This window comes from Bos mutus, chromosome 15 (genome assembly GCF_027580195.1).
Source record: "Bos mutus isolate GX-2022 chromosome 15, NWIPB_WYAK_1.1, whole genome shotgun sequence".
Lineage (NCBI taxonomy): Eukaryota > Metazoa > Chordata > Mammalia > Artiodactyla > Bovidae > Bos > Bos mutus.
This window is the reverse complement of record NC_091631.1, coordinates 47,952,374-49,105,806: the sequence shown is the minus strand read 5'-3', so window position 1 is coordinate 49,105,806 and position 1,153,433 is coordinate 47,952,374. Positions and strand designations below refer to the sequence as shown.

Sequence of the window (1,153,433 nt, the reverse complement as noted above, 5' to 3'; positions counted from 1 at the left end):
TATCTATGGGATTTTCCAGGCAAGAATACTAGAGTGGGTTGCCATTTCCTACTCCAGGGGATCTTCTCGACCCAGGGATCCAACTGGCATCTCTTGTGTCTCCTGCATTGGTAGGTGGATTCTTTACAACTATACTGCCTGGGAAGCAGAAGATTAAAAAAAGTAAATACATCCAAGAATAGAAAAGTTCTGAATGGTACCCAAAAGGCTGTTGCTAGTCGTTTAAGAGGCAGGTAGTCTTCATAAAAGGGGACTTGCTTTTCAGTAGATTCCTATTTTAGCATTTATATATACGCTAATTTTTTCAGATAAATGAAGAGGAGAAAAAGAACTCTTGGTCTCAGTCCCATTTCTCAACTCCATTCGCCTTCCGACTTCCAAAGCCTTGCCCTGCTTCCCTCCCAGCCAGCTCTCATCCACTCCAGCCTCCAAGCCTGTCTGCACCACAACCACTGCCCCTCGGGTGGCTACTCTTCACTGTGTGCGGACCAAGGCCTCCCTTTCATGCTCAGCTGCAAGAAACACAAGGGCCTCAAATGCTTGAAGGAGGGAAATTGCCCCAGGTGGGAGCCCTGTGAGCAAGCCAAGGGGCTTGGTTTCCTATTAAGTGCAGGGAAGGAGTGGCAGTTAAACACCGAGCTTCAAAGAGTCTAGCATTTTCAAAACTTGCTTTTGGGGAATATGCAGCTTTTATTGGAGGTGTCAGACATTAATGAGAGTTCTGGATGTTCCCAGCCTGAAGAGCCCTCTCCCTCTCTTCTCTTCCCCCACCCCTTCTAACAACTAGATAGCCCCTCCTTGATGAATCAAGAGAGGCTCAGCCTTTAAGGGGTATTCCTGTCCCATGGCTCAGCCCACTTCCCCCCCCCATCACCTCTGTAATAAGGGGTGGAAGCTGAGAGGATGCAAGGGGTGGGGAGTGGGAACCCAAGGGCAGGGCAGGGAGCAAGTTCAGACAGAGGCAAAGCGAGCCCGGCTTGTTCACCTGCTCCTTTGGACAAGGTGTCGTGGCTGATGATTAGGAATTCTGGGGCCTGACCTTTGCCAGTTGGGATGAACCTTCCGCAAACAATTGCTCCTATGGGAAGTGACCACGCTCTTAGATATTTTGAGCTCCTTAAACAAACGGAAGTGTGAGAGCTCTGTTTTGTCCAAATATGTAGTTACAAATGAGCCTTGCATGCATGCTCACTCACCCAATCGTGTCTGACTCTTTGTGACCCCAGGAACTGTAGCCTGCCAGGCTCCTCTGTCTATGGGATTTTCCAGGCAAGAATACTGGAGTAGGTTGCCATTTCCTCCTCCAAGGGATCTTCCCAACCCAGGGATTGAACCCGGGTCCTACATTGGGAGGCAGATACTTTACCATTTAGCCACCTGGGAAGCCCCCACAAATTAGCCTTATTTGACCACATTTGTAATGCCTTCAAAGGTAGATTGAAATGAGCTTGAAAGGTTAAGGAACGTGTCCAAAATACAAGGACATCTTCCAATATGTCTAGAACAGAGGACACACTCAAAAATATTTGTGGAATAAATGTATGCATTCGTGTATGCATGAGTGAATGAGTGAGTGAATGATCCTGTTTTATCTTTATCTTTACTTACAACACTTAAACATTAGATGATATTAGACATTTAGATTAGATGTTAGAAATTACTTCTGTTGGTTAGGCATTGGAATCCCTGAAAAGACAATACCCTGAGATACTAAAGGAAAGCCTCCCTGTCTTACTTATATTTCAATGAATAGTGGATGGATGGATGGACAGATAAATGAGTAAATGAATGGAACGATATATGGTATCATCATCCCTACAAATACAATATGAGGGCTTCCCTCAAAAATATAAGAGGGCTTCCTCATAGCTTAGTTGGTAAAGAATCCACCTGCAATGCAGGAGACCCTGGTTCAATTCCTGGGTTGGGAAGATTCCCTGGAGAAGGGATAGGCTACTCACTCCAGTACTCTTGGGCTTCCCCGGTGGCTCAGCTGGTAAAGAATCTGCCTGCAATGTGGCAGACCCGGGTTCAACCCCGGGGTTGAGAAGATCCCCTGGAGAATGGAAAGGCTACCCACTCCAGTATTCTGGCCTGGAGAATGCCATGGACTGTATAGTCCATGGGGTCGCAAAGAGTCAGACACCACTGAATGACTTTCACTTTCAGAAATATAAGGGCATATTAAGACAACCATATTTCAACAGTTGGTCAGTTCTGCCTAAGGCAGTAAGGAGAAATGATGACCTATTTGGGTCTGTTTTCCAACGTAACTATCTACAGCCAGAGTGAGTGTTCAAAAATATTTCATCTAGAGCATATGACATTACTTGAGGATGTGACATTACTCAGATTTCTCAAAAGTCATTCCTTGCTAACCTGTGAACTCACTGGAAAAGACCCTGATGCTGGGAAAGATTGAAGGCAGGAGGAGAAGGGGACGACAGAGGATGAGATGGTTGGATGGCATCACTGACTTGATGGACATGAGTTTGAGCAAGCTCCAGGTGTTGGTGAACAGGGAAGCCTGGTGTGCTGCAGTCCATGGGATCACAAAGAGTCGGACATGACTGAGCGACTGAACTGAACTGAACTGAACCTGTGAACAGCCATTAGGGAATTCAGTCTCTCCACTGAACAGGCAGAGTGTGGTGATCATTTCCACCACTTCTGCCACCAGTAACCATGGTGACCCCACTTAGTAGGCCATCAGGAATCTATACTCCTTCAGTCTCATCTCAGCAGAATTCCCTGAAAGAAAATGGGAAAAGACATATGTCTTTTTCTAAATGCATGCCTGCATGCTCAGTCACCCAATCGTGTCTGACTCTCTGTGACCCTATGGACTGTAGCCCGCCAGGTTCCTCTGTCCATGGGATTCTCCAGGCAAGAATACTGGAGTGGGTTGCCATTCCCTTCTCCAGGGGATCTTCCTGACCCAGGGGTTGAACACTGACCTTCTGCACTGGCAGCCAGATTCTTTACAATTTGAGCCATTAGGGAAGCCCTCTTGACAGCAGAGGTTAGTCTAGGAGAGCAACAGTGGGCTCCCTGACTCTACTCAGCCTCCCACCAGAGAACTATGGCCAGGGTCCTTACTGACCAAGAAGTAAGCATGCCTCCATTCACGGGGACCTCTCGTTTTTTCCTCAGAGCCAACACAGCCTGGTCTCGTCCTGGAAGGGCTATTTCTCCTCTTCACCTGATTTTAACCTGCCCCTATAAAACAAGGACCCAGCGTTAATTCATCTAAGAAAGCATCACTTGTTCCCAAGCTTGGCTGGCACAGAAGCGTCACCACGTCAGTCGTTAAGTGTTCTCAGCAACTGGAATGACTAATTGGATTTCTCCTAATTCCTAATATCCTCTTGATGAAGAGAGAAGAGGTCACTGGGTAGTTCATTCCACCATAATAAGAATTATCATCAAGAAAGATCCATCCAACTAGATCCTGTCTCTGTTGGGAGTGTGGAAAGGATGCTGTTCTTCTGATGTCACTGTCAGAATAACTTGCGGGGAGCAAAAGCCAAACATCCCTTATTCCCCGGGTTGACATTTAGATACTTGACTTTTTACAGTTTACCAACCATGTTAATGCACAGTATGTCATCTAACCCAACTCCCGGGAGGCTGATGGTATTGTTATCCCCATCATAATTAAGGAAACTGAAGTTCAGAGGGTCGCCCAAGGTCATACAATCTGTAAGAGGCTGAGTCAAACCAGGCACACAGGTCCCCTGACCTTCCTGCTTCTCCACTTTACTTTTTCAAAAAATTGTTTCTTTCCACCTAGAGGCCAATACTGGTGCCAAGGCTGCTGCAATACCAGGGAAGAGTTACAAAGCCACCGCCCTCTCCCCAAGACAGGGCTAGATATCGGGTGTCCTGAAACTGTGGAAAGACCAGGGCCAGCAGTTCTGTTCCTCACAGGCCTGGAAAGAAAACTTGTCAAGCACAAAGACAGCGCATTACATCATCCAGAAGGGAGAGAGACAAGAGGAAGGGGAGGGGAAGAAAGGAGGGAGGGAGGGACAGAGGGAAGGGACAGAGGCCAGTAAACAGTCCCCCAAGGGCTTCGGGGAAATCATACACAAACAGACGGCATATGTGCATGAAGGTGAAATGAAGGGAGCGTGGCTTTGGAGCCAGGTGGACTTGGTCAGTTTCCCAGCTCTAACATTGTTGGCTGTGTGTCTGTTAAGTAAATCACCAAATCTAGATGTCTATTTTTTCATCTGCAAAATGCAAGAATTTATACCCATCCAAAGACTGCAAAAAAAAAAAATAATAATAATACTGCAGAAAAATGTTGAGCCCAAGACTAGAAGAGAAGACGATGGGGACTCAGAGCAGAGGAACTCAGGGAGGCTGAAATGGGAAGGCATTTAAGAACTTCAGATAAGAATCAAAGAGGTCATATTGAAGAAACCATTCTCTAGAATTCACAAACCCCAGAAGAAAGTTCAAATTCTTTTCCCCTTACGATTTTGATCCCAAGCCCAGCTCCCCTCCTTCCTCAGAACCCTTTCCATCCATCCCACCCTAATGAGTCTTCCAGACCAGGCTGAGATGCTCCCAGCTGCCTGTCTTTGGCCATGCTTCCTCCTCCCTCACTCCCGCTCCTGTGCCCACCCCCAGGATGTGCAGACCCAAGGTAGAGCTGGGCCTCCTGGCCCCAGCTGGCCTCTCTATGGCCCACTGCCCCAACACCCAAGAGGAAGAAGGTTCACAGGTAGGGAAACTAATGGCAGGACTCAGAAGGGTCAACTCAGAATGAAGATTTGAAAAAGGTCCATGTGGGGAAAGGGCCAGATTTGCTGCACTCACTTGCCTGCCTATACAAAGGGCAATAAAGTAATAAATCATTATAAATAAATAAATAATAAAGATGGGGACAATAAAAGACAAAAATGGTATGGACCTAATAGGAGCAGAAGATATTAGAAGAGGTGGCAGGAATACACATAAGAACTATATAGAAAAGATCTTCATGACCCAGATAATCACAATGGTGTGATCACTCACCTAGAGCCAGACATCCTGGAATGCAAAGTCAAATGGGCCTTTGGAAGCATCACTAGGAACAAAGCTAGTGGAGGTGATGGAATTCCAGTTGAGCTATTTCAAATCCTAAAAGATAATATGTGAAAGTGCTGCACTCAATATGCCAGCACATTTGGAAAACTCAGCAGTAGCTGAGTTTTGGAAAAACAGCACTGGAAAAGGTCAGTTTTCATTCCAATCTCAAAGAATGTTCAAACTACTGCACAATTGCACTCATCTCACATGCTAGCAAAGTAATGCTCAAAATCCTCCAAGCCAGGCTTCAACAGTACGTGAACCAGTAAATTCCAGATGTTCAAGCTGGATTTAGAAAAGGCAGAGGAACCAGAGATCAAATTGCCAACATCTGTTGGATCACCGAATAAACAAGAGAGTTTCAGAAAAACATCTACTTCTGCTTTATTGACTACAGCAAAGCCTTTGGCTGTGTGGATCACAACAAACTGTGGAAAATTCTTAAAGAGATGGGAATACCAGACCACCTTACCTGCCTCCTGAGAAATCTGTATGCAGGTCAAGAAGCAACAGTTAGAACTGGACATGGAACAACAGACTGGTTTCAAATTGGGAAAGGAGTGCATCAAGGCTGGATCTTGTCACCCTGCTTATTTAACTTATATGCAGAGTACATCATGCAAAATCCCAGGCTGGATGAAGCACAAGCTGGAATCAAGACTGCCAGGAGAAATATCAATAACCTCAGATATGCAGATGACACCACCCTTATGTCAGAAAGCAAAGAACTAAAGAGCCTCTTAGTTGAAAGTGAAAGAGGAGAGTGAAAAAGTTGGCTTAAAACTCAACATTCAGAAAACTAAAATCATGGCATCTGGTCCCATCACTTCATGGCAAATAGATGGGGAAACAATGGAAACAATGAGAGACTTTATTTTGGGGGCTTCAAAATCACTGCAGATGGTGACTGCAGCCATGAAATTTAAAGACACTTGCTCCTTGGAAGAAAAGCTATGACCAACCTAGACAGCATATTAAAAAGTAGACACATTACTTTGCCAACAAAGGTCCGTCTAGTTAAAGCTATGGTTTTTCCAGTAGTCATGTATGGATGTGAGAGTTGGACTATAAAGAAAGCTGAGTGACAAAGTATTGATGCTTTTGAATTGTGGTGTTGGAGAAGACTCTTGAGAGTTCTTTGGACTGCAGGAAGATCAAACCAGTCAATCCTAAAGGAGATCAGTTATGAATATTCATTGGAAGGACTGGATGCTTTAGCTGAAGCTCCAATACTTTGGTGACCTGATGCAAAGAGCTGACTCATCAGAAAAGACCCTGATGCTGGGAAAGATTGAAAGCGGGAGGAGAAGGGGATGACAGAGGATGAGATGGTTGGATGGCATCACCAACTCAATAGACATGAGTTTGAGTAAACTCCAGGAGTTGGTGATGGACAGGGAAGCCTGGCATGCTGCAGTCCATGGGGTTACAAAGAGTCGGATATGACTGAGCGACTGGACTGAACTGAACTGAGCAGAACCAAGGACAAGGGCAGGACTGAGTCAGATACCAAGATTATTGAGCAAATACACCTGGCTGCGGCCAGAGCCATGTTCAACGACACTAAGAGGTGGAGGTGGTGGCTGAGGCTGGGGAGGCAACAAGGACCAGAGAGGGCAACTTGGCGTCGATGAGACAGATGGTCTGCAGCCACAGGCATCCGTGGACATCAACCCAGTTGCCTGAGTCAGCAACCCAAGCTGGAGGCATAGAAAGGACAACTGGGCTGGAATAGGCTGCTTCAGAAACCAGTGGGGGCTGTGAGCTGGGTATAGCTGCATCAGGCAGGCCCCGTGGGAAGCTCAGGGGTAGTGGGCCCAGCACTGTTACACGGTTCCCAGGGAATGATGCCCAGGGCAGCTTTGATCCCGGAGCGTGGAGCATCATCATGGGGGCGGGCAGCCTTCTGTCCAGGGAGTCAGCCCCTCGCCTCTGCTGATGCCTTATTAAAATGGAACCTCCCCACCACCCCACCCCTTCTCTTTGTGCAACATCCGGATTTTCCTCTGCCCCCGTCTTCCCCACGACACCCCACCCTCCCACTCCCTCTCTGTTCCCACCTGCTGAGGTCAACAGCTCCATCTTTCTTCACCCTGAGTCAGCAAGCAGGCAAGCTGCATCATCCAAGCCTAGAAAGGCAGGAATGGATGCCCTTTGAAGGCTTCTTCACGGCCTGGGTTCTATTCTTGGCTGTGTGAACTAGAGCGCTCCACATCGCCTCTCTGTGCTTCATTCCTGGACAGAAGGGAAGAAGGTTCTGGCCAGCCACCCACCCCACCCCGCGCCCCCCGCCCCGTGCTCTGCAGTTCTTCTCCCCTTTGCAATATTAGTAGGGCTGGGATCCAGACACTGAGCCAAGGAGCCATTTGCCAAGGAAGGCATTGAAGTTCAGAGCAGTTACACTGATTACCCAAGATTACACAGCTGGATTTAGAACTTCCATCTGTTTGTCTTGAGGTGAGTACAAACAGCCTCAACAATTGTCGGTCAATCTGTTACTGTGAATATTCTGATGGTAGACAAACTCAGCGTTACCAGTTGCTAAAACCACTTGGGATGCCCAAGGCCTGGGGCCATAATACTGTTTCCCCCAAAATAGAATGTATGGTCGTGTACAGATGTGAGAGTTGGGCCATAAAGAAGGCTGAGCACCAAAGAATTGATGCTTTGGAATTGTGGTGCTGGAGAAGACTCTTGAGAATCCCTTGGACAGCAAGGAGATCAAACCAGTCCATCCTAAAGGAAATAAACCCTGAATATTCATTGGAAAGACTGATCCTGAAACTGAAGCTTCAATACTTCGGCCATCTGATGCGAAAAGCTGACTCATTGGAAAAGATCCTGATGCTGGGAAAGATTGAGGGCAAGAGGAGAAGGAGGCAACAGAGGATGAGACGTTTGGATGACATCACTGACTCGATGGACATGAGTTTGAGCAAACTTTGGGAGATAGTGAAGGACAAGGAAGACTGGCATGCTGCAGTTCATGGAGTTGCAAAGAGCTGGACACGACCTAGCAGCTGAACAACAACAGGATAGAAGATCCCCAAAGCCGGCTGAACCTTCACCCAAAGCCTCTGCTGTGCACTCTCCCCTTTCCTGACCCCCTCAGCCCCCACCACCACTTGAAAAACCAAAGCTGTACAGGTTCCCCTTTAGCAACACTGATGGGATGGGCACCCACCACACGGCCCTCTGGGAAATTCCAGCCCTGCAAACACAAGCCTCCAAGGACTTGCGCAGAGCCTTGGATCCCCTCATCACGGAGGTTCAGGCCAGGACAAACGAGCCCAGCTCTGCAACGGGTGCCTGCATCTAGAGCCTGGAGCAGAAGCCTGTGGTTAGGAGATAATGGGCTCCCTGGGTACCAGAGTCAAGGCTTCATTCAGGGGAAAGTTGCCTCCTCTGGGCTTGGGCCCCAGCTTTCTCCTGTTAATTGAGATCATGACCCAACTCCCAGGACTGCTGCAGCTTGAAAGGGGCTTTGAGATGCTGGGATGAAAGGCGCTGGGCTGAGTACAAAGCACAGTGCGGATTGTCCTGGGAGTGGGAGGCCTGGCCCTGGGCCTTCCCCAGCCCCCGTGCTGAGTCACTTCCTCCATCCTGGCTGATTTTGCCTCTGTAATCCAGAGACACCAAACTCCCCTTTCAGGAGAGCTTGGGGTGGGGGCTGGAGGTGGTGTTCCCAGAGAGTGTGTGCAGGACACAGGCCAGGCCTGAAGCTCAACTCCCTGGGAGGGGAGGGGGTCCACCGGTATTGATGCTGATGGTGCTGCTGTCCTGCATTTACAGCTTCCTGACTCCCTCTCCACATGGTTCATGGACGAGCATCTTTTTGTTACGCTTGAAGAAACTGAGGAACAAAGAGCTGAAGAGGTTTCCCAAGGTCTCGAGGCACATCTGAAGAAATCTGAAGCCTTTTGACTCCTGGCGTCCTTCTCCCAGAGGGCAGCCAGAGCGCGGTTACTCATTTCTTTAAGTATGAGGCTCTCCTGGGAGCTTCCAGCCCTGTGCTTTGGATTGCTGGGGCTGAGACAGACGCACCGCATAGGCATGACCTGAAGGAATTTCTTCTCCTGCTCAACTAGTACCTCTTCAGTGCCTGGAAAGATCACTAGATATTTCAGGGTGAAGAAAAAGAACCAGAGATTGAGCAAGAGAGAGAGGTCTTCTGGAAGATCGGAGGGGAGAGGTGACGGCTGCCCAAGGGAAGGGTTCCCATGTTGGCCTCTGCCAGTGGACTGGAACCACCAAGTCCTCCCAGAAAGGCTTCTCCTGCTGGTCTTCAACTGGCCTCCAGGAGATGGAGCTCCCCAAACCTCCTTCATCTGGTGACCCTCAGAGCATCCCCCTCCCAAGGGACTAGGGTCCCCATTCAGTGTTCCAGTGGGTAGACCATGGTTATCCTGGCCACTCATGGGCCCCGGACAACAAGATATGGTTCCTGCCCTCAGAGTCAAGAAGAAACAGTTGTGGCAACCCAGACTGAAAGGGGAGACACATTAAACCTTCCCAGGTGACCCTAGTGGTAAAGAATCTGCCTACCAATGCAGGTGACGTGGAATTCAATTCCTGGGTCAGGAAGACTCCCTGGAGAAGGAGATGGCAACCCACACCAATATTCTTGCCTGGAGGAATCCCAATGACAGAGGAGACGGGTGGACTACAGCCCATGGGGTTGCAAAGAGTCGGACACAACTGAGCGACTGAGCATGCACACAGACTGAAAGGGATGTGAGCTGAGATCGAGGGAGGTCCGGGCAGTGTGCTGTGGGGGCCAGTGGGGAGGAAGGGGAGGTCTGGTCAACTCAAAATACAGAGGCTGCTCACCTGTATTTGAGAATCAAGTCTTATCCCTGTCCATTGGTAAGGCATGTCCCTCCAGTTCAGGGGCCATCTTTTGAACTAGCCAGACCTTGTTGTTTTCATTCAGTCACTAAGTCGTATCTGGCTCTTTGTGACCCCATGGACTACAACACACCAGGCTTCCCTGTCCTTCGCTATCTCCTGGAGTTTGTTCAAACTCCTGTCCATTGAGTCTGTGATGCCGTACAACTATCTCATCTCGACCAGGCTGAGCTCAAATCAAGCAGGTGCTTCCCCTGGGAGCTTTCTCATGGCAGGAAACCCCAAAAGGGACACTAACAGCAGCAGCCAGCGGGTTTTCAGGTCACAGACACCAAGTCTTAGAACAGCCCAGCCCAGAGCAGGCACTTCAGGGGTCCGGGCTGCTTTACTGCTGATGCTTTCAAATCCACGCTTATTAGAAGGTGATGGAAAGCATCGTGTGAAGGGTAGAGGAAATTCCCCAGAAGTAGTAAATGTGTTTAAAACCACGGGACGGAAGGGTGAAGGTGACCGGGTAAGTCCTTCAAGGGAAGACGTCAGCGTGCTGGGTTGTTTGAGGTGGTTTGGGTGGAGTCTGGCCGGAGGCAGGGGACCCCCTGCAATGACTTCTCAGGTTTCTTCTCAGCTGGGGCCGATCTGAAGGCCCAGGGAGAGCACAGAACGGAGCAGAGCTGGGGTGCGAGGAGCCAGTGACGGGTTTGTTTTCCCTATTTCACTGGGAGCAGGGCTCGCGCCTCCTGGCACCGGTCCTTCCTGGGGCCCCAGCTCCAGCTTGTTAGTTTTAACTGGAACAATTTCCTTTGAACTCAGCTTGAATTAGCATCACCATGGCGATGGATCAGAGTTTTCACAAGTCGACCTGGTCTTCACCCCTTAAGCAATTAGTTCGGAGGAGAAAAGCAGGAGGAGGAGGAGGAGAAAGAGGAGGTGACAGTGAAGGGAGAACACAGGCAGGAAGGGAAGGGGAGAGGAGGGAGATGGGAGGAGACGGAGGAAGAGGAAGAAGGTGCAAAGGTGTGTGGGGGGGGGGGGCCTGGCCTACCAGCTCAGCCCCGCCCCAGGGAACAGAGTACCCACCCTGCCCTTGTAAGCCTTTACCTCCCGAGCCCTTCCCACATCGAACACCAGACCTTCCACAGGTAGCCCAAGAGGAAGGGGTACTGTTCCAGTTTCTCAGGGGAGACCCACAGCCCAGACCCTGGAGCAGTCACCCCCAGGCAGCCAGCCCACCTCTAGCCACTTCCTCCTGCATGGACCAGGTTGGTGAGAGCTGAGAACAGGGTTCTGGAGCCTGAGAACTGAGGAGGCGTCTCAGATCTCCTACTTACCTGCCCCATGACCCTGGGCAAGCCACCAGCCCATGTAAAATGGCAGAGGGAGGGAGGGTCAAGTGAAAGGGCTGCGTTGGTGCAGACCCTGCAGCAGTCTCGGTGGGGGTCATCGCTTGCCTGTTCCTCGGCCCTCACTTCTCTGGGAGCTTCTGATGGGGGCGGTGACTAGCTCTTAGTCATTGCTGAGTTCTCAACACTAACTCAGGGCCTGACCCATACAGGGCAGCCAGTAAGTATTTTCCAAATGTATTAACAAACAAATGAATTATCGCTATTTTTTTTAATGGTGGTAAGAGTGGGGAAAGTGTGTGTATGAAAGTTGCTCAGTTGTGTCCAGCTCTTTGCGACCCCATGGACTGTATAGTCCATGGAATTCTCCAGGCCAGAATATTGGACTGGGTAGCCATTCCCTTCTCCAGGGGATCTTCCCAACTCAGAGATCGAACCCAGGTCTCCCGCATTGCAGGTGGATTCTTTACCAGCTGAGGCACCAGGGAAGCCCAAGAGTGGGGAAAGGGGAATAGTAAATCCGAATCCTCCAGAATTTGATGGAGTCTTTCTTCAAGACTCTTGTCCACGCCTCCTCCAGGAAGCCCTCGAGGACTTGCCACGCCTCCTTCCCCCTCACCCTACCCCAGGTTCACACCCACTGGGGCTTCTGCATCTCCATTACCAGGCTATTAGGTCATTCATATTCACTCACTCATCTCTCTCCCCAGCTCTGTCTGGTGTCCCTCGAACAAGGACCGTGTCTCATTCGCCAGCTCCTTGCATGGTCCAAGCACGGAGTGGGTCCTCTAGAACTGGACGTGAATGTAGGAACCTGAGTATTTGTGGAATGCTGGCACCGTCATTCAGCTGTGTCCGGCGCAGGGCCAGGTGTCTGACTTTCAGTAAAGGTAGTCCCTGGGGAAAGCAATGTATGAAAAGAGGACTTGCAATGAGGCGCGTCGAGTGGAAAACAGGGGCATAAGAGGATGGGGTCACGAAGCAGGAGACCTCATGACGTCTGCTCTACAAAGAGCTGAGGAGGAAAGGTGTTTCCTAGGTCCGCCAAGGCACGGAGCATTTGCAGAACAGTCTTTTCACAAAGGGAGTCAGATGGTGGAGTACGGGCTCGTAGATTTCTGAACTGACCCTGAGGAAGGACCAAGTGTGGTGTCTACAGCTGGAAAAATATGTCTTCTCTCTGGCTAGGAGGCACCTCCAGGCAGGCTCACGGCTCCAGCTGTCTCCGCAGGTTGCACCAAGCCCCACCCGGCAGCAGGAGGTGCCCATGAGCTCTGAGCTCAGCTGCAAGCCACCGCTGCGGCTCAGCTGACTGCTGTCACGTTGCTGCTGCTGCTGCTGCTGCTGCTGCTGCTGCTGCTGCCAAGTCGCTTCAGTCATGTCCGACTCTGTGAGACCCCATAGACAGCAGCCCACCAGGCTCCCCCGTCCCTGGGATTCTCCAGGCAAGAACACTGGAGTGGGTTGCCATTTCTTTCTCCAATGCATGAAAGTGAAAAGTGAAAGTGAAGTCGCTCAGTCGTGTCTGACTTAGCGATCCCATGGGCTGCAGCCCACCAGGCTCCTCCACCCATGGGATTTTCCAGGCAAGAGTACTGGAGTGGGGTGCCATTGCTGTCACATTAGGTGTTAGTAAGGTGCCAGACTTCTCAAAGTTCCTCGCCTGCAAAGTGGTGCTGAGTGGGATGATGACACATCCCGGGCCTCGTGTGGTTGTCGTGAGGATTAAATGAGGTGCTGCTTGCAAAGCCTTTCAACACAATACCTGGTGCCTGGTGTGGGGAGAAGTCTCCACCAGCTGCTGCATTCCCCCAACTTAAAAAAAAAAAGGTTTACTTATTTGGCTGTGCTGGGTCTTAGTTGCAGCGTGTGGGATCTAGCTCTCTGACCAGGTGTCAATCCAGGGCCCCCTGCATGGGGAGCTTAGCCACTGGACCACCAGGAAAGTCCATCCTGCATCCCCTTGAAGCCTGTGTTTCCCACATGTAAACTGGAGGTCAAATTCTTTCTCGCACCTTCATTTCACCCACTCCTCCACCTCCAAACATGAGCACCCTTTCTCTTTAGAAGCTGTCCATTCAGGCATGGACATGGCGACTCCCCTCTGTCCTAAGAATTGCCCTGCTGGGCCCTGTCTCTCTCTGTTTCTCTACCTACTTTTATATTTTTCCACGTTCTTTAAAACCTCCCTCTCCAGCCCTTACCCCTCCTCCTCTCTCTTCTTTTCCCAAGTCCTGCCTTTGGCCTCTCTGTCTCTCCCTCCCTCCCTCCCCTTCCCCCTTCTGCTGCTCATTAAAAAAAAAAAAAAAAAATCATTCTAAAAACGCCAAAAATGCACTCATCCCCCAAGGACCCCAGTCCAGCACAAAGGGCTGGTTCTTCAGGCTTCTCTGGTGGCCTCCCTCTTGCCCACCGCCTTTGACTGGTTGTGGCCTCATTCTCATGACTGGGAGGGCTAACTGGGGAATTTCCCATGTGGTCGGGCAGGGAGGAGGCTGGGAGGGCAGGAGTTGGATGCAGGAGGTTGAGGACGAGCTGTTTCAAATCTTCCCTAACTTTGGTTTATCCTCGGGGAGAAAAACAAACTGCTTACTTGATATCACGAAACCTAAAGAATTTTATCAGATTGGCAGGAAAGATGTAGGTTGGCAATCGGGGTGACTGCAGACCAGGATGTCCACCATGTGGAATGTTCCATCTGGAGAGCAGAGTTGGAGAGCAGAGCAGGGGTGGGTGGGGAGCCCTTTGGGCCTGGACGCAGGGGAGGGGCCCCCTATCCCTGAGAGGCCCTCTAATGGGAGCACACTGGGGTTCTTCCGGACGCCACCCACAGCCCTACCTTCCCACTCAATGCCCTCTGGCCAAGTCCCTGACCCACAGGGCACTGACCTGCAGGGTGCATAGCTCCTCCCCTCCAAAGCCACTGTGACCTCACCCCAGTCAAGTCCAGAAAGAAACATAATCTGATGCACCCAGGTTTGGGGCAGGGAACCTGGGGCAGAGGACAGGAACATAGGACAGCATAGGAGCCCTCTCAATCCCACAGGAACCCCCCTTCTCACAGGGGCTCTGGGCTGCCCCTGGACTGTGGCCTTCCCAAGGCTGCCCAGGAGATGCGGCAGAGGGCTTGGCTGTAGCCTTTCTGGCCCTCACGTCCTCCGGGATCTCAGAATTTCCCAATCGCCTCCCGCCTCCCGCCTCCCGGCACTTTTACTCAATACCCTCCCCTCCCTCCCCATCCACCCCTTAGCGGCTGGGCTGCTGGAAGCCAGTGGTGTTCCCGAGTTAATCAAAAACTCCTGGACTTTGCCCTTGAATGGAGGCCGTCATCCCTTTGTCCCAGGGCGACAGAGTCAGCTTGCTCCTCTTGGACTTAAATAGGTGTAGAAGACTAAACGGTGGATGAACGTGAGAGCTGAATTAAAGTTGATGAAGGCAATGGCACCCCACTCCAGTACTCTTGCCTGGAAAATCCCACAGACAGAGGGGCCTGGTAGGCTGCAGTCCATGCTAAGGGTCAGACATGACTGAGCGACTTCACTTTCACTTTTCACTTTCATGCATTGGAGAAGGAAATGGCAACCCACTCCAGCGTTCTTGCCTGGAGAATCCCAGGGACGGAGGAGCCTGGTGGGCTGCCGTCTGTGGGGTCGCACAGAGTCGGACACGACTGAAAGGACTTAGCAGCAGCAGCAGCAGCAGCAAGGGCCTCCTGCTACTACCAGGCACTGGGCTGGGTGCTCAAGAGAAAACTGACCTCCCAGCTGTCCTACTGGGGATGCATGTGTGTATGCTAAGTTACTTCAGTCGTCTGACTCTTTGAGACCCCGTGGACTGTGCCCCACCAGTCTGCTCCGTCCATGGGATTCTCTAGGCAAGAATACTGGAGTGGGTTGCTCTGCCCTTCTCCAGGGGATCTTCCCCACCCAGAGATCAAACCCACGTCTCTTACGTCTCTTACAGAGGCAGGCGGATTCTTTACCACTAGCACCACCTCCCATGTTTTGCCTTTAAGAAACTGAGGTGCAAAACCATGAAAAAACTTGCCCCAGACCTTGAAAAAATGAAATGAAGGGTGGAGAATGCTTTGAAGCTTCCAATGGAGTTATTTTTTTTTTGTGGGGGGCGGGGGATTGGTTAACTCATGATTGGGTTAGAACATTCTAGAATTATCCATAGCTTCTGGACAGATAGCTGAAAATAGGTGTGATGTTCCAGCTCAAAGAGATGAGTGAATTTATGCACAGCCTGGGCTCATATGCAGAGGAGGGGGGCCCAGGAGAACCAGGAAAGCCCACGAGGTTTTGATATTCTTTTAGACACGGAGGCCATCAAGATGGCCCTGTGCATGGATGAAAAGAGTTAAAGAGCACCCCAAACCCAGAACACCCCTCCAAGGGTCCTGGAGAATCCTGATCTCGCCTGAGAAGATCAGGCCTTTGGGATACATTGCTGGAGAGGCCAAGGACATAATTCAGCCCCATCTGGAGCAGGCAGGGCCTGAAAATTGATGCCCAGCAAAGTAAGGGAACTTAGCTCAAGTTCTCTGGCTCCCCTCCACACGCACTGCCTGGCCACCCACTTGCCGGGCATCCTGGAGCTGCACTAAACTCACCCCTCCTGGACTACCCTGGTGGTCCTGTGGTAAAGAGTCTGACTGCCAATGCAGGGGACACGGGTTCGATTCCTGCTCCGGGAAGATTCCACATGCTACAGGGCGACTGAACTTGCGTGCCCTAGAGCCGGCGCTCCGCAACAACAGAAGCCCCCACAATGGGAAGTCTGCGCACACCACAACTCGAGAAAGCCTGTGAGCCGCAACGAAGACGCAGCGCAGCCAAAAATAAAGAGATAAATAAATTAATAAACAAGTGAAACTTAAAAAATAAACTTGCTCCTCTTTCCTTCCAAGGCCCAAGCAAACGTCACTTCGTTTTGCCTCCTTCCACTTTATTTTTCCCATCTGTCCTCTCCCCCTTCCCCCTTCCTTGGCCCGCTCCCCTATCCCACTCCCCATCTGCCCTAAAGAGCAAATTCCTATCCTGACCGGGAAGCTCTGCTGGAATCTGGGAGGCCTGGTTTCTGGCTAAGGGAAAAGAGACAGAATCAGGGGCAGGCCTGAAGAAACTGGAAGGGCAGAAGGAGGGGCTGGCCAAGAGGGGAGAAGAGTTCCTGGCCCTGGGGGGAGGGAGCTGGTGCGACAGTGGCCTCAGAGCCTATGAGGCTTCTGGAGAGATGTGGGGTGCAGGACAGGGGTTTCTCAGGCTCCCTGCCCTTCAGAGGGGGCCACGGTGGTGAAGGGGCAGCTGCAGGGGGGCGGTCACTCCCACCTACACCAGCCCACAGTCCCAGCTCAGCACCCCCAGGTGGTCTGGTTCAGGCTGCCATGGGAAGCAAAAGTTCAGAAGAGGGGCCCAGCCAGGGGGAGACCCAAAAGTCAGAGGCAAACAGGCAGCCCTGGGCCTCCCCGGCACAGTGGCCTCGCCGACTCGGGGCGCTCACTTGGGGCCCTCACGCTCCCCAGGCCTGTGTCTGAGAACACTGGAAGTCCCAGCAGCAGGGCTGGCTGGCTGCCTCCTTCTGCCAGGCCCAGGTTAACCCTTGCACAGCTGGGCAGCTTCCTCCTGTCTCATCCCCTCGCTTGCATCCAGCATGAGCTCTCAGCATCCCAGCACAGGGCAGCTTTCCTCTGCCTCCCCGCCAGCTCCTCGAGGCTGACACCTTCCTTGTCCCTGGTTTCCTCCACACAGGCAGTCCCCTGCCTCCAGTCCTCCCAGAGAGCCTGGCAGTCCCATCTCTACAGATGACTGAGCCCTTGGCCTCTTCCCAGCCCAGTCGGCCTTTGAGAAATAGGCGTGGTGTCCAGAATTGGAATGGATGGGCCTTAGCAGCCCTCCCATCCAGAGCCTCCTTTACAAGGAGGAAACTGAGGCTCAGGGTCACACAAGTGCTGAGAGCAGCTCTCGATCACCTGGTGAGGAGGCGATCCGGGGTGCCCAGGGCCCAAGAGGAGATGCAGGCAGCCTGAGTCAGGGAATGGGCAGCAGATGGGGAAGGACAGAGACACGGCCTGGCTCTCTCCCTGGGGAGGGCAGGCCTGGCCTGTTACCTGGAAGGGCAGGTGTTGCCTGAGATTGTTTGTGGGGGCTTTCCAGGTGGCTGGAACTGAATCACAACCTGCATGTGTCACACATCCTCGTGTGGGCTCGGTGAATAAGCGTGCGTTGTCCTGCGGGTGTGGGATGGTCGGCACTGTACACATGGGACGGGCCCCAGAGCATTGGGTGTCTGTGTCTTCAGGGACCGCTCACCCGTACTGGCTCACCAGTGTGCTCATATGTGCCCCTGCCCGGCCTCTGCAGGTCTTACGGAAATTAGGTGTATGCAAGAGCGTGCCTGCGTGTGTGCACACACCAGTGGAGGACTAGCTACTTGGCCGTGTGCTTCGGGGCAGAGACAGGGAAGCACTGTTGTGCTCCGAGCTCCAGCCTATTCCAGTGCCTGAGTTTCCAGCTGCCCCAGCTGAATTGCGTACAGATGTGGGCTGCTTTGCTGCAGTCCTAAGCAGACCTCCCGGGATTTTTCCAGAGGAAACGCAGAAATATTGTGGTGTCTGCTCTGAGTAGTAGGATAGAGAATGGGGATGGGACTTGACGATAGGGCTCCAAAAAGGAGGGACCACAGGTCACCAGGAAACTGAAGAAGCAAGAGCCTCCCCCAAAGGACGGGCTGGGACCCAGGGGCAGGGGTGTCTGATGGTTTTCGGCTGTAGGGCCCCGGGTACCACTTGGGAGAGTGATGCTTTTGGTTGTCTCCAGTGGCCAGGGTGCTGGCCCCCAGCGCCCAGCCCGCCGCAGCCCCTCCTCTCCTGGCCCCTCCCTCACGGGGCCCTGGGCAAGTGCTCCATTGCTCTCTGGGTGAACACACACCAGCACCTCCATCCCCTCCACACTGTGAGCTGGGAGGCACCAGGCATACATAGGCACCCCAGCCACCATGACACCGCCACCCACACACCCGACCACACACACACACACACACACACACACGTCGTCACCACATTCACACACACACACACATCCTCCTATCACACGCCAGTATTTCAAAACCGCAATCAAAGCCACCATACAAACACCCCCACTGCACACAGACTGTAAACCATACACACCCTCTCCCACAAACAATGACCCTGCATGCCCACCCCACCCCCACTCTTCATCAAAGTTTGCCCCCATAAACAGTTCCAGACCTTTCCAAGCCAAGGAACAGTCCTGATACTGTTCTTAGGCTCCTCATCAGAGCAAACTATTTAAAGCTTTAAAAGAATTTGACTGGTTCTGTCCCACAATTGCCTGGACTGGTTTAAATGCATATCCCCTACCCCCACCCCGCCAGGGATGAATTCTCCCATTCAACCCATCCCTCTCCAGGGCACAGCAGTGTCTCTCTTCTGGACAGTGACCCTGGGCTGGACCCTGTCTGCCCTCTGCCCTCAGAGGTGGGAGGCATCCTTACGCATCTTACCCCCAGTAAGCCTTCCTTGAGCACTTACTCTGTGCCTGGCATGGGCAGAGCAAGTGGGAGGCACAGGGCTGGAAGAGAAGCTTTCTCTACCCTTGGGGAGCTCACCACTCAACAGCAAATGGGGCGTGGGCTGTACTGAAGCCACCAGACACCCTGCCAGGAAGGGAGATAAAGTCCAGAGGTAGGAGAGAAGGCTGCCAGCTCCCCAAGACAGGCAGGCTTCCTGAGGGAGTGGTTTGTGGGCAGGCCTCCACCTCTGGGCTGCATTTACCTCTGTCCGTGTAGGAGTAGGTCAAGAAATCTGGCCTCAATCCCAACCCACATCTCTAGCACATCATCCTGTTTACTGAATGCATAGCACTTATCTAAATTCACTGTGTGTATCTGAATATCTGTTTTTATCTGTGTCCATCCTGTAATATAAGCTAAGAGAAGGCAAATCCATTGCACTTAGGAAGGGGTCTGTGTGTGTGCATGCTAAGTCGCTTCAGTCATGTCTAACTCTTTGTGACCCCGTCGACTGTAACCTGCCAGCCTCCTCTGTCCATGGGATTCTTCAGGCAAGAATACTGGAGTGGGTTGCCATTTCCTTCTCCAGGGGATCTTCCCGACCCAGGGATTGAACCTATGTCTCTTATAGCTCCTGCATTACAGATGGATTCTTTACCACTAGCACCACCTAGGAAGCCCAGGAATGGATCTGGTGCTCTTTAAGTGAAGGAAAGTGAAAGTGAAGTTGCTCAGTTCTGTCCAACTCTTTGCGACCCCATAGACGGTAGCCTACCAGGCTCCTCAGTCCATGGAATTTTCCAGGCAAGAGTACTGGAGTGGGTTGCCATTTCCTTCTCCAGGGGATCTTCCCGACCCAGGGATCGATCCCAGGTCTCCCGAATTGCAGGCAGACACTTTACCATCTGAACCACCAGGGAAGCTAAGTGAAGGAAGGGAGATAGAAAGGGAGGGAGAGAGCTTGGTGTCCCAGTGCCAGGGGACATGGAACGCACAGTGTTGCAGGAGGAGACGGTTCTGGGCCTTGAAGGCCAAGCTGAGGAAGCTGTTAGGTTTGGAGCAGGGCATTGATAAGAACAGACCAGTGAGCCCCTGAATTACCGAAAATGGAATCCAGCTGCTCGCCACTCCAAAGCCAATAAAGAGGCAAGTTTGGAGGAAAGGAAAGTTTGCTTTATTTCAGAGGCAGGCAACCTGAGGGGGAGAGCAGACTCTTATCCAAAGACTAACTCTCCCCCACTGACAGTCAGTGGGCAAGAGCTTTTATAGGCGGAGAGAGGGAGCTACATACAGAAGCAGCACAGTCAGCTCTGACAGTCATCTTGAAATTCATCATAGGATGACTTGACCAGCATCTTCTCGATTGTCTTAAGCACAGTTAGTCCTCAGTTCCAGGGCTGGTTTTTTCCTATTTCTTTGAGACCAGTTATTAGAACTGTGGCAGCTTATTAGAATTGTGGCATGCTAATAAGTGCCCCCTGGCACTGGGACACCAATCTGCGGTCTGGTCATCATACAGTTAACTTCTTCCACCTGGTGGGGGTTTCAGTATTTACAAGACAGCCCACAGGATGTGGCTCAGAACATTATCTATAGCCCTGAACGAGGAATCAAAGGTCCTTGACTTTACTTAATGACTAAACTATTATTATTTAGTCTTGTTGGACTGTTTCCTTTGTTTCTGCATTTTCTCACTTCTCTGATTAAACTGGTTCTTTAGCTAAAGTTTTTCCATAGACATAAGGCAGGCTGAGGGCATGGCGGGGGTGGGGGGACTGCAGGGAAGGAGCATAGGGTCCTGCTCCGTTTCACCTGGGCCAGCTATTTGAGAGTGCAAAATGCTTTTGACTGGGGGGCATCAGGGTCTCAGAGGCAGCAGATTGATAGATAAACTCCACGTAGTAGCAGGATTCAAGTAGAATGGCCTTTCGCTTTATAGGGTTCTATATAAACCTATTATAGTGTTAGATTTACATTATAGGAGTGGAACAGACAAAAATAGAGCTTCAAACTAACAAGATAAAGTCAGATAAACCTTCTCTCCTTAGCTTCTCCCTCAGACCAGCCAACAGGAATCAGTCCTAGGTGGAGACGGGTTATGATGCAAAAGTTCTGTCTCTGAGAAAACACATTTCTATGGAGCAACCCTATCACTGCCTTCATCTAGAACACTGAAGGAATTTGGGCACAGTAGACCTGAGAGGTGGAGAAGGCAATGGCAAGCCACTCCAGTACTCTTGCCGAGAAAATCCCATGGATGGAGGAGCCTGGTGGGCTTCAGTCCATGGGGTCGCTACCAGTCGGACACAACTGAGCGACTTCACTTTCACTTTTCACTTTCACGCAATGGAGAAGGAAATGGCAACCCACTCCAGTGTTCTTGCCTGGAGAATCCCAGGGATGGCAGAGCCTGATGGGCTGCTGTCTATGGGGTCACACAGAGTCGGACACTGAAGCGACTTAGCAGCAGCAGCAGCAGCAGCAGACCTGAGAGGAGAGTGGCTTGGTCACTCATCCTGTCTTAGGGGCCCCCTTCCACCCTTAGAGTGTGGACCAAGCTAGTACTCAGGGTCTCACTCTCCCTGGGGAACAGTTCACTTGATTATTTTATTATTTTTTAAAAAATAGTATTTATTTGGCTCTGCTGGGTCTCAGTTGCAGCTCTCAGGATCTTTAGTTGTGGCATGTAAACTCTTCATTGCAGCATGTGGGATCTAGTTCCCTGACCAAAGATCATACCCAGGCCCCCTGCATTAGGAGCATGGAGTCTTAGCCACTGGATCATCAGAGAAGTCTCAATTTTAAGAACCAAAAAGATCAGTGGGAGCTGAAAGCAAATCCTTTTGTGAGCAACCTGCCCACTTTCCCAAGCAGGGCAGGACAAATGCTATAGGGAGGTTTCATCCTAAACATTCTCCCTTTGGAGGGAGGTTTTATCTCAGCAAACATCAGCCAGGAGGGCCTGGAGGTGCAGGAGGGGCACCCCGTGGTATCAGCATGCTGTCCTGTGTACTGAAGACTCCCCAGGCCTCCAGCTCCGCATCCTACAGCTGAGAGCTCCAGGACTGTGTGCAGAGCCGGGGCTGGGAGGGATCCTGGGTTCTGGTCTTGACTCCCAGGACAACCCTCTGAAGTGGGGCATCTCGCATCTCTGTTGGAGCCAGGTCAAGTCAGAGAAGCCAGGGTCCTGGAGGGAAGGGACAGAGCAGCAGGACAGACCTGACCAGGAGAGACAGAGTGGGTGGGGGGCACAGGCACTGGACTTGTCAGAGAAATAGAACCCCAACCCTGACTCTGCACACTGATCTGCTCCGCTCTCTTGGTCAGGTCAGTTCCACTTTCTGCACACAGTTTCCTCATCTGTAACATGGAGACAACCGTCACCACCCAGTTTGCTGAAGAGAGATGCTTGCGGATCAAAGGGACAGGAGAAGAAAGGTACTTGTGATCCTCACAGGGGGCAGATGAGGCTGCTCCCTGCTCCCTTCAGCACCAGAGGTGGTAGCAGGACAGACTAGAAGGCCCCCCACCCAGAAAGGGCAAAAGCAGAAGGGAGCCACCGAGGATGAGACGGTTAGATATCACCACTGACTCAATGGACATGAGCTTGAGCAAACTCCAGGAGATGGTGAAGGACAGGGAGGCCTGGTATGCTACAGTCAATGGGGTCCCAAAGAGCCGGATATTACTGAACACCACCACCACCCAGAATTAATTAAGAGGCTCTTGTTTCTCAACACCTGCCTGGAGACTGAGTCCCAGCACCACCACTCACTGGCTGGGGAAACTTGGACCAGACAGCTCAGCTCTCCGGACATTATCTTTGACCTGGGAGAGGGGGTGCTGCTGCTGGATGACTGCTAAGCTCTGCCTTTGTCCTCTGGTCCCTCCATCCCAGGCTCCCAGTGAAGGTGCCAGCTGGCTGGCAGCTGAGAATGGCTGCAGGTGGGACAGAGGATGGGGGGCTGAGCTAGGGGCCAAAGGGGAGCCCCATTTGTTCCCCTGGCACCTTGGCTGAGCATCCTTTCTTTTTATTTTATGTATTTATTTACTTATTGGCTGTGCTGGCCTTCATGGCTGCATGAGGGCTTTCTGTAGTTGTGGCAAGCGGGGGCGGCCCTTCATTGTGGTGCTCAAGGGCTACTCTTCTCATTGCGGTGGCTTCTATCATCGCAGAGCACGGGCTCTAGGCGTGTGGGCTCAGTAGCTGTGGCACAGGCATAGATGCCCCACGGCATGTGGAATCTTCCCAGACCAGGGATCGAAACCCGTGTCCCCTGTGTTGGCAGGTGGATTCCTAATCACTGGATTACAGGGAAGTCCCCATTCTTCCTATTTTCAGCCTTCCATGTTCGTTCATTCACCTGCTTCTGCAGCAAACATTTATACAACGTGCCAGGCACCATCCTGGGTGTGGGGAAACAGAAGTGAGTTTGTTCACAGCCTGGTGGAAGACCACACGAGATGTAAACAGATGGTTCCCAGCCAGCCTGGAGCATGGGGAGGGCCCCCATCCGGGAGGGCCCCTATCCACGAGGGACAGCTCTCTCTCAGACACTCAGTCAGCTTGCTGCAATGATGGGAAAACACAGAAATTCCTCGGCACCGAACAGCTTAGGAGTGGTAAAAAAGAAAAAACAAAACAAAAAACATGCCAGAAAGGTTACTGGGTGGGATAATTAATGTTTTGCTGAGAAGAAAAATATTAGTGTGTGTTTCTCGGCATGCAAACACCTCAGCCAACAAGACGACTCAAAGAAAACAAGTGGAACCATGGGGTTTTTCTCACAAAGGCTTAAAAAATAAAAGGGAAAAGAAACAGACAGTAGCCACAGACACACCTCCTCTGGTGGCTGAAAGAACACTCCCTACCAGGTGAGAAAACCAAGAGCCAGCGCTGGGCAGGGCAGGGCCCAGCTGCTGCTCCTTCCTGGGTGAAGCCTGACCAGCACCCACACCCCACCCTACAGCTCCTGATCCAGGCTGCCTTCTCATTTCAAGGCACTCATTTCCATTGCCGGGGCAAGGGCAGTGTCTGCCCACACTAGTCAAGCATCTTAAGGAACCAGAGATTTCTAACTCCCGAGGGGGCATTCAGGGTTTCCCAGGTGGCTCAGTGGTAAAGAATCCACTTTGCCAGTGCAGGAGACACAGGAGACATGGGTTCGATCCCTGGGCTGGGAAGATCCCCTGGAGGAGGAAATGGCAACCCACTCCAGTGTTCTTGCCTGGGGAATCCCATGGACAGAGGAGTCTAGAAGGCTACAGTCCATGGGGTCACAAAGAGCTGGACATGACTGAGCACAGCACAGCACAGAGGGGAAATTCAGCAGGGGTCACTTTCATTCACCGGGAGTCCCACCTTCGAACAAAGGATTGCCTTGTCTGCAGCTCATGTTCACAGTGGAAAGACTTGGTTAATAGGAGGGGATAAACTATTTTTATTTCTACTCACATGAACTATAAAAAAAAAGAAATGTTCAGAATCCCCAGGCAAAAGGATGGGCCCAAATGAGCCTCTCTCTAGTTTGATGCCAAAGCTGACAAGGGCTGCCAATAAGTGCCAAGAAAATCCTCCAGAACCAAGGTGCCTGTTCTCTTCCCCAAGTGCAATTCCAGAGCTGTGGACCCTCAGGAGGATGGCTGTAGAGGGACCCCTTTAGGGGATCCTCTAGATCTAGCTTTAGGCCTCCCTCTAGAATCCAGAAACTTCCCTGGTGGTCCAGCGGCTAAGACTCCATGCTCCCAATGCAGGCGACCAGGTTCAGTCCCTGGTTGGGAAGCTAGATCCCACATGCCGCAACTATGACCCAGCACAGCCAAATCAATAAATCAATCAATAAAATACTACTACTACTACTAATAAACAAGTAGAATCAAGTCCAGGCCTCAAGAAACACGAGTTCAGGAAGGGTCCTCTTCCCACTGTGTCTCCAAGATGCCCAGGGACTACGGCTCGAAGGGAAATTTGTAAGACAGGGTTGTTGCTGCAACTCCCTCTTCTGCCCCTGCCTACAACCAGATTGGCCCCAGAGTCCAGGCAAGAGTGAGCTCTCGGCCATGTGTGGGCCAGGGAGAGCAATGAACAGCCAGAGAAGCCCAGGGCACCCCCGCCTTCCACTGGGACAGGATCAGGCCTGGGTCTTGCCATCCAGTTTGGGCATCAGTGACCCCTTTCTGTAAGCCCAGGGCAGATGCAGAGCCGGTGGCCCCTACCACACCCAGCCACTGGCAGGGGCTTGCTGAAGTCTGTGGCTCGGCTCTGGGACCAATGGTCAGCCTGAGGTCGTCCTCCACCGGGGTGCCTGCTGCCCCCTTGGCCATCAGAGACTCTCACATACGGTCACTGTTCTCCCTCCCTTACTTCCCCCCAACCACTACGTTTAAAATGGATAATGGACAAGGACTTGCTGTATAACACACAGCTGCTGCTAAGCTACTTCAGTTATGTCTGACTCTTTGAGACGCTTTGGACTGTAGCCCACCAGAATCCTCTGTCCATGGGATTCTCCAGGCAAGAATACTGGAGTGGGTTGCCATGTCCTCCTCCAGGGGATCTTCCACACCCAGGGATCGAACCCACGTCTCTTATGTCTCCTGCGTTGGCAGGAAGGTTCTTTACCACTAGCACCACATGGGCAGCCCATAACACATAGACCGCTGCTCAGTATTATGTAATGACCTAAATGGGGACAGAGTTTGAAAAAACAACAGATATTTTGAATCACTTTGCTGTATATCTGAAACTATCACAACATTGTTAATCAATTCTACTCCAATATAAAATGAAAAGTTTAAAAAGAAAAAAAAGAAGACTGGTTGTAATGCTTTTCCTTTCCAGTGATTGTACTTGTACTGGACTCCTCCATCTAAACCATTTTACTGAATTTAGTTCCTACATTTTTTCTCTCTTCATCCCCTTTTTCTTTAACTCTTTTTGGTGGGGAGAAGTGATGAGGACCCTGCAAGGACACCGAATTTCCAATGCCAGTGCCCTCTGTGGCTGCGGGGCTTGTTAAAGGTACAGAATGGCTGTCCCACTAAGCACTCCACACCTGCTCTTTGCATCTGTGAAGACTGGCCTCAGAGGGGCCCAGGTGACTCTGAAAGCCTGCACACTGGCATCCAGAGTCTGCCTAAGTTGCCAGTTTGCTTCAGCTGCAGGTCTGCAAGAAGAGAGGAAAGGGGAACTTCCCCGGTGGTCCGGTGGCTGAGAGGGCTTCCCAGGTGGTACTAGCAGCAAAGAACCTGCCTGCCAATGCAGGAGACATAAGAGACATGGGTTCGATCTCTGGGTCCGGAAGATCCCCTGGAGAAGGAAATGGCAACCCACTCCAGTATTCTTGCCTGGAGAATCCCATGGACCGAGAAGCCTGGTGGGCTACAGTCCACAGGGTCACAGAGTCAGACATGACTGAAGCGACTTAGCATGCACACGCACAATTGGTTGGGAATCAGTCTGCCAATGCAGAGGGCATGGGTTCGATCCCTGGTCTAGGATGATCCCACGTGCCCTGGGGCAACCAAGCCTGTGCATCACGACTCCTGAAGCCCGCACACCTAGAGCTCATGCTCAGCAAGAAGAGAAGCCTGCATGCTGCAAAGAAGAGTAGCCCCTGCTCACCGCGACTGGAGAGAGTCCATGCGCAGCGTCAGAAACCCAGCACAGCCTTAAATAAATAAATAAGTTTTTAAAAAGAGAGAGAGAGAGGAAAGGTATTCTGAATTCTGGCACGACCACTCTAATTAGCAACAGCAGCAGCTCACCTGAGAACTTGTTAAAATTCTCAGGCCCCACCTGAAACCTGCTGAAACAAAACCTGGGTAGGGGGACCCCACCACCTGTCACTGACGTGGCGGCCCTCCAGGTGACTCTGACGGCGTCAGCCTCCAGAGAGCCTGGCTGGCCTTGATCCTTCCTGAGAATAGGCCTGCCACCAGCACTGGAGAGCAAAGGTGGATGCGGCTTCCTAGAAGACAGCCTGAGGTTCCTGATGCAGGTGGTGAGGCGGGAGCCTAGGGGAAGGTTCTGGAAAGCAGCCCGACATTCATAAGGACCTGGAGACCTGGGCCATTCCACAGATCCCCAAGGTAGCATCATCCACCGAAGAGTCAGTCTCCTAAATCCCTTTCACTTCCCAGGAAAAAAACCCAAACCTTAGAAAGTTAGGTCATTTGCTCAAAGTCTTTCAGAAAACCAGTGGCTGAACCCATACTCAAGCAAGAAGGAAACTGACCTGAAAGCCAAACCCAGCATCTGAGGCTACAAGGATTTGCTGGTTCATTGAGACATTTGATAAACAGCACAGACTGCCTGACACAGTACAAGCTTATTTACATCCAAGCCTGTGTGGTAGGGGTGACCACTTTCATTTTTCTGATGGAGGGAAATTGAGGCTTCCAAGGGCAAAGCCACTCTTGGAAGCAAGGAGCTGAGTCAAACTAGAACCCAGATGGCCAGCTACAAGCCCAGAGCTTGACTCTGGACTGATTTCTCCCTTAAAAAAACCCTAATGGCCAATGCCAGCAGCTCGTCTTGTCCCTGAGAAAGCCCATGAACAGTGATGGGTCCCCAGCAGTTCTGCCAGGAACACACGCCAACTCTGCTCCCAGCACCAGCCTGGTGTCTCCGAAGATAGAGAATCCGCCTGCAACACCAGCGACTTGGGTTCAATCCCTCTGTCGGGAAGATCCCCTGGAGAAGGGAATGGTTGCATATTTCAGTATTCTTATCTGGAGAATCCCATAGACAGGGGAGCCTGGCGGGCTACAGTCCACAGGGTCCCAAAGAGTCGGACACGACTGAGCGACTAAGCACACACATATCACACTTCGCAAGGCTGAGCACCCACCTCATGACCCCCACCCCTTCCTTGGGCCCCAAAGTCTCTCCCCATCCCCAGGTGTGCACAGCCTTGGGCAGGGAGGGCCCCACCATTAGGTCCAGACATCACGTCTCCTCTATTTCTTTGCTCCTGCGGTTCTCCCTGGATGAATGCCCCCTTTCCCTGGATTTACAGCATCCTCCTGCGGTGGGGTTGATGTCACTTTAATGAGAGTTACAGCTGCCTTCAACTGTGACTGCTGCATTCCAATTTATGGCCAGGCCTCCGGGAGCCCAGCAGGACTTCTCCCTGGCAGGGAGGGGCGGTGTCCTGGACTGGGGTGGAGAGTGGAGGACTGCAGTCTCCTGCTTGAGCCTGGGGACAGCCAGCCCAGCTCTGAACTAGGGCCCCAGGCTCGAACTGGGGCAGCAGGGAACACTAAGAATGGGGGGGCGAAGGAAGAGGAGTCATGTGCCTCAGCTTTTCTGGCCTCTCTCCTGCCATGCCTGTGAGAAGCACAGCTCTGAACTGGAGGACCCAGGGCAGAGGAAGGTAGAGGCATTCACAGAAAGCCTGTTGTTCTCTAGTTGAATCCAGATGTGGAGGGAGGGAGGGGGAGAGAGGGAGGGACCCTGGAGCAACCCTGGAGGGAGGAGGGGAGGGGAGAAGGGGAACTGGGAAAGCAGACCGCCTGGCAGGAGTGCCAGAGATGTCCTGGGATTATTTCCGGATCTCAGTGTCCTCTGACGAGGGTCTAAGAGTGTTGCCCCAAATCGGTCTCCGTTGTCTCCAGAAAATGGATAAGAGGCGACATTGCCAGTGGGCTCGAGCACCTGTTGAAAACCCGCTGCCATGTATGGAGAACATGTGGACTTGCCCTCTGCCCAGCATCTCTCTGCTACGGGCCCAAGGGTGGAGGTGAATGCCTAGGCATTGAACACAGTGCTTCATTTAATTATCACAACAACTGATGAGATGGTAATTATCACTTCCTTTTTTATTATTGCCTTATTTTTGGCTGCCTTGGGTCTTTCGTTGCTGTGCGCAGGCCTTCTCTAGTTGAGGTGAGTGGGGGCTGCTCTCTAGTTGCTGCTGGAGTGCTTAGGCCGCAGCTCAGGCTCGGGGCTGTCTGATTCCACTGCTCACGCTCTACCACCCATTTTGGAACCACTGCATTTGCCCAAGACCCACCTGTTTCTAGAAATCTGAAGTTGGCTCAAAGTTGTCCTAAAGCCATGCTGGAGACAGGCTCCTGGGGGCAAGACCTTGGCCATGCGTTTATAATACTGCAGCCAGCTATGCCTGCCTCTGCGCCCTCCTGGGAGGAGGAGTCTGCTCTTCAGCGGCCTTAGAGAGGGAGGCTGCGGTGCCTGAGAAGGCCCAGGGTGCAGAGTCCCCTAGAGGCCACTGATCCCTGGGAGAGGAAGGGCCTGTCCCCCACCCCACCACACCTGCCGGTGGCCTCATCCTCCCCAGGAACAGGAAATCCGTGATCAGGTCCAAAGGCTCAGCTGGGAGTGGGAGCCAAGAGCAGCATCAGCGAGGACATCACCCCTGCCCGCCCCATGTGGGACCAAGCACAGAGGCAACATCTGAGCCCTGAGTGAGAGGCCGTGGCTTGGACGGGACCCAGGACTGTGCGGCACAGAAGGCCCTGGGGAACAGGCATGGGAGCCCAGACTTTGGAGTCAGGTGGTCTGCGTGTGGCCCTGGTCCTGCTGCACTGGCTGCATGACTTTGACAGAGCACTGTGTCTCATTGTACCCTCCTGTAAAGTGGCGGGCATCATAGCTCCTATCTCCTAGGGTGCAAGTGGGTATTAAGTGAGAAGTGAGTAAAGTGAGTCACTCAGTCATATCCAACTCTTTGTGACACCATGGACTATACAGTCCGTGGAATTCTCCAGGCCAGAATGCTGGAGTGGGTAGCCTTTCCCTTCTCCAGGGGATCTTCCCAACCCAGGGATCGAATCCAGGTCTCCCGCATTGCAGGTGGTTTCTTTACCAGCTGAGTCACAAGGGAAGCCCAAGAATACTGGAGTGGATAGCCTATCCCTTCTCCAGGGGATCTTCCCAACCCAGGAATCGAACCAGGGTCTCCTGCATGGCAGGCAGATTCTTTACTAACAGGGGAAGCCCTGTTAAGTGGGAAGCTGACTTTTATTTCACTTTGTGTATTTATTTATTTAGTTAATTAGTTAGTTAGTTAGTTATTTTTTGGCCACATGGTATGGCTTGCAGGATCTCAGTTCCCCGACCAGGGATTGAACCCAGAGCACGACAGTGAAAGCCCGGAATCCTAACAGGAGGCCATTGGGGAGCTCCCTGTGCACTTTTAGCATTTATAGTGAGTGCTCCCGAAATGTTCGCTGGTACATTTCTAGATTCCATTTCTTATACCACTGCTGACTCCCGTCTCAGTCTCCTTATGCTTATTATAGGTAGGACGATCCTTTTGGATGAAACCATTTAGTTTCCCCAGTATCCCCAAACGTCTCATCCCAGGGACCCAAGGGCCTATCAAGGTACTAATTAGCAAAGCCTCAGGACAGGCCCAGGCGGGGAGGGAGCCTTATTGACGTTAACTGGTACTATCAGATCTTTGCCCAGTCAGGATGGAGCAGCGCAGGCTGTGACAGTGTCTCTGCCCTTGGGGTTCACAATCTGTCCAAGACTGCACCGCCCCCGGTGGCTGTGGTGGGTGGCTGGGTAGGCAGCTCCTCCCCTCTCTCCCCTTCACAGGGCCCAGCATGTGAGAAGGGCAGGGGTGAAGCAGGGATAGAACTACCGTCTACCATACCGTCTCCTACGAAAGGGTAGGGACCAGGGTCTCAGACCAGCCAACACTCCAAGTGCAACCATGATGTCTACCCTGTGAGAGACGCCAGCCTCTGCCAATGGCTCCCAGCTAATTTAATGAACCCAGGGAGCTTGTTTGAAGTCCAGAGTCCCAGGCCATGCCCGCTATGGTTGAGGTCCCGGCACCTGTATTTTTAATTTTCTTTCTTTTTTTTTATTGGCTGCACCTTGAGGCCAGAACTTCCCAGACCAGGGATGGAACCTGTGCCCCTTGCTGTGGAAGCACAGAGTTTTAACCCCTGAACCACCAGGGAAGTCCCGGGGACCTATATTTTCAACAAGCATCCAGGGGATTCTAATAAGGCTGGTCTGCAGGACCTCATTTTAGAGAAGACTGGTCTGATGTTCGTGTGTCCAATATTACTTAGTGCAAAGTCAGGTGCACAGTACTCAACAACAATAAATGCTGATTGATGAAAAAAATGAATGAGTGAGCAAGTGGGCAGAATAGAGACTGAATAACTGTAGGGTCTAAATCAAAGATCCACCTTCCTTTAGGAATTCCCTTCCTTGGGGAAACTTAAGCCCTTCCTCCCTGGCTCACTCTTTTGTGGTTGGGACCAGATTTCTTCTGCTGAAATTGCAAGTGGCTGTCTAAGTGCTAAGGAAAGTTCTAGGCCACGCAGAAGAAACCCCACAGAGTCCCTTTCTCCACTTCATATCTAACCAGAGAGGTCAGGGATCCCTGAGGTTTCTATTTCCAGAAAAACTGCAAGTGCACACAAAGGTTTGCCTTTCGTTTCCAGAGTTCTGGGCCCTGAAGCTATTTGTGATTAAGGATCCTTGATGAAGTGTCCTTTGATCTGTGAGTCATCTTAACTGCGGGAAGCTGGGCAAAGGTGAAGGGAGGACCCAGAGGAGTGTCTGGGCAGAGGGAGAGGCAGCCAGGGCTCCATGGGCACCCCCCAACCTAGGAGAAGAGGGGCCTGGAAGCCGAGGTTAGGCCTGGATTTCTTTGCTCCTTCTCCGTCTCTCTAGAAGAGTGAGGGGAACAGGGGACAGGGCTGGGGGTCTGACAGACATGGGGCAAGAAGCACTGATCTGACCAAGGAGTACCACCGGGAAGGCAGTGAGGGAAGGAGAAGAAAAGAAGTTTTTCCTTCTTTTTTTTTTTAAATCTTTTTCCCTTCCCAATTTTTTCTTTTCTCTTTTCTGTCACCACCATGCATTTGGAGCTGATGCGATGAGTCTGTGAATACACTCACTATACCATTTTCCTTTTTTGACCATACTACAAGGCATGCAGGATGCTCTTTCCTCAACCAGGGATTGAACCTGTGCCCCCTGCATTGGAGCCTGGGAAGTCCCAAGAAGCTTTCCTAAACTCCATTTGCTGCAGGCATCAAGCTAATTGTGCATCTCATCACATTTAGTCCTCGGTATAACCCGCCTGCAGGAATTCACATCTGCTTTTCACACAGGGCACGGAGCCTCACTGGGCGGGGGAGGGGTGTCACCCACTCAGCTTCTCACAGCCAGTAAAAGGCAGGGCCAAGATTTCAAAACCGGGATCCTCCCTAAACTATGAGACTGGGACGGGTTCAAACTGCAAACTCAAGGGACAGTTTTTACTCTATCCTCCTCGGGCACCACGACAGCTCTTTCTCCGCTTCCCTTCTGTTATTTGCAGGGAATGAGAGGGAGGTTCCAAGTGAACGGTGAGAATCGGATGCCTTTCCCTCTGCCTTCACCCTGAGGGCCCTGACCCCCACCCCCACCCAGGCAAGGTCTAGCATTTGAAAGCTGGCTTGGTCTGATTTGTTCAAGGGCATCAGGGCAACCACACACACGGGGGCGGGGTGGGGGGCGACTTTCAGATCCCTGATTTCCAGGAGGAAGCAAAAAGTTACAAACAAAATGGAGAGCTAGTCCCTGTGTAGATGAGACAGACGCTGGGGCATTTAGGTAGAACTTGAAGCCCAAGGCCTTGGAGCTGGACTTGGCTTCCAGGTGGAGCCCCACTCCTTTCTGGTGTGACCTTGGGCAAGTACTTTGACTTCTCTGAGCATCCATTTCCTCACCTATTAAATTAGTAATAACACCTGCCTCCCAGAAATACCCTAAGAATTAAGTAAGAAAATGAACCCAAAGTTCCCAGGCTCACAGTAAGCACTCCATGGATAGTCACAGGACTTTTCACTTCATTTTTTAATAAGTGGGGTATTTGGGGGAAGTAATTTGAAATTCCAAAGAGGAGGCATTTAAAATGAGAAATTATTTGTAAAAGCTAGGAGATGATTAAATCATCTCCTTTTCTCATCTGTAAAATGGAAATCATAATAGTACTTACCTCAAAGGGTTGTTCAGGATTTAATGAAAATTCATGAAAAGTCTTTGACATTCTCCGGCAGAATATTAGCATGTATCAATGATTCCTATTACTGATCAGACTCTCCTGATTTGCACAGGGGTGCTATACGCAGGTCAGAGAAGTTGTCCACACTGAGGAAAAGGTAGAACGCTTAAATTCAAGTCAAGGAGATTTGTGTTATAAATTCGAAAGAAGTTTCTAGTTGAAAGCTGGCTAAGATCCCCTTAAGACAATATGGGATCCTCTCCCCTCACAGACATTTATAGAGAGATGGAACACTGTTTCAGAGGCTGCTAGACATGGCCCTGGCTGGAAGTGTGAATTAAAGTTTATGTCCAGGGAGTCAATCTTTGCAAAAAGCTCTGTTATTATTCATATTATATTGATGCATCTTAGAATCATATTCATGTCTTCTTGTAAATCTTTTCTATAAGATCATATAGGAGAAAATGATAACAAATGAATAATGAGAGTGAGCTATCAACTATTTAGACACAGTATGCTCCATAACTACTAAGAATGACATGAACGGCATTAATATATGGAAATATATGTATGAAATAATGTTGAGAAAAGCAGAACAGGAAACACAGAGCTTGGTCTGAGAACTTAATTGAAGACCTAAAACTCAGAAGATAACTTGAAATAAATATTGATCAAATTTTATTTTCTCTCAAATGGCCTAAAACGACGATATGTATATATGTGTATATGCTCATTCACTCAGTTGACTCTTTGCAACCCCATGGACTGTAGCCTGTCAGGCTCCTCTGTCCATGGAATTTTCCAGGCTAGAATACTGTTTGTTTCGATGCTGTTAAGCATCATGAGCTGCTTGTAAATTTTGGAGACTAATCCCTTTTAGGTCACATCATTTGCAAATATTTTCTCCCAACCTGTGGGTTGTCTTTTTGATTTGTTTATTGTTGCCTTTGCTATGCAAAAACTTTTGAGTTTAAGTAGGTCCCATTAGGGGCTTCCCTGGTGGCTCAGCTGGTAAATAATCCTCCTGCAATGAGGGAGACCTGGGTTCAGTCCCTGGGTTGGGAAGATCCCCTGGAGGAGGGCATGGCAACCTACTCCAGTATTCTTGCCTGGAGAATCCCCATGGGACAGAGGAGCCTGATGGACTACAGTCTATGGGGTTGCAAAGAGTCAGACAAGACTGAGTAACCAAGCACAGCACAGCACAGGTCCCCTTAAATGGGGAAAAAGTGAAAATAGTGGCATATTTTATTTTCTTGGGCTCCAAAATCCCTGCAGACAGTGACTGCTGCCATGAAATTAAAAGGCACTTGCTCTTTGGAAGAAAAGCTAAGATAAACTTAGCGTATGAAAAAGCAGACATCACTTTGCCTACAAAAGTCCATCAGTTCCGTACAGTCAAAGCTATGGTTTCTCCAGTAGTTATGCACAGGTCGGAGAGTTGAACCATAAAGAAGACTGAGCACTGAAGAATTGATGCTTTTGAACTGTGATGCTGGAGAAGACTCGAGAGTCCCTTGGGTAGCAAAGAGATCAAACCCATCAATTGTAAAGGAAATCAGTCCTGAATATTCATCGGAAGGGCTGATGATGAAGCTGAAGCTCAAATACGTTGGCCCCCTGATGGGAAGAGCGACTTATTAGAAAAGATCCTGATGTTGGGAAAGATTGAGGGCAGGAGGAGAAGGGGGCGACAGAGGAAGAGATGGTTGGATGGCATCACTGATTCAATGGACATGAGTTTAAGCAAAACTTTGGGAGATAGTTTAGGACAAGGAAGCCTGGCATGCCGCAGTCCATGGGGTTGCAAAGAGTCGGACAGGACTCAGAGAGGAAAGAGCAACAACAATTTGCAAATATTTTCTCCCAATCTGTGGATTGTCTTTTTGCATTGCTTATTGTTTCCTTTGTTGTGCAAAAACTTTTGAGTTTAAGTAGGTCCCATTTGTTAATTTTTGGATTTATGTCCATTACTCTGGGAAATGACTCGAAAAAGATATCGCTGTGATTTATGTCAGAGTGTTCTTTGCCTGTGTTTTCTCTAGGAGTTTTATAGTGTCCAGTCTCACATTTAGGTCTTTTAATCCATTTCAAGTTTATTTCTGTGTATGTTGTTAAAGAATGGTCTAATTTCTTTTTTTTTTAACATGTATCTCTCCAGTTTTCCCAACACCATTTGTTGAAGAGACTGTCTTTCCAACGTTGTATAGTCTTGCCTCCTTCATCACAGATTGATGGACCACAGGTGCATGGGTTTATTTCTGAGTTTTCTATCCTGTTCCATTGGTCTATATTTCTATTTTTGTGCCCTTGAAAAAATGAAATAATGCCATTTGCAGCAACACGGATGGACCTAGAGATTGTCATACTGAAGTCAGTAAGTCAGAGAAGAAGAAATATCGGATGACATCCCTTATACGTGAGATCTAAAAAGAAAGGATACAAATGAACAGACTTAGGGAACTTACAGTTGCCAAGGGGAAGGGGATAATAAGGGAGTTTGGGATGGACATGTGCACACTGCTAAATTTAAAACGGATAACCAACAAGGGCATACTGTCTGGCACAGGGAACTCTGCTCAATGTTATGTGGCAGCCTGGATGGGAGGGGTATTGAGGAGAGAATGGATACATGTACATGTATGGCTGAGTCTCTTCATTCTTTACCTGAAAACTATCACAACACTGTTAATTGGCTATACCCAAATGGACACGGCTGAAGTGACTTAGCAGCAGTAGCAGCAGCAAATACAAACTTAAAAGTTTAAAAAAAAATCGTGACAGTGATGGTGGTTCTGAGATCCCCAGTCTGGGGGAGGAGGAGGTTCTTCTTCTATTAGATAAGGAAGAGATGTGACTCCCTCCCTCCACATTCTGCCCCCAACTAGGACCTGACTCTCCCTTTCTCTGATCTAATAGAAGCCAGATACTATTTTTCTATTTGAAAAACAGATGCTAATGGCCCTGAGCAGTACCTGTGATGGGAAAGCTGACGGCTGTGTTCAGTTATGGCCCCTGTCCACGCCCAATATGCTCATATTCACTCAGCTCCCTGACGAGAAAGAAGCAGGTCTTCTCATCCGAAGCCTTAATAGGTACGTTCATTCTGTGAGAGCAGTAAAAAGCCTGGCTAAAATATCTGTTTTTTTTTTTCTTTTTAGTAATAAATTTCCTCAGGGTTTTGCATAAAGAAAAGGATATTTACTCCTGAAAAATGTAGTAAACATGAAGCATACCGCGTTGCTGGGGCCCCTGACTTTCCTGCAGGCTTTTTGCCTAAGGTCTCTGCTGGAACTGAGCAGGTGGCTCTGCAGGGCAGGGGCAAGACCCCTCTTCTCCAAGGTCTCCAAGCCTGCCCCACGGTGATGGGATTACTGAGGCTTGAAGGGACCAGATGCTCTCCAGGACACACATCTATTTCTTTCTCCGTCTGTGCTATATTCATCTTTTGTGGTTTTCCAGCCCTAGGGAGCCACACTAGCCTCTGCAAATGACCTGTGGGCTTCCATTTTGATGAGGTGGCCCAGCCTGTTTCCCCTGGAGACCCTGTTTTCTGTGGACCAAACAGCCAGTGAGATTCTTAAGGGCAGACTATGCCTAAGATGCTCACCCGCAAAGCACAGTGCCAGGTACACAGGGCTACAGAAAACCTCATTATTGAAACCCTCTGTGTACCAGGTGCTATGCTGGTGAATACAAAGATGAGCCCCCTACCCCCAGCCATGAAAGGAAAGCCCTATGTAGTGTCACAGAGGAGGCTAAAGACGGCTTCTAACCTGAGCAAAGCCACTAATAGCGGGGCCGGCTTCCCAGGTGGCTCAGTGGTAAAGAATCTGCCTGCCAATGCAGGAGACACAAGAGACTTGGGTTTGATCCATGGGTGAGGAAGATCCCCTAGACTAGGAAATGGCAACCCACTTTAGTATTCTTACCTGGAAAATGCCATGGACAGAGGAGCCTGGCATTCTATAGATCATGGGGTCGAACAGAGTTAGACACAACTGAACACTCATGCCTTAGCCCTTATTTATTTATTTTTTGGGGGCATGGGGAGCCTTGCCTCATGGCATATGTGATCTAGTTCCCTGACTAGGAACTGAACCCATGTCCCCTGTAGTAGCAGCATGGAGCCCTAACCACCAGACTTCACTTCCATTCTTTTATACCTTCTGGTTCAAGCACAAAGGCTATGGAATCATTAAAACAAAAGGCAGAAGGTGAAAAGTACCTGTAGAGCTACCAAAAAGTAACCTAAGGGCCTCTTCCCCAGGCTTCCCAATCTGAACCCATGGTGACGCCCAATGGCCCGAGCCAAATGTCCTTGACCCCTCCCTCTCCCTCACCCCCAAGTCCAAAGAAACGTCAAATCCTATACCCAAATTCTACTTCCAACATGCAGCTGAAGTCCAACACCTCTCACCTGCTGCTGCCACCGTGCTCCAAGCCATCATGATCTGTCCTCTGGACCTCTTCCACAGTGATCTCTTCAAAATAGAAGTCTGATCATGCCATTCCCTTATAAGATAGCTTTCAGTGACTGCCCCCTTGTACTTAGGAAGAGAAAACAAAACAATACTCACATCCTACCATTGCCTGCAAGGGCCCGCATTATTTCCAGCAGCTCTCCTCCCCTCAGCTCACCTCAGGCACTTGGCAAAATTTCTGGGAAGTCCACCAGGCTCAGGCTGGTTCATATGTTATTTCCTTTGCCTAGAACATTATCTTTTCATATCAAGCCTGATTCATCTTTTTAAATCAACCTAGACATTGCGGGTCTAGGCTAGAGTTTCCTCCAATTCTTCACACTACCAGTTACAATGATAATCTTTAAAATATTTTTTTTTTATTTATTTTTGGCTATGCTGGGTCTTCTTTGCTGTGTGGGCTTTTCTCTAGTTGTGGCAAGTGGGAGGCTACTCTCCAGTTGCAGTATGCGGGCTTCTCATGGCTGTGGCTCCTCTGGTTGCAGAGCATGGGCTCTAGGGTGCATGAGCTTCGGTGGTTGTGGCTCCTGGCCTCTAGAGCACAAGTTCAATAGTTGCGGCACATGGGCTTAGTCGCTTTGTGGCATGTGGGATCCTCCTGGATCAGGGATCGAACCCAAGTCTCCTGCATTGGCAGACGGGTTCTTTACCACTGAGCCATCAGGGAAGCACTACAATTATCATTTAAGTATTTGTTTCTTGGAATTCCCTGGCTGTCCAGTGATTAGGACTCGGTACTCTTACTGATGAAGGCCCCAGCTCAATCCCTGGTTGGGGAACTAAGATCCTACAAGCTGCTCACAGTGCAGCATATATCTACACACATACATGCTGCTGCTGCTGCTAAGTCGTTTCAGTCGTGTCCGACTCTGTGCGACCCCATAGACGGCAGCCCACCAGGCTCCCCCCCTGGGATTCTCTAGGCAAGAACACTGGAGTGGGTTGCCATTTCCTTCTCCAATGCATGAAAGTGAAATTGAAAGTGAAGTCGCTCAGTCATGTCCGACCCTCAGCGACCCCATGGACTGCAGCCTTCCATGCTCCTCCATCCATGGGATTTTCCAGGCAAGAGTACTGGAGTGGGGTGCCATTGCTTCTGCACTTCTTTTTTTTAATGCTCACTTCTCTTGCAGCTGTAGGTTCCATCTCAGGATAAGGAAATGCTGCATCTACATCACTGCTTTGACTGCAGCATCTAGCAGAGTCTCTGACTAGATGACTAACTGGTGAATGAATGGATAGATGGATGATGAACGGGTGGACAGATGGACAGATGTGTGTTGGATGTATGGATGCATGAACATCCAGTTAGGAGAGCAGGAACAGCCTCCTGAAAGAACTATCATGGAGAAGAAGAGGATTATGTTTGGGAACTTCAAGAGTCTGAGTCTGAAATCAATGAGCTGAGATGTACCTTCTCTTGCAATTCTGATCATGGAGGCTTCCTTTTCCTTCCTAAAAGTCATCAATTCAGTCCAATTCCATCTAAACTTCCCCTCAGCCCAGTTTTCTGCCGGGGAAGAATGGCTTCTCACCCAGCGGTCCCAGTCTCTCTCTCCTTTCTGCTCTCTACCCTGGCCCGCTGCTTCTCCAATTCACTTTCCCACCACGCCCTTGGATTTATGTAACTGAGTAACTGTAATTTGCACTTGTGCTTGGGCAGGGAAGTGACGAGAGCTTTGCGGTGGCCTTGAGGGGCAGAAATCTCCCTCGCCCCATCTCTACACACCCTTCTCAGGCTCAAAGCGCCAGTGGCCAACTCCATCCACACAGGCCCAGCACCAAGCCAGTCACAGAAAGAAATTAAAAGAAAAATCCTTCCATTACTGCAAAGTCAAGCTCCCAATGGCATTCTCCCCATCTCCAGGCAGAGATCACTGGTTCAGTCTTTCCGCCTTCTACAGGGCTCTGTGAGCACCTGTTCCCTTGGTCACAGACTGGGAGCTGATGTGGCGTGTCTCTTCCTGCCAAATCGAGGCACACTAAGACCAAACAGCAAAGGGGAGGTGCTTGCTCGGGTTGGGCTGCCCTCTTCCCAGTTTCAGCGGTCTTCATAGCTGAAACTGGAAGACCTAAAGAGAATAAACAGAAAAGGTATTCTGGAAGGAGTTGTATGTACGTATGTGTAGAGGGTGGGCCAGGGGAAGGGGGAAGCCTGTGCAGGTCAATCAGAGACTTAATAGTTGATATAAGAGGAGTGAATAAACAGTTTAAAATATTGGGTCAGCTGAAAAGTTGGTTGGGTTTTCTGTAAAATCTTATGGAAAACCTAATGGCCAACCTAATGATAACAGCCCCCATTTCTTGGGCCTCTGAAAGTGAGTGTTGGTCATTCAGTCACATCGGACTCTTTGCCACCCCATGGACTGTAGCCCACCGGGCTCCTCTGTCTGTGGAATTCTCCAGGCAAGAATACTGGAGTGGATAGCCATTCTCTTCTCCAGGGAATCTTCCCAACCCTGGAATCAAACCCAGGTCTCCCACGTTGCAGGTGGATTCTTTACCATCTGAGCCAGCAGGGAAGCCATCTTGGGCCTCTACTACCTGTCAAACATGATGTGAAGTGTTTTGTACATAATGTTCCATTTAATTTTCAAAATGACCTAGCGATGGAAGCACTTAGGCACCCATTTTATAAGTGAAGAAAAAAGCTCACTGAGTCACAATGCTCCTGAGTGGTTAAGCTCTAGGGCTGAGATGCTGATGTCTTGCTTTGAACTACAACTTATAACTGCTTTCCTAGGGCTAGAGATTATGAAGGAAACTGGTTTATAGTGTGGCAGAGGACTCAAGATTAGACGTAAAGAACATTCTGACAATGAGAGCTCTCGGTTATAGTCAGAGTAATTGGGCTCATTAGAGCTCTTCCTCCAAGGGCCTTTACATTTAGATGAATGGAGGCTTCTATGCCTGGCTGGTTTAAGGGAAGCAGTCTCCGTTCCCAGCATGGGACTGGCTTGTTTGAACTGACAGCCTCACTGGGGTACAAGATTGCCACACACAGAACCGTTAGATGAGAGGAGAAGATAGCACAGGATGTGTGCCTGAATGCGGCTGGAAGAAAGCAAGGGCTACAGGCAGGCAGATGCTATTGTGGTTAAAAGCAAGGACTTTGTGGTCAGGCGGCCTCATGTTTGAGTCCCTTCTGGTTCCCCTACTTGTGTGACCCTGGGCATGTTACTTAACCTCTGGACGCCTCGGTTTCCTAGTCAGTAAAAAGAGGCTAAGAATAGAACACACTTTGGAGTGTTGCCATGAAAATTAAATAAGATGATACATGTAAAGTGCTTGGCACAGAACTTGGACACAATAAGAACATAATGAATGGTAGCTGCTATAATCATTGTTATTGTTGGAGTTCAGAGTAGGGAGAGAATAGAGCAGAGCTATAGGTCAGTAGCCTGGGAAACTTCCTGGCAAACTTCAGCTTTTTGTCCTAGTCTTGAAGAGTTGGTCAGATAAAATCCAAAGAAAGGCGATGGACAGAAGTAGGGCTTGCAAAATGGAGTGAGACTTCAAATTCTCTATTTTAAAAGAAAAATCTAGTGTGATCTGTGGTTGAATTCAAGGACACTGATTATGCAGAAGAGGTGGCAGAAAGAGATGAGGTTTCTATAATTCAAATAGTGACATAGATTCTTTCGAATTGTGGTGCTGGAAAAGACTCTTGAGAGCCCCTTGGACAGCAAGGAGATCAAACCAGTCAACCCTAAAGGAAATCAACCCTAAATATTCATTGGAAGGACTAACGCTGAAGCTGAAGCTCCAATAATTTGGCCACCTGATTCAAAGAGCCAATTCATTGGAAGAGACCCTGATGCTGGGAAAGATTGAGGGCAAAAGGAGAAGGGGGTGGCAGAGGTTAGGTAGCACCACCGACTCAATGGATATGAGTTTGAGCAAATTCCAGGAGATAGTGAAGGACAGAGGAGCCTGGCGTGCTGCAGTTCATGGGGTCGCAAAGAGTTGGACACAACTTAGTGACTGAACAAAAACAGCAAAAGACAGTCTTAAAAACCTAGAAAAGAAACCAGACACACAGGGCTTCTTTGCTTACTTCTTCCGGGATCTCACTGGGGTGAAGAGGAAGGGGCCTGGGAATATGGCTGGGGGCAGAGCCTGATGATGGATGGGGGACAGGACCTGAAACAGGAAGTTAGGAAATGTGGGTGAGGCCCTAATGACTCATGTGAGAAGACCTAATTCTAAGGCTGGATTGAGATGAGTGTCCTGTCAGGCAGGAGGCCAGTTTTGAGACCCTGGGCATCCCTCCAGCCCTGCCAGCTCAGGGTGGGAGGCCCTCGGGGGGCATTCTGTGCTACTCCACTGTTCTCTTGACAGCCCGCCTTATCTCTCTAATGGGAAGATAAACTCCTTAGGGACCAGGATGTTTCCTCAGGAAAGATGCTGTTTGTTTTAGATCCACTAAGCTTAACCCTCTGTCAGGTTGTCAGCTATCAACCCCTGAGATCAAGCATCACTGGGCGTTTGTTAAAAATGCAGATTTTCAGTTCTTTTTCTTAAGAAGTCAGGTTGACTAGATTTAGGGATCTAGGTATCTGTGTTTTTAATAGGCACCTAGGTGATTCTTTTGATAAAACAAATTTGGAAAACATCGAATTAGATAATCCTCTGAATCCCTTTCAGTCTTAAATTTATGCCGCAGAGTGTAGTAAGAAGTCCAGTTCAGATGCTCAGTCGTGTCTGACTCTTTGCGACCCCACGAACTGCAGCATGCCAGGTTTCCCTGTCCATCACCAACTCCCAGAGCTTGCTCAAACTCGTGTCCATCAAGTAGGTGATGCCATCCAACCAACTCAACCTCTATCGTCCCCTTCTCCTCCTGCCTTCAATCCTTCCCAGCATCAGGGTCTTTTTCAATGAGTCAGTTCTTCGCATCAGGTGGCCAAAGTAAACTGGAGTTTCGGCTTCAGCATCAGTCCTTCCAATGAATATTCAGGACTGATTTCCTTTAGGATGGACTGGTTGGATCTCCTTGCAGTCCAAGGGACTCTCAAGAGTCTCCTCCAGCATCACAGTTCAAAAGCATCAATTCTTCAGTGCTCAGCTTTCTTTATGGTCCAACTCTCACATTCATACATGAGTACTGGAAAAACGTAACTTTGACTAGATGGACCTTTGTCAGCAAAGTAATGCCTCTACTTTCTAATATGCTGTCTAGGTTGGTTATAGCTTTTCTTCCAAGGAGCAAGCTTCTTTTAATTTCATGACTTCAGTAGTAAGAAGAGCTCTGGGCTAGTAGTAAGGAAGTGGTTCTGGGCACCCCCTGCAGTTCAAGACACCTAACTCTGCTGGCACCCTCACGGTCCCTGGGTGCTTGGGTACCTGTTGTCATCGTTACTAACCTGTGCTGGGGAAAACCTAGATGGGAAGAAGGCTGAAGAGAAGGGTATTCAACATCTGTGATTAAGATCTGGGAAAAAATAGGGGAACACAGAATAAAGAGAAGTGAAATGAATATCAAGGAACAATAGGTTCTGAACATCCCTCTGGCATTTTCTCTTCTGGAACTGGCAGGACTTTGTAGGTGTCAGCAAATAGGTGTCACCCACTATACCCAGGGGACACTTAGGCCCAAAGAACTTTTCAAATGTTTCCAAAGCACACAGCTAATCAGAGGAAGCAGGAATCCACATCCCTCCTGCCTTCACCAATTCACTGTTGGAGTGCATGGCAAGGCACCCATTTCTGTGGGTTTGTGGGACAGCCTCTGATGGTCAAGCGCATCTTGAGTCCCTGGACATCCTCCAGAATGGTCTGCAATCTACTGTTTTCCTGAATTTGCTCAGACTATCTGTGGGATAGTGAACAGGGGTCTGGGGAGGTGGGCAAGACTGGGGAGAAGTCGTGAACGGGGAAAGTAAGGGCGACCAGACCGAAAAGAACCTGCGCAGGGGCTCAGAAAATGTGGGCACTTCAAGGGCCATGTCCAGAGAGGCGGCCTGACTGATCAAGATTTCACACCTGACGGATGTCAATGCCAGCAGAACCTCAGCCCCTGTCTCCTGATCTATGGCAGTCAAAAGGCTGAACGCGAGGTGAGGTCCGATTTTGCAGAAGCAGCGCAGAAATTCGCCGTCTCAGAGAAACTGAAAAGACCAAACAAAACCCCTAAAACACCAAGCCCGATTCTTTCATCCACGTGGCACAAGACCGGGCCAAAAAAGAAGGACGGGGCGGGGGGAAGGGGGCGGGGGAAGAGTCAGCCGTCCCGCCCCTGCTGGGAGGAAGGGATCTGCCAGAAGAGTCAACTCCCGGGCCAGCCCGGTCGCTGCCGGGGCGCGACGGGGAGGGAGCGCGGTTGAGAAACTCAGTTCCCACCAGGCTGCCGCGCGCGGATACGCCCCGCCCGCCGCCGAGCGCTGGAAGAGCCGCGGCGGGCCCTTTAAGGGCCGAGAGGTGCGCGGTCTCTTTAAGGCAGGTCCTGGTGGTTTCTGTTTTCTGAAGGAAGTGACGGGGGGTGGGATTGAATGAAAAGTGCAAAACAGAGTCTCGGAGCTCCGGAGTCGGGGGCCGCGGGAGGCGCCGCGCTCGGACTGGGAGGTGGACGGGCCCCGGGAGCGCGGCGTCCGCCTCGGAGCCGCCGGGGGGCGCGCGGCGGAGCGCAGCCCACGTGCCTCGGCGCCACGTCGCTGGCGCCCCGCGGCTGAGCCCCCCGCCCCAGGGGGAGCCGCGCCCCCGTGCCGTGAACTAGCCTCCAAGTTCGGGCGAAGTTTGGCCCCGCAGCTCCCTGCCTGCTCGCGGCGCACCGGGACCGCGAGGGCGGCGGCGGCTCCCGGGGATGCGCCCGCCCGGCCGCTGCGGGGTCCCCCGGGCGTCCCCCGCGCTGCTGCTCCTGACGCTGCTCGTGCCACTGCTGTGGGCGCCGCGCGGCGTGGGCGCGGGGGCCGGGGCTGGCGCGCCGTCGGAGCTGCGGGTGCGGGTGCGGCTGCCTGACGGCCAGGTGACCGAGGAGAGCCTGCAAGCGGACAGCGACGCCGACAGCATCAGCCTGGAGCTGCGCAAGCCCGACGGCACTCTCATTTCCTTCACCGCAGACTTTAAGAAGGTGAGGCACCGTCCGTTGCCTGGCGGTGGGACGGAGGGGGGAAATCTGCGTGCCTGAGAGGGTCCCGTCTGCTGGCCGGAGGACTGGGCCAGGAGAGGGACAGGGACGCGACTTAGACAAGTCACGCGGGCTCTTCTCCACACCTCTTTGCCCTGCTCCCCAGCGCCCATCATTCTCCCCCACGAACTGCTCTGCTGCCCTTCAGACTCTCCCTTGCGGCCTTTCACCTTTTTACTCTGGGCGCCCAGGCGCCCTGACCAGCTAGTTCCGCACTTTCATCTTCCAGGTCTTCCAACGCCCTCCAGGCGCTGACCCTACTAGAGTCAATGTTAATAACCCCGTCTCCCTTTCTGGAGTAATTCCCTCAGGCTCTATCAGGAAAAAGTCCTGGGCCACGCATCACAGGTCCTGGGTTCTCACTGTGACCTAGGGCAAGTCCCTTTCCTTCTCTAGGCCGCCTTTCACACCTCTGTACCGGAACAAGAGGGTGACCCCAGGTCTCCCAGCCCTGACTTCTTGGAGTCTATGTACCACCTCTCCTTGTTCACTTCCTTGGGCTGGGGAAGGGGGTTCCTGGGCGGAGCTACGTGTCCCCCAGGCCAAGGAGAAGCCACCTCTTCTCTTTGGAATGTAAGTCTGGGAACTTGTAGTGAAGGACCTGGGGAGAGGCCCCGGGTGAGGTCCCCAGGCTCTGGGAGAGGTGCCACCTCTTACCCTGCTTGGCAGAAGGGCTGACCAACCCTCAGTTTTGGCTCAGATTCTGGGGAAGCGGGTAAAGACCAGCCTCTCATGTGTGTGTGTGTGTGTGTAAGTAGGTGGGAAGGGGGTAAAGACCAGCCTCTCGTGTGTGTGTGTGTGTGTGTGTGTGTGTGTGTGTGTGTGTACGTACAAGTAGGTGGGAAGGGGGTAAAGACCAGCCTCTCGTGTGTGTGTGTGTGTGTGTGTGTGTGTGTGTGTGTGTGTACAAGTGGGTGGGAAGGGGGTAAAGACCAGCCTCTCCTCTGTGTGTGTGTGTGTGTGTGTTTGGTGAAGAGAACAAGTAGGTGGGCCTGGCCCCCTGGATTGCGAGGTGGAGTAGAGAATGGAGGTGCTTGGGGTTATCAGGAAGCAGGCCTGGAAGGGCAGTGAGTAACGGTGACCCAGGGGCGGGAACCCTGGCGGGAAAGAAGGTGGGTGAGGTGTGGTACTCAAGGGAGTCTGCTGGTCAACTGAAGCATCCTCCCCACCTCCCTCTCCTGTAGAAAGAGGCCCTGGGAGGCTCTGGGGAAGGGGAGAGGGGAGGCCGATGAGTCAGCCAGCAGTGGGGAAAGCCCAGGGCTCTGGGGCAGCTATCTGAGCCTCCTCTCTCTCCTTCCTCTTGGAGACCAGAACTTGAGAGGACTCAGGGCAGAGTTTGCAGAGTCACCTAGGGACCCAGCCACATTGCCATAGATGGTATATCCAGGTTGGGGGCCAGTGATCCCATGGACAGTGGAGGTGGGGCTTGACGGCTGATCTGTCCCTGGACTATTGGGCTGTCACTGACCAGGGATGCAGAGAGACCAGTTGAGGGGGTGGGGTGGGGGTAGGGGTGCTTGAGTGTTGCAATCGGGAGGACTGTGCGATCCCTTCCTTACTCAGCAGGCCTAAGCTAGGTTCTCAATTCAGGCAGGGGCAGGTGAGTGTGTGTGTGGAGAGAGGGAAGCTGACAGGGCAGGAACATCTCCTGCCTCCCCACTTAAACTCCAGGGGAATTTTGTCAAGTCTGTTCTTTTCCTGGAAAACCCCCAAATAGGGGAAGCAGGAGGCTAAGCGTCCCCTCCAACCTTCCATTGAAACCCTTTGTCCTTGAGAGTGAGCCTCAGGCCAGCCCAGGAGTCTCCCACCTTCCTGCCCCACTGCCCATTGTTCTGTGGCCTTTCTGGAACCCTCGAGAGACTTCCCCATCCCTGGGACCACTCCAGCAGCCAAGACTGTGGGTAGGACACCGGTCAGAGAGTCAACGAGTAGGGCTCAGCTTTTATAGCCTCTCGCTGCAGCTTGGAAGGTTTTATTGCTCTATCCTGAGGGCAAGGGTAGGGGAGAGGCCAGTGGCAGTGGGGTGCAGGCCAGGGACTTGGGGCTGAGGGTAGAGTGAGGGGCCAACTGCCCAGTTAGAGAATCCATTTGGAACTGATTGTAAGAGCCTCATTTTAATCCCCGCAGCAGTTCACACCTCCCTGCAGCAGTTAAAACCTCCACCCAGGCTTCCAAAGACTGCTTTTCAGAGTAACCTCTGACCCAGAAGCTGGCATTTCACACCTGCCCTCTGGCATCTCCAGTTTCATTAGCAAGGGAGGGAATTGCGAGTGAAAATTACCAAAGGAAACCAGCTTTCCAAGGTCCCTTCCTACTCTGGATTTCTCAGCTGGCCTGGGGTGGGGTGGAGTTGGGGAAGGCTGGGAGTGGAGTGGAATAGCCTTTAACTCCACCCTAGTCCATGGTCTGCATTGGCCAGAGCAGCTTTTATAATGGATCTTTCTGGGGTGGGTCACCTCTCTTGTTGCTCGCCCAGTCCTCAAGGTCTCCGGCAGATTTCCAAGAGAAGCTTCTATCTAGAAGTAATGACTTTTCTTGTAGGAAAAAATCCTGGACCTGGTGTTTCTTTTATACCATGTACCAAATCCGTTTGGGGGTGGTTTGGGAACAGTCCCTAGTCCATTTGAGGATAGTAACATTGGCTGTTTTGTCACCTTTGGGAAGTAGTCCAAACTGAAAGGAGACAGACGTAGTTTAACCCTGGGCAAGCTACTTGATCTCTCTAAGGCTTCATTTTTCCATCTGTAAAATGGGGATGATAATGCTACTGTTCCCATGGCCATTGTGAGAACTAAACTGAGTGACATATATGAAATACTCACTGTGTATCATCTGCCGTACCCAATGTTCCAGAAATAGAAGCCACTGACTTTCATAATTATCACTGGCTCACGTCACATCTCAGCAGGGACCCTCTGTGCTAAGCTCGGGTGCAACGATGTTGAACAACAGAGCCAAAGTCACACGGAAAGACAGCACTGAGCCTGGAAGAGCCTTAGTCCCTCATCAGAACCTTCTCTCTGAAGCTCCATGTATTAGAGTTCCCCTGCAGAACAGAAATAATAAAAGAGAAATGCACCCAGGCCCGCAGAACAGAAATAATAGGAGGGAAATACACCCAGGTGGCTCAGTGGTAAAGAACCCGCCTGCTGAGCAGGAGACACGGGTTAAATCCCTGGGCGGGGAAGATCTCCCTATGAGAAGGAAATGGCAACCCACTCTGGTTTATTCTTGCCTGGGAAATCCCTTGGACAGAGGAGCCTGGTGGGCTACAGTCCATTGGAGTTGCAAAAGAGTCGAACACGACTTAGTGACTAAACCACCACCACAGAGCTGTAGAAGAGATTTTATTTGAGGGGTGGTTGGCTCACACGATTATGAAGGCAGAGAAGTCTGTGGTCTGTCAGCTGGAGGTCCAGAAAGGCCTGTGTCGTTCCAGTGTGAGTGCAGAGGCCTGAGAACCAAGAGCATTGACGTCTAAGGGCAGGAGAAGATGGATGTCCGGCTCACGCAGAGAGAGCAAATTTGCCCTTCTCCACCCTTTTTGTTCTTATCGTGCCCTCAATGGATTGGATGATGCCCACCCACTCTGGCGAGGGCCACCTTCCACTCAGGCTCCTGTTTCACATGCTAGTATCTTCCCGAGACACCCTCACGGACACACCCAGAAAAGATGTTTTATCAGCTCTGTGGGCATCTCTTATCCCAGTGATAGGTACATGGGAAGTTACTCAAGAGTTGCTGGCCAGCCCCTCCGCAGGGAGCAGTCATTCCTGCTGTGTCCTGCTCCCCAGGGCAGCAGCAAGGCCCCCTGTGCTGGATGTAATATAGACCTCCTCCAGCCGGTCGCACCCCTGCCCCAGCGCCCTCTCCACACCCCTCCAACCCTCTGCCTCTGCCAGGAGACAGGGCTCCAGCACTGCCTGGCCCTCCCCACACTGCCACGCTGGACCTGAAGCCAGTAAAGCTGTCACAGTGATCAGCCCACTGTAGGACATGGAGCCCGGGCAAGGATCACACACTCCACAAGGCCCTCAAAGCTACCAAATCACCATCGTGCATGACTGTAAGCCCTACCCACAGGCTGCTGACCATCAGTTCAGGGCGCAGCTTTCAAAAACCATGCTGCAGCTCGGTGGCTCCCAAACTTCGCTGCACATTTGAATCGCCTGGGGAGCTTTAGAAAACCCAATGCCTCGCCTGCACTCCAGACCAATTAAGTCCAAATGTCTGAGGGTGGGAACCAGACAGCAGGGTTTTTAAAGAGCCGCTGGTGATTCCAATGAGCAGCAAAGCTTGGGAAGCCCTGGCAGACTGGCAGAGTTGCTTCAGGGATGGAGGGACTTGGAGGAGGCACAGGGTTAGACTGTGAAATGAAGGTCAAGCCCCAACTCAGTCATTTAGTTGAAACCTGTTGTTCTATCCACAATAACCCTAATGTGTTTAAACAGCATGTAGACCCGAGGCTGCGTACTTGGTGCCCTCAGCACAAGAACGCTGATTCATCATACGGTCTCAGTAGGCAGTGCCCTTCTTTATAATTCAAAGCCTATGCATGTAATCATACCCAGATGTACAGACTCACTGGGCATGTCACCGTCCTGACTCTCCAGCCTGGCTTTTGATCTGACAGTCGTCTTGGTCCCCTTCCCCCAGGTTGCTGTCCCCATCCAAGTTCTCTTTCCCTCTGAGTATCTCTTATCCTCTGAGCGTCCAGAATCTGAGGGAGGGGGATGAGTCATGTTCAAGCGGTGTGGTTTGGTGCTGACGGGGCAGGGAGGGTGGGACTGAAAGATAAGAGAAAGTCATGTGCAGCTACAAAGGGCAGGTGGGGGTGGTGGTGGGCCATGGCTGCAACAGGAGCAGGGAGAAAGGAGCCAGACTCCAAATGTGGGGAGGATGGTGGCCAAGAGGGGCCACGGGCTGGACCCAGGATGTGTGTGTGTGTGTGTGTGTTAGTTGCTCAGTCATGTTGGACTCTTTGCGACCCCATGAACTGTAGCCCACCAGGCTCCTCTGTCTGTGGAATTCCCCAGGCAAGAAACTGGAGTGGGTTGCCATGCCCTTTTCCAGGGGATCTTCCCGACCCAAGGACTGCACCTGGGTCTCCCGAATTGCAGACAGATTCTTTCCTGTTTGAGCCACCAAGGAAGCCCAGAGCCAAGATAAAGGGGTCCATATAACAGGGCGGATCAGCTCGAGGTCACTCCAAGGGACCCATGCCCTGGGCACCCATGCCCTGGGGGTGGGGGTCAGAGGAAGAAGCAGTCCAGAGAGCACAGTCATCCATGCCTTGGGGGCTCCCCGTCGGGGTAGGGGAAGCAGCTCCAGGCTGTGAGAGAGTCAGCAAAGATAGGGAATGTGCAAATGGCCAGACTGATGCCTGCGGCTGTTTGTTCTAACAGGATATCACATCATGGGGATGTCAGACATGACGGGCCTGAGGGTGCAGTGTCCGCCTCCCCAGCTTATGTTGGGTCCCTGCAGTTTGTTGGTCTGTAGTGGAGGCACGTGATGGAGAGGGTGACTTTCGGGGAACAGATTACGGTAGAGGTGCTTTCAGCAGAGGCCCAGAGCTTTGTGGTGCCCAGCACATTTCCCCACGGGAGTTCATGAGACGTCATCAGAGAGAACCACCCGGCTTGTGCCTGTGGGGCCCCGGGTTCTAACGCAGTCCCTCTGCCGTGTCTGAGGAAGCCCTCCCTGTGTTAGGGATCAGCAGCCCTGCCCCAAGGTGCAGCCTGGCCTGTACCTCCCACTCCCTGAATACCCACATCCAGGTGGAGTCCTGGGAAAGGATCCCGGGTTGTGCAGTGAGGACTGCCACCTCGGACAAGTCAGTGACCTGTTGTTGACCGGGGAGAAACGGAAGTGAGGGTCTTCCTGTGAGGCTTCCCACGGGTCACAGGGGTGGTGCCGGTGAGACCGAGGCCAGCTTTGAGGTAAGAATCACAGCTGTCTGGGTCTCACACACTGAGTGGTCACTCAGATCACACACTGACAGTGGCGTTCACACACCTGGCCTCATTTGACCCTCACCACTACATCGAATGGCGGGTATTGCATCCATTTCACAGATGTGCAAACTGAGACTCAAGCCTGTGTAGTGACTTGGACAAGATCAGTAGCTAACGATCCAGGATGGGGACCCAGGGATTCTCCCACTGTGTTCTGACTGCCTGTGCTTGCTGTGACATATAAATGGGCTCCTTCCTGGAGGCTGAAGAAACCCGAACAGGGGAGGGGAGAGGAAGAAGGAGGCTGAAAAAAGCCTTGGTGCCGAGGGACACATCTACGGAGAAACTTTCCTGCTTACAGACTTGGGCTGGACCCCTCCCCCCAAGCTCACCACATGCCCCACCATGAATTTTGAGTTTCAACCTCTTCACTGAGCCTGGGATATTCCTCTTTGCCCTTCCCCCGTGGCTCCTGGAGAGACCATGGGAGTGAGGGGACCATTTTTTAAATAGCTCATAGATACTTCTGAGCACTCACTGTACATTTTTCTGCGCTTGACCAGCCGTGTGGCTTGACAAGTCACTTAACCTCTCTGAGCCCGAGGCTCAGACACAACACAAATACCATATGACGGCTTGGAGACATGTTGTGAGGAGTGAGTGAGAGGCCTCAGCAAAGCAGAGACCAGCGGAGGCAGGTGGGAAGAGAACTAGAAGTTCCAGCCGGGGCCCCAGCCCTCCTTCCTGACCCAGCCAAACAGATTGTTCCTGTTCTGGGGACCCAGGCATCATTAGGACTCCCATCCTTTCAGTTGGCAAGTGTTGAAGTGGCTGCCCCCTCTGGGGGGCAGGGGGAGATTCTGATGAAGGGCTGGGGGTGAGGGAGGGAGGCGCTGGGGCTGGGAATGGGAGTGAGCGGGAAGTGAGCTCCCATCTCAGGAGCCCTGAGTCAGCGGGACATTGGGGTGCATTTGATCCACATAAAGCCGCACATTGTTCCTGGAGCAGTTGGGACAGTGGTGACCTTTGGGATTTGGCTGACAGAACGCTGGGGGCCTGGGGGAGGGCAGGGGGCACTGCCCTCAGCACGTGGTTGCACAGATGACCTGTAACAAGAAGTCTCTGTGTAGGCGTAGCCCCTGGGGTCTGCAGGCATCTCATAAAGGGGCAGCCTGCCTCCCCAGGCACCAGCCGGGGAGTGTGCTTGGCTTGGCTTTGGGTTGATTCTGTTTGCCTCTGTGCCTCTCCAGGGGTCCGGCCAGAGCAGCCCAGGTGCTCCTGTGCCTGTCCTGGGGCGGCCAGTGCAGGGTGAGGAGGGCCCTGCTCCCTGGCTGCCCCCTAGGCTGACCTCTCACCTCCAGCACAGGGAAGCCAGCCCCTCTCTATCTATAAAGCGGCTCCAGCCAGGAGCCGAGCAGTAAATATTTGGGTTGGCTCAGGACGGTCCTCAAAACCTCATACTCTGGTGTGCCAGGAAGGAGAGCGAGATGGCAGAGGAAGCTCCCGGGAGACGGTGTGCGCCGTCCGAGGGCCAGGGGGAGAGAGGAGCAGGCACTTTGCGGGGACCTGGAGCATGGCCTCCAGCCTGGGCTGTGTAACCACGGTGGCCCAGAGGTGGGCTGGGAGAGGGCTTTTGAGGGAAGATCAGTTCCACCATGGGCTTTCCTGGTAGATTGGCTGGTAAAGAATCTACCTGCAATGCAGGAGTCCCCAGTTTGATTCCTGGGTGGAGAAGTTTCCCTGGAGAAGGGATTGGCTACCTACTCTAGTATTCTTGGATTTCCTTGGTGGCTCAGATGATAAAGAATCCGCCTGCAATGCGGGAGACCTGGATTCGATCCCTGGGTTGGGAAGATTCCCCTGGAGGAGGGCATAGCAACCCACTCCAGTATTCTTGCCTGGAAAATCCCCATGGACAGAGGAGCCTGGTGGGCTACAGTCCATGGGGTAGGTAGCAAAGAGCTGGACATGACTGAGCAGCCCAGCACAGCACAGCAGCTCCACCATCTGACCCTCTTCGTTTTCAGTTCCCCCGTGGTCCAGGGCTGGGTGGGCAGCGAGGTCTGAGATGAGAGAGCCTCCCCGCACTTCCCCATGGTGGGCTTTCTGGAAAAGGGGGCTGAGGAAGGGCGCTTGGAGTCAGGGGCAGGGGGGCAGTTGGAGCTGGGAGCTGGTGGTGGGAAGGAGGGCAGAGGAGGAGGTGGGGTTGGCCAGGCTAGGCTGGGGAGGTGAACTGGGAGAGGCGGGTGTAAGTGCCTGGATGTAGGTGAGTGTAACAGCCTGTGTGCGGTGGGTGCAGAGACTGGTGTGTGAGAAGGCATGGAAGACACTGTGTGTGTGTGTGTGTGTGTATGTGTGAGAGAGACTTTGGGGGAAGAAGGGAGGGCGGGAGAAGAGTGTGGAGAGACTGTCGGGAGAAGATGGGTGTGTGTGACTACACGCGAGGGGTGCTGCGGTGATCAAGAGAAAGCGGGTGACGTGGAGACTCCTGGGAGAGGCCACGAGGGCAGAAACGTGCTCCTAGGAGCAGGGGTGCGAGAAAGGAGGGGCCCACGGCCGAGCGGAAGTGTGGGCCTCAGCACAAGGGGCATGGGGGGCCTGGGTGCCACTGGGTGAAGGGTGGGAGATCGTTCAAGAATCAGCACCTCTGGATGAAAGCTTGGCCACGTGGCCCCTGAATGGGGGCAAGCAGGTGTCTGTCTGTGTGTACAGTTACGATTCGACTTGGCTGTAATATAAAACCCCACAGCAGTTAAAACAAGAGAGGTTTGTTTCCCCCTTTCATTCTGGAAGCTGGCAGTTGGGCTTGTGTGACAGCGCTAGGGTCATGGGTGCTCCTGTGGCCTGTCTCCGGGGTCTCCTCCTGTCCCCAACACCGAGCTTTCCCTGGAGCCTCTCCCCCGGAAGGCAGCCATAGGGGCCTGGCACAGGCTGTCTGCTCTTGTAAGTGCGGAGGGCTACCCCCTGCTTTTCCCAGAACAGCCTTCTATGAGATACAGAGGGTCTAGGGCAGGGAGTGAACGCAGAGAAGAATAGAATATCTGGGAGAGGGCTCAGCGGGGAGCTGGGAAGAGCAGAAAGATCTCGGGAGTTGAGTTAGAAAATATGGGCGCCTGGGGCTGGCCCTGCAGCTGGATGACCTTGAAGGTCACGTCCCCTGCTGGAACCTCACTGGAGCATGAAAAAGCTCCCCTGAACCTCTAGAAGCCAAAAGCGCAGCTGTAGGACTGCCAGTGGGCAGGAGCCTGGGTACAAGGAAGCCCAAGAAGAACCGTCTTCTTGTTGGGGGCAAGAGGTTTCGATGGAGGCCCCAGAGCATGGGTGCCTTCACTCAGCTTTGTGTCAGGCTGAGGACACTGCATAGATAAGGTGGAGCCGCTGTCCTGAGCCAGGGGCACAGCGTGGAGGGCCTGGGAGACTTGTTGCCCAGGCAGAAGACGCTACACGAGGACTGGGGCCCTTCCGAGGTGTTTAGATAAAATGCACGCTGGCCTAGCACAACTCAAGTTTCTGATTCAGCTCTGAGCCAGAGATTCGTGCATGTCACCTCCAGGCTGAAAATCCAGTGATGACTTCCAGTGGTCTGCTAGATGAAGCTCAGACTCTTTGACTGGGCTCTCAGACCCTGTCCCTGCCCTCCCACCAGCCTCTTCCTTCCACTCTCACTGCCGTCCCCTCCCTCCCTCCCCTCCCTGGTACTCCCATCACTTTGCTTAGGACCCTGGCCTGCTCTTGTTTGTCCAGTCCATCCTTCATTTATTCATTTCTAGATATGTACTGAACACAACACCTGTTGTGTTCTAGTAGGTGGGGATACACTGCAAATAATATACTATCCTGGCCTCAAGGAGTTGAATCTGGAAGGAAAGACAAGGAAAGAGGTCATTCCAGACACAGTGGGAGGAAGGTAGGGATTGGACCTGGCCAACTCTGCTGGAGGGTTGGTGGGGTGGATGGATGCATGTGAACTGAGTCCTGAAGGATGCTGGGCAGGATGGGACTGGATATCCCCGCCAGGCATCAACTCATAGACAGGCACCTGGCCTCGCTTACTCTGGAAACCGCCACCTCTTTGGTTCAGTGCTTAGAACTGTCAGCAAAGATGTGGATGCCAGCCTCTGGGGGGTACACTTTATGGTGAGGACAAAATAAGCCTTGGAAGGGCATTAGGCAGATCATAAGACGGTAGCGTGAAGAGATGGATGGGTGGGGGCATTAAGATGCCTTTGTACCTCCCTGGCTTCTGTAATGGGGCTTCCCAGGTGGCGCTCGTGGTAAAGAACCTGCCTGCCGATGCAGGAGGTGCAAGAGATGCGAGTTCGATCCCTGGGTCGAGATGAGCCCATGGAGGAGGAAATGGCAACCCACTGCAGTATTATTGCCTGGGAAATCCCACGGACAGAGGAGCCTGGTGGGCTGCAGTCCACGGAACGACTGAGCACACAGCACACACACACACGTTTTCTGTAATTGCCTCTCTCTTGGCTAGAAAGCCCCCTATCCTCTCATTGTCCAGAACCAGTGAAGTACCCTTCAGTCTAGTACAGGGGTTCCCAGCCTCCAGGATCTAGTGCCTGATGATCTGAGGCGAAGCTGATATAACAATAGAAATAAAGCACACAGCAAATGAAACGCGCTTGAATCATCCCCCAACCGTCCGTCCATGCCTGCTCCCACCCCCCAGCCTGATTCGTGGGGACATTGTCTTCTACGAAACCTGTCTCTGGTGCCAAAAAGGTTGAGGACCTCTGCTCCAGTAAGTCTTCCCTCCCTCCCAGCCCCATGCTTAAAGGGACCGGAGCACTAGAGTCGGACACGACTTTCACTTTCATCTTTACCCTATAGCACTCTGCATAAGCCTCAACCCTAGGCCTCATCATGGGCGCTGACTTCAGTTGTAGGTCAGCTTCCCCTATGAGCCCCTTGAAGACTGGGGCCCTGACCTTGGTGTTGCCCACTGCCCTGCCCCGCCGCCTGTGAAGGACCTGCCCCAGGTGATGCTAGTCAGCACTCTCCCACCGATTTGCTGATTACCTGCAAGCTCCAGCAGAGTCAGCTGACTTCTCTGGGGCTCTGGTGTGTCTCTGGAAGAAAGCTCTGTTTTCTTGCCTCTGCAGGTCTGGAGTTGATCACAGTTGGAGCTAGGCCAGGGATTGCAACAATTCTAGAGAAAAGCTGAAGGAGTCCAGCCCGTGCTGTTCTGAGACCTTTCACTCATTTTTCCTCTCAGGAATTCCTTGAGGTGTAGGTATTGTTGCCTGTACTCATTTTACACATGTGGAAACTAAGATACAGACAGGTCAAGTGAATCCCCCAGGATGACATGGCGCATATCAGCAAAGCCAGGATCTGAATGCAGGCAGCACTGGCTCCAGAGCCTTTGCTCTTAACTATCCTGCTCTCTGAGAACCTTTAAACCACCCACAAAGGACTTCAGCAAATCCTCACTACAGTAAGTTCCCTATATACAAATGAGTTCCCTTCTGGGAGTACGTTCATATGTCCAGTTTGTTCGTTAAGTCCATCAAGGTTAGCCCAGGTACCCAACTAACACAGTTGCCTATATAGTACTGTACTGTCATGGGTTTATACTTTTCACACAAAGAATACATTTAAAAAAACACAAAATAAAACATTTTTAATCTTACAATACAGTACTTTGAAAAGTACAGTAGTACTGTACAACAGCTGGCATACAGGGGCTGGCATCGAGTGAACAAGCAAGAAGAGTTACCAACTGGAGGAGGGAGAGGAGGTGGGAGATGGTAGAGCTGAAGGATCATCAGCAATAGGAGACGGAGGGCAAGCTGCAATTTCATTCACGCTTGACGTTGATGGCTCAGGTTCTGGTTCCTTGCTGGAACCAGATGCACGTTGGCATCTTTGAACGTTCGCAACTTGAAAGTTCGTATAGGGGACTTGGTGTATCTCTGTGACCATCCCCTCTGTATGGCCCAGTTTCAGCCCTGGTACCGTCCCCTCCTCTTCTTCCTGGTGGCCTGCTCCTGGGGGGGCTGCAGGTTCCTAGGAACCCGTGGGAGAAGGAGCCTTATAGAAACTGCCCATCTTAGACATCCTAGCCTGAGACCTGGGCCTGAAAAGCCTGCCATATGCTCTTCCCAGCTGTGTCGTCTGCCTTGGGCGTTAGGCCACATCTGGGTGGATCATCCCAGGGGATTCTTGGGCAAGGAGAAAAGCTGGGAGCTTAGCACCTGGTCAGATGTTCCCTGAAGCAGGGGGCCCTCTCCCCCTGCCCTGTCCTCTGTGTTGAAGGGAAAGGGGGCCCTGGTAGTGAGTCTGAGGTGTGGGGAGTAGAAGGTAGGAGAGACACTGGTCATGATGATGGAGCCACAAAGATCCAGCTGCTTGGACTGCTGTCTCCCTCCTGGGCTCAGCACAGGGAACTTGGTTTCCTGGAGATACAGATTAAGAAGGTTGGAAAATTCAGGGTTTACAGAGGCCCTGGGCAGAGCAGGCAGAGGGATTAGAAAGGTGATCCTGCGTCATCTTACCCTGATGTTTGCATCAGATGCTGTTGACTGTTAGTCACACACAGCCTTGAATGGGAGCCACTGTAGTCCTGGGCAGGTCTGCAGAGGACACGCAGACCACATGGCGGGAAGAGGGCCCTGCATTCTCTTCTGTCTCTCACTGGCTGTGTGGCTGCAGGCAGACCGCGCTCTATCTCTGGGCCTGAGCTTTAGTTTCTTTAGAAAGTGAAAGTGGTGGTTGCTCAGTCATGTCCGACTGTTTGCACCCCCAGGGACTATAGCCCACCAGGCTGCTCTGTCCATGAAACTCTCCAGCCAAGAACACTGAAGTGGGTTGCTGTCTCCTTCTCTAGGAAATCCTCTTGACCCAGGGATCGAACCTGAATCTCCTGCACCATCTGGTCTGTAACTGGGCATCAGAGACATTGGATTAGTTGACCTAGAAGCAGTTGTTCATTATGGTTGCGAGAGTTTGGATTTTGGAGGCAGGCTGCCTGGGTTAAAAATTTTGGCTGCATTTCCTCTTGGTCTCATGACCTTGAGCAAGTTATCCATTCCAAACACAGTAATAATCATAGTTCCTACCTCCTGTTGTTGTGCAGATTTGAATGGGGCAGTATATCCTTTTTGACTCATGGTAACAGTGACTTGTCCCTTCCAGTTATAAACTTCAATAAATCGTTGTCCTACAAAAATAAATGAGAGACATAGAGGAAATCTATCTCAACAAAAAATTCTCATCCCCTCGCTTCACCCGCAGTCACATTCCCATTTTGGTAGCATTTTGCTGTTGTCATTGACTTTGTTATTTAATCTAGAAGCAGGGAAAATATTCTGACAGATTTCGTTCACCCCCTGGTCTGGTCTAGAATTTTAAATACTTTCTCTGGCTAGTGGTAGATGGGTAGTGTCCAAGCCAGGAGGCCAGCTCGGGGCAGCCCATAGACCACAGGCTATGGCACGTGCCTGTGGTATCGGAGAAGATGCTGTGAATATCCCAGATGGCATTCCCTTCAAGGGTCACGGCTGAAAATATGCGGACTTTGGATCCTGCCTGGGGGTCCTGCCAGGGACATCCGCCTAACACAGCCCCAGGAGGGGAAATCTGGTATCAAGTCTCACCTGGCAAAAACTGAGCGGAAAATGCACCCATGTACCAACTCCAGTCTCCCCTCAGCCGACCTGAGGGTGTGGAAGATTGGATGACCGAGGCTTGGCGGGGCAAGGACAGCCTAGCCTCGTGACCCAAGAGCGGATTTCCTGCTGAGAGGAAGCTGAGGTTACCCGAGCTGTGATTCACCTTCCCTCCAAGTCTGGGACCAGGAGGAACCTAACATAACCTTTCTCACCAGCTGGGCCTCAGTCTCCCTTTCTACGGTCTTGGTGGAAAATCTCCCTGGACACTCCCACCCCTCAATGTTCCAGAGACCATTTATAGTGAAGGGAAGTAGGGAAAGTCCTTGGAGAGTCAGAGAAATTCCAAAGGGCATGGGGTGGTGGGGTGGGGAGATACTTCCCTGGTGGTCCAGTGGTTAAGATTTTGCTTGCTAATGTAGAGGGTACCAGTTTGATCCCTGGTCAGGAAACTAAGATAAGATCCCACATGCCTTGGGACCCAAAAACCAAAAGATAAGACTGAAGCAATGTTGTAACAAATTCAATAAAGACTTTAAAAAGGGTCCACATCAAAAGACTCTAAAACAAACAAACAAAACGACAGAAAGATCATGGGGATTTGTGGGATGATAGCACTGGAAAATCCCTGGACGGAAGAGCCTGGTAGGCTGCAGTCCATGGGGTCGCGAAGAGTCGAACACAACTGAGCGACCTCACTTTCACTTTTCACTTTTCATGCACTGGAGAAGGAAATGGCAACCCACTCCAGTGTTCTTGCCTGGAGAAACCCAGGGACAGGGGAGCCTGGTGGGCTGCTGTCTCAGGGGTCGCACAGAGTCGGACACGACTGAAGCGACTTAGCAGCAGCAGCACTGGCCAGTCACTTGCAGTGGGCCAGTGGCCCCAGCCAGCACCGCTGAGCACTTAACTCAGGGCAGGCATTCTCTGTGTTTCCCTTCACACCAGCCTGTTCTGTCCTCACCACAACCTCCAGGTAAAAGTGGCATCATCCCTTTATAAACAAGGCTTAGAGAAACTGGGAGATGAGCTGAACGCCACTAATACACTGCAGACTTGGAGGGGAACCCTGGGCCCCTCAGTGCCTACACTGGAATCCAGGGGGGCCCCTCAGACCCTGTTCTCAGAGCATTTCACTTGGCAGGAAGCACTCAGTGAACCGGGATGTTTGGTGAATGAGCCCAGGGCACGGTCATTGAAGGATTCATATCTATATAGGCTCTATACCCTCTGTGTTGGTACAGGACCACTAGGGTTCCTGGAGGAACCATCAGTGTGACCAGGGTCCCTCCCAGGCAGGGGGGATCTTCCCACACTTAGACCACTGCTGACTGGGACCTGCTGATGTCTCATCGGGAGCCATTAGCCAAGGCACAGAGCTGGGTGAGAGCAAGGGATACCTCAGGTGCCCAGGGTTTCAGCAGCCAGTTTGGAAAGGGAACCCCATCCCACAGCCCCTTCCCCTTCTTCCTCTGCCCCTCTCTGGCCTCCCTGATTCACACAGTCAGTCAGTGACAGGAAGGAGCCCTTGGCCTGCTGGCCAGGCCATTAGTAACCCCATGGGGAAAGGGGAAGTGGGGAGGGAAGGGGAAAGGTGAGCCATCGCAGCGCCCTTGGCAACAGCTGCTGCTGTGTCTGCCCTTAACCCCATCCTGACCCCGCCACCTTCATCTGAGATGCTGGTGTCTAGAAGCCTGGATGACCAGAAGCACTGGGGGCCTTCTCCCCAAACCTACTGAATGGGAAAGTCAGCAAGAGGAACTCTGAAATCTGTGCTTGTAAAAAGTGCAGCCTCTGCCTTGTGACACCCTGGTCAGGCGGTCGTAGGGGCCCCGACTCACCCTGATGAGGGAACACAGGGGTGCCCCAGAAGGGAAGTATCGGCTATGAGTGGACCAGGTGCCAAAAGCGGTGGTTTCCTTTAAGGTGAAGTTCTGTACTTTTAAACAGCCTTGTTTTTGGAAAGCTTTCTAGCAGTTCACTATGTGAATTTTCCAGAAGGCTTTGGAACATCTGGGGTGTGTTCTTTTAAGTCACGGGTTTAAATGGGAAAGAAAAAAATTCCCAGGACAGCAGGAGGGAGGTGTCCATTGCAGGACAGTGTCCAGGCCTGTGTTCTCTGAGGGGGGGTGGTCTGAGCTGAGCATTGTGTGTTGAGGGGGGGACTGGTGAGGAGATCTCACCCCCTCCAACCAGCCCCCATCCTTCTGCCCTTCCCCATCAGGATGTGAAGATCTTCCGGGCCTTGATTCTGGGGGAGCTGGAGAAGGGGCAGAGTCAGTTCCAGGCTCTCTGCTTTGTCACCCGGCTGCACCACAATGAGATCATTCCCAGCGAGGCCATGGCCAAGCTCCGGCAGGTGAGTGCCCACCCCAGGCTTGCCCCAGAGCCTGCACGCACCCCTGCAGCTGAGCCCTGGCCTGGACCCCACCCACCCCAGCCTCAGTGTCCCACCCCGCCCCGATCCACCTAATCCCTGGCCCCACACTCAGCCTGTAATCCTGAGCCCCCTGATTATGCCCCAGGCCACACCTGATCCCATAACCCCAGATCCCTAATCTGCACCGAACCCCCATCTCTCAAATTCTTCCTGCCCCCAACCTCAGCCCCTCCCCGTTTATGATGGAGGCAAGTCAGATCTGCCTTCAGCTGTGGCAACGCCACTCATCATCTGGGTGACTCTAGACGTGTCACCTCCCTTCCAAGTCCCTATTTTCTTTGTTTTTTGGCCACGCCACAGGGCATGTGGAATTTTAGTTTTCCCAACCCGGGATGGAATCCGCCGCAGCCCCTGCATTTGAAGCCCAGTCTTAACCACTAGCCCTCCAGGAAAGTCCCTCAAAGCCCCTATTTTCTTACTGAGAGACGGGTTACAGTGAGAATTAAGTGGGACAGAGCATGTAAAGCATTCAACGCAGCTTTGGAACCCCTCAGCTTTTTGCCCACTCCCAGTCCCTTCCCCTACCCCAGGCCTCTCCCTGGCCTCATGTAAGCTCCCTAAACTCTTCAGCAGGACCTGTCCTAGGTCCCACCCTTCTGTCTGCTTTTCCCAGAGAGACTCAGTTACCTGGATGTTGGCAAGTACAGGACCCCAGCGGTCACTGACCCTGGGACAACTGGCCTGGCTTGCCCACCTCCAACACCACCCCCACCCCCACCCCCCCAGCAACATGTCAGAATTTTCCCTAAGGTCTCAGAGGTCAGCCCAGTGGCCAGCTGAAAAGAATTGACGGTGCCCTGGGTATCAGTTTTTCCACCAGTTGGAGGGGGGCTGGTTCCCCCTGACTGTCACCCTGCAGGTGGCCCCAAGGATCTGAAGGCAGCCAGCCTGGGTTTGTCTGACAATCAGCGATCAGGGAAAGAGTGGGCAGGGGGCTGACTGAGGCCGGGTAGGAACAACTCTTCTCTTCCACTCAGAAAAACCCACGGGCAGTGCGGCAAGCTGAGGAGGTGCGGGGCCCAGAGCAGATGCACATGGACATCGCCGTCAACTTCAGCCAGGGGGCGCTGCTGAGCCCCCATCTCCGCAACGTGTGCCGAGGCCGTGGATGCCATCTACACCCGCCAGGAAGACGTCCGGTTCTGGCTGGAGCAAGGTCAGCTGGGTGCGGCCCACTGCTATATCACCTCAAATATGATGGGGAGCAATGATGAGATATGGGAGTTCTCCACCCAGCTAGGACTGGTCAGGGAGGGCTTCCTGGAGGAAGTGATGCCTGCGTGGCACTGGCAGGGGCAAGTGGAGGACTTGAAGTCAGACAGTCCTGAATCCCTACTTACTGTGTGACGTCAGCCAGGCCGATAACCTCTCTGGGCCAGTTTTCTCATCTGTAAAACAAGGATGGTAACACTTAGCTCATGGGAGCACTAGGATGCCTGAAGGGGCCATGTGGGGAGGCCCCCGCCCCCGCCCTGACCCCCGCCTTCTCTCCCAGGTGTGGATGGCTCCGTGTTCGAGGCTCTCCCCAAGGCTTCAGAGCAGGTGTTGCTGCCTCGCTGCGGGCAGGTGGGGGACCGCGGGAAGCCCTGCATCTGCCGCTATGGTCTGAGCCTGGCCTGGTACCCCTGCATGCTCAAGTACTGCCACGGCCGCGACCGCCCAGCGCCCTACAAGTGCGGCATCCGCAGCTGCCAGAAGAACTACAGCTTCGACTTCTACGTGCCCCAGAAGCAGCTGTGCCTCTGGGATGAGGACCCCTAGCCAGGCTGGGACGAGGGGTGGTCCCCGAGGCAGCTGCCCGGGACCCACTGCCCCTCCCCCAGCCGCCAGAGGGGGTGCCCCCCACCCCCGACAACGGAGGCCTTAGCGCTCTTCCTTCCCATCACCTAATCCCGGAGCCTCTGGCTCCCTCACCCGTGACTGTGAAAGGGGTGTGGTGTGGCAAGGTTTAACTCATGAAGGCAGCCCCCACTCCTGCCCTGTGCGTCTTCCTTGGGGACCCAGGGAGAAGGGGGGGTTCTCCAAGCTTGCCTCCCCTCCTTCATCTCCCCAAAGTGTTCACTTTCAAGCACCCAAAATGTGACGGCCTGTGACTCTCCTATTTAACTCTTCAAAGGTTTAGACCCTGAAGGGTGTCTGTGCCTGTCGTACCCACCTCCCCCACACAACTCCTGCCCCACCGTTGGGAAGGACCTGGCCCCTGTGCACCGTCCCACTGCGCAGCAAGGAGGGGAAGAATCATTGCACCAGAGGGGGCGCAGCCCCTAGCACGGATCTCAGCGCCTTCCTCTCGTTCTGGCCTCGGAGGCCACCGTCCCCACCCTGACACAGAATACGTGCCTTTCTGCAAACCTGGACTTTGCCGAGGGAGCAGGTGCTGGCTTGCTCCCTCTAAACAGAAATATTTTTGTAAGGTTCTGGGACAGGGAGGGAGCATGAAGTATGAGGAAAACTTGAATTCCAGATTTTTAATGCAAAATATTTATCATTTGTACCAGAAATAAAAGTTTAAATTTTTACTTGACTGACAGCTCTAGACGCAGAGTTCTGAGAGAATTTTTGGCCAATGCTGCCACCTGGTGTCAGGAGACGTGTCCCTGTCTAGGGAACACGTCTTGGGGACAGCCAGCCTAGGGACAACTCCTGAAGCACCTACTGTGTGCTCAATCTTGGGGTGGGGGGAGGATGTAGCTGGGGTGGGCATTACTAGGAAAAGCTATGACAAAACTTCTGCACTTAAGATGAGACAGACACAGGTGGGTAAGCAGTAAAAGACACCGTGAGACAGATGAAAATTCTGAGCCAGACTTCTCCAGGGATCAAATCCTGGAAATAGGTTTGTTGTTGTTTTTTCCTATTTTAGGGCTTCCCAGGTGGTGTTAATGGTAAAGAATAATGCAGGAGACATAAGAGACCTGGGTTCGATCCCTGGTTTGGGAAGATCCCCTGGAGGAGGGCATGGCAACCCACTCCAGTATTCTTGCCTGGAGAATTCCATGGACAGAGGAGCCTGGCAGGCTACAGTCTGTGCTGTCACAAAGAGGCAGACATGAATGCAGCACACTATAATTGATTTACAATGTTGAGTTTCTGTTGAACAGCAAAGTGATTCAGTTGCGCACAGGCACACACATATATATATTGGTTTGCATTTGTTAATCTCAAACTCCCAATCTATTCTTCCCCACCATCCCTGCTCCCGTGGCAACCACAAGTCTGTTCTGTATGTCTGTGAGTCTGTTTCTATTTTGTAGATAATTTCATTTGTGTTATATTTTAGATTCTACATGTAAGTGATATTATATGGTATTTGTCTTTCTGATTTACTTAGTGTGATCATCTCTAGGTTCATTCATGTTGCTGCAAATGGCATTTTAATTCTTTTTTCTGACTGAGTAGTAGTGCACTGATACATGTACCACTTTTTTTTTTTTTATCCATTCACCTGTCAGTGGACATTTAGGCTGTTTCCATATCTTGGCTATTGTAAATAGTGCTTCTATGAACATAGGGGTACATGTATCTTTTTAAATTAGAGTTTTGTCTGGATACATGGCCAGGAATGGGATTTCTGGATCATATGGCAATTATATTTTTTAGATTTTTGAGGAAACTCCATCTTGTTTTCCATAATGGCTGTACCGATTTATATTCCCACCAGCAGTGTAGGAGGATTCCCTTTTCTCCACACCTTCTCCAGCATGTTATTTGTAGACTTTTAAATGATGGCTATTCTGACTGGTATCTCCAATTTTCTTGAAGAGATCTCTAGACTTTCCCATTCTCTTGATGAAAGTGAAAGAGGAGAGTGAAAAAGTTGGCTTAAAGCTCAACATTCAGAAAACTTAAGATCATGGCATCTGGTCCCATCACTTCATGGCAAATAGATGGGGAAACAGTGGAAACAATGACAGACTTTATTTTTGGGGGCTCCAAAATCACTGCAGATGGTGATTGCAGCCATGAAATTAAAAGATGCTTGCTCCTTGGAAGAAAAGTTATGACCAACCTAGACAGCATATTAAAAACCAGAGACATTATTTTGCCAACAACGGTCTGTCTAGTCAAATCTATGGTTTTTTCCAGTGGTCATGTATGGATGTGAGAGTTGGACTATAAAGTGAAAGTGCAAGTGAAGTGCTCAGTCGTGTCCGACTCTTTGCGACCCCGTGGACTGTAACCTACCAGGCTCCTCCATCCATGGGATTCTCCAGGCAAGAGTACTGGAGTGGGGTGCCATTTCCTTCTCCAGGGGATCTTCCTGACCCAGGGATTGAACCCGGGTCTCCCGCCTTGCAGGCAGATGCTTTAACCTCTGAGCCACCAGGGAGATCTGGACTATAAAGCTGAGCACTAAAGAATTGATGTTTTTGAACTGTGGTGTTGGAGAAGAGACTCTTGAGAGTCCCTTGGACTGCAAGGAGATCCAACCAATCTATCCTAAAGGAAATCAGTCCTGAATATTCATTGGAAGGACTAATGCTGAAGCTGAAAGTCCCATAGTTTGGCCACCTGATTAGAAGAACTGACTCATTGGAAAAGACCCTGATGCTGGGAAAGATTGAAGGCAGGAGGAGAAGGGGACGACAGAGGAAGAGATGGCTGGATGGCATCACCGACTCAGTGGACATGAGTTTGAGTGAACTCCGGGAGTTGGTGATGGACAGGAAGGCTTGGCATGCTGCAGTCCATGGGGTCGCAAAGAGTCGGATACGACTGAGCGACTGAACTGAACTGATTCTGACTGAAGTGAGGTGGTACCTCATGGTAGTTTTGATTTGCAGTTCTCAAACAATTAGCGAGGTTGAACATCTTTTCATGGGCCTACTGCTGGCCATGATTCTTATTTGCTGTGCAGTCTTGATTTGTTACTTTACCTCTCTGTACCTCAGCTCTCTCAGCTACAAAATGGGCTTAATTGTGAGACTCCAGTGGATTTATATGTGTTAAGTGCCCTTCACAGAGAGAATGCTCACTGTGCTAGCTGCCATTAATATTATTACTGTTCATGAGAAGAGCAGCTATTTCCTCATTTATAAACCCAAGACAACTAAGCCAGGCATCTTTTTAAAAGTCATTTACTTTTAAAAAAATATTTATTACATATTTTGGCTGTGCTGGGTCTTAGTTGTGGTATGCAGGATTTTTTTGTTTTTTTAAGTTGCAGCATGTGAATTCTTAGTTGCAGCACATGGGATCTAGTTCCCTGATGAGGGATCAAACCTGGGTCTCTTGCATTGGGAGCGTGAAGTCATAGCCACTGGACCACCAGGCAAGTCCCAGCCAAGGATCTTGAAGGACGTCTTCACTTCCAGAGTATCTCCTAGTATAAAGAGGCTGTAATATGAAGTGCTGGGCCAGATACTGAGGACTTCCAAGGAGGAGGGATGTGCGTGGCTGAGTTGATTAGGGAAGGTTTCCTGGGATGGGATGGGATAGGAAGAGGTTGAGACCGCAGGCTGATCAGGATTTGGCAAGGTAGAGGGGACCATGTGAGCACAGGGAAGAGACTGGAGTGTTTCAGGGTTGGGCAAGTTCCAGGCGTCACCACTCCTTAGAGGGAGGCACCTTCCCCACAGACTTTGCAGAGGGAAAGGGGCTTGCTGGGTTGCCCCATTATTCTCCCCAGCACCCCCAGAACAGTCTGCTGCTGCTCCTTGAATTGTGCTGGTCAGAGAGTTGTGCAGGGAGCCAGGTGTGCTTGGCCATGGTCAAGTTAGGGGCTGAGGGGTGGGGAGATATCCTTTTCAAGTGGACATGCCTCTTTCTGTACCTGTTTTCAAGGACCAGCTTCAGTCCTGCCGGGGGACAAGCAGGGGAGGTGTTCTTCCCAAAGCCTTTTCCTCTGCCCAGGGTCTTCAAGGCACCTGGATAGGGTGGGTGGAGCCACAGAGGAATCTGGCCAAAAGTGGGGCTGGGAATGCTCACCAGAAGCAAAGCTTGAGGCTAACAATGCATATGAGGAATGTGGGTACCGGCCCAGTCCCATCTCTGGATGACTTCACCACCTTCCAAGACCCCAGTTCCATTGCTCACTAACAGAGAGGGCCTCTCTAGGGCATCTTCCCAAACACTGGCATTCACCATGTAGTGGCTGCTGGGCATCCTACTGTAAATTGTTGGCCCTTTGACTTGTTACTGAGTTGCTAAGTTGTGTCCCACTCTTCTGAGACCCCATGAACTGTAGCCCACCAGGCTCTCCTGTCCACGGAATTTCCAGGCAAGGATACTGGAGTGGGTTGCTATGCCCTTCTCCAGGGGACTTTCTCGACCCAGGGATCGAACCCCTGTCTCCTGCATTTCAAGGAGATTCTTTTTCCTTCTGAGCCACCAGAGAAGCTGGGCAATTGAATTGCTTCCTGTGACTGGTTCCTATGGCCAGTATTCGGTAGATACTGTACAATCACCTCCAGATGGCGCTGTTCCAGTTTATTCTACATTACCACTAGCAGTGTGTGAAAGGCCCCGTTTCCCCACATTGCTGCTCTATCAGGATTCTTCAGAGAAAGAGAACAGATTATATATGTGTATACATGCAAACATATATACATATATAGGTAAATATATAAACATATATACACACACACATAAATATATACATACAGTTGATATATATATGTATGTGATACAGTTGATATATGTGTATATATATATATATATATACATATACACACACATACAGTTGATATATACACATATATATACAGTTGATACACACACACACACAACTGAACTCATTTCATATGCTAGCAAGGTAATGCTTAAAATCCTTCAAGCTAGGCTTCAACAGTGGAGAAGGCAATGGCAACCCACTCCAGTACCCTCACCTGGAAAATCCCATGGATGTGGGAGCCTGGTAGGCTGCAGTCCATGGGGTTGCTAAGAGTCAGGTACAACTGAGCGACTTCATTTTCACTTTTCACTTTCATGCATTGGAGAAGGAAATGGCAACCCACTCCAGTATTCTTGCCTGGAGAATCCCAGGGACGGCGGAGCCTGGTGGGCTGCCGTGTATGGGGTCACACAGAGTCAGACACGACTGAAGCAACTAGCAGCAGCAGCAGCAGCAGCAGCAGGCTTCAACAGTATGTCAACCAAGAACTTCCAGATGTACAAGCTGTATTGAGAAAAGGCAGAGGAACCAGAGATCGAATTGCCAACATCCATTGGATCATAGAAAAAGCAAGAGAATTCCAGAAAAACATCTATTTCTGTTTCATTGACTGCACTAAAGCCTTTGACTATGTGGATCATAACAAACTGTGGAAAATTCTTAAAGAGATGGGAATACCAGTCCACCTGACCTGGCTCCTGAGAAACCTGTAGGCGGGTCAAGAAGCAACAGTTATGGATAGGGAACAATGGACTGGTTCCAAATTGGGAAAGGAGTATGTCAAGGCTGTATATTGTCAACTCTCTTATTTAACTTATATTCAGAGTACATCATGCGAAATCCTGGGCTGGATGAAGCACAACCTGGAATCAAGATTGCTGGGAGAAATATCAATAACCTCAGATATGCAGATGACACCATCCTAATGGCAAAAAGTGTAGAGGAACTAAAGAGCCGCTTGATGAAGGTGAAGGAGGAGAATGAAAAAGTTGGCTTAAAATTCAACATTCAAAAAACTAAGATCATAGCATCTGGTCCCCATCATTTCATGGCAAATATATGGAGAAATAATGGAAACAGGGACAGATTTTATTTTCTTGGGCTCCAAAATCACTGTGGATGGTGACTGCACCCATGGAATTAAAAGACACTTATTCCTTGGAAGAAAAGCTATGACACAGCTAGACAGCCTATTAAAAAGCAGAGACATCACTTTGCCAACAAAGGTCCATATAGTCAAAGCTATGGTTTTTCCAGTAGTCGTGTATGGATGTGACAGCTGGACATTAAAAAAGGCTGAGTGAAGAATTGATGCCTTTGAACTGTGGTTTTGGAGAGGACTCTTGAGAGTGCCTTGGACAGCAAGAAAATCAAATCATTCAATCCTAAAGGAAATCAGTCCTGAATATTCATTGGAAGGACTGATGCTGAAGCTGAAGCACCAGTACTTTGGCCACCTGATATGAAGAACTGACTCATTGGAAAAGACCCTGTTGCTGGGAAAGATTGAAGGCGGAAGGAGAAGGGGATGAAAGAGGGACGAGATGATTGGTTGGCATCACTGACTCAATGGACACAAGTTTGAGCAAACTCCTGGAGATGGTGGTGGACAGGGAAGCCTGGCATGCTGCAGTCCGTGGGGTTGCAAAGAGTCGGACATGACTGAGCACCTGAACAACAACAAATATACAGCTAAGCCTTGAACAAGGCAAGGGCTAGGAGAGTGACCTTTTACAGAATCAAAAATCTAAGTATGGGGGACTTTCCTGGTGGTCCAGTAGTTACAAATCCACCTTGCAATGCAGGGAACACAGGTTCAATCCTTGGTCGGGGAGTAAGATCCCACATGCCGCCACCAAAGACCCCTCATGCTGAAACTAATACCCGATGCAGTCAAATAAATAGATAAATAAACATTTTTTAAAAAATCTGAGTATGATTTATAGTTGGCCCTCCATACCCATGGTTCCTTAGTATCCGCAGCTCTGCATCCTCACATTCAACTGTGGATCGTGTGGCACTACAGTATTTACTATTGAAAAAATCCCCAGACAACTGTACTCAGGCTCTTTAAATCCATCTTGTTCAAGGGTAAACACACACACACTAATTGGTTTTAGCTCATGAGACTGGGGATCTGGCCAGTCAAGTCCTGGCAGCTGGCAGATTAGGCAAAAGTTGATGTGGCAGCCTTGAGTCTGAAATCTGGAGGGCAGGTCAGCCGCTGGAAACTCAACTCAATTTCCATGTTGAGTCTTGAGGCAGAATTCCTTCTCCAGGAAACCTGTCTTTGCTCTTAAGGCTTTCAACTGATTGGATGAGGCCCACCCACATTATCAAGGATCATCTCCTTTACTGAAAGGCAACTGACTGTACAATAGACATTAATCATTTCTACAAAATACCTTCACAGCAACACCTACTCTAATATTAGACCAAACAACTAGCAAGGTAGCCTAGCCAAGCTGACACAGAAAATTCACCACCACATCTGCTATCACTTTGTATTATCACCAAGTGTTGGTGTTTTGACTATGAGAAGCATCAGAGTATTCTACAAGTTTATTCTCCTATATGAACAAGTGACCATAGAGAGGTGACTGGCCATGCTGGCTCCCTGTTTGTTCCTGGGCCCGGGCATTCTCTACCTCCCGCTGCCCTGCTTTGTGTCCCAGGACTCCAACCTCTGGATCAGCCTGACCTAGGTTCCCTCACCTGTGGCTCAGCCAGGAGAAGCAGCAGAGGTCATAGGGCAGGATGAGAGCTTTGAGACCTGGATTCCCTGCCCCTGGCTTCCTTGGTACCATAGCTCTGGCCCCTGGCTTTCTCCCTCCAAGGCTCCAGACCTCCTTGGGCTCCTAGATCACCATTCCTCCTTGGTCCTCTTCAGCCCTAGCTTCTCAGTGTCCCTTAACCCCACGGTTGTTGTTCAATCACCAAATCGTGTCCAACTCTTTGCAATCCCATAGACTGCAGCACGCCAGGCCTCCCTGTCCCTCATTATCCCACGGGGTTTGCCCAAGTTCATGTCCATTGAATCGATGATGCCATCCAACCATCTCATCCTCTGTCACCCTCTTCTCCTCTGCCCTCAATCTTTCTCAGCATTAGGGTTTTTTTCAATGAGTCAGCTGTTCACATCAGGTGGCCAAAGTTTTGGAGCTTCAGCTTCAGCATCAGTCCTTCCAATGAATATTCAGGATTGAATTCCTTTAGGACTGACTGGTTTGATCTCCTTGCTGTCCAAGGGACTCTCAAGAGTCTTCTCCAGCACCACAGTTTGAAAGCAGCAATTCTTCGGCGCTCAGCCTTCTTTATGGTCCAACTCTCACGACCGTAAATGACTACTGGAAAGACCATAGGCCACTGGCACCTCTGTAAATAAGCACTCCTTCATCAAAGGACCTCTGAGTCAGGCTGACTGTTTTCCTGTAGAGATCCTGACGACAATAGCTGTCCCAGATGGGGACCCAGAAAAAATGGACAGTGGATGGGAAGAGGGCCAAAGTAACATGGATGGCACAGGCCTATTTGATCCTTGGGAGAAAGCCCAGACCTCAGGGGGGCTTCCAGTGAAGCTAGGGAGAGAAGGCAGATCACCAGCTACCTTAGGGCCCAGAGCTTTTCTGGGGTGGCATCTGCATGCCTGGAGACGGTGGTCTCACTGTCTGGGTCCTGGCTCCTGCCTTGTGTCTCCTGCTGGGAGAATGTGTGGACTCCCAGGGGTAGCGGGTGGGGTGAAGGGACCCTGCACTCACAGCCCCCTCTTCTCCTGCACTCCAGAAGCAGAAGCCTCTCTAGCCGCTGCCTCTACATTGGCCTCTCAGGATTCCCGCCTGTCCTGATGGTGGGGACATGTCCCTTCTCCCCCGACTCCATGGCTCTGAATCCCAGGCTCCCCCTGCCTGTCTGGAGAACTCCCCTCTCTTCCCCTTGCATCTCCCTCTTTCCCGCCTCCTGCCCGTCTGCCCTGAGAAGGTTTTTAACTCTTCCCCATTTAAAAAAGAAATCAAAACCACCCCAAGCCCCAGTCCCGCTCCACCTCTGCCCTATTTCTCCTTGTGCCCTCATAGTCAACCTTCTTGCCAGACTCCTCCTCCGCTCCCGCCCCGTGCCGTGGCATTCAAGCCTAGGCTGTGTTGCAATCAGCAGAAGTCACCTGCTCCTGAAACCAGTGGATTATTTCCACCTAAGTTAGGCCCGATTCAAAGTTCTCCCTGTGCAAATATCATCGCCATCCCTTGCCTGTGGTTTTCCACCTCTTGTCCTCTGTGATCCAGCCGGCTTGTACTGTGTGGGCTCCTCCAGGGTGCCACGCACCCTCCTGGCATATGCTGTTCCTTTTGCTTGTACTGCTTATACTCCATTCCTCCTCCTTCCTCTTTGCCGGGGGTGTCTGCTTAGATGTCCCTGCCTCAGAGAAGGCTTTCCTGATGCCTACCGGCAGATTCAGGTAAGGTGTGCCCCTCTGTGGGCCCCATGTGCGTGCTAAGTCGCTTCAGGCATGTCCAACTCTTTGCAACCCTATGAACCATAGCGTGCCAGGCTCCTCTGTCCATGGGATTCTCCAGGCAAAAACACTGGAGTGGGTTGCCACGCCCACCTTCAGGGGATCTTCCTGATCCAAGGATCTAACCCATGTCTCTTACATCTCCTGTCTTGGCTGCGGGTGGTTCTTTACCTCTAGCACCACCTGGGAAGCCCTGTGGGCCCTATAGTCCCCTCTGTTTCCCTGAGACACAGGTCCCAGGATGAGGGACTTGCCCCAGGATGGTCCGCAAGCATCACCAGGCCATGAACTTCCTGAGGTCAGGGACACTGCCTGGTCTCTATTGCATTCCCAGCCCCTAGCCTAATGCATAGCTCCAGGGGGTACTCAATTCTCAGCTCTAGATGGACGGGTACACAAAGGGCTCTGACCTCCTATGTGCGTGGGTGGCATGGAGCTCAGATGCTCCAGAGGGCAGTGTGGGAGGTGGGACGTTTTAACCTGCAGAGCTGTCCAGCAAAAGGACTGACAGCCCAAGGCAGTGACTGGATGATTCCAGCTGGGCTTTCCATGGTGAAGTCTGGCCTTTGATGGGAAGCATGGACTAGAAGACCCTACAGCGGCCCGAAACTAACACTCAATATCTCCAACTGGTGTGGAACTGGGGCCCTTGCCTGTGGTTCCCCCAGACATGGACAGGCACCACAGGAGACACTGGGGAGACCTCTCCAGAATCCTGGAAGAGCAGGTGGGGTGAGGGCTCGAGTCAGGATCACACTCCCATCACCACAAGAGGGCGCCTTGGGCTTAGACTTGCCCTGAGTCTGCAGGGGGACTGGGAAACTTACTGGTGGGTTCACTGAGGCATGGCTCTGCAGAAGATGTGATTAGAGTGGCCAGACCTTGGACCAATGCTGGCCCCAAGGTCAAAAGAGTTCATTGGACATCAGAGTTGTTAGGCTGTTTTAAAATTAAATACATATATTATGATCTATTATTTAAGAACTTCGAGAGCAAAGCGGGCAAGTTTGTGTGTACTCCCCCTAGTCGGGGGTGGGGGTAGGGGGTGAGGGGGTGGGGCTCAGCACTGGGGTTGGGGGTCAGCACTGCGGATATCAGGGGCAGGGAACAGCTATGTCCTGACCACCACGGCCTCTCCTGTCCACTTCCCGAGAAAGCTGCTTTACTCTGGTTCCCAGAGCACCTCTCACTCTGTCATCCCGACACTAACCCCCTCCAGTCCCATTCTGCCAATACGCCTCCTGGCAATGGTGCCATCAGATGGACTCTAGGTCTGATTTTAAAAGAGGCCCAGGATTTCTTCCTGGCCTCTGTCTTCCTTCCATCTGCTCCTGTGGGAAGCCTGAGCTGAATCTCATTCCCTGTGGTCACCCCAAGGCAGGGGGCTGACCCCCCACCCCACACCCCTACACTCTGGGCCCTACAGCCCATCTGGCAGACAGAAAGAACAAGATGAGACTTGTTACTTGGTGGCCTTCCAGGCTGCCTGGCTTCTCCACCCTTCTCCCAGTCCTGACAACTCAATCCAGCTGACATGACAGGAAATGAGAGTGAGCCCGAGGGCCTGCAGCCAAGGAGTCCACTTTGCTGAGGTGGGGAACAGGGCTGTGGCCCCACCTCCCTGCCCGAACATCTTCTCCAGGGGTAAAGCTTGTTTCCAGAAATGTGTCTGGAAGGGTAGACTTAACTCCCAGAGCCTTCTGTCCTTGAAGCAAAAGAAGTTGACAGCTTGCTCAAGTAGAAATGGGGCTGGGGGGCTAGTGACTTCCTAGAGGTGCGGCCGAGGGGATCAGATGTCACTACAGGAGGACCAGAAGGACCCCAGGAGGGATCCAAGTTGATCACAATCTGGGGACAACAGGATCTTGGAGCAAAGATTTGGCTGCTTTCTGAAAAAGCCCTCCAGCTGTTGAGGGGGTGGGGGTAGAGGAGGAAGGGGTCATTTGCATAAAATTTACATGTGATTTGCATGTGGTGCTTTTGATGTCCAAAGGCACTGAAATTTCCTGTCCTTGCTTCTTTTCTCTTTTCTTCTCTCTGTTCCTTTCCAACCTCCAGGCAATTCCCTATCTCTCTCCTCTCCCCACAGCTTTTTCTCTTCCACACTAAACAGAGGAATGGAGTGAGTATTAAGCCCCAGGGGTTGGGGCCTACCACCTGCCATCTGCCCAGAACTCAGAGAGCTGATTTCAGGGAGACTCTTGAGTGTTCCATAGAAGCACTCACAGTCTCCATGAAGGAGGGAGGGACAAAGGGTCTTTTGCACACCTGTTCCAGTTCATCTAGTGGAAATGATCATCAAGCAAGTCAGAAAGAAGGAACAAAAAGTGTCCAACATTGCCCCTCACCCCACCCAACTTTCAAAGACCCAGGAAGAACATATGACGAAGGAGCAGAGAGAATAGGGTCTCCTCCTACACTTGCTGTGTGACCTTGGCAAGTCCTGTGTGTGTGCGTGCCCAGTTGCACAGCTAAGTCCACCTCTTTGCGACCCTATGGAATGTAGCCTGCCAGGCTCCTCTGTCCATGGGATTTCCCAGGCAAGAGAATAGAGGGTAGCCATTTCCTTCTCCAAGGGACCTTCCCAACCCAGGGATTGAATTTGGGTCTCCTGCGTCTCCTGCATGGGCAGGTGGATTCTTTATCACTGAGCCACCTGGAAAGCTGGGGCAAGTCTTCCCTGCTTGTGGACCTCGGTGAGGTCCCTCAAAGTCCCTCGTATGATTGTTTCTAGATTCCTTCTACTTCAAGTGATAAGATCATAGAAAGGAAAAGAAGAGAAGAGGAGACAGGCTCAGACGTTGGACAGCAGGATTAAAAGCACCAGCTTTGGAGTCAGGCAGACCTAGTCTAAATTTCAACTCTCCCATCTCCTAGCTATATTAATCCCCCTGAACTTCAGTTTCCTCATCCATAAAAGAAATCTAAAAATTGTATGCTTCTCCTAAAGGTGTGCGGATGAAGTAAGAAGGCATATGCCCAGCATGGAGAACTTCCTTGATATATAGGAAGTGCTCAGTCAATATTTATTGAATGAATGGGTAAATGAATGAAGGTGAAGTCCTGTCTACCACCTCTCCCCCAACCTCCCATCCTCCATCCAATCTCCCTTCCTGCACACAATCTCCCCTCCTGTGGTCTGGAACCCACAGCTGTCCTTCCAACTATGAACCTATAAGGCCCCATAAGGCCCCATCTCTTCCCCAGTGGCCCCATCCCCAGGAGTTCCACCCCCTCCCAACCCCAGGACCCGAGAATCCTAGGCTACTAGAGCTGGAAGTCCCTTAGAAGTCATTAGGTACATGCTCCTCTGGCTTCTGGAAAAGTAAAGCCCCAGAAAGAAATGTAATTTTGCACATAGAAAAGAGACAGAGGTTCCAGATAATGGTGGTCAGAGAATCAGACCCCTGGTGCACATGGCTATGCAAATAGTATGCAAATAGAGATATGGAAATTGCAAGCACACAGGGGTATATAAACTATGTGCAGGCATTTTTCTAGGATGATGGTAGGTGAAGTGCAGTTGTAGATAAGCAATGGCCTCAGATTTGGGGCAAACCTGAAGTGGAGGAGGGAAAGAAAAGGAGAGGAAAGAGAAGGGAAGGAAGGGACAGCCTGGCAGTGTCCTGAGGCAGATGGGGGAGGGGACATCCCTGGGTTCACTAGGCCTCCAAAAAGCTACTGGTCTCTTTCCTCTGCCAGAAGAAATAGGAAGAAAGTCTCCTGCCTTCTTGCCAAGGGTGGGGAGAGGAGCGGAAGGTGAGACAGGGGGTGAGTGGTTGTATGGACCCGAAGAGGTGCTTATTAAACACTTTTTATCCTTGCAGGGCTACTGTGGCCCCCACTGAGCCCTTTCTGACACCTGACATGTACCCTACATGGTATTTGGTGCAGTGGGGAAGACAATCAGTTAACAGCCAGGAGGAAGAATAAGAAAAGTCCTACAGAACAGGCCACAAGGGCTATTAGGAACATTGAAGTGTTACAGTAATTTAATAACAGATCATGTAACTTCTAACTTCAGAAAGGAGGTGGCATCTTAATTATGTACAGAGGGAACAGAGTGTAGAGCTTTCAAATAGGAGCCCTGTTACTTACTGCTGGGTAACTTTGGCAAGCTAAACCCTCTAAACCTCATTTTCCCCATCTGTAAAACGGAAATATAACAGTCCAATGTGTAGTTGTTATGAGGACTAAACAAGATCAAGTGACTTTAAAGTGCTGGTTAGCACACTGCCTGACACACACTGAAAGCTCAATAAATTCTGGATGTTATGACGGGGATTATGGGAGTGGATGGTGAGTGGATATACCACCTGGAAAAAAATACTGCAAACAATGCACAGAGGCAGAAAAGTCCAAGATCTGTTCTGTAAGCAGCTTGATAGGGAGACCTGCCTGGAAAGCAAGGCGAGAGCTGCTTCTGCTGGGGGCACCCAGCTTCCTAGGCTTATAGGCAGGTCGTCTCTTGACCTTGGCACCTCTTACTGGGACCTGAAGAGTGGAGCAGAAGAGTAGGGGAGCTCAGAGGATGAGTCTATGATGGGTGCTGGAGAGAGCATGGAGTGGGAGTCCAGAGACCTACCCCTGGCCAGGATCCTACCCCCAGCCAGGCTCCTTCCATCACTAGGGTACTGTGTTGCCTTTGGACAAGTCACTTCCCAGCTCTGTACATGAGGGAGGTGGCTGCTCCCACAGCCCCTGTCACTCAATAAATAACTTTCACATCATTCTCTCAAAGAGCCTCACAGCAATCTGGAACCTGATAGAGCAGGCAAGAGACAGAATCTTCACCTAGAAAACGTGATAATTAGCTGGGACCCATCCAGGTCCCAGGAGGAGATGAGGATGCATGGGGACTTAGGTGAGCTTGGCCACCTGCTAGGTTCCTATCATTAGATGCAGTTAAGATTAGCACCTGTCCCATTTTATGGATGAGTAAACTGAGTTCAGGGAGGTGATGAGCTTCCTCTCGTGTTACACAGCCGGCAAGCGGCTGAGAGGTAGAATTCCAACTCTAGATTCTTGCCAGCACACTCTCGTGGCTTCTCCAGACACACCAGAACTCCTCCAAGAGCTGGGGCATCTGTCCAGAGGAAAGCTCAGGCCCCCGCTGGTTAATCCTCCAGGGGTTCCTCAATAGGACGAGCCAGACCAGGAGCCTGGGTGCGGTGGGAAGAGGCCGCCGGCCGGTCTGGGGCGGACAGGTGTTCCGCAGGGTCGGGACCCGCCCCGGCAGCACGGACTGCCCCCTCCGCCAGCCCCCGGCTCCCCAAATGCAAATCGCTGCTTTGCCTGGGCCTGGGGCCAGGCGCGGGGGCCCTGCCAGGGGGCGTGGCCCGCGGCCCCCGCCCGCCGCGCGGCGTGCTCACCTGGGGAGTGTGGCAATCCCGCCGCGCCGAGTGCTGCCCGGGCGGCCGCGAGCGAGCAGCGGAGCGCGCGACGGCGGCGGCGACGGCTCCGGCGGCGGCTCCCGCGGCGGTGGCGGCCGGGGACAGAAGGCAGGAGACCCTGGCTTCCCCTGGGGCCCGGCTGGGGCAGACGCGAGGGGCCTGGGGGGAAGCTGGCTTTGGCCCCGCCTGGGGCAGGATGGTGAATCTGGAACCCATGCACCCAGGTGAGGGGCGGAGGGCGCGAGCTCTGACAGGTGTCCCTGCGTGCGGGAGGGGACGAAGGACAGGGGCCCCGCTCTCAGGGGTGTTGTTCCCCTGCGGCCAGGTGAGGGCGGTGTGGACAGCGGGTCACCCGGGGCGGGCGGGCGCCTGGAACGTCTGGGGGATTGGGGGGAAGAATGCGGGTAGAAGCTACAGCCTAGGGGTGTCAGGGCTTCTGAAGGCTCGCAGCACCCCAAGAGCCACAGCTATGTGGGACCTGAGCGTGCTGGGCTGTCCTAGGCTCGGGGAAGTTGCCTTACTGTTCACTTACTGCAGAAGGGTGGCTCACTGGCTTAACCACGGGTGTGGACCTGGGAGTGCAAAAGTGAGGGAAGTACTTGTATCCACATGTTGGTGTTTGGTGTCCCCGGCATTTATATGAAGTAGAGGCCAAATGGACACTTGTGCCGTCTAGGGGTGCCTAGGAGAAGCGAACAGAGCTGGGCATTTACACAGGCACAACCCGGGCAGCTGGTACAACGCACCTATATTGATTAGGGCTTACGGAAGTACGTCTGGTGAATATCAGAGGGGAGTCTACCTGTCCTCAGGTATGTTGGGAGAGGAGGTGGAGCAGACCCCATGAAGGTGTGCCTGCTCCCCAGCTCTGTGGATCTAGGTGGTGTTACAGGCTGGTGCACGGCGGGGTTGGGGAGTCCATGTGCAGGGGCTGGGCCGGAGCTCTGTGGGACCCCACCGGAGAAGTAGCCTGCTCAGGGGCCTGTGGGAAGTCCTTCCATCTCTCTGTCTGAGAGGGGACGTGAGAGATACATCAGCAGTGGGTGCATGGCAGCGGAGACCCAGGGGTACCCAGTTCCTGTGTTCTTTGTTCCATGTCCCATAGATTTAGATTCCAAGCTCTCCTCTCCCCAGGGGTGGGAACCTAGGCCATAGAAATACTCTTCTGGGAGTCAGTTTCCCCTGCATGAAAGGTCTGTGAGCACGGAGTGAACCAGGGCCCTCTCCATTCACCCTGCTGATCCCTCCTTCCCCATCCGGGGGAGGACAGGGGCTCCTAATACCAGAGGCTGGACTTGGTGTTGGAGTGGGGCTTCTGGAGGTCTGAGGGCCTGAGCAGAGAAGGACTCCAGGTGAAGAAAGCTGAGCCTGGTTTGGCCATTTCAAACCAGCGACTTGCCTCTTAAAGGGGGCAGCACCCAATGCATGGCCTTTATTAAGGACTTCAGGGCTGTTGGTGGAATTTTGTTACCTGCTCTTCTTTCTGGAGGAAGCAATTTTCAAGACCCAACCCAAGGAGCACGGCAGGCTAGAGTCTGGCCTTTTCCTGGAGCGGCCAGTCCTGAAATCAAGCAGCAGTGGATGCACAGGGGAGACCCAGGGACCCCAGTTTCCCCAGACGTAGTCCTGATGTGGCTGAGAGAAAGCCAGCTGACAGGGAGGTGTTAACTCTGAGTGGATCCCTGGGCACCAGGACGTGCCAGGAAGGGCTCAGTGAGGCGGAAGGAGCCATCCAACTGGGTATCATCCAATGTTTGGGGAAAGTCCATTTCCAGATCCTGAAGCACCAGTACGGAGCTGGACGTGGCCAGGAGCCTATCCTGGGCTCTCGTTCCTCCACTTCCCACCAAGAAGGCCTCAGCACACATGGGGAGCAAGACCTCAGGAAGATCAGAGACTTCCTGGGGGTTTTCCACCTCGTTGTCTTCTAGAGGCTCCTTCTCTGGGGGAAGTGGGAGGAGGGGGGACCCTGCAACCCAGCAGGGAGGCCGTCTGAGGGTGAAGAGGATCTTGCCGAGAGCCCTAGAGGGTGAGGCTGAGGTGAGGAGGCCGAGCCCTCCTTGCCTGGCCTGGGAGAGAGCTCCAGGCTGATGCTTATCAGAAGCCCGGCACCTCCCCCAGCCCTGTCCCCTGCAGGCAGACACCGAGGGGTGATTAAGCTAAACCTGAGGGGCACTGCCTCCTCAGGTGGGGTCTGCGTCTACTCGGTGTGGGCAACCTGAGTCATCTCTCTACAGCTGCTTGCTGCCACTCCCCAGCCCACTTCTTCAGCCTGTCTCCCCTTGGGGCTGTCCAGCCTCCCTGTGAGGTTTCTTGGCCCCTTTGTGGTGTCCGGTTCCCCTTCGACAGCACCTCAAAGGGATCGCTCAGTTTGGGACTTTCTGTGAAGCCTCTCTGAGTGGGTCTCCATTTGAGGGTTCCCTTTGCTGGGTCTTCTCAGTGGGCTTCTTCCTCCAAGGTCATCTTTTTAGGGTCCTTCAATGAGGGCCCTGCTGTGGGGTCTCTGAGGGAGGGTCCGTCTATGGAGTGTCTCCTTGTGGGACCCTCTCTCGGGTCTCTCAGTTCAGGATCCTCTTTGCGGAGACTTGGTCTCTCTCTCTCTTTTTTAAAATTATTTATATATTTATTTGGCTGCATTGGGTCTTAGTTGTGGCACTCAGGGCCTTTCATTGCAGAACATGGACTCTCTAGTCATGTGCAGGCTTAGTTGCTCCACCGCATGTGGGATCTTAGTTCCCTGGCCAGGGATCGAACTCGTGCTCCTGCATTGCAAGGTGGATTCTTTTATTTATATATATATATATATATATATATATATATATACACATATATATATATACATACACACACACATGCATACACACACAATAAATTTATATGTAATGAATAAATATATAATAAATTATATATATAAATATATAATATAATGTTTAATATAAATATATTATATATATATATAGTTCCACCTAAAACTATCACAACATTTTTAATTGTCTATACTCCTATATATATATCTAGGAGTATAGACAATTAAAAATGTGATAGTTTCAGGTGGACAGCAGAGGTTCAGCATGCATACACATGTATCCATTGCTCCCCTCCCATCCAGGCTGGCAAGACGGATTCTTAACCACTGGACCACCAGGAAAATCCTGAAATCTGGTCTCTTTTGAACCCTATTTTTCCCCTCCCAGTGGTCCTGTGTCCTGTGGGTACTTTATAAACAGCACTTGCCCTTCGAATCCCCAGTCTGAGCCCTTGTGGATTCCTCCTCCATTGATTTACTACAAGAGTTTGGGGTGGGGTGTGGGCTACCCTGAAGCTCCCCACCTAGCAGCTCCGTTGGCATGTCAGCCCCTGTGCCAGCCCATCTTTTCACTCAGATAACCTGGGTGCCAGCTGTGATCCAGGTCTGCCTGGGGCCTCAGCACTTTGTGTTTTGTAGAGCGCCTCTCCTTCGACTCAAACACTCGAGCATGAATGAGGTCACCAGACAGGGGGGCACCCCAGCCAAAGAGGGGCTCCTCCCTCCCAGGCCCCAAACAGGTGGAGGGGTAGACAAGAGTCAGACAGAAGGCTTCCCTGGGGGTGCAGCTAAGAACCTGCCTGCCAGTGCAGGGGACAGGGATTTGATACCTGGTCCACGAAGATCCGGTAACTAAACTCGTGTACCCCACCCACTGAAGTCCACTCGCCTTAGAGCCTGTGCTCCTCAACAAGAGAAGCCACCACAACGAGAAGCCTGCATAGCCGGCAACTAGAGAGCAGTACCCACTTTCCGAAAGTAGAGAAATTTGATGCGCAGCAACAAAGACCAGTGTAGCCAGAAAAAAAAAAAAAGGAATCAAAAACCTCAGGCAGAAGAGACAGAAGAGACAGTGGAATTCAGCCTAAGGGGGACACTCAGTTAGTCCCAGGGCACCTCTTGTTTTGCCCCTTTTCTCACTGTGAGCTGTTCCCCATCAGGGTTGGGAAAGAAGATTCAAGTCTCACAGACTGATACCAGTTACGGCTCGGGACCCCAGGGTCCTTCCAAGGTCTCATGAGAGGATGTGCATTTCTCCTGAAGTAGAGGTGAGGGTTGACTCCTCCACAGCAGAGTTGGAAACATGGCTAGCTTAGAAGTAGGACGGTGGGCCCCTTGAATTGCCTCTGGGAGAAGTGCCCCCAGCAGTGGGTGTGGGAGGGAGAAGTCAGGAGGAGCTCCAGTCCCTTCTGAAGAGTTGAAAATGAACCGTAGGAGAGAGGGGAGTGGACCTTTTGCTTTCCCAGCATCGCCTGGGCCCGGGATGTCCAGGACACTGTGGGCACTGAGCCTGCAGCCTAGGGAAGTGCTGCCCCTCAGACTCTGCTCCTACAGGTTCACACACACATCCTGGTTCACCAATGTGTCAGGAGGGGCTGCTGCTGGGTCATGCCAGGGCATCAGGAGGGCAAGGCCGGCAGCCAACACCTTGCCCCAGCTTCAGAGAATGACGGCGCCAGTGAGGCAGATGAGGGGCTGTCTGGTATCTGGGTTCTTACACAGAGCAGCTGAGCCTCCCCAGGGAAGGGAGTGATGGCAAGGAGCCTACTCAGTGCCAACTGAGATAAGAACAGCACAGAAGCCCGGCCCCACCCCACACCTCCCCCACTCACCTCCGGCAAGTGTTGTCCGACAGGCAAAGGGTTACGGCGTCTCAGGGAGTTTCGGTGTTGGCCCATTTTTAGGCTGAGACCCAAGAGCTCATTCCGCCCATCAGCCTCAACCTCCTACCCAACAGGAACAGGCTCTCAGTATCTTAGCATCCTATGGCACTCAAGAGCTTTTACAGATCATCTCAGCCTGCCCCTCCATGCAGACCCACATCTCTGTCCGATCCCGAAGTATCACAATGTCGCTCCCATGATGGATACGTTGAACAAGTAGATGTCCTGGTAGAGTGTGGAGCCTTTGACTCCTTCAAAAGTTTTTTTTCGATATGATTAGGACTTCCTTTTATGCTAATTTAAAAGTGCAGAGAGATGGCTTTTGGATAGATTTAAAGATGGTGCAGGGAATGGGTTTTGGAGGAGAGTCTGCGTTATAGGCATAAAATTACGGTTGAGCTAAAAAGTTACCCTTCTTAAATGTCAGAAGTTTGGAATAAGTTGATTCAGAATACTTGGTTATCATCCCAGGCTTACTACTACTTAAACTCTTCCTGTGCCCATGAGCGTTTTTCTAATGAAGTCAGAATTTGGAGAATGCAGATGCCTTCCCAGGTAAAGGACAAATTACGATAATGCTGAGACAGAAAACCAAAGCTGTTTATTGTAATGGGAGAAGGGGACCCCCATTGAAGCTTAAGTATCCAGTTAGTTCACTCATTTATCACAGCTTTCTGTGTGCCAAGTGCTGTGCCAGGCTGTTTTCATTCAAAATCTTACTTGCTCATCACAATAATTCTGGGGAGTATCATTCTTTTCTTTTCTTTTTTAGCTCAGAAAACAGGTTCACATGTGTGGCCAGGGTTCCCCCTGCTAGTTAGGATGGCACTGGGATTAAATCCAGGGCTGTCTGTCTGCTGTCAAAATCTGTGCTCTGAATTCCCAGGACTGCTGAAGCAGGTTTAAAAGCCCAATGAGGGTGAGAACTCACCCCCCTCCCACCCGCTTCCTCGTCAGTCTCTGGTTTGTTCTCAGCACTGTTGAGAATCCCTATGGGGGAGTGTGACTGAGCCTGTCTGTGGTAGGCAATGCCCAGCTCAAGGGTGGGACTTCATTGGTGGGACAAAGCAAAGCCTGTTTCCCACTGGAGCAGAAAATGAGGACTAGCAGAAGTCCTTTGCAGGTGTGTCCAGGTGGCCCACCCTAGTTATGCTGATGCATGGCAGACTATACAGAAAGTTTCAAACTGCAGCAGGAAGAACTTTGATTAAGCTCGCGAAATGCTTTCTCAAGTGTCATGCGCTGAGAAGGGTGGCCAGTGTGGTTGCAGGGTTTCCCCTAGAGGTCTGTAACCACACAGGACAGCATGGACGTCTGAGGCAGGCTGTACGGAGCTCCACTTATTCATCTGGGAGTGGTCACTTAGGCTGATCTCAAAAATACTCCTCAAACTACAGCAGCTCCTAAGGTTGCTTACCCCCACCCCTGCTGCTGGGGTGTTCCAAGGTCTGGAAAGCCTTGGGACTCCCCATCTCTGTCTTGCTTGGCGTGACAGTCACCCCTTCTACATTGCAGTCACTGCTACCCCTGGGACCACAATTTAAATCTCTGCCAGAGCCACACACGTCATTGCCCTAAACTAAATAAATAAATGAGTTTCTTCCCGCTTTTCCCCCTGGGGGAGGTCCACCCTTCTCCCTCATCCTGATCCTCTCCAGACCTCAGGCATCCAGACTGCCAACTGCTTGATTACCTGATGCAAATGAAGATGGCCTGCTTACCCGACATTGGCTGGGGAGCTGGGTATGCAAATTGGCTCACCCAGACTTTATCAGATTTGAAAGAGTTAAAATGCTGCCCCAGAGAAGAGGGTGGGGGTAAGGTGGGTGGGTGGGTGGGTGGGGAGTCAACCCAATTTGAATAAAATATTCTTCTGTCTTTAAGGGCTTCAGTATTTGAGTGGTTTAATAAGGAGAGGAGTCTAGAGAACGAGAGTTAGTTCAAAGTTACATCTTTCCTTCTCTCTGTGCACCCTGGAGGGGACTTAGGGGCCTCTTAGGTAGTGGCAGCTGTCTGTTGTGGGTAAATGTTTAATTTATTGAAATGAAGCAGGGCAGACAGGCGAGACCAGAAGCACTTGGGGACTGAGACAGGGGCTTGTGTAGGTCTTCTCTCGCTGTGGGGCACTGACCCAGTCACCACCCCTCTCTTACTAAGAACTGAAAATGCTGAATGAGTAGGAGAGAAGGTAAGGATTCCCAGAGAGGGCCACACAGATACTAGGGTTTGATCCCTAGACAGTGGGCTGGCCTCTGAGAATCAAACAGAGAACAGAGGCAGAAGGGCAGGCCTTGGTTCAAGCGTACTCTTACCTCCCAGGTTAGATTTATTATAGTGGGGGTTGGGGGCAGGATGCGAGATGGATTTCTTATGCTGCTTTAAAAATTACTTACATTCTCCAGATGCCAAATGAAGTGAGGATGAAGAATGGGAGACATTCTCCCCCATGCTCCACCCACCCTCTGTTGTACCCTTCCCCTTGTTTAAATTTTTACCAGCTGAGCCAGGCGATGGAAAGTAGTGGCAACGAATGATACAAAGTGGGAGAGACCCTACAGTAGCTGGAAGAGGGGGGAAAGGAGGCTAGCCTGAGAGAAGAGTATATGTGTCCCCAAGCTTATGAATATTCTAATAGTTGTACGTTCAGGAATCAGGAATTTGAAAGTCTGATGGTTGTTGTAATTACACATTCATCTTCACTGTTTAGTTACAGCCACATATGTCAGAGCGAGAAAAATTGTGACCTGTTATTAAAATCGGTTGTGTTTTCCCTGCAGATATAAAGATGAGTGGGGACGTAGCAGATTCTACAGATGCTCGAAGTGCTCTCAGCCAGGTGGAGACAGGTAAGGGTCTTCTCTTCTGGGGACAGAGACAGAAAAGCAAGGGTGGGAGAGGGTTATTGGAATTCATCGAATAATGAATCTCTTATTCATTTCTTGTATCCTTTCTGGCTTGGTCTTTCAGCCAATCAGACCCAAAGGCTGAGTCAGGAAGCGAAGAGGTTCCCTAGAGATGTGGGTATGACCCTCTGAACAGTAGACATTGGTCTACAGTAGAACAAAGTCTCTGGAATGAGGCCTTAGATCCTTAGAGACAAACAAGTTAGGGAGGAGATTCACTTCTTCTCCCCCCGCCTTTTTTTTGTGCCTGCACCGTGTAGCATATGGGATCATTAGTCCCCGTACCAGGGATCAAACCCACTCTCTGCTGTGGAAGCTTGGCATCAAACCACTGGACTCCCAGGAAAGTTCCGAGATTCACTTCTTCATTTGCCATTCCAAGACCCCTAGAAACAGCAGGCTGTGTTCCCAGCTGCTACTGGCTGACGGAAGGCAGAACCTGTCTTTGGTAAATGGGAACTAAGGCCTTTTAACCCCAGATTTCTCAATAATCCTACTCAAGGATCTAACCAAAGAGGCCCATGTACAAGTGTTCGTCTTCCAAATTACATGCATGTGGGTGGTAAATAGACCCAGAAAGGAAGGCTTAGTGCCTGGAGATGATTTTGCTTTGTGAATAAGAGAAAGAGAACAGAAAAGAATTGAGAAGAAAGTTTCATAGCTCCCTGCTTTTAACTCTGTCATCCTTACTTTGAAAGCTCCGTATAATTAAAAAGAACTTAAAGAAAGATGAGTATAAATTGTAACACCACCAAATAACTTTAATAGCATCCCAACAAGACCTCAATTAGTCTTTCATCTAGATCATTAGAGGGCGTAAAAATTAGAAGTGGGAGAGAATCGATGTCCCCCAGAGCTAAAATCTTTTCCCAAGTCTTCAGGTGCAGTCTCATTCCATTCTTTTTTTATTTTTTTAGTATTTATTTATTTGGCTGCACTGGATCTTAGTTGTGGTACATGGATCCCACGGGTTCTGTAGGCTAGGCGGGCTGGCTTAGTGGCCTTGTGGCGTATGAGATCTTAGCTCCCAGACCAGAGATGGAACCCATGTCCCCTGCATTAGAAGGCAGATTCCTAACTACTAGACCACCAGGGAAGTCCCAGTCTAGTTCCATTCTTAAAGCTAAAAGGCTCCGGATCAGGGACAAGAAAACTGAGAGTCTTGTGGAGGCATCTGTAGGATATATTTCCCATAAACTTTCCTGCCCGCCCCGCTCCCCAGTTTAGTATTGATACTGTCTGTCTGCACAGGTGGTGGCACAGGTTTTCTATTTTGCTTTGTGTCTGGGGACAGTTAAGTTAGGAGAGGGTGGGCCAATTGCAACCATTTGCCAATTGATTTATTAGCTGAGAATGTGTTACTATAGGGTCTATGGAATGGGGCATCTTTTCTTCCCAGTTGTGAAGAAAATTGCCTTTTATCTCCAGAACTCAAGCAAGGCTTTCAAATGAGTTCTCCTGAAGAGTATCAGGCCTGTCTCTGTTCTGAACACTTCCCTAGAAAAAGGAGAGTCCAGAAGCCTTGTTTCAGGGAAGCTGGGCCACCCTCCCCCTGTAGCAGGCTGGCTGGAGCCAACTCTGCTCATCTGGGCCGAGTATATTGTCCCAGGTATGTGAGGACACAGTTAAGAGAATGTCCATATGGATGGAAGAGTGCACTTAGCAGGCTAGCTCTGGGGCCCTGTTATTAGTTATGGGACCAAGTCAAGGTGCCTGTGTCGGGAGTGAGAAGGACCTATAACAAAACCCTGAAAAGTGAGCCAGGAGGTGGAGGGAGTTCAGATCCTGAGTAGGGATTGGTTGTTTAGTTGTTCAGTTGTGTCTGACTCTTCGCAACCCAGTGGACTGTAGCCCTCCAGGCTTCTCTGTCCACGTGATTTCCCAGGCAAGAATACTGGAGTGGGTTGCCATTTCCTTTTCCAGGGGATCTTCCCAACCCAGAGATCGAACCCAAGGCAAATTCTTTACTGCTGAGCTACCAGGGAAGTAAAGAATCCGCCTGCCAATGCAGGAGCTACAGGAGACGCAGGTTCGATTCCTGGTCAGGAAGATCCCCTGGAGAAGGGAATGGCAACCCACTCCGGTATTCTTGCCAGGATAATTCCGTGGACAGAAGAGCCTGGCAGGCTACAGCCCATAGTGTCCCAAAGAGTCAGACATGACTGAGTGGGGTTAGGAAGGTTTATTTTCTATAGGCCATCTCCATGGTTCTGGCCTCCTGTCTGGGAGTGTAGGAGCTCGCACAGACTAGGTTGTAGGTCCAAGAATCTGAACATAAACTGGATCTTTCAAATACAACTGTCATCCCAGTGACTGTCAGTTCAAAATGTGACCTTAGACCACTTTGCTTCCCCAAGAGGCAGGAACAGATGACCTTCGATGAGTATGGATTTAGAATCAAACAGATGTAGAGTAAAGAAAACAGCTTTCCTGCTTACTGGTTGTGTGATCTGATAAGTTAATTTAATTTCATCTTTTTCTCTTTTTTATTAAATTTATTTTTGTCCATTGATTTGGCTGCACTTAGTTGATTAGTTGATTATTGATTAGTTGTAGCATGTGGGATCTAGTTCCCAGGGACTGAACTCAGGCCCCCTGGGTTGGGAACATGGAGTTATAACCACTGGACCACCAGGGAAGTCCCAGTTCATCTCTTTTAAAGGGGACAATTAATGTCCATCCTTAGAGAGTAGGTTGAGAGCTGGGATGTTTAAAGCCATTAGCACAGTTATGACAGCTGTGGCCATCATTTCCTCGAATGGTATCATCAAGGTCTTGTGATTCTGGGGTCTTCCCTGGTAGTTAGCAGTTGGGGCTCTGAGTTTTCACTGCAAGAGGCATGGGTTCAATCTTTGGTGGGGGAACTAAGATCCCACACGCCATGAGCCTGACCAAAAAAAAAAAAAAGATGCAACGTATATAACGAACCTTTCTGCTAAGTGTTTTGGGGCTGCAGGTAGCTCGAGTGCCCTCACCCCTTCACTCAGGCCTCGAGGGTCAACCCTAGATATTGATTTTGCTCCTTTCTTCCACCACTCAGGGAAGAATTCTGTATGGGTCCTACACTCCAAGGAGACCCGTTAGTCCATGTTGTCTGGAACACCTCTAACCCCAGACCCTTCACTTTTAGGGGCTCAGCTTGGTAGCTGGTAGCATCCATACTTGAGTGATTGTCAAATTACTGCATGTCTTTAAGGGCAAGAAAAAAAGAGGTAGCTAATTAAAGTAACCAAACTTCCTGGAAAGTCGTTCTGACTCATTTTTTATGAAGGAAAGCTCATGGTGAGTCACAGTGGTTACCAACCTGGTTTAATGGCTTCCTTTGGATTTTTGAAAGGCGGATTACCCTTCCAGGCAGTGCATGAATTAAGGGGTAGTTTGTCTCTGGGTTTTAAAGGAACTATAAACAAGGGTGACCTAGAAAGCCCCAGCTCCCAGAGAACACCCTTGGTGTTGTGTGAAATCCCCAAGGGGCACATGGTGGGAGCTGAGAAAGGGAAGTGAATTTCCCTTTCACCCTGGCCAGACCGACATAGGAGAGCGTTCTCGGGTCCAGACACAGACCTCCCCGGCTGGTAGAGATCTGGCAAGGCTGCTCATCCTTCTCTTCCCTGCCGTCTGGGCAGACAGGTAAATGCAGAGTGTCTTTGTGACAGCATGAAGGACCAGAGAAAGCTCCCGATCCCTGTCCAGCGCTGTTTCCACACTGCCCAGAAGACCGGAACTGAGCTGTTTCTATGGTAGCTGTTTTGTCCCTCTGTCGTGTCTTGACTCTTTGTGACCCTGTGAACTATAGCCCACTAGTCTCCTTCTGTTCATGGGATCTTCCCAGGCAAGAAATACTGGAGTGGGCTGCTGTTGCCTTCTCCAAAGCTGGTTCTAGACTTCTAAACTTTTCTGAATCCCTCCTTTGAATCCCTGTTTTTACTTTTCCTTCGTTCTTAAGCTGACATCATATACATTTTTTTTTTCTGTTCTCACTTGAGTGGTTGATAAGAAAATAAGATTACCCACACTTCAAAAGCCCCTGGCTCTGTACTGACCAACCCCAAGCACCCACGCAGCTGACCCTATGACTTTTGACCACACTGATCATGATGTAGCTTCCAACACAGGAGAGGACAGATGGGGTGGTCTTGGGAAGAGGAAGATAAAGGCCAGTCACATCCACGGAGCTTCCTTCCCGTGCCCAGGCCCATGGAGCCAGCTGTAACTACATCACCTCATCTCATTCTTACAATCCACGTTTTTATCAGTGAGGAAATCGTGACTCAGAATGAGAAACTAACTAGCCCAGGATCGCACAGTTTCTAACCAGGAATCAAGTCGGGCCTGCCTGACTCAGGCTATTAACTCCCTGCAGATTACTGGGCAAGTGTTCCCTACCTGGATGTTGATTTTCCTCCCCATTAAGGAGGATTTGGGGGCTTCTCGGTGTAAAGAATCAGACAGGTGAGGAGGGTTGTGGATCCCTGGGATGGGAAGACCCCCTGGAGTAGGAAAAGACACCCCACTGCAGTATTCTTGCCTGGGAAAAATCCCATGGACAGCGGAGCCTAGCAGGGCATAGTCCACAGGGTTGCAAAGAGTCGGACATGACTGAGCGACTAAATAACAGCAACAAAGGAGGGTTCGGGGCTGGATAATCTTTAAGGGCTGGATTTTTAAAGATGTGTACGCAGCTCTGCTTTTCAAAAATCTCATTCATCGGTTCGCACACCCACGTGCTGCGTTTGTGTGTGGGCCTCCTCAGGCCCGAGCTGCCTGTGCACCCCATCACCTGCCTCAGCCCCTACATCCCCTCTCGGCCCACTCTCCTCTGACTCCTCCAGCTGCCTTGCTGAGTTCAGGCTCCCATCTCTCCTCTGACCTCGCTGGCAGGTCCCCTTGTGTCAGAACCTGGGTTCAGAAAGATAAAGAAACAGTCCCTGTCTTCAAGGAGCTTTTCTCCGGGACTTCAAGGCGGAGTGGGTAACAGGGCCAACCTGTGTCTGCCAGGAGCGCTTTTGAACAAAACATTTGGCCTTTACAACAGTTCTGTGCAGCTAGATGGCACCATCCCACTTTGCCGATGGGGAAATTGAGGCTGGTTAGCAAATTTCCCCAAGATTCTGAATCTAGCAATTGACATAATTAAACCTGGGTCTTTCTAGTGACTTTTTAAAAAAAAATAATTTTATTTACTTACTTACTTTTGGCTGTGCTGGGTCTTCGTTGCTGCACAGGCTTTTCCCTGGTTGTGGAGAGCGAGGGCCACCCTCTAGTTGTGATGTGTGGGCTTCTCATCGTGGTGGCTTCTCTTGCTGCAGAGCACAGGCTCTAGGGCGTGCGGACTTCAGTAGTAGCGGCTCGTGGGCTCAGTAGTTGCAGCTCTCTTTCTACTGACTTTTCACCTAAAGAAGGTGGTGGGAAGACCGGAGACCTTCACGGGGAACAAGGGACAGATGACGCAAGAGAGTGACGGCATCAGAGAGATGCTAAAACGATGGCGGGTGGCTCCAGCCAAAGGGGCCAGAAGGGAGCCAAGCCCCTGCCGGGGGCTGGGGGGGCAGTCTCTTCCAAGAGGTGGAAGCCTTGTCTGCTGCCAAAAGGTGCTTGCTGGGAAAGAGAGAGAAAGAGCTGGGGTCCACTCACTCCCTTTGGTGAAGTGTGGAGGGTGAGGATCTGGCCTCAGAGAGAAGTGTCTCCTCTCTTCTCTCATCCAGCCTTACCAACGTACCGGCCCCAGCTCCTCACAGTCTGCAGGCTCAGCTGTCATCAGTGGGGTGAGGAGATTGCAGACCCAGATGTCACTGGAGCAGATGCCTTGGCACTCTGTCCTGCTCAGAGATCTGGAAAGGAAGGACTCCGTGAGGGCAGCCCATGGGGAGGAGAAGGGGGACAGGAAGAAAAGAGGGCAGGGACTGGACTTCATCAGTCATGGCTTCCTTTCGCCCTTCTCCGCTTCAGTCACTTATCTGTGAGATGAAACTGCTCACTGTGTCGCATTCTCCAGAAGGACCAGCCAGGCAAGTTAGCTGTGTGGGGTCCCTTTGCAGAAAATCTCTCCTCACTTAAATCTGGGAACTTTTTTTTTTTTAATAATTAATTTGTATCGGAGTATCATTGCTTTACAATGTTGTGTTCATTTCTGCTGTTCAGCAAAGTGAGTCAGCTATACACATACATATATCCCCTCTTTTTTGGATTTCTCTCCCATTCAGGTCACCACAGAGCACTGAGTAAAGTTCCCTGTGCTGTACAGTAGGTTCGCATTCAGTTCAGTTCAGTCGCTTGGTCGTGTCCAATTCTTTGAGACCCCATGGACTGCAGCAGGCCAGGCTTCCCTGTCCAGCACCAACTCCCGGAGCTTACTCAAACTCATGTCTATCGAGTCAGTGATGCCATCCAACCAGCTCATCCTCTGTCGACCCCTTCTCCTCCCGCCTTCAATCTTTCCCAGCATCAGGGTCTTTATAGTGAGTCAGTTCTTCACATCAGGTAGCCAAATTATTGGCGTTTCAGCTTCAGCATCAGTCCTTCCAATGAATATTCAGGATTGATTTCCTTTAGGATAGACTGGCTGGATGTCCTTGCTGTCTAAGAGACTCTCAAGAGTCTTCTCCAACACCACAGTTCAAAAGCATCAATTCTTTTGCGCTGAGCTTTCTTTATAGTCCAGCTCTCACATCCATATGTAACTACTCGAAAAACCATAGCTTTGACTAGATGGACATTTGTCAGCAAAGTAATGTCTCTGCTTTTTAATATGCTGTCTAGATTAATCATAGCTTTCCTTCGAAGGAGCAAGCGTCTTTTAATTTCATGGCTGCAGTCACCATCTGCAGTGATTTTGGAGCCCCCCCAAATAAAGTCTGTCACTGTTTCCACTGTTTCCCCATCTATTTGCCATGAAGTGATGGGACCAGATGCCATGATCTTAGTTTTCTGAATGTTGAGTTTTAAGCCAACTTTTTCACTCTCCTCTTTCACTTTCATCAAGAGGCTCTTTAGTTCTTCTTAGCTTTCTGCCATAAGGGTGGTGTCATCTGCATATCTGAGGTTATTGATATTTCTCCTGGCAATCTTGATTCCAGCTTGTGCTTCATCCAGCCCGGCATTTCACATGATGTACTCTGCATAGAAGTTAAATAAGCAGGGTGACAATACACAGCCCTAACATACTCCTTTCCCAATTTTGAACCAGTCTGTTGTTCCATGTCCTGTTCTAACTGTTGCTTCCTGACCTGCATACAGATTTCTCATGAGGCAGGTCAGGTGGTCTGGTATTCCCATCTCTTTAAGAATTTTCCACAGTTTGTTGTGATCCACACAGTAAAAGGCTTTGACATAGTCAACAAAGCAGAAGCAGATATTTTTCTGGAACTCTCTTACTTTTTCGATGATCCAAGAGATGTTGGCAATTTGATCTCTGGTTCCTCTGCCTTTTCTAAATCCAGCTTGAACATCTGAAATTTCCTGGTTCATGTACTGTTGAAGCCTGGCTTGGAGAATTTTGAGCATTACTTTGCTAGCGTGTGAGATGAGTGCAATTGTGCGATAGTTTGAACATTCTTTGGGATTGGAATGAAAACGGAACTTTTCTAGTCCTGTGGCCACTGCTGGTTCTCATGAGTTATGTTAAATCTGACAGCTTTCTGCATGGTTTTAAGAAGCAATGGACACAATTATATAGGAGAGCCTGGAGAGGTTAGTGATTCTCAAAAAAGCCCAAAGAAAGAATGAGGAACTGATTCAGGACGAGAAATCCCATCTCAATTTGTTTATTCCTGGGATCTCACTGTCTCCACCCTACTGCGTTCCCAAGAAAAAGTCCGAGGATAAAGAAACTACAGCTTATTGCAACCAAGAGATGCACTTCCAGGCAGAAGACTCTGGAGATGTGTATGGTTTTTAACCCAAATGTTTATGCAATAAAACTGTTCTTTCAATGACACAGAGGACAGCCGGGGTCTAGGAAGTACCTGGGGTGAGGTGAGACTTGGGGAAAGGTGCGCAAGAGTCTCCTCTTGATAGCTCTTCCTAATGAGGCATGGGGGTAAATACACACTCACATGCACGCCTTTTATGATTAAATGACAGAGTAGGTGTGAAAGCACTTTGCAAAGTGTCTGTCACCATACAAATATAATCCATCATTAGGTTGATAATTATTGGAAACATTCAGGAGACAAGATAAAGAAAGCTCTGTCACTTAGCAGTGTGGGACCAGTCTGCTGGTGCCCTAGGCCTGAGTTTCCTTGTCACAATATGGGGAGGAGAGGGCTGGCTGCAGGAATAAAGTGAAGGGAATGGGCCAGGTGGGCTCTACGACTCAAGCCCAGGGACTCTGGTCCCGTGCCTTAGTCTGAACCTACTCTGTCCCTTACCTCTCTGGAGGAGAAAAAGGAAGTCACGGCCCCTGCAGATGTCCAGGGGGAACTGACAAATTCCTGGGGAGGCCAGGATTCTGAGAGGGAATCTCATTCATGCCTCACTCTTCCTTTGCAGATGTTTCAAATCTGTCCCTGGAAAATGAAAGAATCTGTTGTTCTTAGAGCTGTTTTCCCATTTATCATCCATCCTTAAGAAAAGCTAACCCCACCATTTCTCTTGGCCACCTATCCTTACTGGATGCAATTCTCAGGGTCTGAAAGTCCTTATCTCTTGCCTACGACCCTCTTGCTGCAGTAAAAGCCCCATGCCTCTTGTTCTGGCCTTCCACAAGTGGCTTCCGTTTCACCGTGTTGCCAGTTTCTGTGGCCGGGAGATTAGGAGGTACTCAGTCACCATCCAGGCTTCCTACTGTGGCCATGTGTGCTGGAGACCTCAGGAGAGCAGCCTGTGGTGTCGGGAGGTATCTGCCTCCAGCACACGAGAACCTCAGCAAATAAAACAGCTACTCCAGCAGCTCACACCTGTGCTGCACAGCTCACAGACACTTTCTCACCGTCTAGTCCCAAATCCAACCCTACAGGGCAGAACCATGCTGCTCAGATGATAGGTGGCTGGGCCAGTCCTGCCGGGGACCTGTCCCTCTTCCTTTCTGGGGTCCCTTGAAGGATGTACCCCTCTCCCTGCCCAAGCAGCCCTGAAGCGCTTGGACCTCCTTTTCTCTTCGATCTAAGAGGGAGTAAAGTGAGGTGGCCACGTTGGGGGCCGTCAGTGTGTAGTCTTTTGTTATCCTGGTTTCATCAGTGGTCATTCCTTAGGGCACCGTTTCTTAAATAATGTGGGTTGCAGGACCAGTCATTTTATTTCTGGTCAGTCACAGACCAGTCTGCAGTCCCACCATCCATGACTGGTAATGCAGCTTATACCCACCGTACACATTCAATAGGACCCAAGCTGGTCTACACCACATCCACAGAGAGTGCTCACTAATCATGTGCTCCGGGTGCTGCGAGCATTTCTAAATTCTGACTCTCTGTGTTTGGATGCATCTGGTCTCAGACTTCAGTGAACAAGTCAGACCAGCCTGGTTGTGGGACCACATTTGGAGGTGCCTTAGAGGATAAGGATGTGTCCAAGAATGCCCGTTTCCTTTGGCCTCCCATGAGCAATGGATATATCTTATGGGCTTCTGAGCATCCCTCCTGCTTCCACTGTGGCTATTGTGGGGGCAGTGATAGGGAGATCCAGCAGGGGAGGTAGGCCCAGGCAGTCCTGTGCTGTCAGGGGTGGAATGACACCACAGACACACACACACTCCTGAGCAGTGTCCAGAGGCTCAACTCAACACTGTAGCTTCTGGGTTGGATCCCTGCATTAAGGCGCCTAAACTGCAGCCTCACTTCTCAAGCTGTGAGTAGATTCTTTTGGTCTCTTGGCGCTACTTTGCTCCTCAAGAAACAATTAGGGCAGTGAACACCTGGTGTGCAAAAGTGCTCAGCAAGTGGAAAAGGAATTTGCAGAGAAATGAGCAGCCAAATTAGAGTAAAGTCTGAGGGCTTGAGGCCTTCCCTAGTGGCTCAGACGGTAAAGAATCTGCCTGCCAATGCAGGAGACCCAGGTTCCAGCCCTGCTTCGGGAAGATCCCCTGGAGGAGGGCATGGCAACCCGCTCCAGTATTCTTGCCTGGAGAATCCCATGGGCAGAGGAGCCTGGCGGGCTACAGTCCATGGGGTCACACAGAGTCGGACACAACTGAAGCGACTTAGCATGCACGACTGGGGTAACAGCAGGGCCCTGGGAGTCTCAGGGAGGGCAGGCCTTTGTGCCAAGCCAGGAACGTGAGAAACAGAGCGGCGGGCATCTCCCAAAAAAGCAGTAGTGCAGTTGACTCAAAAAATAATAGGTGTTAATTTGCATGGCATTTTACATACGCCCTGCTTTCCATTCCTACCGCTGGAGAGGCATGGCCGAAACCCCCCAGGTCTGTCCTCTCCTGTCACCCCCTCTAGGGGCATCGCTGTGTCCTCCAGGCTCCAGAACTTTCACCACCCAGCCCATCCTTAAATTAGGCCAACCTGGGGAAAAAAACAGCAGTGGGCCTCGCTTGGGTGTGCAGGGTCCAGATTTGCACTAGAGAAGCAGGCAGGTGGCCTGGTAGGTCTGGGACCCTTTGGGCACCTCGGTGAGGGGCGCCCCACTTGCCTGCGGTGGCTACAGTGAGGCCTACTTGGTAGGCAGGGGGCTTGCCCACCCCACCTACTTGGACTGGGGAGAGGAACAAAAAAATCTAAGCCGGGGAGCCCAGAGAGGTGTCACCCAAAGGAGAGGAAACCCAATGGTTGCCATGACGATGGGGACTGGTGCCTGATTTGCATAGGGCAATGATTTCCATACTGCAGGGTGGATTTCCATATCCCTGCCTCAAAGCCTGTTGGGGCCAGAAGCGGGAGAGGGGAGAGGTTATTTGAAATTCAAATGAGGGTGATTAAGGTTTTCTTGAGGAGGGAAGCGTGGACAAAAGGGGTTAAGCCAGCTGGGAAACGTCTGCTCAGGGCTCCAAGATATCAAAGGGAGGTGGCTGCTCTGGGCTGGCCTCTCCCACCCCTGTCTCTGTCCCCTCACCCCCTCACCACAGGCCCCTGGAGGCTGAGGGTGGTTGTCTGGGCCGGGTATTTGTGGCCTCGGCCTCCCAGGAGAAACAGCTAGGTCTTTATTCCCCTCCTGTCCCAGACTCAGTTTACCTCCCAGGGTCCTAAAAGATGCTTGGATTCTTAAAAACCATTGAGTGAGTTAATGAGTTCTAGTTCTGGGCTTAGGCCTGCCACCCTCTGCTGACAACAGATTGGTCATCTCAGTTTTTGTATCAGTGAAACTGGAGAAGCAGTCTGCACCTCCTTGTCCGACTGAGGAGATGTGAGGAGACAGGCATTCTGGAGTCATCTCTGCCATGAACCTGTGCCAAAAAATCACCTCTGTCTTCAGGCCCTGAGTCTGTGCATTGGACGAAGGATCTGAACTTGAGGGTCTCTGATATCACTTCCGGTTCTAAGATGCTGAAGTCTGTGAGTACATGATTGATCCTATGTGCTCACCGGTTGTTATTTGTAAGATGTGGGTTGCTGCACCCCTGGTTCCTCTAATGTGTTAGGAACGGCAGCCCTGTCCCCCAGCTCACCAAGGTGCAGGCCATAAATGCAGTGACTTTGGAGCCAGAGTCTGTATTTGAATCCCAGCTTCTCTACTTACTAGTTATAGGACCTTGAGGTGGTTACTTAATGTCTCAGCTCAGTTTCCTAGACTGTAAAACGGGGGTAATAGTAGACATGGGTCTCATAGGGTTCCAGTGAAAACTGAATAAGCCAACATCTGTAAAGCACTTAGAGTAGAGCTTGAGTGAGTGAAAGTTGCTCAGGCGTGTCTGACTCTTTGCAACCCCGTGGACTATACAGTCCATGGCATTCTCTAGGCCAGAATACTGGAGTGGGTAGCCTTTCCCTTCTCCAGGGGATCTTCCCAACCCAGGGATCGAACCCAGGTCTTCCACATTGCAAACAGTTCTTTGCCAGCTGAGCCACAGGGGAAACCCAAGAATGCTAGAGTGGGTAGCCTACCCTTCTCCAGCAGCTCTTCCTGACCCAGGCATTGAACTGGGGTCTCCTGCATTGCAGATGGATTCTTCACCAACTGAGCTAACAGGGAAGCCCCTAGAGCGGAGCCTGCCATACGTAATGCAATACAGGAATGCTATTTGCCAGTGTTAGTATCAGAAAGACAAATTGTCCACACGATGGAGCAGTGACCCAATCGAGGGACCCTCTGTTAGGAATATGGGCTGTCTCCTGAATGGACCTACCTGTGAATTCATTCACTTGTGGCCCACACACTGTCACAGCCACCTGTGCTTGGGAATGGGAAGCATACGTCAACGAAGGGCCCTCAAACAAACTGACATAAGGCAATCCAGAAATGGCTGGAAGGAGGGGAAAGAACTAGTGCCAAGACCCCTCCTCCCCACACCCAGTGCTTAGAGATGTGACAGATTCAAGGAGGCTGCTGCTGCTGCTGCTGCTGCTAAGTCCCTTCAGTCGTGTCCAACTCTGTGAGACCCCATAGACGGCAGCCCACCAGGCTACCCCGTCCCTGGGATTCTCAAGGCAAGAACACTGGAGTGGGTTGCCATTTCCTTCTCCAGTGCTTGAAAGTGAAAAGACTAGAAGACGTTTATAGTTCTGGAACTCTAAAGGTCTTTTTTCCTTCTCAGGTTTCTGCAACAATTCCATTTTTTGTTTTCATTTGGAGATAGATAGTACAAAAACTGTGGTGTAGTCAGTCTTGGCTGGTGGACAGATGTGGGCTTGAGTTTCTACTTGACAAGTTACTAATCAGTAACCTTGGGCCAGGTTGATTAGCCTCTCTGAGCCTCAGTTTTCCTCATCTGTGAAATGGGATAATAAGAGCACCAACTCATGGGGTGATGATGAGGATTAAATGCTGTCCTGTATATAAAATGTTTAATACAAAGCTTGGTGCATAGTAAATGCTCAATAAATGCCAACTATTAATTAATCCCTGTTATTTGAAAACAGTGTTCTCTTGCCAAAATGTTTGAAAATTCTCTGGTCTAGTCCTATTCTCGTATTTTATGGGGAAAGAGACTGGGGTCAGAAAAAGGGGAATGATTTTTCCAAGGTCACAGCAGAGAACTGAGATCCCTGTTTCTTTAGAAGTCTTTCCCTACCCTAGAGGTAGTCCTCTGTCCTTCGTTTTTTTTTATTGTTTCTTTGGACAAAGCCTCATCTCTCCCCATCACCTGTCCCTCAGAAGTGGCCGCTCCGACGCTTGGAACAGGGGCCCCAGAAGGGGAGGAAGAGGCATGACACAGGGTGAGCACAGGGCATGGTGTCTGGTTCCAGAGGACATTGGCAGGCCTCACTGTCTCTGAGCCTCAAGTTTCTTCACTGGTGAAGTAGGCGTTCTGGAATCTCTGGCCCTGTAGACCTCACAGGTAGGCGAGGCTCTTAAGGATGTGAAACGAAAGTGTACTGCCCAGAAAGGAACAAACCCAGTTCAAGTCCCCAAGACCCATGCTTGTTGGCCAGCCCATGGGCCCTGCCTCCAGAGCTGAGAGATCAGATTTCCATCCCTCCAGGTTGGGCTCCGTGACCCAGCCTCAGTTTCCTTATCTGTAAAACGAGTTGTAAGGCGGGAGCATATCTGTGGCAGCTGAAGGAAGTGTGAGTTGTTCTACAAATGTGAGATAGCATCTTCCGTCTAAGCTTTCCCACCGCACACGTGCCCCTTGGAGCCACACAAAGGACATCTGTGTGCCTGTGTGAAGCCCAGAGCCCCGCTGCGTCTATGCAGCGTCTCTTACCAGTCTTAAACCTCTTCCCCTCTCAGAACTCAGGGTGGAGTGGGCTGGGGGCTGGTCTGGAGGAGACCTTTAGGGAACCCCTTGACTGTGGTCAGAAGGCAAGTTCGAGTGTCAGAGCTGGGGTTCTGTTCCTGCTTTGCCTGCATTACCTGTGTGGCTTTCGCTCATCACTCATCCTGTCTGGGACTCAGTCTCCTCACCTGTCAGTGGTGAGTGCAGCACCGGGCGTCTGTGTGATCCCGTTCAGCACAAGAAGTGCTGATAGAAAAACAGCAGCCAAGGCACTTCTCTGATCTGTGCCCAGAACCCTGGGTTTCCTTAACAGAGTTTTTCCTTTCAAGTTGGATTTTTATTGTTTTCCAGGGTCAAGGGATGATGAGTGGAGACTGGGCTGGGGATCCTGGCCCTTTGACCCCATTCCAGGCCAGGGCCCGAGTCCCTAGTCTCTTTTTACGGGAACCTGACACATCTGCCCGCATGCTCCTTCAGCTCCTCTGATCACACTGCCCACTTTGGGCCTCAGTGTGTGGCCAGCAGAAAGTGGGGGTCCCAGGAGTCCCCTCTATAGCTCAGACTGAGAGGAAATGAGGATTCTATTTCCTAAAAAATTAGAAGACCTTGGGGAGGAGCCTTTCATGTATCAAAGAATGACAACAAATTATAAAGGGAAGCCAGAGGAGGCTGGGCCTCCGTTTTAGCAAAGGTGGAGGAGTGGGCACCCTCTGTCCATGGTCACCCGGACCCATGCCCCTGACATCTGTGAGAAGGGCCTGGAGAGCAAGGCTTTGTACAATGGCACAGGTGGAGAAAGTCACTGGGACCTCACAGGCCATGTCACAAGGAAGCCCTTGGCAACACCAGTTGGGTTTACTCTGCCATTCTAGAGAAGAAGCTTTAAATCATGAAAATCTACAGGGAGTCAGAGCTGGAGGGACCCTGGAAGATCTTCCTGTCCTGGGGTAGCAAGTGGGTTTCTTCAGGAGAGCCACTTCTGATCATCGCTGGTGGTCGCTATGCACTGAGTTTAGGAGAAGGAAGTGAATACAGCGGGTCATCAGTGATGTCTGCCCAGGGCATGTCTCCCTCGCTGCACCTTTGCACCTGCTATCCACAGCTGAGACCATTCAGCCGGTGGAGAACTGCAGCTCTGATCTCCCATCCCGTAAGCCAGCATTCTTCCCCCAGCCCATCAAGGTCCTCCCGTGTCCTGTTCTTCAGGTGCCTTCAGGGGCCAGCCTCAGTTTCCTTTGAAACGGAGAAATGCCAAGGCGTTTCTTTGCTCCCACGAAGAAAGTGGCATGAATACAGACAGAATTTTTGGTTATAGTATGTAATGGAAATTGAAAGCTATGGAGATCAAGCAACTTGCCCAAAGTCCAGCAGAAAATAGCCTTTGAAGTAACCCTCGGGCTCAGTTTACCGTGTGTTCTCTGTACAGAACTCTAGCCATTAGGCCACAGTGCCCAGTTCCTTGGAGGAATCTCAAATAACAAAAAAGGTAGGCTTGGTGTCTGTGGGGTCCTGGGAAAAACTGTTTTGACTGGTTAGAATGACTTCACTGGGAAGTCTCTTGGTTTGCTCTGGTGGCTACTGCCCAGGAGGGTCTCCAAAGGTGCTGGTTATTTTAATCATTGCTATCCCAGGAAGTGCCAATACATTGCCACGTAGTCATAAAGTGACAGGGGAAGTCTTACTGGGTTTACCTGGGAGTGGAGCTGGTGAGAAGAGAAGCAGCCCAGAAATGGGAGCGTTTCAGCCTCCTTGCAGAACGCTCCCTGTGTGTTTATCAGGCAAGAGTGAAAAATCCTGCTGGAACAGTTCTCCACTCCTGTGCTTCCACCTCCCTTACCCAGAGAATTGCTCCCCAGGCAAGCTCACACCCCAGTGCTGCCAAAGCATGCAAATCAGTGGGCCTGCAGCACTGTGGCTCAGAGGTGGGAATGCGGAGGGCTGGCCAGCTCCTCCTGTCTCCGTCTCGACAGGGGTCTTTGCAGGTGTCTGGGACTGCTGATCTGGTGTTCACCAGATGCCAGGGAGGAGAGACAGAGATGGAAGTTGCCTTGCCCGCTGTGTTCCTCCTATAGACAGATCCTTGACCTTTCTCACTGGGACTCTGTTGAGTATTACTCCATCCTGGTCTAAGGAGATTCTATCCAGAACCCTGGTGTTCCCCACCGATTCAAGATGCCTTTTACCCTCTTTTCATCACTGACTATACGTGTGTACTCAGTTGTGTCCAACTCTTTGTGACCCCATGGATTGTAGCCCACCAGGCTCCTCTGTCCATGGAATTCTCCAGCCAAGAATACTGGAGTGGATAGCCATTCCCTTCTCCAGGGGATCTTCCCGGCCCAGGGATTGAATCTGGTTCTCCCGCACAGCAGACAGGTTCTTTACCATCTGAGCCCCTCAATTCAAAAACCACTTCTATAACATCTCTGAAATAAGCAGCCTCTGCTTGAGCTCTGTTGACATGAAACCATGGGTTTCACTGCTGGACAATTCCACATTTGACACAATTCTTCCTTATCCTGAGGTAAGCCTGCTTCCTGGCAGCCTCCACCACTGACCCTTGTGGAGCTGGGTTTTAGGAGCTGCAGGTTAAGCCTGCTTCATATCCAAACCAATATTTGGGGAAGAAAGAAAAGTACTCTGACATTTACCTAAGAACATACTATGTACCAGGCATTGGGCCAGGTAGAGCTTTCAAATGTTCCCTCATTGAATTACTTTAAAAAGTTTTATTTTGAAAAACTTCAAATATATAGAAAAGAGAAGAAACAGGTTAACGAACAACCATATACCTACCACCTGGATTTAATAACTTAGCATCTTGCCATATCTGTTTCATCCGTTTGGGGAGGGAAATATTTTCTTTTTAACTTTTTATTTCAAACACACCTGAAGGTAGATGCTAAAATGATGAGCCCCCTTATACTTATTGCCTACTGTCAACAACCATCAAGTTTCTGCCATTCATGTCACTGAAGTATTTTCTTACAAACTATAGACATTATAAACATTTCGATCCTAAATATGGCAGTATGTGTCTCTAAGCCATAAAAGACATTTTCCTTCTTGACCACAGTACTGTTATCACACTTAACAAAATGAATCTCTCACATAATTCTTGTGGCCATCCTAGGAAGAAGGGTTGATCTAAGGGCAAGGGTTGATCTTTATTTGTTTGGGCTCCAAAATCACTGCAGATGGTGACTGCAGCCATGAAATTAAAAGATGCTTACTCCTTGGAAGGAAAGTTATGACCAACCTAGATAGCATATTCAAAAGCAGAGACATTACTTTGCCAACAAAGGTCCGTCTAGTCAAGGCTATGGTTTTTCCTGTGGTCATGTATGGATGTGAGAGTTGGACTGTGAAGAAGGCTGAGCGCCGAAGAATTGATGCTTTTGAACTGTGGTGTTGGAGAAGACTCTTGAGAGTCCCTTGGACTGCAAGGAGATCCAACCAGTCCATTCTAAAGGAGATCAGCCCTGGGATTTCTTTGGAAGGAATGATGCTAAAGCTGAAACTCCAGTACTTTGGCCACCTCATGCAAAAAGTTGACTCATTGGAAAAGTCTCTGATGCTGGGAGGGATTGGGGGAAGGAGGAGAAGGGGACGGCAGAGGATGAGATGGCTGGATGGCATTACCGACTCGATGGACATGAGTTTGAGTGAACTCCAGGAGTTGGTGATGGAGAGGGAGGCCTGGAGTGCTGTGATTCATGGGATTGCAATATTCGGACACGACTGAGCGACTGAATTGAACTGAACTGAAGGGCAAGTGTCCTCTTCTCTAGGCTAGATATCCTTTCCTCATTAGATGTGACTTGGAGGCCCCAGTCTTGGTCCTCATGCTCTACAGCCAGTTCATCAGGGTCGCTTTTAGAAAATGGTACCCTGAACTGGGCCTGATGCTCTCAGCAGAGATCTGCATATCTACATGTCTGCTAACATGCAGGTTACCACGCACGTGTAGCACACTCCAGCCAATGTGGGCTTCATGCGTGCATGCACGTGTGCTCAGTCATGCCTGACTCTTTGTGGCCCCGTGTGCTGTAGCCCACCAGGCTTCTCTGTCCGTGGAATTTTCCAGGCGAGAATACTGGAGTGGGTTGTCTTTTCCTCCTCCAGGGGATCTTCCCCACCCAGGGATTGAACCCACATCTCCAGCATTGGCTTTAGTCAACTGAAATGCTCCTTTTTTCCAGTTTCTTTTCCACAGGAAGAACACCAGCCTCCTCTCTCTTCCCCTCCCCACAAGGAACTCCAGTTTGTTTATTTCCAAACATGTCTGCCAATAAACAGAAATGGGAATCTTTTTTTTTTTTTCCGTTGGGATGGGAGAGATATATTGAAGTGAAGTGAAGTGAAAGTCGCTCAGTCGTGTCCGACTCCTTTTGGGTTGGCCAAAAAAGTTCATTTGGGTTTTTCCTTGTAATGAACTTTTTGGCCAATCCAGTATTATATTTCTTTAGGAGGCTGAGTCTCCTTGAGAATGTGAAATATGGAGTATAGATATTTTGATGGTCAGTTATCTTTAATTATGCACCCATGAATTTTTAATCACTGTAGTTACTCGCTGTGATTATTTCTATAGTTTTAGTTTGAGATTGGTTATTGGTTTTGTTGAAAAAACTCTTTGAGGTTTCACATCGTAACCCAGAGTCTTCTGTTTAAGCTTTATTGAAGTGTTACTGGTAAATAAAATTGTAAGATGTCTACAGTGTATATCATGTGATTTGGTATGTGTATATATAGTGAAAGGATTCCCACAGTCTAGTTAATTAACACATCCATCACCTCTATATTTACCTTTTTATCTATGAGACAGAACATTTAAATTCTACCCTCTTAGCAAATTGTAATTGTTCAGTACAGTGTTATTAACTATAGCTACCATGTTATAGACTTCCCTGGTGGCTCAGCAGTAAAAAACCTGCCTGCAAATGCAAGAGACACGGGTTCGACCCGTGGGTCAGGAAGATCCCCTGGAGGAGGAAATGGCAACCCTCTCCAGTTTTCTTCCATGGGAAATTTCATGGGCAGAGGAGCCTGGTGGGCTACAGTCCATGAGGTCACAAAGAGTCAAGACACGACTGAGCAACTAAATAACACCACCACCACCATGGTATACATTAGATCTTCAGACTTGACTCCTCCAATAGCTGAAAGTTTTTATCCTTTTAGCAACTTTTCCCAATTCCCCCCACCCCTCCAGTGTCTGGTAACCCGCTTTCCACTCTCTGACTTTTTTTTTGAGTTTGAGTTTGACTTTTTTTCTTTTGATTCCACATATAAGTGATCTGTGCAGTATTTGCTTGACTTTCTCAGTCTGACTGATTTCACTTAGCATAATGCTCTCAAGGTCAATCCATGTAGCTGCAAATGGCAGAATTTCCTTCTTTCTTGGGGTTGAATAATATTCCACCATACCACATATATATATATATATATATATATATATATATATATATACATATATGGCATTTTCTTTACCCATTCATCCACTGATGGGCTATAACTGAAACTGTTTCCTTAACTTGGCTATAGTGAATAATCCTGCGGTGAACAGGGGAATGAAGCTATCTCTTTGATATCCTTTTTTCATTTCCTGTGGATATATACCCAGAGTTAGATTACTGGATCATATGTAGATAGGTTTAAAGGCGGAAAAACATATAATATTAAATTTAAACATAACACTTACCACCTTAATCATTTCTTAATTCAGCCTCCTTTATCTTTTATGTATACAGTTGACTTTTTTAAACCTAAATATAAGGCTTAGATTTATTCCCGTTACATATTATCTTGTTGGTTTTTGCCTTCTATTCAGTTCAGTTCAGTTCAGTCGCTCAGTCATGTCCGACTCTTTGCGACCCCATGAATTGCAGCGCGCCAGGCCTCCCTGTCCATCACCAACTCCCGGAGTTCACTCAGACTCACGTCCAACGAGTCAGTGATGCCATCCAGCCATCTCATCCTCTGTCATCCCCTTCTCCTCCTGCTCCCAATCCCTCCCAGCATCAGAGTCTTTTCCAATGAGTCAACTCTTCGCATCAGGTGACCAAGGTATTGGAGTTTCAGCTTTAGCATCAGTCCTTCCAATGAATACCCAGGACTGATTTCCTTCAGAATGGGCTGGTTGGATCTCCTTGCAGTCCAACGGACTCTCAAGAGTCTTCTCTCCCATTCAGGTCACCACAGAGCACTGAGTAAAGTTCCCTGTGCTGTACAGTAGGTTCGCATTCAGTTCAGTTCAGTCGCTTGGTCGTGTCCAACTCTTTGAGACCCCATGGACTGCAGCAGGCCAGGCTTCCCTGTCCAGCACCAACTCCCGGAGCTTACTCAAACTCATGTCTATCGAGTCAGTGATGCCATCCAACCAGCTCATCCTCTGTCGACCCCTTCTCCTCCCGCCTTCAATCTTTCCCAGCATCAGGGTCTTTATAGTGAGTCAGTTCTTCACATCAGGTAGCCAAATTATTGGCGTTTCAGCTTCAGCATCAGTCCTTCCAATGAATATTCAGGATTGATTTCCTTTAGGATAGACTGGCTGGATGTCCTTGCTGTCTAAGAGACTCTCAAGAGTCTTCTCCAACACCACAGTTCAAAAGCATCAAGTCTTTGGTGTTCAGCTTTCTTCACAGTCCAACTCTCACATCCATACATGACCACTGTAAAAATCATAGCCTTGACTAGATGGACCTTTGTTGGCAAAGAAATGTCTCTGCTTTTTAACATGCTATCTAGGTTGGTCATAACTTTTCTTCCAAGGAGTAAGCGTCTTTTAATTTCATGGCTGCAATCACCATCTGCAGTGATTTTGGAGCCCCCCAGAATAAAGTCTGTCACTGTTTCCACTGTTTCCCCATCTATTTCCCATGAAGTGATGGGACCAGATGCCATGATCTTAGTTTTCTGAATGTTGAGCTGTAAGCCAACTTTTTCACTCTCCTCTTTCACTTTCATCAAGAGGCTGTTTAGTTCCTCTTCACTTTCTGCCATAAGGGTGGTGTCATCTGCATATCTGAGGTTATTGATATGTCTCCTGGCAATCTTGATTCCAGCCTGTTCTTCTTCCAGCCCAGCGTTTCTCATGATGTACTCTGCATATTATTTAAATAAGCAGGGTGACAATATACAGCCTTGACGTACTCCTTTTCCTATTTGGAACTGGTCTGTTGTTTCATGTCCAGTTCTATTCAGATCAGATCAGATCAGATCAGTCGCTCAGTCATGTCCGACTCTTTGCAACCCCAAGAATCGCAGCACGCCAGGCCTCCCTGTCCATCACCAACTCCCGGAGTTCACTGAGACTCATGTCCATCGAGTCAGTGATGCCCTCCAGCCATCTCATCCTCTGTCGTCCCCTTCTCCTCCTGCCCCCAATCCCTCCCAGCATCAGAGTCTTTTCCAATGAGTCAACTCTTCGCATGAGGTGGCCAAAGTACTGGAGTTTCAGCTTTAGCATCATTCCTTCCAAAGAAATCCCAGGGCTGATCTCCTTCAGAATGGACTGGTTGGATCTCCTTGCAGTCCAAGGGACTCTCAAGAGTCTTCTCCAACACCACAGTTCTATTAGAATCAACCAAAATATTTTCTAATCCTGATTACATCATCCAGCTTTCTGAATTAATTTTGCTTCCTGCTTTAAATCACCTCCAAATTTGATCAGCATCTATCCTGCTTACTTCCTAAACTATTGATTATAGCCTAATACTTGATTCCCTCTGTGTTGGACTCTGGGCACAGTGAGTTTATTAGGAAAACTGAATGAGTGTAGGAGTTGAGAGATCTAAGCTTTAGTCTGAAATCAGAGTCTCTGAGGCTGTGTGACCACCACAAGGTGCTTCCCTCTGAGGCTGGACTTCAGTATCCTTCCAACTCTAAAATAATGCAGTGGTCCTTCTGGGCGTCTGTCCTGCTTTGTTTTTTCCTACAAGTGACTGCCATCTTCCAAGAGCTTGTATAATAGAATGTGTTCAGATTTCTGCAGGTGGAGGGACCCGTGATTTCTTAGATCTGAATAGAAGATCCATTTCAGTTGCAGTTTCTGAGTTATTTGGATCAGTTAAACATGCATTCATTCAGCTCCTACTATGCGTTAAATGCTGTTAAAGGCTCTCAGAGTACAAAAATGAGTAAGAAGAAATAACCCTGGCCTCTAGGAGCTCACAATTTCATGAGGAAAACAGACACACAAAGCATTGACTCTAAAATATGTGGCAGGACTTTCCTGGCGATCCAGTGGTTTAGAATCTGCCCCAGAGCAACTAAGCCCATGGGCCACAACTCCTGAGCCCACGTGCCACAGCCAGAGCCTGTGCTCCACAGCAAGAGAAGCCGCCGTAGTGAAAAGTCCACGTACCACCACTAGCATAGCCTCAGCTCGCCACAGCTAGAGAGAGCCTGTGCACAGCAACATCCCAGCGCAGCCAAAACTAAATGTATTTTTTAAATATCTGGTTGTGCCGGGTATCAATTCAAAACCCAAGTCCTTCTAACCACCTCCACGGCTGCCCTTCTGTCCTGTGCAGTGCCCTCTCTCACCTGACCCACTGCATGGCCTCCCTTCCCCCTTACTTATCCCTACAGCTGATTACCACAGGTTTATTTATTTTTGGCCATGCCACATGACATACAGGATCTTCCCCAACCAGGGATGGAACCCATGCCCACTGCAGTTGGAGCATAGAGTCTTAATTATTGGACCACCAGGGAAGTCCCTGATCACCGCAGGTTTAAGCACTGAAGTCAGTTCATGTAACTCCTCTGCTCAAAACCCTCTGATCACTTCCCAGCGTCCTTGGCATGAAAGCCAAAGTCTTCGGCATGACCTGCCTTCCAGAGCCACGTCATCTTGCCCTGGGCCACACCCATCCCCTGCTCTCCAGCCCTACTGGTCTCATCACTGTTCCTCAACAGGCAAGCCTGTTCTTGCCTCACACAGGCCTCAATCCCTCTGTCTAGAATGATCTTCCCAGACCACCCTGATCATGAACAGCCTCTGACACTCTTCTCCTGACCATTACTACTGCTTTCCATAGTAACTCTTTCTAAATGAAATTGTGTATTTGTTTTCTTATTCCTTTTATGTCTCTTCAACTAGAAAAGAAGCTCTGTGTGGCCAGGGACTTCATCTGGTTTTCCAGCATGATATTTCAAGTGCCTAGAACAGTGCTTGGTATATAGAGTGTATTTTGTGGAATGAATGAATTTGTTCACATTTTAAAATTACCCCCTTACAAGGCTACATTTACAGTGTCATGAAAGAATATGTTTTTTTTAATACGAAAGCAATTTTATCTTTAAGTCTAGCCTCTGCACACACTATTTTCAGTCCTTGGGCCCTTCCCATCTTAGCTCCCCTCTCAGATTAGCTTAATTAAACTCAAAATTGGACTGCTATTCAAAGATGACTTCCTGTCTCACCTATTTCCTCTTTCTCGGAATCCCATAGCCCTTAACCTCTACTGTCATCTTGCCAGCCCAGCTGCTCTCGGGGATGCTTCACAACCTATCAGGCAGGCAAGGGCCAAGCTTATCTATCATTTAGAGCAGAGCAGAGGGAAGGGGGCTTCAGTTAAAGCTCCAGAGGATTCTTTTGGACCCCATTCATTCATCTATCAGGTGCTTCTTGAGCCTCTGACCAATGTTAGGAACTACAGTGGTCTTTGAGGACAAAAGGGGTGTCATCCTTCTGGTTTTCAAGGAATTCATAGACCAGAGGGAGAGAGAGACATGCAGACAAGAAAAGGAGTTCCATGACATGTGCCATAGGGCTGGTAGAGAGGGGAGGGGGACCAACTTTGTAAAAGGGAACAGTGCATGGAGGCCTGGAAACGGGAGGGGTGTGACATGTTTGGACGTGTGGATCTTTCCATGTGACTGGAGCACAGGGTATCTGGGAGGGAGGAAGGCGAGATCATGAGAGCGGAAGACAGAGCAGGGAAGGTAGGCAGAAGCCAGATCATACGGGGAATTATTTATCACACTAAGAAATTTGGACTTCATTCCAAAGCTATTGAGGAACCAATGGAAAGCAGAATTTTTTTTTAATTAAAAATAACTGTGTTGGTACAAAGTGATAACCATCGTCTGAGCCTTCAGTGAGTCATAGTATAATCAGATCAGATCAGATCAGATCAGTCTCTCAGTCGTGTCCGACTCTTTGCGACCCCATGAATCGCAGCACGCCAGGCCTCCCTCTCCATCACCAACTCCCGGAGTTCACTCAGACTCACGTCCATCGAGTCAGTGATGCCATCCAGCCATCTCATCCTCTGTCGTCCCCTTCTCTTCCTGCCCCCAATCCCTCCCAGCATCAGAGTCTTTTCCAATGAGTCAACTCTTCGCATGAGGTGGCCAAAGTACTGGAGTTTCAGCTTTAGCATCATTCCTTCCAAAGAAATCCCAGGGCTGATCTCCTTCAGAATGGACTGGTTGGATCTCCTGCAACATCAAAGATTGTTGATCACAGATCACCATGACAAATATAATAATAATGAAAAAGTTTCAAATATGTGGAGGATTACCAGAATGTGATAAACCTGAATATACATTATTACATAATGTCATTGTGTTCAGGTTTCCTTTTTTCCTCGGGCTGACCAAGCCAAAGCCAGATGTGAACCCTCTGCATTTGTGGCAAATCTGTTGATGAGGACAGAGTTCACAATTGTACTCAATTCACTTTATGTAGAGAGAAAGCAGAAGAATTTTCTAATTGAAAGGTCTGAATTCATTCACATGTTCATTTATTCATTCATTCAACTAATATAATATTTAAAAATTTTTTTAATTTTATTTATTTATTATTGGCTATATGTAGAATCTTTATTGTGGCTCAGGCTTAGTTATCCCATGCATGTGGGATCCCTGACCAGGGATTGAACCCACATCGCCTGCTTGGTAAGGCAGATTCTTAACCACTGGATGACCAGGGAAGTCCCAACCAAAATATAATTTGAACTCCTGTTATGTACTAAGCCCAGTGCTAGGCTCTGGGTGTATGGCATTTAATATCATTTTCTTGCCATTATAGAGCCAGTTATCCATGGGGCTCAAAGGAAGATTGTTTGGCAGCTCCTGCCCTGAGGAGGTATATGAGTAGGAAACTTAATTTTAGCAAAGAATGGAAGCATTTTTCTAATAATAGGTATATGTTTAAGCAGATTTTGGTATGTCCATAAATGGAATATTATGTAGCCATTAAAAATTATCTTTGCAAGCATAGGAGAAAGATTTATGATGTGTCTTAATGGTGTAGGAGAAAGATTTATGATGCTCACTAGAAAAAGCAGAGTAAAAATCTGTACAGAGTGGTATATATCAATTAGGAAAAGCAAGCATAAAAAGGTCATGAAATATACAAAAATAGTCATTGTAGCTCTTCGCAAATTGATTTTTTCTGCTACTTTTTCTATATCAAAAATTTTTTTCTATTAAGCATACCTTTAATTTTTCAACCAAACATTTACTATAAAGGGAAAAAGACGAATAAAACAAAGAATGAAAGTTGGGGGACAGGTGGTAGAAACAGGGGTGACAGTCGTTTACCTGACATGATTTAGATCCCATCAACCCTGGAGGGCTGGGATAGTGGAGGGACTTCTTGCCTTCGGGCAGTTCCTTTAGGATCCATGGCTGGTCATCCCTTGCTTTTCCAGAAAGCCTGTGTCAGAACTTCTGTCTGAGGACATCTGGCAGAAGCATTCTGGTATGGCAAGTTCTAATCCCAGTTAGATTCTAGATGACCTTGGACAAGTCAGTCTCCCCTTTCCTTGTCTGGTTACTCCCTTCTTGAAGAAAAATTTTTCAAAGACTGTCCCAGGAAACAGAATAAACAGGAAGAGTCTGGCCACAGGGCAGGCAAGTGTACTTTTTCAAAATAAAGAGAAGCTCATCCTGACATCCTATTTCCCTTTAACTTTCAGTCTCTTCCAATCTTGCTAGCTATTAATATTTTCTTTTTTTTTTTTTATCTTTTTCAGGAAATGATCGAAATGGCTTAGATTTCAACAGGCAGGTAAGGACATTCAGAAGAAAAATTTATTCTATAAATTTTAGGGGTCATTCATACTATGTCAAGTGTGGGGACACAAAGAAGATTAAGGGAAGTGTTCAAGGGTGTTTATTTGTAGATTCATCACTCTCAGGATTGGTAGGGGTATTTCAAGAGCTTTTGCAAGCCCCATCTGCTGAATTGGCAGGCAAATTCTTTACCACTAAGCCACCTGGGAAGAAGACAAAAGGGTGGGCTTCAGTTAAAGACACATCTAGGTAAACTACGAGGAAGGACTTGCAGCCAATGAGCTTTATCAAACACTGGAAGAGCTACCAAAGGAAGGAGGCTGTGGAATAAGCTTCTCTCTCAAGGTCTTTAAAAATAAGACAAGGACTTCCCTGGTGCCTAAGATCCAGTGCCTAGGACTCTGAGTACCCAATGCAGGAGTCCCAGGTTCCATCCCTGGTCAAGGAACTAGATCCCACATGCTGCAACTACAGATCTTCAACTAGGATCCTGTGTGCCCCAGCTAAGCCCCAGCTCAGCCAGATAAATAAGTATTTATTGAAAAAAAAAAAAAAAAATGAGACAGATTCTCAACTAAGGGATAGTTTGGCCAGGTGTGTTTCCAGGGCAGGAGGATGGAGGATATGCCTGAGGATTCTGTGACCCTGAAGGAGCCCTCCGTGGTTGGGGTGTGGCCCGTTGCCTGTTCTTTCTGAGCTTCGTGGCCCTTGGATGAGGGCGTCTCACAGTCCCTTGGATGAGATGCGCAGGGAGTAGCCCATCCACACCAAGACGGCGGCACTAGCCCAGCCTGGAGGTGGCCCGCTCCACAGGCCTGGTGGGTTTGGCTGCCTGTGTGATCTGTTTGAAGCTGGGGAAAACCTTGCACTTAGGTCAAGGGTGGGGGCAGCCCCTCTGGTCCCAGCAGCCTACCGAGAGGCCCCTGATCCTTTGAACTTCTGTAGGGATAAGGTTTCCTCACCAGTTGGGAGAAAGTTTCCGGGTTTCTGTCAGGGGAGGACCTCACTGGAGTTTGCTTCTCTTGGATAAGCCTCATCAGGGCAGAAAGGAGGGCAATCCCACCCTTCCCTGGGAAGGGTTTCTGCATTTCTCATTAAAGACAAGAACAAACACAAGAGATTTTTTCCTTTTTTTTTTTCTTTCGGTGCACAGGCTTCTCTATTTGTGTTACGCAGGCTCCAGAGTGTGTGGGCTCAGTAGTTGTAGCATGAGGGTTAGCTGTTCCATGGCGTGTGGGATCTTAGTTCCCTGACCACAATTCGAACCTGCATCCCCTGCATTGCAACATGGATTCCTAATCACTGGACCACCAGAAAAGTCCCACAAGAGACCTTTTCTTTAGAGGGGTGGGAATTTTGGAGTAAGAGAGGCTCTGCTGGTCACGCTCCTTTACACACTTAGACTGGCATTCACCTCTGTGCACAAACACACACATCCACACCCTCCCTAAGAATCCACCTGGCTCCTTCTCATTCTGCCTTTCAGATGCCATCAGATACCAGCACCCACACCCTCACATTCACACCAGCTCACCTGTGGACCTGCAGGTGGGCACTAGAATTTCTCAGGTCCCTAAATTGATAGTGATACCCTCGAGCTTCATGACGAGGGAAGTAAACCAACATTTGCAGACACTCAGGCAGTAGGCAAGGAGCTTCTGGCACTTCGTCTCATTTGATCCTCACTATTCTCACCTTACTTGGTAAGGAAATCGCTTCCCAGGCAGCCCCACCTGATTTGGGGAAGGGTTTGAGAGGTTAAGTAATTTGCCAAAGGTCATGCACATTGGTTAACTGGCAGAGCCAGGACTTGAACCCACATCTCCTTGACTCCTAAGCTCATTTTTCCCATGATGCCTTGCAGCACCCTCCTCCCCAGTCCCTCAATTCCCCTCTCCCTGAAAATGCACACCGTCCTTAGGGAGAGGCCTGGGAGCCAGCAGCTGAGTGTGACCTCACCGTGACTAACCTGGAGGAAGTGGGAGGTGGAGGGAGCTGGGAGGGGAAGAAACAGTGTTGTGTAGGAGTCGTCTTTGTGTCTGATACCGAGAAGGGTTGGCGGACACGGGAAAGCAAAGGCTAAGCCGCCGCCTTTGGTGAAGCTACGGTTGGAAGACCCCAAGCCAGTTGGTGCCATGGGTAATTGCAGCCAGGCTCTGGGTACACTGCCCGCCATCTTGAGGTTGCATGAACAAGGGATGTTTACTCATCAGGAAGTTTCGTGCTGAGCCTGTTAACTTCCTGATCCCAGGAAAGCAGCCTGAGCCTGTTTGGGAGATAATAGTGAGCTGACCCAGAAGCAGGGCCACCCCTAAGTCCCTCGGAAAGATTAATTCAGAGCTGGAAGGCGACAGGACAAGGCCAGATCCCTGGACGGGGAGTCCGAGGTCCTGAGGGCCAGTGCTCTTGCACCGTACACAATCCTCTCCTTTCTGGGCCTCAGTGTCCTCATGAATAAGAGAAAGATGTTTGCATAACATGGTCGCCAAAGCCCCTGCAGTCTGTATGTTATGGTCCCCTCAATTTTCTCATGCCATATTCTGTTTGGTTATGCTTCCACATTCCTTTCATGTTTTTCTTTGAAGAGAAACAGGGAAAAGAGTGTCCATTTCTTTACCCTGAGCTGTAGAGAGTGAAGAGAAAATGTCACATGAAATCTTTCCAGCCTTTATGATCTCGTGTCATCCAGAGAAAAGCATTTTTCTGAAATTTAAGGGGCAGAGACAGAAGGCCCCAGCAGGCTAGATCTGGGGCTAACCATTCATTCTTTGAATACTTAATCATTCCTAAGGGTTAGATAGAGGGTGTCATTTGTAAGATGATAAATTGCCAACGAACTCTGTAGGCAATTCTGTTAAGACAGAAGAGCGCTGAGCTCTGAGATACTGCACAAGGACGTCACCATAGAGATGGTGTCCGAAGCGGGTGACAAGGGAAGAGTATGGGATTTGACTGGCAGAGAGGAGCAACAAGAATATTCTTGTTGCTGTGAAAGTAGAGCCTCACCACGTAAAAGGGAACTATGCGAAGGTCAGCATGGGGTGTGACGGTGGGAGATGAGGCTGGACAGACTGTGTAGAGCTTTGAATGCCCAGCAAAGAAGTCTGGATCTATCCCATGGACAGGAGGGAAGCCACTAGGCTTTTTCAAACAAAACTAGTTTCACTTAATGGAAGAGCATCAGAAGTGGGTATGGGTGAGGAGGGAGGAAGGATGAACGGACTGATGTGAGAGCGGCCAGCGGGATGCTGCTGAAGCAGGAGGAAGTGGGCAGTGCCAAGGAGTGGGATTAAGCACACAGACAAAGAGCCAGATGGCCTGCATTAGAGTCCTGGGCTTTGCACTGCTTGGCATTGTGACCTTGTACAAATTCTTCAACTTCTATATTTCTCTGGGGAGAATACTGGTACCTGTCTCACAGGACTGTTGTGAGTGTGTGTACATTAGTGTACCTCTTTGACAATGTCTAGAATATATATATACTGTATGCTGCTGCTGCTAAGTCGCCTCAGTCGTGTCCGACTCTGTGCGACCCCATAGACGGAAGCCCAAGAGGCTCCCCCGTCCCTTGGATTCTCCAGGCAAGAACACTGGAGTGGGTTGCCATTTCCTTCTCCAATGCATGAAAGTGAAAAGTGAAAGGGAAGTCGCTCAGTCGTGTCTGACTCTTAGCGACCCCATGGACTACAGCCTACCAGGCTCCTCCACCCATGGGATTTTCCAGGCAAGAGTACTGGAGTGGGTTGTCATTGCCTTCTCCAGGGGATCTTCCCAACCCAGGGCAAAATAGAGTCCAATTTGGGAGAGATTTCTGGTATACAATCAGGAGGATTTGGGCAACAAATTGGAGATGGACAGCAAAGGAAGGGGAAAGGTCTGGCACAATTCTTGTGTTTCTGGCTTCGATGCTAAACATTAGTGGGGCTGCGATCAGAGATCAAGAGGATTGGAGGTCCAGTCAGTTTGTTCAGATGATAGGAGGAGGAAGAAAGGCAGATAATGGTCTATAGGTGCTCAATACATGATGAGAAACTCAGATCTAGAGCGAGCAGACAGGTCAGGATGCATACTGAGGAGTCTCCATTGAATGGTGTTAATCCTAGCAATGGGAAGGAGTGAGGTCACCTTGGGAGGTGGTGCAGACTGGGATGAGAATCCAGAGAAGACCTGGAGAGAAGGAACATGTCAGGGACAGGCTGATGAACAGGTACCCATAGATGAGACTAAGAAGGAGTGGTGAAAGGGATGGATGGAGAACCACACCCACAAAGGAAAGATTTTCACAAAGGTGGGGACAACAGATAGCATCAGAGTGCACAGAGATGTTGTACAGCCCCAGCTGGGAAGTGGCCATGGTCTGGCAGTGAGGTGAATGGTGCTGGTCTCATCATGGCATCGTGATGAGAACAGATGCCAGGTTGCTATGGGGTGCAGGGGAGGGGACGAGGGGTTAGGACATGATGGAGATGAGGACTACAGAATTCCCTTCCAAGGAGTGGGATGATGAAGAGATGGAGATGTTGGCCAAAGATGGAGACAGTGTGAAGAGAAGTTTTGGGGGGATGAGGGAGGCTTTGGGGGGCTGTGGGCCTGGGGAGAGATGGGAGATGCAGTAGAGGAGACAGAAGAAGGAGAACATGGATGGAAGATTTAGCCTAGAAGAGGGGGGTGGGGGGAAGGGCTAAGCACCCTGCCAGTGAGTTCAGGAGCCCAAGGGACAGCCTTCCAGTCCTGGAGTTTCTCTACTTCCACTTCCTGCTCTTTGGACCTGCAGCTAACTTCAGAAGAACTTTAGGAAGTATTATTGACTCACAGGGCTTGGAGAGCCCACAGTGACACAGGCACCCCTGGGCAGCCTGGCGCTGCTCTGTGCTGATGGCTTCTGGGTCCCTCATCAATCCAGGGCCATGGTTGTCCATCAGAACTATCAGCATGGCGTCTCCACCTGTGCTGTGGAATGCTGTCTGGCCAGAAGACTTCACAAAAGCTCTCTGAAGCCAGAAGAGAGTCTGAAGCAGGTTGGCAGGTATCTTTGTCTCTGAGCATCCTGCCCCCAAAGCTGACAGCCAGCTACCTGGGTTCTGTCTCAGCCCCAGGCCTGGCAGTATTCTCAACTCACCTGCTCCTACAACAGGAGGCACTTCCTTTCTGGCTCAGCTGGTAAAGAATTCACCTGCAATGTGGGAGACCTGGGTTCGATCCCTGGGTTAGGAAGATCCCCTGGAGAAGGGAAAGGCTACCCACTCCAGTATTCTGGCTTAGAGAATTCCATGGACTGTATACTCCATGGAGTTGCAGAGTTGGACATGACTGAGTGTCTTTCACTTTCACTAAGCCACTTGAGTAGTAATTGGGCTTCCCTGGTTGCTCAGATGGTAAAGCGTCTGTCTGCAATGTGGGAGACCTGGGTTCGATTGTTGGGTCGGGAAGATCCCCTGGAGAAGGAAATGGCAATGCACTCCAGTACTCTTGCCTGGAAAATCCCATGGACAGAGGAGCCTGCTGGGTTATTGTCCATGGGTTTGCAAAGAGTCAGACACGACCGAGCGACTTCACTTTCACTTTCCATGATGGAGGCAGGACCAGGCTCTCAAGCTGGGGCTTCAAGGTCTGCAGTGAAGACATAGTGAGTCTTCTCTGGGGCACCCAAGGAGGGCTGGCCCCACTGTAGCTGAGCACCAGAGGGTGAGGGAGGGAATTAATTGACCACGTTTGACCATTTAGTCCCACAAACCTGTGCCTAGCTGGGTAGTGAGGAGGAGTCAGAGAAGGGTAGAACGAGGTCCCTGCCCACAAGAGCTCCCAGTTGGTGGGAAGAAAACACAGTGGAAGATGCAGGGGGAGAGAAGGGAGAGAGGGGGTGCCCTGCATTATACTAATGCCAGTGGGCTGATTCAGGGAGTCTCAGAAAGAGCTAGAGCATAGGGATAGCACTAGGGATAGAGCTAGGGATAGGGGGCCCAATAAGCTGGAGGGAGACTCTGAGACCTCCTTGTGAAAGACCTCGGAGGATGAGAGTTAGGATTGTGAAAGTCTTGATCCTCTGAGGCTTGTTTCCGTCTGCGGCAGAATCCAGCTTCTGGTCCTGTACTTCCAGGTGGATGCAGGATTGTTGATGGTGGATGGGCAGACTAAGGGAACAGATTGAGGAGCCAGCCAACTACATTTTGCTCAACCCTAAGCAGTAAGGTTGGGTTTTAGTATGTTGACCTATGACATCCCTCTTTTTCCCCCGCCCAGGTACCAAAGCAATTGAAAAACACAGATGCAGGAGTCAGACAGATAGAGCTGCAAGGAAGACATGATTGTTTGTTTTTAACTCAGTGTGCTTTTATTGCCAAAAGAAAGTGAAAGTTTTACCCTAGGAAACATTGCTATAAAAATCATTTAACAACAAAATTATAAAGACAGAGTAATGACAAAGATAGTGGTAAATTCTATCAGAGAGCTTAGATGGACAAAATATATATAGTGAACATCAATACATCTCTCTTATTTCTTTGTCAAACAAGAGAAGAAGCACAACAATACAGTATTACTTTTAGGTAATATCCTTTATAAAGGTACAATTTATTTAAAAGGATTGCACTTAAACAATAGGCCAGAACTTATTTTCAATTAACTGGTTGGGGGACATGGTTCTGATGTGTTGCCATAATGGACTTTCAAAGACCTTGCTCCAGAACCAAATATATCCACCCAGCACACATAGAGTTGGTGGAGAACAGACTTTAAAGTACCCTCCTAGCCAACAGGCAGGTCCCAGAAGGGACCAAGTCACACATATCCATTTCATTCTAAACCTGTGCTTCTCAGCCTTATCAGATACAATATCCCTTGTAACAGGGTGCTATAAAACCCCCTTAATATGCTAGAATGAAACTTACAGAAAACATACCTAAAAATCAGTAGGATACTCTAATTTGGATAATGATTCAAAGGAGAATGAAAAAAAAGTAAATAATATATATTTCAGCAAGTAAATCCTCGTGAAGACTCCCCCGGAAGGTTTGATGAGATAATATGATGTTTATATGAATGGGACAGACACAAGTGCAGACTGATATTGGTATGCTATGCTGGCAGCTCAAAAGCCATGATTTTCCAAAATGTTAAGCAAACTCTTGATAAACTTCCAAACAAAGTAAAATATAATCTTTCTTCAATTTATGCAGAAAATGGCATCCCAGAAAAAGGCAATGCATATTAAAAGTGTGCAAAAAGTACAGTGTGCCTGCCTAAAAACTGGAATTGGGGACTTCCCTAGCAGTCCAGGGGTTAAGACCCACACTTCCAATCTTCCAATGCAGGGGACGTGGGTTCAATCACTGGTTGGGTTCGATCCCTGATTGGGAAACTAAGATGCCACCTGCTGCATGGAGCAGTCAAACGGAAAAATAAAAACTCTGGAATTGGGTTCTAGGCTCGTGTGATTATAGGCAGGCTATTTACTGACGCAAGTGACTGATGGGTATTTGAAAGCCAAATACAAGTTGTACAGAACACAAACAAGTGTTTCTTGGCTATTACCGTCTTCTGCATCACAGGATGTCTAGAATGTCTGTCCTCTGCTTGGTAAATGCAAACAGAACCTCCTAGTTATTAAGACAGAAAAACCACCACACAGATATCAGAGGATGGCCTTTAGCTTTGCTCTCACCGCCGCCCCGCCCCACGGCGAGGACAGCTGCTGGCTTAGGCTCACCCGGGACACAGGCCTCCTACAGGAGGTGGAGGGCACGGTGTTCCTGTGGCTATGATCCTTCCACACAGAAAGGCGAGACAGTGAAATATGGAGGCTCCCCAGCACTGGGAAAACGTACCCCAAGTAACACACACAAACCTGCCCTCAGAGAACTCGCTTGCTATTCCACAGGGAGACAAGTCTGAAAAGTACCTTAAAATGTCAGAACAAGGGGTTTGTAAACCAGTGCAGCCTGAACAGGGACTAAGCTGGGCCTGTGGAGTCACAAGGTAGACGGAGGACAGAATTCTGAGGCAGGAGATGGTTGGTGAGACAGAAGGACTCCTTTCTCCAAAGTGATTCCCCCGTCATAGTCAAGATAATGTAACAGTAGAAATATTTATTAGTAGTAAATATTTATTATTATTAAATGATAATAAATCCTGCCTGTGCACAGGTGCTGAGTGCAATGTGCTTCGTTTTTATTGTTCCTTTTATTACTTAGAACACTCCTGTGAGGTCTTTGGGATCATTCCAATTCCACAGATTAGAAAACTGAGGCGCTGAAAGGTTAAGGAATTTTCCCAACATCACTTCATCCAGAAGTACGGAATTTAAGGCTAGACCAGCCAAACTCCAGACTGCATGCTTCTTCTGCTCCACGGCCCTTCTTGTCTGGGAGGAGGTGGTCCCATGTAGTTGAGCCAATTGTCTGTATTGGTCAACCTCCCCGTGTTTCACTGTCCTCACCTGAAGATGAGAACAGTCATCAGGCCTCCTTTCCAGGCATGTTGTAAGGGTTAATTACAGTTAAGACACAGAATAGGCTCTGACATACAGTCATTGACCAATAAACATTAGCTGCTATTATTTCTGATGAATGAGAACCCATAATTTTCTCTTCCCCTTCTCTCCCTGGGTGGCTGCTCTGCCAAACTTGCACCAGTTTAGATGGGCTGCCAGTGCTACTAGAAGGAAATTTTTTTCTGAGATGCACAATCTTTCCATCTAAGCTTCCCCCTATCCAACCCTAGCTTGGATGGGAAGCAACTGATGAGTGTCTTTGCTTTTGGAGAGGTGGGAATTTGTCCTTTGCCAATCATGCTCTGCTGTTTGGCCTGAGGCTCAGATGTCAATGGTCTCCTGTTCGTGGCCTGGGCAGCAGCCTCAGTATTTAGATGGATTGAGCCTTATTTAGAACAGGACTGTGAGGAGCAGGTAGGAACAGGAGCAGCCAGGGTTCTCAGGAGGCTGGTCCTGGGACACCCTGGTTGACCTTAGAGCCGCCACCACCACCACGAAGCCCCTCTAGGGCACTGGGTGTGGGGCCAGCTCGTTCCGGCTGCAGCAATGGCACAAGCCCACGGGTGCCTCTAGATGGGGAGTGGGAGACCGAACATTCCTCTCCACTCATGTGTGGGGTGGAGAGCAGAGAGGACACAAGAGGAGAAGGAAAGCATCAGACCTTCTCCCCGATTCCGCGGGGATCCAAAAGAGGGCTTTCTTTGGAGATTTGAATGAGTTGCCTTTGATAGGTCTACATTCTGGTAAGGAAGGGCCAGTTTGTCCCCCTCTCGTGTAGGAGTCTTTTTGGAGCAGGAGTCTTGAAAAAGAAGCTGGATTTGGCTCGAATGGCATAAGAAATTAATACCATCCTGAGCTGAAAGGCAGTAGGCCATGCCTTCCATAAGCAGTATCTCATTGGAACCTCACAGCAACCCAGAGGGATAGCTTTTAGAATTCCCAATTTACAGATGAGAAAACGGAGTCCAGAAAGGTCAAGAGACTTTCCTGGATTCAAACCGTGAATGATGGAATGTGCCAGGCACTTTACCTAAAGTTCTATCTTATTTGATATTACTTAATCCTTACGACAGCCAGGTGAGGTAAGCGTGATTATTCCCATTATACAGCTGGGGTAACTATAACTCAGAGCGGTTAAGTAATTTATCCAGGGTGGAGCTCAGATGTGCAGCAGGCCTGTCTGACCCTACCCTGTGGCAGGCTGTTTTTGAGACAGAGAGATCCTGCGAAGCAACGAGCCCTAACGTTGCACAGAGCCCCCCGCCTGTAGTCTGCAGGGTACTTTTCCACAGGTCCCCAGCCCTCGTGCTCAGACCGCAGACCTCTCGCGGCCAGGGCTTGCCAGCCTGCATGACAGAGATGCTATCTGCAGGCTCGGGGAAGGCTGCCAGGGAAGGGGTGGGGTGAAGCAGGGTTCCCACCCAGAGGGTTCCCCTGCCCCGAGAGGAGGAGTGCCTCCCCGGCCTGTGCGTGAGAAGGGTGCAGGGAGGAGACGACTGTTTGCCTGTGTGTGTGCCCACAGGGCAGGGGGTGGGACCTGGCTTCTCTGTGCCCCCAGTCGGAGGGCTGTCGAGGCAACTCTAGTACCCAGAAGATTCTCCTAGAATCACTGCTGCGGCAGAAAATAAACTTTTCCACCTCAAACTTCCCTCTCCTGGTCTAGCCCGAGAGTGGCTTCAGAGGCCGGGCTCAGGGCTCAGGCGCTGTGGCCTTGTTCAATTCCCTACCCCATTAAGCCAACAGTTTGACTCTCACAACAGCTATTAAACAAGCATCATTATTCTCAATGAACAAGGGAAACTTCGGCTTAAAATGGTAAAGTGACTTCACTTAAGTGGCAGAGCCAGGGCTTATTCCACTTACCTTTATTCAGTGTTTACTTGATCATATGCGCTGTGTCCATTACTGGCCTCCTGTCTCCAATTCCAGCTTATTCTACTAACTGGCTGCCCCCTTCACCCCCATCACCCCTCTGGCCTCTGCTGCTTGTGTCCAGATCCCATGTCAAGACTCCCTTCCCTCCTCCCTGCGAGGCCGCTAAAATCCCCTCGGCTTCCAACGCCCAAGGATTCACATCCTGTTTTGTTTCTCTGTCTTGGCAGCCCCTCCCCTGCACTGGCATCTGTAACATTTTCTCCCCAGACACTGCTGGCATGGACTGCTGCAGGGCGTCTGGTTCTAGGCTTACAAGTGGCAGTGCAGTGGTCAGAGATCCAGCCCTGCGATCACACAGACCGGGATGTGAATCTTGGCTCTGCCACCAGGAGCTGGGGTCACTCACCCTTCCCAAGCCTCAGTTTCTCCCTCTGTAAAATGCGGGGAAATAATAGCATCAACCTCACAGCATTGTTAGGATGAGGATTGAAAGAGATCTTGAGCGTAAGCTGTCTGGGATATAGTAAGTGCTCAATAAACTGGCTGTTGTTGCTGTTGCCACAGTTGATTCTCGCTGCCCTGTTTCACATCAGCCTGCTCCAACTCTGCTCTTGGGAGGCACTGAAGGCCCAAGGTTCACCATTTTCCAGATGATAGTTCCATTCAGATTCCCCCAACTGCAGGCCTTTTTCTGGGTGCCCTAACCTGTGCCCTTGTGCCTGACTCAGCCCGTTCCTAGAGGAATAATAAGAAAAATATGCCAGACTCAGTTGGTGCCAGGTAAACACAGGCATGCCTCTCCATACCTGAGAGGGTGGTTCCTAAAATGTTGTACGTAAGTTAAAGTTTTATCAACTAAATTTAATTTTTTTGCACCAAGAGCCTGCTATTTAAAGCAATATTATGCTCAATCTTTTTAGAGACTATAAAGAATGCCCTTTTACGATGAATTAAAGCAAACATCATCCATAGGATTTGCTTAAAGTAAGTTCTGTATTAATTTGGCTTTTTCCCGATGACATCTTCTCAAAGAAAGTGTGTGATCCTAACCAGGTAATGTTTAAACTTGACCCCATCAGAGTGGACGGGACTCATCTGAGAGCTTGGAAGTGGGTTTTGCGGGCCAGTTGGGGAGCTGGTAAACTGAAGCCCAGAAAGATTAGAACACCCAGTCCCTGGGGGTAAACGCTGATGCCTGCTGGGGCCAGTGGTGGAAGGCTTCTGTGCCCCCTGTCTGGGGCTGGGACTCTCAGAGATGTGGCTGCTAGGGTACAAGCCCCCAGGCCAGACAGAAAAAGTTAACACCACTCTGGCTAGAGGGAAGCCATGCAGCTGCCCAAAGGCATGGAGTCCCTTTCTCTCTGAAGTGAACCAGAACCAACTTCCTTTTTGAGAATTTGGTGCTTCCCCTTATGCTGGCCGGGCAGTGCAGAGGAGTACAGCTTCCTGGCTTCGGGGCACTCCCCAGCCTGGCCAGGCCCATGGCCTCTGAGAGACAGACACTCTTCCCGCATAAAGCAGGTGGGGAGTAGCAGGATCTGAGGTTTGGGACTTGGCTGAGAATCTAGCCACTCAGCCAGGGTCCATCTAACCTCACAGGAGACCTCCAGGCCCTCTTCTTCCCAGGTCCTAAGGGCTTCTAAGTACCACCCAGAAATGATCCTCTTTAAAATAAGGAAGTGTCCTCAAGATAGGGAGGAACAGAGGAAGAGGCAGCATCTAGACTCTGTTGCTTTTTAATTTTTTAAATTTATTTTATTTTTGGCTACACCGAGTCTTTGTTTCTGCACACGGGCTTTCTCTGGTTGCAGCGAGCGGGAGCTACTCTTCCTTGTGGCACTCGGGCTTCTCATGGTGGAGGCTTCTCTTGTTGCAGAGCGTGGGCTCTAGGGTGCATGGGTTTCAGCATTTGTGGTGTGTGAGCTCAGTAGTCATGGCTCCCAGGCTCTAGAGCACAGACAAGACTCAATAGTTATAGCGCACTGGCTTCACTCTGCGGCTTGTGGGATCTTCCCAGCAGGGGTCAGACCAGTGTCCCCCTGCATTGGCAGGCCGATTCGTAACCACTGGACCACCAGGGAGGTCCTCAACTGTTCTGAATGAGCCCTACCCGCACACCGCCAACCCCCTCACCGCCTCATCCTCACTTTCCATCACCCTGCCATTTATCTTTCCAAACTCAGCTCAGATGTCTTCTTCTTCAGGTAGCCTTCCAGAAGATGGGAAATATTTGAGGAAAGAGTCTGTATTGTATTGATTCCAGTAAAGCAGTGCCTAGCACAGAGCAGACGTTCAGTACGTGTTTCTTAAATAAATGGACTGATGGATAGCTGTGATGAACCTATCCACCCGTCCCTCCATCCTAGTGCCAAGGATCCCACCTCTCTGCTTTTCAGGGCCTTCTGCTCCTCATGCTGCTCTGCTCCCTGTCATCATTCTCTCAGCCAGCGATTCTCAGAAACACACCCGTCCTCCCAGGGCGGTGAGCTTGCTGGGTGTCTGCACATAGCGTGTACAGTGGGCTCCTTCCAGTCCACTCTGGTAAATATTTCCCAACTCCACTGCTTTACTGGCTGGGTCCCAGGAGCTATTGGCTGAGGCATCTCAGCTGTTTGCTCAGTGGGTGCTGGGTGCCAGGGCCTACCCTCTAGGCATCCGGGGTCTGCATATAGGACTCTGGCCAACCTGGCTGTCTAAACTCTTTGAGGTTGAGAGTTCAGTCCCAAGCTACATATCCCAAGCCAGAGGAGGCCCCTTACAAACGCCCCTTAACGGAGGACAGGGCTGAACTTCTTCTCCTAGGACTGCCCTCTCCTGGCCATTTCAATAGGAAGTGTGGTTGAGGGTAACCAGTGACCCCTGACAGCACTGTGACTATATTTTTCATTAGCTGTAGAGACAAATTTGGGTTGCATTTCTAACTCCGGAGTGAGTCAGAGACAAATAGACCCTTAGGGCAAAAGGGTCCCTTAGGTCATTTGTCCCCTGTATCCAGAAGGGTTCCACAGATCTCTGCTGTCTGGCACCAAGGCTTTATTCTTCTTTTCTCCTATCCCGTCTGTGGATACACTTATTTATTCATAATACAACATTTTACGACTAAGTTTTCACCATCTGCATTAGAATTTTAAAAAAATATTTACTTATTTATTTGGCTATACCGGGTCTTAGTTGCAGCATGTGGGATTTAGTTCCCTGATCAGGGATTGAAACCAGGCCCTCCACATTAGGAGTGCAGAGTCTTAGCCACTGGACCACCAGGGAATTTCCTGCAGTGACATTTTAAAAGAATAAAACATAGCAAATTTTTATACAGTTAAATATGTTCAATTTAAACAGTCTGAGAGTTTGCATTTTGGGGTATTAAAATATCAGTTTCATGTAATGAAGTGATGACTTGAGTAGGTGATACTGGTTACTTTAATGTTCTTAGTTGACAAAAGAACACTCTCTGAACTCTGCCAAAAAAATTAATTAATTAAAATTTACTTGTCAGGAGTCTCAAAACCAGCATAAGCCTCAAAACCAGCTTAAGCTACCTCCTGGAGCAACGTTCTTCTGCCGACATCTCTGACAGAAGGCCCCTGGCCCCACACCTCTGGCCAGAGCTCTCCCAGGAATTCGGGACTCACTTCCCAGAATGCAGTTCACTGCAGGGTTCAGCAGATTGCGATGTTAGGACATTCTTTCCCCTGAGGCCCCATCCACTCTCTGTGGCGGTCACCTGTGGTCATCACTCCACGTGCTCCAGGCCCTAACTCCGTCCACTTTAGTTGACAGCCCTTCAGTATTTGAGAAGAGCTCTCACCCCTCATCCTGCCACCTACACCAGGGCTCCCTCGTGGCTCAGATGGTAAAGAATCTGCCTGCAATGTGGGAGACCTGGGTTTGATCCCTGGGTCAGGAAGATCGCCTGGAGAAGGGAATGGCAACCCACTCCAGCATTCTTGCCTGGAGAATTCCATGGACAGAGGAACCTGGCGGGCTACAGTCCAAGGAGTCGCAAAGAGTGAGACATGACTGAGCAACTAACACAATACAACAACTCACCTCTCAATCTTCCCCTTTCCATGTAAACATCCAGAATTCCTTCAGCAAAGTCATATAGAGGTTTCTAATTACCTTACTTAAAGCAGTCACACACAAAGTGCATGAATGCTTTCTTGTAGAAACATTGTTCCTTGTTGAGCTTCGGCCCTCTTTGCAGAGAGAATTTCTCTTATCAATATGGTGTGTATGTGTCTAAGAACCTTCTCTCCACTCATACGTGGATATGGGAACAAATGGAAATTATAAATATTTGTGGAGTTTTAAAAATGCATGTATATGTACATATGTAGGTAGGTATAAATTATAAAGTGTGTATTCCTTTGTGAATTTGTTTTGAAATTTAAAAATAAGATTTGTAGATTGCCCCTGGGTGTTACACATAGGGTCGATTATGATTATTGTTAATGACTGCATGCCATTCTGTTGTTTCAGTGTAATTTTACTGTTCTATTACCCTACCAATGGACATTAGGTTGCTTCAGCTATTTTTGTTCAATGCTGTGACAAACCCTTTGAATTTGTTTCTGCCTTCATGCCTTTCACCCTCTTTAGGTATAGTATCCACAAGTGTACAACATTTAATACTCAGACGACATCTGGCTAGGCCAGAGCACCTTGGATGATTTATTCATTATCCATTTACTCATTCAACAAAATTTAATTGAGCAAGTGCTGTATCTTTGTTGTATCTTGATTCCAGCCGTTACAAGCCCAGATAAGGCAGTGGCAGGCCTGTCCAGGTGGAACTTGCATGGTTAAGTAGGGGATCCTCATTCCACACTCTGCTGCATTAGAATAGTACAGCCTATCCTACAGATTTTTTATTTTTATTTTTTTCTTTAAATTTTGCTGGACTGTGGTTGATTTACAATGTTGTGTTAGTTTCAGGTGTACATCAAAGTGATTCGGTTATACATATACATATACTCATTCTTTTTCAGATTCTTTTCTCATATAGGTTGTCATGGCATATTGAGTAGAGTTCCCTGAGCTATACAGTAGTCTACAGATTATTTAAAAGATAATTATATCACACTTTCAATTTACATGGTCTTAAGTGTCAGTTAACACCTCTCAAGTCTTCTTGAAAAAATTACAAACTGCTGCCTCAACTTGTGCAGTTAATTTTCATATTCTAAGTAAAGGATTTTTATATTTCCTCTTATGCTTTATCTTATTACTTTGTTCCCTTCCTTGCATCTTTTCAAGTTTATTTTTTTAACCATGATGTTTTTCTGCACAGTAGTAGTAGCCAATCCTGTTCCTCATACAGAGATGTATTAAGTATGCAGGGTACATATCTCTTCATAGTCTAATGTACTGATGACATTCTTAGCAAGACTGGACCATGAGCAGAGTCCCATGGCATGCCATTGGAGACATCCCCGTTGGATGACATTGATTTGTTAATTAACACTCTCTCAGTCCTTATGACCCCCATCTTGATTTCCAGGGACATGTGTATATATATATATATATATATATATATACATATAATAATTATAGCATTCATCTGATCCTTATTTCTAAAAACCCTGTATAAAAGAAAATGAGCCTAGTTTGGCGTGACTTTTTAAGTCAGCACGATACCAGGGAAAGGGAGTTCATTCTGGGTCTGCTCAGTCTCTCAGTTGTGTCCGACTTGTTGGGACTCCATGGACTGTAGCCTACCAGGCTCCTCTCCCCATGGGATTATCCAGGCAAGAATACTAAAGTGGGTTACCATTTCTTCCTCCAGGGGATCTTCCCCACCCAGGGATTGAACTCATGTCTCCTGCACTGCCTGCATTGGCAGGTGGATTCTTTACCACTGAGTCACCTGAGAAGCCCAAATCTGCTTAGAGTTAGATTCAAATTCCAGCTCTGCCACTTTCTAGCTGTATGGTTTTTGGGAAATCCTTTGATTTCTCTGAGACCTGGTTTCCTAAATTCTAGGATTATTGAAAGTATTTATGCGTCAGTCCCCTATCTATTCAATAAGCATTTAGTGACAGGCAAGCAAGATAAGTATCCCAGGTAATACATGTGCAAAATCATCATCTGCATATTGATTTGGTGACAAAAGCAGGGAAAGTCCTTCTTAGAATAGGTTTTATAGATGTGTGTGTACGCTCAGGCATGTAGTTGTGTCCTACTCTTTGCAACCCTATGGACTGTAGCCCACCAGAATATTGGCAAAAATACTGGAGTGGGTTGCCATTTCCTTCTCTAGGGGATCTTCATGACCCAGGAATCGAACCTGAGTCTCCTGTATCTCCTGCATTGGCAGGCGGATTCTCTCACTGTGCCATCTGGGAAGCCCAGGTTTTATAGTTCTTTATCCCTAAATCCTTGACACCTGGGCAGGAATCAAAGATGATTTTCATTTTATAAGTAGGGAAACAGATATACTGTCAGAAAGTCCCTTGGCTTAAGTTCACTGCCTTTTGGCAATAAATTTGGTAACTGCTCCTCAGCCATAGAGAATTTAGCTTACACTGTCAATTGTGTGGGTTCAGCCAACCATTTTGCCTGGAGTCCTGTCCCAGGCTAATAAGGGTAACAGGATAGATATGTACTCAGTAAAATTTGAACCAAAAGGCAAACCCCATGTCAAACAGCTACTCAGAGCCATTGCAGTGCCTCAGTTATCCAGAGAGCCCACAGCCTCACCTATTTAGAATCCAACTGAGAGTAAGAAGGAAGCCATTGAGACTTGGAGCCAGATGATTTCTCAAGAGCCTTAAACTCCTATTTTAGAAACAGTTGTAACAAACTTAACTATCTGGTTTTTCTAGCCCTTAGCAAATAAAAGTTGCGAAGTTAAACTGGCATGGGGGGCTGCTAGAAGCCAGGATACCAACGATAGGATAAAAACCTGGTTGTGAGAAAGGAGGCAAAAAACATGGAAAAAAGCAGAACTGCAAAAAATAAAGGGATTCAGAGCCATTTAGTGCTACACCCAACAGAGGCCAAACGCTTCAGTGTCCCTGAGGGCACGATTGCTTTTAAAATGTGTTCACAATTGTGATTGCGTCATTGACTAAATTACCTTTCAGGTACCCTTTAAGGGAAAGAAGGGATGTGTATAATACTTTTTAGCAAGATCTCTATTCAAAAATGAAATCAATCAATATGTATTCAAAATGGAAAGAAAGACTTGGAGCTAAAAAGGATAGATTTTAGTAATTGAAAAATGTACTTATTTGGGGAGGCTTTCTCAGGAAATCTTAGGAATTTTGAAAGATGATGTGTTGGTTTTTTTTAAATTGAGGCATAGTTTATTTATAATATTATATTAGTTTCAGGTAGACAACATAGTGATTCAAAATGTTCATATATTATACTTCATTTATTATTTATTATATAATACTGGCTGTAGTCTGGCTGCTGTACAATCTATCCTGTGGCTTATTTTAGACATGGTAGTTTGTACTTTTAATCTTCTCCCCCTGTCTTGTTCCTCCCCCTTCTCGCTCCCCACTGGTAACCACTAGTTTGTTCTCTTTATCTGTGAGTCTGTTTCTGTTTTGTTATATTCATTCATTTGTTTACTTGGGTTGGCCAAAAAGTTCGTTTGGGTTTTTCCGAAAAAAGTTATGGTAAAACTGGAATAAACTTTTTGGCCAACTCAATATTTTTTAGATTCTAAATATCAAGTGGTAACATGCGGTATTTTTCTTTCTCTTCTGACTTATTTCAGAAAGTATAATACCCTCCAGGTCCATCCATGTTGTTGCAAATGGCAAAATTCCATTCTTTTAATGGCTGAGTAACAGTCCACTCATATACACATTCCACTTCTTCTTTATCCACTCCTCTGCGGATGGACAGTTAGGTTGGGTTGCTTCCGTGTATTGGCAGTTGTAAGTAACTGCTGCTATGAACATTGAAGAGCATATGTCTTTTTGAATTAGTATTTTCATCTTCTTTGGATATATACGTAGTTCTGGAATTGCAGAATCATACAGTGGTGCTATTTTCAGTTTTCTTAAGAATCTCCATACTGTTTTTTTCCACAGTGGCTGCACAAATTTACATATACACCAACAGTGCACAAGGGTTCTCTTTTCTCTACATCCCCTCCGACATTTGTTATTTACAATTTTTTTGATGATAGCCATTCTGACAGGCATGAAGTGATATCTCACTGCAGTTTTTATTTGCATTTCTCTAAAGATTAGCAATGTCGAGCATACTTTTCATGTGTCTGTTGGCCATCTGTGTGTTTTCTTTGGAAAAATATCTATTCAGTTCTTCTTCCCAGATTTTAATCGAGTTGTTTGATTATTTTACATTAAGTTCTATGAGTTGTTTATATATTTTGGATAATGACCCCTTATTGGTCATATCATTTGCAACTGTTTTCTGCCATTCAGTAGGTTGTCTTTATGTTTGTCAATGGTTTCCTTCGTAAAAGCTTTTTAAGCTTACATGGGTCTCATTTGTTTATTTAATTTTTAAAATTTTATTTTGCCTTAGGAGACAGATCCAAAAAATATTGCTGCAATTTATGTTAAAGAGTGTTTGTCCTATGTTTTTTTTCTAGGAGTTTAATAGGTTTTGGTCTTACATTGAGGTCTTTGACCCATTTTGAGTTTATTTTTGTATATGGTGTGAAAAAAATATTCTATTACATGTAGCTGCCCAGCTTTTCAAGTACCACTTATTGAAAGTATTAGTCACTCAATTGTGTCTGACTCTTTGTGATCCCATGGATTGTAGCCTTCCAGGCTTCTCTGTCCATGGAATTCTTCAGGCAAGAATACTGGAGTGGATAGCCATTTCCTTCTCCAGGGGATCTGCCCAACCCAGGGATCAAACCTGGGTCTCCCATACTGCAGGCAGATTCTTTACCATCTGAGCCACCAGGGAGTTCTTATCGAGGAGACCACCTTTTCCTCATTGTATATTTTTGCCTCCAGTGTTGTAGATTGACAGTAAATCCATGGGTTTATTTCTGAGTTCTCTATTCTGTTCCGTTGATCTATGTGTGTGTTTCTGTGCCATTACCATGCTTTTTTTTTTTTTTTTTTTGATTACTGTAATTTTGTAGTGTAGTCTGAAGTCAGGGGGATCATGCTACCTTTAGCTCTTTACTTTCTCAACATTATTTTGGCTCTTCAAGGCCTTTTGTGCTTCCGTACAAATTTTAAAATTACCTCCTCTAGTTCTGTGAATAAGGCCATTGGTATTTTGATAGGGATTGCATTGAATCTACAGATTGCCTTGATCATTTTAACAATTATTTTAATCTATAACATGGTGTACCCTTCCATCTGTTTATGTTGTCTTCAATTTCTTTCATCAATTTTGAGTATATGTCTTTTACCTCCTTAATTGGATTTACTCCTAGGTATTTTATTCTTTTTGATGTGATTTTAAATGGGATTGTTTTAATGTCTCTTGCTGATAGTTCATTGTTAGTGTTTAGAAATGCAAGAGATTTCTGTGTATTAATTTTGTATCCTGCAACTTCACCAAATTCATTGATACACTCTAGAAGTTTTTTGGTGGGGTGTTTAGGATTTTCTATGTATAGTATCCTGTCATCTGCAGTGACAGTTTTACTTCTTCCTTTCTGGTTTGGGTATCTTTTATTTCTTCATTTTCTAGTTGCTGTGGCTGGGACTTCCAAGACTATGTTAAATAAAAGTGGGCATCCTCATCTTTTTCCTAATCTTGGAGGAAATGCCTTCAGTTTTTTACCACCAAGTATGATGTTAGCTATGGGTATGTTATACATACCCATATTATGTTGAAGTATGTTTATAATAATAATACCTTTATTATGTTGAAGTATGTTCCCTCTCTACCCACTTTGTGGGGAGTTTTTGTCGTAGACGCTGACTTTCATCAAAAGCTTTTTCTGCATGTATTGAGATGATCATATGATTTTTCATTCTTTAATAAATTAAATGTGATATATCACATTTTTTGATTTGTGAATATTGAACCATCCTTGCTGCCCTGGAATAAATCCTGCTTGGTCACAGTGTATGATTCTTTTAATGTATTGTTGGAGTCAGTTTGTTAATATTTTGTTGAAGATTTTTGCATTTATGTTCATCAGTAATACTGGCTTATAATTTTCTTTTTTGTGAGTTCTTTGTCAGGTACTCTTTAGGGGAAAGTAGAGATGTATATGATATAAGATGTCTGTTCAAAAATAAAACCAATAGGAAAGAGGAGGAGAAGAAAATCATATAGTAGGATTTATTCCAAGAAGGCAAAGTTGATTTTACAATAAAATGTCAGTTGTGCAATTAATCACAAACAGAAGTCAAAAATTATGTGGTTATCTTAAAAAAATAAAGAAAAAAAATTTTGATAAAATTCAGTTCAGTTCAGTTCAGTTCAGTTGCTCAGTCATGTCCGACTCTGCAACCCCATGAATCACAGCACACCAGGCCTCCCTGTCCATCACCAACTCCCGGAGTTCACTGAGACTCACGTCCATTGAGTCAGTGATGCCATCCAGCCATCTCATCCTCTGTCATCCCCTTCTCCTCCTGCCCCCAATCCCTCCCAGCATCAGAGTCTTTTCCAATGGGTCAACTCTTCGCATGAGGTGGCCAAAGTACTGGAGTTTCAGCTTTAGCGTCATTCCTTCCAAAGAACACCCAGGGCTGATCTCTTTCAGAATGGACTGGTTGGATCTCCTTGCAGACCAAGGGACTCTCAAGAGTCTTCTCCAACACCACAGTTCAAAAGCATCGATTCTTTGGCGCTCAGCCTTCTTCACAGTCCAACTCTCACATCCATACATGACCACAGGAAAAACCATAGCCTTGACTAGATGAACCTTTGTTGGCAAAGAATTAAACACCCATTAATGGTTTTAAAATTTAAAAAGCTCAGTAACTAGAAATTGAAAAAAAATTTTTTTTAATCTGGTAAAGGATATCTTCAAAAAAATACCAACCTCTAACATACTTGGGAGGACTGATGCTAAGGCTGAAACTCCAATACTTTGGCCACCTGATGAGAAGAGTTGACTCATTGGAAAAGACTCTGATGCTGGGAGGGATTGGGGGCAGGAGGAAAAGGGGACGACAGAGGATGAGACGGCTAGATGGCATCACCGACTCGATGGACGTGAGTCTGAGTAAAGTCCGGGAGTTAGTGATGGACAGGGAGGCCTGGTGTGCTGTGATTCATGGGGTTGCAGAGTCGGACATGACTGAGCAACTGAACTGAACTGAACATACTTAATGATGAAATGTGACATTGAGAAAATGACAAAAATATACACTACCATTACTTTTATTCAATTATCTTGGAAGTCTAAGCCAGAGCAATAAAGTAAAGGTACAAAATAAAAATAAAAAGTGTAAAGTTTGGGAAAAAAGTAAAACTATCTTTATTCACAGAAAACTATTGACCAAATTGTGTAAATAGAAAATTCAAAAGATCTTACAGGGAAGTTATTAGAATTAATAAGTGCATGTAATAAAGTTAATGAGTATCTGATCAGTATGTGAAAAGCAAGTGTATGTCTATATTTCACAGCAAACAAGTTAAAAATGAAACTGTAAACACATTTATAACAGTATCAGAAAAATCAAATCCTAGAGGTGCAATACTTCTAAAAACTATAAAACATTGCTGAGAGAAATTAGAATATTCAAATAGGCTAAATTCATATAATTTAGAAGGTCTACTGTAATAAAGGTGTCTATTTCCCTCAAATTAATCTATAGATAATGCAATCCCCATTAAAATACTGGAAAGTGAAAAAAAAAAAAGAAACCAATAAATAGCTATCCAAAACTGAAATAAAGTCTTTGGATCTGTAAGAGATAGATTTCAGGGACTGAAAATCCACTTATTTGGGAAGCTTCCTCAGAAAATCCTAGAAATTTGACAGATGTGTTGACTTTTAAATCAGATAACCTGAGCTCAAATCAGAGCTCTCCTGATAACCAGCCATGTACCTTGGATACATCATTTACCTTTCATGAACCTGTTTTCCTTAACAGTAAAACAGGAATAGCATCACTTGCCTTTTCAATCTCATGGGGATATTCTGAAAATCAACCAAACTGATATGTTTGAAAGTGCTTTGTAAACTGTAGAGCTTCATGGAAAGGTATGGGTAAGGGCTATAGGCCACATCCAGGTGTGGCCTCTTGGTAGACGATGACTCAGGTTATGGCAGGAGAAGGAGATGGATTCTCAGTTATTGATTTAAAAACACACACATACAACAAACATATCTATCTGCATATATGTGTGTTTATTTAGAAAATGTGCCCCTAAATGTCTCAAGACACTTCTTTCACCAGGTAAAAAAGGAAACTATCACTAACTTGAATACCTTAGGAACTGAAATCTTCCAAACTCAAGCACTGAAATTTGGAGTTCTTTCTCTTTTTAATCTTATTAATATTTTTTTTCTAATTTAAAATGAATAATTACCTTTGAAAATTTGGACATTACAGAAATATTTGACTTAGTGAATACCTTCTGGAACCCCAAATGCCCTCCGTGTGTCTGTTCTAAGCAATTGGATTGACTCTGGTCTTTCAGAATTTTTTCTGTGTTGGTTCTTTGTGTCCTACAGGCATTCAACAGAGAATTCCTGAAATAGTCCTTTGTTATAGAGGATAAACCTTTGGGGGTGGAAATATATTTTCGATACTAAAAGTTTGCCATTCCATATCTGCCTCTCCGTTCTTACTGTTTTGGCCTTAGGCATGTCCTCAGCAGCTCTTTACCTAGACTGTCATGATAAACAGCTCTTTAATTAATTCCCCTGCTCACAGGTATCCTCTCTTCAAATCCATATTCCATACAGCTGTTAGCATAATCTAACTAGGTGAAAATCTCACATGTCCCTGCCCTTTGCTCAAGTTACACTTTGCCCCCGAGTCCAGCCTCAGCTTCTTTGCGTGATCCACAGGGCCTCTGTCATCAGGCCCTGGCTGCTTGCCCCAGCCTCTCCCACTCCACGCTGTGGCAGCACTGAATTGCTCGTCGCTCTTGAACATGAAGTCGTTTCGTTATCTGTGACTGTGGACAAGCTTCTCCCACTTCCTGGCATGCCCTGCTTTCCCTTCTGCTGAACCCCCCTTCATTCTTCAAGGCTCCTCAGAGGCTCCCACCTCTCTTTCCTGGAACCTTCCTATCTGACCCCTCTTTTTCTGGTTATCTGTCCTCTGCCCTGACAAAGCAACTCACAACCTTCCCATGCGACCACCGCAGCACCGCCTTCCCACTGCCTTCAGTATTGCACTGTAGGTGATGTTTTTGTTTGTTTCAATTCATTACTTATCTATTTTTTAAAGCTTTTTATTTTATATTGGAATGGCAATGATCAACAATGCTGTGATAGCTTCAGGTGGACTGCAAAGGTCTCAGCCATTCACATACATGTATCCCTTCTCCCTCCTCCCCTCCTAGCCAGGCTGTGTAGGTGACTGCAGTTTTACTTGCCATCTCCTAATTGGTCTGGGAGGTCCCTGTTCACCTTTGTGTCACAGTTACTCTTGGTATACAATAGGTGCATACTAAATGTTTATTGAACTAAAATGGGAAGGGGAACTTTATGGGGCAGAAAAAGCTATGTTTAAAGCCACTTGGAAGACCATATGCTCCACTGCTACCGGAGCAGATGTGGGATCAGAGGGCCACAAAGGCACATCACTTTATCCAGGGCACCAGAAGAATACAAGAGACAAGGACCTCAGTCTTCCTTAGAAGACTATTCTCAAATACGCACGTTACCAGGGAAAGCCTTTTACTTGCATTTATAGCCAATGCTCAGCCTTTCAGAGACAGGCTTCCAGGTCACAGGCAGTTCCCCAGGGGATGCCAAAGAGAATCCCAGTCAGACTTGTTGAAAGTTTACTTTTGATCACTACGTCAGCCCCACATCCATGTAAAAATCCCAGGCTCCACTTGTGGAAACCTGTACACCAACTGTGTACCACATGTGGAAACAGCATGGCCCACCGAGGAGGCAGAGGTCAACAAGCTCATTTTTAGGTGGGAAATTCTGGGTGGAAACAGAATGGGATGCCTTACAGAGTGGTATGGGCAGAAGAAGGGAGGGTCTGGGGCCCAAAGATCCAAATAGAAAGTCAGGCTCTGCTCTTCCTGGCTGTGTGATGGGCCTATTAATTTCTCTAGTCTTGGTTCCTACATCTGTAAAAATGGTTCAATAAGATTATTTTCCTCATTGAGTTATCATGAAGAATAAATGATGATCCATTTGAAAGTACTTTTATTTTTATTGTAATTGTATTTACTTATTTTTGGCTGTGCTGGGTCTTTGTTGCTGCATGGACTTTTCTCTAGTTGTGGTGAGCAGGGACTAGTCTCTAGTTGCAGTGTGTGGGTTTTTTATTGCGGTGGCTTCTCTGTTGTGGAGCACTTGGTCTAGGCACGTGTGCCTCATTGGCTGTGACACATAGTTGTGGTTCGCAGGCTCTAGAACACAGGCTCAGGAGTCGTGGCACACAGACTTAGTTGCTCCGTGACTTGTGGGATCTTCCTGGTCCAAGGATCGAACCCGTGTCATGCACTGGCATGTGGTTCTTTACCACTGAGCCACCAGGGAAGCCCTAAAGTATTTTTAAAATATTACTTTTTCCCTTTCTTGAACTGATGCTCTTGGAACTAATCTATGTAGCACTTCGTGACTGCAGGCTGGTGCTGTGTGTGTGTACAGTCTCCTTTGGACCCCAGAGTACAATATACAGTAGTGTGAGAATATCGTGGTGTGTCTGAGCCTTCTCTTTCCCTGTCCCACATCTCTTCCTCATGATGAGGGAGGAAAAGAGCAAATGTCAACCCCCCTGGAGTTAATCTGTCTGTGTGAAAGTCAAGGGAATATAAGAATGCTGGTTCCCAAAGCAAGCGTTATCAGGTCACACATCAGGTAGATGTGTGCTTTATCTGCATCTAAACCTTACCCTGTGTAGTAATGGAGAACTCTGAATCGGGACTGAGATTAAATCTTATTAGAGCAATGGGATTAGGGTTACTACTGAGTTACTTCAGGAGCCAGAATGGGCAACAACCCCAGGGTGATAGAAACAGGAGGCAGAGTCATGCCACTGTGTAGGGGAGTGGACTTGAATACTGGGTGGAAAGTTAGGAGACCTGTTCTTAGGGGCCCTGACTTGGTCTCCAGACTTGGTGTGACTGCATCTCTAGCTGGGTTGCCCTGATAGGTGATTTCTCCTCTGGAGAAATCAGAGTCAGAGCTGTAAAATGAACCATTTGAACCAGGTTGTATCTACACTTCCTGTGAGTTCTGATGGGAAAGGGAAGGAATCCACATTGTTGAATGTCTGCCATGCACTTGACAACAATCTGCACAAAGCTACCTTGAAGAGTCTATGGTTTTATCACACATGGTAGTCAGGTTTATGTAGAACTATGCACTCAGATAGATGTGGATTGAAATCCCAGATTTACCAGCAGGAAGTATCTTTTAGTGTTTCTTAACTTTTCTAAGACTCAGTCTAGTAACATGGGTCTGCTGCTGCTGCTGCTAAGTCACTTCAGTCGTGTCCAACTCTGTGCGACCCCGTAGACGGGAGCCCACCAGGCTCCCCCGTCCCTGGGATTCTCCAGGCAAGAACACTGGAGTGGGTTGCCATTTCATTCTCCAAAGCGTGAAAGTGAAAAGTGAAAATGAAGTTGCTCAGTCGTGTCTGACTCTTCGCGACCCCATGGACTGCAGCCTACCAGGCTCCTCCATCCATGGGATTTTCCAGGCAAGAGTACTGGAGTGGGGTGCCATTGCCTTCTCCAAAATGGGTCTAGTGACTCAATAAATGTGCCTGTGTGCTCACAAGTCAACTCCAACTCTCTCTTTTATACATGACAAATTTCTTAAGTAGATTCCATCTGGTGTGTTTTCTTCCTTTCATGGATGCATAATCTAGGCCTAGAGAGATGAGTGAAATAACTAAATATAAGATCATGCAGGTCTTTAGAGGCACACATGGAGCCCAAAGTCAGGTCTCCTGGTTAATTCTGAGCCTTGTGCTTGTTTCCTGGATGTGTTCTTTTTTTCCCAACCCCTGCTCTGAAATGAATCACAAGGTTCTTCCATGATAGGCAGCCCAGTGTATGCAGAAGAACCCAGTGTGGTGACAACCAGCATTCACACATCAGATAGTTCCCAAGAATAGCCACTAGCAAAAGGTTTTCAGAGTTTGATTCCATGCTCAGCCTTTCGAGCCCCAGCCCTCCCCACCCCTTCTTCTGGCCATTTCACTTATTTGGGGGGCAGAACAGCCATCTATAGGGGTGAATCAACAGTTCTCTGTGGCACTCCTTCCCAGTCAAAGAATCAGAGAGGCACTCCACACCTCTTGTCGACCAGGTAGGTGGCCAGGATAACTAGAAGACTCTGATTCAAAAGAGGTCAGGGTTAGGAATTTCCTGGCTGTCCAGTGATTAGGACTCAGCACTTTCACTGCCACCGCCCAGGTTTAGTCCCTGGTCAGGGAACTAAGATCTGCAAGTCAAGTGGAGAGGCCAAAAAAAAAAAAATCAGGGTCTAAAAAGAGAGCTAGCATTAATCCAGCTCTTCACTGGAAGCAGATGCTGCTGGTGTCCCCAGAGGGCTAGAAAGCAGCACAGTGGTTAAAGTGCTTCAAGTCCTGGGCACCGAAAATAATCCATGAGGATGTGACCTCCCAGAGAGCACAGCCCCTTCCTAGAGTTTTTAAACTTGAATGCACGGACCTGTATGCCAGAGGGAGAAGAAAACTTTTATGGGCTTAAAATGATGGGGTTTTTTCAGACATGTGTCAGTACTAGCAGTGCTATGTGCTAAGAACTGAAGCCAAAGCATTAAATAACAGGACTGATAAGCATATTGCATTTCCAGAGGAGGTACAAGCAGGAAAAACAAGAAGGCCTCTATGGAAAGCTTCTTTTCAGGAAGGAACAACTCCAAGTGGCCCCACCCTCCTAAGAAATTGTATGTTTATTGAAGGACTCCATGTCTCCTCACTTCATCAGTCTTTGTCTAGAAGTTCAGTGCTGCCCAAGAGAAGATTCCAAAGTGCAACAGGCCAAGGTACATCTAGGAACTTCTCTGGTGGTACTGTGGATAAGAATCCACCTGCCAATGCAGGGGACAGGGGTTCCATCCCTGATCTGGGAAGATTCCACATGCCTTGGAGCAACTAAGCTAGTGGGTCACAACTGCTGAGCCCACATGCTGCAGCTCTTGAAGCCTGAACGCCTAGAGCCTGTTCTACAACAAGGTTTCTTACTGTTTAGTCGTTAAGTCATGTCCAACTCTTTTGCGACACCGTGGCAGATGAGCCCACCAGGCTCATCTGTCCGTGGGATTTCCCAAGCAAGAATACTGGAGTGGGTTGCTATTTCCTTCTCCCAGGGCTCTTCATGACCCAGGAATCGAACCCGCATCTCCTGCACTGGAGGCAGATTCTTTACCACTAATGTACTTGGGAAGCCCGCTCTACAAGAGAAGCTACCACAATGGGAAGTCCGTGCATTGCAACAAAGAGTAGCCCCCACTGACCACAGCAGAGAAAACCCTCGCACTGCAGTGAAGACCCAGCACACCTAATTGAAAAAAAAAACACCCACAAAATTGTTTTTTAAAGAAGGTGCATCTAGGCTAGTCTGTCATAGACCTGACTAGACCTCATCCAGTCCATCTCTTCTCCCCAGGCACTTCCCACAGGGACCCAAAAGGGTGGGAGCCTTGGACTCATGGGAAGCAGTCAAGAGCCATGGAGAAAGGAGAGTCTGTTGGGCAAAAACACAGCCAGCATCTCTTAGGGGACTCTCAGCCTTGTTCATCTGAGTTAGCTGCCTGCCCCATTCCACTACTTGGAATGTATTTTTAGGATTGTTCATTAGCAATGTTTGTCAACCCTTTTATAGATCAGTTACAAAACAGAAACTCTTCCTCACTGCTCTGGAGAAGTATAGAAGGGGTGGGGGGGAGGGAGAAACAACCAAAAAAAAAAAAAATCTTGCCTGTAATTGAAGGCAGGTTGGGAGATGTTCACACTTTGAAATTCTCCTTCTTGTGAAATGTTTATGAAACACTTTCCACAAACGAGTTATGCAACTGGCACTACAGCTTTGATCATTTTCATCGCCAGTGATATATTCATTAGTGTCGGGCTGTTTTCCCCCCAGGAGAGGGCCATGTGAAATGTCACAGGGAGGGGGCTAAGGCTAAGTACTCCAGCCCCATCAGATGGTTAATAAGGAGGTTCAAGTGTATGTGTGGACCACAGCATCACCTTTTCCATCACCTATCGTCTGTTCTCTCTCTTATCCCTGGAAAGTATGTAGTACTGTTTTGTAGAAAGAGTGCCAGGGGAGGGTCAGAGGACCATTCCCTTGTCAGGGTTTAGCCAGTGTCCTGTTGAATACCTTTACACTCATCTCTGAAGCACTCCTGGTCTCCATGAGATAGTAAGATACGCATTTGTCTTCAAAATTCCTGACTGGGAGGTGAAGCTAAGTAAGGAATGTTTGAAGGGTTTCCAATTCATCATAAAGGGCTCTCTCTTCCCAGAAAGAGACTATTTATTGCTTTCTATAGCAGGTGATGTCAGGGAGTTCGCTGGGGTTAGAAAAGATAATCACCCATGATGCCTCTTTACCTCTCTGGTCACTACCCAAGACTCAGTGTAACACCTTTGCACAGCACAATGGGTGGAGAAGATCCTAAACTAACTAACTGTGTCCAATAGATGGACAGAGTGATCGATGGCCTTGACCGCGCCTTGACCTGGCAGAGCCCTTTGTGGTGGCTCACGTTCCCAGGGATCGGTCCATCGCAACAGGGCCTGGAGAATTAATCTACTGGCGTGAAAAGACGCTCCAAAGGGACCCTGCAGATGATCTGCACAGTTTCAGGGAGGCTGTGGGTTTGGTGGGGTTTTCACAAGTATGCGGGAAATTGGGTTTTCATCCAATTTGCCTCTGGTTCTCACGTTATAAGTCAATGGGATCCAACAGAAGTCTCTCTATCTCATCGTTCCGACCCACAGCCAACACCCAGTTGCCTGGAAAGGTTCCAGTCTTTTCCATTTGACAGCCGTGAGAGGGATTTTGGGATTTGGAAGGGACTTGATTTCTTAGTTTCTTAGCCTCTGAACTCTCAGAGAGTAGTCAGAGAAGTGTGCAGGGGGTGGGAGGGGTGTGGGATCAGACAGAGCTGCTGCCGTGTCTCTCCTCCTCCTAGTCCAGTTCAGCTCTTTCTGAGACTCAGTGACCAAAGCGGAGATTTTAGAACTTGTCACAGGAAAAGTCTTCTGCTTTGCTGTCTTTCAAATTGGTTTGTTTAGGATTGCCTTCTTTGGGGTTCACCATCAGCAACTCATACCTAAGGGGTAGTAAATGATGAAAAATGAAAGAATAAAGTGTCGATAAAGCAAAAACTCAGAAGAGTAACACACGGAGTTGTCAGAACACCCCCAGGCTAACACCCAGGGGGATGTTTTGCCATCAGGAACCTCATTTTCAGAAGTGGGAGGTCGGCAGGGGCCTTGAAAGAGCATGGAGGGCAATTGATCCAGGAAGCAGATGAAAGGGTGCATTTTCTTTTATGATGGCGCTGGTTTCTGAAATTAAGTGTTGCAGGAAGACCTGGCACTGATTCTAACAGATAGCACTCAGGTTGGAGGCAAAGCACATGTTTTCAAGCTCTGTCATAGCTGCACCTTCTTATCTCCCCATTGCGCATAATGAGTCTATAAAGGAACCCTGCCACTTGCCTCCGAGCTGGAGCCCTGCCAAGCTGCCTGGGGTGGTTCCACCAGCGTGCTGTGAGCTCCGATTTTCCATGTTCTCCCTCCGTCTCCCTTCCTCCATCCTGTCTCACCTATCCCCACTGGGGATAAGGGATGCCCGGGAGCACGAGGGGGCTGCAAAAGAAGCATGTGGGGAAGGGAGGCTTTGCTTAAGTAAAATCTCCTCTCTGAGCAAAGCTTGAGCTTGGTGGTGATCTGAAATAAGTAGTTTATCATCTATTTTGAGCTTTCAAAAACCTGCTAACGAATGTTTCCCCGGAATCTAGGATGTGAAAACTCTAACTTCTGGGGGAAGAACTAGGACACTGGAGCTTCTTAGATGGAGAGGCCAAGTATGGTGGGTGGGGAAAGCTGAAGGGCATTGAGGGTGGGGATGGAGGATATTCTGGAGAACACTCCTGGGGGGCAGTGCCTTTGAAGTTTTCTGGATGTCTAACTGTCTGCCCCCACAAGGCTGTTTTCTGACACTCTGACTTCCTCCTCTTTGCTTCCAAGTTTCTAGAATAGTCTCCTTAGGTGAGGAAGGAGAGGAAAGATGTATAAAGACTATCCCCAAAAGGACCATCTTCTTATCACTTTTGGTACAAGCAGGGCTTCCTGGTGCTGTTTAGATCTGCTTTATCTAAGAGCGCTGTAGCAAGCTGGAGGAGCAAAAGAAAAATCATGTAGAATGGGGAAACCAAGTCTCACAGAGATGAAATGATTGCTCAAGGTTATGTTGTAAACTAGGGTCTAAGTTAGGACTAGAAACAGGTTCTAGCTCCCTGTTCGATGTTTTCCTCACTGTATCCCGATGCAGGATGGGGAGAGAGACTCTGTGTCTTTGATTCAGTTAACACGCATTGGGTTCCCACTAGGTACGGTACCATACTTAGGACGTGGGCTCCCCCCTTGGTCTGTGTCACTCAACAAGATCTTCCTAACTCTCCAACCACAGGGAGTTCTTTCTTTAGTGATCCAAAGCACCATTTTCCCACAGCAGTTGAGCACAAGTAGAGCTGTTAGTCTGAACCTTTGACTTGTGTTAAACTAATGCAGACAAGAAAGATTCCAGGATGTCAGTGATATTCCCAGCATAGACCAAGAAAATGGTTTCAGCCAAGATTCCTATGGACAAGAGCTTCCAGCCAAGCCATACCGCCCGACACCAGCCCCCGCCCCCCCAATGTCTTTTATAAGGTTCTGTCTGGATCCCAAGCTCCCTGCTGTATTATATGAATTCAGAGTCCCTTGCATACTCTCTACCCACCCTCCACCCCCACAATGGACTTTTTGAAAGGCTGCAAGAGGGTAGTTGTTCTCAGGGTGGGAGAAGGGGTGGGCACAGGTAGAACTTCCTGCCCTGCCCTTGGACACCTGGAAAACCCACAGGTGGGTGGTTGGTGCTGCCACTGAAGGGTGGTAGAGGCTGGAGAGAGTGTGGAAACCACCACAGGCCCCTCAGGCTGCAACTTCAGCAGTGACTGTGAGGGAGCATGTCCCCACCTGTAGGGAGACAGGCAAGGTCTGTCACCCAAGCCGCATGGCTAAGGAAGCTGGCTGCCAAAGCAACTCAGCTCGCAGAGGGCAGGTTAGTGTAGAAAACATGGGGGAATGGAGGGAAGCTGGTTCCCAGACTTTGGGATTTTGTGGACCAGGAAAATAAAAAACAGACTATAAGGGAGATTGGAAAAGAACTGCCTTTTTCTTTTTTTAAAAAACTTTATAAAGTGCACTCTAAAGCCCATGCTCCACAACGAGAGGCCCGTGCACTACCTCTGGAGAGCAGCCCCTGCTCACCACAACCAGAGAAAAACCTGTGCAGCAGTGGGGACCCAGCTCAGCCGTAAATAAATAAAGAAAATGGAATAAAAATACCATTGAGGAGCACTATCATGTCCAAAAAGAAATCCTAACATGCCACCCCCAAGACAAAAAGAATACCATCTAACAATCTGAAAGAAATGTTTGAAGTCACTACAAAAATTCCTCATTTTTTGAGTTTTAGTGAGGAAGAACGTGTATTGCTGTACACACCAGCACAGGCCATGGTGTTCAGGAGCAATCAATCCAGGTGGACACCCCGTTGAGCACATTTACCCCTGAGAACCTCTCAACTTCTGTCCCTTACCAGCTGCCCTGACCTAAAGGACTCACACAGGCAGGAAAATCAAGTTGCAGCCCAATAGGCGCTGCGCAAGTTTTCTGACTCTTGGGGCTTGTTGAACATCTCCTGCCTTCGCCTTCTCTGAGTTTCCCCTTCCTTCTGCTTGAGGGGTCCTGAACTGATGCTTCTCCTTCCTGCCTCCACTTACAGATTAAAACTGAGGACCTCAGCGACTCCCTGCAGCAGACTCTCTCTCATCGACCATGCCACCTGAGTCAAGGACCTGCCATGATGCCCGGAAATCAAATGTCTGGGGTAAATGCCAGCTCAAGTCGGGGAGCCCTAATAGTCTCAGTGGGCCAGTGAGTTTCAGGCGAGCCTCCTGCAAAATGCTTCACCTCTGGACCTGGCTCTCAGTGCATCCAGATTGGGCCAAAGAATCCCCTGCAGGGAAACTTCGATGTCTGAGGTGGGGCTAGGGTTACCAGATAATCCTCAGAAAGATGAAGCCTGGCTACTTATGCAAAGAGGGAGGTCTCCACCCCTCTGGGAGAAAAAGCAGCCTGTCTTGCCAAAATGATAGGGCTCACAGCTATAGGGCTGGGGTCTGCCAGCCATATTCAGTGGAGCCCCACTATGACAGCTATGGTCACAGAGCACTTCTGTCCCCACTAAGCCCATTCTTCCTCCTCAAGAGTTTGTCAAGCTAGAAGGAATAAAGGGGCTCCTGAAATAGTAATGACAAATGTCTGAGAAGGCTGGTTGTCCACAGGGTGAGTCCCTGATTTGATATGGATTCCCCCAGGGAAGAATGAGCCACCACTTCCCTGGAAATATTTAAGGATAGAATGTGCACTTATTCTTTCACTTCTTTTCAGCAAGGATTTACCAAGTCTTTTCTTTGTGCACAGACCTAAGCTTGGTCCTGTGGGGATCATAGACTCCCGCGGGTCCAGATCACAGAGGACTCCCATGTCCCTGGATATTGGGACTGGTATTTCTCTTTGTGGGGGCTAATGGGAGGAACCCCAAGGGGAAATGGACTTTCTGTTTCATCAAAGCGTTTTTATTAAGAGCAAGCAACGGGCTTCTTCCTCCAGGAATGGTTTAGACCCTGGAAACGGCCAAGATGAAAATGGCTTTTAGTATAATCAAAGGGCATGAGATTAAAAAAAAAAATTGTGTACTGTGTGTCATTTCTAGGGTAAACCTCTGAGAGATGGGTAATACCCACAGTCTGTGTCCTCGGGGCATTATCAGTCTAGCTGGGAGACAGTTCTGACACACACGAAAGTTAAATAACAAGGCAAGGTTAAGTAACAACAGGCTGCGAGGCACGGCCTGACTGAGGACAGGCAGTGTATCAATAGCACCATTAACGGGGTAGCCGCTATGTGCCACATACAGGGACACACAGAGGCATAGGGCAAGCTCCCGGTGGATACCCCTGGGACAGATAGGCAGCGGGTGGATGGAGCCCACGCTCCCAGCTTGTAAATTCTATGATGTCTGTGTCGCCCTGCATAGGACATGGCCTCCCTCCACCCACTCCAGCAGCTCGTGCTGGTTCCCGGACACCTACAGTCTGTTTCCCAGTTCCTGCTATCTCAGAGCCAGCCTGGGCAGCAAGGTGAGAACCCTGGGGGTTTTCTATATAGACAAGGGCGGTAAAGGGCTGCTCCTGCCTGCTGGGACCCAAGTGTGGGGTGTGGGTGACCAACTCATGTGCGCATGTGTGTGCTAAGTCACTTCAGTTGTGTCCAACTCTTGGCAACACTATGGAGAATCCATGGGATTCTCCAGGCAAGAATACTGGAGTGGGATGCAGCTTCCTTCTCCAGGGGAATCTTCCCAACCCAGGGGTCGAACCCGAGTCTTTTATGTCTCCTGCACTGGCAAGCGGGTTCTTTACCACTAGTGCTACATTAAGGTTGGTGGGTGACCAGCTTACCCTCTGGTATTAAGAGCGGCTTATCCAGCTCAAGGCCTGAAGAAGGGACCTGGTTTTGCCCTTCAGGTTGAGAATCCTTCTCCTCCTCCTTCTCCCATCTTCCTTAATTTCATGACCAGTTGAGACCGAAGGTAAAAGGTGGCAGAGCCGGGGCAGAGCAAGGAAGGAGGAGCTCTTTGGGAAACGCAGTCCCAATTCCTTGGAAACCTCCCCAGGACTCAGGATGTGGAAACAGACTCCCGCCCTCGGGGAGCTGGAATTCCATTTGTGTGGGGCGGCAGCGCCACCCACAGGCTATGCAGAGCATTGTCGGGTTTCCTCCCACAGGGAAGTTCCTCGCAGAGAACTTCTCGATGGCCAAGAGCAAGCAGACTAGAATATTCACAGTAATAACTAACATTTCTTGAGCTTGATATGCCAGGAGTTCTGTGGAGGGATTTTTCTGACATCTTTAAAAATAACCTCGAATGGTAGGTGGACCTACTAGAAAGTTCCGTAAATTTCTTTTCTTCAGAAAACCCATTTTCTGAAAAATGGGTTTCAGAAACCCATTTTTTTGGCATTGCATGGTACTGCCTCGCCGTCTCCCACCTCCACCAACTAGAGCTGAAAGTGATGAAGTCTAAGCTTCTCTCCACTGTTCAAATCCCAAAGAGAGGCTTTGGAGATCCAGAACCCGACGAAAATGCAATCTTGCCTTCTGTCCTTACCACCTGCCCAGTAATAGGTATCCTTCGTTTCCAAGACATCTCAGAGTGTTATGATGATGATGAATGAGGACATAAGTGAATCTGTGAGTCTCTGCATTCACTAAACAGTGCACATCCTGTTCCTGGCATAGGAAAGGGAAGGTAACAGTTAATTCTATTTCTTTTGAAAAATGGCACTGTGAAACTGGCTCAGGCATATAACCAATGAGGCTAGTGTGTGACACAGAGAGAGAATACAGTTTAGTATTTGGAATCAGAAAAACTCATTGGTTTAAAAAAGTCATTTACTAGCTGAGTCTCCTTGAGAACCTTACCTGACCTCTCTGAGGTTCCTTTTTCTCCTCCCTAAAAATGGAATCATACTAAAACTCTGCCTCACAAGGTTACTGAGAGCTATTTGAAATAATGCATGTGAGAGGGCTTTGTACATTTCAAAATGCAGCGTAAATGTCAGATCACTGTTAGTACTCGTGCCTCTGACTCTCAGTACAGAGTTCTTTATAGCTTTCTTGCTTACGTATTTTTAAACTTTATTATTATTTTTTAAAAAAAACATTTAATTTTGTGTTGGGATATAGCCAATTAACAATGTTATGATAGTTTCCAGTGAACAGTGAAGGGACTCAGCCGTACATACACATGTACCCATTCTCCCCTGAACTCCCCTCCCATCCAGGCTGCCACAAAACACTGAGCAGAGACCCTGTGCTATACAGTAGGTCCTTGTTAGGTGTCCATTTTAAATACAGGGGTGTGTACATGTCCATCCCAAACTCCCTAGCTGTCCCTTCCCCCCCATTATTCCTCCGGCAACCATAAGTTTGTTCTCTAAGCCAATGAGTCTCTTTCTGTTCTGTAAATAAGTTCATTTGTCTCGTGTAAATCATCTCTCTTCATATTCCATATGTAAAGAATGTCATAGGATATTTCTTCTCTATCTGACTTACTTCACTCAATATGACCGTCTCTAGGTCCGTCCATGTTGCTGCAAATTTGCCTATGTATTTTATTTTTCTTGTCTATGTATTTTAACAAGGAAAAATTAAGCCTCCAGGGTCTCTGTTGTCCCTAATCTGTTCTGGGTCACTGATGTAAAGCATCTCTTCATTCTGAAGAGTACAGTGGTCAGCCTCAGTAGGTGCTACACGTCAGTGACCCAGAACAGCTTAGGGACAACAGAGACGCCAAGGTTCTGCTCTGTGCTGAGTGCGTGGGGTGACCTGCCCCGTCACATGCTTTGGTAGTCAGTTCCATTCCCGTAATGTGAGTAACAGTTCCTGGCTGTGGCTCTTCTTAGAGGGAGGCCATTGTCATGACCACCAACCAGGCAGAGCGCTTCATGGACAGTTTTCCTGGAGCAAGAAGGAGGAAGCAGACCTCAGGCAGTGTGAAGAAGCAGGTAGAGTCCATACCACCAGAGAGAGTTGCCAGAAGCTTGGCCTGGGCTCTTCCGTTCTCTCTCTTAGCCCTTCCTCCCAAGTGTACAATGTCTGGGTCCTGCCAAGAGCCTCTGGCACTTGTCTGCTGCCCTTTAGAGCTGTATCGCCCCATTCCTTTGACCTGGCATCTTTGCAGATGTGGCTAGGCCTCTCTAGCCATCCCAGCTACTTCTGCAGGCAAAACGAAAACCCTCAGCCCCAGCTTGAATTCTGAGTAGTCACCCCCCTCATTTCCTTCCCACCTTGGGTTTCTTCAGGCCTGGCTATCAGATCCCAGAGCTGGTTTCCTTGACCCTCCTCAGCCTTTGTACCACTCCAGGCAGGCAGGCAGGCAGGCAAGCAGAAGGACTGGTTTGGGGACTGCTGTTTACATCTGTTTATCCCCATGTCTGATTGGCCTCCACTTGTGTGTGGCAATCCTGACAGTGCCCGTGGGGGCCTCTCCTCAGGGCTCCAGGGCGGGGTTGGGGGGGTTAGGTAGCAGGGGGGTGGGGACAGTTATTACGTAGAGCATGTCTTTCAGTTGGCCTGGATTTTAGGCGTTTGTTGCTTTGTTCTTCCCCTTTCACCCAGGTCTGCAGCCAAATCTTCTCCCCTTTCCGCAACAACAGAGCTCGCTCCTCCTTCCGCAGACGGGGCCTGGCCTCACATCCCAGGTAAACACGCGTACTCCTCCTCTCCCCTCTAGGAACCTCTCAGCTCCTGATGGAGTTAAGCTCCCTGGTTTCTCCCTCTGGGGAGAGCGAATAGCAAGGGATTGTCCCCATTGACACAGAGGAGGAAATTCAAGCCACAGTCGGAGGAAATGAGTGACCCAGTGTCACTTGTGGAGCCAGAATTAGAAGCCAGAGATTCCAGCTCCTGGGCTAGCCTGCTCTGGACGCGCGCATTCCACTCCATCCCCGATCAGGCCCCTGCATCAGTGCTCTGCAGGGCTCAGCTAGCTTTCCAGACACACTAAAGTTACTGCCGCCCTCCTGGTACTCTCAAGACCCAAGGGGGAGACCAGAGAGCCACAGGCTTGATGTCAGGAGAACACCAAGACAAGGTCTCTCATCTCTGGGCCTCTCTTAAGAACCCACTCTTTGAGGGACTTCCCTGGTGGTCCAGGGAACTCTGCGCTTTCACTGCAGGGAGCACAGGTTTGATCCCTGGTCAGGAAACTGAGATTTCATGTGCCACGTGGCAGGGCCAAAAATAATAATAATAATAATAATATATATATATATATATATATAATTGCTTTTCTAGATTGGCTTCTGTAGTGGACAGGTCCCTGGGTTGGGAAGACTGAGGTCTGCAAGAGGGCCCTTTGCAGAGCTGCCCTGGTGCCGCACAGCACCTGCTTGCCAGTGAGAAAAAAAGGCACCACATCCTCTGGCCAGAGGCAGCCTCATACCAGGGAATGTGGCTTGGCCACAGCAGCTGGAGTTACATCAGAGCTGCCACCCCTCCCCCTCATTAGCTGCCCCTGTGCAGTTAACCCCTACACCACTGCATGAGATGGCTCTGCAGAATCCGACGTGTAGAAGAGCTGGGAATGACTGCAGAGATCCTAATCCCTTCTCTGCGCTAAAATCCCCATGGATTGCCCCTGGCTTTACAGTGCTGGAGTCCACTGAACTTCTGGAAGAGCCGAGGGTGCCACCTAGTGGCTAATAGAAACGAGGACACCAGTGTCCTAAGCTCTCAGACCTCTTCCTTACTGCTAGCGGAATATCATCACCACAGACTTAGATCTGGAATAAATCTTAGAGGATTCTGAAGATCAACTCATGTGACTTATAACACAAGAGCCGGGTGAGACCAGAAGCAGAAAGACTGGAAGATTATTAAGATCATCCTGAGGCAGCAGTAAAGAGACCTACTCAGAGTGGTAGCAGTAAGGGTAGAGGATGAGATGGTTAGACAGCATCACTGACTCAGTGGACATGAGTTTGAGCAAACTCCAAGAGACAGTGAAGGACAGGGAGGCCTGGTGTGCTGCAGTCCGTGGGGTCGAAGAGTCAGACACGACTTAGTAACTCAACAACAGCAACGAGTAAGGGCAGAAAGGAGGGGCTGACAGAGGATGTGGGGGAAGCTGACTCAAAGCAGTTCTGCAGCTGATTGGATGTGAAGGTGGGACATGGGCTTTGTCCTGAGGGTCTGGTCTGCGCCACCCAGTCTCCCACTGAAAAGGTTCAAAGCCTAATGGTTTCAAATCATTCTGTTCTAAAATAACCTCCCTCGAGGAAAAGAGTCCTTAACGTTTCTCTGGTCATCACAAGGTTGCCTGTGTGAATGGGAGGCCTGAAGAAAAGACTAAAGTTAACCCCAGGCTTGGAAAGGAGTAAACTGGAAAGGAAGATAAAAGAGTGGACTTAGGCCACTTCATCCACATGGGTAGCAGCACAGCCGTTGCCCTGGATATAAGCCCCTTAGGACCCCAAGCCTGGGCTCCATGCCTTTTTCACGGACGAGCTCGATTTACTCCTGACCCCAATAGGCATAAATTGGATTCCAGGTATAAGAGTCTGTTCTATGAACATAAACTAAAGAAAGAACATCTCCTGGCAACCATGAATGCGATCAAGGGGCACTTGGATAGTAGTGGAATACCTTTGATTTAAAAAAAAAGAAAAGCAGAAAGCAAAATATTCTCATGAAAGAAAATGATGGTTTAGAAAGTAAAATGGTGGTCACGAGAGTCTGGAATTTTATGGGAATTCCATTAACATAATGAGTCTCAGATGCCCACGGTTATCTTCAGCTAATGCCTGTTGAACACCTCAGTCACTTTGCTTTGTGGAAAAGAACAGACGAGACAAACAACCTTCTCCTTATCCCATTTTGAGATTTGTTTTGGGGATCTTTGTAGACAACCCTGCTAGCTCCTTTTACGGTGGAAAACTGAAAGGAGGAAGTTACCTGCTCAGAGTCAAACTGTGAGTCATAGGCTAAAGCCCAGAAAGGCCACCGCCCTGTCCCACACTCCTGTTTCTGCCCTAGCTGCTCCTGCTGGTCCCTTCGCGTCGTTGTTGTTTAGTCGCTAAGCCATGTCTGAGCGACCTCATGGACTGTAGCCCGCCAGGCTCCTCTGTCCGTGGGATTTCCCAGGCAAGTATACTGGAGTGGGTTGCCATTTCCTTCTCTAGGGAATCTTCCCAACCCAGGGATCAAATCTGCATCTCCTGCATTGGCAGGGATTCTTTACCATTGAGCCACCAGGGAAGCCCAATCCCTTCACAGAAACTCCAATTTCCACTTCCAAACACTGACATAATAGGAATCTAACCTGTTAGCCTCTAAGCAGGGCTTTAGTGCAAAAAGCTCAGAGAATGTCATTTCATCTGTTGACTGTTTGTGGGTGAGCTTGGTGTGTGTCTCCTCTTAGGCAGTTGGGCGCCCTGGGCTACCAGGATCTTCTTTAGAACCCCATCTGGAAGCATCTCAGCATCTCCCTGTGCCCAAGCATCTCCCCAGTGCTGGAGGAGCTGACGAGCCCAGTGACCTAGAGGAGCTGGAGAAGTTTGCCAAGACCTTCAAGCAGAGGCGCATTAAGCTGGGCTTCACACAGGTTTGGTTTGGGACTGAGGAGGTGAAGAACTTGGGCTGAGTAGAGACTGGACTTCCTAAGTGTAGGTTTAAGAGCACCTCAAGCTCATGGTGTTCGGGGCAAACCCATTGTGCCCCTGTGTCCCCTAGCAATGGGGCACAGTTGCCATTGGTAGGGAAGCCGGGGACCCTGCTGATGGAGGGGGCAAGGAATGAGAGCCAGGCCAGAGGCAAGGCACACACCACTCAGAGTCTAAGGAGAGAAGTAACCAGGTTTCCATCTTAGAGGAAGAAACCTGGAAGGGAGCCAGGGTGATGGGTGGGAGCTCAAAAGGTGTGGCGAGGAGCTAGGATGGTGGGGGATGTGGACAAAGGGGAGAAGGGACCTGTCAATCAAGTTCCTCCCTCTCCACCCCCACGTGCAGGGCGATGTGGGTCTGGCCATGGGAAAGCTGTATGGTAATGACTTCAGCCAGACAACTATCTCACGATTTGAGGCCCTCAATCTGAGCTTCAAGAACATGTGCAAGCTCAAGCCACTGCTGGAGAAGTGGCTGAACGATGCAGGTAGGCCTTGAGGACATGAAGATGGATGGTGCCTTAGAGCAGTGGTCCTCAACCTTTTAGGCTCCAGGGACTGGTTTTCATGGAGGACAATTTTTTCACAGACCCAGGGTTGGGGAGTGGTTTCGGCATGATTCAAGCGCATTACATGTATTGTGCACTCTATGTCTATTATGATTACATCAGCTCCACCTCAGATCATCAGGCATTAGATCCCAGAGGTGGGGGACCCCTGCCTTCGAAGGTCCGCAGAAAGGGGCTGGTGACTGATCTATGCTGGGGCTTTCAGTGGTCAACACACAGGGCCCTTTCCTCTCCTCCTGAGTCTGGAACCAACAGAAAAATAAGACACCGGGGACAGGACCTGCCTGGCCTCACCATAGGACTGCTCACCAGAGACAAAGGTGGGGTCTCCAGAGCCAACACACCCAGACTACTGTCTGGACTGGGTCTAGAGCAGGGGCATAGGGAAGGGGGCTCTCCAGGGTCTCATGGCCGGGAGGAGGAGGCAACAGGCACAACAAAAGATCTTTATCTGGCTAATCCTTGAGTAGGTTTTCAGAGGCCAGCAAGTTACTTGGGAAAGCGTTCCAGCAGGAGTGGGGTTTGCAGGAGGATTCAGTCAGGCGTGGTGGCCATGGAGGCAATTCCAGGAGGCCCAGGGTATAAGCCAGGGGCAAAACATTTGGAATAATGAATGGAAGAGTTTGGTGTCAGGGAACAGTGTGGGATAGGGCTCTTAACCACAGCATTAGCAGTATCTATGGAGAAGGCAATGGCACCCCACTCCAGTACTCTTGCCTGGAAAATCCCATGGACGGAGGAGCCTGGTAGGCTGCAGTCCATGGGGTCACTCAGAGTGGGACACGACTGAGCGACTTCACTTTCACTTTTCACTTTCATGCACTGGAGAAGGAAATGGCAACCCACTCCAGTGTTCTTGCCTGGAGAATCCCAGGGATGGGGGAGCCTGGTGGGCTGCCGTCTCTGGGGTCGCACAGAGTCGGACACGACTGAAGCGACTTAGCAGCAGCAGCAGCAGCAGTATCTTGGGACAGACAGTACTTTTTCATGGAAGCTGCCCCATGAATTATAGGCTATTTAGCAGCATCCTTGGTCTCTACACACTAGATGCCCGCCCCCTGTTGTAACACCCAAAATGCCACGAGATAGTGCCAGACGTCCCTGGGGGAAGGATGGGGGTAGTACAAAGTCATCCCAGGGTGAGGAGAAGAGCCAGTGGTGGGGCTGGGCTCTAGTCTGTAGATAGTGTGGGTTAATGGTTACTATGGGGCTTCCCTGGTGGCTCAGATGGTAAAGACTCTGCCTGCAACGCAGGAGACCCGGGTTTGATCCCTGGGTCAATACCCTGGAGAAGGGAATGGCAACCCACTCCAGTATTCTTACCTGGAGAATCCCATGGACAGAGGAGCCTGGCAGGCTACAGTCCATGGTGTCACAAGAAGTCAGACATGACTGAGTGACTAACACTTCACTTCCCAGTGGTTACTAAGGATAAAGAGGAGAGTGGGAGATGGGCAGCCAAGGATGGGACCCTCTCGGAAGTCCTTCCACATGGAAACAAGGGAGTGGGTAAGGAAGCGTCCCCACCAGGCTGTCCCTTTGGCAGGTTTTACTGGAGCGCTGAACTGAGAGAGATGACCAGAGAGTCTTAGGATCTTTGGGAAAGGACCTTGCAGATCTCTTCTGGCGTGACTCCCCGTCTGTGCCTGAATGCTTCTGGAGGGCCCTCCCAGTTGACCCCTCACACCACCTCAGCTGCAGCACTCATGCTGCAAAGGAAGTGGCCTCACACCAGCCTCTGGCCTCCAAGGGCCATTGCTTTTAGCTCAAAACCCCAGTTCCCATTTCCCTCAGGATTCACATCCAGGCCTCCTTGTAAAAGACAGACCTGTGAGTGCCACTGCCCTCACCCACTCACACCCACACATGCCGCTGATGTCTGGGTGTCCCTGAACCATGACCGCAAATGCTGGAGGCACCGAGGTGGGAGGCGTGGAGGACCTTTGCCCGGAGCAGCGAGGAGAAGCAGGATTCTCAGGCTGTTCATGCTCCCCTGCGAGGGGTGGGGCCTCGGACCTGCTGGGAGAGGGTCATGGGACCTCAAGTCCAGGGAGACAGAGCCTGTACCGGCTGCCTTCCCCTCTCTGAGCCTCCTCTCCTCTCCCGCTCCACACAGAATCCTCCCCGTCGGACCCCTCGATGAGCACCCCCAACTCTTACCCCGCCCTCAGCGAGGTGTTCGGGAGGAAGAGGAAGAAGCGGACCAGCATTGAGACCAACATCCGTCTGACTCTGGAGAAGAGATTTCAAGATGTGAGCAGATCTTTGGGGTGGGGGCAGGTGGGCTGACTTGCACAGGAGGGTGAGCATACACGCACACATCCTTGGGCACCACCCCCGAGCCCCCAACACCTGCCCTGGGAAAGGGTCAGAAACAGAGATCTGCTCCTTCTCCAGGTGCTTGAGTGACAGGCTGGGCTCCAGAAACTTCCTCCCCCACAGACCCTGCTGGCTCTGACCTCTATTTGGTACCCATGATCCCTTGAGCCGAGAGATTTAGACTGGGATCTAGAATCCTAGTGGAGAGGATTGTATCTGTATCCAGTTGAGATAAAGGAAGCAAAGCCAGGACATTGTGTATATATTCTTTATCTTCCTCACATTGCTTTGTATTTTTCAAATTATATACGTAAAATAAATACTCATTGTAAAGAATTTGGAAAATGCAGGGAAGTAGGAAAAAAATTCACCACCAAATGTCATCTATGTATGTCCCTCTGTTTCTTTCTTTGGCATACACTTGCTTCTCTGCTGGCTCAGATGGTAAAGAATCTGCCTGCAATGCAGGAGACCTGGGTTCGATCCCTGGGTCGGGAAGATCCCCTGCAGAAGGAGATGGCAACCCACTCCAGTATTGTTGCCTGGAGAATCCCATGGACAGAGGAGCCTGACAGGCTACAGTCCAGGGAGTTGTAAAGAATCGGACATGACTGAGCAACTAACACTTTCACTTCACATACACTTAAATATTTGTGATTGTATTACATACACACATTGTTTGGGACTTGCAGCAAAAGTGTACTCTGGAGTCAATATGTGGAAGCTAATAATACCAGTTATGTGCCCCATGGGAGCCGGGGAAGAGACGAGGGATAAACATGTGTGGCCTAAAGAGCCTTTAATCAGGGTCCCTTAGGGACCGGCCTCCAGAGTTTCCATCCACACCGCTCAGGTCCCTCAAGGATGTACCCGTGGCCTAGTTCTGCCTCGCAGGCCCCAGGCCTCCAGGACTGTGGCCTCCCCAGCAGATTCCCCCATGCATGTGACTGAGGACTTGATGGCTGCATCCTGCTGGCAGGATGATAAGAGTTGGTTTTTCCTTTTGCTGAAGTTTCTCAGAGTAGCAAGAGTAAGGGAGGCTGTAGAAAGGAGAGAAAGGGGGCTAAGATCAAAGATTGAGTTGGGGGTGGAAGCGGTCAAAACAAAGGAGTGATGGATATATATATATATATATATTTGAGTATGTATACAAATGTATGTGCTTCCCTGATGGCTCAGTGGGAAAGAATCCACCTGCCAATGCAGGAGATATAGAGATGTAGGTTCAGTCCCTGGGTTGGGAAGATCCCATGGAGAAGGAAATGGTAACCCACTGCAGTACTCTTACCTGGGAAATCCCATGGACAGAAGAGCCTGGCAGGCTACAGTCCATGGAGCCGCAAAGAGTCAGACACGACTTACCGACTCACACACACACACACACACATGCTTATCTCCTCTGAAGTCTTGATGAGTCCACGTGTTTTAACTAGCATTTCCTATTCTGAGGTAGGCAGGAAGAAACCAGCTGAGAGAAGTTTTCCTCAGATTATGAGGAAAGAGGGGAACATGGGTTCTGGGGATTCAGCCTGCCCCACCAAGCTCATCAGCTTCTTTATTCAGAACTTCTCCTGGATAAGAAGTGAGAGGAGAGCCTCCACCCTATGTCAGGCCCTGCACTTGGCAGTTGACACACATTTTCTCCTTCAGTCTCCACAATAATCCTATACAGTAGTCATTATTACTCTCCTTTCATAGATGGTTCTGGAGAAGGCAGTGGCACCCCACTCCAGTACTCTTGCCTGGAAAATCCCATGGACGGAGGAGCTTGGTGGGCTGCAGTCCATGGGGTTGCTAGGAGTCGGACACAACTGAGCGACTCCACTTTCACTTTTCACTTTCATGCGTTGGAGAAGGAAATGGCAACCCACTCCAGTGTTCTTGCCTGGAGAATCCCAGGGACAGAGAAGCCTGGTGGACGACCGTCTATGGGGTCTCGCGGAGTTGGACACGACTGAAGTGACTTAGCTTAGCTTTTCATAGATGGTAAGACTGAGGCTCAGAGAGGTTGGGAAAGTTTCCTGAGGCCACAGAGTAAGGGCTAAAACCACTATTCCATCTTAGGTCTGATTCTAAAGCTTTTGCTCCATCTATTGTTCTATCCTGCTTCCTGGAACATCTCTCCCCCACCTTCGATTCTTGGTCCTGTTCCCTTCTCCTCCTGATGGCTCTGTCCCTTTGGTTTCTGTAGAACCCCAAACCCAGCTCTGAGGAGATCTCCATGATTGCAGAGCAGTTGTCCATGGAGAAGGAGGTGGTGAGGGTCTGGTTCTGCAACCGACGACAAAAGGAGAAGCGAATCAACTGCCCTGTGGCCACACCCATCAAATCACCCATGTACAGTTCCCGGCTGGTGAGTGGCCAGGAGCCAAACTGCCTGCCAAGCACTGGGGGAGATGAAGCCTGGAGGCCAAGAATCTTCCCCATCCTAAGGAAGATGGGGTGGGGGAGTATGGAGTAAATAAATAAGCAAAGAGATACTACATATCAAATATATATAATATAAAGTAAAGAAGAATAAGGAGATAGAATGTGATGGTAAGGAGCTGGTGTTTCAGTAGAGGGGTGAGAGAAGGCCTCTCTGATAAAGTGAGATTTTATCAGGGATCTAAGTATTGAAAGGGAATGAAATATAAATATCTGGAGGAAAGAGTTGTTCCAGGTAGTGGGACCAGAAAATGAGAAGAGCTGGCATGTTTGAGGAACAGCACGCAAGCCAGTGTCACCAGGGCAGAGCAAGGAAGGTGGTGAGGAGCGGGAGATGAAGTCAGAGAGGTAACAGGAACCCATTCACTAAGGAAAGGTCTTAGAGGCCATCAAAAGGACCCTGGCCTTCATCTTAAGTGAAATAAGATACCACTAGAGAGCTGCCACGGGCTGCCATTTGGAGATTAATCTGTGTGGAAGCAGGATACCACCTGAGAAAGTTACAACAATCAAGCTTCGAGGGGTGGAAGCTTGGGCTAGGGTGGAGGGCATGGTGGGGGGAGACGTGGTTGGACTCTAAATGGATTTCCACCATGAAGCCAACAACGTGTGCTGTTAGCTCAGACAGGAAGTACAAAAAACGAGGCCAAGATGACCTCAACGGTTCTGACCTGAGCAACACATTGGCAGGTGTTGCCATTTTTTGAGATTATAAAGACTGTAGAGGAACAGGTTTGAAGGGTGGGGAGGTGAGCAGAGAATTTAGAGCTGGTTATATTAGACTTAACATCCTAGGCATCCAAGAGAAAGTGTCAAGTAGATGGTTATATCTAGGAATCTAGAATGCAAGGGGAGAAGTCAGGGCTGGGAGTGATTTGAAGTTTAGGCAGACTGGGAGGCCTGGAGGGTAGAAAATATCTTCTCCATCCCTGGGATTGGTGAAGGTTGAAGATTAAGGGAGGTGGGGATAATGGTGTTGTCCCCATGTTTCTAGCACTCAAGGGTGGCTGAAATCCAGCCTCATCCTGGCATATTTCATAAACGCATACTATTGTTTATTCTTTCACCAAACATTGATCAACCATCTACTATGTATTGTTCTTTGTACCAAGTGCTGGGGATACACAAATAAATAATATTTGTCCCCTGTCCCGGAGGACCTCACTGCCTAGCAGAGGAGACAGACAAATAATCAAATGGCAGACAACACGATGGTTTCTCTCAGAGAATTTAGGAGTAGCAGCTAACAAAGCCTCGGGAGGTGGTGGTTAGGGAAGGCTTCCCCAAGGAGATAATTAATGCCTGAGCTGAGTCTAAAAAGACAAGAAGGAGTGAAGAGGCAAGTAAGTGTGTAGCGGGTAGAGTTCCCAGAGGAGAAAGTAGGAGAACCATGGTGCAGTGCTGGGAAGCAGGGTGAAGAGGGCACGGAACAGCAGGTGGTTCCACGGGGAGGACTGTTGACAGATAAGACTGCATAGATCAGCAAGGGCCAGATGGAAGGGATTGTGGGCAGGGGTAAGGGAGGTGAAGGCTTGGGGAATTGCTGACGGATTTGAAGCAGGGCACTGGCATGATCAAATTTGCTTTTTAGAACCATCACTCTGACTGCAGTCATAGAGGGTGGCTTGAGAGGCACCAGGCTTGGTTTCAGAGATGAGTTAGATGTGACCGCAGTTATCCAGTAAAGATAGGATGAGGGCCGAAGCAAAGCCATTTGGTTAGATGAGGGGCATGGGAGAGATTCAGGAGATAATTAGAAGGTAGAATTATTAGGTCTTGGTTAATAGCTTGAAAACTGGGTGGAGGCAGGGAGAACCATAAAGGGAAGAGAGTACTCTGGGATGCCTCTCTGCATTCAGGCCAGACTGACTGGGTAGAAGCTGGTGCCGATGATGGAACAATTATACGTAGGGGAGGAGCTGGCTTAGGAGTAGGAAAAAATTATTTCAGTTCCTTTTGTTTTTTTTCATCTGGCTGTGCTGAGTCTTAGTTACTGCATGTGGAATCTAGTTCCCTAACCAGAGATCAAACCTGGGGCCCCTTGCATTGGGAGCACAGAGTCTTAGCCACCGGATCTCCAAAGAAGTCCCATTTTAGTTCTTTACACCATTATGATATACAGTAAGGCCTATGGGTCACCCAAGTAGGAAAGTCCCCGGGCACTTGGAATAATGGGTCTGGAGTTCAGAAGGAAAAGCCAGGATAGAGAAGTGAGCTGGGGAGTCATAAGCACACAGGTGGTGGTTCGCATCCTGGGTCAGGAGGGTCTCACCTGTTTAATTTGTACAGAAGAAGCAAAGAAGAAAATTGAAATCCCAACCCTGGGAAACACCAGCATTTGAGGGCTGGGCAAAGGAAGAGGACCAAGGGGAGAAAATAAGAAGGTGGAGCCAGAAAAGGCAAGAAATTGCAATGAAGTGGGTGAAGCAGCTGTAAGGAGCCCTGAAGGATTGCCGTGGGAACACCGATGAAAGACCCCCAAATCAGGATGGGATGCAGGAGGGCTGACTCCCTAATTTGTTTGGAGAACAGGTTGGGAATTCATAAAAAGAACAGCATAGCAGAAGGAATAGTCTGTGAGAGGCATTGAATTCTAAAACAACATGATGCATCTGGGGAACCACAAGCTTTTTGTTCTGGCTGGAGCTAAGGGTTTAGGCCTAAGACAGGAGGTTGATGAGAGCTGGATCATGGTGGGCCATGGATGCTAAATTACCCTCGAAGCTATGAGGAGCCATTGACAATTTGAAGTTGGAGACAATATGATGTTCATTGACCATTCATTTCTTAAATATTTTTTGAGCACACACTATTTGGCCCTGAGATGTGGCAGTGCACAGGATCGTTATTGGTGATCTCTGCTTAGAGTCTAGCAAGGAAAACAGACATTAAACAGAATGCAATTTGTGATGAAGCCTCCAGAGAAGGCGTGTGGGTATTTGAGGGACCAAACCTAGTCCAGGTATCAGGGACTTCTCTTTGGAATGATGGTCAAGTTGATGGCAGAAGAAAGAGTAGACTTGAATGGGGTAAAGGTCTGAGTTAGAGGTGGGGAAGGGGAGCAGGATGGCGGGGCAGAGGGAGTGTTGGGAAGAACATTCTCTGCAGATGAAACAGTGTGGGCAAAGGCCCTGAGGCTGGGGTGGGCAGGGAGAGGAAGCACAGAAGGTTGGAATGGAACACAGGGAGGGAGACTGTGTGAATGAGGAGGCTGGAGCAGTAGGCGGGCTAGATCCTGTAGGGCACTGTAGGCCACGTGAAGGAAACCGAACCATGCCATGAGAGATTTGGAATCTTTAAAGATGGGGCTTTGTCTAGAATAGTTGGGAGGTAGCTATCACCTCAGTTCAATCCGAGCTGGGGACACCAATGTGGAGAAAAGAAGTGGGAGGCATGGAAGAGCCATAAAGGAGCATCATGCATTCTCATCGTGCATTGGATACTGAGCACCTGCCAAGTTCTGGGTGCTGCAGCAGACACTGAGGATCCAGCAGGGGACCACACAAGCATCACACTCCCCTCATGAAGTCTCCAGCCTAGTCAGGGAGAAAGATGTTAAATAAATAGTCACATTAATACTTGCAGTCAATGCTAAAGGAAAACAACCCTGAATATTCATTGGAAGGACTGATGCTGAAGTTCCAATAATTTGACCACGTGATGCAAAGAGCAGACTTATTGGAAAAGACCCTGATGCTGGGAAAGGTTTAAGGCAGGAGGAGAATCAGGTAGCTGAGGATGAGATGGTTGGATGGCATCACTGACTCAATGGGCATGAATCTGAGCAAACTCTAGGAGATAGTGAAGGACAGAGGAGTCTGGCACGCTGCAGTCCATGTGGTCGCAAAGAGTCGGACTCAACTGAGCGACTAAACAGGAACAACAATACTTGTGGCGTCCTGAAGGAAGAGGGTAGAGAAAATGCTCTAATTCGGTCTTCTCCTTGGGTCTCACTGGAACATTGTCCTTGGGACTGGGACATAGTTTCTTCTACTTCTGGTGTGAAATAATCTCCAAGATATACTGTTAAGCAAAAAAAAAAGAAGAAGAAGAAGAAGAAAGAAAGCAAAAAAGGCAAAATTATTCAGAGCAGTGTGGGCAGAATGCTACTATTTATATAAAAACTTAAAGGGAGAGCCATATCTCTGCTTGCACATGTACAGCCTGTCTCCAGATAGAAGAGAAGAAGCTGGTTGCAGTGACTAAATAATTATTTATTTAAAAACAACAACAAATGGCTTGGGGTGTGGCAGCAAGGGGTGGGTGGAGGAAAAGAGGGAGGGAGATTATTGATAGCATCTCTCACCACGCTGCCCCACACCTGTCTCCACCCTTCGTGGGCCCCCAGACTACTAAAGAGGCTCCTTGTGAAAGGGTAGGTCAATGAAAGCAGCAGAACCATTGCTGATTGATTAGGAAACGAGTACATGCTGAATCCTGTTGGCATGGGATGTTCCAAACTAGGGGAGGGCAGGGGTGGCCAGTCGAAGCTCCCTGAGCAGAACCTCCCTACGAGGTCCTGGGTGGAGGCTGATCCGAGTGTCCCAGGACAGCATGAGAAGATGAAGGGGGAGGAAAAGTATGCCGAGTTCAGCTCCAGTGAAGAGATAAACAGCAGCTCAAGACATACAAGAGTTGACAGCTTCTGCAGGAAGGCAGGGAACTAACATTTAACAAGCCAGGTACTCTTTGCCAGGCATTGAGTTAGAAGCTTAATGGACATTATCTCATTAAACTTAATTAAAAGAAAATATGAGGGAGGTGTTACTGTTGTTTTACGGATGAGAAAACCAAATCTCAGCAGGGTTAAGTAACGTGCCCCAGCTACACAGACAGTGGTGGAGCCAGGCCTCACTCCCAGATCTGTTGGGCCCCTGTGTCTATTTAGGATGGTAATACTGAGGGTAGGGATTCCTGGACTGTGTGGGAAGGTTAAGCTACAGTACCTTAGGTCCCTTCCCAGCCCAGAGTTGATGATGCTGTGAGGTCTCCAGGGCGAGATGCAAAGCTTCAGAGACCTCACACAGTTCGTCTCCTCCAGGGACCTCTGGAGAGTGGATGGTCCACTCATGCATCAAGATGCGAAGCCTGTGTCAGGATGGTTAGGGCTGAGCTCTTCTGCCCAAGCAAGTGCAGGGGTCTTAAAAATAAAACACAAGCATTTCCATTATTCTTTTTTTAATGTTTATTTATTGGGCTGCATTAGATCTTAGTTCCAGCATGCAGGGTCTTCATTGATCATGTGGGATCTTTGAGGCAGTGTGAGGGCTCAGTAGGCGCAGCATGTGGGCTTAGCTGCCCCATGGCATATCAGTTCCCCAACCAGGGATCAAACCTGCATCCTCTGCAATGGAAGGTGGATTCTTAACCACTGGACCCCCAGGGAAGTCCCCACAGGGGTCTTTTAAGAAGGAAGAAGAAGGGACTGGAAATAAAGCAGCCATCCTGCAGTGTCGGCCACAACGGGCATCCTGGAGGCATGCTCCTCTCCTCACCAGAGCATCTGAGCAAGGCCTCTTTGGTCTGGCAGTGCCCAGGCAGCCTTGCCAGGGGTCACACTGCAGAGAGGCCCTGGCCTGAGGTCCGCAGGGAGTGGTAGGAGCAGGGCAGAGCTGGAGCTGTGTGGTGTACATGGTCCAGAGCCTTTCCTGTGACACAGAGCACAGGGCATTGGTTTGGGATTAGGAAACCATCCAGGAAGTGGAGCCCTAATCTCTGTGGAGTCTACGGCCTAGCACCCTGGGAGAAGCTACAGAAGATGGACACGGAAATGGAAGAGAATGTTTACAAGCTTCTCTCACCTTTCAGGTGTCTCCCTCTGGATCTCTGGGCCCCCTCTCTGTCCCTCCAGTCCACAGCACCATGCCTGGAACAGGTGAGCTCTAAAAATAAGGTCTACTAGCATTCTTTTTGGAGAAGGCAATGGCAACCCACTCCAGTACTCTTGCCTGGAAAATCCTATGGATGGAGGAGCCTGGTAGGCTGCAGTCCATGGGGTCATGAAGAGTCAGACACTTACTGTGTGACTTCACTTTCACTCATTGGAGAAGGAAATGGCAACCCACTCCAGTGTTCTTGCCTGGAGAATCCCAGGGACAGTGGAGTCTAGTGGGCTGCCATCTGTGGGGTCGCACAGAGTCGGACATGACTGAAGCAACTTAGCAGCAGCAGCGGCAGCAGCAGCATTCTTTTAGATAATGGGATAACAGAACTGCAAGATATTGACCTAAGTCGGTTCAGTTCAGTTGCTCAATCATGTACGACTCTTTGCAACCCCATGGACTGCAGCACGCCAGGCTTCCCTGTCCATCACCAACTCCCGAAGCTTACTCAAACTCATGTCATTCGAGTCGGTGATGCCATCCATCTCATCCTCAGCATTCCCAAAATGTGTTTCAGAAGATGTTAACATTTTTTCTAGGAGGAAAAGTCTTCCATGATCAAGTAAGTTTGGGGAATGCTGAGTAGGTAAAGTTTGAGCAAGTGTTTTTGTTTTAATTGCTGCACTTCTCGGCCCACTTTATGTACAAATCTTTTATACATAAAAATGAGCTGAACAGAAGGCAGGGTTTTCTAAACCAATTTTCTACAGAACTCTATTTTTCAAAAAGTATTTCAAAGAATTAGATAGGGTGACCATATGTCTGGATTTGCCCAGGACAGCCCCAGTATCTGATGATCCCCTGTGGTGATGTCATTATCAATACCAATGCCTTCGACCCTTCAAAGCATCTTAGCTTGGAGGATGAAATCTATGTCACCTTATCCACGGAATGCTGTTTGGGAAACTCAAATACAGGAGTTCAGTTTTATCCAGATTTGCCATATTACAGAGGTCACAAAGAGGTTTCAGGGAAGTGAAGCAAGTTGCCACAGGCCACAGAGCTCTTTAGTGGATGGCTGGGACTCCTCCCGTGCTCTTTCTGGAAGACCACGTACCATGTGGAGATGGGAACCCCAGAGAGGCTGGCCATCTTGACCTGTGCTCTCAGCTTCTCTTTTCCTCCCCGAGCATTCTTCCTTCTCTCCTCCTTGCTTCCCTCCCGAAGCTCTGGTTCTCTTTCTCATCCCACCCCTGGGTCCCAGGCTGGATATACCCAGCCCAGGGTGTGCCCTTGGAATGGGATGGTTTTGGCATCCATCCTTCTTGTGTTTTGCAAGTCTTGGACTTGTGGAACCAGCCATGCCACTCTCAGGGCCTGGGCTAAGGAGAAGTGTGTACGATGAGGGCCCCCTGGGGCTGGGTGTTGATGCTACCATGATAGGAGGTGGGCAGATGGGTGGAGGCGGGAGTGGAGTAGGGAGAAGGTGAGACCCCTTGGGGGATACGTGCCTGAAGGTCACGAGGTCCCTGGAGCCAGCCTCATTAATTCCCCCTTGTTTCTGCCTCTCCTCGTGCTCAGTAACGTCATCCTGTTCCCCTGGGAACAACAGCAGGCCATCTTCTCCAGGCTCAGGACTCCAGGCCAGCAGCCCCACTGCATCTCAGAATAACTCCAAAGCGGCCGTGAACTCCTCCTCCAGTTTTAACTCTTCAGGGTAAGGTGGAGGGAAGAGCACCAAGACACCTCTGCCAGGGCCAAGGGACATGTGAGAAGCTGTGTCTGAGGGTCAACACCTTGGGGAAGAAGGCTTGTCACAGGGGAGGCAGGGAGAGGGCGGGGTGGTGAGCCAGACTGGACTCTATCCCTTGGGAGTGGGATTTAAAAGAGAAGCCTCAGCCAGTGCTGGCAAGGAGCTGGTGTCAACAGAGCCAAAATTTCCATCCTCTCTGGGAGGGTGGAAATTTCCAAACACTCCTGTCGGAAAGGGACAGGTCCTTCCCTGGGCTTCGGAGAACTCCCTTTCACGCCAGTTCCAGCTGCAGTGGGGGCATTCTGCCCCGAGCCTGAGCTTCCCTGTGTAGCTGATGCCCTGGGAGAGGGGAAGGGTGCTCCATCCTAACCTTGTGCTCCCACCCAGGATGCAGTGACAGAAGCAGCCTCCAGAGCCTTGATGCAAAGATTCTCCTCTAAAAAGTGTTCCCAGAGTGGATGCCTCAAGAGGTTTCTTCCCCAGTTCAGAACAAAACAAGAGATTTGCAAGTCAGGCAATTAAAGACCTGAGCTTGTTTGAAGAAATGAACCTGTTTGTCCAAACCCAAACTGTTTGGCAAGGCAGCCAGCTCTTAAGAGACAACTGTTGCATACCCCCAAAGCTAGGAGCTCCTAAACCTCCCCCACCAAAAAGAAGAGAGGAAAACATATAACGGACATTTAAAAAAAATTGTTCTGAGATATAATTCACATTCCATAAAATTTACCAATTTAAAGTGTACAAGTCAGTGTTTTTTAGTATATTCACAGGATGGTGCAATTGTCACCATATCTGATTCTAGAACACTTTCAGCACCCCTAGAAAAAAACCCTATATGTATCTGCTAGTGCTCACTGCTTATTCCTGTCTTTCCTCATGGTTAGAAGCTGTCTGATTGACTCGTTCCTTCCTCCCCTCTAGATCTTGGTATCGATGGAGTCATCCCACCTACCTCCACTGAGACCAAAAAGTTTCTCCTCTGCCACCTGGCCCTGTATTCCCCACCAGAAGGAAGGGAATCATGCCATCTCTGTATGGACAGATTACTTTCAGGAGAGAGAGCGGAAGAGGATGAACCCAAACTCTTGTCTTCTTCGGACCAAGGGCCTCCAGAGATCCAAACTGTGATTGAACCGTGTGCTGACTCCTAGCGCTCTTGAAATGCACATCCCTCCTAGGAGTTGGTCATTTCTACCTTCCTTGCCTGCACCCTTCTCTAAATATTTCAGACAGTTTCCCTGCTGCAGTGGCCTTTGAAAAAGGACTTCTTCTTATTCTCCAGCTCATCTCCAGTTCATTCTGGGCACAGCCATTCACCTAGTGCCAGACTACCAGAGGGGAGAGAACGGGTTTTGACTCTGAACTTAGCCACAGTCCGAGAACTGATTCTAGAATCTGTGAAAAGATTTGAATCTGATGTCTCTACCAAAGCTTGGATGTTTTTTCTGTTCAGCAAACTTTTCATTTCCCCCCACTTTCTCTTTAGCCTCGTCCCCTTTTCTAGAACCAAATCCATTCATAATCGTATTCTCCAAATTCCCTCCTCTTTACTCAGTCCCCTGGCACATTTCTCTGCCCACAGGTGCTCTTCTGTCTGCTTTGTCTGCCCCAGAGTTCAGGAACACCTGTTTCTTCTCTCCTTCCCTGTGTTTCTCCTTCTCTCCTTCTCTGCCCTGTCTCCTGTTGCAGAAGGAGGAACACGAAAGCACACACACAACAATTATGCTGGCAACATAACTGTATATAGCCCTTTCCTTTTTTTGCATTATGTTCTTCTCTCCTTAATGTGGAATTTTCTAGAAAAATGTTTAACTCAGGTGTGAATTTTGAAAATGTCTCTGTAATATATTATCTTCTTTAACAAAAAAGAAAGAAAGAAAAAAAAATACCAAAGTGTGAACTACTGTGCTAGCTTCCACAGGAGTTCCCACATGGGCTGGGAATCCTTGTTGATTTTTGCAGGAACGTTCTTTCTCCAGTCTCTTTCTTTGTGGGCCAGTGTGTAGACTGTAACATGAAGCCATTGTAGAAATGGTCACTTTTTATTTTTTTTAAGATTGCATAGCCAAGAAAATGTTGAGATTCAAAGGAATCTCTCTGTTCCTAAATAAATTTGTATAATGATATATACAGTATTCCACTACTGGTAAGAAGCTACTACTGCTAAGTCGCTTCAGTCATGTCCGACTCTGTGCTACCCCATAGACGGCAGCCCACCAGGCTCCTCTGTCCCTGGGATTCTCCAGGCAAGAACACTGGAGTGGATTACCATTTCCTTCCCCAATGCACGCATGCATGCTAAGTCACTTCAGTCGTGTCCGACTCTGTGTGACCCTATGGACAGCAGCCCACCAGGCTCCTCTGTCCACGGGATTCTCTAGGCAAGAATACTGGAGTGTGTTGCCATTTCCTTCTCCAATTGGTAAGAAGAGGTTTAGGTTATTCTGTGTCTTTTGTTGTGGGGGAATGTGAATGCATATAATGAAAAGGATGGATAAAGTGTTTCAAATTGGTGGATCAAGTTTATTACTCCCCCAACCAATGCTGAAGATGACATACGTTAATACAGGGCTCTGGAGAGTTCAGAGATTCTACTCTTTTTGACTGAACAACCTTGAGGAAAGTGTAGGTAAGAGATTGGCTTCCTCATTTTGTAAGTGGGAGAATGGTAAACGTGTAAGGTCAAGTTGTTTGGAGACTTATGAGGTGAAGTCTGGGGTTTATAGCTCATATCTCAGAAATCCTAAAGGTCATGAAAGTGATAGATATTTGAGACAAGGGATGATTCAAAAGTCAAGTATTTGGCTTTTGAATGCACTGTGACTTTTGAAGAGGCAGTTGAGAGGCAAGTTGTGGTCTTTCTTGGGTTAATAAAAATTTAAATAGTTACCATTTTTGAGGCAAACATTGAGCTGTAGGAAAAGGAGACCCTTCAAAAATGTAATGACTGAAGGGAAGAAACTAAAACTAGCATTCAAAGTTTGTTACAAATAGTATATCCCAAGGGGAAATCTATATCCAAATAACCACAAATTAACTGGGTTGTTTTTTTTTTTTTTGGATGGGGCTTATATTAAAAGTAATATCTCGTGTGGTGAAGTGGGAGAAAGCCTATTGGTAGTGGTTACTTTGTCAAGAAAAGATCTAGTTGAAAGGAGCTAGATATGCACCAAAGAGACAAGAGGAGCCTGCAGCAATAATTTAATTGTATAAAGAAACTACTCTGCCACCCATAGGCCCATGTGTACATACACACGTGTGTGTGCACTGTTCTTTGTACACTTGTGGGTGCCAGAGTAGACACTTTCCTGCAGCAGTATTGGCTACTTTGATACCTTGTTCAGGTGAGTGCTGCAAGTTGATGTCCTGCACTGTCCATGAGTCTGGTGTTCACTCATTTGACCCTTTAACAAATATTTTATTTTTTCAGAGCAGTTTTAGGTTTACAGCAAAATTAAGAGGAAGCTACAGAGATTTCTTGTACACCTCTTGCCCCCATATATTCATAGCTCTCCCCATGATCAACATCATTCACGAGAAAGTAATTTTTTTTTTTTACCAAGAATGAATCTACACCGACACATCACAATCACCCAAAGTCCAGCATTAAACATTTGTTAGCTTATCTTGGAGTTCTCTCTAGATGTCGTACCTTCTCTAGGTTTGGAGAAAAGTACAATGATGCGTATCCATCATTATAATCACACAGAGTATTTTTCACTGCCCTAACAACCCTCTGTGCTCTACCTATTCATCTCTCCCTGCCACACCCTTACAGCCTTATTTCTGTCGCAATAGTTTTGCCTTTTCCGGAATGTCACATGATTGGAATCATAGTATATAGCCTTTCCAGATAGGCTTATTTCAATTAGTAATATGCATTTAAGTTTCCTTCATGTCTTTTCATGAGCTTGCTAGCTAGTTTCTTTTTAATGCTGAATAATATTCTAATGTCTGGATGTACCACAGTTTATTTATTCGTTTACCTACCGAAGGACATCTTGGTTGCTCCCAAATTTTGGCAATTATGAATAAAGCTGCTATAAATATCTGTGAACAGGTTTCTGTGTAGTCATAAATTTTCAGTTCATTTAGGCAAATACCAAGGAGTGTGATTGCCAGATTGTGAGAACATTTAGTTTTGTAAGAAACCACCAAACCGTCTTCCCAAGTGGCTGTACCACTTAGCATTCTCACCAGCAATGTAATTAAAGTTCCTGTTGCTCTGCATCCTTGCTAGCCTTTGTTGTCAGTGTTTGGGATTTTGGTCATTTTAATAGGAATACAGTGGTATCTCATTGTTGTTTTAATTTGCATATCCCTGATGGTATGATGTGGAACAACTTTTCACACACTTATTTATCATCTGTGTATCTTCTCTGGTGAGATGTCTATTAAGATATTTGGCCCATTTTTAAATCAATTTGTCTGTTTTTTTACTGTTGAGTTTTAACAGTTCTTTGTATACTTTGGATAACAGTCCTTTATCAGATGTGTCTTTTGCAAATATTTTCTCCCAGTCTGTGATTTCTCTTCTCATTCTCTTGATATTGTCTTTTGCAGAACAGAAATCTTTCTTTTTAGTGAAGTCCAGCTTGTTAAGTATTTCTTTCATGGTCTGTCTCTGGTGTTGGATCTAAAAAGGCAATACCATACCCAGCATCATCTAGGGTTCCTCCTATGTTATCTTCTAAAAGCGGTTCCCAACCTTTTCGGCACCAGGAACCAGTTTCATGGAAGATGATTTTTCCACGGACCAGCGGGGAGCACATGGTATGATTACCGTCATGGTGTATCAGGATGATTCAAGCACGTTCTTTTTATTGCACAGCTTACTTCTATCATTATTATTACATCAGCTCCACCTCAGATCATCAGGCATTAGACCCTGGACGTCGAGGACCTCTGTTCCAGGAGCTTTATAGCTTTGTGTTTTACATTTAGGCCTGTGATCATTTTGAGTTAACTTTTGTGTAGGTTCATTTTTTCACATGTGGATGTACAGTTGTCCCAGCTCCATCTGTTGAAGACACTATCATTACCCTATTGTATTGCCTTTGCTCCTCTGTCAAAAATCAGTTGACTATATTTATGGGGGTCTATTTCTGGGCTATTTGACCATGGTTTTTATAAAAGAAATAAACAGAATTGTAGCCGACCTGCTCAGCCTCCAGTAGCTTCCATTAACTGTTGCTTTGGAATGTTGCTGAACAGACTCAAACCTAAAAGGGGGTACCAATTCACTTTTCATGTCTGTAAGATCCTGTAAAACTCATCATTCCAGTCAAGTTAAACTGAAGCCTGGTTAGCTTCTTCAGCATCTAATTAGGCACAAGAGAATCAAAGGGCAACAACCAGTCATTGTCTAGGAGGAAAGAAAGGGAAAAAGAATTGTTGCTGCTGCTTTTTAAATTTTCAAACTTTGATCTTTAGTAGACTCAAGACTGATGGGCTCAGCTGTGGGCTCCTAATACTAAGAGCTTTTGGTCCAACTGAGGGGTGAGAGGATGAATTTAGTTGCAGACTCAAATTAAGAATCATGTCCTGAAGCTCAACCCAATGTTCTGTGACAACCTAGAGTGGTGGGAAGGGGAAGGAGATGGGAGGGAGTTCAGGAGGGAGGGGATATATGTCTCTGAGTCGTGTTGATGTGTGGCAGAGGCTAACACAATATTGAAGAGCAACTGTCCTCCAATAATTGTATTTTGTTCTATACCTCTCAATATTGTACAATTATAATCTTTGATAATTAAATAATAATAATAATAGTTAAGCTAAAAAAAAAGAGAAGAATCCTGTCCTGGGCCCCCAGACTGCTGGCTGAGTGCCCCTTCCCACTGTGTACTCCGCTTCCCCTGGCCACATTCATGGACTGTGTTTGCTGACTCTTCTGTTTTCCTGATAGACTGTGGGGCGCTCCTTGTAGCTGTCTGTCTTTTTCTCTGTATCCTCTTGACTAGTACTGTGACAAGGACACAATAGGCAATTCAGGTTTTCAAAACCCGAATTCTTTCTTTTAACCTCTAAACAACTTCTAATAGGAGCTGTGAATAAAGAACGCATAGTACCATCTTGGAGGAGACTCTAGGGGAGTGGAGGCAGCCTACCTTTGTGGTTAAGAGTATGACCTCCAATGCCATATTGCCTGGGTTCGTTACCCAAATCTGCCTCCTACTAATCACATCACTTTGGGCAATTTCCTTCAGTGCTCTGTGACTCAGTTTTTCACCTGCAAAAATGGGGATAACAACAATATCCATCTCCAAGAGTTGTGAGAATTAATGACTTAATATGTATATATATGTAAAGTGCCTGGAACAATGCTTGATTAATAAGTGTTATCTGTTATTGTGATTATTATGATTATGATTGTTATTGTTAGTAAAATAAATTGGTGGAGAGCTTCCTGTTCCCTGAACAGGCCAGAACTTTCCTAGGGAACACCACAGTTGACAAGCCTGTGATTTGGTGGAACACAAATCACCAAATTTGTGGCCAAAGATACATGAATTAATAAAATTTAATCCCAGGTAATGGAGTTTGAGCCTGGAATCTCAGCCACCCCAGGATAAAGGTCCGATATAGGCTCAACTGGAAGAACTAGCACTTTCCCTTATGCCCTCAGCCATTAGACTCCTGAAGCCTTTAACTCATATTCTGTTTTTTCCTGGGGAATGGTGGCAGCAAGAAGATAATTCCAGGTTCAGATACTAGAAGAACTGTAACAAAAACAAATGGGGAAAAGTTGAGATATGCATACCATCTATTCATTCAGTGAAATGGATCTCTCCTTGTTTTCTTTCTTCAAGCTATTATTGTTACTTATCTGGTCCATTCCAATCCACTTGTGACAGGTTGTCTTCTCCAATTCATTTTATATTGATTTTCATTGAGTAGCAGTGATTCCGAACTTTGCTTACACAGATAATGGAATTATCTGGGAAACTTAAAAAAAATTGACACACACCGATTCTGATTTACTTTGCCTGGGATGTGGCCCAGGGAAATGGGACTTTTAAAAACTCCTCAAGTGAGTCTGTTGTATTGTCATGGTTGAGATCCACTGCCTGAATGTGCATACAGATCGCTGGGGACTTTGTTAAAAATGCAGATTTGATTCAGTAGATCCAGGGTTAGGGTCTGAGAATTTGTGTTTTTAACAAACTCTCAGGTAATGCAGATTGGAGTAGCAAGGACTTGAGAACATGATAAAGTTATTCCCTTGCCAAAAATCATCATAGGTTTCCTGTTATCTGCATAATATAATGCCTCAGCCTGGCATCCGAGGCTAGCATCAATAATGAAAGGTTCTCTAACATCAGTTCCTCCCAAATATGACTAATCATCTGAATGATCTATGAGCAGGTTTTAATAGACATAGATTCCTGAACCTCACGCTAAGCCTATTAAAGCACAACCTTCAAGGTGCAGCCTGAACAAAGGGTGTTTTGAAAACACTTCCCAAGTGATCTAGAGGGGCATTCAGATTTAGGAGTGCCAGTATGCTTCCAATATACATTTGCAGGCTCACTTCCCATTCATTCAGGCAGCAATCATTTATTGCACCTGCCTTTGTACCAGGTAGAGGTACCAACAAAGATGAAAAGAGTGTGATCCTGATTCTTAAGGGGCCAGCAAAACAAATCACCCAAACTACTTACTATTCCCCAAACATGGCCTAAAGCCTCACCCTTCTGCTCAAGGTCTTCTCTTCTTAAGAATATCTGGGCCCCTCAGCATCCTATCATTGCCTGTCTTGATCAACCAACCCAGATGCCCTCTTTTTAAAAATTAATGAATGAATTTGGCTGCACTGGGTCTTAGTTGTAACACTCAGGATCTTTAGTTGTGGCATGTGGGATCTAGTTCCCTGACCAAGGAATGAACCAAGGCTGCCTGCATTGAGAGCATGGAGTCTTAACCACTGGACCAATAGGGAAGCCCCTTAGATGCCCTCTTTACCCCATTTGCATCTCCAAACTTTCATTTAGCTATCTCTTCAAACTCACTTTCATTGGTATCAAAACAGATTCAGAGAGGAGAGAGGATTAACCCAAAGTGAGGTAACAACAACAATAATTAACATTTATATAACAACTTCCATGTGCCAGCCATTCTGTAAGCACTTTACACATGTCAAGTGTGTAAAATTCTTGCAATAACCCAATAAGACAGCTATTATTATTACTATCCCCATTCTGTGGATGAGAAAACAGAGGCACAGAAAAGTTAAGCAACTTGTTCAAAGATACACAGTCAGTAACCAAGCCGGATTTACTCTTAAAGCCTTATTCTCTACTGCCAAGGTAGTGAGAGGGCTGACCTGAGAAGGAACAGATAACATTGGTTTTCAGGCCTGAGCACTTTCCTGGAAATTAGTTATTTGTGTGCCTGTTTAACTTAAACGCAAAAGTGAAATCCCCCCCAGAGCCTAGTAGGGGTGTAAGCACTTAGTAGGTGCTCTCCAACTGGTTATGGGATGGGCCGTCACATCGTGGGGGCAGGAGATGGATAAGTGTTCAAACATAGACAACAAACAAGTAAGCAAAAACAACAGTCTGCAGGTCTCACGTCACTATTAGGTCATCATCACCCCTCACACCCCCGCCCCTTGCCTCCTCGTGACGAAGAGGGGATCCTCCCGCCCGCTTTCTGAACAGTCCCGGGTCCAGCTCTGGCTGTGCGCTCCGTCCTCCCAGCCAGCAGGTGCCCCCAGACCCCCGGCTCCTCCTCTGCCGCCGACAGAGCCTGGTCCTCCCTCCCTCTTTCCGCTGCTTCCTGCTCCCGGGGATCCCGGTCCTGAGCTCTGGGGCCGAGGCGCCCGAGGCTTTCCGGGGCGCTGGACCAGGTAACTGCGCGGCGCTAACCGCCCGGCTCCGGCGGCCGGCTTGGGCTCCGGACGTGGATGTCCTGGCCTGCCCGGCCCGCTGAGCGGGGCGAGGGTGGGAGAAGAAAGCCGGCAGATGGCCTGGCCTGGCCTCTGAGGGGAGAGGGCCTCCTTCTGCCTCTGGGTGCCGACGGGATACCGGCATAACGGTCCGGCTCAGGTGCGCCGCCGCCGGGCGTAGCCGCAGCGTAGGGTAGGCAGGTCCAGGAGAGATGCGCTCGCGCTGCCTGCCAGGCGCCGAGGTTGCCGCTGGCTCCAGCCACGCCTGCTCCGAGGCCCAGAGCCAGGTGGGCCCGCCCAGCGCTCCTCCTCCCGAATCTGGCCCTGGACAGGGAGGAGCGAGGACTGGAGCCTTGGAATTCTGAGCGGAAACGGCCATCGGCCATCTAAATACCCTGCCATCCTTTCCCCAAAGAGTGAAAAGCCCAAACGCGGAGACGGAGTGACATTCTCAAGGTCACAGCGTTGTATCTGCCATTTACGAATGTCTATTCTTTTATTTGTTTGTAAATGGGCTACTGTTCCCTCTGTTCTGCCAGGGAATTAGGATTCAGGGAAGAAGACTCTAAAAATACTAATCGGCATAACCAAAAGAGCTGATCCGTATTACTCTGGCTGGTGACCCTGGCCTTTAAAAGGAAGTGAGAGAGGACGGTTCTTTTCACTCTGGATCCTTTGTACTTCTGGCTCTTGCTCAGAAAATTGGCCTGGAAGTTTTATGAAATTCTCTCAGAACTCCTTGTCAGAACTGGGCTGGATTATAGAGTTTTATCGGTCATTTTCCCCTCTACTTTCTCTCTCTTTTTTAACTGAAGCTCCAGAGGTGAAAGTGATTGGTCCACACACTCATAGCTATTTAGGGGCAGAAATAGAATTGGAACTCAGGTCAGTGATTGACACCTGCTGTTTTCTTGAGTAGAAATCTGGTTTCAGATGAAAGCTGTACTGCACTTGACCTTCATAAAGCCCTCTTGGGATAGCATTCTTGGGAGTGGCTTGTGTACTGATGTGTGCTGGTCCACAGATACTATTTCACTTGTCAGAATAAAGTTAAGCAGTGAGTGTAGCCATGCAGAAAATTCCTGCTGAGATGAGACAGATATCTGAAATGTATTTTTTAACTTTTTTATTTGTACTTTCAGTAGAGGGGCTAATGAATATTAATAAGGACATCTTGGTTATTTTCAGATTTTTGTCCTGTCTGACTCTATTGACTCCATTATTTTCATTCTTGTCCTGGTATATTTATCACTAGTAAGAATGTCAAAGTGTAGCTTTCTGACTGTGTTTCATTTTTAACTAATTTCCTTAAAGATATTTTTATATATTAACAAAAACTCCCCACTTGTACCTCAAAATCCTGCTTCCCTCTTGGCCAGTTTTTGAGTTAATTACAAAACTGAATAGAACTAGCTTCTTTTTTTTCTTCCAAAATATCTAGGTCTTTGTTTAGTTCTATCTTCAGGTTTACCTCATTTTGATTTTGACTGGTAAACCCATAATTCAAACCCAAACTTCAGTTGAGTTTAGTATCAGTTTAAAACCACATTAAACTCTCATGTGTCATGACTTCTAGCAGAGACCACAAGTGGTGGAGGTGTTTTTCCATGAGAGCTTCTTATTGGGATTTTTGAAATATGAACACATCTAATACGTGTATTATATTACTTGTGTCTCGTAGTCCAAGGTCAGTCATCACTGGGAGATTATTGGCATTTACTCATCATTACAACATGTTATGTTAGACTGTCTGCTAACTCAGAATGCAGTTCTTGCTTTTCGGTTTACAGGTGTGACCAGTGATCTCTAACGAACACACAATCAGAATTACAGCCACTCTTCAGTGGAAGATTCTTGGCAATGTAGATAAGGAAAAAGTATTTCTGTGAAGGTAATATTTTTGTACTGTCTTACAGTAGAAATGAAGACATATACTCAATACGACCCAATGCTGTTTTCTTAGGGTGCGTTCTTTGTTTTTCTGGTTTTGGTCTTTTCGTCATAGGATGGCCTTAGCTCTGTGTCTGCAGGCACTGTGCAGCCTGGGGGGCTGGCTTTCGCTCTACGTTTCTTTCTGTCGCCTGAATAAGCACCGAAGCTATGAGTGGAACTGCCGGCTGGTTACGTTCACCCATGGAATCCTCTCCATAGGTCTCTCAGCTTATATTGGCTTCATTGACGGCCCTTGGCCTTTTACCCACCCAGGTATGTGGGAGACGTTAGAGAATTTTCCCTTAGGAATTTATGATTTGGAGGTAGTCTTGGAAGGATGGGAGTTTCCCACAGAATTTGTATAATACTGAAGAATATTGAAGAATAATTACTATTATAATGTGCTTTGGGAGTCTTAGTTCATCTTCTTGTTAATTCCGATATTGTATGCATCACCTTTTGTTCTGCTTTTCATAACTCTATTTTTAAAACAATTTTAATTGCTTTTTACAATTTAATTGATCAAAATGTATAAATTATAAAAGCAATGTCAACATTTTCTACCACCACCCCCAGACAGACAGACAGACAATGGACTGTATAATACATACTTTTTGGTAACCTGCAACTTTTACTTGATTGTATATTCAAAGGACATCATCTTTCCATGTCTATGTATATAGATCTTCCTTATCCTTTTCAGTTATTATATAATATTATGTTGTATGCATTTGCTATCCTTTATTTAACCAATGCCTCATTATTTGGGGTAGCTGAATTAATTTTTAAGCTGCCAGATGTGTTCCTAAATGTTCCTTAGAATACAAAACCTGTCTCCCCTTGAATTAGTTTGCTGGGCTTTATTACAGACTGGGTAGCTTAAATGACAAAGATTGATTTTCTCGCAATTCTGGAGGCTAGAAGTCCAAGATCAAGTTGGTGCATTTGATTTCTTCTAAGGCTTCCCCTCCTTTGTGTGCAGATAGCTGCCTTCTTGCTGTCTTCACATGGTCTTTTGTGCCTAGTGTCCTCGTTTTACAAGAACACCACCCTAATGACTCTATTTTAATTACCTCTTCAAAGGTCCTATCTCCAAATATAGTCATATTTTGAGGTACTGGGGTTCAGCCCTTCAACATATGAATTTTGTGAGGACATAGTTTAATCTGTAAGTTCCCTAGAATATGATTTTTTTTTAATTCCTTAGATTCTTTTTCTAATTTCTTTATAGTCCCATATTGAGTTTCTGAATTTCCTCCTCAAACTATCAAACTGATAGGAAGCAATGCTTAAGCTTCATGTTTTACATGAAGGCTGTTAATGGATTCAAACAAAGGGTCCTTGCACCCTATGTTCCTGCATATGGGAACATGCAGAGTCCACTTTCAAAACAAGTTAGGGCCACCAGTGTCCAATAATCTAACCCATTAAGCTAAGAAATTAATCTGACATTTGGGACAGAGTAACATTTCCGTTATGGTTTATTATAGGATATTGAATATTGTCCCTTTGCTATATAGTAGGATCTTGTTTTTTGTCCATTCCATATATGATAGTTTGCATTTGCTAGTGGGATAGAATAACTGAATCTGGAAGCAGACTTTTAGCTGGTTAAAAAAAAAAAGAAAGAAAGAGACTGTGTAGGATTTTAATTGAAAGAACAAAGTAACTCGATTTTATGCTGCTACACAGAGGACGCTGGATCATCACTGGTGTTCGAATCACTCACTGAGATCTGATGCATCAGAACAGCATGTCCTGGGGGCTGTAACATTGCTTTGATAGAGACCAGAGTTTTAGGTTTTAGTCTTTTTTTTTTTAGTTGTCTCTAAAAAGCATGTGCCTGCCATTGCTTTTGTTTTCAGTGATTCCAAAAGGTTTGAGAAAGAGCAACACAGGATCCCTGTGTAAGCCAGCACAATTCCTAGCCACTCAATATGCTTCTTCTTGGTTTATTTCAGGCTCACCCAATACACCTCTCCAAGTGCACGTTCTGTGTCTCACCTTGGGCTACTTCATCTTCGACTTGGGCTGGTGCATCTACTTCCGGTCTGAGGGGCCTCTGATGCTGGCTCACCACACACTGAGTATCTTGGGCATCATCGTGGCCCTGGTGCTTGGAGAGTCGGGCACAGAGGTCAATGCGGTCCTCTTCGGAAGCGAGATTACCAACCCCCTGCTACAGATACGCTGGTTTCTTCGTGAAACAGGCCATTACCATAGTTTCACCGGAGACGTGGTAGATTTCCTCTTTGTGGCCCTGTTCACTGGAGTGAGGATTGGTGTAGGAGCTTGCCTCCTCTTCTGTGAAATGGTCTCACCCACGCCCAAGTGGTTTGTGAAGGTCGGGGGAGTGGCGATGTATGTGGTGTCTTGGTGTTTCATGTTTAGCATCTGGCGCTTTGCATGGAGGAAAAGCATCAAGAAGTACCACACCTGGAGAAGCAGGTGGAGTGAGGAGCGGCAGCTCAGACTTAATGGACATCTCAAGACACACTAGCCAAGGCTTGCTCTGGACAATGGATTAGGTTAAGTCAGCCACGGGAACCAGGTTGGACATATGGCTGTTACAGAATCATACTTATTACAAACTTAGATCACAAAAAAAGGGCTAAATTTATTGATTGGCTTGAAAGCCAGTCTTGGAGCAGAACACATTCCAGTATTAAAACGCTAACTTCTGCAGCAGCACAGCTGTGGAAAGTGCGACTACCAGCAGTAGTTGCGAGTAAGTCAGAGCTGTGAGATGAGTGTGCTGCATTCCTTGTAGGTTGTGGTGACCTTGGCTCTTCTGTCCCTGGGAGGCTTGATGACCAGACAGCTTAGAAAGGAACTCAAAAAACATTAGTGCAATTTCTTCCTTATTCCTTTGAATAAACAAATGCTTATTCCTGGTTTCTGTGTAGCAGCTTAAAGAAATGCACCCCATTTACTATAAAGTGAGGGACTTTCAGGAAGTAACTTGGATCAGGAAATTGAGAGCAGGATGGGGGGTGAAACCATGACAGTGGTGGGGGGCTACTTCCTGAGCCTCCCTATACCATATACTTGGTATATACCATATAGGACTCCCTGTGCTTGGGGGTCCCCAAGTACATACCTTTAGGCATGATGCTTCACTAGGAAGACTCACAGCACACAGCACTTTGTTGTACTTAGAGCTTTGATTTATTACAGTAACAGGATACAATGAAAACTCAGTGAAAGGAAAAGGCACCCGGAGCAGAGTACAGGGGAAACCAGCCCAAGCTTCCAGAGCCCTCTCCCAGTGGGATCATGCAGGATGTGCTAATTCCTCTAGCAGTGATCTGTTCAGAGTATGTATGACATGTCTAGAAGAAAGCTTGTTAGAGATTCGGTATCCAAGGTTTCAGTTGAGGGCTGGTGCCATAGGCAGTCTCTCCATGGCGTGCAAAAGTCAGCCTTTTCCTGACTCCCAGAAGGAAAAGAGGTTTTCATCATGAACCACATTGTTTGTGCAGTTTAGAGTCAGTGACCCAGTCTCATCAGTTCAGGTGGGAACCTTCCTGATGAAATCTAAGTCCCCGGATGCTGGCCAAGGGCCAACCTTGCAGACAGCCCTTTCCAGGCCTGCTCTATTAACTCTTTTCTGCACAAAAACCATAGAGCTAGAGCTTCGGATGAGAGATGAATGAGGTGTGGGCAGATTTACCGAGTCCTGTTGTACGAGTTCTGCCCTACCAGGAAAACTATGCCAGTTCTCAGGGCTTTTGTGCATTAATCTCCTAGGCATGAGAGGCTGTGACTGAATTCCGTAGGGATTTACCATGTAGATTCCACTGGGCTTGAGATGCCAGTTCAGGTTTCAGCTCTGCTATACATACTACAAACCAGAACCAAAGACCAAATGTCCTGGCCTCAGGGTGATGAGGCTGGTTTTTTTTTTTCGATTTCAGATACATTCCCTGTTCATCTTGTTACTACTTTTTCTCTCGAAAAGGTGCCATTCTCTCTGGACAGTATATTATGAAAAAGCCAATGTCAGGAGGAAAAAAATATTTCTTAATCAATAGTCTCTCATCTTACCTAGGCAAAGCAAGAACACAAGTGTAGTAAAAGGGCTTAGGAAGTGAGAATTCTTAGGTTCTTTGAACTGATTTGGCTACTCACCTGCCAGATCCTTTGGGCAGGCCACTTGTTTACTCTTTACCTCTGTTTGAACCCTACTGTCAATAAACAAAATACTCCATTGCATATTTCATAGAGACATTAGGTGGCTTTTCATTAATGAAGGTCTTTAATGTAGGGCTTTTATGGGAAAAAAGGAAAGTTTTATTTATTTGTTCATTCGTTTTTTATTTATTCAGTCAATTGTGTTGTTGAGACCACGTAGTGGCGACCACGTAGCTCAGCTGATGAGCAAGAGTCTGGGGCTGTTGAAGTCAGGGCTGGAGGTCGGTAGGAAGTGTCAGCCCATTCGATGGTCACTCGTAATCCTAGCCTAATGAGTGGTTTTTGAAAATGGACATCATTGTCCAGGCATGAGTGGTTGGAACCGCATGAAGTCATCATTGCTCTGGGAAAAGACAGCTTTAAAGGCATGTTAACTATGGGTCTTTTAAAATGACTGTCATTTGGTTAAGGAGATTTGCTGGACATGAGAATAATCTGACAGTAGCATCCCCAGCTCCTTTTTTTCTATGACCCATATCCCTGAAATGCTGGTTAGCTTCTTTCCAATAAGATTGCGGTCAAAGTAGGATGCTAGGGAATGCTGATTTTAGCAAAAGCCTAGTTAGAAAAGCGTGGCTTGGCACCAAAAAAAAAAAAAGGGGAGAAGCCGTCTCTTGAATTTTGGCACAGTGCAACCTGTCCCATACCAGACAAATGAATAGACTTAATCTGGTACCAATTCTTTTCTCCTCATGCCTCAGAAGTGAAGGGATTGTAGACCTTGCTCTTTTAGGGGAATGTACTTAGATTTCTTGAATTTCAAGAAACCTAACTAATGATAAGGGAAGGAGAATCCCTCATTTCAGCTTTTTCTTGATGTTGTAGCTGATAACTCTGAAGGCAACTTGCTGAGACAAAACTGTGAAATGAAGGTGACTCAGCAGTTAAGATGCTGAGTTTGTCCATGACAGGTACTGTAGGGCTAATTAACATGTGGTATGGTCAGACACATGAAGTACTCTTTTGCATTCAGATTACTATGTAATAATTATTAACACTGCTCAAGAAGAATTTATATTTCAATAAGATTTATGCTAAATTTTATAAAAATAAACAACTTTTTATCAACCCAGGGTCTGCTTTATGTCTTTCTTGTGGTTCTGCCAAGAAGCTTAAAAAAACAAGGCTTTGGCTTGCAGAAAGGTTGAACCATATTTATACTTACCGGTAAAATACTTCTTAGCTGCTCTTATCCACCATTCTTAATAGTGTTTATTTTTTGAGGCAACAACCTACATACAGAAAGCAGTTTGCCAAAAGGAGGAGGAAGAACTTAATTTCTTATTTTGCCACCTGTTTTAGTTGTTGTTCAGTCACTCAGTCGTGTCTGACTCTTTGCAACCCCATGAACTGCAGCATGCCAGGCTTCCTTGTCCTTTACCATCTCCTGGAGCTTGTTCAAACTCATGTCCACTGAGTCTGTGATGCCATCCAACCATCTCGTCCTCTATTGTCCCCTTCTCCTCCTACCTTCAATCTTCAAAAGCATCAGCATCTTTTCCAGTGAGTCAGTTCTTCGAAGCAGGGGCCCAAAGTATCCGAGCTTCAGTTTCAGCATCAGTCCTTCCAATGAATATTCAGAATTGATTTCCTTTATGATTGACTGGTTTGATCTCCTTGCAGTCCAAGGGACTCTCAAGAATCTTCTCCAACACCACACTTCAAAAGCATCAAATCTTTGGTGCTCAGCCTTCTTTATGTTCTGTCTATTTGAGTAGTTGCCTTGAAAATAATGATGTCCAGTTGGGTCCATGAAGACAGGGCCTTCTGCTTTCTTCAGACTCTGCTTCCAAAGACTGGAACAGTGTTAGACACACAGTAGGTGCTCATTGTGTGCTCAGTAATGTCCAACTCTTTGCAGCCCCAGGGATTGTAGGCCACCAGGCTCCTCTGTCCACTGGATTACCTAGGTAAGAATACTGGAGTGGAGTGCCATTTCCTCCTCTAGGGGGACCTTCCCAACCCAGGGATCAAACCCAAGTTTCTTACATCTGCACTGGCAGGTGGTTCTTTACCACTAGAGCCACTTGGGAAGCCAGGTGCTCAGTAAGCAGCTTGAAAGAATGGATGAGGGCCTGGATAACCCCCCATTGGAAAACCTCAAAGAGCATGCACAGTGGATAGGTGTCATCGATGTCATTTTTCTAGGTAAAGGACTAATGTCCCTGTGGAGTGTGTTCTGCCTAAATTGGTGTGACTATTGTGAAGGTAGTCTATACACAGACTCTAGAACAGTCTAGAGCTACCAACAGTTGTAAAGAGGCTTTCGGGGACTTTTTTTTTTTTCTTTTTTTTACCATGAGAGTTTTGTGTGTGAATATAGAGATTTTCATTATTAAAAAAAAAATAGCCCTGGAGTGAATAATCACTGGCTTAATTAAATCTTTTGCTTACCATCTTCCGAAGCTTTCCCACAGCAAATGGCCTCTTTGCTCACAGCTAGAACTTTGGGTCTGTTTAAGTTTGGAAAGATCGTGAAAGCAGCCTGCCAAGAGGTTTTGTATGCAAGGAAGAGAAGGTGAATTAGGAAACTTTCCCAGTTTGTTTTATTCCTGAAGCTCGTGGAGTGAGGCATTCTTGAAGGGAAGAAGGAAACTCATTTTTAAAATGCATGATTTGATGAGTCATTGGGTCCAATTATTTAGATACCCAAGCTGTGAAATTGTTGGAATACGGCAAAAAAAGATATTTAGCACGTCTAAAAGTTTGCGGATAAGGTTTGAATTTTGGTCGTTGTATACAGACTGATGAAGCTCTTTCCAGTTATCTATGGAAAATGCGCAGTTTAATGAGTTTACAGGACAGAATTATCATGCTAGGGTACACCAGCAGGTGGCAATGTGTCCTGGTCTGATCATTAGGAAACTGGCTTGGAACCCTATTCTGCTTCTATTCTTTCCCAAAATAAACATTACAAAATTAGTTGGCTGTGCCCTGGACTTAAAAAAAAAAAAAAAATCGAGCAATAAAGAGTCATCTTTGGCCTCTGTTTATCTTTATCTTTTTTTTTTTTTTTTAAACCGAGTTCTAACGTCAGCCTTAGCTCATGCATCTATTCAGGGATAATGATCCTTTCACGCACTGTTGCGGACTGACTTTTAGAAACAGCATTGTTAAGAGGTAATTGTTTCCTTTCTCCACATCCACTGTTTATTAGATTTGCTTTGCCACTTGATTTCCACAAAAATGTTAAAGACCCTTACCCACCAATACAGGTTTGAACCCCAAAGTCTGATAATGGTTGCATGAAGAGACAGCCACTTCAGATGTTTGCAGGCGGGATGGAAGAAATATATTGTACATGGAACTTGAATAGCTACAATCCTGAGTTACGCAACCATAAAACTGGATGGGTGTCTAAACCTACTACCTAGTAGGAAAAAAACATATATATATATATTTGGGAACTCTTCAAAGAGAACTGTAATGTAACAGGATAAATAAACTGCCCTCCCCCCCGCACCTCCCCCCCCCCCGCTCCCATTTCTTTCCACAGCAAGCTTGTTCAGCCGCTGTGGAAAGCACCATGCTTGCTCAATTTGGCAAATAACACATTTCATTTTGCCAAGGCAGAAGCAGCCTAAAAGCAACCTTATACGAAGAAATCCTGGCTCCAATTCCCAAACTGTCTCCCCATTCCTATACACTTCCATCCTCCAACTCTCCGCCGGCAGCCAAGACTTTTTTGCGCGGCAGCCCCTGCCCTGGGCCGAGGCCAGCAGGTGCCCCAGGTGAGCGGCCAAGGCCAAAACCTCTCTCTGCTGGGGTCTGATTCACCAGAGAGCAGCGGGGTCCGGGCAGCCGGACCTGAGTTTGCTTCCATTCGCCAAAAACAGTCTGTACGTGTTATCAGAAAAGAACAAGTATGCTCCCTTAAGAAATACAAGTTTCTAGGACAAGGGGGTGAGTAATTTCCAAAGAGCCTCTTCTCTCATCCTCAACAACTCGGGACTGGGGGCGTGCTCTCTGGGAGAAAGCCGAGTTAGGGCAAGCTAGACCCCAAAGTAGCAACCTCCGGCATTCGTGGGCTCCTGAGACAACCTTAGGTTGGCGCGTGGGACTCTCAGGGTCGCACGGTGCCCACCTCCTTCTGCCCTGCAGAACTACTTTTTCGCTCTCCCCCAACAAGAGTCCGGCGGAGGCGTCCGCGCGGGGGCGGCGCGCACCCGCGGTCGGTGAGAGGAGGCGGCGCGCGGGGTGGCGAGCGCGGGGGGCTGGGGCCGCCCCGCGCGCCGCGGAGGGATCCCGGGTGAGGCGGCTTCCCGAAGTCAGAGGGGAGGAGGCCAAAAAAAGTCGGCGGGGGAGGGGAAGGGCGAGCGCTCGCGCTGGATGCGGCAGGGGCCGGGAAGGCAGAACCGGAACCGGAACCCGCGCGCGCGCCTGCGGTTGTCGCGCGGCCCCCTCCACCGCCGGCGGCCTCCTCCGCCCGCCGCGCGCGCTCCCGCGAGAGCCCCAGGACCCGGCTAGCCGGCCCTGCGTTCCCAGTCGCCGCGGTCGCCGCCGGCCTCCCGGGCCGGTGCTTCCAGGCCGGGTCGGACGGGAACCTCCCACCCCTCGCGGGAACCGCCGCCTACCGGCGCGTCGGGGAGGAGCCACCACCGCCGCCGCCGCCTTCGCCGACCGCGGAAGAGCCCGGGCCTCCGAGGGATGGGGAGCAGCCCGTGGGGCTGAGAGACCAGGTTCCTGTCACCTCCGGCTGCGGGACCTCCTCTCCCGGCGCTCGTGCTCGTCCTGGCGTCCGGAGCCTGGTGGGGGGGCGGCGAGGACGACGAGAGGTGTCCCCCGGCCCGGGGCCATGGAGCCGCGCGCGGCTGACGCGGGGCGGCCCGAGACGCGGCCGAGACCGCGGCCACGAGCGGCCGGCAGCCCCAGATAGAAAGCAGAAGCCAGCGGGCCCCGGCTCGGTGGCGGGGATTTACAGGCCCCCGAGACCCCGACGAGGAGCCCATCCTGCCCCGGACGGACTCCTGAGGTCCGTTCCCCGCGCGGCTCGCCGACTTCCCTCCGTGACGAAGTTTTCTCCGGCGCTTTCCCAAGGATCGCTCCCTAGCTTTAGAACTCGCCTTCTGGCGGACTTGCTCGGTTTGTTTTGGGAGATAACGTGCTTCGCTCCCACCCACATCCCCTTTCCTTGACCCCTGCCAGTCGGACGTTCTAGATGACTGAATGGAGTTTTGAGTTGGACTCTGGTGTCCCCTACGGAGTCGGGCCTGATCCCGGAGCGCTGGGGGTGGGGTGGAGGTGTTACTGTAAAATGCAAGTTGGATAAAAGGAGGACCTCTCGCCAAGGGCCCCAATGAGTGGCACACAGTCTACTATCACCGACAGGTTGGTATGAAGCTCCCCCCTGCGCTTAGCCTCCCTGGATGGGGCCCGACCTAGCAGGAGAGTCAGGATTGCCTTTGCCCAGTGAAGTTGACAGGCATCCGACGGAGGGTTGTTTCCGAGCTCTGCAGTTAGTCTGGGGTTACTGCCAAGTTACCCGGTTGATTGAATTTGGAAATGTATTTTTTTTTTTTTTTCCTGAAGAGAAACTTTAACAGAGTGTCGGAGGAGGGGTAGGTAAAGCCACGATTGTGTTTTTCTGTCCGTAGTGGGCATTAGGATTCGGTACTGATCTTGGAAGCAGAGGAAGGTCATTTTGGGTGAAGGTCAGCGCCGGAGGTCGGCTGGGGTATTGGTCCCTCATAAGTTAACTCCTGGCCTGTAGTTCCTTAGACCCTGTTCTGTTTGTGAACTTCATTCTGAGACTACCGCATGATGATTTATGAAATTGATATCCTTGAAACATTGACTTGCACGGTGTTTATTGTCTAATAGTTTTCCAGAATGTTGGAATTACCAGTAAGTCCCAGTCTTCTGGTGGGGACAATATCAAGGAACTAAAAAAAAGAAAGGGTGGGGGAACATCATGGGGCTTGATTTTAATTATTACACTTTTAGGATTTCATTTTCCTGAAACGTTTGCATTTAAGGGGTGTAGGCCTAAGCGAATTATGTAGTAGAAGCTGGCAGGTGGATTTGTTGAGTTGGGTCAGTCTTTTACAGTACTTACCTATGTTGCTTGGTGAATTGAGGTAGACCATTTGTGGTTTAAGTGAGTTTCCTTACTCTTTAGAGTTATTCTTTGCAATATTTAAGTGATAAAAGCATATTCTTTACTACATGATATTTTTCAGTGTAACTATGACATTGTATTCAAGTCCCAAGTTTCAATTGTTTTTTTTTTTTTTTGGTCAGCCTTCAAACCATTACATCATTAAAAAGAAAAAAAAAAAGATGAAATAACTGAAGTTAGGGAGCAAAGAAAGCATTTTGAGAAGTGCTTCTGCAAAAAGTAGTTGAATTCCCTAATAAGAGAGTTTCACCCAATTGTAAGACTCATTTGTTGATTTTAAAAGGGCCAAATTCCATTATCTTACCCTAACAGCTACTCCAGAAACAGAATTTCCTGTTCCTGTTGATGCTTCCCAGTATCACGTGAATGTTCACCTAAAAGATTCTATTAAATATTTAAACTATTTATTCTTTGTTTGTGTATTTTTTTTAATGCATTTAATTTTCAACTTCTCCGAGAGTACACTTAACATTATTAACAATGCTTATTTTGATTTTTTCTGGTTATTCCCATTCCTTTTCCTTTCACGGTGTTTTGCCTCTGAGAAGCCACTTTCATGGGTAATTGTTTTGCTGGTTCTCTTAATTCTTGCCTTCTCTGTTGACCCTGGAGACAAGTCTTATTAGGAACTAATATGTTGGTAGTTTTCATTGCAATAGTAAGGGTGTTTAATTCCGTAGAAACAGAACCTTGGGTCACCAGCTCATTCCACGTGAAAATCACCTAAAGGCCCCCAAGTAATGATCTTTCCTTCTTCTTTGCTTCTCAGAGATTTTCTTCCTATTTCCATTATGTTGGAAGGAAAACTTTGGGATTTGTGTTGCTTTTTGTAACTTAGATGAGATACAGATGTACAATAAGCATGCAGTTAATGCCTGTTTTTTGCCAGGCACTGTGCTGGGCACAAAGGATTAAAAGATGAATATTCTAAGATGAATCTGCAAATTGGTTTGGGTTTAATATCTACTTGAATTAGTTTGGGTACTGCCTAATTTCACATACTTTTTAAAAGACAAAAGACTTTAAAAGCCACTTAATTTAATGTGCCTTGGTGAGACAATTATGGATTCATATTTCTTAGGAATTTACTCCTAGTTTCTTTTTTTCCACCACAAGATTTATTCTTATGTGACCATTACTTTTTCTTTGAACATATCTTGCCCCATAAATCTCAAGCATCCATTGACTCTTAGAGTTGTCTCTGATTTGAATATATGTTGGGGTGAAATCTGGAAGTACTGGTTTAGTGTTATTTCTGTGCCAGGCTGCCTTAATAAAGTTACGAGTATAGAATAGTTCCCATCTTCTTCTCAGCCTACCTACCTCAGCCTCTTCTCATGGTCTAACTCTAGTGCACTCTAGATACATTTTGCTGATTCTAGAGCTATTGGCAAATTAACAGTGTCTTTTTAAAGATCCTTTCAAGTTTGAAGTACTGTATGTGGTATGGCTTTGTTTTGTAGAGTGTGCAGACCCACCAGGCCAGCTGTGTGAGTTAGAGTTCTTTCATTGTGATGCTTCTGACTACAGAGTCTGTCTGTCCTCAGTTGAAATCAGACTAGCTGGTTTTGGGCGTTGTTCTGTTTTGCAGTTTGTGGCAGGCGACACATGGCTGAACAAGATAAGAAGGGTTTTATTCTTGTGTTAGGGACGTGCTGGGGCTGGGATGGAATTCAGCTATGTTTGGGCTCTGAATGGTCACTTTGGAGACTCAGAATTCTGTTATATCCTGTTATTATTTTGCAGTTAAATTAACACATTCATTTACTCCCCATTTCCCCTTTTCATTCTCTATTCCTCAGGCACTCCAGCCCCCTTTTTAAAAGTGTAATTATCAACTTAAAACTCAATCTATATGTTCATGGTAGCTGTTGTTTTTATGTAGTATATTTGAATTGTTAAAAAAAAAAAATCTGAACAGCTTATGAATGCCATCCAGTGTCTTGCTTTGTAATTTCTATGAAACCTGAAGATTATATTTTTCAGCTTTTAGAACCAGCACTTGAAAAGTGATAGAAATATCTGATTGCTGTTCTCCAGTTTGCATTGATTGCTGTCCTTAGTCCCAAAATAATCCTAATTGTTTCTAATCCTCCTGGATGCTTGTCCTCACCCTAAGAGTTTAGGGGTCCTGTGGTAGTTGGAATTTCTTTTGAGAGATAAGAGAATGTTTTTTCAGTGGACTGAGTAAATTGTTTCAGGCTGTATTCTAGAACAGTGAATTTTCAGGGACAATACAGGTACGATTTTGCTATAAAGGTCTTTGTTGAAAAGAACCTATGTCCTGTCTAGGACTTGTAGATTTTGTTGGTTTTGATTTATAGATAAAAGGTTTTTAATATATTGGCTTTTTTTTTTTTTTTTTAGCACTGTAAGTTTATCTTTAAGCTGTTTAACTGAAGCAAGTCTTTTTGTTCTTTTTTTTTTTTTTTTAAGAAGCACCTTTTTAAAGTGAGACTGGAAACCAGAGGCTTTATATGCATTTGCCCAGTAATTAACGTTTTCATTCATAATACTTTTTCTGCCAACAGTGCCATATAATAATGCTTTTGATTAAAATACAAAACAAAAATTCTGTATGTGCACTGTTTTCAAGGCTGCCTGAGTCATCTGCAAGGTGAAATTATTTGTAGCATTCATTTGTAAAATCAGTCATTAGATAAATACTGAATTGAAAGTAGGGCCAGGATCACAGAGCTAGCTTTGTATTCACTCTAATGTTCTTTTCTTCTAGTTTTTCAGTTTTAAATTCTGATTCAGACAGGTATGCAGTAGTACATTCACTTGTACAGTTTTACATGAGTCAACATGTACAGTCCAAGTAAATTTTTTAAAAGTACAGAGCTATAGTCTTCTAGATTAACGGCACATTTATAAGATGTTCACGTGTATTTAGTGAGATGATGAGAGAAGCTTTATTTGAATCATAACAAAAATATGTTAACCTGGTAATACCACTTAACACACTGGTGGTTTCATGAATTGAGTATGAATTGCCTGCCTACTGATACGGGTTGTAAAAGCAGCAGGATATTTTAACCATTTTCCAGCGGTAATTGGAGAAGTGCTTTTACATCATGGTTGTCTAACAAAGTTACCAGAAATGCTACTTATCATTTAATTGCTTATCTCCTAGGGATTGACCATGCCACATTTTCAGAAACAGGGAGCATAATTAACTTCATTAAGTTTCATCCATTAAAACGTGGTGTTGATGATGTTTTAAAACTTCATTGGAAGGCATGGTCCTTTTCCTTTCAGTAGTTAAGAATCTTCAAAATAATGGCATTTGGACTGAAAATTTTAAATCAGCAAAATTATAAATGTTGTTGTTTCCTTTTGAAGAAAATACCCTGATATATGTAATGATATCCTATGGCAGTGTGGCTCTAACATTTACAGTGTCTTCAATTCAATGTGAGGCAGATCATCATTTACACTTACAGCAACTCATAGCATTTAAGTTAAGATTATAAAACTGGAAAGGATAGATTCAAGATATGACCTAGATTTTCTGGCTTTCAAGTCCTCCACATGTCACTCTAAATTATTGTCTTTCCGTGTGTATTTTTTCTGTCCTGCTTCCCTTGTAACTTTCCAAGCTAAGTCAGGGTTGGATTTTTCTCTTACCGGATGCTTTCTAGTACCTTATCCATTCTAATTTTAAGTTTCTCTAGAGGATAAAGCTATCGTCACTTCCTCAGGAGACTGAACAACAATCTGATAGATCTTATAGTCAGGAAGTTTTTCTTGATCTTTAGCACAGACTTTTCTTTTAAGTTGTCCTGTTACTTGTATACACTTGCTGTACTAGGCTAAATAATGATCTCCTCCCATTTTATGTTTATGTGACTGTAAATGGTTTAGACAGTTGTCCACCACCCTTTCCTTCCCCCCACCCTTATTCTTTGCTGAGCCAAGTTGTATATTCTGTTGATTTGTCTAAAAGTCAGTCTGTTCCTCTTAATATTTTATTAGCTTTTCCTCAGTTGCTCATCTAGTACAAAATGGTTTTTTTCTTTCAGTGCTGTTCTACTACAAAATGATACTCTATATTTTATCTTTATTCATATTCTAGAACAAGTTGCAGTTTGGTTTTACCATAATACAGGGGTCTTCTGTTTTCTCCAGGCATAGCCCAAAATTATAAGTAAAGAAATTCTCAAGACCATTTTGACTCAGTTTTATTTTAGATAGTTTTTTTAGAATGGATATGGGAGATGTCACCATCAAAAAAACAAACAGATATATACAAACAGCATAATTAGCAAATCAGCTAATTAAGCCATTGCTCATGTTATAAAAGCCTTGTTTACAAAGTGATTCTTTCTGATATCGTGCCCTAATGTAAGTTACAAGTATTATCAATTATGTGACAAAAATGTAGCAAACAAATGATAAACCATCCCTGGTTGAAAATTAATCAGAAATGAGGGTGAACCATCTCTGAATTTAATAAAGAGATGTGGTTGTAGCTTTAAGATATCACTGTATGATGAGATATATCTGTAAGTTGTTATTCTTTTTTCTTTGTTTTTTTACAGTGGTTTTTCAGTCTAATCTTAAAATTGTGTGTCATTTTTCCATTTTGGTTTTTTTTGTGTGTGTGCTTTTGTTGTTTAACTTTGTTTTTTCCTGTTATTTCCACTTATTAGTGAAAAGAAATAGATTTGCAATGATAAGCAGGTTTTTCCAATAAGACATACTGTTATTAATATTGAAATAATGTTTTACTTTCTTACCAGTGTATTTACAAGAATTGTTACTAATGATAAGTAACAGAAGGAAAATATGGATATTTAAATTATTATATATATATATATACGTACATATATATATATATATAAGATAGAGCTCTTGAATGTTGTATTAGTAGACCTTTATTGTTGATACTTAAAGTTATTTTAAATAGATATCTTTATTCTTCCATGTTTTGCTAGTGATTTTGTTACCTCAAATGTCAGAATTTTGGAAACAGATGAGATTTAGGGTATTTTACTTTCTCTACTTAGAATATCTAGAGTACCAAGATAGCCACAAAAGAAAGAAATTTGTAAGAGTTTCTAACATCAAGAGAAACCTATGAAGCTAGTACCTAGAATAATTCTCAGCTTTTTTATTTTGCAGAGATAATATGTGATGGTGTCACAGGTCAGAGACTGCCTACAGTTTATAAACATACGTTACTGACTTTCAGTAAAAGGAGAAGTATACTGTTTTCCTTACTAAATTAACATGTACCAATGCAGCTGACAGCTTAGATTCATAGCAAAACAGGATCTCTTACTAATTCAAATGCTGAATCCTGGCTTTTTCGGTCATAGACACATGATAGACCTGGGTGGCTTCCCAGTGTTGAGAGATAAGCAAATCTGAAGGCCAGTAAAAAATTAGGTTTCCTGTCATGGGACTGTGAGAGACAATTCATGAAGAAATTGGGAATATATAAGAAAACCTGATTTAGTTAATGTTTAATCTTATCCACTTGTCACACTGTTTTTTCCTTCTGATGCCTATTATAGGCATTTAAAGACAACTGTTCGAGACTACAGTTTTGGTTAAATATTACATTTAAATGCTGATGTTAGGTTCATACACTCGAGCTTAAGGAGGATTTCATGTCTTCTGTGGATTCAGAAAAATCTAGATATTTGTGGTGTTGAAAAAATCAGCATCTGAATAAATTATATGTGAAATTGATTATGTAATGTAGAAGGTGACTATATCTCATCCAGAAGAGTAACAAGTCCCCCAAATACACTTATACACTGAAATATATATATAAGATACCTTGTGAAGGTGCTTGGACATAGCCTTCCATAGGTTTTAGATGGGTTATCTGCCTGTGTTCCGACATAGGCTGATACATTGTGGTTGCCCTGTACAGTCTTTGTGGTTTACTCAGAGGAAGTGGTTCTTGTGGGTGAAGGTCGGATCTTTTTAGAGATTGTTGGTGGCATATGCACTGTCAGCTTATTTCCTGTCTTATTGGCTGTTTTGGCAATACGTCCTCAGGGCAAGTACTGCTGAAGGGATATTTAAATGTTTTGTAGTGGCAGAATAGATGGTTATAATGTTGTATAATACTTACCTCCCAAGGCGATATGAGGGTTAAATTAACGTTTGTAAAGTGCTTTGAGATCCTAAGATGAAAAGAGCAGACATGTCCCTAATCATATTTGCAGATATTGCTCAAGTTTAAGTAAAAATTTATTCACGTAGTGAAATGTTACTTTATTGGCCTTGAGACTTCTGTTACCATTCAAGTGTTGTTTAATCACCTCAAGAGTTGTGGTTGGAATGTTTTTCTTTTAATGCTTAAAAATATAGTTACCCTGTATGGGTTAACTTAGAGGAGTAGATACCTGGTCTATAGTTAAGGCTTGTCTATGGTTCAGGCTTATTCACCAAGTTTAACGCCTAGAGTGTGCTTCTTCACCAGTTTAAGTGGCATACTGAAATAATGTGATTGAGAGAATTTCCTTTGAGATCCATAGGTGCACTACCCATGTACAAAACCCTATGTTTGCTTTACTGAAATCTTAAGATGAGCAAACTGATAGAATTGCATGTACTTACACTCCTCATTGTTTTAAATTTTGTTTTCACATATTGCCTTTGCCACTTTGAAGAATTAACAATGAATATCTTTATTGGAAAAGGCTTTCTTTAAAGCTAAATTGCAACCAGTTTTCAGATTCCTTAAGGATAGGAGAGTAGTTCTTACTCATTTTTAATTAGTTACTATCTGCTTCATTATATTTTTATTCCTTTTTAATACTGAAAAGCATAAGGAAGAAAAAATAGCCCAAATTATCCAGTTATCCAAATGATGTTGTTAAACACACTCATGAAAATTCAAATGATAGATAATATGATATAATAATATATAAAGTCTCCCTCTGATCGTAACTGTATCCCTGCACACCCTTTGGTTCTCAGACTCTCTCCTCAGAGGTAACTACAGTTAAGTTTTTTTGTGTGTATCTACCTTCCTTTACAGTCTCATAAATATACCACTCATCATTTTAATATTCTTGGTACCTGACTTGTAGTAAATGTATCTATCAGCTTTTGCTGGGTTGTATTGCCATCAGTTCAGTTCAGTCGCTCAGTCGTGTCCGACTCTTTGTGACCCCATGGATTGCAGCACGCCAGCCCTCCCTGTCCATCACCAACTCCCGGAGTTCACTCAGACTCGTGTCCATCGAGTTGCTGATGCCATCCAGCCATCTCATCCTCTATCGTCCTCTTCTCGCATAGCAACACCAACAAATATCTGTGGCTTACAACACTAGTTAATTTCTTGCTTACACTGCATCTTGTCAGCTCTGGATTGATTGCAGCATTTTTGGAACCCTGTCTGAAGGAGCATCCCCCCAGCAGCCCCTGGAATATGCCATTTCTGTGGCAGAGGGAAAGAACAGGAAAACGGATGGCAACATACAGTGACTTCAAAAACTTCTGCTCCGTCGAGGTGTATATCACATCACTCACATGTCATTGGTCAAAGCAGTAATATGGTCATGCTCATTGTCATTGGGCCAGAGATGTGTAGTACTCCCACAGGTGGCATCACACGCCGGGTGATGATAGGTAGATCTGTATAATCCTAAGGAAAGAAAGGGCAAAGCAGTAAGACAGTCTGTTATCGGAGGTGATCGATGAATTCTTGTTAAATGGGTTGTTTTGAATCTGTGAAAGTTTTTATTTTTATGGACTGTTTCAAGCATATACACAAGTACAGAGAATAATATAATAAACTTCCGTGTTCCCATTGTTTGCGTCAAAAACTTTCTGTGCATGGACAGTCTTGGTTCATCTATTTCCTTTTCCCGCTTCTCCACTGGATTATTTTGAAGTAGGCTGGATATCATAATTTCAACCATAAATATTTCACTGAGTATCTCTGAAAGATAAAATCTGAAGGTGTAACTTCTTTTAGTAAATTCTTACTGTCTGTTAGTAGTTGGAGATAATGATGCTATGGACTGACAGGTGTCAAGTAGGAGAGGATGTTCATGGAGTTGTATCTAGAATTTGACAGCCAGAAAGTTGTTTTGATTTAGTTTTGAGTATTTCTGGAGGAGGCTTACAGCAGAATGTCATCTGTTTTTCCAGTACCTCCTTTCCTCCTGAGTGTGTGTGTGTGTGTGTGTGTGTGTGTGTAAGTGTGAAGCAGGTAATTAACCTCTGGAAAAAAATAACATTGCAACAGATTTGATTTGCAGGAGGTTTCATTTCACACTGAGCCTCTGTTGGAATGACGCCAATTGAAAGGAATCCCAGCCCTTAATGGCTGTAAGTCTTCTGGGAGTTCCCAGTTGCTGATGTTATATACTCTGGAGAAGAATATCAGAATCATTTCTAAAAATTCTGTATTCAGCTATGCTGTTTGCTGTGCAGAGAAAGGTTCTGTCAGATCTCTAAGGAAATAGTCCTAAAACAATATAAAAATAAGAAAGTGAATCTGTCTAATTTTAGTTTAGAAATAATTTAACTCACTCTCACCTGCTCAGGTTAGTTCATCTGAGGACCTTTTTAAAGCCTACATTTTGACTCATAACTTCATAGATTTTACTAGCATATAGTGTGAGACAGTAAGTTTACTTATCATTTCTATGGTTATGGGAGTAATAGACATTATATTATAGATCGAGAATAGTTTCACAGAACATACTTGGGAGAGGGGTATTATGTAACAGTGGGAAGCAAGCTAAACAGATATAATCCCTTCAGTTTGCAGGTTGGCTGGCGACAATGAGTTGATCAAAGAGGATTTATACAGGCTAGTGAATAAATTATTGTATATAACATGATGAAAATAGTTTATTTTAGGATAGTACTATCTATGTTTTCTTATCTGATGTTTTTCACTGTTCATTGAAACTTAGTTAAAATGGTCTTTCTAGGTGTCCAAGTAGTTTTAGTTTTCTTTAATTAAGTTATATTGTTAATCTCATTTCAGAATCCATGTAGTGACTGAAGCAGAAACTTGGTTATCATCGACTTGTACATAAAAATTTTATTTGATTTTGAATTTTTCTTGGCATTGGATTGATTCTGGCTTTGGTTGCTTGGGGCACTGCAGTCTGTTTTTAATAAATAAATAGTTTTTTCCCCCATGGAGAATTAACTCTTTGACCTGCCTTTTGTTCATGTTGTATTTGTATTGTATCATGTTAGAAAAACATTCACTTTTAAAGATAATAATTTGTTGGTCCCTTTGTCAGAATAAGGTACTTCCACTTGGGTTGCATTTGTCTTTTGTGGAATTTGGGGAAAGGTTTGTGGTTTCTTGTTACTTAAGTATTTGTTTCTTGTGTATTTATCCAGAAGCCTACATGGTCAGAATTCTTGAAACAGTGTTTGAAGGTAAATTGGGTATATTAGTAAATAGATGTGAATAGTTAAAAAGAGCGAGAGAGAAGGTTCTTACCATGCAGTTATTGCATAACAGGATACAAGATATAATTTGTTTCCAAAAAAGGAATTAAGTAAAATATGGATAAATATTAGTAATTATATTAATTTTGACTGCCCTGGCAGAATTTTTTTGAGACTATTCTCTTTTTAGAGATTAAAAGTAGCTTTTAAAGGAAAGATATTTTAGCTCTTAATTATATATTCTAATTTTGATTTTTTGCAGCCTTTGTAAGAAAGGAGTAGTAAAAGGGAACTAAATGAAGATAATGTAGAGAAAAGAGCCTGGGTTTTGGTGTCAAGACTTGTTCTGCTTACATGCTAGGATACTTTAGGGAAATGTACGTCTCTGAGGAACAGTTTAGTTTTCTCATGTATAAAAATTGGAGTAATATCACTTACCTTTAATGTTGGCATGAAGATTAAATGAAAATGTATTTAAGTACCTAAAGGAGGTCAGAAACTTAGAATGGAACTTATTATTGTTTAAACTTAAGAAATTGGGTTTTCCTACAACTTTGATCTACACATTTTAAATAATTCGGAATTCATATGTATCTGCTGCTTCTGCTGTAACAGTGTTTTTTTCCTTGCTGTGATAATATTCCCTTTCCATTAATTTCAAATTATAGGATGTTTTTAGAATTAAGGTGCATTTAGAGGTGAGGAATAGACCAAAGAGACAGTTATTTCAACTCAGACTGTGAAACAGTAGCATCTGTAGGTATAGAGTCAATAAGATTTTTTTTAGGATTGGCAGTCAACTTTTAAATCTGCCTTTGATCACTTAGATTTGTCCAGCTCTGTCCTAACAACATCAGTTCATTTGTTTCTTCATTTGTTCAATAAATATTGAATGCCAGCTCTGTGTAGGTCATTATGTTGTCAGTTATTTTGCATTCTTGTCTGCTGATTTGTATTTAAAGAATTAAGAAATTTACCTCTGATATTCATTGATTAGTGCTGAGGATTAAGATGAGAAGTCATGTGTACTTTAGGGGTGGTGCTAGTGGTAAAGAACCCCCCTGCCAATGCAGGATGCATGTTTGATCCCAGGATCAGGAAGATCACCTGGAGGAGGGCATAGCAACCTACTCCAGTATTGCCTGGAGAATCCCATGGACAGAGGAACCTGGCTGTTTACAGTCCATCTAATACAAGTTTTATGGGATTTGGTTTGTTGCGTGTGTGTGTTATAGGCACACAAGACAGTAAATGACTCAAAAAATTGTTATACTGAGTATGTAAGAGGAGGAAAAGGTAGCAAAAGAATGACTTTACTAGTGATTGGGCCTTTGTGAAACATAAATGATGTAAGCAAATTGAGTTTAAGTTTATTCTTAGCAAGAATCTATGTTTGGTTAAGTGGTAATGGAGATTATATTTTCTTTTTAAAGGTTTCTTCTTACAGTAGTAATCTCTTCTATATCATTTAGTTTACAGTTTCTACCACTTAAAGAAATATCATCCCTTTTATCCTAGCTGTAGATTCATATTGTGTGCCATAAAACATTGTTAATTTTTAGTCATTTCCTCTCTATAAATGATTTTTTTGTTATTGAAAATTCTGTGGCATGAATCCTTTTACTTAGCCTCCCTTTGTGCCATAACATTGGAAAAGAAAACTTGCCTAAGAGATAGTTCAGTGTGTTATTTTTTAACCTCTTTTAAGCTATGAATTGTTTTCCTGCATTTTCTTAGTAACCCTGGAGAATCAAGAACAGATAGGCAGATAGCTGGTTTAAAAAAGAAGCCCACAAACCAGATCCTTTATTGAATACTGTTTCTGTGTAGGGAAAGGATGGAGAATTCTAATTTGAGAGTTTTACTAGGTGGTGGATTCATTTTGATATTTGGCAAAACTAATACAATTATGTAAAGTTTAAAAAAAAAAAAAAAAGCTTACAGAGAGGCTGCCTGCAAAAAAGCAATGCCCTTTGAAGCATTCGTATGGACATGGAGACTGTATAGCCCTTAGGGAGATCTACAGACATCCGCTCTGCCGAGTGCTGGGAAGCGGCTTTTTCCCATGCTTGCAGCATCCCTGTGGGGTAAAGTTCTGTTAATTTTGCATAAATATTTACCATATCTCATTTTAGCTAGCATTGCTTCCTTACACTGGTAGTAATAAGGAAATCTTTGCTTACCCAGCTTGAAAAGTTTGTTATAGATATGACTTGTCTGGAGAATGTTCTTATCTTTGAGGGCTGATGAAGTTAAAAGTCAGATTGGAAAAAATAATGGGGTAAATTACAAATTCACAATCCATAAATAATCTACTTATTATAGAAATATTTGCCCATGTTTACTGTCCTATATTTAAAAGTGAGAAGGTTATTACCATACAATCAGCATGATTCACTTCAGCTTTGTCCCATCTAACAAGTCAGATCATTGTCGCTTTCATATATCTTGTCAGTGTGATACTTGAGTAATTTAGTCTCATTTACTACACTTTAACAGTTATTTCCTCATTTAGTTGTAAAAGCTTCAATTTATTAAGTAGGTTCTTTGTAGGCATTGTATTTAATACATATAACAGCACTATAAGGCAGATGTTATTCCTGTTTTACAGATGAGAAAAATCTTAGATTCAGAGACATTTGTTGACTAGCCTGTTATTTCCCAGCTTATACATACTTGGGACCAGGTTTAAAATCCAGGTCTTCTGACTCCTGGTTCATTGTGTTTGCTACTGCACATAATTATGGGTAACTATTTTTTCTGTGAAGGTAGGGTCCAAACACAACTACAAAGTATGGAATTCAAATGAGAATGTTCAGTCAAAGAAGGTTATTTATTTAGTTTCTTTATCTTTTAACGTGGACTTCCCTGGTGCAGGGGTAAAGAATCTGCCTGCCAATGCAGGAGACACAGGAGACTTGGATTTGATTCCTGGGTTGGGAAGATCCTCTGGAGAAGGAAATGGGAACCCATTCCAGTATTCTTGCCTAGGGAATCCCATGGACAGAGGAGCCTGGTGGTCTACAGTCCATGGGGTCACAAAGAGTTGGCCACTACTTGAGCAACTAAACACTGCCATCTTTTAATGCAAATTACAGTAGCAATTTTAAAATTGTGTTCCAGGGAACATCCAGAACACTTCAACAAGAATGTAATTTTTTGTTTTGCATGATTTTCTTAGGAGCCCCACATTGTCTCAGGTACTCAAGGCAAAAGGTAGAATGTAAAATGAAATTAATGGAATTAATGTGTAATCCCCCCCAAATTTTATTATTTAAAAGAGGTCCAACTTATTAGTTTAAAAATGGTCTAATCTGTTTTATTTTTTAAGTCAAAAATAGTTCAGTATTTGCAGTTTCATGTGATTTATCCTAGGAACTATTCATATGACAACATCTTAGCTCTTGTCATTGCTCAGAAAGATCCTGCTTCCAAATTTTTGTGTTTTTCTACTTCTTACCTTCTACTTCTCAGTCTCCCCCATTCCTTTCTATATGCATTCTTTGCCTTCATTGTCATTACTGGGCTTTTGAGCTCTCCCATCTGATCCCATCTAGAACTTCTGCTCTTCTTCAACCTTTTAGTTTCCTCAGCCTTTTTATTTATTTCTGGTTGAGTCCTTTTGCCATTCTCTGTCATTTTCCTACCACATAGTAGATACCTAAGAGGCTTCCTGGATTATTTAACGTATTTTCTTTATAGAGTAGCCTAGCAGAAGTGATTTCAAAGATGGTAGCTTTTATTTTAAGGCGATGGCACCCCACTCCAGTATTCTTGCCTGGAAAATCCCATGGACGGAGGAGCCTGGTAGGCTTCAGTCCATGGGGTTGCTAAGAGTCGGACACTGAGCGACTTCATTTTCACTTTTCACTTTCATGCATTGGAGAAGGCAGTGGCAACCCACTCCAGTGTTCTTGCCTGGAGAATCCCAGGGATGGGGGAGCCTGATGACCTGCCTTTTATGGGGTCACACAGAGTCGGACACGACTGAAGTGACTTAGCAGCAGCAGCAGCTTTTATTTTGATCTATCTCACCTTTCCTGTACTCACCCAGGAGTTGGTAACTCATTAGTCTCTCCATCCAAAATACACTTATTGATTAAAAATCATATAGTAGGAACTATAACATTTTATACATAATAGTTTACTTATTCTTTACTGTGAAGTATAATGGGTTTTATTATATAATCTTCATTTTGTAGGTGAAGAAACAGGAGCTCAGAAAGTTTTAAATATCATACCTACTAAGTGGAAAAACTGGAATTTTAGTCTTAAGTTTGTCTAACTTCCCAGCCTACACTGTTAATACTATGCTGTCCTGTCAGATAGAATCAGCATTGAATCGGGTACTCGTTCTGCCCTTAGAAGCTTCTAGTCTAATACAAGGAGATAGACATGTCGGCAGTGAGACTCGAGAAAAATCAGTACTTTCTGGATAGATCAGAAACAGGAGATAAATGCTTCCATTGAATCCTTAAAGATGGGTTGTAATTATCAGGTGAGGAATAGAAGATTATTTCAGGTAGAAGCAGTGATTATGAACAAAGGGTAAAATAGCTCATCTTTTCTAAGAACTCCATGGGTGTAGTTCATTGTGATGAGCATGGAGGTTGACTATGGGCACAACATTTGGTAAAGTTGCAGTGATAGGAGGCGTCAAATTATTTTTATACCGTTCTGAGTTTGGCTTTTGTCCACTGGATTGTGGGAAGCCACTGAAGATCTTTAATTGCGCAAGTAATATGATCAGTAGTTATGGTATAGAAAGATCATTTGGGTGGCATTGTAAAGATTTGATTAGTCTTGAGAAGTTTTAGGGGCAGAGATAACCAATAAGGAGACATTTTTCAATAAAGAAGAATGAAGTACTAAATTTGTAACAATACATTTAAAAATGAAGAGACAAATAGAGTTATTAAGAAGATGTTAAATGTAAGAAAGGTAGGTGGTGAAAGTGAGGGCCTTTCTGGCTTGGGTTTTAGTGGATGTTGGGTATTCCATTCACCAAGATATGGAATATAAAAGGGAGAAGGCATGGGTTTTGTGTATGTGTGTGAGTGTTTGGTTGACTGATACGATGAAAGATGGAGAGAGAACCAAGGTAGTAAGGGACAGATTCAGTTTAAGGTTAGAGTCATCTAATGCTGCATAATAGATTATCCCAAAACAATAAATAAACTTGCACTCTAACATGGTAGTCACAAGGCACTTGTGGCCATTTAAATTAGTTAAAATTAGATAAAATTTATAATTTAGGTCTTAAGTCACACTAACCACTTTCAAGTATACAATAGCCATGTGTAGCCAATAGCTACTGTTGTGGACATTGGACAGAGACCATTGTAATCATTGCAGAAAGTTCCCTTGGAGAGTGCTGCTAAACGTTTGTTATCTCACAGTTTCCTATGATAAGGAACCTGGAAGCAACCTAGCTGGGTGGTTCTGGTTCAGGGTCTCTCAACGAGGTTGTAGTTGAGATGTCTATTATGGAAGCAAAGGCTTGCTTGACTCCTCTGAGGGCTTGATTGGAGCTGCTGGATGGACTTCCAAGGTGATTCACTCACATGCTGGCTAAGTGAATGCTGGTTGTTGGTAGGAGGCCTCAGTTGCTCACCAGGAAGACCTCTCATCGTAATGTTTGAGGCAGCTGACTTTATCTAAATCAAGTGATCATAGAGAACAAGATGGAAGCCATAATGAGTTTTATGAGCTAAGCTCAGAAGTCACAATCTGTCTTTTTTGAAATGTTCTCTCAGATCAGCTGAGAGATCAGCTCTATTCAGGGTGGGAGGGAACTCTACAGGGCGTGAATTCCAGGAGACAAAATTCACTGGGGTTTATTTTAGATGCTGCCCAGCACAGGTACCTGTGAAGCCTGCAGGTGCAGACATCGGATAGGCGACTAGATGTGAAGGCGTGAGGGCATAGCTACTGCTCTTGTGTTCGTAATGGTAGTTGAAGCACTCTGAGTAGGTGAGTTCAGTAAGAATGAGATTTCGCTAAAAGGATGGCCCAAATAGCATCTTGGGTCACATGTCTGGGGTAGTCAAGAAGGGCTCTCAGAGGCTGTTGAGAATCAAACCTGCAGAGAATCAAAGGAATGGTTACGGAGGAGTAGGAGTACCAGGAGGGTATTTTATAAAGGAGCTTTCATGAAGGGATGAAAGTTGAAAGTAAAGTGTAATTAACATTGCTAAATGATACAAACTAGTCAAGTAATAGCCGTTCTTTCAAAAATTATTTATTGAATATTCTGGGAACCAGAGAAAGATACATAGATGAATAAGATAAAATCTCTATTGATGCAGTCTGAGGAGATATGGTTATGGAGAGTTTTTTGTAGGAAGATAAAACCTTAGTGTAGACCCTCTTTAAAAGGTAAGGAGTTGAGTTGGGGTTAGGTGTAGTGTGTGTGTGTGCATGTGGTATGGTCTAAAGGTGGCAGTGGTGATGATATGGGTAATAGAATAGACATTTTAGGCAGAAGGATGGCTTGTTATGTGCAGGATATTCCTAGAACATGCAGTTTGTAATGAGGAAAAGTGGTGAGAAAAGAGACTACAGGGATAATTAGAATGGTCTTGAGTTCGTGGAAAGGAACTTGCCTTTATCTTGTAGGCTGTTGCTTCCCATATTTAAAATTATGACTTACTACTACTACTACTACTAAGTTGCTTCAGTCGTGTCCCCATAGATAGCATAGGTATTCGTCCCCATAGACGGCAGCCCACCAGGCTCCACCATCCCTGGGATTCTCCAGGCAAGAACACTGGAGTGGGTTGCCATTTCCTTCTCCAGTGCATGAAAGTGAAAAGTGAAAGTGAAGTCGCTCAGTCGTGTCTGACTCTTCGCAACCCCATGGACTGCAGCCTACCAGGCTCCTCTGTCCATGGGAGTTTCCAGGCAAGAGTACTGGAGTGGGGTGCCATTGACTTAGATAGTATCCAAATAATTTAATCCTTCATGTATCAGTTACTTAATCTTCTCTAACATTGCCTTTTAAATTGAAAATCCATTTCCAAAGGAAACTTTACTTCATTATTGTAAATAGAAAATCAGTATTTTTGCCACATAGAAAAGACACAACAGTAGAAAAATTGCAAGCTATTATTAGATTTAAAAAAATAAAAAATGAAATACAGCAGTGAATCCTTTATTTTACAGAGATGTCTGCCTGAAAAATCAGTTCTTCAGTGAGAGACTGTTTTTAGTCAGCAAGAAAGGGAGACTTCTTTGGAAATCACCTGGTATAATTCAGATGAGATTTGGTTATTGGGACGTTTTCATTTTTAAGTTTTGATGTTGACAAGCACCAAGAATCCTAACTTGCAAGTGTTTGTGGTTAAAAAGATCAGAAAATAGTTAATGGTCAACTTTGTTTTACATTTAAATACTAATAAAAATTAGGCCCTTTATTCAAAGAAACTATCTAATCTTCAGAATCTGTTCTTCCAAATGTGTCAAGCTATTAGTTGATGTTGATTAAGTAGGAAAGGAGTTCTTCATCTACTCTTTGCTGCCATCCAATTTGGGAAAATTATTGTGAAAAATTATCAGATCTTTGATATTATTCAGAATACTTTCAGTGGTTTTTCAGAGGAAACCTTAAGTGGTCTTTTCAGAGAGGAACAAGAATGCAACTCACTTATGTATCTCATAGTTCTAGTTTTCACTTAATCTTGTTCACTTTATTTTACACATGGAATTCTTACATTGTCAGGGTAAATGTAAGTTGTTCACCTGAACAGATATGTTTATCAAGATGTGCCTATTTGTAAAACTTGTCTCATTCATGCATGTTATCTCAAAAACTGAAGATTTCTTCCAGAAATATTTGAAATTCTTCCTACAACTCAAATGGGTGTACAAAGACTTTTCCATTATTTCTGCCAAACTCTGTAGTGTAGTTCCAGTTTTGAGGTTAAGATAGGGAATACTTTTATAAGATTTTTAATGAATATTTTTGAGCTGAAATGGCCGACAGAAAGCATGAAAATAATAGTGTTAAAGATGCTACAAAAGTACCAAGAAAGAGTAACATTCTTGATGTTACAATAAAAGTTGGAATGTCTCAAGGTGACTGATTACATTTAAGGAACTGTTGGAGGGAACGTGTGGTAAAGATGAGTGGTCATTTAGGAATTCACAAAGTCCTATAATCAAGGGAAGCTAACATTATCCAATTTTGAATGATGCGACCAATATATTTAAGAAGAGAGGGTAGAAGCAGTAGTTTAAATCTCTTAGTTAACCTCAATTTAATGGATGTACTCCATTTCCCCCATGGAGCATGACTTCTACCCATAGTTGGATTAAATGATTACATCTACAGGCTACTCTGTAGTATGTCTGAATACTTCCAGGTGAACTTTGTAATCCCAACCTGTTGTACTAGTATTGGAATTAGATAGTTAAATATTATGAAAACCGATGAAATATGAGCATAAAAGGAAAGTTATTTCTATGAAAACTGAGTTGTATGTACTTTGGAAATACAAGTAGAGACTTGTCACTAAGAAAATTTCTGTCAAATTAGAGATGAAAAACCACTATTAGCTATTTGGAGAGAAAAAGAGTCCAGGGATTATCCTTAGTTTCTTTGTCCACTGTAAAGAAACTGAAACAGGAAATGAACAGAGCAGATCTATTATAGCATAATTTATAAAATGATAATAAGGCAGCCCAACACATCCTTACTCAAAGAAAAAATCTTGAGCCTACATTTAAAAATTGGCAAATAAATATACACCTAAATATTTTAAATTGACGTTTAAGGTGTATATGATTGGTTTTTTTAAACAGTTCTTTAACTGCTCTTTCCCATTAAATGACCAATCACTGGTACCAGTTAATTGAATAGGTCAGTTTTTTCTGACTAAAGGCATGTCATAACTTGAGATTTGAAGAGAAGGAGACATGAAATGCTTTTTTTTTCAAGGCTTCCATAACGATCGTGTTGGTGGTGGTGGTTTAGTTACTAAGTTGTGTCTGATTCTTCAGACCCCATGGACTGTAGCCCACCAGGCTCTTCTGTCATGAGACTTCCTGGGCAGGAATGTGAGTTGACATTGCCTTCTCCAGTAATGATCATGTTACTGGTATACTAATTGTTAGTGTTTCTATTTCCAAGAGTGCTTTACTTGCATTTAAAAATTTAAAAAATTCAGTAGCAGTTTGTATATTTTATCTACTCTTGCTTTCTATTTTTGTCAAATAATTGCTGTTGTTGTTTAGTCATTAAGTCCTGTCCAACTCCTTGCAACCCCATGTACTATAGCCTATGTTATGCTAAGTCACTTCAGTCGTGTCCAACTCTGTGCGACCCCATAGATGGCAGCCCACCAGGCTCCCCTGTCCCTGGGATTCTCCAGGCAAGAACACTGGAGTGGGTTGCCATTTCCTTCTCCAATGCATGAAAGTGAAAAGTGAAAGTGCAGTCGTTCAGTCGTGTCCGACTCTTAGCGACCCCATGGATTGCAGCCTAACAGGCTCCTCCGTCCATGGGATTTTCCAAGCAAGAGTACTATAGCCTAGCAGGCTCCTTGTCCATGAGATTTCCCGGACAAGAAATTTCATTTCCTCTCCAGGGAATCTTCTCCACCCAGGGGTTGAACTTGTGTCTCTTGCATTGGCAGGTAGATTCTTTACCACCTAGCCACCTGTGAAGCCCCATCAAATGATACTGGTTTTTAAACTTATAGCAGTGAAATAAAGTTTTCTTTTTAAATGAAAATCATACTACTTAAAGAAAAACATTAATAATACTGAATTCAGGAGTTCTGTGACTATGGCAGTCCTTAAGGCAGAGTTTAAGTATGGGAAACAGTAACCCCCAGGTTAAAGGCAAGTTCCTCAACATTCATTTAAGACCACTCACTGCTTGGCCTTTGTCTGACTTCTGCAGTCTCATGTCTTAGCACTCTCTGTTATCACAGATGCCGTGTTGATCAGTATAGGGACTGCCTCTTCTCAAGGACTGAGCCCAGACCAGGCCAGAAGGTAGTTAGAAGAGAGGGAATTTGATAGCTCTGAGGGCCATGCTTTGGAAGAACAAATCATGGAATTAATTTTTTCAGCTTTACTGAGCTTGTCTGTCTAACTCACTTTTGTGTTCCCAGTACCTGCAAGATAGTGAAATAAATATTTGAATTGATAAATAAATGAACAGATAAACCCAAATAAGAGTTACAGTGTTATAGCATAAGGCATAATCTTGGATACTGAGCAAAAACCTTCTGAGACTATGCCTTGCTGTGTTGGGAACTTCATCTTTATTTAAAAAATTTTTCTTTTCCCTTTTTACATTGTAATTTAAAAGAATACTGAATGCTAGGGAGAATTGTGATAAGGCAGTGTTTTTTGTACTCTTCAGTTGAGGCTATAAATTGGTTTAAACTTTATAGAAAATAATTTTACAGTATAACTCAAAAGCCTAAGAAATATTTAAACCTTTTGATCTGGTAGTGCCAGTTTTGGCATATATCTCAAGACATAAAGTAAAAATTTAGTTATCAGTTTTTATACAAAGATGTCGACCACACCATTATTTGTAGTAGGGGCAGAGAGGAACCCGTCTAAGTTTGGTATCTCTGAAGAGTGATGGCAAGGAGCTCCCAGGAGACTGGCGTTAATAAATGACCTTAGGACATTTGTAGAGATTTATATAAGCACTAAAGACATTTTCAAGTAAAACTTAATAGAAGAGTGTCCATGGCGTGTGAAAAATAGGAGATAAAACTGTAAATATAATGCCAGTTATTTTTTTTTAAACATGCTTAAAAAAAACCTTCAAGGTCATGTGCTAATTTTTTAAACGTTTCTGGGTTGTGAGATTGTGCATGGTTGTTTTACCTTTTACCTGTATTTTCCTGGCTTTCAACCGTAAATACATATTGCTTTTGTAATGAGAGATACTTTGTTTTTAAGTGAAAGCTCTACTTAGTTTCATTTATTTGATTGCTTTTTATTTCAGTGAAAAACCATGGTAGTAATTTGATGGAAGATCGGAGGTAATTCTTGACACCCGGAGTGCAGGTGGGAGACTATAATGGAAGATGAGGGAAGCTCCTGCCCCAGGGGCGGGGTGACGGAGCTGGGGAGGACAGCAGTGACAGTGGCTGAGATGGAGGGACAGAGGAAAACGAGTCCAGGACGACTCCCAAATTGCCAGGTGTTTAATTGAAAGGTTCTGAGTTGCAAGTTCGGCTCTTTAAAAAAAAAAGGTATTCTTATTTAGGGATATTTAAATCTAATGAGGTTATTAACAGCTTCAGCTTCCTTTTTCCATATGCTTCAATTCTTTAAATTTTATATGTTGTTGAAAATCTTATTTCTGATTTGTTGTTAAGAAGAACAAATAGGTGACATGATTATGAAGATAATGTGTTTCTGACATCTGTCACCTGTGGATTGCCAGTTAGTGAACCTGGTTATCTTGAGAAGTTATTAGCTGACTTGCTCACTAGTTTATGTGCACCACTCCTGAAGTTATAATCTTAGTGGAAAATGGCATCTTCTAAGTAGAGAAGGATAATTTTTAGGTAAAATTGTAGATGGAAATTACATGTACCCTGGGTAGCACCCCCAACAGCAAAACAAAAACAACAACAACAAAAAAAACGCAGGAAAAAAAATCCTGCCAACTATTTCTCCACTGCAGGACTCTGCAGAAAGGTCAGTTAAAAACATGGAAGCACAAGCACTACCATATGTCCATATGTAAAATAGATAAGCAGTGGGAATTTGCTGTATGACTCAGGGAACTCAAACCAGGGCTCTGTAACAACCTCCAGGGGTGGGAGGTGGAGGGAGGTTAAAGCGGGAGGGAACGCAGGTCTGCCTGTGGCTGACTCAGGTTGATGTATGGCAGAGGCCAACCCAATATTGTGAAGCAGTTTTCCTTCAACTAAAAATAAATAAGCTTGGAGGAAAAAAAAAAAAAAAACTCAAAATGATACCAAAGGTAGCTTTTTTTGCTGAACTGAAGTTAAATTTAAATTTAAATGTATCCACTTGGGGGTCTTACGTTAAAATTTTTGAAAAATTTTTTATGATGCCCTGAGTGATAAAACAATACAGTGAGTGTTCTGTTCTTGCATTTCAAATATAAAGTTCCTTATTTTTCCACAAAAGTATTGGCTGATCTTTTCCTTTTTTCTGGTTGTGAGCAGCAGGTAAATTAATGTGACCACAGTGTGACCCCCAACTTCCTGACTCCAGTTTCCTAATTCTGAACTTACCCATCTTTCCTTCTTCAAGGTCATGTGATATTGTATATGCTATATATGAATAGAAATCGGAAAGAAAAAATTTTTGTTTAGACAACCCTGTGGCAAAGGAGAGTTGGAACGCTTAATTGCTGTCCAGCAGTCTTACTGGATCTGATTTTTTGGTGATTACACAAGTAGAGATCACACAGTATGGGAAGGAAAAAGTAGATGACTGATCTGTAATTCTGTTACTCACATCTCAGAACTGTTGTGATATGTGAATAATTTTGAAACGTTTCCTGTACTTTTGGGGAAAAACACATTAATGGGACTTCTCCCAAGGATTATAGAACAGCACATACACAAAAAATCATTAATTTCCATTACTTAGATGCTTCTAATAACTTTTTTACATCTTGAAATTTTTAAAATTTGGAGTTTTTAAATTAATAAGATTTTTAACTTAAAAAGTTGGAATACTTTTTTAACGATAAAATGATAAGACCCAAAGATTTCATTGTGGAATAAAGAAGAAAACTTACATGGAATTTGAGGTAGTGTTTTTATATTTGAATAGCATTAAAAGTTTTTTTAATTTTCTAGATTTTTTTGGCCACACCATGTGGCTTGTAGGATCTTAGTTCCCCAACAAGGGATCGAACCCATGATTCCTAAAGTGGAAGCTGGGAGTCCTAACCACTGGACCACAAGGGAATTCCTTGTGGAATCAGGAATTTGTTTAAAGGGAATCAGCATTTGTTTATTAGTTGGGCTCTGCACTTACCCATTTAATCCTCACAACATTCCTGTAAAGCTAGTACTTAGTGTAATCATTTGTGAGGAAATTGAGGGTCAGTGAAGTTCAGTAAGCTTTTCAGGGTCACACAAAGCATGGAGTAGTTGTGCCAGATTTTGACTTCATTCTGAATAATCCCCAAACCCACATTTTTTCATGTATTTCCCCCTTTTGAATACTTTAAATAAACTTACTTAGATATTTTAAATAAATATCATCTACTCCTTAAGTTATTTTTATTTGCCAGCATGTATGATACAGATGATTGTTCCTTAGCTGCTGAAAAAGCAGAATTGTTGTATCCTTGGTGTCTGGCTCTTCATGATAGCAGCATGATCTTACATAGTGACTAGTGACTGTTGTAGTGTACACACAAACCTTTTGTTTTTAATTAAACCTGATAATAAATTTCAGAGAGAAAGGAGAACTAATTCAGAATGAGAGCTTACTGATAAGTTTGAGAGTTGTAAGTCAGTAAACTGGTGGTAAAAGCTATTTAAGCATTACAGTTATCATCTTATAGAGATTAATTGGAATTACTCAGTTTTAACAAAACATTGTTCTGGAGATAATAAGAGAATGTTTTACTCTTTAAATGAATTCTAAATTAAGAAAAATTTAAAAAAAAAGCTGTGGTTTCTCTGTTAGTAAGTAGAAGTCTCAATTAGCCACCACATCTAATTTAAACTTTTTCTTTTCCCTTCATTGTAAAATACTGCAAGCATAAGACAAAGTAAAGAAGATAATATAGTGAACATCCAGGTACCTACTATAAGCATCATCATTTTGGGAGGAAGAGGAAGAAATAAACAACCACATAAAGTTAAAACTCTGCTGCACACTTTTCCCTGATCTGCTCTTTCTCTCCAGTAGCACGCGGATATATTTGGTGTTTACGTATTTCCTCAAACATTACAGAGAGTTTTTAGGGAGACAGATTTTTTAACTTTATAAAAAATTGAATTCATATTGTATATATTTTGCAACCGTGTGTCTTTTTTTTAAATGAAGTCCAATTTATTTTTTCTTGTGTTGCATATACTTCTGGTGTTATATCTAAGAAGTCTTTGCCTAACCCAAATACCAAAAATTTATTCATACTTAATTTCTTTAATGATATTTTCAGTATTTTACAATTCTTTTTTAGTGTTTTTTTTTTTTTAACTTTTTATTTGAAGGATAATTGCTTTACAGAAGTTTGTGGTTTTCTGTCATATGTCAACAAGAATCAGCCACAGGGGTCAGCCATGGCCTCTCCCTCCCATCTCCCTCCCCACCCCACCCTTCAGCCTGTCACAGAGCTCCGGTTTGAGTTCCCCGAGTCATACAGCAAATTCCCATTGGCTATCTACTTTACATATGGTATTGTAAATTTCTAGGCAACTGGTTTTTAATAACATATGAATATAGTATGAGGTAAAGAGTGAGTTTTCTTTTCCCTGGAGATTACCAGTGATCTTGCCATTTGTTGTACGTTTATCTTTTCGCCATTGATTTGCAGTGCCATCTCTGCTGTATATTGTGTTTCCATCTTCTGTGAGTTTGTTTCTGATATTTATGTTCTTTTTTGTCAGTTTAACTTTTTGTGTGCCAATACCAAATTATTAAAATTAAACTGTATAAGCAGAGTGAGTGTCTTTACTCAGTTTTTCTTTTCCAGAATTTTCATTGCTAGTCTTATCCTTTTCTTTTCTGTATGAATTTTGGCGTCAGCTTATTAGATTCTATAAAAGCCCTGCTGGGTGTTTTACTACACTTACATCAAAGGTTTTATTAGTTTGGGGAAAATGGACATCCTTGTGATACTGTTTTATGCATGAACATGGTGTTTCTTTAGAAATTTCAGGCCTTCTGTTCCTCAATAGTAATTAGTAATTTTATCCATAGACATCTTAAAGCATTTTCTGTTAATTTTATTTCTAGATACTTCATGATTTTCACTGCTGTTTTGAATATTGATCTTTCCTTCCCTTCTCTCTCCTTCCCTTTCCTCCCTCCCTTTTTTTTCTTCTTTTCCCTCCTCCATTTCTATCTCTGTATCTCTGTAGTAACTTCCCTACTGTATCATTTAATATTTTAATTTTATGTTGTCTTGGCCAAAAGTTCTGTTCACGGTAGTGCAGTATAGAGGAAAGCATATGGAGGTCAGAATTGCTAGAAATGAATCCTAGCCTTGTACCTCAAGGATAATATGATAATTAAGTCAACTTTTTTGGTTTGTTTTTTGAGGCTAACTCTCCTAATCTACGGAGAAGGCAATGGCACCCCACTCCAGTACTCTTGCCTGGAAAATCCCATGGATGGAGGAGCCTGGTAGGCTGCAGTCCATGGGGTCACGAAGAATCGGACACGACTGAGCGTCTTCACTTTCACTTTTCACTTTCATGCACTGGAGAAGGAAATGGCAACCCACTCCAGTGTTCTTGCCTGGAGAATCCCAGGGATGGTGGAGCCTGGTGGGCTGCCGTCTGTGGGGTCGCACAGAGTCGGATACGACTAAAGCGACTTAGCAGCAGCAGCAGCTCCTAACCTACATAGGGAGAATAATGCTTTCATATTTTGTATATCACAGGATCAAATTAGATTTGATTTTTTCTAACTAAATGCAAAAAATTGTTATTTTGAGGTAGAGGAAGATATATATTAAAATCAAAAATATTAAAGAAGAACGTATGAATACATATGCTTGTGCTTAGTTGCTCAGTCGTGTCTGACCCTTTGCGACCCCTGAACTGTAGCCCACCAGGCTCCTCTGTCCATGGGGGTTCTCCAGGGAAGAATACGGAGTGGGTTGCCATGCCCTCCTCATACATATACTTATATTGACTTAAAAATTATTTATAATGTTTATACCCCACTTGCCCAAAAGGATGTGATTTGTAATAAAGAAAACATACACATATACATACATCCCAACTGAATACATTAAAAATTTTAAATCAAGTTATCACAATGAAGTAAATGCAAATATTATAATTATGATCGATACAACCATTGTGATTAATGCTGTATGCTTTTGGGATACTGTGGGGAAAAGATAAGTATGATTTGACTATTAGTGGGTGTGTTTCCTCTTTTGTAATAAGGCAGATTTTTATTATTTGCCATCAAATTCATAAAAATATTAGTCACATGGATTTTGTGACAGTACTGCTTCTCCTATAAGTTAAAAGCAATTTTTAAAATGTCTTCTTCAGTCACCTTAAATAAAAAAAATTAGGAGAGAACATAAAACTTAATTAGCTGAAACTGATTTCTTTGAGTGGACTGTCACTTAGATATTTTGTAATCTGTAAGGCACTAACTTGGATTATAATCTAGAGAAGTGGTTCTCTGTATAAACATTTTTAAGCATTTCCTTCATACTTTTGAATATTGGAATTTTTGGTAACACCCTTAAAGCCATTAAAATTTTCAAGAGAACACTAGATAATTAATAATAACTACAAGGTAACCCCTACTACAGTAAAAAATACCTTGTAAATTTCAAAAGAATCCACAGCTGTCTCATTATTTAGTCACCGTTAGCACTGCAGTCTAGGTTTCAGTAGAACTGTTTGTTGTTCTAATAATGTTTTCTTCTGTGTTCATGAAGCAAAGTTCTTATATGTTCTAACTGATATACTGTCTTTAACATTGACTTGATATTATTTAATGCCCCTGAATTATAGTTATTTGTACTTTACTACACTCCGTGTCATGTGTTGGGCTAGTACAGAGTTCTTTCTAGCAAACCTTTCTCCCAGTGAGTTATTAATCAGTTTGCTTTGCAGGATTGAATCTGCTCTGAAACATGTCTTGATTTTCTCTAGGCAAGTGCCGTGGAGTTAACTCCCTAGTATTTGAAAGACTTATTTATAGAAAATTGAAGTTTGTTTTTTAGGGATAAGACAGGTGCTCATTTTTCTGGGGTTTTCCTACACAGTGTTTTCCAACTTTTTGTATTAATAGAAGCAAGCAGGATTTGCAATCAGGTATGATTTCAAATTCTACCACTTGATAGCTGAGTGCCCTTGAGAAAATTACTTGGCCTCCCTAACTTAGCTTTTGTTTCTTTATCTGTGATATCTACCATAATATCTAATACTTTAAGGGATTTTTGAACAATAAGTGTTTTCAAAAATTTTAACTATGGTTTGATAATTTGTTGTTTAAGGCCAATTTAGCTTTCTCTAGAATTAAAAACCAATGCAGACACACAAAAAAAGCTATTCAGGATGAGTCTGCTCTCAAACATAGTTTTAGAAGTAGATTTTTAAAAAAGTATATGTAAAATATATGCTTGCATAATTTTACTATGTAAAATTTAAGGCATACATTAAAATTAGAATAGCACAACAAACCTTCCTATGCATGCTACCAGCTTCAATTAAGAAAGTATAATAAAGTAACAAGTTCCCTCCCTTCTCTCTTGCTTAATCTGATTTACTAAGGTAGCCTCCAAGAAGTTTCCTCACAAAATGAAATTACCTTATATATACGTTTTATAACTTGAAATTTTTATTTGGAAATATACTTAAAATATGTTTTATTACCATGTGATTGCCTATGTCTGTAGCTGTACTATATTCTGTTGTGTAGCTGTCTAATAATTTACGTAACTAGTAGAATAATGGTATGATGTTAAATAACTTTTTTCCTTTGGTTTTTTTCCCCGTCCTTTTCTGTGAACAACTAGTTTTTGATAATGATGGAAAAAAGCTTATTTTGAAAGCAAATTAAAATATGAGAAGTGTATTTTGATGGCTGTTGCTGCTGCTAAGTCGCTTCAGTCGTGTCCGACTCTGTGCGACCCCATAGACGGCAGCCCACCAGGCTCCCCCCGTCCCTGGGATTCTCCAGGCAAGAACACTGGAGTGGGTTGCCATTTCCTTCTCCAATGCAGGAGAGTGAAAAGTGAAAGTGAAGTCGCTTAGTTGTGTCCGACCCTTAGCGACCCCATGGACTGCAGCCTACCAGGCTCCTCCATCCATGGGATTTTCCAGGCAAGAGTACTGGAGTGGGGTGCCATTGGCTACTCGTAGTTAAATGTCTTCCCTTTGTTGTGCTTCCTTTAAATATAATCCAGTGACTCTCTTTAATCAGCTTGTCTCTGCACAGTGCCTCCTGTGTCCTCCTATGATCATTTTAGAGTGTACCCATTGTTCAATGCTTCTAGATAGGCTTTCTCTCATAAAATGAATTGCAGAGTTAAAGCTTTTTTTTTTTTTTTTTTTTTATGGCTCTGTAAGGGTTCAGCAAGTTAGGCATTGCTTGGATGTTTTATTTTCTGGAGGAAAATCACTCCTTTTGATTTAATTACCTTTTAAGAGTAGGGAGGTACTTCTGGAGATTAAGTTGGATTATTGTTACAGCTGAGTGTGTGTATGAAAATTATGATAGTTGATAAAAACAGCTTCACTGAGCTACTGAACATCTCTAGCTGATTTTTCTGCTCAGCTCCATCCAGAAGTTTACAAAGCTAAAAATCAATTTCTTGAATTGTTTCTTTTTTATTAGATTTGAAGTTGACTTATAGTTGATTTACAGTGTTATGTTAGTTTCTGGTGTACAGAAAAGTGATTCAGTTACACACATGCACACACACACACACACGTGTGTGTATATATTCTTTTTCGTGTTCTTTTCCATTATGGCTTATAGGATATTGAATATACTTTCTTGTGCTTTACAGTAAGACCTTATTGTTTATTATATATTTAAGTTTGTATCTGCTAATCCTAAACTTCTCTGATTTATCCCTCTCCCATCCTCTTTCCCCATTGGTAACGATGTTTGTTTTCTATGTCTATGAGTCTGTTTCTGTAAATAAGTTCATTTGTATCACATTTTAAATTCCACATATAAGTGACACCATATAGTTTATATCTTTCTCCTTTCAGTTTCACTTGGTATGATAATTTCTGCAACCATCCATGTCATTGCAAATGGCATTATTTCGTTCTTTTTTATGGCTAAGTGGAGTCTGACACGACTGAGTGACTTCACTTTGACTTTTCACTTTCATGCATTGGAAAAGGAAATGGCAACCCACTCCAATGTTCTTGCCTGGAGAATCCCAGGGATCAGGGAGCCTGGTGGGCTGCCATCTCTGGGGTTGCACAGAGTCAGACACGACTGAAGCAACTTAGCAGCAGCAGCAGCATTCGGCTGTGTATATGTATATACCACGTATTCTTTATCCGTTCACCTGTTGGACAGACTTTTATTTTAGGTTGTTTCCATGTCTTGGCTATTGTGAATAGTGCTGCTGTGAGCATAAGGGTGCATGTATCTTCTGAAAATATATGCACAGGAGTGGGATTGCTGGAGCATATGGAAACTCCACTTTTATTTTTATTTTTTGAAGAACCTCCATTACTGTTTTCCATAGTGACTGCACCAACTTACTTTCTTACCAACAGTGTAGGAGGGTTTCCTTTTCTCTACACCCTCTCCAGCAGTTGTTATTTGGAGGCCTTTTAGCAATGGTCATTCTGGCTGGTGGGCTTCCCTGTTGGCTCAGTGGTAAAGAATCCACCTGCCAGTGCAAGAGCTGTGAGTTCAATCCCTGGATTAGGAAGAGCCCCTTGAGAAGGAAATGGCAGCCCACTCCGGTATTCTTGCCTGGGAAATCCCATGGACAGAGGAGCCTGGCGGGCTATAATCCACGGGGTGCAAAAGAATCAGATGTGACTTTGTGACTAAACAACACAACAATTCTGCCTCATGTGAGGTGGCACCTCATTGTAGTTTTGGTTTACATTTCTCTAATAACTAGCAATGTTGAGTATCTTTTCATGTGCCTGTTGACCATCTGGATGTCTTCTTTGGAGAAATGTCTTTTTAAGGCTTCTGCCCATTTTTTGATTGTTTTGTTGTTGTTGTTATTGAGTTGTATGAGCTGTTTATATATTTTGGAAACTAATTCCTTGTTGGTTGCATCATTTGCAGATATTTTCTTCCAGGTCCTGGGTTGTCTTTTCATTTTGTTATGGGTTCCATTGTTGTGCAAAAACTTGTAAGTTTCATTAGGTCCCATTTGTTTGTTTTTGCTTACATTTCTATTGCCTTGTGAAACTGACCTAAATCTGTTTTATTTATTTAAATCTCTATTTTATTTATTTCCTCTCTGATCTTTAGTATTCCTTCCTTCAGCTGACTTTAGGTTTTGTTTTGTTCTTCTTTTTCTAATTCTTTTAGGGGATAGGTTAGGTTGATTTTTTTTCTTATTTTTTGAGGAAGGCCTGTATTACTATGAAATTCCCTCTATGAATTGCTTTTGGTGCATCCCATAGATTTTGTATAGTTGTATTTTAATTGTCATTTGTCTCAGTATTTTTAAATTTCTTCTTTATTTCATTGTGACCTTTTGATTTTTTAGTAGCATATTTAGTCTTTATGTAATCTTTTTCTTTTCCCCTTGTTTCTCTTTCTGTTGTTGATTTCTAGTTTCATACTGTTGTCATCAGGAAAAAAAATGTTTGAAATAATTTCTATCCTCTTAAATTTGTTGAGGCTTATTTTGTGTCCTATTATGTGGGCAATCCTAGAGAATGTTCCATGTGTACTTGAAAGGAATGTGTATTCTGCTTTTTTTTCTTTGATGTAATGCCCTGAAAATAGCAAGTAAGTCTAACTACTCTATTGTATTGTTTAGGCTCTCTGTTGCTTTACTGACTTTTGTCTAGAAGGAAGATCTATCTATTTATGTGAATGAGGTGGTAAAATTTCTTACTATAGTAGTTCGCATCAATTTCTCCCTTTATGTCTATTAGTACTTGTTTTATGTATTTAACTTATATGCAGAGTACATCATGAGAAACGCTGGACTGGAAGAAACACAAGCTGGAATCAAGATTGCCGGGAGAAATATCAATAACCTCAGATATGCAGATGACACCACCCTTATGGCAGAAAGTGAAGAGGAACTAAAAGGCCTCTTGATGAAAGTGAAAGTGGAGAGTGAAAAAGTTGGCTTAAAGCTCAACATTCCAAAAACGAAGGTCATGGCATCCGGTCCCACCACTTCATGGGAAATAGATGGGGAAACAGTGGAAACTGTGTCAGACTTTATTTTTCTGGGCTCCAAAATCACTACAGATGGTGACTGCAGCCATGAAATTAAAAGACGTTCACTCCTTGGAAGAAAAGTTATGACCAACCTAGATAGCATATTGAAAAGCAGAGACATTACTTTGCCAACAAAGGTTCATCTAGTCAAGGCTATGGTTTTTCCTGTGGTCACGTATGGATGTGAGAGTTGGACTGTGAAGAAGGCTGAGCACCGAAAAATTGATGCTTTTGAACTGTGGTGTTGGACAAGACTCTTGAGAGTCCCTTGGACTGCAAGGAGATCCAACCAGTCCATTCTAAAGGAGATCAGCCCTGGGATTTCTTTGGAAGGAATGATGCTAAAGCTGAAACTCCAGTACTTTGGCCACCTGATGCGAAGAGTTGACTGATTGGAAAAGACTCTGATGCTGGGAGGGATTGGGGGCAAGAGGAGAAGGGGACAACAGAGGATGAGATGGCTGGATGGCATCACTGACTCGATGGACATGAGTCTGAGTGAACTCGGGGAGTTGGTGATGGACAGGGAGGCCTGGCGTGCTGTGATTCATGGGGTCACAAAGAGTCGGACATGACTGAGCGACTGATCTGATCTGATATTGGGTGCATATGTTAAGTGTAGTATTGTCTTCTTGTATTGATTCTTTTATCATTATATAATGTCCTTTATCTGGAGAAGGCAATGGCAACCCACTCCAGTATTCTTGCCTAGAGAATCCCGTGGACAGAGGAGCCTGGTGGGCTGCTGTGCATAGGGTTGCACAGAGTCGGACACGCCTGAGGCGACTTAGCATGCATGCGTGCATTGGAGAAGGAAATGGCAACCCACTCCACTATTATTGCCTGGAGAATCCCAGGGACAGAGGAGCCTGGTGGGCTGCCGTCTGTGGGGTCGCACAGAGTCAGACACGACTTCAACGACTTAGCAGCAGCAGCAGCAGTGTCCTTTATCTTTATGGCTTTTGTTTAAAGTCTGTTTTGTCTGTTATAAGTATTGCTTCCCCCATTTTCTTGTCATTTCCATTTGCATGAAATACCTTTATCCATCTCCTCACTTCCAGTCTATATGTCCTTCACTCTAAAATTGGTCTCTTATAAACAGCATGGTGTAAGTAAGGCTCTTGTTTTCTTTTTAGTCCAGTCTGCTGGTCTGTGTCTTCTGATTGGAACATTTAGTCCATGACATTTAAGGTAATTATTGATGAAAGTAGTGAAAGTCACTCAGTTGTGTCTGACTCTTTGTGACCCTGTGGACTGTAGCCTGCCAGGCTCCTCTGTCCATGAAATCTCTGGGCAAGAATACTGGAGTGGGTAGCCTTTCCCTTTTCCAGGGGATCTTCCCAACCCACAGATTGAACCCAGGTCTCCCACATTGCAGGTGGATTCTTTACCATCTGAGCCACCAGGGAAGCCCAAGAATACTGGAATGGGTAGCCTATCCCTTCGCCAGGGGAACTTCCTGACTCAGGAATCGAACTGGGGTCTTCTGCATTGCAGGAAGATTCTTTACCAGCTTAGCTACCAGGGAAGCCCAATTATTGGTAGATATGTGTCTATTGCCATTTTAAACCTTGTTTTCCAGTTGATTTTGTATTTATTCTTTGTTCCTTTGTCTTTTGTTTTTCCTTTTGTGGTTTGATGATTTTCTTTTGTACTATGCTTTTGTTCTTTTTTATTTTTGTGAGTGTATTGTGTGTTATTGATTTGTGATTACCCTGTTTTTGAATTAAGTTTCTTAATTCAGTTGTGTAACATTACAACAATGCAGAAATTATCTTTAGATATGCAGAATTAACCTTGTGAATTTTGTTATAACAATCTCAGTCCTCATAGTTACAGACTTAGAAAAAAAATTTTTTAAACAAATTTCTCTTTGGATAGTGAAGCACTTCTATGATGGTTTTAGCAAAGAATATGTTTTGATGAATAACTGATTACATTGAATTATGTAGATTAGCAATTTAAATCACCAACATAGCTCTAATAAGTTAAATCTGTGATACTGAATACAGATATGTCAGACTTTGAAGTTTCAAAAATGTTGGAATCCACCCTCATTTTTGAGGAGCACACGAAAGCCAACCGTATCTTTTTCTGACTTGTAAAAGAAATGAAAGACATTGGTATTTCACTCTAGTTTGCAAATGAGGATTAAAAACGAGAAGTTAAATGACTAAGAGAGAAGACTTAATTTAAACTCAAATAAGCGTGCTCAGAATGACTCTCTCCATTTCTGCCCTTCTTCCTTCCATAGTTAGCCACTATATTTCTCAGATTTTAAGCAAAATTAGTCTTCTCATCATGGAAACTGTTAACATTCATTAACAAGTAGTTTTACTTTGAAATCTGATCAGCAAACACTAAAGAGTGAATTGTTGCTATACTCCATGGGAGTCTTGAGATTGACGTCAAAACACCAGTACAGCTGTATAAGCAGTGGGAAGAGTATTTTTAACATCTTTATTAGATCATCTTTTGACCTTTCTTTTTGTTCTTTCTCTTCTTCCATTAAACAGTTTTTAAAAAGAGGCTTTATAATGTTATTTTCTACCAAAGCTGTAGTGATGTTCTTTAAATTATTAGCACCTGTACCATCCTCCTCTAGATTCCCTTCCGCTTTTATCTTTCCCTTCTTTTCATGTAGTGTTCTAAGTTCTTCTAAGGAGATGGACATTTTTATTTAATAATAGAGAAGTGGTGAAGGGGGAATTTTTTTTGAGTATTTTTTAGAACAGGGTTAGATTTATAGAAGAATTGAAATCTAGTACAGAGAAGACTATGTACCCCATACTTGACCTCAGATTCCCATTTTATTAACACATTACATTAGATACATTACAATGTTAGCATTGTACAGTTGTTAAAATTAATCATTTTTAATACATTGCTTGTGCTCAGTCGCATCTGACTTTTTTCGGCCATCTGAACCGTAGCCCCCAGGCTCCTCTGTCCATCGGATTTTTTAGATAAAAATACTGGAGTGGGTTGCCCTTTCCTCTTCCAGGGGATCTTCCTGACCCAGGGATTGAACCCACATCTCCAGTCCTGCATTGCAGGCAGTTTCTTTGCCTGCTGAGCCATTTAGTATATTGTAGTGTTAGTCACTCAGTTATGTTGCAGTCTTTGCAACTACATGGACTGTAGCCCGTCAAGCTCCTCTGTCCATGGGATTTCCCAAGCTAGAATACTGGAGTGGGTTGCCATTTCCTTCTCCAGGGGATCTTCCCAACCCAGAGATTGAACCCAGGTCTCCTGCATTGCAGGCAGATTTTTTACTGCCTGATCCACCTGGGAAGCTGCATTTAATACATCATTATTATTACCTAAAGTTGAAAGTTTATTTTGATTGCCCTGGTTTTTAAACTGTTCCCCCTGTTTTGATCCAGGATCACACCCAAGATACCATATTACATTTAGTTTTCCTGTCTCCTTGGGCTCCTCTTGGCTGTGACAGTTTCTCAGATTGTGACAGTTTCTTAGGCTTATCTTGGTTTTGATGATCTTGATAGTTTTGAGGAATACTGGTCAAGTATTTTGTAATATGCCCCTACATTGGAATTTCTCTGTTGTTTTTGACACAGACTGTAGTTATGGGTTGTTGGAAGGAGGGATCACAGAGATATAGTGCCATTTTCAACACATCACATCAAGGGTATATACCATCAACATAATTGATGACTGTTGACAATGACCTTGATCACCAGGCTGAAGTAGTGTGTCAGGTTTCTCCACTGTAGAGTGTTGGAGTGTTCTAGTAAGAATATCCTAGTTAGGGGAATTGCTCTGGTAATTTCTTGGGCTTTAGGTATTAGAGTAAATCATTATATTGATACGATGCTCACTGAAATGTTAAATATTTTTACAAATATGTTCTGAGTTAAAAAATTAAATGCTTTGAATGTTCAATCTTTCAAGTTTTATTTTTAAAATAAAAGATTTTTCTATGACATTCTTAAAACTTATGTTTATCTAAAGTGAAACTCCAGTACTTTGGCCACCTCATGTGAAGAGTTGACTCATTGGAAAAGACTCTGATGCTGGGAGGGATTGGAGGCAGGAGGAGAAGGGGACGACAGAGGATGAGATGGCTGGATGGCATCACTGACTCGATGGACGTGAGTCTGGGTGAACTCTGGGATTTGGTGATGGACAGGGAGGCCTGGCGTGCTGCGACATGGGGTCGCAGAGAGTCGGACACGACTGAGCGACTGAACTGAAAGTAACAATTAAGATTTCAATATTTTGTGTAGGAAGTCAGAGAAGCAATCAGCTATTTAAATTCTGGACTTTTTTTCCCTTTATAAAAAATGAAATTACTTCAAAATGCAATTTAAACGTAATAAAGTTCACTCATTTTAAGCGTGTATTTAGATGAGCTTTGACAGATGTGTATAATTTTTGACTAACACTGTTACTAAGATACTGAACATTTCTGTCGCTCTGATAAGTTCTCTCTTGCATCTTTTCATTTATTCCTCTGAAACTGTTGATCTGCTTTCTGTCTCAAGAGTTTTGTCTTTTCTAGAATTTCATGTAAATGAAGTCCCTTTTTGTGTCTTTGTACAATGTGTATCTTTTTGTGTTTGTCTTCTGTAATATTTTTTTTGATTCATTCAAGTTGTTACATGTTGTAGTAGTTTGCTTCTTTTTCATGCTTATAGTATTCCATGTGTGAATAGTTTCTGTATCCATGTACTTGCCGATGGACATTTGGATCATTCCCAGTTCTGGCTATTTCAGATAATTCTGAACATTTGCATATGAGTTTTTATGTGGTACACATTTTCATTTCTTTGTGGTGAAATCCCTGAATTAGGATTACTAAATTGTTTGATAAGTGTATGTTTAACTTTACAAGAAACTGCCAAACTCTTTTCCAGACTGACTAGCATTTCACATTCTTATAAGCAAGGTAGGAGAGTTTCACATCTTCCATATTCTTATCAATATTTGGTATTGTCAGTGTTTTGGGTCATTTTTGTAGGTGTGAATGGCCATTTCATTGTATTTTTAATTTACATTTCTCTTAAGATTAATGATGTTAGGACTTTACATGTGCTTTTTGCCGTATGTTTTCTTTTGTGATATATCTGTTTAAAATCTTTAAAAAGTGGCTTATCTTGTTATTGAGCGATAAGATACAAGCCCGTTATCAGATATGTTTTAGGTAAAATTTTTTCCTGGTTTGTATCTTGTCCTTTTATTTCCTTAGCAGTGTCTTTCAAATAACAAAAGTTTTTAATTTTGATGAAGTTCAGTTTATCAACCCTTTATGTTTTGCCTTGTGGGTCCTATCTGAAAAATCTTGACTTAACGCAAGATCACAAGAATTTTCTCCTGATTTTTTTCTTGAAGTTTCGTAGTTTAACTCTTATGTTTAGGCTTCTGATACTTAACAAGTAAACATTTGTATGTGGTGTGGAGTAAGGATTGAAGGGGGTGTGTGTGTGTGTGTGTGTGTGTGTGTGTGGCATATGTTCCAGTGCTATTTGTAGAAAGGACTGTTCTCTTCTTATAGAACTGCCTTGGCATCTTTGTTAAAAACTTCAGCACCATCTTCGCCGGGTCTGTTTATGCTCTCTGTTATATTCTTTTTGTCAATATGCCTATCCTTGTCTTGATTGTCTTAACTTGATCTTAAATCTTGAAATAAGATAAGGTAAGTCTTCCAACTTTGTTGTCTTCCTAAAAATTCGTTTGGCTTTTCTAGGTCCTTTGTATTGTCATATAAATTTTAGTATCAGTAAAGCCAGTTTCTGTTTTTAAAAAGGTGCTGGGATTTGGGGTAAGAGTGCTGAACCTAGTTAAGATTGGGGAGAAACAGTATTTTGACAGTATGAGTTTTCTGATTCATGAACATATTCTCACTCTCCATTTATTGAAGTCTTTAATTTCTCTCAAAGATTCTACAGTTTTCAGTGTACAAGTTTTGCACATAGTTTAGCTTCATCTCTATATATTTCATGTATTTTGAGCTTAAGTGGTATTTAAAAGTTAATTTTTGATTTGTCACTAGTAATTATAAATATAGTTGCTTTTAATATCAGTTCAGTTCAGTTGCTCAGTCATGTCTGACTCTTTGTGACCCCATGGACTGCAGCACGCCAGGCTTCCCTGTCCATCACCAACTCCCTGAGCTTACTCAAGCTCATGTGCATCGGGTCAGTGATGCCATCCAACCATCTCATCCTCTGTCGTCCCCTTCTCCTCTTGCCTTCAATCTTTCCCAGTATCAGGGTCTTTTCCAAGAGTCAGTTCTTCGCATCAGGTGGCCAGAGTATTGGAATTTCAGCTTCAGTATCAATCCTACCAATGAATATTCAAGACTGATTTCCTTTAGGATAGACTGGTTGGATCTCCTTGCAGTCCAAGAGTCTTCTTCAACACCACAGTTCAAAAGCAGCAATTCTTCAGCGCTCAGCTTTCTTTATAGTTCAACTCTCACATTCATACATGACTACTGGAAAAACCATAGCTTGGACTAGACGGACCTTTGTTGGCAAAATAATGTCTCTGCTTTTTAATGTGCTATCTAGGTTGGTCACAACTTTTCTTCCAAGGTGTAAGCATCTTTTAATTTCATGGCTGCACTTACCACCTGCAGTGATTTTGGAGCCCCCAAAATAAAGTCTGTCACTGTTTCCATTGTTTCCCCATCTATGTGCCGTGAAGTGATGGGACCAGATGTCATGATCTTAGTTTTCTGAATGTTGAGTTTTAAGCCAACTTTTTCACTTTCCTCTTTAATGTCCATCAAGCTTTTTAGTATATTGATCTGTATACTATTTTATTGCTAGACTTGGTTGTACTAGTTTTTAAAAATAAATTACTTTAGAGTTTTTGTGTCATCTTTCTATAAAGAAAATTGTACTTCTTTCTTTTCAATCTGTGAGCCTTTTATATATTTATTTTTATTGTGTTACTGCTTTGACTAATCAGAGTAGAAATTGAGAACAGACATGTAGAATCCTTGCCGTGTTTTTTTATCTTAGGGAGAAGGCATTCAGCCTGTGAAGTATGAAATGAAATTGTGTGTTTGTTTTTTGTAGATGTCCATTATCAGTTTAGGTATCCTGAAGTGAAAGTGAAGTCGCTCAGTCGTGTCCAACTCTTTGCGACCCCGTGGACTGTAGCCTACCAGGCTCCTCTGTCCATGGGATTTTCCAGGCAATAGTACTGGAGTGGATTGCCATTTCCTTCTCCAGGGGATCTTCCCAGCCCAGGGATTGAACCCGGTCTCCCGCATTGTAGACAGATGCTTTACCGTCTGAGCCACCAGGGAAGTCTTAGGTATCTTAGTTTGCAAAAAATTTTTTATCATTGATGAGTATTGGATTTCGTAAAGTGTAGTTTCTGTATTTACTGAGATGATCAGATGGTTATTTATTTATTTATTTTTTACTCTGGTGATATGGTGAATTACACTGAATTCTGGATGTTGGGTGGACCTTGCATTCCTGGGATAAACCCCATTTCATCATTCTGTATTATTTGTGTATATATATGGTTTGCTAATATTTTTTTCATTTATTTTTTAATTGATGGATAATTGCTTTATAGAATTTTGTTGTTTTCTGTCAAACCTCAACATGAATCAGCCATAGGTATACATATATCCTCTCCCTTTTGAACCTCCCTCCCATCTCCCTCCCCACCTCACCCCTCTAGGTTGATACAGAACCCCTGTTTGAGTTTTCTGAGACATACAACAAATCCTCGTTAGCTATCTATTTTACATATGGTAATATAAGTTTCCATGTTAACTCTCTCCATACATCTCACCCTCTCCTCCCCTCTCCCCAGGTCCATAATTCTATTCTCTATGTCTTTTTCTCCATTGCTGCCCTGTAAGTAAATTCCTCAGTACCATTTTTCTAGATTCTGTATATATGCATTAGTATATAATCTTTCTCATTCTGACTTACTTCAGTCTGTGTAATAGGCTCTAGGTTCATCCACCTTATTAGAACTGACTCAAATGTGTTCCTTTTCATGGCTAAGTAATATTCCATTGTGTATATGTACCATATACATATCCTTTATCCGTTCATCTGTCGATGAGCATCTAGATTGCTTCCATGTTTTAGCTATTGTGAATAGTGCTGCAAGGAACAATGGGATACATGTATCTTTTTCAGTTTTTGTTTCCTCAGGATATATGCTTGGAGTGGGATTGCCGGGTCATATGGTGGTTTTATTCCTAGTTTTTTAAGGAATCGCCATACCGTCTTCCATAGTGGCTGTTTCAATTTACATTCCCACCAACAGTGCAAGAGTTCCCTTTTTCCACACCCTCTCCAGCAGTTATTGTTTGTAGACTTTTGATGATGACCATTCTGACAGGTATGAGGTGATATCTCATTGTAGTTTTGATTTGCATTTCTCTAATAATGAGCGCTGTCGAGCATCTTTTCATGTGTTTGTTAGCCATTTGCTAGTATTTTGATGAAGAGTTTTACATCTGTGTTCATAAAGGATATTGATTTTTCATTTTCTTGTAATGTCATTGTCTTATTTTCATGTCAGGGTAATGTTGGGCTTAGAAAATGAATTGGGAATTATCATCTGTTTTCAGAAAGAGTGGGTGTAAGGATTTTATCTCTTTCTTTACGTGGGTGTGATAATTCACCAGTGAGGTCATCTAAGCCTAAAATATTCTTTGTGGGAATATTTTAAACCAACAGTTGAAGTCACTACCTTAGAGTGCTTACTCTTCTGACTTCTAGCATCATAGACTAACTATTCAATAACCTCTTTATTTTAGAATAAATTTAGATTTAAGGAAAAGTTTTGGATAGTATAGAGAGTTCCCATATACCTCATACCTAGTTTTCCTCATTGTTAACATCTGTGATACATTTGTCAGAACAAAGAAACTGACATTGATATTAACTAAACTAACTACAGACTTTATTTGGATCTCACCAGATTTTCCATTGATGGTCTCAGGCTGTTCCAGGATACCACATTGCCTTTAGTTTTCTTGTTTCCCCAGTCTCTTCTGGTTTGTGACAGTTCCTCAGGTTTACCTTGTTTTTCTTGACCTTAACAGCCTTGAGGAATGCTGTCTGGCTATGTTTTAGAATACTTCAGCCTGCATGTGCTGCTGCTGTGTCCCATTAGGGTTATGCATTTGTGGAAAGAATACCCAGAGGCCAGGTCCTCTTTTCACTTCATCTTTTAAGGGTCTGTGATGTCTACATGACATTCATAGAGCATCACTGATGGGATTGATCTGGACCACTTGGCTAAGAGTGTTTGCCAGGTTTCTCCACTTTATAAAGTGACTCTTTCCTCTTTCCGTCTACTATTCTGAAGCACGTCACTTGTCTCAGTCCACACTTGAGGGAGAAGTATCTATAGCTCTGATTTGGAATTCTTCTGTAAGGAAAATTGACTTTAATCCAGTACCACAGGGTTCACTCTGTTTTTCCTTACTGTCTGACAATGAGAACCCTGGCTCTGACCATCCACTATCCATTTACTTGTTTGTTCAACTCCAGTTTACATGGAAAGCTATTTCAGAACTGTTAATCCATATACCCACGAGAAATGAATGTTCCATTTAGAGTACAGTGTTTCCAGTCAAAACATTGTTTTCCAAAGTTAGTTAGGCCAGCTCTCCCCCCGCCCCCATCTTTGGTGTAGGTATGTCATGATTTGTCCTGCAGTTAGATTCATTTGTCCCAGCCCACATTTCATCCTGGAATCTTCCAGTGGTCTGATTGGTGGTTTTTGCTGTTGCGTGGTCAGCATTAAGTGAAGTCCAATGTGCAGCTCTGTGGGTTTTGACAGAGTTGAGTCATGTGTCCGCCACCCTAGTGTTAACAGAGCAGAGCCTGTGCTCTGTGCGTCCCTTTGTGTGTCCCCTTTGTAGTCAGCCACTCTCCCCTCCCCTGATCCTAGTAACCGTTAATCTGTTTTTTGTCTTACCTGTTGTTAATTTTTGCATTTTCCAGAGTTTCATGTGAATGGAATGGTATTAAAATCTTTAGATTTTTCATCTAACTTCTTGAACAGTTCTTGGTTCCTCCCAGAAGCTCAGATGGTAAAGAATCTGCCTGCAATGTGGGAGACCTGAGTTCGATCCTTGGGTTGGGAAGATCCCCTGGAGAAGGGAATGGCAACCCACTCCAGTATTTTTGCCTGGAGAATCCCATGGACGGAGGAGCCTGGTGGGCTACAGTCCATGGGATCGCAGAGGGTTGGACACAACTGAACGACTAACACTTACTTACACTTCTTGAACATAGAACATTAAGATTTATCCATAGTTTTGTGAATTAATAGTTCATTCTTTTAAAATTATTAAACAGTATTCCATTGTATGGATGAATCATAAGCTTATTTAATCTTTCCTCCATGAAGATTATCCTGATGACTTCTACTTTTCAGCAGTTACGAGTAAAGCTGCTATAAACATCCATGGACAGGTTTTTTTATGAACATAAATTTTCACATCATCTAGGTAAACACCTAAGAGTGTGATCTCTGGGTTATATGGTTGTATGGTAAATCGTATCACTACTTCGCTATTAAGTACTTAGAAACAATAAATTTAGTAAATCTGTTGTTTAATATTGTCCACAGAGAATATTAAGATCAGTCTCTAGAAAGTCTGTAAAATCTACTTTTTTTTCCAGCCTTTGGTTCTTCTTTATTTTTTAGAAGTTACATTTGCCAAGGTGTGCTTTCTTAGAAGATGATTCTTCATAGATCACTAATTGTGGTTCTGAGGTTCTGTAAATTTGTCCATAAATTCACGGAACTCTGGTCTATAATTTATGTAAATGAACTGATTACTGGGTATTAGGAGGCCTGGGCGTGCTGCGGTTCATGGGGTCGCAAAGAGTCAGACACGACTGAGCAACTGAACTGATCTGAACTTGGAATTACATATATTCAAATGTTTTACGGAATGTGTTTTATAAAACAAAGAGTATGTTTTTTATTCATTACTAATGTATTGATCCCAGAAATTATGTTTTCCAAATTGTCAAATTAGGTTGATATTTCAGAAAATGAAGTGAAAGTCGCTTAGTTGTGCCCGTCTCTTTGCAACCCCATGGACTATACAGTCCATGGAATTCTCCAGGCCAGAATATTGGAGTGGGTAGCCTTTCCCTTCTCCAGGGAATCTTCCCAACCCAGGGATCAAACTCAGGTCTCCTGCGTTGCAGGCAGATTCTTTACCAGCTGAGGTAAAGAAGGGAAGCTTCCCACAAGGGAAGCTCACAGAAAAGGAAATTAGAGGGTAATGAGTCATCTTAGTGTGGCGATGTATTTGTTAGGGAGCAGTGTTTGGGAAAAATTAGTTACAGCAAAATTATACAGGTTCTAGGGATTAGATTGAATGAGTGTGTCTCTTGTCCCTCCCTGCTTCTAGTGTAAATGGCAGGGATGCTAGTTAACAGAGTGCCAGACATCACAGCGCCTGGGGCGTATTTAGAGACCAGGGAAGGTTTACAATAATCAAACACAAATAGGCAAAGTAGCATGAAGAAATTTCAGTCCTTTCGGCCTTGTTCACAAACTTAATTAGGCTTATTGGGTCAGAAAATATTTTTCCTCCCATTTTTATCTGTTCTTCTTTCACCCTCCCATCCCCACCCCCGACCTCCTGTTCCAGATTACCTTTGAAGGGGATCACGCTATCAACAAAAAGAGAGGTTTTTTTGTTTAATCCTAACTTACTTGGTTTATTTAGCTTTCAGGAAAGGAGCAGTGGCAAAGAAAAATTTTAAGATATACAAGGACCTCCATTTTTGATAGAGACACTATATGTTCTTCTAAAAATCATGTTATTCAGGAAATTCTGAAGAAAATTAATTTTTTTTGTGGCTCTAGAATTGGATCTTTTACAAGTATTTTTAATTTATGGGAGCTGCTTGGCCTACCCCCTTCACATATTGCCAACTACATCTTTGCTTTTTTTATTTTAACTGTTTATATAATTTTACAGTGTAATGTTTCGGAGCTGTATGTGGATGCTGTTCTTTGCATTTCCATGAGCAGCACAGTATTGGGCTTCAGTTGATGATGGTGGATGACTGGGGGTGGAGAAGAGGTGGAGTTTCTTCATATCATCCCTCTTGTGGTCAATAAAATCATCCGACAAATGCCTTCCCAAGGATGTCGAGTGTGTATAAAGGAGAAGCCTAAGAATGCCAAGGGAGTGGTGTTTTACTGAGGATTTCATTCTGCTCTGCTCCATGGAAACGAGCCTTTTGAGCTTTTACTTGTCTGCTGATTTGTCCGGTGATCCAGGTAATCTAGTGCAGTCTTTGTTTTCTCGGTGGTGTGTGAAATGTAGCAAAATGGTAGAAAACTAGCTTTAGTGAAAGGGATATACTTACAACAGGAATAAAATTAGAAAGAAAAAGGACCTATTACATTGTTCATTACTCTTTAAATAGCTTTGAAGGTTTTTTCATGTTTTAAAAAGACTAATTTGATCTAAAGGAAGAAAATTCATAGTTTTAAAAACCTGTACTTTAATTTCTTAGCTTGAGAACAAAGGTTTTAGCATCCAGCATTGCAGGGATATTTTTATTCAGAAGGAGAGGAAGCAGCATCCTTCTGTTAACCTTTTTAGAACTGAATTGACAAAACTCTTCTTAAATCTTAGCTAGGGACTCTGATTTATTATTCTGTAAACTGTGATTTAATTATCTGAAGCTTCAGGTTGGTTGATTCCCTTTGATACCTAAGAGATCTTGGAAGGAGTATGAGAGGGGGCAGGGATTAAATCTGTAGTGGGGGAGGGGAATATTTTTACAGAGTAATCTTCATGATTGTTTTTCCATTTGAAGCTAAATTGAAATATACAGTCATTTGGAAACGGTGATATCCATGACACCAAACACTCTTATCTGTTTGAATGATTTTATCCTTTGTTCAGTTTGTGGTATTTTTTGCTTTTGTCAGCTAAAATGTTGGTTATAAATATGAAGAAGCAGCCAGATTACTATGTGATGGCATTGGAATTGCAATTCTGATTTTTTTTTTTTTTTGCATTCGTTTCTGTAAATACATGAGCATGGGCATGAATGTGAAAAGCAAAAGTGCTATAAAATGCTGCAGGCATTTTTGTTTTCTCCTGAAGGTGTTTTTCATGGTGGGAGTTGTTTTGTTGTAAATAGAAAGACCCAATTTATGATACTAAGATGTGTTTAGTACTACAGACGTCTCTATTTAGAAAAGAAAGACCAAAAACATTTTTAAGCATAGTCTGAAGCTTTCAGTTAATTTGATTATCTTCCTCATAGTGGTGTGAGTTATCATACTATTTGTCACATTTTGAAAGTTGCCTGATTCCTCAGAATACTGAAAAATTAATAAATGCTTATTGAGTGCTTACATAATTTTCAGTGCTTTAAATGTAAACACGATTTGTAGCATAGCAGAGAGTATAAAAAACCTACGCATATGATGTACTATTTGTGTGTGTGTGTGTGTGTGCAAGAACACACCTATTGGTTATATACGTATATGGGCTTTCTGGGTCGCGTTAGTGGTAAAGAACCCACCTGCCCATGAAGGAGACACAGAGATGTAGGTTCCATCCCTGGGTCAGGAAGATCCCCTGGAGGAGGGCACGCCAATCCGCTCTAGTATTCTTGCCTGGAAAATCCTATGGACAGAGGAGCCTGGCAGGCTAGAGTTCATAGGGTCTCAAAGAGTTGGACACAGCTGATGCAACTTAGCACATGTATGCTTATATACTGACACGTGGGTATTTTACATAAGCTATTACATCTAAGGATTCCCAGGTGGCTCAGTGGTAAAGAACCCGCCTGCCAATGCAGGAGACGCAAGAGACTTGTTTTCTATTCCTAGGTAAGGAAGGTCTCCTGGAGGAGGATATGGCAACCCACTCCAGTATTCTTGCCTGGAAAATCTTATGGTCAGAGGAGCCTGACAGGCTATAGTCCATGGAGTCACAAAAGAGTCTAACGTCATTGAGTAACTGAGCACTCATGAGCACTTACTGCATTTAATCCTAAAATGACCTTGTCACAAAATTAGCACTATCCCTCTTTCATGGATGAGGGAATTTATATTTTGAGAGGTTAAGTAATTCATCATAAACAACAGACCATAAAGTGATGAAGCCCAGGTCAAGCTCAAAAACTCTTTCCATGGTTTTAATGTGAGTGGATTAAAACATTATATCACAATTATTTGACACCATGAAGAGTGATGCTGGTGGAGTGAACAGGAGATAGGGTCCTAATCCCTATCAGGAATTGAGTAATTGGATAAAAAGTTTAGCATCATATTTTATAAAGAGTGAAGGTTGGACTAGGTCACTTAAAGTTCAGTTCTAACATTATATGATTGTATTCCATGTAAGATTTTCATATGTGGCTTATGGAAACAAATAGCGTTACTTTCAAGTTTTTATTGTAAATATATAGGTTTCCATTCCTGATCCTTTATAACCTGCTTTACTTTTTCTCCAGGGGATATCTGTAATGCATATCACCTTCTAATATATTACAGTATACTTTTTTTTTTCATTAAGTCATTGTTTATTGTCTCCCTCTTCTGTTTCTGCCAAATACAATGCAAGGACCTAGACCAGTGCCTGACTATGGTAAATTCATTTATTGAATGAATGAATGATATACTTTTATAGTACGTAGATAAGATATCGGAGAAGGCAATGGCACCCCACTCCAGTACTTTTGCCTAGGAAATCCCATGGACAGAGGAGCCTGGTAGGCTGCAGTCCATGGGGTGGCTAGAGTCGGACACGACTGAGCAACTTCACTTTGACTTTTCACTTTCATGCATTGGAGAAGGAAATAGCAACGCACTCCAGTGTTCTTGCCTGGAGAATCCCAGGGACGGGGAAGCCTGGTGGGCTGCCGTCTATGGGGTCGCACAGAGTCAGACACAACTGAAGCGACTTAGCAGCAGCAGCAGATAAGATATAGAAGTAACTAAATAGTTTTTAATATCAACAGATTCCCTTGGGGTTAATAGTATTCATTTTACTATTATAATGACCCTGTAAGGAACTAATTAGTATGAGATTTTTGAAAAAAAGAAAACTTATAGCAATTGAGTTTAGGGAAGTAAACTTATATATGCTGGAATTTCCTCATGCAAAATTATTGATAGTATAGAGCTTCACAATCATAGTTTTACCCAGTATTCTATTTTAAAATGCTAAAGTATTATTAGAAATTTTCATATACACAAAGAAAAACACAGTAGCAAAGTTCCTTTTTGGTTTATTTGTTAATTTATGTGTACTTTCAAATGTTACTAATTTATAATGGGTAGAAAATATTCAGACCACTGAGTCTTTTACTTCAAAATTTTTTTATGAAGTATGACATTATATTTACTGGTAGTTTTGGTTCATTTGAATGTTAGGCTTTCTGAGATTTCAGTAGCTTTATTGAGGTAAAATTGATGTATAATAGACTGTATATGATTAAAGTATAAAATTTGATAGGTTTTGATATATATATACAACTGGAAACTGTCCACCACAGTCATGGTAATATACATATCCATCATCTCATGTTTCTTTGTAGCTTTTGTAATTTTTCCCTCCTAGCCCTCCCCACACATCAGGTACCCACTGATGGTATCATTATAGATTAGTTTGTATTTTCTTGCTTTTTGTCATTTAGATTAGCTTGCATTTTCTTGAATTTTATAAAACTGAAATTTTACAGTGTGTCATTTTTTTCTTGTTTTTCTTGCATTCTACATAATTACTTTAAAATTTGACCATGTGTATCAATAGTTCATACCATTTTACTCCTGAATAGTATTCCACTATATGGATATACCACAGTTTGTTTATCCATTTATCTGTTGATGACATTTGGGTTATTTTCAAGTTTGGGACTACTAAGAATAGATTTGCTTTGGACACATAAGTCTCTGTATGGACATATATTTTCATTTCACCTAGGAGTGGAATGGCTGAGTTATGAGGTACGAGTGTAGTGTTTAACTCTTTCAGAAACTGCTGAACTGTTTTCTAAAGTGATTTTATTGTATTACATTCCTACCAGCAAAGCTCTAGTTGCCCCAAAGCCTCACCAATACCTGGTACTTAGTCTTTTTAATTTCACCCATTTTAGTGGTGTGTAATGGTGTCATTGTGGTTTTTATTTGCATTTCATCTCATGACCAGTGATGTTGAGCATCTTTTTATGTTATTTACCATCCATGTGTCTTCTTTCATGGATTATCCAGTCAAATCTTGTTTTTAATTATGTTCTCTTTTAATACTGAGTTATAAGAGTCCCTTATTATATATGATTTGTAAATATTTTGTCCCAGTCTGTGACTTGTCTTCATTTGCTCAGTTTTCTCTCTCTTTCTAAAAAGCTTAATTGAGATGTAGTTCACATTTCAAAGATCAGAAGTTTTTTACCGTTGAATCTCAGTCTGTCAGTATTTTCTTTTATGGGTTTTGCTTTTGGTATAGCTAAGAAATATTTGTGGCTCAGCTGGTAAAGAATCTGCCTGCAGTTTGGGAGACTTGGGTTCTATCGCTGGGTTGGGAAGATCCCCTGGAGAAGTACACACTCCAGTATTCTGGCCTGGAGAATGCCATGGACTGTATAGTCCATGGGGCTGCAAAGAGTCCCACGTGACTAAGCGACTTTCACTTCACTTCAAAGGAGGTAAATCTTTCTGCCAAGAAATATTTCCCTAACCAGTATTTTTCTGGAGTTTGATTTTAGAAGTTTTATAGTTTTAAGTTTAGTTTTAGGTCTGTGGTACATTTTGAATAATTTTAAAATACGGCTTGAGGTATTTACTGAATATATATTTTGGCATATGAATATCCAAATATTCCAGCACCATTTCTTTAAAAAAAGTGCTTTTCCTCCACTGAATTCCCTTTGAACCTTTGTTGGAAATCAGTTGTCCATATATATGGGCTAAGTCACTTCAAGTCATGTCTGACTCCTTGAGATCCGCCTGGCTCCTCTGTCCATGGAATTCTCCAAGCAAGAATATTGGAGTGGGTTGCTATGCCCTCCTCCAGGGGATCTTCCTGACCCAGGGATCAAACCTGAGTCTCTTACATGTCCTGCATTGGCTGGCGGGTTCTTTACTACTAGTGCCACCTGGGAGTCCATTCTGTTCTGTCAATTTCTTTGTCTATCTTGACCCCAGTATTATGCTGTCTTCACTACTGTACCTTTATAATAAGTCTTGAAATCAAGTAGAGTTAATCCTTTAACTATGTTCTTCTTTATCAGAGTTGTTGGCCTGCCTAGGTTCTTTGCATTTCTGTATGAACATTAGAAATCAGTTTGTCGATTACTGAAAAAAAAGTGTGTTGGGAATTTAATTGGTATTATGTTGAATCTGTAGATTTTGTTGAATCAGTATTGCTAAAATGACATCTTAACAATATTGAGTTTTCCAGTCCATGAATACAACATATCACTCTATTTTGGTCTTTTTCTCAGCCATACTGTTCTGGTTTTCCATTTGCAGGTCTCTGTATCTTTTGTCAGAGGGACAAAGGTGGTGCTAGTGGTAAAGAAAATGCCTGCCGGTGAGGGAGGTGCAAGAGATGCGGGTTCAGTCCCTGGGTCAGGAAGATCCCCCAGAGGGGGAAGTGGCAGCCCACTCCAGTATTCTTGCCTGGAAAATCTCGGGAACAGGGGAGCCTGCTGGGTTATAGTCCATGGGGTCACAAAGAGTTGGATATGACTAAGCTGACAGCACACACACCCTGTGTATTTAATATTTTGATGCTATTGTAAATGGTATTGTCTTTTCAAAATTAATTTCCATTGTTAGTACAATTTACAGTTAAACAATTAATTATTGATTTTGAATTCTACAGCCTTGCTAAGCTTATTAGTTAGTTCTGGTAGCTTTTTTGTTGATTTCATAGAGTTTTCTATATTGATCATCATGTAGTGTGAATAAAGACAGTTTTACTTCTTGCTTTCCAACCTGGATACTTATTTATTCTTGCCATACTGCACTGGCTAGAATAATACAGTGTTGAGTAAAAGTGATTAGAGAAAACATCTCTGTTCCTAATCTTAGGGGGGAAGCTTTCCTTTTTTTCACCTTAAGCATGATGTTAGCTGTAGGATATTTTATAGATGCCATTTATCAGGTTAGGCTTTTAATGAATGTGAGAAATGAAATTGATAACACTTGCACAAATAGAACTTTTTAAGTAGCAGAGGTCACATTTTTTTAGAAGGAAGGGTTTTGGAGTATTTTTCAATTCAGTAGTCTTTTAAACGGGTGAATTCTATCACTGCCAATATTCTGGCATTGCAAGGGACATCATAACTAGACAGTTTTAGTATTTTTTCTGCCATGTAATTGTGACACAAATTTGAATTTAAAAATATAAGAACGTGTCCTTTAAAATTATTTTTTCACAAGTTTATGGATTTTTTGATTCCATAAAAATCAATAATAATGACTGAAGTCATATTAATGTAGCAATATATTTTGATTTAGATTTCTCTAACCACTTTTACATTTTACAGATGATAAGTTAATTTCTTGGGGAGTCTCGTCTACTTCCATGATATCTGTGCTCATGCTGATGTCATCCTGATCTGGAATTGCCAGATCAGTCTCCTCTCTGAACTCCAGTCCTTTGTAGACACGTATCCCCTATGATATCCTGCAGGTACCTTGGCTAACATAAAACTGCTTACAAGTGGCACAATTAAATGTTTTATCTAAGCCAGACTCCTTGGAGTTCCTTTCCCTCCTTTTCCCCTAAATTTGCTGTAACTTCCATGCTTATTTACATAGTATTATTTTTGGTGTGTAGCCCCTATTCTTCATTGCCTTTGTTATTGCACTCTTCATTTTTTAATCTAGAAATGCTGTTATTTTCCAATTAGTTTTCCAGCCCCCAGTTTCATATCTTTGCTGCCCATTCATCATGTTATTTGCAAGGGAGTATTTTAAAGTGCATAGTGGATCATACTATTGCCTGGCTTATAGTCTGTTAGTGTACCTGCATTGTCTTCAGCAGTGGTTCTTTGGAGGAAGAATGTTGCAGACCTTTTGAAACCCTCTCCAGAGAGTCTCATAGTCTAAAATATTCAATACCTATAGAAGCTGAAACCAAAGTTTAAATTCCTTTGTATGATATATAGACCCCCTTTGATCTGGCTACTGTTTATCTCCCCAGACATCTTTACTCTCTCCCCACCCAAGCCCCATGCTCCAGCCATACTGAGCTACTTGAATTTTTGTCCAAACACATCAGCATATGCTTTTTCCCTTGCTTAGAATTTCTCTTCTTGATTGTTTGGTTGAGTTATTAATTCATTCAGCAAATATTTACTGAACATTTTGAGGACCTAACCAGGTACTGGATTTACTTTGTACCTATGGAGATGTCTAATTATATAGAATAACATTGAACGCAAATAATTATAAAATGTGGTAAACTATTAAAAAAGAGAGAACAAGGTTAATTATGGGAGACAGTATAACAAGAGGAGCTTAATTTAAATTGGAAACTGAGGTCAGGAAAGGCCTTTCTGAGGTAGCAACCTTTAAGCAGAGACCTGAAATATACTCAGGAGTCGGGTGGGTAGGGAGAGTGGTTCAGAGCAGAATGCAGGATAATCCTTTTGGCAGGAAGCAAGCATATGAAGCAATAAAGGTAAGCCATAAAGGTGACTGGAGCATAGGGAATGAGCAGGAGAGGGTGGTAAAGTTGAGATTAGAAAGGTAACAAGAGCTATGTTTTATATTTAGGCCTTGTATGTCGTGTTTGGTGTTTGGATGTTTTTTCCCCCTACATGCAGTGGGAAAGAATTTAAGCAAGGGAGGAACATGCTAAGATTTGTGTTTTGAAATGATATGGCTGCTGTTTGGGAAAATGAAGGATGTGTGCAGGAGTAGAAGTAGCAAGGCCACTAGTGCAGTAGTCTAGGTTTGAGATGAGATGGCTAGCTGTAAGCTAGCAATGCTGAAGGTCAGAAGTAGACAAATTGGAAATGTGTATCGAAGATAAGGTCACTGGAATGTGATGATGAATGTTAACTCCTTGAAGATAGTGACATTTATTTTGTGTCTTCAGTCTCTAGAGCAGTGCCTGATATACAGGTGGTGCTCAATAAATATCATTGGATGGATGGAGAGTTGGTGTATTGGATGTTGGGCCCCGGGGAAGAAGGTTGTCATTAATGACTTCTAGATTTGACTGAATTAGCTAGGTGAATGGTGGTCTATTTATTGAGATGGAGAAGCAGGTTTTGAGAGGCAGAGTAAGAATTCTGTTTTAGATTTATTGAATTTGAGGTGCCAGAGAGATATCTAAATGGACATGTCCAGATGGCAGTTGGTTAGGGCCCAGAAGGTTAGAGGAAGTCCATCTGACAATGTCTACTGTCTTTCATTTAGTTCAGTTCAGTTCCTCAGTTGTGTCCGACTCTTTGCGACCCCATGAATTGCAGCACACCAGGCCTCCCTGTCCATCACCAACTCCTGGAGTTTACCCAAACTCATGTCCATCGAGTTGGTGATGCCATCCAGGCATCTCATACTCTGTCATCCCCTTCTCCTCCTGCCCCCAATCCCTCCCAGCATCAGAGTCTTTTCCAATGAGTCAGCTCTTCGCATGAGGTGGCAAAGGACTGGAGTTTCAGCTTTAGCATCATTCCTTCCAAGGAACACCCAGGGCTGATCTCCTTTAGAATGGACTGGTTGGATCTCCTTGCAGTCCAAGGGACTCTCAAGAGTCTTGTCCAACACCACAGTTCAAAAGCATCAATTCTTCGGCGCTCAGCTTTCTTCACAGTCCAACTCTCACATCCATACATGACCACTGGAAAAACCACAGCCTTGACTAGACAGACCTTTGTTGGCAAAGTAATGTCTCTGCTTTTGAATATGCTATCTAGGTTGGTCATAACTTTCCTTCCAAGGAGTAAGCGTCTTTTAATTTCATGGCTGCAGTCACCATCTGTAGTGATTTTGGAGCCCAGAAAAATAAAGTCTGACACTGTTTCAGTTATTTATTGAGCACCTACTCTGTGACTAGTATTGTCCCGAGATATAGAGGTGAACCAGAGATCCTTACATCATAGAATTTATATTCTTGCAAGTTAGGGGTGGGGTGGGTGATAGATCAACAAATAAATGCTTTAAAAAAATGAGTACTGTGTTCCAAAGGACGTGAGAGCACGAGATTAAGACATTCTCCATTGAGGAAACTCGTCTTCTGTTGGATAGCTGTGGGGGTGGCTTTTGTTACAGGTATGTATTAATTTCTGCATTTTAATTGATTTAGTGCTTACCCTCAATTCTTTTACCTTACCATCTGCATTCCTGAGTTCGTTCATTCTTTATTTTTTATTGGATGGATTTTGGCTTTAATTAGTGTTTCTCCCCTCTCCCAAGAAGAGCTGATAGGTGCTTTATTTCCTTATTTCTCTAAATATTTATTTCTATTTCCAGTATGTATAGTAACTTTTAAAGGAAGGTTAGACATTGTATACTTTTCCTTCTCACAGTGGAGTCATAGCTTCTAGCATAGGGAGTCTTGTGGAGAAATCTTGAGGCTAGTAACTTAATCTTATCCATTTACACATAACCTAATTTTTTTTGTCTAGGTGCTCATGTAGCTCTTTACTTAAAAATCTTAAATTTTCATAACTGCCGCCAGAACACAGCACAGAGAACTCTGTGACTTGAAGAACTTGGCTGTGAGCCACACACATCTTCTGAACACGAACAGAAAAAGAAGAGTAGGTAACAGGAAGATGGAATAGTTAATAACCGGTAACATTTACTGTGCATGTAACATATGCCAGTAATTGCTGCAGCAAAAGAAGCTGTCACAAAAAGATTAAGGAACTTGCTTAGGATTAGATAGTAAGCAGAGAAGCTGAGTTGCAAACCCAGTTGCAGTATATGGGTAGGGTCGTTTATTTTAATTTATGTCTGTTTTTATAGTGTGCATTGTATCCTTCCATCTTCAGATTAAAATTATTCTGTATTTTTCAGAATTTTTAAAAATATCTTTTTGAATATTCTTTTTATACCTATAAAGCATAGTAGTTAAGAACAAGGCTCTAGAACAGTAAGGTCTGGGTTTGTAGCTGTGATCCCTAGGTTTAGGGAGATCTGCTTCCTGTTCAGGTCTACTAAAGCCTTTCTTGGTGTGGATCGAGAATTTAATAGATACAGCAAGTATGTTTTGTAGTTAGTGGTTTAAGGTTATACTCATGTACTCTTTCATGGAGAAGATGGAGTTTTGTCCCCTCTTATTTTTGCTTTTAGTGTTGAGGAAGCCTAGTACAGTAAAACTGCCTTTCTTTTCCACCTTTACCTGGAGTTTAATGCATGTTTATTGAAGGAATGAAAGGTTTCTGAGAACATTGCCATGAAGAAACACTTTTAGGTGGAAACAGATCTTTCTTCATATGAAACTCTGGCAACTTGCCCTCTTGGCAAATAGATATTAACAAAATTCTCAACCAGACTTTGAGATTTGGGGACACAGATTCTATATGATGGGGAATTCTTTTGTAACCAGTTTATATTGGCTTATCTTTGCCTAAAAGGAATAAATGGCATAAATATCTTTCTAGCTAAATATTTTGTAGTTATACCAGATCTAGTTTTCTGCTCCTCACTCATGTGAAAACTTTTAGTTAACTGTAAAAAAAACTGTACAAAAGAAAGATAATGTTTTGTTGGAAGATAGTAATCTAGAGGTTGAGAGCAGGGGCTCTAGTGAGACTAGAGGGTTTTCAGTCACAAGTCCTCCATCTACTAGTTATATAACTTGTATAAGTTATTTAACTTTTTTGAATCTCACATTATTCTACTATAAAATGAAGCTAAAAATAATATTTATCTCTTTGAATCTTTGTTAGAATACAGTTAACTAATATATATGTCTAAAATACTTAATGCAGAGATTGGCATATGGTAAGTACTCAAGTAAAACTACTACTCAAGTTTTAGCTAATATTATCATGGTTTCAATTGTTAATGATTATTCTTACCATGGATAATGGAGGGCATGTATTTGGAGTAGTCTGCCTAGCATAGTTTTTAACTACCAAGTGAACCTGAAGGTATTGAATGTTCCTCAGCTAATAAATATTCTTCCCAAATAAATATTTTTCAGGGAATGTGGCCTACAGACCAGCTTACTTTGTTGTTCTTTACCTCTTTAATTTATGCTTATTTCCAGCCAGTTTATCCCCTCTTTAACATACAACTTCAGCAAAACAATTTTTCTCATTCAGAAATTTTTGTTCTGGTGTTGAGCATGTTTAAATTTGGGTTTGAGCACTGATGTAAAACTAAACTGGATTCCCTCCGTTGACTCTGCTTCACCGTCCCAGGGTAGAATTTTTTTCAGGAACTAAAATAGCTTTATCTAGCAGGGTCTTCCTGCCATTAGCAGTGAAACAGTACAAAGGCCACATTGAGCATAACTGCTGGGGAAACCCTTTTTCCTTCTCTGGCCTGTAAATGCTGTTCTGTCTCTGTGAAAAGCCCTGACATCAGCTCTTGGAAAAGTCCAAATACTTGTGTTAGAACACGGCTGAAACACTTGCTTGAGCAAAGACTAAATGACTGAACTATGGTTATAAGTTTACCAGATGCCTCTCAGTCATGTTATGCTTTAAAAAAAAAAAGTAAATCTGTGAGTTTCAGATATTACCTAGAGAATTTAGGATAGAGATGACAATGTAATAGGTATCTCTGTTTCTTTACTAGTTCCCTCATTTTATTCTTTTTCCTAAATAAAATCTAATTTCAAGATATCAACATTATAAGCTTTGTGTAGTATTCTCCATATATTAAGTGCTTCCTAAGTATTGATATTTGGGGCAAAATACACTGTTATGTAAAATATACTGAAGTTAACTTTCTTGTGTGTGTTAATTGCTCAGTCATGCCTTGACTCTTTGTGATCCCATGATCTGTCCATGGAATTCTCTAGGCAAGAATACTGGAGAGGGTTGCCATACCTTTCTCCAGGGAATCTTCCCAACCCAGGGATTGAACCTGGGTCTCCTGCATTGCAGGCAGATTCTTTACCGTCTGCAATACTAGGCAAGTAACTTTTTTGGTATTCAAATATATGGAATGTGAAAGTTCATTCATCAGAAGACTCCTTTAAAACAAATCAGGTGGTGACTCAAACAGCTATAGTGGTTTTCCATTGTACTTTGAGTAAAATCTAAATTTGTTGATACTGCTCGCATTCTTACATTATCTGACTCCTGTCTACACCTGTTGATCTCTCCTGGCTGTTCTCTGTGCTCAAGCAACAGTGAACCTCATATTTCTCAAAAACACTAAACTTCTTTTCCCTTGTGACCTTTGTACTGGCTGTTCCCTTTCCCATGACCCTCTGGCTCCAGATTTTCTCACGAGTGGCTTCTTTACCTCATTTACATCTCAACTCAGATGCCTTAGATGTCTTCTTTGAGTAAACTAACTTAACCCATTTAGTCCCAATTACATCTCTTATTTTTCTCATAGCACTTAACACTTTCTGAAATGATTTGGTACAGTTGTCTGTTTGGACTGTTGTATTCCTGTAGAATGTGAGCTTCCTGAGTGCAGAGGCCGTATCTGTTGACGATGTAGCCTCCAGTGTCTAGAGCAATGTGTGGCACAGTTTGCTGTTCATGTAACTTCGTATGCGTTTGGGTGCCCATAACAGGAAGCCGAGTCAGGCCAACTTAAGGTGTAAGGACAGTAAAGACGTTTCCTGGCTCACACAAAAAGTCTGTTGGTAGGGTTGAGGGATTTTTGACTTAGTAGCTTAACTCTGTGAGTGGCCCAGGTTCTTTCCGTTTTTCCTCTCTTGCTATCATTGTCACCTTCATCTGAAACTAGTCGTTAAGGTTGGATGCTGACTAGCTGTCAGGGCTGCGTGCTTCCTCATTCACCTCTAGTGGAAGAGGAGAAATTTCATTTGCTTCTCTCAAGAGTAAGAGATGCATCCAGCAAACTTTGTTTCTATTCTTCAATCTCTCTCTGAATTAATCACATACCCAAGAATGGAATTACCATTAGGCCAAAAAGGCTCATTGCTTTTGCTGCAGATGGAGTCATTTTTCTCTGAGCCAGCTGGGGTCTGAGGAGAGTAATAGATAAAATAGTAGTGAAATAAAATGGTGGTTTCTGGATTGGGAATCACTTATATCCTCTATAATCCTAAATAAAAAATTTTAAATGAGTAAATGCATTTAGTAAACGTGTATTGTCAAGTATATGCTCAGCACTCTACTAGTTAATTGAAATACAAAGTCAGATAGAACATGTTATTTACCTTTAGATAATTTAAGGTTTAGTGAGTGAATCAGACAAGTTAACAGAACACTAAAACTGTTTTGAAAATCAGTCAGCTGCAACATTATGACTATAGCTAACACTGCTGTATAACATAGGAAAGTTGTTAAGAGTGTAAATTCTAAGAGTTCTCATCACAAGGAGAAATTTTTTTTTCCTTTTTTTTCTTTCCTTTTTATTGTATCTTTATGAGAAGATGTATCTTAGCTGAACCTATTGTGGTAATCGTTCATACTATGTGTAAATTAAGCCATCATACTGTGTACCTTAAACTTACACAGTGATATATGTCTGTTATTTTTCAATGAAACTGGAAAAAAAAATCAGTCGATTAATTGATTAAAATAATTCAATCCAAAAGAAAGTGGAAAATTGAAAAGGGGAAGCAACAAATGAGACAAGTGAAAAGCAAATAGCAATGATGATAGACTTAAACCTATCCATATCAGTAATCACATTAAAGGAAAGTGGCCTAAACGCTCCCATTAAAAGGCCAAGATTATCAGATTGGATAAAACAGCAAAGCCCAACTATATGCTGCCTACAAGAAAAATACTTTAATAAATACACAAAATTTCAAAGTAAAAGGATGGGGAGAGGGGTTCAGGATGGGGAACACATGTATACCCATGGCTGATTCATGTCAGTGTATGGCAAAAACCACTACAATATTGTAAAGTAATTAGCCTCCAATTGAGATAAATAAATAAATTTTTTTTTAAGTAAAAGGATAGGAAAAGATATACTTTGCTAACACCAATCAAAGTAAAGTTAGTGTGAATATGTTAATAGCAGATAAAGTAGATTTCAAGCAAAAATATTGTTAGGAATAAAGAAAGTCACTTCATAATGATAAAGTAGTCAATAAAAAAGAAAACAGCAGCTCTAAACTTCTGTGCATCTAATAACAGAGCTTTAAAATTCATGAAACAAAACTGACATATAAAAACGACAAGTAAACACATCCACAATCAATAACAGTGACTTCAATATCTCTCAATAATTGAGAGCAGTAGACTGAAAATCAGCAAGGATATGAAACACTTAACACCGTTGACCAATTTGATCTAATTGCATTTATAGAACATTCTAGCCAACAACATAATATATTTCTATTTTCTGCAAGTGCACCATGGAACATTCACCAAGATAGACCATATTCTGGACCACAAAATAAGTTTGCATAAATTAAAAAGATTTAAGTTATATTAAAGTATGTTCTCTGACCACAGTGAAATTATTGGACATCAATAAAAGATTTATGGAAAATCTTCAAATATTTGGAAATTAAACAAGAATTCTGAATAACCCATGAGTCAAATCAGAAGGGAAATGGGAAATTATTTTGTGCTGAATGAAAATGAAAGCACGGCAGGGGGTGGGGCGGGGGCGGGGGCTCTGGCTGGAGTCGGTGCAAGCCCCGGGATTGCCTGAGGCAAGCCAAAGGAGCCCCAGATGGAGAAAAAAAAAAAAATGAAAGCACAACATATCAGAATTTGTGGAATGCCACTAAAGCATTACTTAAAAAATTACATTATTAGAATTTAAGAACTATCAGAAGAACTTCCTTGGTGGTACAGTGGTTAAGAATCCACCTTCAGTGCAGGGGATGCAGGTTCAATCTCTGGTCGGGGAATTAAGATCCCACATGCTGCAGAGCAACTAAGCCCACGTGCCACAACTAGAGAGCTTGTGTGCCGCAACTACTCAGACCCTCTGAGGACCACAGCCAGAGGTCCCACATGACCCAACAAAGACCCTGGGTGTCGCAACTAAGACTCACTACCGCCAAATAAATTAATTTTTTTTAAAAAGCCACCTATTAGGAAAGAGGAAAGGTCTAAAGTCAGTGACCTTTCAACTTCCATTTTAAGAAACTAGGAAAGAGGAAATTTAAATCAAATTAAGCAAAAGAAGAAATGATAAAGATCAGAGTGGGAGTCAATGAAGTAGAAAAGTAGAGAAAATCAGTGAAAGCAAAAGCTGGTTCTTTTGAGAATATCAGTAAAGTTGTTAAATCTCTAATCAGGCTAATCAGGAATGAAGATGAGAAGACGTTACCGATTTGGGGAATGAGAGGTGATACCAGTACAGATCTATAAGTATTAAATAGATAATAAAGGAATATGAATACCATGCCAGTAAGTTTAGCAATTTAGGTAAATTGTGGTTTGGAATGTTATAAATCTCAGCAATATAATTATATACATAAATATATAAGTATATATACCTATGTATTATATATAAACAAGAACATATAAAACACATATGTGAACTTATAAAAGACATGTATATGTGTGTATATACATACATACATGAACTCACACACATACATAGATGGGAGCTAGATTTCTCACTGTCAAGGAAGTTAAGCCAAGGGGTGAGGTGAACCCTTTGGTACTGGATTAGAATCAGAGACATTAGTGTGAACTCATCTTTAGCTTAGTAAATATACAGTGGATAAATACAAAAACAATTATAGATGTGTGTATATGTATACATTAATTTATTAGCTTTGTCTGCTAATAGGACCAAGAGCTATTGACACACCAGTAGCAGCAAGCACATTTAGCTCCCAGATCTTAGTTTCTAAATACCAGTCCCATAAAAGACTCCTTAGAGAAATTGATTCTAGGGCTGGAGTAGGCAAGATATAAGATGAGCCTAAATTTACAGTGCCAGAAACAAGGAAGTGCTAAAAAAAAAAGTAAAACAGTGGGAACACAGATGCCAGTCTGAAAAAACTCTCAATGGCTTAAGCTGGAATCGCTTTTTTGAGCAATAAAATAATGTATTGATTAGAACTCAAAAGTATAAAATAAATATACATGAATTCATGCTGATAGAAATGATTGCATAAATTAAGTATAGAAGAAGATACAAATCTTCCTTATGGGAAGAGTTCCAAATGGTATACGTGAATTCTGCCTCCTTCAGGAGATGGAGAAGGCGATGGCACCCCACTCCAGTACTCTTGCCTGGAAAATCCCATGGATGGAGGAGCCTGGTAGGCTGCAGTCCATGGGGTCGTGAAGAGTCGGACACGACTGAGCGACTTCACTTTCACTTTTCACTTTAATAAATTGGAGAAGGAAATGGCAACCCACTCCAGTGTTCTTGCCTGGAGAATCTCAGGGATGGGGGAGCCTGGTGGGCTGCCGTCTATGGGGTCGCACAGAGTTGGACATGACTGAAGCGACTTAGTAGCAGCAGCAGCAGCAGGAGATGGAGCTTAATCTTCCCAACCCCTAGTATGGGATTGGATTTAGTGACTTGCTTCTAAAGAATAGAATATTGAAAGGGGGAAAAAAAAAAAAACTACAGGGCAAAATCTGGCAAATTCTGTCTTATCCAAATGACCAAGGGTAATATTACTAGTGATGTCAAGTTGATATTATATATCCTCTGATATGGGCTTCCCTGGTGGCTTAGACAGTAAAGAAACTGTCTGCAATGCAGGAGACCCAGGTTCGATCCCTGGATCAGAAGATCATCTGGAAAAGGGAACAGCTACCTATTCCAATATTCTTGCTTGGAGAAGCCCATGGACGGAGGAACCTGGCAGGCTACAGTCCATAGGGTTGCAAAGAGTCTGACATGACTGAGCAGCTAACACTTTGACTTTTCATCCTCTGATACATGACAAGAAAGGCATTTCACCTCTGTGGTATTTCAGAAATAGGCCCACATATGTATGTGCAATTGATTTTCAACAAAAGTGTAAAGGCAGTTCGATAGAAAAAAGATGGTCTTTCCAACAAATGATGCTGGAACAACGGGATAATGCTATGCAAAGAAATAAATTTCTGTCCATACTCATGCCCTGTTCAAAAATTATTGTAAAATATGTCATAGACCTAAAAGTAAAATTGAACATCATTAAACTTTCAGAAGAAAATGTAGAAGAAAATGTAGGACTTTGTTATGTTGGGGAAAGCTTTCTTAGATATGACACCAAGAATGTGTGATCACAGTCACAAGCACAAGGAGTTAGAACATCAACATATCTTTGTGGAGGACACAATTTAACCCACAACAACTGTGGTAGTTCCCAGTTTAAAGATTGTTTTCATGTTTAATGCAGGGGAATAGAATTTCTCTGTGTACTAAGTATATAAGTAAAGCATCTTCCATATCTTTGCTTACTTTTCTCTCGAATGTAATGATGGTATTATAATTACTAAATACAGAATTATTTGAAAATATGAGTTTGGTGTAGCTTTTTGGCATTTATTCACTTTGTGGATAATATACCTCTAACCTGTTATGTATAACTCTGCTTTATCCATTTTTACTTTTAACAGTTTTTTTAACGGTCTCTTTCACCTGTTTTGTGCCACACTTTGGCACTTGGGCTGCAAAGTAATGTTACCTTGGACCTTTGTCTTACAAAGTCTGTTCCTAAAACAGCTCCTTCAGCTTCTTGCTTCTATGTGTTTCCATAAGGGTTAGAAATGATTTCACAGGATTGAGCTAGGAGACTGCTGTGTCTTCTGTGTTCTGTTTACCTTGTACACACAGAAACTCCTCTTGACTTCCAGCCAAACTCCCGTGTGGATTCCTTACTATAGATAACTTTATCTTAAGGAAGAAATCAACAGGGAGTGCATACCTTGAGTTACAAGGATATTTTGTTACAACATTGTTTATTATACTGTAAAACTGGAGCTAGCCTAAATATTTACAAAAGGGAATTGGTTAAGTTAATTAAATAGCTGTATCACAAAGCACTTTGCAGTTATCAAGAGTGATCTGGAGCCCTGTTTTTCAAATCTTTATCTCACTTGTAAGTTCAATATATAAAATAAATAGAAGTTAAATAGCTCTGATGTATGGGAAACCCAGAGTCTCCAATCTACCCATTTTTGTCCCCTGATGGTCCTAGAATTTTATGCAGCACAGTTTAAAACCATTGCTTTGGTTTAAAAAAAAAAAAAAAAGTAATGTAAATTATGTTGATGTTTTATTAAGTTAAAAACATTACCAAATAATATGTCTGTTATGCTTTAAGTTTTATCAAAAGAATTTTTATACACTGTGTTTATGCTATATACAAATACAGTAGTCTATACCTTGAGAAAAGATAGGGGATGTGCTCATAAAAATTCTAGGTATTGAGATAATGGAAGAATTTTTGGTTTCTATTTTGTCTTTTTAAATTGTGTACATGTGTTTCTTTGAGAGTAAAAGATATTTTTTCATATTAAGAAACAGAGAATCATTGCTTAATAGGAAACTTTACATTTTGGGAAAATAATTCCTCAGTTCTTTGTGAGAGAGGAATTATCTTGAGAATGTTGTAAAATACTGTTAGTAGCATAGATTGATTCAGAAATTATTAACATCAGTAGTCTTAGGTGTTTGTTAAAATAAGTCACATTTTTATCATCCAAGGGAGAAAACAGAATTGAATGTCAGTGGATTCAAAATGAACTGAACTTCATAAAGCACTGATTCTCAGTTCTGAGATAATGTAAGAAGGTCAAAACAATTGAAATACTCTTCCCTCCACCTTTTCAGATTAAGTATTGTTGTGAGCTGTTTGTTAATGAGTATACCTCTGCTCTAGTTCCTTGGTTTTATTGTAGAAGAAAGGGTGAAAAGGGCATGCATAGATCTGATTTTCTCAACTTTGCTCCACAAAATTGAAGGGTTTTTTTTTTGCAGTAGTTTGAAAGTTTGAAGTATTCAGGTTTGGCAGCAGAAAGTGTGGTTTTATGATAAACTTAAGTGGATAGCTAAGAGAAATTGAGTTGTTGTTATTTGATTGCAAAACCAAAGCGTTTATGAAGAGAAATCTTCCTAGTTTTAAAACCAAAATTTTCATCAGAGCATTCATTATATACATATCCAGTAAAAGTATTTTCAATGAAAATTAATTTCCTCAGAAGAAAATAAAGCATTTTTATGGATGTGGAAGGTGTGTTATGTAGAAAATTTACTTGTAATGAAACTGGCTGTCCATCAATTTGTTTTGTGGTCTTATCTTTACCTATATTTTATATTCATATAGCCTCAAAATTTTCATTATTTATGGAAATATCTCACCAGCTAAGGAATATGACTTAAATATAAGGATTGATAATCAAAATCCTTACCGATAATGCATTATTTACATAAATTTTTAAAATTGTAAGTGGAAAACATAGAATATGCTCAATCCTTATTCCTTTCAAGTTCTTCTCAGAAAGTGTATAAGGTTTTAGTTTCCTCAGAAGAAATAGACCTGTGTTGGTTTAGATCAAGGAAATTGTGGACATTTTTATCGCATGTGGGAACTAAATATATACTTTTCTTATTCCGTATATTTTCTTGTCCTGTGATTTGGGGCATTACTTGGTTAAATACAGCTATGGCAGTGATGAGGCTTCTTGTAGTCAAGGAATGAGCACACACTGTGCCAGCATCTGAAGGTAAGCAGAGATCAAGAAGAATAATATTCTGTGGTTTGGGAGTTAATGTAGCTTTGGTGGTTTTTCCTTCTCCCAAGATTTTAGAAATGAAATCCTATCACTGTTGTGTTGACACTGGATAAGTATTAAAGAGCACTTAAGAGAAATCCATTATAATTTGTTTTCTTGTTTAATTGGTAGTCCTTGCTATATACAATGCTATTTTTAATTGATATATAATAATTTAAATTTTTATATAATAGAAAATAATTTTTTATGTAATAGAAAAAATGTTGACATGCTATCTTATATTTTATTAAATTGTCAAAGTATCTCAATGGCACCTCAGTGCAAAAGGTAAAAAGCTAACAACTAAGGATTTCTACTTTTTTCAGAAGCACAATTGTATCTTTTGCCAAATTTGAAGAAAGAAGCTTATTCCTACAAATTTTGCATAATTGTCACTGCAGTTTACAAAATTTGAGCTTTTAGTATTAGTATATGTTGGTGTAAATCCTTGTTGGGAAACATGCCCATCCCAGGTTAGGAGGCCTTTCTCTCCCTCTCATTTTTATTGTCACAAACAAATCCTGAAAGAGGGAATTGTGAAACAAGGTTAAGATTTAAATTCCTATCTATAATAAAAGGGGAAAAATTGGAAGCAGTGACAGATTTTATTTTCCTGGGCTTCAAAATCACTGCGGATGGTGACTGCAGCCATGAAATTAAAAGACGCTTGCTCCTTTGGAGGAAAGCTATGACAAACCTAGACAGCATATTAAAAAGCAGAGACATCACTTTGCTGACAAAGGTCCATATAGTCAAAGCTATGGCTTTTCCAGTAGTCATATGTGGATGTGAGAGTTGGACCAGAAAGAAGGCTGAGTGCAAAGAATTAATGCTTTTGAGTTGTGCTGGAGAAGACTTTTGAGAGTCCCTTGGACAGCAAAGAGATCAAACTAGTCAATCCTAAAGGAAATCAACCCTGAATATTCATTGAAGAACTGATGCTGAGGCTGAAGCTCCAGTACTTTGGCCACTTGATGCAAAGAGCCAACTCATTGGAAAAGACCCTGATGCTGGGAAAGACTGAAGGCAGGAGAAGGAGATGACAGAGGATGAGATGATTAGATAGCATCACCAACTCAATGGACATGAGTTTGGGCAAACTCCAGGAGATAGCGAAGGACAGAGTAGCCTGGCATGCTGCAGTCCATGGGGTCACAAAGAGTCAGGCATGATGACTTTGCAATTGACCAGGAACAACCCTATCTAAAGAAAATCATGCATTGACCCTGTAAGTCCTGAGATTATTCTGTAGAGTCCAGTTTCTTGCTGATTTTTGTTTAATGTGTTTGATGTTTTGACTGGTGTTGAGTGGTATGAGAATACTTAAGTAGTTTGAAGGTCTCAGACTTTTTTCAGATTTTTTTTAAACTTTTTTTTTTTTTTTTTTTGAGTAATTTGAAGTCTTAAAAAGACACTGTAAGTTAGTAGTGATACTCATGATCTCAAAGGAAATTTAGTTAGAAACCTTACAGGAAATACTCACAAAAGTGATAATGTTCCAGATTATCAATAAAGAGATGAAAGTTTAATAAGCTATTATTTTCTCTTATGACTTACTTTTCCCAGTTCAGAAGCAACCAATATGAAATGTGTAATATCTCTGACAGAGAATTAAAATAATTTAGAATTAACTATTTGATTTGTCAAAGTATGTCCACAAAAACAAGAGACATTTACTTAGCATCTGTCTTGTGTTTGAAATTCTTCAGTAAAAGTGGCGGTATACTAAGCTATGTTTAAAAAGTTAATTTGAGATCTTACATTACATTCTAGTGAATCATTTTTGGATCTACACCGAGCTGAGCTCCTTGTTCCTTGTCATTCTGTGGTTATGTATTGCAAGGTCCAGAAGTTTAAAGCTAATAACACCATGAAAAATTCTCCATGACTCACCCTGTCAGCTGTGGCTTCTGCTTTAAGAGCCTTTCTGATAGAACTAATTATTGTTTTATTGCCAGCTCTGCTAAACTTTTCATGCTTTGGGTCTGTATGCTAACAAAAAAGCACAGTAGTAGATAATGTTCAGACTTTTTTTTTTGTCTAGATCCAAAATTTTTAGTTCTTTTAGCAACTCTGAGCTTGACCAGTTATAAATTATAGGTGGCAAGAGGATTTATGACTGGTGTTTTGATTTTTTCTTTTTTTTGGTGGGAGGGAAGTGGCGGTAGTTGTTTTCTGCTTTTGGTTCTGTGTGTCTTGCTGTCCAGAGATGTAAAGATTCAGTTGACAGTCGGCTGATGTCGGTACTGTGCTCTGAATCATGTGCTTTTCGGTACTGTGTATTGTAGGCAAACATCCTTACAGCTGTCTTCGTTTATTATTTTGTGAAAAATGAGATAATAACTTGAGCTAACTTGTTCATATTCATGTTAGAGTACTTTCAAAATTAAGTGCTTTGCTTCAGGTTATTTAAATTAGTTTTAGAAATAGACGAATGAAAAACTCGCTTTACGTCCAGGACACAGACTGCCTTAATCATTCTAGATATTTTAAAGATGAGGAAATGTTGGACTCTTCACTAAATGGCAAGCAAAGTCATCGTGATTTCACTTTGTTTAAAAAAATCACAGATCTTACTTGCCAGAATTAAAAGTTCTGGTTATAATCTGGTTTTTTTTCTTACCCTGTAGCAACTAGGAAATTTGGTAACTTGAGTATGGACATTAATTTTACATAATATGACTTAGCAAGTTAAGTTTATAGTTTCATCATAGACTTTGAACTGTGCATTTCTATGGATTTTACTGAGCTAAAAAGCTATTTGAATAATGTTAGTCTTTATTTTTCTTTTCTATTGAATTTGAAGTCATGCCAGTAAAATTCAGATTTTATATTTGTTCTTCCTGATTGTTGTTCAGTCGCTCAGTCGTGTCCAACTCTTTGCGACCCCATGGACTGCAGCACACAAGGCTTCCCTGTCCTTCACCATCTCATGTTCAAACTCATGTCCATTGAGTCTGTGATGCCAGCCAACCATCTCATCCTCTTTTGTCCCATTCTCCTCCTGCCTTCAGTTATTCCCAGCATCCAGTGGGTCCAATCCAAAGAGTCTTTTCCAGTGAGTTGGCTCTTTGCATCAGTGGCTAAAGTATTGGAGCTTTAGCTCCAACATCAGTCCTTCCAATGCACATTCAGGGTTGATTTCCTTTAGAATTGACTGGTTTGATCTTCTTGCTGTTCAAGGGACTCTCAGAAGTCTTCTTCAGCACCACAGTTTGAAGGCATCAGTTTTGCAGTGCTCGGCCTTTTTTATTGTCCAGCTCTCATATCTGTACATGACTATTGGAAAAACAATAGCTTTGTCTGTATGGATGTTTGTAGGCAAAGTAATGTCTGCTTTTAAATATGCTGTCTAGGTTTGTCATTGCTTTTCTTCTAAGGAGCAAGTGTCTTTTAATTTCATGGCTACAGTCACCATCCACAGTGATTTTGGAGCCCAAGAAAATAAAGTCTGTCACTGTTTCCATTATTTCCCCATCTATTTGCCATGAAATGATGGGACCAGATGCCGTGATCTTAGTTTTTTGTATATTGAATTTTAAGCCAACTTTTTCATTCTCATCCATCACCTTCATCAAGAGGCTCTTTAGTGCCTCTTCACTTTCTGCCATTAGGATGGTATCATCTGCATATCTGAGGTTATTGATATTTCTCCCCGCAGTCTTGATTCCAGGTTGTGATTCATCCACCTCAGCATTTTGGGTGGTGTACTCTATATATTCCCCAGTGGCTCAGACAGTAAAGGATTCGCCTGCAATTCAGGAGACCTGAGTTCGATCCCTGGGTCAGGAAGATCCCCTGGAGAAATAAATGGTAACCCACTCCAGTATTCTTGCCTGGAACAATCCCAAGGATGGAGGAGCCTAGCAGGCTACGGTCCATGGGTTTACAAAGAGTTGGACAGGACTGAGTGACTAATATACTTCTGCATATAAGTTAAATACAAGTTAAATAAGGTTGACAATATACAGCCTTGCCCAATTTTGAACCAGTCCATTGTTCCATGTCCAGATCTAACTGTTGCTTCTTGACCTGCATACAGGTTTTGCAGAAGGCAGATAAGATGGTCTGGTATTCTCATCTCTTTAAGAATTTTCTATAGTTTGCTGTGATCTACACAGTCAAAGGCTTTAACATAGTCAATAAAGCAGAAGTAGATGTTTTTCTAGAATACTCTAGCTTTTTCTATGATCTAATGGATATTGGCAATTTGATCTCTGGTTCCCCTGCATTTTCTAAATTCAGCTTTTATTTTTGCAAGTTCTTGATTCACAGACTGTTGAAGTCTAGCTTGAAGGGTTTCGAGCATTACTTTACTAGCATTTGAAATGAGTGCAATTGTGTGGTAGTTTGAACATTCTTTGGCATTGCCCTTCTTGGGATTGGAATGAAAACTGACGTTTTTGCAGTCCGGTGGCCACTGCTGAAGTTTTCCTAATTTGCTGGCATGTTGAGGGCAGCACTTTCACAGCATCATCTTTCAGGATTTGAAATAGCTCAGCTGGAATTCCATCACCTCCACTAGCTTTGTTCATAGTGATGCTTCCTAAAGCCCACTTGCCTTCACACTCCAGGGTGTCTGGTTCTAGGTGAGTGATCACACCATCATGGTTATTCGAGTCATTAAGATCTTTTTTGTATAATCCTTCGGTGTATTATTGCCACCTCTTCTTAATATCTTCTGCTTCTCTCAGGTCCATACTGTTTCTGTCCTTTATTGTGCCTATCTTTGCATGAAATGTTCCCTAGGTAGCTCTAATTTTCTATGAGAGATCCCTGGTCTCTGCCATTCTATTGTTTTCCTCTGTTTCATTGCATTGTTCACTCAGAAAGGCTTTCTTATCTCTCCTTGCTCTTCTCTGGAACTCTGCATTCAGATGGTATATCTTCCTTTTCTCCGTTGCCTTTCTCTCCTCTTTTCTTCTCAGGTATTTGTAAGGCCTCCTCAGACCACCATGTTGCCTTTTTGCATTTCCTTTTCTTGGGGATGTTTTTGATCACTGCCTCCTGTACAGGGTTACAAACATCTGTCCATATTTCTTCAGGCACTCTGTCTATCAGATCTAATCCCTTGAATCTATTTGTCACCACCACTGTATAATCATAAGGGATTTGATTTTGGTCATACCTGAATGACACTTAGTAATGTCACTAGTTCTTCCTAATAGCTACTAGTAATTAAATGCTTAATATGCACAAGGCAGTGCTTCTTATTTAATGCTTCTCATTTTATGATTTACTCCTCAAAACGAAGTGGTGAGTTCAGTATTAGTATTATCACTGTCCTACAAACGATTCTTAGCGAGGTTAAGCAACTTGCCCAAGTTCAAATACCTTTTCATTGTAAAACCAAAATATGAACCTTGTGTTTTTTCTGAGGAGTCATTGAACCTAGGGTGTTGAGATCACATGTAATTCTCATTGACTGTACTGTGACAATACTTTGGCCACCTGATGCGAAGAGCCTACTCATTAGAAAAGACCCTGATGCTGGGAAAGATTGAGGGCCGGAGGAGAAGGGGGCAACAGAGGATGAGATGGTTAGATAGCATCACCGACTCAATGGGCATGAGTTTGAGCAGCTCTGGGAGATAGTGAAGGACATGGAAACCTGACGTGCTGTAATCCATGGGGTTGCCAAGAGTTGGACACGACTGAGTGACTGAACAATGACAGTACTGTAACAATACTGGAATAGTCTGTTTTTTGCACTGATGTTTATTATCATTTTATGAGGAGCTGAGCCTAGGAATTATCTTAATTGTTAACCTGTTTTGCAGAATTCTTTGTCTGGTAACTTTACTCACTTAAGTGATTTTTCTCTTGCATTTTAATATTACTAAAATCAGGATGTATGTTACAATGGAATTTTTGAGAATTCTAAATTTAGTAGCTAACATTGTTTGAATGTTAATAAAAGCTTGACCACTCTCCAATGTAGGTGAAATTTCCTTAACTTCCTCCCCTTCATTTCGGTCATCCATTATTAAGAACCATCCAGACTCTCAAATTCCTTGTCATAACTAAACCCAGGGGAGAAAAATCTAATATCTTGGAGGAAACAGAATAGGAATTAAGGTTTGCCTGTGATATCCCCATTTCTTCTTTCAGAATGCTTCTCACTGGAGTGGAATCCAAAGGCTAGCTTTTGTCTCACCAAAATCAATAAAAGGAAAATATGATTTCTAGTAGGCTATTTATTATACGCAAATATGTTGTAACACATCACTTCGGCACTTCTTTGCAGTTTTTTTTAATCCAGAAGAAATTCTGTGTAATGGTCTTAAAGCTTTTAGGTTTTAAGATCTCTCCTTTTAAAAAATTTTATTTATTTTTCTCTGCCCTGGGTCTTCGTTGATGCGTGCGCTTTTCTCTAGTTGCGGAGAGCAGGGACTACTCTTTGCTGAGGTGCTCGGACTTCTCATCACGGTGGCTTCTCTTGTTGCAGAGGATGGGCTCAGTACTTGTGGCACATGGGCTTAGTTGCTCCGCAGCATGTGGGATCTTCTCAGACCAGGAATCAAACCCGTGTCCTCTGCACTGGCAGGCGGATTCTTTACCACTGAGCCACCAGGGAAGCCCTGAGTTTTTAAATCTTAAAAACAGTTATGACATCATGTATATGTATATATGTATCATAGAATCATTAAACCTGGCTAAGAAATGAAAGTCTTTTTCCAATATATATATTAATTGCAGATTAGGGTTGTTTAATTACCGAATCACATTTCCCTCTACATGATTTAACATATTGGGAGAAGTGTGAAAATAAAAAATTGGGGGAGACCTCTGTATATTGTAACCTAATGATTTAATACTAGAGCTCAGAACTAACAAAGAAAAGGCATCCTGAGTCAAGTGAGTCAATATGCTGTGACATTTAAGGCCCTTGGTTAGGATTTTTGGCACGCAAGTATGCTCAGTATGCTTAGACGACAGAGGATGAGATAGTTAGATGGCATCACCAACTCAATGGACATGAGTTTGAGCAAGCTCCGGGAGATGATGAAGGACAGGGAAGCCTGGTGTGCTGCAGTCCATGTGTGCATGCATGCTAAATCACTGCAATCGTATCCAACTCTTTGCAACTCCATGGACTGTGGCCCTCCAGATTCTCTGTCCATGGGATTCTTCAGGCAAGAATACTGGAGTGAATTGCCATGCCCTTCTCCAGGGGATCTTCCTGACCTGGAAATCAAACTCGTGTCTGCCTGTGTCTCCTGCATTGCAGGCGAATTGTTTTCCCTCTAAGTCACCTGGGAAGCTGCAGTCCATGGGGTCGCAAAAAGTCAGGTATAACTTTGGGACTGAACAACAACCAAGGCACCTTATCCCAGTGGCTCAAACTCCTGGTAACCCTTTCCTTTATCTGTTATGATTCTTCATATTGGCTCTTTGACTTTGTCATATATCTAGCAAAATACATATACACATATATAAATAAACACAAACATATTCATTGTTGGCTAAATGTCCAAGTCATCAACAGGATATTTTCAAAATCCAGACACATTTGGTTAACTAGCCACATCTAATGTTATGTCAGCATTCAGACACAGCTGTTTCTACTTAAATATCTAACCAGATGAGATTTTCACAATTTTAGGATTGGACTACACAATGAACAGGGACTTGGAAATATGGGATTTTTGTACACCAGAATTGTTTTATCAGCCTAGTGTTGGGCTACTGTGTTGCTAGAACATGGCCATTTCTCAGCCTTCAGCCTACCTTTCTGTAGCATTTAGTAGTCGTATCTCTTCTTTGTTGGTCCATAGGACAGCCCTTTCTCTATTGTGATTTATCTTTTTTATCTCCTTCATCACCTGTCACATCCTTACTCAGTTGTTCAGAAAATAGGTTACTTTTCCCAAGGATTTGATCCTTGGTGTTTTCTCTTTATGCTGCTGCTTCAGTCGTGTCCGACTCTGTGCGACCCCATAGATGGCAGCCCAACAGACTCCCCCGTCCCTGGGATTCTCCAGGCAAGAACACTGGAGTGGGTTGCCATTTCCTTCTCCAATGCATGAAAGCGAAAAGTGAAAGTGAAGTCGCTCAGTCGTGTCCAACTCTTTGCCATCCCATGGACTGCAGCCCACCAGGCTCCTCCATCCATGGGATTTTCCAGGCAAGAGTACTGGAGTGCGGTGCCATTGCCTACCATCAGTAGGTTGGTGACACAAATCTACAACTCTAGCCCCAAGTTTTTCTTTGGGGTTCTAGCTTTCTGCTTCTAGCTGTCTCATTACATCTCCATGTCAATATCCAGGAAGCGGTAGTGATTTTACAAAACCGTGGGATTCTGGTGGTGATGTTCTTAGCTAGAGCTGATGGAAGAAGGCCCTTGACTGTGTTACTTACATACATTTGCAGCGTCACATGCGTATGTACATGTATATTTGTTTGTTTTACCACATATTTTAAAGTGGAATTTGGTGATTAGAGAAAAAGTATTGTGATGTAAAGATTTTTTGAGAAATTTCTTTGTACTTGGGGACTGTGGTAAGTCAACTGCAATAAGGAAGTTGTACTGAAGTAGCCCTTCTTATTTCATTTTTGTCCTCTTTCCTTTCCTTTCCTTTCCATTCCCTTGTAAGAGAAAATAGCTCAGGAAACTGGTTTACAATCAGTAGTCTGGGAACTTCCGGTTTCTTTACCAGAATCTCCCTGGATGATGCAGTTTCTGACGCAAGCAGCATTGTTCTGGGATAGGAGTTTTTAATATAATGGTTGTCAGGCCAAGTGGCTAAGGTTGCTAACTGCAGGTATTATCCTCTGCAGAGATTCAGTTGGGAATTCTTTACTGCCAACTTTTATGTTCATCTTTTTTTTTAAATTTATTTCAATTGGAGGATAATTACTTTACAGTATTGTGATGGCTTTTGCGATTCTTTAAATTTAAATCCCATTCCCTCCCATCTCCTCCAGCAAGTAAGGATGGACTACTTAGGCACTCTTATTTCTGAAAATGTTATAATCTTTTGTAATCAATATGTTCTTTAGAGCAGTGTCCTCTCTCTTAGTCCAGAACCTCTGTTTCTTGTCATGCCTGCCTGGGTTGTAAGTTAATATTCTGTAACTTATTAGGGAAGTTTTTAGATTCTCTTTTTCTTTGAATCAATTTTAATTTATGTGGGAATTAAAGGGAATTATAATTAAAGTTATATTTAGACTAAGTTTTCATTTTAAGCTAAACTATCTCCATGCCAAATAAAATAGTCCAGTATCATTGTTTTATGTTTATTTCTTCCTACCCTTACTAATGTGCTTCCTTGGTGGCTCAGTGGTAAAGAATCTGCCTGCAATGCAGGAGACATGAGTTCTATCCCTGGGTGGGGAAGATCCCCTGGAGAAGGAAATGGCAACCCATTCCAGTATTCTTGCCTGGGAAATCCCATGAACAGAGGAGCCTGGTGGGCTACAGTCCATGGAGTCACAAAAAGAGTCGGACACAACTTAGCGACTAAACAGCAACCCTTACTATAGTCTTTTTAAAAAAATTACTGATATTCTTAATAAACCCTGTTCTTATTACCTAGACTAAATAATCTTTACCTGAAATAGTATAGGTTGAGATAATTATAGAAATGAGAAGAAGGATGGAAGTTTGAGAACATTCCTTTAGACTTAGGTTAGTGTTTATGTATAGCATCAAATTCTTATCAGGAAGCATCCAGAAATATTCTTTTAAAAAGACAACTAGGAGGAAAGGCTGTAGTTCTTCTTCCTTACAGAACGGAAAAAAATGTTAAAGTACCCTTTGTTTTCTACTTTTGGAACTTGTTTTTACTAACTGATAGTACTTCAGTGGCAGTTTTTTTCTAGAATTCTGTTATTGTAGAGATAATTGAATGGGGATTATTTATGTTAAACATAAATAATTGAAGATCTTGATTTGATCATGATCAAAGGTTAGACACAGACCAATAGAGCAGTAATCAGCACCCGGCTATTTTGGATGGGGAAAGGTGAAGAAGGAACTTTCTTTCTAGGAAGAGTAAATATAGTATTTATATTATAATATTTATAATGGTGACATTTTTCTAGCTTCCATTTTTAAGTCTGTAAAATAGAAATAATATCTTCATAGATATTTTTAGAATTAAAAAGTAATATATGTGAACAGTTTAGAATAGTGCTTAGCATCTACTAAGCCCTCAATAAATGTAGCTATTGCTATTATTATTTGGATTTTTAAAGAGAGAACCCATACTCAGGGACAGCTGATGGTAAATGCACCTGCAATTTAAGATTTAACAAAGTAGTTAAGACATTAAAAAATGTATCCAGTTCCACTTGTTTGTTGAATCTTGCCTTGGAAAAGTTAGTACAAGATGTAAACCCCTTATTCTGGTTTTATAGAAAGAATAAACTTAATAACAATCGTACAAGTGAAATAACTACATCTAATCTTTTTATTTTTTTTGTTTGTTTCAGGTTTCCCCTCAAAAAACCTATAAGGTAAGTTGTTCAGTTGCACTTCATATGTTTAGGTTCAGTGTTACTTAGAAGTGTTGCTTTGAAATTATGGTGCATTTCTGTGGTTTTCAGAAATGTGGATTTAAGTAATTTAAAATTTCAAAATGTTTTACAAGTTTGAAATATAACAGGTGTTGCATATTTTTTCTGGAAGATGGCATTATTTTGATAACATTTCTAATGTTTTTAATGTAAGCATTTTAAAAGTTTGTTCAAATTGATACTTAAGGTCACTCCCTCTGAAGAGATTTAATTTCAGAATCTTTTGTGACTGTTTTAAGTTGTGAGTAGCTTGGGGAGTGTAAATGGATTGCCAGTTTTGATGTGTTTTATAACTTTGGTGACTGTAACTGCCTTTAGTTAATGAACTTTGGCAAACTGAATTAGTTAGTTACCCTAAGAAAGTAAAGGGAAAAAATCCAAAATGTCCAGATATTTCTGTGTCTGTATCTATATCTTCATATTTATTCATTTCCTGGGATTAAGTGCCTCTTCCTGAGTACTTGTTCTTCAGCATCTCTTTTCTCTCTGATCTTAATTGTCATAAATATTATTTAAAATGTAGGTAGTGTGTCATTCCTAATTATTATGATACTTTTATCATTTTTTAGTGATGGCATAGCCCAAGATACCAATGCTCATCTTAATTAGTAATGTATGTGTTACAGTTGGAGAAGGCAATGGACCCCACTCTAGTTCTCTTGCCTGGAAAATCCCATGGATGGCGAAGCCTGGTAGGCTTCAGTCCATGGGGTCGCTAAGAGTCGGACGCGACTGAGCGACTTCACTTTCACTTTTCACTTTCATGCATTGGAGAAGGAAATGGCAACCCACTCTAGTGTTCCTGCCTGGAGAATCTCAGGGATGGGGGAGCCTGGTGGGCTTCCGTCTATGGGGTCGCACAGAGTCGGACACGACTGAAGCGACTTAGCAGCAGCAGCAGCAGCAGCAGCAGCAGCAGCAGTGTTACAGTAGTGCAATATCTGATCAAGTGTAATATGGTAGGGCATAGGAAAAACAATAATTCTAATGTCATCTGGGGCTTGCAAAAGATATGTCTGTGGCATGAACTGTAGGCAGACTTTAAAAGAGCCTTGCCTAAGATTTTTTTTTTTTTTAACTGTTCTCATCTAAGCTGTATTTACAGTGTTTTTGAACCTGACCATAGTAAACAAAGGGTTGGGGACTATGTTTAATTACTTTTCAGTACTGTTTTTTTATCTGTTAATTTGAATAATAGTAATCAACCTGTGAAAACCACTAAGAGATTTTAAGGAGTTATTTCTCAGAATAAAATACACGTTATTACTAAATGCTGTGCTGTGCTTAGTCACACAGTCTTGTCCACATCTTTGTGACCCCATGAACTGTTGCCTGCCAGGCTCCTCTGTCCATGGGATTCTCCAGGCGAGACTACTAGAATGGGTTGCCATGCCTTCCTCCAGGGCATCTTCCCAACCCAGGGATCGAACCTAGGTCTCCCACATTGCAGGCAGATTCTTTACTGATTGAGCCACCAGGCAAGCTCAAGAATAGTGGAATGGGTAGCCTGTCTCTTCTCCAGGGAATCTTCCCTACCCAGAAGTCGAACTGGGGTCTCCTGCATTGCAGGCGGATTCTTCACCAGTTGAGCTACCAGGGAAGCCCTTATTGGTAAATACTGCTCATTATTTTAAAGCACTTTTTTTTAAAACCAGCTAAATAGACTATATTAAACATAGCACAGACTGAATTTTAAAACGTCTTGAAAAATATGAATTAGGCTTATGAGACTACGTAAGGTAAATTCATTTATTGGTTTCTCTTTGTAAGACGCACGTGGGATTTTTAAATTGTTTTTGTTACAGTAAATTTTTTTGTAGTAAATATTTAATTGCTTTTATTTAACTTAGGCATGGAAGTATTTTGAACCGAGAGTCACCAACAGATAAGAAGCAGAAAGTTGAGCGCAGTACATCACATGATTTTGACCCCACAGGTAACACACTTTGTTCTGCCAAAGAATACTGAGACTGGTGAAGTTTTGCATAATACACCTTAAGCTACATAACTGCCTGAAACACCCAGGAATAGCTGTTTGATCTATTTAAGACTCTCCTTCCTCTTCAGTTACATAATATGAAACCTTTGCACTCAGAAGGAGTACAAGCATTTTTAACTTTCAACACTATGGATTCTACTATGGAAGCATCATTGCAGACTGTGTTGTATTTTAAAATAATAATGATACTAGAAATAGTTATATCATAATTGGAAATTTTGGTCAGACCAAGGACTTAGTAGCAAGGTAAATCCTAGGTATGAACAGTAGTATGTTTATAAAACCAACATTGTAATCAAGGCTATAACAACTACATATTCTGTAGTCAATTAAAAATTCAGATGTGATCACGGTAAATTGGAGAATTGGATAAAATAATTCAAAATTAATGATTATCTCACTTTAGAGTAAGTAGATGAATAGAAATCTCTTTTTCTTCAAAAAGTATTCTAAACTCAGAGCTGTCTTTCAACTTCAGTAGTGTTGATATTTCCTAGAATTTTCATGCTAGTGTACTTTTGACTATATCTATTCTTAATTTTGTATATAGGTTGCACCCTTCTTGTAATATATAGGCTTTGGTTTCCCCTTGTAAACTCACTCAGTATTTAATTTATAAAAATTACTTGATAAATTTGCTTTTGTCATTTGAGACGTATTCCTTGTGGATATACAGTTTTATTCACTGAGACATTCCCATGACAAAAGATAAAGTAAGTAAATACTAAGGTCTCAGATACATAAATATAATGTATCTGTTTTTAGGTATTTTCACTTAGAAATAACATTTTTAATAGAGTGTTTCTTTCGTATCCAAGATGTTTCATAGTATAAACTGCTAGTACACTTTGAAAAACATAAATATTACCTAGTAAGGGAAGAATGGGAAGTGAACAGCTACTGAACCTTGGGTGGTAGGTTAAAAATGAAATCCCAGTCATCAATTTAGGAGGCTTTGGTGGTGGGAGTATGTAATATGTAACTTCTGGATCTCTATTAAGAAATAATTCTTTGTTTTTGACACCTCATTTTGATGTCATAGGACTCCAAGGCTTTCATTTATTGATAAGTTTTGTCTTGATAACTAGGGTCACAGAGTTTCTGTCCTATACTCGTCGAAGCCATTAAAGTCTTGTTAGATTGACTTACTCTGTATTGTTCATCTGTGATGTACCCATCTCCAAAGACAGGTTAGCAAAGTGGTACCCCGTGTTTCACAATGAGATTATTACAGCTTTTAGTGCTTTTGTCATCTCTACAACTGTCAGATAATATATTTTGTAGAATTCTCATGTGTTGTTTGTTTGAACATATTTTTATTGCACTGTCTTTTCTTCAACAAATCTAAAATGTCATTACCTGTGCTGTTCGTGACCATTCTAAGGGCTGTCACCTGTGATGTTCATACTTTGTGTTTGCACGATTTAACTTGATCATGATTCATTCTTTTTTTTTTTTTTCTCCCCATGAATTTTCCCCCTTACATTTGGTCTCCATATTTTCTATATCTCTCTCCTTTTCTCCCACTCTTGTGCAGATAGCTCCTCCAAGAAGACAAAGTCTAGTTCAGAGGAGAGTAGATCCGAGATATATGGTAAGCTAATGTAGCCAATTCAGCCTTGCACCTTTGGAGCTTGCTTCATGCTGTTTCATTTTTTTTTTTTTAACTGCAGTCTTCTTGTGTCTGCTCTGCATGGCATGATCTCCTGCAGGGAAAGGGAGCCTGGGGTTTTAATGTGGCTGTGATGTGGAAGCTTAAGAAACTAACATTATAGAGGAGGAACAGGTACATTGCCCATCTTCTCTTTCATCTTGTTTATGTTAGGAAGGTGATCTCTAAGATGTTTGGGTCGAGTTTCTCCAAATAACATGGATGAGCTTTGAATTCTTGTCATTTTCTTCCCATGTCCCATTTGCAGAGTTTGGCTCATGTAGAATTTCATCATTCCTACCAGTCTTTTCCTCTCAGTCTAGTCCCAGTGTAGTTTAGATGTGTTAGCAGCTCTTCAGAATTTTTATTTTATTTTTTTATTGTTTTTTTTTTTCTTTTTAATTGCCTCATCATCTGGAAGTGCTGTTCTTGTATAATTTTTCTACAACAGCAAAAATAACTTAAGTGTTTTATTTTTGTAGATGGAGAATGTCTCTGCCTTTCATAAGTTTCCCAAAGCTTATTCTGAATGGGAAAATTTCAAAATGGCACCTCTAAAAAATAATCTCCACAAAGAGCAGGTTTAACCTGAATGGTCAAGTCTTGCAGCAGATGCTTGAAACACTAATATTTCCAGGCTGTGTTCTGTCTTCCAAAGATAACGTAAACCCTGTGTGTGTAGTTCAGACATATTTTTCCTTTTCCTTTGCATAGTTTTACCTGCCCTCTTTTCTTGTTCTGGCATCTAATTAGTGTTTTGAGAAAAGTGAATAAGAGAAGCACTGCCTGGAACCTAGACTTTTAAAATAATCTTTGAAAGACTAATAAGTTTTTCTTTTTAAAGAAGATTCCAAATTTGGCCTCAAAGAAAAACCAGGTCTTCTTCAATAGAGCCAAAGTCTATCAAGTAGAAGTTTCTCCAGGTGCAGCTGTTTCCTAGCTTGATTAATACATGAAAGGAAAAAATATGTAAAAATGCCCCCTTTCTCTTTTAAGACACTTGAACACATACTGTCAGGTACTGTTTAGTATGAGGCCTGTGTTTGGTTGTAAATCAGTTAATGTTTCTGTGTTAGGTACATATCTATAGTTGCTTTGCTTGGGTTTATGTGACCAGTACTGTTTCTGTGCAGTTTAAACCTTTTACAGTAGTTAACAGGAAATGTGTACCATGCCATATGGCATGTCAGATTTCATGTTTTTTTCTTCCTTCCAAAGTATTTGGCTCCTCATAATTTCTTGAGACTCTGTCTTTCTGTTCTATATAAAGACCTTCCTATGGTTTATTCTCTCCTTAGGAATGTGAACACTCTCTTTATAGCACCATTCTTTTCCAGTAACCTTTGCAATTTGTAACCTTTGTAATTTCATCTCCCCCTCATTTTCCTAGATCTGTGGTATGTATGCTGTTTGCTTTGGATGAGACTAACAATTTAGGAATCTATGACTAGAAATAGTAAACTAATATTTTTCTTACCAGCGATAGGAATACTAACACTAGTTCAGACATGCCATTGGCTTGGTAGTAATAGAAACATTTTAAGTGGTAATGGGGAAGTAAGGTGTGGCTTCTCTGTGTTTGTTTCTTGAGAACCCTTGAAATACCTCTTTTGGAAGGAACTAACCCATGAGTTCTCAAAGAGTACTTTGGAGAGGGATGAGTTGATCACAACAGAGTTAGCGTGCTAACTTAAATCTCGTTGACATTACAAATATTCTATCACCAGTGTGAATAGACTTCTTCAGACTCTGTGCAATTAGCATGGGTGAAAAGGAGTGTCTGGAGAGTTTTGGAAAGTTTAGAAATACTGGAGTATAACTTGAGTAGAATCATAGCAACTGATGACATTGCTTTAGTGTAGGGTCTCTTAAGCAAGGAGATCCAACCAGTCCATCCTAAAGGAAATCAGTCCTGAATATTCATTGGAAGGACTGATGCTGAAGCTGAAACTTCAATACTTTGGCCACTTGATGCGAAGAACTGACTCATTTGAAAAGACCCTGATGCTGGGAAAGATTGAAGGCAGGAGGAAAAGGGGACGACAGAGAATGAGATGGTTGGATGGCATCACTGACACAATGGACATGAGTTTGAATAAACCCCAGGAGTTGGTGATGGACAGGGAGCCTGGCATGCTGCAGTCCATGGGGTCGAAGAGTCGGACACGACTGAGCCACTGAACTGAACTGAGGGTCTCTTAACAAGCCCACTTTTAACTTTTGAGATTATCTTCTCTTGGGGTAAAATTTGTTAGCTGGATACTTCACACAGATACTCGTCATTCACTTACAAATTATTTATTTTAAATTTTCCTGGCCATTTTTAGAGCCATTTTGTGAGATGGATTCACTTTGCTCATTTTAAGAGGAAATCAAATGTTTGTTTTGTATTCACTTCTTTGTTAAGCTTCTGCCCAGTACAGTAGGTCAATATTTGTTCCTTTCCCCCTTATTTTCCTCTCAGATCATTTTGGAGTCTTTTGACCATATACAGATATATTTTCTGATCTGCAATTTTAATGATATTTAATTTTATGTTTTCCTTACTGTAATGGAGAAATTTTCTGTTGTTTGAGGAATGTGAGAGATTTAGCAAGGGAATTTTGAGTTAAGACTACAGCTTCTCCCTAATTTCTGTCTTGGTGTCCTGAAAAGATCTCAGCTGATGGTATTATGTATAAGAAAATAAGCTATGTCTTTTTGAATCTGTGTTATTCCTCTGGGACTTCTATAGCAAAACACTAGAGACTTGACTTAACAAGAGTTTTATTTTCTCAGTTTGGAGACTAAAAATGTGAGATCAGGCTGCCAGCAGCTGCTAGCATTAGTCAGGTTCTGGTGAGAGCTCGTCTCCTGGTTTAAAGATGGTCACCGTCTTGCTTCGTGCTTTCGTGGTGTTTTCCTTGGTGCAAGCATGTGTAGAGGGGGAAAGAGAGAACAAGCTCTTTGCTATCTTGTAAGGATACTAATCCCAGCATGAGAGCCTCACTCTTAATGATCTTATTTAACCCTAATTCCTCCTCAAAGGACTCATTCATCTCCAAATACTATCATGTTGAGGGTTAGAACTCAGCATATGAATTTTGTGGGGGTGACACAAGCATTCAGTCCATAACAGAAGCAAATTGTTGCTGCTTGAAATATTCTGATTTAGATACTTAGAATGTATCTTTTTAAATTCATATTTTTTTTCCTGACTTCTCATATCTGTAAAATGAGAAGTCCTTGGTTTGATTTTTACTCCCACCAAGTTATCATTCTCTCTGTTTTTTTCTTCAACTTTGCAAAGAGCATTCTACACCATGAATGTGTGTCCTCATAAGTCACTCACTTCTTAACTTCTTAAAATCTGACTGCTGAACACATACTCTCTGGGAGGTGAATCAAAATAATCTAACTTGAAAATTTATAAACTTTTTCTCAGTTCTCACCTTCCCCTTGAGACATTAGGCAGCGATGATACACTATCTTTGGTGTATATAATATTACGTCTACCCTTTCCTTTTCTCTTTATGTTGGTTTTATCTCTTCTGTATTTATTTTTCCTTCTTCTAAATTTAAGCATAACCCAAGTTTGTCCCTGGTCTTTTTCTGTTTCCAGTCTCATATTTATAACAGTTCACTGCATACTTCCACTCTGTCCTTCAAATCCAAATGACCAATTTGGGATTTATCCGTGTTAACTATGGCTGGAAATTGATTTCCCTGTTTCTTTTAGTAGCACAGTCATTTTCCTGTTCACTTAGTCTTATTTTCTTAAATTTACCTGTGACTTCTCCCTTTCTCTTGTCCTCATTGTCAACGGTTTGCCACATTCATTGGTTCTACCATCACATTATTTTTCACCCCTTACTGCATGGTTTCATCTTTGCAGCTTTGTTCAGGTTTTCATTATGTCATTAGACTTATTTAATAGACTAGACTCGTAAGTTTCTTTCATGTTGATTTCACATTGATTGACTTCCTTTTCATTTTTCTGTATTCAATTAGATTGGTATCACTGAAGTAAGGATTTAGTCATTCACTTTTTAGGAAAGTACAAATAGTTATTAAGATATGCCATGATTTGTTTCCAACTCATCATTCTCCATTAATCTACTGCTTTTCACCTAAAGGAACCAGACTGTCCCCCAAATTTTCATTTCTTCATATAGGACTTGGTACTTTTTCTTTGCTCATGCCATCCCCATTGTTTTGAATGGTTTATCTCCTATAACTCCTTGTTAGAATCCTCCCCACCCTTCAAGGCCTGTGTTCAACTACTGCCTCTTCCATATGGCTTTCCTAAGTTTGCTAAGTTTTTAAACAATGGCTTTTGTTGTCTGACATCCTGTTAACATCCTGCTTTATGTCAAGTTGTTCATATTTGTATTCATCTTTGCATCTTCCATAATGCCTGACACACTGGAATCACTCATTGAGTGAATGGTTGTTGAGATTGGTGTGCATTGTTTTAGTAAAGATGATTAATGGAATAAAATTGTTGATTCATTTTAATTGGATTCTCCTTTCTCTGAAAAACTTTAAGGTAGAAGAAAATGTGACTTTGAAAAGAGACTAACTGTTGGTTATAATGTAAAAGAAGGAAATTGGCATATTTGGAGCTTAAGGCCCTTCTTGCTGGCAACATTGTGCATTTAGAATCAAGAAACTTCTTAATCAAAGGATTATCTAAGGTCTAACTCATAAAACATGTATGTCTGGCAGCAGTTTAAAAATGAGCTGTTTTTATGGGGTTGCACATGGTCTTTCTCCACACCCTTCCCTGAAGCTAATTCTTAAGAGGTGAGACTTAGAGAAGTTTGGTCATGTAAAAAAATCAAAGATGAAGAAAGACTAATGTGCTTTCCCTGAAGTAAATGCAGTTTGAAAGGTTTAGCATGTTGCTTTGCATATTTAACACTACATTTTCATTAATTTTATATTTGGCAATATAGTTGCTGAATTTTTCAAGGAATATATTGCAGTGAAACCTCAGAGTACTTTTTCACCTTTTTTAGAATACCTGAAAGACTTCTTCCCCTCCCTACGGTAAAGCATTATACAGACTTAACTTTTTTTCACTTTCAATCCTTGGTATTTAACTTTTGAGTAAGAAACAGTTTTTTATGTTGGTTTCAAATGTTGCATTGGAAAGGGGGATTAAGGAAGTGGAATAAAAGGATGTGAAGTTCACCTACCCCTAAAAGCACATGAAAAAATACATCTACATGTAGAAAAATTCTCACTGTAAACAAACTGGAAACTGGCAGAACAACTATATGACCAAGGCTGCAAGAAAGATTCTCACGTAGTTGGGTAGGATGGGAAGAAACACTGGGCTGAGACCTCTGCCCCTAGAAAGGACCTAAGAGGAAGAGGGAAATAGTGTGAGTGGACACTCACCCTGGGAAGTAAGCAGGTGGAGCCACAGGCTGGGAATCATAGTTCTGGGGTCCTCTGTAGAGGAGACAAGCTCCCTTGGCTGCTTGGTGAACCAGTGGGACAAAGAGAAAGGCAGGAAAAGCCTGGACTCCACTGTGAGGAGTATGTGGGTACTGGCTTGCCAATAAGAAACACACTTAAAAAGGAACAGAGCCATTTCAAGCCTGACTACCAGGGATTCTGCTCTAGCAACCTGGGAGTGGACCCCACCCCTGACAAGGCAACAGTGCCTACCACTGAGCAGAGAGGAAATCCCACCTTAAGTCCTGTGCAGGCCAGGACCAACACCAACCACCACCACCAGTGTGTGCACCCCCTATCAAGGTGATCATGGCTAGCACATCCTGAGGAAAAATGGTTCTGGCATCTCCATCAAGTTCAGCCCTCACACCAGAGACAATAGGCATAAACAGTCTACATGGGGATGCTGCTATGTAAAAACGTCCCTCAAGACCACAGTGGATAACTTACACCTAAATTCAGGGACAGAGTTAAGTAAAATGGTAAGGCAGAGGAACTACCCTCAAAAGAGCAAGGAACTACCCTGAAATAGTAAATAATGAAACAGAGGCAATCAGTCTACCGGTTAATGAATCCAAAAATTTCATAATAAAAATGTTAACTGAATCAAGAAAGAGAATTGATCTAAGCACAGATAATTTCTAGAACCAGTAAAGATCTTATAAAAAACAGATAATTCAGATTTCCACTTGGAACTCTGATCTAAAGTGTCTAGTGCAAGGCTTCCACATGCGATTCCCTATGAGCAAGTGAAACTAGACAAAGCACAAAAGGAAAAAGAACACAGGCACACGTCATCCCTAAAAAGAAATAAGCACAAACCGCTCAACCAGCCTTTCCCTCCAAGGACAAAAACCAAAAGGAAGAAGGAATACAACCCTAAAGCCTGACCTCAAGTGGAGCAAGTTAGAAAAAATGATGAAAAGACAGAAATACAGTACAAATGAAAGAACAAGGTAGAAACTCAAAGACCAAACAAAGAGGAAATAAGCAATCTACCTGAAAGAGAATTCAGAATAATGATAGTAAAGATGCTCTGAAGACTTGAAAATAAAATGGGGAAAATGCAAAAAACATTTGACACTGTTAATATAATCACCAAGGACATAGAAGAAATAAAGAAGAAGCAAGCAGAGATGAGTAACACAATTACTGAAATAAAAAATACTCTGGAAGGAACCAATAGCAGAGTAACTGAGGCAGAGGAGTGGATAAGTGAGCTGGAAGATGGAATGGTGGAAATAACTGCTGAGGAGAATAGAGGGAAAAGAATGAAAAGAATTGAGGATAGCCTCAGAGACCTTTGGGAAAATATTAAACACACCAGCATTCAAGTTGTAGGGGTTGTGACTTAGCAGCAGCAGCAGCAGAGAAAGAAGAAAAAAAAAAAAAAAACATTGAGAACATTTTTGAAGAAATTAGATCAAGACCAAGAAGCACAGAGAGTCCCTTACAGGAGAAACCCAAGGAGAAACACATTGAGACATATTAATCAAGCTGACAGAGATTAAGCACAAAGAAAGAATATTAAAAGCAGCAAAGGAAAAGCAACAAGTAACATACAGGGAAAAACTCATATGTTTAACAGCAGATCTTTTAGCAGAAACCCTGCAGGCCAGAAGGGAATGGCAAGATATATTTAAAGTACTGAAAGAGAAAAATCTACAACCAAGATTACTGTACTTGGCAAAGATCTCATCCAAAATTGATGGAGAAATCAAAAGTTTTATAGACAAGCAGAGGTTAAGAGAATTTAGCACCACCAAACTAATCTTGCAACATACTGAAGGGACTTATATAGCCAGTAAACACACAAGAAAGGAAAGACCTACAAAAACAAACCCAAAGCAATCAAGAAAATGCCAGTATCACTGCTGGTGCTGCTAAGTCCCTTCAGTCATGTCCGACTCTGTGCAATCCCATGGTCGGCAGGCCACCAGGCTCTGCCGTCCCTGGGATTCTCCAGGCAAGAACACTGGAGTGGGTTGCCATTTCCTTCTCCAATGCAGGAAAATGAAAAGTGAAAGTGAAGTCGCTCAGTCATGTCCGATTCTTAGCGACCCCATGGACTGCAGCCTACCAGGCTCCTCAGTCCCTGGGATCCTCCAGGCAAGAGTACTGGAGTGGGTTGCCATTGCCTTCTACGTATCACTAATCATCTTAAATGTAAACAGATTAATGCACCAATCAAAAGATACAGACTGAATGGATAAAAAAATAAGACCCATATATATGCTGCCTACAAGAGACCCACTTCAGACCTAGAGACACATACAGACTGAAAACAAAAGGATGGAAAAAGATACTCCATGTGAATGGAAACCAAAAGAAATCTGAAGTGGCAATCCTTATTTCAGACAAAATAGACTTTAAAGAATATTATGAGAGACAAAGAAGGACACTACATAATGATCAAGGGATTAATCCAAGAAGACGTAACAATTGTAAATATTTAGGCACCCAACATAGGAGCACTTTGATACATAAGGCAAACACTAACAGGCATAAGAGGGGAAATTGACAGTAATACAATAATAGTAGGGGACTTTGACAACCCACACTTACACGAATGGACAGATCATCAAGACAGAGAATCAGTAAGGAAACACAAACCTTAAATGAAACATTAGACCAAATGGACCTAATTGATATCTTCAGGACTTTCCATCCAAATGCAGAAGAATACACTTTCTTCTCAAGTGCACATGGGACATTCTCCAGGATAGACCACATCTTGGGTCATAAATCAAGCCTCAGTAAATTTAAGAAAATTGAAATCATATCAGGTATCTTCTCTGACCACAACACTATGAGACTAGATATTAACTAGGGAAAAAACCCAGCAAAACCCAGAAACTCATGGAGATTAAACAATACATTACTAAATAACAAAGAGGTTACTGAAGAAATAAGGGAAATCAAAAGATTCCTAGAAACAAATGACAATGAAAACACAACGACCCAAAACCTGTGGGCTCAGCAAAAGCAGTTCTAAGAGGGAAGTTCAGAGCAACACAATCATACCTTAGGAAACAAGAAAAGCATCGAAGAGACAACCTAATTCTATACCTAAAGAAGCTAGAAAAAGAACAACAGAAAAAAGCCCCAAAGTCAGCAGAAGGAAAGAAATCCTAAATATCAGAGCAGAAATAAATGAAAAAGAAATGAAATGTTACCAAAGATTAATAAAACTGAAACCTGGTTCTTTGAGAAGATAAATAAAATTGACAAACCATTAGCCAGACACATCAAGAAACAAAGGGAGAAAAGTCAGATCAACAGAATTAGAAATGAAAAAGAAGTTACAACAGACAACCCAGAAACACAAAGGGTCATAAGAGAATATTGTGAGCAACTATATGCTAATAAAATGGACAACCTAGAGGAAATGGACAGATTCTTAGAAAAGTGCAATCTCCCAAGACTGAACCAGGAAGAAATAGAAATTATGAACAACCCAGTTACAAACACTGAAATTGAAACTGTGATTTAAAAAAAATTCCCCCCAAAACAAAACCCCAGGGCCAGATGGCTTCACAGGGGAATTCTATCAAACATTTAGAGAAGACCTAATGCCTGTTTTTCTGAAACTCTTTCAAAAATTGCAGATGAAGGAACACTTCCAAACTCATTCTTCGAGGCTGCAATCACCCTGATACCAAAACCAGGCAAAGTAAAAGATGCTCAGTTGTGTCCAACTCTTTGTGACCCCATGGACCCCATGGACAGTCCATGGAATTCTCCAGGCTAGAATACTGGAGTGGGTAGTTGTTTCCTTCTCCAGGGGATCTTCTCAACCCAGGAATCGAACCCAAGTCTCCCACATTACAGGTGGATTCTTTATCAGCTAAGCCACCAGAGAAGCCCCCAAACTAGGCAAAGACAACAAAAAAAAGTAAATTACAGGCCAGTATCACTGATGAACATAGATGCAGAAATCCTCAACAAAATTCTAGCAAACAGAATTCAACAACACATTTAAAAGCTCATACACCATGATCAAGTCAAATTTATTCCAGGGATGCAAGGATTCTTCAGTATGTGCAAATCAATCAATGTGATACACCATATTAACAAATTGAAAGATAAAAACCATATGATCATCTCAATAGATGCAGAAAAAGAAAAGCCTTTGACAAAATTCAGCACCTGTTTATGATAAAAATGCTTCAAAAAATGGGCATGGAAGGAACCTACCTCAACATAGTAAAGACCATATATGATAAGCCCACAGCAAACATTATTTTCAGTGGTGAGAAACTAAAAGCATTCCCGCTAAGATCAGGAACACGACAATGGTGTCCACTTTCACCACTATTATTCAGTATAGTTTTGGAAGTCCTAGCTACCACAATTAGAGAAGAAAAAGAAATAAAAGTAATCCAGATTGTAAATAAAGAAGTAAAACTTTCACTGTTTGCAGATGACATGATACTATATATAGAAAACCCTAAAGAAACTATCAGAAAATTACTAGAGCTAATCATTGAATTCAGCAAAATCACAGGATACAAGGTGAGTACACAGAAATCACTTGCATTCCTATATACTAACAATGAAAATCAGAAAGAGAAATTGAGGAATCAATCCCATTCACCATTGCAACAAAAAGAATAAAATATCTAGGAATAAACCTACCTAAGGAGACAAAAGACCTGTACACGGAAAATTATAAGACACTGATGAAAGGAATCAAAGACGATGTTAACGGATAGAGAGATATTCCATGTTCCTGGGTAGGAAGAATCAATATTGTGAAAATAACTGTACTGCCTGATGCAATCTACAAATTGAATGCAATCCCTATCAAACTACCAGTGGCATTTTTCAAAGAATTTGAACAAAAAGTTTCACAGTTCATATGGAAACACAAAAGACCTCAAATAGCCAAAGCAGTCTTGAGAAAGAAGAATGGAGCTGGAGGAATCAACCTTCCTGACTTCAGACTATACTACAAAGCTACAGTCATCAAGACAGTATGGTACTGGAACAAAAGCAGAAACATAGACCAGTGGAACAAGATAGAGAGTTAAACCCATGCACCCATGGGTACCTTATTTTTGACAAAGGAGGCAAGAATATACAATGGGGCAAAGATAGCCTCTTCAATAGGTCATGCTGGGAAAACTGGACAGTTCAGTTGCTCAGTCGTGTCTCACTCTTTGCAACCCCATGAACCGCAGCACCCCAGGCCTCCCTGTCCATCACTAACTCAGAGTTTACCCAAACTCATGTCCATTGAGGCGGTGATGCCATCCAACCATCTCATCCTCTGTCATCCCCTTCTCCTCCTGCCCTCAATCTTTCCCAGCATCAGGGTCTTTTCAAATGAGTCAGCTCTTCACATAAGGTGGCCAAAATATTGGCGTTTCAGCTTCAACATCAGTCCTTCCAGAGAACACCCAGGACTGATCTCCTTTAGAATGGATTGGTTGGATCTCCTTGCAGTCCAAGAGACTCTCAAGAGTCTTCTCCAACATCACAGTTCAAAAGCATCAGTTCTTCAGCGCTCAGCTTTCTTCACAGTCCAACTCTCACATCCATACATGACTACTGGAAAAACCATAGCCTTGACTAGACGGACCTTTGTTGACAAAGTAATATCTCTGCTTTTTAATATGCTGTCTAGGCTGGTCATAACTTTCCTTCCAAGGAGTAAGTGTCTTTTAATTTCATGGCTGCAGTCACCATCTGCAGTGATTTTGGAGCCCTGAAAAATGAAGTGAGCCACTGTTTCCACTGTTTGCCCATCTGTTTTCCATGAAGTGATGGGACCGGATGCCATGATCTTAGTTTTCTGAATGTTGAGCTTTAAGCCAACTTTTTCACTCTCCTCTTTTCACTTTGATCAAGAGGCTCTTTAGTTCTTCTTCACTTTCTGCCATAACTACATGTTAAAGACTGAAATTAGAATACTTCCTAATGTCATACACAAAGATAAACTCAAAATGGGTTAAAGATCTAAATGTAAGACCAGAATCTATAAAACTCTTTAGAGGAAAACATAGGCAGAACACTCGATGACTTAAAGCAAGATCTTCTGTGATGCACCTCCTAGAGTAATGGAAATAAAAACAAAATAAATGAGTTTGACCTAATTAAAAGCTTTTGCATAGCAAAAGAAACTACAAACAAGGTGAAAAGACAGCCCTCAGAATGAGAGAAAATAATAGCAAATAAAACTGAGAAATAATTAATTTCCAAAATACACAAGCAGTTCATACAACTCAAAACCAGAAAAACAAACAGCCCAGTCAAAAAATGGGAAAAGGACCTAAAAAGACATTTCTCCAAAGAAGACATACAGATAGCTAACAGTCATGTGAAATTATGCTTGGCATCACTCATTATTAGAGAAATGCAATCAAAACCACAATGAGATATCACCTCACACCAGTCAGAATGGCCATCATCAAATAATAAATGCTTGAGAGGGTGTTGGAGAAAAGGGAACCCTCTTGCTTTGCTGGTGGGAATGTAAACTGATACAGCCACCCTGGAAGACAGTATGGAGATTCCTTAAAAAGCTAGGAGTAAAACCACCATATGACCCAGCAATCCCATCCCTAGACATATACCCTGAGGAAACCAAAATTGAAAAAGACATTTGTACCCCAGTGTTCATTGCAGCACTATTAACAATAGCTAGGACATGGAAGCAACCTAGATGTCCATCAACAGATGAATGGATAAAGTAGCTGTGGTATATATATATATATATATACACACAATGGAATACTACTCAGCCATAAAAAAGAATGCATTTGAGTCAGTTCTAATGAGGTAGATGAACCTAGAATCTATTATATGGAGTGAAGTATGTCAGAAAGAGAAATACAGATATTGTATACTGATTGCATATACATGGAGTCTTAAAAGATGGTACTGATGAATTTATTTTCAGGGCAGCGATGGAGAAACAACAGAATAGAAAACAGACCTATGGATACAGGGAGCGGGGAGGAAGGAGAGGGTGAGATGTATGGAGAGAGTAACATGGAAATTTACAATACCATGTGTAAAATACATAGCCAGTGGGAATTTGCTGTATGACTCGGGAACTCAAACAGGAGCTCTGTGACAATCTAGAAGGGTGGTATAGGGAGGGAGTTTCAAGGGAGGGGACATGGGTGTACCTGCGGCTGATTCTTGTTAATGAATGACAGAAAACCACAAGATTCTATAAAGCAAGTATCCTTCAATTAAAAAAGTAGGTTATTCAATTCTAAAAGTAGATAATTCCAAAATAAAAAAGCACTTTAGAAGTGATGAGAAGACTAAATGACATAGAAGAATGCGTAAGTGATCCAGAAGGTAGAATAATGGAAATCACCCAATAAAACAGCAGACAGAAAGACAAATGGAAAAAAAAAAAAAAAACAGTAAGAGAACTTAGGGATAATATAAAATGTGCCAACGTTCATATTATAAGGGTTCCAGAAAGAGGAGGGGGGATCAAACATGTATTTGAAGAAATTATGACTGAAAAATTTTCAACCTAAAAAAGGAAAAAGATACCCGATACACAGCAGCCCACCAGACTCCCCCATCCCTGGGACTCTCCAGGCAAGAACACTGGAGCGGGTTGCCATTTCCTTCTCCAATGCATGAAAGTGAAAAGTGAAAGGGAAGTCGCTCAGTCGTGTCCGACTCCTAGCAACCCCATGGACTGCAGCCCACCAGGCTCCTCCATCCATGGGATTCTCCAGGCAAGAGTACTGGAGTGGGGTGCCATTGCCTTCTCCAACAGGAAGTACTGTGGGTCCTAAACAGGATGAACTCTAATAGACCTATAAACAAGACATAGCATAATTAAAATGGTAAAATGTAGTTAGAGACGTCTAAAGGCAGCAGTAGAAAAATAATAATGCCGCATTTGCGGCAGTGTGGCTGTAACTAGAGATTATCATACAAAGTGAAGTAAGTCAGAAAGATATCACTTAACGTGTGTAATTTGAAACATGATACAAATCAACCTATCTCTGAAACAGAAACAGAATCACAGATACAGAGAATAGACTGGTTGTTGAGAAGGAGGAGGGAGGGAGGAGGGAAAGGGATAGATTGGGAGTTTAGAATTAGCCAATACAAGCTGGTATATATAGAACGGATAAATAACAAGGTCCTAGTTTGTTACACAGGGAACTATATTCAATACCCTGTGATAAACCGTAATGGAAAAGAATATGAAAAAGTATGTGTATATGTATAACTGAGTCCCTTTGCTGTACAGAAGTAATTAATAAACATTGTAAATCGACTATAGTTCTTTAAAAATACCATACAACAGAAAAAGAAATGAAAGGAGGAATAGCATCTTATACCTATTTATAGCATCAGAAATACAAAAAATCGTAAGAGAATATCATGAACAATATGTCATATTATGAACAACATGTCAACAAATTGGACAGTCTAGAAGAAATAAACAAGTTTCTGGGAACATACAGCCTATACCAGGACTGAGTCAAGAAAACACAGAAAATTTGAACAGAGCAATCACTAGAAGTGAAATTGAGTCTTTAATTTAAAAAATAAATACTCCCAGCAAACAAAAGTCTAAGACCAAATGGCTTCGCAGGGCAGTCCTACCACACATTTAAAGAACTTATACCTATCCTTCTTAAGCTATTCCTTGAGGAGAAGGGAACACTCCCAGATTCACACTATGAAGTCATCATTCACTTCAGTTCAGTTCAGTCACTCAGTCGTGTCCAATTCTTTGTGACCCCATGAACAGCAGCACGCCAGGCCTCCCTGTCCATCACCAACTCCCAGAGCCTACCCAAACCCATGTCCATTGACTCAGTGATGCCATCCAACCATCTCATCCTCTGTCATCCCCTTCTCCTCCTGCCTTCAATCTTTCCCAGCATCAGGGTCTTTTCAAACGAGTCAGCTCTTCGCATCAGGTGGCCAAAGTATTGGAGTTTCAGCTTCAACATCAGTCCTTCCAATGAATACCCAGGACTGATCTCCTTTAGAATGGACTGGTTGGATCTCCTTGCAGTCCAAGGGATTCTCAAGAGTCTTCTCCAACACCACAGTTCAAAAGCATCAATTCTTCAGCGCTCAGCTTTCTTTATAGTCCAACTTTCACATCCATACATGACTCCTGGAAAAACCATAGCCTTGACTCGACGGACCTTTGTTGGCAAAGTAATGTCTCTGCTTTTTAATATGCTGTCTAGGTTGGTCATAACCTTCCTTCCAAGGAGTAAGCGTCTTTTAATTTCACGGCTGCAGTCACCATCTGCAGTGATTTTGGAGCTCTGAAAAATAAAGTCAGTCACTGTTTCCACTGTTTCCCCATCTATTTCCCATGAAGTGATGGGACCAGATGCCATGATCTTAGTTTTCTGAATGTTGAGCTTTAAGCCAACTTTTTCACTCTCCTCTTTCACTTTCATCAAGAGGTTTTTTAATTCCTCTTCACTTTCTGCCATAAGGGTGGTGTCATCTGCATATCTGAGGTTATTGATATTTCTCCTGGCAATCTTGATTCCAGCTTGTGCTTCCTCCAGCCCAGCGTTTCTCATGATATACTCTGCATAGAAGTTAGACAAGCAAGGTGACAATATGCAGCCTTGATATACTCCTTTTCCTATTTAGAACCAGTCAGTTGTTTCATGTCCAGTTCTAGTGTTGCTTCCTGACCTGCATACAGGTTTCTCAAGAGGCAGGTCGGATGGTCTGGTATTCCCATCTCCTTCATTACCCTGATACAAAAACCAAAGACACTATAAAAAATTACAGGCCAACATCTTTGATTAATGTAGATGCAAAATAAATGAATGTAAATACAACATATTAACAAATTAAAGCTTAAACAATACACAAGCAGGATCATATATTATGATCAAGGTATATTTATTGTAGGGTCACAAAAATGGTTCAGTATACACAAATCCATGTGATACACCACAATAGCAAAAGGAGAGACAAAAATCACATGATCATCTCAATAGGTGCAGAAAAAGCATTTGCCAAAATCAAAACCCATTCATGATAAAAACTCCTATCAAAGTGAGTATAGTGGGAATATGTCTCAACATAGTAAAGGCCACTTAAGAGAAACACACAATAATACTCAATGGTGAGAAATTGAAAGCCTTCCTGCTAAATTCAGAATCAAGTCAAGGATGCTCACTCTCACTGCTTCTGTTTAACATGCTATTGGAAGTCCCAGCCACAGCTGTCTGACAAAAAAAATTTTTTTAAAGAAAAGATATACAAAATAGTAGGGAAGAGGTGAAACTGTCACTCTTTACATATGACATGATGCTTTATATAGAGAACCCTAAATTCTGCACAAAAATACTGCTAGAACCAGTCAACAAATTGAGGAATATTGCAGGATACAAGATTAATATACTGAAATCTGTTGCATTTCTATTATACACTAATAATGAAATATCAGAGAAAGTAAAAAAGACAGTTCCATTTAAGATCACATCAAAATAATAAAATAACTAGGAATAAACCTAAGCAAGGAAGTGAAAGACCTGTATTCTAAAAAACTGTAAAACAGTGATGAAGAAAATTGAATATGACTCAAAGAAGTAGAAAGATATTCCAGACTCTTAGATTAAAAGAATTAATATTATTAAAATAGCCATATTACTCAAAGCAATCTACAGATTTAAGTGCAGTCAGAATACACAAGACATTTTCTGCAGGACTAGAACAAATAATCCTAAAGTTTATATGGAATTACCAGTGACCTCAAATTGCCAAACCAATTCTGAGACAAAAGAACAAACTGGAGGGAGGTATAATCCTCTCAAACTTCAAACTATACTCCAAAGCTATAGTAGTCAGAACAGCATGGTACTGGCACAAAAACAAATGCATAGATCAATGGCACAGAATAGAGAGCCCAGAAATAAATCTATACATCTACAGTCAATTAATCTATAACAAAGTGGGCAAGATAAACAATGGAGAAAAGATAATCTCTTCAAGTGATGCTGGGAAAGCTGGATGACCATATGTAAAACAATGAAACTATAACATTCCTTCATACCATATACAAAAATAAACTCAAAATGGTTTAAAGACCTAAATGTAAGACCCAAAACCATAAAATTGCTAGAAGAGAGCATTGAATACTCTTTGACATAAATTGTAGCAAAATTTTCTTGGATAAGTCTCCTAAGGCAAAAGAAATAAGAGCAGAAATAAACAAATGAGACCTAAATAAACTCAAAAGCTTTTGCACAGTGAAGGAAAACATCAAAAAGACAACCTGTGGAATGGGAAAAACATTTGCAAATGATGTGACAACAAGGGGTTAATATCCAAAATATACAAAGAACTCATTACAATTTAATATCAAGGAAAAAACAATCCAGTCAAAAAATGTGCAGAAGACTTGAATAGCCATTTTTCAAAGAAAATATGTAGATGGCTAACAGGCATGTGAAACAGTGCTCATCACTGCTGGTTATTAAGAAATGCTAATCAAAACCACAATGAGGTATTACCTCATACCTGTTAGAATGACGACCATCAAAAAGTCTACAAATAACAGATGTTAGAGAAGCTGTGGAGAAAAGGGAACCCTTGTACACCATAGGAGGAAAGGTAAATTGGTACAGGCACTGTGGAAGACAGTTTGAGTTCCTTAAAAAACTAAAAATAGAACTACCATATGGTTCAGCAGTTCCACTCCTGGGTATATAGCTGGAAAAACAGAAATGCTAATTGGAAAAGACAATGCACCACAGTGTTCATAGCAGCACTATTTATAATAGCCAAGATGTGGAACCAGCTCAAGTGCTTGCCAACAAATGATTGGATTAAGAAGATGCAGCAATACAGGAACTACATTCAATATGTTGTAATAACCTATAATGGAAAATAATATGAAGAATAAATATGTATATAACTGAATCACTTAGTTGTACACCTGAAACTAACACAATATTGTGAACCAACTTTTATAAATCATGCTCGTGCTCAATTGCTAAGCCATGTCTAACTCTTTGGGACCCCCATGGAGCCCATGGGACCCCTGTAGCCCACCAGGCCCTGTCCATAGGGTTTCTCAGGCAAGAATACTGGAGTCAGTTGCCATTTCCTTCTCCAGGGAATCTTCCCAACCCAGGGAACCTGCATTGTCAGGCGGGTTCTTTACCACTGAGCCATCAACTATACTTCAATTTAAAAAAAAGAATATCTTATGTATGTGTACAAAGAGGGACATCATAACACACATCAAGGAATATTACTCAGCCATTAAAAATGAAATAATGCCATTTGTAGCCACATGGATAGACCTAGAGAGCATTATGCGTAGTGAAATAAGTCAGACAGAGAAGGACAAAGACTATATGATATAACTTATATGTGGGATCTAAAAACAATACAGATGAATGTATATACAAAACAGAGTCACAGATACAGAAAACAAACTTTGGTTACCAAAGGAAAGAGGGAAGGGAGGAAGTACAGATTTGAGGTAGGAATTAATAGATACAAACTACAGTATATAAAATAGATAAACAAGGATATACTGTATAGCATAGGGAAGTATACTGAGTATCTTGTAATAACCTGTAATGGAATATAATCTGCAAAAACACTGTTTATGTTATATGCCTGAAATTAACAGAATTTGTAAGTTAATGGTACTTCAGTAAAAAAACATTGGAAAAAAAGCCACAGTATTTTAACAGGAAAACATATCCTTTGTTTATAAAGGGGAAAATATTAGGAAAGGATAATATTTACATAAATTTGATAGACTGTCTACTTTTACTTCACTGATAACATGAAGCATGACATTTATTATCAGCTTCCAGCTTCTTAAAAGACAAGAAATAAAGAAAAACTTATTTGTAACTAAAGTTATTTTAGGGTAGATAGAGAATCAAGTTAGTTAGAATTTAGGACAGAAGGTTAGTGTCTGTATAGAAGTATTTCCTCACTTAGCATAGTTTTCAGGGATATGATTTTACTTTTTCTTGAAAAATGACTTGAGTATGATATATTTATAAAATAAGTTCAAATTAGTAAATATTCATTGAGCACCAATTATACACCAGGTACTATGATAAGGGATGGATTAAAAGGTATAGGAGACTGTACCTGCTTTCTAGAAGTTCACAGTCTGGTACAGAAGAAATCCTGTTTTGTAAGTATGATAATAGAGATGTGCACTTGATTACCAGTGCTCCATATGCAGTTATAAACATTTGTGGGGAAAAAAAAAAAAAATCTTTACATGGCATTAAGGACAGTGAGAGTAAAGAAATATTCCTGTGACTAAATCTCAAATTTAGGTTATCGTTACCTTACTCATTGAATACTCTCTCTGCCTGTCTTCATACAAAATACTTGGTTACAGTTCATGTTAAAGTCATTTTGTGACCTTACAAAAACATGTATTCAGAGATAAACACATTTGTATGGTGATTATAATGAATAATCTTTATGGCAGAGAATAAGGGGATTAGAAAAATAAACCAGAAAACAGCAAACAAACCATGGACAATATGTGTTGTAAGAACCAGAAAAAGTTAACATGGTCAAAGGTGTTTTTTTTTTTTTTTTTTTTTAGTTAATAAAATTTGGAAATAGACATTCTGTAATTAGGAGTCCATTTTTTAAATCTCGTCCTTCTTTAATAACATATTGGGCCTGTTATTTTATCATATTCTTGGAGAAGGCAATGGCAACCCACTCTAGTACTCTTGCCTGGAGGATCCCATGGGCAGAGGAGCCTGGTGGGCTGCAGTCCATGGGGTTGTGAAGAGTCGGACACAACTGAGCGACTTCACTTTAACTTTTCACTTTCACGCATTGGAGAAGGAAATGGCAACTCACTCCAGTGTTCTTGCCTGGAGAATCCCAGGGACGGGGGAGCCTGGTGGGCTGCCGTCTATGGGCCCTATCTGTTTCTTTATTACCCTTCCCCACCAAGATTTTAAGTTCTTTGAGAGCAAAGACTCCTAGTAGTTCTGTATTGCTTATAACACCTACAGATTACAGTGTTAAATAACTAGTAGATGCTTAATACAGATTTGCCCCCCAAAAAAAAATGCTTTTTGTCAAAAAGGACATTTCAAAAATACGACTAGTTAGTACTGGTGATGTCAGTACTATGGCTTCCTATTTTGTAAGAGTGGTGAATTTGTGAATTCAAATACTGTTTAGTACTTGGTGGAATTTATCCTCTGTGGTGGTTAAAACATCTTCTGGTTTACGATAAGTAGAACATTTTAATAATTTGAATTCTATAGATCCTGAATTGGCTATGTATGTGTTTTCTTTTTGTATTGGTGGCCTAGTAATTCTTAGATGTTCAAGTATGTCAGACTCTCAGACTGGTAGATGGACTTATAATAATAATAAGTGGACAGTATAATGGTATTAAGGAGAAGAAAGAGGTGGATATGATGTGCACATTGCTTTTTCTTCTTTGCTCTTTATCTTTTCCTTTTAATGTAGAATCAAAGGGGAAAGTTATCACACAGAACAAATTTGAATTGGAGAATACAACAGTATTCTGAAGTAACCCTAATATATTTTTTCAATACTTAGTCTATTAGGACCATAAGCATATTTGCTAAAATTAATTGTGTGTTGGTATTTTTTTTTTAATCTCTGATCACCTCCCTTTCTAAGTTTCCATCCATCTCTAGACTCCTGTTGGAGAAGGAAATGGCAACCCTCTTCAGTATTCTTGCCTAGAGAATCCTGTGGAGAGAGGAGCCTGGTGGGCTGCTGTCCATAGGGTCGCACAGAGTTGGACACAACTGAAGCGACTTAGCAGCAGCAGCAGCTAGACTCCTATTAATTCATTAGCAATTTAAAAATTTTCCTTTTATTCCAGAACATTTACCAGGTCCTGAGATAAGTTCGTAAACAAGGTAGTGCCCTGAATTCTTAAAAGTGTGTAATCTAGTAAGAGGATAAACGCAAATCACTTGTGACTGATAAAGATGCTCTGAGAGTAAGCAGAGGGTGCAGTGGTAGTTAGAATGGGACACCTAACCCAGTCTTGATATTTAGGAAAAATTTTATAAGAGAAGATGATTTGTTTCTTGAGGCCTTCTTGCTGTCTCTCATCTTCTAAAGTTATCACAAGAAGCTTTGTAAAATGTCCACATTCCCTAACCAATCTCAAAGTAATTTGCTGGTCTATTAAAACAAAATTCAGACAAAGACATAAATGAGGATTGACTCTACTAAGGATTATTTATATTAATATGAGTTTGTTGACACAAAAGTATTTTTAAATGATTTTTAATTGATGGCATAGATAAATAATATATTTCTGAGCAGGAAAATCCAAGGGCAACTCACCCCTTATCATAATAAAGTAACAACTCACACTTATTAGCCCTTAGTATTTGTCAGACATTAAGCTAGAGACTTTAGGTTCATTTTATTCAAGTGAAATACACAAATATAACAAACTCTTAACCTCCATTACTCCTCTCACTGTGTACAAGCACTCAATTTTCTACAGGAACCTGAAAGAGAGTCTGCTTAAGAAGATCAATAGCTTAGCAAGCAAACATCAATATTAGAATCCTCTAACTCACTGATTTTCAGCCCTTTGGAAGTGAGATGAGATAACTGGGGGGGATGGTTATAGCATGAAAAAATACATATTCAGTGTTGCGGCTGTCTTGACTTATGATATTCAAAAATTCAAAATATCTATTTTGATATTTCAAATGACTGTAAAGAAGCTCATCAGATGTTTTATGTTTCTAAAGCTGGGCTTGCATTTTTAAAACTTTCTGTATAATATCATTCTCTGATACTTATATTTATTGTATTATATACTAAGAATTGTAATAAAGCATGTCTTTTTCCATGATTTTATGCATTCATACTCATTCTATTTAGAATTTTTCCTAATTACTTGAAGGAAGCAACATTAAACAAAAATGGTTAAATTCTGGTGGTTATCTTTCCTCTGCCCACATTACGGTTTCCTATTTTAGAAGAGTGGTGAATTTGTGAATTCAAATATTGTTTAGTACTTGGTAGACTCTAGAATTGAGGTCTCATTTTTTTAAAGTTGAAAGTTAACTTTTTTGAGATCCAATTTACATAAAATACGATGCACTCATATTAAATATACAATTCAGTAAGTCTTGACAGATACATATTCATACAACCATTACATTAATTAAGATACACAACATTTCCATCAACCCAAAAAGTTGTTTCATATGTCTCATTGCAGTCATTCTTACCTCTCCATCCGTCTTGTCCTTAGGCAACCACTAATCTGCTTTTTGTTACTACAGTTGACTTTTTGGCTTGTTCTACATTGGAATCATGTAATATTTATAGTCTTTTGTATCTTCCTTCTTTTGCTTAATGTGATGTTTTTGTGATCCATATTAGTTGCATGTGTGAGTAGTTCTTTACTTTTTTTTCTTGCTAAGTAGTATTCTATTATAATGGATATATGACTATTTTAAAAAAAAATTTATTTGTCTGTTAATGGACAACTGACAGAATGTGGTCTGCTGGAGAAGGGAATGGCAAACCACTTCGGTATTCTTGCCTTGAGAACCCCATGAACAGTATGAAAAGGCAAAATGATAGGATACTGAAAGAGGAACTCCCCAGGTCACTAGGTGCCCAATATGCTACTGGAGATTAGTGGAGAAATAACTCCAGAAAGAATGAAGGGATGGAGCCAAAGCAAAAACAATACCCAGTTGTGGATGTGACTGGTGATAGAAGCAAAGTCCAATGCTGTAAAGAGCAACATTGCATAGAAACCTGGAATGTCAGGTCCATGAATCAGTGCAAATTGGAAGTGGTCAAACAGGAGATGGCAAGAGTGAACATCGACATTCTAGAAATCAGCAAACTAAGATGACTGGAATAGGTGAATTTAATTCAGATGACCATTTTATCTACTACTGTGGGCAGGAATCCCTTAGAAGAAATGGAGTAGCCATCATAGTCAACAAAAGAGTCCGAAATCCAATACTTGGATGCAATCTCAAAAATGACAGAATGATCTCTGTTTGTTTCCAAGGCAAACCATTCAATATCATGGTAATCCAAGTCTATGCCCCAACCAGTAACACTGGAGAAGCTGAAGTTGAACAGTACTATGAAGACCTACAAGACCTTTTAGAACTAACACCCAAAAAAGATGTCCTTTTCATTATAGGGGACTGGAATGCAAAAGTAGGAAGTCAAGAAACACCTGGAGTAACAGGCAAATTTGGCCTTGGAATACGGAATGAAGCAGGGCAAAGACTAATAGAGTTCTGCCAAGAGAACGCACTGGTCATAGCAAACACCCTCTTCCAACAACACAAGAGAAGACTCTACACATGGACATCACCAGATGGTCAACACCAAAATCAGATTGATTATATTCTTTGCAGCCAAAGATGGAGAAGCTCTATACAGTCAGCAAAAACAAGACTGGGAGCTGACTGTAGCTCAGATCATGAACTCCTTGTTACCAAATTCAGACTTAAATTGAAGAAAATAGGGAAAACCACTAGACCATTCAGGTATGTCCTAAACCAAATCCCTTATGACTAACAGTGGAAGTGATAGTGAAGTAGAATAGTGGATAGTGAAGTGGAAGTGAAATAGATTTAAGGGACTAGATGTGATAGACAGAGTGCTGATGAACTATGGATGAACTATGGAATGAGGTTCGTGACATTGTACAAGAGACAGGGATCAAGACCATCCCCAAGAAAAAGAAATGCAAAAAAGCAAAATGGCTGTCTGAGGAGGTCTTACAAATAGCTGTGCAGAAGAGAAGCAAAAAGCAAAGGAGAAAAAGGAAAGATATACCCATTTGAATGCAGAGTTCCAAAGAATAGCAAGGAGAGATAAGAAAGACTTCCTCAGAGATCAGTGCAAAGAAATAGAGGAAAACAATAGAATGGGAAAGACTAGAGATCTCTTCAAGAAAATTAGAGATACCAAGAGAACATTTCAAGCAACGATGGGCTCGATAAAGCACAGAAATGGTATGGACCTAACAGAAGCAGAGGATATTAAGAAGAGGTGGCAAGAATACACAGAAGAACTGTACAAAAAAGATCTTCATGACCCAGATAATCATGATGGTGTGATCACTCGCCTAGAGCCAGACATCCTGGAATGTGAAGTCAAGTGGGCCTTAGAAAGCATCACTACGAACAAAGCTAGTAGAGGTAATGGAATTTCAGTTGAGCTATTGGCAAATCCTAAAAGATGATGCTGTGAAAGTGCTGCACTCAATATGCCAGCACATTTGGAAAACTCAGCAGTGGCCACAGGACTGGAAAAGGTCAGTTTTCATTCCAATCCCAAAGAAAGGCGATGCCAAAGAATGCTCAAACTACCGCACAATTGCACTCATCTCACACGCTAGTAAAGTAAAGCTCAAAATTCTCCAAGCCAGGCTTCAGCAGTACGTGAACCATGAACTTCCTGATGTTCAAGCTGGTTTTAGGAAAGGCAGAGGAACCAGAGATCAAATTGCCAACATCTGCTGGATCATCGAAAAAGCAAGAGAGTTCCAGAAAAACATCTATTTGTGCTTTCTTGACTATGCCAAAGCCTTTGACTGTGTGGATCACAATCAACTGTGGAAAATTCTGAAAGAGATGGGAATACCAGACCACCTGACCTGCAGCTTGAGAAACCTGTATGCAGGTCAGGAGGCAACAGTTAGAACTGGACATGGAACAACAGACTGGTTCCAAATAGGAAAAGGAGTACGTCAAGGCTGTATATTGTCACCCTGCTTATTTAACTTATATGCAGAGCACATTATGAGAAACGCTGGGCTGGAGGAAGCACAAGCTGGAATCAAGATTACTGGGAGAAATATCAGTAAGCTCAGATATGCTGATGACACTACCCTTATGACAGAAAGTGAAGAAGAATTAAAGAGCCTCTTGATGAAAGTGAAAGAGGAGAGTGAAAAAGTTGGCTTAAAGCTCAACATTCAGAAAACTTAAGATCATGGCATCTGGTCCCATCACTTCATGGGAAATAGATGGGGAAACAGTGGAAATAGTGTCAGACTTTATTTTTTGGGGCTTCAAAATCACTGCAGATTGTGATTGCAGCCATGAAATTAAAAGATGCTTACTCCTTGGAAGGAAAGTTATGACCAGCCTAGACAGCACATTGAAAAGCAGACATTACTTTGTCAACAAAGGTTCGTCTAGTCAAGGCTATGGTTTTTCCAGTGGTCATGTATGGATGTGAGTTGGATTATAAAGAAAGCTGAGCACCGAAGAATTGATGCTTTTGAACTGTGGTGTTGGAGAAGACTCTTGAGAGTCCCTTGGACTGCAAGGAGATCCAACCAGTCCATCCTAAAGGAGATCAGTCCTGGGTGTTCATTAGAAGGACTGATGTTGAAACTGAAACTCCAGTACTTTGGCCACCTGATGTGAAGAGCTGACTCGTTTGAAAAGACCCTGATGCTGGGAAAGATTGAGGGCAGGAGGAGAAGGGGATGACAGAGGATGAGATGGTTGGATTGCATCACCGAGTCAATGGACATGGGTTTGGGTAGACTGTGAGTTGGAGATGGATAGGGAGGCATGGGGTGCTGCGGTTCATGGGGTCGCAAAGAGTCGGACGTGACTGACCAACGGAACTGAGTTGTTTCTAGTTTTTCACTCTTAATGAGGAAAACTTGCTGAGAACATTTTTTTTTTACCAGTCTTTATGTGGACATGAGTTTTCATTCCTCATAGGAGTGAAGATGTTGGGGCATGTGTAATTATATGCTTACCTTTTTAAGAAATTCCCACCATCTAACATTCCCACCAGCATTGTATAAGAGTTCCAGTTGTTCCGCACCCTTTCTGGTTCTTGGTATTACCTGTCTTTTCATTTTTAGCCATTGGTTAATATATAGTGGTGTCTCATTGTGTTTTAACTTGCATTTTCGTGAAGACAGCAGATGTGAGTACTGTACCTTTGCACGTGCTTATTGGCCACTGTGCATCTTTGTGTGTGATGTGTTTGTTCAAATCTTTTGTCTCTTTAAACTATGTCTTCCATTACTGGATTGTAAAGTTGTTTTTAAAATAAGAATCTGGATACAAGTGCTTTATCAGTATTTGTATTACAAATGTTTTCTCCCAGTCTGTGCCTTGCTTTTTCATTTTCTTATTACTGTCTTTAGGAAAGCAATTATTTAAAATTTTGAATCCAGTTTGCTGGGTTTTTCTTTATGATTGGTGCATTTTGCATCCTGAAAGATCTCTGCCTATCCTAAGGTCTTGAAGGTTTGTTCCTGTGTGTTCTTATGAAAAGTTTTAGCTTTTATCTTAAGGTTCATGGTTTGTTGTCAGTTAATAAATTAAGGTTTAAGATTCCTCTTTTCCATTTAGGGATCCAGTTATTCTCGTTTGTCATCTGTAGCAGGCTCATGTGTGCTGTGCTTAGTCACTCAGTTGTGTCCGACTCTGCAATCCCATGGACTGTAGCCTGCCAGGCTTCTCTGTCCAATGGGATTCTCCAGGCAAGAATACTGGAATGGATTCCCATGCCGTCCTCCAAGGGATCTTCCCAACCCAGGGATCTAACCCAGGTCTCCCTCATCGCAAGCAGTTTCTTTGCCGTGTGAGCCACTAGGGAAGCTCATAACTTGTGTCATTTCATTTATAGCAAGAAATATGCATGTATATTCATTAACGTGCAGTCTTTAGCACTTCCTTTGTTTTGTACACCAAAGTTATTTAAAAGATCATACCTCTGTATAAAAACCTTAATTTTGAAGTAGTTTTTATTTGCTAATCATCATTATACTTGTGTTATTTTTATATATTGTTTTTACATATTCATTTTTGGTGAAGCATTTAGAGTCTGTAAAGCTGGAAGTATATATTAAACCTTTGACTAACACAGAGTTCAGGATCTCCCGATCTTGCTCTATGATAAAAACAGCCCTGGGCACTAATCAGGGTTCTGTTTTATCCCTGTTCCTTTGGTTGTGGTCTTCTTTCTCTCACCTTACCTTGACAATTTTTGTTTGCTGTTTAACTGGAAGGAAAACAAATTTCTCTGTAGCAATCAGGTAAGTATATGAAAGAAATCAAAGAGCTGGTTAAGTTCACAAGTTCTTGTGTCTTTTCTACTGTCTTTTCTTTTTATTATTTCTGTAAGCCAAAGTGTTTCTTTCCGTTAGACTTTTCAGAAGAGCCACAGGTGCTCTCTAAGCATTCCTTCCTTTTTAATAGTCTGCTTTTCTGAATATGTTTTTTTGAGAGTAATACTGAACTTCTCTAGAGTGTACCATGGGCTGCTGCTAGCGTAATGTCCCAGAATGTTCGATTGTCTTGGGTTTAAATACCATTTAGAGCACTTAAAAACACAACAAAGTGGGGGTAGAATTTTATATTACAAATAAATTGCATAGACTTGAATGGGCTTCCGTCTGTCTCCTCTCTAATACTTTACCTTTTCCAGTTCGCCTTAGCTATTTTTAATCCTGGAGCAATCCTACCTTTCCTTTGAGAAACCAATATATATGACTCTGTGATATTCTTGTGTGTGTTTTGCTTACGGGGTTAGTGCTCTTTATTTTTAAATGGGTTTCATGTGCTGCCTTGTGTTTCTCCAGGTAGAATGCAGTTCATTACTAATAATATGATTATTGACTTTTTTCCCCCTCTGTTTTCTCTTCCCTTCTCTCTTTATCCTGTGGTTCTCGTGCAGGTCTTGTTCAGCGTTGTGTGATCATCCAGAAGGATGACAATGGATTTGGGCTGACGGTCAGTGGAGACAATCCAGTGTTCGTACAGTCTGTCAAAGAAGGCAAGGCATTTTTAAAAAAAAACAGTCTTGTCACTGGGAGCAAACAGAGTAAGAATAGAAAAGCTTAAATAATGTCTATTGCTTAGAATAAAATAATTGCATAATTATAGGTCATATGGCCTTACTGTACTAGATTTGTCTTTAGTGTTATAGGCATGAATTTATCCCAGTTGATTTCCTTTTGTATTTTATGGAAAGAAAAAAGTTCTTGTATGTTTTAGAAAAATCACATGACCCTTTAGTCATGATACTTTAAGCATCATCACTTATAGAAGTTTTTATAATTTTTTTTTCTTCATGGCACCAGAGATATTTAGGTAGTGACAGATTAAAGAAATGGTCGTAGGCGCAAAAATATCTGTCTTTTCCCCTCAAATGACTATAATATCTTATACTACTGCAATATTACCATATATTGAATACTTTATTTTAGTTGCTGTAATTTGAGGGAGGTACTTTGGTACTTTTTAATCTCCATTTTACAGGGGATATTGAGTCTTAGAGTGAAAAAAAAAAAACAAACGTAAAATCTGACCATGGTCACCCAGCTAGTGAGTGGCAGAAGCAGGAGTTGGACCTTGTCTGTCTGACTTTACAATCCATGTTTTTCACTGTTTTGTTACATGCTTCTCTTTTGAGAAGATTGTCAGTGAATGTAAATGAATTACATTTTAAGAATTAATTTCTGTTACAGATGGAGCAGCCATGCGGGCTGGAGTACAGACAGGTGATCGAATCATCAAGGTAAGGAAAAGACTGTTAGGAAATTTATGGTAGAAATATAAGGCAGCATATATTAGCCATATTTTAACTTTTTAGCTTGAATTTTTATTAAAAGCTACACATTATAGGGTGATGGATTTATTGACTATAAAAATTTATTTCATTTATCTTAATGTTACCCTTTACTGAAAAGCATAATACAAGTTTTGAATAAATAGAGTCATGTGTGTTCTTGGACAGGAGAGTAGCTCACTGTTGTAAAGACCTTAGTTCTCCAAGTTAATCTCTTAGCAAGAAATTCTCATCATAATGTATTAATAAATTTGGGAGGTGTGCCATTCCTTGTCAGACTTCCAAATGATTATTTCTTCTAAACAAATTTTGCAAAGGTATTATGGGAAGAGGTAAGTGGGAGGTGAGATGGTATAGATTAATTCAAAGCAAGTGACTATAGTATAAATATGGATCTATCTGTGGAACACAATAGAGGGTCCAGAAACAGGCCTTGAGTTTTGATCAGTAGAGTAAGTATGGATTCAGTTCAGTTCAGTTCAGTTCAGTCGCTCAGTCGTGTCCGACTGTTTGTGAGCCCATGAATCGCAGCACGCCAGGCCTCCCGATTAGTCACTAATTATTAGGCAACTGACTAATGTGATTACTTAAAATCAAATTACTGTACAGGAAAAGACATAACATATTTACAAAGAACTATCTGAAATAAATATTTGAAATATATTATAGAATATAATATACTATAAAGAACACTTTTAAATTACTAACAAAAGAATAGTCTAATAGAAAGATGGGCAAAGAATTTATCAGACAGTTCCCCAGCGTAATTGAAATAAATAATATATCAATGAGGATATGTCCAATCTCATTGATAGCAAAGAAGTAGAAATTAAATGATAGGTAAAAATATATTTGCTTGTCAGGAATTTTAAAGACTGCTAATACACATTTGATATAGTTTGGGAATCTACTCTTACAAACTTGTGAATATAAATTAGGTAAAACCTATTTGGATGGAAATTTGTGAATAGATATCAAAAGTTACATATTTTTAGAAAGTATATAAACTTTGACCACAGTCTTGCTTTAGGAACTTATCTAAGGAAATGGTGTTCAGATGTGAGGTGATATGTATATAGGAAAATTTACTTAAGCTTTATCACGTTGAAAACTTGTAAGCAATCTAAATATGCATAAGCTGAGGGCTAGAGAAATAAATTGAAGAAGAAGATGGCAACCCAGTCCAGTATTCTTGCCTGGAGAGCCCCAGGGACGGAGGAGCCTGGTGGGCTGCCATCTATGGGGTTGCACAGTCGGACACGACTGAAGCGACTTAGCAGCAGCAGAGAAGTAAATTGCATTACATCTCTAGCTCTTAAAAAGAGTAGATTAGGTCTATTTGTACCTATATTGAAAGGCATCCATAATACAATAAAACAGTATTTTTTTTATTTGCAGAAAAAGACAGTTATAATGTGTGTGTATGCTTGTCTGATATTAGAATAGCATCTCAAAGATTAAGCATCATGCTTAATAGTGATCGTCTCTGGTGGGCATGACAAGTGTACTTTTGCTTCGATTTTATATACTGATAAATTTGAACTTGTAAAAATTAGTATTACTTGCCTCAGAAAAAATAATGTTAATATTAGATCCATGTTTGATATTTTTACTTTAATTTCTCTGGCTTAGTGGAAATTGTGGAGAACACTTCCTACATTTAGCCTGCCTGAAAATTTAATTTTCTCTGTAAAGATTAGGTCATGATCAGAAAACAAAAGGTAAATTGAATATTATTGTAGAATATTGGTTATTCATCTTTTGAAAAATGTATTATGCTTTTGGAAAACCAATGAATTTGCAATTAAAAGCATAAAGAGCTTTTCTATTTGCAAGCGTTCTTCACTGTGAAGGATTTGTGTATCTGTTGCATAGTATATTTATCATTTTTCATGGTGAATAAGTTATAATGTCCTTTAAAGCAAGGCCTTTTTTGGTGCTCAAGTTCATTTTGTTGCTGAGTATACGTTATAGAGGACTTCCCTGGTGGTGCTAGTGGTAAAGATACTGCCTGCCAGTGCAGGAGACATAAGAGACAGGGGTTTGATCCCTGGGTCGGGAAGATCCCCTGGAAGGAGGACATGGCAACCCACTCCAGTCTTGTTGCCTTGATCTCGTGGACAGAGTAGTCTGGCGGGCTGCAGTCCATAGGGTCACACAGTCAGATATGACTGAAGTGACTTTGCTTGCATGCACACACATATACCTTGTAGAATAGTGGTAAAAGTGAATATTGAACCAGATATATACACGTTTTTATGTAGGCCTGTTTACTATATTATAATTGGTTGTATTGTGTATAACAATTCCTAAAGTCAGTTTATCCATTGTCTCAATTAGAATGTATCTGACACACACTGTTTTCATTTTTTTATAGGTGAATGGAACTCTGGTGACTCATTCAAACCATTTGGAAGTGGTGAAGCTAATCAAATGTAAGTGAATGTTATTCTCAGTTTTGTTTTCTGAAACCCTTAAAGCAAAGATCAGCAAACATTTTCTGCAACAGGCCAGATAGTAATTTTTTTAGGCTTTGTGGGCCAGATAGTTTGCCACTTGACTCTCATTATAGTGTAAAAGTAGGCATAGAGAATCCATCAGTGAATGGACATGGCTGTGTTTCAGTAAAACTTTATTTGCCAGAATAATCTGTGGGTTGAATTTAGTCCCTTGGCTGGAGTTTACTGACCCCTATGTTAAAGTCTGAGGTGAAAATTCTTAACTTACTAATAACTATCTTTAGTCCCTGGTGGCTCAGACAGAAAAGAATCCACCTGCAATACAGGAGATGCAGGTTTGGTCCCTCAGTTGGAAATAGCTACCCACTCTAGTCTTCTTGCCAGGAGAATTGCTGTGGACAGAGGAGACTGGCGGGCCGCAGTCCATGGGGTCACAAAGAGTGACTAACACTTTCACTGTTTTTCACTTCATCTTTAGTCCACTTCATATATATGGCTGATTATAATGTCCTTGTCATTCTTGGTTATATTGAAAACATTTGAAAGAAATGGATGAGTTGACCTGAAAGAGAATAGGTTAGAAAATCAGACACAATGGTTCGATGAACTGAAATGGAACTTGAAGTAACATAATCATATTCTCTCAGATAAGCAAATGATTAAATAATCCAGGGGAGTGATGTTCTCTTGGAAATCCCCAGGGTTAAGAATTTATAATCTGCTCTATCAGACTATTCCACAGGATAGTAGGCTACAGTTAAGAGACAGGTGTTTGTGGCCAAGCAGAAACACTACTTCTTTATTTAATATTACTTCTTTTTGGTAAGTGGACATCTTTAAAATAAATTTAATACACTGGAATCTTTCTTGGCCTTATTATTGCTTAGATAAAGTAACCCATGAATTCCTTTACCTTTTCATCAGAGTACTAGTGCTCTAAATCTGTCACTTTGTTCTTAGTGTTTAACTTCAGTACATTTTAAAAAGAAATGGGAAGATCAGAATTAGAAGACCTCATACCTGAATAAATTTGATTACTTAGTTAATGAGACTGTGACTTTTTTATGGACAATACAAATATGCACTAAATAAATATATGTTTATTTAGTGCATATTTAGATATAGTATTATTTAGTACATATTTATGTACTAAATAAATACATATATACATATAAATTTACAACATGGTAAATTTTTATGTACTATATAAATATGGTTTATGATAATAAATATATGCCTGGTAACTGTGTTCCAATATCAGTTTTACTTAAATCCTTGGACTATAGCAGTAGATTACTTATCCAATAACAAGAGCCTAGCTGAAAACTCAAAATAAGCATAAAACAGTCTTAAGTATTGAAAACAGATATAAATTTGAAATGCCTAAACCCTGTGTACTATACTTGTAGTAGAGTTCCCTCATGTCCTGCTCTTCAGTGCAGATTCTAGACATGATAAAAGTGATTTCAAATCAAACCAGTTTAAAAATATCCAAAGAAGGAAAGGGAAGAACCAGGAAGCTTTGAAAGACAAACATGGATAAGTCAACAAGATACATCAGATGACTTTGTGACAGTCACAAAGTGTTTTTGATTGAAAAACTTTAAAAGTGTATATACTTAAAGTCTCCCCAGTATCACAGCATTAATGACTAAGTGTAAAAAAAAATTTTTTTTTGGAACTTGAAACACTGAAATAGTTGCCATTGAGTTTCATGGAAGAGTAAGTGGAAAGAAACACTATGAAATACAATTTAAAGTATAAGAGAAAGGTTCTGTCATTAAAGATCAGTTATCTAGAAAAGTTATTTATTTGGAAAGTGTTTTTTTATTCTAGATAAATAATGAATATATGTTGTTGAGTCTCTGGTTATGGGTAACTTTGCTTTCTATAGTTTTTTCCCCTGTAAAATACTCAATTTGTCTTTTCCTCCAAATTTTTAAAATTAAAACTTAGTACTTTTCTGTTGTGGCTTTTTTTTTTTTCCTCTTTTTTTTTGTGGGTTTTTTTTTTGTCACACTGATTTTTTAAAGTTAATTTAAAATTGCATCATTACAGAGTTAGTTAAGCCTTGCTTAATTAGTATCATCTTAATATGGTGATTTTTTAAATTTCCATTTGAGAAATTGAGCATAGCCATTAGTAGATGGTTGATAACAACTCATTCATATCTAAATTTAAAAAAATTATTGGTGTCATAAATCTTACTTGCTTTTAAGTAATATCCGATCTTATGAGTAATAATTTGTTATCTGAAAATCGCATTGTTCTTTTAGATCTGTAGGGGAGTCATAAAAGAGAAATAACAGATTGGATTCTTCTTCTGTGGAGAAATGATTAGCCAGCAGATGATGAAACTTTCTCACATAACTAGATATTTTAGAACTATCAAAGATTAAGTAGTAAAATGCTGTAAAATTTTTTTGACAATGTTATTTTCCCTTTCCTCCCCTTTCTGCCATCTCTCTCCCGGAAGCTGGTTCCTATGTAGCTCTCACTGTTCAGGGACGCCCCCCTGGGTCGCCCCAGATTCCACTTGCTGATTCTGAAGTAGAGCCATCAGTCACTGGACATATGTCTCCCATCATGACATCCCCCCATTCACCTGGTGCATCTGGGAATATGGAGAGAATTACTAGTCCTGTGCTCATGGGGGTAAGCGTGGGAAAATGTCTCTGTAAATGTCGTTATATAATGAATGATGCCTTTGCTTTATGTTAAGAGTTTCAAAGTGTAAGATTCTAGAAAATAATTTGCTGCTGATAAAAAATTATATAATGATTGGAATGATTGCACAATATTGGGATGGCAGATTTAATTCAAGTATTTAACACTTACATCTACAAAACAGTGTACCTCCCACAAAAATATAATTAAGATATCTGTGGTCAAGGTCCTTTGTCTTCTTAGAATATATATTCTAAGAGGAAAGGGGTTTTTTGTTCATTATGTTTCCCCAGAGTCTGCAATATTGCTTGGCATATAGTGCTAGATACTTAATAAACCTTTGTTGTTTGAGATTGAATAAAGGGTATGCAGGTAATTATACTACAAAGGCAGGATGTTGACATTATTAGAAGGAAAATATTAAATTCTGTGAGGTTTCAAAGAAGGGAGAAAGCACATCCAGTTGCGATAAGGAAGGAGTTTATGGAAAGCTGTTATTTGAAATGAGCTTTGAAGAACAGTTAACATTCAAGTGGTGGCAGTGGAGGTCAGGGGGAGGAAGGCAACCCGGGTAGAGAGAGTAGGATAAACAAAGGTAAAGAGCCAAGAAAGCATCAAGTATTGGGGAGAAATAGCCAGGATTTTTGTTTGGCTGGTGCTTGTTAAAGATTTATACGGTAGGAGATGAGCTTGGAAAAGTAAGACTATGTATTTTGAAGAGTCTCAACAATGAAGCTAATTTACATGTAACTGGATCATTAAGGATATATTACATATTTTTTGACTGATGTGATTATAGCAAGATTTTAGGAAGACTAATTTGATAAAGTATCATAGGGTTATAAAACTGGGAGAAATGGCAGGAGATGTATTAGGGAGCGGTCTTAATATTTCAGGTAGGAAATACTGGGAATTTGAGCCATGCAAGGGATTTGATAGTAAAGATCCAAGGGAGGGCAAAGTATAAGATACTATTCTTACATTTAAGTCAACTTCATTTCTCCAACTGATATTAACATTTAGTGTTTTTTGAATGTGATATTAACATTTTAGTGTTTTTTATCAAAAGTGAAATAGAAAGGTTGAAATTTCCCTATAACCTTTTATCTTCAGTGTCATATCTAAAAGCTTGGTGTCATAACCACCAGAAATAAAGAAAATCCTGATAGGTATTGAAAATTGGAGCTGAAATGTAACATCGTATGACTCATTTTCAATACATATTTTAGCTTCACTTTCCTTGTGTTGGTTCTTGGTTTTTTTTGTTTGTTTGTTTTTTCTTTTTCTAGGAAGAAAACAATGTGGTTCATAACCAGAAAGTAGAAATTCTGAGAAAAATGTTACAGAAAGAACAGGAACGGCTTCAGGTACTAAGTTAGAAATGGGGCTATTTACAGGCCAGTAAAAACATGAGTGGGCATAGTTGAGTTGGTACTTATCATAATCAGACACTATTGATAATCAGTGCCATCAGCTATTTTATTGATTAAGAATGGACTTTTCAGATATTTTCTTGACATAAGTAGTTAATTCTTGAAATATTTTTATAACTTTTCAGCTATTGCAGGAAGACTACAACCGAACACCTGCTCAGAGATTGCTAAAAGAGATCCAAGAGGCCAAGAAACACATTCCTCAGCTGCAAGAGCAGTTATCCAAAGCCACAGGCTCTGCTCAGGTAACATCACTGTTAAAAGTGCTGCGCGCCATTTTGCCGGAGAATTTTCTTCTGGGAATGTGTCAGACGGTATTACAGTTAGCCCTTTTAAAAGTTATTTTTTCTAGTATAGGCCAACAGGATGTCCTGTGTAGGATGTTACAGAAATAATGGTCAACTAAAAAAAATGCGAAAAAAAGAAATGTAGGCCTCTGATTGTTTGGTCATGATATCATGCTTCTTTGTTCCACAGTAATTTTAGAATGAATTGAGTGTTTTTGCTTTGATATGACAAATTACTGAAATGTATTTAAATACATGTATTTCCATTTTGAGGTTTATTCTGCCATTTGAAAACAGACCGGCAATTATATTTTAAGTAGGGATATATAATTTTTCATACTTAATCTGCAAAACAACCCTCTGAGATTAGATATTACTGTTGTTTCCCTGCATTTTACATAAACACTTAAAGAAAACTTGGATAAGTTAAATAATTTGTCTGTGGTCATGTAGCTAAATGGAACATGGAACTGGAATTTAAACTCAGTCTGACGAATTTAAAACACATTCATGTTCTTAATGACTATATTTTAAATTTAAAAATAGATTAGCTATATAGGTGTAAGTTATGAGGATGATAGTCTCATTAGAAGAATAGCTCAGCATTGTATGCCAACCAGATTTATATTCTGTAATGTTTAGATTTGGTATATGGAGCAATGAGTAAAAGCTGCTTATTTGTTATTCTTCATGAGTTATGTCTGTAGCTTCACACAGCAATCATCTATCCTAATCTGCTCGTTTTAAAGTTAAAAAAAATCATGCCATGGTTGAGAAACCTTGGTTAAATGACTCATACAAGATCACACATTTTTAAGGCCTCTTGACTTCCGGGTTCAGTGTACTTTTCATTACACATTTCTTTTTTTTTCTTTTAGTTCCATTAGCTATATGAAGTTTTGAGTATTCTGCCTTAGTAGTAATTGACATAAGTAATGTTTTATGTTGTTGTTACTACTGAGCAAAGACAGCAATCTTACTCGGTTCCAAGAATAAAACTGTGGTTCCTAATTTAAAAGCTTATAATAGTTTGCAGTATAGCATTGCGTCCCAGAATTGGCAATTTATTGAAGTTGTAAAGTGTTGGAAGGCAATTAACCACAAGTTATAGTGTCATAATCTTTATTAACAGGCAGGGAATATTAATTACATAAGTTAAACTATTTTATCTTTTTGCTTTTATTTGGAAGTTTGAATATTTATTATCTTTATTGAAATATCACTTTCCCTGTCTTCAAGGTCATGCCATTTTAGAACCACAGCATTAATAGTTATTTATGCCTTTGACTTTTAGAACTTTTAGTGATTCTTGATCACATCAAACTGGCCAACTTTTTACAGTCTCCATTGAGGTTGCAGTGTGACTCTGTTTCTTTATGCGGTCAATAACGAAAGAGTTTTTTTGTTGTTGTTTGTTTTTAATGTATGTGTGCCTAATCTGTTTTAGGATGGAGCTGTAGTTACATCCTCCAAGCCGCTAGCTGACGGGCTAGCAGTGGGTGAAGGAGAAGCAGATCCTGGTGATGGGCTAGGCAGACTTGACTGTGGCAGCGGAGACGCTTCTCGGCCCGGTAGTGACAGTGCTGATGTGAGTGTTCTGCACTTGTATTTTGGTGTTTTTCTCTACAGCCCCACTTCCAGATTTGATTGTAAGTTATAAGAACTACAGGCATTCTTTTTACTTTCTTTTTATCGCCATCATCTTTTAAATTAATTGATTTATTTTAATTGGAGGCTAATTACTTTACAATATTGTAGTGGTTTTTGCCATACACTGACATGAATCAGCCATAGGTGTACATGTGCCCCCCATCCTGAACCCCTCCTCCCACCTCCCTCCCCATCCCATCCCTCAGGGTCACCATCATCTTTAATATAGCAATTTGATGAGCAGAAATTCTGGACCCTGTTGTATATGAGCTTTTAATTCCAGAGTTCACTTTTTCCCTTGGACATCATTGCCAAATGTTTCTTTTAAGGAGATGGAATTTCCCAGCAGGCGTCTTGTTTGTGGGTAGAGAAGTTAATAATGCCGGTGCTTTCTTACTGAACCGAGAGGCCAACTGTTGATATCTTTAAGAGCATGTTAATATTCCATTTGTGGTCAGAGTGACTCAGTCTCAAATCATGGGGCACTTTGCCATTTCAAAGAGGAAAAGCCTTAGTCCTCTTAGACTTCAGCTAATAGCCCATGTTTAGTAATTCTTTCTTGGTTAACCCAAAAATTGCCAGATGAACATGGATAGCTGTTAAGATGATAAGAAAGAGCACATGTATACCTGTGATGGATTCATTTTGATATTTGGCAAAACTAATACAATTATGTCAAGTTTAAAAATAAAATAAAATTTAAAAAAAAAAGTATTTTAAGCTGAATATGATGTAGTGTCACAGTTATATGAATACTTAAGTGTTATATACTCAGCAATACTTTGTAAGTAGTATGCAGTAATAGGAATAATTACTTCAAAATAGATCACCCTTCTTAAAAATGATGAAGAAAATAATCTGTTGTAAGTCAGTGTTTTTTTCCAATGTGGGTCATAAAATCAGTTTAGTGGGTTGGGGCCAGTATTTTTTTTTTAAAAAAGAATAGAATAAGAAATAAGAGTGCTTTGCATGTAAAGGAGGTAAGTGTTACTTTTTGTGACTTTTGTTGTATACACACATGCACACATTGTGTGCATTTGTACACATGTATAGCTGTGTATGTATGTGCACACGTTGGTTAATAATGTAAAATTTCTCATAGTAGAGGTTGTAAAAAAAAAAAAAAAATTGAAAGCCACTTGTCTAAGCCACCACCATTTAGGGTATCTTGATGCTTAGGCCCAGTGACTCAGTTCCTCGTGCAAGGAAGATTTGAGGATATTTTTATTTTGAAAGATACTAATAGGAGTATTATGATTAGATAGGCTAATTATCTTGATGATAGATTTCAATTTTGCCTCAAGAAAAGAATTATAGTAGCTTACATTTATTGAGCATATGTATTAATACCATCAGCTATAATAGGTGTTATACATTTTTTATCTTAGTTAATTCTCAGAACAGCCTGATGAAGTAGTACTATTGTTATTACTTAAACAAAAGGAAAAACTGAGGCCAAAGCGAGTTAGCTAACTTGCCAAACTTACTCAGCTAGTAAGTGATTGCCTCTACCTAATTTCAAAATACCAGCACTCAAAGGCTCCAAGGTCTGAAAATGCATTATATTTTGGGAGAGCAGTGAAAATTTTACAGGTGTACTAGGATTATATTAATGCTAAAATGGCTGGAGTTGATCTTACAAGCAAAGTCTTGAGTTCAAGTTATAACTTGTTCTAGCAGTGCTGCTTCTGGGAATCCTCACATTTCTTCTGTTTGATTCAGTGCTGCATCTCCTCTCTGATTGCATGGCTTATCTCTCCCATTAGATGTTTCTAGTGGTAGATGTTTCTAAGTTTAGATGTCTCTAAAGCAACACACCATCATATTTGACTTTATATCTCTGAAGACAATGAGATTGTAGGAACTCAGAACAAGTGATGGAAATGAAAAATTTGAATTTTATCTTATTTACAGAAATGTTAACCATAAAATCTGTGGCTTAGAAATATCACTTTATGAAATAGAGTGAATTGGCAAGTGTAGAAACAGGCAGTCCAGTGAATTCGGACTGTTCGACATGTGTCTGGTGTCTAATTGGTCTTTGAACAAGAGTGAATGAGTAGAGTTTGGGCTGTATCTTGCATGCAGAAGAGAGGCACAGCCAGAAACATGTCCGTGTCGAAAACGAAGTAAATAGACAGGGAGATCAGTAAGAAAAGACGACTATTTGGCTTAAGAGGAACTTGACAAATGTGTGTTAAATGGCTGATAAATTGTCACCATCTATTGAATACCTACTTTGTGACAGTAGTTGTACCTAATGCTTTACAGTTACTCTTTTTAACTCTCATAGTGATCTTAAAAAAGCAAATGTCACCATTTTATAGATGAGGCAATTGAGGCCAAATAAGTGGATGCTGTGGAAATCCACATGTGAGGCAATACAGTGAAGACTACTCACTGAACACGTAACAAACTCATGTTGTTCCTACAGGTGTCTTTTTGAAGCTAGAGATTTGCTGCTTTTAGCTTATGGATTTCAGTGTTTGTTTCAGTTGTACTATATTAAGATTATAGGAACCAATCAATGCCTTACATTTTTTCCATTTTCTGCTCCTTTTTATAAAATAACCTCCTTATGGTGTTTGTGATATCATTAGCATTGTGAAATTCCCTGCTCTTCCTCACCTCAGAGAAGGCTTTAAAGAATACTCACATGCCCATGGATGTACTTCTCATAAGAGAAGCTCAGTTCAGTTCAGTCGTGTCTGACTCTCTGACCCCATGGACTGCAGCATGTCAGGCTCCCCTGTCCATCACCAACTCCCAGAGTTTGCTCAAACTCCTGTCCATCAAGTTGGTTATGCCACCCAGCCATCTCATCCTCTGTCATCCCCTTATCCTCCTGCCTTCGATCTTTCCCAGCATCAGGTCCTTTTCTAAAGAGTCAGTTCTTCACACTGGGTGGCCAAAGTATTGGAGCTTGAGCTTCAGCATCAGTCCTTCCAGTGAATATTCAGGACTGATTTCCTTTGATCGCAAATTATCATCGAAAACTTAGAGCATTTGCCTCTTTGATTTTCATTTTGCAGCTGATGTTTAATTTAAAAGTTACTTTAAGGAATTTCTCTGGTGATCAGTGGTTAAGAATCCGCCTGCCAATGCAAGGGACACAGGTTTCATCCCTGGTGCAGGAACTAAGCCCCCACATGCTGCAAGGCAGTTACACCCGTGTGCCACAACTACCGAGCCCAGACTCTAGAGCCCGCGTGCCACAGCTCCTGAGCCCACAAACCGCAGCTGCTGAAGCCTGTGTGCCTAGAGGCCATGCTGCACAACGGGAGAAGCCACCACAGTGAGAAGCCTGCTCGCCTCAGTTAGAGAGAAGCCCCCACACACAACTAAAGAGAGCCCACGAGCAGCGTCAAAGACCTAGTGCAGCCAAAAATAAATAAATAAATAATTAAAAAAATAACAAACTTACTCAAAAATAGACTAAGATAATAAACTCCCGCATGTACCTAATCACCCAGCTCAGAGTCATCAACAAGTGCTTAAACTTACTTTTGTCTGTATTCCTTCATTCCTCGTACTCTCCATATACTGGATATTTTAAAGTAAATCCAAGATATTATTTCATTAACATGCGTCTTTGGGAGGAAAAAAAGACTTAAGTTAGAGCCATAGTAGCATTATCAAATCTTCATTAATATTTTCTTAACATGCAATGTGATTAGCCTAATAGTCTTATAATAATCTTTTTACAGTAGGTTTATTTGAGGCAGGATCCAGTCAACAGCTTCAGTCTTTGGTTGATAAATCTCTTAATTTATGATAGTTCCTTCCTCTTTTTTTTTCTTACTATTTTTTTTGTTAAACTGGGTCATATGTCCAATAGAACTACCCACATTCTAATTGTATTTTCATGGAGGTGTTAAGCATATTCATCTGGTATATATTTCCTGAAAATTGATAGTAAGATCTAGAGTCTTGAAAAGATTAAGGATTGAAGGTTGTTGTTTGGCAAGAACAATTCATGGGTGGTACTGTGCATATCCTGTTACACCACATTAGGAGGAGAATGTCTGGTTGTCTTTTTACAATTGTTAAGTTTGTATAAGGTATGCAGATTAAATCAGCATAATTCCTTCCTTATAAATTTCTCCACTAAGTTTTTATCTGATGTTTTTACTTCCATTGATAGCAAAAATGCCTGCATCCATTATTTAATAAGGGATTTCAAAATGGTATAATTTTGTCATTCGTCCTATATTCATTAAATGGAATTATTTTATAAAGAATTTTCCCTTCTAGCTTTTAAGTTGCTGTAAAATACAGCTTATACGGGAAATTCAAGACAAATATTTGATTATTTTCCCTTACGTATCTGTTTTCAGAAGAATTGGTGCCCTGACATACTCTGAAGGTCACTAAATGTGGGGATGTTTGCCCATATGTGTGTAGATGTGTAATATTTTGAATTCACAGATTTTTAACCTGTTTCTTACTGCATTTCAGTCCATTACAGTCATTTTTCTTTTTGATACTTATTAAATTGTCCCTTTTGAGGGGACTAGTGTGTTCCTTCTCAAGTTGTCTTCTGTGTTCTTTTGACATGACTCCCCAGTAACATAGGTTTCTTTCTTTTTGGTGTGATAAGATTATTCTAGCTTGATCTGTCCTACCTCTTAACCTAGAGTCATCCATTTCTCCCAGGTGGGGCTTATATTTGAAATTACTGTTCTCTCTCTCTCATACACATTATATATACAGATAGCATATATCTTCTGTATAGGCATTCACACAAAAATCTCTTGCATCTCATTTTCAGCTGCTCTGAAGAATGGCTCCCATTGCTTGGAGTGTTCCTCATCTGCCAGAATTGAAGCTTTGTGTATCATAGAGTGTGTATTTTACATTAAGTCATCCCAAACATACCATGTAAATTTTGTAAGAATCCATAAATCAGTTTACATAAGGTAGGAACAGAAAAATAGAAGCTCATTTTCCTTCATATAAGTAGGCGGAAATGCTTTTAACTTGGATAGAAAGAATAGTTTGGGACAGAGGGATTTAGAGGAAGTAGAGTTTGATTTTGACTTAATGAGCTTGAAATATGTAATATATCTGATTAGAATTATTTGATAGACATTAACCCTCAAGCCTGAAGATGAAATTATTTTATCAACATAAGACTTAAAAGCCTAATGAATAAGTGACTTTCCAAAGTCAGGTAAAAAATAGCAGAGCCAAATATTATATGAAAGGTATTTAATAGTCACAAACACAAATGTGACATTCAGAACATTATTCTTTCACATTGCTTTTTCTTATCTCCGTTGGTGGGCCTGTTGAAATGAACACGTCGTTTTTTGTTTTTTTTTATTTTCATTAGAGTCCTAAGAGTGGCTTGAAAGAGAGGATTTATCTAGAGGAAAACCCAGAAAAAAGTGAAGCAATTCAGGACACTGTGAGTATGAAATCAATGAAATGATAGTGACTTTTCTTATACCTCAATGACAGACGTAACTGATGTGTGTGTGTTTAATTTGGAGAAAAAGCTTAAACTTATTAAAGAAATTTAATAAAGATTGGAAAATAGCTGCTACATAGTATTATTATGTGGTTAAATTTTTTTATAGTAAAATACAAATAACATAAAATATACAATTTAACCATTTTTAAGTTCATTTTGTCATTAAGTTAGATTCACATCATTATGCAACCATCAGCACATATATCTCTAAAACTTTTTCACCTTCCCCAGCTGAAACTTGGTGTCCACAAACTTCCATTATCTCCTCTCTCCAGCTCTGGCAAACACCATTCTACTTTCTGTCCCTTCGAATCTGACTAGGAACCGCATAATAAGTAGAATATATATTTGTCCTTTTGTGGCCAGCTTATTTCACTGAGCATAATGTCTTCAAGTTTGATCAGTGACTTAGCATGTAGCAGAATTTCCTTCCTTTTTAAGGCTGAATAATAATCCATTGTGTGTATATACCACATTTGGTTTATCCATTCATTCATCAGTGAACACTTGGGTGGTTTTCCTTCTGGCTGTCATGAATAATGCTACTCTGAACATGGATGTATAAATAAATACCCATTTAAGTTCTTCCTTCAGTTCTTTTGAGTATATAATCAGAAATGAAGTTGCTAGATCTTGTAAATCCCTAATTGAATATTTTTAGCATTCTGATTTTATTTTTTAAGATTAGGACTTCTATAAAGTTTTATAGTAAAAGATTTAATAGCATATTATGATTCATCTGTTATTAGCAACATAAGGACTGTTGAAAAATCAGAAACCTCAAGTCTGCTGTAAAATGAAAAGTTGTCTCACTCTAAACAAATAAAATTTCTGCTTCACCTCATTTTTAAAAAAATATTAAAGCCTTGTGGTTTAAAAAGCAAGAGTACAGAAAGGCAGAATCAAGTTTAGGCAATGCAAATACTTAGAGTTGCAACACACTTAATGAAGAAAAACTGCAGCTGTGTGTTTGTTAGTCACTTAATTTATAGCTTGTGGGTCCATGTACATAGTTGCAGCTGTAACTGCTGTGCAGATAACTCCCATGTCACCATAGCCTCACTCCCTTTGCTCAACCCCAGATCCTACAGCATTCAACTGCTGTCAGGTTTGAGCCAAACTCATTTTTTTCATATTTGTTCCAAATTTACTATTTCTTCTAGTACTATATGGTCTTCCATTTCTGTATTTGTGGTATTCAAATATCCCATACTTTTTGCATTATATACTAATGTTCCAACACTCCCCTTTTCATGCTAAATCCAAATGTGTAAGGGAGTGAGGGCTGCCAGCCTACAATTTATTTTACAATCTTGTTACCATCATTTCTATAGCAGTGTTTGTGTGATTACTTGAATATTTTATTGCATTATGCCAATGATTTTCAACCAGGAATGATTTTGTCCCTCAGGGCACATTTGGCAAGGTCTGGAAACATTTTTGATTGTCATGGCCGGGAGGCTGCTCCTGGCATCTTGTGGGTGGGCAGTGGCCAAGTATGCCGCTCCGGACCCTACAGTGCATAGGACAGCCCCCACAACGAAGAATCATCTGGCCCAAAATGTCAACAGTGCCATTTTTCCTTTGTCCTGTGGCCTTCGTTCACTGTTAAAAATTGTAACTGTTTGTGTAAGCCAGCTTAATTTCTTTCTGTAACAAGGTCTAGATATATATGAAACAATAAATGAAGCCTACAGACAGGGATTAGAACCAGATAAACAAGGCTGTATAAACAGAGGATGTTTATTATTTCTAGGGGAAATGTTTTCTCCCCCTCCCCCTGACCAAGAAACAATCAATACTGGAAAATTTGAGAACCACTTTGAAAATAAAGTACCTAAAGAAAAGGAAAAGAAATCCAGTCAGTTTAGTGAACCATGTCTTTTTGATAGTTTGGCTTTATTCTGTCTCTGAAATTGACCACCAGGCAATTTTTCTGTTCCTTCTCTATGAATGTTTCCAGGACACTCAGTCGCTTGTTGGGAGTCCCTCTACCCGTGTGGCACCTCATATTATTGGAGCAGAAGACGATGACTTTGGTAGTGAACATGAACAGGTGATGACTTTTTCTTTCTAAAAAACAAATTATTAATTTTCTAAGATGTTTGATTTATTGCAAAAATGAACAGTTTCTGGAGATTGAAATTATATTGATAAGAATTTGAAGCTCATTAGAACTAAGATTAATTGTTTACTTGCTTGGGTTAATTGCTTATTTTAGCTTTGACCAATAGAAATGGCCTTGCTCTTGAAGCTGATAAGAAGTCATTGATTTTTACCTACGTATTTTATCTTGGGAGAAGGGGGATGTTCTTATAAATTTTTTAAAAATTTTCAAATTCTGGTTGTTTATTGATGGTATATAGGAATGTGATTGGCTTTATTCTTGTCCTTGTTAGTAAGCTCATGTGATCTTTTAGTAAACTAACTACTTCAAAGAGGTTTTTAAAATTAACTTTTTAAGATTTTTCTATGTAAATAACTGACAGTTTTTATTTGCTTGTTTCCCAGTGTTTATCTTTTATTTCTTGTTATTACCTTTACTGCACTGGTTAGGATTTCCAGTATGAGGCTGAATCACTGGTGAGACAGGGCATCCTGGCCTTCCTGGCCTTATCCTCAATCTTAGGAAGAATGCATTCAGTCATTTATTATTAATATGATGTTAGCCATAGATACTTTTTTTTTAATTGAGGAAGTTTCCTTCTATTTTTAGTTTGATAGGAGTTTTATCATGAATAGATGTTGAATTTTGTTGAATGACTGAGATCATCAGATGTTGTTATTAAATTTACATTACATTAATATAATTCATGTGGAACTACATATCATGGTAAATTACATTAATTGGTGTTATTAGCATTTTGAAACAGATATTCCTGTTTCATTCCTGGGAGAAACCCCAGTTGGTCATAATTTATTTTCCTTTTTCCAGTATTATTGGATTCAGTCCTATTATTTTGCTGAGGATTTTTGTGTGTGTGTTTATGGGGGATAGTAGTCTGTAGTTTTCTTTTTTTGTAATATCTTTGGTTTTGATAGTTGGTTGATGCTGAGCTCTTAGATCTGAGTTGAGAAGTCTTAGTCCTCTTATATTTTCTGAAAGAGATTGTGCAGAATGGGTGTTACTTGTTTAGATTAACTTACATGATTCTAGGTTAAGGTCAGCTCTGGCTGCTTTCTGTGTTCATTGCCGTTTGGAAACGTACAGGTATTCTAGGAGTTGTGTTATTTAAAATCACACAACTCCATTTCCTACCACCGTCTCTTTGATTAGCCTAAAAGGAAGACGCCTATTTTGTTATTAGGCAAAAAGCCTCGCTTTACATTTTTAGAAGTGTTATTAACCTGTTTTTTTGTGTGTGTACTTATTTGTAGACCTGTGAGCTCTTTGATAATTATATTCTGGATTTGCATTCTCCCAGGATGGTCTTTCTTCCAACCTGTTCCCAAGAGATTATTTTCAGAGGAAGAGATTCCATAGCCTATGTTGTTTATAATAAATTCTAGTGAAGTTTTTTTAAACCTTGAATTTTTTAGGAAAGGTCAAAGTGAAATTGGGATAGTCATATTTAACTGACCTGACATGACATTTTGCATTTATGTGTTGGTGTTACTAATGTATATTTACTTACTTTTCTAGATCAATGGGCAGTGCAGCTGTTTTCAGAGCATTGAACTGCTAAAATCTCGCCCTGCTCACTTGGCTGTCTTCTTACACCATGTAGTTTCCCAGTTTGACCCTGCAACATTGGTAATGTATTTCATGATTTAGCCAGTTTAGAGTTCTTAATTGATTCAAATACCGTGAAACTTTTCAGTTTTAGCAAGATGGGTAGATAGACTTCTGCCAGTTTTCTAAACTAGATATGAAAGATGATTAAAATGTTACTAATTTATTTTTCAAAGGCTTGGTTATATGGTAATAACTGCATTGTTCATGGTGACCTACTTGTTTCAGACATTTCTACTCAACGAGGATCTAGCAGATTACATTTTTCTTGATTTCTTCCCCATTTCTTTCTCTACTACAGCTCTGTTATCTCTATTCAGACCTATATAAACAGACCAATTCCAAGGAGACCCGTCGTGTCTTCCTTGAGTTCCATCAGTTCTTCCTGGATCGATCTGCTGTAAGTTGCCAAGTTAATATATTACAGTCTTTGCTTCAGTATACTGAATTACTGGCCTCCTACTTCTGGTTTTCCCTCCCGTGTTTTTGGACTTGATTGTGCTTTCTGACGTCTGTATTATATCTCAATTATTGACTACTCATGACTGTTTTTTTTTTTTTATCATTTCTAAGTTAATTATAGGTATATAAATTCTCACAAAAGGTTTTATGGGATATATATGTATATATATAGGTTTATATATATGCATATTTAGGATAAGGGAATGAAAAGAATACAATATATATGTGTATATATAAATATACATATATATTTAAGATCCAAAGGTTAGTACTTGTATAATTGGACTCTGGTTGGCCTCTTTGAAGTTTGGAGGCCCAGTTTAACTAAAAAGGGATGGAAAAGATCTTACTCATATAAATGATGGTAGATAATAGTAGTGTTTTATTTTACCAATAGAAATCTTAATAAGGTTTTTAAACTAATGCATTTTATTATTATCCTTGCTCTAGGATAAATAACAGCCCTTAATACGTCTCTGATAATCATGCTGCATGTCTCTAGTCCTTTCATATTTGCAGTTCTCTTATTTGACTGTTTCACACCTTCTCTCTTTTTAAACTCTCTATCAATTCCTCTCCTGTTCTTTTCTCAAGAACTGATGACCTTGCTGTTTTTTTTTTTTTTTTTTTTTTTTTTTGAGAAATTTAAAGCATATAGAAGATAACTTCTTCCAGAGGTGTCACCCTACCTCTGTCATACCATATGCTTGACCTTCTCTCCTGATGTGATGATATGTAGGAATTTTTCTGCTTTTGGTTCAAGACTACCTCTTCGCCTATTTATCCAGATCGTGCTTTCTTATACCTACTCAAAGATGGTACTCTAGCAAACGTACCCCTTCTCTCTTGCATCATCAGTTCTTTTGTTTTCTACTGAATCAGCCCTATTAGTGTGCAGACATGGTTATTTCTCCCATCTTAAACAAACTCACACAGAAACATTTTGGCTCCCCCTCTTCCTCCAGGATTTGCCCTATATTCTTTGTATTTTATTACAAAGCTACCTCTACATCTCAGTTCAGTTCAGTCGCTCAGTCATGTCTGACTGTTTGCGACCCCATGAATCGCAGCACACCAGGCTTCCCTGTCCATCACCAACTCCCGGAGTTCACTCAGACTCGTGTCCATCGAATCGGTGATGCCATCCAGCCATCTCATCCTCTGTCGTCCCCTTCTTCTTCTGCCCCCAATCCCTCCCACCATCAGAGTCTTTTCCACTCTTCGCATCAGGTGGCCAAAGAATTGGAGTTTCAGCTTAAGCCTCAGTCTTTCCAATGAACACCCAGGACTGATCTCCTTTAGGATGAACTGGTTGGATTTCCTTGCAGTCCAAGGGACTCTCAGGAGTCTTCTCCAACATCGCAGTTCAAAAGCATCAATTCTTTGGTGCTCAGCTTTTTTCACAGTCCAACTCTCACATCCATACATGACCACTGAAAAAACCGTAGCCTTGACTAGACGGACCTATGTTGGCAAAGTAATATCTCTGCTTTTCAATATGCTGTCTAGGCTGGTCATAACTTTCCTTCCAAGGAGTAAGCATCTTTTAATTTCATGGCTGCAATCACCATCTGCAGTGATTTTGAAGCCCCCAAAATAAAGTCTGACACTGTTTCCACTGTTTCCCCATCTATTTCCCATGAAGTGATGGGACTGGATGCCATGTTCTTAGTTTTCTGAATGTTGAGCTTTAAGCCAACTTTTTCACTCTCCTCTTTCACTTTCATCAAGAGGCTTTTTTAATTCCTCTTCACTTTCTGCCATAAGGCTGGTATCATCTGCATATCTGAGGTTATTGATATTTCTCCCAGCAGTCTTGATTCCAGCTTGTGCTTCTGCCAGCCCAGCGTTTCTCATGATGTACTCTTCATATAAGTTAAATAAGCAGGGTGACAATATACAGCCTTGACGTACTCCTTTTCCTATTTGGAACCAGTCTGTTGTTCCATGTCCAGTTCTAACTGTTGCTTCCTAACCTGCATATAGGTTTCTCAAGAGGCAGGTCAGGTGGTCTGGTATTCCCATCTCTTTCAGACTTTTCCACAGTTTATTGTGATCCACACAATCAAAGGCTTTGGCATAGTCAATAAGGCAGAAATAGATGTTTTTCTGGAACTCTCTTGCTTTTTTGATGATCTAGCGGATGTTGGCAATTTGATCTCTGGTTCCTCTGCCTTTTTAAAACCATCTTGAACATCTAGAAGTTCATGATTCATGTACTGCTGAAGCCTTGCTTGGAGAATTTTGAGCATTACTTTACTAGCGTGTGAGATGAGTGCAATTGTGCAGTAGTTTGAGCATTCTTTGGCATTGCCTTTCTTTGGGATTGGAATGAAAACTGACCTTTTCCAGTCCTGTGGCCATTGCTGAGTTTTCCAAATTTGCTGGCATATTGAGTGCAGCACTTTCACAGCATCATCTTTCAGGATTTGAAGTAGCTCAACTGGAATTCCATCACCTCCACTAGCTTTTTTTGTAGTGATGCTTTCTAAGGCCCACTTGACTTCACATTCCAGGATGTCTGGCTCTAGGTGAGTGATCACACCATCATGATTATCTGGGTCGTGAAACTCTTTTTTGTACAGTTCTTCTGTGTATTCTTGCCACCTCTTCTTAATATCTTCTGCTTCTGTTAGGTCCATACCGTTCTTTTTCGAGCCCATCTTTGCATGAAATGTTCCCTTGGTATCTCTAATTTTCTTGAAGAGATCTCTAGTCTTTCTCATTCTGTTGTTTTCCTCTATTTCTTTGCATTGATCGCTGAGGAAGGCTTTCTTATCTCTCCTTGCTGTTCTTTGGAACTCTGCATTCAGATGCTTATATCTTTCCTTTTCTCCTTTGCTTTTGCTTCTCTTCTTTTCACAGCTATTTGTAAGGCCTCCCCAGACAGCCATTTTGCTTTTTTGCATTTCTTTTCCATGGGGATGGCCTTGATCCCTGTCTCCTGTACAATGTCACGAACCTCCACCCAGGCACTCTATCAGATCTAGGCCCTTAAATCTATTTCTCACTTCCACTGTATAATCATTAGGGATTTGATTTAGGTCATACCTCAGTGGTCTAGTGGTTTTCCCCACTTTCTTCAATAAAATCTGAATTTGACAATAAGGAGTTCATGATCTGAGCCACAGTCAACTCCTGGTCTTGTTTTTGCTGACTGTATAGAGCTTCTCCATCTTTGGCTGCAAAGAATATAATCAGTCTAATTTCGGTGTTGACCATCTGGTGATGTCCATGTATAGAGTCTTCTCTTATGTTGTTGGAAGAGTGTTTTTTATGACCAGTGTGTTCTCTTGGCAAATCTCTATTAGCCTTTGCCCTGCTTCATTCCGTACTCCAAGGCCAAATTTGCCTGTTACTCCAGGTGTTTCCTGACTTCCTACTTTTGCATTCCAGTCCCCTATAATGAAAAGGACATCTTTTTTTGGGTGTTAGTTCTAAAAGGTCTTGTAGGTCTTCATAGAACCGTTCAACTTCAGCTTCTTCAGCACTACTGGTTGCGGCATAGACTTGGATTACCGTGATATTGAATGGTTTGCCTTGGAAACGAACAGAGATCATTCTGTCGTTTTTGAGATTGCATCCAAGTACTGCATTTCGGAGTCTTTTGTTGACCATGATGGCTACTCCATTTTTTCTAAGGGATTCCTGCCCACAGTAGTAGATATAGTGGTTATCTGAGTTAAATTCACCCTTTCCAGTCCATTTTAGTTCGCTGATTCCTAGAATGTCAACATTCACTCTTGCCATCTCCTGTTTGACCACTTCCAATTTGCCTTGATTCATGGACCTGACATTTCAGGTTCCTATGCAGTATTGCTCTTTACAGCATCAGACCTTGTTTCTATCACCAATCACATCCACAACTGGGTATTGTTTTTGCTTTGGCTCCATCCCTTCATTCTTTCTGGAGTTATTTCTCCATTGATCTCCAGTAGCATATTGGGCACCACCGACCCGGGGAGTTCCCCTTTCAGTACCTTCTCAGTGGGCCTTCCCTGACCAATTTACTTAAAATTTCATCCCCCTTGCTTTCTGTCACCTTTCCTGTGTTATTTTTGTCCATAGAATTTATATTTTTTTCTTTATTTTTATCTGCCTATATTCCTGCTCCTCTGCCCTGAATGAAGCTCCATTAGGGCAGATGTCTTTTATTCTGTTTGTTCACTGCTGTTTTCCCAAAACTGAATAGATCCTGACAGAGTGGTCACTCAGATAGTTGCTGAATGGATTGGTTAGGGTTCTGATTATAATGCCATTGTTTAAAATATTACACATTATATTTATTAAGATGATTTTCTTCAATGAAGAAATGACAGTATACTGAAGTTTATATGAACTTGACATTTCTTAAGAGCATTCCATGCTAAGGCACAGAATGTGCCTTCAGATCAGGTGATTTCTTGTATTTTGCTGCTTATTAACATCAAAGTGTAAGAACCCTGCTAGATTAATTTGCTAATTATTCTTTTATGCCACAGGTGATATTATTTCATATAAATACCCACATACAGAAATGAACGTATATATACTTTCTTGCATTTGTGCTAGAAGTACTTCTGGAAAGTTGGCTTGAGCTACTTTATAGCAACTTAAGATAAAGAGAAAGCTTTGAAATCCATTTCAACTGCTCTTCAAATAAATATTAGAGCTCTCTTAATTTTTAGCAGTAACTTATTTTCAGATGTAAAACTTCAGATCCTACATTAATTTTTTTTTTAATTCTGGAAGGATATGACTTAAGTGGGTGTATAATACAGAGTAAATTTGAAGAAGATAATATATTTTCTCCAAATGCAAAATAATTTTTTCTGAGACATTTCCCAAATTAACAGGAGAAAATTATCTGGTAATGGGATCACAAACTGCAGTTGTCATGTGAAAAAATATAGCTAAGAAGAAGTTAATTATGACACAGTTATCTTATTTCAGTAGTTAGAACTGCAGATGTAAGAACTAGAGATTTAAGACTCCAGAGCTTCAACATTGATATCCAGCACTTTCTCGTTGGGAGCATGACTTCTTATGAGGGTTCTTCAGCTTTATATACGAATATGATTGGGAATATCATGGTCTTCAGTGTGAGTGTCTCAAATACAGTGAATAAAATTGTTATACATGAGTAAGTTTTTCATATGGTTATCTACATATAGTTTAGCTTTTTATCTATATTGATTCAAACAGTGTATGACCAATTATCTTAACCAGTGATTCTCAAAAGCCCAAACCAATATTCATTCATTCTAGAAAGCCAAAGCCAACAGGAATAAATAAGGCACAAAAGCATCCAGTCATCTAGTAAAATGGATTGTAGGTATTTCCTTTATAACATGATCCTTGAGGAAAGGGCTTATTTTCAAGTTCAAACCATAGAATATTCCAAAGCTGGGAAATTTAGATGGGTGGTACCCCACAAATGAGCTTATACATGAATATACTTATAGGTATTCAAGTTTTTTCTCTTTATTTTATGTAAGTACTGATATGGATCCTGAAAGACCCTAAGTGCTATTTCACTTTTTGTTTGCATTTTTGTTTTAGCACCTGAAGGTTTCTGTTCCTGATGAAATATCAGTAGATCTAGGTAAGTCTGGAGCACCAGTGTGCCAGAGGATTGCATCTCTGTAGATAGGTAGCTCAGCTCCTCTCTAGAGGTTTTATCTGTTACACAGTGACGAGTAGGTCATATGAATCACAACAGTAAAAGAGCCTATAATACAATTCAGAGTAAATGAAATGTGAGTTCTAAGATTAAAATACTTAAAATATGTTGAGTATCTCTTTATCTTACTTTAAGTTTACACCAAGTAGTGCCAGTTACAATGCACAGAATGTGCCTTTAGATCAGGTGATTTCTTGTATTTATGCAGAAAAAAGACGACCAGAGCTTATTCCTGAGGATCTACATCGCCACTATATCCAGACTATGCAAGAAAGAGTCCACCCAGAAGTTCAGAGGCACTTGGAAGATTTTCGGTAAGCCCTGTGGTCAACAGAAGCTGATATGGTTGTCCTGAATTAGTTTTCTTTCTAGGTAGGAAAAGGTTATACATTCCTTGGCATAACATGTGGTCTCTATCACTGTTACTAAAACCTAATGAAGTTCTGGCGTCGAAAGCTTGGCATGGTACTGAGAGTGCATGGTCCCCGTTCCTTATGGCTGGCAGGAATTGAGCTTAGTACCTGTCTGTGCCAAGTGTGTCCTTCGGGATATGTGTTCTGTTGAGTGACTTCCTCTAGAATTTTCTTCCTCCAGTGTCCCAGGTGACATGGGCCCCCAAATAGAAAATCATGACATTTTACCTGTTGCTAGAAGTTCATAACTATGGAAACTCCGATGAAGCGTCTCCAGAGGGAGATAGTTACCCTCTAGGTAACTCAGGAAATTACCCTCTAGGCTGCCTCAGGAAATTTCTCCTATTCCCTTTAGGCAGAAGCGCAGCATGGGGCTGACCCTGGCTGAAAGTGAACTGACTAAACTTGATGTAGAGCGAGACAAGGACCGGTTAACTTTGGAGAAGGAACGGGCATGTGCAGAACAGATTGTTGCCAAAATTGAAGAAGTGTTGTAAGTAATAGAAATACATGTAGAAACGCCCTCTCTACTGAGATGATAATTATGTGTAAAGTACATTTGAACAAATTTAGAAAGGGTGTCAGGTTGTTTATGTACAGCTGTTTGCCTTGTGATAATACTTGAGAAGCTGGAATCTTAAGTTTATGCTGATATCGTAGATGACGTTCTTGTATTTCTTTTTCTGGGTATTGCTAAAATGAGTAACTGTTGAATTTCTAGCTGATCAAAAACAGGTTGAATACTTACATTGGCTTTAATTCACAGGCTTTGGAAATGTTTCTTGGTATAAAACATTTATAGCAAGTTGATGATGAAAAAATGATCCTTCAGGGATCACAATTTTTCTGATATATCATTACAGGTGACAGAGACTTAGAGTGGGTCCCAAAGCATTTACTGTGCCACAGGGGCTTCCCTGGTGGCTCAGATGGTAAAGAATCTGCCTGCAGTGTGGAAGACCTGGGTTTGATCCTGGGTCGGGAAGATCCCCTGGAGAAGGGAATGGCTATCCACTGCAGTATTCTTGCCTGGAGAATTCCATGAACTTGACTCTATTTTGTTGATCAGTTATCTGAGTTTAGTAACAACTCTTTTATTAAACTGTAATATTTCATTTTAAATGCTTTTATTTTTAGGATGACTGCTCAGGCTGTAGAAGAAGAAAAGAGGTAATGTAACTATTTTTTCCTAGAATTTTAAAGACCAAAAAAAAAAAAGAAACTGTCTTTTCTCCTGTCCTAAATTAAGATTTATTTCTTTTAACTTAAAAATACAGACTGTCTCTGGTGGCTTGTATTTTATGTGACTAATATTCTAGTATCTTGAGTAGAATCTTTACTGGTCACAGTGAGTAGATAGCTCTTTATGTTTCACTTGATGAATTCTAAGACTTTGAGCAAGGGGGTTTTGGAAGTCATTTGATATCTTTATTTACCCACTGTCCCTTCCCAGAAGTCTTATTTTACTTAATCCTTTCTCCCCCAGTTCGACAATGCAGTATGTTATTCTCATGTACATGAAACATTTGGGAGTAAAAGTGAAAGAACCTCGAAATTTGGAGCACAAGCGAGGTCGGATTGGATTCCTTCCAAAAATCAAGGTAAAACTGGAGTAATAACAGTGTGTTCAGGTCGCCATGCTTCTTATGTCTGACTGCACGGCTTTCCTTCTTCTTAGTGTTTACTTTTTCAGCAAATTAGTGCTAAGCATGCCAGCAGGAATAAGATACGGTCCCTGTTCTCAAGAAACTCAAAATCCAGTGAGAAATCCAGGCGTACGAACTAACTGTTAGATGATATGAAAAGTGAAAACAGGAGTTTACACAGAGAGCCATCTTCAGCTTTGTTTCGACCCCATGCTTTTCCTTTACGGTTCCTCTCGATGTTTATAATTGTTTATGTTGTTAGATTGTAAAGCTGGATGAAGATAAGGGCCTCCTCCTTCGTTGTACCCCATCTTTTAGCATTGTGCCTTCAGACATTATTAGTTTAGCAAATATTATTCAAGAGATGAATGAGTTACTTAAAACAAGCTCCCAGTAAATGTGTTGTAAAAATACCTTTTACTTTCCAAAATTGTCAGCTCTGAAGGGTTTGAAAAGGCATCTTGAGTTTGAAGTGTACATAGTGCTGTGTGCCAGCTTCCAACGAGCGCCCGTTGTGTGTCTTTAATTTACATGTGGCCAGTTTCTTTCAACCTGACCATTAGGATTGTGCGTCTCTTACCTCTTTGATTGTACCTTGATTCTAGCAAAGTATGAAGAAAGATAGAGAAGGCGAAGAAAAGGGGAAGCGAAGAGGATTCACCAGCATCCTGGGACCCCCTAGGAGACCAAGCCGCCACGACAACAGCGCAAGTAAGTTGAAGTCTGAAATGCTGCATTCCCACCATTCCATGCCGTCTTTAGATCAGAGGCTCATTCAGCTAGGTTGGGTTGCTGGAGAAAGATGTTCTAGAAATGTTTCCACTGAACCTCCACTGTTTTCTATTCAGTGTCATTTCTAAACCCCCGGTGTTCAGTTAGACTTCACAGTTGTCGTAAGTGTTTAATGGCAGTAGAACATCCCATCAGCTGTTCATAACATAATTTACTTACCTGTTCTGACTTTGTTGCGTTCACTTTCTGATTGTTAAATTCATAAAACAAAATGTACACAAACTTCACCATCATACTTTGTCTTTTTGTACATACGTGACTCATTTTCTCCATACTTAACTGTTCTCCACCTCTTCATTGTGCTTTATTTCCTGATGTCCCGCCACCCTCAGGCCTAGTGGAGAGATGCTCTCCTAGAGAGGGCTACAGGAGAAGTAGAGGTGGTGCTATGGGAGAGAAATTAGGTCCTGCAGTGGTCCTCACATTAGGCAGCACCACATTTCAAAATACTGGCACAGTTGGAGTTGGGGGCGGGTGTTGTGATCCAGCAAAGCTGAGTGTCCCACCCTATGAAGAATCCTCATTCAAATGTCAGTGGTGCCCCTTGTTGAGAAACACTGAGAAGATGAAGGAAATCTTTAGAGAAGAGGTTGAGGAGAATGGAAAACTTAACCATCTGTTAAAGGGATTCAGAAGAAGAATTGTAGGACTTAGGGAAGGAAGAATTTTAGGATTAGAGATATAACGAGCTATGTGAAGATGTGCACAGCTCTGGGGTGCTTCTTATGGTGACTGATGTAAACACTGGTAACAGGCAGGATGGGGATTATTCTGCATGGTCTCTGAGGCATGTCATGATGAAATTGTGAGTGTTAGGGAGGAGTGGGGTAGAGGCTTGCTAAGAGTTCACAGAGCCAGCGGGCTTCATCTTCACTCTGACAGAGGAATACAGCTTTGTGGTGTATCCATCTCTGTCTGTCGGTATCCCCTCTCCCCACACCCAGTGCTGGTCTTCTCAGCTCCTTTTCTCATGACCCTTCTTCCTCTGCCTCTTCTCTCTCCCCCTCATCTTCTACCATCTCCCACCCTTTTCTCCTCCTCCTCTTTCACTCTTCCCTGCCTTTCTCTCTATCTCCATGGCCCACCTCCTTCCTTCTCTTTCTTTCTTCTTTACTTTTTTTCTCCCTTCCTTCCTATCTTTCTATCTCTCTCTCTCTTCCTCACTCTATGTAATTCTTGTTCTGTGTTTCTAGGGCCCACCATGTTCTTTCTGAATTCTTTTCATCATCTTCTTTAAAGCTGTTTTGCCACATGATTACTAGCCGTTGCTTTCTGTTCAGTTGGCAGAGCCATGGAACTGCAGAAGCAGCGCCACCCTAAGCACTTGTCCACACCCTCATCTGTGAGTCCTGAACCTCAGGATTCTGCGAAGCTGCGCCAGAGTGGGTCAGCAAGTGAAGGAGCAGACACTGGATACCTGCCAGCCAATTCCACGTCCTCCATGGTTGCAGGGGCCACTCTTTCCCAGGAAGGAGGGAAAGAGAATGATATGGGTGAGCTAATGCTGTCATTCAACTTAGCTAAGCATCAGGATTTTAAAACAACCATACTAAGAAATAGAGGGGCAGATTATTTGAATCAGGACTGAGTCACAGTTTAAAGATTTTAGTATCCTATAACCAGTGACAAATCTATTCTGAATGGTAATTTTGAGTTATTATCCATTCAGAAAATATTTATGGAGTTTTCTGTCAGGCATTATCTCTGTAGCAAACATTAGCATGCGAGAATTATACATAGATTTTTGCCCCATGTAGCTTAGCCTTCTGGGGAAGTAGTCATAAATACCATAAATAAAATACTCAAGTTATGGGGAGTGTTGAGAGGACTGGTCAGAAGTTAGAAGCATATACAGTAGGTCCTTGTCTTTGTGACCCTGTGGACTGTAGCCCACCAGGCTCCTCCATCCATGGGGTTCTCCAGGCAAGAATACTGGAGTGGGTTGCCATTTCCTTCTCCAGGGGATCTTCCTGACCCAGGGATGGAACCCAGGTCTCCCGCATTGCAGGCAGACGCTTTAACCTCTGAGCCAGCAGGGAAGCTCAGTATGTATATCAGTAAAAATTATTCTGTATTTAAGAATATTATGAATATAAAATTGATAGAATAAAAACAACAAAAAATAAGAAAAGTAAAAGTAAGTTAGAGGCAGATATGTTTATGTGCGATGCATCTAAAGAAGACTTTTAAAAAATCTGAGATACTGGGTTTTTTTTTTTAATACTAAGGGGAAGCCAATTGAGAGAAAGAGGTTAAAAATGTGGGAAATGGACTATATAACCAATAGAAAACAAGTTTTGAGAAGGAGAGAAGCAGTGCTATGCAGAGTATATGTGAAGGGCAAGGTTATTAGCTGAGAGTGAGGATTTAGTGAGAAGGGCAAGAGGATTTGAAGAGTAAAGAAAGATAGGAAGTAATTGTAGGTAACTGAGAAAAGAGCTTATTACCGTATTTCTTCATGCTTGTTATAATCGGTTTCTTAAGCAAGTGAGCTGGGAGAAATAGGTCCTTGTATTTGGAGAAGGAAATACCCGTTTGTATTGGTGATTTTGGAAGCAGTTCAGTTTCTGGTATGACAAAACCAAGGGTGGATCCGTGGGAGTGGTCACTGAGGTTGCATAGAGAGGGTTACTAGTGATGAAGCAGGTGAGGCACCAAAGAGCCAAAGGTTTAGATATGTTTATAGGCATAGATTTTGTGGTGGCCGCATTTGATAATAGCATGGAGAGGAAAATTGTGAGCCAGCAGCCAAAGGTTCAGTGTTGCTAGATGGCTCTTGGTAATGACAACATGACATTATTCAGAGTGAGCGCCTCAGTGGAGCAAGGGATTTTTGTAAGTAGGGTAATAGTCTAAAAGTAGTCCTTAGGAAAAAGAAGAGTCTCTGTCTCATCACCCTGCAGTACATGGAATATGACGGAAACATCAGTCTCTATTTGAGGGGCCTGTAGCAGAAGACAAAGAAGTAGCAGTGACGTTTGTAGAAAAGCCTGGAGGTTCAGTCTTACATGGAATTCTGAAGATGTTGGACTGAGTAATGCCTTAATTCATGGCTGTCGTGTCTCACTGAAATAAAAGAATGGGAGGTAATGAATAAAGAAAAAGCAAAAAGAGGAAAGAAGCCGAGGAAGAGAAGATATTCTTATTCATAAGAGATTTCCATAAATTTGGGGGAGATTAATGGGATGGAGAAGGCAATGGCATCCCACTCCAGTACTCTTGCCTGGAAAATCCCATGGACGGAGGAGCCTGGTAGGCTGCAGTCCATGGGGTCGCTAGGAGTCGGACACGACTGAGCAACTTCACTTTCACTTTTCACTTTCATGCACTAGAGAAGGAAATGGCAACCCACTCCAGTGTTCTTGCCTGGAGAATCCCAGGGACGGGGGAGCCTGGTGGGCTGCCCATCTGTGGCGTTGCACAGAGTCGGACACGACTGAAGCGACTTAGCAGCAGCAGCAGCAATGGGCACGAGTGGTTTGATGGATGAAAGGACATAAAGGAAGTAGGAGCCCATAGTTCGTGTAAGGAGTCCAAGGTAGGAGCCAGTCTGTCCATTGGAACCCAAAAGAGACCTTGGGCTTAGAGTTGTCATATGAGTCACAGAGTGCATGAGGAAGAAGTAAAACTGAAAATGATGAATTCACATCTATAATCAAAACAGTTCTGTCAGCAACTTCTGATTTTTACATTACAGAATATAAGCAGTCATTCCTGTATCAGAAGAAAATGAATATGTTCTTTGTTACAGAAGTTGAAGTCAGACTGATTATATTCTTTACAGCCGGAGATGGAGAAGGTTATACAGTCTGCAAAAACAAGACCTAAAGCTGACTGTAGCTCAGATCATAAGCTTCTCATTGCAAAATTCAGGCTTAAACGAAGTAGGGAAAATGACTATGTCATTCATGTATGACCCAAGTCAAATCCCTTATGGTTTTACAGTGGAGGTGATGAACAGTTCAAGGGATGAGATCTGGTAGACAGAGTGTCTGAAGAACTGTGGACAGAGGTTCATAACATTGTACAGGAGGTGGTGACCAAAACCATCCCAAAGAAAAAGAAATACAAGAAGGCAAAGTGATTGTCTGAAGAGGCCTTACAAATAGCTGAGCAAAGAAGAGAAGCGAAAGGCAAAGTAGAAGGGGAAAGATATACCCAACTGAATGCAGATTTCCAGAGAATATCAAGGAGAGATAAGAAAGCCTTCTTAAATGAACAGTGCATAGAAATAGAGGGAAAACAATAGAATGAGAAAGTCTAGAGAGCTCGTCAAGAAAATTGATGATACCAGGGGAACATTTCATGTAAAGATGGGAACAATAAAGGACAGAAACAGCAGGGACCTAACAAGCAAAAGCTATTAAGAGGTGGCAAGAATACACAGAAGAACTCTATAAAAAAGGTATTAATGACCCAGATAACTATGATGGTGTGATCACTCACCCAGAGCCAGACATCCTGGAGTGTGAAGCCAAGTGGGCCTTTGGAAGCATTACTATGAACGAAGCTAGTGGAGGTGATGGAATTCCAATTGAGCTCTTTCAAATCTTAAAAGATGATGCTGTGAAAGGACTGCCCTCAATATGCCAGCAAATTTGGAAAACTCAACAGTGGCCACGGGTCTGGAAAAGGTCAGTCTTCGTTCCAATCCCAAAGAAGGGCAATGCCAAAGAATGTTCAATCTACCATACAGTTGTGTTCATTTCATATTGATAGTAAGGTAATGTTCAAAATCCTTCAAGCTAGGCTTCAATAGTATTTGAATCAAGAACTTCCAGATATACAAGCTGAATTTAGAAAAGGCAGAGGAACCAGAGATCAAATTGCCAACATCCATTGGATCATAGAAAAAGCAAGGGAATTACAGAAAAACATCAACTTCTGCTTCATTGACTATACTAAAAGCCTTTGACTGTGTGGATCACAACAAACTGTGGAGAATTCTTACAGAGATGGGAATACCAGACCACCTTACCTGAAAAAGCTGTATGCAGGTCAAGAAGGAACAGTTAGAACCAGACATGGAACAACAGACTGGCTCAAAATTGGGAAAGGAGTACGTCAAGGCTGTGTATTGTCACACTGCTTATTTAACTTATATGCAGAGTACCTTATGCAAAACGCTGGACTGGATGACTCACAAGCTAGAATCAAGATTGCAGGGAGAAATATCAACAATCTCAGATATGCAGATGATAACCACCCTGATGGCAGAAAGTGAAGAGGAACTAAAGAGCATCTTCATGAGAATGAAAGCGTGAAAAAGCTGGCTTAAAACTCAGCATTCAAAAAACTAAGATCATGGCATCTGGTCCCATCACTTCATGGCAAATAGATGGGGAAAAAGTGGAAACAGTGGCAGATTTTATATTCTTTGGCTCCAAAATCACTGTGGATGGTGACTGCAGCCATGAAATGAAAAGATGCTTGCTCCTTGAAAGCAAAACTGTGCCAAACATAGACAGTGTATTAAAAAGCAGAGACATCACTTTGCCGACAAAGATCCATAGAGTTAAAGGTATGGTTTTTCCAGTAGTCATCTACATATGTGAGAATTGGACCATGAAGAAGACTGAGTGCTGAAGAAAAACTGATGCTTTCAAATTGTGTTGCTGGAGAAAGCTCTTGAGAGTCCCTTGGACAGCAAGGAGATCAAACAGTCAATCCTAAAGGAAATCAACCCTGAATATTTACTGGAAGAACTGATGCTGAAGCTGAAGTTCCAATACTTGGCCACCTGATGTGAAGAGCTGACTCATTGGAAAAGACACTGATGATGGGAAGGATTGAGGGCAGGGGGAGAAGGGAGCGACAGAGGGTGAGATGGTTGGATGGCATCACTGACTCAGTGGACAAGAGTTTGAGCAAACTCGGAGAGACAGTGAAGGACAGAGAAGCCTGGCATGCTGCAGTCCATGGGGTCACAAAGAGTTGGACATGACTTGGCACAAGCTAAGTGAATTGTGTAAGGCTATGGTACACAGTTCTTAAGTCCTCCATGCTATTAGTGCCCTGAAGCTAACTTTAGGGGACCTAAAGCCTGGCAGTAGGCATGCCAGGGGCTTATGCCACTCAGAGGAGCTTCTAGCTGAAAGGATCCTACTTCTACATAGCAGAATAGGAAAGTCAAGTCAGCTGCTAAGTCTTGCATTCTTAACAAATGTGCAGCATTACTCACTTTTGGCAGAAGTTATTAGAGTCAAGACCTAAGATAATCAGATCAGATCAGATCAGATCAGTCGCTCAATCGTGTCCGACTCTTCGCGACCCCATGAATCGCAGCACGCCAGGCCTCCCTTTCCATCACCAACTCCTGGAGTTCACTGAGACACACGTCCATCGAGTCAGTGATGCCATCCAGCCATCTCATCCTCTGTCGTCCCCTTCTCCTCCTGCCCCCAATCCCTCCCAGCATCAGAGTCTTTTCCAATGAGTCAACTCTTTGCATGAGGTGGCCAAAGTACTGGAGTTTCAGCTTTAGCATCATTCCTTCCAAAGAAATCCCAGGGCTGATCCTCCTTCAGAATGGACTGGTTGGATCTCCTTGCAGTCCAAGGGCCTCTCAAGAGTCTTCTCCAACACCACAGTTTAAAAGCATCAATTCTTCGGCGCTCAGCCTTCTTCACAGTCCAACTCTCACATCCATACATGACCACAGGAAAAACCATACCACCAAACCTATTCGGGGCATAAAGAGGAAAATACAAAATAAACAGAAAAACTGCCACTAGCAGAAAACAATTTAGGTAATAAGTAAGAACTTATAAAAATACCTCCAAATTAGATAGTATTCTTGAAGAAATTAAAGAGGTTATTATATCTAAAGTAAGAATAGCATGTTATGAAAAAGGAGCAGAGACCAAGAAGTCTTAATACAACTGTTATATATAATAACTGTTTTATTAGTTATCAATTGCTTTGTAATAAATTATCCCAAAACTTAATGGCGTAACACACAAAAAATATTTACTACTTCACATTTTTGGTGTGTGAGGAGCTCAGGAGCACCTTAGCTAGGCAGTTTTGGGTTGGACTCTCTCATAAAGTTGTAGTCAGGATGTCAGCCAGCCATGTAAAAGCTTAACAGGGCCAAGAGACCTGCTTCTGTGCTTCCACAGGTGGCTGATGACAGGAAGACTTCATGATTGAAACATGAAGCAAACAGAGGCATAATCTGAAAGTGACTGATGGAGTGTATGACTTTAATGTAATAAACATTCTATTTCATGTGACCTAGGAGTTGTAGCATTGGACCAGTAGAAAAGAAAACATAATCCTAACCTAACATGCCTCTTAACCTGGCAAGAAAAATATGTATAGGGTATGTTGTATTACAATATGTGTATGGTCACAATAATGTAAGTACACTATTTTTTTTTCAGACTCTTAGAATCAGCCTATTAGGTGAAGCATAGAATATTTTTAGTTGTGGCTGCAGATCAGAATGGAAATGTAAAAAATCCTCTTAAGGATACAAGTAAAAATGTAACTGAAAGACATGAAAGGTAAAAGGAAAGAAACACAATTAAAGAGAAGGATACGGACACAAATACCTAATGTGACATAGAGGAAAGTTAAGAGACTTAACGCCTTGTTGGAACAAATATATATATAATTCCATCATGTAAACTTAGGGAGTAACAGATAACTAGGAATAATAATATAGATGTTAAAGAATGGGAAGAAAAAAAGGAAGGGAAGTGAAAATGGGATGAATAAGTGAGCAGACTCTTCAGGGATGAGAAATATGAAGTTATTTGGAGGTAGACCATCATGATAACTAAAATTTGAATGAAGAAGATTGGTACTGATATAGAGAATGTTTCTCCGTATCACGTGCTCTTCCTAGTAGTTGCCGTGTCTTATGTTGATTTTTTTAAAGCTGCGTAAAAATGATGGATGGGGAAGCCTGGCATGCTGCAGTCTTTGGGGTCACAGAGTCGGACACGACTGAGCGACTGAATTGAACTGAACTGAAAAATGATATTCCAGTTTATTTTTTAGTGCATGTTAAAATTTTATGTTAGAATTTTGTTTCTAGCTAACCTGCAGTTGTTTAAGTAAGAATATGACCATGGCTGAGACTGAAGCTTTCTAGGGGACTGAATTTTTTTTTTTTTTTAAATCTTTGTCCTTATGAACAGCATCTGAATGTCTGACTTTTGTCTTTTCAGGATCAAAACAAGCTGGAGAAACGCCAGCATCTGGAGACTCCTTGGATGGCACTCCTCGTACTCCCAACACCATCTTTGATTTCCCACCTCCTCCATTAGACCAGGTGCAGGAGGAAGAATGGGAAGTGGAGAGGTAATTCAGGGGTGTCTTAGGGGTGTTTAGGACATTGTTAAAAGTTTCTCACTGTATAGTATGCCTATACTTAGTAGTGTTTTTTTCTACATGCTTTTTTGGGGAAAGAAATAGAATTTATTGGTAGTAAATATTAGCTACTGAAATGTTTTTTAGTTTATTTGATATTAAGTCATTGCAATATCCAGAAGAGTTATTTATCGGTCACTGTGGTTTAACACAATTTTGAATATCTTTGTCATCAGTTTTTTCATCACCATTTTATTTGTATGTTGACTGTCTATTCTCCATTGTTTTAGAGTGACTGAACATGGGACACCAAAGCCCTTTCGAAAGTAAGTAATCCTAAAGTAGCTTTCAGTGGGCATATTTTAAGAAATATATCTTTTTTCCCTAAAGTCCTAGTTTTAAAGGAAAAAAAGCCCCATGTACAAATCTGTTAGATAGTATAAAAGAAATTTCTTAATAAACACAACTATTTAAAAATTTATGGAAGTGTTTATAACACATGTAAGCTATTTTGTAAGGGAGGATGATGTTTTAGGCTCTGCTAAGTAATACTTCAGAAATCTGACTAATTGACTGTAACATAAAGACTTGTGCTGTCTCCCATTGTCCGTGTGATGTCCTGAAATAGAAATCATTATTTGTTCTTCATTAGGTTTGACAGCATAGCTTTTGGAGAAAGTCAGAGTGAGGATGAACAGTTTGAAAATGACTTAGAGACGGACCCACCCAACTGGCAACAGCTTGTCAGTCGAGAAGTGTTATTGGGACTAAAGCCTTGTGAGATCAAAAGACAGGAAGTAATTAATGGTGAGTTTAATGCATTTTTGTTATTCACATATATTGAGTTTTATTAGAGTTAAACCAACCCCAAACCTTGGAGTTTGCTTCAGAGTTTATACTCAGCGTTTGTTTTGAACAGAGAGGAAATTAATAGATGATCCCTGAACTTTCCAACTTAAAAATGCAAATGATTGTATGATTCTTATTGATAATTTAAAAGGAAAATGTGTTTAGCATTCAAGTTATTTAAAATTCATATCATCATAGATCTTAAACATGAAGAATCATTGAGACAACACTTGTGCCCTCACTTTACTTTCAGGCTCTGTTATTTTTTTGCACGTAGATTATAAATGAGAGAGCCAAGGCTCAGAATAACTAATTGAATTAGTCAGGATCATGCATCTGGTAAGTGATGGGAAGAAAACTAAAATCTAGAAATCTAAAATCTAGAAAACTAAAATCCTTGTGTAATGTGCTTTATTTTACCCTAGCGTATATGACACAGAAGCTGTACCTATTACTATCTTTAAGTTGTGATTTGAATACATATGCTTCCTGTCTCTAGCAACATTGAGACATGGTGAAATTAAAAAGTTTGGCCTCAGAAATGAGAGTCTATAGGCAGGACTTCCCTGGTGGTCCAGTGGTTAAGAATCCACCTGCCAATGCAAGGGACATGGGTTCAGTCCCTGGTCCCGAAGATCCCACACGCCTGTGGGGCAGCTAAGCCTCTGTGCCACAACTCCTGAAGCGTGCGCTCTAGAGTCTGTGCCCTGCAACAGAAGAAGCCACCACAGTAAGAAGCCAATCCGCCGCAACCAGAGAGTAGCCCCTGCTTGCTGCAGCTGGAGAAAGTCCGTGGGCAGCAGCGGCACCCAGTGCAGCCTGCTTAATTAATTAGAGTTAATAGGCAAGTTAGATAACATAGAATGCTATTACTTTTGAAGAGGGTTCAGTTCAAAGACTATGTGATATTTGGATTTACAGTTTTCTAATGTTGTAGTTGTGATTGGTTGGTGCTGGCAACCCATGGATTTTGGAGTACATTGTTATCTTGTAAGTACAGAATAGTTTAAATGATACTTTTCATTTAGCAGTATCCAACTCTTACAGCCAGTATATAGTAGGGTTTCATGGAATTAAGAAGTGACTTCAGAGATACCGTATCCTGTCAAAACTATAAATAATGATTATATTAGTCATTTGGTTCTTAATTTCAGCCAAAGTGTATGTTTGATCTCATTCTAAGTAAGGTAACATTTTATGTTTACTATTTTTCTGCTTAGAATTGTTCTACACTGAAAGAGCTCATGTTCGAACATTGAAGGTTCTAGATCAAGTGTTTTATCAGCGAGTGTCCAGAGAAGGAATTTTGTCACCTTCAGAACTACGGAAAATTTTTTCAAACTTAGAAGATATTCTTCAACTTCACAGTAAGATAAATTGACTCTGATCTTTGTTCCTAACATTTCCAATAGATAAAAGATTGTTGGTATAAAAAGGCACCATAACAGTAAAATCTTATAAATAAATGTATCCATGTTGGCATTCCTGAAAGTTCTATAATTATATGTGAGCATAAGATAAAGAAATAATTGGATCTTTGAATTTCTCCCCAATTCCTTACTTTCACCACATCAACTTTTTTTATTCAGAGTATTAACACAGAACTTAGGGCCTAAAGTCAATGCCTAAGACAAAAAACATAAATAGTTAAAATTAACCTTGGAAATTCCTGATTACTTAGATTATATATGTTTTTTAAAATATATATTCTGTATAATATATGTATAAATATATTTTGTAAGTAGTGATATATAACATATAATCCAAAACATTCAGGAATTAAATTATTTTATGGTTTTGTTGCTTGGAATGCTTGAATGAATACATTAAAAATCAGTGCTGCTGTCTGTCCCTGGTTGTAGTCATCTTGGGCTTTGGAGACAATAGTATCAGTTCCTCTCTCTTTAAGTCACTGTTTCTCCAGGACCCTTACTTTTAGTCTGTCTTTCATTAAGGATGCCATCACCACCTAGCAACACCCACCCACCGAACAGTTGCCTTTTGCTCTTGAGTCTCACCGGTGTGCGTGACACATTTGAGCATGATGATGTCCGTTGCCTGGGAACACACGTTTTGAGAGGAATAGTGGGCAGAGTCACTTGTACAGTCGAAGTTTGTTTTCTTACAAGCATGGCTGGTTACAGATGGAATCTTGAAGTTAAATGCGTATTTGATGCCCCTGTACCGTATATAATGTGCTCGTTTCCACATTATTTTATGCTTTGGCAACTGGTTTTCATATAGAACTAAAAATATGTAGGTGTATAGGAATTATGTCCAGATTTATATTTAAGGCAATTAGAAGCTATGTGGCTTAGTCGCTAAGTCGTGTCCGACTCTTTCAACCCCATGGACCGTAGCCCACCAGGTTCCTCTGTCCATGGGATTTTCTAGGCAAGAATACTGGAGTGGGTTGCCATTTCCTTCTCTGCGGGATCTTCTGGACCCAGGAATTGAACCTGGATCTCCTGCATCGCAGGCAGATTCTTTACTGACTGAACTATGAGGGAAGAAGTCATACTACTCTGAAAATCCTTTTTTTTTTTTAAATTTAGATTCATGATACTACCAGTATCTCAGCCTGAAGTGAATGTATGCTTAATTTTTTTTCATCGTTTTTCTCCCCCTTAGTTGGATTGAATGAGCAAATGAAGGCTATTCGGAAGAGGAATGAGACCTCTGTTATTGATCAGATTGGGGAAGATTTGCTGATATGGGTAAGGACATTGGTGATTTCATTTAAAAATTTTCATATGCATTTGATCAGATTTAAGGTTAAGCTGCTAACCTTCCCAAGTATGCAAACTCATCCTTTAATGTAAAGATAAAAAGGGTCCAAGTGTGTATTCTTAATTAGTCTTCTAATAAGTGCCCATTCAACTGCATGCTCTTTTCTCATCAAATTAAAAATAATAGTTCTTTGTGTTTTAAAGAACGTAGAGTAAAATGGACCTTGATAAAAATAATTTAACTGATGTGGAATTTCAGCTGTCTTTTATTGTCAAAATCTCAGAAATGTACTGTAAAACCCTGGACAATTACAGATTGTGAGCTACCATCACAAAAGCAGAAAAGAGAAAATTACTTAACCTTATTTACAGTATAAGGAAAGAGGGTTCAGAGACTATAGTAGCTGCTTGGCAGATTGCATTTATCTTTCTGGCTGACTCTTTGTCAGCATATACTCACTGTTCTAGGTGCTGGGGATACAGTGGCAGTCAGAACAGATACGGCTCCTGCCCTTGTGGAACTTAGAATCAGTACAGGGAAAAGAATAGTCATTATTTCAAGTGTGATTAATGTTACAAAAAGGGGAGAATACAGGTTATTTTGGGGGACACCTAAACTGGAGCATATAGAAAATCTTCCTACATGAAAGTGGAGTTGATCTAGACGCTTAAAGAAAGTCCTATAGTTAAGCCTATGAGTAATAGTAAAACATGTGACGTTCCCAAAATTTTAACCCTGGTTGAACAGGAACTGTTTAGATATGCCAGCAGATACTTACTTCAGTATGTAGACTGCTTGAGGAAATGCCAAAAGGTTTTGGTAATTTTACAATGATAACTTTTAGAAAGATTAAACACTGATAAATTGACCAAAACAATCTTCATCTTACTCTTTTCTCTGATGGTGAGACCATGACTCAGAATCTACTAATCTATTAGTAGATCTCTTCTTAATGATTAGCCACTTGACATGTAAAACAGGATCAGGGAATCCTAATCCAGTCTCACCTTGCATTTCCTGAACTTTACAAAGCATTTTCTCCTTAGACCCATGCTGGCATTATTGTTGTTAAGGAGACTTAACTTCCTTGAAAATTCAGCTTATTCTGTGGCTACTCTGTGGTCGTGTGACTCATTTTGTTTCTTGATCTCTGAGTTCTGTGGGCTTGGCAGCACACTACCAAACTTGAAATAGAAAATTTGTAGTATGACATAGCGTAGCATCAATTTTCTTCTCCATTTGGATTAAAAAGTTGTGAGTCATATGGACTTAAGATATCTATCTTGATTCTGAAGCAGTTTAATTTACATCTCATATAAATAATGTTTAACACCAAGTGTCAAGTGAGATTCATCATTAATAAAGTACAAAAGTACAGTTGGTCCTCTTGTAATAGCCCTTTGGACTATATAAATATTACATGTGAAAAAGAGATACCTCTTAAAAGTGGGACAGAAAATTTATTTTAGAGCATGTAAAAAGAACTGTATTCTTGACCAGTGTGTTTTGCCTATAAGAGATTGAGGAAAAGCAAAATAGACTAACCAGTTTGGCTAGTTGCTGCTAGGTACAAATGCTTAATTTAGGGCAAAGCATTGGCCAGAAATACTAAAAGCAGAAATCGTAAATAGGTGTCTAGATTTATTTTATCTTTTAAAAATAGTTTTGGAGAGTATTTTTCCAGTATTGGCCCCATGAGATCACCTTATATGTACTTTTGCTGCTAGTAAAACCACTGTAAAACTGCTTGAGCCTGGGGCGTTATTTTCTTTGTAAACCCAGCTGCTGTTAGTAATTGCCTGGTACCTAGATTGACTAACATACCAAAAATTCTGCCAGTCTCATCTCTAAATATGTTGAGTGTCATATTTAAAATAAAAATACAACATTGGAGCAACCTATTAAAACATCACTCTGCGTGCTTCATACTTGAAGAGGAAAGTACTGAGCATTTACCTACAAATGCCCTGTGCTGTGCTGCACTTAGTCACTCAGTCGTGTCCAACTCTTTGCGACCCCATGGACTGTAGCCCACTAGGCCCCTCTGTCCATGGAGTTCTCCAGGCCAGAACAATGGAGTGGATTGCTGTCCTCTTCACCAGGGGAATCTTCCCAACTTAGGGGTCGAATCCGCATCTCTTAACATCTCCTGCGTTGGCAGGTGGGTTCTTTACCAGTAGCACTACCTGGAAAGCCAGTAAAAGTATAATTTTTAGTAAAAGAGGTTCATAGGCTCATGAATCTTCCCTAAGAGGAATTTAAGGGATGGAGCTCCACCTTCTGCATAGGTGAAGCAGAAGTGATTTAATTTTATTGTGACCCAGAGAAGTTATGACCTGCCCTGGATTTCATAAGTAAGAAAGTAAGCTTGAATCCCAAGGATTTTCTTCCTAGAGCAGTAAGATAGTAATTTTTGTGAAGGTGTCAGATTCTAAGAAAATCAAATTGTAATCTCAGTCTTTAAGCATTTCGTGTCTCATATTCCCCAGGTGTCAACCTTTCTGTCAGATTTAGAAGTGGGATAGACTGAAAAGGTTAAGTTGTGGTACGCTGTGAACAAGAAAATATTATACGATGATCAAAAAAGGTCTGGATACATCAGAGTCAGAAGTTTTTTAGTGAAGAATCCTTGATAATCCACATTAAATATGTAGATTTCTGCTCCTTATCACTTGGGGATACTTACTGGGATACTGGAAGGGTTGTGGCTGTCTGTCTTTTTGCCTGGCCTTACATAAGCTCAGTATCCCATTCTGTATTGTGTTCTTTGTGTTCTTGGCACAGTTCAGTGGACCCGGGGAGGAAAAGTTGAAACATGCTGCTGCTACCTTTTGCAGTAACCAACCCTTTGCCCTGGAAATGATCAAGTCTCGCCAGAAAAAGGATTCTCGATTCCAGACTTTTGTGCAAGTGAGTTGAGTGAGTCATGTAACCAAAAAAAAAAAAATGCAGTTTTTTTGGGGGTCAATTACGGAATGAACTAGGGGAATTCTAAGACTAAAATTTTGCATAAGGGTTATATCTATGTTTACATTTTTAAAGCCATACATTATCTCTTAAATTACTGGAGGATATAAAGGTGATACTGTAATGGTGAATTATAAAGAATATATGATGGGACTAAAATATTTGACTTAGAAGATATTGCCTCCACATTGCCTTGGAGATATTGCAGGAAATGGCCATGCACACTATTGAAATAATCCTGTCAAAACCTGAGAAGGGCCTTATAGCCAGCCCAGAGAAGAGTCAAACAGCAGTCATGCTTACTGGGCTATATATTGGTATAGATAACCATCAGCAAACTAGAGCCCGCGGGCCATATCCGGCCTCTTCCCTGTTTTTATAAATTAAGTTTTATTGGAACACAGTTTATTTTGTATTGCTGTAGACAAATCACCACAAATGTTGCAACTTGATGCAGATGTATCATGTCACAGTTTTGTAGTTTAAGAGTACAAATACAGTTTATCTATGTTCTTTCTTCATGCTTTCATCAGGCTGAAATCAAGGTATCACTTGCAGCTGCAGTTCTCACCTGGGACTCTCTTAAGCTCACTAGTTGTCAGCAGAATTCACTTCCTTGTAAATGTATAATCGAGAACCCTGTCTTCTTGCTGTTGTTGGCTAGCAACTGCTCTGGGCTCCTAGCAAGCGCCCAAATCTCTTTGCCACATAGCCCCTGTAGGCAGTTTATGAGATGTGGTGTTCTCTTCCAGGCCAGTAGGAACGTGTCTCTCTGACAGAGCTTGCTTTTAAAGACTCCTCTGATTAAGTTATTCTCACCTAGGACAATCTCCTTTTTGATTGACTCAGAGTTAACTGATAGTCACCTAATCACAGGAGCGATAACCCATCATATTGATAGGTTCTGTCCACACTCAAGGGCAGGGGGTGGGTTATACAGGTTGTACACCAGAAAATTGGAATCTTGGAGGCCTTCTTAGAACTCTACTCCACAGAGCCAAGTTCAATCCTTTAGGTGTTATTTCTGGCTGCTTTTGTGTTAAAACAGCGGAATGGAATAGTTGTGACAGAGACTGATGACATTCAAAGCCACGTCTGGCATATTATTGAGAAGTTTGCAGACCTCTGTTACAGCTGAGCTGATATATCTATATTTATAATCTACTGTGCCTACTTGGAGTGGCAGATAGCAGATTAACTGATTGATTAGCTTTTGGTGGGAAAGCCAATCATTGGAAAACATAACTAGATTTTCTTAGTATGTAAAGATAAAACTTTTTCACAAGAAAGCAGTTCTTAGAGATGATTATGGATGTTCTCAATCCTTGCTTAAACAGATAGCACAGAGCCATTTGCTGAGTGATAAAGGCTACATTATATGATTAAAGAAGAAAACAGAAGTGGAGTGTGCCAGTGGCATGTCCTGGCAGGTTTTAAGTCTTGATTTAATAACCAGAACTGTGATGCTGAACCAGAACTGTATGATGAATATATGGTGCATGTTAGGTAATTATAGTCCTAATAAGAATTACAAATTCACTATTTGCCTTTAATTTTAGGACGCTGAGAGTAATCCACTGTGTCGTCGTTTGCAGCTAAAGGATATCATTCCCACTCAAATGCAGAGGCTTACTAAGTACCCTCTTCTCTTGGACAATATTGCCAAATACACAGGTACAACATTCTCACTGAAATTAAAGAGCTTAAGAGCAACAACAACAAAAACACATTTTGCTGAATAATCTCTCACAGCATCCTGGTGTCTGGCACTTTGAATTTCCAAGTAGTATGGCAAAATAGTCTAGCAAGATTCCAGTTGTCTTCAGGCTGTTTGATTTAATGTGCTCCATTAGTAGCTCAAGCACAGGGTTTAAGCAATCTGTGGATCATGGTTAAATCTGGCTCACACATATGTTTGTAAGAAAAGTTTTATTGGAACATAAATCAGCCAGTCATGCTCACTTGTTGAAATATTATCTCTTGACTGCTTTTGCTGTACAACAGGGTTAAATAGTTGTGACAAAGACCATTTGGCCTGTAAAATATACAGGAAAAGTTTACCAATACTTCCTCTAGCATGTATCATCCTATTTCCTTTGGTGAAGGCCTGTACCAGGTTGAAGAGATGTTTTATATCTATTGATATGTACTTTCATTAAGTCCAGTCAGTGTATTATCACTCCAGCTCTCTTGTTTTAAAATACAAAGTGAATCTGAGTTTCTCAATTGAGCTTTAGGTTCTTATACTTACTTAGTTCTCAATACTTCTGTGTAATTAAATGCCTATTTCTTATGCCTGGGAATTTGAAAATATTCATACACATTAATTTTTGTACTTTAATATATTTATTCAGTATAATTGAACTGTTGTTTAGAGGATTATAATTTTAAATATTCTGATTTGGTATTCTTTACCAAAACATAACTTCAACACAATCTCAGTACATTTTGGTGAATTTCATCTTCTTTTAATAACAAGTGTTGTAAGTTATTTTCTTTCTTTAATCCCAGATTTAAAGAAACTTATTTTGGAGCTATTTTTAATTATTTTATCACTCAAAATTATTGTTTAACTAGTCAACTGTACATAATCTTGTAGGCTATGCACTTTGAAATTGCAAGGAGAAAGGAGTCTCATTTATATAAGCTTACAATGTGAATGAAACCTGTTTCTTGGGGTGGGCTTGATACTCGATATAAAGCATCACTCCTCACATTTGATTTCTTTTTAAAAATTAGTATTTATGCTTAAAGACTGTGATAAGAAGTCTTACCTGTCCCAAGACTACCTAAACTAAGATTCTGCTGTAGATTTTTTATCCTGGTATAAAAATATTCAGGGTCTTAGTATGCTTTCATACTGTTGAAATAAAGTGGTATCTCCTTTATATATATATATATATATGCTTATATTCTTTTCTGATTTCCTCCATTTTACATTTTGGATTTTTTTCACCATATTTAGAGTGGCCAACAGAAAGGGAGAAGGTGAAGAAAGCTGCAGATCACTGTCGTCAGATCTTAAATTATGTGAACCAGGCTGTTAAGGAGGCAGAGAACAAGCAGGTAAGAAGGAAAAAGCAAGAAGACACAGGTTGACAGTGAGAATAAGAACGTTAAATTCGTGTTACCCAGAGCCTGTTCAGTAACCCTTGTAGCTGTTATTACATAATTGAAGGGCGAACACTGGTTACCTATTCATGTAGTAGGTGGGGCCAGATCAGTTTGTGGTAGGACGTCAGAGTTGTGTTTGGCTCTCTTGAGCATCTCTAGCTGCTTGTTTGCTCATTCATTCAGTCTGTTGGTAAAACTTTGGAAAAATAGGAATTTTGTTGTTTGTAATGTAAAATGTTATAACCCTAGAGGGAAAATTAGAAATATATATCTATATTTAAAAAACACATATTCACGTGTTCATCTTTTGATCCAGCATTCTCTTCTTAGTGATCTACGCAAGAGAAATGAAGATATATGCCCATAGACTTCTACTGGAATGTTTGTAGCATAAACCAAATGTAGTATAGTCATAAACTAAAGTAATACCAGCAATAATGGGTGAATCTCACAAACATTATTCTGAGTGAAAGAAACTGGACACAAAAGAGTACACACATATATATTCTGTTTAGTGAACTTATAAGACCTAGCTATACTAATTTATGGTGGAAAAAAATCAGAAAAGTGGTTTGTCACTCATGATGTGGGGACAGATATTAGCTAGGAGGAAGTATGAGAGAGCCTTCTGAAGTGATGGCCATATTTTGTATCTTGATAGGAGTTTGACTGTGTAAGTATATGCATTGGTAAAAGCTCATGGAAAGGTACACTTAAAATGTGTACATTTCACTGTATATAAACAAATATTGAACTCCCATTAAGAATATTGAACTCTTGTTAGCTCTGTTAATGATGAAATGTTTAAAGTGTGCTTATATCTGTAACTTATTTTGAAACACATACAAAATATCAAATGGATTGATGAATAGATAGAGGGATGAGTAGATGGACAGATACATGGTAAAGCAGATAGAGCAGATGTTAATTGTGGAATGTAGATGAGTATATGGGCATTTACTATATACATGCCGACCTTTCTATTTAGAAATATTTTATAATCTTGGGGAAAATGTATGCACCCTTTAATCCAACCATTCTTCCTCTGAAAGTGGATCCTAATATACATGTCCATTAGTAAGATGTAATTAAACTATAGCTTTTTCACAAAGTTGAATACCACACAGCCACTGAAAAAATGAGCCCACTCTCTATTTGCTAATGGAACCATCACCAAGATATATTGATATGATGCACACACAGAAATGTGTATATGACTATATTGTTATTTTTTAATAAGTGATACATATATGAAAATATTATGTTACCATATATTTCTTTTAAAAAGGGTGTATCTACACACAGCATGCACAGAGGCAGTTCAGTTCAGTTCAGTCGCTCAGTCGTGTCCAACTCTTTTCGACCCCATGAATCGCAGCACGCCAGGCTTCCCTGTCCATCACCATCTCCCGGAGTTGACCCAAACTCAAGTCCAACGAGTCGGTGATGCCATCCAGCCATCTCATCCTCTGTCGTCCCCTTCTCCTCCTGCCCCAAATCCCTCCCAGCATCAGAGTCTTTTCCAGTGAGTCAACTCTTTGCATGAGGTGGCCAAAGTACTGGAGTTTCAGCTTTAGCATCAGTCCTTCCAAAGAACACCCAGGGCTGATCTCCTTTAGAATGCACAGAGCCAAGCTAACTTATATCCATATGTGTTCTTTTTTGCTTAGAATTTTCCTCATAGGCTACCCAGGAAATGGGTATTAGTGATTACTTCTTTAAAGAAAACTGGGGGTGGGGAAAGCGTGGACAAACATAGAGGGAGACTTACTGTTTTTTGTGTGCCTTATATTACTTTCTGAATTTTGTACCATGTACATGATTTACTATTTAGAAATTAAATACAAGCTAGTTAGAGGCCAGAGAGTTTGAAAAAAAGATTGGAAGAGCTGAAGAGGTGGAAGGAAAACCAGGAGAGGGTAGTGTCACCAAAGCCGAAAGAAGGAGTGTTTTAAGAAAGAGTGAGTTGTCAGTTGTGGCTGATGTTGCAGAGCGCTCAGTAAATGCAGGGGCAGTGTCCGCATTCAATTAAGAAACAGGGAGGTCATTGATCCTCAAAGGAGTAACCTTAGCTCCGTCCTCTCTGATTTTCAGCGCTTGGAAGATTATCAGCGTCGCCTTGATACCTCTAATCTGAAGTTGTCAGAATACCCAAATGTTGAAGAGCTCAGGGTAAGAGATGGTCTTTTGGACTCTGTGGGAGAGGGAGAGGGTGGGATGATTTGGGAGAATGGCATTGAAACATGTATAATATCATATATGAAACGAGTCGCCATTCCAGGTTCGATGCACGATACTGGATGCTTGGGGCTGGTGCACTGGGACGACCCAGAGGGATAGTACGGGGAGGGAGGAGGGAGGAGGGTTCAGGATGGGGAACACGTGTATACCTGTGGCGGATTCATGTTGATATATGGCAAAACCAATACAATATTGTAAAGTTAAAAAATAAAATAAAAAATTTTAAAAATTAAAAAAAAAAAAAATGTGCTGAAGACCTGGCAGATGATTAACATCTCAGTGGGAACATACATGACCTGAAGGAGTTCTTATATCATACATTGTCTATACTAAGGATTGTTTTCTTCCTTTTAAATGTCTTGGTCTGTGTGTAAAGACTGCTTTAGTCTTTCATAAGAGTAATATTTTGTGTGAAACTAACTTTTTGTGACAAGAATTTGTGGGAGACTAAGGAACATTCCTTACTGTTAAATTTAATTTTATTGTACTCTATAGTTTGAGTAAGAGTAGGGCTGTTTACTGTTGGAACTTTCCAGATTTTTGAGTTAAAGAATATAATTATTTTTCTATGAAGCTCTTCTAAAGCATTAAAGTTGAAACCATTACTGGAATGATAGTAAAATATTTATAAATTGTTATTTCTAGTACATGGAGTTTTTGTGTTAATTAACTTTTGAGGATTTTAAGTCTTTCTTGTACTGTTTCACTGGTTCTTTTGGCAGATTTATTTGGTAACTATTAAAATAGACTTTTATGTCCTACATAACAGCTTATCAAAACATGCTGATATGCTGAGCTTCCTAACTTCCAGAGACTTAAGATTTTTCTAGAGCTGCTTATACTAAAAGATAATTCTCTCAAGTTATTGATATTTAGAGCAAGCCTGAGTACTTCCTGGACTTCTGTGAATGCTGTCCTTAGAGCGTTTTTTGGAACAAGAGCCTAGAACTCAGAGGCTTCATATGCATAAGCCATGGTCTAGTTAGTTATGCATAGAAAAAAATAAGGAAGGGGGTTGAGACTCTAGGGACTGAACGTTTGCTTCATTTTTATTAGCTGTTGTCATCTGTTTAGAGTGCGATTGGGAAGATTTTACTCTTGGGTGTTTTTCTACGAGATGCATTTTCCTTTTTAGAATATTTTATGCAGCTTACTTTAACTGGATTTTTATTCTGTTTTCAGTAGCTTACAGATATCAATAATCGTGAATGTAAATGATGTCTTTTATATTAGGAATTTCTTGAAAGGAGACACTATGGAATATCATTTAAGTGCTTGGAAATAATTTGTATATAATTCTCCTTATTTTGGCAGAATTTGGATTTAACAAAAAGGAAGATGATTCACGAAGGCCCATTGGTTTGGAAGGTGAATAGAGATAAAACAATTGGTAGGTGTACTGTCTGCCAATGTGGGGGAGAGTAGAGAAAGAAAAAGAATAGGAAAGTTTCCTTATGCCAAACAGAAAAGACATCCACTCACATTTTTCAGTTACAGCAGTTAGCAGTGGTACTTTGTGTTATTTATACATTTACAAAAAATCTGCTTATGTTATTGTTTTACATGTGAAATGTGTTAAATATTTATTTAGGAATTAAGCAGAAAATTTTGTCATTATCCAGTCCTGTCTCCATCTTTGTATGCTGATCAGGCTAAGCTTCTTTTAAACTTCTCTATCTCAAACTATCTGTGGTGAAGAACCATTGTTTTTTTATTTGTTGTGATACTTTAAAAATGAATTATTAAAAATGAAATTAAAAAACACAATAGCAAGTCACTTTTACTAGATTTACCAGAAATCAGTTTTCTATGTCAAATTGTTATAAAGCTTATAAAACACATCTCAGTTTCTAAAAACACCAATACAGTATACTAACGCATATATATGGAATTTAGAAAGATAGTAACGATAACCCTGTATACGAGACAGCAAAAGAGACACTGGTGTATAGAACAGTCTTATGGACTCTGTGGGAGAGGGAGAGGGTGGGAAGATTTGGGAGAATGGCATTGAAACATGTAAAATACCATGTATGAAACGAGATGCCAGTCCAGGTTCAATGCACGATACTGGATGCTTGGGGCTGGTGCACTGGGACGACCCAGAGGGATGGTATGGGGAGGGAGGAGGGAGGAGGGTTCAGGATGGGGAACACATGTATACCTGTGGTGGATTCATTTTGATATTTATAATTAAAAGAAATTAAAAAAAAAAATCACCTTTTCCTACATTTTTATTTTTAGATCTGTATACATTGCTGCTGGAAGATATTCTTGTATTGTTACAAAAGCAGGATGATAGACTGGTGTTAAGGTGTCACAGTAAGATTCTGGCATCTACAGCTGACAGCAAACACACATTTAGCCCCGTCATCAAGCTGAATACGGTGTTGGTTCGACAAGTGGCAACAGGCGAGTATGTCCGCTGAATGACACTAATCTCCAGGTTTATCATGACATTGCATAAGACACTCAGTGTTGTCTGAGTTGCACAGCTGGCATGGAGTTCTGTTCCTTTTATATTCTTATACAGATCAAGTGAAATGCATTTACTGCCTAGAATGTGAATTATGAGTTTATATCCCCAAATTATTTAGGATGCTTAGATTCTCTGAATAATTTTTCACATTTAAAATTTTTCTGCATATTACTCTGATCTTTATTTCATGTTCAAATCAGTGAAGATGGTGAACTGGAGCTAATGCCATTGAAAAGGCTTTCATTGTTTTGTTAGTTTCTTTAAAAACTTCAAGAGTTTATTTGGGCAAAAATTTATTTGGCTTGGGCAGCATCTAATATAGCAGACAGACTTATTTTTTTAGATTATTTTTATTTTTTGAGAAGATAAAATATTTATTTATTTTAAATTATGAAAGTATGATAACACCTTTACCAGAGACTTGGAAGATACAAAACAAAGTTACATGTGGTTCCACTATACATTATGATTATTTTTTTAAATAGATAAAGAGTTTTAGTTGGGGTTTCAATATCAAACTCTGAAAAATTAATAGAATGAACAGACAGAAAAGTAGAAGGATATAGTAGACTGGAAAAGCACTATGACCCAATTCAACATAATTAAGATTTATATAATTTGCACACAACAACAGGATAGAAATTCTATTCAGGTTCCCATAGACTATAAACCAGGAGATACTGGAACATATCCAAAGACATATGTTGGGTGTAAAATTTTATGGTCTGAAGGTATTGAATCATACAGAGTCTGTTTTCTTATCACTGTGGCATTATGTTAGAAATCAATATCAGAAGATATTTGAAAATAATGCTCATATTCTCAAGTGCAGTGTGACATTTACCAAAAGAAATATTGAATTTAGCCATTGACAGGGCTTTCCTCTTTTGATATGGTGGGGAAAAAAGCAAAAACAGGAGAAGTGGGTGTGGTTTAGGTTTTTTAAAAATCAATTTAAGTTAGAAAGTTACACATTAACAGTACTAATAATGAAGATCCCTGTTTAAAATTCTTAATTCCACGGTGGTAAGATACATTTATGACCTTGTTTCATCAACACCTACTGAATATTACCAACTACCCATTTAGCAAAAGGGCAATGTGGAATAAATGCAAAAATAATGTTTAGTTCAATAATTTCGATAATAGACACTTTTTTGTTTTTAATAAATTACTGTGGAATTAGTGTTAGCTTTTATAATCTTCGTCTTATTAAAGTATAATATATGTATAGTATAAGATAAAATAATTTGCAGAATTTTTAAGTTGTATTTGATGAGTTTTTACTAAGTGAATGAGTGTCTACAGAGTGATCACGTGTAACCTTTACTTAGATTAAGATGCACAAGAGTACCAGCACACTAGAAACATCTTTCACAGCCTCTGTGGGTCATATCGTTAGAGTAAATTTGTCTTGTTTTTTTCAGATAACAAAGCTTTATTCGTCATCTCCATGTCTGATAATGGAGCCCAAATTTATGAACTGGTGGCACAGACAGTTTCTGAAAAGACTGTGTATGTACTGGACATAGCTACCTTGCTCTATTGTGTCTTATTATTCTGAATATAATATTCCACAATCTTAACCTTGCTTTTGTAATAGGACTTTGAAAACCAAAAACTGTATGGAAACAGATACTTCCTCTGTATTCTTTGAGAGGTGTTCTTTTAAGAACTTGTTCTTTTAGACAGCTGTCTCTTACTTGGGCTTCCCAGGTGGCTCTAGTGGTAAAGAACCCACTTGCCAGTGCAGGAGTTGTAAGAGATAAAGGTTTGATCCCTGAGTCAGGAAGATCCCCTGGAGAAGGGCATGGCAGCCCACTCCAATATTCTTGTCTCTTACTTGGAAAAGTATCTTTGCTAAAGAAAAAATTCTACAAGTGTCAAGTGAAGTTTTTTTAATGGGTAGTATATCCATAATGTTGTTAGGTTTTTCTTTAAAGTATAGAGTTTTTATAATCTCTACTTAATAGTATGTCTCCAAAATAAAGATAACCTCTGGCAGAAATAGGGTTTTTTGTTGGTTGGTTTGGTTTGGTTTCTGGTATAGTTCGTTGTTTTTTCTTCTGCTGTCTGAGTATGTTTAAAATGTGTTTCGTTTTCCTTGCCCTTCTGAATGTGTTTTGTGCTGTTTCCAAACGTGCAGCTGGCAGGACCTAATATGTCGGATGGCCGCATCCGTGAAGGAGCAGTCCACAAAGCCAATCCCACTGCCCCAGCCGCCACCGTGCGAGTGAGTGTGCCTCTGCTCCTGAGTGGCATCAGAAAAATGATGGATGATTCTTAACATTTTGTTGCAGTGATCTTTAGGCACCTTGTGAGGCTAAAAGGTTATTTATTTATTTTTTCTTCTGCAGAGGAGACAACGATGAAGAAGAACCTCCAAAATTAAAAGTGGAACATCATGACATTTCAGTCACTGGTCTGCAGAGTCCAGGTAAACTGTTTGTCAAAGTTAACCTGGAAGAAAGTAGTCTACATGCTAGTTAATAAAATGTGAAGAGACTCTTAAGTGCTTTGGTTTATGCAGGTTCTGGCATCTGCCGTTCACTTTAACAGACTTTGCTCATGCGCCTTCTGTGTCATCATAATGCCACACTAAGTGCATGCATTTTACTTCATGGACAGTCTCTGTAGCTCATGTGGTTATTTTTTTCCAAATATTTTTCTGGGTGCTTCACATTAAAAGTTTTGCTAAGATGTATTCTACTTTCTCTATTCCATTGAACAGACAGAGATTTGGGATTAGAGTCTCCTTTAATGTCATCAAAACCTCAGTCTCATTCGCTGGGTACCTCTGGGAAGTCGGAAGTAGATGACCTCTTTGTGGCTGAGAGACAGTTTGCAAAGGAGCAGCATGCAGACGGGACACTAAAGGAAGTCGGAGTGAATTATCAAATCACAATCCCAGATCCACACTTGCCTGGCTCGGAAGAACGGTGGGCGCTGGATGCACTAAGGAATTGTAAGTTCTATTCATACGTTAACACGGATATACTTATTAAGCACGAGAGTTCTATAATGTACTATGCAACCATTTAGGGAGAGTCAAGAAAGTATAAACTATGAATTTTCCCTTCAAGAATTTTACGATCTAGTTTGGAAGATGACAGAAAACTTTCCCCTACCTTCTTAAGTTTTATAGGTATGTCAAAATTGATCTGGTTTGAGTGACCAGAGAAGGGAAGCATTAGAAAACAAGAGAGCTGTGATTACTTTCCTAAAGAATGGGTAAGACTCAAAATAGGTATTTATTAACAGGAGAATAAATAGAAGTCATTCAGATAAGAAGAATGGTAGGACCAACAGCAAAAAGGCTAAACCTCTGGGGGTGTTCAGAGAGAAGTGAGTAGGGCAGCTGGCCTGTGTGGGAGACCACACAAGCTAAAGGAGTTGTGGGATAGGGTTAGAAAGCTGGAGGACACTTTGTGGAGCCCAGCTGTTGTGGACCCTGAAGACTAGATTGAAGGGTGGCACCCCACGGAGTTTTGAGGACTATTTCAAGCTACAGATATTCTTCTGTTTTTCTTGTGGATACTGTAATATTCTTCACCGCAGTCCATTCTTCACACACACACACACAAACAGATGCACAACTGGGTGGTCCTTGCCACTCTGTTAGCTCTCTGCCCCCCTTTCCAGCCTGGTTGAGAACCACTGGTGTAGACAGGAGTGCATCACATGTCTCAGGTGTACTGGAGGAAGGGAAAAAGGCTGGCTGCAGAGAAAGAACCATTTGAAGTTTTTAAGCTGGAGTGTATGTATTAGTAATGAGAAAGAATACTCTGGCTGAGAGCTGCAGAAGGATTTGAATGGAAAGAGGATTGGTGTGGTCTGGGCTTGAGGCTAAATGGGTTTGGACTAGAATGGTGGAATGGTGTTAGAGAAATAAAATTGAAGTGAGGAACCAACAAATACATAAAACAATTGACTTCTTTGGATGTGAAGACAAAGGAAGGGGAATATTTAGAGATAATTTCAGTTTTCTTATCAGAAATAAAAATTAGAAAGGACTGCCACTGCCCACTGCTACACTTTCTTTTCTCCTCCTTTCCTTTGCCATAGATTGTGGGCTCAATTTTAAAACATTGAGATGTAGGTAATGAATGGCAAGCCTTTTAAGAGGAAGGATGAGCAGGAGGTTGGAATTTTAAGACTGGAACTTTGGAGGAGGTTAGGGAGAATGGTGGCTCTGAGTATCAAAGCCATATGAATTCATAGCATCTCTCAGTGAGTAACTGCAGAACAGAGAGACAGAGGGTCAAAGACCCAAACCCATGTGGAGACTTTATTTAAAGGGAAGACAGAAATTACGGTAGTTGAAAGTAGGAAATTGGTCAAGTCATTTAAGACTTACTTTATTCTAGACTCATTGAGTTAACAGTGGTAATGATTTCTGATGGTTTCACTAACATTGTTCCACTGACCCTCTCATTGAGTGGCCTCACAGCATACACTGGCCCATTTAAAATTAAATTGGTTCTGTTTTCAGCAACCTAAGGAAGCTGTGTTACTTAGTGAGGTCATTTTTAAAAACTAATAAATATTTCCTTATCCTTTGAAATTATGCATGGTACCAAACATTGGAATTAAATTTACAGGCCAGCTTTTTTTTCTTTGTCACCATTTAAGGAGATTCTTTGGGTTATTATAGATGATAAAATTAATGTTCTAATAAAATTAGAAAAAGTAATGCCTATGTAGATAGTGTCTGTTTCTGGAAAAAGCAGAACTTTCAAATTCTTTTGTTCAGATTAATACAGCTTTTCTACATCCTTTTAAGAAGTACCTTGGGGGTATTATTCCAGTTATATAGAAGAAGAAGTGGAGGCAGGCATGGTATTGATTATTTAACAGTTTTAAACAGGAGAATAATAGGAAAATCTCCATTGAGAATTCTTCAAGTTTTGGTTTTTTTTTGTCTAGTTTAATGTTAAATTTTCTCTAGATGGTGTTTTATTTCATTTTTCAAACCAAACAAAAAATGATTGTGTGAAATTAATGTTTTTTATTGTATGTTAGTAAAAAGGTACTGGCTTTAAGAGAGAAATTATAATTCCTCTAATTTAATTCTGTCTGTCTGAGGTTATGTGAATGCATGTGTTCTCCCCACTTCCTAAATCTTCTAGTGGGTTTGTTGAAGCAGCTGCTGGTACACCAGCTGGGCTTGACTGAGAAGAGCACTCAGGAAGACTGGCCACATTTTCCAAGATGCAGGACAGCCTCTCTGGGGGTGCAGGCAGACAGTGGAACCCAGAACCCTGAAAATATTAAGGCCTGTCATCCTGTTGAAGCACAGATGCCCTTTAGAACTGGAACTGGTGACATTTCAACTTGTTACAGTCCACGGACTTCAACTGAATCTTCTGCTCCACGGGATTCAGTAGTACTGGCATTCCAAGAGAGCCAGGCAAGTGACATTTTAATAATGGACCACATGATTATGACCCCAGAGATGCCTCCCTCAGAGCCAGAAGGGGGTCTTGATGAGAGTGGAGAGCACTTTTTTGATGCCCGTGAAGCACATAGTGATGATAATCCATCAGAAGGTGATGGAGCAGTTAAAAAGGAAGAGAAGGATGTTAATTTGCGCATCTCAGGCAAGTTCCTTTCACATTTAAACTTTGATTTCGATCGTCGTTATTTGTCCTGTGTGCTGAAATCGATGTTGCTTGGATATCCGTGTATGTGTTATTGTATGTGTTATCTCACGTGTGTGCCTGTGTGTCTGTGTATAGTGTCTGTTCTTTCATGCAGTAAATACTGTCTTGACTCTATGCTGGGCCCCATCCTAGGTCCTGGGAGATGGAACAGTGAATAAAACACAGAAAAATTCACTCTTCTCATGAAGCTTCACCACCACTTGGGGAAAGAGTAACAATAAATAAGTTACCAAATAAACAGATGTCAGATAGTAAGGATGATACAGAAAAATAAGTCATACTGAGGGGCGCAGACAGTAAGGAGGAAGGACAGGGTGGTCAGGGAAGAAGGCCTCTCATGAGGTAGCCCTTGAGCAGAGACCCAGGGGAAGGGGAGGAAGACGCTGTGTGGGTGTCCAGGAGTAGAGAGTTCCAACAGAGGAGGTAAGCACACAGTCTGCGAGTTAACCACAGAGCAGGTGTTCTGTGGTTAAAGAGCACAGGCTGTGGGAGAAAGTGGTGAGAGATGAGGCCAGGTAGGTATTTGACAGGGAAAGTGGTCATAAGATCATATAGGGACTCGGTAGTTTTCAGCTTTTAACTTGTAAAATGCTAGCAAACATGAAGTTATTCCAGAATTACCAGGAATGTTTGCTAAGTGTACCTTTAATCTGAAGTAGGAAAATTCTGATGTCCTGAAAACATAACTTGGAAATTTGGGACTTAATGGCCTTTTCCCCTCTTTAATAGCTTTTAAGCTATTTCAGATATTAAAGAATCCTCTGGCAATGCAGGAGACCCCAGTTCGATTCCTGAGTCGGAAAGATCTGCTAGAGAAGAGATAGGCTACCCACTCCAGTATTCTTGGGCTTCCCTAGTGGCTCAGCTGGTAAAGAGTTTGCCTGCAATTCAGGCCACCTAGGTTCGATCCCTGGGTTTGGAAGACTCCCTGGAGAAGGAAAAGGCTACCCACTCCAGTATTCTGACCTGGAGAATTCTATGGACTGTATAGTTCATGGGGTTGCAATGAGTCAGACACGACTGAGCAACTTTAACTTTCACTTCACTAGCTTTTAAAGGTGTCAGCACATCACCCCACATCTATTTTCTGATGTGTTGGAGGTGGTACTAACCTCTTCAACCTGTCCTGTCTCTGTCCGTAGGAACCTATCTGATCCTTGATGGCTATGACCCGGTGCAGGAGAGCTCCACAGATGACGAGGTTGCTTCCTCGTTCCCCCTTCAGCCCGGGGCAGGCATCCCCTCTCTGGACTCTGGACACCAGCAGCAGCCTTCTCCCCAGAATGCTCATTCTGATGGGGCTGTTTCACCGTTCAACCCAGAATTACTGGTCCAGCAGCGCTGGGGAGCTATGGAGGATTCCTGTTTTGAGATCCAGAGTCCCTCTGCTTGTGCTGATTCACAAAGCCAGATCATGGAGTACATTCGTAAAATAGAGGCTGACCTTGAACACTTAAAGGTACCTCGGACTTCATCCTTAGGAGTCGGATATAAGAAACACGTTTAACAGAGAGGAAGTGTAGAATGATCAACATGCTGATGTCAGTAACCTCGCTGAGGGTCTAGATTTGTGTGTTTTCTCTGACCATTGTCTGTGAGTAGACCTGGATGAAAAACTAAGGTCGGCGTTGTTTTATCGGGTTACACATCACAAGAGCAGAAAAAGTTGTACTCTATAAACTGTGTGTGTGTATGGCTTTCAAAGTTTAAGGACCTAAATACATTTGGGATGATTGGCTGACCTCCATGAGAAAATGTGAGCAATAAGCTGAGATAGGTGGAGTTTGTGTAGTTAGGAATCTAGGCTGGGAAGTGCCTTAACTTGCCATCACCTATTAATTATCTGTGAATTGTAGGGTGATGTTGATAGTTTCCCAGATGCTGTGACAGAGAGAAATTGTCTCCAGTGGCTCCAGTGGTAATCTAAAGACCTGCCTATGAGTAGGGGTTCTGTAAATGGGCAATTGAAGATGTCACTGTGTGAGCCATCACTGCAGAACTGACCTGTGTGGTCATTTCTGACAACAGGACTCTGTAAGTTTGCCATCCGTAGGCACAGGTACCAGAGCCCAGATGTTTTGTCATGACATTACTTAGAGGTTTTGGGGGCAGAGTTCAAAGTGTTCTTAGTCTCTTAGCTAAAGGTTGATCTCCCTTAGTTTTTCTTTCACCTTCATGTGATAGGTTTTCCTTTCTTTGTAGGATTACATATAGGGATGTCCTGTGGCTGGTAAGATTCTAAGAGGCCTTCGAGGGCACATTGGCTCTAACTTAGTTCATGCCACATATGGGATCGTTTTCAGGGTGACTCCAGGGCAGGAGGGAATAATCACCTCTAATAGTTGCCCTCTCCTCTACTTTCTTCTGCATGGGAACATTTTAAGTTATTCACTCAAGGGAGGAACAGGTAAAAGGAAATGAAATTTACTTCTTTTTTTTCCCTATTAACAAAAATTTTAATGATGTTAATGTTAAATTTGACAACTTAGATCTATAATATACAAAAGCCTTCTTTCCTATTTTCAAAATAAAGTTTTTTTAAAATGATGTTTGAATGAAAAACCTGTGGGTTTTATTTTACAGAAGGTGGAGGAAAGTTACACCATTCTTTGCCAAAGGCTGGCTGGATCAGCCCTCACAGACAAGCACTCAGGTGTGTGAACGCTGTGGGTTTCTGACTCAAGAATCATCCTGCCTGAACAGTCCATTGAATGAAATGATTTATTAGTCTTTAAAGTGAAAACCTTGTGAGATTCTGTTTCATCTCTTAAAAAAAAAAAAAGATACTTGTTTCCGAACATCATGCATTAAGCAGAGGCCACTGTCTGCTGACTCGGCTCTTCCTCTCAAAGAGGAGCTGCAGTTGTCAGTCCCCACACCACTCGCGTTCTGTCGTCCTTCCCCTTTGCAAAAGCAAAAGGCAGAGCTGCAGTGAGGGGGTAAACCAAGGCTCCGTAGTGGTGGAGGCAGGCCCTCCTCGGGTCCTGCTGTGCTTTCCTGTCTCCCAGAGACCACAGATGGTTCCCGTGTTCAGTGCAGCAGTCTGTACTCATTTGCCTTCATTCTTTTGAATGAGACTATTCCGATCCAGAAACAAAGATGTTAACAAGGTCCACAGGTTTCAGATATATTCTCTGTGTTAATTTTATTTTTATTTATTTTTTTTAATTTACGTATGTATTTTTGGCTGCACTGGGTCTTCATTGCTGCGAGGGCTTTTTTGTAGTTGCGGCGAGCGGAGGCTACTCTCCAGTTGCAGTGCATGGGCTTCTCATTGTGGTGCCTTCTCTCGTTGCAGAGCATGGCCGCTAGGGTGTGTGGGCTCAGTAGATGCCGCTCGCGGGTCTAGAGCACAGGCTCAATAGCTGTGGTGCACAGGCTTAGTTGCTCCTCAGCATGTGGGATCTTCCCAGATCAGGGATTGACCCCGAGTCTCCTGCATTGGCAGGCGATTTCTTTACCACTGAGCCACCAGGGAGGCCCTCTCTGAGTTAATTTGAACTCAGTCTTTCTCCTTAATTTGACCTCTACACCTCTTTGTTCTTCCCAGATAAAAGTTAGAGCCACGTGTCCTGGAGGTGACTGCAGGTTGTTGGATTTGAGCACCAGCCTTGTCTCACCATGTCCTGGCTCCAGTGTGGACGCTGAGAGAGAGTGTGACGTGTGACGGAGGATCTGCCTGCAAACACCCTGGGGGAGCCATGCCCTCCGGGCCCCAGAGCAGGACTGGGTCTTCACAGCCTGGCAGCTGCACAAGTCTGTCCGCGAGGGGACATCCGTCCTCTCGCCCTGCTCTTCTCACTCTCGGAAATCCATTTTGATTCAGAACAAAAACCAAATGTATAGAGCTTTGGGTGTAGAATATGAAATTTTACTTAGACTTAAGAGAAAGAGAAAATCAGATGTATTTATTTGACTTCATTCCGTATTTGAAAGCACATTTTAATTTTTATTTTGCCATGTTTTGTTTTAATTGAGTAGTGAGAGTTTTAGCCCTTTGTATTTAGTACACCCAAGGATTGACTGCTCCTGAAGCAAAGAGTTCAGGATGGGATATCAGGAGGTGGCTGGAGAGGTGAAGAGGGGGAGGGAGTGGGCAGAGGAGGGAGGAGCATGAGGTCTCTACCGAATGATGTCCCGTGCCCTCTGCTGTCCCGGAGGCTGCTCGTCTGAGGGTCCCCTCAAAAGCGTACTCAAAAGTCCTCTGCTGCGACTCCTCCAAGCAGAGGACTTGAGCTTTGTGCTCCCAGGTGCGGGGCTTCCTCCCACCTGAGGCCAGCACCTCTTCTCTGTAGCTGGGATCTGCTCCCGATGAACAGGAATCCTCAATGTACTAAATAGCAGGCACTTGAAAATGGGTGTGTTTTCTTCTATCGTCTCCTTTTCTGTTGAGGGTTGGGATTTGGGAGGGAGAGGAAAGCAAATTTTATTTTCTTGACTATAAATTTGTTATCCTTGGTATTGTTTCATTTTTATAATTATACATTAGACCTTGGCACTTGTGTAAAATAATCCCTGCCAGCTGAGCAGGAAGCGAAAACAAGCAGAGATGCTTCAGGTGGTGGCAGGGGTGGGGGCTGCTGAGGAAGGGTGGGATGGGAGCGGGTGAGAGTGTGGGAAGGTTATGTAACTGAATCACTACTGAGTTGAACAATGGCTTTCATGAGCCACGGGTACTGCTGATTATAAGGCCAGTAAAATTTTAGTACCTGGAGGTTTGACTCTGATTTTTGCACTGATGGTGCCAAAGGGCTCTTAGAGTTTGAGAAGAGAGCCAAGGGTGGAGTGGAGAAGGATGCAGTGGAGAAGGAAGAGCTGCTCCAGCCAGCTCCAGAAGCACATCCTCTGACTTCACTGCTGGAGCTTTTTCCACACTGGTGCATGACTGACCTTAAAAATTGCAGACCAGAACATACACTGGATACTGCAGGCAAGGCGTTGGGAACTGCCTGCTCTAGAATGAATAGTAGCCCTGGCAGCACCCTCCAGAGGATACATGTTTCAGAACTGCAACTTGAGAACTCCCTTCAGTTCTGTTGGCTTTCTGTGGTTTTCTTTGTGCATCAGGTATATATTAATGTGTTTTGAAGTATTTTTGCCAATCAAAAATGAAATCATTTGTCAAATATTACAATTCTGTTCATACACAAGGAGTTGATCCACTGCTCATGTCTTTCAGTAGTACCCTCTGAACTCTGTGGGTAGTTAAGATGTAATTTTGCTCTCCCCTGCCATCCCCTCACCATCTGCCCCAAAATATATATATATATACATTATATATATATAATATATATATAAAATTTCCCCATCATAAGTGGTAAGGATTCCCAACTGCGTTTATAAACACCACTACAACTTAGCAAAGCTCATCTATGTCCAGATTCTTGTTTCTGTCTTTCCAAAAGTGATCTGTGTTTTTAAATAGACCAACTTGGATCGTTGGACCTCATCTATAAATTAGAATTTTATTTTGATTTATAGCCCAAGTATAAATTAAAATGGGATTAAAAAATTTAGAAGCAGAATCTAATATATAAGTAAAGCTTGGGACTTGAACTTTCTGTATCTCTTAAGAGAAACAAGTAGAAACCAAATGGTTACATTGTGCTGCTGGAAATAATGTAGTCACTCCCAACTAAAAGGGGTACCTGTAGTTACTTGACACTAATACCATCAGTGGGCAGTTAATCAGAAGAAAGGTAAATACAAATAGAACTTTCATCTTAACTTCAGATAGTACAGGGTCATTGAATAATTCCCTAGCACTCATTTATTTAAGAAGATTTGTACGTTAGCAGAGTTTTAGTTTCTCTTCTGGTTCAGCCAACCCCTTGTCCTTAGCAACTGTTTGCTTTTCCTTTTCCTGAAGTTTAACCTCTCCTTGGAACAAAAACAGGGCTAACTGGAAAAATATTTTGACTGTTGCTCTAGTACCTCCAAATAAATTCATATCTAGATCTTCAAATGAAGCCCCCAAGTGAAATCTAATTCTGAAAAGATTCCACGATTTTGAGTTTTCTTTTTTATCTCACCAGCCTCATGTCTTCCTCCTCCTCCTCATCCTGGCCTCCCATGCTCTCCTTTTATTTTTATTTTTTCCCTTTTGTCCATTATAATCACATCCATCCTACTTTGATACTATACCTGCCTTTCAGGACAATGGAATTAGGTAATCTCTTTTTAGGTGAGACTGATGACCATCAAAGCTGTTTTCTCAAAGTTGGTGACTGAAGTTGGAATCAACTTCCATGTGGAAAGATCCAAGGGCGGTGGACAGAGCCACCTTCCCAGAGCAGGAGAGCTGGTTTTAGCTATCGTGACCTGCCGTGACCCTGTGCTCTTTCCCGTGGCCGTAAGGGATCCCTTGCTATTAAGTGGCAGATTACATTTGAGGTGTCTCTTTCCTTTTCAGAGAACAAAGTTCAGCAAGGCAAATCAATAAACCCCAAAGTGCTGTAATTTAAAATCATGATCACTGCCCTAGAAGTCATATATTTCGTGTACTTTAAAACCAGCTATGAATAACTTGGACTGCTTGGGTTATCTTTGGCTATTAGGACGTGAACTGTAACTATTTATTATAATATGCTACAAAAAAGGTGCTTTTTTTCTTTCTTTTCCCTGAAACAACTTTGATCGACCGTTAGAAAGGATGAGTCCCTCTCAAAAAATTTTTGTTAATTTGTCCTTGGAGGAGGGTGGGGAGCCAGTGTGATAGTAAAGGAGAAAAGCCCACTCTTCCCTTGTTTTTGAAGCTAAAGAAAACAATTATGCCTACTGTGAGTTGTCTTTTGCTCGCATACTTTTTTCTTTTTGATATCATTAAATTCAGTGTATTATGTGGAGCTTCTGTATTTCAAACTGGAAGCAGTCTTCTTTGAAGGTGGTATATGATGTAATTTTGAGCTACAAGAGCTTTGGTCAGTCTTTCCTCCCCTATATATCACAGGGGGCAAGGTTCAAAACTGTGTTCAGAGGACCTCAAGATAGAAGATTAAGCAGGACCTTCCAGTCATCTTTCTGCTGGCTAACTTTTTATTCCCTAGAATTACAATTCCTCTTTTAAATCTTTTTTTTTTTTTCCTCTGACTCCTCCACCACTTTTCAAAGTGATCTGCATAATTATTCTTTCCTCAAGAAAAGAGTTCCTTTGCCTTGTTCTTCTCCACTGGTACTGATGGTTTTGAAAATAAACTGGTAGGAAAAAAAAGTGTACCTCCTAGAAGGAAGCCCTGCCCGCCATTTCCAGGTGCCAATGGCTAAGCAGGTGTGCCGCAAACATAACTGTAACTTGTGCACACTGTGGGTCACTCTTAATCAGCCTCTTCCTACTAGAGCATTTTATTTTCCTTGTTCACCGTACAATCATGTACTACTCTTTAACAGAAATTACTTTTAAAGAAATCTGGAACTATCTTAAAAAAAAAAAAAACTTTATTAATAATCATGTATTTTTACTGATCACATTTTGAAATGCCTAAAAGACTTTATTGTTCTAATTATCCAGATGTACCTTTGTAAAATAGCTCTTTTATGAATTAGCTGATAAGGCTGTATGTTTCTGGAACAAAATATTGGTCATCTAAAAACTCTGTTTTCTGGGGTCTGGGAAAATAGAAGAATGAGAATTCAAATATTAAATATGCTTAAAGGAACCAAGTATGTGACTTTTTATTTACATTCCTGTTGATTTGTCTTATTCAAGTTATCTTAGAGAAGTTTTGACACCAAGGAGGCCATAATTAATCTCACTGGCGGTGACTGTCAGGCATCTTCTACTGGTCAGAGCATCTTTACTAGTGAGGCAGCCAGTTGACCTCTGTAACATGTAAACTTCCGTGGGGACACTCACAGCTGGAATTGCCCCAGCATCTGGGGCAGCGTTGTTTGGGTTTTTTTTTTTAACAGTTTTAGTGGGATATAATTCATTTACTGTACAGTTTACTCATTTAAAATGTACAATGATTTGGGGCCTATTACATTATTATTTTTTAATGGTAGTAAAATATATATAACATAAAAACTTTAAATGTACGTTAGTGGGGTAAATGGAGCAGCCTTTATGGCTTACTTAAAGGTAACTTTGGTTTAATGCTACCCTAAATGAAGTAAGACGTCTTTATTACCATTCTTATCCCCGGTGTTGGACTTCCTAAACTACCAACCATTTCTATGCTTTTATGGATCCCATTTCAACTCTTTGATTTCAAAACCTTAAGTTTTAGGCTTTGGGGTATGTTGGTTTTGACATAGAGGTGTAATTTGATTTATTCTTCATATATTTTAGTTTCCAGTTATTTAGCCTGTGTTTGATAGATCTACTAAGCATAATAATAAAAAAAAATCAGTGGAGTTCTTGGTGACCTAGTGGTTAGGATTCTGGCTTTCGCTGCAGTGGCCTGGGTTCTGGTTCAGTCCCTGGTTGGGAAACTGTGATTGTGCAAGTCGTGTGATGCCACCAAAAAATAAATAAATAAATAAAAATGCTTAGTGTTTTGTAGATCCTTTACTTAAACCTTAAAAAGTTAAGTCAGATGTACTTGCAGCAATTAACCTGTTTGTATAAGCTCTGCTTATAAACATAACTGATAGAAGAAATAAATACCCATACCTTCTTACAGAAATGGAGAAGGTCAAACTCTTGTCTTTGCATGTGAGCATTTACTTCCACCTTTTGACTGGTTCACCAAAGTTTTAATGCCAGCTTGAAAGATAAGAGGATCTGTCCTCTTAAAAAATTTACTTCTCAATTAAAACTTTATATCTTCCCACTATGACGAAAGTTGTGAAACATTACAGATAATTAGCTAGATGTAGGTGTTTTCCTTTTTTTTTCTGTAATGTCAAGTATAATTCTAGATGCTAATTAAAAACACTTCTTGATTTTAGCTGTCAGGGAATATGATTGTTTTGCCACCTATTATTACTAGTGAGACATCATCATTCCCTGGGCATCAGCCAAGGTCTTGGTTTGAAATTATTTAAGGTAGGTGTAGCTCTTTCTATTCCAATCTTTCCCCTCCATTTGATTAGGGTGCTATTGGAACTATAAGTCTTCCTTTACAGAATTTTATTTTAGAGGATCCTTTTTTTTGTATGTGTGACCACAGGGATGGGGCTTCCTGAATACATTCTGATCAATAACAATAATTAGGGTACATATTGGTGATCTTTTCTTCTCTCTGTATATTTTAAAATTTATTTTAATTGAAGGATAATTACAGTATTATGATGGTTTTTACCACACATCAACATGAATCAGCCATAGGCATACATGTGTCCCTTCCATTCTGAGCGCCCCTCTCACCTCCCTCCCCACCCCATCCCTCCAGATTGTAAGAGCACCAGCTTTGGGTGCCCCGTGTCATACATCAAACTCCCACGTGGTGATCTTTTTAAAAATTTTGGAGAAATATCAATACACAGAAATTTTTTTGCTGTCTTACTATTTTAAATATTGAAGGCAGCAGGATATAATGTGGCAGTTCGCAATCTTTTTGACCTCAGAACCACTTCATAACGCTTAAAAATTATTGAGGACCTTATGGAGGAACTTAGGTTCATGTAGATTATTATAGCTATCGATATTATTAGAAGTTAAAATGGGAAAATGTATAAGAAGTGAGAAAAGCAGTAACAATTCATTCTAAAATAATGATAAACCCATCACATGTTTTTATGAAGAATTCCTGTATTCCACAATAAAATTGTAAGAGCATTTAATCTCTAAGCTCTGCCATAATAGAAGGTAACTGAATCCTAGTATCTAGGTCTCTGTGCAGTCTAGTATAATACATTGTTTTTGTTGAAGTAGATGAGGAAAATCTAGCCTCACCCAGACATACATTTATAAAAGGGAAAATGAATAGCTTTTTCAGATAATTTTAGATATTCTTTTTTGATAATACACTAAAATTTGATAAGTGTTTTTTTTAAACAGCTGCAGTGTGGAGTCTGAAGTCCTATCAATGAAATTGTTATACTTTATTATGCTCAAATCCATCAATCCATATAATACTGTAAATGTGTCAAGAATGGAATGTTTTCCCATGCATGATTTTGTAATAGCCTGTATTGATCATTTGGAAAATATTGGTTTACCACATTATTCAGGTCTTCAAATGTTAACACATTTCTTCCTATATGTCAATCACACTTGTTAATAACAGCCAGTCTCATCAGAAAAGTCTCAGTTTCCAAAGTTTTTAATTTTTGCTTGAAAGCTCACATTTTATCATTGGCAACAAATGCAGTTGTTTTCCTCCTGATAACAGGCTCACTTTTTCGTTTTTGAGAAAATATCTGCCAAATATGCAAATCTGAATAGCCAACCTGTCATTCTTTCAAGTTCAAATAATCTTCCATTTGGGGAAAAAAAAGTGGCTTATCTAGCGTCCAACTCAAACAGTTGCACAAGTCCTAATACTTCTTCTCCAGACACAGTTGTGGTGCTTTTGTGTGTGACAGAGGTGCTTTATGCATTTTTCTCATTTTGTCTCAGAGTTTTCACAAGGTATGTACTCAAGGAGTGTGATTTCATAAAGTTTTAAAATTGTTACTGCTTCATCAAGGGCATTCCAAAGAGAAACTGGCCCTGTTAGTACTGTACAGGAGTGGCAGGAACGCAGGGATTCTTAGTAAAATTTGGCGTCGCTGCCTGGATTTCGGCTAAGACCACCAGCAGATTTCCGCTCCGTTGCTTTTGCACCATGAGTGCAGAGTTAACAGTGGAAAGGCAAATGGTGTCTTAGTAGTTTCAATTTGATTCCTGGACCCTGTGAAAGGGTCTTAGAAGCCCTGCAGACCATACGTGCAGAATTGTTGATGCAGTAAAAAGGGCCTGGGTGTAGATGATGTGGGTTCATTTCCAGCTCTTCTCCTTACTTGCTGTACAATCTTGAGTAGATTACTCTTTCAGTTTCCACTTTGTAATCTGTAAATTGGGGTGGAAAAAACTTATCCTGGACTTCTCTCATGGCTCAGATGGTAAAGAATCTTGCCTGCAAGGCAGGAGACCCAGGTAGGATCCCTGGATCAGGAAGATCCACTGGAGAAGGGAATGGCTACCCACTCCAGTATTCTTGCCTGGAGAATTCCATGGACAGAGCAGCCTGGTGGGCTACAGTCCACCAGGAATCACAAAGAATTGGACACAACTGAGCAACTAACATACAACACTTATCCTAAGAGAGCTGTTAGAGGAATTGGTAAATGAGAAATTATGTGATTGGTGTCTCCAATTTTTTATTCATTGTAGGATTTAGTACTTAAAGCAGGAAAGGTGAAAAATGATACATTTAGAAAATGTAAATGTATTTTACCAATATAACCATATTTCATGTTTTATAATGGTTCTGTGTATCTAAGCCCTAGGTTCTTAAGGTGTGTGGTGTGTGTGTTTATTTTTAAAGAATTGGTTGCTGACCTCTAATAATAATATACTTCTTTACTCCAATTGTTCTTCTAAATGTAAAGAAAAAAAATCTGCAGTTTTAGAGAAACCTATTTATTGGAAGCCTGTATATTATGCTGTTTTGATGCTCCTATTATAGGGGGTGGATTGTGGTGGTGGATGTTGCACAAACTTCAGTAAATCATATGGGATGAGTGGTTTTCATCTTGTCTCCTATATGCAATGTGCTAGGATTGGAGTTAGGGTTACTACTTGGGTTTATCTTCCAGTTAAAGCTAGATCGTGGTGGTTTTGAAACATGTTTATTCTCAAAAATACATGAGCTGCTCTCATTCTTTTAATTAATGAGAGACTGAGTTGTATTGTGGTTATTGAATGAGAGTCTTATGTTTTTAAAAAAACGCACTGATGGTCATGTCTAAAAACCATGGATGATTTTCACATGAAAATCATGATAGTACTTTGAGATGAACTTTCTGGAGAACACAGATCCTATAGCGCACATATCATGGCCTCCAGTCCATGGTGTGGCAAGGTTTCTGAGATTTCTCTCTACCTTTCGTCCTATCCATAAGGAGAGGGCCATACATATGGCCCGGAAGCAGGACTACAGCAAACCTGAGTTCTCTCCACTCCCTGCTCTGTTAGCTGGTTATCTAAGCTAGAATAAGTTCCTACCTTATCTGGGCCTCTGTTTTCTCAGCTTTCGCTGAGCAAGTCTGTGAAATGGATTACACCGAAACATAGAGACAGCTTACCTCTTGCTTACTAGCTATTCTCAGGGAAGCTCTGTCCTTTCCCCACTGCATATGTTGTTCCAAATCAAAGTATAATTTTAGTATCATTCACTGGAGTCTGTCCTGGACGTTTCTTTTTCTTCTGTTCTTTGGAGTATTTGTCTTGTTATTTTATCTGATAGCTGCCTCTAGTTCAGTATTACCTGTAGTCTGATGAAGTGAAATCATCATTTTTATTTTGTCTGGATCTCGCTGCCAGTTTATGATAAATTTGGGGCTTTTCTCTGAAAGAAGATCTGACATTCCCGGTTCAGAGGGGACTTTCTGAGCAGGCTGAGGGGAGACTGATAGATCTTATCTCCATCTCAGCTCATGTCCTGAGCCATTACTTATTCTGGGAGGCTCATGAAATTTACAGAATTTTTAAAAGTTGAGTGCCCATAACATGAGCTAGCTGGATTGATAATTCAGCAAGCAAATGTACTATCAGAAAAACTGGTCCAGCCAGCAAGGATGAGTCCCAGAGAACTTGGAAGCTTTCATGCAATCAAATATTTATAAACTAACAAGGACAAAACTGTTCTATGCAATGCCACCTACTGAAAGTAAAAGACTCAAATATTCTTAACTTTTTTTTCCCTTTTAGAAATTGTGTACTTTGGGATACATTCTAATCTGCTTGGCAGTCAGTGACATTTAGCTGCAATACATATAGAGCCTGATGCTTGCTTGTGGGAGCAGGGGGAGGGGGACAAGTATTTCCATTCTAGGAGGAGTGTGTGTGAAAGGCTCTGAATCTTCAAACATGAGTTGTGATTGATTAACGGATAGTTCCAACTTTCTTCTTCCTCTTTTGGGAAGATCTGAGCAGGAGTCTTTCTACCCTGAGCCAGAATAGCTTGGCAGCAGCAGCTAAAGAGTTGATTGATAAATTGGTGAACTTAGTCCCAGCTTTGTTTCAGAAAACAAAGACTTGGAGGAGCAGAGTGTTTGAAATGGCTTCAGGAAAAAAAATAAAAGCTAGGCCTTAGGGGAGGGAGGCTAGGGATCAAGTTCATTTATGGTATTTGTTATGAGGGCCTGTGATTTTTTTCCTTTCAAAATATCTTTTTTTTTTTTTTTTTTTTTAAGATTTATTTGGCTGCACTGGGTCTTAGTTGTGGCACACAGGATATTCGTTACATCATATGGGCTCCTCCACTGTGAACATGCTCATTAGTGGTGGCATACGGGCTCCAGAGCACATGGATTCCGTTGCTCCACAGCATGTGGGATACTGGTTCCCCCACCAGGGATGGAGCCCATGTCCCCTGCATTGCAAGATGGATTCTTAATCACTGGGCCACCAAGGAAGTCCCTCAGAATGTCTTTTTGATCTAGGCTTGCTCTTCTCCCATTGTAGCCGGCTCACTTTGCCATGCGTGTGAGCGTCTAAAAACACTGTGAGAACCGCCTTCTCATGCTCTCCTGTCTGCCACAGGCAGCTACCCATCTGGTTTCCCAACAGCACTACCCTCATCACAACACTTGACCTGCCCAAGAGACTACGATGGCTTCACCGTTACTGCTCTACTGAGGTTAAACTCTGCTTAGTGTCTGAGATGTTCATGGTTTATCCACTAGCCTTATTCCCCTTTACTGCCCACGATAAACCTGCTTCTCCAGGAAGGTTGGCCTTCTCCCCGTCTTCCTCATCTGGCATCCAGGTCCTGCCTTCGCTTCATTGTCTGAAATGCACCTGGTCCTCCTCTCTGTATCTTCAGCTCCCCCTTTTCAGTTCCTGAAACTGCTAGTTACTGTCCCCTTCCCCCAACTCTTCCTGAGATTGTGCTTTTTCCCTTGTATCCACCTGCCCCCGCCCCCATTTCCAGTTAGAGGATGTGTGTTTTCAGGGGCCAGATTATAAACATAAGGGCTTCACCGTGAGTGTGAAAAGAATAGCTACAGTTTATTAGAACAAACTATGGGATCAGGTGGGCTTCCCAGGTAGCACTAGTGATAAAGAATCCACCTGCCAATGCAGGAGATGCAAGAGACACAGGTTCTATCCCTGGTTCGGGAAGACCCTCTGGACAGAGGAGCCTGGTGGGCTGCAGTTCCCAGAGCTGGCGAGAGTGGAACACAGCCGAGCAATTAAGTACATGCATGTGCACACAGGATCAGGTGCTGCACGCTTTATGTATGTTACCCCTAATCTTAGCAGGCACCCCAAGAGCTGGGTGTTTCTCTCCTGTTTTAATAGGTAGACAACTGAAGCTAGTGGTGATTGTGATGTTCCCAGAGGAACAGCCAGAATTCAAGGCAAGATCTGTCTTCCACCAAACCTTGTCTTTACCACCCCCCTGTGGAAATAACTTTTGTCCTTGAAAGTATTTACAATAAAACACTGAAAAGACAAATACATGAATATCACTTTTCTGTCTTTCTCCCTTACTAAATTGTGGTTACTTAAATTGGACTAAGGTAGAATTTTGCATGTCATTTAAGGTGTTTGATCTTGGCAGTGGTTTGGACAGAATTGAACATAAAGATGAATTCAGCAACTGAATTACACTGAGTAATACAGAGTAGGAAAAGGAGAGTTAGGAGTCAGAGAGACTAAAGGAAGGCTACTGCAATATTCAACAGAGACTTCAAATTGGTTAACCAACAGAATGGGGAGAAAATGGTATAGTTAAGGTAGAATTTACAGATGTTGGTATGCAAATTAATAAGAAACATACAGGAGAGAGAGAGGTTTTTTTTTTTTTTTTAAGAAAAAAGACAGTTTTGAAAACTTACGGTTACCAAAGGGGAAAGGGAGAGGGATAAATTAGGAGGTTTGGATTAACATATATGCACCTCTATATATAAAATAGGTAACCAACAAGGCACAATGGTAAAGAATCTGCCTGCCAATGCGGAAGACACAGCAGACATGGGTTCAATCCCTGGGTCAGAAAGATCCCCTGGAGCAGGAAATGGCAACCCACTCCAGTATTCTTGCCTGGAAAATTCCATGGACAGAGGAGCCTTGGTGGGTTACAGTCCTTGGGGTCACAAAGAGTCAGACACTTCTGAGCAACTAAGCATGCAACAAGGACCTACTGGATAATAAAGGAAAATCTACTCAGTATTTTGTAATAACCTAAAAGGGCAAAGACTCTAACTGAATCATTGTGCTACACACCTGAAACTAACACAATATTGTAAATCAACTACGCCTCAATTTTGAAAAAAGAAAAAAGGGACTTCTCTGGTGATCCACTGGGTTAAGACCACCATTCCACTGCAGGGGGCGTGGTTTCAATCCCTAGTCACAGAACTAAGATCCAGCGTGCCGTGTAGTGTAGCCGAAATAAAATTTAAAAACACACATTAAAAAAAGATTGTTTGGGGGCTTCCCTGGTGGTCCAGTGGCTGGTTCTCTGCTTCCAATGCAGGGGGCCCAAGTTCGATCCCTGGTCTGGGAACGTGTCACAGCTAAGACCTGGAGTAGCCAAATAAATAAGAAAAGTAAACAGTTTTTTCAAAACTGTTTCATGGACCTACGAGCCTGGTATTGCCATTAACAGAAGTCAGGACTCAGGGAGGAGAGGATGGCTTTGTGGGGAAAATTTGTTAAACGGGGCTGTAGGCAGGAATATGTCAACTAGGGGATGTCCACCAAGAAGCTGCAAATACAGTCCCAGAGCTGATTGAGTTATCCATGTGAGTTGTCCCAGCTGGATTAAGGTCAGGAGCCTTGTGTTCATAAATTCTCAGAGTTAAAAGTACTGAGTCCGTCAACTGATAAATGGATAAACAAAATGCCATATTCATATGACGGAATGTTCTTTAGCCACAAAGAGAAATGAAGTATTGATGCATGCTACAACATGACAGACTGGAAAATGCTATGCTAAGTGAAGAAATCAGTTACAAAAGACCATATTTTGTAGGATTCATTTATATGAAATGTCTAGTATAGGTAAGTCCCTAGAGATCGAAAGTAGATTACTGGTTGCCAGAGGCTGAGGGGTAGGTATAATGCTAAGTGTATGAAGTGATTAAAATATTCTAGATTTCTTTGTGGTGATGAAAATGTTCTAGGAGTTCTACGATAGTGGTGATAGTTACACACCATGCAAATATGTGAAAAACCATTGAATTACACACTTTATTTTTAAAAAAATTTTTATTGGAGTAGAGTTGTTTTACAATGTTGTATTAGTTTCTACTGTACAGCAAAGTGAATCAGCTCTCTCTCTCTCTGTATATATATATATATATGTATATATATATATATATATATCCCTTTTTTGGATTTGCTTCCCATTCAGGTCACCACAGAGCACTGAGTGGAGTTCCCTTTGCTATACAGAGGTTCTCATTAGTTATCTATTTGATGCATAACAGTGTATATATGTCAATACCAATCTCACAATTCATCCCACCCCTCTTTCTCCTCCTTGGTGTCCATACGTTTGTTCTCTACATCCGTGTCTATTTCTGCTTTGCAAATGGGTTCACCTGTACCATTTTTCTAGAATCCACATACATGTGTTCAGAGATCATATCAGTCGCTCAGTCCGACTCTTTGCGACTCCATGAATCGCAGCATGCCAGGCCTCCCTGTCCATCACCAACTCCCGGAGTTCATTCAGACTCACGTCCATCGAGTCAGTGATGCCATCCAGCCATCTCATCCTCTGCTGTCCCCTTCTCCTGCCCCCAATCCCTCCCAGCATCAGGGTCTTTTCCAATGAATCAACTCTTTGCCTGAGGTGGGCAAAGTACTGGAGTTTCAGCTTTAGCATCATTCCTTCCAAAGAAATCCCAGGGCTGATCTCCTTCAGAATGGACTGGTTGCATCTCCTTGCAGTCCAAGGGCCTCCCAAGAGTCTTCTCCAACACCACAGTTCAAAAGCATCAATTCTTTGGCGCTCAGCCTTCTTCACAGTCCAACTCTCACATCCATACATGACCACAGGAAAAACCATAGCCTTGACTAGACGAACCTTTGTTGGCAAAGTAATATCTCTGCTTTTGAATATGCTATCTAGATTGGTCATAACTTTCCTTCCAAGGAGTAAGCGTCTTTTAATTTCATGGCTGCAGTCACCATCTGTAGTGATTTTGGAGCCCAGAAAAATAAAGTCTGACACTGTTTCCACTGTTTCCCCATCTATTTCCCATGAAGTGATGGGACCGGATGCCATGATCTTCGTTTTCTGAATGTTGAACTTTAAGCCAACTTTTTCACTCTCCACTTTTACCTTCATCAAGAAGCTTTTGAGTTCCTCTTCACTTTCTGCCATAAGGGTGGTGTCATCTGCATACCTGAGGTTATTGATATTTCTCCCAGCAATCTTGATTCCAGCTTGTGTTTCTTCCAGTCCAGCATTTCTCATGATGTACTCTGCATGTAAGTTAAATGAACAGGGTGACAATATACAGCCTTGACATATATATTTCAGACTGGAACCAGTCTGTTGTTCCATGTCCAGTTCTAACTGTTGCTTCCTGACCTGAATACAAATTTCTCAAGAGGCAGATCAGGTGGTCTGGTATTCCCATCTCTTTCAGAATTTTCCACAGTTTATTGTGATCCACACAGTCAAAGGCTTTGGCATAGTCAATAAAGCAGAAATAGATGTTTTTCTGGAACTCTCTTGCTTTTTCTATGATCCAGCGGATGTTGGCAATTTGATCTCTGGTTCCTCTGCCTTTTCTAAAACCAGCTTGAACATCTGGAAGTTCATGGTTCACATATTGCTGAAGCCTGGCTTGGAGAATTTTGAGCATTACTTTACTAGCATGTGAGATGAGTGCAATTGTGTGGTAGTTTGAGCATTCTTTGGCATTGCCTTTCTTTGGGATTGGAATGAAAACTGACCTTTTCCAGTCCTGTGGCCACTGCTGAGTTTTCCAAATTTGCTGGCATATTGAGTGCAGCACTTTCACAGCATCATCTTTCAGGATTTGAAATAGCTCAACTGGAATTCCATCACCTCCACTAGCTTTGTTCGTAGTGATGCTTTCTAAGGCCTACTTGACTTAACATTCCAGGATGTCTGGCTCTAGGTCAGTGATCACACCATCGTGATTATCTGGGTCGTGAAGATCTTTTTTGTACAGTTCTTCTGTGTATTCTTGCCATCTCTTCTTAATATCGTCTGCTTCTGTTAGGTCCATACCATTTCTGTCCTTTATCGAGCTCATCTTTGCATGAAATGTTCCTTTTATCTCTCATTTTCTTGAAGAGATCCCTAGTCTTTCCCATTCTGTTGTTTTCCTCTATTTCTTTGCATTGATTGCTGAAGAAGGCTTTCTTATCTCTCCTTGCTGTTCTTTGGAACTCTGCATTCAGATGTTTATATCTTTCCTTTTCTCCTTTGCTTTTCGCTTCTCGTCTTTTCACAGCTATTTGTAAGGCCTCCCCGGACAGCCATTTTGCTTTTTTGCATTTCTTTTCTATGGGAATGGTCTTGATCCCTATCTCCTGTACAGTGTCACGAACCTCATTCCATAGTTCATCAGGCACTCTATGTATCAGATCTAGGCCCTTAAATCTATTTCTCACTTCCACTGTATAATCATAAGGGATTTGATTTAGGTCATACCTGAATGGTCTAGTGGTTTTCCCTACTTTCTTCAATTTAAGTCATACATGTGTTAGTATACGATATTTGTTTTTCCTCTGTCTGACTTATTTCACTCTGTATAACAGTCTCTAGGTCCATCCATGTCTCTGCCAATGGCACAGTTTTGTTCCTTGTTAATGGCTGAGTCATATTCCATTGTATATATGTACTACATCTTCTTTATCCATTCCTCTGCTGATGGACATTTGGGTTGCTTTCATGTCCCAGCTATGAATTGTACACTTTTAAAGGGTGAATTTTATGGCATGTGAATTACATCTTTTAGAAAATGGAAGGAAAAAAGTATCTTGGAGATCATGTACTCTGTCTCCACACTGAGTGATTCAGTGTCTTCATCCACCCTCTACTTACACTGAAGATGCTTAACCATCTCCTGTCATAGGAAACTTTCTCACAAAGTAACTCAGTCCATGTTTTTGGACTTCTTACTGGTGTATGTGATACAGCGACTGAGGAACACAGACTGGACATTGGACAGTCCTAGTTCTGCCACTTACTAACTTGCGTGGCGCTGGGCAAGTTAGTTAACTTCACTAAGGCTCAGTGTCATCATCTGCAAGATGAGGAAAGTAATAGTGCCTGCCTCACAGGGTTACACGGAAGCAATGACGCAAGGCAGGGAGAGTGTAGGACACCTGTGCAGAGTCAGCACTCGCTAACTGGTAACACTTAGCTTTTTGTTATCTCTCACCTGCCCTTCATTACAGCACTGAACACCTAGCAAGAGCTCAATGACTACACTTACAGATTTGGTGGTCCCATAGGCCCAAAAGTCTAGAGCACTAGAGGCCATGACACTGCGGGAATAAGCGGTGAAAATGGTTTATTGGTGGTTTTGTTTTTTAAGACTCTTGATAGGCGCTTCTAATGCCTTTACTGTCAGTCAGTCAGTTTCCCAGGAGTTTTGTTTTTCCCTCATGAAGCACGTGCACAACGTGGCCAGAGATCTCAGGGGTTTAGGGATCTAAACAACTGCTTGGTGACCCAACAAGGTGCCAGGGGAGCTTGCATTTAATTCTCCCCCAAAGATCCAATAACACTAAGGAGCTGACAGCAGTGCTCTTTAAAGTGCTCTTTATGTTAACATAAAGCAGCCCACCCAAACCTTCCCAATATCCCTACGCTCTTTGGCAATTAAAAGACATACACAGAAAGACAGTTGGTTAAGCATGTGAAAGCAATGAGGAATTGTCTCCTGGATTCTGGTCCTAACCTCAACCTTCTTATCCTTGTTTTGGCAAAGGTTAGACAAGTGCTCTGAAATGATGGGACGCCAAAAGTTGAGACAGGAGACAATTTATGCTGGTTCCATCCTCTAGATTTGGTAACCTTTTACAAGTGGTTTGTTATATTCCGTGTCTAGTGCAGTCCTGGTGTTAGCTGAAGCTATATGGGTAATCTCTATTGCTTCATAAAATACTGTAATAAACCCAATAGTAGCTGCTGCAATAGCTTTGCACCAAGGGAGCATGACTTCCCGCCTCTCATTCTCTCTGCTTCCTACTCCCCAACCCCTTTTTCACTCCCCCCACCAGGCAGCTGGAATAGCCAATTGCCAGTGTTACTTTCAGACAAATAACTCAAATCTCCCCACACGATTTTTTTTTAAGGTTTCTTTTTAAAAAATTTATTAGAGTATAGTTGACTTAAATTGTGTTAATTTTTGCTGTATAGCATAGCAAATCAGTTATATATACACATATATCCACTCATTTTAAGATTCTTTTCTCATATAGGTCATTACAGGGTATTAAGAAGAGTTCTCTGTATTGTACAGTTCAGTTCAGTCGCTCAGCCGTGTCCGACTCTTTGCAACCCCATGAATCGCAGCACGCCAGGTCTCCCTGTCCATCACCAACTCCCGGAGTTCACTCAGACTCATGTGCATCGAGTCAGTGATGCCATCCAGCCATGTCATCCTCTGTCGTCCCCTTCTCCTCCTTCCCCCAATCCCTCCCAGCATCAGAGTCTTTTCCAATGAGTCAACTCTTCGCATGAGGTGGCCAAAGTACTGGAGTTTCAGCTTTAGCATCATTCCTTCCAAAGAAATCCCAGGGCTGATCTCCTTCAGAATGGACTGGTTGCATCTCCTTGCAGTCCAAGGGCCTCTCAAGAGTCTTCTCCAACACCACAGTTCAAAAGCATCAATTCTTCGGCACTCAGTTTTCTTCACAGTCCAACTCTCACATCCATACATGACCACAGGAAAAACCATAGCCTTGACTAGACGGACCTTTGTTGGCAAAGTAATATCTCTGCTTTTGAATATGCTATCTAGGTTGGTCATAACTTTCCTTCCAAGGAGTAAGTGTCTTTTAATTTCATGGCTGCAGTCACCATCTGCAGTGATTTTGGAGCCCCCCAAAAATAAAGTCTGACACTGTTTCCACTATTTCCCCATCTATTTCCCATGAAGTGATGGGACCAGATGCCAGTATTACTTTCAGACAAATAAATCTCCCTACACGATTTTTTTTAAGATTTCTTTAAAAAAATTTATTACAGTATAGTTGATTTAAATTGTGTTAATTTTTGCTGTATAGCACAGCGAATCAGTTATATATATACATATATCCACTCATTTTAAGATTCTTTTCTCATATAGGTCATTACAGGGTATTAAGAAGAGTTCTCTGTACTGCACAGTGGGTCCTTATTAGTTGTCTATTGTACATAGAGGAGTGTCCCTGCCTGGTATTTTTTTAACTGGTTTGTTTGTTTCCAGATGTCAGGAGTGTGAAGCACTGTTCCAATCAATGGTTTAACCTTCTTGTTGATATTTATTCAGCTCTGTTGAATATCCTCTATTAAACTGAACTCCATGGATGGGAGAGTACATTTGAATCTTTCTCTGTTCTCTGGAGACACCATAATATTTCCTATTATCTGGGGTTATTGTTTTGCTGGGATATTAATGAGCAGTTCCCCTGCTGGAGTTATCACTGCTTCTTCCTGCCTTCAGCCCCCAAACAAACAGTTTTGAATTAACATGGAAACCAAGCTTAATTTCTTGACTCATCTCCTCTGATTTTGAATCTCTTTCTCCGTTTCATGGCCGTTATGGATAATTTGACGCGCTTATCTGTCCGTTTCCTCTGACCCTGGTACTGATAATGTGATTAAACCCTCTACTCTGTTGCTTTTCATTTACTTCTCAATCATTTCTGATCGTGTGTGCTGTATTTTCTTTATTTGGATCCAAGGTGTAATTAGGAAAGAGAGCTGAACGGAAGATGCCTGTTTTTTTCTTTCTCTCACTGTGGCAATGGGTGAAAAATGCTGTCCAGCACGTCCGGTGGAATACCAACTGCTGTGTGTCTTTGGTAGCACTCCAGGGATGTGTGCAAGTCCAGATGTGTGACGGCAGCTTATTTACCTTACTTGGTGCTTAACGAGATGTTCAGATACTGTTACTTTGAAGCACTGCATCTATTTTTATTATCTAACATTTATTAAATGTCAACCATATGGTCTGTTAAACACAAAGAAGAGCATAGTTCTTCTGCCTGGATGAGGAATCTAGAGTGCATGTGAGTTTAGTTTTAGCCCTAATGGCCAAAATATTTTTTAAAAAAATGTGTAGTGGGCAATGTATGTCATCCTAGGGGAGGTTTTCCAAGTATCTCCTATTAAATTAATAAGCATTAACCCCTGCCCCCCTGGGGATGACATATAGAAATCAAGGTATGAAATAAGAAAGAGAAATAAAATACACTGGGAACTTGCTTTAAAAGTAAGATTGATTTAAAAGAAAGATTTGACTTTTGCTCTTATTTCAAGTGATGGGTTGCATTTTCCAGCTATTTTGGTTTCACCTGCGTTTTTCATTCCACAAAGAATGTTTTGATCTTTTCATCTGGCCCAAGGCAAAATTGGTGGCTTGGTGCTGTTAACAAGGAAAAAACCTGGAACTTGAAGGAGCAGGAACTTGGATTGTAGCTCACTTAACCAAGAAGTGGCTCAGCTTTGTCAGTTACACTCTGTATAACCCAGGTTCAGGTGTATTACACGATGAGGGCAGAATGGAGTTAAAACCACAGTAAGAAGGAAATTTTTCTGGTTTAAAATCAGAAAATACAACTCGGGGGCTCATGATTTACTACCAAGCGGGTTCCTTTCCCATCTTTGAAATGAAGATAACATCATCACAGGGCTGAGATGAGGAACCCATGTCACAGTGGCCATGAAAACAACTCGTAAACAGTAAAGTGCTGTACAAACATTAGTTGTTATGAAGAGTGATGGTGAGAGGGGCTAGATACCTACATGATGACAGAATTGAAAAGTATTCAACCTCAGAACTCTTACTGTCTATTTGTATATGTTTATGTGCAAGAAATGTATCCAAACACATTCACTCTTGCATTCAGATTTATTTTGCTTTTAATGAGGAAGGTGCCAGGGTAGGAGTGTTGAGCAGAGGACCGAAATGAGTGGGTTGACCCTCTGGACTCAGGGCTGAGGGAGCTCCTGGAAGGTGGGACTTGTGTGTCCCCAGCCTCTGGGATGGGCCTGGGACCTAGTAACCACTGAGCAATAGTCCACCCAACCCAGCTGAAGATTGAAACCACATCCTCAGCAGTAATCTGTTACTTAATAAATTTTCTTCTGCCTGTCTCATCTACTGCTTTATCCAACAATACCATAAACCAGATCCTTATAGCACTGATCTTATCCTTGGGAGTTGGGAGAGGGAAGACTTACTCTCTGCTTTGGGAAGACTTGCTGTCTTGCTTTGGTTATTGAATGTCCAAGTATTTCTGTGTAAGCATTTTTGCTTGGGCCTACTTTTTTGGTCAATTTACTTTCTCTATTCCTCTTTCCCTATCAAAATTTTTTAATTAATTAATTAATTTGGCTGCATGGGGTCTTAGTTGCATCATGCAGGTTCTTTCACTGGGGTGCATAGACTCTCTTGTGGCACACCAGCTAAGTTGTTCCGTGGCATATGGGGTCTTAGTTTCCCAACCAGAGATCAAACCTGAGTCCCCTGCATTGTAGGGAGGATCCTTAACCAATGGACCACCAGGGAAGTCTCATTCCCATCCAAATTTTAAGTCAACTGTATCACCTCTACAGTGGGCCTAATTAATTAGCATTTGAAAAGCAGCGCAGCCATCAGACTCGGGGAGGGGTGACTTGGAGTCGATTTGTATTCAGTAGAACAAGGTATTACTGTGTATGCTGAGCTTCACCCAAGTGCTTCATGCTTGAAAATGCATGAAGAAAACCATCCTTCCTCTAGCAGGAGCTAGTCTGGCTTGGAGGCTGAAATGCAGTTGATGTATTGAGATGCTTTTTCACTTTGACTCCACACACAGTTTGCATTCCTGAACGTGTGTGCCTGTGTGCGTGTGTGTTATAAGAAGTCGTTTAAAAACCAAGCACGGTGTTCATCTATTCAGATTGGTCTTATTTGGAACCATCTTCTTTTCATGTAAATAGATTCCCTTTTCTTAACAAGGCCATTAGTGCTATTTACCTAGTAACACTTGAGTGTGTCAATAATATTACTTTGTCAAGACAGCATTTAAGTAATTACTGCATTTTCTAGTATTAAGTGTCTTCACTGCATTCAAAGAAAAGTGCCCATGCATCTAAAGAGAAAGGCCCAAACACATGTGGCGTGCTTTTACTTCCAACAATAAGTGTTACATGTCTTCAAAGATTGAAATTTCCTTTTAGCCTTGGGCCAAGGAGACAGACTGAGAACCGAGAATTTAGAGATGGAAGGTAGCTCATTCAACCTTCTAATCCAACGCTGGAATACCTTCTATGCAACCCTGGCAGATGGCCATCCATCTGCTTGTATACTTCCAATGCTGGGGAGCTCATTATCGCCTGAGGCAACTCATAAATTCTTTCTTATTTGAGCTAACATCAGCCCGTAACTTCTATCCATTGGTCCTGGTTATGGAGCAACATAGGAAAGCTCTTAAGTATTTGAAGACAGCTGCCACAGCTTCCTTTAGTCTTTTCAAATTAAAATAACTAGAGTCTTCTAAAGTAAGACTTTTTTCTGAAATGTGGCAGAGCAAGAATGAAGTGATTGTTATATCATGCAATACCCATCACAGTACTTTGGTTGTAATTGCAGCTAGCAGGTAGGCATCTCTTCTAGTATTTTAAACTTGGGCTAAGCGTACTCTGCAGTACAGTTTCTGAATGTAACCCATGCCTTGTTTAGCTAGGAACAGTAAGAAATCTGTCCCTGGTGAATAGAAAACCTGCTATCTTCTTCCTGTTGCTATTCGGAATTCCTTGAGAGAGCACAAGCTCCGAGAAATTGCTCTGAGATAAAACTTAAATGTTTTCCTTTAGAAGGGAAAATTAAATGCACCCAAATATAAACTTTTTCAAAGTAGAAACTCTGTTCAATTTTTCTTTCTGTCCCCTATAGTATGTAATATCCTACCTGGCAGAAAGAAGCTGCTGGATGAATTGCTATTCTATTGAGCTGAAAAAAAGAAAACTGCTCAATCTTATGTTGAAATATGTATATATCAGGGATATATATATATACACACACACACATGTATATATATACTATATGTGAAATACATATATATTCATATATGTACAGAGAGACACATATACATATGCACACACACATCCTTTTTTTTTTACCTTCAAATACCTTTATAATATCCTGAAGTCATTTTATAATAATTCATAGGAAGACTTAATGCCACTGTTCAGACAAAACTGTTCTCTGGATAAACTATAAATCCCAAACACCTGGGGGAATATGAAAAGTGTCATCTTATTTTTACATCCCGAGGCTGCTGCATGGAGAAGGCAGAGCTCTTTTTCACCTACTTTCCACTGCTAAAGTGATTCTGCTTTGCTCCCAGGCAGAATATGCCACCCTGCTCCTCATCGTCCTGCCTCTTCCTCCTGTGCAATCGTTTTGCTTCTTCAGCTGCCCTAGGTACTGGAGACTGAGAGAGAAAACAATGAGACAGGGAACAAAAATGCAACTGCTCTAGTCCTTGCTGAACAGTTTACCCAATTTGGCTTAAATGTTTAACATCTTCTCACAGTGACCTTTGACCAGCATCCTTCATGCGTCATGCTTCCTTCCTGATGCCTGAAGTCCCACGTTAAAAAAATTTTTTTTACATTACTGATTTATGTAAATGGCTGTGCTGGGTGTTAGTTGCGGTATGTGGACTCTTCAGTCTCCGTTGAGGCATGCGGGGTCTTTAGTTGCTGCACGTGAGATCTTTAGTTGGGGGATGTGAACTGTTAGTTGCTGCACATGGGATCTAGTTCCCTGACTGGGGATAGAACCTGGGCCCCCTCCATCGAGAGCACGGAGTCTTAGCTGCTGGACCACCAGGGGAGTCCCCAGAAGTACCAAGTCTTAACCTATCTTTGCTGCTTCCTCACTGAGTGATTTCTGTCTATCACATGGCATGATGGAAGCTGGGAGTCATGAGGAAAGGTGGACATGGAAATCCATCCCAAGCAAAATGCTACCTTTAGACGTGAGTATAGTAGCCTTACTACCTTGGGACTGGTTACAAGCTTTTACTTGTGCTACCGAGCTGCAGCCTCCAGCTACAGCACAGATCTGTAGAAGGTCCAGGATGAAAATTCTGGGTGTAGACACAAGCCAGTGTGTGCTGGGGGCCCTCAGTCCCACCTCTGGAGTTGCCATAAGTCACACGCCCCTGCAGTCTGCTCCCTACCCCATCCAGTCAGCCAACCTAGTCCACGGCCATATAACTGAGTCAACTGTATGTGAAAAATCATACAGAAAACGCCTGACGAGAGAGCGGACCACAAACCACAGCTGCTAGAAGCAGAACCTTCTCCCTCTACCAGATCTTTTACTTGACTGTGAGCTGCCAGAGGTCAAGCCCTGGATTGCTCTTTTGTTTCATTTCCTATTTTGTCTCCAGTCCCTATGCATAATAGGCACCGATGATTTTTTGAAGAACTAATTGCCACACAGTTTATCTCCTCTGCTGGGTGGTAAATGGAAGCTAAGACACGTGGTGGGATGTATTAGGGTCTCACATTAGGCAGACAGCATGGCTCAGGATGAGAGGCACGTTGCATTCTGATCAGGGATGACCCAAGTTTTCATTTTAATTTCAATGTGAGTGGTATTCTTTAGGTCTAGACTTAAAAAATGGAGATAAGAGGCATTGGGGGAAGGGAGATGCATGATCATGCAGTTGTCAAGAGAAGGGAAAAAAATTTTGTTTTCCTCCATATTCCAACATGTTTAGGTTTATTTATTTATGTATGTATTTGGCTGAGCTGGGTCTTAGTTTAGGCATGCGGGATCTTTAATTGTGGCATGAAGGATCTAGTTCCCTGAGCACTAATTGAACCTGGGCCCCCTGCATTGGAAGCACAGTCTTAACCATTGGACCACCAGGGAAGTCCTGAGGAGGGGAGGTGGATTTTTAACATTAGATGTAGTCTTTGCAGCCAGGTAGGCTGAACAACATGCTGCAAGGAGGCCAGGAGGCTACGTATATCTAAACACACACGCGCGTATGTTTGTTCTCTGCCAGCGCTTGGCCGTAATGTTATCAGGGGAAAGCACTGCTTGTTGCATCCGACAAGGCATGAGTGAGTATCTATGTCAAGTCCAAGAACTCTTTCTAATTTCAATTTTGCTCTTAAACTGGTCCTGTTAGATCATCCTTTATCCCCAAATAGGTGGCAAGAAGACACAGAGGGTCACTTTCATTTACTCCAGAGTTCGAGTGCAGTACTCTGGTGGGATGGCTGCATTTTACTTCTGTGTGGCAAGAAGGTTATTCAATCAGGCTGTTGCTTCCTTCAACTTCATTCCCCCAAATGTGAACCCCTAATTTAGATTAGGTTTATAAAAGCTTCAACTTAGCAGGGACCAAGGCTTCATACTGCCAGTTAGGTCATTTTATCTGACTCATTTGGTCTGACCACAGAAGGCAATTTGATTTGCCTGAATTGCAGACCCACTAACTCTTACTCCGTGTTTGTGCATTCACTGAACACATTTACTCACATCTACTGTCCCAGGCATCATGCTGTTAAGACAGCACGATTTTACCATGAACTGGTGATGAGCTTTCAAAGGATCTTAGAAAAGAGAGGGCAGGTAAACTGAAGATCAAATATTCTTTGTGGATATACCTGAAGCAAATACAAAGAAGGAAGAAGCTAAAAATAAATCCAGCAGATGAAATTCGTAGTCTCTTAGTGAAAGCAGACATGAAACAAGTGATAGCCATAAGCGCCAATAAGTGCAGGCGAAGTCCAAAAGAGGGGTAATTAATTCTTTGAGAAGGGCCAGCCTGCAGGTCAGGAAAAACCTCTAGTAGAAAGAGATTCCTGAACTGAATTTGAAAAGGTAAATATGAACTTGTCTAGCTGTGTGTGGGGGTTGAGGGGAGGGAATGCGGGGATGGGCTTTGGACGAAAGTCAATGTGTTAAAGGCAAAGAGGCATAGCATGGGAGGACCGAGGACCGAGGACGCCCCTGGTGGTCAAGGGGCTAGGACTCTGTGCTCCCAATGCAAGGGGCCCAGGTTCGATCCCTGGTTGAGGAACTGGACTGTGCTGCAATTAAGACCCAGCGAAGCCAAATAAACATATAAATTATTTTTTTTTTGAAAAAAATGAGAGGACCAGAGAACTAACTACAAGCATTTGGTGTTGATGAAGTCTGAGAAGGGCGGTGGTGGAAAATAGGTGGTGGGACAGAAGTGAGCTGAGAGCTTTTATGTTGTGCTAAGAAGCTTGGGACTCAGTTTTACCTTAGAGGCCAGCTAGAGTCACGAAAGGATTTTAAGCTAGGGATGAAGTAGCTGAAACGACAGCCATTTGTGGATGTGTTGGAGGGAGCCAGGGAGGTCAGTTAGAAGACTGTTGCCATAGTTTCTAAGAGACAGTGACAGAGATGGCATGTACCCCTAAGCAAGTGCCAGGTCACACAGTCACTGTGAGCCCGAGTTGGCCCCACTTATGCAATGGGTTCATTATGAACTTGGGATGAACCTTCAAAGGGACCTTTGGAAAAGACAGGTTAGGAAATTTAAGATCAGGAATTCTTTTGGGATATACCTGAAGCAAATACAAAGAAAGAAGGTGCTAACATAAATCCAGGAGAACAAATTCCTTTCCATGGGCTCCAGTCACCAAAGCACTTGAATCCACTGGGTTTAACCATGAGGCCCTAGCACACGGAATGCTGTCTGTCTAGCACAGCCCAGCAGCTGGCTGTGTGGGATGCTTCAGATGAGAGGTTCCAGGGGAGGGACCACCATTTCCAACCCTTCTCCTATCTCATTCAAGGCTGCAGCCTTGGAGGTAGTTCAGCTGAGCTGGCCTCATTCCCCTCCGACATAACCCTGCTGTGGGATCCAAGATTATCTGGACCAGCCTCTCCACCCCATTCCCACCCACAATCAGGTCTGGGAAGTTAGCTTGCCTGGAATTAAACTTTGATTGACAAGTGACACTGATTTTCAGGAGTAAAGAAAGTAGACACGCTCTTCCCTGGTGGTCTAGCGGTTAGGACTCCACGCTTCCACTTCAGGGGGCTTGGGTTCAATCCCTGGTCAAGGAACTAGGATTCTGCATACTGCTGCAAAAAGAGAGGACAGCAAGCAGCGATCACTCAGAACTCTGAGGTTAGTAGCAGAAGGAAGAGGCAGCAGGTGGGTGGGGGACAGCCAGGGTGGGGCTGTAGGCAGGCTTCTCTGGCATCAGTATTCACCTTCTGACTGCTAGCGGGCCTTGTGCTGTAGGAGGCAGAGGCCTTAAGGAAGGGAAAGAAGGTCAGAATCATCTTCTCAAGAAGGGGAGGAAGGGGTCCTCATTAGACCACAGTCAAGACCCATCAGCAATTCTGTTGCTCTTGCCAACAACTTCTCCCCCTCCCCGCCTCCATTTATCAGGAGACAAAGGAATAAGATGAGACATTTCACATAGATGGTACTTTTCTTCCCAAACACTTAAGCTTCTATGGTCTTGCTCATCTTACATCTTTCCAAGAAAAGGCCCAGGATCCAGACTCGGCCTTTCAGAGTTTGAAGTAACTTTAGAGATTATCAGTCTGCTTCCCTCATGTGAACACTGAAGGGGAGGGATGTGAAGTCACCTGCCCCGGGTGGGTCCCAGGAATGCCCCTTGCGCCTCCAGTGTGCTGTCTGCTGTTCTGTGCAGCCATGTGCCAGTTGGCAAATGAGGCCCTGAGTGAGAAGACGGAGCCGGAATTAGATGGTTCTGTGTGGCCGATTCACCCCAGGGTATGGCTGATTCTCCCCCGGGTATGGCCGGTTTACTGGGGGTATCTTAAGCTTTAGCAGCTTTCTTATGTGAAATGGGATTAGGGTCATCTTCACACATACCTTGCAGAGTTGATGCAAAGGTTCCTGAAAACCACAGGACAGTAGTTTCTGTCATGCCGGCACCCAGTAGAAGTACTGGTGTTTCCCCTACAGAGCATTCGCCACGCCCAGCTAGCGGAGGTGGGAATGGGAAGCCAGCACTCTTGTGACCCCCGTTCCTCCCTGCAGCCCTGGGTGGCCAAGAAGTGGTAAGAGTTGGGTGGTGAGCCTGGGGAATGCAGCATCATCATCCAGGTTTCAGCTTTTTATGCCCAAGACCCAACCCAGGACATCTGGGAACAAACCCTTCTCTGAGAACTGACTACCTTGTGGGTGGGCAGAGAGTTGAGTGCGGGCGGCTCAAGCCGTCGACGATGGGAAGACTCGGATCAGTGCCTTGTTTGTCCCAGATAGAGATCACGTGGGTGGGAAAGGAGGAAGTCCCCCTCTGAGGTCACATGTCCTCAGATCTTCCTCCTCAGGATCCCCGATTCCCCAGCTCCTCCGGAGGACAGCGGTGATGTAGTACAATGAGCTATGGAGGCATGTCAGAAAGCTTGATTGCCCCCCTGGTCCTGATGCTCACTACCTCGTTTACCTGAAGCCCAGGCTCCTGGGCTGGGATCCTCATCCGTGGCATGAGGATGACGGCTCCTCCAAAGATGTTTGTATTCATAAAATAGTGCCCTGGAACTACTAAGTGCAAGCCGTCTGTCTCCAGCCTCCTGGAACAAATTGTTCTTTTCTCTCCGCCGACTTCACACTCCTCCAGCCTAGCCACCACCGAGGCCAGTCTCCAGAAACCAGCACGCTCTTCCCTCGCGCTGTTCCCCGAGAGCCCCACCAGGAGGCGCCCTTTGCCCGCCGAAGCGGGCCGGGCTCGAACTCCTCCGGGCCGGGGTGGGCACCCCTTTGCGCAGGGCGGTGCTGGGTGCGGGTTCGCCCGGGGTCCCCCGGAGGTCGATCCAGCGCAGCGCCCGCACCGCGTCCTGCGGCCGCTTGGTCGCGCGCGCCCCCCGCGACCCTGCGTGCAGCTGCGGCCCCGGCCCCGCGCCTCTCGTTCGGCCTCGGTCCCCGGGGTGGCGGCAAGTTTGCTTACGGTCGCTCGGGCCCCTCGCCGCCGCTCTCCTCCGGCGCCTGGGCCCCGAGCGCGCCGGGCGAGAGGGCTACGAGGGCGGGCGGGCGGCTCGGCGCTCGGGCCCCGAAGGGGCGCCCCCCCGGCCGGCGTGCGCGGGCCGCCGTAGTTCCCGCGCTGCCCGCCGGGCGGCGCCGCGCGCCTCGGCCGCGCTCCTCCCGCGCTGCCGGCTCCTCGCTTGCTCGCAGCCGGACACAGACTCTGCCTTCAGCTGCCGGCGGATCGCGCTGGAGCCGCCGCGGCGGCTGCGGAAGAACGAAAAAAAAAAAAGGAAAACAACAGCCCGGCGGCCGGCGGAGCAGCGCCCGGCCCGAGCTCAGCCCCCGGAGTGCGGAGCCGCCCAGGTAAGGGCAGGGCCCGCCGCGGCGCCCCCGGCCCGCACCTGCGCTGCCCCCGCGCCCCCCGCGTCCCATCCGCGCGGAGCCCCGCGCGCGCCCCCTCCCGCGCCCGGATTCCCTACTTCTGACGTCTCTGCCTCTCCTGCCCTCCGGGGCCGCGGCCCCGCACCCCGCCCCCGCCCCCGCCCCCACCCCCTTCCCTGCGCCCTTCCCTCCGTCTCCCGCCTTCAGCCAGCCTGTCCCCTGCACTCCGGTCTCTGCGTCTCCCGATCGGGCTCCGAACCCCCATCGCTCTGCGCCCGTAGTTCCTCCGGTCTCCATCCCCATTTCCCTCCCTCCGCATCCCTTCCCCGGGCTCGCCGTCTTCCCGGTCTGGTCCTCCCTCTGCCCCTGTGCAACTCCCAGCCCTCCCTCTGCCCCCTGCAGGGATGACGGCCCCTTCCCCACCCCGGCGCTTCTCCCCCGCACCTCGTCACCCTCCGCTTCTCTGGTCGTCTCGGTCCCCGGCTACAGTGCCCCATCCCAGCCCGGAGCCCACGAAGCCCCCTCCTCCAGTCCTCTCTGCCATCTGCCTCGACTGCCCCCGGCCCCTGCCCTGGACTCTGGCCACCACCACACGCGCCCCCCCCGCCCCAATCCTTCGCGCCGTCTCGCTTCGGGGAGAATAGCGTCGTATCAGAAACGACCCTCTTTTCCCTGGACTACTGAGGTTCCCACCCATCCCACCCTAGTTCACCCGAGTGGGAAGTGAGGGAGAAACTCTAGAGACCTGCATTTGGGCGTGTGATGGGGGAGGGGGCTGGGGCGGAGCGGGGGGAGGGGAGCTGAAAGCGAGCTCCTATCTAGTGAGGACTGGCGAGCGGTGAGCGGCTCAGACCTGGCCAGAGGAGAGGGCCAGCTTGCGACAGCTGGGACAGGGGTTTCTAGGCTCCGGGAGCACCTGTGTCTCTTTCGCTGGCTCCCTTGAGCTGAGGAAAGTGATGGGGGAGGAGTTGGAGCCCAGGGAGAGTTGGCGAGGGCCTTTGGGCTGGGGAGGCCCGCAGCCAGGGAGGACCTGGGCCCTCTGGGCCGCCAGTCTGGCAGTGGCCGGGCAATGCGGCCACCGTCTCCCCCACCGGACCTCGGGCTGCACAGCTCTTGGCACCTCTACTTCATGCTGCCATCTTCCTCCTGGTGCTGTTGTCTGGTGATGCCACGAGGTGCCACCTCCCTGCCTCCCTCCAGTGGCTCTCCTGGGCATGTTCTCCCAAGGGCCTGGGTTGTCTGGAAAGCAGAGGGACCCCTGGGCTTGGCTGGGCCCCGGAGCCAGGCAGTGGGCGCCAGTCGGGACCAGACCAAGACATCCCGGGACTGGCCAAGTGCCCGGAGCCTTGCCAGGGACAAGGAGAACTGCCTTCATCTAAGCTCCCTGTGGGTCACCTGGGTGACTGGGGTGCTTCCAGGAGCACCTGCCAATGGTGGGCGTGGTATCCCCTGGGAGAGAGGCTGTCTGGGTTGACAGTGGGCTGCCAGAGAGAGGACTCTGGTCCTGTTTGCTCCTGGAGTGTCTGTGCTCGTGGAATGGGTGAGGGCTGGGGAGAGGTCCTCTGTGCTCTGGTCCCGCTCAGGGAGGAACCCCGGGAACTCCGCTGGGCATCGTCAGGCTCTATTTGCTGAAGCTGCAGCTCGTGCCTCTTCATTAATCAGGTTTATTATTTTCCTCACTGGCTGGATGTGTTCCTCAAGGTCACGACCCTTTGGAGAGTTAATCTAATATGCACACATTACAGTGTCTGGGTTTGTTTAATTTTCCGTATTTTGTTCATTTCTCGTGGAGCTAGCTGTCCATGGAGCTGCGGCCCCGGCTTGCCCATCAGCCTCCTGCCTGCCTCTCTAGCTCCATCCCCATCCTCCTCTGGACCTGCCAGCCAAGACCAAAGATGAATCTGGCTCCTGGAGTTCTTGGGAGAGCCTGGTGGAGGAGGGCAGGGGTTAGGGGAGGGGGGTTGAGAGGAGGTTCTGATTTTCTGTGTTTCCCCATACCTCCCCCCCCCACCCCCTAGGCATCTTGATCATTGGCTAGCATTTTCCCCAGCACCTAAAGTTCTTCCTAGAGACTGGCTCTGCTACTTGGTCTGGCTTCCCAATGTGGTTTTCCCTGCGGATGGAGAGGGAACTTTGCCTGGTGGCAGATAAGTGGAGACTCTGAGGAGGAGGTCCCAGCTGCTGGAGCACAGGACCTCCTGGACAGTGGGCCTCAGCTGTGCCTGGTATGAGTCTCAGCCCGACTGAGGTGCAAGAAGGGAAGGAAGAGGGCAGGATGACCTGTCCTGGGAGACGAGGAAAACCTGCTCAGAAAACAAGAGGAACATCAAATATGACGCCGGTTGCTGTGCGGCTGGCGCGGGTGGGCAACAGGCAGAGAATACGTGTGGGAAGCAAACATCTCTTGTTGCTTCTGCATAGTACGAGTCCCTTACGTCGTGATTGAGTTCCGCAGTTTTCCAAATGCTTTTTAGAAAAATTACTCGATCTGAACCAGACAAGTGTTTTGTCTATACCACTGCCCTTCGGGGAGGTGTTATTGATCCCCTGAAAACTGAGCCTCGAAAAGGTTAAATGACTCGTCTGAGGCTCTGCAGCCACACCTGAAGCCTCTGGACTCCCAGCCTGGCTCTCGTGCTATTGTACGTGTGCTCAGTCTCTTCAGCCGTGTCCGACTCTGTGTGACCCTGTAGCCTGCCTCTCTCCTCTGCCCATGGCATTTCTCAGGCAAGAATACTGGAGTGGGTTGCCATGACACCTTCCCGACCCAGGGATCGAACCTGAGTCCGTGTTGTCTTCTAGTATTGGTAGGTGGGTTCTTTACCACTGGTGCCACCTGGGAAGCTACTTGTTGCTCTTTAAGGTCTTGCTGCTGTTCAGCCCTCCCTCTCCACATCCCAGGCTTCAGCCCTCACGTTCGCCAGGGTCAGCTCAGCACTCCTCCTTGCTCGGGGCGCTGGCTCCCCACCCCTGCCCCGGTCTGCAGCCTGGCTGGTCTGTGGTTCTGCGTTCTCCCTGCCCCTAGACTGGCTTCACTGGCACCCTGGCTGTCCTCCCACCCCCACCGCAGCCCATGGCTTCCTGTGGAACCCCGCCTGCAGAGTTCCTGGTTCTCCCAGGCACATGGCCTGGGGGCCTTGCACTCCTCAGCTCCCCCATCCCACCCTCCTGCACCTTGTTGCTTGAGCCTTGGTTCTCTGGGACACTGCTGGTGCCCAGCCTGACCTTTTCCCCTGGCTACTATCCCACATGGGGCTTCAGTGGCCCAGCCTTGGGTTATGGTAACATAGCCTCCTCTCTGGGGAGGCTGCAGGCACCTGACCTCCACCTGGCCTGCCTTCTGGCAAAGGATGGTGTTTGGAACATGTGACCCGGTCTTCAGAGCATCAGTGGTCCCCTTGGGTTCCTGGATGGAGTTCCCAGACTGTGGCCTGGAGTTTACAGCATCGACATGCTGGGCCCAGCTCTGTGCCTCTGGACCTGACCCTCTGCCCTCTCTCTGCCTACCCTCCCCCCAGGCACTCTATGCTTTTCCTTGTCCTTTTCTCCTCCTTTCTGCCCACCCTTCCCAGCCTTCAGGGTGCCTCTGGAGCCACACAAGGTATAGCCTGAGAAGGGATTCTCTGCTCCCACCCTGGCCTTCCATCCCCAAAGTGTGACAGCTTCAGCGGCTCATGTCAGGCAGACCTGGGGTTCGTATTCTGGTGTCACTCCATGGGTGTGAACAAATTGCTTAACCTCTCTGACCCTCACCTGTAAAATGGGAATAGTCTCTTCTGCCTGAAAGGCTTGTTGTTGGCATGAATGTGAGCAGAAGGGACTGTGGTTTGTCAGCCCAGGAGGTGCCCAGGGAGTGTCCCCAGGTGGCTCCTCCCACACAGCCTCTGTGGTTTAGCTCCTAGCGCCTGCCTGCTGTATATAATTACCTGTCTCTGCTTGTCTCCCACCTGGATGGCCGGTCCCCTAAAGAACAAGGCCTTTGGTGCCTTGGCACATCCTCAACTCCAAAGGAGCAAGCCCTGTCCTTCAACATCCCAGAAATTGGCCCCTGCCCCTAGTAGGAATGTGAGAAATAGTTGTTACTTGATTATAATATATGGTTACATAAAATAGGGTATGCCTTACCTGTAGCAAATCCAATAGGAAAAAAACATTTTAAGCCACAGTACCAGCTGAGAGAAATGGTGGGAAGGAAGTAGAGGCTCAATTTAATGTTGTATTGCCTGCAAAGTTGGCTCATTTCTCTCGGTCACCCCAGAGACCCCGTGAATTAGACCTGATGATCTCTTACAGATGAGGAAGGGGGCCCACAGGGGGCCCTGCGGTGTAGCCCACGGCTCAGACCAGGGAGCGCTTCAGAACCCCGCTTCCTTCCCCTCGACTGAGGCCAGAAAAGGGAAAGAAGAGCCTCTTTATGAAAAGATACATCGCAGGTTTTCTTTAAACAACTGAGCGTCTCTGTCACCTTGGTTCAGACCAGCAGGGATTGGGGGGTTACCAGAACCTCGGGGAGGCAGGACCCCTTCCAGCAGGGTTATGAGCAGGTGGAGAGCACAGGCGGGCACATGGCGTGGTTGGTGCGGTTGGCACGTGCGGTGTGGGCATGAACCTGCAGTGGCCGCCGGCTGAGCCAGGTGTTCACAAGGGGCTGGAGTGCAGGGATGCACAGGCCGAGTGGGGATGGGGGGTGCCCTGGGGCCTGGGTGATGGGCAGAAGGGATGGGACAGGTGAGGCTGGGTCCTCTCGGTGGGGAGGAAGGGGGACAGGGCTGGGGCAGAACTAACTGGAGTCTGCAGAACCCTGAGAGCCAAAGAGAAGGGTTCAGCATCCTTGGGCAGAGGCGACTGGGTGCCCAGAGTGGGTGAGGGACTTGGATGAGGCTGACGGCAGAAAGGGGGTGCACTTGAGTGGCATTTCCAAGGAGCGGCAGACGTGCTGACAGCTTGGGCACGCAGATGAGGGAGCAGGAAGTGTCGGAGGGAACTTAGAGATTTCCAGCCTCGGTTTTCTTTCAGGAGCAAGGGAGCCAGGAGGGGAGGCAGGTCTGAAGGAGGCTGGGGAGTGTGTGCCCAGACATGCTGGGAGGAGAGCGATGGGACGTTTAGGGGTCCCCCCAAGTAGCTCTGGGGTCCTAGCTTGCAGCTGAGCAGTCTTTTGCAAAGACGCATGCCTCGGGGCACTTGCTGCCCTGGGGGCTGCTTCTAGGCATTTCTGATGCCTGAATTTCACCCCCCAGCCTGCTGGGCGCCCTCTCGGTCCTCCCCTCCTGAAAGTGGGACCCTTGTGCCCAGCACCCCCTCTGTCACCTCCAGGGGATCATGCCTCGCACAGAGCAGCTCTGAAATAAATATTAATATTTGTCTTATTTAAGTGGCCTCAACTCATGTTTAACAAATGTCTGTCATGGAGATATATTCGTGGAATATGGTGGGTGAGGAGGGCAAAGGAAGGCTGGGCGGGCCTTCAGCCTCCGGGAGCTGGGGCTCCTCCGCCACACAGGCCTCAACCTCTGTGACTCTTCCCATCCCTCCTTGGCCCCCTGCTTGATCCTGGACCTGCCTTTTCCCAGGATGCGGGGCCGGGTTGTGGGGGATGGAACAGGGGTCTGGAGGACAGTAGGCCGCCCTTTGTTGCTCAGTCCCGGGGTTGGCACTGGCCTGCCCCTCCTCTGGAGGGGTCCTGCTTACCCCTCCTGCCTTCTCCTGTGTTTCTCAGGGGGCAGTTTTCAGAGGAAGCAGGGAAAACCAGGTGGCTCTGGAGTTTCTGCCAGGGTGCACTGGGGATATTTTGGCCAAGGAAAGGCTGCGTGTACACAGTCTGGTGGGGAGATCTTTGTGAGGGGGGAGGGCCTATGTTGTGGACCTGCGGGACAGAGCCAGCTGGGAAATGGGAAAACCAGGCTACTGATTGCCTCAGTTTCCTCTCTATAATCTGGGCCGTATGATAAGGTCGACCTCACGGCTCCCGATTCAGTGAGATAATCACGTGGAGTCTCCTTGGGGGAGGGAGTAGAGAAGGGTGTGACCCCTCAGGACAGAAGAATGATTGTGAAGTAAACACATATTTAGAATTGGAGTTTAAGGGCCAGAGTTAAAACAGAGTATTTAATAAAATGAGAAATCAATAACCCAGAGGATGTTAAGTGTAAGTGAGAGGCTGGTTACAAGGCACACTTAATAAAAAAAGAAAAGTTTGAGAAGCCGAGGAGGATGGATGTGTCCTGGGGCTCCAGGGATGCTGGGGTGGCTTCTGCCCTCAGCCTGGCACGGCTTCCGAGTGGGCAGGCTGAGTGGAGGGATGAAGGGCTGCTGTCACCTTTTGGGGTCTGCTGTCTGCTCCTCTCTGCCTGAGCAGGGCACCCTGTCTCCCCTCCAGAGGCTGTGGGCGGGTGGCAGGGAGGCGGTGGCTGCTCCTGGATCAGACTGCATGGGATTCCAACCCCAGCTCTTCCAGTCCCATGAGGAACATAATACCCACCTGTGACAGTCTCAGCAGTGCACCAAGTGCTTGCTAAATGGTCACAGTTGTTCTTGTTAGAAGTATGATTACATTTTCATCTTTACAGAGTCTCTCCAGCCCTGTTCAGTTCTGAAGATGTTATGGAATACCATTCCTAGTCAGGTCGGTGAGAAATGGGGAAGCCTTATTAGGAGGCAGCAGGGGTGTTTCTTTAGTCATCAGAGAAGTCTAGAGGGAGTTTAGTCCCAGCCCCAGGCAGAGGAGGGCCCTGAGGTCCAGGGAGCTTAGGTTAGTTGTCCAGGTTATAAGGCAGGAATCCACTGAGCTGGGGCATCCTTTTCACTGGGCTTTGTGGCCTCCAGGAGGGAGGGAGAAGGCTGGGAGAGAAAGACTCATAGTCATTTGGTCCCATCCAGGCATCCCAACAAAATCAGATTAGAACTAAAAAGGAAAATGGTCTTGATTTAAAAAAGAAAATTTTTTTTCTTGGCTGCACCACAAGGCATGCAAGATCTTAGTTCCCTGACCAGGGATCAAACCCACGTCCCCTGCTTTGGAAGCTTGGAGTCTCAACCACTGAACCTCCAGGGAAGCACCTGATCTTGATTCGTTAAGGCAACAGTCTGTGAACTCCTTGAAGGTGGGGATACGGCCTTGGATTTTTGACTCTAGCACTCAGCTGACACATAGTAAGTACTCAATAAATACTTGTTAAATGGACAGATGACTTCACAACAATGCCAATGCCAATAATAACAGCTAATGTTCATTGAGTACTTATTATGTGCCAGGCATGATGCAAAGTGCTTTCCGTATAGGATCTTAGTTCATCCTCTTAATAACTTTAAGGTACTATAATACCCATTTTACAGATGAGAAGGCTGAGATCCAGATCAGGCGATGAATTAGCCCAAAGTTTCATAGTAAGAAGTAAAGTTGGAATTTACACTCAAGCAGTCTGATTTCACACCCTGGGGGTAAAGTTTCTGTGTGTGTGCCTATGTGGGTGCACACACATGTGAGCACACAGGCACATGTGTGTGAAATGTGCGCTGACTCTCCCCTAATTTCCTAGACTCCCCTCCGGCTCCCTCACTCCCCTGTGGGCAAGGCCCGGCTTGGAGGAGGGGGCAAACTCTTGATGTACTCTGGTGCTTGTCTTTCCTTAGCCTGATTTCTCTGACCCCTGAGTGGAAGGCCACTGGCAGCACTGGGGGAACAGACCACCCCAGCGGAGCTCCTGCTGTGGTAGCTGATTGTGTGCCAGTCTTATCCAACACAGAGGCTGTCCGAGTAAGGACCTGGCCTGGATGCTAGAGGAGGGAGCCACATGAAGCCTTAGCCAGACTCTCGTGAGCTCAGATGAGATGGGGCCCCACAGGGTCCTGGATCCCACTTGGCCCAGACCAGCAAGGGTCTGTGTGTTCACCATCCCCCCAGGGCCCGGGGTCTAACTGGGGTATATTGGACTCTCAGAGGCATGACAGGACGTCTCTGGAGGAAATCTGAGGTGCCCTGCTGTTACAGTGTGGTTGTCAGGAATCTTTACAGCATCTCCTGATCTAGGACTGTTCATAAGGTCACGGAAAAATGTTCCCGGCAAGGCTGGTGACAGGATATCTCTCTCTCTGGAGGTAACACAGACGTTTTCAAAGGTATAGAGGACTAGAGTGGATTTAGGGAGGGCCAGAAGACCCTCATGGAGTCATTTCCTAGGGGGCTTATGGGTGCAGCTTGTCACCGAGCCCACCCCACCCCCAAGCTTCCATCAGTCAGCACAACCAGCCCTTTGCTGAGGCTGCCGATGCCAGCTCCTGGTGTGTATCACATATTCAGAGGCTTGTGATGTCTTGGAGATTTCTTCTCTCCCAGGTATCTTACATGGCCTCAAACCTGAAAGGTAGATGCGACAGGTAGGAATTATCATCCCAGACTTTCAGAATTTCAGTAACTAGTCAAAAACAAGAGTTTATGGGTTGAGAGGTGGCATCAGTATCCAGGCCTGCTGCCCCTTGCCTGGGGCTCTGTCCTCACGCCTGAGACTGATTGAAGGCCACCGCAGCCTTTGCAGATGGTGGAAGCAGTGCTCTTCCCCAGGCTAAGAATATTGCATTGAATAAAGCAGCATTTGTCCAAGAATGATAATGCCTATTTTATTGCTGGGAAAACTGAAACACAGGGAGGTTAAATGAATCACAGAATCTTATTCCTGGAAGGAACTTGAGATCATTCAGTCAGCATCCTACCTGTGGACATCCCATCTTGTGGACAGAGTCTCTGCTGGCTATTTCCCAGCCTCAGCTCACCCTCCTGCTTCCCTCTTCTCCTCCTCTTCCTCCTCCCCATCTTCTGAAGTCTAGCTTTACTAAGCACGTACTGTGTTATAGATGCTTTTATGTGTGTTTATGATTGTTTATTATAAGGTAGTAACTGTCATTCCCTGTGCTATATAGTGGCTTCCCTGGTGGCTCAGTCAGTAAAGAATCCACCTGCAATGCAGGAGACCTCAGTTTGATCCCTGGGTGGGGAAGGTCCCCTGGAGAAGGAAATGGCAACTCACTCCAGTATTCTTGCCTGGAGAATCCTGTGGACAGAGGATAGACAATAGTCCTTAGACAATAGTCCTTAGTCCAATAGATAAACAACAGTCCTTGTTGCTCATCTATTTTATATCTAGCAGCCGGAGAAGGTGATGTCACCCCACTCCAGTACTCTTGCCTGGAAAATCCCATGGATGGAGGAGCCTGATAGGCTGCAGTCCATGGGGTTGCGAAGAGTTGGACACAACTGAGCGACTTCACTTTCACTTTTCACTTTCATGCTCTGGAGAAGGAAATGGCAACCCACTCCAGTGTTCTTGCCTGGAGAATTCCAGGGATGGGGAGCCTGGTGGGCTGCCGTCTATGGGGTCGCACAGAGTTGGACATGACTGAAGCGACTTAGCAGCAGCAGCAGCATGTATCTATTCATCTCCTGTTCTCAACTTAACCCTCTTCTTCCCCTTTCTCAACCATACATTTGTTTTCTATGTCTATGACTCTGTTATGTAAATAAGATCATTTGTACAATTTTTTAGGTTCTGCATATAAGTGATATCAGATGATATGTGTCTTTGGCTGACTTCACTTAGTATGGTAATTTCTAAGTCCATCAATATTGCTGCAAATGGCATTATTTCATTCTTTTTTATGGTGAGGTTGATATTCCATTGTATCCTCTTTATCCATTCATCTATCGATGGACACTTAGGTTGCTTCCATATCTTGGCTGTTGTAAATAATGCTGCCATGAACACTGAAGTGCATGTATCTTTTCAAAGTAGAGCTTCCATCTTTTCCATATGTATGCCCAGAAGTAGGGTTGCTGGATCATATGGTAGTTCTGTTTTTAGTGCTTTAAGGAACCTCCATAGTGTTTTCCTTAGTGACTTTTCCAATTCCCATTCACACCAGCAGTGTAGGAGAGTTCCGTAGATGCTCTCGAAGTATTACTTTGATCTTCCAACAGCCCTCGGAAGTAGGGACTATCGTCTCATTTTACCAGTGAGTAACCTGGGGCTCAAAGAGGTTGCATAGCTTATCCAAGGTTTAGACTTGGCAGTCTCACCCGTGCTCTCGACCTCTCATGAGGCAGGCTGCTCCTCGCCAGGTAGCTGTAAACAAGGGAGCGTGTGGGAGCACCCAGCATACTGCCTGGCATGCAGAAGGTGCTCAGGAAACGCTAGTGATTCTCTCCTAAAAAACACCAGAGCGCTTTGCCTTATACTGAGCCAAATCTACTCCTCACAAATCCTCGTTCTGCACCCTTCCTTGGAGCCCTGTGAGGTACTTTTACCCTTCTTCTCCTTCCAGTCCTGGGGTTGTGAAGAGCCCTTACGAGCAAAAGGCAAAGCCTCCTCCTACTTGGGTTTCTGCTCAGACTCTTTCCCATGGAGACTTCCCTGGCAGCCCAGTGGTTAAGACTCCAAGCTTCTACTGCAGGAGGGCACGGGTTTGATCACTGGTCGGGGAACTAAGATCCTACATGCTGTGTGGCATGGCCAAAAAAAAAAAAGACTCTTCCTCAAACTAGAGTAGCCTAGCAGGAAGATGATGGCCTGGAGCTGAGGGGGTAGGGTGCTCTGAGAAACCTACGAGGCTGGCGCTGGCCTGGAGGGCAGGTAGGTGCCCGATCCTTGGTCACGTCCATTCCTAGCACACATTTCTCAAGTGCCTCTTGGGTGCCAGGGCCTGCCACAGAGCAGCACAGGGTGGGCTTCCCCACCCCCAGGGCTGGGAGCACAGATATCTTCTGAATCTGTCAAATGATGGATTGGGCCTTGGGTCCTGGGGACTGGGGCCTGAGGACTGAGGTGACAGCCTGCTCCCGCGAACTTCTATGAGGCCACGTGAGGCTGCAGACACCCCGGGAAGGCCAGAAAGTTCAGGTGACCCAGGTCGCAGGGTAAGCAGCTGGGTGGAGAAGGCTCACCCGGGTGATCTGAATGAAAACAATACCATACCATTCTCCTTTGAAAAGTAGGTGTCTTGCCAGAGTCTGGGGTAAATAGTCTGGAACGTGAGATGTGCCAGGTAGGGTGCACATCAAAAGCAAACAAGGCGATTGCACCAGGTGAGCTGTGGAAAGTCAGCTGAGGATGTGCGTTTCCATCAGCACAAGGCTGGCTCTCCCCCTCAGCCCCTCCCCAGGGGAGGTGGTGAGCGGAGGGGGATGCTCGGGGCTTGACCTTGGGCCTCAGAAGCCAGAGTGGACCTTTGTCCCATGTTCCTGGACCAGGAATGCTGCCCCTCTTGTCATGTCTCCAGTGTCCATCCTCAAATGTTCTGGCATATCCTCTCCGCAACTTACACCATAGGGGTCACTGGTTCCGTTTGACCCAGGAGATTACGGATACTCCTGGGTAACCTGCAGCCACACAGCTGGACCATAGCATCACCCCTTTTCTCTGTATCTGGTCTTCTCATGGTGGCCAGTGCCTCTCCAAGGAGCCAGTAGGTGTCTCTGCTTGAGCCTTCAGCCCCGGCAGGGGAGGAACTTAAACAGCCCACCAGTTGCAGAGGGTCCAGGGCAGGAGACTGTGTGGCCAGATGCTTCAGGAAGGTCAGCAGAAGTCATCCTCTGTCTCCCCAAGAGATGAGCTCCAGTGGCACAGGGGCTGGGTCTGTTTCTCAGCATTGCCTCCCCAACAGCTTGGATGGTACCAGCTTCTAATAGGTGCTTAAGACATATTTTTGAATGAATGGCTTCTTCTGGGAGCCCTTGTGTGCAGAGGCCCTGGATGGTGGAGTCTGGGGCTAGCAATGAGCCTCAGCTCTGGAAAGATCGGATTGACAGCTTCAGCTCACAGTGTGTGGATCCAAGGTCCCCCTGGACCGAATCCCTAGGCACCTCACTCCCTCCTGGCGTCAAGGGCCAAGGGGGACTGGACAGGGGTGTCTAGTGAGAGTGGGGGTGGCACGTGCGGTGAGAGCTCTGACTTCACTCCTGTGAATCAGGAGGAGACTCGGGGAGCAGAGGCCTGAGCCCCAGGGGTGCTACCCTACACACACGAGGTATGAGCCAGGGATGGTGTGCCCCCAGAATTTCATTTCTTCCTGGTGGAATATTTGTGGGAGGGTGCCAGGCAGGTGAGTGTAAGGACTGTGGGGGCAGAGAACCTGGGAGAAGACTGCCTTTTGTGGGGATGGAAGCCCCAGGATTTGGGGCGTGAGCTGTGGCCCTGTCTGCGTTTTCAGCCCCTGGATCTCAGGGCATAGTCTGGCACTGAACGCGGATGCAGAGTCCCAGTGTCGCCTGTTGCTTGGTGCCAGCGTGTTCAGTGGTGTCTGCTGGATCTCCTCCTGGGCCCACTTCTGCTGATGGGCGGTGGTGCCTGCAGGGCAGGGTTGAGAGGGGTCTGGGGCCAAGGGTGGGCTCCCTGGAACAGAACCTGGGTTGATGGGATGTCTGCCAGGGGCCCAGGGTACAGTAAATTTGTCCAGTTGGACTTAGTCCAATCAGCTCATTGTTTTTTCCTAGGTTTTACCTTCTCTTTAAAAATTAATTATTTGTTTATTTTTGGCTGTGTGGGTCTTTGTTGCTGTGCGGGCTCTAGTTGTGGTGAGTGGGGGCTACGCTCTAGTTGCGGTGCTTGGGCTTCTCACTGCGGTGGCTTCTCTCGTTATGGAGCTCGGGCTCTAGGCCCATGAACCCAGTTGCTCCATGGTGTGTGGGATCCTCTCAGACCAGGGTTCGAACCCATGTCCCCTGCATTGGCAGGTGGATTCTTAACCACTAGACCACTGGGGAAGTCCCCAGTCAGCTCATTTTACAAGTGAGGAAAGCAAGACCCAGAGAGAGGAAGAAGCTGGCCTGAGGTCACATGACTTGCAGCATCAGGATTTGAAATGGGGGCCCCTGGTTCTTCCTTGTCTCCCAGCTCACACTAAACTGGCTCTCCAGGAGCCTCCCCTCACACCAGGGGAGCAAGCGCCCTGCGCCAGTGCCCACTCCTGGTGGGCCCGATTCACAGCTACTCCCACCCTCCCAGCTGTTAGCCCACCCTGAGTCCCGGGCAGGGCAGGGAATGAGCCCTGGAGCAGGCCTTGCCCTCTGGGACTTGTGACCCCAAGAGGTGTGTGGAGAAGAGAAGGCAAAAATTTTGTGCAAACCCACAGGAGTGAGTAAACAGCTCCCCCCGCTCCCAGGGACAAGGATATGTTCAGTCAGCAGTATGGTAAGACCCCCAGTGTCCAGGTTGCAATGGGCAGCATGAGGCAGGCTGACCGTTCTCTGGGCAATCCCAGGAGGCTTCCTGGAGGAGGGGATTCACCCCCACCCCCGACACACACACACATTGTTAGGGGTGTGTGGTCTAGTATGATGTGTGGGATGTAGCCTGGTGTGGTGGGGTAGTGACAGGAGAGGGCCTTGGCCAGCCTGGAGTTGGCAACCCCTCCTCTTCACCTCCTCTGTGTGCGTGCGTGCTAAGTCGCTTCAGTCGGTTGTGACTCTGTGTGACCCCATAGACTATAGCTGGCCAGGGTCCTTTGTCCATACGATTCTCCAGGCAAGAATACTAGAATGAGTCACCAAGCTCTCCTCCAGGGGATCTACAGCCTTGGATAAGTTTGTTACCATGTCTGACGCCTCTGTTTGCTCAGCAATAAAATGGGGGTAATAAAAGAGCTAATCTCCTCAGCCTTGGGGAAGAGCAAATTGGATAACATCTATGGAAGGGCTTCTTAAGTAAGGTGCTTTCAGTACGTACTATACGACTTTATATAGATTTATAAGATTCGAGAACAGGAAAATAAATCTCTGGTAACAAGTCAGGATAACAGTACCCTCGCAGAAGGCATGGGGGTACAGGGGGCTCTATGATACTGATAATGCTGTCTCTTGATCTGAGAGCTGATACTATGGGAAATTCATGGAGCTCTACACTTAATGTGCACTTTTCTGTGCAGACATTACACTTTGATTTGAAAACTTTTTCTTAAAAAAGAAAAAAATTTGGGAGGCTCCAAGGCTTATAGGGGACTTCCCCAGCAGGACAGTGGTTAAGATTCTGCCTTCCAATGCAGAGGGCGTGAGTTTAATCCCTGGTTGGGGAACTAAGACCCATATACTGTGGTGGAATCAAAAATTTAAAAAAGAAGAGGAAAAAAAAAAAGTGGTTAGAATGGCCAGACACTTGACAGAGTGTCCTTGAGGAGGCCTGGAATGCTGTTGGTAGAAATAGTAGCTGGTTTCTGTGGAATGTTTCAGGCAGTGTGCTACTGAGTTCACATGCACTTCCTCCCCTAATCCTTCCAACAGCCACATTTTACGAGGAGGGAAACGGAGCCTCAGAGAGGTTCTGTAAGTTGCCCAAAGTCACACAGCCAACTTGGGGCAGAGCGGGGCACAGGCCAGATGTGACTCCAGAGCTGCCCTCTTGGTGAAGCATGAAGGACCTAAGTGTTGCCTTGACCCTTCCTCAGCTAGCTGGAGGGTGGCTCCTGGGTCTTTGTCGTCTTTTTTGACTCTGATGATGCCAGGGTTCTGCTGGCCTGCAGCTTGTGGTGGAAGATGCAGAAGGGCGCGGCTCCCAAGCTGGTCCCAATCTGGAGATGCCCTCAGAATGGGAGTAAGGGGGCAGCCGGAACCAGATGGAAGCGCTTGTCTGGAGAGCTGCAAGATCACGCAGGCAGGATGAGGTGGGCAGCCTCTGAGGGTCCTGGTGGGGAGGGCGCTGTATGGGGCTCCAGGGCAAATGATGACTAGCTCAGTTTGAAACCTCCAGGGCAGATCCCTGCCAGGTGAGAGGGGAATGGCTGGAGAATTTCTCCTCCCAGCAGCCAGGGGAAGAGGGGAGCTTTTCTGCATAATGCGAATCCCCTTGGCACCTCCTGAGCCCCAGATGGGGGGTTTGCATCTTCACCAGGCCTTACTGCTCCCCTGAGGAGCTTCGGGCATGAGTGCAGGCGCTTCCTTTGTTGCCTTTATTCTTAGCCCAACTCAAGACTTAACGGCCCTGCCCTGTGGCCTTGTCTAGTGGGAGAGAGATTCCATTGTTTTTGCCTTTATATGCAACTGGCAAAGTAGATAAAGCCTTATTGTTGTCCAAAATTTCCAATCAGATGGGAAAACTAGGGCTCCTGGCATCATTCAGGTGTGCCGGAGGAGGGCGGACAGCAGAACCCCTCACCTCCTCTGGGAGGCCTGCCCTGATTAACCCCTTCAGCTCTTGCTGGTTACAGCCCAGCTCTTAGCAAGAAGGCACATCCTCTGATTAGAGTAAGCACAGTAGCAAGTTCTGGTTCTTTGTGATGGTTTATGTCTAAAGCCTGTCTCCAGTTCACTGACTCTGTTACTACCATTTGACTGGAGGGTGGCCAAGGGCAGGACCGTGAGGACCTTCCTCTGGGCCTCCCTTAGAGGTTCCATCCACGTAACCAGTGCCAGTCTGCAGTGCTGGCTGTAGTTTCCCAGTGCAGAGTTGACTCTGCCTCAGGACCTTTGCACATGCTGCACAGCTGCCTGGAACCCCTTCTACCACCTCCTCTCCTTTTGCTTCTCCATCTCCAGGAAGCCCTTTCCTGTAACCTGAACGGGGCCCCTCTTGCTGCTCTGGCTCCTCCTGTGCTCCTTCCCTCTGGAGCACTCCCCAGCTGGCACTGTAGCTGCCTATTCATGGTTCAGTTTCCCCTTACTGGGCACTGAGCTCTGGGAAGCCAGGGATGGGATTGGGCTGTCACATCCACTTCTGTGCCACAGCCTGTAACTCCGAGGATCTTGCCGAGGGTTTATTGAAAGAAGTGAGCCCGTTGAGCACTGAAGAGAGGAGTAAGTCCAGAGCTTCTCTCTGGGTGCCCAGCTGCTGTGTCCACCTGCCCTGGAAGGAATGCCCTTGGCTGTGACTCCCTCTAGCGGAGTCTGAGACCTCAGACAGCTATAGAGGCAGGAGCCTGGAGCCCAGTGTGGGTACCAGTGGCTGCATCTGTTTTGCTCAGTGCTGAGCCTCTGACATCTGCCTGCAGGTGCTACATCAGAGTGTCCCATGGATTTGCCTGGAAGTTCAAATGTGTCAGCCCCCTGTGGGGATCGGGGGTGACCAGGAAAGGAGATGCCCATCTTTCATCCTTCTAGGGAACTGGGTGGAGGTGGTTTCAGATGGCCTGGCCTCAGCCACTGTCCCCATTGTGTGCAAATTGCTTATAGGAGTTTCTCATCCAGTTTCTCATTTATTCCCTCCAGCAACCCTGGGAGGAGCATGTTATTGGCCCATTTTACAGATAAGGAAAAGAAAGTTCAAAATGGTTAAGTGGGCACAGCCCAGGTGACGTACCTGGTAAGCAGCGGAGCTGGGATTCGGTTCGTCTCTTTCAGCATGCAGCACCTCTCCCCACCCCGTCCCCTGCCCCTCAGCTCTCTTTCCTCTTGGGTGGCTCAGTGCCTGCGCAGGAGCCAGGGAGCCCAAAGTGTGAGTCCTCAGAGCAGCCCCCCATCCTTGCTTGGCACCTGAGAGTCCATGACCTTGGAAGGCCCGTGTCCTGATCACAGTGGGGAGGAAGTCTGGCTTTGACAAATAGCCCTGTGGTCCCAGGACAGGCAGGGCTAATTCAAGTGCAAACAGTGTATTAGTATTTATTCCTCACACTCCACTGCTAATAAAATTTGAGTTTTAAAAATAATGGTGAGCAAATGAATTGGTCGATGGCCTGTGGGGAGAAGATGCAGAAAGGATATTTCATGGAGACATATGACAGGGGGACTAAGCCACGGCGGGTTCCTTACTGGGGTGGGGGTGGGAGGGCTTATTTTGGGGAACAGCTCTCCACTCCTGGTCCAGTTTGAGAAGTCGTTAATCTGCATGTTAAAATTTGTTGAAAGTACATTTGCCAACTGCGGCAGCGTCTCCAGGCTGAGGAGGTGGCTGTTGGCTGGGGAAATAGCTCTCCAATGTCTATTTCAGTTATCTGTGCTTAAAATCTGTAATTTGGAAGGCTGCTTCCTACAAGGTCCCATGACTGCCATCCAGCGCGTGCCTCCGTTTCTGACACCTGAGTTATAGAGCTGGTCAGGTTCTGCCAGGCAGGGCAGAGACCTAAAAAGGTTCTAAGAAAAATGTAGGGACGTATCATAGGTTCCGTGATGCCTGGGAATAAGGAAGAGAGAGAGGGGGCCCCCAGGATGGGAGAGGGGACTCAGAACCACCCCCTCCCCTACAATAGATAGCACCTCTGTCCCTGTGATTCATCGGTTCCACTGTGCCTCAGGAGCATCACGAGCTGTAAAAAGCATAATTTAAGAAAGATAGGACCTGCTACTGTGTGACTTTGAGCAAGTCATTTATCCTCTTGGTAACTTAGTTTCCTCATCCATACAAAGCAGGTGATGAGACCTGCGGGGCTGGCTTCATAGGATCCAGAAGGAAAACAGGACTGTGTAAGCAGAGGGATATGACAGCCCTTCAGATACTAGCAGACAGGCTCCTGCTTCCCTCAAGAAATTGCTTTGCTTAAAGCTGGGCTTTTGGAGGGCTTAGAGAATGTGAGGGGATTTGGGATTTGCGTGTCTGGGTAGTACCTGCAACACCTTTCAGATTTCATCCATCAGCCGTGATGGACGGGGAGAGGCATGGCCCTCCCCGCCCCGCTCCCTTCCCCCTCCCTGTCCCCACATGGGCGGCAGCTCTGCAGCACTGCCCGAAGGATCGCTGAGATGTCAAGAGTGCCTGTGCTGTGGACTCAGCACTCGGCACACTGCTCCCCAGTTCTCAGCCGACCTTGAGGTGGGCACCAGTATTAACCCACTTTACTGGAGCAGGAGGAAACTGAGGCCCAGAGCCGTGAGGGGGCCGCCCAAGGTCACGGTTAGATCTGAGCTCTGCCTGCTCCTTCAGCATCCTGCCGCCTCAAGGTTCTGGCCCACGGCTGCCTCGCCAAAGTGGGGTCAGTGACCTCGGGGTGTCCCTGTGGAGTGGCTGCCATCCCCCCTTCCTCTCTTTTACCCCCAAATGGAGACTCTCCTCCTGCCCCAGCATCCAGCATGAAGAAAGACTTCAGTGTCCCCGGCAGATATTTTATCTTCCGAGTACCATGAACCGCAGGGAGTAAGACTTCCAAAGGGCAAGCTGGGGTCATGGCCACTTGGACCCTGGGCTGCAGATGCAAAGATGGCTGCCTGATTCTGATTCTGACCTCTTGGAGTCCTTTGTAGCTCCTCCCAGTTCCAGAAGTGGCCTGGCCCTGCTGCTCTCAACATCCTTTCCCCAGCCCTGAGGCCAGACTCTGAGTGTCCACGCAGGCCCACCCTTCACCCCCTGCATCTTTTGATCTGGCTGATCCAGTACCGTGGAGTCTGCCCCGTGGCCTGGTGGCCCTGTGATGTTAGCAGGGGAAGTCCAAACAGCTGGGAGGCGTTGAATCCAAGACCTTGGCAGTGGGGGGAGTGGGTATTGTTTAGACATTTTGTGTAAATTAGTATTATTGTAACTGTTAATTGAATGTCCATTGACTGCCTGTCAGAGGTTTGATTTAATCTGTCCTTCCCCTCTGAGTCTCGGTCCACTGCTTAAACAGTTTGCTTGATTTGTGCTCGTTTTTCTTTCTCTAATGTGGTCTCCTTCCCTGCATCACAACCTGAGTTTCATCTCACTGGCTTCATAATGAGCATCTTCTGTTTTCTGGCACTGGCTTTGGCCTCCATGTGGCCCCTAGTCCCTCCCAAGTGGATTCCCAAGACTCATTCCTTAACTGGGGACTCAAGACAGACATAGAGTCAGCCTGGTGTGTTTCTTTGGGGGCTTTAAGTGCTTTGAGATGTTTTCTGGAAGGGAGTAGAAAGGGCAGTGGCCTGGAGACTTAGGGGACGAGCCCCGGTTTTGCCTCATTCATTCATTCAGTGAGAAACCAGCTCTCTGCCAAGCTCTGTGATCAGCACTCAGGGGACGAGTTCCTGCGTTTAGCCCTCTGTAGGAGAGACGTGAACAGCTGATCCAGTGCAGCATGATGGTCAAGGCAGGGGGCCATGGGGACACTGAGAGGACATTGAAATCAGATGTGGGCGGCAGGAAAGGCTTCGTGGAAGAGGAACAGTGCCTGAAAAGCAGCTTGAGCTCTTCATTCAGAAGACAAGGAAGAGTTAGCCTGGCAAAGGGCACCCCAGGCAGAGGAAGCAGTGGGTAACAGCGGGGCTCCTAAAGAGGTAGCTGAGAGGAACTGATAGTCATTACAGTGATGATAATATATTGAGACTCACTCAGCATCAGGCAGTGTCCAAGGGCTTTTCTTGGCTTATCTAGTTTAGTCCTTATAACAACCCCACACGCAGATGCCATTGGCATCTCCTTTAATGACTGAGGCGTGGAGCCTGGATCTCACCTGTCCTAGTGAAGGGACTGGAGCCATGGACTCAGGCGTCTGATTCAGGGCTGCTGGCTCCTTCAGCATTTTGCTGCCTCTGTGTCTGTTCCAGGGATGTCACACCAAGACTTGGGGTGTCCTTGCTGAACCAGATTGTGGAGGGTCTTAGGTGAGTACGTGGAAAAATTTTACCTTTATCCTGAAAGCTACAGAGAGCCACTGAGAAATTGTAAATTGAGGAATAGCTTGATCGGGTTTGTTTTTAGAATTTATCACTCTGGCTGCTGTGTGGAGGACGGATGGGGCTTGATCCAGAGTGGAGGCATGGAGAGCAGTTGCTGAGTGGGGCCGTGACCCTACGAGGAGGGCTAGGGGCTGGCTCAGGCAGGGGAACCGGGGTGCACAGATGAGCATGGGCTCCAGAAGCACGAGGAGGCAGAATGTGCAGGACACTCAGGGGGTGCTCGAATGAGGGTGAGGGGTGGTGGGTGAAGGCGGGGTTTAGATGATTCTGAGGTTCCTTTTTTTTTTTCATCAAAGGTTGCAGAATTTTATTTTTGTAAAGTCACATCAAAAGTTAAATTATTGGGACTCCCCTGGTGATCCAGTGGTTAAGACTCTGCGCTTCCAATGCAGAGGGTACGAGTCCAATCCCTGGTAGGTGAACTAGATCCCACATGCCGCATGGCATGGCCAAAAAATAGAAAAGTCAAATTATTAACCTATTACAGTTTCTCTTTTGGTGTTCTGAGGCCAGTTTCCAATGTGTGCAGGAGGGGTTTTCCCTCATAGCACCAGGCAATTCTCAGACATCAAAAGGGTATTCAAGAATTCAGCTCAATCCTGGCACCATCTACCATGGTCTAGAATCAGATTCCCCAGGTGAAGGGCTCAATCCCCCAAGAGCATCTTCCACTTCAGATGCCGGCATCACACCCAGGTAATGACCTGTGCTTCTGACCCACTGGCTAAAGGATAGAGGGTCCCACCACTGCCTCTAACTCAGGATGGCTGATGGGCTATAAATCAGAGGTTCCCACCACCTCCTCCTTGGGGTCGATGATTTTGCTAGAGTGGCTCACAGAACTCAGGAAACATTTTTCTTACCAGATTACCCGGTAAAGAATATAACTCAGGAACAGCCAGATGGAAGAGATGGGGAGGACAAGGTACCGGGGAAGAGTGGGGGGTTTCCATGCCCTCCACGGGGGTGCTGCTCCCCACAAGTCTCCTCGTGTTCACCAACCTGGCAGCTCTCTGAATCCTGTCCTTTCGGGTTTTTATGGAGATTATATTGCATAGTCATGATTGATTGATTAAATCCTTGGCTATTGGCAATTGATTCAGCCGCCAGTCCCTCTCCTCTCCCGGAACCATCTAATCAGGTGGTTGGATCTCCTGGCAACCAGTCCCCATCCCCAGGGGAGGTCCAGAAGTCACGTCATTAACGAAACAATAGACACTTTATCACTCTCATCACTTAGGAGATTCCAGGGGTTTTAGGAGCTCTGTGCCAGAAATGGTGACGAAGACCAAATATATATTTATTATAAATCGCAATATCACAGTTCCCAAATCAATAAAAATATCTTTATCATAGAATGACTCATATTCCCTGAAACGAGAAAGGAATCCTTTCTAGTTGCAGCGTGTTGATTCTGCTGATTAGAAGACTCAGATGTGGCAGGAATCTTGAAGACTGTCAGTTGATAGACCATTGGCTCACTAGCATTAATTTCTTGATAGCAAAATTTCCAAAACACAGAAGAAGATGTGTGTTGAAACTCACTTAACTCACTAAAACTAAACTCATATACCTTCTAAATGTGACTGTAAGTGTTACTGGCTACAGAATTCTTAATAGGAGTTATTTCAATAAGACAAGAGGTTTTTTTTCCTCAGTTTTATTGAGATATAATTGATATATAATCACTGTATTCGTTTAAGGAGTACAGCACAACAGTTTAACTTGCATATATTCAGTTCAATTCAGTTCAGTTGCTCAGTCGTGTCCGACTCTTTGCGACCCCACGGAGTGCAGCACGCCAGGCTTCCCTGTCCATCACCAACTCCTGGAGTTTGCTCAAACTCATGTCCATTGAGTCGGTGATGTCATCCACCATCTCATCCTCTGTCGTCCCCTTCTCCCACCTTCAGTCTTTCCCAGCATCAGGGTCTTTTCCAATGAGGTAGTTCTTCGCATCAGGTGGCCAAAGTATTGGAATTTTAGCTTCAGCATCAGTCCTTCCAATGAACACCCAGGACTGATCTCCTTTAGGATGGACTGATTGGATCTCTTGCAGTCCAAGGGACTCTCAAGAGTCTTCTCCAACACCACAGTTCAAAAGCACCAATTCTTCAGCACTCAGCTTTCTTTATAGTCCAACTCTCACATCCATACATGACTACTGGAAAAACCATAGCTTTGACTAGATGGACCTTTGTTGGCGAAGTAGTGTCTCTGCTTTTTAATATGCTGTCTAGGTTGGTCATAACTTTTCTTCCAAGGATATATCGTGCATATATTATGAGATGATTACTGCAGCAAGTTTAGTTAGCATCCATAGTCTTGTATAGATACAATAAAAAGACAAAGGAAAAATGGAAAAAAATTTTTCCTTAAATCCAGAACTTTTTAACTTAAATCCAGAGGGTGTACTCTTTCCAGCTTGCCTGTATCTCATTCAGCGGTGTTAGCTAGTCCTCATGCTGTACATCACGTCCCCACTGCTGGTTTATCTTATAACTGAAAGTTTGTACCTGTGACCATTTTTTCCCAATACCTCTCCGCCCTCCCCCACCTCTGGTAACCACAAATCTGACTTCTTTTTCTCTAAATTCGGTTTGTTTGTTGTTTAGATTCCACGTATAAGTGAGATCATACAGTTTTTGTTTTTTTCTGTCTGACTCATTTCACTTAGTAAAATGCCCTCAGAGTCCATCCACGTGGTCACAAGTGGCAGGATTTCTCTGTTGTTTTTGTTATGGCTGAATAATATTCCATTGTCTATATACGCTACGTCTTTTCTGCTGAAATATAGCTGATTTACAATGTTGTGTTGGTTTCAGGTGTACAGCAGAGTGATTCGGTCATACATCATATATGCCACATCCATATGCTTTATCTATTTATCCATTGGTGGACACTTACGATTGTTTCCATGTCTTGGCTCTTGTGAATAATGCCACTGTGGACGTGGGGGTGCAGATATCTCTTTGACATAGTGTTTTCATTTCCTTTGGATGTATTCCCAGAAGTGAATTTGCTGGATCAGATGGTCGTTCTATATTTAATTTTTTGAGGAACCTCCATACTGTTTTCCACAGTGGCTGCACCAATTTATAATTCCACCAACAGTGCACAAGGGTTCCCTTTTCTCCGCGTCTTCGCCAGCATTTGTCATCTCAGAGTCTTCGTGTAGGGCGGCTGGGAGTCATTCACGAGACGGGGTGTACAGGGGAGGACTAGATGGCAGTTCAAGTGATGGAATCAGTTCTGTTTTAGACTCGCTGATTTGAAGTGACTGAAGGATATCCACATGATGTCCAGTGAATGTACACCCAGAGCCCAGGAGAGAGGCAAGGGCTGGAGATGCAGATTCTGGAACTGGAGCACATAGACGGTACATGGATTTGGATGAGCTCTCCTTGAACATTTAATGTCAGAAGAGGGGAGGGCTGGTGCCGGGCTTCTGAAGCCTGCCCACACTGAGGGCCTGAGTCTGTGATAAGGACCAGAGGAAGGAGCCAGAGTTAGAAGGACAGCCTGGAGAGAGAGAGAAAAAGGGGTTGCAGAAACCTCAGTAGAAGTGGAGAAACGATCCAGGGTGGCGTGAGGCAGAAAGGTACAGTAAGCAAGGCAAGGGCAGGCTGTGCTTAGCGATTTGGCAACTTGGGGGTCCCTGGGGACCTTGCAGGGAGAAGACTTGGGGGGACACAGGGTGGAGGTGATTGCAACCGGTTGCAGCCATGCAGGAATGTTGGATGGGATGAGAGAGGACCTGTAACAGGTGGTTTTGGTAGCTTTGTTAGGGAAGGGAGGAGAGACCAGGAGAGCCCTGGGCAGGGGCAGGGATCCCTGGGAAGCCTCTCCAACCTTTGGGAGACCTGGGTACGGTTTATAGTGAAGAGGGGAGGAGAGAGTGACCAACCATTCTGTATGCCTAGAACTCAGGATCTCCCCAGGCTTGGGACTAAGCCCAGGATGCTCCCGGGCAAACTGGGACGATAGGTCGGGGTTGAAGCTAGTGTGGAGGCAGGAGGGAAGAACCTGGCCAGTTGGGGTTTGGTAGGGCGGGGTGATCCAAGGCCAGGGGAATAGGTGGGCTCAGGGTCACGGTTACTGCAGTAATTAGCCATGGGTTTCAGGCCAGTCAGGGCAGATGGTAGAGGGAACCACTGCTTTCAGAGGTTCAGAAATTGAGGGAGTGATGGGCATTAGTAGGCAGGGGAGGAGGGCGGAGGTGCACATCCTGGAGTTGGTACTGGTTTGGGAAAAATTGAAACAATGATCAGGAGCCGTGTGGCCCTGTGGAGCCAGGTGTGACTTGAGGGAGGGGCCACAGGTGGGCAGCCAGACCTACACTTGGGTAAATACACCTGTGCTGTAACCTGGCTGTACCACGAGGGACGTGGAGAAACCCTCTTCCCCAGCAGGGAAGGCTGAGACATGCTCACAGAGGTCTGGAGCAGGTCCGGTTCTGGAGCCCCTGCCCTCCATCACGCCCCTCATTCTAGCCACGGAAGTGAATATCTGGTCCAGGAGCCCAGCTGTCATACAGGACCAGCCAGGCCCATCTTTGGAGCAGGGCTCGGTTTTGAGAGTCTTCCCCTGCTTTGTCTCTGTTCTCAGGCATATTTTGGGGATGCAGAGAACAGAACTCCTGGCTGCTGCAGCTCAAGACTAATGACTTGTGGGGTTTAGTGGCCCCGAAGTCAGAGAGACGTGTGTTTGAGCCCCAGTCCTGGCATGTGGACTCCACGGGTTGTTGATTAGGATGCTTAACCTCTCCAAGCCTCAGTGGCCTCATCTGCACAAGGGGGATGACAACAGCCCTCACCTTATAAACCTGGGAGGATTCGGCGGACTGCTCCGCGTGAGTGTCAAGTGTAGTTACTGCTAGCTGTGACCACTGCAGCTGTGTGTCCTTTCCAGTGGTTCTGTTGGCTGGTCCTTCTCATCTGTGTCAGCCTCAGATCAATAGGGTAGTCTTGGCTCCTATTGGCTCCTTGGCTCCTTATCACCACTGCTAGAGGTAAGAGTGAGGCAGCTGAGGGGCCTGCTTTTCCTCTGAAGTGCTGGCCAAGTTCCGTGGGAAAAGGAACACTGTCTATGCTGTTCTGGTTGGTACTGTGTAGTGGCAACCAAGCGTTAAGTCTCAGAGATAAGGATTCCATTGCAAAACATTCCTGTCCTTCCCCTGTACTCTCTGCCCCTGCCCCTCTTTTTTCCTTACTACCTCTTTCTTACTACCTTCTAATATGTTTTGGGGCTTCCCTTGTGGCTCAGGTGGTAAAGAATCTGCCTGCAATGCACAAGACCCAGGTTCGATCCCTAGGTGGGGAAGATCCCCTGGAGAAGGGAATGGCAACCCACTCCAGTATTCCTGGAGAATCCCATGGCCACAGGAGCCTGGTGAGCTACAGTCCATGGGATCGCAAAGAGTCGGACACGACTGAGTGAGTAACACAACGCTTCTAATATGTTTACTTATTTGTGTTGTTTATTTTCCAGCCCCCCTAGAATGTGAGCTCCATGAGGACAGGGATTTCTGTGTTTTGTTCACTGCTCAATCCCCGGTATCTGAAGTAGTGCCTGGTATACAATTAGCATTAAATAAGTATCTATTGAATGAATGACTAAGCCCCAGATAACCTGCAAGCTTTTTTCTTGCGGTTTTTTTGTCAGCTGCCTGGCCCCTACATCCCTGTTTCAGAATCTTGCACTATTTATAAAGCCTGATCTAGCCAGTTAAGATATTGTGTAGTGCAAACAACTTGCTATAGGATCAGAAGGGAGGGAATAAATGATTCTATCCAGGATGGGAATAGGACATGCTTCACTGAACAGATGACATTGAACTGGGCTTTGAAGGATGAATAGGAGTTTTCTCCGTGGGGAAGAGGAGAAAGGAGATTCCAGGCAGAGCCAATAACATGAACAGAGGCACGAGTTCTATGAAAGTACATGGAACATTCAGGGAATGATGAGGAGTACCCAGATGTAAGGAATGTGAGGTGTGCTGGTAGATTGAAGGAAATGAAGTGGAAGTCTTGGGATGACATCTTACTGATATAAGCAAACATGCCTAATAAGAGAGAACGGTAGTTGAGAGCCCAAACTCGGGGGCCAGGCTGCTTGGATTCCGATCCCAGCTGTACCACTTCCAGCTGTGTGCTTCTGTTTGCTGTAAAGAGGAGATAATGAGAGTATTCACCTCACAGGGCTGGAGCGAGGATTAAACGAGTAAAATATACGAAGCACTTAGTACCTGAGCATAGTAAGTGACATGAACATTAACTATTATTATTATTATAGCAGGAACCCAATGAATGCTGAATGCTTTGGGTACACATATCCATGCACACTGCCACACGTAATGAGCAGTCGTCAAGTTATGAAACTGATGCTATAACCGACCTCCAATCAGCGGGCATCATTTTTATTTCTCGGCGGCAGGCATGAATGCACTTGAATGCGGTATTAGCAAGCTTGACTGGCTGCTCCTGACCAAGGGCTGCCTTTATACCTTCTTGGGCCAAGGCTAGGGATCAATCTGAGATGATGACAAACAAAGGTAACCACAGAGTCATTCTTAGGGGAGCTGCGGACGATTATCAATGTGATTCTAGAAGCATCGTGCCGAGAAATTGCCTGGAGAGTCGGAGAGGTGCCAGAAGTCTGAAGACAGGCAGATGTTTTCACAAAGAAGAAAAAGGTAGATTAAAGAATATTATGAAGCAATAAGTGTTAGGCCATTTTCCTCCAATATTTTGGAAGAGCATGTGGAGCAGATGGTTTTTGAGCTCTGGGAAAACAGAGGTGTTCACTGGGGCTGGCAGTGCTCATGAAGAGCAAGCCAAGTCAACCTCATCTTTTCTTTTTTTTGTTGTTCCAAAAACTTAACTGTGTCTAAGTATCTTAGACACGGTGTCTTAACTTCACAGAGCTTTGAGCCAAGTCTTGACTGTGTTTTAGGAATACGATTCTTGTTGTTCAGTCATTAAGTCACGTCTGACTCTTTGTGACCCCCATGGACTGCAGCACACCAGGCTCCTCTGTCCTTCATTATCTCCCAGAGTTTGCTCAGATTCATGTCCATTGAGTTGGTGATGCTGTCTAGCCATCTCATCCTCTGTCACCCCCTTATCTTCCTGCCTTCAGTCTTTCCCCGCATCAGTGTCTTTTCCAGTGAGTCAGCTCTTCGCATTAGGTGGCCAAAGTATTGGCATTTCAGCTTTAGCATCAGTCCTTCCAATGAATATTCAGGGTTGATTTCCTTTAGGATCGACTGGTTTGATCACCTTACTGTTTAAGGGACTCTCAAGAGTCTTCTCCAGCGCTATAGTTTGAAAGCATCATTTCTTCGGCAAATTAGATGAAATGCTGTTATAGTCCTGATGTACAGACAGGTAGATTCATAGCGGGTTAAATAATTGAATCCAGAGTGTTGATTAAGAATTAAGGTGGACCCAGAGAAAACTCACCTTTGTCTGGGCTTTCATTCAGTTCCCCACGTGTTTTCATGATGAAGAGTAACTGAGCCCTTCCTGTAGTGCCAAGGGTGTCATCCTTGGGCCTGTCCTGGGTGGCATGTCTCTGGATGTCCTGGATGAAGAGAGAGAAGGCAGATTATCAGGCAGGGAGAAGAGCCACTCCACTAGGTGACATAATTGCTATGTGGGATGACTGATGGGCAGAACAGTGGGCCAAAGCCAAGCCCATGGAATTAACTACTCTAAGTCTCACATCCAGATTTTTAAAAAAATCAATTACATGAACACAGAATGAGGAGACCCGAGTTGGCCTTGTGAGGGGCAAAGGACTTGGAGATGGGGCTGACACGAGCTCCTTGTAGCCCCAGTGCAATCTGAGGAAAGGACCATGTGTTCAGGCAAAGGGAATGTGCCCAAACCCCGCCCCCTAAGTAGATCATGCTCGAGCCAGGTAGGGGGGCACCCTGTGCTCATTACTGAGTGCCTCACTCCGAGATAGGTTGATTAAAACCGCAGTACCTTTGGGAGCCAGCTGGTGAGATGGCCAGTGGACTGCAGGAAGGTGGACGAGAAGAAGATTCAGGGTGAATGCTTCAGACCCTGGAAGGTCTGCAGCATGGTTCGAGGAGAAAGATCCTTACTTAACTGCGTCACTGTCCCATATTCTTTGCCCCATCCCCAGTCAGAGGAGACACCTCCTTTTCCTTTCCGCAGTTTCAGCATCCCCTCCTTACGTGGCCAGCAGTTTCTTTAGAAACAAGAGACTGTGAGGCAGGAGGACATTTGGGTTGTGATCAGGCAGGGGACTCCTAGGTGGGGATGTCCAGATGCTTCATGAGTTCCGGCCACACAGCAAGCCTCTAAATAAACTCTCACCATCCTGACTAGCACTGCTGCCTTGCTCTTTATTGGACACGGAGAGAAGGCAGCTGAGTGTGTACAAATGTGGTGACTGAGATCTCAGCGGAGCAGCTGCTGTACTGCCTGGGGGAGTCCTACCTGGAAACTCACAGTGAAGGAAGCAAATGCAAATGCCTTCTGCCAAAGCCCAAGGCAGAATTAATCACTGCTTCTTCTCTGGTCTCCAAGTCCGTGGTACCTGCTTCCATCAGCGCGCTGCTGCTCGGACTGCACCCTGGATGGGCATTCATACCCCCAACTGCACCCTGGGTGGGCGTTGGTACCCCCTCCCCCAGCACACTCTGCCTGCGTTCCTTTATAGCCTCAGTCCTGGCCCTTTGCCACACACAAAGTAGCTGCTCAATAATGAATGAGTGAATCTGCAGTAGAATAAATATGTGCTCTTCTGCGTATGGGCTGGAACGCATACTCACTTGTTCTTTACCAAAAACAAACCTTTGAGTGAGTTTTCCTTGTTAAGGGGAAGGACCCAGGGTGGAGGGCAGGGGTCTGTATGCATCATCCAGTGAGGAGAACCACAGAGGGAGCTCATGATTTATGGCCAAGGCCAACATTTAAATGAAAACCTGGTCTTAATTATTTAGCCTTAATAAACAAAAGTGTGTTTTGTGGTCATAGCCACAGACTTTCATATATCACATAGCTCTAAGGAGAGCAGAAGGATTTCTTTTTTTAAATTAAAAAAAAATTATTCATTTTTCAGTGTGCTGGGTCTTTGTTGCTGCTAGTGGACTTTCTCTAGTTGTGTTGATGGGGGCTTCTCCTGTTGTGGAGCACAGATTCTAGGGCATGTAGGCTCAGTAGCTGTGGCATGCCAGCTTAGTTGCCCAGCAGGCATGTGGGATCTTCCCAGACCAGAGATCAAACCTGTGTCCCCTGGACTGGCAGGACTCTCAACCCCTGGACCACCAGGGAAGTCCCAAGGATTTCTTTAGAGCTAGGAAGAAGCCTGGGTATCGACCCCACTCATGGTCTCAGAAGCTTCAACACATCCCTCCAGACACGTGCCTGTCCCTAAGCACCTTTGCTTCTCCAGACAGGTTTGGTACCAGGCCAGTGGGGAGGGGTGTGTTTCTTGAGATTTGTTTCCTCTTGAGAAGAAGGGGTAGGGCACAGGAGTTACTTACAGGTGGGTGCTTATTCTGAGAAGTAGAAAATGTCCAGGTGACACCCCCTACCTCCAACACCACCTGACTCTGGTCCACCAGATTCCCTTCTGTCTGATTCCCTTCCCATGAAGTCTATGTTATAAAGGCCCACTCTCTCAGGACCGGCCCATCCAACCACTCCAGATCCTTGGGACTTAACATTCCAAGCAGATTTCCCTTTTCTTTCTCCCTAAGTTGGCACCAATTTTCACATTAGTAATGAGATTGTGTGTATTGCAATAGCCAGCACTGTTGGCTTCCTTGCCACTTAGAGCTGTCTGAGCCGACTGCCTCAGGTCTGTTCTCTTCAAGTGCAGAGGTGGGCCAGGTGCTGGAGTACGCTGTTTATCTGAGACTTTTAAACTGGCAAGCCCTCCTGCTCAACCACCCAGATCACTCCAGAGGAGAAGGAAGTCAGAAGGAAAAAGAGATTGCGTTTCTCCAGTTGTGAGTCAAGGCAATCCCAGGAAGTCTGCAGGACAATTCTGATGATACCAGCCAGAGCTTGGGGCTCTGAGTGCATCCCAGGATGGGCTAGGGTCCTCCCAACGGAGGCATCAGAGAGAAGGTCAGCATCCTCAGCGGTCCATGAGTCAGATGAGGTTTCTTCTGTCCTTACTCCCCAGACTGGGGAATTCTGTTCAAGGGCAGGCAAGCAGCACTGGGATCATCCAGACCAGAGCCACGTCCAGAGCAGGTGAGAGGCACTCCGCCAGGCTTCTCCGTGGAGGTAGACTCCCTAAGGTCAGAGGTAGTGCCCGGGACACTCTGCTTGGGGGATAGCACCCTGAGGAAGCTGTCCCTGTGGAAGGAGAGTCCAGCCCCTTTACCAGTGCTAGGGTGGCTTCCAGGGGCCCATGGGATAGTCCCGGGCCTGTGTTCTGGCTATCTTTCTTTTTTGGTTTGTTTCCTCCCACCTCTTTTTCTTTTATTTATTTATTTAGTTTTAGGCTGTGATGCTAATTTTGGCTAAGATCCTAACATCAGGATCTCAGTTTCCCAACTAGGGGTGGAACCCGTACCTCCTGCATCAGGAGCCTGGAGTCTTAACCAGACCAGCAGGGAAGTCCCTGTTCCCGCTATCTTAAAGAGGTACCAGGTGAGAGGCGTGGCATATCACAGGGTGGAACCTTCGGATGAGTGGGGAGCATCTTAAATTCTCAGTGATAGTCATCCCTTGTGTCTATCTCCACTGAATAATAGGTCACCAAAGGAAGCATTTTTGCAAACATGATGTCATGCTTTTCACAATAGCACAGTGGGAAGGAGTGCTATCTGCCCCTCTTTGCAGGTGGACTCCAAGTCCAGTGCTCTGTCTGGGATACACAGCTGTCCCTCGTGGCTCTCAACTGTGAGGGAAGCTGGCCAGGGATTGAATTGGAAGTACTTTGGCTTCAACAGATCTTATTTGATCTGGAGCTTAAGTCAAGCTGCCATCGGTGAAGTTATTATCATTACCACATATTTAAAGTGGTTAAATATTTAAAGCCATGTCAGCTTTTCTCTGCTGAACAGGGTCACCAGACACATCAACCAGATGCCTCCACTGGGAGCCCGACACTGGGTCTCTGCACCAGGAGGGTGAGTGGGTTCCCTGACGGGAAAGGAGGCAGCCAGGTAAAGAGGAGCCTGCAGCTCCAACCTGCTTGGCTTCTGAACTCCTTCTCAAGGTTGCCTGCCAAAGCAGTTTTTAAATAATCAAGTTACTGTGGGGCTGTGACTCTGACTCTCACTGGTGGGGAAGCTGGCAGCAGAAAGGGGTGGGATGGATGGGCAAGGAATGGAGTGTTTCCTGGGCGGGGAGTACCTTTGGGAATGATGGTAACTCCGGGCTCGTTGGAGGCTCTTCCTGACCTCTGGGCACAGATCACTGAAGGTCTTGCCCACCTATTCAGGTGGCTGGGAAAGAGCAGGGTGGCTTTAATGGTAGTTAAGTGTGTCAGGATGCTTCTAGGGCAGAATAACCCACACCTTGGAGTGCAGGGGCTGAGTGCCTATTACCAGGTTTCTTCTTGAGGGTGCTCACCCAGGGTTCAATACCTGGATGTCCTAAATGTGCAGGGGTCATGGGTAGAGTCCAGAGCTAGGAAGACTCTGGAGTTGGATGCAAGTTTGTGACACTATGCCTTTAATTTTAATTTTTTTGGCCATATCTTGCGGCACTCGGTGGGATGCAGCGCTTCCCAGGTGGCGCTAGTGGTAAAGAACCCATCTGCCAATGCAGGAGACTTAAGACATGGGTTCAATCCCTGGGTCAGGAAGATCCCCTGGAGGAAGGCGTGGCAACCCACTCTGGTATTGCCTGGAGAATCTCATGGACAGAGGAGCCTGATGGGTTACGGTCCACAGGGCTGCAGAGAGTAGGACACGACTGAAGTGATTTAGCGCGCATGCATGTGGCATCAGGATTTTAATTCCCTGTCCAGGGATTGAACCCATGCCCTCTGCAGTGGAGGCGCAGAGTCTGAAGCACTGGACCACCGGGGAAATCCCAAGTGAATCTGTCCCTTTGAGGTACAAGGTTGATAGTGTCCATAAGATTCTCAAAGAGGGCTGTGGTCTCAGAAATACAAAGCACCACTTGTTGGTGTGCCGGGAGACCCTTGCCAGCGTGTTACATCACCTCCCCCAAACCTGGGGACCAGGCACCGGGTCCAGGTGCAGCTTCTCTGGGCATGCTGTGGTAGTTCACGGTTCAGGGCCTTTGCCGAGGCTGTTCTGTCTGTCTTTGCCTCCTTGCCCATCTGCCAACCTCCTATTCATCCTTCAACAGCCAGTTCAAGCTTTTGCTGATCCCCTCCCCGTGGACAGAGCCAATCGTCCCCTCTTTTGTGTACATGCATGCTCAGTCTATCATTCATGTCCAACTTTTTGTGACCTCATGGACTGCAGCCCACCAGGCTTCTCTGTTCATGGGATTTTCCATGCAAGGATACTAGAATGGGTTGCCGTTTCCTTCTCCAGGGAATCTTGCCAACCCAGGGATCGAATGTGCATGTCTTGCATCTCCTGCATTGGCAGGCGGATTCTTTGTCACTGTGGCCTCTGTTTTGAGCCAGCATCAAGCTTTAAACAGGTTTACTGGAGCACCTACCACTCAGTGTTTTCAAACCATTTATTCCTGTGTTTATTTCACCAGGACAAGGTATTTCTCCTAAAAAGAAAAAAAAAAACCCACAAACTTATTTTATTTATTATTTGTTTATTTGTCAGCTCCAGGTCTCAGTTGCGGCATGCTGGATCTTTAGTTGAGGTGTGTGGGATCTAGTTCCCTGATCAGGGATGGAACCTGGGTCCCTGGAATTGGGAGTGTGGAGTCTTAGCCTCTGGTCCAGGGAAGTCCCAAGACTAAGTATTTCCTGAGTGCAGGTGAGCTCGTCTTCATTTCTGAATGGACCTTTTGAGTAAACCTTTAATAAAATGTGTTAAATTGATTTGGTGAGGCCCTTTCAACCCAAATGGCCACAACTGGGTAGGTATCGAGAAAAATGCCCTTTAAATGTGAAGATTGGAACAGTTGCAGCACAGCTGTTATGAGGAAGCTGTGTCCCTCTTTGCCGATATTTCCTTGGGTTTAGAACAGGCTGAGTTTGATGTACGAGGGAAAACAAGGAAGGAGGTCGTCCTGTGGGTCACCAGAGCTCTGGTCCTAAAGGAGGAGAGGGGTCAGGGCTGGACATGGAGACTTAGGATGTCATGGAGGAACCATGTGTGGCCCATTTCACAGATGGACTAAGGAGAGGACACCATGCAGCACTCGGGAGAGGGGACCTGCGATGGTGAGCACCCAGGCTCCCTCCCAGTGCCAGGCGGGGTGCCCGCATGCCTCACTGGAGCTGCACAACAGCCCTCTGCCGGAGGGTCCTGTTTCTCTAGTGTGTAGATGGGGAAGCTGGACCAGGGAGGTTGCCCTCTTAGCCCAAGGCCACGTGGCATGTCTGCGGCGGGGTCAGAACTCACAGCTGCAGGAGTCCAGCTGCGAGTCTGGGCACTGCTGGAGAATGCACCTCTGAGCCAGAGAGGCGTGAACGAACCAGAGAGGCTCTGAGCCTGGCTGGAAGCCGGGGTGGGGCCCAGCGTCCCCTGCTTCACCTCCGGGTAGAATTCTTCAGCCAGGGTCATGAGGAGACATTGGGAGTCATTTTGAAAAAGGGGCCGAGAGCACGTCTGTGCGTTACGTAGTCACACCAGAAATGGAGCTTTGCTCACTCCAAATCACCTTATCTCTAGTCTTTAGAATGTTCTTTTGGCTGAAACTATATTGAATTAATTTAATTGAAGTTTTTTTTCCTGAGATAATTTTTTTCTTATTATAAAATGATATATGTTCTTTGAAGAGAGTTTAAAATACAGTGAGGCAAATGTAAGAGAGTGGGAATCGCCCATAATTCTACTATGTATAATAACATTAATAATCATAACTGATGTGCTGAATGCTGTGTATTAAGGACTATACTAAGGGCTTTGAGGTACTGTTATTATTAACCCTTTTTTTAGAGTGTGAGGAAAACAGACTCAGAGAGGTTAAGTAACTTGGCAAAGGTCACACAGCCAGGAATTGATGAGATTTTAATATGCACAGAGTGACTCCAGGGCCCGGGCTCTTAAATTCCTCTTTCTTGTGTGAAATAGCAACAGCAATGAATTGGAAAGGGAGGCATTGAAGCTGTTTACTGGATTTTGCCTACTTGGGACTGGAGCAATTGTGATTATAGTGGTCAGGTGGGGACCACCAGTTTCAGGAATCTTTCGATAGCAACATCTCGTGGTTCTTTAACTCAGGCTTTATGAAGACAGGGAAGGCGTTACTGAAAGCCAGAGGCGTGCTCCATCCTGAGCTTTCCACTCGGTTGAGGCTATGCGCACACGGGAGCAGCAGGGACAGTCTCCCTCCATCAAGGGTGGAGGCTCTGGGTGAGCCCCCCTGGGCTCTGCTTCGTGGTCTGCTGCCCACTTCATGGCCTGGGTGCCCTCCCTTTCTCTCCTCAGTGCCCCTGTAGCCAGTGGCTAAGAGTCTTCTGTCCTCGTGGGTTGGTCCAGGTGTTGACCCCGCGGCATGGCAGACCTGTCCTGTGCTTCTAACAGGGTCCCTTGGGGTGTCATCCTCCCAGGGGAGCCAGTGTGTGGAGGAGAAGGGAGGTGTCTGCGGGTGGTACCCCTCTCTGAAAACCACGCCTTATGGCATCCACACGACCGTTCTGGTTCAGCTGCTTCATCCCCTGTGGACGTGGATGTGCTCATACATTTCTCAGGACTGCAGCTGGTCCGAAGAAATGATCAGGGCTATTTTCAAGGAGGGCGAAGGAGTAGGGAGAGGGTGAGCCATGTGAGAACAGACCAAGTAGTCTGGAGCGGTTCTTTCTGGGATGGCAGAGGACTTCCTGGGGGCTGTGTCTGCTTCCCGCCAGGCTGTGGGTGTGTAGCTTCCGCACCTGCTGGTCTAATAATCATTAACCCCAAGTGCCTGACCCAGTGTGTCGCTCCCCTTTCTGAGTCACAGGCACCAACTCTCCCAGAGTCCTCTCCCCACTCTGGGGTTGTTATGAATATGGATGGGATTGGGGCAGTGCTTCAGGCTTCCATGAACTGGGTATGAAAGAGAAATACCAGAAGATGATTCAGAATCTTGCTAGAGGAACCAAATATGACCTCAACCCTTAATACCACTAGGTTCTGGGCCTGAACACAGCTTTGGAACAACGAGGGAGGCTTGGCATTGCCTGACCAACCATCTAGCTTAAGCCTCTTCTTGCATGCAGAGCCCTGCGTCCCTCCCCTGGGCTCTGTGCCATTCCCTCAGAGCTCCTGCTTGGCTCGCCCCATCCCTTTTGCATGGCCATCCCATCTACTTGAAGTACCTGTCCCTTTCGCACCCCCTCCCGCCCCCATCCTCAGGAGCCAGCTCAGTGTCCATCTCCCCCATGAAGCCTCTTCTGGAAGCCTTTACTAGAAAGGGTCCCCTCTTCTTGCCCCCGGGACACCGCAGGCTTGCGTCCACTGTGGCCTTTAGCGGCTGTGCTCGTTTGTCTTGACATCTCTCTTTGCACTTAGACTGTGAGCTCCGGAGGTCAGTGACCTTGCCTCAGGCGTGTCTGACTCCTAGCAGCAGTGACCTCAGCAGGTGGCCGGATGGCTGGAGGGACAGAGAGGGACAAATACTGTGGCGACGTGAGGGCGGGGCACAGGCAGCATCACTGGAGGTGGTCAGACGCCTAAACAGGCGCGCAGTCTCACACACACTTTCAAGGCAGTGATCACGTAGGTGGAGGAGACGGTTGCAGTTGGTGAGACCAAGTGGGGAAGCATTAGCCCCATTTCCAGCCACTCAGGCATGGGTTTTGTCCCAGCATAAACATATGGTTTTTCCATCAAAGTATCTTGCATGGGAAATCAGAAAATCTTTCTTAGGGAGAGACCAAAAATTACAAGAGCTCATCATTATTATTTTTTAATTAAAAGACAGCAACTGCCTGATATTCGGTAAATTCAGGCCCCTCCCATGGGTCCACTAATGTGCTGAAATCTGGGTTTAATGTGCTGAATTTATTTTTTATAAGAATCTGTTGCTGAATCTGCTTGACGAAGAGAGCCTGGTTAGAGCTTTAAGAAACTTCTCATTAGCGGGATAAATGTGCTGGGTGCTTGGGGAATCTGCAGCCTACTGCTGCTGGGCGCCTGCCGGGCCAAGTGGGGCTGCTTGGCCTATGCTGGGGTAAATCCAGAGGGTCCCCGTGGGCGGGCATACATGGGGGCCAGACCCTGGGAAGTGCACGCACAGGTGTCCTGATCAAAGCCGTTGCGTGAGTCATCTCCTGTTACCTGGTGCTGGAAGCATGATGCTGGCTCAGGCTGCCAGACTGCCAGGCCCTGCCTGGCACCCAGGAGTTCTCCCTGTTGTGTGAGAATACGCCTCGTGTCGTGTTGTTTAAATGCTGGTTTGTAGAAGGCAGGTGTGTAGAAGGGGACCTAGTATATGGATGCCCAGGTAACCCTAGTTCTGATGGGGGTGGGGATGAGCAGAGATATGTGGGGGACACTGGAGGTGAGAACTGCACAAGGTGGAGCCATGTGGTGTAAAAACAAGGGGACTCCAGGCAGAGACAGTGAAGGTGGGCGGCATGGAAAAGGGAGGGTGGTCGGAGACAGCATGTCTCACTTGGGTGGATGGCAGGCTGACAGGAGAGGAGATGGGAGCAAGCTGGTTCCTTGATCGCCTTACTAGGGGATTCAGACTTTCTCTTCTCAGCTGCTGGGTTCTAGGAGAGAGAACAGTGTGATCCTGTTGGCGTTCTGGGACGAGCTGATGGCAGTGTGGAGGATGCACAGCTGTGGGTTAGAGGGAGTCTTGGTACCTGGGTGTGGCCCTGGAGCAGAGGCCCGTCCCTGGGCGTCTGTCCCCCAGCCCCAGGGCCCTCTGAGTCGCAGCACCAAGCTTTTTCCTTTGAGGCCAGGCCTTCTGAGTGGAAGCACAGCTCCAAACCAATATTCTAGGCCACAGAACCTGGGGCCACACGATGCTGGTCGGAAAAGCAAGGGTGAGTGCTTGGCCTAGGCAGCTGTTGGACCCTGCCGGGGGGAGGGGGCACGTTCTGAAGGATGCTCTCTTTCTTGGCTGCTTCTTATCAGAAGACACATGCCCCCTATCCACCCATGAGATATTGTTAGATGGCAGCAGTGAACAGACACAAAGTTGAACCAAGGAAGAGGGAGCGTCATGGGAGCTGCAGCAGCCCATGTTTTAAAGCTCTCTTTCTGGGACTTCCATGGTGGTCCAGTGCTTAAGACTCTGCTTCCAATGCAGGGCTCACAGGTTCGATCCCTGTTCCGGGGACTAGGATCCCACATGCTGTGTGGTGCAGCCAAAAAATAAAAATTAAAAAAGAAAATCATCTTTAAAAAATGAAAAAGGTCTTTTTTCCTTTAGAAAGGACCTGCGGTTAGACAGAGTATGGGAGAGGCACAGTGAACACCACCCTAAGCCTGGAAAGGTTGCACACGCTGTCGATTCAGTCGTGTCGGACTCTTTGTGACCCCATGGACTGTAGCCCTCCAGGGCCCTCTGTTCATGGGATTCTCCAGGCAAGAATACTGGAGTGGGTTGCCATGTCCTCCTCCAAGAGATCTTCATGACCAGGGATAGAACCCACATCTCTTATGTCTCCAGAATTGCCAGTCGGATTCTTCACCACTAGCGCCACCTGGGAAAGGTTATTTGCCGCAAGATGCTGCTGGGCTCAGAGCAGAAGCCTGGGACTGGAATGTGCAGAGGCTGAGGAGGGTGGCTGTGGGCAGCCGGTGGAGCTGGGGTGCAGAGGAGGATCTGGGACAAGCAGCTGCCGTGAAATGAGGGAAGACCAGGGAAACCTGTACGAGAACAGATGCCCAGGGTCAGAGAATGCCAGTCAGATGTCAGGGCCGTTCCTGGCCTTCAGGGCCCTTCATGGTAGAAAAGGCTCCCTTGGATATTGAGGTGCGAAAATAGGAGGTCTTCAGACATTTTGCTATCAATAATTTAGTCTTTATCATTTAAGCCAGTTTGAGTTGGGTTTTCTGTCACTTGCAATGGATTCGGTTCCAAGTGCAATGAAAAGCTATTAAAGGATTTTGAGCTGAGGAGCACATGATCTCATTTACATGTTGAAAAGATGCCTCTGGCTGCCGGTGGAGAATGGACTCTAGAGTGGCATGAGTGGAAGCAGGGGACTCCTCGAGAGGCTGTTGTAGCTGTTCAGGTGGGCGGAGGAGAGGCTTAAACTCGGGTGGTCATGGCAGAGTGGGCAGATGATGCCAGCAGAGTCCTGGGGTAGCTGGTGCAGGATCAACAAGACTGCTGTGGGTGGACTGGAAGGGCTGGAGTGACTGGAGGAAGATGGAGCTGTTAGTGATGCTGGTGAGGAACGGGGCTGGAGGAGTGTTGGGTTGGTGGGCAGGACGGGTTGGAACTTCTCTTTTCAGCAGATTCTGTTGAAGAAGCTAATCAGACAACTAAGCAGCCCTAACAAGTCAACAGTTGGATATCAGTCTCTTGCCCAAGCCAAGGGTCAGGGTTAATTTGGGTGTCATCAGTGGTTAAGAAAAAAGTCATGTAGGGGGAAAATATAGAGATGGAGAAAAGAGGGCTGAGGGCAGAGCCCTGAAGTTTGCCAATCTTAGAGCCTGGTAGAGATGGAGAAGCCAGTGATGGAGAGAGAAAGTGGCCAGACAGAGAGGAGCCCAGGCAGTGTGGAGCCACAGCACCCAGGAAGGAGAGGTCAGCTATATCCAGGAGTGATGGGGATGTCACAGCGAAGAAGAACACAGAAGCATCTGCAGGATTTGGCAACATGGCAGTCATCGGTGACCTCGATAAGCCAGACTGGGGTGACTGAAGAGTGAACAGGAAGAGAGGGGTAGGGGTGTGATCACTGAAGTTTCTTTGAGGTGAGCTGTGACCAGGAGCAGGTGATGGAGCTGTGGTTGGAGGGGGATGTGGGTTCAAGGAGGGCATTTTATTTTTAAAGGCAGGAGATGGCGGAGTGTGTGAATAGTGATGGAAATGATCTAGTGTAGGGGGGATAAATTGATAATACAGGAGAGAGGGGGAATCTCTTCCTGAATGAAAGGGAGGGCTTGAAATCAACTGATTTGGCCTCTCCTGGAGCAGAAGTGGAGGGATGACAGAGAATTTGAGAACAGGAGGTAAGGCTGCCAACTTGGTGGTGAGAAATTAAGGGGTTTCCTCTTTCCTTGTTTTCTTAGTGGGTTACAGGGTGAGGCAAGGGGCTGAGAGTCCCAGGGGCTGTTGAGGAAGGAGGGAGGGCAGAAGACAGGAGTCTGAGAGCAGGGGGTAGGGCGACCTTACCTGGGATCTGTAGGAGGAGTACAGGGTGATGCTGAGTGCCTGTCTGAAGCTTGTGGTTATAAAATTAAAGTGCGAGCAGTCAGCCTGGCTCTTTGATCGCCTCCCGAAACGTTCGGTGCCTGAGGTGCAGACGTGGAGAAGACGGAGAGTTGGATTCTGGCGGACTGGGGACTCAGCCCAGGGAATGGAAGGAGGGTGGAAGGGGAAAAGAGTCTGAGGTTATTTGCAAGGGAGAGATTATACGGAGCCATAATTATGCATGTCCAAGAACTTCTGAGATAGAAAAGATGTTGGAGATAAACATTTAGGATCATCAGCTAATGGGCAGCAGGTGAAGGGTTTAGACGAGATTGCCCAGAAGAGGGTGTGATGTGAGAGAGAAGAGGACCAGCGATCAGATCAGACCGGGGGAGTCAGCATTCCAGATGGGAGTCGGGGAACCTTGGGGGTGACTGAAAGGGAGACATGCAGGAGAGGTGGTGCCTGGAAACCAAAGGAGGGAAGAGCAGGAGTGACCAACCCTCCTGGGAGGCTGGAATTGTTACTTTAGATGTCACTGGTTACGTAGGGTGAAGATGGAAGGGGAGGGAGTGGAGGCAGTGAGTGGGGTCAGAGGGATGAACAGCATTAGAAGCGCAGCAACTTGACCCAGATCTAGAGAAACGAGAAGTGGGTTAATTTTCCAAGAGGCAACAGAGAAAGGAAGTTAGGACCTGAACTTGGGGGTTCTGTTCGGAACCAGAAAACAGCACTTGGCTCCCTCAGGGGCTGGAGCTGTGAGAGAGAGGACCCTTTGTGCCCGGAGAAGGAAGGAGGTGTGAAAAGGGGTCAGGGACCAGATGTAGGGGGCATGTCATGAGGACTGTGTTCTGTGGAATCTGAACAAGCAAGTGAGTGTAGATTGCTTGCCCACATGTCTCTTGTACCCGGATATTTCTCTCTTCATACTGGAGCAGACCATGTTTTCCCAAAGCTGGTAGAGTTGGGGGTGGAGTGGGAGGGATAGGGCTGAGGAAGGTCCAGGCCACAGTGTCCAGGCCAGGCTTTCACACAGAGAAACCAGCTTGGAGGGGGCACAGACGTGACAGGGCTGGGTGCATGCAGACACTGACACTGGGGAGAATGTTAGGGGTCAAACACACACACACACACACGCACAGTCCCTGGAATAGCCTTGAACTATAGGCATCTGTAGGCACCATGAACAAAAGGAAAGTGAATGAATATCTAACATTAAAAAACCTAGGGTCAGGCCCCAGTGGGACTGCAGAAGGCTCTGTAGATTGTGTGAGGTTTGGAGCCCAGGATATCTTGGCAGAAACAATTTATGCACTAAAAGAGCCCTGGCTCATCAGAGGGGCAGTTCCTTCATTATTCTTGCCATAAAGGCCTTTGCAGTCTCACAGCATGTCCTGCCGTCTCTTTCAGTGTTGGGGTTGCGGTCGGGTGTCAGGGCTGGACCACAGCATCTCCCCCTGCGGCCCCTGCAAGAAATCCTGTCTCCACTTTGGTTTTGTTTTCCTCCCAGGTTCGCTTCTCCACTCCCCAAACTGCTGAGTGGCATGAAGTCACAGGGAGGCCTGGCTTCCTCCTCCTTTCCAGTCTCCTGCGAGTGAGCTCAGATGGCCCCGAGCCCCTTTCGCCCTCCTTTCAGATGAGGAATATCTGCTGGGTTTGAGGGTGCGGCAGGAAGACTGCATCCACATTGCTACCCAGTGTCGCGGAAGGAAGGGAGGTGTCCACGGAGGTCCGCTGGATGGAGTGCTTGCTTCAGCTGCCTGGGGGGCCTGAGATGGTTCTCTGCAGCCCATGTGTCCTTCAGCGCACACACACTTGGGTCAAAGTGCAGGTAGCCAATGACCATGCGCTATCTCCTGGTCTTTCCCATGACTCCACGTGTCACTCCTGCAAATGGAGACATTTCCAGCCTCAGTCTGAGTCTCTGGTGGTTTTTGCTGGCGGGGATTCTGAATGCAGAGCCCGTCGTGCAGCTTCCTGCTTATTCATTAGGTCTGGGCGCTCTCATTACTGGGTGGTGAACCAGAAGCCACAGCGAGGTGCCGGGCCAGATGAGGGTGGAAAGGCTTCTCTCCGGAGCTGACACAGCAGTCATGGGTCTGGCTTGTGTTTCTCCGATTCTGATTTGCATCGAGGTTGCTAAGAAAGCTTTCCACCCAGGTCTGCTTACGTCCCCGTACGCCCAGCCAACGCTCCCAGACCTTCTCTGCCATCAGTGGAATTCAGGTTGGGGCTGAGGTTGCTCTGAGAGGTACACAGCAGTCATCCTTCTCACTCACTGTCCACCTGCCTTTCCCTTCTGGGTAGCTTTTTATTTGACAAATAGAATTGAGCAGCACCCAGCGTCTAGGTGGTGGGGTGGGCAGGGCACAGGGGATGCAGAGAGAAGATCTGCCCTTTATCCCTGGCTCTTTGTACCTCTCAGGAAAGCTGTGAGTGGCATCAAGTCTACAAGTCCCTTTTACCTCTGTCCCCAGAGGCTCAGTCATCATGAGAGGCCTGGGGCCTTCTTCCCACATTTGTCACTATCAAACCAATCCTAAAAGAAATCAACCCTGAATGTTCATTAGAAGGATTGATGCTGAAGCTGAAGCTCCAATACTTTGGCCACCTGATTCGAAGAGCTGACTCATTGGAAAAGACCCTGATGCTGGGAAAGATTGAAGCCAGGAGGAGAAGGGGATGACAGAGGACCAGATGGTTGGATGGCATCACTGACTCAATAGACACAATTTGAGCAAACTCTGGGAGATAGGGAAGGACAGGGGAGACTGGCGTGCTGCAGTCCATGGAGTCGCAGAGAGTCGAACATGACTTAGTGACTGAACAGCAACAACTGGCCCCACCCACCGAGAATCACAGTCGCACAGCCGGGCTGGGCTCGTTAATCTCAGAAGCAACAGAAATTGCTTTGCCTTGAATTTGACGGTTTAGGCAATGACAACATTTATACAGGCAGTTCCCACTTACGTACAGGTCATATTTCTGGCAGTTTATTTATAAATTGGCTGTTGGCTACTTGAAAACAGTTTTTCTCATAGAAATACATTTTCAGGTGATGGTTAAGTTTCCCTGCCAGCACACAAAGGGCTATTTAACTTGGATTAAAGTAAATTATCAGCTAGTTGAAAGGGGTGGGTCTAGGTCAAGATTTAAATTGAAGGGGAGATTGCTGGGGAGTCAGGGTCAGCCTGGGAGAATGAAAGGTCATTCCATTTGGTGTACATAACAGTACAGCCGGTCTGAGCCATACATTCATTGATGGTTCTTTATCTTGCAATCCATATTCATCAACAATCCTGTTTGTTCTACCCGAAAAACAGACCCCAAATCTAATCACCTTTCAACTTCTGCTAGCCACCATCGCCCTAGATGGAACTACCATTCTCTCTTCAGCTCCCTGTTCCTGTGTACCCCGCCCCCTCCCCACAGCCTGTCCTTCACAGCGCTGGCAGAGTAAACCTTTAAAATGGGAGTCAGATCAGGCCGGTTCACAAGGTGAAGACAGAGGGCATCCAGGAGGCAGCACCTCCCTCTCCTCCGCCCCTCACCCCCATCGATTCCACTTACCTCCTGCCAACTCCACAAAGAGGTAGGGATCCAGTGCCTGCTTTTTTTGGGGAGCTTCTGGTTTCCTTTCGGTTCACTCACTCTTTAAAAGTCACTAGGTTTCTGCATATATCCTCAGTATCTGGGGCTTAAACCCCTGTGCTTTGTTTTAGGAGGAAAACCCACCCCCATCACCTACTGTGTACATACACGGGAGGACACTTTAAAAAAAACTGTGCTCCATAGGTTCATAATTACAGTAATTCATCTCCTCTGTGCTCCTCCATTAATGGTGACCGGCAGTCTCGTTCCCAGCCCTGTGTGAATTTCTCTGCACTCTGCACTGGCCGCTGATTCCTGCTCATTCATCACTCTCCATCCCCTCTGGTGGCACAGGGACCCTGTCCTGGGGACCTCGCCTCCCAGTGGACCTCCTCTTCCTGGTGTGAGCTGACTCCATCATTGGAGCCGGCCTGGTACAGACAGCAGCCTGCTCTCAGGAGGGCCCGACCTCCAACTACTGCTGTGCCAAGGTGGCCTGTCTGAGGTGTAAATCAACCCCGACTGCAAGGCCATCGGCCGTGTTCTTGGAGCTGCCTGCTGACAGCATTCAGGAGTCCGGGCTGACTCTTTCTCTCCTGGCTGTAGCAGTGTGGGCCATGTGTTATGACCACAGAGGATTCAAGGACTGGGAGGAGCCCTCCGAAGTTATTTTGCCTCCCTGGCCTCTGCCCTCGGCTAACACCTTCTGACCATCACCGTGGGACAAAGAACCCTCTTCCCATGGAGACTTGGTTCAGCACGGCGCCCCTCCCAGCTGCCTGCCCTCTGCTCACGCAGGCTCGGTTGCGTTGGTGGAAGAAAACAGTACCTCCTGCTGATGAAGTCACCTGCCTCTGGCGCTGCACTCCCACCATCACCAGCTTCTTCTCTTGACCACTTGTTTACAGTTTCCCAGCCTCTCTGCCGTCTGGGCGACAGGAGCACCCAGCCAAGACAATCTGAATTAATTTTGCAAGTAAAATTTAATCAGACGACCCATCAAGCGCCCCACTAAATCAAGACATATTACATCTTGTGTGAGCCCTGAGCCCATTCATCATGTAAGGCAGCCCCTGAAATGCCAGCCAGGGTTAGGGCAAAAAGGAAGAGCGTTCTTGTCTGAAGTCAGAAGCAGTCTTCCCTGTCCCCGGCTTAGCTCTTTTGCGGGTGATAGCATCAAGAAGGTGGTATTGGTATTGGTGGCATCAGAGTCAGGGTCAAATGCTCCTGAAACAGATCTCTGCTTCTACACTTGCTAGCTGTGCAATTCTGCACAGCTTACTTAACCTCTCTGAGCCTCAGTTTTCTTATATGTAAAATGGGAATGATGGCCCTCTTAGAGGGCTGTTACAAGGTTAAATGAGGGAGACCTCATTTAAGTGTGAAGTGTCTGTATTATACTAAATGTTCTATAAATGGTAGTTCCTCCCTGCCTCTGCCCCTGCCCCCCATAAGAAGTAAGTTAAAAACCTCATGGAAAAAAAAAATAAATAAATAAAAACCTCATGGATATTTTTGGTTCAGCTATGCCAATGTAGTGGCATTTACACACAACATAAATAATAGAAAATTAGCAGGCAAGTACATTATATACAAGGAACAGTTGAATGAATTCAGCTGACTGAGGGAGATGGATTCAGGGGACATTTTAGGTTCACATAGAAAGAAAATGGGCAGAAGTTTTCACCATTCGGATGTGGTGTGGGTTTCAAAGGTTGGTCTCTCTTTGTGCTGTACTTTCTGTCTTGTTCTGACTCACAAACTGTGAGCGTCTGGTTTTACAGAGCTTTCTGAGATCCTTAGTAAAGCCTAACCATGGTGGTGGTGATGGAGCCTCATCTTTTTGCTTCGTTTACTTTTTCTGTTACCTTTCTAGGCTGCAACAGACTACAGCCATTTAGGACCAGGCATAGGGAGATAGGGGGCTTTTCGGGGGGTGCAGTGGTAAAGAATCCACATAACAATGCAGGAGACTTGGGTTTGATCCCTGGGTCGGGAAGATCTCCTGGAGGAGGAAATGGCAACCCACTCTAGTATTCTTGTCTGGAGAATTGCATGGACAGAGGAGTCTGGCGGGCTAAGTCCATGGGTTGCAAAGGATCAGACACGACTGAGCACGCATGCTTAAGAAGATAGAGAAACCTCGAACATTATCTGCTGACAACTTTGATTAGGATTCCTTCTAGAGAAGTCTGGGAGTGGTGACCCTCAGGGGACAGCAAAGGTCCCCTTGGGTTAGGTGGTGGTAGTTCTGCTCTCAGCGTGGCCTCCAGGGAGCTGGGGAATGAGGTCTCGGGCTCCTCAGGACTGGCTTTGGGGGAGAGGGGCTCCCTAGCTTCTCCTACTTTCTCAGCCATGTGTGAAGGAAGTCCCAGCGGCCATGGGACCCTCATCTCTGATTGAGTGCTTACCTGAGCCCTGAGCAGAGAGCGCCAGACAGAATCTTCATCTTTGTTTTTTAATTAAACTTTGTATTTTGTATTGGAGTATAGCCGATTAACAATGTTGTGATAGTTTCAGGGGGACAGCAATACATATACATGTATGCATTCTCACCCCAAATTCCCCTCCCCTCCAGGCAGAGTCTTGTTGACCAACAGGAGCTCCCAGTCCTGACTGACTGTGGTACTTACAGAACCAGTGACAGAACGTAACTTACTTCTTTAAGGACCAAAACTTAAAAAAATATTTTGGCCGCTTTAATGAAATCTTTCCATCCAAATGGACATAAGAAAAGTAGGACTAATATGCATGCTTTCTTTTTTTTTTTTTTAAGGTTTCATTCTGAGCTTCTAAAAAAAATATATTTATTTTTAATTAAAGGATAATTGCTTTACAGTATTGTGTTGGTTTCTATCAAACATCAACATGAATCAGCCATAGGCATGCTCTCTTAACCAGTGTACTCAGAATACAGTTGGATTACTTTTTCATTTCTCAGGGTTGTGATCATAAATGTTAGCTACTACCCGGGTGCTATGGGCTTCCCAGGCGGCTCAGTGGTAAAGAATCCTCCTGCCAATGCAGAAGATATGGATTCTATCCCTGGGTGGGGAAGATACCCTGGAGGAGGAAATAGCAACCCACTCCAGTGTTCTTGCCTGGGAAATCCCATGGACAAAGCAGCCCGGCAGGCTGCAGTCCAGGGGGTTGCAAAGAGTCAGACACGACTTAGCGACTAACAGCAACAGCCCTGGCTGATAATGAACCAGTGCTCCAGAGCCTGGTGGGATAGTTTTTTTCCTCCACAGCAGACCTGCTTGGGTTCCCGTGACTTTTCTCTTTTCTCCTGCTTCATCGGCTGCCTCTTACTCTTGCCCACTTGTCTGCCTCCCTTTTCCTCTTCCCTCTTCTGCACTTAGTGTGAATAAACTCTCTGAGCATTAGCTTAGAGTGGGGCCAGGAGGGGTCTCTCTTGTTTGCTCTGAGTCCTTTTTGTTTCCTCCTTTATCTCAGTAGAGTTGAGGCCCCTAGCTGGGTGGTATTATGGTTCTGCCTGTGTGGAAGTTGCATTGTTTGCACATGTGCCCAGCTTTCCTGATAGATTTTTAGATCGTGGTCCACAAGGGACCGGACTACATTTGTTTTCCCCACAGCAGTGCTCCATGGATAGCAGGGTCCCTTCACAAATGTACGCACTGACTTTATCAATGAATCTATTGGATTGGCCGAAAAGTTCGTGAAGGTTTTCCATAAGATGTTATTAAAAAACCCAAACAAATATTTTGGCCAATCCAGTACTTAATGAGATAGGGAATTAAATGGAACAGTTAGTTCCATTGGAAATAGACGTAGTTACACCACTAGAAAGAGAGCATTTCCCTCATGTATACAAAAGAAGCAGTCCGATAGTGGCTAGGAGCTAGTGAAATGGGGCTGTAGCTGGGTGATCTTGATTACTCTATGCCTTACTTTCCCCACCTGAAAGATAGGATAATTATACTGGCTGCGTCATAGGGTTGTAAAGATAAATGGGGTCCTGGCTGTTAAAATTGCTTAGTACTGGACTTTCCTGGTGGTCGAGTGGCTGAGACTGCCAATGCAGGGTGGCCCCGGGTTTGATCCCAGGTTAGGGAACTGGATGCCACATGCTGCAACTAAGACCTGGCACAGCCAAATAAATATATAAATAAAAATAAATATTAAAAAAAATAAAATTACTTAGCTCAATACCTGGCACGTAATAAAGCATTTGCTGATGTTAGTAATGATAATAAAAAAGCTTTATGTGTGATTTGGTGTATCTGGTGGGGATGGTGTGTGCTTCCTAGGGGTCTGTCTAGGGGCCCTTCCTTTCTGCCCTGGATTGCACCCTCCTTTCCCCGCTTCCATGCCTCTGGGAAGATCTTTATTTGGCCTGGGTGTGAGAAGGATGTTAATGCAGAAGTGTTAGGTCTGGAGATTTCCACAGCCTTTGAATAATAGACATTTGGAAAATTAAATATTTCTGTCAAGTGTGCCATAAATCTTGGCTGTTTAGGAAGGTGAGAAATTACAATTGCAAACCATCCAGGGAGGGAGCAAGCCGGTCCAGCTCCCTGGTGTGTGGTCTCAGGGTGAGGGTGGGTGGAGCAGGGGCTCCCAGAGACAGCAGCTTTGGACCAGGACAGGGAGCAGACCCTGGGCTGAGGGCGGTCAGGAGAGGACTGGTTACTGCAGGTCGTCAACCCGGCGCACTTTGAAGTTCAGAAGGTTTTGATGGAGGCTTCCCCCTCTGCGTTCTAGATCTGCACCTACCGGGCTTCAAGCATTTCTCTCTCTTCTTTCCCTCTTGTTTTGGCTTTCCTGCCTATCCACCCACACACCTGCTGGGCACCCTCCCTCCCTCCTCCTGCTTCAGAGGAAGCATCAGTCCCAGTAATTCCTGGCACTGCTGGAGAGCCATTTGGGGAGCTGGGGAGCCTGTTCTGGGCTTCCTCTGCCCCAGCAATGGCAAACCATGAGAGGGTCTCACGAATAGAAATGGTATCCCAGACTACACAGAGCAGGCAGTAGATAAGCTGCCAGGCTCCTCTGTCCATGGATTTCTTTAGGTAAGAATATTGGAGTGGGTTGCCATTCCTTTCTCTGGGGGATCTTCCCGACCCAGGGATTGAACCCAGGCCCCCTGCATTGCAGGCATCTGAGCCACCAGGGAAGCCCATATGTATCTCTAGGGCTCAGGAAACATCAGAGGAGGAGATTTGGGTGAAGTCTATATAGACTATGAACAGCTCCCTGTCTCCTCCCTCAAGCCCCAAGATGACCCAAAGATAGGCACCCACCTTCAGCCCTGTCTGTGTGTCTCTCTCCTGCCTTCTTACCCACTCATGTATCCAGATTGGACTCTTGGATGACTACACTGTATATTGTGTTGGCAAAAAGACTCACTCGGATTTTTCCATCACGTCGTACGAGAAGGCATGAACAAATTTTTGGGCCAACCCATTAAATGTGATGAGGGCATGTCAACTGGTCACCAGTTCTTTGTGACCCTCTTGAAAAGGGCTACAAAGAAACCAAAGCCTATCTAAGGAAGTTTGGCCAGGTGTTGAGGAGACTCAGAACCATGTCATGTCCTTCCTTTAAGGCATTTGTTTCATTCGGCCATTGTGAGTAGGTGGCTAGAATGTTCCAGAAGCACTGGTTGCTGAGGAGAAACAAGTAATAAAGAGACAAGTCCATCTTCTCTGTGTCAAACATTGTGCTAAATTCCGTAAACACAATAATTCATTTAACACGAAGAACCTTAAGATGTTACTATTATTCATTTAAGTAAGAGAACTGTGATTCAGAGAAATTAAGCAACCTTCACAGATGGAAGAGCTGAGAATCAAACCCTCATCTGACTTTCAGTCATTTTGAATCACTTGCTAATAAGGCCTTGCTGGAAAGTTGAGGGAGCCAAGCCTTGCCCCTGAGGAGCTCGGGGTCTAGTCGGAGAGCAGGTGAATACATTTGAGTGGGGAGCTCAGTCTTGGATGGATGACAAAGAACCAGGGAGGGCTTCCTGGAGGAGGTGATGCAAAAGCTGAATCTAGCAGGATGTAGAAGAGCCAGTTGGGAAAAAATGGGAGGTAGGCTATCATGAGGTTGGGGAAGCGTTTCAACACATGCACGGAAGTGAGGACTTATGTTTAGGTCATAGCAAGCAGTGGGAGCCAAGGTACAAGGGGAGAAGCCAGGGAGTTGGCAGGGATCCGATTGTGAAGAGCCTTGTATGTCAGACTAAAGGTAGCAGGAGGTCACTGCGGGGATTTCTACAAAAGGGGACAGGTTGAGATCCACTTAGCAGCTGGACAGGAGGCAGAAAAACCATGAGGCCACTGTGGACATTAGTGTGAAATGTGTGTGTCTTAAACTAAGGTCTGGAAGTACACAAATCTGAAGGACCTAGAAAGGAGAATTGATAGGACTCTGTGCTGGTTCGTCATTTGTGGAGAAGGGAGGAGCCAGGTCTGGGGGAACAGAATGGGTAGCCGAGTCCCCAGATTTGCGTGGCCTGCTTGGTGGCAGCGGGGATCCTCACCGTGGACCCAGGCCTGTTCGTGTGGATGAAGTAGATGTATTATGATCACTGGGCTAGGGGATGCTTGTGACTATTGAGATGTCAGTCATGCAGGCAGGGACCCAGCTGGCCCTGCTCCCAGGAACTGGGCTAGGGAAGTGTGCCTCCCCACCCCATCCTCCCCCAGGCACAACCTCTTCTTTGTCAGTTACAAAGGAAGTCAACTCTGTGTATATTGGACATATGGATGGTGTCTATTATTGTCTTCTTTTCCCGTGTGGCCTAAGGATTGCTTGGCCAGTAAGCTTTGCTTTTGGCCCTGCTTTCTCCTAGGATACTAGCACATGGCTGTTTGGAAGGCAGCTGCCCTGAAACCCGCAGCCTAGCTTTGGGATGGCAGCTGTGAGATCATGGGGTGGAGGGGAGGTTGTGTTTCCAGGTGCCAGCTTCTCTGGGCTCTAGGGAACAACTTCTGGGTCCTGGGTGAACTCTGTGCCCAAGGTTGTTTAGTTGCTAAGTCGTGTGCGACTCTTGCGACCCTGTGGACTGTAGCCTGCTAGGCTCCTCTGTCCATGGGATTTCCCAGGCAAGAATACTGGAGTGGGTTGTTGTTCCCGTCTCCAGGGGATTTTCCTGACGCAGGGATCAAACCTGATCTCCTGCATTGCAGGCAGCTTCTGAGCCACCAGGAAAGGACTCTGTGCCCAAGGAGAAGCTTATAAAAGGAAATAAGACAATCCTTATATTTTTAGGACCCTAGAAGGGAAGTAGGATGGATGGCAACCTTGACTTTCTGGAGTAAAATGTGAACTTCTGAAAACTGAGGACCAAAAGCTAGGTCCAGTCTTGGCCAGGCATAGGCCAAGGGCTGGGGGCGGAGCAGCGGCAGCCCTCTTGTAGTTATGAGGGGGATGGGCAGAGTTGATCAGCATCCAACTGGCCTCCTCCCTCAGCTCAGCAGACCCCAGCACTTCTGGAACTCTATCCTTTGATCCAAGTGTTCCATCATGGGCGTCTTTGTTCTCCAGCGCCGAATTCCTCCCCACCCTTCAGAAAAGTCCACCTGAGTCCCCATCTGCTTTCTCTCTGGCTGTTTGAGCCAGTTCTGGCTCCTACCGCACCTGGGGTCCTGTTCTGTCGCCCGGGCCCGCCATGAGCATAGCTACAGTCTAGTTTGACTCCAGACTGACCCCCTGGGCCTGGCACATTATCCATCTCGGACTAGATGCTCCAGATGTGTCTCCTGAATGTAATACAAGCTCTCAGAGAACCTTTAAAAGGCTGGGGTGTGGGGAGGGGGCAGGATCCTGAGAGCGCCTACAGAGTGGAAAGATGGGGACGCGGAGGCAGTGCTCCAGGGGAAGGGCTGCCGGTCCTGGAAGGCGGCGGCGAGCCCTGGAGCCCCCGCCCGCTCCCTCTCCCTACGTGTGCGCTAGGCTTTCGTTACTCTGGCAACTGGTCCCGCTCAGACGGCAGCAGGCAGCTGAATCCAGCCCCTTGTTGCGGGGGAAAATGCTCTCATTGAAGCGCCCGAGCGGAGCTTCTGCCTTTTATTGCAACCGGCGCCACCGGCTTCCATTTGTAAACTTATTAGTGTGCGCGCGCGGGGAGAGGGCCGGGGAATCCGGGCCGCCGCGCCGGGGGACGGCAGGGGCGACGGCAGCCGCATGCTAATCAGCCGGGCTAGCTGAGCCGAGGGGCGGGCGGGGCCTCCTGGCCCCAAGCGCCCCCGCCCCAGCGTTGACCTTGGCCTGGCCTGCTTTGATTCCCCGACTAGGCGGTAGGAGGGGGATCGATGCGCACGGATGGAAAGGGCCTTAGGATTCAGAAAGCAAACAGGTGTCTCCTGGGGGAAGGAACCCAGTCCCGCATAGGGACCAGGCCGGTCTCCGCCCTGCCCTGAGGTTGCCCTAGCCCGGGTCCCGAGGCTTCCTGCAGCCACAGTCAGCCGGCGCCTGCCCAGCCGGCCAGGGGAGACCGCCTGCGCCCGGAATGATAATGCGCCCGCTCGCCCGCGCCTCATTTGTAAAGGGCAGCGGCCTGGCTGCCGTAGCAGGTAATTAGCTGGACAGATGGGGACCGGCGCGGAGGTAGATGTTCGCAGTGAAGACCGGCGCCCTCTCCCTGTCTCGCTCCCCGAAGGCTCGGGAGTGGGATGATGAACAAAGCGTGGGCCTTCCGGAAGCGGGCGGCTTTGGACCCATCTCAGGACTTCACACAAGGGCAGCTCTTTGTTTACAGCTCCTCTTTCTCTTCCCATTTCCTTTTCTTCCACCTCCTCCCCTTTTCCGGTTGTCTGCTCCACCCCGGGGGCGGGGATGGGGCGGGAAGCCGGGGCGGAGGAGTGGGGGAGGGGGGCGGTGGATGGTTCCTGTCAAACCGACCCCCTTCCCAATCGCGGTTACTCTGGTGGGTACTCTTTGCCAGGGAGACTGTCACACACACATCAGAGGCAGTGACGCTGGGGCGGCGTGGGAGGACTGACTGCGGAACCCACGTCATCCAGCCCCGGAGGAGCGCTGGGCTCCTCTCCTGCCTGCGGGCACCCGGGCAGCCACCAAGCAAGGCTTTGCCGGCCGCGTCCAGCAGCTGCTGACCTCATTAGGGCTCCGATCATGGAGGCGCAGGCCGTTAAAGGTCCATAAGAACCAGAGCTAAGTGGCTGCAAAGATATTGACAGCCTCCCTGGAAACTCACTTTCCAATGAGCTGCTGCATCCCTCCTCCTTTAATTAGCAGGAGGGAGCTGGACAAGTTGTTACAACTGCAGGGAAAAACGATAAAAGATGGCTTTGTATTAGTGTGGCAAATTTTATTAAACCGAGAGAAAGGGTAACTGAAACATGACAGCCGTGTGTGTAGTGCCTCCTGAATTTGTAATAACCCAATCTTGCTCTGAATCATCCCTGCGTTGGCAAACCGAATATAAAGCATTGAACAGATCCAATATTGTAAGAGGAACAACAGAGAACAGCCGAATGCCCAGGGACAGGTAGGGGAAGAGGGTCTCCAGCCCAGGGCAGCAGTCACTGGTTAATGAGCAGAAATAGAGGGTCTGGCCTAAGGCTTTGTCTCCTGAATGACTCCCCCCACCCCTTTTTTCCTATGTCCCTGTCTTTTCACTTATAATTCAGAGGTAATATCTGGCCACAAGAGAAAACTTAACTAATAGCATGTTAGTTGGCAGGGAACGGACAAAGCCATGTTTTTCTAAAGGGAGGAAAGGGTGAGACAGGAAATCTAAGAGAAAGAACTGAGCCACATGGCGGATCTGGGCTTGGAAAGCTCTTTGGTGCCCAAGCAGGAAGGCAGTGGTCTTATGTTTACTCTGCATTGGCTGTGATGCAGGTAGCTGTCCTTGTTTTGATGATAGAGATCTGAGCCAGGCTTGGAGAGGTTAAGTCCTGGATCTCCTGAATGGCAGCCTGGATCTGTACTTTGATCTCTCCGCCTCCAAAGCCTGTGCTTTGCCTTTTACCCTAGGCCTTAGATTTTAGTTGACAAATGAGAAGGGAAAAATATTCTTCATTTGTAGAGGCCATTTTGTGAGGAATTGTAGCCCTTGAGCTCTAAGGGGTTTTGAGAGATTTTCTGATGAAGGTGAGATATTGTCTCCTCTGTTTTCCAGAGGAAGTCACTGGGGCCCAGAGATGTTAAGCAGGGTGATCCAGCCAGGAAGTGACAGAGAGGAGACCAGACCTCACATCCCTTCCAACTAATATTCGGGTGTCAGATAAATCCATGCTGTCTTAAAACAGAGTCTACTTGGGATAATCACAAACTAATTTGTGGACTGGCCAGGCCAACATATGTGGTTTTAGACCTTCTAGAGTTGGAATAAAGAAGGTACTTGGAAAGTATGTGGGTTTCCCAGGTGGCTCAGTGGTAAAGAATCCACCTGCCAGTGCAGGAGACATGTGTTTGATCCCTGGGTTAGGAAGATCTCCTAAAGTAGGAAATGGCAATCCATTCCAATATTCTTCCCTGAGAAATCCCATGGACAGAGGACCATGGCAGGCCTTTGTCCAAGGGGTTGCAAAGAGTCAGACATGACTGAGCACGCATGCATGCCCTTGGAGTGTTTATCACAAACTATTCCAACAACATGCAAACTCTTTTTTTGACTTTAGGTTCAGGTTTTTTTTTTTTTTTAAGATTTTTAAGATTTATTTTTTACAATATTCTAGAAGTGGGAGTACAGAGATTTCCCACAAAGCCCCTGTTCCCACACATGTATGCTGCTGCTACTGCTAAGTCACTTCAGTCGTGTCTGACTCTGTGCGACCCCATAGACGGCAGCCCACCAGGCTCCCCCGTCCCTGGGATTCTCCAGGCAAGAACACTGGAGTGGGTTGCCATTTCCTTCTCCAATGCATGAAAGTGAAAAGTGAAAGTGAAGTCACTCAGTCGTGTCCGACCCTCAGCGACCCCATGGACTGCAGCCCTCCAGGCTCCTCTGTCCATGGGATTTTCCAGGCAAGAGTACTGGAGTGGGGTGCCATTGCCGTCTCCCCCACACATGTATCGTGTCCCCCATTATCAGCATCACTGCCATCAGCATCATTGGAATGGTGCACTTGTTACCCAGGACGCACCTACACTGACACTGTAACTACCCATAGATGCATGGGTTCCCTAAGGGTCCCTCTTGGTGCTGTACATTCATGGGTTTGGACAAATGTATAATGACATGTATCTGTCACTACAGTATCAAGCAGAGTACTTTAACTGCCCTGAACATGCTCTGTGCTCTGCTACTCATCTCTCCCCCGATCACCACCCCTAGAAACTGATCTTTTCATCATCTCCACACTTCTGCTTTTTTAGGTTCAATTTTCTGAATGGGAGATGGTAGAGTTAAGTGGATTCATCACTGGTTGAGCGGTTACTGGGTTGGTGTCAACTAGAAGGGAGTTCCTGGGAGCATGTATCAGGACTTTGTTCTTCTTTCCCACTTCACTGTTTGTGATGTGTTGATGTTGGAATTAAGACTCACAAAGCTCTCAGCAGGATGGTATAGGGGCTCGAGGGGGCATTTCTGTGGAAGTCAGCAGAACTATGGGTGTGGAACGGACTCGTGGACACATGATTGAAAGCCTTGCCTGCCAGGCCTGCATGAGAGGCTGTGGAGTGGCCGGCCGGCCCTTCTTTTGCAGAGGAAGAGACTGATGAAGTGAGGTCTCCAGGACAGAGAGAGAAGCCCGCATTTTCTTCCAAGACCCTCGTGCCTGGTACCAGATAGTCCCCTGATGTCACAGGAGGAGTTTCCTAGTATGCCACAGTGTTGGGCTTTTCATGGGTCATCTATCCCTTCATCTGCCACAAGGCAGTTATGAACCCAAAACATGCCATACAAATGGTTGTCTAGCCCCATAAACTCTCTAGGAGATGTGATCAAATGTTGCTCACTTCCGGGCAGTGAGACTGGTCCTCCTGGGGTTCAGCCTGACTTCTCACTGCTGCTTCTCCCTTCTCTTCTGTCTGCTTCTCTCCCTTCTCTTCTGTCCTCAGAAGAGACAGATGTACACCTCCATCTTCTCCATCACTCTTCCTAGATGTGAAGGCTGGCGTTGCAGACTCACCTCTCCTCTCACTCAAGTTCTTGCGGCCGAAGACAAACTGGACCCTCTGAAGGGTTCACACCCCACTCAGGAGTGATTGACGTGTCCGCCTCCTCAGCGTGGAGTGGAAATGAGCAGAGCACTTCTGTTCAAAAACAGGAGACAAAAATATGTAATACAACCCCAGGCTCCAGTTTGGGTTTGCAAAGTGGAAAACAAAACAGAACCATTTTCCAGGTACTTTTATGTTATTGCCTCTATAATGTGCCCAAAAATATTTTCTGAGTGATTCATCTACAATCCAATAAGAACAACGGCTGTTGCCATTTGTGTGAGAGGAACAGAAGCGCATTTGTGAGCGGTTTTATTTTACGGAGGGGAAATGGCACAGGTGTTTGGAACCATTTGCCTGAGGCATGGAGATCTGTGCCCAGGGCGTCGGCAGCTCCAGGTGGGACAGCCCACACCACTGCAGGGAAGAGGAGAGACTTACCAGGCAACTCCCCATGGTTACCATGGGAAAGGGCTGTCCGAAGTTGAGGCTTTTAACTTCATACACTCATCTCCTGCCACTATCTTTAAAGATCTCTGTATCGTCTGCTAATTTTAAAAAAATCGTATGGTGGGCTTCCCTGGTGGCTCAGAGGTTAAAGCGTCTGCCTGCAATGCAGGAGACCCCCTGGAGAAGGAAATGGCAACCCACTCCAGTATTCTTGCCTGGAGAATCCCATGGACGGAGGAGCCTGGTGGGCTACAGTCCACGGGGTCGCAAAGAGTTGGACACGACTGAGCGACTTCACTTTCACTTTCACTTTCATAGGGGCTGTGTGAAGGAAGTTCAGGAGCAAGAAGATGTATGATACATATAGCTGATTCCCCTGGAGGAGGGCATGGTAACCCACTTCAGTATTCTTGCCTGGAGAATCCCCATGAACAGAGGAATGGCGGGCTACAGTCCGTGGGGTCGCAAAGCGTCAGACACGACTGAGTGACTAAGCACAGGAGCTGATTCACTTCACTGTACAGCAGAAAGTAACACAACACTGTAAAGCAATTATACGCCAATAAAAAAAGAAAAATAAGACATTAAAAAAAATTAAGATTTATAGTAATCATTCACATTTCTAAGTTTTTGCAACGCTGCCTTCTATTCATCTCTATCTTGATCCTGATAAGCACCCTGGGATTGGAACAGACTCTGCAGTCCCCATTTTACAGATGAGGGAACTCAGGCTTTGGGATGTTTACTGCTTTGTTCAAGATTAAGAGACTCCCCGTCTCTTGTTCTCCTATTCTTCAAGTAGGGTGCCCCCTTGTAAATGTCAGGGGTTTCATGTTGCATTTTGATTTGGGGGAAGAGATGTGAGCTGCCCCAAAGGGTCGTGCTACCGAGTGTCAGTCACTGCAGGAAGAGGAGGGTCATTAGCCAGGAAACAGGAGTGGCTGGGAGGACCCCAAGGTGCCAGGGGAGAAGCTCTAGGCCCTGCTCTTGTGAGTATACACTTGGGGGAGGAGTCGGTGTAGGGAAAGGTGCTGTCTCCCCATGGGCAGGCAGGGTCTAGGTAGGAAGGGTGAACTGGGAACCCTGGAGAGGGTCGACCATACCCATAAAAGCCAGCTTCCTTGTTCCTTTCCCCTTTGTGTTTCCAGGCTGTTAGAAAAGTCTTATTTAATCATTCCAGCCTCATCAGATGTGTTTCTTGAGAGAAAGGCAGTGGACCTGTGTCTACAGCAAAGCATTGTTTGACCACCTTGTTGGTTCAGCATCATGAGTGAGACAGCCCTTCCCCCCAGGACAAGATGAAGCTTGGGTGACAAGGGTCAGGGTAGAAGGTGCCTGCTGCCTTGCCTCACTGGAGAGCATCCCTGCACGGCCAGCACTGCAGGGTCAGGGTTTGAGGATTTTAAGAACTAATTGCACACAACAGTGTGAGTATATGTAACACTACTGGACTGTATCCTTATAAACACTTAAGATGGTAAAGTATATGTTTTGTGTATTTTACCATAATAAAAAAATGAAAAATAATGATTGTAATCACTGTTCATAGTTCATAAGTCAAATAATATTAAAAGGCTTATGATAATAGATATTACTTCTTTGCGCCTAATCTCCCTTGTCCCATAGTTTTCCTTCTGAGAAGTAATGGCTTTCAACTTTTCACTTGTTTCTTCTGACGTTTATGTACCTTCATAGTTCTAAATAATATATGTGTATTGTTAAAGTTTGGGGAAGGCAATGGTACCCCACTCCAGTACTCTTGCCTGGAAAATCCCATGGATGGAGGAGCCTGGTAGACTGCAGTCCATGGGGTCGCTAAGAGTTGGACACGACTGAGCGACTTCGCTTTCCCTTTTCACTTTCACGCATTGGCGAAGGAAATAGCAACCCACTCCGGTATTCTTACCTGGAGAATCCCAGGACGGGGGAGCCTGGTGGGCTGCCGTCTATGGGGTCGCACAGAGTCGGACACGACTGAAGCGACTTAGCAGCAGCAGCAGCATTGTTAAAGTTTAATGCATTGATTATATTATCGAATGACTATTTGTGGTAATGAGGATTTAGCTCTGTCACACTGCCTTCCCCTCTGATTCTTAACGCTTACATAGTGTATTCAAATTTTAGTTAAATCAGTATTGGCGATTTATTGATACATTGTTCAGTTCAATTCAGTTCAGTTGCTCAGTTGTGTCCGACTCTTTGCGACCCCATGAACCGCAGCACACCAGGCCTCCCTGTCCATCACCAACTCCCGGAGTTCACCCAAACTCATGTCCATCGAGTCAGTGATGCCATCCAGCCATGTCATCCTCTGTCGTCCCCTTCTCCTCCTTCCCCCAATCCCTCCCAGCATCAGAGTCTTTTCCAATGAGTCAACTCTTTGCATGAGGTGGCCAAAGTATTGGAGTTTCAGCTTTAGCATCAGTCCTTCCAAAGAACACCCAGGACTGATCTCCTTTAGAATGGACCGGTTGGGTCTCCTTGCAGTCCAAGGGATTCTCAAGAGTCTTCTCCAACACCACAGTTCAAAATCATCAACTCTTCTGTGCTCAGATTTCTTCACAGTCCAACTCTCACATCCATACATGACTACTGGAAAAACCATAGCCTTGACTAGACAGACCTTTGTTGACAAAGTAATGTCTCTGCTTTTCAATATGCTATCTAGGTTGGACATAACTTTACTTCCAAGGAGTAAATGTCTTTTAATGTCATGGCTGCAGTCACCATCTGCAGTGATTTTGGAGCCCAAAAAAATAAAGTCTGACACTGTTTCCACTGTTTGCCCATCTATTTCCCATGAAGTGATGGGACCAGATGCCATGATCTTAGTTTTCTGAATGTTGAGCTTTAAGCCAACTTTTTCACTCTCTTCTTTCACCTTCATCAAGAGGCTTTTGAGTTCCTCTTCACTTTCTGCCATAAGGGTGGTATCATCTGCATATCTGAGGTTATTGATATTTCTCCTGGCAATCTTGATTCCAGCTTGTGCTTCTTCCAGTCCAGCATTTCTCATGATGTACTCTGCAAAGAAGTTAAATAAGCAGGGTGACAATATACAGCCTTGACATACTCCTTTTCCTATTTGGAACCAGTCTGTTGTTCCATGTTCGGTTCTAAATGTTGCTTCCTGACCTGCATATAGGTTTCTCAAGAGGCAGGTCAGGTGGTCTGGTATTCCCGTCTCTTTCAGACTTTTCCACAGTTATTGTGATCCACACAGTGAAAGGCTTTGGCATAGTCAATAAAGCAGAAATAGATGTTTTTCTGGAACTCTCTTGCTTTTTCGATGATCCAGCGGATGTTGGGAATTTGATCTCTGGTTCCTCTGCCTTTTCTAAAACCAGCTTGAACATCTGGAAGTTCATAGTTCACTTACTGCTGAAGCCTGGCTTGGAGAATTTTGAGCATAACTTTACTAGCATGTGAGATGAGTGCAATTGTGTGGTAGTTTGAGCATTCTTTGGCATTGTCTTTCTTTGGGATCAGAATGAAAACTGACCTTTTCCAGTCCTGTGGCCATTGCTGAGTTTTCCAAATTTGCTGGCATATTGAGTGCAGCACTTTCACAACATCATCTTTCAGGATTTGAAATAGCTCAACTGGAATTCCATCACCTCCACTAGCTTTGTTCGTAGTGATGCTTTCTAAGGCCCACTTGACTTCACATTCCAGGATGTCTGGCTCTAGGTGAGTGATCACACCATCGTGATTATCTTGGTCATGAAGATCTTTTTGTACAGTTCTTCTGTGTATTCTTGCCACCTCTTCTTAATATCTTCTGCTTCTGTTAGGTCCATACCATTTCTGTCCTTTATCGAGCCCATCTTTGCATGAAATGTCCCCTTGGTATCTCTAATTTTCTTGAAGAGATCTCTAGTCTTTCCCATTCTGTTGTTTTCCTCTATTTCTTTACATTGATTGCTGAGGAAGGCTTTCTTATCTCTCCTTGCTATTCTTTGGAACTCTGCATTCAGATACTTATATCTTTTCTTTCCTACCTCCTTTTCACTTCTCTTCTTTTCACAGCTATTTGTAAGGCCTCCCCAGACAGCCATTTTGCTTTTTTGCATTTCTTTTCCATGGGGATGGTCTTGATCCCTGTCTCCTGTACAATGTCACGAACCTCCGTCCATAGTTCATCAGGCACTCTGTCTATGAGATCCAGTCCCTTAAATCTATTTCTCACTTCCACTGTATACCTATTTGAATAATATTTACAACTGACTGCTTTATTATGGTTATGCTTCATTTTCCCCCCTAAAGTTAGTAACTGCCTTGTTTTGCTTAACTTTGTGGCTCTAATTTTCTTTGTATCTACTAATAGCCTCTCAGAATAATTTTCCTCAAGATTACTGTCATCAGGCAATGCATCAGTTGCAGCAGGTTTCTCATAAACTTTGCTCCTGGACACCTCTGTTCTGTCTGAACAGCTTGTTCCCAGGCCTGCAGCCATGTTATCCCGGGACCTCCCTCTGCTCTGGTCCTGAGAATTCCATTTGCCCTTCTGTGATTTGCATTCTCTGTTTCTAGGATCCTGCATCTTCTTCTTATTTGGTTTGCTCCATTGTTTTTTTGTTTTTTTTTTTGCTCCATTGTTTTGATGGAGCGCATTCTCCAGGAGTTTCTCAGGTTTGAAACGTGCAGTGTCCGAGGGCTTGGTGGTGACGGTCCGCTGGGGGCACCGTGCACCCTGGACCGGGGCCTTCTGTACCTGGTGCGTGGCAGTCCCCTCTTCCTGGTGTTTTCTGTCATCCTCCTTCATCTTGCTGGAGGATTTTGAGTTTAGGAAGGCCGGTTGGTGGTGGGGCCCTTGTATATGTCATGCTAGTAGGTGGCAGAACTGTGACTTGGACCCAGATTTGCTGGTTCAAATCCGGTGCCCTTCCTCTGAGCGCGGATCCTCACTCCTCCTACCGTGGCCAGAACCAGTGCTCCCTGGCCTCAGCTGACCTCACTCACAGTCTTGCCTCTCCTCCTTGTCCTCCCTAGCCAGCCCCACTGTTGATGTCTGTCTCTAGAACACCTTTGCTTAGGCTCTGTCCAGGATCTGGTCTCCTAGAGGACCCCAGGGTCTGTATGGTGACCTCGACATTTTATACCTTTCTGGGTGGCCAGGCTACTTGGAGGCAGGGAGCATGGTTTGTAAGGATCACTGCCCCCTTGCTTTGCCTGTTGCACACTCACTCTGCTCATACCCCATCCCCCTTTAAAAAAATTAGCTATAGTTGATCTAAAATGTTGTATTACTGTCAAGGTATACAGCTTCAGATTATTTTTCATTATAGGCTATACAAGATACTGGATGTACTTCCTTGTGCTCTACAGCAAATCCTTGTTAACCTATTTTATATATAGTGATGTGCATCTGTTAATCCCAGACTCCTGATTTATCCCTCCCCCTTTCTTGTGCCCCTTTGTATTGGCAGGAAGTCAGCGAAGGGATCCCCTCTACAACATGTCTACTAGCCTTTACCTGGAAGAATTCAGACCTGAATCCCGCAGGTGAAGGAGTAGAGATCATGGGAGAGAGTCAGGCTCTTCTCAAGTCCATTGTAACTCTGTAGCTAAGAGCATGTTGAGATGGTGAACAGGGCAGGAGGGCCGTCTGCTTTGCAGGCTGTCTCTGGGAGGACTTTCTAGGCTTGCTTTAAGATAGCGGCTTCCTCCTTCCCCAGTCCCTTCTGTCCCTCTTTCAATCCCTGCCTATAGCAGTACCTCTCTTGGGATATTTCCCAGGCTAAGTGGAAGCAAGATGGCAGTTCATGGCAGGAGTCTTGCATAAATAAAAATCCACAGATAACTCCCAAGAAACCTGGCTGTAGCCATCAGTTTCAATCTTTCTTACTCACCAAACCTTTCCCAGAGCTGCTGCATGGAGCAAGACTGAATGATCCGTGTCTTTCCTGTTTTCATCCCCTCCGCTCCCTCCTTCTGCTCCTGAATGAGGTACAAATTAGCAATGAAATGACCCAAGTAAGGCCATTAAATATTGCGTGAGAAGATGGAAAAGCAAGAGGCTTCAGTCGTCCATAATTAAATAACCAGGCTCATAGCCCATGAAAGGTGACTATTCTATTTACTCATTCATTAATTTACTCAGTAGTCTTTTATTCATCTAGTAAAGTTCTAGACTCTGGCATTATAAAAGCCCAGTGTCTTTCAATTTGAGGTATTTAAAGTGTATTTAAAGCAAACTGACCCTTGATGAGTTGTAATTACCCTGAGGTCGTGAATCTTTGATTGGTTTTGCTGATTCCACGCAGGGTCCCCCGGGTTCACGGTTTGGGCCGAAGGACAGGCAGATGCTGGGAGCCATAGCCCCATAAATGTTGCTGAGGATGCTGGTGCTTGATCAATAAAGCTAATACTGCCATTGTCATCAGGGAATAAATCTGTACTCATGTGTGTGAGAATTTCCCCTTGAATGTACTTCTGAGGGTGCTCAATCAGATTTTTTATGGTTTCCAAGAGCTAGGCCTGATGAAAAAGGCCTTGGCAATTTATTTCTGAGGAGAAGTTGAGCAGAAAACAAGAAGTCACTGAGCTAGTCCAGTGTCCTACCCCCAACATCCCAAAGCTGCTGGGGACCCTGGACCCCAGCTCATGTCCTACCCCCAACATCCCAAAGCTGCTGGGGACCCTGGACCCCAGCTCAGTGCTCCTCAGCTGTGCCTCGTGGGTCTTTGGTGCCCAGCTCAAATCTTCTCTCTGGGTGGAGGAGGAGGTGCATGTGGGGATGGAAAGTTGGAATCGGAGCCCTGGGACTCAAAAAGTGGTCATGAGCAAGCATGTAAGAGGACAAAGCAGGAAAGGAAAGAGGAGTGGGGTGAGGCTGCATGGGGAGTCAATAGGCCCTGGTCCTGCCACCATACACGGTGTGTGGATGGACCTGAACTGTGAGCCAGGTAACCACCGAGGACTGGGGCCTGGGGCTCAGGACCCTCTCCCAGCGCCTTATATCTGGAGATGACTAAGCCTGTACTCCCACTCTGGCTCCTCTGTGGGGCCCAGACAGAAGGTGGCTGAGGGCCAGGCCTTGGGACTCCTGCTGACTCATCTCTGTTGCCTCGTGGACTAGAAACTGCTGCCCTGGGAGGGCCTTACAGCCCTGAGAACATCTCTTGACAAATCCTGTCACCTCCAGGGCCAGCACCGGTGCCTCTGGGACCAACTGGGGAATGTGAGGTGTCTTCTCTCCAGCTTATCACAGCTTTTCATGAACATGAACGTGCCCCGAGTCCACAACATGCCCCAGCATGTACCCAGGGTGCAGTAGGGGCTCTATACATGCTGTATGAATTGAGTGGTAACCACACTGTGTGACTGTCCCTGAATGGGCAGGGGACAGTGTTGGGAGCAGCATCCACGACTAAGCTGCTCAGAAGGATAGACCTCTGTGGCCAGAGCCCTTCTCCCAAAGAGGGAATGATGGAGGGATGATGATAATAGTAGTAGTAGGGACTTCCCTGGTGGTCCAGTGGTTGAGAATCCTTCTGCCAAGGCAGAGGGCACTGGTTCGATCCCTGGTCTGGGAAGATTCCACTTGTGTAAGCCCATGCAGTGGGCTTCAGAGCAGTGCCCTTAGAGCCCATGCTCCACAGCAGGGGAAGCCGCTGCAATGGGAAGCCCGCATACAGCAAGGAAGATACAAAAGAAAATAACATTTTTTAAAAAACAACAAAAATAATAGTAGTAATAGTTGTTGTTCAGTTGCTCAGTCACGTCTAGCTCTTTGCCATCCCACAGACTCAGCACACCAGGCTTCCCTGTCCTTCACAGAAGCAGCAGTTAGAACCAGACATGGAACAATGGACTGGTTCAAAAGTGGGAATGGAGTACGTCAAGGCTGTATGTTGTCACCCTGGTTATTTAACTTATATGCAGAGTACGTCATGCAAAATACTGGCTGGGCTGGATGACTCACAAGCTGGAATCAAGACTGCTAGAAGAAATATCAATAACCACAGATATGCAGATGATACCACTTTAATGGCAGAAAGCAAAGAAGAACTAAAGTAGTAATGGTAATAACAGCAAACACTTATAACCGGGCACTAGACCAGGTAGAACATCTTTGTATGTTATCTACTTAATTCTCACAACAACCCTAGGAGGCAGGCATTCTTTTTTTTTCACTTAAAATTAAAAAAAAACTAATAGTTTTGACCGCACTGGGTCTTGCATGCTGCGTGAAGACTCTCTGTAGTTGCGGTGAGTGGGCTTCTCGTTGCCGTAGCATCTCTTGTTCTGGAGCATGGGCTCTAGACACACGGCTTCAGTAGCTGTGGCATGTGGGCTCTAGAGCGTGGGTTTTAGTAGTTGTGGCACATGGACTTGTGTGCATGTGGAATCTTCCTGGAACAGGGATTCCATGCATTGGCAGGAGATTCTTAACCACTGGACCACCAGGGAAGACTGAGGCAGGCATTCTTATTCCCATTTTACCGATGAGGACATGGAGGCACCTGGTTTCCTGCTGTGCTTTCCTCTGGTCCCAGTTTGATTCTCTTCCTCTGGGCGAGGCTGTAGCACTTTATCTCCCTCTCACGGCATTGCTCGCTCCTCCTGGCTGTTTGCTTCCCTACAACAGTGAGCTCCGTCAGGTCAGGGCTCTGCCTGCCTTCCTCATAGGCAACCCCTGGCACTTGGTACAAAGGTGCCATGGAGTAGACACCCAAGGAATGTTTTGAATGAATGAACGGACACGTTCTGAGAGCATCACTTGCTGTCCATGAAGAAGTCGTCAATCAGTCTGCAGGGAGGGGGGCTCTATCCTCTGGGTCTCCCTGCAATGCCCACTGAGCAGAGGGGTGTCCCAGAAACCAGCCCCTCTGTTTAACATGTGTTTATTGTTGTTCAGTCGCTAAGTCACGTCCGACTCTTTGTGACCCCATGAGCTGCAGCATGCCAGACTTCCGTGTCCTTCACTATCTCCCTGAGTTTGCTCAAATTCATGTCCATTGAGTCAGTGATGCCATCCAACCATCTTGTCCTCTGTCACCCCCTTCTCCTCTTGCCCTCAATCTTTCCCAGCATCAGGGTCTTTTCCAATGAGCTGGCTCTTTGCATCAAGTGGCCAAAGTATTGGAGCTTCAGCTTCAGGATCAGTCCTTCCAATGAATATTCAGGGTTGATTTATTTTAAGATTGACTGGTTTGATCTTCTTGCTGTCCAAAGGACTTTCAAGAGTCTTCTCCAGCACCACAATTCGAAAGTATACATTCTTTGGTGCTCAGCCTTCTTTATGGTCCAAATCTCATATCCATACATGACTACTGGAGAAACCATAGCTTTGACTATATGGACCTTTGTTGGCAAAGTGATGTCTCTGCTTTTTAATACACTATCTAGAATGATCATAGCTTTCCCTCCAGGGAGCATGCGTCTTTTAATTTCATCACTGTAGTCACCATCTGCAGTGATTTTGTAGCCCAAGAAAATAAAATCTGCCACTGTTTCCACTTTCCCCCATCTATTGTGCTTATTAAGCACCTACTGTGTGTCCTATACTAAGTGGCAGGGAGGAGGCCCATGACCTCAAGGAGTTTCCAGTTTCTCTTGCCAGGAAGTCCCTTCATTTGAATTTCTTCCAAAGCTGTCCTGTGTTTTTGCTCAGTGGCTCCTGCTTTGCCCTCTAGGAGATCTGGGAAGGGGAAACAGGTATCTTGCTCAGCAGCCTTTTCCATTTCAGAGAACCCTGCCACACCCAGCATCCCTCAGACAGGCTAACCGAGATAATTCAATTATGCGTGTTAATGCTGGGATCTATCATTCCCTCCACTTGTGGACATGTGCATTTTGCCAGTTCTGAAGAGGACGGGTTTTCTGCTCAGCCTGTGGTGGGCTGAGGGTGACGCCATGGTGCTGGTATCTTTTCCATGTATTGTCTCACAGTTCTCCTGCCTCTCCCTGCCTTTTACCTAATTTAATTTTCACACCTTATTCAGTAGCTCCTTGAGAAACTCTTCTACACCTCTTCCCTCTGACCTATGGGTCTTTCCACCATCTTCCAAGCTCTTCTCCCCTCTGGGGCATTTTTGCAGGAAATACAAAGGATTTTCTGAAGGGCTGGTGCTCTTGAGAGCCTGAGCGTGTGTTTGGGGCCTGAGCATCACCCGCCCACCCAGGCACAACAGTGTGTACAACTCCTATTCTCGCCTCCACGATTCTCCCTTCAGATACCTCCAGCCACTCTGACCTCCTGCTGACACCCTAGGATGCTGGCAGATCCAGGCATGGGCATCCAGCTCCCTCCACCCTTCTCCTGGCGCTTCTGAACCGAGCAGCAGAAAGCTGTCGAGTGGGACCCTGAGGAGCAGCTCAGAGGCGGTCCAGATAGCATCCTGCTGCAGCTGGAAGATGCAACCCCTTTTTCATTTTGTGGGCGACGACCATAGGAAAACAGAGTATGAATGGCCATAATTTACTGGGCTCCTGGGTAAATTTGTATTTCATTCTGATTATTGAATGTGTCTCCTAATTGCAGCTATAAAAAGGAATAGTCCATCTTCCCCCTTGAAAGCCTGGTGCTGGCTGATTGTTGTTTAATTAGTTGATGCCAGTGGTCGAGGGGTGAGTTTGGAATTACAATTACAACTCCTATTATTTCAGGGAGATTGCTGAATTAATTAGTGGGACAATAGGATTCCTCATTGTTGACATCTTAAGAATCCACAATAATAACTTTAAAATGGGTTGCAGTAATGGGAGTTTGTAATGGCTTTGTCTTCTCTGCCGGGAGAGGCTGGACTTCAGGAGGACGGAGGCCTACCTTCTCTGCCCCCTCCCAGAGGGGTGTGGAGTGTGAAGAAGCAGGTGCTCCTGACCTGGAGAGAGTTTTGAGTGGCTGGATTGGGAAAGGAAGCAGGGAGGACTCACACGCCCGTCCTTAGCTTTCTCATGACCTGGCCAGCTGGAGACCAAAGGTTATATTGTTGTTTCATTGCCAAGTCATATCCGACTCTTTTGCAAATCCCATGGACTGTAGCCTGCCAAGCTCCTCTGTCCAGGGCATTTCCCAGGCAAGAATACTGGAGTGGGTTGCCATTTCCTTCTTCAGGGGATCTTCCTGACCCAGGGATCAAACCAGTGTCTCCTGCATTGCAAGCAGATTCTTAACCACTGAGCCACCAGGGAAGTTCAAAGGTTCCATTAGACAAGAGAATAACGAGAGACAAGAAAGGGTCCAGCCAAAAGCATGGAGTGTTTAGTTCAAGAAGGAACCTGGCTTATAGCTCTGAGGGTCATGGACAGCCCCTCTGGCCAGGGCCCAGGGGTGGCACCTCCTGAGGCAGGCCCAAGTGGTGACAAGGTCTAGTTCATGCAGGGAGCTCTTGGAGGTGGGTGGATGGAGTCTGGTGAGCCTGTGTTCCCAAGACCCCTCTGGGAGCACCAATCTGTGCTGGGTTAGGGATGAGGCTGACTGTTGTTTGGAGTGGGTGACCTTCAGCCTTCTGCTCAAGGTCTCCCCTGAGTTCCTGCTGGGCGTCCAGACGGCCTGTGTTGGGGGTGGGGGGAGCTGGAACGATCCTGCTCCCTCTCCCCATGCTTGCCCGCTCCTTCTCTTTCTTGTCATCCTTCCTGTCTCCCCAGGAGCCACCAGAAGCATCTTTGCTCTGGATATAAAAGAGAAATATTGCACTTTAGCTTCAGCAAGAGAGGTGATAATGAGAATATAGGAGAAACTGTTTATCCAGGTAGTTAATATTTGAATAATCCTGAAGGTCATGTGGCATCTTTCTTTCAGAGAGAGATTTCTACCCTGGCCTGGGCTGTGTGCATGGAAAGTGGGGCAGGGTGCACCTCTGTCCCACATTCTATGCCTAGTTGGTTTCTGTAGCTTAGAGACAGAAGTGGGCACCTGGGCTGGAGGGGGCCAAGTGGGCTTCAGAGTGGGTGTAGCCTGCAGTCTGAGCAGAGAGGAGGGTTGGGTCCCGAGAAGCACAGAATGGGAAGATGGAGAGCTCTTGGTTTAGAAAGACATGCTTGGTTCCGGTTCTGAAGACGGATGCTCAATGAAAGATGTTTGGTGGGAACCCTTACCAGACACCATCTCTTGGGTGTTCATCTCCCCCTTTCCCCAGCCAGCACCCCACCCTGTTTTTCCAGGGCTCCGTGTCCTCCAGGGGACAGAAGGCCTGGGGAGTTTCTTGGAAGGCAGATCATTAAGATTTAATGGGATGTTTCCCGCCAGACAGGGGGATCATAAAATACAACTAATTTAGAGAGCTAAAGGATCACAGAGTCATTTTGCCTGTCGGCTAGGAAAGGCCAGACGTGAAATTATGCCAGTCCCTGCCCTCCTCTCTCTAGCCTTCCCCAACCGCACTGCTGGGCTGCAGATGAGCTGGCCGAGAGCACCTGCTGGACAGAGCCCCTCCCCGCTGGCGATGAGGTGTGCGGCCACGGCCGACTGGTGGACTGGTGTGCACTTAGCCAGGCTGAGAGCTTCGTGAGAAGGGGTGATACTGGAGCAGGGTCCAGGAAGCGATGCGCCCCTGTGCAGTGCACAGACATCTCAGCTGCAGCCCAGGGGACCATAACTGTGGCCTGGACATCGTTTTGATCCTTTGAATCCCTTGCAGCATGGTATCCACCGCATTAATCTGTCATGGTCCTGTCCTCCAGGCAGAGTGAATTCAATAGCTGAAGGGAGTGAGTTGGAAAAGGGGTGGTGACAGTATGCAAGTGTGTTTGTGTGTGTATGTGTGTGCCTGTATGCGTGAGTTCACATGGATGGGGCAAAGATATAGAGACAGAGAGACAAAGGGAGAGAGATGGGGTAGATGGAGATGAGGGCAGGAGAAGGGGAGCCACAGGCTGGGGGCAGGGAGGTTGAAGGGCAACAGTTGCCTTCCCAAGGGCAGGGACATTTGGTCCCTTAGCTGTGAGTCTACACCCACCAGAGATGGGCAATGAGATCATGAAGGGACAGAGGTGGGCACAGCCCAGGGGCAGCAAGGGGGAGGCCTGATGTTACAACAGCAGCAGGATCCTCTGGGCTCTCTGTCTGCTCCCTGACTCTTAGACTGAGTACGTGCTGTATTGGTGCTCCCCAAGAAGCCGGAGAGAGGATGGGTGTAGAGTTGCCCCTAGGCATGTGATGGAACCAGCTCTAGACAAGGACTCTATTTATCTAAAATTATTAGAACAGGGGATTCCCTGGCAGTCCAGTGGTGTTAAGACTCTGAGCTTACACTACAGGGGGCAGGAGTTTGATTCCTGGCCAAGAAACTAAGACCCTGCATGCCATGTGTGAAAAAAATAATAGCCAGTAATTTTATTAGTACCAGCAAAATGGGCTTATTTGGCAACAGCAAGAATTGCAGTTCAGAACATGCCAACTTTGGGGAACCACAGGCATGTCCAGATAATAAAGGAGGGCATTTTATAAATAAAGGGGGCATGGGAAGTGCTGTTCTAAATGAAAGTTCATTGGTTGGAAGTGGGAGACACACAAAGACAGATATCATGATACCACTTACATGTGGAATCTAAAAACAATGGTACAAATGAACTTATTTACAAAGCAGAAATAGTCTCAGAAAACAGACATAGAGAACAAAGTTAGGGGAAAGAGAGGAAGGCGGGGCAAGAGCGGACGAAAGCTTGGACAGAGTGGCCCTGGCGATAGCAGGTGGCTGCTAGGCGGATTCCAGATATGTGCGCTGCTGTTTTTCTGAAGGTACACTTTACATGCAATGAAACTCGCCCTGTTTGGTGTAAAGTTCTATGCGTTTTCATGGCCGAATGTCTTTGTGTGAGCACCACCACAGTCAAGGGATGGTGACTATGGTTACCCCCAACTCCCCTCTGCCCCTTGGGTCATCCTCTCCCCTGTTTTCCAGCCCTGGCTGCCTCTGATCTGCTTTTTTTGTCCCGTAGGTTTGCCATTTCTACAGAGTCCCATAAATGAAATCGTATGGTGTATAGCAGAGGGAGTCAGTATAATGCACTCTCACTTGGCATCGTGTGTTCAAGAATCTTCCATGTTGCTTCATATATTAGGAGTTCATGCCTTTTTCCTGCTGGGTTTTCCATTCTGTGGAAATACCAGCTTCAATATTCTTTCACCACTTGAAGGACATTTGGGTTGTTTTCAACTTGGGGCAGCTTCAAATAAAGCTCAGTTTCAATAAAGCTCATTGGTGTGCACATGTTTATGTGAATGTTTGACTTTATAGGAAACAGCCAACCTGTGTTCCAGAATGGCTGTACCATCTTGCATTCTCACTGGCAGTGTATGTGAGTTCCAGTTCCTCTGAATGCTCACCAGCATTTAATATTGTCCTTTACATTTTTCTTCCTCCACTCTGATAGGTATATAGCGGTATATCATTGTGGTTTTAATTTGCATTTGTCTAATGATTAATGACATAAGTATCTTTTCATCTACTTGTTTGTGATCCCCTTATCTTTTTGGCTCACATATCTTTTTAAAGTATTTTGTACATTTCTGTATTCTTGTTGGGGTATTTTTTTTTAATTTTTGAGAGTTCTTGTATATTCTGGATATATCCTTTTTCAGGTATGCAATTTGCAAGGTTTTTCTCCCAGTCTGTGATTCTCCCCATTTTTTCCTCGCTCCCTCTCTCACTCTCACTTTCTCTTTTAAGTCACAAGACTAAGTACATTTATGAAAACAGAACCAAGACTAAATATATAATTTAAAAAATCAGAGACCACCAATCTGTTGTCATTCAAAGAATGATTCCAGAAAACTGCTTCTTCTTAAGATTTGTTGGGAATCTTATCTTGATGACCTAAGGTTCATAGTTTATTTTTTTTTAAGTTGTAATAAAATATATAATTTTTACCATCTTAGTCTTTGTAAAGTGTGCAGTATAGTAGCAGTAAGTGCATTCACATTATTGTGCAACCAATCTCTAGAACCCTTTCCATCTTTCAAAACTGAGATTCTGTGTCCATTAAATGAAGCTCCCCAGTGCCTGGCAACCACCATTCTACTTTCTCTCCTTATGAATTTGACTGCTCATTAAGTGGAATTGTACAGTATTTATCCTTTGGTAACTGGCTTATTTCACTTAGCATAAGGCTCCCAAGTTTCATCTATCTTGTAGAATGTAGCAGACTTTCCTTCCTTTTCAAGGCTGAATAATATTCCCTGTATGTGCAAAGACCACATTTTAGTCATCTATTCTTCTGTGCATGGACCTGTGCATTGCTTCCACCTTTTCTCTATTGTACATAATGCTACTTTAAAATTAGGTTTAAAACTATTTCTTTGGGACCCTGCTTTCAGTTCTTTTGGGTTCTTTTCATTCTGTTGACAGTGCTTTTTGAAGGACAGGAGTTCTTAATTTTCATTTTAAAATTTATCAATTTTTATTTTTTGGTTTCTTGTTGCTTGGTTTTTTGATGTTGAGTTGTAGGAGCTGTTTGTATATTTTGAATATCAACTCCTTATCAGTCATCTCATTTGCAAATATTTTCTCCCATCCAGTATGTTGTTTTCATTTTGTTGATACATTCCTTTGCTGTGCAAAAGCTTTTAAGTTTAATTAGGTCCCATTTGTTTATTTTTATTTTTGTTTCCTTTGACTTAGGAGACAGATCCAAAACAAGATTGCTACGATTTATATCAGAGTGTTCTGACTGTGCTTTCTTCTAGGAATCTTATGGTTTCTAGTCTTACATTTAGGTCTTTAATCCATTTTGAGTTAATTTTTTATATAGTGTGAGAAAATGTTCTAATTTCATTATTTTATATGTCCCTGTCGAGTTTTCTCACATCATTTATTGGAGAGACTATCTTTTCTCTGTTGTATATTCTCGCCTCCTTTGCTGTAGATTAATGACCACAAGTATGTGGGTTTATCTCAGAGCTCTCTATTTTATTCCATTGAGCTATGTCCTTTTGCGCCAGTACCAAATACTGTTTTGATTACTTAACTTTGTAGTATAGTCTGAAGTCAGGAAGCTGATACTTTCAGCTCTGTTTTTCTTTCTCAAGATTGTTTTGACTATTTGGATTTGTATTTATGTACAAATTTAAAAATCATTCCTTCTAGTTCTGTGATGAATGCCATTGGTATTTTGATAGGGATTGCACTGAATCTGTAGATTGCCTTGGGTAGCATGGTCATTTTAACAATATTAATTTTTCCAATCCATGAACACTCTATATTTTTCCATTTGTTTGTGTCTTCATCGGTTTTCCTGAGTACAGGTCTTACACCTCTTTAGGTAGGTTTATTTCTAGGTATTTTATTCTTTTTGATACAATTGTTCTCTTCCTTTCTCTTTCTCATAGTTCATTGCATTAGAAATGTTTTGACATAGGATTGACAGGACATGTCTTTGGATGTGGAACTTAGAGGAGAAAGAGGAATTAGGGGTGACTGAATTTTGGCTCAGGTGACTGGTTGGATCAGGGTGCTGCCTTCTTAGATGGGGTACCCTTAGAGAGAACAGCTTTGGGACTTGAAATTTTTGAGTTATGTTTTGGAAGTCCTCTAAGATCATTTGGCAAGGAATGAGCTAGACATATGTGTCTAAAGTTCAGGGCAGAGGTGAGGGCTAGAGATACACATTTTACAAGTCACTGGTACCTAGAAACAGACAGGTAAGCTGATGCTTAGAGTGCGGTGTGCTGAACGCAGAGACAGACGCGTGTGCAGTGTGTCTGAGCCCTGCGGCAGGAGGACAGGGTGGAGCAGAGAAAGGCCCCAGAGGAGGTCAGGTCAGGGGGTCTTAACAGAGGAGTAGGAGTTTGCCGAGAGAGGATCTTGGGAGTGGAATTTCAGGGGAAGGATCTGTGCACAGGCTTTGGAACATGAAGTGGAGGGTGTTCAGGAAAATTCAGAGTTTGAAGCTGTCAGAGAGAAGGTGCCTGGATAGGGATGTGGGTGGGGAGTCTGGAAGAAGGGAAGGCCAGTGCCAGGAAGAACTTTATATAGAGAGAGCAATTTGGCCTTTCTTGTGTAGATATCGGGGAAATGAACCACAAACTTTCTGTGTGTGGTGGGGGGAGGGGATCATCCCATCTTCCCTCGAATGTTTGTTCGAGGTAAAGGACCAGGGCCACGTGTATGAATTAGAGGCCATGAGACAGGAAGCAGGAAGGTCAGTGAGGGGGCGCGTGTTCACTGTGAGATGCTGAGTGTCTGAACTTGGCAACGGCTGGAGGGATGGAGAGTCAGAGGTCATGGTGTGACCTTCGGGATGAGCTCCCTCTACTCCTGGTCTCCCCTCCCTTGGCCCCACCAGCGAGGCTGCCCTTCCTGCGACCTGTCGAGTGTGCCTGTCCCCAGGGATCCCTTGATTAGATCAAGCCCCACAATTGAGGTGAGTCTCTTTGTGCTTCAGCCTCCCCCAGACCTGACATGCAGTTGGTATCAAGACACCTGCCCAGGTTTGGAGGCGAGTGGGGTCCAGACACTTCAGGGGACTGGCATCAGGTCTGAGCCTTCATCCGTCTGCCTAATCAGACCCTGTCTATCCTGACAGGAATATAGATTCGATGCTCCTTTTTCACTCTGTCTGAAATAGCTCCGTAATAACGGCAGGAGTTAGAGAGGCATTTTTATTGATTAAACAATCGAAGCGATTTGTCTTTACAAAACTGAAAATATAGAGGTGTCTCTTTCTCCCTCTGTATACATTACGCATGCTTATTTATTGGAGGCAACAGTCTCTGCTTGTAATCAAGCTGATGTTTATGATGGCGCTGCTTTATAATGCCAGGCTGAGATGATATAATGGGAATTGGGCTGAAAAGAAGCCTAATGTAACGACACTGGCAATCAGGGGTGAGAGGCCCCTGGGGATGGTGGAGGGCCGGGAGGGGGTGGCTGGAGGGAGCCAACTGCGCAGCCATTTTGATATGGAAAAAGGATTCTTAGAATGCCACTTATAATTCTGATCGTGTAGGGAGAAGAGCCAGGGCTTTGCATGGCTCAAGGTTTGAATCCTCGCTTTCTTCCATTTATTGCCTGTGTCACCAGGGAGAAGTTACTTCAAGTCTCTGACACCCAAAAAAGGGATAATGATGTCTACTGAGAAGGCAAATGTGAATTGCCTAGGGCAGGATCAGACATACATAGTTATTATTATCTTGATCGTTCCAGCATGAGGTTCTAGGGACTCAGTAGTGGTTCAGTGGCTAAGACTCTACACTCCCAATGAAGGGAGCCTGGGTTCAATCCGTGGTCAGGGAACTAGATCCCACGTGCCACAGCTTAGAAGCTCACATGGTGCAGCTTAAGAGTTTGCTTGCCCAAACTAAAGATGCTGCACGCTGTAACTAGACCTGGCATAGCCAAAGAAATGAATATTTAAAAAAAAAAAAAGTGTTCTAGATAGGAATGGGTGTACTAAGGAGCTTGGACTGGGAACTAGTGAAGGGAGCAAGTCAAGAGCTCTTCAGGACTGACTCTCAGGCTGTACCCATTCATCCCAGACGCTGTTTGCAAGTGTCAGGGAGCAGATTTGGCACCCCTGATTGTCTCTTTGGCATGTGGACTTATTTAGGCTGAATGTTTCTAAGGCCCCAAAGACTGAGGCGAAACCTCTGATCTTTCCCCAACTGCCTGAAAGAATGTGGATGTGTGCCTTATTCCAGGACAGGAGCCATCAGCATAGCTCACTGTAGTCTGAGCTGGAGTGTAAACAGACAGGAACCCAGCACAGTCTGTTGGTTAAAATTCCTCTCTGTGTCCTACGGTCTCTGCCAAACATTTCCCAAAGACTGACTTTTCCAAGTCTCAGTGAATTACTTTCCTCCCCTTTGTAGTCCCAAACCACTACCCCCGACATCCTCTTTTATCTTTATCTATTTATTCCTTATTTATTTAACAGAGTAGATTTTTTAAAAGGTATTTATTTATTTAATTTATTTACTTGACTGCACATGTGGGATCTAGTTCTCCGACCAGGGATCGAACATGGGCCCCCTGCATTGGGAGTGTGAAGAGTTAGCTACGTGACCACCAGGGAAGTCCTCTCTTTTGTCTTTAGCTGGAGACAGTATTTAAAGTGAGGATTTCAGCCATTTTGATGAGTTTTTCAGTTTTTCTGAGTCCCTCCTACGTTTACATGTTATTAAACTTTTGTTAGATTTTCTCCTATTAATCTGTCACAAGTCAGTTTAATTCTTAGACCAACCAGATAAAAGCTAGGAGGGAAGAAGAAAATGTCTTCTCGTGAGGCTGACTGGGCTGTGGCTCAGATGGGCAGGTACCCTAGTGTTGTAGTGTCTCAGGCCTGTTGGATTACCTGGCCAGGTACCTGGAAGTCTTCACAGGGAGGGAGCAGGCACAATAGTCATGTATGGATGTGAGAACTGGACCATAAAGAAGGCTGAGTGCTGAAGAATTGATGCTTTCAAACTGTGGTACTGGAGAAGACTCTTGAGAGTCCCTTGAATAGCAAGGAGATCCACCAGTCAATCCTAAAGGAAATCAACCCTGAATATTCATTGGAAGGACTGATGCTGAAGCTGAAACTCCAATACTTTGGACACCTGACGCAAAGAGCTGACTCATTGGAAAAGACGCTGATGCTGGGGAAGATTGAGGGCAGGAGGAGAAGGGGACGACAGAGGATGAGGTGGTTGGATGGCATCACTGACTCAATGGGCGTGACTTTGAACAAACTCCAGGAGATACTGAAGGACAGGGAAGCCTGGTGTGTTGCATCCATGGAGTCACAAAGAGTCAGACATGACTGGGCGACTGAACAACAGCAGGGCCCCAGAAGACTGCTGAGCTGCCTTTTGAGTCAAGAGGAGGAGCTGAGCCTTGTGGGACAAGGTTGCCTCTCAGAGCTACTTGCTGCATTATTGAGATATTCCTAATTCCAAACTGATATGATGTAATTGTTCCAGCCCTGTAGGGCTCAATGTGAAAACCTACATCAGTCTCTGAGGGGATTTGCCAGACTGCATCCGTGTTTTTAATATTATGGGCCTGGATTGTGAGCTGTGGTGGACTCAGGAGGGTGCACAGTCTGCAGTGAGCCAAACACAGAAGTCCAGAGCTCCTGTCTCTGCTGATGTGTGACTGGACTTGGCCTGCTCTGGAGGATACCAGGGACTGGAGGGAGGGCAAATAGCTTAAGGTGGAGGTGCTGGGCATGCCTCTGGTCCTCAGGTGTCTCAGCACCTGGATTTGGGGTCAGTTGGGGCAGAAGCTCCTCGGAGTCTAGTGTTCTTGGTGTTGGAGTATTAGGGTGAGGTGATCACTCTGCCAGTCAACTCTCTTTCTTACTGCCTGGCAACCAATGAACACACACACATCTGGTACTTATTGTGTGCAAGCATAGGGTTTCTGGAAGGTGGAGGCAGCAGATATAACATAAAGTCTTTACTGGCTAATCTAGGTTTTCAGAGGGCAGGGGAACTACTATGAACGAGGCTGGTTGAGAAACCCTTACAGCAGAAGTGGGGTTTGCAGGAGGATTCAGTTGGGCATGGGGGCCCGGGAGGCATTCTGGGAGGTGAAGTGATGTAAGCTAAGGGCAAAGCGTTTGGAATAACGAGTGGAAGAGTTTGATGTCAGGAAATAGTGTAGGACTGTTGTTCAGTTGCTCAGTTGTCTCTGAGCCTTTGCGACCCCATGGACTGCAGCACCCCAGTCTTCCCTGTCCCTCACTATCTCCCCGAGTTTGCTCAGACTTACGTCCATTGACTCACTGATGCCTTCCAGCTATCTCATCTTCTGTCACCCCCTTCTTCTTCTGCCTTCAGTCTTTCCCAGCATCAGAGTCTTTTCCAATGAGTCATTTCTTCGAATCAGGTGGCCAAAGTGTTGGAGCTTTAGCATCAGTCCTTCCGATGAATATTCAGGGTTGATTTCCTTTAGGGTTGACTGGTTTGATCTCCTTGCTATTCAAGGGACTCTCAAGAGTCTTCTGCAGAACCACAGTTTGAAAGCGTCAGTTCTTCAGCACTCAGTCTTCTTTATGGTCCAACTCTCACATTCGTACATGATTACAGGAAAGACCATAGCTTTGGCTGTACGGACCTTGGTTTGGAAAGTGTAGGATAGGGTTCTTAACATTTCAAGTCAGATACTTCTTTGCTGTGGTGGCTGTCTGGGCATTGTAGGATCTTTAGCAGTATCCCTGGTCTCTACCCACTGGACACCAGCAGAATCCCCTCCAGTCCCTGAGTTGTGACAGCCAAACATGCCTGTAGACTCACCAAACATCTGGAAGCAAAGTCACTCCCACTGAGAACCACTGGCTAGCATAGGGGGTGGTCAGAGATTATGGTGGAAAGGTTGGCCGGGCCAAGTCTGGAAGGGCTGTGGGTTTTATGTTAAGAAAATTGGGACTATAACTCAACAACAAAAAATCACATTACCCGACTAAGAAATGGGCAATAGACATTCCTCCAAATATGTACAAAGTGCCAATAAGCATATGAAAAGATGCTTGATGTCATTAATCATAGAGAAATGCAAATCAAAGCCACCATGAGATACCACCTCACACCCATTAGGATGGCTGCTGTCAAAAAATAGAAACAAGTGTTGGCAGGGATACGAAGTTGGAATCCTTGTGCACTGGTGGTGGGAATGTAAAATGGTACAGCCGCCGTGGAAAACTGTATGGCAGTTCTTCAAAAAATTAAAAATAGAACTACCATATGATCCAGAAATCCCACTTCTGGGTATATATCCAAAAAGAATTGCAAGCAGGGTCTGAAGAGAGATTCGCATGCCCCTGTTCACAGAAGCATTGTTCACAATAGCCAAGAGGCGGAGGCAATCCAAATGTCTCTTGATGGATGACTGGGTAAACAAAATATGGTATATCGTATATATGATGGAGTACCATTCAGCCTTAGAAAAGAAGGAAATGTTGTCATATGCTACAACATAAACGAACCTTGAGGACATTAAGCTAAGTGAAATATTGAAGAGTAAGTTTTACTTGTAAACTTCCAAGTAAGCACTGTAAGTTTATTGAAAAGTGAACATTGTATGATTCCACTTACATGAGGTATACAGTCAAGTTCCTAGATAACAGCAAGTAGAATGATGCCGTCAGGGCCTGGGGAGAGGTGGGGCGAAAGAGAATTCTTTAAGGAGTATAGAGTTTCAGCTTTGCAAGATGAAAAAGAGTTAGGACTTCATTCTGGAAATAAGGAGGCGCCTTCTATAAACAGATGATTCAGGGAAGCTATGGGATCAGCAAACTCTCACAAGGAGCTTTGCAGGAAACTATACATAACATACAATTTAGCGTTTTCCAGTTTAGCCATTTTAAAGTATGCCGTTCAATAGCATTAAGAAAATTCACATTGCTGTGCAGCTGTCAGCAGCATCCACCTCTGGATGGGGGCTGGGGGAGGGGGGAGGGGAATCAGTATTTCATGAATACAGACCTTCCATTTGGGAAGCTGCTTCTACTTTCTGTAAAGCCATTTCTACTTTCTGTCTCTGTGAATTTGATTACTCTAGCTACCTCATGTAAGTGTAATCATACAGTATTTGTCTGTTTGTGTCTAACTTCACTTAGCATAATGTCTTAAGCGCCTTCTGTCTTCATTTTAAACTTAATTTTATTTTAAAATGTTATTTATTTTTTAGCCATCCCATATTGTTTATTTTTTATTTAAGTATAGTTAATTTGCATTGTAATGTTAGTTTCTGGTATACAGCAAAAAGTGATTCACTTATATATATAATTATATGTATTTATACATAAATTTGCTCTTTTCAGATTCTTTTCTATTATCGTTTGTTATAAGAGATTGAATATATTAATAGTTCAGTGTGCTATACAGTAGGTCCTTCTTGTTTATTTTATATATAGTAGTTAGTATCTGCTAAAACCAAACTCCTAATCTATCTTTCTCCTCTTTCCCCTTTGGTAACAGATAAGGTTGTTTCCTGTGTCTGAGAGTGTTTCTGTTTTCTAAATAAGTTCATTTGTGTCATGTTTTAGATTCTACATACAAGTGATAGTATATGTTTGTCTTTGACTTTACTTGTGTGATAATCTCTAGGTCCATCCATAATGCTGCAGATGGCATTATTTCATTCTTTTTTATGGTTTTGTTTCTGTGTGTGTGTATGGCACACATTCTTTATCCATTCATCTGTCGATGGACATTCACGTTGCTTTCGTGTCTTGGCTATTGTAAATAGTGCTGCTATGAACATTGGGGTGTATGTATTTTTTCAAATTGTTGTTTTCTCTGGATGTATTCCCAGGAGTAGGATTGCTGAATCATATGGTAACTCCATTTTTAGTTTTTTGAGAAACCTCCATACTGTTCTCCATAGTAGCTGTACCAATTTATACTCCCATCAACAGTGTAGAAGGGTTCCCTTTTCTCCACACCCTCTCTAGCATTTATTATTTGTAGACTTTATGATGGCCATTCTGACTGGTGTGAAGTGATGCCTCATTGTAGTTTTGATTTGCATTTATCTAATAATTAACAGGAGAAGGCAATGGCAACCCACTCCAGTACACTTGCCTGGAAAATCCCCTGGACAGAGGAGACTGGTAGGCTGCAGCCCATGGGGTCACTAAGTCGGACAAGACTGAGTGACTTCACTTTCACTTTTGACTTTCACACATTGGAGAAGGAAAAGGCAACCCACTCCAGTGTTCTTGCCTGGAGGATCCCAGGGATGGGGGAGCCTGGTGGGCTGCCTTCTATGGGGTCACACAGAGTCGGACATGACTGAAGTGACTTAGCAATTTAACAATGTTGAACATCGTTTCATGTGCTTATTGACCAGCTAGATGTCTTCTTTGGAAAATTTTCTGTTTAGGTCTTCTGTTTTTTTTTTTATAGAGTCATTTTTGTTGTTGTTGTTGTTGTTGTTATTAAGCTGTATGAACTGTTTGTATATTTTGGAAATTAATCCCTTGTTGGTTGCATTATTTGCAAATATTTTTCCCACACTGTAAGTTGTCTTTTCATTTTGTTTGTGTTTCTTTTGCTGTGCAAAAGCTTGTAAGGTTAATTATGTCCCATTTGTTTATTTTTGCTTTTACTTCTATTGCCTTGGGAGAATGACCTAAGAAAATATTGGTATGATTTATGTCAGAGAATGTTTTGTCTATGTTCTCTTCCAGGAATTTTATGCAATCATATCTTATATTTAAATCTTTAAGTCATTTTGAGTTTGTTTTCGTATGGTGTGGGGTGTATGTCCTACATTCATTGATTTACACGTGGCTGTCCAGCTTTCCCAGCACTACTTGCTGAAGAGACTGTCTTTTCTCCATTGTGTAGTCTTGTCTCCTTTGTGAAAGATTGATTGGCCACAGTTGTGTGGATTTATTTCTGGACTTCGTCTTCTGTTCTGTTGATCCATATATCTGTTTTTGCACCAGGCTGTTTTGATTACTATAGCCTTGTAGTATTGTCTGAAGTCTGGGAGGGTTATGCCTTCAGCTTTGTTTTTCCTAAAGACTGCTTTGGCAATTCTGGATCTTTTGTGGTTCCATATAAATTTTAGGGTTATTTGTTGTTCCTTTTTAATAAATAATGCATCACTGTAAGTGTGTGTGTGTGTGTGTGTGTGCGCGCACACACGTGCACATGTGTCTGTGCATGCATGCATACTCAGTTGCTAAGTCATGTCTGACTCTTTGTGACCCCCATGGACTGTAGTCTCCAGGCTCCTCTGTTCATGGCATTTTCCATACAAGAATACTGGAGTGGGTTGCCATTTTCTCCTCCAGGGGATCCTCCTGACCCAGAGATTAAACCTGTGTCTCCTGCATTTTCAGGCAGATTCTTTACTACTCAGCCACTGGGAAGCCCCCATATATATATAGACCATATTTTATTTATCCATTCATCTGTCAGTGACCCTTGGTTATCAGGAACTTTTACTTGGAATGGAACTGTTTTCTCTGCCAGGGATCATAAGTCGGATGCAGTGTGGAGCCCAGCTGGCTGGTGACATAAAGGCACCAAGTCGGCCAAGTTGAAGACAGTAGTTACTAAAACAGCTTGTGCTGGGCCCAAGAATGACCCCTACCTGTTATATTATCTCAGTGGTTCTCAAACTTTACCAGGCACCCATACCACCTGGAGGAGTTTTGTGAAAACAGGTTGCCAGGTGCCACTCCCCAGAGTTTCTGATTCAGTAGAGGCTTAAGAATTTGCATTTCTTGATTGAGAAACACTGCCCTAATTGTAACTCATTGCCCAGACAGGATGTGGGTGTGTAGTGCCTGGCTTCTTCCTGCTGCTGCTGCTGCTGCTGCTAAGTCACTTCAGTCGTGTCTGACTCTGTGCGACCCCATAGACGGCAGCCCTCCAGGCTCCCCCGTCCCTGGGATTCTCCAGGCAAGAACCCTGGAGTGGGTTGCCATTCCCTTCTCCAATGCATGGAAGTGAAAAGTGAAAGTGAAGTCGCTCAGTCGTGTCCGACCCTCAGAGACCCCATGGACTGCAGCCTTCCAGGCTCTTCCGTCCAGGGGATTTTCCAGGCAAGAGTACTGGAGTGGGGTGCCATTGGCTTCTTCCTAGAAGAGGTCAAAATCCTACCGAGGCCACCATCTAAATAGTAAAGATGGTGTAAAGTCCACGTTTCTAGGGTGGACTCAGTACACTGGCTTGCCAATATCCACTGGACATGGAAAAAGCAAGAGAGTTCCAGAAAAACATCTATTTCTGCTTTATTGACTATGCCAAAGCCTTTGACTGTGTGAATCACAATAAACTGTGGAAAACTCTAAAAGAGATGGGAATACCAGACCACCTGACCTGCCTCTTGAGAAATATATATGCAGGTCAGGAAGCAACAGTTAGAGCTGGACATGGAACAACAGACTGGTTCCAAATAGGAAAAGGAGTATGTCAAGGCTGTATATTGTCACCCTGCTTATTTAACTTCTATGCAGAGTACATCATGAGAAACGCTGGACTGGAAGAAGCACAAGCTGGAATCAAGATTGCCGGGAGAAATATCAATAACCTCAGATATGCAGATGACACCACCCTTATGGCAGAAAGTGAAGAGGAACTAAAAAGCCTCTTGATGAAAGTGAAAGAGGAGAGTGAAAAAGTTGGCTTACAGCTCAACATTCAGAAAACGAAGATCATGGCATCCGGTCCCATCACTTCATGGGAAATAGATGGTGAAACAGTGGAAACAGTGAGACTTTATTTTTTTGGGCTCCAAAATCACTGCAGATGGTGATTGCAGCCATGAAATTAAAAGACGTTCACTCCTTGGAAGGAAAGTTATGACCAACCTAGATAGCATATTGAAAAGCAGAGACATTACTTTGTCAACAAAGGTCTGTCTAGTCAAGGCTATGGTTTTTCCTGTGGTCATGTATGGATGTGAGAGTTGGACTGTGAAGAAGGCTGAGTGCCAAAGAATTGATGCTTTTGAACTGTGGTGTTGGAGAAGACTCTTGAGAGTCCCTTGGACTGCGAGGAGATGCAACCAGTCCATTCTGAAGGAGATCAGCCCTGGGATTTCTTTGGAAGGAATGATGCTAAAGCTGAAACTCCAGTAAAGTACCTCATGCGAAGAGTTGACTCATTGGAAAAGACTCTGATGCTGGGAGGGATTGGGGGCAGGAGGAGAAGGGGACGACAGAGGATGAGATGGCTGGATGGCATCACTGACTTGATGGATGTGAGTCTGAGTGAACTCTGGGAGTTGGTGATGGACAGGGAAGCCTGGCGTGCTGCCATTCATGGGGTCGAGAAGAACTGAATGACTGAACTGAACTGAAAGTCTCAGGAACTCCGCTTGGCTCAGCCCCAGAAACTTCCTCGGTGCTGGCTGCCTGTGTCTCATGCTGCCAGTCAAGCTTTAGAATTAGATGCAGCCGCTGCAGAAGGACAGGGCTCAGAAAGTTTGAAAAATGCACAAAGACATTGAGCCTAATACCCTTTGCTTTGGGAGCACTCCCTGTTTGCACTCCCTGGCTCACAGGGGTACCTCGGAAAACAAAACATGACCTTCCCTGCAGAGGCTCCCCCAGGGCCTCTCACTAGCCAACTCCACATCCAGCCCTGCCCCCATCCACAATTACAACCATTCTCAGCAGGGCAGAGTGTTTGTTTCTTTTAATATATATTTAAAAGGTATTGATGGCCAAAAAGGCCGGAGGAAGGTGCACACAGCCTGCTTGGTGGTTGGCATTTCCACATGTAAAGGCTTCTCTCCCCATCACTCCTAGAGACCAGAGCAGGAAGGGGCCTCAAAGGACATTCTGCCCAAACCCCTGAGGCCTGAGAGGGAGGTAAGGGTTGTAGGGTTGCGGCAAAGGAGGGGCAGAATCAGCTCTGGTCTCTGCTGTTTCTAACTGATGTCTCCTGCCCATTCAAGGACATAACCTATCTCTAAGGTCGAGGTCTGGATCTGGGAGGTCTCAATGCTTTTTTTTTTTTTTTTTTTTAATCCATGAAGCATTAATTTCCATTGGTTTTTTCTTCTTTCTCCTCAGTGTTTCAGCCCCTCCCCAGCACTGCCATTTACTCCTTCCTCTGCTTCCACTCCAGTGTTCTTGCCTGGAGAATCCCAGGGATGAGGGTGTCTGGTAAGCTGCCGTCTATGGGGTTGCACAGAGTCGGACACGACTGAAGCGACTTAGCAGCAGCAGCAGCAGCTGCTTCCTTTCAGCTTGGCCCTCCCTGTACCCCGATTTCTCAGTTCATTGTGCCTGGGCAGCACATTTCCTCATAGCCTCAGGCTTTGTCTTCCCCAGAGAAATAGAATGAAATGGGCAGACTTCTGCCGTGATACCCAGAACAAGCCATTGGCCACAGATATCAGTCTGGTGGCCTTATGTGGGCGGCTCCAGATGAATCTTTAGTGATGAGTCCTTGCTCCCTGATGTCCAGGTATCCCTTTCTCCTGGCCTGCCACCTCCTTCATGCTGTATTTCTAGGCTGCATACAGTGCCTGGCATGTAATTGGCATTTAGTTAGATTGTACACTGAGCCAGGGGAATGCATGAATACAGTTTACTCACTTCCTGATCTGGACTCGGGCCACTTCTTAGGAACCCCAAGGCTGACGCAAGGGAGGCTCAGTGACTCTCGTGTCAGTGGGATCTGATGGCCTTTTGGTGGCAACCTCTGCAACAGGGTCCCCTCACCCCAGACCCCACATAGCCTTTGTGGAGTACTTACTGAAGCCAGCAGCGTGCTGAGTGATTTACCCATGGTGTTGGTTCTCCCAGCAATCCCTGGGTTCGGTCCCACTATCTCTCTTTTAAAGGTAGGTTAAATGAAGATGTCGAGAAGTTAAAGATGATGTAACGTAATGAATCCTCAGCTCCCTCCCTTCCCTGGATTTCTATGCTGCTGCTGCTGCTAAGTCGCTTCAGTTGTGTCCGACTCTGTGCGACCCCACAGATGGCAGCCCACCAGGCTCCCCCGTCCCTGGGATTCTCCAGGCAAGAACACTGGAGTGGGTTGCCATTTCCTTCTCCAATGCATGGAAGTGAAAAGTGAAAGTGAAGTCGCTTAGTCGTGTCCGACTCCTAGCGACCCCATGGACTGCAGCCCACCAGGCTCCTCCGTCCATGGGATTTGCCAGGCAAGAGTACTGGAGTGGGTTGCCATTGCCTTCTCCAATAGGCTGACCCTAACTTAAGGCCAGGAGGCACAGTTGTGATGGATGTTGTTCAGTGGTTAACTCACAGGAGATCTGCCTTCTTAACCTGCTTCCTTCTTGACTGAAGGGGTGAAACTGAGGCCAGCCACCATACTGGGAGGTTGGCCTCATCTGTCTCTCTTCTTCCCAAGCCTGCAGCTGAACTTTGGCTCTGGCAGATGGTCCTGAGTCTGGCAGTACCACTGGTCAGTAGGGGAGCTACTGCTCTGGGAGGCACCATCCATCCACAGTCACTTTCTCTGTGTATAACTTGATCACCTTCTCTCACCCTACCTCTTGTTATCTGCTCATTGTAGCTATAGTGCTAATCATGTCAGGAGTTTAACTTAGAAGTGTGTTGGTGGTGTTCCCCGTGGATGCGCTCAGTGTGTGCCCCGGCCCCCTCTGCCTCCTCCCCTCTCCTGGACTCTTTTCTCCTCCTCCTTCTGGGAGGTTCTTCTGCTCAGGACCATCCCACCAGCTTCCTTCTATCCCTGTCTTTGTCCCAGGTGGCTCTGGTATTCATTTGCCTCTGGGTGGATGCTCATAAACATTTTGAGTGTAAGTCAATCGCTGTTGCTTCCACTGTGATAAGTTGCAGACTGTCTGTCGCAGGCCTGCTCTGTCAGCATCCCCACCTCCCCTCTGTATTTGCATTGGCCCGGGAGCTCTAGTTTCCATCAAATGAGTCAGGGGAGAGATCTTGGAAGAGTAATTAATTTGAGCAGATGTGTGTCAATGTTCTAGGAAATAAAAGATGTCAGTACAAACCACCTGTGCTTGCTGTGGCCCCGAATCTGCAGAACGCAGGTGGGCCTCTCCTTAGGAAAACCTCCAGGTCCAGGCTATTTGCATTTCAAAAGTCACTTGACAGAAGGATTTGCTTCTAGATCCCTTAAAACTGGAGCTCCTTTGGTTTATTTAAGTCATTTACAGGCCATTAAGTACTTGACAGAGGGACTTTAGGGACGGGAAAACTTTATGTTCAAGTTTAAGAACCAGTGCCAATTACAGATGGCTCAGAAATGAAGATTAAGCATCCCAGAAATTGTGTGTAAAGCCAGTGGGGAAGTGCAGGCTGACTCATCAAAAACAGGACCCCACACACCCCTTCAGAGATGCTTGCCAGGGACCCATATAGAAATGTACCTGTTTTTCTGTAGTGATGAGCCCTGACATAGGAACTATGATTTCTGCACTGTTTTCCTGATTGATCCCTGTTCTGCTCAGCCCCGTGTTCCCTTAGGCTGGGTGGAGATTGCCTAACTGAAAATCAGAGTCCCAGTCAATGGCTTTTTAAGGTTTTTTATTGTCTGATGTTTCTCTAGTAGACTCCCTTTTCACTCCCCAGGGCTCCTGTTTCTTCCCTTCTCTGACTTCAGTTCTCCACCTCACCTCCCACACCGTACTCGGAGCTCTGCATCTCACTTCAGACTCCACGGAAGTGACAGAGGAGATGGAGACGGAGGCATCTGTGTGGAGCCGCCTCATCTCCGTCCAGCCCCCAGGTCTGTGAGCCCATCGCAGCCGGGCTTGTCTTCATCCCTCTTGAAACTCCGAGGCACAGTCCTTCCACCTGTGCACCGGCTCTCAGCCTCTCACAAGGACCTCACCTGGGATCTTTCCCAGCAGTGTCCGACCTGCTCTCTTATCTGTCTTCTTTGACAAAGCCACAAGCTGCCTGCAATTGTACCTTCTCTTTCAGCTCCTGCTCCATCTCTGTTCTCTTTCACTGCCAAACAGCTCAGAAGGATTTTTGGCGCATACCACCTCCACTTCTCCAACTCCCCGTCACCCTTCTGCCCACTTCAATCTGCCATCCGTCCCCACCAGGCCACTTTATGACTCAGGGAGGTTACCGGTAGCTTCCGTATAGCCTCCTCCTGCCCTGCTGATGCTTTACTGTCTCCATCTTGGCTTCTCAGCAGGATTCCACACCCTCTCCTTCTCAATACACTTTTTCTGGGCTCCCGACGCTGGGCTCCTCTGGCCCTACTCCCTCCCTTTCTGTTTGTTCCTCCTTTTCTCTTGTCTAAATATCGGATGTCCTGACTCTTGGTCCTCAGCTTGCATCTCCATCTACACACCCTTGCTAGGTGTTACCAAGCTTAAATGCCATCTCTGTAGTGATAAGTTCCAGATTCCTCTCTTGAGGTCTGGTCTTGGGATTCTGTCTCCTTGAATTTTTCATTTGAATGTGCTACAGATACCCCAAACATGTGAAAGGAAACTAGACTCTCTTTATTTCATTTATCTGTGGCTGTCTTCATTGTTGTGTGTGGGCTTCTCCTTGCGGTGGCTTCTCTTGTTGCAGAGCATGGGCTCTTGGTACACAGGCTCAGTTACTTACAGCTCACGGGCTCTAGAGTGTGGGCTCTATGATTGTGGCCCACGGGCTTAGTTGTCCCGTGGCATGTGGGACCTTCCTGGACCAGGGATCAAATCCGTGTTCCTTGCATTCTTTACCACTGGACCACCAGAGAAGTCCCCAGAAACCAAACTCTTGATTTCTCTTCTCATGTCTTTTTCTCCCTAAATCTTCTCCCATTTCAGTAAATGGCACCCACGTCCACCAATTTGCAAGGCCAGAAACATGGGAGTCCTCCCTGTTTCTTTCCCTTACCCTCTCCATCTCACTTCCCACCAGATCCTTGCAGTTTACCTCCAACATGTATCTCCAGTGCACACTCTGCTCTCTGTCTGCCCTGCCCACCCTCTCATCCATGCCACCATTATGTCCTTCCTGACCTAGGGCCGTAGCCTCCTAATTGGTCTCTTTACTGCTATTCTTGATCCCTATTCTTCGCACAGCACAGCATTTCAAAACATAAATTGTTTCATGTTATTTCTCTGCTTAGACCCTGCAGTGGTCATTCATTATCCTTAGAATAAAGTCCTGACTCCTTGCTGTGTCTTATAAGGCTCTGTGTGATCCAGCCCAGCCATCTAATCCCCCAGCTTCATCTTGCTTCCTCTCCTTGACTGGTCGCCCTCCTAACAGCTGTTTCCTCCCATCTTCCATTGTGATAGAACCCCACTTTTGTTCAGAAAAGGGACTTTTCACGAAAAAGGTGGTGACATTTTCAGGAAAGGTGAGTCCTTCTCTCTTCCACAGGAGGTGACCATGGTTAATCCAAGCTAATTGTGGTAATGCCATGACTCTATGTCCAGTGATTGGTTTAAGGGTGGGTACGTGATTGGTTCTGCAACATGGGACTTAAAAACGTCTCCTGGCATTGCCCTCCTGGGAGAATTAGACATGAGGGGGAGATGCCTCCAATACCCACTTCCCACTTTTCCGATGTTGGTGGATGAGGATGTGGTGCCTGGGTGCCATGATGGCAGACACAGCCACACACTGAGGATGGTAGATGGTGGGGGGGAACAGGTCCTGATAGACTTGGCTGAGTGGCTGAATCTACTCTGTAATTGACAGCATTCCAAGCATTGCAAGCAACCGAAACCATCCTAACCGAAACCCTTTCTCTCACTCCACCCTCACTGGCCTTTCAACCTGTGGACGTGCCAAGCTCTTTCCTGCCCCAGGAGGTTTGCATATTCTGTTGCCTCTGTTTGGAGCATCTCTACCTGCTGTTCACATGGCCGATGTTGTACATCCTTAAGGCTCAGACAGCTCTCACATAAAGGTTTTCTTGCATCTATTATGTCTGTGTGTCTACTTCTTATTAGTTTCATTCATAGCCCTTAGCACCTCTTGAAATAATTTCTGACATTCACTTTTTCCTTCCTTTCTGTTAACTCCATAAGGGCAGAGATTGTATATCTTGTTCACTCCTGTGGCCCGATTGTCTGCACATCACAGAACACAATGCGTCGCAGAGAGTAGGGGCTCACTTCCTGTTTGTGGACTGATTGCATGAATGGAGGACCAGTCTGATCATGCTCTTCTTTCCCTTATTCTCTTCTACTTGGTGACACCTACACTTTGTACTCCAGCCATTCTGACCTATGAATGGTATTATATGAACTATATATCTGTAATATAGTCTATAATGGTATTATTATAAACTATAATACCTATTATGATATTATAGTTTTTTGAACATTGCTTCGTCTCCCTGACCTCTGGACCTTTGCATGTGCAGCTCCGTCTGCCTGGAAGAGCTCTTTCTTTTCACCCAGCCACCTCCCATGCTTCCTTAGGTCTTGGCTGGGATGCTGCGTGTCTTCCTGGACCTCCCCTCCCTGGATTGTGTACCCTTAGGTCCCCGTTCACCCACCACAGCACTGACCAGTCTGTACTGTAGGTCCCACTTGTCTGACTCCCTTAGACTCTGAGCTCCTTGAGAGAATGACTTCTTTATCACATTTTAAAATCCTTGTATCCCTAATACTCACAGTAAGTGATAAAACATTCCCCCTCTGACGATGGCTTCCCTTGTCGGGCTCTCAGGAGGACTCGGGCGGGGGAGCATGCGGGCACAGCACCTCTCTCAGGTCCTGCCTCCCCAGGAGTGTGAGACCTGCCTGTGCCCCTTCCTTCCTCTTCTGCTTTTTGGCTGCTCTTCCCAACAGGTGTTGACCTGCCCCTGCTCCCTGCCCGAGCCCAGGCTCTTCAGCTGAGCCCAGCAGCGGGCTGCGAAGTCTCGCTGTACCATAAAGGCGGTTTCTGTAGCTGCTTCTTTTTAAACAACAAAAATAAAATTGCCTCTCCGTCTTACTTGGCTGCCTGAGCCGAGCGCCTTGCCAGCGTGTTCACATTAAGGCATCTGCGGGGGTCCTCCAGGTTGTGGGCTGTGTGTGTTTTGCCTGTTTAGTGCGGCGGCTCCCACTCTGTCTAATTTCCTAATACAGCTCAGCCTTCTAATTTTTTCTCCAAGGCTGTGGACGGGAAAGGGGAATTGCGACTCCAGATGAGGCCTTCTTCAGACTCTGAGATCCCCCCAAAGTCAGCCTTCAGCCCAATTAGAAACCTGCCTGGCTTTTTAGGAGCCAGAGTGCCTGCCGATGGAAGATTCCTGTTCCAAGCCCTAATTGCCGCTTGATGGAATGAATAAAGACATTGTGTTTCCTACATTTTACTTACAGAGCTGCTGATGCGGTGAATGTTGGATGAAGCGTCTCTTTCTCAGAGAGATTAAAAACTGAGTGCCTCAGCGACAGATCGGAGCCGCTGTCTTAGCGACAGGCTTTCCCCTCGGCCCTTGAGAGCCCCTGTTTGAGCAAGTCTGGGGAGTCAGGGAGAGCAGGTCCCTCTGGGGACCCTTCCTGTGCTATCCGCTCCTCTGAACTCAAGGTGGAAGCCGCTGGGACCATCTAGTCTGGCTGAGTAAAAGCGATAGAAGTACTTTTTGAGTGGTGGTTTTCCCAGACAGTCTCTAATTTCCTTCCCCACAATGACCTCACGCCTATGGTTTCCTTTGTGGAGATGCGGAAACTGAGGCTAAAAGACTTAGGTGGCATCTTGCCGAGGTCTTACACAGGTAGCAGGGAGCAGAGCAGCGCTTTGGATTCAGGGTCCTGGTGCTGAAGTGGTCTTTACCCCTTGGCCTGGGATGCTTTCCTGCTGGGTCCAGTTAACCCAACCCCCGAAGGGCTGCCAATTCTTTTCCTTGAGAGTGAGTGGCAGGGAGAGTGTAGCAGGTAACTGCTGCTGCATAACAAACATTCCCCCAACTTAGTGGCTTAACAAACTTTTCTGTTTGTCTTGGCTCCATGTTAGCTAAATGGTTCCTAGGGTCTGGGACCAGAAGGTCTGGAATGGCCTGTGTCAATATCAGCTGGGGTGAGACCCAGATGGTCTTATTTTCCAGGAGACTAGCCCCAGCCTGGCCTCTTCTTTCATGTATTTCGTATGTAGCTGTAACCATACATATAGCTGTAGGTTCATCTTTGAAAGTAATAATGCTGGTTTGAACCTTGTTTATCTTTACTTGCTCCTGTGGTAGTGGAAAGTTGCTGGCAGCAGGAGAGGGAAGCCCTAAGCTACAAGCACTTTTGGCGCCTCCATTAGTTCATGTCTTCTAGTGTCCAGTTGGACAAGGAAGCCGCGTGTCCAGGACCAGATTCAAGGAGTAAAGAATAGACTCCGCCTTTTGATGGGAGGGGCTGGGAAGCCCCATTAGAGCGGGCCTCATCCTGAGATGGGGAGCTTTTGCAGTTATTTTGCTCTCCCACAAAGGGTCATGTTCTTCAAAAGGCCATTTCATGATTCCTGGTCCGGTCATTTAGGGGCTGGAGAGGGGACTTACTGATCCTCTACACCTGGACAGAATGTCACCATGGCTGTTTCCAGACAGATGTTTCATTTTTTGTTGCTATATTGTTTTTAACATGCAGAGGATGAGAAAACAAAACCTCCCTTTGGTAATTTATCCACGTTCTCATAACCAGCCATTATCTTTTGTTATCTTTATGTCTTTGGACCACATGCTTCAGCTTGCCTGGGAGCGCGTATCTGGACATGGTGGTAGAGACCATCCCGCCTCTATGGCTCATAGCTGCAGGATGGAGGAGGCAGCAGCTCTATGCCCCTGCCTCATCCCTTCTCTAGGGCTCTCAGCATGCTCTGCTTTCTCCATCTGAACTTTCCATGGTTTTCCCCCCATGATCTAGGAAATACAGAGGATTTTAGGCTCTTTGAAGGAGGGAGAGGTTCAGAGGAATCCATTCTGTGATTGAGTCTCTTATATACCCTGACAGCTTTATCTCAGATTCTGTTTTCCCAGCCCCCCAGCCTCTTTCCTGTGCTTCCAAGGCCATGATGACCTGTTTTCTGGGTAGAAACTGCTTTAATCAGAGGTTTGTGGGAACCAGTTTCAAGGTAGCCTGCCTCAGGTATTATTAGGCCCTCAGGTCTCAATTCAAGGTTTCCCTATAACCTTCCAACAGGGAAAGAACAAGGTTGCGGGAGGTGTAAACACCATGGGCTTTTCCCCAGCTCAGCCACTTGGATGAATCCCTCTGGGAATTCTGTACATAGCTGGGCCCCAAGGCCTGGGACCCAAATGTGAAAGGCCTCTAGTGCCCCTTGTAGCCAGGACTGGTTACAATTATTGGCTGATTTTGGTCTCATTCTTTTCTGCAATGGCTTAAATACCCAGCACAGGGCCTGGCACAGGAGGAAAGCTCCAGAAAGGAGCTCACCCCTAGACCACCATGCCAGCGACTGAAGCCCCGTGGCAGAAAGTTCCAGAGGGGTGGTGCTGGTGGTGCTGGTTGAGGTGGAAGTGAGCTGGTTGCTCCAGTGGCCATGGTGGGAAGGGAAGAAGGGGGAGGTGAGACCCCAGCGTGGGGTCTGAAGGCTACACCACTGAAGACGGCCTCATCTTCCCCAGCGCCCTCCCTGCACGGCCAGCGGGCTTCTCAGCGCGGCCGGCTCCTTGTGCATTGTCAGCCTTTGTGTGGCACCCATTAGAGCCCGAGAGCCAAAGGTTCTATGATGGTGGCTTTTCCTCTTAAAAAAAAAAAAAAAAAACTTTTCCTGCAAATTAAACAAATGTCACATCAGCTTTGGTTGCCTGAATGGCAGCCTTCCAGAGGCAGTGCCTCAGGCTAAGCCGGGGGAGCTGGGTTTCTAGTCTCAGGGGCTCCCAGGGAGGCCCTGTCTGTTCCTTGAAGAGAGGAATGTCGGTCTTCATTCTGCTTCTCCCCCGTTCTGCTTCATTCTGCAGGAGACCCCGTTTGGGAGCCCAGGGACCCCCTCCCAAGAGGGTGATCAGTGATTCCAGGAGCCCGCCCACCCCTCACTATTACAGGCCACATTTAGTGTATGTATAGAAAGTGAACTGGGAGGCAAAAGACTACGGCTTTCCTCACTTTCTCAAAGAAGTCGGGGACCCTAAAAAAGACTGAGGACTCAGAAGATCTAGTATGGCTCCTTTACTGTGGACAAGAAGAGCTTTGGGCCCAGACAGGGCAAGGGACTTGATTCAGGTCACACAGCATATTAGTGGGTTTGGTTTATTTTATTTATTATTTTTTTAAGTATCTGTTTATTTTTGTCTGTGGGTATTAGTTTTGGCATGCAGGCTCTTCGTTGCAGTGTGTGAACTTAGTTCTCTCAGGACACGTGGGATCTTAGTTTCTAGAGCAGGGATCGAACCCACATCCCATGCATTGCAAGGCAGATTCTTAACCACTGGACCACTGGGGAAGTCCCTGGCTTTTGGTGCAAAGGTCAGATCCTCATGTTTAAAGGGAGGGAGCCAATATTGAGGAGGGGAAGCCTTTTTTCATTTCCTGGTGATTTGCAAGCAGCTTGTCTCTTAATTGATTGTATGTGGTGGGGTTTTTTATTTCTTTTTTTTTTTTTTTTTGGTTTGTTTTTTTGTATTTTTTTCGTAGCTGCTGGAATCACTCCCAGAAATAAAGGGGCTGAGATGAGCAAAATAAATAAGGAATAAACAGGCTCAACATGTGGGGGAAGTGAAAGTAAAAAAGCAACTGTGAGTTTGGGGTAAAACTGACTCAGAACTGAATGGGAGCAACTCTAAAACCAAAGTTAATGAGATGGAAAAAGAGCAGCAAACATGATAAACAGCCGGAGCGTGTTTCTGTGTTTTGTTTTTCCTGGAACAATGGAGCTCAGGGCTTGCCAGTCTCTTTAAGTGAGGAGCCTGGGCTGGGCTTGGCATGTCCCCCAGCTCTGGCAGGCGTGAAGGACTGAAAGGGAACTCTCGCCTTCTGGACCCTTGATCCTGGCCTTTGATTTTGCTGGGGTCTGCTCACCAGCTCCGTCAGCAGCCAGGCACCCTGGGGCCGTCCTGTCTGCTCTCATCCTTCCCTCTCATCCTAAGGCTCCTTAAATTTCCAGCTTGCTCCGCTTACGGTATTGATCGGGAGCCCTGGGGACCAGCTGCACGCGGATGGACCCCTCCTGTTCCTTTGTTACCTTTGACAAGCCCCGGACCTCCCAGGCCTCTTTTCTCTGAAATGATGAGAATGCTGACAACACTCTTTTGCTATTCTCAACCGATGAGAATTTTTGCTTCCTAGGGCCAGTCTCCGTTTAGTGGATAAAATAGAACCCAATAGGAATTGATTACCACCCCGCAGGCTCCTCACAGGCCCGGCAGCCCTGTCCAAGAACAGCTCTGTCCTTTCAGGGAATGGATAGATGGTCCTGCTGGTAGCTGCCTAAAGAGGGATCAGGGAGCTAGCTTGGCATCTTCTAGACTTTTTCTCAGGCTAGTGTCATCACAGCCCTTGGTGGGGGCAGGTGTTGGTAGCCCATTTTGTGGATGAGAAAATAAAGGCCCAGAGATGTGAAGGAGCATGCTTGCATCTTGGCAGAAGTAGGCTTGAACATAGAACTATCTGAACCCAAGGCCCATTGTCCCTGTTGAGAACCGGGTTGGGTGTGAAGAGCTCTATCTTGGTTTTCACAAGTACCCTGTTAATGCTAAAAAATACTAGTAGCTGGAGGCTTCCTTGGTGGTTCAGTGGTTAAGACTTAAGATTCCAGCGCAGGGCTTGCAGGTTTGATCCCTGGGAGCTGAGATTCCACATGCCTGACAGCCAAAAAACCAAAACATGAAACAGAAGCAGTATTGTAACAAACTTAATCAAGACTTTAAAAAGGGTCCACATCAAAAAAAATCTTTAAAAACAATAAAATAAAATATTAGTATCCTGTTCGGTGTTCACTGTGTTCAGTGGCAGCTCTTTTGGCAGAGGTCGGAAGGCAGGGAGAAGGGGGACAAGGGCTGAGGAGTGCCTTTCGATGGGGAATCACCAGAGCTAAGGTCACAGATGGGCAGACTGCGTCTTGCTGGCAGAAGGGCTCTGTTTATCCAGAGATACTCTTGCTCTGGGGCTTCCCAGGTGGCTCAGCTGTAAAGAACCCACCTGCCAACGCAGGAGATGAAACAGACGCGAGTTCGATCCCTGGGTCGGGAAGATCTCCTGAAGTAGGAGACGGCAACCCACTCTAGTGTTCTTGCCTGGAGAATCCCCATGGACAGAGGAGTCTGCTGGGGCTGCAGTCCTTGGGCCTGCAAAGAGTTGGACACAACTGAGCAACTGAACACGAGTCAGAAAGTGGGGGCACTGTTCAGGAAGAGCTGACTGTCCTCATGAGGTGGGTTTCAGAGTGGGGCTGGGTTAAGCCCAGGCTGATTTACACCCAGATCTGGCAGAAGAGGCTCATTGTCGTCACCAGGCAGAGAGACCTGTAACCTGCAGACAAGTGAGGATGCAGGAGGATTTCAAAGGGAAACAGCTAATGCATGGGGAGGGGTGGTAATAAGCAAAAAGAACTCCCATCCAAGGAATGGGCGCCAGACCCTGTGAACCCTAACATCTGAGCTGAAGAGAGCATGGTGAGGATACAGAGGAGCGGTTCTGAGGGCCGCATTAGTGGCCCCCAATTCTGTCTCATTGTCAGAATCAGCCAGGGAGCTTTAATAAGAAAAAATAATAGTTATGGTCAATCCCTGGTGGTGGTTTAGTTGTTAAGTCGTGTCCGACTCTTTGCAGTCCCATGGACTGTAGCCCACTAGGCTCCTCTGTCCATGGGATTCTCCAGGCAAGAATACTGGAGTGGGTCGCCATTTCCTTCTCCAGGGGATCTTCCTGACCCAGAGAATGAACCTGTGTCTCCTGCATTGCAGGTGGACTCTTTACTGACAGAGACACCAGGGAAGCCAGTCCCTATCCCTAGACTTTATTGGGATGGCTAGTGATACTGATGACCAACCAAGGGGGGTTACCTGGGTTAGATGAGTGTTTTATTCAACATCAAAATAAATATTTGAGGGAGAGAAGAATCAACACTCAGGCAACAAACCTTTGAGAACTTAGCGCCTACCAGGCACTTCTGTGGCTTGTATCGAGGCAGATGGGGTCCCCTGTCCTCTAGGAGTATACAGAATAGGTAATAAAATCTCTCCAAGCCTCACTTTCCTCATAAGTTCAATGGGACAAATACTGCTTTGAGCACAGGGTCTCAGTGAAGTTTATGTGAAAGAGCAACGTGGAAACCAAGTTCCTAGCTTCCCATCTGGGCCATGGTAGTTTCCCCAGAGTTGTCTGCTGACCACGGTTCCTGATGCAGGACTTCTCTTCCAGTTCAAGCGCCATGTGAATTGAGGGTCTGCACTGTGTCAGGGATGGTCCAGGCTTTGGAGGATGTTGTTGTTGTTGTTGTTTTGGCCATACTGTGGCATGTGGGATCTTAAGTTCACCCAGCAGGGATCTAACCCACGCCCCGTACAATGGAAGCTTGGAGTCTTAACCACTAGACTGCCAGGAAAGTCCCCAGGCTTTGGAGGATGTTGGAGTGAGGGGGACCTCATTTCAGTCCTCAGATAGCTTTCAGTGTGATTGGGAGACAGCCGCGTTAAACCCCCAGCACTTCAGCATCTAGAATGCAAGCCCAGGCTGAGCATAGATACTTCGTGCCCTGCTTTATGTGGGTCTGGGGCCAGAGGGTAAAAGCTCCAGGGAAGCTGCTTAGAGAAGTACGGGATTTTGCAGGATGAATAAAGTTCTCTAGGCGGGCAAGGTGCTTGCAGGCAGCCGGGACTGGATGTGCAAACATATGGAAGGCTTGACAGAGATGTGTTGGTGGCAGGGGCCTGGTGGGTGGGGTCGCTGGACCTTGCCTGCCAAGGTCTTTTTTTGTTGTTGGTAGTCGCTAAGTTGTGTCTGGACTCTTGCAACCCCATGGATGGTCGCTGGCCAGGCTCTTCTGTCCATGGGATTCCCCAGGCAAGAATACTGGAGTGCGTTATCATTGCTTCCTCCAGGGGATCTTCCCCACCCAGGGATCGAACCCATGTCTCCTGAATTGCAGGCAGATTCTTTACTGCTGAGCCACCGGGAAAGCCCTCCAAGGTCTCTAGGCCCTTCATTCTTGTCCTCTGTTTCTCTCTCTCCTCCCTCTTTTCCTCCCCGGAATGGCACGTACCAGGTTCAGACACCTGAAAAAGTTCATCTGCTTGATGTTTGATTTATCATTCAAACCTTCGGTAACTGGTTTCTAGTCTCATAAAATATTAAATACATCCATATATCGAATATCACATTTTGATATGTTTTCACGCCTCATTTGCCACCAAAGTCAAGGACAAACTCACATTTTTCATGGCATGGGGCCCAGATTTGTCCAAGTACAGTGTTTTATTATATCTCCTCACCCCAGCCCTCCACACAGACCCGAATTTCTCAGGGTCTTGCATGAGCGTCCCCACTGACAGCCCACTTGGCACTGACCATGGCATGCCTGGGGCAGAAAGGCAGCATATATCATCCCTAAGGAGGATTATTTGCATAGCATTGTAAACATTTGTGGAAGGGCAGGGTCTCTGCCAGACATCTCCAGATCCCTCGTGGGACAGCAGCCAAGCCAGTGGCAGAGCCTGAGGGGGAGAGGCTGTGAGTACGTTCGTTCTTTCCATCTGTTCTGGTTCCCATGCATTCATCTGACATTTCATGAGCACCTATTAAATGACAGGCACTGAATTAGGCTCTGGGAATGTTAAGATGGTCAGACAGAGAAGGAGAAATATCATATGACGTCCCTTATAGGTGGAATCTAAAAAGAAATGATACAAATGAATTTACTTACACAGTAGAAAGAGACTCACAGACTTAGAAAATGAACTCATGATTGCCAGGGGGAAGAGATAGTTAAGGATTTGGGGAAGGTCAGGTATATACTACTATATTTAAAATGGATAACCAACGAAAACCTATTGTATAGCACATGGAACTCTGTTCAATGTTATGTGCCAGCCTGGATGGGAGGGGAGTTTGGGAGAGAATGGATACACGTGTAGTGTATGGCTGAGTCTCTTCACTGTTCACTTGAAACTATCCCAACATTGTTAATTGGCTATACCCCAGTACAAAATGTTTTTGGTGTTAAAAATTAAAAAGATAGTAAACTATTGCCTCACCGTCAGAGGGGAAGGTATAGATGGCATTCAGGGCAGTAAGTGCTACAGGTATCGAGGGAGAAGCATGTCAGAGGAGCTGTGAGCGTGGAGAGGAAGTCATGCCGTTCTCCCCTGGGAGGCGGGGAGAGAGTGGGGCAGCAAGAAAGACTTCATAGAAGGAGGGATCCTTGCGTTTAGTTTTTGACTAAGAATAAGTGTGTAGAAGGCAGAGGGCAGGCAAGGACATCCTGGATGTGCCTTCGAGAAGCTGGGAGCTCAGTGTGGCTGGGACCATAGGGTTTGGGGAGGAGCTTAATAGGCTTGAATGTACACAGGAGGTGAGGGTGGACCATGGAGGCCCTTTGAAGCCATGAGGATAAAGGGATTTGGTTGTATCTCAGAGACTGCGCAGGTCCGCTGGAGCGTTTTAATGGAGGGAATGCTGTGACCAGATGTGTAATTGGGGATGGTTTGGAGCAGGACAAGAGGAGGGTCAGGGAAGCCCATCAGTCGGCTGCTTCTGTAACCCAGGGGAGAATGAGGAGGGTTGGATCCAGGGGGAGAGGAAGAGGATACGGCTCAGGAGACATTTAGGACTTGAACTTGATGGTGTAACTGATACAGGGTTAGTGGGCGCTAAGGCTGGGTTCCCCTAAATGTAGGCTTTGAGAACAGTATTTATATTGTAAGAGGTTTGTTTGGGGCGTGATCATAGAAAACACCAGTGGCAAAGTGAGACAGGGAAGGAAAGGAAGCCGGTGCAAGGAGCTTAAACGACAGATGAGTGCTGTGGACACATGGGGCTCAGTCCTGCTGGGGGCTTGCAGAGACCGCAGGGTGTCCCTCCTGATGTGCCAGGGAGTTGGGGTATAATCATCCAGATGCCACGTGTCATTGGCTAAGGGTTGCCTCCAGGCCTAATAACCCAGCACTGGTCTGCAGGAGAAAGCCATCAGCCCAAAGTAATAGGTCCCTGCCATACAGGGATGATGCTTGCCAAGGGGATTCAGGCAGGGCACAGTTAGCATCTGTACTGTTGGTACAAGAGAGGGGAAAGTCAAGGATGACAGCTGGTTAGGTGGTGATGCCATTCAGAAAGAGAGAATGTGGGAGGGGTGGTCATTAGGGGGAGAAAGGGAGATGACTAATTCTACTTTGGACATATTGAGTTGGGGGTGCCACAGAGAAACATCCAACAAGCAACTGAATGATGGGATCTAAAATTCAGGAGAGAGGAGTGGGCTCAAGACACAGAATCTGGCTCCATTTGGGTAGAGATGGAGTCTAAGTCATGCACTAAAATTAAGTCACTTGAAGTCAGTTAATCTGAGTGCATGGAGCCTAAGTCATGCGCTCAGATTAAGTCAGGCAGGCTGGGCCTAAGAGGGACTTCCCTGGTGGCTCAGATGTTAAAGAATCTGCCTGCAATGCAGGAGACCAGGGTTCCCTGGGTCGGGAAGATCCTCTGGAGAGGGGAATGGCAACCCACTCCAGTATTCTTGCCTGGAAAATTCCATGGAAAGAGGAGCCTGGCAGGCTATAGTCCATGGGGTTGCAAAGAGTCAGACACGACTGAGTGACTAACACACAGACACACACATAAGGGTTGAGACGAACAGATGAATTTATGGAGCAAACTAAGGAAGAAAGCTCAGAAGTGAATCGAGGAGTAACCAGAGGTAGAAGAACAGACAAAAGCAATGAAGACCACAGAATCCCAGGGAGGAAGACATTGGATATGACAGAGGTGCCAACCTCTTCCTGTGCCAAGAGGTTCAGGAAGGTGAGGATGGGACAGTGTTGGGTGGGTAATGAGGAGGTTGTGGGTATTTGAAGAGTGTTTTCAGTTGAGTGGTGGGCACAGAAGCTACAGAGCAGAGGCAGCTGTATTAGGTTTATGTTCAAGGAGGAGTCAGGGTCAATGTGGCATTTAGGAGTGTATTCTGGAACTGGTATGCAAGATTGGAGAGAGCAGAGACTGTAAAGGAGCTGCTGGGAGGGTCCTGGTCTGGGATATAGCAGTGGGCAAAGAAAGGAAGAGATAGGTGGGCTGCGGCAGCCTGCAAAGAAGGCTTGATAAAGCTCAAAATCGCTAGGCTTGGGAACACATCTGCAGTGGCTCTCAGGGCCACCCTGCCGGTCACACTCTGCCAGGAGTCTGCAGAGTCGGCTGTATCAAGAGTGTGTCTGTGTTCCAGGGTGGGGTGCTGTGGTCATTGACGTACGTGGTCTCTGCCATCCCCCTTTTGAGAGGGTGACCTTGGCCATGCTCCTGATCCTTCTGAGACTTCTTTCTGTGTGTAGAGGCAGAGGTGATGGCCACCACGCCCGCGTCCTGAGTTGTGAGGCTCCAACAGCTGGTGGTTTCGGAGCCTTGCATAGGGTATGCTGACCTGTCTGGGTTTTTCACTGTGCTCAGAACCACCATCAGGGCCTGTGTCTTTGGTGGGCCTGGGACGGTGCCCCCTGGAGCTGGCCTCGCTTCTCTGCTCGCTGGACTTTGAGGCCCCAGCTCACTCTTCTGGAAGCGCCAGTGTGTGCTGACCTTGACTGCTCCCCCTCAAGGTGGACAGGCCTGGCTGGATTGCAGCCTGTGGACAAAAAAGTGACCGGCCAGCAGGAGCCTTTTTTCCCCTTTCTCTTCTTCAATTCAGGACTGGTCTGTAGCCCACTGGCTTCAGGGAGGTGACTGAATCTGCTTTGCTGAATTATAATAGCAAATTGATTTGATAGCCGCCAGTGTCTGTAACACATTCCAAGTCAACCTGGGATAGCACCGTTGTGGGGTAATGGCATTTTAATTGTGTGTGTATCTAGTCTGGCTAAATGTTGGAGGCCTGGGGCAGAGGCTCAACCCCAGAGCTCCCCAGTCCCTCTCTCCCCCTTATGTCTGGTCTTCTGGACTGCTATCAGAGATGTTACACCCGGAGCCCAGCCCTCTCCTGCCTCAGGGATCGGGGAAGCTGAGCAGTTGGGGGTGAAGTTGAAGATGACTCTGGGCTTCCATCTGTTTCAGATTTTCCTCTCTTTTTAACATGTCCTCTGTCCCCCTCTCTCTGCTTCTTCTTTCTCACCCTCTGTATCTTTACTGCTTAATGTTTTGTCGGCTTGGCCTGCTATCATTCTTTCCTCCTCTGCACTCAGTTTTCCTCTCATCCTTTTCTCTGTTCTCTCTACTCATGTGCTGTGTGGTCTTCAGCAAGTTGCTTACCCTCTCTGAGCCACAGTTCTCTCATTTATAAGATGAGGTGGTTAGACTAATTGGTCTCGGTGATCCTTTGGTGCTAATGTGATTCCTCCCTGTGTTCTGCCCTCTCCCCTCCCACCTGCCTTCTCTTTTGTTTTCTCTGCTTCATTTCTCGGCTTCAATTACTTTTTTATGGCCAGCCTGCATGTGGGCCAGACAGCGGTGATGAAGGCAGGGAGCAGGAATTTCCCCTCTCCACCATAAGGGTGGAGGCCTGAGTTGCCGTTTATGACCCCTGAGCTGTCCAGAGGAGATGGATTTAGTGAGGAGCTGACTTGCTCCCCTCCCCCAGAACAGCCAAGTAATTGAAGAAAACATGAATGTTAATGATGCATTTAGCATTTGAAAGTTAGAGGGGTGATTAATATGTTGTAAGTTGTATATTAACACCTTTGCGGTGGCATAATGAAGACAAAATATACACTTGTAGATGAGATTGTTTATTCTTGTGTGCAGACTCTTGGTTCCTGGCCCCTGAAGCCTCAGAAAACGTGGGGTTGCTGTGTGTGTGGCCGGTGGGCATGGCGGAGGGACCTCTTTCTGGCATTGAGGTTCTGGTCCACGATCTTTGTCACCTGAGCAGAGGACAGGAGCATGGCAGGCAGGGGACTTGGGATCAGCAGGGGGACAAGATGGAGGGCACCATTATTCAGGAGCAGCCCCCACCCGAAGACAGGGTGGCATGTTCTTCATGGCTTGGGGAGCTGACTCTTAAGTTTTCGAGAGAACTTCAGGAGAGGGTGGCTATCTCCAGATGGCACCCACTTCGATGGGGTGAAGTGCAAGAAGGATGAGGGAGAGAGGAGCCCCCTGCAGCGTCTCAGGCTTCAGGAGCTCAGCAATTAGCCCTCCTGCTCTGGGGAGGTCTGTGCTGCTGGACTGGGCATGCTTATTAAGTCACAGGCCAGGTCCAAGGAAGCACGTGGATGGGAAACTCTTACTTGCCCCTTGTTCCCCACTGATGCTCCGTCAGCCCTTTTAGAGCCAGAATCCAAGGGTGTGGGGAGTCTTGAACGAACCTTTAGGCCACATGTTATAATTTCCAATTGGAAGTGAGAAGAAGAGACTTTGTTTTGGGCTCACAGCTCAAGGTAGAACCAGAGGGACTGGCTCTCCATGGTTGCTTCTCAGGGATTCGGGACTAAGTGCTATGACTGAGAGCCGCAGTTCACTCCTTTGACCACGTGGACCTGTGGGTAGTTCAGTGGTCCCAGAGGCTAAGGAGAAATTCAGTTACACACTCAACCCTGTAGTTCTGAAGTCTGGAATAGCAAGTAGAAGGCAGACGGATTCATGTCCCATCCCGGGATTTGCTGGCTGTGTGGCCATGACAAAGTTGTTTCATCTCCCTGGGCCTCAATCAACCTGCTTATTACACAGGGGTGATGATACTAAATATCCTAAACACACATTCTGAAAAATGATTTGAGTCAGTGTGTGCGTGTGTGTGCACGCGCACGTGTGTGTATGTATGAGAGAGAAATACCAAGTACAGCTTCTGCCACAAAACAAGACAGTACTCAGAAGACGGTGATGTGTGATGATTTTCGTTTCTGTCACTGTCATCACTGGCTTTCCTGGCCTCGTCCTGTGTACACACCCGCCTCCTGCTTGTCCTTCAGGATTCAGCTTAGTCACCCACCTCCTCTGGGCATATTGCCTCACCGCCCACCACCCCAGTCTGGATACCACACCCTCCAGTGTGTGGTGAGAGCTCTTCTCCATCTATATATATTGTCCCTAGAATTTGTATGTCTTTCTCCTCTATCTGACGCTAAGCTCAGTGAGCAGGGATTGTGTCTCATTCTCCCTGGATCCTCAGCACCAGCCTTTGGTAACTGTTCATCGAATGAATGAATGACCTAACTCCAGGCCTGGAAGGCACAGCGTGGAATGAAGCCAGTGGATGTGCACATAGCTGCTCATTTTCCGAGAGTAATCATACATGCTTCCCGCTGTGCAAAGAACACTGTGCTTTGGGGTTTAGAGCATTCCCCCCAACCCCTACAAGTGATAGAGAGCCTGTGACACAGGTTATCTCCTTATATGACCAATTGCAACTCAAGTCCTGCCGAGCCCATCTTTTCTGGATACTTGGTTCATTCTTCTTGCGACATGCTTGTCGTTTTACCTTGTCCTGTGGCCACTTGCTTCCATAACCTACTTCCACCAAGCTCTTTAGGGATTCATCCCACTGTTGTTGTTCCGTCCCTCAGTCATGTCCAGCTCTTTGCCACTCCATGGACTGCAGCACACCAGGCTTCCCTGTGCTTCACCATCTCCCCTGGCTTGCTCAAACTCATGTCCATTGAGTCAGTGGTGCAACCCAACCATCTTGTCCTCTGTCATCCCCTTCTCCTGCTTTCAATATTTCACAGCATCATGGTCTTTTCTAATGAGTCAGCTCTTCTAATCAGGTGGCCAAAGTATTGGAGGTTCAGCTTTAGTATCATTTCTTCTAGTGAATATCCAGGGTTGATTTCCTTTAGAATTGACTGGTTTGATCTTGCAGTCCAAGGGACTCCCAAGAGTCTTCTCCAGCACCACAGTTCAAAAGCATCAATTCTTCGGCACTCAGCCTTCTTTATGGTCCAAATCTCACATCCATACATGACTACTGGAAAAACCATAGCTTTGACTATATGGACCTTGTAGGCAAAGTAATGTTTCTGCTTTTTATTTTTTTAATTTTGATCTTTTTATTTTTATTTATTTATTTTTTTTTGATGTTCAAGCTGGTTTTATTTTTATTTATTTTTTTTATTTATTTTAAATTTTTAAAAGAAAATCCATCCTGAACCCTCCTCCTCCTCCCCTCCCCATACCATCCCTCTAGGTCGTCCCAGGTTCAATGCACGATGCTGGATGCTTGGGACTGGTGCACTGGGACGACCTAGAGGGATGTTTCTGCTTTTTAATATGCTGTCTAGATTTGCCATAGCTTTTCTTCCAAGGAGCAAGCGTCTTTTCATTTCATGGCTGCAGTCACCATCTGCAGTGGTTTTGGAGTCCAAGAAAAGAAAAGCTCTCTCTGTTTCTATTGTTTCCCATCTATTTTCCATGAAGTGACAGGACCAGATGCCATAATCTTAGTTTTTTGAATGTTGAGTTTTAAGCCAGTTTTTTTTTTTAACTTTACTTTTCACCTTTATCAAGAGGCTCTTTAGTTCCTCTTCACTTTCTGCCATAAGGGTGGTGTCATCTGCATATCTGAGATTATTGATATTGAGATTATTGGCAATCTTGATTCCACCTTGTGCTTCATCCAACCTGGCATTTCTCATGATGTACTTTGCATATGAGATAAATAAGCAAGGTGACAATATACAGCCTTGACACACGCTTTTCCCAATTTTGAGCCAGTCTATTGTTCCATGTCCAGTTCTAACTGTTGCTTCTTGACCTGCACACAGGTTTCATAGGTGGCAGGTAAGGTGGTCTGGTATTCCCATCTCTTTCAGAATTTTCCACAGTTTGCTGTGATCCACACAGTTAAAGACTTTAGCGTAGTCAATGAAGCAGAAGTAGATGTTTTTCTGGAATTCTCTTGCTTTTTCTATGATCCAGCAGATGTTGGCAATTTGATCTCTGATTCCTCTGCCTTTTCTAAATCCAGCTTGTACATCTGGAAGTTCTCGGTTCAAGTACCGTTGAAGCCTAGCTTGGAGAATTTTGAGCATTACTTTGCTAGCATGTGAAATGAGTGCAATTGTGCAGTAGTTTGAACATTCTTTGGCATTGCCTTTCTTTGGGATTGGAAGGAAAACTGACCTTTTCCAGTCCTGTGACCACTCTTGACTTCCTACTTTTGCATTCCAGTCCCCTATGATGAAAAGGATAACTTTTTTGGTGTTAGTTCCAGAAGGTCTTGTAGGTCTTCATAGAACTGTTCAGCTTAAGCTTCTTCGGCATTAGTGGTTGGGGCATAGACTTGGATTACTGTGATATTGAATGGTTTGCCTTGGAAACGAACAGAGATCATTCTGTCATTTTTGAGATTGCTCCCATATACTGCATTTTGGACTCTTTTGTTGAGTATGAGGGCTATTCCATTCTTTCTAAGGGAATCCTGCCCACAGTGGTAGATATAATCATCATCTGAATTAAATTCACCCGTTCTGGTCCATGTTAGTTCACTGATTCCTAAAATGTCAATGATCACCCTATGCTCTCCCCATGGCTGTCCGTATGGGACACCTGTTGCCACTATGAACTGCCAGGGTGTCCACTTGTATAGACTCTCCTGCTAGTAGGGTATGCGTGGTGTATCAGTGAATGCATGCATACATGATTTCTTACTCTAGTTCTAGTGTAGGAGCCTATTCAGCTGTTGCCTCGTTATGTGGTATGCCAGTTTTTCTACTTATCCAGACTTCTTAGTTCCCAGAAACCAAGGATCTTTATTTATTTATTTATTTATTTGCTGTGCCACACGGCATATAGGATCTTAGTTTCCCTACCAGGGATTGAAGCTGTGCCCCCTGCATTGAAGTCTTAACCACTGGACTGCCAGGGAAGTTCCACAAGGATCTTATTAAATACTTCTGTGTTCTCATAGTACTGGATAAATCAGTTTTAATGGCTAATTACTGATTGATTTCCTCAAATTTTCTATCTTATTAAGACTTTTGAAGCAAAAAAAAGAGTCTTATTAGCTTTGTTAAGGAGTGACAATATCTGAAAGAATTGACCAAGCTTGCATCCCAGTGATGAAACATATGGCATGTGGGATTCCACATGACGGGTGGAAATCCTGAGAGTTTTTCTAATCATTTCCTCACAGGCACTAATTACTTTAATGAAGGCAAAAGATCTCAGTTAAAGAGAATTATTAGACTTGGACAATAGAAGTTGTCAATGTAGCCCTCATTAAAACCTTAGTTAATTGAGTTGCCTTGTGCTGGGTGGTCACTGGCTTTGGGCTTTCCCAGTGATATCTGTGGAAAGAAGGCAGGACGTGCCTGATGGCCCAGTGGTTGAGAATCTGTGTACCAGTGCAAGGGACACAGATTCTATCCCTGATCTGGGAAGATCCCACATGCTGCGGGGCAACTAAACCCATAAGCCACAATTGTTAAGGCCACATACCATAACTAGTGAAGCCTGTGCTCCCCAATAAGAGAAGCCACCACAACGAGAAACTTGTACACTGCCACAAAAGTAGCCCCTGCTGACCGCATCTAGAGAAACCCTGCACACAGAAACAAAGTCTCAACACAGCAAAAATAAAATGAATTTAAAATTAAATAAATTAAAAAATGTCGAATCATTGGGGGGAAAAAAGGGATGGCAGAGGGTCTCTGCTCATTCTGGGCCAGGCTGAGGCCACGCCAGCTCTGAGCTTTCCCCACCCTGCATGTGGAGTTCTGAGCTAGGGGCTCTGGAAGGGGGTGGGGGGAACTCAGGGGAAAGAGAATTGACTGCCCACACCTTGGAGTTTGGGGAGGGAGAGGAGTTATGAGCTCATGATGTGAACTGGAGTGCTTGTGGGAGAAAAAAACATTTCAAACGAGCTACCAACCTAATCAGTAGAGCTCTGTGTGTGAGTGATAGGGGTGCGAGGATAATCATTCGAGGCCTGAAGGGCTGGTCTCGCATGTCATCTTGGAGTATGACAATGATGAGAATAACTAACACCTGCATACAGGAGTGACTAAGGGAGCTTGGGTTCTAAGGGAGCTGCAGAGACCCAAGTTTACAGCTGAGCTCAGCTGCTAGTTACTAGCTGACTGACCTCTGGCAAGTTACTTACACCCTCTGCTTCTCCATCTCTTTTGTGAGGTATCATCATAAATGACTCCTCTGTCTTGCAAGGTGACATGTTCTCCACCTGGGACTAGAACCTAGGTCTTATCAATTCATGGCCTACGCTTTGTATACACTGCAGTGGAGGGAAAGGGGACTGTGCATGTTTAATTAGCTGGTATAGGGAAGAGCTTTGGAGATACAAAGCTCTTGATAAGTGGTAATCCTCTTAAATCTGTGTAGGGCTGATGTGTGGATGGAATATACAAGGCAAACAGCATTGGGGGAATTGACGAGGAGGGCAGGGCAGCCCAGACAGAGAGACAGGGAAAGAGAGAGAAAATGAGTCAATGAATGTTGAGCATGTGCATACAAGTTTGTATGTGTGTCTGTGGATGTACGTGCATTGTTTTTGCTCACCTTTGGGGTGCTTCAAAGTGATGGGTAGGGATTAAAGTATCAGATGGGACCAACAGGAGACCTCCATGTCTCTGCATCCCGGGAGTTCTGGGATTCTCTCCTTGGTTGGAAGGTGACCCCGGGTTCTGGGGCAGAGAAGCATGGAAGTTCTGAATGCACATCTGTGTGGCCCAGGGGAGGTGTTGAAGAAGAACCTGGTGCAGAGTGAGCTCTCTGCATGCTGCCCTGCTCACTCAGTGTCTCAGGATGCTTATAACATTTGAAAATTGGCCTGATGATTCCTTCTGGCAAAGTTGCCAGTCCTGCTGTAGACTGGAACTGGGGGATCTGTGAACTCAGAGACACTCTGTTCTGCTTTGACTCAGTGGCGGACAATCTGTTTTCCCCTAGGAGCTGGGTTTTGGTCTTCAGTTATCAGTCAGTGCGCTCTCTCCTCTGTTTCCTCCTCCTCCCCATAAGGAGGCTCCGCCCACATCCTCACTAGCTTCCTTCTTTTGCCTTCCTCCTTTCCTCTGCTGGTGGTGAGGGCGGCCAGAAGTCGACCTGGGTTGAAGATGTAAGTGCCTGTAGTTCCTTGCAGGGGGTAGGGGTGGGGTGGGATGGGGGATCCTGGGAAATAATCATTTGCTTGAGAAGCGAGACAACAAAGGGGAAGAAGATAATAAAGCAGGTTGTAGGTTACACTATGGGCAACCACCACCTGGCCCCACTAGGGACGGTGGGAGAGCATACAGGGCATCCTAGAACAAGGTATCCCGTTGGCCGCTGACCGGAGATTGTGACACTTAGGGCTTGCGTGTGTACCTGGGCTGCATGGGTTCCGGGGACCAGAAAGTTCTCAGGTGAGCTGCAGGTGCCTGAGGCTGGAAGCCCTCAAGTTGGGGAGCATGGATGGAGGTGAGCAGGGCCCCACGGCTCCTCCTGGCCACCCCGAACCACCCTGGAGACCAGACCCGTACTCAGCTGCTGGGTACGGGCAGCTCCTCGGGCCATAACCGGCTCACATGGAGATGCCAGCTGCCCTCCAGGGTTAGGAGCGTTTCTGCAATTTTTTATTTCCTGAAGAGCCTGAGGGTGACCTGATTTATGAGAACCACAAACAAATGGAGAGTTTCCAGGATGCTAGGCACTCTGTCCTTTTCCTGCACCCTCACTTTGCTTCTCTCTCTGTAGCCCATGGAATAGGATAGTTTCTTTTTTAAATTTGGGCTGTGCAGGCTCTCTGCTGTGGCTTGGGCCTTTCTCTATCTGCAGTGCCAGCTTAGTTGCTCTGTAGCATGTGAGGTCTTAGCTCCCCAACCCGGGGTCAAACTCATGTCCCCTGCATTGGAAGGTGGATTCTTAACCACTTGGGCCACCAGGGACATCCCTTTGAGAAAAATAATGTAGAAATGGAAATTATTTTCTAGTTGGGGCAACTGAGGCAAAGAGTGAAGTGATTCGTTCCAGTTCACACAGTTGGTGGTGGAAGAAATGGCAACTCATTCTAGTTTTCTTGCCTGGAAAATTCCATGGACAGAGGAGCCTGGTGGGCTACAGTTCATGGGGTCAGCGTCAGGCACGACTGGCAACAGTGCACACACACACACACACACACACACAGTTGGCAGAAGGCAGGTTCATAACTCTGACCAGGGGCTTTCACTCTGCCCTGTACCAGCTCTTCTGCCTCATCTCAGGATCCACAACGCCTGCTGATGCCAACTGGCATGTCCCAAAGTGCTGACAGGGTGGGTGGGCTTCTCCCGTGGCCTCCTGTGTATAAGGATACCCGAATGAGATCAACTCTAAGTGTACGTTAACAACTCCCCTGAATTGTGGATTGATAAGGACCTGGGCCTGGGGGGACGGGAATTGCCTTTAAATCAGGTTCTGAAGAACATCCTAGCCTCTCACCCTTGGATAAATTTGTCTCTGCCTGGCAGGGCCTGGCAACTGCCGGTGGCCCAGCTCCTGCCTCATTACCAGGAAGCCCAGCCCTGCCAGTGTCTGCTTGTCACTTTCTTTGTCCCAGGGAGCCCCTGGAGACCTTTAGGAACACGTTCCACCTGTTGGGCCTGGCTGGCACTCTCCCTGCCCGCAGGGCCTGAAACAATGACTTTGCTGTTGGGCTTCATGATCATCACTTGTGGACAGGGAACCCCAGGGACCTGTTCAGCTGGGCGTTCACTTGCATTTTAATCACGTGGCCAAAGAGCTCTGGAGTAGGAATAGGGAATCTTGGTTTAAATTCCACTAATTACCGTGCATCCTTGTACTTCTGTTTTCTGGGCCTTAGTTTCCTCATGTGCTGAGGATGGAACCTAATGTCCCTTCCAATCCCGAAGTGCCAGGAGTCAGAGAGAGTCAGGAGGTCATTGGGTTACAGAGAGGGCTGAGGGTTAATGGCTGATTTCAGACACTGGTCTCCCTAGGGTCCCAGCTGTCTGCCAGCTGACAGTTCAAGCACCCAGGACCCTGAGAACAGTCCCAGAGACCTTGGACCCTGCCTGTCCCAGGAGCTTGAAAGCATGGCTGGCCTTGGGTCTCCATGGGAACAAGGGGCAGAGGGAAGAACAGGGAGATGGTGCGTGGTGGGTAGGGAAGGGAGCTGTGGACACAGCCAGAGTTGAGTGGCTGGAGTCTGGCCCAGCCCCAGGTGCAGAGGGGATGCTGGAGTGGGCCAGGCCATGAAGGATTGTTCCTGCTGGGCTTCTGGGCTGATAACCCCAGCACTAAGGGATCCCTTGGAGTGGCGAAGCTGGAACTCAGTTGTAAAGACAGCGATGGAGAGCAGAGCTTCCGTAAGGGGTTCTTGAGGAAGAGCCTGCTGGATCGTTCTTTCAAATTGGCTGTGACAGAGCTGTCCCCCAAGGAGCCATGCTTAGCTCCATCTCTCACCAGATGGAAGCTAGCTGCTTTGGTCCAGAGGATTTGGCCCCGTTTTTGCCAACAGGGTGGATGAATTAGGAGGGCAGCCCCACATTGCCTCAGTCCGTAGTCTCTGTTTTCCCAAAGAAGAAAGCAACATCGTCAAGCACCTACTATGTGCCAGGCTCTGTGCTCCACTCCAGGATATTCACAGATGGATCAGGCAGAAACCCTTCCCTCCGGAGGCTTAGGTTCTAGGGGCAGAGGCAGGCCACTGTCAGATGTTCCTGGCATCTGTGGAAGATGAATGCAGAAGAGGAGGGTGTGCCACAGATGGGAGATGGTTGGAAATTCCCCAGAGGATTTACTGGGGAAGACTGTGGGTGAGGGGGCGGGTGTGAGTGGATTTCTTTCCAGGGAAACTTCACAAGCAGAGGCATCGTGGCAGGATTGTGTCTCTGCCCTGCATGGATGGGCTGGGGGAATTCAGGCTGGATCTGTAACAAACACCCGGGAACAGTGGGCAGCTCTGGTCCCTATGCAGGAAGGGAGGCCGAGCCTTGAGTGGGCAGCAGAGGGATTGGAGATGGGCATGCACGAGGCACCAAGCCCCCCAAGGACACTCAGGTAATCAAAGGCCAGCATGGGAACCTGAGTCGGACCTTGAGAAGGCAATTTTCAGACATGTGAATGAGGTGTTCAGATTTTACCGGTTCCCCTCTGCATCAGGCCACGAACCACTGTGTTTTCCTTGCATTGAACAAGCCTACGACTCACTATACTTACCTGTGCAAGTGAAACCAGGACCCCCTCTGCATTAGGCAGTTTCACTGGGCTTTTGCTCCGGGTTCCTTGGCCTCTGCGTGATCTGTCTGAGTGGGTCCAGGAGCGGTAGTGGGTAAGTGTGGCTGGAGCAGTAACTTCACTTAGGACTCAGATCCTCACTGAGAACCTTCTCTGAGCCCTGTGGATGTTGGCAAAATGTTATGTATATGTAGCCATGTGTGTTTCTCTGGGAAAGAGTCTGAAATGTTCTTTTTTAGGAAAAATTTTTTCCTGTTTTTAAAAATAATTTTTGTTGGAGTATAGTTGTTTTAAAATGTTGCATTAGTTTCTACTGTACAGCAAAATGAATCAACTGTACATATATATGTATATTCCCTCCCCTTTGGATTTCCTTCCCATTTGCTGCTGCTGCTGTTAAGTCACTTCAGTCATGTCTGACCCAGTGCGACCCCATAGACAGCAGCCCACCAGGCTCCCCCGGGATTCTCCAGGCAAGAACACTGGAGTGGGTTGCCATTTCCTTCTCCAGTGCTTGAAAGTGAAGTCGCTCAGTCGTGTCTGACTCTTGGCGACCTCATGGACTGCAGCCCACCAGGCTCCTCTGTCCATGGGATTCTCCAGGCAAGAACACTGGAGTGGGTTGCCATTTCCTTCTCCAATGCATGAAAGTGAAAAGTGAAAGTGAAGTCGCTCAGTCGTGTCCGACTCCTGGGACCCCATGGACTGCAGCCCACCAGGCTCCTCCGTCCATGGGATTCTCCAGGCAAGAGCACTGGAGTGGGGTGTTCCTTCGCATTTAGGTCACCACAGAGCTCTGAGTTGAGTTCCGTGCTGTGTGTATGTCCTCATCAGTTATCTATTTTATACGTAGCGCCAGTAGTGTACGTGTGTCAGTCCCAGTCTCCCCATTCATCCCACCCTGCTTTCCCCCTTGGTATCCGTATGTTTGTTCTCTACATCTGTATCTCTATTTCTGCTTTGCAAATAAGATTATCTGTACCATTTTTCTAGATTTCGCATATATACATTAATATATGATATTTGTTTTTCTCTTTCTGACTTATTTCACTCTGTTTGACACTCTCTAGATCCACCCATGCCTCTGCAAACAATCAGATTCTCAAAATAGTCTTTTACCTCCCAAACAGTTAAGGTTAGAACTGTTGAGACAGGCTCTGTCTGCCTTGCCCCCCATTGTATTACCAGTGCTAAGGGCTTGTCTTAGCCTGTTTGGGCTTCTTTAACAAATTACCATAGATTGGCTGGCTTACAAACAACAGATATTCATTTGTCGGTTCTGGAGGCTGGGATGTCTAAGATCAGGGTATTGGCAGATTTGGTATAACCATCTTTTTTTTGCTGTAACCTCACATGGTAGAAGGAAGCTCTTTGGGGCCTGTTTTCTTTTTGAACTTTTTTCTTTGTATTGGAGTATAGCCGATCAACAATGTTGTGATAGTTTCAGGTAGACAGCAAAGGTACTCAGCCATGCATGTACATGTATCCATTCTCCCCTAAACTTCCCACCCATCCAGGCTGCCGCATAACATTGAGCAGAGTTCCCTGTGCTATACAATAGGTCCTTGTTGGCTATCCATTTTAAATATATCAGTGTGTATATGACATTCCCAAACCCCCTAACTGTCCTTTCTTTGGGGGCCTCTTTTGTTAATGGAACTTATCCCAGGGCAAAGGTTCCACCTTCATGATCCGATCATCTCCCCAAGGCCCCACCTCCTAATGTTTAATACCATCACCACATTGGGGTTTTGGATTCCAACCTATGAATTCTGGGGGGAACACAAACCTTCAATTTATCGCAGTGCTTGATAAATAATTACTAGATGACTAGGGTTCCATGGGGTCGCAAAGAGTTGGGCACGACTGAGCAACTAACACTTTCACTAACAGTTTTTCTAGGTGATGAAAAGGAATAAAGGTTCATAGATGGGGAAAGCTTTTAAGGCAGATGTTCACATCTGTGGAAAAGCTCTTGTTTCATTTGCTTAATAAACACTTAGCTCCAGTGGTGTGCCCGGTAGTAAGTGCAGTGCTGTGACTGCTGCTGTTGCCATCACCACTGCTGTGTCTCCAGCTCCACCCAGCCCCCTGTTTATGATGTGCCAAGCATCATGCTAAGCCCTTTACAAACACAGTCTCATTTAATCCTTACAACTGTCTGATGAGGTCGACATTGTTACCCCCGTTTTAAAGACAAGGCTCAGAGAATGGCTAAGTCGCTTGCCAAAGATCACGCAGTCACTAGCAAAGCTCTCATTCCAATCTGAGTCTGCCTGGTTCCAAAACCTGTATCCTCAGCCACTATTTCAGGGCTGGGTGGCTCAGTGCTGAGAACTAGGAGTCCTCCCACCTCTTTCCTGTTGCTCCAGATTGGCTGAATTCTCTTTGGCTGAGAGGTGTGGAGTAGTCGACACAGGCTGCCCAGCCCAAAGTCCCTGTCCACTGGGAAAGGAACTCTGAGTCCTGGGTGAGGGGAGGGAAACAGCAGGCGCAGGGAGCCTGGAGGGTTGGCCCGGGGTTCCTGGAAGCCCTCTCCTCAGTGGAACCTTTCTCACTGTCTGCTTTCTAGTCTCTGATCAGCTGACTGCTGGGAGGCTGTCCTGCTAGGACAGGATCAGGGCATTGGGCACTTGGAGCTGTCAGGGAGAAATATGGGAATCATTTCAACAGGTAATCACAGGATATTGTGAGCTTGTTCAGTGCAAAGAAAGCTCAAATGGCACAGATAATCGATGGACGTTGCATCTAAGGGATTTCCTGTGGATGGCCACAAAGGAGTCTTCCCTGGGGCCCTGGTGGTGGGATGAAGTGCTGGGCTGGGGGAGGGCTGGCAGGGAGTGGTGGCTGTGATGTCCGAGGGGCCGATGAAAGGTTAAGGGGAGTTGGGGAGAGTGTGCCTTTGCCTCTGATCAGGAGTTTAGAGACTGCATTTTAGCCCCATCTTGGTCACTTACTTACACGAAAACTTGGCAAAGTCGTTGTTTTTCTGGAGCCTCAATTTCCTCCTCTCTGAAGTAGAGGGATTACCTGGATTTGGTCAGTTCAGACACTCTGATTCTGCCATCTCTAGAGGCTCTTCAGCTGGAACGTCAGGACAAAAAACCTTTGTAATAATCAACACGGGCACGGGGTAGAGCTTGTGCTTGTCTTCATGTGTATCTTTTATTAGTAGTGTTAGCAACAGACATGCAACAGCTAACATTCCTTGAGGATGCAGGACATATTAGGCTGTATGGCAAGTACACTATTTCTTTTATCCCTCATGTGCTAAGTGCTAAGTTGCTTCAGTCGTGTCCGACTCTTTGCAACCCTATGGACTGTAGCTCACCGGACTCCTCTGTCCATGGCATTCTCCAGGCAAGAATACCCAACCCCATGAAGTGGGTTGCCATGCCCTCTTCCAGGAAGTCTTCCCAACCCAGCCCTCATAACAACCCCATTGTACCAATGAGGACCTGAAGCTCCGAAAGGGTGAGTAACTTACCCCAGACCACATAGTCTGTAGGGAGCAGAAATGAGTTGCCTCTCTGAGCTGTTAGATTTCAAAGCTGGTGCCCTCAAGCACTCGGCTGGAGTTTTTCAATCTCTTGACAACAGTCCACAGCAGGAATACATTTCAGAGTCCAGCCCAGATTACCCAGAGATACAGATATACAAACTGAAATGCTGTGTGCTCTGTGCACTGACCGTTCCATTTTCATTGCTTTTCATCTCTTTCTTGATCATCTTTATTGTATTAGTTTCCTGTGGCTGCCCTAACAAAGGACCACAAACTGGGTCGCTTAAAACAGCAGAAGCTTGGTCTGTCTCAGTTCTGGAGGCTAGAAGTTGTTTTTTTTTAATTTGTTTTTTTGAAGTATAGTTGATGTATAATGTTGTGTTAATTTCTGATGTATAGCAAAGTGATTCAGTTATATATTAATACATTATTTTTCACATTCTTTTCCATTATAATTTATCACAGGATATCGAATATAGTTCCCTGAGCTATACAATAGGACCTTCCTGTTTATTCATTGCATACATAATAGTTTGTATCTGTTAATCCCAGACTTACATGGGCTTCCCTGATAGCTCAGTTGGTAAAGAATCTGCCTGCAATGCAGGAGACCCCGGTTCGATTCCTGGGTTGGCCCTTGGTCTGATTCCTGGTTCGATTCTTGGGTCTATGCATCATAGTTTGTATCTGCTAATCCCAAACTCCCACTCCATCCCCACGCCCTGCAACCCCAGGTCTCTTCTGTATGTCTGCGAGTCTGTTTCTCTTTTGTAGACACATTCATTTGTGTCGAATTTTAGATTCTGCATATAAGTGGTATCAGGTGCTATTTGTCTTTCTTTTTCTGACTTACTCCACTTAGTATGATAGTCTCTAGGTCCACCCATATCGCTGCTTTATCGCGTCCTTGTTGTGGCTGAGTACTATTCCGGTGTGTGTGTATACACACATATATATATATATACCACATCTTCTTTGTCCATTCATCTGTTGATGGGCATTTAGGTTGTTTCCATGTCTTGGAATAGTACTGCTATGAACATAGATGTGCATGTATCTTTTTAAATTATAGTTTTGTCCAGGTATATGCCCAGGAATGGAATTACTGGATCATATGGTAGCTCCATTTTTAGTTTTTTTGAGTAACCTCCATACTGTTTTCCATAATGGCTGCAATAATTTACATTCTCACTAACAGTGTAGGAGGGTTTCCTTGTCTCTACACCCTCTGCAGCATTTGTCATTTGTTGATTTTTTTTTTAATGATGACCTTCTGATTGGTGTGAGATGACACCTCATGTGGTATTGATTTTCATTTCTTTAATAATTAGCAATGTTGAACATCTCATGTGCTTGTTGGCCATCTATATGTCTTCTTTGGAAAAGTGTCTATTTGGGTCTTCTGCCCACTTTTCGACTGGGTTATTTTCTTGCTGTTGATTACATGAGCTGTTCAGTATAAGCCTTTGTTGGGTGCATCATTTACAACTATTTTCTCCCAGTTTGTCAGTTGTCTTTTCCTTTTGTTCTGGTTTCTTTGCTTTACAAAACCTTGTAAGTTTGATTTGGTCCCATTTGTTTATTTTTGCTTTTACTATTGCTTTGGGAGACTGCCATAAGAAAAACATTGCATTGATTTATGTCAGAGAATGTTTTGCCTATATTTTCTTTAAGAGTTGTATGGAGTCATATTTTACATTTAAGTCTTTAAGCCATTTTGAGTTTATTTTTGTGTATGGTGTGAGGATGTGTTCTGACTTTATTGACTTGCATGCAACTGTTCAGCTTTCCCAGCACCACTTGTTAAAGAGACTATCTTTTCTCCATTGTATGTTGTACTATCCTTTGTCAAAAATTAATTGAATATTAGGTGTGTGGGTTTATTTCTGGGCTCTATCTTCAGTTCTGTCAATCCATGTATCTGTCTTTGTGCCAATACCATGCTGTTTTGATTACTGTAGCTTTGTAGTATTGTCTGAATGGAGGCCAGAAGGTTGAAACCGAGGTGTTGACAGAGTCAAGTTCCCTTGAAGGCTCAAGGGGAGAATCTGTTCCATGCTTCTTCTGATGACTTCAGGCCATCCTTGGCTTTTGGCTGTATTAGTCCAGTCTCTGCCCCTGGTTCAATTCCTGTGTCGGGAAGATCCACTGGAGAAGGAATAGGCTACCCACTCCAGTATTCTTGGGCTTCCCTTGTGGCTCAGCTGGTAAAGAATCTGCCTGCGATGTGGGAGACCTGGGTTCAGCCCCTGGGTTGGGAAGATCCCCTGGAGAAGGGAAAGGCTACCAACTTCAGTATTCTGGCCTGGAGAATTCCATGGACTGTATAGTCCATGGGGTCACAAAGAGTAGGACATGACTGATCGACTTTCACTTCATGTCACTGCCCCCATGGTCAAATTGCACCCCCCCTGTCTCTCTTCTACTCTCTGTGTCTATCTTATAGGGATGCCTGTGGTTACATTCAGAGCCCACCTCATAGTCCAGGACAGGCCTTCATCTCAAGATCTTTAACTTATTCATATCATTTGCCGTATAAGGTAATATTCATAGATTCCAAAGATTGGGACAGGAACCTCTGTTTTGGGGGACCACCATGCCTACAATTATGAGCTGGTGAAGTTTTTGCATTCTCTGTACATTTCGAACAGTTACCATCACTATTCACTTTGAAGGTCCAATTGTCCCATCATTGGCCAAGTGGGAGAACCTTCAAGGCAGCCTCTTGATCGTTAGCCCCACTAGTCACAGGCAATTTCTTGCTCTCTAATGCCAGATGTCTCAGGTTCACCTTGTGTATTCCTGTCCCTGACCTGGAATTTCTTCTGGGCACTCTGGTTTCTTTCGGTAGGGAATGGAATAGTATTTCTCTTTGATATTGTCTATTCTACTCTATTTCATTGAAAAATTGTACTGATTGCAATCTACCTAATTGATATCAAACTGCCACCTGCAGTTTGTGCTGGATTCTTCTGTTTGCTTACCTTTCCCACAGATTTAACTTTCTTCCCATGTAAGTGTGAAGTACCCACAGAACAGGGCCAGATCTCCATCCACTGGTTCTCCCGTGGCCCCAGCAACTGAGTCTGCTTACAGAGGGTGGCCCTTCACACTTCTGGCTGCCTCCCTGTCCTGAGGCCCTGCTTCCTGCTAGACTTCATTGCTCTTCTCCCCCTGCTGTGCTCTTCTCTCCTCCCTATTCCCAGCTCAGCCCCTCTACATCACTGTCACTCTTCTGCATTCTAAGAGGCTAATGTGAAAATTGTTCACAGATGGCACAAACAATATGGAAAAGAGCCTCTCTCTTCATCAGAGCAACACGAGATAGTGTTTTTAAATGATTAAATTGTTATCAGAATAATTATGCTGAAATCCAAAACATCTCCTCCATGTGCTGCTTCAGCCTTTCATCAAGGACTCCTGAGGCTCCCTTGGTGGTTCTTGGGAGGCAACACCACCAGGGGTTCCAAGAACTGACTGTCCAGTCCCTTTCTGTGGCCTTCAAATCGGGACACTATGGACAGAAATCTTTGGGCAGTATGGCTGTATCCCCGCAGCTCCTCACCTGTAAACCAGGTGCCAAGCTGAGCCCCCGGCCAGGTTCTAGCAGACTTTGCTTTTGGTGGCTGCCGCAGCTCCACCCTCACACACAGGCTCTGTGCCCTAAATAGCCCGCAGGTGCTCCTAGAGGCCTTGTTCTGCCCACTCCACAGTGCCGGCCCCCCAGCTTCTTTGCACCCTCTCAGAGCCGGCTGGCACAGAGGGAGAAAGCAAACTGGATGAAATCTTTCACATCACTTAAGACTGACGGACACTTGGTCTCTTACCTTCCCCAGAATATTTGCATTTTGGGAGTATCTTGGAAATCTCTCACAGCTCTCTCCTTCCTCCTTATCTATCGGGCAGACCTTGTTTCTTTCTTCCCGCCTCCCTCACTCCCGTCCAGCCCCTCTCCCCACCTGCTGCCCCAGAGAGAAAGCTCAGGAGACCACACCTAAAGGAGGACCACCTCATCTCTGGTTGTCCAGGGGGAAGGGCAGTGGTGGGGATGGAAGAGAGACCTGGGAAAGAGGAGACACATTTCGTATTAAAATTAAAGACTAGCAGTCATGAAGCTGCTCTTTAAACAAATATTTAAAAATAGATTTTAATTTCATAGTGTGGTCAGCCAAGGCAGCGAGGGAAGAAGAGCCAGGGGAGGCTGAGCAAGAAAGGGCCCTGACCTGCAGAAGCAGGGGGGAAATTATGAACAGATTCTGTGCCTCATTTTAGGTTAGAAATTCAGCGTCATTGCCTCTTAGCACTCACATGGACGATGTTTATTGATCAGTTCTTCAGCTGCTCTTTCTCTCTAGGTCTATCTGTCTCCCCTGTTAACAGACCATGGTTCAGTCTATTCCGAAGAGGCCACATTTTGGCTTGGGTTTCGATGGACAGAAGTACGCTCTGGCTTGTTTCTTTATCTTCTCATCCCAGAGACAGAGCCAGGGATATGGAAGAAAACAGTGTGTTTGGTGAGAGGGTGGGTGGATGGATGGGTGAATCAGCACTTCCAGGTGGAAATGACTCGTCAGCGATGGTGTCAGCGGCCTGCGGGGGAGTGGGGAGGAGTGGACAGCGGCCTGCCCATCCCACCTCGGGCTCCGGCGATCAGGGACTGCCCAGTCTCTCTTCTCTTCAGATCCTACCTCTGATTAAGCGCTCTGACACAGTATCTGAAGAAATATAAAAGCCAAATTCATCGGCTGGGATGGAATTGTATTAAGGAGGATGAAATGAAAGGCTTTTCACAGAAAGGGATCTCTAGGATCATATGATGGAAGACTTTAATTATTTCAAAGTGCCCCCCTCCCCCAAAAAAAGATGCTTTCAAAATGAATTCACTTTGGGGAATCACATAAAAACATTATGTATGTGTATCTCTTGGAGTTGTTAAGCTGTTACTGATTTAGAGGATTACTGGCAGCCCACGCAAGGGGGACTTTAGTTGCCTCCCCTGTGAGCTGATGACAGACAAGGCAACGCTGCAACTGGGGGAACAGAGACCAGGGAATGGAGAAAGGGTTTAAGGTCCTCTGATGAGACACAGGCAAGAACTTGAGGTCATCTAATAACCTTCTTTCGTTGACCTGGTGTAGACGCTTTCTTAGAAGGAAGCTAGTGAGTTTCCCTTCCCATTGAAAGAGAGAGGGTATCTCTTTCATGAGTTGGGGTGTGCCGTTTCAAGGCCACGCAGGGTGGTGCTCTTAGGACCCTGTATCCGATGGCCTTACTGTCTTCCCTTGGCCAGACTAGGTGCACGCACTTCTCAAGCTCACCTTGATCCAGGCTTTTCCCAGGGGATCCTGGGCCAGAGACCCACTCCCCAGAGTTCACTCAGTCCCCCCCTCTATCTGAACCCCCATTTGGATTAAATTGCATGGGCTCCAAAGCTGCTGCCCATTCACTGCTCTGGACCCCCATGGTCTGAAAACCCTCTTGCTGCACTGCCCATCCATGCTAACTTGTCCAAGGCTCATCAGAAGGATGGTAGAGTCACATAGCTAGAACTTTGTAGGTCAGAAGGAACTAGAACGTTTGCCTTGTGGTCTGCTCCTAAGACACATTTTCTTGACATAACTGAGAGAGCCAGCCCTGGCAGTGGTGACCCTGAGGGTTCCCGATGTGCCAGTTGACACCTGGAGTCTCAGGGGTCTTGCCCATGGCCCAGGGCACACTGGTCAGTGGCCCCTGGGAGAAGTGGGCCAGGTGGAGGTTAAGCCCGGTCCTGTCCATGCTCATCTTGCCTTGGGAGCCCCTGTGTCGGTACTGGGGGTGCATCTAGGCTTGTGTGGTTCAGTGTTCACTTTATTTACTGTGGAATCCTCAGGGATAACTCATAGTAGGTATCTCACTAATACTCATTAATGTTGGTTGGTGAATGAACACTAGGGAGCCCAAGTTGGTCTAGTCCTTTAGTCATAAGAAATTACACTTGCCATGACTCCTAAACTGGATTTGGATGGGAGCCTTCACTCACCTTCCCTGGTGGCTCAGACCTTAAAGAATCTGCCTGCAATGCAGGAAATCCAGGTTCAGTCCCTGGGTCAGTAAAATTCCTTGGAGAAGGGAGTGGCAGCCCACTCCAGTATTCTCGCCTGGAGAATTCCATGGACTGAGGAGCCTGGTGGGCTACAGACCATGGGGTCCCAAAGAGTTGGACATGACTGAGCAACTAACAGTTTTGCTTTTTCACCCTTCACTCTCCTGGTCTTCCCTGAAGGAGGAGGCGCTCTATATGGTGTAAGGAGAGCCCAGGGTGGGAGCCATAAACCTGGGTTCTCATCTCAGCTCCTCCTGACTCTGGGTCCATGTACACAGGCGCTGTCTCCAGGCCTCTGTGGGCCTCTCTGCAATGGGATGGGTGTACTCTGCTAGTCTTTTCCAGTTCTGGGCTTTCCTGATCTCCCCCTTTCCTTTCCTGCTCCACCCTGTGCCTCCTGGAGCCTCCAGAGCCAGCCCGGGAGATGGAATGGGGCCCACAGGACTGGCCATGTGAGCTTCCCCTCTCCTGTCTCCCCCTCTGCTTCCCTGTGTGACCGAGGCCTTGTTCATCCTTTAATGATTCACCGCACACAGCCTGGGGCTGCATGGCGGCTCCCAAAGGCCAAGTCACCTCCCGCAGAGAAAGGCTGCCTGTCCCTGGGGGCGGGCACTGCTGGAGCAAAGCTGTCAGCACACTGCTGTTGCCGTGGTCACTGAGCCCCGGGGAAGCATGAGCTCGTAGTGTGCGGGCACTACTGGATCTGTGCACTGGGGCCTGTCCAAACAGACAGAGTCCCTGGAGTGCCGGTCCCCTCTGGTCACACTCCCACCTCCCCCCACCACAGTTCCTGTGTGGAACCATTCTTCAGGTTATCGCATGTTCCCTGAAGAAGGAAAGTGGAGGCACATGCCAAAGAAAACTCCGGAGCTCACGTGCTGCCCACAGTTTGCTTTGCCCCTCAATCCCCCTTTGGCCTCAGTCTTCTTATCTGTTAAATGGGCCTGAGAATGTTCCTGATGGAGGTGGTCAGAGGCAAAGTTTGTGACAGTCCTTTGGAAAGTGCAAGGGTTATTCTCAGTGTGCAGCCTTGGGGCCGGTGCCGGCAAGCTTCATGGAAGGGTGCTGTGGAGATGACTAAGATGAGGACTTCCCTGGTGGTCTGGTGGGTAAGACTCTGTGCTTCCACTGCCAGAGGTGCAGGGTTGAGCCCTGATTGGGGAACTAAGATCCCACATGCCATGCATTTCGACCAAAAAAACAAAAAAGAGAGAGAGAGAAGGACAATTCTATCACTGTGATTTGAAAGGTTTTTCAAACAAAATGAAAGGTTTTTTTTTTTCCAAGATAGTTTAAAAGTGGGGTGAAACTCAGAGGTGTGGCAGGCTGGTGGGTAGAGGGAGGTTGAATAGTCTCTGTCCCCATCATTCAGCCCTTCATCTGACATCTCTGGGTGTCCAACCTTTTCTCTGCTTGGAGAAGTCACTGATTTTTAGCCCAGAAATATATCTTCAGCCCATGGTACTAGGATACCCAGTCACCCCCCAAACCACTCACTACTTCTTACCTGCCCTTGCCCTGGTGGATGTAAGGAGTCTGACTCTTGAAAATCCACTTCTTTGGTGTTCACTGGGGCCTCTCTCGGAGAAGGCAATGGCACCCCACTCCAGTACTCTTGCCTGGAAAATGCCATGGACAGAGGAGCCTGGTAGGCTGCAGTCCATGGGGTCGCTAGGAGTCAGACATGACTAAGCGACTTCACTTTCACTTTTCACTTTCATGCACTGGAGAAGGAAATGGCAACCCGCTCTAGTGTTCTTGCCTGGAGAATCCCAGGGACGAGGGAGCCTGGTGGGCTGCTATCTCTGGGGTCGCATAGAGTCAGACAGGACTGAAGCGACTTAGCAGCAGTAGCAGCAGGGGCCTCTCTGACCACCACCAGAGGTGGGCCTTGGAGGATCAGAAAGCTTGGAGAGGTAGGGAAGATGAAGGGAAACATGTGATGAGAGAAAAACTTGTGCAGCATAATAGTTGATGATCTGAGTTTGAATCCTGTCTGTACCACTGAATATCCATGTGCCTGGACAAGTCACCTTCCTATCTGAGCCTTGTTTTTTCATTTGAAAAATGGGGACAGTAGCAGTATCTACCTCTGAAGGATGGTTTGAGAATTAAATGAAATAAAAGAAAAGCTATGTGGGGCCAGTTGCTCCAGAATACATATACTTTCCAACTTGGTACCCTTGTTATCCCTACTGTTGCTGCTGCTACACTCTGCCCTCAGCCTCGTAGCTGCCTCTCTGCTGCCCTCCTCACACCCTCTCAGCATCCCTGCATCTCCCCTCTGGGCCACCTGTGCCCCTGATTATGTACTCAGGCCTCTGGCCAATCCCCTGTCCCCAAGCAGAGAAGGCTGGAGCGCCTCAAGCAGCTGTGAATTAAACCCAGCTTCCCTCCTGCTCTGCTCCAGTTGTCCTCTGAGGCAGAAAGTTTCCCTGCCAGGCCTCTGCTGTTTGTGTTGACAGCTCCAGCCACCTTTTCCTTCCAGCGTCCCCCATGTTGGGTGGCTGGAGAGCTGGCCTTTCACTTCCAGAGAGGGGATACTCTGCCCTTAAAGGCTGCATCTGCCCGCCCCGCTCTGGAGCCTGACATTTTGTCTGTACCAAGATAGAGTCCTCTGTGCTAATTGGGCCTGTTCTGGCTGTCCTAGTGCTAATCCAATATCATTGAACTTGCACTTGGAGTGGTAAAGCTTCAGAGCAGAGTGCCCAGCCCAGAGATGAAAGGTGCCCAGCAGTTGTGCTGGTGGCGGGGCCACCACGGGCCCAGAGCAGGGCGCATTCTTCCCAGCTGAGGTCTAGAAACCCCACTGAGCTCATCATGCAAGTGAACAGTCTGGGAGGGTTGCCTCTCTCCCCACGTGGCTGCAGGTTGCAGCCATTCCTCATCACTGCCTTTTACAAGCCCTCAGGCCCTCGGCATCTCTCACCTTTCAGTCTCTGGGGTCAACAGAAGGCCCTGCAGCCCTGGCACCGGAGCTCAGCCGCTCGGGAGCAGGCAAGCTAGGCCTCCAGTGACCTATTCTTTAGCTCAGACAAAAGGCCGCCTGATTGCTTTGTGGTATTATTTTGCGTGTTTCTGAAACAAATCAAAACATGCTTGAAGAAGAACAGTGAACCAGCATCTCTTAAGGGTGCACATGCTCCTGGCAACCTGATGGGAAGAAGGGCAGTCTCGGCTTTGAAGCCACACTCCTGCCAGTGGTTCTGAGCCAGCAGCCATTGCCAGCCTTCCCCATGCTGCCAGGGGACAAAAAGGGACCCCTAAAGAGAAGCGGGCTCCTTCCTCCTCTCCCAAGGGTGTTGGGCTGGGCTCTGGGTGGGTGAGACTCTGTCTCAGGAACGTCAGGTGAGGAAGAAACCCACTGGGGAGAGCAGTTCTGTTAGAGTCCATGAGTCCATATCATTTTGAGCAAAATTGAGCTGATGCTGACGAGCTTTGCCAACTTTAAAATTACTCCAGCTCCTTCTGTGCCAGAGCCCTGGGGGCTGAGGGAGGACAGAGCTGTGGGGATCTTGGTAACCCCTCTTTTCTCGTTGGACCCCTTTTTGCATTGTCTGATTGGAAAATGAGAAGATTTTCCAGGAGACCTGTGGGTTCTTGGAGAAGAACTCTCACCACGCGGGTAAGATGTGCATGGGCTGAAGCATTGGGCAGTCCTGGGCCTGGGTGTCAGCTCTGTCCCCTGTTACTGGCTAGGTGACTGTTCAGTCTCAGCTGTCTTGTGGGCAGGACGGGGATAGTTACAGCGTCGGCCTCTCAGGGCTCTTGTGAGAATTAACAGAGATGCGCGCAGAGCACTGACGCAGTGTCCAGCTCACCGACAGCTCCCAGAACGTGTCAGCCGTCACGTTCGCTTCCTCCGCCATGGTCATTGTCAGTATTTTCATCATCCCCTCTGGTGCTGATCATGTTGGCCATGGGGCTGGCTGGGGGCTCCAGAGTGTCTCTCAGACTTTAAACTGCACTTGAATCATGTAGAGACCTTGTCATAAGGGGGATTCTAACTCAGGAGGTGTCTGAAGGTGGGGCCTGAGGTTCCGCCTTTCTCACCGGCTCCCCGGTGACACTGCTGCTGCTGTCTGTGGGCTGTGCTCTGGGTGGCTGGGCTGCGGCTGTGACCCCCGGGCCTCAGTGCACAGAGTGGGTGGGTGTGGCATCTGGGGCCAGGCCTCCAGGTCAGCTCGGGTGGGAGCCTCTCAGGGTCAAGAAGGATGTGAGAAGCCTGGTGAGTTCAGCAGCCCCATCATTAGAGAGAGAGAGAGAGAGAGAGAGAGAAAGAGAGGGCAGAGGCCTCAGTGGGCTGTGAGGTCAGCAGAGGTCTTCCCGGCTGATGTCATGAAAGAGAGTTTGAAGATGATTCTTTCCTTGAACTCCTCATTTTCTCATAATTTAGGGCTGATTGTTATGATTGCTGCCCGAGTCTCGGGCCTATCTCTCCAATTATGCTGAAAGCTCTTGGAAGACAAGGGTCTGGTCTCTTGTCCTCTTTACCCCTGAGCTCCTACGATCCAGCTGGGCTTGGAGGATGCACTCGGGACCCGTATGCCTGGATCCCTGACTGTGGAGCTTGGTGGGGTGCAGGGTGAGGACAGGCTGTGGAATCGGGTGACCCTGCCCCAGTCCAGCACAGTCATGAACTTTCCTGCAGTGCGTGGGCAGCTTCTGAACACCCCCTCATCCTCCCCCAAGCCTCATCTGGAAAAACAGGAACAGCGACCCACCTCAGAGAATTATCAGGAATCATTGAGATAAAGTATGTCAAAGGGCCCAAACTTCCCTGGTGGCTCAGTGGTAAAGACTCAGTCTGCCAGTGCAGGAGATGTAGGAGCCTCGGGTTCAATCCCTGGGTCGGGAGGAGCCCTTGGAGAAGGAAATGGCAATTCACTCCAGTGTTCTTGCCTGGGGAATACTGTGGACAGAGGAGCCTGGCAGGCTGCAGTCTATTGAGGTCACAAAGAATGGGACAGGACTTAATGACTGAACCACAACAACAAATGTCAAGGGCCCAGCTCAGAGTGGGCCTTCAGTACCCAGTTGCTCCCCTTCTGTCCTCCTCATTGTCTTTCATATTCTCAAGCTATAGCACGCACCTGCAATCCTGGGTCCTCTTAGAACTACAGTCTTATCCCCAAGGCTTTTCTACACTGACCGGTTCTATCTCCAGGCTAGCACTGGGCTGTGAAATAAAGGTCTAAAAGCCATCCCCCGGGACTCCCCTGGTGGTCCAGTGGTTGGGACTCTGAACTTCCAATGCAGGGGGTGCAGGTTCCATCCCTGGTTGGGGAGCTAAGATCCCACCTGCTGCACTGAGTAGGCGAAAAATTAAAAAAAAAAAAAAAACCCTTCTTTTCCTAGTCCTCTCCTCCCCCTACTGCCTGCCGCCTGTTTATCTTGCTGAAAACTTTGCTCTTTTGGGAATAGCACTTAAGTCGCCCTGCCCAGTGAGTCCTGGGGGTGGGTGGGGGAGAGAAGTACCGACTGAACTGATGGATTCCCAGCGTCGCCTGCAGCCCCCTGCAGCCCCCTGCACTACCACCAGCTGCCCCTAGAGGCCTCCGTGTTCTCGGTGCACGAGTCTTTGCCCATGGGACCTGGGCACCTTCATTCTGTGTGAAGAATGAGGGCCTTTGCTGTGTGGCTCTCTGCTGGGTTTGCCAGGGAGTTGATGCTGAGGGCTTGTTAACTGCTTCTCTCTGTCACCCACTTAGAGGTCACTCAAGGTTTCCTTCACTGTCACCTACAACCTGGGAGGCAGGCTGGCTGTGCCATCTTCACTTTACAGGTGAGGAGACTTACAGGCCACCCAAGGACACAGTCACCTCTGTCATCTGGCTCTAAGTTCAGGGTCTTTCTCCTTGGGTGACGGCTGCCCACACCACGCCATTAGCACAATGGCAGGTTTAGAGAAGACCAAGAACATAGTGTACTGGTGTCAGTGATTTCAGAGTCTTCTTGGCCTGGAGCTTCATTTAAGATGAAATGCCATCAGCAGGGTAATTATCATTATCGGCGTATTTAAAGTGCTTAAATATTTGAGTCCAAGTCAAGCTTTTACAGCTCTCTAAATCAGAGGCAGTTACGCCGGGGCCAGGCCTCCTAGGAATCGTAGCCCTTCTGTATTAGGAGCAGAAAGAACTGTTTCCTGGCACAAAGGGGGCTCCCTGCAGACAGGGGCCCCCTCTCCAGAGCACATGGGTGTGCTTCCATGTATCTGTGTTATCGCCTTTGACTTAGAAAGTCTTCGCACATCCTGCTTGGATCTGGAGATAGGCTGCTGCACCTGTTACCGATGGCGTTCAATTAAGGACCTGAGACGCTTTTAACTTTTATTGTTTATTAATAAAGTTAAATCCTAAGCATTAAAACCGTACTGATTTAGCTTTTATTCAAGAGGAAAATGAAAATGATCCATTCCCTAGGTGAGAGAGGACAGGTTGTGAAGCATGAGAAGGCCCCTGGGAGTGGGGCTGGGGAGGTTGTGTGAGCCTCTGACTTCCCTCTGTCGGCACCGTTGTGTTTCCTGGGGGTCCCCACCCGGCCAGAGGCAGACAGAGAGCGTGGCTGGGCTTGGAGATTTTTTTTTAAGTGAAGAGCCTCACTTACAGAACATCTACTTGTGGGAGGTGCAGAAAGACCACCGCGAACCTCTTTGCTTTGCAGCTGAGCGTGTCTGGGCACGTGGAGGTCGGGGCAGGATGGTGCAGCGGTTCTCAGAGACTCCCTTGGAGGCGGCCAAACATAGGTTCAAATCCTGCTGCTTCCACTTGCAGGCTGTGTCCTTTCAGAGCAGCAGCGGCTCCTTTCTGAACCCCATCTCCAAAGTGGGGCTCTTTGAAAAAAGTGAAAGTGTTAGTCTCTCAGTTGTGTCTGACTCTTTGTGACCCCACAGACTTTGTGGCCCCTCAGGTTCCTCTGTCTATGGAATTCTCCAGGCAATAATACTGGAGTGGGTTGCCAGGCCCTCCTTCAGGGAATCTTCCCGACCCAGGGATCGAACCCAGATATCCTGCATTACAGGCAGATTCTTTGCTGTGTGAACTACTGGGGAAGCCTGGGGCCCTTTAGACCCGCCTTTCAGTTTATGTGAAGATTAAGAGTGATGGTGTGTGCAAGTTCAGTTCAGTTCAGTCACTCAGTTGTATCTGACTCTTTCTGACCCCATGGACTGCAGCATGCTAGGCTTCCCTGTCCATCACCAATTCCCTGAGCTTACTCAAACTTACATCCATCAAGTTGGTGATGCTATCCAACCATATCAGCCTCTGTAGTCCCCTTCTCCTCCCGCCTTCAATCTTTCCCAGCATCAGGGTCTTTTCCAATGATTCAGTTTTTCACATCAGGTGGCCAAAGTACTGGAGTTTCAGCATCAGTCCTTCCAATGAATATTCAGGACTGATTTCCTTTAGGATGGACTCGTTGGATCTCCTTGCAGTCCAAGGGACTCTCAAGAGTCTTCTCCAACACCACAGTTCAAAAGCATCAATTCTTTGGCTCTCAGCTTTCTTTATAGTTCAGCTCTCACATCCATACATGACTACTGGAAAAACCATAGCCTTGACTAGATGGACCTTTGTTAACAAAGTAGTGTCTCTGCTTTTGAATATGCTGTCTCGGTTGGTCATAGCTTTTCTTCCAAGGTGCAAGCGTCTTTTAATTTCATGGCTGCAATCACCATCTGCAGTGATTTTGGAGCCCAAGAAAAGAAAGTTTCTCACTGTTTCCATTGTTTCCCCATCTATTTGCCATGAAGTGAAGGGACTGGATGCCATGATCTTAGTTTTCTGAATGTTGAGCTTTAAGCCAACTTTTTCACTCTCCTCTTTTACTTTCATCAAGAGGCTCTTTAGTTCTTTGCTTTCTGCCATAGGGTTGTGCAGAACCATCTGCATATCTGAGGTTATTGATATTTCTCTGGCAATTTTGATTCCAGCTTGTGCTTCATCCAGCCTGGCATTTCGCATGATGTATTCTGCATATAAGTTAAATAAGCAGGGTGACAATATACAGCCTTGACATATTTCTTTCCCAATTTGGAACCGATCTGTTTTTCCGTGTCCAATTCTAGCTGTTGCTTCTTGACCTGCATACAGATTTCTTAGGAGGCAGGTAAGGTGATCTGGTATTCCCATCTTTAGACTCGCCTTTCAGTTTATGTGAAGATTAAGAGTGATGGTGTATAGAAAGTGCCTGAGATATCGTGAGCCACCTGAAAAATGACAGGAGGTGGACCCTGGTGCCTTGCCTTTGGTGGCATTCTCTCTCCTTTTGTTGCTTAAGGTGGTTAGAGGATTAATTACCAAACTCGACAAATAACATTTCCTGAGACCCTACTATGTGCCAGGGCCACGGGGAGACCCCCCAGATTGTAGAGGGTGGAGGTGTGATTGAAACCAGAGGCCCGTCCCTCTGGCTAATTGCAGCAGCGGCAGCCTGGAAAGGCCTCGCCTCCAACACAGAGTCTCCTCCTCCCAAGGGTCCCGCCCTGGTTAGCCTTCTGCGCAGCCTGTCTGCAGGGCTGTGCCCTGACTTTTCTGGGAAGAGCCTTCCCAGACATAAGACTCTCCCGGGCTGCCAGCCTACATTTCCCCAGGGGCACCTTGTTCCCCTGGGGACTGTTCAAGATTGAGTCTGTCAGACGGGGGACTTGTTGCTATGTCTGGAAAACCCACTGGTCTGGAGACAGTGGGCTGGGAACTGAAGAGAGAAGGGAGGGCAATGGGGGGACAGTTAGAGGTTCATCTCCGGAGCGCTTATGAGACTGCCTGCCAGGGGCTTATTTCTCCCTCCTCCCTAATCTCCTTGCCCAGCTCAGGGGGCCACCAAGCAGGTAGAGCAGGTGGCCAGACTGCATGGCCCCTCATCTCTGGCTGCCCGGGGAGGGAGATGGAAGCTCCCCTCTGTGCTCAGCTAAGCTCAGTCTTGGCAGCTGGGGGCAAAGCTCAGCTGAAAATGGATCCGTGAGACCAGGGGACCTTGAGGAGCTAAGGGACTAGTTTCCTAACCCCCTCCCCACTCTGGGCCTGAGAGGATGGGAGGGCAGTAGGGGGCTGCCAGTGTGGCCAAGATCCCTGCAGAAGTCTCAGGTCCTTCCAATGTGTCTAGTGCCCGCTGTGAATTTTTCTCGGAGATAATTGGCCTGTGAGGTTACAAACCTGGCAATCCCCACCTGCTCAGAATGGGAGAACTCTTTGGCTAATTCTTGGAAACACTACAGAGCTGCCCGAAGTGCAGTAAATCAGCTTTGTAAATTGGGAGGCTAGGTCAAAGTCCGGGTGGTTCTTTGGCAGTTTGTAAAGCTGCAGATGGCCCTGGCAGGTCTCACAGGGCCACACCCAGGTGGTAGGTGCCAGCTCTAGTCTTCCCGGAGCACTTTTACGTTTCTAGTGCTCCATCTGTGCTGACCTTGGGGCTGACCCAGCCTCACCAAGACCTGCTCTGAGGGTTCTAGTTCATGATCTAGAGGCCCAAATGGTGCCTCCCTGCTGCAGCCCAGGAGGCCAGCTGCCATACCCCCACTGTTCGCTTTCCAGGAGGAAGCAAGAGGCTCAGCATGCCACAGGCTTCGGGTTAAGCAGCGGCACAGGGTGTGCTGAGTGGTGTCAGGGCTGTGCCCGCCACGCCGGCACTTACCTCGTGCTCCCGCTGCCTAGTTGTAGTTGCTATTTTAAGTTAAGATGGTTCTACTTTATTAAACGGAAATCCCCCAGGGAGGGTAATACTGCTGAACTGCTATTAGCCATGGACAATTTAGCGTGAATTAATTAATCTGACGGTGTCCCATGTGACCGCAGGGTGGAAGGGGCATGAGGTTGGGTGATTATGGGGAGAGAGCAGAGAAGGGGAGCCAGGGGCACTGAGGACAAGCAGAACCCCTACTGTGCCAGGTTATCTCTTGTTTGCTTTAATTTTTTTAATGTAAACTTTTTCACAGGAGTCTATCAAGTATACAAAAAAAAAAGAGGAAATCATAAGTGCACAGTTTTGAATTTTTGCACAGTGGACACACCCTTCTATCCAGCGCCTGTACTGACAAATAGCAGCCAGTTGTCCCACTCAGGCCCCCAACTTGTCACTATGACCCCTGCTGTGACCATGGTCCTGACACTCAGTGCCTGTTTCGGAAATGGATGAACATGGAACCATACTGCAGGCATCTTTTGTGTCTGGCTTTCTTTTGTTCAACGTTCTCTTTGTGGGTTTCATCCACATTGGTACAGTTCGTTGATTTTTCATTGCTGTGTTCCATTGTCTGAATATGCCATCGCTTATTGATTCTGTGGTTGATGGACATTTGGGTGTTTAGTTTTTGACTCTCATCAACAGTGATGCCTTGAATATTCTTGGACATTTCTTAATTATTTCTTTTCTATGTCTCTGGCTAGATGGTTTTCTCCTGGGAACCCTCCTCTGACCTCCATCCCCAGGGGAGGCTAGGTGCCCCTCTGTTTGCTGCCCTGTGGCATTCTGTAGCATTTCATGAGGGCAGGAAAAGTAGAACTATGATATTTTCAGCTTTTAGTCAGTTGTCTGGCATTGAGTTGGTGCTCAAAAGTGTTGGTTGAATGAATGAACAAATCTTGCCTATATCACAGTTTTGCCTGGGGCTGGTCTTGACCTCTAAGCAAAGCAGCTTAGGAAAGCTGTGTTGGGGGACCTTGGGGACCAACTGGGATTCCTCCCTAGAGAGTGTGGTGCTTTCTGGACTCTGGGCTCCACCTGAGCCCTGGTGTTGCTGAGAATGGGACTGGAGTCCAGGGCCATAGTCAGAGGTGTCTGGCTGGGCAGGATCCCAACTTTTCCAGGCATTTCAGAGACTAGACACTAAGCTGTGGCAAAATGAGCCTGTGCCCCCTTTGTTTCTCTGAGGACCCTCAGGCTCCACAGGCCTCCCTGGACATAGGTGTTTGGTGGCCAGCTGGGAGGGAAGCATCATGAAGAATGGAAGAGAAAGAGAAGATGCAGGAAGGGAGGGTAGAGAAAGAGAGGAGGCGAGAAGGGGAGCAGACACATAAACAAATCCTTTTCTTTTTCCTTTCCAGAAGCAAGGCACAGGGGAGAACCAGACAGGCATGGAGCCTGAGCTCTCGGGGGAAGCGAGTGACCTCATGTTTGGGCTGTGTTGATTTCACCAGCAAGTGACAAAGTGGAAGCAGGAACATGAGCCTGTCGAAATGCAATGTCAGGGTGCCCTGGTGGGATAGGCTATTTTTTTTCCCCATTGGTGCTTGGCAGATCCCTTTCACAGGCAGACTGAGTTGCTTCCTGTGCTCCCTGGCTGAGCAGCATTGATTGAGCACGTTATTCTTTATTCATACACCTTTTGCTGAGCTGCATAACAAATGTGCTGTAAATTTCGGTGCTGTAGAGAGAGCCTGATGCATAAAACAGGACTACCTCCCCTAATATAATGGAGGCTGGTCAAATTCTGCATACATCAAAGCTATTTGGGGTGCAATTGCCGTGTTTTTGAAGTAAACATTACTTCTTAAAGAAGATCCACACCCAGAATAAATTATTTTTTTTTGGCATGATCTGAGGCTAAAGCTGGTTGAATCTTTTCAACTCAGCCCAGGTTTTCTCCTAGTGAAGTGTGCCAGAGTGCTTAAATCCCAACTGCAGAATGCTTCTTCCTTATCCTGGGCTGCCTTTGCCTACAGAAGTGCACCTCTCCCAGCCCTGTCTATCTTGTTCCTCGTGGTGGCATCTCAGTCTTCATTTTATGCATTCATTTTTACTAATTTGCCAATTATGTAGTGCTTACTGTGTTCTGGGCTTCCCTGGTGGCTCAGACAGTCAAGAATCCGCCTACAATTTGGGAGACCTGCGTTCAAGCCCTGGGTTGGGAAGATCCCCTGGAAGAGGGAACGGCTACCCACTCCAGTATTCTTGCCTGGAGAATCCCATGCACAGAGGAGCCTGGTAGGGTACAGTTCATGGGTCGCAAAGAGTCGGACACAACTGAGCGACTAACACTTTCACTTTTCACTTTACTACATGCCAGGCTCATTTAGAAGCTCTTTAACAAATACTAACTCAGTTAGCCTTTACAACTCTGTGAAGGGGTGCTTATTTTTTTAATATTTATTTTTATTTATTTGGCTGTGCTGGTGTTAGTTGTAGCTCATGAGATCTTTGATCTTCTTTGCAGCTTGTGTGGGAATTTTAGCTGTAGTATGCAAATTCTTAGTTGCAATATATGGGATCTAGTTCCCTGGCCAGGGATCAAACCCAGCCCTCCTGCATTAGGAGTGCAGAGTCTTAGCCACTGGACCACCAGGGAAGTCTGAAGCACTTACTTTTAACACCATTTTCCAGATAAGGGCACCAAGGCACAGAGAAGTTAAGTAACACACTCTGCTGCCTCTCAGTTATGTCTTCTCAAGTGGCGTGAGAAGCAGGGGACTGCCTTTTTTCAGGAATTAGAAACAACATTTGGTGCCTTTCTTCACATCCTCCTAATTGAAGGTTGCCCCTTGACCTTGAAGAGCAGAGGGTCAGCCCTTGGGGAAGAAGTCAGAGTCTGTGAAGTACACCTGTCCAAAGGCCAGGCTGAATCGGCAGCACCATGGACAGAGGCACAAAAGGGCACTTGGCGCTCAGGCCGGCAAGGTCAGTTCCGGATAGAAGAATTCCAAGAGCTTGCTGTTAATTCTCTTCTTCTTGTTAGACCTCCACACCATAGATGTTCCTGGCATCTCTGGACTTACGTCCTTTTCTTCCAGTTTTTCCTTCCTCTGTTCTCCACCCTCTGTCTCCGCTCTGGTGGCACCGGTATCCTTACAGTTGTCCAGTCTGGAAGCCTGGAGAAGTGAAAGTGAAAGTGTTAGTTACTCAGTCGTGTCTAGCTCTTTGGGACCCTATGGAGTGTAGCTTGCCGGACTCCTCTGTCCGTGGAAGTATCCAGGCAAGAATACTGGAGTGGGTTGCCATTCCCTTCTCCAGGGGATCTTCCTGACTCAGGGCCTGAACCCAGGTTTCTTGCATTGCAGACAGATTCTTTACCATCTGAGACACCAGGGAAGTCATCCTGTTTTCCTGTTTTTTTCATGCTCCACATCAGATCACCAGGTCCTGTCAACTCCACCTCCTATAAAAGTCTCACCTGCACACACACCTCTCTGCCCCTGCCTTTGTTCAAGCCACTTTATCCATCAGGACTTCTGTGTTGCCCAGCCCACCAACCTTTCACACTTTAGAGGCAACCCCTCCAAAACTTCTTTTGAGGTACAGTCCGAGTGATTTTTCTATTTTCTTTCTGTGATTCTGCTTACATCACCGTTTTACTTGAAACTGTTCAATGGCTCTTAGAATACACTTCACACTTCTTAGGAGTGGCTTCCAAGGCTGTGGGTGACCAGGTCTCGCCTCCCTCAGGGCATCAGCTCTCTTTGCTGTCAGATCCCTAAACATTTCTGTTTCCTCTTCCTTCAGGCCCTGAATGTACTGTTTCCTTGTCCCCCTCTCTGCCTCCCTCTGGCTAATCCCAGGGTATTGTTCACATCCACACTTAGATGTCCTTTCTTCTGAGGAGTGCTCTCTGACCCCCCAAAGTCTGGCCTTGGGGACCCCTTCCCAGTGTTCCCATGACAACCAGGCAGCACTTCCTCCACAGTAACACCATGTACTTGGTATTTGAATTTGAGGGCTACCTGTGTGTTTATCTGTTTTACACAGTGTCTCCCCATAGTGTCTTATGTCCTAGTAGACAGCTGATTTGTGGAAAACAGTTAAAAAAAAAAAAAAAAACACTTTAATGAGTAAGTGCTACCAGAAAAAGGGTATTGATCCAGCAGCCAGGAGACTCAAGTTTTATTTATTTATTTTTAATTTTAATTTATTTTTAAGTGGAGGATACTTGCTTTACAATATTGTGTTGGTTTCTGCCATGTATCAACATGAATCAGCTATAGGTATATACATGTCCCCTCCCGCTTAAATCTCCCTCTCACCTCCTCTACCCCATCCTACCCCATCCTACCCCCTCTAGGTTGTCACACAGCACCATATTTGAGACTCAGGTCTTAAAACCTGCTCTGGCACAGATTCTGGATGCTGAAGAAGTCATTTTCTGACTCTGAGCCTCATGTTCGTATCTGTGAGGTGAGGAGCCTGCACTAGGTTCTGGATCCATCTTCTGCATCCTGGATTTGCTTTCCTAGGCTGTCTCTACTTCCCAGGTTGTGAGAACCCACCCTCTCCACTCCTCCTCCAGCTTGGCTACCTGCCTTTAGCTGGACACAAATTCTTGACGCTGAAGAAGCCATTTTCTGACTCTGAGCCTCATGTTCATGTCTGTGAGGTGAGAAGCCTGCGCTAGCCAGTGGCGGCCTTGGTTTCTCCTTGAATCCAGGATGAGAATGCTTTGAAATTCTCCCATGTTCTTCTTCTCACCTCATCTTGTTTGCTGTCAGAACATTGTAAGTAGGATGCTTCTCAAGCTGCCTCTGTCCCTGTGATCAATAGAAAGACGTCGAGTCTACATGCTTGCAAGGCTGCCTTCCCCCAGCAGACCTGGGAGACTCCGGGTGGCCGCAGCCTGAGTCAGCACTGTATTTAATTTTAGGGCCCATTTACTGTTCACCGGAGAAGGCAATGGCATGCCACTCCAGTACTCTTGCCTGGAAAATCCCAGGGACCAGGAGCCTGGTGGGCTGCAGTCCATGGGGTCGCTAAGAGTCGGACACGACTGAGCGACTTAGCAGCAGCAGCAGCAACACTGTTCACATGTTTCTCATATTCATTCAGCACGTCCCTCCAGCATTTACTACATGACAGGCGTTGCTCTCAGTGCTCAGGCACATAAAGAACAAAGTAGACAAAACCCTGATCTTGGGAGCTTACATTTTCACGAGTGTGTGTAGGAGCGACCCATACAAATAAGAGCACAATGGGGAAGTAAATTATATAATAAGTCAGGAGGCGGCAAATGCTGTGGAAGGAAACGGAAAGAGGAGCAGGGAAGATGAAGACTCTGAGACTCTGAGATTTGAGTCAAGACCTGAAGAAGTTGAGGGTGAGTGTCGGTTTCTGTGGGGGAAAAATATTCCAGGTCCCAAAGTGGGAGCATTCGGGGGGCGGTATGCAGGCATGGAGCCGGCATGACCTGGCAGAGCGCCAGGCCCAGTGCTCGGCAGGCTGGTCACTAGCGTTTGCTGGTGGTCGGAGCATAGGCTGCTGGGCTGGAAGCAGACAAACTGCCACCTGCCCCACTGCATGCTGGCTTTGTGATCCTTGGCAGATTACTTTGTTGAGTTCCTGTTGCTTCGCCTGTGTAGGAGGGTTGCAACCCAGGCTTCATGGGGTTGTTGTGGAACTTGATGAATTAGGTACATGGAGTGCCAGCTCATTGGCACATGCGTGGTGTGTGCAGCCCGATAATATCAGTTCCTGGCATGCCCTTCTCCTGGTCTTTGGGCAAGACGTTTGTCTGCTCTGAGTCTCAGTTTCTGCTTCCGAAACACAGAGGATAGTCACTCCTGTGCTGTCTTCGGTCTAGACTTTAATAACTGTCATGTCCAGCAATGGGAGTAATAGTATTTTAAATGTATTGAGTTGGCCGAAAGTTTGTTCAAGTTTGTCCGTAACCTGAACAAACTTTTTGGTCAACCCAATAGATGACAGATTCCCAGGGGCAGGGGTTCTATGTACATCTGTGTGTATATATGTGTGTGAGTATACATATGTATGATTGCATGTATGTACAGTTTGACAGGCAACAAGTAGGTTTTTATTTTTTTTTAATCTTTCGTAGATGCTTCAGGGGCAAGGACACTATTTTTAGATGAGACCTCAAACCTCCCACTTGGTGTTCAGTCGATCCTCACTGAATAAATGAAATGTTGCTGATGAAGTGATCTTTGCTGGATAAAATATATAGGTAGAATTCAGCAGAGCTGTTTGCTTCCAGGTAGCAATGATGGAGTGCCATCACGAAGAATATTTAGAATATATTTATCGAGGACTTAACTATGTGCCAGGCACTGTATTAAGGACTTTATATGCATTTCTCACTTAAAACAGTCAACAACCCTGCAAGGTAGGTACAGTTATTATCAGGATTTTATAGTTGAGGCAACTGAGGCTCAGATGTCAACTTCTTGATCACAGCTCGTAAACGAAGGAGCTGGAATTAGAACCCAGCCTTCCGGAGCTAATGCACTTTCCTGCTAGTCTTATGTCTTCCTGAAATGTCACTGCACCTTTCCATGGTCTGATCTCCCATGAGGCAGGGAGGAGGTAGGAGTGGGGTGGGGAGGAAGGCTGTTCTTTCAACCAGGCCATGTGGAAAGTCCCGACTATAAAGTCACTCCCCAGGTTACTGGCAAACCTTCCCAGTAGGATGGGGAGATGAAGGAGTTAGCTTTTCTTGCCTGCAGTAGACAGTGAAGATGTTTAAAGACAAGGATTGCTTTCTTCCATGCACCTAAAGTTATCCTTTTCCATTTGGTCACAGAGCACGTTAAGGAGAAGGATAAGAACTTGATGGAGGGGACTTCCCTGGTGGTCCAGTGGTTAAGATTTCGAACTTCCAATAAAGGGGACGCAGGTTCAATCCCTGGTCAGGGAACTAAGATCCCGTATGCTGTGAGGTATGGCCAAAAAGAATTTAAAAATAAACCTACTGAAAAATCAAAATTGCTTAGAAGAAAAAAAAAAAAGAACTTGGTGGAGCTCTGTGAGCCTTGGACCACACATTTCCCTTTTGGGTGCCTAAAACCTGAGGACACATGTGTATGTATAGTAATATACACTTGGTGCATACATGCTAAGTCACTTCAGTCGACTCAGACTCTTTGAGACCCCATGGACTGTAGCCCAACAGGCTCCTCTGTCCATGGGGTTCTCCAGGCAAGAATACTGGAGTGGGTTACCATGCCCTCCTTCAGGGGATCTTCCCAACCCAGGGATGGAACCTTTGTCTCTTATGTTTCCTGTATTGGCAGGCAGGTTCTTTACCACTCGTACCACCTGGGAAGCACATATGCATGTATGATGTCAATATATAATATATGTATGTATGGTGTGTGTGTGTGTGTGTGTGTGTATCTCCGTCCTTCAAGACCAGTGTAAGGGCCTCTTTCTGACCACACCTGGGTAGCAGTGGGCACCCTTTGCGTCCTGCCAGCACTTCCTTACACCTTAGCTGTGTGACTGCACTTCCCAGCCTGTGCCTGGTGACCGCTGTCTGCACCTATGTCCCTTTGAAAGATCGTCTTGTGTCCTAGTAGCTTTCTGTCCACTGGCAGCTCATGACTAGTGAGTGCATACTCAGCATGTAAGCTCCTGCTTAGTTGCACAGTTGTGTATGACTCTTTGTGACCCCATGGACTGCAGCCCACCAGCCCACTGTCCTCCATGGGCTCCTCACCTCCATGGGCTTCTCCCGGCAAGAACACTGGAGTGATTGTCATTTCCTTCTCCAGGGGATCTTCCCACCCAGGGATCAAACCTGCATCTCTTAAGTCTCCTGCATTGGCAGGGGGGTTCTTTACCACTAGTCCCACCAGCATGGAGATGAACAAATGAATGAACAGGAGACTGGTCTTCGTACCACCAGCCTAGGTGAGGCTATTATCTACCCCAGTCACTCCTGGGTAGGGGGTTAACAACAGAGGCTACCTTCCTGTGGGGTGGGGTGCCCAGAGCCAAGCCGGAGATGTTTGATGTCCTTGGCCTCGAAGCTGCCGTGGACACGCTAAGCTGCGTAGAGCTGACCTGGGTGCTCCCCCGTCCCCTCAGCTGGACTGGGTGGCCAGCTATGGTGGCTTGGAAGAGCCTTTCTTCTGGAGCCTTTCTCATCTGGCGCCTGTGTTCCTGTCCCCTGGCCTGCCAGCTTCTCCTTGGGTCTGCATGGAGAAGGAACGTGTTAAGATTGCTCTTCTGCGTGTTTAATGTGTTCCATGCCTGCTGTGTCCCCCTGTGCTCAAGTTCCGGGCAATTACCCTCCTGCCGGGTTTCGTTGCTGAGCACAGCAGGTGGGCCTTGTTTGTAATTCACTTGCACCATTAACGCTGGGTTAGCACCATAAGGGCGACTGATGCGCTCAGTGCCCCCAGCCCCAGATGCTGCTTGATAGCAGGATGTTAGATTGGCTTTGGGGGCTGAGGCATTTCTAAGCTCTTCCTGATCTGCTTTCTCCAGTTGAAAGCGACGAGAGAGGTTTCATCTATTGACAATCACAGGGTAACAACAGTCATCTGAACTAATGGGAGATCTGTACCCAAATACTGGTCGCCCCAAATCATGGTGATTTGGCTCCGAACAGTAATACCAATAATCCTAATAACAGCTCTCAGTAATCTAAGCAACAGTGCCATCATTGAGCACTTGCTACTTGCAGGCGTACTGCTAAGATCACAGCTAATCTTTGAGAGCAATCTTAGGAATAGCCAATATTTTATCCATATTGTGGATGGGAAAACTGAGGTTTGGCGAGGTTAGTCACTTGGCCAAGGGCATAGCTAATAAGGAGCAGAGCCCAGAGTCGTGGATCTCGGTCTGATGCAGGCACAAAACTCGAGCTGCTAGCGGCTACCTTACACTGCCCTCCTCTGGGATGAACGATGTGGAGTTTTGTGAGTGGAGGTGGGGGTCAGGTCAAGATCTCCAATTTGCCATGCTATTTTTTTTTTTTTTTTTTTTTGCTAGCATTCATATTAAGATGAGTTACTGAGTATGGGAATGAGGAGTATGATTAAAACATCCTCCATAGGTTTACTTTTATTAATTAATCAACCGTACATTTATTGAGCTCCAACTAGGTGGAAAACATTGTCCTGGGTGTTTTACAAAAAACAAAGATAAATCATTCATCCGTTCAATAAATTTGAGAGATGGGGAGTCAGACATATATTCCAGAATGAAAGACAGGGAATGTAATGTTAGGGGTGGGGGCGGAGGAAGTAAGAATTAAACAACCGCAGGGATCTTACTTTCTGATTGTTGAAACATGATTGGCAGTTGGCAAAATCTACTGCAATAAGCATCACATATAGTGTCTCCTTTGATCTTTGAACAACCCCGTGGAGAAGACAGTGCAAGTAGCATGTTTCCAGCTTTATGGGAAATTAAGGCACAGAGGGGCTTCCCTTGTGGTTTAGTGGTAAAGAGTGTACCTGCCAAGCAGGAGACGTGGGTTCAATCACTGGGTCGGGAAGACCCCGTGGAGAAGGAAATGGCACCCCACTGCAGTTTTCTAGTCTGGAGAACTCCATGGACAGAGGAGTCTGGCAGGCTATATATAGTCTATGGGGTTGGAGAAGAGTCGGACAGCGCTTGGGGACTAAACAACAGCAAAAGGCACAGAGGTTTTAGGGTCTGCTGGTGGTTGCACAGAGAATGGTGGTAAAGCCAGGTTGGAGCAGAGGCCTTATGACTCCAGCTCCAGACTCTTCAAGAATCTCTCCCATTAGAGCCCAGCGTATGTGCTCGGCCTAATCCAAGCTTGGTGTGGTATATGTGATGCCCTCAGTCCTACTGAGGCTGATTCTGGAGCTGCCTGGGGCTCTACTTTCTTTGCAGACCCAATGCCTGGCTGCTTAGAAACTTTCTTTTCCCTAAATCTGTGGGAAAATTCAGGGCCCTAATGTTCAGGCTGTACGGGGTCCGCTCCCTTCAGGGTCGGCTTCCCCACGTTCACATCCATGCACATGTGGCTAAGTGCCCATTAACTAGCCTCGCTGCTCTCCAGGCCACCTGGCACACCCTGGTCTCATCAATTTCCTTAAGCACAGCTCCGGTCCTGGCCCTCCCTTGACCAGAAACTTTCAGTGGCTCTTTATCGCCTGGAGGATAAAGTCCCTGCTCCTTAACCTTGGCATCGAAAGCCTTCTAGAATCTGACCCCAAGGCTTATCTCTCTCTGGACCCCACAGACACCATGTGCTCCTTCCAAGGTGGGCTACTCCCTGTCCCCAGGACAGCTCCTCTTGCCTTCTGCAGTGAGTGCCAGGAAGGTTTCCCTTCCTGCACAGCACATACCTCAGGGCGCAGCACATGTCCTACATCTTCCAAGAATCTGGTTCCAACTCTCCAGGCCCCAGGAGGCCTTTCTGCCTCTGTCTTCCCAGCACTTCCTCCTGTTTGCTGATGAAGGCTGCCCTGTCTTGTGACAGCTGCTCCATTGCTGTCTTGCACCATGAGTTTACGAGGGGTGCTGCTTAATTTACTTTTCCCACAAGGACATCTGACTTTTCCAGTAAGTTCCTTGAGGGCAGTCAGCCCACCTGAGAGTTCTGAGAGCCTGTTGGTGGTGCTCAGCACAGCGCTGGGTCAGCCCCAAGAGCCCAGGGACACTGGTGCAACGTAGCAGGGTTGTCAGGATCTGAGAGGTTCCTCCCCCCACCCCACCCCCACACCAGGTGGTACTTACAGCCTTTCTCTCTCCTTCTGGCAGCTGGAGCTGGACTTTCATGGTTATGTGCCCGCTTCATCTGGGCCCTTGTGGTGGGGGAAGTGTTAAGTCCAGAGACAGCCCCCTTGCTTATCTAAGGAAGTCAAGGATTTCCCCAGGGGAACGTCAAAAGCCTTCAGCCTCTGGGCTTCAACCCCTAGCCTCTCTTGGCTCTGCCTGAGTTTCTGAGACATCCCAGGCCATGGTGAGGAGAAGCGACGAGGCTTTGACAGGCTGGATGAGAACTACTACGTGTGCGTGCTGAGTCTTCTCACTCGTTTCCAACTCTTTGTGACCCAATGGACTGGGTAGCCTGCCAGGCTCCTCTGTGCATGGGAGTCTCCAGGCAAGAATACTGGAGCAGGTTGCCCTTTCCTTCTCCAGGGGATCTTCCCAATCCAGGGATAGAACACATGTCTCTTATGTCTCCTGCATTGGCAGGTGAATTATTTACCATTAGCACCACCTGGGAAGCCCAGGAGCTACTGTTGCCTGTGACTAATGTGGAATCCCGGGGCAGCTCCTGGAGAGAGTGTTCTCTGCATCCCTGACCCCTTCAGAGATCAGGTCAAGGCAGTGGGGCCCCCATTCCCCTCCCCATCTCTCCTTCCAAGGAAGGACCCTCCTCTCACCTAGGGCCTGGGATCTGGCTAAGAACCAGAGCTGTGAATGCATTGGTGTGTCTTGGAGGTGCTGGACGTGGGCTGGGTAAGCATGGAAACTGCAGGTAGGCTTGGGGGCTGTGGAAGCAGCAGGAGAGGAGGTGCTGGGGTTAGCCTGTGTCTGGCCAGGGACTATGGTCTGAGAACACACTCTGGGGTCACCTCTGAACAGCGGCTCTGCTCCTGCTCTCCTGGTAGCCAGAGAACCTGGGCCGGTGACAGTTGGTCCAGTGAGACTGTGAGAGCCCTGAACGGGCCCAGCAGTCACTGAGCACTTGACCTCGAGGTGTTATGTGCGTGCATTCTCAGTTGCTCAGTCATGTCCGATTCTTTGCGATCCCATGGACCATAGCCTGCCAGTCTCCTCTGTCCTTGGGATTCTCCAGGCAGGAATACTGGAGTGGGTTGCCATGCCCTTCTTCAGGGGATCTTCCTGACCCGTGTTGTTAGCCTTACTCTACAGAAGAGGGGGCGCAGCCTCAGGGGTGAAGTAAGCCTAGGTCTTAGAGCCAGTCATTGAGAAAGCTGGAATTCTTTATTGTTTTTTTAAATTATTAACTAGATTTCTTAATTGAAAAAGTCATCCAATCTTTAGCTTAAAATGCAAACAGTAGAGAACACTTCAGAATGACAAGCGAGTCTGCCACCTGCCCTGCCTGCAGTTCTAGGACCTTCTTTGCAGGGGGCAGTTGTCCAGTGGCAGTTTCTGTCCTCTGCCCCACACAGAGCCTGGTGCCAGGCCTTCCCCAGGTGGAGGGCCATCAGTGCTGATGGCACTGAGTGGGGGAAGGGGCTGGAGGGGACTTCCAGGCCGTTCCAGAGCTTGCAGTGAACTTGGGTGATGCCAGCAGAATAAGTCAATCACTTTGCAATTTGAAGGGGACACCCACCCTTACTGTGGAGAAACTTTAACCTAGATGTTTTATCAACTGTGCTGTATAGATGGAGAAGTCTTGAGGCTACTGTAAAAATAAGACTGAAAACCAGAAGCAGGAGGCTTAAGTCCAAATCCTGAGAACACCAGAGAACTCCTGACTCCAGGGAACATTAATCGACAGCAGCTTATCAAACGCCTCCATACCTACACTGAAACCAAGCACCACCCAAAAGCCAACAAGTTCCAGAGCAAGACATACCATGCAAATTCTCCAGCAACACAGGAACACAGCCCTGAGCTTCAATTTACAGGCTGCCCAAAGTCACTCCAAACCCACTGACATCTTGTAACTCATTACTGGACATTTCATTGCACACCAGAGAGAAGAAATCCAGCTCCATCCACCAGAACACCAACACAAGCTTCCCTAACCAGGAAACCTTGACAAGCCACCCGTACAATCCCCTCCCCCCCACAGTGAGGAAACTCCACAATAAAGAGAACTCCACAAACTGCCAGAATACAGAAAGGCCACCCCAAACACAGCAATATAAACAGGATGAAGAGACAGAGGAATACCCAGCAGGTAAAGGAACAGGATAAATGCCCACTAACCCAAACAAAAGAGGGAATCTACCTGATAAAGAATTCCAAATAATGATAGTGAAAATGATCTAAAATCTTGAAATCAAAATAGAATCACAGATAAATAGCCTGGAGACAAGGATTGAGAACATGCAAGAAAGGTTTAATAAGGACCTAGAAGAAATAAAAAAGAGTCAGTATATAATGAATAATGCAATAAATGAGATAAAAAACACTCTGGAGGGAACAAAGAGTAGAATAAGAAGAGTAGTAGAGGCAGAATAATAATAATAATATAAATAAGTAGAATAGTAGAGGCAGAATAAATAAGTAGAATATTTATAAATAAATAATAAATAAGTAGAATAGCAGAGGCAGAAGATAGGATTAGTGAAGTAGAAGATAGAATGGTAGAAATAAATGAATCAGAGAGGAAAAAAGAAAAACGAATTAAATGAGGACAATCTCAGAGACCTCCAGGATAATGTTAAACATCCCAACATTCGAGTCATAGGAGTCCCAGAAGAAGAAGACAAAGAGAAAGACCATGGGAAAATACCTGAGGAGATAATAGTTGAAAACTTCCCTAAGATGGGGAAGGAAATTATCACCCAAGTCCAAGAAACCCAGAGAGTCCCAAACAGGATTAAACCCAAAGCGAAACACCCCAAGACACATATTAATCAAATTAACAAAGATCAAACACAAAGAACAAATATTAAAAGCAGCAAGGGAAAAACAACAAATAACACACAAGGGGATTCCCATAAGGGTAACAGCTGATCTTTCAATAGAAACTCTCCAGGCCAGGAGGGAATGGCAGGACATACTCAAAGTGATGAAAGAAAATAACCTACAGCCCAGATTATTATACCCAGCAAGGATCTCATTCAAATATTATGAAGGAGAAATCAAAAGCTTTACAGACAAGCAAAAGCTGAGAGAACACAGCACCACCAAACCAGCAGTCCAACAAATGCTAAAGGAGCTTCTCTAGACAGGAAACACAAAAAGGGTGTATAAACTCAAACCCAAAACAATAAAGTAAATGGCAATGGGATCATACTTATCAATAATTACCTTAAACATAAATGGGTTGAATGCCCCAACCAAAAGACAAAGACTGGCTGAATGGATACAAAAACAAGACCCCCATATATGTTGTCTACAGGAGACCCACCTCAAAACAAGGGACACATACAGACTGAAAGTGCAGGGCTGGAAAAAGATATTCCACGCAAATAGAGACCAAAAGAAAGCAGGAGTAGCAATACTCATATCAGATAAAATAGACTTTAAAACAAAGGCTGTGAAAAGAGACAAAGAAGGACACTACATAATGATCAAAGGATCAATCCAAGAAGATATAACAATTATAAATATATATGCACCCAACATAGGCGCACAGCAATATGTAAGACAAATGCTAACAAGTATGAAAGGGGAAATTAACACAATAATAGTGGGAGACTTTAATACCCCAGTCACACCTAGGGATAGATCAACTAAACAGAAAATTAACAAGGAAACACAAACTTTAAATGATACAATATACCAATTAGACCTAATTGATATCTATAGGACATTTCACCCCAAAACAATGAATTTCACCTTTTTCTCAAGCGCACATGGAAACTTCTCCAGAATAGATCACATCCTGGGCCATAAATCTAGCTTTGGTAAACTCAAAAAAATTGAAATCATTCCAAGCATCTTTTCTGACCACAAAGCAGTAAGATTAAATCTCAATTACAGGAGAAAAACTATTAAAAATTCCAACATATGGACGCTGAGCAACATGCTGCTAAATAACCAACAAATCAGAGAAGAAATCAAAAAATAAATCAAAATATGCATAGAAATGAATGAAAATAAAAACACAACAAACCAAAACCTGTGGGACACTGTAAAAGCAGTGCTAAGGGGAAGGTTCATAGCAATACAGGCATACCTCAAGAAACAAGAAAAAAGTCAAATAAATAACCTAACTCTACACCTAAAGCAACTAGAAAAGGAAGAAATGATGACCCCAGGGTTAGTAGAAGGAAATAAATCTTAAAAATTAGGGCAGAAATAAATGCAAAAGAAACAAAAGAGACCATAGCAAAAATCAACAAAGCCAAAGGCTGGTTCTTTGAATGGATAAATAAAATTGACAAACCATTAGCCAGACTCATCAAGAAACAAAGGGAGAAAAATCAAATCAATAAAATTAGAAATGAAAATGGAGAGATCACAACAGACAACACAGAAATACAAAGGATCATAAGAGACTACTATCAGCAATTATATGCCAATAAAATGGACAACTTGGAAGAAATGGACAAATTCTTAGAAAAGTACAACTTTCCAAAACTGAACCAGGAAGAAATAGAAAATCTTAACAGACCCATCACAAGCACAGAAATTGAAACTGTAATCAGAAATCTTTCAGCAAACAAAAGCCCAGGTCCAGACGGCTTCACAGCTGAATTCTACCAAAAATTTAGAGAAGCGCTAACACCTATCCTACTCAAACTCTTCCAGAAAATTCCAGAGGAAGGTAAACTTCCAAACTCATTCTATGAGGCCACCATCACCCTAATACCAAAACCTGACAAAGATCCCACAAAAAAAGAAAACTACAGGCCAATATCACTGATGAACATAGATGCAAAAATCCTTAACAAAATTCTAGCGAACAGAATCCAACAACATATTAAAAAGATCATACACCATGACCAAGTGGGCTTTATCCCAGGGATGCAAGGATTCTTCAAGATCTGCAAATCAATCAATATAATACACCACATTAACAAATTGAAAAATAAAAGCCATGTGATTATCTCAATAGATGCAGAGAAAGCCTTTGACAAAATTCAACATCCATTTATGATAAAAACTCTCCAGAAAGCAGGAATAGAAGGAACATACCTCAACATAATAAAAGCTATATATGACAAACCCACAGCAAACATTATCCTCAATGGTGAAAATTTGAAAGCATTTCCTGTAAAGTCAGGAACAAGACAAGGGTGCCCACTTTCACCACTACTATTCAACATGGTTTTGGAAGTTTTGGCCACAGCAATCAGAGCAGAAAAAGAAATAAAAGGAATCCAAATTGGAAAAGAAGTAAAACTCTCACTGTTTGCAGATGACATAATCCTCTACATAGAAAACCCTAAAGACTCCACCAGAAAATTACTAGAACTAATCAATGAATATAGTAAAATTGCAAGATATAAAATCAACACATAGAAATCCCTTGCATTCCTATACACTAATAATGAGAAAATAGAGAAATTAAGGAAACAATTCCATTCACCATTGCATAATAAAATACTTAGGAATATATCTACCTAAAGAAACTAAAGACCTATATATATAGAAAACTACAAAACACTGGTGAAAGAAATCAAAGAGGACACTAATAGATGGAGAAATATACCATGTTCATGGATTGGAAGAATCAATATGGTGAAAAGGAGTATACTACCCAAAGCAATCTATAGATTCAATGCAATCCCTATCAAGCTACCAATGGTATTTTTCACAGAGCTAGAACAAATAATTTCACAATTTTTATGGAAATACAAAATACAAAAAACCTCGAATAGCCAAAGCAATCTTGAGAAAGAAGAATGGAACTAGAGGAATCAACCTGCCTGACTTCAGGCTCTACTACAAAGCCACAGTCATCAAGACAGTATGTTACTGGCACAAAGACAGAAATATAGATCAATGGAACAAAATAGAAAGCCCAGAGATAAATCTACACACCTATGGACACCTTATCTTTGACAAAGGAGGCAAGAATACTTTACAATGGAGAAAAGACAATCTCTTTAACAAGTGGTGCTGGGAAAACTGGTCAACCACTTGTAAAAGAATGAAACTAGAACACTTTCGAACACCATACACAAAAATAAACTCAAAATGGATTAAAGATCTAAATGTAAGACCAGAAATTATAAAACTCCTAGAGGAGAACATAGGCAAAACACTCTCCGACATACATCACAGCAGGATCTTCTATGACCTACCTCCCAGAATATCGGAAATAAAAGCAAAAATAAACAAATGGGACCTAATTAAAATTAAAAGCTTCTGCACAACAAAGGAAACTATAAGCAAGGTGAAATGACAGCCTTCAGAATGTGAGAAATAATAGCAAATGAAGCAACTGACAAATAACTAATCTCAAAAATATACAAGCAACAACTCCTGCAGCTCAATTCCAGAAAAATAAAAGACCCAATCAAAAAATGGGCCAAAGAACTAAACAGACATTTCTCCAAAGAAGACATACAGATGGCTAACAAACACATGAAAAGATGCTCAACATCACTCATTATCAGAGAAATGCAAATCAAAACCACAATGAGGTACCATTTCACCCCAGTCAGAATGGCTGAGATCCAAAAGTCTACAAGGAATAAATGCTGGAGAGGGTGTGGAGAAAAGGGAACCCTCTTACACTGTTGGTGGGAATGCAAACTAGTACAGCCAGTATGGAGAATAGTGTGGAGATTCCTTAAAAAACTGGAAATAGAACTGCCTTATGACCCAGCAATCCCACTACTGGGCATACACACCGAGGAAACCAGAATTTAAAGAGACACGTGTACCCCAGTGTTCATCGCAGCACTGTTTATAATAGCCAGGACATGGAAGCAACCTAGATGTCCATCAGCAGATGAATGGATAAGAAAGCTGTGGTACATATACACAATGGAGTATTACTCGCCATTAAAAAGAATACATTTGAATCAGTCCTAATGAGGTGGATGAAACTGGAGTCTATTACACAGAGTGAAGTAAGCCAGAAAGAAAAACACCAATACAGTATACTAACGCATATATATGGAATTTAGAAAGATGGTAACGATAACCCTGTATGCGAGACAGCAAAAGAGACACCGATGTATAGAACAGTCTTTTGGACTCTGTGGGAGAGGGAGAGGGTGGGATGATTTGGGAGAATGGCACTGAAACATGTAAAATATCATATAAGAAACGAATCACCAGTCCAGGTTTGATGCAGGATACAGGATGCTTGGGGCTGGTGCACTGGAATGACCCAGAGGGATGGTACGGGAAGGGAGATGGGAGATGGGTACAGGATGGGGAGTGCGTGTACACCTGTGGCGGATTCATGGTGATGCATGGCAAAACCAATACAATATTGTAAAGTAATTAGCCTCCAATTAAAATAAATAAATTTATATTAAAAAATAAATAAATAAATCTTCCTATTAAAAAAAAAATGAAGGGGACACCCAGGTGGTGCAGTGGTAAAGAATCTGCCTGCCAATGCAGGAGGCACAAGAGATGTGTGTTTGATTCCTGGGGGCAGGAAGATCTTCTGGAGTAGGAAATGGCAACCCCCTCCAGTATTCTTGCCTGGAAAATTCCATGGACAGGGGAGCTGGGTGGGCTGCAGCCCATGGGCTTGTGAAGAGTCGGTCAGAACTGAACATGCAGGCATGCCACTTATTTTGCTGTGGACCTTTACTGTGCAATATCTAGCTTTCCTATCTTCTTTACTTCTGCCTACTGCACCCCCCACCAGCCAGCCTTAGGGGTGCTGGGAGCGAGGGGCCAGTCCTGGGCCTCCTGGAGGAATGCATGCACCTTGGAATGGCTGCCTTCTCTCCTGCTCTGGCAGGGACTTTAAGAAGACAGGGCCTTACTTCCTGCCAACAGTGTCTGAGACGCTGAAAAGGCTGATGTGTACATGAGCTGACCACGTGGGTGAGATGGAACCCGGCCAAGGGAAGGGAGCTTGCATCTGTGGCCCAGCCACTCTCAGGTCAGGACGTGCTTCCTTATCCATAACAGTTAGAGTGCTGTCCTCTGGCTTTGACCTCAGCGGAGCTGGAGATTGTCTTCCATCATACATGAGTCTATAATAACCCATCTCTGGCTGCAGATGGTTAAACTCAGATACATCTCCCACCCCCATCCTTGTCTTCTCCAGGCTACAGAACCCAACTCTTCCCACATCTCTTTATGGAAGTTTGCAGTGCACACAGCCTCGTTCCTAGGCTTCTGCAGGGCAGCCCCTCTCCTCCCAAACACCCAGACAGAACCTGAGCAAGGGAGGGAGGGCTGCGTTTACATGGAGGTAATTAGGATGCTGTCCTTTACAGCAGTTTCTCTCCCCATCTTTCTCCCCGCTTGCTCTATTCCTCTGTGGAGGCTCCTGCAAGGTCTCTCTGCTTTAAATGTGTTCCAGACGGCTCCACCACTGGGCTATTTTCTTTCAAAGCCTCAACTCACATGGTCTCTGCTAGGAGCTTGGCTCCCCAGGGCCTATCCTGGTGGCTTCAGATAAATGCCAGGGACATTTTTCACCATCCAGAGCCAGTCTGGACTCCACATCTGACCCAGGGATCCTCTTCCCATCTCTCATGGCTCACCTTGACTGCTGGGTCCATCTTGTCACCTCTAACCACCTCCTTTGCCATAGAGAGGAGATTCGGATGCTGTGGCCTCCTCCCTTTTCTGTGAAGGATGCTCAGTCCAGTGTGAGTTTCAGGAGGGCAGTTGGCTGTGGATGCAGAGCCTTATCCTGGACTTTGGAGCAGAGAGAGACTGGGGATGCCTAATGAGAGGGACTCACAGAAACACAGCAGATTCAAAGAGAAGGTGCTCCCAGCTTTCTAGCCTCGTGGGCTCCCTGCCATCTCCGACACTCATGGCGCAGCGCTCCACCAGTGCCTCTGGGTCTCCTTTGCTGTGCTGTTCCCTCTGTCTGGCTCCTCTCCTCCCTACTCACCCCTGTCCCCTTCAAAGAACCTGGCCAACTCAAGTCAAACATTTTATCCTTAGCAAGGCCTTCCCCTCTGGCTACGTGAGGACCCCACCAAACACTCTGTAGTAGCCTCTACTTTCCCCCCACTATCTGTCATTATGGCATCTAGTTACCTAGATATGGATTAATATCTCCTCCCTAGACTGTAAGCTCCATCAGGGCAGGAATTGGACACTGCCTGTCATCCAGTAGGCACTCAACAGAAATATTTGTTGAATGAATGAAGTATAAATCATGTAGTGGTATTAAGTCTAGTTTATGCTTGGGTTTCCTAGGTGGCGCTAGTGGTAAAGAACCTGCCCGCCAATGCAGGAGACGCAGGAGACCTTGGTTCAATCCCTGAATCAGGAAGATGCCCTGGAGGAGGGCACAGTAACCCACTCCAGTATTCTTGCCTGAGAAATCCCATGGGCAGAGGAGCCAGATACAGTCCACAGGGTTTCAAAGAGCCAGACACAGCACGCATGCTTTGGCCAGTCCAGTATAAAGGAAAAACAAACACCAATTCTTTTTAGACAGCACTTCATTCACCTACAACGTAATTCTCCAGCTATTATCTCCTTTGAGTCTCTTAGCAACCCCGAAGGGCCGACGGTGGGAGTGTAGTTCCCCATTTCACCGAAGAATAAATGGAGGCTCTGAGCGTCTGCTTTTTCTCCTGTGCCAGGCTGAGTCTGAGTGAGGAAGTGGGGCTGACTCTTCAGGGAAAGGTTCTAGGCGGGGCTGACTTGGAGCAGCATTTCGGAAGTGAGAGGGCTGTGGATTAATCTTAGCATGAGGCGTGGGAGGTCGTCTCACTGGGAGAAGATGTGGCTGTGGTCCAGGGTGCCTTGGATGGGATGAGGGAGGGACCGGAAGTTCACATTCACCAACTGCATTACTCCTAAGATCTCTCCCAACAGCTTTTCAAGGGAGGCCTCACATCACCCATGGTTTATAATTGTGGAAATGAAGCTCTTAGAGGTTAAGTAACCAGCTTAAGGAAGCAAAGCGACAGCTGAGACTGGAAACCAGGGTTGTCATCTCTTTGTTTAGAGGTGGATTGAGTGCTTTGGTCTGAAATAGACATGGGAAGTGGTTTGGAGGGGAAGGCAAACTGGGGTCCCCCCGGCTCACTCATTAGTGCCCAAGAATTGGGACCTGCTTCCGCAGTTGTGTGCTCTGAGTGCTGGCAGACACCTCCAGGGGCCCTGCTCCTTGGATGCCTCCCCTAAAGTCAGGCTCAGGCAGGACAGTCCTTCCACTTTAGTTTATCCTGATGCGTCAGACCTGGTCCAGCTGATGCCAAGCCTCCCTGGCTGGTGTGCCATATTGTAACTCATCACAAACTCCTGAGAGCGTCTCCTGGTAGTAAATCCTAAAGGCTGAGGACGTTGGGGCTGATCGTTTTGCCAAAGGACACTCCTAGACTCATTCCTGTGTTGCTGGCTCCGCCTGCCCCTGATCTGGCGAAGTGTGCAAATGGGCCCAGGTCTATTTGCATTTCTCATCTTCTTCAACATCGTGATAATCACTATCATCACATTTTAACACCTCCTCAGGTACCACTGTGCGCCAGATTCTGGGGTGCCTAGAGGAGGCAGGTGTAGAGAGCAGTGGATGAGAACGGGGTGCTGGGGCCATGGCCTGGCTCTTCCACCGATGAGCTGAGTGACCTTGGCAAGTCCCAGTTGACCCCTCCACCTTTGGGGTCCTTGTCTGCTGGGGATTGGAAGGGGGATGAGTGTCTGCCTCACAGAACTCTGAGGAGCATTAAATCTTAAATAGTACTTTGCACATAGAAAGCAAATGTACTTACATATACGTATTTATTTATTTTTGGCTACCCTGGGTCTTCGATGTTGTGCGTGGGCTTCTCATTGTGATGGCTTCTCTTGTTGTGGAACATGGGTTCTAGGTGCACAAGTTTAGTTGCCCCACAGCTTGTGGGATCTTCCTGGACCAAGGCTCAAACCTGTGTCTTGTGCATCGGCAGGTGGATTCTTAACCACTGGACCACCAGGGAAGTCCAGAAAGCAAATATTTAGTAAATGTTACCTGTTCTCATAAAGTACAGTTCCTAGAACTGAAGAATCTCAGAGTTTAAAAGAACCTTAGAGATCATTGGTCTGACTCTCTTATTTTACAAAATGGAAAACTGAGGCTCAGACAGGCTCAGAGCTAGTGAACACCCAGGCCCCTGACTCCCAGGACAGGATCTGCATCCAAGCATCACATACTTGTTGCCAGGGAGATGGGATGCTTAGCACATGCTGCCCATGGTATCAGGTCACAGAGGATGACTCCCCAAGGAGGCCACATGGCCTGGGGTGCCACCCCACTACCTGCACATCCCATCCAAGCTGCTAGCTGCTGTTGGGAGTTTCTCTCTGTTGGAGGAGTCAGAAGAGCAGAGAATCACACGTCCATTTGTCTTGAGGAGGCGGGAGCATCGTGAGGAGTAATCAAGATCTTGTTGCCCAGAGTCGAGAGCAAACCTGTAATTAATCTGGCTGCCCCTCTGATTTCCTTTGTCCTCCCACCACCAAACATTCTCTAGTGGCTGTCAGCCTCCTCTTGGACCCACCCCAGAAAATCAGAATTGATGGTGTAATAGCCTTATGGGGATGAGAGAGACCAGCAGAGGGACCGCTGACAAGTCAGGAGAGGAGAGGTCATTTAGCATAACTGGGTCAGGGAGTCTAGACACCGTTTACCGTGGGACACGAGGAGCTGTAGTTGGGCAGTGTCTGTCTGTGCCTGTTAACCAGTGTGGGTTGAGAGTCAGCACACATTCGTGGAGCTTCTATTCAGGATGAGCATCATAACAAACGTGTCAGGAAGATACATGCCAGAGAGATGATGCTCCCCTGCCTTCCAGGAACGCACAGTCTGGAACAGAGAGAGAGCATCAATACATGCAAGTTAAATAACCATTCATTTATTCACTCATTTCTTAATGTTTATTTATAATGGCATTGCACTGGGTGCTGTTCTAGGTGCTGAAGGTGTAACAGTGAAGAAGAAGGCTCTGCTCTCATGGAGCTTCATTCAAAAATACAAGCACCAGGGCTTCCCAGTGGCCTAGTGGCTAAGACTCTGGCTACCAATGCAGGGGGCCTGGGTTCCATCCCTGGTCAGAGAACTAGATCCCACATGCCACAACTAAGACCCAGCACAGCCAAAATAAATAAGTAAAAATAAACATTAAAAACCTTTAAAAAAATAAAATACAAGCACCAGAGAGAGGATTAGAGACATTGAGGTCTGAAAGAGACAGGAGAGGATTTTCTACCTTGAGGAAGCAGAGCAGTCTTGAGATGCTGAAACAATGGAAATTAGGTGCCCCCTTTGAAAAAAACTGGGGACCTCTGATCATTGTATTAAAAAGCAGAGACATCACTTTGCTGATAAAGCTCTGTAGAGTCAAAGCTATGGTTTTTCCAGTAGTCATTTATGGATGTGAAAGTTGGACCATAAAGAATTCTGAGTGCTGAAGAATTGATGCTTTTGAGTTGTTGGTGCTGGAGAAGACTCTTGAGAGTCCCTTGGACAGCAAGGAGATCCAACCAGTCCATCCTAAAGGAAATCAGTCCTGAATATTCATTGGAAGGGCTGGTGCTGAAGCTGAAACTCTGTAGCTTGGCCACCTGATGCAAAGAGCCGACTCACTGGAAAAGACTCTGATGCTGGGAAGGACTGAGGGCAAGAGGAGAAAAGGGGGAGCAGAAAATGAGATGGTTGGATGGCATCATTGACTCAATGCACATGAGTTTGAGCAAACTCTGGGAGATGGAGAAGGACAGGGAAGCCTGGTGTGCTGCAGTCCATGGGGTCACAAAGAGTTGGACACAACTGAGTGACTGAACAGCAACTGATTTCTGGCGTTTGGGTCAGGAAACATCCTGGGCAGGTAAATGCTGAAGCAGGGATGAGACCGCAGAAGCCTCAACCGCCAGTCTGATTCCACAGCACGTCTCTCAAGTGCTCATGGGGCAGGATGCAATCAGTGTGTGGGGTGATACTTCCTGTGCTGTGCAGGTGGGGGCTGAAGGGCTGGAGCAGGAGAGCTGAGCATGCTCGTGGAGGAGCTGCACCCGAACACTACATTTTCTTTCTGGGCAAGGACTCTGAAAGTAACTCATTAGGAAATAATTCACGCCCACAGAACCTTTTCCATGTCTATAATCTGAATGAATTATTTCATAATTTCAACAGATATTTTTGAGGCTTCCCTGGTGGCTCAGATGGTAAGGAATCAGCCTGTAATGCAGGAGACCTAGGTTTGATCCTTGGGCTGGGAAGATCCCCTGGAGGAGGAAATGGCAACTCACTCCAGTATTCTTGCCTGGAAAATCCCATGGACAGAGGAGCCTGGCGGGACAGTTCATGGGGTCATAAAGAGTTGGAAACCAGTGAGCGTCTAACACTTTCACACTGTGGGGCAGCCTGTGCTAGACACTGGGGATGCAGGTGGAAAATTCTTACATGTTCTCTGCTCTCCTGGTGCCAGTCACCCCATGAGGTAGGCATTCATATCCCCATGTTACCAATGAGGAAACAGGCTCCAAGGGGTGGAGCTGCTCAGGAGGTTCCCTCCTTAAGGAGCACAGCAGATCTGACCTGGCCTCCTTCCGTGCTGGGCCCTAACTGTGCACTTGTTAGGGTTGGCATGAGTGCTCTAGGGTGTCAAGAACAGCGTTCTCAAATTGCCTGGGAAAGATCTATCAGAGGCCTTCAGAAATTAGAAGCCATATTTGTATCAGCCTGCTTTGGACTTAAATTCTGCCAGTGCCTTTGTATTCAACTCTAGTTGAACGAGGAGCCTGGGATCTGTGATCACATGGGGTTAGACGGTCTTGAATTTGAACTTCAGCACGACTGCTTTAGTTGCATGACCTTGGGTTAGTGATTGATCCTCCTCGAGCCTCAGTTTCCACATCTGTGAAGTGGTATGCAATATCATCTTATAGAGTTAGTATAATAGCCATGAACAGTTAATTACTCTGAGAAGTACAGGATAAGCATCTTAGCATCACTCCTCCTAATGATTCTGTGAGGGTGCTTTTATCATTGAGCTTCCCTGGTGATTCAGTGGTAAATAATCCGCCTGACAATGCAGGAGACTCAGGTTCCATCCCTGGGTTGGGAAGATCCCCTGGAGAAGGAAATGACAACCCACTCCAGTATTCTCACCTGGGAAAGCCTGTGAACAGGGGAGCCTGGAAGGCTACAGTCCATGGGGTTGTAAAGAGTCGAACACGACTTAGTGACTGAACACGGACACATTTCTATCATCCCCATGTTATGAATGAACAGGTTGAGGTTCGGAGAAGTTAACTCACTTGCTCATGGTGTATAGCCGCTGTATGACAGTGCAGGACTCAACTTGTGTAAGAACTGTGGCTGGCAGTCCAAGCCCCAACCTCAGAAGTAAAGGACAATAAACGTTTCCCTCCCCTTTTCAGTCTTCTTGCCTGGGAAATCCCATGGACAGAGGAGCCTGCAGGCTACAGTCCATGGGGTCACAAAGAGTCAGACACGACTGAGAGGCTAACTTTTCACTTTCACTTTCCTCCTTTCAACATATATCGACATGATGATCCTATGCCTGGATCTAGAGCATTCTGTCTGCTTAGATTGTTTGTATTAACTACAGTGAATGTACAAAACATAAAACGTACAAGTCAGACTGAGAATTTATTTCATCTTGGCATAAACTCAGAAAATGCCTTTTGACGCCCTCTGTTCATTGATTTCATTCAGCCAGTACTAATAGAGCACCTACTGTGTGCCAGATAGTGTGCTGGTGCTGGCTACGGTCCCGGTGTCACAGCTGACAGTTCTGTGGGGAGACAGGAGGCATCATCATGAGCAGAGTACGTGTCCTAACGAGGAATGTTCCAGATGCGGTAGCAGCAGATGGGAAAGGGATCACAGAAAGCCTCAGAGGGGAGGTAATGCAGTGAGCCTGGAAGACACAGTGTGCAGGCCATCACGGGGCGAGACTGCAGCCTGTGCACAGGCAGAGGGTGGGTGCTGAGGCAAGTTGGAGATTGAGCTCTGCTGAGGATCGGCTGCAGTGGAGTTGAGGGTAAAGACAAGAAGACAGGAACCAGAGCTTCCCTGGTGGATCAGTGGTAAAGAATCCTTCAGCCAATCAGGAGACTCTGGTTTGATCTCTGGTCTGGGAAGATCCCACATTCCATGGAGCAACTAAGCCCGAGTGCCACAACTATTGAGCTTGTGCTCTAGAGCCTGGGAGCCCCAACTACTGAAGCCCACGTGCCCTAGAATCTGTGCTCCGCAACAAGAGAAGCCACTGCAATGAGAAACTCTCATACCGCAATTAGAGAGTAGGGTCCGCTCACCACAGCTAGAGAAAGCCAGCAAAGCAATGAAGACCCAGCATGGTCAAAAATATAAAACAAAAAAAAAGAAAGAAAGAAAGAGGAACCAGATCTTGAAGGGTTTATCTGTTGGAGTTAAGTTTGCCTTTGATTCTTGATGCAGTGGAGAGCTGTGGTAGACTTTGGGGCTGGGGTGTGTCATTATCAAGTTCGCAGTTTGGTAAGAACTCCCGGATGCTCATTCAGGTGGCTCAGATGGTAAAGATCAGGTGACTCAGATGGTAAAGAATCTATTTGCAATTCAGGAGACCCGGGTTTGATCCCTGGGTCAGGAAGATCCCCTGGAGAAGGGAATGGCAACCCACTCCAATATTCTTGCCTGGAAAATTCCATGGACTGAGGAGCTTGGTGGGGCTGTAGTTCATGGGGTCACAAAGAGTTGGATACGACTGAGTGAATAACACTTTTATTTCACTTTTCTGGCCACTCACTGGAGACCCAATGGAGAGGGAAAGACCAGAGGGAGAGAGACGGAGATGGCTGCTATCACAGAGTCCTGGTTGTTGCTGGTGGATGTCTGGACTGGAGCAGATTGATGGTGATGGAGAGAAAGTGACGGAGCCATTGGGACTTGGTGACTGAGTCGATGTGGAGTGTGGGGAAGTAGAACTCTACAGTGACTCTCTGCTTTCTGACTTGGGTGACTAATGGATCGTGGTGCCATCCACTGGGAAGGAGAATGTAGGAGGAGAAACAGATGGTGGGGTCGGTGGAGAGGAGTCCTCCTTTTTAGGACTAGGTGTGTCTGGAGGGCTGTGGGACGTCCAGGTGGAGATTTCAGGAGGCGGCTATCTCAGTATAGGTGTTCTGGGCTTGAGATTCTAATTTAGAAGCCACACCATGCCAGTGGTAATAACTCATGGGTGGAGGTGGAACTCTCTAGGGATGATGTTAGTGGGAAAAGGGGCTGGATGCTCTATTGCTAGAAAAAAAATTTATCTTTAAATTATGGAAATATTTTCAGTTGATAAAGGCTATGTCATTAAGTTCTAAGACCAGATTCATATAAATTGAAAATAAGACCTCAACTTTCCTTGTGTTTTTGGATAAAGAATTCAGAAGCTTCACGATCTGCTCTCATACGCAAACAAGTACGTGACAGACGACTACCCAGCGGAGTCTGAATCCTGGCTTAGCCCTGGCTTTCCCTAGTAACAGCTGTGTTACCTTGAACTAGGCACCTTTCTTGAGCTCAGCTTCCTTGTTAGTAACAGAACTTATTTTGTGATTAAATAAGATAAAGATTATGGAAAAAATTTTGCAAACCCTTTTGCTTTACCAACTTGTGTCATGTTGGTGCTTTTTATTCCTGTAAGGTTTTGGGGGAGATTATTTCTCATCACTTTGCCCAAGAGCAGCAGAGGACCTGAGCCATTGTCCTTACATGTGGTCTCCAGGATCAGCCAGCCTTTGGGGTCATGAATAATGGCCATCAGGCTTCATGGATTGAGTATAGTTCTGTCATCAAATAAAATTTACACAGGCTAATCTGACACCTATTTAGCGGTCTGCATAATAATTATTGTGCAGTGGGCTGACCAGGCATAAATGGAAGGCATTTGACAGAAACGATTATATTTAGTATTACTTTTATATAGCCTAGCAAGATTTTTACGGTTCTTCCATCTTTGACAGCCTATTCATTTTCCACTCGATGCGAATTTATTGAGGCTGTAATATATGCCAGGCACAGTTCTGGGCCCTGAGATGACAGAGAAACAGGATTTCTGTTCCAGCCCCACCTCCACTGAGCTTGAATTCTAGTGGGAAGACAGTCACTCCGTAGTCAACCTTACCCACAATGAGTAAGAACGCCAAGCTTCCCTTGAGATCATGGTTGCTTTCATCTCTTCCTGCACTAACACCCATGAATTAATATTTAGTTAAATTATTTATTTGGCTGCATCATTATTTGGTCTTAGCTGTGTCATGTGGAATCTAGTTCCCTGACCAGGAATTGAACCTGAGCCCCCTGCCTTTGTTGTTCAGTCGCTCAGTTGTGTCCAACTCTTTGTGACCGCATGGACTGCAGCACTTCCTTGTCCTTCACATCTCCCGGAGCTTGCTCAAACTCATGTCCATTAGTCGTTGATTCCATCCAAACATCTCGTCTTCTGTCATCCCCTTTTCCTCCTGCCTTCAATCTTTCCCAGCATCAGGGTCTTTTCTAATGAGTCAGCTCTTCACATCAGGTGGCCAAAGTATTAGAACTTCAGCTTCAGCATCAGTCCTTCCAATGAATATTCAGGATTGATTTCCTTTAGGATGGACTGGTTTGATCTCCTTGCAGTCCAAGGGACTCTCAAGAGTCTTCTCCAGCACCACAGTTCTTCAGCACTCAGTCTTCTTTATGGTCCAGCTTGGGCCCCCTGCATTATGAGTGCAGAACCTTAGCCAATAGAGCACCAGGGAAGTCCCAGCACCAGTGAACTAAAAGACAAAGATTCTGAGCCTGATTTGCCAACAGCAAAGTTGTCTTTGCTCCAATCTTTATCCTTTATTTCCCTCTGTCTCCTTATATCAGTCAGTGGCTTGAGACCTTCCATCCATTGAACAAATATGTCTTGTGCACCTATTGGTATAAGTAGCCTCAAGGGATACAGCAGTAAAACTGGGAGTGGTCTGGCCCTGGAGAAGCCCACGCTGAACCCAGAGAGACAGGGGCAATAGAGGAAAACATTTTGCCATCAGAGCCACTAGAGGCTGCTAGGAGGGGGTAGAGAGGCACCCGATTCTGGCACCTGGCAAGGTGCGGGGAAAGGAGCACACTCCAGGCAGAGGGGCGGAGTTGTGTGCAGGAAGATGCAAGGTGCTGGGATAGGCTGCAACATGAGCTGCCGTGGGAAGGGGGGATGTCATAAAACAAAAGCTTTACCAAGTGTAATGCACATACACACATACAGAAAAGTGAACATTATCATCAGCATATATACAGCTCGACTGATTTCACAAACTGAGCACACTTTGCTTAGCATCTGGAATAAGACACAGGACATCACCAGCATCCTCAGAAGATGCTGAGGCCCCGTGGCCCATTTTGGTCACCACCCTCCTGCAGGGGTCATCACTAACTGGACTTCTTATAGCACACGGTGGTTTTGTCTGCTTTTAGATAGAATCATGCGGTAAATGCTCTTTTGTACCTGGTTTCTTCTACTCAACCTTATGTCTGTGAGATTCATCACGTAGGTGCATGGAGTTGTTGACTGTTCATCTTCATTTCCAAGTTGTATTCCCTTGTGTGATCGGACACTACATTCCTCCATCCTGCTGCTGGACATCTGGGTAGTTTCCAGTTTAGGGAAATCCAAAGAGCGCCCCTGTGAACATTCTAGTATGTCTCTGGTGAGTGTATCACACATTTCTATTAGAAATACCTATGGAGTTGCTGGATATTAGCATACATGTTAAGCTCTAATAGACCAGTTTTCCACAACAGTTACGTCAAGTTACATTCCCAGTGACACTGTAGGAGGGTTCTAGTTGCTCCACATCTTTGCCAACACTTTGTAGTATCATTTTTCTAAGGCGTTCTGGTCAGTGTATGTTGTTTTAGTCACTAAATAGTGTCTGGCTTTTTTTGTGACCCCATGGACTAATCCTGCCAGGCTCCTCTGTCCATAGGATTTCCCAAATGAGAATATTGGAGTGGGTTGTCATTTCCTTCTCCAGGGGATCTTCTCAACTCAGGGATTGAACCCGCATCTCCTGCACTGCAGGCAGATTCTTTACCGCTGAGCCACCAGGGAAGTCCTGGTGAGTGTATAGTGATAACGTATTGAGATTTATAATTGCATTTTCCCTAGTACTTTTCCAAGTGTGCTCCGAAACTTTGGATATATTGTTAGTGAAATGTTTGTTCTAGTCTTTTGCCTATATTGGAGAAGGAATTGGCAACCTACTCCAGTATTCTTGCCTAGAGAATCCTGTGGACAGAGGAGCTTGGTGGCCAGCTGTCTATGGGGTTGCACAGTGTCAGACATGACTGAGCGACCTCACTTTTCACTATGAAGCATTTGGCCACAGTCACACTGCCTGCCCCTGATTTGATGGAGATGAAGGTGGAGGATGGCTTTAGAACCTGAGGCTTCTGTGAGCCTGGGCAGAGCGGGGAAGGCAAAGGCCTGGAGCCGGCCTGGAGCTCCCCTACAGGCACAGGGGTTCGGGGAGGGAGCGTCAGTCCTCCTCACTGAGGCTGTCCACTCGGGGAGGCTGCTGTGCTGGAGGGGTGGCTCCCAGCACGGGGACTCACGCACTTCTCCCCCTCCCCCGCAGAGTTATGTCATGCCCAGACCAGCGGAGGGCTCCATGAGGATTTATAGAAGATGCCCCGCGTCTGGGCGCCTTTGGTGCTGCTTCCCACGTGGCTCGTGATGGTCGCCTGCAGTCCACACTCCCTGAGGATCGGTAAGCGCTGCCCCTGTGGCACCCTGGGGGCAGCCCAGCCCTGGGCAATGCCCCTCCTGCACCCAGGTGTCTGCCAGGCACATCTGACCCTGCACTGCCCTCCTGAGTTTGGCTGGGGCAGGGGTGGCAGTGGTGGGGCAGCCGACAGGCCCACAGCTATGATCTGCTCAAGCTGCCTGGCTCCTCTTGTGATGAAACTAAAGATTCTGATAAGTGTCTCTTGCAGCCTGTGATGGACTCAGGGTGGGAATGGCTGGGGGGCTTCCAAATCCAGGGCTAGAGAGCAGAGCACAGCTCATCTCTTCTCTCCTCTGATCAATCCCAGAAGTCTTCCTGGAGGCTGTGTTCAGATGAAGTGTTCTTGGTGCCCCTGACCTGGCTGCTTGGCAAGGCCTTGGTGTCTGCTTGCCCTAGCCCGGTTGTGGGAAGGAAGAACGGGCCACTTCAGGGACATATGTCCACCCGCTCTGTCCCTTGCCCTTGCTGCCGTGGGGGTGCTCCTTCTAGTTATAGGCAGGCACTGCTATTGATGGTCCATCAGCACCCCTGTGCCTGGCAGAAGGCTTGGCTCTTTCCAGGGTTCAGAAATGCCTGAAACATCCACGGCCTCCCCTGCCCTCCAACACCTCCAAGACTGAGCAAAGCTGCTTAACTGCAGGCGTTGCTCCACCAGTGGAGCACTGGTGATCTGGGTACTGAGAACACTCCAGCTGCAGGGACAGACAGTCCGGTCCAGCAGACACTGTGTGGTCAGCTGATGGCCTGGGACAGACGTGGGATGTTGGGGACTGGGTTGTGTACTTGTATATGGGGAAGGGAGTCAGTGTGGACAGGTAGCTGGGGCACAGCAGTGAGGAATCCAGGCAGGTGTGTTGGTCACAAGAAGACCAGTCCAACAGCAGGACCCCTGGGCAAGGCCAGGCAACAGCCTTAGAAGCACCTAAACACCAAGTAGGTTATCTGGGCAGGTGCCCACCTGAGGCCTCTCTGTCTAGACTGGGGTGGGGATGGCGAAAGTGGATACTATGCACAAGGCAGGATCCGAGATCCTAAACTTGAACCTGAAAGGGTTAGAGGCTGTTTTAGAATGAAGACTATGATATAGAATCCCAGGGACTTGGCCTAAAGCTCCTGAACTCCTCTAGTGCAGTTAGGACTGGTTCTAAGGTCCCAGACATTGGCATGATGGTGGTGATGGGTGGTCAGGAGGCTCTGGCCAGGCCAGGCATCACAGAGCCTAAGTTTGAGGCCCCCAAGTTGCTCCATGCTGTGTCGTGGGCACACAGACATATTTCTCCATGGATATGCCAGAGACAGCTAATTGGAATCAGAAATGAGGACCAGTGACTCAGTCCTTCCCCTCATCCTGCCCTTGGCTCACCACCCTGCACACTTGAAAAAAGGAATTAAAAACAAACCCTTTCCTCCCTCTTCCCCATTCACTTCTACTGAAACTTCAAAACCTAATTTAATTCTGCTTAGCAGCAATGCAAAACGGTTCATATCCTTAAGATGCTTAATTTATAAGATGCCTCCAGTTATTCAGCATTTGCTGTGAGGTTTTCTTCTCCTCTAAATGAGTGGATGAAGCGGTAACCCATCAATTTCCATTTGTCGCTAATGGGAAGCGGAAAGAGACTGAGCCGGAATCAGTAGCGCCTTGCGGCCTTGGCTCTCTTGACACTTGTTCCCTCGGAGGGAAAGCAGAAAGTGAAGCTGACAGATCCCTGTCTGGCCTGCTGTGCGACAGGGGAGGGCTTCCAAGGGACCTCTGTGCTCCCATCCCCACACTTGGAACGATGCTTGTCCAGTTCCGTCCGCTCTGCTGGTGCTGGTTGTGGTTCATGCCAGGCCACGTCCAGCTGATTTCCAGCCAGGGGCCCTGCTGGTGGACAAGGTCAGACCGAGCCTGATCTCCTGCAGAGTCCAGGAAGCTGAGTGAAGTCAAGAAAGAGAGAGAAAAGTAAAGAAAAACCAAAACAGCAATGCCCGGGCTTGTTTTGCTGTCTCCTTGGTTATCCTGGGAGCCAGGAGCTTTATGGATGAAAAGGTGCTAATTACTCGGACTCCGGAGGGGATCTGGAGTAGGGCAGGGATGAGGAGAGAAGTAGGTCAGGAAAACGCAAGTAGCTGAGCAGCAGGCAGCCTTCTGCACCGATGGTCTGGACCAGTGTTGATGGCGCCAGGTCCCCCAAGGCCTCCAGAGCCTCTTGGAAAAGGGAGGGGCTGCTGCTCCTTCCCTTTTCCCAGGGGTCACTCTCTCCACATTTGATTCTTCTGGAGTTCCTCCCAAAGCCCCAGACTCAATGTAGATGGCTGTGAGAGCGAGACTGAATGAAGAGACCAGGGATCTCAGAGATAAATGGTCCCGCCTGCTCCATCTCCAGCCCCGCTTGATGGCTGGTGACAATATGGATGCTTGTAAAGAGGCGCCGAGCCCATTACCCTGCCTTGGGACTGCTGTTTTTCATTCAAGTGAGGCACGGGGCGGGAGATACAGCCAAATTGTCTATTACAGGGTCCGGTGTTTACCCCCCCGCCCCGACCCAATGAGGTTTTGGGTAAGAGAAAGGGATTTTATTTATGATGGTGAAGCTGCCCGCATAAATTCCCCAAACTCTCACACATCTGTCAGCCCGCTTCAGTCATCTATCTTCTGGAAATGTCTTTTGATTTTGCTTCTGTCCCTCTGGGTCCTCTGAGTGATGACTGTGGGAGCCACAAGTTAATAAATGCCTTGAGAAGACCTCCCCTCCCCATCTCTAGAGCCCTCCATTACTTAAAGGGATCATCATTATATCTTAAAGCCACAAAGGATTCTGCAGATCCCATTTTCCAACCTGCTCATTTCGCAGATGGGGAGGGAGACCCACAGGGGTGGCGGTTTGGCCAAGGTCACAGGGCTCATGGGGGCGGAGCTGGTGGCAGTCAGTCCTAGGGCCTGGTCTCCTGACTCCTCTTGCAGTGTCCCCTCCATTGCCCACCAGTGGGCTCCCTAAGCCACTGGGGAAGCAGAGTCACCTTCAACAGCAGGTGAAGGTCCTTGTCTCTTCGTTTCCTCCCATCCCGTTTCTGATATTAGCAAATCTTGCCCCCAGACTCATTAGGAACTCAGTATTTGTCAGCTGAATGAATGTGAGGCTTTCCCGCTAGCCGTCTGTTACTCCTTCCCTGGTCACTTATGTTAGCCACACGACTACTCACTGTTAAGTGAATATGCCATATACTAGGGAGGTTTACTCTGGGATTTTCTCATTCCTCTTCTGGGCCTGAAGATCTCTTCCTTGCATTCCATTTTCTCTGCCTGGAAAAAAAAAGCGACTTCTCCAGCTCCTCCTCTCCCCTCCCCTCCTCCTTCTCCCCCTTTTGCACCACCAATATCACTGGTGTAAATAGCCCTTCCTCCTCAGACTCCTTTCCCAATATTTTCCTGTCCTTCCTAGGGTTAGATCATCTTTGCCCAACCATTCTCCCATTCCCCTGTTCCATCATTCACTGGGTTGTACTCTGATTATTATGGCATTTTCCCACCAGAGTTTGGCTTCCAAGGGAGATGGACAACGTGACACAGGCCCTCACACTTGATGTGTGCAAGTGTGTCACACAAGCTCAGTGAAGGGGTAGGTGGATGGGTTTGTGATCCTTGCAAGATGTGGTTCCCTCAAAACATGCTCCGCATCATTGTTTTAGTTTCTTCCAGCCTTTGTTGTTGTTGTTCAGTCGCTAAGTCGTGTCCAGCTCTTCACGACCCCATGAACTGCAGCACGCCAGGCTTCCCTGTCTTTCATTATCTCCCTGAGCTTGCTCAAACTCAAATCCATTGAATCAGTGATGCCATCCAACTATCTCATCCTCTGTCGTCCCCTTCTCCTCTTGCCCTTGCTCTTTCCCAGCGTCAGGGTCTTTTCCAATGAGTCAGCTTTTCCCTGTGCTTAAAGAGGTAGACTTATTGGAGGAAGTAGAAAAAAAAGGAGAAAGAGGAGAAAGAGAAAATGTTCATCTATCTGTCTTACTTAAAAGAGAGAAGAGGAATGGACTGGAGATCCTGATTGAGTTCTAAGGCAAGTGTTAGCTGTAATGGTAAAAATAGGGATTCACCTATTCATTCATGAGTCCACTCAGCAAGTATTTATTGATTGCTGTGTGCCAACAACTGAGGATATGGTGCTAAATAATAATAATCCCCATAATAATTCCCACTTGGAAAGACCTCACTTTCTTCCAGGTACTGTGCTGGGTGTTTCACATATTTCAGGCAATCTTCACGTCAGAATTAATGATCCAAAGTTATAGATGAAGAAACAGAGGCTCAGGGAGCTTAAATAACTAAGGTCACAGAGAGACTGAAATGCAAACCTGTCTGTCTCCAAAGCTTCTCTTTCCGCTTTGCTCTACTGCAGCTCTACAGCCCTGGAGACATTGGGGATATTCCATTATCACAGCAGTCACATAAAATGTATTGTGTTCTATCTGGTAAAGGGATTGAAAGATGGAATCATTATTGCTTTTATAGGCTCTCACTCTTTTTTTGTTTTTAACTCCCAAATAATTTCCTAAGGGCCCAAAGTCCATCAGACAGATGAGGAAACTGAGGCCTGGGGATCTGAGAGGCTCGATCAGGGTGGTACAGAGTTCTGCTCAGTGTGGGTGGCGCCAGACATCAACAGGTTATTGTAGCAGTTGAATCTCTTGTTTAAGGTTTCCCTGTGAGGTCGAGCAGCAAGAGCTTGGATTTATTCGACACTCTGTCTTACTAGGACCCCAAGCACTTTACAATTCCCATTTTTCACTGAATTGGTTTCCCTCAATGAGCTCCAAGTCCTGCAGAGAGAATGTTTAACACAGAACATTCAGATGTTATGAAGATGAAGATAATAAGAGAATTGGGGGAGGTAAGCAGGGGAATAAAATGCACCGGTTTTCTTACCCTGTTCTGCTGTGTGTTAAATATATCGGACACTGCTGCTGCTGCTGCTGCTAAGTCGCTTTAGTCGTGTCCGACTCTGTGCAACCCCACAGACGGCAGCCCACCAGGCGCCCCCGTCCCTGGGATTCTCTAGGCAAGAACACTGGAGTGGGTTGCCATTTCCTTCTCCAATGCATGAAAGTGAAAAGTGAAAGTGAAGTCGCTCAGTCGTGTCCGACTCTTAGTGACCCCACTAAGATCCAAATATACCAGTGGAATGCTGTGTCTTTCAGAGGACATAGCATGGGGCTTTTTGAGTAGTGGGTTTCCCTGCATAATGTGTGATGTGATCATGTGATTTGATTTATGAAATTTTGATCAGCGTGTAACTCTTCATCTCTTTTCCCAATTGAGTCACCCAATCAGTTGGTCTTTCACATTAGGGACAAATACAAATTGATGGCTTTCTCCTTCATCTGTCATCTAGAGAGAGAATCCATGGACAAAGCTTTCTGGGACACAAATCCCTCCCCTAATGACCACCTTAGGGGATCAGGGTCTTTGTTATTATGTCTGTGTTCCTGAGTCTAGCACAGTGCCTGGCCCATGAAAGGTGCTTAGGAACTGCTGGATGAATTATCTAACGATGAGTTTTGAATCTTGAACTGACCTGTCAGTTTTCTAATCTCTCTTCTCCCAGATATTGGTCAGTGCTCAGAAATGTCAACCAATTTTATTTAACCCTAAGTGTCCAAAATATGTATTTAGGAGAGCAACTATTTTGCTGAAAGCAGTCCTTTAGAGCGTCTGCCCGCATGCGTGCTCGCTCGGGGCTGTCTCTCCTCTCCTTCCTTCCCACCCCTGCTACCCCTGCCTCTTCAGAGGGATGAAGGAGGCTTGGTTATAAAGGTATTCCAGGCCAGAGTGCCTTGCAGTGTCCTCTGTCTTTGCTTGTGGCTTGGTCTTCCGCCAGGAGCACTGCATTGGATACTGTCAGGACGTGTATCCTCTCTCTCAAGCTTTCCAGAGCCCATCTGTGAGCTGCAGCCTCTGGCCATAGTCTCTTGCACCGAGGAAGCAAGGGATGCATTAGGCCTAGATGCTCCATTTTACAGATAAGACAAACTGGGGTCCCCATAAGGCAGAGCAAGTTGGCAAAGGCCACTGTGGCAGTGCCAGGACTCCTGACTCCCAACTGCCTGGTGACATCGATGCCACGATTTACGCTGTATAACACGCTCTTTGTTGTTTTGATTCAGGCCCTAGGTTGTGTCCGACTCTTTGTGAGCCATGGACTGCAGCACACCAGGCCCCCCTGTCCCTTACCATCTCCTGTGGTTTGCCCAAGTCCGTGTCCTTGAGTCAGTGATGCTAGTCAACCATCTTATCCTCTGTCACCTTCTTCTCCTTTTATCTTCAATCTTCCCCATCATCAGGGTCTTTTCCAGTGAGTCGGCATTTCACATCAGGTGGCTGACATGTGTTAATTCAGTTTCCCCAACAACCTGCCAGGTAGATAGAAGTAGACACATCTCGTAGAAGAGGAGTCTGAGGCTCACGGAGTCTGTGGCTTGCCCAGCTCTCATGCAGCGGAGTGGTAGCCTCCAAAGGAAAGAGAGGGGAGGACATCTGGGCGGGGACAAAGGGGACCTCTTGAGTCAAGTTGGAGGGCAGCCTAGGTGGCAGAGTCCTGAATAACCTGTTAGTGTGTTCTCTCTCTTCTCTCTTTTTTTTTTTTTGGTTGAGTGGCATGCAGGATCTTAGTTCCCTGACCAAGGGTTGAACCTATGCCCCCTGCAGTGGAAGCTCGGAGTCCTAACCACTGAACCTGCAGGAAAGTCCCGCAGTACATTTTTTTTTAATTGGGGTATGATTATTTTACAATGTTCTATTAGTTTCTACTGTACAACAAAGTGAATCAGCTGCATGTGTACATACATCTCCTCCCTCTCGAGCCTCCCTCCCACCCCGCTCCATCCCACCTCTTTAGGTCATCACAGAGCACTGAGCTGAGCTCCCTGTGCTCTGCAGAAGCTTCCCACTTGCTGTCTATGTACACAGGGTAGTGTATATATGTCAGTTGTACTCTCCGAATTTATCCCATCCTCCCCTCTGACTGTACATTCTCTATGGGTAAGACTGAAAGCCACAAGGGCCAGCGTGCCAACACCTAAGACCTTAAGAAATCAGACTGACTAAAGCAAACAGGCCGGTGATGGCAGGAAACATCGTGTTTTCTTAAGCGTATCAGGATGAATCTCCGGAAGGAAACTCGGAAAGGCCCCAGTGGCAGTGGTATTAGAGACAAGGGAGGGGGTTATTTTTTCCTAACTCAAAGCCATGCATCATAGAGCTGATTTCCAAATAATTTTGGTGCATGCCTTCCTATGTTCACGGGTGCTTGAAGGGCCTGGTTTCCCCAGGGTCTCATATGGCCCCTACGCGATGACCCACACTATCTGCTGCTCTGCCAGAGGAAGCCCTACCTGGCAGAGACATACATGATTTGAGAGAACTGGCATGGTGATATTTTGTCAGAATTTCAAAAACCTGTCTCCAGCCCTGCAAAGTGGTTTACAAGAGTCTTGGGATGGGGACTGAGTCATTAGCTCTATTTTGGCGGGAGGGTGTGGGGGGAATGTGTTGTTTCAGGGGGAGGTGGAAATCATGGAGAGAGATTTGGGTTTGGTGTAGAAAAATGCTTATCCAACAGATGGGATGGGTTCTGATGCTGAGGTCCTCACAGCTGGAGATGGCCACAGCTGGGCTGGACAGAGATTTCAGCATCATGGGTGCGGGGGGGTGGAGCGGGGGCTGGACCTCTTACCTTTAGGACCCTTTCCAAGCTGGGATACTGTGCTAGAATACTGCAGCCTTTGGTCTGTTCTCATACTATGAGGGAGGCAGCCCATTATCATTGTGTTCTCATTAACAGCCACTCACCAGAGCTTAGAATGGAGGCAGCCATCTGCCCGATTTAAGCCATGACCCCATTCGGCCACAGTTGCTTAAGCAGGATAAGAAGGGAAGCCCTACTAGTTCTGCTTGCTCGGTTGGTGTAGCCCTGCCTGGACGTTTCTTTTCTCCCCGTGGCCACTGCTGAGGAGTCAGAGATGCGCGGGTGATGGCGGTGGCCGCTGCCAGCTCTCAACCAAGTGCCTGGGTGTGTGCGAGCCCGAGTGGGCGGGAGGCACGAATCCCACTCACAGCCTCGCGGCTCAGCTGCAGGCGAGACAGCGGTCACACTTAGCTCTCATTAGTCTGGATGCGGGGGCACGCATTCCATATCGGCTGGACAAGGGCTGCAGGCATGCCTGGTCACCCAGCAGCCATTCTGTATCTTTTTGGTGTGTGTTTCTTCCCATTGAGCTGGGTTAGGGGCCGATAAGCTCGTGGCAGCTCCGGAACCCCTTTAGCCCACATCGATGAGGGGCGTGGTCCAGAGGGAGGAGCCTGCTCATCGAGTCTGGCCTCAGCAGATGGGTGATGAAGGGGGACCTTATCCAAACCCCGGCCAGGAGGCGTCGCCACCATGCTAGATTCAGGAGGAAAGCCAACCTAACTGGGGTGGGTGAGCACCTGATGCAGCCCTTGAGAGGGTCTCTTACGTATTTCCCTCCCCCCTCAGCCCACTCTCTCCTGACTCACCGGGTGCCTTCCATGGCCATTCCAAGCTCACTGGACACCATGGAGCCTGCTGTGTTCCACATGGCACTGGGGTTGGCCTGGGAAGCCTCCAGCGTAAAGTAGAGCTGGATGCTGGATCCTGGGCTCTAACCTGGGTTTGGATGTGAGCACCACCGTTTACTAGTTGTGTGACTTTGGGAGACAACTCAGTTTCTTGGTGCTTCAATTTCTTCAGTATGGCATGGATGACAGTAGTTGCTTCCTCATATGTTTATGAGAATTCAATGAGTTCCCTGGTGGCTCAGTTGGTAAAGAACCCACCTGCAATGCAGGAGATGCAGGAAGATCCCCTGGAGAAGGAATTGACAACCCAGTATTGTTGCCTGGGAAATCCCATGGACAGGAGCCTGGTGGGCTACAGTCCATGGGATTGCACGAGTTGGACACGACTTAGTGACTAAACTACTACTACCACTACCTACAGAGCACTTAGAAAAGTGTCAGGCATGTATTAAGTGCTGGAAAGAGATGCCTGTTACTGGGAATGGCCCTGTTAGGCCACCCTGTGTCCATCTCTTGACCTTCCCCTGCCTGGAGCATCCTTCTCCACTCCTCCATCAAGTGCTGTATCTTCCTTCCCCTTTCCTAAATCCTGCTTTAAATTCAGGTATTTCTAAGAGCCAAGAATCTGCACCCAGTTTGGGAAGCTCTTCTAGAATTCTCAGAGCGCAAGAGGTATGCATGCTGACCGCATCACGCATGCCTTGCACTGATGACATTGGTCCACCCTGCCTGTTTCGCAAACATTTTAAAAACCTTATTTGAATTCCATCTGTCCCACAAACTTAAGAGCGTCCTGAGAGGCTGGATTCTATCTTCTTTACCTTTCCAGTGTCGTGGGCATTTTCCCCTGAGGTAATGGTCCCCACTACTGGCTAGGGGATCTGAGTGATTGCCCATCTTAAAAACCTCCCTTAGCCCCACATCCTTCTTCAGCGAAACTCCATTTCTCTTCTTCCCATTGCAGAGAAACTGCAAAAGAATTCTCATGCAAAGCTGTCTCCATTTCTTCTCCTCTCTTACCTAATCCTTAGGACTCTCTCCCATCAGATTTTCACTCCCATCCACGGTGCCTCCATGGCCTCATCCAATCCCCTGTCTCCAGGACTCATTTCACCTGCAGCATTCACTCCCTCTTCCTGGAAACGCTTCTTTCTCTTGGCTTCTGGGTCACACTCCTTGGTGCTTACCCTCCCTCACTAGCTCCCAGTCTCTTTTGCTATTTCCTTCTCCTGTCTCCAACCTCTGAATACGTATGTGCCCCAGGGTTCTGTCCTTAGACCTCTTCTCTTTCCACCCACTGCCTAGTGATCTCATCCAGCAGCTTTTGATGCTACAACTCTGCAATGTCATCTCCAATTCTGACGTCTCCCCATAACTTCAGACTTATATGCCTACTCCACATCCCCTCTTGGAGGTCTAAGAGAAACTCAAACTCGATGTGTCCAAACTTGAGCTGTGGATGTTCCCCTTCAAGCCTGCTTCTCATACCATCTCCTCCATTTCATATATGGTGATGGCATCCTATCTCTTTGGACTTAGGTCCCAACCCTTGGAGTCATGCCTGATTCCATCTTTCTCTGATATCCCATATGCTCCCCTTCAGCAGATCCTGTCTGCTGCACCTTCCAGAACCCAGCCCCTTCTGGCCACCTCTGCTGTGGCTTTCCTGTTCCAAGATAGTAGTCTCCCTGGATCACTGCAAAGCTTTCCTACTGCTTTCTCTGCTTCTCTCTTGCCCTGTCACTTTTGTTTCTCAGGATGGCAGCAAGGATGATTCTTTTAAAATATAAGCTGGATCATGTCAGCCCTCTGCTCAGTTCTTTCAATGCCTTCTCATCTCAAGTCAGAGGAAAAGAAAGAGTCCTTCTGGGGTCCCTCCCTTGGTATCCTCCATGATCTGCCCCCTTGTTCTGTTACTTTTCCCCCTCATTCCTTACCCTCTGTCTCTTGCTCACTCCATACCAGCCTCCACCCCCTGGCTTCCTTGGTGTCCTCTCTGCCTAGGATAATCTTCACCTAGATGTGTGCATGTGGTTCATGCTCTCATTTCCTATAGGTCATGCCCTGCCCACCATTTCTCTTTCTCTCTCTTCCTTGCTTTTTTTTTTTTTTTTAATAGCACTTGTCACCATCTGAGAAACTGGGTCCTATCTGTTTATTATGCATCTTCCCATCAACTGAAGCCCTTTGTTCTGTTCTCTGCTGTTTCCCTGGCATATAAGGCAGTGCCTGGTACACAGAAGCTTGCCTAGCTCATCAATCTTGTCCGACTCTTTGCGACCCCATGAACTGTAGCCCACCAGGCTTCTCTGTCCGTGGAATTTTCCAGGCAAGAATACTGAACTGGGTTGCTGTTTCCTCCTCCAGGGTACACAGAAGGTGCTCACTAAATGTCTACTGAATGAGTGAGCAATGCAGACCTGAGGGAGGTCCCTGAGGAGCTTCAAATTTGAAAGCTGTTGGAAGGCAGATGGTCCCACTCGCAAAGCACTTCTAAACAAGCATTCCTCTAAACAAGGACAGTGCAGTGACCCTGCTGGCTTCCTGTCCCCCCGTTCTCTGACCCCTACAGCAAACCGTAAGTCCCGGGGCCAATCTCCATCCCACTGAGGAAGTCCAAGCCAGCAGGTTAATGACTCAGCATCAAAACCAATCTTGGCTGCTGGTCCTACTTTGTCCCTCAGATCCAAACACTGAGCTGTTGACTAAGAGTCCTCTCCCAGCTGTGCGGCTGCTGCAGGGCTCAAGTTTCTGTCTCGTCATCAATTCTGAAACCTCACTCTCATATTTTGACTGTGTCTGAGCTTCCCCCAGGGACTGTGGCCAGGCCTTGCTTGCCTCAGTCTTCCTAGAGTCTGGGACGTGAATCGGGACCCAGCCTCCCAGCTAGGATCCAGCCACCCGCTCCCAGCTCTTTCCTGAAGCTGCCAGTTTTGACCAGGGTACCTGCCTTTTGTCTGCCACAGATTATTCCAGTGCTGGACCCAGCCTGTCTGCTTGTCCTCAGAGTCACAGAATCTTGATGGTGGCCAGGGAACCCCAGGGTAACCCATTCCACTTTTGAAGAGCTCTGACGATCAGTTTTCCTATCTGTTGAGCCACAGTCTGTCTCTGTGAGCTCTGCCTGTCTCTCAGGAGCTGACAGAGCAGGCCTAGTGCTCTTCCCGCCGACGGCGTCTCTCAGATCTGAAGCCCTGTCATTTCACAGCCCCCAGCAGCTCCTTTCTTTCAAAGATTCATCATGAGTGCCTCTGATGGTTGCTTCCGTTTCAATATCTGGATTCTACTCATCATGCTGGTCACTGCCCTCTGAATATGGGTTTTCTCTTTTCTCCTTTCCAGGTGGGATGTGGTCTCCAAATCAGAGACAGGCACTCCCCTCATCTACTCCCTGTCCACCACCCACATGTGCTCCAGCCTGATGGGGTCTGGTCTCCAGGTTCAGAGCCCCTGGTCAGACCCAAGCACTGACCAGTGTTTCAGTTAAAAAAAAAAAAAAAGCCCATCTAGGTCTCCACCTATGTCTGTGCGAGGCGTGCCCCCTCCCCCGCCCCGGCTCCTCTCAGGCTGGCTTTGCTCTTGACCCCAGAGCCGATGCTCTTTGAAAGCTGGCGGCACGTTGCCCTGTGTCTGAAGATATCTGTGTTAAGGAGGCAAGTGCTGGGAGGTTCCCCAAGTTGTGTCACCCCTGTGGTTTCTTCCAAGATGTGCTTTTCCGTCCTTTATAGAACATGGTCTTTCAAGCAGGCAGTGACACAGGCAGAGGAGGGAATGCCACTTTGCTGGCAACACTCATAAATTTCCCCCAGTGCCAGGGATCTAACAACATGAGACTTTGAGCTTTCAGCTCACAGATGAAAGAACAGGGATTTTCCCCGAGATGACAGGAGAGGGAGGTAGATAGCCCTGGGGACCTCCACAGGAAGCTCTGCTAAGGGCTTGCCAGAAAGGCACCAACCCCAGCCTGTGGGGGAGCATAGTGGCGGTGGGTGGCCCTGTACCTCTGGGCAGCCATCAGGAAGCCCCAGGCCAGCGGACAGGGAAGCAGGGAGCTTTCTGAAGGCCATCGTGGGGACACTCCCTGCTCTTCCTGGAGCCTTTGGGGTTTCTGAACATAAAGGGACCTTTACCTTTAATGTCAATTTCCCTTTTAGAGCCAGTTGGGAAAACCTTGAGTGCTAAAGGAATTTAAAATGGAAATGAGTGGAGTTGGTGGAGATGAAATAGCATGTAAGTCAATATAAGTATCTGTGGATTCACCCCCGTTGGAGTGCTCCCTATATTTAGTCAACTTCTTCCTTGTCTGCCCAGGAATTATCTTACCAGCTGAGCCACAAGGGAAGCCCAGGAATTATCTACCAGAGAGTAATACTGGCCTCTGGGCAGGACCGCTCCTGGGGTGTGGGCAGGGGGCTGTTGCTGTCGGCTTGTGATGACAGCCTGGCGGGCTTCATTTTGGATCTTGATTCAGTGCCTGTCTTACCATGAAGTCATAAGTATGTTCATCTCGGGGAGCTTGGGGTTCACATTCACGTATTCATATCCTCAGCATCATGGACAAGGCAGCCTCGAATTAAAAATCCATGGGTGTGACTCTCTGTTACTAACCATGTTCCTTTAGGCAAATTATTCAACCTTTTTCATGCTCAGTTTCCCATCTGTAAGCTGGAGATAATGCTTTCCCATAGGAGGAGGTTATCATATTAAATGAAAAGAGATATGTAATATCATATGTACCATCCATGGTTTGTAGCATCTAGTAATATTTAGACAATATTAATTCCCTTTCTTTTGTTTCTTTAAAAAAACAGTAGTTTGCCCAACATTATGGCAGGCGTAATTCTGGGTGGCATTGCAGGGCTGTTAAATGGAATTGGGCTTTATTGACATACAAATTTGAAATTGAATTAGCGTGTGACCTTGGGCAAATTATTTAGCCTCTGTTTTCTACTAGATAATGGGGTAGTTATATACACCCTATATACTGAGATTTATGTATGATAATGTATCCAAAATGGATAGCACAGTGCCTGATAGTTAGTAGTTCAATAATAGTAGTTATTAAAAGTAGTTCTACCATAGTTATTATTACTATAGCTTTCTCCTGCTGCCATCACAAATTACCACAAACTCAGTGGCTCAATCCAGACAAGTGTATTAATTTATGGTCAGAAGTCAGGCTGAGCTAAAACTAAGATGTCAGCAGGACTGTGATCCTTCTTGGAGGCTCTAGGGGAGAATTCATTTCCTGCTCATTTTGATTGTTGACAGAATTCAATTCCTTGCAGTCACAAAATCAAGGTTCTTGTTTTATTACTGGCTGTCAGCAGAGCCTGTTCCCAGCTTCCCGAGTGCTGCATGCCTTGGCTCATGGCCCCCTTCTTCCATTCTCAAAGTTCTGGGTCACTTCATTCTCACATCACAGCTCCCTGACCTCAGCCAAGGAAATGTTCTCCAATTTTAAGAACTCACCAGATTATACTGAGCATGCTGAGATGATCCAGGATAATCTCCCCATCTCAAGGTCTGGAACCTTAATGACATCTGCAGAGTCTGTTCTGCCCTGGAAAGTAACACGGTGGGAGACTCTGGGGATTAGGACATGGACATCTTTGGGGGCCATTATTCTGTTCTTCTGTTTGGATAGCTTCCAAGATAGGAGCCTAAGCCTCTTGAAAGCTTTCTCATGAGCAGAGCTGTGTGCAGGGGACCACACTTGCGCTTGGAAACTGGCCCCAGGCCAACCCGTGACCCTATTGCCTGACTCCTGTTATGGTCAACCATTCTGCATGAGAACCAGACAGCCCAGAGCCCTGAAGTGGATGCGTTTCCTCGATGGGCAGAGGGAACCCGGCAGGACAGCCACATGACTGTCACTGAGACTGTGCCACAGGAGAGAGAGAGAGTCACAAAGGGACTGTGTAACGGGAAGCTCTTCATCACGGTGATTTAACGTGTCAGGGTTCCAAAGGAGTAACCTCCAAGTAGAGTGTTATCTGAGGCCGCGTCACGTGGGCTCTGCTGGGCTTGGCTTGGAGTGATGTGTTTATTTCCTGCCGTGGGGCCAGGAAAGAATTATGTCCCCCCAGAGTCTCAGCAGACTTTCTCTTACTCTGCTTGTCATCCTTCCAGAAAGGGACAGATCCTCTGGTGTTTTAGGAAAGCATGTGATATTAGAAGATACTGCCATGGGTCAGGAGTTAGGAAACCTGGGCTTTAAGGCTGATCCAGCTTGTTTCTCTTGGTCCTTATTTAACGCTGATAGTGCCCTGCAGTGGGCTGAGGCTCTGTGGGAAATACTGGGAACAGGGTATTTTGTTGTTAAGGTTCTAATATGAAAAGGCAAGACTCAGACATGAAGGAACTCCAGGGTAGCATAAAGCAGAAAGGCCTTGAGTGCTAACGGGCTAGTTCCAGAGTTAAGCAATGGTCGTCGGCACTTTGGGCTTTTTGCCTTCTTGACATGTCACCTGTTTCCATCTAATGAAAGGACGGCGGCCCATCACTTTCAAGGACTGTATCCAGGGGCTGGAATGACATTCATGTGCACTGAGCATCTAATATGTGCCCATCACTGACTATAAATTATATAATTTAGGTTTTGCAACAGTCTTCAGAGGTGGGTTGGATGATGCCTGGTCTGTAGGTATAGAATCCAAGGCTTGGAGGGATTGAGGTCCCCCATGCGGAACATAGAAGACCCTGGATTTGAACCCAGACTTCTTTGGCCCCAAACCTGTGCTCTGTCTGTCACACTAGGTGCTTCTCATTCTTGCACCCACTGTACTCTCTTCAAGGAACCCCTGGGAGGAGTGGGAAGAAGGTGACCATGAAGGAGGTCTACCCAAGACCCCTAGGCCACTTGGATTTCTTTCTCTCTCTCTCTCTTTTTGGCTGCACTGGGTCTTCATTCCCATGTGCAGCTTTCTTTGTTTGCGGCAGGCAGGGGTGTACTCTCTCACTGCAGTGGCTTCTTGTGCTGTGGAGCACGGGCTGTAGGCTCGAGGGCTTCGGTAGTTGCGGCACATAGGCTCAGGAGTTGCGGTACCCAAGCTCAGTTGCCCCAGGGCATGTGAATTCTTCCCAGACCAGGGATTGAACCCGTCTACCCTTCATTGGCAGATGGGAGTTCCTTAATTTCTTTAGAGAAGCAGAAGGCAGACGCCAAGCCTGAGCCCCCCTCGTTGCCCCCTCCTGCCCTTGCAGGTTTCCCTTGTAGACATTGAAGAGAGAGAAATTAACTTAAAATTGAACCACACGAGTAGCGCTGAAGGCACCTTTAGGCTAAAAATAAGAGCAGAGGCTGCGCTGCTCGGAGGGGACGAATCTGCTCGTTGCCTTTATTTATAGCCGCCTATTTATTAGATTCCAAATGATGTTTAACCAGGAATCATATGGCAGTGATCTTTGATTACTTATGTGGCTAATGGCTGAACATATATTATTATTGCTATTTATCCTGCCCTGTTAAATGTATCTGGTGCTTCTCTCCCAGGAAGGTGCCAAGGAGAGGGGCCCAGAGGGTCCCTGCCTTGTAAGATCAGCACAGTGCCCCAGGGGAAGAAGAGTGAAGGTGGCTTGACTGGTGACCAGGTGACAGGCTCTGCCAGGAGTGTTTTTAAATTATTAATATTATTGTCCACATTGCATAGGATGCAGCATCTTGGTTCCCTGACCAGGGATCAAACCCACACCCCCTGCAGTGGAATCACTGAGTCTTCACCACTGTACTACAGGAAGTCCCAGGAGTATTTTTTTTTAAAGGGTGAACAACCCTTTGAAATAGAGGGAGTGGAGATGGGAGTTGGAGAGGACACTCTAAAAGGGAAAGAAGAGTGTAAAGTAAGAGAGTAAGAGTTGGGACTTTTGGAGTCAGAAATATCTAGCCTTAAAATAATAATAACATTATTAAATATTTGGTTATGTATCAGGGACTATGCTGTTCAAAATCACTTAATTCTGCCATCATGTCCATTTTACAGATGAGAAAGCTGAGGCTCAGAGAGTAAATAAGTTACCCAGGATCACACAGCTGGTATGAGGCTGGAACCAGCATTCAAACCCACACCCTGTCTGCCTCTGGAGAGCATACACTCATTATTACTGCCCTGCCCTACTTCAAAACCAGTGTTCTCTCCTCTTTACTTGCGTATGTGCTCAGTCCAACCCTTTGCGATCCTTTGGACTATATCCTGCCAGGCTCCTCTGTCCATGGGTTTTTTAGGCAAGAATATTGGAGTGGGTTGCCATTTCCTCCTCCAGGGGATCTTCCCAATCCAGGAATCAAATCCACGTCTCCTGTGTCTCCTGCGTTGCAGGCGGATTCTTTACCCGCTGAGCCATGGGGGAAGTTCCCTCTTTTGCCTAAGCTTAACTTTTTGAGTAAACAGTCCATGAAGAGAATGGAAATCGTGTCCCTGAGGCCTGGAAAGAGTACAGAGACTGGAGTTCTTGACTTCCCCTGTGCTCTCCTGGGGTGCTTAGGATGCACTGCCAGCAGTCTCCAGGGCATGCTGTGCCCAGGGCCACGGGGGACCACCTGGAGTGGACCACTGGGTTTGGGCAGGAAGTGGGAGGTTCAAGATGTTGAGTAAAGCTTCCTCTGCTTCCTTGCCCAAGCCTCAGGGTGAGGCCGCCAGGGCATCTGAAGGTGGAGGTGGTGGGGGCCAGGGCACTTCTGGGCCCTGGTGCCCAAGGATTGGAAGCCGTAGCATCTCCACACCCCCGCCCCCAATATCTAAGGAGGGCTCTAATGGGGGGAGGCTCAAGAAGTGCCTTTCCGGGGCACCTGAAGCCTTCGCAGGCGGGCTGCAGACCATCCAGACAGCCCCAGCCTTCATCATCACGCCCCCATTTCCATCCCTGCCCTGTGAACACTTGCCATCAGGCATCCTGCCCTCCAGACACACTGGGGCCCCGGAGCACCTCTGCGTCTCTCATCCCTGGGCCTTTGCTCCATCTGCTTTGTCTACTTATCTCCTCACCTTGACTCCCCCTGCAGAATTTTCTTCAAAACCTCGCTCTTCTTCTAAGAAAATTTCCATGACTGTACTTTCCTTCTCCATAACAGGGCTGTCTGCCCTTCCCTGCTCCACTGTGCGCTGTGGGTGGCCAGCTCCACCCCAGCCTTCAGCTCATGTCACATAGAGATGAGAGTTGTTCAGGCGTTGGTTTCCCTGGAGGCCAAGACCGCCCCTCTCAGCCTTGCTCATAGCAGGTGTTCAGTAAACATTGGTGGAATGAATGAATGAATGACTCAAGTCTTACCCCCGGCTGCCATGAAGAAGGTGTTTGTGCCCCTTGGGACTGTATACCCTGTGACTTTGAAAATGGGGACCCTGGGGCAGGAAATGGGACTACATGAGCTAAGTTACTCATCCTGAGACAGAACAGCAAGGAGCCTGGAACATTCTGGTGGGAGTGGAGGTGTTGGCCAGCTGAGTGTCTCAGAATTTAGAAAGGAGTAGAAAGAGACTCGGACTGGGAGCACCCTCCCTGCACCCCTCCTCTCCCCATAACTCGACATGCAGTCTCTGGCCTTTTCAATTCTAGCAGGCACTCCGTTGGAGCATTTGACCTTTAGAAGGAGGACTGTGTGCTCGGGCTGGCATCACAGGGGCCCCCTGCCCGGCATGACTCTGATGCCCGACTCTCACCTGGGGAGGCTCTGCCCCACAGTGGGGTGGACCGGCCTCCAGCCCTTTCACTCCATCCCTCGGTGCCCTTCCCTTCATCTCTGCAGACATCACCAGCGGCTGCCTGGGGTTTGGCCAGATGCAAGGGCGCTTGAAGAGAGGCTCCTTAGATAGGCTCAGGAAGGGATGTGGTTGGAGGAAGAGTAGAGAGGGATGGGGAAGATGCAGGTGGGGGCAGGACTGTGCTTGGAGAAGTGGGGCTCAGGCCGGAAGCCTGGGGGGAGAGTGAGCCCCAGCCCTGCGAACTGTGGGATGCTCCAGGATCACGTTGCCGCTCTGGGCTCCCGTTTCTCCGGCCATGGTTCCCCGCGCTGTCCCGCCCAGGGCTCTGTCTCTGGGCAGCTCCTCTCTCTGGAGGCTGCAGCATATGCGAGTGTGCCTCCACCTCCTCCGTTGTTTCCCTTCTGCCCCGCTCAGTATTTACCGTCCACCTGGGTCTAGATTATCCCCTGATTAAGTGCCATTTAGCTGTTGGCTGCCTGTTCACTGAGTTTTATGGACACATTCAGCGAGGCACAGGGGCCAAGGCCTGATTTTGGAGAGGGGGGTAATGAGAACAGGGCAGCAGCGCCCACTTAGATTGGATTTTAATAAAGTTTCCAGCTAGCTTAAATTATCGCATCACAGGCGGCCCAGCGATGGCTGAGCATAACTGGTCAGCCCCCCACTGCTGCCTCCCCTCGCTGGGGCAAGCTGGAAAGTTCAGAGTTGGGGCTGGGGGTGGGGCAGGGAGGAGGGGGGCTGCTGGAGGGGAAGTACTCATCTCCAGCAGAGGACCCTCCTTGACCGCAAGGGTAGGGCTGTTGGGAAGCATGCTCAAGGTAAAGGGTCTCCGAGGGGAGGCAGGATGCCTGCTCTTTCAGCAGCTGTTAATTAGTTGCAGATGATGAGATAATTCATAAAAATTAGCAGTGATTTCCTTCATTGTGTTAATATCACCGGGCAATAAAACTGCTGTTAAGGATGACTTTTCTCTGCATCGAAGAGCAGGATGTCAAGGAAAAAAAAGAGCCCTCAGTGGGGTGGAGGGAGGTAAAAAGGAAAACAGAACTGGTGAGAGAATGACAGGGGGAGTGATTTCCAAGCTTTGGCTGGAATCATCGGAAAGAAGTCAAATTGAAATGCAAATCCTGTGTCTCTCTGAGCCCTGGCTGGGAAGAAATGCATTTGGTGGTGTCACCTTGGCAGTCGATGGGCAGCCAGACGGATGGCGGGGAGGGCTTCCCCCAGCTGCTCAGTGGAAGGGAAGATGGCCATGGCCTCAGCTTCCATCCCCATCAGGGAGTCGGCCTGGGCCCCCAGGAGAATTCTCCAGAGAAGAGACGTGCTTGCTTATGAGGCATGTGAAGCCCTGCATGATCTGGCCTTGACCCCTTCATCCGCATCTCTTAGAGCTTTTCTCCTGTCTCGCCCAGCTCTGCGCACACTGGCCTAAGGTCAGTTTCTTGAATGTGGCCCCCGCCTTCCTGTCTTAGGGCCTCACACATACTTTGTCTAGACCGTAATTTGACCTCCTCTCCATTTCTTTCATCTCTATGTAGTGTCATTTCTGTAGATAAGCCTTCTTTGAGCTGTACTACTAGCTCCCGACACAGCGTCCACATTACTTATGGGGAGTGAGAGATGGATGAATAGAATCTTTTCTTTAAAAAAAAAAAATTTTTGGCTGTGCTGGGGCTTCGTTGCTGCAGGCAGGTTTTCTCTAGTTGCAGTGAGCAGGGGGCTATTCTCTTCTCACTGAGGTGGTTTCTCTTGTTGTGAAACACTGGCTCTAGAGCCAGGGCTCAGTTGCTGTGGCATATGGGTTTAGATGCCCTGCGGCATGCGGGATCTTCCCAAACCAGGGATCAAACCCCTGTCTCCTGCGTTGGCAGATGAGTTCTTAACCACTGGACCACCAGGGAAGTCCTAGATGAAGAGTGTTTTCCCTGCTTAAACCCTTCCCCAGTCACTTGTTACCTCCAGGTTCAAACTCGAGTGCATATTCATTTGCTAGGGCTTCTGTACCAAAATACTGAGTGGCTTAAACAACAGATAATTATTTTCTCACTGTTCTGGAGGATGGAAATCCAAGGTCAAGGTGCTGGCCAGGCATGGTTTCTCCTGAGGCCATTCTCCTTGACTTGCAAATAACCACCTTCTCATCCTTTTCTCACGTGGCGTTTCCTCTCTGCACATGCCCTTCTGGGGTCTCTCTGTGTGTTCATATTTCCTTTTCTTGCCAGGACACTAGTCAGATTGAATTAAGACCTGCCCTCATGACCTCGCTGTAACTCAGTGGTCTCTTTAAAAGATGTGTCATGAAATACAGTTACAATCTAAGGTACAGAGGATTAGGTTTCAACATATGGATTTTAGGGGAACCCGGTTTGGCCCATAGCAGCATCCCATGTGATCTAGTCCCTGCCCATCTCACCAGTCACATCTCCATCTACCCTCTTAACTCTGTTCTGCCGAAAACCCCCTAAACATGTCATACTTTACCTGTCACCATACTCAGAAGAATTTTGTCCATGTGTCTGGCTGATGAATCCAGACTCATTCTCTAAAACCCAGTTTAAATGTCACATTCCCCAGGAAGTGTGCCCTGGCGCCGTCTCTCCCTCCTTTTACTGTTCACACTCTCCTAGGTCATCTTGCCTTATGAACACCTGTATTGTAACAGGTTTGCTTATGACTTATCATCATCTGGGCATGCTTAGTTGTATCCAATTCTTTGCGACCCCATGGACTATAGCCCGCCAGTCTTATCTGTCCGTGGAATTTTCCAGACAAGAATACTGGACTGGGTTGCCATTTCCTTCTCCAGGGGATCTTCCCTACCCAGGGCTCGAACCTGGGTCTCTTGCACTGGCAGATGGATTCTTTACTGTCTGAGCCACAAAGGAAGTCTCTTTGTGGCTGTGAACTTGCTGTGCTCTTCTGAGAGTATTGACTAGCACAGAGAGGGTACTCTGTAAATTGTTGAGGGTACAGATGAATGCTCAAAACTCTTTTGAAAGCTCAGAAAATGATTCGGGTTTTAATAACCTAGGCCAGAGATGATGTTGGCTTATATTAGGTGGTGACTGTGGGGATGGTGAGAAGTAAATGGATCTATTTGAAGTTGAATTGACCAGTCTTGGTAGTAGATAGATGTGGAGGTTGATTGGAGGGTTAGGAATGACCAGGTTTCCAGCTTGACCAGCTCAGTATCCAGAGGTGTTATGTATTAAGAAGGGGAAGAGTGGAATAGGAGCAGCCTTGGGATTGGCAGGGTAGGGGAGATCAGGAATTGTAAGATATTCAAGTCAGCATGTCAGGCAGTCAAATGGTTATAAGATAGTGGATCTCAGAAGAGAGGTCTTGGACAGACAGGTAATAGGGGGATCATGTAAGTGTTATCCCCACCCATGAGATCAGGCCATCTTCTAGGGAGAGAACAGTGTGGAGAGTTTTAGGACTGAGCAGCCTAAAATGTTTGCTCAAAAAAGAAAGATACCATTTTGCAAAGTAGGCATAGTCTAGTGAATCCACAATAAATGACATGATTGAAGTACCTACAAGACTTAACCAGCTGAAATATTTTAACTGTTAAGAAAGAATGGAAAACTTAAATTAAAAAAAAAAAAATATATATATATATTTGGCTGCGGTGGGTCATAGTTGCAGCATGCAGGATCTTTAATTGCGGCATATGGGAACTAGTTCCCTGACCAGGGATTGAACCCAGGCCGCCTGAATCAGGAACTCGGAGTCTTAGCTACTGGACAACCAGGGAAGTCCCTGGAAAACTGAATTTTATATCTGTGGGGCATATTGGCCAACGATGGTACACTAGCCATAGAAAATGGGAGAATGGTTTTGAAAGGCCAGCATGTCTCTTGGTAGACCAGCTGCCACCACATGAAGCCATTGTGACCTCACACCCTGCTCTTGATAAACACTAGTCCTGAGTGTTCATGTGCCAGGCTAGGAATAGTTTCCCCTGGTGATGTGTTAGAAGATTCTTAAGGGATAAATCATGAACACAGACTTTGCAAATAAGTGCAAAACTTTTCTAGACCATTAACACTTTCTGGTAAGCCTTTTTTCCCCCCTTTTTCTGGGAGAAAGAAAAGTGGAACAAATAGAATGTACATCTGATTTAATTAATGACTGATCCATTCTCTCATTCATACTCAATATTATGAACAAACAACTGTAAGTCAAGGTTAAGAAGAAAAAGGATTCTATTTGATTCCTGACCTCCAAGGGCTGGTGGAGACAGTACTAACACAGGTGGAAAAATGAATGGCCATGTAAGACAACTTAATAACCATAAGAGGACAAAGCATTTAAGTGCCCAATGAAGGGTGCAGACAGGATGTGGTACAGGAGACTAGTAGAAGGAGAACTCGCTCACTCTGTACCCAAGTCATCTGGGAAGGCTTCTCTGTCCTCATCTGATCTAGTGAATGAAGGATGCTTTTTAGGCTGTACAGGAAGGCAGATGGAATGGAATGGAATCTACGAGCTTGCACTTCTGTGGAAGATGACATTTAGATCTGCTGCCATCTGTTGGTGAGTGTGGGAAGGAGCCAGGAACACGGTCTGCAGGTGGTAAAACGCGAAGGGTGCCAAGAAGAACCAGGTGCTGGCACCTACCTCTCTGGGATAAGTAAGCTTTTGTCCAGTCCATTGTCATTAAAAATGACAATGATCCTCATGCCTGCAGTGTTGAAGTTACCTATTGTTGCTGTTCAGTTGCTCAGTTGTGCCCAACTCTTTGTGACCCCAGGGACTAGAACACGTCAGGCTTTCCTGTCCTTCACTATCTCCCAGAGTTTGCTCAAATTCATGTCCATTGAGTCGATGATGCCATCCAACCATGTCATCCTCCGTTGCCCCCTTCTCCTTCTGCCCTCAATCTTTCCCAGCATCAGGGTCTTTTCTACTGAGTCAGCTCTTCACATCAGGTGGCCAAAGTGTTGGAGCTTCGGCTTCAGCATCAGTCCTTCCAATGAATATTCAGGGTTGATTTCCTTTAGGATTGACTGCTTTGATCTTCCTGTCCAAGGGACTCTCAAGAGTCTTCTCCAGTACTGCAGTTTGAAAGCATCAGTTCTTCAGTGCTCAGCCTTCTTTATGTTCCAACTCTCACACCTGTACATGAAATTACCTGGGATTATGTTAAAATGCATAATCTCAAACTCTACCCTACACCTACAAAATCAGTATCTACAAGTTAGGCCCCCCCAAGGGGATTCTCATGTTCATTAAAGTTTAAGAAACATTAATCTAAGTCCTGGTGATTTAAGAACCTTCTGGGGCCCTTCCCAGGCCCTCCTCCCTGGAGATTCCAATTAGTGGGACCAGGATGACACCTGGAAATTCATATTTTTAACATGTACCCCCAGATGATGACTTTTGTGCCATCAGGAAAGTTTTGAAAGCTCTGCTCCAGCTGCAGTCCCTGTCTCTGGGTCAGGTCAGCTATTCAGCATGCATAACCTGGACATATGCACTTCTCTTTCCATTGAAATCATTCTTTTCAAGACTGCCAGCCAAAGGGCGTTTTCCTGGTCTTCATCCTCTCAACCTCCTTTACCTCTATGCAGCAGTTACAGTTTGGGTGACCTCTTGCTTTTTGAAGCTCTCTCTTGATCTCGGTTTCCATCAGCCTTTCCTATTTTTCTACTCCTAACTACTTCTTCATCTTTTTTTTCTGATTTTTCTTCTTCCCCGATCCCTTGACTCTCCCTTCACCCTTTCTGGGCTGTCTTGTCTACCTTGTGGCTGTAATTACTATCTCGATATGAACAACTTCCACATGAGCTCTGTGTGGGAGGTCCCCCACGTGTGATAGCACCATTCAGGCTGAGGGTCAGTCATGCTGCTCTCAGAGGCAGCAGGTATGTGGGCTTTAGAACTCAGCCACCCTGAGCCTGAACACTGCTGTCCACTTGGCAGCTGATGGATCTTGAATAAATTAATTTACTTTTGAGTCTCAGTTTACCTCTAGAGTGAGATGAATAATATCTATGAATACTTCAGAGGAACATTTCTGAGACCAGTTGGGAAATGATTATAAAATGCATGACACATAAGAAATGCTTCATAAATGTCATTCTTTTAAAAAAAAATCTTCTTGATAGACACCTTCATCGAACGGAATTTGTTGTACCCATGCTGCATTTTTTCAGCTGTGTCTTTGCTCATAATCTTCCCTCTGCTTGGATCATTTCCAGTTTTGCTGCCTTTCAAGGTCAAATTCTGTTGCCACCTTGGCACCAAAGTCTGTGATCAACTCAACACCAAATCAGCTTTTGCACAAATTTCTGTATTTCTGTTACTCTTGTAATACATAAATCACTAATACCTTGTGTTATAATTGGTCAGGCATATGCCATCTTCCTTGCAAGAGTAAAAGCTCTGTTTGGACCAGGTTCCTGTCCTTCTAATAGTTTTATTCCCCCAAAGGCTTGCAGAGTGCCTGTCTTTTATGCCAGGGAAGCTCAAAGGTCCCACTGGTCGTGAATGGACTGCATCACCTTTGCCTGTGAAAGCCAAGACATTACTCTCCATTACATATGCTAATAGAAGAGCAGTGATGTGGAGAATCAAAATAACCAACTGTCCCAACATTATTGCTGTTGGCTTTGGAAGGCATTGTGATGTTTCTGCTTCAGATTTACCTTGTTGATTGTTTCATCAGGCACATATCAGAATGAGTCTGCATTCCATGAGCGTGCACCATCTGGGAAACAGAAGGGTGTGATCCAAAACTGCGTTGAGCAGTAGGAGAAGCCAGTTTGGGATTTCAGCTGTCCAGAGATAATCCACAAAGTGAATAATCAATCCCAATGTAACCGAGAGATGGCTATTTTATTATTATCCCTCTCAGCTTTCTCTGGTCAAACCCCTTTATAACAATATGGTCATTAATTAGTCAAGGGCACGCTAATCATTTGTCATTGACATAAAATACCTCTGTGATAGAGCAGAAGCTCTGTATTTTGAATCGATGCCAGCCTATTATAATAATGATGCCTTACATTTGTATAATGATTTATAAAGAGCTTTCATGTATGTTATTTAATTTTATATTCTTGATGCCCTGAAGTAGATAGAGTAGGTCTCATTTTACTGTTTGACAGATGTGGAAACCACAGCTCAGAGAAGTTCAGTGACTTCCCCAGGCTCTCTTAGTTAGATCTAGGCAGAGTCAGGGATCCAGCTTTTGTATTTTTCCTCCATTAAGGAAGCTGTCATTCTTTAAAATGTTTATTATGATTCACTTGGAAGATTGCCAGGTGATTCTTTTTATAGTTTCCAGTTTTCTGGTGAAATTCTTTATTTTAATCTATTCTATTGATATAAATTTTCTTTCTGTTTTTTGAACAACATAAGTGTCACATTTAGAGTCCTTTTCTTTGAACTTGGATATCTGGATCGCCTGTGGGTCTGTTTCTGTTGTCTGTTTTGTCCCCTTCTTGGATTTTGGTTGTATGGTTCTAACTCTGGGTATACCTCATTTTTTTTTATTAAATGCTAGACACTGTATAGGCTGTAAGATGCTCTGATCTTCAAGAGAGGGTTTACTCTGCTAGACAGAGTGCAACCCGTGATCTTAATCCAACTAAAGACTGAACCAAGTCCATGCAGGACTGTGTTTTGATAAGGTTTAGTCTGATCTGTCCCTCTCCTTTACAGCTAGCACTAATTGAGAGCCTCGTGTGTTCACAGGGTCCCTTTCTTTGATAGGTCCTGGATTCTAGTCTAGTCTTTTCAGTAAGTTAATACTTCAGGAAAACTCTCTGCTTCATAGAGAACTTTCTGCTTAGTTTTTTTTTTCTGCTTCTATTACATTCAGCTTTCAGAATTCCATAAATGACCCCAGGGGAAAGCTGGCCATGCATTTGAGGCCCCTCATGCCTCTAATTTTCTCTTTCTAGTCCTAATACTGTTGGAAGCTTTGCTAGCTTTTTTTGTGTCCTAGCAGCAGCCCTATGCCTATGTAAAATATCCTCAGTCTCTTGTCCTGCACTCAAAAATGCTGAATCCTTCCAGGTTAGAAGCAACTCTAGAATACGAGTTTGCCGCTCCTCACCTTCCCCCCTGGGTAGTTATATCCTTGCTCCAGCAGGTCTATAAGACCTTGCATGTTATGTGTGTGCTCAGTCACTTCAGTCGTGTCCAACTCTTTGCAACCCCATGGACTGTTGCTCGCCAGGTTCCTCTGTCCATGAGATTCTTCAGGCAGGAATAGAATACTGAGGTGCGTTGCATGCCCTCCTCCTGGGGAGCTTCTGACCCATGATCAAAGCTGTGTCTCCTACATCTCCTGCACTGCAGGCGGACTCTTTACCCACTGAGCCACCTGGGAAGCCCCTACAAGACTTTAACACAAACGCAGTTTGCATTTCGTCTAGCATTTTTGGTTGTTCTCAGAGGAAGTATTGCTCTGCTTCAGACTCTCCCCTCCCTCTCAGAAGTAGAAATCAAATGTTTATTCTCTACACAAAAAAAGCCGCAGCTTACATGGGCAGTTCTTAGCTGGAGGTCTTAGGAGGTGGCCTAGCGAGCTGGGGGAGAACCTTCCCCAAGGCATTTACGGGTGTCTCCAGGCGGCCCGGAAGACAGGGAAATGGATGGGTTGTAACTGTGGCCTGGGACGAAGGCATTCATTAGGCTGAGGAATGAGCGTTCGGCAAGCTCAGGAGGCCTCACCACTCCATCAGGTTTCTAATGATTTTTGTCAGCGTGTTAATCCCCTGGGTGAGCAGCAGCATTTTGATATCAGCAAACAGATTGTGTTTCAGCCCAGATCACCTAATATGGAGTGCTGCATGAGAGCTGAAAAAAATTCATTCTATTTTAATGGAGTTGAGAGAGGCTAGTTGGGATAACAAACATTGAAAATAGGGTGATGGGGCTCAGAGTGAGAATGGGTTGGAGAGGTAGGTGCTGGACATAGCACTGGTCCACATGAATTCCAAAATGGATGTACTTATGTACCTGGATTTGAAAGGAGGAGATGCAATTGTACACACAGGATGCCTTAGGGATGATCTCTTCTGGGGCGAACCCTTTCTGAATGCCTAGTCTGGCCCAGCTCCTGTGAGTACAGAGATAAGGAGAACCAAAATCCAAACCCTCAGGACCTCTCAGTCTGGTGGTAGAGGTTGACAAGTGCCCAAACAATTAATAATAGTAGTACTAGTAGTATTGGATGTAGGAATGTCCCGGCTGCCCCGGAATACAGAGCAGGGACAGGGTTTAGGGGTGAGGGGAAAGCTTGAGCGGATCTCTCCAGTGAACCAGCTGGATGGGGTGGAGGACGCTCTAGGCACAAGGAACCGGTTGAGGAAATGCGCTGCTGTAGTGCCGTGATAACATGCACACGCATGCGTGTGTGCTAAGTCTCTTCAGTCGTGTTCGACTCTTTGTGACCCCACGGACTGTAGCGCACCAGGCTCCTCTGTGCCTGGGATTCTCCAGGCAAGAATACTGGAGCAGGTTGCCATGCCTTCCTCCAGCGGATCTCTTCAATCCAGGGATCGAACCACATCTCTTACGTCTCCTGCATTGGCAGGCGGGCTCTTTACCACTCGTGCCACCTGGGAAGCCCCAACATATATGTGATCTTACAGAAATGTGGAGTTTTCATTTCTTCTGCCACTCCATGGTCAGATCTATTTGTTTTTAATATTGATTTATTGATTTGTCTGTGCTGGGTTTTGGTTATGACACACAGGATTTTTGATCTTCATTGCGACATGCGGGATCCTTAGTTGCAGCACGTGGGATCTAGTTTCCTGACCAGGGATCGAACATGGACCCCCTGCGCTGGGAGCTTAGAGTCTTAGCCACTGGACCACTAGGGAAGTCCCACTGGTCAGATCTTTAATGACATCTTTCTTGGTGAGAGCTTTTTGCTTGCATCCTGTCTCTCACTTCTTGAGTCTATCCTATATGTTGAACCATTTTTTTTTTTTTTTTCCCCTAACACGCACACCTGGCCGTTGTTGTTCACCACTCAAGAACTTCTTAGGGTTCCTCTTTTTTTATAAAATAAAGTACAAAATCCTTGGGATACAGTAAGCCATTTAGTGATATGACTGTGACCTACTGCCCTGTCACCATCGACACCTTCCCCAACCCTACCCTGGAGCCCTGTTCCCTGGCTTCGTGTGTGTGGCAAGTTGCTTCAGCTGTGTCTGACTCTGCAACCCCGTGGACTGTAGTGCACTAGGCTTCTCTGTTCATGGGATTTTCCAGGCAAAAATACTGGAGTGGGTTACCATGCCATTCTCCAGGGGATCTTCCTGACCCAGGGATAGAACCCAAGACCCAGGGATTGAACTCGAGTTTCTTATGTCTCCTGCACTGGCAGGCAGGTTCTTTACCACTAAGAAGAGACAACAGTAGTTGAGAGCCCAAACTTGGGGGCCAGGCTGGGAAACCCTTTCTCTGCCTTTACTGGGCCACTATAGACAGGTTGTTCCTGTAGACAACCAGTGTTTTCCTGCCCCCGTGACTTTGTCCATGGTCTTCCCCATGCCTGAAATGCCCTTCCCTGCCATCTTTGCCTGATAAAATTCCACTCTTTACTCCAGACCCAGGTCACATGTCACCTCCTCTATGAAAGCTTCCCTGATCCTCTCTGTCAGAATGATTCATTTCTCCTCTGAGTTACTTAATAGTCTACCCCTCTGTTAAAATAAATCACCTTCAGCCTATCTTATAACTTTTGTGTCTCTATCGGTGACTGCCCCCGCCCCCACCAGGGAAACCTCATTGAAGGTAGGGAGAATGCCTTATTCATCTCGTGGTCTCCATCACACCTCACGGTGCATTCCTGCTGCTCAATAAATATTTATTGATTGAATGAATAAATGAGTATTGAATGGGCTTTCCATGTGTTCTGCTTTTGGTGTCTCTTATTGTAATTAAAGCTTTTTTTTCTTTTTTAGTCGATTTCAGGCAAAAAGCAAGATAAATTTTACGTGAGGTTTGAGAAGGACTGTAGAAGTGATTTATGGGCGGATAAGAGATCTGTGCAAACAGGTGGTAGAAATGTTCACAGTCAGCTCTGCCTGCTCCTTCCATTCCTCCAGACCCTAAAAGCAGAAGTACAGCTGCCTTCAGCCAAGGCCAACGCCAAACCCCGATGCCCGCAAGCCCAATGTCCCGTGCCCTCCTGGCAGGTGAGCAGCTTTAATGTATGGTGTTGAAGTCCTGGGTAGAAATACTCTCTCCTGAGAGTGTCTTTGGACATTTATGGCCAGCTTACACATAGTGGGCACTGTGGAGGCTCATGTTCTGGAATGGTCTTTTGGGGAGGAGCTTGTGCTCTGGAGCACATTTGCACCAGTGGAGATAGCTGTTTACTTGTCCAGCCATATTCTGTCACGGCAAGCCTTGGCAAAGCCTGCATGAGGCTCAAACTTGTGACCTTGGCTTCCTGGCCTCACGCTCCAGTCGCCTGAGCCAAGCCCACAGCAGGCACTGGCTGCACTGTCTCTGTGTTTCGAGAGTGAGGTTGGGCCCAGATAGCAGACAGCCCAGCGCCGGCGCCAGGGCCCTGCCTGTCAGGATCTGGATGCCCAGAAACCTCGGTTCAGCTCGGAGAGTCAGAACACCTCCCGAGTGGCCCAGATGGGTCCCAAAGTGGCCATTTCTCCCCAAACGGGGACAATAACCCTGGGACCTGTGGCTTTTCTCTTTTGATGACTTTGCATCAACAAGCCGGGTGTCTTGGCCCCCACCCTCCCCATCAGCCAATGTTCCCAAGGCCCGGATTTAACTTTCTCTTATTTTAGTTTCAGGCCATTTCTTCTTTTAATGGTGTCCCTACCTTCCTGAGATAATTCTTGCCCTTCTTTTATGTGGCTGTGTCTCACAGATTTATGGGAAGTTATCGTGTCCTCACGGGTCCTGGTTCTCCGAGTCCCACATATTATGTTCCTTTAACCTCCCTTTATAGGTCAAGAATTCTGATTCCTTTAATCATTTTTACTGCCTTTCTTGGTATTCACTCTCCCTCCTTGACTTCTGTTAAGAGCAGGAAGGCCCAAACTTCAGAATGTGTTCCAAGAGTGGCCTAAACAGGGGTGGGGGCAGTCAAGACCCTGTTTTAGGGACTCATGGCGTCTGTCCCCCATGGAGCTCTTGCATGTTTCTCGTTTTACCTTGGCCTCATTGCTCCCAAATCACCTACCCTGAACTTCACCTTCCTGTGGAATGGGCTTATTCATTTAAAAAAAAATTTTTTTTAAGATTTTTCTTACGTGGATCATTTTTAAAGTCTTTATTGAATTTGCTATAATACTGCTTTTACAGCATATTAAAAAGCAGAGACATCGCTTTGCCTAAATAGTCAAAGCTATGGTTTTTCACGTATGAATGTGAGAGTTGGACTATAAAGAAGGCTAAGCACCAGAGAATGGATGCTTTTGAACTATGGTGCTGGAGAAGACACTTGAGAGTCCCTTGGACTGCAAGGAGATCGAACCAGTCAATCCTAAAGGAAATCAATGCTGAATATTCACTGGAAGGACTGATGCTGAAGCTGAAGCTCCAAGACTTTGGCCACCTGATTTGAAGAGCCGACTCATTGGAAAAGACCCTGATGCTGCCAGAGATTGAGAGCAGGAGGAGAAGGAGATGACAGAAGATGAGATGGTTGGATGGTATCATCAACTCAATGGGCATGAGTTTGAACAAACTCCGGGAGATGGTGATGGACAGGGAAGCCTGGCCTGCTGCAGTCTATGGGGTCACAAAGAGTTGGACATGACTGAGTGACTGAACAACAACAACACTGCTTCTAGTTGTTTTTGTTCTGGTTTTTTGGCCATGAGGCATGTGGGATACCAGCTCCCCAACCAGGGATCAAACCTGTACCCCCTGCATTGGCAGGCCAAGTTTTAATGACTGGACCACCAGAGAAATCCCTGGAATGGGCTTACTCTTACCATGGCCCAGTCCTCAGACTTGAGGTGAGGGTGAGGCATCCTAGGAAGATCCAGGGTAAAAGGAGAGAGCCAGCAGGTGCTGAGTGCCTGTGATGTGCAGGCACCACACAAGACTCCTCACCCATATTATCTCCATGAACTCTCACATAATCAGCTCAAATATATATCATCACTCCCCTTTTCCTAGTTAAGGACTGAGGCTCAAAATTGTGTAATAACTTTCCATCGAGCGTGTGGCTAATCAACTGAGTATCTAGGATTTGAACACAGGCTGTGAGATGACCCCAAAAAGTCTTTTCTTCCCACTCTCTGCAGCCTCCTTTAGAAGAAGTAGGAAGAGAGCCTTTTGCAGAGGGAGCAGTGGAACCCAGAGGAGCATTACAGGGAGGACTCTGTTTCCCTTATCCTCAGTACGCCAACATCCTGGGGACTAGTTGCTTCCTTCTGACATGTCCTGAAAAAAAAGAAAAAAACTCACTTACTTTGATCCAAATGCCTCTCCCTTTATCCTGAATGCAGATTATTTCTTGCCTCTTGAGCAGTGGGACCTTTATGTCCCCAGATGCCCTGCCACTGGCCCGAAGGGGCATGTTGGGGTTACTTGTGCTCCTCACTTCTGAGCTGGAGAGAGAGCATTCTGAAGCCTGGAGCTTGGGAATTTTCCCCACTGGTTCATGCTGTGCCCAGCCCTTTCCTGCTCCTATCGCGCTGCTGTAAGGGTACCCTCCAGTAATGCGTATCCATTGGATTGGACTGACTATGGTCCCTCTGTGTGTGGCTCACATGGTATTCCTCTCTGAACCCAGCCAGGGAGCAGGGGGTGGATGTGGCAGCTCCACAAGGCAAATTGATCAAGTCTCAGTGGTGCCTGGGATGATGGTTGCCTTCCTTACCACTTGGCCGGAGGGCAGGAGAGGATCCACCACTGTGCTGTTGACACCCTTGCACCTGCCTCCCCCGCTGACTTTGTAAGAGTAAACAGTGCCCCGTCAGCAAATATCTTGGAAAGGCTTGAGATAACCAGGTAATACTGGAGATAACCAGTGCCTGCGATGACCTTGGGTGGGAGAACAGAGAAAAACTGGTTCAACCCCTTCCTTCGGAGCACACTCAGCTGTAGGGAAGACTTCTGAGGCTTTGCTTCTCCGAATCAGCCCCACGGGGCACAGTTACTCATTTCAGAACCCAATTATGGGATTTGCCTGGCAGTCTAGTGGTTAGAACTCTAGCCCTCCAGGGCAGGGGTCCAGGGTCTGATCCCTGGTCGGAAAATTAAGATCCCACATGCAGTGTGGCATGTCCAAAAACAGCAACAGAAAAACAACTATAGTCTCCATGCTGGTCTTGGTACTGGGTGTTGGGGAGACAGATGAATAAGACAGGGGACTCATTTTCAAGGATTGAGCAGTCTAATGGGGGAGATGGCACATAATAGACCATTCAGCTCAGGGCGGTGATAGCAGGAATGGAGATTTACACTGTGGAGTGGGAAGCAAGGCTCCCACCAGCCTAAAACAGGGGTGGTAGCGGCAGGAGTTGGTTTTTAAGGGCGATGTCCCCTGAGCTGGGTTTAAAAGAGAGTGAAAGTGGGCCAGATGAAGAAGGATACGCCAAAGGGGAATTGTAAGTAGGGCAGACAGGAAGCCGGGGAGATAAGACAGAAGAGGAATCGTGGACCCAGTCGTGGAGACCCTGTGTGCTGGAGAAGGAAGCTTCAACTTAGGGAGGAATAAGGAACCAATACAGACGGGTTTTAAGTTAGGAGAGTGTCTTGGCAATTTATATCTTAGATGAATCTTCCCAGAAGTAAAATAGAGGGCATATTTGAAGAGGGTAAATCTTTAAAAAAAAGAGACCAGTTATGAGACTGTTGCAGTAGTCCATCCATTTGTTCATCCATCAATCTATCCTTTTCATGAATATTTACTGAGTGACAAGTATGTGCTGGGTGCTTGGTGAGTGTAGGTATAGAGAGATAGACACAAAAGACGGAGCCCTGGCCTCCAAAGCTGACATAGAAGAGGCCAGGAGGCCTGGACCTTTCACATAGAGCTGATGGAGGACAGGAAATGAAGTACAATGTTATTTCAGAAGTCAGTTTAGTAGGATTTGGTTACTGATTAGATGGGGTAGGCGGGAAACGTGAAGACAGAGGCAAGGACGTCTCCGGATTTCCACTCGGGATGACTGCAGTGGCTGAGTCAGGAGGAGGTCTTCATTAGCATCCTTAGCACCCCAATTAAACAGCTAACCTCAGAAAGCCGTGCAGACTCAGCTGTAGACAAGTTCACTAGCTCCATTCCCCCTTGCAGCCTGACTGCCTTTCATTCCCTCCTATAAAAATTCTGGAGCTGCCGCTGGGAGACTGGGAGGTTGACATTAACCAGGGGCAGATGGTGCGTGGGAGATGTGATGGACTGCAGGTACTCAGGACCTTGGGTAAACAGCTGGACATATAGGTCTGAGGCACGAGTGTTGGGGTCTGGACTGGGAGTGTAGCTTTGACATTGTCAGCCAGGAAACTGTGATAGCAGACAAAAGAATTGCAAGCAGAATGGTGCTGGGAAAGGAACAGCGGCCCAAACAAGACGCCATGGCTCGGGCCTCAGGTTGGCTGTTCATTTGCAGCATGACCTGAAACTAGCTTGTCCTCCTTGGACTACCTCGGAGGCCCAGATCTGTAAAATGAGATGATCAGACCAGATTAGTGGCCTCCAAACTTATTTTTAGTGGCTACACTTTTCATTTACACACAGAATCACAATAGGTAAAAACTGAGCTACTGGGATCGAAGCAGGATATTGGGGGCTTAGAGGTTGCTGTCCCTTCTCCCCCTACCTCCCAATACCGAGGTGTAGCCTAGGAGGGTGTTCTGGGGAGCACAGTTTGAGAATCAGAAATCTATGGGATTTCGGAGGTCCCTTCCCTCCAGCGCCGGCTTCCTGGAGCCTGATTCATAGCTCGCTTGGGTGCAGGAGGGAGAGACTGTGCCTCAGGCCTCCTGGAGATTGCTGTCGGGTCAGTGGGAGATGGAGGAGGAAGAGGCAGCCTGGAGCCCACCCCCACCTGTGTAAACCCAGGATAATTTTTGTCTTTCAGGAGCCTAATTAAAATCCAAGCCCTTTCATTTGTTCCCTTAAAAAAGAGAGAGAAAGAAAAGCCTCACAGGCTATAAAACACTGCAGCCTCCTGTAATGTTTTCCCATCTCTTCCTGCAGTTCCATTCTTCCTAGTTTATCATCCTCAGGCTTGATCACAGGAACTTTATTATTTCCTTTTCCCCTCCAGCGCATGTAGGAAGTAAAAAAAAAAAAAAAAAAAAAGATCTTGAGCCTCCGCTGAAGCCAGATCTGCTTCTCACCCCTTTCAAAGGTCTTTACTATTATGATTCACAGCCCCCAAGGAGGAGACTCAGAGACCCCTGGCTAAGAGCGCTCACACCAGCCCTGCTCTTGCAGCCCCAGGAGTGTGGGGGGAAGGGGGAGGGAGCTCTTTCTCATACAAGCTGACCTGTGCCTGCAGACAGAGGCGGTGCTGAGCTGTGTTCTGAGCTATAAATTAGCCAGCTGTGGTCCAGCCCCCAAAGGGCTGTAAATAGACCAGGGGTCTTCAACTTCTCTGGCGCTGAGCTTGTCCCTGGAGCCATCCTGTCCGTTCACTTCCAGCCTCCAGGGCTTCAGGCTGCTCCTTGACTGAGGTCCTGGCTCTCCCTCTGGCCAGCATGGCTGCCCCGTCCTGCCGTGACGGGCCTTCCGTGACTCGCCAGGGGATTGTCTCCAGGCCATATTTCACCCAGGTGCCTGTGAGAAAGACTCTCTGTTCTCACTGCAAAGCAAGAGAGAAAGGCTGCTTCGGCCACATCAAGACATCAGCTCTTCCACGGCCAGGGCGCTCGAGGCAGAGCTTGTCAGAAACTTCATTTATGCAGAAGAGGAAGAGAGGTCAGCCTGTGGGGTCTGGCTGGCCCACTGCCTCCCTGGCCTGGAAGGTGGCCACAGGCAGGAGGCAGGATGGGGCAGAGCTGTCCCAGCCTCGTTAGCACAGCCTGGACCCCGTTTTGAGCCATGTGACCAGGCTAAGACGTGGTGTCATTAGCAGGGCGGCCTGGCTGGATATTGATCCGCCCTGCAGAGGCCTGGAGGATTTGCAGCTGGAGCCGCCATGCAGACCACCAACCGTGGACGCAGCTGTGTGCAGCCCCCAGGAGCACACAGAGGTGACAAAACCGGAACAAGCCTGAAGCACCTCCCATCACTCACCCAGAGAGCCCTGCTTCGTGACCTGGCAGGAGCAAGCACCAGGCTCTCAGCTGCCTCTCCCTCCCTGAGCAGACCTGCCTCAATGCTCTTCCCCGAGCCCTTCTTCCCAGGCCAGGCTTCCAGTTCTCTCCCCCTCGCCAGCAGAGGGATCTGGGCTGCCGGCTTCTGCAAGATGGGCCAGCGGGCCCCGGGAGTGCCTCTGTGACTTGTCCTATAAACAACAATAGAGCTAACAAGATCTAATTGGCTATTAAAGGAGAAAGCGCCCTATAGATGCTGCAGGCTAATTAACCCTGGGAGCACAGAGCGGAAGGATGGATCACTGCAGGGTCTGCGTGTGAGTGCATCTGTGCTGAAGTGTGTCAGCCCCAGTGGCAACCGGGAAAAGAGATGCTCCCGCACAGCCAGCCTCAAACCACCCCCTCGGAGCCCTGGAATCCGGCTCAGTGGGCCAGGAGGGACAGGGCTCACCCCAGCTCTGGAGCTCAGACTCAGATCCTATGTACCAATGAGGAAACGGGAGTCCCGGGAGGAAGGAGTGGCACTTCCCTAAGACCACAGAGCTGGTTGGTGGTGGAACAGAGTGAACTTGGAGTTTAGAAAGGCCAGTCTTTCCTGCCTCGTGTCTGGTGTGGTGTGAGGGTCCCCGCTCTGTCCTGAGGATTCAGAGTCTCATGAGGGTGATGATCTCTACAGATCATAATTATAACCCGGTCTTCAGAGGCCTGGAGGAACCTGCTGAGCTGAGTAGTGACCACTCAGCTCTGCCCTGGGGACCCAGAGGAGGCTTCCCTGAGGGGTGCAGTCTGAATTAAGTTTTGAGTAAGATGTTTCTATTAATAGATAGACCTGTGAGGGGAGGACATGGGGCAGAGGAGCCTGGGAAGTCCCAATGGCTGAGTCCCAAAGTGGGAGGGCTGAGGATGGAGAAGGGGTTGAAGCCCTGCACCAGTGTGGAGTCGAGGCATGTCCTGGGAGCAGTGTGGACCTGGCATCAGTGGTGGCTCCCTCGTGCTTCTCATTTGGAAGAAAACTGGAGGCAGCTAGATGGGCTAGGGGTGGGGAGAAGGTGGGGGCTGGAGAGATGAGGAGGGTTGGGCCAAGGCAGCGGCAACAGGATGGCCGGGAAGGAGGGAAGAGCCCCAGGTGACTCTCAGATCTTGGTGCCTTTAGCGGTGATAGAGAGCAGCTGTGGGGCAGCGCTCTGCTCTCTGCACCCTCCTTCGATCCAGCTCCCCAGCTCATAGGCCGTCAGAGCCGGAAGAGGCCTTTGGAAGTCTCCTGGCCCAGCTCTGTCGTTTACAGAAGAGAAAACTGAGACCCAGGGAGGAGATGTGATGGGGTAGCCCCACGTCTGTAACCTGACGTCCAGTGCCTGGTGCAGTGTCCCCACCTCTGTCCTTCGCTGGAGTCCGTGCTTCCCTTTGTGAGAGAATCTGCCTTCTGCCTCTTCACCTGTCCTTAGTCCCATCATCTTCCTAATGTTTTTCCTTTGCTTTACTTTCCTTTCCTTTCTCTGACCACATCCATCCAGACCTACCTAACGCCAGGATGGTTCAGCCTGCATTCAGCAGTCGGTTCTGTTCTTGAAGACGTGACAGTTAGAGCCTTTCGTTGGCTGTGCTGATGAACAGTGATGAACAGTCCAACGCATCAGCCAGCCCACATCCTAAATGCCCGATGGCACGCTGTGCTCCAACTGGTTTCGCTAAGTCTGACCTTTAAAAGTGTGTGTGCCTTGGGCATACGCCAACGGCCAGAGGGCAGGGTAGCCCCGAGGTTACAAATGAGCTAGGAATGAGCCGTGGAGCACACAAAGGTGCATTTACTTCAACAGAAAGGCTTTTGCGGGGCTGTCAGCGGCATCATCGGGTGTGCCAGCCACCGCCAACCCTCATGGTGTAATACGTCCGGTAGTGGGGCTGGGGCAGTTGGGTTGGGGCCAGTCCCTCTGGGAAAGGCTGGCAGTGTAGTAGTGAATGCGAGCCCAGTGCTGTCCACGGAGGGTCTCACTCCTACCCCTGCCCTGCCCGCTTCTTGCATCAGGCTACAGCTACACCCCTCCTCTTCCTTCTCCTGCTCTGGCCGCCCTCTCTCCTTCTAGGTCCTGGAGTTAGGAGTGGGTGGTTTGGCCAGAGCTGAGGTGACATCACTCTTCCTTTCTGACCTTGAAGGGTGTGATGTTTCTCAGTTCGATCCAATCTATTATATACGTATTTGAAAAAGCGTGCTTTACCATCCTAAAATGGAATTCACCAATACTTTAACCCTTCTGCATGCATGATTTAAAAACGTATAATATTTTAAGTATAACAAACGATGAATTAAAGGAAAGTAACATAATAAACTGTGTTTCCGTACAGGCACACCTCATTTTATTGTGCTTTGTTTTATGGTGTTTCGCAGATAATTGTGTTCTTTTTTACAAACTGAAGGTTTGTGGCAGCCCTGCATGGAGCAGATCTATTGGAGCCGTTTTTCCAACAGCGTTTGCTCACTTTGTGTCTGCGTGTCAGATTTTGGTGATTGTCACAGTATTTCAAACTTTTTCATTATTGCCGTAATTGTTACGGTGATCTGTCATCAGTGATCTTCGGTGTTACTGATACAGTTGCTTTGAGGCACCACAAATAATACTGACAGCAAATTTAACTAGTAAATGTTGTGTGTGTTCTGACTGCTCTACGTACTGGCTGTTCTCCCATTCTCTCCCTCTCCTCGGGCCTCCCTGTCCCCTGAGACGCAACAGTAGTGACGTTAAGCCAATTAATAACCCTGCAATGGCCAACTGTTCAAGTGAAAGAAGAGTAACTCATCTCTTACTTTAAATTAAAAAAAACAAAACCAAAAACTAGCAATAGGACTTCCCTGGGGGTCCAGTGGACAGGAATCCTCCTGCCAGTGCTGGGGACATGGGGTCAATCCCTGGTCCTGGAAGGTCCCACATGCCACAGAGCAGCTAAGCCCGTGCACCGCAACTGCTAAATCTGTGTTCTAGAGCCCACACGCCACAAGAGAAAAGCCACCGCCGTGAGAAGCCTGTGCACCACAGCTACAGAGTAGCCCCCACTTGCCAAAACTAGAGAAAGCCCACACACAGCAACGAAGACCAGCTCAGCTGAAATTAAATTATATAGAGAGAGAAATAGGAATGATTTTTAGTGAGGGAAACACGTCAAAAGCTGAGGTGAGCCAAAAACACTTAGCCAAGTTGTGAATGCAAAGGAAAAGTTATTGAAGGAAAATGAAAGTGCTGCTCCAGTGAACACACAAATGATAAGAAAGTGAAACAGCCTTATTTCTGAAATGGAGAACGTTTGAGTGGTCTGGATAGCAGATCAAACCAGCCACAGGCTCTTAAACCAAGGCTAATCCAGAGTAGGTCCCTAACTCTCTTCAATTCTGGGAAGGCTGAGAGAGGTAAGGCAGCTGCAGAAGGAAAGTCTGAAGCTACCAGAGGTTAGTTCATGAGATTTAAGGAAAGAAGCCACCTCCGTAACATCACAGTCCGAAGTGAAGCAGCTAGTGCTGTTGTAGAAGCTAGGAAGTTATCCAGAAGATCTAGCTAGGATAATTCATGAAAGGTGGCCTCACGAACAGCAAGGCCTTCCCAGGTGGCGTCAGTGGTAAAGAACCCACCTGCCAATGCAGGAGACTTAAGAGACATGGGTTTGATCCCTGGGTTGGGAAGATCCCCCAGAGAAGGCATGGCAACCCATTCCAATACTCTTGCCTGGAGAATCCCATGGACAGAGGAGCCTCATGGGCTGCAGTCCATGTGTCACAAAGAGTCAGACACTAGTGAAGCGGCTTAGTACAGTGCACCCAGCACAACCAAGCAACAGATTTTCAATGTTGACCAGTCTTCTCCTGGAAGAAGATACCATCTAGGACTTTTATAGCTAGAGAGGAGAAGTCAGTGCCTGGCTTCAAAGCTTCAAAGAACAGGCTGACTCTCTCTTGTTCAGAGCTTCTGCAGCTGGTGACTTTACATGTAAGCCAATGCTCCTTTATCGTTCTGAAAATCCTCAGGCCTTTAAGAATTATGCTAAGTCTACTCTGCCTGTGTTCTCTAAATGAAACAATAAAGCCTGGATGACAGCACGTCTGTTTACAACATGGTTTACTGAATATTTTAAGTCCCCTGTTGAGATCTACTGCTCAGAAAAAAAGTTTCCTTTTGAAATCTTACTGCTCCCTGACAATGCACCTGGTTACCCAGAGCTCTGATGGAGATGTACAACAAGATTAATGTTGTTTTCATGCCTGCTAACACAGCATCCATTCTGCAGCCCATGAATCAAGGAGTCATTTCAACTTTCAAGTCTTATTATTTAAGAAATACATTTTAGGAGACTATAGCTACCATAGATAGTGATTCCTCTGATGAGTCTTGGAAAAGTCAGTCAAAAATCTTCTGGAAAGGAAAAAATTCACCATTCTGGATGCCATGAAGAACATTTGTGATTCATGGGCAGAGGTCAAAATATCAACCTTAACAGAAGTTTGGAAGCAGTTGATTCCAACTGTCATGGATGCCTTTGAAGGGTTCAAGACTCCAGTGGAGGAAGTAACTGCAGATGTGGTAGAAATAGTAAGAAAACTGGAATCAGAAGTGGAACCTGAAGATGTTAACTGAATGACTGTCATCTCATGATAAAGTGGTCTTCCTCTGTGGCTCAGCTTGTAAAGAATCTACCTGCAATGTGGGAGACCTGGGTTCGATCTCTGGGTTGGCAAGATGCCCTGGAGAAGGGAAAGGCTACCCATTCCAGTATTCTGGCCTATAGAATTTCATGGACTATATAGTCCATGGGGTCGTAAAGAGTCAGACACCACTGAGAGACTTCACTCACTCATTCACTCATGATAAAGCTTTCACAAATGGGGAGTTGCTTCTTATGGATGAACAAGGAAAGTGGTTTTTTGAGATGGAAACTACTCCTGGGGGAAGATGCTATGAAGATTATTGAAATGACAATAAAGAACTTAAAAATATTACATAGGGCTTCTCTGGTGGTTCAGTGATAAAGAATCTGCCTGCCAGTGCAGGAGACACAGGTCCTATCCCTGGTCTGGGAAGACCCCACATTCCTTGGAGCAGCTAAGCCCATGAGCCACAAACACTGAGCCCACATTCCCCAACTATTAAGGCCCACATACCGTAGAGCCTGCGCTCTGCAACAAGAGAAGCCACCACAGTGAGAGTGGCTGAGCACCACAGCTAGAAAGTAGCCCCACTCTCCACAACTAGGGAAAAGCCCACGCAGCAACCAAGACCCAGCACAACAAAAAATAAGTAAATAAACATTATTTAAAAAAAAAGAAAATGTGAGCAAAAGGGAATGTGACTATCTTCTTTAAAAAGAGAATATTATATAAACTTAGTTGATAAAGTAGCAGCAGCCTTTGAGAGGACTGACTCCAACTTTGAAAGAAGTTCTGCTGTGGGTAAGATGCTATCAAACAGCATTGCACATTGCAGAGAAATTTTTCATAAAAAGAAGAGTCCGTTGATTTGCAAAATTCATTCCTGTCTTATTTTAAGGGGCCCCAAACTTCAGCACCCACCACCCTGATCAGTCAGTAGCCATCAACATTGAAGCAAGACCCTCCACCGGTTAAAATAATTATGACTCTCTGAAGACTCAGATGATGGTTTGCATTTTGTAGCAATGAAGTATTTTTATTTTTTTAATTTAAATTTATTTATTTTAATTAGAGACTAATTACTTTACAATATTGTATTGGTTTTGCCATACATCAACATGAATCCTCCACGGGTGTACACGTGTTCCCAATCCTGAATCCCCCTCCCACCTCCCTCCCCATACCATCCCTCTGGGTTATCCCAGTGCACCAGCCCGAAGCTTCCTGTATCCTGCATCGAACCTGGACTGGCGATTCATTTCTTATATGATATTATACATGTTTCAATGCCATTCTCCCAAATCATCCCCCTCTCCCTCTCCCATAGAGTCCAAAAGACTGTTCTATACATCTCTGTCTCTTTTGCTGTCTTGCATACAGGGTTATCGTTGCCATCTTTCTAAATTCCATATATATGCGTTAGTATACTGTATTGGTGTTTTTCTTTCTGGCTTACTTCACTCTGTATAATAGGCTCCAGTTTCATCCACCTCATTAGAACTGATTCAAATGTATTTTTAAATTGACGTATGGACATTGTGCTTTTAGACATAATGCTATCACACAGCTAATAGACCACAGAATAGTGTGTGTGTGTTTAGTCACTCAGTCATGTCCGACCCTTTAGATTAGCCCGCCAGGCTCCTCTGTCCATGGAATATTTCAGGAAAGGATACTGGGGTGGGTTGCCATTTTCTCCTCCAGGGGATCTTCCCAATTCAGGAATCAAACCTGCATCTCCTGGGTCTCCTGCATTTCAGGTGGATTCTTTACCCTCTAAGTTACCAGAAAAGCCCGCAGTATAGTGTACACATAACTTTTATATGCACCGGGAAACCAAAAAATTCATGTGACTCAGTTTATTGTGATATTCGCTTTATTGTGGTGGTTTACAATGGAGCCTGCAGTATTTCTGAGGTGTGCCTGTATATAAATGCTTGGGCATGAATACATTTAGAGGAAAAAAATATCCCCCAAATTTTCAGAAAGCCTCACAGGACTCCTGTGAAGAACCACTGGCTTTGGAGTTAGAGAAACTTGGATCAAATTCTGTATCCAGCCACCAAGAGCTGTGTGACCTTGGGCAAGTGAATTAGCCTCTTTGAGCTCCTGGCCCCTCATCTGTAAATCGCAGGGAACTGTGGCTGCCCGCTGTGTGGACTAGAGGCATTAATGAGATGCGGTATTTTAAAGCTTTTTACCCAGGGCTGACTTCTCCTCTCCCGCGTCTTTTGCTCCGGATACTCATCTCCTGGTAATATTCATAAAATCCTTCCAACTCACCTTTGTTCTAAACTTCACCTTGGAAAGCAGTTTTGCTTCTGTTGTGCCATGACCGCCTCCTGCTCTTCCCCACTCCCCACCTCTGCGGCTCCCATATAGCCAGCCCAGTAGCCTGGCCCCTGCTCCCCAGTGCCCTCCAACCCCCATCCTCTGTGACCCCCCCTGAGCCTCTGAAGGTCCTTAGGCTTGTCTGCACCACAATGCTGGAAATAATAAAGATTTCCAGCATCACAGTATATTCCTTCATTCCTATATAGGCACCATCCTGATTTGGGGGAGGGGGAAAGTGGAGCTCTCAGGATCCCATTTACCCCCATCATGAGCACATGCATTTTTCTGTATGTGACCTCTTGGTTCATTCATTCACTGAGTAAATATTTATTTAGTGCCTGCTAGGGATCAGTGCATTGTAGTCATCACAGGCTTCCCTGGTAGCTCAGTGGTAAAGAATCTGCATGTGATGTAGGAGACGCGGGTTCAGTTCCTGGGATGGGAAGATCCTCTGGAGGAGGACATGGCAACCCACTCCAGTATTCTTGCCTGGAGAATTCCAGGGACAGAGGAGCCTGGAGGGCTACAGTCCATGGGGTTGCACAGAGTCGGATGTGATGAAGTGAGTTAGCATGAATGCATGCACATGATCATCACGAAACGTGGGTTGTTGGTTTCACTTGTCTCAGCAAGGCCTCCCTCCAGGTATGAGCCCTTAATAAATACTTTATCACCCTCCCTGCCATACACAATAGGGAGAAACCCTACCTAGCTCTGGGAAGATTTCCCGCCTGCATCTGTTTGTTTCATTGGCAGCCCTGAGCACATACTTCCTCTCACACTTCATAGTTCATGTTGCCACTGGAACCCACTGCTTCCATCCACACAGCTGCCTGTGAGCCTTGAAGCCCAGTGGCAAGGCACTGCCCTACTGCCCTGACCCTATCTCAGTGGCCCACATTCCCTGGTCATTCCTCCAAAGCCTGGGTCAAGGTGCTTGGAGGGGAGATCAGGCTGGCTCCTCCAAGGGTCCTGCCCATGGATGTTGGGGGCTGCATGGTCTCCATGCAGCCTCCAGCTCTTGGTTCATTCATTCACTGAGTAAATATTTATTTAGTGCCTGCTAGGGATCAGGCACTGTTCCAGGCACTGAGCATAAAGTGGTAAATTAAAACAAGCAAGAACCCTGACTCATGAAGAATATAAAAATAAATTGTGTATGTGGTCTGTCAAGGATAAGTATTAAGGAGAAAAATGAAACAAAGAAAGGACAGGAAAGGTCCAAGGGAAAGGGCGTCAAAATGTTAGATGGGGTGGCTGGGGGAAGCCCCACTGAGAAAGTAATGTTTGAGTAAAGACTTAAAGGAAGTGAGAGAGGAGCCAGGCAGATACCAGGAGAAGAGCATGTCAGAGAGGGAACAGCCCATGCAAACATGCAGAGACCAGAGACAGGAGGGGCCCTGACATGTCCAAGACACAACCAGGGGGCTGACCTGGCAGAACAATAGGAGACAAGGTCAGAGATGTGGCTATGAGGGTCAGACCATGTGGTTCTTTAGAGTAAAATGCGAAACAGAAGGAGTTTTTTTTTTAATTGAAGTATATTTACAATGTTATGTTAGATTCAGGTGTACGGTAAAGTGATTCAGTTATACACACATATATATGCTCTTTTTCAGATTCTTTTCTATTATAGGTTTTAAGAAATATTGAATACGATCTCCTGTGCTATATAGTAGGTCCTTGTTGTTTATCTGTTTTATATATAGTAGTATGTATCTGTTAATCCCAAGATCCTAGTTTATTCCTCTCCTTTGGTAACTAGAAGTTTGTTTTCTTTGTGAGTCTGCTTTGTAAATAAATTCATTTGCATTATTTTTTAGATTCCACGTGTAAGGGGTAATTGTGATATTTGTTTCTGTCTGATTTACTTCACTTAGTGTGATAATTTTTCAGTTCAGTTCAGTCACTCAGTCGTGTCCGACTCTTTGCGACCCCATGAACCACAGCACGCCAGGCCTTCCTGTCCGTCACCAACTCCCGGAGTTCACCCAAACCCGTGTCCATTGTGTCGGTGCTGCCATCCAACCATCTCATCCTCTGTCGTCCCCTTCTCCTCCTGCCCTCAATCTTTCCCAGCATCAGGGTCTTTTCAAATGAGTCAGCTCTCCGCATCAGGTGGCCAAAATATTGGAGTTTCAGCTTCAGCATCAGTCCCTCCAATGAACACTCAGGACTGATCTCCTTTAGGATGGACTGGTTGGATCGCCTTGCAGTCCAAGGGCCTCTCAAGAGTCTTCTCCAATACCACAGTTCAAAAGCATCAATTCTTTAGCACTCAGCTTTCTCTATAGTCCAACTCTCACATCCATACATGACTACTGGAAAAACCATAGCCTTGACTAGATGGACCTTTGTTGGCAAAGTAATGTCTCTGCTTTTTAATATGCTGAATAGGTTGGTCATAACTTTCCTTCCAAGGAGCAAGCGTCTTTTAATTTCATGGCTGCAATCACCATCCACAGTGCTTTTGGAGCCCAGAAAAATAAAGTCAGCCACTGTTTCCACTGTTTCCCCATCTATTAGCCATGAAGTGATGGGACCAGATGCCATGATCTTAGTTTTCTGAATGTTGAACTTTAAGTCAACTTTTTTCACTCTCTTTCACTTTCATCAAGAGGCTCTAGGCCCATCCATGTTGCTGCAAATGGCATCATTTCATTCTTTTTTATAGCTGAGTAATATTCCATTGTATGTATGTGCCACATCTTCATTATCCATTCATCTGTTGATGGACATTTATGTTGCTTCCATGTCTTGGCTATGGGAATAGTTCTGCTGTGAACACTGGGATGCATATATATTTTTGATTTAGAGTTTTCATATATGCCCAGGAGTGGAATTGTAGGATCATATGGCAGCTCAAATTTTAGTTTTTTAAGGAAACTCCATGCTGTTTTCATGTACTGGATCCCCAACTTACATTCTTCTCAACAGTGTAGCGGGGGGGGAGGGGTTCCCTTTTCTCCACACCTTCTCAAGCATTTATTTTTTGTACGCTTTTTGATGATGGAATTGTAGGATCATATGGCATTGTGATCTGGTGTGAGACCAGCCATTCTGACTGATGTGAGAGGTGATACCTCATTATAGTTTTGATTTGCATTTCTCTAATAATGAACAGTGTCGAGCATCTTTTCATGTGCCTCTCGGCCATCTGGATATCTTCTTTGGAGAAATGTCTACTTAGATCTTGAGCCCATGAGTTGTTTTGTTTTATATTGAACTGTAAGAAGCAGAAGGCTTTGCATAAAACAAGGTCATGAGCTGACTTCAGTTTTGAAGGGATCACTGTGGTTACAGGGGAAAATGCAGGGAGACCAAATTAGGAGGCTCTTGTAGGAATCCAGGGGGAAGATGATATTGTCTCACACCAGGTGTATTAGCCCAGTAGTAAGAAGTGGTGGAATCTGGATAGATTTTGAAGGTAAAGCCAACAGAATTTCCTGATGGTTTATATATGAGATGTGAGAGCAAGAGAGGCATCAAGAGTGACTCCAAAGTTTTTGGTTTCACTTTAGAAGGATGGAATTGGTATTTGTTGCAATATAAAGGGAGACTGGACTGACTTGGGAATAGAAACTCTCTGAGTCCAGTCTTGGGCTAATAATTCTGAGATACCTGTTTTGACTATCTGGTGACATTTAGGAATGTGAGCCTGGATTTCAAGCAACTGGCTTCTGCTAGAAATACAGACTTGAAAGTCATCAGTGTAGGCATGCATGAGTGCTAAGTCGCTTCAGTCCTATCTGACTCTTTGCGACCTCATGTACTATAGCCCACCAGGCTCCTCTGTCCATTCTCCTCTGAGAATCCATGGGATTCTCCAGGCAAGAATACTGGAGTGGGTTTCCATGCCCTCCTCCAGGGGATCTTCCCTACCCAGGGATCGAACCCAGGTCTCTTGCATTGCAAGCAGATTCTTTACTGTCTGAGCCACTAAGGAAGTCCAAGAATACTGGAGTGGGTAGCCTATTCCTTCTCCAGGGGATCTTCCCAACCCAGAAATTGAATCAGGGTCTCCTGCATTCCAGACAGATTCTTTCCCAGCTGAGCTACCAGGGAAGGCCCCCCATCAGCATATAGATACTTAAAGTTCTGAGACTGGAATTGTGGAGATATTGAAGAGGTCCAAGGACAAAGCTCTGGGTCACTTTCAAATTAAGAGATTGAATTGATGAGAAGATGCCACCAGTCTTTGGAGGAAAGCCAGGTGATCAGGGTCTTCTGGAAGTCAAGGAAATAGTGATGAGCTTTAACAGGTGCTCCTGAGACATCCAGGAACATGAGGACCGAGAGGTGGGCCCACTCCTGAAGGACTTCTGTTTCACTTTGCTTTTCAATGCTCTACATTTTTTTGTTGTTCTGTGGGTCATTGTCTGGGGAAGGGTGACTGTGCCCATGGTGGGGGCATTTCTGTCTGAGTGGAGCTGGGGGCCCCAGCCTTACAGAAAGCTGGAGGGAAGATTTATTGTATTGAAAAGGAAAGTGGAAGATACCAGGACACTTTCAAGTTTATCTCATTTTACCCACAGGTCCTGGTAGTGGAAGATTTGTAGGGTTACTTTTAGATAAAGAAAATGAGGTGCAAAGAGAAAACATAGCTAACTTTAGGTCATGGGCTTTTAAAAAAACTTTCTTAATGAAATTAAATTAATTTATTTCTTTGGCTGCGCTGGGTCTTCTTGCTGTGCTCGGGCTTTCTCTAGTTGCAGCGGGTGGAGGCTACTCTTTAGTTGCGGTGTGCAGGCTTCTCCTTGCGATGGCTTCTCTTGTTGATGAGCACAGGCTGAAGGGTGCATGGGCTTCAGTAGCTGCAGTGTGAGGGCCCTATAGCGTGGGTTCAGTAGTGGTGGTGCATGGGCTTAGTTGTTCCATGGAATATGGACTCTTCCCAGACCAGGGATTGAACCTGTGGGCCCTGCATTGGTAGGCAAACTCTTAACCACTGGACCACCAGAGCTTTGAAATCAGTGTTGGCTAAGAGAACTTTCTGCAATGAGGGAAATATTCTCTATCTACTTTGCCCAGTACAGGAAGTCCCCTACATATGAAGGAGCTCCATTCCAAGAGTGTGTGTTTATAAGTCCAATTTGTAAGTCCTTCAAAGTTAGCCTAGGTACCCAGCTAACACATTCAGCTATATAGTATGCTTTTACACAAATAATGCATGAAAACAAATGAACACAAAAAAAGAAAGCATTTTTAATTTACAGTACAGAACCTTGAAAAGTACAGTAGCACTGTATAACAGCTGGCATACAGGGGCTGGCATCGAGTGAACAGCAAGAAGGGTTACCGACTGCAGGAGGGAGAGGAGATGGGAGATGGTAGAGCTGAACCTTTGTCAGCAATAGGAGATGGAGGACAAGCTGCAATTTCATTCACACTTGACATGCATGGCACAGGTTCTGGTTCCTTGCTGGATTCAATCCTATCTACCTTCTTGAAAAAACGATCCAGTGGTATCTGGGTAGTAACTCTTCTCTTCTCATCATGGGTGACATGGTAGCACTGATTTGCTTTCTGAACGGCTGCTGCAACCTTCACGTACTATTCTGTGTTTGGGTCCTGGCCTCAAAAAGTAACACTGACCCCTCAAATAAGGAAAACCCCCTTGCCGTTTGCAGAGGATGTGCACACGTGACAATGTATGCCAGACACGTGAACTAACGTATGTGACTGGACACGGGAATGCATGTTTGCATCTTTGAAAGCCTGAAACTAGGTTTGTATGTAGCAAATGTAGCCTATGTATTGGCTCTTTGAGCTTCATCTGGCTGCTGAGCGCTTGAAATGTAGCTAGTACAACTGAGCTGACTTTTTAATTGTATTTTACATAAATTAATTTAAATTTAAAGATCCACCCGTGGCTAGTGGTTACATTCATGGACAGTACAGTTCTTAGTGAGTGAACCTGGATTTAAACCCTAGTCTTCTGACTCAAAAGGACTTCCATGGTGGCTCAGACAGTGAAGAGTCTGCCTGTGATATGAGAGACCTGGGTTCAATCCCTGAGTTGGGAAGATCCCCTGGAGAAGGAAATGGCAGCCCACTCCAGTGTTCTTGCCTGGACAATTCCATGGACAGAGGAGTCTGGTGGGCTACATACAGTCCATGGGGTCACAGAGTTGGACATGACTGAGCAACTTTCAGTTTTTTTTCTGACCCAAAGCCTTGAAAATTCCCAAACTATCCTTTGCTCCTCAAGAAGGTGGTAGAATGCTCCAAAGAAGAATAGGCTGGCCTGAGCTGGTGTATTTGGGGGAGAGCAGAGTTGGAGACGGAGAAGGCAATGGCACCCCACTCCAGTACTCTTGCCTGGAAAATCCCATGGATGGAGGAGCCTGGTAGGCTGCAGTCCATGGGGTCGCGAAGAGTCGGACACGACTGAGTGACTTCACTTTCATTTTTCACTTTCATTTTTCACTTTCATGCATTGGAGAAGGAAATAGCAACCCACTCCAGTGTTCTTGCCTGGAAAATCCCAGGGACGGGGGAACCTGGTGGGCTGCCGTCTATGGGGTTGCACAGAGTCAGACACGACTGAAGCGACTTAGCAGCAGCAGCAGAGTTGGAGAAGGAGATTATGTATATGACCTAGGGGCTCCTCCAAGGTTCTCAGGTTTATTAGCCAGTTGACAGGTTCTCCAAGGCATCCTGTAGTCATTATCTTCTGCTGCTTAGCCCAGCCTGGGCTCTGTGGGCTGGGTGCATCTGAGGGTAGAGTGTACCTAGTGGTGGTGGTTCAGTCGCTAAGTTGCGTCTGACGCTTTTAAGATTCCATGGACTCTAAAAAGGAACGCATTTGAATCAGTTCTAATGAGGTGGACGAACCTGGAGCCTATTACACAGAGTGAAGTAAGTCAGAAAGAGAAATATAAATATCATATACTGATGCATTTATATGGAATCTGGAAAGATGGTACTGATGAATTTATTTGCAGGGCAGCAATGGAGAAACTATGATATTGAATGGTTTGCCTTGGAAACGAACAGAGATCATTCTGTTGTTTTTGAGATTGCATCCAAGTACTGCATTTTGGACTCTTTTGTTGACCATGATGGCTATTCCATTTCTTCTGAGGGATTCCTGCCTGCCGTAGTAGATATAATGGTCATCTGAGTTAAATTCACCCATTCCAGTCCATTTCAGTTCGCTGATTCCTAGAATGTCAATATTCACTCTTGCCATCTCCTGTTGACCACTTCCAGTTTGCCTTGATTCATGGACCTGACATTCCAGGTTCCTATGAAATACTGCTCTTTGCAGTATCGGACTTTGCCTCTATCACCAGTCACATCCACAGCTGGGTATTGTTTTTGCTTTGGCTCCATCCCTTCATTCTTTCTGGAGTTATTTCTCCACTGATCTCCAGTAGCATATTGGGCACCTACTGACCTGGGGAGTTCCTTTTTCAGTGTCCTATCATTTTGCCTTTTCGTACTATTCATGGGGTTCTCAAGGCAAGAATACTGAAGTGGTTTGCCATTCCCTTCTCCAATGGACCACATTCTGTCAGACCTCTCCACCATGACCCGCCCATCTTGGGTTGCCCCACAGGCATGGCTTAGTTTCATTGAGTTAGACAAGGCTGTGGTCCTAGTGTGATTAGATTGACTACTTTTCTGTGAGTATGGTTTCAGTATGTCTGCCCCCTGATGCCCTCTTGCAACACCTACCATCTTACTTGGGTTTCTTTTACCTTGGGCGTGGGGTATCTCTTTACGGCTGCTCCAGCAAAGCGCAGCCATTGCTCCTTACCTTGGATGAGGGGTATCTCCTCACCACTGCCCTTCCTGACCTTCAGCGTGGAATAGCTCCTCTAGGCCCTCCTGCACCCGCACAGCCACCGCTCCTTGGAAGTGGGGTTGCTCCTCCCAGCCGCTGCCCCTGGCTTCGGGTGTGGGGTAGCTCCCCCTGGCCACCGCCCCTGGCCTCACTGAAGAAGCTGAAGTTGAACGGTTCTATGAAGACCTACAAGACTTTTTAGAACTAACACCCCAAAAAGATGTCCTTTTCATTATAGGGGACTGGAATGCAAAAGTAGGAAGTCAAGAAACACCTGGAGTAACAGGCAAATTTGGCCTTGGAATATGGAATGAAGCAGGGCAAAGACTAATAGAGTTTTGCCAAGAAAATGCACCCGTCATAGCAAACACCCTCTTCCAACAACATAAGAGAAGACTCTACACATGGATATCACCAGATGGTCAACACTGAAATCAGATTGATTATATTCTTTGCAGCCAAAGATGGAGAAGCTCTATACAGTCAACAAAAATAAGACCAGGAGCTGACAATGGCTCAGATCATGAACTCCTTACTGCCAAATTCGGACTTAAATTGAAGAAAGTAGGGAAAACCGCTAGACCATTCAGGTATGACCTAAATCAAATCCCTTATGATTATACAGTGGAAGTGAGAAATAGATTTAAGGGCCTAGATCTGATAGATAGAGTGCCTGATGAACTATGGAATGAGGTTCGTGACATTGTACAGCAGACAGGGATCAAGACCATCCCCATGGAAAAGAAATGCAAAAAAGCAAAATGGCTCTCTGGGGAGGCCTTACAAATAGCTGTGAAAAGAAGAGAAGCAAAAAGCAAAGGAGAAAAGGAAAGATATAAGCATCTGAATGCAGAGTTCCAAAGAATAGCAAGAAGAGATAAGAAAAAAAAGCCTTCCTCAGTGATCAATGCAAAGAAATAGAGGAAAACAACAGAATGGGAAAGACTAGAGATCTCTTCAAGAAAATTAGAGATACCAAGGGAACATTTCATGCAAAGATGGGCTCAATAAAGGACAGAAATGGTATGGACCTAACAGAAGCAGAAGATATCAAGAAGAGGTGGCAAGAATACACAGAAGAACTGTACAAAAAAGATCTTCACGTCCCAGATAATCACGATGGTGTGATCACTGACCTACAGCCAGACATCCTGGAATGTGAAGTCAAGTGGGCCTTAGAAAGCATCACTATAAACAAAGCTGGTGGAGGTGATGGAATTCCAGTTGAGCTATTTCAAATCCTGAAAGATGATGCTGTGAAAGTGCTGCACTCAATATGCCAGCAAATTTGGAAAACTCAGCAGTGGCCACAGGACTGGAAAAGGTCAGTTTTCATTCTGATCCCAAAGAAAGGCGCCAAAGAATGCTCAGACTACCGCACAGTTGCACTCATCTCACATGCTAGTAAAGTAATGCTCAAAATTCTCCAAGCCACGCTTCAGCAATATGTGAACTGTGAACTTCCTGATGTTCAAGCTGGTTTTAGAAAAGGCAGAGGAACCAGAGATCAAATTGCCAACATCCGCTGGATCATGGAAAAAGCAAGAGAGTTCCAGAAAAACATCTATTTCTGCTTTTTGACTATGCCAAAGCCTTTGACCGTGTGGATCACAATAAACTGGGAAATTCTGAAAGAAATGGGAATACCAGACCACCTGACCTGCCTCTTGAGAAATCTGTATGCAGGTCAGGAAGCAACAGTTAGAACTGGACATGGAACAACAGACTGGTTCCAAATAGGAAAAGGAGTACGTCAAGGCTGTATATTGTCACCCTGCTTATTTAACTTATATGCAGAGTACATCATGAGAAATGCTGGACTGGAAGAAACACAAGCTGGAATCAAGATTGCCGGGAGAAATATCAATCACCTCAGATATGCAGATGACACCACCCTTATGGCAGAAAGTGAAGAGGAACTCAAAAGACTCTTGATGAAAGTGCAAGTGGAGAGTGAAAAAGTTGGCTTAAAGCTCAACATTCAGAAAACGAAGATCATGGTATCTGATCCCATCACTTCATGGGAAATAGATGGGGAAACAGTGGAAACAGTGTCAGACTTTATTTTTCTGGGCTCCAAAATCACTGGAGATGGTGACTACAGCCATGAAATTAAAAGACGCTTACTCCTTGGAAGGAAAGTTATGTCCAACCTAGATAGCATATTGAAAAGCAGAGACATTACTTTGCCAACAAAGGTCCGTCTAGTCAAGGCTATGGTTTTTCCAGTGATCATGTATGAATGTGAGAGTTGGACTGTGAAGAAGGCTGAGCACCAAAGAATTGATGCTTTTGAACTGTGGTGTTGGAGAAGACTCTTGAGAGTCCCTTGGACTGCAAGGAGATCCAACCAGTCCATTCTGAAGGAGATCAGCCCTGGGATTTCTTTGGAGGGACTGATGCTAAAGCTGAAACTCTAGTACTTTGGCCACCTTATGCAAAGAGTTGACTCATTGGAAACGACTCTGATGCTGTGAGGGATTGGGGGCAGGAGGAGAAGGGGATGACAGAGGATGAGATGGCTGGATGGCATCACTGACTCGATGGACGTGAGTCTGAGTGAACTCTGGGAATTGGTGATGGACAAGGAGGCCTGGCGTGCTGCGATTCATGGGGTCGCAAAAGTTGGACACGACTGAGCGACTGAACTGAACTGAACTGAACTGAATGGAGAAACAGATATAGAGAACAGACTTATGGACACGGAGGGTGGGGAGAAGGAGAGGGTGAGATGTATGGAAAGAGTAAAATGGAAACTTACAATACCATATGTAAAATAGATAGCCAATGCGAATTTGCTTTATGACTCAGGGAACTCAAACAGGGGCTCTGTGACAGTCTAGAAGGGCGGGATGGGGAGGAAGATGGGAGGGAGGCTCAAGAAGGAGGGGACATATGTATCCTATGGCTGATTCTTGTTGATGTTTGACAGAAAACAACAAAGTTCTGTAAAGCAATTATCCTTCAATTAAAAAATAAATAAATATTTTAAAAAGACCCCATGGACTGTAACCTGCCAGGCTCCTCTGTCCATAGGATTGTCAGGCAAGAATACTGGAGTGGGTTGCCATTTCCTTCTCCAGGGGATCTTCCTGACCCAGGAATTTAACCAGAGTCTTTTGCGTCTCCTGCAATGTAGGTGGATTCTTTACCACTGAGCCACCAGGGAAGCGTACGTAGTATATGCCCATTTTAAAATCCTACCCATCTGTCTTTTCCCTCTCCTCTGTGAAGTTTTCCCTATCTGTCCCATCCAAGAATTGATTTGAAATATTATTATTTAAACCTCTTTATGGACCCTTAGAATGTACCTGCTGTTATTGTCACTATCTCACTTATGTTTATGTCCTGCCTTCTGAATTACCTATAAACCACCACAGGCAAGTGAATTATCCATGTCCCATCTCCTGTTCACGGTGGGTACAGAGTGTAGAGAACACTAAGTCTGATCATCCTTGTATCAGTAGAACCTGGAATCATGCTTAGAAAATAGTGGGAGTTCCATAAATGTCACTTCATAATTTAATGGCAAAACTTAGATTCATTATAGTCCTGGTTCAGATTCCTAGGTGTCCACCCACTATTTTTGTGGTCAAAGGCAAAATACTGAGCTCTTTGAAATTCAGTTTATTCGTCTTTCAAGTGTGATGCAAATCTTTTGTGTGTTCTCTTGAACATCAAATGAGATGCAAACTATAGAAGTTTTTGCACAGTGCTTCTGAGTGACAGTGTTTCTTTTTGTTGAACTATAGTTGATTTACAATAGTGTCTTAGTTTTCAGGTGTACAGCAAAATGATTCAGCGTTTTATACATGTGTATATATTCTTTTTCAGACTCTTCCATTTGAAGTTATTACAAGGTATTGAAAATAATTCTCTGTGACCTGTGTGCGTGTTCAGTCATGTCCAACTCTTTGTGACTCTGTGGGGTGTAGTCTGCCAGGCTCCTGTGTCCATAGGATTTCCCAGGCAAAAAATACTGGGGTAGGTTGTCATTTCCTACTCCAGGGTATCTTCTCAACACAGGTATTGAATCCATGTCTCTTGAGTCTCTTGCACTGGCAGGTAGATTCTTTAACTGCGATACTTGGGAAGCCCTCTATAATTCTCTATGCTATACAGTAAATCCTTACTGTTTATCTATTTTATGTATAGTGGTATCCATCTATTAATCTCATAATCCTCATTTATCCTTCCCCCTTAAGTAATAACATGTCTTGATTTTTCCTGTGATGCTGTGTCTTTAGTTTATTCTTCACTAGACTGTGGTCTTCTGCAATGTAGGGACTGTATTTTACTCACCAGTGTCCTCTGCACAATCCTCTAAATGTATTAGATCCTCTGGAAGAGCCATAGGATTTATTGCTTGCTGGGTAGTTCTGGCCCCAACTCAGAAGATGCAGTTAAATGAGATGTGACCAGGTCCAACAGAGAGCTTGTGGATGAGTCAGTGCCTAGAGGGTTCATGGCCTCTATCTCAGCTTGTCTACTTGTAACTTTTAGCCACTGCTTCTCCTCCCCAAGGGGTCATTGGATTTCTTTAAATTGCAGAGCTGTCCTGGGTAGTTCCCCTACTAGAGTGTAAGCTCCAGGAGGACAGACATTTTTGTCCTTTTGTTCACTCTTTGTCGAGAGCAATGCCTAGTATGTGGTAGGTGGTTAACAAATGTTTGTTAAATGAAGCAATGTCCACAGGTGGGCATGAGAAATACTCTATTATCCAAGGATCTTCACGTTTTTGTTTTTTTGTTTTTTGTAAAGGACCAAATAATAGATATTTTAGACTTTGGGACTATACTCTCTGTTGTGATTGCTCAGCTCTGCCAGGTTGCACAAAAGCAGCCACAGACAAATGAGCAGGGTGTGCTCTGATAAAATTTAATTTACATTAGCTGGTAGCATGTGGTTTTCCAGCTGTCTCAGCGCTCTTTCTTGCCTATTCTTTCCTCATGGAAGAGTCTTTGCACCCTCGTCAAAAATCAACTAGTCATAGATGTTTGGGTTTATTCTGAACTCTCAGTTCTGTTCCACGGGTCTTTATATCTGTGTTTGTGCCAGCACCATTTTGATTACAGCAACTTTGGAATCAGAAAGTATGAGTCTTCCACCTTTTTCTTTTTCAATATTATCTTGGCTATTCAGAGTCCTTGCAGTTCTCTATGAATTTGAGGATCAGCTTTTCCATTTCTGTAAAAAAAGAACACCATTGAAATTTTGATAGGGATTGCACTGAACCTATCAACAACTTTGGGGAGTATTGCCTTCTTGACAATGTAAGTCTTTCAACCCATGAACCTGGGCTGTCTTTCTCCTTAATTATGTCTTCTTTCAATTCTTCCAGCAAGGTTTTGTAGTTCTCAGTGCGTAAGTCTTTCATCTCCTGAGTTTATTCCGAAGTACTTTATGCTTTTAATGCTATTGTAAACGAAATGTTTTCTCAGTTTTCATTTTGAATTGTTCATTGCTAGTATCTTGAAACAAAACTAGTTTTTGTATTTTGATCTTGTACCTGGTAATTTTGCTGAATTTGTTTCTTAGCTCTGTTAGTTTTGGGGGGTTTTTTTGGTGGATTATTTGAGATTTTTCTCTATATATGGATAAATGTCATCTGCAAGGAATGAAGTTGGGCCTCTACCTCAATCCTTGTGTAAAAATTAATCCAAAATGGATCAAAAGCCTAAATATAATAACTAAAACTATAAAGTTAGTCACTCCGTCTTGTCCAACTTTTTGAGAGCCATAGACTTTAGCCCGCCAGGCTTCTCTGTCCATGGAATTCTCCAGGCAAGAATACTGGAGTGGGTAGCCATTCCCTTCTCCAGGGGATTTTCCCAACTCAGGGATCAAACATGGGTCTCCAACATTGTAGACAGATTCTTTACCATCTGAGGCATCAGAGAAGCCCTAGAAAACTATTAGAAGAAAACATAGCAGTAAACCTTCATGACCTTGGGTATGACACCAAAAACATGAGCAAGAAAAGTTAAATTGGGCTTATCAAAATTAAACTTTTGTGAATCAAAGGATATTATCAAAAAATGAAATGACAACATATGTAATGGGAGAAAATATTTGCAAATCATTAAATTTGATAAGGGATAGTAAATAATACGGAGAAGGCAATGGCACCCCACTCCAGTACTCTTGCCTGGAAAATCCCATGGATGGAGGAGCCCGGTAGGCTGCCGTCCATGGGGTCGCTAAGAGTCGGATACGACTGAACAACTTCACTTTCACTTTTCACTTTCCTGCATTGGAGAAGGAAATGGCAACCCACTCCAGTGTTCTTGCCTGGAGAATCCCAGGGACGGGGGAGCCTGGTGGGCTGCCGTCTATGGGGTCGCACAGAGTCGGACACGACTGAAGTGACTTAGCAGTAGCAGTAATAAATAATAAGAACTCTTATAACTCAACAGCAAAAAGACAAACAACCCAATTAAAAAATTGGCAATGGACTTGAATAGTCATTTCTCCAAAGTCCAAATGTTCAACAGATGTGTGAAAAGATGTAAAACTTCTTTGGTTTTTAAGGAGATGCAAATCAAAACAACAATGAAATAGTACTTTACATCCACTCGGATGGCTTTTAATATAAAACAAAAAATACCAGAAGATAGTCAGTATTGGCAAGGGTGTGGAGAAATCGGAACGTTTGTATGTTGCTGGTGAGAATGTAAAATGGTGCAGCCGCTGTGGGAAACAGTTCAGCAGTTCTTCAAAAAGTTGAGCACAGAAGTATAATATGGCCCACCAATCCCACTCTAAGTACATACTCAAAGAAATAAAATGTACATCCACATAAAAACTTGCACATGAATGTTTATAGCATCATTAAAAGATGGAGACAACCCAATTATCCATCAACAGCTGAATGTATAAACAGTCACATATATACAATGGAATATTATTCAGCCATCAAAAGGAATGAAGTACTGATACGTGCTATAACTTGAACCTTGAAACATCATGCTAAGTGAAAGAAGCCAGATACAAAAGTAAACTTATTTTATGATTCCTTTAAGCGAAATGCCCAGAGGAGGCAAATCCAGAGACACAGGGGCTGAGGGTAGGAGAGAATGGGGTGTGTGTGTATTATTAAAGAGAATATGGTGTTGTTCTGGGGTGACGAAGCATTTTTTGAAACTGAAGAAAGATGCCTGTTGTACAGCATTTTGAATGCCTGCACTAAATATCATTAAATTATATGCTATAAAATATATGTATTTTATATAAATTATATAAACTGTATGAATTTATATAAACTGTATGTATTATATAAACTGTATCAATTTCACCTCAGTTAAAAACCAAACAGGTGGCAGGATTTGGCCTGTGGGCCATAGTTTGCCAACCTTTGAGAGCACTGTTTTTCAAACTGCAGGTCAAGACCCATCAGTAAGTTGGGAGATCAGTTTAGTGGTTCACAACCAGCAGTTTTAGCAAAAATGAAAAAGAATGGAAAAGAACTTACCAGAGTGTCATAGACAGTAAGAACTTACTGTTTCACGAAATGTTTGTTTCAGTTTTATATATACGTTTAGGTCCCAGTTAATGATGTGATGTATACTTCTTTTTATTAGCCATGGTTAATAGATGAGAAAAATTTGACCTCCTCCTCAGATATGATTAATTTGCTAGAGCGGCTCATAGAACTTGAAACATTTGTACTTTAAAGGATACAGATGAACCACTAGATGAAGAAATACACAGGGTGAGATCTGGAAAGGTCCTGAAGGCAGGAACCTCTGTCCCTGAGGAGTTGTATGTTATCCTCCAGATGTGAATGTGTTTACCAGTCTGGAAGCTCTCTGAACCCTGTATTTTAGGAATTTTATGGAGGCTTCTGCACACAGGCATGATCAATTATTAATTCCATTTCCAGCCCTTCTTCCTTCTCAAGTGAATGGGGAACAGTGCTGAAAATTCCAAGCTTCTGATCCTGGCTGGGTCTTTCTGGTGACCAGCCCCCCATCCAGGAGGCTTCTGGGAGCCCAGAGTCACCTCATTAGAACAAAAGATGCTTCTGTCTCCCAGGCAACCTCAAGGGTTTCAGGAACCCTGTGACCTCAAAGACCAAAGAATAGAACCAAATATTCTCCCAGTGCTCTTATCACTTAGGAAATTCCCCAGGTTTTAAGAGCTCTGTGCTGGAAGCAAGGATGAAGACCAAATATATAAATCACAATATCACAGTTAATAAAACTTCAAAGCCATTTTTTACATAGTTCTGTGGCCTCTATTTTGGGTCAAGTCCAGTGCCAAAGCCCAAAGCCAATCCTCATTTTCTGCTCATTTTCCCCAGTGGCCCAATGTCTCTGGCTACTGTCTAACATCGTCTTGTAGCTGCAGTGAGGCCTCCAGGACATCCCGCTCCCAGCAGTGGACCCTAAACACCAGTTTAAGCGCAATGGTAATTGTTTATTGACCTTTTAACCTGTCCCCTTCGGTTCTTCTTCAAAGATGTTTGTGTTCCACCATCTGTTAATAAAAATGCTGTTAGGGTGGCGTTTTAGTCACTATCTGAAATTGAATGCCCGAGAAACTTGACTGCTAAACTAAGCCACTCTAATGCCTTGACTAGACAGACCTTTGTTGGCAAAGTAATGTCTCTGCTTTTGAATATGCTGTCTAGGTTGGTCATAACTTTCCTTCCAAGGAGTAAGCGTCTTTTAATTTCATGGCTGCAGTCACCATCTGCAGTGATTCTGGAGCCCCCCAAAATAAAGTCTGACACTGTTTCCACTGTTTCCCCATCTATTTCCCATGAAGTGATGGGATCAGATGCCATGATCTTCGTTTTCTGAATGTTGAGCTTTAAGCCAACTTTTTCACTCTCCTCTTTCACTTTCATCAAGAGGCTTTTTAGTTCTTCTTCACTTTCTGCCTTAAGGGTGGTGTCATCTGCATATCTGAGGCGATTGATATTTCTCCCGGCAATCTTGATTCCAGCTTGTGCTTCTTCCAGCCCAGCGTTTCTCATGATGTACTCTGCATCTAAGTTAAATAAGCAGGGTGACAATATACAGCCTTGATGTACTCCTTTTCCTATTTGGAACCAGTCTGTTATTCCATGTCCAGTTCTGTTGCTTCCTGACCTGCATATAGGTTTCTCAAGAGGCAGGTCAGGTGGTTTTTCCAGTGGTCATGTATGGATATGAGAGTTGGACTGTGAAGAAAGCTAAGCACTGAAGAATTGATGCTTTTGAACTGTAGTGTTGGAGAAGATCCACCAGTCCATTCTAAAGGAGATCGGTCCTGGGTGTTCTTTGGAAGGACTGATGCTAAAGCTGAAACTCCAGTACTTTGGCCACCTCATGTGAAGAGTTGACTCATTGGAAAAGACCCTGATGCTGGAAGGGATTAGGGGCGGGAGGAGAAGGGGACGACAGAGGATGAGATGGCTGGATAGCATCACCGACTCAATGGACATGAGTTTGAGTGAACTCTGGGAGTTGGTGATGGACAAGGAGGCCTGGCGTGCTGCGATTCATGGGGTCATAAAGAGTCGGACATGACTGAGCGACTGAACTGAAGTGACTGAACCGAGTGTACATATATCAAACCCAGTCTCAATTTGTCCCGCCCTCCCCTCCAGCTCCACTCCTTGTCAGATATCTTGTCATCATTCAGATCCAGTTTCTCCTGGTCTCCTGACTGATTCAGTCCCAGGGTTTGGTTCACAGTTTTCCTTCCCCAGCTCCCCCACCTCTCTCATCGTGATTGTGCTGGCTTGCTGGGGGTCTGAAGGAGTGGGTGTGCTCATATATCTCTATGTGAACCTCTGCTCAAGTCTTCCCTTGGTCCTTCTCCTCCACAGGACACCAGAGCTTGGAGACCATAGATAAACCTACAACAGGGAATGGGATGGGTGGCTGGACTGCAAGGCCCATACGCTGTGTGTGTGGTGTGCTCAGGTTTTAAGAGCATGGGGATCCCTGAAAGGTCCAGGGTTGATTTCTAGCCCAGAAAGGACTCAAACTGCAGGGATCTTTATCATGTAAGACATACAGAGAGTCTGTTCCATACAGTATCAAGACAATATGGGAGGTTAAGAAAGAGGAGCTTATGACCAAAATCCTGGGAAACTGGCTGGATCAATAGCAGCTACACCCACCCTCTCTGTGGCTGCCCTTTGGTCTAAAGGTGCCTCCTACTTGGCAGCCTTGTCTCCTGCAAGCACTGCTCCTGTTTGTTACAGTCACCATATTATCTTTGTTGTCGTTCAGTTGCTAAGTCACATCTGACTCTTTGCGATCCCATGGGCTGCAACACACCACTCTTCCCTGTCCTTCACTGTCTCCTGGAGTTGGCTCAAACTCACGTCCATTGATTCGGTGATGCCATCCAACCATCTCATTCTTCACCAGGTGTTAATAGCTACACTGGAACCACAGCCTGACACTCTGTCTGGCACCTTGAAAGGGATAAACAGCCACAGATCTCCTCCAACTCTGGCAAAGGTCCTGGAGTGCCTCAGAGTTCCTGGTACAGGCAAGCAGAGCTTTTTTGTCTTCATCAACGTTGAACACCCAGGCTTGGATGAGCCTGCCAGATGAGGACATCTCAGGACAACACTGCAGGGTGATGCTCATTTACAGACACCTGGAGACAACACCCCTAGGGAGCAATGGAAGCAGCTGAATACACGAATCAGAACCGTGCACCCTGGGAACTGGAGCCGGCAAGCTCCCCATGTATCACTTCGCTGGCTGAGACCCACGGTCTTGGCTGCCAGCCCAACAGGCACAGCCACTCTGCTCTGGGTGAATCATCAAGGTAAAGCCTGAGGAGGGACCTGTCAGTCAGGGCTGAATCCACCCTGAACTCTGAACTCTGCCCCCTGCAGATCCCACGCATGGGTCTTGCTACATAAACTCGTGTGGCTCTGTAATCTCAGAGTCCCATTTTGGTGACAGACTGACAAAGGTGAAGGGAAGTAAGTGGGAGGCTGGGCAACCATACTGCTTTTACATATCGACTATCATTTATTTAGCTCTCAGTCTTCAACTGGGGCAACAACGCTTGATGGGGAAGATTGAGAAGGACTCATCTCTGCTCCATGTAGCATCCACTGGGGGCAGCTGGGAGTGAGTGCATAAAACTACATGGCTGGCAGGTTGGCACTGACTGGAGGGGGCCTCTCTTCCTCTCTAAATGGACCTCACCATGTGGGCTCCTCTGCAGGCTGCTTGAGCTTCTGTGCAGCATGGAGGCCATGTACTAAGACCAAGCAACCCAGAAGAACTGGGCGGAAGCTGTATTGCCCTTTCTGACCCAGTGGAAGTCCCATAGCATCACTTCCACAAGCCCCCCTGCCTTCGAGGGGTGGTGTCCAGAGTCACATCACTGGAAGAGCATGTGGGATGGGAGATGTTGTTGTGACCATTTCTGAAAAATACCATCTCCTCATGAGTCATGGAGAAGGAATAGCAATGTTTTGGACATTACGGCATCCTTAGAACCCTAAGGGGCTCAATGAAGCGGTAATGGGTAAAAGGCAAGGTGCTGAGGAAGTGGGTCCTGCCACTGGCACAAGGGACCTTGTTTCTGCTCTGGAGGGTAGGGGGTGTGGGTTGGGGAAGCACAGAGCTTTCGATCTGCTCATTTGTTTTTGACTGTGCTGGGTCTCTGTTGCTGTTCAGGCTTTTTCTCTAGTTGTGGTGAGTGGAGGCTCCCTTTCATTGCAGTAGGCTTCCCATTGCAGTGCTTCTCTTGCTGTGGAACCTGGACTCTAGGGCATGTGGGCTCAGTAGTTGTGGCGTGTGGGCTCAGGCTCTACAGTATAAAGTCAGTAGTAGTGGTGAATGGGCTTAGCTGCTGCATGGCATGTGGGGTCTTCCTGGCCCAGGGATCGAACCCGTGTCTCCTGCATTGGCAGGCAGATTCTTTACTGCTGAGCCAACAGGGAAGCCCCTAATCTGCTTCTCTGATGTAAGTGAGAGACCCTTTGTGAGAAAGACACGAATGGGATTTGTGTGTGTTTAGTCTCCCCATCCCCTCCCACCTCTAGCTCAGCTCAACAGAAATCCCTGATGAATAATCTTCGTCAGGGAGAGACCAGAAATATCTTCCTATTTAACAGGCAGGCAGAGGCGAGGATGAGCGTGGGGCTCAGTGGTGAGGCCCCTGCAGCTGGCAGATTGACTTGTGTGAGTTTTTTTTTTTTTTTTCACTTTTGAATCTCTAAGTTCTGGAACAGAGCCACATCCAGGGAGATGCCCCCGGTTTGGTGCTCCTTGTGGGAACACGAACAGGCTCCACAAGACGGTGGCAGCTGCTGGATGCTGAAACGAAAATGCCCCTCTGAAGGTTAATTGCCCTCAGCTGTGTTAGACCAGAAAGCGTCCTGGCTTTCTGAGACCTGTCCTTCTGCCGCTCAAGCTCAAGTTTCTCCTTCGAGTAGGTCCAAAGCTCTGCTGCCCTTTGAGGCCTGGGGCTGCTATGCAGAGTCCCCTGCTGTCTGTCATCTCCCAACCCATGGAAGATTGGTTGTTTGTAGGACTCCAGCAAGCCAGATGTTGTTGCTGTTCAGTAGCCAAGTCGTGTCTGCCTCTCTCTGACCCCATAAACTACAGCACGCCAGGCTTCCCCATCCTTCACTATCTCCCTGAGATTGCTCAAACTCATGTCCATTGAGTCGATGATGCCATCTGACCATCTCATCCTGTGTTGCCCCCTCCTCCTCTTGCCCTCAATCTTTCATAGCATCAGGGTCTTTTCTGCTAATGGCCCAGAGCCTAAGCAAAGTCAGGGCAGTAACCTTTACCTGCTTGGCCTGGGGATATTTATAAAACCTGAGTGCCTTCGGGCAGACTGTGTGGACGTGACATATATAAATAGCCCTCAGGAGGACCTGCCAGCTTGGGAATGCAGAATCCTTTCTGAGCCATAATTTTCAAAGGGAGGGCCAAGGATCACCTATTTAGACTCTTACTTAGAGAATTTATTAAGAATGTAGATTTCAAAACAACAAGAAAAAGAAAGTAGGTTTCAGTTCTACTGAAATCTACAGTAAAGTCTCTGAATCTGGCATCTGCTTTTTAACCAGCACCTAGGGGTTTACAGAAATTCTGAAGTTTGAGACCCACTTGTAATCCCTTCCCCCACTCTAGACTGTCAAACACAGCAGTTCACTCACCTCTGTCTGTGCCATGGGTGGTTAGGTGCCAGAGATATGAGGATACATAAGACATGGGATCTGATAGGAAGGGGATAATTGTTTCCAGAAATTCTCAGATTAAGTGTTATCATCTGAAAATGCGGATTCACTTCCCTGACAACTCTCCTTACCTTCTGCCTGGGTTTTAGAATTACTTCCTAAGGGGAGTCTCTACAAATGCTGACTAGCTTATAGGAAATAAAAGGTCAGTTTGATAGGAGTTCTGCAGAGTTGATGCCATTGGCTTGGCAGTGTGGGGTCTTAATAATAACTATGGTTTACTTGTATATGGCACCTCTGATTATCCCTGCAAAGAGACAAGTCTTGGAAGTATTTGTTCCCTACACACAATGCTTTGGACAGCATTTCACCCATTTCCCATAGCCCCTTCTTTTCTGAAGTCCTTTCTTTTCCTTCTTCTAAGGTTTTCTGATGATGCCAAAGAGAGTGTGTTTTCAGTGACCAAGAAAAAAGAAGCCTGGGCAGAGAATGAGATGACTAGGAATCAAGTTCCCTCTTGGCCACTTATGACCCATGAGATGTAGAATCTGCATTTCCCTATCTGCCGTGTTGATACCTCCCTGCCCACCTCGTAGGGATCGAAGAGATAAAGCAAGTGAGATGCTTTGAAATCTGAGCAGCAACCACACACTTGCAAAGCATTACGATGAGTAAATGAGAACTCTGTGCCTTGGTTTCTGAGTTATCTACAGGTCCCTGCTGAATAGTGGTCAGCAAGAGGCAAGGCAGAAACGAAATGAAAGGATTGACCCCATGTCAAGTCTTAAATCCCAAATCCACAAATACAGAAGATGCCCTGTATTCTAATTAATCCTTACAGCCATGCTGAGAAGGAGAGAGGACAGATGTTATCTGTACGGAGAGGAGATTGGACTCGATATTTTCTGGGGCCTCTTCCAGGTTCTAAAATGAAATAATTCTGTTATTTGTCAGATGAGAAAACTGGGTTGAACTGAGCTGAGTGGAGGTTAAGAGGTCTGGGCTAAGACCACGGGCTTATTAATGACAAGAGTCAAGATGTAACTGGGGCCTCTGGCACCCCACCCCCCACCCCCTCCTGATAAATGGCATTGTCTCACTCTGGCTTCTCAAGGACTGAGCAGATATTGGTGTTGAGGCTGGCCTTTGTATGGGCAAGTGCATGCATGCGTGCATGCTCAGTCATGTCCAACTCTTTGTGATCCTACGGACTATATAGCCTGCCAGACTCCTTTGCCCATGGGATTTCCATACTAGAGTGGGTTACCATTTCCTCCTCCAGGGAATCTTCCTGACCCAGGGATCGAACTCCTGTCTCCTGTGTGTCCTGCATTGCAGGCAGATTCTTTACCGCTGAACCACCAGGGAAGATCATGTGTGGGCAAACTGGTCCCCAATTCCAGCTGCTTGGGTTCCTTGCTCCTAAGCATTGTAATTCACAATAATCTTTCTTTCCAGATTGGAATATGTGGGTGGTTTCTAAGCACAGAGGTCAAAGGAGAACCAGGAGCAGCTGGCCTTTCTGGTGGGACTCCAGCCCACCTCCAGACTTGCCCCAGAGGGTCTAACGGGTAAAGACGAGCCCCGCACAGCCCACTCCTGGGTCCTCTCTCAGAGCTGTTATGTCACCTCACAGAGCAGGATGAACCATCATCACTTTATCACTTTAAATGTTAATAATTTGTATTATTTTCCAATCTGTGTGCCTGGAAACCTCTTTGCCAGAGGCCCAGTGACTAAGAAGTGGATAAATAAACTGGGAGCCTTTAGCAGATTCCAGGAACTGCCACTCCCTGGAGGGCTGCACAGAGCCTGAGCCTCCCGCCTCCTAGCCACAGCCAGGATGCCTCCAGGAGGTGGGGAGGATGGGCCAGCCATGGCCCTGTTCCCGGATTCTGGCCCCGGTGGGCCCCGCTGAGCTGCAGGAGGCGGGGAGCTCCCAGTCAGTGTCTCTGATGAATACTGCACCAGAGCTGTCATGTCAGGGAAGCACGCTTTCCTCAAGAGACATTAAATATTAATGGCAGCAATAGCAGCCATAGAGGCAGAGGGTAAACAAAACTGAGAAAATGTTCATATTAAGAGCAACCCTATTAACTCCTGAGCGTAGAATGAGCATTTCTAAAGCAGGGCAAAGGCATTGAACTCCTTGGGTCTTCACTTTCTCAATGGGCTGACCAAGTGAGAGTGAATATTCTGCCCTTTATCTGCTGTCCCAAGTTGGAGATGCCCTGGGGCTCCTCACCTGCCTGCCGCATAGCCCGAGGTGAGGAGGGAGAAAGAGCAAGCTTATCCTGGCTGAGGATTCATCTCCTGGCTGGGAGTCACACCCTGGAATGGGGCATATTTCTATTCAAGGGGCTTGTCAGGATAGCCCGAGTGCAGGAGGACAGGCCCTTCCAAAATCCCAGAGCAGAGATTCCCAGGGCAGAAAGGGGCCGCAGAGACCACCTTCTCCAATCTCTGACCATCTGGCAAAACCCTATCAAACAGATTGATACCTCCTGTTTTTCAGGCAAGAACTTCCCCAAATGTCTGTTGTTGGGATAGGAAGATGTAGCTTAGACACCCAGGAGCTGTGGGAATCCTGTTGCTGTTGGAGGGGGAAAGGTTGTCTTCCCCTGCACCTGTGGGGGCAGAAAAGCCTCAAAGCTGATATGCAGCCCAACGGAGACAGAAGGTGATGGGTTCTCTAAGGATAGGAAGCCTGGAGGTCCTAGCAGTGGAATCTCCCCATTCTATAGTCTGGGAGCTTCACTTAGAATCCAGTTCATTCATACATTCAGGAACTCAGAGATGTTAATTCCGTACCGCAGCATGCCATGAGCTGTGTCGAGTGTTCTGGGTGCAGTGATGAGCAAACTGGACATGGTCTCTGCCTTCCCCCAGCCTACACACAGCTGGGAAATTAGACAAGTAAATAAGCAATAACTCGGACTTTCCTGGTGGTCCAGTGGTTAAGAATCCATCTGCCAGTGCAGGGTACACAAGTTCAACCCCTGGTATGGGAACTAAGATCTCACCTGCTGCAGGGCCACAAAGCCTGTGGGCCACAAGTACTGAAGCCCGTGTGCCCTAGGGCCCGTGCACAGCAGCGAGAGAAGCCTGGGTACAATGCTACTAGAGAGCAGCCCCCACTCACAGCAACTGGGAACGTCCATGTGTGGCAACAAAGACCCAGCGCAGCCAAAGCTAAATAAATTCTAGAAATAAGTCATACTCTTGGGGGGCGGGGAGTACTCTGAAGCCAAAAGCACAGGGCACTAAGGGGGCTGGGGTGCAGGGGCACCCAGCCTGCTCCTGGGAGCCAAGAGAAAGCTTCTCAGCAGAGATGATGGAGAAGTCAATCCTGGTATCCAGCCGTGTGGTGTGCTGGGCGGGGAGGGGCAAAAATGGCAGAAAAATGAGCCCAGAGGGGCAGGAAGTGAGAGAGGACAAGGAAGCAGGCATGTGGGTCCCTTGAAGCCACTCAGCCAAAGCAATCTGGGACCATCTCCAGCTCAGTTGAGGAAAATCTCCAGCTCAGTCTTGTGTGCCCTGTGGAGACCTGTGCATCCGAGGTCACGGACTCTGCTGTTTTTGTTTTCTCCTAAATTCAGCCTCTGCCTGCATCCTGCAAGGACAGGTTATGCTCTGCCTCTGAGGTGGCAGCTCCGGTTGGTGGTCAGTTTTTTTCCGATGCCTCCTCACTTCCTTCTGTGGCCCTAGTTGGGCTCTCATGGGCCTAGGAAAGTTCATCTTCTTTGTTTTAAAAACAATTAATTATTTTTTTTTGCATTTTCTTAAATTTATTGTGAACTCTTATTTAACTGGTACAAGTTTCTTTTGATATGAAATGGTCTGGTAACTGTTTTTTGTTTTGTTTTGTTTTTGTTTTTTGCTAGTTTAGCTGTGTTGAACCAGAAATGCTTGTTTCTGGTTCAACACAGAAATGAGTTAGTTTCTGAAAATTAGTTTAAAATTATTTAATGTATTTATTTTTGGCTGCACTGGACCTTCACTGCTGTTCGACGGCTTCCTCTAGTTGCCACGACTGGACCTACGGGCTCTAGGTTGTGCCGGCTCAGTGGTTATAGCATCAGGGCTCAGTTGCCCCACAGCATGTGGAGTCTTCTTGGACCAGAGATCAAAACTGTGTCCCTTGCATTGGCAGGCAGATTCTTTACCACTGGACCACCAGAGAAGGCCCCTAACTCTTCTTGATGGCCCTTTAAACACTTGAAGTCAGCAGTCATTCCCCTGGATGAAGACATCCTGCTCCTTCAGCCACTTCCCCTATGATTTAATTTCCCTTCATGTCACTAGCCTGGACCCTCTCCTTCCCTCCTTTCCCATTGTCCTTGTGAAAATGGTGACCAGTTTGGCCCCAGTGCTTGGCCTTAGCCTGGCTAGAATGGGGATCTGAGCGGGAGGTCCCCTCCTTTGTCCCAGATACTCTGCTATCATTAATGCAACCCAGGTTTGCACTGTTCTTTTTCCAAGTAGCAGTTTATCACGGTTGGCTCATGTCAAGCTTGGGGTTCCAAAACAAATGAACAAACAAAACTGTATCTTTTTTTTTAATAAATGTTCCAAGCCAGGTGTCCCCTGTTTATAGATCAGCTATTGATTTCTCAAATCCAAATGTAAGACTTTGTATTTTCCATCCAAGATTTCATTTTCTTGGTTTCCCTCCGTCTTCTGTTCTGCCATTTTGCACTTGGGTTCTGTCACCTGATGTGCTAGGAGCACGCCTTCTGAGTTTTGTGGCCCCTGTGGATTTGATCAGCATGCTCTGTATGTTGTCATCTCTGATACCTGCAAGCCCCCAGACCCCGTCTGGTTACTCCATACGGGAGCCGGAGGAAGGCCGAGTGGGTGCCCATGCATCACTGCCACTGGGCTATTCAATCACTGTCATGTTGTAATTGGCAAAAGTGAAACAGCAGCGTGTTCTGTGTTTTGAGCCCTTTCACAGGCCAGGTTTAATTGCAATGGGATTTATGACTGTCGCAGTAGGAGGTAATAGATGTGTCTCTTTCATCCTGTCTGGCTACTGAGGATTTCTAAGGGAAGAGGAGAGACAAGTGGAACTGGAACTAGGAACTCTGCAAGGTGGTGGGGGAAAGTGGCGACCAGTGACTGGATGAGTGGCAGCTGTGAAGGTCGCCCTAAGAGATGTCAGGCATGAATATTCACAGTTCCCTGCGCTTGCGGTGCCTTCCTGGCCTTATCTCTTCACAGCAGCCTTGGCAGATAGGGAAAGGAGGGCTGGATTCTCCATTTTACAGAGGCAGAGATTGAGTCGAGAGTGGATTTGCAGCCGATTCAAAGTCCCGCCAAAAGTCAGGATTAGAAGCGGGCTGAACTCCGGGTTTCAGGCTCTCATCTTCCCACTACCCACACATGGCTCCTCTGGCGTCATTCACAGGGCCCATCTCTGCTTGGCAGTCTTCCTCCTGGACTCTTATATGTGAGGTGATGTGCATGGCAGTATGTTGTGAAGAGGAGCCTGGAGGGGCCGTCCACGGTTTCTGTTATTAGGATAGGACTTGCTGTGGGTGGGATACCTTGCTGGGCATCTAGCGGAATGCAAAGCATGGATCCGCTATCCCAGCTTTTCAGTAGGAGCTATGTTCAATAGTGTTAGGAATTCACTTAGCCGGGAGGCTTATCTTGACGTATCATCCACAACTCAGGGGAGGGTTGCAGTAAGGAAAGTACTAATGCCTCTGTCTGTTTCAATCTAGAGTAAAGGCAAGGGACTCTCAGAAAAGACCAATCCTCCCTGCTCCTCTCCCTCCCTTCCACCCTCCCTTCCTTCTCTCCTCTCCTCTTCCCTTCTTCCATTCATTCACCCTCCCGTTTATTTTTCCTATCAGCAATTATTTATTGAGCATCTATTTTGTGTCAGGCACTGCCCCAGGGGCTGTGATCCACTGGTGAACAAGCAGGTGCAGGTTCTAACCTCTTGGAACTTAGAATCTAGTGGAGGAGACCGAGGACTAAGACTTACTTGAAAGTATCAAATGCATCCTCATAGGGGAGGTGTTGGGGTACAGTAGGTCACTGAACAAGGACCTGGGAGCTGATCTGTGTGTCAGGGAAGCTTTCCTAGAGGAACCTGGAGAAGCGCTTGGCAACCCTCTCCAGTATTCTTGCTGGGAAAATCCCATGGATAGAGGAGCCTGGCGGGCTACAGTCCATGGGATCACAAGGAGGCAGACATACTAAACCGCTAAACCACATTCTAAACCACACAGACACACACACTCCTAGAGAAAATCATGACTTAAACTGAGACCTGAAGTTTCAATAAAAGGTAAGAGTTAGTCCTGGTAAAGAGACCATGGAAGCGTGGTGTAGTTAGAGGAGGAGGCATGTTCAAAGACTGGGGGCAATAGAGGACATGATGTTTATGTGGAATGTAGGGAAACAGGGAAGTGGAAAGAGATGAGCCTGGAGAGATAGTCAGGGGCCAGATCATAAAGGAGTCCTGTTGAGGAGGCCTGGACTTAAGCCTAGTATGAGGGGGAAACGTCTACAGAGTTCTGAGCAGGGAGGAACATGAGCAGGTTTCTATTTTAGAGAGACTCCTCTAGCCAAAGTGAGAAGAACGAATTGAAGGTGTTCAGTTTGGGTCCTGCTGATTCCGAAGTGCCTCTGGGCTTGGCAGTGGAATGGTGTATCCTGTAGGAAACTTGATGTGTGGGTCCGGAGCTCAGAAGAGAAATGCAGGCTGGAAACAGGAATTCACTGTGTCTCTGCTAGCACTTAGGCACTAATGCTGGTCCTGAGGTACCGGGAGTCAGCTCACCAAAGCCATGGTTATGGATGCCACAACCGGGAAGGGCAGGGGACCTAGGACAGAGTCCCGAGCACTGACCCATGAGGGCAAGCAGATAATTCAAGAATGGAAGCCACCTTTCAGGGTCACAGTGGAATCCAACAAAAGCTGTGGGTCTTCTTTCCAAAACAAAGCGAAATAAACCAGAGAGATGGGACCCTTATGAACTCCTCAGAAGCTAATCAGTGACCTCAGATGGAGGACCCCTGCTCTCTCACACCTCCCAGGAGGGAGAACATATCTCCAAGCCTTTCTTTCCCTAATCGTCTGATCCTGCTCTCTCTGTGTCTCCTCCCCCGCTTCTGTTTCCTTTTCTAGACATTGGTTTTCTCCCCCAGTGACTTCCCAGTCAGGTACAGAGAATGACATTTGCCAAGGGCTCAGGCAGGTATTCTCAAGTCCTGGTGTCTCCAAACCACCAGAATGGAAACATCACACTTTTACAGCATCACCTCTCACCAGGCTCCATGGACACCTCGCCGGTTCCCTTTGGTAGGGCCGATAGACTCAGGCAGATCATCCCACCTTGAGATAGAGCTGGGGAGACTGAAGCAGAAAATAGGACACGGCGTCCTCTGGGTTTCCACTTTCATTTATTTCAAATGAATTAAACATACTCTCCCTGTTCCCCTTCTTTGTGTGGATTCCAGGTGGGGGAAATAACCCAAGCAAAGGCACAGATGCAGGACCGTCCTGAGAAGGAAAAGGGCTTCAGGGTCGCTCAAGAACTGGGCACATGGGATGTCCCCATTGTGGGGGTGGGGTGGGGTGGGGGTGGATGAGGCTGCAGGGCTGTCTGGAGCCTGACGGTGGTGGTCCTAAGTGCAAGGAGGATGAGGAGTCAGGACTATTCTGTAGGTCATGGGGAGCTGGCAGCATTTCTGAGATGGGAAAAAACATATCAGAGCTGAAGCAGAGGAACCAGAGCCTGATTTGCAGAAGCCCAAACGTGGATTTGTACAATTATAGAACTCATTAATTTACTCAACATGAATCGAGTGCCTGCTATTTGCAGGCTCAGAACTTGAACCAAGAGATGCAAAGATAAGATGCAGTGCCTGCCTTCAAAGAGCTGGCAGCCTGGCTGGGGAAACAGAAAGGCGGTGTGATAAGTAGGTGGGAGGAAGCAAGGCCCTCGGCACCCCACCCAAGCCACTCTCCCGCCCTGTGCAGGAGCCCTTCCAACAGTGAGGGGAGGGAAAGGAAATCTCTCCCAGAGGCTGCTGGAGGAGAAAGCCTTCCCAAGCAGCTGATGCTCTGACCAGAGCTAATGATGGGCTCATAGGAGGGGGGTTCTGGGACTTGGTCATCCCCTGAACCTCATTTAGAGGCTTAGGGCCCTAGACAAAACCCCATCTGCACAGCCCTGGGCTGAGCTTTCAGCTTGGAGGGTTAGAGAGGACACAGCAGGGTTTAAGATCTAAATCCTCTGAATATTTGCTGTGGGGCCCCTTCATCCCCAAGAGGAGAGACAATGTGGAGGAAGCAGCTCTCTAGCACTCAGAGGGGCAGTTTGGGGTCCAGCCAGGAGATTTCCCCCTGATGACCGAATGACCTTTAAGGAGGTCAAAGGCCATGTGTCTGTGTACACAGTTGGGGAAAGGAGAGGGTGGGACTAATTAAGAAGGTAGCATTGGCATGTATATGCTGTTGTTACTGTTGCTGTTGTTTAGCTGCTAAGTCCTGTCCGACTGTTTGTGGCCCCATGAACCATAGCCTGCCAGGCTCCTCTGTCCATGGGATTTCCCAGGCAAGAATACTGGAGTGGGTTGCCATTTGCTCGTCCAGGGAATCTTCCCGAATCAGGGATCAAACCCTCATCTCCAACTTGGCAGGTGGATTCTTTACCACTGAGCCTCCTGGGAAGTCCCTGTGTATATATCCTACCATGTGTAAAATAAATAGCCTAGCGGGAAGCTGCCGTGTAGCACAGGGAGCTCAGCTTGGTGCTCTGTGATGACCTAGATGGGTGGGCGGATGGGGTCCCAAGAGGGAGGGGATATATGCATACATAGAGCTGATTCACTTTGTTGTATAGCAGAAACTGGCACAATATTGTAAAACAATTAATGTCATTGTCATTCAGTCGCTAAGTTGTATCTGACTCTTTGCGACCCCATGAACTGAAGCACGCCAGGCTTCCCTGTCCTTCACCATCTCCCAGAGTTTGGTCAAACTCATGTCCATTGAGTCGGTGAAGCCATCCAGCCATCTCATCCTCTGTCACCCCCTTGTCCTCCTGCCCTCAGTGTTTCCCAGCATCAGGGTCTTTCCCAGTGAGTCAGCTCTTCACATCAGGTGGCCAAAGTATTGAAGCTTCAGCATCAGTCCTTCCAGTGAATATTCAGGGTTGATTTCTTTTAGGATTAACTGGCTTGATCTCCTTGTCTAAGGAGCAAAACAGTTATACTCCAATAATAAAATTTTTTTCATGCCTTGCGTCCATTGCATTAATGCGAGCCAGGGGCTGGGGTCACCTGGCTGGGCTAATGCAAATGTAGCTGAAGAATGAAAAATAGGAAGTGACTGCAAACACACGGGTGGTGGGCAACACTGCGGGAACAGATGCTTCCAGAAAGGCCCCCACTGGAAATGTTTGCATTGTTACCTTGGTGGAGACAGGCTGACCTCTGGGTTCCTTCTTTCCTTCTGTCTGCTGAGCCTACTTGCAGGTATGCAGGCATACCTGTGATGCTGAAATGGTGGAGAGAGACAGGGTCCACTCCTGTCTTTTGCCACTGCCCGCTTTCCTCCTCTCCTATACAGAAGCAATGTGTAGGGCCAGGACATTTGAACACCCAAAGCCACAAAACTGGGTTCTAGCCATGGTTCATGACCATGGCTGTATCAGCTGACCTCCTTGGTCCCCATGTTCTTCCTTTTAAAGAGAGAAATCAGGATCCTGTGGCATCCTATCTCACAGACGATGCGAGGAGGCTGAGTGAGGTAGTAAAAAAGAGTGCATCAACAGGCAACACCATCTGGGTGTGTGGGGGTCGAACCAGGGAAGCCCAGGTGCCTTGTTTAGACAGGTTTGTGGGCAGGAACAGGCTCTCAGAGCTAAAACTCAGGCTCCAATCTCCACCCCTGGGGTGCCTAGCAGCTGGGTCATCCACACAGAGCTGGGCAGAAAGTCACCAAGGCCACCTCCCTGGCCCCACTCTGCCCTGCAAACCGAAGCAGTCACCTTTGAAAGAGGGCTAAGGAAATTCCAAATAGAATTAAGTCAGTTCGGCTGTTTTTCCCCCTTAAGTGTCTGCCTGCAATGCAGGAGACCAGGGTTCAATCCCTGAGGCACCAAGATCCCCTAAAGAAAGGAATGGCAACCCACTCCAGTATTCTTGCCTGGAGAATCCCATGGACAGAGGAACCTGGCAGGCTACAGTCCATGGGATCGCAAAGAGTTGGACATGACTGAATGACTAACACCCACTAAGTGTCTGTCTAGACACACACCTGATTCCTGGAAAGGAAGGTCATGCCACCTGCTCGCTGCTCTGGGTGCTGTGAAGCCTGGCGTCTTCCTAACATCTCCCCTCTTTTCTAACTCCTTCCTTCCTCCACCTCCTCACCAGGAATGAAGACTGGGCAGTCCTGTGACTGTCACTGGAGGTCCCAAGGAAGTTGGCACACGCCAGATGTGCATATGTTCCCCTCTCCCACATCTGTAAGTCAATCCGTAATGCCCAGTCTTCACCCAGGCATTCCAGAAAAACTCAGACTTTCCGCAGACTGAGGAGTGATGTGACCAAGTCGCTAAGATGCTAAAGCATCCATATTCAGGAGAGGATGCTCGCCAGTTTCCATTTTCCCTGAGGACAGACCGAGGAGAAATAGGCAGCAGCAAGCCGGATTTAGGCTCGGGTTAACAAAGAGTATGATGCTGTTGAAATGAGTGATTTGCTGGGCCCCGTGCTCCCGCTCCTCTCCAGTGTTCTAAGCCGGGGACTCTTAACCTCCAGCTGTAAGTACAACCTGGCCCCAGCATGGGATTAGAAGGATAGAAGGAAAGAGGGAGAGGCTCGCATAATGAACACTGTCCTTATGCTGAAGCCGAAGCTGCAGCTGAGCCAGGAGCTTTCGTCCTCACCTCGCTGGACAGATGGGTATCTGGGGATGCTGCCTTGGGAGGGTCAGTCCCGCTGCTGTTGCTTCTCTCCCAGCCCAGGAGCGGCCAGTGCCCACCTTGGTCCTGCTGTGACTTTGCCTCTGTGGCTGGTCCCCTACCTCAGGCCGCTGCAGGACCCTTCTTACCCTATTTCCTGCCTGCTTCCCAAGCCGGCTGTGTGGTCCTTCTCTCCAGTCCCTTCCCCATCTCTCTGCTGGGTTTTCATTCCCTGCTGACTCTGATCCCAGCAGTTTCATGAAGGGCTGAGCCCCAGTTTTAATAAGAGTTGTTAATCATGGGGATCATTTACTTAGAATCCTTTATAGATTAACATGGTGCTTAGAGAAGTGAAACAATAGGTTTTTACAATATAGGAAGATTAGAGCAACTTCTCTGCACGCACGTAAGGCAGTATTTCCTATCAATCTGCCTGGCTTAAGTAGAGGTGGGGGTGGAATCGACCAGATGGCCTCCTCCCAGAGATAACTTGAAGAAGATGAAGGTTTTAGAGTCTGATCTAGATCCAAACCCCAGCTCTGACCCTCACTGCCTGTGTGATCTTGGGCCCAGCTACCTGGCTCCTTGCATCTAGAGTGTCATCTCTCTTGGGAAAGTCAGACTAATGATAGCACCTCCCTTGGAACTGTGAACATGAACTTGAGGTGCAGCATATGAAGCCAGTCTTCTTGGGCTTCCCTGGTGGCTCAGATAGTACAGAATCCGCCTGCAATGCAGAAGACCTGGGTTTGATCCCTGGGTCAGGAAGACCCCCTGGAGAAGGGAATGGCTAATCCACTCCAGTATTCTTGCCTGGAGAACTCCACGGATAGAGAATCCTAGTGGGCTGCAGTCCATGGGGTCGCAGAGAGTCAGACATGACTGAGCAACTAACACTTTCTCACTTCTCTAGAGATGGAAAGCTCTTCATCATTTACCTTAGGCTTCAGGAGTCCTGAGTTATTTGTAGACACTCTTTCTCACACTAAAAAGGTATTTCATTTCATATTCAGATTTCTCTGAACTGAGTTAGATAAGCTTCTCTCCCATCTAATATTCAAAATTGGAATTTACAAAAAAAGAAAATCAAGGGACAATGGCTAGGCTTATTACAAAAGAATCCTTCTTTTGCATAATGATGTTTTCTAGGGTTCTTCTGCTAAGGGAGCATTTTGGTCCACATTAGACGCTATTATCTATTTGACAGAGAAGCTGAGATGCCAGGGTAAAAGCAAAAGGCTTAAATAGTAGGAACTATTGGGAACCTTTGTTTCTTAAAAATCAATTAGAGAAAAGGGTAAGATGGATCAGAAAAGTCAGATTTGGGGAAACTGGGATGTGATATATAAACATTCACACTGTCTCAGGAAACATCTTCTACACAAAAGCAAAGTACACCTGAATCGTGGAGCACTGCCCTACCTTGTACTTGGAATGCAGAGCACATTGAGTGTGTATGCGTGTGTAGGGAGAAAAGGAGAAAGGAAGGAAGGAGGGGAGGGAAGGAGAGGGTGAAACTGAGAAATGGGGGCCCTATTAGCACGGCCATTAAAACTACTTCTGCTGGTCGCAGGCACAGCACATTGAAGTCTGTCAGGGCAGGATTGGTCATGAAATCAATCAACGCTGCATTTTGTGTCTGACTCTGGTTTATTGTAGACTGTTTTCTCCAGACATCCTCTGATGTGTCTCTGGCTGTTAGCAAATGATTATAGATTTTTCCGACCACATTCCAGGTCTCAAGGCTGTGTCCCCTGCAGTCCTACACCTATGAGGGCTAAGAAGCTCTCTGGGACAGTGCTGGCCCCTGGATCCCCAGCCTGGACAGGGTGGGAGTTGGGACCTGAGGGTGTCATCCTACTTTGGTCAGGATAGCTCAGGACTGGAAAGGAAATAAGCTTTCAGGTGGGCGACAGTGATGCCCAGTCATGGGCAGATGGAGAAGAGGCCGAGGAGGTTGCAGAGGGGGGAGGAGTTGCTGACACCAGGAGAAGCAGTTTGGGCCTTATGTTTAGTCTATGAGGGTGTAGGTTGGGAAGAGGCAGGTGGGGAAGTTCTACTGAAGATTTATGTTTTAAGAACTTTGATGTGGTAGCATGCAGTCTGGGTTGGAGAGGAGGATGTTGGAATTGGGAAGATGGATTAACAAGGTGTTGCTCTCTTTCAGTATGTGACAGAAAGGATAGAGGAGTTGTGCGTGTTGGTGGAAAGGAAGAGAGGGTAATGGGACAGAGAGAGAGACACATAGTTAACTATGACTCTCAGTTACAACCGTTGGATGAGTTTTCTTGTTCATGCATTTACTTGTTCATTCTTTCCAGTAGTAGCTATTGATCAGCACTGGGAGGGAAATCGTGTCTCAAGGGTTTCTGAGTTCACTTCTTTTTAAAGTTATTTTTATTTATTTCTTCGGCTGTGCCAGGTCTTAGTTGTAGCACATGGAATCTTCGATCTTCGTTTCAGCATGAGGGATCTAGTTCCCTGACCAGGGATCAAACCCGGGCCCCCTGCATTGGGAGCATGGAATCTTAGCCAATGGACCGCCAGGGAAGTCTGCTGAGTTGACTTTCTGATGGAGGGTTTATAGTCACAAAAATAGGCAATTACAATAGCCACGGGGACACAAAAGAGGGGCGCTGGCTGGGGGCTTGGAGTGGTAGTTCAGGAACACTTTTTGGAAAAAAGTAGAACAAGCGACCTCTAAGCCATGAGCTAGTCAGCAAAGCCAGATGCTATCATGAGGCCCAGAGAAAAAAGCAGACATGGATGAGCTCGCCTGGTTGGCAGTGAGACATGGTTGATGACCTGGGAGAGAGCAGTTGGGGGAGGATTAAAGCTGTGGCAAAGCTAATGTGTTTGAATCTAGTGTCTTAATGATTTGAATAGGAGATGACCACCATTGAAAAGATGGTTTGTTCCTCAAGGTTCCCAGGAGGAGGGGGCATGCCTTGCCTCACCAGGGACCACACAGGGAACCACCGATATGGGTCAGGAGGGCGTGGGAGCTGGGGGCAGTGTGGTCAAGAGTCTTTGTTGTGGTTTCTGCACGGAGGAACAGGTGAGGCAGCATGCATGGGCTTCGGATTGGTTAGTCTGAATAATCTCAGTGGGTTCCGGGGCACAGGGCCTTTCTCTAGTTGCCTGGTACCTACTCCTGAGAGTGATGAAGGCAGATAGCTAGTTGCCTGGTACCTACTCCTGAGAGTGATGAGGGCAGGTACCATGTATGGAGTATACCTCCCCTGAGAACACTCAGTAAAGGAGGAGGTTGCGGTGTGGGCTCTGGGTTTGTTGGCTGTTTTGGAAAAGTGCCCATGTGTGCTAGCTATTTAGTATCTCTCGGAATTGGGTAACTCTGAGAGGAGCAGTTCCTCCAGGGTCAGCAAAACCCCAGATGTAAAGCATCTGAATACAGACAGTCGAAGACATGGTTAACACGGGCAGTTAAGGGAATCATCATACATGATGTCTATTGGACAGTATCTGTATGTCAGGTACTCGTCTTAGTCATTTACATGTTTTATCTCCATTCTCACAGCGAATTAAGGAATTAAGTAGGAATTAAGTACTACTCGTTTACAGATGAGGAAACTAAAGCTCAGAGAAGTTAAGGAATTTGAGCTAGGCCACACAGCTAGTACTGGGCCTGGGGTACTGGGCTGGTAGTCCCAGTCCCTGTGACTTCTTAGCAGGTGCCAAGCAAGACACAACAGAGGTTATAGAATCCTCATTCCATAGTGATCATTTTAATGCAAGTTGAGATGTTCGTGCAGTTCTATCTGGCATTTTCCTTTCCAAAACTCTCCATTAGATCCTACTGCTTCCACCATGATGGAGGTAATGGCATTTTACAGGAGAATTAACTGCGGATCAGAAAGATTTTGAGGCTTTTCCAAAGAGACATCTTGATTCCGCCGGGGAGTCAGACTCCCAGCTGTGGTTGTTCTGAAAGGCATCGGCATTCCCCTCTCTGGGCAGCCGAGCAGGCTTCCCCGAGAAACATCGCTCCCTTTATTTGCATTCGCACAAAGCGTCTCTAGGTTTCAAGGAATCTCTTGCAAGCCCCTGTACTGTTCTTTCTATAAAGAAGGGGCAAAGAACAGTCTGTGCCGAAGCCTTTGGAGCATTCAGGGAATCCAAATGAGATTTGCTCGGTAATTATGTTTTCCTTAACGAAGTTTCAAGGAGGCGGTAACTACCAGGGCTTTATTCAGACACCAGCCATTTCTCATCAGTAAATGGTGCTTCAACAACAGAATCATAAACAAAAGATTTTGATGGGTCCACATTCCAAAGGCTGCACGAGCTGGAGAGGGAGAAGGGAAATATTGAGGTTTGGGGTTTGTGTCTTGACTTTCGATAACTGGCCTTTCAGCTCTGTTTGGGTGGCTCAGGTTCCAGTATGTATAACAGGCTTCAGTTAATATTAACTGTTCTTAAAGGTACCATGGGAGTTGCTTAAGGATGCCAAGGCTCAGCTCCCAGCCTGGGAAGACCCTCTGGAAGTCTGTGGGGCAAAGTATCTTCCTTTACCCCTTATAGATGATTAGACAGGGAGCCTGCAGGATTGACTGAGCCTTAGGTGTACTGTAAATGGAGCAGTAGAATAAGAAAGGAAAATTAGCCCTTGGGGACCCCTGTGCTGCTGGTCATTAGGAACAGGATCTTTTCAAGGTCAGGACAGTTTGCAGCCAGATGGCTTTGATTTCTGATTTGTCACAGAGTTGTCTTGCCTGGACTTGCCACCTTCTGAATTTCTGACCCACCTGCAGTGGGCTCTTGTCTCCAGTGCTCGTTCTCAGTGACTCCCACCTCCTGCTCTCTGGGCCTTGTTCCCAGCCCCTGTCCTTTGCACTGACCCTGGGCTGGAGGGAACAGCTGATGGGTCTCCCTCTGAGAAGTATTCCAGTTATCAGCACAGCGAGGGTAAGGACTAACGGCCAGGACCTAGAAGCCTACCATTAACCGGCTATTCCCTTGCTCCCTGGCCATAAGCAAATCACTGAATCAAAGAGGGTCTGGATCAGACTGCCCTCATGGTCCAGTGGTTAGGAATCTGCTTGCTGATGCAGGGGACATGAGTTTGATCCCTCGTCCAGGAAGATCCCACATGCCTCAGAGCAGCTAAGCCTGTGTGCCACAACTAGAGAGAAGTCCTCACTCACCACAACTAGCGAAAGCCAGAATCCAACAGTGGACCCAGGGCAACCTAAATAAATAAACCATTTTAAACAATTTTAGAAGTTAAAATCAAAGAAAATCAGGATCAACAATGTGGAAACTGAGGTTCAGAGGAGAGCAGTGACTTGAATACCAAAATGTACCCAACTGATAAATTTCATGCTTTGGAACTAGACCTTCAACCTAAGCGTCAGTTTTCCCACAGAAAGTCACATATAGAGCTTGCCACATACCGTAGTACTTATTTCCAAAACTGAGTCAGTAAGCCTTGCCCAGCCTTACTGAAGTGACCAGGACATCTGAAAAGACTTTATAACCTGTGAAGCTCTATATTACTTCTCAGTTCTCAGTTTTCATCAGGGAGGTACCTATTTTTAAAAATACTTCTAAAGTTTGAGGCATAATAACATACAGTAAAATTCATTTTTGTAGTGTACAATTCTATGAGTTTTGACAAACACATGCAAGCATGTAACCATCAATTCAATCAAGGTATAGAATGATTGCATCACCCCCTGAATATTCCCTTGTGTCACTTTGTTGTTAACCCCTGTCCTGACCCCCAGCTCCTGGCAAACACTGATCTGTTTTCTGGTCTGCTTTTGCTTTTTTGGGAAGATCCTATAAGTGGAGTGATACAGTGCTGTAGCTTGCATGTGTTCCCTCCAGAATTCTTTGTTGGAATCTAATCTTCCATGTGATGATATTGGGAAGTAAGGACTCTGGGAGGTGATTACATCAGGAGGATGGAGCCCTCCTGAATGGGATTAGTGCCCTCATTTAGAAGAGGTCCCAGGGAGCTCTCCTGCCCCTCCCAGCATGTAAGGACACAGCAGACAAGACAGGAAGACAGCTGTCTATGAAACAGGAAGCACACCCTCACCAAGACACTGAATCTGCTGGCTCCTTAATCTTGGACTTTTCAGCCTCCAGGACTGTAACAGATAAATTTCTGTTGTTTATAGGTTGCCTAACCTATAATATTCTAAGACATACAGTGTATAGCCCTTCCAGTCTGGCCTTTTCCACTTAGCATAGTGCATTTAAGAGTCATCCAGGTTGTCGTCAATATCAAAAGTTTATTCCTTTTTATTACTGAGTGGCATTTTGTTGTATGGATGGACCATGGTGTGTCTATTCTTGGACCAGTTGAAGGACTTTTCAGTTGTTTCCAGTTTTGGAAGACCACAAAAAAGGCTGCTATTTTGTAATAATATAAACACAGGGAGCATTTTGTAAATTTATTTGGTCAATTCTGATTTTCCAATGATTGAAGAATGAGCTTTGCTGGCTTTCACTGTACAAGTACTCTTCAAGATTCTGGAAGCACAGTGAAGACATAGCATGAAGACACATGAAGACATAGACTTTTAGCTCTTCTACTTTGAATTTATGTAAAGTATAAACTTATATATTCTGCATTTACAAATACATTTATGTATTTGTAAACACAGGATATTTTTGTAAAAATCTAGTATACGTTGAATTTTCCCTGAAAATTCACTAAACATGTTGGGAGGACTGTACCTTGTTTGTTCTTCATTTTACCAAAAGCTGGTCAACATTTTGGAAAATCATATCACCCTCTATCACTCTTGCCAACTGAGCTTGTGGTGTTTGAGCTGCCAACACAACACTTTTTGTATTAGTTTGAATTTATAGTTGCTTTGTTCGTGGTGATGCTACATAGAGGTGCAAAAATCTGACTCCTTCCTTCTGTCTTCTAGTTTAGTCATACTCAAGCATTTGCATAATGAAATACTTATTATTTTGTCATAAATTACTTTTTAAATTACTCCTTTGTATTATAATTAGGGGAATACGGTGAATTAAAAAACAATTAGGTTTGCAGTTATATATGAATTTTTATTTTGGAATAGAAAAGCTTTATTATAAAATATTGGTTATAGAGAAGGAATGTTGATTGTAATAGAATTGAAGACCACTCCTCTTCCCAAGAGTTGTGTGGTCAATATAATTTGTCCAGCAGTATAGACAGAACCATGTCCTGAGAGAAAGGTTTAGATTGGCAGCTGGCAATTTTAGGAGAATATTCATGTTCCAGCGTTTGCTGTAGCAGGGCTCAGATCCCTTGGCTACATCCAGAAGCATTTGGAAAAATAATCAGCTGATAAATATTTATTGAGCACCTATTATGTTCCAGGTGGTATCACTATCCACAAGGAGAATTCTAATGGTGGCGGGGGTGGGAAGATGTATATATTCCTACATTTGTATGTATTTATACATACACATAAATGAAAAAGATAATTGCTGGCACTGATAAGTGCTAAGAAGAGAATAAAATAGATAACAGCTTTACTTCGGGGATTAAATAAGTCTCCTCTGAGTTTGTACATGAAAATGAGAAGATGCAGTGTTGAAAAGACCCAGGGAAAAAGCATTCCAAACACAGGAACTAGCAGGGTAAAGGTGCTGAGATGAGGAGCATATAGGATTTTTGGAGACAAAGAGAAGACCAGGTATCTGGAACCCAGAAAATATAGGGAAGCTGGAGGGAGAGAGCATCAGAGAAGCCAGAGTTCTCCAAATGATGCAGGACCTACAGGCCATAGTCACTTGTTGGGATTTCACTTTTAGCAGTGGGAAGCCTTGGGGTTGTGTTAAACATGGGAATGGTATAATCTGACTTTTTTTTTTTTTTTTTTTAAAGACCACTCTAGCTGCCCTGAAGGGAGAGTGGAGGTAGAGAGACCTGGAGCGTGGTGTAGAGATCCAGGAGATAGGTGGTGGAGGCCTGGATCAGGGGAAAGCATGGAGATGGCGGCTAGTAATTGAACTAGAGATGTGTTTTGTATAGGAGAACGGCCAGAGCCTATGGGTAGGATTAATTTTGGAGTCTTGAGGCAAAAAGACTGACCCCTCAGTTTTTGACCTGAGCGATTGGGAGGGAAGCGGTGCCATTTATTGAGATGGGGACGATTAGGAGAGGTGATAGACTCGAGGGGGATAGCTGACTTCTTTCAGCCAAGTTAAGTGTGAGACACCTGTTAGACCTCCCCGTGGAGAGAATTCCCCAGCAGTCCAGTGGTTAGGACCCCGTGCTTTCACTGCTCTGGGTCTGGGTTTGATCCCTCCTGGGGGAACTAAAGAGCCTATAAGCTGTGTGGCACAGCCAGAAGAAAAATGGACATCCACATGCAGATAACGGTTAATAGTTGGGTATACAAAGTCAGGTGAGAAATGCAGTGTGGAGATAAAATTTGAATGTTATCAGCCACAGAGATTTTGGAAAGATAGTGGCGGCATAGTATTTGAATAGTTTTGGATCTTTTCCCAAATCCCCACATAAAACAACAGAATGGTGAGATGACAAAACCAAAACCCCATAGGCAACATTTACAGTAAAACCAGGTGATAAGATATCCTCTAAATTACAATAAGATGGGATCATTAAAAATACAAGATCTGTCTTAGTGTCCATACGTGAAAAGCAGAGAGAAAACAGAGGGCGGTGGACCTGAGAAAAGAAGAGCCTCCAAGTAGCAGCACAGAGATGTACTCAACAGAAGACATGGTGGGGCGCTTGGAGAGTAGCAGCTGAAACTGGGGCGGCAGTTACAGGTTTCTGCTCACTACAACAGCAGGTGACTGCAGGGAGTCCACCAGCTGGACTGAAGCGGCTAGACCAGAGCAGTTGCCGCGTTTTCTCAAAACCGATCTGCCAGGGCTTCTTCTTGCTGGGGTCCCCACTGGATAGTAGGGAGTGGAATCCAAATTGTGGAAGGTTAGGTTAATAAAAAGGAAAGGAAAAGAAGAAAAAGTCCAGAAAAAGATATGGGGAGGGGAACAGAACCAAGAAATTTCAGAAAGCAAGCTGCTGTATTTTTAACACTACATAAAACAATGGAGGGGGGCTGCCCTGGTGGTTCAGTGGTAAAGAATCTGCCTGCCAGTGCAGTAGACAAGGGTTCGATCCTTGGGTTGGGAAGATCCCCTGGAACAGGAAATGGCAACCTAGTCCAGTATCCTTGCCTGAGAAATTCCATGGACGGATGAGCCTGGGCAGGCTACACCCCATGGGCTGCAAAAGAGTCAGACATGACTTAGTGACTAAACGACAACAAGGTAATGGAAGAGGATGCTGCGTGGAGTTAGAAAGGACACCTGAGTGAAGTCTTTTTCTAAAAGTTCAGGAAAACTCTTTTCACTTAAAAGTGAAACGATTGTGTCCAAACTCCATAAAAGTTACTGTAAGGAAGACAGAATGAGAATAATATCCCTGTAGACAATGAAAGCACACCAAAACAAAAAACAACAGCAAAACAACAACTATAACATGCTATTTTACAATAGGCCAAACGTTTAAAAAAATAGTACATGAAATATGATTATATTGATATTTAGAAAAACAAATGTAGTGATAGAATTCCAGAAAGAATGAGAAATAAAAGGAAAACATTTTATAATGAAGGAGTAAGCTATAAGGAACACGAGAACAAATAAACACTGCAAATAGAGCCGTATGAGGAATAGGCATAAAGGAAAGAAAACTGTGACGCCGAGAAGAAGTTAGGAGATAAGCATGGTTTGAGAGAAAGTGACATATTGAAGGAAGACAGAAGATCCAACACAAAGATAACAGGTATCCTTGAAAGGAAAAAAGAAAACTAAAGCAAATAGCAAAGCATAAAAGTTATAGCCAAAAATCTTCCTGAAATTGAAAGAAAATTTAAAGCTGCATATTCAAAGAACACCCTGTGTATCTGAGAATATAGATCCAGAAGGCCCAAAACTTGTTCTAATAACACCCCAGTGGAGTGGGGTGCCATTGCCTTCTCCGTCTAATAACATTACTGGGCTTTAAAGAAAAACAAAAGAATCCTTTGGGCAACTAAGCAGAGGAGTAAGTGACTCACATGAGAAAGAAAATGATACTGTCCTCAGACTTTTCTACAGCCATATGTTATGACAGAAAAAAATGGAGTAACATGTTAAAGGTACTCAAAAGAGAAAATGGGAATATGAGCCAAAGATTGTATATTCACCCAAACTGACATTCAAGCACAAACAGCACAACTGTCATTAAAATTTGCTGTTCAGTTGCTCAATCATGGCCGACTCTTTGCAACCCCATGGACTTTGCGACCCCATGCACACCAGGTTTCCCTGTCCTTCACTATCTCCTAGAGTTTGCTCAGACTCAAGTCCGTTAAGCCGATGATGCCATCCAAACATGTCATCCTCTGTTGCCCCCTTCTCCTCCTGCCCTCAATCTTTCCTAGCAAAAGGGTCTTTTCCAATGAGTTGGCTCTTCTCATCAGGTGGCCGAAGTATTGGAGGTTCAGCTTCAGCTTCAGTCCTTCCAGTGAATATTCAGGACTGATTTCCTTTAGGATCGACTGATTTGATCTCCTTGCAGTCCAAGGGACTCTCAAGAGTCTTCTCCAGCACCATAACTTGAAAGCATCAATTCTTCGGCGCTCAGCCTTCTTTACAGTCCAACTCTCACATCCATACATGACTACTGGAAAAACCTTCAGTTCAGCTCAGTCACTCAGTCGTGTCCGACTCTTTGCGACCCCATGGACTGCAGCACAGCAGGTTTCCCTGTCCATCACCAACTCCTGAAGCTTGCTGAAACTCACGTCCATCGAGTCAATGATGCCATCCAACCATCTCATCCTCTGTCGTCCCCTTCTCCCACCTTCAATCTTTTCCTGCATCAGGGTCTTTTCCAATGAGTCAGTTCTTCACATCAGGTGGCCAAAATATTGGAGTTTCAGCTTCAGCATCAGTCCTTCCAATGAATATTTAGGACTGATTTCCTTTAGGATTGACTGGTTTGATCTCCTTGCAGTCCAAGGGATTCTCAAGAGTCTTCTCCAACACCGCAGTTCAAAAGCATCAATTCTTTGGTGCTCAGCTTTCTTTATAGTCCAACTCTCACATCCATACATGACCACTGGAAAAACCATAGCTTTGACTAGATGGACTTTTTTTGGCAAAGTAACATCTCTGCTTTTGAATATGCTGTCTAGATTGGTCATAGCTTTTCTTCTAAGGAGCAAGCGTCTTTAAATTTCAGGGCTGCAGTCACCATCTGCAGAGATTTTGGAGCCCAAGGAAAGAAAGTCTATTTGTTTCCATTGTTTCCCCGTCTATTTGCCATGAAGTGATGGGACCAGATGCCATGATCTTAGCTTTGACTGTACTGACCTTTGTCGGCAAAATGATGTCTCTGCTTTTTAATCTGCTGTCTAGGTTTGTTGTAACTTTTCTACTCAAAGAATATTGTTCCCATGAGTCCTTCATAAGGAATCTACTAGAGAATTGAGTTTGAACAACCCTATGGCCAGGGAGATATGGATGTTAGACCAGTGGTGAGCATTAAGCTGTTATTTATAGCAACAAAACTAAGTGAAGTTTCCCAGGGCTACATTATAAGATGCAATGGCTGTATCATCTGACAATGCAGATATGTTATTAAGAATAGGGGAACAGAGATGGCATATGCAAAAACATTTTAAATCTTTTTAATAATCATAATAGCTGGGAGTGCTGTTAGTATTGCTACTGCTATTCTAAGACTGTTGTATGCATGATGTGGAATAACACAAATGAATCATTATGGTCATTCTAATTCTGTCTTTCCTGTGTCCTTGAGAATCGGGATTCTTAGTGCAAAAGAATAGAAATACAAATATAGTCATAGAAAAGGCAGAGTAAAAATCATGTAGACTTGAACTTGAAATTTTTATCTTATAAACTTTGATACTTATAAGTTGTATATTTTATTTTATATATAATATTTGTTATTTCTGTCTATAAATAGATTTTTCATTTTGTCCTGTATCTCTGTCCACTGAAAAAAGGCCTAGAGACTATGACCAAGAGATGCACCAGATTATGGTTGTGCTATTCCATTTCTCACTGAAAGAAACCAGTGAGTGACATGGAGACATGGCTGACCCCAGGTTTAGGCAGAAAAATGTACAAAAAGACCACCTGGAGCAGTCATGTCCAAAGGACTTAGGCGCTAACTTAAAGAGACTCTTACTGGTCAAAGATGACAATTTGAGCTTTAATAAGGATAATAGCTGCAATGGATCAAAACCTATGTTTAAACATAGGTTTAATATGTTTATATCCGTGAGTTCATAATGGCATGTGAAATATTAACTAATTGGTCGTCATTGCAGGATGACAGGGAGCTAATTAATTATCTTGAAAACCATGTAAATAAAAGGAAATTAGCATTTATCCTGTCACTCCTATATGAACTGTGCCCCTGGGTAGCAAAGTAATAGATAAGGGGCAGCATCTCTGTATACAAGTATTCAGGTTGATATGTGAAAACTTAAATGAATGAATGGACCTGGGATCTAGATGTTAGACACTGAGCACCAAGAGTTGGTAATCCTGTAAAAAGAATAAAAAGCAGACGTTATGTGCCTTCTGATGAAAGAACATAGCATCAATTATAGGCTCAGCTGAAGGTTTGAACCTGAGCTTGACCAAGCCTCTGGATCCAGCAGCCGATTTATAAGAATGAAGAGACAGAAAAGTGTATTGAGCTGTACCAGGAGTGTGCAGGCAACAGAATCCAGACTGTGGGGGAACCCCACAGGGTAAAGGAACAGGTGTATTTTAAGGAAAAGAAAGAGATGAAGGAGAAATTTGTAAGTTAAAAGAGGATTAAGATAAAGTTCCTCAAAATGGGCAAGACTAAACTACAGTATCTGGGAATGCACTTGGGTGATAAAACCCTAAATAGAGAAAAAACACACAAGAAGTGATTCCTATAAAAGTCAGGAAAGTGGTTACTTTTGGAGGGGAGGCTGGGATTACAGTTGGGATGGGAACCCGTAGGCCTTCTGGGTGGCTGCAAAGTTGTACAGCTGTAGGCATCATGAGGTTGTTCATCCCCCAAGCTATTTATTTTGTGTGGTCTTTCAGCACCTATGTTTTATTTTACAATCAATGGGTAACAAAATATTTTAAAGTCATGAATGTATAGCTGGAATTTAAAGCCATGGGAAAGATGAAGTCACTTGAAAGAGAGTGTAGATGGGAAGGGGCTTCCCAGGTGGCATTAGTGGTAAAGAACCTGCCTGCCTATGCAGAGATATAAGAGATGCGGGTTTGAACCCTGGGTTGGGAAGATCCCCTGGAGAAGGAAATGCCAACCCACCCCAGTATTCTTGCCTGGAGAATCCCATGGACAGTGGAGCCTGGCAGAGTACACAGTCCATTGGGTCGCAAAGAGATGGACACGACTGAAGCAACTCAGCATGCAGGCACTTAGATGGGACGATGGCTCAGGACTGAATCTTTGAGGGGCACCTTGATGTTTGCGAAGGAGCCACTGAGGCAGGAAGACAAATCACAGCTGTGAATAAACAGATGAGTGAGATAGGATGGGCCCTTAGAGGAGGAAGTATTTCAAGGTGGAGTAAATGATTTCACTGGTTGCTGCTTCTAAGAGACTAAGTTCAGAGAGGATAGAAGATTGGTCATGGTCCTCAGTGCAGTGTAGATGACTGAGGACTTTAGTAGAAGCTGTGTTGGAGTGATGAGGATGAAACCTAACCCAATGGGGTGGGTTAAAGTGAGCATGGTCAGTGGGATGGAGATGGAGTAAAGACAATGGTTTCTGGGGATATGGAGTGGTGTAAAGTGCTATAAAGCCATCTGATTCAAAGAGCTGATGCGCTGGAAAAGACCCTAATGCCGGGAAAGATTGAAGGCACACGGAGAAGGTGGGGACAGAGGATCAGATGGTTAGATACCATCACCAACTCAGTGGACACGAATTTGAGCAAACTCTGAAAGATAGTGAAGGACGGGGGGCCTGGCATGTGGCAGTCCATGGGGTGGCAGAGTGCAACACAACTTAGCGACTTGAAAAAAAAGGATGGGGGTGCTGAGGCATGGATCAGGAAAGCCCCTGAGCCGTCTTAGTGCCAGGCAGGAAGGGAGCCTTCCCTGGCCCCACGGCATGGGCACTCTGCTCCGAAGATGGCCACACAGTCTGTTCTGCTGAAATCCATTACCCTGGCCTCTGCCCTGCTCCAACAGTGCTGTTTGCTGAGGTGACCGGGCAGCTAGTGGCCAGCTGGTGTTTCGCATGCAGGGTGAGCAGGGCCTGAAGGGGCAGGGGGCACTGGGCTTATGGACAACAAAAGCTAACAGTTGAGAGGATGCCAGTCAAATCAAAGCACCATCAGCCAGTTCTGCTGATCTCTGTCTTCCTCTGCTTTGGCAAAGCCGAGAGAATTAATTCTCCCCATGTCTTGTTCATGCCTTCCCTTCAAAGCTTGGCCACAACTGGTCCTTTCTCATCTTGGTGAGGCAGGAGGATACGGACACCGTGCAGGCTGGGGCTGCTGGAGACACAGCCACTGGAAGCTGGCTCAGACATGCTGACAGGAGCAAGGGAGCCCTTCTTTCATTCAAGGATCAAAGCCTAAAAGTTGGAGCAGAGAAGCTTTAGAGCAGGCTGGGTGCCCTCTTCGGAGCTGTCTGGCAATTTGAAGGGAGCTTTGGAGTCCTGATCTACATCTGTCTGTCTCCCCAACCCACTCTAGTTTGTTTACTGAAGCTACAGACCCACCATCCTGGAGACACCCACCTTGCCCATGAGCAGAGGCATCCCAGCAGGATGACAGAGTGAAGAGGAGCCAGACTTGAGTTTCCTCATGCCCACCTCATAGAGATGCTGCAGAGTGCAATGGGTTAGTGTCTTCAAAGTGCTGACAGCTAGGCTTGCCATGCAGGTGGGGCCAATTTTAGCTGATCTGGTCTCTTAAGTTTCCTATTGGTCTGTCTGCTTTATTACTTTCTCTGTTGGGGAGTTTAAGACTCTGAGAAACTAAGCCTGGCCTCCTCCTAGCCTTGCTCCATATCCTGCAAATGTGCACTGCCCAGGAAGCTGTGAGATGCAAGGGACCCCAGAGGTGGTCGTCCAAATGAGCCCATAGGAAAGAAATCCTTTTCTACTGCCTCTGGAGGTTTTTTTTTTTTTTTTTCTCCCTATTATACTTTCCTCTGAGACAAAGTGTTCAGTCATCTCATACATATGTGTTAAAGCTAAAATTCTACGTTGCTTTGTGGGTTATTTTGGAGGACGAAACAGATAATGAAACTCTTTTCCTCTTTTTTTCTCTCTCTCTGTTAATATCTCTCTGTCCTCAGGCAACAGCGCTTAGCATCAGTTACACATACGCGATTGTTTTCTAGCATCTGTGATGCATTTACCCTAAACTGGCCCAATCACATGCCTGTCTAATATCTAGGGTCCTGGCCTAAACTAAAGGTGACTTTTGTGGCTGTAAACAGAATCACACTAACAGGATCGCACATAGCCCAGACCCAGGACCCGTGCTGTAGAACTGTGCTCCAGCCAACTGACCTCACATGTGCTCCAACCTTGCCCACTAGGACAGCCCATCTGGTGGCCAAAGTCTGCAGTTGGTAAATGCAGATGGCTGGTTTGCATGACATTGAACAGCTTGAGATTTGGACTACATGGACGATTAACTGAGCTTGTGCAGATCCAACCCAATATCTGGCATCATGGAGGTGTAGCTTGTTCTTTCTTCCCCTTTATTTTAATAAAATGCCTGAGCCTGGCTGAACTCTAGAATCTACAGCCTCTTATAACTGAGTATAATAGTGGTTTGTAGTTAGACTTCCTGGTGGCTCAGCACTGTCCTGGGTCAGAAGGATCCCCAAGAGGAGAAAATGGCACCCCACTCCAGTATTCTTGCCTGGAGAATCGCATGGACAGAAGAGCCTAGTATACTGCAGTCCTTGGGGTTGCAAAGAGTTAGATACAATTTGGCAACAGGCTTTCAAACTTTCATAGTAGTGGGTTGTAGTTAGGCCACTGGCAAAGTCATATGCTCTCCTTGTAGGTGCTTCCAATCTTTGGAAGTTCAAGGGGACCGGGGACAATCACAGCTTGCTTGTCGTCATAGCAGTAACTCTGAGCTCCTGCCTCCCCTCCAACACACAGGAGTGACAGGCTCCAGCTAGAGTAAGGGTTGGGACTGGGCCATCCCCATAGGATCCTGCTGACCCCACATAATCTATAGCTGCCCCATGGCTTGGCCCTGCCTCAGCTGGGAGAGATCATCATGGCCCACCATGCAATATACCCACACAGTGAGAGGGCAAGTGACCTTCCAGGGAAGGGATCCAACATTCCCTGGTGACCTGGGATCACCATAGCCATCTTGGGGATCTGCCTGGGATCCTGGCCTCCCTGGGAGGGTCCAGAGGAGATCATCTCAGCCACTGTGTCCCACAGAGCTGAGTGACTGGCGAGGGATGGGACCTCTGTGAGCGTCCCTCCTGCCCATCTGTCAGCCCTTCACTGTGAGAACCTCAGCACATCTGTAAAGTACCGTGGCCCCCTCTCTCTCCTCTTGGTCCTGTGCTCTGCAAAATATTTTGATTATGGACTGTCTCGTGTCACCCTCACCTTTCCACAGACATGCCATCTTCCTTTGGTTTTATATGAACTCTAGGGCTGGGACTGCCCGGGGGATCCTGATACTGTTCCACCTGTGTTTCTGGGTCTGCCAGCTGGGCCAGGGACCTAAGCATCTGAGGGAGGTGGGGCCTCAGAGACCACGGGTGGTGTGTGGGGCACAGGCCCAGGTACATGCCCTGGGGCAAGTCTCTGGTAAGTGCTCCAGAGCCCCATGCTGCGCTCCCCTCCCGGTACAGTTCCCACCATTGACTTTACCAGATGCTGGGGGTCCTTCAGGGCAGCGGTCCCCAACATTTTTGGCACCAGGGACTGGCTTCATGGAAGATGATTTTCCCATGAGACCGGGGGGCAGGGGATGGTTTCGAGGTGATTCAAGCTCAATACATTTATTGTGCACTTTATTTCTAATTTAATGGCTCCACTGATGTGACAAGAGGTACCAGTCCACAGCCTGGAGGTTGGGGACCCCTGCTTCACAGCATCTGCGTGCATTACATCATCTACCACTCACAGCACCCCTATTTACAATTTGAGGAGTTGGGAGATTTAGAGAAGATGGGAAACTGGCCCCAGGTTTCACAGCTAAAAGGTGGTACAACAGCTGTGTATTCTTAACCATGGTGCCATCCTGCCTTTCTGCAAAGAATAAACATGCAGATTGTCTTTCTAGGGGGACTTTCTGTTCATGTGAATGCCACAGAGGGGAGCTTAACCTTTCAGATCAGACAGAAAACTCCTCTGTTCCTATGGCCATCAGTATACATGCATGTGCTCACACATACACGCATACTCATGTCAACAGGCAGTCATTGACTTGCTCTCCATTCAAACAGCCAGAGCCCGCTGAACTCCACTGAGCATCGTGGTGAATGCTGGGGCTTGAGAGAGGAGTCAGAAGTAGCCCTTGCTCTGGGGGAGTTCTTGGGCTCAGAGGAGACTAGTTCTGTAAATGTGCAATGCCCAAGGGCAGGCGCAACAGTAGAAGCATGTGTGAACTACCTGGGCGCACAGAGAAGCAAGTCTGATTTGGGAACCTGTAGACGGATCTCATTTCAGGAACTGAGAAGACATTGGATGTACTAGAATCTTTGAATTTGCATAAGGCAGATGCAGAGAATGGACTTGTAGACACAGTGGAGGGAGGAGAGGGTAGGATGAATTGAGAAAGTAGCATTGCCGTATATACACTCTCATGTGTGAAATAGATAGCTAGTGGGAAGATGCTGTATAGCACAGGCAGCTCAGCCTGGTGCTCTGCGATGACCTAGAGGTGTGGGACTGTGACTGTGGGGGAGGCTCAAGAGGGAGAAGATACATATATAATTACGACTGATTCCCACTGTTGTACAGCAGAAACCAGCCTAACATTGCAAAGCAATTACCCTCCAATTTAAAAACTTTTGAAAAAAGGAAGAAAAGAAACTTTTAAAAAGACAGGCTTGGGCTCTCATCCTAGCTCTGCCCTTTCCTGTTGCAAGGATGATGTGTCAGAGGACACAGTAGGAGGTGCAGAACCAATAAATGTTTATCTGACCAACACGCTCTGCAACCTTGAACGAGGCAGCCAACCTCCTTGAGCCTCAGTTGTCCTATTTACAAAATGGGAGCAATCAGATCTGCCCTGACTGCCTTTCCAGCTTGCAGTAGGATGAAGCAGTTTACTGGGGATGAATGCTCTTTAGGTGTGAACTCGTGTCTTCGCTGTCATGCCTCAGTCCAGCAAGGCCGGCACAGCAGGTGTGCGGAGGGCAGCCCGGATCTCTGGCTACTGGACAGAACAACAGGATTGGTCCTTGAAGGTACTCAACAAGACTTGAGAGATTAGCGACTGCGACAGCACAGCGTCTGAGTCTCCCGTACCCGGGTCTCTCCCGTGAAATGACTGCCAAGCACTTGGCCGTGACGGAGTCTTTTATAAATACTTCTTAATAACAGCAACCTACACAGTTTGCAGCGCGAGTGGGGCTGATGGGAGCATTAATGAGGCTGCTGGGTGTCTGCTGCCGCCCAGCTCCATCCGGCTCCACAGAGACGGGGATACACAGGAAGCTGTGGGGCTCAGGCCTCCTCCTTTCTGCCCCCACACCGAGCCTGGATGCTCAGCACACCTGTATCCAGGACACCACCGGCCCAGCTCATCTCTGTCGGCCGGGCTTTTGTTGCTGATGCCTTTTACTTGGGGGTTTTAATCAGTACTACATAGTCAGGAAAGGAATGCGAAAGGCTCATTCCCTGGCTCATGGAGGGAGAGCAGGTTGTAAACAGTGACAAGAATGATGTCAGCCACACTTACTCTGTGCCAGGACCTGGGCAAAGCAGGTGGCGGCATCATCACAGGCACTGACTAGCTAGTCAGAGGATGGAGAGTCTCTTTCTGGGGAAGAGGAGATGAGAGAGGCGGAGGAGAAATGGGTGAAGGGTGCGCGGCAGTGCAGGGGGGAAGGGACGGTGTTTGAATAAAAGACTCAAAGGAGATTTATGTGGAAGTTAGTGCTGGGAAAGGCAACCATTCTAAGTGGAATATTAATGGAATCCATTTTCTTGCCATCTCCTGAAGGAACACTTTGGAAGTGCAGGGGAAAAAAATCACTTTGCAATAATAACTGTTATTTATATAAGAGAACAGCATTGGATATATCAAAATGTGAGGTTTCAAGGCAATAACTGGACCCTCGGAATCATCATTATCCATTTAAAAGGTAATTTCTGGGCTAGGAAATTGATAGAAAAAAATGGCCCAACTCTAGCATGATGGTAAATAAATTTGTGTTTCAGTTTTATGATTTGATTTCATTCTGAATCTGATGGGACTTGGTGACTAAAGGGAATTGAGTCAGGAGTGACCTTCCCCACTGCATCTTTACTGATGCCCAAATATGACTGTGGGAGGAGGGGAACCTCAAGCTTCCTTCCTTGGTTACAGCTGGACAGAAAACAGTGGAGACAGAGGAACAATTCCTGCCAGAGTGCCCTGGGCATCTTGCGGGAAGTTTACCCGCTACTCCTGTAATTTCCCTCTGTCCCACCTGCCAAGTTAACCACCATGGATGACCATTCCTTTGGAGTTTTTTCTATCAAAATCTATACATTTTTTTTCTTTAAAAAGAAAATAGGGGATCATTCTATATATACTCTATTGGAATTGGCCCTTTTCACTATATTGTGAACAGCTTTCCATGTCAGTTTATATAAATCTGCCTACTTTTTAAAAGTGGAAGCCTTCTCCCTTATGTGAATATCCATCATTTAAGTCAGTGTGCTCCTTTTGATGGACATGTGGGTTGTTACCATCCTTGTGCCAGAGTCTTGGCACGTTTGTAGGAGTGTTTCTGGAGAGTAATACCTCGAAGTGAAAGATTCAGATCAGAGGGTGTGAACATTTTAAATTAGAATCAGCCGAACATTATTGACCTTGAAAAATGAGATCTGACAACCTCTGCCTCGGAGATCAAATGGATTATTATGATGTCAAACAGGTGGGCAACATTATGAAAGATCTTTCTGGAATCGTCGTGTTTGCTTATTTAAGGGTGATGACAAAGACTGAGAAGGAGATGGAACTGGTTATGAACATGCGACGTTAAGCCCTGTCCCCACTAATGATGTCAGACGTGTGACCTGGGAGGGTTTCCAGGGTAATGATGACCGCCTTTGCTACCTCTGCTGGTGAGGATAACAGGTACCACGGCACACTGAGGACGCGTAAGGCACTTGGGGACTTGCTGTCCAAGGCCGACACTGGGACCTCAGTTCTGCTACTGATGAACTTGAGACTTGGGTGCAATTTTTAACCCCATCCTGGATGAAATGGGGACCATCACACACACCATACAGAGTTTTAATAAGGATTAAATATCATAATTCTTGTAATATTGCTTTGTAAAGTAGAAAGCGCTACTTAAATATTAGTGTCTTTATTAATAGTGATTCTGAGGTTTATTTAAAATGATCAAAGTGTTCCCCCACCTCCCCCAGCCTCCACCACAGTGCTCAGAGTCCTAGGACCTTAAAGAACAGGTGTGTGTTTTCTCAGCTTTGCCATTTGATCTTGGAAAGTCATGAAACCTCTCTTAAGTCAGAGGTTCTCCTTCTGGAACTTTAAAGGAAACACAGTTGTGTAAGGGGCTCAAAGTTGTGATCAATAGCATCTTTAGCCAGAGAGCAGCCATCTGATTTGGTACACCTAAGCAGAGATGATCTGCTGATTTTTAGACAGAGTGTAAGACAGGTAAATAGGTGTGACAGATAATTAGGCAGGGTTAGGTTTTAGAAAAGGCAGAGGAACCAGAGATCAAATTGCCAACATCTGCTGGATCATTGAAAAAGCAAGAGAGTTCCAGAAAAACATCTATTTCTGCTTTATTGACTATGCCAAAGCCTTTGACTGTGTGGATCAAAAAAAAAAACTGTGGAAAATTCTGAAAGAGATGGGAATACCAGACCACCTGACCTGCCTCTTGAAAAACCTGTATGCAAGTCAGGAATCAACAGTTAGAACTGGACATGGAACAACAGACTGGTTCCAAATAGGAAAAGGATTATGCCAAGGCTGTATATTGTCACCCTGCTTATTCAACTTATATGCAGAGTACACCATGAGAAATGCTGGGCTGGAAGAAGCACAAGTTGGAATCAAGATTGCCAGCACAAATATCAGTAACCTCAGATATGCAGATGACACCACCCTTATGGCAGAAAGTGAAGAGGAACTAAAAAGCCTCTTGATGAAAGTGAAAGAGAAGAATGAAAAAGTTGGCTTAAAGCTCAACATTCAGAAAACGAAGATCATGGTATTTGGTCTCATCACTTCATGGGAAATAGATGGGGAAACAGTGGAAACAGTGTCAGACTTTATTTTCTGGGGCTCCAAAATCACTGCAGATGGTGACTGCAGCCATGAAATTAAAAGACGCTTACTCCTTGGGAGAAAAGTTATGACCAACCTAGACAGCATATTAAAAAGCGAGACATTATTTTGCCAACAAAGATTCGTCTAGTCAAGGCTATGGTTTTTCCAGTGGTCATGTATGGATGTGAGAGTTGGATTGTGAAGAAAGCTGAGCGCCGAAGAATTGATGCTTTTGAACTGTGGTGTGGGAGAAGACTCTTGAGAGTCCCTTGGACTGCAAGGAGATCCAACCAATCCATCCTAAGATCAGTCCTGGGTGTTCATTGGAAGGACTGATGCTGAAGCTGAAACTCCAATACTTTGGCCACCTCATGAGAAGAGTTGACTCATTGGAAAAGACTCTGATGCTGGGAGGGATTGGGGGCAGGAGGAGAAGGGGACGACAGAGGATGAGATGGCTGGATGGCATCACCGACTTGATTGACAGGAGTTTGGGTAGACTCTGGGAGTTGGTGATGGACAGGGAGGCCTGGCGTGCTGCAGTTCTTGGGGTTGCAAAGAGTCAGACATGACTGAGTGACTGAACTGAACTGAACTGAGGTGAAACAGGTAGGTAAGACAGGTATGACATTTAGAGAGGTAGGTAGGTAAGTAGGTCCAGTAGGTAGGTAGATAGGTAGATAGATACATACAGAAGTCATGGGAGCAAGATGAGAGCAAACTGCTTCTTCTTCAAAACCCCTGTCTTGGCCAGGAGGGGAGGGCTTTGTGCCCTCAGAGACCAGGGACAGAGAACACGGGGTGCTGGCAATAAAAATACCTTAGGAGCCAAAGACGGGGCAGGGGGAGGGGGAGCTTACACTTACCCAACAGGTGAATTAAAGTTTCCATTTTTATTTAGTCTCACTCTAGAGAAATCAAGAAATAGTTAGGAGTTGAAAGCATCAGACCGAAAGGTCTCTGCCATCATCCGGGATCCCAGATTCCTCAGAAGAGAGGCAGCAGAACATGGGTTTTCTCACCTCTTAGCCTTTCACTCTGGAAGTTCAAATGCAGACAACAGCCCCTGGAGGAGGGCATAGCAACTCACTCCAGTTTTCTTGCCTGGAGAATCCCATGGACAGAGGAGCCTGGCGGGCTACCGTCCATGGTGTCACAAAGAGTCTGACACTACTGAAGCGACTTAGCACACAGCATAGAGTGTCCAATAAATTGCATGAAAGATGCAGACAGCACTTGCATTCATGACATCACTGAGTATGAAGGCAGGTTTGGAGGTGGGGACTGTTCAGCAGAGCGGTTAACGCTGTGGAGCTTACCATGGATGAGCTGTGTGACCTTACATAAATCACTTAGTGTCTCTGACCCAGGGTTTCCTCAGTTCTAAAACAGGGATGATAGTCCCTTCCTCGCAGGCTTGCTATGGAATTACGTGAGGTCATATGCCTGAAACTAAACTCTCGATCCGTGGCAGTTCTGTGGGGGTAGAGCACCCCAGAAGTAGCTACTGTGCCTGCTGACAACCAGCTAAGATCCACAAACCTCAGGCCTTTCCCAGTATCAGCAGACACTGCCTTGATGTGCTAACAACCCCTAATGAGTGCCATGCTCATCAGTTACGTAAACAAGCAATTAGTGGGTGAGCGGGCGGCTCTTCCTCAGCACATCCTATTAATCTGCTGGTCGTTGGTTCACAGTAGTTGGAAGTTGATGAACTGCAGGTCCTAACAGGCCCCGGGCAGCCTCCATTCTGAGTGATCCCCAGGCATCCCCGGCCTGTCTGGACTCGCCATGGGTTCCTCCCTCTCGAGGGTTTGTAACAAACAGAGTCGGTGTTCGAGGTGGTGAAGATGTCTGGAAGGAGGCCAGGAAATGATGGAAAAAGTCCCAAAGCCCATAAATGGATTACCTAGATGTAGAGTCAGGAGTGATAAGGTCGTTTGAGGCTTGTGAGAGACTCAGACAAATAGCAAAGCTTTAGAAATTGCTTTAGAAGTATTCAGAACAATATGGGGCGGAGTGGGGAGGCGTGACAGGGGCTAGAAATTAGGCTGCCAGGACTCCCAGTGCTGTACACTGTTCCTGTTTGTGATACTTTGGTTTAGTGATTTATTTTGAGCACAGCCCAGTATTACTGTTAATATTTTTAGTATTGTGGTTAATATTGCGAACATTATTGTCAGATAATTTAATCAGAATTTTATCACCATTTCCAGAAGTGGGCACAAAGCCTGGTACAGAATCATTCTACACAGACACACACACACACACACACACACACACACACACATACGCACACACATACACCCCAGTTCTCAAACCCTTCCCCCTCCAAGTATGCTTTTCACGTTAAGACCCAGGGTGAGGGCCATGTGAGCTTGAATCCTTAACGTGATGCGTGAACTTGGCTGTTGGTAACCCAAGCTCCTGATCCAGTAACTAAATGATTTAATTAAGTTTATCACTGCTACTCCGAGCAAGGCACCTTTCTGAATTATTGTAGCTAATTCAATATCCTCTCTAAGAAGCACCATCAGGGAGTGTGATGCTGTTCTGAGGACCAGACTCCTCTCCATTCACCTCCAAAGCCTGTTGGGGTGCGTGTGTGCCTCTGGAGGTGGTCTCGGGGAAGCGAAGCGGCGGACAGGAGGCCTCCTCCCTCCTGGGTCTCCTCAAGTGCGTGGCTGCGAGCCCACTGGAAACCACCCCAGCCTCCACCTTCCTCCTTCTGTCTCCTGCCACCCCCTGCCGAGCACTTTTAATTTGCTTGGAATAATTGATTCTGTCTTCTTCTTGCACCTCATTTTCTCCCGGCTTTTATTTATCTCCTTTAAGCCTGTCCTTGATAGAAGCCGGCCCAGCGTCTGTGGGGAGAAGGGAGAGCGGTATACGTGTCCTGGGCAGACAGATATATGGTGGCACCAGAATCCACAGGTTCCATGTCCCCCTCTTCTCCCCTCATGCACTGGGACCTCATGGCTGGGAACCCTGTGTCTGGAGAGCATCTGCACACAAGAGAGTGATGAATAGTTGGTGAAGATAATGACAGATGAATGAATGAAATGTGCCTCATCTTTTCCTGGCCCTGTGTTTGCATCTGGCTCTCTCCTCCTTTTGAATTCCCTCCCCTTCCCCTCATTCCTACTCATCATTCCCAGCAGGACCCCAAACCTGATTCCTCTGTCACGCCCTCCATGATTACCATTAGAAACTGGTCCCAGACTCTTATTTCATTAAAGAGAAACGGACCCCCTAGAATCACCTTTCCAAGTTTGCCTAGCAGCAGACCCAGTAGAATTCAAGTCTTAGGACTCTCCTAGACCAACATGCTTCTCTCTCCTGGGCACTTTTACTGTTTATCAGGTATATGATTTGCAAATATCTTCTCTTGTTTGGTAGGCTATTTTGTGTGTGTGTCGTTGCTGGTTTCCTTTGCTGAATAGGAACTCTTTAGTTTGATATAGTGCCGTTTGTTTATTTTTGCTTTTGTTTCCCTTCCGGATGAAACAGATCTGAAAAGATATTGCTAACACCAATGTCGAAGAATGTGCCATCTATGTTTTCTTCTAGGAGCTTTGTGGTTTCGGGTTTTATATTCAATTCTTCAATCCATTTTGAGTTAATTTTTGCGTATGGTATGAGATAGTGGTGTGGTTTCATTCTTTTGCGTGTGGCTGTCCAGTTTTCCCAATATCATTTATTGGAGAGTCTTTCCTTTCTCTATTGTATATTTTTGGCTTCTTTGTTGTAAATTATATCTACATTTATTTCTGAGTTCTTTATTCTATTGCATTGATCTCTGTGCCTTTTTTTTCTGCCAATATCATGCTATTTTGACTAGTAGAGCTGTGGAGTATAATTTGAAACCAGGGCGTGTGATACCTCCAGTTTTTTTTTTTCTTTTTTCTTGGGATTGCTTTGGCTATTTGGGGTCTTTTGTGATTCCAAACAAGTTTTAGGATTTTTTGTTCTATTTCTGTGAAAAATGTCATTGGGATTTTGATAGGAGTTGCCATGGACTGTAGATTGCTTTAGGTACTGTGGACATAACCATGGCATATCTTTCCATTTCTTCATGTCTTCTTCAATTTCTTTCAATGTCTTAAAGTTTTCAGTGTACAGGTCTTTCACCTCTTGGTTAAATTTATTCCTAAGTATTTTATTCTTGGGTGCAATTGTTATCATGTTGTCTAGAGCACAAGCTCCTCAAAGTGAAGTATTTCAAATACTATTTTATTAAAATAATATAATAACCTATTGATCAGCTGTTTTGTACTGAGTACTTTAGATAAATTATTCCATGTAATCTTTACCAAGGCAAGAAGCAGGCATTGTTACCCTCATCACAGATGAGGAAATAGAAGTTCAGACAAATTAAGTGGTTTGTTCAGAGTCACACAACTGGTGAGTCATTGTACCAGGATTTGAACATGGATCTTTAGGGCTCAAAGAAATACTGGGCAGTCAAGGCTTTTGCAGTTTATACGTTTAGCACAGAGGCATCCTTGTAATATAACCTGTATTGGATTTGCCTAATGTGCAGACGAGGAAGGGTAGAGAATTTCAGTGGAGAGTGGGTGGTGCCTTTTCACCTTGGCAGGGCCCCCAGGCTTGCTCACCACCCAGGCCCCCTACTGGAGTGCAGTTAACCAGCTCTCCGTGGCAAGCTCAGAACCGGTGCCTGGCAGGAGGGAGCAGTGCCTTGCCAGTGGCTGCCCATGGAAAGCACATATAAAAGGCTGCTGAGCAGAGGGCAGAAGACCAGGTAGGAGGTGCTGCAGTGCTATTGCAATTAAAAAAGAAAGAAAAAAGAAAGAAAGAAAGGAAAAAAATCCATGGTGGTTCTTGGCTCTGAATCCCAATTTGCATCTCATCTGGGAGTCATTTGCATAGGAAGCCCTATCTGTAGCTTTATGAAATAAAATAAATAAAATGAATGAGCTGGTGAGGCTGCCAAGCGGACTCCCAAAGCCTGTGCTTCGAAGAGGAAGTTATTGCTTTGTTGAGTTCTTCTTAGAGTCCCCAGGAGCCTTCCCTGCAAGGCTCTGGGTGGGTTGGGGGAAGGGCAGGTTTCAGGGTACAACTCCAGAGGAAGCAGGCAGGTCAGGGACACAGTAGGGCAGCTTCCTGGACTCAATAAAAGCAGCCCCTGTGTTCCCTCAGAACCCAGTTCTGCAGGTTTCTCTTGGCTTTTCTAGCAGGATCCCTCCACTCCCCTCCCACAGCCCCTCCAGACTTTGGCCCTGGGCTCTGTGCTTTCTGAACAGCAATTCCCCATGTTTAGTGAGCAGGATAATCCTTGGGAAGCCTGTCACAAAGAAGGTGAAGGAAGCTTGTCACAAAGTCCTCTCAGAGACTGATGTGGTTGGTCGGGTGGGGGCCCATGAATCTGACCTCTAGCATGCAGTCATACACTTTGAGGACCCCAGCTCCAGGGTGATGGGGTGGGAGCTGATAAGACTCCAGGTGTTCCCTGCAGGGTGACAGCATCCTCTCCCTAGGGCATCTGCGTGCCCTCACCCTGAGGTCTCCCCACAAACCGCGAAGAAGTGATGACCAACTTCCTGTGACAAAGGAGGAAAAGATCCTCAGATGGGCCAAGAACTGCCCAAGGTCACTCAACTAGGAAGCAGCAGAGTTTGATTTAAAATTTAGTAAGTTTTGATTTAAAATTCAGTGAGTTTAGTGAGTGAGGTCCTTGAAAATGATGCAACATCTCTCCTGGTGGAGTTCAGTGGTATTTAGTGGGGAGCAGAGAGTGTAACTTTGCAAGAGGAATCATCCTCATGGTAGCCCCCTCCCATGTGGTCTGATACTCGGTCAGAGGCAGAGATGAAACCATGCAACTCACACTGGGACTTGAACCCATGGCCTTCTGACTGAGATCACACACCTGGTCTTAGGACTTAATAAAACTCAGGTTCTTGATGTCTTATCTCATGCAGAAAGAATTCAGTGAGAGACAAAGTGATAGTTAAGAAGTGGATTTACTTAGAACACACTCCATAGAGTGTGGGCCATCTCAGAAGGTGAGAGTGGCCCCAAGGTATGGGGTTGTCTGTCCTTATAGGAGTGGGTAATTTCATAGGCTAACGGGTAGGAGGAATATTGCAGCTATTTGGGGGAGGGGAATGTGGATTTGGGCCCAATTCCTTGGCCCCCAGGAATTGGGCCACGCCTACTTTCGACCTTATGATCCACCTTGGAACTGTCATGGCACCTCTGAATGTGTCATTTAGATGCTGATATGTTACAATGAGTGTATACTGAGACACAATGTCTAGCGAAAGTCTCGTCTACCATCTTGGACCTAGTTGGTTCCAACCATTTGTGTCGTGGGCTATGGCAATCCATTCCTTTAGGGGTTGTGCCTTGCCTCTCCCCGTCTTTTTCAAAGGGCCGGCCATATCCACAGTCACACAGCCCGCTGGGGTGGGGCCGGTCCACAACCTGAGAGTTGGTGCAAAGGCAGAAGTAATCTGAGCTTGGGCTAGAAGTGGGGAGATCTGCTCCTTTCTTGGGCCCAGTGGGTCTTCTCATAATCATGGATAGTTCAGCAAAGTCAGCCTTTGAGTGACGCTTGAAAAGGTCGTCAGTTTTAAATTTGCTTTTTCCTCTTAAAGTTCTCCCATTTTGTTGGTTGATGATGACTTCTAACCCTCTCTGTGTGGTCGGAGGGCCACAGGGCACACAGCCTCGCTGAGGGGCCAGGGCTGGGGCTCAGCCTCCTCCTTACTTACCCACCTCTGCTCACCCCACCCCTCCACCTCTGCCAGTCCAGAGCTCACTTTTCCTATCTTGCTTCTCCTTTGTTCTGCTCTCTGGTCCTTTAAAGGGGGAGGAAGAGCCTGTCTGCAGAGCCAACGCACAAAGCGTGGCAGTGACTGTGACACACAGCAGGCTTCTGAGTGTCCTCTCCAGGGCGAGGTCAGAGCAGGTCCTGCCCAATTCTGGGTTGGGGGCAGGAGAGCTGGGAGCCTGGACTGGAAGATGCCCTCCAGGTGCTGCCTCTTCAGTCCTGCCCACTCCTTGCCCCCTGCATCTGGCAGCCTCCAGGGAAGATGGCCTGAGGGTTTGGGGTGCTCCACTGGGGGAAGCTGTCCCTGCTCCTCCCACCACATCCTTGGCAGAAGAGAGGTGAGGCTCAGGTTGGGTGATCTGGGAAAGACAGGAAAGCTCTGGAGCTTGGCCCAGCTCTCTCCAGAGCAGAAGTTATTTCCCTGAGCCCTGCTCTGCATTGAGCCATTTAGGTGAATTTGAGGGATCACAGCAGCTTCTGACTTGGGGCTGGGGAGCAGAGGCAGTTGGCAAAGCCTAGGCAGCTGGTGAGCGACCAGACAAAAATGTGGGAGGTGTGGGGGAGGGGAAGTCAGCTAGGGTGACTTTGCTTAGGAAAGGGAAAAGTAGACAGGTTGTGAATACCAGAGTCCAACCGTTGGCACCATTATCATCTGCTCAGTGCAACCTCAGAGAAGCCATTTAATTTCATTGACACTCAATTTCCTCTTTTGTAAAATGGGGACCATACGCATCCTAACCGGTGGTGGTTAGACAAAACTGAAATAGGTTAGCCAGTCCCCTCCAGGTGTCAGAGGGTGATTACCCTGATGGTTTTGAATTTGAATGAGAGGCTACATACCTTATTCTCCTTTTCAACTACATAGTCGTTTCAATTCCAGAAATTTTTTTGAGTAGATATTCTACCTCCATCCCTGTTTTAGGGGCTATGGAGGATTTGATAGCTAAGATCCCACTCAGATCCCTGTGTTCCAAAGTTAGAGGCTTGAGAGTTAGATTCCAGAAAAAGGAAGTCATCTGATTTTCTTTTTTTTTTTAGGTTTGTTTTGTCTTGTTTGCTTGTTTGCCACACCCCGCAGCTTGTGGGATTTAATTCCTCAACCAAGGATTGAACCTGTGCCCTTGGCAGTGAAAGTTCAGAGTCCTAACCACGGGACCACCAGGGAACTCCCTTATCTTGTTATCTTAAACAGCTTTGTTGAGATATAATTCACATACCAGACAATTTACCCAGTTAAAGTATACAGCTGAATGCGTTTTAGTATATTCAGAGTTGTAACACTATTACTACCATCACTTTCAGACTATTTCATCACTTCAGAAAAGAAACCCTGTACCTATTAGCTCTCACTCCTCAATCTCATCATCCTTCCCAGCCCTTGGCAGCCACTGATCTGGTTTCTGTCCTGTAGATTTACCTACTCTGGATGTTTCATACAAATGGCATTATACAACATGTGGCCTTTTGTGCCTGATTGTTTTCATGTAACATAATGTTTTCAAGGTCATGTATCAGTACTTCATTCCCTTTTATGACTAAATAATATTCCTTGATGTGGATATACCACATTTTGTTTATCCATTCATCTGTTAATGGGCATTTGAGTTTTTTCCACTTTTTGACTATTATGAATAATGCTCTCTGAACATTAGTGTACAAGTTTTTGTGTGGACATTTGTTTTCATTTCTCTTGGGGATATAACTAGGAGTAGAATTTCTAGGTTATGTGGTAATTCTATGTTTAACTTTTTGAGGGATTGCCAAACTTTTTTTCAAGGGGATTGTATCATTTTATGACTCCCCTGATGGCTCAGCGGTAAAGAATTAGGCTGCCAAGCAGGAGATGTGGGTGGATCCCTGTGTTGTAAAGAACCCCCCTGGAAAAGAAAATGGCAACCCACTCCAGTTATTCTAGCCTGGGAAATCTCACGGACAGAGGAGCCTGGTGGGCTATAGTCCGTGGGATCGCAAGAGTCAGACATGACTTAGCCATTACACCACCACCGCCACATACCATTTTAAATTCCCACTGGCAGTGTATTTTTCACATCCTATCTCATGTGGTTTTTGATTTGTATTTCCCTCATGGCTAATGATGTTGGACATCTTTTCATGTGCTGATTGGCCATTTGTAGATCTTCTTTGGAGAAATATCTATTCAGATATTCGGCCCATTTTTAATTGGGTTATTTGTCTTTATTATTAAGTCGTAAGAATTCTTTATATATTCTAGATGCCAGTCCCTTATGATTTGCAAATATTTTCTCTTCTTGTGTGGGTTGTCTTTTCATTTTCTTGATGGTATCCTTTGAAGCAAGATAACTGAATCTGAATTGCAAAAAAAATGTAAGTGTTAATTACCCTGAAACCCCATTAATTTGGACTCTGATAGTTTGAAATTAGAATTGGTCAGGGTAGAGGTTCAAAGTCCATCCATTCAACACACAGTTATTGAGACTATCTGTGGTCAGGAAATGTGCCAAGGCCCTGGAAATAAAGGGATGAATGGAGCAAAGCCTGCCTCTGCGGCCTTCAGTCTGCTGCTGCTGCTGCTGCTAAGTCGCTTCAGTTGTGTCTGACTCTGTGCAACCCCATAGATGACAGCCCACCAGGCTCCCCCGTCCCTGGGATTCTCCAGGCAAGAACACTGGAGTGGGTTGCCGTTTGCTTCTCCAATGCATGAAAGTGAAAAGTGAAGGTAAAGTCGCTCAGTTGTGTCTGACTCTTAGCCACCCCATGGACCGCAGCCTACCAGGCTCCTCGGTCCATGGGATTTTCCAGGCAAGAGTACTGGAGTGGGGTGCCATTGCCTTCTTCGCAGTCTTCAGTGAGGAGCAAACAAACACATCATCCAGCCAATGGGCTGAGCCCTGATGGCAGAACCCTGGGGAAGGAAGAGCTAACCCTGCTGTTAAAAAAAGGGGTTTACTAAGCAAATGAGCAGTGAAAACTATTTAGGAAAATAAAATGCTTCTGAAGCCTTCTCAAGGCCCTGATGGCTTCCATTTCTATGCTAACAAGAGATGTGGGGACTTGCCCTCTCACCCTGGGAGCTTGCCTGGCTTGGATCCTTCTGCTGCTCCCTGTGGGGCCCAGGACATTTCAATGCCAATGTCAACTTTAATCCTCATGATAACCTCATGGGTGAACTGTTATCATAACTGTCACCTGGGGAGGTTCAGTGCCTTGCCCATGGTGACAACTGTTAATTGTTGGGACTGGGAATACTTTAGCCACCTGATGCAAAGAAACGATGCATTGGAAAAGACCCTGATGCCGAGAAAGATTGTGAGGGCAGGGGAAGGGGACAACAGAGGATGAGATGGTAGGATGGCAGCACAAACTCAATGGACATGAGTTTGAGCAAATTCTGGGAGATACTAAAGGATAGGGAAGCCTGGTGTGCTGCTATCCATGGGGTCAAAAAGAGTCCGACACAACTAAGTGACTGAACAACAAGAGCTCCCTCTATCATCACTGAGATCTGTTCTCTGTATTGGATTCCAGACCCACCAATCCCAGCATTATACACTGGTGCCCTCCCTAAGACAAGGATGATGCTCATGACCCAGATGGCAAAGCACTTGTCACCTGCTCTACCCAAGACCAAAGTATGGGCTCTTTAGGCCACCCCAGCCTGGGGAATAATAGTTGGAAGGTATATTTTCATCCATCAAACATCTGTTGTTTATGCCTACTCTCTATTTTAGGGCCCCACATCCAGCAAAACAGCTGGGACTCCCTGCCCCAACCTGACCACAGGCCTTCCGTGGGCTCCGTGGCTCCAGGTCTAGCTCTTACTCCTGACCCTCCTGTCCCCTTCGGTGTCCTGATGTGGATATAATCCTCCCCATCCTCTCTGAGTGCCCTCTGCTGCTCAGGGAAGGAAACGGGGCTGCCTTATAAGCTCAGGATCCTAAAGAAAGCTTCTGTCCTGTTTGTGCTTTTTTGTTTTTCGTTTCACAGTCTCTAGTATTTGGCTCAAAGGGCAGGCTAGGTTTGTGAGCCACGCTGGACCCAAATGCATTTCTCTTCTTGACGGTTCTTCTTAAATTCTTTTTTTTTTTTTTTTTTTGTGGTGGTCTGTGCTGCGTCTCTGTTGCCGTTGCGGCGAGTGGGGTCTGCTCTTGGTTGTTTATGGGCTTCTCATTGCAGCGGCTTCTCTTGTTGTGGAGCACAGGCTCTGGGTGCACGGGCTTCTGTAGTTGCTGCACAGGGCAGGCTTGGTAGTTGCGGTACTCGGGCTTAGTTGCTCCCAGGCATGTGGGATCTTCCCACACCAGGGACTGAACCTGTGTCCCCTGCGTTGGCGGTCATACCCGCGTGGCCCTATCCACTGGACCACCAGGGACGTCCCTTTTCTTACATTCTTAAACCAAATTTACCCATATTTGCTTTTCGGGACACACTGCCTCTCTCCTGGATTTTCAGTCCTTCATGCAGGTGGACCCCTGGGGTCGCACCACGTGGGTCTTCCACTGGCCTGCAGTGGGCACATGGCTCAGATTCTGACCCCAGAACTCCTCCCCCAGAGGCAGGAAGCAAGTTTCATGGAGCAGCCAAGGCCCCATCCACTAAGGCTGGGACCCAGGCTCCCAGCAGCTTCCCCGCACACACGCTTCATGCAGCTGGGAAAACTGAGCTCCTTTCCCACCTTTGCCTCCTGCTGCATCAACCCTTGCAGCCAGACATCCCAGCCAGAGCTCAGCTCATTTCCTGCCAGAGAACATGGTTCAGTGGAGCTGGCTTTTCTGCTCTTGAAGGAGGTGCAGGATTCCATCCCTGAGTGAATCAAACAGACCTCATCAGCTCAATGGCCCGTGAGAGTCTAGTCTCATCAGGGGCACAGCAGTAGCCTCAGGTGGGGCTGCCTCCTCTCCTAGCAGGGGAGGGACTCCTGGGGGGACCCTAGAGGCCTTGGGAGGCATGTCCTCGGCCATCAGGAGCCACCAGGTTCACAGGGATACCAGCAGACCCCCGAGACCAGTCTCTATGGGGGCAGAATAGAGAAGACCACCAGGCAGGGCAGAGCAAATTTTGTCTCCTGCTCATGATACTTGCCTTGGGGCTTTCCAGATGGTGGTGCAGCATACTGCAGGGGTCCCCAACCTCTGGGATCTAACTCTGATGGTCCAAGGTGGAGCCGATATAATAATAACAGAAAGAAAGGGCACAATAAATGTAATGCACTTATAGCATCCCCGAAACCATGCCCTGCCCCCGGTCTGTGGATAAACTGTCTTCCATGAAACTGGTCCCTGGTGCCAAAAAGGTTGGGGACCGCTAGCCTATTGGAAGGAGCATGGGCTTTGTGTCAAATTCCAGTTTTATTTCTTTCTGGCTCTGACTTTGGACATATCCTCTGACTTCTCTGAGCCTCAGGTATCTTACCTGTGAAATTACCTGAGTAAGAGGACTTAACCTGTATCACTATATGGGAGGCAAAACTACTTAACATTTGGAAAGCACCAAGGATGAGGCAAGGCCCGAGGAGGCTTTGGAAACTATTCCTCTCTCTTTTTGGAGAATCTGTCAGTCTGCACAGCTATGAAAGAGAAAAGAGCTCCCGGGGTCAGGGGAAGGCAGTGAAACCTCAGTATCTAGCCTGCTCTGTTTTATTTTGGGGTTCTAACATAAGGTGTGGGCTCCAGAAAGGAGGAAACCTGCATTTAAACACTGGTTTTCTCTGTCGGGCCCAAAGCACCCAGTCTTCCTCTCTCTGCAGTCATCAGAGGGCTGTTACCAAGTCCCATTTTTCTGTGGAAGAGAGTTTGTTTAAACTTTTGTTTTGTATTGGGGTATAGCTGATTAACAATATTGGGATAGTTTCAGGTGGACAGAGGAGGGACTCAGCCATACATACAGAGGCATGTGGAGGAGTCTGAATGGGGGAAATGTGGAATCCATGCGATTCCTTCTGTCTCGACTTCTGAAGACGGGATTCTTCTACTTCCGCCCCATGCTCGATGCATTTAGAGAGCATGAAGGGAACCTGCAGCTGCAGGTCCCTCTCTGGGAGCTCTCCTTGTCAATTGCTTATGATGTGTGCAGTTGAAGCACGGAGTCTGACATCACAGCCAGCAGAGGGGAACCGTGCAGAATCGTGGCCTCCACCTCACCAGAGGCGCTCCCTCCATAGCCTGCAACTCAAACTCCTAGCCCAGGAGTAAAGGTTGGGTAAGATGCCAGCTGGGGATTGCACTTGGCATCCAGCGGTCCCATCAGGACCCATTCACCCTCCATCCCTTAAGGCTCAGTCAGTGTGGTCTGTGCCCTTCTCATCACACCAGGGGCAGGAGTGGCACATTGATGGGTGGCAGAGAACAGACAGTGGCCACCAGACTTCCCCTGGCACCCACTGACCTCCACTTCGCCCCACCCCCACCTTTGGCTGCTGCCTTGCATCCCCACCTTGAGGACCTAGGGCCCCTGTGCCTGATATCTGTGCTTCTGGACTGCTTTAGCAAACTAGTTGCTTTTTGATGGAGAATTCTGAGGACCTCTTCATGCTATCCCTCTGCATTTGTTTTTCCCCAAAAGCTCTCAGCCAGCATTTCAACTTAAAACACACACACACACATACACACACACACACAAGCTCTAGAGTACAGTAAGTTATTACTGGTTTAGAAGAAAAGGAACCTTCACCAAATGAGTTTGGGAAAGGCTGCCTGTTACACTTCCCTCCTAGCAGCACATAATCAGGGCCTCAGAGTCACCAACACTGCAGCCAGCTCTCTGAGAAATCTTGTAGGAAAGATAGCTTCTTAGCTCTGTGTCTCAGAATTTTAAAATATCAGATCTGGAACATTAGTTGGAATAGTTGGGTTTCCATCTATGATATAACCCATACAGAACCCTGGGATGAACCATTGCAGAGAAAAGGAGGACAGCTAAAATAATCACTAGATGTTAATTAGTCTCCAATGGATGTAAATAAATGGGAATGCCCTGGTGTCTTCCCTATTTACCAGTGAGACACTGGTAGTCCACAAAACAGAAGCTAAGAAATGCTGGTCTTCATGCAATTTAGTTAGCACCTAGCTGCCAGGCACTGTGTTAGGATATAGTGGAGAGTAAAATTAACATGGTTGTCTTGGCTATAATGGAGCAGCAAGACTAGCCAGGAGGGTGAGATAAACACATTGTGTATGTGATGATGTGTGTTTCAGAAAGATGAGTCCAGGGCACTGTGGATGGGGATGGTGTGCAACATGGGGGCATCGCCTAGTCTAGGAGGTCACAGATGATCTTCCTAGGACATTGTTAATTGCTGATCTTGAAAGATGAGTAGAAGGTAGTCAGGCATGGGATGGGGAGAGGAGAGTTTTCTGGGCGGAGGGAATAGTATGTGCTAATGGCCAGAGCTGAGAGATGCTTTCGGCTGCAAGTAACAGAAAACCGAACTCAAGAAGCTTAATGGTAAGAAAATGAATTGAATTCCACACAGGAAGTCTGGAGGTGGCCTGGGCTTCATTGTGGTCGATTCTAGTGTCTCAGTGATGGCAGCAGGGATGTGGGCTCTTTGCTTTGTCTACTCCAGTGTCTTTGCCTTCAGCTTTATTCTGGGATCAGCTCCCCCTTATATCATGGGCAATTAGTAGCAAGTTTTTTTCAAGTCTTGTATAAAGGTGAGAACCAGACAGCATCCTCTCTCTACGAGTCTTACTGGGCTAGTTTGGAGCATATAACCACCCAGAACCAATTACTGTCACAGGGGAATGCCTGACTCTGGCCAGCTTAGTCCGGGTTCTTACCCAGATAATGAGAAAGCACTTGTAAGGGAAATGGGATTACTATGATTGACTTAGACCAAACATTTTCCATAAAGGGCCAGATAGTAAATATTTTAGGCAATGTGAGCCCTACAGTCTCTGTTACAACTTCTTGTATAGCACAAAAGTAGCCATAGACAAGACATAAGTAAATGAGCTTGGCTGTGTTCCAAGAAACTTTATTTATGGATGTTAATATTTTAATTTCATGTAATTTTCACATCATGAAATATTCTTCTTTTGATTTTTTTCCAGCAATTAAAAAATGTCAAAACCATTCTTAGCTTGTGGACCATACCAAACCCTCGCCCCACCCACCCCACACGAAAAATAGGTGGCACATAAGATTTGGCCCATGGGCCATAATATGCTGACCTCTGGTTTAGACTGATCAGATCTCATTCCTGGAGCAGGGTTCAGTCCTAAGCCACGTGGCTATCACATAGTGAGAGAGGGGTGGAATGGATGGGGAGACTACCTCAGTGTCCTTCACTGAGAGCCTGGTCCTTTCAAAGGTCTGTAGGCAGTCAAGTGACTGGATTATAGACAGTGAGCATCACAAAGAGTTGTGATGCTTCATGGCACACAAAACCTCCATCACCTTTCCTGAGCAGCCCTTCTCCCTGCCTGGGTACCACCCTGATGTCCTACCAGCTTCACCAATACACCAGCTAAAAACCTAATCCTGGAAAATTGTGGCAATGGTCTGAGGAATCTCCCTCTCACTTCCAAGTAACACCAAACCCTGTGCATGTTAGTGGGGTCTTCCTGAAGACAGGGCCCCCACTTTTGTGACTATACCCAATGGAGTGCCTGCAGTCAGTCAGCAAGTAGTCATTGAGATGCTCACCAGGTTTGCAGCCCCCATGGGTGCAGTAGGGGAAGCGGGAGGAGTTGAATGATTTTCCTTTATAGCAAAGGCATGGTGTCCAAAACAAACACACACAAATCTGTCCGTGTTCTGCGGTGCAGAGCCGCCTGGGTGATAGTGGCATGATGAAATGACCTCAACTCCCAGCATCTGTTTATGCCACACAGTGAAAGTTAATGAGGGCTGACCCTCAGCTAAGCTGGGAAGTCAATCAGAGTTCAGCTTCTGGTTCCAGCCATTCTTTCTGAAGATGGGCTCCCTCTTTGACAAACTCGATTCTAGTCCCTTTACTGCACCAGGTCATGTCTCCTCTCTGACCTTGCCCCGTCCTTTATAATCAACAAGGATCTGCTTGTTGGGTGTACTTTCTTTTGAATGACAGAGTGTACTTTCTTTTGAATGAATTTCAGGTCTTCTTTTTCTCATGCTGTGTATGCATTTTATGCATTTTTGCTTAATTTTGTATTTTAGGCAATGTGTCTCTGATAATTTCAGGCCAAGCAGGCATGTGGTTGAGATTGGTTTGGCACAAGGAGTGAAAGAGAGCAGAAATCACAGCAATATTAAACAATGTTTGGCATATGGACATCAAGGGCTGGGTGGATAGGATGAATTGGCAGATTGGGATTGATGTGTATACACTATTGGCACTATGTATAAAATAGATAACTAATGAGAACCTACTGTATGGCTCAGGAAACTACTCAGTGCTCTGTGGTGACCTAAATGGGAAGAAAATACAAAAGAGAGGATATATATATATATATATATACAAATTCACTTTGTTGTACAGTCAAAACTAACACAACATTACAAAGCAACTATATACCAATGAAGATTAATTAAAAATAAATAAACAATATTTGTGTTTCACTTTACCATTCATAGAGCGTGTGCACATGCACCCACACACACAATTTCTCCCAGACCCTGTGAGCCAATAAAGCTAAGATGGTGCCATCACTATTAAACCCATTTTATAGGCAAAGAAACTGAAGCTTAGAGAGACTAAATGACCCAGAGTTGCTCCATCGCTAGTATTTGTGGGACAGAGAGTTGAACCTAGAAGTTCAAACTGTGTCAAAATGTGTGTCCTTTTCATTGAGCTCTGCTTCCCCCTTGTCCCACCAGTCCCTGGCCATCCTCAGCTCTCTCTGGGCCTGTTCATCAGGGCAGCATGGAGATAAATCTCATTAGGAACCTTGAAAACAAACGGACTCACCTTGATGATGCTAAGGCTGATTGAAGCTTCTTTCTTTCTTTCTTTCTTTCTTTTAGCTCCTGGGGGTAGGGATGATGAGTATTGTGAATATTGTGCTGTCGCTGGCTTCTGTTCATTCATTTAGTTTATCAGCATTTGTTCAGTACCTATCGGATGCTAGGCTCTGTGCTTAGGTACAGGGGATCCCAAGAGAAGAACTATACTCTCCTTCATCTGCTGCTGCTGCTGCTGCTAAGTTGCTTCAGTCGTGTCAGACTCTGTGCGACCCCATAGATGGCAGCCCACCTGGCTCCTCCATCCCTGGGATTCTCCAGGCAAGAATACTGGAGTGGGTTGCCACTTCCTTCTCCCCTCCTTCCTCTAGTAAGTGGACAATTATCACACAATACTTAAGGATCAGGATGAACTTCAGGGCAGGAAACAGTGGCTCATGATAAAGGGTGTCTAACCCAAGCTCAGGAGGTCAAGAAAAGAGTTGGTCCAGATGCACAGGACTTGGTCTACAGGCAGGGTATGCAATTAGGAGATATACAGTCAAAGGAGTGTGTGTGTGTGTGTGTATGTTTTACAGGAAAATGAGAACATGTTATATTCTGGGGAGGAGTTGGGGACAAGGTGGAGAGAAGGCATGGGAAAAGCAGGAAAGGGTAGGATCTAGAATATTGCTAGGATTGGCCTTGCTCAGGTGAGGGGTCTGTTCATCTGGGACAGGAAGGAAAGTGGGTATAAATATTGATGCATTCACTCATCTCATCATATTAACTCATTAAATATGTATTGAGTGCTGTGATGTGCCAGCATTACTGTTGATGAGGATATAAAGTTGAAAATAATGAATTCAGTACATATTTGCTGAGTTCCTATCTGCTGTGTGCTTTCCTAACACTAATAGCAATATATATTGAGTGTTTATCTTGTGCTTGTTTTGTTTGAAGAGTTTTGCATGTATTATTTCATTTAATCTTCATAACAGCAGATGCCAATGTTATCATTATTTCTAGATGGGTAAACTGGAGACACAGAGATTAGGTAACCAATGTTCCAAAACTGATAAGTGGCAGAGACAAGCTTTGAACCCAGTCAGCCTGTGCTCTGAAGCCCGTGCTTATAACCATTGAGAGTACTGTCTCAAGAAACTTATAGGCCCATTTGTGTAGACAGATGTACAGATAAACAATTAAAATTCAGTAGGTTTCTATTTTGACAGTATGGTTGACTAATAAATTGAAAACTCCTCCCTGAGAAAATACCAAGAAATTCTGGATTAAATATAATAGCAAACCCTTTCCAACTCTAGCTGAGCAGGAATGACAGGAAGGAAAACCACCAGGGATGAAAAATGAAGAGAAGCTGAAAACCAAAGTGGTGAGCATGTGAAGAGATGCCGTGGCAGCTTTGGGTGGGTAAGTGGAGAAGTACAGTGCTCATCTTGGATTCGGGAAGTTTGGATTTCATTGACCATGAAGAGATAGGAGTCAAGACCCTGGAATTGTAATGTGGAGAGTTAGAATTGAGAACTCCACATAAAGATGATGTCTTCAGGGAAATGGGGACCTATAAAACAGCCCACTCGTGGGAACAGGGCAATAATTTGGACTCCTGAGTAACAAAAAATAGTCCCTGAGATTTTATAACCATGGCGGACCCTTAATAGGTCTGAGGTTTGAGTTTATCCTCCTTGCTCTTTCAAGAATTATCAAGTGGAAGCATCTGTAATAAAAAGTAGCAACAAGTTGGTGATGCTCCTGGAGTTTCTGACAGAAGCAAAAGTAAAACCTCTCACATGGATGAATCTTCAGCCATGGTTACAAAGGATTCCCATAGATAAAACCTCATGAATGACAGTCAGTAGACACAACTGGCATCAGGATGAGCCCCTCGGGAAGTGCAGCTTTGAAACACTGGATTTAAATTACCGGTTGGACTGTTGTTATTGTTAGGTTGCTAAGTCATGTCCGACTCTGCAACTCCACGGACTGTAGCCCACCAGGCTCCTCTATCCATGGGGTTGTCCCGGCGAGAATGCTGGACTGGGTTGCCATTTCCTTCTCCAGGGGATCTTCCCAGACCAGGAATCAAACCCATGTATCCTGCATTGGCAGGCAGAGACTTTATCACTGAGCTACCAGGGAAACCCCACATGTTAGACTTGGTGGGCTTAAATAATATATTGGAGAACTTGCCGTTCAACAGCAGCAGAATACACAGTCTTCACAAGTGCTCATGGAACGTTCTCCAAGAGAGATCATATCTTAATAAATTTTAAAAGATTAAAATCATATAAAGCAAATTTTTCATCATGATGGTATGAATTAGAAATCACCTCTAAGAAACAACAGGAAAATTCACAAACACAGGGAGATTAAACAACATACTACTGAAAAACCAATGGGTCAAAGAAGAAACCAAAAGAGAAAAAAAAAAAAAAATCTTGAGACCAATGAAAATGGAAATACAATATATCAAAATCTATGGGATGCAACAGAAGCAGTTCTAAAAGGAAAGTCCATAGTATTAAACACCTAACATTGAGGAAAAAGGCTTTAGGGGTCACAGCCTCATAACAGGCTCACAAGCCTGTGGGTTCTACATCAGGAAGACAAGCTCTCAGAATGTCTGGCTTTGAAGGCCAGCAGGACTTGTGATGGGAGAGCTGGAGGGCTATAGGAAAGAGACTCTGCTCTTAAAGGGCACATGCAAAATCCCATACACTGAGTATCAGCGCAGAGGCAGTAATTTGAAAGGAGCCTAGGTCAGAACCTGTTGCTTATCTTGGAGATCCTCCTAGCAAGGCATGAGGCAACTGGGATTCTTCCTGGGGACACAGGCACTGGCAGCAGCTGTTTTTAGTAACTTGTTCTATCACACTGGTGCTAACAAGCACCGTTTTTGAATCCTCCTTCTAGCTGGGGACTTACAACCCCTTAGTGGGCCAAAATAAGCCCCAGGCCCCTTTGGGGCACTTAGCTAGCTACTCTGGGACCTGCCAGTAGTCAGGCATCAGCCCCAGGCCCTCTCAGGGAATGCAGCCATCTGTGCCAGGACCTGGATCTGCCCACCAATGGGCCAGCAGCCTCCAACCAGACTGAGGACCAGCCCCACCTGCCAACACACCCACAGTATTCAGCCCTGCCACAACAGAGGGGCCCACACAACCCACATAAGGCGGTACCCCTAGAGCATATAACTGTGGTGACCAGAGGGTAGTTACTGGACCCCATAGGATATCTCCCATTTAAGGCCACTTTTCCAAGACTGGAAAATGTAACCAACCTACCTAATGCATAGAAATGAACTCAGAGAATTGGGCAAAATGAGAAGACAGAGTAATATGATCCAAATAGATGAATAAGGCAAAACCTGAGAAAAAGAACTGAATGAAATGAAGATAAGTGATCTACCTGATAAAGAACTCAAGTTAATTAAATTATCATAAAGATGCTCAGTGAAAAACTAAAAAAGGAACTACCATTCTACTCCTGGGTTTGCATCAAAAAAAAAAAAAAAAAAAAAGCCACTAATTCAAAAAGACACATGTACCCCAAAATTCATAGCAGCATTATTTACAATATCCATGGTATGGAAGCAACCTAAATGCCCATCAACAGATGAATGGATAAACTCACAATGGAATACTACTCAGCCATAAAAACAGACAAAATTTTGCCATTTGCAACACGTGGATGGACTTGAAGGGCATTGTGCTAAGTTAAATAAGTCAGACGAGAAAGACAAATAGTGCATGATGTCCCTTATATGTGAAATCTAAAAAATACAACAAGCTAGTAAATATAACCAAAAAGGTGGACTCACAGATCTAGAGAATAAACTAATGGTTACCAGTGGGTGGGGAGGGCAACACAGGGGTGAAGAAGTGGAAGATATAAACTACTGAATGTCAAAGAGGCTCAAGGATGTATTGTGCAAAAGAAACGATGCTCACTGAACTTGGGAGAATTGGCGAACACAGTGATAATTTTAACAAAGAGTAAGAAAATATAAAGGAGAACCAAGCCAAGCTGAAGAATACAGTGACTGAAACAAAAAGTATACTAGAAAGAATCAACAGTAGATTAGATGACGGAGAATGGACCAGTGAACTGAAAGACAGAGTAATGGAAATCACCCAAGCTGAGCAGAAAGGAGAGAAAGGAATTTTAAACAATGAGGCTAGTTTAAGAGACTCCTAGAACAGCATCCTGTGTACTAATGTTGGCATCATAGGGAACAACATCCTGTGTACTAATATTGGCATCCAGAAGGAAACGAGAGAGGGAGAAAGGGGCAGAGAATTACTAGAAGAAATAATACCTGAAAATTTACTTAACCTGGAAAAGAAAGCAGACTCCAGGTACAGAAAGCAAAGAGAATCCCAAACAACCAAACCCAAAGGGGTCCACACCAACTCTTGCCACGTTTATTCAATATAATATTAGAAGTCTTAGCCATAGAAATCAGACAAGAAAAAAAGGCATCCAAATTGGAAAGGAAGAAGTAAAATGGACTGTTTGCCAATGACATGATATGATATTTAGAAGATCCTGACTGCTACTGCTAAGTCACTTCAGTCATGTCCGACTCTGTGTAGCCCTGTAGACGGCAGCCCACCAGGCTCCCCCGTCCCTGGGATTCTCCAGGCAAGAACACTGGAGTGGGTTGCCATTTCCTTCTCCAATGCATGAAAGTGAAAAGTGAAAGTGAAGTCGCTCAGTCATGTCCGACGCTCAGCGACCCCATGGACTGCAGCCTACCAGGCTCCTCCATCCATTGGATTTTCCAGGCAGGAGTACTGGAGTGGGGTGCCATCCGAGAAGATCCTGAAGATACCACCAAAAAACTATTATAACTAATAAATGAATTCAGTTAAGTTTCAGGGTATAAAATTCATATATAGAAATCTGTTGCATTTCTATATGCTAACAATGAGCTTTCAGAGGAGTAATTAAGACAATGATCCCATTTACAATATCTCCAAAAGTAATAAAATACTTAGGAATAAACTTAACAAAGGAGGTGAAAGATCTGAATATGAAAAACTACAAGACTTTGTTGAAGGAAATTGAATAATATAATTAAATGAAAGCATACTCAGTGTCCTGTGTTGAAAGAATTAATCTTGTTAAAATATCCATACTATTCAAACAATCTACAGGTTCAATATAATCTTTATCAGAATTTTATGACATTTTGCACAAATAGAAAAAACAACCCTAAAATTTATGTGAAACCATGAAAGACCCCAAATAACCAAATCAGACTCAAGAAAGAACAAATCTGGAGATATCATGCTTCCTAGTTTTGAACTATTGCAAAGCTATGGTTATCAAATTAGTATAACATTGGCATAAAAACAGACACATTGATCAGTGGAACATGAGCCCAGAAATAAACCCATACTTATATGGTCAGTTAATTTATGATAAAGGAGCCAAGAACATATTATAGGGAAAAGACAATCTCTTCAATAAATTGTGTGGAGAAAGCCACAGCCATATGTTAAATAATGAAGCTGGACTCCTATCTTATACCTCCACAAAAATCAATTCAAAATGGATTAAAGAATTAAATGTAAGACACGAAACTATAAAATTCCTAGAAAAAAGCTTAGAGGGTAAGCACCTTGATATTCCATTGTAGCAATAATTTTGGGGTTTGACACCAAAACAAAAGCAACAAAAGGGAAAATAAGCAAATGGGACTACATCAAACTAACAAGCTTCTGTACAGCAAAGAAATCATCGGCAAAATGGAAAGACAACCTATGGAAGGGGAAAAATATTTGCAAATCATATATCTAATAAGAGGTTAATACCAAAATATGTACAGAAGTCACAATTCAATAGTAAAAAAAGAGAACATATAACAACCTATTTAAGAAATAGAGGAACTGAATAGATACTTTTCCAGTGAAGACACACAAATGGCCAACGGGAACATTAAATGATTCTGATCATTAAGGGGCTTCCCTGATGGCTCAGCAGTAAAGAATCCGCCTGCTAATGCAGAAGGCACAAGAGACGCTGGTTCTATCCCTGGGTTGAGACGATCTCTTGGAGAAGGAAGTGGCAACTCACTCCCAACATTTTTGCCTGGGAAATCCCATGGACAGAGGAGCCTGGTGGGCTATAGTCCATGAGGTTGCAAAAGAGTGAAACAGGACTTAGTGACTAAACAATAACAATCATCATTAATCAACAGGGAAATGCAAATCAAAACTACAACGTCATCAAAATGGAAAAATATCACCTCACACTTCTTGGAATGTTGATGAGAGTAGAGAAAAGCTATCCTTAGGCGCTGTTGATGAGAATGTAGAGTGGTGTAGCCACTTTGGAAAACAGTATGGAGGTTTTCTCAGAAAATTAAAAATAGAACCACGAGGTGATCCAGCAGTTCATTTCAAAGGAAATGAAAACAGGATCTTTAAGAGATACCTGCGCTTCGGTGTTTATTGTGGCATTATTCACAAGAGCCAAAATATATGGGAGGAACCTAAGTGTCTATAGTGTAGTAGCGTCTACACAGAAAAAAATAATTGAAAAGGAAGTGCTGCTCAAGAACCCACAGTCACGTTCACACTGCAGGGTGCTCAGGGTCTAAGATGCCAAGGTCTGCCTGCTGGGCAGGCCTCCACCTGGTCACATATGAGCATGGATGGGTAGGAGTTTGCTAAAGGGATTTCTGGGGAGTGGCATTAGGGTTCTTCAGACAAACAAAGCCAATAGGGTGTGTGTGTGTGTGTACATGTGCATATATATATGGAGATATACTCTTTTAAGGAACTGGCTCACATGACGGTGGGGGCTGCAGGGCGGGCCAGCAGGCTGGTAATCCAGGAAAGACTGATGTTGTAGCTTGAGTCTGAAGGCAGGTCTGAGGGCAGGATTTCTTCTTCTTGGGGACCTCAGTCTTTTTCTCTTAAAACCTTCAATTTTTCAGATGAGAGTAATTCAGTATACTCTCCATACCCACATTATGGAGAGTAATCTGCTTTACCCAAAGTCTGCTGATTTAAATGTTAATCATACCTAAAAATGCTTTCACAGCAACATCTGGACTGGTATTTGACCAAATATCTGAGCAGCATTACCAAGTTGACACGGAGAATTGACCATTGCAAAGTGCAACCTGAGAGTCTGTGTTCTCCCTGTGAATTGGGAGGCAGGGTCATCTGCTGAAAGTCAGGCGCTGAGGGTGCCCAGGAAGCTGAGGACTGTGGGAGTCAGAGACACAGTGGTAATACCATGGTAGAGGGTTGCTGAGCCATGAGAGGGACCAGCTGAGCATGGGTGAGGGCATGCATATATGAATAAATGAATGAATGAGTATCTCAATGAGAGCAGAGGGGCTAGCTGATGCCATGATGGGAGTCACCTCTGCCACCAAGGCAGGAGAGGAGATAAAGATGAGAATAGGTACAGACAGGTAAGTGGACGGGCCAGGAGGATGAGAGAATCCAGCAGCCTCCCCCTTCCCCTTCTCTGCCCTGTGCACCCGGGGCGGTTCGTGGTTTCAGTACTTCTAATTTCATTTCACTGGTATTAGAGGAGGACCTTGTTGCATGGCCCCTCCTTATCTGATATCCTGGAACATCCCGGAGCCTCTATTTCTTTTGCACCTCATCTGCTGACAAGCTCAGGGCTCCAGCTTTCTAGAACCTGCTGTAGATTGAATAATCTGGAGTCTTACATGTGAAACTGCAGACAAGCCATACAAGAAGACCCTTGAGGGGAAGAAACATATGATGAGATAAGGAGGGACAAATGCCCAGAGAGACCGCTGGGGTTGGGTGGCAGGAGAACTAGAAATTACAGCTGAGTTCTGGCCCTGGCTCTGCCCTTACCACCTGTGTGACTTGGGCAAAACTGGGGCTCACAGTACCTGCCCACAGACCTCACCAGGCCATCTAAGGTCTAGCAAGTTCATGATGCGGAGGTGCTTTGAACAGTGTAAGACATAACAACCACAACATATACCATTTAAGGATACTCAATATACGCATGGAGCACAGAAAAGGGAATTTCCAGTGCACTGGTTGGAGTGGGACGGGTAGGAGAAGGCTTTCACATATCCTGGGATGGGGAAGGCCTTCAGCAAGCACCTGCTATATTCTAGACCCTGTGGTGGGCACTTGCTGTGCAGCTGCTCATTTAAGCCCATGATGACCCCAGTGAGAACAGGTGAGTCAATCAAACCAGGTAACTTGCCTGCGGGCAAAAGTTCAGTGGTGGAGCTGAAACTGGAATCTGGGGATGCTTGACTCCCGGGCCTAGGGTCTCCCCACCCCCACGCTGTACCCTCTTGGGGTGTTTGTGAGCTGATTTTATTATTGTCCTCGGGACCTGAGGATCTAAGGCACAGCACAGTGATTATAGTCAACCATATATCTTGTAAACTTTAAATTTTCTGAGAGACTGGATCTTCATGTGCTCACCACAGAAAAGAATGATGATTTTGTGATATGATCAAGGTGTTAGCTACAGTGGTGGTCACACTTTCATATATCAGTGTATGAAACCAACACCTTGTGTGCCTTAAACTTGCATAATGTAATATGTCAATGATATGCCAATAATTAATTAAATAGTGTTGTTAGGGTCAGGCGCGGCTTCTTTCACCACTGCTGGCACTCAGGCCCCCTGGGCAGGCTGCGTGATGTGATAGTGGTCTGGGGGGACTTCCCTGAACAGGCGCCTTGGTTTGACTGTGAACCTGGGCACCAAGGCTTAAAAGCGTTAATAACATTTCATAAACGTGTTGGCTAAAGGCCAGCCTCTGAGAATTGTTCCAGCAGGAGCTGAGCCTTCCCTGAATCCTCTGTTCCCTTGTTGCTGTGCTCACAGTACCCTCTGAGCTCATGAAGTAAGTGGTGGAGGAAGCAGTAAAACAGGCAACAGGCTGCATGCTCACATCTCTGCTGCTCCTCTGGGACCCATGTGGGTCAGAGTGCCAGGTTGCGGGAGCTGCAGGAGCTGGAGAGAATGCTATCTGATGTCCGTCCCACCTCAACAGCAAGCTGACCTCCTGGGAGGCTGGAGTTCCCCTTCCTTGTTTCCTGACCTCGTCTGGAACCTCTCATTAGTGTCTTTTATGGAAGGGACTGCCTCCTTCAGGACTCCAGTCTCTGTCTCAAAGGTGGGAGGTTGCTAGATGCCCTTGGAGGGGAATTAGGCAATATAAATGATCTACCACTGCATACCAGATTACCCCAAACTTAGTGGCTTGAAGAGTGTTTATCATCTCACACGGGTTCTGAGGGTCAGGCAGCCAGGGGCTGCCAGGCTGGATGGATCTGGCTCAGAGTCTCTCATGGGGCTGCAGTCATCTGTAAGCTCATTCGTGGTTGTGGTCAGACCTTGATTACTTGCTGGCTGTTAACTGGACACTTCAGCACCTGGTCATGCGGTTCTCTCCATAGGATTGCTCACGACACAGCACTTTCCCAGAACAACAGGGGTGTGTCTGTGAGAGAGAGAGGGTGAAAGTGTTAGTCTGTCCGGCTGTGTGACCCTATGGACTGTACCAGCCAAGCTCCTCTGTCCATGGGATTCTGCAGGCAAGAATACTGGAGTGGGTTGCCATGCGCTCCTCCAGGGGATCTTCCCAGTCCAGGGGTCAAACTCACATTTCTTACATCTCCTGCATTGGCAGGCGGGTTCTTTACCACTAGCACCACCTGGGAAGCCCCCTCCTCGAGGCAGGGACCATGAATATGTCCATCTTGCATTCTCACGCTTGCCCTGTTGGCAAGAGGTAGAGCCTTGATGCATGATAAATGTCCTTTTGGTGGGCAGGAGTTTTAAAATGTCTGAGAGAGACAGGATTGGACCCCCAGCAAACACACAGACCCCAGGACAACTGATTGGGGAAGGAAAACAAGAAGGATAAATTTTTTTGAAGATTAGAGACTGACTCCTTACACATCCTTATGTTTTATAGACAGGGATGAGATGAACGTGAATTTAAATAAAGACTCGAATCCTTATTTAATGATGCAGTTATCAGGCTGTATTTGGCAACATGTCCCCTGACGTAAAGTTTGAAAATCAGCCTTTTCAAATACTAAATTACCCTTTGGGTCTGCCAGCATTAATTATAAATATAGCAAAAGTCGACCTCATTACCATCAGATTCATGGAGTGGGTTAATATTTGGTAGACTAATCAGTTCTGAATGCTGAGGAATGAAAGCTTACTAAAGAACAGAGTCAGATGGAAAATGAGGGGCTGGACCACATTTGCAGCCAAGTCCATTATACAGGGGTCAATGAGCCCTTGCTTCAAATCAATGGGGACTTAGAGCCTTCCAGGTTCTTATAACAGGGCAGGCTGATTTCGCCTTTGACTGGGGCAGCCAAAGTGTGATGCCTTGATGAGTTGAGAGGGTGGGCTCCTGGGAACCCTGGCCTGCAGTCCTGCCCTTGGTGGGACATGTCCCTACTGCTTGTGCGTCAGGCCCAGAAATGGAAGGTGCTGGTTTGCCCCATGACCTCCGTTGGGTGTTCCTTCATGAGGGAGGGGAAGGGCTGGGACTGAGGAGTGAGTGACCAGGCATGATTCTCCCCTGTCCCCTGCGAAGACCTCAGGAGGGTGTGAGACCTGTGATAGGGAGGAGGAACCAATCTCTCTCGCAGGAGATGGTACTCAGTCCTGTGTGAGCCAGGAGGAAGGGAGAGTGAAGAAGAAAGTCCACAGGCCTGGTCTCTCCTCACCCTGAGAGCCCAAGCAGAGTGGGCTATGCAGTGGGCCCGTGGAGAGGGAGCATTTCAAGGAAGTGTCTTTTTAAATTGCAAATGCCCTGGTTAGGGTGGTGGAGGAAGAAGAAAGTAAGTTGGATAAGTAACCCGTTGACTATTAGTCAAGGGCAAGAACGTGCTGTTAACCAGATCATTCTAGAACTGGAGGTGGCTGTGTTTCCAGTAGTGGGAGCTGGGGCCTGGATTCAGAGTAGAAGTGAAAGTGGTCAGGTGGTTTAAGCACTTAGATTTCTTTATCATTATCTGTAAAGTAAAATAATAATGATAATAATCATTTTGAAAAATAATAAAAATATTACCCACATATTGGATTGTGGTGTGTAAAAGTCAAGAGAAAAAAAAACATATATATATATATACACCAAAAAAAAAAAAACCTGCCAGGGACATAGAAGCATCCAGCAAATACTGGTTTCCCCTCTTTCCCTAAGTCGTGAGAGAGGTATCTTCCTCAAATAAAATAACTCCTTCTCTCCCTTCCTCCCTCTGTGCTTTCTTTCGTTTCTCTTAACCAAACAGCTAGTATGTATTCATCACTTAGCACTTAAGAGGTGATTTAAGAAATTTTCTGGTGGTCCAGTGGTTAGAATTCCTTGTTAAGATCCTGAAAGCCATGCAGCACTGCACACCGCCCCCCCCATAAAGGGGTGATTTATTACACAGAACATTCTAGGAAAACCATTGGAAGGATCTCAGTTTTAGTTTTAATCCCTCAGCACATTCAGCTGTGTGTCCTTGAGTTGGTTTAATCTTTCTGGGCTTCTGAATACTCATCTATAAAGTGGGAATGCTAACATTTTACTATTATCCCCTTTTGTTGTTGTTCAGCCGCTCAGTCATGGCTGACTCTTTGCGACCCCATGGACTGCAGCATGCCAGGGTTCCCTGTCCTTCACCATCTCCCGGAGTTTGCTCAAACTCATGTCCGTTGAGTCAGTGATGCCATCCAACCATCTCATCCTCTGTCATCCTCTTCTCCTCCTGCCTTCAATCTTTTCCAGCATCAGGTCTTTTCTGATGAGTCGTCTCTTCACATCAGGTGGCCAAAGCATAGCAACTTCAACATCAGTCCTTCCAATGTATATTCAGAATTGATTTTCTTTAGGATTGACCGGTTTGATCTCCTTGCAGTCCAAGACTCTCAAGAGACTTCTCCAATAGCATGGTTCAAAAGCATCCTAGATTATTAAAAAGTGCAAATGAGATAAGATGTGTGAAAGTGCTTTGCAAACTATAAGGGCTTCCCAGGTGGCGCTAGTGGTAGAGAACCTGCCTGCCAGTGCAGGAGACCTAAGAGTCTATGGTTCAATCCCTGGCTCAGGAAGATTCCCTGGAGGAGGGCATGGCAACCCTCTCCAGTATTCTTTCCTGGAGAATCTCATGGACAGAGGAGCCTGGCGGGCTGTGGTCCATGTAAAGTGAGTGGCGAATAGTAGAAGACGCAATTTTTGCATTAAAAATTATTTTTAATTGTGGTGAGATGTATATAACATAAAATTTACCATATTAATCATTTGTAAGTGTAGACTGTGTGATGTGAAGTACATTCACAGTGTTTTGCAACTGTTACCACCATCTATCTCCAGAAATTTTCTCATGTTGCAGAACTGGAACTCTATACCCACTGAATATTAACTGCCCATTTCTGGCAACCCCCAGCCTCTGACAGACACCTTTATACTTTCTGTCTTTATAAGTTTGGATACTTTAGATATCTCATATAAATGGAGTCATACAGTACTTATCTTTTTGTTTCTGGCTTCTCTCACTTAGCATAATTTCCTTATGGTTCATCCATGTTGTAACATCTCTTAGAATTTCATTCCTTTTTAAGGGGGGACAATATTTGTATATACAAAGGAATAATGTCTATACCAATATATCACTTTTTATCTATCCATTCATTTGTTGATGGACGCTTGGGTTTCTGCCATGTTTTAGCAATTATGAATAACACTGCTATGACCATGGATATACAAATACCTCCTTGAGACCCTGCTTTCAATTCTCCTGGATATATACCCAGGCGTGGAATTGCTGGATCATATGGTAACTCTATTTTTAACTTTTTGAGGAGCCACCATACTGTTTTCCATAGCAGCTGCACCATTTTACATTCCCTCCAGCAGTACACAAGGTTTGCAGTTTCTCTACATCCTTGCCAACACCTGTTATTTGTTATTTTTTGTTTTTTGGGGGGGTTTGTTTTTGTTTTTCATAATAGTCATCCAAATGAATGCAAGGTAAAAAAAAAGAAGACACAGTGTTAGTGATTTTATAAGTAATTGATTTAATTATAGCTCACCTCATTCAAAACAGAAAGGAGAGGGGGATTCTAAATTGGTTTATTAAGATGAGAATGCTGCTCTGGAAGAAGTCATGGTTTAGAGGGAAATCGAGGCTCTCACACCAGTGTGTGTGCTGTGGATTCCTTACAGATGGTGTCCGAATGATGGATGGACAGAGGGAGTGCATTTGCCTGGGGTGATCCTTGAAAGTATGTGTGAGACTCTGTTTTTGAGTCAGACCTTGAAGAATGGCTGAGATTTTGATACACAGCAGTTGCAGAGGAGGGATAAAGTGTGGTTATCTCTGCATGAAAATAGCATGGTTCAGGACATCTTAGAAGCAGTCAGGTGTGTTCAGAGAATGCTCCTCAAAGTGTGGTCCCTGGATTAGCAGTGTCAGCAGCTCCTAGTAATTTGTTAGAACTGAAAATTCTTGGGCATCTCCCCAGACCTGTGTGTTCATGCTAAGCCACTTCAGTCATGTCCAACTCTGCAGCTCCATGGACTGTAGCCCACCAGGCTCCTCTGTCCATGGGATTCTCCAGGCAAGAATACTAGAGTGGGTTGCCATGCTGTCTTCCAGGGGATCTTCCCGATCCAGGGATTGAACCCACATCCCTTCTGTCTCCTGCACTGGCAGGTGGGTGCTTTGCCACTAGTACCACCTGGGAAGCCCACCCTGCCAGACCTGTACTGAGTCAGAAACTCTGGGAACAGGACCAGGCAGAGTGTTGTAACATGCTTCAGGGGAGATGGATACACTCTTTGCTTTATTTAAGGAGTAGGAGCAGTTTAAGGAGGGTAGAGTGGGTTACAGGTTAGATTATGAAGCCTTAGAGTTAAGTTAGGGAATTGGGCTCTGTTTATAACTGTCTGGTGACTTCCCATTGCAATTGGAATAAAATGAAACTTCTCATCATGACCCAGGAGGCAATAAGCCGCCTCTGTCCCCCTCTTTATCCTCCCTGCTTCTCTGCGTTCACTATACTCCAACCACTGTGCATCAATTCCTGCCAAGCTATTTCTCGTTTCTTCAACTTGGAATCTTTTTCTCTCTCCCCAATGGCTTCTTCCTCCTCATCATTTCAGTGTCTGCTCAGATGATGCCTCTTTATAGATTTACTTTCCCTGACCATTTCCCCTCATTATACTCTCCTGAGATCCTATTTTTCACAGCACTTGTTGCTATCTGAAATTACCCTGTATTTCTTTCTTTACACAATCTTTGTCTGCCTTCCCCGACCAGAACATAAGATCCTCGAGTCTGGGTCTCTGTCTTGTTTACCAGTCTATTTCCAGTGCTCAGAACAAAACCTGACCCATGGTAGGTGTCCGGTATTATTTTTGCACTCAGTAGACACTGGGATGCTTTTAAGTGCTTCTGAATAGTGGAGTGATCCCCTCAAAGTGGGGCTCTGCGAGAATTCGTCTCGTGGCTTTAAGTAGACGGTGGTGGAGCAGCAAAACTCAGAAAGAAGAGAGAATTCTCAGGGACCAGAGTGGACTTGTGATGTGACGATGCTCTAAACTCGTGATTCACACCTGGGGGGAGCGGTTTCCCTCTTTCCCACCATGGGACTCTTGGCAATATCTGGAGGTATGTTGGGTTGTCACAGCTAGAGCAGAGGGTTCCTGGCACTTAGTGGCCAGAGGCCAGGGATGCTGCAAAACTTCGTGCAATGCCCAGGCTCGCCCCTTCCAGCGAAGAATTATCCAGCTCGAGTGTCAGCAGTGCTGAGGTTGAGAAACCCTGTTGGAAACTACGGTGGCGGTTGTGGGAATGGAGAGAAAAAAAACAGAAGTGAATATCTTCTGTTCCGTAGGGTAAGATTTTGTCCCTGTCTGTGTGTACAATTGTGACTTTAAATCTTTCCCACAAGAAGGGGAAATTTCTCTGGAGAAGAGCACGTCTCTGTTCCTCTTTCCTCCTGTTGTTCACTGTCTCCTGTGTCTCTCTTTCCTCCCCCTTCCTTCCCTTCCTCCTCTTTCTTCTCTGCTTCCTCCTTCCTCTTTCTTCTTGCCTCGTCCTCCTTCCTTTCTCCTTCTGCTTGCTCTCATTAAACTGCTCATTATAAAGATTTGAAGTTTACTGGGTTTACAGTCTCAGTCCTTAATTTTTAAAGTGGGTAATTGCTTGGTCTATACTAAATTAAATTTACTAGCTTTTTACTTCTGTGGCATATGGCATCGGGATGGGACTGCTTTTTATCTCCTGCAGGTTAGTGCTGTGTCTTTTCCCTTGTCCCTCTGCACATTTTAAATATTCTGACAGCAGCCACTAAAGCATCTCTTTCAGCCAACGACAGCTCATTAGGGAACTCAGCCAGTGTCCTATTACCCAGAAGAGCTAGACCTCGTCTATTGGATTCTGGTGTAGAACTTGGGCAGATGCTCCTTACCTTGGAGAGCTCCCCTCCCTGTCCTGGATAGGTCTTCTGGGCTTCAGGTGGCCAGGGCCATTTATCTTTCCCAAAGGGGCCACCCCAACTCCTCACTATGTGCTACGTACCCTATCAAAGAGCTCGGACGTGTCCAGCTCTTTGCGACCCCATGGACTGTAGCCCACCAGGCTCCTCTGTCCATGGGGATTCTCCAGGTGAGAATACTGGAGTCGGTTGCCATGCCCTCCTCCAGGGGATCAAGTCCTCACTGTCCCTCCACAAAGCCTAGCACACATGATTTCCCAGGGACACCAGCTAACAAGTGAGTTGGTCTCCAGGAGAAATATGGGGCCTGATATGGGTTTTTGAGGGAGGAGAGACCCGAGAGATATTTGTCTTGGTGAAATGCCACAAAGAATGTTGAGACTTGAGTAGATTATGAGGGAGGTGGGGTGACAGGGACGTGCTGGCCTCAGAGAGGCCGAGGAGACAGCAAAGCAGAGTTCTCACCTACATTCTGGGTGTAGACTCTAGAACTCGGCCGTCCCAGTGCATATAGAGCGGTGACTGTCCTCGCCAGTCAGAAATGGTCATTACAATGTGAGCTGGAATTTTGACACATTTTGTTGGTGTGAATTTCCTCCTTTCACCTTAGGAAAAGAGCACAATAGAGATTGTCTGAATGTTTTTCAATTAAATTGGTGAACAAATGTTCAACAGAGCGCCTCTCCCATGTGGGGCCCTCGCTTAGATGCTCTGACCCCGTGTCCTCCTAGATAAACTTCTCTGTCCTGTTCTGACTCTTTCCCAGCTGGTGATGATGATGGACAAGCAGATCTATTACTTGTGCTTTGGTCTCCTGGGAAAAAAGACTGATAACTCCAAGGTAGAAACAATCAAAGTAATGGCCCTTTGGATTTTTCTAGCCACTTTCTTGCAAAGAACTCAAAGCAGTTCTAATCTGTCCTTATCTCTCACCTTATCTCTTCTACCCTGTTTCTTGGGTGGAAGAGGGATTAGCATCAACCAAATGGGTCAGACTTGTAGCTCCCGTTGTAATTGCCATTTCTGATTGGAGGTGACAAGGTCCTGCATTGTGGACTTGGGTGGGCGTGACCTCATTTATCACAGCTTTGGGTAAAATGTGGAGATAAGTACCCCTCAGTGGGATTATGGCTTAAGGTCTCCCACCCTAGCGTTAAGGAAGGAGCATGGAGCAGTGGTGATGTCATATGATGGAGATTGACAGGTGGGTCACAGATGGCATGGAGAAGTGGAGACTCGGGGTGGCATCCGCCAGCTGCCCAGCTGAGCTCACCTTGCAGAGTCGGCCCAGCCTGTCGCTTGTGCTCTCTGTCCTTCCTGACCCTCACCACTGTCTCCCCAGCTAATCAATGAGTCTCTGAGAGCAGGGTCCAAGGCTGCTTCGTGCCTCCGGGTCTTGGGTTCTCAAATGCATCTACCCCACTAGCGCTAGCCTCAAGAGAGGAATTCAGTAAGGACTCATCAAATTGAATACCCCACACCGGGAGGCTGGCCTGGCCTCAATCTCTCCTCTGGAGTTAAAGCAGACCTCGCCTGGCGTCTTGGTACGTGCTAGGGTTGTTAAGATTCCCAGCATCCCCCATCACTCCCCATCCCTCTGCCTCCATTCCACTCCATCTCATAACTCGGCCAAGAGACTGTCACTGGCAGCTGTTACAAAAGACAAATGGGCAACTCCAGTCCATTCTTTCTCTCTCCCTACCTGATTGTGTGCGCAGAGAACCTTGAGTGTGGCTGTGCAGGACACTGCCCTACCCCCATCGTGTGTCTGGTCCAGCCAGAACTGCCAGGGGACCTCCATAGACCTGTGATGAGGAGAACACAGGGGACTGTCCTTCCCAAAGGAAGCCTAGAAGGAGGTGGCAAGATCCAGGGAGAGAAAAGAAGAGCTTGGGGATAACTGGGAATATCCATGGGGTGTGTGGAGGCCTTATAGAGGCCGTATTAACAAGGCGGGCTTCCCTGGTAGTAAAGCTGGTAGAGAATCCACCTGCAATGCAGGAGACCCCAGTTCAATTCCGGGGTCAGGAAGATCCCCTGGAGAAGGGATAGACTACTGACTCCAGTATTATTGGGCCTCCCTGCTAGCTCAGATGGTAAAGAATCCACCTGCAGTGCGGGAGACTTGGGTTCAGTCCCCAGGTTGGGAACATCCCCTGGAGGAGGGCATGGCAACCCACTCCAGTATTCTTGCCTGGAGGATCCCATGGATGGAGGAGCCTGACAGGCTACTTCTGAGTTGGACACAACTGAGCGACTAAGCACACAGCACAATGTAGATGTGATTTCTGGTTATGCTGTGGACTGTATTCAGTCCTTTTTTACCTGGAGGTCATCTTCTTTTGTTGACTGGGAGTATGAAGGATTAAGAGAGGGACCAGAAGGTGAAGTTTGGAAAATGCTACAACTAACATATATTAGGAGTGACTCTTTTAACAAGTTTGGAAGGCACATGCCTAATGTTTCCCTGGATCTGTATTGAGTGGGGTGGAGGAGACCAAGAAAGATGAGACAGGATGTCCAGCCCCAAGGGCAGTCCCACAGCACCAGGACGCATCCTCTGCAGCCCTGTGCACAGACCCCCAAACCCATCCAAGGAGGGATGGGTCCTCTCGCTGCTCTGTGCGAGCTCCCCACCCCTGCTCACTCCCACTCCTGAACTCCCTCCACACCCTGGTCAGCTTGACATGGAGCCACAGTTCTACGGAAATGTCTAGCCCATCACATGGCCCCCTCCACTTGCCAGAACCTAAACCTGTCAGATGCAGCACATCCCTTCCAGCCATCTCTGAAGAGAGGTGGCTGTAATCCTTGCTCCCCAGTGCAACCCACAAACACCCTCCACCATTGTTCCCCAGGACAAGCCTCCACTCACCTTGTACCTGCCTGTCTCATCTGTGGCTTTCCTCCGGGCTCACAGCCTTTCTCTCCTCCAACCCTTGGCTCCCGCCCTGGTCATCCTCAGGGTCCATGGATCCTGCTCTCGAGTGCCGTTGCCTTTGTTGTTGTTTAGTGACTAAGTCGTGTCTGACTCTTGTGACCCCATGGACTGTAGCTGTCCAGGCTCCTCCATTCATGGTATTCCCCAGGCAAGAATACTGGAGTGAGTTGCCATTTCCTTCTCCAGGGAATCTTCCTGGACCAGGCATCGAACCCACATCTCCTGTGTCTCCTGCATTGGCAGGCAGATTCTCTACCACTGAGCCACTTAGGAAGCCCCCATCCATTCAGCTAATTAGTTCCAGACTTAAGACCTGAGTCCGGGTCTAGCTGTTTTCATGGTCCCTCGTCCTTCCGCTTGGCAGAATGGCCCAGAACAAGCTGGAGGAGACTGTAGAGGCATCTTGTCTAATCTTCCAACCCAATGTTCTCCATAGCATCCCTAAGGGAAATAACCATACAGCCTCTCAGTTCACTTCAGTCACTTAGCTGTTTCTGACTCTTTGCAATCCCATGGACTGCAGTACACCAGGCTTCCCTGTCCATCACCAACTCCTGGAGCTTGCTCAAACTCATGTCCGTCAAGTCAGTGATGCCATTTAACCATCTCATTCTCTGCCGTCCCCTTCTCCTCCTGCCCGCAATCTTTCCCAGCATCAGTGTCTTTTCCAATGAGTCGTCTCTTCTCATCAGCTGACCAAAGTATTGGAGCTTCAGCTTCAGCATCAGTCCTTTCAATGAATATTCAGGACTGATTTCCTTTAGGATGTACTGGTTTGATCTCCTTGCAGTCCAAGGGACTTTCATGAGTCTTCTTCAACACTACAGTTCAAAAGCATCAATTCTTTGGCATTCAGCTTTCTTTATGTTCCAACTCTCACATCCCTACGTGACTACTGGAAAAACCATAGCTTTGACTAGACAGACCTTTGTTGACAAAGTAATGTCTCTGCTTTTTAATATGCTGTCTAGTTTGGTCATAGCTTTTCTTCCAAGGAGCAAGTGTCTTTTAATTTCATGGCTGCAGTCACCATCTGCAGTGACTTTGGAGCCCAAGAAAATAAAGTCTGTCACTGTTTTCATTGTTTCCCCATCTATCTGCCATGAAGTGATGGGACCGGATAGCATGATCTTAGTTTTTTGAATGTTGAGTTTTAAGCCAGCTTTTTCACTCTCCTCTTTCACTTTCATCAAGAGGTTCTTTAGTTCCTCTTCTCTTTCTGCCATAATGGTGGTGTCATCTGTGTATCTGAGGTTATTGATATTTCTCCTGGCAATCTTGATTCCAGCTTGTGCTTCATCCAAACCAGCGTTTCTCATGATGTACTCTGCATATAAGTTAAATAAGCAGGGTGACAATATACAGCCTCGACCTACTCCTTTCCCGATTTGGAACCAGTCCATTGTTCCATGTCTGGTTCTAACTGTTGCTTCTTGACCTGCATACAGATTTCTTAGGAGGCAGGTAAGGTGGTCTGATATTCCCATCTTTTTAACAATTTCCCACAGTTTGTTTGAGCACATCCTGGGCTGGGAAATTCACTGCCTCCCCAGGGACACATTCCAGAAGCTTCCAGGCACCTGCCTCCTAATCCTGCCCCATTAAGCAGCCCAGAACAATCAGCTTTCTCTCTCTCTCTCTCTTTTTCCCCCAACTCTTCAAATATTTAAAAATAATTTGATTTCACTTCATTTGTTCTTTCCTGAAACTTAGCATAGAATTTTTTTTGAGCACCTGGTTTGTGTCAAAGGCCAGATAAATGATAAATGAGTCATTGACAAATGAGTCATTGGCAGGTGGATTCTTGACTGCTGAGCCACTGGGGAAGCCATTGCACTACTTTGGGGACTCTGAATGTCCTTCTTTCAATGACGTTCTCCTTCTCCATGTCACTGTCTAAACTGCACTCTGGATTGTGACAACTCCTAGTCCTCTTGTGCCTCTAAAACCTTACATTTCAAAATCTCACAATCTGAAAACAGCATCCTTTGCCTCTAGCTCTTACCATCTTGCTCCCACTGCCAACCCTCTTCCATATGTTCACACATGCACGTACCCTAAGTATTCTTCAGTCCTTCTGGGCCCAACCATTTGGACAACTTTGGCTTTCCCGCCGAGTGGGAAGACCATGGCCCATCACCCTCATCGATGCTCCTGTAAGAGCCTTCAATTTGTTTGCCCCCTCATCCTGCCAACCCACCTAATTACTCCTACTCTTGGTAGTTCTGACATCTACCCACCCTGAGGTCACTTGCAGAAATAAACCAACAGTCTTCATTTCAACTAGTCCCAAATAGGAATATATTTATATCTCAGAGCACCTATTCCACGCCTTCACCTGAAACTACCCACCCTATCTTTGTCAGTCTTGCTCAGAAAGTGATGATCTTGCCTCTTTTCAGAGGAACTAGAAGCCAAAGCTCAGTCTCTCTCAATGCCCTGCCCCTCAAATCTATATTACGTAGACTGGTGTTGTCCGGTATGGTTGCCCTTGCCGTGGAACACTTGCAATGTGGCTAGTTTAAATTGAGATGAGCTGTAAGTATTAAATACACACTGGATGGGGGGAGCTTCTTTGTCTTAGTGAAATGAAGGGAGTATCAAATGTTAATATACAAGGAAACTTTCTGAAATTAAAAAAAATTATTATTTTTTGTGTTTTGGGGTTTTTCACTTTAAAGTATTACTATTGGCAAATGGACAGTTATATCCAGAATTCAAAATCTAATGTAATTTAAATACTTAGAAAAAGTACACTCTGGGGACTTCCCTGGTAGCCCAGTGGCTAAGACTCCACACTTCCAATGCAGGGGGCTCAGGTTCAATCCCTGATCAGGGAATTAGATTCCACGTGCCAAACTTAACAGTTCGCATTTTGCGACTAAGACCTGGCACTGCCAAATAAATATATATTAAAAATTACACCCCAGATTTTGAAACTTAAGTATGAAAACAGGAGTCCAAACATCTCAGTGATTTTTATGTTTATGGTACGTTGAAACAGTAGTATTTGGAAATTTTGATTAAATGCAATATATAATTTAAATTAATGTCCTGATTTCACCTGTTTCTGTTTAGTTTTTCAATGTGGTTACTAGAAAATCTGACCTGCCTCTTGAGAAATTTGTATGCAGTTCAGGAAGCAACAGTTAGAACTGGACATGGAACAACAGACTGGTTCCAAATAGGAAAAGGAGTACGTCAAAGCTGTATATTGTCACCCTGCTTATTTAACTTATATGCAGAGTACATCATGAGAAACACTGGGCTGGAAGAAGCATAAGCCGGAATCAAGATTGGCGGGAGAAATATCAATAACCTCAGATATGCAGATGACACCACCCTTATGGCAGAAAGTGAAGAGGAACTAAAAAGCCTCTTGATGAAGGTCAAAGAGGAGAGTGAAAATGTTGGCTTAAAGCTCAACATTCAGAAAACGAAGATCATGGCATCTGGTATCATCATTTCATGGCAAATAGATGGGGAAACAGTGTCAGACTTTATTTTTTGGGGCTCCAAAATCATTGCAGATGGTGACTGCAGCCATGAAATTAAAAGACGCTTACTCCTTGAAAGAAAAGTTATGATCAACCTAGATAGCATATACAAAAGCAGAGACATTGCTTTGCCACCAAAGGTCTGTCTAGTCAAAGCTATGGTTTTTCCTGTGGTCATGTATGGATGTGAGAGTTGGACTGTGAAGAAAGCTGAGTGCTGAAGAATTGATGCGTTTGAACTGTGGTGTTGGAAAAGACTCTTGAGAGTCCCTTGGACTGCAAGGAGATCCAACCAGTCCATTCTGAAGGAGATCATCCCTGGGATTTCTTTGGAAGGAATGATGCTAAAGCTGAAACTCCAGTACTTTGGCCACCTCATGTGAGGAGTTGACTCATTGGAAAAGACTCTGATGCTGGGAGGGATTGGGGGCAGGAGGAGAAGGGGACGACAGAGGATAAAATGGCTGGATGGCATCACTGACTTGATGGACGTGAGTTTGAGTGAACTCTGGGAGTTGGTGATGGACAGGGAGGCCTGGCGTGCTGCGATTCATGGGATCGCAGAGAGTCGGACACGACTGAGCGACTGAACTGAACTGAACTGAACTAGAAAATCTGAAGTTGCACATGTGGCTTGCATTATATTTCTGTTGGGTGTCACTGAATTAGAAAGCAGGCTGGGCTGTAATAACAAGGGGGCCTGAAAATGCAGCTTGCTGTCCCGCTCCCAGCCTAGGTGAGCCTATAACCTGTGCCCCAGGCTCTTGCCTACCAGCCTTTTTACAGGACTTGCTTCAGAAAGTGGCCTCTTTCTTCTTCTTTTTTAAATTTATTTTTAATTTTTACAGGAGTATAGTTGACCTACTATGTCATATTATTTTCAGGTTACAACAAAGTGATTCAGATATATATATATAGATATATATATTCATTCTTTTTAGATTCTTTTCCCATATTCAGTATTGAGTTGTAGAAAGTACTGAGTAGAGTTCCCTGTGCTACCCACTAGGTCCTTATTAGCTACCTATTTTATATGTAGTAGTGTGTATATGTCAATCCCAATCTTCCAATTTATCCCTCCTCTCACCCCCTGGAAACCATGTTTGTTTTCTACATCTGTGACTCTACTTCTGTTTCGTAGATAAGTTCATTTTAGATTCCACACATAAGCAATGTTATCTATTTGTCTCTGCGTCTGACTTACTTCACTCAGTACAACAGTCTCTAGGTCCATCCGTGCACTGCATTCTTACCAGACCATTTTATGCAGCCCAGTACTTTGTGTAACTGGTTTCCTTTTGTAGCACTGGAAACAGGAGAGCTGATCTTTATTAGTGACTCTTGAAGGAAGGGCATATGTACACATGTAATAAGGTAGGTGAACTGACAGAATTTCAGTAAGAGAGAGAAAACGCAATAGGCAGGCAGGCCTGTGCATTTTAAAAGCTAGTTTGCAGTCAAGTTTGAATTATGCGGTTTGGGCCACTTGAACTGTTTGTTTATTTTCTTCAGCCAATGTTTCAAGTTGTGCCTGTAGCTTTGACGCTAGAGGACAGACTAGCTGCCCCCCTACCCCTCCACCATTCCTGCTGCCTGTGTCTTCCATGCCTCCTTTCTGGAACGTGTGGTTGTGATAACTGTGAGTTTCCGTGGTTTATGACCATATTTGAGCATCACGATGGTGCCGTGTGCTCCTGTCTTGGCCTGGAGACAGCCCCTTTCTTCTGACATTGTCAGTTTCTCCCTTCCCATAGGCTCCTTCATCTGAGCCCCTCTCCTGTAAATGAATTAAAGACCCTCCCTTGGGCAGTGTGATTCACTCCACTTCTTGCCTGGATCGCCCTCCATTTCTGGAAGACAAGATGCTTGACTCCAGGCACATCTCAACTACTCATCCACCTGCGGCCGCCTGAATGGTGTCCCCACCTCTCCGTAGGAACCGCTCTTGCAAATGTCCCCAGCAACCTCCTGATTGCCAGATCTCATGGAAAATTCTCAGTGCTTATTCTACTTGACTTCTATCCACTCTAACCACTCTGACTCCGCCTCTTGCAGCAGTTCATGCTCTCCCCAGATATTGAGTCCTTAGGGTCTTAGCCTTGTCCCTCCCCGCTCCTTACTCTCCACCCTATTCCAGATCCAAATTGTCATCACCATCCTAACCCTGAGGTCTTCCAGGTCTGGGTCTCCAGCAACTTTGCTGCTCAACATCGTACCCCAAACATAATGAATATGACCCTACGCTCTCTATACCTTCTGTAGAAACAAACAAACAAAAACCGCCCTCTCCCCTTTTCTTCATCCAAGTCAGTAATGTCACCATTGAAATGACAGATGAAGCCAGAGATCTTTTCATCTCCTCCCAGCCCTCCTCTCGGCCACCCCTCTTGATTCCACCTCCTGAATCTCACTTGAATCTGCCCCATCTCTCTCTCTCTCTCTCTCTCATTTTTGGCTGCACTGTGTGGCATGTGGGATCTTAGCTCCCCTACCAGGAGTGGAACCCATGCCTCCTGCATTGGAAGCAGAAAGTCTTAACCACTTACGTCCTGCCCCATCTCTGATCCTCATCATCCTGTCCCTCAGTACCCACCTCATTTCTCTTTGTTGAGCTACTAAAGTCACCCTCAAGCTGATCTTCTCAGCTGCTTTTCAGCTCTCTGTCTGGTGTATCTACTGTGCTGTGAGAGTGATTACTCGAAAATGCTAATGTCATGACGTCATGGTCTATGGAAAGTCCTCTTATTGTTTTGTCTCAGTTCCCTGTCGTGACACACAAGGTCTTTCCTGCTCAGACTCCTATTGTCTTGTCCAGCCTCCCCTTTCAGGGGCTTGGGCCCCTGACACCAGCTGAACCAGTCACCCCAACCTTCCTTGTGCCTTTGGGGGCTCCCCACTCTGGAACACTCTTTGTTGCCTGGCCTCTCCAGGGACACTCATGTCCTCCTTCACAGTTGCCTTTCCTGTGAGCGGCCAGGGCTGGTAGATAGTAGGTCTCACCATATGTGTGTTCCGTAAACATAGGGGGCTTTCCCTAAAACTTCCCTCCATCACCTAGAAGTGTTTAGTTTTCCCTTGTCTGTACTTCCTTAGAAATCTGTGATTCTCTCTACAGGACCACTGACTTCATTATACAGTAAAGGTCTCTTTCTCTCCGTACCGCCACCAGTCCCCAAGACAGGCCAAATGTTTGAGAGCCAGGGACCCCTGGTCTTCGTTGTCTGTGAGTCTCCAGCACAGTGAGCACCTGTGGGTGCTTTACGGCTGGAATGTAATATGATTTTGTCAATCATGTACCGTGTTGTATGGTGGTCATTTGCTTTTAGGCTCCCCAGGTGATGCTAGTGGTAAAGAACCCACCTGCCAATGCAGTAGACATAAGAGATGTGGGTTTGATCCCTGGGTCAGGAAGATCCCAGAGAAGGGCATGGCAACTCATTCCAGTATTCTTTCCTGGAGAATCCCGTGGACAGAGGAACCTGGCCAGCTAACAGTCCATGGGGTCACAAAGAGTTGGATGTGACTGAGCATGCAGGAAGGAGATCAGAATGTAAATCAAAATGGTGTCATATCACAGATGTTGAAAGATGTTGCCAGGGAAAACGGTCCAGTCACAGGTACCTCAGAGAGCTACAAAACTCTGAAAACCAAGGAAGAAGAACCTTGATGATTTCTGAGGGCGAATCTAGAGATGGTGGCAGCTCAGGATGGAGAAGATGCAGAGAAATTGGAGGCAGTAGGTGTAGACCACCAAGTGTAAGATGTTTCATTTGCTGAGGTGGAGAGGAGGGGAAGGAGAAGTTAGAGGGGAAACAGAGGAATAGTAATATTTTCCTCATAAAAGCATATTTTTAAAATTGAGGCACAATTTATAGACAATAAACTGCATGTATATACTTGACTTTATTGGAGTACAGTTGATTTATAATATTGTATTAGTTTCAGGTGTACAGCAAAGTGAATCACTTATACATATACATCTTTGTGGTTGATTTCTGTCGCTTTACAAATGTGCTGCTGAGTGGAACTCAAGTTAGAGCCACTGTCACTGAGGGACTGAAGTTCTGAAAGGTCCAAACAACGCTCTGAAGGATCCCCACAAATGAAGGCACTAACAATCTTCTCGGAGAAGGCAATGGCACCCCACTCCAGTACTCTTGCCTGGAAAATCCCAAGGACGGAGGAGCCTGGTGGGCTGCAGTCCATGGGGTCCCTAGGAGTCGGACACGACTGAGCGACTTCACTTTCACTTTTCACTTTCATGCATCGGAGAAGGAAATGGCAACCCACTCCACTGTCCTTGCCTGGAGAATCCCAGGGACAGGGGAGCCTGGTGGGCTGCCCTCTATGGGGTCACACAGATTCGGACACGACTGAAGCGACTTAGCAGCAGCAGCATGGGCTTCCCTGGTGGTCCAAACAGTAAATTATCCACCTGCAATGCAGGGGATCTGGGTTCAAGCCCTGAGTCAGGAAGATCCCCTGTAGAAAGGAATGGCTACACACTCCAGTATTCTTGCCTGGAGAATTCCATGGACAGAGGAGCCTGGCAAGCTGTAGTCCAAGGGGTTGCAGAGTCAGACATGACTGAGCAACTGACACTTTCACTTTCACACCCCATTTCTAGCCTCATCAGTAGCATCTTCGAGGTTCAGTTTCTCTTCACCAAGTTGGTTCAGTTGAGCTTTTAAGTTTTAGCTATGCTAATGGGTTTCTAACTATCTAATTACGGTTGTACTTTGTATTTCCCCAGTGATTAGTGATGTTTTTATGTTTCACAGGTTATTTGCCACCTATGTAACCTCTTTGTTGGAATGTCTGTTGGAAAGGGATCTTTTGCTCATCTTTAAAAATTGGGTTGTTTGGTTTCTTATTGAGTTTTGAGAGTTCTTTTTATATTCTAGATACAAGTCTTTTATCAGGTATATGCTTTGCATATAATATTTTCTCCCAGTCTGTGGCTTATCTTTTTGTTCTACTAACAGTGTCTTTTGAGGAGCAGACATTTTAAATTTTCATAAAGTTCAGTTTTCCATTTTTAATTTGTTGGTTTTGCTTCTAGTGTCACATGTAAAAAATGTTTTTCTAATTCAAGATTACAAAGATTTTCTTCTAGAAGTTTTATAATTCTAAGTCTGTGATTTATTTTTCTGTTTGTCGTTGTTCAGTAACTCAGTCATGTCCGACTGTGACCCCATGAATTGCAACATGCCAGGCTTCCCTGTCCTTCACCATGTCCCAGAGTTTGCTCAAACTGATGGCCATTGAGTTAGTTGGTGATGCTATCCAACCATCTCATCCTCTGTCGTCCCCTTCTCCTCCTGCTTTCAATCTTTCCCAGCATCAGGGTCTTTTCCAATGAGTTGGCTCTTTTCATCAGCTGACGAAAGTATTGGAGCTTCAGCTTCAGCATCAGTCCTTCCAATGAATATTCAGGGTTGAGTCCCTTTAGGATTGACTGGTTTGATCTCCTTGCAGTCCAAGGGACTCTCAAGAGTCTTCTCCAACACCATAGTTTGAAAGCATCAGTTCTTTGGCACTCAGCCTTCTTTATGGTGCAACTGTACATTCATACATGACTACTAGAAAAATCATAGCTTTGACTATATAGCTTTCACTATTTTGTGTTAATTTTTGTACATAGTATGAGAGAGGGTTTATTCCATATATAAGACATGGTTTGAAGTTGTTTTTTTTTAACTCATGCATATCCATTTGTTCCAGCCCCATTTGTTGAAAAGACCATTTTTTCACTGCATCTTTGTTAAAATATGCTGTCCACATAGGTACTTTTCAGAATAGTAATTTTTATGGAAGAGTAGAAGCAGGCATTGTTGTCGTTGTTGTTGTTTAGTCGCTAAGTCGTGCCTGACTCTTTTGCGACTCTAGTTCCTCAAAAGCCAAAACAAATTTTACTCAAACATTTAAAAGTGTTATCAGACACTGGCTACAGAAAAAAAATGAATGAAGTGAAAGTTATAGTCTAAACTGTTAATTAGAGTATAAGATCCATGGGATTCTATAAACGTACATAGTTGGAACACTTAATAAACTTTTGTGTTCAGAGAAGGCTTCCAGAAGGAGGGGAGGTCTGAGCTGAGGGTTCATTCTGAGTAAGAGTGGTGAGTGAGCAAAGGTGAGGAGGCAGAAGGCAGAGGAGACTGAGCAAAAGTATGGGGGCATGGAGCAGCTCTGTGTGTGCATGTGTGTGTGCCTGTGTGTACCTGTGTGTGCATGTGTGTGTGCCTTTGTGTGTGTGCCTGTGTGTGTGCCTGTGTGTGCCTGTGTGTGTGCCTGTGTGTACGCCTGTGTTTGTGTGTGTGTACCAGATGGTGCTGTGAGTCAGATGGTTCAATGTTTCTAAAAGGTAGAGATGGATGAACAGAGAAGCACAGTATAAGACTGGAGAGCTAGAGCCTGCTCTTGTCTGCCGTATCAAGTAATTCATTTGTTTGGAGATTGGAAGCTAAAAGCTGGGGTTTGCACCTTAAAAGGATCACTGACAGCTGTGTGGGAGTGATTGAGGAGTGCTGGGTGGTGGTTAAAACTCTGGAGGCACAACATTGTAAAACAATTATACTTTAATAAAAAATAAAATTAAAACATTAAAAATAAAAGGTGAGAGTTAAAAGGTTGCAGTGAGATCATTGAAATCAAAGAACTGAACTAGAACAGCAGAGCTGAGACCAGAGAGAAAAACAGTGATTCGAGAGATACTGAGGAGGGACATTCAAAAGCAACTGGGAGTTGAGGGATTGGGGAGAAGGCCTGATGCCTGGGTAGCTGGTGCCACCGTTAACTGAGCTCAGGAATGTAGCAGCAAGAATCCCCGGGGGCGGGGGCTTTTAGTGTGGGTCTTATCAAGTCCAAGATGTCAGACATCTGGGATCATTGGGCAAGTGGACATAAGTCAAGCATCCCTGTGGGGGAGCCTATAAGTGGAATCATATAGGAAGCCCATGGGAGTGAGGCGAGAAGAGGGTTCTGTAGATCCCTGGGGTTCCCTGGTATTTTAAGGGCAGGCAAGAGATGTGTACCTTGAGAGAATGGGCAGGGAAGTGGGAGGAAATTTCGACCCAGGGACCTTGTGTTCTAGAAGCCATGGAAGCTGAGGGGCTCAGGCCAAAAAGAACCCTCAGGACCCTCAGATGCAGAGGAGGCTGCCTGATGATCCAGTCTAGCAGCTCATGGACTGTATTAAGTCTGTTGTAAGGAGCTGGGTGAGGAGGAGGAAATGGCAAGCCACTGGAGTATTCTTGCCTGGAGATTCCCATGGACAGAGGAGCCTAGTGGGCTACAGTCCATAGGGTCTCAGAGTCAGACACGACTGAAGTGGCTTAGCATGCATACATGCACAATCTTGGGCAAATTGCTCAACATCCCCTTTCTCAGTGTTCTCATCTATAAAATGGGACAGTAAGTCGTAGAGTTGTTTGAGGATTAAGTGAGGTGATACACACGATGCTCTTTACACATGATGCTCTTTGAACAGCACGTGGCAGATACAAAGAGTCATGCTACTCAGGACTTAACTAGACCAGGAATCAACTGTGCCCACCAATTTTGCAGAAATGGCTCTTGAGGGTTATTTGCTTTGTGGGTACAGTTTGAATGGGGTGGTGGGGACAGAAGGGAGAGTATGAGGGGTCAAGAAAAATGTGGAATGAATAGCAAACTTTGAGTAATCACTGGAGAAGCCTGGCTGAAGTTGAAGATGGAGTGAAAGGAGGGTGAGGCGACCAGCTAGGTCAGTGTAGTCAGGGGGGTCTGGATGGGAAGGGAGGGCTCTGACCGTGTTTTGTTTAATTAATTGATTAGTAAATATATTTATTTATTTGGCCACACCGGGTCTTAGTTGTGGCACGGAGGATCTTTAGTTGTGGCATGTGGGATCTAGTTTCCTGGCCAGAGATTGAATCAGGCCCCTTTCCTTGGGAGCACAGAGTCTTAACCACCAGACCACCAGAGAAGTCCCCTGGCCATGTTTTAGTGGAGAGGAATGAGGGGATCTGGGAAAGACACTGAAAGATAAAGAAGAGCAGGGAAGCGTGGTGAGACAGAGAGGTGGGCAGGTGGGGGGTCTCCTAGCACGACTCCCGACATCTGAGCCCGAGGGAAAGAGGTGGGGGCACAAGACTGAGGGGTTCACCGAGGGAGGTCTCGGCTTAGCGAGCCAGCAGGCTGAAAGTGAGGAGTTGAGAATAGGCAGCGGCTATATGTGAAGGTCCATGTTCTGGCCTGAATTGTATACCCCCCTCAAATCCTTATGTTAACACCCCAACACTCAGTACTTCAGGGTGTGACTGTATTTGGACATAGGGTCCTTAAAGAGGTGTTAGTTTCTCAGTCTTGTCCAACTCTTTGTGACCCCATGGACTGTAGCCTGAGAGGCTCCTCTGTCCAAGGGATTATCCAGGCAAGAATATTAGATTGGATTGCCATTCCCTTCTCCAGGGAATCTTCAAAAGTGAGGTCCTATGGGTGGGGCCCAAGCCAACATGACTGATGCCCTTTTAAGTAGAGATTAAGACACAGACTCCAGACTCACGCAGTGAAAAGACCAAGTGAACATGTAAGGAGAAGACAACCGTCTGCAAGCCAAGGAGAGAGGCCTCAAAATGAAACCAAACCTGCTGATGCCTTGATCTTGAACTTCTAGCTTCCAGAACTGGGGGAACAATCAAGTTCTATTGTTTCTGCCCCATCTGTAGTGCCATCCGAGAAACAGATACCCTGTAGTGTGAGAGGACAAGGGCAATGGTGCCGTGTTGCCCCCCAGGTGAGGGGCAGGGTGTGAGCTTGTGGTGGGAGCAGCCTGCACAGTGGTGCAATTGCCACCAGCCAGAGGGATGACTGAGACCAATGAGGGCGAAACAAAGGGTGCTGGGAGGACACGGGGAGTGAGATGTACCCGATGAGTGATGGTGGAGGTGGGCCGGGGCCCCTGGGGGACAAGCAGCCTGGGGCTTGGCTCTGGTGCAAAGTCAGCTGGTTCCCTGGAGGCTCACAAGGCCTCCTCTTCTTGCTGCTACACGGCTCTAATAGATGTAGGCGTGTTATAGATACTGCCTATAAAGACTCTCTAGTAAAATCTCTTTATTCCCACCTCAAAGAGGTAGAGTATCAAAGCTTTTTGAATTCTTCACCAGACGATCAGGAAGAACCAAGGGATTAAAGAGTCTGATTTTTCAATCTAAGGAGTCACTTGTGGGCTGCTGAGAAGTTGTAGAGGGAGGACAAGCCCCGCTCTGATGGACACAGGTGAGCAGAGAGCAGGAGAGCCCTAGTTGCGGGGAGGAGGGCTCTGCACGGGTCCTCCATCCTGGAAGCCCGGGCATAGGAGCTGTGTCCAGTCCATACCTCGTCTAATGCCTACTGCTCCCAGCCCAATGTCTGCTCCTGGCTGTAGGGCATGAAAATCAGTGGCCTTGCATTATTTATTCACTCAGTACCATTCATTAAAGACTCCATGCATGTGTGAGTCTGGAATTGCACAGTTGCAGAGATGAATCAAGCGTGGCCTTCACCTCAGGGAGCCAACCGTCTGGAGGAGAAAAGATGGACAAATAGGCGTGATAAATAATAGAAAGCCAGAAGTGGTTACTCTCTGAGGAAAGGTACAGAGAAGTTTCTGTGGGAGTTCTAAGAAGAGGGGATTGATGTGGGATGGGGAATCTGGGGAGTTTCAAAAGAAGGAAGAATAGCTCTGGGCTTTTCTGTTTTTAGTTCTGGGCTTTTAAGGCACAAGCTTGATGAGGAAGCTCACAGATAGAAATGGAAAGATAAATACCCCTCCAAGGTAGTGCGTGGAAATCCAAGGAGAGTAGTGGGCTGGGGAGTCAGGGGAGACTCATTTTTCTCTTAAAAAAATTAGTTTATTATTTGTTTCTTTTTAAAAAATACTTTTATTTATTCGTTTATTTTTGGCTGTGCTGTCTTCATTGCTGTGCAGGCTTTTCCTAGTTGCAGTGCACGGGCTTCTCATCGCGGTGGCTTCTGTTGTTGCAAAGCACCGGCTCTAGAGCACAGACTCAATAGCTGTGGCACACAGGCTTAGCTGCTCCTCGGCAAATGGGATCCTCCTGGACCAGGAATCGAACCCGTGTCTCCTGCACTGGCAGGCAGATTCTTTACTACCAAGCCACCAGGGGAGCCCTGTTATTTATTTCTTGGCTGCGCTGCATGGCATGTGGGCCTTTGGTTCCATAACCAGGGATCAGTATATTGGAAGTGAGGAGTCTTAACCACTGGACCACCTGTGGTCAGCAAAGGCTTAGAGGAAGGACCATAACAGGCCAGCCCAGGTCCTAGCACAGAGGCACTGTCACCGTGGGAGTGGGAGGGGTGCTGCAGGTAGAAAGGTGTGGAGGATTTGATGCCATCCTAGAGACTGGATTGGGACCAACCCTTCAGACAATGGGGAGGTTTAAGGGCTTCAAGAGGGTCAGAGACCACGCACCCTCCCTTCGGTGGTCGTGGCCACACCCACTGGGTTGAGTAGGAAAGCACTACAGGGGGCAGCCCTGGCCTGCCAGCCCCCTGGGGCAGGCATCCTCTCCAGAGTGGATGTAGGCATGGGCCCAGAACATGGCGGGGCACTTGGGCACAGGTGGGCAGGGCCAGGAGGCCACCCTTTCCTTAGAACTCAGAGATGCTAGCAGAGGGTAAAGCTCTTGGTCGTGGGGAGAAAGGCTGGTGGAAATGTGACGGGTCATGGCTCCCTGGGCAGGAAGGAGTCATGTTGAGTCCATGTGGGTTTGAAGAGTCATTACACAGTCCCCATGGCTGGAAAGGGCTTCTCTGGTGGCTCAGTGGTAAGGAGTCTGCCTGCCAATGCAGGAAACATGGGTTCGATTCCTGGGTCAGGAAGATCCCTTGGAGAAAAAAATGACAACCTATTCCAGCATACTTGCCTGGGAAATCCCATGGACAGACGAGCCTGGCGGGCTAGAGTCCATGAGATTGCAAAGAGTCAGACATGACTTGGCGACTAAACAACAACATGGCTGGAAAGGGGGCAGACCCTGATTCCTGATTGGGTCTCCTCAATCATCTTGGCCTTTGCTTCAGAGCCAGACCCCCCCCCCACCCCTGCAGAGCAGTCCCCAGGGATGGAGGATGTACCAGATGATGGGGCTCCTTCTTGGGTGGTGGCTGGGGACTCAGCCCCCTGGCCCAGCTGCACAGCCAGGCCTGGGGATGAAGGTCAGGAGCAGCGGCTACCAGTTCAGTCCTGAACCAGCTGCTCTCCTTCACCCCCAGGCCCTGCAGGCGACAGGTGGACAGCAAGTGTGCCTCTCGGTAACGCCTGCTGCAGACGTGTTCCTCTGACGTCCCAAGGAGGCCTGCGCATGTACCTCGTCTTGCTGCCCGCAGCCTGGGAATCTGGTTCTTGTCATCTTAATTCTTCTGCTCCCAATAATACTCGATGCCAGCCAACCACCCAGTTGAGGTTGTTCCCAGTCAGAAATTAATCATTGTCTAAAACCTAATGAAAACTTGTGCCCAGGAAGGCATGGGAGTTGGGAAGAGAGGGCTGGGTTGTGGATCTTAGTGAGCTGGTGAGAACCTGCCAGGTACCTCTGAGGACAAGTCCTGAGTGCCTCCTGCCAAGGGGCTCTCGTGTGCCCCTCGGTGTCCAGTTTCCATACGCCCTCTTCCCCTCCCCGGCCATGATCCTTCTATCTCAAAGTGTGTCCTGTGACCCTGTGTGAGTTCACTGTGTTGTGTCACGTGGCTGGCCGGTGTCCTGTCTACGTTAGGTTGGGCTGCCATAATAAAACAGTATAGACTTGGTGGCTTCAACAGTAGGCATTTATTTCTCAAGTTCTAGAGGCTGGAGGAAGCACAAGCTGGAATCAAGATTGCGGGAAGAAATATCAATAGCCTCAGATATGCAGATGACACCACCCTTATGGCAGAAAGTGAAGAGGAACTCAAAAGCCTCTTGATGAAAGTGAAAGAGGAGAGTGAAAAAGTTGGCTTAAAGCTCAACATTCAGAAAACGAAGATCATGGCATCTGGTCCCATCACTTCATGGCAAATAGATGGGGAAACAGTGGAAACAGTGTCAGACTTTATTTTTGGGGCCTCCAAAATCACTGCAGATGGTGACTGCAGTCATGAAATTAAAAGACGCTTACTCCTTGGAAGGAAAGTTATGACTAACCTAGATAGCGTATTGAAAAGCAGAGACATCACTTTGCCAACAAAGGTCCATCTAGGTAAGGCTATGGTTTTTCCTGTGGTCATGTATGGATGCGAGAGTTGGACTGTGAAGTAGGCTGAGCGCCGAAGAATTGATGCTTTTGAACTGTGGTGTTGGAGAAGACTCTTGAGAGTCCCTTGGACTGCAAGGAGATCCAACCAGTCCATTCTAGAGGAGATCAGCCCTGGGTGTTCTTTGGAAGGAATGATGCTGAAGCTGAAACTCCAGTACTTTGGCCACCTCATGCGAAGAGTTGACTCATTGGAAAAGACTCTGATGCTGGGAGGGATTGGGGGCAGGAGAAGAAGGGGATGACAGAGGATGAGATGGCTGGATGGCATCACCGACTCGATGGACGTGAGTTTTAGTGAACTCCGGGAGTTGGTGATGGACAGGGAAGCCTGGCATGCTGCGATTCATGGGGTCGCGAAGAGTTGGACACTACTGAGTGACTGAACTGAACTGAGAGGCTGCAAGTCTGAGGTCAAGATTCCAGCAGCAGGGTCAGTTCCTCATGGCAGCCTGCTTCCTGGCTTGGGGATGGGAGAAGGAACCTTCTCTAAGGGTATTAATCATGTCAGATCAGACCCCAACCCTATAACCTCTTTTAAGTTTAATTACCTTTTAAAGATCGTATCTCTAAATGCAATCACATTGAGGATTAAGGCTTTAAGAAATGAATGGGGGGGGGACCATATTTCAGTCCATAGCACACATTTTTTTTTTTAAATTGAAGTATAGTTGATTTACACTATTGTATTAATTTCTAGTGTACAGCAAAGTGATTCAGTTATATATATTGGGTTGGCCAAAAAGATTCATTCTGGCTTTTTCATAACATCTTATGGAAAGCCCACATGAAGTTTTGGCCAAAACACACACACACTCACGTATATTCATTTTCAGATTCTTTTCCATTACAGTTTATTATAAGATATTGAATATAGTTCCTTGGTAGGTGCGTGCTAAGTCACTTCAGTAGTGTCTGATTCTTTGAGTCCCTAGGGACTGCAGCCCGCCAGGCTCCTCTGTCTATGGAATTCTGCAGGCAAGAATACTGGAGCGGGGTGCCATGTCCTCCTCCAGGGGATCCTCCCAATCCAAAGATTGAACCCATCTGCCTTATGTCTCCTGCATTGTCAGGCAGGTTCTTTACCAGTAGCACCACCTGGGAAGCCCCTTATTTATCTATTTTACAGATAGTCATTTGTATCTGGTAAGCCCAAACTTCTAATTTATCCCTCCCTGCTTTGGGAGGTGATTAGGTTTCAGTGAGGTCATGAAGGTGGGGCCCCCGTGATGGGATCAGTACCCTATTCAGAGTGCCCAGAGAGCTGATCTCCCTCTCTCTGCCGTGTGAGAACATCGGGAGAAGACAGCCCTCTGCAAAGCAGGAAGCAGGACCCCACTCCACACTGTCATGCTGGTACTCTGGTCTCCTCCCCAGCCTCCAGAAATAAATGAGAAATAAATACCACCCACTCGATGGTGTTTTCTTATAGCCATGTGAGCCAAGACACACCTGCCTAGACCACTGCTTCTCAGCAGCAAATCCCCAGGAAGACAAGTTTTGTTAGAAGAAATGTGCCCTGTGGTTAAGGGCACAGGGTCCATATGAGACCCACCTGGGATCCCCTCCCTCCTCTATACTCACCAGTCCTGTGAATGAAGGAAGGTCGCTTGCCTTCTGTGATCTGTTTTGGGTTTTTTTTCATCTCCAAATGAGGACAACACAGAAAACACACTCTCATGGAATTCCCAGATACAGTAAGTGAGACTGTGTCCACCAGGACTTACCCTAAAGTGGTCACTGGATGTGTCCCTGTTAACATTAGATTCGTGCCATAGACCCATGCCTCTTTCCCATGACTCATGCCTCTTTCCCAGGAAATGCCATTGCCAATTCCTGACATTTTTTAAGTGTCTCTTTTCTATGCACTAGGTCTGGGCTAATGGTTTCTATGATATTTTTAACAGTGAAACCTTTTTTCCCCACATCACGTTTTTTGTGGAACTCCAATATCTAAAACTGACAGATGTGGAGGTTGTATTAATTGCAGCTGATGTGAGGCTAGAGACCTCCATGAACCCCTTCTTGAAGGAACCCAGAGGCCCTCCAAAGAACACCATTTGAGAACCACTGCTCTGGGCTGCCCCACTTCCCTTCCACTCCCAAAGTCTTCTTCCTGGGACAGCGCAGTGTAATTGTCCAGGTTTCTTCATAAATAATAATCTCATTCTGGTCTTGCTTCCCTAAGGCAACCTGGCTAGGAATTTTAGGTGTCCCTGGGCTCATCAGTCGTACATTTAAGGTCCTCTGGCCACTCTCTCAGGTGTGCATGGACTTTGCCACTTGACTTACAGAAGTTCATTGCCTAGGTCTAGGGGTGCCCCTCTGTCGCCCCATGTATTACCAACCATTGTAAACGAAGTCTAATTTGTATCGCTCAATAAGGCTATACCTATAAATAAACCCACAAATCAGGAAAAAAATTGCTTTGTCATATTCTGTGTCCTGGTTTTGGTGTGGAAAATGGGTCAGAAGAGGGAAACAGGGGAGTTTCATACAGAAAAAACAGCACAGAACCTGATCTCTGCTCACACCAGCCACAGGGATTCTGGGGCCTCACTTCAGCGAAATCTATTTGGCTTGATTCTCCGTGTTGCTCTTCTGAGGCTTCAACCTCAGCGAGATAAGCGTGATCTTTCTTATTTTATTCTTGTAACAGCTTTATATTGAGATATAATTCATATAGCACACAACTCACCCATTTAAAGTATACAATTCAGCGGCTTTCAGTATATTCACAGAGTTGTGCAGCCATCTCCGTGATCAATTTTAGGACATTTTTGTCACATGCCCCCCCGCCCCAGAATAAAAAACACTGTATGCGTTAGCAGTCACTCTCCTTCCCCCTAACCTCCCCACCGCCGCCGCCACAGCTGGGCAACAACTAATCTACGTTCTGTCTCTGTGGGTTCACCCGTTCTGGACATTTCATATAAAGGGTGTCTTTTAACAGGTGGTCTTTTGTGTCTGGTTTCTTTCACCGAGCACGTTTTCAGGGTTCATCCACGGTGTGGCATACATCAGCACTTTATTCTTTTTTATTTTTTGTAATAATACTCCATTGTAACGATATACTGCGTCTCTGTTCGTCTACTCATGAGTTGATGGATGAGTGTCCCCACTTTTTGGCTATTATGAATAATGCTGCTTGGAACATTTGCATACAAGTTTCTTTATATTTAGACAGAGTAACTACTTTTATGATTTATTTTAACTTTTAAAAATTGAAGTACAGTTGATTTATAATACCATGTTAGTTTCAGGTGTTAGAGCACAGCAATTCAGTTACATGTATATATACAGTCATTTTCAGATTCTTTTCCCTCAGTACTACAAACAGCTGAGTTTAGCTCCCTGTGCTACACAGTAGGTCCTTGTTGGTTACCTATTTTATATAGTAGTGTATATATGTTAATCCCTGGTGGGTCTTAACATATATGGGGTAGGGTCTTCTCTGGTGGCTTAGAGGGTAAAGCATCTGCCTGCAATGCAGGAGACCCGGGTTCAATCCCTGGGTCGGGAAGATCCCCTGGAGAAGGAAATGGCAACCCCCTCCAGTATTCTCCTGGAAAATCCCATGGACAGAGGAGCCTGGTAGGCTACAGTCCATGGGGCCGCAGAGTCGGACACGACTGAATGACTTCACTTTATATGTTAATCCCAATGCCTGAATTTATCCCTCCACCCACCCTTCTGTGTACAAGTTTTGATGTAGAGATTTTCAGTTGTGTAACTTCCTCTACTGAGAGAATGAATGATATAAATGGCTAGATTTATTGTGTTTCATGCACCAAATTCTGCGCTGAGCACTTCACACATATTATCTTTGTCATCTTTATTGTAGCCCAAAGAATAGGCTCTCTCCCCATTTTTACCAGTGAGGAAACTGAGTCCCCATAGCTAACACAGGGCAGGGCTGGGATTTGAACTCAGGTTGACACATGTTCTTAACACACGCATACTGAATACTGCTACCAGAAGTTGGGCAGCTGTTGGTACCACACCACTCCAATCATTCACCCTAATTAAGTCACAATGATTAAATTTCAGTGGTGTGCCACTTATATACATTGTCTTACCGAATTCTCACACCCACTCTGTGAAGTTGTCTTATTGATACTGTCCCTTGCCCAGTGAGGAAAGAAGTTCATAGAAACTACTCCCTGGGTGACATGTCTCATCGGTGTCTGAGCATGGAGAGCCAGAGGTCAACAGGACCTCCAGCTGCTCTTTGATACCACAGCTCTCCTTCTCAAACCTGGCCTCCTTCAACCCTGTATCACCTCGAGGACAGTTTCTCATATGCCCAGAAGTACTATTTTCAAAGCAGAGCCACCATCTGCCTTCTTCTGCACCGGTGTGCCTGTGTGTGCATGTAAACCTATATCCAAGGGTATCGCTACTCCCGACCTAGGGTCCTCGTGCAGGTAGGACCCCTGGTGGCCTACCGTGATATTGCAGGGTTCTTGAAGTGGTTAGTCCCATTAGAGTTCATGCTACACCAGACTTCAAGCCTAGACCCTTAGCAGGTAGAGGACTTGCTTTTGGACAGTTTTGAGGCTGGCAGGGTGGAGGTGGAAGGTGGCAGTGGGGGGGAGACTGGAGCAGAGGAGGGTAACGGTAGAGGGTACCAACTGTGTCCATGTGGTTGCCTGCCCACAGCCGCTATCTTGGATGACCCCATGGAGTGCAGCAGAGGGGAGCGGCTGTCCATCACCCTGGCCAAGAACCGCATCAACCGCGCTCCCGAGAGGCTGGGCAAGGCCAAGGTCGAAGTGGACATCTTTGAGCTTCTCAGAGACAGCGAGTACGAGACTGCAGAAACCAGTACGTAGAACGGGCAGGGCTGCCCTCTGCTTCCCCTGCTGGCAGAGGAGGGGCTGGTGGTGTGAGCCGCACCCATCAAAAGACCTATGATGCAGGGATTCCTGAGAGAGGAAGAGAAACGTGCACCAGGAGGCCCTGTAGGGCTTAGTCTGAACAAGATCCCAGGCTTTGTTGTAAATCATATGTAGGGTAGAGTTGAGAGAGGAAATTTATTCATTCCTTCATTTTACCCACTCATTCATTCCTTCATGTATTGATTCATTCATCTCCTGGACATTTTGTGCACAAATCCCTAAATGAAACTTTGTGTGGTATTAAGAAAGGAGAGATCTGGCCAGCCCCAGGGAAGCAGAGTCTTGACACATCTGTTTCCTTCCTGTCTTGATTTCTTGTGCCAAAGGCAGTGTTGTGGGAAGAAGCTGAGACTTGGGCTGGAGATCGGCCACTCGCTCTTGAGGATAACCTTGGACAAGTCAGTGATTCTTTTAAACCTCAGTTTCTTCATCTGTAAAATGAGAATGCTAGGCTCTACTTTGTGAGTCATTGTGAGGGTTAAATGACTTACAAAATAGGAAAGGCCTCTGTGAGTTGCAGTGCTTTACAGACGTACATAGTAGATCACTCCAGTCACACTTATGGAGCCCCTCCTATGTGCTGGGCACTGCTTTTAATTCTTCCAGCAACCAGAAAGTTAAGTGCTGTTATTCCAACTTTACCAAGAAACTGAGGCTCCAAGACTTTGGATAACTCACTCAGTGCCAGAGCTAGTCAGATGCAAGTCCTAGACCCTGAACTTGCATCACAGACTTGCCAGTCCAGGGTCTCGCCTGTTCCGCCTCCCCTGCACTTCTCTGGCGTTGCTGGTATTATCTAGACAGCTTAACAAGATGAGCTTCCAGGTTAGTGGGGTGATGGCTTGTAACTTAGCTGTGGATGAACCGCTCCAGTTCAGAGGGAAGGAGGGGAGCCCCTCAGCCCAGAGAAATGATAGCCTTTGTTCCTTAAGACTCTGAAGTCCCATCTCTTCCTTTCCCGTCCATATCAACATTTAATGACAGTCAATGGCAAAACCAAACCAAACCAAAGAACAACTCGCTTACATGGGTATGTCAGACATGCGGTCTTCTGCATGTGGGCCCAGTGATGCTGTAATCTGGACTATTAATATTGCAGGAGAAGAAACGTATTTACCTTAGGTACAATCGACAGGATACTGTATGGATCCAAAGAGGGCGGGAAGGGAAGAAGGCAGTGGCTCCCTGTGTCGTAGCTCCTTAAATCTCCTGTTGTGTCAAATCCACGCTCTGCTCCTTCTGCTGCTTTCGTTTCCCTGGCTCATCCATCGTGTGCCATGATGGCCATCCAGCTTACAGTTTGTTTACCCATTTGGGAAACTTTTACTGAGCATTAGCTCTATTTTGGGCCTAACTCGGGATATCCTGTGTTGGGGGCAATGCAGAAAACAAGATGGATAGGGTCCCTGCCCTCAGGTGGCTTACAGGCTGTCTTCAGTGTGCAGCTCCCTGCAGCGCCTCTTGGTTTGGAGTTCCGAGGCAGAGGATCTGCTTGGTCCAGGTTCTCTTGGCTAGTCTCACAAGTTGCGGACATTGGCCAGCTGACCTGAGAACTACTTCTGGGGAGAGAGTCCACTCCTAAAAACTGAGTGTGGATTCCTATCATATGAAGTAGTTGTTGAGGCCAGCGGGATCTGTGGACACAGATTCCTCCAGAAGGAAGCTTGGGGGAACAGGTACTTGGAATCGACATTCATTTATTCACTCGGTCAGTCAATAAATATTTAGAGGGTGCCTGCTGTACTCTGTCCTAGACAGTGGGGGTAAGGCACAGATGGAAATCCCAGTTATCACAGAGGTTAAACTCTAGTACAGTGAAAGGAAGATTCAGATTTCTCAGGATCTTCCAAAGGAAAGTGGAAATACCAACAATGACTTCCTGTGAAAAGCTCCTGGTCCTGTCTATACATTGGTGTGTTTTTTTGTCCAAGAGGGCAGGTCTCAGACAAGAATCCAGATTTCTAGATAGTTCTCATAGTCTGTTCTTTGGGAAAAAACAGCTCCCCCTTCTTCTTTGGTTCTTCAGACTTTCCCCTGCAGAATAGAAAGCGTGGATTGCCCTCTGAGAATGGGGGTCATTAGCAGATGTAAATTTCTTCTCCCAATGACCCGGGCGTAGCAGAGTCAATACATCTAAAATATTAAACCAGAGGAATCAAGGGAATAAAGGAAACATATCTTAATCCATGATACAGAGCTTTGGAGCATCTTTCTAAGGCCCTTCTTTTAGGCACCAAGTATTTTACTAACAAGTGGCCTTGGTTCAGCTTTTACATCTCACTGTGTTTGAGGCATGATTAGCATTTGTTAGAAAAGAGGGCTTTTGGATCTTTCTACCCCAAAGGCTTTTCATCTAAAGCCAAAGCTGCTCCCCCACAATGGATTTTAAATACCACCCAGATAGTTCATAGAAAGCTTCCAGCTCCACTTTCCCCTCCCTCAGTAAGGGGGAGAGAGGGTGGTGGGTTAGCACTTTTAGCTGAAGCATGGTGGGTTGGACTGGTGGTCAGTGGTGGGGCGGGGGAAGGAGTTTGGAAGGAGGCAGGATCCCAGGATGAGGGCAGAAAAACAGCTCTGCTATCCCTACTTGGAGAGACTGTGGGACAGAGTAGGATGATCATACTGACCTGGCTGTGTTACCTATGAGCTGTGTGACTGTGGACAGGCTGTTTAACCACTTTGTGCCTTGGTGATAACACCTCCTAGGGTCATTAGGAGCACAACAGGAGACAGTACAGGTGAGTTCATTAGCACCTACACATACCAAGGAGTTAGGAAGTGGCAGCTATGGATTTTGCTGTTGGGTTATTTTCTCCACGGGCTTCTCTGGTGGCTCAGAGGGTAAAGAATCTGCCCACAGTGCATGAGACCGGGGTTCGATCCCTTGGTTGGGAAGATCCCCTGGAGAAGGAAATGGCTACCCACTCCAGTATTCTTGCCTGGAGAATCCCATGGACAGAGGAGCCTGGCAAGCTACAGTCCAGGAGGGTCACCAAATTGAACACAACTGAGCAACTAACACTTGCACTATTCTCTCCACACATCTCTTATGCCCCCGCCCCCTTGGATCTGGCTTCCTCTACCTCTTACCATCACCTCTGTCTTCTCTGTCTCAGAGTTCAGCCATCCCTCCCAGGCAGCCCAGTCTACCTCCCAGCCTCCTCTCACATGGCCTGTCTTAATGTCAGGTGCCTCCTGGGGCCTCAATCATAACTGAATATTCCACTCTCTTTCCCTTTTTCTGGGTTGATGCATCTGACAGTTCTGAGCCTTTGGAAGTCATGATATGCTGCCCAGAGCCAGCTACTGCTCAGTCTCGTGGTGGTGGTGTCTTCCCTGGGCTAGTGGCTGATTTGCATTGTTAATTTAAATCCATTTAAGTGGCTCTGGGGCCCTGACCAATGCCCCCAACCTCACATCTGTCACCCTGCGCCTGGGGACTCCACTTCAAGGAGATGAAAGAGATCCTAGTGATGACATTCTTGGTTGTAGAAAGCAGAGGCTCTGGGTTAAGTGAAGATGGTAACAATCCTACTGGGTACCCTTGTGCCTGCTTTTGGTAATAGGCAAGTTTCAAAAACTGCACAAATAATGAGTCACACTTGGGGCAGGTGTGCCATTCAAGAGAAGCAATGGCAATTTCAGAAGCAAAGATGGTGAAGTGTAAAACTAAAGATGCTGGGGTCTGGAGTTCAGCCTTCTCATTTGATAGTTGAAAGGGAGACTGGGAGGTGAAAAGTATCACATGGGTGTTAATCAGTAACAACCTGGGTCCCCCGGAGAAGGGAATGGATGCTAACTCCAGTATTCTTGCCTGGAGAATGCCATGGACAGAAGAGCCTGGTAGGCTACAGTCCATGGGATCGCAGAGTCAGACACAACCGACTGTGACTAACACTTTCACTCACTCGGACACTGGAAAGATACAAGTAGCAAACCACCTCGCTTCTATCTGGTTCACATAGATTTTCATGCAGTGAGTTTATCTAAAGTGAAGGTCACCTATAAAGCTCCCTCAGACCCACGTCTGTGCCTGGTCACCATCATCGCCTCGGGCTTCTTGTTGTTTGATTTCCCGGCTCCCTCTGCACGGCCCACAGATCTGAAATAAGAGGGCTGGACAAGACCTATCAGGTCACCTCCCGGCCCGCCTGTCCCTTCCCTCTTTCCTCCCGTATCTTATCTCCATCTCGGCCTTTCTTGTGCAGGCAGCTCCCACAGGCCTTGCCCTCCTCTGTTCCTATAGATCCCTGTGTCTCCTGTGGTGAACATATTAGAGCTTAACTAAGTGCCACCCCCTTATCACCCAGACACCCGGAGGCACCGTGCCTGCTACTGTCAGAGCCAGTGTGAGGTTTAATTTACTGCAGAGCTGAAAGCAGGAGCCTTCCTGTCAGCCCCTCGCTTCTGCCTGGGTTTGTCCCTGTGAGGCCAAGCATGCTATCAGCTGTCCACACCATTTCCCCTGGAAACCCAGAGGTGCCTGGTTCCCAGGCCCCACGAGGCCCCAGTGATGGGCAGAGAGCGTGAGGTTATGGCTGCCTGGCTGCCCCTCCTGCACAGGCTTCTGAGCTTCTCAAAGGCTGCACGGGGCATGACCTCCAGCGATCCAGAGCTGTTTCTAGTAAGTGAGGGCTGATGCCGAGCAGGGCCCTGTGGGGCTCCTGGGCACGGAGGCCTTTCTGCCCCTCATTTCCCGCAGGCAAGACTCCAGCTTCCATGACCTCTGAGTTCCAAAGGGCACAACAGTTGCTCATCAGGAGAGGAGCAGGCAGGAAACCACCTGCTGTTGTTCAGTCGCTACGTCGTGTCTGACTCTTTGCAACCCCATTGGAAAAGACCCTGATGCTGGGAAAGATTGAAGGCAGCAGGAGAGGGGACGATAGAGGATGAGATGGTTGGATGGCATCACTGATTCAATGGACATGAGTTTGAGCAAACTGGGAGATGGTGAAGGACAGGGAAGCCTGGTGTGCGGCAGTCCATGGGGTTGCAAAGAGTCAGGCACGACCTAACGACTGAGCTGAACTGAACTGAGCTCGATGGCGGCACTCCAGGCTCCTCTATCTCCCAGAGTTTGCAAAGATCCATGTCCCTTGAGTGATGTTCCCCAACCAACTCATCCTCTGCCATGCCCTTCTCCTTTTGCTCTCAATCTTTCCCAGCATCAGGGTCTTTTCCAATAAGTAGACTAGACCACCTAAGACCCAGCACATACCCTAATCTTGTCAACAACCCCATTCTTTTGAAACTTTGAAGAAGAAAGAAGAACGCAAGACTGTTACTGCCTAGATTCTTATCGCATACTCCTGCCTGACTGGATAACCTCTCCCTATTACCCAGAAAGGGGGCCATAGTTCTTGAGGCATTAGCCTATGGTGGTCCCTCTTTGCCTGGCAAAGAAATAAAGGCACTCTTTCCCTCTCCTCTATAACTCTGCCCCGGTGTTTCTCTTTGGCATTGGTGCACAGAGAGCCAAGATTTTGGTGACAGGGCTAACATTCCTCCATCAGCTCACTAGAAAGAGTCCAAGGCAGCATAAGGGAGAAGGTGAGAAGCCAGAAGAGAAGGCATCCAAATAGTGATGTGTCATTCGACAAGTGTTCCCTGCTCCCCTTTCCTTAGCTGCCCACATCACATATACATAACGGGGACTCAGAGACACATTGAATTACAGCGCTAAGAAATCAGGAGAAGGGGACAGCGGAGGACGAGATGGTTGGATGGCATCACCGACTCGAAGGACATGCGTTTGAGCAAGCTCCAGGAGCTGGTAATGGACAGGGAAGCCTGGTGTGTTGCAGTCCATGGAGTCGCAAAGAGTCAGGCACGACTGAGCGACTGAACTGAAGAAATCACCTGGCCCAACTGCCTCCTTTTACAGAAGGGGAAAGCTGAGGCTCACAGTCTTTCCCAGAGGACAGCTGAGACCACACATCTGAAAAGTGACATAAATCTCAGTAGCTCTGCATGGGCTTGCCAGGGAGTGGCTCAGAGAGGAGCAGAGGGACATCAGAAATAGGTCATGGTGTAGCTGGGTGGTCAGGTAAGGCCTCTGGGCCAGGCCTTGCAATGACTGACAGGTGAGGCATAGGGCAGAGGGCATCCACACAGAAGGCTTAATAGTATGTTTGAGGCAGGGAAAAAAATGGGGTACTTTCGGGCACAATGACAACCGGGCATGGCTAATACAGAGAGTGTTTATGAGGGCTGTGACGATGGCCAGGACTGGAAAGCAGTGTATCACAGTGGTCAAGATCCTAATCTTGGGTTTACCAACATCATGGAATTATCACCTGAGCCTCGGACTCCCCGTTTGTAAAATGGGAATACTATGAGTTCTCACTTCATGAGGTTGCTGCAAGGACGGAGATGATGCACTTAGAAAACTTAGAGCAGTGCCAGGAGTCAGGTGAACTCTTGATAAACTTCACCTATTAGTAGTATTATCAGTAATAGAACTAGTATTGTAACCCCTCCTTCATGGGATGATTGTAAGTCTTTGGGGTCCCTGGTGCCTGCATGTGTAAAGTCCCTATAAATGGTATTGCTGCTTCTGTGGTGATCTAGGGCTGAGGCTTTGAGCAATATATCACTGGTGACAGGAGCCAAAGACAGGTGTTTCTTTTCCTTCCAGTTTTATTGAGATATAACTGACATACCGCATAAGTTCAAGGTATATAGCATAATGATTTGACTTATGTACATCATGAAATGGTTATCACAGTAACGTTAGTGAATATCCATCATCTCACATAGATACAAAATTGAAGAAATAGAAAAAATCTTCCTTGTGATGAGAACTCTTAGGATTGACTTTCTTGACTTTCATATAGAACATAGAGCAGTGTCAATTATACTAATCATGTACTTTACCTGCCTAGTTTTTTTATAACTGGAAGTTTGTACCTTTTGACCGTCTTCATCTAATTCCCCCTCTGAGCATTCCCCACCTCTGGTGAGCACAGACCTAATTTCCTTCCTATGAGCTGCTTTGTTTGTGTTTGAAAGATAATTGACCTGCAACACTGTTGTTTGCTGCTGTGTATCTCAGTGATTTGATATTTCTATGTATTACAAAATGATCGCCATGATAAGTCTAGTTACCATCTGTCACCGTACAAAGATGTTGGGTTATTACGGACTATATTCCCCATGTTGTTCATTTCATCCCTGTCACAGCCAGTGGCAGTTTTGAGATCTCAGATACTCTGGGTCACTCTGACCAGGGAGGTATCCATCCCGGGGCATGAAGGTGCAGAGACCCGACACTCCACCCTCCCATTTCCCCTCTCGGCTTGGAAGTGAGCAAGGCCATCCTTTTAGGTCCTGGTCCATTCACAGGGCTGAGAGTGGACTGTGCTCTTCAGGCTCTGGCACAAGGAGGGGACAGACGGTCCTTGGTGCTGATAGAGGCGGTTGTTTGCCTCGCTCGGATGGTAAGGGCTCTGCTCTGGGCTCAGTGTACAGCGTGACCGGGCACCCAGAGACACCTTGCCCTACCGCTCCACTTGGGCTTCAGCGCCCTAAAGTGTTTTTATGTGAGCTCTCTCGGCCTCTGCTCCACATTGCTCTCAGCTCCCCGTCGCCCTGATAATTTATCACAGGAGCTCAGAGAGCACCGTACTGTAAGTGACGAGGCCCCAGTTTTCTCGTCCCCACCCGGGAGGCTACCCCTTCCCTGGAGGGCTTGAAGTTAGTGAGCCTGTGACTAACTACTCTGGACCACGTGCATCACAGGCAGACCCTTCCCCTCCCTGTGAAGACTCAGAGACAGTTAAGTTCCCATAAGCGCCTCCGGTCCAGCCCAGGTGTCTAAGGAAGCTTCACATCCAAGCCTGAGCTGGTGTCTGCTGGGGAAGAAGTTTCCGCTTCTTACAGCACCCCATCGTGGTGTTTTATTCCTGCAGCTGCTCTGTCAGTTGCCTTCCAACTCCTCTGCTGGCTGGGAAACTTGGTTGCCGTGGCAACATCACTCACATCTCCAGTGCTCCCTGGGAGGCAGAAGGAGAGTGCCCCTCCCTCCCCTCCATCCCACAGACTGCTCAGAGATCCTCACGGGATGACCGGGGCCTGCAGCACTGGGGTTCAGGAAGTTTTAGAGCTGAGGTCCTTTATAACTAATTTTCATTTCTACCAAGCAGGCATCCTTCATAGGGAATGAAAGAACAATTCCCAGGTCCCAGGAATTCCCCAGGCCCCAGCTGCTGGGAAGATGATAACTCACTTTCATTGCACTCATTTTCAGTTCAGTTCAGTTCAGTTGCTCAGTTGTGTCCGACTCTTTGCATTTTGGATCATTTCAATTCAGTTGAGCAAGCATCTATTGAGTAATTCCTTTTTGCCAGGACTGAATAGCTGTGACCCCTACCTTCAAGGAGTTTCAGATGCAGTGGGAAATGGGAGATGGACACTCAAAGGCACAGGTCCCCAAACCCTTGAGACCAGATGTGTTTAGATTTCAGAACTTTTCAGATACTAGAAAGGTCATGTCCTGCTTATACTATACATTAAATAGCGTTTCCGATGGGGCTTGGGGCTGAACCCTACTCTCAAAATCAAATGCATACTTATATTCAGATAGTCACATATTATAAATATCTTCACATCTATCTATTTAGATCAGATTTTGCCACTAAATGAATTTGATGATACCATCCACTGTAAGAGATTTTGGGATTTTGAAATTGAGAATAAAGGATTGTGACTTTCTCTAAGAATTTTTTTTAGGAGAAGCTTCTTCGTATTGGGGTTTACCTGGTGGCTCAGACAGTAAAAGCGTTTGCCTGCAATGCGGGAGACCTGGGTTTGATCCCTGGGTCAGGAAGATCCCCTGGAGAAGGAAATGGCAACCCACTCCAGTACTCTTGCCTGGAAAATTCCATGGATGGAGGAGCCTGGTGGGCTACAGTCCATGGGATCGCAAAGAGTCAGACAAGAATGAGCGACTTCACTTTCACTTTTCTCTGTATTGAGACCTGGCGAGAAAACCTAGCTTGGGGCAGAAGCAAGCCAGGAATTCAGAGAACAGGGAAATGGATCTTTCCAGCATAGAGCTGACTCAGAACCACAGTGGGATGTGAATTTCAAGAGGGAGCAGTGCTTTCTTGCCAATGGGCAAGAACAGAGCTGGGCACTGGAGGATCAGTAGGAGTTTTCCAGACAGAAGGGCAAGAGAAGACATAAACCATGGTAATTTATGGGTGCTAAAGTACTCCTTCTCAGAAAAGTGTTTTTAAATGAATGGAATTGCATAGATAGGATGAGGAGGGAGACAGGAAAGGGGCAGGGCACCTTTAAAAGAATGACATAGCCCGAGGACACTACATAAACTGATTAGAATGAACTAGATCTAAGATGGCAGAGGACCACTTGACCTTGAGCCTCAGTATATGCTTATTGTAACATTCGGAAGCTAATTTACACACCCCAGGCACCATGACGGTTCCAAGGACAACTACAAAAGGTCAGAACGTGGGCAGTGGTCCAGTTTCCGAAAATCCCCACCCCTTCCCTAATCCCATCCCTTCCCCCAAATCGGTCTTCCTCAATGGCTATGCAGGAGATGTAGGAGGTGTAAGTTCCATCCCTGGGGCAGGAAGAAACCCTGGAAAAAGAAATGGCAACCCACTCCAGTATGTTTGTCAGGAAAATCCCATGGACAAAGGAGCCTGGACAAAGGAGTCAATAGGGCTGCAGACTCAGATGAGACTGACTACCTATGCATCCCCCAAATAGCTGGGGATCCTCCCACTCATGAGCCTATGAAATTACCCACCCCAATAAAAACTGACCACCCCTTACCCTGGAGCCTCTCTTGCCTGCCGAGATGGCCCGCACTCTGCCTGTGGAGTGTGTTTCCTCTGTGAGTAAAACTTTCACTTCACTGTGGCTTGCTCTTGGACTCTCTCCTGTGCGAAGCCAGGAACCCACACTTGGCAGCCATCCCAGGGTCTCTGACATGACCTGGAATGTGACCCATGCTTTTGAGCTCCACTCTCTGTGACAGACATACAGTTAAAATATTTTGATAGTGATATATAAATATACATATTTCTTCATTAATGTACTCAATAACCAGACCGAGGATCAAGTCTAACTACTAGTGTAATTTTGGAGTAATTATGAATATGAATGGTATTTCAAGATCTCTGCAATACTATAATATGATCTGAAAACACTTGTGATGTCTATCAATGACAGAGTCACAGTTACTGTTAATATACTGTGGTTTATGGCCTCTATTCCAGATTGAAGGGGATGCTAAATTTCAGTTAGGGGTTAGAGAAAATAATGCCATTTTTCTTCCGCCAAATGTTCACAGACCACTGACTTCTGCCCATAGATCTCAGGCAGCAGGGTTAAGACTGCTGGTCTAGTTAGAGAGAACAGCTTGGAACAGGCTCAGGTAAGAAATTGCAGAGTGTGAACCAGGTGAGCTTGTGTGAAATGAGAGGAGACGTGATGGGAGAAGGGGCTAGAAGGGTCATATCTTGAGGAGATCAGACCCATCTGGATTTTACTTGTTCATCGGAAGACATTTTTTGATAATGAAATTTTATTTTTTATAACGATGTGTTATGAAAGGAATACATGCCCATTTATATTAGAAAGTAGAGAGAAGGAAAAAAGAGCATCATTTAGTGTTCCCCTGGTCAAGGCAATCTCTATTGTGATCTCGGTTAATCACTCATGGCCGAGGGAGGTGGTGTGGTATGGTGGTTAAGGAACCGACCCTGGAGTCAGGGGTTGGGGGTTTGAATCCTGACTCTGCCCTTTAACTTTTCTGTTTTCTTATCTGTAAAATGAAGGTGAAACAACTCTCATCAAGTTGTTTCCAGAATTAAGTAAGTCAATTCATATAAAGTGCTTAGAATGGGCCATAATTAGCACTTAATAAATATGGGCTTTAATAACCTCTTCTTCCAATCACTCCTCGGTGCCTGCCTATTTTCTGTATTTGCTTACTTGTAACCTTCAAATAGATACACATATAATTTTATATCCTGGTTCTTTCTCTTAATATTATTACATAAATATTTTTAATACTATTATAAACTGTTCATAAGCATTGTAAATGCCTAAGTAATATTCCACTTGGGTATATGACCCACACTTTAGATAACTATTTCCTTATGATGGGACATTTCGTTTATTTCCCGTTTTCTGTGGTAAGAGTTAAGTGGGCTTCAGTGTGGTTCAGTGGCTGTTTATTGAGCACATAACTCTTGAGGCCCGCCCTGCTCTGTGTGGAGGGCGCAGAGATGAATAAGGCAAGCTTTCTGGTCTGCAGGGGCACACAGACACACGTTCAGGGTTATAATTGGCCTCAGTGTGGAGAACAGATTGGATATGAAGAATCCGGAGAAAGCCTGGAGGAGGCAGGTAGTAAAGGGGCTGATGGAACTGATGGCGGCAGTGAAAAGGAGAGGGTGGAGGGGGACGAGCCGGTCAAATGGTCAGGACCTGGCTGCTGGCTGGTGGGGCTCGTGAGTAGGTTCAGTGGAAGAAGGCAAGGAAGAGTCAAAGAGACCACGATTTGAACTTCAGGAGCTAAGGTGGGGGAGGTGAGGGGATGGTAAAACGAAGTGGTCAGGAGTTTGGGCTTTGATGCCCAAAGTGAAAGTGTTACTCACTCAGTCATGTCCGACTCTGCGACCCCACAGACTATATAGCCTGCCAGGCTCCTCTGTCCATGGAATTCTCCAAGTAAGAATGCTAGAGTGGGTTGCCATTTTTTTTCTCCAGGGGAATCTTCCAGACCCACGGATGGAACCTGGGCCTCCTGCATTGCAAGAAAATTATTTCCCACCTGAGTCACCAGGGAAACCCAGATGGAGCTTTAAAGTCAAGCCTGACGCTATCACATATGACCTGTGTGAGCCTGATCAAGCTACTTAAGTTTTCTAAGCCTCAGTTTCCCCATCTGTAAAGTGGGGATACTAATGAATCTTCCTGGAAGCGTGGTGATCAAGTCAGATTATATATGAAAAATATATAACAGATATGATGAACTGGGAGTAATCGTAGGAGTGCTGTGGCATATCAGTTCCACTCTAAGTGTGTGTGTGTGTGCTCGGTCATGTGCAGCTCTGTGCGACCTCATGGACTGTAGTCCACCAGACTCCTCTGTCCATGGGATTTTCCCAGCAAGAATACCACTCTAAATACTTCATATGTATTAATTCACCTTAATGCTCACAACATCCCTACAGGAGAGGTGCTCTTAGCATCTCAGTTCTATAGATGAGGAAGAAGGCTCAGGGAGTTTGGTCAAGGTCTTGCTCAAGGTCTCACAGCTAGTCAGCAAGTGATCCAGCCAAGACTCATACTGAGATAGGCTTGCATCAGAGCCCGTGCTCTTAAGGACTGTGCTTTCTCTCTCTCTGCCTCACTCTGTCCATGCTTACTGCAGGACACCAGAGGGAAGTCCCTGTGGCAACACCCAGCAGGTGGTTGGAACTTGTTTTAAACCCAGGACATCTGTCAGAGTGTAGGATCGCCTGGGCAGAGATGAGTGGAGGCCACAGGGAAGGATGAGATTGCCCAGGGAGAGTGAGACATGGACAAACTCTAATGTAGTGGGTAGCAGAGGGAAGAGGCGTTGGCCAAGGAAGTGAGAAAGGCCTTTCAGAAAAGCAGATGAGAATCAGGACCAGAAGGTATCATGCAATTCAATGAACAAATGGAATCGTTCGCGTCAAATGCTGCAAAAGAAAGATAAGAACTGCTCATAGGTCCTTGGTGACCGTGGGGAAGCAGGTAGAGCAGAATGACGAGGGGCGGGGACCTGGACTGCAAGGAGTTGAACAGAGATGGACGAAGTGGCTGCAAGGAGGAGGGCAGACACGGAAGGTGGCTGCGAGCAAGCGGGACAGTCATAGCAGACTTGAATTCCAACGCTGACTCTGACCTTTATCAGGTGTGTGACTTCATGGGTGTCGCTTAACATCCCTCAGATGCTGTTTCCTTACTGTTAAAGTCAGGAACTGAGCTTCATCCCTGGGGCTGCTGGAATTTGATGGCCAGTGAACTCAGAGCCCCTTGCTGGCAGTAAGAGTTGAATTGGCTGAGATCACGTGCTCTAACTTCCGTGGAAGTAGCTTGAACTTTAATGAGCGTTCTCCAAAGGTAAATCTTGCCCTGGACTTCCCTGGCGGTCCAGTGGCTGAGACTCCACGCTCCTAATGCAGGGGGCCTGGGTTCCATCCCTCGTCAGGGAACCAGGAGTGCCACATGCCACAACTAAAGATCCTGCATGCTGCAATGAAGATCGAAGATCCCACGTGCTGCAGCTAAGACCTGGTGCACTTGAATAAAATAAAATAAATGCTTAAAAAAAAAATGGTAAAGCGTGCCCACAGCTACTCCGTCTCCGGGGATGGTTCTGACAGTACTGATGAGCCCTCCTCAGGCACCCACCGCCCGCAGCCTATCCGTCAGCTGAGATCTGTGATGTTGTGTTGATTGGACCCCTGCCTGTGCCTGGGGCTGAGAGAAGACCCCCACGGATCTCTTGTTTGTGTGATAAACCACGGCACCAGGATTTGAGCCCTGGTGCTCTACCCACCGCCCGTGCCCCATGAGATCTAGGACTTGGCTGTGTGGGCCAGTGGTTAGGAGTCTGCTTTAGGACAGAGAGCATCCAGGTTGCAGGTGTGGCTTTGCAGTTGACTCCACGAGGATCCTTGGGCCGATTCCTTAATCTCAGTGTGCTGCGACACTTTTTAAATTTTTGTTTATTTATTTTTGGCTGCACTGAGCTTTCCTCGCTATGCATAGGCTTTCTCTAGTCATGACAAGCGAGGGCTAATTTCCAGTTGTGGTGTGCGAGCTTCTCATTCTGGTGGCTTCTCTTGTAGCATGGGCTCAGTTGGTGTGGTTCATGGGCCTAGTTACCCCAGGGAATCTGGGATCTTCCTGGACCAGGGATCGAACCTGTGTCTCCTGCACTGGCAGGTGGATTCTTCTTCACTGGACCACCAGGGATGTCCCTGCCCTGACTCTTGATGTTGAGTAGGAGAAAAATGTGTCCAGAGTCAGGCTTTGAGTTTTGTAGGGCAGGACGTCTTACAGTACAGCTGGGAATCATGGGGCATAATCTGAGGGCCAGCTCTTTGGTTCTCATATCACCGTGTGTGTCTTGAGAATTGTCCTGCGTTCTCTCTCCATCTGTTTCCTCCTTTTTCCCTCACTTCCTTTCTCAATCTATAGCATTTTAAAATCTTATATTCTCTTCTCTTCTGACCACGTGCCTCATCCACCCAGTCATTCATTCAACAAACTTGAACTGGGCCCCTAGAAAAAGCATCATGCTGGAGACAGGGAAACGTCAAATGGGGATTGAGAGATAAATACGGTTCAGCTCTGCCTTAAAGGGGTTTGAAATCTAGTGAGAAGAGTAACATATCTAAACAGCAAACTGAAATTGACCCATTTACAAGTGTCTTAGAACCAGGGGACAATCCACGGGCCTCGGAGCCCCGGGGAGGATGAATTCTACTTAAAAGAGGTAGGAAGGGGTAAGGAGGAAGTAGCATTTGAGATGCTCCTTGACAAGTAAGTGAGTGAGCATCCAGAGTAGAGGAGTGAAGGGCATCTCCCCCGGGAGAGGTACAAGGTCATAGAACGTGCTGGTTGGTAAGGAAAGCACCTGTTGGGTTCAGGGAAGGTGGGCGGAGGGTTGGGTCAGGCTCCAGGCCGGGCGAAAGGCGAGTGGCATTGAAAGATGGGGCTCCTCTCTGCCACCCTCTCTTTTTCTTCTGCTCTCTCTCCTGCTCCCCTTAACCTTCACTGAGCCACTTTCTCCTCTCTGCCTGCAGCATCCTCTCTGTCTTTCATCTCTCCGCTCGTCTGCCTTTCCTCCTCTCTAGACTCTTTCAGGGAGGTGGGGAGTAATAGATTGTGCACTGGCTGGCTGTTCTGTGAACTGAGCCCTTGGCCCCTGCAGCAGCCGTGTCCGGGCTCCCAGCACCCGTCCTGCAGGCCAGGCCAGGGGAGGGCGGGGGAGCGGTGTGCAGGTCTCCACCATGCACTTCCGTCCTTCGGTGACAGCCCAGACAATTTATACATCCTGTTGGCGGAGGCCATATGTTGAAATAACCTAGGTCATTTCCTCATTTAATACCATCCATAAACTCTAATAAAAATGTCCTGGAGCCCAGTGGTCCAGGGGAGGAGAGGCGCTGGGTTTGGAAGGATGGGAGAGGGGACCAGGATGCGGGTGGGTGGGAGGTGAGGGGCCATCAGGGGAAGATCAGAGGACTCGAGGCTGAAGCCCATGCCCGACCTGATGAGCGCCTTGTTTCCTTTCCTGCTCCCCACGTTCTGTCCTGCTGCCGGCTGCAGTGTGTCAGATTCTCCCCAAGGGCGTGGTCGCTGTCCTGGGACCATCCTCCAGCCCAGCTTCCAGCTCCATCATCAGCAACATCTGTGGGGAGAAGGAGGTGAGTGCTGGGCCAGGGTGGGGGCCCTCTCTATGGGCTGGCAGCCTGTGCCTCGAGCCCAGAGAGATCCTGGACTCATAAGGGCGGGAGGTGTCACTAATAACAACCATACAAGGAAAAGAAGTGGGCCTTGGTAGGCATTTACTTTTTTTAGTTTGTTTGGATGGAGGGGACTCAGAGGAAAAGTTTCATAACAAGGCATTCAAGCTGAGCTCCTCCTAGTCTTGGGGCCCTGTAGGGGGCAGAGCAGAGGCGGTCCCTTGGTGGATGAGAGGAGAGGGAAAGGCTGGGGAGGGTGGTCCAGGGGAGGCTGAGAGGGCTAAAGTCTGAGCCCCACAGGAACGCTCCAGAATATCTGTTTAGATATTGGGATTCTGGGGAGGAATGCCTCTGCGGCCAGGCCTTGCTACAAATGGTGGCTTCCGTGGTGGCTCAGATGGTAAAGAAGTTGCCTGTGATGCAGGAGATCCGGGTGTGATCCCTGGCTTGGGTAAATCCCCTGGAGAAGGGCTTGGCAACCCACTCCAGTATTCTTGCCTGTAGAATCCCATGGACAGAGGAGCCTGGCAGGCTATATAGTCCATGAGTCACAAAGAGTCAAACACGATGGAGTGACCAACAGTTCCGCTTGCTACATTTTAGTGCTGAAATGAAGTTTGAAAACTTACTTCTATTTCATAAGTTCTCTAGAAAAAGAGATTTTATTTTGCTTTCTTCTTCATTCACCAGTTCCAGTGTTTATTTCTCCAAAGTGCTGTGTCCATTCCCTCTAGTTCTTGTTCCCCAGGAGATAAAAATGCTCGATTCTTAGGGAAATGACAGGGCGAAGCTTTGGACTGTATTTGCGCACTAAATCTTTATTCTAAAAAAGAAAATGGAAACTTTTTAAACGAGAATTATTTACACCTATATTAAAATCTTAATGGGTAAAATAATGTAAAAGAGAGAAAAAGAAGATGCTTGGGCACAAGTTTCTGAGAGAGGGCTTGCTCCCTGTTCCAACAACTCTCTCCCTCCTTTTCCCAAAGGAGAAAACAAACTGGAACTTTCAGCAATTCTACTGCTGGAAGCTTTCCTAGTCCATCTTGGAATCAATCAGTCCTTCCTCTTCAGATATATTCCTGGGAGATGGTGGCAAAGTGACACCGTAGCCTCCGAGTGGACTTCTAGATAGGTCTTTTGGGGACAGATAGAGCTTGATGGTCAGAAGCTGGGGAGGCGGCAGAGCAGAGGGACTGGGGAATGGAAGGGTCAGTCTTGCACCTGTCGTAGGAGCCTGGAGGCTCAGACTTCCAGAAGCTTTAGCCTTGGGAGAGTCCAGTTCTTACAGCAGGATGGGGCTCCTGCTTTGTGAGTTGCCCTCACAGGGGCAGTAGAGCAGCAGATTGGCCTCTGCCCACCCCAGGAGGCTCTCTGGAAGCCACTTCCTTGCCATCTGCACTTCTCTTACGATCAGAGGGCTTGGTGAGTCCCCAAGGCTTTGAGAAAAATATTGAATCTTCTCTGTGTTTTGAGCCCACTCTAAGAATTGTTACCAGCACAGTAGAATGCCCTGTGGTCCCAGCCCCAATCCTGCAATGGGTCTTCCTTACCACTCCCTGTAGGTGGAACCCGTGAGCTTCATACCAGAGATAAGGTTTGTGCTGACTACTCCCCATCCCTACTCCCAGCCATCCTGAAAGATGACTCCTGCGCCAGCCCAGGCCAAAAAAAGAGCTGCTGTCGCACCGCAGTCCCTTCCAGCATCTCACAGCCTTCAGCCCCCGAGAGCTGGACCTGATGTTTAACTTAAATCTTTCTCGCTGGCTCCAAGTAACAGCTCACATCTATGGCAGGCTGTTACTTCCCGCTTGCTGTGATCTTCACCAAGTGAGGTTGCCAAGCTACCCATTGTCTCTTGTCTTCTCTCTCTCTCTCTTTTTCTCCCCTCTCCCTCCTCCCCAGCACTTTCATCTCTGTCCCCTGCAGTCACCCCCCAACAAGTCTCCACTCCAGAATGGCCTCCTCTTGGGGTTCAGTGGTTATTTTATCTCGGCGATCACATCCTTTAACCCCGCTTGGCATTTCAGGCCGGAGGCGGAGACCCCGAGTTGCACCCATCTTCCCATCCTGCTGCCAGGGACCCCGTGCCATTGACCAGCCAGACAGGCTGTGCTGCCCAGGAAACCACCAGACAGTTACCCCTCATCTGTCTGGTCATGTTCCTTTCAGAGCAGCCTTTCCTTTCCATTCAGATTATGCATTTCTTTTAATATTTTATGAGGCTGAACTGCCTTACACTGATTCCCCTCAGCTTCAGGAAAAAGAAATGGAGTCTTCACCAAGGAGTTCATCCCCTTAAATGCTGCTAACGTCTCTGCAGGTCCTGCAGCTGGCAGCTTTCTGCCTCACTGCCCTTCCCCTCCATGCTGCTCACCTCTTTCCCTGATCCACACCTCCATGCTGATGTCCTAGGATGCATTTGTAATTGCAGATCAATTACCGATTGATTTTTGTCCTAGAGAGACAATCAGCAGGTCTGGCCTGGCCATCCCCACCTGGACCCATCAGAATGTCTGGCTGCTTCCACGGCAGCATTTAAGATGCTGGACTGTGGGAGACTTCCCCACCAGCCCCTTCCTAGGGACACCCCTCAGCCCTCGCCCCCTGTACATACAGCCCCAAGAGCTTGTCCAGGAGTTCCTAGATTTGGGAAGAAAGGGGAAAGGGAAAGAGAAAAGACATTGCCTTTATCCCACATGTTAGGCACTCATCTAGTACGTGCTTCACACACAGGGTCTCATTTTATCCTCCCAAAGCTCAAGAAATACCTGTTGTTTCTCCATGTGAATGAAGCCTAGAGAGGGTAAGCAGTTTGCCCCAAATCACACAGCAGAACCTGGATGCAAACCCAAACTCGAAAACTCTTTCTCCTGAGCCTTCACTTTCCTGAGTCTTTTCCTGCTTCATCTCTGGGATCCGTAGATCCATGGGAATCTCTAAAGGTGCTTCTATGGGGGGTAAGTTAGCTGCTAATGGAACCCTGTAGGCTGGATGGCCACGCAGGGAGGGCCTTGGGCAGAGATCCTCAAATGTGTGACCTAGCCAGCCTGGCTACCCTGCCCAGCCCTGGCCTCCAGCTTACCCCTCTGTGAACTTTTTTCCATTCACGGTTCGTTTGTGATTCAAGACAGACTGTAGGGTTGCTAAGTATCGGTGGGAAGAAAGACCCCTTATGACACCCCCCAGGTCAGTGTCACTTTTCAGCACCTTCTGTCATTACTCATTAGGCTCTCTCCCCAGGGCTATGCTTTTCAGTCTCTGCTGGAAAATATTGGTTGCCTTCTCTCTATGGTTAAAGGGTTAATCCTAGTTGAATTCAGGAATTTTCTCCCTACTTTCTGCTAAATCTTGACCCTCCCCTCATCCCAGTCTCAGGGGAACTCTGGTCTCTGACTTCTTCCAGAAGCTTAAAAGGATAAGTTAGCAGAATTTTCCAGAGACCATGTCAACATCATCCCAGACTCTGGGCCAGCCCAGACAGAGACAGTTTCTGCAATCGTGCCTGAATAAACCAGTCTAGGAACCAACCAATTCACTATCAGGGAGTTCTTGCCGTCTATCCTCAGTCTTGCTCACTTGAAAGTGAGTTAGTTAGTTCAAATGCGCGCTCATAGTAACCTAACCCTTACATTGGGCACCCTAAGTGAGCATGAGGGATGAGGTTTCAGCCCCGTCTCTGGTAGAGACATGGACAGCCTTTAGCTCTTCTGGCTCTGGGTACCAGGGTGACAGAATGCAATCAAGGAGGATGGCAGCTTATTACATTTTAACTTTCCTATTACCTACCCAATAGCCTAAGCCGCCAATAAAGCAGCCATCACAGCCTGTTAATATCTATTTCTGGGAGAACAGAGGCAGAAGGCAGGGGCAGTGCCTCCCGGAAATGTCAGTAATAGACGCAGAGGGAACCTGACACTGTCCTAATGAAGCCAAAGCAGGTATTTATTTACCTGGCTCCATTCGGAGGCTCTCTAGTCGGTTTCCCAGCGTGCAGCGCTTCCCATCCTCATATGTGTCTTCAGAGGAACACATCCCAGGCTTTCACATAGAAATTTTGTCCGGAGCTGGTTTATATATCTGTTGGCTAGGCTGGGTTGAGGGGGCCAGTTGGTTAGTCCCTAGGGCAATATTTTTCTCTTTTTGCCATCTCAGCTCTGATTCATTAACTACAAATAATATAAGGATTATGCCTTCAAGAGCCCTTTGTCTCTCTGCCTAGCAGTGGGCAGCTGAAAATAAAGACCTATTGTTTTGCCTTCTCGAGGCCTCAGAACTCCGTTCCAAGGTCCACAGTCCATTTATCCAGGTCTCTGGCTGCACGTTTTCCCATCCTGGGTCCTGAGCTTTGCCAGAGATGCCATCTCATCTTCCTCCTATGGTGTGGGTGCCCTGACCCCCACAAGCCCCATCTCCGACCAGGCAAAGGTCGCTCATGGAAGAATCCACCCTCTGCAGCTTTATCTCACCCGTCCCTCTTTTCTTTCTCTCTCACTTGTTCTCCAATCTTCCCCGCTGCCCGTTTTTTTTTTGCTCCTCTCCCAGGTCCCTCATTTCAAAGTGGCCCCAGAGGAGTTTATCAAGTTCCAGTTCCAGAGATTCACAACCCTGAACCTCCACCCCAGCAACACCGACATCAGCGTGGCTGTAGCTGGGGTCCTGAACTTCTTCAACTGCACCACCGCCTGCCTCATCTGTGCCAAAGCAGAATGTAAGTTTCCCCAGGCTGCCTGCACCCAGACAGTCAGGTCCTGTCTGTGTCAACCGGAGTGGTTTGCCCCTCCCTGGCTGCAGACCACACCCCGCAGGGGAGGGCTCTTTCTGATCTTAGAGATGATAACCAGAAGATTCAGGCCTTCCCAGGTGTCCTTGGCTGTTTGTGTGTGTGTGTATATGTGAAAGAGAGGGCAGTCCAGGGGCCCCCTTTGTCAGAAACTCCCTGAGCGTGGGTCGAACATCGACAAGCACTTTTACAGGGAGACTGGCCAACCGCCAAGACTTTCTGCATCTGCAAATGCAATTCCCACATTTTCAGCCTCATTGTTAAAGAGCCACAAAGAGAGGGGATGGGGGGGCGGGAATATAAAATTGGATGCATTTGTATTTGATGGGTTGAAGAGCTTCTTTCCTTGGAGAGCGGGTTTGGCTGATGGAACAAGGTTCAAGGTCAATTCCTGGTAAAGATTTTTTTTTTTTCCTTACAAATGCAGGTTTTAGAAATGTGTTTTCTCTGACTCTCAATTTGCGACATAAATTTAGTGTTTATGAGATTTAGCTAATTTAAGCCAGCACGTTCCAGCAAATCTGCATCTGTGTGCTCCCTGTGACAGCTGTGCACCCACATGCAGTCAGGCAGGTGCTGGCCACTGGCTCCCACCGCGGCCCAGAGTGCAAGCCCCGCATCTGTGTCCTGTGCATGTTTTACCATGCTTGTCTGGGTGGGCTGCACGGGCAAAGGTATCCCATCCCTGTTCGGTCCTCTATGGCTTCTCAGACCCGCTCAGTGTGGTAAGCCCTTCCTCCAACCTGGAATGCCCACAGCATCTGAAAACAAAAGCCCCCTCCCTGCCAAGGGCCAGACCCGTTTCTTATGGGACCTTTGCACCTCACTGCCTCCACTTGTACATTCATTCATTTATTTAATACAAAATGAGTACTTGCTCTGGGCTACCCAAGAAGCAAAGTAACTGATTCCCAACTATGCATACTTTTCAAATATATATTTTTTATTTTATTTGGCTGTGGCGGGTCTTGGTGGCATGTAGGCTATCTAGATGTGGTTCATGGGCTTCTCTCTAGTCGTGGTGGGCAGGCTCAGTACTTGCGGCACTGGCTTAGTTGCCCCGCAGCTTGTAAGATCTTAGTTTCCCAACTAGGGATCAAACTTGCATCCCCTGCATTGGAAGCTGAGTTCTTAGCCACTAGACCACCAGGGAAGTCCCTATGCATTTTTTTTTATGCTTTATTTATTTATTCAACAACCCGGTGATTTTGGAAATGTTGGAATGTCCCATTTTAAAATTCAATACAATTTAAAGTCCAGTTTCTTAGTCTCTCTAGCCATGCTTCAAGTGCTCAAAAACCTCATATGAACAGTGCAGTTAGAGAACATTTCCATCCTCACAAAAAGTTCTATTGGATAGCATTGCTTTAGATGATAAGGTTTTGTGGACAAAGCATTTTGTAGCCCCCAAAAGAGAGAGAAATGTTTAGATAACACTTCATTCTATCTCTCCCTCATGGAGAATTTCAGCACACATTACCATGGGCACTCTGAGTTGTCCTGTGGCCAAAACAACTATTTACCTCAGCATCTTCCAAATAGGTTTGATCATATGCCCCCAAAAGGATGCTGATCTAAAAGCCCACACAGGATGCTAGTGTTCGATGGAACACAGTTGGGATACATTGCGTTCCACCAGGTAGCCTTCCTTGCGTGGCATCTTTACACCACTGAAAGGTTTAACAGAATCAGAGATTCTTCCCAGGAAATTTCTGCCACCAGTCCACTCAGGCAGGACTGCACTGGCTCACGCCATGCATCCAGTGGGGATGCTGGAGGACAGGACAGGCTGTAAATAAGGCCAGGCAAAGGTTGCTCTGCAGCCCTTGTCTGTGCTGGGTTACAGTGTCTCAGCAACCTGACAGGAAGTTCTTTCTTGTGTCTAGCCACCGTCCCTCCTGCTTTAAAGATGAGCCCTGTTTCCTCTGCTTCAGCTCTTCCTGGGTTTTGGGACGTGAGTTGCTCAGATGTTGTTTAAGCACCTGCCGTGTGCCGAGCACTATGCTAGATATGGTTGCCTCCTAGCCCAGGGCTTTTTCCATTGGAATTGACATTCTCTGACATTCAAACAGTTCCTTGCAGATTGCAAAGCACTTTCACTTATGTTTCCCCACTTTACCTCCCTCTTTCTCAGTCATTCCGAGCTGAGCGAAGAGTCTGGGAGCTGCTAAGTGATTTGACTTAAGGTCATACAGCTGGTACATGACAAATCTGAGCTGGGGCTTCCTCCTCTCTGGCCCCTCCCACCCTTCTGGGCTGCACCAGGCTCAGGAGGGCTCAGGGTGGGCTCTGCAGGGCAGGCACAGTGTCCTGGGCAGGGCAGAGATCTCTCTGAAACAGTGTAGCCCCTTCCTCCCTTGAGTGGGTGCAAGATGGCTAAGCACAGACAGTAATCCTGGAGAGGATGAGTCTGTCTGCTCAGGTGCTGGCAAGGCCGGCCCACAGCCCAGGCGGGACTCATCAACCACACACTGCCGCCTCTGCTCCGAGGAGAAGAACTCATCTCTGGAGGCTGCTGAGTGACTGGCCCCACCTACCAGAGGCAGAAGGAAAGTGGGGCAGAGCAGAAGTTCAAGGGCAAAGAGGATTAAAAATCTAATCAAAGAATGAAGAAATGAGGGACTGAAGGGAAACGCAGCTCAGAGCTTGGGAGGAGACACTCTTCCATCTCCCTTATTAATGCAGGGCCGAGAGATGCTGCAAGTAGAATTAGGAACAGAATTAGGAACTAATTCTATTTTCCTAGCATCAAAATTAGGCATAACAAAGATCATTCTCTGGGGAATCACGCCGCTTACGCTCCTTCTTCCCCAAAGTAGATTTTTAATAAGCAGGTTTTGGACCAAGTACAGTTGTATTGTGGATGGCATTATTTTTCTTTAATGGGAAAAAAAAAATCAGAATATCTGTGAGTACCTAGTGCTAGTGAGCTTCGGGGAGGCAAGGTGAGGAGCCTGGGGGTGGCTGTCCCAGTCAACCCCACAGGGCTGGGGGAATTTGCTGTTAGGAGACTTTCAACGAAAGTTGGCGTTCCCTACCAGGGTCCCTGAGGCCCCTTTGGTGAGATCACCCAGCCCTGCCATAGAGTTACCTTTTGAGACTCTCAGGCTGGACCCAGAGACTCTTCATTCAGTTCAGTTCAGTTGCTAAGTCATGTCCGACTCTTTGTGATCCCAGAGACTGTAGCACACTGGGTTTCCCTGTCCTTCACTGTCTCCCGGAATTTGCTCAAACTCATGTCTGTTGAGTCGGTGATGCCATCCAATCATCTCGTCCTCTGTCGCCCTCTTCTCCTGCCCTCAGTCTTTCCCAGAGTCAGGGTCTTTTCCAATGAATCGGCTCTTTGCATCGTTGGAGCTTCAGCCTCAGCATCAGTCTTTCCAATGAATGTTCTGGATTGACTCTTCATGGTCACAAGCATAATATGCTGTGTATTTCCCTGGTATTGCTATACATAGTTCAGTCATCTCTTCGTTTGTGTCGCATGCTTGCTTTAGCGTTCCTGGGTATTTTAATGACTTTCTTGTGCGTGGCTACAAGCTCTGTGCCCCTACACCCTCTTCCGCGTGTGTACCGCCTCTGTAACCTGGAATCAGGAACCTGGGTGTGGACCTCGCTTGGCCTGTGAGTTCTGAGATCTGCCCTGCGTCTCTCCTGTTCCAGTGTTTGGTCTCTATGTGTGGTGTGTTCATGCTCAGTCATATCCGACTCTTTGCGACCGCCTGGACTGTAACCCGCCAGGCTCCTCTGTCCATGGGATTCTCCAGGCAAGAGTACTGGAGTAGCTTGCCATTTCCTGCTCCAGGGGATCTTCCCAACCCAGGGATCCAACCCTTGTCTCCTGTGGCTCCTGCATTGCAGGTGGATTCTTTACCACTGAGCCACCTGGGCTGACCTGTTTGGTCTCTCCCCAGGAATAATGATGATACCTGCTTCCTGGACCATTGTGGGGGATAAATCCACAGTATGTGAAGAAGCTTAGGAAACAACAAAAGCAGGTCTCAGCTCAGGGATGCCTGCTGGGCCCCAGCAATTAATAAACAAACAAGGACTTCCCTGGGGGTCCAGTGGCTGAGACTCTGCAGGAGTCTCGGGGTTCAATCCTTGACGGGAGAACTAAGACCCCACATGCCATGTGGTGCAGCCAAGAAAATTAAAAAACAACAACAGCAACAAAACAACAAAGAACTAACCCAGTCAAACAAACACCCTGGAGAAGTCGAGGGGAGTCCCCGGGTGAGGTTTTTCCCGTGTCCATCCTTGCTGTCAGAGAAGGGGGCAGCCTGGATGGCCAAGCAGGGCAGCAGACGGTCCTCCTGGGAGCGAGAAGCCTCCACCTGCCCCTCTATCCCCTCTCTGTCTCCTCCTCTGACCCCCACGGTCTGGCCCTTTCTGTCTTTTCTTGGGGCCAGGTCTAGGCGTGGGATGGGACAAAACTGAAAAGTGGGTAAAATAAGCCCACTGTTCAAGCATTTGAACTTGTTCCGTGCCCCTGCCCCTCTTGGAACACCTCGGACCCTCATCCCTCTCACTCCATCAGAATCTGCTCCCTGGAAAAACAGGGCGTGAAGCCAGCACAGCCGAAGCACCTGCCCCTGTCAGGGGAGGGGAATGGACCAGTACTGGGTTTAGGTGCTCTGGGCAGAGTTCACCAACTCACTGCATCCTCACCACCACCCTCTAGTCGGTGTTACGTCAGCTGCCGCCCGCAGGAGCTTAAAGTGAAAGTGTGAATGGGCTTCCCTGGTGGCTCAACTTGTAAAGAATCTGCCTGCAATGCAGGAGACCCAGGGTTGATCCCTGGGTCGGGAAGATCCTCTGGATTCACCAGAAGGGAATGGCTACCAACTCCAGTATTCTTGCCTGGAGAAAATCCTATGGACAGAGAAGCCTGATGGGCTACAGTTCATGGAGTCGCAAAGAGTCAGACACAACTGAGCAACTAACGCATTCACCAGCCGGGAGTGTTACCATTTTCCAGGATCAAAGCCTGAAGCCCAGGGAATCAGCCAGTGGAGAGGGAAATGATTACTTATTCCTGTTTTTGGATACAAGCATCCTCTGTGTCCCCGGCAGACCCATCACTCAGGTCTCTGTGTCCTTGTCCTGCAGCCCGTCCAACCCCTGCTGTGCCTTTCTCAACCTGTCCATCCATCTCCTGCCCCACCTCCCAGTCCCAGAAGCCAGCCTCCCTCCTTCCTGGAATAGCCAGCCTGCTGGCTTTCACATCGATCCATCCCATCACATCCTGAGCGATACTAATAGGTTCCCCAGGCCCCCTCTCAGCCTTGGACTTGGCAGCTAGACCCGCTGCTGGGCTAAGGGTCCAGCAAGATAGGGGGGTCAGGGTGGAGATGGAGGGGAAGCTGGGGAGAAAGCAGCTTTGAACCCCTCTGGTGACAGCTGCCTTTGACAAATACCTTAGTTCCATTAAGGGGTTCCTAGTGGCACAAATGGTAAAGAATTTGCTTGCAGTGCAGGAGACCCAGGTTCCATCCCTGGGTTGGGAAGATCCCCTGGAGGAGGGCGTGGCTACCCACTCCAGTATTCTTGCCTGGAGAATCCCATGGACAGAGGAGCCTGGCAGGCTACAGTCCATGCAATTGCAAAGAGTCGGACAGGACTGAGTGACTAACACACTTGGTTCCATTAAACAGGTAGAGGTAAGGTAAACAACAATTGGAAAATGCCAGACTGCACTGAAAAACTCCTGACGTGCTTAATGTAACTAAACCACCCTTCCTCTTCTGCAGATGTTTCCCACTTCCTAGAATTAAAAAAAAAAAAAAAAGGATCCTTTTCTAATTCATAAAGAATCTCTGGGCTAGAAAGACACCAACATCTTTGTAGTTCAGCTTTCCAACCACTGATTTAATTTCCTCTACAACCATCCTAAAATGGGGCTTCAGTCTTTCCTTGATTACCTCCAGCCATGGGGAACTCACTCCCTCACAATGTAGGCCACTGCCTCTTTAGAGAGCTCCAACAGAGTTCTTCCTTACACTGAGCTAAGTACGGCCCCTGCGAGTTCCATCCATTCACTGTTCCTGGGCGTAGTCCTTGACTATAAATCCACAGCAAGTCTGTCTTGTGACAGCCCCTCCCCTCTTCCTCAGGCCAGGCACCCCTTCCTTCAGTGGCTCCTCAAGTGACATGGTGTCTGCTCCCACCTGGCACTGCTTCTCCCTTGACTTCTTAGGAGGGAGTCTATCCCTCTCACAGTCTCTGCTCAGTCCACCAGCAAGAACCGTGCACCTTGCCTCACACTGAGGCTGAGCTGCAGAGTTTGAAATAGGATCCCTACCCAACGCTGTGAAATAATTAGACTACATGTTATCTGTTGTAATATATGCATATATGCATAAGCATATGCTATCAAATGTTTCTTATGGTTTATAACCAAGGGCTGTATCCTGCGAATTGGATAATAAATCCTGAACGAGTTGGAAGAAGAGAGAAGGGGAGGGTGGGGGCTGGAGAGTGGAGAGAAGGTTTTGGTGGGGAGGGGACGGGGTGAAGGAGAGTTAGGATGTGAAGGGGTGGGGGAGGGGTGGATGAAAACCAGCTTGGTGGGGTGCCTTCTGGGTGACAGTCACTGATCTGCTCATTTGACTCCCCCATAAGGTAGTCATTACCCGTATCTCATGGATGGGTACACAGAGGGGCAGGGGGCAGAGGGAGTGGCCCCCACCAGCTAACCTGGTGGTGCGGGAGCTGGGATTCGCGGCAGCTGACTTTGTGCTCTTGCTACTTTAAGCTCTGTGCAGCCTGGGAAGAGGAGGGACTCCTAGGAGATCCTGGGGGAGGTGGCGGACCTCCCAGGGACCCTTCTCCCCTGCCTCCCGGCAAACAGGGTTGGATGAGATGCTGCTTCTTGCTTAAAGGGCAGCAGAGCACCCCCAAGGGGCCGCGGGGGTGGGGCACGTGGGCGTTGCTGGGAGCAGGGTCCCCATTTTCCTGACACCTAGGGGACCTCTTTCCCTGGGAGCTCAGTGCACCTGCCAGCTTTCAAGGCATGCAGGGTCCCTGGGCTGCCTTTTCCAGGCTGCTCCATGCTGTGTGTAATTGTACTGTCACTCCCCAGGCTTCCGTCTCGTCCCACTGAGTTTCATTGCCCATCTGAAGGATCCCAGGGCATTTGGCCTCTCTCCCAGTCGAACTCCAAAGGTTCTCCCTGCTGCATTCCAGGCCCAGTGGGGAGTTCACCCCCACCACCCCTCCCCTGCTCATACCTCCAGCTGCTCCCCTAGAGCGTGTCCTGAGGACAAATCTTTCCTTGAGCCAAGGAGCTGGCCAAGACTCCAGCAGCTCCAGTTCTGTGGCCTCCCTGATCTCCTTGTCCTTTTGATCAGGTGCTTAGACCTTTGTCCGAGTGAGATTTTGCTTTTCACAACATCTCTGTGAAGATATGAATATTCTCTGAATTTTACATATAGGATGCAATGCAGCTGCCCCATAGAAAACCAGATTTTTAGGCCACCAAACAAAATAGGGATATGATTTGGGGCTTTACAAAAATTTTTATTGGAATATCATTGATTTCCAAAGTTGTGTTAGTTTCACGGGCACAGCAAAGTGGATCAGATATACATATACATATGTTCACTCTTTTTTTAGATTCTTTTCCATATGGGTCATTATAGAGTATTGAGTAGAGTTCCCTGTGCTGTACTGTAGGTCCTTGTTATCTATTTTATACACAGTACTGGGGATATGATTTGAACTTTGCTATACACTTAGCTGGGCTTTCCAAGGTGTCACTAGTGATAAAGAACCCACCTGCCAATGCAAGAGACATAAAAGATGTGGGTTCAATCCCTGGGTTGGGAAGATTCCCTAAAGAAGGGCATGCCCACCCACTCCAGTGTTCTTGCCTAGAGAATCCCATGGACAGAGGAACCTGGTGGGCCATGGTCCATAGGGTAGGGTTGGACTGCAAAGAGTTGGACACAACTAAGCGACTGAACATGCTTGCACACACTTAGCTGCAACTCCTGGCCTCTGAGACCCTGGAGGGCAGGGTCTGTACCTGACCCGTCTTCTCTGCTGGTGTCTTGTCAGCCCAGTGCCTGGCACCAGGACAGTGAGTGTTGGATGAACAGATGAGCACCTTCCTCCCTCTTCTTCTGCCTCACTAAGCCGCCATTCCTGACCTTTGTGTTCTTATGGGATCGAGTAGATACAGGAGAAGCAATGTTGATTCCATGCATACCAGCTCCCAGCCTGCTTTCACATAGGATCTCAGTGAGTTCTCACCTGTTATGCCCATTTTACCGATGAAGATTGAGACTTGAAGAGGTTAGATGGGTCTCAAGCTCACACAGCTAGCGACAGTTGACCCTGAGCTTGAATCCAGATCTGCATCAAAGTTGGCAGGAGGAGCCCCGGCAGCTTCAGTGCCCTTCTGGATGGAGGGTGGTGGTGTGGAGCCCTGAGGGGCACAGACAGCAGCAGGGGGTCTAACAAGCCTCCGCTGAGGCCTGTTTGGAAAGGAAGGAAAAACCAACTTGACTCTGGGCTTGCACAGACTGCGTTGCTGAAACCTCTTTGTGAAGGACAGGCCCTCCAAGGGCTTCTCTCCAGTTCTTCTCCATTCTTCATCTACAATGCTTCTCCTACCGCAGCCCCTAGTTCCTGGGACCACCTTTTCAGGAGCCGGGGTGGGGGTGGGAGTTAGGCACTGGCCCCGCCTTCCAGGGCTCCATCTCCATCACCCCCGGTGCAGCCTGCTCCCTCGTTCCCTCCACCCTGCTGCCTCTTCCTTGTTCACAAAGCACACCAAGGCTTTCGCCCCCAAGACCTGAGACGCGTGAACCAAGCCTCCCTGGGTTCTGTGCCTGCTCCTCCTGGTGGGTTTTATCCTAAGAGGAAGTCTGGACTCGGGAAGAGGATGGGATGGAGATGAGGAAATGGGAATTCTGGTCCCAGCTCTTTTCCTGGGCACATCCTGTCATTTCTCTACAAAATGAGGAAGCTGGTACAATGCTCTCTATTTTTTTTTTTTTTAATATTTATTTACTTGGCTGTGCTGGGTCTTCGTTATGGCACTGGGGATCTCTGATCTTTGTTGCAGCATGCAGGACCTTTGATTGGAGTTTGCGAATCCTTAGTTGCAGCAAGTGAGATCTAGTTCTCCAACCAGGGAGGGAACCCGGGCCCCCTGCATTGGGATTGTGGAATCTTCGCCACTGGACCGCCAAGGAAGTCCTTACAATGCTCTTCAGATGCCCCCTCATCTTACCTTTTGGTCCTCAAGGATCCGGAGGGGGTTTAACCTGCACAAGGAAAAGGCTTCTTTGGGGTCATATTCATGACCTCCCTGCATTTAATATTCCTTTAACCAGTGCAGACACCAGAACACCGGGCTCTTTGACTTGTCAGAGAGCATCCTTCCCCGGGCCATCCACCGTGACAGTGTCTGGGAGAGTTCCTCCTCTCCTGCCTCCTGCTCGCCTCTGTGCTATGGGATTGGAATACTTTGTATGATCTTGGGAGGACTTAAACAAGATGAGCCATTAAAATGTTTAGCCCATTACCTGGAACGCAATAAGAATTCAATGAATGTTACTCTTGTCATTGATTGGCTTTGGGGAGCAAATGCCTATAGGTCTCTTTCCATTGGAATTGAGACCACGGTCTTCCCAGGAGACCCCCACCCATGCACACACCCTCCTCCTGGCCTTTTCAGAGATGTCATTTAAGACCCATGTGTCTTGGTGACATCCATCTGGAATCCCTTCTCCCATGTGCCTGGCGGCGGATAGCAAGGGCCTGGCAGAATCCTTAGCTCAGGATCCCCAGCTGTTCTGGGCCCACCTGACTGCCTGCTGAGGTGCAGTTCAAAACCCGTTCTTTTATAATCATAACAATACCTTGTCTCAGAGCAGCCCCTGTGCTCTGAGGAGTTCAAAGCGTTTTGCTAGATCTGTTTTCTGGGCTTTGTGACCTGGAGGGAACTGCTCCCTGACCTCCACCATGGAAATAAAAGCCGGATGTAACATTTATGAGGGCTCACCATGTGCGATGCTCCGGCCTAACCACTTGATGCCAGACCCAGGACCCTGCTTCCCTCCCGAGTTTTCTGGCTTTGGCTCCCGTGTCTCCTGAGGCAGCACCGTGGACCCTCAGGGGCTTCGTCCTCTCTTCCCCTCCAGGCCTTTTAAACCTAGAGAAGCTCCTCCGGCAATTCCTTATCTCCAAGGACACACTCTCGGTCCGGATGCTGGATGACGCCAGGGACCCCACCCCGCTCCTCAAGGAGATCCGGGACGACAAGACCGCCACCATCATCATACATGCCAACGCCTCCATGTCCCACACCATCCTCCTGAAGGTGGGCACCGGGCTGGGCGGGTGCTGGTGGGCAACGAGCATCCCTCTCCTTCCCTCTGCCTCTGAACTGACACTCCGCTCCCTTCTTGCCTTGGGTGTCCCCCCTGGGCCGAGGTTGAAGGAGCCCTGGGCTGGACCTCTGACCCCAACAGTGTGCTCAGTTCCAGTGAACAGCTCCTGAAAGTTAAGAGGAAAACGTAGGAGGATGCAACGTCACAGAGACATTTAACTCTCGGTGCAACAGGGCAGCCGCCGGCTGAGACGCTGGCCACACCTAGATCTGCCAGGGGCTCTGTGGTTCAGGGGTTCCTAGGAGGGGCAAGGCTGGTGGGGTGGGCTACTCGGGCGCTGAGACTATTTGCCAAACTGAGTAGAGGCATCTCCCTATTCTGACAGCCGGGGCTGTCTCGTCCGTGTGTATTACTGAGTGCCAGCCCTGTGTGTAATCTTTACACGTGTTCTATCGTTTACCGAGCGCTGCCGTGTCATTTTTCAATGTAATCCTCTCCGTGACCACATGAGGTGGACATGGTAGCATCCCCCGGCAGCGGAAGAAACTGAGAGTGCGAGATGAGCAGCTCTGTCCAAGGCCAGCCCTGGGAGGAGCAGCCTGCCTCAGTTCTCTTCACAGGAAATCAGTCCACTTCTCCCCCGCTCTCCACCCGCTCCCGGGGACACAGGGATCAGCCCTGGAATCAATGTATACACAGGGAAACTGGAACTCTCTGAGTGAGGCCGGTCCAAGAGAGAGAGACAGAGACACACACAGAGACACAGAGACAGAGGGAGAGAAGTCAGTGCCTGGGGGTCCATGCTGGACAAACAGCTTCGATCATCTGGGCATCCTTGGGACCACTGGGACTGTGTCCCGGGCTGGTGTCTGGGCTAAGCAAGCAACCCCAGACACAGTGGACCCTGCCAGGCTCCGCCCTGGCTCCAGCAGCTCCCCCAGCCTCTCTGGGCTCATGGCCTCCTCGAGTGCCATTTTAATTGCACATCCACGTGCAGCCCGCTGTCTTCCACTGGGGGAATGAGGTTCCTCATTAACCTCAGCAGGGCTGCAAGGAGCCCAGCAGACACAGGATGATTCTCTCTTCCTCTCCCTCCTCGCTGTCTCCTCACCTCCCCACCCCAGCTAGTTTAGTCTCAGAATTAATAAGAGATTTGAATGAAATTTCTCTGAGTACTGAGGGCCGTCCCTTCAGCCTGTTGCTATAGTAATTTTCTGCAGCTCCAAACCCACGTCTGTCTGTGTGGGTATACCCAACTCACAGACACACACTCCAACACACAGTTTTTCTTTCTCTTTCTTCTTTTGTGTCCGGAGCTGTGATCAATGAAGTCATTGAGGATGGAAGAGCTGCAGGGCATGAGAGATGCAGGCTGAGGAGTTCTCAGGAGGGTGGGGAGGACTGCGGAGTAGGGAGCAAGATAGATGTCCCTCAGTCCCCCTGCCAAGGGCAGATCAGAACGTATGTTTCCCGTGCAGTAGCTGATTCCTGCCTGGACAGCCCCCAGGTGGAAGCCTTTTGGGGTCAGCCCTTGCCCAGCAATATTTCCCGGCTCCCAGCATATGTGGTTGCCTCCCTCCCTTTTAAAAAATATGTCTAGTTCATTGTTGAAATCTCGGAAAGTACAGAAAAGCCCACAGGAAAAAAATAAAAATCATTCACAATTCCATCACTGAGAGAGAACCGCTATAAAATTTTGATATCAGGTCTTTCTGCCCTTAGAGACACATTTTTTTTTTCCTTTTTCAAAATTATTACACCCTGAACATACTCTTCTGGAACCTTTTTTTTTTTTCCACTTAATTATATGCCATGCATTTTTTTCTCATGTCATGACATATTTTTCTACACATATTATAATGGCTGCATCATTTCTTATCATATGGATGTACCATAATTTATTTAACCATCTCTTTATTGTTGGAGATACAGGTTGTTTTCACTCTCTGCTGTAATAAATAATGCTGGAATGCACATATTTTTACATAAATCTTTATGCACATTCATGAATATTTTCAGAGCATAAATTTCTAGGAGTGGAATTACTGAGTTAAAGGTATGCATGCTTTTAAGGATTTTGATATGATTTGCCAGCTTGCCTTTTTTAGAAAGTCTGTAAGGATTTACACTCCCACCAGTGGTGTATAGGTGTCTTATAGCACCCTTGCCAGTACTGGGTATTTTCATTAAAAACGCTTTTAATTTCTTTTTTATGGCTGTGCATTTGAAGGAAATTCCCTTGTAATGACTGTTATTAGCAAATGGTTCTGCTGGGTGGCCAGTGGCAGGCTTTCCTGAGGTCATCGATCAGCCCCAGCCCATGTAACCTTGGAACCAAACTCATCAATGAGCAGTGAGGTTTTGGAAAAGCTCGTCCCCATTTGAATTCCTAGAAGCCCCAGCAGGCTGACCTTGTATCCATCCTGGACTCGATCCGCATGCTTCCCTGAAGCACCAGGCTCTTCCTTCATGAGGTTACAACCTGGCCTTGAGGGAAGATAGACTCAGCGTGGGAAGCAGTGCAATCAGAGGGCGCCCGGAGCTTCTGGGAGCCTCACTGTGCACTCCTGAGCCTGGCCTCAGAGCTTGGCAGCGCTCCACTGTCTCTTGATTTCAGGAGGATTTTCAGAGTAATCCCCTATTTTATTGAGCGGCTGTTCCAGCAACGAATTCCATGTTTACCCAGAATTCAGGTCTTAAAAACCAAGGATCTCTTGTGTTTTATCTTTAGGACAGCAGATTTCACAAAGTGGGTTTTAACCATCCAACAGTGCCCTTTCTCAGCCCCCTGCCCCCAACCCATCCCTGGAACCAGGGGGCTCCCGTCAGGCAAGGCAGTGGTGAGAGGCAAGGGCATTATTATATGGATAATTTGGGGGGTGGGTGAAGAGGTGGAGGTGAGCACCATGCCCCCCTCCCCAGAAGTGGAGGCGTCACTGTAGCTTTGCTAGAGGAAGGAGAGGCCTTGAGCTCCATCATGACCCCTTGTAATCTTGCCCCAGTTGCCTCAATTTCTTATAGGGATGGTGATGATATATTGGGCTGGCCAAACAGTTTGTCTGGGTTATTCTGTAACTTGGAAAACCTGAACGAACTTTTCGGCCCACCAACCTAATAATTACTCCAGCCTGTCCTTCAAGGAACCTGTGAGAATGCTCACACAGTTATTGGAATCCCTGGGGAGATAAATAAGCTATAAAGGGAGAAGGCAATCATCCCTGGCTTTGTTTACCGCCCCCCACCCCCATGCACCTCAACAGTCATGACAAAAGTGGTTTCCTAGTGGCCAGGGCTGAAGGCTATGTGATGATCTAACCAACTGTCAGGAGGGATAGGGGACCTGGGGAGAGCTGGGCTCATTATTTCCATGATCTCCTTGTTAGCTTCTATAGCACCTGTCACACTCCAAGCCAGGCACATGGCACGGAAGGTTGCTTATAGAGGTATTTATGATGCTGCAAAGATCAGAGAAAAGGAGGCCCATCTGAACTAGCAGCTCCCAACCGTGGGCTGAGACTCCCTGGTGCACCATCACCAAGAGCACATCACTTGCTCCTCACTACTGCTAAGACCGCAGTTTGCAAACGATTCACCTCTTTCCAGCATTGCCGCAGATTGAAGAATATGCCTATGAGGCATACTCACTCCCACCCTGACGAGGCTGGGGTTAATTTGGGAATTGCCTACAAGCCACCACTTTCCTGTCCATGCCTTGGCCCCTAAGAGGAGTGTGTCAGTAATTCCATCAATATCATAGTTCTCCAAGGGGCGTGTTGGGCTGCCTGGCTTTAATTTCATCTTTTCCACGTATGAGACGTGTGATCTTCTGGACAAGCTACACAGCCTTTGGTGCTTTAGTTTCCTCAGCTGTCAAAGGCGGGGTGGTGGGCAAGCAACAGTGTGCCTCAGCAGGTGAACCCTAGCCAAATGCTGTCCGGTGCTTGGTGTGGACCAAACAGCGCGTGTTAGCCACTGGTATTGTTAATGGTCGTGGAAATAATTATTATAGTCTTTTGTTATTTGTTTCATTTCCCGGAAAGTCACTTTGGTTTCCATAATCCCCAGTTATATCCATGGGAATGTGTACACATGAGAATATCAGCTACCATGAGTGTCACTGCAGGGGTGGAGGTGTGGGCTGGAGGGAGAGAGACCCTACTCTAGAAGCCAGGGTTTCTGTGCTCCGTCCTCCAAGGTTGAGGGTGGTGTAAGAACCAGTCAGTCAAGATGTTCTACTCTGCCGGTGGGGAGCCAGACCAGGGGCAGACACCTGGAGCCCTCTCTAGTCATGCACTTCCAGTGGGTTTTTCATTTTCCACTCTAATATCCTTCTCTTCCCTTTGCAGGCAGCGGAACTAGGGATGGTGTCAGCCTATTACACATACATCTTCACTAATCTGGTAAGACATTTTCACAGCTCACCTCTTTGGCATAGACAGTATCATTAATTAGGGTCAGTGGGGTGTGACGGAATGAAGCCCTGGAGATGGGCAGTAGGGGAAATGGACCAGAGGAGCAGATGCCAGCCAGAGAAGCAGGGCATTTGAGACACACGGAAACCCAGGAGCCCTGGGACTCTTGTCCTAACAATTCTTAGCCTAGAAGAATCTAATACCTCTGCTCAGATGCCACCAGCTGACCCCTCTGATGGTTGCATCTCCTCTATAGGTCCAGTTGCAGGCTGGCAGTTCAGTCCCTACATTTCCAGATCCTAATGTGGGCTGGCTTAGAATTAGGAACACTACAGCACAAAAATTACGCCTGTCCTGGGTAAGAGGTGTTATAACTGACACACTTTCAGAGGCCATTTTTTTCAAATTTTCTTTTGCAGCCTAGAATACAGGCCTATAGAAATTTTATTGAGTCAAGTTGGAGCTCTAGTTTTGCCCCATACCAGCTGTGTGCCCCTTAAACAAGCACTGAGCCTTGGTTTCCTTGTCTGTAAAATGGGTGTAAGGACAGCTACATCATGGAATTGCTATCATTTTGAAATGATGTAATTTAATCTGTGTTTATTTTGAAATCGTAAAGCATTATGTCATGTGAAACGTTGTGAAATATACACACTCTCAATTCAGTAGAAAGAACCTCAGAGAACAGGTTTAAAAACATTAGAACTTTTTATTTTGAGATAATTATAGATTCACAGAAAGTCACAAAGATAATACAGAGGGATGCCATGTAACTTTAACCCAGTTTTCTGCAATGGCTATATCTTATGTTATTACAGTACAATATCAAAACCAGGATATCAAAATATCAAGTCTGTTAAGACATATGTAGATGTGTGTAACTCTACTACAGTTAGGAAAAAAACCATTTCATTACCACAAAGATCTCGCTACTACCTTATAGTCATATCCACTTTCCTTCTTCCCACCAGTCCTAATCTCTAATAACTGCTAATCTGCTCTCTATTTCTAACTTTTGTTGTTGTTGTCGTTCAGTTGCTAAGTTGTGTCTGAATCTTTGCGACCCCATGGACTGCAGCACACCAGTTTCCCTTGTCCTTCACTATCTCCCAGAGTTTGCTCAAACTCATGTCCATTGAGTCAGTGATGTTATCTAACCATCTCATCCTCTGCCGCCCCCTTTTCCTTTTGCCTGCAATCTTTCCCAGCTTCAGGGTCTTTACCAATGAATTGGCTCTTCGCCTCAGGTAGCCAAACAATTGAAACTTCAGCTTCAGCAACAGTCTTTTCAATGGTATTCAGAGTTGATTTCCTTTAAGACTGACAAGTTTGATCTCCTTGCAGTCAAGCACTCTCCAGAGTCTTCTCCAGAACAAGTTTGAAAGCATCAATTCTTCAGTGTTCTGCCTTCTTGGGTCCAGCTCTCACATCTGTTCATGACTATTGGAAAAACCATGGCTTTGCCTAACTTTTCTACTTTTATGTAAATGGAATCATGAGTAGATGACCTTTGAGGTTAAATTTTTTTCACTCAGTGTATTGCCCTCAGGATCCATCGAAGTTGTTGTGTGAATCAATAGTTTGCCCTTTATTTTTGCTGAGTCATATTTCTTGCTGTGGATGTACCTGTTTGCTTAATCATCCACCTATGGAGAGACATTTTAGTTGTTTCCAGTTTGGGGCTATTACAGATAGAGCTGTTATAAACAGTCATTCAGAGAAGAGGTTTAATTATTATGCATTTATTTATTTTGTAAATGCATAAGATATCCAAATCATTTAAGTAGCCCCTTTATCTAGATATACTTTTTTAAATGTTTTTTAAAGTGTGCTGAGTCTTCGTTCTTGCAGGGACTTTCTCTAGTTGGTGGTGAGCGGAGGGGCTCTTGGGCACTTGGGCTTTAGTAGTTGTGGCACACAGGCTTAGTTGTGGAATTTTCCTGGACTAGGGATCGAACCCATGTCCCCTGCATTGGCAGCAAATTCTGGGAAGTCCCTGTCCAGACATACTTCTGATGTAACAGGCACTGAGCCAGGCATTAGAAATTAAAATGGGAATAAGAAACCAAGCTGGCCCAGCAAAAACCTATTGCAAACTGTCATATTGCAAAGTGGCAAATTCCATGAGATGTGGACACAAAATGCTTTAGACCCTAGAGTAGGGGCCACTTGCTCTACCTGGGGCAGTTAGGAAATGCTTCACAGAAGAAAGGGTCTTTAAGCTACATCCTGAAAGACAAGTAGACTTTTTCCTAGACAAACAAAGAACAGAATAACATTTGGGAATAAGGAACAGCATGCTCACATACTTGGAGATTTGAGTCCCTTCACACATATGGACTGCTCCAGGAATGGATGTGTCAGTTTATTATTACTCATTTGTCCATTTATAGCCATTTGTGAAAGTAACCTTCTTAAAAGATATAAGGCAGGTAACATCAAATGAATAATAATGAACTGGCACACCCATTCCTGGAGCAGTCCATGTGTTAGAAGGGACTCAAATCTCCAGGTATGTGAATATGCTGTTCCTTATTCTCAATGCCAATGCAGGAGACGTAAGAGATGTGGGTTCAATCCTTGGATCTGGAAGATCGCCTGAAGGAGGACACAGCAACCCACTCCAGTATTCTTACCTGGAGAATCCCATGGACAGAGGAACCTGGGAGGCTACAGTCCATAGGGTCGCCAAAAGCCAGACACGACTGAAGTGACGCAGCACACACGCAGGTGTCAATGAACCACAAGAGCCTTGATGTGTTTAGGAAGCAGAATTCAACCTCACAGAGTTGACTCTCGAATCTGAAAATGGAAAAGGTTACCTGGGAGTTAAGACTTTCTTGGCCAACACAGGTGGTAGGGTAAACTAGGGGTCATGCAGTGTCCCTTCTGGGATTTAGGGGCCAGGGCCAGGTCTCCTGAAATGTCCTGCAAAGGCGAGGAGAGGGCTGCCCAAAAAGACAAGCTGGGATCCTGCCATCCCTGTTCATCTCTAGCGGTAGTTTTGTGAACAGCCCTTTCTTGCGGCTTCTGTGGCATTGTTCACCCTGAAGCATCCTATAGGTCTTTGCTGTCAGAGTTGAAAGCCCCCTTGAAGAATCCTGTATAGCTTCTCTTCTGGTGTAGGGACTCCCTCCACAGCAGGCTTGCCAAAAAGTCATTCAGCTGTCTTTTGCCTGGTACGCCCCACCACAGACCTGCCTGTTCCATTGTGGGAATTTTTAACTGAGGTCTAACCTACAGATAGAAGGCCACGGAGATCATATGTGAGCAGCTGAACGAACGTCCTCCAGGTGAGCACACCTGTGTAAGCAACACCCAGATCCAGACATAGAATATTGCCAGCACCACAGAAGTCCCCCGTGTGCCCCCTCCCAGCCACTGCCCCTCAGAATATAAAGCAGAAGGAACTGCTTTGTTGGCGTGTTTATTTAATTTGTTTTTTCTATCTCACACTGCTGCTGTAAATCAGGGCATTAACATGGAAAAGGGAAGAAAAGGATTAGGCTATTCCCAGAGTGATGTGAAAGCATTTGCCTGGAGTAAGGAGGCATTTGGGGGAGCCCAGCAAGTTGGCAGAAGAATAAGGACAGATTAAACTCCATCTGTGTTCCATTTGGGGAGCCTGGGAAGCAGAGGGGAGGAGGGGGAGAAGGCAGGCCAGGGGCCACCTGCCTTGGGCCAGCCTGCCCCCAGGTTAGGCCGACAGGGTAGCCAAAGAGGAGGGAGTGGGGCAGCTAGAACTCACAGAAGTGTTTTTGCAGATGGAAGGAGGCTAGTCTTTTGAAAGATGAATTCCCAGGATGATAATGAGACTAAGGTGAAGTTGCTTGGCCTGGAGATGTTTAAGAAAGCATCACGGAGGCTTCCCCGGTGACTCAGTGATCAAGAATCTGCCTGCCAATGCAGGAGACGTGGGTTCCATCCCTGATCCAGAAAGATCCCACATGCCATGGAGCAACTAAGCCTAAGCCTATTGAGCCTGTGCTCTAGAGCCCAGGAACCACAACTACTGAAGCCCAAGTGCCTAAAGCCATGCTCTGCAAGAAGAGAAGCCATCGCAATGAGAAGCCTTTGCATTGCAACTAAGCAGTAACCCCCTTTCACTGCAATTAGAGAAAAGTCCACACACAGTGATGAAGACCCAGCAGAGCCAAATATAAATAAATAAAATTATATGCAAAAAAGAAGGCATCAGAGGACTTCCTGGCATCCAGTAGTTAAGACTTCACCTTCCAAGGCAGTGGTGCAGGTTCGATCTCTGCTCAGGGAAGTAAGATCCCACATGCTTCATGGCCAAAAACACCCCTCATAAAACAGAAGCAATATTGTTGTCGTTTAGTCACTAAGTCACGTCAACTCTTGGCGACCCCATGGACTGCAGCGTGCCAGGCTTCACTGTCCTACACTATCTCCTAGAGTTTGCTCAAATTCATGTCCATTGAGTCAGTGATGCTATCTAACCATCTCATCCTCTGCAACCCCCTTCTCTTCTTGCCCTCCATCTTTCTCAGCATTAGGTTCTTTTCCACTAAGTCGGCTCTTCGCATCAGGTAGCCAAAATATTGGAGCTTCAGCTTCAGCATCAGTCCTTCCAATGAATATTCAGGGTTGATTTCCTTTAGGACTGATTAGTTGGATCTCTGTGCAGTCCAAAAGACTCTCAAGAGTCTTCTCCAGAACCACAGTTTGAAAACATCAATTCTTCAGCACTCAGCCTTCTTGATGGTCCAACTCTCACATCTGTACATGACTACTGGAAAAACCATAGCTTTGACTATACAGACCTTTGTCAGCAAAGTGATGTCTTCGGCTTTTTAATATACCGTCTGGGTTTGTCATAGCTTTTCTTCCAAGGAGCAAGTGTCTTAATTTCATGGCTGCAGTCAACCTCTGCAGTGATTTTGGAGCCCAAGAAAATAAAACCTGTCACTGTTTCCACTTTTTGTGACAAATTCAATAAAGACTTTAAAAAATGATCCACATGAAAAAAAAGCTTTAAAAAAGTAAAAAAAGAAAGCGTCACCCCTGCTATGTCCCACCACTCCCTCTTCTCCAAAATGTTAATAAAGACTTTGATGATGAATTTTGTGGAGAAAACACTGACCCATGAAGTCAGGAGACCTAGATCAAGTCCCCACTCTGCCTTGTAATTGCTGTGTGACTTGGGGGGAGTTGCACTGACTCTCTGAGCCCCAGGTCTCTCATTTGTAAAATGGGGATAATGAAATCTTACAGGGTTGTTGTGAGGATAAAGAAAACTGTGTTATGAATTGCCAAATACTGTATGTTTTTAGGACAGTGTGTATTTTGGTCACACTCTGATACTTTCAGCTTTCAAAGGGCTTTTGTCCTTCTTGGGTGAACACAGAATGAGATGAGCTTTGGGAGGGTACCTTCCTCAGAGAGTTCTTTGAATCTGGAAATGACAGGATTCACACAGTTTGTGAGTTTGCAACAGGAAATCAGAAAAGTAACTGTGTAAATGATGATGGCTGAGTAATAGCCAAGAAAATATAAGCAAAGCCATTTCAAAAATCAGTCAGTGAGAGAATATTCTGGATACTTCTCATTAGTGCCTTGGCTCTCAGAAAGGACAGACCTTTATTAGGAGTGAAGAAACTATTTTTAAGTCCATTCTTTCTGCCCAGTTGCTGTTGGAGTCTTGAACCAGAGCAGGAGGGGCTTTATCTAGAGGGTCATAGGTGAGCCTCTGTGCTTCTCTAGAGGCCCAGTGGTCCCTGACTTTATGGCACCAGGGACCGCTTTTGTGGAAGACAATTTTTCCATGGACTGGAGGAGGGAGGATGGTTTCTGGATGATTCAAGCACATTACACTTACTATGCACTTTATTTCTATTATTATTACATCAGCTGCACCTCAGTTCATCAGGCATTAGATCCTGGAGGTTGGGAACCTCTGCTCTAGTCCTTCCCCCCAAATATAGATGCCACCTGGACTTTAATTCTTATTTATTTCTTTTCTGATTCTTCAAAGATGTCCATCATGTCCCATCTCTCTAAATTCGGCCACAGTGATGCAGCAGGCACTCAGATTTGCATTTGAGAGTTAGCACAAAGGTGCAGGCCTTTGCATTCGTAGACAAGACTAAGGACTCCAGGTTGCCTAGCTGTCAGCTGTGTGATCCAGTGCACCTTGCTCAGTCTCTCTGAGCCTGGGTGACCTCATCTGCGGGTGGACACTAACAATACCTGCCCTGGGAGATAACAGCCACACAGGAATTGACTCACAACACAAGTCTAGTAAAGGGAAGGTATTATTTTAAGAAGTCCTGGGCTTCCCTGGTGGCTCAGTGGTTAAGAATCCTCCTGCCAATGAAGGAGACACATTGAATGAAGTTCGATCCCTGGTCCGGGAGGATCCCACATGTGGTGGAGCAACTAAGCCCATCGCCAGAAGAGCTCTGCTCTAGGGCCTGGGAGCTGCAACCACTGAGCCCACGTGCCACAACTACCAATGCCCGCGAGCCCAAGCTTCACAGCCAGAGAAGCCATTGCAATGAGAAGCCCAAATACAGAAACCAGAGAGTAGCCCATACAGCAATGAAGACCCAGCACAGCCATAAATAAATAAATGAAGTTATAGAAAAGGAAGTTCTATTTGTGTTTCCCAGGTACCAAAAAGAACAGGAGATATTTATTTTGCTGTCCAGCCTCTAACAGCCTGTAAAAGTGACTCCTAAAATGCCATTTTATTAATTTCCAGACAATGAATAGAACGAGGTAGTTCAGTTATTGTGCAGTCACAATATTATTATTGTGTGAAATCAGGTAATATTTGTCTTTTGTGTCTGGCTTATTTTATTCAGCATAACGTTTTCTACATTCATCCATATTATAGCACGTATCAGAACTTCATTCCTTTTTTTAAACTCTTGTTTTATAGTGGAAAATACACATAAAATTCACCATTTTAAGGATATCATTCAGTACAGTGAGTATATTTACATCGTTGGGTAACCATCATCACGATCCACGTTCAGAACCTTTTTCATCCTCAAACTGAGACCTTAAACCCATTAAACAGCAGCTCCCCACCCTCTCCCACTCCCAGCCCCTGGCAGCTACCATTTTGCTTTCTGTCTCTATGAATTTGCCTCTTCTATATGCTTCATATAAATGGAATTCTAATGTTTGTTCTTAGGTGTCTGACTTATTTCACCTAGCATAATGTCTTCAGGGGTCATCTAGGTGTCAGAATTCCCTTCCTTTTTAAGGCTGAGTAATACATGAAAAAACTAAGATCATGGCACCTGGCCCCATTACTTCACGCAGATAGAGGAGGAAAAGGTGGAAGTAGTGACAGATTTCCTCTTCTTGGGCTCTAAAATCACTGCAGATGGTAACTGCAGCCATGAAATCAGAAGATGATTGCTTCTTGTCAGGAAAGTGTGCTGAAAAGCAGAGACATTCCTCTGCCGACAAAGGTCTGTACAGTCAAGGCTATGGTCTTCCCAGTGGCCATGTACGGCTGTGCGAGCTGGATGGTAAAGAAGGTGTAACGCCAAAGAATTGATGCCTTTGGACTATGGTGCTGAAGAAGATTCCTGAGAGTCCCTTGGACAGCAAGGAGATCAAACCAGTCAATCTTAAGGGATATCAACCCTGAATACTCGTTGTAAGGACTGATGCTGAGGTTGAAACTCCAGTATTTTCCTCATCTAATGAGAACAGCCGACTCATTGGAAAAGTCCCTGATGCTGGGAAAGATTGATGGCAGGAGAAGAGGGTGTCAGAGGATGAGATGGCTGGATGGCATCACTGACTCAACGGACATGAGTTTGAGCAAACTCTGGGAGATGGAAGGACAAGGAAGCCTGATGTGCTGCAGTCCATGGGGTCACAGAGACTTGGACACGACTTAGCGACTGAAAGAACAACGGTAATCCACTTTACGTATATACCACACTTTATCTCTTCATCCATCAATATGGACATTAATGTTGCTTCTTCCTTTTGACTATTATGAATAGTGTCTCAGTGAACGCAGGTATGCAAATACTTGTTCAAGTCCCTGCTTTCCATCCTCTTGGATATATATCTGTTAGTGAAATTGCTGGATCATATGGTAATTCTGTGTTTGATTTTTGAGGAACACCATAGTCTTTTCTAGCTGTACCATTTTTATCCCACCAGTAATGAATGAGGGTTTGAGTTCCCCCACATCCTCCCAATGCCTGTTATTGTTTGTTTTTGTGATAATAGCCATCTTAATGGCATGAAGTGTTCAGATGTGTTTCTTACTTCTATTTGGAGTTTTCCCATTGAAAGAAGTGAGAGTGAATGGCTGAAGTGGAGAATCCTGATTAGAAAGCTTTCTAATGAGAGAAAGAAGCTGTAAAAACCCAGTTTTTATTTACTATATTTATCAGTTATTGTGCAGTCACAATATTATTGTTGTGTGGAATCATGTAATATTTGTGTCTGACTTATTTCACTCAGCATAATGTTTTCTGGGTTCATCCACATTATAGCAGTATCAGAACTTCATTGCTTTTTTTAAAATTCTTTTTTTTTATAGTGGTAAATATATATAAAATCTGTCAGACCTGGTGAAAACCCTCAGTCTGGGAGCTTCCTAACTGTGCACCCTGATGCTCTTGGCAGGCCTCAAGTTTCCCCATATGTAAAATGTGAATCATAATATTCATCTCAGGAAATCTTGGTAAAATGAAAAATCAGCAATGGATAACACTCTGTATCTGGTAGGCAATGCCAACTGCAGTTCCATGGTTTCACACAGTAGACGTGTCATTTCTCACTCAAAGTCCTCCAGGTGTGTTTTGGATCATCGGGCAGCCTTCCAGAAGGTCATCTGGAAGCCCAGATTTCTTCCAGATTCTAATGTGTCCACTGAGAGGCCAGGAAAAGGACAAAACACAGTGGGTCAGACACGAGAGGGTTTGGGGGGGCCAGGCCTGGAAGTGGCCCGTAGTATCTGTCCTCTTAATCCATTGGCTGAAACTTGGCCACATGCTCACACCTACCGCAAGGGAGATGGGGAAACATCATGTCCTGTGTGCCCAGGGAGAAGAGGATATGGGAATGCTGATTAGCTAGCCACATCTGTTGCATTATTAAATGATTAATGATCATCGCAGGTCTCTTTCCTGTATTCTAGAAGAGCAATTAGCAACCTAAGCCCTGGCGTGTCTGTTTAGAGGCTAGCTGACCCTATACATGGAGACCAGCACTTTATTATAAAGGTGTCAGTGAGTGAGTGAAAGTTGCTCAGTCATGTCTAACTCTTTGCGACCCCATGGACTATACAGTCCATGGAATTCTCCAGGCCAGAATACTGGAGTGGGTAGCCTTTCCCTTCTCCAGGGGATCTTCCCAACCCAGGGATCGAACCCAGGTCTCCACATTGCAGGCGATTCTTTACCAGCTGAGGACAAGGGAAGCAAACTTGTCAGCTGCCTTATAACTAAAAGCGTCTGCGTCTTGCATGCTCTTGCCCAGGTGGGCTGCTGGCCTGATGGTCCTGTCTGGTGCTTCCAGGCGAGGCATGCACTGAACAGGTATGGATTCACTGTGCTCATCCTGCTCCTTAGTCTAGAAGCAGCCTCTGTACTCCAGTCAGCCTCCAGGTTTGGCTGTGGGAATCGTTGTTCCGCAAGACTGATGGGAGTTTGGATAAAGGATGTGAAGAATTAAGGGCCTTTGGGCAAAGCCCAGTCGGCCGCTGAGATAGCAGAGATGCCATCTGAAGAGAGGAGGTGAAGGAGGAAGTGCAGTTTGAGCTAATAAATCTGGGAGGATTATCCAGCTACTAATGAACCCAGGGAGATTCGCAATCACTGCCTAATAGAAAAGATAAAATCACCCTAATCTATTGTCAGTGAGCACAGATGGGCCTGGTGCCAAAGCAGGGAGCCACCGCCTTGGCAGGAAAAGTGTAGAGATTTAGGGTAAGGGTCAGAATCGTGAAATGTCCAGAAAAAGTAGGAAATGGGCCCTGGAAGTGGGAACTATATGGTCTGTGGGCCACCTGGGCTGCTCCCAACATTGTAGGCAGCATGGCTTGCTGGATGCTGTGATCATCTTTTCATTTTCCTGACCTAGGTAGGGCTAGAGTGCCAGGCTCTTGCCACCACCACTGTGCTGGAGGGCACAATGCCATTTGTGCCATATGTATAGAGGCGGTTAACATCTCAGAGTTGTTCCCTTGGGGACTCTAGAGAGAAGGAACTTGGTGCTGGCTGGGTATTGGAAGGCCTGAGGCAGGGTTACACCAGCACCTGAATGGTTAATGGTTATATTAGCACCTGTAGGGTTATACTTGCATGGTAAGGGTTATACGAACAGGAGGCCTCATCATATATAGTTATAGCCCCGCTACTAACTAGTGGTCAACATAGTATTAGTCAAAGTTGATATTTATTACCTACCTTCTGCATGCTAGACTCTGTCACAAGTGCTTTTCAGTTATTTTCTTACTTAAACCTCACCCAACAGCTCTAGGAGAGCCCTCTTTTATCCCTATTTTAGAGATGAGCAAGTTGAGGCTCATAAAATTTTGATACGTTGCTCAAGGTAGTAACCCAAGCATTTAGCTTTTAGCCACCTCACTCTACTGCATTTATCTAGGCAAGCCGTTTCTCCTCCCTGTGCTTCAGTTTTTTCATCTGAAAACTATGAGGTTGTATTAATAGTAGGTGATCTTTGAGGTTCTTTACAGTCCTGGACTTATTTCATCCCACACACGTTGAGGGCATTTCAATTCACAGCACTCTGTGGTTGGGAATATTTCCTGGAGAAGAGGAGAGGATGACCCATTAGATCGAGGGCCCATGGCTGTTTAGCTAACAGCTCCCTGGATTCCCAAAGAGTAGCCAGGTCCGACAGAAATAACTCCTTTGTGCCCCAGTCTCTATCTTGTTTGGGCAGGATGGATATATGCAGCCAATTTTTCTCCTCTGGGTCCATGTTACTGTCAAGCAGACTGAGCCTGTGTTTATTTTTCTAGAGGTTTATCAGAGAGATTAGCCATAAGTAATTGAAATTGCTAAAATTATTACAGAAAGGGGAGCCAGGGCAGTCAGGGAGGGAAGAAACAAATGATTCCAAAGGATGCAAATGCTCACTGTCCTGCTGTCCTGCTCCTCTCTGTGATGAGCCAACACCATTCATTGTAGGTCTTCCTTAAATGCCAGTTTCTCGAGGTGTTTTCTGCTGACGTCCCCTGTGCTGAGTTCCGTTACACACTCTCAGAGCGCCCTGTCTTCTGTATTTTGTAGCATCCATCTCAAGCAGGAATTCCTTCTTCTACGTCTCACCTTTCCATCAGACCGTGAATTTCATAAAAGAAAGACCAAGTCTGGGCTTTCCCGGTAGCTCAGCAGTAAAGAATCCGCCTGCAATGTGGGAGACCCTGGGTTGGGAAGATCCCCTGGAAGAGGCAATGGCAATCCACTCCAGTATTCTTGCCTGGAGAGTCCCATGGACAGAAGAGCCTGGTAGGTTACAGTCCATAGGGTTGCAGAGTTGGGCACAACTGAAGTGACTGAGTGCACACACGCACACACACACACACAAGACCAAGTCTGTCTTGTCCATCACTATACCCCAGTAGCCTACTGGCATATAGTAGGTGCTCAATAAATACTGAGTTAATGAGTGGAGAAGTTCATAACCTTATAGAGTTCTTGGACCAGATGGCTGGCCAGGATTAAGGCTCATCTCCTTCATCCAACAGGAATTCAGCTCATCCCAAGTAAGCCCAATGAGTGCAAAGGTCCCCAGCTCAGCCAGGAGGAGCAGGGCTCAGTGCCCCTTTTCCTGAGGATGCCTGCATTTTCATAGCCCACACGGTAACCACTTGGTCTGGAACACTCTTCCTCCATTCTGTGCCGGACAGATTTGAAATTAAGGGTGTGCAAGTTGCTGAGGCTGAAACTCCAGTACTTTGGCCATCTCATGCAAAGAGTTGACTCATTGGAAAAGACTCTGATGCTGGGAGGAATTGGGGGCAGGAGTAGAAGGGGACGACAGAAGATGAGATGGCTGGATGGCATCACTGACTCAATGCTCGTGAGTTTGGGTGAACTCCGGGAGTTGGTGATAGACAGGGAGGCCTGGCGTGCTGCGATTCATGGGGTCACAAAGAGTCAGACACAACTGAGCAACTGAACTGAACTGAAGTTCAGCAAGGATGGTTTTGTTCAGGATCCAAAACATGGAGTATCAGGGGGTTCTTTTTTTTTTGCCACACTATGCAGCATGCAAGATCTTAATTCCCCAACTAGGGATCAAACCCACACCCCTGTAGTAGCAGGGTGAAGCCTTAACCACGGGACTGCCAGGGAAGTCCCCTATCAGGGAGTTCTGGTAAGTGAGGGTGGTGTTGAAACCTGTGGCCCCTGATTGACACCAATACTGACCATAGAAGTGAGAAGGGGCAAAAGAGTGCAAGGACTGTGCTGAGTGACCTGTCACCTGGGGCTGCTTCCTCTCCTGGCCACACCTTGCCTGGTTCAGCCTTGGTCAAGCAGCCTCTTCCAGCCAATGCCTGGCACTCCTGAGCCAGAACCCAAAGGTCTCTGAAACAAAACCTCCGCTTTGGGTTTCCAAGATCATTATGAAATTATCTAGTCCCGTCCACCATCCCTATGACTTGGCACACAAGGTTGGTGAGCCTCATGACTGTCATGACACAGAGGGTGGAAACATGGCTTAATGGAGGCAGCTGGGGACTCGGATCAGAGAGGACCTGAGCTGGAACCTGGGTCCTGCCATGCATGAGATGTATACATGGCCTGTTACTTAACCTACTGGAATCTCAGTTTTCCCTTCTGTAAAATGGGGATGATAATTCATACACCATCATTTTGTGAGGAACATGGAACATTTCTAATCCTGTCAATATTATTTACTAGGCTGCTAGTAAACATTATTTCCGTTTCTTCCCTCTTTCCCACTTCCCTGTTGAGTATTTCCATACTTAGGCCTCAGCATCCTGGTTTACTGTGTCTTAACTTTTGAAAACTCCAAAGCTGCTATCAGAAGCATTTCAAAATTGGTCTGTCATCTAATTGAAGTTACAACTACAGTTCCCAGGGTGCGTGAGCCTCTTCCATGTCTTAGAGTCTTTTACTGAAAGCACACACCACACGTACCCACACACACACACACACACACACACACACACACACACACACAGCTAGCCAACAACTACAATCCATCAGTTGGACAACTTTCCAGCGCCAGAGCAATTGATTCTAAAGTGTAGTTTATTGTAAAATTATTAAGACTATCCACATATTTCACCTTTATTGAGCCTTTTAGGAGAACCACTCTGCATAATACAGTATACTTTGGTGAATAAATATGTTTTTAGCACAACTAGGAAAGAGTAATGGAGTGAAAGTTCCCCATGTGTCTGACTGAGCTTCCAAGGTACCGCCCCACCAAATGCAAACTCAGAGAGGGGGCAGGTCTGGCAGTGACAAATGTCCCCTGGGCGTACATGGGTCCAACAGCGTCTTGACGAGAAGCTTTTATTCCAGAATTGTGCTCTCTGGCTGCCAACCCTCCTGTGTCTATTCTCTGAACTGGGCCACAGCTAGAGGGGGTGTGTTCAGGGGAAGTGGCGGGGAGAATTGGAAAAAGATTCAGGAGGCCATGACTGAAAATTATTCTCTGCATTTGCATCTGGGGAAACCGGCTGACAGCTGGAAGTCCCTTGGTCCAAGTTATGGCATTATAAAATGATTAGCTGGTCATGATTAAGCGACTTACCTATGGAAAATGCTGAAGTCAACTCCACGGATTCAGCAAACATTTATTTCGTGTCTGCTGTGTGCTGGGAATGCAAGCTGCAGTAGAATGTGGCTTAAAGAGGCAAGAAGTGGAAGCCCAGAGGAAGAGTGTTGAGTGCTTTTTTGGGACCTTGTAGAGAGGTTTACAGATGTGGTTTGCTTTGAATCATTTATTGAGGGAAGGTTATAAAGGAGCGGGATTCCCTGGTGATTCAGATGTTAAAGAATCTGCCTGCAACGCAGGAGACCCGAGTTCAATTCCTGGATAGGGAAGATCCCCTAGAGAAGGGAATGGCTACCCACTCCAATATTCTTGCCTGGAGAATTCCACAGACAGAGGGGCTTGGAGGGCTATAGTCCATGGGGTCGCACTTTCACTAGAAAGGTGAATGGGATGATGGCATGTGGTCAGAAGTAAGCATGGTAGGCCTGACAAAGAAAAAGCAGGGTGCCTGCTATAGTCGGAGAGAGGACCTGTGATGCAGAGAGGGGAACCAGAGTTGGCAGAGGAAAGTTCCTGTTAGATGACATTCCGTCTGCCCTGCAAAGTTGCTGGACTTTTTGGCATTAGAAGTTGGCATAGAGGCTTCCCTGGTGGTCCAGTGGCTAAGACTCCACACTCCTAATGCAGGGGGCCCAGGTTTGATCCCTAGCCAGGAAACTATTAATATATCACATATGCCACAACTAGAGAGTTCGCATGCCACAGCACCACAACTAAAGACCCAGTGCAATCAAATAAATAAATAAATTTTAAAAAAGAAGTTGGCCCTGGTAGTTCCAAGGGCTGGTCTTGGCTCTCCCACTAACTGACCATGTGTGATCTTGGAGAAGTCCTCTCTACCCTGGGGATAAACTGAAGGATCTCCAAAGACCTTTCAGCTCTTAAATTCTGTTGACTTCATGGATTGGGTGAATTTATAGTAAATTAATGGGTTCTCTGGGCATGTGAAGCTTCTGGCTTTCCTCTTCATGGCTTCTAGTGTCCTGGTCTGGTTAGCTTGTCCCTCCACTGCCTTCTGTGCCCCTAGCTCCCCCCACCTCCACCACAGAGGGCAGCACCCCTGGCTCGTGAGGGTCTGGTCCTCTCACCTGCTCTTGCCCAGAAGGCGCTATCCTGCGTCCCACATCCAGGCTACCTCCTCAGAGCCCTGATGGATGAAGGGCCTCGAAATCCAGTTCAGGCCGATATGTGAAGGGCTGATGACAGCACAGAATCTGGGGGGACCTTTGAGAGCATCTCACTGAATCTCATCATTTTACAGTTGAGGGGACATAGCTGGAGTGGGACAGTGACTTGCTCAGCTCTCACAGTGAGTCAGGAGTGGCGGGCAGAAGTCTCCTGACCATGCATTGGCTGGTCAGCATTAATTGAGCTTGTCAGGAATGCAACCATGAATACAGTCCATTCTCTGAGACGGTCAGGGTGGAGTGGGAGACAAACCCCAACAGAGGATTGAAAGCCAGAGGGTTAAAATAATGAAGCTATCCACAGAGCCTGACAATCTCATGAAGACTTCCTGGCGGAGGCCACACCCAGTGGGCCCTAAAGAAGCACTACTTCGTCAGGTGGAGAAGGACAGGGGATGGATGTTCTAAACGCACAGTTTAATGCCTTAGACATTCCCTTTTTAACCAAAGCCTCTACCAAGGAAGTGGATCCTATGGGAAATTGTGGATTTGGTGAGGAAGGTATTTTGAGGTGAGGAGGAACTTTCAGAGCCTTCACCTCCCTCCACACAGGCAGCCAAATGCCACCTTCCATGTCCTGTGAAAGGCAGATAAAAAAGAAAGGTGGGAGTCACAAGTGAATCAGCATGCGTCCTAAGTCGCTTCAGTCGTGTCCGACTCTTTGCGACCCTATGGACTATAGCCCTCCACGCTCCTCTGTCTATGGGATTTTCCAGGCAAGAATACTGGAGTGGGGTGCCATTCATAAATGCCTGAGACACCGCACATTCACTTGGGTGGCTGTCAACTATTCTCCCCTTCAAGGTGATGGGCACTGCAGGCCTAAAGAGAGAACCCCAGCTAGGGACTGGACTGGGGACCAGGAGCCCAGCATCTAGGCCTCACAATGAAATCTGGGGTATTACAGGTGACCCTGAAGTTGCCAGATACACTTGATTCCTAACGGCGTGGGGTGGTGGGTATGAGAGCAGAATGAGGATTGCCAGGAAAATCAATCAAAACTGAGGGAGCATTCAGCGGGGGTGTGGAAACCCTGGTGGAGGCGAAGAAACCCTGCCCAGTGTCAGAGGAACCAATTATCACTCAGCCCCTTTGCTCGTGTTTGACAAATAGTGTGACGGTGAACATTGGTCCCATGGGGCTCCTGGCACCAAGTTGGAGATATTTGCGTATCATCCATTTAATAGAATTGAAGCTCATTCCTTGCATCTTCCTTGACACACACACACACACACTCCCACATCCATGCCTGTGTGTGTTGCTGGCGGGGTGCACCAGACTGTGCTTGTGAAATAAATCAAATTGAAATAAGAACTAGACTCTGGGGACTACACTGGCTTCATATCTCTAGAAATATAATGGAAATGCCCCCCTCTGATTGCCCAGGCCTTTTGCTTAATAGAGCTTTGGGAAAGGGGAGACCTGCCTTGACCTGAGTCACCAATAGTCCCATTAATTCATTGAAAGATGCCTCAGCCTTCCCTCTGTCCACTGATCCAGCAATTCCCAATAATCCACTATCAAGAGTCTGACCATAAACACCTACCCATTTTCACTAGCTGATATTGTAACAATCATTGCTCCCATGGTACCAGCAAAGTACCAGACACCATGCTAAGTACTTTATGCTCACGATCTTAAATCCTCAAAATGCCACTATGATGTAGGGGCTCCAGTTCCACCAAACAGGGAAGCGAGGCTCAGAGATATTTGTAAACTTTAACTGAGGTCATTCACTCCACAAGTGGTCCAGCTGAGAATTTGCCCTTGACCTCCCTGCCTATCTCAGGTCTTTAACAAATTGCTTTTTATTGCTTTTCCGTGCTGTATGAGTTTTCTGTTGCTGTGAAACCGATTACTACAAAGCCAGCAGCTTAAACCTCACAGTGACTGGCTCACAGCTCTGGAGGTCCACACCACAAGGCTGGGCTCTCCACTCAGGTTGAAATTAAGGTGCTGGCTGGACATGCTCTCATCCAGAGCTCAGGGACCTCTTCCAGGCTCATCCTGTTGTCAGCAGAATTTACATCCTGTGGTTGATTACAGGACTGGAATCTCTGTTTTCTTCCGAGCTCTTGGCTAGGGACTGCTCTCAGCATCCAAAGGTCACTGTCCAGTGCCTTGCTCCTTGTTCTCTGGCAACGCCTCTCATTGTCTATCCTTTTATCAGGTGATGGGGGAGGCAGAAGGGAGCAAATGAAACTCTAGTCCTTGCCCTTGAGCCTCCTTCCCCTCCATCTCATCTTGTCCATGACCCACTCTGTGATCTCTCCTTCTCGTCCACAGACAGTCTGCCTCTATCCAGGGCTTCTCATAACTTTGAATCTCTTGACTTCCTCTTCTGCAATGAGCCAGAGAAAACTGTTTTTAAAAAGTTATCGTGCCTGGAGAATCACCCTCTTTTAAAGTCAACTGTGCCATATAGCAGGGCCTCCCAGGCGGCTCAGTCAGTGGTAAAGAATCAGCCTGCCAATGCAGAAGCTGCAGGAGAAGCTGGGTCAGGAAGATCCCCGGGAGGAGGAAATGGCAACCCACTCCAGTATTCTTGTCTGGGAAATCCCATGGACAGAGGAGCCTGGCAGGGGATCTCAAAGAGTCAGATGCGACTGAGCATGTACTTGCCGTATCGCATAGCCTAATCACGGAAGTAAAATTCATCACAGTCACTCACATTCCTAGCGATTGTGTATATGTGGGGCATGGTATCTTTAGAATCCTGCTACCCCATGAACTAATTGTGCAAATTAGTTTATTTTATTTGCTCCTTCCCCTCCGCTCCCCGCTCCACCCCCCATTGCCTGGTAAAAGGATAGACAAGGAGAGACGTTGTCAGGAAACCAGGAGCAAGGCACTGGAGACCTTGGGACAGCAAATGGTACATCCCCTGATAGACGGTGGGCCAGGTTCCCTCCGCTGACCCACTGTGGGTCTGTAGGGGGCATACACATTGACTCCCGATGATGCTCTATAAGCAAGCCCCTGAGAGAAGACAGAACCAGAGCAAAGGGGAAACTGAGGCCCCTGGGACAGCTGAAGTTGCCTCATAGTCTCCTGGCCCTGGGGAATTTGGGCCGCACTGAGAAGAGTGCTTGGGATGCAATGAATGTTTGGAAAGCATAAAGAGACTGAGAAGAAAATACATTACGGCAAATCTTATTATTATTATTATTACATTATAAGTGCAATTGTATTACAAGCACCATTAGGAGGAGCAAGTGCTGTTATTATTAAGCAGTCCAGCTCCTCTCTCTCCAGCATCAGGCTTCCCTTAATATCAAAGGCATCAGCCACTCAATTAATCACCATCTGAGGCTTTCCCCACCCCCGGCCCTGTGTTTGTAGTGCTGACAGCTCCCATTCACAGCCCAGTAGTAAGTGTGACACCTGCCTGTCCAGCTGAAGCCTCCAGCCATCACCTGCATGGTGGACGCCTCTCCTGTGAGTTTCAAAGCTGGATTTTTATCTTGGCCAAGAATTAAAATCTTCCTAACATCACTCTTGATGATACCTCTCTTTTGCTTAAAACCCTGCAGGAGCTTCCTATCTGTTACCCCAGGATAAAGTCCGAGGCATCTTATTCCTTTTTTTAAAATTTATTTTTAAAATCTTGGCTGCCCTGGGTCCTTATTGCAGCGCATGGACTTTCTATAATTGTGTCATGTGGGCTTAGTTGTCCCATGGCGTGTGGGATCCTAGTTCCCCAACCAGGGATTGAACCTGCGTCCTCTACGTTGGAAGGCGGATTCTCAACTGCTGCACCACCAGGGAAGTCCCCAGAGCAGCCTCTTTGGAATGGACTTCTGACTCTAGCTGTGCCTTTCCCTCCTGCCCAGCACCCCAGCCAGATGGGGTGGCTTGCAATGCCCTGCATTGAGCCAGTGCCTTGCTCCTCCGCAGCTCTGTGCATCCCACCACGTCTCTGTCTTAGAAGCTCCTTCTGCACCTCCTTGCCTGCTGACTCCTGCTCGCCTTTCAGGCCTCAGCTTGCAGTGAGCTTTCAGCTTGGGAAAATCAACAGTCATTTTTATGGCCATGCCGCCTCTCTCTGTGCCCCTGGCACTTGAGCTCAGCACTCTTTGGGACTTGCCTCCACTTGCCCCTAAGGATAAGTACCTTGACAGAGATAGGTTTGCATACTGGTATGTTCCTGGTACCCAAAATGATGTGTGTCCTAGAGAAGAGGCTCCTGGGTTGTTTTGTTTTGTTTAAAATGAGTCAAAATGGCCAAGATCTGAAAAATCACCTGTTGTGTCCATTTCCCTCCTGAGTGTCCAGTGGCTTGGATCCTGGTCTGCTGCTGCTGCTGCTGCTAAGTCGCTTCAGTCATGTCCGACTCTGTGCGACCCCATAGATGGCAGCCCACCAGGCTCCCCCATCCCTGGGATTCTCCAAGCAAGAACGCTGGAGTGGGTTGCCATTTCCTTCTCCAATGCATGAAAGTGAAAAGTCAAAGTGAAGTTGCTCAGTCATGTCCGACTCTTAGGGACCCCATGGACTGCAGCCTACCAGGCTCCTCCGCCCATGGGATTTTCCAGGCAAGAGTACTGGAGTGGGGTGCCATTGCCTTCTCCAGGATCCTGGTCTAGCCTTAGTCATATACTTGCTGAGTGATCTCAAGGGTGTCATAGACAGCAAGATGCCCTAGCCCTGTGGGAGGTCCTGCTGCAGAGGTGGGGGAGGAGGCTGCAGAGGTGGGGGAGGAGGCTGAGGCTGCTGAGTGACAGTCTCACTCATCTTCCCCAACAACTCCTAGTATGCCTGCTAAGATCGGGGAGGGAGGGCGTTGTGTCCCTACAAGCCTAAGGCTAATTAATGAGTTGGGAGGGAGGGGGAGCACGGTGCAAACAGAAGGCCTGATCGGTGGACCCTGAGTGCAGGGGACTTCAGAGGTGAGGCATCAGTGCCTGATAGAGGAAGCAGGCCTGCAGAAAAGCCATGGCACCCCTCATCCCAAGGGGAGAACACGAAGCCGCCACCATTTTGTCAGTTTGATCCATTGAGCTCTCAACATCACAGTTAGTAACCACTTACTTAGTTCCCAGAGGCACAGAACATTTCTAAAGCTAAGATGAAGACAGAGCTGCTGGGGTGGAGGTGGAAGGGTTCTCCCCTCCCTGGCCTCTGCCTTCCTTCTTCCTGGGAGCAGATGACTGAAGTCTTTGTAAAGGTGTTTCCACCCTGATGCGTGTTTGCAGATGATCATGAATTCATATAAAGAATGTTTGAGCACTTGCTAAGCACCGGCACAGAGTAAGGTGCAGGGACCAGAGCACTGGACAAGACAGAATACAGTCTGCTTTTGAAGTCCTGTTTGTAGACTCATGCTGGGAAAGAAAAGCAGAGAAGGGACAAGGTTCCTGGGAGGAAGGGCTGTGCATGCTCAGGTCATGGGGATACATGAAGAGGAGACGTGCAGGGAGAAGGATCCAGGAAAGCTGGGAGCAGGGAAGTTTAGAATCAAATCTCCCATTAAATGGAATTCACTGACAGGTGTGAATTAGCCTCCCAGCTGCTACTTTCTTCAAAGACCTATTACACAAAAAGCAATCACCTAGAATGCAGAGAGCACAGGCTGTGATGCAAATAAATAGACAGACAGGTACCTGGAGGGAGGGAGAAGATGTGAGGGTACCCAGGAGATTCTGGACTTCTGGTGGCTTCAGTGCTTTCTTGAGAAAGGCTAAGAGGCCACTGTTTTTTCCTTTTCAATTTTTATTTATTTATTTGGCTGAACCAGGTTTTAGTTGTGGCACGTGGGATCTTCAATCTCTGTTGCAGCATGCAAACCCTTAGTTGCGGCATGTGGGATCTAGTTCCCTGGCCAGGGTTCAAACCTGGGTTCCCTACAGTGACAGCAGAGTGTTAGTCACTGGACAACGAGAGAAGCCCCTGAGAGGCCACTTAAAAGACAAAGGCTTGGGTCCTGGCCTCCCCCATACTTGGGTCCCAAGGGAAAATGAATAGCTGTAGTCATAAGGAAAGAGCCTCAAAAGTTAAAGGACCAAGCTGCCCATCCAGTAAGATAAGAAACAGCCTGACAGGTGCTCCCTTCCTAAATTCATTCAGTCAACAACCTTGACTTCTTTCTATATGCTTTCCCCCGGGTGGATGCTGCTACTGTAAATACATTGTCTCCAATAGCACCCAATCCTTGGGAAGTTGCTTTGAACAAACTCATGACAGCTTCCCAGATGGTACTAGAGGTAAAGAATCTGCCTGCAATGCAGGAGATGCAAGAGACGAGAGCTTGATCCTTGGGAAGGATCCCTGGAGGATCCTCGGGAAGCTCCCCTGGAGGAGGGCATGGCAACCCACTCCAGTATTCTTGCCTGGAGAAACCCATGGACAGAGGAGCCTGGTGGGCTAGAGTCTGAATGAATGAATGAGTGACTGAGCAGTGATGGGATAAAAAGCTCTAAGTGATGATGAGCATACCTGTGAGGACAGTGGCCAGTTCCTGGATGATGGAGGAAGTCAAGGTGAAGAATGAACAGAGGGGTAGACAGGAATCATAGCGTGAAAAGACACATATGTCCAGCTAAGGAGTTTGTTTTTGTCCTGAGTGTAGTAAGGAGCACTGGGAGGTGGGGACGGATTCATGATCAAATGAATTGTTGAGAAAGAGCTCTTGAGCAATAGCATGAAGGAGGAAGCTGGAGAAAGGCAAAACTGGAGGAGGGGAAGCCAATTCATTCAAAGTCCAAGAACAAGCTTGTGAAGATCTGAATTGAGGCAGAAGCAGTTGGGATGGCGAGCAGGGGACAGATTCAAGAAATGTTAAAGAGGTACAGCGTTTCCAGTGACAACCTAGTGCATGCAAACATGGATGAGATGGGAGCGTGAGAAGGGGAGAAGTGGAGAATGAGCTCCAGATCCTAGCCTGAATGATGGGTGGGTGATGGTGATGTTCACAACTAGGTAACCAAGGGAGGGGATTAGATTGGGGTGGAACAATAAGAAGTACAAGTTTAGGAGTGATACTGTCAAGGATATCTTCTATTATTCCAGCTTCGTAATAATGGCTTAAGAAATCGGAAGCTTTTGGTGTTCTCAGTACTCCTGGGAAAGTTGTCAGTCATGAACAACCTCAGTGGAGGGCTTGTGCATTTGAGTTTATGCTGTATCCTTCACTGGTGGCTCAGATGGTAAAGGATCTGCCTGCAGTGTGGGAGACCCTGGGTCAGGAAGATCCCCTGGAGAAGGGACTGGCAACCCACTCCAGTATTCTTGCCTGGAGAATTCCTTGAACAGAGGAGCCTGGTGAGCTACAGACCATGGGGTTGCAAAGAGTCAGACACCACTGAGGAACTAACACCAGTACTACTATTGACTTAACCTTCTGCTGAGCCCCAGGAGGGAGGAATGGGATTATAAGTGCGGATCTTGAATGCCAAGTACCTGGACCTTAATCCCAGTCTGTCTTTTGAGCAAGACACTTAACTCCTAGGCACTTCAGTGTCTCCTTCCATCAGATGGGTATGTGAATAAAACCCACTCTCTCCACACCAAGTGTGCTGGTGAGGACCAGAAGAGGTACAGGAAAGTGCCTTATGAGTTTTGTAGAGTTGTGCCAGTGGAAGCAGTTGATGTTATGGTCCTCAATGACAAAGTAATGTTTAATAAATGACTTCTGATTTGGGTGATAGGAGGTTGCTGGTCTCCTCTCCCAGGAAGTTAGGGGCGGGGCCTGAGCATGAAGCAGAGATCAGAGGTTGAGTCTTGGGTGAAAGCAACGGAGGAACAAGGGACTGCTTAAAACACCACTGTGTGAGTATGAACCAGTTCTGGAGCAAAGGGTCTGCAAAGAAGGACAATTAAAGCCCAACTGGGTCTGGGTAGTGGGATCCAAAGAGAGTGCAGAGGCTGTAGAGGCATCATCAGGGTGGCACTTTTAAAAGTTGCCTGTGGCCCTGGCAGGAAGGGAGATGTTGAATTCTCAGGCCTCCATGCAAGATCAGAGAGATCTTCCATCTTCCTCCATGACAAATCTGTAGGGAAGACAGAAGGCTCCCTCCCCACCCTGTCTTCCTCATTGCTTGTTAATGATGCCTGAAAGTGCACACAAAATGCCTTCCTTGAGCTAGTGTATTGTTATACTAACAATACTAATAATTTCAAGAAGTTCTTTTCATATTTCTGATCTATATAGTGCTTTCCTATATATCACTGTTATCTCTTTTAAGTCTCACAGCCAACACTGTGAAGTGTGATTTTCCTTATTTTGTAACAGAGTCCTGTCTAATGAAAAGAGACTAAAATAAAGAGATTGAAAAATTAAAAAGCAGAGATTGGTTTTTGGAATTTGGGACTCCAGTGAAGCTCCAGTGAAGAAAATCTGGGACAAAATACCAGCAGACAGTGTCTGATTTAACATGTTGTGACTCCACATCCATACCCACTCTCTCCAGCACAGTTATTGTCCGCATCATTTAATGAAACCAAAGAACCAGCTTATGGTTTCACTAAGTTTCACTGGGCTAGAGATATAGCAATGAGCAAGACCACCCACAGGCCAGCAGGAAAGCTTTTGCGGCTCAGATGATGGTGATCAGGGATGACCAAGGCTCCTAAACCAGTGCTGGCTGAAGTCAGCCAAGTGCATGAAGCTGATTTTAACTGCCTACTTCTCTATGCATGTTAGCCATTCATGTCTTCAGTCACAATGCTTTTCTTTCTTTTATAAAAAAAACTTTTCATTTTGTATGGGGTTATAGCCAATTAACAGTGTTGTGATAGTTTTTGGGTGAACAGGGAAGTGACTCAGCCATACATACACATGTATCCATTCTCCCCCGAACTCCCCTCCCATCCAGGCTGCCATATAACACTGAGCAGAGTTCCCTGTGCTAGACAGTAGGTCCTTGTTGGTTATCCGATTATACTGCATTTATTTCTAATTCCTCCCCACCTGAAACCTGGTATTGTCTCGTATTCCTTCCTGGGATTCTTTGTGCTGAACAGACATGGCATGGGGCAAACCTCAGCTCTCGCATGTTCTCAAAATCAGTTTTAGTTGCTCAGTCTGGAGCCCACACCAATCCCCAGGACCCTTTGTAATTAAAATGTTTCTCAGGCAGAGATTTAGTTGATGTTGGATAATCTCTTTACTCTCTTGGACGATGAGTGTTCATTTTGTAACTGCAAATCTTAGACCAGAAGTCATTGCTCTTAAAGTCGAGTTGTATATTCTGAAGTGAATTTTAATTCAATTTTGCCAGCTCTTGTACAGCACAGTCAGCATGAACTCGTAGTACCCTTGACCCTCGATGCCTGGCTCACAGGGATGAATAAGGGGTACAAACATATAAACCACTGGGTCTGGGTCTGTTTACAGCTGTGTGACCTTGGAAAACCACTCATTCCTCTGGGTCTCTGCTTCTTCAGCTATAAAATGACACTGATAACTCCCCTGTGGTAGGGCTGCTATAAGAATGGATTGAGATCCTGCACAGGCAGTGCTTAGTTCTGCCAGGCACACAGTTGGTGGTCAATAAATTGTCACAGCTATTATTATTATAATTATTGCTTTGTTAGGATTATTTATGGTTGGAAGGTCTGGAACTGCAACTCAAGCCTTCTGTCTCCACACAAATAGCCACACCAAGCAATTAACACCTTATGGTGACTGACTTAGCCAAACTTTTCTTATTTGGCAAGTAGCTAAGGATAGCTTTTTGCAGGGTGAGGAGGGGAGGGAAGAAGGGAGGAGAAACCCCCAGGCCAGACAGTTCACTTTGTCCAGACCTAAGTGGAGTGTGGGGACCAGGAGGAGGGAGGAGAAGGGACAGCGTGGAGGATGGACTGCACTAGCCATGGATTATCCCTGTAAGGTGGATGCTCTGATCTGCATTTTACAGGTGAGCAAGGCTACTCAGCTGCTCAAGATCACCTAACCAGTATGTGGCAAAACAGGATTCGAACACAGACTGTCTTATTTCAAAACCTTTTTATTATATCCTGCTGTCGCCTGATGGGATCGCCACATGGCACGACTCCAGGGGGCGCCATGCACGAATGGCAGCTGGGGCTTGTGCTGTGTCGTGGCTGAGTCTCCCAAGGTCCAAGGGGTAGGTTACTTAATAGACAACGGAGAGATGAGGAAGGCCTGACCTGGCAGGATTGAAAAGGAAGGGGTAGAGATACAGGACACAGATTGACTAGATATAGAATTGAAAGAAGAGGGGGCGGAGGCTGTCTTTGAAGTGTCTAGCTTAGGTGGCCCTGGCAATGGTCAGGCCGCTAGGGGCTCAGAAACTGGGAGAAGAAACCAAGGAAAAGGGGCTCGTGGGCAGAGAGTATGAAATGCCCTTCCCCCACTTCCCCATTTCACCTGCATCCAGGCCCAGACAGTGAAAGGTTAGGAGATGGACTTGACTCCAGGACATGGTCTGGACCTGTGTTTTGATTTCCTGTTTTTCTTCTTAAAGTCAAGTACAGAGACTGAGTCCAGATCATGAAAAACCCTTGTGCTTTTAACCTTAGTCGGCTGACCTTGTCCCTCACCCCTCCACCCTGGTGCCCACACTCAGCTTGCCCTAGCTCCTGGCCTGGTGGATGAGCAGGCTGTAGGGCCATGGAGTGGTCCTTGCAACTGACTGGAGTGGAAGGCTGTAGGCAAACCAGGACATTGGAAGTGTCACAGCTGCTGGACAAAGGGGGCCATTCAGCTGATCCACAGCACTCTTGTGACGCTCCATCCTTTATGCACGAGGCCTTCCTCCCAGGCCTGTTGTAAACACCCTTCAATTTCAGGTAACCCTCTCCAGTATTCATTTGTGGTCATGACCTGACCTTCAATTGCAGCTATTCAGACCCCTGAAAATCACTGTATACAGAAGGATACACATGCACACACAATCCCATATGCTTACACATACACAAATGTGTGCACATCTATAACTTTTTAAATAAGAAAGCCCAGTGATAAGAAAACAAGCTGTTAGGAATTTGCTTTTCAAAATATAATAATGTAACTTGCAGAGGACCATCGAGGGATGGTCACCATCCTGCTCATGTTCTTATACCTTCTGTAGGAGTAAGACTGAGCAGAGTCAGGCATAGTGAGGACCCCAGGACTTTGAAGCATCTTCCATCCACAGCCTCAAGCAACATTCACCAAACAGCTTCCAGGTATTAAGCACTATGCTGGGTGCAGTGGAGGTTTCAGAAATGAGGCAGGGAACTTCCCTGGCCGTCCAGTGGTTAAGACCCTGCACTCTCAATGAAGGGGGCACAGGTTTGATCCTTGGTCAGGGAATTAAGATCCTGAAATCCTTGGGTGAAGCCAGTTTTTTTTTTTTTTTTTTAATGGGGACTTCCCTGGTGGCACAGTGGATAAGAATCTGCCTGCCAATGAAGGGGGCATGGGTTCAATCCCTGGTCGGGGAAGATCCCACATGCTGCAGAGCAACTAAGCCCGTGTGCCACAACTATTGAGCCCAAATTCTTGAGCCCCAGCCTGCAAACAGTAACTACTAAGCCCGAATGCCACAACTACTGGAGCCCACGCACCCTAGAGCCTGTGCTCTGCAACAAGAGAAGCCATTGCAATGAGAAGCCTGCACATTGCAACTGCAGAGTAGCTCCCACTCGCCACAGCTAGAGAAAAGTCCAAGAGCGGTGAAGACTCAGCACAGCCAAAAATAAACAAATAATAAATGGGTCAGGTACATCCCTGCTCTTAGGAACACACAGGCCTTGGGAGGAAGAGGCCATGGACGTGAAAATATATTGGCACTGCCAGTGCTGTCACAAAACCACGTGCTGTTGGAGTAATTGAAGACTTGGTCTTGGCCTCTGTGCCAGCACTTGGCCTTACCAGGTGGCCATGGGCTCTGTTCTTCACCCTGGTTCCTCTGGTCTCGTGACGGTGATGGAATCTACTCACATTGGGAGCAGAGACCTTAAGATTTCCCTCCCCAGCACATTTATAAGAGAACCAAGGTTCCCATGAGAACCAGATCTACCCCAGGGCTCCTAACACTTTGTCATTTCAGTTAAGGTCACAGCCAGCCTGGGAACACACCTGGAGAGCACAGGACACCTGGATGAGGCCAGGGTGCATTCTTGGCTAGAGCTCTCGGTGGAAAGCAGGAGCCAGAGGGTCTATGCTCCCCTCTCATCCTGAAATTGGTTGATCTTGTATAATACCCCCTCAGCCAAATGATTCCCTCCCTATGACTTGATTTGATTTGGGGGTTATGATTCATGTTTCCCTAAATATGTTTAGAATTGTTGTTCAGTTGTTGCTAAGTCATGTTCTACTCTTTGTGACCCCATGGACTGTAGCATGCCAGGCTTTCCTGTCCTTCACTATCAAATGCTCAAACTCATGTCCATTGAATCAGTGATGCCATCCAACCATCTCATCCTCTGTCACCCCCTTCTCCTCCTCCCTTAATCTTGCCCAGCATCAGGATCTTTTCCAGTGTGTCAGCTCTTTGCATCAGGTGGCCAAAAAACTGGAGCTTCAGCATCAGTCCTTCCAATGAATATTCAGGGGTGATTTCCTTTAGGATTGACTGGTTGGATCTCCTTGCCGTCCAAGGGACTCTCAAGAGTCTTCTCCAGCACCACAGTTTGAAAGCATCAATTCTTTAGCACTCAGCCTGCTTGATGGTCCAACTCTCACATCTGTGCATGATTATGTAGCATGTTTAAAACAGCATTTCCCACTGCACAGTCTATAGAACACTCCTGCGAGACATCCATAGGTTTGGTGGGGAAAGTGTTCCATAGTTAGAGCTTAGAAAGTCCCAGGTTAAACAAAATTAAGCTGCTTACGGTAGGACTTCTTTAACCCTTTCATGTGCTAGTGTGCGTTGTCAATCTTGAACATGTGTTTAGAATATGCCAGGTTTGCTCCCCTTATTTGAACATGGAAGCTTGTTTTATTGAAACTTCTGTACACACTTCCCAGAAAAGCTAGTGTCCTAAGAAACACACTTTGGGAAATACTAGAACTTAGAAGATTTTCTTTGTATACAAACTGGCAGTGGGCAGCTGTTTCCCATTTTCACTTAGACACCAAGCTTCAGCAGCAGCAGAAGACTGTAAGTTTAGACAGAAAGAAGCATTTCTTAACAGTGAAGATGCTTAGAGAATAGAAGCCTGAAGTGTCCTGGGAAATTACAATAGAAGAACACTCCACCCCTTTCTTGTCCTTTCACAAGCTCTCCCATAGGTCGTTATAAATAGGATGGATTATCAAGGAAGCTCCTGGATCTTTTTATCTTAAGGGGGCCTTTGAAAATAGGATATAATTGGAGGATGAGAAGGTAGTTATTAAAAGGCAGGAAGACAGGTTGTCTGACTTTGGGATGGGCTGTCTCTAAGTGTCTGTAATTAATTCATTCATTCTTACTCAGCTCGGGCCAGGCATTTCAAGGAAACACCTTTTGAACTCAGGTTTCCAAGACGAGTGGAACTAAAGAAGTAGGAAGCTAGAAGCTTCCCACAATCTTGTGGTAGCATGTTCGTAGCCGTCGCATGTTGAACATGTCTTATGTGCCAGAGATGATACGCCTGGTGCATGCCTATTATTTGTTCCTTGAACAACCTCTGAGGTTGCTGTCATTGTTGTTGCCACTTTAAATGAGGATCTGAAGCCCAGATCATACATGGCAGTATAGTGCAGCCCCTGGATTTGAACCCAAAGCGCTTACCATGTGTCCCCCTACTGCCACTGTGAGTCTAGACATCAAGGTGTCAAAGTGAAAGTGAAAGTTGCTCACTTATATCCAACTCTTTGCAACCCCATGGACTATACAGTCCATGGAATTCTCCAGGCCAGAATACTGGAGTTGGGTAGCCTTTCCCTTCTCCAGGGGATCTTCCCAACCCAGGGATCGAACCCAGGTCTCCCACATTGCAGGCGGATTCTATACCAGCTGAGCCACAAGGGAAGCCTAAGAATACTGGAATAGGTAGCCTATCCCTTCTCCAGGGGATCTTCCTGACCCAGGAATCGAACCAAGGTCTCCTGCATTGCAGGTAGATTCTTTACCAACTGAGCTATCAGGGCTTCCTTGAAATGGGCCTTCTTCCACCCTGCTGTGCATGTGAGGATAGGGCGGGGTAGGGGGTGGGGTGGTGGTGACAAGCTGCCCACATTGACACAGAAGCCGAGGGAGAGGGGACATCTCCAGCTCCCCCTACACCAACCACAGCTGGGGAGGCCCCTCGGTTGCCTGACAGCAGCCTGGCTCTGCACCCCACCACCCCGTCCTTGCCAGATGCTCTCTCCTCGTTAGCCATCTGCACCCTCGTGTCTGCTGATAGCCCATAGTGCACGGGCAGCTGCCCTGTTAGAGACGGGAGACATATCAGCTTATGAATCAATACATTCTCTGACACGTCCGGGTTCCCCTGACAGGGATGTGGCAGGATCCAAAAGACAATCCTTATCCCACTCCATGCTGTCAGCCTTTGGTGGCTCCAAAGGCATCTTTGTAACTTTAGTCTGCAAGCTGCAGCTAATGAGGCTGGACTCCGGGCACAGCGCAGGCCCATGGCCCGAGGGCTTGGCCATGGCCATGGATGTGAGTGAGTGAGTTTGCCAGGGATGTGACAGGGGCCTGGAGGAACTAAGTCTTAAGACATGGAGGCCGCCTGAAGAAGAGCCGTGTTTCTGCTCGGCTACAAAGCAAGCCCACGGCACCTGCCATCTGTCATGTCAGACGGAGTGGCTGATGGGTTAGTCCTGGGGTCTAACGACCATGTGCCCAGAGGGTGCAGAGCTGTGTGTGAGGCATGTGGAATAAATGTGTGATGAATGTGAATTCAATGCACAAGGATGACCTGACCTGCATGTGAAGGCATTATTTCAGGAGCAGGGATTGGTGAGCTGAATAGCCCACACTCTCCTGCCTGGTTTCCCTGTATAGGACCAGGGGGACTTTGGGGGTCCAGGGCTCTGACCTCAGCCCTGCCTGAGATAGGGGTGCTTCTCCCTGTGACACTAACTGGCCTCCTTGAGACTCATGCCTGCAGTTTTTAGCTGAGTGAAACCATGGCTCCAGCCACATGATGGGTGAGGACCACACATCCTGGGAGCATTCCCTTGAGTATCTACATGCCACTGCCCCACATGGGGTTTCCCTAACTGCCTCATCTCAGGGAGCAACCCCCATTCTAACCCCATAGATATCTGACAGTGCCTGGGTGCTAAGTCGCTTCAGTTGTGTCCGACTCTATGACCTCATGGACTGTAGCCCACCAGGCTCCTCTGTTCTTAGAATTCTCCAGGCAAGAATACTGAAATGGGTTGCCATACCCTTCTCCAGGGGATCTTTCTGACCCAGGGATCGAAACTGTGTCTCCCTGTGGCTCCTGCATTGCAGGCAAATTCTTTACTGCTGAGCCACCAGGGAAGCCCTATCTGACAGTATACGTATTTATTTGTTTGCTTACAGTCTGTCTCGTCCCCTAACCTGCAAGGTCCTGAACATCAGGAAATGTGTTTCTTGTTCATATATATTCCGTGTCTAGAACACCCTCTGGGCCCGTGTCTGGCACATAATTAGCACTTCAATATTTGTGAAATGAATAAAAAATAATAATAATAAAATGAAGGCACAGCCCTACCTGCAGATGTTCAGGTGGAGATTCTTAGAAATACAACATGATCTTCTTACTCCTTGGCTGACTGAGCCTTCAGGTCCCATCACTATTAGGATAAAGCGTAAGCTCCCCGACCCAGGAACCAAGCCCTGTGCTCCGGCCCCTGCTGACATCTCCCACTCCATCTCGCACGGTCACCCCACCCTCATGTATCCTGGTTCTGACCCAGTGACTCTCAAACTTTGATGTGCATATGACCTTGGACCCTGCTAAAAATACTGGGTCCTGGGCCTCAGCTTCTGAGATATGGATTCAGTTGGTGTTAGGTGGGATGCAGGCATCATCACTTTTTTTTAAAAAAGATACCCAGGTGAGTCTATGGCAGGCGTTCTGTGGACATGCTTTGAAGAGCGATGCTCCTGTGAAAGTATCCCGCAGGCGCCCACACACTGTCTCACCTCCAGGTCTTTGTATCCATGGTGAATCCTGTCTGGAATAGCCTTGGTCCACTCACATTTTCCACCCAGAAAATGCTGAGCATCCTTCAAGACAGCTCATGGGTCACACCTTCTGCACACACCATCCTGCCTCTACCAACTCATTCGTGTTTTTCTTTCTTTCTCCAGCCAGAGCATTGTACACATGCCTTTCGTAGAGATCATTCTGCTCATTTCTCCTTTCTCCCTCCCTGCACCCCTACCCTGTGAGCTATTTGAGGAAGAACTCTCTGCCACCCCCGGACCCTGATGCCCAGCAGAGCACCTGGCAACGCTGTCCATCTGGCTAGGCTGCACTCCCTAGCTATGAGCCTGCAGAGCCCACCCACCCTGCCCTCCCTGACCCTGCTCTGCCCTGCCTGCTGCATCTTTCAGGAGTTCTCGCTCCAGCGGATGGACAGTCTCGTGGACGATCGAGTCAACATTCTGGGCTTTTCCATCTTCAACCAGTCCCACGCTTTCTTCCAAGAGTTTGCACAGAGCCTCAACCAGTCCTGGCAGGAGAACTGTGACCACGTGCCCTTCACGGGGCCCGCAGTAAGTGCCCACCAGGCCCCTCCCTGGTGCCCCTTTGCTGCCAGCACCCCCTCTGTGAGCCAGCCCCTCCCCCCAAATACAGCCCATCCTGGACTCCAGCCTTCCCCAGGCCCAGCTCAAAAGTAGATCATACAAGTGCTGGAAAGTGCTTACAAGGGACACTTTGGGGGAGAAGTCAGCAGGTTGGGAGCATGTGGAGGCCCCAGACTGTCATTTAGTGATGTCTGTGGCCAGACTCCTGTTGATGCTGTTGCTAAGACCCACTGAGTTTCGGATCCAAGAATCTTACATTGGAAGGGCTTTAGCTGATCTGTTCCTTCATCTCTCAGATAGATTGAAGCCCAGGCATGGAGATGAGGGAAGGGGATGTGGGGATCTTGTTCAGGGGCAAACACCAAGCCTTTTCCAAGTGAAACTAGATTCTGATACTCCTGGTCCTGTGCCGTGGACCACTGCCGCCAGTGCAGCTCATCCAGAGAGGCTTCCTTTGTGCTTTTACCTGCGTTTTTCCTCCCTGCACTTCATTCCCTGTGTGTGTGTGATGGAGGCAGAGATTTCCCTGGCTGTTCTCCACTGGGTCCAATGTCCTTACTCTCTGGGGCCTATCAGGGATCTCTGCTCATGTTCATTTATTACAAGGCACGTTCTCTGGAAGTGGGCTTGTATGGCTTTCTAGATCTGTCCTAGCCAGGTTAGAGTTAAGCCTCCCAAAGCCCCATGAGGTTGTTCATGTGATGCTCACATAACTTTCCAAAGGTCAGAACTCTTGCAAAGCTCAAGGAGCTTTGATCAGGGAACCAACTGAGAGGAGGCATGAGAACTTGAGCTAGAAGGTTCTCAGGGTTACCAAGCGCATTCTAGCAGGGTGTTTTAGGCCTGAAAGAGGGAAGGTGCCATAGGAAGGATTTGCTGGGGCGAAACACCTGGAGGAAGGGAGTCCTCACCCCCAGTTGCTTAAGGCGCAGTGACAAGTCCTCAGGCATAGGGTCATAGGTGGGACCTTGCTCACCCCTCCTGGGAGGAGTGCAGCCCTGTGCCCCTGGTCTTGTCCGTGGGTCTTGCACTCATCACTCCAGTGTTGTAATGAGGTGCTCATTACACCTCACAGAGGCTGTAGCACAGCCTCTTCAGAGGCTCATAGCACATTATCAGGAAGTGAAGTAAAGTAAAGTGAAAGCCACTTAGTTGTGTCTGACTCTTTGCGACCCCATGGACTGTAGCCCACCAGGCTCCTATGTCCATGGGATTTCCCAGGCAAGAATACTGGAGTGGGTTGCCATTCCCTTCTCCAGGGGATCTTCCCAACCCAGGAATCAAGCCCAGGTCTCCCATATTGCAGGTGGATTCTTTACCAGCTAAGCCACAAGGGAAGCCCAAGAATACTAGAGTGGGTAGCCTATTCCTTCTCTAGTGGATCTTCCCAACTCAGGAATCGAACAGGAGTTTCCTGCATTGCAGGTGGATTATTTACCAACTGAGCTAAGAGGAGGCAAAACCTGCCCCCTCCTCTCCAACCCAAACCAGTCCACATTTGGCATCTGGCCTAGTGACATTAAAGGTCCTGGTGCCACGTTGCCAGTGTCCCTCTGAGGGTTTCAACCCTGCCATTTGTGTGCACATTGACCACAGACAGGCAGACAGGTGGCCCTGGGCACCTGGCTCATGCCCACCTGACACCCCGGCCAGGCGGCACCACTAACAGGGCTATGGGACCAGCTTGGGCTGTGCTCACATGTGCTGACAAGAGGCACGGGACCTGGATTCAAATCCTGGCTCTGCTGTTTTCTCGCTGTGTGATCTTAGGTAGCTATGTAACCCTCCTGGGCCTCAGATTCTTTTTCTGTCATTTTGCAGAATTAGGTTTGACCATCTTAGAGGATTATTGTGAAGATAAAATGCGATATGATTCCATCCTCAATTTTATTGCATAATGTAAAGAGTACAGATATGCATTGAATTAATTTATTTAACATTCCATCTGCTGGATACTTTGAGCCACACATTCCCTGGTGGCTCAGACAGTAAAGAATCCGCCCACAATGCAGGAGACCCAGGTTCAATCCCTGGGTTGGGAAGATACCCTGGGAGGATCTACCCACAGAAGGGAATGACTACCCACTCCGGTATTCTTGCCTGGAGAATTCCATGGACAGAGAAGCCTGGAGGGATACAGTCTGTGGGGGTCGCAAAGAGTAGGACACGATTGAGTGACTAACACTTCACCACTTCTTCCACTACATGCACTGAATGAACTTATTTAACATTTTATCTGGCAGATATTTCAAGAAGCATTAGTAAGTATATCAGGTAGCTTTTGCAACACCAGCTTTGTAACAACCAGCACCCAGATCTCACCAGCTTACAAAATAAACATTTATGGAGCTCGTGCATCTGAGGGTCAACCAGGGATCAGCTCATCTAAGCTGGCTCAGCAGGGCAGCTCTTTTGATCTGGCTGAGCTCATTCAATGCCTAGGAGTCGGCTGATCAGGCTGGGGCTCCACATAGCTCCCATCCTTCTAGCCCAGCAGGCTGGCCTGGCATGTCCTCTCATGGTGGTGGCAGGAGGGTGGCAAAGCAAGTGGAAATGCACAAGACCTCTGAGTCCTAGGCTCCCAGGATGAGCACACTGTGACTTCCACCTCATTTTGTTGGCCAAAGAAAGCCACACTCACGGACTCAGAGTCAGGGAGTGAGAACAGAGAACAGATAGAATGCTGAACCACTGATGCTTGAAATATTCCCACCTGGACCTCTTCCTCTTCGAGGCACCTAACAGCAGACAAGAGCAGTCATGCTGCCCTATTGAACAAATGAGAAAACTGAGGTGCAAGAGTGCCGGGGGCCTTGCGGAGGCCCTCCAGAGGACGGGGCCACGGCGAAGCCTCGGCTCTAGCTTACAGAACCTTCCAGCCACGGTGTCTGAAGGGAAGGCGATGTAGGAACTCCTCACCTTGACGAATGTGAAGCTCATCTTTCCCAAGGCTTCTCGCTCTAGCACCTACCTTTTGAAAAGCGGTGCCTCTTCCTGTCTCTTTGGAGGCGGAAATTCCCAGCACAAACAGCCTAGCTCCTTCATCTGCCGGGAGCTGGAAGGCGAGAAAGAATCAGTTCCAGGAACACACAGCCCGGTTTGTCTCCCCACTTTAGCTTCCTAAAGAGATGCTCCATCTGGGAGGGGCCGCTCTCCTCCTCTCTCTTTCCTCCACGGTCCTCTCCTCCTCCATCAGTTCTGTTCTCTTTTTCCTTCTCATCTCCTCCCCCCTCACTCTGCCCTTTCCACTTTCCTCTGTCACTATAACCTCCTCCCCTTCTTGCTCTTTCTGTTCTTCTTTCTCTCCTGCACTCCACATTTTCTTTGCATTTTCTTCTCTCTTACTTCTTTTTCTCCCAACTGGAGTGTGTCTCCCTCTCTTCCTCATCTTCCCTGTTGGGCCCATGATGTTCCAGGTGGAGCTTGTTGGAATGGGGGCCCAGTTCCAAGGGCACAGAGAGGGAATGGCTGTACAGAAGGGTGACCACCAAAAAAAAAAAAAAGCGCTCAGTGCTGCCCCCACCAGGCCGTGCCTGCCTGGCGGCTGCCAGCAAACCACAACCATGCTTCCCGCCTGAGCAGAAGACAATCTTGAACAAAGACACGTCCCTGCTAATTTCATATGCCACTCCCATTCATCACGCAGCAAAGAACAAAAATCGTAGAAAATCATTAAAATTACAGATGGCTAGATTAAGTAATTAGAATTTGGGCTAAAACAGCTGTTTGTAATTAAGTGTTTATTTCATTGAATAAAACCCAGATTGTAAGAACTATTCCATGAAATTTTAATGATTCCTGTCCTGGAATTGTGCTGGGGATCAGAGTTTAAGCGACAGAAGTTCAGAGACAAACGGACACCCAAGAGGACTCTGGGAATCCATTGGTCTGAGGGTGTTGGGGAATATAAGGGTTACAGTGGTGTGTTTAAAAGATACTCTTATTTTTATTCCAGTGGATGAAGAAATTCAGCTGCTATTCCTTGAGTCAGATTGATTCATCTTAATTTATACAGTCTTTCATTCCCCTAAACAATTTACAAACAGCTTCAAAGAAGATAGCAATGAAGAAACAAATGAAAATATAAAAACAAGAGAATCGTGGGTGTTTGCCAAGGAACATTTTGAGCCAAGAAAGAGGAGAGGATTTTAAATGAGAATTGAGTCATTTGGGGGGGTTAATATTTAGAAGAGACAGGACAGGAGAAGCAGAGACAGGACCTAGAGACATGCCCACATAGATGGGGAACAGAAGCCACAGAAAGACAGCAAGGGCTCCGAAAGGGAAACAGGATGGAAGATGGAAGGAGCAGGGATGGTGGGCTTTGCAGACCCAGGAGCAGAAACATGGATGGAGCGCTAGTTAGGTACCAGGACTTTCCCCACCTGCAGTGCCAAATGCTTTCCAGAGCTAAATCAGTAAATAATAGTAGAGGGAGAAAGAAATTGGGAGATCCAAAAGATGCTTCAGAATGGAGACCTGCAGTGGGATGGAAAAGCTGATGAGCCAGAAGTTAGATAATAGGCTCTCACACCTTTGGAGGTGAAATTGGTGATGGGGGATGGGGTGGGAGGAATAAGCTGGAGGAGTGTGGATGGAACACAAGGTTTCCGAGAAGCTGCTGGAGGATCCCAGTGAGAGACCTGGGCTGATTGCCAGGAGCCTGGGAGAGAACTGTCTGGTGATAGACGGAGGACCCTTGGAGACTAAGCTGGGAAAAGAAGATGTTCAGGGCTTAGGAGGTTTCAGGAGCTCAAGGCAGCCCAAGCTGGACCACAGAAAGGACTCATGAAGCCCAGAGCACACTGGGGATACATCACCTGGGTCACCTCTCTGAAGACAAGATACAGATGGAGAGAAGACAGGGACTTTGAGGATGGTCCTTCCATCCTCTTCCTCCTCCTCACCCCCAGCATCCCTTGTTGGAGTTGTAATTACTTAGAAGCACCTGAAGAATCTCAAAGGCCAAATGCCAGAGAATACTGCAGATAAGCACATGCTGATCTCTCGGCATCTGGATCGTTTGCTAATGAGGGAGCATCAGCCAAGATAACCGCATCCCAGACGACGTGGGAAGCGGCAACCATGTGGCAGGAAAGAGCTTGGGGCCTGGTGGGAGGATGCGAGAAATGGCGTGGCGAGCTGTGTCTGCAAGTCTCCAGGGAGAGGTGGACCCAGGGCAGACACGCCCTCACTTCTTTGTTTTGCTTTTTCTTCCTCCTCCTTTCTTCCTCCTTTTCCTTTCCCTCCTTTACACCCACCACTTTGTCTCTCCACCTCAGCTGTCCTCGGCCCTGCTGTTTGATGCCGTCTATGCTGTGGTGACCGCGGTGCAGGAGCTGAACCGCAGCCAGGAGATCGGTGTGAAGCCCCTGTCCTGCGGCTCGGCCCAGATCTGGCAGCACGGCACCAGCCTCATGAACTACCTGCGCATGGTGAGGGGCGGTGGGGACCCTGCAGGCCACGCCCAGCCTGCAAGGGGCAGAGTCCGGGGCAGGGACACTGTTCAAGGCCCCCCACCTCCAGGCCTCCCCAGTATATCACAGCCATGGGTAAAACAATGATCTGTGGTGATCCCATTCAGGGGAGCATCAGTCCCAGTTGTTTCCTAATCCCTAAAAACCACTGAGAATCCATGGCAAGTTTGTTTGCAGGGCAATGGCTCTTGAGCCTTAGACTGTTAGGCGGTCCCTGGATTCTAGGCTTAGAACTGGGACCCCCTTGGCTCAGATGTGGTCCCTGCAAAGCTCTGCACACATGGGGATGGATAATGCTGCCATGGATGTTGGCCCCTCCGGGAGTCGCAGGCTCAGCACTTCTGGCCTGATGCTAAGTTCCCCCAGAGTTCTCCCAGCTAAGCCACCACTGGTGAGATGGACATGGATTCTAGCCCAGGAAAAAGCCATTTCCCATCAGAGAAACCTGGTACAGAGCAGCTGGGACTTTGCAGCTAGAGTCAGGTCATCCTGACTTCCTGAAGCTTAGAGATGGGCAAGCAGCTGCCCAAGGAGGATAGATGCTATTCACAGCCAAGGGTGTGGAGGAGGAGCTCCGGGGGATCTGAGTTCAAACTAGCATCTCAGTACCGAGTTGGTTTATGCAGCAGCTGTGAGGTCACTGAGTGTGGAGCAAAAGTCTGAACTGGTTCCAGAGACATCATTTTCATAGTCTCAAGATCCTGTGGCCGAGAGGTGGACAGGAGAATGGATCTTGATGGCTTCCCCTCTCTTGTGCATCCTTCACTAGAATGGTGGAATGCTTGCTCCAGGCCACATGGAAGGCTGGGCCTATTTGGTGCTGTAACTCACTCTCTCTTGGACAGGTAGAATTGGAAGGTCTCACCGGCCACATTGAATTCAACAGCAAAGGCCAGAGGTCCAACTATGCCTTGAAAATCTTGCAGTTCACAAGGAATGGTTTCCGGCAGGTAAGCCGAGCCTGCTGGCAGATCCCTCCTCCTTGCTGCTGTCTCTGTCCCCAGCCCATTTCTCCTTGGCACTCAGGATGACCTCCTGCTGTCATCCCCAGAGCAGCAGGCGGTGTCCAGTGCAAGGTGTCTCCTCTTCCCGCACCAGGATCAGCCAGTGTGGATCAGGGGTCACAGCCCCAGCAGAACACCAAGAGGGAGGCACCTGTGCTTCATAGTGGGAGAGGGCAGAGAAGGGGGCATTGTATAAGGAGAGAATTCTAACATGTGGATTATTCTGCTTCCTGAATCTCGCCCTAATCCTGGCACCAGTGTTAGTTTCCAGGTGGCTTGCTGGTCACATACGGATCAGATCCCATCCCGTGGGGTTTGAGGAATCCCTTCAGTGTTCAGTTCTCTCCTGTCAGCTCTTTTCTGACCAACCCACCTCCGCCCCCTGCCATGCCAATCACACCCCTCCTCTCCTGGCTGCTCCCTGTCCAACTCAGGGATGCTTCGACCTCTGGAGCTCCTTTCAACTCGCCCCGCCTCTCTCATCCTCCTGCATTAACCTTCTCACTCTCCTTTCCTCCGATTCTCTTACATCAGAGGAAGCAGGGATTCTGGCAGTCACTCCAAGTGCCTCTCTGAAGGTCTCCCAACCTCTCCATCACTCTATTAGTAAATTCTTTATTCTTAGTGTCGCCTTCCTCCAACCTTAGGAAAACATTAGAAGTAGAAAATGATGCACTAATTATAGCAGGAAGCAGACATATTGAAGAGCCTCCTGACTATCAGAGTGGCTAAGGAAACATACCACTGAAGAGGTTGCAGAATCACCTTTCCAGGAGATTAAGAAGAATCATCATCATCTTCTTCGTCACCAACACCTCTACCATCATCTTTACCACCACGCCCAGCACCATCATCCTCATGGTCACCATCCCTACGATCTGCACCATCAATCTCACCATCTCCATCACCTTCACCACCACCACCACCATCTTCATCACCACCACCACCACCATCATCACCTTCACCACCACCACCACCATCTTCATCACCACCACCACCACCATCATCACCTTCACCACCACCACCACCACCATCTTCATCACCACCACCACCACCATCATCACCTTCACCACCACCACCACCACCATCTTCATCACCACCACCACCACCACCATCATCACCTTCACCACCACCACCACCACCATCTTCATCACCACCACCACCACCATCATCACCTTCACCACCACCACCACCACCACCATCATCTTCATCACCACCACCACCACCACCATCACCTTCACCACCACCACCACCATCTCTATCATTTTCACTGCTCCACCATCATCATCATTATAGGGGTTTTCATTCATGAAACTCTAACCATGAGCCATTTACCACACGGAATATGTCATTCATATTTTCCCTTTTAATCCCACAAAGTAGTTACTTCTTATTAATCCCCATTTTGCAAGTGAGGAAACTGAGGCTCCAGGAGACAGACTGACTTGATCTTGAACAATGTAGCCATGGCAGCTGGTTTTGAATTCAAGCATTTCTGACTCTAAAGCCCAAGTTCTTAACCATTATGACAAATTATGCATCAGAATCACCTTGGCAATTTGTGGAAAATGCAGATTTTTTGGACTCCACCCCACAAGTGTCTGATTGGGTAGACCTCGTGGAGGACCCAGGAACAGACCCCAAAGGTGATCTGGGTGGCACCCTGGGCTGTGCTAGAAGGGCCATCACACCTGCATCCTTCCACTTGGTCCCTGTGTCTGAGAGACCCTGATTCAGCCTGTCTCACCAGGGCCAATGGAGTTCCTTCTAGGAGGAAAGCAATTATGCTCGACTACAAGGGCAGATCACCCTTCTGGGAACACAATAAAGTAAAAGGCAAGAGTCCCAGACTGAGAGAAGCTATGTTAACGACTGCTCTTAGCTCAGGGCTGGAGCGCCGTGATCTTGAAGCAGTGACATCAGCAACTGTTTTTCATAACTTCCCAAATGGGCTGGGAGTGAGGTAGGCAGTCAGAAACTAAGGGATGGAGGATCACAAAATGGTCATTTCACGGCTGTCACAGATTGTGAGCCTATCCTGGGTGTCAGGCACCGGGCTGGGCATGGAGGAAGCAATGGAAAAGACACAGTTCCTGCACTGAGAGAGCCTACAGTCTGGCAAGAGACTGACATGGAAAAAATAAGTGCAATTTCAGGTTATTAAACTCAAATCGTGCCCTTGGGCTCATAATTCCCGAACAAAGGAAGCCTCCCATCTGTAGGCAAATTGTCAGGCTGACTTCCTGAGTCCCAGTGAGGGATGTGAAGTAAGGAACGTTTATTCATTTTTTGCAGTATATACATATGGGCTTCCCTCATAGCTCAGTCGGTAAGGAATCTGCCTGCAGTGCAGGAGACCCAGGTTTGATTCCTGGATTGGGAAGATCCCTGGAGAAAGAAATGGCAACCCGCTCCACTATTCTTGCCTGGAGAATTCCATGGACAGAGGAGCCCAGTGGGCTATAGTCCATGGAGTCGCAAGAGTCAGACACGACCTGGCTACTAAATCATCACAGATATGTATCTCTATGCTGCTGCTGCTGCTAAGTCGCTTCAGTCGTGTCCAACTCTGTGCGACCCCGTAGACGGCAGCCCACCAGGCTCCCCGGTCCCCAGGATTCTCCAGGCAAGAACGCTGGAGTGGGTTGCCATTTCCTTCTCTAATGCATGAAAGCAAAAAGTCAAAGTGAAGTCGCTCAGTCGTGTCTGACTCTTAGAGACTCCAGGGACTGCAGCCTACCAGGCTCCTCCATCCATGGGATTTTCCAGGTAAGAGTACTGGAGTGGGGTGCCATTGCCTTCTCCTATATATCTATATCTATATATATACATATATATGTGTGTGTATATATATATATATATATGTACATATATACATATTGAGTTCCTGTAATGTGCCAGGCTGTCTTCTAGACAAAGGTTAAAAATGGGCTTAGTGTCTGCTTCCGTGGAGCATGTATTCCAGTAGGGGACAGACAGGAGGCAAACAAATACTATATAATACATCAGTGGAGGTAAGGGCTACAGGAAAAGTAAAACAGGGTCAGGAAAAAGAGGGGATAAGAAAAACGGAAGTTAGGAGAACAATGAGGATGCCAAACCCAGGCTCAGTCCACAGAAAGCCCAGGCTCAGGCTTTGAAAAACTTTCTTTGGCCTTCAGCTCTGCTTTCTAATGCTCCCCAGAAGGAACCCACTTCTATCAGGCGACACCTGCTGTGGCAGAGTTGGCTGTTGGCCCTGATCCCACCATCCACTTGAAGAACAGCTCATTAGCCTCAGAGTACCTTTTCACCTTACCTCCACTTCTCCACCAGCCGCCACTCAGGCTGCTTTTCCCAGCTGCCGGGCTGCAGAGCTGCCTGAGTCATTAGGAGACAGCAGCATCTCCAGCCACCGGCACCTACCCCTCGACCCCAGCCCAGCCCAGCAAGGGGTTCTGCTCAGAGACGGCTGCTGCCCCATCTTCTACAGCACTTGTGGAGGGTAGGGCTTCTCAAACCCAGGTGTATCCAAGAATGACCCATCGTGCTTGCCTTCAAATGTATGTTCCTAAGCCCTGTGCTCAGCCATGTCTGATTCTTTGCAACCCCATGGAGTATAGCCCACCATGGAATTTTCCAAGCAAGCATAACAGAGACGGTTCCATTTCCTCCTGCAGGGGATCTTCCTGACCCAGGGATTGAACCCCCGTCTCCTGCATTGGCAGGCAGATTCTTTACCACTGTGCCACCTTCTTTACCCACTGAGCCATCTGGGAAGCCCCAGTCCACAGGCTCACCTTTGACAAATACACACTGCAGCCTCTAAGAATAGGCTTGACACCCCCTGTATCGCACCCTCATCTTTTTTGAGCTAATATTGAATGGAACCTGCTGCAGAAGTGACCATTAAATAGGATGGTATTTTTTTGACCTTCAGCTACCCCAAGGGACACACATCCTTGATTGGACTTACCAAGTGCATCAGAGTAATCCTCTTCTGTTACCCATTTCCCTTCAACAAATCTGGTGACCGTCTTGCTGCTCGCCTGTCTGGCTCATGTTCCATGAGTAGCAGTGAGAACTCTGCAGGATGTATCATGAGCACAGATGTAGCTCTGCAGCTCTGGTCCCCAGGTCCCATCCCAATCACCGACCCAGTCTTCGCCTCTTGACAGGTGTCCTTCCCCTGCTTATTACAGGATGAAGAGACGGTTTAGGGAGTGGTAATTAATTGGGCTTCTCTTCCAGGGTAGGAGAAATGTCAGGGGTATGTCAGTATAACTGCTGTACTATTCTCCCAACTCCATCCTCGGTGACACTGGCAGGGGAGGGGAGAGTGACACGGAGCAGGGAAATAACATCTCTTGAGGACCTGTTTGGTACCACAAACAGCACATGGGCACTTTGCACAGGTCACTGCTGATGTGGAGGGCAGCCCTTCAAGGTAGATAAAACTCCCACTTGACAAGTGAGAAAACCGAAGCTCAGGGTTGCGAAGGAACTTGGCCCAAGTCCACAAATAGCAAGGACTCTGGGCGCAGAACTGGGATTCACACTCAGGCTGGTCTGACTCCCAAGTCCATGCTCATGGGTCTCCCACTCCTGCCTTTTCTCACGTTCCTGGAATCCCTAAGCCCCCAAATCAAAACACCTTAGCTTGCTGCCACCTGCTCCAAACCAGGACGGCGCCTGGCTCCTGGGCACCCGCTGGGCTGGGCTTTCTTTAGTAATGGCCTCTTCTCATTTGGATTTGTTCTTTCTCTTCCTGTCTGGGCGAGTGACTGTTAAGAGCTGGGTTTGATTATTTAGAAAGCACCACGCAGGGACCCAGTGGGTTGTAATTGGTAAAATGTCTGAACCAAATACCATCGTCCCTGCCAGTGGCTGATTAAGGGATTATTACCATTTAAAAAATAGTCTTTTAGAATTTCAGGGCTTTTTTTTTTTTTTACCATTTAAAAAAATTACTGTTTTGATTCTGTTTGGAGAGGGTTTTTCATCTGTGGATCTTCCATTGGCGGCTGTTTAGGAGAAAATGTTCCCTACAGTGTCCTGGAAGGAACTTTCCCAAACCTGGACAAGGTCTGTTAGCTTCAGCCTCCAGGTTTTGCCTGTATGAGATCTCCTATCTCTATTCCAAATTCTCCCTCCCCATCTTCCAAAAGATCTCCTGGGTGGTATCAGAATAGTATAATCTCCCTGCCTAATTTGTGAGAAATCATATTTGAAAGAGGCAAGGGGAAAAATGAAGCACAGCATCAATGGGCCCTTAATTTCCTTCATTTTAACTTGGTTTAAAGATCAGAGATTCTGAGCAGGCCCCCAGCGACTTTGTTAGGGCTGGAATAAGATGAGTGCACCTTTCATCTGAGGATCGGAAATGGCTTAACAGGCTCTAATTAAGCCTCTAGGAGATGGAGGGATGAGGCCAGGGAGGTGGGATCAACACTCTTCGATGGGCTCATCGCAACAGGGCACCTCAACTCTCTCCCTCTGTGCAGTGAAGATGGTAACCCCTCAACGTCTGGCCTGGCTAAACTCAAAGATTATTGAAACTCGATTTGCATAGCAGTCTGTTCTGCTCGCCTATGGTTAGATAGAAAGCTGACTCTGCTGACATAATGAGAATGGATACCCTTTACTGGGGTCTGCTACATGGTGAGCTGTGCTGGTGTTTTGTGTACTTGAAATTTCTCATCCTTTTATCAACCATGCATAAAACTAGTCTCTCCATCTTGCAAGTAAAGAAACTGAGAGAAAATCACAGTCCTCATCCATTCAGCTGTTTTGCTCAGTTGTTCAGTCATGTCCAACTCTTTGCAACACCACGGACTGTCACCCACCTGGCTCCTCTGTCCATGGGATTTCCCAGGCAAGAATACTGAAATGGGTTGTCCTTCCTTTCTCCATGGGATCGTCCAGGACCAGGGATCAAACCTTCATCTCCTGTGTCTCCTGCATTGGCAGGCAGATTCTTTACCACTGAACCACCTGGGAAGCCCCCATCCATTTAGCTGCTGCTGCTGCTAAGTCACTTCAGTCGTGTTCGACTCTGCGACCCCATAGATGGCAGCCCACCAGGCTCCCCCGTCCCTGGGATTCTCCAGGCAAGAACACTGGAGTGGGTTGCCATTTCCTTCTCCAATTAGCTAGTTAGTTCCAAACTAAAGAGCTGATTCAGGTGTAGCTGTTTTCACGGTCTCTGGTCCTTCTGCTCTGAAGAATGTCCCAGAACAAGCTGGAGGAGACCCTTGAGACCTCTGGTCTGATCTTCCAATCCAATGCAAGAAAGTTCTCCACAGCATCCCTGAGGGAAGCAGCCACACATCCTTTCCTTGAGCACATCCTGGGCTGGGGAGTTCAATGCCTCCCAGGGACACATTCCAGAAGCTTCCAGGCACAGAGTCAAAACCTGCCTCCTAATCCTGCCCCATCAAGCAGCCCAGAACAATCAGCTTTCTCTCCTCTCTTTTTTACCAGCTCTTCAAATACTTAAACATAATTTGATTTGATTTCATTCATTCTTTTTTGAAACTTAGCATAAAAATTTTTTTGAGCACCTACTTTGTGTCGAAGGCTGGAAATGTAAGATAGATTAGTCAGAGATACTCATCTTTTAGGAAAGGTAAAAATTAGCAGTCACTGTCCAGTGCTTGAGTTGTCCTGTCCCGCTGACTTTTTCTTTCCCCAAACCGTGGCCCCTAGCCATTCCCAGTGTGACACAGTTGATGAATTTCTCACCATAAATGCCTTTTGGTTTGTCTGGGGCTCTGTTAAAACATGAGACCCGGGACTTCCCTGGTGGTCGAGTGGTTAAGACTTCGTCTTCCAATGCAGGGGGTTCGGGTTCGATCCCTGATCCGGAGGCTAAGGTCCCACATGCCTCATGGCACAAAAACCAGAATATAAAACAACAGAAGGAATATTGTAGCAAATTCAGTAAAGACTTTAAAGTGGGGACCAGGCTCCAGATGAAGCTAAGTGGCACATATTTGAGAGCACCATGGGACTTTCACCTCCCTCACTCAAAATGTTCCATTTTTATTTACCACATGGCAGCCCTTGGAATTAATTAACTACTCCTCTTGCCCCTAGTCACCACTTCCAAAATATACAGAGTTATTTTCACGTGGTTTTTTCATGGAAACCAGTCCTGAGCCACCTTTTTGTGGACCATGGATCCATTTAACTGTGTGTGTGGAGATGGAGATTGGCAGAGATGGCCAGAAGTAGGCAAATAAAAACACTGTGAGTCGGCAGCCATGTTTTATTTTCCAAAGCTGATACAAACCCAGCTTTCCAAGGGCCTGATTTCCTGGAAGGACTTGAGTGTAGTGCTAACCAGAGGCAGGAGGATGGGCAAGACGGCTTTTGTGAGTCACTCTTACAAACCAAGAATTAGGGATGCAATGTCTTCTAAAAGGTTCAGGGACTCCAGTCTCCAACTTCTCGAAGTCCCTGCAGGTCTCACCAGTTGCTGGGAGTACAGGATGCCTCTCTTTGATCTCCTGTGCTGTCCCTTGCCTGCAGAAGCCCCACCCCCCCACCCCGAAACAGGGACATCTGCTGTCTTCCACGGAGGTCTGGGTGGGGTGGTCCAGTGTTTCTGACTCTAGAACGTGCTTCGGCTACATCACTGAGTAGTGTAAAGGCAGCTATACTTGTTATCGTGGCGCTCACAGTCAGAAGACCAGGAAGTGTCTGTTGCTTTGATGCAACTTAAGCAGACCTGCTGGAGTCTGTCCCCCCTCCAGATCGCTTCTCCCACTTCCAAAGCAAAGAACAATAGTAAATCCCCAAAACACGCTGTCAGATGATGGTCTGTGTTGCCATTTCCTGCACGTGGCCTTGGAGGAACAGTGAGGACGGAGTCATGAACAGGTCCATGGACAGGTCGCCCCACCCCCACATCTGTGTTCTGTCCCCCATTCCTCTTTGCGTGAGCCTCTGACACAGCTCAGGTCCCACCTGCACTAATGAGAACAGCCTTTAAGGCTCAGACAGGTTGCCAGTCGGGGAAGCCGCTCAGAGAGCGCAGTGATTGCTACTGTCGAATGTGTTTTCCATCTGAGGAGGGAGTTTATCATAAATATGCAGATCCTTTGAAGCTGCCTCAGTGGGTCCTGGCTCAGCCACGCAGGAATGGGGATTGATTGCTGGAAATCAGCTGCCTCGCTTGCTGCAGGGATGGACCTGACGAGAGCGCTGGCTGGGGTCTGCTTGGCAGGCCATTCCCCACGACTTGGCCTTTGATGAGGAAATTCTGAGGCAGCAGTTCTCCAGAGGAGGGAGAGGAGATAGAGATTGGTGGTTTGGGGGCTGCTTTGAAGGTTCCTGAGAAGTCACTTTTCCCTTTTAATGAAGGGGCTGGGAGAAGGGGAATTGGCGAGAGGTTTAAAACAGTTGTCAGCATCTCCCGGAACTTTATAAATTCTTAGGGTTGGAGGAGACCTGACAGGTTATCAAGTCCAACTTTCCCACTAGAGGAGGCAGGAGAAAACATCAGTCCTCGGCTGAAAACCCCACAGTGGCCCCCGTTTGCTTTCAGGGCAAATGGCAGCTTCACTGCAAGCCTGTCACGTGCTGGGCCCTGCCTGCCGGGAGCCTGCTCTCTGACCAGCCCCCCCCACCGCTCTGACGCCTCGCCCTAGTGCACAACAGACCCGGCTGTCTCACACCCCCGCCTGCACCCTCAATGCCTGCACCCTCAATCCCGTTTCTCACTGGGCTACTCCTGCTGACACCAGAGCTCAGATCACAGAGCCCCTTCTCAGGGAGTCTTTTTTAATTAATTAATTAATCTATTAATTTATTTAGTTTTGGCTGCACTGAGTCTTTACTGCTGCCGGCAGGCTTTCTCTAGTTGTGGCAAGTAGGGGCTACTCTGTAGTTGTGGTGCTCGGACCTCTCACCGCGGTGGCTTCTCTTGTTGCGGAGCACAGACTCTCAGCGTGCTGGCTTCAGTAGCTGTGGTGCACCATCTCAGCTGCCCCAAAGCATGTCAGATCTTCCCAGACCAGGGATCGATCTCATGTCCCTGCGTTGGCAGGTGGATTCTTAACCACTGGACCGCCAGGGAAGCCCTCAGGAGTCTCCGGGCACTCCTTTCACCTGCTCCCTGTGGCTGCCTCTTCTGTAGCACGCTTGGACTGCTGTCACTCCAGGTTCGGGGAGGGACAAGCCTCCTTGAGGACTCCATGACTACAGCCGAGGACCACCCAGCTGGGTGTGAGACTCAGCAAGGGCTGGGAAAAAGGATGCATCCATGAATAAGGGACTACGGTGTGCGGAGCCCAGGGCTGGGACCCGGGAAGTGGGCAGGGAGCCTGGGGACCTAGGATTTTGTCCAGTGTTCCTCATTTGTTCAAGAGAGGTTTCACATGACAAGCTTCCCCATTGGCAGCTGGAATTTGAAAACTGGAGTGGAAGTCCCTCCAATCATTGATATGTTTCTCCCTTTCCATTTGCTTCAGTTCTCTTAACAGCAATAGTCCTCTGGTTCATTAGAAGTCTATTAATATTAAGCACCCCCTCCTATGAGGGCATCTGGTGCTCCTGGCCTCCCTCACGATGACTGACAGCCAAGGGGCAGATGAGCTGGCTTCGGGAGGGTATCACCTGAGGGCCTCCTCTCCTTCCACCTCCCTGGCCCACAGACTTCTGGCTCTTCCTCCCAAAGCACAGGGGCTTCCTGCTTATCAGCTTTGATGGAAAAGTCACTGACTGCCGATGCTTATTCACACGTCAACCAGCAAACAAATTAGAGCTACTTGAAATTTCAAACAGGGGGCTGCTTTTGGGCAGAGGAATGGGATTTTAAAGGGCTGTGTTTGAAATCTAGTTCTTGTAATATGCCCGATCACGTATCCTGCCTGAACTCAGCCTGGGGAAGTTTGCCAGTTCTGAGTGATGGCTTCCCGTGCCTCTTCAGCCAGCTCAAGCCAGGGAGAGCTGCTAATTTAGTCTCAGGAAGCAGCCCACATCCCTCAACTCTGATGAGACGCAGGGCAGGCTCCAGGCCAGAGGTGTGGGGAGTGCAGGCAGGTGGGCCAAGGGGAATGGAAAATTCAGGGAGGTGAGAAGGAGCTGTGTTCAGGGCGGCCACTATGGGATTGTGGAAGGGCTCAGACCGAGTCTGAGCTCTCGTAGTTCCCAGCGTTCCATTCCTTGATTGCATCCTCAGTAAAACAGGAATGATGGTCATCATAGTATCTGCTTTATGTGAATCATCAAATTGTGGTGAGAACAGAATGGAATATTTTTCATAGATGTGCGTTGAGGATTCTCCTCTATTGTGCACATTTTGGTTCGGGTGTCTTGTGGAGATGTCTACTCCTATATTTCTCTCTCTATGCATGCAGTGTTCCTGGGATCTCACTTCTCACCTGCTTCAGAGTAGAATGAGACGAAGCAGGACCAAGCCATATGCTCATATCACTCCTGCAGCAACTCCAGAGTCCTGCAAGAGGGCTGCAAGGGCCAGCCCGTGCCAGCCAGGCTTAGTGGAAATAAATTCTGCCGGCTGCCCACCCCGACCCCTCCCCGCTCCAGGATGGGTTCCCCACAGCCCTCCCCCACCTTCCCCTCTCCTTCTTCCGCCCCCAACCTCTGTCCTTCATCCACTCCCTCATGCGCTGGTATGAGCAATTCCACTCTGCAGAGTTTCTGAGTGTGTGTGAAAATGAAAACTGGAAGTCACTGCTCTACTCCTGGGAGAATCCCCAAGATGCCTGGGGCCTGTCCAGACAAGAGCTGCTGACACCACTGTCCTCCCCCACCTAAAAGCACCCCATCTTCCTGGAGCTCCGTGAGGCCCAGCCACACGCCATCTCCCACCCATAGTCTGTGTCTGTCTGGGAGCAGCAATGGATCATCCTCAGTCCATCCCTGAAAGCTTCCTCTGCCCTCTTGCCTTCTCAGCCTTCCCTGACTCCTGGAGGATGGGGCATGATCAGCTTCCTTCAGCCCAGATGCTTCATTAGAACCGTTAGTTCAATTGGCATCTGCCGCTCAGAGCTCAAAGCTGTGTGTTATTAGTACAACTGCTTCCCTGAGGAACTTCTCTACCCGGTGAGTTAACAGATGAAGCCAGGCACTCTCCGTGCCCTGACTGTGTTGTGTTCGTGGGCAGTAATTTTCTTGTAAAATGAAAAATCTCAAGCATGCCTGAGCTCTCTGATAAATGCTCTCCTCAGCAGCTAATTTGAAATACCTTCCATCTTCAGGAGGCGAAAGAGGGCTGTGAGGCTGAGTCTTCATGTTTACACTCTCTGTCTTGCACCCCATGCTGGTTTGATTGGGCTTCCCTGATGGCTCAGGCAGTAAAGAATCCATCTGCAACGCAAGAGACGTAGGAGACTCCCTGGGTCAGGAAGATCCCCTGGAGAAGAAAATGGCAATCCATTCCGGTCTTCTTGCCTGGGAAATCCCATGGACAGAGGAGCCTGAGGAGCTACAGTCCATGGGGTCTCAAAGAGTCGGACATGACTGAGTGTATACTGACATGCTTGTTTGATGGACTTCCAAAATGTTTAGAAGAATGTCTGTGAGATTTTTGACCATATGAAGAAAAAGAGGGAGTTGAGATGTAGGTAAAAGAAGTCATCAAAATCAGTATTTCCATCCAAAGAGAAAAATGATATGAGCATCCTCACTGCCCTACTCAGAGAAATTTATCTTCTGAAACCCTAAGCTAGTTGAAGAGTCTTTCAGATTGCTTAAGAGCATTGCTGAGGAGAGGACCTTAGCCAGAGCCAAGTGGGATGAACCCATCTCCATTCTTGCCCTAGTGAGTACTTACTGGTCATCAAAGTCCCTGGAAAGAGTCACTGTCGATTTGTTCTCTTTGGCAGGAGGAGTGTTGAGGGCTAAGCCCAATTCCACTTCACATTCCAGAGACTGGGGATTCAGGATGGAAGTCTGGGCACATCTTTCTGAGAGCCAAACATTTGAGTGCAGATGAATACAGTTGATCCTCATTATTTGCAGATTCCATATTTGCAAATCTGTCTCCTCACTAAAATATATTTGTAACCCCAATGCAATCCTTCCCTGGTGGCTCGGTGGTAAAGAATCTGCCTGCCAATGCAGGAGATGAGGGTTTGATCTCTGGGTCAGGAAGATTCCCCTGGAAAAGGAAATGGCATCCTGCTCCAGTATTCTTGCCTGGGAAATCCCATGGACAGTGGAGCCTGGCGGGCTATAGTCCATGGGGTCACAAAAAAGTCAGACAGGACTTAGCAACTAAACAAAAGCAACAACCCCAATGTAGTGCTCATGGTGCTTTCACAGATGAGTGTGTGGCTCATGGTGCTTTCACAGATGTGTGTGTGGCAGGGAAAAATTTGAGCAGGTCACCTGGCATACTCCCAGCAGGATCCAACAAGGCACTACTCTGCCTTCTGCTTTGGGCTCACACTATAAACAAGGATTTCTTTCATAGTCTCTGCAGCGTCACATCTTTCACCTTTTTGTGCTTTTTCTTGGTGATTTTGCTATTTAAAATGACCCCTGCACTTACTGCCAACGTGCTGTGTAGTGTTCCTAAGTGCAAGAAAGCTGCAGTGCGCCTTACAGAGAAAATACGGGCATTAGAAAAGCGTTGTTCAGGCACGACGTTTAGTGCTGTTGTTCAATGTTGATGAATCAGCAGTATGTATTAAGTAAGATGTCTATCAGCAGAAACACACATACATCGAGATTATGTGTTAATTGGTTGATGGAAATGTGACCAGAGGCTCATAGGACCCTAGCCCTGTTTTTCCCTAAGGAGAAATGGTTCTGTCTCCCTAATTCAGTGTTTGTGGTAATGTTATAGAACACAACTACCATGAATTATGAGAACCAAACATGAGTTCAGCCAGGAGAGAAGGCCAGAAATGAGCAAACTTGTGAATGGCTGAAGATCTCCTACAGTGACTTTGTCTTTCTGCATTCATTACCCCCATACTCCTGTTCTCCCGTTTTCTCACAATGTCCGAGGACCTCATCTGTCCCTTCATGCCCTGGCCTTGCTCCTGATTCCCCTGATGTAGAAGTGTGATCTAGATCCCACACTCAAGGCCAAAAGGATTAATAAGACCCTCCAGACCAGTGTACTAGTCAAATGCTTGAATTCTTGCAAAGGTGTTCTCATGAAGTAGAGTCTGTGCTTGAATCCTCCAGTGCATTCAAAGAACTCACTACTTATAGGGACAGCATATTCCATCTTAGAAAGCTGTCACCGTTAGAAAGTTTCTCCATCTATTGGGTGGAATTCTTTTTTTTTTCTGAAGCCTCTTCCTTTTGTCCTTAATTCCATTTCTTGGGTCCACACATCTCATCCATGCTTCCCATGACTGCCTTTACTTGTTCCTTCTAGAATGTGATTTCAGTCAATGTTAATGAATCAACAGTAAGTATTAAATAAGATACCTATCAGCAGAAACACACATAAATCGAGGTTATGTGTTAATTGGTTGATCAAAATGTAACTGGAGACTCATAGGAACATAACCCTGTTTTTTCCCGAGGAGAAATGGTTCAGTCTCCCTAATTTAGTGTTTGTGGCAACGTTATAACAAAACTACGATGAATAATGAGAACCAACTGTAATGAGTTCAGCCAAGAGGGAAGACATGTGCTTGGAACACACTCCAGTTAGTCTATGCTCCACTAAAAGAGTGGTGTCTGGAACAATATGCAATATTTGAGGTGTAAGTAAGTAGTGTGTGCAGCTGACTGGCTCAATAAATAGCTGTTGAATTGAATAATAATAATAATGTGTTAACATTTTGACACCATGTTGACCAGCTCTCAGACCATGCTCTCTAGTGAAAGGATGCCAGGCATGGGCTCAGAGAGAGCTGACTCCTGGCAGGTGGGAGAGTGGCCTTCCCGGCATCCTCCTCATAGCTGACCACCTGCTTCATTTTCATACCTGGGCAGCCAGGCTTCCAGTGCTCTCCTACAATCACCTTTCCAGGCCTCTTTATGTTGTACCTCTCGGGACTGTCTCTTCCTGGCGTTCCCCCAAAGCCCTTTGAAAACTATGCTGCATTATACACCTACCTGGAACTTTCAGGAATTCATGTTTGAGCTGGAAGGGGCTAGACTAGAGCCTTCTTTTATAAGTAAGATGACTAAAGAGTAAAAAGAAGGGTCTTGCCAAGAGAAAAGTTCATAATTCAATTTGACACACATTTATTGAGCACCCAGGTGCTGTCCTGGGAGCTGGAGCTCCAAAGAGGAATTTATTAATGCAATTGTCAAATATTTACTAAGTGCTGATTCCACACTGGGCATTGGGGATATGTGAGGAATAAAATAGAGTCCTATTAGTCATAGAATGGATTTTGTAGTGCAGGAAATCGACTTGAAACAAATAATTACCTAAATAATTATACAAAAAAATAATTATCTAAATAATTATACAATGAGTGCTATAAAGGAGAAGTTCAGAGCTTCATGCCTGAGTCTCTGTGATGGTGAATGAGAGGTTGGGAAGGACCTGCCCAAGGGGGTGACATTCAGACGGAAGGTTGGTGGATGGCTGGGCCTTGTGAGCCCAAACAAGGGCTCCCAGAACTAGTGGTCACGTGTGGGATTCAGAGATCAGAGCCAGTTGATGGCAGAGCCATGTCAGGAATCCAGAATTCCTGATGCTTTACTTTTTCCATGAACCCGTCTGTCCCCTTCGTCAAGCTTTATTTAAATATTTATTTAAATATGTGAGTCAGAAGCAAAGGCTGACTCCAGGAATGTGGAATCTCAGCCAGGAAAACTTTACAACAAATACCAATTGATAAGGAATAGCAATGAAAAGGTTTTGCAAATGTTTAACTACACATCCGCAGCCCAGGAAAATTAATATCTTGGGGGCACCACAGCGGAGTGGACCCGCCTGGGTTTAAATCTGCTGAACTATGAAACTTTGGGCAAGAAATCTAACCTCTTCGAACTTCCGTTTTTTAATCTGTAAAATGGGATGATAGTAGTACCTTCCTTATAGTGTAGTTGGGAAGATTAAATAACAAGTGTAAAGCATTTAGTCCCATATGAGGCATTCAGCACATGCTCCAAGGGCTTCGCTGATGACTCTGGTAAAGAACACACCTGCCAAGGCAGGAGATGTGGGTTCAATCCCTGGGTCGGGAAGATCCCCTGGAGAAGGAAATGGCAACCCACTCCAGTAGTCTTGCCTAGGAAATCTCATGGACAGAGGATCCTGGCTGCAGTCCATGGGGTTGCAAAAGAGGTGGACACGACTTAGTGACTAAACAACAACATGCTCAAAAGTATCAGCGTGCATAATCTTCATAGTCCTGCAGTTAAAAGTGACTAAGATAGGAGTTCATTATTGCCAAAATGTGTTTTACTGAGCATCAGTTGTGTTCCAGGTACTCTGCTAGGGGCTGGCTATAGAGCAGTGAACAGGCAAAGTGTCTGAATCCCCTGTGCCAGGCCTTTTTGTCCTTTTTGAGCATCACTTGCATTTTGGTTGCAAATCCAGGACATGCATTAACACCCACCCCCACATAATTGAAGCTAAAGCTTATGAAACAGTAGTTGCCATGCTGTGTGGGTTGCACTCTGCTCTGTTCTGGATATATATTTCATTTTTAAAATGCAGGTCTTGACCCCCTAAATTGATTTCCTAACCTACTAATGGGTAGCAGCCACAGTGGAACAAAACACTGCCTTAGACCAACTCAGCTGAAGGCTTAATCAGCCCAGAAAGAGCTCATTTGATACGAAGCCTTCCCATCTTTCCTCTGGATTGTTTTTGATCTTTTACCTTTGCCATTTGCCACTGTTGTCCTTTGATCCTGGGTTTTTACAGTATTTTGCATGCAAGCGCATATTTTGTACTAAAAGAGTATTTTGGTTGGGAGAACGAGATCTTCAGCCAACATCAATAACTCCCTTTGTTCCCCAGATCACCCTGCTTAGGCAAGGGACCTCTGATCCAGTCTCCCATGTGAACTGAAGTTTTATGACTGGAAATACTGTATTTAAATTCGGTAAAGATTTTACTTCTTCATGCCAGGGGTTCACCATGGAGGCTTCCATCACAAATCTTTTAACTGGTCATATATCAAGGCACAGACCTATACTATAGATACTCCAAACTATAACTGAGCCTCAATTCCTCCCCTAGTGGTTCACATCAGACCGTCATTTTTCCTGCCTGTATGTTGAAATCAGTTCTCTGTACTCAAGGAGACACTGATGCATTATTGTATGTATTCTTCCTAGTGAAAACTTCAACTTTGAACCCTGAGGCTGAGGTTAAAAAAGTGAATCGTGTGTTGTGACATCCAACCTTGGATGGGCCTAGAAAACAAGGACCTGGAAGAAAGAGCTTACGTTTGGATACGGCTTTAAACTTCTGTCACCCCTATGATTGCCTCATAACATCCCAGTAGGAGGAGAAGGGCCTTATCTTATAGGCAGCAAAATTGACTTCCCAGAGCCACATAGCACATGACAGGGTAGAACTTGACTTCTGCTCAGCTGCATTTCTACCAGCCAGACAGTAGTGCTATTAAGTTCCCATGGCTTATTATCACTCATCAAAAGCCATCACGGCTTTCCAGGTGGCGCAGTGGTAAAGAATCCATCTGCCAATGCAGGAGACACGGAAGATGAGGGTTCGATCCTTGGATCTGGAAAATTCCCTGCAGTAAGAAATGGCAACCCACTCCAGTATCCTTGCTTGGAAAAATTCCATGTTCAGAGAAGTCTGGTGGGCTACAGTCCATGGGGTTGCAAAGAATCGGACGTGACTGACTGCTGCTGCTGCTGCTGCTGCTAAGTCTCTTCAGTCGTGTCCGACTCTGTGCGACCCCGTAGACGGCAGCCCATCAGGCTTCCCCATCCCTGGGATTCTCCAGGCAAGAGCACTGGATTGGGTTGCCATTTCCTTCTCCAATGTATGCAAGTGAAAAGTCAAAGTGAAGTCGCTCAGTCGTGTCCGACTCTAGCGACGCCATGGACTGCAGCCTACCAGGCTTCTCTGTCCATGGGATTTTCCAGGCAAGAGTACTGGAGTAGGGTGCCATTGCCTTCTCCGACATAACTGACTAAGCCTGCACAAAAGCCATGACACGCACAGCTCAGTTGACAGGGAACAGTATTGCTGTACTATGGGTAGGCCAATTCATTTATTTCCGTTTTGCAGCCAAGGAAGATTCAGAGAGGTTAAGTGACTTGCTTATACATGGCAGAGGAGTTAAGAAAATGTGGGTCTTCTGGTGCCCTCCCCTTGTGAACTCCTATGCTCAGTCCCTAAGAAACTACCCTGTACCTTGATCAAGATCACTCTTGTGGACTCTTGCACAGAATCCCTTCAGGGCTGTAATCTCCAAAGAACAAGTTCACGGTGATGAAAGGTGTGTGGGAAGGCCCAGGACGTAAGCTCAGGGTAGCCTGCACCTGTCCTAACCCAACCAGATGGTAGAGCAGTAAATAGAACCCAAGTTTTAATTCCAGTTTCATCCCATATTAACTGTGATCCTCAGCAAGTTTGATATCTCTGAGTCTCAGTTTCATTCATTCATTTAACCAAATGAATTCATTTATTTCATGCATTCATTGTTTCAACAAAAGCTTGTCTGAAGTGCTTACATTTCTCAGATGGGAATGATAACAGAGTTGTTACGCAGAATCAAGGGCATTTGTGTAATTAAATCACGTGGCTGAGTGCCCGGTGTGCAAAGGTGATCAGTAAGTGTTTGCAAACTCTTGACTCTGGAGCAGAAGAACTTGTCCAGCCTTGGGGCTACGTCAGCCTGTCTAGAAACTGGATCCTGGCAGTGCTGAGAGCAAAGAACAATCATATACACGAAATATTAAATGTTACAGAGCCGTGTGCGTACTCACGGAGGCAGGTACGGTTGTGAGGAAATCCTTCAGGGCTTTACAAATGAATCCCTTTTTACCTACTGGGGAGAGAACAAAGCGGCAAAATGACAGCCTCTAGTGATTCTAGGCAGGAGGGAGCAGGAGGGCTTGGGAGCTGGAGGCGTGTGGCTTCTCTGGGCAGGACTAAGAGCGGACCAGAGAGAAAGACAGGTAGTGAGTGATGGGCTCATTAATGAATGTATAATGACAGCCTGAGACAGATGCTCTAAAGGAAAAGAATGTGGTTCTGGGAGAAGTTTGACTTTGGGAGTTAAAAGAAAGCCTTCCTAGAGGTAGTGATTTCTAAATTGAGGCCTGAGGGGTTAACAGATATAAACTAGATCAAAGTTTGAAAAACTTCTCTTGTAAACAGGCCCAGAGGGTAAAAATTTACACTTTACAGCTTTACTGTTGTAGATGAATGTCACCACAGACGGAACAATCAATGAATGGGTGTGACTGTGTTCCAATAAAACATTATTTTCTGAAACAGGCAGCAAGCTAAATTCAACTCACAGTCTGTGGTCTGCCAACCCCTGAACTAGCCGAAATGGGGCTGCAGGCAGGGGGTCGGGCAGCAAGGAGAGTCCCAGAGAGGGAACGGCAGGCACAAGAGACCCTGACGGGAAGTTTATTGCACTTGAACTGAAAGTTTTGCCTGGAGCAAAGATAAGGCCAGGAAAGAGGGTATGAGAAGAACATGGAGGGTGGGCAGAGGCCAGGCCTTGTAGGGCCCGGTGGGTGTGGAGGGCTTAGTATGAAGGACCCTGGTCTTTATCCTTAAGAGTTGAAGGGTCTCAGCAGAGGCCAGTGTGACCATAGTTGAGGCTTTGTAGAGATGGCTGGCTGCTGCCAAGTGTCTAACAGAACAAACAGAGGCCCTGGAGGCTCCCGGTCCTAGCCAAGTTCATTGGGAGCTTGGATGAGGATGGAAGCCGGCAAGTATGAGACTTGGAGAAATTAAGTGACTTGCCCTGTGGTCACGGTGCTGGGATGCTAATGCAGATCTCCAGACTCCACACCAGCACTTTCAGAAAGCATCAGGGGACACCTGAGGTCAGGGCTCCTGGACAAGCATTTCCCACGATGCCTTGCTGAGGGAGTGACCAGCTTGCTTATGCTGACCCGGGGTCACGCAGCAGACCAAAAGCAGGTCTCTGACACTCATTCAAGTGTACGGCAGTCGCCTCTCCGAGGGACTGTGGGCTGCCCTTATCAGTGTCACAGAGTCTGTTCGCTAAAGGCCCTAGGCCCCATCAGACCTTATCTCTGCTTTTTGTACAGGAGTTCTTTAAAGCTTGGTCCCTTGGTTGCTCAGCCAGGGATCTTAAATACAGCTGCGGAAAGGACAGAGCCTCTTCGAGACAGCTGTCCTGATAGCAGTCAGAAATGACAGTTCACCGTTAGAAAAGAGATACTACGAAAAGCAGACAAATTAACTTATGAAAACACAGAAATGAGGGTGAGAGGCCACCACATTTCAGAAACCGATAAGCAGCGCTGTATCACAGGACAGGGTAATAATTGGCTTCGAAAGGATGACACTGCATTAAGGTAAAGACATGCACTCTGTTTAAGAGGACAGCAGAAAGTATTAATATAATTCCCTTGTAAAGAATTTTGGGAAATAATACTTTCAGATAAATAATTAAAATCCCCCCCCCCAATTTTAGTGCTTAACAGAGCAAGATTATTATTAATTTATACGGATTCTTTGTCCTTTGGGGAAATTGGGTGAATGATACTTTCTGTGCACATGCGGACACGTCCCATATCATATTTGGGGATATCCCATAATACCCCGTGATATCCCATATCATACCGATTTTCATATTTGACAAAGTACTTCTAGTTCCTTCAAAGAGCATAGAATCAGTAATGAGAAGGGATATACTTTTTTTTTTTTAATATCATGATCTTAATAAAGCAGCACATTGGCCTTGTTTTGAATCCTGTTTTTCTCCATGTATCAGCTCTGGGATTCAGGTAAATTATTACCTTGTGCAGAGGTCACTTTCCTTACTCATAAGTAGGGTGGCAGTGAGATTCCTAGACATAAATGGGCACCCATCCCAGGACCTGTGAGCCTGGTGGCACCAGGGATGTCCTAGAACCAGCTTACCCAGCTAGCAAGAGCTCCCCCGCTCCCCAGTTTTACACTTCTCTTCCCAACTCAGTGTCCCATGATTACATGTTAGCAGCTTGAAATCAGCCTCAGTGGGAGTGTTTACGTCAATGAAATGGACAAAGAAGACCTTGGTTTATTTATTTGGCTATGCCAGGTCTTAGTTGCAGTATGCAGGATCAAGTTCCCTGACCAGGGATCAAACCCATGCCCCCTGCAGACCTCCAGGCTCCTCTGTCCATGGTATTCTCCAGGCAAGAGTACTGGAGTGAGCTGCCATGCCCTCCTCCAGGGGATATTCCTGACCCAGGGATCAAACCCAGGTCTCCTGTATCGCAGGCAGATTCTTTACCATCTGAGCCACCAGGGAGACCCTGGTCTAATCTCATAACCCAAAGTCTACAGTGCAAAGTGTGGGGTGCAGAAGAGACCCCACCTTCTGTCTCAAACAATGACATTACAAATTAAATGGATGCTTACCTAGCACTCTGCGCATGTATTATCTCCTTTAATCTCCTCATGAACCCTTAGGAGGTAATCATTACTATTTTAACACCCATTTTATAGATGAGGGAAACAGGCTCAGAAGGATTAAGTAACTCACCCAGAGTCACACAGCTTGGAAGTGAAAGGTTGTTGTTGAATCACGCGAATACACCAGGATTCTTGGCCCCTGGAGGAGAAGAATTCAATCCGGAGCCAGAGACGAGGCTTGATCGCTCAGAGCTTTTGTGTAATAAAAGTTTTATTAAAGTATAAAGGAGATAGAGAAAGCTTGTGACATAGGCATCAGAAGGGGGCATAAAGAGTACCTGCTTGCTAGTGTTAACAATGAAGTTATATAATCCAAAGAATATCTGCAGGTTGTAAAGACCTCATCAGACCTACTCCCATAATTTACATTTTAAGATAATACTGTCCTCAGGCAGGATACATCCTTGTAAAGACCGGGTCTACTCCCATAATTTACATTTTAAGATAACAGAAGGTTTAATCCAAAGACTGTCCTTAGGCAGGATACATTATTGTTATATAATCCTAAGGAATGTGGAGAAAGAAAAAAAAGTTTGTCCTTTCTTCCTCCTTGAGAATTCCAGACCCCTCTCTCCTTGGGGACCCCTAGACTCCCTATCAACCTGCCTAGGAAATGACTCTCTCAGAAGCAGAGAAGTCAAGTTCAACTCAGGTCCTCTAACACTGGGGCTGTTGCACGCATAGTGCAGACTGTGGGGTGCTCAGCGGTGAGTGGAGGCTGGAATCAGCATGCCCAGCTGTGCACCTGCTGGACTACATCGGCCCAGGGGGGTGTCATTTTCCTACCTGCCTGAAGGTGCTGTATAGGTTTGCAGTGGTGGTGTCCAAGTCCAAACCCTCTCCTCCCTTCCCTGCAACTCCTGGGATCTCTAGTGGGAAAGTAGAGCAAGTGGGAGAGAGAGAAAGTGCAAAGAGAGGGCCCCAGGAAGACATTATTTGCAGCATAATCAAGCTGGCACATGTGGACATGTGGAAGAAGCTTACAAAGCAGCTGTTCCTGCAGAAGGTTTGGGGCAGGTGTCAGTGGGGTGGAGCAAGGGAGTTTGGCTGGAGGCAGAGCCGCAGATTGTCAGTGATGAGAGCTGTAGCTCCTGCCCACCCCTGGCATGTGTCTGGCATGGAAGGTGCCCAGTGGGTGGGGCAATTAGCCTGTATCCCAGAGCGCCTGGCTCTGCCTCTCGCTCTCCCTCCCACTGCCTTTCTGCAATTAGATTGCTCTGGGTAGTAGCTGCCAAGCCGCTTTGTTGGATCTGATGAGTTTATTAATTTCTTGGGGGCTAATGGGAGTGTTGGGGGGAGATTCATTTCCTGACTGGAGCTTGGGGGCTAATTCATCTCCTGGCCATGTCCCCAGAGGTGGGAGGTGGCAGGGGACATGGCTCAGGCTGTCAGATCTGGCTCTGGGTAAATCATTTATATCCCTAGGTTTTGTGCGAACCTATCTCATGGCTTGGGTCAGACAGGGAGTCCAGGGCTGGGGCAGGCGGTTAGTGAGCACTGGGTCCCCTGAGATCAGTGAGGGTGCGGAACTGGTAGGGGGTGAGGTCTTGCTGGTCTTGTGAAGTGCGTGCTTAGGGGACAGGACTCTGAGAAGTTCAGTCCTGTCCCAAACATCCAGATGCTGACATCCGGACTAATTGTTTTGAGGTCCTTCTGTTCAAATCTGGCCCTTTTGATCCTAGGAGGTTGCCAGGAGCCAGTTCTAGCCATCTTGAAGATAGGGAAGCAGACTCATTTCACTTGCTTTTGTGGATATAAAAACCCAGGAAAGAAAAAAGCTGTGTCCCGGGTTCTTGCTGTATGGCTGAGGCTCCTTTGAGCCTTTCCTCTGGTTGGCCAGGCTGCTTACATAGAGGACACATTAGCATCCCCAGCCCAGAGACAGCAGTGGACACAGGAAGGGTCTTGGATTCAGGAGTCAGACAGCTCTGGGTTCAAGACCATGCACCATCTGCTAACTAAGTGACTTTGTTGTTGTTTAGTCACTAAACTGTGTCTGACTCTTTGCAACCCCATGGACTATAGCCCACCAGGCTCCTCTGTCCATGGACTTTCCAGGCAAGAATACTGGAGTGCCTTGCCATTTCCTTCTCCAGGGGATCCTCTGACTCAGGGATTGAACCCACATCTCCTACATTGGCTGGCAAGTTCTTAACCACGGAGCCACCACCTTAGGCAGGTCATTAAACCTCTGCGCTCTAGTTTCCTTGTAAATAAAATGAACGCGCTGTCACTGCTCCACAAGGTTGCTGGGAAAATTCAACCAGCTGATGGAGCTCATTCAGCACAAGAGGTGTCTGGTAACTCTTGTTCCCTTTCCCCCTTCACTTCTTGCGGCTCATCCCTCATCCTCCCCGACTCTCCCCAGCAGAGAGAGGGGCGGAGGCCAGGTAGCTCAGGCTGTACCCTGACCTGGCTGATCCCTCCAGGGGGCACTCCAGGCTCCTGCTCTTGCCTCACCAGCAGGAACACTCAGCCTGTGAGAGATGATGGTTTCCTCTGCTTCTAGGTACCAGTCCCTGAGCAGGAAACTGGGGGCTGAGCCTGAACAAGCCAGTCCCTCCCCCACAGACTAGCGGGGGAGATGGACATGTAAGCCGAACATGCGGTAGGACGCTGGAAGAGCCAGACAGGAGGCCACGAAGGCATCCTTGGCAAGGCGATCTGGGGCTAAGAGCACAGGGATTAAAGCTCAGGTGTCTCAGCTGATGGCGAGGTTTCCTCAGGCAAGTTGCTGGGTGGGCTCTTTTATCTTGGCCTCAGTTTCTTTTAACGAGGCTTCCCATGTGGATATGCAGGAGATGCTGCTTGTAAACTAAAATGATCAGGAACTCGCGCGGCACCTATCTGCCTTTGTAGAGGCGGAGACACCAGTGGCATCCTTGCTGAAGCTTGGAGAGGGGTTTTTGGTCATCTCTCCTTTTTCAAAAAAAGGTTTTTTTCTCTTTTGTTTATTTGTGTATTTATTTCTGGTTGTGCTGGGTCTTTGTTGCTCTGAACAGAATTTCTCTAGTTGCAGCGATCGGGGGCTCCTCTTCATTACGGCGTGTGGGCTTCCCATTGTGGTGGCTTCTCTTGCTGCAGAGGACAGGCTCTTGGTGCACAGGTTCAGTAGTTGCTGCACGTGGGCTCAGTGGTCGCAGCTTGCAGGCTCAGTAGTAGGCTTAGTAGTTGTGCTGCAAGGGCTTAGTCGCCCCACAGCATGTGGGATCTTCCAGGACCAGGGATTGAACCGGTGTCCCCCGTATTGCAAGGCAGATTCTTAACCACTGGACCACCAGGCAAGCCCCCATCTCTCCTTTGACAGATGAAAAGCACACTTGGAGAGAGCATCGGAGCTCTTGCTGGAACTGGAGTTTTCCCGCCTGGCCCTCCCCTCTTTAAGCTCCAGACCACGATGTCAGAGAGATGGTTCCTGCTCCCCGTGACTGTCAGCCTTCTGGGGGTGGGTCCAGAGCCAAAGCTGAGACGAGTCTTTTCTGTGGTTGGAGCTTCCACAAGAGGAATCCAGAACCCAGCTCTGGCGGGTGGAGCCATGTGGCATCCATGGAACCTGTGAGAATTTTCCAGGGAAGCTGCTGCCGGTGCCTGGAGACGCCTGGCAAAGGCAGACGTGTGCATTTCATTGGGTTTCTAGCCAGCTGCCAGCCGACTCTCCTGGCTGCCCACCTCCAACACCCAGCAAAAAAATGGTTTGCCAGGGGATACAGCTAGTGGAAAGATACTGGTAGTACAAACACGTATGTATAGCTTTAAAAAGGGTCCCACTGGGAAAACAAACAAATTCTCTAAAAACCCAATGATGCTGAATTTCGATTTAGGTGATTTTCTTAGAAAGTGGAACTAAGTGGAACTGGTGGAACTAAGTTATGGATTTTTTTCCCCCTCTCTAGTCAAGACAATGAAGAGGAAGGAAACTAGCAGGTATTGAGTTTCAGCTTAAATCCATTCTCACAATGACCCCAGGAGGTTTGTATTATTCCCATTTCACAGATGAGGAAATGTGTTCAGAGAAGTTCAGTCACTTCCAGGATGATGCAGTTGAGATCTGAGGTCCTGGGTCTGGCTGAATAATGTAACATCAAACTGGCGTTTGCGTGATTTCCATTTGTTCTGGGAAGGCAGGGCAAACGTTGCCACCCCCATTTAGAGCTGGGGAAACGGAGACTGGGAAAGATTCAGGTAACCCGCCAAGGTTCTCACAGTCAGCAAGTGACTCCACCAAAACTAGAGCCTGGCTCTTCCCTTTTATGGTCCATGCATCCACTGAGCCATTCGGCGGGCATTTATTGAAGAGCTGAGTAAATGCCACGTGGTGGTCATGCTGGTTCTTGTTTAGATGATGAGGCTTCCTGAAGGCAGGGTAGAGCGAAAGAGCTGTGCAGCTCAGTCCTGCCTCCAGTTAATACAATTCCCCCAGCTCCCCATCCTTCTGGGTGAGAGAGCGTCCCTGAACCGCATTCCATTCGTGATTTCTTTTTTCTGTTTTTAGTTTTAATAGGAGTATAGTTGCTTTACAATGTTGAGTTCATTTCTGCTGTACAGCAAAGTGAATCAGCCATATGCATACGTGTGTACCTCTAACTCCTCTTTTTTGGATTTCCTTCCCATTTAGGTCACCTCCATTCCTGATTTCTTTTCCCATTTTCTTCTCCACCTCTCTCTTAAGTCTTGCTTTCCTTCACAGTCTCCCTACCCTTCCCTAACCCCCCGAACCCTAGTAGCCCCGTCCCAGTTCAGCCCCTCTGCTCCATACTCTGCGTGGCTCCCTCCTTCTGTGACTTAACCGAAGCCCCGCTAGAGGCAGGGGACAGGCCTCTCAACTCCCCCAGCCCTGGAGTCTCATGGGATCTCAGCACCCCAGCTCCCCAGCCTCCACCTCCCCCCAGCCCTTCCCAGCCTCTCTCCTTGGTCTCCTCAGATTGGCCAGTGGCATGTGGCAGACGGCCTCAGCATGGACAGCCGCCTGTACGCCTCCAACATCTCTGACAGCCTCTTCAACACCACCCTGGTCGTCACCACCATCCTGGTAAGCGGGTGCCCCTAGGGCTTCCCAGCTGCTGCTCCCCGGGGTGCCTCCTCCTTCTTGCAGCCTCCCCAGGAACAGAAGATGGGAGCTCTAATCACAGCACCGAGGCCAATTTATGACAGTGTAATTAAACTCAAGTTGCTGCTTCATATGGAAATGATATCTGATGAGTTCCAAGGCAGCTGGGGAAGCAGGATGGGGTGGCGAGATGGCAGTTTGCGATGTCTCTAATGGGGGCACCCCAACAACCGGGGCATCTGTGTACGGCCAAGGGCAGGGCACCTTAAGACACAGTGGGGAGAAGTCCACCAGGGTGGCCCCTACTCTTTCACGGCAGCCTGCTTTGCTTGGTGCCTACGTGTACAAATCGCACCCCTGCCAGTGGACACCTGAACTCAGTGGGTTTTTATGGCCTGTGATTTCTTCATTTCCAAACGATCAGAGGAAAGTTCTCAATCTACAGAGGAAGGGACCATCTGCCTTTTTTATTTGATCCAATTCTCTTCGATGATTACCCAGCCCTTCCCGCTGTGTGTCAGGCACTGTGTTCATTCCTGGGGACACGAAGATGAGTAAGACTCAGTCTCTGTCCTCAAAGAGGCTGTAATTTAGTAGATGGCACGAGTCAAGTATATTCATAGCCAAAGTCATTTACTTCTCCCCTCCCCCCGCCTACAACGACATCATGTTTTTAAAGATTTGTCAATTAAACCAACTGCATATTTTAAGTAATAATGAGTTTCCCCCCTTCCTCCACCTCCTTTTAACTAATCAAAAGCCTACTTCCCTGTCTGGCCCAGCGTCTTATCAGCAAGAGATAACCAGTGTGGCTGCACTGATGTAATTCCAGCTCCAAACAGACCCAACTATTAGTGAGTCTGTTCAGCCTTATCATTGCTAACTGTGCAAAGTCTGGAAATGTGTCCGTTAAGAAAAGGACCTTCTTTTGAAAGATTAGGCTTTCAAGATAATGAAAACCTCCATCACTACGTTCATAAACTCCGGGGGCCCAGGAGCCCTGGACTGGAATAACTGATCTCCTGTGAGCAGAGCAGGAAAAAAGCCAAGAAATAGGCTCATGTCTAGCACTGCGGGGTTTGAAGGAAGGAGAGGTCCCATCCCAGCAAAGCGATGGTCAGCAAAGCCTTTCAAGAAGAGGGACCTTGAGGATGGGCCTCAAAAGACAGCAAGAGATAAGGAGGGAGAAGTGGACGAAGGAGAGCCTTGTTGGGCACTCAGGAAACGCAGGAAAGGGCAGGTTGCTAGGACATGGGCATAGGTAGAGAGGGAAGGCCTGAGGCTGGAAAAGTGGGTTGGGTCCACAATGCTCAGGGACTTGAACGCCAGCTTATGGGTTTTCCCTTCACGTGGTATGAGACAGGGGTCACTGAATACTTCCATTCATTCACCGAGTATCTGAGGGGCACGCCTGTGTTCTGGGCTCAGTTCTAGGTGCTAGGGTATAGACAGAGCTGGGGAAGGGGGTGGGGTGCTGGCCTCACTAAGAAGGGCAGATCTGAGCAGAGACCTTAAGGGGGTGAGGTGACACGTGGTGGTCTGGGAGGAACATTCCAGGCAGAGGGAATAGTCACAGCAAAGGACGGAGAGGCAATTCCAGCTCACAGAGTTTTTGCCACCCCCGTCTCAGCTCAACCTTAGCTCATCCAAAGCAGTGTGAAAACGTCAGCAGGATGAGGGGGTGATGGTGTCACCTAGACCCCCAGATCTGGCATGCCTGGCCGAGCTGGGCCCACACTGAGCAACAGTCCTGGCTGAGGGGGACTTTCTCTGCCTCTGAAGGGCTTCCTGAGTCCGTGCCCTGCTGCCCATCCTCAAGCACATGTCCCAGTTCCTGCTGACCATTTGGAAGAGAGCCTTGGCAAATGGTCTTTCTGATGGTTTATCCCTTAAAACTCAGCACATAGTCCTGTTGTGTCCTGCTCTTGACAGGGTGCAGTTGGAACTTGTGATTTATTGGTTAGCACCAGCTAATGCACAGAATTGTTGTTTAGTCACTGAATCATATCCAACTCTTTGTGATCCCATGGACTGTGGCCTGCCAGGCTCCTCTGTCCATGGGGATTCTCCAGGCAAGAATACTGGAGCGGGTTGCCATGCCTTCCTCCAGAGGAATACACTGAATTAGCTGCAGCAAATACCCCACCTTGTGTCAGAACCCGGGTTAAGCTTTTTGCCCGCATCACTATCTTCCGTTCTCCCAACGCCCCTGCGAGGACGGGGCCCCAGGCCAGCACTCAGCCCCTACACTTTCCAAAATGCCTGTGACTCCTCCCTCTAACATTGGCCTTGTGTTTATTCACTCTAAATATGCCAGTGGATTTTAAATTAACTAAAGAGTGCTCAGGGAGAAGAACTTTGTGAAACTCCTTGGGGTCATTAAAGATACCCTAGGAGGTTGCCTTCCAACCCAGACATGGAAACTCCCCAGCTATGCACTTTTTACCCACACAATCCGCAGGTGCTGAACACTGGAGCCAGGTGGGGACACCATGAGGAGTCAGGCCCCGGCCCACGTACATCCTGCCTGGGAGGCAGCAGGTGTAGGAAGATGGAGGGTGTGAGTGTGGGACCCTGGCTGGGAGCACAGTAGGAATTCTCAATGGGACCCCAAGGGCAGTGTTGCATTAGGTTAAACAGAAGGACGGAGAAGAGCCCTTGAGCCAAGGACGGCGTGTATGGAAGGCGGGGAGCCTGGCTGCGTCTCATTGACAGGACAGTGCACTTGATCATGAACCAGAATCACATCACCTTCAACTCAGAGGTCCCTCCCCCTGGCACGGAACCTCCTGCCTTCCCCTCTTCTGCTTCACCCTGCTCTCGCCCTTCCTCCGCTCATGACCTCTGATCTTCCCCAGCCCAGAGGCCCCTTCCAGCCTGAGCTCAACAAACCAGCATTTCAGCACTTTCCTCTCTTGGCTTCTAGAACTGTCTCCACCGTGATGCTCAGCCATCTCACCTCCTGCCTGTCTCTGAGTCCACCTCTCCTTCCAAGTCCTGCTCCCAGCTGCCCCTCTGCATTCAGCCTCCTGACTCAGCTGGACCTGGGCAACCCCAGGCTCCTCTCTGTCACCCCCATCGTATCCCCTGAGCAAACCTCTCCAGAGGAGCCAAGCCTTCCCTCCTGCCCCAGTGCGACTCTGGTGCACTCCTTGCCTCTGCCCTCCTCCCTTCCTCTCTGAACCCGCTGACCCTGGCCCTCCTCTCCATCCTCAGGTCCACTTCCCGGACTCGAGTTCACCTTGACTCTGGCCCTCCTGGGGCTTTGCTGCCCTGACTTGCACTTCTCTTTCTTCCTTCTCTGTCTTGCCTTTTCTAGGGATCCCTCCCTTTCCACCTGCCTGTACACTCTTGTCCCTCCCATCCTAAGACCACCTCCCCTTCACCCTGCTGCCCTTGGACTACCCTCCAGTTTAGGGGATCATCCATCAAGGGGTCGGTGGTCGCCATTGCTGGTAGAGGGGAACTGAAGTTTGGAGAGAGACGTGACTGGGAGCGGCTGGGTGGAGAAGCGCTCTGCCGGCTGGTCCTTATCTCCTAGCCTCCCAACAACCCTGGCCCTCCCCTGTGCACCTCTCATTCACCCCCATCCCTGCAGGGTCTGCTATCACCTCCCCCCAACACCCCCAGTCTGCCTTCGAACATCTCCAGTGACACATGGCCCGGTTACCCTTTCACAGCCCTGCTTCCTCTCTGGGTGGGAATGCCTGCCTTCTTCTGCTTGAAACCCCCACCTCCTTGACCTTCATGACCACATTTTCCTGATTTTTGGCTTTTCTGGCTGCTTCTGCTTTGTCCTGCTCTGTGGCTGCTCTTCATTCACCCCTACCCCCGGATTAGGTCTTATCCCTCTGCTGTCCTTCCCCCTCCATGGTCTCCCATATCCTGCCACTTCAGCCACCGCCTCTATCCAGAGGCCCCATCTGTGCCCCCGATCCTGCCCTCCCTCCATATTCCAACATTCAGTCGCATATTTGCTCCTGAATCGCCTATTCAACATGTTCCAAAACCTCTTCCTTTTCAAACCATCCACGGCCATGATGACACCATCGTGAGTCTCCTGTTCAGGCTCTGAGGGTCTGAGGATCCTCCCTCTGTGCTCCACACCCATCCTGGCATCCACCTGGCCCTTTCTGTGCCTTGTCCAGCTCTGAAACCCACCTGAGCCAAAGCACAGCTCAGGAATCTCTATCTCCTAGCAGGAAAGGCTCTGTCCTCACGCCCAGACCTTCTCTCTCGCTCACTTTGTCATATTCTTCACTCACGTCTTTGAGTCTCTAAAACTCTGAGTGCTTCCCTATTATATATGTGTGATGTACCTCACCCTGGCATCCAAGGCCCGTGCTGACCCTAACTCATCTTTCTAAATTTATCCTCCCATCCCGCCCCTGCCCACAAGCCAGGCTCCCACTCAAGGGGGCCTCCATCATCTGCTGAATGGGCCGAGCTCCATCTCACTGGGGATTATGTCCTTGACCCTGCCTTTCCCCTGCCCACACAGCCCTCTGTCCCCGCCACTTCCATTTGTCAGTCTGTCATCCTCTGGAGCCCAGCCTGCATCCCACCTCCTCCGTGGAACCTTCCCTGGACATTTCACCTGAGAGACCCAGCCCTTCTCCCAACACCCATGGCCGGACCCATTCTGCCTTGGGTTGTGGTCATACAGTGCATTTAAGAACCTTACCTGTCATCAGCATCCTTGCATCTCATAATGCCCTGAGATCAGTCTATGTAGAATAAACAAAAGGAAAGGGGGGAAAAGGATGGAATGAAATGGGAGATGGGGTCAGATGATGACCTTAAACGAGGTACAGGGGCTTCCACTGGAGCCTCTGTGCAATGAGACCCTTGTGTGTTCCTGGTAAGAGAAGTGCCTCGAAGTCAGGAAAGGGAGGTAATCGCCACCTCCAAAGTGTCCCATTACCCAAGCCACTTCCCTCCTCCACCCCATCTTCTCCCCACCCTCCTGTGTCCCCGGTCCCCTCATCACATGTGGCTGAGACGCCAGGGCTAAGATGAGAATGACAGCTGCCCAGTTTTGCTGCAGGAAAACCCGTATTTAATGCTGAAGGGGAACCACCAGGAAATGGAAGGCAATGACCGCTACGAGGGCTTCTGTGTGGACATGCTCCAGGAGCTGGCAGAGATCCTCCGGTTCAACTACAAGATCCGTCTGGTCGGGGACGGCGTGTATGGCGTGCCCGAGGCCAATGGCACCTGGACGGGCATGGTCGGGGAGCTGATCGCTCGGGTAAGGAAAGAACAGGTGGTTTGGATCTGAGGATGGGCTGGGGAGGGTGATGGAAGGACAGAAGGTTGTGCTTTATGTTCATGAACCCTCTGTTTATTCAGTCAGTCAGTCATGCTTTTTTCATTTATTTGTCCATTCGTTGCATGAATCTTCCCCAAGCTGGCACCGAGCCAGGCACTGGTGATATATATACATTGATTTAGTCATTGGTGAATAGGACTACTGTGATCCTTGCCCTGTGGCTCTTCTGGTCCCAATCTATCACCTGTAATGGCTGAGGAATAGAGGCTTTGACCAATAAACGCAGCTTAGAGATTGGGTTCACTTTTTGGATAATTCAGGTGCTTTTTGTTCTGATTTTTTTTAATTATTTATTTTTTGGCTTCGCTGTGTCTTCATTGCTGCACGAGGGTTTTCCTCTAGCCGCAGTAGACAGGGGCTACTCTCTAATTGCCACGCACGGGCTTCTCATTGTGGTGCCTTCTCTTGTTGTGGAGCACCAGCTCCTGGATGCACAGGCTCAGTGGCTGTGGCACACAGGCTTAGTTGCCCTGTGGCATGTGGGATCTAGGGCTTCCCAGGTGGCACGAGAGGTAAAGATTCCACTTGTCAATGCAGGAGAAGTAAGCATCGCAGGTTTGATCCCTGGGTCTGAAAGATCCTCTGGAGGAGTGCGTGGCAATGCACTCCAGTATTCTTGCCTGGAGAATCCCATGGACAGAAGAACCTGGCAGGCCACAGTCCAAAGGGTCACAAAGAGTCAGACACAACTGAAGCAACTTAGCACACACACATGTGGGATCAGTTGGACACAACTGAAGTGACTTAGCACACACACGTGTGGGATCTAGTTCCTGGAGCAAGGATCAAACCCGTGTCCCCTGCACTGGCAGGCAGACTGTCAACCACTGGACCACCAGGGGAGTTCCAGTTTTGATGATTTTTTTGATCATCAGTACCCCTGGCAGAGTTTGGACAGGCCCTGGTGTAGAACACACCTACATCAGCTGACTTTGATGCTTGAGAAGGGCTGTCAAATAGACATGGTTAAATAACAAGGGAAAATGGACCGACTGTCAGAGGCATTGGTCACAGTTACGGCTGTTTTGTTACTTCTTGTATTATTTTCTGCTATCCTTAATGTGCCCTTACAGACCAGGGCCAAGGCGCACTGGGGAGGGCTGTACATTTTCAGGGTGAATGTGGAGACTTGATTAAAAGGTAGGTGAGCATCCTAGACTGTCGATCATCATTTGGTTAGAGCAAGACTGTAGAAAGTTCTTCCAGGGCCAGAGTGCTTGTTTTCTTGGCACAAACTACTAACATCTGTAAAAATTAAGTTGTCATTAATTCACTGTCTGTATTTCCATAACTGAGTGTTTCTCATCAGGGTGGGTGATCAGCACCCAACGCAGAGATCACAGACCTAGGTTCTTAGAGCGACCTTGAACCGACCCGTCCCTCTCCGTGCTTTCCAAGTGCAGAGGGAGCCCCTGCAAGCTCCCAGCCAGTGCCAACGTGAAGGGGGCTTTACATACATTATCTCTAATCCTCTCAGAACATACCTTTTATTAATAGTTCATTGTTATCCTCATTTTACAAATGTGCCACCTAAACAGAGAGTTTGAATGATTTGTCTGAAGGCACACCGTCAGGGTGAGACAGGGCTGGGATTTGAACCCAGATGCGTCTAACTCCAGAATCCCACCACAGCACACGACCTCAGCTGGACGGAGATGTTACCAAGGAAGGTCCGCATAAGCCCAGTCCCAGCCTTTGTATTCTCCTTCCCTTTCACCTTTGCTTGCTTTTTTCTTTCCTTCTTTCCTCTCAACTCTTTATCTGTTAAATTAACATGATTGTAATCCTTTATATATGGGCTTTCCGGGTGGCTCACTGGTAGAGAATCACCTGCCAATGCAGGAGACATGGGTTCAATCCCTGGGTCGGGAAGATCTCCTGGAGAAGGAAATGGCAACCCACTCCAGTATTCTTGCCTGGAGAATCCCCATGGACAGAGGAGCCTGGCAAGCTACAATCCATGGGGTCACAAAGAGTCGCACACGACTGAGTGGCTGAGCACACATGCCGCCTTTTATATGTACCAAACTTGGGATAAAAGATACATTTTTTAAATCCCAGTCTTCAAGGATAAAAAGATTAGTAGGGGTATTGAGTAAGCAATCCTTGCCAATGCATGATGGAAAGTTCTATATAGACAAAGCGTGTGGAAGGCATCTAAGGGCTGAAGTGGGATGGTGGTTAGGAGTTTTCCTGACAGCATTTGCAGTGACTCAGCGGGGCCAGTAGCAAGGCTTGTTCAGTGAGACCATGAATTGTCGGGTTCCTAGAGTCCAGGAGGGAGGCCCTGCTGGCAGAGTGAGGCTTGCAGGCAATCAATGGAAGACCATAGAAGGCCCAGGAGGCCCTGAGAGCCTCTCACAGGGACAGGCTGGGGGTGAAACCTTCTGCCATCTTTGAGGCTCAAACTCCTAGCGGATGATGCCCACGCATCTGGAAAAAAGGACATTTGGCTCTTCTCTAAGTTCCAGAACCCCTCCCAAGGCAGTCTTATTGTTTAGAACCCCCGGTCGAGGCGCCCTCTAGTGGTTAAACCTCAGAAAGCTGAACCGCCCATCCTCCTGTCTTACTCACGTACTCAGTGACCTTGAGCCCGTTTCTTCAGCTCCCTTGGGCTGCCTTGTGACTTGTGGGGTGACTTCAGGGATGTCGGAGTCGGTGCACAGCCATCCCCTTATCAGCCCCTTAATGAGCTGTGACGTGGACTGGCAGGAAGAGGAAAGGATCCGGGACTCAAGGACATGCAGCTTCATACTGAATGATTTGGGCAATCAGACTGGTATCTTAAAATTCACCCCAGATCTGCTTTCAAGTCAAAACACTGCTGCTTTGGTCTCATCAAGACGTGGCTGGGTAGTATTAATTAATTAAGGAATTAACCCGTTCTTTCAATACTCCAGTACTCTTGCCTGGAAAATCCCACGGACGGAGGGCCTGGTGGGCTATAGTCCATGGGGTCGCTAAGAGTCGGACACGACTGAGCGACTTCACTTTCACTTTCAATACATATGCTGGCCCTGATCTAAGGTTCAGTGCTTGATATGTCTGCCCTGATGTCCCCTAGGATCACAACAGTCCTGAGGCCCGCAGCCCTGCTGTATGACCTCTTCCCCAAGTTGCTCAGATCGGAGGTTATAACAGCAAAGCCTTGGGGCTGGCTAGTCAGTGTCCCAGACAGAAGAGACCTCAGAGGTCATCTCACCTAAATCTGTCACTTATATACAGATGAGGAAATGCAGGCTCCAGGAAGTTAAATAACCTGCCAAAGATCACACAGCTGGTAAGTTTAGAGTCAGCATTTAAGCCCTGGTCCAGCTGACTTGGGGCTTCCATGGTGGCTCAGACGGTAAAGAGTCTGCCTGCAATGGAGGAGACCCAGATTCGATCCCTGGGTCAGGAAGATCTCCTGGAGAAGAGCATGACAACCCACTTCACTGTTCTTGGCTGGAGAATCCCCATGGACAGAAAAGCCTGGCGGGGTACAGTTGATGGGGTCCCAAAGAGTCGGACACAACTGAGTGAGCTGACTTCAGTGCTCATGGTCTGAGAGTGGGAATCTTGATGTTAAACCTAATTTCAGTTCACTTACTTACTAGCTGTGTGTTCTTGGGCAACTTTTTTTTATCCTTCCCACCCCATCCCCCAAGGCTTCAGGGTTTATCCAAAAAGAATTTTTGTAAGGATTTAAAATAACACACACATGAGCATGCCCACACCCACAGAAAGTTTGACATACAGGAATCTCTTTAGATCATTTGAGGAATGCAGTAGCCTCCTGGATGGAGAGTGATGCAGTGTAAAGAGTCATCTCCTGGGTCATCTCTACTGGGTGTTCTAGAGCCTCAGTCTTTCGTATCCATAGTCACCTGCTTACCTAAGACTGTGCGGCTAGCACTCATGGCATGTTAGTTATGAAAGAGCATTCAAACATATTTTCTGCTTACTTTTGAAAATCATCAGAGTGTGTCTTTTGGTGTAAATCCCATTAAAAGTAGGAGTGTGGCTGGAGTGAAAACAAGTGGCTTCACGTCAACTGGGCAGGTGACTGGCCTCTCACCCCCAGGGCTGTGTCTGGGTAGGGGAAAGTGCAGTGTGTCTGTTTGGGAGCCTCTTGGGTCTGGATTCATTTTGCCCCCAGTCAAAGCCTTCACAAGCTGAGCCCACAGCAGTGATGGTGTGTTTTGGTGGAGGTGTACTTGGCAGAGAGGAGGAGATGGACTAAAGCTTGAAGAAGAAGATGCCCTTGGAACATCCTCTTGTGTCACCCCAGTATATTTATTTAAAGTGAATTTTTCATTGAAGTTGTTGGAGGTATTCACATATAGAGATGAATGAGACAGACGCTAGGTCACTCTTTGATGGAGGACCAGTTGCGTAAAAGCAGAGTGAGAAAGGCTAGGATGGGGCGGTAGAGGGGCTGGTGAGAGGACTGGAGGAGGGCCTCCTGACTGATTTGGAGGTGTAGGAAGGACACCTGCAGGAGATGATGCTTGACAGCTCCAGGAGGAGCTGGCCAGGGAGAGCAGGATATGGAGGGAGAAGATCAAGCCAGGAGGGAGGACGCCAGGCAGAGTCCACAGCCTGGAGACAGGAAGGGACATGGCAGTTTCCATTTTAGTATACTACGCCTGTAACAGAGTGTGGTGGGAAGTGAGCCTAGGAAGTGGGCAGTGGTCTATACGGCCTTCCACAGTGTGGAACATGGATGGGTGGAGGGATGGGAAAGGCCTGGAGGCAGGGGACCAGGGAGAAGATTGAACTGTTGCAAGAGGTGATGAGAACCAGAAGTAACTTAGGAGTCAGAAGAAGCCTTCAAAAGCTGTCTTTAAAGGTAAGTTTTTCTGTAATATAGAATGGCTCAGTGGTAAAGAATCCTCCTGCCAATGCAGGAGACAGGAGTTCCATCCCATACTAGGGAAGATCCCCTGGAAAAAGAAATGGCAACCCACACCAGTATTCTTGCCTGGAGAATCCCATGGACAGAGGAACCTCGAGGGCTACAATCCATGGGGTCGTAAAAGAGTCAGACAGCCTTAGCGACGAAACAATAAATACAATCTTTATAAAATATATGTGTTTTTAAAAAAATTACTTATAATTCCACCAGCCACTCATACCCATGGTTAACATTTCAACATGATCCCTTCTGATTTCTTAATGAGTAGGTACTTACACAAGTTTTTTCTTAAATGAGATCATAGTATAATTCTGTTTGGTAACTTGTGGAAGCTATTTAACAGATGGACTGTCAGGACTTGAGGACTGAATGGACGTGGCCCATGGGAGGCAGACAAGAGTAGAATGGATGACACCCAGGTTTCTGATGTGGACGCTGATGTGAACGTCTGGGTGGTTGGCGGTGCCAGTCTTTGAGGTGGAAAACCCAGGAGAAAAACAGATCTGGGAGGAAAGAGGGGGAGGATTTCCGCTTTGGAAACGGTAACTGGGAAAAGTCTTTTGGACACGTAGGTAGAGATGCTCAGCAGCGAGTTGGTTAGAGTGGGCTCTGCGGCTCCAGGAGTAGGTGCTGGCGTGGTTGGTGAGCTGTAGGTGGTTTGAAGCTGTGAGGAGGGATGGAACCCTCCGGGAGAAAAATCATACATTCAAGAGGGAGGAGAGCCTGTGAAGGATGCTGAAGAGAGGTGGGTAAAGAAGCTTCCCACCTCTTGAAGGGAAGCACAAGAGAGCCTTCCATCAGATTTAGAATGAAGAAGCCACGGACAAGATTGGTTTCAGTGGGTGCTTGGATTGAAATCACACTGCAATGGTTGAATCATTGTGGAATACTCTTTACAGAAGCTTCGCTCTTGTGGGAAAGCAAGATAAAGGGCTGTAGCTAGAAGGAGCTGTGGAGCTGAAAGGTTGGCAGTTGTTTAAAACGAAATCGCTTGTGGAAGTGGCTGCTGGGAGTTGAGAGCGCGCGCGTCTCTTAGGCATTGGGGAGAGGCAGGGACGGTCACGTGGCTGGAGCAGAGTCCTGGTGGGGATCACGGTGGTCAGGACAGAGGGTGGGGGAACGGCGCATTCGTGAAGGGGTTTGGGGTCCTCGCCGAGACATGAACGGGTCACTGGGAAGCAGTGCGGTCAGGGGTGCGTCTGTCCTGGCTGTTGTCCTAGTCACCCCCCAACCCACACACGTATGCGTTGATTTCGTGTTTGAAATTGCTTTCACAGCACTAACTCTTTATCCTCCATAATGGCTCTGTGAAGTGGATCTATGGGTGAACACCCTGTGGCTAAGAAGTACAAATGATTCACCCCCGGTCCCATAGCCAGCAGGTGGGCACCTGAGTCCTCGTGGCCTCTCCTGATGGACTTACACCCTCATCTCCCTCCAGCCATGAATGGTGCTCTCTTCCGAGAGGTCTTTCTAGGCAGAGCCTTTGGAGGATGCCCAGCACTTGGTACCCACGTCTGACTCTGGCCCATAAAGGGGCTGCACTTTATTTGTAAAGTGAGTGGATGACCTCTCTGACCCCTTCTCGTCTCCCCCAGTTGTGTGTCAAGCTTTCTTGTGGGTTCAGCCCTGAGCACTGGTATCCTGGAAGGGGAGAGATTACATTTCACATCCTAGGGGCCCAGCTTGGAAAAGAGTAAAGCACACTCAGGAAGAGAGAGAGAGCCCCCCTCAAGCTTCAAAGCTCAGAACCAAGTCCCCTGTTGGCAGTCAACGCCAGGTTGGCAGAACAGCCCATTTAGGTTCAAAGAGAAAGGGGCTTTAGAAGGCTTAGATTCAAGGCTCATAAGCTTTGGACATCAAATAGCTCTTACCAATGACATTTTGATGAATTAAGTGTAGATGAAGCTGAAATGCCTCATTCCATTTCACCTCCTGGGCCCCTAGGAGAAAGAATTGTGGAGAGAGTTTGCCGGAGACCTGGTGGGGTGGGCTGTCTGTGGCCTCGATCCACTGGGGAAGTTGCTGAGAGACATTTTGCTGAACTAAAAAAAAAAAAAAAAAAAAACTAGTCCCCTGGGATTCCTTTTCACCTTGAAACCAGAGACTATTTTAACTGAAAATAGGTCATGGAATTCTGTTCTTTAAAGTCAAGATACTGATCCAGGGGCTAAAACTGAATGCTCAACTCTTTTCCCATGTGACAGCCAGGTTCAAGGGGGGTACTTTCTCTTCTTCTTAAAGCCTGGTCCCTGCATTTACTCAGATAGGAGGAGGTGGGCTCCAATGATAATTCAGCAAGTCATTCATTCATTCACTCATTAATCAAAGTGTCCGCTCTCTGACAAGCACTATTTGGATGGGAGGAATTGCTGGTAAGGAGCTCAGGACCTACTCAAAGAGACCAATAAACCACAAATTCCAGTACCGTGTGATACATGCTCTATTAATAATATTAACAGTGCTGACAAAGGTCCATATAATCAAAGCTATGGTTTTCCCAGTGGTCATGTATGGATATGAGAGTTAGACCATAAGGAAGGCTGAGTGCTGAAGAATTGATGCTTTTGAATTGTGGTGCTGGAAAAGATGCTGGAGAGTCCTTTGGACAGCAAGGAGATTAAACCAGTCAATCCTAAAGGAAACCAACCCTGTATATTCATTGGAAGGACTGATGCTGAAGCTGAAGCTCCAGTTCTTTGGCCACCTGATGAGAAGAGCCAGCTCATTGGAAAAGACCCTGAGGCTGGGAAAGATTGAAGGCAGGAGGAGAAGGGGGCGACAGAGGACGAGATGGTTGGATGGCATCATCGACTCAATGGATGTGCGCAAACTCCAGGAGATGGTGAAGGACAGGGAAGCCTGGCGTGCTGCAGTCCGTGGGGTTGCAAAGAGGTAGGCACAACTTAGTGACTGAACGACAACAACAGTGATGAAGGTAACAATGACTGACATTTATTAAGTGTTTCCTGTGGGCCAGGCACTGTTTTACACGCTTAACTCATTTGTCTTCACGATAACCAGATGTTCCAGGTGAGGAAACTGAGTCACGAAGCAGATGACGTGGTCACATGGGTAGTGAGCGACACTGGTAGGGCTGGTGGAAGCACGAACAAGGTATGTACAGGAACGAGCAGGGAAGGACTCACCCAGGAAGGGATTGTGGAACAGAGTGTTGAGGATGGAGGAGCATCATCTCAATAGAAAAGAATATTCTAGGTGCAGAAAATACTGAGATTATACCAGGCAGTGCAAATGGCTCGGTGCGGCTGACATCAAGTATGGCAGGGAGTGGAGGCAGGTAGAGCTATAGGCAGGGGCCAGTGGTGACAGGGTTTATATGTTTGTATATTTAAACTATGTCCAGAGGGCTAATGGGGAGCTTTTGAAGAGAGAGAGGTGGTTGGTTTGTTTTATTCCAGGAGAGGATGCTGTAATTGGCTTTGGTCCCAGAAAGTCAGTCCAGGAGGCGAGATGGGGATGGATTGGATGTGGGAAGACCAGATTCAGTTATGCTTATCAGACAGCGGTCCAGGAATGCCGGGGGCGGGATGCGGCCCCAATAAAAGCAGGGTCAGTGAAGATGACCAGGAGAAAACGGCGACAGTGTGGGGTCTCGGCATGTCATTCTAGGACCTACTGAGTAGGGGAGCTCCCCTTTCATGGGGACTTTTAAGCAGGTCGTCCTGCTTCTCAGAAGAGGGAGGGCTGTCTGACTCTGGGCAAGGTCCTTCCTGGAATGGCTTCTCGCGGCATGTGTGTCAAGCAATGGTCCCTGCATACAACCCCGAGATGCGGGAAGGGAGGAAATCCATCTTGTCTGGTTCATTATCCACAGGCTGTTGTCCTTGAGAATAAAAGGGCCAGAGCCCTGGGCTGCTTCCTGGACCACAACCGCCTTCGCTCTCCATCTCTCATCAGACCCTCCCTTACAACTGTCTGTCTCATCTGGAGTCCTCAAAGGTTCCTTTCTGTTACTCAAGTCCTTTCACCCACCCGATAAAAGCCAAGAAAAGCAGTTTTGAAACTGCGGCCGCTGTGCCTTTCTTCTGAGACGTCTGTCTCAGCTGCCGCCCGTGCAGCTGGGTGCTGCTGTCTGTCTCTGTGACCACTGTCCTCTCTCCACATTTACGGCTGGGGCGCACAGCCCCCAGAAGACTGCGGCTGGGCCTCTGGACCCGCAGCATGCAATGAACATGAGCCCCAGACAATACCCTACCTGGCCGTCACAGGCTTTCAGCTGAGGGCTCTGTCCTGGGCCTTCAGACTTTCCTCTTGCTCTCCATGGCTCTGTAGAGAATTACAATGGGGGGAGTGGTCATCTGACGAAGGCACTGTGTCCTGATTCAAAGCTGAGCCCCCAGGAGGGAGAGCAGGACAATGACGGCTGCTGACAGAGGCAGCCACTGTATAGGAGCTCGGCAGATGCTGTTTCATGTAATCCGTGCATGGCCTGAGAGGGATTATTACTCCATTTTACAGATGGAATGGAGGCTCAGAGAGTCAGCAGTGGACCCAAGCACAGACTCACAGCAAGCAGCCAGAGCCCAGATTCACATGCTATTCAGACCCCTGTCTTGAGTGCGTCTTACTGCACCACCAGGGACGCATGAGAGCTGGTGGCTGGAGTGGATTTTTGCGTGATTTTGGTACAGCCTTCCTGTCCTCTGCATCTACTTGCTAGGAGAATGGAGAGGAAGGAATAGACTGGACCAGAAGAATGGCAGGAAAAGAGGAGGCGCTGCAGGGCCAGATTGAGAGGGACACATGGGTGATATTTACATCCTCAACTGCATTATCTGGGAAGTGGGTGTTTTAACTACTTCCTTTTTACGGACTAAGAACACACAGCCCCAGAGAGGCCAGCACCTAGAAGCACGAGGATTTGAAACCAGGTCTGTTTCCTCCAGGAGCTCTCCCACTGGAAAGGCAGACAGATGGCAGAAGTTATTTTAATACCAAGTTGTATGGAATAAAGCTCTGTTATAGATATAAACTACATCCTTTTCAACTGACAAAGTAGGAGGCAGAAATGACTCCTCATTGGGGACCGCTGGGATGGATTCTTAGTGGCAGCGGGACTGGCAGCTCCTTGCGGGCAAGCACAGTATTTCATTTCTCTTGATATCCGCATGCACCTAACACAGTGCCTGGGACACAGCAAAGTGTATCAGATAGTCCCTTTAGGTCATGCAGAGCAAGGCACCAGGTGATAAGTGTTCCCTGAATAAACTTAGGGAGTTCATTCCTTAACAGGTTTCTATCAACCCAGTCGTTAACCTGAGGCTTGGAAAACTGGGCCGTGAATTGATTAATCAATCAGCAGATAGTAATTTAACACAGCGAGTCAGTTACTGTGCTCGAGGTTTAGGGGGAAAGGATAGATGAGATTTGGTTCTGTCTTTGAGAGCTTACAGGCGCGGTGATATGGAAGTAGGCAGAATACAGACACGTAAAAGAAGCCGTGTGCTAGGGTGGGCAGGAGAGAGGTGAGTAGGTTGCTAAGGGAGCCCTAAGCAGGGCAGGACCAGGGAGTGACAGTGTACATCAGCTGTGAGCGTGCACAGCTTAAATGCTCATCTCCCAGGAAGCAGTGTCAAGATGGTTCCCGCTCTGGGATCATGGAACATGAGGCCCAGAGAATCAGCCACAGATTCAGGAAGAGAGAGCAGAGCTTTGTCTGGCTGTCCTGAGAGTATAAAGGGTTCTTTCTACTGAAGAAGCTGCTATGGATGGGAATCCCAGGGGTTTTGCAGTTCAGTTATGTTCACAGCTACCCCAGCAGCTCCAGACTGGTAACGCCTCCAAACCCCATGGGTGTCTAGAAAATGGCCTGGGAAATTTGTCAGAAGGCTCCCTTCTTGGAAATTATTTCCGCCTTCCCAGCTGAGTACCAGCTGTTTAGGAGAGTGAGGGTCTGCAGAATAAGTGAAAGTGGATTAATTAAGGCATCTGAAAGCCTTCTGAGAGATTGGCTTGCTGTGACACAGAAGAGCCAGGCGGTAGGGAACTGATTTGGGGCAGGAGTGGGGACGGAAGCTGTGAAAAGTGGGATCTTAGTATCTCCTAAGAGTCCTGTAGTCCTGATTGCCCGCCTCATGTGGCAGAGATGAGGTGTCATCTATGGGCTTGACCATGCACTGGGCTGTAGTCTGAGGTCAGGAGTGCTTTGAAGAGGTCCGGTTGGGCATGAGGACACTTATCCTCTGTCTTTTTCCCCAAAGTGAAAGGAAAGTTGCTCAGTCGTGTCCAACTCTTTGAGACCCCATGGGCTATACAGTCCATGGAATTCTCCAGGCCAGAATACTGGAGTGGGTAGCCTCTCCCTTCTCCAGGGGATCTTCCCAACCCAGGGATCGAACCTAGGTCTCCCGCATTGCAGGTGGATTCTTTACCAGCTGAGCCACAAGAGAAGCCCCTTATTCCCTAAAGTACCCAGTAATTCAGCTGCTGATTTTTCTCCAAAGCCTGAGTCTCTGGTGTTACTAACCCTGGGTCTTGTACCTCCCTTCCCTCTTGGAGTTAAGGATGCTTTTCCTGAACCTGGGGCCAGGGCCCTACTCACCCTACTTAAGTGCTTCCCGTCCTCAGGCACTATTGATTCAACACTGGTTGTGACTTCAGGTTAAATAAGACCCAGTTTTTACTTTCACTAGGTTCACATTCTACCTTTACAGAGCCTCCAAGGATGGTTGTGCAAGTTGTATATTGTACAAGGGGTGGGTGGGGACTGAAATCCAGCCTCACGCAGCTCACCAAGCATGTGCTCTGGTGTGAGCCTCTGCTGCTGCTGCTGCTGCTGCTAAGTCGCTTCAGTTGGTGTCTGACTCTGTGCAACCCCATAGAGGGCAGCCCACCAGGCTCCCCCGTCCCTGGGATTATCCAGGCAAGAACACTGGAGTGGGTTGCCATTTCCTTCTCCAATACATGAAAGTGAAAAGTGAAAGTAAAGTCGCTCAGTTGTGTCTGACTCTTCACAACCCCATGGACTTCAGCCCACCAGGCTCCTCCGTCCATGGGAGTTGCCAGACAAGAGTACTGGAGTGGGTTGCCAGTGCCTTCTCTGGGTGTGAGCCTCTATCCACCTGTAAATTTTCCTCCTGCAAAGACATCTTTAGTTTGCCAAGTCATGTGCCCACTAAGTTTGCTAGGAGGATCAATTTTTATAATTTGTACAATGGCCCCCAACTATAATAGGAATGAGGCCCAGTGCATAAAAATAATGAGACCACAGCATGAGATACATGCAAAATGGGATCATATACAAAATTTTATGGGAATACAGGAAAAAAAGTAATTATTCAGCTCCAGGAAGCCAGGCAAGACTTTAGAGCAGCAATAACGATAATAATAGCTATTGTTTATTGAGGAGCTACTACCTGCCAGGCATTTCTTATGCGTCATTTCCTCTCCAACAACAATCTTACAAATAAATGTTATTATTCACAGTTTATAGTGAGGATGCTGAGGTTAGCTCCAGCTTAACAGAGAGACTAACTCAGCTAACAAGTTGATTGATTCTGGAATTCAAAGCCAAGCCTGACATCAAAGTCCATGGTCATTCTAACACACTGTGGTGCTTCTAAGGGAAGTAATAGTCAAGTTGGACCTTAATAGATAGGTAGGAATTTGACACGGAGAGGGCAATGGCAGCCCACTCCAATGCCCTTGCCTGGAAAATCCCATGGACGGAGGAGCCTGGTAGGCTGCAGTCAGTCCATGGGGTCGCTAAGAGTTGGATACGACTGAGCGTCTTCACTTTCACTTTTCAGTTTAATGCATTGGAGAAGGAAATGGCAACCTACTCCAGTGTTCTTGCCTGGAGAATCCCGGGGACAGGGGAGCCTGGTGGGCTGCTGTCTATGGAGTTGCACAGAGTTGGACGCGACTGAAGCAACTTAGCAGTAGTAGCAGCAGCAGCATCAAGAATTTGACAAGAGCCAAGGAAGAAAGAGTTACAGGCAGAGGGAACTGTGTGGGCAAAGACATGGAGTTTGAACTATGTGACAGGTGTAAGGAACACAAGTAGAGCAATGTGGCCGTGTCATAGGTTAAAGAGAGATCAGGGCTTGAGGTGACGCTGGAGAGAAAGTGTGGGACAGATTGTGAATATCCACTGTAGGGAGTTTGGACCATATTTGAAAGCTAGTAAGTAGTTGCGGGGGGTTTCCAGGTGGCTCAGTGGTAAAGAATCGTCTTGCCAAGCAGGAGACACCGCTTCAATCTCTGGGTCTGAAAGATCCCCTGGAGAAGGAAATGACAACCCACAGCAGTATTCTTGCCTGGGAAATCCCATGGACAGAGGAGCCTGGTGGGCTACAGTCCATGAGGTCACTAAGAGTCAGACACAACTTAGCTACTGAGTGCACACACACACACATACACACACAGGGAGTTGCTGGAGTTTCTTTAAGGGGGGCAGTGATGTGATTAGATCTTTTGTCTGGAAGTAGATTCTAGAGCAGTGGTTCTCAAAGTGTGGTCCTTGAGCCAGCAGCACCAGCATTACCTAGGACTTGTGAGCAACCCAAATTCTGGGGGCCCATCCAGACCTGCTGAATCAGACAGTCTGGAGCAGGGCCCGGCAACATGCATTTTCACAGGCCCTCCAGGTGGTTGTAATGCACGGTCAAGTTCGAGGACCCCAAGTGCCCTTGGCATCCACTCAGCTGGACAGATGGAGTGGGGAAGAACTAGGAGCAATGAGGCCAGTGCAGAAACTACTGAATAATTCCAGTAAAGACTTGAGTGATGACAGCGGTGATCAGATCCGAGCAGTAGTGATGGATTACGTGGGTGTTTCAGAGGTAGGATGGATGGGGCTTGGTTATTGACTGGAGAAACAGCAGGGAGGTAGGACGGGGAGACTCTGGCTGACTCCTGGTCTCGGTTTTAGATGACAAGTGCCTGGTGAAGTCATGAACTGAGAAACAGCCTCTGGAAAAAACAAGTTGCTTTAGATGGCAGAGGTGAGGAGTAGATGACGTGGGTCTGAGGTACAGGCAGAACTTGGAGGTGGAGAAATATAGTCCGGGGGTAAGATGGGCGAGAGGGCAGAGCTGGGCCGAGCTCCATTGGAGGGTCGCCAGAGGCAGGAGGTAGTGAAATGTGGGGAGCTGAGCATGCTCAGCCATCCTCCACCCCTCTCCCCATGCCGTAGCACCCACCCCGGCTGCTTGGACAAGCCAGTCAGTGTTTGTGATCCACCCCACTCCGCATCTTCATTCTCAAAATGGTGATAGTAGCATCTACCCCCGGGTTATTATGAGAAATCAATGAACTGTAATGTCTCAGTATCCCTGGCATGCTGTGACTCTCAAACAAGGTCAGACCTCTTCTCTCCTTCCCTGCTGTCTGTTACCTGCCTCTCCCATAAGACTGCTTGCACTTCCTCTCTGGACCTAAAGCCTTGGTCCCTCCTCCATCCATCCCCAAACACGTGGGTCCACAGGCCTGCCTTTCTGGAAGATGTGCTTGTCCAGGACTGGGTCCTTCCCTGTCCCAGGCTGGCCTGGGTTAATTGGGTTAATTTCTCCTTGCCGCACCTGTCTGGAGACCACAGAAGTGTAACTGATCAAGACAAAACTAAAGTACCACGTGTCTGGTCGTGCTCCTGTGGCCTGAGCTCTGGCTGCCTTCTAAAGGTTATCTGCATCAGTGGGAACCTGCCGTGGTTCTAACCCCCTCTCCTTGCCCTCTTGTCTGGGGAAAGCAGACACAAGGAACAGAAATTCCCTCCAGAGGAATGGTCTCTGGGTCATCTCTTGCGAGAGACATAGCCTCTGTTAGGTGAAAAGGTGGTGGCATTGGTGGCAAGGTCACATGTCCTCCTGATCTTAGAAAAAAAATACCTTGAGTTGGAAGTCTAGGTGTGTCCCTGAGCTTTAAGCTGGTGCCAAATCTCCCTGGGCCAACATTTGCTCCCTTGTTCAGTGAGCAAAAACATCTCCTCCATGTTCTACCTTCATCAAGCCAGGAGTAACTAAAGAACCTCTTGATGAGGGTGAAAGAGGAGAGTGAAAAAGCTGACTTAAAACTCAGCATTCAAAAAGCTAAGATCATGGCATCCGGTCCCATCACTTCATGGCAAATGGGGGAGGGGAGTGAAAACAGTGACAGATTTTATCTTCTTGGGCTCCAAAATCACTGTGGACAGTGACTGCAGCCATGAAATTAAATGGCACTTGCTCCTTGGAAGGAAAACTATGAAAAACCTAGACAGTATATTAAAAAGCAGAGATGTCATTTGCTGACAAAAGATCTGTATAGCCAAAGCTGTGGTTTTTCCACTAGTCATGTACGGTTGTAAGAGTTGGACCATAAAGAAGGCTGAGCACCGAAGAATTGATGCTTTCAAATTGTGCTGGAGAAGAACCTGGAGAGTCCCTTGGACTGCAAGGAAATCAAACCACTCAATCCTAAAGGATATCAATCCTGAATATTCATTGGAAGGACTGATGCTGAAGCTGAAGCTCCAATACTTCGACCACCTGATACAAAGAGCTGACTCATTGGAAAATGCTGGGAAAGATTGAGGGTGGGAGGAGAAGGGGGTGAAAGAGCATGAGATGGTTGGATAGTATCACCGACTCAATGGACATGAGTTTGAGCAAACTCTGGGAGATAGTGAAGGACAGGGAAGCCTGGCGTGCTGTAGTCCATGGGGTCGAAAAGAGTAGGACATGATTTAGTGACTAACTAACAACTACCTTCATCAGTCACAATTTCACCAATGTCCCTACCATCTAAAGAAGTAATTAAGAGCTCACAAGACCCTGCATCTCCCATCACTGGCTCCACTCTCTCTGACCTTCTCTTGACTCCTTGTACACGGCATGCCCAGTTCCAGCATATGGTTTGTGCTCTTCCTTCTAGCAGAAACCTGTTCCTTCAAAGTCTCCAATCTACTGCTTCTTCCTGGTTATCTAGGTCTAATCCAGATGTTGCCTCCTCCAGGCAGTATTCTTTCTCTGCCACCTAAGGGACCGCCATCCTGTCTCTGAACCCCTCTCTTCCACAGTACCTTGTTGTATGATCTTCAAAGAAACCGTGGCCAAATGAAATCACCTTGCTTACTGTGAGACTAGAATGCAAGTTCTCTGAGATCAGAAATTACATTTGTCTTGTTCATCTGTATGCTGATGGCACCTGGAACAGCCCCCAGCATACTTAGGAATTATAGGATGGATGAAAGGGTAGATAAATGGGTGGATAGATGGATGGATGAATGAATAGATGGGTGGATTGATGGATGGTAAATAAATACATGGGTAGATGGATGGATGGACTTCCCAGATGGTACTAGTGGTAAAGAACTTGATGCTTGGATCAGGAAGATCCCCTGGAGGAGGTCAGAGCCACCCACTCTAGTATTCTTTCCTGGAGAATCCCATGGCAGAGGAGCCTGGCAGGCTGTGGTCTGCCTGGGATGCACAGAATCAGACACAACTGAAGCAACTTAGCACTCACACACTCAGATGGACGGATGGTAGATAAAAGTTTGGGTGGATGGCTGGATGGATGGTAGATAAATGGGTGGGTGGTTGGATGGATGGATGGTAGATAAATGGGTTGATGGATGGATGGATGGATGGGTGGTAGGTAAGTGGATGGGTGGATGGATGGATGAGTAGATGGATGGGATGCCATGAAGACATGTACAAAAGAATGAACCATTATAGCCCTTGACCCCAGAGACCTCAGAGCCTGGACAGACCATCCCAATGCCAAGAACCAGTGATAGACTTTCAGATGATCCCTTTGACTGGTAACAGGAACACACAGTGGCTCAGAAGTGCTGGCGCATTCAGCAGGCTGGGGCAGCAGAGATGCCATGGGCACCCATACACTTCCCATCAAATCCCTGCCTCCCTTCCCAGCTCCATCTTCCCCTGGTCCCCAAAGCTGGGCCCTCAGCTCACCCCGGTGTATGTGCAACCCCACCCTACATCCCACACCAATATTGTCTTGAGAAAGAGGAGCTTAAGCCCCCTCCCCCTCTTTCCTCTCCTCATAGGGTGGGAATGTCTGAGATGAGTTGTCTGACTCTGAAATTAACCCCATCTTCTAGTTTGCTCTCTGAGTCACAGCCCTCTGTCTTCCCTCTTTAAGCTTTAGTTGGCCTAAATGGTTGTCTGCTCAACTCTCATCACACACACATTTGTCCTCTGACTGCCTTTGTTTTACATATATATATATATCTTTGTTTTGACTGTGCTGGGTCTCAGTTACAATTCATGGAATCTTTAGTTGTGACATGCAAACTCTTAGTTATGGCATGTGGGATCTAGTTCCCTGACCAAGAATCGAACCTGGGCCCCCTACATTAGGAGCACAGAGTCTTAACCACTGGAGCACCAAGGACGTCCCCTCTAACTGCCTTTGCAATCAGCCTCTGCTTGTGCTTGCCGGTTTTATTTCCTCGAGTATAGGTATTGGTAGAGAGAGTGCCATCATGTACACCATGAAGCAGGCGCTTCATGGACATCTGAGTCATCTCCCCTGAGATTCCTGTATTCTGAGCTCAACCCCTTGTGGCTCCCTAGGCTGACCTTTCACCTCACCTTATCACCTCCTTGGGTGATATTGCACCAAAGATAGTCATGGTGCTGTTTATTGAGCGCTTACTAGATGCCAGGTGCCGTGCTAATAGTTGCTCTACAACTATTATCTCATTTAATGAAGCACAAGCTGGAATCAAGATTTCCAGGAAAAATAGAAGTAACCTCAGATATGCAGATGACACCACTCTTATGCCAGAAAGTAAAGAGGAACTAAAGAGCCTCTTGATGAAAGTGAAAGAAGAGAGTGAAAAAGCTGACTTAAAACTCAACATTCAAAAAACAAAGATGATGGCATCTGGTCCCATCTCTTCATGGCAAATAGACGGGGAAACAGTGAGAGACTTTATTTTCTTGGGCTCCAAAATCATTGCAGATGGTGACTGCAGCCATGAAATTAAAAGACGCTTGCTCCTTGGAAGAAAAGCTATGACCAGCCTAGACAGCATATTAAAAAGCATAGACATTATTTTGCTGACAAAGGTCTGTCTAGTCAAAGCTGTGGTTTTTCCAGTAGTCATGTACACATATGAGAAAGCTGAGTGCCGAAGAATTGACGCTTTTGAAATGTGGTGTTGGAGAAGAGTCTTGAGAGTCCTTTAGACAGCAAGGAGATCAAACCAGTCAATCCTAAAAGAAATCAACCCTGAATATTCATTGGAAGGACTGATGCTAAAGCTGAAGCTCCAGTTCTTTGGCCACCTGATGCAAAGAACCGACTTACTGGAAAAGACCCTGATGCTGGGAAAGATTGAAGGCAGGAGGAGAAGGCAAGGTGACAGGATGAGATGGTTGGATGGCATCACCGATTCAATGGACATGAGTTTGAGCAAGCTCCGGGAGACAGTGGTAGACAAGGAAGCCTGATGTGCTGCAGTCCATGGGATCACAAAGAGCTGGATATGACTGAGTGACTGAACTGAACTGAATCTTCAAAGAACCTGACAAAGTAAAGTATTCTGACCCCTGTTTTATAAATCAGCAAACAGGCTCAGAGGTTCATTTGTCCAAAATCATGGGGCTGAGAAGTGCCGGAGTCAGATTCCAAATTCAAATGGGTTTGCAGTGTGTCCTCTTGAGGACTGTGGGGAGCCGCCTTGAACACCTGCCATATTTGCTCATCCAGCCATCTCTGGGCCATCAGATCCTGCTGCAGTGGCTCCCTGCCCACTCCAGCCCCCACCCCCAGCCGGCAGGCACTGCTCATCCTTTGCCCTGTGCATGCACACTCAGTCGCTCAGTCATGTCCAATTCTTTGCAACCCTATAGACTGCAGTCCACCAGGTTCCTCTGCCCATGGGATTCTCCAGGCAAGAATATTGGAGTTAGTTACTATGCCCTCCTCCAGGGGATCTTCCTGTCCCAGGAATTGAACCCACATCTCCTGAGTTTCCTGCATTGGCAGGCAGAATCTTTACCACTAGGGCCACCTGGGAAGCCCCTTGCCTTCCCAGGAATAGATCTGCTCCAGAGCAACCATATGCGACAGTCCCCTCTGTCATTCCACCATCCATCCCTCACTCACAGAAATGAATTCACACCAGAAGGTCTTGTGTTTTCAACTTGCTTGTTGTCATGGCTTGGCCTCACCATCTCAGTTCTTGGCCAGAAGCCTTATCTGCTTTATGGGGCTTATTCACAGATTATTCTTCTGGCCATCCTATAGCTTGTCAGAAGCAACTGACATCCCACCATTTGTCAGCGTGAGAGCCAGAAATGGCTCAGTGGTGCCAAAGGCAGTGTTGGCAGCTCTGGAGACGGCTGTCTGAGAGCCTGTTCTGCCCCGCCCTTTCCAGAACCTAGGGCATTATTCCTTCTGCAGTCCTCAGGTGAGCTCCCTTGCTTGATGACAAACTTCAGCCCCTGCTGTGTCTACATTTGCAATTTAGGCAAAAGGGTGAAGGCCTAGATCTTTAAAAATGGCAGCGGGCAGTCCATTCAGGGAATTTGAACAGCCCAGAAAGACTGTCAACTTTTGCTGAAAGGATCCTTTATCCACATCCAGGACACACCCTGAGCACACCTGCCTGGTCTTGGATGGCAGCAGGCTGGGGACCCAGCTGGCTGCCGGGGTTTGGTGAATGGTAGAATACAGGCAGATCAAAGCAGAGGGTGGATGTGGTCAGTAAGTACAGCAGATCAGCAGTTGTGTTAGCTGGTGTCAGTCTGACCAAAAGTGAAGGGGAGTCAGTAGGAGCCAATCAGGTAGGAGACTTCAACCTTCAAAAACCCCACCAGATGGTCCAGTGGTTAAGAATCTGCCTTGCAATGCAGGAGACACTGGTTCAATCCCTGGTCCAGGGTCTTCCCTGGTGGATCCGCGGTAAAGAAACTGCCAGCCAATGCAGGAGACCCAGGAGATGCAGGTTCAATCCCTGGGTCGAGAAGATCCCCTGGAGGAAATGGCAACCCATTCCAGTATTCTTGCCTGGAAAATTCCATGGACAGAGAAGTCTGACGGGCTACAGTCCATGGGGTCACAAAGAGTTGGACACAGCTGAGCGACTAAGCACACACACCAGGAAGATCCCACATGCCGTGGGACAACTAAGCCCTTGAGCAGTAACTACTGAAGCCCGTGTACCACAACTACTGCGCCTGCACTCTACAGCCCGTGCTCTGCCGCAAGAGAAGCCACTGCAATGTGAAGCCCGTGCACCACAGCTAGAGAATAACCCCCCGCTCGCTGCAACTAGAGAAAACCTGCACGCAGCCACAAAAAAACAACTAGCTAAATAAAATTATTAAATTTTAATAAAATGTATTTTTAAAAAACCCACCAGACAGGACGGTGCAGCCCAAAGCACAGGCCAGGTATTGGGGGTGTCGAGCAGATGGGCAGAGGATGGAGGCGGGATGCCAGAATCAGAAAGAGCATAATATTAATAGCAGCAAACATGATTGAACAGTGAACATGTTCTTTGTGTCAGACCTTAGACATTAACTCATATAATCCTCACAGCAACTCTGTAAAATAGAAGCTGTTGCCATTCATACTTTACTCATGAGAAAACAAGTTCAGAGAGGTTAAGTAACTTGCCCATGATCACATAGCTAGCAGGACGCATACTTAAACCCAGGACCCACAAAACACTGCGAAAACATCACTATCCAACATGGGATGGAGTGCTGTCTCCTTCTGGGTTTTAAGACCCATCTAGAGTGGAGGCTGGCAAGTGTTGGAGGGTGTTTTCGGCTCCCAGTTGAGGGGCCAGGTTCCCCGGCCCCCAGGCGCTGGGCTCTGCCCGGTGTTCACAGCAGAGAGAGAGTTAGCTCCTGAGAGTTTTACAGTCCATCCAGTTGTTTGCACCAGACAAGGAATCTGGACTTTTCTCCATCCAGATGCAAAATACAAATCCAGTTAAAACAGCCAAATGTTCCTTTTAGCTTGTCTTGAATTAGAAGCCACCCAGATGTTTAAACAGAGATAGGCTATAGATTTGTCATGTCTGAACATATCAGCCCCTGGCACAAATAATGTAGCCACTGCAGCCCTGTATGTATCTTCCAGGCTTTTTTATTCCAAAGAGTCAGCAGGCAATGTTTTATGTGGCAGCCTGGATGGGAGGGGAGTTTGGGGGAGAATAGATACATCATATGTATGGCTGAGTCCCTTTGCTGTTCACCTGTAATTATCACATTTTTACTTGGCTGTACTTTAATACAAAATAATTTTTTAAAAAAAAGAGGCAGCAAGATGCTGAGTATCAGGCTTGATGGTAGCCACTCTTTCTTCTATTTGGGCAAATCACTTAACTTTTTAAAAAGCATTGTGATTGAAATATACATATAGAATTCACACAAATCATAAGCATCGACTTGACTTATCACAGAGGGGACGTACCCATGTCATCACAATCCCGGTCAAGACATACACCAGCACCAGCACACTGCAGAGCCTTGCCCCTGCCTGCCAAAATGCCTCCCTTCACTCTGTACCCTCCCTCCTCCCAAAAGGTAGCCATCATCCTGAATTGCACACCATCTTTGCTCTTATTCTCCTATCTCTACATTGGCTACTGCTGGCTTTGAAGTTGTTATGGAGCTCATATGCAGTCTGTGAAAAGAATTTTAGGGGTGTTTATTATGAGGGAGCATGAGAACCCTGTCAGCACCTCTCTAAAGTAGACCAAACGCACTTCAGCACCGAGGAGGAGGGGCCAGAGGCTTATGACAGCACCTCTAGCTGTCTTCTTGGGAAAAACAGCAGGGATTCCTGAGAAAATGCCCTCTGCCCTTGGCAATGGCTTTGACTTGTGCATATACTGATAAGAAATGAGAAAAATGTTAGTTGTTAACCAGTTCGTGGATCTGATGAGTCAGGTCATTGCTCACCCTTCCTGGCACCCTGTGGCACAGCTCAGGGGTCAATCTGAGGCCAGTTCAGACATTTCTTCTGTCCAGCAAGACAGTAAGGGATGGGGGAATCACTGGAGGAGGCTTGTTGACTTGGAGTTCAGCAGGGGGAAAGGGGCCACCTCTGGAAGGTCTCTGTGGCTGTCAGCAATGCTCCCAGGAACTGGTGGTCCTTTATCTCACCCAACAACAGTCCTAATAGCAGCCTGTGAATCACGCTGTTCCTAAACACGGGGCTGACAAGTGGGAAGGGAAATAAAAGAAGAGCACCGTGAGCTAGAAGTGCTGGCAGATACACACAGGCCTGGAACCCAGAGGCCCCAGCAGCTGTGGAACTGGCTTGGTCAGTGCTGGTTTTCTGCCTGAAAGGTCAGGGCTGCAAGCTTGATCCCCATGTGGGCCAGTTAGCCTTGCTCAGTGTCCGAGCCCCACGCTGTGTCCCAGACCTTCGGCTTTTCTGGCAGCCAGCAGGGTATGTGGGAGACTGGCAGCAGTGTGTGAGCTCACCAGTGGCAATCCTCTGCCTCTTATCATAGGTCCTACTGAGGGCCACATTGTCATGTGGGCTGGAGGTTTGTATCAATTTGATTGGGGAATAAGGAGCATTTGGATTATGAATGAGCCTATCATCCTGAAAATTGGGGATTCTATCGTTTTCTTTGATGTGTCAATCACTGGTCGATCTTCAGCAAATCGGGGGTTGGGGATGATGAAGGCGATGGTAAGGGTGCCACAGTGTGAGGAAGCAGGGTTCAGGCTTCCCCGGGGAATCCCTGCATCCCCAGACTCTCAGGGCTAGTTCTTTTTCACATCCCAACTACATAAACACAGCGTAACATCTATCATACGTATCGGTTTTTCCAATCATAGGATTTCTTTGTTCTCTCTTCAAAACCTATATTGATCTTTTGAAATAATCACTGTTTTAAATAACATTGAAGTTGAGCCTTTAACTTGCAACAACAAAAATAATAGCTTACACTTCTGTAGCATTTTCTGCTCCAGGCACTGATCTGAGTGCTTTTCATATATCATTTCGTTTAGTCTTCACAGCATCCTTATGAGGTATGTATCATTACTGTCCCACTTTCCAGATGAGGAAACTGGGGTACAGAGAGGTTCGGTCACTCACCTAAGATTATGGTGGCTGGTGAGTGCCAAGGCTGGCTGGAGCATGTGCACTTCTAGCTGGAATTGTGCATAATTGCTCCCTAACTCAGAGTCAAGGTGAGAAAATCACATGAATGAGCTCCTGCTTGCTTTCTTTGATTCGTCTATTCATTCATTCAGTTGTGCCTTTCTTCATCAAATATCTGTTTGGTACCCATCACATGCCAGGCACCGTTCTAGTCTCTGGAGAGCTGTGTGGCTACAGCAATAACAGGTTCCTACCTACTGGAACCTTCTTTCTAAACAGACAATAAACAGGAAGATGAAGGAATGAACAAGACAGTTTTAGATTGTGATTTTTGCTGTGAAGGAAAAAACTCAGGATAATTACACAGAGAGTGTCAGAGAGAGGGCTCCTTTGAATGAATATTCTGGAAAGACCACTCTGAGATCCGAACCATGTGCAGAAGCAGCCTCACCAAGGCCAGGGCAGAGCTAGGAATTGCTCTTTAGTCTCTCAGTCATGTCCGACTCTTTGGTGACCCCGTGGATTGTAGCCCACCAGGCTCCTCTGTCCATGGGATTTCCCAGGCAAGAATACTGGAGTGGGTTGCCATTTCCTCCTCCAGGGGACTTTCCTGACTGAGGGATTGAGCCTGCATCCCTTGCATTGGCAGGGGAATTCTTTACTGCTGACCACTTGGGAAGCCCAAGAGCAGGGAGAGGAAAGAGTAAATGCCAGAATTCCACAGTGCAAATGAACTGGTCACGTTTGAGAACCAGAGCACTGCCCCATCACACCATGCCTGGTGGGCCTGGTGAGGAATCAGGGTCAGTAGTTGGAAAGTCTGTCTCTCTGGGTTCTTTTCCGGGGCCCATGGCCACCCAAGGGTCTGAAGAGAGCATCAAGAAAGATCATAAACTTAAAAGGGAAAACTTTATATCTATGTTTTTTTCTAAATTCAAACTGAAATATGATATTTCCTTTATCTATAAATGTGGGCAACAAACCTTATTGGTATTAAGCATACTGTGACTCTGTGGTGCACTCAACAATGGTGCTATTAGGATGTTGCTAGACCTACCTGTCATGCGAAGAGTTGACTCACTGGGAAAGACTCTGATGCTGGGAGGGATTGGGGGCAGGAGGAGAAGGGGACGACAGAGGATGAGATGGCTGGATGGCATCACTGACTCGATGGACGTGAGTCTGAGTGAACTCTGGGAATTGGTGATGGACAGGGAGGCCTGGCATGCTGCGATTCATGGGGTCGCAAAGAGACATGACTGAGCGACTGAACTGAACTGAACTGAGACCTACCTCTGGCTCTCATGGTCAATGTATCACAATTATGTGGTTATGTATTCTTTACTTTTATTTTTTATTCATTTATTAGCTGCACCATGTGGCATATGGGATCTTAGTTTCCCCACCAGGGATCCAACCTGCACCCCTTGCATTGGAAGCAAAAAGTCTTAACCACTGGACTGCCCAGGAGGTCCCTTGTAATTATGTATTATGTAATACAGTCACATGAAACAGCAAATGTAATAAACATTTTAAAACATTTTTAAAGAAAGGGTCAACAGACCTCACCAGACCGCTGATGAGGGTCCACGGCATAGAAAAGTAAAAAGGCAATACAGAGAACAGCATGATCTGCTTTAGCTTCAAACACCCACCCTGGCTACAGTTGGAAGAGGGGGTTATAAGGGCAGAATGACCTCTGAGCTCAGTCCACAGAGGTTACTGGATTTAATCCTTGCAACAACCACAAAAAACAGGCATGATTGTGTCCATTTTAGAGGTGAGGAAGCTGAAGCCCAGACTTCAGGTAATTTGCTCACTGTGGATTGTAGAATTGGGATTGACATACATCTCTCTGACCTGAAAGGGCAGAGAGGGTCCAGGGCCAGAGATGGGAGCATGTGACAAGAGGTCAAAGGTCAACAATATCTGCTTGGCCTCCTGCCCCAGCTTGGACCCCCGTGCTGCACAACTTCACCCGTGAAAGAATTGCCAACCCGTCTTTCCTTAAGCCTGGTTCTTTCTTCAAATCGGCCCACATAGGCCAATTACACAGCTCTGAGCTAAGCCAACTAAATATTTCATGGGGATTTTAATTTAACTCTAAAGAAATTCATCCAACCCTGAGAGTAGGCTGTCACCTCAAGAAATAGCACCAGGGAGCCCTTGGACCCGTCAGTGACATTGCTACTTCCCCGGGAATGCTAATGCTTCTCTGGGTTTGGCTCTGAGCCTTGTAGGCTCAGCCCTGGGTGCATGAGTACATCTCTTAGATTTGGGCTCAGATGTGCTCAAAAAGGGCTTCCCAAGTGGCTCAGTGGGTGAAGAATCTGCAGAAGATGAGGGTTCTGTCCCTGGGTCAGGAAGATCCCCTGGAGGAGGACATGGCAACCCACTGCAGGATTCTTGCCTGGGAAATCCCTTGGACAGAGGAGCCTGGTGGGCTACAGTCCATGGGGTTCCAAAGAGTCAGACACAATTAAATGACTGAGCATGCACACACACATAGACTCAAAAAGGTTCCGATCAGGACCTTCCTCGGAATGGGAAGCAGGCTGATTTGAGTGTATGTGTGTGAGAGAGAGAGACAGGTGACTAGCTGGTCCTCCTCCGTGTTCCCATATCCTGGACTGAAAGAAGGGAGGGGAAGGGATGGGGTTGACCCCCAGTCCCCTCAGTGAACAGGGCACCCATCATCGTGCAGGTGCCATGGGGCCCTATTAATTTACCCTCAGCCCCAGCCCACGGCGGGTGGAGTGGGAAGCCGCCTGCCTCACGCAACAGAAGAGCAGCTGTGTGCATCGCTGAAACCTATTATTAGGGCGTCTAAGTGATGGCTCCTGTGGATAACAGCGAACCCTGGAGTGGGAGTGAGCTCCCCGGCACCTTCAGATCCCGTTGCCGCTCAGCACAGGGACCCTGGTGCCTCCCGGCAGGTTCCCTGAGCGGCTCCCTAGGTGGGGGCGAGAGAGGAGAAGAAGGTGCCCAGCAGGTAGATGGATCAAAAGACAGAAAGTGAGCACATAATCTAATTTGAAATGGGCTGAGCTGCAGGTGTTAATCTGCTCCACTGCGCAGCACGGAAGGCCTGAGCGCTGGCGAGATTCTGGAAGCCGGTCCTTTCTCTTCTGGCCCGCCTGGCTCAGCCCGGGCCCTCCTCAGCATCCGCTTCTTCCCGGAGGGTAATTAACACCTCTCCGCTGACGGCTGCCTTAATCACAGAGCGTGGGGGCCCATTCGCCTTTCGCTTGGGCTCCCTGTGTAGCACACTGCCCTGGAGTTACAGGGAGCTGGGGCTGGGGAGGGGGCAGGGGAAGAAGGGAGCCCTCTAGTGGGGATGTGGGGCTTCGAGTCCTCTTTAGGCTGGAGCATGAAGAAGTGTATCAGTTTGCATCCGGAGCATGACCTGAATTTGGTTATAATGACCCAGCTTCCTAATAAGTCCCTCCCGGTACAGGCTCGTCAGGTATGTGTCAGAAATCAACCTGATTCTGCTGTCGGCAGGAAGGGGCTGGAGGGTAGGCTGTGTCTGAGAAGTTGGCCCCCTGTACCCTGCCCTGCTGGCTGCACTGGTTTTACAGACTTGCTGTGTGTCCCCTTTGGGAATGTCACTATGAACAGTGCAGCCATAAGAAAGCAGTCCTGAGAATATGTGCATCTGAAGACAGGTTTCTCTGTTTCCAAGCTGTGTGTACTTGAGCAAATTAGTAACCTGTCTGGGCCTCAGTTTCTTTGTTAAATGGAGCCTATGGCAACTACATAAGTTAATTTTTTTGACGATATGGTCCTTGCTTTTTATAATCTAATGGGGGAGCTAATTTATGTGCATGAATGTTCACAACAACAATAATAATGTTCACACAATAATAATAGTAAGCGCTGTCATTCAATGAGAATTATTCTGTGCCAGGCATAGACTTTGTGTGGGTTGTTCAATTAATTCCTGTAGAGGCTCCATGAGGGTGGGAGCTGTTGTTAGGCCCACTCTCTCGATGAAGAAATTGAGGCACAGAGAAGGTAAGTCCTTTCTCAAAGTCACACAGCCAGTAAGGGTAGGGTTGGCATGTGAGCTCAGGTGCCTGTTCTAATATAAGGCAATTTATGGGAAATGCTACCTAAGTGGTATAAGCAGTGTTTTAGCTCCATTTTTCCCCCCGTATATATTCACTTTATGATTATTTCTATTCATTTATCTTTGGCTGCATCAAGCCTTGGTTGTAGCATGTGGGGTCTTCCCTGTGGCATGGGTCTTCTTGTGTGGCACTCAGGCTCCCTGTTCGTAGCACATGGGCTCCAGAGCGCTTGGGCTCAGGAATTGCAGTCTGCAGGCTTAATTGCCCTGTGGCATGTGGGATCTTAGTTCCCCGATCAGGGATTGAACCCACGTCCCTTGCACTGGAAGGCAGGTTCTCAACCCCTGGACCACCAGGGATGTCCCTTAGCTCCCTTTTTGATTGAGAGGAGGGAAGGCTTATTCCTGAGAAACTGATAGGGAAGTTTATACGGAGGAGATAAACTTTGAATGGACCTTGAAGAGGGGAGTTACCGTTGGACATTCCAAGTGAAAGAGCTATAGGAGGCGTGTTTGACTCCCAGGGGCTTCAGGAGGAGTGCTGGGAAATGAGGCTGAACTTGGAGAGGTGGGCAGACCATGAGGTCTACTCCCAGGCTACACCTGTAGCTCTGCCTGTGTGTCAGTTTACTAACTAAGCAACAGGCAGGGCTGTGGGTATTAAATGTGTTAGGATTACAGACCTGATTCTGCTTAAAGTACTTGAGGGCCTTTCAACTGCTCTTCAAGTCATTGCATCTTCTGCCTGCCCCTCCAGCTTCATCTTACAGCACCGTTCCCAGCCCTGTGCGCTTCAGACACTCCGGCGCTCTTCTAGCCTCTGGAATGCCCCAGGCTCCCTCCTGCCTCAGGGCCTTTGCACGTGCAGCAACCCCCCACCCTGAGTGGGAGTGCTCATCCCAGGCCTTCTCACTGGTAACTCTTGTTCAGATAACTGAGTCTCATCCTGAGAAAGCTCCCATGAAGACTCTGTCAACCCTTGTTTTCCCTTCTTATGGGGCCACAGATGACTCCTGTAAGCACTTAGTGCAGCTGTCATTTTACAGATTTCTTTTCCAACAGTCTGGCAACTGCTTCTGCTGCCGTCAGGGACCCTGCCTGTGTTTGCTTACCCCTGTATCCCAGCACTTTGCTCCCTGCCTGGGGCAAGGCAGAGGGTCGATAAGAGGATGCTGTTACAGAGGGAAGGATTGCTGGGGAGGGGGCAGTGGGTTCTGCCTTCCCTGACATTCCACACTCCAGGGCAGATCCCAGGAGCTGACTGGGGATCCAGTGAGCTCCGTGGTCCCATGTCACCCTGGGCCCAGATACTCAACCAGAGCCCAGCATCCTTTACCCCTCCCTGGGAAGCCAGGCTTGGTGAACTTGGGGCTCCTTCCTATCTGGGTCTTTACAGATAATGCCCTCGCCACTCTCAACACCTCAGGCCTGGCCTTGCTTGGGATTCTGTAAGCCTTTTCAATATACAAAGGATCTCCAGAGACAATTACCCCAGAATGAAGGCTTCCAGGAATGCTCGATACAGCCTTATTCTGTGTAGCATTTTCTCATTCCAACTGTATCCTCCCAAAGCTTTCCAGTGTTAAATAACACAATTACAGAGTTAAATAAATGCCAGCAAAGGATGTGAGGCACTATGGGGCCTGAGTAGCAGGTGAAACAAGATCTGTGCAGATGTGACCAGCAAAGGAGTAGAAAGCTTGTGGCAGGGCAGGTGAAGGAGGGCAGCTGGCCTCCCCAGTGGGCAGGAGCCCCAGGGGACTGGGAGGCAGTGGGGGCCGAGTTAAAAAGAGGCCAGAGAACAAAGACCTGGAAGCTGACTAGAGATAGCATGATGGATCCAAGAATTCAAAGGGAACTGGGGAAGTCACTGAATCTGTTGTCCCCAGAGGAGAATCGTATAACAAGGAAGAGGCTGTGGACAATGGCTGGGTTTCGCTTCCAAGCTGGATGTTAGGTTTTTCCTTGAGATTTCTAAGCAGTGTTACAGTATGCGGCCTAAGAGGGTCCTTAGGTGGATAGGCAGTTACACCAGGGAGGCTCACTGGGTCGGTTCCGCTGTGTGTGTGTCTCAGGTCACCTGGGAAAGGCCGCTAGGGGCCAAATGTCCAGAGACCTCTGCCCACCTGGAGGTGGAACAGGCCTGGCTGCCCCCTCAGACGCTCCTACAACTCATCGTGGGTTAAGATGTTGTCTCCAGAGGCCCTGTTGAGATTCTCCTCATTATCAAGTTCATCATCATTTTCACTATCTGTATCATCTTAACATCAAACATTAATCAGGTACTTACTTTGAAGCGGGCCCATGATCAGCATTTATAAGCATCGTCTCATTCACTTTCTTAGCAATTCTGGGAAGTGGGGGCTATTATCATCCCCACTTTCAGATAAGCAAACTGAGGCTCAGAGAGGTTACATAACTTTTGTCCAAGGTCACACAGCAAGGAAGGAATAACAGAGCCCAGACGGGTCTGGCCCACACTGAAGGCTGAGTCTCAGCCACCCTGTCTACTACCTCCATTGCCGCAGGCAGGTGTGGGGGGGACTCTACAGGGTGCAGAGTTCATAGGGCTCTTCCACACCCATCATCTCTCTGGACTCTCACATAATATCGATAGGCAGGCATCGCCCCATTGTATAACCTGGTAAGCTGAGTCCCAGAGAGGCTAAGTGAGTCGTTATGAACATTTGGTCAGCAAAAGGCAGAGCCAGGTCTTCTGACCCACCCCATCCTCTCATTAGCCAGGCTCCATGTGAGAGAGGAGCTCTTAGACAAAGGAGGCAGGGAGCTGAGGCAGCGGGGGTCTGCCCAGGGTGCCTGGGCACTGCTGAGGGCAAGGGATAGAATTTTGCCCTAAAGGGGGCAGCAGGCGCCTAAAAGAGAAGGAAAGGGAGACAGGAAAGCTTTGATCCTTCAGCTCTTTCAGGATCTGGTGCTGCGGGCAGAGGCCTCCCTGGAGGCGTTCTCAGGGAAGCACGGAGTGGGGTCTGCAGGCTGGGGCAGGCATGGCCCAGAGCCCTGCTGTAAATTTGCTGTCTTCCAGCCAGGCCTCTCATCCCAGGAGAAGAGCCACGGCCACCCCGAGCCTTCAGGCTGATAGCGATGATGGTGGCAGTCTCGTGTGACCCCTATTCAACCCAAGAGGCACAGGGTAGTATGTTTTGGAAGTCACCTCCAGGCTGCCTGCAGTCTGCCCTCCCCTTGTAAATTCCACAAACATCCAGGAGATAAAAGAGGGGATCTCTCAGAGGCAGAACATGAAGCTCTTCAAAGAGCACTTTCAATCAAAAATGGGAAGAGGAGAGAAGTCTTTCTCTCGGAGGGAATGTATTTATACACCCCTGTGTGTGTGTGCGTGTGTGCGCGCGCACACACACACACACATACATACACACCCAGTAACCAGGAGCATCGTGATGCTTACAGAATGTTCTGCCTGTTCCGTGTTCCCATTCCTCCCTCTCTTCTTTCTCTAGCTCCAGGCATCCTACCCTTTTCTGGCTTCCCGGCCCCCACAGGGTACACCTCTAGATCTGCCCTCTCCAGATAGCATTGTATCTTTCTGTCCTTTCTGGCTTTCCTGCCTTGGGCTCTGCTCCCTGCTGACTAAGGTGATAAACAGTCTCCTCCCTGACATCTCTGAAGCACCGATTCTAGGGACCACCATCATCTTCTGGAGCAAACGGGGACCAGTTGATGGAAGTTCCTCCCTTCCTAGTCCAGCAAAATGAAAGCCTGGGATCTTAGGCCTGGGGAAGAGCTTCAGAGGGCTTCCCAGGCAGCGCTAGTGGTAAAGAATCCACCTGCCAGTGCCGATTAGACATAAGAGACATGGGTTCAGTCCCTGGGTTGGGAAGATTTCTTCCTGGAGAATCCCATGGACAGAGGAGCTCTGTGGGCTACAGTCCACAGTGTCGCAGAGAGTCAGACATGACTGAAGCGACTTAGCACGCACACATGCAAGAGCTTCAGAGCATCTGGTTGAGTCCTTTCATTTCACAGTAGGAGAAACTCAGGCCTGGACGGTAAAATCACTTACCCCAGATCACAGTGAGTTTATGGCCCAGCTGTGATGAGAGCCAGGTCTTCTGATGTCCTGTCTGTGGTTCTTTCACTGGAGGGCACGGCTCTCCCCAAAGAGTGACTGGAGATGCAGAAGGGCTGGGCTGAACCATCGTGACGCCCATACTTCCCTTGACTTTCCATGCCCACAATTGCTAGTCTGTAGCCCCAGCCCCTGTGGTTGTTAATTTGGTTTCATGTCACATGACCTCCTCATCAAAGCCTGCTTTACAGGATAATGTCTTTTTAACTAAGGTAAAAATAAAAGACATGCCCGCCTTTTGGAATAGCCGATCCCACGAGGTTGTTGCTGGTAATCCGGGCTGCACAGAAGCCATGGAATGTGATTGCTGCTCGCTACTGAGTCAATGAAAACACAATCCACTACATAACCTCCATAGCTTCTTCTAGCATCTCACTCTTCCCTCCGTGCCTCCCCTGCACCCAGGTTACTGTCAAGTGGAGACAAAGGAGAGAGAGAAGGGCTGGGCTAAAGAGGCAGCTGTGCCTCCAGGAGGCAGTTTTCTGTTTGGTCTAGCTTGGGGAAGCGTCTATTTGAGAATAGACAGAAGTGCCCTGTCTGAGGCTGGGACAGACGTTCTCCCGGGGTGTGTGGTCTTTCTGCTTCTATCCAGGAAAGCACCCTCCTGGGATGCTGTCCATTTCTAGTTTCCTCTCCACATGGAATTGTTTTACCATAATGTTGTTGCTGGCCAACTTTATAAACTTGTGAAATGATTTCTAGATTGCAGTCTGAAGTTCTCCCTGTGTTGGTGGTGGTGGAGGGGAAAGAAACTTGAGGATAGAATTGTTGGTTTGGGTTACTTCGTTTGGATGTATCTTTTTTTTTAATAAACAGAAAAATGACAGGATGCTGTGGTTACCTCTTGCCCATTGTATCAGTTTTCATTTTTCTATTCTTTTCTTCAGTTCTTTCATTCCAACCTATTACATTCCTATCTCCTCCGCCCAGGGTCTTTGCAGGGCTTGACTGCTCTTTTGCCGTAACCCTGCACAGGACCAGTATTGCACCTGCTACATCTTTGTGGTTGATTTCTGTCGCTTTACAAATGTGCTGCTGAGTGGAACTCAAGTTACAGCCACTGTCATTGAGGGACTGAAGTTCTGAAAGGTCCCAACAACCCTCTGAAGGATCCCCACAAATGAAGGCACTAACAATCTTCTCGGAGGAGGCAATGGCACCCCACTCCAGTACTCTTGCCTGAAAAATCCCAAGGACGGAGGAGCCTGGTAGACTGCAGTCCGTGGGGTCGCTAGGAGTCGGACATGACTGAGCGACTTCACTTTCACTTTTCACTTTCATGCATTGGAGGAGGAAATGGCAACCCACTCCAGTGTTCTTGCCTGGAGAATCCCAGGGACGGGGGAGCCTGGTGGGCTGCCATCTATGGGGTCGCACAGAGTTGGACAGAACTGAAGCGACTTAGCAGCAGCAGCAGCAACAATCTTCTAATCGAACTTCACTCCCTTCTCAAGGGTTGATTTACTTGACAGCAGTCATGAACACTCTCTTGGAGAAATATAGAATGAGCTCAAAAAGGCATTCATGTTTTTCGTTTTTATTAAGAATCTCTTACATCTGCAGTCTAGTTACTTTAAAGCCTGGCCTCACTTTGTAAGGGATTCTCTGGTGACTCAGATGGTAAAGAATCTGCCTGCAATGCAGGAGACCTGAGTTCAATCCATGAATCAGGAAGATCCCCTGGAGAAGGGAACAGCTACCCACTCTAGTATTCTTGCCTGGAGAATTCCAAGGACAGAGGACCCTGGCAAGCTACAGTCCATGGGGATGCAAAGAGTCAGACATGACTGAGTGACTAATACTTTCACTTTATAAGGCTCTACCTTGTTAACTGATGCTGGATTGAGTGGCTGCTTTTAGCATGAGTTGGGGGTTGAGGAGTGGAGCTGAGATGGAGAAGAAACTGACTTTTGTCAATGGATGTATCCTGTGTGTACAAATCATAAATCCCTTTGTGTATAAAGTGAGGAGTGACATGTCTCTCTCCTTACTTCCTTTGCAACAATTTAGGAAAAATCGCACACATGTGTAGCATGTGTGTGTGTGTGTGTGTGTGTGTGTGTTTTCTCATTCAGAACCAGTTGGCCTGTTTGTAGATTGTTAAACACCTCACTTTTCCTCCTTTCTTTCTCCACCTTGTGTGTCAACAGATCCACCAGAATTAGTGGTGAAAGAAGCTGAAATGTAAACCTTGATGGAAGCTAGTCTGAGATACATGCCTAGGTTATAAAACATAGTTCTTAAATATCGGTGTAAGCCAGAATCACTTGGACAACTTGTCACAAATAGATACCCGGGCCTCATGACCAGAGTCTGATCCAGGAGGTTTGGGATGAGACTCAGAAATTCACATTTTAATAAGCCCTTTCCTCTTTAACATCCTTCATCTTTAATAAGAATAAGGTGATTCTAATGCAGGTGATCCTAGACTACACTTTGAAAATCACTGTTGGAGAATTGCTTGGAAGGATCCTGGTACTGTCTAAACCCCATACCCTTGGTTTGCGGATAAAATTAAGGAAGCCAAGAGAAGTGAAGTGACTAGGTTGGTTAGCTAGTTAGGGCAGAGCATGGCCAGAAGTGAACAGCACTCTGGGCCTTTCCCACCACTCTATGTATAGGGGAGCAGGCCAATAGGAAGTGAGCTTGCTTTGCAACAGAGTGTATTGAAGTTAGACACAAGGAAGAACTTCCTGACAGAGAGGTATGTGGAGGCGCTGACAGCACTTCCTTGCTCAGGGGATCTTAATTCAAGAAAGATTCTCATCAGGTGTGGGTACCTGAGGTGCAGAAACATCTGGTGACTTCGCATAAAAGGGATCAGAGGCCCTTCTCAGAGTTCTGCTGTGGCACCTGGATTTTGACCTTGACAGCAACATAGGGCCAGTGGTTCAGGAAGACTGCGGTGTAGTCCTACCTCTGACAAAGACAAGCTTGTGACGTTGGGCCACTCGCTCAATTCTTGGCCTTCATTTCTTCCCTGGGAGATAAATGTGGTTGCGTTAGATTGCCTGTAATTTCCGAGGAGCCATCATTTTTATTTTCCACTGTAACTCCCTCACCAAAGCTCACACAACACTGGGACTTGTTTGTTGGCTGAACAAGTTCATCAGTTGAATAAAAAACTACTCATTATTGAGTTTCCAGAAGTTCTGTCTGCCAATTCTCCCTTGCCTAGGGCGTTTTTAGTCTCTGTCTGACAGGTCCATAGTGAGCTTCCCTTTATACTAATTTACATATTTAAAGGGGTCTAACCTCAGATGAGGGCTTCCCTGGTGGTTCAGTGGTAAAGCATCTGCCTATAATGCAGGAGACACTAGCTCAATCCCTGGGTCAGGAAGATCCCCTGGAAAGGGGCATGGCAACCCACTCCAGTATTCTTGCCTGGAGAATCCCTGGACTGAGGAGCCTGATGAGCTACAGCCTGTAGAGTCGCAAAGAGTCGGACAAGACCGAAGCGACTGAGCACACACACATACTTCAGATGGACATGAGTTACATCCATGTCCTCTCATGAGTGATTGTTCAGACCTCTGGCTTCTTGGGATCACTCCCCAAGCAGAGAAGCCAGACCAGAATGGCACCTCTCCATCACTGGCATCTCTGGTCACCAGTCCCTGTGCCCCCATCTCATGGGGCCACCCCTTTGATGACCTCCCTCTGTTCCTTTCAGAAAGCGGATCTGGCTGTGGCGGGCCTCACCATTACTGCGGAACGGGAGAAAGTGATTGATTTCTCGAAGCCATTCATGACTCTGGGAATTAGCATTCTTTACCGAGTTCATATGGTAAGAGATTTATTTTATAAGCATTTATGGCATTAGAGTTATTTGCATGCAAACACTGAGTTATATGGTAATAATGAATGACTCACAGAAATATTTAGATTTCAAGACTTAAATGCAAATGTGCCAGGCTATTTTCTCCCCCATCAGCTGTGAGGACTTGCAAACAGGAGAAATGGAAAAGTCACACTTGGGGGCTTTCCAGTAAAAATAATGCTTCTGCCTCACTGCATAGGGATGGCCAAGAACAATCATTCAACTCTTGGTTCGCAGAGTGTTGGCAATTGGACCCGTGGGTTACTCAGGTTCCTCCAAGGTGGTGGGTCCCCAGCCCAGATGAGTCACCCCAGATTTCTCAAAGCCTTTGGCAACCTTCAGATCTGCTTCTCTTCATTCTAAGCATTGCAAATACTGAGGCAATGCAGACTCCCTCTTTTTATTATCTGTACTGGAGAATAAAGAGCAGGTAATGTAATATCACTTATAGCTTCTTCTGCCTCCCTTTCAAAAGGAAAGACTAGACTGAGTATAAAAATGAGTTTGTGAAAGCTCACCTATGGGCAGCAGGGGCTGGACGCGACATCAAAGTTACTGGCTGGTGGGGGGGGCATCCAGAGAGGGAATAGTAACCCTTATCCAACCTGGCTCTAAGCACACATCTATTACATGGATTTCCCCAATGATCTAGTCACTTTAGGCATCCAAGGTCATGCCAACATGATGTATTCTAGCACCCAGCACCACAAAGCTGCTCAACAGCGAGGAACTCAGAGCTCACCCCATGTACCTGCTGAAGACCCTCCACCCTTCTGAGCCCCTCCCAGGCCCCAAGTCTCAGCCCTGGGAGAAAGGAGTTTTCTGTATTTGCAGCTCCAGCCAGGGCATCAGGATCTGTGGCCCGTTTCTCCAGGAGGAAGGACATCTTGTCTCAGAGTCCACTCGGGCAGCTCAGAAGGCCACTGCCCTGGGCTGGGCTTCAGTGTGCATCATCATTGCTGCCCAGCTTGGACAAAGAGGCTACATCATCTGGAAGATGAGACAGCATCAAAATCCCAAGCTGTCCGGGCTAAGCCAGAAGGAAATGTGAGGATCTGGTCATAATCACTGTGGTGATGGATGTGTCTATCTTATGAATGAAGGGGGATTTTGATCCTTCCCCCTATCTTTTCCATGATAATGATAACTGCCATTCACTGAGCACCTCTTGTGTGACAGACACTCTTCAGGCCCTGTGATGTGGGGTGTTGTTACAGATTGATTTGTGTCCCCTCAAAAGGACTTGTGAATTGGGTGACCTTATCTGGAAATAGGATCTTCTCAGATGGAGTCAAGTTAAGATGAGGTCGTACTGGAATGGGGGAGGTGGAGCTAATCCAGTGACCAGTGCCTCTATAAAGAAGTGGGAAATTTGGACGCAGACACCCAGAGGAGAAGACAAGACTTTGTGAATTTGGAGGCAGACTGGAGGGATGAATCTACAAGCCAAGAAACGCCAAGGATGGCCAGCAACCCCAGAAGCTAGAAGGGACAAGGAAAGAATTTGCCCTTAATTCTGAACTTCCAGCCTCCAGAACCGTGAGACGATACACTTCTGTTGCATTAAGCCCCCTCCCTGCCAGTCAGTGGCACCTTGTTACGGCAGCCCTAATAAATGAGTACAGTCATCCTGTTCTTATTTTAGAAATGAGGAAACAGTGGCAAGCAGTTCTACAAAGGTGGCCAAGCCCACACACCTCTCAGTGAAAGGGCAGAGTTCAAACCCAGGAATGGTGTGGTGCAAGCCTGTGTTCTCTGTCGTTACTGAAAGAGTGTATATGGGGTCCCGCTGCTCGCCACTCAAAAGCCAGTAAGCAGGCCACGTTGGTGGAAAGGGAAGTTTGCTTTATTTCAGATGCCGGCAACTGGGGTGGGGGAAGGGTGGCGGACGTCTGTCCAAAAGGTGGGGGACTCTCCCCATCCCTGCTGGCAACCAGTGGGGCAAGAGCTTTTATAGACAGAAGTAGGGGGTTACATACAGGAATAGCAGTCAGCTCTGACTGTCATCTTTAAATTGGCCATCAGTGGTCTGAGCAGCAGCATCTTGATTGTTTAGGTCCAATCTTTCGTTTCAAGGTCGGTTTGTTTCCATTTCTTTGAGGCCAGTTCTCAGAATTGTGGCAGCTCATGTCATGGGTATGGTCTGGTCATCCTGTAGTTAATTTCTCCACCTGCTGTTTTGGTATCTGTAAGACAGCTCAGAGGATATGGCTCAGAATATTATCTATAGCCCTTGAGAAAGAACTATGGTTCTTGACTATGCCTAATGACTACATTATTACTATTTAGTCTCCTTTGACTGTTTTCCTTTGTTTCATCATTTCTCACTTCTCTGATGAAACTTATCCTTTGGCTAAAGTTTTCCACACACATAGGGCAGGCAGAGGACATGATGGGGGGAGACAAGGACCATAGGTCCTGCTCTGTTTCACCATGATATGAGGCTGTCACCTACATTGTGTGACCTGCTCATAAGTTGTCCCGTAAGTGGGGCTCTCTCCCTGTTCTCAGCTGGTCCTCACAACTGTTCTTTGAGGAAAGAAGGGAGGTGTTATCATTCCCATCTTACAGACGAGGAGACCAAGGTCACACCTGGAGCTGGGTCTGGAATCCAGGTCTCCTGATTCACAGGGTAATGTTCTTGTCACCATTACATCTCTTGGTACCTGGAGACAGCTTTCCATCCAGCACCATTTCTTGAACCCCACCCCCCACCCCAACCCATTCTCCTCCCACAGCTGAGCTCCGAAGGAGGATCCAAAAAAAGATGGAGACACAGTCTTCCTCCAAATGGTATATCTATGGCCAGGTCACATGACTAGGCTCTGGCCTTGATTTCTTGATTAAGGCCAAAGGCACTAGAGCACCACCCATGATCAGATGGGCTGAGAGGAACCATATGAGTAAAAGCACATCAGCACAAGTGTTTTCACCGCCTAGGAACATCTGCTACTAGGCCACCTCCACCACCAGGACACCATTATTCTGAATATCAGCTCTGGACATCCTTAATTGGATCACTGGCCAAATGTTTTCTACCACCTGCCCACCTCGGACTGTATGAGCTCGTCTGCATTTGTTCTGGGATGTGAAGTTTTATGTGTCACCTTGGAGAGGTTCCGTCAAACCCTAGTCCAGACGATGCTATGAGGGTCTTTTGTAGATGCGATGAACATCTATGATCAGTTGACGTCAAATAAAGGAGATGACCCTTGATAATGTGGGTGGGTCTCATCCAATCAGTGAAAGGCCTTGAGAGCAAAAGCAGGTTTCCCAAAGCAAAGGGAATTCTGTATCAAGGCTATCACGTAGAAATCCTGAATTTCCAGCCTGCCCTACAGATTTGGGACCTACCAGCTCCTACAATCTTGCCTGGAAAATCCCATGGATGGAGGAGCCTGGTAGGCTGCAGTCTATGGGGTCCCTGAGGGTCGGACACTACTGAGTGACTTCCCTTTCACTTTTCACTTTCATGCATTGGAGAAGGAAATGGCAACCCACTCCAGTGTTCTTGCCTGAGAATCCCAGGGACAGGGGAGCCTCGTGGGCTGCCGTCTATGGGGTCGCACAGAGTCGGACATGACTGAAGTGACTTAGCAGTAGCAGCTCCTACAATCACAGGAGCCAATTCCTTGAAATAACTCAGGTAGTGCTACTGGTAAAGAATCCACTTACCAGTGCAAGCGAAGCAAGAAACACAAGTGTGATCCCTGAGTCAGGAAGATCCCCTAGAGTAGGAAATAGCAACCCACTCCAGTATTCTTGCCTGGGAAATCCCATGGACAGAGAGGAGCCTGGTGGGCTACAGTCCACAGGGTCACAAAGAGTCAGACATGACTGAGCATGTGCACACACACACACACACATCCACCTGGTTCTCTCTGTCTCTCTGGAGAGCCTTACCCACACAGTTCCCCTGTCTGATCAACATTCCTTCCCCATCGCTGCCATTTTACTGAGGCACTAGGGTGTCACACAGCTGCTCAGATCTAATTTCTAACAGGGGGCCAAGCTGAGTAAAAATTGAGTGCTGGCGTGAACAGCTCACACTAAGCAGAACTGACGGTTTATGCATTTATTCAACAAATATTTACTTGCATTCCATGTGTGCAGCAGAATGCTTAGAAAGCATCAGAAAGTAAGCTGGGGAGAGGACAATCCTGAATTGACTAAACTGGGGGAGACCTGGTTAGAACAAGTCTGAGATGAATTGTGCAGAGTCTGAGACAAAAGAGGTTGTCAGAAACAGCTAATACCAAAGGGGAGCCCAGCAGAGTTCACCATGAGTGCCACAGTCTAAAATTATTATACATACAGAAGCTCTCTCTGACATAATAAGTGTTAAGCTGATGAAATTAAAGTTGGATACTGGGTGTTTATTATTTTGTAAATTTTCTCTAACATAGTTTTCTGTGAGCAAAAATACGATTCATTTAATGTAATTTATAATGACCCAGTCTCTTAGCTCTATATCCAAGGTCACCTGAGTCGTGAATGATAATTACCAAAAAAGTGAGCGTCTGGTGAAAATCAAACCTGTGTCCAAAAGTGAAAATAATTAACACAAGGTATAAATGCCTAGTTAGAAATTCTTCAGAACCTTTCAAAATAACAGGCGGTGGCAGGTATATCTCAAGTCTAAAGATAATCAGAAGTAATTTGTGCCCTTCCAGCAATCTCAGATTATCTAGGTTCTTTCTCGAACATGGATCATCACGAGTTGGTTGTGGGATATTTTCCTTTCTCTAGAACCTTGGGGTATAATCTATTTCTGCCAGGCATATCCAGGATCAGAATCAGAAGACTGTTTTGCTCTTCGACCTCTACTCCCTGCCACTCAGAGGCTGGCTTTGGCATTTGTTATTGTCAATCTCTCCTGCTTATTAAAACCCCCTCTCTGTTCCTAGCATCCACATCACCATTTTCTCCTGCTGTGCTTCCTGTCTCTCTGAGTATTGCCTTCTTTACCATTTCTCTTGATTCTTCTCTCTCTGTTTGCCACTTAAATGTCTGTGGTCCTTTTCTATTCTCACTCTCCCAATTCTCTGCCTGGATAATCTCACCTGCTCCCAAACCTATAAATCTAACCCTGACTGCTCTCCTGAACTCTGGAAGCATATTTTAAATACATTACTAAGTCATCTCCAGACTTCCCAGGTGGCTCAGTGATAAAGAATCCGCCTGCCAATGTGGGAACCACGGGAGACACAGGTTCGGTCCCTGAGTCAGGAAGATCCCTGGAGGAGGAAATGACAACACTCCAGTATCATTGCTAGAATAATGCCGTGGACAGAGGAGCCTGACAGGCTACAGTCTACGGAGTCATGAAGAGTCAGACACGACTGAGCACCTGAGCACACAGGAGACATCTCCACATGGATATCTCACAGGCACCTCAAAAACAGTGACACAAACTGCATTTGGTATATTCCTCCCTCCTCCCCTCTGCATCTCCGCATCACAGCATCTCCATCCAGCCACCCGAGCCGCCCTGCGCTTGTCTTTCCTCAAATGTCCATTTGGTCCACTCACGTCCTACACAATCTGCATATATACTGATAATTCCTGCTCACTCTGCTTGGTTCAGGCTCTCCCCATCTCTATCAACAACTGCTGCATACCAGTGGCCTGTATCCTCCTTGAAGGCAGGCGTTTCTTTTCTTTTTATTTTTTAGGCTTTTAAAAAGTACTTTCTTTATTTTTATTTCCGGCTGTGCTGGGTCTTTGTTGCTGCATGTGGGCTTTCTCTAGCTGTGGTAAGAGGGGCTACTCTCTAGCTGCTGTGTGCAGGCTTCCTGTTGCGGTGGCTTCTCTTGTGGAATACAGGCCCTAGGGCACTCAGGCTTCAGTAGCTGCAGCACACAGCCTCAGTAATTGTGTTGCACGGGCTTATTTGCCCCGAGGCACGTGGAATCATTTTAGAGCAGGGATCATTGAGCCCGTGTCTCCTGCATTGGCAGGCAGATTCTTTGCTGAGCCACCTGGGAAGCCCCACTATCATATGGTATTAGACTATGCATTTTTATGGGATGATTTTTGGTATGGAAAATGTCATCATCCTAAACACGCAGCATTTATTTGAAAAGTGTAGAAGGAAGAAAGGAAAGCGGGAGAAGTGTGAGGGATCTTGTGATTCTGTGAGCAATGAGCACCGGTTCCCTTTGTGGCTCACGGCCAAGCGTCACTGACTCCCAGGAACCTGGCTTCTGTCAGGAGGTCCAGTATTCTAGGCAGCAGGATGAGTGACCCGAATTGATTTCTTCTTTTTCTTTCTGGCCTTTACCCTGTTGGTCTTGAGAACAAAAAGTGAGAGAAAGCAGATGTTGGGGCAGCTCAGATTCATCAACAGGTCAGGCCTGCCATAGCTGCCACCTGAGCCCCTTACTCCCTCCCGCCCTGATGCCTGTGCATCCCACAGACAGCAAAGCACCCTCCTGAGAAGGTCTCAGAAACCCTGACCCAGGCCAGGTGAGCTTCCAGGTCAAACATAGAGGGCCCAGGCCTTTAGAATCTGGAGTGTCCCCTTGTACTCCACAGATGGGAATCCAGTGACTGGGGACATCAGAAGTTCAGGACTCTCTTCATTTCCTTGGCATATTAGTTGATTATTATTGAGAAGTTCAGTATGTAACATAGCAGTATACCCCCAAGGGCATTTTGCAGTCCAGGGGAGTTCATAGAATTGTGCATTTTGTAGTCCAGAGTTTTATAGAATTGATGCATACTATAAGCTTCCAAATATCTGTGAATGGAAGGGAGAAGAGCACAGAAAACAAAAAACATTCATATTTGATGTTAGAGTATGTCATGTAGTTTTCTCTCTCTTATTTTTCTACAGCAGCAATTTGCCTAATGATGTTTTTCTCAGATTAATATTAAAGTAAGTTTGTATGCCTCAAGCACACACTGACTGTTGGAGCAAGGCCTCACCAGAGCATGCCAGAAGCCAACCTGGGGTTTGACATTTGGCACATAGAGCCCCCAGATGGATAATCAAGTTCAAAAAATTCAGCATCGATATATTCAAGGAGGTTGGGTGCATGTCCAGGATATTTGCATGTTGACTAACATCATCTGACGCCTCGTTATCCATGAAGCCCTTTCACATAACAGTCTCTGGTTTACTACAGCAACCCCCCGAGGCAGACAGTAGAATTCTCATTTCACACAGAAGGATTCTGAGGTCAGTGATGGCCAGTGGTGCAGGGGAAAGAAGAAAGATGGTGCAGTGGTGGGAGTGGCACAGAACCCAGGTTTTCAGTCTCCAAGTCCATACATTTCCAATGATCTATCTTTATGGTATAGTAGGTATATTTCCTTGTGTCAAGGACATGTGTTAGGTGATCTTTCAAGATCCTTTCTAATCTGATGATACTATCTATGATCCCAAGTAGTGCCCTGAACCAGCCAGAGCATCTAAGGCTCCCTTGAAAATGTGAGTTGGTGAGATCTCCCTGGTGGTCCAGTAGTTAAGAATCTGCCTGCCCATGCAGGAGACATGGGCTCGATCCCTGGTCTGGAAACTAAGATCCCACATGGTTCAGGAAACCAAGCCCATGAGCCACAACTACTGAGCCTCCAGGCCACAAATGGAGAGTAGCCCCAGCTCACCACAGCTAAAGAAGGCCCACATGCCCCAAGCAAGTGCCCATGTGCCACAACCAGGACCACTAAAAACAGGCAAATAAATAAATAAGTGTTTAGAAAATATGAGTTAATTATTTCCCCCTGCGGTGTCCTGCTCCATCTTTGAATGACAAATGTGAAAGTTTGACGCTTTGTTCTTTTTCTCTTCTTAACCCTTGGCAAGAATTGTCTCTCTAAAGAAAAGTAAAAAAAAAAAAAAAAGAGCAAACAGTGATTAAATTAAAAAATGAGCAAGAAATAAATGTCAACATTAAATTAACACCTGGCATTTTTTCTGGATGTATTAGTCATTTTTCAAGAAGGACTGTTTGGTCTCAGAAAGACTGTCTAGGAAAATGGAGAATAATACTTAGTAAACCAATGAATCATTTCTAATACTGCTTAATACTCTGTTATAAGAAAATAGAAAATGAATAAAGTTCTATTCCTTAAAACTAAGTAACCTGATAGCCCATATAATGGAAGTATGGTTCTCTGGATGTATAATCACATTAATATTGGTTACTTATAGAGTGCTTCTCTCTCAAGAAGCTGAAGGATTTTATCAATGTTACTATAGTAATTCTCACATCCCTACTTCATGTTGATTGCAGTGTTCCACTTTCTGGAAGAAGGAAACAGCACCCAGACAGGCAGAGTGGTTCACCTAAGATCACTCAGAAAGTCAAGGTCAGGACCAGGTTTAGAACTTAGGTCTTCTTGTGACAGATTTCCAATCAGCAAAGTGAAAATAGATATACCAGCATCTGGATTATAAAGGCAAAAACCCCATCTGGGTGTTTTAAGTGAAGAGGAATTAATTGCTTACTTCTTTTTTCCTCTTAGAGTCAGAGGTGGGAAGTGCATTCTAAACCAAAATATCAAGACAGTCCACTGCAGACACACTGAGGGAGTTATCCCTGGGTTCCTGGGGTGGACCAAGAATCTCCTCCTTCTGCTTCTTCCAGAAGGATTCATGGAGACTGTGTCTGTCTTATCTGTTTCTTCAGCCCTAAAGAGTGTTTTATTGACCACTGATGACAACTGGTAGTGGAAAGAAACCTCTGTATGAATGGCCATTTAGTTCTACAGACTGGCAAGACCACATGGAGGACAGGATAAGCCTTTGTCATTGGTTCTGCTGGAGAGGGAAGAGTTCTGCTGGAGGAAGAGAAGGAGCAGCATTGATGGCCCAAGTCTGTGTGTCAGGAAATGGTGATGCGGGTGCACAGCCCTCACACAGACACAGGAGAGCCCACTGCACATCTGAGCCACTCTGTCTTGACTTCCTTGGGAAGGCTGAGGTGGAACTGAGTTCCAAAGCTTGCAATTACCGGCTTCTAAGAGCCAGCCTTCCAGAAGAGAGCCTGGTATTACCCTAATCACTTCCTGGGGGAGCCCTGGGGAAGCCCTCATGATTCATGTATTATAACCCACAAAAACTCTAGGAGTTATAGAAAGGGAATGTGGCCAGATGGAATTCTCCCTCCAAGCATCTTTAGCACGTGCTACTACAGGACAGAAAATTGGATTTCTTGTCCGTGAGGGAGGGCTATAAAAGGCAGTTCCCTCTTTCGTCATACACCATCTCCCCCACCTCTCTCACACATGGCTCCCATTAGACAGTTGTTGTTCAGTCGCTAAGTCGTGTCCAACTCTTTGCAACCCCATGGACTGTAGCCCACCAGGCTCCTCTGTCCACGGGATTTCCCAGTCTAGAGTACTGGCGTGGGTTGCCATGCCCTCCTCCAGGGGATCTTTCCCACCAAGGGATTGCACCTTCGTCTCCTGCATTGGCAGGTGGATTCTTTACCTCTGAGCCACCAGGGAAGCCCATTAGACTTGGGTGGGGGCGGGAGCCAACACTTACATAGCACTTACTGTGTGTTAAAACAATGCAAGAGGTAGGTTTTATGATCACCCCCATGTTACAGAAGACATGGAGACCTAGAGAGCTTACGTAACTTGCCCAAGATCCCATAATTGTATATGGTACAGCCAGGATTCAGTCCTGGGCAGGCTGACTGCAGAGTCTGCATGTTAATTCATTACCTGTCTTGCACTACGTGGCCCCAATGTCCTTATGCATTTGGCTCCAGACTCTGGGCAAGCAATTACTTTCTTACTATAATGTCATTTCTTCCAGTAAATGTGCAATGAAGTATCAGTGAGTTTATGGATTTTTTTAAGGATAAGAGGAATTTTCACCAGGCAAGAGGAGATTAGTTCCACTCTGTAACTCCGTGAACAGCTCCACTGCTGACATTCAAAGGGCCTCGCCACTCAGGGATTGTAGTCATTTGGTTACCAGCCCCGTCTCGCTCACCATCCGACAGCATCCGTGATGCTGGCTCTGATGTGGTCAGTCTGAAGCACAGTACAAAAATCAAGGAACCAGTTCCCATTTTGGTGCCATCTAATTTGCAGCCCCATTTACAGGGCTTGGCCTGACCTAGACATTTGGGGCATAGACTCTGTATCACCAATTATCTACCTTCAAAGTTGTTGTCTTCACCAGAAGGAACAGGCCCAAAATGTAGTCAACAGAGACATGTAAAAATCAATAACAGAGTCCCCATAAAGGATGGTTTCTTGTCGTTCACTCACTCAGTCATGTCCGATTCTTTTCGACCCCATGGACTGCAGCACACCAGGCTTCCCTGTTCATCACCAACTCCCAGAGCTTGCTCAAACTAATGTCCATTGAATTGGTGATGCTATCCAACCATCTCATCCTCTGTCACCCCCTTCTCCTGCCTTCAATCTTTCCCAACGTCAGAGTCTTTTCCAATGAGTCAGTTCTTCACATCAGGTAGCCAAAGTACTGGAGTTTCCACTTCAGCATCAGGCCTTCCAATGAGTATTCCGGGTTGATTTCCTTTAGGATTGACTGGGTTGATCTCCTTGCCGTCCAAGGGACTCTCAAGAGTCTTAAATGGTGATGGGTATAAATAAATAATGTTTAGAGTACTTTAAGGGGGTGAGATCAAGTAGGCTGGGATTCTGTTGGCATTGGGGAGAAGGCGTGGGATTAATTAGGGAGTTTATTGAAGCAAATTGTAAAGATACAACAGAGAGGAAGATGCGGTACAGCTGCCGTTTGAAAGAAGGAGAGCACGGTATCCCTATGGCACAGCTTGACAAATGAGCACCAGAGAAATTGAAACCATCACCAGTGATGTGAGCACGGCACTTAACCTCCCTGGGTCCCGTTTCTTCCATCTGTCAATATGGAGAACTGAGTACTGAAATCCAAAGAACAGAGTGAAGCATTTTGAGTTCTTCTGAAGAAAAGCGTCACCATCATATATCCATATATCCACTGGGTTAAGGAAAACCTGTTATTAGGAAGAAATGCCAGTGGCATGTGACACCTGATCTACCCCCAGCACCAGTAACTCAGATGCCTGTTGGGAAGGAAGCAATCGAAAGCATCCTCATAGAAAAAAATGGGAGGCGTTCAGAGCCTTGCAAGTAACACACTTCTCTTTGGCACCATAAAAACAGCCTGGGCTCAGTCCAAGCCTAGTCTGTGCAAGCCCAGACCCACATCTCAAATGACTGCCCATTCCTTGCTCTTCTGGTTGGCGTCAGTCAATCACACGTGGAATCAGATGTTGCCTTGCCAACGTGACTGATATGTTTCCAGGGGAGCTCTGTTTATGTCTTGATCCTTGTTTGTGTGATGCTCTGTGTTTTCTAACTTAAGTCTCCAGGAATTTTTCCCATGGCTGTGCATCACTTCTTATCCCCCATAACCAAATATGGCAGCTTTAAATAGTGCTGTCATTTTCCTCAATTTCATTCGTTGTGATATAATCAGGTATAGATTTCTGACACTGAGCATCTAATGGGGTTTCAGATTCAGAGAGCAGCAACGGAAGAATTTTTTGCTCCTGGATATCTCTCAGTCGGGAGACACAGAGTGAAGCAGTCATGAGTGACAGGTGTAGAATTCACGTACGTTTGCCCAGAGAAGCTCCAGGGGATAGAAGGACCCCAAGAGTGGCCCAAACGAGTGATTGTCTGCAGCAGGTGTGTAGATGTAATGAGTATCTTCATCCCCTTCTGGACTCAGTCCGTCTCTTCCTGCATCTGCACTGGCTTTTAGGATGATGGTGAAGGCATGGTTAGTCCGTGATGGACACGGAAATGACTAACGGGGGACTCCAATTCTGCTGTCTTGCGTCCTTCTTCCCGTTAGACAATTTCCATAGTGACAGGGCCGTACGTATTCAAATGGTCTTCTCCCTGTTTCTCTGCTGTTCCCCTCGTCACGGGGCTTTGTCCCTCAGGCTGTTTTATTTTCCCAGTCACCTGAGTGTTCTCTGCAGCTCAACATGAACACACATGAGGCAGAGAAATTGCAGTTGGTATCAGAGGGCAGTTCCCTGGTCTAAGCCACATTGGGAGAGAAATCCAATTTCAGACAGACCACCCCAGGGGTCACTGTCACACTGATGAAGGACTTCAGGATCCAAGAACCAGTGCCCCACTGGCAGAGGGTAAGCTTTGACTTCACTCTGTACCCTCTGGACTATGTCCTCAGTGGGAGAATAAAATTATACTCCCAAGTGCTTTGGGAATTTGTCTATTGGCTCACTAGGAAAGGATGGAGAACTCACCAGAAGAGCAGTTGAAAATCAGCCACAACTGGGGTTTGTGCAGATACAACAGGGCCTTGCAGCATTGTCTCCCCTGGTCTTTAGACGCTGCCTTGGGAGCAGCTGTAGTTACCTGCAGTTTCTCAGCATTATCTCATGGTCTGGCTGTCCTTGGATAACAAAAGCCCAGAAAGCTGATTGAGATCAGCTCAGTGTTGGCATAGATAGCTCCCCTTGGTGTCTCTGGGAATCCCAGTACAAAATGACATACCTTGATATTGACAGCAGGTTGTGCCATGACTGATATGTCCTTGAACTTGAAAGTTTACCTGTTCATAGCACTCCTGAGCTTAATACTGGTTTTCTATCCTATCCATGGACCTCCTAGATTCCTGGAATCATAAAGTCATATCATTTTTTATTTAGAATGGTCTTTAGGGAGCATCTGTTCCAGTGGTTTCATAGTAAGTGGAAGAAGCAGCCTGGTTCAAGACCAGGGCAGCAGTGGGAGCTGTAGAGTGGGACCCTATCTTGAGTGAACAGCTACCACTCAGCTCCAGCTGGTTGAGAATTAGGCCCAATGTAGCCAGATCATCCATTTTTAAAGCCAGAAATCTGGATTTTTCTGTGAAACGTCCTAGTCACTTAATGTTGACAGCTTATCAAAATGAGTAAACACTATAAGTCAACAAACAAGTGGTCTGTGGGCTGCAGGTCACCACGGTATCACCTTTGATCTAGATCAGCTCCAGTAGAGTCTGGAGAGGGGTGTGCACTTGCCTGAGACCACACTGCTAAAGACCAGGAGCAGATTCTGAAATTCCTTCCTTCTCATCCCATCTCACTTTCCTGCAGAAAATGCCCCCCCGCCAGAGTGTGGTTCCCAGCTTTCTGGCTGGTTCTTGGCTCCATCCTTTGGCTCCCATGACTCTGCCTGGCCTAGGAACAATGATGTTTTCCCGCAGTATCGTGGGCTGCATCAGATGCCCTGGGCTTTGTGTCAGCAAGCATGCATTTGAGTCCCAGTTCTTCCACGGATGAGCTGTCTAACCTTGGACACATCTCTTGAATGCCTTAGGGCTTTGATTTCTTTCTGAATACAATGAAAATAGGAATCTGGGTTCTTCACAGCACCCAGTTTGAGATTTACATGAGAAGATGTTAACATGTATGTGAGATCACCCTGCAAACCAAAAACCAAGGATGCCTATCAAATTAGCATCCTTGTAAGAAAGACATGAGTGGCAGAGGGGGCTACATGCCCTCGGACATCAACAGCTCTAAGGTGCTTCAGAGCCCATCCACGCTGCCCCTGGAGGACGTGGGGACACATATAAGGGACACTGAGGGCTGTTCTATTGCCCAGCACAGAGCCCCCTTCATGCTAGGAAGTGATGAAGCCTTAAGCCGTTCTTTAGTTTCATCTACTGAGTTAAGGGCTGCGTAGATGTTTCAGAGCAGACCCCTCTACACCTTCAGCCCCTGTGTCATTTAAATCAATCACCCATAACCCAAGGCAGTGCAATCTGGGCCCATTCCCAGCTCACCAACCCCTCTGCCCTCCCCTGCCCAAGGGCTGTGCTGACTGAATGCATACATGAATCTCGTTTCTGTCTCCATTTCCAGGGACGCAGACCCGGCTATTTCTCCTTCCTGGACCCATTTTCTCCCGGTGTCTGGCTCTTCATGCTTCTAGCCTATCTGGCCGTCAGCTGCGTCCTCTTCCTCGTGGCTCGGTACTGGCTTCTCCCCTTCCCTGTCCTCACACCGCCACCTCGTGTCCACCTCTGGGAACTGCACGGGCGGGGGTGGGGAGCAGGAGGGGGCGGATGGAGAAGACCATCCGCCAAACCAGACCAAGACCATGGTGCCAAACCAGAGGAATGGGAAACGGGCTCAGGACCCGAGCCACTCGGCCCTGCTGTCAGCCGGGCATTGCCCGTCCATCTATCTACATACCCGTCCCCTGATATGCACAACACAGACAGGCGAGCTTGTCTGAATTTGTGCCGCTTGCCTCTTACCCCTCTCATTCCCCAGTCTCCAGCCCCCTGCCTTGGGAGAGAAGAGGAGGGGAGGAAGGTGGTGGGAAGACTACTCTGATTAAGTGCTCTGCCTTTGGCTGCCCTGGCATCTGTCCTCGCCAGGACCTGCCACAAAGTGCTGAGTGACAGGAAACAGAGCCTGCAAATCCGGAGTAGGGAATCAGCAGCCTCGGTGACACAGGCAAGGGAGACGGCCTCCTCTGCAGAGGACCTGGCCCTTCCCCAGCCCTGGTCTGTCTGTAAAAACACAGCTGCCTTGTTGAATGGAGACCGTGTAGGGCGGCTGGCAGCAGCAGGGCAGGATGGAGAGCAGCATTGGCAAGAAGCTCTGAGTTGAGACACATGGTCCAGATTGGGGGTCGGGGAGGAGAAGAAACCCGCCCCCCATCTCCCTGGACACGAGAGAGTGTCCCTGAGCCCAGGAAGAAGCCAAGGAGCATCCCAGGAGGATGCGCAGAGAGGGTCATTTCTCTCTAAGGCTAAGTTGGGCTTCAGGAGAGCCCACTTACTATCCAGAGGCAGAGCCAGCTCCCGTGGTTCAGGGTCATTCATGCAGATCCCTGCTTCCTGCTCAGAGCTCAGCTGATCACCTCAGAGGAGCCAAGACCCACTCAGAGTAAGAGTCTAGGGGGCCGACAGTGGCTCTGGTCCAGCCGTCTGCTCTCCTCTGCCTCGGGGCTACAGGGGCAGCGCTGGCCTATTCTGTAGTGAACGGTCCACCTCTATGGGGTGGGGTCTTCCCCAGAAGCATGTCTATTCATTGCTCAAGGGTAGTCTGTGCTCCCTCCAGCTAGAAGATGGAACTCCCAGGAGGGAGGTGATGCGTGTATAATTATGGGTGATTTGCATCATTGTACAGAGGAGACCAGGCTTCCCTGGTGGCTCAGATGGTAAAGAATCCTCCATTTGCAATGCAGGAGACCCAGGTCCGATCCCTGGGTCGGGAAGATCCCCTGGAAAAGGAAATAGCTACCAACTCCAGTATTCTTGCCTGGAGAATCCCATGGACAGAGAAGCTTGGTGGGCTACGTCGGTGGGCTCTCAAAGCACAACCAACTAACACACACACACACACACACACAGGAACCAACACAACATTGTAAAGCAATTTCCCCCCAGTTAAAAATAAATTTTAAAAAATGAAAATGGAGCCCCAAGGATCTTCGGAGTACGAACCCCTAGGGCAGTTCCCAGCCTGCCCAAGAGGCATGGCATCACCCAGTCCATGCCTCTTCCAGTGGAGATCAAAGCCAGGTTCAGGAAGTCATTCCCGACCCCTGAGATCCAGCCGAAGGGGGAAGGCCTTGCTTACAACCTGGTCATCATCACAGGGTGCTGCATGTGCCACTTGGGTGCCACCTACCCCGCTTGGGCCTGTAGCCATGGCCACTGTCAAGTATCTGTTGTCAGTGTCGACTGGCAAGGCACGGGAGCTGGCACACCATCTGACACGTCCCCTCTGCACTTCGCTGGGCTGTCTGCGGCTGCTCACAGGAAGCTGTCTGCCTGAGTCTCGGCTCCGCTGCCCCGGAATTCTCTCTTGTCCCCTTTGACTGAGCCCCTGTGTGTAGAAAGTCATGGTTCTCAGGTGGCCTTGAGGGCCTGGAAGTGGTATTAGGGCGTGGCTATCAGATACATACATACATACGCACACACACACAAGACCACTTCACCCTGCCTGCCACAGCCTGAAACTTTTCGATCAGCCCTGGGGGCTTAAACAGCCCCTCTCTCCTGCCATCCACATTCACACACACACTGCCCCCCCAGGATCCAGAATTAACAAAAAGATTAACCAAAAAATGGTACTAGAGGTCTGATCATATATCATATATATCATACAATATGTATACACACACACACACACACACAGACATACAGGTCACTTGATATGAAGAGCTAGTTTGTTGGAAAAGACCCTGATGCTGGGCAAGATTGAAGGCTGGAGGAGAAGGGGGCAACAGAAGATGAGTTGGTTGGATGGCATCACTGATTCAATGGACATGAATTTGAGCAAACTCCAGGAGACAGTGAAGGACAGAGGAGCCTGGCGTGCTCCAGTCCAACATGGCCTTAGCAACTGAACAACAGCAAAATACATATAATATCCTATATAAGTAATATCTGAGGGTAGGGTAATCTGGCCCAGGCAATAGCTTTCAAACTGGGTTCCCGGGGACGTGGAGGCTCCTGGTAGATGCGGACACATGGAGGGGCTGTGAAGAGGCTAGGCACACAGAGCTCTGCGGCCTCAGCTTGTCTTCATTCAGACCAGCTCCACTTTTCTCTCTCATATATTGTACTTCTGGGTAAGATTTTAAAGGGGAAAAGATGTTTGAAAACCACTGCTCTATGACAGCCATTCCCAGGCCAGCTGATATCAGAGTCATTCAGGGAGCTTTAAAAAAAACTTGAATGTCTAAGTCAGATCATCTCAGAATCTCTAGGGATGAGGCCCCGGGAATCTGTAGTTCTGAAGCTCACATCCAACCACCCGTAGGCTTGGGAACCACTGGGGTGAAGCCACACGGGTACGATCCAACCCCACAGCCCCTGGAAGAAAGGAGGATGTATGGGGGCAGGGGCCAGAGATGGCACACTGGCCTTGTAATCAGGAACAAGCAGCAGCGAAGGAAATGCGAACCAGCCCCTCAGCATAGCACCTGCAGCCTAGGCTGAGCGAAGGGACAGGAGGGTCGGGGAAGACGATGACATCGCGTGAACACACAGACGTGCCCTTCTTGGCGTATGTCCAGATGCGTCTCCCACATCAGAGCTGGAAGGCTTTGTGTGGGAGGCAGGCTGGGGAAGAGGGAGGGCATGTGTCTGGTGGGCAGGAAGTTAGGGCATCAGAGACATCAGAGGTACCGCTGGGAGAGAGGCCAGCGTGAGGCTGCAAGGGACAGTCGAAGAAGCCTGTGTGCCTTGTCAACCCTATGTGCCCATCGCACTCATCCAGGGAGCCCTGAGACATGCTGAGGCCCAGGCCGTATCTGGACAAATGAAATCATAACCTCTGGGCATGGAATCCAGGTGTTGGGATTTTTTAAAAAGCTCCTGGGTGAGTCTGAAACACAGACAGGGTTGAGAACCAGGGCTGGAGGGAACCACTGGGGCCAGTGGTTTGCAAAGTGTGGTCCCTGGACCAGTGGCATCCCCTTCTCCCAGGAACCTGCAGATTCGTAGGCCTCACCCAGACTTAGCGAATCAGACACTTCAGGGCTGGGGCCCAGCGATCTGTGTTTTCACAAGCCTTCTTGGTGATTCTGATGTCAGTTACATTTTGAGAATTTCCACTCTGGGTTGAGAGTTTTCAATCCACGGCTCTTTGGGGCCTTAGGGTTCTCTCTGTGGTCACTTCGGGGGAGCAAAAAAGACAGAACAAGCAATTCCCAGCCATCCACCCCCGTAACTTGATTTATTTTGAAAAAATTAAGATCTTTCTTTGATTAAAGAAAGTTCCAAAACTGCCAACATAGTCCAACAGAAGGGAGCTGGCTTGCCCAAGGCCACAGGCAGCTACCAAGGTCCAGGGGTCAGGCCAGAAAGAAGAGCACCCCCACCTCCCCAGCACCCCTTCTTCATGCCCACCCTCCACGGCGCTGATGTGTGTTCCTTTCTCCCACAGACTGACCCCCTACGAGTGGTACAGCCCCCACCCGTGTGCCCAGGGCCGGTGCAACCTCCTTGTGAATCAGTACTCCCTGGGCAACAGCCTCTGGTTTCCCGTCGGGGGCTTCATGCAGCAGGGCTCTACCATCGCCCCGCGCGCCTTATCCACCCGCTGCGTCAGTGGCGTCTGGTAAGATCCTGGGGTCCTCAGATGAGCCCTGATCCGGCTTCTCACAGGCAGGAACCTCAGTTCCACCCTCGGACAGCCTCTGCCAGCTCAGAGGGCTGGTGGGGTGGGGTGGGGGGAAGGTGCAGTGGGGGGTGTTCTTTGTGCCATCTTCTCTCCTTCCCCCTTCCCCCCACATTGGAGATGCGGAGGGAGCCGAGGCACAAAAGGAGGCCCGATGAGAAAATGCCTTGAAAGCCCAGGCAAGGTAGTTATAACGTCCTGACCTGAGAATGACTGGCATTTGAGAGGCAGGGCCTGAGAAGTCACGTGCAAATTTGTGCAAATGTGCACAGGGTGTAGCAGGAAGTCCCGGCCCTCCCCCCACCAACCCCAAGTCACATCACTCCCCCTCCAGCAGCTTTCTGGAGCTCTGTCCCTCTGCTCCTGCCTCTGGGCCTGCCAGACGTGTCCACCTCAGCAGGTGTAGAAAAATGCAAGCTCTTAGTGGCTCAGAGTTGGATGGGACCTCAGGGTCTAAGTTGACAGCAGGGTCCACAGGGCCGTTGGCCAGCTCCTTCTCCTCTTGGATCAGGCAGGGCAAAAGGAAGAGGGTGAAATGATTCAAGGTGCGGGCAAGTTCCCTGAAAATTTGGAAGTGCCACATAAGTGTTTGAACTGACCACTGCTATTAGACCATTCATTTGGGGGGGGAATGAAATATCGATGTAGCCTTGAGAGGCAAGTTCTCCGTCCTCACTTAAAAGCCCACCGTCGGGTTTGGTGTCACAGGTTTTAGGACTTACAGCCTTCATTCTCTCCCCTCCTTCTCAGCCTGTGTAAGCTGGAGGAAAGGGGAAGGGATGAGGATGCTGGGCATGGTGGAGCATCTGGACTGTTACCTGGGAGTCACTGGACTGGGGCTGATCCTAGCAGGTGGAAACACAGCCGGGACTGATAAGTGACAAATACAGTGGGACTTAAATCACTGGGGCAGGATGCTCATCCATGATCACAGCCAGCGCAGGAGTCACTGAGTGTATCACCACGGGGAGCCCAGCCTCACGTTCCCCGGCAGAAAGGAGACCTCGGCAGGCACAGTCGCAGAACCCTCTAAAAAATCCAGGAAATCTGGGCAGAGACCCGGAGATGAGATGTCAGCTGCAGATTTTTATCCCTTTCTACCTGGGCTTTTCCATCCAAAGGGGCATGTTACCATGTGGTGCCAAGTGGGGCTCCATTGCCTGCTCCCTTAACCTGTCATCTCACACCTCCAGGAATTCCCTCCCCTAGAGGACGTCTGCCCTGGTACCGAGGGGACCACCTGTCCTGCAGGCTGTTGACTCAGCCCACTGGCTCAGGAGGGCTTTAAATAGCTGGCCCCAGGTGGCTCGGTTACCCTGCTCCAGAGCGTGTGTGGGAGGGAGGCTTGGCCCTCCCCAGCCTGACCCAGGGGTGTTGGTGTGCCCGTCTGCCTCTTGGAGCTCTTGGTTATGAAATCACAGCCTCGGTTTGTTGGCTCCTTGGAGAGTGGGAGGTCAGAGGACCCGGCCTTTATGACCTACCATGGCATCCTCATCCAGAGCAAGTGACAGAAAATACCATGTCTCTAACAAGAATGCCAGCTTCACAATAAAATGCCCGTTTGGCACAGGAGCAAGCCTCTGTTGACCCCTCTGGAGGGAGCTTGGGTGTGATTTGCTTTCTCAGCAGAGGTGATGGGCTTCCACTGAGCTCCTTAGGCTCTTGGAACTGTCCCCTGTGACCAGTGGCATAAACAGCCACATGGCTGTCCAGGGTGAAACAGATGCCAGAGTGTAGCTGTGTGGTTGAGGGAACCTCCCCAGCCAGCTCTGAGGTCATGTCCACACCCAGGGCTCATTAACCCACAACAGTGGATCAGAGCAACTTCCGGATGCTCACCTCCACCTGGGGAGCACTCACCACCACCCCCAGCCTCTTCTGGGGGAGGCTCATGAGAAACAACTTCCAAGAGGGTGTAAGAACTCTGGCAGGAGCAGGAAAGCCAATTTGAGGATGGAGGGACTCCTGGCACTTACAGGTCACCAGTAGGGAAGGTAGACAAATGATTTTCATCCCCCTTGTGATGAAATGGGACTGTCTCTACTTGTCTCTGTATCTCATGCTCATCTCATCCTTTACAGATAATTAGTCACTAACGACATGTTATCTGATCTGATCCAAGACAGGTAAACCAGGCATTATTAGGGTGTTCAGTTGCTAAGTTGTGTCCAACTCTCTGCGACCCCATGGACCGTGGCCTGCCAGGCAAGAATACTGAAGTGGGTTGCCATTTCCTCCTCCAGGGGATCTTCTTGACCCAGGGATCAAACCTGAGTATCTTGCATCTCCTGCACTGGCAGGTGGATTCTTTACCACTGTCCCACCTGGGAAACACAAAGCAGGCATTATTATCCCCCATTTATTAGTCAAGCAAACGACCTCAGAGGTATTGTGTAGCTTTCCCCCAAGGTCTCACAGGTGGAATTAGACAAAGCCAGAACTAATACCAGGTCTCTTACTGGTGGTCTGGGGCATGGATCTGGTGGGCTGGCTTGTGGATGTGCCCGTCAAGTTGATGGGTGCACCTGTCCTTTCACTCCTGGAAGAAAGCGCACAGGCCAAGGGAGTAAGGGGACTTCCTGCTCTTGCAAACCCACCTGCAAGCTGCCCTGCCGCAGCCCGTGGCAAACACCGTGCCTTCATTGGCAATGACTTCGTAATGAATTGAAGCCTCATTAATTCAGACTCCACTGATTCAGAATTTGGCAATTCGCCAGCCTCAGTTATGCTTACATATATCTTTGAACCCCTATAAACAAATGGATTAGAAAGCAGATCCATACTGCTGACCAGATGGTAGAAGTCCTGTTTAACCTACTTAAGTGAACAAACTGGTTTTAATGACTTTAGCGTGTGTGCTGCCTGAGCTGCAGAGCTATTCTAATTTTAAATGAGTTCGATCTACCCAATGAAACAACCTTCCGTTTTGAAATAGCATGACCTTTGTAAGAGTGTTTTCTAATTCCAACTTCTCAGCGGCTCAAAGGTGCTTGTCATCAGTTTGTCTTGAAGAGCTCCCGCTCTGACGATTTGTGGAACTGGTTTTAGAATACGAATTTCTCCATGTGTTACTTGGCCATGTGACTTTGCTTCTCTCAGCCTCGGTTTCCTCTTCTGTAAAGTCACAATAAGAATTTCACTTCCCTGAGTTGTAGGGAGCACAGGAGCTGGAGGGTGTGGCTCTCCGTGGGTGCTCAGTACGTGACAATGCTCCTCTGAAGGTCAGCTGCATCATGAGATAGGGGAAGTGTCCCGGCTGTAGCTCTGAAGAGAGCCCCCAGAGCTGACACCCTTAGCTCATTCAATAGCTCTTTGCTCACTGTCTCTCAAGCTGTTTCATGTTCACAGACACACTTCTTTTGAGTAGTAACCCAATAATCACCTCCTTTAGGAAATAAGAGAAAGAGAGCCATGGTCTTCTTCGAGGCAACCCTCCCAAGCACTGTTCATTTCTGTTAATATCATATGCCCTGCCTCCTTTCTCTTCCCCCACTAAGCTGAGGGCTCTTTCAGAAGAAGAGGGTCACCTGCCCTCTCCCATGTCACAGCAGGACTGGGGATGGGGGCTAAGACTCCTGGGGGCACCTGGGCAATGATGACTTCCTGGTCTTTTCCTGCATAGGTGGGCATTCACGCTGATCATCATCTCATCCTACACGGCCAACCTGGCAGCCTTCCTGACCGTGCAGCGCATGGATGTGCCCATTGAGTCAGTGGATGACCTGGCTGACCAGACTGCCATTGAGTATGGCACGATTCACGGAGGCTCCAGCATGACCTTCTTCCAAGTAAACCCATATGGTTGCTCACCAGCATCAGGAGTTGGGCAGGATAAAGTTGAGATGTTTGTCTGCTGGAGATAAAAACATCTCTCCTCATCTCATCCTCCCTTTTGAACCCCTAGTTTGGAGGTCCTCATGGGACTCATTTTCCCCCCTTGCTCCCCAAAATATCCCTGGAACCAGGTCCCCAGAGCATTGGATTAATGCCAGCCTTGTCCCTGAGTGTTGATCATGAAGGATTAGTGCTGCTTAAGATGATTTTAGTGATCGAAATGATTTTTAATTGCAATAGTTTCATATTTATTTTAATAAGCATTAGAAAAAATATGTGGTGAAGCTAACCTATACTTTTACTTATATTACTGCATAGGATGAGGCTAATGCATGCTTTAAAAAATTTTTGTAGGGTAAATTTTATTAGTAGTACTTAGACAAAGCAAGATTGGAGTAATACACTAATGAATGAAGTGTAAGGAACTTTTTTAAGCTGAACTGGTTTCACTGATCCTAGACTATATAGATCTCAGATGGGGACTGTTTTGGCTTCTCTGAGTTTCCTTGCAAGGCTCAGGAGCGGATCCTGCCACAATGCATGTTAGCTGGCCAACCAGAGCTGGGCTAGACACAGAAATAGTTTGTGTTGGCTTCAGGATCTCTAGGGAAGCAGATTTCCCTGGAGTCTGTGATTGTCTAAGCAGCCTATGACCCAAGAAGTTCATTTTCACATACAACAGGTCCAAGGCCTTCAGTTTTCTGTTTTCCGTACACGTCTCAGAGCTGCTAGCACAGGGACCATGAAGGCATCATGCAAATATAGGGTCTGGATAATCCCCCAGAAATCTCTGTCTCCTTCTTATTTGTACCTGAGAAGCCAGCATTGGATATGTGATGATGGACTGGTTCAGAGTTGATAGAAAAGGGCTGGCATTCGTCCTTTGGATGATGTCTCTTAGAAGTCCAGAATGAATCTGAGCTCGCTGCCTCCCAGAAGGACAGTGGAGGGTACAGCCAGAATACCCATACTCACTTTGATCAGCGTGTGGAGGTTGGCAATGGAAGACCCCTTGAGGGTGGATGAGGCAGATGCAGTGATCCAGCCAGTAGGCGGAGTTTGCAGCACCTTCAGATCCTGTTCCTTCTCCGTCTTTCTCTGTGCGTGTGCATGTTTAGTCGCTCAGTCGTGTCCAACTCTTTGCGACCCCATGGACTGTAGCAGGCTCCTCTGTCCATGGGATTCTTCAGGCAAGAATACTGGAATGGGCTGCCATTCCCTTCTCCAGGGGCTGTCTTTCTGTAAAAGGTATCAGAATCACAACCCTCTCCTCCGCCATTGAGCAGCGGCAGCTGAGAGATGAAAGGGAACAGGTTCTTGAATGCAAGGAGGGGACTGAGTAGCTGAAGGACCAGGATTTGGGGGACCACTTGGATGCTCTCCCTTTGCAGACCACTGTCTGCTTTCGCTACCCTCAACCTGCTTCCTTGTGTTCTTTTTCCCAGAATTCCCGCTATCAGACCTACCAGCGCATGTGGAATTACATGTATTCCAAGCAGCCGAGTGTGTTTGTGAAGAGCACGGAGGAGGGGATCGCCAGGGTGTTGAATTCCAACTACGCCTTCCTTCTGGAGTCCACCATGAATGAGTACTATCGGCAGCGAAACTGCAACCTCACTCAGATTGGGGGCCTGCTGGACACCAAGGGCTATGGGATTGGCATGCCAGTCGGTATGCAGGAGAGGATCAGCCTCTTCGGGTAGCTCACCCAGGCAGGCTCAGGGCAGCTCAGACCACTGAAGGCAGCCTTCACGCCAACAGCCCCTGTTTCTAGAACCAATTTCTCAGTGACTTGAGGCAGGCATTCTCAAGGTTGTTTTTTTTTAAAAGCAAACCCTCATACTTCACGTCATCAGGGATCAGTTCTCAGTCTTTAGTTACTGAAGGGTTAATTGATTAGATTTTTTATAATTTTGTTTATTTATTTTTGGGTGCACTGGGTCTTCAGTGCTGCTGAGGCTTTTCTGTAGTTGCAGCAAGCAGGAGCTACTCTCTGCGTTGCGTGGGCTTCTCATTGCGATGGCTTCTCTTGTCGTGAAGCACAAACTCCAGGGCACACAGGCTCCAGTAGTTGCGACAAGTGGGATCTTGCCAGATCAGGGGTAGAACCTGTGTCTCCTGCATTGGCAGATGGATTCTTTGCCACTGAGCCACCAGGGAAGCCCTTGTTAGTTATTAATTGCGTGATTACTAAAGGGCACTCAGATGCCCCTGGTGGATTCTTTAGGCCTGTTGTTCTCTCCCCTTCCGCTTCCTGCTCTTAGATCGTTTCTCTGCCGGCTGACATCTCTACGAGTGGTGGAAGGGCGATGGTAGGACTCAAGTGAATTAATTTTGCTATTAGTGTCCTCGGGGAAAGGTGTAATATGAAAGTGGACTGATGTGATTGGAGGAGATGGCTTTCAAATCATCTGTGGCTCTCGTGGATCCGTCTACTCTGAGTCAGCGTAGATAGCTGAGAGTGAGCGGGAGTGCTCTGATGTAGCTCTGATGAGGCTGGAGAAGCTTGGCTTCCAGAAAAGTATCCCAGCTATGCCTTCTAAAGGCAATGCCTGCTTTAGGCCTTCCCTCGCCGATGACTCCTTCACCAGAAGGTGAGGGGGAGCATGTTAACTGCTCACCATGGTTGTGGCAGAGGTCTGGAAATGTTCCCCAAGTGTTTCAGACACATACCCTTCCCCCAACACCATGGAGAGTCGTGTGGCACTCATGACTTCAGACAAGGTTGTCCTGTGCCAGGCAGCAGGGAAAGAAGCAGGAATGGAAGAAATCAGATCATGTGGGGAAATTGATATATAGTACATGCATCTTTGCTATGATCTTGCACAATTCTTCCTCTCTCTCTTTTCTTCTAAGTATAGTTGATTTACAGTGATGTGTTAGTTTCAGGTGTATAGCAGAGTCGTTCAGTAGACATATATATATTTTTCAGACTCTCTCCCTTTATAGGTTATTAAAAAATATTGAGTAGAGTTCCATGTGCTATACCGTAGGTCCTTGCTGGTTATCTATTTTATATATAGTAGTGTTACACCCCTTCTCTGGATAATTACATAACTCAGAACTCTATAAATTATGGGGCTTACTTATACCAGTGTCTTGTGAAGAGCATGGCTTTGAGGCAGGCAGATCTGGAAATGCACCCTGCTTCCTGACTGCAGGACCTTGGACAAGTGATTTAACCTCTCGGAGTCTCAGTTATCTCATTTTAAAGGGAAAATCGCTCAGTCATGTCCAACTCTTTGCAACCCCATGGACTATAACCTGCCAGGCTCCTCTGTCCATGGAATTCTCCAGGCAAAAATACTAGAGTGGGCTGCCATTTCCTTCTCCAAGGGATCTTCCCGACCTAGGGATCGAACCCAGGTCTCCCGCACTATAGGTGGATTCTTTACCGTCTGAGCCACCAGGGAAGCCCATCTCACTTTAAAACCAGGTTTCTAATACCTAACTCAAAGGGTTATTTTAAAGGTTAAACCTAATCATCTGGTCTCACCATGGTATCTCATCACACTTAGCCTGTTTGGGGGAACATTAGACCCTCCTCATCTTTTCCATCATTCCCTCTGTTACTTGATCAAAGCAGATGACTTCTTAAAGACTGCTCAGACACCAAGCCCAGGAACATTGGCAGTAACACGATTCAACTCTTGAACCCTGTGATTTCTGACACCGGTAGTTCTATAACCCAGAAGCCTCACTCAGGGCACCTGCTTACTCTCTGCTTAGCATCGTATTTCATTGAGTCCATTAATATTACAGATCGTGGGCCCCTTTGAGAAATTTAAAGGTTGACATTTTGTTTCAAGATGGTGGAGTGAACTGCAAAATGAACCTAAGGTTCACCTTGATAATACTCTAGCAATTTAACATATTTAACTGAAATGTCAGGTGTTTCAAGAGTGTTCACAGAGGAAAAACCTATAGAGAGTTGACATGAAGCTGACTGACTAGAAATTCTCATTGGTAACCAACGAAAAGGGGAGGGAAATGCATTGGTCCTGTGTCTGAAGTGATGCTGTTTCTGCTTGTGTTACTTTAATCTTATTCCACCTGCAAGGTAGATGTGGTCCTTCCCATCCTAGAGGATAGAACTGAGATTCAGGGTTGATAAGTTACTTGTCCAAGGTCACAGAATAGGTGGAGAGAGAAACTGGGCTTGAGCCTAGGGTGCCTGTCTCAAATCTAGCATTTCGCCTCCCAGACCGTGTTGACATAAGGGTACCCGGCTCGACAGAACAGGATAGATGGGGAGGGTGAACTATGAGCTAGCCTGGGCTCTCAGATCAGGCTGGGAAGAGCACTGCAGAGTCGACTTGATAAGACAGAATTTAGGTCCTAAAGACAAGCACGTGTGTCCTTCTTAAGTGAGAGGAAAGGGCGTAAACAAATAAGCAATGTGACTGGACCCAGGAAAATTAAGGGAAACGGAACAAGGAATGAGATGGGTAGGTAGTTTAGGAGCTAAGTAGGCAAACATGGAGTAAGCAGAATAAGCCTTTGCTGGGGCCCTTGGTGTGCTATAGACATTGGGCTGAAGATGCCTTGAAAACTGCTCGAAATGCCTTGTCGGGTGGATACTTGTTTCTAAGCCTGGAATGTTCATTAGTCTCACCATCTAACACCATCTGTTAGTTCAAGTAGCCATTCACTTCAGATGTGTGTTAAGTACCTGCTATAGGTGAGGTGCTGTTGACATTCACCCAATTTGCGTTCAGTGCTGCAGGCTTGGGGTTTGAATGCCCAAGCATAGTTGTATCTATAGCAGGGAAGTTTCTATCTATGGAATCATGGGCTGTTAGAGTCCTAAGAGATCTGGGAACTGATCTGATTCCTTACCTGTCAAAGGGCAGTCCATGGCCCAGTGGCAGGGCAGTACCCCGGAGCTCGTTAGAAATGCACTCTCAGCCGCCACCCCAGACCCACTGAATCAGAATCTGCGGGGTTTGACAAAATCCCCAGGGGATTCCAATGTGCATGAAAGTTTGAGCACAGGCATCTATTTGTTCCAGCTCCTGCCTACATCCTTCACCAGAGCCCTTTCCCCCAGACCATCTGTCCACAGCAGGCCTTCACTGAGCTTAGACAAGAACCTGGGTAGCTTAGTTGCTTTCCAGCCTCTTGGCAGCTTTTTCTTAATGATTTCAGACCTCAGCCTGGGCTGGGGCATCGAGTTTTCCATGGTTTCGTTTAAGCCTGTTTCTGTGATTAAATCTAAATTCTGGGACCAGAGCTCCTTGACAGTATTCCATTTGAAAATTAAAAAAAGAATTGCACTCAACTAAGCCTTCAGTTTGAGGAGGTTGGGGGAGTGATGTAGACAGGGTGGTGGACAAGGTCAGGGTTTTGGGGCACCCAGCGGGCAGCTGTGAGGGTCGTGGATGCCCCAGATAGGTTCTCCATGCAGATAGAGCCACCCCTGTCTCTGGGTGGCTCTTCTCTTATTGATGGCTGCTCCTGGTAAACAGTTGTAGGGTGTAATGTAGTGAGAGTTACAAATGGCAGAGAAACTAATTTAAATAAAGTAGAGAATAGGCAGCTGATGGGCAGCAAGGTTTGTGTCACAGAAGATGTCCCTGCTTGGCCTCCCGGAGGCAGGCAGATGGGAAGCTTTTGCAACCAGTTCCCCGCATGCCCATGGGTTCACCCAGGTAGAATGCAGTGGCACCTGGATGGGGAGGTGGGAGGCGCAGCTGTCTGTCACTTGACCCACAGTGGGGTCTTGGCCATGGGCTGGGCGTGCCAGTCAGCGTGGAGAGAAGGGAAGTAAAAATACCTGGTGCCCCACTTGGAGCCAGAACGCAGTCCTGTCCACGGAGAGTCCCAGCCTGAGCACAGTGGAGAGCCGTGCTCCTGCAGGAACCCCAGCTCCTCCCCTCCTGTGCTACATGGGCGGGGTGGTGGGGGGTGGCAGGGGGGTTGAGACCTGGCTGGGGAGCAGAGAGATGCAGATGGGGCACTCACGTCCTGTGTTTCGGGCTCTCCTGTGACCCCCAGGCTCCGTCTTTCGGGACGAGTTTGATCTGGCCATTCTCCAGCTGCAGGAGAACAACCGCCTGGAAATCCTGAAGCGCAAGTGGTGGGAAGGGGGCAAGTGCCCCAAGGAGGAGGATCACAGAGCCAAAGGTAAGGGCAGCCGGGGCCCCCCCCTCCTGCCTGGGAGACTACAGCTGCTTGTCTCTGGCTTCCGAATCCCAGGTCATTGCAGGTTGAAAACAAGCCTCGAAAGGAGCCCAGGGCCAGGCTGGGATCGACAAGGGTCAGCCCTGTCCCCAGGTCTCAGCTCCCTGTAGGGTATCCACTCCCGCCTGCTTGCAGGCCCTACAGATGCTAACCCTGCCACACATCTCAAGTCCAATCACTTCTGCGCCAGCACCACCTCTTCCACTGTGGCCTCTGTCCCTGGCACTCCACAACCGCACGATTACAACAGCCTGGCTTCTTTTTCCCATTTTTGCCCCTCTTCAGTGTTCTCTCCAGGGCTTCCCAGGTGGCGCTAGTGGTAAAGAACCCACCTGCCAGTGCAAGTTAGATGTAAGAGACTCAGGTTCAATCCCTGGGTCAGGAAGATCCCCTGGAGGAGGGCATGGCAACCCCCTCCAGTATTCTTGCCTGGAGAATCCCAGGACAGAGGAGACTAGGGGGCTGCAGTCCATAGTGTCACAGAGTCAGACACAACTGAAGCGACTCCACACTCCCACACACAGTGTTCTCTCCACCAGGAGCCTTAAAAAGGTCATTCTTTTTAAGACACACATAAGATTGCAGCCTCGGGGGCTTCCGTGGCGATTCAGTGGTTAAGACTCTACCCCTTCACTGCAAGGAGTGTGGGTTCGATCCCTGGTCAAGGAAGTCCCTCATGCTGTGAGGTGCAGCCAAAGGGGAAGAAAAGAGATTGCAGCTTTGGCCTGACAAACCTTCCAATGGTTCCCATCTCACTCAGAATAAAACTCAAGCTTTCTATGACTCCCGACCCTACCTGATCTCTTCCCCCCATTTTCTTCCTGCTCCCCAAGCCTGTTCCTTCAGAAGCTCCCTCAGAGGGGCCATCAAGTCCCCACCCTGCATACCTCTCCCCCTCCTCTTTACTGCTTTATTTCTCTTTTCAGACTTTGTCACTACCTGATATTATTATTTTCTATTAATCCGTTTACTTTCTGCCTCTTCTAGAACATAAGTTCCATGAGGGCAGAGTTTGTCTTCCTCACAGGGCTGTCCACTGGGCCTGGCACATGGATATTGTATTGAATGAATGAATGAATGCTAAATCCAGCTGGATAGAGAGCAGTCACTGACTGCCGTGAAGTTGAGGCGGGGCTTCCCCTGTGGCTCAGTGGTCAAGAATCTGCCTGTAATGCAGGTGTCACAGGAGCCATGAGTTCAATCCCTGGGTCAGGAAGATCCCCTGGAAGATGGCAACCCACTCCAGTGTTGTTGCCTGGAGAACCCCTTGGACAGAGGAGCCTGGCAGGCTACAGTCCATAGGGTCGCAGATAGTTAGACATGACTGAAACCACTTAGCACGCGTGCACGAGGGTCCTGAACATGTAGCATTTTCTGTTGGGGGAATATACACCCTGGCTTACCCAGGACAATCTCGGACTACATATCTGCTGTAGATCAGTTAATGCCTGTTAGTTATTTTTAGAATGCCCTTTCATTCTCCAAATGTCCTGGTTTGAGCAATAAATCATCTGGTCACCCCAGTGATCTACTGCAGCCTTGCTAAAATATGCAGCGAGTTTACCTATACACGCTGTCCCCCAGGGAGGCAGCAGAGGAGTGAAATGGATGATCCTTGTGCTTCCCCTCTTGGCTCAGCATGAGTGATTATCCAGGATGAGACAGTGAGGGAGTGACTTTGTGTTCCTAAGTGTCTCTGTGTGCATCTTGATCCTGCAAGGAGAGGGCTCAGGAATACAGGAGCAGCCCTTAGTCATTTAGAATATCGTCTTTTTTTTTTTTTTTTTTTTTGGCCACATCTTGCAGCATGCAAGATCTTAGTTCCCTGACCAGGGATCAAACCTGTGCCCCCTGCAGTGGAAACACAGAATCATAACCACTGGACCACTAGGGAAGTCCTGATCTGGAGTAACTTAAACTAGAAACAGAGAGATGGGCCTGGGACCCAGAGTGAAACAGGAGAGATGTCCAGGTTTCTGGCACCCTAAAAGCCCTTGATCCTCCTCCAGCCCTCTCCCTCCCACAGTGGGTTGGGTGCCTTCTGTGGTTTTGGATTGAGCACTCAACATGCTGCGTTGCAACTCTTGGTGTCCTCTGCCTGGTCAATGGCCCCTTAGAGTGGACCTGTCTCCTCTGCTCTATGTCCCTGGCCTCCCCTGCAGAGACTGACACATAATGGGCACTCAGTGAAAGTTTGTGGGATGTGTGATTAGAGCCACTGACTGACAGCTGTCAGAAGACACCGCTTAGGGTCCCCCTGGGCCACACTAATGAAGAGCAAGGGCTCAGAGAGCTGCAGGGACCCCACCAGCTCTGGCTGCTCCAAGCCTCCCTCCTCTTCTCCTTCTCGCTGGTGGTGAGGTCCCCCACTTTCCTTCTCTTTGTAAACCTGATCCTATTTGATCTTTTGGAGCCTGGTTCCCCTCGAGACTCACGACTGAGTTATCCCAACTCTCCAGTGTCCCCTTTCATCCCTGACTGCTAAACCCAGCCCCTGGCAGTTAGTATTTGCTTGTGTTTATTTTCACCAGTAATCTATAGAGGAACACTTGGAGGGCAGCAGATCAGCAAGGACGTAATGATGACTCAGGAGCTGGGACCTTATGGCTTTCACTCAGGGACCTCAATTTAGATCATCTCTGTCACATTCACGATTTCACCCAAAGGGCAGTGGAATCCCCCCACCGCCCAAGAATGGAGCTTATCAAACTTTTGCCCCCCTGCACACCTGTTTGTTCTGCCGACTGCTACTATGTTGGTTCTCTCCCCTGAGGCAGTGTGCACAGGGCTCAAAATCATGAATAGTGCGTCAAGGGGACTCTGCTCCATAGATGGCCTTGTTATTTACGCTGTAAAATGTCTTTAAGCCTTAGTTTCCTTCTCTGGAAAACAGAGCTAAAAATAGTAATGACCCTCCTTGAGCTATTGCAGAGATCGAATGAGATAAATCATGTTAAATGCTTAGCAGGGCACCTGGTTCAAAGGAAATGAGAAGTGATTTTATTCTAAATTTTTAATCTAAATAAGCAGTTGAGGTCTGAATAGTGTCCACAAGTGCATCTGTCCACCCTGTATTCCTCCAGGCTACATAGTTCTTTTTCAACACATAGGACATTAGTTTTCTATTAATAGTTGTTCCCTATGGACTGTGAAAACCTTAAGGACAGGGTCTGTGTCGTATGTATTTTTCTATCCCAGTGACCAGCATATCATTTGACATTTCATCAGTACTTGATGCAAGGAATAGAAAGGAATGAATGAATCAGCCATCATCTCAAGGACCTACAGACTGGTCCTACTTCCTAAGTCTGTTTTCCTCCAGACAGCCCTGACATCCAGGAAGTGGATGGAAAGTGTTTACAGAGCCCCCACTGCCTCCAACAAACAGTGGAGACTGCTGTGTATCAGGCACTGTGCTGGGCTCCGAAAGTATCAAAAGCAATGAGACGTGGCCCTGCCCTCAAGAGGCTTAGCACCTAGAGAGAGGCGCAGATCATCTCTGTAAAACAGTCACAATGCAGAGATGCTTTCATAGAGCTGGACAGAAGGTATTATGAAGCCCCAGGGCAATACTTCTGAGCAATATTCAGGGAAGGTTTATGGAGACATGGGGCCTAGACCATGAAACATCCATTAGGAGTTACAGCTTTATTTGTTTATTTTTATTTTATTTATTTATTTGGCTCTGCTGGGTCTTCACTGCTGCACGGGCTTTTCTCTATTGTTGTGTGTGGGCTTCTCATTGCAGTGGCTTCTCTTGTTGCAGAGCACAGGCTCCGGGGCACATGGGCTTCAGTAGTTGCGGCTCCTGGGCTCTAGAGCACAGGCTCGATAGGGATTGAACCTGAGTTACCTGCATTCGAAGGCAGATTCTTTACCACTGAGCCACCAGGGAAGCCCTGGGAAGTCACAGCTTTAGGAAGATTATGGAGCACAGCTGTCACACTCAGAAATTGGATTCAAAAAAGCAGGGTGAGGTTGGATTAAGAGGACATTGAAAAGTGGGTGAAGGCGTGTGGACAGCAGACCAGTGTCCCAAACTTTCCCATGGAAGAGATGCACAGCAGAGGGGACTGAGTGTGGACTTTTGAGGGGTCTGGGGACACAGTCACAAGCGTCTCAAACAGCCCGACATGTTTGGAATATCCTTAAAGTCTTCTGTTTTGTCCTAAAAACACGTGTGAATTTTGCATCTGACAGCCGGATATGGGCATGTTTATGTAATGGAAAAACCCTTTTCTGGCCTAAACTCTGGGTAAAATCGTGTCCTAGGAAGATGTTCTAGGAACACCCCAGAGCTCTGCATACACCTTGGCACACTGTGAGCACACTGGACTGAGTTGGTGACGTTGGTGGCAGACCTCAAAGGTTCTGGCATGAGATGTGGCATCAAGAAAGCAGGTGCTGTGGATGGAGCTCTGAGCTGCCAGTGGCATTCACGGTCCCAGGGGACAGTCATTGCCTTGGGAGGAACAGAGAGGAGAGACTACCTTTAAGTTCTAAAAGAAGTTGTTCCAACTCAGCAGACACAATGTTCTTAGAAGTCAAGGTGTTTGATTTGCTAAAAAGTATTTTGGAATACAGAAGGGCAGTACCTGAAAAGAAGCTTGGTGTAAAGCTGACACTAGAACTTCAAAGACCCAGGCCACCCAGGCTGCAAATTAGATAAAAAGATGCCCTCCTGAGACAGGGAGTTTCTGAGCTGGAAAGGATGTGTTAGAATTTGGAGGGTCCCTGAGAAGGAGCCTGATGTCCGGCTGAGAGGTGGAGAGTGCCAGAGAGAACTCTGGATTTGTTGGGAATCCCTAGAAGCAAAGAGGTTTTTGCTTGCTTCCAGAGCTTGGCAGACCCCAGAAATATGTGTTGTGCTGCATGGAATGGGGGGCGTGAGAGATGGCACGTGGGGACCAGGAGCAGAGAGGTCACAGGGACAGGCCTGCATTTTCCAGGGTCCCAGACAAGGATATTGGAAATCTAAGTCGAATCCAGCATTAGGACAGGACGCCTAACTTCACCCCCATGACATCATCTCCTTGCCAACCTCAGACCTGAAATATATCCAGGAGTGAAAGGGGAACAGAGATAACACTGTATTTAACTGAATATAAACCTGAAATTTTGGAGAAGGCAATGGCACCCCACTCCAGTACTCTTGCCTGGAAAATCCCATGGGCGGAGGAGCATGGTGGGCTGCAGTCCATGGGGTCAGGAAGAGTCAGACACAACTGAGCAACTTCACTTTCACTTTTCACTTTCATGCATTGGAGAAGGAAATGGCAACCCACTCCAGTGTTCTTGCCTGGAGAATCCCAGGGACGAGGGAGCCTGGTGGGCTGCCATCTATGGGACTGCACAGAGTCGGACATGACTGAAGCGACTTAGCAGCAGCAGCAACAGCAAACATGAAATTTAAACATAAAGAAATCTCTGTTTCTGGCAATCAGGTGAAAACAGAAGCCTGAGGTAGACATTTGGTACTTTTATAGGAAAATTAAGTTGTCGTTTTTGCAGCGCGGTTGGCTTGGGATATTCTTCCCCATTCCACAGAGGTTTTAAGAAGACTGTCTGACAGCAGAGCTCAGAATGGATGGAGGAGAGAGACAGGGAAAGCAGGTTCCCAGGGAAGATGGAAAGAAGTGAGCAGGAGGCTTCTCCCCACTCTGCAATTGGGGACTGAATGTTCCCTGGCACGGAGAAGAGAACTGAGCAGATGAAGAGGGAAAATAAACAGTGGAAGTAATCCTTGCCCAGGTCTCATGTGCTTCAGAAGATGCTCGGGTTCTATCAACCAGCTGATGCTGTCTTGCCTCCTTTTAGTCGTCCTTGGGTACAAGAGGGGGAGCCATATTAATCACCGGTGTGGTCCAAGAAGGGGCTGTGTGGGAGATGCTGTACAAATCAGCATAAGAGCCAGGGCTTCGGTTCCCAGCCCAGCCACAGCAGCTGGTGCCAGTTTAACGCACTGACCCCATTTCTGCCATGGCTGAAACCCAAGCAGACATTACTCAGAGAAGCTGAAAGGCTTTCTGGCTGAGCAAAAGTCCACGTGACCTCTGCCAAGCCAGGCCAGAAGCACTAACCTGGAAGGACTGGAGCCACTGCCTGGTTAGTGTGTGACAAATTAGCCATCAGACTTCCAGGATATAACTCACTGCTTGACAGACCTCCCCTCCCCTGTGGCAGAAGAACAGGAGCCAGCATGGCCTGGAAGCTCTCTTCCTTGAAGTCTTTCGTGGGGGCCCGGAATGGAGCCGCAGGACCATGTTTTTCTTGCATCTCAAATTGAACAAAGGGCAGTCCTTTTCATTTACTTTCCAAAGCAGCTCCTAGGAGATCTTTCTTTTATTGATTGGAATCCCTTGGCTTTCAAATGGACCTAAAGGAAGGAGGAGAAGATGGAGCATTCTGAGAGGGATGGAGGTGGAGGGAACTTTGAAGGGGATCCTTATCTCACAGACCTCTGAAGCTGAGAGTGACATCAATTAGGATGTTTCAGACAATGCACAGTGCCTGGCATAATCCTTTTCTACTGTGTTATCCTATTAAAATGTGATACATTTTAAAGAAAAGGATCTGATGCTACTCCACGTCTAATCCAATATTATAGCTCCAGCATCACTGCCAAAATCCAGAGAAGAATCCTAACATTGGGCTGATGCCACCAATCCGAGTTTTGTTTTGTTTTGTTTTTGCCAGGTCTTCCTTGGCTCTGATGAGAACCACAACATTACCCCTTGGCTTCATCTATCCCCATTTCTTTCCCTGCCTATAACTCAGTGACCGGTTACCTGCATACACAGCTGAAAAACACAGATCATGTGGAGGACAGGAGTATTACAAAAAGAAGCAGGCTTCATTCCAAGCTGCTTCATTTTCTTCTGCCTTGTCTTTTCAAAAACACTCATTTTATTTATTTTCTCACTCAACTCCTATAAAAAGAAATATCGCTAGCCACTCACAGGGGCCAACATCCCCATTCAAGGGGATTGTATTACCGAAGGCTTTGCAGAGCAATCGCCAGACAAAAAGGTAGTCGGTGAATTCCAAGGAAATTAAATACTTTTATCTTAAAAAACACAAGCTCACAATCAGGCTTCAAAGGAACATAAATACAACACCGGGCTGTGAAAATCAGGATCCCCTTTCAAGGATGGAATAGAGGCCAGTGGCATTGACTCACAAAATCCTCAGAGAGCAGGAAGTTTGCTGTCTGGCATGGCGGGAATGAAAGTGTGAGACATCTTAGCAAGAGTGGGGGCGAGTGATGAGAGGGGTGGGGGGAATTGTGGGGACATTTTCCCTTCTCTTTCTTCCCTGGGGGCCCAGCTCTATTATGCTGGCTCTCTAGTTTCTCTGGAGAGAGCCAAGACTGGAAACCTGAATATGGGAGTTTAGATAGTGTCTCAAAGTGATGCTTGCAGAGAAAGCCTCTTCCTAAACAAATCGGATTGACTGCTCAGAGACAGGGAAACTCTGGGACGGGGGTAGGGGTAGGGTGGAAAGCGTGATCAAGAAGAGAGGTGAACCATGGCCCGGTGTGTCTGCATCAAAGGAGGTCAGCGAGTATAAAGACCACAGCCGCACCGTGTCTGCAAAGTGAGGCAAGATTAAGTCAATGGATCTTTGATCCAAACATTTGATGTAATGTTCCCAAGGACAGCAGGGGTTTTCATAAGTGGAACTCACAGCCCATACATGGGCTTCCCTGGTGGCTCAGTGGTAAAGAATCCACCTGCAATGCAGGAGACACGAGTTGGATTCCTGGGTCAGGAAGAACCCCTGGCAAAGGAAATGACAACCCATTCCAGTATTCCTGCCTGAGAAATCCCATGGATAGCACAGCTTGGCGGGCTGCAAATCCATGGGGTCGCAAAAGAGTCGGTCATGACTGACTGACTAAACAACAGCACAGCCTCCCTCCCCAGGCACTCGGGACAGGACTGGGGCAGTGGTCCTAGAAATGACTTCAGTCATGGGAAGCCAGGTTGAGTCCTGTAATCATGCTCCTGCAGCATGAAGGACAATGGGGGCCCCCAGTTCCCTGGAGAGGTGGTGTAGGGTAGGGATACAGCCTGAGACTCCAGCTTCCATTTGAATCAGGCACTTCCGCTTGCCAGCTGTGGGGTCCTGGGCAAGTTACCTGACTCCAGTACCCTGGTTTCCTTATCTGGAACATAGAGGCAAGGGTAGTGCCAATTTCACAGGGCAACTGTTAGGATTGGATTAAAACGTTTAGCCTAGTAAGCTGGCTCATAGTAGACATTCATAAAGGTCAGCTTTACTTTTATAAACGTTAGCTGGGCAGCCAGACTTACCTGGATTTCACATCTTAGCACTGAAGACTTGGGCAAATTCTTGAAGTTCTCTGAATTTCTGTTTCTTTAACTGTAAAATGCCGACAGTGTACCTTCTTTATAGTATTTTTAATGAGAATTGAATGAGATCCGAGGTGCTCAAGCTTAGTTAGTTAGTTCAGTCACTCAGTCATGTCCGACTCTTTGCGACCCCATGAATCGCAGCACGCCAGGCCTCCCTGTCCATCACCAACTCCCGGAATTCACTCAGACTCATGTCCATCAAGTCAGTGATGCCATCCAGCCATCTCATCCTCTGTCGTTTCCTTCTCCTCCTGCCCCAATCCCTCCCAGCATCAGAGTCTTTTCCAATGAGTCAACTCTTCGCATGAGGTGGCCAAAGTACTGGAGTTTCAGCTTCAGCATCATTCCTTCCAAAGAAATCCCAGGGCTGATCTCCTTCAGAATGGACTGGTTGGATCTCTTGCAGTCCAAGGGACTCTCAAGAGTCTTCTCCAACACCACAGTTCAAAGGCATCAATTCTTCTGCGCTCAGCCTTCTTCACAGTCCAACTCTCACATCCATACATGACAACAGGAAAAACCATAGCCTTGACTAGACGAACCTTTGTTGGCAAAGTAATGTCTCTGCTTTTGAATATGCTATCTAGGTTGGTCATAACTTTCCTTCCAAGGAGTAAGTGTCTTTTAATTTCATGGCTGCAGTCACCATCTGCAGTGATTTTGGAGCCCCCCAAAATAAAGTCTGGCACTGTTTCCACTGTTTCCCCATCTATTTCCCATGAAGTGATGGGACCGGATGCCATGATCTTCGTTTTCTGAATGTTGAGCTTTAAGCCAACTTTTTCACTCTCCACTTTCACTTTCATCAAGAGGCTTTTTAGTTCCTCTTCACTTTCTGCCATAAGGGTGGTATCATCTGCATATCTGAGGTTATTGATATTTCTCCCGGCAATCTTGATTCCAGCTTGTTTTTCTTCCAGTCCAGCGTTTCTCATGATGTACTCTGCATCTAAGTTAAATAAGCAGGGTGACAATATACAGCCTTGACGTACTCCTTTTCCTATTTGGAACCAGTCTGTTGTTCCATGTCCAGTTCTAACTGTTGCATCCTGACCTGCATACAAATTTCTCAAGAGGCAGATCAGGTGGTCTGGTATTCCCATCTCTTTCAGATAAATTGTAAAGTGCCCCTTCTATAATTTTTATTTCGATAAATTGCAAAATTTATCAGATGCGTTTCCCATCCCTCTTCTATTCTGTTGCTTTTCCGACCCTTATGCCATCACTGTCTCCAGAATCTGCTAAGGTCTAGTCAACAGATGTCATGATCGATGCAAGAAGAAATGGCAAACTTAGTTTCACAGTCCTCAGCGGTGCAAACATGATGATTCACTTTGTATTTTCTGAAAAGGTTATGTAGGTCAGCTCATATATGGGCAAGTAAAGTTGTTATTTACAACAAATAAGTCCATAGAGATGGGGCCATTTAATATATTTGCATGAATGTAGGTGAATGTGGCTCTGGATTGTTTTTATTTATTTAGTTGCTAAGTCACGCCTGACTCTTTGCGATCCCATGGACTGTAGCCCTCCAGGATCATCTGTCCGTGGGATTTCCCAGGCAAGAATACTGGAGTGGGTTGCCATTTCCTTCTCCAGGGGATCTTCCTGACCCAAGGATCGAACCCTGGTCTCCTGCATTGGCAGGCGGATTCTTTACTGCTGAGCCGCAAGGGAGCTTCTAGACTCTGAATTAGTAAGTGCTTGAAAATCATATCGGTCAAAGAAACCATGTTCTTATCAAATGTTGTCAATCTGGAAGACTGCACCAAGCTTCAGCACCTAGCATAGTGCTCAGCTCATGGGAGCTTCTCAAGAAGGATGTGTTGACTGATGTCAAAGACAAAATACACTGCCTCCTAAAGGGATTGTGGTACCAGCCTCTCCTCTCTCTGCCCGTGCCACGTGACTCCTGTTGCCTCTGCCTCTTTGCTTCCCAGGCTCCCATTCAAAAGGAACTGTCCTGCCTTGCATTTGCAGATTTCCACAGGACCATCTGGAGATATGCACGGGTTTTAAGGTCTGGGATATATGTGCACCTGAATCCAAGAGGTGACTATTTGCTGGTCAGAACCAAAGGCAGAGCAGGTGGCTGGGTGGGTGGGTGGAGATTCAAATCTATTCAGAGGTACTCCCTTGCAGGTGGCCCATTCCCCCCTGTGGTTCTGGAGACAGCGTTCTTCATTTGCATCTGTCAACTATCATTTGTATTTGTGGGCAATCTGTGAATGACACCAAAGTTAGTCTTTAATCCACTGAGAGTTTATGGGGAGAGTTTGATTCCACTTTAGTTTAATAGTCTTACTTCTGGGACCCAACTGAGCCTTAGAAACTCGTGTCAGGTACATCTCAGTTTGAAAGCCATCTGTCTGGATGGCTTCTGTGTGGTCTTGTCTGAAGAAGGGGTGGGGGTGATAAGATGACTCCAGTACAGGTGTGGAGGCATCTATGGGTGCATCATGGGCCTTGGGGTCAGACTGGAGGGAGGCCACAGGACAGGCTGCTCTGAGTGATGGCTGTGAGCCGGGGAAGGCGTCTGACTTCTAGGAGAATGACTAATGACGATGTTAACGGAACCGCTGCTCCCTCCTAACTCTGCTTCCCGCTCACTCCCCACTCCATCTGTTTCTCAACTGCAACTCTGCCAGCAATCTATTCTTGCCTCCCTTTTCCAATAAGTTCCTAAAGGCACGAGCAGTATATAAGCCCCGCTCCTACGGGGAGGGAGCCACTCAGCCCGGAGTCAGCATGCTGGAGCTGACAGCCCTGATTAACATGCTGGTCTTGAAACAGGAGAAGCTGGGAAAGAGAGGCTGTGGGGTGTTTCACTGACTCATAGTTTCTACCAGAACCCCATTTAAACCTAAGCTCCTTTAAGAAGCTTTCCCTCACCTGATCAAGATTATCCCAGCACAGATCACCTGTTTGTTTATAACTCTCCCCCTAGCCCCACCCCCCAGACCAGCTCAGGACCACATACGGTCAAGTCCACATTGTGGACCATCCACGTCATGTTCAGTCCCACTTTGGCCAGCCATTTAGTACAATCTGGGCCATCTGTCTGTGTCACCAGGCTAGGATAATTGGATGAGGGCTACTGCTCAAACTCTCAGTCATGTCTGACTCTGCGACCCCACAGACTGTAGCCCCCACTCTCCTCTGTCCATGGGATTTCTCAGGCAAGAATACTGGAGTGGGCTGCCGTTTCCTCCTCCAGGGAATCTTCCCAACCCAGGGGACAAACCCACATTGTCTCTTACATCTCCTACACTGGCAGGCGGATTCTTTACCCCTAGTGCCACCTGGGAATAATAGATGAGGACTGGCCCACTTTATTATTAATTTAAAAGCATTTGATTAGGAGTGAGTACATATCACAATATGAATCCAAAGTTTTGGGTAATGCAGGCATCTACACCTGTGATGTCCTTATCCTCTTTCTGTCAGCTCATTTTTTAAACAAGCATTTATTGACTCTTACGATGGGCCATGATTGTGGTTTTACAGAGCTGAACAAGACATGGATCCCCCTTTCAAGGGAATCACAGTCTAGTGGGAAATCAAGGTATCTACATTAAACTAATGATTATTCTGTGCAGTTTTAGAGTGATACAAGATGTATTAGAAATCTTCTGACCAGAAAGATCACTCGGGCAACTACATGGATGGTAAAGTTGAAAAGCACAGGCTGTGTGCAGAGAAGTTATTTTGGAGTCTTCAGCCAAAGTCCAGGCAAGAGATGGTGGGGGCCTGAGCTAGGGACGTGGTAGGAGAGACAGAGAGAAGGGTAAGAAATTAAAAAGCATTTAGGAGGTTAAATCAGCAGGACAGTACACGGAGGAGAGGCAAGAGACCCAGTGCAGGGAAATAGGAGAATATGCTTCAGAGCCGGCAAAGACAATTGAGAAGCCTGGGGGAGAGCAGAGAGCAATGGCTTCATGAAAAAAAGGAGGAAGAGGAAGTTCCCTGATGGTCCCATGGTTAGGATTTGCCACTTTTACTGCTGTGGCCCAGGTTCAGTCCCTGGTAGGGGAAATGAGATCCCAACAACCTCACAGTGTAGACAAAAAAAAAAAAAAAGCAAAAACGGGGTTGGTTGACAATGTCAGGTGTTACAAGAAGTCACCTAAGTTCAGGACTGGAAATTTTCTGATAGATTAGAAACAAAATGTTCATTGGTGACCCTGATGAACTTGGTTTTAGCGGTACAAAACAAAATTTCATGGGATGACAAGTAAATATTCAGGAGGATAAAAGTGAATTCAGAGCACAATCATTTTCTCCTTTAGATACCATAGACAGATCACCTAGCACCTAAAAGCTTTTCTTGAGTGTCCAAAACTATGTTTGAGGTCTGAAAAAAATTATTAGCTTCAAAATGCAAAAAGAAAACTGCTAAATTAAGTTGACATGTAATTAAATATCTCCAAGATGTAACATTGCTTCAACTTCATTAACTTTAAATTTAATATTCATAAAAACTTCACTACATTTAGAAACAATTTTTTCAGCTTGGTTTTTCTCCTTTTGCAAACATTCTCTTATATGCACAACAACTGCTAAGAAATCACAGCCAATTATACATTAATCGTTGCTTGCCACTCCGTCACATCAGAAGCAGAATTTTAAAAATGCATTTAACATACAATGTGGGTACATTTTCTTTTTGTTTCATGTGGGCTGGGGCCTCCAACTGTAAGTGTTTTAAGAGCTGTCTTAAAATAGTTCTGATATAGACAAACTGCTTCAAAAAGCTTGGCCAGGGAAGAAAGGAAAAAAGAAAGGTATTCACTAGACAGAGCTGGAGGGAGGAGACGGATTTTTTATTTTTCTTTTTTAATTTTTAATTAATATTTTATATTGGAGTATGGCCAAGTAACAATGTTGCGATAGTTTCAGGTGGACAGCAAAGGGACTCAGTCATACCTATACATGTATCCATCTCCCCCAAACTCCCCTCCCATCCAGGCTGCCACATAACATTTAGCAGAGTTCCCTGTGCTATACAGGAGCACCTTGTTGGTTACCCATTTTAAATATAGTAGTGTGTAGACATTGATAAGAAGGGAAAGACTTGAGTGTGTTTTCATGCTGAGGGAAAAAGCCAGTGGGGAAGACAAGACTGGGGAGGGCCAGGATGGGGACAGAGGGCAACAGGGAAACACTAGAGCCCAGATGGCAGAACTGGGCCTGAGTGGAAAATGCCTCCTCTGCAGAAACACGAGGGGAGGTTGAGTTCCTAAAAGGGGATCCTAATCTTTTTTCTGGAGCTGAAGCTTCAATACTTTGGCCACCTGATGCAAAGAGCCAACTCACTGGAAGAGACCCTGATGCTGGGAAAGATTGAAGGCAAAAGGAGAAGGGGGTGACAAAGGATGAGATGGTTAGATACCATCACCAGCTCAATGGCCATGAATGTGAGCAAACTCCGGGAGATAGTGGAGGACAGAGGAGCCTGGCATGCTGGTCCATGGGGTCCCAAAGAGTTGGACACGACTTAGTGACTGAAAACAGTGTTTTCTCTATATCAGGCAGAACTATCTGAAGGTGATAGGAAAGTCCATGGTACCTCAACAGTCACTTGGGGCTCTGTTTACCTAAACAGGCGGGCCTCCTTGGCATCAGTTATCACTTCCCCTTCACTGGGGAGCCCTTTCTCCACAGGGGCCGGCTGGAGAAACTGGTTAGTCCATGATGTTTAGGTGAATGTTCTAAAACCCGGTTTTCACCACCCCTAAAGCTGTGGCTGCACACCCCAGCTAGATTCTTGGGGCATTCCCCCTTAAGTGTTTCTTTTGTGTCTCTGATATTCCTGTGGTCAAAGTGAAGTGAACTCGCTCAGTCGTGTCCGACTCTTTGCGACCCCGTGGACTGTAGCCAGCCAGGCTCCTCTGTCCGTGGGATTCTCCAGGCAAGAATATTCTGCCTAAATGGTTCCAGGTTAGAGGGACAGGCCATCAAAGAAGCCCAAGCACCTTCCTCCTGGAAGGAAGAAATCTACTCCAAACTCTATATGCGTTCCCTTAAGACTGAGTTTTTAAGTTGTCTCTTGGTTTTGATTATTCAAAATAGAGGATATTGTATTCATGCAGGTCCTCAAGAGTTGGCTGTGTGGACCTGCAGACCAGAGTATATAACCCATTGGGTGCATTCATGATGTGAGCCCTTGGAGTAGCAGATTATTAGTATAGGCAGATGCTGTGCCACGCTGTGTTATTTTAAAAACAAAACAAAAACCAAAAAAACAAGACATTCACTTGAGGCTTTGTGAGAGGAAACCCAAGGCATCTTGAAATGGCTAGGCAGGGATATTTTTCCAGCTTTGCCAAGTACAGGAAGCAGTGTCAGATTTCTGCTCCTAAACCCTGGTTCATCTCAGCGTTGCAAGACGCTGGCTCTCCCTGACACGACATAGCTCCCTGTCCCATGAGGGCACTGCTGGTTGAACAGACACTCAAAACGTGCAAGTATTCAGGAAGAGCATAGGAGGGAAGCCACGCTCTTGGCACTTTCCTAGATAAAAGCTGCTTTTAGATTTATGATTGTGGCCCCTGGTGAGTCAGAGTTTCATGTGTGTCTGACATTCCCCTCAAAAAAGCATCCAGTTACATAGCTAATGTGGTGTTTGACATTGCAGAAGTGAAACAACCATATAATTCTAGAAGTATTTGTTAAGTATATGTTATGTGGATGGTCATCATACTAGGAAGTGAGGTTATAACCAGATATTGTGCCTAACTTGAAGAAACTTAGCTATGTACGATGCTTTCCCAAATACCAATTGGCAAACAAATTTTAGGCCTGGCTGGAAAAGAACCACCTGTGAAATGCATTTAAAAATACAGATTCCTAGGCATCATTTCCAGAGGTAGGGATTCCGTAGGTCTAGGGTAAGGACTAGGGATCTGTGTTTTTAATGAGCTTCCCAGATGGTTCTGATGGCCTTTAGGTTTGGGAGCCACTGGTCTGGTGGAATAAAAAGTTTTACTTTCCAAGGAAGTATTTTAGTAACATGCTGACACAGATAAGTAAAAGAAACTTTTTTCTATCCACAGTTAGGTTACAAGTTTTTTATATCCATAGATATAAATGGCTTTATATCAAGCAAACACAGTGTTAGGAAGATTGACTACATTTTTGTGAAACAGCTAGAATTTGCTGGTATTTTGATATCATTGTTATCGTTGTTGTATAGTCGCTAAGTTGTGTCCGATTCTTTTGCAACCCCATGGACTGTAGCCTGCCAGGCTTCTCTGTTCATGAGATTTCCCAGGCAAGAATACTGGAGTGGGTAGCCATTTCCTTCTCCAGGGGATCTTCCTTATCCAGGGATCGAACTTGCACCTCCTGCATTGCAGGCGGATTTTTTACCACTGAGCCACCTGGGAAGCCCTTTGGTATCTATAGGCGAAATCCAATTTTGCCTGAGCCCATTTTCATAAGATGACCACCACTCCCGCCCCAAGAAGCCTCTCACCAATCTCCTCCATCTGCATCTACATCCCCTTCCCCTCTTCTCCTCCAGCTACGCTCTGCTTTTGTTTCAAAAGAATAATTATATCTCAGGGAACATGTGTGTAAAGCATCTACAAGTCTCAAGTGCTGGTAATTCAAATAACATTCAACATTTTTCGTAGAATAATTATGTCTTCCAGCTCTTTTACGCTATTTTTTTGTTTGTTCTCACTTTCTTACAGGACTAGGAATGGAGAATATTGGTGGAATCTTTGTGGTTCTTATTTGTGGCTTAATCGTGGCCATTTTTATGGCTATGTTGGAGTTTTTATGGACTCTCCGACACTCAGAAGCGACTGAGGTAAACCTTCTAATGGGTATGACCTATATAGTGTTGGCAGGCAGGGCAAAGTTCAGAGGCTCATGCAGGGACAAAGGTCACTTCAGACAGAGCCTGTGAAATCCCACAGGAGGGTAGGGGGCCCATGGATTTAGCACAACTGTGATTTAAGGTATAGTATTAAAAGGAAAAACAAGCAAAAGTAACCAGGTTACAATGGAAACAGTGGCTTTGGCTCTTCCCTCTTAAGTATGTTTTTTGCCTTGCAGGTAAAAGCTGTCTAGAGCTATTATCCTAATTCATGAGAGCTCAAAATGGCATCTTCCTTCTCAGAGATTTGGAAGACGTTTAATTCTCAGACCTGTGACTTAGAAACTGGGTTAATTACGCTTCACACAGATGGAGGAGTCTAAGAAGGAGGAAAAAGACTTTATCCAATTGTAGCCCCATTCTACCTCCTTACACGCTACTTGCATTATTTGTTTGTTTTAATTGGGGTATAATTGCTTTACAGTGTTGTGTTAGTTTTTGCTATACAATGAAGTCCATCAGCTATATGTGTACACATGTCCCCTCCCTCTTGAACCTACCTCTAGGTCATCGCAGAGCGCCGAGCTGAGTTCCCTCTGCTATACAGCAGCTTCCCATTAGCTATCTATGTTACCCATGGGATAGAGAGCAGTATGGAGGTTCCTCAAAAAATTTTAAAAAAAACGAAAGTATACTGGCATCTATCTCAGTCTCCCAACTCCTGATTGTCCTAAAATCTCTCTCCCTAACTGACACTGGAGAAACAGCTCCTAACAATAACTAAGGGTCCAGGGCTCCTATAAACCTCTGTGGTCCAGCCTCATGTAGGGCCTCGATTTAACACAGCTCACCAATCTCTTCCTCTTTCTCATGTCCCCTTAGACTTTCAAGCCATCACCCACTCCTCATAACCCTTTGCTCCTTCATGACTAATGTTCCCTCCTGTCTCACCAAGAGATCAGGAGTGACCAGCCCCCACTGAAGATCACCGCCTTAAAAATCCATCCACAGCTGGAGCCACCCCTGGGCCTGCCTCGCATGTTCTGGTCACCCCTCCACCTCGTTCCCATCTTTCCTCAGCTCCTCTAGGATTATCCTTTTTCTCTCATTTATTTTTTCTCCCTGTTCTCTCCCCGAAGTCCACAACTACACTAATGTTTATCCCATAGTCTCAAGTAACAGCCATGTTACTATTGCTCTTGCCCTCCCTCTCTCCTCTTGCAAACCCAGGTAATCCACTGCCTCCACCTCCCTGTCTCACCTCCCATTCTGGCCTCACTCAAGGACAGCTGGCTTCTCCCCACCTCTGCCCTGAAAGGTTGTGGCTAAGAGGCCTGACCCCTCCCAATGAACAAAACCAGAAGATAACCCACTGGGCCTTATTGGACCTCAGTGTGGCCCTTGATGAAGTGGGAAGTTCCTTCCAGAACTCTTTCTTCCCTTGCCTTGCCTGCTCCAGACTCTCTTGGTTCCCCACATCCTTCTCTCTTTAGCATTACTGGCTCTCTTCCTCCATCTGCTCCTTAAACAATGATGCTCGTACCTCTCCCTAAGACCTCATTTAGGTGTTCCTTGCCCTCTGAAACCTTCCCCACATCTCCTGCCTTCTCCCCCAAATCAGAACGCTACTCATTTCTCCTCCCTTCCACCACCCCTGTAACCAGAGCATAGAGCAGTCACACACTGTGTGCCAATTATTTTCACATCAGCCCGGTTACTAGACATTTTGCTACCCGAAAGTAAGGACTTGGTCTTTAGTGTCAGTATTCCCACTACTAAGAATTTGATACTTAGTTGACAGTCAATACATGTATGTTGGTATATTCTGTCACATATAATAGATTAGGCAGGAGATGATGCTTTTGTTATTATTAGAAGCACAGAGAAGTCAAGACTTGCATAGAGTCTCTGCTATTTATTGACAGTCTTGAGTCTCATCCTGACTCAGGCCGTGTTCCATTAGGGGAGTCTACTTCTCTGTAGCTGCTTCAGGTAGAGGATCTGTGTAAGCTGGGTTATTTTCCCAAGAACTCGCCCATGTTCTGGATGTACCTTGAAAAATTCAGTGAGGAGTTCAAGCTCTCCCAACATCTAGAAAGAAGAGTAAAGGCTATATGAACAATTTGATTATGGTAAAGCAACTTCCCGTTTCTGCTGATAGAATGGGAAGACTGGAAGAGAGAACATGAAAGAAAAGAAAGTTCCTTCTCCCATCCTGGGGGCAAAAAGTGTCCTTTCCAGCACAGAGTAGAGAACAAAGCAGAGCATGTACTCACTCTGAAGTAGGTAGGTGTAGATTCAACTTCTAGGTCAGCTATTTGTTAGTTGAATAAGTCTAGTAAAGTATATAAATTCTTTGAGCCTCCATTTCCACATCTGTGAAATGGGTATAACTATGATAGTCATGGGCTTCCCTGGTGGCTCAGATGGTAAAGAATTCACCTGCAATGGAGGAGACCTGGGTTCAACTCCTGGGTTGGGAAGATTCCCCTGGAGGAGGGCGTGGCAACCCACTCCAGTATTCTTGCCTGGAGAATCCCATGGACAGAGGAGCCTGGGAGAGCTTGAACTCCTCACTGAATTGTTCAAGGTACATCCAGACCATGGGTGAGTTCTTGGGAAAATAACCCAGCTTGCATAGACCCTCCACCTGAAGCAGGTACAGAGAAGTAGACTCCCCTAATGGAACAATTAATGGAACAATGCGGGCGATCGCAAAAAGTCGGACACGACTGAGCGACTAAGCACAGCACATGGTTGTCATGGTACAGGTTGAAGATTCTTCATTTGCAATTCTGAAACCTAAAAAGCTCAGTTCAGAAAGTTCCAAGTTTTTTGTTTGATGCCAGCGTATTTGGTGAGAAACCTCAACTTGGACTTATATGAGGCTAATGTTTATGGTCTTTCTCTCACTTGGGGTGAGCATATATACCTTTTGCTATTAATGTGTTTGAATGCAGGGTCTTCCCCAGAGCCCACTGGAACAGATACATAATGTATTTTATGTTCACTGTATTACCTTGTCCAAATCCAAAATATTCTAAAACACAGCTGGACCCAAGAGTTTCTTACCAGGAGAGCTGCAGGAGTAGATGGCTGTTGTACAGTTCTTGTTAGAACAGCAGCCTCTCCAGCCATAACCAGCTAATTAAAAGAAATGAGACTTTTTAGCCTGAGAACAGAATGTTCATGGAGACAGGGCTGCTTTTTCAAATACTTGAAAGACTGACATCTGGTAGAGGGATTACTTATTTAGTCAGCTTCAAGGTCCAAATTTAACTGGGATCCATGGATGACAATTTCAGGGAGAGGAATTAAGTCAGTAGAAGGAAGCAGCGTTTAAGGGAAATATGCAAAACTGGTAGGGGCGCTTTCCCACCGCGGTGAGATTACTGTCTTTGAAGGTGTTCGAAGTTGAAACAACCAGCTGGTAGGGCTGTTGCACACGATGGTATGGAGGATGTTTGAATATTAAATAGCGGGTGGAAGTGAGAGGATGAGTTGAAAGACCATCGATCATTTACGATGATAAAATTCTGAAACTCTGCGCCCTGATTGCTCGCCCGAACTAGCACGCTGGGGACCGTATGGGGCTGCTCTTGAAAGATGGGGCTATGACCTTCCCATGTCCTGCAGGGGTCCGTCTGCCAGGAGATGGTGAGCGAGCTGCGCAACATCATCTTATGCCAGGACACTGTCCATCCGCGGCGGCGGCGCTCTGGGCTGCCGCCGCCCCGGCCCCCCATCCCGGAGGAGCAGCGCCGGCCCCGGGGCACCGCGACGCTCAGCAACGGCAAGCTGTGCGGGGCCGGGGAGCCAGACCAGTTAGCGCAGAGACTGGCCCAGGAGGCCGCCCTGGTGGCCCGCGGCTGCACGCACATCCGCGTGTGCCCCGAGTGCCGCCGCTTCCAGGGCCTGCGGGCGCGGCCGTCCCCGGCGCGCAGCGAGGAGAGCCTGGAGTGGGAGAAGACCACCAACAGCAGCGAGCCCGAGTAACCCTGCCGCCGCCGAAGATGCTCCGCTCCTCTGCCCGCTGCGGGGGCGGGATGCGCCGGGCCGGCGCCTGCTGCCTGCCGGGCCCTCGGACTTGTACAGCGTCCACCCTTCTCTCCGGATTTTGGATCCAGTAACTTTACAAACAGATCAAAGAGCCTGACGCCCCAGCCGGAGGCGGCGCCCTGGTCCGGGGAGCTGGGGCCACCCCAGAGACGATGCGCCCAAGTGGCAAGGGACTCTCTGCCTCCTAGCCACAAGCCCCCACTCCCCTCAGTGGGCCTTCCCATCCCGCCAAAACTACAGAGTCCGGGTGGGGGGTCCCTGTCCAGACCGTCAGATGAATTGGTGGCATCATCAGTGGAATTTCCCCCTAGGAAGGGGCCATTGTACCCTGGGTCTAGTTCTTACAGGAAAAAAAAAAATTAAACTCAACAGGGAAGTTTTTCTTTTCTGGATTTGTATATTTTTGTTAATGTTCTTTTGTTGTCTCTTTTGCCTTCCTTCCCTCCTTTGTTGTCTCAATTCTCTTCCCTTGTTTTGCTTTCTTGGAGAGGCGGGGAGGCTGGGTTAGGGATTGGAAGTCACCATAATCTCTGTTACCATTTCCCTAACTTTTAGGATATGGAGCAGCCAGTGCATCAAACTCCAGGTGCTGAATTCTCCTTTCTGTGTGGTGACCGGGGACACAGGGGCATGGAGGAGAAGGCTCTTGGGAAGAATTAGGTGGAGAGTCTCCAATAAAGGTCCATTAAAGTAATTTTTAAAACGTCCCAAACCAATGAACTCAAAGTTGACTGAGAGAACTTGAAATGCCTGAGAGGTTAATATGTCCCTTCTTTCTGTTTCTCTTTTTGACTTTCACTGTGATTGGGTTTGGTGTGGTCTTTGATGAAAGTGATCTCTGAGAAGGAGAGGAGAGGAGTGCAGAAGGCATTGACTATCCCAGGGCTGGGTTAAGGAGCAGAGAGGGTAAATGCAAACTTCCTGGACAGTGGCCTTGGCTCAGTGTTCATGGGGTGGGGGGTGGGGAGAGGATGGGGCCCCCTGCTGGTCCGGTGCAGACTTTGTTACCTGCACCTCTTTTTAACAAAATTCAGTAGCTGCCTATGAAGCCAGAGCTATCCTGGATTGGGTGACTTCTTGCTACTAGATGGGAGACCTGGGTACAACGTGCACATGTGTATGTGTGTGTGTGTGTGTGTGTGTTTATTATATAGAAAGACCATAAATAATCAAGACTTTGCCAGGTTCCTGGGAGAGAGGTAGGGCCTTGTGGCCAGTGCACAGGCCTGGGAACTAGGAACTCTTGAGTTCTTACCGACACATGGGCAGTAGCCCCCTTGTATGACTTCACATGAAGCATCTCACTTCTCTTCCGTCTGCACACTCAGAGTTACTGATGCTTTCCAAGCTGTCAGGTGCCTGCAAAGTGCTTCTCTACTTGTGAGATGCTTGAGGGTCCACAGCATCTTCTGACGGGAGGGGCAGCCTTCCCAGCAGCCACTTGACCTTTGCTTGGCTTCTCCAATTGGGAGTTTCACACACAGAGTTCTCATGTTCTGATGGAAAACAAATTCTATGCAATTTCTGTTTGTCAGTTTAGAAAATCCAGAGGGAGAGAGAGCTAAATAGCTACGACGATCACCTCCCCCACCGTCAACACCTTGAATCGAAATTGTCCTCCCGTTGTTTCTGTTCTGAATGTACTAACGTGAAGACCCCTTTGGAAGACGACGAGCTTAATTCCATGTTTTTGCCATCGACATTAGGTTGACATCTTCTTTGTGCCAGGACAGTTGGTTAGAGCAGCCATCCTGGGGGTACCCTGAGACGTCAAATAAAGGATACCGGTTTTGTACTAGGCTGACCTCTTGTCTCACATGAATTTGAGTCCTTTTACTTTTTCCTCTTAACTCATCAAATGTCAGCAAGCTCTGCAGACACGAGTCTTTTTTTTTAAACCTTGCTCGCTTGAACCACCTGAAGGAACACGGACTTGGCGGGAAGGGCACCTGGAGGCCGACAGACTGCAGACCAAAATGGTGCCACGCTGCCCTCAACTCCAGCCCTTGCTTCGCACAATGTGGTCCCTACTGTCAGATCACATGTGGAGTGGGAAGGGTTTTGTTTTGTTTTTTTTTAAAGACAAATAAAACTCATTTTTATGAGCAAGACATCTTGATCAATAACAAACTTTTTTTAATGGATTAGTGAAGTAAATGTCCCCATGAATCATTTATAAAGTCTGTTTCTTTCACGGAATAAAGATAAGACTGGCGGCGCAAGGCAGTTTCTATCAGCTGCAGAAACCATTGCTGCACCTCGCTCAAGCTGCTGCGTGAACTTGCAACCAGCTAGTTCTCATTCTTGGTTCATCTCTACTTTTTATCTGTTGGTTGTTGCCTTTCTTTTCCATTCTGTATTTTCTATCTGACTCTATATACTGTATAAAGCTGTTTTTTCTTGTCTGTTTATCTTTCTTCGACTGGAATATTTACAATAAAACAGAAAGAAACCCTGAAATGTTAGTGATGGATGAAAGCTGTCTGGGTTTCGAAAGAGTGGTTTGGTGTGTCCAAAATCCAGGTACTCTGAAAGCAAATAAAAATATAAACCCACATTTTGTCTTCCCCTCCACCTGCCCTTCTCTCTTGCCCTCTCTTCAGTTCCCACCCCCTTCAGCTCTTTGTTCAGACCCCAGAAAAACCTAGGTGGCTTCTTTCAGTTTGTAGTCCTGGAGACAGAGTCAATCCCCACCTCCCACCCCCAAATGGATACACATGTTAATGAAGTTCAGGATTCATAGGGTTTTGTCTTCCTAAATGCACTTTCACAGAATAGTCATCTATTGATACCTAGGGTAACTCTAGTCAGATATCACCCCAGATTCCACTGGGAGCTTGAAGATTACATCAATTAAAATATAATACTTTGCTTTATTTCTTTTAATTGCCTTGCAGGGCCCCAACGGTCACAAGATCTCTACCTCAGAACCCAGGTGGGGTGTAAGTTGAGTACGTAGATGGCCAAAAATCTTTTGGCTTCCTCTAATCCAATGCTCATATGAGAATATTCATCCTGGGAACTTGCCAACCGGCCCTCTTATTGGTTAGGTGAGACCGAAATATCATGATAACCAATCCGCCTGGGGCTTCTCTGTGAAAGTTTATTAGTTTGGAATTCCAAGGAGTTTAATTTTCTTTGGGAATCCAAGGGGGACTTCCCATGGTGCAGAAGGCCAGAAAGGGCCGGGGCATTTCAGACTCGGCAGGCTGGTGGTTTGAGTGAAGCTTGAGAGAACCATTTGTAACCCTCCCTCCAGTGGGGTGTGCACAGCAGTAAAGCAGTCTGGACACGATAAGGGGGATTTGGTTCCCTGATGGGTAGGCGACTCTCTGGAGGTAATAACAAAGAGGCCTGTTGGGAAAATTCAGAGAAGGAATCCTTTCATAAAGATTTCACTTAAAGCTAGTGCTTCCTATGGGACCTCTCAAAGAGAAAAATTAAGCCTTTAGTTGCTTTGAGCTGTTCGCTTGTCTTTCTGTGAAAGGTGGCTTCTCCCCACAACCCCACAGGCAAATCCTCCAACATTAGCCAAACGGAGTGCCTCAGGGGCTGACAACCGGGGATCCTACTGCATGCCTCAAAGATTGGTGATGACGTGCCTTTAGAGAACTCCTCTCATGGAAAAAATATTCATTATTGCTGTTTAGTCGCTGAGTCTTGTCCAACTCTTTTGCGACCCCATGGACTGTAGCCCACCAGGCTCCTCTGTCCATGAAATTTTCCAGGCAAGAACACTGGAGTGGGTAGCCATTTCCTTCTCCAAGGGATCTTCCGGACCCAGGGCTCAACCCAAGTCTCCTGCATTGAAAGGCGGATTCTTTATCATCTGAGCCACCAGGGAAGCTAGAAATAACAGGTGTTGATTGCAGAGGAAAAAGTCTCTAAGTTTTAAAACTGAGGAGGTCAACAACCCCTCTGTAATTTAAGGGCAACCTGGAAAGAGCAGTTCTGTCACTATCAACAGAATGTTATCCTTCAAATTCTATTAATTTCATACTAATTTCCAAATCTGAATGAAAACATATTAATGTTACCGTAAGAACTGGCACGAAGATCAAGAAAGAAAAATGCTTGTGAGGGGAGTAGAATGGAAAACAAACTCTCTGATCAGAAATGGCAGAAAAGTTGTTGGCCTAAGAAGAACCATAAAGAGGTTGAGTGTAGGGACTTCCCTGGCAGTTCAGTGGTTAAGACTGCTTTCCAATGCAGGGGGTGAAGGTTCGATCGCTGGTCAGGGAGCTAAGATCCCATGTAGTGTGCAGCCAAAAAGCATAAAAGAGAAGTAATACTGCAGCAAATTCAATAATGACTTTTTTTAAAAAGGAGTTGAGCATATAATCTGCTCATATATTAAGTGAGACCATGCATGTAAATATTTTAGTGGTCAGGATTGAAGGAAATGAGTCAGAGAACCAATGCATTGTAACTGAGTTGTATCTGGGTAGTTTAACTTATTTACAAAGGTAAATATATAGAGTCTTACTGCAAATATGTAGAGTCTGTATTATAGAGGATGGAGGTCAGACACATAAGCGCAATGATCCTCTTGCCAGAAAATTAGCTAAAGAATCCTGCTGCTCACTCCCTGGCCATCTTGGTGGCTGCTCTTGGTTGGAGGCGTCCCGCATCTAAGGCAAGAAGATGATGGCTGCAAAAAGACGAAAAAGTCACTGGAGTCGATCAACTCTAGGCTCCAGCTGGTTATGAAAAGTGGAAAGTACATGTTGGGGTACAAACAGACTCTGAAAATGATCAGACAAGGCAAAGCAAAACTGGTCATCCTCACCAACAACTGCCCAGCCTTGAGGAAATCTGAAATAGAGTATTATGCCATGTTGGCCAAAACTGGTGTCCATCACTACGGTGGCAATAATATTGAATTGGGCACAGCATGTGGAAAATACTACAGAGTATGCACACTGGCTATCGTTGATCCAGGTGATTCTGATATTATTAGAAGCATGCCAGAACAGACTGGTGAAAAGTAAATCATGTACAATTTTTCTTTAATAAAACTGGCCAGAGCTTGTTTAAAAAAAAAAAAAAAAAATCCTGCTAACCCTTCAGAATCCCTTGTACCCAATCCAGTGTTCTCTCTTGACTATGGCAGAAAAGTCAGAGGGGAACAGGGACCAAGAGGCCTGTCATCCTGTTGGGAATTATTCTTAGATTCGTGCGTGACCTTGAGAGGGTGTTTCTTCGGTCTACAGCCCCACATTAGAGTCTGTGTCTGTCTTCTGTCCGAGAAGACAACAGTTACCTGTAAGAAACAGTGAAGACAAAGCACAAAATATCCAAGTGCTGGAGTGTGTGATTTGGAATCAAATCATGTAGACATTCCCAGAGGCTGAAGATTCCAGGTCATTGAGATCGGCTTAGTGGAGGAAGCAGGACTGTTTGCGACTTGGGGTTGTTAATTAATTAGTTTATTTATTTTGGACATCTAGAAAAACAAGAGTTCACTTTTCCTGGGAATGAAATATGGTTAATTCATGTTGATGGATTCAGCGCCGTTCTGATAAGAGATAGCTTGTTGAGGCAGTTGTTTTGTTTCGCCCACAGCGTTCTTTTTCCCAGGATTCCAGCTCACCTATTATGCTTCTTCCTATTTGCTGCCAGTACTGTTTAGAAATTTTCACCACTAGCTCATTCCTGGGCTTCTTTATGTTGTATTAGTGGGATTAGCTATAGAGACAAACAGCCTAGACCTACAGAATACAGAAAGGCTAACTGTGAAACAAGCAATGAGACGATCTGAAGTGGATTATGAGCTCTTTTTAAAAAAGATTAAATACTTTTTAAACTGGGCGGAAGGAGGGTGAAATACATAACTGAAAGTGTGGAACCAATGTGAAAAACTAATACAGAACCAAATGCCCAAATTTCTGATATACAGGAACATTCAGAATGATTTTCTTTTCAGTCCATTGAACCATCCAGGTAGCCGACGAAGCCCATGGAGCCTGCATGGAAAATTATTCTACTTGGATTGTTCTGATTAGATTCTTAGTAGCTTTTCCATGAAAAATAACAGAATGTAGCTTCCAATTCTACATCATCTGTAATCCTATAGCTCCAAGTGGGCATAGAGAAACATGCTAAATCACCAAAACCAGGTGACATGTGACAGTCACAAGCAGGATAACACACACACACACACTCACACACACTCACACACAGGACAGCATTACTGGAGATGTTCATACCCACATACTCAAATGTGGCGACAGGACTTAAAAAGTAGCTTAAAGAGAATCTGATGGAAAATACTTCAGCACAGAGAGACTTAAATTTATTTCTCTGTGCTTCTTTTGCCCCTGTTTATTCAAGCTAAGCTGGTGTGTGTGTGTGAGTTTAGCACAGACTGGGAGATTCCCATAAGACATCTCTTATGTCTATTTTGAAAGAGAGAAGACAGTTTCCACGATCACTTCAGGGTTTGTCAGTGCTTCTAGATAACTTTCCTGGGTTTAATCTTCTGGCTTTTAATGGCTTAGTTCTCCCTGAGCAGTCTTGGATGTAATTTATTCCTAAACCAACATATATGTAGATGCATGAAGTAAAAGGTGCTTTTTCCCTATTCCCAGTTGAGGGATAAGATGCCTGAGCTAACTTCTTAAAACCTCTTCACCCTCCACCCCCATCAGATGCAAAACAGAACTCCTCCAGCATGAATAACTGACCAGGCAAAACGTTCTGGTGATAGTGTAATGGAACACCGTCCGTGAGAACAAGAGCAGCACACGTTGACATTCCTCTACTCGACACTTGTCAATCACTTTGTCCATTGTAGGCAGCGAACAATTTTCAGAAAGGTCACACAATGAAACTGTTAAAATGTAAGTGGCTAAGTTGACTGGTGAGCTATAGAAATCTGAAGCAATGTTTTCATTTAGCTAGTCTATTTTCTGTCACAAATAAAACAACAAATTTACTGTGGCTGCCATGATTTCTAGAGGATATAAGTTCCTCGTTGATTCAGCCCCTGTTGATCTTCCAACCTTCTCCTGACACTTTTCTCACCTTTCCTCCATCCCACCCTGCAGTCAAACCACACTGCTTTCTACTCTATGTATACCCTCTCCATCCCATGCTTTTCTTCTCCTCTGCCTTTACTTTGGCAGTTCCCAGCTCCTGACTTCTCTTTCAACTCTCCACTGTCAAAGTCTCCCTGTATGTGTGAGTCACCAGTGGCTCAGATGGTAAAGAATCTGCCTGCAATGCAGGAGATCCGGGTTTGATCCCTGTGTTGGGAAGATCCCCTGGAGAAGGGAATAGCAACCCACTCCAGTATTCTAGCCTACAGAATGGAAAAGAATATGAAAATATATATATATATATATATATATGTATAACTGAATCTCTTTGCTGTACAGAAAAATTAACTCGATATTGTAAATCTATTCTTCAATAAATAAATTTTAACTTATTCTTAAATTTAAAATATTAATTTACTAAAGAATAGTGGATTTACAATGTTGTGTTAATTTCTTCTGTATAGCAAAGTGACTGAGTTATACATATACGTATATATACATATATTCTTTTTCAGTATGTTTCGTCACGGGATATTGAATCTAGTTGTTATAAAGCAGGACTTTGTTGTTGTTCTATGTATAATAGTTTGCATCTGCTAACCCCTAATTCCCAATCCATCTCCCTTCGCCCCCTCCCTCTTGGCAACCACAAGTCTGTTCTCTGTGTCTGTGAGTCTGCTTTTGCTTCATAGATAGGCCGATTTGTATGGTATCTTAGGTTTCACATATAATGATATCATATTCGTATTTGTCTTTCTTTGTATTTGTCTTTTCATCTTTTTAGAGAAAATCTTCAAGGGAAATTTCTTTCAGTTTTCCTGGTGAGTAGGGAGGAAACTGAACTGGTTTTGATTATTTTGGTAAAGTGAAAGTCGCTCAGTCGTGTCTGACTCTCTGCGACCCCATGGACTTCTCTAGGCTGGAATACTGGAGCCGGTAGCCTTTCCCTTCTCCAGGGGATCTTCCCAACCCAGGGATCAAACCCAGGTCTCCCACATTGCAGGCGGATTCTTTACTAGCTGAGTCACAAGGGAAGCCCAAGAATACTGCAGTGGGTAGCTTATCCCTTCTCCAGCGGATCTTCCCAACCCCGGATCTCCTGCATTGCTGGCAGATTCTTTACCAACTGAGATATCAGGGAAGCCCCTTGCATTTCTCCTGAGCAAGTACTGCCTTGATGGACTTATATTGAATTGGAGAGCCCATGAGTCAAATTTTGATCATTTTATTTTGGAGCAGAAATCACTGCTTTTTGTATGTGTCTTTCTCTTTCTGACTTGTTTTGCTTAGTAGGATAATCTCTAGATCCATCCAAGTTGCTGCAAATGGAAACCTGCCTATATTTAAGATCCAGCTCAAATATTTCCCTGTGACATCTTCAATGATCCCCATCCCCAAGGCAGTAATAATCTCTCCTTCTCCTGAACATTCCTAATCTTTCTCTCCCTGATCATTTCCTGAGCTATGCTGTGCTTAGTTGCTCAGTCATGTCCGACTCTTTGTGACCCCATGGACTGCAGCCCTCCAGGCTCATCTGTCCATAGGGATTCTCTACTAGAGTGGGTTGCCATACCCTCCTCCAGGGGTTCTTCCCAATCCAGGGATCGAATTCAGGTCTCCTGCATTGCAGGCATATTCTTCATTGTCTGAGCCACCAGGGAAGCTCGATCATTTCCTACATTGAATCATATATGCTTACTCCCACCTACCAGAGTAAGTAAGGCCCTTAATGTACAGAGAAAATGCTTTTTCCATCTTTAATTCATTCACAGTGCATAGGATTCTTTGCATATATTTGGTTCCCATGAATGAATGCATGAATGAATGAGGCAAATTCAGCTGAGAGCAAATGTACATAAAAATGCTGCAGGTTTGAAACCAAGTAGCAGAAATACGCGAATACATTCCTGATTTAAAGCTACTGTGCACAGAACAACTTAAAATTTTACACCAGGCAAAAAATAGTACTTCGTTTATTTAACTGGATGTGAACCTGATGGGGACAGCAGGTTGATAGTGTTCGTTAGCTGGTGGAGAGTCGGTCCCAATTGGGAGGTTCAAGGGGATGTTTTCTTCCAGTTGTTCACATGCCTTCTAAACAGGTGATCAGAATTCAGCCTCTTGACTCCCACACCAGCTTTGGAAAAAAATCAACCATCCTTCTCCCTTCTCTCCTCATTATTTTCAAAAAGTGATTTCTGCTCCAAAATAAAATTATCAAAACACGGGTCATGGGCTCTCCATTTCAATATAAGCCCATCAAGGTAGTACTTGCTCAGGAGAAATGCAATCATCTTTATCAAAATAATCAAAACCAAATTCAGTTTCCTCCTTACTCACCAGGAAAGCTGAAAGAAATTCCTCTTGGTGATTTGGTTTTTACATGTGAAAACATCATAATTGTTTAAAAGTTAACAAAGTAGAGCTCTAGTATGTAGACTGATTACCATTCTGGGAAGTCTAATTGTTTAAAAGTTAACAAAGTAGAGCTCTAGTATGTAGACTGATTACCATTCTGGGAAGTCTGGCCAGTTTTGATGAGCTGGGAAAAATGCTATTATTTCCCTAAAATAGTTCTAGATCAAAGAAGTTAGTGTTTAGATCAAAGAAGTAGAAAGGAAGCAGAGAGAAAGAACCAGCTTTTCTCCAGTATCTGCTACATACCAAATACACTACAAACATTTGTTTATTTAATCCTCGTGACAGCCCTTCTGAATTAAATATTACTATTTTCAGGTCAGAAAAATGTAAGGCTTTGGAAATTAAATAACATACCCAAAATTCCACAGCTGGTAAAAGACAAAGCTCTTAGTGAAAGGCAAATATTCAAATCCAGTTCTGTCTGTGTGCTTTACCCGTGTATCTCCCATTACACCCTATCACCTGATCCCATCTGGGGGATTTTCCTCCAGGAAGAATAGAACTCACAGACAGGGTTCTGCATATGCTTGCTTTTTATTAGCTAGGATTCTTGCTTTTTTGTTGTCGAAGCAGACAATTCACTCTAAATCTACAACTTTGTTCACCACTAATATTTTGCGTTTGTTTTTGAAACAACCCGCTTCAATACTGAGAAATCATCAGAGATGCTCAATATACTACTTTAGAGATGGAATTTCAGTAGAAGGAGAGTTTTTATTAGGTTGTCTGGCGATATTTCTTATTATTAACGACAATGACGTTTGATGGCTTTAATACGGCATGCATCAATGAACCAGAATGGTCATTTAGTTGATGCAAACATCCAGCTGCTCTGTTTTTGATTACAGAGAGAGTCCTGTTCAGTGATCAGAGATAACAATGTAAATGAGGAAAATTATGCATAAAGCCCTGAGGATCTAGAAGTTTGCCCCCTAGACTTGTAAATCTGGAAGGACTGTCATTCAGTAGTCAGGTACTCCATTTTAGTTTATACCCTACAATTAAAATGATACCCAAGCCTCTGTGACCAAAGAAGTAACTGACCATTCAAACCAATAAAACTTTATTAAGTGTTATGTTTGCCTTGATGGGAAGGGAGCGAGGTTTGTGGGTGCTGTTGAGGGATGTGAAGATGGATGAAGTCGTGTGGACTTTTTATCCTTGTAACCCCTAGAACTAATTGCATATGTTACTGAGATACAGGATACGGATCAATTAAAGAATTTGTAAACAAATGCTGAGTTCCCCATCATTGTGAGTATGCAAAGTTGATGGTATCAGAAATATCTTCATGGATTAACAATATGGTTATATTTTATGATGTCAGACTAGATGATGTGCTATAATGATCCCTTATAGGAGAGGGAGATGATCATAATAGTAATATTCTTTCTTTTATTGAGTACTTAATAATCGCCAGATACTATGCTCTGTGTTTTGTAGATGCTATTTTTATATTCACGACTGGGAGTTATTATTTTCCTCCTGCTACAGAAGAGGAAACTATTTTACTTGGCCAGCAATTTAGAAGTCAATTGTGGAACTAGGATTTGAACACAGCTGCCCTGCTCTAGAGTATTACTATTTTTAGCAAAGTCTTTTTCATTTCAACCTTGATATCTTATGATTGTCAGGCATGGGGTCTGCCTTCAAAGTGTCACTTAAAAGAGGAGACAAATGTACACAGCTATAATGCAAGGGGGGATAATATAGAACACGTAATATTATGATCTTGTTGAAGAAATAGGAAACAGAGTTACAAACTAATAAGAGAGATTTATTTAAGGATGAAAAATGTGATTACAAAAGACATAATAAGGAATTATTTTATCAACAAGCCTTATATTCAGCAAGAATTTATTATTATATAGTCCAAAAAGTTCTTTTGACATCTCTTGTATGCACTTTTCTGTCTAGATACTGAAGGATACAAGAACAAGGCATTTAAAACTGAAGGAACTCATTTTCTGGGCTGCTCATTTGACCCTGAATCTTAATTTGATTTTGTGACATTTCTGTTACTGTTTTTCAACCAAATTTATACTTTTAAGGTTTAGCATTTTATGATTAATAAAGTAGTACACATGCATTACAGAAAATTTGGAAAATCCAAAAAGTATAAGAAAAAACTACCCCAAATGTCAATAACTAAAGGTCTTCATTTTTTAAATTTTGTCTTCTAGTCATTTTTATGTGTCTTTGAATCATTATGATTTTAATGTATGCAATTACATTATTACCTAACTTTCTCTCCATATACACTGGGCTATCCAACAAGATTCTGAACTAGTAGAAGGCAGGAATTAGGTACCACACTTTCCTGGAGTCCTTGGACTACATACAAGTAAGTTTGCAGTGTTCTGTCAGCATAGTAAGTGCAAGAATCATGAATGGATTGATTATCAATCAATCAATCAATAAACACAAAATATAAAACAAAGTTCTCCACCTTTGAAGAATTGAGAGTCCATATTAATTAAGTCCATATTAAAGTTCTAATTGCACAACGAATTTTACCCTAAGACTTGCATGCATGGCTGCTAAGTTAAGTCAGTTGTGTCCAACTCTTAGGGACCCTATGGGCTTTATCTCTCCAGGATCCTCTGTCCATGAGACTATCCAGTCAAGAATACTTGAATACAGAGTGGGTTGCTGCACCCTCCTCCAGGGGATCTTCCTGACCCAGGGATTGAACCTGCATCTCTTATGTCTCCTGCTTTGCAGGCAGGTTCTTTACCACTAGCACCCGCTGCGAGGCCAACATATGGCTAAATACTAAATGAGTCATTGCAGGATACTCTTTAGAAAGAAGTGATACGTGGTGAGGAAAGATGGCCTGGGACATACCTGTGGGGTTATAACTATGGTGGAAGAAGCTGAGCTTAATTTTTTGGACCATCCAATAGGCTCCCTATAGACATGGGTTGTTCTGTCTCTAGCCAGTTCCCATTATTCTGCTCGGTGCCAAGTGGCCTCTCCACTGACAGTCTCAGAGGACCTGCTATATTCTACACAAGCAAAAGAAACCAGAGCCCCTCTCCCTACACGAGGGAAAGTACCTAGCTAGAGTTTCCACTCAGCTCTGGGATCAGGAGGGAATTCTAGGCTACACAGCCCCATGATGGATAGCTTTCTCCAGTGGTAAACTTACGAGGAAGGCGTTTTAAAACTCCTTTTTAGAGTTCTTTCTCTCCTTTAAGTGAAAGGCTGCTCAGGGGGAAGTGCTGAAACCGTACTCTCTCCTGCCTAGTTATCTGATGATTGTGGTCCTGGAGCTCCCATTATACAACTTGCGCTGAAGTGTATTGGAGCTGAGTGCCTTGGCTACAATGGGCAGCATGTGAGAGGGACACTTTGGGGACGTGGAGGCTTCTCAGATGGCCTGAATTCAATGAACAGTTTGCAGCTAATCAATAGGGGCATAGCAATCAGGTAAATGTAAGTAGAGCTGGATTTGAAGGATTTTCACGTAATCGGTTTGGAGAATTACCTTGGGTATAAAGAGATGTGTAACATCAATCCGCATTTGGCATATTTCAGCTCAGGTTGTGGCAGCTGGTCTGACAGGCTGCCTGCCCCTTCCACAGTTCTGTTAATTCCAGATGAAATGAAAATACCCTCCTTAGTAGTCATTAAGGTTCCAATTTTATTTCTCATTATTAAACCATGAAGTTGGCAAAAACATTTAAATTAAGCAAAATGAAGAGATTTATGAGCAAATTGGAGTCAAGGTGAAACATTGAAGCTTAATCTCAAAAGATTAAGACAGGCACAATAACCAGCCTATTGGGAAAAAAAAAAAAAGCATATCTCAGAGTAAACAGGAGGAAATGTTCTTTCTTATTTTTTCCCAAAGAACTAACCCTTTAAAATTGAGTTTTTTAGATGATGACTTCACGCTTCGTAATACCCACCTGATTTGAGAAATGTTGGAATAAGATTTAAATGGTATTTTAGTCTCCGTGTAAAACTAGAAAGGTATGTCACACTGATAGCCCCAAGCAGCTGACAGTCTCCTGCGGAGGCAGAGTGCTGTGATGAGAGCAACATGAATTATTTCAGATCCCCCTTGCCCCGAAGACAGAACCCTGCTCGGTGGCTGGCATGAGGGTCAGAGATTAAACTTGTTTGATCTTCAGTTTCTCCACTGAGACTGTCAGTAAGGAGCTGGTGTGCCAGAGGGAAGGATGTTTCCAGCCAGCTGAGTGTCCCATGGGTAAGCACAGGGCTGAGACCCCACCCGAATTCCTTATTGGAGGCTGCCTTCTTCCTTGAGAATGTCATAGCAGGGGCAACCTTGAAAGGTGATGACAGACACAAAAGGTTCCATAGGCAGTCACCTAAGCAGGGCACCAACTACTGAAAGCATTTTAATTTAATACCAAAGAGCATCACGGATAATCATAATCCCATCTATTGATCCTAAACCTCTTTCAGCAGTGAGGAGATGCAGTTACTGTAAGGGCAGTAAGGGCAATGACTGTTCCCCAGGGACTTTGACAGAAAAATCCATTCACTTCAAAACTGAACACCAAGGCTTTTCTGGAAGGTAAGTGGCACGACCCGGATGTTAGTGTTGATTACTGGAAGATTCCAACTGTCCCCTCAGACTGCGTGTCCCCCATAAACCTGTTCTGATACCTGACATAGTCAATAGAGTGGCTTCTTTGGGTTCAGCAGGTATGACATTGAGTTAATCATTATAAGTCAATGACACCATAGCAGAAGCAAGGTCTGGGAGAGGTCAACTTTTACGAAGGTTATAGAGGTTCCTGCCTCCAAGGATTCTGGGGTTTCTGGGGGTGCTGGGTCTATGGGAAAGCTGGTCCCAGAGATGGAGGGGTGGGGTGGGGTAGGGCAGGGGAGCAAGGAAACTAATGTTTCTTTCGTTATAATTGTGTCCCAGGTATGACACTAGGTGCTTTCACATAAATTATATTTAATCCTTGCAGCAACCCTCTCAGGCAATCTTTTTCACCCTCATTTTAGAGCTAAAGAGTTGGAGGCTCAGGGAATTGAAGTAATTTGCACAAGTTCACCAACCTCTCCCATTACGGATGTGAAAAAAAGAGCTGGCCAGCCTCAAAGATCATGCTTTCTCTGTGACATCATGCCAAGTCCCTGGAAGTTAAGCACAAGGAGCCTTATTGCACAACTGGGTCAGCCAGGAGTCACCTGTCCCAGCAGCATATGTGGGAAATTTTAAGTGGGAAAAACACCCAGTCTCCTTTAATAAAAATGTGTTGCTGTTCAGTCATTAAGTCGTGTCCGACTCTTTGCAACCCCATGGGCTGCATCATGCCAGGCCCCTCTGTCCTCCACTATCTCCCGGAGTTTGCTCAAATTAATGTCCGTTGAGTTGGTGATGCTATCTAACCATGTCATCCTCTGTCAACCCCTTCTCCTTTTGCCTTCAATCTTTTCAGCAGGGTCTTTTCTAATGAGTCAGCTCTTTGCATAGAGTGGCAAAAGTATTGGAGCTTTAGCTTCAGCATCAGTCTTTCCAATGAATATTCAGTGTTGATTTCCTTTTAGGACTGACTAGTTTGATATCTTTGCAGTCCAAGGGACTCTCAAGAGTCTTCTCCAGCACCACAGTTTGAAATCTTCAATTCTTCAGTGATCAGCCTTCTTTACAGTCCAACTCTCATCTGTACATGACTACTGGAAAAACCATAGCTTTGACTATACTGACTTTTGTTGTCAAAGTGATAATTCTGCTTTTTAATATTTAATACACTGTCTGCATGTGTGCATGCTAAGTTGCTTCAATCATGTCCGACTCTGTGAGACCCTATGGGCTGTAGCCCTCCAGGCTCCTCTTGTCCATGGGATTCTCCAGGCAAAAATACTGGAGAGGGTTGCCATGCCCTTCTCCAAAGACACTGTCTAGGTTTCCCAAAGCTTTCCTTTCAAGCAGCAAGCGTCTTTTAACTTGAAATGGAGGGAAAATCTCTACTTGAGAATGGGAGACTAGACCTGACTGGTCTGATCTCTGCCCTCTCAAGATTCGCATTCAGCTTGGAGTTTTATCACAAATCATTCTTGCTGCCACCTTTGTCTTTGGGGCCAATCTGATCTTTCACAAAAGGACTCAAGTGGACTTAGGACGCTTAATTTGCTATGGCAGCACTGCAGCAAGGGTAAAATGATGACATAGGACAACCAAAGGCTCAGAGATAAGTAAAGGAAAATAAACATGGATTAGAGGCAGCAATTAATCAGACTCAGGGGCTGTGGCTGCTTTCCAGAGCATGGTCCATCCTCTCAGGTGACTTTGCAGTCACCGCCCTACTCAGCTTCCAGCCTGAGTTGAGGTGGCAGAGGCCAACTCCTCCACCCCAAGCATCTGGAATGTCTTTCTTAAAAAACCTTATTTTTTAATATTTATTTTATTTATTTGGCTGCACCAGGTCTAGTTGCAGCAAGAAGGATCTTTGATCTTTGTTGCGGCATGCGGGATCTAGTTCCCAGACCAGGGACTGAACCCAGGCCCTCTGCACTGGGAGTGCCGAGTCTCAGCCACTGAAGCAGCAGGGAAGTCCCTGGAATCTCTTAAAGCATCTTAAGGAAGTTTAGGCCACAGTCTAAAGTTAGGCTTCAAATTTCAAAGAAACGACTTGCCCTATGTAGATGAGTACCTGCCTTGACTTATTTATTGGTAGCTGCAAATTCTTAACCCAATCTGAACAGAAAAAGGTAAAAAGGCAAGTATTATAGGAAACGGAGAAGAACTTTTAACAATTTGTCAAAATATGAACACGTGACATTTTTATTTTAAATACAACTGCTCAAAGCATTGGCAGCACTCACCTTAACCACAGTTATCAAATAAAATGAATGAATTCTTCTCACACATCATTCACTACATCTAGAACAAGGCTATGTTTTCACAGAGCTACCAAATCAGCTACTTTTCAAACACCAGAAGATCTTCAAAACAACACTAAAATAATATTTCACACCTACCAAGGAGGCTAAATAAACAAATAAAAATTTGATAACGTTAGGAGCTGGTAAGGATGTTTGCTCAAGAGAAGTCTCAGCTGCTGGTTGGAGTGTAAACTGGAAAGAAAAATTGGCAACATTCAATGAAGGTAAAGATGAGGAATATTCTATGAATGAATTGCATATCTTGGTATACACTCAAAATTCTTGCAACTGTTCACAAGCAGACATGAACAAGAATATTCACTGCAACAGTTTATAACAGCCAAACACACAGATTGCTTAAAAAAAAATCTGGACAAAATTTAAATGTCCACCAATAAACGGATGGACTTTTAAAGTTATGATTTAACTGGTACAAATGGAACCGTTTACAGTTGTAAAAGTGAATAAGGTGCCTGTACCTATGCATAAGTCTTTACTGTATAATACTGAGTGAAAACCCCCGTATCTCAGGGGGTTTTCCCTCATATGCCATCTCTCAAGTTTAACCATTGACCACAAAAACCACTCATTCATTCTTTAAAGTAATATTCTTAATTTTACAGATGCAGCCTCTGTTAGATATTCTGGGAGATTGAACTATTGATCTAAGGCCAACAAGGATACTTCTTCTTAAGATCTCACGGTTTGAGTGCATCTGTAACATAAATGGAGGGCTTCTTATAGCGGTGCTGGCACAGTCTTGGTGTGTACTGATGAAACAAAACAGATGCAAGCAGGAAAGCAAAACCAGAAAACAACTCCCTACTACAAATGCATGAAAGGAAGGGTAACTTTGTTAATGAAATGCAGATAAGTGGTTTTTAATGAGAATGTGTTCGTAGAAATCAAGACTGTCCAATAACAATGCAGGTTGCACTATGGCTACCAACAAAGTAAAAGGATTTGGAAGTGCTTCTCTTTCTTTCTCTCTCTTCTGGAGTATTAAACCTATTCAAAAGGTCCACAGAGTGATTTCTGTTTTCAAATAATTTTTAGTCCTACATGCCATTGGAAAGAAGGCACACAACATCGAAAAGGTTTACAAGAAATCGGTGGTCTTGATTGTGGGGAGGGGGGTGACCTAATTAATCGTAGAAATACAGAGGTTGTATGGGGAGATGGAAAGTCAGGACTGGAGTCAGATTTTGGCTGTACCACTTATGAGCTGCTGGTGCTTCAGGCAGTTCATTTAATGGTTATAATCTCCAAAGTCTCTTTTTAAAAAACTTTTAAGTTTTGTGTTGGGGTATAGCCAACTAACTATGTTGTGATAATTTCAGGCAAACAGTGAAGAAACTCAGCCATATATATATACATACCCATTCTCTCCTAAAACCCCCTCCCACCCAGTCTGCCACATAACTTTGAGCAGAGTTCCCTGTTCTGTACAGTAGATCTGTGTTGGTTATCCATTTTAAATATAGCAGCGTGTTCCTGTCCATCCCAAACTCCCTAACTTCAATGTCTTTTTGATAAAATAAAATGTCTTGAAATATTGCTGGGAGGATTACAGAGATAATACAAGTCAAGTACATATATATGTTTGTGTGCACAGTTGCTCAGTCGCTCAGTCGTGTCTGACTTTTTGTGATCCTCTGGACTGTAGCCTGCCAGACTCCTCTGTCCATGGGATTTCCCAGGATAGTGGGTTGCCATTTCCTACTGGAGTGGGTTGCTATTTCCTACTCCAGAGGATCTTTCCGACCTAGAGATCAAATATCTCCTGCATCTCCTACATTGGCAGCGGATTCTTTCCCATGTGCCAACCTGGGAAACCCCAGAGTGTATATATAAATATATGTATGTATATGTGTAAGTGTGTATGTGTGTGTTGTGCTTAGTTGCTTAGTCATGTCCGACTCTTTGTGACACCATAGACTATAGCCCACCAGGGTCCTCTGTCCATGTGGGTTCTCCAGGCAAGAATATGGGAGTGGGTTGCCATGCCCTCCTCCAGGAGATCTTCCCAACCCAGGTCTACCACACTGCAGGCAGATTCTTCACCAACTGAGCCACAAGGGAAGCCCATATATATAAAGAACTTAGAAAGTGATAAAGGCCCAAGAAATGGAAGAGCTTGTGATGATGATGGTGACGATGTTGATGAGGACAAGGACACTTTCCCAAGCTGCTACTGTGCACTGCCGTCAACTACAGCCTCCTTCTGGTATTTATATGCTGGTGGGAAAGACATAGGAGACTTCAAGCTAAATAAAACTTAACTCTGTAAAGCATTTACTGGCAAATCTAACTGCTTGCACATAGGCGATAACTAGCCAGTCTATTTTAATAATAAAAGGTTTTTTTTGGTTTCAATTTCTGGTTGCCCTTTGTTGATCAGTAGAGAACTGATTATACAGTCTATACTGGGCCCATAAAGAATTATTCTTAAAGAATTACCCTTTAGCAAGATGCTATTAGCTGTGATGGAGGGTCTTTACAAGAAACAGTTCAGTGAATGTCACTAACTCTATTGTAAAGAATGTAAGTCTGATGTTCACTGTATCACATAGGGTCCATTTTACCAGACCTCTAGGGAAAGAGCCCTGTCTGATCTTGGTGCCAAAAAACATCTTAAAAAATCCCTTGGGTACTTGATTTTATCCTTTTGATGCTGTGAACAGACAAAGTTCATTTCCTTTTTTGAGTGAATATCTGGGATGCTCAGTTTGAGACCCAACAGTAACTGCCCATCATCACTGTGTACATTATTTAAGCCTCACCTTGGAGTCATCTTTGTTCTTGCCCTTGTTTTTTTCTTCTCTTTTCACCCTGCTTTTATTTTTTTGGTTGCAGCATGCAAACTCTTAGGAGGATCTAGTTCCCTGACCAGGGATCGAACCCGGGTCCCTTGCGTTGAGAACACAGAGTCTTAGCCACTGAACTGCCAGGGAAGCCCTTCGCCCTGCTTTTACCTGGAAGAACACTCATACGTAGATGTACTGTGCTGTGCTTAGTTGCTCGGTCACGTCTGACTCATAGTGATCCCACGGACTGTAGCCCACCAGGCTCCTCTGTTCGTGGGACTCTCCAGGCAAGAATACAGGAGTGGGTTGCTATGTCCTCCTCCAGGGGATCTTCACAATCCAAGGATCAAACCCGGGTCACCTGCATTGCAGGCAGATTCTTTATCAGCTGAGCTACCAGGGAAGCCCTCGTACATAGATACATCTATCTATATATGTATATTCAAACACTTACATATACATATATATATATATATATATACTTACATCTATGCAATACAGTGCTCCATACTAATCTATAAAGGAAATTATGCCAAATGTCATTACTCTGGGTGGTCCAAGGGTTGATTATATTAAGTAGATTATTCTAACGTTTTGTTTTTCCCACAGAAACATCATCTACACTGTTTGAAATGCAGCTCTCTAAAAGGCAGTTAAATTATTAACTCCCATCTAGATCCTAAATGAGTGTTTTTCCCAATACATCATTTATAATATACTGTTGCCCCTCAGGAGTTGAGGTATTAAAGTGCTTTTTGAGACATGCTGGGAAAACTCTGAAAAATAACTTGCTAAAAGAAAACGAGTTCAGGAAAGCAATTTCATGTTCCATTTTCCTGCTGGGATACTATCTGGGATGGGATGGTAGTGTTTACGTGTAAGCAAAAATCTGTTCCGTATGTTGAGAGGAAGACAAAAGCAGTGCCAGTCTGCGATGCTGGGCAGTGGCACTCAGCAGACGATTTGCGAGGCAGAGACTCAAGGACCCGCACTTGGCAATCACCGTCATCTTTATGCATGAAGGACCACCATCACATTTTCCACCTTCCTTTCGCTTTCTGGTATGTCGGTCTTTTAAAAAATTATATCTATTAAGACTTGCCATAGTTCAAAGGTACACCTTAACTCACTCAAATCACAAGTCTTGTCTCTGACTGAGAAGAGTGCTGATAAGTCAGCATCATTACCACAAGTGAGGGGATGGAACTCAAATGAACCATGCTGAGGCTGCTCTTTTAGGAAAAGCACACTGAGGCTTCCCTCCCCCAGGACTGTTTTGCTTCTTGGTAATTCTGTCAAAATGTGATTTTTTTCCATTTTTTTCTGGGTCAAATCCCGGTGAGGTGCTGTGGAGATGGGTGTAATTTCATGAGGGAAAAGTATTCATTTTTTTCCTGAGAGAAAGCTGAGGAGGGACTTCCCTGGTGGTCCAGTGGCTAAGACTTGGTGCTTCCAATGCAGGGGTCCTGGATTCGATTCCTGGTCAGGGGTCTGGAGCCCACATGCTGCAACACACGTAAAAATACGTGGTTTTTTAAAAAGAGAAAAAAAGTTAAGGAAAGGTCTCTTCTCTCATGCCTTCAGTTTCCTCAAAATGTTGAATTGCATTTTTTTTTTCCTTTTTAAATTGAAGAATTAATGAAGAGAAGGACAGAGTGTGGTCTGGTGAAGGAGAGGTCCATGGACAAGTTTCGCAGGAGCAGCATCAGTTGCGGTAAAACACAGAAATCTCCATTCTTCCCTGACAAAGCTGAAACTTATGGCTTGTGCCTTGTTTCCCCCAGGACGCAGTGTCCTGATAAGGGGTGACAGCCCCATGGTTAAGATGTAGGCTTTGGAGTCAGACTCTGAATTGAAGTCCCAACTTGACCACTTTTATTGTGTGATGCTCAACAAATGCCTCCACTTAATTTCACTAAGCCTCGTTATTCTCAACTATACGATGAGAATAATAATGAGTACCTACCTCGTAGAATTGCTGTAGGATTAAGTGAAACAATCTTTATGAAGCATTGAGCACAGAACCTGAATATTAAGCACCAAAAGATATCAGCCGTTATTATGTAAATGATCAAAATCATTTTAAGGATGGTTGATTCACAAACTTTTACTTATGAAATTCCTTTTTTTTTTTTTAATAAGAAAATACTCTTTGCCCTCCAAGCAAGATGGCTGAGGAGTCTGCGCTACAGTTCCCTCCCTCGACTGCTCCTGAAGCTGAAGGCCCTAAGGAGGTATCCCCAGAAACAGCCACCCCAGAGCCCACTTCTTCAGCTACAGTCTCTCTGGGAACAGAGGAACCTGTCGCTGACACCAAGAAAAAAAGCAACATCCTGCTAAAGGCTGTGGGAGACACTCCTATAATGAAAACAAAGAAGTGGGCTGTAGAGCGAACCCGAACCATCCAAGGACTCATTGACTTCATCAAAAAGTTTCTGAAACTTGTGGCTTCAGAACAGTTGGTATGAAACCAATGGTGTCATTTCCCTACAGAAATTCACAGAGCATTTGTCTCTCGGTACCCAAGGTGGGGGAGGGGATTGATTCCAAGACCATCTTCTGTAGATGCTCAGGTTCCTTATATTAGATCAGATCAGATCAGATCAGTCGCTCAGTCATGTCCAACTCTTTGCGACCCCATGAATCGCAGCACACCAGGCCTCCCTGTCCATCACCAACTCCCGGAGTTCACTCAGACTCACGTCCATCAAGTCAGTGATGCCATGCAGCCATCTCATCCTCTGTCATCCCCTTCTCCTCCTGCCCCCAATCCCTCCCCAAAATGGCCATATTTGCATATAATCTGTGCGTATTCTCCCATATACTTTAAATCACTTTTAGATCCCTTATGTTACTTTAGGGTATGTAAATAGTTGCCAGTAACCAACAAATTAGTTTTGCTTTTTGGAACTTTTTTTTTTTTTTAAAGAAGATATTCTTCATGTTCACACATAATAAGATCATGGGATAATTAAGAATTAGTATTTTTATTTTTTAATTATTTTTAATTTTTTTAATTGGAAGATAATTGCTTTACAGTGTTGTGTTAGTTTCTGCCACACAACATGAATCAACTGTAAGTATCTATCTGTCCCCTTCCTCTTGAATCTCCCTGGCCCCCATCCATCCCACCTCTCGAGGTCGTCACAGAGCACCGAGCTGAGCTCCCAGTGCTGTACAGCAACTTCCCGCTGGCTATATATTTTACACAGAATTAGTATTCTTAAAATTTCACATATTTACACATTTTAAAAAAGTAGTATGTGTATATTTGAGAACTGTTGTTTATTCAGTGAGGGTTTGGGGTACACAGGGATTTGCAGACCCCTCTTAAATAACTCCCTGGGACCAATGGAGTCTGAATCTGTGCCCAGGGAAACATTGTCTCCCTGTGGTCCTCTGTTTCTGGGAACAATTGGGTTCAGTGACACATTATAAGGTATTTCATGACAAAGGGCTCTGAGGCTAAGTATGTCTGGAGCATGCTTCATGAAATAGCTAAACTCTTTTATGTACTGCAGAATTTTTTGGACCATTTATAATGTGAATAGGTATGGCGGTTCTCCAAGAGGGTAATAGAAGATGCTGTTTTTCCCAGATATTTTTTTTTAACAAAAAGCTGTGTGTGTGTGTGTGTGTGTGTGTGTGTGTGTGTGTGAAAGCACCTGCAGCAACTTGGGCACATGAGGGCTTGCAAACTCACCTTTCCAAGACTGTCTTTCACTGGCAGGGTCCCCATCTCATAAGTGCTCACTGGCTTATAGAATTTCTCTGCTGCTTCAGTATTACCCCTAACCTCCATGCTACATACCTAAGTGCTGCTTTTCTTCTTAAGATGCTTCAGTCCTTTAAATAGTCTTCCCAAGGCTTTGATTGCCTAGCTCTCTGAGTTTACAAAGCCTTCTATGAAAAAAGTTGGGGGAAGTTCCCAAGGTGTGAACTCTAGGGATTTGATACCTATCCTGTGAAAGCATCCTTCCCCCACACCACAATACATGACTCAGAATGATCTCAGCACCTTGACTCTTATCTATGCCCCCGGCCAAGTTTCCTTCCTATGCCAGAAGCTGGGGAGATCTTTTCCCCACTTCTTTCTAGCTTGCTATAATTCCAGTGTCTTCTTACCCTACAAGAACACCAACTTCTCATTCAGACTCCCAGCAACCAGTTCCAGAATTTCCTAACTGGACAAATAGACACCTTTTCTCTATTCATTGTTTGTTAAACAGGCAATTAAATTAAAAAGGCAGTTGAATTTGTAAGCCTAGGGGCTCAGAGAAATCTGGGCTAGCAATGTAGAATTCATCAGCTTGGGGACTTCCCTGGTGGTTCAGTTGTTAGGACTTCTCCTTCCAATGTGGGGGGTACAGGTTTGATCCCTGGTCAGGGAGCTAAAATTCCACAGGACTTGTGGCCAAAAAACCAAAACATAAAATAGAACCAATACTGTAACAAATTCAAGACTTCAAAAATGAAGACATTAAAAAAATCTTCAAAAAAAATTTTTTTAAATAAAGAATTCATCAGTGTGAAGATGTTATTTAAACAAGTGCAATAGATGACACGACATAGGGAAAGACTAGAGACAGAAAGAAAAGAAGAGGCCTTGGATAAACCCTAAGAAGTTCTAACATTTGGAGGTAAGGTAGAGGAGGATAAACTAGTCAAGGAGACTAAGAAGGAGCTGCTACTGCTGCTAAGTCCCTTCAGTCATGTCCAACTCTGTGCAACCCCATAGACAGCAGCCCACCAGGCTCCCCCGTCCCTGGGATTCTCCAGGTAAGAACACTGGAGTGGGTTGCCATTTCCTTCTCCAATGCATGAAAGTGAAAAGTGAAAGGGAAGTCGCTCAGTCGTATCCGACTCTTAGCGACCCCATGGACTGCAGCCTACCAGGTTCCTCTGTCCATGGGATTTTCTAGGCAAGAGTACTGGAGTGGGATGCCATTGCCTTCTCTGAAGAAGGAGCAGCAGGTGTGAAAGAGGAGAACTAAATGATGCCCCAGAGGCCAAAAAAGAGGGAGAGGTTAAGTGAAGCAAATGCTACTATGAATTTAAAATGAAAACAGAAGTACTAGAAGTACTCACTGGTGACCCTCACAAGAATGGTTTCAGTGGAGAGTGGTGGAAACAGAATAAAGATTGGAGTAAACCAAAGAGTGAATATTGAGAGAGACAAGAGACAGCATGTATAACAGCTATTTTAAAGATGTTTTGCTGAGACAGGGGCAGATAAATAGAGCAGTAGGGGGAGGGGCATAGAATTTAAAGTCAAGAAGATGGGAAATACTAGAGTATGTTCCTGTTGTGATGCAGATGACCCAGTAGACAAGAGACTTGTGAAGCATATAAAAAGGAGGAAGCCAAAGGGTGGGAGACCTTGAATGGATGAGGGCAGAAGAAACCCAGAACACAAAGGGAGGGTTGGCCTTTGGTAGGCGGAGGGGCAGGGTCTCCATTTTAGCAGAAGAAATGGGGACAGGTGCAGGCTGACTTTTAGGGAAAGGTATAGGAAGACAAGTAAGTTCACACCAATGGTATTTACTTTTCTTAATGAAGTTTGAAGTGAAGTCATCTGCTCAGCAGGAGGGAAGACAAAGGGGTATAGGGAATTTTACAGAGAGAAAGGAACCTTAAGGAGTGGGAAATGAGAAAAACTCACCAAGATGAGTGAGCAATACTGAGTGCCTGTTAAAAGTCAGACGTAAAGTCAGCTCAGGTACGTGAATTTCTCTAGCAGTACTTACCTTCTCTAGAACTGGCACGGTTAGGTTCATCCTTGAGTTTGCCAGACAAGAAGGACAGAGGGGAAAGAGAGGCACTGAAGTTAGGGATATTTGCAAGGGAGGGAATGTAACGGTGGACCCTGGAGTCCAAACTGTACAGCATCCACCACAATGGCTGGGGTACAAGGAACAATAATGAACAAATAGAAAGCAAACGTCTCTCCTGACAGGACTGCCACGATTCACTTATGTTTCCTTAACAAGGTCACAAAGTGTGAGTTTGTGAATGCAGAGACTATCTCCACAGAAACTGAGGTTCTGTAAATTCTTGAGTCTTATCCAGTCACAGCCATCTAATCAATTGCTCACGTTCTTTTCCCCATTATGGTATTTGATGTAGTTATATACCAAATATATATACAAACGCATGTTTTTACATATATATACAGCAAGCCCCTACATACAAATAAGTTCCACTCCAAGAGCGCATTTGTTGAGTCCAACAAAGTAAGCCTAGGAACCCAACTAACACAATTGGCTAGTACTTTACTATAATAGGTTTATAATACTTTTCACACAAAACATAAGAAAACATTTTTAATCTTACAGGACAGCACTTTGAAAAGTACAATAGCCCCAGTCACGTCATCACTACTTTTACTGATTGATTCTGGACAGTCTGCCCTTGAAATAAAGATATTGAACTACTGTCCTCTGTACAGTAAAGTACACAAAAGCACAGCCACCTGTAGATGATCCATGTACCTAACAATGTACATCAGACACATGAACCTACTTATGTGAGTGGACATGAGAATGCATATTCACAAGTTTAAAAGTTTGTAACTTGAAGGTTTATATGTAGGAGACACACATGCATACATACATATACATATATATACACACATACACTCACAGAAGAGACAAATAAAGGACATTTTTTACTTCTATGAGGCCTTTGCTTAAATGGTTTCCTGGAGGGATTTGAGGTCTAATAAGAGTACATCATGAGAAATGCTGGGCTGGAAGAAGCACAAGCTGGAATCAAGATTGCCGGGAGAAATATCAATAACCTCAGATATGCAGATGACACTACCCTTATGGCAGAAAGTGAAGAGGAACTAAAAAGCCTCTTGATGAAGGTGAAAGAGGAAAGAGAAAAAGTTGGCTTAAAACTCAATTCAGAAAACGAAGATCATGGCATCCGGTCCCACCACTTCATGGGAAATCGATGAGGTAACAGTGGAAACAGCGTCAGACTTTATTTTTGGGGGCTCCAAGATCACTGCAGATGGTGACTGCAGCCATGAAATTAAAAGAGGCTTACTCCTTGGAAGGAAAGTTATGACCAACCTAGATAGCATATTCAAAAGCAGAGACATTACTTTGCCAACAAAGGTCCGTCTAGTCAAGGCTCTGGTTTTTCCAGTGGTCATGTATGGATGTGAGAGTTGGACTATGAAGAAGGCTGAGCGCCAAAGAATTGATGCTTTTGAACTGTGGTGTTGGAGAAGACTCTTGAGAGTCCCTTGGACTGCAAGGAGATCCAACCAGTCCATTCTGAAGGAGATCAACCCTGGGATTTCTTTGGAAGGAATGATGCTAAAGCTGAAACTCCAGCACTTTGGCCACCTCATGCGAAGAGTTGACTTATTGGAAAAGACTGATGCTGGGAGGGATTGGGGGCAGGAGGAGAAGGGGATGACAGAGGATGAGATGGCTGCATGGCATCACTGACTCGATGGACGTGAGTCTGAGTGAACTCTGGGAGTTGGTGATGGACAGGGAGGCCTGGTGTGCTGCGATTCATGGGGTCACAAAGAGTCGGACACGACTGAGTGACTGAACTGAACTGAAGGGTCACGTATATCATAAGTTGCTTGTTAAGAGCTATAGTAAAATAATGTGAAAAATATTAATACTTGGAAGCATAACAGAAGGAGCAATTTGATTTTGTTTGGTGGGTGGGGATGTCTTCACAGAGAAACTGACATATGAGCTCAAACTTAACAGTCAAAAGGTTTCATTTAAGCTTTGACTATGCAATAGAGACTCACTTTTGTTGTTGTTGCTGTTTAGTTGGCAACCCTATGGACTGTATCATGTAAGGCTTCCCTGACCTTCTCTTTCACCTGGAGTTTGCTCAAATTCATGTCCATTGAGTTGGTGATGTTATCCAACCATCTCATCCTCTGCTGCCCTCTTCTCCTTTTGCCTTCAATTTTTCCCAGCATCAGGGTCTTTTCCAATGAATCAGCTCTTCATATCAGGTGGCCAAAGTATTGGAGCTTCAGCTTTAGCATCAGTCCTTCCAATGATTATTCAGGCTTGCTTTCCTTTAGGATTGACTGGTTTGATCTCCTTGCTGTCCAAGGGACTCTTAAGAGTCTTTTAAGCACCACAATTCAAAAGCATAAATTCTTTGGCATTCAGCCTTCTTTATGGTCCAACTCACATCTGTATGAGATTACTGGAAAAACCATTCCTTTGATTATACAGACCTTTGGCAGCAAAGTGATGTCTCTGTTTTTTAATATGCTGTCTAGGTTTGTCATAGCTTTTCTTCCAAGGAGTAAGTGTCTTTTAGTTTTGTGGCTACATCACCATCTGCAGTGATTTTGGAGCCCAAGAAAATAAAATCTGTCACTGTTTCCACTTTTTCTGCATCTATTTACCATGAAGTAATGGCACCGGATGCAGTGATCTTCGTTTGTTGAATGTTGAGTTTTAAGTCAGCTTTTTCACTCTCCTCTTTCACCCTCACTTTCTTGCCACTAGAATGGTTATCATCTGCTTGTCTGAGGTTGATGATATTTCTCCAAGCAGTCTTGATTCCAACCTGTGCTTCATCCAGCCTGGCATTTTGCGTGATGTACTCTGTGTATAAGTTATGGAGCTACTGGTAATTGCCCTCCACTCTTCCCCATAGCATATTGGGCACTTTTGACCTGGGGGTGTGGGGGCTTATCTTCCGGTGTCATATCTTTTTGCCTTTTCACACTGTTCATGGGGTTCTCACGGTAAGAATACTGGAGCAGTTTTCCATTCTGTCCTCCAGTGGACCGTGTTTTGTCAGAACTCTTTACTATGACCCATCCATCTCTGGTGGCCCTCCATTGAATGGCTCATAGCTTCATTGAGTTATGCAAGCCCCTTTGCCATGACAAGGCTGTGATCCATGAAGGGGAGAAACTCACTTAAGAGAATAGAAAGAACTTATAATAATAGCTAACATTTATTGAGTGTTTACTATGTCTGAGACACTAAGCACATTACACATTTTAGCCATTTAATCTATTAATAGGTTCTGTCTTTATCCCTATTTTTCTAATGAGGATTAGGGAGGTTGATTATTGTGCTATTAAGAGGCCCAAACAGGATTCAAATCTGGGTGTCAGTGATGTTCAAGCCCAGGAAGAAGGATTAGCACTAGCAAAGGCCCAGGGAATGTGAAAGAGAGGCCCATGAAGGAGAGCAAACTGGGCGGGGTTGGGGGAGAAAAGAGAAGCCTGGCAGAGGTAGGAAGAACCATGGAAGGTGAGCCAGGAAAACCAGGCTGTGCCAAGATTCTAGTCCTCAACTAGTAGTGAGTTCCAGGTACCTATTTCTCTGCAACAATCTATCCCAAACTTAGTGGCATAGAGCAACCATGCCACGTGAGCACAACAAACTTGCTCATGGATTTGGTGGTAAGGAATTCAGAGAAGACACAACACAGTGGATGACTCATCTCTGCTCCGTGATGCCTGGGACTATGGTCAGAAATACTCAAAAGCTGGGGGACTGGAATCACGTGAAGACTCACTCACTCACATGTCTGGTAGGTGACATAGTTATCTGAGACCTTAGCCAGGGCTGTTGGCCAGGTCTGTGGGGATACCCTCCTATAAGCTCTCTATGTGCCTCCACTGGCTTCCTCACAGCATGACTGTCAACACACGTGTCCCAGGAGAGCATCGAGTATCCATGGCGTTTTACTCTGCTGGTTGAGGCAGTCCCAAAGGCCCATCCAGGTCCTAGGAAAGCAGGTGGAGATCCCACCACTCAGTGGAAGGAAGGTCAAAGTATTTGTAGCCTCTTTCTTTTTCATCATCTTCAACTGAGTACAGTTCAGGTTTTTTTTTTTTTCCAATATTTATTTATTTGGCTGTGTCAGGTCTTAAGGTGGCATGAGAATCCTTCATTGTGGCTCTTGGATTCTCTGTTTTGGCTTGCTGGCTTCTCTCTAGTTGTGGCAGACTCATGGGCTAAGTTGCCCCATAGCATGTGGGATCTTAGCTCCCCAGCTGTGGATCAAAACAGCATGCCCTGCACTGAAAGGCAGACATCCAACCACTGGACCACCAGGGAAGTCCCTGTAGCCTGTTTTAAAACTACCAAAGTATCAGTGAATCAGGTCATTAAATAAGGAGAGACCAGTCTACTAGCACTAAGGTGATGTCTATTGCAATACAACTTTTACGTGTAAAATGTATGGAATTACACTACCTGCTCTTCCAGAGTTCTCCCTGAATCGTTCTTTTGCTCATTTAGTTTTCCATTTCTGTAGTCTATCTTACGTCCTTTGTTTACAATTTTACAGGAGAAAAGTCAAGTTTAAATGAGTCATATGAAAGTACCTCGAAGATTTTTATTTTTTTAATTTTTATTTATTTATTTTTTAAATAATGAGTAATACCGGTTTATTTATTTACCCCTGCAGTGGAAGTTTGGAATCTTAACCACTGGGCAACCAGGGAAGACTCACTGAAGATTTTTAGACATAACTAGCTCTAAACTTCTAACAGATAAATAACAAGAAATGTTTGTATTCAAGAGAATTACCTTCCTAGTGCCTTAATAGTTGGCTGAATTTTTTGAATTAACCTTATGTACAATTTAATTGCACTCAGTGTTATTTTAAAATCGGTGTCATTTTAAAAAATGACATATTCACAGAGTTCAATGGAGCCTCCAGAGGTAGGTGAGCAACTAAACCTTCCAAAACAGATGGATACCTATGAGCAATATTTAATCTTAATGGAAAGCCAAGTTTACCTATGACAAGTTCCCGGCTTGGAAGCAATGCTTACTGTGATACAACTTTGCTGAGCTAAACATTTACAGAGAATAGAGAACAACAGGGCAGCCAAGTAGCTGCTTTATTGTGAGCCCAAAATAAACATGCCTCGGAACATTTAAAACATGGCTCAGAAAACTTGATTAAATGTTTTTCAGATCAGATCAGTTGCTCAGTCGTGTCCGACTCTTTGCGACCCCATGAATCGCAGCACGCCAGGCCTCCCTGTCCATCACCAACTCCTGGAGTTCACTCAGACTCACGTCCATCAAGTCGGTGATGCCATGCAGCCATCTCATCCTCTGTCATCCCCTTCTCCTCCTGCCCCCAATCCCTCCCAGCATCAGAGTCTTTTCCAATAAGTCAACTCTTCGCATGAGGTGGCCAAAGTACTGGAGTTTCAGCTTTAGCATCATTCCTTCCAAAGAAATCCCAGGGCTGATCTCCTTCACAATGGACTGGTTGGATCTCCTTGCAGTCCAAGGGACTCTCAAGAGTCTTCTCCAACACCACAGTTCAAAAGCATCAATTCTTTGGCACTCAGCCTTCTTCACAGTCATCCGTACATGACCATAGGAAAAACCATAGCCTTGACTAGACGAACCTTTGTTGGCAAAGTAATGTCTCTGCTTTTGAACATGCTATCTAGGTTGGTCATAACTTTCCTTCCAAGGAGTAAGTGTCTTTTAATTTCATGGCTGCAGTCACCATCTGCAGTGATTTTGGAGCCCAGAAAAATAAAGTCTGACACTGTTTCCACTGTTACCCCATCTATTTCCCATGAAGTGGTGGGACCAGATGCCATGATCTTCGTTTTCTGAATGTTGAGCTTTAAGCCAACTTTTTCACTCTCCACTTTCACTTTTATCAAGAGGCTTTTGAGTTCCTCTTCACTTTCTGTCATAAGGGTGGTGTAATCTGCATATCTGAGGTTATTGATATTTCTCCTGGCAATCTTGATTCCAGTTTGTCAATTGAGTCTCCAAGTGGTTCTTTGGAGTATAACTCAATAATACAATTAGTAATGGAATTATGTTATAATATTATTAATTAATTCATTTATTCCATCAATTTTGTTGACTAACTATCACAGCCAACTCTTGACCTAGTTACTGAGTGTTATCAACACACTATAGATCTAGAAGAAGTATGTCAATTTTAAAGAGATTCCCCTTTTAAATGATCAATCCTTACTGGAGAAAAATGAGTTGAACATGCATAAAATTTATCTTTGGAAGCTAAATGAGTAAGTGCATGAAAAGCTAAGAATAATATATGGCTCTTCGCAAGACCTCATTGCAAGTTTACTGCTGCTACTGCTAACTCACTTCAGTCGTGTCCGACTCTGTGCGACCCCACAGACAGCAGCCCACCAGGCTCCCCTGTCCCTGGGATTCTCCAGGCAAGAACACTGGAGTGGGTTGCCATTTCCTTCTCCAATGCATGAAAGTGAAAAGTGAAAGTGAAGTCGCTCAGTCGTATCCTACTCTTAGCGATCCCATGGACTGCAGCCTACCAGGGTCCCCCATCCATGGGATCTTCCAGGCAAGAGTACTGGAGTGGGGTGCCATTGCCTTCTCCCACTGTAAGTTTAGCTACTATTATTAAGCTCACTAAAATTCTCTCAAGTTCCTATATCTATTCACACTATATTTCTTGCATGAAGTCAGAGATTAGTAAAAATTCCAAGATCTCTCATGAACATAGGTGCAAATACTCAACAAAATATTAGCAAATCAAATCTCACAATATACAAAAAGAATTATATTATACACCTCGTCTACTCCAGGTATGTAAGGCTGGTCTAACATTTAAAAATCAATTAATGTAGTTTCTACTGTATGGATCTTTCACATCCTTGGTTAAATTTACTTCTAAGTGTTTTATTATTTTTGGTGCTATTGTGAATGGGATACTTTTTTTTTTTCAGATATTTCATTGTTAGTGTATAGAAACACAACTGATTTCTGTGTTATTTTATATCCTGCAACATTAATACATTTGTTGATTAGTTCAAACAGTTTTTTTTTTTGGTTGAGTCTTAGGATTTTCTATGTATCAGTTCAGTTCAGTCGCTCAGTCATCTCCGACTCTTTGCGACCCCATGGACTGCAGCAAGCCAGGCCTCCCTTTCCATCACCAGCTCCCGGAGCTTGCTCAAACTCGTGTCCATCTAGTCGGTGATGCCATCCAGCCGTCTCATCCTCTCATCCCCTTCTCCTCCTGCCTTCAGTCTTCCCCAGCATCAGGGTCTTTTCCAATGAGTCAATTCTTTGCATCAGGTGGCCAGCGTATTGGAGTTTCAGCCTCAGCGTCAGTCCTTACAATGAATATTCAGGACTGATTTCCTTTAGGATGGACTGGTTGGATCTCCTTGCAGTCCAAGGGACTCTCAAGAGTTCTCCAACACCACAGTTCAAAAGCATCAATTCTTCAGTGCTCAGCTTTCTTTATGGTCCAACTCTCACATCTGCACATGACTACTGGAAAAACCATAGCTTTGACTAGACAGACCTTTGTCAGCAAAGTAATGTCTCTGTTTTTTAATATGCTGTCTAGGTTAGTCATAGCTTTTCTTCCAAGGAGCAAACAACTTTTAATTTCATGGCTTTTAATTTTTTTTTGTATAAGATCATGTTATCTGCAAATAATGACAATTTTACTTCTTCCTTTCCAATTTCATTGCCTTTATTTTGAATGATTGTTTTAGCTAGGACTTCTAGTATTGTTTTAAATAAGAGAATGGGCACCCAACCTTTCATTGTTGATACAATATTAGCTGTAGGTGTGCCATATTATTATTTTTTATTATATTTATTTCTTATATTTACATATGTTCCTTACATGCCCAATTTGTTGAGGGTTTTTATAATGAAAGACATACTTCATCAAATGCTCTCTTTTGAATCTCTTGAGATGATCATATGATTTTTATCTTTCATTCTATTAATGTGATCTGTCACATTTATTGATTTGTGATTGATTTGAACTATCCTTGCATCTCATGGATAAATCCCACTTCATCTTGGTGTATGATCCTTTTAATGTGCTATTGAATTCAGTTTGTTAATATATTGTTGAGAATTTTTGCATCTATATTTGGCATAGATATCAGTCTATAGTTTTCTTTCCTTGTAGTTTCCTTAACTGACTTAGGTACCAAGGCAATTCTGGCCTTGTAAAATAAGTCTGAGAGTGTTCCCTCCTCTTCAGATTTTTGAGAAAGATTGTCATTAATTCTTTTTTAAATATTTGACAGCATTCAACAATGAAAATATGTGGTCCTGGGCTTTTTGTGTTGGGAATTTTTGGTTACTAATTCAACCTCCTTATTGGTCTGTTCAGATTCTCTGTTTATTCATGATTCGGTCTTGGTAGGTTGTATATATCTAGGAATTTATCCATTTTGGGGGGGGGATAAATTTATCAAATTTGTTGGCACAAAGTTGTTCAAAGTAGTCTTTCATGATCCTATGTATTTTTGTCATATCTGTTGCAATATCTCCTCTTTCATTTATGATTTTAGTTATTTGAGTCTTCATTCATTTTTTTCTTGCTCAAACCAGCTGAAGCTTTGTCCATTTTGTCTATCTTTTCAAAAAAATCAGATTTTCGTTTTCTTGATCTATTATCTTTGTGGTCTCTATTTCACTTATTTCTTCTCTGATCTTTGTTATTTCTTTCCTTCTGCTAAATTTGGGCTTAGCTTGTTATTCTTTTGATAATTCCTTGAGGTGTAAAGTTAGGTTATTTACTTGAGATCTTTCTGTTTTCTTAAATATGCATTTATCACTATAAACTTGCTTGTAAGAATTGCCACAGGTGTTAGTGTACTGTGTTTTAATTTTCATTTATTTTAAGATATTTTAAATTTTATTTTTTATTTGTTTCTTTGACCCATTAGTTGTTTAGGCTGTGTTCTTTAGTTTCATATAATAGTAATTAAAAAGTTAGTTGGCATGAGTTCAATGTTAAATTTGCTAAGACTTGTTTTGTGGCAAAGAAATCTATAAGATGTGATAAAAGAAACTGAAGAAGGTACACAAAAAATGCAAAGATATCTTGGGTTCAAGAATCAAAAAAGTTAATATTGCTAAATGTCCATATTACCCAAAGCCATCTATAGATTCAACTCAATTAGTATTGAAATTCCAGTGTCATTTTTCATGGAGACAGAAAAAAAATCCTAATATTTGTATGGAATCACAAAATACTGAACAGCCAAAGCAATTTCAAAAAGAAAGAACAAAGCTGGAGGCATCAGAAGTCCTGATTTCAAACTATATTTCAGAGCTATAATAATTAAATCTTCTTCTATAACTCACCAAAACTGATGCAAGGAGAGTAGCAAAAGTTGAATAATGCCTAACTATGAAATAAACTGAACCCGTAATTTAAAACTTTCTATATAAAATACTCTAGGTCAAAATGACTTTATCGGAGAACTCAAACAATCATCTAAGAAATAAATAATGCCAATGTTACACAAATTTTTGCAGGGAATAGAAAAAGAGAGAGTACTTTTCAACTAATTTTATCAGACCAATGAGAAAATGACAGACAAACTTAGCAGAAAAAAAAGGGCCCGTACTGTTCATGAAGGAGAATATCAATTTGCCAATAAACATAGGAAAAGATACTCAACCTCCTTACTACTGCATGATCAGTTGCTTTAGCTGTGCCCACCTCTTTGAGACTCTATGGACTGTACCCTGCCAGGCCCCTCTCTCCATGGGATTTTCCCAGCAAAAATACTGGAGTGAGTTGCCATGCACTCCTGCAAGGGATCTTCCCAACCCAGGGATCAAACTTGCATCTTCTGTGTCTCCTGCATTGCAGGTGGATTCTTTACCGTTGACCCATCAGGGAAGCCCTCTTTATCATTAAGGAACTGTAAATTAAGCCAAAATAAGATACTATTATATGATCATCAAAATGGCTAAAATTAAACAGATGCGAAGTACCAAGTACTGATGAAGATGTGGAACAAATGTAATTCTCATACACTGCTGTAGAATTGTAAATTGGCACAACCACTTTGGAAAAGTGTTTGGCAGTGTTTTCTAAAGCTGCACTGTCCAGTAGTGTAGTAGTAGTAGCAGTTACTACCACGTTTGTTTACTGAACTCTTGAGCTGTGGCTAGTCCAAACTGCAATACACGTAAAATACACATTGAATTTTGGCGATTCAAAATGTGAAAAGAATGTAAAATATCTAATTACCAGTTGTGATATTGATGACATGTTAAAATGATAGTAGTTCAGACGCATTAAAACAAAAAAGTGCATGATTAATATTAATTTTTTTAACTTTTTAATGTAGCTACTAGAAAATTTTAAATTACAGATGTGACTTGACTTGCACTGTATTTCTATTAGACAGTGCTGATCAAAAGCTGTGACCCATCAATTTTATTCCCTGAGTATATTCCCAAAGAAATGGGTATATATGTGCACTAAAAATCAAGTATAAGAGTGTTCACAGCAGCATTATGCATAGAAATAAAAAATTTGAAACAACCCGAACATCCTTCAATAGTGAATGGATAACTATAGTGGATTATAATATGAAATACCATTTAGCAACAAAGATTTTATTCAGCTATTTGAAAAAATATAGAAGATTCACAACGTTAAGTGCAGGAAGTCACCTCATTTGATTTCATTTACATAAAGTTTGGGCTTCCCAGGTGGTGCTAGTGGTAAAGAACCTGCCTGCCTCATTAGAACTGATTCAAACGTATTCTTTTTAATGGCTGAGTAATACTCCATTGTGTATATGTACCACAGCTTTCTTATCCATCCATCTGCTGATGGACATCTAGGTTGCTTCCATGTCCTGGCTATTATAAACAGTGCTGCGATGAACATTGGGGTACACGTGTCTCTTTCAATTCTGGTTTCTTCAGTGTGTATGCCCAGCAGTGGGATTGCTGGATCATAAGGCAGTTCTATTTCCAGTTTTTTAAGGAATCTCCACACTGTTCTCCATAGTGGCTGTATTAGTTTGCATTCCCACCAACAGTGTAAGAGGGTTCCCTTTTCTCCACATCCTCTCCAGCATTTATTGCTTGTAGACTTTTATTGCTTTGTAGACTTTTCGCAGCCATTCTGACTGGCGTGAAATGGTACCTCATAGTGGTTTTGATTTGCATTTCCCTGATAATGAGTGATGTTGAGCATCTTTTCATGTGTTTGTTAGCCATCTGTATGTCTTCTTTGGAGAAATGTCTATTTAGTTCTTTGGCCCATTTTTTGATTCGGTCGTTTATTTTTCTGGAGTTGAGCTGTAGGAGTTGCTTGTATATTTTTGAGATTAGTTGTTTGTCAGTTGCTTCATTTGCTATTATTTTCTCCCATTCTGAAGGCTGTCTTTTCACCTTGCTTTGATGTATAGAACAGTCTTTTGGACTCTGTGGGAGAGGGAGAGGGTGAGATGATTTGGGAGAATGGCATTGAAATATGTATAATATCATATATGAAACGAGTCGCCAGTCCAGGTTCGATGCATGATACTGGATACTTGGGGCTGGTGCACTGGGACAACCCAGAGGGATGGTACGGGGAGGGAGGAGGAAGGAGGGTTCAGGATTGGGAACACATGTATGCCTGTGGTGGATTCATTTCGATATATGGCAGAACCAATACAATATTGTAAAGTTTAAAAATAAAATTAAAAAAAAAAAAAGAACCTGCCTGCCAACACAGGAGATGCAAGAGACATGGATTCAATCCCTGGGTCAAGAAGATCCCCTGGAGGAGGGCATGGAAACCCACTCCAGTATTCTTGCCTGGAGAATCCCTTGGACAGAGGAGCCTGGTGGGCTAGAGTCCACAGGGTCACGAAAAGTTGGACACGACTAAAGCCACTTAGCACACACATAAAAGTGTAAAAACAGGAAAAAATAAGCTCCAATATTAGAAGGACAGTCAGTAACTTTAGGGAGAATGGTGGATGTAGTGACTGGGGGAAGACTGGGAAACTGGCCTTGTACTATGACTCGACAGGCTGGTGGTTACACGGGCTTTTGCTCTGTGATAATTCATTGAACCGTTCATATATGTACACTGTGCATGTGCAGTTTTCTGTGTGTAAATTATACACACAGAAATATAAAAACTAAGAGGGGTTAGTGAAGTTTCCAGCAATTTGAAGAAAACAATCTTAATAAAGGTAAAGCCTCCTTGATAATTAAGCTTCTTACAACTGATCCATTTATGTACATCTCAGAAAAGCAAACTGAATTTTTTTTAAGACTATATTCTGCCTAGTAAGAAAATCCTGATACTTTCTAAATAGTTCTAGATATGAGTCTTCAGTTTAAAATAAAAGTATCCCTGCTCTTTGCTTGGTCACTGAGCTTGGCATGACAGTTCATTTCCTGATAGAGACATCAATAATGTTGACAAAAATAAAATACAGAATCTCAGAATTGCAGAATTTAAAGCTATAATGCAGCCTATAAGTTTTTTGAGTTGTGATTTCCTTGGGAATCTTATGGAAACTATGGTACTTCCTCTTGAAAATATATACACGTAAAATATTCTATATATTCACCATGACAGCTTATTCAATTCAGGTAATCTGATAGATAAAGCTCTGCTGCTGCTGCTGCTGCTAAGTCGCTTCAGTTGTGTCTGACTTTGTGCAACCCCATAGACGGCAGCCCACCAGGCTCCATTGCCCCTGGGATTCTCCAGGCAAGAACACTGGAGTGCGTTGCCATTTCCTTCTCCAATGCATGAAAGTGAAAAGTGAAAGTGAAGTTGCTTAGTCTTGTCTGACTCTTCACGACCCCATGGACTACAGCCTACCAGGCTCCTCCATCCATGGGATTTTCCAGGCAAGAGTACTGGAGTGGGGTGCCATTGCCTTCTCTGAGATAAAGCTCTAAGGCAGAAATAGATCAAGTGACAAGGCTGGTTAGTGCAAAAACCAGGACTAGTATTGCAAACTTTCAATTTCTAAACCAGCTGTTATTCTTTCCAGGGAAGCAGTAGCTTTTCTCTTCCCCTTTGTTCCCATCTGTGTACTGATATTGTTCACATTGGATTCTCATATAATTCTGTCCTTATGCTTTGCCTACTTGGGAGAGGTCTTTAGCTAAGAAGATGACTCCCTAACCCACCCTCCTTTTAAAATAATTGATATTTAACTGTCCTTTATCACTGTTATTTGGGCATAAGCATTATCTTCCAACTACATTTTAGGAAAAATACCTTATCTATCTTTGTTTTCCCCACACCACCTAGCTAGGTATATATCCATTACAAAATAACCAGTTGTTGAATTAGAAGAGCATGCAAAAGTCTGACTGAAACTTCCTGTTGAATTACATCTCATCAATGCAGTGTTACTGTGAACTCAGATTCTGGTGTCAGACTGACCTAAAAATGTATTCAGCCTCTGTCATTGACTAGCTGTATGTTATTAGGTATATAATTTCTCTAGAGTCTTAACTGGCAAATCTGCTGGCACCAAATGTACTTCATAAAAATCACTGTGAGGATTAAAGGAAATAATCTATGTGAAATAGCTTGAGCATGTTCAGCACATAATAGAAACTCAAGAAGTGGCTATGATTATTGTTATACTGTTATACTCAGTTTTGAAATAAAGAACTGGTTGGAGGACCGTAGACTTAGAACCTTAGAATTTGACTGGTTAACCAGTCCAACTGATCCAGGAATTATTATCATTATTACTCTTTTTACTTTTTCTTGGCTGCACTGCATAGCATATGGAATCTTAGCTCCCCAACCAGGGATTGAACCCATGTCCCTTGGATTGGAAGTGCAGAGTCTTAACCACTGGACTGCCAGGGAAGACCTGATACAGGAATTATTTATATACCATTCTAGCAGGATTCTCCTTTGCCTAACCTATCCAAGTAACAGGGAACTCATTGGAATGCATTAAAGCAATACAATTCTTCGAAAGTTCTTTCTTATTATTAGCTTGAACCATATGAAATTGCTGTTTGTAGGTCAAAACAATCAAATTACCAACAATTTCTAATAAAATGACCATCTTTCTGTTACATCCTCATTTAACTTCCCTGTCCACCATCTCTTTGTACATAACAGTCCTTTAGAGATAATGGGGAATCCAGGATGAACACAATGGATCTAGCTCCTACTTTCATGGAGGCTTAAGTGCTTGTCAAGGAGACAAGAAAATAAGCAGTTGAATATCATTTTCAGTCTCAAGGAGGTAGAAGAAGAATGTTTGAAGCAAAGGGCGTAGCAGAGCAAATTCTCATAGAACATAAACCCGAGGGATTGAGAAAGGGGTAGAGTAGCACTAACAGACATTCTGTGATCATGAAAATGGTCTCTGTGGGCATGTCCAAAATGATAGCCCCAGCTGCACACAGCCACTGAGTTCTTGAAATGCAGCTAGTGTCTTGTGACTTAGGAAATGCGATTTTAATTAATTTAAATAACCACATGTGGCTAGTGCCTATCAGATTGAACAGGGCATGGACAGAATAAGAACAGACAAGGAACAACATGATCACGCATGAGGTTTTTTAAAAAATTAATATAATATGTCCTGTGTGGGCTCTCCAGTTGTGGTGTATGGGCTTAGTTGCCCTGAGCCATGTTCTCCCACCAGGGACTGAACTCACATTGGAAAGCTAACTCTTAGCTACTGGACCACCAGGGAAGTCCCTACACATGAGTTTTAGAAAGATAATTTTGTCTATCTTGTGGAGATAGACAAGGGATGGGTAGAGACGTTGATCTTGTCTTTAGGAGTATGCTCTACAAGGGGAGAGAAGGGAACGAAAGAAAAGTGAGTCAAGGACATCTCAAAGAAGCAAAGTGTATATAGTCATCTCTCAGTATCCACGGGGGATTGTTACACGCTCTTCCTAGATATCAAAATCCACAGATGCTCAAGTCTCTTAGAAGAAATGGTGTAGTACCTGCATATAACCTATATATATCCTCCCATATACTTTAAATCATTTGTAGATTACTTATAATACCTAGTACAATGTAGCTGCTATGTAAATGATTGAATATGATATATATGTAAATTTCATATAAATAGTTGTCTTCTCCAAGGCCATCTAAACCAGATCTAATGCAGGTTCTTTACCATTTGAGCCACCAGGAAAGCCCAAATAGTTGTCTACACACAGCAAGTTCAAGTTTTACTTCTTGGAATTTTCTTTTTTTCCTGAATTTTTTCTGTCTGCAATTGGTTGAATCTGTGGATATGGAATCCCTGGGTTACGAAGGGCTGACTATAACTAATGACACCCAATCTTATACAGTATTCATTTATGCATTTATATACACTGTATGCAGTATTTGTGAGCAATAATGACCCCACATTTCTTGCCTTTTCCCCTAGTTGCTCATAGGACATCTAACTTCTTAAGTATCTCTGAGCGTTCCCAAGGGTACCTGAGCTCACAAGTATGTCTACCAGTAAAGCATCCATGTAGCATCCACCTTGCTCTTTCTCCTCTGTGCATATTTCACTCGGTTCTTCTCATGGTCCTTGTCACTGAAACTACTAGATGTTGGTCATGTCAATGATCCTAATACTTCCAAAGCCATTCACCCTATGGTGCCAGAAAGACCCTTTGTGCTCTGCAGAAGGAGGAAACAGTTTCTTGGCTCACCCTCTCCTTGATCTTCAGAATATTTTCTTTTTTTTTTTTTTTTAGAACATTTTCTTTAATCAACTCTTTTCTGGCCCCTCTCTTAATTCCCCTAAGGCTTACCTATGGGATAAGTCAAAACAAAACAAAATAAGAGAAGTAAGTCCCCAGGATTACCACCAAGTCCCTTGCAAAGAATTTTGTCTTCCCCACTCTATGAACCAATAACTACCTCTGTATGCACATCACGACCCCTTACCTGCTGCCTAGCACACACTACATGAAAACACACACACCTCATGCATGAAGATCTTGTCAACTCCTAGCTCTTCAGCTATTCAGTCTTTTAGGGACGGCGCTTTCAGCCAGCACCATCCCTATTCTTGCAAAAGAAATGGTCGAAGAAGTACATAAACCATCACAGCCCAACAGTGAGATATAATGTGTATAGAGCTGGAGCAGTAGTATAGGATAATGTGAAGTGCGGGCACTTAACTTTGGTGCCAGACTGACCTGAATTCCAATCTCAGTCTAGTCACTGACTAATTGTCTTGGGTAGATCACTTAACCTTTGTGAATTTCAGTTTTCAATTCTGTAAAATACCTACTTTGGGAAGGTCATAAAAAATCGGAAGTAGCTTATATACAGTGCCTGGTATCTAGAAGGGGCTCAATAAGTGAAAGATGCAATCACTACATTGGTGTTGGAGCACCGAAATCTCAGGATGCCGCAGACCTTGAGACAAGGACACGAAATAAAGGTCAGAGTGCTACCACATCCTTACACAAAAGCATCTTGGGACAGTATTCGATTACAGCCTAGAGCTCGCGAGTAAGGACACTGAAGACATAGAAAGGAGGGGAACTGATCAGGGTCACCGGTAAACTAGTGACCGAATCAGGACAAAATTCTAGGTGATTCTGGAAACTTTCGGCTTGCTGCTCCTTTCTGTAAGACAGCAGCCTCTCAGAGTCCCGGGCTCGGCTCTGACTTGCCCCTATTCCACTCTGATGCGACAATTTGTACTCCTCCTTTGCACCCAGGGTGTCCCCCCATGACGAGTAAGAGAAAAAGCAGATGATGAAGTGTGTTTCTAGTGACTACCCGGCCGCCCGCGACATCCCCGTCGCCACGGCAACCTCAGCTAGGTCCTGGAGGACCGGTTCCTCCGGCGCCCCCTCCCATTCACGCAGCGGACGTGACACGTGCGGCGGGGTCACGTGTTGTTGTTGGGCCGGGAAAGCTGCTTCCGGGTCAATGCAGGACACAGGGCTCCGGAGGCCGGAGTTGGGGACGAGGTGAAGCGGAGCCGGTCCGGGGCCGGCCGTGAGCAGGCCCGAGGCTGAGCGGCGGCCACGGCGGCGGCCGGGAGGGGGGAGGAGAGGCGCAGGCCGAGGAGCCGCCGCAGCAGCTCCCCCGCCTCCCGGGCTGAGGGGTGAGTGGAGCCCGGGCCTGCCGGCTCCGCCGGGTTGTCGAGGCCCGAGGGGCTTCTCTCTGGAGCCGGGGTGCTGTGCGAGGAAATAGTTGGAAGAAGTCGGAGCGGGACGAGGCCTGCCTGGGCGAAGGGGAGGATGGGACACCTGCCGGGGCCGGAGGGAGGATGGGGCCGGGCCTGCGCTGCGGCGGCGCGGGGAGGGCCTGGGCTGGGAGAGGGGCATGAGTTGGAGGAGGCCGTCTGGGGGAGCCTGTCCGACTTCCTGGGAGAATCAGGGCTTCCCGCTGTGCCCCGGGGCCTGGGGGACGAGATGCCCCCTGGCTGGTAGGAGATGGATATTGGAGATGTCTGGGGCTGCTGGGGAAATAGGAAACTTGCCTCTTAATAACTACTGAATAAAAAAAAAAAAAGAGTACGTGTCCCCGGGGAGGTTCGGTTGGGTTAGGAGCTCCTGGGACACCAGGCCTGCTCCTTCCGGGGGCCCGTAGGAGCAAGCAAGCGGCAGTTTAAAGAGGGCTTTTGAGAGAATCGTTTTGCCCCCAGGACAACTAACTGACAATGAGGCGGTTGGGGTAAGATGGGACCTGGGAGGAGGGTACCCTGTCCGGAGATCTGGGAGAGGAGAAGAAGGGTCAGGATCTGTGAGGAGCTTCATTCTCTGCTGAGTTCGAGGTCCTCTTCTAGGAAGACATACTGGGAATTGGTGAAGCGAGGAGAGGTGATACTGTCTTGGGGCACAGTGATTCTAGAAGTTGTAGTTCTGTAAAGTTGGTTGGAAGAGTAGAACTGTTTCTAGTCAGTTGAGGGAGGAGGAGCTCCTTGAAGGTTGCTAAGTTACCAGAAGCTTGTAGGCACCGCCTAGGGCTGGTGTTAGGGGAGGTTAGTTCTTTCAGGTCCTAATTCGGGCTTAGTTAAGGCGTGTCCTCATTCTTTTTTGGCTGCCTGGAGCTCTTAAATTGGTTTCCACGAGCCCAGCTTGAGCTAAGAGGTTGTGTAGGTGCTGAGGGCTGATGAATGTCTTTGAGTCCAGAGACATTTAGGTTAGGAGCTTTCAAACTTTAAAAAAATTATAGTAAGAATAACGTTTTTCATTATCATCTAGTACATACCCACATAGGAACAAGAAGTTTCACAAAGCAGTACTCATTCTTACTACTAATGATGCATACTGATGATTGCTATTATATTTCATTCTTTTTCTTTAAGAAATGCTAACTAAACGCACTAAATTGATACACGGGTCATAACTTGCAGTTTGACAAACTGTCTCCAGGGCACATTTTTTTGGCTTCAGTTAGTGTCTTCCTGTATGTTTCTAGAGAACAAGGATGATAATAAGGAGATAGGGAGGGAGAGTGGAACCCCCCTGGTGCAATTGACTACTTTTGTTTACATATTTAGAAGGTGTAGTAAATTGTACCATGATCTTTGATGTCTTAATTTGCCTGATCAGTTGATGAAATTTTGAAATAAGTATGTGCTTTTAATTTTCTCTGTTCTTTGCTGGATCTGAGAAATATGAGAGGCCTAGTTCCATACAGTTGATTCATCCTTACAACATCTTTAAGGTAATTTTAACGTTACAATGTTATACATTAATTTGCCTTTCTGCAATATAAAAAATCTCAAGCTGAAACCCATACTCTTCCTACTCCAATAATTAATGCATGATATGCTTTTTCTGCATGATTTAAGGTGTAGGTTCCTGGCTTTAGTAACTTAATCATAAACTTAAGATATCTTTCAGTTAATTAACATCTTAATTCTCCCCATGAAAATGACATTTTCATCTGTTTTTGAAACAGATAAGGTCCTTGTGTGAGTAGTATTATAATAAATGTTAACGAGTATTGGTGACCAAAGTGAGAAGCCTTCATGTGTTGTGATGTTTAATGTCCTTTTAAAAGTGTCGCATGGCCTTTTGTTACAGGACATTGAGTGTCAAATGATGCTGCCTGATTTCAGTAGATACATATTTATAGGTTGTATTTAAGACCAGTTCAATCATTTTTATTTTTGTTGAAGATGCCCTCATATTATTTGAAACCTGGAATTCAAAAGCACAGCCATCAGGAAAATATTGCCTGAAGTAAAGTTTACCACTAGGGCCACATTCTTGAGTAGATGCTTTATGAAAGCATTCTTATTATCTTCAAACTTACTGTATTATAAAATACATCTTTCTTACCTTTATTTTTTGACTATCTCTTGGTTGTTCTGCCTGCATGTATCAGTCATCCTTTAAAAATTACGTTTAACTCAGGTAAAAATTTGTTTTAAAATGTTTAAAAGTTTTCTTTGTGTGGTAGATGTTTGGGACATTAAGGAAGATTCTCATTAATTCCATTTTTCTGGGAATCATGTGTATCTGTCAATAAACAGTTGTGGCGAATTTACCCTGAGTGATTCTGTGTGCTTTTTTTTTTTTTTTTAGTTTTCCTTTCTATTCTTCAGCTTCTTCCACCTGTCTATACCCTTCTAATTTTTGCTCTTTTACCCTTCTAATTTTTCCTTCTGAACTGCTGTGGGTTTGGAAATTAGATGCTTACCTTTGTTAGAACTTTGAGTAAAATGAGATTATATTGCTCTTAATAATGTTCTTTCATTTATATATATTATATATTAAGTATAATATATATACATGTACTTTTTTTTTTTTAGTGTATGAACTATGTGACATGTATTTTGCAGGCCTGTTTGCTGACTTCTTAGTCATGGGCTGTGTTTTGAATAAGTGAACTGTATAGTTTGGAGCTTAGTTGGTTGTTTAAGAAAAAGTTGTAAAAAGTAACATGAAACTGGTCAGACTACAACTTGGACTTAAGGGGTGAAGAAATCATTTGTTAATAGCTGTGATTGTTGCCTCTGCCCCACATGCAGTTCATTGTCAAGAGGTACCATTCTTCCTTTTTTTTTCATCTTTTCCAGTACCATGTTCTAGCTGTTACAGTTTTTTGAGATTGGAACGCTGCCAGCCTAACTATTCCCATTGTTGTTCTCAATATACTTGATCTTGCATAACTTCATCAGAGTACTCTTCCAAAGAATATTGCTGTGATTTATCATTTACCTCCTCAAAAACCATTAGCAATTTCCCAGAGCCAGCACTGAATAAAACCCATAGAGTTTAGGTTGACATTGAGAGCATTTTTACTGACATTACTTTTCCAGCCCTAAATGCAGAGCCCCTGTTCCTGCCAAGCTGTCTGCTTTTCGAGCCTTCCTTTGCATGTAGCATTATTCCTGAAAGTCTGCAGGACTTTCTTCATGAAATCCTGCTCATCTTCATTTCGTTACAGCTGATCCCTCTTCCTTGAAGTCTTGCTGTTTTGTTGATACTACTTCTCCTGTATCACTGTATAGTTACCAATTGTGTGTCTGATTTCTATCCCTTTTAGATTGTAAACTGATTGAGACAGGAGGCTCATATATCTCAAACCTGTAGAACACCCTGCACAGAGTTGAGTATAGTTCATGGACCAAGACAGTTAAAATTGCAGATCTCTGGAAATTCCACGCTAGACTTACTGAATCAGAATCTAGGAATCTGCCCAGGTGATTCTAATGTACAGTAATGTTTAAGAATTGCTGACCTAGCATGATGCATAAAATTGCAGTAGATACACATACAGTTTTTTAGCAGATAATGTAAGTGAATTGAGCAGTATCAGTTCAGCAGATGGGTTTAATTTTAGGGCTTTGAACTTGGGCAGCCTAGATTTGAGTCTTTCACTCGTTAGCCATCTGACTAGACTCTCTTTGCTTTAGTTTTCTGATGTGTAAAACAGGGTTAGTAGTACCTCTGATAAAGGTCGTGAGAACTGAGTAATAACATGTATAAAACAACATAGTGCCAAGCACATAGTGAACTCAATAGATATTATGAAGTGTTGTCATGTTGATCATAACAGGGTCATCAAAGTAAGGAAACGAGAATAGACTTTATGTCAGTCATTGTGAATACACAAATTACTCATGTTTTTAAGAATTCAAGCTTAAGATTCATTTTCTATTGTAGACTGACAGTTGATGGATCTGTATGGCATATAAAGTCATAAAAATGTGTTTTTTCCTTCTTTAGAACGATTGATGCCAAATTAGCATGTTAGATTCCGCTCCCCCCTACCCCATCTCCCTGAAGGAGAATGCAAAATTCTGTGTGTGTGTGTGTGTGTGTGTGTATATATACACACACACAAACACACCCCTGGGTCAGGAAGATCCCCTGGAAAAGGGAATGGCAACCCACTCTGGTATTCTTGCCTAGAGAATTCTATGGACAGGGGAGTTTGGTTGGCTACATAGTCCATGAGATCGCAAAGAATCAGACATGACTGAGGGACTAACGCTTTCACAGACACATAGTTTTCAAAATTCCTTTCCATCTGTAATACTTCTCATTGGTGTTCTTGATTTTCATATCACTGTCAGAAAGTGTTAATTCATGTTTATTGAAAGTAAAGTTCACTGTTTTATTCATCCAACAAATATTTGTTGCCACTTGCCTGACACTGCTTTGTAGTACACTGAACTGAACTGACAGATCCCTGCTTTTGTGGGACTTGGGTTCTGGTGGAATTTATCACTAAATTAACAGATAGTGATAAGTGCTGTAAAGAACGAAACAGTGAAGTGATAAGTGCTTGCTGGTGGCAGTGTTGCCATATTTAATGAGGTGGTCAGAGGCAACTTGGTTGAGAAGGTAGCATTTGTGCTTAAATTTATTTGAGATTTAAATGCTGAGATGAAGCCAGCTAAGCCAAGAGCCAGGAAAATGGCATTCCTGTAAAAGCCTTAAGAGGGGGAATCAACTTGGCAGGTTTGAGAAGTAGAAAGCCAAGCCAGCTGAAACCTAGTGGGCTAGGAAAAGGGTGGGAGGAGGTAATCATAGAACAGGTAAAATGAAGCCCTGAAGGCTGTGGTAAAGACTGAATTTTATTCTGATTGTGAAGAGAAGCCTTTGGAGAGTTTAAAGGACATGACTTACATTTTGAAAAGATCACTTAGATGATCTTGGAGAATGAATTATACAGTCATGATAGACTTAAGAGGAACCTCTTGCCACAGTCCTAGCAAGAGATTAATGAAGGCTTAACCCAGACTAAAGTAGAGGAAATTGAAAGAATTGGGCAGAATTGGGGTGTTAGTGGCTCAGAAGGTAAAGAATCTGCCCACAATGCAGAAGACCCGGGTTCGATCCCTGGGGAGGTAAGATCCCCTGGAAGAGGAGATGACAGCCCACTCCAGTATTCTTGCCTGGAGGATCCCATGGACAGAGTCAGACATGACTGAGTGACTAACACACAGAGGTTGATTAATTACAGGGGGTGTGAGAGGAAGAGAAAAATGTAACTCTGTAGGTGGGAACTAGTAGAGGAGGAGCAGATTTGAGGAAATTAAGAATTGATTTTGTTTCCTATGTGCCTCTCCTTGGTTATTCACCCCCACTGTCCAAGGATACCACAATTCTGAATTTTTTGTTTATTATTCATGTAACTTTTCTTTACAGTTACACCTATGCATGTAACCCTGAACAATGCAATGATTAATTTTCTATGTTTTTGAATTTTAAGTGGAATTATACTGTATATATTCTTGTGACCGGTTATTTTATCCATTTAACAGTGTTTTTAAAAGTCATTTGTATTGATAAGGAAGCAGTCATAACGAATGACCAATTATTAATTCCATTGCTGTGTAAACATATTATGAATGTAACGGAATTTATCCAGCTGCCTATTGGATATAAGGGGATTTTTTTCACCAGCGTTTTTGTAATTTCAAACAATACTGTTGTTGTGGACACTTGTGCTTTTCTCCTGGTACACATTGCAAGTTCCTGTAAAGTTACACTGAGAATTGCTGTGTCACAGGAGGTGTGCATATTCAGCTTCACTAGATGATGATGAACGGCTTTCCAAGGCATTTGTATTCCTACTAGCGGTGGAAGAGTTCCCGTTCTCCCACATTTTCTCCAACACTTGGTATTGTCAGAGTTCTTAAGTTTTGCTAGTGTTTGTAAAATGATAGTTCATTGAGATTTAAATTTCGGTCTTTGAATATTATTGAACATCTTTTACATATATTTATTAGTCTTTTGAATTTTATCTTCTGTTAAATACTTGTTCATGTCTTTTGTCCGTTTTTCTATTGCATCATTTGCCTTTTTCTTACTGGTTTTAGTTCTCTATGTTAATTACATGTGTTGCAAGTATCTTTTTCCAGTTTCTAGCTTAGCTTTTTCTGTGTGTAGTATCTTTTGATGATCAAAAGTTTTTCATTTTACTTTTCCTTTATGGGTTCTTTTTGCGTTTTGCTTATGAAATAGTTCCCTAAATCAAGATCTTAGAGCTGTTTTCCTATTTTTAAAAAATACTTATTTTTTTCTCATTGGGATAAAGTTTGCATTCAACATTGTAGCTGGATTGAACCTTTCTGTGTTGTGAGATGAGGAATTCCCCTTTCACTCTTCCCAGATCTGTATTTTCTTGTCCTGGGGCAGTTCTTGTGTAGTTCAGCTTTTTTCCTGCTAATCTGTATGCTGCCTGCAGCCAGGTTTACATAGACCTGTTTCTGGACTATCCATTCAAGTCCATTGATCCATTTTTCTTCCCTCCTGAGTTTTCTTTGCAAAGTACAGTTGATTCTTGTTATTCATGGTACTTATGTAAAGTTGCCATAATACCAAATTAGTAAATTTGTAACCATTGTTCCCAGGGGAAATATAGGGTTAGGGTCCTGCCAGTCTTTGCTCACATTTTCATCAAGTGATTAATACCTAACCTTGTTTATTTATTTATTTTTTTAACCTTGTTTAATATGTGTTTCTGTTTAAAGACACTGTATTCAGTATATATTGTTGATTCATTAACTTTGGATTCATAGTGATTAGCTCTGTAGTTCATGCCTGAATAAATCTTATCTAACACCTGTTTTTTCCATAAGGTACATCAAAATCTTGTGTTTAGGCACACAGCAATGTGCTGAGGGGCCTTTTCCTATAGTAAGATCAACAGAAAAGCACAAAAATATAAAAAACCTGGCACTAAATAGATCCTGAAAAGGACGCTTGTTTACAGTATGAGAGCTGAAACGAGAAGGCAGAGTGAGGCCTTTTTTCCTCTCTCAGCTGGAAACATACTGTCAGGTGACTCATTTTTTTCTTTCTCTGAGAGTGTCTGCAAATGACCATGAAAATGCTGCAAGTATTGATTTTGGAGTTACAAATTAATTTGAGTTGGTGAACTTGCAAATAAAGAATTTGCTAATAATGAGGCTCTACTGTATTATGAAATCTGGGGAGACAGTTTTTCAGCAACTTTAGCACTTTCCCTTTCCTCTTATGCTTACACATATATTTATAATATTTCATTTTAAAAGAATGATATAATGCAATGATTCTCTCATATATAAGTTGTAGTTGACGGATGCCATTAGTTCAGTGGGCTTCCCTGGTGGCTCAGACAATAAAGAATGCAATGCGGGAGACCTGGGTTCAATTCCTGGGTTGGGAAGATCCCCAGGAGGAGGGCATGGCAACCCACTCCGATATTCTTGCCTGGAGAATCCCCATGAAGAGAGGAACCTGGCAGGCTACAGTCCATGGGGTCGCAAAGAGTCAGACACGACTGAGCAACTAAGCACAGCATTATCTCAATGAAGATAGTTCATTTTTGAGAATATTTTTATTATTATTATGTTGTTATTTAGTTCATAGGTAGATGAATAGAGAATTTTAGGAAAGAATTGTGAGCTTTAAAATGTTGGAAACAAGTCCAGATTATTAAACCATATTATTATGTCTTGCATGAGGATATTTTCTCATAGGTACTATTAGTAACTTAAGGCATACATTTTATAAAGGCAAGTCCCTTTGGAGATTGTAATTTAAATGTTATCTCTATTAATCCCTCATCCATTAGTGACATTTTCCCATGTGAACATCAGTAAAGGAGTCCAAAATAAAAGATACGATTATGTACATTATAAATCATATCTGTTACAAATGCGTTTATTGAGACTTGGCTAATTTATCCCTCACTCACTATTGAAGATCCTTAAGTGAATTGTTGGCACAATTTGGTAAGTATGCTGAGAGAATAAGAACCAGACACTTTAGATTTGACCTATATTCATCTTTGTTTTTAAGTATATTTTATTTATTCCTTGATTTTTTGAAATTTTATTGTGGTAAAATATATATAACATGTACCATTTTAACCATTTTTAAGTGTATGTATCAGTGGCAGTATGTACATTCACATTGTTGTACAACCATCCCCACCATCCCTCTCCAGAGCTTTTTCATGTCCCCACTCTCCCCAGCCCCTGGCAACCATCATTCTATTACACTTCCTATCTCTGTGAATGTGACTACTCTAGGCACTTTGTATAAGTGGGATTATATAGTAGTAGTTCTTCTGTGTGTAGTTTATTTCACTTAGGGTTATGTCTTCAAGGTTCATTCATATTGAAGCATGTGTCAGAATTGCCTTCCTTTTCAAAGCTGAATAATTCTCCATTGTGTATACATTCTACGTTTTCCTTATCCATTTATATGCCCATGGATGTTTAGGTAATTTCCATCCTTGGCTATTGTGAATAATGCTGCTATGAATATTGGTGTACAAATAGCTGTTCAAGTCCCTGCTTTCAATTCTTTTGATATATACCCAGAAATGGGATTGCTGGACCGTATGTAATTCCATGTTTAATTTTTTGAGAAACTGCCAAACTGTTTTCTGTAGCAAGTACACCATTTTACATTCTCACCAGCAATGCACATATATTCGTTTTTAGTTACTGTACTGTGCCTGTTGATCTAAAGAATGGCATAAATTATTAAATCTTATGTATGAGATGTACAGTATAGTATGGATACCAAAATCATATATTCGGTATTAAATCTACTGTGGTTATAGTTTTTGTGGAAGAATTCAACTTGTGCTTGGAAGCAAGAATTTTTTATTCTGCTACTGATTCATTGCTCTATCATGTGTTGTCTTATTTTTGGAATCCCCATGGAGAGGTAGACATAATTAGTATTTCAGTGGTAGCTAAGAAGCATTTTCATAACTAATCTGTTTGTTATATCCCTGCCTTTGATATTTTTAAAAGTACATTTGATATGAAAAATCAGAAGTGATTAAGAAACTCATCTATTACCATATTTATTGAGTGTGGATTATGCACAAAGTTTCAGCCCATGATAGAAAGAAGCATTGTGATATGGTTCTTAGCCTCAAGAACTATACTAAGGATTTAAAACAAACACATGAAAATCACAACACTATGCATTAGTTAACAATGGGAGAAAAGTGAAAAGAATCCATGCAAATACATGATTAATTACCCACTGAATATTTTAGGTAATGGATAGGCTGAGCTCCGCTCAAAAGAAGCATTATGTCGGGAGGTATCTGAAGAGTCTTCATCTCCAAGTATTCTGAGTCGGGCTTCGAAGAATGAGTAAAACTTAAGACAGGTGGAGAAGGGAATACCTTCTGGTTAAGGAGGAATGACATTATAAATGTCAGACATTCATTAATTGGCATTAATTAGCATTGACCTAGGACCAAAAAATATTAGATCAAAACTATTTAACAATAATTGTAAATAAGTCCACCAGCCCTACATTACTGTTTCCATGAATGGTAATGAGAGTAATAATCGGAGTAGCAGGAGGAGTAATAGCTGGTATTTAAGTGCTCTTCCTGTGCAAGGTGATGTGCTAAACATGTTTTACTCATATTACCTCCATTCATTCAGCAACCCTGTGAACTAGGAGTTAGGGGCTATCTTTTACCCCTTTTATGAATGAGGAGACTTATTAATAGAAACCAAAGTAACTTGCTCACATACAGAGTGGTAGAGTCAGTCATGATTTACATCCAGGCAGTTTGGTTGCCCTTATTACCACCAGGCAATATATACTACTATAGCACAAAATATGGCAAGGGCTAGTGAATTTTTTTTAATAACCTGTAAACTTTTGCAGCTTCTCTGTGTGGCTGTTTACAAGAATGCTTTGTAAACTCTAGAAGGCTGCAGAGTGATGAGCTAGTAGTCCATTCCTACGTTAAACTTAATAGGTAGGTACACACAAGTAGAGATGATGGGGTAATCTGTTCTGTAAACAGCTGAATAGTGACCTTAAGCTTGTGTATTCACAGCTGAAAGATAGTATGCATGTATAATTTTCTTCTAATGAAAACCGGTACATTCAGCAAACTAATATTTAGTGCTTTTTGGGAGGAAGGAGAAGTTAAGAATATTTTCCCCCCTTTGGTGACTAGACCAGTCAGTACAGCTGCTTAGTTTTGTGGTTCAGTTACTTTAATGTAGTTACAAGAGGTATTTTGGGTGTGATGGTTTTCATATATTTTAATAAGTTGGATTTCTATGATTTATGCATGATGCCATATACTATTGACATGCATTTTTTTTTCTTTTTTTTTTTTTTTTGTAGTGAAGACAGCATGGCTCAACAGATTAGGAATACACAAAGTATGACTTAGCATCCTGGTTGGGCCACAGAAACCTGAGCAGGTCACCTCAGTTTCATGTCCTGTGTAAATAGAAATGTCAGTCTGTCTGTTTGAGAAGGTGCCTGTGGAAAATTACTGGGCTTTAAAATGATTGTTAATCTCAGTGTGGGGACACTCAGCTTTCGGGGAGCATCGATTCAAGAGTAAATGTTTCTACTCGTGAATTTTGAGTAAGTGCAACATAAAAGCCTTAAGATTTTTTTCTGGTCCATGTGGAAAGATAGGGGTTGTTGGAGATTTGTTTGTAAAGGAGTTGAAAAGTGGGGGATAAGGGTGGAATTCTTGGAATTGATTGAAATAAGGGGTGAGGTGAACGTTAAACTTTTTGTTGTTCTTGTGATTGCTGAAAGTTGATGAAAAGTGCTTTTCTGTATTCTAAAATGCCTAATTTAGTAGGGATGTAGATAATTGGTGTAAGCCAACATTTCTCACAGAAGCTATGGGAATCAAGAAAGAAGTTCTTAGAAATAGTTTCATACAAAGAGATGCTTACATCTAAGTAGCAGTATTTTCTTAATCTTTTTCCTCTCAAGTACTTTCTCATTAAAATTATAAAGTTCTTGGGCTAGTTCATTTGGATCAGAAATTTCGAGTGCTGCACAGAACAGACTACCAGCATGAGAGTCAATCCTGGTTACTAATATGCAGCTGTAGATGAGAAAACTTTGTCTTTTGTCCAATATCAAATGTGCTTTGTGTGCAGTATGGTTCTTTAGTAAAAAAATACAGACAGCTCTGAGGCCATACTCACTGATAACATAGAGTCACAGTTTTAGATATCTCTGGTGCCACTAACATCATTACATAAAGAATTTGGGTTAGATATTGTGGTGCTTTTAAGGAGAATGAACTGTGCTGTGATACGTGAAAAGGATAGCAGTGCCCTACTAATAGTCCAATTCAGAGACTGACCAGGAGTCTGAATTCACATTTCATTTGGCAGTGTTGCATTTTTTGAAAAAATCTTCTAAGAAAGAAGATTTCTACCAAGAAAAGTTGATGTGCCACATTATTATACTTAGGTGTAGCTTCGTATACAGCTGAGAAGGAGACTTTGAGAAATAGGGTGGTTCATAGTAGGGTGTGAGATCCTGGTGTGTTATGATAATGGACTTATCAGCTGCACTCAAGTTTTGCACTTGGCATGCTCAGAGTCAGTTGGTGAATTGGTAAGCCATAATTCTTGAGAAGAGCTCTGAAAGGTTATTAGAATTAGTTTATTTTCCTTGCTTTTCATCCCAAGAAGGCATCTGCTTAGTATATTACAAAATGTTCAAGGAGGTAACTGAGGTAGAGTTGCCTGTATATGTACTTTATGATAAGGGAAAGCAGAAGCGCCGTGCAGAATGACTGTCTAGCCTAAGTATGTTGACTTGGACGGTATCTTTAATGTGTTTCTATGGGAGAGATCACTGTCATTCATGAGTTCAGCAGCAAAAGCTTGTTAATGGAATGTTCCACAGACCTCAAAATGATTATATAGGTATTTATTTTTGGATATAGAAAGTTTTTCATGAGCTGTTTAGTGAAAAGGCAGGTTACAGAGCTATATATCTGAAAGTAATTTGATCTTTGTGTGAAAAGCATGTCTCTACATAGCATGGAAAAAATGGTCTGAAAAAAATACACACCGTAAGGTGTATCCTCAGGCTTTTAGTCTACTTTATAAATCTGTCAACCAAAGCTTCCTCCTGGTGTGGCTGTGGCTGTAAATATGCTTCAGATAAGAAAAGCTATTTGATAACAGTTATTTACATGCTTAGCTAGTGAAAAGTGAAACTCCATCTACATGACATAACAGTTTTTTGGCTTATTTTCAGTTGGTAATTTTTAAAAATTCAGAGTGTATATCACTAGTATTTTTAAAGCACTTTTTTTTAGAAAAAAGCTTATCAGTAGACCCTTTTCTCTTTATATTTTAATATAATTTTTAATTGAAGTATAGTTGATTCATAACATTGTGCTAATTTCTGCTGTATATTCTTTTATAATATCCTTTTCCATTATGGTTTACCCCAGGAGATTAGAGATAGTTCCCTGTGCTATACAGTAGAACCTTGTTGTTTATCCATTCTAAATGTAATGGTTTGCATCTACTAACCCCAAACTCCTAGTCAATCCCACCTCCACTTGGCAACCACAAGTCAGTCTCTATGTCTATGAATCTGTTTCTGTTTTGTAAATAGGTTCATTTGTGCCGTATTTTAGATTTCACATGTAAGTGATATCGTATGGTATTTGTCTTTCTCTTTCTGACCAACTTCACTTACTATGATAATCTCTAATTGCACCCATGTTGCTGCAGATGGCATTATTCTGTTCTTTGTTATGGCTTAATAGTATTCCATTGTATATATGTATCACATCTTCTTTATCCATTCCTTTATTGTTCTTTCTTTTAAGCTTTCCTGGAGGTAAAAATATGTAAAATACAGATATGCTTTCCCAGAGTAATTATGTTTTATTAGGGTACACTCTTGCCGAGGATCAGAAAGACGTAGGAAACAAAACAACAAGCTAAAGTCCCAGCTACCTAAAATGTCCAAGAATCTGGCAGAGTTCGGAAATAATGGGGATCTTTAAAAACAGGAAGCTTTCTGGGGATGAGGTTAGGAATCCCAAAGTAAAAGCTAAACGGGCTTTGAAAAAAACTTCCAAAAATTAAGAAAGCTAGTAGTACTAAGAGATTCTTTGACACTACTCAGATTTTCCTCCTTGGCTTTGTTTTGTTAGTTTTATTGACCTCCTCCATGCCATTACCGCCCACACCCCAAAACTCATCCTATAAATTCCTCTTTCAAAATATAACAGCTCTCTATCTCTGAACACTTCACTTTTCTTCATCACCTGTCCCATCTCTTCTGTTTTCATCTAAGCATCTCAAAGGCATGGTCTATACTTAACTGTCTTCACTTATTTATTTCCTTAACTCTCTAAACTATGGTTTTTATCCCCTTGTCTGTACTGAACATGCTTCCTCTAAGGTGAACAAACTCCTACTTACCCAGTCCTTTTAGGGTTTTAAAAATTATCATTTTTGACCTCTTGATAGTGTAAATAAAGATTGGTAACCCCATCCTTGCAATATTCACAGCAATCTGTCAAAACTTCTCTTTTATCTCTATAGGATGAAGTCAAACTGAGCAAGGTCAGGCATGAGCTGACTGCCGTCCACTTTTTGGTCTGCTCCCTATGCAAATTTTATGTTGTAGCAAAACCACTTAATGTGTCTTGTGAGGTTTATCTTCAGTTGTTTCCTGTGTCGGGAATGCTCTTCATCCCATTAGCCTAATCTTTGTCATCTTTCCAAATGGCTGAGGATTCACCTCCTACTTCTTGATTATACTTACAAAAGTTCATCACTTCTTGTCTTTAATTCACTATTTCTGGGTGCCCTGTTTGAGGTATGTATTATCTTCCTGAATTTCCCTCTAGGTTGTGATGCCGTAGGGGCAGAGTTTGTATTTTATTTTCTCCTTTCTTTTTGCTTGGCACAGATGCAGTGTCTGGGTCATGTTTGTTGAATGGAACTACATGAGACTACAAACTTTGTGAGGGCACACATTTCATAAATAAATGAACGAGTAAATAAGCCTAATTGGGACCACTTGGTAACATGCAAAAGAGAGAGGGAAAACTGGATATATTTGTTGTCTCCATTTTTATTAAACAAGTGGTGAAAAATTCTTCTTCTCAGATTGTCTTGTAAGGGAAGTAGGTACCCGAGAAGAGAAAAATGCCTGGAATGAAATGTCATCTGACCAACAGAACCATTCCAAAGGTGAAATTGTGGAGCCTTTGGCCAAAATGTTTAACCTAAATTTTATTTTCACATATTTGGTAGCAATATATTAGCAGGTAGCTCTAAAGTGTGTTTTTCTCCTGCCCTTCTCTGATGGATAAGATTGGTTAGTTATAAATTGTATCTGCATGGGTCTGTGTCAAATGGCTGAAAATAAACTTAAGCTACTTGGGAGTGCTTCCCTCTTCTTTATTATTTCTATGCTGTGAAAACTCTTCCTGAATGTTTAGCTTCATCCTGCACTAATGCATATTTTGAATTATTGCGACTTACTATTGAGAGCTGTAAGTCAGTTTGCCACTATTTATTATTCCAGTAATTTGCATCTTGTAGGAAGCCCCAGTCTTTAGTTAGTCTCCACAGCAAGAGGCAACTGGGAGGCCTGAAGCTCCAAAGCATCCTTAGGCCGTGGCTTTGTAACCTCTGCCTCCTGGATCTCTTGTGGTTCCTAAGTCAGTGGTTTGGATACCATTTGGGTAATTTGGATGAAATATTGGGTAACTTACTAACACATTTAACTTGGTTAGCAAAAGAAATGACACTGGAGACCTGAGGGTGTTCTTCCCACCACTCTGTACACATCATAGTCATTTTCCCACTTCATCTCAACCCAGCCTCTCATTTTGATTGTAGTTTATTTCTGAGGCGCAGATGTGTTTTGTTCTGCTTTCTTTTTTGTTGTTTAGTCACTCAGTCTGTGTCCAACTCTTGCAACCGCATGGACTGTGGCCCTCTAGGCCCTTCTATGGGTTTTCACAGGCAAGAATATTGGAATGGGTTGCCATTTTCTTCAGGAGATCTACTTGACCCAAGGATTGGACCTGCTTCTCCTGCACTGCAGGCAGATTCTTTACCTCTGAGCCACCAGGGAAGCCCTTTCTTTTTCTTTATCAGTGCCCCTTTACAAAAATATTTCCATTTAGCCACCATTTTATTTCTTTTCTTCCTCAATTCCCAATTCCTTTAAAACTTATTATTTCTTTTAAAATTTATATTCCACATAGTCGAGTTTGGCATTTTTTTTTTCCACAGACAGTTGACAATAATGACTTAAAAAACACTTTGACAGATCAGGTCAGTCCCGGATATTATCACTTAAAAATGTTTTGTATTTTGAAAAGATAATATATGGGAAAAGAAAGGGTGATATATGCATCTGGTGAGTTCAGGTGGTTCAGACAGGTACACAGTAAAAAACCACTCTCCTCACGTTGTTCCTCATTTCCTCTCTTTGGAGTCAACCACATGAATTTTACTACTTTTGTTTTATCCTTCTGGATATTCTACCTTCTGGAGATAGTTTATACATATATAGACAGATAAACCTATTTTTTAATAAGATTTTAAATGTTTTGGGACTCTGGGATAGTTTTGGAAGTTGTGAATGAGGCTGGTATTAATAGTGTTTATATAAAATGTAGTAGTCTGCCATAAAATTTTTTGGTGAAATAAATATTGGTCTTGCATACCAGCATAAGGCCATATCTTGTGTATCTTCCTCTCTTAGTGGTCAGATATGGCCTGTTCTCTGTTTCCAATTGTGTTGAGTCTCATACTAATTGTGACCTGATGTTGAGTCAAATTGATAGCAATTGAGGTTACTTAGGTAAATGGTTGTCCTGTTCTGATATTAATCTATTTGGCAAAAGTCTCCTGAGCTCCTTATCCTTGCACTTTCACCAGGTGCTTATAAAAAGAGCATATAGCATAGTCAGAATTTGAGGCACAAAGGGGTTAAGATATTCACAGGCACACTCCATGACTCGGTAAGAGAACCAAGCAACATCACCCCCAGATTCCTGGTTCCCTGGCTTGAAGCACCAATTCAGAACACTTTTGTAAGTTTTTTAGAACTCTGCAACTGTGGAAGGTAATCAGATGTAACTTGAGACCAGTTCTTTCCATAGTAATAGATTATTGTTCCACCTCCAAAAAAACCTTTTAAAAGGCTCCAATTAAAGGTCTTTTTCCATCCTATATTTCCTCATTTTTCAGTCTATTTGGTTTTCAGTTTTCCTTTCCCACCTACTGTTCTTCCTCCAAGTGCCCCCAACAGGTTTCGAGTAGATTTATGTTACTGATCCATTTTGCAGTCTTAGTGTTCTAATTCAAAATCTGTGTATTAATGCGTACAGTATCTGCATTCATGGAAAGCTGTTCCAGTAGAGTATCCTGGAAAATAACCAATGAAGTTGCCTAATATTGCTTTTTAGTCTTTAGAGAAAAAATAAAAAAGCAGACTACTTAGAAAAACTTAAAGCATGGGGCCATGAGGAATAACTTTTAAGTTCCCACGATTACTTGCTTACCAGCATTTACTTTAACTTGTATATGTTTCTAACGTTACCATCCTCATATCAGTTTTAGTATTATAATAGTCAGTTACTTAACCACCAAAAGCCAGTTTATTCGGGAATAGCCAGAGGATTTACAATGTGAGATGTGCAAACTATGGCAGACCATAGGCAGATCCAAGGAAGGGGAACTTGCTTTTATAGGGAAAATGAGGGGAGCTGAAGAGGGTGGCGTTACATAACCAAAGAGTCCATTGAGGAAGCTGGGCGTCCGAAGTATGGCGGTTGGTTGGGCTGTTTTCAGTCTCTGGCTGGGTTGTCACTGGGTGGAGCATTTTTTTCTTCCTGCTGACTAGTAAAGTAGGCAACATCTTCCTGTCATAGATGAAGGCTTGCGTCTCTTCCTGTTTGAAGTAATTAATGTCACAAGGCAGGGGTGAAAGCTCAGCCTATAGCCCTGTCCAGACTCCAGTTTTAGCCAAGGTCTCTTTAATTCCACACTCAGCTTGTCTATATTTAAATTGTGATTAAGATTATTGTCCTTGAATGAAGAGGTTTAGGATTAAGTGAATGTGAAGCTTCCAGTTAAAAGATGCTGTTTAATCTTGGTGACTTGTTATTTTGACACTGACAGTTGAGCACCCTCCCACACAGTTTTCATTCTTTTGAACTGCCAGTTGTATGTATGGAAGATAGCAGTGCAACCTCTTTGACTTTTTGTTAAACGTTTCTGAAAGTTCTCTTGGTGTTCTGCTTGAGGCGGCCTTTGATCAGAACCGTGGGGCCTGTCACTAGTGGCATAGCACCTGCTCTGTGCTGTCTGTTGTCAGTGATGAGTTTACCTTGAGAAAGAACCTTTCTACCTGGAGGTTTCTGGAGTCATTGATGAAAATGCAGAGTTCGGTTTTGGCACAGTGCTGGGACAGAGGACAGCAGCATGTACTTACCACTCCGTGTGCACAGAAAGAACAAGCTCTCTTGTACTAAAACAGACCCTGTTCTTAAGCTCCCAAATGACAACCGTGACAGAGGGCAGCCCTATATTTTCAAGTTGACTTGTAGTATACTTGTTATGAAATGCATTTCCACTGTCTAAACTTTGATAGATCACACAGATAAAACTTTTGGACGTGTGGTCAATGAGTGTCTCCTCTGTGCTCTAGGTGTTTGTGAGTTGATGTCATAAAGTACAGAAGACGTGGTCCTGGTAGCGATCTAGAAAGTGGGCCAGGTTTAAAGACCACTTTTATATTCATGTCATTTTTACATTCCTACTGCAAATACAAGAGGAAATTTGTAGCTCATCCATAGGGGGAAAATTTGAAGTGGAAAGAGGTTAGATAACTAGTTTATGTTTTACCCAGCTAGCAATTGCCAGAGTCGAAGTTTTCTATGTTTATGTGCCTTTTACCACATTACAAATTCCTTTTATAATTAGTAACAGTTCTGAATTTTAGAGATTTACAAGAGCCCTATAATCTAAATAACACATTTGTACATTTCAGAGCTCTATGGTAACCCTGAACTCCAAGAAGTATAGACATTAATATTGTCTTTTACAGAAAGGACATTTAAGCCCCAGAGAAACACAATGTCTTGCTCAATGGCACAAAAGTATTAAGTGGTAGAACTGGGTGGGACTTATATCTACTCCTGATCCTGAATCCTCTGCTCTTTCTACTTGGCATACCGAAAGCTAGTTATTTTATTAATAGTACTCAGCGACACTTATTGAACCATGACTGTGTGTAGAGTACTGTGCCAGATGCTGTGAATCAATGCTGAAGAAGCAGAATTGCATAGCATTGCTCACCTTTATAATGCCATGGTGGAGCCAGGACAGTCACATGAGGAAAATACCTAACATGAGTATAATTAGACTGAAAGCAAAAGCAAACCCAGGGCAGCATAGTGAAGTAAATGTATCACTGCCAATGGTAAACAGTTTGCAGTGTTACTTGACCAGTACCAAACAGCCTTCTAGAAGGCTCATTCCTGCTAGTTTTTCCTAGGACCAGGTACCAGTAGTCGTTTTCATACTCTCCAGCTCTACTTGCTGCATCTCCATAATCTAAACTGTGTCAGGTCTCTCCTACTTTAAGAGGAAAAATCTTGGGCACTTGCTCCCCTGATCCCTACTCTGTCCTATTCCTGCCTTCCTTATCAGCTCATTTTCTTCCTCACCTTCTCATCAGAACTTCTCAAAGTGTTAGCTATACACTCCACTCTCTTTCCCTTTTTGTTTTCCTTCATGATGTTGCTTCCTCTACCTGGATCTTAAATATCAGTGTCCTGGAGAGTTCTGTCACCTGACTGTCCTTATTCATGATATTTCCTGATGAGGTCCAAAGCCTCACCTCAAGCTTACCTTTCTCACCCAACTTCAGTCTGTTTCCCTGAATCAGATGCCTCAGATTGAACATGTGTAAAATAGAATTCATCATTTTCCTGCTTGAAACTAGATCTTTCTGCATTCTCTTTTTACTTAGGCTTATCACCAGTGACCTAGTCACCTGGACTAGAAACCTGGGAGCCAGCCTTGACTCCGTCTTCCCCTTGGCCCCTAAAACTCCTGAAAAGCTTGCTGTCTAAGTAGATGTTGAGTCTGCTTGTACTACCACTGCGTCACTGGGCTCTCGTTGTGTCACCCCTGTACCTCGCAGCATCTAACTCTTCTCCCACACAGGGTCTCCTCTGTCTGAGATTCCTCTTTAGGTGATCCTGATGCTCTCTTGTTAGATTTCTTCTGGTTACTCTTCTATACCATTGTGCATTCTCTCTGCTCTGTTTAAGTATTCAAAGAAGAGTACTCTTCTTTGAGTACTCTTTATCCTTCTTCCTTTTTTTTCTGATTATTTTAGTAAAAAGTTTAGTTTCTAATAGGCAGAACTACAGAGGACAATTGGTGGCCTATATTTTGATTTATGTTTAATACAGATCAAAAGCCAGTTCCTCAAGATAATGGTAAGCAGGCCCACGCTGTTTGATGTTACCTTTTTTAACCTATGCATGAGTACTGGGAGTATGCTGGGATTACAGTATGTTTGTACCCTTAGCTGAGGTTAGACTTGACCTTGACAATACTAATACTAATACATTAGTGCTAATGATACTCTGACTTAGTTAGGATTAGGCTCATTTTTAAGTGACTGAAAAATTGAGGACAGTGGCTCAAATGAAACAAGGTTATTCCTCTTTTACTGAAATTTCCAGAGATATGCACTGAGCAGCATTATGGCACCTCAGTTCCATGACATCCTCAGGGACTTAAGTCCCTTTCAGCTGTTTGTTTCACCTTCCTTAGGATGTGTCTCTTGGTCACAACAGCAAGGATCTGTTTCTAGGCAATAGAACTGAGGAGACGGGGAAGGAGGACAAAGGGCACACTGGCTATCTTTTAAGGATTATTCCCAGAAGCCTCCATAGAATTCTTTATTTTTATCCCATCAACTAGAACCTATATACTCATTCCTCAGTAGAAGTAGCTGTGGAAGAAGAGAGGACTTTAAGTAACAAACGTCAATTCAGGGTCAAAGTATTCGTCCCATTCTTCAGTCTGATGTTTAATCTGCGCCTTCCTATTGGCCCCCTTTCCTCCTATCGCGTGAACCCGTGCACCAGCCAGAGTCTTCCTGTTACACTTGGCTGATGGCCTTCTCTTCTAAATCTTGTAGCTCTTTTCATCTGTATTGCAGTTACCATATGCTGAACTATATTGCTGCCATTTGTCTGCCTATGTAGCTTCCCTAAATCATGAGATCTCACCACAGTATAAGTTCCTGGGGTCAGTGACCATCTCTTCTGTGTTGGCAATGCCTTGCTTAGTACCTTGTAAATAATTGATTATCAATAAATATTTCCTGTGTGAATAAATAGACAAATTTTGATGATTTCTGGTTTCTTATAGAATTTTAGGAAAGGAAGATGGATCAACCTAGCGGGAGGAGTTTTATGCAAGTATTATGTGAAAAATACAGTCCTGAAAACTTTCCTTATCGCCGTGGTCCTGGGATGGGAGTCCATGTCCCAGCCACACCTCAGGGCTCTCCTATGAAAGGTAAGAAAGATGGGACATAAAACATTTATTTACTGGAACTTACTTAGGACATTAAACCAGACTATTGCCTTATTTGCAAATGATTCCCTTTATTTTGAATTATGAATTGAATAGCCTTTCTCCCTTTCTATGATTTTAGTTTCTTGGAAAACCTGAAAGGATTTATCTTCCTCCAGATTGGCCAAAAGGCATTTTAGTTGCACTCACAGGGCAAGAGCAATATTTGAATGAGAGTATTTCAAAGAACTTGGAAGGTAGAAGATAGTACAAGCCTGGCCTGTGCCCTCAATGACCTCATAGCCTATTGGATTACAAGATACTCACATTTATAAAAATGTATAATAACACAAGGTAGTTTATATTGAATCAAATGAATGGCACACTGATTGGGAAAGAAATTTAGGGAGTGAGTTAATACGAACAGGAAAGAGTTCAAAATTGTGAGATTTGAACTAATCCTTCAAGAAAGTAAAATTTGGTTAGAGAGGGGATAAAGACATTCTAGGAGGGGGCTTATGTGAGCAGTCATCTACAACTGGAAACATATAATGTGTGTTTTCGGTTTGCATTTTAACTTAATGTTGTAATTAATTGTTCTTGGAAATAGTTCTTTGTCATTATGGGAGGTTAATATTAAACAGTGTTTTAAAGTTCCTATGTCCGAAGGTTACTAAATGTTTGTTATTTCTCAATACCACTATCTTACCACTCCATATAAACTGGAACAGCAGAAAGAAGTGGATTTCTTACTTGATCATTTTTTTAGGATCTACTTCCAGCCTGAGAAAATTGATTTTGTGAAAAGCACTAAGTTGAAAAATCATATTATTTGAGGCCTCCATTTATAAAATATACTTTTGTTAGTCTTTGTTTTATATCAAATAGGAAAAAAGTGGCTGAATTATCATATTGGTCCTTTTTATTAGAGATAGGAAGAGTGATTTTATTGGCTTATTTTTGAACAAGCAGTAGTTTGACTGAATTCATTGAATGGTTTAAGACTCTGAAATATATTCCCTCATAATTATATATTTTTGAAAGTCTCATTTTTCTAAGGGACAAATTCTATGTGGATATGAAAGGGGGTTGACTGATGGACAAGTATGGGAGAAAGATGTAGATTTTTAAATGGATTCATGTAAGTGAGGAAGATTCCTTGAGTTGATATGAACTTGAAGAACAGAATTGATTTAGCCGATACACTACCTAATGGTCTGAGATAATTTTCAAAGGCAACAAGAGGTGAAAATACAAATCAGACTGTCTGAGAAAAGAGCTAACCAGAATGATACTTTTGAACTAAATTTTAAAGAGAAAGAATTGAGGCCATGAGAAGACAGTGGCAGCCCTGCCGTGAATCACAGGGATCTAACGTCAGATGATAAGGTGACAGTGTGGGTGATGGTTCTGTTGTTGGTAGTTGAGCTAAACAGTCCTGCCAGGAGGTAAAGCCTCCAGGACTCCTCAGACTAGTACTTCTAATCTCCTCCTGGGTCATATTTGGCTATCTCCCCCTTGAAATTCAATACCCTTGGATTCCATCACATCCTGTATTCTCAGGGCCTTGTGTAATTTCACATAATTTGATTTTGATTCCTGACGGTTCAGTGTATGTAGACAAGAATTAGGCTGACGTAGAACATGTTTCATTTCCCTTGTGATTCAGATCGCCTCAACCTCCCAAGTGTATTGGTGTTGAACAGCTGTGGAATAACCTGTGCAGGAGATGAAAAAGAAATTGCTGCCTTCTGTGCTCACGTGTCAGAACTAGATCTTTCTGACAATAAACTTGAAGACTGGCATGAGGTAAAGCTTTTATATTGCTGAGTTTTGGTGAAGGGCAGCAATGACTCACTATATTATTCTGTGTTGCTATGTATGCTGCTGAATTCTGCTTCTCACTTGGGATTCTTCTCTGTATGTCTCAAGAGAAATAACTGATTGCTTCAACTGTTTCTATAGTGATTTTTCAGTTAACTTTGTTATTGCTTGTTTTTCATTAATGTGAAAAACACTGAGAAACTTTATTCTAGGCATCAAGAGGTTAATAAGACCACAGAGGTTTAGGCTGCTAACAGTGCATTAATTACCTATTGTTTCACGAGTTTACATATCCTGTGTTCATTCTCTGCTACTACTTCACTATTTATTACCATAAATTGACATTAAAAATTGCTGGAGCTCAAAACTAAGGTTATAAAAATATTTTTTCTTGATACTGAAATTTATTCTAAATATTTTAGAACTTTTCCTTGTTTTATTGAGTCTTATTGGTGATTTGACGTAACTGATGCCTTTGACCTCAGAGTAACTCTGAGTTGCACAAATAATAGTATTATGACATTCTCTCTTGTTATTATATATAACATTACTACCTGATTATAACATGACCTGATATAAGGTATCTTTAAGAGAAAAATAGTTCTTCCTGCTTGATTTTTTACCTTAATTTAGGTTCTTATTTCTTGTTTGGACTACTGGAAAAGTATCTTAATGGGTTTTCTGCCTCAGGTTTTACTCTGCTTCCTCTAAGCTACCTTCTGCAGTGGTACCAGACTCCTTTAAATAATGAAACGTGGTTATGAAGCTTCAAGTCCCTTCACTGATTTTCACTGCCTACAAACAATGGTTTGAACTCTCTAAGTGTGACCCTCCATCATGTGACCCCTTGCTATTTCCAGAGTCTTTTCTCCATCTTTAGCCATGTGCTTTTCTGCAGTTCATGATAAATCCTGACAAGGAAAACTTCCCTGCTTTTATTCATTCTGAATCTACTGTTCTCTTTCTCCTCTGTCTACCCAGCTGCTTTCTGTGTATCTTTCAAGATTTGGCCCAAGTTGTTGTTCCTCTCTGAAACTTGCCCTGACTCTCACTCAGGCAGAATTAGATCATCCAAACACCTATATCACGCTGCTGTGACAGAATTCATCACAGTGTAGTGCAGTCACTGGCTTACTTGGCAGTTTTCTGCTGGACCATGAGCTTTTTCAGGGCTTTCTTTTTTATCATCAGCAGTAGCAGTCTAGGCTGGAAAAGAAAATAGCAACACACTCCAGTATTCTTGCCTGGTAAATCCCACGGACAAGACGAGCCTGGCAGGCTACAGTTCATGGGGTCACAAAGTATAGCACATGACTTAGTGACTAAACAGCAAACAGCAGCATTCTAGGCATTCATATGTTTGCTGAGTTCATTAAAGAATAAATGATTGTATCTTGAGGTTTGATCAGGCCCAGTTGCTCTAACTTTTCCTGTAATCTTAAGAAATTCACTTATTCCTTTATCATCTGTAAGACAAGGCTACTGATAAAATTATCAAGACACCTGGTAGATATTAAATGTGACACAAATTCTAAGACCGCTTTCTTGTTAAAGAAAAATCTATCTATAACTTACTTTTCTTTAGCTTTTCTTATATTCATCCATTTCATAGTCTTATTTAATCTGTTATCTGTGCTCCCCATTATATTTCCTACTTTCATTAAGATGTTTGCCAAAATTCGTTGAGATGTACGCCACTTGATTTCTAAATCATGTGTTAATATATACAGATTTACCTGGCTGTTTCCAAGAAACAGTCTCTACTTATCCATGTATTTATTGATTGGTTCACTTATACAAACAACTCTTACAGTCACTGTTCAACAAGTTACAGTGTGTGCCTTCTGGGTCCTTTGAGATGCTTAATTGACATGCATGCTCTGTCCACATTGTACAGATGCAAAAAGAACTACCTTGTTAATCCTCCTTCTCCAGGATTCCCACAGCAGTCCTCCTGCTGAATCTCTGGTGAGACTTTTGACCTGCGTGGATGACAAGTCAGACCAACTCTTACCCTGAATCATTTTAGCTCCTATGTTCACAAGCTGATTCCCCTAAATTTATTCCTTTGGCAGTAAAAATTTCACAGAGGTGTTGTACTTTGTGCTTTGACCACATACATAAGCTTTTGCTAACTAGTGGGAACAGTTTACTAGAGATATAACTGCTACCTCAGAAAGATGATTTGTGTCAACACGGATCAGAACACAAAATTTATACTAGGTAATTCAGCCTTTTCTCTGCTGAGACAAAGATCTACACTGAACATTTTTCCAACCCACATTGACTGATAGAGCCAGAGGGTCACATGTTTGGGCTTTCCAGGCGGTGCTGGTGATAAAGAATCCACCTGCCAATGCAGGAGACGCAGGAGACGTGGGTTCGATCCCTGAGTTGGGAAGATCCCTGGAGTAGGAAAGCGCACCCCACTCCAGTATTCTTGCCTGGAAAATTCCACGGAGAGAGGAGCCTGGTGGGCTACAGTCCATGGAGCCTCAAAGAGTTGACAGGACTGAGCTCACAGCTGAGACGACACTCACAGCCACACGTTTATTTGCACTGTATTGGTGCTCAGTTTGTATATTCCTGTAAGTGCTCTATAGTCTGATTTCAGGCAGTTTTCAAATGAATGTTTGCTGCTACCCTTCAGGTTTCCATTTTCCAATTTATTTTTGTTTTCATCTTTCCTTTATATTTTGTCCTTCCCCTTAACTGTAGCTCATCCCAGTCTTCTAGAATATATATCAGAACACAGAGATAGGGGAGAAATACTGACAGTGGAAGAATATTGACCTTTTTTAGAATTGATTAAACTCTCTGCCAAGCTACAGAAGGCCTCATAGGTCACAGTTTTAAGATATTACATTCCAACCCATTGCAACACATGTATTTGATTACCAGAAAGATCATCTGTCCCTGGCCATTAACTAAGTTTATTTCAGCCAGTATTTGATATAGCAGTATGGAACAGAATAATCTAGTTTGTCCTTTCAGTGTTTTTGAATGGTCCTTAATGTTATAAGTAGCTTCTTTTATACTTTAAACAACTGGCTGCTATCTATTCAGAGGCTAATATAAATAGGAGTGAGAAGTGTAATACTTGGGGGAGAGGCAAAGATTTGTCTCCAGCCCTTCTAAAACTGGGCATCTGTATGTATAAAAAAAAGAGATGCATTTTTTAGCTTTTGATTTGAATATTTGGCTAAGTAGATTTTTGTCTGACCTTTCCCAAAGTATCTCTTTTATCCTCCTCTCCTTATCAAAACCATTTTATAAAGGAAATTGAACTAAGCAGTTTAGAGGAGGGAGGAAGCCCCCACTCGGGTGAAGTAGAGAATAGCTTAGGTATAAATTACAGATTGTTATCTCACAATCCTTTCCCATTTTTCTTAAAACCTTAGTTTCTTCCTTTTCAAAAGTAGAGGGTCCCCTGTTAAGTCATAGAGCTGTGGAGACCGAAGAGGTGGTCTGAGTTCATCTCCATGTTCTGCATATGAGTATCCTGAACTCATTTCAGATCGATGGGTCTTGTTTTCTAGTTTTAGAATTTAAAAAAGAGAAGCCTGAGATACTCATTGAATATTAGCCTTTACTATTAAGACATTTTTCTGCCATGAATAAACCTACCTGTGTAATGACTATAATATTTTCCAGAATATTGTTAATCTAAGGTGACCCAAAATCCTTTTAAATTTTAATCTTTTAAAGAAGATATTTATTTCTAACATGTACTATTTTCCAAATAATATTTGGATTATTCAGTTGTAGTCCAATGTTACATTTTTTAGGATATTCTAGGGCTGAGTAATTATTTTTTAATTAATTATTTGGAGGATAATTACTTTACAGTACTGTAATGGCCTTTGCCATATAACAACATGAATTGGCCATAGGCATACACGTGTCCCCTCCCTTCTGAGCCCTCCTCCCACGTCCACCCCATCCCTCCTGGTTTTCACAGAGCAAAGGAGACACAGACATAAAGAACAGACTTTTGGACACGGTGGGAGAAGGAAAGAGTGGGATGATTTGAGAGAATAGCACTGAAAAGTATACATTACCATATGTAAAATAGATAGCCAGTGGGTGATGTATGATGAGTCATTACTTTAAATCTTTATTCTCATTAGATAGTAGTGCAGATGCAAACCATGAAGAGGATCACATCAGGTATCTGCTAGCCTTGGAAATTCTTTCAGAAATTGCTTCAAAAACTCTTGAGAGTATCCATTTTGGGGAAGTTTTCTTTATTATAAAAATAAAATATGAAGGGTGGTGGTTAGCAAAGGGTGTATGCTTTGTTTATTTAACTGGGGTTGTACTAAAATTGGGAGAAGGCAATGGCACCCCACTCCAGTACTGTTGCCCGGAAAATCCCATGGATGGAGGAGCCTGGTAGGCTTCAGTCCATGGGGTCACTAAGAGTCAGACACGACTAGCGACTTCACTTTCACTTTCCACTTTCATGTATTGGCGAAGGAAATGGCAACCCACTCCAGTGTTCTTGCCTGGAGAATCCCATGGACGGAGAAGCCTGGTAGGCTGCAGTCCATGGAGTCGCAGAGTCGGACACGACTGAAGCGACTTAGCAGCAGTAGCAGCAGCAGTACTAAAATTAGAACTTATCCTTCATGCTATAGTTGGAGCCAGTTCCTTTTCATCTTTTTTTTTTTTTTGTGGTCCTTAAAGCATAGCTAGTCATCATCTTCTGTGTGAAAAGCCTTTGTATCATTGGTATCCAGGTGGTAGAATGCAGCAAAGGATCGGTCCATGTGTGGACTATTCAGCTGTGTTGTGGCCACTCACTAAACTCCAAATCTTAGGCATATATCACCCAAATGCTTGGTACCGTTTGATCACAAAAGAGATCATACAGGAGAATATATGCCAACTGGTATGAATCTCTTGCATTTTAAACCGAAGCCTAGTGTGCTGTGCTTAGTCACTCAGTCGTGTCCGACTCTTTGCAACCCCATGGACTGTAGCCTGCCAGGCTCCTCTGTCCATGGGGATTCTCCAGGCAAGAATACTGGAGTGGGTAGCCAGCCCTTCTCCAGGGGAACTTCCCAACCCAGGAATCGAACCCAGGATCTCCTGCACTGCAGTGGATTCTCTATCACCTGAGCTACCCAGGAAGCCCTAAAAACCTAGTACAGTGCATAGGGAATAGTTAAGGTCAGTAATCAATGAAGCTCATTTCCTTTTTTTTTTTCTTTCTTGTGTACCAAGTTGCTCGCTAAATCATGTTTGATGATCATGATCATGTTTTGATCATGTTTTCTCTTTTGTTGATGATCATGTTTTCTCTTTTGTAATATAGTCACAGATGCTTTTTATTTTTAAGTAAATATATTTTAAAGTTTGGTGCATCTTTGGACCAAGCTGAAAGTGTTTTCTAAATGATTATGTAATTAATTTTGAATACCTGAATTGTTACCATGTGGTCTTCAATAAACCTTTAATTAGCCTTAATATTGTACTGAGAATGGAAGGAAGAGATATTCAAAGAGAATTACTTGTACATGACCCAATCTCAGCTCTTTAGAAAATGTCATCCAAATGATCTTTTCTCCAAAATATCATATAGTGATATCAAAGAGAATATTATACAGAGCAGAATCAAAAACTTTGCCAGAGGCAACATAGAAAATTTTTCTTTTATACCATTAATTTTCAGTGACGCTATAGAAAGGAATTAAATCATTTGCCATGATTTGTTGAAATTATTTATGCCTCTCTGTGCATACCATCTCTAAATAGGACTTCATAGTATAAGTGGCATTTTGCCTGGAGACCCACTCACTTAGGTTTTCTTGACTATGATTGCTGTTTAAAATCTCTGATTACTGCCTAATATGCTTTTCTTTTTTTTCTCCGTAGGTCAGTAAAATTGTGTCAAATGTTCCCCAGTTGGAGTTTCTAAACCTGAGTTCCAACCCTCTGAATTTATCAGTTTTAGAAAGAACATGTGCTGGGTCCTTCTCTGGGGTTCGAAAACTTGTCCTCAACAACAGCAAAGCTTCTTGGGAGACAGTCCACACGATACTGCAGGAGTTACCAGAGTAAGCCCAAACGGCATGATGGAGAGGGAGCTATGTTGCCGTCTGTGTTAGTACCTAGAATTACTGCTGGCCTCCCACCTCAGAAATACTAGAACTGCAGATTGAATGGAGAATGAGGTTAGAAAAATGAAGTAATTAAATGAGGGTGTGAGGGTAATCTAGTAGCATTTTCCCTGGAATACTTGTAAGTGTGGAGTAGCACCAAGACATAGGATATATCATCCTTTGGCTAGAAAATATCCCTGAGAAGCACTTATCATTTTAAGATCAACTCAGCCTTTCTCCATTTTAATCTTCTGATTACCTGATTCCAGAATTTTGCCTTAGCCCTTTTCTTTGGGAGGAAAGAATCATAGTGTCTCTAAAATATATTAATGCTCAGATGATTAAGTAAGTGCCTAGCTGGCATGATGGGAAAATGGACCTCATATTCTTTTCAATAATGTAAGCAGGAAATTATACTTCTGTTTGTCAGTTTAGAAATGTTTTGTTATGTTTTGTTTATATCTATCTTTGTATATGCACATAAATATTCAAAGGAAATAGTTTAAAGAAATATATGAAGCTGTAGTCTCCTTGATTGTCTAAATACGGAAATTATTAAAGCCTTTCAGAGTCTGGTCTCAACTCACTTATTCCATCTTAGTTTCTCACTCTCCCTCTAATGAGATTGATTTTCTCACTGCATGCAACATTTAGCATAGCATGGAATGAGCTTTAAATCACAGTTCCACTTCCTAAACATATGACCTTTGATAAGCTTATTAATCTCTTGTCTATAAAGTGGGCATAATTAAAATTTCAGAAGTGGAAGTGTGGTATATAAAGCACCTGCACAGGACCTGACACAGGGTAGGAATTCAATAAATGATAACTATTATTTCTATTTCTAAACACTGTTCATGTTGTTTCTAGAATTTTCTTTTATCTCCTCTCAATTTACCCAACTCTGCCCCTTCTTCAAGGCCATGCATCCTTTCCTGGCTGTTCCAACTACAATTTCAATTCCATTCCTATATGAAGTGGCATTGCACTTACAGTGCTGCTTCATTGAGCATTTATTTATTTAAGCATACAATTACTTTAGTACTGGGTTGTATCATTCTCTGCTCTTTTATGTACTTTAGTCGTCTTCCCAACTGTATTTTAAACTTCAGAAAGACATCTTTCTATTTGTTCTGCTATACGTAGCAGAGTCTCATACGTAGTAGAAGCTTATTTACTGAGTGACTAAAAATAGGTGCAAAGTAGAAACTTAACTGCTTTAAACAATGAAATATTTCCTTTTTTCTCTGCAGTTTGGAAGAACTCTTCCTGTGCCTTAATGACTATGAAACAGTGTCTTGTCCTTCTATTTGCTGTCATTCTCTTAAGCTACTACATATAACAGACAATAACCTCCAAGACTGGACTGAAATACGCAAGTTAGGAGTTATGTTTCCCTCACTGGATACCCTTGTCCTGGCCAACAACCATTTGAACGCTATCGAGGAGCCTGATGATTCATTGGCCAGGTTGTTTCCTAATCTGCGATCCATCAGCCTCCACAAGTCAGGTGAGGGACATGCTTGTTCTTATTCTACATGCAAACTGATCTGCATTTATGCATGAAATACAGTGAAAGTGTATTTCTTTCCATCATAGCTCTGCCTTCTTACAGGATGATTTTACAGAGTGACATGTAGATGCCTATTGATAAGTTTAAGGCATTCATTTTTATAAATGCTCTGGTAAATATCAATATTTATCAAATATTCACTTGGCAGAGTATTATATTAGTTATTAATATTTTATATATTAAAGGGGCCATGCTATGAAAGAAGTGAAATTGATGAATTGGGTAGTAAAAAGAAGGCTGCTGCTGCTGCTGCTGCTAAGTCGCTTCAGTCGTGTCCGACTCTGTGCGACCCCATAGACGGCAGCCCACCAGGCTCCCCGTCCCTGGGATTCTCCAGGCAAGAACACTGGAGTGGGTTGCCATTTCCTTCTCCAATGCATGAAAGTGAAAGTGAAGTCGCTCAGTTGTGTCCAACTCTAGCGACCCCATGGACTGCAGCCCACCAGGCTCTTACGTCCGTGGGATTTTCCAGGCAAGAGTACTGGAGTGGGGTGCCATCGCCTTCTCCGAAAAAGAAGGGTAAAAAAGTACAAAAAGTTACAAACAAGATGGTTTTGTCTGGATTTAGGTTAAGGAATTCCCAGTCCTTTCAAATTCTCACTTATCTTTTCTAGTATTTACATATAATTGATTATCAATTTGTTGCTATTTGATTCTGCATATAACAGGAATGAATATTTTAGCCTAATTTTAAAAATGAGTAAATTTTATTATTTGGAATCTTAATATTCACAGCAAAACTGAGCAGAGAGTACATAGAGTTCCCATATACTCCCTGCCCCTACTCATGCAAAACCTCCCCTTCTATCAACCTCCCAGCACCAAAGTGATAACATTCAGTTTACCTACATTGACATCATCCAAAGTCCAGAGTTTGCACTCTTGGTGTTGTTCATTGTGTGGGTTTGGACAAATGTATAGTGACACACATCTACCATTGTAGTATTGCACACCTTAGTTTACTGCCCTAACTAGCCTCTGTTCTCTGCCTGTTCATCCCTTCTGCCTCCCTAATCCCTGGCAACCACTGATGTTTTTGCTGCCTCCATACTTTTGCCTCTTCCAGAATGTCACATGGTTGGAATCATACAGTGTGTAGCCTTTTCAGATTGGCTTCTTTAACTGAGTAATTCACTTCTTTCTCTTAGTTTAAATTCCCTCATGTCTTTTCATGATAGCTCATTTCATTTTTAGTGGTAAATAATACTCCATTATCTGGATGTACCACAGTTTATTTATCTGCTCACAGACTGAAGAATATCTTGGTTTCTTCCACATTTTGGCTTAATTAATAAAGCTGCAAACCTCCATGTGTAGGTTTTTGTGTGGACATGTTTTCAATTAATTTGGGTGAATAACAGCACAGTCGCTAGATCATATAGTAAGAGTATGTGTAGTTTTGTAAGAAGTTACTAAACTCTCTTCTAAAGTGGCTATACCATTTGCATTGCACCAGTAATGAATGAGAGTTCTTGTTGCTCCACATCTTTTGTCAACATTTGGTTCTGTGAGTGTTTTGGCTTCTGGCCATTCTAGCAGGTTTATAGTGGTATCTCATTGTTTTAATTTGCATTTTCCTGATGGCATATGGTATAGAACATCTCGTATGCTTACTTGCTGTCTGTATTTCTTTGCTGAGATGTCTGTTCAGGTTTTCTGCCCATTTTTTAATCAGATTGTTACTTTTCCTATTGTTGAGTTTTAGGAGTTCTTTGTATATTTTGCATAACAATCCTTTATCCATGTGCCTTTAGCAAATATATTCTCCTAGTCTGTGGATTTTCTTCCCATTCTCTTGGCATTGTCTTTCTGCCTTTTTTTTTTTTTTTTAAGAAACCAACTATATAAGGAAAAATAATTCTGACCTGTAACTGAAAAACCACACAGTTTATTTCACCATGGAGATTTTAAGGGTGGGAATTAAGTCTTAAAAACAAGTGATTATGTAAAGTTTAAAAATAAAATTAAAAAAAAAAAGTAAAAAAAAAAAAACAAGTGATTATAAAGCAATTGTCCTCCAATTAAAATTTTTTAAAAAACAAGTGATTTGCATAAGGAAACTGTTTATTTCACAACTGACACTGCTTGAGCTAACTCCATTCTTCCTCCTAGATAGAATGCTGTTCTGAAGAGGACAGCAGTGACCTGGGTTGGTTATGCACCAGTTTATTGCTCCTCTGCCTTTACCTTGCTGAAGGCTGATAGAAATAGGAAGGGAAGAAAGGGACTACGTTGTTCTCTGCAATGGATTTAATTAACGTGTTGTAAAACTGAGCAGGAGTATTTTTCCTGCCAGTGCCAAGTAAAGACTTGGATGCTACATTTGTTCACAGCCATAGGAAGAGTTTCCTTTTAAGACTGACCAGTCTTAATTTGTTGCCTATTTTCCTGCCCAAGGGGTTCAAGTTTTTTGTATCTCAATTTGTTTGTTTTAAATTTTGAATGTGTTTTCCCTATCCCCAAGATGGAGATAGTCAAAAGATAATGTTTAGTTTCTGGTTCTGTGGACCTTGCCCATTTTAGTACTTGTTAAGTAAAAATTTAGTCTAGCAGTATCCACTCTTAGATTCTGTGAGTCTGTATTTGATGAAAGAGTTGATCACATCACTTTTAAAATTTTGTAATCATGACATCCATACTGCTTATTAAACCACTGGTGGTCGCCTTTACCAGCCTTTTGGGTAGAGAATCAGTAGATGAGTGAATGTTGGAGAGTAAAGGGGATCCTTGAACACTGGGGTCACAGAGAAAGGAGAGGCTGCAGGGGAGTTTTATGGTGTTTTATTGGAAACAGTGTCAGACTTTATTTTTCTGGGCTCCAAAATCACGGCAGATGGTGACTGCAGCCATGAAATTAAAAGACGCTTACTCCTTGGAAGGAAAGTTATGACCAACCTAGATAGCATATAAAAAGCAGAGACATTACTTTGCCAACAAAGGTTCATCTAGTCAAGGCTATGGTTTTTCCTGTGGTCGTGTGTGGATGTGAGAGTTGGACTGTGAAGAAGGCTGAGCACTGAAGAATTGATGCTTTCTAGTCTTTCCTTGAATAAAAAAAAATTTCAGGATCTAGAACTAGCTTTTGTGATCATTTTAGCATTTCAGAACTTATTAATGGAAATAATTTGTTTAGTGATGTTTATCTTCTCATTTGTATGCTTTTCTGGATTTACTTAAACAATATATTTCTCAAATTAGGTTTGCAGTCCTGGGAAGACATTGACAAACTAAACTCATTCCCTAAACTTGAAGAAGTGAGGTTGTTAGGAATTCCTCTTCTGCAGCCATACACTACTGAGGAGCGAAGGAAGTTGGTAATAGCCAGGTCTGTTGTCCTGATTATTTTGCTTTCTTTCCTCAGTGCTTTGTTGTTTCATTAAGGGAATATGCACTATTGGAAGGTGGGAGGAAGTACACTGTGTGTTTATCCATCTCTAGAACAGACTGTGCTTAAAGCTTCTGCACCTCCAAATTCTAGAAGAAAAGGAACGTAATATGATACGAAAAATGTGAAATATAATTCATCTGCCAAGACCACTGAAAATTTCCTCACAAGTCTATTCCAGTTTTATACTTTTTGATATTTACAATATTTGAAATCTTGTTTTGGGTCATGAGGAAAAAGTAAGTACATTTGGGAATTGATTCCTTGTTTTCTCTGTTAACATAGAAGTCATTTACAGTGTAAATCCCTGGAAATTGGGCTGTTTCATTAGTGTAAAACTCAAGAGAGCAGTATCTGTGGTTTTTTCTTCCATTTAGATTGACCTAAACTTGACCACCACCTTGTTACCTTCTTCCTCCAGCTGTCCTGCCTTTCATGTCTCAGCCTCTGCCTCCCTCAGACTCCTGAAATGTCCCGTGAGGGTTTATTTTTGTATGTATGTGTCTTTAACAGCATTGAGGTTTGGCTAAGATGTAAAGGGCTGTGGAGCTTTGCTCTGTTCTCTCGTGTGTATACATAGTAGTTTAATAGGGGAACAGTAATCTTGAAGAGTCCCTAAAGAAGAGTGATTCTGTAAACTGCTTTGGTCTTTCTGACCAGCTCATGTCTAGCAGGTCTTTACTGCTTTCCAGTTGTTGACGTACACGTTAGTATCCTACCGAGGAAATAAATTTCAGCCTATTTTTCTTCTAAGAAGAGTAAGTCTTGCATACCTTATGCTTTGTTTTCTTTACACAATTCTTTTGTAAATACAATAAATGAATTCCTGAACTATGTGAGCAAATTGTACTGACTGCTCTGTAGACCTGTGCTGTTCAGTATGGCCCCATCAAGCCATGTGTGACTTTGGAACACTTGAAATTATGGCTAGTCTGAATTGAAATGTACTATAAATGAAAAAACACATACTAGATTTCAAACACTTTATATGAACAAAAAGAACGTGAAGTACCTTAGTTACTTAGTGTTGATTATAGGTTGAAATATAGCCTAATATGTAGTATTAAATTAGATTAAATATAATGTAGTATTAAAATTAAGCTCATTTGTTTACTTTTTACTTTTTAAAATGTGGATACTAGAGAATTTAAATTACATGTGTGGGTTGCATCATATTTAAGTTTGGACAGTACTGTATAGAATCTTATTTTGAAAGGTGAGGTATGGTTATAAAAGGTCAGTGTTACTTCCAAAAACGCAACTTTAGAGAAATTTTTGGTCTGTTTGTTTTCTATCACGTTAGTTCATGTAAGTAGCTGTGCACAAGCGGAGCCGCATCAAATGCATCCTTTCAAGAGAATAAGACTGGGCCTCAAGCCAATCATTCTATTGTATCTTTTGCTTTTCATTTATAGATTGCCGTCCGTCTCCAAACTTAATGGCAGTGTTGTTACTGATGGTGAGCGAGAAGACTCCGAGAGATTTTTTATCCGTTACTATGTGGATGTCCCACAGGAAGAAGTGCCATTCAGGTAAAAACCCCTCATCAGCTTAGCAACACTTTAGCAAGTATTGAGGCAACTTAAGAACTATTGCTTTAAAGCAAAATCTACTGACTTGTTATTGGACCCTCTTAGAATAAAAAGCAAACCTGTTTTATGTTATTCTCCATAGTGGATTTTTTCTAGCCTTGCACTTGTATTAAGAATGTTTGGGTAAGTATTTGACTGCTTCCAGTAGTTCCCACTCCATCTTCCATATCATCGATTCCTTTTTGTTCCTTTCTTCCAGGAGCACATTTTCACCCACCCCCAAAACTGGTCTTTTTTTTCACATTGCATCTGCTTTTAAGCTCTACTATGTTCTGCAGTTTGGAAGGCTTGGCAAATGTACATGAGGTTTAGTGATTATGAGAAAGGGACTAGAAAATAGACTCCTTAAATAGGAAATATTAAAGAAATGAGGATGTTGAGTCGGAAGAGAAATGCTGAGGCCTGCATATGAAGGGTTAATATGAAGTTGTTCGGTGAGAAACTAATATTCTATAAATGTAAAGAAAATGTAGCAGATATTATATAGGTAAACATAAAGGGGAAAAAACTCCCTAAACAGATTTCTGGGTATTGGAAACTAGAATCAGTTACCCCAAAAGTTATTCTTTTCTTAGAGTTTAAGAATAGCATTCAACAGGAGGCGTTTCAGACAAGATGCAACTTAAGGTTGAACGTGAGTCAAACCACATTCTGTTTACAAATTTCAGTGATTCTAATTCATTCCTGGCATCTGGCACATAACACTCAGTCGTGTCCAACTCTCTGTGACGGCCTGGACTGTAGCTTGCCAGGCTTCTCTGTTCATGGGATTCTTCAGGCAAGAAATCTGGAGTAGGTTGCCATTCCCTTCTCCAGAGAATCATCTCGACCCAGAGATCGAACCCAGGTCTCCTGCATTGCAGGCAGATTCTTTACCATTTGAGTTACAAGGAAGTCCTAATTCATTCCTACTGAACATTTTTTTCCCCAGAGTTCTCTGTTATTTACAGACTTTAAGAGAGTTTCCATACTGTAAGGCTGAACCAGGGCTGTGAAAGAGATTTGTGCTATTAGCAGTAGAATTTTAATGCTTAAATGTTTAAAATGTTAGACAATTAAGTAAGGACTTTGAAGGTAAACTTTTAAAATTAGCTAAGAACAGCTAGTTAGGAAGAAATACAGCTATGCCTTTAGCACAACCCAGAAATATTAAGTTAAACCATGTAAAAAAACATTTTAGGTTAATAAAACTATAGTCTGATATCTATAGTTTCATTTGATTCAATCTAATGTATTATTAGAAGAAGTAAATATTCTGGCTTTAAGCGTAAGTCTGTCATGACAGGTTACTAAACTTCCAGTCTGCTACAGGAAGTAGTATATATATGGCAGTAAATTGTTTCTGTCCCTGATGGCGTAATTTTCCTAAAGTGCTTTTATGCCTCTGTAGTAATCAGTATCTTGAATGCATGTCATAGAAATCATCTTTATCAAGGGGAGGACTTTATTGGAAGGATATTGAGAAACTAAAAGAATTGCTAGATGGTCTAGAGAACCCGGTTTAGACAGGAAGGAAAGCAAGGATAGCCAAGCTTTCCTCTTACAGTCCTCTTTATAGATTTCTGTTGGCACACTGCGCTGGACTTTACCACTGAACACCTGCAGCAGTGTCATGCACTTTTGATTTCCCCATTAGCACTGAAAATCATTTGTTACTGACCTTTGCTTCATTCCCTCAGTTCAGACCTTGCATCTGACCGGCTGATTGGCTGGTTTAAGGCGTGTACCCACACTCTGTCTCCCCAGAGATAAGGAGCGGGCTTATCTGTTCCTTTTTGGCTTCTGCAGTGAGCAGTGATAATCTTGCTTCCCCTAATCTTGGGACTTCTTCCCATGTAGGAGCAATTCAGCGGAAAGAACATTTACTATAGTCTGACACAGAGATTACTTTGATTAACATCTAGATATATACCTTTTCTTTGAAGTTATGTATTAAATATTTCTTTTCTTACCTACCCTAATAAATTTCTTATACAAATGAAAACACATTTCTTTTTCCTTGTAATGAGATAACCTATTCCAATCCTACATAGACTGTGATCAATTACCTACTACCAAAGATTTATGCAGTCAAGCTATTTTAGTTACCACTCTGGCCTTGTTGCCTTTTTTATAATTATGCCTCTTTTCTCACTAGTAGTAATTAGTTACAGTTACTAGTAGTAGCTTGATGCTACCGCCTGGTCTCTTCCTTCCTTCCTGATGTTGAAATATTGAAATGGGCAACCAGATTTCAGTGTCTCCCACCAGCATCCCTGGCCTATGAAATGTTTTCCAAGGATGTGTGTGCTCTGCTCATGAATGTATTTTGCAAGGCCTTGGGGAAGACAGTATCTCTCGGTCTTTGTAGGGTCCATGGCTGGAGAATGGGTGAAGTGATACAGGGTGACAGTAATTTCCTTCATCCCTGTGTCTTGAAGTTTCTGAATTCCTCCTTCCACATTAGCTCAAAGAATTTGTGACATTTCAACTTGTTTTAGCATAGACCACCACCATTGAGTCCAATTTTCAGTCAGCCAGCTTAGAACCACTCTAAATGATTCTAAACCATTGAAGCTAGCCGCTAGGTTTTTTAAAATTCAGAACCTTTGGTAATATACCTACACAAAATCAGCCAGATCTAGAATTGCTTTTTTTCGCCTTGGTTAACACAACTTATTTTTTATATTCCCTATATTCATTTCCCATATGTTTGTCCATATAAATGACTACAGACTTGTAAATGTTTTGATGGTTTTGTAAATGATCCCACAGACAATGCTGTGATTGATGGTGGTACGGTAGAGTATGTCTGTGGAGGGAGGAGGCAAATGGGGAATTAGTTTACACTTGCAAGGTAATTCCCTCAGGCAAGGGGATTTTACTGCCTTTTCAAGCCACAGAGGAACAGTCTTGTTGGACCCAGTGAGGATTTAGGGATTCAGGATATTCCCAAGTCCTCAGACTCCTTCCTTATATATACTTCCACTCCAATATATGCTCTGTGTCTCTCCCATCAGTGCTTCAACTTTCATAGCGTAGTTCCAATATGGATGCAAAATGACCTATAATTCAGCAACCCAGAGCATAAAATCTTGTATATTTGTTTTTATGGCTACTTCAGCTCTGTTGTAAGAAAGCAAAGATCCTTTATAGGAACTTGACATTAACATTCTCTTTATGTAATATTCTCCATTTTGTACCCTTAGAATAGCGGGTGCTCATAGTCTTGAATTGTTCATTCCCGTCATGTGTTTTTTTCTTGGCAGCACTCTGTCGGTCTCCTAGAGCATTTCATGTGAGCTCAAGTGATAATTAGTTATTTCACCACTCCATGGCAAGGACTTGCAAAATCCCTCCCATGAAAATTGTGATATTCACTGGCCTCTACTAGGCCAGAAACCAATCCCAAATCACCTTTAATCACCTGAGGTATTATTGCTGGGGAATCTACTCCCTGGTAGTAGGCCCATAGGGCACAGAACAGAAATCAACTCTGACCAACTTAAGTAGAACAGGAATTTAGTAAAAGAATAATGAATACTGTGTAGGGCTCAGAATTGATAAGATTAGAGAATTAGGCTTGGGCAGGGTTGAGGGGAAGGCAGGCACAGCCAAGATTTCTGTAGATCTCACTGTACAAACAGTATCCTTCTTACAGTGGTCACTGGACAGTCATCAGTAAGTTGCTAGACTTCACTGCCTTCAGACATTTTGCAGCCATGCTTTAGAATGTTTGACTCTTCCTTATCTGCTGTGAGTAATCTCTGTCAGACCTCATGTCCTTGCATTACATCTTAGGATTTAAAGTTCCAGCTATAGTTAGACAGGTTTATGTCACCTTCCCAGGTTCTGGCTTCCAGGGGAGAAAGAGAATACCTACTCTTTAGCTTCTGTAGTGGGACGTGGTTTCTGCCTCTCATCTGTCTTGAGTTTCCCTCAAATCAGAAGGGCATTCTGATGCCGAAGTTGACATATATCCACAGTAGTACACATTGCCTAGTAGTTTTCTTATAAGTCTCCTGGTGGACTGATTTTGAGCCACTATAATATGCCAGGAGCTGTGTTAGCCATTTTTAAAAGAATATAGTAGCATTCATGCTAATGCAAGATGAAATGGTGAATAACAGAGAGGAATTTATATTAAATGCATTCATTATGAATTAAGAGTGATCTATAAACAGGGCATTAGTACTATACTTACCATCTCTTTAATTGTCTCCCAAGTTATATGTGTAATTTCTCCCCAAAATGCCTATGAATAGTGAATAGCACAGTTCATAGTAAAAGGTAAAAATTTGACTTCCTGGATAATTCAGTGTTTCATACAGAATCACATTTGAGCTTTAGTTTCCTGGTGGGATTGAGGTATCTGTTTATTTTGAAGAAAACATTCCTTTTCACTTGACCATGGATTTTTAAAATCTTGATTTCCCTATAAATTCTGACTTTCCCAGCATCCTTCCCCAGTTTTAGGCTCCCCATTCTTCTCCTCTCATTTTCCTGTCTTGTGTCATTAATCACCAAATACCTCCGTTCAACTTAGACATAAGTAAGAAAAGTTAGCCAAAATGTCATTTGAGAGCTCGAATAAAAGGCCGTTATGATCCATTCAGTGTCCTTTATGGTAGCAAAGTTATTTTGTGAGTCAGTCGGATTATTCACACACATCTGTTTCCATATGATTAGTCATTTTGGCAACAGAAGACTTTAAAGACGATCCAGAAATTTACATATTCTTTTTTTCTATCTCAGAATAAAATATAAGCTCCAGTTACCTGTACCACTTCAATTTTTTATGATGAACAGAATAAAATGTTTAGAGGACTGAAGGGAGACATACTTATTAAGAGTGTTATAATTCCTTACAGGTGCTCCCCTTCTACTGGTAGGTGGAGCTGGAAGCTTAGCCTCTCTACTGTGTCTGTTTATGGTAATTATGGACAGACACACACACAAAAAGCAGAGGAGTTGCCCATATGTTTCATATTTATTTATTTTGTAAAACAATAGAAGATGAAAAATTTCTGTTGCATGATTCTTGGTCTTTAAACATCATAGTGTTTGCTTTTCCAATCAGTAGGTTTTCTTTTAGAGTCTTCATTTCTGCCTGGTCTCTTCATGGCTTGTATGGCAGTGGTGTGCTATTTCAGAATCAGTTCAGTGGGTGCTGCCAGTGCTTGAAAAGATGTCCTCACTGTGTTGGTCATATTTCAGTTGTTGGACTCTCATATTTTACCAGGAGACCTTCTAGGAAATAACTCTAGATTCTAGATGGGTTTCAAAGGGCAGTTTAATTTATTTACTGAATACCTACTATGAACTAAGAGGCATTGAGCCAGAAGCTGCAGATAAGGCAAAATAGTAGTATCTATTCTTAAGAAGGTTGCCATCTGCACTAAGCTAGAGATATATTTCCTCTGCTGGAGGCGCCTCATGTTCCCAACTTTTAAAAATCCAGTTATCTCAGGATTTCATCTTTGCATCTCTTCTCTTCTGTACTCATCCCATAGGTACTTTTATCTAGTCCTATGGCTTTCCACATCTTTTAATTTCAAATAATTGCCAAATTTATTCAGCTTTGATCTATCTGCCCCTAAATTCCAAACTAATATTTCCAGATATCTACCTGACATCTCTATCTGATGTTTAACCCTAATGTGTCCAAAATCTAACTTTTGGTCCCTTCTTTACCTTTCCTTGGCCCCTCGCCTTCCCTGCTTTATCTGATGCTGTGCACGTTTTCCTCCATCTCTTCATTCTTCCATTTGCTCAAGATTAAGAGTTGGGCACCATCCCTGATTTCTTTCTCCTATACCCCACAACTAGTCCATTTTGTTTTTTTCAATTCTGCTTTCAAAAATATATAGAATCTTAATACTTCTTAGCATCATTTTAGTTCAAGCCTTCCTCATCTCTTACCTGTATTATTATAGTAGCCTTCCAATTGTGTTACCAGCTCTTAAGTGTGCACTGTTTACTGCACAGCAGGCCAATAAATCAAGAGACAAGTTGTTAGGACAAGGAAGAGCGACTTTGTTTTGAAGGCCAGAAGATTGAGAAGATGGTGGATTAGCATCCCAAAGAATCATCTTACTTGAGTTAGAATTCAGGCTTCTTTTATATTAAAAGGGGAGGGAATTTGGTTTGTTTTTGCAAACTTCTTGCTGTGGTAATCCTTTATTAGCTGTCTGAGTAGGTCAGGTCACTGATGTCCTGTAAACCTCCAAGGAGAGAAGTGCTGTTCTCTATCCTGCAGCTTTTTATATCTCATATCTTATCCAATGGAAAATGTTGCAGTTTTAAAGGTCAGAGTCATGAGAATGGGCTAACCTGTATTATATTTCAGGCTATAAGCAACATTCTTAACTTGAAGCAAAGCAATAGAAGACAGAGGTTAAGTAAAATAGATCTAATATGGAGTCAGATTTGTTCTTTCCTATTACAATTGGCCTCCCTATATCCACCCTTGCCCCATATTCTCCACATGCTGTGCTTAGTCTCTCCATCTCTCCATTCTTGGAGATTTATGTCCAACTCTTTGCGACCCCATGAACTGTAGCCCTTCAGGCTCCTTTGTCCACGGGGATTCTCCAGGCAAGAATACTGGAGTGGGTTGCCATGCCTTCCTCCAGGGGATCTTCCCAACTCAGGGTTTGAACCCAGGTCTTCTGCATTGCATTCTCATTTACCATCTGAGCCACCAGGGAAGCCCAGTTCTCCACATGGCAGCCAGTTTATAAGAACTCAAATACATGGGGAAAAAAATCCTTGCCGTTCGTCAAACACACCAAGCACACTCCGCCTCAGGCCTTTGCATCGTTTCCCCTGTTCAGAATGTGCCACAGCAACTGCTGGGCTCTCTGATACCTCATCAGAGACTCCCTTCCTGACCAAACTAGCTGAAACAGCACACCTCTGTCTCCTGTCATTCTCTTAACCTACCATTATTTGTATTTATCAACACCTGGCATCACTGACTCAATGGACATGAGTCTGAGTGAACTCTGGGAGTTGGTGAGGGACAGGGAGGCCTGGCGTGCTGCGATTCATGGGGTTGCAAAGAGTCGGACATGACTGAGTGACTGATCTGATCTGATCTGAACCTACATTTCTTTGGAGAAGGTAATGGCAACCCACTCCAGTACTCTTGCCTGGAAAATCCCATGGACGGAGGAGCCTGGTAGGCTGCAGTCCATGGGGTCGCTAAGAGTCGGGCACAACTGAGCGACTTCATTTTTACTTTTCACTTTCATGCATTGGAGAAGGAAATGGCAACCCACTCCAGTGTTCTTACCTGGAGAATCCCAGGGACGGGGGAGCCTGGTGGGCTGCCGTCTATGGGGTCGCACAGAGTCGGACACGACTGAAGCGACTTAGCAGCAGCAGCAACCTACATTTCTTATTACTGAGTTAATCTGGTGAAGATGAGGGGGAGAATATTCCAGACAGAAGGGAGTTTGTGGGAAGTTAAGGCACAGAGGTATGAAATAAGTCTTTAGTTCCAGTATGACTTAATGATAAGCAATTAAATGGGAAGTCGTGGCAGATAACACTGGGGAAGAAGGTAGAAACCAGAGCAGGCCAAGACGTTGGTGTGCCATGCCAGTTCAGTTCAGTTCAGTTCAGTCGCTCAGTCGTGTCCGACTCTTTGCGACCTCATTAATCGCAGCATACCAGGCCTCCCTGTCCATCACCAACTCCCAGAGTTCACCCAAACTCATGTGCATCGAGTCAGTGACGCCATCCAGCCATCTCATCCTCTGTCGTCCCCTTCTCTTCCTGGCCCCAATCCCTCCCAGCATCAGGGTCTTTTCCAGTGAGTCAACTCTTTGTGTGAGGTGGCCAAAGTATTGGAGTTTCAGCCTCAGCATCAGTCCTTCCAATGAACACCCAGGACTGGTCTCCTTTAGGATGGACTGGTTGGATCTTGCAGTCCAAGGGACTCACAAGAGTCTTTTCCAGCACCACAGTTCAAAAGCATCAATTTTTCGGCCATTCCAGTAGACTAGGACTTCTTGTGGGCCATGTGGAAATCATTGAAAGGCTTCAAGTGGGAAAGTTATGTGGGCAGATTTAGGTTTGTTTTTAGAAGGAGGGGCTGAGAGAGACCCAGAGGCCTAGTTAATAACTGAGACTTGAGTAAAGGAGGATATGTGTATCAGTGGTCATTTATTTCTCTTTACAGAGGTACATATTAGGACTGAATTTCACTGTATAATTTGAAGCCATTTTTAGAAAATACCTCGTGAAATTCTATGTGTTTTCTGGTATTTATAGGTCTGATTTCTCTAGGGGTATAAAAGTACCATTTAGAGAGAAAAAACTCCACATTTATGAATCTGGCGCATGTTAAAATGTACCTATTTATTATTTTTTGCCTTTCCGTTTATCAGACATCTCTCTACATTGCCTGTATTTATCAGTTTTTCCTTTGTTTCATGTTTTCTTTATCTCTTAATTTCCTGAGAGATTGAATTTAAGTTACTTATTTCCTACTTAACTAATACACAGCTCCCCTGTGTTTAGTTTTAAAGAGAAACAGAAAAAGAAAAACCATGGTAACTTTTCTTTTAGAAATCAACATATCATGTATCTTTTGGGGGGGTCCAATGGTTTCTATTTATTTTTAAAGACAGGGAAAGTAAATGCATTGATTTGGGGTGTCTTTTTTTAGACTTTAGAATTTTGTTTTTCATAAAAGGGAGTTACGAGAGGCATAGCTCCAGTGAGCAGTTATTTGATGGGAAGAAATGCTGTTGTCAGAGACAGAGTGGCAGTGCGAGAAATAAAGTTTTCTTAAAGGCTTTTCTTTTTGCTTTTATCCTCTTTTGGTATCTCACTTTATGTTTGTCCCAAGGAGTCCCTAAACTGTGCCCTGGGAAATCCTTATTTATGATGTCAGGAATTGTAGTAGGCATTCCTCAAATGTTTATTGGATTGTCATTAGTGGTAACCAGCTTTTTAAAATATGGAGAGCATGTTTTTTCCTGCTTAAGACTAATGGCTTTTCTAAATGGAGCTGATTGTATCTTCATGTTACTGTGAGAGCAGGGCAGCAGGCTGTATTTGGACCCCACCTCAATGAAGGCTTATTTTGCCCTGGGTGCTGGAGAAATCCTAGTGTGCCGGGTCATTCCCTCATATCCCTTCCAGACAGAGGACCTGCTGTTGTGAGGGAACATTCCTCCGTTGGACAGAGCCTCCTGGGCTTCTCCATACTGCCAGCCTCCATCATCCTCTGACAAGGGCCATGACACAGCACTCCTCACATTCAGCTGCAAGTCTGATGAGAAACAAAAGGGGCTTTCTGCTTGGCGCGCCATGGAGAGCCTCTGAAATGTTAGCTCTCCCTGTTGCTTACCGCTTTTGTCATTCCGATTACCTTGGACTTGATTGTGACTTCTTTCCACTTTCCCAGCCCAGCAGAAGATAGGCTGCTTTCCTAATCTTGATTAGAGTTAATGTATGAGAATTTGAACATAGCTGCAAAGGAAAGAAAGAATGAGAACCAGCCCTCCCAAATCATGGTCTTGGGGGAACTTTTCTTTGTTGTCTAAACTTTTTGTTTTGGCCAGGGCATGGGGCCAGTTTTATCTTTTATTGTTTTTGTTTGCTTTTTTAGAATTAAAATAAAATACTGAGAATAATACATAAATACTCATGTTCACATGGTTCAGGACTGATGATTTTTAATATTTTACTTGTTTATTTTTTCATTGAAATAGATAATATTACAGATAAAACTGGAGTACTTTTTTGTCTCTGTTCTTAGTCCTATTTCTTACTCCAAAAAGTAACCAACCACTGACAAGAATTTGATGTATATAGTTGATGTCTACTTATTATATTTTATATATCTATTAAAGTATAAAGTGGGATCTTCTTATACTTTGTCAATATACACTGCAGTTTTTTTTTCAATCTGATATTTTCACTTTGTATTTTGTTGAAAAGAAGTTTTAAAAATTTACTATAACGTGTATCAGTCCTTTGTTCTACAGTGTATTTTTTTTTTTAATTTTTGGCCACACTGTACAGTGTGTGAGATCTTAGTTCCCCGACCAGGGATCAAAACCCACAGCCGTGCAGTGGAAGCATAGAGTCCTAAACCACTGGACTGCTAGGGAAGCCCCTCTGTGCTTTATTCTTACTCCATCTTGGTCAAGAAATCATTTCCTTTCCAAAGATCACTGAATATAATCTTGTGGGCTTTTCTCTAAAAGTGCTTTCACATTTATGGCTTTGATTTGTCTGGAATCTATTTTTGTGTTTAGTCTCTAATAGCAATCTAAGACTGTTTTTTTCCTCCACAATGATAATTGGTATTCACCATTGATCTGTAATACCAGTTCAGTTATATATCTAGTTTTTTATGTATATTCATGATTCTTTGTCAGAGTCCTGTTCTAGTCCATTGATGTATAGTCCATTCCTGTACCATTACAAAATTGCTCTATTACATTGTTAAATTATAGTAAGTCTGAACTCCCAGGAAGAATGTTTCCTCACCTAATTGTTCTTTTTCTAGATTCAGGTTAACTGAATCTAATTCAGATTAGATGTTTTAGATCCTTTTCCCTATAATTTTAGGATTGGCTTATCAGGTTTCACAAAAATCCTGCTGTAATTTGGATTCCAGTTACATTGAATTCATTGACTAATTTGGAAGAATTGACATCTTGATGCTGTTACATCTTATCTGTGAACATAAGATGTCTTTCCATTTAATTCAGAGAATCTTTTTAAATCTGTTTTTATATTTTTTGTTGTTGAGTTGTAGGATATCTTCATACATTTTGGATATTAACCCCTTATCAGATATGTGATTTGCAGGTATTTTCTCCCATTTGGTAATTTGCCTTTTACCTCTGTTAATTGTATGCTTTGATGTACAAAAGTTTTTTAGGTCTGATATAGTCTCATAAGTCTATTTTTGCTTTTGTTGTCTCTGGTTTTGGTGTGAAGTGAAGAAGTAAAGTCACTCAGCCTACCAGGCTTCTCAGTCCATGGGATTTTCCAGGCAAGAGGACTAGAGTGGGTTGTCATTTCCTTTTCCAGGGGATCTTCCTGATCCAGGGATCAAACCCGGGTCTCCAGGATTGTAGACAGATGCTTTTACCCTCTGAGCCACCAGGGAAGCCCCAGTATCTAAGAAATCATTGCCAAATCCAGTGTCATGAAGCTTCCCCTTATATTTTCTTCTATGAATTTTATAGTTTTAGATGTTACATTTAGGTCTTTAATACATTTTGAGTTCATTTATGTATATGATGAAGGTAAGAGTCTACTTTCTTTTCCCAATTTTCCCAGCACCATTTGTTGAAGAAACTGTCTTTTCACTGTTGGGTGGTCTTCAAACCTTTATGGGTCATTTGACCATATATGTGAGTTTTATTGCTGCCCTCTCTGTTCTCTTCCATTGGCCTATATGTCTGTCTTTATGCCAGTCCCGTGCTATTTTGATTACAGTAGCTTAATAATATGTTTTGAAATAAGGAAAATGTGAGTCCTCTAATTTTATTCTTCCCTTCCAAATTTTTTTGGCTAATCAGGATCCTTTGAGATTCTGTATAAATTTGAGGATTATTTTTCCTGTATATGCAAAAAAAATGCTATTGAGATAGTGATAGGAATTGTGTTGAATCTGTAGATTGTATTAAATGTGGACATTTTAATAATATGAAGTATTTCAATCCATGAACATGGATCATCTTTCTGCTTATTTATGTCCTCATTAATTTATTTCAACAATGTTTTGTAGTTTTCAGTGTTTTCCTTTAAAAAAAAACCATTGATTTCTGATTATTTCCTTCCTTTTGCTTGATTTGCTCTTTTCCTAGTTTTTAACGTAGGAATATAGATTCTTAATTTGAGGACTTTCTAATAAACATTTAAGTGCCATAAATGTCACTGTGTGCACTGCTGGCGTCCCACGTATTTTAATGTGTTATATTTCAATTTCCATTCAGTTTTGTTTTAAAAAATAATTATTTTATTTGAGTCTTCCTCTTTGACTCATGGTTTATTTAGAAGTTTAATTTCCAAGTGTTTAGGAATTTTCCTCTTATCTTTCCGATACTGATTTCTACTTTTGTTCCATTATGGTCAGAAAACATACTTTGTATAATATCAATTCTTTTAAATTTGCTAAAGTGTATTTTATGCCCACCTTGGTGATTATTCCATGGGTGCTTGAAAATTGTGTATTCTGCTCTTGTAGAGTGGAGTGTTCACTGTGTGTCCGTTAGACACTGTTGATTGTTTTGTTCATATCTCTGTTCTTGCTGATTTTCTATCTAGTAACTCTGTCCTTTTCTAAAAGGAGATGTAGGTAGCTTTTTGAATCTGGTTTCTTTTATTTAGCATAATGCATTTGAGATTCATCTCGTGTGTATCACTAGTTAGATCCTTTATACTGTTCAGTAGGACATGGTTTATTTAGACATTTATCAGCTGAAGTACATTCTGGTTGTTTACCCTTTTGGGCAATTTATTAAGAAAGCTATGATAACCACTCACAGGTTTGTGTGTGAACATAAATTCTTATTTCTCTTCAGTAAATACAGAGAAGTGGAATTGCTGAGTCATGTGGGAAGTATATGTTTAACTTGTCAAGCTGTTTTCTAGAGTGACTGTACCATTTTGCTTTCCCATCAGCAACATATGAGAATGCTGTTGCTTCAAATCCTCACCACCATGGTATATTCAGTTTTCTTGTTTCTGTCTTTAATTTTAGCCATTCTAATAGATACATAGTGGTTTTAATTTGTATGTACCTAGTGACTAATGGTATAGAGCATCTTCTCATGCGCTTATTTGCTACCCAGATGCCTTCTTTGGTGAAATATATGTTACAATCTTTTGCCCATTTTTGTACTGGGTTCTTTTCTTATTATTGAATTCTGAGAGTTATTTATATACTCCATATATAGACAGATAGATAGATAGATATATCCCTTATCAGACAATTGTTTGGTAAATATTTTCTCTCAGGCTGGCTTGTTATTTTATTTTTTATCAGTTATTTCAAATAGCAGGCATTTTAAATTTTGATGGCATTCAACTTACTGATTTTTTTTTTTATGGATTATGCTTTTGGCGTTATATCAAATCTTAGATCACAGAGATTTCTTATGTTTTCTAGGCATTTTATAGTTTTAGGTTTTACATTTAAGCACATTGATTCATTTGAGTTAATTTTTGTATATGATCTAGGATATAGATTAATTTTTTGTTTTGTTTTAATTTGAAAATATGAATGTCATTGTTTAGTTGATAAGACTAAACATTGATAAGACTATCTTTTTACTATTTAACTAAGTTCATACCTTTGTTGAAAAAACAATTAACTGTATAGGTAGACTCTATTTCTGGATTCTCTCTTGTTTTCCACCGGTCTATGTGTCTGTCCTTTTGCCAGTATTATGCTGTCTTGATTACTGTAGCTTTAAAATAAGTCTTGAAATCCAGGCAGTATGTATTTCAACTTTGATTTTCTTTTCAAAGTTATTTTGGCTCTTCTAATTCCTTTGCCTTTACATATAAGTATTAGGATAAGTTATTGAATTTTAGAAAAAAATTCCTGCTGGGATTTTGCTTGAGATTTTGTTGAATCTGTAGAACAATTTGGGTAGAATTGACATCTTAATAATACTGAGCCTTCCTGTCCATGAACCAATGTATCTCTCCATTTATTTAAGTTTCCTATGATTTCTTTAAGTAATTGGTGTTTCATAGTTTGCCACATAAATCCTGCCCATATTTTATTACATTTTTACTTAAGGATTTCATGTATCTAAGCCCTATGATAAATAGTACTATTTTTAATTTCAGTTTTCAACTGTTCATTGCTAGGATAGAAATACAATTAGTTTTTGTATATTGACCTTGTATCTTGCAACCTTGGTAGATTTTTTGCCTCTTTGTTCTTTGGTGAGTTCATTGTAGACAGTCATGTTGTATATGACAAGGCACAGGTATATCTTCTTTTCCAATCTATATGACTTATACTTCTCTTTTATTTTTTCTTCTTTTTTCTTTATTTTTATTTTTCTTTATCTCTTTATTTTTCTTTTTTCCCTCTTTTTCTACATCTCTTAAGAAACTCATGAAGTGTTGTTTTTTTTTTAATTTTATTTTTAAACTTTACAATATTGTATTAGTTTTGCCAAATATTGAAATGAATCCGCCACAGGTATACCCGCGTTCCCCATCCTGAACCCTCCTCCCTCCTCCCTCCCCTACCCTCCCTCTGGGTCATCCCAGTGCACCAGCCCCAAGCATCCAGTACCGTGCATCAAACTTGGACTGGCGACTCGTTTCATACATGATGTTATACATGTTTCAATGCCATTCGCCCAAATCTCCCCACCCTCTCCCTCTCCCACAGAGTCCATAAGACTGATCTATACATTGGTGTCTCTTTTGCTGTCTCGTACACAGGGTTATTGTTACCATCTTTCTAAATTCCATATATATGCGTTAGTATACTGTATTGGTGTTTTTCGTTCTGGCTTACTTCACTCTGTATAATAGGTTCCAGTTTCATCCATCTCATTAGAACTGATTCAAATGTATTCTTTTTAATGGCTGAGTAATACTCCATTGTGTATATGTACCACAGCTTTCTTATCCATTCGTCTGCTGATGGGCATCTAGGTTGCTTCCATGTGCTGGCTATTATAAACAGTGCTGCGATGAACATTGGGGTACACGTGTCTCTTCCCCTTCTGGTTTCCTCAGTGTGTATGCCCAGCAGTGGGATTGCTGGATCATAAGGCAGTTCTATTTCCAGTTTTTTAAGGAATCTCCACACTGTTTCATGTAGTTTTTTTAATTTAGTGTGCCATTACAGTGAATTATATTAACTGGTTTTTTTTTTTTTTTAATGTTTAACCAGCCTTAAATTCCCAGAATAAATCTCACTTGGCTATACTATAATGTTAATCTTTTTATGTATTGGAAGGTTTATCTTGCTGATGTTTTGTTGAGAATTTTTGTGTCTATATTCATGAGGATTGTTTTTATATATCTGTAATTTTCTTTTTCTTAATGTCTTTGTCTTGGTTTAATACTAGAATTTTAGGATAGTGCTGGCCTCATAAAATGAGTTTGTGAGTGTTCTTTCTTCTTCCCTTTTCTGAAAGAGTTTGTGTAGAATATTATTTCTTTCTTAAGTATTTTGTAGAATTTGTCAGTGAGGCCATCTGTGCCTGATATTTACTGTAGATTTTAACTATGATTAAATTTATTTAATAGATACAGCTTGATTCAAGTTGTTCCTTCTTGAATGAGCTTTGATAGTTTGTGTCTTTGAAGGAATTCATTTTATCTTAGGTATTGAATTTATTAGCATAAAGTTGTTCATAATATTTATTTATTATAAACCTTTGATGTTTTAGAGTGATGTCTCCTCATTTAATCCTGATATTAGTATCTTCTTTTCTTGATCAGTCTGGCTAGAAGCTTATCAGGTTCACTAACCTTAAGGACCAGCTTTGGGTTTTATGGGTTTTCTCTTGGTTTTCTGCTTTCTATTTCACTTATTTTCCTCTCATATCTTTATTAGTTTCTTCCTTCTTCTTGGTTTGAGTTTACTTTGCTCATCTTTTTCTATTTTCTTAAGGTGGAAGCTTAGATTATTGATTTGAGACCTCTTTTCTTTGTAAACCTTTAATTCTATAAATTTCTCTTTAATCAACTGCTTTAGCTACATTCTATAATTTTTGATATATTGTATTTTTATTGAATTTAGAAAATTTTCTAATTTTTCTTGTGACTTTCTATTTGACCCATGAGTTATTTACATGTGTGTTGTGTATTTTCAAAATTCTTGGGGATTTTCCAGTTATATTTCTGTTAATGATTTATAATTAAGTTTATTATAGTCAGATAACATATCTTGTATTATTTCAATTATTTTAAACCTAATAAAGGTATATTTGGGGCCTAGAACATGGTCTGTTTTGGACAAAGTTCCATATGCACTAGGTAAAAAACATGTTTTCTGATGTTGCTAGAAAACATGTGTTAAAAATTTTGTCAGTCAAGTTTGTAGTGTTGGCCAGGTCTTTATATTGCTCACAGTTTTCTGCATTCTTATTCTGTTAATTACTGAGAAAGGAGTGCTAAAGTCTCTAATTGTAACTATGGATTTGTCTATTTCAGCTTCCAGTTCTACCAGTTTTTGTTTCATTATCTTGAAGCTCTCTTGTTAGATATATACACGTTGAGGATTGCTACTTATATATATATATTGTTATTTACATATATATATCTTTTGAGCTTACCTCTCCCTTTGTAATGGTTTTTGCAGTTGTCTCTAACTGGCTCCCTAGACTCTTGATTTAGAACCAGCTCTCACAATGGATTTTGGAGACCCTATCCCACTAATTACTGAGTTTAGTGTAAATCTAGTCATCTAAGCAGGATGTGTGCGTGTATGTTCTCAGTTGCTCAGTCATGTCCATCTCTTTTTAACTCCATGGACTATGGCCCGCCAGGCTCCTCTGTCTGGAATTTTCCAGGCAAGAATATTGGAGTGGGTTGCCATTTCCTACTCCAGGGGACTTCTTGACCCAGGGATCAAACCCACATCTCTTATGTCTCTTACACTGGAAGGCAGATTCTTTACCACTGTGCCACCTGGGAAACCCCTAGCAGTAGGTTATTTGATTCAGTTCCTTTTGGAAGAGTTATCTTTTTACTTCCTTTACCTAGACCCATTGGTCAAAAGAGGTAGCCTGAGGAAGTGGATCTGCAGCAGTTTTTTGCCTCCTTATTTCATGCCCAACCTCACATTACCCTAACTCTATTAATACTTCAGGCAGTGATACCGGCTTGAGTTCCTGTAGCTCCTGTGGGGTACTTTTAACCACCTTTGCTTAACAAGAATTTAACTCCTGACTGCTACTACCTGCTTTGAACTTGGAGTCCAGTGGTCCTATAGTTTCAGTTGTATGCTTTGTATTTCTGTTCAGTTTCTGATCCATGGAGATATCTCTTATTTTTGAGACTGGGCCATGTGTTCTTGCAATTCAACTCTTTCATATTTTATCCATTTTATTCTGCTTTGGGAGCAGAAATACGTTAAAATGTGAATTTATGGAACCATTTTGTTCAGGGTTTTAATCATATTGATAAGTGTATATCAAATAATTACTTATCTGCTATATAGTATTCTATTTATGACTAGGTGTCTGTCCATTTACTAGGCAACTTTGTCAGTACTTGAATTTAAGAAATAGTAAATTGAAACAAAATTCTAAGTCTTTATGGAAAACTATATGAAAAATACTAAGTTCAGTTCCAGACACTTTGCTCTGTGTCAATGATGAGAATAAGTAATTCTGGATGTAGGTTAAATACAGAAGCTTGAGGAAGACAAGTGGGGAGCATCTATGGCTTCATTTAAGTGAGAGAATGAGCTCCATGATGGAAGATCACGGACAGAAAAGGGATGAGAATCTGGGAGTGAATTTTGAGTACAACCCAAGTGTAGATGGTAAAAAGAAAACCTGTAAAAATAGATTGCAATGTAATGTAAAAGGAGAAGAGAATTTCTAGAGCAGTATTCATTATTGCACCAAACCATTAAGATGGTGATAACTGAGAAAGAATGATGGTCTGAGAACAAGACCCAAATTCTACTTTCTACCTTTCATTCTTCTATAGCAAACTGGCCCTCAATTCAATTACTTATCTGTAAAGTATGTAGTAGATGATCTCTGTGATCTTTTCTGCTTCTGAAATGTGATGTTTTATGTGTTTTAAAGATGTTGGTGACTTTGAGGAAACTGTTTAAGTAGAGTGCAAAATCCCAGCTGCAGACTGCTATGGCAATCCTTGATATGCCATGATATGCGTGTGTGTGTGTGTGCTCAGTCGTGTCTGACTCTTTGCGACCCCATGGACTGTAGCCTGCCAGGCTCCTCTGTCCATGGCATTTTTCTAGCAACAATACCAGAGTGGGTTGCCATTTCCTCTTCCATGCCATGGTATGATACCATGTGAAAAAAGAGAGAAAGCCTACCATACAAGAGAGATTAAATAACAGCAATCAGATGTTTGAAATATATTTTGAATCTTTTGTAATACCTTAGGAAACAAAGTAAACCGTGTGAATAGTTTTCTTCTAGTTACTCTTAATGATTTTGTTCATCCAAGAGAAGCATAAGGGATTTTTCATGTTTTATTTGTTGCATTCCTTAAAGAGAGAGATGTCTTTGTTAGGGATTTCAGTTCAGTTCAGTCATTCAGTCGAGTCCAACTCTTTGTGACCCCATGGACTGCAGCACGCCAGACTTCCCTGTCCATCACCAACTCCCACAGTTTGCTCAATCTCATGTCCATCAAGTCGGTGATGCCATCTGACCATCTCATCCTCTGTTGTTCCCTTCTCCTCCTGCCTTCAATCTTTCCCAGCATCAGGGTCTTTTCTAAGGAGTCAGTTCTTCACATCAGGTGGCCAAAATATTGGAGTTTCAGCATCAGTCCTTCCAATGAATATTCAGGACTGATTTCCTTTAGGATGGACTGGTTTGATCTCCTTACAATCCAAGGGATTTATTTTGAAGTGAAAGTGAAAGTCACTCAGTCATGTCCAACTCTTTGCAACCCCATGGACTATACAGTCTATGGAATTCTCTAGGCTAGAATACTGGAGTGCAAAGGCTTTCCCTTCTCCAGGGGATCTTCCCAACCCAGGGATTGAACCCAGGTCTCCTGCATTGCAGATGGATTCTTTACCAGCTGAGCCACAAGGGAAGACCTTATTTTGAAGTAAAATAGCTTTATTTAGAATAAATACTCTAGTTGATTCCATGAGTCTGCTTTTGAGACTCAATAGAGTAGTAGAATTGTTAGCTTAACACTACTGGATAGGCCCCTGTGAGCACACCTCCAGATAGTTTCAAGGGAGAGATGGAACACTTCTGGGATACCCATAATGCCATTGTGGTGATACACTTGCATTTTATGTAAGACTCATCATTTTTCTCTAGGATGCTCCTTGAGATTGTGAGCTGCCGTTTTTATGGATTTGGAGACATGAGGTCCAAATGTGGTACTTTCTGCCAGCTAAAACCTTTGCTTCAAGGCCTCCTTTAGTCTTCCATGTTCCTAAAAATTATATAAAATATTATGTTCATATTGCTTAGGATAGTTATAAGACTGCAAGGTCACCTTTGTCTCTGTTCATCTTTAGGGATTAGGTTTTTCATAAACTCACCCTCAGACTGAGATTTAAGGTGGAAACCTAGTCTTTTTCAAGTAGTGTGCCAGGTCTTTGTTCTAGCTTCTTGGACCAGTGACTGAACTGTAACTGAGGAAATGTTCCTAGCTATCTTAGGAATCAAGAGTGAAAATAGGCAGTAAGGAGAAAGGGACATACCTCTCCCAACCTGACCATCATGCTACTAAAATATGCTCATGTGTCTGTCCCATTAGGCAGGTGTGCCGTGGACCAGGAGCCCCTCGTGTGTGAAGGCTTATTTATGCGCACTGGGAGTGGAGTGCCCAGCCCCAGCTCCACTAAGCGTGGCTTCATTCTCCAGTCCCCCCTTTGTTAGTGCCACCCACAACCCACTTTACAAGTAACTAATTTCTAACTCCTCACCATTCAAAGACTCTTAAAGTTGAAAGAAGCTTTTCTCTCTGTGGGTGTTTTTATTTAATAAGAAGGAGGAAAAAAGCACGATGCCAGTTTGTCTGTGGGTAGTGTTCTTCACAAGGTTGCAGCGAGCATTTGGTTTCCATTTATCATTTTCAGTTACCCATGCGGTCATGCTGGCCTTTATGCTGTGTGTAGTGAATTTTGTTTCTCTTGTGGTTGGTCATTTTCTGTTGGAAGGTCATGGGGGAATGGTTTTCAGAACTACTGAACACAAACACAGTATATACTACATTTTAGCATTTGCTTATTACAGTATATCCTTGTCAGCAGTATCTTCCAAGGTAGGCCTATAGCATTTTGCCCACTTCAGGAGTGAGACTCACAAATATTAAATACTTTTTAATAGCCAGATAGAAGTACTGATTGGTAGACTATAAATTGAGATCATTCATTTTGAAGACCACTTAATCATCAGAAATCATACAGTTTTGAGAAGAAAAAAGCCATTCACCTCTTATGGCTATAGCTTTGGGGCTGATGATGCCAAGAAAAGCACAGATAATACAGAATATGCAGGTATAGTTCAGACATTGTTTAGATGAACTTTTGAATAATGAATAAAATTTCTAAGCTGGTGGACTGAGAAATTGGTTTCTAAAATTTACTGGGCATTTTGTAAAATCATGATTTTTTTTGTATCTACTTATTTGCCTTGCTAAACAATAATCCAAAATAAAGATATTTGGGGATAAACATATTATCTTAAAATCATGTAACTTTTAGGGTTACATATTCAGTATATGTAGTGAGTTATTGTGAGTCACAACTTTAATATTTTTTCTTCATTTTTATAGCATAAAGAGTCAGTATTTGTTATAGTCCATATCCAGGCTTTCATCCATATACAAAACTCTGCTGACGTTACCTCAAAATCAATAAATAAACCTTGATTTTAAGATTAAATAAGTGAAAAATAGGTATAGGATGTGGTTATATTGATGACACAAAATAAGTTTGGAAAGTTACATGGGAATGAAATCATGAAGACACTTTTATAATCAATGTATTAGTTTTCTGTTGCTGCTATAACTAATTGCTGTAAACTTAGTGGCTTAAAACAATGTCTGCTTATTATGTTAACAATTTTTATGGGTCAAAAGTGTGAGCACAGGATGGTTTAACTGGGTTCTCTGCTTAGGGTCTCACAAGGCCAAAATCAAGGAGTCAGGCAACAGGGCTGTGTTCCTTATTGGAGGTTCTGGAGAAGCGTCACCTTTCAGGCTTGTTCAGGATGGCAGCTTAATGCTATTTCTGCTCATGCTTTCCATGTGCCTCCCTTCGTCTTCAAGCCAGCAGTGTCGTATCAGGTCCTTCTCATGCTTGGAGTCTCCCTCACTTCCTCTTCTATTGTTAGCTGGAGAAGTTTCTTTGCTTGATGCTTTTGAACTGTGGTGTTGGAGAAGACTCTTGAGAGTCCCTTGGACTGCAAGGAGATCCAACCAGTCCATTCTGAAGATCAGCCCTGGGATTTCTTTGGAAGGAATGATACTGAAGCTGAAACTCCAGTATTTTGGCCACCTCATGCGAAGAGTTAACTCATTGGAAAACACTCTGATGCTGGGAGGGATTGGGGGCAGGAGGAGAAGGGGACGACAGAGGATGAGATGGCTGGATGGCATCACTGACTCGATGGACGTGAGTCTCAGTGAACTCCGGGAGTTGGTGATGGACAGGGAGGCCTGGCGTGCTGCGATTCATGGGGTCGCAAAGAGTCGGACACGACTGAGCTACTGATCTGATCTGATGATTAGGCCCCACTCAGTTAATGGGCTTCCCAGGTGGCACTAGTAGTAAAGAATCCACCTGCCAGTGCACGAGACATAAGAGACGTGGGTTCAATCCCTGGGTCGGGAAGATTCCCCTGGAGGAAGGCATGGCAACCCACTCCAGTATTCTTGCCTGGGGAATCCCTTGGACAGAGGAGCGTGGTGGACTATGGTCCATAAGGTTTTGAAGAGTCAGACACGACTGAAGCGACTGAGCGTGCACATAGGTATCCAGTTAATCTCCCTATTTTAGGATCAACTATGCCACATAGCATGATATAATCTTGAGAATAACACCAGGGAATGGAGATGATTGGGAATGGACAAAATTCTGCCCATCTTAATCATATTAAAGACTTAAGACATTATTCTCTGTGTCTTATGTGATTTTAAGAGAAGAATATTGTGGTCAACTTTGTGTTTTATAACCATGACTTTGGCTATAATATAGACAAGAGTAATTGGGGAGCCACTCTAAGTAAGGTCTTGGGAAACCATTGAAAGGAATATCATTTGAGATTCAGGTAAGAGGAGCCACATGAGCTGTTTTAAGAAGAAAGGGATTTGATACAAGGAATAAGGTGTTATAGAATCTGAAGAAGGGCTGCCTCCCTGGGATTCTGTCTAGAGTGGTACTGCAGAACTAGGCCACCAAGGGCACTGCTTCCTCCACTAGCACCAGATAAGGGGGTGCTCAGGACGCTGCTGTCCCTGGGGGTGGATCACACCACCTTGGCTGTGACCTGGAGACCAGCAAGCTGCTGCCAGGGGAGTCGACTGCAGGAACACACTATGTGAACCACCATCTGATATTAGGAAGCCTCTAACCAAGCTGTTCCCACCCACTGCTAGAGCAACTCTCTCTCCCCGGGCTGTTGAATGAGATTGATGAAAGTTAAATCTCACCTGAAAAGAAGGGTGGTAAATGTAGTTTTCATCTCTGTAGTATGAGGTTGGAACAAATACTGAGGAGACTCATCCAGCTTATGCATCCAAAGAAAGCTGTGGCAATCCATGTTATTAATGATAGTGGCTTGAATTTACAAGACAAGTGGGCAAAGAGATGCAGATAGACTCATGAAATATTTAGGAATAGAATTAGTATGACACAGCAATTGATGAGTGGGAGAAGTGGAGAAGAGAGATAGGAAGGAATCCGGACGACTGTTCAGTTTCTGGCTGGGATGATTAGATAGTTTCTGGTGCCATTTACTGAGATAAGAAAGACTAGAAGAGAATAAGGTTGGGGAGCAACAATGAATTATCTTTGTACGTGTTGAGTTAGGGAAAACTATAAGACCTTAGAGTGTCCTAATTTATAGGTCATTTAATTTGTAGGTAGACTTGACCGGTTGTAACAAGTAGGCTAATTTCTGCACATGGGCCATAATTTTGTGTACAAATATGTTTATGCTTGAGATAAATTCAGTTGACTCTAATGTCAAGTACAAATAAGTATAGGATTATACAGCTCTAATATTAAGTTTTATATTTAAATAGATTCAGGGCTTACCACTAGTTCTGTAATCTCATTGTTGACTAGTGTTTTTCTTTTTCAAAAAGAATCGAGGGTTCTATATTCCCTAAGTTTGCTTGTTAAGCTTATTTCTGGGGAAAAAAAAAACAAAACAAAACTTGGTGAGGTATAATATTCCTGGGTCATGCTTTCTAATTTATTTATTTGGTAGGAAATGTATTATTTTGCTCAGTCTCTTTCACTGATGCTGAAATCTTGTTTTTCATCTCATTCTGCTGCTTATCCTTTATCTTTGAGCTCCTGTTTTATGATATTAATGCACTTAGTAATTTCTGCACCTTAGAGTATCTGTGGGGCATTTTCATTTCATTGAGATGTTTTCTTTGAGATCGAGTTCTCCTCTGCCTTTCACTTATGAGTTTCTCTCTTTTATTCCTTTTGCTGTGTGGTATGTGCTTAGTTGCCTCTTTGTCTTATCTTCTTGCTTATGCTTAAAAGTGAGTCCCACTCTCTAGACCATGTCTGTACTGAAACATGGTCTAAATAAACTCCTGACCCCTCACCACTGTTTATTTTGTCCCTCCTGGACAGAGTCTGAGAGTCTGGGGTGTTACAATTCTATCTACTTTCCTGTAGTCTGAAGGGAAAACATCTGTAGAACTGGGTTCAGCTTTTATTTGACCCCTGGGTTCTGCTATCTTTCCCAAGATTTTGTTAAATTATCATAACCTAGTTTCACTTACTTGAAGTCATACGCTAGGAGACTGGGTAACAGAAAGATACCCTTGGACTTTGAGTCATTTTGCTTTTTTAATTTGGAGCCTTGGAAAATTTCAAGTCCTGGTAGTTTTGCTTTTTGTTCGTGTGGACTATTTTGCTTTGTTTTGTTTCCCCTTGCTAAGATCCTGACATACTGGCAGTGGGGTGTAGCGCCTTCTGATCCCTGAGGGATGTCCTTAGTCTTCCTCCCAGCTGACTCCATTCTCCTTCAGCCCCATTTGCTCTAAATTTAAAAGTATTGGTTACATGTTTCATTGCCATTCTCCCAAATCTTCCCACCCTCTCCCTCTCCCACAGAGTCCATAAGACTGCTCTATACATCAGTGTCTCTTTTGCTGTCTCGTACACCGGGTTATTGTTACCATCTTTCTAAATTCCATATATGTGCGTTAGTATACTGTATTTATGTTTTTCCTTCTGGCTTACTTCACTCTGTATAATAGGCTCCAGTTTCATCCACCTCATTAGAACTGATTCAAATGTATTCTTTTTAATGGCTGAGTAATACTCCATTGTGTATATGTACCACAGCTTTCTTATCCATTCATCTGCTGATGGACATCTAGGTTGCTTCCATGTCTTGGCTATTATAAACAGTGCTGCGATGAACATTGGGGTACACGTGTCTCTTTCCCTTCTGGTTTCCTCAGTGTGTATGCCCAGCAGTGGGGGTTGCTGGATCATAAGGCAGTTCTATTTCCAGTTTTTAAGGAATCTCCACACTGTTCTCCATAGTGGCTGTACTAGTTTGCATTCCCACCAACAGTGTAAGAGAGTTCCCTTTTCTCCACACCCTCTCCAGCATTTATTATTTGTAGACTTTTGAATCGCAGCCATTCTGACTGGTGTGAAATGGTACCTCATAGTGGTTTTGATTTGCATTTCTCTGATAATGAGTGATGTTGAGCATCTTTTCATGTGTTTGTTAGCCATCTGTATGTCTTTTTGGAGAAATGTCTATTTAGTTCTTTGGCCCATTTTTTGATTGGGTCGTTTATTTTCTGGAGTTGAGCTGTAGGAGTTGCTTGTATATTTTTGAGATTAGTTGTTTGTCGGTTGCTTCATTTGCTATTATTTTCTCCCATTCTGAAGGCTGTCTTTTCACCTTGCTAATAGTTTCCTTTGATGTGCAGAAGCTTTTAAGGTTAATTAGGTCCCATTTGTTTATTTTTGCTTTTATTTCCAATATTCTGGGAGGTGGGTCATAGAGGATCCTGCTGTGATGTATGTCGGAGAGTGTTTTGCCTATGTTCTCCTCTAGGAGTTTTATAGTTTCTGGTCTTACGTTTAGATCTTTAATCCATTTTGAGTTTATTTTTGTGTATGGTGTTAGAAAGTGGTCCAGTTTCATTCTTTTACAAGTGGTTGACCAGATTTCCCAGCACCACTTGTTAAAGAGATTGTCTTTAATCCATCATGTAGGAAACGAGTTGCCAGTCCAGGTTCGATGCATGATGCTGGATGCTTGGGGCTGGTGCACTGGGACGGCCCAGAGGGATGGTATGGGGAGGGAGGAGGGAGGAGGGTTCGGGATGGGGAACACATGTATACCTGTGGCGGATTCATTTTGATATTTGGCAAAACTAATACAATTATGTAAAGTTTAAAAATAAAATAAAATTGGAAGAATAAAAAAAAAAAATAATAAAAGTATTGGTTAGTACACTAAAGGTACTGACCTTGGTAAGGGTTTTGTTTCCTTACCTTCTTTCTCCATAATGTCTTCTAGGGGCTGAATTAGGATCCTTGCTTATTAACAAAACCACATAGCACAAAGCTTTTGGTTCCTTTTAAAGGGCTATTTCAATGAGACTGTTCCCTCTTTTTCTGTATTAGTTGCTGGGGTAATATTTTACCCTTAAAAAATATTATTTGGGGTCCAAGATCTGGGAGAAATTTCCGTAATGTGTTTCATCATACCACCATCTTTTCAAAGAAGTCCTTCCTAAGTAGATTTCAGTCATATGTTTTTTAAAGGGTATGTGTGTTTTAATAATACAAGTCCCAGGCAACAGGAATGGAGTCTTAATACTTATTTGTATATGGACTTAGAATTTACAAGTTCTTCAGTTCAGTTCAGTTGCTCAGTCGTGTCCAACTCTTTGCAGCCCCATGAATTACAGCACACACCAGGCCTCCCTGTCCATCACCAACTCCCGGAGTTCACTCAAACTCATGTCCATTGAGTCAGTGATGCCATCCAGCCATCTTATCCTCTGTCATCCCCTTCTCCTCCTGCTCCCAGTCTCTCCCAGCATCAGGGTCTTTTCCAATGAGTCAGCTCTTCGCATGAGGTCGTCAAGTTCTTACTCATCTGTTATTTTGTATAAGCCTCACAACTGTCTTATAAGGTAGGAAGAACAGACTTATTATCCCAGTTTTACTAGTGAGGAATCTGAGATACGAAAGGATTGAGTGAATTGGTAAGTCACACAACTAATTATAAGTCAAGACTCTGACATCAGATCTTCTGACTCCAAGGCCAGTGCTATTTTACCTGATCCCCGGAGAAGGCAATGGCACCCCACTCCAGTACTCTTGCCTGGAAAATCCCATGGGCAGAGGAGCCTGGAAGGCTGTAATCCATGGGGTCGCTAAGAGTCGGACACGACTGAGTGACTTCACTTTCACTTTTCACTTTCATGCATTGGAGAAGGAAATGGCAGCCCACTCCAGTGTTCTTGCCTGGAGAATCCCAGGGACGGGGGAGCCTGGTGGGCTGCCGTCTCTGGGGTCGCACAGAGTCGGACACGACTGAAGCGACTAAGCAGCAGCAGCAGCCACTTCATGGCAATGATTGCCTCCATCCCTGACCACAGAGGTCTTACTGCAGTTTCAGTGTTCTACCAACCTAGTTACAACACTGATTCAACTGAGTTAAAGCCAAAGTAGGGTGGAAAACGTGGGGGAGTAGCAAGCTTATGACCACTGTATTCTGATCCAGAATTAACCTCAGTATATCTTGGTTATAGTAAAGCTAATATCAGATCTTTTTCAGCACTTTTTCCCTCTCTGGTTTGTAGAAAACTGCTCAGCATCCACAGGGAGATCAAACCTACATTCTCCAAAGCTGGCAGACGAGACAAGATTTTCCACATGGGAAACTTGTCCTCTTAGGCCCTGGTCCCACCTGCATAATTCACTTTCCTCCTAGTATCTTTGGCTCTTAATTCCTGCCTTGATCAGGGAACTTGTATCCCTCATTTACCACTTTTTTTACCAGAACATATTCTTGATTCTTCCACAAACTCCTTATATTACAGTCAACTAGGCTAGGCAGGACCATTCAAACAAAGCATCACTGAAAAATCAGAGTTAATAGCTAATATACAACTATTTTTTACAACAGTGTTTTTGTTTGTAAGTTATGGCTTCTGTGGAGTCAGAAACTGCTGGTCTATGTCCGTCTTTCCAGCTATTACCAAAAACACGGGCTTAGGTATCTACACACCTTGGTGATGATGCCAAAGCAAGTGGGTTCTACAGAGTGACTAGGCTTCTGTCTGTAACCTTTGTAGTGTCTACCTTTTTAGGTTCTCCTCTCCTCTCTAAGCCTATTCTTTCATAATTATTAGGTTCTCCTCTCCTCTCCTCTCCTCTCTAAGCCTATTCTTTCATAATTATTAGCAGCAGGCATGATAGCCATCTTTAGAAGAAACCCCCTCTCTGCAAGGATGGGGTTTTACTGAGATTTCAAGGAGACAACCATGTCAGATCACAGATTCCACATACTCACAGTAGATAGGTAGACAGGTAAGCAGATATAATATTAGACTAGGATATTAGATGTTGAGAATAACAGTAGTTTACCTGTAGTTCTGAAGAAGTCAGTAGTTCTTGTGCTGGTGGCTTAGGTATCACTGTTTTGGTTTTCTTTTTTTTCCCTTCTAGGTATCATGAACTCATTACAAAATATGGGAAGCTGGAGCCTTTGGCAGAAGTGGACCTGAGGCCCCAGAGCAGTGCGAAAGTGGAAGTCCACTTTAACGACCAGGTGGAAGAGATGAGCATTCGTCTGGACCAAACAGTTGCAGAACTAAAGAAACAATTAAAAACTCTAGTTCAGTTACCCACGAGCAACATGCTTCTCTACTATTTGGACCATGAAGCGCCCTTTGGCCCAGAGGAAATGAAGTACAGCTCTCGAGCCTTGCATTCTTTTGGCATTAGGGATGGAGACAAAATTTTTGTGGAATCCAAGACAAAATAATCTCCGCCAGCCTTGTGAGAACACACGCATTAGGACTTGCAGGGCATTTGTTCCGTGAGGTTTTCTTCAGGAGGGAGAAGGTTGTTTTGCTTAGTTTTGTTTTGTTTAGGTTTTGGGGGGTTTTGTATATTTCCCTCTAAAATGGGTTAGGGGGCTGTTTTTGGTATTTTCTACCACCTATTCCTTCGGCTCTGCCACCAGAATTGGCCACATCCCCAGTCCCTGTGCCCACCCTCATGAGAGATGCCTGGGCAGCACCGACTTCTAACTGTGTTCACTGGGATCTGTCTACCACGTGGTCGTCATGACCACTTAGGTACACTTGTGACGCTGGTGTGAACAGTGCGTCCCCCCAGAAGGGCATCTTGCGCTTAAATCAGGAGACAAGGAATCTTTCCAGGAAGGGCCAGCATGTCTCTCTCAGTTCTTCCATTTTCCCCTCCCTCTCTCCTTTCCTTCTTGAGTTCAGTTTTTCCTTTTGACTTGTGTCTGCACGTTTGCCCAATAGTTTTATTCTGTCTGTACCTAACTTCTCATTTCTCAACTTGGGTAAGTTTTTTTCTTCATTTCTCCCATTTGAAATAATGTCACATGTTTCAAGCGTTTCTCAACCTGGTTCTGATCTCAGGTACTCAGTTGGAACCTTTAGTTCTGTTAGGGTCTGGAAGAAGAGTCCATGAGGGAACACGGGCTGCTGGAAGCGCAGGCACGAGCAGTCTGAGCTCTGTGTGTGACTGTCCCGGTCTTAATGTTCCTCCCCCACTAGATCACCCATTACTGACATGAGATAGGTCAAATCCCAGAGTTCTTTGCTTTTTGAATGTATTTTTTTCATATCTATCTTTTTCATTACTTTATTGGGAATGGAGGCCTGACTTTATGAAGAATTCAATAGTGCAATGGATATACATGCCAGGAGAGCTAAGAGTTACCTAGTAAACTCTTGGTAGTATGTGTGAGGGAGTCACGTAGAGGGGATATGGGAGAAAGTGTGTCGTGACTTTCCTGCCTGGCATCATTTGAAGTCTTTGCTCTCGCACTTTGCATTAGAAAAAGTGGGAAATTTTCGTCAAAGGGATCTTTGATTCCCAGTTCTTCCCTGGGATTTTGTGATGTCATAATTAAACAATTCTTTTTGTTTTATGTTTCAACTTAGTTGCCCCTACAGGAGAACAGCTCTGACTAATCTCTGAGTAAAGTATAAGTGTCAAAACTTCAGATTTGCCTCCAAGTTATGTTTTTTGCACAATCATATTTAAAGCACTTCCCTTTAAAAGGTAGTCCTTACCTGCTCTGACATCTTTTGGTTTGTTCTTCTGTTCCTTTGTTAATCAGTGTAGTCTCTTCCTTTGATATATGTTTTTCTGGATCCACCGTGTTTACTGATGGGAGACTTGAGAAGGACTTAGTGCCACTGGGGCAGAAAATGTGCACATGAAGTATTTTTCAAAGAATGTCATTGTTATCTGATTGCATTTGACCTTTTGACCTTTGTTACATGATTCCATTGCTTCTACAAACTCTTAATTTCTTACGAAATTTTTAGATGACTCTTGTAAAACCCTTCTCAGATACAAAGTTGTGTTTATTATTGCTACTTTTTCAGTCATCCTAGGCCACAATAGCAGATGTTTATTCTCTTAATGCACTTCAGGTTCAGTATCTGTAAAGCCTTTGACCCAGGCTTGCTGAGTCAAATCTACATTCACCGTAATGTTGAAGGTGGAAACCAAAGGGTTTAGGAAGATGAATGAGGCCAGCTCTCCTGCTGCTGCAGACTTTATCTTTCAAAATCATAAAAATGAACAATGGAGATCCAGGTGGGGTATAGACAAGAATAATTATTTTGCAATCACATTTTCCTGACAGATTTTTGGAGGTGGGAAAAAGTGTGGCAACAGTGTCATGACAATTAAAACTGTGGGTGCTTTGTGTACGTGTGTGTGAGTGCAAATGAGTGTGAGAGAGAAACAGTGTAATTGAGCCCGTCGCTTTTGTCAGCCTGGGAAACAGATGAGCTCTTATTTTTTAAGGTTGTATGACCCACGACTGTCTCACAGCAGAAAGCAGAGCGAACACCTGTGTTACGCTTTAATCATCAGTGAAATAGTAACAATTAATAAGATATTTTATATATGACAAAGTTTTATGAAAATGCTTTTTTATTATTAGAGACTTGTTCCTTCTGCTATTACAGAACACAGTGCCCATCAGCTGCAGGCCTAATTCTCCAATTACACAGTTGCATGTCAAGGGAACTTCTCATTTAATTCAATGGCCGTGGGTATTTGGGGGACATTGTAATTGATGGTTCTAATAATTGCTAAATGATTTTTGATTGAGACAAGATCTAATGCAATTATCAGTCTTTTAGAGTTACAGAACGGAAGTAAATGAGAAAAGCTGTTTGAGCATGTATACATGTAGACTTATTTGGGTGGCCGAGTAAAGATGCTGCTCTTGAAATAAAATTGGTGCTGTGTAGACACTTGTAACCAAAATTATTTTTATAACAGGCCAAAAAGAAGGAGAAGAGAGACCATGGATTTTTGAGTCAACAAGTTATGCATAATTGATTGTAGCTTATCTGTGTTTTAATGTTAACTCCATCCAGATTCAGCGAGAGCATATCATTGACATTTATGAAGCAAAATTCTGTCATAGCCAGTATTACAGATAATGTTGCTACAGGCACAGTGTATAGAACATATCTTTTCTAAAATAGAAATTCTTTTCAGTTATGAAAAAGGAAAGGAGTAATAAAAGAAAACCAAGTCAAAACTGAGGCATCCTTTTCATGTGGGCATGGAGCTGCTGAAACCACAGTGGAAATAAATTTTTGAATTTGAATTGTTGAAATATCCCACATTGTGTTAAAAAAAAAAAAGTTCAGAGTCATGTATCTTTTTTCCTTATTGAAAGTTTCTATTGTTTCTGTAACCTATTGCCACCGTGACTGTAAATGCCTAAGCAAGCAGATATTATATAACCCTTGTTCCTTTAAGACCTTTTGGTGAAAATAAGCCCAAAACATGAGCTGTATGTAACAGAGCCAAATGTTATGATGCTATGTTTTTAAAGTTTGTTTCCTTAAAAAGAAAGGAAAGTTCAATTCTAACCCAATGTTGTAGCTATGTTGCTAAATCAGCAGTGTTATGAACAGGGAAGACTTGCTACACCAGTAACATGTCACCATTTGAGGCACGCAGGTGACTGCTTTCAGGAGCCCATGTGTTGACGGTGGCTTGCTCCATGGGAGGTGCTAGGCTCCAGGGCAAATAAAACAGAAAACAGAATAATAGATTGTTCTAAGCGATGTCCTTTCCACTGATGAATTTGACTTTTCCCCTCATTTCATGTTGGATTGCAAATGCAAACCAACTGCTTCCAAGAACACTCAGAAGCTCTCTGTGTTACCAGGTGTGTTGTTGAACACTCTATTTTTCATAGGTGCTTCCTTCGAATACGTGTCCACTGTAGTGATGGAGAGGGACTGGACTCTCTCAGGCTCTTTACTTGCCAGTTGTCTCCTGCAGTTAATGGAAATATATATATTTTATTTTAGAATATAATTTAAACATGAAGGTCTATTCTTTGCACTTTTTATTAATATATATATAGAGAGATAATCTTTAAAAAAATTAAAAATCCAAGTCCACTTTCTCTTTGTGTTCTGATTTTTCTTTTCTGGAGTTGTGTCGTCAAAGTACATGTTTATTTTTATATATCAAAAAGTTGACGATAGTGCTCTGGTTGAGTCCTCTAGGGAACTGGGCCTAAGCTGGTAAGGATCTGATCAGCTTAAGAAATTTAGTTGGCATGTTGTCAAAGTTAGCGATTAAAGCTGCAAAACAAAGATTCATAGGAAATGTTACTTTTTTGTTAGCAAAGTTTTATACTTCTAACATGCTCTTTTAAAAATAAAAACCCATCTTTGAGATATTTGGCATCCCCTTTTTTAGTAAGAATCTCATTTAGATGAATTAAGCTTTTGTGACAGTGTTCCAAGGGACACTTCTTTCCTTTGAAAATAATTTTGTATAAGAATTAGAGTTTGGGGCACTGAGCCATATCTGCTTATCAATAATTTCTCAGTGATCTGTTGTGAATGAACCTTGTACCAAGAATTGAAGTCCAAGTACTGTGTATACTTTGTTACTGTATTTAGAAGACAGTATCTATTAAATTTTTTCTCACTTCTTCAGAAATGCAGAAGTATCATGATCTGTTTAAATTTAAGATTATTTCTACCTCTTATTCAAATTTCAAAAAATTGTAGTTTTAACCTCTGAGCTAAGTTCTATTTAGCTAATATTTATTATGAGCTTCTCCGACTTCTTACATGGGAGACATATGTCAAGACACCCATTAGCCCACTGGACTGAACAGCACTGTAACTTCTAACAGTTGTTAGAATACATGTAAAACAAGAAGGTTAACCTTTGAAGTCCTGTTTGTCTTTCCAACTCTTCTCTGGAAAAGAAGTTATCTGTGTTCTCCAACTTAGAATTTCAGGATTCAAATTTAGCCAGATAACCTTTAAAAACATAGGTCATGATAAATATTAACATAAGTCATTTCATCTAATGTTAAGTTTTTAATGTAACTTGAGATTTAGGAATTGAGTTAATACACGAAGGGGATAACATACCATATTATATCTCCTTAAAATATAATGAATTTCTGTATCCTTCAAAAATTTGAGAATAACCCTAAAAATGTTTAGGGTTTTTTTTTTTTTAATTGATCTATTGAAGAGTTCAAATACATGTATTTGCCTAGACCTATGAGTATAATATACATGAACGTCATGCTTTTCTTCAATGTAGTTTAGGCCCCTGAGCAATTTGCATTCTATTTTAAGGCACATATATCAAGAGAGGAGTAACAAACTCGTAATCCAAGAGACTGCTGCTGCTGCCAAGTCGCTCAGTCGTGTCCGACTCTTTGCGACCCCATGGACTGCAGCACGTCAGGCTCCTCCGTCCGTGGGGTTTTCCAGGCAAGAGTACTGGAGTGGGTTGCCATTGCCTTCTCCAAATCCAAGAGGAAGATGAGACAAAAGTAGAGAGAGTTCTTGGTTGTGTTAATCAGTGCCAGGGATCCAGGCTTATACTTTTCATCCTCATGTTTCTTCTAAACACTAACGAGCACTTATTGTCAACCAGGGCCCAACCTAGATGCTCTACCTATATTAAAGCCTTTGGTGTTCATGGCATCCCTATGGTTCAACACTATTATTTATCTCCATCTTCTTATTCATGAGGCACAGAGAGGCTGAGTAACTTGCCAAAAGTCACACCGTTGATAAATGACACCAGAGCCGGGATTCAAACCCCAGAAATTTGGCTGTAGCTGACAGCTGTACTACGGTACTTAACACTGAAGTTCTCCTTCATCACCCTACACACACACACACACCGTTAGTCTTAGTCTTAATGTTTCACTAAAACACTGAAATGAGATATCCCTCAATATTCATTTACTAAATTGAGTTGCTCTATATCAAAAATCACTGATGTGGCTGGTGGCTCTAAATCCAAATTGGAACTTGGCCTCACGGCCCTTCCAGAATTATGACATTGTGATTGGTATGTTCCTATTGGCCTCTTTGCTCTTCTGGGGGGAGCCACAGTGAACACTCGTCATGGGTGCTATTGACAAGGATAAATGAACCCACAATATGATGCTGGACACTGCTTTTCAAGCTGAGGACATTCTAGAGCCTTAAAACTTTGTTTCAGTGAACAACCCAAGGTGAAACAAGTCAATCAGTTTTGACTTCGACGTTTATTAAGGAGGCATCTGTGTTGAACTGAAACTTGATGTTTATGGTGTGGGGGGAGGGGGACAAACAGTAATCTAATGGAGCTTGTATCAAATGTTTTGTTACAGGAAAGGAAGAGGCTGTCACTGCTATTGTTCCTCTCTAAAATTAAAGACGGAGACTTGTGAGGAATATAAATATTTATTACAAAATAGAGGAGGCAGTTTATTATGATCTGTGAGATCTAAATCTGCCCAAGAATTGCAACGCAGCTTCAGTTTACCGAGTCTCTCACAGACTCTTCATCCTTGAATGCTTCTTAAGTCACTATAAGTAACACAACTAAGGTGTGAAATAAGAATGGGAATCAGAGGAGGCAGACATTAAAGAATATAGGCTAAAGAGGAAAAAAATTTTTCTGAACTACCTGATACCTTTGAGAGCAGATGTAAGCTTTATTCCACTATTAGAGAATACAACTAGGACATCATGAATAGCTTTGCTTGTGTTCGAATATTTTGTTTGGTGTATATTTCAATGTTTACAAAAATACATCTGTTAAAAGTCATATTTCATTTTTAAATAGAAAACATTCACGATTCAAAAGTCAAACAATACAAAGAAAGCATACATTGGAAAATTCCACTCTAACCCCTGTTCTCCATCTTTTATTAGTTTCTTGTGTGTCTTTGCAGAGTTAACACAAATAATGGCAAATGAGAATGTATTGATCCCTTTTATCTAGCAAAGTTAGTGTATACCATCATGCACCTTGCTTTTTTTCACTTAAAATCTACCTTGGAAATCTCTCTCTAACACCATACACAAAATGATCTTATGCTTTGTTTATAGTATATCATCAACCCACTCCGGTCTTCTTGCCTGAAAAATCCCATGGACAGAGGAGCCTGGTGGGCTTCAGTCCACGGAGTTGCAAAGAGTCGGACAGGACAGAGTGACTGAGCATAGACGCATATAGTATTCTATTTTAGATGTGATTTATAATTTATTTGACCACACCTTATTTTTACAATTTTTGGGTGTGCCATGTAGCGTGCGGGACCTCAGTTCCCCAACCAGGGATCGAACCCTCACCCCCTGCTTTGGAAGCACTAGGTCTTAACCACTGGACCACCAGGGAAGCCCCTGATCAATACCTTACTGATAGATATTTCAGTCTTTCTTTACTCTTTCCCAATCTCCGCCCCCACCCTCTCTCTTCTACTTTTTTCAGTTTGCTGCAGTAAAAAACATACATTCTTTTACATGTTCAAAATAAAACTGTAGAATACATTCCCAGAAGTAGGATTGCTAAATCAAATGTCAGAAAGTGAAAAAGTGAAAGTTGCTCAGTTGTATCTGAGTCTTTGCGACCCCGTGGACTATAGAGCCCATGGAATTCTCCAGGCCAGGATGCTGGAGTGGGTAGCCTTTCCCTTCTCCAGGGGATCTTCCCAACCAAAGATCAGAGTGTTTGTAACTTTGGTGTGTGTGTTTAGTCGCTCAGTCGTGTCTGACTCTCAACTCGTAGATTGTAGCCTGCCAGGCTCCTCTGTCGTGGGAGTCTCCAGGCAAGAATACTGGAGTGGGTTGCCATTTCCTTCTCCAGGGGATCTTCCCCACCCAGGGATCAAACCCAGGTCTCCTGCATTGCAGTCAGACTCTTTAATGACTGAGCTACGAGGGAAACCCTCAGAGTAATTCTGGTGGATGTCGCCAAATTTTTCTCCACTGGAGTTACATAAAAGAACATTTTCTTTTTCTTCTGATTTTACTACTTGTCACATCCCTGCAAAGTCAAAGATTTTACTGATCTTGGGCTTGATAGTAATTCTTGGTTAGGGCAATCAAGATGGGATTCTTCCCAATTAGGCATGCAGATCTAGCCACTTGAATTCAACACACAAAGGATTTGCATTAGCCATACAAATTGTCTTAGGAGCTGTCTTTCCTTGGAATCTGCAATTGTTAAATCACTGGTGAGTGAGATTTCACTTCTACTGGAGACAGTGTATGTACTATTCATCCTTAACAACGCACTAGCATTTGTTTCCACCGAGTGCCCTTGAAAAGTGATAGACAAATAGCCCTAAAACCCTCTGTTTATTGTCTGCAGTAAGCTTTAATCAGAACTGCTTCTTTCCAACCAGTGAGATTCTTCTAAGAAGAACTACTTGGTGAATAGGAAATACAAAGTGTCTTCCCCCAATCCCTTTTCAACTTTATTGCTAATGTGCTAGCAAGGATGTTAGAATGACTGGTTTTGGGGTTTTTTTTTTTTTTTGGTTATGTTGGTCTACTTAGAATTAGCTATTACAAACCCCTTGCCTAGAGATAAATTCTAGAGTTATTTTCAGAAAATATCTGAGTCCTTGTTTAAGTTTCAGAGCTGAACATCTTTTATTATTGAGATCTTAGATCTAGAAAGTCTTGCTAGTTAGCTAATAAACATTAATGTTATTCCACGTGATCTTCCAAGAGTCAATGCCTTTTTTCTCATAATTAAGAGTTCAGTGTCTAAGATCAGCACAAAAAGAAAAATGTTATTGTTTAGTCACTAAGTGGGGTCCAATTGTTTTGCAACCCCATAGACTGTAGCCTGCTAGGCTCCTCTGTCCATGGGATTTCCCAGGAAAGAATACTGGAGTGAGTTGCATTTCCTTCTCCCGGGGATCTTCCTGACCCAGGGGTTGAATATGAGTCTCCTGCTTGGCAGATGGATTCTTTACTGCTGAGCCACCAGGGAACCTCCCCACCAAAAAAAGAAAATCACTTGGAGGTAAATAATATTAATTCTTTAAAAAGACAGGTTCTAGAGGATCTGTGCTACAATTTTAACTCCTAATGCTTCCAGCTTACTGTTACAAAATGATTACCATGATACTACTAAATATGAAAAATTTTAGAAATATGACATCAGGTTTTTAAACATTTTGCTCTTAAGATGGAAAAACTAACAGACTGCATGAGAACCAATTTTATGAAAGTTAACCCAGGTGTATAAGAACAAAGATTCCAAGACAGTAAGAGAAACAAACTTCGAGATGCAGCGCTCTTGAGAACGTTCCATTCTGAATATCTTTACTATTTAGGAGGTCTTCACGAGCATAATTGCATTTTCTACATCAGCTCATCCATTTCAAGGACTCTGCTGTGACTAACCACCATTTTCGGGGAGAACGTTAAACATAACATTAGATGAAGAGACTTTGCTGCTGGTCCAGTGGTTAAGAATCCGCCTTGTAATGCCGGGGATGCAGGTTCAGTCCCTGGTCAGGGAACTAAGAGTCCCACATGCCAAGGAGCAACTAAGCCCACGTGGCACAACTAAGACCCGACCCAGCCAAATAAATGAGTAACCTTAGATGTGATCACTTTGTCAAGCTAGATCTAGGAGGCTGAACATTAATCAGTCAATGGATAAGTGGTAGAAACAAATGCACTACAGAAATATGTGGAATCTCCACAGCATATACAACGAAGCAGAATGATCAGTTGCAGAGGGCTGGTATATTCATCCAAGACATCAGTGTCACAGATTCAGCTGTCTGGGAAGCAGATGCTAAGGGGCAGGGAGGAGTGCAAAAGGCTTCTTGGGGAATTGGGGAAAGGAAAAGGGGGAAAGAAGGATGCGGCAGCAGAGGGCATCACACTGTGCCATGGACCTGACAAGGTCTGCAAGCCCAATACGATGCTCTGGTGCAAAAATTGCCTATGAGTCTCACTCAGGTCCTTTGTACCAAAGCTTTTCTCAGTCATGGATGGAGGAACACAAGAACATAACCTCAGCTTGAACATGGATACAGACACCAGAGGAGCCAGCCATTGGGAGCTGTCAGCTAACCATACTCTGGCTTCCGAGCATCCTTTCCTGTAAGGTGGATCTGAGCGGTGCACATCTGTACAGACCACAGTCCACCCCATGCCGTGTGTAGATGCAGTTCTCCATCCATGATCAGGGCCAGCTCTTCCAGGGCTCTGGTGGACTTCTCTTCCTGAGGGGAACCTCAGACAGGGGAGATCAGAGGAGTGAACGGTGGCCCCTGCAGAACGGAACCCATCATCTCCCTTGTCCACCATCCATTCTATCACCCCTGCAGGTCTCAGTGGTTTCCCTTGTGGTTCCTCCCAAACTCTAATTCCTGAGGAGTCCGAATCCCTGGTTACCATATGCTGCTCAGGCTTAGGTTGCTGTGCTTGTCTATCACAGTCACAACCAGCCAAGGGAGTATCAAGAGCTGCCATAGTGTATCACCTGAGTTCCACACACCTTACCCCTTGAACCTGTCATGCAACAGCAGCCCCACGTCCTCCTGCTCATCAGAGTCAGGGATTCCTGATGGGATGGTGGCTCATCTTTCCTGCTGGTCTCTGTCACAGGGGACCTGGAGTACCCAGACGGCACCACAGCCACAGCTTGCAGTTCAGTAGGACTCTTGTCATGTCTTCTGCTGAGAGTATGCCCTCTTGGGAACCAGGATGTCAAACTCCGCGCAACCTAGAGATGAGGGGTTGGGGAGCCAAAGTCTCTCAATAATCCCTGGGAGTGATCACAAGTGGGGCTACTCCTGCTTCCACACCTTGGTACCTGGACCCGTGGATTCCTCCTCTTGGGGCGCCGCTCCAACCTGTGGCTCCTACTATAATTTTGGGCACACAATGTCACATCCCTTTTCTCATAAAGTAGGTTCTCTAGTCAGATGCTATTTTACCTGGAATTCTATGCCTGTGGATGTCCAACACGTTCATTCTTCTGAGACTTTTAATTCCTTCTGCCATCTGTCCCAGTAATTTGGGCATTTCAACCTCTCTCTCTCTATATATATATGTGTGTGTGTGTGTGTGTATGTGTGTGTGTGTATTTATGTATATATATATATGTATATGTACATATATGTATATATATGTAATATATATATGGATGGATGGATGTATATGAATCTTGTTGCTCAGTCATGTCCGACTCTTTGGGATCCCATGAAGACTAGACCACCAGGCTCCTCTGTCCGTGGAATTTCCAGGCAAAAATACTGGAGTGAGTAGCCATTCCCTTCTAGAGAGGATGTTCCTGACCCAGGGATTGAACCTGGGTCTCCTGCACTGCAGGCAGATTCTTTACCATCTGAGCCACCAGGGAAGCCCAGTTGTTTATCCATAAAATCCTAATACATAAAATTGTATACACAAGTACAAGGTTTTCCCAATTAGACCCTGATTTTGGCATAATAGAGCTGCCTCAGTTGAAGACTTGATATTGTCTTTGTCAGCTCAACTAGGTTCTTTTTTTTTATTTATTTATTTTTTCAACTAGGTTCTACCGAGCAAAAATTGCCCATTAGGGGAGTCCTGCTTTGGTGGAAAGTGACGAGGCCGTTGCGACCACGTGGCCCAGTCACTGGCAGGGTCTCCCGTGGCTCCATCAGCGAGGCTGAGGCTGAAGGAGCTCACAGCTTGAGGCCTGCAGCCTGCCACACTTCCCACTGCATCATTTCAAACAAGCTCAAATCTCTTTCTTTCACAAAAGGTGTAAGCAACTGAAGCAAACGAAACAAAAACAATCAGCATATAAGGCTGACTCTGTTTTTAGGGAATTCGATTTTTTGTTTTGTTTTGTGTTTGAACTGTCTTTCCTCCTGCCTAAAAAGCAGCATCCATCTATGCCTTCTTTGTAAAAAACAAAGTGTCTTGGGTTACTGGCTCCAAGCCACGCCCACACCACCTTAGGTCTAAATCTTGTCGAATCTTGGCTCACTTCACCCCTTCAACAAAATAAGTCCCCCTGCCGACATGGCATAAAAAGAGATTTTTGTCATTTTTTTCCCCTTCTGTGACCACTGAGTGTACGCTTGAAATACACACTCATTCCCCAGCCCAGCCAGTGGTATGTCAGCCCCGTCTGCTCTCAGGCGCCTGACTTGCTCACACCCAGAGCCAGCCATTCTGAGCCATGCATGCTGCCATCTTGTGTATCTGGTTAAACCCAGGAGCAGCCCTGCCTCAAGAAGGACGAAGCATTTAATATGGATCACAAGGCTGAATACAAATGCCCGTGAGTGCACGAAGAGAGAAGACCAAAACAGTTATGCCACTAGGAGCTGTTAAAGCAGAACCAACTGTTTTGCTTCATGACATTTAGGTTGACTACAGGACTAACACCTTAATAAAGACTGGGCAAGGAAAATGCTTTTCAAGGTGAGTCTTGGATTTGAGTTAATTTTATTGGGAACAGACAGCCCCAGAGTCAGACTTTCTGTTATATAAATATGTGCCTTTTGGAGAAAGATGGATAGTTATTTGACACATCTGAAAGTAAATATATATGGCAGGTAGGGTAAAAACCCTACTGAATTACCACAGGATTTTGGAAAAAAATATATTGACTAATTTAGACTGAAAAATAAGTTCCCCAAAACTCTTGTCCATTTTAGGACAACGTACTGAAAACTGGAGTTATGTCTTTTGACACAGTTGGCCTTTAAATGTCTGGTCAGAGATAAATTTGGAGCAATTTTTAAATTCCTATTAATTTACAGAGAGTTTTTCCCTGCTACATTCGAATGATTTCCTTTTTTAAAAACGAGTCTCACTTTAATAATTTTGGATACTAAACTTCGTTTCTGCCTTAGCCAATGTTTCTCATTCTGCATCGACAGAACTGGAAACGGTTTTAGCCTTGTTCATGACGTTTAAATACCTAGAGCAAAATTTCATCAGGAGGGGTTCTGTCTCCCCTACACCCTCCGAGGACCCTCAGTGGGCATCTGTGGAGGTTTTCAGAGCCTTTGATTTTTCCCCTGTGAAAGATCATGCCTCACGCTGCTTACCTGTTCCCTGGCCTAATCCTCTGCCCAGAGGTGAATCAGAGAGAAAGTGGCAGGAATAAAACCTAGAAAATTTTGAGAGCATTTCTTTAAATACTTCGTGCATACCTGTGAAAACACAGAGTAGAGTCTATCAGTGGCAACTGTTCAAAACCAGAGAGACAAAAAAAGACTTTAGTAGCAAACCAACTTCATTTAAATGTTGGAGGCAGCAGCTTTGTTTGGAGTTTTAATATCATGCTGGTGGATGCTAATTCTGTAACATTATACAGTTCTCTTTTTTTGGGTACAAAGGTAGAAGGAGGGGGTTTCTTTTGTGTTTTCACTGCAAAGTGATTCTGATCAGAAAGGACCAAGGTTTCAGCTCCAAGTAACTGACATTTCCATCTGAATCTACTTTTTTTTTTAAAGGGGTGGGAGTGGGGAGGGGGGCAGAAAAAGGTCTAGTTTTTCAGGAAAAGAACCTCTTTACGCAATCCTGAAACTGATCTTTAGATTTACTTTTCCTTAATCAATAGGAAAAAAACTTGATTGCAACTCAACACTTATCTGACTCTAGCACAGGACTAACTGAATTTTTGGTTTTAAGAGTAGGGGATTCAGACATCATTTCAGGAATCAGAAATAATTGGCAGCGAGTGGGGGAGAACTGACATAAATTCTTGTTTTACCTAATTTTTTCCGGGTTTACCAAGATTTGGCTTAATATTTCCGACTCAATTCCTCCAGTCCCTGCCGAACAGGTTAGTGACATTTTTCATAAATACAAATATTTAAATGAATCCTCCTTCCTGCTCTCTGAACTCTTTCCCTAAGGACTTCAGTCTTAAACCTGCCTGACATCTCCTTCTGCTAAAAACTGTGTGTGATCTCTGCTGAAGTCTTAGTCACGTTTTCAGCAAAACTGACGAATATTTATAGTATGCTTGAGGTTTCAATGCGTGTGCTTGACAGCTGAAGATTTACAATAAAACTCACAGAGGAGGTTCACTGATTTTTCCTTGGAAGTTTGGCTGATGAATTGTGATAGCTTCCAATAATAAGGGAAGGGTTTTTATTTTTAAGAATGCTGCCGGGAGCAAGCTTCAGGGTTTCCTCTGCACTCGCTTCGGTTCCAGGCGTATGTATAACTGGGAGCTTGGATTTTAGCTCTACAGAGCGGCACAGGCTGTCCAAGAGTAGAGCCACCGGTTCAACGGATTGTAACTAAAATGAAAACAAGTTCACTCCTGTGATGTTCTTTCTCTAACTGATTTTCTGCGACTAATGACTTGCTTTTGTACTGGATTCTACTTTTATTGTAATTTCAAAGAGCCATCCTGACATAATTCTTTTTTTGTTATGTGTCTATTATTTATTTCACATTTGGGTGGTCAGTGGACAGAGTCTTATACTGCCCGTGACTCTGGTCAGTACTTCAAAATGATGGACTGGCTCCATACTTTAGAGAAGGGGATGCATGTGCATGCTTAGCTGTGTCTGATTCTTTGCAACCCCATGGACTATAGCTCTCCAGGCGCCTCTGTCCATGGAATTTTCCAGGCAAGAATACTGGAGTGGGTTGCCATTTTCTCCTCCGGGGATCTTCCCAACCCAGGGGTCAAACCTGAGTCTGTGGCGTCTCTTGCATTGGCAGGTGGATCCTTTACCACTGAGCCACCCTTAGAGGAGGGGACAGCAAACTCTAAATCCTCCTACCTATAGGACCACCTGTACTTTAACTGACTTTTATTGGATCTTGAATGAAAGCTGTTGTGAAAATTCAATAGCCTGGTCTCACAGAGGATGGATGTCTGTTCTAGAGACTCACCGGGCGTCTTTAGAGTGAGGTGCTGGTTTTCAGGGCTCTAGTAGCTGGAGCGGAGATGCCTTTCCTTGACTGGTTGTTTGCTCATTGATTCTATATAATTTCCTGACAATTTAAGTGATTCATTACACTTCCAAACTGCTTCTCATGGGGGAATCTAATTTGTCCACAAAGTACTGAACTTAAGAAGCCCCACCATCATCCAGGGCACTTCAGCCTGACTCAGAACTGCTGCTGCTGTTATGTGAATGCTCTATGACGGTTGTGATGTGTCTTGGGATTTGCCACCAAATGCACCTGGTGTTCTGTTTACTCTGGCAAGCTGGGGATTTTTTTCTTTTTCTTTTTAAAATTCCAGGATGAATTATTCATCATTACTTAGAATTTGGGTCTCTTTCATCTTCGCACTTGTATGGCACCAAGGTGAGTACTACAAAATTCCATAAAGCTCGTGATTAGCACTCTCTTGAATTTATAAAGAGACGCTTTTGTTGGAGCCATAATTGTCAGGGCAGGTGTACATGTGTCTACTGTTATAACAAGAAAAATGTAAATTAAATTCTGTTGTCAAGGGCAAAATATATTAACTTTGAATGATGTTCACTTACATCCCTACTTTTTCTTATTTTACTTGGAACACAATTGCTTATACCAGGTTGCCCCATGTAAATGGAGTTGGTCTTTAAGATAATGCAAATTATTTTCATTAAAAGTATACAGGGTTGGTGCATGTGCACCCTGTCCCAGATGACTGATTCCAATGAAGGCATTGAACTGGTGGCACAAACTTAAAAAAAAAAAAAATACACTTATTTAAGCCAGAATCAGGAAGGTTCAATGACATTAATGTTAGTGACTTGAGTCTCAGTGACCATTTACAATGGCCAAAAATCTAAAACTGCAAGTGAAATAAGAAAATTATTCCCCTCCGTGATTTCTCTTTTTTCTCTATGTAGCATTGCCTGGGGTAGGTAAAAGATTGCATGGATTTCTTTCTACAGTTTTTGGATTTTAGACTAGAAACGTAGGAAAGTTTATATTGATTTGAAACTTTCCTGGCTAAAATTCTAGAGCATCTGTCTTGGTTTTGTTTGTTTAGTTGAACAGACACATGATCACAAGTCTGAGGGAACAGGTGTATGAGGTGTGTGGAGCCCTACCATTTTCCTAGGGTTGGATAAATTTAAGCAGCTATATCGGGCAGGCCATGGTGTGAAACCCCACAATAATGAGTCCCTCTGCCCCTCACCTACTGCTGCACAAAGTATGTCTTATTTGTTGGGGGAAAAAAACTCCTGGAAACATAGTTATGTTTACTGTAAATTCCCTGCTTAAGATCCTATGAATAAGGAGTTTTCTTTTATTAACCCTGATGCTATCAACAAGCCATGTTGTTAACAAGTCATATTTTTATAATGGTAATGACTTCTAAAGTGGAAATTACTATAGTTTAAACCTACTCTCTTTTATCTTTTATTAAACACCTTTTTTTTTTCATTCAACAAGTATTTGCTACGTACTTGCAATATTAGATATCCTGATTCTTTGTATTCTTATATGGAAATTTTTTAATTGTCCATTCTTTTCCTGTCCAAAGTCATGAACTAATTAGGATCACTCATGAAGAAAGGACTCTTGCAAATTTGCATTGCCTTTGGAGCAGAGAGAGAAGTTAGAGACAGTCTCTCTGACCATAGTTTTCTGTCTCCTCCAAGAGGGGTGAGGAGTTTCCATTTCCTTGGCAGCTCGGCCAGCGCTGCCCTGAATACAAATTACTCTTTCCATTCAAATGATTACAATTCAGCGTGAATCAGGCCCTTATTTACACTTGGGCATCACTCCTAAAAAGTTTCCCATGAAGGATAAATCCATAGCAAGATTTGATTTATTATTATTATTAATTTGAGAAAGCTCATTACCCTTCAAATTTAATAAGTACCTATATAGAATACCATGATAAGGATCACAAAGAAATTTTTTAAAAATTCCTCCCTTCTAAGAATTTGGAGTTTGTTACGTCTATGTAATTATGACTGTTAGAAAAGAATCCTTTCTTGTCTACTGATCGTGACACTAAATAAAGCACGTGGGCTGAGAGCTCCTGTGATGAAATTAATTATAGCACCTCTGAAAGCTCCTTCCTTTGGCTAGCTTTGCAGCAACTTCTGCAGGCTGGCTTGTTCACTAAAGACCAGACTCCTTTTCCCCGTTTTCCTCTTATATTAATCCTTGGCAACAGAGGAGCTCTTCCTCCAGGCAGACCTCCTGGAATTCCCTTCTTCAGGAGGAGAGAAGCTGGCACCTGGCCCTGCTGAGTGGCCTTCTGGTCACTCTGTTTCTCTCTTCCATGAACTGCTATCTGCTCACTAAGACTCCCAGAGGAGCAGGGCAACCACTGGCCAATTGCTCGTTAGCCTATCGACTCTATCAACACAGAGCAGGGACTTTTCTAAGGAGGCCCCCCTCCACCCAACCTGAGGATGGGGTGTCAGCCTCTGGACTGTGGCCATCAGGTACCTCATGAACTGTCAGCAGAAGCCCCAAATGGATGCACTGCTGTCCCTGGAAACTAACACACAGTTTTAGAACATGGAAGAAAAGATGATGTCCTATTGCTCTATTTTCACCCAAGAAGAGAAGGGACACAGGCAGAGAAAAAGTATCAGTGGAATGTAATTAATTAATGTAATGTAATCCTGAATGTAGATTAGTTCACACAAGCCACTGGACCTGATCATTGGTAATGAAGACCCTAGAGAAGCTAATTTCTATGAACTGGGCCACCTTTTGCAAGAGTTTGGATGAGAAACTTGAGAAATAAGCCAAGTTGCCAAGAGAGGTGGTGACAGGGTTGCAGGAGGTGAGGTGTATGTGTCTGTGTGGTGACTCTCACCTTTGACCAGGGTGATAAGTCAGATCCCCCAGCCTCCTCTCCAAAGAGCTCACAGAGGCCCAACCTTCTGTGCCCCAGAGTATCCCGTGTCTGGCTTTGTAAACAGGAGCCGGGCAGGGAGCCTTCTCACGGGGCTGGAGCTCAATCAAGGTCATTCACGGGCCACTTACTACAAACCCTCTCCTCCCACCCTTGTCCCAGATCCAACTATTGTCTGTTTCCTCTGGGATCTGCTATCTTCTCCTATTGTGCAGTAGGAAGAAGGGGACTCCTTTCAGGAAAAGCCTTGATAGTAGAATTCTTGAGCTAGGAGGAAATTTCAGAGCCACCGGCCACATTCTCTGTACGCTGCCTTCTGATCAAGGATCAAGCCAGCTAAGCCCCGCCAGACCCAGAGGCCCCTCTCAGTGCTCTGAGAGCTCTGGGCAGGGTCAATTTCACAACCTTCCAGCCAGTGGTGCCCATTGCTGTCTCCTAAATGTATGAAAATATAGAATGAAGCAGGAAGTGATTTCTCTTAAGGAGAAACATCATCACTTCCATGCTCCTCTTTCCGGAGGCAGAAGATCACGCACTGTGTCCAGCTGAGGTTTAGGATAAATAAAAAGCCCACCTGATGTGTGTGCCATTTGTAACTTACTGGAAGAAGCTGGATCTAGTGGGTGGGAAGGAAGCAGCTTGCCTAATGGAGGGGGGATCTGCTGTCTACCTAACCACCCTCTTTCTTGACAGTTCAGCCCAGGGAACTCATGTATCCATTTTGGCAGAATGACACCAAAACCCCTAAAGTGGACGATGGAAGCTCATCTGAGATTAAGCTAGCCATTCCCGTCTTCTTCTTCGGTGTTCCTTACCGTACTGTCTATGTAAGTGAGAAATGACTTAGCTGTGGCTCTACCGCCCTCCCCACCTTGTTTGTCATTAAGCAAAAGTATTTTAAATACCTTTTTCCAGGGCTCTGGGAATGGAGGATTTATTGGTAGCCCAGATGACGAGTTCTGAGATTTCATGAGCTGATAGGTTTTATGATTAAGGAAGTCAAAGGTATATTTAATGGCTAATGTTCATAGTAGAGGAGTATACAGGGCAATAAATTGCTTTTGTGGGTGATTAAACACCGAAGAGAAGCAGAGGCCCCAATGCCAGGAACATTATTTCTGCCACTAGACAAGATAAAAAGATACTGTGAACCACCAATAGGAGTAATCTCATTTTTCTTTCCCTTCTGGGGGTGTGAAGAGTTTAGGCGTCTGCTCGTTTAGGCATCTGCTCGTCTTAGACTTCCTACCAATTTTGAGCAGAGTTCAAGCAGAGAAGAGGGGTAATCAACTATTATTTACACGTTGTTTGCAGAATCGGCCACCCTCAAAGGGTCTGAGATCCGCCATAGGGTCTCATTGTCAAAGCTGCGTGAAGAAATGATCATTTGCTGTCAGAGCTCTCCTGGGCCTGTGTTCTCAGATTATTTTTTATTTTTTACCATTGGAATTGCTGCTAGTGAGGCTACTGCACATTGACGAAAAGGTTCAGAGCAATCAAACCTGTCTTCATCTTTGGCCTTAAAGAATTGAATGAAGAAAATGAAGATTATATTACATTCCAATTTTTCCTATGTTATGCCCTGGAGGAAGAAATCAAACTCTGAACACCTCTATCTCTGGTCATCTCTGCGTCTGGGACCTCTGTCTTCTCTGCTTTTTATTGATAGCTCAGAGCTGAGTCCCACCAGGAAACAGTTTCCTCTTCTGTTACATCACTAGAGCTGCTTGAACTTGCAGCTCTAGCACCACCTGGGCACTTGCTAGAAATGTCACTTATCAGGCCCCACCCCAGACCTATGGAATCTGGGAGGCGGGCAGCAATCTGTGTTTTAACTAGCCCTCCAGGGGATTCTGATGCCCGCAAAAGTTTGAGAACCACTGCCTTTAACTATAGAAGATAATCACAACACATCTGAGTCATCATAAACTTCCTCTGCTAGTTTGTGTGTTTTAATTACACCATTATTTCCTAGAAAACTCATTGCTCTGGCATCTTGGAATGCCCTTTATGCTCTACTTACTGTATAGCCTCCTCGGTCTGTAACAGGTGATGGCAAGTTTCTGAATATAGTGACCTGATTTTGGAGATGAGAGTATTCTCAGGGCTCCCATTCTGGAAGCCTTGGTCTCCTAGACCACTAGCCAAAACACGTGGATTTAGTTAAGCTCCTCTTTCTCCTTCACTGTATTGGGTGACATGGATTCTGAAAAATTCTTGCTTTTGAAGAAGGAGGGTCCTTAATTTGGGGCAGACTTATTTGAGGGCAAATTGTTCCCTGAGTTTCCAGAGTCATACAGTCTTGCTCAAGATTCTGGTTTGTTCACTGATTGCAGGCAGTAGACTCTCAATGTCTTTGTAGTTAGGTCTCCAGCTTCCTTTGCTTCCAAAATAGGGTGACGTACCCGTGGCTCAGATACTGATAACTAACCTCTGGGATCTGGATCACCATTAATGTCCACAATATTTCTAATTAATATGAACCTAACAATAGAATATTTCTGTATTGAGGAATTGGAAGGATTCCCATTACTGCCATTCCTGCTGTTGAAATTGTACAAGCCCTAGAGTTAAATGAGCTTCATGGACCAACTTATTGAGCTGCAGACACAGCAGAGGAAAATTTTTTACAGATCCTGTTTATGAGTATGCATATTGGCTTGTTACTTGCATAAGGTTGAGTAATTTAGTAAGCTTAGTAAGCCATTTACAAATCATGAAGAAATCATTGTAAGATAGTCATTTACATATTCAATGTAAAGCTTTCATGTCTCCATTTTGTGCAGAGATTACACAAAGAAGTCCCCAGACTACGAGAGCTATAATGGAATTGGGCTCATCTGTAGATTATTACTTTGTCCCTTTTCTGGGTACAGAGTGGTTGTGACATCAATAGAATTCCTTTAAATGTCTCAGAGTGGGATGTGGTTCATCTGAGATCTGAGTTTGATGATGGAGTATTTGATCTATCTTTTACTGGCACTCCTCTCTCGTCATATAATAGGAATCAAGGTCTAATACAGAGTTCCTTAATTTTTTAACTTAACTTTTTGCTTCCACATTGGTTTTTTTCTGTCTATTTTGCATCTGTAACTCCAGACCTTCTTTATTGTCCACATAAGCCACTGCCTAACTCAACACATACACACACACACACATACACACATAATCCAGTAGCGTTTGATAAGAATAAACAAAGACAGGATAGAGAACATGAAAATGAGGCTGATTATTTAAGAAATGAAGCTGACTACAAATTGAAAGTGAAAGGAAACTGATGAGTTTGTGGAATGGAAGCTGCTGTCTGGAGGTTCTAATTCAGTGGTTTAAAAGTTGTTTCCATTCATATGATTAGGTGAACGTCTGTTTTGGTTTATGACTCTGAAAGTGTCACAGTCTTGGATCCACTGTGCAAAACCTCTCCTGTCTTTGTAGGTCAATAACAACGGAGTTGTTTCCTTCAACGTGCTCGTGAGCCAGTTCACACCTGAATCTTTTCCCCTGACGGACGGGAGGGCCTTCATTGCTCCCTTTTGGGCAGATGTGCACAATGGGATTCGAGGCGAGATCTATTACAGAGAGACCATGGACCCTGTCATCTTGAAAAGAGCCACCAAGGACATCAGGAAGTACTTCAAAGACATGGCAACCTTCTCTGCCTCTTGGGTTTTCATTGTGACCTGGGAGGAAGTCACATTTTACGGAGGGAGCAGCACCACGCCTGTAATCATTCATATTTTCCATTTTCCACTTCATATCCTGACATCTAATTCTTATCCATCTTAACTACTCTGAAGGAGCCTAATTGTTAGAGCTGAAGAACGTCAGTTTCCTTGAGTTAACTGAGGAGTCTTGCCAACTCACTTTTTAGGAAACAGAGGGAGCTATCACACCTAACCAGTCTGGTCAGCTGTAATATTTCAGAAGCTGTGTCATCTCTGTCACGAATCATCACAAATGTCTAAAAAGAACCCCTCCTCACTTTCCTTGTAGTGGGTAGCATTTCTGTTTTGCAGGAGAGTGATTGAGGCACTGACACCCCTGATGATTAGGGAACAATCAGGAAACCAAAGGTCCCTTTCTCTTACCAGAGGCACAAAAGCCTTTCTCCATCAGCTAATTTCCTTTTTTTACCCTTTTTTCACAAAACCTGGTAGGAAAAGGAAAATAGGGTGTCAGTTTTGGGCCAAATGATCTGGCTTATTTTATTATGTTATGACCTTTTTAAAAAAAAAAAATTGTGACCGGGGCTAGAATTATTCATCTTTGATGCTAATTGGAGTGGGCAGTTAAAGCGTTTTCATGAATAAAGTTTCAACATCTGCTCAGAAATCCCAAGCGAGCAATCAAATAAAAGTCAAATCAGGAAGATTATCACTGGCATTATTATAGAGATAATCAACTTTCTATATAAAAGGACAGAACAGAGTTTTCAGGAAAGCTTGCCATTTGTTTGGGTGACTTTGGCAATGGAGATCTTTGAAGTAGCAGATGGGTCTTCGATGTATAATTTCCAGTAAGCAAAGACACTCAAAAATCTGCCCTTCGCTTTCTTAGGATTGTTTCCAATTCCATCTGTTTTCCAATTTCCTTGGCGATGAGTCAGTTGTTTAAGGGTGGAACAGAAACTACTGAGTTGAGAGAGAGAGAGAGAGGTGAAAAAGTGCTGTGTTTGCAGTTCGTAGCTGCCAGGCAGTGAGCACCCTGTCTCTTTGCACCTCCTGACTGGAGCATCGAGATGCACTGTATCACTAAGATGTCCTGGACCACAGAAAGAAACAAGTTTAAACAAGGGATGCATTGGCTAGAAATAACCTCTAAAGAAGCATACATTTCCCTCTGTCATGTTATGGATTGCTAACAACTTCTCAGGTGATGTTTTATGTCCTCAAGTCTCATACCTTACAGTGTTAGAAGCAGGATGCCAGCGATCAATAAATTTTAGTGTCAGTGAGAGAAAAAAAAGGGGAAAAAATGCCCATCAAATGCTGACCACCTTTAAAAAAAAAAAAACAACTTCCATTGGCAGTAAAAACGGCAAGATAATTTAGATACTTTCTGGTTTGTACTCTGGAGTAAATTTCTAGACTAGGTGAGGACTCTTTCCATGAGGATGAATAAGGTAACATCTAAGTGCTTTGAGCTCCTGGGAGAGAAAGATGATAAAAATCCTCCAGAGCTGCAGGAGTGTCTATCCATCCTTGTCTTTGAAATCTGCCCCCTCTCCTGTTTACCCTTATCCCAGGCCTCCACTTCTTTAGAATAACACATATCAATAGGCCAATTAAACATAGGGCATGAGAGATCTTTTAGAAGTCCAATAGAAAGTCAAGGGGATAGAGACCTGTTTACTTTAAGAAAGGAAAACCGATATTTATTGAGGCTGATCATGAACCCTGGGCTGTATTAGGCTATGTCTGCAAATCATTTAGCCCTGTCTCTGCAAATCATTGACCGGTGGAAGCTCGCCTTCCACTTTAAAGGTGAGGGAACAGGCCCAGAGAGGTTAAGTAACTTCCCCAAGGGTCAAGAAAAGGGATTTGAACCTTATACGAGGCAGAGCAGGATGCAAACCAAGTCTCCTATCTCTGAATCCTAACCTCTTTCCTCTGTTGCCCCCGCTATGTAGCATTAAAAGTCCTCTGAAGTATCATAGGGGCTTCCCTGGTGACTCAGTGGTAAAGCATATGCCTGCCAATGCAGGAGATGCAGGTTCAATCCCTAGGTCAGGAAGATCCCCTGGAGGAGGAAATGTCAACCCACTCCAGTATTCTTGCCTGGAAAATCCCACGGACAGAGGAGCCTGTCAGGCTACAGTCCATGGGGTCACAAAGAGTCGGACATAACTGAAGCGACTTAGCGCGAGCACGAAATAGCACAAAAGGGCTTTTCAAGAATTGAAAACATGGTTTTACAAAAACAAATCCAGAGGAGTCTTAAACTCAGGTTGTAGAATGACCTATGTGTGTGTGTTGGCGGGAGGGGTACGTGTGAGAGTAAGTGAGAAGTTGCCTGAGGGTGAGCCAGCTTCTGGAACGTTCTTAAGGATGATTAGTTGGTGATGAGCTGACTTCCGGGGTCAGACATGCGTTGCTTTCAAGACCTGCTTGGATCAAAGATATTTCAAATTCATTTCAGAAGGAATTCACATCCTGAAGGAGCATCCTGGTCTGAAGGAGGGTTTAGCTTCGGTCCTTGCATGACCTTGATTTTATGCCTGTCTCTTGAACCTGACCCCGCAGCGGCCATGAGGCTGACTGCTGGTCCCCCCTGTGCCCCACTTTGCTCTTTTGTTGTGCGAGGCCAGAGAAGGAGGCATATACCTGGGCGGCTCTATCGTAAGCGCCATCGGCCATGGCAAGCGCAGAGCTCGAGGAGAAAGTTCTTGGTTACAAAAAGGGCTTTTCTTTACTTGCACCTCTTCTCCTTCCCTGGGACTGTCCAGGATAGGAGATTTGGGGCTTCCAAGATCCTCTAGCCCAGTTTGATTACACAGGATAAGGATGTGGGTGTTCCTCTGCGTCTGACAGAATGTTAACCAGGATGGTATCAGGCAGCTGGGAAAATGCTGGGTTTGAACGGGAAAGGTCAAAGCAGTCTCTCCTTTTAACTCTAGTTTTACTTGAATTTCCTGAAAACACACATCAAGGGGTAGGGATTAGCAAAGGAAAAGAGTAAAGGACAAAGTTTGCTACAGCTTCTTTCTGGAAACTGTTCGCAGGGCTGGTTTGAATTTGTATAACATCTCTGTCCTTAAAAGTTGAAAATTAAGGTAGTGTGTAATGACGGTGCACTCGGAGATCAGACTGGGAGCTCTGTCCAGTCCATTTTCTGTTGTTGGATCATTGTGGCATGTCCAGCAATTTGTTTCCTTTAGCCCTCAGTTTTCCTTCTTTAAAAAAAAATTGTTTTGGCTGCACTGGGTCTTCATTGCAGCATGCACAGGCTCAGTAATTGTAGCTGCAGGGCTTAGTTTCAATGCGACATGTGGGATCTTAGTTCCTCAACTGGGGGCTGAACCCGGGTACCTTGCCTTGGAAGGTGGATTCTTAGCTACTGGACCACAAGGGAAGTCCCAGCCCTCAGTTTTCTTAGCTTCTGAGGTGTGAATGGGCCAAAAAATTGCCCATCTTAACACTGGTTGAGGTACAGATGAGAGGGGAGCATGGAGAGAATTTTGCAGATATAAAGTGATGCATGAATGTTCCATTAGAGGAGCAATTTCTCCCCACAATGTGCTTTTTAAAAAGCACTTTCCAAGCTTCACCTAAGAGAGGGAAGACATCTCACCAAGGTTAGCCGTGTTTTCTAGGAAGCCAGAGAGCACGGCCCACGCCACCACTGGAGTGACACCGACGGGCATTTGTGTGCCCTGTTCCCCCTCCCCCACTCCACCCCACAGTTCTGGGAACAGGTGCTCACAGCCCTCTCCCCGACCTGACGGCTTCCTATAGTTTATTCTCATGCTGCCATCTATAGGTACTCAGGATTATCACACCCTGAGCCAGCCTCTGACTTTCCCTTCTGGTACCATTCAGAGATGTTAAGAGGGGCGCTGAGTCAGCCTCTAGGTAATTCTCAGGCAATTTCTCTTCTGGATGCACAACCCCACATAACTTGCTTTTCCCACTGGAGGCGAGAACATATTCGGAGAGAAGGCAGAGCAAGAGGTGGGCTGGGAGCAGCTCTGGGCAGCTTGGCGGGGTGGCAGAGGGCAGGGTAAAGGAAGCTACTGGGGAGATGATGGGGAATGCGAGTCATGAGACCCCCGCACCCACCCATTCTCATCCTGTAGGTGAATACCTTCCAGGCCGTCCTGGTATCTGATGGCTCCTACACATTCACGCTCTTCAATTATTACGAGATCAACTGGACCACTGGGACCGCGAGTGGTGGTGATCCCCTGACGGGCCTTGGGGGAGTGATGGCGCAGGTAGGTGGTACTCTGGGTCATTCTCCTGTGTGTTTCTGAAGCCCTGCACTCTCTGCCTACACTCTCAGCATCCCCAGGGGGATCTTGCTTTGAATTGGAGAAGCACATCTGGTCCAGCAGGTGGACTGAGGGACTAGTCTCGCCTACCTTGCTATCTTGATCCAGGTGTGGCATGAACTAGTGGGCCTTTGTCACCTGGAATGGTGGCCCCGGGGGCTCTGGGAAAAGTTAAAAGTTTGTCTCTTGATTTCAGGTTGTGCTGGGCTCTGAGAACAAGACATTGGACAAGTAAACCAAAAGGGGATGGTGTGTATGCTCAAAAGTCTGCTCTTTCTTCTGTGCTCTAGGCGGGATTTAATGGTGGAAACCTCACCAATTTCTTCAGCCTGCCGGGGTCAAGAACCCCTGATATTGTCAACATCCAAGAGACAACAAACGTCAATGTGCCAGGTCGCTGGGCATTTAAAGTTGACGGGAAGGAAATTGACCCAGCCAATGGCTGCACCTCCAGAGGTAAAGGCATTTCCTCTTCTCTGAGGCAGAGCAGGGTTTGTTTAGTTTAGACTGACAGGCAGGCTTTTAAGCCACGGGGGCGGACTCATTGCTGATGCCTTACTCTTGACACCGCTCGGCTGGATAATGGAGATCAAGGTAATTTTAGCATGCACATTCATCACTCCAGGAGCTGAAGCCTGCACTAGCCATACTGCGATTTCTGAAGTCTTTGCCTGGGGTGTGAACACAGCTCCCCATCGGGAACTACTGCAAAGTTTATGAGGCGCTTGAATGATTTCTCAGCCAGAGGGACAGAAGGGAGCCCTCCTGTTTAACATTATTTTTGTTGTTGTTGCCATTTCCCCCTTTAAATTTTCCTTCTCATCTTTACTCCTGCTCTGCCATATGCACTTTGTAGATCCACGGGAGTGGGCGAGCTTGAAGCCTCGCCAAGTCTCTACGAGAGTAAATCAGTGCTTCCTAGTATGATTAGAAACAAAGGGGGAAAAAATGTCATTGTCTTTAGGGTAGCTTCTCCTAAAATCCTCAAAGCAGTGGCAAAACATTCAGGATTTTAGGGAGAATCAAAGCTGGCTTTACATCTGTGTGAACAAGCTATAAATGAACCTCGGTGGGTTTCCTTTACCTTGGCATCCGAAGTTTGGAGCCTTCTCTGAAATATCAAAACCTCTTTGGATGTGCAAAACAGCCCAGGACTCTCATAGGAACGTCCTGGTTTATAGATTCCTGCTTCTTACATGTCTAAAAGTATTCAGAAAACAGGATTTCTGTTCATATTTCTGCTTCTAGAAGTGGAGGCTATAGCAACCAGAATTAGTAAGTCAGCCATCCATCTCTCTACCCATCCACTTACCCACTCACCTATCCACCCAACTATCCATCCATCCATTCAGCCATCCAACCACTACATCTTTCCAAATGAGACGCTAGCCATTCTCTTAGGTGCTGAAGATGAAGTTGCTCTGGACTCCTCTGACCCTACAGTAGAGAAGACAGCTGTGGGCTCGGTGATGAAACAGTGCAAAACCTATCACAAGAGATGCGGGTGCAGGGTACTGTGTAAACACAGATGATCCAGGGAAATGCATCCAGATGCATAAGAAAGTTACACTTTGGGATGGAGCTTTCAGGAGGTCTCTTTCTGTCCTTCCATTGAAAGCATGGTCTGGGGACCTGTATGTCTCTGCAGCCCTGGGAGCTTCAATTTGTGTAATAATCAGAAGAGCTATAGCCACCTTCCCTGGTAGCTCAGCTGGTAAAGAATCTTCCTGCAATGCAGGAGTCAGTCAGTCAGTTCAGTCGCTCAGTCGTGTCCGACTCTTTGTGACCCCATGAATCACAGCACGCCAGGCCTCCCTGTCCATCACCAACTCCCGGAGTTTACTCAAACTCATGTCCATCAAGTTGGTGATGCCATCCACCCATCTCATCCTCTGTCGTCCCCTTCTCCTCCTGCCCCCAATCCCTCCCAGCATCAGAGTCTTTTCCAATGAGTTAACAATTCACATGAGGTGGCCAAAGTATTGGAGTTTCAGCTTCAGCATCAGTCCTTCCAATGAACACCCAGGACTGATCTCCTTTAGGATGGACTGGTTGGACCTCCTTACAGTCCAAGGGACTCTCAGAGTCTTCTCCAACACCACAGTTCAAAAGCACCAATTCTTTGGTGCTTAGCTTTCTTCACAGTCCCACTCTCACATCCATACATGACCACAGGAAAAACCACAGCCTTGACTAGATGGACCTTTGTTGGCAAAGTAATGTCTCTGCTTTTTAATATGCTACCTAGACTGGTCATAACTTTCCTTCCAAGGAGTAAGCATCTTTTAATTTCATGGCTGCAGTCACCATCTGCAGTGATTTTGGAGCCCCAAAAATAAAGTCTGACACTGTTTCCACTGTTTCTCCATCTATTTCCCAAGAAACCCCAGTTCAATTCCTGGGTTGGGAAGATCCACTGGAGAAGGCATAGGCTACCCACTCCAGTGTTCTTGGGCTTCCCTGTAGCTCTGATGACAAAGAATCCTCCTGCGATGCGGGAGACCTCGGTTCGATCCCTGGGTTGGTAGGTTCCCCTGGAGAAGGGAACAGCTACCCACTCCAGGATTCTGGCCTGGAGAATCCAGGGACTGTGTCGTCCATGGGGTCGCAAAGTGTCAGACACGACTGAGTGACCTGCACTTGCGCTTTCATTTTCACGTGGCCTGAAACGCCCACACCCTCTGCCCGCCTCCCCTACGCTGCAGTCACACTTATCAAACCTCTGCCTTTGCTCTGAGGGAAGGTCGTTGGTGAAAGTGGCCTGCCTGGGCATCCTTGCCTCTGTGGACACCGTCAAGTCCTCCACGTTCTGAATAGCAAATAATGCTTAGAGCTAAGCCAGTATTAAACTGGACAGAAAAGAACCTAGCTCCAAAGCCCACCAGGATTTCAAAGACTGCACTATCCTCCCTTACACAGTGTAAACACAGCTTCATCTGAGGCCTGAGAAAGACACCAAATCACTGCCCCATTCTCTCTCTCTTGCCTTTGTGGCCTGGGCTGGGGACCTACCCAATGCCGCTCCCGTTTGTCCAAGTGTCATAGAGATGACTGGCTGTGGCCATGCTACCTAAGGGCCTGGTGGCAGCCTCTCCTCGGGTCCCGGGAGTGAAATGCTGTGATAATGGAAAACTACAGACTCACAGAGCTGTGGGGTTGGCCAGATGCCAGCCATGCACAAAGTCCTCACTTTGACTTCATTCTTTCTCCCACTGAGTGATGGCTGTGGGTTTCATCTACAGGACAAATCCAATCTCCTTATACAGACTGCTGTGCATTTTAATGTGCCACTGGACATATATCAATCTAATGAGATGGGGATTTGGCCTGGGTGATAACAGGGGAAGTGTTGCATAGAGCGGGTTTATTATATCATCATTTTGCAAACAAAATTATCTCAGAGAGTCTACCTTTTGGGCCAAACCTCCTCTATTCAAAGGCATTTACCCCTCATTTATTGGAAGGCTGAGAAAGCAGAAACTGGAAATTATGCCGAGTGGAGGCTGTTAACAATATATGCAGCCTGGGTTAGTGCCAAAGAGCACTGAGGTTGGAAGGGCCTGTTTTCAAGGCTGATGCATATGACCTACTGGGAATGTGAATACGTCTATTATGTCATTCAGGGGCCCTGTTCCCGACAGGTATGAAACAGAACTGCCCGCTGAGACCTAATTGTTCCTGTTGGGCAGATACTGAAAGGACTGTCACCAGGGCAGGCCTGCCCTCTGCCTCGGCTCACCTGGCAGCCTTGTGCTCTGCATTAGGTATTCGGGGTTTTTTTTTAATAAATTAATTAATTTATTTATTTATTTTGGACAGAGCCAGGTCTCAGTTGCAGAATGTGGGATCTTTCATTGTAGTTTACGACCTTCTGTCTAGTTGAGCTGCAGAGGCTCAGTTGCTCTGTGGCATGTGGGATCTTCATTCACCAACCAGGGGTTGAACCCATATCCCCTGCATTTGAAGATGGATTCTTAACCACTGACCCACCAGTGAAGTCCCTAGGTATTCAGTTTTATAAAAATTTGAAAAACCTTTTCCAACTACAGTTTCAAGCTATAGTTATTCCTGACGTATGATCTTGTTTACACTTAACATTGCATCTTTGATATTTTCCTTTTCAGACATTCTCAGTGTACAGATGTTTCTACCTTATCAAGCTGGGCCAGTTTTTTCTAGTGTCTCTGTTCCCCAGGAGGCAGAGATGAGAACATAGTCTTGTCCACTTTCTCCAGGGTGGAGGACTGAGACAGGAGGAAGTTAGGGCGGCGGTCTTGGCAGTGGATGGCAAACTTGTGGCCACTGCTTGGTTCTCTTGACTCTGACCCCTGACCAAGGACTGGATCACAACCCCCAGCCCAGCTCCCATGTCCACTGAAGGTTGCTATGAAGAACTCGCAGATTTCAAGGGTTTTGGTGGGGGGAAATCATTCATTTAGGGAAACAGTTTTAAAGACTAAGCACCTTCCAAATAAAGAGAAGTAAGTATTTTAAAAATTAGCACTTCCCAGTTGTGTCAGGATGGGAAGTATATGGAAACTCTCAGTACTTTGCACTCAATTTTTCTGTGAACTTAAAACTGCTCTAAAAATAAAGTTTATTAATTTTTTTTAAAAAACTAGAAAAAAACTTAGCACATTGCTTAGAACCATTCCCCTCCCCACCTCATTCTCCTCCTGACCCAGATTTTGTCAAGAAATTCTGTCCAGTGGATAAAGAGTGAGGAGGGCTAGACTTACACAGGGCCTGGGGTGGGCCAGGAAGATCTTCTAGAGAAGGAAATGGCAACCCACTCCAGTCTTGGAAATCCCGTGGACAGAGGAGCCTGGTGGGCTGTGGTCCATGGGTTGTAAAGAGAGGTACATGACCGAGTATGGAGCAAAAAGCAGAGGTAACTCATGTAGGTGTAAGTCCTGCGTGAGTAGTGTCTGCAGGATTTGTGAGCCCACGATGGTGCCAAGTCAGAGATCAGCCTTTTCCAACATCTTCTCAGGGAGCCTGGGATTTAATTTTGTGGGTCTGACTCCTGATTCTTTTCTGGCACCTACTTGTTACCGAAAGGTATGTATATGTGTGTCTGGCTGCTCACTGCTCAAAAGCCAATAGACAGGCCAGGTGGGTAGAAAGGAAAGTTTGCTTTATTTCAGAGGCCAGCAACTGGGGGGAGGGGGGAGGATGGTAGACATCTGTCCAAAGACTGATACCCCCCTCCTCCCCGCTGCCGACAAGCAGGGGGTGAGAGCTCTTAATGACAGAGTCGGTCGTGGGCCGGGGGAGGGGGTCAGTTCTTGGAATTGTCACAACTCATGTCCTGGTACAATCTGGTCATCATATAGTTAACTTTTCCACCTGCTGTTTTAGTATCTATAAGAAAACTCACAGGATATGACTCAGAATATTATCTATAGCCCTTGAGAAAGAACTAAAGGTCTTTGATTATGCTTAATGACTACATTATTGTTACTTAGTCTCCTTTGACTGTTTTCCTTTGTTTCCACATTTCTCACTTCTCTGATTAAACTCATTGTTTGACTGCAGTTTTCTACAGACAAAAGGCAGGCAGGAGACATGGTGGACTGGGGGCAAGTACGATAGGGTTCTGCTCCATTTCATACTGAGCCCCAACAACTGCTTGTTGAGTGAGCGGATGAGTGAATGAAAGAACACATTGGCAAATGAACCAACAGTGTTGCCGAGTTACCTGAGGGGGCTTCTTTCTGAATACCCTTCCTCTTGATGTCAAAAGGAAGGCGAGGGCAGCTGTGTCTCCTGGCCTTTCCCGTGGAGTGAAGCAACGTGTCTTTCCTTGAACGGGAGTGAGCTCACCAGCGGCGGAGACAGTGTTGCCAAGAGCTTAGGCTGGATTCACACACATTTGGCTTGGAATCCCAGCTTCGCCATTGAGTTGCTAAGCGACTGAGATGAATCGTCTAACTACTCTTCAGCCTCAGTTTCCTCACTTGACAACAGAAGGCAGCACTTCGTATCTAACAGGGGTTTCTGTTGTGGGTTAAATGGTATGAGGCAAGTAAAGCTTTGAGCCCGATGCCCGGCACAGAAGGTAAATGCTCAATAAATGTTAGCTCTGCTGTCCTTCCTCCCCAGGACAGTTCCTTCGGCGAGGGGAGGTGTTCTGGGATGACCTGAACTGCACCATCAAGTGCCGCTGTCTGGATTTCAACAACGAGATCTACTGCCAGGATGCCTCCTGCAGCCCCTACGAGCTGTGCGAACCCAAAGGCAGATTCTTCTACTGCAGCCCGGTGGAGACCAGCACGTGTGTGGTGTTCGGGGAGCCGCACTACCACACGTTTGATGGCTTCCTCTTCCACTTTCAAGGCTCTTGTGCCTACCTATTGGCCCGACAGTGTTTGCAGACTTCCAGTCTCCCCTTCTTCAGCGTGGAGGCCAAGAATGAGCACCGGGGGGGCTCAGCCGTCTCCTGGGTGAAGGAGCTCTCGGTGGAGGTGAATGGTTACAAGATTCTCATCCCCAAAGGAAGCTATGGAAAAGTCAAGGTGAGACCCTCTCCATCCTCCATGGGGTGATGGGGAAGCTGGAGATGCTTCATCCTGGGGAAGACCTTCCCAGATCTACTAGTTCTGCTGTTTGCTGTTGGTACCAAAGACTTGCATGGCTCTTCCTGCCTTGCAAATGCCTTGTAAAATTGTTCATGAGGCTAAAGTCTGTTTGTGCAAGAGCTAAGCTTTCTCTTTGACACATCTATCTGCTGGGTATCTTAATGTACATTTAGGTTCTTAGTTCCCTCATACACACACACACACACACACACACACACACACACACACACACACACACACGCACATGTACACCCAAGCTCAGAAGTAACTGGGAACAGAGGTAAATTTAGTTTCTCATAGACCTAGCTTGAAACAGTGGTAGCCACATGGCCATGCCCTGGAGTTAATGTAAACACAACATACAAACCCATAATTCACTACAGTCTTTGATTAATAATCCTCACCCCACCCACTCATTCTGTTTGCCAAAGAGCTGTGGCTTCATTCTCAGAGAAACCCCTAAATTGATTGATGTGTCCATAAGCACTGTCTGTCCAGGCAGCTAGAGTGGGCTGGGTGACTTCTTTAGTGAAACCTGGATGGAAAGTTACAGTAATTGCCCGAATGCTCCTTTAACACAACCCCCTCCACCCCCGACTCCTGCTTGTAATGTGAGAGAACACGGATCTCTATGATTTGGTTTGGTTCGGTTTGGTTCGTTTAACCTATGCAAATGATTCTCGTCCTCATCCACCTGGATATCAGGATAGGGCACTGACAAAAGAGAGAGAAAAAAAGCCACTAGCAATTACTCAATTTGTGGAGGCCCCAGTTTTCATGATGTTAATGAAGACCCTGTGGCAGCCGTGCATTTATTCAAGCAGTAATAACCAGGACCACAAGGGGCTGATTGCTGCAACCCCATGGAGTCCTTAATCCCCAAGCACGAGGTCATCACAGAGATTACAAACCAGAACAGATGCCAACACAGGGAGGTCTTTGTTTTTATTTTAAAATACGTTTTGTAGTTTTAATTGGTGCAGTGTGGCCAACAAAAGGCAGGACCGAGGAACCAATTTCACTTTTTCTGGCTCTGCCCTTCCTAGGTCTGTGCAGCGTATCAGTGTCATAATTAGAAAAGTGGGCTATTACTGTGGTTGAAATGCCAATTTGCTTGTTATTTGGTTAGTCTCCCTAGAGACAGGTCTGTAAATCAAATCAAAGGTAAGAATTCAGCTGTGGAAGTTTGGAATTTTTCCCTTTTAAATTTCTCTTGTGCTGTCGAGCAGGACATTTGTCCTTGCGGATAGATGCTAACATTTCCAGCTAGAAAAATGCTCACTAGCTCTCCCTTACCCCCTTGTCTTGTGGGGATCATGTGTACAATATCTGTAGTTGAAAAAGAAAGCTTCATGCTTTATTCCTATTTTCCATTTTGATTAAAAATTCTTTTCCCCTCACAGTCAGACTCTTTTTTTTTAAGAAGGAAAGGGGCACCGCCAGTGCTTTCGGGCCCAGCAGCTCTGCTAATTTTGCGTGGCTGTCTTCCATCGTCCGAGCGGAGGGCACGGATTCCTCAATTTTCTGTAGCGACAGGGAGGTGTGGATGTGAATGTAAATGTTTCAGAAAGAAAAGGTTATGTGATTCCAACTGCAAGCGAACAATGGCTCCCTTTTCCTTTTGCCAAATGGCTTCCAAGTGTCTCTGAATACACCTGCTCTGCCGGGGGAGGGCGGCTCTGTGGATGGCAGAGCCCCCACCCAGGGTGACGTGGGGACAGGCGAGGAGGGGGTGTGAGGCAAGAAGGAGCCTGATTTGCCTGCGAGGCAGCCGACTTCCAGGCATGCCAGGCCGGCAAACAGATCTTAGGAACGGATCGCCTTTCTCCGTATGCTGGGGTTAGGAACTGGGTTCTGAATATGCATTTTCCCCCTTGGAAATGTTCTTAAGTGACAAAATAAACAATTTAGGATTGTATATGTTAATAGGGGGGAAAAAAACACAAAAAAAACCCAGCTGCTGTTGCTGCTGCTGCTAAGTTGCTTCAGTTGTGTCCGACTGTGAGACCCAATAGACGGCTGCCCACCAGGCTTCCCCGTCCCTGGGATTCTCCAAGCAAGAACACTGGAGTGGGTTGCCATTTCCTGCTCCAATGCATGAAAGTGAAAAGTGAAAGTGAAGTCGCTTAGTCGTGTCCAACTCTTAGCGACCCCATGGACTGCAGCCTACCAGGCCCCTCTGTCCATGGGATTTTCCAGGCAAGATTCCTGGAGTGGGAAAAGCCCAGCTAGCACCCATATATAGAAAATGTCTCCTTCTAGCTAATACTTATCAGTTTTCATCTTTTTCCCTCGGATAAAACTGCGTAGTTTAGGGTGCCTCAGGGAAAAGAGGGCCAATGCCAAATAGCTCAAAGAGATCAGACTCTGAGGTCAGATCTACTCAAGCCCTGTGCCACCACGCCAGTTGAGAGGCCTCTTTGAACCTCACTATGTCCATCTATAAAATGGGGTCATTGTGTTGTGTCTGGAAGGGAGGGCTCTTGGCTGTAGTTTGGACTTGACTCCCTCTATTTAGCCCCAGACAGAAGCAGCAGGAAACGGTGGAAAGTGGGAGGGTCCTGTCACCCGCAAATTATGCAAGCCTCGAACCTCAGTTTCTCCATCTGCAAAGTGGGGAGATTATAAAGACCTTATTAGATTTTTCTGAGGATGAAACAGGACAGCCACATGTGTGACAGCTGGTACAGAGCCTGGCAAACAGTAGGCAATATACACTCAATATACACTTGTTCCCATGCTGCCATTCCCACTAAAATTTTTTCTCATTCTAAGACCTGTCCTATGATGCTACTTCTCACTCCTCTTCTGGGAGAAATATCGTTCTGGGGGAGGGTTGCCTGGAACACAGGGAGAGGAGAAGACACAAACAGGGAGACTCATCAACATCAGCTCATCGGAAGCTGAGGACTGGGACACCAGGAATGAAATAAGAAGCCATGTGATGGTAAGAGTCCCCAGAGCTCCTACCCCGAGCTCTTTGGGGTACGGCATAGGACTCTAACATGTGGTTGAAACTGAGACAAGTATGAGAGAGGAAGCAGGCACAATGACCACCGTGTCAGGAAAAATACCTTGGGCAACAATAATGGTCAGCATAGGGACACAGGCGTTCTGAGTGGGACAAGATCAGCTGCAGAGAAAGCAGGGGCCAGTAGCAACATCCAGGCACAGTCCCCGCTCTGTGGCTTCTGCTCTGAGATGCAACAACGGTCCTTTTTTTAGCAGGAGCTGAGTGAGAGGAGAGGAGGACATTCAGCGAGGGAGGTATTTGGCATTTACAATTATACCACCTTGGAGGAGATGTCCCTCCCTACATCTCAGCACAGAACAATACACAATAATCACCCAGCACTCTTGCTGGCTGACCTCCCTTAGAGCGTGGCTCTTCTCATCTTTGCAGGCTAACTTGCTACCTGGGAGATAGGGATGAATCAGTCAACTCTAGGGGATTTTTTTCCTAATTCTAACTCTCATCGGATAGCTTTCATCTCAAGCCTGTTTTTCTTTTTTTGGTCCCCTCCCCCCATTAAATCTTACTAATCTCTGAGGACAGAGAATTGCAATTGGCATTGGTGTGGTAAACCTTGGGAGCAACGCTCAGTCAGTTTGTTGTCTCAAATCCTAGACAACCCAGAGAGTAGCGGCAATGGTGGCACTAAAGACCCTGATGTTTCCATGTGCCAGAAAGCAGGACAGGTCAGGGCAGCCTGGACAAGCAGTTACAGTCAGCCCACCCAGGACTGCTCTAGGACTAACCATCTATTCCAGCCCTCAGAAAGTGATGTCCAGAGGTGCCAGGCAGGGCAAGTGTGAGAAAGAAGAAAACAAACTCTATTGAAGGCTTATCAAGCCACTTACTCATGGGATTCACCGTTGATTCTTTGCCCATTTTTCACCCACCCCACACACACACCCTGCAAAAAGCCCCAGGCCCTGTGGAGTATCCTCTACCAGCTGGCCCTTCTCCACGTCTGTGGGCAGGTCAGGCCTTGCCCTCCATTGCCCCCAGCCTCCAACACCAGTTACCTGCCTGATTTCTCTGTTTTTAATCTCCACTTGGGCTTCCCACGTGGCTCAATAGTAAAGAATCCACCTCTAAGAGATGTGGGTTCAATCCCTGGGTTGGGAAGATCCCCTGGAGAAGGAAATGGCAACCCACTCCAGTATTCTTGCCTGGAAAATTCCATGGACAGAGGAGCCTGGTGGGCTACAGTCCACAGGGTCGCAAAGAGTAGGACTCAACTGAGCGACTGAGCAAGCACGCCATCTCTACCTACTTCCATACATCTTTCCCACTGGCCAGAATGGACTTCCTCAAACACAAGTCTGACCATGTCATTCCCTTGCTTAAAACTTTTCAGAGCTCTTGCTATGGAAGAGAAATCCAAGTTGTTTTTTGTTTTAGTGGGGTTTCATTTTGTCCTAAAAACAGACTTTTTTCTGAGATCTGTTCCCAACACAGAAGCCAAAGCAATTCTCCCAAAACGGAAGTCAGATCTTGTCCATCTTTTGCTCTGCGTGCCCTCTCGGCTTCCCTCAGAGTCACCACCAGAGTCTTTACAATGGCCAACAAGGCCCTGCCTGTTCTGGCTGCCCTTATCTCTGTGACCTCACTGACCATGCCCTCTGCTGGCTCTCCACTCTGGCCACATGGCCCATGTGCCCCCAGTGTGCCCAGCACGCTCCACCCCAGGGCCTCGCTGTAGTCTCTGCCCAAGCCACTCTCACCCCAGGCAATGGCATGGATTCCTCCTCATCTCAAAGGTCTCCTTCCCCGTGGGGCCTTCCCTGGCCCTATTTAAAATTGCAAACTCTCTAGCACTTTGGACCCACATTCCCAGCTTTATTTTCCTGCAGAACAGTTTCCTGGTGTTGTTACCTATTTTCCTTATTGGTTTTGTTTATTGTTGGTCTCCTGAAGGGAAACAGATGTTTCAAGAAGCACATTTTTGTCCCCAACTCTTAGAACAGAGCTGGACACACAGAAAGGGCTACGTTGTTGACATTTGTTGAATGAATGGACCCTGCTTGTGTCTCCACCTTCGTCTCCAGCCACCTCTTCCCTCTGCAGTCCAGCAACACCCGATGACTATCCTCATATTCATATAGCTCTATCTAACCGTGCAACTTCATTCGCTTGTCCTGGAATTCTCTGACCCCTACTCTTCCTTCAGCCACTTCTGCCTATCTCGGAAGACTCAGGTCAGACTTGATTGCCCCTAAAAAGCTGATACGAATGCCCCCTCCCCAGGCTGGATCAGTGGTCAGGTACCTTTCTCCCACTGGATCACTACATCACCTATGAATGCATATTTTAACTGGTACATTGATATTTGTGTCTCTCTTCCTCAGTAGACCAAGAATTCATCAGGGGCAGGGACAATTACTTTTTTTAAAATTCTTTTTCTCAACACCTAACATAGTGCTTGGTACCTAGTAGGTGTTCAAATTTGTTGTGTTGAATGATGACGTGACAAAGTCCTGGTATCAGGAAGTGACAGGGTGAAATACTCAGAGAATAACACCAAGGCAGCCTCAAAGCTTCATGGTGTGGGATGGTTTATAGTGCCCCTGCCTGCTGGGAGGAGTGTCCAGGGGTGCCAAGGGCAGCTCGGGGATCATGGAAAGTATGTGACTTGAGCTGAGACTTAAAGAATGGATTTCGAGGAGAAAAGAGGAAAAGCCAGGTAACTAGTCTTTCGAGAAAAGACTTGAAGCTGGCCTGAGAGCCAGGCTTCCCAGGGGGTGCAGTGGTAAAGAATCTGCCTGCCCATGCAGGAGATACAGGAGACGTGGGTTTGATCCCTGGGTCTGGAAGATCCCCTGGAGGAGGAAATGGCAACCCACTCCAGTATTCTTGCCTGGAAAATCCCATGGACAGAGGAGCCTGGTGGGCTAGAGTCCACGGGGTTGCAAAGAGTTGGATGTAACTGAGCATGCACACATGCCTTGAGAGCCAGGCAGGAAGTGTTGACCACCACCTGGTCCCCAGAGGGGTCTAGAGTGGCACTAAGCAATGCATATCTGTCACAACTCAATGCCAGCCTGCTCTCAAGGGTCCCGGGGCCTCTGCCTTCCTGGAAGGCAAGCCCCGCCCTCCGGTGCCTGAGCAGCTTTGGGGCCACGCACTCTGGGTCACTGAGTTGCTCCTCCTCCTTTTCCTGACCTCGGCTGGACCCGCTACCCTGGCCTCTGCTCACCTGCCTTTTCACTATTGCTGTTGTTGGCAGGTTAATGACCTAGTGGCTTCTTTGCCCGTCACCTTAGAATTGGGGGCGGTGAAAATCTACCAGAGTGGCATGTCTACTGCCGTGGAAACGGATTTTGGGCTCTTAGTGACATTTGACGGCCAGCACTACGCCTCCATCTCCATCCCAGGCTCCTACATCAATTCCACGTGCGGACTCTGCGGGAACTACAACAAAAACCCTCTGGATGACTTCCTGCGCCCTGACGGCAGGCCGGCCATGTCAGTCCTGGACCTGGGAGAGAGCTGGCGGGTCTACCACACGGAGTGGAAGTGCGACTCGGGCTGCGTGGACAACTGCACTCAGTGTGACATGGCCACCGAGGCCCTCTACTTCGGTCCCGACTACTGTGGCTTCCTCAACAGGACGGACGGTCCCCTGTGGGAGTGTGGCACTGTTATGGACCCCACGGCCTTCATGCACAGCTGCGTGTATGACTTGTGCAGTGTGAGGGACAACGGGACCCTCCTGTGTCAGGCCATCCAGGCCTATGCCCTTGTGTGCCAAGGCTTGGGCATTCCGATTGGAGACTGGCGCATCCAGACTGGGTGTGGTAAGCTGGCATCCCGTCCACACGGAAAGCCGCTCGTATGCAGGGGGGCTGGGAGAGGGTTTCCAGGCTCCTCAGAGAGCTGCCTGTTAAGACACATTACCTGAGGGTCAGGGTGAGGTTTAAGTATCACAAATGATAAAGAATGAACTATAAAAGGATCTTGACCTTTCTCCCCAGCCAAAATGGTGATCAGAAAACAAGAAACCACTAATGAGCATCTGTGGTCTGGAGACATGGAATGTGTGGCCAGAGTAGGGCCATTAACAGTGGTGGCCAAGCCAAGGTTGAGGGGGGTGGTCCAAGCTGGAGGTGTCTATCTCTGAGGCCATTGCGGAAATGTGGACGCTGGCCTGGGGAATCAAGACCAGATTTTGGGAAAAGTATTCACCATCCAGATATTTATATAGAACCCATGGCATTTTTGTCCTTGGGTCTTTCTTCTTCACTTGCAGTCCCTCCAGGTTCTATGACTCCTGCTTTGGAGCATTTCAGCTGGTCAGAGAAGGGGCAGTAGACAGGGCAGGTAGAGGCTTTCTAAAATGCTGGGTGGTGAGGAAAAGCCCAAGTAGTGTGGGAAACCCACCTGTCCCCTTGGAATTACACTTTTGGATTGAGTGTTTGGAACCATGTAGCTGTTTTATGGTTTCCTCCTATGCAACTTTCTCTCCATAACTATTCTTCCTAGTAATGTAAATGTTAAAAACCAGCAAACAGAAAAGCCAAATCACCTGTTGGAATTTTGTTTCTTTCCTGGTCTTTGGTTTTCTCCACAAGAGTAAACAGAAAATTATACCCCATGCATTTGAGAGCGCAGTGGAGGTGAGATTTTTAAAGTTTCTTTCAGTTCCAAGGCCAGAGGGCAATTTTTTTCCTATCAGTTTAAATTGGCTTCATAGAAATTAATATGCATCAGAATCAATTCTTTCAGAATTAATCAAGCTATTAAAAGACAATATATTTTTGTTTTTTATTTTTTTGCTGTGGGGACTGGCCAGCCTCTATCACGCCTGAAATATCCAAATACTGATTCAAGCTACAACTGACTGTGACTTCTCTTTAATCCTTGTATAATCTAAGAGCATCCAGTTGCCTAAATTTTTGCCTATCATGGCTAATTTTTTCTAGTGGTACTGCTTTCCTACCCTCCACATTACTCTCTCTCTTTCACTTCAGTGGGATGAATTAGATTTAATTCAGAGAACTAGTCTACCAGGCTCTTGAGCACCCGCCTGTAGGATTCAACCAGACCCAAACCAGACTCAGATGTTTTTAAAATAAGAACCGAATGCTTCCAAGGCAAAAAGGGGCTTTGGAAGGCATCTAGTTCCAATCCAGTCTTCTGGGGGAACGGGCACACAGGTTCTTTTCAGATAGCCAAGGTTCTTTCTTATTTTTCAAATCCCAGAGAATTCATTTTCCGTCTCCTTTGGTCCCTGTTCGAAAATTCACTTTTTCAAATTCCTCCTCTAAGAGTTACCTTTTTCATTTCTCCTGCAAGTTGGATGTATTTCCTTCTAAGAATGGGGCATGCTCTTTAAAATCAGACCAACTTATACGCCCATCAGGTGAATATCTTAAACCATCTCCCTGGTTGTAGATCACTCAATACTAAACCTGTATTGAATAATTGGTGAAATCTAGTTAGGATAGTAACCTGAAGGTTTCTTCCAGTCTTTCTTCCATCTTTCTTCCCAGATGATCAAATGAGGTTCTAACCCTTCTTGCTGCTCAGTAGTTATTACCAAAGGATTTGAGCTCCTCACTATAGACACAGTCTCCCTTCCCCCAGCCAGTGCCGGCTAGACTCTCCTCCAGGAACCAACTGGTCCAGAAGGGGCGTTACCCCCCTCGCCCCCCACCCTCCGGTTAGCCCCCGGGTCATTCACCTTGTCACACTCTCTCCTCTCCCCTACGTCAGTGTCCACCGTGCAGTGCCCGAGCTTCAGCCACTACTCCGTGTGCACCAGCAGCTGCCCAGACACGTGCTCGGATCTGACGGCCTCGCAGAACTGCGTCACGCCCTGCACGGAGGGCTGCGAATGCAACGAAGGCTTTGTCCTCAGCACCAGCCAGTGCGTCCCGCTGCACAAGTGTGGCTGTGACTTCGACGGCCACTACTACGCCATGGGCGAGTTCTTCTGGGCCACGGCTAACTGCACGGTACAGTGCCTGTGCGAGGAGGGCGGCGATGTGTACTGCTTCAACAAGACGTGCCGTGGCGGGGAGGTGTGCGCCGTGGAGGACGGCTATCAGGGCTGCTTCCCCAAGCGGGAGACCGTGTGCCTGCTCAGCCAGAGCCAGGTACTGCACACCTTCGACGGCGCCGCCTACGCCTTCCCCGCCGAGTTCTCCTACACGCTCCTCAAGACCTGCCCCGAGCGGCCGGAGTACTTGGAAATCGACATCAACAAGAAGAAGCCCGAGGCGGGGCCCGCCTGGCTGCGCGGTGTCCGGATCCTGGTGGCCGACCAAGAGGTCAAGATAGGAGGCATTGGGGCTTCGGAGGTCAAGGTAAGACTCCTGTGGCCTTGGAGAGTTTTCTGATGAGTCCCGCGGTGGAGCCGTGTTCTTCGGGCTTGCCTGGAGGCCTCTGACCGTGAGCGGATTCTAGGACCGCAATGACTCTGAAATGGGAGAGCTTTCTGACTGTCAACACCAAGTATGCATCGAGTGGAGACATGGAGTGAAGCTGGGATTCCTCAGATGAGAGGAGGACCAGCTCCCCAGAATAGCAAATACTTACAGGACGCCTACTATGTGCCAAGCACTATCCTAAGCAGTATGGCATTTCATCCTAGGCTGTAGATAACTATTCTCATTTTACAGATGAGAAAACTGACACACAGAAAGGTTAAGTGGCTTCCCCAAAGACACACAGCCCTAAAATGAGATTCAAGGCTGGGTCAGCTGGCTCCAGAGTCTGTGCTCTTTACCCTGTACTATGTTGGATCTTCTATTTATAGATGGAAATTGATGTGACACTAGGGTGCCTGCCAGGGTGCCTCCCGTCCCTCTGTTCTGGTCTAAAATACCCAATACTACACATACAGGCTCATAGATAATTAGTTCTAGAAGGAATTTTTGGAAATCATCTAGTGCAACTCCTCATTTTCATAGGAGAATCCCCAAAAGGCTAAGTGAGGGCCCTGGGCCTGACACTTGGGTGGTGGCAGAACTGAGATGAGGGAGGGTGGGGGAGGGGCGGTTCACCCTCCTTCCAATGGTACATGCATTTCATAATATCACACGACATCTAATCTAGAAAGCAAAAGTCAATGCAGTAAATAAAACATCCATCCACAAACTGAAAGGGCTGTGTTTTTATACCCACTGACATGCTGGCAGAAATTAATTTATTGAACTAGTGTTAGGTAGATAGGCAGATGGACAGCTGGATAATTAGATATATATACTGTGTGCTTCCAAGGGGCTGAGACCCAGGAAGAGTAAGATTTGAAGAGGGAGGAAGGGAGAGGAAGGAGGTAGGAGGCCTGGGACAGGTAAGTCACATATGTACAATGCTGCTGCTCACACTTCAGTGTTTGGAACTAGCTCAGGGTCTCTCTCTCTCACACACACACACACAAACAGCAAATGTGTTGGATCAGAGGAGCCTGGAAAAAAAGCAGCAAAGATGCCCATGAAAAAACAGTTGACGTCTGTGTGGTTTCCACACACTGTCAGCTTCTCGACATTTTTCCAAGGGCTAGTCATGGGGCAGAACCACATCTTTATTCACAGCCTAGGAAACTGTGGGCACTCTGTGCATATCTGGGATGAATGACAGTGATTTAATTTTTCAGGTGAATGGTCAGGAAGTGGAACTGCCTTTTTTCCATCCTTTGGGGAAGCTGGAAATCTATCGAAACAAAAACAGCACGACGGTGGAGTCCAGGGGTGTGCTGACTGTGCAGTACTCAGACGTGGGTCTGCTCTACATCCGACTCTCCACGGCCTACTTTAACTGCACTGGGGGGTTGTGTGGCTTCTTCAATGCCAATGCCAGCGACGAGTTCTGTCTCCCCACTGGCAAGTGCACGGACAACCTGGCAGTGTTCCTGGAGAGCTGGACCACTTTCGAGGAGATCTGCAATGGGGAGTGCGGGGACCTGCTGAAGGCCTGCAACAACGACTCGGAGCTGCTGAAGTTCTACCGCAGCCGTTCCAGGTGCGGCATCATCAACGACCCCTCCAACAGCTCCTTCCTGGAGTGTCACAGTGTGGTCAACGTCACCGCTTACTACCGCACCTGCCTCTTCCGCCTGTGTCAGAGCGGGGGCAATGAGTCGGAGCTGTGTGACTCCGTGGCCCGGTACGCAAGTGCCTGCAAGAACGCCGATGTGGAGGTGGGCCCCTGGAGAACCCACGACTTCTGCCGTGAGTTGGGGCTGCGTTATGGGGGAGGCCAGCCGGATGATGGGCGGGGCAAGAGCTGAGACATCCCAGTGGATCATCTTCTCTTCCTGGTGGAATCCCACACTCAAGGACAATCTAATTACCTTGTAGACTTTCCCTGGGTGGCCTCTGGAAGGCCTGTCCCCCAAGACCAGACCGTTTCTCATCTTTATTTTTGTTTCTCATCACACAGTCTCTCTTTGCTGTAGAACAGTTAGCTCTTGACCCTTGGTTTTATCTAGTGGAGGAGACACATCATGTCAAAGCACCAGAAATCTTTGTGACAGCTCAGTGGGTGCCTTCTCTCTTGGCAGCAGGACCCCATTCATTTCAACAGAATGTGATCAGTCAGGGTACCTTCTCCTGAGTAGAGATTAGCCCTATTCCCAAGGACAACTTGACAATGGTTATGAAGAGCCCCATGGAGCTGGTTTTTCATTTTGTCCACAGAATATTTCACCCCTCTTGGCACTACTGGTAGTAATGAGAATAATTGCTGGGAAGAGGAGATAGAGAACCTCCTCAGCTAGGGGAGAGCCCAGAGGGAGGAGTAAGTGGGAAGGTAGAAGGAGGGGTGGCTGAGGAGGTGGGACCCAGGCCTGGAACCAGGACTGACCCATCTGGACTGCATCTCCATATCTCTTCCCTACCAAGAAGGTCAGACCTCCCCAAGACCAGCTCCACCATTGAGAATTCCTTCCCTCACGTCTGATTCTCTCTCTCCCATTGTATTTCTTCCTATTTAACTTTTTACTTTGAAATAACTTGAAAGTTACAGGGAAGGTACAAGCCTATCTATATAGCTTTCACCCAGATGAATCTACTGCTAGCATTCTGCCCCACTGGCCCTGTCATTCCCTCTCACTGTCTCTCTGTTTGAGAAGAAGTTGCAGAGCTCATATCCCTTTGCCCCTAAATACGTAAGTCTGTATTTCCTTATAATCAGGACACTCATTCAGAGCATAGTACAGTTACTGACCTTAGGAAACTTAACACTGATGTGATAACTTAACATTTGTATTTCAGTTTTGCCAGCTGACCCAGTAATGTCCTTAATGGCTTTAGCCCCCTCTCAATACGGATCTAGTCTTAGGATCCCACGTGGCATTTAGTCGTCATGTCTCTTTGGTCTCCTTAAACCTGGAACAATTCTTTAGCTTTCTTTGTCTCTAATGATCTTGTCATTTTTAAAGAATAGAGTCTCTCCCCTTTTGAGATAGAACGGCCCCCCATTTGGGTTGGGTGTATCCCCATGACGGGGTAACACTGTACACGGCACCAAGCTTCCTGCTTAGGAGATGCCTGTTTTCCTCCTGGCATCAGGTCACATGGGTGGCACACCATGTAGCGCCTCCTCTCATCAGGGATGGGCATGTTGATCCCCTGGTCACGAGGTGTCAAATGTCTTCACTCTGTGTCATTCTGGGGTTTCTCCCATGCAACTAATGACCACTGTGTGGGGAAATACTTTAAGACCATGCAGTGTCCTGCTTGTCCTCAGAGTCCTCCTCCTCGATTTAGTGCCCACCGATGACTTATGCTCGTATTGATCTTCAGCATGATGATTACAGGCTGACAGTTTCCAGTGCCTGTACTCTCTCCACTAGTGCCCGTCAGCAGCTGTTATTTTACTGAGCCCTCACTTCTCTTCTGTCTGCCTGTCACCTATCTATCACTTATCCATCCATTCACCTATTTATTTATCTCAATCATCTATCTGTCTTTTGAGGGAGCACACCTTGCAGCTTGTGGGATCTAGTTCCCTGACCAAGGGACAAACCTATGCCCCCTGCTTTGGAAATGTGGAGACCTAACCACTGTACCTCCAGGGAAGTCCTTCATCTATCTTCTCAATATTGACACGTGGATTCCTGTTTTTTTTTTTTCAGTTATTTGTGTTTCCTATTTCTCACGCTCATGCTCAGTCACTAAGTCATGTCCAATTCTTTTTGACCCCATGGACTGTAGCCAGACTCCTCTGTCCATGGGATTTCCCAGGCAAGAATACTGCAATAGGTTGCCATTTCCTCCTCCAAGGGCTCTTCCTGACCCAGAGATCAAACCCACAGGTCCTGCTTGGCAGGCAGATTCTTTACCACTGAACCACTGGAGATATAATACATTTGTTAATTATTTTGGCATTAAAATTGTTTCAGATTTGGCCCGTGGGAGCCCCTTCAAGTTGCCTCCTACCTCCTTTTCATAGGCTTCTGTCATTTTCTTTCTTTTTAAAAATTAATTTATTTTTAATTGGAGGATAATTGCTTTACAATGCTGTGTTGGTTTCTGCTTTACATTAACATAGGTCAGCCACAAGTATACACATGTCCCCTCCTTCTTGAACCTCCCTCTCACCCATTTTCTTACTTTCTGGATTAACAAGATGCTCCATGTCATCTTTTAGCCTTCCCTTCCCTAGCCTGGAATCAACCATTACTCCAAGAAGCCCAGGTTCCTTTTGGTGGAGAATGTTATTAGCAGTTAAGGTCTGGGTACTTCCCTGGTGGTCCACTGGTTAGGACTCCATGCTTCCAATGCAGGGGACATGGATTCGATCCCTGCTCAGAAAACTAAGAGGCATTGCAACAGGGCCCAAAGATTTAAAAAAAGAAGAAGAAACCAAGGTCTGGGTGAGGCTTACCTATCACTACTGGAGTATCCTTACTTTGCCTCTAGGCCTTTTCAGTAGAAAATTCTTAGACAGAACTAAGACACACACACACACACACACACACACACACACACACACTCACCTTTATTTTATAATAATGCCCTTGCTTCTGAGCATCAAAATTCCAAAGGAGTGTCATCCCAAAGATAGGCGGTTTTGTCTGTGGTGACCCTGACCACACTGGGGAGGGTTTAATTGCAGAATCTGTCAATCCTGGAGCTGGAATTCTGGGAACGCTCTTTTCAGAAATTCACCTGAAGGGAGGGAGGCTCCAAGGTTTCTACTGACCACCATACCTACTGGGACCTCAGAATGCCTTCCCAAGGCCTTCTTATTTACCCACCTCCCACATCCTCTTCTGCCCTACCTCCAGCTTGTCTGCAATGATCTCCGTCCCTCCCCCTGCACTCAGCTTTGTAGTTATAGTTCATTCATGTTACAGGACTACAGAGTCTGCCTATACCCAATCCATGTTGTTGCCAGACTGTGTCTGTGTCATCCTTTTAGACTATGAGCTCCTGCCTAGCGGGAAATGTCATTGGATTGTTTTTGTACTGCACCAAGCAGTTTGGTGGCATTGTTCATGGGAAATAAGTGTGGGGCCATGGCAATGATGCTTTCTTTTCCTGGTTGCAGTACCTGCTGAGAATTGCTTCTCCCCATCCTTCACCAACAGTTCTATGAAGACCTGTAAGACCTAGAACTAACACCAAAAAAAAAAAAAAAAATGCCCTTTTCCTCATACAGGACAGGAATGCAAAAGTAGGAAATCAAGAGATACCTGGAGGCAAGTTTGGCCTTGGAGTACAAAATGAAGTAGGGCAAAAGCTAGCAGAGTTTTGCCAAGAGAACACACTGGTCATAGAAAATACCCTCTTCCAACAACACAAGAGAAGACTCTATACATGAACATCACCAGATGGTCAATACTGAAATCAGATTGATTATATTCTTTGCACCTGAAGATGGAGAAGCTCTATATAGTCAGCAAAAACAAGACCGGGAGCTGATTGTGGCTCAGATCATGAACTCCTTATTGCCAAATTCAGACTTAAATTGAAGAAAGTAGGGAAAACCACTAGACCATTCAGGTATGACCTAAATCAAATCCCTTATGATTATACAGTGGAAGTGGGAAATAGATTCAAGGGATTATATCTGACAGACAGAGTGCCTGAATGCACAGAGATTTGTGACATTGTACAGGAGGTGGTGATCAAGACCATCCCCAAGAGCAAGAAATGCAAAAAGGCAAAATGGTTGTCTGAGGAGGCCTTACAAATAGCTGAGAAAAGAAGAGAAGCTAATGGCCAAGGACAAAAGGAAAGATATACCATTTGAATGCAGAGTTCCAAAGAATAGCAAGAAGAGATAAATAAGAAAGCCTTCCTCAGTGATTAATGCAAAGAAATAGAGGGGGAAAGACTATATAGAATAGAATAGAAATAGAATGGGAAAGACTGAAGATCTCTTTGAGAAAATTACAGATATCAAGGGAGCACTTCATGCAATGATGGGCACAATAAAGGACAGAAATGGTATGGACCTTACAGAGCAGAAGATATTAAGAAGAGGTGGCAAGAATACACAGAAGAACTGTGATCTTAATGACCCAGATAACCACAATGGTGTGATCACTCACCTAGAGCCAGACATCCTGGAATGTGAAGTGAAGTGGGCCTTAGGAAGCATCACTATGAACAAAGCTAGCAGAGGTGATGGAATTCCAGTTGAACTATTTCAAATCCTAAAAGATGATGTTGTGAAAGTGCTGCATTCAATATGTCAGCAAATTTGGAAAACTCAGCAGTGGCCACAGGATTGGAAAAGGTCAGTTTTCATTCCAATCCCAAAGAAAGGCAATGCCAAAGAATGCTCAAACTACTGCACAATTGCATTCATCTAACACACTAGCAAAGTTATGCTCAAAATTCCCCAAGCCAGGCTTCAAACAGTACAGGAACTGAGAACTTCCAGATGTTCAAACTGGATTTAGAAAAGGCAGAGGAACCAGAGATCAAATTTCCAAATCTGTTGGATCATTGAAAAAGCAAGAGAGTTCCAGAAAAGCATCTAACTTCTGCTATATTGACTATGCCAAAGACTTTGACTGTGTGGATCACAACAAACTCTGGAAAATTCTTAAAGAGATGGGAATACCAGACCAACTTACCTGCCTCCTGAGAGATCTGTATGCAGGTCAAGAAGCAACAGTTAGAACCGGACATGGAACAACTGACTGGTTCCAGATTGGGAAAGGAATACGTCAAGGCTGTATATTGTCACCCAGTTTATTTAACTTATATGCAGAGTACATTATGTGAAATGCCAGACTGGATGAAGCACAAGCTGGAATCAAGATTGCCAGGAGAAATATCAATAACCTCAGATATGCAGATGACATCACCCTTATGGCAGAAAGTAAAGAGGAACTGAAGAGTCTCTTGATGAAAGTTAAAGATGAGAGTGAAAAAGCTGGCTTAAAACTCGTCATTCAAAAAACTAAGATCATGGCATCCAGTCACATCACCTCTTGGCAAATTGATGGGGAAACAGTGAGAGACTTTATTTTCTTGGGCTCCAAAATCACTGCAGATGGTAACAGCAGCCATGAAATTAAAAGACACTTGCTCCTTGGAAGAAAAGCTATGACCAACCTAGACAGCATATTAAAAACAGAGACATTACATTGACGACAAAGATCCATATAGTCAAAGCTATGGTTTTTCCTGTAGTCATGTATGGATGTGAGAGCTGGACTATAAAGAAAGCTGAGCACCGAAGAATTGATGCTTTTGAACTGTAGTGTTGGAGAAGAGTCTTGAGAGTCCGTTGGACTGCAAGGAGATCAAACCAGTCAATCCTAAAAGGAATCAGTCCTGAATATTCACTGGAAGGACTGATGCTGAAGCTGAAGCTGAGGCTCCAATACTTTGGCCACCTGATGCAAAGAATTGACTCACTGGAAAAGACCCTGATGCTGGAAAAGATTTAAGGGGAATACAAAGGGATGACAAAGGATGAGATGGTTGGATGGCATTACCGACTCGATGGACAGGAGTTTGAGCACGCTCTGGGAGTTGGTATGGATAGGGAGCTTGGCTTGCTGCAGTCCATGGGGTCGCAAAGATTTGGACATGACTGAGCAACTGAACTGAACTGAATCCTTCATCAGGGCCTGCAGAGCTGGAGCAAGTGCTTTTAAGTACCTCTTTTAGAGGGAGGCATGTGGACAGCAGCAGCCACATAGAGCCTGGCTTCCTTGGGTGGAGGGTCACAGCACACACTTGAGAATACCCTAAAATGTGTGGATGGGTCTGGTGAGGCAGTCCAGAGCACACACACTTTATAATCAAGTCTCTGGGTACTAAGAGGTTAATCTGGCCGGGGTCTTGCAGAGTGGGGATTGGATTGCGTGACAACTGCAAATCAGGAACACAATCTCCTTTGGGCCTGGACAGAGACAACCACTGCTTCTGTGTTTGGATATTTTTTTAACCAGCACTCACTGGCAGAGTCAGACTGCCCAATTAAGTAATTTCAGAGGCATTTTGGGGGCCAGGAGAAGTTTTATTACTTTGTTTCTGTATATGCCAGACTTTCAAACACATTCAGACAACACAATAAGTCATAAAATGGGAGCCATTTAAATAAGTCATGTTATTTGCTATCACCATAAACCTGCAGTCAGTGTTAGAACATTCATAATTTAAAGACAAATGTGAAAATCCCTCTCTACAGACATATTTTATCAGTGCTGAACTAGCCTTCAACTGGTCAATGGAAGTGGAGACAACCCCTTAGCCCAGAGGGGAAAAAAAGATTGGCTTTCAGTACGCAGTACAGAACTGTTGAGTTGGTGCTCATCAGCAGATCTATTACTGCCAGGCGCTTTATTTATCTATAGTGTGCTTTGTGTCCTTGGATTATAAAACCCTCTTAAGGAGTGACAGTGTACATAATACCTAAAGAGAGCCTTAAAGGCCAGATCTTAAACTCCCAGGAGATGGTGGGTGAGGACCTTCACAGATCTTCAGACAACACAGACCTGTAGGTAGATTGCTTCTCTGCTCCTGGACTCACCCCGGCTCTTATCAAATTCTGACAAACAAAAATAATAAAGAGAAATGGGAAGGCTACACAGAACCCCACGGTGAGCCATGTATGCTTTTCTTTTATATGCTGTGCTTAGTGACTCAGAGACTTAATCCATCAAGGAAGGCTTCTAGACGAAGCACAACTTGAAGGGAAGTTGGAAGATGGGTAGCATTTCGCTTGGTGAGGGCCATGCCTGTGGGGCCAAGGACATGAACAGAGGAGGTGGGGGTGACCATTTCTGAAGTCAGTGAGGAGGCGAAAGGGGTCAGAGGGCACAGGAGCAGAGAGACGAAAGACCCAGGGTGAGTCCAGTTTGTAGACTGGTGGTACCTCCCTGAAGCCTGTATGTGATGGAGGGGAGTATAAGAGGGGGAAGAGCACAGCGTTTACTGACCTCTACTGTGGACTTGGCATATTAGAACAGCGGTCCTAGTTAAACGTTGTCCTTATTTAATAAAAGAAGAGGGTTCAGGATTGGGAACATGGGTACACCCGTGGCGGATTCATGTTGATGTATGGCAAAAACCAATACAGTATTGTAAAGTAATTAGTCCCTAATTAAAATAAATAAATTTAAATTAAAAAAAAGAAATAGTGATTTACAGGTGGTTTTCTCAGTAAAAAAATAAAATAAAAATAAAAGAAGAAACTGAAGCTCAGAGACGGTACCTCCGGGTCTCTGTGGCCTCAAAGCATTTGTTCCTTCCAGGACTCTCTTTCCAGAGTCTTTGAGTTCAGAGACTTAGATTCAGGAGACACAGTTTCGAATCTCTCTCCAGTACTTACCAGCGGAGTGAAGTCACTAAACTTCAGTTTCCTCACCTGTAAGACAACTGTGATTTGACTTTCCTTACCGTCCAGGTTGTTGGAAAAGTCACACTAAAATGCCTAGAACAGTGCCTAGCATGTTGCAGGTGCTCAGAAGAGGCCTGTCCTCCCAGAATCTTCTGTGTGAAAAATCAAGTGCACTAGGGGTGCATGACCGAGGCTCACGGAGTCTCGGATGGATCACCCCCAGTGACGCTGGCGGCGAGCTGATCACATGGCATTCGCTGAGCCCACTGTGCTGGACAAATAAGAGTCACGTGCAGCATATACACATGCATGCACACATATGCACATATACATGTGCATACACCCGTGAATGCACACGCACTGTGCATGCTGATGAGTGTACACAAACTCTGTCTCTACTCTCTGTCCCTTTCTCAAGCCCCTCTTCTCCTTGCCCACCCTCAGCTCTGGAGTGCCCGGAGAACAGCCATTTCGAGGAGTGCATGACGTGTACGGAGACCTGTGAGACCCTGGCCCTGGGCCCCATCTGTGTGGACACCTGCTCCGAGGGGTGTCAGTGTGACGAGGGCTATGCCCTGCAAGGCAGCCAGTGCGTCACCCGGAGCGAGTGTGGCTGCAACTTCGAAGGGCACCAGCTTGCCACCAATGAGACCTTCTGGGTGGACCTGGATTGCCAGATCTTCTGCTACTGCAATGGCACGGACAACAGCATCCACTGTGAGACCATCCCCTGCAAGGATGATGAGTACTGCATGGAGGAAGGCGGCCTCTACTACTGCCAGGCCCGCACTGACGCCTCCTGCGTCGTCTCCGGCTACGGCCACTACCTGACCTTTGATGGCTACCCCTTTGACTTCCAGACCAGCTGCCCGCTCATCCTGTGCACCACAGGAAGCAGGCCGAACTCAGACACGTTCCCCAAGTTCGTCGTCACAGCCAAGAACGAGGATCGAGATCCATCGCTGGCGCTGTGGGTCAAGCAGGTGGAGGTGACCGTGTGGGGCTACAGCATCGTGATTCACAGGGCCTACAAGCACACGGTGCTGGTGAGTGAGTGCAGGGCCCCAGCAGGGGAGCCGTGGGGATGTGAGGACAGGGCTCCCGGGCCAGCAAGCCAGGCTGCAGCTGAACCAGGCAGGCCCAGGATCTAAGGAACAGCAGAGGATGTCAGGGCAGAGAAGGGCCCTGCAGATTTCCTGTCACTTTATCTTACAGATAAGGAATGGAGCCCTCAGACAGGAAAATACCCAGGTCCCCGGAACCAAATTAGGGACAGAGCCAGCTCTAGGAACTCAGCCTTTCATGTCACAGCAGAGCATGCTGGGGACGGCACAGACCTAGATGGAGTCCCAGCTCGACCACTGTCATATGGCCTCAGGCAGTGGCTGTCTATGTAGGAGAAGGCACGCCTAGTACAGGCTGCTGCTGCTGCTGCTGCTAAGTCGCTTGAGTCGTGTCCGACTCTGTGCGACCCCACGGACTGCAGCCCACCAGGCTCCTCTGCCCATGGGATTCTCCAGGCAAGAGCACTGGAGTGGGGTGCCATTGCCTTCTCCGTAGTACAGGCTAGGCATCTGCAAGTGTACTGTTGTTTAATCCATCTCTTTGCCTTGTATTTTATTTGTTTTTGGCTGCACTGGGTCTTCATCGCTGTGCGCAGGCTTTCTCTAGTTGTGGCAAGTGGGGGCTACTCCCCAGTTGTGTTGCACAGCTTGCTCGTTGTGCTGGCTTCTCTTCTTCTGGAGCACCCTAGGGTGCTAGGGTGCACGGGCTCAGTACTTGTGGTTCATGAGCTTAGTTGCCCCACGGCAGGTGGTATCTTTCCAGACCAGGGATCAAACCAGTGTTTCCTGCATTGACAGGTGAATTCATAACCACTGGACCATCAGAGAAGCCCCTCCTTCTCTTCTTTGAGATAAAAACATTTGCCTGCTTGGGCCTCCTTCTGCCTCTTCCAATCTCCCTTTGGTTCCCGGGTAACCCGGGAGTTCAAGAGTCTTGCCCACATTTGGAGCACTTAGGGGCTCCCTTATAATCTTACTTTTCCCCACATTTTCTGTCCATTGACCTTGAAGACAGGAGCAGGTAGGGGTTGAGGAGGTTTGTGCATTCCAAAGTCCAGCCTGTGGACATCGGCCCCAGCAAGAGCCCGGCCACCCCTTCTTCAAGGGCCCACCCTAAGTAGAACTTGAGACACTAACAAGCCATTACTTTAGCATTTTGGAGGGGCTGACTTAGGATGTCAGCCTTCTAACACTATCTTCCCAGGTCTGTGGTGTAATATATCTCTAAGGAGATGCTTCTTCCTCTTGTATATGTTCTCTTTCAAATACTGACTTAAAGAGTTCCTTGGGCAGCTCTGCTGATATCTTTCTTTTCTTAGTATTTCCTTTAACCCTCTTCTCTGACAAACAGAGGTTTATGAGCTTTTTTTTTTATTGCCATAAAAGTCACATAACATAAAACATACTATTCTAAGCATACTTAACTGTACAATTTGAGACTTCCCTGTAGTTCATACGGTAAAGAATCTGCCTGCAATGGAGGAGACTCAGGTTCGATCGCTGGGTCGGAAGATCCTCTGGAGTAGGAAATGGGAACCTACTCCAAGATTCTTGCCAGGAGAATCCCATGGACAGAGGAGCCTGGTGGGCTACAGTCCATGGGGTTGTGAAGGATCAGACACACCTGGGTGACTAACGATACAAACTGTACAGTTCAGTGGCACCAAGCGCATTCATGTTGTTGTGCAACTCTCATCACTTTCCACTCCAAAATTTTTCACCTTCCTAAACCAAAACTCTGCCCCTTGAAACACTAACTCGCCATCTCCCCTCCCGACCCCAGCCTCTGGCATCTACCAGTGTGCTTTCTGACTCTGAATTTCACTGTTCTAGGTTCCTCGTGTAAGTGGAATCAAGTACTATTTGTCTTTGCGCTTAGCCGCTCAGTCGTGTCTGACTCTTTGCGATCCCATGGGCTGTTGCTTGCCAGGCTCCTCTGTCCATGGGATTTCCCAGGCAAGAATACTGGAATGGGTCGCCATTTCTACCTCCAGGGGATCTTCCTGACCCAGGGATTGAACCTGTGTCTCCTGCAGCTCCTGAACTGTAGGTGGATTCTTTACCACTGAGCCACCTAGGAAGCTCAAAATACTGGAGAGGGTTGCCATTCTCTTCTCCAGGGGATTTTCCCAACCCAGGGATCAAACTCAAGTCTTCTGCATTGGCAGACAGATTCTTTAGCACTGAGCCACCAGGGAAGCACATATTTGTCTGTACCCTCTGTATATTGGAATGCATTCTTAAGGTTAACTTAATATATGTCCTAAAAATAGATTGTACCTTTTTTTTTCCCCTGTGCTTTACAATAGGCTCTCACCAGCCATCTGCTCCTTAAACTGTCTTCTCTTTCACGTTTACTGGAAAATGTGCCTTTTTAGCACCTAAGATGAAAGTCTCACTATGGACATTCCTCTTCTCTTTCTCGGATATTTTACCCAAACCCCCTACTGTTTCCCTATGTGTTTCCTTCTAACAGTTGGTCCCTCAGTCATTGAAGGCATTAATCATAGTGCATTTTTCCATGATGTTTGTATCTGGCTCACTCAATACTCATTGTGGGCCTCTTGAGGGTGGGAACCACACCTAATCCATCTTTATGTTAAATGAATATACTGCATGCCATGACACTCAAAACGTTTGTCAAATAAAGGAAACAGATGACATAATAAGCCCTTTCTTCCAAGGTTCCTATGACTTTCATTTTGCCGCTGGTCACTTCTTCAGCAATTGGGAAGATTGAATTGCCACCCGGACAAGTTAGGAATATATCAGGTGCCTTGCTTTTCGCCACATAAGTTTTCCAACAGATGTCCGGATAGTCAAAGTCACTCATTACAATAACTTCTCTCCTTCACTTCCATCAATTGTGTTAAAACAAAGACATCAATCATTTTGTCCGTGTGGCTGCCTCCTATTTGTACTTTGCTCCTCCTCTGATATTTTTCTACCCTTAGATTTATAAATTTTGATGTCATTCCTTCTCCCTGTGACATTTAATGCTCTCCCATCTTTCTACTTTTCAGGTTGTTCTCTTCTTTTAAAATGCAATCTGCTCGTAAGCCCTGTCTCATCCAGTGTACTATGAAATTGTATTTTCTGCCTTGCATTACACACTCTCAAGGTTTAGTTAAGTAGACATCTGAGGTTACCTGTGTTTTCTGACCCAGTTACCTTCACATATGGACACCAGATCCTCATGGACACTTGTTTTTTTTTCTGCTCTCCCTTCTCTCCTCCCCAGAGTCTGATTCCCCGCTCTCACTGGGTGTTTCCCTGTCTTTGGATCAGCTCACCTTCCAGGCACATGTCTCTTGAGATGCACTCATGGCTAAAAAGTCAAGAGCCTTGAGAACCACACTGCTAGTCTCTTCTTCTCAGAAAGAGATGGAGAGGGGAGAGTATGTTAGTTCTTAGGGCTCCCATCACAAAGCATCATAGACCAGGTGGCCTAAAACAGCGGAAACTTACTCTCTTACAGCTCTGGAGGCCAGGAGTCTGAAATCAAGGTGTTGGTAGGGCCATGGTCCCTCTGGGGTCCTAGGAAAGCATCTATTCCAGGCTTTCTCCCAGCTTCTGGTGGTTGTAGGTGACCTTTGCCTTGGGGCCTCATACCTCCAGTCTCTGCCTCCATCTTTTCATGACCTTCTTCCCCCTGCGCCAAATCTCTCTCCTTTTAAGACCACTCGTCGTTGGATTTAGGGTCCACCCTTTCACAGCGTGATCTGATCTTAACTTAATTAAGATCTGCAAAGACCCTATTTCTGAGCAAGACCACATTCACACGTCCTGGGGGTTAAGACTTCAGTGTATCTTTTGGGGGGACACAACTCAGTCTACAACAGGGACTAATTAGAAAGTCATGGGCAGCAAGGAGGAATTGATTAACGGGGTGAGGGGACACTTTTCACGGCCTGCCTTTCTATGTCCCTGGATGTCCTAAGATGCCCAAGCTGGGAACAGAGTATATAGCTTTCCAATCTCTGACAGGAAGACCAAGTTCAGGATGCTTGAAGGTTCTTTCCTTAGGGGGCCTGGGGGATTTAGCATTTGCTTTGAATTATTAACATGCACTACAGGATCTGCTTGTTCAATGATTTGCATTTGTTTTTCCCATGATGTTATTATTAGTCACCATCTCTCCCTGAGAAGAATAACGGCCATCATAATGACAGCGCACAGTCAAGCGCCGGGCAAAACACAGCAACAGAGCCGGGTCACTGCGGGTGCACACAAAACCAGAGGGGACCTGGAAGGGACTCCTTGGGACGCCAGGTCCCTCTGTGACTCTCCTTCCCTGCAGTACGGAGGATATGGGGAAATCCACTAAGCCGAGGAAAACTAGAAATAAACATGCTGTGTGTGTACCAGGCAGGGTGTGGGGTGAGCGGGAGAGGGGGGCCTCTCCCGGGCATTGCACAGCCCAAGCATCAGCCATCCACAGCCTGAGCTCCACAGAGATGGCCCCTGTCCTCCGTCTCCCCTAGGCTCAACACAGCCAGGTCCTGAGTAGTCCAGGCTGAGGGGAAGGCTTTCAGGAGCCTCACAGCCAGTGTCTTTATCACTGACTGCTCATCCTATGGGCAGCAGAGAAGAGAGGACCTTTGAACATCACTCTGGCTCAGTTGTGTTTGACAGGCTTGTATTGATGTCTGTCCTGTGCCAAACCCTGAGGGTAGAAACACGAGTCAAACAGGGCTCCTGTGCTAAGGGAACTCAGGGTCTGGTAGGTGAGACAGATGTGTTCACAGGTAACTTTAACATGATGTGAAATCCCAGAAAAATGTGATGTGTGGGTGGAAGGTGTTCTCATGAGAGAACAGGTTTCCTGAGCTACCTGGGGGTGGAGAAGGAAGGCTTTCTGGAAGAGATGACCCGGAGCTGAGCCCTGAAGGTGTCCATTGGCCAGGCCCAGAAGGAGGACCAGGAATCGTCCATGGAGACCCAGAGGGGCAGCAAGGTGGGGGGCTGTGAGGGGACCTCAGAACAGCTGAAGAGGCAGCAGCAGGTCTGGGCCAGCTATTTAAAGGAAAGCTCTCCACTGAAAAGCAAGTTTGTGGCCTTATTTCCGATACTCAGATTAGAAACAAATAGCCCCACACTGATCCCCTCATCCTCCTCTTCCTCCTCTGTGCCCGCGTCCTCCGTCCATCAGGCACCGCTTCCTTACTGACCCCTTCCTTCCTCGGCCTCCCACCTTCCCTCCATTCTCACTCGCAAGGGCAGACAGGGCAGGGATGGAGGGATGGAGGCGGGATTCCCGGGCTCTTCAGAGATGGGAGAAGCCAAGCCGGCCTGTTTATGTTGAGGCCTTGCTTTCCCAGGTTCTCGAAGCCTCTCAGTTGTAATCCAGGTACGAGACCTCCCCAAGGTGTCGCCTCCTGCTTGACATCCAGTAGCCAGGAGAAGAGAATGTGGAGAAATGCCAGCCGGCGCACGTGAGCCATTTGGTGCACAGCCTTTCATTTATTCACGTGTGTTGTCAAGGCTGGTGGGAGGCCCTTCAGCCTCCGTGTCTCAGTGACCTTGAGCACCTGTATTATGGGTCTACATGGAACCTATGTCACTTGAGCTCTGGGCCTTCTTATTGAGAGAATTGTGCCTGCCAGATGTGATCTCCCTCCTCCACTTCCCTCCTCCACCCTGTCACCAAAATGACCCATCACCACGTCATCTTCACCTCCTCTCCTTGTTCCAGAGAATGAGGCATCTCTTCCCACTCCATGGCCACTACCCACCTGCACCATCTCTATCTTGCCTTCTCAGCCCATTTGTCATCTCCTCCCTCTCCTGTGTCTTAGGTCCTTCTCTTCAACCCATAAACGTATTTATTCTAAGACAAACCTTGACCCCAGTTCAACCCAATCCTTCTTCTATCTAATCCCTCTGCTCCCTTTCCTTACCAAACTCCTGGAGTCATCTCTGCTTCCATATCCCCTGTCTGCTGTTTAACTTCTCCAGTCTAACCTCTGGTTTCATCATGCTACTGAAGTTCTTTTACTAAGATCACTGGTGACTTTTTTGCAAAATGAGTCCCTTTCAAGTTTGATCTCATGGGACATTACATACGTGGCCCCCCATGGTCCAGGAACCTCCCATCTCTCCATCTTCATCTCCCATCATTCCCAAGGTCACATTTTGTGCTCCAGCATCATTATATTGCTGTAATTTCTCATATTTATGAGGTTGTTTCTCTCCTCTTGGCTTTGACGTGGGCTATGCTCTCTTCTTGGGATTCCCTTTTCTTCACTTTCATTCCTTCTTTTTTGTTGTTTTGTTCTGCTTTTAATTTTTATTGAAATGTAGTTGACTTATAATGTTGTGTTTCTGCTGCTAAGTCACTTCAGTCGTGTCTGACTCTGTGAGACCCCATAGACAGCAGCCCACCAGGCTCCCCTGTCCCTGGGATTCTCCAGGCAAGAACATTGGAGTGGGTTGCTATTTCCTTCTCCAATGCATGAAAGTGAAAAGTGAACGTGAGGTTGCTCAGTCATATCTGACTCTTAGCAACTCCATGGACGGCAGCCTACCAGGCTCCTCTGTCCATGGGATTTTCCAGGCAAGAGTACTGGAGTGGGGTGCCATTGCCTTCTCCGATAGTGTTAGGTGTATAGTGAAGTGATTCAGTTATACATACATGTGTATGTAGATATATACACACACACATATATATTTCTTACATTCTCTTCCATTATAGAATATTGAGTATGGTTATTCTGTATATTATAGAATATTGAGTATAATTCTCTGTGATACAAGTAGATTCTTGTTGGTTAGCTATTTTATCTATAGTAGTATTTTTTAAAAATTTTATTGGGGTATAGTTGATTTACAATGGTGTTAGCTTCAGGTGTACAGCAAAGTGGCTCAGTTATACATGTACATATGTCCACTCTTTTGTAAATTCTTTTCCCATATAGGCCATTACAGAGTATTGAGTAGAGTTCCCTGTGCTAAACAGTAGATCCTAACTAGTTATCTAGTATGTGTATATTTTAATCCCAAACTCTTCACTTATCTTGACTGGCCAGCACTACTCACCATTCAGAGCTGGGTGTGGGCACCACCTTCTGTAGGTATCCTTGATTCTGTTCCCAGGCTGAGTCTGGTTCCTGTGCATCTATTTATCTCTACTGTTAACTTTTATCAGACAATCAGACCTGCTTATGTACTTGTCTTGACCACACGCCTGTGAGCTCCTAGGGAAAGAGCCTTGTGCTTTATCCTAGCATTTAGCACGGTGGCTGGTGCACAGTAGTGCCAGACTGATGCCTACTGGATGAGTGAGTGAGTCCTGCCTGGACAAATATTCACAGACAAGGAGATAGCTGAGTTGAAATTTGAAGGGTGAATATTGCCCCAGAGAATGGGGGATGGGCGAGGAGCATCAGTGCTGTCTCAGGTTTGATCGCCTAGAGGCAGAGTCTGAGAAAGCGGTGCCTGGAAATGCGGGAAACACCAGGAGCAGGGAGCTCAGAGAGGATGTGGTCTAAGCTGGACACTAGTTACAGTCACCGGAAACTCTGGTGCGTGACCCACACACAGAATCGATCCCCTGTGTTGGTCAGTCATTGACCAATGGCTGCCCTTAGGGTGAGGTCAGGGCTGGAATAGGAGGTCATAACCTCCTGGGCCAGCTGGCTTCCCTGTGGCCAAGACCAACTGTGAGTTATCACTAGCCCACATTCACAACTGCTGAGAATGGGTCCCCTGGAGGGACCCAGAAAGCACCACCACACTCACAGCAAAGGGAGTAGCATGTGGTGTGGTGCAACTCAGTCCGTTTGGGGAGCAGTGAAGTGCTGGGTGTGGCTGGGGTGCAGGAAATGAGTGGGTTGGGCCTGAGAGGCAGGGCCAGCTCCTGGAGAGCCCTGTCGGATGTGCTAAGCCTATCCCTCATTTCATTCACACTGCAGAGAGGGTTTTAAGTATTAATTGCATTAAAAAATATTGGAGAGGCAGTGAAGAGTGAATGAAGGAGAGGGGAGGACCAGGGCAGGGAGAGGAGTAGCGGGTGTGTTTAAGAGTCGAGGTGGAAGGTTGGAAGGTGATGAGAGTCTGAATTAAGGTGGTTGGGCTGGGGGTGGGAGTGTCAGATGAGAAAGAGATTAAGGAGGTCAGAAGGGGAGGTATTTCCGGTCAGAGAGCAACCTCAGACCACCCCAAAGGGCAGCCACCTTCCTCTCCACCAGGAAGATCAGCTCTCTCTTAGCCCTCACAACAGTCTTTGTTTTCCAGCATGCACTCACCCAGCCACAAGCTGCAGGATTTGACTGATCTGAATCAAAGTGGTGCAAGGGCCATACCGTTCTGGAGTTTGAAGCTCAGAGATTTCCTTGTTTTCTCAACTTAAAATATACAGGAGGAAACATGTGTCAAGTACCCTCTCCACGTGAGGCATTGTGGTGGGCGCCCAGCGGGGAACGAGGGGGGAGGTGGATGCATAGATCAATAAAGTGTGGTCCCTCCTCTCAAGTCGCTCCTAATCCTGTAGATGAGACAGAGGTGTAGACAGCCAGCTGTAATATGAAGCTGATGTCATATGCGCTTCAGTAACAGGTACGAGTGCCTGATCTTGGCCAAAGGTGCAGAAGAACAGGAGAGAAGTATAAATAACTTGTTCTGGTTGCCCAGACGAGGGAGTGATTCATTCTGACCACAGGCTCCAAAAATCTTGCCTTATAGAAGAGCTGGCATTTGAGCAGGGTCTGGGGGATGAGAAGGATGTTGATGGGTAAAGAATAGCATCCTTGGCAGAGGGACCAGCAGAGTCAAGTCATTCTTCAGGAAAAAGAAGATCCTGAAGGATTTAATAAATTGAGGCTTGTCTAAGATAAATCCATGGAAGAGCTGGAAATAGCAACATAAGAGTTCTAGGTTTGGATATTTTAGTCTAAACTTTAATTGAATTCTTATTACCCTCTCATTACCTTGGAGAAAACAATTTGAACTCCTGGGGGAAATAACGCTATAAACAGAAGGCACTGAAATAAATAGGTGTATTAATGTACAAAGGATAGTCATTTAAGTCTGTTCAAATCCTAATAATAATAGTTGAGTGACAGAAACGACACTAAATACAAAGATTGGATTCAACCTGCTTCCACCCCCCTCTGGGGCTGCCTCTCAGAGACTAATCATTAAAAGAGCGGTGGCGGGCGGGGTAGGGGAATGTCTGGGTCACCTGGATTTGTCTATGTCAACCTGCTTCCTCTTGCAGGTCAACAATGAACGGCTCTATCTGCCCCTGAAGTTGGGACAAGGGAAGATAAACATCTTTTCTTTTGGTTTCCACGTGGTGGTGGAAACTGACTTTGGGCTAAAGGTGGTCTATGACTGGAAGACCTTCCTGTCCGTCACGGTCCCTCGGAGCATGCAGAACAGCACCTACGGCCTGTGTGGCCGCTACAACGGCAACCCCGACGACGACCTGGAGATGCCCATGGGTCTGCTGGCCTCCAGCGTCAATGAGTTTGGACAGAGCTGGGTGAAGAGGGACACCTTCTGCCAGATTGGCTGTGGTGACCGCTGCCCATCCTGTGCCAAGGTGGAAGGTTTCTCCAAAGTGCAGCAGCTCTGCAGCCTCATCCCCAACCAGAATGCGGGCTTCACCAAGTGCCACAGCAAGGTCAACCCCACTTTCTTCTATAAGAACTGCCTCTTCGACTCTTGCATCGATGGGGGCGCTGTGCAGACCGCCTGCAGCTGGCTGCAGAACTATGCCAGCACCTGCCAGACCCAGGGGATCGCGGTGACCGGCTGGAGGAACTACACGTCCTGCTGTGAGTCCTTCCTGTGGGCTCTCCTTGCATTTTGATTGGTGTGGGCGGGCCAGTCACCCAGTAGGAGTCAGAGCAAATCCAGTGGGGCCATTTCAGGACATGCACTCCGGTTTTGGTGGGGGTTTTTGGCCGTGCCACGTGGCCTGCAGGATCTTAGTTCCCTGACCCAGCAATTGAACCTGGGCCCCTAGCAGTGGAAGCATGGAGTCTTAACTGCTGGACCACCAGGGATGCCTCAGGACATGCACTTTTTGGGGTAAGGAGATCTACCCTTTGGAATTGAGTTTGCTGTCTGAAGCAAGAGCTCAAACCTCCAAGAACCTCTGTGTTCTTATCTATAAAATGGGATTAATACCACTTACTTCCTTTATATTCCTCTGAAGATGAATCAAAATGTACATAAAGCAGAGAGCAGCCCACATGACATTTGGGCTCAGCAAGGACACAGTAGGATTCTAACAAAAGACAAATGGGGGGAGAATGAGATAGTAGGTTGCTTAGTTCATAGTTCTAGAACCTCACTGACTCATCACTGTACTGATAATTTATATGCTTTCACCTAATATATTTTTCTATTTGACTCATATATGTCATTTATTGGTAAAGAACCTGCTTTACCAATGCAGGACATGTAAGAAACCCAGCTTCAATCCCTGGATCAGGAAGTGGACAGAGGAGCCTGGCGGGCTACATTTCATAGGTCACAAAGAGTCAGACGCGACTGAAGCGATTTAGCACGCACACATGTCGTGTATCAGTTTTTGCATTGATGAAATATAGCAGAATGTTGAAAGCATTGGACAGAATGTTGAAAACATTGGAAAAAGAATTAGATACACCTGAGATTAACATTAATATTGCACATCGATTATATGTCAATGAAAAAAGAAAGAAAAAAGCAGAACTAGAGCGCCTGGATTCTTGCCTTGCTCTGTCCGTAAGGATGGTTGTGACCTTGACGCATTTCACTTGTCCTCCCTGGTCATTTGTCCCCCCCACTCCCCAATAATGCTGCTGCCTACACTCTTTATGCTACAGAAACGTCAGGAGGATCAAATTAGATAATTGAAAGCCTAGTGCACTCCATGCATGTTAAGTGGTGGTGTTGTTACATTCCTGGCTCGCTTTGAGCCAAGTCCAGTGCTAAACGCTTTATCAACATTATCTCCTCAATCACCCAATTAGTCAGGGAGAAACTGAGACTCACAGGAGTTAAGTAACTTGCCTAAGGTCCTACAATCTCAGTGGCAAAGTCAGGGTTTGACCTTCCAGCCTCAAAGCTCCAGCTCTCAGCCCATACACTACATAGTGGAATAATTTGTCTGCATTTAGCACATCACAATAGGAAAAAATGGGGAAGAGAAACTGCTATTGGTCTTTGGCCAAACTGCCTGGGTCTGTTTTCCCATCTCAATCTCATTAGCGACAGCAAATTTCTTTTAGGCCTAACTGTATGAGAAAGGCTACAAATGAATGCTGAATGCAAAGAGCTCCAAATAAGTGATACAGCAGGGGTCCTGGAGAATAAAATCCCTTTTCATCCTGGTAAAGGGAGATTTGGATGAAAAACCAAAAACAGTATTGTCGTTTAATGCTCACACAGTTCGTTTACATTCCACATAATTGGATTCATGTAGATTAGGAGGGGAGGGTGGGAGGAAGGGGGGAGGGGGAGGGAGAAGATGCCATGTCAGCCAGGCTCAGTCCCTGAGTGAGGGGTTACAGGGAGCAATGCCAGTAGGGGCCTCTGGTGACTTTAATGAAATAAGTAGGCCTATGAAAAAGTCAGACTGTGGATAAACCTCCAGAACTACTCTGGATCCACTGAGGGGAGCTCACTGGGGCGAGAGTGCTTCGTTGTCAGCATTCTCAGTTGCTCAGTCGTATTGGACTCTTTGTGACCCCACAGACCATAGCCCTCCAGACTCCTCTGTTCATGGGGTTTCCCAGGCAAGAATACTAGAGTAGTTGCCATTTCCTCCTCCAAGGTATCTTCCTGACCAGGGATCGAACCCAAGTCACTTGTGTCTTTTGCATCGGCAGGCGGATTCTTTACCACTGGGAAACCCACAAGAGAGCTTACCTTCCCCTAAATCAGAAGACCAGCCTCTGAAGCCAGGGGCCTAGACGTGGTGCAGGATGGGGAGAGAGTTTTAGGAAGGAGACCCTGCCTGCTGCCTCTTGCGACCTGCTGCAGAGCCGGCCCTCTTTTCCCGTAGCCATGCCACGGTGGTCGCCGTTTTGTCTGGTGTCGCTGGGATGTGGGGCAGAGAATAGTGTCTGCCCACATCCATTACCTCTAGCTGCAATGAGCAGTGAAGAATTGTTTTTAAAGAAGGCTAATACCAGGAGCTCTCACCTGAAATTATGGGTATCAAATGTTGTCACTCATGGGAAAGAAAAAGAAGCAAGTTAGCACACACTCATGGCCTTACCTTTGAGGATAAAGGTCCCCTTCTTCTAGGGAGTTTGGACCCATAGGGCTGAAACTGGTGCAGGATGGGGAAATGGTTTGGAAAAGGGAGACCATTCCTAAAGGCTATGAAGACTATTTTTCTTGTCCTCCTGTCCCCTCAACCAGCATTCTTTCCTCTCCCCTGCTCAGAGTGCTGTCCAGACATTGGTGGCGTCCTCTATGCATAGTCACAGGGAGCTCCATACAAGTCAGAGCAGAGTCTGTCCTGCCCACCCTTGACCATGACCTGACCACCCTTGACCCATCCCTGCCTGGACTGCTGCCTGCCAGCAAGGCCTAGGCCAGCTCACCGCAGTGGGGATAGTCCTTCCCTCACCTTGGCATTTCAGGACAGGGGCCAAGATCTAAAAGAAAGCTCCTGAAGAGGTGGTGGTGGTGACTGGCAAAAAAGAAAAGCTAAAATAAGAGAAAAAAAAAATTACACTTTAGAGACGGTGTGTGGGTGGAGATGGAGGGTGTGCGGACACAGTTGGAGGCAGCTTAGTTTTCCATTTTGAATTTCAGAAGCAGAGAAAAGCCGCGGGAGCCTGAGTCCTAACTCAGCCATTCAATCTGAAAGATCAGTGAACACAGGCTGGCTTGAATATGATTGTTTGTAACCAAGTTTGGGGCTTGCCTGGTGGCTCAGTGGTAAAGAAGTCTCCTGCCAATGCAGGAGATGTGGGTTTGATCCCTGGGTTGGAAGGTCCCCTGGAGAAGGAAATGACAACTCACGCTAGTATTCTTACCTGGGAAATTCTATGGACAGAGGAGCATGGTGGGCTACAGTCCATGGTGTCACAAAAGAGTTGGACACAACTTAGCAACTAAACAACAACCAAATCTGACATGGTGTTAATCTCTGAGACATGAGGGCAGGAATAGCATCCCCCTGTCTCCCTCCCTGGGGTTTCCCAGGTGGCACTAGTGGTAAAGAACGCGCCTGCCAAATGAAGGAGACATGAGACATGGATTTGATCCCTGGGTCGGGAAGATCCCCTGCAGGAGGACAGGGCAACCCACTCCAGTATTCTTGCCTGGAGAATTCCCATGGACATAAGACCTGATGGGCTGTAGTCTATAGTGTTGCAAAGAGTTGGACATGACTGAGTGATTTAGCACACATGCATGTCCCACTCCTCTCTTCCACTAAGAATTCATCCATTTCAACACTCACATGTTGAGAAATGAGAATGCTGTTTTCAGGAGAAAAAGGGTTAAGCCAGAATTGCCCATTAAATATATGCTTGATTGGTAACAAGGTAGGATGCTGTTGGTTATCAATAATATTGGCTGTTCCTATCAATGGGATAATTTATTACTGAATTACTCTTTTTGCAAAAGCATTGGAAAACTCCTTCACCCAAGTTGAACAAATAGGCTTAGAGCAGGGAGGGGAGGCCATTTGTCTTTATTGCTAACCCCTTCTTAAAATTCTTTAAGCTGCATCTGTCATTCTTTCAATTCTTTAATGGAGAACTTAAATTAGAGCACTTGATGGTGAGGATACAGTAAGAGAAGAAAATAATAAATTCGTTGCAGGTACTTAGCTTTGACCATGTGCCAGGCACTCTTCTCAGTGCTGAGTACTCAGTCATTGACTCCTATAACTTTACAGCAACCCTGTAAAGTACGCCCTATTTTAAAAAATTTATTTATTTTTAATTGGAAGATAATTGCTATACAATATTGTGTTGGTTTCTGCCATATTAATAGTCCCACTTTCTAGAGGAGGAAACCGAAGCTCAGAGTAATTCAGAGACTTTCCCAAGGAAATTGGCTTGGATAAATTGGAAGGTGGCTCCAGAGACAGTGCTCTCTGGCTGTGGTATGCTGCTCCTCTTATCTGGTCAGGCCAGGAAGCCCTGGGGGGTCGGGAGCGCCTGGGTACCACAGAGGATGCAGAGCTCTGTAGAACCAGGTCTGGGGAGGCACCTTCCAACCTCAGCGGGCCATCGTGAGAATTAAATGTGATGACGGCTCATACACAAGGCTGTCTGGTGCCTGATCAGCCAACGTTGAGTATCATTTTCTCTTTTTTCAGAGGCAGATTTTGCTACTTCAAAGCTCTTGGTCAAAAGTCTGATAATTAGGCGTTTTCCTATATCTTTCTCTGCAAACTCAATAATTCTAATTGAGGGACTCCCCTGGTGGTCCAGTGGTTAAGAATCCACTTTGCAATGGCATGGGACACAGGTTTGATCCCTGTCAGGGAAACTAAGAGCCCACATCCCAAGGGCCAACTGGGCCCACGTGCTGCAGCTACTGAGCCCACACTCTCTAGAAGCCTTGCACCATAACTAGCGAAGCCGCACGGAAGAGCCTGAGCTATAACAAAGACCCAGCCCGATCAAAAAAAAAAAAAATTGTAGTTGAATAACTTAAAAAATTCCTATTGTTACTACTACAACTGTTCCTACTGTTAGTAACAGAAACTTTCATTGAAACACCTGGCACTGTACAAAATTGCACTTCATTTTATATTAACAATGATTAATATTTGATGAGGGAGATGTTATTATCTCCGTTTTACAGATGAGGAAGCAGAGGAGCCAAGGTTTAGAGAGAGTAAATAACCTGCCCAAGGTGACACTGCTAGTTAGTCACAGAGGCCAAGACTCGAGCCAGGTCAGCCTGACTCCAGAGCTTTTACCAGTTCCATTTCCTTGCTGCATTGCTCTTCCCACGCATCCTGCCCACCGAGGGCACAAAGGCGTATCAGTCCACTGGCCACAGCAAGAGACACATTTGTGACCACAATAGAAATCCAGGTGTAGAACCATCATCACTTTCAGCTCTCCGTACTGCATTTGGGTGGAGAAAATCAGAATTAGGAATTTGGAAGATTGTTTTCAAGAATCAAGTATTTATTAATCACTTGTCACATTCTCAGCACTATTTGCTGCTGCTACTGCTAAGTCACTTCAGTCGTGTCCGACTCTGTGCGACCCCAGAGACGGCAGCCCTCCAGGCTCCCCCGTCCCTGGGATTCTCCAGGCAAGAACACCGGAGTGGGTTGCCATTTCCTTCTCCAATGCATGAAAGTGAGAAGCGAAAGTGAAGTCGCTCAGTCGTGTCCGACTCTTCTCGACCCCATGGACTGCAGCCCACCAGGCTCCTCCATCCAGGGGATTTTCCAGGCAAGAGTACTGGAGTGGGGTGCCATTGCCTTCTCCGCAGCACTCTTTGGGGGACCACAAAAAATCAGAAGTATGAAATATGGAGTTTGTTGCCTTGTTGGGCAAATAGGACCAGTATACTTGAAACAACAGTAGACATTTCTAAATTGGTAGTTATGTCTTCCCAGATATTAAAATATATTGTAGAGTTTCAATGCATTCGTGCTCAGTCGCTTCAGTTGTGTCCGACTCTTTTCTACCCTGTGGACTGTACCTTGTCCATGGGATTTGCCAGATGACAAGTCGATACTGGCACATGCACAGAAAAACCAACCAGTGGACCGAGGAGAAAGTCCAGAAATAGGCCCAAACACCAAAGAGAAATTAGTATACAGTAAAGCTGGCGTTTCCAATCACTGGGGAAAGTGTATTAGTCAATAAAGGACAAACTATCAGGGGAAAAATAATTAAATCCTTCCTTCATTTCCTCACTCAAAAATAAAACCCAGACAGAGCCAAGATTAAACATGAACATTTAAATCATAAAACTACCAGAAGGGTTTCCCTGGTGGTTCAGTGGTAAAGCATCTACTTGCCAATGCAGGAGACATGGGTTTGATTCCCTGATCTGGGAAGATCCCACATGCCATGGAGCAACTAAGCCTGTGCACAGTTACTGAGCCTGTGCTCTCGAGCCTGTGAGCCAAAGCTACAGAGCCCATGTGCTGCGACTACGGAAGCCCGTGCACCCTGGAGCCTGTGCTCTGCACTGAGAAGCCACTGCAATGAGAAGCGCGTGCACTGCTACTAGTGAGTAGCCCCTGCTCTCCAAAACTAGAGAAAAGCCCATGCAGCAGCGAAGACCCAGCACAGCCAAAATAAATAAATTTAAAACGAAACAAACTACTAAAAGAGAACAAAGGCATATTTTTTGTAATCTAGGAGTAAAGAGGGCCTTTCTAAACAAAACACCTAAAACCACAAGGGAAAACATGATAAATTGGACTACTTTAAACTTTTATATTTCCATATGGGAAAAACATCATCAAGATCACAAACCAATGTACCAAAAAAAAAAAGGAAGAAGCAGCAAAGTCAAAAAGCAATTGGTAAATATTTTAACACGTGACAAACAAAAATATATTTTCAGTTTACAAAGAGCTTTTACAATTTAATAAAAAATTCAACAAACAAAATGTGTAAAGGACGTGAAAAGGCAATTCACAGAAAAAGATATACAAATAGATTATAAACAAAGGAAAAAGATACAAAGAGTCTCACAAAGGATGCAAATGAAATAAGGATATAGCATTAATTTCTTATTGTGGTAAAATACACATAACAAAATTGCTATTGTAACCATTTTTAAGGGTGTAGTTCAGTGTCACTAAGTACATTCATATTGTTGTGCAACCACCATCCTCTGCCTCCAGAATGCTTTTCATTTTGCTCAGCTGAAACTCTGTACCCATTAAACACTAACTCTCCACTCCTCTCCCTTTCCAGAGTCCCCTGAAACCACTGTTCTACTTCCTGTCTTAACTACTTTAGACACCTCACATAAGTGGAATCATACGGTATTCATCTTTTTGTGGATGGTTTATCTCACTTAGCATAGTGTCTCAAGGTTCATCCAAGTTGCAGAATCTCCTTCCTTTTTCAGGCTAAGTGATATTCCGTTGCATGTATAGACTACATCTTGCTTATCCATTCATCCATTGGTGGACACTTGTATTGCCCCCATGATTTAGCTATAATGAAGAATGCTGCTATGACAACAGTGTCTAAATATCTCTTAGAGATATTTCTTTCACGTTTTTAAGTATACACCCAGGAAGGGAATTGCTGGGCCCATAGGGTAATTCTATTTTCAATTCTTTGAGAACCCACCCTACTCTTTCCCACAGCAGCTGTACCATTTTACCTTCTTACCAACAGGGCACAGGGTTCCAATTTTTCCACATCTTTACCAATATTTGTTATTTTCTGGGTGTTTTTTAATAGTAGCCATCTTAGTGGGTATGAGGTGATATCACATTATAGTTTTGATTTTCCTGATGATTAGTGGTGTTGATTCTCACATGCTTCTTGGCCATTCATATATCTTCTTTGCAGAAAGGTCTATTCAAATTCCCCTCTCATTTTTGTATCAGATTGTTTGTTTTTTTTGTTGTTGTTGAATTTTAGAAGTTCCTTCATCTTCTGGATGGTGATCCCTTATAGGTATAGCATGTAGTTTTTTCCAAGGACCAGAAAGTTTGGGGATAAACAACCAATCAGTGAGGATGAGGGAAAAATAAATCTCATATAGCCCTGGTAGGAGGATAAAGAGACAAAGCCTCTTTAAAGGCCAATTCAGTTGCATCCATCAAAAGCTTAAATGCACATACCCTCTGACCCAGTTATCCCACTTCCAGGAATTTAGAGATTCATTAACTCATGAGGGCATGGATAAATGTACAAGGATGTAGCATCATTATAAACACATAAAATACACACAGCAGTGCAAAAACAATGATTCAAGCCTAAGTGATGTAGAGTAGAAATTCCCACATAAAGAGTAGTTGTACTTTTTTGTATTGTTATTTTTGTTGTTTAGTTGATAAGTCATGTCAATTCTTTTCCGACCTGATGGACTGCGGCCCATGAGGCTCCTCTGTCCATGACATTTCCCAGGCAAGAACACTGGAGCGGGTTGCCGTTTCCTTCTCCATGGGATCTTCCCAACTCAGGGTTTAAACCCACATCTCCTGCATTGGCAGGCAGGTTCTTTACCGCTCTTTTTTGTATACATTGACTTAAATACTAGTTTCTGTAAAATATTTAAGCAAACCTGTCTTTAATGATTGACTACCACTTGCTGAACACTTAGGTGCTCGTTGTTGCTGTTGTTCCGTCGCTAAGTCATGTCTGACTCTTTGCAACCCCACAGACTGCAGCACGCCAAGCACTTAGGTGCTTGGCACTGTTCTAAGTACACAGACTCACTCATTCCCTCCCAAAAAGCCATGAAGTGCTGCCCTGGGTAACTGCATAATACAGATAAGGAGCTGAAACCCAGAGAGATTAGGTAATGGCTCCAATCTCTTAGAGCTGATTCCAGAGCCCACACCCTTCACCAGGACCCCAGTTGCCTTCCAGGAAAGCATCTACATACATTTAAAAGCCACAGAACATAGTTGACATGGATTGGTCTCTGTACACAGGCACACACACAATGTAAGTTTGCCTTCTCAGAAATCAAGGGTTCGAGGGCCTACTGTTAAAAACTATTGGCTTGGAAAAGGGTTCTGGAAGTTCTGAGCTAGTGAAAGAATAGGGAGTTTTGCAGATAAGTTGGGATTCTACCTGGGGCTTGAAGAATGAGGGATCTGGGGACTCCCCTTGGTGGTCCAGTGGTTAAGACTCCATATTGCCAATGCAGGGGACACAATCCAATACTGGGCCAGGGAACTAAGCTCTCACATGCCATGGACCATGGCCAAAAGAGTAAAACAAATAAAATATTAACACATTATGTGGAGTCTAGAAAAATTGTACAGATGAACCTATTTCCAGGGGAGGAATAGAGATGAATATGTAGAAAATGGACATGTGGACACTGCAGCAAAGGGGTTGGTGGGATGAATTGGGAAAATAGGGTTGACATATATACACCACACTGCCATGTGTAAAGGGCTGCCCTGCTGGCTCAGATGGTAAAGAATCTGCCTGCAATGCAAGAGACCTGGATTCGATCACTGGTTCTGGAAGATCCCCTGAAGAAGGGAGTAGCTACCCATTCCAGTATTCTTGGCCTGGAGAATTCCACAGACAGAGGAGCCTGGCAGGCTACAGTCCACGGGGTCAAAAAGAGTCTGACACGACTGAGTAACTAACACATACATACACCATGTGGAAGATAGACAGGTAGTGGGAACTTGCTATAAAGTACAGGGAGCTCAGCTCAGTTCTCTGTGATGACCTAGATGGGTGGGATGGTGGGGAAGCGGGTGGGAGGGAGGTCCAAGAGGGAAGGGATATACATACAGGTATAGCTGATTCACTTCATTGTCCAGCAGAAGCTAACACAAAATGGTAAAGCCATTATACTCCAGTAAGAAAATGATAAATGGGAGATAAATTTGGAGACACTGGGAGGATGAAGAAGTGGGTGGGGAAGGGAGATGAACACCAGATGGGGACCTAAAGGCAGGAATGAATGTGGGGCACACCTGGGAGACCATCCAGTGAATCACTGTAGTCAAGATGCGTGTTGGGTAGTGGGTTTAAGGCAACAGGTTGGAGAGAACCTCAGGGAAAGCAAGGCTGAGGAGAGGGGCAAGAAGTGTGAGGAGCCGGGTAACCTCTGTCTGCTCTGCTGTCCATTGTTTCTGCAGTGCTAAGTCCCATAAAGGCGTTGCATAAGCAGAGAGGGGAGGAAAGCGGGAGGTCGGGGGCAAAGCTTCCTCCGCACCAGGCCTCCATCTCCCCGAGCGGGTGAGGGAAGGCCGGGAGGAAGGCGTTGACAGCCCTGGGGATGGCCCATCCTGACCCGTGTCTCCCCTTGCAGCCGTCGCCTGCCCTCCCAACAGCCACTACGAGAGCTGCGTGAGCGTGTGCCAGCCCCGCTGCGCCGCCATCCGCCTCAAGAGCGACTGCAACCACTACTGCGTGGAGGGCTGCCAGTGCGACCCCGGCTACGTCCTCAACGGCAAGAGCTGCATTCTGCCCCACAGCTGCGGCTGCTACTCCGACGGCAAGTACTACGAGGTAGGGGCGCCGGCCCGCCCTTCTTCCTTGAGAGGCAGCGGAGTTCTCTCCCCTCTAGGAGGAAGATGGGTCATGGTGAACCCATCTTCCCTTCTGATGAGGATAAGATGGTGCTGTGGATTCACAGGGAGGCGGAGAGGGGGGACGAGGGGGGTGAGAGGTCACCGACAGGTCAGATGAGGCTCCGGATTTAGACATGCGCTTGGGTCTCACTCTACCTGCCTCCTCGCTAGCACTGTGTGTGCCTCTCTCCCTCCTCCGTGCCTTTCTCTAAGCCCTTCTGATTTCCTCTCCTGTAAATCTTAGTCTGAAAGCTTCTGACGTGGCTGCTGTTTGGAAATAGGAAGGCAGTGAATCTGACATTTATACCTGTCTTAGCTAAGGGCAGTTTTAACTGGAAAATATGGAGCTCTAGGCTGGGAGGAGTGGCTTTCTCTCTTCTGTCTATTGCAGCTCCGTGAGAAGGGGAGTGAAGGCTGCCATCTCTTCATGTGTCATTTGTCCCTCTAGGACCGTCCCCAGAGAGTTCTGTCTGGGCTGCTTAATGTCCTGTTTTCCACATCCTACCCTCTGCTTCTCTGTCTTTGGGGGCTTCACATAGAGCTGATGAACATGCCCTTCTTAGATATCCCTGAGTAAAACATATGAGCATGCAAAATCATTTATACTTCCACCCTGTAATCTTTCTTTATGTGCTGGAATACTTTATGTTCTTAAAAAGATCTTGCCTGGAGAGGTTATTTAGCCCTGGGTTCTGCCTCTCGCCCATTCTGTTTAAACGATATCAATACCTGACATTGGTGAGTAGACAGTTAACAACAGCATCTGTGCAATAGCTGCTATTTGCAGATCTCTGTGCTAGTGGTATTGTTGGGGATGATAAAGCATGTTCCCTGCCTTAAGGAACTTAAAAATCTATTCAGGAGAGGAAAAAAAAATGCACTTTAAAAACAAGAGGACAATTACAAAATAACATATCAACAAGTGAAAAATAATACCCTACAGAACTAATCAATTTTAAAATGAAAAAGAATCGAAGCATTAAAAAAAAAACTAATTGAAGTGTCTAAATTGAAAATAAACTAGGCAAAAAAGAAACACTGCTTTCTTTCTGTAAAGAAATATTGTTCTTGTTCAAGAACAACTAAGTTACTTTACTTTGAGAAGAAATAGAAAGAGATGAATATGGCTGTTACCTTCAGTCTCATTTTCAGCGGGAAATTTGTATAAATGTATTAGAAAGATGGGAGAAAGTAGAGTAAAATAGCAGAATTGATCAAAGAAGGCTTCTTGGCAGAGGTGAGTTTTGAAGTTAGCTCTTAGAGATATTGATTATTTGAAAGGAAGAGGCAAAACATGTGGGAGAAAATAATAATAGATTCCATTTTCCTACAATCTGGGAGAAGAGATAACCAGGCTCAAAACTGAAAAACGCTATTTCAATCTCTGCTCCCCTGTCCAGAGATTTACTGAAATGTATCCACTTATCAAGTGTGTCATGCTTCCCTCAACAGAGATCCTGAGTGTCTGTGACATAATGGATTGAGATTTGGGCTTGATCCTAGCTGAACCAACACTGGTGATGTGACACTGAACAAACTGTGCTATTTCTCTGAGCTTCTGTGACCTTATCTCCAAAACATACCAACTCATATGGGCGTTGTGTAATCTATGCAGGTGCCTTAGTACCTGGCACCTAGCAGGTCAATAATTGGTAGCTGCTTATTGTTTTGTTAATTCTCTTAAGAGGCATTTTATAAATTAAAAAAATCCAGGCGTGTTAATGAAATGATGCATATAAAAGCCCTTGGAGCTCTCAGGAAAAGCACAATACAGCTCTCGGCAGCTATTAGCACTCTCAACATTAGTATCCACTTTTCATCAGAAAGTCAGTGGGTTTTGACAACAGCTTATATCTGGGAAGTAGCAAATTCACAGAACAAATAATCCACACCTACTTGCCACTGTTCAAGCAAGCTTGGAGGCTTGTTTATACGACAGATTTCTTTGGAAATAAAAAGAGAACACATCTAGCCATTAGCATGTAGGGTAATTACCCGGCTGTCCTCATCAGGTCTAATTAAGGTTGAGCAGGCAGCACTGGGCCAGTCTCTTTACTGGGATGCTACTTTCATGATCAAGTTCTCCTGTAGGATGAGTTATGGACCCTTGATCATATCCACATACATCAGGTTATTTTTCTCTCTCCACCCATGCAATGTCTGACTTCTTATCTGAGAGAGGCCAGACCATCCACTCAATTATTCTGCAAATCTGATAAGAGAAAGGAAGCCAATTTGTGAAGCTGCTGACACCCAGAATATTTCACGGGTCTGGAAAGAGGTTCCAGAAACTACTTATACTCCATTTTAGGGGTGAAAGAATCAGGAATGGTTTTCTTGAGAAAACTCTTCCTGGAAGATCTCACCCTCTTCTTACTTACCCTTGGATCTAAGTCAGGTCTCTCTTTGATATCCAGGGTTTTGATAAGTCTATCGTTAATGCAGAAAATTGTGACCAGAAAGTAGAACAGGCCCTTCTTGTGCCATTAAAACATCTTCTCTGGAAAGCACTGTTTTAGAAAATTGAATTAATGCCTTGAGTGCCCTCATCACTATGAAGTAAACCATTCATTGGGACCACACTCCACTTGAACAGTCATGACCAATTTCAAACAGTTCCCTGGAATTCTTAGTCTAGAACAGGTACGAGATCAAGAGCACAGACTCTACAAGTATAGCTGTGTCTACAGATTGTAGAAAGAGTGAAAAATAATAGCTGCCACCAATTGATGATACACTTCGTTGCAGGTATTTAATATAAATTTTTATAATTCCCCACTATCTGAAAGAGGATGAGTGGTTCTTCTCTGGTAATAACAGCAACTATTATTTATTGAGTACCTACTCTTAGCTGGGAAATGTGCATCACACGTCTTATTGAATTTAATCTTCACAACTGCCTTGCAAGACATTATTACTAACTTCAATTTAGAGAAAGCAAACCAACACTCTGGGAAGCTGGCAGAGCCTCTCAGGGTGGCATGAGTAGGGTGGCAGAGCTGGGATCGAAACCCAGGTGGTCTGATCCCAAAGTTTTCCCTTCATGGACCCTAACTGTTGCTTAGATTTCTTGCTTGAGGATATAGAAATAGAGGTATCTGCAACAGAAGTAAATTAGATTATTTACAAGGAAAGAAGTTTGGAACAGTGAGTATTGTGAAATGTTGAAACTGTCAGCTACAAATTGGCACTTGCCATTGGCACTTGCCATCTACCTCTACAGGGATTAAAACATGTGCTGCTTCAGCTGCTTATTTTTCAACATTCCCTGAAAAGAGTTCAGGGTGAAGAGCAGAAATCAGGCATTCTGTGCTCTGGGAAAAACTGGAAGGATAGGTCTTCAAATAGGTATTTTTAGGAGCCGATTTTATGTGCCCAATTCTTGTAGCTCCTTATATCTAGAAAAGCACTAAAAATCCTTCACGGTCATGACTGCTCCTCATGACTAGCAGAAACCTTCTGCAAAAAATAAGTACTTGATTGCATATATTCTCCCTTCACCAAAATCACATACATACCCTCCCGCTTGCCTCTTTGGAGCAGTTTCTCAGAGCTATCTGAAATGCTGTCTCCTGAGCTATAGCCCTTATTTTGCCCCAAATAAAACTTAACTTGCAACTCTCACATTGTGCATTTTTTAAGGTGACAAAAATGGTTCAGCATAGGAATTGGTTCTGTCTTTCTTTAGCCTAGTTAAGATTGAAGGGTGGGCTTTATCATTATTGAGTGAATTTAAATTTGTTCCTTCAAGTAGAGCTGATACTTGTTAGATGAATTCCCTACCAAGTATTTTCCACTTCGCCTAGTTCCTTGACCTGCTTCCCATTCTAGTTGGTTGGCTGTGATTAGCTCTACAACCCACTGTGAAGATCCCCAGATTCTTGATTGAAACCAGTAGAGACCAGGTAACATATTGTTTGGCATCTGAGTTACCCGGAAGGCAGGTACTGTTTGACTTGAACCAGCCTCCCTTGTTGCAAATTCCAGCCCCGCTACTGATAGGCCAGCCCAGCCCGGAAAGGGTCCAGGTGAACTGGGCTTTGGGGTCCCCAACCTTGACCACCACCAGAGTTTCATGCAAAGGGCGCCTCTCTTCCAGCCCAAGCAGCTGTTCTGGAACAGCGACTGCACGCGGCGGTGCCGCTGTTTCCGGCGCAACCTAATCCAGTGCGACCCGCGCCAGTGCAAGTCGGATGAGGAGTGCGCGCTGCGCAACGGGGTGCGCGGCTGCTTCAGCACCAAGACCTCCTACTGCCTGGCGGCCGGCGGCGGCGTCTTCCGCACCTTCGACGGCGCCTTCCTCCGCTTCCCAGCCAACTGCGCCTTCGTGCTCTCCACTATCTGCCACAAGCTCCCCGACATCTCCTTCCAGCTCATCATCAACTTCGACAAGTGGTCGGCCCCCAATCTCACCATCATTTCGCCCGTCTATTTCTACATTAACGAAGAGCAAATTCTCATCAACGACCGGAACACAGTCAAGGTGACGGACGAGCCTGTCCTTGATTCTTAAGAAATGTGCCCTGGAACGAGGGCCTATCTAGAGGGCTGTTAACTGTGGTTTTCCCGGATAATGAGTTTAACTGGCTGTTTCACACATACCATACACAGATAACCAGGTTTTAGAGAATTGAAAGTGTAAAGATTCTACAGGCATAAGCAAGAGCCCCATTTAGTCTTTCGCTTACTAGTGGTAAAGAATCCACCTGCCAGTGCAGAAGACATAAGAGATGTGGGTTCAATTCCAGGGTAGGGAAGATCCCCTGGAGGAAAGCAAGGCAACCCACTCCAGTATTCTTGCCTGGAGAATCCCATGGACAGAGGAGCCTGGCGGGCCACGGTCCATAGGGTCACAAAGAGTTGGACACAACTGAAATGACTTAGCACATACGATTCCAAAGGCCTTGCAGGATATGTACAGTATCTCAAGGACATAAGGTCAGCATGTATGCTAATAAAACTTCAGGTGAGGGACCTCCCTGGTGGTCCAGTGGTTGGGACTTCGCCTTCTGATGCAGGGGGTGTAGGTTCAATCCCTGGCCAGGGGTTAAGATCCCACATGCCATACAGCCAAAAAACCAAAACATAAAATGGGAGCAATAATGTAAAGAATTCAATAAAGGCTTTAAAAATGGTCTGCATCAAAAAAAAAAAAAAATCTAAAAAAAAAAAACCTTCAGGTAATGGTAGATAAGTCAGCTTTTACTCATAATTAATTTCCAAAAAGATTCTCATTTGTTTATAAGAGCTTGAAATTATTCTTGGCTCTGCCACCTGAAAGAAGACCGACTCTTTCATCTCTGCCATCCTTTCTAGAAAATGAAAGACAGCAAGTCTTTGCCTGTAAACACAGCTACCTAAATAAAAATGGGTGGGAGGGATCGTCCCTCACTATGAGAGCGCCCCCTAATGACACGCCGAGGGAAAGAGCACAGACGAGAGAGAGGGTGGATTTCTCTTAGGGTTGGCTCTTCTCTAGGAGAGTTGCCGGGTTTCTTGTGAATCTTACAACGGCATATAAGTAAATGTGAATCTCCAACCCCCGCCCCCCACCCCAATAAACTAAGGCACCACTCCGACCTGTATTCCTCCCATCCTTCCATCTGAGAAGATAACCTGCTCTGAAGTAGTGGTGGTGACTGCCAGTCACCCAGTCACTCAGCTAAACCAGTCGGCTGCAGGCGGACTAGAACCATGAAGTCAGCCCTGCTTCACCCCACCCTGTGTTGCAAATTCCAGCTAGGGAGGGCCAAGGAGAGAGCCAGCACAGGCATATTAATGTTTTTGGAATTGAGTGGTACTGTATCTGCTTTCCACCACTGGCTCAGATAATCATGCACTGGAAGTATCTCTATTTAAAGAGTCATCGAATAGCTTAGTATCCAGCATTAGGCAAAAGACTGGTAGGGTTTTGCAAGCTTAAAAGGAAGAGTCTGGATTTTAATACTGGTTTTTAACTTCAATGAAAGTTAATCTGCTACTGTTTTTGACACTCTAATTCCTTTTGCAAATTGGCCCACATGGACATGACTGCGAAGGCCCAGAATATATCAGCAAGAAAGCAAAAAGGGATCACCTGAGATCAAAACTGACATTGTGCCGAATAAAATACTCCCAGCCACCAAAATAGTAAAGAATCATATTTTTTTAAGGCTTCTGCTATGTTTTTTTAAGCAACAAAAGTTACTGATAACCTAGGGGGGGAAAAGAACAATTTCTTTTGTAAGTACAGAAAAGGCATGTTATGTTCTGTCCTAAGGGCTAAGAAAAGAAACTGTTATAAAGCAAGAAAATGACAAATGGAGAAAATACTGTGCCTATAGGGCCTCTGGGAGGGCATCTCCTGTTCGAACATTATAAATAAGAAAACAATAAACATAGCAATGATCCCCAGATTCATTTTAACCGTGTTAGACTCTCCTTAGCGCAGGATTGGGATTTTGTTTTCAGTAATTGGTTTATGCTGGAGAAAGTTTTATACAAAAATCTAGCCACTCTGCCACCATAGTTTGCTTCTTTGGGAGGAACTGTGGACAGTAAGATGAGCGAGCCCTCAGATTCCTGGGCAGGCATCAGCAAAATACGAAATTCAGTCAAATCTCCTTGCTGCCTATTCTTGTAAATAAAGCTTTAGTGGAACACAGCCTTGCTCATTTAGTTACTTTTGTCTGTGGCTGCTTTTTTTGCCACGAGGATAGATCATATGGGCTGCAAAACCTAAAATGTTTACTCAGGACTTTTACAGTAAATATTTGCCAATCTCTGCTTTGAGGGTCATTTACTTCTTCTTTCTCCTTTAACAGGTGAATGGCACACAAGTGAATGTTCCATTCATAACCGGCCTGGCAACCAAAATCTACAGCAGTGAGGGGTTCCTGGTGATTGACACCAGCCCCGACATCCAAATCTACTACAACGGCTACAACGTCATAAAAATCAGCATCAGCGAGAGGCTGCAGAACAAAGTGTGTGGCCTTTGCGGCAACTTCAATGGGGACTTAACTGATGATTACGTGACCTTGCGGGGGAAGCCAGTGGTGAGCAGCATGGTCCTGGCCCAGAGCTGGAAAACCAATGGCATGCAGAAGAGGTGAGAGTCTCCAGTCACTAGACTCAGTGGTCCCAGTCCTCCCGTGTCTATGACAGATGTTGATGAGGGAGGTACTTCGTATAGCAACACCCTTCCTCGCCTACAAATAGCTAAGCTCAAGATCTTTGGAGTTTTCATCATACAAACAGGCACAATAATTTCTTGAACAGCAGAGGAAGTAACTAGGCTTAGATGATAAGTCTGAATTTTGGTGTTATCCGGCCCTTGGCCAAACAGAAGAGTGTTCCTAGGATTAGAACTCTAAAGCCTTGACCATCTGCCCAACTGGTCAAGTTTAACTTTAACTGCGACTGGGCATCCTTGCTGAGGGTGGGACTAAGAGTTAACCCAGGAGAAGAGGGTTATTCCTTGCTCCCTAGTGCTGAGACTTCATGTCTGTGCATGCTAAGTCACTTCAGTCATACAGCCTGCCAGGCTCCTCTGTCCATGGAATTCTCCAGGCAGGAATACTGGTGTGGGTTGCCATGCCCTCCTCCAGGATTGTCCCAGGATTGAGTCTGTGTCTCTTATGTCTCCTGCATTGGCAGGCGGGTACTTTACCACTAGTGCCATCTGTACCTCTTACCAGAGGCTTGGTTGTGTAGGCAGAAGTTGGTGGGAGTCTAGAAAGTCCAAGAAAGTAGAAGTCGCTGAGGTTATTATCAGGCCCCTCTCTGGCCAACTGAGATAGAAGGAACTAAGCAAGTTATTTCAAAGGTGTTTAACTTAAGAGTCCTTCCGGACTGCCGAATCATGTTAATTCCTCTGAGGTTCTAGAGCTACACTTCTCTTTTTTGGCATTTCTTTGCTTGTACAATGATTCTGTCCCCTTGAGCTTTAACGTGCCAAACGTCAGCTGAATTCCCAGATGTGGGAATGAAGTTCTCAACCCTCTTTGACTTTTCTGCAGGTGTAAACTGAAAAATGTGCCATAAATTAGACCGTCCTGTGAATTGTGGGACCCAGAGCTGGAAAGAACCTTGGGCACAATCTGGTCCAGTGTCTTCCTTTTCTAGGTGCAACGGAGGCTAGAGTGGAATGATTTAGATGAGGGGGCACAGTAAGTGGCAAAGCCCAGATTAGATTTCAGAATTCCTAATGTGATGCTTTCTCTAAAATGTCACTTCTGGGACCCACAGTTAGAAAAATGACTCCTTTGCACATTAAACTATTCTGGGGCTTCCAAAGATGAGCAAGATTCAGCTCCTCCTTAGGAATCATCATTCTGTTTGAGTTTCCTTTCCCTTCTTATTTCCTTTTTCTCTTCTCTTATAAATGGTTGTAGCCTGACACCAATTTTCTTGTGAAGATTTTCCTTATGGTCTCTGGTAGCTAAACTGGAAATGGTTTAGAAGCTTCTGGATGTCCTTTCAAATCTTTTACTTTACCAACAGTTATTACTTTTATTTTTGATTAATAATAATGTAATTATCATTATTGTTATTGGTTATTATATCCGTATCTGTTGATAGTTATTGTATCAATCATATCAGTCAATTATATCAAAGGTTGTTGTTGTTTAGTCACTAAACAACAGAGTTGATTGTGTTCAACTCTTTGTGACCCCATAGACTGTAGCCCTCTAGGCTCCTCTGTCCATGGGATTTTCCAGGAGGCAAGGACACTGGAGTGGGTTGCCATTTCCTTCCCTAGGGGATCTTCCCAACCCAGGGGTCGAAGCTGCATATCTTACATTGGCAGGTGGGTTTTTTTTTTTTTAAACCACTGAGCCACCAGGGAAGCCTACATCAAAGGTTAATGGTTATTATATCAATATCTACCCTTGTCTGACACGTTGGCTACTATCATTTTATTTTACCCTCGCTCATCCCAGTGCTGTAACAGTAGAAACTACCTTGACTTTCGAACCCTAGCCTGGGTTAAGGTTGGGATCAGCACCCACATTCACTTCTGGGTTAGCTGAAGAGGTCACCACTGTGGTCTCCCCTCCCCCACTGCACTGGCCGTCTCAGATGCCTGGTGTTGCCTCCTAGTCTGACTGCATCTTTCACCCCCAGCTGCAACGAGCTGCAGTTCTCACAGTACGCAGCCATGTGCGACAACGTGCACATCCAGGACATGCAGGGCGACGGCTACTGCCTGAAGCTCACGGACATGAAGGGCTTCTTCCAGCCCTGCTACGGGCTGCTCGACCCCCTCCCCTTCTACGAGTCCTGCTACCTGGATGGCTGCTACAACCACAAGAAGTTCCAGCTGTGTGGCTCCCTGGCCGCCTACGGGGAGTCCTGCCGCTCCTTTGGAATCCTCAGCACTGAGTGGATTGAGAAGGAGAATTGCTGTAAGAGAATTATTTTATTTCTGCAGAATCTTCTCTGAGTTAGAAAGCACAGCTTGGCCAGTGGCGTCACTTTGTCCAGGGCTAGCCACTGGTCTCCATCTCAACCTGTAGATCTGCTTTGGGGGTTGAAGGATGGAGAGGTGTGGGCTGCAGGAGATTCTGTGAGGGGGCACTTTCAGTGGCTCTTGACTCCCCCCTAGGTCCAGTTATGGAATTCAGAATATCAGCGGAGGAAGGTGGGGTTCTCTGGGTTGGAAGAGCACCAGTGTAGTGACTTCTAAGATAGCAGGACAGAGCATGGGACTCCTAATTGATTTCAGTGCCCCCAATTCAGCTCTCCAAAAGCTCCTTTCACGTGAGTCAGAGCCCAGATCACAAAGAGAAGGCAGGTGGCAAATGGCAGACTGAGCTGGCTGTATCTGCCTGGTTGCAAGGAAGCCATGATTAGATTTATAAAGGGATTATACGTGTGCTATTGATGAAATAAAAATCTATAGACTCTTGAATTTTTTTTTCTGTAGTGAGATAACTACTTTGATGTCCATTATCTATTATTCTCTTTATTTGTTTTCTTGCCATGTTAATCAGATAGATGGAGCAAGTAAGTGTGTGCCTAAACACGCATAAATTTGTCATATCCGTATATGTGTGTCCATGTACATAAATGGTCACTCTGTCCCATGAATGCAGTGTGACACTACGTCCATCAGAATGTGTGCTTGTCCCTCGAGGCACAACAGCAGCCCCGTGTACATACCGGTACCGCCGTGCAAACTGACCCTGTTTGTTTCAAGACGGAGTGTTCTCGTCAGTAAGTCTGCACACCACACCTGACAAGAGCAGGGATACACAATTCAGAACCTGAAAACAATGTCGCTAATTAAAATATGCATTCAGTAATTTCAGAAACTCTTAAGCAAATGGAGTAGTTTCTGTTGGCAATCAATAGAAATGTTTTGTTTGGTAACTTTAATATTTTACCCTCTTCTGTTGATAAGCAATACTTTAAAGAGCCTAAACTGTCTTGAACTTCAGAAATTGTCTGGAATTTTAAAAAAATATATCAGTTTTTGTTTTTAACCTCAAAACTTAACCTCTGTATTGGGCATGTTGTATCTGCCAAGTAGTAAATGGCCCACTCTGATTGTAAGTGAGGTTTTTGTCTTCTTGGGAGCTGTAACCTCCACACTTTTTTCCTCTTATTCTCCTTGGTGGTTTGCATATTGTGTTCATCAACCAGCACATTCATTGGGTGGCTGCTGTGTGCTTAGCACTGTCTTGGGTGCTGAATGCACTTAGGCAATAAATGGGTCTTTAGAAAAAGAAGCTTTTAAGAAATAAGTATATTTGGTGGAATATTACTTGGCTATTAAAAAGAAATAATGCCATTTGTAGCAACAAGGGTGGATCTGCTGCTGCTGCTGCTCAGTCGCTTCAATCACGTCTGACTCTGTGCGACCCCATAGACGGCAGCCCACCAGGCTCCCCCGTCCCTGGGGTTCTCCAGGCAAGAACACTGGAGTGGGTTGCCATTTCCTTCTCTGACCTAGAGAGTGTCATACTGAGTGAAGTAAGTCAGATAGAGGATAAGTGATATCCTATGGCATCCCTTATGTGTGGAATCGGAAAACAAATTATACAAATGAACTTATTTACAAAACAGAAAGAGCTTCACTGTTTAGAGCACAAACTTATGGTTGCAAGGAGGAAGGATGGGAGAAGGGACGGTTAGGGAATTTGGAATGGTCATGTACACACTGCTATATGTAAAATAGAAAAGCAACAAAGGACTACTGTATAGCCCAGGGGACTCTGCTCAATGTTACGTGGCAGCCTGGGTGGGAGGGGAGTTCGGGGGAGAATGGATACAGGTATATGTATGGCTGGGTCCCTTCACTGTTCACCTGAAGCTATCACAACACTGTTAATTGGCTATTCCCCAATATAAAATAAAAAGTTTAAACTGCAAAAATAATAAGTAAGTGTATTTAGCTGATGGTGAGGGCTCTACTTTAGTCATCTTTCTAGGAATTAAGACAGACTGATGCGACTCCATTCCTGTCCTCTCACCTGTTATAATGGTTATTTAGCAGAAGGTCAGGAGAAGCTTCTGCAGTTACGGGACAGCTTGAGGGGTTTGTTTTGTTTTGTTTTTAAACTCTTGAAGCTAACTTGGCTCATGCTGGAGTTGAATCATGGCTGTTTCTTTAACACTTACTGTTAGAAACCATGACAACGAGGAAGATTATTACACCTGGATAGGGAAAGAGAGTCTTTAAATAAAGAAATGAGTGTCTAAAAGAAAGTGTTTTCCATTAGTGGTTCTCAAACTGAGACGTTAATGAGCTTGCAGGTGGCCTATGGGCTCATCTGCTACAGAAATATTGTTTGTAATCTGTTGGTGATGACACTTCACATACATTTGTATTTTACTTAGAGTTTTCCCTGTTTTGGCAAAAAAGTGCCATTAATCTCAGTCAATGCTGGCGAGTTGTGTGTAGATTTTGGTTTGTCTATTTTTACAAAATTAAGTAGAAGCATGTGGACCATGAATCAAAAAAAAAGACTCAAGAAGGCCTGGTTTAAGGGACCTCTCTGGGACCTTACTGGCCCTGAAATCTTCATTCTTGACAACTACTTGTTGAGTATCTACTGTGAGGCGGCCAGGTATTGGCAATATAGAGATAAATGGTTTGAACTCTACAGCTTATATAAATATAAAGATTTTGATGCACATGATGGTGGTACAGAGCAGTAAGTGCAGGAATCTCGGGACGTGCTGGCAGTCAGCTTGCTTGTTCTTCCATCCTCCTCACTTACCTTCACCTGTGCGTGACTTTGGGTACATTTCAGCTGTGATGCCAAGTTACAATACTTAGCTGGCAGAGACTGTAAGGGTTGGAAGAGATAATGCCACCAATGCATGAAACACATAGCAAAGACCCAGTTATTAGCTATCATCATTACTTCCTGGAAGGCTGCCCTGTCTGTTAATTTGTATCTGCCATCTGACCACCACCAGGTCCATTGAAGTGGCAAGTTCAGAGTGTGACCACATGCTGCCGGGCACTGGTGTGAAAATCAAGTTGTGTGTGTTTCTGTTTGTTTTCCTTTTTAGCAGGAGTGGTTGAAGATCCTTGTGTGGGGGTGGACTGTCCCAACCGAACCTGTGAGCTGGAAAATGGAGGGGAGCTGTGTGGCTGCATTGAACCCCCTCCCTATGGAAACAGTGAGTGGCACCTGCCGCCCCCCCTCCTCCAAGACAGGCCCAGTGGGAGACGCCTGGCAGCCTGGTAGGAAAGCTCCCAAGTGGGAGACCACATGTCCCACACTGTGGGTTAGAAACCCAAATAATGAAGTTTTCATGAGCATTTAAGCAGAACAAGAAAGGAACCCGACCTCTTCAAAGTAGGCTAATGTTCATTTCCTTGTAGCTACATCCCTTTCTTCAATAAATGATAAACGTAAATTTGTACATTCATAGAATCAGTCAGCTCCATCTGAGGCCACGTTCAACATCAGAGAGATCCAAATTGATCTTTTAGACTCACAGGGAGATAGGGTGGTTTGGCAAAAACTTGAAACAATCAGGACGAGAGTGCCAGGTGCTTAAAGACGTGTTTAAAGCCAGCTTTATCTTCCCCGAAGCTTTTCAGCAGGTCCCGAAGAATACTGAAATGTTGAAGCAAACTGCAAGCAATTAGGACTCCAGGTCCTGTTCTTAACCACAGCCCCCTTAAAGTAGCAGTGACCTTGTCCCTGGCCCAGAGCACACCCCTTTTGTCAGCTTGAAGGGGAGCTGCTCTGCTTCCCAACTCCTCGCCCTTGGTTGAACCAGGGAACTCAGGAGGCATGTGCTACGTTTAGCATTATCAAATGAATGCCTGGTTGACCAGAAGGCTCCACAGGAGGGGACCACATGAGCTGTTCAAAGGCTTCACCAAAGCAGATAAAAGTGTTTCTCTCTGCTTCTTTAGGGCTCGTTAGCCTGTGTTTGTGTACTCATGGAAAATGTCCACTGGTGCATCCCATGACAGAAAACAAGAGCTCCTAGTGCTGGCCTGGGTACCAGCCCAGGGCTGCCCTCACTTGAATCATGTTTTTTAGCCAGGCCACAGCAAGCCAGACACGGTATGGAGCTTACGAGAGTAGCTCCTACCAGAATGGGGCAGGAATCCTGGGTTTCAGAAGAAAAGAGCAAAGATGCTTTGTATAGCATTTTCATCTTTTAAAAAAAGGCTCTGGCATTGCTCAGGTTATTGCTTTGAATGGCTTCATATACTCATTGAGATTGATCAGAGCTTTGTTAGGTATGCCAGAGCCTCTGTGTGAAGATCATCAGCCTCTTCTGAAGAGGACAGGGTACCATGCCCACTCCCGCAGCAAGGGCAGCTCCCAGTGACTCGCCTTTCATACCTGTGTCCCCACAGACTCCCACGACATCATTGATGCAGAGGTGACCTGCAAGGCGGCTCAGATGGAAGTGTCCATATCTAAGTGCAAGCTCTTCCAGCTCGGCTTCGAGAGGGAGGGCGTGCGGGTCAATGACAGGCAGTGCACCGGCATTGAGGGCGAGGACTTTATCTCCTTTCAGATCAATAACACCAAAGGGAACTGTGGAAACATTGTGCAGGTGAGCAACAGGGGCCAGAAAGAGCACCCGGCCTTGGTGGGGACAGCTCTGGATGATTGCACACTGATCGTCCTTAAGCCAACTTCAGGGGTCTAACTTAGAAACATGCTCCTTGGAAAACAGCAAAAGACACCCATCATTGAGTGCTAAGTGATTGATTGAGCTGAAAGCAAGATAAGTGACATACTTCCTTCCCTGCTTTGCCCTGTCTGCTGTCATCCTTTGCCCTGAATGTTGACACATGTTTTTATCTCTTTCGTGCTTTTATTGTTCTTCCAGATGAAGACAGCTGGGTTCAGCTATTTTGAGGGGTAAGGGTGATCCAGACATCATTTAACAGTTGGCTGCAGAAATATAGCAAGGTCACAACTTTTTGTCTTGGGCTATCTAATTTCTAGGTTAGCAAAGCATCTCACTTCTCTTCCTCCTGTGCCTTCCTGCCATCTTTCTTTTTTTTTTTAAATTTTTTATTGCAAAATATTTGCTTTACAATATTGTGCTGGTTTCTGCCAGTCATCGACATGAATCAGCCACAGGTATACATATGTCCCCTCCCTCTTGAAACTCCCTCCCACCTTCCACTCCCTGCCCCTCCAGGTTGTCATAGAACACTGGGTTGAGCTCCCTGTGTCACACAGCAAATTCCCACTGGGTATCTGTTTTACATATGGTAATATATATTTTGTTAACTGTGTACATTAACACTTTTTAATCAGCGAGGGAGAGGAGCAAGATGGTAAAACATGCATGTATCCATTTGGGTACTTGTGGGCATGCCTGGTACAAGATTTGACAGGGGGTGGATTTTGAATTAAGAATTGAAAGATGATATGTATTTTACCTTGGGATGGCAATACTTTATGCTGTCCCCAGCTTGGGTTCCCACAGGTAACTGGGGGCTGGTAGTACTTAGAATTCAGTGGTACATGAAATCACCTTGGTGGGCATTCAAAGTTATCAGACTGAAGGGTGCTGTTGCCATCCATTTAATACTTTTTTTTTTCTTACTAAATGCTGAGACTGGCTCCATCCTGATTTATACTGGCCTCTGGGTTATGTATGGAATGAAGCCATTTCTCTACTTTCAGGCCCATGGATTTAAAATGCAAGCCACATACTCACACCCAGATTTAATGATTTCTGACCTTCCTTTGCTCTGCAGTCCAATGGCACTCATATCATGTATAAAAACACTATTTGGATCGAAAGTGCCAACAATACTGGCAACATCATCACCAGGGACAGGACGATCAATGTGGAATTTTCATGTGCTTATGAGCTCGATATCAAGATCTCCTTGGACTCTGTTGTGAAGCCTATGCTAAGGTAGAGAATCTCACGGGCTGTGCACTTCGCTCTGTCTTTTCCTTGACAGTTAAGGTTAGCATAATCAAAATTGCTAGCATCTGTCTTTGAAGCACTAGGAAAGAATAATTCATGTTTTCTGAACTCAGATGTCTTACACCAGTGCTGTTCGATAGAACTTTCTACAGGGATGGAAATGTCCCATATCTGTGCTGTCCAATGCAGTAGCTGTATGTGAGCGTTGAGCTCTTGAAATGTGCCAGGGGAGCGGGGCACTGAGGAAGTGAATTTTTAGTTTAATTTTAATGGCCACATGTAGCCTAGTAGACTTTACTTCTCTCTGCCTGGCTTTCCCTCTGCATTTTCAGCTTGGAAAATGGTGATTGGATAGACAGCATTGTTTGGGGGTCCCTACTCATGACTGTGAGAACCGGAATATTTGCTGCCATGTCAGTAAACAAAGGATATCACAGTCATCAGGGAGTGCAGCCACCGTGAATGGTGAGCTGATGAGACCTGAGGAAACTCAGGAAGGAAAGAACACCTGCCATCTAGCAGCCACCAGACTGTAGCCACTCCCTAAATTGAGCCCTGAAAAAAAGAAGCTTAAGATGTGAAAACAGGATACTGGCCCCAGATAGCTGAGGTGCATATCCAAGGAATGATTTCAGTGAGCCCAGACTCTTGCATCTTCCCGTGCATAGAAAAGCACTAAATTCCTTAACTTGGGATATCTGGTTTTCTTTAATTAACAGTAATTTTTGGATGTTCAGATTACCCTTTGTTGCAAAACTTCTATATAACCTGGCCCCTCCCCTCCCATTCTGGGAGCAGTTCTGTCAGGGTCATTTGAAGTCCTACAAATTCCCACCAAATAAAACATAACTCTCAACTTTCAGGTTGTGAATATTTTTTTAAGTCCACAACTTTTCCCTTATAGTGTCATTAACCTGACGGTTCCAACTCAAGAAGGCAGCTTCACCACCAAGATGGCACTCTACAAAAACGCCTCCTACAAACATCCTTACCGCCAGGGTGAAGTTGTACTGACAACTCGAGATGTGCTGTACGTTGGGGTCTTTGTGGTTGGAGCTGACTCCACACATCTCATTCTGACATTGAACAAATGCTACGCCACCCCGTCCCGTGACAGCAACGACAAGCTCCGATACTTCATCATTGAAGGAGGGTGGGTAGCCTCTTCTTGAAGGATGGTCTCAGAGCCTTTAGTGTTAGATCTGTCTACATCTTTTTTAGGGAAGAGAAAGGTAACTAACATTTGCTGACTACCTACAGGACCAGCATTTTGCACCCAAGAACTATCTAATCCTTATAACTACATATGAAGTAAATGTGATAAGCTCCTTTTTATAGACGAGAAGGCTCAGGCTTAGTGAGAACAAGCAATTCTTGAAGTCACACACAATTTAGTGGTAGATCACCAGTTTTCTGTGGCATTAACTATAAAATGCTCTATTCTCAATGTGATCAAACAGGGCATTCTGTCCTACCTACTTTGAATTTCAATCTGAGTTGAATGTGGATTATCTACAAATGAAAGGAGGTAATGAGAATTACTAAAGTTGGTGAATAATGGATCTATCAAAATTTAAAAGGAATTGGAATAATAGCCTGTAGGTGAGTTTTTCTACTCACCAATATGTGCCCAGCACCTAGTATATTTCCTGAAAAATAGTGGTTATGCGACAAAATTATTGAATGAATGAATAGGTGAATGAAAAAGAAGAAAAGACTGTGAACCAATCAACAATCATGATAATTATCTTTATTTTTTAAAAACACTCAGTGGTTTTGTCAAGCAACAATAATTTCTTAACAGGTTTATTGCATACATAGTTTATGTGCAATAAAATGCATTCGCTCTAAGTGTAAAATTCAACAATTTTTGGTAAATTTACAGAGAAGTGCAACCATCATCATAATCTAATTCTGGAACATTTCCATCACCCCAGTACATGAATTCTTAAAAGCAGATGATTGTATTTATCAAAATTCTTTCTTTTATAAGTGGTAGAGACCATTTCAAACAAGTTTATGCAAAAACAAAGTACTTAATGTTTACAAAACCAAATCACATAAGTAGATGTGGCTTTGGGAATAATTGGGTTCAGGGGGCCAGTTGCTGTCAACACTCCCTCCCTCCCTCTGTCCTTTGTCTCTCTGTTTCTTTCATTGTCTCTGTCTTCTCATTGTCCTCATTAGACACCAGCATTTTTTCAGCATTGTAACCCCCAGGAATGAGCATTCCTTCTAATCCCAATTCAGGGAATTGGGAAGGAGTATGATAAGCTTTTCTTGGATGGATTCCCTCTCCTTTGTTTGGAGAAGATGCAACATTAAAGTGCCTGGTGTTGGGGAGGACAGTTTTTTTGACCCTGTTAGGGTTCCTGACTGGGTCTGAAAATTATTTGGACAAAGATTAACAGGAGAAAAGCATACACATTTATTTAATATAAATTTTACATGACACGGGAGTCTTCATAAGGAAATGGAGACTCTAAGAAATCGTTCAAACTGAGTATCGTTTTCCCCATTTGACAGAGTGAACAGTTGTGGATATGATAGGTCCATCATGTGTGGTCACTATAGTGAACTGAGGGAAATCTTAGCCAGACTCTTCAGACTCTTCTCAGCGCCCCCTTGACTTTGGAGATAAGAATGCGCCTTTCCTCTGGTATACCTCCCACAGGAGAGTTTTATGGCCTCTTTCAGGGGAGAAGAGTGACCTTCCTGATTCTGTCGTTTTTCTCAAACTCCTTCAGTTGAAAATATTCAAGGTGCCAGATTTGGGAATAGTGTTTCTTGAACGCTATCTCAGGCCTGAGTCAGCATCCTTCCCTGGGGTGCTATGGATAGGGTATAATTAGCCTTCAAGTTGGGGAGGGAAGGAATAGTTCCCCCAAAGAAGACTATGCTTCTAGGCAGACAAACAATCAACATCCACTATTTTGCAGATGAACAGGCTCAGAGCCTGAATACAGCTCACCCGAGGCTACCTAACCAGCAAGGGGCAGAGGAAGAAATCTTTCAGGTACCAAAGTACATCAACTTCCTACCTGGCCAGGTGTGGCTTATGGCCTGGGTTGCTGAGGTGTCGAATGGGATTTTCAACAAAGGCCTCATGAAGGCACTATCTTTCTGGGTTGATTTTTAGCCTCCCTGGAGGCAGAGGGAAGGGCTCGAGGATTACATGGTATCTTGCAGATCCAGATGTCAGGCTAATGTAACAGGTCTCTTTCTCCATGTGTTCCCTTGCTCCCCACCCCATCATGGTCTTTTCTCCCAAAATAAAAGGGCTACAATTTGAGCCACTGTACAAACCCTGGTGGGTGGGCTTGGGCTGCCTTTGAAGGACACTGTGGCATTTAGCATTTTTTAAATAGTATTTAATAGAGTTGACCCAGAGAGGGAGAATAAGTGAGCACGTTCATAAATCTCAGCTTCCCCCAGGGTCTGGATGAAGGTCTTCAAATAAACTGTTGTTGGGTGAGAAGTAATTTCATCATGTGAGAGAATTTTAATTCATGAGTCCTTTTGACCTTTCTTGGAGGAATATGGTTATTGTTTTGTTTTTTTTTTTCCAGTGAGCTTATGGAAAACCTGATGCTCAGTGCGGAATGACTGAGCAGAATGGTTCTGCATTGGAATTTGGGGGTGGGGGGGTGAGCTGCTTCTCTCCAGCTACACGGGGGTGGGGGAGGGGGCAGAGATGCCACTGCCGTTTACCAGTGATGCAACGGTCTGAGCACACAAAGGTCACTTCTCTCTTCTCTGTGTATGCCCAGACGGAGGAAAGGACACCATCCTTCCGATTGTGGACAAGGATCCTGGTGTTCGGTTTGTTTGCCCCCTAAGGCGACATCCAGACAGACTGTCCCTGCTTCCTGAGGCCCCTTCCTTCTGCTTCCTGTTTTTCTGACACTTAAATCTCAAATCATCTCTCTGGGAGTTGGGGGTCTAGTTAAGAGGGAAGGTTTGGGGACTTTCCTGGTGGTCCAGTGGCTAAGATTCCACATTCTCAGTGCAGGGGGCCTGGGTTCCACCCCTTGTCGGGGAACTAGATCTCACATGCTGGAACCAAAGATCCTGCATGCTGAAAGAAAGGTAGAAGATCCCACGTGATGCAGCTAAGCCCTAACACAGCCAAATAAGTAAATATTTTTTTAAAAAAGGAGGGAGGAGCTGTGTGAAGACCAGAGGGCTGAGAACACTGCAGAATCCTTGAACCTATTTAGATTATTCAAATGAGTTACAGTGACAAGGAAAAGTATGGCTAGCAAGTTTTTGTTTCAAAGCTTTTAGGAAACTATTGCCTTATAGACTGAATTACCAAACTGAGCAGGTGTGGGGATCCTGAACAATAACATCAATTTAAATTTTTCCTTATCACTAAACTATTGAATTCCGTGGGCTAGGGGAAGAAAACATAGGAGAAGAGCCACCCATTTTATCTTGATTAGGTCTTTTTTAAAGAGCTCCTTGGCTGTGATGGGCCAGCCTTGCCCATGGCAGCACAATTCATTCATCCACTCACTGATTATTCCCAGAGTGTTTGGGGGGTCTAAAAATTAAGTATAATTTTAACACCACATTTCAAAGAAAACAGTTCTGAGATTTAATACTATTTGTAATGTTCCAAAAGTAAAAATACAATTTATATATAATTGTATACACACACACACACACATAGACACACACAGAAATATTCTCTTGGAGTTAAAAGAAGTGCCATAGCTTTTATTTGTCAGGCAAATATTTGTATGAGTTTGACTACACAGCATCTAAATATTCCTTTTTATTTAAAAGTTTTATTTATTTTTTACAGTAGGTCCTTGTTGGTTATGTATTTTAAATATAGCAGTGTGTACATGTCAACCCCAAACTCCCAATCTCTCCTTTCCCCCCATCCTACCCACCTGGTAACCATAAGTTCTTTTTTTAAGTCTGTGAGTCAACTTCTGTTTTGTAAATAAATTCATTTGTATCATTTTTTTTTTAGATTCCTCATCATTTCTTAAAGATTCCTCATATAAGCAATATCATATGATATTTGTCTTTCTTTGACTGGTTTAGTATGATAATCTCCAGGTCCATCCATTTGCTGCAAATAGCATTATTTCATTCTTTTTAATGTCTGAGTAATATTCCCTTGTATATATGTACCACATCTTCTTTTGAAATACTTACTGCGTGCCCATCAGTGTGTTGGAGACACAGTGACGATTGCACCTGGGTTCATGTTCCCCAGGGGCTCAGCAGGGTGTTGTCGGCAAATTTCAGGCAAGGCCACTTGTTCCTCCCTGATCAGGGCATATTTATACTGGAGGGGGAACCACAGACGGGCATTGAAGAAAGAGCAGGGTTAGTTAGATGTGCAGAGAGGCTTCCAGGTGGGGAAACAGTGTGTGAAAATACCCTGGGGCATAAGAGACTGTGGGCCATTTGGGGAACGCCAACGAGTGGAGGCAGATACCGTCGCCCCTTGCCTATTGGCTCAGTACCACAAAGAGGGGAGCAGGGGGGTCCCTTCAGCTTGTCTGTCTTCTCCAGCTCCCACGTGTTTTCACTTATAGGGAGACTTCCCAATAGAGCTTGAAAAAGGGGCCCCTCCCCAAATTGCTAATGAACTGAAGAAAGTACAGAAGACCTAGGGACTCATCTTGTGTTTGTTTAACTGATATCCTTAAAACACAGCTTTCTGAAGGAGAGGGATGAGATACTGACGTGCAGGGAAATTGAGTACAGGCCCTCCGGTTGTTTTGTCTTTAGCTGCAGTTAAGATGCTAATTTGAGGCGCTATTTGACGCTTTTCCAACAAACTATGAAACTGTAGGGGAGTCCTAACAAATGACAAGCCCACACACGCCAGAGGTCACTTTCAAACACAAAGGCATTTTTACCGTTCGTGATGGTTCGGTGTGGGACATGAATGTGTGAAGCAGAGAGTCCCTTTCTTTCTGAACAGGTGTCAGAACATTAAAGACAACACCATTGGCATTGAGGAGAACGGCGTCTCCCTCACCTGCCGCTTCCACGTCACGGTCTTTAAGTTCATTGGGGATTATGATGAAGTCCACCTGCACTGTGCGGTGTCCCTCTGCGATTCAGAAAAGTACTCCTGCAAAATAGTAAGTGAGAGTGTGGAAATTCAATGCGCGTCTTTGTTTCTCACGGCCTCAGGTTTCCCCACGTGGGGATGGTGAATGCCAAGTTCGGTGGCTCTTTAGAGGTTTTTTTTTAGGGCTCAAGGCACCTGGCAGTGGCTGAATAACAACCATCATCAGATGCCCAGGAGTGATAGTCATCTGTGCCAGAACAATAAGAGAGCAGGGCAGAATGATGACCGTTTACTCTTCTCTATCTCTGAAATGCCAGACTGTTGTTGGTGTAACACTAGACCAGGGTTTCTTAAACCTCAGGGCTACTGACATTTGGACCAAATGATTCTTTGCTGTGGGGCTGCCCTATGCTCTGTTGACTGTTCAGCACATCTCTGACCTCCACCCACTGGATGCCAGCACCTCCTCCCCTCTTACAACACCCGAAATGCCTCCTGGAATTGCCCAGTGTCCCCTGGGGGAAAAAATTGGCCCTGTTTGAGAACTACTGTGCCAGAGTACTACTTCTTGAGTACTACTCAAGAAGCCAGGTCACCTGCCTCTGAAGTGAAGGCTGGGGCCAAGATCTCCTCCACTTAGAAGCAAACTGCCAAGCTCAGTATGTACTTTATCCAGGTCTCCTTTAGGCAGGGGCTATCCCACAGATTATCCACATCCACGCTCTGGGCCTGGGGCTCTGAGGGGCTGGCAGATGAGATGACAGACTCATCATCTGGTCCACGCCAGGCTTACATCTCCACCATGTACAGCTATGTCCCTAAGGTTTTACTGTGCCGGTCCCTGGCCCCTAACCCTTAACATTGCAGCTTTACCCTCACCTCATGTTGACAGATCGGAGAAGGCAATGGCACCCCACTCCAGTACTCTTGCTTGGAAAATCCCATGGACAGAGGAGCCTGGTAGGCTGCAGTCCATGGGATTGCGAAGAGTCGGAGACAACTGAGCGACTTCACTTTCACTTTTTACTTTCATGCATTGGAGAAGGAAATGGCCACCCACTCCAGTGTTCTTGCCTGGAGAATCCCAGGGACGGGGGAGCCTGGTAGGCTGCCGTCTATGGGGCCGCACAGAGTCGGACACGACTGAAGCGACTCAGCAGCAGCAGCAGCAGCAGCATGTTGACAGATGGCCTCCCAGGTGGCTCAGTGGTAAAAGACCTGCCTGCCAATGCAGGAGACCAGGGTTTGATCCATGGGTTGGGAAGATCCCCTGGAGGAGGAAATGGCAAGATATTCACTCCAGTGTTCTTGCTTGAAAAATCCCATGGACAGAGGAGCCTGAAAGTCTACAGGGCTGCAAAAAAGAGTCAGATGTGACTGAGCGGCTGAACAATACATTTTTGGCAGAATTGAGATGGGGCGGTGGCCCGAGCTGCTTACCGATGCTGGTCCATACATTACCATCTGATCTGATACAGGATCCTCCTTCCTAGGAAGGGAGCCTCTTTGAATCTAATTCTAGTGTGGAGAATATATTAAATTCTGTTCAACATAAAGCCCCAAGTCCCAGGGGGCTCAATGATCAAGAATACATTGCTTCTAATTAATCTGAGCTGCAATAGTGCTCCGGGCTGAACCCCTGCCTCTTTTGGAGGTGAGGATGTGGTGAAGAATAAGTTATCAGCTTAATTGTGTGAAATGTTCCCTTTGGTGTTCTGTCTTTCAGACTTGCCCTCAAAATTCCAGGACTGCCACAGATTATACCAAGGAACCTAAAGAACAGATCATTTCAGTGGGACCTATTAGAAGAAAAAGTATGTATGTTCCGTAAAACACTCTAAATGATTAAAACAATGGGATTTGAAGATTCAGGCTAACTCTGGGGTGTGTTGTGCCTGCGATGTGAACCTGGTGAACCAGGAGCTTGAGGACGCCTGCTTGGGGACCCCAGTTTGCAAAGGATGCCTGCTTGGGGACCCCAGTTTGCGAAGCCTGCCATAATCACAGGTGTCCATAATGACATCCTTTCACAGACTACTAAAAACTCATGAGAGTACTAGGCCTTTTCCCTTGCCACGCCTCTCTTTAAAGCCTTGCCCGTAGATAGGAAATGAAGAGCTAGACTGTCTGCAGGTAACTTGTCCAGGGCTGTCTTTCAGGGCTGGACTGGTGTGAGGACAATGGAGGATGTGAGCAGATCTGCACGAGCCGGGTGGACGGGCCTCTGTGCAGCTGCGTGACGGGCACCCTGCAGGAGGATGGCAAGAGCTGCCGAGGTGAGCTCACAGCCTCTGGGCGGGCAGCCAAGGGCACAGGAAGTTCTTGACTCCCAGAAGGAGACATTCCAATGCAAGGCCCAGTGGGTCAGCAGCTGACCTATGAGACTTCCAGAAAGTAAGAAGGAAAGACAAAGCAAACACCCAAAGAACTTATTGTTCTTGTTGCATCACTAAGTCATGTCTGACTCTCTTGCACCCCCATGGACTGTAGCCTTCCAGGCGCCTCTGTCCGTGGGATTTCCCAGGCAAGAATACTGAATGGGTTGCCATTTCCTTCTCCAGGGGATTTTTTTGACCCAGGGATTGAACCCACGTCTCCTGCATTGGCAAGTGAATTCTTTACCACCGAGCCACTACGGAAGCCCACTCAAGGAATACTAGCATCTTTTTGGTTTTTTAAACCTTTGAGTCCCTGGTCTTTTATCTAAAAGATGGAATTTTTTTTTTTTAAAGAAAGTTATCTAGCCATTTAATAGAGCTTCCCAGGTTGTGCTAGTGGTAAAGATTCCGCCTGCCAATGCAGGAGACACAGGAATCGAGGGTTCGATCCCTGGGTCAAGAAGATCCCCTGGAGAAGGAAATGGAAACCCACTTCAGTATTCTTGCCTGGAAAATTCCATGCACAGAGGAGCCTGGAGGGCTATAGTCCATGGGGTCGCAAGGAGTCAGGCCACAACTGAGCAACTGAGCAACTGAGCACACACACACATCCAGGCATTTAAGAACCAAGTGGTGACCTTTAATCTGGCCCCCAAGTCTAGGACTGGTGTGTGTGATCCACCAAACACACTTTCCTGCAGCAGCCTTAGCTACCAGGTTTCCCTGGCACCCTTTAAGTTAGCAGGATTCATCTAGAGGTTGAGTTAATTTCACTTCCTCACTGCCACAGTCAAGTCCACTTGGAGAAGGTGGGTTCTTGGCATTGAAAAAAGCAGGCGCGTTTGTTTGAATCCACCAGGATGGCTGATCCATGTCAAGCAGTACATTTTTTCATAGGACTTACCATGTCGCTCTTTCTGTTCACAGCCTCTAATTCTTCCATCGAACTTCAAGTTTGGATGCTGCTTCTCGTCATGACTCAGATTTCACTATGGCATTTTGTCTATAAGTCAGGCATGACCTCATAATTCACTCAAGGTTATATATAAAGTACTGTAATTTACTTACTTTGACCCCCTGTAGGCGATAAGGTGTGTGCCCGTAAGTCAGAACCTATTTAAAATTGTCCACAGTCTCAAAGTGATGCCATCTCCCCCGTATGGTCAGAGTTCCAGAAAAGAGGGAAAAGCCACGCTGCCACCACCCCCTTTCAGAGTATGCAAACCTGCTTCTAAAAGTTGCTTGTGGAAAACATGTATCTTGCCTAACATTTCCAAACAATTGTCACTAGGAACATTGGGCTCACAGGAAAAACCAGTAAAGGAAAAAATTCTGGTGAGACAAGTCTACCTGGAAATCTAACCAGAGAAGTCTACCCCACCAGTAGATCCAGTGCCGTGTCTGGATCATAGTTTTTACAGAGGGAGGGCCTGGTGGAGTGAGAGTGAATATGGAGAAGCAGTGATTAGAAGGCTTGACTCCCTCTGAGGGGTCTCTCCGATGTTTGGAAGTGTGCGACCTCCGATTCACCTGCATTCTCCTCCCCCTGCCCTCATGTCCGCCGGTCCTGCCAGGGCCAAGTGTCCACCTTGCATATTGTTTGCTGACCTGGGGAACCCCACCCCCCATCCTTCCTTTCAGACCCAAACTCTTCTCTTTTACAAATCAACCGAATAATTTTTAATATGTTTTATGCTTAAATAAACTCTGTGTTCAATTATTCTCATTATTCTGTGGCCAGAATCATTCGTATAGAGCTTTGCACACCAAATAGCATCCTCTGTTATAAACAAAGAGGCAGCTAGAGCAGCAGCAACTGGAGCAGGTAGGCCCTGCTGGCTGGAGCTCATATGCATTTTGCTATGTGGCTGTTTGTACTGGCAGAGCATTAGCGGGGCATTTAGGAAGGTGCTGAGAAGAAGAGAAGCAGGCAGTGGCCTCTTTTGTACATGATACAAAAACCCACATTTACTCTAATTAACTACAAAACGGAGGGCCTGGTAAATACATCCCTGGGGTGCCTCTCTTTTTAAGGTTAAAAACAAAGTAAACACCACTTCCAGTTCATTTTGACGTTGTTCTGGATTGAAGCTGAGGGTATTTCTGCCGTTTCCTGGGAACTCTGGGAAACACCGAGCGGAGACCCTAGTGTCCTTGACTCTGAGTGTGAGGATGATTCCTGTTGTCTGGCCTATGAAAGGCTGTCACTGTCTCTGGACCGAAGAAGTGGTGTGTAGACTGAGTCTGGGCCGAGCGGCTTTGTTCTCTCAGCCCCTGGGAGGGTCTGCAGGCTCTAGCTTGGCAGCCATAGATGCTGTGCAGCCAGGAAGACAGCTGGTATTGATGGAGAAAAATATGCGTCTGCTTCAACTTGGACATTTTAGGATCTTTTGGGAAAATGCTGAACATTGAGATGGATTAAGGAATAAACTGCCCATTCGAGGTGAGATGCAGAGTACTTCTTCCTCACCGTGATGGAAATTGATGTTATGCACATGTTCTTTGTTCACATGAAAATCCCCAGCTCCACACTTCCCCACTTTAAGATCAGCAGCTTCAGAGCTAATGTTCAATTCTCATTTCCGGAGTCTAAGGTATAGGTTTTCACAGTCAGATTCTGAGTTGAACACAGTAACATTTATTTATTTATTTCTACCTGATTGGGCTTCCCTAGTGGCTCAGACAGTAAAGAATCCACCTGTACTGCAGGAGACGGGGTTCGATCCCTGGGTCAGGAAGATCCCCTGGAGAAGGGAACAGCAAGAATACTCCAGTATTCTTGCCTGGGGAATCCCATGGACAGAGAAGCCTGGAGGGCTACAGTCCATGGGGTCGCAAAGAGTCAAACACACAGAGAAACTAACCCATGATTTCCTTAGATAAATTTTAAACTGAAGACATATAAGGAGGAAATGTTTTCCCATGTCATAACTTCTCTTTATTGATCTTCATATGAAAGTCATTATAAATTTCTAAATTAAAGACTATAATTGTTTTTTTCATATTTTTTAATTAAATCCTTTCTGGCTACACTTTGATTCTTGGCCTCTGGTTTTCTCAGAGGGTTGACACCCTCACCTGTCATCAGGATAAGGTAGGTATAGAGGCCCAATAGAAAACCCCAGAATCGAAGTGGCTTACACAACAGAGGTTTCTCTTTTGCTCACGTCAGGCGGCTCTGATCCTTACTTGCATCCTGGGGGGTGGTGGTGGATGGAGACTTCATTAGCTTGTTTTTCTCTCATTTTTACTGAGCAATGTATTCTTTCTTCATAGGACTGCAGTACCACATTTAGCACAAATCAGCTTCAGTCTCTGTGGTTCTGTGAGCTCCTGATTCTCTTCCATGGGTTCTTCTTCTGTTCCTGTGTCAGAATCACGTTTTTATGGAGATATAATTGACATCCAACATTATGTTAGTTTCAGGTATACAATGTAATGATTCAATATAGGTATATACCAGGAAATGATCATCACTAAGTCTAGTTAACATCCATCGCCATTCATAGTTACAATTTTTATCTTGTGATGAGAATTTTTAAGATCTACTCTTCTAACTTCCAAATACAGAATACAGTTCTGTAACATATATTCATGTAGTTGCCATGATGTACATTACCTCCCCAGGACACAATTATTTTGTAACTGGAAGTTTGTATGTTTTGACCCTCTTAACCCATTTCACTCTGTCTCTAGGAACCACCCATCTGTTCTATGGTTTTTTGTTTTGTTTTTTAGATTCCCCAATAAATGAGACCATACTATTGGTTGTCCAAAAAGTTCTTTCCAGTTTTCCATAAAATGTTATGGAAAATGTACTTTTCGGCTAACCCAATGTATTTGTCCTTCACTGTCTGACTTATTTCATTTAGCATAATCCCTCAAGGTCTATCCATGTGATTGCAAGTGGCAGGATTTCTTCCTTTCCTATAGCTGAATAATACTCTGTTGTATGCATGTATGTATTCAGTCATCATTCGGGTCCAACCACATCTTCTTTATCCATCCTGCCACTGATGGATATTTAGTTGTTTCTATATCGTGGCTATTGTAAACAATGCTGCAATGAGTACAGGGGTGCAGATATCTTTTCAAGTTAGTCTTTTCATCTCCTTTGGATAAATGCCCAGAAGTGGAATTGCTGGATCGTGTGGTGGTTCTATTTTCAGTTTACGGAGGAATCACCATACTATGTTCCAGAGTGGCTACACCAATTTACATTCCTAACAGCCAGGGGTTCCCTTTTCCCCACGTCCTTGCCAACACTTGTTATTTCTCGATATTTTATTACCTTTTGTTGCTGCCAGCTCCATAGGAGACTTTGGGGCTCACCTCCGCAAGGGGAGAGAGTGTAGGGAACCACACCTCATAAGAGACACAACATATCTATTCCCATTTCACTGACCAAAGCAAGTTACATGGCCAGAACTAACGTTCAGAGAGAGGGCATTGTGAACTTCCTGTAGCCTGGGAGGGAGAGGAACCGGAAATCTGTGGTGATGGCTGCCAAGTAGCCTTTGAACCAGTCATGCCTATCTGTATTAAAGAGAAACATTTATCTATGGAACTGCAAATGAACAGGTCCCTTAGCTGACTGTCTGTAAGAAGAACCGGGAGATGGTCCTGACCCTTCTACAATGCTAATTTAATTGTCTGCTTGAAACAAATCATTCCAGATCACAATACCTTAACTTTCCTCTCTATAAAATGAGAACTTTAAGCTTCTTTTAAAATATTCTTAGGTTAGAAAATGACAGGATACAAACGTAAACCGTATGAGAGCATATATTTAGAGAACTCCAGAACATTGTCTTCTCCTGCCGCTCAAAACGATTTGCCTTAAGAAAGGGGGGTGAGAGAAAGCACATGCTTAGCAAAGGTGAAAAGCGGAGCTAATCAGGAATCTTATTAACTTTGTATTTCTCCGATATCAAAAGAAGCAACATCCTGGGGTCTGGCATTTCTGCCAACTGGGAATTCCATAATTAGTTTCTTAACCAGTAGTTAAGTATGGGCTCTATTCAAAATCCTAGTGCCAAACCTTGAGAGCATGAATTGTTTCACATTGTCTAATATTCTAGCTATCTTTAGAACCATTTGACATTTAGTGAGAGCTTGAAGTCTAATAAAATTTCCTTCAACCAAGAATATTAAGTAATTATTAAAAAAAAAAAATGACAATCATACCGGGTTAGAGTAATAAAGCATTACTTCTTTACTAATTCTGAATTAATTTAGCATCTACACCATTCTGAACCTTCCGGCCTCTCTCCTTGAACTCAGGGATGTCTACATCTTGTGTTGCACTGCAATTTGGTCCTGGCTAGGAGAACACGATGGCATTTTTCAGTGCCCTGAATCACGGGCATCTGCGGCACAACTCAGTGAAAAAGAAAATCAAACAGCACCCTCTAGTGTCCGCTTTTATTTTCGCATGAAACACGAACGTGCCTTGAACGACACCAGTCAAAATATGATTTCTCTCTCTCCGTGAAACCTCAGACGTGGAGCGTTACCAGAATGTAGCTTTAGAGAACACACCAAATGCCAAGGACATTTCTGAGAACAGTACGATATTTATTCTTATGCACCCAGGAAGCATCATTCCAGAGAAAAAAAATAGCAGCTCTGGGCATCCCATGCAAATTTTGTCCTTAATATCCATTTCTCTTAACGTGTTGACAAAAATAGCTGTCGAGAAAAATTAAGTATCTCTTTAAAATGTTGAGAAATAAACAGTCTGATCTGGAAAAAGCCATGAAATATTTAGTGGTCTTTCTTTCCCCACAGCAGACTGTGAAATACTTCCTTATGCGTCTAAAGCACAACAGCCATAGCTCTGGTCTGACTAATGGAAATCTCTGTTGGTGATGGTTTAATTACGTTTGCTGAAACATGACTCTCGTATAAGACAACGTCTTCATGGCAGAGGGACAGATCTCTGTGTCTATTGATAGAAATAAAACACAAAACACTCATCGTTTCATGTGTAACTCAGCGATCAAATTCTGTTTGTTAAGAAAAATGTTCACTGTACATTTTGCTGTGTGTTTCTGTTTGCATGTGGCCTCTGGGTCAGCTACTGTTTTATTCATTAGCATAAAATATTGATGATGAGACAGTTTTAAAACTCAGACATTCTCTCATTAAGTGAAATAACAGTACCTTGTGCTCATGGGGCATCCTTCATCACGAATGCTTTCCCACCTGTATTTACTATTACTCAATCCTAAATCATGCAGCATTTTGACAGAGATCAAAGGGAAAGCACTAGATTGAAGTTATAATTGCATTAAGTACCAGCTAAAGGAAAATGCAAGCCCACTCGTATATGTGTGCTTGTAGGTTTATCTAGTCATTTCCAACTTCTGATGAGACATATGAGAATGATAGCAGCTTTTTCAGCCTTTTAAGAAGAAACTAACTGTGACACACAGTTCTTGATTTCTCCCCCTGACCCTTGAATTTCTTTGTGGAATAGTTCAGGGTACAAAAATCCACTGATATCACCCTATTTTTAATTGGGCAAAAATATATGATTTTTGAATTTCTTTGTGGAATAGTTCAGGGTACAAAAATCCACTGATATCACCCTATTTTTAATTGGGCAAAAATATATGATTTTACTGAAAAAGATAATGTAATTACCTTAGAGCTTGACAAACATTTACATTGAATTTATGTAGAACTCACAGAATTTTTCCTATTTTAGCACTATTTGCAGACATATGCTATTAAGTTAATTATATGCTAATCAAAGACAAGAATGCATGGCTCCTAGTGTTTTCCTCTTACCGGACATGAGAATTCTCAGTACAGCCTGCAGTCCTGGTCCTTGAATGTAGTCTACTTTCTACGTGGATCATTCAGATCAAGGAGTTACAAGTGCATATTCAATGATGTTCTTCCTGAGTCCCAGAGTTCATGACTGCAGAATGCTGCATCCTTGCAAAGGAGGGAGTCTGCTCTCTTGAAGAGTCCTGCTCAGAAAGGAATTTGGCAAAGTAATTCCATGAGGGAAAATGATGGGACATATAATGCAGAAGTGTCTAGGTGTCGTAGCAGAATAGGCAAGGCATAAAATGAGAAGCATTGTAGATGGCACAGAACACATTTTTTTTTCTTGTAACAAAGCCCCAGATCCTAAGTACTTACCGTTAATCTCCAAAGTAGAAGTGGAAATATTCTAAATTTTAATTCCAGATTAGCAGGATCTAGAGATGCGGCCCCTGTAGATTTTATTCACATCTCCCATACGCTAACATTTACTAATTGTACTTTTGCCCTTTTGATCCTTTTCATAAATAATTCCTTTCATTAGTTAACTTTAAGTGGAAATCAAGAACTAAGTCAACAGAGGGAGAGAAATCCTAACTCCCTTATCTTAAAAACCCACCACCGCCTTGGGCCACAGTGAACAATTTAGCAAGTGATTGCAATCAGTTTAAATGCACACTATTTAGACAAATTGCCCTGAAAACACAGGCTGCCTAAATCCTAGAGAAACACGTCTTCACATATAACTCTAAATACTTTTAATTTTAGGAAAAGCAGTTTACGACAGTCACAACAAATGAGGACTTGTGAAATTCCAGGTGTTACGCTCCAGAAACAGATTCATAAACGTCATTTTTCCTGGTAAATCTCCATCTGTGACTCCTAGAAGCCAAGAGACCTCACAGCTACATCAGTATGAACTCCTCATATCTTCTCTGCCTTGGAGTTTTCCATACTGTGTTGGTAGCTTGAAACTATGGGCTTCCCTGGTGGCTCAGATGATAAAGAATCTGTCTGCAGTACAGGAGTCCCGAATTAAAGTTCAATCCCTGGGTCGGGAAGATCCCCTGGAGAAGGGAATGGCAACCCACTGCAGTATTCTTGCCTGGAGAATTCCATGGACAGAAGAGCCTGACAGGCTACAACTCATGGGATCTTGAAACTATAGAACTTAAAACTTGGATGGTGACTAGAAATTTTCCATAATTAAGTGTTTCAAAATGTATGGGTGTATTTCTAAGTCTTCTACCAAAAAGTGTCATTTTGAGGTGCTCAGATATTACAAAAACGACAAAATGCCTCATCTTTTAGTCTAAGCTTAGAAGTAGGTCCCTTAAATGCCACCTCCAAAGCATGCTCCTATGGCAGTTTTGTTTTTACAAACAACTTGAAAATGCAAGCATTTTCACCAATTCCTACACTAATTATTCCAATCCTATTCTGGGTTTTTCCTTCTCACTGCACACATTCGGGCTAAATCGCTTCAGTCATGTCCAACTTTTTGTGACCCTATGGACTGTAGCCCGCCAGGCTTCTCTGTCCATGGGATTCTCCACGCGAGAATACTGGAATGGATTGTTAAGGCCTCCTGCAGGGGATCTTTCTGACCCAGGGATCAAACCTGAATCTCTTGTGTCTCCTGCATTGGCAGTCGGGTTCTTTGCCACTAGCGCCCCCTGGGAAGTGCTATGTGACTGCACATAGGCTGGGAAAATGAGAGTGGCATAATCCTTCAGTTTTCAAAGGTAGGACAAGGAGATTTCACTTCAAAATGTAAGAAGGTGCAGCTGAGGATGGTAGAGAGAACACAGATGGATCAGGCTTGGCCCTTCTCATGGGACCTCAAGAAAACCAAGTTGACTGGACCACCATCAAAGGTAACTCATGTCCCCTTCCAAAAATGTCACAAAAAGGAAAGTTCACTTTTAGTAAAACTCCTAAGCAGATTTCATTAAAAGGTAGGAGAAAATTATCTTAATTTTCTTTCTGAGATTTTTTTTTTTTTTAGTTTTTTTTTTTCTAATTTTATTTTATTTTTAAACTTTACATAATTGTATTAGTTTTGCCAAATATCAAAATGAATCCACCACAGGTATACATGTGTTCCCCATCCTGAACCCTCCTCCCTCCTCCCTCCCCATACCATCCCTCTGGGTCGTCCCAGTGCACTAGCCCCAAGCATCCAGTATCGTGCATCGAACCTGGACTGCCAACTCGTTTCTTACATGATATTTTACATGTTTCAATGCCATTCTCCCAAATCTTCCCACCCTCTCCCTCTCCCACAGAGTCCATAAGACTGTTCTATACATCAGTGTCTCTTTTGCTGTCTCGTACACCGGGTTATTGTTACCATCTTTCTAAATTCCATATATATGCATTAGTATACTGTATTTATGTTTTTCCTTCTGGCTTACTTCACTCTGTATAATAGGCTCCAGTTTCATCCACCTCATTAGAACTGATTCAAATGTATTCTTTTTAATGGCTGAGTAATACTCCATTGTGTATATGTACCACAGCTTTCTTATCCATTCATTTGCTGATGGACATCTAGGTTACTAAGAAGGATAACTGTGACTCGCTCACATTTAATTCTGTGAGTAAAAATCTAATGGAACCCAGATCCAAGAAATGAAATGGAGAGACAAGATTACCCTGAGGAAGAAAGTGTGAATTGAATAAAATATTCCTTGTAGAAACTAAGCAATGTAAGGAAAAGAAAAAAGTGTCTAGATACAATTACCTTTGGAACAAATGCATATTTTAAAACAACACTAAACTGATTGAACAGCAAGTAAATAAATTTAAAGCCCAATCCATAAGATACACAAGAAATACCAATAACTTCCCCCTTGGACATTGTAAAACTACTAATATTTCCTTGGCCGATCTCTTTTGTCCAAGTCTCAGCCATTAAGATAGCTAAAGTTCCATTTATTTCTACAGTTATGTGTGTGTGTGTGTGTGTGTGTGTGTGTATGTAAATGTAAGACTCCAGTGAGTTATAAGGAAAGACTCTCATGGTGAATCTTAAAATTTGTAGTATTTAGCACTGAGCTTTCGCTTTTTTTTTTTTCTCCCCACACTGAGCAGCATATGGGATCTTTGTTCTCTGATCAGGGATCACACCTGTGCCCTTTGCAGTGGAAGCACGGATCCTTAACTGCTGGATCTCCAGGGAAGTCCCATGAGTTTTTAAAAAAGTATTTAGCAAAAGTTCTATTTAATTTCTCCTGAGTTAGATAAGGAATCTGTCATTCAAAATTCATTCAACTGCATTTGCTATGTTTTCAGATTCTCAAAACATTCCGTGGCTCCCTCTGCCAGCTTGTCGAGTTTTGTCATAATGACATCCAAAACCTGAGAGACTGAAAAGAAATTCTGAGCTTTTTTTTCTTCTGAAAGAAATATAGTCCTCTCAAACTGATCTCAAAGAAAAATGAGACCCAAGACTTTCATTAAAACATGAAATAGAGCAGTTGGCAAATACTGGAAAGCAAAGCCCTCTGATGCCTATAAAAAGGAAAAAAGGGAAGAAAAGAAAAATTCCTGTTCCTAAATATCAGTGTGTGTCTGTTTGTTGTTCTAGGCAGAATCAATGAACCAACTCAAATATCTCTTTAAAAATAATTTGGGGGCTTTCCTGGGGGCTCAGTGGTAAAGAATCCCCCTGCCAATGCAGGAGTCATGGGTTTGATCCCTGACCTGGGAAGATCCCACATGCCACAGAGCAACTAAGGCCGTGGGCCACAACTACTGAGCCCCAGTCCCACAACTACTGAAATGCGTGAGTCCTGCGCTCCATGACAAGAGAAGCCACTGCAATGAGAAGCCCGAGCACCGCAACTAGAGACTAGCCCCTGCTCGCTGCAACTAGAGAAAAGCCCACATAGCAACAAAGACCCAGCACAGCCAAAAATAAATGAATACATAAATAAAATTATTGTAAAGTAGTTTGGAAAAAAACATACATGTTGCTCTCTTCCGGCATATTCCTCAAAGCTTTGTGGGAAATGTAAGCCCGTGAACCAAACACAACCTCCAAGAATGGCACTGACTTCAAAACTGGGACTGTCGCTGTCCTTTGCCATCAAGTGTAAACTCAGTGGAAATTTAGAAGCCAGTTCATGGAGATTTAGAAGCTTCCTGTGGATTTCTTGGGTCCCCCTGAAGAGGCAGTTCTCTTGCCAATTTTCTCCAGCTATTATTAGTCTTTGATCACTTGGCGTGTCAATCCAGCTCATCCAAAAAAAAAAAAAAAAAAAAGGAATCTTGTTTAGTTAACCCTGAAGATTAGAGTTTTTCACTTAACGGAAGAAGTAAGACTTTTTTTTTAAAGAAACACAGTTATTATTTACTAACCGCATATCAACCCTGTGGTGAGGGTTTTTCATCTATTTCCTTTATTCCTCCTAAATGAGCCTGTGAAATCATTATTTTTCTGTTTTATAGATGCTGGTCTAGAGAGGTTAAGTAACTTGCCCAAAGTCATGTTATTTGATTTTCAAAATATTTGACAGAGTTGAAAGAGTTATTGCAAGGGATCTTGTCTGGCATCTTAGTAAGCAAAATGCCAAATATGACAGGTATACTTTATGTTATCCAGCATCACTTAGATACAGGTCAATCAAGTACTCTATTTTCCTTGGAGGGTTGTCATGTGGATGATCAAATTTTAAAAGAATTTCAGATTTTTTGTGCTAAAATGAAATTTTACACTAAAATTCCACTGAACATGAGCTGATTTAACTCCTAGCATGAGAGTTCAGAACACAGATTCTAGAGTCAGACAGGCTCTGGGTTTGAGTCCTGGTTTCACCACTTACTAACCAGATGTATTTCATTTATTCAATTATTTTTTCAAATATTTATCAACTGTTTCCCTTGTACCAGGGCTTCCATGGTGGCTCAGATGGTAAAGAATCTGGCTGCAGTGGAGGAGATCTGGGTTCAATCCCTGGGTCAGCAAGACCCCCTGGAGAAGGGAGTGGCAACCCACTCCAGTTTTCCTTCCTGAGAAATCCCATGGACAGAGGAGCCTGGAGGGCTACCGTCCATGGAAGTCACAAAGAGTTGGACACAACTGAGCGATTAACACACACTTTCACACTTTCCTTGTAGTGGGTATTGGTCTATGGTGGTAAATGAAAACTGATAAAGATGTAATTTCCAATGGAGAAAAGTCCTATGGAAAAAGCAAACAGGACGTTATGGGAGGAAATGAGGGTGGAAAACTCATTTAGATACAGTGGTCAGGTAGGCCTTCTTTCAGCTGAGATTTGAGGGAAAGAAGGAACCAAGTGGGCATGAAGGAGGGCATGTCTGGGGAGGCTTATCGAACGAAGGGGAGGTTCAAGACCTTTCGGGCAAGGTCTTGAGGCTTGAGAATGCCATTTGCAGGGATAAGGAGGAGCTAGGCTGCTACATGCTAGGCCTGGGGAGGTAGACAGTGGTCTTGTCAACCAGAAGGCATCTGAATTTTATGTTAAGAGTAATAGTAAGCCACTAAAAGATTTTAAGTAAGAGAGTGGTATCATCCAATTTACTTTTTAAGAAGAACTTATTTTTTAGAGTAGTTTTTGGTTTACACCAAAATTGAGCAGAAGCTACACAGATTTCTCAAATATCCCCTGCCCACACACATGTATAACTTTCCCCACAATCAACATCTCACACCAGGTGGTACTGATACATTTGTTACAATCAGTGAACCTACATTGACACATCACCATGCAGAGTCCATTTACATGAGGGTTCATCCTTGGTGGTATACATTTTTGGCAAAAGTGTGGTGACACATACCCATTATATCTATAGTATCACACAGAATACTTTTATTGCCCTAAAAATCCTCTGTGCTCTGCCTGCTTATTTCCACCAATTTACATTAAAATAATAACTCCAAATACTATATAGAGAATGGATTTGTAAAGAACAAATGAGGAAGCAGGAAGAATTAGTGATTCTTGTACAGTGCTGGGTGGTTGGCAAAAGCCCAGGGACGGAGCCTATGGGAAGAAACAGATGACTTTGAGCTATATTTTGGAGGAATATGCTTTGGGACTAAGTCATCCATTGGGTTTGAAGATAGGGGAAAGATAGAAATCAAAACTGTTTCTGATTTGTACAACAGGATGGATGATGATGTCACTTACTAAGACGGAAAAAAGTGAGAAATAGTTTCAGGGAGAAAATCAACTGTTGAGTTTGGTACACATTGAGCAAGCAATGTCTGTAAGAGATCCAAGCAGAGGTGTCAAGTAGGCAGAAGATATACGACAGGAGCTTGTCAGACTAGACTGGGGTGGTGATAAGCCATATATAGGAATCTTATACATTTAGACGGCATTTAAGCAGAGGACAGAGTTTGAGAGAGAGAAGGGGTCCCACTCTCAGAGGACCTGAGAATCTGCAGGATCAAAATCTAGAAATTAGGAAGAGAGGCAGATGTGACCAAAGGAAACCGAGGAATAGTCTGAAAAAGCCAAGGAAAACTCAGGAGGAAGGGGGACTGGATACCATAGAAAGAGAAGATTTCAAGCAGGATAGAGTGGCCAATTGTGTTGAGAGTAAGAAGATGTTAAGCAAGTTACTGAATCTTTCTCAGAAGCTGTGTGTGTGTGTGTTCAGTTGCGTCCAACTTTTTGCAACTCCATGGACTGTGGACTGCCAGGCTCCTCTGTCCTGGCAAGAATACCAGAGCAAGAATACCTTTCCTATCCAGGGGATCTTCCCAACCCAGGGATCAAACCCATGTCTTTTGCATCTCCTGCAATGGTGGGCAGATTCTTTACCACTGTGCCACCTGGGAAGCCCCTTCTGACCTACAAAATCTATAAAATAGGAATAATATTACTTATTCCCTCTACTTGCTCAGAGAACTTAGTGAAATGACAAATCTAAGCTACTTAGTATGGGGCTCTGTATATAAATAGTGTACAGTAGGTTTGTTTTTTCAATCTTCATTATCTCAGTGTTATCTATTGTTGTTGTGTTGTGTGGAAGAGACATTAGTTGAGGACTGTGTTTATAAGACTGCCAATTAAACTAGCTTTTAGTATTTCTCTTTCCTTATTGACATTACAGATCATTAAAAAGGTATAAGAATAAATTTCTTCTTGTAGTAAAACACTGCTTTTCAGCATCAGTGAGAGAATATGCCATTAATTAGTTCAAAACTTGTTTTACTTGTTTACCATTCTCTAATATCTTTTCGCTGCCCTGTAAAGTATGAGTATCTTTTTCCCCCAATTAATTTTAACTGCAACTTGCACAGGGACCAATCAGCAATGTTACTAACATCTTAAGAATACTAGCCCACTTACTGTAAAAGCATTCATATAGATATCCCTTATGGGAATATTCTCTAAAAAGCTTGCTGGCATTTCTGAATGCTGAACTACTGTCTAAAAAGGAAAATTATCAAGCATGCAGGCTTTCCAAAAAGGCATGAGACATTAAAAGCTATTAAAAATAGTGAAGCATTAATGAAAAGAAAATGAGCAGCTTTCATTTATTAAAAATTATGTAAACACACTCATTTCAGATCCATTATTATTGCACTTGGATATTTTTCCTAAATGTTATCAGCAGGTAGAAACAGAAGATGAAAAATTATTCTTAACTAGCACTTAAAAATAGAAACTTCTCACAATCTTGATCCTTGCAAAGTCCTACTAAGATTAGTTAGACTGATAACAATTCCATGAGCCTATGAAAATTTAACCAATGAAAATTTAAAGCTTGGAATAAATCTTCTAAGAATACAAGAGAAATTGAAGAAGGATTGCTCCTCTATCATTCTCTAAGTCGAACATTTGGAAAGTTTCCCCAATTAATAAAGATGCATCCCAAACCTTGTATGATACAATGGAGACCAGTCGATAAGCAAAAATAACCAATAATTCCCAATAAAAGAACTGATTAATTTGTTAGTATTTACCCAATATAGAATTAGTGGATAAATATCCATGAAAGAGAAAGAGAAATATCCACGTAATATTAATTGGATACTTGAGTGCTGCCCAGTGCTCAGTTGTGTCCTACTCTTTGCTACCCCCGTGGACTGCAGCCTACCAGGCTCCTCTGTCCATGGGATTTCTCAGGCAAGAATATTGGAGTGAGTTGCCATTTTCTCCTCCAGGGGATCTTCCCTACCCAGAGATCAAACCCACATCTCCTGCGTTGCAGGTGAATTCTTTACCCGCTGAGCCATCTGGGAATACTAATTCTGATTATTGCTCCAGGGCATGAATAAGCTTGAGCTTATTCTAGTTACTCAGTTTTTTCTTCTCATCTATGTTCCTACTCACTCATTCCCTCTTCTTTCCCTTCCTCTTGCTCTATTCCAACATCTCTTTAAGGCAATAACAAGGATATAGAAATAACCCCCAAGCTGCATTATTTAGAGGCAGGTAAGAAAAACAGGTAAGAACATAAAGTAGTATAAAAACTTACATGCTTGGAGAAGGAAATGGCAACCTACTCCAGTATTTTTCCCTGGAGAATCCCCATGGACAGAAGAGCCTGGCAGGCTACAGTCCATGGGGTCACAAAGACTCAGACACAACTGAGCGACTAAGCACACAGTTAATAAAAATGAATGGTGTTTAGTGTAAAAAAAAAAAAAAAGTACATGCTTTTTTGCCTATCAAGAAATTCTGTACAGATACTAAGGAAGAGCCACTAATTTGATTCTCAGCTGCCTGGGAAACAACACAAAGTCACTCAAGGGAGTGTCTATAGAATAAAAACAGACTGCTTAAGATAAGTGGTAAGTGAGAGAGGAAAAATAGATATAATCATTTTGTAAGTCCAACCAATGACTCACTTCTCTGTTGGAATCTATACATTCGTGGGAGGTATCTTTTGTCAGCTATGACAGCCATTTAACCCAGTATCAAAATAAATTGAACTAAGAAGCAGACTGTCAAATTGCTTTATTATAAAGAATAGCATAATTATTCCCTATACTTAGAGCAGAAAGAACTCGCTCCTAAGCGCTCTCATAAGGAGAATTAACACATAATACAGAATTACAACATAAGAAGTCACCATTTATTGAGTATGCACGCTGTACTGGGCTTTATGATCTGCCCCCTCCATACACTATAACATCAATTACAGCATCATCCCAGGTGTTGGCATGAATTTAAAAGGGCCATTTCCTTCTGACAGAATCCCTCCATGGCATCACGCCAAAGTTCAATTCTGTCAAAGCCACTCTGCACAGTCTCAGGACATAGCTTCCTAAAGATGTGGTTGGATTGTTGTCTAAACTTAGAGCAAAATTGTGGCAGGTGAACTAATATCAGAACCACCTTCTAAGTCGCTTCAGTCATGTCTGACTCTTTGTGACCCCATGGACTATAGCCTGCCAGTCTCCTTTGCCCACGGGATTCTCCAGGCAAGAATCCTGGAGTGGGTTGCCATGTGCTTCTCCAGGGGATCTTCCGGACCTGGGGATCGAATTTGCATCTCTTACATTTCCTGCATTGGCAGATGGGTTCTTTACCTTGCAGATGACCACCTGGGAAGCCAAACATCCTGGAGCACGTGTTAAAAATGAATGTTCCTGGGCCCTCTCCATACTAACTTAACAGAATCCTGAGGGTACGTCCAGGAGACAGCATTTTAAACATGTGCCCGGGTGACTCTAAGGCACCCTTGGTTACAGAGGTGTTGCCAAATGGTTTCTTGAGCAGTGGTCTCCAAATGTTTTCATTACATACTAAGTAAGAAAAATTTTGAGCATGCCCAGTATAATATTTATGCCTATGCACAAGTTAGATATCCAACTTCCCAGATTGTTTTACCAGGTGGCTCAGTAGTAAAAGAATCTGCCTGCCAATGCAGGAGATGCAGGAGACGTGGGTTTGATCCCTGGGTAGGGAAGATATCCTGGAAGAGGAAATGGTAATCCTTTCCACTATTTTTGCCTTGGAAATCCCATGGACAGAGGAGCCTGGAGGGCTACAGTCCTTGGGCTTGCACAGAGTGGGACACGACTGAGCACGCACGCATGCACAAGTTAGGTATCGGTACTAGTTTACTAATATATTATGTAGATTATAAAGCACATACATATATTTTTAAAGATCAGGTTTTATATAATCATTATGTAGGAATATCTTAGTAGGAGCAAAGTATAGAATAAGTTTTGTTATTTTTGAAAAATGTTGATACTTACCCAGAATTCTATAATCATCAGGCACATATCAGCAAATTAATTGGGTTTTCTAGTGTTAATGCTATTTTTGCTTACAAATGTGATTTCTACTTTATTAAAAAGCTTTGAGTCATATGTTTATAAATAGTCAAAGAAAATGTCCAAATATTCACTCTGCAGAACGGTAAATGTTTAATTAAAATTTTTGTTGTGAAATAGATTGTATATACAAGAGAGTGTATAAAGATAAACAGACAATCATGATAAGCTGAACACTCACTCACATGCCAACCTCATTGGTCAGAAAATAGAATGTTACCAGTACATACCTTGAAACCTCCTTGCATGACTCCCCAACCAAATCTATACACATAACCCTTCTCAAAGTAACCATTATCTTTGAAATCACTCATCTTTTTCTTCTTTTAATTTTACCACATATACTGTGTGTGTGTGTGTGTGTGTGTGTGTGTTAGTCGCTCAGTCATGTCTGACTCTTTGCAACCCCATGGACTATAGCCCACCAGGCTCCTATGTCCATGGAATTCTCCAGGCGAGAATACTGGAGTGGGTAGCCATTGCCTTCTCCAGGGAATCTTCTTGGCCTGAGGATCGAGGGTCTCCAGCACTGCAGGCAGATTCTTTACCATTTGAATCACTAGGGAAGCCCACATGTATATGTAGCCCGAAACAATATGTTGCTTCCCTTTTCCTTTGTTCAAATTGTGTATAAAATAGATCATAGTGTATGTATGTATGCTTTTTTTCATTCAGCACCATCATTTTGAGATTCATCCATGCTAACGTGATTAAAGATGCTTGCTCCTTGGAAGAAAAGCTATGACAAACCTAGACAACATATTAAAAAGCAGAGACACACTTTGCCAACAAAGGTCTGTATAGTCAAAGCTATGATTTTTCCAATAGTCATGTATGGATGTGAAAGCTGGACCATAAAGAAGGCTGAGCTCTGAAGAATTGATGCTTTCAAACTGTGGTGCTAGAGAAGACTCTTGAGAGTCTCTTGGACTGCAAGGAGATCAAACTAGTCAGTCCTAAAAGAAATCAACTCTGAATATTCATTGGAAGGACTGATGCTGAAGCTGAAGCCCCAACACTTTAGCCACTTGATGCAAAGAGCTGACTGATTGGAAAAGACTGATGCTAGGAAAAACTGAAGGCAGGAGAAGAGGGCAACAGAGGATGAGATGGTTGGATGGCATCACCAACTCAATGGATATGAATCTGAGCAAACTCTGGGAGATAGTGAAGGACAGGAAAGCCTGACATACTGCAGTCCATGGGGTCGCAAAGAGTTGGACATGACTTAGGAACTGAACAAAAACAACAACATGAGTAGCTCCAGTTCATTCATTTCTACTTCTGTGTACAGTCATCCTTGAAATCCTCAGAGAATTGGTTACAGGACTCCTTTCAGATACAAAAATCCATAGAAGCTCAAGTCCCTTATATAAAATGGTACAGTAGTTGCGTATAACCTACACACATTCTTCCCCCACCCTCCGTGTACTTTAAATCATTTATAGGTTACTTATGATACCTAATAAAATGTAAATGCTGTGTAAACAGTTGTCAGCCCACAGAAAATTCAAGTTTTGCCTTTTGGAACTTCTGGAATTTTTTCCCCAAATATTTTCAATCTGTGGTTGATTTATTATAGTAGCCAAGGATACACAGGGCCAATGGTAGTACTCCACTATAGGAATAAGCTGCAATTTATTTATGATTATATTACAGAAGGACATTTGAATTGAATCATGTTTCTTTTACTGTTATTACTAACAGTGGTACCATGTACATTTTTGCTCCCCAAGGTATATATCCAGGAGTGAATTTGCTGGGTACTGAGGGATATTCAACTTTACAAAGCAATGCTAACAGTTTCCCAAAGTAATTGTACCTATTTGTTCTCTCAACCTCATGCATGAGAGTTGCCATTGCTTGGCATCCTGGCCCAAATTTGGTTTTGTAAAGCTTTTTTTATTTTTGCCAATCTGTTGAGTGTGAAACCGTATATTATATTTTTGACTTAAATTTTCCAGATGACTGTTAAGGTTAAGAATCTTTACATGGATTTATGAGTCATTTTTGTTTCTTCCATGCCATCTGTTTATGTCTTTTGCTCATGTTTTTCTGATAAATTGCCATTTTTACTGATTCATAGAATTCTTTTACATTCTGGACGCTCATCTTTATGATTACATATGTTGAAAATATCTTCTCCCAATTCGTGATCTGTTTTTACTCTCTATTTTTTTTTGTGAGGAATACGCATTCTTAATTTTAATATAGTTGACTTATCAATCAGTGATAAGTGGCATATGCCTATGTGTGTTTTTAAAAATCCCTTCCTACCTCAAGTTCATAATGCTCTTTTCCTAAAAGTTTTAAAATTTCAATTTTAATTTCATTTCAAAATTTTCCATTTTTAGGTCTTTAATCTACTAGGATGATTTTTATGTGAGATTGGGGTGCACTTCTTCTTTTTGTTTGGTAACAAATAGCCCAAGCACCATTTGTAGAATTATCCTTCAGATAATTATTTCTCAGTGCCTGCTTTGTGTGTACGGATTATTTCTGAGCTCTCTCTGCGTTATCCATTGGCCAATCTGTTTATCCTGACCTAAAACCGCACTATCTTGATTACTTGTGGCTTTATATCTTGATACTTAGAAGGACACATTCTTCTATTTTGTTTTTTTATCAAGAATGATGAGGGAGAAGATATATGTATACTTACCGCCGATTCACGTTGATGTACAGCAGAAACCAACACATCATTGTAAAGCAATTATCCTCCAATTTAAAAAATTGATTCAATAAAATTAAATAAATAATGAAAAAAAGAATGACGGCTATTCTTAGGCCTTTACTCTTTCATGTAAATTTCAGCATAATATATTATAATATTATATAATATAATATTCCATATAAATTCACATGAACAAAAGTTACAAATTTCCCAACATAAAACAGCACACCAAAAAAACCTATTGGTGTTTTGATTGGGATTGCACTGAATCCAAAAATCCATTTGCGAACTAACATCTTTATAACGTTGAGATTTCCTAATTATTGTCCATTTACATTTTTAATAATTCCAAATATCTGCAATTTTTCTTCCCAAAGTTTTATATATTTTTAAAAAAATATTCCTAGGTATTTGGTTACTGTTGTTAAGTAAATAGTATTTGTTTCTGAATATATTATCTAACTGGTGCTGATGTGTTGAAACACAATTGCCTTTTCTATACTGAGTTTCTCCTAGTGATTTCTAGAAGCTCCCTAAATAACTCTGATCATTTATCTGTAGAGTCTTTGGGTGTTCCACATATATAGCATACAATCTGAAAACAATAATTTTGTTCTTTCCATTTCCATATCTTTTACTTTTTTCTTTTTTTTTTTTGGCCACTCCATGAGACATTGCAGGAGACCTGTGATCGACCCCTGGGTTGGGAAGATCCCCTGGAGAAGGGAAAGGCTACCCCCTTCAGTTTTCTGGCCTAGAGAATTCCGTGGGCTGTGTAGTCCATAGAGTCGCAAAGAGTTGGACACGACTGAGCGTCTTTCACTTCACTTCCATGCCACAGGTGGAATCTTCCCTGACCAGGGATCAAACCTGTGTCTCCTGAACTGGGAGCACGGAGTCTTAACCACTGGACCACCAAGGAAGTCTACCTTTTTCTTACTGTTGGTAGGATATCAGGGACTTTCTTTAATATGAATGATGGTAGCTGCTTTTGTCTTAATACTGATCACAAAAAAAATTTTCAGTGTGTCTCCACTAGGTATTATCTTTTCTTTCGAACTTTTTGTGAATGTTCTTTATAAGTTTATGAAAGCTCCCTTATATTTTTACTTTGTTAATAGTTTTCACTATGAATGGATGCTGTATTTTCTCAAATGCTTTCCCAGCATCTACGGAGCTGAGTATGATTTTTTTCTCCTTTAATTTATGAACATGAATTGCTTAATTGATTTTCTAATACTGAAAAGATAATACCTTGCATTCCTAGGATATATACAACTTGCTTGTGAAATATCAACCTTTTGTGCATTGTTGAAATGCTATTAATTAGTTTATATTGGCCTATAGTTTTTTTCTTATGCTGACCTTATTGGAATTTTATACCAAAATTATGCTATATTCATAAAATTAGTTCCAGAATATTTCTTATTTTAAAAATTCTTTGCAATTGTTTTTGGAAGCTAGAGTTGCTTTTTCTTTGGGTGTTTTGTAAAACACATGTAGCCCCAAAGTTTTCTCTATGGAACAATATTTAACCACTGACTCAATTCCCTTAACAATTCCTCACTATTGTGGTTCTCTATTCTTTGATCCAGTTTTATTTTTAATAAAATATTTTAATAAAACTTTATAAATTATAAAGTAAATAATTATGAATATATTTAATAAAACCAGGTTTTAGCAGTTACATTTTTTCAGGGATTTTTTTCCAGTCTATTTAAATTTTAAATGTTATTGGCATTAAGTTGATTATTTATTATCTTTCTGATACCTGTAACATCTCCAGTAATCCCCTCACTTCCTGTTTTCATTCCTAGTACTGATCATTTGCGCCTTTTCTATTTCCACTTAATCAGTCTTGGCAAAGTGTGTTTGTCGCTCAGTTGTGTCCGACTCTTTGCGACCCCATGGTCTGTAGCCCACCAGGTTCCTCTTTCCATGGAGCATTTAAAGTTACAAATTTCTTTATAAGAATTATGTTGGTTTGATTCTAAAATTTTTACATGTATTTTTATTGTCACTTCTTTAAAATATTTTCTAATGTGTACTGACACATTTAGTGTTAAGTGTTCAGTGAAATGTTATAAACTGTGCAGAATATTGCATGACTCCAAAGTTCACTTAAAATTGTATGGACGTTTTCATAGTATAGATGCTTGCTTTTAGTCTAGTTACTGTGTGTGCTTATGTTTACAAAGTTGTTGTTATATTTTAGCTATGATTTTTTGGTAGGAGTCTTTTTTGTAGGCTATGTTCATCCGAAATGCATAAACTCCACTTAAACCTGGTGTAAATGGCCTAAGTCACAATATGAAGAAAGATGACAAGCAGAAGAACCACGGGGATGCTGTCCGCATTGTGACAGTCCCCATCTCTCCTCAGGACCCCCAGGTAACTGACTCAGGAGTCAAGTGACGGCATCAGTGGCGTCAGTATTAACTAACTCGTTCATTGTCACTAAGGTGTAATGTGTTTGTCTTGGTAACTAGAAATAGTCATATAAATATAACTTTCATGTTTTCTCCCCCACCTCACCAACACACGTCTGGAGCTATAATTCTCATCCCTGGGAGATATGAGCAGGACCTAATCTTCCAATGGAGATGTATCAGTCTTCTAGGGGAAACAATATGTTTGTGGAATAAAAAAGCATATTTAAAATTATATTACACTTACATATTTGGAAAACAACAAAAGCGTCTATTTCTTTTATAATACAAACCACGCAAAAGATTGATATCTCTGCTGGTGAAAATTTGCAAAAAAATGCTGTGATCCTCAAGGGAATGCACATTACAGTCTCTGGGAGGACAGAGAGATTTTCTTTTCATCTTTATCATAGGAGGCCTTGGTATCAAAAAGATTAGAAAACATTGATCTGCTTTGAAAAATGATTAGACTATGTACCTTTTGTCTCTGCTCTGCAAAAGTGCTTTCTCCCTACAGAACTATTGACAGATACTGTCTGGTAGATATCTGGAGGTCAGCAAGGGTTGGTTGCCAAGCAGAAAGAGAAAAATGACTTTTACACATATTTGAGCTGAGAATAAGTCCTATAATATATATTCTCAGTACACACTGGCCATGATACTTCCCTTCTCCACTACAGTTCCCAAATCTCCCTTGCTCTATTCTTTTTCCATCTAAATTAAAAATTGAGAAAGGGTTTGAGGAAGCCGAGGACACAGTGACACCCCAAGGGTCAGGAGGCACTGACCAAGAAATGGCTTATTTTTCTGTACCTCATTCTCTAAAATGAATGTCATATAAAATAATTTAAATTATTGGTGTTAGAAAAGGTTTATGAGGCATGAAAAAAAATCCTCTTACAGAAAGAAATACCATATAAAATACATATAAATATATTTAAGTTATGCAAGCTCTCACTTTTCTAATTCAGTGCTCACCAGTGAAAAATGATGCCTGAATGATTCATTCCAGAAAACATAGTCTCATGCATTTTAATCACTCTTACCAAGTATTTCAAAAGAAACATATCAATAAGTTGTTTACGAGCAAATATCATAACCCACACAATAGGCCAGTCATTCTAATCACACTTTAAAAAGAACAGAAATGAAAACCCACTTATAGGAACTTCTCTCATTACTGTTCTTGCTGCTCAAGCATTGGAAACAAGAATTCTCCTTTCCACATCTGCTTGTACAAAAGGTCATGCTTCCATGGCTTGCCAGAAATTTGTCTTAGTTCTTGGAATAGTAAATATAAAAAGACAGAACTGAACTTTAGACTCAATGACAAGATTATTTTGTTATATAAAAGTTAACCACAAAGCAACAACAAAAGTTAAGCACAAGCAAATACAACCTAAAACCTACCAAACCGTCCTTAGCTTGTCTTCTAAGTAAGAGTGTGTTTTTTATTTCGAATATAGGTGTTGTCTTCTTGAGAAAGCCTTCTCTGAGCCCAAAGATGTGGCAGGTTCCCTAGCACCTCGTACTTAGCTCTATTAGAGGGCTTTTCATACTATATTATAATTGCCTGCTTATTGGTCTGTCCTGCACTTAAATGTAATTCTTCTCAAGAAGATACAGTACAGTTAAGCTATTTTACTCTCAACATTTAGCATAGTGTTTGTTTGGTCCATAGTAGAAATTCAGTAAATAAATGTTAAATTAAATCTCAAAATTTCACAAGATGGCAGTGAATATAGATTGTTTCATCAATGATGAATCCCTGGTGTTGTGGAGTAACCAACCACTCCACTTATTCTCCTCTCTAATAATAGTGGTTTTCAAAGTAGCCCCAGACCAGCCGCAGCATCACCCAGAACTTGTTAGAAATGCACATTTTCAAGGCAACCTTCCTAAGCTGTTAGTAGGAATGTAAGTTGGTGCAGCCACTATGGAGAGCAGTATGGACGTTCTGATCCAGCAATCCCACTCTTGGGCATATATCCAGAGAAAACTATAATTCAAAAAGATACATGTACGTCGATGTTCACTGTAGCACTACTGGTAATAGCCAAGACATGCAAGCAACTGAAATGTCCATCAACAAATGAATAAAGAAGTCATGGTATATATATACATACATATATATATGTATACACACACACCAGAATACCATATATGTACATGGCTTCCCTGGTGGCTCAGATGGTCAAGAATCTGCCTGCAATGTGGGAGACCTGGATTTGACTTCTGGGTAGGAAAGATCCCCTAGAGAAGAGAATGGCTACCCACTCCAGTATTCTTGCCTGGAGAATTCCATGGATAGTGGAGTCTGGCAGGCTACAGTCCATGTGGGTTGCCAAGAGCTGGACATAACTGAGCAACTAACAGTTTCACTTTTTCATATATATATATATGCGTCTCCTGCATTGGCAGGCAGATTCTTTATCACTGAGCCACCTGGGAAGCATATATATATATAAATACATCATATGTACAGAGAGAGAATACTACTCAACCATGGAAAAGAATGAAATAATGCCGTTTTGCAGCAACACGGATGAACCTAGAGACTGTCACACTAACTGCAGTAAGTCAGAAAGAGAAAGACAAATACCATATGGTATCACTTATATGTGGAATCCAAAATATGACACAAATGAAACAGAAGCAGAATTAGGGGCACAGAGATAGACTGGTGGTTGCCAAGGGGGAGAGTATAGGAGAGGGTTACATTGGGAGTCTGAGATTAGCAGATGCAACCTGGTATACATAGAATGGATAAACAACAAGGTCCTACTGTATAGCACAGAGAATTATCCTGTGATGAACTATAATGGAAAAGGATATGAAAAAGAATGTGTGTGCACGTATATACACACATACATATATATAAATAACAATAACTTTGCTATACAGTAGAAATGAACATAATATTGTAACTCAACTATAATAAAACTTTTTTTGAAAGAGACCACATATTATATGAAATGTCCCAAACAGACAAATCTGTAGAGACAAAGCAAATTTGTGGTTGCCTAGGGCTGAGGGTTGGAAGGAGACTGGGAGTGACTGCTAATGGATATAAGGTTTCTTTGGGGGTGATAAAAATTGATTCTAAAATTGATTGTGGTGATGGTTGCAAAACTCTATAGATATACTAAAAACCATTGAATGGTCCACTTTGAAAGGATTCATAATATGGTATCTGAATTATATCAAACTGTTAAAAAAAAAAATAACAGCACATTTTCAGATGCTATCCAAGTCCTACCAAATCAGAAACTCTGGTAGTGGGGCCCAGAAATCTGTGATTTAATGAGGCCTTCAGGTAATGCTGATGTTTTTTAAAGCTTGAAAGTCACCACTCTATAAGGTTTTACTCTCCAAATGGGTGTGCTGAACTCCCAAGGCAGATAATTTCCTAAACACATACACTGATGAAATTGCTAATTAAGCTCACAGCCTTTCATAATGCAGAAGGGTCACCTTCTAGGCTGATTTTTTTTCAAGATATACAAGGTAGGAACTTCCCTGATCCAGTGGCTAATAATCTGTGCTCGCACTGCAGGAACCCTGGGTTCGATCCCTGGTGAACAGTGAACTCGCTCAGTCGTGCCCGACTCTTTGCGACCCCATGAACTGTAGCCCGCCAGGCTCCTCTGTCCACGGGATTCTCCTGGCAAGAATACTGGAACGGGTTGCCATTTCCTTCTCCAGGGGATCTTCCCAACCCAGGGATCGAACCCGAGTCTCTCACATGGCAGGCAGATGCTTTATCCTCTGAGCCACCAGGGAACCCCTGAGCCACCTGGTACTAAATCCCACACGCCGCAACTAACAGATCCCCAAACCACAACAGAAGAACACCACATGCCGCAACTAAGGCCCAGTGCAGCCAAAAAAAATCAACAAATTAAAAAGGAAAAGTGACATACAAGCTAGGTTGGACATTGGACTTCATTTTACTTGCTCACATGTTGCCAACAAAGAGAACACTGGTATTGCAAGAGCATGACCAGACTACAGGATTTCCAGCTGTCTTCCTTGGATGCCTAGAATTCCTTATGACTCTGCAAGTGCTGCTGCAGACAGAAGAGATGGGGCTACAGACCCCCCATCTGACCCCCTGTCTGACCTCCTGTCTAACCTCCCATCTGACCTCCCATCTATTTGCACAGACCTCCCAGTGCAAATAGAGCATCTGTTTGTTACTGGTTTCTGCACTGGGGTTCTTCATATGATTTCATGTGAGAAAGGATTCCATCTCTAAGACCAAAAAGGCTTCCAGATACTGACACGTCCTGAATGAGTAGAAAAACTTACTCAATGTTTAGAATTTGTTGTTGTTTAGTCGTTAAGTTGTGTCTGACTCTTTTGTGACCCCCATGGGCTGTAACCCGTCAGGCTCCTCTGTCCGTGGGATTTCTCAGGCAAGAATACTGATAGAAGCTGTCATTTCCTTCTCCAGAGGATCTTCCTGACCCAGAGATCGAACCTGCGTCTCCTGCTTTGCAGGCGGATTCTTTACCACTGACCCATCTGGGAAGCCCAGTAGTTTTATTTATGTAACTCTAAACCTTTTAAGAGTTACATAACTCTGATTTATGTAACTCTAAATCATTTTAAGCAATCAAGAGCAAGGTGAGTCAGAGTGATCTGTTGCAAACAAAAGAGTGTCCACTATAAGAAGTAGATTTGGTCCTTTATATACATGATCTCAGGTGTCTTCACAGTGGCCTTATGACACAGGCACCATTATGTCCACTTGATGGATGACGATGCTGAAGGACAGAGGTTAGCTTGCCAGAGGATCACACTGCTAGCACATAATGAAATCAGATCTATCCTACACAATCTGGCTGCACAGACTATGAACCAAAACAAGATGTTAAGTTGTTTTTAGCTAAAGTACTGAAATTTCCAAAAGGTTTACTTTAATATGTATGTATGTGTGTATATTGGAGAGGGGATAGGCTACCCACTCCAGTATTCTTGCCTGGAGAATCCCATGGACAGAGAAGCCTGGCAGGCTACAGCCCACAGGGTTGCAAAGAGTTGGACACAACTGAGAAACTAATACACACACACAGGTGTGTATATATTCTTATAAATATATACATCTATGAATTCTGGGAGACAAGGGAGTGACATTGTAGCCAGAATGCTGGGACTGTCCTGCCTTATAGCCCAAGTTTATCTCTGCCGTGGGTCACAAAGAGCCTCCGCTACAGATGGGCAGTTAACTGTTCTGATGATTACAAATTACCACAACGCATGACTTCCAGATTTGAGATGTTTGTCCAAATATGAATGTGCCCTTGAGAATGTTTCCCACACAAGAAAATCATTCATCAAGCATGTCACGGCAGCATAAAGGCTGAGAACTGATCGTTGCTTTAGAGGGTGTATATTGCTGTTCGGTGCTGATTTTAATTATCTACCGGCCAGGGGATGGTGTGACGTAGTACACCTTTTAAAGAATCTAAAATATCTGAAAGCTCATAGTCTGGCAAAGAGACATAAATGTCTGAGAGATTTGGTTGTATGAGTGGTAAAGTCATTTGTTGGAAAAGCAAGAAAACACAACAATTAAAAAGCAAGAGACTGTTTTTCACCAAGTTGGGGCCAAAGGCAAAGAAGGAAGCTGATGCCCTTCCAGAGTCAAAGCCAAAGCAAAGGCTTGGAAGGCCAGTAAAGCCGTCCACAGACTGCTTTGGAAAGATGTCCACAACCACAGAAAAAGAAGATCTGAGCATCACCCACCTTCCAGTGGCCCAGAGCACTGTGGCTCAGGAGGCAGGCCACATATCCTTGGAAGAGCACCCCTGGGAGAAACCAGCTTGATCACTGCCATCATGAAGTGCCCCTCACCACTGAGTCAGCCACGAGGAGCAGAGAAGACAACACCACACTGGTGTTCATTGTGGACATCAGAGCCAACAAGCACCAAACTAGTCAGGCTGTGGAGAAGCTCTATGCCACCTACTGTGCGCGTGCTAGTGTCTGTATGTCAGTGCTACTTTCTCAGTTTGTCTCACCCTCAGCTGAGTCCGCTAGTCTGTTCTCTAGGGGTTCATTAGCAGAAAGTTGCTGTACAGCACAGGGAGCCCAGCCTGGCACTCTGTGATGACCTAGAGGGGTGGACGGGGGAGGGGAGTGAGGCTCAAGACGGGGACGATACATATATAATCATGACTGATTTGCATTGTTGTGTGGCAGAAACCAACACAATATTGTAAAGCAATTTTCCACCAATTAAGAAATACTTTTAAAAGAAGCTCTACGCCATTGAGCCTGGTGTGCTGCAGTCCACAGGGCTGCAAAGAGTCAGACACAGCTTTGCGACAGAACAACAGCAATGACCTTGACATGACAAAGGTCGACACCCTGATCAGGACTGATGGAGAGAAGAAGGCATATGTGCAACTGGCTCCTGACTATGACGCTTTGGATGTTGCCAACAAAATTAGGATCATCTAAACTGAGTCCAGCTGGCTAATTCCAAATATAAAACTTTTCACTATATAAAAAGTACTGAGAGGTGGACTTCAAATGCTTCGGGGAGCTGGGAGCTGAATTTCCCAGAGCAAAATAAATATTCCTCAATCATCTTTAGCATAGCCATCCAAGCCACCTCAATTCCTAACAATATTCCCAATGTTTTATTAATAAATCTTGAGGAAGGTGGGTAATTTATTTCTTGAGTTAATTCATTTAATGCATAAATAAACCTCTCCTCAAGCTGATATTTACACGCAGAACCTAGCCATAAAGGTCACTTACAGAATCAGGATGCAAGTCAAATTCATCGTAACCTCACTGCCTTTCCATCAGCATTTCATTGCACAATAAAATATTTGGCTGTTGGAACATCTACATCCACGTTCTTTGTATACAGTGTACTCTTTCTCAGTACTTTGTATATAGACCTTTTTCTCAGTACTTAAAACACATTTGACAATGAGCAACAATGTGGCTGCATGTCACTATCAACTTGAGGAGAGCTTTATTTATGTATGAAATGAATTAAATCTAGAAATAAATTATTCATTTTCCTCGAGATTTATTAACAAAACACTGGAAATATTGTTAGGAGTTAAGTTTTAAAATCTAAGCTTAAGAAGACTATAAGGGTGATACTAATAAAAATACAGAACGCACGCATGCATGCTGTCTCTTCAGTCGTGTCTGACTCTTTGCGACTCCACAGACTGTAGCCCGCCAGGCTCAGGACCTCTAAAAATTCTCTACTCTATAAAGAAATGAGGCTGGAAAAAACTGTCACGATCAACTTTTTGGAACCCTGGAAATTAATCAAAGGCTATAAGCCGTCAGGGAACATTTTTTTCAAGAAAAAAAGGCTGAGTTTGGTAAAGAACAATGAGCCTTGTGGCATTTTTAATTTGCCCTATTCTCATCCCTCCTCTCACTCTATGATAATCACGAATATCAATAGCCCACAATCACAGTTAAAAACTGCAGCCTGGGGAAATTTCCTGGTGGTCCAATGGCTAAGACTCCACACTCCCAATGCAGGGGGCCTGGTCAGGGAACAAGATCCTATATGCTTCAGTGAAGATCGAAGATCCCACATGCAGCAACTAAGACCCAGCACAGCCAAACAAATAAATAAATAGAATAAATATTTAACAACAACCAAAATATTAAAAAAAAAACACACACAGCAGCCTGGCAACCACTGAAAGTAGCAAAAGGGGCTGATATTCATGCAAGATGCAATAGGATAACCAAAACCTGGGGGTAAATAAAAAGTTAAGGAATAAGATATTTATGTGGGGCTTTGGAATTATCGGACATATTCGTGGGAATCTAGAGAGCTATGTGCTGCTAAGTCGCTTCAGTCGTGTCCGACTCTGTGCGACCCCATAGACGGCAGCTCACCAGGCTCCCCCGTCCCTGAGATTCTCCAGGCAAGAACACTGTAGTGGGTTGCCATTTCCTTCTCCAACACATGAAAGTGAAAAGTGAAAGTGAAGTCGCTCAGTCGTGTCCGACTCTCAGCGACCCCATGGACTGCAGCCTACCAGGCTCCTCCATCCATGGGATTTTCCAGGCAAGAGTACTGGAGTGGGGTGCCATTGCCTTCTGCATAATAGAGCATAAGTAGTGCATATGTTCTGACCACTTCCATGTACCATTGTAAGGAAGGCCCCCAGCAAGAAAGGAAGAAGCAAAAGTATTTCTATTTGCAAGATGTCATGATTTTATATTTATAAAACCTTATGGATTTATAAGAAATCCATATATACAGAAAACCAATTGGAGCTGCTAGTAATCAGGTTCAACAAGGCTGTAGACATGAAAAACAACTGTATTTCCATACAATCCAAGAATAAAAAATTTTAAAGTTTATTTACAATAGCATCAATAGAACAAAAGCCTTAGGAATAAATTTAACAAAAGAAGTGAAAGACAAATACACTGAAAATTATAAAACATTATTGAGTGAAATTAAGGATCTAAATAAAAGGAAACACAAACCAGGTTCATGGGTTGGAAGATTTAATGATGTTTAGATTATGTATGCGTTTCCCAGGTGGCGCTAGTGGTAAAATAACCCACCTGCCAATGCAGGAGATGCAGGAGACCACAGGTTCCATCCCTGTGTTGGGAAGATCCCCTGGAGAAGGGAATGGCAACCCACTCCAGTATTCTTGCCTGGGAAACCCCATGGACAGAGGAGCCCGGCGGGCTACAGTCCATGGGGTCACAAAGAGTCATACTTGACTGAGCACAGCACACAGATTAACTAGAGTTTCTCACAGCTGCTGTAACAGATGACCACAGAGTGGGTAGCCTAAAACAACAGAAATCTATTCTCTCCCACAGTAGTGAAGGTCAGGAGTTCGAACTCAAGGTGTCATCAAGGATGTGCTCCCTCAGAATCTTTCCTTGCCTGTTCCAGCCTCTGGTGGCTGCAGGCACCTGTTGATTTGGGTTTCATGATTCCCATCTCTGCCTCCATCTTTATATGGACTTCTCCTCTGTGTGTCTAAGTCTTAAAATCTCCCTCTACCTTTATTTTATAAGAACAACTGTCATTGGATTTAGGGCTTACTGTAAATCCAGGATGATCTTATTTTGAAACAATTACATCTATAAAGAGTCAACTTCCAGAAAAAATTCACATTCACAGGTTCCAGAGTTTAGGACGTAATATATCCTTTTGGGACCACCGTTCAATCCACTACAGATGGAAGGATTTTCCAAATTGATCCACGGAATCAAAATGCAATCCTTTTCAAAATTCCAGCTGCCCTTTCCCCCCAAGAAATTGAGAAGTTGATCCTAAAGTACTGATACATAAGAATATGCAAGGGACCTAGACTGCCAAAACGATCAGACAAAAAATAACAAAGTTGGATGGCTTACATTCTCCAAGTTCAAAGCTTAATATAAGTTCACTTTAGTCTCTCAGTCATGTCTGACTCTTTGCAACCCCATGGACTGCAGCACACCAGGGTTCCCTGTCCATCACCAACTCCCAGAGCTTGCTCAAACTCATGTCCATCAAGTCGGCGATGCCATCCAATCATTTCATCCTCTGTTGTCTCCTTCTCCTCCTGCCTTCAATCTTTCCCAGCATCAGGGTCTTTTCCAATGAGTCAGCTCTTCGCATCAGGTGTCAAAAGTATTTCAGCTTCAGCTTCAGTCCCTTCAATTAATATTCAGGACTGATTTCCTTTAGGGTTGACTTGATATAAAGTTTTTTATAATATATACTTAATATAAAGCTTTAAAAAGCTCAATATAAAGCTACAGTAATTAAAACTATATGGTTCAATTCAGTTCAGTTCAGTCACTCAGTCATGTCTGACTCTTAGTGACCCCATAGACTATAGCATGCCAGGCTTCCCTATCACCAACTCCCAGAGCTTGCTCAAACTTATGCCCATCGAGCCGGTAATGCCATCCAACCATCTCATGCTCTGTCGTCCCCTTCTCCTCCTGCCTTCAATCATTCCTAGCATCAGGGTCTTTTCCAATGAGTCAGTTCTTCCCATCAAGTAGCCAAAATATTGAGGTCTCAACTTCAGCATCAGTCCTTCCAGTGAATATTCAGGACTGATTTCCTTTAGGATGGACTGGTTTGATCTCCTTGCAGTCCAAGGGACTCTCAAGAGTCTTCTCCAACATCACACTTCAAAAGCATCAATTCTTTGGCGTTCAGCTTTCTTTATAGTCCAACTCTCACATCCATACATGACTACTGGAAAAACCATGGCTTTGACTAGACAAACCTTTGTCAGCAAAGCAATGTCTCTGCTTTTTAATATGCTGTCTTGGTGAATCATAGCTTTTCTTCTAAGGAGCAAGTGTCTTAATTTCATGGCTGTAGTCATCATCTGCAGTGATTTTAGAGCCCAAGAAAATAAAGTCTGTGATTGTTTCCATTGTTTCCCCATCTATTTGCCATGAAGTCATGGGACCAGATGCCATGATCTTAGTTTTTGGAATGTTGAGTTTTAAGCCAACTTTTTCACTCTCCCCTTTCATTTTCATCAAGAGACTCTTTAGTTCCTCTTCATTCTCTGCCATAAGGGTGGTACCATCTGTGTATCTGAGGTTATTGATATTTCTCCTGGGAATCTTCATCCCAGCTTATGCTTCATTCAGCCCGGCATTTTGAATATGGTACTGGCATACAAATAGACAAATAGATTAAGGGAATAGAGTTGAGAGTCCAGAAATAAACCCATACATTCATAGTTTATTGATTTTTGGCAGAGGGGTCGAGACGAGTCAATGCGAAAAGAATAGTCATTTCAACAAATGGGTCTGGGGCAACTAGATATCCACATGCAAAACAGTGAAGTTGGTCCTTCCCTCCCACTATACACAAAAATTAATTCAAAATGAATTGTAAACCTAAAAAGCTAAAATTCACATTTCTTGAGTAAGTTCAGTCAGTTCAGTTCAGTTCAATCGCTCAGTCGTGTCCAACTCTTTGCGACCCCATGAATCGCAGCACGCCAGGCCTCCCTGTCCATCACCAACTCCTGGAGTTCACTCAGACTTACGTCCATCAAGTCAGTGATGCCATCCCGCCAACTCATCCTCTGTCGTCCCCTTCTCCTCCTGCCCCAATCCCTCTCAGCATTAGAGTCTTTTCCAATGAGTCAACTCTTTGCAGGAGGTGGCCAAAGTACTGGAGTTTCATCTTTAGCATCATTCCTTCCAAAGAAATCCCAGGGCTGATCTCCTTCAGAATGGACTGGTTGGATAAACTCTTACATAAATATTTATTCCTTTAGATTAGGCAATGGTTTCTTAGCTATGACACTAAAAGTAAAATATAGATAAATTTGATTTAAAATTAAAAACTTTTGCTCTGAAATGACACCATTAAAAAGGTAAAAAAACAACCCACAAAATAGGAGAAGGTATTTGCAACTCATAGTCTGATAAAGGACTTGTGTCTAGAATATGTAATGAACCCTAACAACTCAATAATTTTTAAAAAATCCAATTTTTCAATGGGAAATTATCTGAAGAGATATTTTTCCAAAGAAGATATACAAATGACCATAAGGACTTGCAAAGATGTTCTGCATTGGGACTGCCCTTGTAGCTTCCACTGCAGGGGGCACAGGTTCCATCTCTGGTTGGAGGACTAAGATCCTGCATGCCACCAGCAGGGCCAAAAATATATATACATATACTCAGTGTCATGAGTCCTCGGGAAAATGCAAATACAAACCACAATGGGGTAAACATGTTACTTCTCCACTAAGATGCTTAGAATAAAAAAGACAGAATTTAACAAGTATTGCTAAGAAATATATTAAAAAATTGGAACCCTCTTACACTCTTGGTGGAAATGCAAACTAGTTCAGCCACTACAGAGAACACCGGAGATTCCTTAAAAAACTGGAAATAGAACTGCCATATGATCCAGAAATCCCACTGCTGGGCATACACACTGAGGAAACCAGAATTGAAAGAGACACGTGTACCCCAATGTTCATTGCAGCACTGTTTATAATAGCCAGGACATGGAAGCAACCTAGATGTCCATCAGCAGATGAATGGATAAGAAAGCTGTGGTACATATACACAATGGAGTATTACTCAGCCATTAAAAGGAATACATTTGAATCAGTTCTAATGAGGTAGATGAAACTGGAGCCTATTATACAGAGCCAGAAAGAAAAACACCAATACAATATACTACCGCATATACATGGAATTTAGAAAGATGGTAACGATAACCCTGTATGCGAGACAGCAAAAGAGACACAGATGTATAGAACAGTCTTTTGGACTCTGTGGGAGAGGGTGAGGGTGGGATGATTTGGGAGAATGGCCTTGAAACATGTATAATATCATATAAGAAACGAATCGCCAGTCTAGGTTCAATGCATGATACAGGATGCTTGGGGCTGGTGCACTGGGATGACCCAGAGGGATGGTATGGGGAGGGAGGTGGGAGGGGGTTCAGGATGGGGAACACAGGTACACCTGTGGCGGATTCATGTCAATGTATAGCAAAACCAATACAATATTGTAAAGTAATTAGCCTCCAATTAAAATAAATATATTTATATTAAAAGAAAAATTGGAAAACTCATACACTACTGTGGGAATGTAAAATGGTGTAGCACCTTTGGAAAACATTCTGGCAGTTCCTCAAAATGTTAAACACAGAACTAACATATGACCCAGCAATTCTGCTCCTAGGTATACATCCAAAAGGGTTGGAAACACGTGTCCACACAAAACTCTGTTCACTAATGTTTATAGCAGTGTTATTCATAATAGCCAAAAAAAAAAAAATGGAAACAATCCAAATGTCTTTCCACTGATGAATAGAAAAATAAAATATGATATGTCCCTACAATGAAATATTATTCAGTATTTGAAAGGAATGAAGTACTTAAGCATGCTAAAACATGAACAAACCCTGAAAACATCATGAGTCACAAAAGTCTACATACTATATAATTCCTTTAATAGGAAATGTCCAGAATAATCAAATCTACAGAGACAAAAAGTAGAGTAATGGTTGGTGAGGCTGAGGGAAAATGGAGAGTGATTGCCAGTGGGTTTGAACTTGAAGTGATGAAAATCGAAATTGTGGTGAGGACTGCACAACTCTGTGAATATGTTGAAAACTACTGGATTGTACACTTTCAACAGGTGACTTGAAAAAAACCATTTGTACAACATTAGAAAATACAGTAAGAAAACAAGAAGGAAAAATATAATATCCATACCTGACCTTTACAAACAATTCTATTAATATTTTGATATGTGTATTTCCAGAGTTTTATCTTTCAATTTTTAATAAGATTACAATATACATATACCTCAATGATATTAAAAATTTTAATATAATTACAATATACATGAGTTTGGGGTTTTTTCTTTACTGAATAACTCTTTGTCCTTATGACATACATCCAAAATAATATTTGTAATGGCTACTGAGCATTTTATTACCACAATTTATTTAAGCAATCTCCTAATTTATACACGTAGGTTGCTTTAAATTATATTATTTTCAACACTTTAATGAATATTCTTGTAGATAAATTACTGTATACTCAAGATTACATACTCTGGATTGATTCCTAGAAAGGAAGGTGCTGGATAATGGATATGTACCTTTCCTCCAAAAAGATTTCTGCTCCCACCAATCATGTATGTGACTGTCTGTTTCTTCACATTACTTCTCAAACTCCCCGGCTTACTATCATTTTTTAAAGTAATTTTATTTAATTCTATTTTATTTTCGGCTGTGCTGGGTCTTCACTGCTGAGCGGGTTTTTATCCAGTTGCAGAGAGTGGGGGTGCTCCCTGGTTGTGGTGCGTGGGCTCCTCTTGTTGCAGAGCACGGGCCCTCGGGTGCATGGGCTTCAGTAATTGCAGCACATGGGCTCAGTGGTTGCGGCTCCCAGGGTCTGGAGCACAGGCTCAATCGTTGTGGTACACGGGCCTGGTTGCAGCCTGTGGGATCTTCCTGGGTTAGGGGTCAAACTTGTGTCTCCTGCATTGGCAGGCAGATTCTGTACCACTGAACCACCAGGGAAGCCCCTTACATCATTTTTGAATTTTTGCAATTTCATGGGTGGAACACAAATTCTTCTAATTTAATTTGTCTGATTATTAATGAGGCTGAACTTCCTTCCTTCTTTCAGCCATAGGTATGTTTTCTCCGTGAATCGGCTATCAATTAATTTTGTAATTGGGAGTTTGTCTTTTACTATGGATTTATAAGATATTGAGGATTTATCTTAAATATATATACATGTACATCGCAAAGTTTATTCTCAGGTTATTCACTTTTTAATTTGTGTGAGAAGGTTTTAAAAATCTACACAATTTAAAATTTGGTTGTCCGAGGTTTCTCTGATGTCATGTTTAGAAATCCTCCCTTACATAGTTACTCATAAAATCTATGATTTTATTCATGCCTTTTTCCATAAAATGATTCTACTTTCTCTCTAGCACTGTTTATAACACTCAGTAGCTCTCTATGTTTACACATCTCCAAACACATCCAGTGTCTCTTCTGTTTGCATTAATGGTATCACCAGCAGTAGCCAAATTTGTTGATTCTTCCATTAAAATTTAGCTCATGTTTCTCCTTTCCATGATCCTTAGTTAAATCTCCCTAGAGTCATTCTCCTTCCAAATTGTCCTCCACATAGAGTTCTTTTTCAAAATAATATTGCTGCACTGTTCAAAACCTCCAATGACCTGCTTGTTGATTTAAAATAACATCAAATCCCTAGACCCTGTGCTCAATATCCTCCCCAGTCTGAAAAACCTGTGGGAGGCTGGCTCATCAACATCCGTGTGCAAAGTCAAGTGCAGGCCGTGGGAGTGACGTGCCCCAAGGAAACCGAAGCTTACAGGCTTCAGATGCCACTTTCAAAACATTTTATTTTACATTTTTATTCTGGTGGAAAAAAAAACAAACCACATATCACAAAATCTGCTAAACATTTGTTTTGGAATAATTTCAGACTTACAAAAAGGTTTAAAAATAGTTCAAAAAATTCTCTGATGCCTTAGGAGATAAATCTTATGCCTCTTCCCAGATTCCCCAAATGCTAACACACTTGACAAATAAACCGTGCTTGGTCTACCATCCTCTCCGTGTCCCTCTCTCCATGTTTGGACACAACGCTCCTCACACTGTGGACGCGCTCCTATCCTCTTACTGCCTGCTGTGGGCTATGCCTCATCTTTTCAGGAGTCTCTACCCAATCTGCATGAAAAGTCCCAACCCAGGGGCTTTTAGCACTGAAGCTGAGGAAGAGTTGGGCCTCTCCTATTAGAAAGATATACTTGTCAAATCCAAGAGCTGGTGCTCTGTTTCCCGCCGTGTGGAGTGGAATGTGGGGGGTGGGCAGACCATGGGGGAGAGGTGGCTATGGCAAAGTGGGGAGGGCAATCCCTCAGAGAAGTCAGAGGGAGTCTGGGACAGAAATCCCCACCCATGCTTACTCCTGCTGGAGTTCTTAGAAATAACTTCATAAAAAACCATGGAGGTGGGGGTGGGAAGAATTGGGTGATTGGGATTGATGCATATACACCACTGATTCTATGGGTAAAATAGATAACTAAAGAGAAGGTACTGTATAGCACTGGGAACTCAACTCAGTGCTCTGTGGTGACCTGAATGGGAAGGAAATCCAAAAAAGAAGGGGTATATGCGTATGTACAGCTGATTCACTTCGCTGTGTAGCAGAAACTAACACTGCCCTGTAAAGCGGGGGCATTCCCTGATGGTCCAGTGGCTAAGACTCCACGCTCCGAATGCAGGGGGCCTGGGTTTAATCCTGGTCAGGGAACTAGATCCCACATTCTGCAAATAAAAGATTGCACACCACAACTAAAGATTTCACACACCACATCGAAGACTGAAGATCCCACGTGCCACGAGTAAGGCCCAGCACAGCTAAATAAATCAAATAGAGACTGGATGATATTTTTTATAAGGGCGGGGGAGAAGCAAAAAAAAAATGTTCTCTAACAAGTGAAAATGGAATCAATATTCGACAAAAGATGAGACGGTTGGATGGCATCACTGACTCAATGGATAGGAATTTAAGCAAACTTCAGGAGGGAATGGAGGACAGGACAATCTGGCTGCAGTCCACAGGGTCCCAAAGAGTCAGACACGACTTAACGACTGAGCAACAACAACAATAGATACACACACAGAATGTTTATTCAGCCTTTAAAAAGAAGGAATGCTTGCCATTCTTGACAACATAAATGGACTTTGGGGGCATTGTGATAAATAAAATAGAGGAAGTCAAATGCTATATGATCTCACTTATATTAATAGTTAACTCTAAAAAAGCTGAACTCATAGACACAAAGGATAGAACTATTTCCAGGAGCTGGGGATGGGGAAAGAGATGTTGGTCAAAGAGTACTAACTTCAAATTCAGAAATTTGAGTACAAACTTCATAAGAGAAATAAGTTTGAGAGAGTTAATGAACAGTGTGGTGACTAGAGTTAACAACATTGTATTGTATACTTGAAAGGGAGAAGTGAAGGTTAGATTCTAAATGTTTTCACAAAAACAGCAGTGGTAATTGTGTGAGGTGAAGGATGTGCTGCTGCTGCTGCTGCTAAGTCGAATCAGTCGTTTCTGACTCTGTGTGACCCCAGAGACGGCAGCCCACCAGGCTCCTCCGTCCCTGGGATTCTCCAGGCAAGAACACTGGAGTGGGTTGCCATTTGCTTCTCCAATGCACAAAAGTGAAAAGTGAAAGTGAAGTCGCTCAGTCGTGTCCGACTCTTAGCAACCCCATGGACTGCAGCTTACCAGGCTCCTCCATCCACCGGATTTTTCAGAGAAGAGTACTTAACCTTATTATGGTTAACATTTTGCAATATATATGCGCATCAAATCATGACATTGTATACCTTAAACTTACACAATGTTATGTGTCAGTTATATCTCAATAAACCTGGGTGGTGGTGGTGGTGGTTTAATCTCCAAGTCAAGTCTGACTCTTGTGACCCCATGAAGTGTAGCCCTCCAGGCTCCTCTGTTCATTGTATTTCCCAGGCAAGAATACTAGAGTGGGTTGTCATTTCCTTCCCCAGGGGATTAAACCTGAGTCTCCTGCATTGTAGGCATATTCTTAACCAATTGAGTCACCAGGAGAATAATTAAACTGTAAATTTCTTAAATTATAAAGTTTGAGCCTTATGATTTTATTTCTAGTTCTGAGATCAGTGTTTCATAGATCTTAGGCATAGTAGATGAAGAAATACAACTTAATAGGATCTCATTCCCAAATCCCCTAATGTCAGTATTAAACAACGTTTCTGAATTTAAAGTACTATTCCCTGCTGCTGCTGCTAAGTCGCTTCAGTCGTGTCGGGGCGACCCCAGAGACCGCAGCCCACCAGGCTCCCCAGTCCCTGGGATTCTCCAGGCAAGAACACTGGAATGGGTTGCCATTTCCTTCTCCAATGTGTGAAAGTGAAAAGTGAAAGTGAAGTCAGTCAGTCGTGTCCAACTCTTAGCAACCCCATGGACTGCAGCCCACCAGGCTCCTCTGTCCGTAGGATTTTCCAGGCAAGAGTACTATTCCCTAGGGACATACAAATCATAAAACACCCATGTCTGGTTCAAACCAGTGTAGATCACTGGCATACTTCTTACCAAATGATGCTATTAAAATATTTATTTATACTTTCCCTGCTTTGGATAAATGGGTATAAATGAATGGGAGGGTGTTTTGAAATGATCTGATCATTGAGGATAAACGTTCTACTTACACAAATACAAATCACTGTTGTTATTGTTTCACCTCACTCTTGGGGCCTGAGCCAGCTTTTAAAATTTTATATATAAATTTGTTCACAAACTGGTAGGCCAAATAGATAAAGCAAAGGCAGCGAGCCAGGAAAATTTGCATCTGGATTCTCTGTAGGACTCTGGGAAAGTGTTGCCTTGCAGTTTTGGAGACAAATTTATTTGTGTAGTACAGATGGTTGCCTCAAGAACAGTTTGTAATACAAATTGCTATTATAGTGTATCATTCTCATTAATTTAGAATCAGATCCATTTTACCTTAGTTACAAGTGAATAAAAAGTCTGTCAGTTTCAAACTTTCAATTATATATACATATATATGAAAATATAATATATGGAATAAAGTAAAATAATGTATATGATATAAAACATAATACAATGAAAATATAATAATGTTATAAATATATATGTATAAATATATCTAACTCAGGAGGTAGGATTAGGATATGTGAATTTTTTTTTAATAAGGATTTTTTTTAAACATGTATTTGCTTATTTTATTTATTTAGCTGTGCTAGGTCTTAGCTGCGACATGTGGGATCCAGTTCCTGACCAGGGATTGAACCCAGGCCCTCTACATTGGAAGGATGAAGTCTTAGCCACTGGATCACCAGGGAAGTCCCTGTGTGAATGATTTTATCCACTTGTCTGGCTCTCTTTTTATTTTTTTAATTTATTTTTTTGATTGAACTATAGTTGATTTATGAAGTTGCATTAATTTCTGTTGTACAGCAAAGTGATTCAGTTATACATATACATACATTCTTTTTTATATATTCTTTTCCATTATGGTTTATCACAGAATTTTTTTTTTTACTTAAAACAATAGTTTAATAACACTGATATTTTGTTTATTTCAAATACATAGTTTTTTTTTAATTGGGAAAAAAATTGCTCTACAATGCTGTGTTGGTTTCTGCCATACAACAATGTGAATCAACCATAATTATATATATATCTCCCCTCCCTGGTGCGCCTCCCTCCCCTCCCCCAGGCCACCCATCTAGGTCAACACAGAGCACCAGGCTGCTCTCCCTGTGTTATATAGCAGCTTGCCACTAGCTATCTGCTTTACATATGGTCATGTATACATGTCAATGCTACTTTCTTAATTCATCCCGCCTTCTGCTTCCCCTACTGTGTCCACAAGTCCATTGTCCATGTCTGTGTCTCCATTCCTCCCCTCCAAATAGGTTCATCAGTACCATTTTTTCTAGATTCCATATATATGCATAAATATATGATATTTGCTTTTCTCTTTCTGACTTACTTCACTCTGTATAACGGGCTCTAGGTTCATCCACCTCACTAGAACTGACTCAAATCCATTCCTTTTTAGGGCCGAGTAATATTCCATTGTGTGTATGCACCACACCGTTTTCACCCACCCCTCTATCGATGGACATCTAGGTTGCTTCCACGTCCTGGTAACTGTAGATCACAGGCTATTGAATATAGTTCCCTGTACATTACAGCCAGACCTTGTTGTTTATCTATCCTATGCAGACCAGCTTGCATCTGCTAATGCCTCCCTTTCTTGAGGGAGCATTTCCCTCTACCATATTTAGGGGTTGGTGCTAGTTTGACTCCTGAGTCAGTCCTTGCTACACCTGCTACTTAATCTTCTCTTTGGTTTTCTGCTCACTTCACATCTGATCATTACTCAGACTAACTTCTCCTGATATAAAGCTGTTGTGTAGCCAAGAGGGTTTCCCTGGAGCTGTGCTCATGTGGGCACAGTTCAATGGAGAAGATCATTAGAAGTTTCTCAGAGGAATTTTCTCTTGCATCATTTTTTAGGGTGCAAAGGAATAAGCTGGACAAGCGAAAATGCTTTCCAAGAAGGGGACAGCATCATGGACTTATGTGTTCAGGCAAAAGGCTGAATTTGAAGCTGAAAGGATCACCAGCACAGTTACCCATACACACAAATTGTTTGCTTGGCTGCAGTTAAGGGAGGAGCCTGCAGATCATGAAGGACTAGAGGACATGATGAGCATGATTTTGCAGATACAGGCACTGTTTGCAGAATTTAGTGTGGTTTTTCTAGTGACAGCTATTTTCCTTTACTTCAGATTTTGATTTTTTTTTCTGAATTGAATCCACTTCAGTCTTTCTGGCATGGGTGACCTAGCAGTCTAGTTCTGTCTTACCTAGTTCGCATGTTCTTAAGAGTATAATTAAATGCCCTCCAGCTTTGTCTCACATTCTCCCAGCCTCTTTGCCTAACAACTGCCTGGTTTGCTCACTATTTCTAAAATGAAACAAATAAGAGTGAGAATTTAGATCATTCGTCTCTTCTCTAGCAGAGCTTTCCGTGACAGACCACATCATAAGCTACTAGCCTGACTTCGGATGGGAAGCCCTTGGACCTGGAGACCCCCAGCCCTGGTGGTGGTACCCGGGGCAGTTGAGGTAAAGATGCAGAAATCACAGAATGTGATAGCAAAGGCTTTTCTGTTTGACCAGGCAGGCCCTGGGTGTGGCAGGCACAGTACCAGGAGAAGGTCAAGGCTCAGCTCCATCACTCACTGGCTATGCTGCCTTGAATAAGTGACTTCATCTCAGCGAGCATCTGAACCCAGATTCTCGAAACTGAAAAGTACTTAACTTGCAGAATGATTATGAGATTCGGAAATAAAGTGTCTGCTTCATAGCTGCTGCTGCTGCTAAGTCACTTCAGTCGTATCTGGCTCTGCGTGACCCCATAGACGGCAGCCCACCAGGCTCCTCTGTCCCTGGGGTTCTCCAGGCAAGAACACTGGAGTGGGTTGCCATTTCCGTCTCCAATGCATGAAAGTGAAAAGTGAAAGTGAAGTCTGCTCAATAAATGGTGATACACAGACATCAAACTTTAGTGGTTTTTTTTAAATGATTCAATTATTTTTTATATTTTTGGCTGTGCTGGGTCTTTGCTGCTGCGTGGTCTTTTCTCTAGTTGCAGAGTGTGGGGGCTGCTCTCTAGTTGAGGTGCTCGGGCTTCTCATTGCAGTGGCTTCTCTTGTTGAGGAGCACAGGCTCTAGGCATGCGGGCTTCAGTAGTCGCAGCATATGGGCTCAGCAGTTGTGGTGCACGGGCTTAGTTGCTCCTGGCATGTGGGATCCTTCTAAACCAGAAATCGAATCCATGTCCACTGCCTTGCAAGGTGGATTCTTAACCACTGGACCACCAGGGTAGTCCTTTTACACTTCTATAATTGAAATATTCAAGAAATTCATCCTGAGAAGGATATTCAAGATCTATCCTAGATACTGTAATTTCTATATGGAGGGGTTTTCTTACTGTTCTACTGAAATACATACTACGACGCTTCCAATTGAAAGTAATAGAGAAACCAACCCACCCCATTTGATTCAAGGAATGAAAAACTGACCAGTTGGCATTTACACCAAGTCTAGAGATGGGACAGGCTCCAGGGTTGGCTGTTTAAGTGACTCACTTGTGTCATCAAGAATATAGGTTCTTTCTCTTTACTCTGTAAGCACAGGGTCTGTATCATTCTACGTCTGGTTCCCTCTCTGGGTCGTGAGACAGCTGCTGGTTACAGTAAGACCCGCTGATTTCTTTATTTACATCCAGCAGATGACAGAAATTGCCTCTCCCTAAGCCAACCAATGGAAAGTCTTTCTTTTCAGTCTCTGGGGGCCAGTTTACAGCCCCTCATGCAATGGTAGTCCTTGAAGCAACCCCAGGATTCCTAACCAGAGCCCATCAACGGAACTCGGGTCAGTTCCTCAAAGCTCACTGCTGCCACACAATGGGAAAGGAGAGTGAGTGCTGAGGAAACAAGCCTTGCATCCACTAGAAGACATCTGCTCAGAAAACACTCGTGCTTTGGCTGAAGTGATACTTGACTGCACGTTCATTTGGGAGTTTGCTATACAAAATGAATTACAGTGTTTCTCCCAATTAGTGTCCAAAGTAGATCTTTGCAAAGGTCAAGTGCCAGTCTGAGATCACTGTTAGATTTCAGCCAGTTTATAGAGTATTGAGGCTTGAACATCCATCCAGAAAAAGTACAAACTGATTTTTTTCAACATAATTGGGAAAATATGTCAGTTGTCAGATAAATCATTTACAGCTAAAGGCTGTAGCTAAATATTACGAGCAATGAATATGTCCAAAGACAGGCAGGAGAGATTTTTCTTCCATCCAGGTAAGCCCATTCCCCTGAGAAATTAAAGCTGCCTTATACCACAGCATTGGTGCATAACCACTAACACATAACATTCATTAGAAAGCATCAATGCTCTTTATCTGTATGAAGTTATTTATCAGTGTGTAACATCTCCATAGGGCTTCCCCGGTGGCTCAGACGGTAAAGAATCCACCGGCAACGACGGAGACCTGGGTTCGATCCCTGGGTCGGGCAGGTCCTTTGAAGGCAAGGGAATGGCGACCCATTCCAGCATTCTTGTCTGGAGAATTCCCGTAGACAGAGGAACCTTTGTGGGCTACAATCCACAGGGTAGCAAAGACTCGGACACGACTGAGCGACTAAGCACAGCATCTCCACATATAGAACACACACTCTTTTCTCTTTAAAATTGGTATGAGGAAGTCATACAAGCACATTGTAACAAAACTGAATCAGTATCAATAAACAGACAGTAAACAACCAAATTAAGTTTCTTTATCACTTAATTTCCCCAGAGTCCCCCTCCCTAAAGATTTGTCAGTTTCTTGCCTGTCCTTCCGCAGATAGTCTATATATATATATAAAACAACATATACATCCTTTTAAAAATACGAATGTGAGCATATTTCTGTCCCCTGCTCATTTTTATTTAATGAAGTGTTCACACATATAAGTGGGCTTCCCTGGTGGCTCAGATGGTGAAGAATCCATCTGCAGTGCAGGAGACCTGGGGAGGAAAGCACCTGCAGTGAGGGGGGAAAGATGCCCACAAGGGGCAAACGTGATACATACAAAGGAGGCCGTAGGTGTGCCATGTCACGTCGGCTCAGTCGTGTCTGACTGCGACCCCATGGACTGAGCCCACCAGGCTCCTCTGTCCATGGGATTTCCCAGGCATGAATACTGGAGTGGGCTGCCCTTTCCTCCTTCAGGAAGCTTAAAGGAGACTGGGGCCTTGCAAATTACCTAAGCTTGATTTTTAATCTTTCAACCAGTTAGAGACAAACCAAAGAATTTTACCATGCATCTGAAGTCAGAGTTATTTACTCACTTAATAATTTTTTTTCTACTTGTGTACATGGTTTTCGAATGACATTTTTGAGTAAAAGCCTTATCTCCAGTGTATTTCTTCAGCTGGAATACCCTTATATTTGAGATTCTCTAATTCACCACTAGATGGACCTATTTGACATTTTGTCTTTCCAGAAACAGAATGGTTTTTTTTCTGTGCAGTCCTTATAGCAAGGATTTTTTTTCCAGTTGTTCTGATACCTTTTTTTTTTTTTATATTGGCTTATAATTGCTTTACAATGTTGTGATTTAGTCCACAAGAAATTCAAATAAATCTTTTTTTTTAATATTTTTTAATTTAAAAAAATTCATTCATACAAAATAATGAATAAACTATACTCATATACTTAAATAATGTTAATAAAACCAAATATGTTAAACCTCCTGGCTTAAGAAATAAGTGAAGTGAAGTGAAAGTCGCTCAGTCGTGTCTGACTCTTTGTGACCCCATAGACTATACAGTCCATGGACTTCTCCAGGCCTGAACACTGGAGTGGGTAGCCTTTCCCTTCTCCATAAGAAATAAAACACAACCCCAAAATCTTCTAAGCCACTGTGCCCCTTCTCTGAGCTTTTACCTCTCCTTTCCATCTATATGAAACCAACATTCTGGATTATAAATTACCAGCTACTTTAAAAAATAGTTTTATAATATATGTGTGTGTGTTAGTCGCTCAGTCATGTCTGACTCTTTGTGACCCCATGGACTGTAACCTGCCAGGCTTCACTGTCCTTGGAATTCTCCAGGCAAGAATACTGGAGTGGATTGCCATTCCCTTCTCCATATATACAGGGGGAAAAGAAAGTGAAGTCGCTCAGTTGTGTCCGACTCTTTGCAACCCCATGGACTATAGCCTACCAGGCTCTTCCGTCCATAGGAATTTCCAGGCAAGAGTACTGGAGTGGGTTGCCATTTCCTTCTCCATTATAATACATACTGTATCTCTAAATAATAGAATATTTAATTATTTAATTTTTCCAGGTCTTGGAACTTATATAAAAGAACTCATATGTATTTTTTAAAGTTTTTCTCACTCATCATTCCATTTCTGAGATTCCCCCATCTTTATATGCATATCTCTAATTCATTTTTTAAATTGCTCTATGATATTTGTGGTATAAGTAGATTAAAATTAATTTATCTATTTTACTGATTTGGGACTTGATTTTTGTTGTTGTTGTTCAACACTGTGATTTTAAGATCCTCATTTTCATTCAAGGAGCTTAAGTTTAAATAGATAAATATTCTTGTTTTGTAGTCTAATAATTCTAATATCCATCTTGGGAGTCTGAGACTTCAGTTCTTTACATTTTTTTCCTGGTGCCTTTTGTTTATTTGGGCTTGTTTCTTCATGTGTCTTAGTAATTTTTTAAAAATCGTGACTGCATGCCCCTTTGGTGGAAATTCCCTGAAAATAAAGGTTTATTTTTGTTTTCTCCTCCAGGCTAATGCATCTTTAATTAGCCACAAGGAGCTCTCCACTTCTCTGCTCTGGAAATCATTTCACCCATTGCTCTGTTTGGCTAATAGTCTCTGTCTTCAGCCATGATGAGGCAAGTACTCTTTCTTAGGCACAGGGAAGTCCATGGTTTGCTCTTTCCTCCAATGATGAATATGTTGGGAAAGTTATTGCTTTTTGATAAAACTACTGCTGTTGGCTTCTTACACACGAGTCATTTGAGTCAGGTTCTTTCTCTCTTTGTGTGTACATGTGTGCGTGTGTGTACAGGTGATGCCATCAACTTGTTCCAGATTAGCACTCCCTGTCAACATACATAGGCTAGCCGAACTTGATGAAATAGCAAATTGATTTGGTTGAACTGCAAATCAATTCAGAAGATATTCAAAAAGATCCTCCTCGTTTCACAGAACTTATATGTGGCCTCCTCAGGCCCAATATGATGAACAATTTGGGTCACAGATCAAATGGAAATTCCCACCATTCTTGTCAATGTCAATGACATCCATGGAACTGGCAGGGTACCTTATGTCAGAATGCAGCCTGTCCTCAATCTTAAGGAACCATGTGGGCAGATCGTCTTTACTTTCTGTCCTGCTCTGACACATCTGAGTCTGTTCCTTAGTAAAAGGATGAGAGGGCCCAGTGGATGCATGAAGGCAAAAACATCAGTTAGGATGTCCAGGATCAAGGGGTTTGGAACTGCTGTGTACTTCAGGACCAGGAGTCATGACAATACTAGGCACAGGAAGAGCTGAAATCAATGTTTTACATGAATTACGCAGGGAAGATTTTCTTTGCTTCTGTCAGGCATCTACTGTAATATCAGCTTATGGCTACTTTAAAATGAAATCTGGATCTGATGTCATTCAGACTATGCAGATCAGTTCAATTCAGTTCAGTCACTCAGCCATGTCCAACTCTTTACAACCCCATGGACTGCAACATGCCAGGTTTCTCTGTCCATCACCAACTTCTGGAGCTTGCTCAAACTCATGTCTATCGAGTCGGTGATGCCATCCAACCATCTTATCCTCTGTCATTCCCTTCTCCTCCTGCCTTCAATCTTTCCCAGCATCAGGGTCTTTTAAATGAGTCAGTTGTTCACATCAGGTGGCCAAAGTATTGGAGTTTCAGCTTCAGCATCAGTCCTTCCAATGAATATTCAGGACTAAGTTCCTTGCAGTCCAAGGGACTCTCAAGAGTCTTCTCCAACACCACAGTTCAAAAGCATCAATTCTTCGGTGCTCAGCTTTCTTTATAGTCCAACTCTCACATCCATACATGACTACTGGAAAAACCATAGCTTTAACTAGACAAACCTTTGTTGGCAAAGGAATGTCTCTGCTCTTTAGTATGCTGTCTAGGTTTGTCACAGCTTTTCTTCTAAGCAGCAAGCATTTTTTAATTTCATGGCTGCAGTCACCATCTGCAGTGATTTTGGAGCCCAAGAAAATAAAGTATCTCACTGTTTCCACTGTTTCCCCATCTATTTGCCATTAAGTGATGGGATCAGATGCCATGATCTTTGCTTTGTGAATGTTGAGTTTCAAGCCAACTTTTTTACTCTCCTCTTTCACTTTCATCAAGAGGATCTTTAGTTCCTCTTCACTTTCTGCCATTAGGGTGGTGTCAACTGCACATCTGAGGTTATTGATATTTCTCCCGGCAATCTTGATTCCAGCTTATGCTTCACCCAGTCTGGCATTTCTCATGATGTACTCTGCATATATGTTAAATAAGCAGGGTGACAATATACAGCCTTGACGTACTCCTTTCCCAAATTGGAACCAGTCTATTGTCCCATGTTCGGTTCTAACTGTTGCTTCTTGACCTGCATACAGATTTCTCAGGAGGCAGGTAATCTCTTTAAGAATTTTCCAGTTTGTTGTCGTCCACATAGTCAAAAGGCTTTAGCATAGTCAATGAAGCAGAAATAGATGTCTTTCTGGAACTCTCTTCCTTTTTCCATGATCCAATGGATGTTGGCAATTTGATCTCTGGTTCCTCTGCCTTTTCTAAATCCAGTTTGAACATCTGGAAGTTCTTAGTTCATGTATTGTTGAAGTCTAGCTTGGGAAATTTTGAGCATTACTTTGCTAGCATGTGAGATGAGTGCAATTGTGTGGCAGTTTAAACATTCTTTGACATTGCCTTTCTTTGGGATTGGAATGAAAACTGACCTTTTCCAGTCTTGTGGCCACTGCTGAGTTTTCCAAATTTGCTGGCATATTGAGTGCAGCACTTTCACAGCATCATCTTTTAGGATTTTAAATAGTTCAGCTAGAATTCCATCACCTCCACTAGCTTTGTTCATAGTGATGCTTCCTGAGTCCAACCTCACTTCACAGTCCAGGATGTCTGGCTCTAAGTGAGTGATCACACCATTGTGGTTATCTGGGTCGTTAAGATTTTTTTTGTAGAGTTCTTCTGTTTATTCTTGCCACCTCGTCTTAGTATTGTCTACTTCTGTTAGGTCCATACCATTTCTGTCCTTCATTGTGCCCATCTTTGCATGAAATGTTCCCTTGGTATCTCTGATTTCTTGAAGAGATCTCTAGTCTTTCCCATTCTATCATTTTCCTCTATTTTTTTGCATTGATCACTGAGGAAGGCTTTCCTATCTCTCCTTGCTATTCTTTGAAACTCTGCATGCAAATGGGCATATCTTTCCTTTTCTCCTTTGCCTTTCACTTCTGTTCTTTTCTCAGCTATTTGTAAAGCCTCCTAAGACAACCATTTTGCCTTTTTCACATTTTTTCTTCTTGGGAATGGATTTAATCACCACCTCTTGTACAATGTCACAAACTTCCATCCATAGTTCTTCAGGTACTCTGTCTATCAGATCTAATCCCTTGAATCTATTTGTCACTTCCACTGTATAATTTGTAAGGGATTTGATTTAGGTCATACCTGAATGGTCAAGTGGTCTTCCCTACTTTCTTCAATTTAAGTCTGAATTAGGCAATAAGGAGTTCATGATCAGAGCCACAGTCAGCTCCTGGTCTTGTTTTTGCTGACTATATAGAGCTTTTCCATCTTTGGCTGCAAAGAATATAATCAATCTTATTTTAGTATTGACCATCTGGTGATGTCCCTGTGTAGAGTCATCTCTTGTGCTGTTGGAAGAGAGTATTTGCTATGAGCAGTGTGTTCTCTTGGCAAAACTCTGTTAGCCTTTGCCCTGCTTCGTTTTGTACTGCAAGGCTAAACTTGCCTGTTATTCCAGGTATCTCTTGACTTCCTACTTTTGCATTCCAGTTCCCTATGATGAAAAGGACATCTTTTTGGGGTGTTAGTTCTAGAATGTCTTGCAGGTCTTTGTAGAGGCATTCAACTTCAGCTTCTTTGGCATTAGTGATTGGGGCATAGATTTAGATTACTGTGATATTGAATGGTTTGCCTTGGAAATGAACAGAGGTCATTCTGTTGTTTTTGAGATTGCACCCAAGTACTTCAAGACTGTGTAGGTAGCATGAATTATGTCTCCAAATCAGCATGAGTGTGGGCTTATGGTTCAAAATTCTCAAAGAAGATCTTTTCTTTCTTTCTTTCATTTTATTTTAATTTTTGGCCACACCACATAGCATATAAGATCTTAATTTCCCAACCAGGTATCAAACCCATGTCCCTTGCATTGGAAGCACAGTCTTAACCACGGAACCACCAGGGAAATCCCTCTTTATTTCATTCATTCTTTCTTTCCTTCCTTCCTCCCTTCTTTCCTCCTTCCTCTTTCCTCCTTTCTTCGTTCCTTCTCTTCTTTTTTTCTTCTTTTCCTCATTCCTTTCTTTCTTCGTTTCTTTCCCTAGAGCAAAGGCCAAACACACACACCTCCTTTGGAAACATCACTTTCTACATCAACCCTTCCTAGAGTTCTGGCTTATGCTAGAATCTTGGATTTTACTTCCCATCCTTTTTTGGATCCAGACTTTGTCTCCTATTCATTAGAGGCCATTAAATTTCAAGGCCTTCTAAGTTCAAGTAACAAGGGCAGTCGCTACTACCCTAACAATAACAACAAATCAGAGAAGCTACAAAACCATAGTATTTTAAGCCCACCAGAGATCTGGGAATAGAGTTAAATCTAACTAGGTGACAATCTAGAATGTGAAGAAGCCTTCCTTTAAGAGTAGAGACCTTAAGAGTAGAGACCTATTTTTATTCTAGCAGAGCACCTGAAAGAGGAAAGAATGCATGCTAGTAGATAATAAGGAGAAACTAGCCATATTTTAATGAATTTATAAAAACCACATGTGAGCTGCAAGATGCATTAGAATCCCATGGAAACCCAACCACAGAAAATGTATGCACCTAGCTGCCAACTGTCTCCCACAGGCCTTCATCAAGGGCACACAGATAGGATGCCAAAGGCCGGGAAGAGAGCAGAACAGCTTCCCAAGATCCTGTATAAGGTGCTCAGACCTTTTCCAAGTTGAGACAATGGCCCACTGCAGAGAAGAGGCAATGCAGAAACAGGAGAAGGCAAATCTTTCTGCAGCACTTGGGCTTGTTCTGAGTGCAAAGCAGTGACTTCCAGACTGAAACCCACTCCAGGATAGTAGAACATAGAGAGATCTTCTTAGGTACAAAAAGGTAGGGATGGAACTGAAGGACAAAGAGGTATTTCCAGCAACTCGAAAAGCTAGAGTCCAGGCTATGAAACAGAAAGGAATCTCTCATGATTCAGAAAGATGGAAACAAGTAAAGAAACTTCTGATATCTTACTGGTACTTACTTGGTGCTTCTGCAGAGCTAGAGATTCTTAGCATCCTGACAGAAGTAGGGCTGAGCAATTTTCTGGGGGAAATATTATTTACTTCAGCCACGACTATTCTTTTATACACTATGTCCAATGTACAAGGCAAACTATGAGACAAACAAAGAACCAAGGAAGTGGAAATCATGATCATGGGAGGAAGGAATCAGACTGGGAAATGTACCAGATATAGGAATTATGAGATGGGGACTTAAAAATAACTATGAAAATGTGTTAAAGGACCTAGTGGAAAAGCTGGAGAAGTGGAAAAGTTTGGACATTCGCAAACATATGGGGAATGTCAGCAGAGAGATGGAAATGATAAAAACGGATCACATGGAAGTGCTAGAAATGAAAAACATATCATAAGTGCAGAATTTATTTGATTGGATTAGAAGCAGCCTGGACACAGAGGAAGAAAAAGATATATACACTTAAAGGCAATAGAAATTATATCAACTGAAATGCAAGAATAAAAACAACAGAAAATACAATAAAATATCTGAGATCTACAGGACACATAGATATAATCGTTAGAGTATGAGAGAGAATGGCACAGAAGAAATTGTGGAAGAGATAATGGCTGAGAACTTTCCAAAACCTTTGAAAGATTTTGATTAGCAAACTCTGAGCAAAAGAGGCACGTGTGTGTGGCCACACACACACAACACACACATACACAGAACACAGGACACCTAGACACATCAGACTCAAACTGCTGAAAACCAAGATAAAGAGGAAATCTTAAAAGCAGCTGACTCTTTGCAGCCCCATGGCCTACATATAGCCTCTGTCCACGGAATTCTCCAGGGAAGAACACTGGAGTAGACTGTCTTTCTCTTCTCCAGGGTACCTTCCTGACTAGGGGATTGAACTCGGGTCTCCCGCACTGCAGGCAGATTCTTTACTGTCTGAGCCACCAGGGAAGTTACATACAAGGAAACAACAATAAGAATTATTGCTGCTTCTTATTAGAAACAAGGTGGGCCAGAGACAATGAGAAGACAACTTTTAAGCACTTGAAGGAAAAAAAAAAAAGACAACCTACCATTCTACATATGGCAAAATATATCCTGCAAAAGCACAGGTGAAATAAAGACATTTTCAGATAGACACAAGTGAAGCCATTTCACCTCCAAAAGAGGCACTACAAGAAATGCCAAGAGAGTTACTCGGGCTAAAAGGAAAAACGCCAGACGAAAATTTAGAGCTGAAACAAGGAATGCAGAACACAAGAAAATAGGTGGGTAGATTAAAAAAAACCAATTTCATTATGTTTAAAAGTTAGACATCCACTTATATCTAAATGGCTTTAAAACACTATCGACTATGTAAAGCAGAAACAGTAGCGATGTTTTGTGGTGTTTACAGCATGTGTAGAGAGAGGTAAAGTACACAACAGAAGATGAAAGAAGAGGGACAAATAGAACCGTATTATTGTAAGGTTCTTATATAGCTCACAAAGTAGTATACTACTATTTGAAAATAAACTATGATAAGTTAAAGATATATATTGTAATTTTTAAAACATCACTTAAAAATTCCTCAAATAGGAATAGCTAGAGGAGGTAAGACGGAATTTCAAAGAATATCCAGCTCACTTTGTAAAAGGGTAAGGCTTCCCGAGCAGTCCAGTGATTAAGAATCCACCTGCCAAGACAGGGGGCACAACTTCGAGCCCTGGTCCGGGAAGACTCCACATGCCGGGAGGCAACTCAGCCTGTGCGCCACGACTACTGAGTCTGCACTCTAGAGCCTGTGCTCTGCACAAGAGAAACTACTGCAATGAGAAGCCCGTTCACTGCAAGCAAGAGGAGCCCCCACTTGCCCCAACTAGAGAAAACCCACGTGCAGCAGTGAAGACCCAGCACAGCCAATGAATAAAATAAAACTTGAAATTTTTTTTTCAAAAAAAAATAAATAAAACAGTAGAAAGGCCTGGATCAGCTGTGGAGCAATGAGTGGGTCAGTGGATGATGAGTGGGGGCTGGGTGCAGTGGCCAGGCTGGTTCAGGGTCTGGAGGTAGACAGAGTACCCCTAACCCCCAAGATCCTGAGCAGACTGTTCAACTCATTGTCAGGTAGCAGTGTGTTGGGGACTAGTAGAACCTGAGGTGACTATATATACAGAAATTGAGTATCCAGGGCAAGCTGAGGTCCTTCATAGGGAAGATGAGCTCCCAGAACATCTGACTTTGAAGGCTTATAGAGAAGAGCTGGAGGGCTATAAGAAAAGGAGATTCCATTCCTAAATGACTGATGCAAAAACTCATGTACTCTGAGATCCAATACAGAGTTTTGGGATCTGCAGTTAGTTGAAAGCTCCTAGGTTAGACCCACTTATTGATCATGGAGAGCTTTCTGGGGAAACAGAAGACAACCAGGGTTTCCCCTGGGGACACAGATCCTGGAAGCAGTCATTTTTGAGAGGCCATTCTACCACAAGGACACAGGTGCTGGCAAGTGCTATTGTGGAGTCCCCCCTCTAGCCTTAGCACCAGGGATTGCCTGCCCACCAGACAGTCAGCACCAGTACTAGGACACACCCAGGCTGTACCACCAGCCACCCTGAGGCCTGGCCTCACCCATCAGCAGCTCGCAGGCTCCAAACCAGGCAGACCCTGGCAGCCAATGGGGCCAGGGAGCAGCCCCACTTACCAGTGTGTCCACAGTAGTTGGCCCCATCGCAACAGAAGGGCATGAGCAGCCCACACAGGGGGTACTTTTAGAGCATAAAGCTCAAGGAAACAGTGGGGAGTGTGCTGCTGGACGCCATAGGCTGTCCCCTACATAAACTCACTTCTCCATGATCAGGAAATGTAACCAACCTATTTGGGCTTTCCCAGTGGCTTACTGGTAAAGAATCGTCTGCAAAGCAGGAGACAAGGAAGATGCAGGTTTGATCCTTGAGTCAGGAAGATCCCTGGAGGAGGGAATGGCAGTATTCTTGCCTAGAGAATCCCATGGACAGAGGAGCCTAGCGGGCTACAGTCCACGAGGTCACAAAGAGTCAGACACGACTGAAGTGACTGGGCACACATGCACGCAACAAATCTATTCAATACACACACATAAACCTGGAGAATTAGGTTAAATGAGGCTACCTAGGAGTATGTTGCAAACAAAAGAATCAGATACAATTCCAGAAGATGAACTAAGCAAAGTGAAGATAAACAATTTACCTAATAAAGAGTTCAAGGTAATGATCATAAAGATGCTTGTTCAACAAGCCTAGGAGAAGAAAAAAATGTACACAGTGAGAAGTTTCACAAAGACTTAGAAAATATGGACAAGAAGATCCAAACAGAGCTGAAGAGTACAATGTCTGAAAAATTACACCAGAAGGAATCAACAAATTAGATGATTAAATCAGATCAGTCGCTCAGTCGTGTCCGACTCTTTGCGAACCCATGCATCGCAGCACGCCAGGCCTCCCTGTCCATCACCAACTCCCAGAGTTCACTGAGACTCACGTCCATCGAGTCAGTGATGCCATCCAGCCATCTTATCCTCTGTCGTCCCCTTCTCCTCTTGCCCCCAATCCCTCCCAGCATCAGAGTCTTTTCCAATGAGTCAACTCTTCACATGAGGTGGCCAAAGTACTGGAGTTTCAGCTTTAGCATCATTCCTTCCAAAGAAATCCCAGGGCTGATCTCCTTCAGAATGGACTGGTTGGATCTCCTTGCAGTCCAAGGGACTCTCAAGAGTCTTCTCCAACACCACAGTTCAAAAGCATCAATTCTTCAGCACTCAGCCTTCTTCACAGTCCAACTCTTATATCCATTCATGACCACAGAAAAAACCATAGCCTTGACTAAATTAGATGATACAGAGGAACAAACCAGTGAACTGGAAGATAGTAGAGTCAAAATTACCCAAGCTCAGCAGAAAAAAGATGAAAAAAGTGTTCTAAATGAGAGTAATTTAAAAGATTTCCTTGACAGAATCAAGCACGCTAACAGTAACAAGCTCCCAGAAGCAAAAGAGCAAGAGAAAGGGGCAGAGAATTTATTTGAAGAGATAAAAACTTAAAACTTCCCTATCCTGACAAAGGAAACAGACATCCAGATCCAGGAAGGACAATCCCAAACAAAATTAACCCAGAAGGGAATGCACCAAGACACATTGTAATTGAAATGGTAACACTTGAAGACCCTTAAAAGCAGTAAGGGAAAAGCAACTAGTTGCATAAAAGGGAACTTTCATAAGACTATCAACTGACTGTCAGTGGACAGTTCCAGTAGAAACTTGGCAGGTCAGAAGAGATTCACATGATATAATCATAGTGATGAAAGGGAAAAACCTACAACCAAGAATAACCAGCAAGGCTATCAATCAGGTGGAAAGAGTTTTACAGACAAGCAAAAGCACCACTAAAATGACTTTACAAGAAATGTTTAAGGGACTTCTCCAAGTGGACAAGAAAAGACCACAGCTAGAAATATGAACATTACAAAAAGGAAAATTTCATTGGTAAAAACATTGGTAATGGTAATAGATTAGCCACTTTTAAAGCTTAAAGGTTAAAATAAAAATTAAAAGATAAAAGTAGTAAATCATCTACCTCCACAATAAATAGCTAAGAGATACACAGAATTAAAAGATGCAAAATATGAAGTCAAAAACATTAAACATGAGAGGGAAAGTAAGCTTGCAGGTTTAAAAAAAAATTAATTTGAATTTAAGAGATCATCAACTTAAAAAAATTCTTGTTATAAACCTCATGGTAACCACAAACCAAATATATATATGTATATATACACAGACAAAAAAAAAGAAAGAGGAACCCAAACATAAAACTAAAGATGGTCATCAGATCACAAAAGAAAAGAACAAAAGAAGAAAAAAGGAACAGAAAAACTATAAAACAACCAGAAAACAATTAACAAAATGGTAATAAGTACATACATATCAATGGTTACTCTAAATGTAAATTGACCAAAAGCTCCAGTTAAAATGCATGGAGTGAATGAATAAAAAAATAATACCCATATATAGACTGCATATAAGAAACTCACTTGAGATGTAGAGAAAAACTGAAAGTGGGGGGATGGAAAAAAGTATCCATGCAAATGGAAACAGAAAAAAAGCTGGGGTAGCAACACTTACATCAGACAAAATAGACTCTCAAAGGGATACTGTAACAAGAGACAAAAAAGGACATTACATTATGCTAAAGGGATCAAGCCAGCCAGAATATATAACTGTAAACATAAGTATACCCAACCTATGAACATGTAAATACATACAGCAAATATTAATAAACATAGAGGGGGAAACTGATAGTAACACCATAAAGACAGCATCACCTGGATACCAAAACCAGACAAGGACTCCACAAAAGAAAAATTTCAGGCCAATATCACTGATGGACAAAGGTGCACAAAGAAATCCTCAACAAAATATTAGAAAAAACTTCACCAACACACTGAAGGGGTTATTCACCATGGTCAACTGGGATTTATCCCAGGGATACAGCGATGGCTGAATATTTGCAAATCAATCAAACGTGATACACCACATGAATGAATGGAAGAATAAAAATCATGTGATCATCTCAACAGAAAAAACCTTTGGCAAATTTCAATGTCCATTTATTATAAAATCTCTAGGGAACCTACCTCAACAATAAAAACCATATATGACAAGCCCACAGCTAATACCATATTCAACCATCAAAAGCTGAAACCATTTCCTCTAAGATCAGGAACAAGACAAGAATGTCCACTCTCACCACCTTTATTCAACATGGTATTGGAAGTCCTAGCCATAGCAACCAAAAGAGGAAAACAAATTAGTGACATCAAAATTGGAAAGGAAAAAGTAAAGTCATCCCTGGTTACAGGTGACATGATACAATACATGAAAATCCTAAAGATGCCTCCAAAAAGCTATTAAATACAATAAATAAATTCAGCAAAGTTGCAGGATATAGGATTAATATACAGAAATCAGTTGCATTTCTATACACTAACAACAAACTATAAGGAAGAGAATTTTTTTATAAATCAACGACAATTTTAAAAAAAGAGAAAAAAACAAATCCTGAGAATCACCTCATTTGAAATAGCACAACAATCATCAAATACCTAGAAATAAATTGAACAAAATATGTATATCAAAGATATTGGACTTCCCTTGTCATCCAGTCATCAAGAATCTGCCTGTCAATCCAGAGGACTTGGGTTTGATCCCTGCTCTGGGAAGATTCCACGTGCCATGGACAACTAAGCCCATGTGCCGCAACTACTGAGCCTTCCCTCTACAGCCTGTGTGCCACAACTACTGAAGCCCACGTGCCCTGACACCTGTGCTACACAAGAGAAACCACTGAAATGAAAAGTCCAGGCACCCCAACTAGAGAGTAGCTTCCGCTAACCACAACTAGAGAGAACCCATGTGCAGCAACATAGACCCAGCACAGGAAAAAAAAAAAAGATGTCATGAATACAAACAAAATTCAAACTACAGTTTGGGAGAAAATATTACCAACACACTGGAACATTATATATCCAGAATATATAAACATAGGCTACAGAGTAATATTTTTAATGTAGACAATTCAGTAGCAAATATAGGGGCAAAATGTCAGAATAGGCACATCAACAAAGTAGATATTCAAAAATGACCAATAAGCATGAAAACATTAGTCAATGAACCAATTTAAATGAACACCAGTATCTGTGTAAAATATCATTACATACCCACAGGATAGTTATAATTTAATAGACTGATAATACCCGCACTTGGTATTTCAAAAGAATCTAAAGCAACTGAAATGCATATGCTGCTGTTGTTGGCAGAGGATAGACAAATGTATACCTCTGGAAGGGAATGAAAATTAGTTCACACACTGAAAACCGGTTTGATAGCAATGTATTCAAGCTAATAAACGTGTGTAAAACCTAAGATCTGGCTACTTACTCCTAAAGATACACAAATCATAGATGTGTACTTCACATTTATCAACAATGTATGTCAGAATGCCCTTGATGACACTATTTGTAAGAGCACAAACTGAAAACAAGCTAAATATTTATTGATGGTGCCATGGGTAAATAAACACAATATAGTCATACAGTGGACAACTAAGCAGAAAAGAAAATAAGGGATTGCTACATTGATAATTTGCATCAACTCACAGACTAGCAAATAAATGACACAAAAGACAAAAGAATAGGAACAGAATTATTCTAATCATATAAACTTCAAAACCAGGCAAAACAAACCTATTAGAAATGAGAATGGTGACTACGTTTGCTTAGGAAGGAGTGTAACTCAGAGAGGGTATGAGGAGGGTTCTAGGGCTCTAGTAATGTCCTCTTTTTTAACTGAGTGATGGCAACATGTGTGTTAATTTTGTGATTATTCCTCAACATGTACATTTGCCGTGTGTATGTTTTCATCTCTATATGTGCTATATACCAAAAATAGTGTATTTTCAACAATGACAAGTGCTATGGCTGAGATGGATAAGACATGCATGATATACATTGAGGAAGATGGAAGGGAGCAACCTGAAAGGTAGGTCTTACAAGCTGAATTGAGTTCCAGAAAAAAATACGTTGATCTTAACACCTAGAACTTCAGCATGTGACCTTAGGGACTTCCCTTGTGATTCAGTGGTGAAGAACCCACCTGACAGTGAAGGGGATGCCGGTTCAATTCCTGATCTGGGGAGATCCTACGTGACCTGGAGCAACTAAGCCCGTGTGCCACACCCACTGAGCCAGAGCTCTAGAGCCTGCGCTCCACAAGAGAAGCCACTGTGGTGAAAATTGGCGCACCTCAGCTGGAGAGTAGCCCATACTCACCGCAACTACAGAAAGCCTGTGAGCAGCAACAATGACCCAGCGCAGCCAGAAATAATTAATTTAAAAAAGAATGTGACCTTATTTGGAAATAGGGTTGTTGTGGATAAATATTAACTAAAATGAGGTCATGATGGGGTAGGGGGGACCCTTAATTCCATAGGGCCGATGTCCCTTAATAAGAAGAGGGGAATTGGGGCAGACACAGAGGAGAACATCGTGTAATACCAGAGACTGAGGGCGCTTGCAAAGCAAGCAACACCAAGGATTGATGGCCTTTACCTGAAGCTAGGAAGAGGCATGAAAGCTCTTCCCTAGAGGTTGCAGAAGGCATGTGGCTCTGCCAGCACCTTGATTTTTTGACTTCCAGCCTCCAGAACTGTTAGACAATACATTTCTATTGTTTTAAGCCACCCAATGTCTGGTACTTTGTTAGGGCAGGCATAGAAAATGAACACAGTGTGAATCAGTGTTCTGTTTTCACATGGGAGGCAATTGAAATCTATGTCACTAAACTAGGGGCCAGGGGGGTTCCCAGCTGGCACTAGTGGTAAAGAACCCGCCTGCCAACACAGGTAGACGTAAGAGACACAGGTTTGATCCCTGGGTTGGGAAAAACTCCCTGGAGGAGGGCATGGCAACCCATTCCAGTATTATTATTTTTTTTCTCCCCAGTATACATATAGTATGCTTCTTTTCTTTTTTTTTTAAATTTTATTCATTTATTTTAATTGGAGGATAATTACTTTACAATAGTGTGGAGCCTGGTAGGCTGCCGTCCAGAGTCACAGAGTCTAACACTACTGAAGCCACTTAGCATGCATGCACTAGGGGCCAGACTAAAAATTAGCTCTGGCATTTAAAGTCTATTCATTGGTGGGACTTCCCTGGTGGTCCAGCGGCTAAGACTCTGCCTTTCAATGCAGGGGACACAGGTTGGATCCCTCGTCCAGGAGGATTCCACATGTCGCTGGGCAACTAAGCCTGTGGGTCACAACTACTGAGCCCGAACTCTGGAGCCCTTGAACCACAAAAAGAGAAGCCACTGCAATGAGAAGCCCGTGCACTGCAACTAGACAGTAGCCCCCTCTCCCCACAACTAGAGAAAGCCCTTGTGCAGCAACTCTGACCCAGCACAGCTAAAAAATAAAAACAAACGAAGTCCACTGGTGACAAGCAAGGCAATGAGTAAATAAAAGATGTTTGGGGGATAAAGTCCAGCTCTCTGACATTTGGACCAGTCGTTCTATTTCTTTACTTTCCCCAACATTTTCTAAAGCAAAGACATTTGGAAATAGCTTATTCATTATGTAAAAATGCCAGTAAATAAAATGCCAGCCTCTTTCATCAGAAAGGTAATTTTCATTCTGTTTCTGATTACTTGGTGATATAGGTATCTGGATATCTACTTTTTCATAAAAATTTCTCTCCCCACCCCACTCCAGCAGACTCCAAAGGAATTAAATATACTAGCAAAAAGGGATGGAGAAGGCAATGGCACTCGACTCCAGTACTCTTGCCTGGAAAATCCCATGGACGGAGGAGCCTGGTAGGCTGCAGTCCATGGGGTTGCTAAGAGTCAGACACGACTGAGTGACTTCACTTTCACTTTTCACTTTCACGCATTGGAGAAGGAAATGGCAGCCCACTCCAGTGTTCTTGCCTGGAGAATCCCAGGGACGGGGGAGCCTGGTGGGCTGCCGTCTATGGGGTCGCACAGAGTCGGACACGACTGAAGCGACTTAGCAGCAGCAGCAGCAGCAAAAAGGGAAGATATTGCCAATGAGAATTTAGAACTGAAATTCTAGGTCTCAGGCCAATTTCTTGTCATCTTGGTGGTCTTAAACACCTCAAAATGAGAGTTTCAATTAGAGTGATCTTGGATTAGTAGAATCCCCAGAAGCCTGACAGAAGCAAATTAAACTCCCCCACAGTAAAATTCATCCCAGACCTCAAAGAATTCCAACAAACAGAACTCAAATGATCAGTCCATCCTCCTTCTGTCTTGTTTTAAGACAATTCTCAGGACTCCCCTCGTGGTCGAGGAGTAAATAGTCTGCCTTCCAATGTTAGGGACTCAGGTTCGACCTCTGGTCAGTGAACTAAGATCCCACATGCCTCAGGGCATCTAAGCCTGGTGCCACAATGAAGACCCAGCACAGCCAAAAAGAAAAAGATTCTCAGCTTCAGCCACATGGTCATCCCACTTTTCATCCCAGAACATGCCGAATGCTGTGATTTGTCATCCATTGCAGAGGCCGCTCCCTTCTCTTTCTAGGCGCATTCACCACCTGGCACTGGCGACCTCCCATAAACTGCGTTGCATTCCTTAAACAGTAAGTCGGTGTTCTCTCTGTGCTCCGATTCTATTTTCGTCAAAATCTATATTTGCAACTCAGATATCTTCAGGCCCCAGCAGTCCACACATGGATGAACGCTAACGCCTCAACATGAGTAGTTCATATGTCACAGATTAATTGTTCTGTAATTACCTGTGGCTGCTGCTGCTGCTAAGTCGCTTCAGTCGTGTCCGACTCTGTGCGACCCCATAGACGGCAGCCCACCAGGGTCCCCCGTCTCCCTGGGGTTCTCCAGGCAAGAATACTGGAGTGGGTTGCCATTTCCTTCTCCAATGCTTGAAAGTGAAAAGTGAAGACACTCAGTCGTGTCCGACTCTTAGCGACCCCATGGACTGCAGCCTACCAGGTTCCTCCGTCCATGGCATTTTCCAGGCAAAAGTACTGGAGTGGGGTGCCATTGCCTTCTCCAAGAGTTCATGTTACAGACACACAAAATATTAGAGATTTAGTCAAGAGAAAAGTTTATTTTCCTTTCACACAAAGGTGTTAATGAGCATAGTTAACTTTATATTCTAAATATTTATTCCCCATTCATTAAGGACTTTCTTTTAAGTATAAATCTGATTGGAGTTCTGAGCAGTCTTTCTTATATATACTGTACCTCTAGTGCTTTGCATTGGATTTCCTGCTTCAGTTTGTTCAAAGTTGAGACAAATGAAGACACTTATAAAGCAGATTGAATGCAGACTCCTACTAGATTTAAGGGCTCTAAAACACTTCTCTGGGTTTCCCTGGTGACTCAGAAGGTAAAGAATATGCCTGCAATGCAGGAGACCTGGGTTCAGTCCCTGGGTTGGGAAGATCCCCTGCAGAGGGAAATGGCAACCCACTCCAGTATTCTTGCCTGGATAATTCCATGGCCAGGGAAGCCTAGCATGCTGCAGTCCATGGGGTTACAGTCAGACACAACTGAGCAACTGAACTGTAGTCTGCTCATCAATGAATTTGGTTAAGTTTCAGAATACAAAATTAATAGACAGAAATCTGTTGCATCTCTATATGCTAACAATGAACTATCAGAAAGAGAAATCAAGGAAACAATCCCATTTACAATTGCATCAAAAAGAATAAAACACCTAGGAATAAATCTAACTAAGGAGGTAAAAGACCTGTACTCAGAAAACTATAAGACACTGATAAAAGAAATTAAAGACAACAAACAGAAAGAAAGACACACAGTGCTAATGGACTAGAAGAATTAATATTGTTAAAACAATCATATTACTCAAAGCAATCTATAGATTCAATGCAATCTCTTTCAAAATACTAATGGTATTTTTCAAAGAACTAGAACAAGTAATTTAAAATTTGTGTAGAAACACAAAAGATCCCAAATAGATAACACCATCTTGAGAAAGAACAATCTGGAGGTATCATGCTCCTTGACTTCAGGCTACACTACAAATCTGCAGTAATCAAAACAATATAGGGGATTTCCCTAGCAGTCCAGTGGTTAAGACTCTACAACTTTGACTGAAAGCCATGGGTTCCATCCCTGGTCAGGGAACTAAGATCCTGCAAGTCATGTGCAGCCAAAAACAAACAAACAAAACCCTTATAGCACTGGCACAAAAAAAAGGGGGCACATAGATCAATGGAACAAAATAGCGAGCCCAGAAATAAACCCACACTCCAATGGTCAATTAATATACGACAAAGGAGAAAAGAACATACAATGGAGGAAATACAGCCTCTTCAATAAGTGGTGCTGGAAAAACTGGACAGCTACATGTGAAAGAATGAAATTAGAATATTCTCTAATGCCTTATACAAAAAAAAAAAAAAAAAAAAACTCAAAATGAATTAAATCCCTACATGTAAGACCAGAAATCATAAAATTTCTAGGAGAAAACATTGCTAGAACACTCTTTGACATAAGTCATAGCAATATATTTTTTGGATCTTTCTCCTAAGGCAAAGGAAACAAAAGCAGAAATAAACAAATAGGACCTAATTAAACTTAAATGATTTTGCACAGCAAAGAAAACTATCAACAAAATGAAAAGACAACCTATTGAATGGGAGAACACATTTGCAAAGAATACAACCAATACGGGGGTAATATCTAAAATATATATGGTTCAGACAACTCAATATCAAAAACAAGGAACCTGGTTAAAATCAGGCAAAAGACCCTGAATACACTTTTTTCTAAAAAGGCATACAGATAGCCAAGAGGCACATGAAAAATGCTTAACAGCGCTAATCATCAGAGAAATGCCTATCAAAGAAAAGAAAGAGAAGTCGCTCATTTGTGTAACCTCATATAGCCCCCCAGGCTCCTCTGTCAAGGCAAGAATACTGGAGTGGGTTGTCATTTCCCCTCTCCAATGCATATCAAAACAACAATGAGATACCATCTCATACCGTCAGAATGGCTATCATCAAAAAGACCACAAAAAAACAAATGTTCACAAGAAAGTAGAGAAAGGGAACTCTTAACCACAGCTGGTAGAAACGTAAATTGATGCAGCTCCTTGGAAAACAGTGTAGAGGTTCCCCAAAAAGCTAAAAATAAAATGGCCATTCCACTCCTGGATATAAATCTGAAGAAGACAAAAACACTAATTCAAAAAGATACATGTGTACCAGTGTTCACAGAAGCAGTATTTACAACAATCAAGATATGGAAGCAACCTAAATGTCCATTAACAGATGAATGGATAAAGAAGATATGATGTGCGTGTGCACGCGCACACACACACACACACACACACACACACACATTGGGATACTCAGTTCAGTTCAGTCACTCAACTCTTTGCGACCCCATGAATCGCAGCACACCAGGCCTCCCTGTCCATCACCAACTCCTGGAGTTCACTCAGACTCACATCCATCAAGTCATTGATGTCATCCAGCCATCTCATCCTCTGTCGTCCCCTTCTTTCCAAGCATCAGGGTCTTTTCCAATGAGTCAATTCTTCTCATGAGGTGGCCAAAGTACTAGAGTTTCAGCTTTAGCATCAGTCCTTCCAATGAACACCCAGGACTGGTCTCCTTTAGAATGGACTGGTTGGATCTCCTTGCAGTCCAAGGGACTCTCAAGAGTCTTCTCCAACACCACAGTTTAAAAGCATCAATTCTTTGGTGCTCAGCTTTCTTGACAGTCCAACTCTCATATCCATACATGACCACTGGAAAAACCATAGCCTCGACTAGACGGACCTCTGTTGGCAAAGTAATGTCTCTGCTTTTCAATATGCTATCTAGGTTGGTCATAACTTTCCTTCCAAGGAGTAAGCATCTTTTAATTTCATGGCTGCAATCACCATCTGCAGTGATTTTGGAGCCCAAGAAAATAAAATCTGTCAGTGTTTCCATTGTTTCCCCATCTATTTGCCATGAAGTGATGGGACCAGATGCCATGATCTTAGTTTTTTTTTTTTAATTAATTTTTTTAATTGAAGGATAATTGCTTTACAGAATTTTGTTGTTTTCTGTCAAACCTCAACATGAATCAGCCATAGTTATACATATATCCCATCCCTTTTGAGTGTCCCTCCCATCTTCCTCCCCATCCCACCCATCTAAGTTGATACACAGCCCCTGTTTGAGTTTCCTGAGCCATACAGCAAATTCCCACTGGCTATGTATTTTACATATGATAACGTAAGTATCCATGATCTTAGTTTTTTGAATGTTGAGTTTTAAGCCAATTTTTTCACTCTCCTCTTTCACTTTCATTAAAAGGCTCTTTAGTTTTTCTTCACTTTCTGCAATAAGGGTGGTATCATCTGCATATCTGAGGTTATTGATCTTTCTCCTGGCAATCTTGATTCCAGCTTGTGCTTCTTCCAGCCCAGCGTTTCTCATGATGTACTCTACATATAAGTTAAACAAGCAGGGTGACAATATATAGCCTTCATATACTCCTTTCCCAATTTGGAACCAGTCTGTTGTTCCATGTCCAGTTCTAACTGTTGCTTCTTGACTTGCATACAGATTTCTCAGGAGGCAGGTAAGAATGCCCATCTCTTTAAGAATCTTCCACAGTTTGTTGTGATCCACACAGTCAAAGGCTTTGGCATAGTCAATAAACTGAGGTAGATGTTTTTCTGGAACTCTCTTGTTTTTACAATGATCCAACAGATCTTGGCAATTTGATCTCAGGTTCCTCTGCCTTTTCTAAAACCAGCTTGAACTTCTGGAAGTTCACAGTTCACATTTTGAAGCCTAGCTTGAAGAATGTTGAGCAATACTTTGCTAGCATGTGAGATGAGTGCAATCGTGCAGCAGTTTAAACATGCTTTGGCATTGCTTTTTTTGGGATTGGAACGAAAACTGACTTTTTCCTGTCCTGTGGCCACTGTTGGGTTTTCCAAATTTGCTGGCATATTGAGTGCAGTATTTTAACAGCATCATCTTTTAGAATTTGAAAGAGCTCAACTGGAATTCCATCACCTCCACTAGCTTTGTGTGTGATGATGTTGCCAAAGGCCCACCTCACTTCGCACTCCAGGATGTCTGGCTCTAGGTGAGTGATCACACCATCCTGGTTATCTGCATCATAAACATTTTTTGGGTACAGTTCTTGTGAGTATTCTTGTCACATCTTTATGATACCTTCAGCTTCTGTTAGGTCCATAGCATTTGTGTCCTTTGCTGTGCTCACCTTTGCATGAAATGTTCCCTTGGTATCTCTAAGCTTTTTGAAGAGATCACTAGTCTTTTCCATTCTATTGTTTATTTCTTTTCACTGATCACTGAGGAAGGCTTTCTTATTTCACCTTACTATTCTTTGGAATTCTGCATTCAAATGGGCATATCTTTTCTCCTTTTGCCTTTCACTTCGCTTCTTTTCTCAGCTATTTGTAATGCCTCCTCAAACAATTTTTGCCTTTTTGCATTTCTTTTTCTTGGGGATGGTCTTGATCACTGCCTCCTGTACAGTGTCATGAACCTCCCTCCATAGTTCTTCAGGCACTCTGTCTATCATATCTAATCCCTTGAATCTATCTGTCACTTCCACTGTATAATTGTAAGGGATTTGATTTAGGTCATACCTGAATGGTCTAGTGGTTTCCCTACTTTCTTCAATTTAAGTCTGAATTTTGCAATAAGGAGTTCATGATCTGAGCTACAGTCATCTCCAGGTCGTTTTTTTGCTGACTGTATAGAACTTCTCCATCTTTGGCTGCAAATAATATAATCAATCTGGTTTCAGTATTAACCACCTGGTGATGTCCACATGTAAAGTCTTCTTTTGTGTTGTTGGAAGAGGATGTTTTCTATGACCAGTGCATTCTCTTGGCAAAACTCTGTTAGCCTTTGCCCTGCTTCATTTTGTAATCCAATGCCAAACTTGTCTGTTACGCCAGGCATCTCTTGTCTTCCTACTTTTGTGATCCAAACTTTATCATTAAAGTTTATTCACTAGAGCAGTGGTGCCCAAACTTCATCAAACACTGGAATCAACTCAGTTTGTTAAATCCAGATTCTTTAGGTCTTCCCAGAGTTCCTGATCTAGCAGGTCTGGTGTGGCTTCTTTATTTCCAGGAAACTCTAAAGTGGTTGGATAGTGCTGGTTGGACTTTGCTAACCACTCCACTGTGGTTTCCAGGAAGGTCTATTCACAAGTGTGATCACAGCAATTCATATTTAGAAAAGCTAATAACTACAAAAATAAAAACTACACATTCCCATTCAAAAGCAAACATCTAGGGAGCTACAGATTTATTAATTAGCTTGTATAAATCTGCTTAATCTGTATTACAAAAAGATTTCTGGCATTTCAACACTACCTAAACTGGTTTGGCCAGATTCAAACCACTTAATTTTATAGAAAACAGTATGCCCCAGATTGAGAAACAGGTGCTAGCAGAGTGACAAACAACTTACCCCTTGTTAAGTTCAAAATGCTTCCAACACACACATCAAAGGAAGTTATCTACTTCCCTCAAAGCACAGTCAGAGAAGACAATGGCACCCCACTCCAGTACTCTTGCCTGGAAAATCCCATGGACAGAGAAGCCTGGTGGGCTGCAGTCCATGGGGTCACTAAGAGTCGGACATGACTAAGTGACTTCACTTTCACTTTTCACTTTCATGCACTGGAGAAGGAAATGGCAACCCACTCCAGTGCTCTTGCCTGGAGAATCTCAGGGACGGGGGAGCCTGGTGGGCTGCCATCTATGGGGTCGCACAGAATCGGACATGACTGAAATGACTTAGCAGCAGCAGCAGCAGCAAGGCACAGTAAGGACTTTTTCCAACTATAAACCTGCCACAGGACTGGAAAAGGTCAGTTTTCATTCCAACCTCAAAGAAAGGCAATGCCAATGAATGTTCAAACTACCACACAATTCACTCATCTCACATGCTAGCAAAGTAATGCTCAAAACTCTCCAAGCCAGGCTTCAACAGTACGTGAACTGTGAACTTCCAGATGTTCAAGCTGGATTTAGAAAAGGCAGAGGAACCAGAGATCAAATTGCCAACATCTGTTGGCTCACTGAAAAAGCAAGACAGTTCCAGAAAAACATCTACTTCAGCTTTATTGACTATGCCAAAGCCTTTGACTGTGTGAATCACAACAAACTGTGGAAAATTCTTAAAGAGATGGGGATTACCAGACCACCTTACCTGCCTCCTGAGAAATCTGTATGCAAGTCAAGAAGCAACAGTTAGAACTGGACATGGAACAACAGACTGGTTCCAAATTGGGAAAGGAGTACATGAAGGCTAAATATTGTCACCCTGCTTATTTAACTTACATGCAGAGTCCAGTCCAGTTCCAGTTCAGTTGCTCAGTCATGTCCGCTCTTTGTGACCCCATTAATCACAGCACGCCAGGCTTCCCTGTCCATCACCAACTCCCGGAGTTCACCCAGACTCACATCCAAGTCAATGATGCCATCCAGCCATCTCATCCTGTCGTTCCCTTCTCCTCCTGCCCCCAATCCCTCCCAGCATCAGAGTCTTTTTCCAATGAGTCAACTCTTCACAGGAGGTGGCCAAAGTACTGGAGTTTCAGCTTCAGCATCATTCCCTCCAAAGAAATCCCAGGGCTGATCTCCTTCAGAATGGACTGGTTGGATCTCCTTGCAGTCCAAGGGACTCTCAGGAGTCTTCTCCAACAAAGGTATCAATTCTTTCCTGCTCAGCTTTCTTCACAGTCCAACTCTCACATCCATACATGACTACTGGAAAAACCATAGCCTTGACTAGATGGACCTTTGTTGGCAAAGTAGTGTCTCTGCTTTTCAATATGCTATCTAGTTTGGTCATAACTTTTCTTCCAAGGAGTAAGCGTCTTTTAATTTCATGGCTGCAGCCACCATCTGCAGTGATTTTAGATATGCAGAGTACATCATGCTAAATGCCAGGCTGACTGAAGCATAAGCTGGAATCAAGATTGCCAGGAGAAATATCAATAACCTCATATATGTACACGATACCACCCTTAAAACAGAAAGCGAAGAAGAACTAAAGAGCCTCTTGATGAAAGAGGAGAGTGAAGAAATTGGCTTAAAACTCAACATTAAGAAAACTAAGATCATGCCATCTGGTTCCATCACTTCGTGGCAAATAGATGGGGAAACAATGGAAACAATGACAGACTATTTTCTTGGGTGACTGCAACCATGAAATTAAGAGACGCTTGCTCCTTGTAATAAAAGCTATGACCAACCTAGATAGCATATTAAAAAGCAAAGACATTACTTTCCCAACAAAGGTCCGTCTAGTTTTTCCAGTAGTCATGCGTGGATGTGAGAGTTGGACTCTAAAAAAAGCTAAGCACGGAAGAATTGATACCTTTGTTGGAGAAGACTCCTGAGAGTCCCTTGGACTGCACGGAGATCCAACCAGTCCATCTTAAAGGAAATCCGTCCTGAATGTTCATTGGAAGGACTGATAATGAAGCTGAAATTTCAATACTTTGGCCACCTGATGTGAAGAACTGACTCATTGGAAAAGACCCTGATGCTGGGAAAACTGAAGGCGGGAGGAGAAGACCACAAAGGTTGAGATGGTTAGATAGCATCACCCACTGGATGGACATGAGTTTGAACAAGCTCCGGGAGGTGGTGATGGACAGGGCAGGCTGGCGTGCTGCAGACCATGGGGTCGGACACAACTGAGCGCTGGACTGAACTGAACTGAAACCTGCTTCCTACAAGACTGCGTTACACACGTCAGCGCCAGTGAGAAAGCAAAAACAAACAAAAATCCAACCTAAACCCCCACGCTCCGCCACCTTAGTACCTAAGTCGGGTCCCGCCTCCCTTCAGCCGGAGAGGGGCGAAAGGGGCGTGTCGGAGCGCGCGGCGCCCACTTGACCGCGGAGAGCCGCCGTCAGCCAAGTCGCGCGATCTGCCGTCATATCAGCTTATGTCGCTAGCCTCTGGTTGGCTGGCGGCGCCGGCCGCCCGGAGCGTGAGGTTAGGCTACGCCCTTCCGGACTTCGGCTGCTTGGCTGACCGCCGCGATCCACAGTCTGGAACTGCGTGGGCTCCGGAGGAACCAAGTCGGCAGCTGGTCAGCGGGAGGCCGATTCTTTCTAGGTAAGGATGACATGGGGGCTGAGAAAGGAGGCCGAATACACCTGAGCGGGATGCGTGAGGAGAGGAAGAAAGGGGGGATGGGGGAGTCAGGTAGAGAGACTTCACCTCCGGCAAGACCCAGGAAGTGAAGTTGAGAGCGTGTCTGTCCCTCCCCTTCCTCCCCCATCCCACTGGCGTTTGTTGACTCGTTCCTGGACGTAAGGCCCTGGGCAGGAGCTGGGGCTCTGTCTGCGAAATTTGGCTCACGGACTCCTGCGCTGACCATTGGCAGGGACGAGCAGGTAGCTGGGTAGGGGGTTGTGATGGGGCGAGTGCAGGGCGCAGGGCACGCGCGCTGGCCGGGGGCTGGCGGGAGGTGAGTTGCAGCCAGAGACCTCCAGGTTAGGTGCCTCTGCCTGGCCAGAGCGCGTATTTCAGGGCACGAGGAGGCTTGGACGTGAAAGAAACAAAACATGAGAATGGACCTGAAGAAAATGAAATGTTTGATGTTGGCTATTGCGAAAATCTATTACAAGGCAAGTTAGTCCACTGAACGCTGGTAAAGCGTTTTGCGACGAATTTCTTTGTGTTCTTGGGTTGGTTTTGTTTTTTTTTTTTTTTCCCCTTCAAGAGGCAAAGGAATTAGGCTGCAGAACTGGTGATTATTTGTGCAAGCCCCAGTTATTGTCATGTAATTAAGATGGCTATAGAGACCCTGGCTTTAGGGGTATTAACACTTTAAAATTATATGCAAAAGTATGTGAGCTTGTAAGTTCACTGAGAATTTAAAAATTTAAGGAGCAGAAGAGATAATGATGAAGAAGCAGTAGAACTTGGTTAAAGTCCGTGGATTTTGCAACCAGCCTGAGGGTGATTGAATCCCAGCCCCAGGATTTGTTTACTTGATCACTCTGGGAATTTTGTGTCCAGATTTCATATAAGGATAATGCTGTGCTATGCTAAGTCACTTCAGTCGTGTCCGACTCTGGGGTAATGCTAATACCTAACTTTTAGGGTGTATCTTGAAAGGGTTAAATGAGTTACTATTTACAGTACCTCATATATAGTAAATGTTGATATTAGAAATGAGCAATTTTTTAAATCAAATAACACTTTTTTCTGCCTTAGGTTAGAGTAATTTTGACTCAGCTGTGCTTCCTGTAACAGTAGTAATAATAGCTCCTGTTTGTTGAGGAGGTTCCACATGTTAGATAATGCCACACCCTATACTTCATCTCTAAATCTTAGAACAGTTCTGTAACTTAACCTAGATATGCTTTCTCCATTTCATAGATGTGGGTTTGAATATAAACTTGAAAATTGAATTGCAGTTTTGAGATCATAATTGTTAGTGATTTCAAACTTTTTTTGTTCAGCTCAGTTCAGTCACTCAGTTGTGTCTGACTCTTTGCGACCCCATGAACCACAGCACGCCAGGCCTCCCTGTCCATCACCAACTCCCGGAGTCCACCCAAACGCGTGTCCACTGAGTCGGTGATGCCATCCAACTATCTCATCCTCTGTCATCCCCTTCTCCTCTTGCCCTCAATCTTTCCCAGCATCAGGGTCTTTTCAAATGAGCCAGCTCTTTGCATCAGGTGGCCAAAGTACTGGAGTTTCAGCTTCAACATCAGTCCTACCAGTGAACACCCAGGACTGATTTCCTTTAGGATGGACTGGTCGGATCTCCTTGCAGTCCAAGGGCTCTCAAGAGTCTTCTCCAACACCACAGTTCAAAAGCATCAATTCTTCAGCGCTCAGCTTTCTTTATAGTCCAAGTCTCACATCCATACATGACCACTGGAAAAACCATAGCCTTGACTAGACGGACCTTTGTCAACAAAGTAATGTCTCTGCTTTTCAATATGCTGTCTAGGTTGGTCATAACTTTCTTCCAGGGAGGAAGCATCTTTTAATTTCATGGCTGCGATCACCATCTGCAGTGATTTTGGAGCCCCCAAAAATAAAGTCAGCCACTCTTTCCACTGTTTCCCCATCTATTTGCCATGAAGTGATAGGACTGGATGCCATGATCTTAGTTTTCTGAATGTTGAGCTTTAAGCCAACTTTTTCACTCTCCTCTTTCACTTTCATCAGGAGGCTCTTTAGTTCTTCACTTTCTGCCATAAGGGTGGTGTCATCTGCATATCTGAGGTTATTGATATTTCTCCCAGCAATCTTGATTCTGGCTTGTGCTTCCTCCAGTCCAGCATTTCTCATGATGTACTCTGCATAGAAGTTAAATAAACAGGGTGACAATTTACAGCCTTAACGTACTGCTTGTCAGAAATTACAGCAATATATTTGTGAGTACCTATTTACTACAACCCACACATTCTGGAAACACTTTAAAACAGGTTTCATCTCACAGTATCTCAGCTGCCTCCAGATGGTCTGAGGTACATTTCCTCCTTCCCTCTAGGCACTGGTATACTATCACAGCAGTTACATACAGGGAATACTCAATACAACTCGCATGGTCTTCAGTTAAGAGTTTTTTTTAATAGGTAGGGACTGAGAGCTTATTAAAGTTTTTACTTACATTGGATATTAAAAGTTAAATAAAAAACAAAGTTAAAGAACGCTCATGGTTAATGTTTGAGTTATTTCTGGCTACACGATACTGTTCCAGATATTATACTAAGTCCTCTACATAAGAACCTTCAAATTTTGAACTTTCAAAGGTGTGAACGTCCATTCCGCCAGTGTCAGTGAAATTGCAGCCTCGCCTCTGTCTCCTGTTGCTGACAGTCCTTCAGCTCTTCCCTCTCCCTCCTCCTCTTCCCTGCTGTCCCTTCCTCTCGTCAGTAAGGCTTCTTGCCTGTTCACTCGATGCCAGCCCCTGTCTGTATGCCAGCTATTGTACTGTACTACTGTGCCTTTCAAGGTATTGTATGGTAAAATTTAAAATGTTTTATTTTTTGTTTGTTTTTTGTGTATTCTTTCTGTGAAAAGCATTATAAACCTATTACAGAACAGTACCATGTAGCCAATTGTGTTACTGGATACTTGGGCTGACTTTGTTGGACTTAGGAACAGAACTTATTCCTATGTAGGGGACTTACTATATATGGAATTATGGCTGTTTGGCATTATAGGTAATATGCAATACTGGTTCACCAACTCAGGCCAACCTTTAAAATGCGCGTGTGCGTGTATGCTAATTTGCTTTAGTCATGTCCGACTCTGTGCAACCCTATGGACCTAGCCTGCCAGGCTCCTCTGTCCATAGGGTGCTCCAGGCAAGAATACTGGCATGGTATTCTCCACACCAGTATTTCTGGTATTTACTTCTGGTATTTCTGGTATTTCCTTCTCCAGGTGATGTTCCCAGCCCAGATCGAACCCAGGTCTCCTGCATTGCAGGCAGTTTCTTTATCGTCTGAGCCACCAGGGAACTAGCCTTTAGTGGTATAGCAATATTCTTTTCAGTTGTTAGGTTCTTCTTAAATGTTTGTTTCGGATATTACTCAATGTACTTGACTCTGTCCTAATTTATGGCTTGAGCAACTAGGCTCCTTTTGATCTTCAGATTCATATTTGCGTGTAGTCTACTGCTTTTATCCAGGAGTCCAGATGAGCCACAGCAATTAGACTTGAGATCCAAACTGAACCCATCGTTCCTCATACCCCAAAAGCTCCTGTTGCACCCAAATATGCTAGCTCCACAATATTCCCTATTTGGATAACATCATCATCCATTCAGGCAAGGTAAAAATCTCACAATCATCTTAGATTTTTTTTAACTGATGTATAGTTGATTTACAAAATTTTATTAGTTTCTGATGATAGGTTTTCATATTTTTCTCCATTATGGTTTATAACAGGTTATTGAATATGTTCCCTGTGCTATATAGTAGGACTTGTTGTTTATTCTTTCTGTATAATAGTTTGCATTATACTTCTAAGTCTCTGATGAATATGTCTATTCTCACAACTGTTGTCTGAGGTCAGGCAATCATCCTCCCTAGGTTAGTGTACCACACTAGTTAGGAGCAGCCAGTCTCCCTGCATCTCATCAGTACAACACATTCCTAACGCAACAGTTTTTCTAAAATATGGGTCTGTTTATACCTCTTTCCTCATCAAAAGTCTTTTGTGTCTCCTCCGTCATGTGTGAGGGAAAGTTCAAATTCCTTAGCGGGGCACCAGATCCAATAGTAAAAGCAGTCTGATACCAGTTTCCTTTTACCAGGTTCATCTTCCACCGTTTTTTCCCCTCTGCTTCACCCTTGTCACGCTCTTAAGCATCCACCTTGCCACGTCCCATGAGCTGTGAATGTACCATGGCCTTTCCATGCCTTTGCAGTTGTTATTTCTAATTGAAATAATTATCCCCCCCACCCTTTTTTTCCCTGGTAATGTCCTTCAAAGCCCAAATCAAAGTACTTCACTGTACAGCCTTCTGTTGTAAGAGGAGATAGTTCTGTTGTCTTTTCTAATTTTGTACAGTTTGCATATATGTACCTTTTTTGTAGGGCTTCTGGGTAGCCCTGTGGTAAAGAATCCACCTCCCAATGCAGGATATGCAGGTTCAATCCCTGGGTTGGGAAGATCCCCTGGAGAAGGAAATGGCAACCCACTCCAGTATTCTTGCCTGGGAAATCCAATGGACAGAGGAGCTGCAGGCTGCAGTCCATGGGGTCCCGAAGGAGTGGGACACAACTTAGCAACTAAACAACAACCTTTATTGTAGCACTTGAATCGATAGAACTATTCCTTCCTATAGCTGCCTTATTTTGAAGATGGATTTAGACTGAATCTTTTTAATGTTTGTATGCTCATCACCTGGTGTAGTTTGAGTGAATTAACAATATATGATGAAGGATAAATGTCAATTGATTATAAATTTTCTTCCATGTCAATGTGAGAAAAAATGCTTACAACTCATATCACAAACAAGGGGCTAAATGCCCTAATAAATAAAGAACTTCTAGAATTTGATTTTAAGAGACTGGAAACTCAGTGACAGTTTTCGGACTTGTTTTTCTTATTGTTGCTGTTGTTCAAAAGTTTTAGTTATAGATGAGGGCTGTTTAGAATACTGGGCACATTTCTCACTACCAACAGTGCAGTGAAGAATGAGAAAATAGATTGTCAGTGACGGAGTCACCGATCAGCCCACAAAAGCTGTGAATTATCCTGCTAATAGTATATGCAGGATCATGAATGTAGACTCAACTTAAGTTTTTCAAAGTTTAAGCATCTGGAACTGGAGCTGGCATACTTTCCTTTCAGAGGGCTAGATAATAAACATTTGTGAGCCATGCTGTGTCTGTTACAGTGACTCAACCTTGACTTTGTAGTATAGAGAAGCAGCTACAGACAATATAATAGACACATGTGGACATAGCTGTGTTTCAACAAAGCTTCTTTACAGAAACAGGCACTGGATTCAGGCCCTGTGGGACCACAGTTTGCCAACCCCTGAGTGCTGGGAAGCCGGCAGCAGGGGGGGTGGGGGGAATAAATGTATTCTAGTTTTCAGTGTCAAGAATACATCTTTTGTTCCATCAGTGAGAGTTCCGGTCAGTCACGAAAATAGTCTCTGACTTTTATGCTTGTGGTCACAACATAGACCCCTTTTAGGGAATTGACCTGAAGTCTCAGCACTGAAGCAAAAGTCTCTGAAATCTGAATCCTTTTAGGAGAAAGATGCCGCTGACACTTGTGGCGGAACGAGAAAGCCATTTACCTAAATACCTTTACTATTTGCATGCTAACCATTACCCTGTCGTCTGGCAAGAGGATATAGTGAAGCAAACACTCAGATGCAATTAGATCTGGGCTTAACACCAGCCAGCCATCAGCCTGGCCTTGGAGAAGAAGTTTTGTGGGCCTGTTTCTCTCACTGAGCTTTGGAGTCCCCACGTATAAAATGAAGAGACTGGGCCCTAGTCCAGAGATGACATTGAAGACCCCTTCTGGCTCTAATGATGGCATTTGCAGGGTTGTAGTAGCAGCAGACTCGTACTTCATATGCTTACGAAGGCAGGAACCTCATATATAGTTGTTCTGAAAAAGTTTTGCTTTGAGAAATGTCGACATGGGGAAGTAATTGTTGTTACCTGTTTATCCTTTAGGGCTAAGATGGATCTTGTACTCAGTATTGCAGATTATTATTTTTTTACACCGTACATATATCCAGCCACATGGCCAGAGGACAACATCTTCCGACAAGCTATCACTCTCCTGATTGTAACAAATCTCGGTGCTTTTATACTGTATTTCTTCTTTGCAACACTGAGTTATTATTTTGTCTATGATCATTTATTAATGAAACACCCACAATTTTTAAAGGTAGGTGGTTTTCTTATCTCTTGTTTAATTACTATTACAGTAAAAATAGCAATGTGATGTATCAATATTTGTGAGATTTTCAGATTAAACTGGTTATAACATTTAGAGTTTCTAAAACCAGCTCCAAATGGGATATTTTTGGAAGAACTAGTCCTCTCTCTCCTTTCCTTAATTTAAACATATAAATAGACTGTCCTTTTTTTTTTTAACTGGAAGCCTGGTCTTGCTAGACACATAGACAAGAATTTCTTTGCTAATAGTGATGAATAAATAAATGTATATATTTGTATAATTGTTTTAATATTAAACTTTCACAAGCTGAAATATGCTTTTACTACGTATATAGTTTTTGACTAGATAATCCAAACTCAGCAGATATAGACCTGTTTAGTGACTTTTCTGTTCCAGTTACTTGTATTTGTCAGTCACCGCAAAGAGTGGGGGGGAAACTGTAGAAAGGGTTGGGGATGGAAGTTAATTATGAAATAAATTATTATTCTTTAAATAGAAATTTGGAATAGAGATTTTGTAAGAAGGGGAAAAGAAGTTTTAGAATTTAAAATATTTGTTGCATTTGCTTCCTACAAAAGGAATGTTTTTTTTTACACACCCCTGCCCAAACAGTAATATTTTAGTAGAAGCGGTTTGGAGGTAAGTGCCTTCATATAAAAGAGACGTTCAAAATCCAATCTGGAACAATTGTGTGCTAGTTTTGTTTAACATGGATTCTGTGCTTTGTAAGTATTGGAAACTTCATTTTCAGAATCAAGTCTCTCGAGAGATTACGCATTCTGTCCAGTCAATGCCATGGATGAGCATCCCCACGGTTTTACTGTTCCTGCTAGAGGTGAGAGGTTACAGCAGACTCTATGACGGCATAGGAGAGTTTCCATATGGTGAGTTTCCATATATGGTGTGAGAGTTTCCGTATATAGTGTAAACTTCAGGCACAGATGGGTTTCTTGAAAGAGTCAAATCTGCCCCTTCTTTTCTTCAAAATAATTAAAAATTCTTCAGTTTGTTTTTATGTGTGCATGCTTAGTTGCTTCAGTCGTGTCTGATTCTTTGCGACCATATCGGCTGTAGCCCACCAGGCTTCTTTGTCCACGGGTTTCTCCAGGCAAGAATACTGGAGTGGATTGCTATGGCCTCCTCCAGGGGATCTTCCCAACCCAGGGATCTAACCCATGTCTCTTACATTTCCTGCATTGGTAGGCAGGTTCCCATTAGTGCCACCTGGGAAGCCCAGTTTGTTTTTAGTATTCTACTTTAATTCGTTCATGTCCTGCCACATATGTGCATTTCTTTAATTTCATCTCAACTTTAAAGTCTTTCTTGTAGATGAGATTGTGCCCAGGAGAAGATTGGCATCATCAGAGCTAGAGTCTTGAATTTGTTTCCTATTACCTATATTGAATTCAAGAATTGCCCCCCCAAAAAGATAAATCTCAAGTGATCGATCCTTATAAAAAAATCAGAAGACAAATTAAAAAAAAACATCCATCATCACTTATTTTTTTAAAAAATCCATCATTATTTATATCACAAAATTGAAACCCTTGCTATGCATGCTGGTTTGGACTCTGATTTTTTTTTTTCTTGCCAATGTTTATGCCCATATTTTCATGCCAATTAGTTTTAGAATTACATTGCATAAATATCCATTTAAATAAACTTTATTTAAATGATCCATACTTTTAGATCTTTAGATTGTTTCCTGTTTTTCTATTATAAACAGTGTTACAGTGACTAAAAGTTTTGTGAAATTCTGGAATTACTTCATCAAGGTACATTTCTAGTATCTAGTATTAGAAGTAAGAATAATACAGAGTTAAAATTTGTTCTTCCTATGTACCAGCTTTAGTTCTAAGCTTTTCACATCATCACTCCATCTTATTCTACATTAATCCTATGAGGTAGGTACTACTATATGCTCCTTTAAAGGTGAGTAAATTAAGTGTACAGAAGAGTTTCAGTAACTCACTGAGCTCACTTGACAACTAAGGGGTGGATCTGGGACTGTAATCCAAGCTTCCTGGCATCAGCACCCCTGCTCTCCTAGTAAAAGTTTAGTTTTCAAAGGAGGGAACAAAAGTCACACTCCAGGGTGCTAAATTGGCTCAGCCTTGGAAGGTGGGCTGAGTTATGAATCAAAGTAAAAGGAGAGAGGTTTGAGTAAAGATACAGAGGCAGGACTCTGAAGATGTTGGGAGGATGCTAAGTGAACCAGGCTGGTTAGTACATGAGTAGATGAGGTTGGAAAGGTCAGAAGGAGTTGGGTTACAGAGTAAATGTTCATAATACCATGGCTTAAGGTAGTTCGTGGAAAATAAAATTCTAAGCAGAGGAGGTAAAATATGTAAAGATGTGTGTTATGAAGATTAATATGAAAGGAAAAACAAATAACATTATTCTCCAGCATTTAAATAATAAAGATACCATAGGAGTATAATCTTTCTGTTTCATAAGTATCTTCATAGTTTAATAAGAAATATTTTATGTAGGACACTTCAAGTTTTTATGAGAGGAAAATGAACAGATCCCAGAGTCAAGGGAAATGGAGGTTGTGATGTATTGAATTAACAAAGCAGATAGTTGGCAGTGTTTGGGTCTAGTATCCTGTTTTGTCTCCTTAGACGGACCTGTCAAAAGTAACCTCTGAACGAACTTATGGTTGCTGGGGGAGGAAGGACAGATAGTTAGGCAGTTTGGGATCAACATGTACACACTGCTATATTTAAAATGGATAACCAACAAGGACCTACTGTCTAGCACAGGGAACTCTGTTCAGTGTTATGTGGCAGCCTGGATGGGA

The 1,153,433-nt window shown here is 45.0% G+C and overlaps 9 protein-coding genes and 1 pseudogene across 22 annotated transcripts in view; all 10 read left to right on the top strand.

The window, feature by feature from the left end:
• The first annotated feature begins 43,541 nt into the window (after positions 1–43,541).
• OAF (out at first homolog) lies at positions 43,542–62,947 on the top strand. The gene is made up of 4 exons (XM_070384078.1): positions 43,542–44,332; positions 60,196–60,330; positions 61,389–61,567; positions 61,907–62,947. The coding sequence occupies exons 1-4, from the start codon at positions 44,066–44,068 to the stop codon at positions 62,160–62,162; spliced, it is 837 nt and encodes a 278-aa protein (XP_070240179.1). The 5' UTR covers positions 43,542–44,065; the 3' UTR covers positions 62,163–62,947.
• Positions 62,948–77,020: 14,073 nt separating this feature from the next.
• Positions 77,021–168,321, top strand: POU2F3 (POU class 2 homeobox 3). The gene is made up of 13 exons (XM_070383203.1): positions 77,021–77,151; positions 84,394–84,462; positions 110,269–110,303; positions 142,767–142,871; positions 144,084–144,186; positions 147,230–147,312; positions 150,033–150,215; positions 150,619–150,760; positions 152,958–153,094; positions 155,352–155,513; positions 161,396–161,462; positions 162,991–163,126; positions 164,084–168,321. The coding sequence occupies exons 1-13, from the start codon at positions 77,124–77,126 to the stop codon at positions 164,121–164,123; spliced, it is 1,290 nt and encodes a 429-aa protein (XP_070239304.1). The 5' UTR covers positions 77,021–77,123; the 3' UTR covers positions 164,124–168,321.
• Positions 168,322–171,455: 3,134 nt separating this feature from the next.
• TLCD5 (TLC domain containing 5) lies at positions 171,456–179,243 on the top strand. 7 transcript variants are annotated; one of them, XM_070384074.1, is made up of 4 exons: positions 171,456–172,010; positions 173,819–173,940; positions 174,013–174,254; positions 175,943–179,243. In XM_070384074.1, the coding sequence occupies exons 3-4, from the start codon at positions 174,056–174,058 to the stop codon at positions 176,479–176,481; spliced, it is 738 nt and encodes a 245-aa protein (XP_070240175.1). In that variant the 5' UTR covers positions 171,456–172,010; positions 173,819–173,940; positions 174,013–174,055; the 3' UTR covers positions 176,482–179,243. The 7 variants fall into 7 exon arrangements, with proteins under 7 accessions (XP_070240175.1, XP_070240176.1, XP_070240177.1 ...); XM_014478650.2 differs by having other exon boundaries at positions 171,462–172,010; positions 173,840–173,940; positions 174,055–174,254; XM_014478649.2 differs by having other exon boundaries at positions 171,462–172,010; positions 174,055–174,254.
• Positions 179,244–183,325: 4,082 nt separating this feature from the next.
• On the top strand, positions 183,326–351,395 carry ARHGEF12 (Rho guanine nucleotide exchange factor 12). 2 transcript variants are annotated; one of them, XM_070384071.1, is made up of 41 exons: positions 183,326–183,503; positions 256,947–256,970; positions 258,881–258,966; positions 260,567–260,623; positions 287,801–287,899; positions 288,594–288,643; positions 291,072–291,129; positions 293,630–293,808; positions 295,110–295,187; positions 295,379–295,498; positions 296,988–297,128; positions 302,526–302,600; positions 304,630–304,722; positions 306,310–306,420; positions 306,701–306,799; positions 312,403–312,445; positions 312,732–312,837; positions 313,292–313,429; positions 314,074–314,106; positions 314,423–314,537; positions 315,188–315,293; positions 316,655–316,867; positions 323,552–323,684; positions 323,984–324,019; positions 324,346–324,500; positions 325,763–325,909; positions 327,174–327,259; positions 330,057–330,182; positions 331,799–331,913; positions 333,205–333,305; positions 335,448–335,525; positions 336,909–336,984; positions 337,839–338,006; positions 339,501–339,588; positions 340,220–340,306; positions 340,431–340,510; positions 340,805–341,038; positions 343,203–343,673; positions 344,879–345,195; positions 346,320–346,389; positions 347,287–351,395. In XM_070384071.1, exons 1-41 carry the CDS (start codon positions 183,472–183,474, stop codon positions 347,295–347,297), a joined length of 4,635 nt encoding a protein of 1,544 aa, XP_070240172.1. In that variant the 5' UTR covers positions 183,326–183,471; the 3' UTR covers positions 347,298–351,395. The 2 variants fall into 2 exon arrangements, with proteins under 2 accessions (XP_070240172.1, XP_070240173.1); XM_070384072.1 differs by lacking the exon at positions 260,567–260,623.
• A 23,810-nt stretch (positions 351,396–375,205) lies between these two features.
• Positions 375,206–873,923, top strand: GRIK4 (glutamate ionotropic receptor kainate type subunit 4). Its single transcript, XM_070383202.1, has 20 exons — positions 375,206–375,327; positions 534,455–534,586; positions 685,950–686,114; positions 701,537–701,634; positions 706,219–706,384; positions 716,611–716,789; positions 721,146–721,199; positions 752,617–752,778; positions 758,094–758,246; positions 759,134–759,238; positions 784,738–784,845; positions 789,911–790,114; positions 824,997–825,110; positions 839,000–839,109; positions 843,047–843,220; positions 846,903–847,068; positions 848,560–848,785; positions 853,112–853,240; positions 869,373–869,491; positions 873,137–873,923. The coding sequence occupies exons 2-20, from the start codon at positions 534,505–534,507 to the stop codon at positions 873,494–873,496; spliced, it is 2,874 nt and encodes a 957-aa protein (XP_070239303.1). The 5' UTR covers positions 375,206–375,327; positions 534,455–534,504; the 3' UTR covers positions 873,497–873,923.
• On the top strand, positions 873,514–878,612 carry LOC102277490 (large ribosomal subunit protein eL30). Its single transcript, XM_005897171.2, has 2 exons — positions 873,514–873,589; positions 878,180–878,612. Exons 1-2 carry the CDS (start codon positions 873,514–873,516, stop codon positions 878,548–878,550), a joined length of 447 nt encoding a protein of 148 aa, XP_005897233.1. The 3' UTR covers positions 878,551–878,612.
• A 16,256-nt stretch (positions 878,613–894,868) lies between these two features.
• Positions 894,869–895,168, top strand: LOC138990921 (ubiquitin-like protein ATG12 pseudogene; annotated as a pseudogene).
• A 20,181-nt stretch (positions 895,169–915,349) lies between these two features.
• Positions 915,350–982,263, top strand: TBCEL (tubulin folding cofactor E like). Of its 4 annotated transcripts, XM_070384067.1 has the most exons (10): positions 915,350–915,540; positions 925,538–925,631; positions 926,009–926,257; positions 936,091–936,240; positions 937,907–938,046; positions 943,942–944,123; positions 945,422–945,678; positions 948,940–949,066; positions 950,542–950,658; positions 978,287–982,263. In XM_070384067.1, exons 4-10 carry the CDS (start codon positions 936,108–936,110, stop codon positions 978,603–978,605), a joined length of 1,275 nt encoding a protein of 424 aa, XP_070240168.1. In that variant the 5' UTR covers positions 915,350–915,540; positions 925,538–925,631; positions 926,009–926,257; positions 936,091–936,107; the 3' UTR covers positions 978,606–982,263. The 4 variants fall into 4 exon arrangements, with proteins under 4 accessions (XP_070240168.1, XP_070240171.1, XP_005897166.1 ...); XM_070384070.1 differs by lacking the exons at positions 925,538–925,631; positions 926,009–926,257 and having other exon boundaries at positions 936,099–936,240; XM_005897104.3 differs by lacking the exons at positions 925,538–925,631; positions 926,009–926,257.
• An 11,096-nt stretch (positions 982,264–993,359) lies between these two features.
• On the top strand, positions 993,360–1,075,309 carry TECTA (tectorin alpha). Its single transcript, XM_005897103.2, is given in 23 exon segments — positions 993,360–993,423; positions 996,626–996,759; positions 999,368–999,655; positions 1,003,728–1,003,865; positions 1,004,213–1,004,378; positions 1,010,028–1,010,440; positions 1,016,737–1,017,307; positions 1,019,226–1,019,818; positions 1,021,111–1,021,684; positions 1,029,711–1,030,312; positions 1,039,548–1,040,109; positions 1,050,236–1,050,435; positions 1,054,597–1,054,980; positions 1,057,301–1,057,593; positions 1,059,582–1,059,886; positions 1,063,005–1,063,115; positions 1,064,317–1,064,519; positions 1,065,682–1,065,845; positions 1,066,765–1,067,013; positions 1,071,811–1,071,973; positions 1,073,630–1,073,717; positions 1,074,063–1,074,179; positions 1,075,209–1,075,309. Coding segments are annotated over 23 exon segments (6,483 nt in total).
• Positions 1,075,310–1,144,187: 68,878 nt separating this feature from the next.
• Positions 1,144,188–1,153,433, top strand: part of SC5D (sterol-C5-desaturase) — a 12,014-nt gene continuing 2,768 nt past the window's right edge. The window contains exons 1-3 of one of the 4 annotated variants that reach the window (XM_014478644.2): positions 1,144,188–1,144,339; positions 1,150,402–1,150,618; positions 1,151,382–1,151,514. In XM_014478644.2, coding sequence (XP_014334130.1) covers positions 1,150,409–1,150,618; positions 1,151,382–1,151,514 — 343 coding nt within the window. In that variant the 5' untranslated portion in view covers positions 1,144,188–1,144,339; positions 1,150,402–1,150,408. Of the gene's footprint in view, positions 1,144,340–1,144,443; positions 1,144,621–1,144,686; positions 1,144,855–1,147,720; positions 1,148,030–1,150,401; positions 1,150,619–1,151,381; positions 1,151,515–1,153,433 lie in introns of those variants that run through there. The other 3 variants (XM_014478645.2, XM_005897101.3, XM_070384066.1) reach the window with 3 other exon arrangements.

Excerpts from the sequence above, each read along its gene's own strand:
- OAF (XM_070384078.1), top strand. The coding sequence starts at position 44,066 with ATGCGCCCGCCCGGCCGCTGCGGGGTCCCCCGGGCGTCCCCCGCGCTG. Across the intron at positions 44,333-60,195 it reads TCACCGCAGACTTTAAGAAG|GATGTGAAGATCTTCCGGGC; the intron begins GTGAGGCACCGT and ends CTTCCCCATCAG. Across the intron at positions 61,568-61,906 it reads CCGGTTCTGGCTGGAGCAAG|GTGTGGATGGCTCCGTGTTC; the intron begins GTCAGCTGGGTG and ends CTTCTCTCCCAG.
- POU2F3 (XM_070383203.1), top strand. The coding sequence starts at position 77,124 with ATGGTGAATCTGGAACCCATGCACCCAG. Across the intron at positions 77,152-84,393 it reads TCTGGAACCCATGCACCCAG|ATATAAAGATGAGTGGGGAC; the intron begins GTGAGGGGCGGA and ends TTTTCCCTGCAG. Across the intron at positions 155,514-161,395 it reads CCATGTACAGTTCCCGGCTG|GTGTCTCCCTCTGGATCTCT; the intron begins GTGAGTGGCCAG and ends CTCACCTTTCAG.
- TLCD5 (XM_070384074.1), top strand. The coding sequence starts at position 174,056 with ATGGCCTTAGCTCTGTGTCTGCAGGCACTGTGCAGCCTGGGGGGCTGG. Across the intron at positions 174,255-175,942 it reads TTGGCCTTTTACCCACCCAG|GCTCACCCAATACACCTCTC; the intron begins GTATGTGGGAGA and ends GGTTTATTTCAG.
- ARHGEF12 (XM_070384071.1), top strand. The coding sequence starts at position 183,472 with ATGAGTGGCACACAGTCTACTATCACCGACAG. Across the intron at positions 288,644-291,071 it reads CAGGTGATCGAATCATCAAG|GTGAATGGAACTCTGGTGAC; the intron begins GTAAGGAAAAGA and ends ATTTTTTTATAG. Across the intron at positions 316,868-323,551 it reads AGGGAAAGAGAATGATATGG|GATCAAAACAAGCTGGAGAA; the intron begins GTGAGCTAATGC and ends TTGTCTTTTCAG.
- GRIK4 (XM_070383202.1), top strand. The coding sequence starts at position 534,505 with ATGCCCCGCGTCTGGGCGCCTTTGGTGCTGCTTCCCACGTGGCTCGTG. Across the intron at positions 784,846-789,910 it reads TGGTCGTCACCACCATCCTG|GAAAACCCGTATTTAATGCT; the intron begins GTAAGCGGGTGC and ends GTTTTGCTGCAG. Across the intron at positions 825,111-838,999 it reads TTCTTTACCGAGTTCATATG|GGACGCAGACCCGGCTATTT; the intron begins GTAAGAGATTTA and ends CTCCATTTCCAG.
- LOC102277490 (XM_005897171.2), top strand. The coding sequence starts at position 873,514 with ATGCTCCGCTCCTCTGCCCGCTGCGGGGGCGGGATGCGCCGGGCCGGC. Across the intron at positions 873,590-878,179 it reads CCTGCCGGGCCCTCGGACTT|GCGTCCCGCATCTAAGGCAA; the intron begins GTACAGCGTCCA and ends TCTTGGTTGGAG.
- TBCEL (XM_070384070.1), top strand. The coding sequence starts at position 936,108 with ATGGATCAACCTAGCGGGAGGAGTTTTATGCAAGTATTATGTGAAAAA. Across the intron at positions 936,241-937,906 it reads TCAGGGCTCTCCTATGAAAG|ATCGCCTCAACCTCCCAAGT; the intron begins GTAAGAAAGATG and ends CTTGTGATTCAG. Across the intron at positions 945,679-948,939 it reads CATCAGCCTCCACAAGTCAG|GTTTGCAGTCCTGGGAAGAC; the intron begins GTGAGGGACATG and ends TTCTCAAATTAG.